Source organism: Hyperolius riggenbachi, chromosome 5 (assembly GCF_040937935.1).
Source record: "Hyperolius riggenbachi isolate aHypRig1 chromosome 5, aHypRig1.pri, whole genome shotgun sequence".
NCBI lineage: Eukaryota > Metazoa > Chordata > Amphibia > Anura > Hyperoliidae > Hyperolius > Hyperolius riggenbachi.
Genome location: NC_090650.1, coordinates 356,695,265 through 357,848,697, shown reverse-complemented (window position 1 = coordinate 357,848,697; position 1,153,433 = coordinate 356,695,265). Strand labels below are relative to the sequence as shown.

The 1,153,433-nt window shown below is 44.3% G+C and overlaps 2 protein-coding genes and 1 long non-coding RNA gene across 5 annotated transcripts; 1 reads left to right on the top strand and 2 right to left on the bottom strand.

Moving 5' to 3' along the window:
- Positions 1 to 322,625: 322,625 nt before the first annotated feature.
- Positions 322,626 to 568,582, bottom strand: C5H8orf34 (chromosome 5 C8orf34 homolog). 3 transcript variants are annotated; one of them, XM_068237474.1, is made up of 14 exons: positions 567,262 to 568,579; positions 504,469 to 504,616; positions 499,003 to 499,134; positions 488,376 to 488,504; positions 479,403 to 479,431; positions 478,062 to 478,234; positions 463,596 to 463,762; positions 436,906 to 437,041; positions 424,908 to 424,990; positions 416,480 to 416,553; positions 371,229 to 371,349; positions 362,513 to 363,009; positions 351,206 to 351,299; positions 322,626 to 322,796 (listed from the first exon to the last, which is right to left on the bottom strand). In XM_068237474.1, the coding sequence occupies exons 1-14, from the start codon at positions 567,328 to 567,330 to the stop codon at positions 322,789 to 322,791; spliced, it is 1,860 nt and encodes a 619-aa protein (XP_068093575.1). In that variant the 5' UTR covers positions 567,331 to 568,579; the 3' UTR covers positions 322,626 to 322,788. The 3 variants fall into 3 exon arrangements, with proteins under 3 accessions (XP_068093575.1, XP_068093574.1, XP_068093572.1); XM_068237473.1 differs by lacking the exon at positions 322,626 to 322,796 and having other exon boundaries at positions 350,906 to 351,299; positions 436,915 to 437,041; positions 567,262 to 568,582; XM_068237471.1 differs by lacking the exon at positions 322,626 to 322,796 and having other exon boundaries at positions 350,906 to 351,299; positions 567,262 to 568,581.
- A 122-nt stretch (positions 568,583 to 568,704) lies between these two features.
- Positions 568,705 to 687,162, top strand: LOC137518967 (uncharacterized). The gene is made up of 3 exons (XR_011020939.1): positions 568,705 to 568,790; positions 659,661 to 659,748; positions 686,947 to 687,162. It is a non-coding gene; the product is annotated as an uncharacterized lncRNA (long non-coding RNA).
- Positions 648,904 to 1,064,140, bottom strand: PREX2 (phosphatidylinositol-3,4,5-trisphosphate dependent Rac exchange factor 2). Its single transcript, XM_068237470.1, has 40 exons — positions 1,063,675 to 1,064,140; positions 986,334 to 986,405; positions 967,633 to 967,755; positions 965,125 to 965,229; positions 960,136 to 960,237; positions 956,428 to 956,589; positions 944,112 to 944,245; positions 927,226 to 927,329; positions 907,166 to 907,315; positions 893,880 to 894,024; positions 891,529 to 891,629; positions 867,498 to 867,601; positions 863,179 to 863,228; positions 854,085 to 854,160; positions 851,112 to 851,184; positions 850,001 to 850,143; positions 849,325 to 849,417; positions 842,873 to 843,021; positions 837,623 to 837,708; positions 835,683 to 835,819; positions 831,685 to 831,805; positions 831,408 to 831,592; positions 823,665 to 823,826; positions 807,077 to 807,299; positions 804,888 to 805,095; positions 795,072 to 795,248; positions 794,152 to 794,246; positions 791,383 to 791,465; positions 787,160 to 787,250; positions 784,506 to 784,634; positions 778,715 to 778,756; positions 775,578 to 775,795; positions 764,263 to 764,365; positions 759,638 to 759,781; positions 756,335 to 756,449; positions 719,290 to 719,356; positions 716,958 to 717,148; positions 677,652 to 677,754; positions 663,446 to 663,513; positions 648,904 to 649,458 (listed from the first exon to the last, which is right to left on the bottom strand). Exons 1-40 carry the CDS (start codon positions 1,063,816 to 1,063,818, stop codon positions 649,413 to 649,415), a joined length of 4,824 nt encoding a protein of 1,607 aa, XP_068093571.1. The 5' UTR covers positions 1,063,819 to 1,064,140; the 3' UTR covers positions 648,904 to 649,412.
- Positions 1,064,141 to 1,153,433: the final 89,293 nt, after the last annotated feature.

Sequence of the window (1,153,433 nt, the reverse complement as noted above, 5' to 3'; positions counted from 1 at the left end):
CAAGGGGCTCTTCTCCACCTCCGATGGGCGGTGGAGGTGGAGGCCGCAATTTCCTGGGGGGGGGGGTTCATGGTGGAATCTGGGAGTCCCCTTTAAAAAGGGGTCCCCCAGATGCCCACCCCCCCTCCCAGGAGAAATGAGTATAGAGGTACTTGTACCCCTTACCCATTTCCTTTAAGAGTTAAAAGTAAATAAACACACAAACACATAGAAAAAGTATTTTAATTGAACAAAAAACATAACCACGAAAAAAGTCCTTTAATATTCTTAATTAACCAATAATACTTACCTGTCCCTTTAAATAAATGATCCCACGCAATATCCTCGGAAATGTTCTATCAGTTACAATGTAACAAAGTTATTACAATGTAACAACTTTGTTACATTGTAACTACGCCGCACCCGACGTCACTCGCCGCTCAGCCGCCGCATACGCGTCCTGCACCGACAGAGCTCTGAGCTATATAGCTCAGAGCTCTCTAAGCATCTTTGTATTTGGGCTCCAAGGAGCCCCATTGGTCCTTAGCAGACCAATGGGGTTCCTTCTGATTTGAAGGAACCCCATTGGTCTGCTAAGGACCAATGGGGCTCCTTGGAGCCCAAATACAAAGATGCTTAGAGAGCTCTGAGCTATATAGCTCAGAGCTCTGTCGGGTGCAGGACGCTAAGTCCCCGCCGGCACCGCTGCCCTCCCCGCCTCTCCCACATGTCACCCACATGTCACCCACATGTGGGTGACATGTGGGTGACAGATGTGGGCGGGTGGACAGCGGGAGCTGCGGAGACTTAGCGTCCTGCACGGACGCGTATGCGGCGGCTGAGCGGCGAGTGGCGTCGGGTGCGGCGGTGTGTTTATTTACTTTTAACTCTTAAAGGAAATGGGTAAGGGGTACAAGTACCTCTATACTCATTTCTAATCGTAATTACGTCATTACGCTCATCTCTATCTGCAGCCCACCAATAATCAGATTCTCTCTGCGTGTTGACACCGATCGTTACAAAACTTATACTAGAATTGTATCTTTTTTCTTTTCTTTTTGCTGGAAAAAAAATGTCTATTGCAACTTCGGCGCTCTCAAAATAACATTCACTTCCAATTTATAAACTGTAAGCCAACAAATTAACTAACTTTACTTTCTATCACTAATCCAAGCCTGAAATAAAAATATTTATTTTGGAAAGCCACAGAAAGTTTATCCTCACCTGGGACAAAGGCCTCTCTGGAGGCTTTTACAACGCAGCAGTAAAATAAAATTGGCTACTTATATTGTATGTGTCAGTCATATCTGGACAGTGCCCTACTTATGAATTTATGGCCATATAACAGCCTTCATTTTCATTTCTTAGCTGCATTAAGCTAAGCCTACAGAAACCCAAAGTCAATCGAAGCTTTTTATTCCAAGGATATATTTTGGAAATGTATCTATAGTAATGACGGAACATGGAACGGGTGCTTGTGCACCTGGACCTCTCTATACTATATGTACTATATATAAAAATTCTTCAAGACTAACTGCTGAAATAAATGTTCTAATTCTAAATTAAATAGAGATGCAGCAATGTTTAAATTTCCCATATTAAAGTTTGCATGCTATGTAGGCTTTTTTCCATAGGCATCCTCTGACCTTGTGGTTTGTCCCTCATGTTAAACGTACAGGACATGGAATCCATGTGGTTAAAATGTTAATTGAAATGACTAAAACACAAGCAAAGTAAGTAAAGAATGAATGCAAAGGCCTTTTACTAAAGGCATTGTGTGTGCGGGACTTGGGAGATAGAACAATCAAACAATGGTTCACTGTCGGGAAAGTTGTATAAGAGCAGTACCATAAAACTACTTGTCACATTACTCACAGTTCAAGTATTAAGTCATAAATACAGTACAGAGATGTTCCACCCAACCGAGTGAATTAGAAACCATAAATTTCAGGAAGCTGAGCATCATGTTAATGTTCTGCAGTTCACCATCATTCAATGAGCGCATTCATTTAAAATCAATAGATAGTGATTCATTTGCATCAGGCTGTATTTTTCTCTACGCATTACCCACTGATATGTTGTTGCCTTTTCAACCTTAAAATTAATTTGAAATGATATAGGAAATTGATTTTTATGTTATATATAGGTTGACACTGCAATCCTCTTACACTCCTGCATGACGACATCACAAAGATGGTGGATGTTAGAGACCTTGCGCTCTTTCACCTCAGTTTGAGGAAGCCCCACAGATGTTCAGTAGGGTTTAGGTCTGGGAGGGGATTATTCATGCTCTGCTTTAGTATGTTACAGTATATATTTGCTCTCATGGTTCCCTTAATGAACTGTAGCTGCCTAGTGCTGGCAGCACTCATGCAGCTCAAAACAATAACACTCCCACCACCATGGTTGACTGTAGGCAAGACACACTTGTCTTTGTACTCCTGAACTAGTTGCTGCCACACCCGCTTGACACGATCTGAACTAAATACATTTTTCTTGGTCTCATCAGACCACAAGTTGTGGTTCCAGTAATACGTGACCTTAGTCTGCTTGTCTTCTGCAGTCTTTCCTTGTGTATCCTTCTTGGATGACAGCCATGCATATCAATTTGATACAGTATGCTGGGTATGGTCTAAGCCTAAGCACTGATTGGCTGACCCCCTACCACATCAACCTCTTTATCAATAGTGCTAGCACTTATAAATCTGTTTGAAAAAGACAACATCTGGATATTATCTTCTTTGGTCAACCATGGGGAGGCCTGTTCTGTGTGGATCCTGTCCTGATAAACCTGTGTAAGATCTTATCCCCCATGCTGCAGCTTAGTTTTAGGGTGTAGGCAATCTTCATTTTTTAAGATCCTCAGAGAGTTGCCATGAAGTGCCCTATTGAATTTCCTGTGACCAGTATAAGAAATTGTGAGGGCGAGAACACCAAATTTAACACACCTGCTCCCTGTTCACACCTGAATTATTGTAACACCAACGAGTAACATGACCCCAGGGAGGGAAAATCTCTAATTGGGAACAGTTTTGATATTCTTTACTTAGGGGTGTACTTGCCTTTGTTGCCAGCGGTTTAGACATTAACCTCCTTGGCGGTTATCCCGAGCTAGGGTCGGGGTGGAAAACCGCAGCTAAGAGCGGTGATCCCGACCTCTGCTCGTGCTCGTGGTAGCCGCCGGAGGCTGAATGCAGAGCAATGCGCGCAGCGAGAGCATTTCTACATACCTCCCAGGGATTCAGACGTCGGCCGGCATTCTTCTTCCTCTCCTTCGGGGCTCTGCTTCCTGCTGGTGAGATCGCCGGCTGTCGTCATGACGACAGCCGGCAATTTCACTTTAGAGTTGCAGCGTCACCCGGAGGATGAGGCTTAACTGCAGCGCTGGAGCCAGGGAGGTGAGTAATTGCTGGGCTGCTGCAGATCTCCCTGACAGCATGATTTTTTTCCAGGTTTTAGGGTCTGAAAGGGTGCAAAAAAATTGCACCGCTTTTAGACCCTAAAATCCGGAAAGAATCAGAATGCCAAGGGGGTTAATGGCTGAGTGTTGAGCTATTTTAATAGGACAGCAAATTTACACCGCTATACAAGCCGTACACTGACCACATAACATTATACCAAAGTGCCATACTTTCAGTGTTGTCCCATAACAGGATATAATAAAATATTTACAAAAATGTGAGAGTTGTGCTCGCTTTTGTGAACTTTGAGTCCGGCAGGAGAAAAGTGTGATATAAATGTTATTTGTCTTGTCTACTTTTTCTGTTGTATTGAGCATAAATGGTAAATTTTAGGCCAGCTTCAGTTGGTACAGTGGTTAGAGTGCTTGCCCACCACACAGTGAGACCCAGGTTCAAATCCCAGCCAATGTGAGTTGGCTTTTATGCTATAAATCCTTAAAGGGAACCTAAACGGAGAAGGATATGGATTTTTCCTTTTAAAATAATACCAGTTGCCTGAATTGCCTGCTGATCCTGTGTCTCTAATACTTTTAGCCACAGCCCCCGAACAAGCATGCAGATCAGGTGCTCTGACTGAAGTCAGACTGGATTAGCTGCATGCTTGTTTCAGGGTGTGATTCAGCCACTATTGCAGTCACAAAGATCAGCTGGACTGCCAGGCAACTGGTATTGTTTACAGGAAACATCCATATCACTCTCAGTTAAGGTTCCCTTTAAAGGAGAACTGTAGTGAAAGGTATATGGAGGCTACCATATTGATTTCCTTTTAAGCAATACCAGTTACCTGGCTATCCTGCAGATCCTCTGCCTCCAATACTTTTAGCCCTAGACCCTGAACAAGCATGCAGCAGATCTTGTGTTTGACATTTTTGTAAGATCTGACAAGATTAGCTGCATGCTTGTTTCTGGTGTGATTCACACTACTGCAGCCAAATAGATCAGCAGGGCTGCCAGGCAACTGGTATAGCTTAAAAGGAAATCAATATGGCAGCCTCCATATACCTCTCACTACAGTTCTCCTTTAAGCAACCTAATGTTTCTATTGCATTGAGCATAAATGGTACATTTTAGGCTAGCTTCACTTACTACTGTAGTGGTACAGTGGTTAGGGTGACTTGCCCACCACACAGTGAGATCTGTGTTCAATTCTTAGCCATGGTATGATGTATACTGGTTTTTAAAATAGTATAATTCCCTGGCAGAAGAGACCCTCCTCCCTCCGGTAGGAGGGAATAGGTAGAAGGGTAGAAGGGAGGAGGGAGGAGACCCACAAGAGGCTAATTAAAATCTCCCTAGCAGAGTGTGTAGCAGCTTTCCCATAACTAATTAGTGTAGGCAGACAACTGAGTCAAATGGTATAAGGACCTAGCTTGGAGGAGGGAGGGCGGGCCTCAAGCAGTGATGTGTATTTCACTCAATCAGGTGTGCCTCCAGGTATTAGAGCTCTTGAAACATGTTTTCTATTATTTTTCCAGCCAGTAGAATTTTTTAAAATTTTCAAAGTTCGCCTCCCCATTGAAGTCTATTGCGGTTCGCGAACTTTTTCGCGAACCGAACCTTTCGCGGAGGTTCGCGAACAGGGTTCGCGAACCGAAAATCGGAGGTTCGCGACATCTCTAGTGTACACCACTTTGTATTGGTTTGTGGCAGTAATGTGACAAAATGTGGAAAACTTCCAGGGGGCCGAATACTTTTGCAAGCCACTGTATAACTGAAGTCATACAAACTTTTGGTGAAGCTAAAATATAAGGAGAATGATAGTAGTAATAATAAAGTGAAATGTGGCCATGTCGCCTGTTTCAAGTTATTATACATCCACATCGTATGGAAGTCAGGAAGCCCACATCATAGTCTGTTTATACTGCATACCTTCAGTGCCAATCCACAAGTCAACTTCATTCCTGTAGCTCACTTCTCCACATATTGAAAAAAATAACCAAGTTTTCATGTTAGCTCCAGGGCTTTCCTCATTCCCTGCATGTGGGAAATTATTCATTGAGTTTATTCTGCCTACAGAATGTCACTTACTTTAATGGATCACCAACTGTGCAACGCCAATCTCTGTGATGTACAGAAACAAATGAAAGTTACATCAATACTAAACACAGGCTAAACTAACCTTATTATAGTTAAATAGATATATTCCATTACCTTGCTTCAGTGATAATTTTTGATGAATCAGCTATTGTCTGAATAAACTACATAGCTAATTTTGTAAGTGAAATTTAGTACTACTACTGCAGGAAACATTTTGTTAAAAAAGAAAAAAAATGTTCATGTTAATGATTTTTTATTTTATTTTATAAACTCTAAAAGAAAGCCATGGATGACATGATAATTAGGGCATATGCAAATAATTGGAATACCTAGTAAATCAGAATTTAGAAACAACCCACCAGTTATGTCATTGGCAGGGCCGGGCTGAGGCAGAGGCGAGAGAGGCTCCAGCCTCAGGGCGCAGTGTAGGAGGGCGCACAACTCACTCAGCTATCATTCCCCAATTGTGTTTGAAGCAGAGAGAAATAATAAAAGGGGATACAATACAGTGACTGCTAGACAGATAACTAGAGATTAAGGTGTTGGAAGCCCTGAGGTGTCTCTCAGTCTTTTAGCAATCAATGTGTGACAGCTGGGGTGGGAGGGATGGAGGGGCGCACTTTGGTGTCTCAGCCTTGGGTGCTGGAGTACCTTGTCCCGGCTCTGGTCATTGGGTTATTCGTTTATGGCACATGCCTCAAGTCATTACCAGGGTAAATATTAAAGAGAATCCAAGGTGGGTTCTTAGAATCCTATTGGCACAGAGAGGCTGGGTCTTCAAAAACATTAACATTATCCTTCTGGGGGCCGCTGAGAGTAAATCCTTGTGGCTGCTTAACTCTGATGTGGTGTACGATTTACGCCACCTGCTTTAACCGCTCCCGCCGCAATTCTGTGCACCTGACAGGGGAGATTAAGCTGTCATATGGCAGCTGACATCTCCCCTCACTGATCAGGAGCCATGGCGATCACATCATCGCCGGCCTATAGCAGTGATCAGTGAAATCAGCGGCAGTCAGAGGGCAAGAAGAGGACTTGGTCTCACCTTCCTAATGTTCCCCCAGCGATCTGCTGACTATACTGGGGACACCTTTGTATACTGGGGACACGATGCCTAGCTATTTATTTACTAGGGATACGGCTGCCTGGCTATCTAAAAGTGCCCCCCCTCCCCCGCACTTTAAAATGCCCTGGTCCTTGAGTGGGGTTACGCAGCCAGTCCCCAGAAGGTTAAAGACTATGACAGCTATTATCATTTAAAAAGGTGCCTGAGGCTTTGTGCCTGCTATTTATAGCTGCAGTTTGCATAGTGGGCGGCCCTGACAACCGGTATGGGCAGATAGGTTTAGACAGGGGAGAGTTTTGTGGTTATGCTTGAAAAAGGGGGGGAGTTATTTAAGGTTATCTCCTTCTTCTTCTTCTTCTTCCCTTACATAACTCAACTGTTGTTCTTCAACAGCTTAGCTAAATTTGTGGCGTAATAGCTAGTGGCGCATGGCAGCAGTGCAAAATTCTGTGGACCCTGGCGGTTGGAAAACAGACAGCAGGATGTTAAATGCAGCAGCAGGAGGAGTAGTGACATGTGGCAGCAGGCAATGTAACAGGCTATGGCACCTAGCGTTGGTACCACGGCTGTAATAATAAACACCAACAGCAGGAGGTTCCAGACAGCAGTCGTAAAGCCCACATTGTGTCCAATACACAACTGGGACAGCACAGTTTTCAACCCAGACACCTCAGAATTTTTTAAAAATGTTTTTGCAAAAAAATATAACTATTGTAGTGGCGTAATAGCTAGTGGCGCATAACTCTGTGGACCCTGGCGGTGGGAACACAGGCAGCAGGAGGTTAAATACAGCAGCAGCAGGAGGAGGAGGAGTGACGTGCGGCAGCAGGCAATGTAACGGGCCATGGCACCTAGCATTGGTACCACAGCTGTAAATAAACACCAACAGCAGAAGGTTCCAGACAGCAGTCGTGAAGCCCACATTGTGTCCAATACACAACTTGGACAGCACAGTTTTCAACCCAGACATCTCAGAAAGATATTTTTTTTTAAACAAAAAATGTAGCTATTGTAGTGGCGTAATAGCTAGTGGCGCATGTCAGCAGCTCATAATTCTGTGGACCCTGGAGGTGGGAACACAGACAGCAGGAGGTTAAATACAGCAGCAGCAGGAGGAGGAGGAGTGACGTGTGGCAGCAGGCAATGTAACGGGCCATGGTCCCTAGCGGTGGTACCACAGCACCTACAGAAAAACTAGGCAGGCACCTCATATCCTCCTCTCGCTGACAACAGATGCCTGGAATGTGCCTTCAATTCAGGCCTGGTTGATCCTCAAAAATGTGAGTCTGTCCACGGACTCTGTGGACAGACGAGTGCGCTTCTCCATGGCCATGCCTCCAGCCGCACTGAAGCACCTCTTGGACGGGGGGGCAAGACAGGGCTTCCAAGGCGTACTGCGCCAGCTCACTCCAGATCTGCAACCACTCGACCCAGTACTCCAAGGGGTCCACAGGCTTCTCGCCAGTGTCAAGCCCACTGAAGGACCTCATGTAGTTGGCCACCATCCGGGTCAGGCGCTGGCTGTGACTTTGAGAGGAGGATGCTGCTGCACACACCTCCTCTCTCGGCTGCTCTACCGTCATGTAGAGTGCCTTAGTCAAGGACAGCAGGTCTCCTGGGCGCCTGATGCTGCTGCTGGCTGCAGGCACCGGCTGCTGTGCTGGCTGAACAGGGAGGTGGAAGGCTGGGGGAAGGCTTCATCCAATTGTTCGCTGCTCAGTGTCTCCAGCAGGCAGGAACTGAGCCACCTTCCCCTTCAGCCATGGGTCCAGGATCATGCTGATGCAGGCGTCCTCCCGAGCACGCATCTGCTTCACCCTGGGGTCTGTGCGCAGGCACCGCAGCAGGAATTCCAGTGAGTTGGCACATCGATGACAAGGCGGTGTCGTGGCAGGCCCTCAAGCTGCTGCATGTTGGCCAGGTTTGCTGTGGCAGCAGCTGAGCAGCGGAAAGTGCGCACAATTTTCCGAGCTGCTTCCAACAGATTGTTCATCCCCTGGTAGGTGCGCAGGAACCTCTGCACCACCAGGTTCAGGACGTGGGCCAAGCAGGGGACGTGAGTCAAGTGTCCCCTGCTGATGGCAGCCAACAGGTTGGCCGCATTGCCGGACACCACCAATCCGACTCTGAGGCCTCTGGGGGTCAGCCACGTCTTCTCCTGCTTCCTCAGGTAGCGGAGCACGTTGGCTGCCGTCAAACTGTTCTTCCCCAGGCTTCTCATCTCCAGCAGCGCTTGGCAATGGTGGGCCTTCACGCTGCTGTTGAGGCAGGGTCGCTTGGCGGCGGGAGGTGCTGCTTCTCCCCTGACCCCGCGTGGTGGCACCACATAGTGGACTACTGGTGGTGCTGCTGATGCGCCTGAGGATGGACCTGCTGCTTCCTCGCTGGTGCATTCCACCAGGCTGACCCAGTGGGCCGTGAAGGACAGGTAGCGGTCTGTCCCAAAACGGCTGCTCCATGAATCCATGGTGACGTGGATCCGCTCACTCACGGCGTGATCGAGCGAGCGGCCCATGTTCGCCATAGCAAAGCGGTGCAGTGCTGGGATCGCCGTGTGGGAGAAGTAGTGGCAGCTTGGGATTTGCCACTCCGGGATCCCGTACTGTAGGAGCGTTCTCATGTCACTCCCCTCCTGCACAAAGGAGTATGGCAGGAGCTGGGAGCACATGGCAAGGGCAAGCAACCTGTTCAGCACCCGGATGCGCCTGTTGGTGGGAGGCAAGAACTTGGTCACACCGGGAAAGGACTCACTGAGCAGGGTTTGGCGGCGTTTGCCTGCACGGGAGGATGAGGAGGCGACCGTGGAGGGAGCAGATGAGGCCACTGAGGATTGGTTGCCGGGGAGGGGGAAGCAGTGAGTTTCTGTGCTCCTGCTGCTGATACTGGATGAGCAGGAGGGTGGGATGCTGCTGCTCCTGCTGCTGAAGTCTGTGCAGTGGCTGTCTGGCTCTGACCACTGCCTGTGCCACTGTCCTTCAGCTTCAGAAACTCACTGTAGTCTTCAAAATGTTTGGTCTCCAAGTGGGTCTGCAGGCACGAGGTACCCATAGCCGGCCTTTGATATGAGCAACCGGAGCGGTCGCTCAGGGCGCCGGCTTCCAAGGGGGTCACCTATAGCTGGCTAACTATACTGAGAGCACCTACACCTGACTTCCTATATTGGGGGCACCTATAGCTGGCTACCTATACTAAGGGAGTGCATCTACTCCTGGCTACCTATACTGAAGGCACCAACACCTAGCTACCTATACTGGAGGCACCTAAGCCTAGCTACCTATGGGGGGAGACCTACAATTGACTTTCTATACTGGGGGAACCTATGCTTGGCTACCTATATTGAGGGAACCTTACACATGAGATCCTATACTGGGGCCACCTATACCTGGCTACCTACCTATACGGAGTCTGATGGCATTTTTTTTTGGGGGGGGCGCTGGGGCCATAACGTGTTGTGCTAATTATCGGTGCTGTGCTATCATTCCAAATCGGGGGGGCTAACTGTCCCACTGATTGTTTTTATTAATATTCCTGAAAGGTTTTAGCCTTCATTTTTTAAGTTTATTCAGGATAATGCACTCTTTCCATCCATTTTGTGGTTATTAATATATTTTTTTTCTATTATACATATGTGATGAGTCACAGAGATCTGAGCAGAGCACGCACGAAGTAGATGAAGGGGGGGGGCACAAAAATCAGATTTCGCTCAGGGCGCTGTGAAACCTAAGGCCGGCCCTGGAGGTACCCAACTTGTTCAGATCGCGACCTCTGCTCAGGCTGGCACCGTAAATGTGGCAAATGGCACGGGTCTTGTCGTCAACGCACACAGTGAAGTACCACCAGACTGGGGATTTCAACTTGCCCTTCGAGCTTGAGGGCTGAGGAGGTTTTTTGCCTTTGGAGGGCTGAGTTTTTTTCCCTTTGCCTGGAGGAGCTTTGGTGCGGGTGGTGGTAGCGGCTGAAGCAGCAGGCTGTGGCTCCTGCCTTCCATGCCCTGTGCTGGCCGCCATGCTGCTGCTGCGCCTCTGTGCCAGAGACGCCTCTTCCTCCGATGACGAGCTGCCTTCAACCAGCTGTGCTGGTGGTGGCACATAGGGACGATCCCCCACCTCATCATCATCATCATCATCCCCAAACATCTCCTCTGAGCCCTCAACCAACTCCTCTGCCCCAACATCCCCTACATCAGTCCCCTCCTCCTCCTCATGAAATTTTGGTTGTTGTGCGCCAACAACAAACTCCTCCACCTCATACTCCTCTTCCTCCTCCTTGCATGCCCCCATCATCTTCTCCTCAAACTGTTCCACAACATCCCTGAAAATGCTTGCGGTCCCTGGGGTGAAGAGCGAGCTCAGTGAGGGCAGGCTGGTCGCTGGGGTCGACGTGACCTCAAGCAGTGGTGGAGGCCTGCTACGGACCGGAGAGCTGGTGGTGGTGGCACTGGTCTCGCTAGTGCTGGAGGTCTGGCTGGAAACGGTGGCTTGCTGCTCCACCATCATTTCCACGACAGCCTGTGCCTGACCCTCCGCAATGGGCCGGGGGAGACGACCCACGGCAAAGATGGGCGCAACATGCTGCTGTTGCGCCTCTGCTCCCTCCTCCACAACTCTGCGGTCAGTGGCTGGCGGCGGACCAGTCACAGACCTGCTGGTGCTGCCAGTGGCTGCAGCAATGGTGCTGCCTCTCCTGGTGGTGCCTCGCCCTCTACCTCTGCCAGTCATTGTGCAATAATATACAAACACAATAAGTAAAACAAAAAATATATATGTAAAGGGCGGGAAAGGATGTAAACTTTAATAAAGAGTCTGGGTTGGGGGTGACAAAAAAAAAGAAAGGTAACAGTACTGTAGTGTACAGTAGTCGATAACTAACTCGTGTGACAGTCAGACAGTGACAAATAAAAGTCTGTCACACACGGATGCAATCAATAGGCTCGGGCAGATGACAGTCACAGATCACAACAGATGCTGGCCTGGCCTAGTGGCCTGTGAAGTAACTATTACACAGTAGTAGTGAAGTCTGCGGCACTAAATAAACTCACAGACTATAGCAGTACAAATTAAGTAAACTAGTACGTAGGTAACAACTAACTGTAACCCCTAGTAGTAGTGTAGAGGTCGATAACTGACTCATGTGACAGACAGTGAGTGACAATAAAAATCTGTCACACGCACGCAATCAATAGGGTCAGACAGATGACAGTCACAGATCACAACAGATGCTGGCCTGGCCTAGTGGCCTGTGAAGTAACTATTACACAGTAGTAGTGAAGCCTGTGGCAGTAAATAAACTCATAGACTATAGCAGTACAAATTAAGTAAACTAGTACGTAAGTAACAACTAACTATAACCCCTAGTAGTAGTGTAGTAGTCGATAACTAACTCGTGTAATAGACAGTGAGTGACAATAAACGTCTGTCACACATACACACATGCATCAATAGGGTCGGGCAGATGACAGTCACAGATCACAACAGATGCTGGCCTGGCCTAGTGGCCACTGGCCTGTGAAGTAACTATTACACAGTAGTGAAGCCTGCGGCACTAAAACTCACAGACCATAGCAGTACAAATTATTTACACTAGTACGTAGGTAACAACTAACTATAATCCCTAGTAGTAGTGTAATAGTCGATAACTAACTCGTGTGACAGCCAGTGACAATAAAAGTCTGTCACACACGGACGCAATCAATAGGGTTGGGCAGATGACAGTCACAGATCACAACAGATGCTGGCCTGGCCTAGTGGCCTGTGAAGTAACTATTACACAGTAGTAGTGATAGTGAAGCCTGCTGCACTAAATAAACTCACAGACTATAGCAGTACAGATTAAGTACACTAGTACGTAGGTAACAACTACTACTAACTATAATCCAGTGGCGGACACAGCTAGCAGTGGGCCCCTGTGGAAAATATAAATTGTGGGCCCCCCAAGCGCGCCGCGGCAAAAAATGGGCGTGGCTATAACCTGCGGTGCATAGCGCCGCGGCAAAAAATGGGCGTGGCAATGACCAGATAAGGGCGGATCTAACTGTAATTTAAAGTGATCCCGGGGTGAGAGTGATATGGAGGCTGCCATATTTATTTCCTTTTAAACAATACTAGTTGCCTGGCGGCCCTGCTGATCTATTTGGCTGCAGTAATAAACTGAATTACACCAGCAAGAAGCATGCAGCTTAATCTTCTCAGTCCTGACAATATTGTCAGAAACCCCTGACCTGCTGCATGCTTGTTCAGGGTCTATGGTTGAAAGAATAAGAGGCAGAGGACCAGAACGGCAACCAGGCAACTGGTATTGCTTAAAAGGAGAGAAATATGGCAGCCTCAATATTATTCTCACCTCAGGTTCCCTTGAAAAGTGCAACGCAAAGACAGTGGGCCCAAGTTTTGGTGACCCTTTCCCCAGAAAATTCACATAATTGTGCAGGTTTTCTCAAGAAAATACACATAATGTGAGCAGATTTGCCCAGAAAATACATGCAATCATGTAGGCAGATATGCCCAGAAAATACATTCAATCATGTCGGCAGATATGCCCAGAAAATACGTGCAATGATGTCGGCAGATATGCCCAGAAAATACGTGCAATGATGTCGGCAGATATGCCCAGAAAATACGTGCAATGAGGTCGGCAGATATGCCCAGAAAATACGTGCAATGAGGTCGGCAGATATGCCCAGAAAATACGTGCAATGATGTCGGCAGATATGCCCAGAAAATACGTGCAATGATGTCGGCAGATATGCCCAGAAAATACGTGCAATCATGTCGACAGATTTGCCCAGAAAACACATGCAATGATGTCGACAGATATGCCCAGAAAATACATTCAATCATGTCGGCAGATTTGCCCAGAAAACACATGCAATCATGTCGGCAGATATGCCCAGAAAATACGTGCAATGATGTCGGCAGATATGCCCAGAAAATACGTGCAATGATGTCGGCAGATATGCCCAGAAAATACGTGCAATCATGTAGGCAGATATGCCCAGAAAATACGTGCAATCATGTCGGCAGATATGCCCAGAAAATACGTGCAATCATGTCGGCAGATTTGCCCAGAAAACACGTGCAATCATGTAGCAAATTTGCCCAGAACATACATGCAATCATGTGGCAGACCTGCCCAGAACATACATGCAATCATGTGGCAGACCTGCCCAGAACATACACGCAATCATGTGGCAGACCTGCCCAGAACATACACCTGCTAAAATAAATAATAAAAAAAAAACATTTACTCACCTGCAGCAGCAGACCTCCTGTCCCAGCCTCCATCCTCCCATGGGTGGTTGGGTGAATAGGTAGCCTGGTGGGTGAGTGGGTAGGTAGCCTGGTGGGTAGGTAGCCTGGTGGGTAGGCAGGTAGCCCTTAGCCGGGTGGGTAGATAGCCTGGTGGGTGGCTGGGTAGCCGGGTGGGTAGCCTGGTGGGTGGCTGGGTAGGTGGGTGGGTAGGTAGCTGGGTGGGTGGGTAGGTAGGTCGCCTGGTGGGTCTTTAGGTAGGTAGCATGGTGGGTGGGTAGGTAGCCGGGTGGGTGTGTAGGTAGCCGGGTGGGTGGTTAGGTAGCCGGGTAGGTAGCCGGGTGGGTGGTTAGGTAGCCGGGTAGGTAGCCGGGTGGGTGGTTGGGTAGCCGGTTGGGTGGGTAGCTGGGTGGGTAGTCGGGTGGGTAGGTAGCTGGGTGGGTGGTTAGGTAGCCGGGTAGGTAGCCGGGTGGGTAGGTAGCCGGCAGGGTGGTTAGGTAGCAGGGTAGGTAGGTAGCCGGGTGGGTGGTTAGGTAGCTGGGTGGGTAGTTAGCCTGGTGGGTGGTTAGGTAGCCGGGTGGGTGGGTGGTTTGGGTAGCCGGGTAGGTAGCCGGGTGGGTGGGTAGCCGGGTGGGTGGTTAGGTAGCCGGGTGGGTAGGTAGCCGGGTGGGTGTGTAGGTATCCGGGTGGGTAGGTAGCCGGGTGGGTGGGTAGGTAGCCGGGTAGGTAGCCGGGTGGGTAGGTAGCCGGGTAGGTAGGTAGCCGGGTAGGTAGCCGGGTGGTTAGGTAGCCGGCAGGGTGGTTAGGTAGCCGGGTAGGTAGCCGGGTGGGTGGTTAGGTAGCCGGGTAGGTAGCCGGGTGGGTAAGGTAGCCGGGTGGGTGGGTAGCTATCCGGGTAAGGGGACCGACTCCTATCCTCCCTCCCTCCCTCACCTCGGGGGCCCCCCTCCCGGTATGCGCGGCGGGAGACTCAGAGCAGAAAATACAGGAAGTCTCCGGGGCTGCAGCAGACGCTAGAGGCAGCTGCCGCTTGGTCTCTGATATGTCTCCAACTCTGTATACTGCTCGCTACTTCCTGGTTTAGTAGCGAGCAGAGATACAGAGTTGAAGACAGGGGAGACCAAGCGGCAGCTGCCTCTAGCGTCTGTTGCAGCCCCGGAGACTTCCTGTATTTTCCGCTCTCCCGCCGCATGAGGGGGGGGGGGGGGGCCCGAGGTGAGGGGGGAGGACAGGAGTCGGGGCCCCCCAGGTTAAAAAAAATAAAAAGTAAAATTAAAAAAAAAAAAACAGCAATACTTAATGGGCCCCTGAAGCAGCGGAACTTCAGGGGCCCTCGTGCGGCGGCACGGCCTGCACGGCCGTATGTCCGCCACTGCTATAATCCCTAGCAGTAGTGTATACAGTAGTCGATAACTAACTCGTGTGACAGACAGTGACAATAAAAGTCTGTCACACACGCACGCAATCAATAGGGTCGGGCAGATGACATTCACAGATCACAACAGATGCTGGCCTGGCCTAGTAGACTGTGAAGTTACTATTACACAGTAGTAGTGATAGTGAAGCCTGCGGCACTAAATAAGCTCACAGACTATAGCAGTACAAATGAAGTACACTAGTACATAGGTAACAACTACTACTAACTATAATCCCTTGCAGTAGTGTATACAGTAGTCGATAACTAACTCGTGTGACAGACAGTGAGTGACAATAAAAGTCTGTCACACACAGATGCAATCAATAGGGTCGGGCAGATGACAGTCACAGATCACAACAGATGCTGGCCTGTAAAGTAACTAACACAGTACTGAAGCTAATAAACTCACAGACTAACAGTACAAATTAAGTAAACTAGTACTAGTACACAACTAACTATAATCCGTAACCTACCTAAGCTAGTAGGCTAAGGCTACCTAGGCTAGCAGGCCCTAGCCTGCACACAGACCTAACACTAGCCTAGCACAGTATACAGTACACTACACTAGCTGACTGAACTATAACAATCAAATCACTAACTAACTATCCTACTAATATAATAAATGGGAAAGTTCGGATGTTTGGATGTTTGGATGTTTGTTACACAATCACGCAAACATGGCTGAACGGATTTAAATGAAATTTGGCACACACATAGTACATTACCGAGAATAAAGGATACTTTTTATTCCCATAACCAAAAAGGGGGTGGAGACAAATACAAATTTCACTTGGAAAATGTAAACTGCAGCCATTCTTACACTGTTAATGGTAGGGTTCTCAAACTTTGCACAGTTGGTCGTTGGGTGACTGGGATTAATATTCAGAAAGGTGGGTGGAGTCTATAAAAGCCAATCAAAATTAACCTATTGATTTTCAAGGGGAATATTTACATTGCTGCCATTCTTGCACTGTTAATGGCACAAGACTCAAACCTGGTACAGTTGATCATTGGGTGACTAGGGTTCAATTTCAGAAAGGGGGTGGAGCCACAAACAGCCAATTAGATTTGTTTCATTTCAATGCAAATTATTGATGCCTAACACCGCAAAGATCACAAACTTGGTAATTGATTAATTGTGTGTTAAGGTTAGAAAAGTAGGCACAGCCAACACCAGCCAAATACATAAGCAGGCCAACGCTGTGTCATAAGTGGGCGGAGACAAATACAAATTTTACTTGGAAAATGTAAACAGCAGCCATTCTTACACTGTTAATGGTAGGGTTCTCAAACTTTGCACAGTTGGTTACTGGGTGACTGGGATTAATATTCAGAAAAGTGGGTGGAGCCTACAAAAGGCAATCAAAAATTACCTATTGATTTTTCAGGGGAATATTTCATTGCTGCCATTCTTGCACTGTTAATGGCACAAGCCTCAAACCTGGTACAGTTGATCATTGCGTGACTGGGGTTTACATTCATAAAACAGGGTGGAGCCACACACAGCCAATATGATTTGTTTCATTTTAATGCAGGTTATTGATGCCAAAGACCACAAAGCTCACAAACTTGGTCATTGAGTAATCGATTAATTTTGTGTTAGGGTTAGGAAAAGTGGGCGCAGCCAACACCTGCAAAATACATAATCAGGCAATGCCAGGTCATCAGTAGGCAGAGACAAATGCAAATTTCACTGAGAAAATGTTAACTGCAGCAATTCTTACACTTTTAATGGTAGGGTTCTCAAACTTTGCACAGTTGGTCGTTGGGTGACTGGGATTAATATTCAGAAAGGTGGGTGAAGTCTATAAAAGCCAATCAAAATTCACCTATTGATTTTCAAGGGGAATATGTAATTGCTACCATTCTAGCACTGTTAATGGCACAAGCCTTAAACCTGGTACAGTTGGTCATTGCGTGACTGGGGTTCAAATTCAGACAAAGGGGTGGAGCCACAAACAGCCAATCAGATTTGTTTAATCTCAATGCAAATTATTGATGCCAAAGACCGCAAAGCTCACAAACTTGGTTATTGAGTAATTGTGTGTTAGGGTTAGAAATAGTAGGTGGAGCCAACACCAGCCAAATACATACCTGAAGAATGTTAGGAAATAAGTGGGTGGAGAAAAATACAAATTTCATTGCGCAAATGTAAACTGCAGCCATTCTTACACTGTTAATGGTAGGGTTCTCAAACGTTGCACAGTTGGTCACTAGGTGACTGGGATTAATATTCAGAAAAGCGGGTGGAGCCTATAAAAGCCACTCAAAATCCACCTATTGATTTTTAAGGAGAATATTTAATTGCTGCCATTCTTGCACTGTTAATCACCTGTATCTGGTACAGTTGGCCATTGGGTGATTGGGGTTCAAATTCAGAAAAGGGGTGGAGCCACATCCAATCAGATTAATTTTATTTTATTGCAAATTATTGATGCCAAAGACCGCAAAGCTCACATACTTGGTAATTAAGTAATTGTGTGTTAGGGTTAGGAAAAGTGGGCAGAGCCAACACTTGCCAAATACATACCCGGGCAACGCCGGGCCACCAGCTAGTAAAACAATATAATCAATGTGTATAGAATGTGTTCAGGAGGTAAAACGCTGGGTTTAACAGTTGAAAAGCACTTGATAAGACAGCACTGGAGATGCTCTCAGTACTGCAGAGTCACAAACAAGGACGGGCTCCCTAAGATGGCCACTGCCTTATATAGAGGAGGGGAGGGCCAGGCTCCCCTCCTCTGATTGGTTGCTAGGGCCTCAGCTGGAGGCCTTCTGATTGGCCTAATTACATCATCCCCTGGATACCGAAGCCGAATTTGTGATCACGCATTAACACCCGTGACTATTCGGGTACATTCGACTTCGAATTCGGGAGCAGTATCACTCTTCGAATTCGAGTTCGGCAATCATGAACATCTACCCGTGATCACGGGTAAATTTGAATTCACAATCTCTGGCGAGCAAACCCTGCTCTTACGTTGCTTATGTTTTCTGTATAGGCAACTCCTATGAAATGCCTTACATTATATTGCTGTTTATAAACTCAAACTATAAAAAGGCAGTTTACATTGAAAATATTAGAAGGCGTAGACGCTGCATAAGGTTTAATATGGGAGTCACTTTCATTTTTCTTAAACTGTATAGCTAAGGATCATTTAAGGGTTATGAGTTTTCTGCAAACTGATGCTGTAAAATTTATGAACAAAAAGACAATTTGAGTTAGGTAATCTTTCTTTATGGCACCTGATGTATACCAGATGCATTCCTTGTCTTACTCAATATTTCATCAAGTTCTGCTTAAATAAAGACTGTTTAATCTCATTTTCTTCTAATAAAGCATATCATCTAGGTTATATGTGCATGCATGTGTGCGCACGCATATCGTAAATATATATATATATATATATATATATATATATATATATATATATATATATAATTTTTTACGCAAACACTAACAAATTGTGTTGTTTCATGTTGTAATCTATTGGAAATATGTCTGAAGTGTGTGGGCAGCAATGGATCCCTCGCTGATCAGGTTCAATCAGAGAGAGGTCTATCTGATGGGCGATCTGGTGGCAGATTGAGAGGTATATGGGCACCTTTAAGGTGGCCATATACTGATCGATATGGCCAACAGATAGATTCCTCACTGATCATTATCTGATAAGAGAGCTATCTATCTGCTTGAATCCCTCCACACACTACACACAGCATGACATTTTTTACAAATCTGAGTGTGCCTGCTGGGTTTCCCAGTCCAACCGAAACACCCCCTGGCCGTGCGGTGTAGTCATAGCTTGACCTCACCTGCTCTCACGGTCTTGGCCTCTTCTCTCCCCTCCAGTTGCTCCTTCCTCTCTCTTCACTCCCAGGTCCCACGGCACTTGTATGACATATGCTGCAGAAGTCAAACAGTAGGGGCAGCATGGCACGTACCTTACATGATCAATAGAGGTGCTCTAGTAGTTGGGATGCCACACAGGTGCCGGAACTCTAAGGTGAAAAGAGGTGAAAAGAGAAAAGAGCAGCTGAAGAAGCAGAAGGGACCGGACCAGCACAGTGGACAGGTCAGAGTAGCTTCATCGCTCATCAAATCGAATGCCGATAGTGATGCACTACTGGCCTGCCACCAATTAACCCTAGGAGGAGGTATCCGCATATATATGCCTCATTTACATTTCTATACAGAGCCCCCAAACTGGGATGTCCATGGTGAGAGCTGGTTCACACTTGGAACACAAAATTATGCAAATTACAAAATTATGCAATTGTGCCACGTTTTGCATTTGTGATTCACATTTATTAGAATGAGAATCAAATTGCAATCACCTCCAAAATGCTGCATGCAGCCCGTTTGCGATTTATGCAAACGCTGCAGTAAGAAAGATCCCATTAGGATACATTGGTAACATTGCTTTGTTGAACGCCGGTCAGTGCCCTGAGTGTAAACCAGCCCCTACACATATGCCCGGCCCCGTCCTCTTGCTAGCACCCACAAGACCATTATTCCCCAGGAGAGGCAGCAGAATGCCAGCAATATTATAAAAGCTATCACTACACCCAGTTGCTTGTATTATATTAAATTATAACAGAACATTTTATCGTGCAGAATGTTCTTTTTAAGTGTATTTCCCTTTAAATTGAAATTGTGATTTTAATATTCCTTGACTTATTAGCAACATGCACTTCTTTTATTTATTTGAATTTGTCATTGTGTTGTTTGGATGGAGTTTCAAAAGTAGCTTAACATAAACCAGAGCCAGCCGTGTTCGATGGGCTACACAGTCCTCGAGTGTTCTCAGCAAAGGGCATATCGAAGGGATGTTAATACACAGAGAGCATAATTACGTGTCAGGCTAAACTGATGCCAGTGGTTCTATGGCTTCATAAGCTCAAGTGGATTAATTAAGTGAGCGGAGTTGAATTGCAAAGACATCGTACACAACTATAAACTCCCCTGCTTAATTAAAGCAAACAGTCGTGTCACTTTTGGGGTTGGAAATTCATTTTAATTTGAATTTGATTCTGAGTTACCTCAGTTGCTCAAAACTGGATTTGTTACTACCCAGATGCCCTCTATTTTTACGACCCGTCCTTCAGCTTCATACTACAACAATACAGAGGAGTTTATTGCGGGAGTGGAGGGGGGGATTCTCTTATTAAAGTGACACAAATTTTTAATGTTTCTTTTGGATAACACTGGGGAAGTGTCAGGGTTTTCAGGCTGGCTTTTTGGAAATATCTCGATTCACTTTCTGTTCTTTGTGGCCCAGTCACCGATGCAGGAAAGGCATACATGAAAAAAAGGTGGTGGGAAATTTGGGCAAAGGAAAACTGCTAGTAGAATATTGTTAAAATTACCAATGCTCTGCTATTGTGATTTGCTAATTCCAAAAGTAAGATATCGGTAAATGTTGCCGATATTTTACTATAGCTCAACCTAACCCTATTCTCACATATAACCCTCCCTCTACCAATGCCTAGTCCTAACCACCCCCCCTCCAATCTCTAACCAATCTCCTACCAATGCCTAAAGACCCAAACCACACACACCCCGCCTAACAACCAACCCTACTGCCAACAAGGCAGATACTAGACTTTTTGCTGCCTGAAGCTAACATTGTGAGGGCACCCCCACAAAGCCATGCTCTCCCCATGCAAGAGCAAAGAGCATGTGCTTTCAGTGTTTGTGTTACAGAGAGGACTAGATCCCATACAGATCCCATACATTGCATTCTGTGCTAGAGAATCCAATAAAGCCTTGTACACACACATGACTAAAGTTGGCTGTGCAGATCTCCTCTGGCCATGTGGGAATCAGCACATTTGTAATGCATCCAGGCTGTGTCTCAGAGACACATTGAATCTGCCACATTGTGTACAGTGTCTCTTTAAGGTTCCTTAAAATCTGCATGACATTTGCAAGTAAGCCATTAACCATCTCTAATGAAGAGCAATGCAACATCTCTTAGATATTCTATCCTTACCAACATGACCAGCATTATGATTTCATTGCTCTTTTCCTGTTGTTTGTCACTTTGCCAGTATTCCATGGTGTAGCAGGTGTACAGAGACACAGGAAACCCTGGGCATAAGTTCTGGCACTTCCGTCTTTCTGTTGGCATAGAATTCTATTACTGCTTACTAATGGATTGGGTGTGTATATATTACTCATCTAGTAGTCAGTTCATTTGCTAACCACTAAAGCCTTTACTTCTATTATTCATGTCCTACTCATGTTTAAACTAAATCCCACCCATTTGCTAAAACAGTGTCTTAGGTTTAAAAAGAAACAACAAAAAGGATAATATTAAAGCAATACTTTATTTCTAAAAAAAAAAGAGACTGATGAAAAATATACTAGCATTAAAGTACATTGACAAATAGCGTTCCTTATCAGAGTTAACTAACAACTTATGCCTGCTAATTGGCAATGACGAGAGCTCCACTCATCCTGCCCTGAGTCCCTGCAGGTCCAATCACTTTAAAGGACATTATCCCTTACTTTGATTGGCCCAATAGGCTGCCTGTCAAGTTTCCTGTCAAGTGACAGGCAGCCTATTGGGCCAATTAAACCTACTTTCCATAGGTTGCTACATAATCAAATACACCTTCCCCCCTCAAAAAACACCTTGCAAAGACTATCCTAAGTTATGGAAGACAATTAAATACTGTTATTATTATTTACCGCATGCTAACCGCACTTTTTCCTACATGTTTTAATGCATGTTTTACTGCATGTTTGGAAATGCAGAAAAGTATTTCAGAATTGTTAAAAAAAAGAGGGAAATAGTACATGAGGTATTTTACCGCACATAACTATCAGAATTGAGGCCAATATGTTTTCCTGTTTCTTCAGGTATTGTGCCTATTGGCTGTCTCCAGCCCAATGAGTAACTTCATGGTGTACATGTAATAAGGGCCCCTACAAAAATGGTAGATATTGATAATGGAAGATATTGCTGTTAGTAGAATATCTGTAAAATGACTGATATTCTACTACTTACAGTAATTCCGATATGTTACTATGACCTAACCTAACCATACTTTCACACAGAACCCATCTCTAGCGATGCCTAACCCTTAACCCTCCCTCTACCAATGCCTAACTCTTAACCCTTCCTATAGCGACCCCCCCATCCCAACCCCCACATCCCAACTCTCACAAGGCCGTGATTAGCAGCATTACAGGGAAATTTGGGCACAAGGCTTTCAGTATATGATTTTTGTATTAAGACTTCGAATTACCATTATATGAATTTCCCTACGATTTTCATATTGAGACTTCCACTATATGATATGCGTATAGAGATAATACTACTGGCCTGATGTGAGTTCAGCCAGGGTAATTTTAAATTGTGTCATTGATTGTCCTGTCTTGTGGTCTCCTCACATCCAGGTTATTAGCTTTGTTGAGTGAGACAACATTTTAGTTTGTTCTCTCAGAAAAACACTCTGTAGACCACAAGGAACATTGTCTGCCTGTAGCTTTACCTCTACTTTGCCTGTCAAAACTCTCACTATACATCCTTGCCCTGATTTCCAAGTTTTGCCAATTAGTTCTTGTTTATTGCTTTTTACATGTAAAATATGGGAATTTCAAATACATTTTGAGATATTTCTTAAATATACTGACCTTTGTGACTCCTGCTCCTGCTTGAACTCAAGTACCTCCCCACTTAATCCACTAAAACATATTCACTTCTTCACCCACTGTGGAGATGTCCAAATCTAATCCTCAAGGTCTGAGGTCCTCACACATTTTTGCCACAGCCCAAATTAATTGATGAGACTGAATCAGGAAAGATGTGGTTTACCAAGTAGAACATATTTCTCAATTTCTCAATCTATCCTAAACACTGGCATGGATATGTCCATCATGGAATGGAGTTGGACATTCCTGAACTACTGCATACCTGTAGTGGTAAGTTACCTGTCGGAATACTGGAGAAAATGCTGCTTAACCAGTTTTATAAATCAGTGCCTTATGGCTGCCCAGGATTACAGGAATGAGGCGACTTCAGAGTTTTCCTCTTTGTTAGAATTTTTCTCCATACTGAACTTTTTTTCTTTTTTGATTTGAAACAGCTGTAATAACTTAAGTTACCGCACCACTGTGGCATACATAACATACATTGGTATTTTATAAATATTGAAGACATTATATTTTATATAAATGACTTTCAGAAAACTAATTTTCAAGGCAGACTTGAAAAAAAAACATGGCTGCATGTCCTTGACAGCCATGACTCCATTTTCCTGTCATACGCCATCAAGCTTAAGACGTGGGTTAAGTGCTTTTGTAATGATGATAATATTTATATTTGCGTTATCCCAGGTCTTGGATCTCACTAAAAACAAGATGAACCTGTCAGAATCCAAAATGCTGTTCTGTATAATCAAATGAGATCAGACAAAAGGGGGAGCAGGGCGCATTAATCAAACAAATTGCCGCGTGAGTAAAGCCACAACAATGCATACATAAAATGCTTTGAAAAAGAAACACACTTCTTTAAACTGAAAGGTAAAAAAAAAAAAGGCTAGATCATAACCAGCCAAGTTTGGAAGCGCATTAGCCATGTGTTTCTCGTTCTGCCTTTGGGAACACTCTGCCAAGAGATCGTCCTTCTTGCCAATCTTTCTTATGCACTTTACAACAAGTAAATATTATTTTACTTTGAACTGTTTCCATATTTGTCACATGCAAAACGTGCCAATTGCCTCTCCGTGACATAAATCAGAACATTTATTTATCTTATGCCTTCAGTGTTTTGTTGGGTTTCCTGTTTTCATCCCGATTTCTTCTTCCTATATGAGCCAATCAGTCAACAAATTACTTTCAGTGACAAAACCGCTTTAATATTATATGACAATTTGTAGACAGTTTTATTTATTAATGTTGTAGCGATTTAAACAGTCGTTTCCATTCAAAAGCCCACATCTGCTCTGCCATTTTTTTCCTGCCAATTTTAGGTTACATGGTCCATTCTGCTGTGTATATATGATACGGTGCAATGCTACAGTGTTTGCTGGGCCAGTCTACCAAAAAACACAGTGTTTCATTATTGAAAGCTGAGCCAGAATGACAAATCCAAAATCAACACTTTCATGTTCTATCATGTTCCCTATATTACATAACATAATAGGCCATTTACGTGGACCATTTTCAAAAGTAATACACGCCAATGAATTTAGCACTGTATGGTGCATTTTGTGACCTTGTCTTATGCATATCTGCTCATTAGACAGATATGACTGGTTAACATGACATTCCAATTTTGCTGTCATAGAGGGACCACCCTTACTGTACTTCACCACTAGGTGTTGCTAATGAATAATGTCCTTATGAAGGACAACTGTCACACAAAACAATATATATTTTGCACTATGCTCCTGGTCAACTATGCTGTTCACCATAGACATAAGGCTCTTGGAAAAATTGTCCAAAAACATGACCTGACATATCATTGCTATGCTGATGACACCCAGCTATATTTAGCATTCAAACTTGTTGTAACAGACCTTGCCCCACAAATAAAATGCATGCTTAGTTGAGTTTCGGGAGTGGATGAATGATAACAGGCTAAAACTGAATACTGACAAAACTGAGGTTCTTGTTATCGGAGGTCAGCCCTCAACAGCTGTTAGGATGTTGATATTCATTTGTCTGCTCCACCTACAGGGAAATAAGAGTACTGCATTCTAAGTACTGCATTCTCTGTGTGTTAATGTTGTGTCTCAATAAAGTTTGTTGTTGTTCTACTGACCATGAGGCTGATCAGACATGGTGTCTGAAGTGGGATTGATTTCTTTAGTAAGTTTGCAATAGTCTTTGTATGCCATAAGGTTGCAGGTGGCCCCACAGTCTAGCTGGCAGAGGGTTTGCTTGCCTGTTTGTCTGCCAATGCTGAGTTCAAATGGTACAAACCACTGTGATACTGCATTCTAGCTGTGTGTTAATGTTGCGTCTCAATACAGTTTGTTGTTGGTCTACTGACCATGAGGCTGATCAGACAACAGCAAAGCAGCTCCAGTCTCAGCAAGCTCCACTAAGGATTGGGAGCACAGACCTGAACAACTTAGATTTTGTGCACAGCCTGAGTTTGCTGATTGATGGGTAATCAAGCTTCAGGAGCCAAATCTCAGCTGTTGTGAAACATTCCTTCTTTCACCTAAGGAACGTTGCAAAAATTAAGCCCTTACACCTCCAGCAGATCTTCCAACCCTAGGTCATGCCTTCATCATATCACGGTTAGACTGCTGCAATGTTCTCCATACAGGCCTCCCAAACAAAGACCTGCACCGCTTGCAATTACTACAGATTTCTGTTGTAAGTCTGTTAACAAGCCAACCTGCCATTGCCACATAACATCAACCCTTCGCCCACTCCACTTGCTAAGGATAAAATGGAGAATTCTGTGTAAGATGGCTTATTGACATTAAAATCCTTGCACAGTATGGGCCTCCGATACCTGAAGGACTTGTAGCAACTGCAACTACATCACACCCCCAACTTCAACTACATCACACCACAATCTTAGATCAAATGGATCTAATAACTTGGTCACCCCCAGATTCTACCCCAAAACCTTTGGAGAAAGAGCCTTCTGTCATGCTGCCCCTAAACTTTGGAACTCCCTGCCACTCTCAATCAGAATATCTTCATCCCTGGGAGCATTTAAGTCTAAACTGAAATCCCACATCTTTAGTCTGGTATTTATGAATACCTGACTATTTCCTCTGTAACACAGTTCAGCCTGCAGCCATGTATTAATCTGAGACATATCTATGCGCTTTGTATCTTATGGGAGAAAAGCACTTTTTTCGTAAATAGACGGTTGCACTAATACATTTCCAGATCCATGTTTTCAGTTGGGATTGTCCCCCTATAGTGGATCTGGTTGTACTTGGTAGATTCATTCTGGTCTGTTATTGCAGTTTTCACATGCTCTGTGAATTAATGAAGACATCTGAAACAATAAATTGGATTTCCATCCCATTACTGATTAAACATATAATTTGCAATGATTAAATACAGTGGTGTGAAAAACTATTTGCCCCCTTCCTGATTTCTTATTCTTTTGCATGTTTGTCACACTTAAATGTTTCTGCTCATCAAAAACCGTTAACTATTAGTCAAAGATAACATAATTGAACACAAAATGCAGTTTTAAATGATGCTTTTTATTATTTAGTGAGAAAAAAAAACTCCAAATCTACATGGCCCTATGTGAAAAAGTGATTGCCCCCCTTGTTAAAAAATAACTTAACTGTGGTTTATCACATCTGAGTTCAATTTCTGTAGTCACCCCCAGGCCTGATTACTGCCACACCTGTTTCAATCAAGAAATAACTTAAATAGGAGCTATCTGACACAGAGAAGTAGACCAAAAGCACCTCAAAAGCTAGACATCATGCCAAGATCCAAAAAAATTCAGGAACAAATGAGAACAAAAGTACTGTAATTGAGATCTATCAGTCTGGTAAAGGTTATAAAGCCATTTCTAAAGCTTTGGGACTCCAGCGAACCACAGTGAGAGCCATTATCCACAAATGGCAAAAACATGGAACAGTGATGAACCTTCCCAGGAGTGGCCGGCCGGCCGGCCGACCAATATTACCCCAAGAGCGCAGAGAAAACTCATCCGGGAGGCCACAAAAGACCCCAGGACAACATCTAAAGAACTTCAGGCCTCACTTGCCTCATTTAAGGTCAGTGTTCACGACTCCACCATAAGAAAGAGACTGGGCAAAAACGGCCTGCATGGCAGATATCCAAGGCGTAAACCACTTTTAAGCAAAAAGAACATTAAGGCTCATCTCAATTTTGCTAAAAAAACATCTCAATGATTGCCAAGACTTTTGGGAAAATACCTTATGGACCGACGAGACATAAGTTGAACTTTTTGGAAGGTGCGTGTCCCGTTACATCTGGCGTAGAAGTAACACAGCATTTCAGCAAAAGAACATCATACCAACAGTAAAATATGGTGGTGGTAGTGTGATGGTCTGGGGTTGTTTTGCTGCTTCAGTACCTGGAAGGCTTGCTGTGATAGAAGGAACCATGAATTCTACTGTCTACCAAAAAATCCTGAAGGAGAATGTCCGGCCATCTGTTCGTCAACTCAAGCTGAAGCGATCTTGGGTGCTGCAGCAGGACAATGACCCAAAACACACCAGCAAATCCACCTCTGAATGGCTGAAGAAAAACAAAATGAAGACTTTGGAGTGGCCTAGTCAAAGTCCTGACCTGAATCCTATTGAGATGTTGTGGCATGACCTTAAAAAGGTGGTTCATGCTAGAAAACCCTCAGATAAAGCTGAATTACAACAATTCTGCAAAGATGAGTGGGCCAAAATTCCTCCAGAGCGCTGTAAAAGACTCCTTGCAAGTTATCGCAAACGCTTGATTGCAGTTATTGCTGCTAAGGGTGGCCCAACCAGTTATTAGGTTCAGGGGGCAATTTTTTTTTCACACAGCTCCATGTAGGTTTTGAGTTTTTTTTCTCACTAAATAATAAAAACCATCATTTAAAACTGCATTTTGTGTTCAATTATGTTATCTTTGACTAATAGTTAACGTTTTTTGATGAGCAGAAACATTTAAGTGTGACAAACATGCAAAAGAATAAGAAATCAGGGAGGGGGCAAATAGTTTTTCACACCACTGTACATACCAGCTGGACCTTGAATATTTGGTGCCAATCCTACTTACTTGAAAGTGGAGGCGGTATTCAGGTGTCTCTTCGGACTATATACTGAATTCATTTTATTTTTTGCAATTTTATTAGTTAATTTTATTAGTTTCTTGAGAGGAGTATTATTTAAAAAAATACAATACGTATTCCCTAAAGAAAGGGATAGGCCCCTAACAGCACTAAAACATAACTTTTATTTGATATGAATAAAAACAATATTATTCACGAGCAACAATATATACTGTATATATATATATATATATATATATATATATATATATATATATATATATATATATATATATATATATATATATATATATATATATATATTATATATATATATACACACACACAGTTGTGTTCAAAATTATTCAACCCCCAATGCTGTAAAGGGTTTTAGGGAATTTAGTGTACATTTGTAATTGTGTTCAAAATGAAATCTTACAAGGACTTTTTAAAGAACCAAATGCAACTAAAATGACATCAATTGTTTTTGTAATACAGTATTAAATGTTTTTGTGTGTAATTTCTTCATTGACACAATTATTCAACCCCTTAAAGTCTACCACTCTTAAGAACAGAGGTTCATTCAAGTGTTTTCGATCAGGTATTGAAAACACCTGTGGATGTTAACGAGCAGCAATAAAGCATAATAAGCACCAATTCGGCAGATTTAAAATTACTGTGATACTCGGCTCCTTCTAGACCAGCGATGGCTAACCTATGGCACGTGTGCCGGAAGTGGCACTCTGAGCCCTCTCTGTGGGCACGCACGCTGCTGCCTGCCACCATTGATATATTAAAGATTTGTTGGTTTTCTTTATCTTCATTATTAAAGAAAATCATTTCCTCTTTTACTTCTCCCCTCTGGAAACCTAAAATATTGTACAGCGCAGAGAGGCAGGCAGCTGAAAGAGGACTATTTCACCTGCCTCCTCACTGCGCATTCATCCCCGCCCCCTACACTCACACTGATGCAGAGGGGACTTGTTTATCTCCCTGCAGGATCTTTATGACGTCCTGGCTCAGGGAAAGGTTGGTCAGAGGAAGAGGACCTGTCTTTTTACTGTGGAGTGAGTGATTCAGTGTTTTATAATGTTCCCTAGCAGTCTGTAGCTAAAAAAAAGTCTGACTGCATGCTTCTCTCTCATTTTATTTTTAACGCTCTCTCCCTTCTTACAATTCTTTTCCTCTCAATACCCTCCTCTCTCTCATTACCCCCACTGTCTCTTACAACCCAGCTCTCTCTCTCTTTGTCTCTCACTCACTCCCCCTCCCCTCTTCCTATGCCTGCCCAGCCACAGCATGTACCTACAGTACCTACCCTCCCTGCCATTTGCATGCCCACCCAGCAGCATGTACCTACCCTCAGTCACTACCCTACCTCCTGCCTGCAGCAGCTACCTATCCTACATATGCCTGCCCAGCCATATCTACCTACCATTACTACAGCCCACCCAGGTGCAGCTACCTAAGTGCAGTCCCTTCCACCCAAATCCTAACTACGTACCTTTCTATACAGCCTGCCCAGCAACAGCTACCTATTCTCCCTACTGTGTTGCTGCTGCAGCTACCTACCTACTGCCCAGCTACAACTACCTTACCTGCTTACACTCCCTCCTGTCCTGCAGCATACACCTAATCCCTCTACCTACCCTCCCTCATTACTTCCACTGTTTTTCCCAAGCCGCAACTACTTAACATCCCCACCTATCCTTCCCCCCAGCTGCAACTACCTTATCTACCTCCCTACGCTCCCTACATCTACCTCCCTACGCTTGCCCACATTGCATTATTTTCTGGTGAAATGTGGCCCACTGCGTTTATTTTCTGGAGAAATGTGGCCCACTGCATTTATTTTCTGGTGAAATTTTTCCCACATTGCATTATTTTCTGGTGAAATGTGGCCCACATTGCGAGATTTTCTGCTGAAATGTTACCAACATTGCGTTATTTTCTGCTGAAATGATGCCCGCATTGCGTTTATTTTCTGGTGGCTGGGGTAACTGTTGCTGCATTTATTATTTAATGGTCATAGTTTGCTATATTTGCTGCTTTGGGGTTACGGCAGGTATACTAATAAATAGCATCACACAGTTTCCGCACACCCATGATGCGAATCCTCGTTTCACCACATCATGGCGGAAACACTGCCTTCTTATGCCTCGCTGTTACATAATTACATTAGCTCCGCCCATACAATGTCATGGCCACACCCATTTTTAGGTGCAGCGCGATCAATGCCAAACTGGCCAAAACACTCAATTTCAGTGGGGGTTGAATAATTTTGAACACAAATGTATATATATATATACACATATATATATATATATATATATTTATATATATATATATATATATATATATATATATATATATTGGTCTAAACAGGTAAAAACATATAGTGTAAAGCAAAGGGGAGGATAGTAGTAAATAGTTCTCGACCGCTGCTCACCAGTATATTAGGGATCCCACTCCCCCCAATACAAATAGTAGTAAAGTTTGTAGTTAAACAGGTAGCACTGGGAATAGTAGGTAATACATTATAAAATGTATTTTTTAAATCTCTTAAAAAGTATATATATGCGCATAAATACAATGATACAAATCAAGATTGTGTCAGCATAAATTTTTATACATACTAATAATCTCATTCTACTCGACAAAATGCATTACTATGAACTATTCATAGTAATGCTGACACAATCTTGATTTTTATCATTGTTTTTATGCGCATATATATACTTTTTAAGAGATTTAATAAAGACATTTTATAATTTATTACCTACTATTCCCAGCGCTATCTGTTTAACTACAAACTAAAAACATATAGTGTGTCCCGAGTATTGGACGCACTAGTGCGTGTTTGTTCACAATAAACTAGGGATGAATTGAGCAATGAGCATGTGGAGTATCTCATTTAACCAGTTAATGACAATCTAACTTATTAAAGAGAATCTGTATTGTTAAAATCGCACAAAAGTAAACATACCAGTGCATTAGGGGACATCTCCTATTACCCTCTGTCACAATTTCGCTGCTCCTCGCCGCATTAAAAGTGGTTAAAAACAGTTTTAAAAAGTTTGTTTATAAACAAACAAAATGGCCACCAAAACAGGAAGTAGGTTGATGTACAGTATGTCCACACATAGAAAATACATCCATACACAAGCAGGCTGTATACACCCTTCCTTTTGAATCTCAAGAGATCATTTGTGTGTTTCTTTCCCCCTGCAGTTCTCATACACTGAAGTTTCAGGCTGCTCATTTTTCTCCTTCAAACAGCTTTGCCCTTGTCTGTAATTCTTCAGTATGTGAAAGCCCAGCCAGCTCAGAGGAGGATTTATCCAGCTTGTAAAAGATAAGAGAGAAGAGAGAAGCTGCTCTAATCTAAATAACACACAGGCAGTGTGCATAGAGGGGCCTGGAAGGGGGAGTTCATAGCAGAACCACAACACTGAAGAACTTGGCAGGCTTCCAGACACAGGCTGACAAGTCTGACAGGGGAAAGATACATTGATTTATTACAGAGACAGTGATAGTAGAAAGTGCTGCAGTAAGCCAGAACACATTAGAATAGCTTTTGGAACTTGTAGGATGATAAAAAACAGGATGCAATTTTTGTTACGGAGTCTCTTTAAACGTCTTGTTTGAGCCTGTTAACGGCAACAGGACGTTTTAAGTCACTCATTCCCCCCTGACGCTCTGCACGTGTGCGCACCGCTCCCACCGCCGTTTACCGCCGAGTCACCATGATCTGGGATTGGGGAAGAGGACTGAGCAGTCCTCTACCCAATCGCAATGCCTGGAATGAATTGACGTGACAGCGATCAGCGGCCACGTCCATTCATAAAAAAGGAAACAGTAAAAGTGTAGTTAAATGAAAAAAAAAAGTGAACACTTCCTATATAACGGGAGAGTATTCACTAGCACCATCTTGTGGCCAAAAAGTAAAATTACACATACATACATACACAATATTAATAAAATTAATAACTTACACTTCCAAAGCGCCCCTCCTCCCACCCCAAATAAATACACTTGTAAAAATAATCAGTTTAAAAAAAATACATAAATAGTTGCCTTAGGGACTCATCTTTTTTAATCTATATTTTATGAGGGAAAATTACTTTTACTTTAGTACATAGGGACTTGTAATTATGGACTGGACAAAAAAAAACAACACAGAAAAATAACACCTATATTTCCAAATAATATATTGTCGCCATGCATTGTGATAGGGACATAATTTAAACAGTTTAATAATCGAGACAACTGGGCAAATAAAATGTGTCGGTTTTATCCACATTTAATTTTAAAACTATAATGACGAAAACTGAGAAATAATGAATTTTTTCCATTATTTCCTTATTTTTCCTGTTAAAACGCATTTAGAATAAAAAAATTCTTAGCAAAATGTACTACCCACAGAAAGCCTAATTGGTGGCAAAAAACGAGGTATAGATCATAAGTAGTAATAAAGTTATTAGCAGGCATGGGCTTAAATTCGGATTTGGGTGATCCGGATAGTTACTATCCGGATTTCACCCAGTAATGCTGGGCGGGCTGGGGGGCTCAATCTTACCTATCTGACGTCTTCTTCGTTCGTCCCTCGGCGCCTCCCACGATGCTTTCCAATCCGCCATCACGTGACTACAAAAACTTCCTCCTTCCGTGTTGAAGGAGGAAGTGTTTATAATCACGTGACGGCGCATTGGAACGCATCGTGGGAGGCGCCGAGGGACGAGCGAAGAAGACGTCAGATAGGCAAGCTTGACCCCCCCACCCAGCCCTCCCAGCATTACTTGGTGAAATCCGGATAGTAACTATCCGGATCACCCGAATCCGAATTTAAGCCCATGCCTAGTTATTAGGGAATTAAAGGGAGGAGCACTGATAGGTGAAAATTGCTCTGGTCTGTTAGGGTAAAAACCCTTGGGGGTGAACTGGTTAATCAGCTTCGGTCTTGGACTGTGTGACCTTTAATTTGGCCCAGCATTGTATGTTATAATTTAATAATGAAGTACTGGTATTGTTATAGAGTCGTAAAATGTTTTGAATCAAACGTTTCTGTACATCTGGGGCATGATTCACAAAGGAAATTACATATTTACACAAAAACAATCTGTAAGCCAATAAAATATGTAAAATCCCACCAGTATTCATTTAATACCGTCAAAAACACATGAGGTAAGACTCTACATTTTTGACTTAATAATAACAAGCATATATACTGTGTATATATTTACAAGTAGATTTCTCTCTCACCAGCTGTGATTACCAGCTAGGTAATAGAGATGTAAGTCTTCTGGTGACGTTCCAGTACTCAGTGTTCCCTGTTGCTCTTCAGTATGTTAATACTTCTTCTCTGTTTGTTTGTCCTCTTCATTTGCAGGTCGCCAGCTCGTCCTGCTGCCTTTTGCTTTGTATATCTGTATTCTCAAACATCAATTATTAGCCAGTGTTGCTTGATTTGAGGGATTGTGGTATTTATCAAATATGTTGTGCTGTGCCAGAAAACTGTTGGCCACATTAAGTTGGTAACTGGAAAAAAAGCAGACTCTCATCGCTTTATACTTTATTAATTGCAACGTAGATGACTCTATTTCGCAAGAACGTGGCAAAGGGGTGATGTAAATATAAATGTTAGAAATGGAAATTTAGAATAGAAAAAGTCATAGTGCACATTAAGGCGAAGCAGCACAGCATACAGTCAATGAAAAGTCATAGAGCACATACGGCGAAGCACAGTAATGCACTGCATACAATGCATTACCATACAGCAACCCATTTTACTGCAACACTACCGCCACACTGTGAACGCGCCAGGAAAAAAAGGAAGGCTGAGGGTGGATGAAAAGGGTGCCGCCATAGGCTCTAATGCAATTATCGTTAATATGGGGGAAAAAAGCAGAAAAAGAGATACATTTCTGCAATAAATATCGTTAACAACATTATACATTAAAGTTTTTGAAGTATGTTATTGTTTTAGAAGCTTGCAATGGTATAGTTTTTATTATATTATTTCATTTGTATGTACAGATTTTACGTTATCAAAGATATTATCTATTCTATGTGTAAAAAGGGTGTTTCTGCAGAGGTAGTGGTTAGTGTTAGGCACCACCTGGGTAGTGGTTAGGGCTAGGCAACACCAGGGTAGTGGTTAGGGTTAGGCACCACCAGGGTAGTGGTTAGGGCTAGGCAACACCAGGGTAGTGGTTAGGGTTAGGCACCACCAGGGTAGTGGTTAGGGCTAAGCACCACCAGGGTAGTGGTTAGGGCTAGGCAACACCAGGGTAGTGGTTAGGGCTAGGCAACACTAAGGTAGTGGTTAGGGTTAGGCACCACTTGGGTGGCGGTTAGTTTTAGGCAACACCATGGGGGTGGTTAGGGTTAGGCTCCACCAGGGGAGTTGTGAGTTTTAGGCACCACCAGGGCAGGGTTCTGTGTGAGAGTAGGGTTGGGTTAAGCTGTATTGTTCAATTATGTAACAATTTTTAACGTTAATATAGTTTCATTATTATTTCACGTCTGTTTTTACAACGGTATTTATCGTTAACCAAGTTTGACAATGATGTTTATCGTTATCAGATTTCGTTATCCATTGGCGCCATTTCGTTATCCAGTGCTTTTTTCACTGCGCCCTCTTTTTTTTTTTGCACACATGAACGCTGCAAAGGTGGTGCCTTGCAGTGTGGTAAGCCACGTTACAAAGAGGCCATTATACCGCACCTCAATGCACCACTGTGAATGGGGCCTAAAGTGATTTACAGCCATCAGCAGTGGTGGCACTGCCCAGGCATTCTGAGGGGTAATATAGGTTTTGGCTTGGCAGGATGGTTTACACTGACAGCACGATGAGTATCAAGTGAGGTGGTGGATGAGGAGCTAGGTTGTCAGTGGCATACAGTAGTCTATGTGAGAAGTTCTAATATAATGAGCTAGAGTGCATTCAAGAGCCAAGATGAAGACAACATTCTAGGAATTGAACAGCCTGATACCAAAGTTCTCGGTCCTCCAGGTAGAAAGTTGGTCACAACGTCAGTGGGCCAGCACTGTAAAAAATCTTCTAACTATGAACACAGGCAAACTTATAGATGGAACATTTCACAACAGGAGAGTGTGTGCATCAAGCACCAAGTGAAACCTGATATATTTGGCTTTGCAAACTTGGCCTAATTGGCTTAACTACTTCAAGACCAATGGGCGTGACCACGGCGGCAGCCCCAGGACCGCCTAACGCCAATTGGCGTCAAGTCCTGGGGCTGCAGTTTCCCAGGGAACGGCTGCGCGCGTGCGCAATCGTTCCCTGCCACTTCACGGAACAGAGTTCCGTGATTAGCCTGCTAGCCGCCGATCGCGGCTAGCAGGCTGTTTGTAAACGAAAGGGGAAAGAAATCCCCTTTGTTTACAGCTGTATAGTGCTGCGGTCCCCGGCAGCGCTGTACGAGATCAGCGATCCCCGGCCTCTGATTGGCCGGGGAGCGCCGTCCTCTCATAGGCTGATGCCTATGAGAGGCGGAACAGGATGGATCACCGTCCTGTTCCAATTCTGATGACAGAGGGGAGGAGGGAAGGGGAGGGAGGGAGATAGAGCCTCATAGAGGCTGGGAAAAAAAATTAAACAAACGGGCGCAGCGATCGGACCCCTCCGGCGGCATGTCCCCTTAGGGACAAAAAAAGGAGGTGAGTCCGATCACTGGGCTCCATAGCTGGGCTGTGCAGGAGGCTGAAAAGCCTGCACAGCCCAGTACTGCAAAAAATGGCCTGGTCTTTAGGAGGGGTTAGCACTGGGGTCGTCAAGTGGTGAAACAAGAGGCATTGCTCATGCAAATTTGCATTTGCTTTTACTTGCCATAATATGCAAGGTTTTTTTCTTGTTTTGCAGGGGCCTTCCCTAAGGAACATGTTGTGACCATCATACACAACTCTGTATAACTAACGTTAATGCTTAAGTTAATGACAATAGGACGTATATATACTGACCTTGTATTTTTGGAGAGTGCACCACCAGTTTGTTACTAAATGAGGCACATGTGGTATCATTTTAATTGTGACGAGTTGTAGAATACATTTTGGTGGGTCTTAAATCTTAAGCGCACGTCACATAAAAAATAGGTAGGGACAAACTCAATCAAACATAAAAAAGTCATTTTCAAAATTATGATCAACCTTGGGAAAATTTTAGCAAAACTACAAGAGACATATGTGGTAACATTTTAACCCTGATAAGTAGTAGAATAGAGTTTAGAAAGTTTTAGGGTTGAGGCCCATGTCCTGTGTATTCTTTTTAGTCACAAACTGAATCGAAGGCAGTTACATTTTTGCATATTCTGTACCAAAATAAAAGACTTTTAAAATGAAAACAAAGTAACAGAATATGAAAGAAGAAACCTACATTATTACCTTAGGAACTTGGCTTTTTAAATATGTATGCCATAAGGGTATATTACTATTATTTTTGCAAATAAGGAATTGGAATCATCAGTAGTGTACAATGTGAAAGCAAAAAACGCAAAACAGAAAACATACACCTTTATTTCCACACACAATATTGTCACCATACATTGTGCTGGGAACATAATTGAAACATTGTTATAACCAGGATAGATAAGCAAATAAAATTTGTGGGTTCAACTTATAGTTAGCACTGTTTATTGTAAAGCTATAATGGATGTAAATAGAGAAATAGTGTGTTTTTTCAATTTTTTCCCTCCTTTTCCCTTTAAAATGCATTGAAAATAAGGTAACTACTAAACAAAATTATCACACACTAAAAGCCTAATTTGTCCTGAAAAAAAAACAATATATAGATTATTTAGGTGTGATTAGTAGCAATAAAGTTATTGGTGAATGAATGGGAGCAGTGCTGATATGTGAAAAATGCCTTGGTCCTGAAATGGTTAATGATATAATTTATCAGCAAATCTGCTTGACAAGGAAAGCCACAGTGTGTGCAATTTGTTAATGATTATCACTATTAATGATTATCACTATTAATGATTATCACTATTCAAAACACATGTAGATGTACTGCTCATTACTACTAAAGAACCACTAAAAAACTAATGCAGTACTCCTAACATTATCTAAACATTAACTTACCTAAACTAACACTAAATCCCCCACCTATGCCTAACAGTATCCTTGAGAGCCACACTGATACCTCTCCTTTTTAGACAATGAAGTAGTCGGCTATATATGGCCAATACCGTTATTCAACTCTAAGTGCACCGTCTAGATCCAGAGTTCAGTTATACCGCAGCTAATCTCTGGCACCGATGTTCATTCCTACCCCACACTCTGGACCAATGTTGCTGGTGAATTTTCTCCAAATACATTTGCACTTGGAAAATGGCATTTTGGATTTCGAGAATTTTTTTGTGAAAATACATTGTATTTTTGCAATATGGCATAAATTAGCGAAAGTGCAAAAATCATTATTTTTACAGTGATAACGCAAAAAATCATGATTTTTTTACCACAAAAACATGAAAAAGTCGTTTATTTTTAAAGCAAAAATTCACAAAATTGTGAAAAATCACAAACTTAATACAAAATGATTTTCAATGGCATTTTTGCTTGAAAGTCAAATTTAACATTTTCGCGAAAATGAATGCGAAAAGAATATCGGCGCTTTCACTCATCACTGCTCTGGTCCTCTGGCAGAATTTGGTTACATTATTGCTGAACTTGCCTAAATTATATACACAATGGCCATCTATGGCAGTGCCCAAATTCGGTATAAGGGCTAGTACCCTTTTTACACTTTCAATGAAGGAGGGTCCTCTCGGGTCCTCTAGTCTAGGAGCCCAAATGTAGTCACAGCCTGTAGATCCCCTATTGCTACATGCTGAGGGTATTACACATAGAGATGGCCCAAACCCCTGATTTTCGGTTCGCGAACCGCGAACGCGAACTTCCGTGAAAGTTTGATTCGTGCGAACTTTCGCAAACCGCAATAGACTTCAATGGGGAGGTGAACTTTGAAAATTAGAAACATTTATGCTGGCCACAAAAGTGATGGAAAAGGTGTTTCAAGGGGTCTAACACCTGGAGGGGGGCATGGCGGAGTGAGATACAAGCCAAAAGTCCCGGGGAAATATCAGGATTGGACGCAAAGCAGCGCTTTAAGGGCAGAAATCACATTGAATGCTAAATTGCAGGCCTAATGTGCTTTCAAACATCTTGCATGTGTATACAGTACATCAATCAGGGAGTGTAATTAGAGTACTGCTTCACACTGACACACCAAACGCACTGTGTAACGCACTGCAAACAGCTGTTTGCGTAGTGACGGCCGTGCTTGACTGGTGCACACCATGGCGAGAGTGCAGGCAGTGGCAGTTTTCAAGCCCATATGGTCGCCGGGCTGTGGTAGCTCAATGATAGTACAACACTGACTGTCCAGCTGATCAAATTTGGTCTGTCCACAATGAAGCAACGACCTTATTATTTTGGGTGTGCCCCCCCCCCCCGAGACACTCATATAGCCGGCGGTCATTGCTTCGTTGTGATACGCAAACCCCTTCACCGTGGCAAGGTAATGATCACGAAGGGGAATTGGCACATTTATATGCCTTTTGTTTTGTTGTTGCAGCTGCAGTGCAGCGAGAAAAATTCGGCAGGCATGTACACGCACCAGAAAAATCAGCATAGCCTTAAAAATTCAGGAATCCACCTGGAGTCCTGGACCCTGTTGGTGGTGGCGGAGAAAGGCAGTCAAGCGGCCTGCGAGCAGAGGTGCTGTGTAGGGACCGACTAAGTCTTGGGGCAGGCAGTCACACGGTGTGCAGGCAGAGATGCTGTGTGTGGGGACGGCCTTAGTCTTTGGGCGGGCAGTAGCCCTCCGGGATCCATGCCTCATTCATTTTGATAAAGGTTAGGTACTGAACACTTTTGTGACTTAGGCGACTTCTCTTCTCAGTGACAATACCTCCAGCTGTGCTGAAGGTCCTTTCTGACAGGACGCTTGAGGCAGGGCAAGACAAAAGTTGGATGGCAAATTGGGACAGCTCTGGCCACAGGTCAAGCCTGCGCATCCAGTAGTCCAAGGGTTCATCGCTGCTCACAGTGTCTACATCCACACTTAAGGCCAGGTAGTCGGCTACCTGCCAGTCCAGGCGTTGGTGGAGGGTGGATCCGGAAGGGCGAAGGCGAGGCGTTGGACTAAAGAATATCCGCATGTCCGACATCATCACTAGATTGCTGGAGCGTCCTGTCCTTGCCTGCGTGGACATGGGAGGAGGATTACTGGCAGTGGTACCTTTATTGTGTTGTGCTGTGACATCACCCTTAAAGAGAATCTGTACTCTAACATTTTTACAGCAAAAAGCATACCATTCTATTCATTATGTTCTCCTGGGCCCCTCTGTGCTGTTTCTGCCACTCTCTGCTGCAAACCTGGCTTGTAATTAACAGTTTTAGGCAGTGTTTACAAACAAACTAACCAGCTTCTGATAGGCTCACATAAGCAGAGTGTGTGAGTCAAACAGAGCCTGCAGGGGGCCTGGAGGGGGTGTGTATAGCTTCTACTAATCACAAGCAGCCCTGCACATTCCACACATTCCAGCTTTAGCCCGACTGTGCCGACAGAAGGAAACAGATTAGATCATATAACAGAGATAACACAGCCACTGTGCAATTAGGAAAAGCTGCAGTAAGCCAGAGCACATTAGAACAGGCAAAGGAACTTATAGGATAGAAGAACTAAGGCTGAAAATTTTGTTACGGAGTCTCTTTAAATGCATTGTAAAGCATAGTTGCCAGCTTGTTCTGCAAGTGCTGCATCCTTTCTGCCTTCAGGTGAGTTGGTAATATCTCCGCCACTTTGTGCCTATACCGAGGGTCTAGTAGCGTGGAAACCCAATACAGCTCATTCCCCTTGAGTTTTTTTTATACAGGGGTCCCTCAACAGGCTGGACAGCATGAAAGACGCCATCTGCACAAAGTTGGATCCAGATGTACTATCCATCTCCTCTTGCTCTTCCTCAGTGACATCAGGTAAGTCCTCTTCCCCCCCCAGCCACGAACAATACCACGGGAACGTTGAGCAGCACAAGCCCCCTGTGACGCCGGCTGCGGTTGTTCTTATGCCGCCGCCTCCTCCTCCTCCTCCAAAGAAACCCCTTCCTCATCATCCGAGTCTAACTCCTCTTTCCCACATGACTCTTCTTCCTCCTCCCCCTCTGTGCTGCCACAGGTGTTGAGGAAACATCTGGTTCTGATGAGAACAACGTTTCCTCCTGTAACTGTTCCTGTTCACACACCTCCACAGCTTGATCCACCACTCTATGCACGGCACGCTCCAGGAAGTAAGCGTACGGGATCAAGTCGCTGATGGTGCCTTCACTGCGACTCACCAGGTTGGTCACCTCCTCAAACAGCTGCATGAGCCTGCATGCATTTTGCATGAGTGTCCAGTTGTTGGGCCAGAACATCTCCATCTCCCCAGAGTGTGTCCTTCTACTGTAATTGTAGAGGTACTGGCTGACAGCTTTCTCCTATTCTAGCAGGCAAGAGAACATAAGGAGGGTCGAATTCCAGTGAGTTGGGCTATCGCAAATGAGGTGTCTCCCCGGCAACTTGTTTCTCCGCTGACTCTCGGCAAAGTGTGCCATGGCCGTGTAAGACCGCCTGAAATGCCCACATAACATCCTGGCCTGCTTCAGGACATCCTCTAAGTCTGGGTACTTTGACACAAATCTTTGAATAACTAGATTCAGCACATGTGCCATGCAGGGTACATGTGTCAGCTTTCCCAAATTCAAAGCGGAAATGAGATTGCTGCCGTTGTCACACACCACGTTGCCGATCTCCAGCTGGTGCGGGGTCAGCCACTGATCCACCTGTTTGTTAAGAGCAGCCAGGAGAGCTGCTCCAGTGTGACTCTCCACTTTGAGGCAAGACATGTCTAATATGGTGTGACACCGTCATACCTGGCATGCAGCATAGGCCCTGGGGAGCTGGGGCTATGTAGCTGGAGAGGAGATGGCAGCACCAGTAGAGTTGAACTGCCACTCAGCCAAGGAGGAGGACAACAGTGAAGAGGATGTAGCAGGAGTAGAGGAGGTGGCAGGAGGCCTGCCTGCAAGCCGTGGAAGTGTCACAAGTTGGTCCGCTGCACAGCCACGTACTCCCTGCTTGCCATCGGTCACCAGGTTGACCCAATGGGCTGTGTAAGTATTGTACCTGCCCTGACCGTGCTTGGCAGACCAGGCATCCGTGATCAGGTGGACCCTTGACCCAACGCTGTGTGCCAGAGATGACACCACTAGCCTCTCAACTTCACAGTACAGTTTGGGTATCGCCTTTTTGGAGAAATAATTGCGGCCTGGTATCTTCCACTGCGGTGTCCCAATGGCCACAAATTTTCGGAAGGTCTCAGAGTCCACCAGCCGGTATGGTAACAGCTGGCAAGCTAACAGTTCCGCCAAGCCAGCTGTCAGACGCCGGGCAAGGGGGTGACTGGCAGACATTGACTTCTTCCGCTCAAAGATTTCCCTTACGGCAGTGGCGTTCCTACCTAAGGGCGCAGGGGGGCGGGGCGCACCGGGTACCAGTCAGCCAGGGGGGTGTCGCCACGACCCCCCTACACCTGACTAAGGAGGGGAAGAGCAGCGCTAGGAGGAGGGGTGACAGCAGGGATAGCGGCGGGGAGGGGGAAATATCCCCCCCTCCCTCACCTGGGTCCCCTCCTTCTGCCTCTCTTCTCCCCCCAAAAATGCGGGCAGCGGGCCGGTGGCAGTGGGCAGCGAGCAGGCGAGCGCGGAGTATACTCACGTTACTTCCGCGTATCAGCCTGGAACGCTGCGTCACCGTCACGTGCCTCTTCTGCGCCTCCTCCCTGCTGTCACCCCTCCTTCTAGCTACACGGGGGGGGGGGGGGGGGGGAACTATACTACCTAAACTGGGGGCCACTATACTAGCTGGCAGCTGGGGGCCACTATACTGGAGGCAGCTAAACGGGGGGGGGGGGGGGGGGGGCACAGGGCACTATACTAGCTACACTGGGGGCATCTATGGGGGCCACTATATTACCTATACTGGGGGGGGGGGGGGGGCACCATACCAGCTACAATGGAGGCGACTATACTATCTAAACTGTGGGCCACTATACTAGCTATACTGGGGCAACTATGGGGGCCACTATACTAGCTATACTGGAGGGCAGCTCTACGGGGGCCACTATACAAACTACACTGGGGGCAGCAACACTACCTACATTGGGGGCAGCAGCTATGCTGCCTATCCTGGGGGCAACTATACTAGCTATATTGGGGCAACTATACTACCTTCACTGGGGGCAACTAGCTACCTATACTGGGGGCAACTGCTAGCTACCTATACTGTGGGCAGTGGCGGCACGGGGGGGGGGGGGGGGTGCTTTGGGTGCTGAAGCACCCCTTTAAATTCTCCAAGCACCCCCCAGCGTGAACTGACTTTCGGCATCTAATAGACGCCGTATCAGTTCACCGCAGCGCCAGAGCAGGGCTATAGTAAAATGTCCGAAGCCCTGCTCTGGAGACTTTGGGAGTTGCTGGCTGCAGAGGATCGTGGGAGCTGCGCACTGGATGGAGGCCGGAACAGGAGCTCTGCTGCAGGTGAGTAAATGTTTTTTTTTTTCTTTTTAATTTATATTAGCAGCCAGGGGTAGCATTTATGTTCTGGCCAGGTCTGCTACACGATTGAAGTGTTTTCTGGACAGGTCTGCCACACGATTGCATGTATTTTCTGGGCAAATCTGCCGACATGATTGAACGTATTCTCTGGGCAAATCTGCCGACATGATTGCATGTATTTTCTGGGCAAATCTGCCGACATGATTGAACGTATTCTCTGGGCAAATCTGCCGACATGATTGAACGTATTCTCTGGGCAAATCTGCCGACATGATTGAACGTATTCTCTGGGCAAATCTGCCGACATGATTGAACGTATTCTCTGGGCAAATCTGCCGACATGATTGAACGTATTCTCTGGGCAAATCTGCCGACATGATTGCATGTATTTTCTGGGCAAATCTGCCGATATGATTGCATGTATTTTCTGGGCAAATCTGCCGGCATGATTGCATGTATTTTCTGGGCAAATCTGCCGACATGATTGAACGTATCCTCTGGGCAAATCTGCAGACATGATTGAACGTATTCTCTGGGCAAATCTGCAGACATGATTGAACGTATTCTCTGGGCAAATCTGCACACATTACGTGTATTTTCACCCGGGTTCACGTCAAATTACAGTTAGCTCCGCCCTCATCCGGTCATGGCCACGCCCATTTTTTTGCCGCGGCGCGCCGCATGTTATAGCGCCACCCATTTTTTGCCCCTTTACCTTTTTTTTTTTGGGGGGGGGGTGTCTTATAATACCCAGCACCGGGTGTCAAATGCCCTAGGTACGCCACTGCCTCACGGACACCTGGCTGCTGCTGTGGGCAGAGGAGCAGGAACCGCTCAAGGTGAGAGGTGAAGTGGAGGAGGGAGGCTGTGATTGTGAAGGTGCAAGGGAGAAAGCAGCTGAAGAAGATGATGCACCTGAAGGAGGAGAAGGAGGGTGGCTTTGCTTTTGTTTGCTGCTTTTCCTCAGGTGCTATTCCCATTGCAGTTTGTGCTTTTTCTGCAGGTGCCTTCATAAGGCAGTTGTCCCTACGTGGGTGTTGGCCTTTCCATGGCTCAATTTTTGGTGGCAGAGAGTACAGATGGCAGTGCTCTGATCTTTGGCATACACACTAATAAATTTCCACACCGCTGAGCCACCCTAGGGTGTGGGCACTATGGTGGCGTCAGCAGCTGACCTTAAAGAGCATGTTGGCTGGCTGTCCATACGTGGCAATACATGGTGCCGGACACTGCCACTAGCTGTTTCTGATGACAAGCTCCCCATGCATCTTTCATGAACTCATCTCCTCCTACTCCTCTCTGACTCCCCCTCTGAGCTGTCCCCCTGGTCATCATGTCTCTTAGGAGCCCACGTGGCATCCGTATCATCATAATCTTCATAATCATCCTCCACAGCTTCGCTTGCCTCAGACACCTCATAACTGCACCAACAGCAGGTACTTCTTCATCATCCTCCTCCTCACACCCTACAGCCATAGTTTTGCCTAACTCAGACCTTTGAGGTGGTGTAACTTGCTTAGCGCCTTCATCTTGCTGTAACAACAATGGCTGTGCATCAGTGATTTCCCCACCAAATAATTCCTGCGAAGTGTCCAATGCAGCGAAAGTGGTGCTAGTAGTAGCGCTGGTGGCTGAGGAAGATGAGGTGTTCTGTGTTAATTAGTCAACCACGTCCTGACAATCTTGGGAGTTGATGGGACGTGCCTTCTTCTGAGCACTGTACTTTGGGCCAGGGCCGCACTAAATCATTTCAGCAAGACCTCGAACAGAACTTTCCCAGGTGGCCTTCCTCTTGGTCTGCCCCTACCTCTGCCTCTACCTGTTTTGTCCATATCAGGGGGGATGAAGTGTAAGGTATGCACTGACTTGACTAATACAATGTGCAGTCACACAGGTGCAGTGAAAGGTATGCAGTGACTGGTATTACGATACAATGGGCAGCTGTCACACAGGTGCAGTTAACAGGTATGCTCGGATTGGTATATTACACAGCGTGTGGTCACACAGGTAGTGTGAACAATTATGCAATGACTGGTATTACAAACGTGCACCTGTCACACACAGACAGGCACAGTGACACTGCGTGCGCTCACATAAGTAGGTGGGTGCACTGAATGAAGTGAACAACAGGTAGGTATATGCAGTGATGGGTATTACAATGTGCACCTGTCACCAGTGGTGCTCAAATACCCCTTTTTAAAATTCGAGTTTGGTCGAATTCGAATAGTAAATTATTCGAGGTCAGTCGAATATTCGAGTCGAATAATTTTTACTATTCGATTCGACCTCGGACTTCGAGCTCACTATTCGAGTCGGTATTCGAGCTCATTATTCGAGCTGACTATTCGAATTGGCCTTAAATAGCTCCCAACACTTGTTTTGAGGGTGAATGATGCAAGAAACATCTTTTTTTCCAAGTAACAACAGCAAGTGATTTTGTGGGGATGTTCCTTTAAAAAAAAAAAGGTGGAAAGAGAAGTTGTGTCCAGAATTTTGTTCAGTACTGTATATACTTCTTCTTCTTCTTCTTTATCTTCTATATCTTCTTCTTCTTCTTCTTCTATATCTTCTTCTATATCTTCTTCTTCTATATCTTCTTCTATATCTTCTTCTTCTTCTTCTATATTGTCTTCTTCTTCTTCTTCTTCTTCATCTTCTTCTTCTTCTTCATCTTCTTCATCTTCTTCATCATCATCTTCTTCATCTTCTTCATCATCATCTTCTTCTTCTTCTTCTTCATCTTCTTCTTCTTCATCTTCTTCATCTTCTTCATCTTCTTCTTCTTCATCTTCTTCTTCTTCATCTTCTTCTTCATCTTCTTCATCTTCTTCTTCTTCATCTTCTTCATCTTCTTCTTCATCTTCTTCATCTTCTTCATCTTCTTCTTCTTCTTCTTCTTCTTCATCTTCTTCTTCTTCTCCTTCTTCTTCTTCTTCTTCTTCATCTTCTTCATCTTCTTCTTCATTTTCTTCTTCTTCATCTTCTTCTTCTTCTCCTTCTTCTTCTTCTTCTTCTTCTTCTTCATCATCTTCTTCTTCTTCATCTTCTTCTTCTTCATCTTCTTCTATATCGTCTTCTTCTTCACTTATTTCTCTTTTCAATTTTTTTTTTTAAAGAAATGCAGCTATTTTTGAGCGTAACAAATAGCTGGTGGCGCACGCATGTTGGAAGCGCCATTGTATGTGCTCCCTGGCAGTGGAAACACACAGACAGCAGGAGGTAAATTCAGCAGCAGGAGGAGGAGGATGAGTGTGTGGCAGCAGGCAGTCAATGAGGCAGGCAGCGTGACATAATAGCCCTGGTACCTAGCGGTGATACCAGGGCTGTAAATAAACACAGCAGGCAAGAGGTCCCAGACAGCGGTCGTGCAGCCCACATCGTGTCCAATACACAACTGGGACAACACAGTTTTCAACCCGGGCACCTCAGAAAAATTAAACCTTTTTTTTTTTTTTTAATGGTTTTTTGGTTTTGTTTGTAAAACCAATTACACAAATATATAGCTATTGTTTGACGTAATAGCTGGTGGCAGAGTGGCAGCAGAATGTAATTCTGTGTACCCTGGCAGTGGGAAACACAGACCGACAGCAGCAGCAGCAGGAGGAATGGAGGAGTAATGTGAGCAGCTATTGTTTGACGTAATAGCTGGTGGCAGTGTGGCAGCAGAAGGTAATTCTGTGTACCCTGGCAGTGGGAAACACAGACAGACAGCAGCAGCAGCAGGAGGAATGGAGGAGTAGTGTGAGTGTGGCAGCAGGCAGGCAGCGTGACATAATAGCCCTGGTACCTAGCGGTGATACCAGGGCTGTAAATAAACACAACAGGAGGTCCCAGACAGCGGTCGTGCAGCCCACATCGTGTCCAATACACAACTGGGACAACACAGTTTTCAACCTGGGCACCTCAGAAAAATTAAACCTTTTTTTTTTTTTTAATGGTTTTTTGGTTTTGTTTGTAAAACCAATTACACAGATATATAGCTATTGTTTGACGTAATAGCTGGTGGCAGAGTGGCAGCAGAATGTAATTCTGTGTACCCTGGCAGTGGGAAACACAGACCGACAGCAGAAGGGCAGTACACAGCAGCCCACTGTAGGTGTAAAATGTGTGGCTGCAGGCGACGTAATAGTCAAACTGAACCAGGCTGGCGTAGTGAGCAGGAGCCAGGAGGTGGTAAAGGGTGGTAAGGCACATTAACGATGGTTCTTAGCCAGTTCATGTCCCCCTCTCGCCGACAACAGGGGCCAGGAACTCGCCTTCCACCCACGCCTGGTTCATCTTGAGAAACGTCAGTCTGTCCACAGACTTGTGAGACAGACGTGAGCGTTTCTCGGTGACCACGCCACCAGCTGCACTGAAGCAGCGCTCGGACAGCACGCTGGAAGGGGGGCAGGACAGCACTTCCAGGGCGTACTGCGCCAGCTCGCTCCAGATCTCCAGGCGCTTGACCCAATACTCCATGGGATCAACAGGGGCATCGCTGTCAAGCCCGCTGTAGGACCCCATGTAGTCAGCCACCATGCGGGTCAGGCGCTGGCTGTGACCGGAGGAGGATGCTGCTGCATGCACCTCCTCTCTAGTCACTGCTGCCGGAGCCTTTACAGTCCTGTAGAGCTCGTGGCTGAGAGACAGCAGGTCTGTGGGGCGCTTGCTGCTGGATGCAGGCACCTGCTGCTGCCTCTGTGCTGGCTGCTGGACAGTGGGGGTGGAAGGCTGGGGGAAGGCTTCCTCCAAGCGCTCAACAAGGGCCTGCTGCAAGCTCCTTATTTGTTGCGCTGGGTCTCCTCCTGCAGGCGGCAGGAACTGGCTCAACTTCCCCTTGAGGCGTGGGTCCAACATCATGCTGATCCAGATGTCCTCCCTCTGCTTCATCTGGATCACCCTGGGGTCCTTGCGCAGGCACGCCAGCATGTGCGCTGCCATTGGGAAGAGGCGGGCCACGTGTGCTGGCACATCGATGGCAGTGCTGTCCTCATCCTCCTCCTCTGCCTCGTCAGCCTCATCCTCTCTCCACCCCCGCACCAACTCAGCTGCACTGTGCTGCTCCCCCTCATCAGCAGCAAGGTCAGGGACCTCCACCAAGTCCTCCTCCTCCTCCCCCTCAGAGGTGGACTGTGCAGCTGCTTGCCGCTCCTGCTGGTCCAAGGCTGCCGCTCCCTGTTCCAGCAAAGCATCGAGGGCCCTGTTCAGCAGACAAACCAGGGGCACCCACTCGCAGACCATAGCATGGTCCCTGCTCACCATGTTAGTGGCCTGCAGAAAGGGAGCCAGCACTAAGCACACCTGCTGCATGTGCCTCCAGTCATCATCGGGGACGATGGACGGGATGTTGCTGGTCTTGTCCCTTCTCTGAGCGGCGGAAACAGTGGCCAGGGCAAAGTACTGGTTGACAGCGTGCTTCTGTTCAACCAGACGCTCCAACATCGCCAGGGTGGAGTTCCAGCGAGTCGGAACGTCAAGGATCAGCCGATGGCGTGGCAGCTCCAGCTCCTTTTGCACGTCTTCCAGGCTCGCACAGGCTGCAGCCGAGCGCCGGAAGTGACGCACAACGTTCCTTGCCGTTTCCAGCAGTTCGCCCATCCCCTGGCAAGGTGCGCAAGAACTTTTGCACCACCAGGTTCAGCACGTGGGCAAGACAGGGGATGTGGGTCAGGTTTCCCCTGTCTATTGCGGCAACCAGATTGGCCCCATTGTCGGCCACCACCTCTCCGACTCTGAGGCCTCTGGGGGTCAGCCAAATCCTCTCCTGCTCCTGGAGTTTGGCCAACACATGGGTTGCCGTCAGCTTGGTCTTCCCAAGGCTGACCAACTGCAGCAGCGCTTGGCAGTGGCGGGCCTTCACGCTGCTGCTGAGGCGGGGGGTTTGGCCAGGTGTGCCGGAGGATGGCAGAGGATCGGAGGAACCTGCTGCAGTTCCCCTGACCCTGCGGGGGGGCACCACCCACTGTGTTGCTGCTGCTGTGCCCGCTGCTGCTCTCCCATCCTCACCCCCTTCCACCAAGCTGACCCAGTGGACAGTGAAAGACAGGTAGCGGCCTGTCCCGAAGCGGCTGCTCCAGGAGTCCATGGTGACGTGGACCCTTTCACCAACCGCGTGCTCCAGCCCTCGCTCCACATTGGCCATCACAAAGCGGTGCAGTGCAGGAATGGCCTTGCGGGCGAAAAAGTGTCTGCTGGGGAGCTGCCAGTCTGGGGCTGCACAAGCAAGCAGCGCACGCATGTTGCTCCCCTCCTGCACGAGCGTGTACGGCAGGAGTTGGGAGCACATGGCCCGTGCCAGCAAGCCGTTCAGCTGCCGCACGCGACGGCTGCTGGGAGGCAGAGCCCTAACCACCCCCTGGAAGGACTCGCTCAAAAGGCTCTGGCGTGGCCTTTTGCTGGCACGGGAATCAGCAGACACAGCAGAGGAGGCCACTGAGGACTGGCTGCCAGAACAGGCCTCAGTGTCGACGGCAGGAGTTGCAGAGGGGGGAGGAGCAGTGCGTTTCCGCACTCCTGCTGGTGCTGCTGGAGGAGCAGGAGGGCGGGTGGCTGCTGTTGCTGCTGCTGCTGAAGGCTGTGCAGTGATGGGTGTGGTGCCACTGCCAGCACCAGATGCCTTCAGCCTCTGGAACTCCTCATGCTGGTGGAAATGTTTCGCAGCAATGTGGTTGATGAGCGAGCTGGTGCTGAACTTTAAGGGGTCTGCACCTCTGCTCAACTTCCGCTGACAGTGGTTGCAAGTGGCGTACTTGCTGTACACTGTGGGCATGGTGAAAAAGCGCCAGATTGGTGACAAAAACAACCCCCTACGGCATGGAACCGCTGCTGCCTGTCTCCCTGTGGTGGTTGGGGGGGGGGCTTGGGTGCGGCTGGTGGTGGTACTGGCAGATGCTGCTGCTGCTGCTGCTGAGCCTGAGACACCAGCAGGCTGTGGGACCTGCCTACTGCTGCCAATGCTTGCAATGATGCGCCTCCTTGCAAGGCCCACAAGCGCATCCTCCTCCTCTTCCTCAGAGCTGCTGATGACGACATCCCCTGGAGGTGGTGGCACCCAGTCTCTGTCTGTCACCGTGTCATCATCATCCTCCCCCTCCTGAAACATGTCCTGCTGGGATGATGACCCCCCAAACTCCTCTCCTGATGCATGGATGGGCTGCTTGACTGTCGCCACAGTCTTGCTGTCCAATCCCTCATCCCCCAAAGTGCCCATCAGCATCTCCTCCTCAAGATCGCCACCAACAGCAGAAAATACCCTGATGGTGCCTGGGGTAAAAAGACTGCTGAGTGACAGGTCGGCGACTGACGGTGAACTGGCCTCCTCCCCAGGCCCTGCTGGGCGGCTGCTGCGAACAGGGGTGGTGGTGGTGGTGGTGAGGGTGGAGGCCTCGGATGCAGAGCTGATGGCGGGCTGCTCATCCTCCGTCATCAGTTGCACCACAGTGTCTGCATCCTTTTCCTCAATGGGACGTTTCCGACCCGGCTGGAGGAAAATCGGAGCAGGTGCTACACGCTGCTGCTGCTGTGTCTCTGCAGCGTGAGTTGCAGATGCTCCTGCTGGGCGGCGCCCAAGGCGTCCACGGCCAGTGGCTATGGGAGGAATGTTAGCCACTGACGCTGCTGCTGCGGAACTGTGCATGGTGGCGCGGCCACGCCCGCGGCTTGCCACAATGCTTCTCCCTCTCCTCCTGATTCCCTTGCTGCCCTTCCCCTTGCCCAAACCGCGCTGGCTGCCACTTCCAGACATCTTCGATGTTTTGGGCGTAAACACAAAAGTTTTTGAAAAGGGCGGGTGAGGTGACTGAGTGAGTGTCCCGACTCCCTAGTACAGTAAGTAAGTAGTAACAGTCAGGAAGTACAACTAGCAGTTACAATAATCACAAGGAAATAGAGTGTGTGTACACTACAGACAGTGAGTGCACGCACGCGCAAACACGCGCAGGAGCTGGCCTATGAACAGAGACTGAGTGAGTGTCCCTAGTACAGTAAGTAAGTAGTAACAGTCAGGAAGTACAACTAGAAGTTACAATAATCAGTAGTAATCACAAGGAAATAGAGTGTGTGTACGCTACAGACAGTGAGTGCACGCACGCGCAAACACGCGCAGGAGCTGGCCTATGAACAGAGACTGAGTGAGTGTCCCTAGTACAGTAAGTAAGTAGTAACAGTCAGGAAGTACAATTAGCAGTTACAATAATCAGTAGTAATCACAAGGAAATAGAGTGTGTGTACACTACAGACAGTGAGTGCACGCACGCGCAAACACGCGCAGGAGCTGGCCTATGAACAGAGAGTGAGTGAGTGTCCCTAGTACAGTAAGTAAGTAGTAACAGTCAGGAAGTACAACTAGAAGTTACAATAATCAGTAGTAATCACAAGGAAATAGAGTGTGTGTACACTACAGACAGTGAGTGCACGCACGCGCAAACACGCGCAGGAGCTGGCCTATGAACAGAGACTGAGTGAGTGTCCCTAGTACAGTAACTAAGTAGTAACAGTCAGGAAGTACAACTAGAAGTTACAATAATCAGTAGTAATCACAAGGAAATAGAGTGTGTGTACACTACAGACAGTGAGTGCACGCACGCGCAAACACGCGCAGGAGCTGGCCTATGAACAGAGACTGAGTGAGTGTCCCTAGTACAGTAAGTAAGTAGTAACAGTCAGGAAGTACAACTAGAAGTTACAATAATCAGTAGTAATCACAAGGAAATAGAGTGTGTGTACACTACAGACAGTGAGTGCACGCACGCGCAAACACGCGCAGGAGCTGGCCTATGAACAGAGAGTGAGTGAGTGTCCCTAGTACAGTAACTAAGTAGTAACAGTCAGGAAGTACAACTAGAAGTTACAATAATCAGTAGTAATCACAAGGAAATAGAGTGTGTGTACACTACAGACAGTGAGTGCACGCACGCGCAAACACGCGCAGGAGCTGGCCTATGAACAGAGACTGAGTGAGTGTCCCTAGTACAGTAAGTAAGTAGTAACAGTCAGGAAGTACAACTAGAAGTTACAATAATCAGTAGTAATCACAAGGAAATAGAGTGTGTGTACACTACAGACAGTGAGTGCACGCACGCGCAAACACGCGCAGGAGCTGGCCTATGAACAGAGACTGAGTGAGTGTCCCTAGTACAGTAAGTAAGTAGTAACAGTCAGGAAGTACAACTAGAAGTTACAATAATCAGTAGTAATCACAAGGAAATAGAGTGTGTGTACACTACAGACAGTGAGTGCACGCACGCGCAAACACGCGCAGGAGCTGGCCTATGAACAGAGAGTGAGTGAGTGTCCCTAGTACAGTAAGTAAGTAGTAACAGTCAGGAAGTACAATTAGCAGTTACAATAATCAGTAGTAATCACAAGGAAATAGAGTGTGTGTACACTACAGACAGTGAGTGCACGCACGCGCAAACACGCGCAGGAGCTGGCCTATGAACAAAGACTGAGTGAGTGTCCCTAGTACAGTAAGTAAGTAGTAACAGTCAGGAAGTACAACTAGAAGTTACAATAATCAGTAGTAATCACAAGGAAATAGAGTGTGTGTACACTACAGACAGTGAGTGCACGCACGCGCAAACACGCGCAGGAGCTGGCCTATGAACAGAGACTGAGTGAGTGTCCCTAGTACAGTAAGTAAGTAGTAACAGTCAGGAAGTACAACTAGAAGTTACAATAATCAGTAGTAATCACAAGGAAATAGAGTGTGTGTACACTACAGACAGTGAGTGCACGCACGCGCAAACACGCGCAGGAGCTGGCCTATGAACAGAGACTGAGTGAGTGTCCCTAGTACAGTAAGTAAGTAGTAACAGTCAGGAAGTACAACTAGAAGTTACAATAATCAGTAGTAATCACAAGGAAATAGAGTGTGTGTACACTACAGACAGTGAGTGCACGCACGCGCAAACACGCGCAGGAGCTGGCCTATGAACAGAGACTGAGTGAGTGTCCCTAGTACAGTAAGTAAGTAGTAACAGTCAGGAAGTACAACTAGAAGTTACAATAATCAGTAGTAATCACAAGGAAATAGAGTGTGTGTACACTACAGACAGTGAGTGCACGCACGCGCAAACACGCGCAGGAGCTGGCCTATGAACAGAGAGTGAGTGAGTGTCCCTAGTACAGTAAGTAAGTAGTAACAGTCAGGAAGTACAACTAGAAGTTACAATAATCAGTAGTAATCACAAGGAAATAGAGTGTGTGTACACTACAGACAGTGAGTGCACGCACGCGCAAACACGTGCAGGAGCTAGCCTATGAACAGTGACTGAGTGAGTGTCCCTACTACAGTAAGTAAGTAGTAACTGTCAGGAAGTAGAATTTACAATAATCAATCAGTAATCAGAAGGAAATAGAGTGTGTGTACAGTACACAGACAGTGAGTGCACACACACACGCAGGAGCTAGTAGCCTATGAACAGTGACAGTCAGTGAGTGTCCTAGTACAGTTACAGTATATAACTATTCAGAAGGAAATAGAGTGTGTGTACAGTACACAGACAGTGAGTGAGTGCACGCACACGCAGGAGCTAGCCTATGAACAGTGACAGTCAGTGAGTGTCCTAGTACAGTTACAGTATATAACTATTCAGAAGGAAATAGAGTGTGTGTACAGTACACAGACAGTGAGTGAGTGCACGCACACGCAGGAGCTAGCCTATGAACAGTGACAGTCAGTGAGTGTCCTAGTACAGTTACAGTATATAACTATTCAGAAGGAAATAGAGTGTGTGTACAGTACACAGACAGTGAGTGAGTGCACGCACACGCAGGAGCTAGTAGCCTATGAACAGTGACAGTCAGTGAGTGTCCTAGTACAGTTACAGTATATAACTATTCAGAAGGAAATAGAGTGTGTGTACAGTACACAGACAGTGAGTGAGTGCACGCACACGCAGGAGCTAGTAGCCTATGAACAGTGACAGTCAGTGAGTGTCCTAGTACAGTTACAGTATATAACTATTCAGAAGGAAATAGAGTGTGTGTACAGTACACAGACAGTGAGTGAGTGCACGCACACGCAGGAGCTAGTAGCCTATGAACAGTGACAGTCAGAGAGTGTCCTAGTACAGTTACAGTATATAACTATTCAGAAGGAAATAGAGTGTGTGTACAGTACACAGACAGTGAGTGAGTGCACGCACACGCAGGAGCTAGTAGCCTATGAACAGTGACAGTCAGTGAGTGTCCTAGTACAGTTACAGTATATAACTATTCAGAAGGAAATAGAGTGTGTGTACACAGACAGTGAGTGCACGCACACGCAGGAGCTAGCCTATGAACAGTGACAGTCAGTGAGTGTCCTAGTACAGTTACAGTATATAACTATTCAGAAGGAAATAGAGTGTGTGTACAGTACACAGACAGTGAGTGCACACACACACGCAGGAGCTAGTAGCCTATGAACAGTGACAGTGAGTGTCCTAGTACAGTTACAGTATATAACTATTCAGAAGGAAATAGAGTGTGTGTACACAGACAGTGAGTGCAAGCACACGCAGGAGCTAGCCTATGAACAGTGACAGTCAGTGAGTGTCCTAGTACAGTTACAGTATATAACTATGCAGAAGGAAATAGAGTGTGTGTACAGTACACAGACAGTGAGTGCACACACACACGCAGGAGCTAGTAGCCTATGAACAGTGACAGTGAGTGTCCTAGTACAGTTACAGTATATAACTATTCAGAAGGAAATAGAGTGTGTGTACAGTACACAGACAGTGAGTGTGCAAGCACACGCAGGAGCTAGCCTATGAACAGTGACAGTCAGTGAGTGTCCTAGTCCAGTTACAGTATATAACTATTCAGAAGGAAATAGAGTGTGTGTACACAGACAGTGAGTGCAAGCACACGCAGGAGCTAGTAGCCTATGAACAGTGACAGTGAGTGTCCTAGTACAGTTACAGTATATAACTATTCAGAAGGAAATAGAGTGTGTGTACACAGACAGTGAGTGCAAGCACACGCAGGAGCTAGCCTATGAACAGTGACAGTCAGTGAGTGTCCTAGTACAGTTACAGTATATAACTATTCAGAAGGAAATAGAGTGTGTGTACACAGACAGTGAGTGCAAGCACACGCAGGAGCTAGTAGCCTATGAACAGTGACAGTGAGTGTCCTAGTACAGTTTGTCATGATCGCTGCTGCAGCAGGTATTGCTGGAAGTAGTAGTGCTGCAGCTCAGGCAGTTCTGATCTCTTTCCATGCAAGCTGCATAGCTTTGTCTGCCTTTCCCTGCTGTCAGCTTGTGACTGATTATCATTCACCTGTGTGGGAATCTGCATGTCTGCTCCCATTGGATGACCTCAGTATAAAGATCTGCTTCCTGCAGGACTCCTCGGGTTTTCATAGCTTCAGTTTAAGCCAGCCTTGCTGTCGCTTCAGCCCCCGATCGTGTTTCTTGTTCTAAAGATACTTTGCTGGTCTTTGCATCATATATTGGTTCATTGCCAATATATATGCATACCAGCACGTTTATTATTTTCCTTGTATTCGTGTTACGTTGATACATCAGTGTCGCTGATGTATACGTACACGAACTGTTTATATCCTGTGTGCAGTTAGTCAGCTTCCAGCACGTTTTGGTAGGTTGCGCGTACCGTGATCACCCGTGCTGAGGTAGTTACCCTGCTCCTGGTTCTGTTTGTGGATTGCGTTCATCTCTGCGAAGAGATAACGAATCCTTCTGAATCCTGTTCTGTTACCGTTTGTGGATTGCGTTCATCTCTGCAAAGAGATAACGAATCCTTCTGAATCCTGTTCTGTTACCATTTGTGGATTGCGTTCATCTCTGCGAAGAGATAGCGAATCCTTCTGAGTCCTGTTCCCTGTATTGCTCCAGTCTAAGTCAGTGTTCCTGCTTATGTCATATATCGGTTCATTGCCAATATATACATATGTTAGTCAGACGTTACAAATAGTTTCATTGATAGCTGTAATTGTAATACGCTAGGAAAACATACTTATTGTATATTTGTCTGTGTTACGTTCATCTATCTTGATCCTGCTATTTCCTGACTATCCTGTCCTGTCTTTGTGAGGCACGCCATCGCTGCAAACGCATTGGCTGCCTCATTCCAGTCTGTCTTGTTGTGGACGCTTGCTGTCACTAAGTAGCGGCTAGCTAGCAAGCGTTCATTCTGTCTACCTGTCCTGATCTCCTCAGTCCTGGTTTAAGCGCTCAGCGCTACTTTGCGCTGAGACGTTATAGCGAAAGTATTGTTTGTGGCTGTCGGATCTGCACCGGCTCTGTGCGCCACAATCTCCTATTGGAGTCAGTCCTCCCCTCCACTATACTAGGGATAGCCTGTTTCCGTGTGCTAGTGTGTGTACCTTCTCCACGTCAGCTCATGCGTTGCATGCTGACTGTGGAGAATACACCACCAAGCCTTACATTATGAAAACCCCATTACCAATCCCCATTGTGGGGAGGATTCCCAGAAAGTATGACACTGTTAATTATGGTTCCTGTTCCTTTAAGAAATTTGAAGAACTTAACTCTGAAACAGAAAATGAGTTTTTCTCTGAATGTGCCAGGTTCCTGGCCAATCCCGATCTCCAATCGACTCCTGTTTCAACCTGGGCACTCCAGCTAGTTTATATTTTGTTTAAAGGGCAATTGTTTCAGTGGGCATTTGATGTTCTCAATCATTCCGATTTGAAAGAGAGACCGCTGGAATTTCTAGCGTTTGTGATCCATAACTGGTTGCGCATAGATCCATTGCCTTTTCCTCTAAATGAACTCCTGGCAGCAGGCCAATCAGCTTCTCCTTCAATTGTTTGCAAAAATGATCAGCAAGCAGAGAGTGTTCCTGATAATTTTCCTGCAGCTTTGAATAAATCATCAAAGGCAGCAGGGTCTAAGGCCAAACGCAAACGTTCTAAGAAACGTGTCCGATCTGCAGAGTCGTTATCCTTAGCGACTGAGACCTATAATGAGATTCTGCCATTAACAGATAATGAAATGCAATTGTCTTTCAGGGGAGTTAAATGGACTTATGAAACTACTAATGAACTTTCCTCCCTGGCTAGGGAAAATAAAGATTTTTGTTTAAAAGAATTATCTGAGTATGATTATGAGGAGATATTACAGAGTATTGAACAAATCAACTTATTTGTGAAGCAAGGGAAGTTTGCATACACTACAGTTCAACACTTGCTACAGGTATTGGAGATTCTTAAGAATAAGGAATCTGCCAATCACCTGCTAATTAACCCTATACATGTGCCTGCCACAATCATATCTGCAAACTGTAATCAGCCTGAATGTTTCGCTGTTAAGTATGCATGGGATCCTCCATTCGAGAGGGGAGAGATGGAAGCCCTGGTCTGTGAATGGAAGAATGATTCAAGTTCATTTTGTCAGTTTTACAGTGCAAAAAGTGAAATGGTATTGAATGCATGCATTAAGTCAGCCTATAACCTAATAGAGACTGGTGTGTGTAGGTATGACTGTGTGGCTCCATTGATTGATGTGTGGGAACTGATTTTGGATGATTTTTATGTGACTCCGAATTCGCAAATGTGGCGTTCTGACCCGCCTGCTTCAGCACCTTTGGCTGATTCAGCAGGTGATTCGGAGTTCTTTTTGTGTGAAATTGAAGTTCCTGCAATTCCACCCTGTACCATGGATAACTCAGTGTTACTTCCCAGTAAAACAGAAGCCACTGATACTTTCTTAACCTTGCCCTGCACAAATTTCTCAGCAGAGAATCCAGAGGTCCTGCTGACTTCCGAGTCCAGTCTAGCCAGTACTCATGAGTCTTTGTTCAGTGAAACAGACACCAGAAAAATCTTGCCTGCCTCTGCAAACACTTCTGCAGAAATTACCTGTGTTAATAAAGTTCAACTCCTGTCTGATCCAGCAGATACCAATAGATGCACTACATCAGTTTCCGAGTCCCAGCAAGCGTGTCTAGAAACCTCAGAACCCCAGCATCTGAATTTTCCAATTTTACAAATGAATGGTGATTCAGATGCGCAAACATTGTGTCTTGATCTTCCTGTTTCTACACCTCGCTCTAGTTTCGTGAATAGCTCAGAGCATCTGCTATGTGAACCTGAAATCGCAGAATTATTATCTTGTTCAGAAGATGTTCCAGTAAATTTGCCCTGTACCATGAATTGTGCAGTAGATCTCTCCTATGAAACTCAGGTCACAGAATCATTATGCTGTTCAGCAGGTGCTTCCATGGTTTTGCCCTGCAATATGGACTGTTCAGTGATCCTGTCCAGTGAAGCTGTGGTTGCAGAGTCTTATGCTTCACCCAGTACTTTGGATACTTCAAACCCTCTAGCAGAGGAGTCTGAGGCACTGCTTACCTCAGTTGGTGTTGCAGTAATATTCACTTGTCTAGCAGCTGTTTTGGAATTACAGTCTGCTCTAATAAAACTTGATGAATTTCTGCCCAGCGAAGCAGAAGCCATTGAAATATTGTCCTCGTCAGCAAGTGTGTTAGATACCTTGCCCTGTACACAGTCTGATTTAACCAATGTTGTTGAGTCCCTCTCCAGTGTTGTAACAGCCGAGGAACTCCAGCCCTATCCTCTGAATGTTTCAAAAGTCTTGCCCTGTAACATGGATAATTCTGATTCTCTGGTCAAAATAATAGAAATCTCAGAATTTCAGTCCGGTCTAATGAGTGTTGCTGAAACCCAGCCCTGTATCCTGAAAGATTCTGGTTCTCTGGCCGCTGTGGCAGAGGTTCCAGAGTCCCCTTCCTGTCCAGGGAATTCCTCAGTTTTGCCTAGTCCAGTGGGGGCTGCTGCAATACTGACTTGTTCTGCAGCGCCTCATGAGCTCCAATCCAGTGTATTAGATGAGTCTCTGTCCAGTCCAGAGGTAGTTGTGGAGTCCCTATCTGGTTCAGTGCATACATCAGAAGATTTGTCCTGTCTTGTTTATGCCCCTGAACCTGATTTGTTAACAACCTTGCTAGAATCAGCGACATCCAAGTCTGTTCCTGCATTCTTTAGTGAGAGTCCAGTGCTTGTGAAGTCTAGTCATGATGAATTTTTGTCCAGTCCTGGTTTCGGTCCTATCTTGGCTGACCCTGAGGTTCACAGTTCCTTGACATGCCCAGAAGTTTCTCTTGTACCAGTGTGCCCAGATGTGCTTTGTGTGCCAGAATGCCCAAGTGTGTCTAAGGTGTTAGCGTACTCAGATGCTTCCTTAGGGGAGACATGTTCTGATGTTGCCAGTCTGCCTGCATGCCCAGAGATGGTTCTGGTCCCTGAAAGCCCTGATCTTGATGTTTGTCCTTGTAACCCTGACTCGGGAATTGCCATAGGTTCCATGGGGATTCTTGATGGTTCTCCATGTGAGCCTAAAGGGCGTTCTGACCTTTTGGGATCTCTTTGGAGCTTTAAAGTGTTCTGGGAGATCTCTGAGGAAGCTTGTCCTGGTACCTTGGACTGGTTCAACAGTGGGTTTTGTGTTGGTAAAGACAGTTCCGGTGGGCATTGCAAAGGCTTTGGCATTTTTGGACGGTCCCTGGAAGGCAGTGGGTATCGCTCAGAGAGCTTCGGGGGGCTTTCTTCTGGAAATCATGGTTCTGATGGGTGTCACACTGAGACTTGTAGTACTGATGGGCATGGTTCTGTAGGTTCTGGTTCTGATGGGTCCAGTCTTGTGATGACTGATTCTGGAATTTGGTCTTGCCGGGCTGTCCCGGTCATCATGAATTATCAGTTAGGTTGTCTCCTTGGGAAGGTCAGTTTTGAGAGGCGTCTGGTATCCGCCTTTAAGGGCGGGGGTACTGTCATGATCGCTGCTGCAGCAGGTATTGCTGGAAGTAGTAGTGCTGCAGCTCAGGCAGTTCTGATCTCTTTCCATGCAAGCTGCATAGCTTTGTTTGCCTTTCCCTGCTGTCAGCTTGTGACTGATTATCATTCACCTGTGTGGGAATCTGCATGTCTGCTCCCATTGGATGACCTCAGTATAAAGATCTGCTTCCTGCAGGACTCCTCGGGTTTTCATAGCTTCAGTTTAAGCCTGCCTTGCTGTCGCTTCAGCCCCCGATCGTGTTTCTTGTTCTAAAGATACTTTGCTGGTCTTTGCATCATATATTGGTTCATTGCCAATATATATGCATACCAGCACGTTTATTATTTTCCTTGTATTCGTGTTACGTTGATACATCAGTGTCGCTGATGTATACGTACACGAACTGTTTATATCCTGTGTGCAGTTAGTCAGCTTCCAGCACGTTTTGGTAGGTTGCGCGTACCGTGATCACCCGTGCTGAGGTAGTTACCCTGCTCCTGGTTCTGTTTGTGGATTGCGTTCATCTCTGCGAAGAGATAACGAATCCTTCTGAATCCTGTTCTGTTACCGTTTGTGGATTGCGTTCATCTCTGCAAAGAGATAACGAATCCTTCTGAATCCTGTTCTGTTACCATTTGTGGATTGCGTTCATCTCTGCGAAGAGATAGCGAATCCTTCTGAGTCCTGTTCCCTGTATTGCTCCAGTCTAAGTCAGTGTTCCTGCTTATGTCATATATCGGTTCATTGCCAATATATACATATGTTAGTCAGACGTTACAAATAGTTTCATTGATAGCTGTAATTGTAATACGCTAGGAAAACATACTTATTGTATATTTGTCTGTGTTACGTTCATCTATCTTGATCCTGCTATTTCCTGACTATCCTGTCCTGTCTTTGTGAGGCACGCCATCGCTGCAAACGCATTGGCTGCCTCATTCCAGTCTGTCTTGTTGTGGACGCTTGCTGTCACTAAGTAGCGGCTAGCTAGCAAGCGTTCATTCTGTCTACCTGTCCTGATCTCCTCAGTCCTGGTTTAAGCGCTCAGCGCTACTTTGCGCTGAGACGTTATAGCGAAAGTATTGTTTGTGGCTGTCGGATCTGCACCGGCTCTGTGCGCCACAATCTCCTATTGGAGTCAGTCCTCCCCTCCACTATACTAGGGATAGCCTGTTTCCGTGTGCTAGTGTGTGTACCTTCTCCACGTCAGCTCATGCGTTGCATGCTGACTGTGGAGAATACACCACCAAGCCTTACATTATGAAAACCCCATTACCAATCCCCATTGTGGGGAGGATTCCCAGAAAGTATGACACTGTTAATTATGGTTCCTGTTCCTTTAAGAAATTTGAAGAACTTAACTCTGAAACAGAAAATGAGTTTTTCTCTGAATGTGCCAGGTTCCTGGCCAATCCCGATCTCCAATCGACTCCTGTTTCAACCTGGGCACTCCAGCTAGTTTATATTTTGTTTAAAGGGCAATTGTTTCAGTGGGCATTTGATGTTCTCAATCATTCCGATTTGAAAGAGAGACCGCTGGAATTTCTAGCGTTTGTGATCCATAACTGGTTGCGCATAGATCCATTGCCTTTTCCTCTAAATGAACTCCTGGCAGCAGGCCAATCAGCTTCTCCTTCAATTGTTTGCAAAAATGATCAGCAAGCAGAGAGTGTTCCTGATAATTTTCCTGCAGCTTTGAATAAATCATCAAAGGCAGCAGGGTCTAAGGCCAAACGCAAACGTTCTAAGAAACGTGTCCGATCTGCAGAGTCGTTATCCTTAGCGACTGAGACCTATAATGAGATTCTGCCATTAACAGATAATGAAATGCAATTGTCTTTCAGGGGAGTTAAATGGACTTATGAAACTACTAATGAACTTTCCTCCCTGGCTAGGGAAAATAAAGATTTTTGTTTAAAAGAATTATCTGAGTATGATTATGAGGAGATATTACAGAGTATTGAACAAATCAACTTATTTGTGAAGCAAGGGAAGTTTGCATACACTACAGTTCAACACTTGCTACAGGTATTGGAGATTCTTAAGAATAAGGAATCTGCCAATCACCTGCTAATTAACCCTATACATGTGCCTGCCACAATCATATCTGCAAACTGTAATCAGCCTGAATGTTTCGCTGTTAAGTATGCATGGGATCCTCCATTCGAGAGGGGAGAGATGGAAGCCCTGGTCTGTGAATGGAAGAATGATTCAAGTTCATTTTGTCAGTTTTACAGTGCAAAAAGTGAAATGGTATTGAATGCATGCATTAAGTCAGCCTATAACCTAATAGAGACTGGTGTGTGTAGGTATGACTGTGTGGCTCCATTGATTGATGTGTGGGAACTGATTTTGGATGATTTTTATGTGACTCCGAATTCGCAAATGTGGCGTTCTGACCAGCCTGCTTCAGCACCTTTGGCTGATTCAGCAGGTGATTCGGAGTTCTTTTTGTGTGAAATTGAAGTTCCTGCAATTCCACCCTGTACCATGGATAACTCAGTGTTACTTCCCAGTAAAACAGAAGCCACTGATACTTTCTTAACCTTGCCCTGCACAAATTTCTCAGCAGAGAATCCAGAGGTCCTGCTGACTTCCGAGTCCAGTCTAGCCAGTACTCATGAGTCTTTGTTCAGTGAAACAGACACCAGAAAAATCTTGCCTGCCTCTGCAAACACTTCTGCAGAAATTACCTGTGTTAATAAAGTTCAACTCCTGTCTGATCCAGCAGATACCAATAGATGCACTACATCAGTTTCCGAGTCCCAGCAAGCGTGTCTAGAAACCTCAGAACCCCAGCATCTGAATTTTCCAATTTTACAAATGAATGGTGATTCAGATGCGCAAACATTGTGTCTTGATCTTCCTGTTTCTACACCTCGCTCTAGTTTCGTGAATAGCTCAGAGCATCTGCTATGTGAACCTGAAATCGCAGAATTATTATCTTGTTCAGAAGATGTTCCAGTAAATTTGCCCTGTACCATGAATTGTGCAGTAGATCTCTCCTATGAAACTCAGGTCACAGAATCATTATGCTGTTCAGCAGGTGCTTCCATGGTTTTGCCCTGCAATATGGACTGTTCAGTGATCCTGTCCAGTGAAGCTGTGGTTGCAGAGTCTTATGCTTCACCCAGTACTTTGGATACTTCAAACCCTCTAGCAGAGGAGTCTGAGGCACTGCTTACCTCAGTTGGTGTTGCAGTAATATTCACTTGTCTAGCAGCTGTTTTGGAATTACAGTCTGCTCTAATAAAACTTGATGAATTTCTGCCCAGCGAAGCAGAAGCCATTGAAATATTGTCCTCGTCAGCAAGTGTGTTAGATACCTTGCCCTGTACACAGTCTGATTTAACCAATGTTGTTGAGTCCCTCTCCAGTGTTGTAACAGCCGAGGAACTCCAGCCCTATCCTCTGAATGTTTCAAAAGTCTTGCCCTGTAACATGGATAATTCTGATTCTCTGGTCAAAATAATAGAAATCTCAGAATTTCAGTCCGGTCTAATGAGTGTTGCTGAAACCCAGCCCTGTATCCTGAAAGATTCTGGTTCTCTGGCCGCTGTGGCAGAGGTTCCAGAGTCCCCTTCCTGTCCAGGGAATTCCTCAGTTTTGCCTAGTCCAGTGGGGGCTGCTGCAATACTGACTTGTTCTGCAGCGCCTCATGAGCTCCAATCCAGTGTATTAGATGAGTCTCTGTCCAGTCCAGAGGTAGTTGTGGAGTCCCTATCTGGTTCAGTGCATACATCAGAAGATTTGTCCTGTCTTGTTTATGCCCCTGAACCTGATTTGTTAACAACCTTGCTAGAATCAGCGACATCCAAGTCTGTTCCTGCATTCTTTAGTGAGAGTCCAGTGCTTGTGAAGTCTAGTCATGATGAATTTTTGTCCAGTCCTGGTTTCGGTCCTATCTTGGCTGACCCTGAGGTTCACAGTTCCTTGACATGCCCAGAAGTTTCTCTTGTACCAGTGTGCCCAGATGTGCTTTGTGTGCCAGAATGCCCAAGTGTGTCTAAGGTGTTAGCGTACTCAGATTAGAGTTGAGCCGAAATTTTTGTAATTTCGCATTACAATAATTACGCATGCGAAATTTGCGATTACGATGCGAAATTACGGTAGCGTAATTGCCATTAAAATCGTAATTGAAAATACCGTAAGCGTAATTTTCAACGCGTAATTTCGCGTTTCGTTCATGCCGTAATTTCGCATTAAACGCTACCGTAATTTCGCTTTAAACCGTAATGCTCCGTATAATATAAAAAAGCCGCCGACTTTAAGGGTTAATAGCAAAGCCCCCTTAAATGCTAAGAGCCTCAAATTTGGAGAATATATTAAGGAGATCAGGAGGAATAAAAGGAAAATTTTTTTTTTCAAAAAGACCTTATAGTTTTTGAGAAAATCGATGTTAAAGTTTCAAAGTAAAAATGTATACATTTAAAAACCCGCCGACTTTAACGGTTAATAGCAAAGCCTGCTTAAAGTTTAGGAACACCAAATTCCTAGGGTATATTAAGGGGATCAGTGGGAATAAGAGGAAAAATTTTTTTTTCAAAAAGACCTTATAGTTTTTGAGAAAATCGATTTTAAAGTTTCAAGGGCAAAAATGTCTTTTAAATGCGGAAAATGTCAGTTTTTTTTGCACAAGTAACAATAGTGTATTATTTTCATAGATTTCCCCAAGTGGGAAGAGTTTTACTTACTTCGTTCTGAGTGTGGGAAATATAAAAAAAAACGACGTGGGGTCCCCCCTCCCAGACCTCTTTAACCCCTTGTCCCCCATGCAGGCTGGGATAGCCAGAATGCGGAGCACCGGCCGCGTGGGGCTCCGCACCCTGACTATACCAGCCCGCATGGTCCATGGATTGGGGGGTCTCGGAAGGGGAGGGGCAGCCAAGCTTTCCCCTCCCCCTCCGAGCCCTTGTCCAATCCAAGGACAAGGGGCTCTTCTCCACCTCCGATGGGCGGTGGAGGTGGAGGCCGCAATTTCCTGGGGGGGGGGTTCATGGTGGAATCTGGGAGTCCCCTTTAAAAAGGGGTCCCCCAGATGCCCACCCCCCCTCCCAGGAGAAATGAGTATAGAGGTACTTGTACCCCTTACCCATTTCCTTTAAGAGTTAAAAGTAAATAAACACACAAACACATAGAAAAAGTATTTTAATTGAACAAAAAACATAACCACGAAAAAAGTCCTTTAATATTCTTAATTAACCAATAATACTTACCTGTCCCTTTAAATAAATGATCCCACGCAATATCCTCGGAAATGTTCTATCAGTTACAATGTAACAAAGTTATTACAATGTAACAACTTTGTTACATTGTAACTACGCCGCACCCGACGTCACTCGCCGCTCAGCCGCCGCATACGCGTCCTGCACCGACAGAGCTCTGAGCTATATAGCTCAGAGCTCTCTAAGCATCTTTGTATTTGGGCTCCAAGGAGCCCCATTGGTCCTTAGCAGACCAATGGGGTTCCTTCTGATTTGAAGGAACCCCATTGGTCTGCTAAGGACCAATGGGGCTCCTTGGAGCCCAAATACAAAGATGCTTAGAGAGCTCTGAGCTTAGCTATATAGCTCAGAGCTCTGTCGGGTGCAGGACGCTAAGTCCCCGCCGGCACCGCTGCCCTCCCCGCCTCTCCCACATGGTACCCACATGTCACCCACATGTGGGTGACATGTGGGTGACAGATGTGGGCGGGTGGACAGCGGGAGCTGCGGGGACTTAGCGTCCTGCACGGACGCGTATGCGGCGGCTGAGCGGCGAGTGGCATCGGGTGCGGCGTAGTTACAATGTAACAAAGTTGTTACATTGTAATAACTTTGTTACATTGTAACTGATAGAACATTTCCGAGGATATTGCGTGGGATCATTTATTTAAAGGGACAGGTAAGTATTATTGGTTAATTAAGAATATTAAAGGACTTTTTTCGTGGTTATGTTTTTTGTTCAATTAAAATACTTTTTCTATGTGTTTGTGTGTTTATTTACTTTTAACTTTTAAAGGAAATGGGTAAGGGGTACAAGTACCTCTATACTCATTTCTCCTGGGAGGGGGGGTGGGCATCTGGGGGACTCCCAGATTCCACCATGAACCCCCCCCCCCCCAGGAAATCGCGGCCTCCACCTCCACCGCCCATCGGAGGTGGAGAAGAGCCCCTTGTCCTTGGATTGGACAAGGGCTCGGAGGGGGAGGGGAAAGCTTGGCTGCCCCTCCCCTTCCGAGACCCCCCAATCCATGGACCATGCGGGCTGGTATAGTCAGGGTGCGGAGCCCCACGCGGCCGGTGCTCCGCATTCTGGCTATCCCAGCCTGCACGGGGGACAAGGGGTTAAAGAGGTCTGGGAGGGGGGACCCCACGTCGTTTTTTTTTATATTTCCCACACTCAGAACGAAGTAAGTAAAACTCTTCCCACTTGGGGGAATCTATGAAAATAATACACTATTGTTACCTGTGCAAAAAAACCTGACATTTTCCGCATTTAAAAGACATTTTTGCCCTTGAAACTTTAAAATCGATTTTCTCAAAAACTATAAGGTCTTTTTGAAAAAAAAATTTTTCCTCTTATTCCCACTGATCCCCTTAATATACCCTAGGAATTTGGTGTTCCTAAACTTTAAGCAGGCTTTGCTATTAACCGTTAAAGTCGGCGGGTTTTTAAATGTATACATTTTTACTTTGAAACTTTAACATCGATTTTCTCAAAAACTATAAGGTCTTTTTGAAAAAATTTGAGGCTCTTAGCATTTAAGGGGGCTTTGCTATTAACCCTTAAAGTCGGCGGCTACCTAACATTGATCCATGCGTCAACTTTTCCGCTTGGGAGCATGGACATACGCATTAATTTCGTAACACCAAATTTAATGCGAAAATTACGCGAAAATTACGGTTACGCGAAAATTTCACGAAATCCTTCTTCATTACGATTATGTACTTACGGCCATAATCGTAATTACACTAATTACGCGAAATTTTGCGAAATCGTAATTACGTCATTACGCTCATCTCTAACTCAGATGCTTCCTTAGGGGAGACATGTTCTGATGTTGCCAGTCTGCCTGCATGCCCAGAGATGGTTCTGGTCCCTGAAAGCCCTGATCTTGATGTTTGTCCTTGTAACCCTGACTCGGGAATTGCCATAGGTTCCATGGGGATTCTTGATGGTTCTCCATGTGAGCCTAAAGGGCGTTCTGACCTTTTGGGATCTCTTTGGAGCTTTAAAATGTTCTGGGAGATCTCTGAGGAAGCTTGTCCTGGTACCTTGGACTGGTTCAACAGTGGGTTTTGTGTTGGTAAAGACAGTTCCGGTGGGCATTGCAAAGGCTTTGGCATTTTTGGACGGTCCCTGGAAGGCAGTGGGTATCGCTCAGAGAGCTTCGGGGGGCTTTCTTCTGGAAATCATGGTTCTGATGGGTGTCACACTGAGACTTGTAGTACTGATGGGCATGGTTCTGTAGGTTCTGGTTCTGATGGGTCCAGTCTTGTGATGACTGATTCTGGAATTTGGTCTTGCCGGGCTGTCCCGGTCATCATGAATTATCAGTTAGGTTGTCTCCTTGGGAAGGTCAGTTTTGAGAGGCGTCTGGTATCCGCCTTTAAGGGCGGGGGTACTGTCATGATCGCTGCTGCAGCAGGTATTGCTGGAAGTAGTAGTGCTGCAGCTCAGGCAGTTCTGATCTCTTTCCATGCAAGCTGCATAGCTTTGTTTGCCTTTCCCTGCTGTCAGCTTGTGACTGATTATCATTCACCTGTGTGGGAATCTGCATGTCTGCTCCCATTGGATGACCTCAGTATAAAGATCTGCTTCCTGCAGGACTCCTCGGGTTTTCATAGCTTCAGTTTAAGCCAGCCTTGCTGTCGCTTCAGCCCCCGATCGTGTTTCTTGTTCTAAAGATACTTTGCTGGTCTTTGCATCATATATTGGTTCATTGCCAATATATATGCATACCAGCACGTTTATTATTTTCCTTGTATTCGTGTTACGTTGATACATCAGTGTCGCTGATGTATACGTACACAAACTGTTTATATCCTGTGTGCAGTTAGTCAGCTTCCAGCACGTTTTGGTAGGTTGCGCGTACCGTGATCACCCGTGCTGAGGTAGTTACCCTGCTCCTGGTTCTGTTTGTGGATTGCGTTCATCTCTGCGAAGAGATAACGAATCCTTCTGAATCCTGTTCTGTTACCGTTTGTGGATTGCGTTCATCTCTGCAAAGAGATAACGAATCCTTCTGAATCCTGTTCTGTTACCATTTGTGGATTGCGTTCATCTCTGCGAAGAGATAGCGAATCCTTCTGAGTCCTGTTCCCTGTATTGCTCCAGTCTAAGTCAGTGTTCCTGCTTATGTCATATATCGGTTCATTGCCAATATATACATATGTTAGTCAGACGTTACAAATAGTTTCATTGATAGCTGTAATTGTAATACGCTAGGAAAACATACTTATTGTATATTTGTCTGTGTTACGTTCATCTATCTTGATCCTGCTATTTCCTGACTATCCTGTCCTGTCTTTGTGAGGCACGCCATCGCTGCAAACGCATTGGCTGCCTCATTCCAGTCTGTCTTGTTGTGGACGCTTGCTGTCACTAAGTAGCGGCTAGCTAGCAAGCGTTCATTCTGTCTACCTGTCCTGATCTCCTCAGTCCTGGTTTAAGCGCTCAGCGCTACTTTGCGCTGAGACGTTATAGCGAAAGTATTGTTTGTGGCTGTCGGATCTGCACCGGCTCTGTGCGCCACAATCTCCTATTGGAGTCAGTCCTCCCCTCCACTATACTAGGGATAGCCTGTTTCCGTGTGCTAGTGTGTGTACCTCCTCCACGTCAGCTCATGCGTTGCATGCTGACTGTGGAGAATACACCACCAAGCCTTACACAGTTACAGTATATAACTACAATACAAAATACAATCACTAAGTAGTAAAGGACAGCAGAAATACTGTCTAATACTATCTAATACTGTCTAATACTGTCTAATACTAATGAGAAATAAACTAACAGAGGACAGGAGGACAGCTGCCCACACAGGCAGGCCCTGAGGCCTAAAGCTGTAAGCTTGCCTGCAGCAGCTGGCCTGTCTCTATGTAACACAAAAGCTACTAACTAAAATACAATGTCTATCTAACTAACAACAATATAGGTGTGTATAGGAGGTGTATGTGAGCAAAAACGCTAGGTAAATGACCACAATAGAGCTCTTGCTAAGCCAAAGCACAAAGGAGCAACTCTCTCTCTATGCAAGTCTCAGGCAAGGACGGAGAAACGGAACATGGCGGCCGCTATTTATAGGGTAGGGGCTGGCCAGGGTCCATCAATCTGGGCTATGACGCTATTCGAGCTCGGTATTCGAGCTCGAATAGCGCCGTTTGCTCGAATAGCTCGAATAGTGAATGGGCTATTCGCGTTTTTTCGAATAGCCCATTCGAATAGCTGCAGCTATTCGGAGCTCGAATACCGAGCTCGAATAGCTGATAAAGAGCTCGAATATTCGAGCTACTCGAATATTCGAGCTCTGCTGAGCACCACTGCCTGTCACACACAGACAGGTACCGGACAGGCACAGTGACACTGCGTGCGCTCACATAAGTAGGTGGGTGCACTGAATGAAGTGAACAACAGGTAGGTATATGCAGTGATGGGTATTACAATGTGCACCTGTCACACACAGACAGTTAACGGACAGGCACAGTGACACTGCGTGCGCTCACGTAGGTAGGTGGGTGCACTGAATGAAGTGAACAACAGGTAGGTATATGCAGTAATGGGTATTACAATGTGCACCTGTCACACACAGACAGGTACCGGACAGGCACAGTGACACTGCGTGCGCTCATGTAGGTAGGTGGGTGCACTGAATGAAGTGAACAACAGGTAGGTATATGCAGTAATGGGTATTACAATGTGCACCTGTCACACACAGACAGGTACCGGACAGGCACAGTGACACTGCGTGCGCTCACGTAGGTAGGTGGGTGCACTGACTGAAGTGAACAACAGGTAGGTATATGCAGTGATGGGTATTACAATGTGCACCTGTCACACACAGACAGGTACCGGACAGGCACAGTGACAGTGCGTGCACTCACGTAGGTAGGTGGGTGCACTGACTGAAGTGAACAACAGGTAGGTATATGCAGTGATGGGTATTACAATGCGCACCTGTCACACACACAGGTAGTCACTGAATGTGCTGGGCCTGGCTGGCAGTGGCACACACAATAGAAATTACCAAGGCTGTCTACGCAACACAACTGTCAGTGGGACACACACACACAAAATAAAAATTGGATCACAAGAACAAGGATTAGCTCTCAAAAGAGCTGTTGAGGGGTGCTTTTTTAGCAATAAGAATCAGCAAGGAGCAAGCTAAGAAGCCTACAAGAGCCTAACTAAGCTTTCCCTATGAGAGTCTGCAGCAGCTTTCCCTTCTCTAATTAATGCAGGCACACAAGTGAGTCCAATGCCTGACGCTGCCTGCCTTTTATAAGGGGGGAGTGGCTCCAGGAGGGAGTGTAGCCTGATTGGCTATAATGTGCCTGCTGACTGTGATGTAGAGGGTCAAAGTTGACCCTAATGATGTAGTATAGGAGGCGAATCGAACCACCATAATGTTCGCATTCGTAGACGAACGCGAACCACCGAAATTCGCCTGGAACCGTTCGCCGGCGAACCGTTCGGGCCATCTCTAATTACACAAAGATAAGGCAGGGCCGGTTCTCTCATGAAGCAAGGTGAAACACTTGCATCAAGTGCAGAGATTACAGGGCCAGCATGTTTGTACCGTGTTTACACTTACAGCATGCAGTCAGAGTAGTAGGAGAAGCAAAAGCAGAGTGAGTGAGGTGAAGAGGTCATCATTGGGGAAAAGCAGCTTGTTGTGCTGTGTGAGGAGTCTGACTGTGGGTGAGGAGCATGGGTTTGGAGAGCAGCAGTGTTTCATTTGACTTGCACAGCAGAAGGTTGTAGGTGCCACTGCTGTCCTGACTTAGGAGGAATGGATGATGGCCGACTGGCTGAGGATGAGCAGTTTGTTTGTCACAGACTCTCAGCCAGACAGCGTGCTATTGTGTTGAGCTGCAGCATGTCATGTTTCAAGTTGTTGCATATGCTCCCTTGCTGACTGAAGCAGAGTAGCACATCCTCAAGTTTGCCTCAGGCAGCAGAAAGTCTAGAACCGGTCCTGAGATAAGGCTTATAACTACTAAATTCTGTGATTTGTGGACAATTTATGATACTTAAACAATATAAATTAGCTGATTTTTTTTTATTCATTTTATTCCTTTTATTCCACAGGGAGCTCCTGTGTTTGCACACCTGGTGGCTGATTATGTGATTAGTCCCATATGTGTAAGCATGGCTTTATGGGCAATAACCTGCTAACATAAAAGGCTCATTTTATTAGTGTGAGTGTGGTGAATTTATAACATCACTGGCACTAAGATGTGAAGTGACCTTTAGTCTGGCCTGGAACGTTTGATAAATCCTAAGAAGATAAATTATTCTTATTGTATATCATATTTTAATTTCAGCACTGTAGCATAAAGAAGAATGACCAGTACAAGCTAAAATCTTGTCGCAATTAATACAATTTCGAGAATGCGTCATTGCATCGGGTACTCTATAGAATAATAAATTGCTCTTTATGCCTATTAAAATGTTTTTGAACTTTGAAAATTATTAACATTACTATTTTCAGGATAGGTTCACAGTGTGACGTGGGGTTGTAAAATTGCAACGCAACATTACAACGCAACAAACAAGTGGTAACACAGATTATTGCTGCATTAATGTTGCATTAAAGAATGCCTGAGGTGAACTTAAAAATCTATTCAAATCTACTCACTTGGGGCTTCATCCAGTCTCAGTCCCTTGCCGCAGTCCCGGGTCCTCTTCGGTGTCCCTGCTGGCCACTCGCAATGATGGTGACCTGCCGGCGGGGTCCACATTACCTTGCTCATACTACACGTGTGAACAACTATTGCGTAGGCGCAGTGCGTGCCAAATGACGCGGGCAGGAGAGCAAGAGCTGACCCCGTAGTTGGGCTGGTCAGCGGGGACACTGAGAAGGACAGGGGCTGCTGCGAGGGACTGAGACAGCTGTGAGGGGCTGGAAGAAGCCCCAGGTGAGTTAAAATAATGATTTTTTAGTTTGCCTCGGAAGTCCTTTAAGTAGGTACAGTAAAGCATACAGTCAATGAAAAATAATCTTTCCTGTACCTGGTAACATGTGCGCTTAGAGGTAACACACTGCAGCAGGGTGTTACCATAACGCTACACATTACAATCAAACTCTAACGTCGTACTGTGAACGTTACATACACTTCTCATTGCAGTGCGGTAAGCTGCGTTATAAAATTACTGTCCGCAATTGAAAAAGTACCAAAAAGTAGGTGAAAAAGTACTGTCAAAATTATTCTGAGTATTTTCTTGCTTGCTGGTGGCTTAACCACTTGAGGACCGCCCCCAGCCGATGGGCGGCGGCAAAGTCCGGGCCCAAACGACCGCAATACGCCCATCGGCGGGGGCGGCTGCGGGAGTGGCTATGCGGCGATCGCGTCATTCGTGACGCGATCAGCCGCCGGGGACTCGCTCCGCCCACCGCTCGTAGTAACCCGCCGGCCGTTCGGAAGCGCCGGCGGGTTACTAGCTCCCGGATCGCCGCTGCACATATATATAATAGGCTTTGTAATGTATACAAAGCCTATTATACTGGCTGCCTCCTGCCCTGGTGGTCCCAGTGTCCGAGGGACCACCAGGGCAGGCTGCAGCCACCCTAGTCTGCACCAAGCACACTGATTTTCCCCCCCCCCGCCCCAGATCGCCCACAGCACCCCTCAGACCCCCCCCTGCCCACCCCCCAGACCACTGTTTGCACCCAGTCACCCCCCTAATCACCCATCAATCACTCCCTGTCACTATCTGTCAACGCTATTTTTTTTTTTATCCCCCCCCCTGCCCACTGCCCCCTCCTGATCACCCCCCCACCCCTCAGATTCTCCCCAGACCCCCCCCCCAGACCCCCCCCCCCCGTGTACTATATGCATCTATCCCCCCTGATCACCTGTCAATCACCTGTCAATCACCCGTCAATCACCCGTCAATCACCCCCTGTCACTGCTACCCATCAATCAGCCCCTAACCTGCCCCTTGCGGGCAATCTGATCACCCCCCCACACCAATAGATCGCCCGCAGATCCGACATCAGATCACCTCCCAAATCCATTGTTTACATCTATTCTCTCCTCTAAACACCCACTAATTACCCATCAATCACCCATCAATCACCCCCTATCACCACCTGTCACTTTTACCTATCAGATCAGACTCTAATCTGCCCCTTGCGGGCACCCAATCACCCGCCTACACGCTCAGATTGCCCTCAGACCCCCCCTTATCAATTCGCCAGTGCAATATTTACATCTGTTATTCCCTGTAATAACCCACTGATCACCTGTCAATCACCTATCAATCACCCCCTGTCACTGCCACCCATCAATCACCCCCTGTCACTGCCACCCATCAATCAGCCCCTAACCTGCCCCTTGCGGGCAATCTGATCACCCACCCACACCAATAGATCGCCCGCAGATCTGATATCAGATCACCTCCCAAGTGCAGTGTATACATCTCTTCTCTCCTCTAAACACCCACTAATTACCCATCAATCACCCCCTATCACCACCTGTCACTGTTACCCATCAGATTAGACCCTAATCTGCCCCTTGCGGGCACCCAATCACCCGCCCACACGCTCAGATTGCCCTCAGACCCCCCCCCTTATCAATTCGCCAGTGCAATATTTACATCTATTATTCCCTGTAATAACCCACTGATCACCTGTCAATCACCTATCAATCGCCCCCTGTCACTGCCACCCATCAATCACCCCCTGTCACTGCCACCCATCAATCAGCCCCTAACCTGCCCCTTGCGGGCAATCTGATCACCCACCCACACCAATAGATCGCCCGCAGATCCGACATCAGATCACCTCCCAAGTGCAGTGTTTACATCTCTTCTCTCCTCTAAACACCCACTAATTACCCATCAATCACCCCCTATCACCACCTGTCACTGTTACCCATCAGATTAGACCCTAATCTGCCCCTTGCGGGCACCCAATCACCCGCCCACATGCTCAGATTGCCCTCAGACCCCCCCTTATCAATTCGCCAGTGCAATATTTACATCTGTTATTCCCTGTAATAACCCACTGATCACCTGTCAATCACCTATCAATTACCCCCTGTCACTGCCACCCATCAATCACCCCCTGTCACTGCCACCCATCAATCAGCCCCTAACCTGCCCCTTGCGGGCAATCTGATCACCCACCCACACCAATAGATCGCCCGCAGATCCGACATCAGATCAACCTCCCAAGTGCAGTGTTTACATCTCTTCTCTCCTCTAAACACCGACAAATTACCCATCAAATACCCCCTATCACCACCTGTCACGGTTACCCATCAGATTAGACCCTAATCTGCCCCTTGCGGGCACCTAATCACCCGCCCACACCTCAGAACGTCCTCAGACCCCAGCCCTGATCACCTCGCTAGTGCATTGCTTGCATCTATTTCCCCCCTCTAATCACACCTTGAGACACCCATCAATCTCCTCCTGTCACCCCCTAGCACACCTACCCATCAGATCAGGCCCTAATTTGCCCTGTGTGGGCTCCTGATCACTCGGCCAAACCCTCAGATCCCCCTCAGACCCCCTTCCGATCACCTCCCCAGTGCATTGATTGCATCTATTTTCCCCTCTAACCGCCCCCTGAGACACCCATCAATCACCTCCTGTCACCCCCCTAGCACTCCTATCCATCAGATCAGGCCCAAAACATCCTGTCATCTAAGAGGCCACCCTGCTTATGACCGGTTCCACAAAATTTGCCCCCTCATAGACCACCTGTCATCAAAATTTGCAGATGCTTATACCCCTGAACAGTCATTTTGAGAAATTTGGTTTCCAGACTACTCACAGTTTTGGGCCCGTAAAATGCCAGGGCAGTATAGGAACCCCACAAGTGACCCCATTTTAGAAATAAGATACCCCAAGGTATTCTGTTAGGTGTATGATGAGTTCATAGAAGATTTTATTTTTTGTCAAAAGTTAGCGGAAATTGGATTTTTATTGTTTTTTTCACAAAGTGTCATTTTTTACTAACTTGTGACAAAAAATAAAATCTTCTATGAACTCACCATACCCCTAACGGAATACCTTGGGGTGTCTTCTTTCTAAAATGGGGTCACTTGTGGGGTTCCTATACTGCCCTGGCATTTTAGGGGCCCTAAACCGTGAGGAGTAGTCTAGAAAACAAATGCCTCAAAATGACCTGTGAATAGGACGTTGGGCCCCTTAGCGCACCTAGGCTGCAAAAAAGTGTCACACATGTGGTATCGCCATACTCAGGAGAAGTAGTATAATGTGTTTTGTGGTGTATTTTTACACATACCCATGCTGGGTGGGAGAAATCTCTCTGTAAATGGACAATTGTGTTTAAAAAAAATCAAAAATGTGTCATTTACAGAGATATTTCTCCCACCCAGCATGGTTATATGTAAAAATACACCACAAAACACATTATACTACTTCTTCTGAGTACGGCGATACCACATGTGTGACACTTTTTTGCAGCCTAACTGTGCTAAGGGGCCCAAAGTCCAATGAGTACCTTTAGGATTTCACAGGTCATTTTGAGACATTTGGGTTCAAGACTACTCCTCACGGTTTAGGGCCCCTAAAATGCCAGGGCAGTATAGGAACCCCACAAGTGACCCCATTTTAGAAAGAAGACACCCAAGGTATTCAGTTAGGTGTATGATGAGTTCATAGAAGATTTTATTTTTTGTCACAAGTTAGCGGAAATTGACATGTATTGTTGTTTTTTTTCACAAAGTGTCATTTTCCGCTAACTTGTGACAAAAAAAAAATCTTCTATGAACTTACCATACTCCTAACAGAATACCTTGGGGTGCCTTCTTTCTAAAATGGGGTCACTTGTGGGGTTCCTATACTGCCCTGGCATTTTAGGGGCCCTAAACCGTGAGCAGTAGTCTAGAATCCAAATGCCTCAAAATGACCTGTGAATAGGACGTTAGGCCCCTTAGCGCACCTAGGTTGCAAAAAAGTGTCACACATGTGGTATCGCCGTACTCAGAAGAAGTAGTATATTGTGTTTTGGGGTGTATTTTTACACATACCCATGCTGGGTGGGAGAAATCTCTCTGTAAATGGACAATTGTGTGTAAAAAAAATCAAACAATTGTCATTTACAGAGATATTTCTCCCACCCAGCATGGGTATGTGTAAAAATACACCCCAAAACACATTATACTACTTCTCCTGAGTACGGCGGTACCACATGTGTGGCACTTTTTTGCACCCTAAGTGCGCTAAGAGGCCCAAAGTCCAATGAGTACCTTTAGGATTTCACAGGTCATTTTGCGACATTTGGTTTCAAGACTACTCCTCACGGTTTAGGGCCCCTAAAATGCCAGGGCAGTATAGGAACCCCACAAATGACCCCATTTTAGAAAGAAGACACCCCAAGGTATTCCGTTAGGAGTATGGTGAGTTCATAGAAGATTTTATTTTTTGTCACAAGTTAGCGGAAAATGACACTTTGTGAAAAAAAACAATTAAAATCAATTTCCGCTAACTTATGACAAAAAAAAAAAATCTTCTATGAACTCACCATCCTCCTAACGGAATACCTTTTAGGGGCCCTAAACCGTGAGGAGTAGTCTTGAAACGAAATTTCTCAAAATGACCTGTGAAATCCTAAAGGTACTCATTGAACTTTGGGCCCCTTAGCGCAGTTAGGGTGCAAAAAAGTGCCACACATGTGGTATCGCCGTACTCAGGAGAAGTAGTATAATGTGTTTTGGGGTGTATTTTTACACATACCCATGCTGAGTGGGAGAAATATCTCTATAAATAGACAATTGTGTGTAAAAAAAATTAAACAATTGTCATTTACGGAGATATTTCTCCCACCCAGCATGGGTATGTGTAAAAATACACCCCAAAACACATTATACTACTTCTCCTGAGTACGGCAATACCACATGTGTGGCACTTTTTTGCAGCCTAACTGCGCTAAGGGGCCAAAAGTCCAATGAGCATCTTTAGGCTTTACAGGGGTGCTTACAATTAGGCACCCCCCAAAATGCCAGGACAGTGAACACACCCCACAAATGACCCCATTTTGGAAAGTAGACACTTCAAGGTATTCAGAGAGGAGCATAGTGAGTCTGTGGCAGATTTCATTTTTTTTTTGTCGCAAGTTAGAAGAAATTGAAACTTTTTTTTTTCTTTTTTTTGTCAGAAAGTGTCATTTTCCGCTAACTTGTGACAAAAAATAAAATCTTCTATGAACTCACCATGCCTCTCACTGAATACTTTGGGATGTCTTCTTTCCAAAATGGGGTCATTTGGGGGGTATTTGTACTATCCTGGAATTTTAGCCCCTCATGAAACCTGACAGGTGCGCAGAAAAGTCAGAGATGCTTGAAAATGGGAAAATTCACTTTTGGCACCATAGTTTGTAAACGCTATAACTTTTACCCAATCTAATAAATATACACTGAATGGTTTTTTTTTTATCAAAGACATGTAGCAGAATAACTTTCGCGCTCAAATGTATAGGAAATTTTACTTTATTTGAAAAATGTCAGCACAGCAAGTTAAAAAAGTCGTTTTTTTGCCAAAATTCATGTCTTTTTTGATGAATATAATAAAAAGTAAAACTCGCAGCAGCAATCAAATAGCAGCAAAAGAAAGCTGTATTAGTGACAAGAAAAGGAGGTAAAATTCCTTTAGGTGGTAGGTTGTATGACCGAGCAATAAATCGTGAAAGCTGCAGTGGTCTAAATGGAGAAAAAGGCTCTGGTCCTTAAGGGGCGAAAAGACTGTGGTCCTCAAGTGGTTAAAGGGCATTTTATTGATAAGGTGTGAAAATAGCACTGAGGAGAAAAGAGAAAAAAATAATTGGATCGGGTCCATTTAGTCTATGGGCATGAGAAAACACTATGGCCTCAATTCACTAAGCAGTTTAGACTAGTCTACAGATGGTTTTCAGTCTACTGATGGTTTGGTGTAATGTTTTAGAGGTGTTTTTAGACTTGGTCGAACATTCAGTAATTACACAATTCACAAAGGCAAACAAGGAGTAACCATGCCCACTTTTTTGACAGAGATTAGACCAGCTGATTTCTGTAGGTAAAGTAATTCTGTGAGGTATTTTAGATGTGAGGATGGAACCTTTTGAGTTAATTATGCAGGAGTTTAATATATATGCAGAGGAGAGCTCATCAAATGAGAAGGATGTCAGTCAAAGCTACTTGTTTGTGAACTGTGTTTGTGAACTGCATCTTTTGATAATTTCCCTTGCTTTACCCACCTAATTACCAAATGGTTTACACCAGGTCTAAAAACAGGTCTAAAACATTTGGTAATAGTGAATTCCCCTTTGATGCTACTGACCAAACCATGGCCATGAGAAACAGATAAGATACTTGTGAAAATATATAGGCATGAAAAAACAGATGCACCAAAGTCAACAGGCATGTAAAAAAAATTCATTTTCAAGACAGATCTAGTTCTTGCTCTTTCAAGGCAGATGGCAGATAAAACAGGTTTAATGCATAGCAGAGGTAGATTAATGTTAAGGTGGCCACTAAAAATATAATTTGCCAAACAATCTTTTACGAACGATTCCTCATGTGAATGATTGGAATTTATCATTTGGGATCACTAATGGACAAAAATCTTCTAACCAATCCGATCACATTGACGTGATCGATCTCATTAATCTGATTGGATTGGTTAGAAGTTTTTTATCCATTAGTGGTCCCAAACAATAATTCCCGATCGTTTATACAAAGAATCGTTCATAAACAATCGTTCGGCAAATTGTATCGTTAGTGGCCACCTTTTGGAGCAAATAGAGGGACAGTTACACTAAGAGGAAGGTTAGGTAAAGCGATAATACAATATCGGTAAAATTACCAATAATGTATTATAATTATCCAGCACTCAATAGTAGTAGAATATCGACAACATTGCACATATTCTAGTAGCCCCTTTACATGGTGCCCAAATTTCCCCGTTGCCCTTTATTAACCTCGGTGGTATGATTCCTTCCTGATTTTTGGGTCTAAAAGTGGTACAATTTTTTCATGTGCTTTTAGACCCTAGAAGCAAAAAAAAAAATCATACCACGAGAGAGCCTGGAGCAGCCCCTGGATTTACTAATCTCCCTGGGATCCATCGCTGCAGTTCTCCCTCCGTCCTCTGGGTGGTGCTATAACTCTATAGTGAGATTGCTGGCTGGCGTCAGGATGACAGTCGATGATCTCACCCGGGGGATGTAGAGCCTCCGTGAACAGGAAGAGGAATGACCGCCAGCATCTGGATCGCCTGAGAGGTGAGTGAAATCGCCCCCTACTCGCAATGCTCTGCATGGACCTCCAGGCGGCTACCATGAGTGTAGCTCGGGGTAACTGCTCTGAGCTGCGGTTTTCCACCCCGAGTCTAACTCGTGGTTACTTCTAAGGAGGTTAATGTATCAGACCTTAATGCGTCATCTGTTTTTCCTGTAAGTCTTACAATTAAATAATGAGAATGTGATTAAACAAATAAGTCAAAAATATGATGCTAGTTCTTTTAGTTATTGAGGAAAACGTTCCAAACTCATAAATTTGTATATAGCTCCGCTGCTGTGCTCCCTTGATGAGCAGTAACAGCTAATACATGTTTTCAGTAACTGTTGATGAGTCACATTCATTGGCTTGCAGGAATTTTGAATTTACAATTTTGGCATCTTATTGATAAGAATACCTGACTCTAACAACCCCATTCAAATGAAGTAATAAAGATAAAAATTCAAATACTTTTTATTGATTTAAATGGACCATTAATTCTAGTTGGTATCCCTGTCATAATTTCACCACAAATGGTGAAACGTGCGTCGTACTAGCAATATGCATTTTGTGTACATAATTCAGGCTGCCCTATCTGCACAAAGTTTGCACAATGTTACTTGTATTTTAGTGCAATTGTTGTAAAAATTATTTTTTATATAATATTTACAAATTATTTTATATTAATAAACATTAGACTGTGCTCCTTAATATACGGTATAAAAAAGTTCTATCTATCTTTTAAATAAATATTATAATCAAACTAGACAAGGAAAATAACAATTATATAGCGCTTTTCTCCTGGTGGACTCAAAGCGCTTGAGCTACAGCTACTACGACGTGCTCAGTAGGCAGTAGCGGTGTTAGGGAGTATTGCCCAAGGTTTACTTACTAAATAGGTACTGGCTTACTGAACAAGAAGAGCCAAGATTCAAACCCAGGTTCCCTGTGCCAGAGGCAGCACCCTTAGCCATTACACTATCCAGCAACTACCCAGACTACAAAGCAAAAGAGCAACACCCAAATAAGCTGCCACATATTGAAAGCCAGAAATATGTTGTGGTACATATTCATGTGATGTGGAACTTTAAAGAGCACCTGAGACAGATGGGAATACAAGTTTTATACATAAATGGGGCTTCTTTAAGCCCACTCCAAGCTTATCACTCCATTGCCGCCCTCCTCCTCTTCCTGGATCTTCTGAAATTGTCCACAGAAAGTCCTCCTCTATGGCGGCTCCCGGACATGTAAGCGCGACGGGAAGTGTGTGTGGCCAGACTGCGCTTGTGCCAACTGGTCCCGACTGGAGTACTTTTTGGATCCAGTTTAAGAAGTTCCAGGAGTCGAAGTAGGGTGGCGAGGGAGTTATTAGCCTGGAGAGGGTTGGAGGAAGCCACAGATATGTATACATTTTCCCTACTCCCCATCTCAGGTACAATTTAAGACCCTAGAGATAAACTGGTTAAGAAAACCCACTTTTTGCGTAAAATGTAGAGAAACCGAGAGCCCAATATAGTGTAGTATGTTAAAACATAAACGAAGTAAGGCAAATCAGTGAGAAGAATATATTCACAAACGTGGGTTACCACACAGGCAACCACTGTATAAGCAGGTGAGGAGATTAGACCTGTCCTCACTCAGGGCTAAGAAGTCGCTCTCTGTAGATGAGAAAAAGGGGTAGATCACCCCTCCATCAGGGGTGGACACGATTTTGCAGTAGGAAAACAGAGGCGCCAGCAGAATAAAAGTGGATAAAAGCTTTAAAATTTGCTTGGAGGAAGTGGTGGACTTACCTCCATAAAGCAGACACGAAAGACTGTCTGAAAAGTAGCAATCACATTTATTAGATAGTACCCCAAAAGTGCAACGCGTTTCGCAGGCCGAGCCCACTTCATCAGGCAATAAACGTGGGGATAAAACAGAATTCCAGCAATAGCAGGTGTAGCTATAGGTGTAGCATGTTATAGTATGTGATGTACATACTACAACATGCACAATGCTACTTGCGTTGACACCAGTAAAACTGCCTGTGCTTGGCAATTTTTCCACAGTTTAGTAAATACAGCCTTAATTTAGCTTCTGTCATTTTTTCCCCCCAAATTTGGATGGATCACACAACTTTAAACAATACTCCATTAAAGAACGTCTAGTTCCTTACCTAGGGCTTGGATATCTTGAGTCACCAATCAAATAATTGACTTCCTGCATCTAAATACGAGTACATTAATTTCTAAGCTTTTCCTAGGTGTTTTAGATTTTCTTGATAGCTGAAAAGTTACCAGGCATGGATTTAAAATGATCTGCTCGGTTCTGGCGATTCTGGCACTTATTATATTTTACATTTCCAGAGCTGCTTCTAACTCTTTCCAAGCATCAGAAGTCCCTTCCAGGTTTTGGAAACCATGCATATGGGAATGTGTAAAATTATATCTTCATATTTCATTTTAAATGATGCCAAAAATTCAAATTACCATTATATTGAAGTGTTGTAAATATTGTTCACAAAAAATCTGCATCAATTTCCATACATGCACAAAATCTAGTATTGTAGTATTCTTGTACTTTTCACATTAAGCAAATTTGTGACATGTTGAAAGGAGATCATGTGATTCATTAATACTTCTTTGGCACCATTAAAGCACTTCCCTATGGAGAGGGTAGACTCTGGATCCAGTTGAGCCTTCCCCATCCTCTCTCAGTACCCTTGTTCCCCTGCTGTCCTCTCGCTGTCCCCCAGTGAAATTGTGCCACCTCTCAGAAGGTTTTGGGATCACTTGTGTCCCCGATTGCTCCCGTAGTTACTCAGTAGTTCTGAGCATGCGCAGTACAGCTCAGAGGACGTCCGATGACGTCAGCGCGCCAGCGTGAAACGCAGATTGGAGCGCAGAAGAAGCCCGACCTGGCAGCCGGCCTGGCCAGGTCGGGTCAGCCACCAGGGACCACCGGGAGCCTGCAGAGCGGCGCCGAGGGCACATCCTGCCTGCCACGGGCTGGAGGAAGCCCCAGGTAAGTGGATTTTGATTTAGATTTTTTTTTTGCCTCACCCTGAACCTTCCCTTTAACCTCCCTGGCGGTACACAGTTTCAACGGCTGCGTCCATGTGAGGGATTTTTTTAATTAAAAGTGTTTTTTATTTGTTAGCTAGCACTAGGCTAGCTAACTATGTGCCCCAAGTCCCCCGACACCTCTCTGACCCCCCCCCCCCCCAATCGCCGCCGGCTATATTTGCCCGTTCGCGATCCCGCGAGAACTGCAGCTTCACCAATCAGCTGCACTTGTCTCTATGGCGATGATCGGACATGACGTCATTGATGTCATGACATTATGCGCATTTCCGATCCTCCCCATAGCGAGGCCGGGTGCTGTTTGGGAGGCTGCGCCATCGCGGGATCCCTCGGGGGTACGTATTACGGCGGTGAGCGGAGGGAACCGGATGGACTTGCTGCACATAGTTAGCTAGCCTAGTGCTAGCTTAACAATAAGCAACAAATTTTATTTTAAAAAATCCTCCCGGGGCGATGTGATCCCCTGCGGCGGCTAGGTCAGGCTTACCGCCAGGGAGGTTAAAAGGGTCCCGAAGGAACATTCGACCAGTTGGTCAGATACATACAATAGGGTTGACAATGCAGGTATGAGGGGACGGAGAAGAGAAATAGAAGGCTCAATAGGATCCAGAGCCTTTCCTCTCCATATGTAGGTACCAGACTTTTTTTGCATTTCTTCAGTTTTACTTTAATAAAAATAAGCACCTTGCCCAATTGTATAAATTTTAGAGTCAATAAAAACATATTTGTAGTAAAGAAATGAAACAGGCTTATATAAATTTTCTATTGCAGCCAGGGGCGTAACTAGACTTAATAGGTCCCCTCTGCAAAAATAATAGCATGGGGCCCCTTGGTCCCCAAACTCCTTGGAATTGGGAGCCGGCGAATGGCAGCAGAGAGTGTTCTGCTGTGAAGCAGCCTCTTGAAGCAGGAAATTATTACACACACACTCCTGCACACGTGAGTGAATGGTGAGGTTTCTTTGCTAATTGGCAGTACTTGCGGTTGGGAAGAGGGAGGTGGAGGAGCCCCCAAAGCCTCTGGGCCCCCCTGCGATGGAAGGGGTCGCGGGGTTATTGCTACGCCTATAATTTCAGCTAACCTGACCAGTTGTGTTAGCCCACCTCTAGCCTCAGATGGACAGAGGAGTTAGTTCAGCAGAAAAGCACAAAGAGGACTGGCCTCCTCTACAAACTCTTCACACAAAATGAAGACTACAAGCAACATGAAGAGAAGCAGTCAAGCAACATGGCAGAAGCCAATACAGTAGATACTGGTGGTATTATAAAATTAATAATCAACATGGAGATTGGAGAAGGACTTCAATCACAAAGAAGGGAGTCAGGCTGCAGTCATAATGGTGAGTCAAGACACATATCCAGGGATGCAGAGTCCTTATAAATTACAGAAGATACCAAATATTGTCATAAACAGTGTTCTTATTGACTTTTGCACAATTTAGGCAAATATGTAAGAGATCTCAGGAGAGCATTGTACACGTTAATTGGGCAGGGCTGCTTATATAAGAACTCTAATTCGGGGGCACCGTAAACCTTTGCTGCTGCTACTGGCCACCCCACTGGGCCAGGGAGGTCTATGGATAGCGGCATGTGCCCACAAGAAGGGTAGAAGCACTGTTACCCCTATTTTTAAAGTATTGCACCCCTATGCCGATGATTATGTCGAGGTGGTAAACAAGGGAACACGGGTACACAAGGTGGTACACAAGGCAACAAGGGTACACAAGGTGGTACACTATGCGCCAAAGTTTGGTAAAGTTGCTGTGAGCAGAGAGCGCAGCCTATGTTACCTAGGTAACGCATGTTACACTACTCCATAAAAAATTCCCTTGTGCACACACAGCAGTTTTACCAATGCTTATACCACCAGCATAACATGCATTGTGCACAAGGCAGCTCATGTGTTGTATGTAATGCATGCTAATTTAATGCGTGTTGCACAAATAGCACAATGCATCTTATACTACTATGCTTTGTTAACATGGCGGGAGTTGTGCCATGTGCACAACGCAGGTTATGATGGAGGCATAAACACAGTGTAAAATCTGCAATTTATATAATTTAAATAACAGAGTTTAGAGAATCACCCTCAATGTTTAAAAGTATGTCGCAATATTGTACTTTCAAGGTAACCCTTGGAGTATCCATCAGGGGCGTAGCTAGAAATCATGAAAAATTTTGATTGCCCCCCCCCCCCCCAAAAATATATATGTTAGGTTCCTTTGGGCACCCTCCAGCACCAGTTTTAGGTAGCCATAGATGTCCCAAAGTATTAGGTAGCACCCCAGTATTAGGTAGCTCCGGATACCTCCCAGTATAGGTAGCCAGGGGTGCTGTCCAGTATGAAGTAGTCCCCTAGTATTGGTAGTACCTGAATAAAGATAGCCCCTTCAAGGTAGGTAGCCATATGAGTTTAGTGAATCACCCACATTGTTTCAAAGTATGTTGCCATATTCAAGGTATGCATTTGAGTATTTGTTACTAGAAAGCAGGGCCGGATTTACCATAAGGCACTGTAGGCACGTGCCTAGAGGCTCCTGGAGATGGAAAGGCGGCTCACTTCCCTCCCCTAGTACCTCCCTCCTGCCTTACCTATGCAGAGTTCCAACCACTAGCTACTTAACACTGAAGGTACCTCTGGCTACCTAATGCTAAGCCTATAACTACCTATGATGGACAAGGGAAGTAAGGGGGAAGTGACAGCTGGGCCAGCCAGTACACTTGTGGTGCAGTTCAGCTGGGGTGTGTAGGTTCATCGAGGGTGAAGTCTAGGTTGCTAGGTCATCTGTGCCTATAGGCTCCAGTGATGTAAATCCAGGCCTGCTAGAAAGTAATTAGTCTCTTTACTGGAATTGATAGACTAAAGAGTTAATATTAAAAATGTACTTACCGCTAATATGAGAGCCTGTGTACATGAGTTGTGGTACAAACACACAGCAAAAGCAATGCGCAAATGCACTTTCATACCACAATGTGACATGCATGGTTGTCGAAATGCAACACAACACAACATATACAAACTAGTACAACAACCTCGTAGTTAAACTATGGCTCAAACTCAGCTGAACTGCTTGTCTCCACAAGTCCTGAAGTCATTATTTAGCACTAATGAATTAGCTTAAAGGGAACCTGAAGTGAGGAAAATTATTTAAAATAAACACATGACGTACCGGTAGCTGCAAATGAATATTACATACTAACCTCACCATCAGTTCCTCTCAGAAGCTCACCATTTTCTTCTTACAGTGATGCCCTTCCAGTTCTGACAATATTTTGTCAGAACTAAAATACACCAGTTGTTGACAGTTTTATATCAGCAGCTGTCAGTTATAACTGAATGTGCAAGGTAATGTCTATGTTTCCCTATAGCTCAAGTGGGTGATATTACAGTTTAACAGTGCTGACCAGGAAGCTGTTATGGGGTAATGGCCATTTTGAAAATGGAGGATGGAGAACTCTATTGATCACAGTGGACAAATGGGATGCAGGAGAGGAGAAAGAGATTGAGTAGTAGACTACACAGGAGGTAAGTGTGACCTGTGTATGGTTGTTTTGACTTTTTTATTTTCAGTTCAGGTTCTCTTTAAACTGGCTGCAGCTAGATAAAACTTATAGACTGTGTCCGTGGATGTAAAAACATTTTTGAGGTCAGTTCATCGTGAATTATTTCTTGCACAACAACCAACTCACTGTGGATTGCCAGGTGAGATACATGATTAATATTTGGTACAGGTTAGTGAGAAGCTTCAGGGGGGCTACATTCACAATCACACATTCATTTTCCTTTAGAACTGGAGACCATCCCAAAGTCTTTTCCAGGGTGCACTGAGCCTAAAGTAATCCTCTAACACTATGCATGTAAGTTATCTGCCAGTTCTTTCCTACAAAAAAAACACAAATACATTGAGATTTCACAGGGAGAAAGCCAAACCTGTTATGATGTTTTGGATTGCACCTAGAATCTAGTGTTCTTTGTAAAACTGCGCTGTTTAGGAGCCAAATTTGACCTTATTTTATGGGGCAGTGAAGGAGACATTGGCCTTGTTAAATATTGCTTCACTTCTATTTCACATAGGATTTCATAAACCACTTAAAAAGGAAATCACATATTTGTAGGTATAATTTGTAGCTATGCAAGTATGTAAAAGGGAGCAGCCATGTTTGTTTATTAGTTCTGCAAGCTCTGCTTTTCATCTCACTTCAAGCCCATCAGATACACTGGCCCTTATTCAATTCACTTCTTCTTCTAAGCTTTCTCCTAGGATATCATTTTCACCTTTCATTTAAGGATACACTGTAAGAAAAAAAAAAAGAGCCCATGGGGGGTACTTACCTCATGAGGGGAAAGCCTCTAGATTCTAATGAGGCTTCCCCTGTCCTCCTCTGTCCCTCCAGTCCAGCGATGTCATCCGCCGAAAATCCGCCGCTGGGCTCCAGGATCATAACAATCCTGAGTGAGCCTTGCATAGGCGCAGTACCGGCTTTCGCTCAGGCACAGGCGGTGTCTGCGCTTTTGCAGTGGAGCGGATCCAATCAGGCTTGGCTAGTTCCGCCTGAGTCAGAACGAAAGTCGCTACTGTACCTTCATGAGGCTCTCACAGGACTGTTTTAATCCTGGAACCCGGCAGGATATTTAGCGGCTGACAACGCTGGAACGAAGGGACGGAGGAGGGGGGGAAGCCTCATTAAGATCCAGAGACTTTGCCCCCCCCCCCCCCCCCGAGGTAAGTATCCCCCAGGGGCCCTTTTTTTCTTTTTTTGTTATACTTGTTTTTATTTTGAAAAATAATGAGTTCTCACAAGTCATATAACAATAATGTCAAGTAGAACAATCAAACTTTTGGTTATAGAAGGAAGACAGGTAGATAAATACCCATAACATACAGTATATGAGGGATAGAGTGTAGTCCAAATCAGAACAGTAACCGGTAGCTTTATTGGGCATCTCCATTTTAGTTTAGAATCGGGGTGAGTCCATTCTTTGTGGGATAGATTCAAATAAGTCTAGGATAGAGAACTGGAGATTTTGGAGGGAGAAATGTCCATATATTTCCAGTGTTGCGTTCTTGGAGTACCTGCTGGGGAAGAGGGAAAGGGGGGGAGCCCCCTGTAGAACAGAAAGGAGAGAGAAGAGAAAGGGATGGTGGGCGTACGCAGGGAAAGAGCAAAGGAATAGTGGGAGAATAGATTAGACAGGAGAATAGAAGGGAATAAAGATATCTCCTAAATAGGAGATTATAGGTGTGGTACCACATCGATACGTCTCTGAACCTTGTTAAATGTTAAAAGGGAAATATGATACTATGACACCAAGGGCCTGGGATGGCATGAGGTTTGGGAAAGGGGTGGTGATGTCAAATATAGGGGGAACAATTGTGTGATGAGGGGTAAGAGGGCATAGAAGAGGTATTATGTGGCCTATTCAGGGGGGGTGATATGTAGGTGAAGCATATGGCCAAGCATCCCATATTTTATGAAAGTTTAGCTCAGTATCTCTAAGGGAAGCTGTAAGTTGTTCCATATTTTTAGTCCAATCTGTTTTATGTATAACCTCTGAGATATCTGGGGGGGATATTTTTTTCCAGTTGGAGGCTATGGCTAGTCTGGCAGCGGTTAGGATGTGGGTGATGAGGCGGTTAGTATATTTATTAGTTTTTTTCAAAGGTCTACCCAAGATCATAAGGAGGGGGTCAAGAGGTACCCTAAGATCTGTTGTTGATTTGATAAGGTCCTGAACTTTGGACCAGAAAGGAACTATTAAGGGACAGGACCAAAAAATGTGGTCTATGGTTCCTTTGTTATTACAGCCTCTCCAGCAGAGGTCTGATGAGCCCGGGTAGATCTTTGCTAGTTTATCAGGTGTAAGATACCAATGAAAAATAATCTTGTATATATTTTCTCGGATTTGGATACATTGTGAAGAGTGCTTGGCATTGTTCCATATTTCCGACCAATCTTCCAATGTGATAGGGGATGGTAGTATGTTTGCCCATTTGTGCATATAGGGGTGATTTGGGATCCGTGTACCGGATCTTGTATGTAGAATGGCATAGATCTGGGATATCAGACCCTTTTGATGTCCAGTTTGGCTACAGATCCTCTCAAATTGAGATTTTGTGTGGCTTGAGTTTTTTAGTAGAGATTGTAGAAAGTGGGAGATTTGATTGAATTGCATAGTCGTTTGGGGCGTAAAGGAAATCTTTTCTTCCAAATGAGATTTATGATGTACTTTCCCTGTGAGGGGATTGAGCCAGTCATTAAGGTTGAAGTATCCCAAACCGTGCCATTTAATCATAAAAGGTCTGGAGAGACCGGGGGGAAAATGGGGATTTCCCAAAATTGGGCAAAGAGGGGAGGGTGATGACCTCAACTTGGCAATATGGACACCGGATCTCCAGATTTGTAGAGTAAATTTGATGGTGGGTAGTAAATTTTGATCATTGATTTTTGGAGAGGGGTGCGTCCATAAGAGTGATGCAAGTGAGATAGGGAGGATGCTAGTCGCCTCTATAAGGCCCCATTTAGTAAATACTTTTAAATTGGACCATTCTGTTAGTTGCCTCAGGTGCGCTGCTTGATAATATAATCGTAGATGGGGGACTCCTAGACCACCCTGGTCCCTAGGCGAAAGAAGGATGGATTGTAGGACTCTCGGGGATCTATGGTTCCAGATAAATTTAGAGAAAGCTGATTGTAGGGCGGACAGTTGTGAGGTGGGTACTAGGACAGGGAGAGTCTCGAATAAATATAGGAGACGGGGGAGAATATTCATCTTAAGGGCATATATGCGACCTAACCAAGAGATCTTATAAGCTGTCCATTTGTGCAAATCTTGTAGTATTTTTTGGATTAGGGAGGGAAAATTAGACGTGTAGAGTGACTTATATGAGAGGGTGAGGTAGATTCCTAGGTACTTTAAAGAGCGGGTTTGCCATCTGTAGGGGAAAAAAGTTTGTAGGGATGCAAGAAGTTGAGGGGGAATTTTAATGGGGAGAGCCTCGGTTTTATCTTGGTTGAGTTTAAATCCTGAAAGAGATTCAAAAATTTTTAGGGTGTCGTGTAAGGCCGGGAGAGTTGTAAGAGGGCTAGAAAGTGTTAGGAGTATGTCATCAGCGAACAGTGAGATCTTGTATTCATGCTTATCAAGAGAGATTCCTTTAATGTTAGTATTTTTTCTAATGGCTGTGGCTAATGGCTCTATGCTTAGGGCAAATAGGAGAGGGGATAGTGGGCAACCCTGTCTAGTACCGTTGTGGATTTGGAATGAGGAAAGAGGGGCAAAGGGGAGTTTTATTGAGGCTGAGGGGAATGAATAAATACATTTTATCATGGAGAGGAAAGGACCTGAAAAACCCTGATGATTCAGGACATGAAATAGAAAAGGCCAATAAAGCCTGTCAAAAGCTTTCTCTGCATCCAAGCTAAGGAGCAGAGAGGGGAGGTTTGATTTGTTCATTATAGATATGAGGTTTATACCTCGACGAGTGTTGTCTCCTGCTTGTCTCCCCATGATAAAACCAACTTGATCGTTATCAATTATTCTAATGAGGATAGGGTTGAGCCGGTTGGCTAGAGTTTTCGTGATTATCTTAAGGTCGGAGTTAAGAAGGGAGATGGGGCGGTAGCTTTGTGGTAGGTGGGGGTCCTTTCCTTCCTTTGCAATGACTGTAAGAAGTGAGGAAAGTATAGAATTAGGGGGTGAGTCCCCATTCATAATTTTATTAGCTAGGGATACAAGGTGTGGGACAAGGATGGAGCTGAAGTTTTTATAGTATGAGTAAGGGAGGCCATCAGGACCTGGGGACTTAGAGGAGGGAAGGGTTTTGAGTACTTCTGTAATCTCATCTATAGTTATAGGAGAGTTGAGAGCAGAGCGTTCCTGGTCTGTGAGTTTCGGGAGGTCAAGTGGAGTTAGGAATGATAGGACTTTTGAGTCATAATCGGGTGAGGAAGAGGGGTCTGGGAGGCTATATAATTGTTCGTAAAAGGATGTAAAGATTTGAGCGATCTTTGAGGGGTCGTGATGCAGGGTGCCTTGGGGGTCTTTTAAAGAATGGACAGATTGGTAGGAGCTCCTAGGGTTTAGTTTGCGGGCTAGGATAGTGTGAGGTTTATTCCCTCTTTTAAAAAATAATTGCCTCGTCCACTTTAAACTTTTTTCTAATTGAGAGGTCTGGAGGGATTTAATATCTAATTTAATTCGTTGAATGTTGGAAAAGTGGGTTTGGGTGGGAGAGCTTTTATAAGTGGAGAAGGCCTTAGTAAGGGAAGAGTTGAGCTGAGTCAGCTTATGAGAAGAGAAACGTTTGCGTTTTGAACTCTCGGCAATGAAGAAACCTCTTATAAAGGCTTTATGGGATTCCCAAAGCAAGCCGAAAGAGGATACTGAGTCCAGATTTGTGGAAAAGAAGTGTTGGAGTTCATCTGCACATTTGGATAGGAATGTTTTGTCTCTAAAAAGCGACTCATTTAGCCTCCAATGTAAGGGCTTGTGAGGTGTAGAAAGCCAGTCTAATTCAATTGTGACAGCGTGGTGATCAGACCAGGCCATTGGTATAATATTAGAGGAGATGAGGATGGGAAGAACTGGGGTATTAGCAAAAAAGTAGTCGATCCTAGAATGTGATGCATGTGGAGGAGAGAAAAAGGTGTACTCTACAATAGTAGGATTAGCTATACGCCATAGATCAAAAAGTTTGTATTTCCTGAGGAGTATTCTAAATTTGCGTGAATTTCTATCATGAGAGGCTTGGGAGGAGGGGGTGGGAGAGACACTTCTGTCTTTTGAAGATGAGAAAGCCAAGTTGAAGTCACCACCCAAGAGAAGGGTGCCCTTTAGTACCTTAAAAAGTTTGACAAAAAATGTTGTGAGGAAAGTGATTTGCTGTGAGTTAGGTACGTATACATTGGCCAATGTGACTGGCTTACCCGCTAGGGACCCAACCAGAATCAGGAAGTGGCCTCGTGGATCGCTTATAGTTTTATCGATCTGGAGCGGAAGGTCTTTCTGGCACAAAATAGCTAGACCAGCACGTTTTTTAGGTCCTGACGCTAAGTGTGCAGTTGGATAATGTTTGTTTGTGAGTCGTATGGAGTCACTAGAGGTTAGGTGGGTCTCCTGCAGGAAAGCCAGGTCTACATTAAGTTTTCTGAGGTCTCGTAGTAAGGATGACCTTTTCTGCGGAATGTTCAGGCCCTTAGTGTTTAGTGTACAGAGATTAATCATTGTCATAGTATAGATGTATGTGTAGATTAGGTCCGAGAGTATTCGATGTGGTCTAGAAGGGAAAGGTAGGAGTACAGGTGAGGAGAGAGTGAGAAACCATAGGGCATAAGTTATATGAGACAGTGGTTGATATACAATTTTAAAAAAACCGCCACTGTAAAATGTGTGGCACAATGTTGAGGCAACTGTAAAAAGTTGCAGAGACAAGAACTGCCAAAAAAGACACAGTCCCAGAAAAATTCTATGGGAGAGTGTGGCAGCTCTCCTGAGGTACATGCGGGTGAGCCAAGAGGGTCGCCCAGATCTCCTCTGCTATATAGCCAAAAACAGTTAAAAGGGTCATATATTAAGCATTGACAGTAACAATAACAATTAGGCACAGACGGTAAATATCATTGAAAAATTAAAATAACAAACTAAAACAGGTAGGGAGGGAAGAAAAGAAAAAAAGGGATAAACATAATGAAGGTGATATCTGCGTCTGGACATGGTGTGTGTCCGGGTCAGGAAAAAGCCATGACAGGATTCTGCTGATCAAGTGGGAAGAGCTTCCATGTCTTCAGAGGTCTCCGGGTAGGTGAGGCTGCGAAGAGAGCCTCTGGGTCTGTCATTCATGTGGCGAATCTTTCTTGGTGGCGATGTCGGTGACAGAGAAAGATCTTGTTGTAAGTTGGGTGGATGAGGAAGGCGGAGGCCTAGTTGTTTAAGGAACATGGGTGCATCGTCCAGGTCTGAGACTGAGAAGCGCGCACCATTTCTGCTGACCATTAAGCGAAAGGGGAATCCCCATTGGTATTGGATCTTAGCATCCCTCAGAAGTTGGGTGATCGGTCTGAAAGCTCTTCTCTTGGTCAGGGTGATAAGGGAGAGGTCATTATATATAGAGAGTTCGTCGCCTTTGAAGGAAATTGTGGATGTATTACGGATGGCTCTTAGGAGTGCTTCCTTAGCTTCGTAATAGTGCATCCTAATTATAACATCTTTAGGGCGCTGTGCTGTGGGTCTCCTCTCACCTAGTGAGCGGTGTGCTCTGTCCATCCTCCACATTTCGTCAGGAAGGTCAGGGACGATTGATTTATATAATTCTAGGAGGTGCAGGGGGAGTTTTTCAGGTGTCACAGACATGGACATACCTTTAATGCGGATATTTTGCCGCCTCTCTCTGTTCTCAAAGTCCTCCTGTGTAGATCTTATTGCTTTGAGGTCAGATTGGATTAAGCGTTGCTCATCTTCTATATCCTGCTGTTTAAGGGACATAGCATCCATTTTCACCTCCAGGGAGGTGGTGCGATCTGCTAGTGTAATTATGTCCCCCTTGAGGTCCTTCACCGCTGCAAGGATTACCTGTTGGAGCGATTCCTGTAGGGCTCTATAATGTCTCTCCAGAGCCATCTCCAGCGTTGCTGAGGTGAGTGGGGTAAGATCTGGAGAGGCAGGGTTTTCCTCAGTTGTTGCAGGGGAGAGGAGGGCTGTGCAGCGGCGGGATCCGGAGCGCGGCCAGCGCCATCTTGGGAAGGCGGAGGGCGGACAAAACGGTCCATGGAGCCGGTTTGCGGGGGGGCTTTAGGATTATTTTTTGCGGCCATCTGTGCCTGTATGTGTCCTGGAGCTGGACCCGAGCTGCCCGCGTTGCTGGAGCGGTGGCTGTGTGCGGCCTGTAGTAGCAGAGGCGTGGGCTGGAGCTCGGAGCCTAAGCGGCCATCTTGAAATCGCCGCGCATGCGCCCTCCAGGGGCCCTTTTTTTCTAAAACTAAGGCAAAAAAGTGAATTGAATAGGGCAGATTAGACAACAGATTTTCTTGTTCCATCTATATAGTCTCTCACAATGTGAAACACGCACAGTGGGATTGATCTGCTAAGTCTCTCCCAAGCTAGTTGAAAAACAAAGTGATCCTGGAAACCTAGAATGGATAAATGAAAGGGTACCTGAAGGGACATGTAACATAAGAGCTGATTCACTAAACCAATAAGCTTGGTGTGTTCAGAACTCAGCTAGTCTGAACGCTGACTTAAAGGACAACTGAAGTGAGAGATATATGGAGGCTGCCATATTGATTTCCTTTTCAGTAATTCCAGTTGCCTGGCAGCTTTGCTCTTTTATTTGGCTGTAGTAGTGTCTGAATCACACCTGAAATAAGCATTCAGCTAATTTTGTCAGATTTGCCAAAAATGTTAGCAACACCTGATCTGTTGCATGATTGTTCAGGGTCTATGGGTAATAGTATTAGACATAGAGGATTAGCAGGACTGTCAGGCAACTAGTATTGCTTAAAAGGAAGTAAATATGACAGCCCCGATATACCTCTCACTTCAGTTGTCAGCCTGCTATTCACCTGCACCCACCTAGTGGTGTCATCTATTATCTCATTCACTGGTGAGGCAATCCAAGGGGTTGTGACCTGATGACTACCAGGCAGCAATGTGGTTAGTTGCCCACTAGGGGTGGTGGCTTGAATCACAGCACATGTGCTTAGCCAGACTCTAAACAGTAGCTAAAACACACTTCAGAATACAGGTAAGATATACAAAAGAAAGTTTAATGTGAAAGCTGAAAACCTTTTAAAATGTCATCATTCACCTTTCACCATTCACAGTAACAACAACCGTCACAGCATCTCAAATCTTTAAGTTCCCCTACAACTCCTGCACAAAGTGCTGCGATCATTTGAACACTTGTTTGCGTCCATCATGTGCCGTCGCGTGTTTCCATGGGTCAGAAGTTGGATTGGAGAACACTCCTCATCGGGCTGCGTTGCTGAGCGTTCCCCAATCCATCTAGTAGTGGTTACAGGGCTTTACACATGTCAAGAACCTGAAGACAATCAGGTCAACGTACACATTCGAGATTGCACTCTCTTGGCATAGATTGCAGAGGAGAGCAGTTCAGTTGAAGCCATCTTTGGTCGAACGGAGAGATTTGCTAATTTTTTCCTTTAAAAATGTTCTTCCTATGAAATGGTTACGATATTAAGATGACATGTCTTGTGTGGGCTGACCCAAAGCTTTGTAAACTCATACAGATGAATGTTTTGTTTTTTTTCAGTGGGATGTGTTTCCATGAGATGGCAACAAGTCAATGGCTTTCCGGGAATAGCATCCCGGTTTCCACTTTTCCGTTATTGTTTTAAATAAAAGCACTTTTGTGTAGAATATTTTATTTCATGGAGCAAACCTTTAAATGTGATTTCTCATGAGAGGTCATGCCTGGGAAATGTCAGCCAATCTTTTTGTTTTATCACATTTCAATAAGGTTTCCAAAGCAAAAAAATGCATAAGACTTGAGTCAAGAAGATGTGCGTGGTGAAACGATAACATCACACAAATACCACGAACAATTGTTTCCGGTAATTATGTGGAAAGTCGGAGTAATTCTGAGCCGCAATTCCAAACGTTTGGTGTATTTAAACAAAGAAATTCTCAGGTTGCTTAATCATTAAATAAAAGTCATTTCCTAAAAGTGTAATTATCCCACTTATTCAAACAAATAGTCCAACAAGAGTCTGCGGAAAAATAAACAAGTCTGTAAATTAAAGCAGAATATTGGATGGCTTTTTTTTCCACTGAAACCTGCTGTGTGTTTTAATATATATAAACTGATGGGAAAAAAAATTAAAGGAACACTTTTCCATTTGAGTATAGTATCAAGTCAATTAAACTTCTGAGATATGAATCTTGTCAATTATAGTGAACCTTGAAGGGAAGGTTCAGGGACAATAAAAAAAAAAAATCCAAATCCACTTACCTGGGGCTTCCTCCAGCCTGTGGCAGGCAGGAGGTGCCCTCGGCACTGCTCCGCAGGCTCCCGGTGGTCTCCGGTGGCCGACCCGACCTGGCCAGGCCGGCGGCCAGGTCGGGCTTCTTCTGCACTCCATTATGCGTGTCACGCCGGCGCGCTGGTGTCATCGTACGTCCTCCGGGCTGTACTGCGCAGGCTCAGTAGTTCTGTGTGACACGCATAATGGAGCGCAGAAGAAGCCCGGCCTGGCCAGGTCGGGTCGGCCACCGGGAGCCTGCGGAGCGGCGCCGAGGGCACCTCCTGCCTGCCACGAGCTGGAGGAAGCTGGAGGTAAGTGGATTTGTATTTTTTTTTTTTATTGTCCCTAAACCTTCCCTTTAAAGAGACACTGAAGCGAAAAAAAAAATATGATCTAATGAATTGGTTGTGTACTATAAATAATTACTAGAAGATTAGCAGCAAAGAAAATATTCTCATACTTTTATTTTCAGGTATATAGTGTTTTTTCTAACATTGCATCATTCTATAATATGTGCAGATTACACAACACTCAGCATTCAAAATGAGTCTTTCAGAGCAGTCTGTGAAGTAATGAACTCTCCTCTGGCAGAGGAAAAGTAAACAGTTCAATTACAGTTGAGATAAGTCAGATAACAGCCCTCTCCACGACTAACTTAGTCGGAGAGCTTAATAGCTTTTTTGCATAGAGATAACAACTGGAGTTTCTCAACTCTTCCTGCACTGGAAACAATTAGACTGATGTATCTGATCTAATGTTTTATTTCTTAGCTGTACTACACATACAAATCATAATATCATAATTTTTTTTCCACTTCAGTGTCTCTTTAAGCAAATAAAAAAACAGTTTAACTTATCTGGGGCTTTTAACAGCACCCTGCAATGCAAAGCACCTTTTTCAGCCCGGTGCCTTGAAGAGCCAATGGCCACTGCACATGGAAGGCCCAGGCCGCGTGCGTCCTCGATCGCGGTTTCGTGGCTGAAGGCATTCTAAACAAAGGAAGAAAAGATCTCACAACGCACCGTTTTTGCCAAAAATCTAAAAATCACAATTTTATTAGTTCTTAATAGTACAAAAAAGACTACACAATACAACACCATGAGGACTACACAACAGGGTAGACAAAACGGTAATAAAAACACCCCATAATAAGGGTAGAGTGGCTGCAGAAAAATATATAATTGTAAATGCACCAGCGTGTTAGCAGCTAGCAGCAGGTATCAGGGTTTATAGATATAAATTAATTTCATACATCATAATTCATAAAGAAGCAGATTAGCATAATAATTTCATTATGGCAATAATCCAGTGCAAATCTTCACTAAAACCAAAATAGATAATTATAAGTACTAACAGTGCAAACAGCAATACAAAAAATCCATATAACAAATCCAAAAGCTTAATGGAAGTGTAGAAATGGCATATACAGCCAAGTCAATGATAATTAGTGCAATAAGTGCAATTCACAAGGTGCAATATATAATATAAGGGAAAAGTCCTATATATCAGAAGTGCTAAAACGATCAGTCCTAAAGTTCAGTGATAGGAAATAACCAGCCTAAGGTAAGGAGTAAACTATGCCAATAGCAACATCTATGTCAATTACCTGTTCTGCCGCTCCACGCCAGTGCCCATAAATCACACTGCAGCCACCCTGAGAATGGAGGTCTGACACATGTGTCGCTGGCAGACCGCCGGCTTCCTCAGGTGGTCTCTGCATGCGCAGTAGAGATTTTCCTGTACTGCACATGCACAGAGCTTTGAAAGAGGGGCGCTCAATCAGGAGGTGCACGGATCGGGATGCACATCCCTTTGAAAGAGGGGCGCTGCGGGTGACAGTAACATCATGACGGAGCGGAGCCCAGGATGGCTGCAGGGGGCTGGTAGGAGCCCCAATTAAATTAAATTATTGTTTTTTTTATTTGCTTTTGGTTTCCTTTAAGTAGCAGAAGGGGTTGTTAATCAGTCTACGCTGCTTTGGAATTAATGAAATTAACAACGGGTGCACTAGAGGGGCAATAATGAAACAAAAACAGGAACGGTTTAAAAGGTGGAGGCCACTGACATTTTCTTTTCTGACTCGTTAGTTTAGCCTTTGGTAGCATGAGGTGATACTTGGACCCTACAGAGCCTGAACAGGTAGTCTATTATCTCCCGGATGGCACATCAAAACATACTATTGCAAGAAGGTTTGCTATGTCTCCCAGCAAAGTCTCATGGAAAGGATTTCAGAAGACAGTTACTCTAGGAGAGCTAGATGGGGTTGTAGGTGGTCCTTAGCCCATCAGCAGGACTGGTATCTGCTCCTTTAGGCATGGAGGAACAGATTGAGCACCGCCAGAGACTTCCATCACATCACTAGGGTGAATGTTTCTAACTAAACAATCAGATATAGACTTCATGAGGGGGGCTTGATGGCCAGACATCCTCTACTGGGACCTTTGCTCACTGCCCAGCACCATGGAGCTTTGTTGCCATTTGCAATAGAAAACCAAAATTGTCAGGTTCACCATTGGCATTCTGAGCTATTTACAGATAAGAGCAGCCTGAGCATCTTTGATAGACATAAAAGGGTCTGGAGAAGCCATGGAGAATATTATGCTATCTTTAACATTCTTCTACATGACTAAATCGCGTACTGAGGGCAGGTTAAGGACTCTGCCTCTGACACAGTAGACCTGGGTTCAAATCTGGGCTCTTCCTGTTCAGTTAGCCAGCCCTTACTCAGTAAGGAGTCCTTGGGCTCCCTAACACTGCTACTGCTTTCTGAGCACCCCCTAGTGGCTGCAGCTCAAGCGCTTTGAGTGAGTCTGCAAGGAAAAAAATGCAATATAAATGTTATTTGTCTTGTTTATTGTTGTGTCAGTGATGGCCTGAAGGGACATATCCATGGAGCGATGCATAGACCTCTACAGGCTACATAATGGGACCTTGACTGCGGTTAGGTATAGGGATAGATTCCTCTGCCCCACTGTCATATCTGATGCTGGTGCAGTGGATCCTGGGTTCCTCTTGGTGCAGCACAATGCTGGGTCTCATGTGGCAAGAGCAAGCAGGCGGTTCTGCTGGAGGAATGGAGGAATTCATATTGCTGACTGACCCCTAAGCTCACCTGACCTACGTTCAGTAGAATATCCCTGAGACATTGCCCCATATGCAATTAAATTTTTCTCCTGAGTTTTCTCCTAGGTGATATTTTCAAACTTGTTAATAAAATGCCTTTTAAGCCACTAGCAAGCAAGAAAATCCTTAAAATAATTTTGATAGTACCTTTTAACCTACTTTTTGGTACTTCTTAACCTCCCTGGCGGTAAGCCCGACCTCAGGTCGGGCTACGCACGCAGGAGGATTTCTCAGGCCCTGCTGGGCCGATTTGCATAATTTGTTTTCTGTACACGCAGCTAGCACTTTGCTAGCTGAGTGTACTTCCCGATCACCGCCGCTCCGCGCCGATTCGCCGCTATCCGCCACGCCGCCCCCCCGCCCCCGACCCCTTGCGCAGCCTGGCCTATCAGCGCCAGGCAGCACTGAGGGGTGGATCGGGACTCCCGATGACGTCGATGACGACCGTCGCCATGGCGACCGGGGAAGCCCAGCAGGAAATCCTGTTCTGAACGGGATTTCCTGCTTCCGCTGATTGCCGGAGGCGATCGGAGAGGTTGGGGGGATGCCGCTGCTCAGCGGCTATCATGTAGCTAGCGCTAGGCTAGCTACATGATTTAAAATAAAAAATAGTGCTGAGCTGCCCCCTGGCGGTTCTAATTGACCGCCAGGGAGGTTAAATTGCAGAGTGCTGGAAAGTTATTTTGAAGAGATGATGAAACATAATCTCTTATGAGATAACTCAGGAGGAGAAGTGAATTGCATATAGGGCATTATTTTTTTTGCCTATCCAATTGCTCCAGGTTGCACCTCAGACTATCCAGGAGTTCTGTGATGCTCTGATCTGGATCTGAGAGGAGATATCTCTGCACACCCTCTATAGTCTCATTAGGAGCATGCCCAAACTTTGACAGATATGTATCGAAGCATATGACAGCCATACAAACTACTGAATACAATTTTGATTTTCTACAAAATGGGCTAGCCTAGCCACATACTGTATATATTTTACTTTTCAGTGTGTCTTTGAATTCAGACTTCTTAAACACATTTAGAATCAGAATCAGAATTCCTTTATTTCGCCAAGCACGGGTGGGCCGTGCCCAGAATTGGATTTGGCACATTGATGGCATAGAAAGAGTCAAAAACAACAGACAGGAGTAGTACAACAGAACATGATTAATACAACAAGACATGAGAATACACATTTGTGGTAGGGTCCAGCAGGGACAGCAGCGTGTGACAGCAGATAACACTGGCATGACCTAACCAAGGCAGATAACAAGCAGCCGCAGCCGAGGTCGGATGTTAGACTACAGACGGCTACAGAGGAGGGGGGGGACAGTAGAACGGGCAGAGTTCAAGAGTCTAATGGCAGTGGGGAAAAAGGTGTTCATGCGCCTACTGGTTTTTGCAGGGATGGACTGGAACCTCTGACCTAGTTTGAGTCGCCTGAAAAAACTGTGACCAGGGTGTGAGTGGTCACCCACAATTTTCATTGCTCTGTTACGCATCCTGGTGTTGTAGATGAGATCTAGAGGGGGAAGAGGTTTCCCGATGATCCTCTCCGCTGAGCTGATGACCCTCTGAAGTTTGTATCTGTCACTGGTGGTGCAGCCAGCAAACCAGACCAGGATGGATGAGCAGAGAACTGACTCTATCGTCGCAGAGTAGAAGGACCTCAGAAGTTCTTGGGCAATACCAAACTTCTTTAGTTGGCGAAGGAAGAAAAGTCTTTGCTGAGCCTTCTTCTGAGTTGCGGTGGTATTAGCCTTCCAGGTCAGGTCATCAGAGATGGTCGTACCCAGAAGGCGGACGCTAGGAACCCTAGCGACTTCGGTACCCTCGATGTACATCGGGGGGGGACGAGATTACTGGCATACTTCCTGAAATCAATGACCATCTCCACAGTTTTGGCTGTGTTGAGAACCAGCCTATTCTCTCTACACCAATTGCAGACTCTGTCGACCTCCTGGCGGTAGGTCTGCTCGTCATTCTCACTAACAAGGCCAACAATTGTGGTATCGTCCGCAAATTTGATCATTTTGACAGAGTCCGCAGTGGATGTGCAGTTATTTGTGTATAGAGGGAACAGGAATGGTGACAAGACGCAGCCCTGAGGGGCTCCAGTGTGTGTCACTCTGGGTCTGGAGAATATGTCGCCCAGCTTCACAACCTGGGACCTGTTCGAGAGAAAGTCTGTGATCCAGAGGCGAAGAGTAGGATGCACTTCCAGCTCCGTGAGATTGTCATGCAGGATACGGGGGCAGATAGTGTTAAAGGCCGAGCTAAAGTCCAGGAGAAGGATTCTAGCATAGGAGTTCGGCCTGTCTAGGTGGTCAGTGATAAATTCCAGGCAGATGTTGATAGCATCGTCCGTGGACCTGTTTGCTCTGTATGCGAACTGGAGAGGGTCCAGTCAGTCTAGAGTAGTGATCTTGAGCAGAGACAGGACCACTTTTTCAAAGGTCTTCATGATCACTGATGTTAGGGCCACGGGCCTAAAGTTGTTTAAGTCTGAAACCCCTTGCTTTTTTGGGACGGGAATGATGGTGGATTCCTTGAAACATGTAGGGACCTTCCCTTCCCCGAGGGACCTGGCATAGATAGAGGTGAGGACGGGGGCCAGCTGCCGTGAGCAGGTCTTCAGACATCCCGGTGACACGCCATCAGGGCCAGATGCTTTCCTGGCATTCAGGGAAGACAGAAGGCGAAGGACGTCGGTCTCGGATACTGTCAGGGAAGGGCATGTGCTCGAGCTAGGTTCAGCGCGCCTACCAGCAGGGGGGGAAGGGGCGGAAGGAGTTGACTGCCCCCCAGGGGTAGCTGGGGCCTCAAACCTGCAGTAAAAATTGCTGAGTTCCTCGACTAGCTCGGAGCAAGGAGTAGCCTGTTGGGGTGGGGGTTTATAGCTAGTGGCAGCCTTCAGGCCCTTCCAGACAGCCCGAGGGTCGTTTGAGCGGAGATTGTTCTGGATCTTTTCAGCATGTGACCGTTTTGCAGCACGTAGTTCCCTGTTGAGGGAGTTCCTTGCCAACCTGAAGTCCTCCAGGGAGCCAGACTTATGAGCGGCTTCCTTGCGCTTCCGCAGTTGACGCAGCTTATTTGAGAACCACGGTTTATCGTTAGGGTAAATCTTGAAGGACCTGGTGGGTACACAGGATTCCTCGCAGAAGCTGATATAGGATGAAACAGCATCAGCCCACACATCTAGGTCGGGTGATTCCAGTGCCTTCTGTAACGATCGGTGAAGCACAGAGAGCATCTGATTACCAGTGATCTGCAGAATCACTGGGAATACAGATGTATACCAGATTATACGTGATCTGCAGTATCACTGATAATCCGATATACTAGCTAACCTCTGTTCACCTGAGTAGAGTGTAGTGTTAGGTGCAACAATAACACTTAGAGGACTAGGCCTCAGTGCAGCAAGGAGTACTGCACAGATTCCTTCCGCAGACCTGAGCTCTCCAAGACGGGAGGAGTCAGACTGACAGTAGGAAGGACAGACTGAAAGTAACCTTCAGGAGGAAGGATCACTAACAGAGCGAGGAACCGCCTCTAACAGTAAGGTCGGTTCTCGAGGTCGGAAAAGCCAGGTCGTACACACACGGACAGATAAAGTACAAGATCAGGAGGCAAAGGCGGAGTCAAAGTACAGGCAGGGTTCAGCAACGGGGTATCAGATATATCGGGGTACAAAATCAGGAGGCAGAAGCAGAGTCAAGGAACGAGCCGGGGTTCGGCAACAGAGTATCAGAAATATCGAGGTACAAGATCAGAGTTCAGGAGGATAGTCAAGGCAGGCAAAAGTCATAACAGATAATCACAATCAAACTAGTACTTTAGCTATCAACAGAATCTAGCTAAGTGTAGGATTACAGCTCCAGCTGGTCCCGGCACACTTGCGGATCTGACTACGGATCTGGGTGCTCCCACATATGTGATCGCACGCCAGACAAAGAGCAAGTGAACAACCAGCAATATATATACTCTAGGACCTTTCCAGGACCTCCCTAATTGCTGGTCCAATGAGAGCAGTGGAATTTGTCAGCTGACCCAGCTGGTCAGCCGACTCCCTTCTAACTGCTATTTAAACTCTGCCTCTGTGCCACACCAGTACTGTCATGCAATGTATCTAGTGCGGGGGCCGCCTCTGATGCGGATTCCGCCGTTACCAATGCGGATTCCGCTGTTACCAATGCGGATTCCGCCGCACTGCCTATGCGGCATGCAGCGTTTTTTCCGCATTGTGACGCCATGCTGGACGCGGAAACAGCCGCCTCACTTCGAGAGACGGCGGCCTTTCCGCGTTTCCTTCCACCTTCCAGTCCGTGCAGTCGAAACACTCCTGGAGTTGGAGCTTGGCTTTATTTGACCACACTTTAGTTTATTAATGCTGTGTTGTAATTTGTGTGTTGCAGCCTTTTGAAATTGTATATTTTAGTATGGAGATAAGGGTTTCCATTGCTTCGTACATGCATTACTTATTTATTTATTTATGAATTGCCCCAAGCGTCACATTTTAGTGGATATTCCAACGCTGATGAAAATGTCTCCTCTGTTTAGATGCATGGAGAAATTAGTCTGCTGATCTTTGGTATTGCTAATGATTAAAGATGGCATTTCTAATAATTCTAGTATGCAAGCAAATGTACCACAAATTGTATGCAGTTTGGAATTGGGCCAATCAAATTATGCAAAAATGTATGGTGATGTCATGAACAGTCCGGCTTTTCTAATGTATCATTAGAAAGCCAGAACCCGAAAGAACACTCCGCCCCTGAGGCAAGAGGCTTTCTCCTGGGTCTTCTTCTGTTTGCCAAGACACTCACTTGTCTATAAATTAGAAAGCTGCCAGAGCTCCTCTATACATTCAGAATTACTTTCTTTGTTTTTGCTCATTATTGCTATTTTAACCATGGCAGATAAAAAGGGTTCAAAAGCTTATAGCGATTAGTGGCTATAAATGGTAAGGCACCCTGTAACGATCGGTGTCAACACACAGAGAGAATCTGATTATTGGTGATCTGCAGTATCACCAACAACACAGATATATACCCGATTATTGATGATCTGCAGAATCACCGATAATACAAGTATAGCTAACCTCTGGACACCTGAAAACGTGTAAGTGTTTGGTGCAACAGTAAAGAGTAGAATCACCTGAGGAGCAGATGACTCTAAGCAAGGAGAGTCAGACTCTACTGCAGTCAAAGGACTCCTAGAGAATGAGTCCCTGACTGGTTTGCAGAGAGGTCCCTCTGAGAGACAGGGGGTCCCTGCAGATTAGACTGAATCACCCAGGAGGCGGGTGACAGCCAGAAGGGTCGGCCAGATCGGGTCGGCAACACACGAGCAGATAAGGTACAGAGACAGAAGGCTGATTCGGTAACCAGGGACAGGCAGGATTGGCAACAGGTAATCAGATATGCGCAGGTACCGAATCAGAAAGCAGAAGGAGAGTCAGGAAAGCAATAGGTCACAACAGATATCAAATAAGGCCTAGTCTTGGGTGTGAGGTCCGTGGTCTCAACACCCAGGAACTAGTCTGAAGTATAACACAATAGTAACACAGTATCCCTAGTCTTGGGTGTGAGGTCCGTGGTCTCAACACCCTGGAACTAGTCTGAAGTATAACACAATAGTAACACAGTTATCTGGCTAAGTATGGATTCCCAGGTCCTCCTGGTTCAACCACACTGAAGATCTGACTATGGTCTGAGTGCTAACACATAAGCATTTGCAATGCCAGACAACCAGCAACTGACAGGCAAGGAGTATTTATAGCAAAGCGCTCCTCAGCGCCGCCCAGTTTCCTTCATCCAATCCCCTGCCACGCTGGGATCAGCTGATCGCTCTGATCAGCTGACCCCTCTCCTATTGGCATAAAGAGCCTGTCTAGCAGCGCTCCATCTGTGTGCACTACTAGGTCCAGACAAACCAGACGCATGCTGCTGCGGAAAAATCGCCGGTCTGAAAACGGAAACAGCCGCTTCACTGTCAGACCGCGCGGCGGTGTCTCCGCAATCCATTACAGTTACCCCCCCCCCCCCCCCGAGGAGTGGACTCCGGACACTTTCCACCAGGCTTCCCAGGATGTAAGTCATGAAACTCCTTTTTTAATTCCTCCGCATGCATGCGACAATCTGGCACCCAAGGTCTCTCCTCTATGATATATCCCTTCCAGTGGACCAGGTATTGCACAGAATTCTGCACCAGATGAGAATCCAGGATCTTTTCAATCTCATACCCTGGTTGGTCATCCACCAACACAGGGGAAAGGGGAGGGGGGAGAGGAATCCACGTGTACTGCTGGTTTTAAAAGAGACACATGGAATGATCTCACACCTCTCATACTGGCTGGGAGATCAATCGCATAAGTGACATTATTGATTTTCTTGGCCACTGGAAAAGGTCCTATAAATCTAGGGCCCAACTTGGGTGACAGTTGCTTCAGGGCCAAATGACGAGTGGACACCCACACCAAATCTCCTGGAGAGAATTTCCACTCTACAGACCGTCTTTTATCTGCCTGTCTTTTCTGGGTTTGAAAAGCTTTCCCTAGGTTCCTCTTAATTATTCCCCAAATCTCCCTCAGGGCCCTTTGCCAATCCTCCAGAGCCGGAGAGGGTGTAGATGCGACCGGCAAGGGAGCAAACTTGGGTGATCTTCCTGAAACCACCTGAAATGGGGAAAACCCAGAAGAGGAGCTTTTTAGGTTGTTGTGCGCAAATTCCACAAACGGCAAAAATTTTACCCAGTCGGATTGCGCATCTGCAACATAACACCTGAGGAACTGTTCCAGGGATTGGTTAACTCTCTCGGTCTGGCCGTTGGTCTGTGGGTGGTAGCCTGATGAAAATGCGAGACCCGATCTGACACTACATTCTCCGGAATGCCATGCAGCCGGAAAATGTGTTGGATGAAGAGATCAGCCAATTCCTGGGCCGAGGGGAGTCCTTTCAGAGGGACAAAATGAGCCATCTTACTGAATCTGTCCACTACCACCCAAATGACCGACTTGCCCTCAGACAAGAGCTTACCCACGAAATCCATGGAGATATGAGTCCATGGTTCACTGGGAACTGGCAAGGACTTTAAAGTGCCCACGGGGGCCTGACGAGAGGGTTTACTCCTTGCACAGACGGCACACTCTCTTACAAACTCCTTACAATCTGTTGCCAAGGTAGGCCACCACCAGGCACATCTAGCCAGTAGATCCTGAGTTCTGGTGACCCCAGGATGACCAGCATTCTTGTGTGAATGAAACAGTTGTAGGAGTTGCAAACGGAAAGGCAGTGGCACAAACATGACCCCATCAGGCTTCCCCTCTGGGACATCTTGTTGGTAAGGACTCAAAGGGACTGTCCAATCCTTCCAGGTCTCAGTGGCTGCCAGAACTACCTTCTGAGGTAGGATGGTCTCAGGGGCTGCAGGCTGCAGGTTCGAAACACCTGGATAAGGCATCGGCCTTGATGTTCTTACTACCAGGAGTATATGTAATTATAAATCTAAATCTTGCAAAGAAGAGGGACCACCGGGCCTGACGAGGGCTAAGTCTCTTAGCACCCTCTATATACTCCAAATTCTTATGATCTGTATAAACTGTGATAGTGTGTTCTGCACCCTCTAGCCAGTGTCGCCATTCCTCAAAAGCTAACTTAATGGCTAAGAGCTCCCGGTTGCCTATGTCGTAGTTTTTCTCTGCGGGTGAAAATCTACGAGAAAAGTAGGCACATGGGTGGAGCTTGCCCTGCAAGCCTGATCTCTGAGACAATACAGCTCCCACCCCCACCTCTGAATCATCAACTTCTACAATGAAGGGAAAGGTGACATCAACATGTCTCAGTATAGGTGTGGAACAGAACAGTTTCTTTAGGGTGGAAAAGGCTGCATGAGCCTCTGCTGCTGACCAGTGATGAGTGTCAGCCCCTTTCTTGGTGAGACTGGTGAGGGGAGAGATGATGGTAGAGTACCCCTTAATGAACCTTCTGTAATAGTTGGCAAACCCCAGAAATCTCTGGAGTGCCTTCAGTCCAACAGGCTGAGGCCACTCCAGGACAGCAGAAACCTTCCCTGGGTCCACTGAGAGGCCAGAGGTGGAGATAATGTACAGGGCCGGTCCTGGACTTTCTGCTGCCTGAGGCAAAGATCGTGAAGGCGCCCCCCCCCCCCTGATCCCCCCCCCCCCCCCCCCCTATATCACTGTCTGTCTCCATCTGCTTGTTCTCCCTCCTGTCTTTCTTAGCGGAATTAAGCCTGTTACACACTTTCAATTACGATTGGCCAATCATTGACCAATTTTACCACCTTCCTTCCTGTAGTATAAGGGATACCTACATAATCTGCTCATAGTGTGCAATATCTGCTGCCCAGCCTCATACTACATGACGCAGGTGGTAAAATTGGTCAGTGATTGGCCAATCATAATTGAACGTGTGTACCAGGCTTTAGCCCTCATCTTAAAAGTGGATGTGTTAGAGGATTTAAATGAATCATGTATAATCCAGGGAGTGGGACCGAGTTGGTTTGCTGAGACAGTGTGTTGGTTGGGTGTGGAGAGGAATCGTGACGATTCCTCTCCACACGGTGCACCTGACCCAACCAACACACTGTCTCAGCAAACCAACTCGGTCCCACTCCACTAGGTAGGCTAGCTAGGTAGGTGCCCCCAATACAAGTTAGATAGGTAGGTGCCCCAGTATAGATTACATAGGTAGCTGCCCTCAGTATAGGTTAGATTGGTAGGTACCTCCAGTGTAGGTTAGATAGGTAGGTGCCCCCCAGTATAGGTTAGATTAGGTAGGTGCCCCCCAGTATAAGTTAGATAGGTAGCTGCCCCCCAGTATAGGTTAAATAGGTAGGTGCCCCCCAGTATAGGTTAGATTAGGTAGGTACCCCCCAGTATAGGTTAGATTAGGTAGGTACCCACCAATATAGGTTAGATAGGTAGCTGCCCCCCGTATAGGTTAGATAGGTAGCTGCTGCCCAGTATAGGTTAGATTAGGTAGGTGCCCCCATTATAGGTTACATAGTTAGCTGCCCCCCAGTATAGGTTAGATAGGTAGTTGCCCCCAGTATAGGTTAGATAAGTAGCTGCCCCCCAGTATAGGTTAGATTAGGTAGGTGCCCCCCAGTATAGATTAGGTAGGTGCCCCCCAGTATAGGTTAGATTAGGTAGGTGTCCCCCAGTATAGGTTAGATTAGGTAGGTGCCCCACATTATAGGTTAGATTAGGTAGGTTCCCCAGTATAGGTTAGATTAGGTAGGTGCCCCCCAGTATAGGTTAGATTAGGTAGGTGCCCCCCAGTATAGGTTAGATTAGGTAGGTACCCCCCAGTATAAGTTAGATAGGTAGCTGCCCCCCAGTATAGGTTAAATAGGTAGGTGCCCCCCAGTATAGGTTAGATTAGGTAGGTACCCCCCAGTAAAGGTTAGATTAGGTAGGTACCCACCAGTATAGGTTAGATAGGTAGCTGCCCCCCGTATAGGTTAGATAGGTAGCTGCTGCCCAGTATAGGTTAGATTAGGTAGGTGCCCCCATTATAGGTTACATAGTTAGCTGCCCCCCAGTATAGGTTAGATAGGTAGTTGCCCCCAGTATAGGTTAGATAAGTAGCTGCCCCCCAGTATAGGTTAGATTAGGTAGGTGCCCCCCAGTATAGATTAGATTAGGTAGGTGCCCCCCAGTATAGGTTAGATTAGGTAGGTGCCCCCCAGTATAGGTTAGATTAGGTAGGTGCCCCACATTATAGGTTAGATTAGGTAGGTTCCCCCAGTATAGGTTAGATTAGGTAGGTGCCCCCCAGTATAGGTTAGATTAGGTAGGTGCCCCCCAGTATAGGTTAGATTAGGTAGGTGCCCCACATTATAGGTTAGATTAGGTAGGTTCCCCCAGTATAGGTTAGATTAGGTAGGTGCCCCCCAGTATAGGTTAGATTAGGTAGGTGCCCCACATTATAGGTTAGATTAGGTAGGTTCCCCCAGTATAGGTTAGATAGGTAGGTGTCCCCCAGTATAGGTTAGATAGGTAGCTGCCCCCTAGTATAGATTAGATAAGTAGCTGCCGCCCAGTATAGGTTAGATAGGTAGCTGCCCCCCAGTATAGATTAGATAAGTAGCTGCCCCCCCTAGTATAGATTAGATAAGTAGCTGCCCCCCTAATGGAGGGGAGAGCCGCGGGGAGGGCAGCCCGACCTCTCTCTCCCTCCCTCTCCCAGGGCTGGTCTCCGTGCTCCCCCCTCCAGACTTGACATAGAGGAATGCGCAGGGGAGCCTGTACTAAACGACTCATCTCCCTGCGTTCCCATCACCGCTCAGTCGCCGCTGGTCCTCTGCTCTCCGCATACGCTGATACACACACTGCTTCCTGTAGCCGGAAGCAGTGTGTGTATTAGCGTATGCGGAGAACAGAAGACCAGCGGCGACGGGAACGCAGGGAGGTGAGTCGTTTAGTACAGGCTCCCCTGCGCATTGCTCTATGTCAAGTCTGGAGGGGGGAGCACGGAGGGCAGCCCTGGGAGAGGGAGGGAGAGAGAGGTCGGGCTGCCCTCCCCGCGGCTGCGGCTCTCCCCTCCATACAGCGCACCCCCTCTAGGGCGGCTGGCCCGGCGGCATCATGGTGGGTGGCACGTGGCAGCGGAACTGATGTGCGGTGCACTGCACAGCCTAGTTGGGGGCGGGTCCCAGGCAGTACACAGTCCGGGCGGCCGGGTCAATGACTCACGGTGTGTGCAGGCACGGAGGCGTCACAGCCAGGACTTCACTGCAGAGTCTGCACTGCAGCCTGCAGGCAAATTGAGGAAGCAGCCAATCAACCAGCACTCGCTCTCCCATACCTCCCAACTTTTTGAGATGAGAAAGAGGGACACTTAAGCCACGCCCCTGCCACACACCCTGATCACACCCTCGTCACACCCCAAGTCACGTATACCATAAAGATTGGTCCTTTCTATCCTGGTTCATATTCCTTCATATTAACATTTTAAAATCAGCAATATATCAATTTAAAGGATGGGAATAAAGTTTAGTCAATTGAACACTTTTTTTTAGTGGAGAAATATATATATTTACATAGAAAGAGTGACAAAGTCCTGAAAGAGGGACAAATGAGGAGGAAAGAGGGAATGAGGGACAGGGCTCCCAAAGAGGGACTGTCCCTCCAAAAGAGGCTGTTGGGAGCTATGTATAAGAGAAAGGAAGATTAGAAAAAGAGCAAAAGAGGGGACAATTATTGCAAACAAGGGGGGGGAGTAAGAGAAGGAAAGAATTAGGACACAGAGCAGAGGAAAGAAGAGAGATTGGTAGAGAAGAAGAGGGGGACAGAGAGTGAGATATCAGTGCAGTTTATCAGGTTTCCTTCTCCCCAAAATTGAGAGGAAAGGGGAGTGAGAGGAGCAATAGAGAAGCAAAGGATAGAGATGGGGAGGAAGGGAAAGATGAAGAGAAAGAGCAATATAGGATAAGGAAACGGGGAGAGAGTGAAGGAAAGTGAAAAGAGTGAAGGAGGAAATAGGACGTTTTTATTGAGACAATAAATCAGGCAGGCTGAGAGTGGGACAAAGCACACAGCTGCCGCTGCAAAGTTATCTTATCTGCAGACAGTATATATTGCATCTGTTTGCTTACTCGTCCCAGCCCGGTCATCTGAAGGGTCATCAGAAGCAAAACCTCCGTGTGAAACCTCCGTTCTGCTTCATCCCCTCCCCAGAGACACTGCTTGATGCACAGGTACTAGTCCAGCAATAAGCCGGGAGAGAACGGCAAGCAGCATTTCCATGTAGAGAGAGGAGTAAGTATTGATGTTCCCGCACTGTGCGAGGGGGCGGAGTGTGAATTGTACACACGCACACACAGTAGGGGGAGGAATGAAGCTCCTGCTTGCCGTAATGGAGCTGCTGGCTCTGTGGTCATTTTTTTTCGCCCCCAACTCTGCCAAGCCACCGGGACAGAAGGGGGGGTTCCCGGGATTGCGGGAGAGCCCCCCCAAATAGGGACAGACCCGCAGAATGCTCCTCTCCAGTCAGACTAGAAGGCGGCAAGGACCAGGCGCAGTCACTTCCTGTTATGCCTGGTGCCGCCCCTCCACTTCCTGCCGCCTGAGGAACCCGCCTCACCCCGCCTCATGGGCGGGCCGGCCCTGATAATGTACCCCAAGAAGGCAACCGAGGTTACTTCGAAGAGGCATTTCTCCAGTTTGGCATAAAGCTGATTCTGTCTTAGCTTTTCTAGCACAAACCTGACATGCCTGCGATGCTCAGTGAGATTGGACGAAAAGATCAGTATATCGTCCAAATAGACCAGGACAAACTTCCCCAACACCTCCCTGAACACCTCGTTAATTAACTCCTGGAAGACGGCCAGAGCATTACATAACCCGAAGGGCATCACCAGGTACTCGTAATGCCCGTCGGGCGTGTTGAAGGCCGTCTTCCATTCGTCACCATCCCTAATACGCACTAGGTTGTATGCACCTCTTAGATCTAGCTTTGAGAAAATCTTGGCATTGGTCACCTGTGTGAACAAATTGTCAATCAAGGGTAAAGGGTAGCGATTTTTCACTGTGATCTTATTTAGGCCTCGATAATCAATGCAAGGACGGAGGCCTCCGTCTTTTTTCTTTACAAAAAAGAATACTGCCCCTGCTGGTGAACGGGAGGGACGGATGAACCCTTTAGCCAAGTTTTCTCTGATGTATACCTGCATAGCTAGTTTCTCAGGCCCAGACAGGTTATAGAGGTGACCCCTGGGTGGCATACAACCAGATCTCAAATCGATGGGACAATCGAAGGAACGGTGGGGGGGGGGGGGGGGGGGGTTATCTGCTGATTTGGGACAGAAAACATCAGCAAATTCTGCGTATTGTCTTGGCACACCTTCAACCTGAACGTTGGTATGACCCAAGGTTACCTTAGCCAAACAATGATGATAACAATGGAACGACCAGCTCGTTAGCTGACCTGAAACCCAGTTTATCTGAGGGGAGTGGAGTTGTAACCAGGGCATGCCAAGAATGATGGTAGAGGTTGCCATACGCAAGACCAGAAATTGCAGATCTTCCCCATGCAGTACCCCAACACTGAATCTCAAATTTGGAGTACGGGACAAGGGATGTCTACTCTGCAGAGGAGAGTCATCTACAGCCGTGACCAGAATCGGCTGATCCAATGGGAGCATGGGAATTCCCAATCTCTTTGCAAACTCGTAATCTATAAAATTAGCCGCTGAACCAGAGTCAATGAAAGCTTCAGTGGTAACAGTCTGACCCTCCCATGTGACAGAACAGGGAAGAAGCAGACGATTGTTATCTAGAGGTAAAGACTGCGCACCTAGGGTATTACCTCTGACTACACCTAGGTGGCAGCGTTTCCTGACTTCCTGGGGCAATTCTGCACTCTATGGCCCTCCTCTGCACAGTATAAACACAGCTGTTCTGTTTTCCTGCGATTCCTCTCTATCCGCGTCAACTTGGACTGACCAATTTGCATTGGTTCTGGCGGAGGCGAGGCGGGTGGAGGAGAAGCATAAGAGACATATCTGACCGAGTTTCTACCACGGGTTTGTTTTTGATACCGCAACCGGCGATCAACCCGTACTGCTAAAGAGATTGCCTCATCAATGGTTTTTGGTTCAGGGTGTCCCAACATCAATTCTGAAACTGCGTCTGACAGCCCTGATAGAAAACAATCTAGCAATGCAAAAGCCCTCCACCTAGCTGACATTGACCACTTTCTTAATTCAGCTGCATAGACTTCTACTGGATCCTTGCCTTGACGCAAGGTCTTTAACTTCCGCTCAGCAGTAGAGGCAATGTCCGGATCATCATAAATTATGGCCATGGACTTAAAAAATTCCTCTACTGATGTTAGCACTTCATTCCCTGTCTGCAGGCTATACGCCCAGGTTTGAGCATCTCCTGAGAGTATGGTGCCTCTGTTCCTGACAAGTTAGGCCTCAGTTCAAAATATGACATTACACGATTCTTAAAATTCTGAAAGTCAGATCTATGACCAGAAAGCCTTTCGGGTACAGACATCCGCAGGTCTGTAACTGGAGAAGATCGCACTGAATTTACAGTCGTCTGAAGGACCTGTAGAGACCCAGATAAAGCAGAGATCTGGGCCTGCTGACCGTCCATCACTCTGATGAGATTTTCCACAGAGGAGGTGAGTGTATCAAGACGACTGTTTAGTGCGTCCATTTTGTTTTTTGGTCTGGCGTTCTGTAACGATCGGTGTCAGCACACAGAGAGAATCTGATTATTGGTGATCTGCAGTATCACCAACAATACAGATATATACCCGATTATTGATGATCTGCAGAATCACCGATAATACAAGTACAGCTAACCTCTGGACACCTGAAAACGTGTAAGTGTTTGGTGCAACAGTAAAGAGTAGAATCACCTGAGGAGCAGATGACTCTAAGCAAGGAGAGTCAGACTCTACTGCAGTCAAAGGACTCCTAGAGAATGAGTCCCTGACTGGTTTGCAGAGAGGTCCCTCTGAGAGACAGGGGGTCCCTGCAGATGGACTGAATCACCCAGGAGGCGGGTGACAGCCAGAAGGGTCGGCCAGATCGGGTCGGCAACACACGAGCAGTTAAGGTACAGAGACAGAAGGCTGATTCGGCAACCAGGGACAGGCAGGATTGGCAACAGGTAATCAGATATGCGCAGGTCCCGAATCAGAAAGCAGAAGGAGAGTCAGGAAAGCAATAGGTCATAACAGATATCAAATAAGGCCTAGTCTTGGGTGTGAGGTCCGTGGTCTCAACACCCTGGAACTAGTCTGAAGTATAACACAATAGTAACACAGTATCCCTAGTCTTGGGTGTGAGGTCCGTGGTCTCGACACCCTGGAACTAGTCTGAAGTATAACACAATAGTAACACAGTATCCCTAGTCTTGGGTGTGAGGTCCGTGGTCTCGACACCCTGGAACTAGTCTGAAGTATAACACAATAGTAACACAGTATCCCTAGTCTTGGGTGTGAGGTCCGTGGTCTCGACACCCTGGAACTAGTCTGAAGTATAACACAATAGTAACATAGTTATCTGGCTAAGTGTGGTCCTCCTGGTTCAACCACACTGAAGATCTGACTATGGTCTGAGTGCTAACACATAAGCATTTGCAACGCCAGACAACCAGCAACTGACAGGCAAGGAGTATTGTGATGAATAGCGGAAAAGCTGCCGCGTGTTCTGGCAGTAAGGCGGCTGTTTCCGCGTCTGATGCGGCGGGTTGTCCGCGTCAGCATGCGGCTAGGTTGTCTGGAACTGATAGTGCACATGGGAAGAATGGTGTGGGGGCCGCCGCATGTACTGACGGTGAGGCGGCGGATTCCGCGTCCAGTGCGGCGGTTACCCCGCAGCAACATGTGTCTGGGTTGTCTGGACCTAGTAGTGCACACAGATGGAGAGCTACGCGTGCGCGCGCTGCAAGACAGGCTCTTTATACCAATAGGAGGAAGACCAGCTGATCAGAGCGGTCAGCTGATTCCAGGCTCACTCAGGGATTGGTTGATGGGAGCTGGGCGGCGCTGGGGTGCGCTTTACTATATATATCTCCTGCTGTTCAGTTGCTGGTTGTCTGGCGTTGCGAATGCTTATGTGTTAGCACTCAGACCTTAGTCAGATCGTTCAGTGTGGTGGAACCAGGAGGACCTGGGAATCCATACTTAGCCAGTTACTGTATCTCATCTGTGCTATTCTCTAGCATAGTTCCAGGGTGTTGAGATCACGGCCCTCACACCCCAGACTAGGAATACTGTATATCATATGTGTTATTCTCTAGCATAGTTCCAGGGTGTTGAGATCACGGCCCTCACACCCCAGACTAGGAATACTGTATATCGACTGTGTTATTCTCTAGCATAGTTCCAGGGTGTTGAGATCACGGCCCTCACACCCCAGACTAGGAATACTGTACATCATCTGTGTTATTCTCTAGCATAGTTCCAGGGTGTTGAGATCATGGCCCTCACACCCCAGTCTAGGAATACTGTATATCATCTGTGTTATTCTCTAGCATAGTTCCAGGGTGTTGAGATCACGGCCCTCACACCTCAGACTAGTACTTGTTCTGATATCTGTTATGACGTATTGCTTTCCTGACCACTCCTTTGATAACTGATTCGGTACCTTGCCATTCTGATTTCCTGTTGCCAAACCCTGATTGTCTTGGATACCGAATCAGCTTACTGTCTTTGTACTTTTTCTGTCTGTGTGTTGCCGACCCGGCCTGCCTGACCTTTCTGGCTGTCACCCACCCCTTGGGTGCTCAGCCTTCCTGCAGGGGCCCTCTGCCTCTCAGAGGGGGCACTGCTGCTAAACCAGTCCAAGACTCCTTTCTCTGGAGTCTTTGTCTGCAGTAGAGTCTGTCTCTACTTATTGGACCACTTGCTACCCCAGTGGTCCAATTTCTACTGTTGCACCAAACACTCACATGCTTCAGGTGTCCAGAGGTTAGCAATATATCTAATTATCGGTGATGCTGCAGATCATCAATAATCGGGTATATATCTGCATTCTTGGTGACACTGCAGATCGCCAATATTCAGATTCTCTCTGTGTGCTGACACCAATCGTTACAGAACGCCAGACCAAACCAATATGGACGCACTTAGCAGTCGTCTTGACACACTCACCACTTCGGTGGAAAACCTCATCAGAGTGATGGACGGTCAGCAGGCCCAGATCTCAGCTATATCTGGGTCGCTACAGGTCCTTCAGACGACTGTAAATACAGTGCGATCCCCTCCAGTTACAGATTTGAGAATGTCTGTACCAGAGAAGTTTTCTGGCCATAGATCTGACTTTCAGAATTTTAAGAATCGTGTGATGTCATATTTCGAACTAAGGCCTAACCTGTCAGGAACAGAGGCACAGAGAATTGTCTTTATTAAAACCTTACTCTCAGGAGACGCTCAAACCTGGCCGTACAATTTAGAGTCAGGGCATGAAGCACTCAGGTCAGTTGAGGAGTTTTTCAAGTCCATGGCCATAATCTATGATGATCCAGACAGTTCCTCTACCGCAGAACGGAAGTTGAAAACCTTGCGCCAAGGCAAGGATCCTGTGGAGGTTATGCAGCAGAGTTCAGAAAGTGGTCGGTATCGGCCAGGTGGGGGGCTTTTGCATTGTTAGATTGTTTCTTATCAGGGTTATCAGACGCAGTCTCTGGGTTAATGTTGGGATATCCTGAACCCAAAACAATTGAGGAAGCAATCTCCCTGGCAGTACGTGTGGATCGTCGATTACGATACCAAAAGCAAACCCGTGGCAAAGATCGGAGTAGATATGTCTCTTATGCCACTTCTACACCCGCCTCACCGCCACCTGAGCCAATGCAAATTGGTCACTCCAAATTAACTCGTTCAGAGAGGAATCGTAGAAAAACTGAGCAGCTTTGTCTATACTGTGCAGAGGAGGGTCATGTAGTACGAGATTGTCCCAAGAAGTGTAGTCAGAGGTAATACCCTAGGCGCGCAGTCTTTACCTCTACATAATGATCGTTTGTTACTCCCTTGTTCGGTCACATGGGAGGGTCAGACTGCTTCTACGGAAGCCTTTATTGATTCTGGTTCAGCAGCTAACTTTATCGACTATGAGTTTGCAAAAAGATTGGGGATACCCATGCTTCCCTTGAATCAACCAATCTTGGTCACTGCGGTAGATGACTCTCCTCTGCAGAGTAAACGCCCCTTGTCCCAGACTCCTAATGTGTATCTCAAGGTGGGGGTGTTACATGGGGAGAGTCTGCAATTTCTGGTCTTGCATATGGCCACCTCTACCGTCATCCTTGGCATGCCCTGGTTACAAATCCACTCACCTCAGATAGACTGGGTTACGGGTCAGCTAACGAGATGGTCGTCCCACTGTGATCATCATTGTTTAGCGAAAGTAACCCTGGATAATACCAACATTCAGGTTGAAGGTGTACCTAGACAATACGTAGAATTTGCTGATGTCTTTTGCCCATAGTCAGCAGACAAACTTCCCCCTCATCGTGCCTTTGATTGTCCTATCGATTTGAGATCTGGTTGTATGCCGCCCAGGGGTCATCTTTATAACCTATCTGGGCCGGAGAAACTAGCTATGCAGGAATACATCAGGGAAAACTTGGCAAAAGGGTTCATCCGTCCCTCTCGGTCACCAGCAGGGGCAGGGGTTTTTTTTGTTAAGAAAAAAGACGGAAGTCTCCGCCACTGTATTGATTACAGAGGACTGAATAAAATCACTGTGAAAAATCGCTACCCTTTACCATTGATTGATGATCTATTCACACAGGTGACCAACGCCAAGATTTTTTCTAAGTTAGATCTCAGGGGTGCATACAATCTGGTCCGCATCAGAGATGGCGACGAATGGAAGACGGCCTTTAACACACCCAATGGGCATTACGAATACCTGGTGATGCCCTTCGGGTTGTGCAATGCACCAGCCGTCTTCCAGGAGTTAATTAATGAGGTGTTCAGGGAAGTGTTGGGGAAGTTTGTTCTGGTTTACTTGGATGATATACTGATCTTCTCGTCCAACCTCTCAGAGCATCGCAAGCATGTCAGATGGGTATTGGAGAGGTTGCGACAGAATCAGCTGTATGCCAAACTTGAGAAATGCCTCTTTGAGGTAGAGTCGGTAGCCTTTTTATGTTACATCATCTCCACTTCTGGTCTTTCAATGGACCCAGGGAAGGTTTCTGCTGTCCTGGACTGGCCTCAGCCCGTGGGGCTGGAGGCACTCCACAGGTTCCTGGGGTTTGCCAATTACTACAGAAGATTTACTAAGGGGTACTCTACCATCATCTCTCCCCTCACCAGTCTCACCAAGAAAGGGGCCGATACTCATCATTGGTCACCTAAGGCTCATACGACCTACTCGACTTTAAAGAGACTCCGTAACAAAAATTGCATCCTGTTTTTTTATCATCCTACAAGTTCCAAAAGCTATTCTACTGTGTTCTGGCTTACTGCAGCACGTTCTACTATCACAGTCTCTGTAACAAATCAATGTATCTTTCCCCTGTCAGACTTGTCGGCCTGTGTCTGGAAGGCTGCCAAGTTCTTCAGTGTTGTGGTTCTGCTATGAACTCCCCCTTCCAGGCCCCTCTATGCACACTGCCTGTGTATTATTTAGATTAGAGCAGCTTCTCTCTTCTCTCTTATCTTTTACAAGCTGGATAAATCGTCCTCTGAGCTGGCTGGGCTTTCACATACTGAAGAATTACAGACAAGGGCAAAGCTGTTTGCAGGAGAAAAAAGAGCAGCCTGAAACTTCAGTGCATGAGAACTGCAGTGGGAAAGAAACACACAAATGATCTCTTGAGATTCAAAAGGAAGGCTGTATACAGCCTGCTTGTGTATGGATGTATTTTCTATGTGTGGACATACTGTACATCAACCTACTTCCTGTTTTGGTGGCCATTTTGTTTGTTTATAAACAAACTTTTTAAAACTGTTTTTAACCACTTTTAATGCGGCGAGGAGCGGCGAAATTGTGACAGAGGGTAATAGGAGATGTCCCCTACCGCACTGGTATGTTTACTTTTGTGCGATTTTAACAATACAGATTCTCTTTAAAGAAGCTGTTCTGTTCTGCCCCAATACTGAGGCATGTTGATGTCGCCTTCCCCTTCATTGTGGAGGTTGATGCCTCAGAAGTGGGGGTAGGAGCAGTATTATCACAGAGATCAGGATTGCAGGGCAAGCTGCATCCCTGCGCTTACTTTTCTCGCAGGTTTTCACCTGCCGAGAAAAATTATGACATCGGCAATCGGGAGCTCCTAGCCATCAAATTAGCTTTTGAGGAATGGCGACACTGGCTGGAGGGTGCAGAACATGTTATCACGGTTTACACAGACCACAAGAATTTGGAGTATATCCAGGGGGCTAAGAGACTTAGCCCTCGCCAGGCCAGATGGTCCCTGTTTTTTGCTAGATTTAGATTTATAATCACGTATACTCCCGGAAGTAAGAATATCAAGGCCGATGCGCTCTCTAGGTGTTTTGAGCCCGAGTCAGTGCAGCCTGCTGCTCCGGAGACTATCCTGCCTCCTAAGGTAGTCCTGGCAGCCACTGAGACTTGGAGAGATTGGTCAGCCACTTTGAGTCCCTATCAACAAGATGTTCCAGAGGGGAAGCCAGAGGGGGTCATGTTTGTGCCACTGCCCTTTCGGTTACAAATTCTGCAGTTTTTTCACTTTCACAAGAATGCCGGTTATCCTGGAGCCACCAGAACTCAGGATCTACTGGCTAGATGTGCCTGGTGGCCTAGTTTAGTGTCTGACTGCAAGGAATTTGTAAGGGAGTGCACGATCTGTGCGAGGAGTAAAACCTCTCATCAGGCCCCCGTGGGCACGTTACAGTCCTTGCCAGTCCCCAATGAACCTTGGACTCATATTTCCATGGATTTTGTGGGTGAACTCCCTCGGTCTGAAGGCAAGTCGGTGATTTGGGTGGTAGTAGATCGTTTCAGTAAGATGGCACACTTTGTCCCTCTGAAAGGACTCCCCTCGGCCCAGGAATTGGCTGATCTCTTCATCCAGCACATCTTCCGGTTGCATGGCATTCCGGAAAATGTAGTGTCAGATCGGTGAGTCCAATTCGTTTCAAAATTTTGGAGGGCCTTTTGCCATCAATTAGACATGGAACTCGCATTTTCATCAGGCTACCACCCTCAGACTAACGGCCAGACCGAGAGAGTTAACCAATCCCTGGAACAGTTTCTCAGGTGCTATGTTGCTGATGTGCAAACTGATTGGGTAAAGTTTTTGCCATTTGCAGAGTTTGCGCACAACAATCTGAAGAGCTCTTCTTCTGGGTATTCCCCTTTTCAAGTGGTGTCAGGTAGATCACCTAAGTTTGCTCCTTTGCCAGTCGCATCAACTCCTTTTCCAGCTCTGGAGGACTGGCAGAAGGCCTTGAAAGAGATTTGAGGAATGGTTAAGAGGAACCTAGGGAAAGCTTTACAAACCCAGAAGAAGCAGGCAGATAAACATCGGTCTGTAGAGTGGAGATTCTCCCCTGGAGATCTGGTGTGGGTGTCCACTCGTCATTTGGCCTTGAAACAATTGTCACCCAAGTTAGGCCCTAAATTTATAGGACCATTTCCAGTGGCCAAGAAGATTAATAATGTCACATATGCTGTCGCTCTCCCAGCCAGCATGAAAGGTGTGAGATCGTTCCATGTGTCCCTGTTGAAACCAGCGGTACAGGTGAACTCCTCTCCCCCCCCCCCCCCCCCCCTGTGTTGGTGGATGACCAACCAGAGTATGAGATTGAAAAGATTCTGGATTCTCGCCTGGTGCAGAATTCTGTGCAGTATCTGGTCCACTGGAAAGGATATGGCATAGAGAAGAGATCCTGGGTGCCAGATTGCCGCATGCATGCGGACGATTTGAAGAAAGAGTTCCATGATTTGCATCCTGGAAAGCCCGGTGGAAAGTGTCCGGAGTCCACTCCTCCTTGGGTGCTGTGAAGAATAGCGGAAAAGCCGCCGCGTGTTCTGGCAGTAAGGCGGCTGTTTCCGCGTCTGATGCGGCGGGTTGTCCACGTCAGCATGCGGCTAGGTTGTCTGGAACTGATAGTGCACATGGGAAGAATGGTGTGGGGGCTTCGGGTTACCCCGAAGCAACATGTGTCTGGGTTGTCTGGACCTAGTAGTGCACACAGATGGAGAGCTACGCGCGCGCGCGGGCGCTGCAAGACAGGCTCTTTATACCAATAGGAGGAAGATCAGCTGATCAGAGCGGTCAGCTGATTCCGGCTCACTCAGGGATTGGTTGATGGGAGCTGGGCGGCGCTGTGGAGCGCTTTACTATATATATCTCCTGCTGTTCAGTTGCTGGTTGTCTGGCGTTGCGAATGCTTATGTGTTAGCACTCAGACCTTAGTCAGATCGTTCAGTGTGGTGGAACCAGGAGGACCTGGGAATCCATACTTAGCCAGTTACTGTATCTCATCTGTGTTATTATCTAGCATAGTTCCAGGGTGTTGAGATCACGGCCCTCACACCCCAGACTAGGAATACTGTATATCATCTGTGTTATTCTCTAGCATAGTTCCAGGGTGTTGAGATCACGGCCCTCACACCCCAGACTAGGAATACTGTATATCGTCTGTGTTATTCTCTAGCATAGTTCCAGGGTGTTGAGATCACGGCCCTCACACCCCAGACTAGGAATACTGTACATCATCTGTGTTATTCTCTAGCATAGTTCCAGGGTGTTGAGATCACGGCCCTCACACCCCAGTCTAGGAATACTGTATATCATCTGTGTTATTCTCTAGCATAGTTCCAGGGTGTTGAGATCACGGCCCTCACACCTCAGACTAGTACTTGTTCTGATATCTGTTATGACGTATTGCTTTCCTGACCACTCCTTTGATAACTGATTCGGTACCTTGCCATTCTGATTTCCTGTTGCCAAACCCTGCTTGTCTTGGATACCGAATCAGCTTACTGTCTTTGTACTTTTTCTGTCTGTGTGTTGCCGACCCGGCCTGCCTGACCTTTCTGGCTGTCACCCACCCCTTGGGTGCTCAGCCTCCCTGCAGGGGCCCTCTGCCTCTCAGAGGGGGCACTGCTGCTAAACCAGTCCAAGACTCCTGTGACGCCGGGCGACGCCCAGTCGTCCGAGGATTCGCGGCCGATTGTCCGATCGCAACCGTGATCGGAAAACTGACATTCTTTATTTTTAAATAGAAGTTTTTCCTTCCTGCCTTCCCCCCCTTTTGCCATGAGGGCTGAATGGGCCTGCGTTAGCATATTGCTAAAGCAACCTGGTTTAGCAAGAAATCCTTTTAAGGCTCCCGGAAAAGCTCTGGTGACACTAATGTGCTAATTGGGCAGAGCTGAAATACCAACAGAGTCTATTCAACAGGGGAAGCTAGCACAGCATGAGGTCTATTGACACCTACATTCCTCCCAGTCTTGACGGCACCGACTAGACTGAGTATGGAATGCATGGTGTTGATAACTTTGTCACATTTTGCAAATACCATCCATGGGAGGAATATGAAAATTACATAATTTTGTTTCCCTAATTCTGTAGAAGATGGTGATACCAGACATAGCCAGGTAACCCGAGCAGGGGCTGAGATATGAATAATGGGGTCCCCGTGCGCCCCAAATATTGCAAGTTTGATGTCCTATGAACGTGTATTTTCAGCCCAATCTGAATATGAAATCGGTTTGCATGTGCGACAAAACCCCGGCGGGGTATGAAATTGGACATATTTTGTGGATGGCTGGAAGTTCCTCCCCTGAGAACTCACTGCCTGACACGCCCCTGGGCTGAGTTTGAGACTCCGCCCAGAAATGTCAGTGCTCAAAACTGATTGCATGAGGACCCCCAGCCAATTCCCCCACTTTCCATCATACCGAGAAGACTGCCACTGCTTGGGGAAATAGCAGTGGCCATCTTGTAGGCGGAGCAACGGCCGTGTGGTTCGGCCATATTGCGAACGGACTGCAACAAAGGAACTTTGTCTTTTCCCGAACGGACTTTCCACAGAATCATAAGTATTCGTTCTTTTTACCCCTTTTTCTTTTATGTACTGTGTTATCACTGTCTCTCATCGTTTAATTGTTCACGATTGTCTGTATATATTAATTATTTATATTGTAACAAATAAAGGCTTCTTAAAAGGTCTTTACCTCTCAGTAAACCTGCTATTCAGTATACACAGACGAGACCTAAACTTCCGAAGGGACGCTACTGTTTTGATAGATAGATAGGAATTGCACAGTTTTAACCGTTTTTTTGTTTCACAGGTCTATAGCCAGTTAGCAGTTGTCTCTGGGCTGATAGAAAACAGAGATGGTGGCAGATCTACCCCTGGGTTGGAGTAAAAGTGTATTTTCGTAACCTCACAGGCTCCCTACTGCGTCGTGACGCTCAAACTCCGCCAATTCTACGCAGATTGCGTCCATAGCTCTCAATCTGTGTGCTAGAATCGGATCGGAAGGTTTTGCGTGTTCACGGCCAGTGGGGCTCCTGTGACAGTGGTCGGCAGCGGTGGGATCTGTGTGTGCTGATAGTATCTCAGGTAGGGCTATCGAATTAGCCCTATCGAGAGACGAACTAATTCGTTGGTAGTGACTGAGTGCAATATATTTTTCATATATACAGAGAGACTGTGTAACCAGTACCCCTCCCCTAAGTTTTCTTTTATTTGGCATGGAAATGTCCGGGAATTACAAGGTCATGGTCCTATCCGACCTGCAGAGTCTGTGCGAGGCGAGAGGCATGGACATCCGCGGCAAGAAACAGCAGGACCTGATAACGGACTTGTACCGATGGGATAGCCAGAATCTGCGGACGCTGGAGGTGTCCACTGTGGAGGACACCGGCTCATCTAACGCAAGTCGAGGGGAACCAGAGACTGAAGATCCTGTGCGTACCGAGGTTGAGCAACCCGCGGGCAATGCGGCAACAGATACGCAGGAGGCTGTCAGTGTGATCCCCGACCCCAGAACCCCTGAAAGTACTCGCCTGGAACCGGCCAGTACTGGACTGTCCAGTTATGTTGATCCAGTAATGCAGCAGGCATTGCAAAAGCTGATGGAAACTGATGTGGACAAGTACCTGCAGTACATGGCGGAGCAAAAGCGAGAGGAACGCCAATCTGCAGAGGCGCGGGAGAGACGACAGCATGAGCTGAACATGGCGAAAGTGCAGCAAGCCAGCCGGAGTTCAACGCCCAGCCTCCCTGCTGAAGGGACTGCCGCTCCAGTAAGTGCAAAATTTAAATTTGCTATTATCGAAAAAGACACTGACATTGACTTGTTTTTGAGGTCTTTTGAAAAGGCCTGCCGTCAGTATCGTCTGTCCCAAGACCAGTGGGCCAGACATCTGACACCCTTGCTGCGCTACAAAGCGCTTGATGCTTTCTCAGAGTTGCCTGTGGAAAAGGACAATGATTATACCGCTATAAAGGAGGCTATAATCACTAAGTACCAGTTGACGCCCGAAGCCTACCGGAAAAGGTTCAGGTCCTGGCAGAAAAAATCTACTGATTCTTATCAAGATGTGGTCAGCAGTCTGCTCACCACACTCCGCCAGTGGACGCTAGGCCTCACTAAAGGGTCTTACGGTGTCCTGGAGGACTTAATCGTCCTGGAGCAGTTTCTGAACATTTGCCCGGCTGACGTACGCCAGTTTGTGCTGGAGCGCCGACCGGCGTCAGCGACGGTCGCTGCAGACCTCGCTGAGACCTTTGCAACGACCAGGGTGCCGGAGACCCGCAGGACTGCCCCATCTAGCTGGAGAGGAGGTCAGTCCCACAATTTTGCAGACTCTCCTACCTCTGTGAGCCGTGCGCCCCAGAGGCCATCCAGCGCAGCTGCTGCGTCCAGGCCTGCAGTAACAGAGGGCATCACCTGTCACTTTTGCCGCAAGCCCGGACACATGAAGTTTAACTGCCCGGAGCGGAGGCAGACAGCGCCAGCTCCTGCACCACCTACACCTCGCCCACGGCAACTGCCGCCAGCCAGCGCACCCCAGCCGGGAGCACCCAACAACGTCATGTTCGCAGGTGGGAGAGGGATCCACTCCGCTACGAGCAACCACCAGCTGGTTACAGTGAACGACCAGCTTGTTACCGGTTTCCGCGACACTGGAGCGGATGTCACCCTGGTGCGTGCGCACCTGGTCCCGACGGAAAATATCCTCCCTGACAAATACCTTACCCTCACTGGAGTGGGGGGCACTCTTTCTCGCATTCCCCAGGCTCGGGTGTCCATCGATTGGGGGGTGGGGGTTCAAGAGAAGGTTGTTGGGGTCCTGGACCAACTGCCGGTCCCAGTTTTGTTGGGGACCGACCTGGGCAAGCTTGTGTCCTATTATGAACCTGCCCCAAGCCCCTCAGACTGCCAGGAGGGAGACGGACTCTCCGCCCACACTAAGGTACTTTGCACCAAGGGGCAAGAACAGGGGGGAGGTGGGTTGAATGTGCCCAGTCCAGGGGTACCGAGTCCAATAGTACCTGTGTCACAGGTACCTGTGTTTGATATACCGATTGTTTGTGATGAAAATGTTGTTGTACCTGTCACTGTAATTCATGCATGCAGCCAGGATGTGAGTAATGCCAGTATGTGCCAGTCTGAAGGTGTACCTGTACTGGCAGTAACACGCAGCCGGTTAGAGCAGGGAGAGGCAGACCCCCTGTTAGACCTGCTGGCTGACGTACGAGATGTGGACGGCGACCTAAACGTCAATCCACAGCTCGCCTCAGCCCAGCAAGAGCAGTTACAGAAGGTGCTGGGCCAGTACCAGCACACCTTCTCCGGTATCCCGGGGCGGACCAGTATGGCGGTGCATGGGGTAGATACAGGTACCCATCCCCCCATCAGGCAGCCCGCTTACCGTGTCTCTCCCGAGGTACAGGCGGACATGCAGAAGGAGGTGGGGGAGATGCTGGAGTTAGGGGTGGTTCAAAAGTCCAGTAGTGCCTGGGCAGCCCCTGTTGTCCTGGTCCCCAAGAAGGACCAGACAACTCGGTTCTGCGTAGACTACAGGAAACTGAACGCCATCACCACTACAGACGCCTACCCCATGCCTCGCATTGATGAGCTGCTAGATACACTGGCATCAGCCAGGTACCTATCAATCATGGATCTGAGCCGGGGGTATTGGCAGATACCACTTGCACCTGACGCGAGGCAAAAGTCGGCCTTCATCACCCCTTTCGGCCTCTTCGAGTTCACGATGATGCCCTTTGGGATGAAGAACGCCCCTGCCACGTTTCAGCGGGCCGTGAACGACCTGCTAGAGGGAATGCAAGGGTTCGCTGTAGCGTATCTGGATGACATTGCGGTGTTCAGCCCCACCTGGGAAGAACACCTCAAACACCTGTCCCAGGTACTAGAGAGGCTGGCCATGGCCAATCTGACGGTTAAACCGAGTAAGTGTCAGATTGGCATGACCGAGGTGCAGTACTTAGGTCGCCGGGTGGGGGGTAACACCCTGAAACCTGACACGGGAAAGGTGGACGCCATCCTGGCATGGCCTCGACCTATCACGAAAAAGCAGGTCCAGGCGTTCCTGGGGACCGCCGGCTACTATAGGAAATTTGTTCCCGCCTATAGTACACTGGCGAAGCCCCTGACCGATACCACTAGCAAGAAGCACCCCAAGGTTGTTAGCTGGACCCCCGCTTGCGAGAATGCCTTCCAGGCCTTGAAGCAGGCCCTCGCAAGCGCCCCTGTGCTTCAGGCCCCAGACTTCAGTCGTCGGTTTGTGGTGCAAACCGATGCCTCTGACTACGGTCTCGGCGCAGTCCTCAGCCAGGTGGATGGAAAGGGGGATGAACACCCTATCCTCTACCTGAGCCGGAAGCTCCTGCCCCGAGAGGTAGCCTACTCCACAACTGAAAAGGAGTGCCTGGCGATCGTGTGGGCCCTACAGAAACTGCAGTCGTATCTGTACGGCCGCTCCTTCACGATCGTCACTGATCACAATCCCCTGAGTTGGCTAAACCGTACTGCTGGAACCAACGGCAAGCTCCTACGGTGGAGCCTGTCATTGCAGCAGTACGACTTTACGATCCAACACAAAGCAGGCAGCCGACACCAAAACGCTGATGGGCTGTCGCGGTGTCAGGGGGAACCCGACCCAACAGCGCCAATAGCTGCTACGGAAGGCGTCCTGTTGACACCTCCCTGAGCAGAGCTCGGGAAGGGGGAGGTGTGACGCCGGGCGACGCCCAGTCGTCCGAGGATTCGCGGCCGATTGTCCGATCGCAACCGTGATCGGAAAACTGACATTCTTTATTTTTAAATAGAAGTTTTTCCTTCCTGCCTTCCCCCCCTTTTGCCATGAGGGCTGAATGGGCCTGCGTTAGCATATTGCTAAAGCAACCTGGTTTAGCAAGAAATCCTTTTAAGGCTCCCGGAAAAGCTCTGGTGACACTAATGTGCTAATTGGGCAGAGCTGAAATACCAACAGAGTCTATTCAACAGGGGAAGCTAGCACAGCATGAGGTCTATTGACACCTACATTCCTCCCAGTCTTGACGGCACCGACTAGACTGAGTATGGAATGCATGGTGTTGATAACTTTGTCACATTTTGCAAATACCATCCATGGGAGGAATATGAAAATTACATAATTTTGTTTCCCTAATTCTGTAGAAGATGGTGATACCAGACATAGCCAGGTAACCCGAGCAGGGGCTGAGATATGAATAATGGGGTCCCCGTGCGCCCCAAATATTGCAAGTTTGATGTCCTATGAACGTGTATTTTCAGCCCAATCTGAATATGAAATCGGTTTGCATGTGCGACAAAACCCCGGCGGGGTATGAAATTGGACATATTTTGTGGATGGCTGGAAGTTCCTCCCCTGAGAACTCACTGCCTGACACGCCCCTGGGCTGAGTTTGAGACTCCGCCCAGAAATGTCAGTGCTCAAAACTGATTGCATGAGGACCCCCAGCCAATTCCCCCACTTTCCATCATACCGAGAAGACTGCCACTGCTTGGGGAAATAGCAGTGGCCATCTTGTAGGCGGAGCAACGGCCGTGTGGTTCGGCCATATTGCGAACGGACTGCAACAAAGGAACTTTGTCTTTTCCCGAACGGACTTTCCACAGAATCATAAGTATTCGTTCTTTTTACCCCTTTTTCTTTTATGTACTGTGTTATCACTGTCTCTCATCGTTTAATTGTTCACGATTGTCTGTATATATTAATTATTTATATTGTAACAAATAAAGGCTTCTTAAAAGGTCTTTACCTCTCAGTAAACCTGCTATTCAGTATACACAGACGAGACCTAAACTTCCGAAGGGACGCTACTGTTTTGATAGATAGATAGGAATTGCACAGTTTTAACCGTTTTTTTGTTTCACAGGTCTATAGCCAGTTAGCAGTTGTCTCTGGGCTGATAGAAAACAGAGATGGTGGCAGATCTACCCCTGGGTTGGAGTAAAAGTGTATTTTCGTAACCTCACAGGCTCCCTACTGCGTCGTGACGCTCAAACTCCGCCAATTCTACGCAGATTGCGTCCATAGCTCTCAATCTGTGTGCTAGAATCGGATCGGAAGGTTTTGCGTGTTCACGGCCAGTGGGGCTCCTGTGACAACTCCTTTCTCTGGAGTCTTTGTCTGCAGTAGAGTCTGTCTCTACTTATTGGACCACTTGCTACCCAAGTGGTCCAATTTCTACTGTTGCACCAAACACTCACACGCTTCAGGTGTCCAGAGGTTAGCAATATATCTGATTATCTGTGATACTGCAGATCATCAATAATCGGGTATATATCTGCATTCTTGGTGATACTGCAGATCGCCAATAATCAGATTTTCTCTGTGTGCTGACACCAATCGTTACAAGTAAATATAGCAAAGCGCTCCTCAGCGCCGCCCAGTTCCCTTCAGCCAATCCCCTGCCACGCTGGGATCAGCTGATCACTCTGATCAGCTGACCCCTCTCCTATTGGCATAAAGAGCCTGTCTAGCAGCGCGCGTGTGCGCGCGTAGCTCTCCATCTGTGTGCACTACTAGGTCCAGACAAACCAGACGCATGCTGCTGCGGAGAAACCGCCGGTCTGAACGCGGAAACAGCCGCCTCACTGTCAGACCGCGCGGCGGTGTCTCCGCAATCCATTACACACCCACTATTTACTGTTTATAGGCACTAACAGCCCCTATTAACAGTTAATAGCTGCTATTTGGATGTTTTTAGATGATATTTACTGCTTGCAGCCATTAATCATGGCTTTTCACACTGCTGCTTATGTCAGCGAAAAAAATATAGGAGGTTAGGGTTAGAACTCAAGGGTGTTTAGTGTTAGAAGTGTGTGTGTGTGTGTGGGGGGGGGGGGGGTGTCCTAGGGGTTAAGGTTAGGCACTGGGGGGGTTAAGGTTAGACACCTCTTGGGGGAAGGGGGGTCTTAGGGTTAGTCATCAGTAGAGAAAGGGCTCTGTTTGAGAGAATAGGCTTAAGTTAGATCATCATACTACAGTCAATAAAGATTATGTTTTACTATCAGAATTAGGTAGTACCGTAGAATATTGGTAATTTTACCGATATTCTACTAGTGGCCATCTCTGGCACCCTTTTTACCAGGCGCCTTTTTTACATGCACATTTTAGCATGCATTTTCTTCACAGGAGGCAAAAAGCATCTCATCCCATGTTAACATGACAATGAAGCGGAAAAAAAAAACTTATGATATAATGAATTGCATGTGCAGTATGGTTAAAGGAGTTGTCAGGGGAAAAATGCTAAAATAAGTGGTATATAAACCGGGGGCTTCCTCCAGCTCCAAGCTCCCAGGACGTCCCTCGGCGCAGCTCTGTCCGCAGCCGTTCGCCGCAGGTCCGTCCCGGTCCCCGGCGATGACGTCAGAGCGACCTCCAGGTCGCTCTGTACTGCGCCTGTGCGAGCGGCGATGTCAATCACCGCCACGTGGGCCGGAGCAGACTGCGCAGGTGCAGTACAACTCCTTTAAAGGGATACTGTAGGGGGGTCAGGGGAAAATGAGTTGAACATACCGGGGGCTTCTAATGGTCCCCCGCAGACATTCTGTGCCCGCGCAGTCGATCACCGAGTCGATCACCGATGCTCCGGCCCCGCCTCCGGTTCACTTCTGGAATTTCAGACTTTAAAGTCTGAAAACCACTGTGCCTGCGTTGCCGTGTCCTCGATCCCACTGATGTCACCAGGAGCGTACTGCGCAGACACAGACCATACTGGGCCTGCGCAATACACTCCTGGTGACATCAGTGGGATCGAGGACACAGCAACGCAGGCGCAGTGGTTTTCAGACTTTAAAGTCTGAAATTCCAGAAGTGAACCGGAGGCGGGGCCGGAGCATCGGTGACTGGCCTCGCGGGCACAGGATGTCTGCGGGGGACCATTAGAAGCCCCGGGTAAGTTCAACTCATTTTCCCCTGACCCCCCTACAGTATCCCTTTAAGGAATAGAACATTAGTAGCAAACAAAAGAGTCTCATATTTTTTTTTCAGTCATATAGCTTTTTTTATAGCATTGCATCATATTGTCATATTTGCAGTTTGCTCTGTTTTATAGTTTAAAATACAGAGTGTGGTTTGCAGAGCTAATGATCCTTTGAACTTCCCTTCAGTAATCACCTTATCTGATGCTGCCTGTCACTTTTTCTTTGATGTATAAGTGCTTCAGAAAACAGCAACGTAGCCAATCCACGTTGGGTTGAATAGCTCTGAGTAGCTTACATAGATAACAACTGAAGTTTCTTAACTCTTCCTGTACTGGAAACAATCTATTATTATTTCGTATTTATATAGCGCCGGCATCTTCCGCAGCGCTGTACAGAGTATATTGTCTTGTCACTAACTGTCCCTCAGAGGGGCTCATGATCTAATCCCTACCATAGTCATATGTCTAGTGTAGTGAATGTATCGTAGTCTAGGGCCAATTTTGGGGGAAGCCAATTAACCTATCTGTATGTTTTTGGGGGTGTGGGAGGAAACCAGAGTACCACACAGACACGGGGAGAACATACAAACTCCTTGCAGATGTTGACCTGGCTGGGATTCGAACCAGGGACCCAGCTCTTGCAAGGCAAGAGCGCTAACCACTACACCACCATGCTGCCCACTATGCCACCGTGCTGCCCTTAGCTATTAATGTTCCATTTCTTAGCTATACTACAGGGGCGTAGCAATAGGAATTGCAGAGGTAGCGACCGCATCGGGGCCCTTGGGCCAGAGGGGCCCCGATGGGCCCTCCCTCAACTGCAGTATTAGCTCTCTATTGGTCATGTGCTCATAATAATCACTTCTATAGATACTTTGAATAGTGGTAATCATTAACAAACTGTTCCCCATCCCCTTCTTGCACCTCTGACACTGTAGTTGCCATTGGCAGGTTTTGGTGCACCGTATCATAATTAATTGTTATGTATAGAGTGCTTGGGGGCCCCATTGTAAAACTTGCATCGGGGCCCACAGCTCCTTAGCTACGCCACTGCTATACTACACATACAATTAATTATCTCATAAGTTGATTTTTACTTCAGACTCTCATTAAATGCTTAGTTTGAAGGATTGAGGGTCTGTCAATATGGGCCTACTATTAGTATTTTATTCCCCTCACACAGATTGCGCAGCTCTGGAAAATCATTTGGAATTTTCCACGCATTAACAGCTCAGTTCACAAAAATAAGTTTTATACAAGGACTTTGCTAAGCTCTCTAATGATCCAAAACTACTGACAAACAGTACGAAATCTGGGATTGGATTCTAAAGGAATACACATTTTTTAATGGTTGCTTTATAAGTGATCCAGTATTCTGAAACGATTGTTTTATTTTTTCGTTTTAAGCCTTCCGTTAGCATAATGAATATGTCGTTTTCAGAGCTTTTAACCTAGTATGCTTTAAAATAGCTGGATGAATGATATTTTATTTTATTCAATATAACACAAGACTGAGTCTTTGAATGCCGGGAGGTACATTAATACAAAGAGTAGAGAAAGTTTGGAGCTTATTAAAGTGTTAGGTCGTGTTCCAGTAAACTTTATAAATCGTCTTCTTTTCCCTACTATCCATGATAAATAGGGCATATTACAGAGTTGTTTCTCTCATGAAGCAAGGTTGAAGCAACATGTTTGTACTGTGAGTTTACACTTACAGCATGCAGTCAGAGTAGACGGAGAAGCGAGAGTGAGTGAGGGGGAGAGGTCATCACTGGGGAAAATTAGCTTGTTGTGCTGTGTGAGGAGTCTGACAGTGAGTGAGGAGGGGGGTTTGGAGAGCAGCAGTGTTTCATTTGACTTGCACAGCAGAAGGTAGGAGGTGGCACTGCTGTCCTGACAGGTGAGGAATGGAGGATGGCCGACTAGCTGAGGCTGAGCAGTTTGTTTGTCATAGACTCTCAGCCAGACAGCGTGTTATTGTGTTGAGCTGAAGCATGTCATGTCTATAGTTGTTGCATGTGCTCTCTTGCTGACTGAAGCAGAGTAGCGCATCCTCACAAATTTGCCTCAGGCAGCAGAAAGTCTAGAACCGGCCCTGAGGGAAGAATTACTACAGTATTAAATAAAAATACCTTATTTGAATTCAAAATTGTGGCTTGTGGTTAACTTTCCAAAAATGAATGACAACTGTTGTTGGGGAGTGTCCTCATTGTAATGGCACACAGGGATACACTGCAGAATACATTCATGTCTTTTCTACAATCTCTCCACTGAATTCTACTCTACATGAGAATTCCCTCTCCCAAATGTAAGTTCTACTTTTTTGTTCAACTGTGTGAGCACAGAAAGGTCCCGTAGAGCCAGCTAAATAAAAAGAACAAGATTTGTACTTATTGCATACACCAAGCATATGTCCAGGTCTTGGACCATTAGGATGTACAATTTTCTAACTCATGAGCCTCAATTCACTAAGCTTTATCAAACACTTTATCAAATGTTTGATAATTTACCTCAGGGGTAAAATCTAATTTTGAATTCACTAAGGTGTTATAGATTTATTGAATGTTTTATTGATAAAACGTTTAATAAATCTATAACACCTTAGTGAATTCAAAATTAGATTTTACCCATGAGGTAAATTTTCAAATGTTTGATAAAGTGTTTGATAAAGCTTAGTGAATTGAGGCCATGGTGTTGCTGGGGATGCTTGATTATGATGGATTCTCCATCTACATATGGGATGACTATAATGACTATAATGTTATCTATTTGTTCCTTGGTCTGGAGTTTTGCTTTGACCTTGCTGTTTTATCAAAAGCCAAATTTGGGTAACCACAGACACGTGAAGTTTCTCTGAGGTGAAATTCATGTTTTGTTCAAAATCACCAACAAAATGAGACAAAAGGGATTTAATATCCAAGTACCAGCAAAAACAGTCCAGCATACTGAGGAATAGAGATGAACTGGAACAGTTTCACAAAATGCAAACTGTCCTAGTAGGTATGGGGGCATGGTTCGTGGCAGAAGGGGCTAACTTTCCTATGCCGCCACCTCTTGCCTTGCTGTCCTGCTGATTATCTGCCTCTAATACCTCATTTCAGGTGCTACTACTGCCAAAAAGATCAATGGGACTCCCGGGCAACCTATACTGTTTGAAAACAAATAAACATGGCGACCTCCATATACCTCTCAGCTCAGGTTCCCTTTAAAATATTTCATACAAGTTGTGCCTTTTGGGCTTGGTTCATGTTTGGATCTGTATGTATAAATGGAATTTTTTTTCATTAAAGGATTATGCAGAATTTACAAAGCTTTGATGTAAACTACTTCTGATGATGCATTTCACAGACAGCAATGCCACAGTTGTATTACCTCTGTCAACCCGAGAGAATTCAGCAAAACCAGCACTAGATACCATTACTGTACATGGTTGATGCAAGATCTTACTGCATATGGTCTGTATGCTAAATTATATACCAATACAAGGATATTATTATGACAACATTTGAAGAAACTCCAGAAAGTTCATATGCAAAAAAGTACAAACATTTTTATTGATCCCATAAGATAAAAACGTGCAACATATTCATACAATAAATGCTTCAGAAAACGTCTTTCATAGCAGAAAATAACATATGTAGAATGATGGTTAACATTGAGGCAACAATGATGACTTGTTTCGGGATAGACCCTTCATCAGGCCTCCACAAATAGTGATACAAATCTGTAGATCAAATGCATAACCACACAAATCATCTGGACAAGCCAGGAAAAGCCACTCGATCCAATATTCAACCAAAGAACCGCATACAGCTGGCCCAGAAGGTATAGTGGTGCTATATTAACCATATTATTGATGGAGATACTATTATGGTAAAGCACAGAACATCTTGCATGTGCTAAGAATGCCATATATCTTGATTAGGAAACGTTGGGCTTTATGCAGTAAACTCCTGTAAAGTTGTTATGTGCAAGAATATACTATTATATATAATAGTATATATAGTATATATACTATATAGTATATATATATAGTATATATAGTTTATATATAGCATATATACTATATAGTATATAGTATAATGCGTTATACTGCGCATTACCATAGCAACGCTCACATTACCACAGTATAGCATGTGGTCACTAATAAGTTAACGGCTGGTGACCCTGTTCTAGTAATGGTAAAATTGGCATCACCCTGGAAAAAAAATGCTATTTTTAATTTAAACCAGAGAAATGTGAAAGGTTGGGAGCAAATGTATTAGATTCACCTGCATAGTCCACATAGTGAAAAACACGTGAAATCGCACATACTGCAAGTCTATGAGTTGCAAAAAAAATCACATAGGTGTGTGATTGCTAATGCAACTTTATGTGCATTTTAAAACTGCACAGCAATTTCCCCGTTCCTGCATGCAATTTGCATACAAAGCAATGGTATGAGAAATCAAAACATATGCGAAATGGTATGTGATGTGCATGACAAAAAAATCTGATTGTATTTCTTCACTTGTTGAATGTAAATATTTTAAAAAATACAAAATTGAAAAAGCACAAATAATGCATGTAAAAAGGAAAAAAATTCAGCTCCCAGCCTAAGGAGATAGATATACTTTCCTCACTCTGTCCTCTCTCCTAAGCTGCTTGAGAAGTAATTCTTTGCTGTGGGAAACAAGAGCGGAGTACTGCATCTGGCATGTGCCCCACATGGGCTCAGCCACTTGCTGACAGAACACTGAAGGATGATTCATATGACCATGACTGCTTTCCAATTCTCAGCAAACCACTCTTTGTATTCTGCACCACATTACTCACAAACATATATTGTTTCATTTTCTAATGGGTTGATTTGCTATGGCCAAGGAATACCAGAATTCATCTCAGAGGTTCTGGACACACTGCATGTACTGAGGTCCATGCATAGGACTGGAACTCACAGTATATGGATATGTATGATGAACAATACTGCATTAAAGAACATGTGACACCCATGCTAACCCGAGAAATAAAAAAACACATATATAAGTAGATAAATGCTAGTTCTACTTACATAATAGATGCATTGCACTGTCCTTGTTATGATTCCTGTAAATTTTTTAAAGGAAAAACAGAGAATCCTATTCTAGACAGTTTCCATCTTGGTTACCTTTGAATGAAGCTAATCCTGACATAATTTCCTCCCTCACTCTTTTTTTCCTCTTGCTAATTGTGTATTTGTTACCTGCCCTCCTCACAGAGTCTTCAGACACTCCCACTGAGGTCTATACTAGGAAGGGTACTGTCTTATGTCATTAGAAGGTGGGGGAAATAAAGGGAAGAGGACATATTATAGATAAAAAGACTCCCCAGCATGCAACTGTTTTGCCAGCCAATGGAAATGGCAATTAAAGGGCCAGTGCTCCTAAGGTATGTGATAACTCCAAACCATAACAGCAGAAAAAGTTTTGCAAGTTTTGAATGCAGGATCAGCATCTTTATCACTCAATACACTCAGACCAGTTGCTGTTGAAATTTGATTTTTATGATAACAACCCCGCTTTAAGTTTACTGTGAAAAGCCTAAGGATAAAAGATGTCTTTCTTTTGGGGGGGGGGGGGGGGGGTAGAGAGTGTAGAGTTAAGCAATTAGCAGCAGACTAGGAAGTCCCACTTGGTGCAGCTAATAGACAATCTGGGTGTCCCATAGGCGCTAACAAAAATATCGACTATTTGGTGCCCAAAGCAGAAATTTGGGTGCACGATAATTATCGTTGTCAAAATAACAACGTTATTGTTTTTGAAATGTTGTTTTGTATTTACAAATTACTCATTTTTGAAAATTATTGTTTTGAAATGTATAGTTTTGAACATTAATAGATTAGGAAAGGAGGTTTTAGGTGTCAGGAAGGGTGGTTTTAGGCAAGCATGAAAAAAGGCGCCAGGAAAAAAGGGCCCGGCTGAATAATGAAATGGCGCCGGTGGATAACGAAATTTTAATAACGATAAACACTGTTGATGAACTTGGTTAACGATAAAAACCATTTTAAAAACAGACAGAAGATAACAAAAAACATATTAACATAAAAAATTGTTACATCATTCAACAATACAGCGTACCCATACCCTACACTTACACAGAACCCTTCCCTGGTGGTGCCTAAAACTAACCACTCCCTGGTGGCGCCTAACCCTAACCACCCCCCAGTGGTGCCTAACCCTAACCACTCCCCTGGAGGTGCCTAATCCTAACCACTCCCCCCGGTGTTGCCTAACCCTAACAGCCCCCCGGGTGTTGCCTAACCCTAACCCCCTACCCCCCGGTGGTGCCTAACCCAAACCACTTCCCCTGGAGAAACACCCTTTCACACATAGAAACAATAATATGTTTGATAACGTAAAATCTGTGCATATAAACAACCTTCTAAAACGATAACATATTTAAAAAACTTTAATGTGCTAATGTTGTTAAGGCACCTTTTTTCCTGCTTTTTTTCACCGTATTGACAATAATTGCATTAGAGTCTCTGGCGGCGCCCTTTTCATCCACTAGCCACCAGCGCCCTTTTTTCCAGCTACCGGTTTTAGGGTGAGGCATCAGGAAGGGGTGTTTTAGGGTTAGGCGTCAGGAAGGGCGGGTTCTGTGTGAGAGTCGAGGTATGGTTAAATTGCCGTAAAATATTGTTAATATATACTGATATTTTATTATAATTTATACTATTTACACTTTAAAAACATAGAATATCGGTAGACAATAACAATAATTTTATTATTGAAAATGGGCGCCTGTTTTTCCTCATGTCCCCTTATCCTACAGTCTATAAAATATCTGTGAATGCCTTGCTGCTAGATATCCTGATGTACAGTCTTTGGACAGGCCAAGTAAAGGGTTCACATATGAACAATTAGTGGCAGTCTTTCATAGTAAGAAGAACCTATCCTTCCAGTTTGTTAATATTGACTTTAGGCTTGTGCTTTTTTAATGCATAGTGTGTGATATTAAATATTTCATGATTTACAGGCACAAATTTTGAGCATTGCCCCTAAACATTTTTTGGATGATATTCATTTAAATCCCCTGACTTGCTGTTTGCAATACTATCTTCCTGTGCTTATAGCACAGGCTGCATGCCAGTTATGACACACACAACAGCAGTCTCTCAGACATCTAAACCCTACCCACCCCAATCCCATCATAACCCACACATGTGCTATTTTTCCACTGTGGACACAGAGTCTACCACCTGAAGGGGTCAGGGGTCCACCACCTGCCTGCCACTAAAAAGATGAAAGACTAAAAGGTGATACATTAATACTAGGCATACAATATAAAAGTAGGAAGATATCTCCTTAACCACTTCGCATCCAGACCTTGTTTTCCCCTAATGGACCAGAGCAGTTTTGACGCTTTAGCGGTGTCCCTTTTTAATCACCAATAAGTTCATCTGTACTCGTGCCACTTAAATGATCTATATATTGTTTTTTTCAAGACAAACTAAGCTTTCATTGGGGGGTATTTGGTCCCAAATAAAATGTTCCTCTCTATGCATTTTAATGGGGAAAAGGGGGGGGGGGAAATAAAAAAATGCATTATTTCTCAATTATGAATAATTTCTGCTTAAAAATAAAAAGTGCGATTGACATAAAACTGTGCCACCAGTTAAAGTCGCCCAGTCTAGATATCCAGATGTGTCCCCAGTATCACCCCACCCCACCCCCCCAGTATAGCCAGATGTGTCCCCAATATCAGCCCCCCAGCATAGCCAGATGTTTCCCCTGTGTTTGCCACCCCCAGAATAGATTGACAGATGCACCCCCAGGAATAGTGCCCCTCTTTATAGCCAGATGTGTCCCAGGGATCAGGATTACCCCATTATAGCTGTACCTGTACCCCCAGGATTAGCGCTGCCCCCCATTATAGCCAAATGTGCCCCCAGTAGTAAGTTATGGCCACCCCAGGTGCGCAGATGTGCCAAATTATTAAAATCTGTTTAACACCCCCCTTGACATATCTCCCCCCCCCCAAGAATCGATAGCCAGATGGCCCCCCTCCCCCCCCCCCCATCAGGCAGCCCCCTCCGTGCAGAAATAGTTAAAAAAATGCACAAGCAAGCAGCCTCACTCACCTTACCTCAGTCCTGCAACTATCCTGAAGCCCGAGCCTCCGATCCCTGCTCTGCAGTCAGCTGCGTAATGCCGGTAACCTGGGTCTTGGTCTTTCCCCTACTCAATCTTTGATTGCAGATAGTACAGAAGGCATTGCTCTCATCTGAGGCAGACACACAAAAAAAACTCCACACCGCTGAGCCTTGGAATGATGGCACTTTGGTGGTGGCTTCAGCAGCTGACCTTGAAGAGCATGTTGGCTGGCTGTCCATAGGTGGCGATACATGCTGCCGGACACTGCCATGAGGTGTTTCTGATGACGAGCTCCCCCTGCTTCTTTCAGCAACTCGTCTACTCCTACTCCTCTCTGACTCCCCCTCTGAACTGTCCACCTGATTATCTTGTCTATTAGGATTCCACGTGGCATTTATGGCAGTATCATCATCATCATCATCATCATCATCATCATCATCATCATAATCATCCTCCAAAGCTTCTCTTGTGTTAGACACCTCCAAAACTGCACGAACAACAGATACTTCATCATCCTCACACCTTAGGTCCATACTGGCAACTAACTCAGACATATGAGGTGGTGGTGTAACATGCTTAGCGCCATCATCTTGTAACAAGAATGGCTGTGAATCAGTTAATTCCCCACCAAATAACTCCTGTGCAGTGTCAAATGGGCCAAATGTGGTGCTAGTAGTAGCAGTGGTGGCTCGGAGGATGATATGTCACGCTTCCGTGTGGAAGCTGAGGAAGATGAGCTGTTCTGTGTTAAATAGTCAAGTACATCCTGGCAATCTTAAGAGTTGATGGCACATGCCTTCTGAACACTGTACTTTGGTCCAGGGGCGCACAAAATCACGCCACCTCGACCTCGAACAGACCTGCCGGGTGGCTCTGCCTGTTGTTTTGTCCATATTGGGGGGTATTAAGTGAAAGGTATGCACTGACTTGACTAATACAATGTGCGGTTACATAGTTGCAGTGAAAATGTGACTGCTGGTACAACAATGTGTGGTTACACAGGTGCAGTGAAAAGGTTGCAGTGACTGCTGGTTCAACAATGTGCGGTTACACAGGTGCAGTGAAAAGGTGACTGCTGGTACAACAATGTGTGGTTACACAGGTGCAGTGAACAGGTTGCAGTGACTGCTGGTAGAACAATGTACATTCACACAGGTGCAGTAAAAGGTATGCAGTGACTGCTGGTATATAATACAATGTGCGATCACAGGTGCAGTTACAGGTATGCATGGACTGGTATTACACAATACAATGTGCTGCTGTCACACACACGGGTGCAGTAAAAGGTATGCAGTGACTGCTGGTATATAATACAATGGGCTTGATTCACAAAGCGGTGCTAACTGTTAGCACGCCTGTGAAAACCCCCTTAGCACGTCTAAACAAGCTTTTCGCGCATAAAACCTTATGCGCGCAAAACCTTATGCGCGTAAAACTTTATGCGCGTACTGCACAGAGCGCAGGGCGCTCCGCGCGAAGTGCCCATTAAAGCCTATGGGACTTAGCGTGCGTAAAACTTTGCGCGCGTAAAACTTTGAGCGCGCAAAGTTAGCGCGCGATCTGATTGAGAAATCCGGTGCTAACCTACTTAGCACCCTGGTTAGCGCGTCTAAAGACTTTAGACGTGCTAAGTAGGTTAGCACCGCTTTGTGAATCAAGCCCAATGTGTGGTCAGTCACAGGTGCAGTTACAGGTATGCACAGACTGGTATTACACAATACACGTATTACACAATACAGTGTGCAGCTGTCACACACACAGGTGCAGTGAAAAGTTATGCAGTGACTGGTATTATATAACACTGCGTGCTGTCACGCAGGTGCAGTGAACATGAACAGGTATGCATGGTCGGACTGGTATTACAAATGTGCAGCTGTCACACGCAGGTGCAGTGAACAGTTATGCAGTGACTGGTATTATATAACACTGCATGCTGTCACGCAGGTGCAGTGAACATGAACAGGTATGCACAGTCGGACTGGTATTGGCACTGAATGTGCTGGGACTTGCACAGTATAGCAATTAGCAAGGGCCAGCTGCGACACACAGGGCTGTATAATGCAGTGTCAGTGGCACACACACAAAAAAAAAAACTTCACAAGAACATTAGCTCTGAAAAGAGCTCTTTTTGTGGTGCTTTTCAACAACAAATATCAGCTAGGAGCAAGCTGCAAGAGCCTAACTAAGCTTTCCCTATCTCTGCAGCAGGTTCCTCTCCCTCCTCTTACTACTGCAGCAACACCGAGTGAAATAATGGCTGACGCAGCTGCCTTATATAATGGGGGGAGTGCTCCAGGAGGGAGTGCAGCCTGATTGGCTGTCATGTGTCTGCTGACTGTGATGTAGAGGGTCAAAGTTTAGCCCAATGATGTAGTGGGGTCAAACTCGCCATAATGTTCGCGTTTCGACACGAACGCAAACCACCGATGTGCGCGCGAATATGTTCGCGGCCGAACCGTTCGGGACAACTCTAGTTACGGCCAGAACCCGAAGTCTGGCCACTTCGGGTTCTGGCCAGGCAAAACAAGAAGTGGCCGCCTCACTGCGACCAATGTGCAAAATGAATTAAGATTTCGGGATTCCTGGCGGCAATAATGTAAGAAATGAAGCTGGCTCCTCGGTTCTGGCTCCTCCCCCTGCCCACCTCCTTCAGCTCTGTCATGCGTGTCCCCCAGAGTCGTTCGTAGCAACGGAATCCTGCTGTTCGTTCCTGCAGAGCAGGTGCTGGCAGAAGCAATGTCTGCAGCATTCCCGCTCTGCTTCCCTGCCGCTACGAATGACTCTGGGGGCCACACGTGTCCCTGGCTGCCAGAGCTGAATAGGCGTGAGGAGCCAGAGCCGAGGAGCCGGCTTCATTTGTCACATTTTTGCCGCCGGGAATCCTGAAATCTTAATTCATTTTGCACATTGGCCGCAGTGAGACGGCCACTCCTATTTTTTCCTGGCTGGCTAAAATTCTCATTTTAGTATAATAAACGATCAGTATAATAAACGATCAAACTGTGTATATATAAGTATATATTTCTTTAGGTGACATCACACATAAGAGACCCTATCAAAATATTTATTTGGCAACTTTATTCAAATTAGGTTATATCAGTCTGACTTTGCAGCATGTTCCTTGCAGGCTGTTCCAAATTACATTTAAATCAGCCTAAGAAACCATAAAACAAAATAGCTGAATATATATGCATCAGTTGTAATGTAAACTCCTTTTTTATTTTAGCACTCTCAGAAGAAAACCTTTCAGCATTCGCCATCGTAAAACGTGCTGCGCCCCAGCCGTAGGAGTCATAATATGTCTGTATTAAATATTAAGATAATTGTAGCTCACAAGTGAGATCTGTGCTGTAATTGTACCAGGCAACCCCGGACTTCGATTGGATTTACAACATGCATCATAAATTTTTTTTAATGTTCCATAAAAAGTTTCGAATATTTGAAATCAAATAGTGAGGCTAGTGACAGGCTTCTGAGTCATACAAAATGGTTCATTGGAACATATTTTAAGTGCCAGGTCTCAGAGGAACAGCATAAATAAATAGTGAACACAGGTCTGGCCAGCCGTTGGTTTGTTACAGCCTTGAACAGTGAGCGTGTTTCAAGTTACATTTTAAGCTGTTATGCTGGAGGTTGTAAAGACTGGATTTCACATTTATGAAAATCATTCTTTGTAAAGGGTGCCTGTGACTGCGCACATTGTAGCAGAACTAGAATTTAGAATATTAATATAATGTTATAGATACATAGTTATCCACTGCAATTTAAAGGAACTTTTTTGTGTATGGATTGTAATGTCGCCAGTGAGCTGGGCGCGGCTCAGCCTGCTGCCACCCAAATTCCTGGCGGCGTTAAATACTATTCCCCCTCCGAGTTTGGAGGGAGATGTAATTCGGGATCTTGCGATCACCGGATCCCCAAATTACCCTTGTGCGGGGGGTGCACTATAGCATTAGTGCTATAGCAGCGCCCAGTTTCGGAGCTGAGCGCCAAAATGACCTGCTTGGACTTTGTTACCTATCAAAATTCAAGTAATTGGACAATGAAAGGGTAATGCTGGAAGTAGGGGCATAATGCCACCCCTCCGGGGCCCCCAGCAAACACTGCAGCACTGCAACACTCCCCTCCCATCGCTCCTCCTCCCTTCCCCTTTGCAAAGTGAGTAAAAATCTTTCCTGCTCCCGCAGAAGGTCTCTTCTTCTCCTCCTGAGGCCTGGCAGTCTTACACTCCTGCTGCTCCTGATGCATGTCAGAGGGGGCAGCATAGAGCAAGTGGATGCTGGGAGGAGAAGGAGACGTGGCAAGAGAAGGTACATTTATTTATACAGCACTCCACTGTGCTACTTTGCTTGTTGGTGGTGAAAGAGAGGAGGATCAGGTCCTCACAGACACCCCCATTCCCCCCAATTGATTGCAGGAGTTATTGCTATGCCCCTGCCTGGAAGCTTCAGCCTCACTACCCTAGAAATAGTGCACAGTGGTGGTGGTGGTTTAGCTACAGGGCGATGGTTCCTAATGCAGATTTTACGCTGTCCCCCCCCCCCCCCTTCCCCCCGTCCTCTCAAGCAGCGTATGCGTAATAATCACATGCTACAGTCCACCAATAATGGCTCTCCATGGACAGTCACTGTGGAAGAGATGTAAGCAGAGGAAAATAAATGGTTTGTTAATGGCTATTATTCAAATCACATATAGAGGTGTTTATTACAGCTACAGGACCAACGAAGAGCTAGTGCAATGTTTGAGTGGGGCCCCACGTTGGCCCTTGAGGTCCAAGGGCCCTGGTGCAGTCACAACCTCTGTATACCCTATTGCTGCCTATTGCTGCCTATTGGGGTAGGCCTTCTTGAGGCCTCTTGCACACTGCAAGCGATTCAGATTCAGATTCCGCTTTTTAATCTGTTTTTACATCCGATTCAGATTCCGATTTGCAGTTTGCTCCCTGCACACTGCAAATCAGAATCTGAATCGGATGTAAAAACAGATTAAAAAGCGGAATCTGAATCTGAATCGCTTGCAGTGTGCAAGAGGCCTGAAGCGGTGAGTTTAAAGGTGCTTGTTTGAGGGTGCTTAAAGAGAACCTGAACTAAAAATAAAAAGTCAGAATAAACATACACAGGTCATACTTACCTCCCATGTAGTCTGCTCATCAATCTCTTTCTCCTCTCCTGCATCCTGTTTGTCCACTGTGCTCAATGGAATTCTCTGTCCTCCATTTTTAAAATGGCCATTACCCCATAACAGCTTCCTTGTCAGCACACTCTTAAACTGTTATATCGTCCACTTGAGCCACAGGGAAACATGGACATTACCTTGCACATTCAGTTGTAACTGACAGCAGCTGATATATAACTGACTGCAACTGGTATATTTCAGTTCTAACATTTGAAATTTTTGGAAGGGATCACTGTAAGATAAAAATGGTGAGCTTCTGAGAGGAACTGATGGTGAGGTAAGTATATAATATTTATTTGCAGCTACATCATGTGTTTATTTTAAATAATTTTACTCAGTTCAGGTTCCCTTTAAGAAAGGGCTAAGCCTAATGGGCATTGGGAGAGAGATCCGCAGAATGGGGGCGGCTTTGGTGAAGTCCTACAATTATGTATGGGATCGCAAGATGCATCGGGTAGTTAGGAGAAGTTCGTTGGAGGAGAGAAGTGGGCGACCAGATGTGTATCTGCTGACCTGGGTTAGGCCTTAACCAATGGCCACCACACAGGCCCATATCTCAAGCAAGGCACTTGAGGGCTTTTGCCACTAGCAGTATTTCAGGGGAGGAAGAGGCCTAGCTGCTATTTTACCTTAAAGTCTGCAGTCGGGTACTGGGCATGAGAGATGTGGCAACTGGGGGGGGGGGGGAGGGGGGTCTGCACAGGCCAATTTCTCCTGCACAGGCGGGGTGCGATGCAGATCAAGCTACACTGCAGTGTACTGTAGGCTGCTTAAGCTCTGCCCCTTAATGTAGTCGTGCAGCCCGAGGCAAAACCCTCTCCCTCCTCCCTTCTCCACACAGAGAGCTGAGGGATATACTGTATGCATTTTTGCGGGGACGCTTACTGCTCCATTCAAATTGCGCCAATACCAAACTGTGCGGCAATATGTCATTATATAGCACTGACGTCCATCTTCTGCAACACTTTACAGACTGTCCTCTGAGGAGCTCACAATCTAATTCTGCCATAGTCATGGTCTAAAGGTGACCACACACCATACAATGTTTTAAATATTTTTTCAATTCAAGAATTGCAATACATTTTTCGACTGATTATAACATTTAAAAAATCTGACCAATGTACCACACACATATGTTCAATTTTTCCTCAATTAAGAAAACAAAATATTGAAAACCGAGTCAAGAAAAACATCAAGTAACTGAAAATCTACCCTACACTATTCAATTTTCATAAAAATTGATTGGAAAAATGCAACACTCCCAATCTTCTTTTATCAAATAAAACTGGGAAATTCAATCAGATTTTTCAAACAAAATGAAAACAAAAAAAAAAGCTTTACATTTTTTCAGAACAACCAATAGTTTTTATTGAATTGACTTAAAATTGGATCATTTGTTTGTATGGTGTGTGGCTACCTTTAGAGTCATCTGACACAGGTTGGGGGCTGTAATGATTTGACTCTGTGACCTGTGTCCACACATGAGCAGCTTGCTAGCAAGTAAGGATGGATTAAAGCATGTCAGCCAACTAGCCAAGTACATCTGTTGGTAACTTTTCTTCCATAATAGCACCATCATTTTGACAATCTGCTCTGCTCAAAAGCCTCTGAGTTCTGTTTGTGATTTTAACATTTGGTTCCTATAATTGCTGAACTATTTAGCCTCAATTTCATCATCTGAGTTAGGCAAAAATGATCTAAAGCTTGCTATAAAAAAATAGATTTTGATCACCCAAATGGGCCCCACCAGCCAGCCATTGGGTCACCTTTGCGCCCCCCCCCCCCCCCCCCCCAAAAAAAAGTTGATGCTAAAGCCACTATCAACCCCATCCCTTGATTGTGTAAAACCTACAGCTTTCTCTCAATATCTTCTCGTTGGGTATTATTGTATCCATTCAGGACTGCTGAAAGCTTGCTTGTAGTCAACTAAAAGGTTGTGCAAAACTATTTTAAACTTACAACATTTCTTGAAATCTTGTCTCAGTATCTCTATGTGACCGACGACAGTTGATTTGCCCATGCGGAAACCCTCGCTTTGCAGTATATTTACAAAATGCCAGTAAAATTTACATGTGCAGGCAACATGGAAAGTTTACTACCATCTATGTAAACTACATAATATGAGTTATGCAAACAGCTTAACTAGCGTTATACAAACATCTTATACAGGGGTTGTATAATGTCTGTTACAGGTTGGCTAATGCTGTCCAATTCAACCAGTAATGCACATTATATAAACAATGGAGACTCAAAAACACAAGTTATGCTAATTGTGTAACGCACATTACGTAGTTTGTGTAAATTACGGTAAACATTATGTATACAAGGTGCATTTGGTAAATATTCCACTTACTTTCTAATCATCTGCTCACTAGACACTTCAAGTATATTATATTATAGACTGAAGAATATTTTAATAACAGTATTCAGTGAAGTTATTAGTCTGTATTAGCAGTTTTATGTATTGGTACTATTATGCCCTTCTTCGATAGCTCTGGTATTTTCTCCACTTTATGTCTTTAATATCAATTCTAATACTTTTTTGAAGAGGTCAGCAGTTACGTATCGCTTCCTGCTGATCTAGAAGTAAGCGCACCACCTTTAACATGGGCAACCAGGGTTCAAATCCTGGCAAGGGCCAGTACCTATTCAGTAAGGTTCAAGGAAAGACTCCCTAGCACTGCAGGGTGGCCTCTTGAGCGAGTCCTCAGTGGCTGCAGCTCTTGAGCGCTTTGAGTGCGACAAGAGAAAAGTGCTATATAAATGTTCAGATTATTATTATCTATAGTACTTTAGTTTCTTTGTTATTTCAGTAATTTCAGCTTCTGTTGGCTCATGAATCTCAGGATCAGAGACATACAGTTCCTTTTCCCTTCACTTGGTATTCTTGGTCTCAACACCCAGAAAGATCTATATGTTTACCTAATAATTATCACCACCATTTTCACTTTCACAATCAGCACCACCTTCACTACACCCACTACCACCACCATCAAAATCATCACCACCATCATCATCATCATCTATACCACAAATACTATGTATCCTTTCAGTCTCACATTGAATTAACATTTTTTCTGTAGGAAAATAAAATTATCCTTAGATTTCTTTGCATCAGTAATGATTAAAGATGGTCATGTTTCATGAAACAGTTGAAACTGGTCAAGGATCCAAACAATGTAGACAAGACAAGACAAATAAAATTTATATCGCGCTTTTCTCCTGGCGGACTCAAAGCGCCAGAGCTGCAGCCACGAGGACGCGCTCTATAGGCAGTAGCAGTGTTAGGCCCGGTTCACATTAGCGGTGGCCGTCCGGAATCGCCGTGCCGGAGCCGGACCGCTTGCAGAACGGACGGAACGGACGCACGGCATAGCAATGGAAGCCTATGCGTCCGTTCACATGCGTCCGTTCACATGCGTCCGTTCTGCCGGACCGGAGCCGGACCGGATCCGGACCGGATCCGGACTCCGGCGTCCGTTCCAACATGCGCTATTTTTTGGTCCGGCTCCTCCGGCAGCCGTATCCGGGGCGGAGCCGGACTGCACCATCCGGCCAATACAAAGCTATGAGAACCGGAGAGCGCACAACACACTGGCTAAAAATCCGGATGTTCTACCCCACTTCCTATGCGTATTGAAGCGGCGATTTTGGATGGGGACACATGGGCAAGCATTTTGGAGTGGAGCAGCAGTGATTTTAAACGTGCTGGAGATGTTGGCAGTATGTCGGAGGTGGAGGTGAGTGCTAAACAGCGGAGGGCCTGATTCCACAGGTCCACCTTCTGCTGACCTCCCAGACCCCAACATTTTTATTCCTTTTCTACTATCTTTTGCCAAACGGATCCGGATCGCATCCTGATGAACACCTGATGCAACCTGACCGGATCCGGATCCGGTCCGGATCCGGTCAGGTCATCCGGTCCGTTTGGCAGAGAACCGCAAGTGTGAACCGGGCCTTAGGGAGACTTGCCTAAGGTCTCCTACTGAATAGGTGCTGGCTTACTGAACAGAGCCGAGATTCGAACCCAGGTCTCCTGTGTCAGAGGCAGAGCCCTTAACCATTACACCATCCAGCCACTATCCACTAATTTGTGGTAGTGGCGTTCGCGCTTTCCCCTGACTACATCTGACTACAGTAGTGCACAATATTAGTACATTAGTAGTCTTATTAAATACCCAGAACAATGAAATTTCATGTTCAAGTTTTTTTTTAAAGAAATCATACTTTTGGATCTGTTATCCTAGGCTAGGATTTGACTCTGTATTGGGTCAACTTGTCAACTGGAGGGCCTCCATAAACAACTTTCAGGGGGACCACTCTTAAAGACCACCTCAATATCATCACCAATACTTTTAGACTGTGGTAGGAAGCTAAAACACCTGGAGAAAACTCATACACAAGACATAGCATAGAAATTCCATCTGTAGACAGATTTCCATATGGGCTTTGAACTCTGGAATCTGTAGCTGCAAACTAAGTGTGCTAACTATACACAAACGGAATGATGATTTTCATACATTTTCCTGCCAGCCAGAGATGTTTTCTCAGCATTTCAAAGACAAGCATTGAACCGTTGTAAGCTACATTTGTTATGCATTTGAAGAATCTGAGTCACAGGCTGTGCTACATCAATTATTTCATTGGACTTGCTGCTGTTTTGCCCTGGAAGAAGTATGGGAACTGTGCCTTGTGAAGGTGCTGACAAACGCTAAACGATGTGCTGCCAAGATGTGGTTTTGTGTTATGTCTCATTCCCGGGTTCCTTACTGGGATATTTGCACTTCCAAAAAGTAGGACCCTAATGCATGATGAAGGGCAGATAATCCGAAACAGCTGCATGCAGGTTAGAATAAATTATCATGTTGAATTAAGGCTACAGATGTTCTACAAACCAGCAGTTTGGATACATGCTTGGCCTACAATAGCAAGAAGCTTTGTTTTGCATGGCTTCACCTACTGTCCAGAACTGATAAACAGGGCCTGATTAATGAGGCATCTCCAGAGATCTATTGAAGTGGATATGCCCAACATCTAAAAGGTAACTTTTATTTGATATATGCATAAAATTGCAAAAAGCATCCTAAGGTGTAAGTGTCCCCTAAGGATCCAGTGCCATTTAGCATGCTCAATGTGCGCCTGCTAGATTGTTGCAGAACCACAATGGACTGTATTTGCAATTTCCCCCCGGCATTACCTATGTGCTCGGTGAACAGTAAATCTCTCAGGGGAGCATGCTAACATATGGCTATTGGTGCTCAGCCATGCCAAACTGGGCATGTAAAATTACAGTTTTAGATACTGGGGATACCCCAATCCACCCCTCCTGCACTCATATATTTCAAATGTGCAGATGGGCAAAGAAGGGGACACTACTAATGATAGCTGTTAAACTAAGGGGTCACGCAACATGTTTCAACCTTGACAAGGCTTTGTCAGGAATAACAAGTGTGCAAAAACGATAGACTGTACACCCACCAATTAAAGAAAATAAAGTACAGCTAAATTCAGCAGCATAATAGCAGAATGTCAGCCCAGGTCACAGAGGCTGGCTCTGACTTTGGCTGACATGCTGCTAGTAAATCCAAGTCCATCTATCTGGAGATCATAAAATCAGGACGTGCACGATCAGAATTATTTCACAAATAATTGTATAATCTTGTAATATCAACGACCCACTCCTCATGGGCAGTACAGTGGCATAGTGGATAGCACTCTTTCTTTGCAGTGCTGGCACCAGAAGGATACTGTCTACATCAATTGTGTCCAAACGTTTTAGGCCAGGGGTCATATCACCATTTTTGAATTGCTAGAGGGCCAAACTAGCAAACTTAAAACACATTTTTGCTGATTACCCTCTAGGTACAGTATGTCTGTTGCATGTTGTCAAATAAAACATATCTACAGGAAATAAACCATCTACCAAGTGCAGTTAGCATGTCCCCTTTAGTATGCAGGCATACAGCTGCTGGCATAGTAGCATCTGTGAATCAGTGGCTGTTACCCCTTCTTTAAAGAAAACCTGAGGTGCCATCCTTAAAGCGGTATCGTCACCATAAAAATCAAATTTCAACAACAACTGGTCTGAGTGTATTAAGTGATAAAGATGCTAATCCTGCATTCAAAACTTTCAAAACGTTTTCTGCTGTTATGATTTGGAGTTGTCACATACTTAAGGAGCTCTGGCCCTTTAGTAGTCGTGCCAAAGAATTGCATGCTGGGGTTTCTTTTTATCTATAATCTATTCCTCCTCTTCCCTTTATTTCCCTGCCAGCTGCTTCTCGTCATTTACTATATAACATTCACTTAAATCAAATTGTGGACAGTATAATACATGTGTTATGCAAGTAGATCAAGTATTTATCTACTTATATATGTGCTTTTTTCCCTGGCATAGTATGGCTGATCCTACTGCTTTAAAATAAAAAAAAAATAAACATACTACCTGCTCCACGCCGCCTCCCAGATCCATCTGCGTTGCACCATGCTGCTCTCTATGTCCCTGCTCATCCTCCGCAGCTGGTGTAGCCTCCATTCACTAGTGCAGGAAATCCAAGATGGCCAAGACATGGAAGCACTGCATGGAAGTCACGTGATGTCGTGATGGCCACGACATGGAAGTCACGGTCTAGATCCCGATTGGGGGATGCCAGCGGAGGCGGGGAGCGAGGCATGGAGGAGGCGGGGGAGCAAGGCATGGAGGAGGTGGGGGAGCGAGGCATGGAAGAGGCGGGGGAGAAGGATGATTGATTTATGGAAGGTAAACAGGAGGCTAGCGACAATCAGATTGTTGCTAGCCTGTCACTAGTTTTGGGGGGAGACAGCAGAGCCCTGGGGTGACTGGCAGCAGCACTAGAAGGACACAGAGGCATGTTATTCAGCAGAGAACATGCCTCTGTGTCCTACATTATCTAAAAAAATCCGCCTCAGGTTCTCTTTAACAATCTCTGCATGTTTGAACTATACGAGGGCAGGAAAGGTAGATTGGGGCATCCCCAGTATCTAAAACGATATTACATGCACAGTCTGGCTACCTAAAGGGGTCCCACTGGCTCCGTAGAGTGTGTGTATGTGGGGGTAGGGGCGGCTCTCTGGCTACCTAACGGGAGTCTTACTGGCTACCAACAGGGGGTCTTTCTGGCTCCCTATAGGGGGGAAAAGGGTTTACCTAAAAGGGGTCTCACTGGCTCCCTATGGGGAGGGGGACACCTCTCTGGCTACCTTAAGGGGGGCAATTGATAGACCCTTGCCCTGGGAGCTTTATAACCTAGAAACTGCCCTGACTATGACTCACATCACAAAGCAATCAATACACCACCACCCACCAATTCATTATTAAAAATGACCTTCAAAATCAAATCCTTCACTATGCTTTTATTCATTTCTTGTTGTGGAACCTACTAGCAATTTCTTCAAATAATGGCTGTCTTGTTATCCATTTTTAGTTATTATTACAAAACACGTTTCAGTGAAAGCACAAAAAAATGTTGCTAATGATTTTTCTTTTGACTATATCATTCATCCATTCTTTTTTTTTTTTTTTTTCTTGTAAGGTTGTAGAAGGAGACGAAGTGTGTCAGCCTGCCAAGAGCTACATTATGTCAGCTGCCATGCTCTATAAACACATTACACACACCTTAAACAAATAATATGTGGTAAGTTAATCATAGGTGCGGGGCTGCACACTTAACGGAAAGTGTCTGTAAAACTGAGTTATAGATTTTTTTAGTCAATCAAAGACACCATAAAATATAACTGTGTAGACCAAAAATCAAAAAGCGAAGCGAGTAAATCAAATATAAATATAATGCTAGCCACTTGTTTTTACAACATTTCAGTGCGCATACTGAGTTAACTGTGGCCGATGCCAAGAAGCCATTTGGAAAGCCATACATTAAACTGTATATTAAGACAGGTGCACCAGCTGACATGACTTATCTCCTTTAATAAGTGATCTATTTGCTTATACAACCGTCAGTTTTCCATAAGAGCTAATTTTACGACCAGTATCATGTTCCAGTTGAACTGAAAAAAAACTGTAGTGTTTTTTATTCTATTCATTTTTTTTCAGATAGACATCTGAAATTAATCATCTACATTAAAATGTACTTCACAGGACTTTAACAAATTTGTTTTAGGGCAGAGACACATTGCAGAGTGCTTTTTGATTCGTTGTCATTTTTAAAAACATGCTCCCATTGACTTACATTAAAATCATGGCAATATTGCCACGATCGCGATTTTTGGGAAAAATCACGCGGAATACGAGTGTATTTTTTTAAAAAAGGATCGAAAAGTGCACTGCAGTGTGTGTCTACCCTTAAAGAGAACCCGAGGTGGGGTTCTGACATTGCAATCCACGTACAAAGGCTGGGTCTGCCTATACAGCCCAGCCTCTGTTGCTATTCCAATCCCCCTTAAGTTCCCCCTGCGCTCTGCAATCCCCCATAAATCACAGCCGTGCTGTGCTAGCTGTGTTTACATCTGTACTGTCACTCTGCGTGCTCCCCCTGCCTCCTGCATAGCTCCGGTCCCGCCCGCGTCCCTTCCCTCCAATCAGCGGGGAGGGAAGGGACGCGGGCGGGGACCAGAGCTCTGCAGGAGGCGGGGGAAGCAGCAGAATGACAGTACAGAGATAAACACAGCCCGCTGCGACACGCTGTGTGTCGACAGTGCGGCTGTGATTTATGGGGGATAGCAGAGCGCAGGGGGGAGGGGGGGCTTAGGGGGGATTGAAATAGCAACAGAAGCTGGGCAGTATAGGCAGACCCAGCCTCTGTATGTGGATAGCATTGTCAGAACCCCACCTCGGGTTCTCTTTAAAAGGAATCTGAAGTGACAATATATGCTATAATGAATTGTATGTGTAGTACAACTAAGTAATAGAATATTAGTAGCACAGATAGTCTCATATTGTTTCCAGTACAGGAAGAGTTAAGAAACTTCAGTTGTTATCTATGCAAAAGAGCTTCTCTTAGATCTACGACCCAACGTGGTTCGGCTAGAGTGCTGTTTTCTGAAGCACTTCTCTCAACCTCTCTCTCACTGTTTCTTGTTTGTTTAAGGTTTTACTGCAGGAAAGTTAAAAGGGCCATTAGCTCTGCTCTGTATCATAGTTTAAAATGCAGGGTTTAGTTTGTAGTTGCTAACTGGAGAACCTGGAGACCCAGCAGGCTGTGCACACAAATTTTCAATAGATATGCTGAAATCTGATTGAAAATGTATGTATAGGATTCAATTAGATAGATCCATCTCTGATCAAATGATTGTCTGAGAGGAAGCTGTCTGTTGGCCACATCGACCAGTGTGTGGCCAGCTTTAGGCAAGTAAGCCACAGTCTCAACTCAGTGGTGTAGCTAAGGAGCTATAGGCCCCAGTGTGAGTTTTACATGGGGCTCCCTCAAGAACTACATACAGAATAATTGATATTGAGCACCAAAAGCTGCCTAGGACAGCCACAGTGTCAGAAACATGTCATTGGGGGAGAAGAACAGTTTGTTAATGAATACCACTATTCAAAGCACATATAGAGGTGATATTACTAACAAAACAAAGGAGGGCTCCTCTGGTCCAGAGGCCCCAGTGTGGTCGCAACCTCTGCACCCCCCTATTACTACACCACTATCTCGACTATAGGGCTGCCTTGTATAAATTTCAAAAGCTGTATAGGACAAGAAAATACTCCTGTCCCATATACTTCATTAAAGCAACAGTTCGATAAGTTGAACAAACAAGTTAAAGAGAAACTTCAGCATAAACAAACATACTGTCATTAAGTTACATTATTATTTTTGTGTTATGTTAATTAAAATAGATAGGTAATATAATCTCTTACCCACCCTGTTTTAAAAGAACAGGAAAATGTTTGTGACTTCATGAGGGCAGCCATCTTTTTGGTTGAAAGGAGGTGACAGGGAGCATGAGACACAGTTCCAACTGTCCTGTGTCCTGATCACCCCTCCCAGCTGCTAGGCAATGAGAACAACAACGACAGAAATCCCATCATGCTTTGCACAGCATCAGGGGAAAAATGCCCAGGCAGTTTTCTTTGATGGGGTGGAGCTTAGCGTCTAAGCAGCTAAAAATTAGGCTTGGGAATGAAAAACAAAGTTCTGATGCTGTGAACCTGTTAAAGAAACACCAAGCCTTTTCAGTGCTGCTGAGTAGATTTTAAGTCTGGAGGTTCACTTTAAGTCAGTGATCTACACATCTGTGCTTACCGTTAATACTTTCTAAGAGTAAGCGCACAGTGGGAGTAAAAGGCTAAGTGGCTTGTTCCTGTTATCTCATTGTTGATTTAATTATCTTAAACAGAAGCTGCCTTTTAATCATTTTGAAACTTAGATGACTTTACTCTGTTCTAACTAACAAGGATTTAGAATTTTTCAAAAGTTTGTGTCCAGAGAAAATATTATTTTCACTTTCGCACCCTACATATGTATGACATATCTGAGGTCAAATCAATAAAACTATCATAGGTGGCGTTGATAAATCACACAGAAAATTCGGGACATGTGTCATTTTCAAACATCCAACATCTGTGGTATTTCTGTAAGGCACCGACGATGACGATGATGCTGTCAGTGTTTTTCAGGCAAGTCTGTAAGAAAAGAACATTTGGGGTTGTCAAACCGAAACGTGCATTAACCTTTTGCAGGCTCCATATGGCAGAGCTGTGGTGCATGGCTAAAATAAGATAACCCATCCATGGAGGCAATGAAAGGAGATTGATGGATTTCAACACAAATAAAGCTTTTGTTCCTAAAAGGTACAGCAAAGGCCGACCTGAAAAGTTTTAGAGATTCACACACAGAGCAGTGTTCAAACATCCGAAAATAAAGCGCTGAGCAACATTTCTCTAAAAATAAGACTCAGGCCTTCAAACCACAAATATATTTTACTTAGAAAACAACATGTTTATGCCTAATTTAGAAAGTCGAACAATCCACTCTAACTGTTCCTGTTTATCTAGTGACAAATAAATGCAACCCAGGAAGGACATTCCTGCCCACTTAGGGATTATCTTGTTAGAGTAAATTAACCTTAAATGACTTTCAGTGGGTGTTAGGTTATTCCCTGAATCATCCACACACTCATCCACTGGTCAGTTATGCCCACCTCAACTGTGTACTGTGTTTCCAAGGACTATGGTAAATATTTGCCACTTGCAGTATTTAGAACTGTGTCTTCTTGCTTTAAATTTATATGCATAGAAACAGATTTCCATTTGTTCAAGTGTCAGTCCATGATAACTGCAGCTGTAAATGAATTTCCACCTCATTGGGTCGTCGTTTCAGCTTCTGGATTCTATGTACAAATAAGTATCATACTGCTGTAATTAAATAGTTATATGAATTGCTATTAATGCATAACGATGCATGATTGTAGAAGTTCAAGGTAATTAAAATGACTGTACAATATTCCCCCCCCCCCACCCCCCCCACACACACACACATATCACTTTTCTTATCATTATTGCTAATTACATCGAGTTATGGGCAAGTTGGTGCTGTCCTGCAAAGGTATGCATCTAGCAATTCTGATTCAATCAACAAAGCGATCAACTTTATTAAGGAATCAACTGCTTTATGGTTGATCAAAAGTCGATCGACTAGTGACCCCACACTACAAACAATATCCTATGTGATTCCCCTTCGCGCATCAATCTGACCGATGTTGTGTCTCCATGCTTTGCATGCAAAAATCGATTCAGAGTCAATTGAATGACATGTGAACGGTAGCCGATTCGTGTGCGATCAACCGATATCTTGCATCCTGCTCGATCAACTAAGCTGGTTGATTCGACATGAAATTGGCCACTTTTCATCGATTGGGATTTCCGCAACACATTCAATTCCCTCTCGATTCTATAAAATTATTGAATCGAATGGTCGACCGTACAGCCAAATTGCTAGATGTACGGCCACCTTAAAAGAATCATGATCACAAAATACACATGGATATAATAATGGTTCCTGTTAAACAGGGTTAAACAGGGTGGCAGATATAGTCGATATCCAATGTATTGTTTATTAAAATGGATGCCAGCCTATGCCGTAAAATATTGTTCATAATACTGATGTTCTACTATTCCTCACTATAACCTCTACTTTTACATCTAGTAAAATAAGCACCAGTAAAAGTGATAACGTATCAGTTAATTTAATGATATTGTACTACTTCATTCATATAGAAAAATATCAGTAATATTTACAGATATTTTACTATGACCTAACCCATGGGCATAGGGCCCGCGGTCGCAGAAGTCGCCGTGGCGACCGTCCTGCCTCCTAAAGAGGCGGGGAGGGGCCCGGGGGCCTGGACCCTCCAGGTGTTGAAATCCCCGCAGTGCAGCGCACTGCGGGGACTGACTCCCGGAGGCAGAGCAGGGCTACGGCAAGATGGCTGCCGAAGCCCTGCACTAGAGACTATTTGTGTCTCCAGTACAGGGCTTTCGGGCGCTATCTTCCCGTAGCCCTGCACTCTGCCTGTCAGCGAGGGAGAAACTGGCTGCTCCGCTGCAGGATCGTCGCTAGAGGAGCTGCACGAGGGAGGCTGGCTGCACTTCGGGGAGCTCACGTCAGAGGCTGGCCAGGTGAGTGAATTTTTTTTTATTTGTACAGGTTTATTTTCTGGTGACTGCCCCCACATAACGATTATTTGCTGGTGACTGCCCCCACATAACGATTATTTTCTGGTGACTGCCCCCACTAACTGCATGCCTTACCACCATCCTAATTCTGTAGTGGTGTCAAGACTTGAATATGTCCAGATTTTAAAGATCGCATTTAGTGCTTTTCTTTCTACTGTACATATTAAAATAATTCTAACAAGAACACTAGAGGTTTATAGGAATGCAGAAGAATTTATTTCTCAGGGACAGGGTCTCTTTGTTTTTCCGAGACAGCGCATCATCTGGTCACAAATCATGCTCAAGCCACAAATTTCAGGCCATGTTCCCTTAGTTTTAGCAAACAGTGACTTCTAAGTATGGTCTAAATAGGCCATTGCGAGAGGAATGCATACAGTGCATTGCTTCATTATATACACACTCCCATTAAAAGCACATTGATCTTTTGTGCTTTGTCCATTAACCTAGAAGTGCATGGGCTGTTAGTGTGAATGCAGGCGTTTCCCAGGCAACTTTCAGAATGTGACCCTTGAATTTGTTCAGTTGAGAGTAAGGCCTAAATTGACAGACAAACACATGAACATTGAATAGATAGAAGTTTCCATTTACACAGGGTCACCCTTAAATGGATACGCAGAAGACATGCACTTATGACCTTTGTTGTTGTTTAATGTTGTTGAATCATATTGGATTTTTGCACTGCATTGTATATACAGTGCCTGCTTGTATTTCTTTGAGGGTGAAGATTGCATTTAATTAATGAATTAATAAACTGCCCTTATGTCCCTACTACAGTCTAAGGCCAATTGATGACAAAGCATTTTAGAGCATCAGAATGTGGTGATATATAGATACAGTTTTTTAATTGGCCCTGAGTGCTAAGAAGCCTTAAATGTCTACCAGAAAAAGTAGCCAGGATTCAGAGCAGAAGCAGAATGAATTTGGACACTAAATGACAGCCCCCGTTATAGCTGGATGGATTGTGTGACAAAAGTATAGACAAGAAGTTCTATATTTTTCCAACTCTAATACTAGCTGTTCTGATGAGTGAGAGAACATAAATAAAGTCCCCATAGTACTAACTGTATACATGAAAAAATAGCACCCGGAAAACGTGGGCACCCAGAAAAGCCGATAGTAGAATTGAAATAGAGCCGATAGAGAGTGCACATGAGGATAGCAAAATATTGGTAAGAATTACCAATATTTAACTAAAGCTAAACATAACCCTTTCCTCACACTGAACACTCCCACTACTGATGCATGAGCTTAACCAACTCCCCATGGCTAACCTTCAGCACCCCCATGACTAACCTTAACGCCCCACCCTCCCCCCACACTAGGGATGGTCGGAAATGCCAATTTCCACGGAAAATCCGCTTTCCGCTTATTGCCGATTACTGCTACCGCTACTGCTTCCGCTTTCCACTACCGATTTCCGCATTCCAAAGCGGATTTTCGTGGAAATTTAGCACCCCCATGACTAACCGTAACACTCCCCCACCGGGGATGGTCGGAAATGCTAATTTCCGCTTTCCGCTATTGCTAATTACGGATTCCGCTACTTCCGCTTTCCACTACTGATTTCCGCATTCCTATGTGGATTTTTGTTGAAATTTCCGCCAACTTTAACATCGATTTTTTTCAAAAAAGCAGCGACCAAACTTACGCCACAAGTGGGCACTCAAATTTCCTGCGTCCTTACTAACTGGCTTGTGTGATAACAAATGTATGCACTAGGGATGAGCTGGCAAAATCTGTACACTCAGATTTTCTGTGAATCTGGCCAATTCATACAGGGTGAAATTTTATGTGAATGTGCTTAGCAGGACATTTTTACATCTTTACCAAAATAGTTTAATCATAATTTACTCTTTTAGCCAGGGGTGTAACTAAAAATTACCTGGCCCCCCTACAAAAAAAATCACCGGGGTCCGCTCAGGGCCGTTTTGGGGAGCAGGAAGGGTCGCAGCATGAGGAGAGAACATGGCCACACATCGGCAGGGAGGGGGGACAGCCCTCTCCCTCACCTCGGGCTCTCCCCTCAGCGCGCTCCCCTCCAATTATCAGTGGCAGCGGGTGGCGGCAGAGAGCCTACATCCACTGCGGTGGTCCGATCTCTAAGTGCCACATGCTACTTCCTGTTTAAACAGTAAGTAGCGTCAGAAACTTAGAGATCGGAACCTCTGGCGCGTGGAACGCATGGCGGTATATGTTCCTGCCACCGCCCACTGCCATTGATAATTGCAGGAGGGGAGCGCGCTGAGGGGAGAGCCCGAGGTGAGGGAGGGGGGGACTGTCCCCCCTCCCCTGTTGATGTGTGGCCATGCTCTCTCCTCATGCTGCGACCCCTCCTGCCCCCCCAAAATGGCCCTCAGCACCCCCCGCGGGTGCAGGGGCTGCAGCCCCTATTGCTATGCCCCTCTTTTTAGCTGTGTACTTTGTACAATGAGTGACCTTCTACCTAATAAATCTCATGTAACTTCAGTAATGAGATTTATTGTGTATGGAGACACCTCTTCACACCTGCATTTATGCACATGGAAACAAACATTGCCATATTCAATTTATTCCAGCCATTATGGTACCTGACGCAAGTGATTTAGCTCATTTTTTGACTCACCTTTTTTCATTTTGGTTAGTGTGAGGATGTGTTGAAACCTCTATCAGATTTTAACTACTGTCTGAGTCCCTATTGGAAAAATCTCTTATTTCTTATCCCAGACACATGATAGGAAGTTTTTCCAAGAACGTGTCTCCATTGGAGATTCATCCTTAGTCCCTGTTCTTAAAGAACTTACGAGGCCAATATGGTAAGAAAAGTTAAATACCTATTCAGTTTTATGATCGTTAGGGGACTCCATTCGCATCCCCCCTTCCATTCCGCCGTGCTTGTAAATCAATTCCCAGACCGGTGGGGGTTCTGACCCGATCCCTCAGGTCATCCTCAGCTGCCCCACTGAAGATGGCCGCCAGGTCCGGCCGCGGCTGCGCAGTTCTCACAGCCGCAAGTGTGGCTGCGCAGCTCTAAGTCCACCTCCAGCTCCGACCTCATCACCGGCTATCTTGCGTACATAAAGCACGCGAGACTGCCGTAATGAGGTCGGAGGTGGACTTAGAGCTGCGCAGCCGCACTTGCGGCTGTGAGAACTGCGCAGCCGCGGCCGGACCTGGCGGCCATCTTCATTGGGGCAGCTGAAGACGACCCGAAGGATCGGGTCGGGACCCCCACGAGTCTGGGAATTGATTTACAAGCACGGCGGAATGGAAGGGGGGATGCGAATGGAGTCCCCTAACGATCATAAAACTGAATAGGTATTTTTAACTTTTTTTACCATATTGGCTTCGTAAGTCCTTTAAGAAGGCCGAAAATAAAATAAATAAAAACTAAATTAAAAAAGACAGGTTCATTATTATTATTGATTTATATAATGCCAGCATCTACCATGGCTCTGTACAACAGCATACAGGGTATAACAATAAAAAACAAACAATACAACAGTTAATACAAGACAATGGTGGATTGCCGCTGATGCAGTGAACAAATCAACTACAGATTTGTACACAGTGGTGGGAGGTATGCACACCCTTTACACAGCATTGTGAGACAAAAGGGGAAGAGAGCCCTGGCCAAAAGGCCTTACAGTCTAAAGGTTTAAGGGATAAGACAGTAGCTAAAGGGAAGCCGTGTATGAGATGGTAGAAATGGTGGTCAGTGGCGGGAAGTGTCCTAGGTAGGAAAGTGTACTTGCCTGAAGAGGTGAGTTTTCAGATTGCACCTAAATAGGGTAAGTGTGAGTGAGTGGCAAATGTGGTGAGGGAGGGAATTCCAGAGGAGGGGAGAGGATCAAGAGAAGTCTTGTTAGAGGGAATGAGAAGAGGTGACCAGAGGAACAAGAGAATATTGTTAGTAGGGTGGAGATTGCATGTAGGATGGTATCTGGAAATACGTTTATTTAGATAAGAAGGAGCAAGGTTGTGGAGAGCTTTGTAGGTGAGAGTAAGGATATTAAATTGTATCCTTTGTGTAACTGGCAGCCAGTGAAGGGACTGACAGAGGGCGTTCAAATTATTCCCCATGCTATCAAACAAAAAAAAAAACATTCTGGTCAGAGTAATACCTGAATATGAAAAACAATTGTAGGAAATGATACAGTTCAAGATTTTAAGAGTTATCTGAGGGGGTGGGATACAAATGTAACTTTTCCAATAAATATCTGAGGTCAGTAAAATATTTTATTAATTTTCTACAGATCATGCACATAGCGCTTTGCGGTTAATTCCTCAGAGACCGTGCAAACTAGAAACAAATGTTTCAATGTTAAGAAATAATCTACATCCTTTCCAATCTTCCCGCCAGTCTTTGCATACCTCAGCATAGCTTGTCTTCAAAGGATCTGCATTTTATTGGGTTATAAAACTCACAGAATTGGATTTCATCAGCATTGGTGACCTCAGCAACTTTTTACATTATACAAAGCTGAAGTTATCTAGTGGTGAAAATCCGGATATGCACACAATACACCTGTAGCAGAGTGAACTGAAACGGCTCCTCCAGCCAAATATGACTCCTCGCTCCAGGCCAGCAATTTATGTTGTTTTAGCCACAGTGACCCCTGGTGGTTCAGGGTCCCGGTGTGAATAAGGTACTATAACTATAATCTACTATTTGGTTATTTTTTTTTTTTCCTATTTTAAGGTAAAACTGTATTTTATGTTTAACCACTTGATGACCCACCCTTTTACCCCCCCCCCACCTTAAGGACCAGCGCTGTTTTTAGTGATCTGTGCTGGGTGGGCTCTGCAGCCCCCAGCACAGATCAGGGTGCAGGCAGAGCGACCAGATCGCCCCCCTTTTCTCCCCCCTATGGGGATGATGTGCAGGGGGGGTCTGATCGCTCCTGCCTGCCTGAGGTTTGTGGGGGGGGGCACCTCAAAGCCCCCCTCCGCAGCGAAATTCCCCCCTCCCTCTCCTACCTGGCCCCCCCGGTGATCCGGGCTGCACAGGACGCTATCCGTCCTGTGCAGCCAGTGACAGGACGTCCCCTGTCACATGGTGGCGATCCCCGGACGCTGATTGATTACAATGTAAACAAAGGAGGCATATGACTCCTACGTTTACATTTAGTCTGCGAGCCGCAATCAGCGGCTCGCAGGCTATTCACGGAGACCCGCTCCGTGATCTGACAGGAAACGGCCGCTTGCGCGAGCGGCCTTTCCTGATTATTAAGGGAGACACCTGGCGACGCAGATCTGCGTCGCTGGTCCTCCAGCTACCACTTTGCCGCCGCATGGTATGAGTGTGCGGTCGGCAAGTGGTTAATAGAGGCAGTTACATTTTTGCTTCGGTAAATTGTGGTATTTCAGTTGCTCAGGTAAATTGCAGCTGTAGGCGCCAGGTTTTTATGTTAGTGTTAGGCCCCCAGGTGGGGTGGGTTAGAGGGAGAATTAGGTTACAGAGGGGAAGGGGGGTAGTAGAATATTAGTATAATTACTGATGTTTTACAATCAGGATCAGATTCGGGTATTGTAGAATACGGGTAAAATGATTAATATTTTACTATCAGCATTCCTTTGTGCCCATTATACCAAGTCCCCCTTTAATATGTAGGTCCTACATAAAGCTTAGAGATCGGCTATAGTGTAACCAACCTCTGGTGCACTACTGCTACCAGCAGACCAACTATAACGCCATCCAAAGCCACCCCCTTCCCCCGGCTGACTATTTATCCCCTCTCTCCACAGGCCTGGCTGATAATATATATATATATACAGCCCACTGATACCCAGAGCTGTGTGCACACTACAGCTGTTGCTACATTCAGTTGCAGGCACAGTAGCACTCCAGTGCATGAGTTTAGATTATATTCTGATAGTACTATTGCATTTTTCTGTGTGTGGCACTCCACAGCCCACTGACACCCAGAGCTGTGTGCACACTACTGCTATTGTTGTTGCTACATTAAGTTGCAGGCACAGAACCACTCCAGTGCATTATTATTTCACTTTATTCTTCTGATAGTACTATTGCATTTCTCTGTGTGACACTCCACAGCCCACTGACACCCAGAGCTGTGCACACTACTGCTATTGTTGCTACATTAAGTTGCACGCATAGTACCACTCCAGTGCATAATTTGTAGGGATGTAATGTAATTTTCCCCTCCAGCATGCCACAGTCCAGGTGTTAGACCCCCTGAAACAACTTTTCCATCACTTTTGTGTGCAGAAGCTTTGTAGGTTTTAAAATTCGCCTGCCCATTGAAGTCTATGGCGATTCACCGGGTTTGCATGTTCGCAAGCATTTGCGGAAGTTCGCGTTCGCTATTTGCGAACGGAAAATTCTATTTTTGCTACATCACTACCAGCAACACTTCCAAGCCTCATATTACTATCTGACTCAGAGCCACTTTCCACAACACAGCATTGATGGGTGATGGCTTACTACTGCAGCACTCTCCTCATGCATGGCTCTTAAAAGGAATAGTACCCCTTACAGAGGAGATAGGCCTTCATTTGTAAGACTTCAGCAGGTCTTCAGTTTGTGGCATATCAGCAGTTCTGTGGGCTTTGGGAATGATGGACAGTTGTGTTAGTAAAGAACCAGCACCACTGTTACATCGTGTATTGGTGTGAGGAAAATGCAGTGGATTAGAACAGAAGATGGAAAGCTGTGACCTGTAGGTCTCTGAGGATAGCAAGCATTCTGGATAGAGGATATTCACATTATCCAGCACAGGCTGCCATGGAATCAGTGGCGGACGTAGGCCGTGGAGCCACACAAGGGCCCCAACCCCTCTGGAGCCCATGCAGCTTCATCACAATAAGGCTCAAATTATCTTCTAGGTTTAAGGATGTGTTGTCAGATTCTGAGCACCTCTAGGGATAGTTATTGACATAATTATGTACCCTGTAAAGTACTGCAGAAAATATAATAATAATATTAATAATATAGAAGGACATTAGAACTTGACTATGACAGGATTAGATAGTGAGCTCCTCTGAGGACAGGCAGTGACATGACTATGTACTCTGTAATGTGCTGCAGAAGATGTCAGTGCTATACAAATAAATAAATAATACAAAGTTTGAGAAAGGCTGGATTAGATTGTGAGCCCCTCTGAGGACTGTCAGTCACATGGCTATGTACTCTGTAAAGTGTTACATAATAACAATATGAGACTATGACAGTGGAGGGCCCACTACTAATAACCTTTCTCTTCTCCGATACAGGGGACTATACTTCAGATAAGGCGTTTTTGTGGCTACAATTGTTATGGGTGTAAAGATCATAATGCTTTATTGGGCCTACGAATGTGAGTGGGTGCCCAGCTTACCCAGTGGATGTTTCTATTTGAAAGGTGATGTTCATACCTGTGGCCGTACCATCTGCCCTCACTTTCACCTGCCCTTCATGCTACTCCCATCAGTTTCCGCCCTTTTAGAAAAGATACGGGATTATTATACAGTATATAATACTCAGGAACCATTGAAGTATTGGCCTCTCAGATTTGTGCTCTTACCCCTATAGGCCCATGCACACTTGCCACATAGGTCACTTGGTGCAATCATTTGAGATCATTTTAGTATGTAGCGGTATCCAGTGACTGAGAAGCTCATTACTGATTGGTTATGCTGGGAAACCACACCTTAATGCAGTTTGTATTTATTATTGCAAACGTAGGCAGCTCACTCCCCCTTGTCCTCCCTCCTATATTCTCCATAGAACAGAACACACCGATTAGCAAAGAGTCAAATAGCTTTCTTGTAATGGTAAAAGCTGTCTCAAACTATCAAGAATGATCAGTTTGAATGACCATTTTTGCAAGTGTGTATGGGCCTCAAAGAGAATCTGTACTGTCCGATTTGTACAATAAAAAACATACCAATCGAGTCACTGTGATCTCCTTGATCCCTCTTTGCCATTTCCGCCGATCCCCGCCGTGATCCTGGCTTTTAATCGCCAGTTTTAGGCAGTGTTTACAAACAAAAAACATGCCCGCTAACCAGGAAGTGATGTTTGTGTATATATATATAGCATGTTACAGTATACTACAAGTTTTTATTACATAGTGAACTCCAGTCAGGGATTCTCAGTTTCTTAGCATGGGAAGCTCCCTTCCCCCTCAGACAAGCTGAAATTGAGAACAGAGAGCTGTCTGTGACTAATAAACAAAGCACACACACAGAGCCTGCAGGGGCGTGGAGGGGGCGTGCATAACTTCTCCCTATCACAGCAGAGGCAGTGCATTCCTCTCTGGGTCGACAAAGCTTGACAAAGAAAAGATGATTAGATATATTACAGAGACAGTGCAACTAGAAAAGGCTGCAGTAAGCCAGACCACATTAGAACAGGTATAGGAACTTATAGGATAGAAGAAATAAGGCTGAAAATGTATTACAGAGTCTCTTTAAACAGAGATGGATTAAGATGTAATGGGGCCCCAGGCAAGGTAGTAGATTTGACACCCCTTTGTGGTCCTTTTGGTAAGCTGAAATTGAGTGATGTCAGCGAAGGTGACAGGTGGGCCTCTTGACACCCACTTGGCCCCAAGCACCTGCCTAGGTTGCTTGGTGGATGATCCAATTTTATGTAATACAGAAATCCCAATTATCTTACTTTAGGTTTTACAGCTAAACCGAGCACAAGGCAAAGCATTTTAGCTTAAAAACATAGACTGCAGCTTCCACTTCCTGCTAGGACAGATGTGCAGTAAGCACTAGCAGGGCACACCTGCACTTACTTTATTATTAGACATTTTAATAAGCTTACACTGTAGCCAGAACATAAACGTTGCTTAATTGCTGCAGTTGGAGACACGTTCCTTACAAGAAAAGGAAGTGAATAGATTCTACACCACTAATTGTTTTAATATTAATGTTTTTATACTTGGTTGCTTGGTTATACGCTCGGAATCTAACACTTAGAATAAGAACATATGTCTAATGGATCATCAGTGTATTTGCATTTCAGGACTTATAAACTCCTTTAATGGGTTACAATTCTCATTTCCACCCGTATTAACTGTGATGCTAGCCTTATGTACAACGAAAAAGAGGAACAACTGGGGACCAGATGAATCCTTTGAGTCCATCTGACAAAGCTCCAGATTGCATCAGACTTGATACTGCTGGATGGGAGAAAACAAAATGCATTAAAGGTCAGCTATGAAAAACATCTCCTTTATTTTCACATCAATGGACCAGTAATTTTAGTGATTGGAATCTGGGCTACAGATTTTTGGCATAGCACTCTATTAGCACATACAGGCCCATATTTCTGTTCTCTTTAAAATAATTTTTCAGTATTTTACAATTGAAGTACCCAAAAGTTGTTGAAACAGTACTTTTAAAATTATTGAGTTGCTTGCTGATGCAGGGGCGTAGCAATAGCCATAGCAGCCATAGCAGCTGCTATGGGGTCCTAGAGCAGAGGGGGCCCAGGTGGTACTTAATGTACCATTTACTTTCTTGTGATCCTCCCTCCTCTGGCTTTGTCTCGGTGCCCATGAACTATGTGCATATTGCCCAATTAACTCATATCCATAGGGTAGGGGCAGGTGGTGGTATTGCTTTAAGAGTGCCTACATCTGAGGGACCTATGAAAGTTTTGCTATGGGGCCCCATGATGATCTCTAGCTACGCCACTGTGCTGATGGTTTAACTACCTAAAGACCGCCCCACGCCAATGGGCGTGGATGCGGCGCAAGCCCCAGGACCGCCTATCGCCAATTGGCATTAGGTCCTGGAGCCGGCTATTAAAGGAGATCGCACGCAAGCTGCGCACGCATCTCCTTCTCAGGGGCGGAGCTCCACCCCGCCTTCAGTCTCCGAGCGGCAATCGCTCGGGAGACTGTTAGACGGCGTAAACACCGTCTATTTACATGTACAGCGCTGCGATCGGCAGCAACGCTGTACTGGGGACAGCCGTGTGACACGGCTGTCCCCTCCATAGGCTGGACAGTAATTGGCTGCTGATCACCCTGATTGGCTGGCGGTGGGAAGAAGGGAGGGAGCAGGGGAAAAGATTTTTTTTTTTTAAAAAAAGCTATTTTTATAAAAAAATAAATAAAAAAAAGGACATAAATATTTATATATAAAAAATAAACAAATGTGGAGCGATCAGACCCCACCAACAGAGAGCTCTGTTGGTGGGGGAAAAAAGGGGGGAGGGTCACTCATGTGCTGTGTTGTGCGGTCCTGCAGCTTGGCCTTAAAGCTGCAGTGGCCAATTAGGGAAAAAACAGGCTGGTCTTTAGGGGGGTTTAACACTGCGGTCCTCAAGTGGTAAAAGTGCATATTATGACTGGCCATATGCCATTCAATTTTTCCTCTGAGGTTTCTCCTAGGAGATATTTTTTTCTTCTTCAATTTTGGATAACTTTTCAGCACCTTGCAATGGAAAAAGTACCAAAAAAGAAGGTGAAAAGGTACTATCAAAATTATCTTGAGTATTTTTTTGCTTGCTGGTGATATAAAAGGCATTTTATTGACAAGTATTAAAATATCACATAGGAGGAATCTGAGGAGAAAAAGTTAATTGCACATGGGCCAAAGTGTGAAAATATCACCTAGGAGAAAACTTGGGAGAAAAGGTGAATTGCATGTGAGCCACAGAGGTTTCACACATCACAAATTTCAAGCCTAACCTAACACTTATAGTGGCCACATACATTACAATTTTTTTTTTCGATTCAACAATTTTGATTTTTTTTTTTTGAGTTTTTTTGCTCGAATGAAAAATTAGACTCTTGCAACCAATGTACCTTGTACCACACAGGTATGTTCAATTTAGGCACATTCAGGACAAAAACAATTGAACAAAATATATAAATTAGATATATACATTTTCATTTATAAATGTGTATGGAGTGCTGCTCTGTGCCATCACTGCTCTGTATAAAGGCAAACAACACAAACAACCTTAGAAAATGTACCTTACATTAACAAATCTGTTCCTCGTTTATTTTAATCCACAACACTACATTTATTACTTTATTACTATTAATGTCCTTTGGACATTAATGTCGCTTTGAGTCCTATGGGAGAAAAGCGCTTTACAAATGTTATTGTATTATTATTATTATTATTATTATTATTTTTATTATTATTGTATATGTATTATTATTGTATAATGTATTTATTTTTTTAACAAATGCATTTTATCGAATGTGTCACTTTGACAAATAAAGTTTAATTTTCTGGAATGTAAACTTAATTTTAGGTCGAAGGACTTCCATACAACCCTCCACACACCATTCTATTACTGACAAAATTGATCTGATTGTTCCAACCTTTCCGATCGATTTTAATTGGAAAAAAAAGGCAATTTTGATCTATTTTATCGATCTAAAAAATATTTTCTCGATTTTTTTTCACACAATTGATCGTTTTAATCAAAATGGGCTACAATCAAACAGAAAAAATGTAACTTGTGTGACCACCATTAGGCAGCTTTCACACTTCTCCCTGCAAGTGTAGACATATGCTGTGCTTCTGCTCCCAGGCAGCGCATTACCAAAGTTCTAGCATCAATTAAGGCATCTTCATTTAAATAAAGTGTGTCATTCTCATACATCAGAATCCAAGCAGTGAAGTGCATTGTAGGCTCATCCGGTTGTTGAAATAGACATGGAGGTGGTTGTAGGGCCAGAAGTGCATCCTTTTAGCCAGATGTTATGTTATGTAATCACCAGTCCCAGGACAAGGTTCCCCAGCAACTGAGGCAGAGATGCCGAAGTGTGCCTCCTCTCTCCTCTTCTCCCAAATTTTGTCTGCCCCTATATCAGTTTCCAGATGTGCTCCTACTATTAGGTACATTCCCCCCATTATAGAAAGCCAGATCTGCCCCAATTAGGTAGGTTCCCTCCCCCCATTATATACTGCCCCATCAGATAGTCCCCCCAATTATAGACTGCCAAATGTGCCCCTATTAGGTAGCCCCCCCATTTTAGACTGCCAGATGTCTCCCATGTTTCTCTCCCATTATAGACTGCAAGATCTGCCCCATTAGGTAGGTCCCCTACCCCCAATTATAGATTGCCAAATGTGCCCATATAAGGTAGGTCCCCCCATTATAGATCGCCAGTTGTGTCCCTTTTAGATAGGTTCCCCCCATTATAGACAGCCAGATGGGCCCCTTATTAGGTAGGTCCCCCCATTTATAGACATGTGCCCCTATTAGGTACCCCCCCCCATTATAGACTGCCAGATGTGTGCCCCTTATTGGGTACCCCCCTCCCCCTGCAAGCAGTACAGACTCCAGATACAGACACAAGACCGCATGGAAATACCTAATCAATGGCCCCACAATGCTGCATGAGTGCAGAGCACCTGTCTTCATCTTTCTTGTTTGGCGTGCACTGACTGCTGTACTACAGGTCTGTCCCGAGCTGATGATGCAGCCGCTCAGAATATGCATACACAGCCGCATCATCAGTTCAAGACAGACCTCTACTGGCAGCGTGTACCACGTGGGGAAGAGACAGGAGCTCTGCTCCATCAGTGCCACCAAGCAGCGCATGACGGTGAATTAGCTGTTTCTACGTGGTCTTGCCCCGTATCTGTATCTACCATTTTTTAGGGAGCGAAGTAGACAGCAAATAATATGGGGCCGTGCAGAGGTTCAGTAGCAATGGCCGACGGGTAAATGTTGCGCCCAGAGACTCATGCCTCCGTCTAAGCCTGCCTGGAACTAAGTTTATTTACAAGTTACAACAGCTCTACATCAAACCCTGCATTGCTTCACACACAGACAGCAGGCACAGGAATAGACAAGTCTAGAACAGCAAAGACAGATCCCATGCAATCATGCAGTATAACAGCAGTATATCACAGTGCCATCTACAGGCCCGAAGTATGAACACCACAAGTAGGTTTTCATGATCCATAAAAATAAATTCAATATAAAGATACATCCTTCCAACATTGGTGTTATACATCACCTGCAACCCAAAACAAATCACAACGCCACCTTATATACATGGGAAGCGACATTACATTAAACAATGCTACTGGGTCATGGGTATGAACAAATGCCCTGAGGCCTTACAAATCAACCAGTCAGCATGTCAAGTAATTATGATGATGACTGTAAATGTGAGTTGCACCAGCTGTCCTGCAGCATGATATGGCTAAGATATACATTATTAAACCAGTTACCACAATATTTTACAATGACAAACACACTTGTTAAAGCAACTGTCCATATGCCTCAACATAGAGTAGCAGTTCATCAAAATGATTCCTAGAGTAACTCCCATACATTGTAAAACAAATACAGTAGTAGGTGGAACACACATGTATCAAAAGGGACTAGCTCATGCGTGGAACCCTTCTAGAATAGGTGGCTTACAGCCTAAGGGAAATGCAAGCAAAGGCACATGCGTGGCCTGCGATTGGCAGCAAAAGAGTTAAACACTCATCTCGCTGGAAGTAGTGATGGGCGAACACCTGGATGTTCGGGTCCGCGAACGTTCGCCGAACATGGCCGCGATGTTCGGGTGTTCGCGCCGAACTCCGAACATAATGGAAGTCAATGGGGACCCGAACTTTCGTGCTTTGTAAAGCTTCCTTACATGCTACATACCCCAAATTTGCAGGGTATGTGCACCTTGGGAGTGGGTACAAGAGGAAAAAAAATATTTGAAAAAGAGCTTATAGTTTTTGAGAAAATTGATTGTAAAGTTTCAAAGGAAAAACTGTCTTTTAAATGCGGAAAATGTCATTTTTCTTTGCACAGGTAACATGCATTTTGCCGCCATGCAGTCATAAATGTAATACAGATGAGAGGCTCCGTAAAAAGGGACCGGCAACGCTAACCCAGCAGCAGCACACGTGATGGAACAGGAGGAGGCGCAGGAGGAGAAGGACACGCTTTGAGACACAACAACCCAGGCCTTGCATGAGGACAAGAAGCGTGCGGATAGCAATGCATTTTGCCGCCATGCAGTCATAAATGTAATACAGATAAGAGGTTCCGTAAAAAGGGACCGGCAACGCTAACCCAGCAGCAGCACACGTGATGGAACAGGAGGAGGCGCAGGAGGAGAAGGCCACGCTTTGAGACACAACAACCCAGGCCTTGCATGAGGACAAGAGGCGTGCGGATAGCAATGCATTTTGCCGCCATGCAGTCATAAATGTAATACAGATGAGAGGTTCCGTAAAAAGGGACCAGCAACGCTAACCCAGCAGCAGCACACGTGATGGAACAGGAGGAGGCGCAGGAGGAGAAGGCCACGCTTTGAGACACAACAACCCAGGCCTTGCATGAGGACAAGAGGCGTGCGGATAGCAATGCATTTTGCCGCCATGCAGTCATAAATGTAATACAGATGAGAGGTTCCGTAAAAAGGGACCGGCAACGCTAACCCAGCAGCAGCACACGTGATGGAACAGGAGGAGGCGCAGGAGGAGAAGGCCACGCTTTGAGACACAACAACCCAGGCCTTGCATGAGGACAAGAGGCGTGCGGATAGCAATGCATTTTGCCGCCATGCAGTCATAAATGTAATACAGATGAGAGGTTCCGTAAAAAGGGACCGGCAACACTAACCCAGCAGCAGCACACGTGATGGAACAGGAGGAGGCGCAGGAGGAGAAGGACACGCTTTGAGACACAACAACCCAGGCCTTGCATGAGGACAAGAGGCGTGTGGATAGCAATGCATTTTGCCGCCATGCAGTCATAAATGTAATACAGATGAGAGGTTCCGTAAAAAGGGACCGGCAACACTAACCCAGCAGCAGTACACGTGATGGAACAGGAGGAGGCGCAGGAGGAGAAGGCCACGCTTTGAGACACAACAACCCAGGCCTTGCATGAGGACAAGAGGCGTGCGGATAGCAATGCATTTTGCCGCCATGCAGTCATAAATGTAATACAGATAAGAGGTTCAATAAACAGGGACCGGAAACGCTAACCCATCACAGATGTTCACTGTTCATGTTACTTGGTTGGGGTCCGGGAGTGTTGCGTAGTCGTTTCCAATCCAGGATTGATTCATTTTAATTTGAGTCAGACGGTCTGCATTTTCTGTGGAGAGGCGGATACGCCGATCTGTGACGATGCCTCCGGCAGCACTGAAACAGCGTTCCGACATAACGCTGGCTGCCGGGCAAGCCAGCACCTCTCTTGCGTACATTGCCAGTTCGTGCCAGGTGTGTAGCTTAGAGACCCAATAGTTGAAGGGTGCAGATAGATTGTTCAACACGGCTACGCCATCTGACATGTAGTCCTTGACCATCTTCTGCAGGCGAGCGGTGTTGTAGGTGGAACTGGGCGTTTGCTGTTCTGTGGGCTGCTGCATGGGTGTCAGAAAATTTTGCCACTCCAAGGACACTGCCGATACCATTCCCTTTTGGGCACTAGCTGCAGCTTGCGTTCTTTGTTCCCCTCCTCGTCCTGTGTTTGCGGAAGTCAGTCTGTCGGCGTGGAACTGGCTAGAGGAGGAGGATGTCAATCTCCTCTCTAATGTCTCCACAAGGGCCTGCTGGTATTCTTCCATTTTGACCTGTCTGACAGTTTCTCCAATGAGTTTGGGAACATTGTCTTTGTTTACCGTGGATCCAGAAGGGTATAAACCCAGTAATCCACGTCGTCCAGAATTCGAACAACGCGCGGGTCGCGTTCGATGCAGTCTAGCATGAATTGAGCCATGTCTGCCACAGTCCTAACAGAATCCTCATCATGTTCTTCTGAGCTTGACGCACCCTCATCATCATCACCAGCATCACGCCGTCGCCCACCTTCTTCCTCGTCTTCTTCTGCTGTCCATTCCCGCTGAATCATGGAAGTCCAACATGCACCGCTCTGTCCCTCGGCAGTGGGGGCGTCCAAGTCCTGCTCCAACTCCAGCTGTTCCTCGTCCTCTTCTTCAGCATAGCTGCCGGGAGGACCAGCGTTTCCTGAGGCAGATTGCCTGATGTTGGTATTATCATCACGCTGATCGTTGTCCTCTTGAGATTCCCCCACTTGCATCCTGACTGCGGCTTCCTTGATCTGCAGCATTGATTTTTTTTCAGCAAACACAGCAGTGGTATCGAAATGCTGACTGAAGAGTTGTCACCGCTCACAAGCAACGTGGATTGCTCAAAATTTTGGAGGACTTGGCAGATCAGATCCACAGAAGCTTGGTAGCTGTCCGGATGCGCCTCGGTACTGCGCCGTCATGTACCGGACCACTGCACTCTTCTGCTCGCAAAAGCGTGCTAGCATGTGCAGCGTCGAATTCCAGCGCGTGGATACGTCACACACCAAGCGATGGTTCGGTAGATTAAACCGCTCCTGCATCTTGGTGAGTCCCTCCGAAGCGGTACTGGACTTTCGGAAATATTTGGCCACTCGTCGCACCTTTAGCAGAAGATCTGCCACGCCTGGGTATGTCCTCAGGAACCGCTGAACAACTAAGTTCATAACGTGTGCCAGGCAAGGGATGTGTCTCAGCTTAGCCAACTTTAAAGCGCGAATGAGATTGCTCCCATTGTCACACACAACCATGCCTGGTTTCAGGTCCAGCGGTGCCAGCCACAAATCGGTCTGTTCCTTGATTCCCTTCCAAATTTCTTCACCTGTGTGCTGCTTATCTCCAAGGCAGATCAGCTTCAGTAAGGCTTGCTGACGCATGGCAACAGCTGTGCTGCACTGCTTCCACGACCCTATTGCTGGGTTACCGATGCCGGATGAGGTACCGCTTTGAGAGGCGTTGGAGGAGAAGGAGTCAGAGTCGAGGTAGGTGCTGCTGTTATCTCTGAGGGACGCCGGTCCAGCAGTTTGCGGCGTGGGCAACACCCGCGCCGTAGCCGGTGAGGAGTCGCTGCCAGGCTCCACAAGGTTCATCCAGTGCGCCGTCAGGGAGATGTATCGACCCTGGCCAAAGGCACTCGTCCAGGTGTCTGTGGTGAGGTGAACCTTGCAGGCAACAGCATTTTTCAAGCTTCTGGTTATTTTGCTAACCACGTGCTCATGTAATGCTGGCACTGCAGACCGCGCAAAATAGTATCGGCTGGGAACCACGTAACGTGGGATGGCCAGCGCCATCATGCGCTTGAAGCTGTTTGTCTCCACCACGCGATATGGCAGCATTTCGGTGGCCACAAACTTGGCTATGCTGGCTGTTAGTGCCACGGCCCGGGGGTCATTTGCTGGCAATTTTCTCTTGCGCTCTAACATCTCCAGGACAGACAACTGAACCGTAGGATCGCACACCGAAGGACAGTTGGTTGTTGTTGTCGTGGTCGTTGAAGATTGGGAAACGTCAAGAGGACTGTTGCGGAAACTGACATCGTCGTCTACTACGGATGTTTGTGTACCACGTAATGGCTGGGCTGCTGCTGAGGAGGGTCTGGTGACAACGGAGGCAGTGTTGCTGGGGGCTGGAAGCGAGCCGTAACCCTGGCCTTGCGTGTTTGACCACAGAGTGCTATGTTTGGCTACCATGTGGCGGCGCATGCTGGTGGTGGAGAGGTTGTTGATATTTTTCCCCCTGCTCAGTCGGGTCCTGCACACCTTGCAAATCACCATGGTAACATCCTCCCTGCAGTCGTCGAAGAAAGCCCATACTTTTGAGCTCCTGCTTTGCTGGCGAGTTTCTTTCGTGCCTCTTTGGTGTCTCACTTCTACGGCTATGCCTGTTGTGTCCGAAATACCCCGCCCCCGCCTACTTTGTGGCACACGGTGAACTCTTGCAGCAGTGGGTTCTGCAGCAGACTCATCTGTACTGCTGCTATCCCGACAGCGAGGTTGTACTCGATAATCCGGGTCTGTGTCCACATCGTCCAAAACCTCCTCTTCCATCTCCTCATCTGTGACTGTGTGTGTGTGCAGTGGACTAGAGCTCCACAGAACACCCTCTGCGCACCTCACTCCCATGTCTTCAAGATGTTCTTGGTGGACCTCCTGCAATTCAAATTCCTGCGCACATTGCTCAGGGATTTGGGTGTCTTCGTCCTCGCCTTGCATTACAGTGCGTGGTGCATTTACCTCGCACAATGGTTGTGAATCCAGGCACAACATTTCTGGCTGTTCCATTGTTTGTGGGGGTAGGAGTGGGAATAGCTCCTCCAAAGAGGCCATTGTGTCCGGAAATAATTGTTCGGACTGGTTATTCGGCCATTGTGTGCATGGTGTAGCTGCTGGTTGCGTCACCGTTGTGCCCACTGGCTCCTTGTAACTGGCAGAGGACCTCGTGCGTGACAACAAGGATGTGCTGGTGCTGCTGCTGCTTAACCCGCTGCTGGACGCTTGAGAGGTCATCCAATTCATTATCCGTTCCTGCTCTTGTGGATCAGTGAGGGTTGTTTGTCTGGCACACATGGGTGGTATTGAGTGGGTTTTCTTAGGTGCTCCACTGCGGCCTCTACGTGAACCGTCAGGGGAAACACCTCTTCCCTTGCCCCTCCCTCTTTCACTGGATTTCTTCATTATGGTTGTACTGATCCCAGCAGTACACGCACACTGACTGGCAGTACAGTGGCAATAGACAATGGTATATAGTATGTTATAAACTGGTGATGGACGGAAGTACTACTGATCCCAGCAGTACAGTGGCAATAGAAGACAATGCTATATACTATGTTATACACTACTGATGGACGGAAGTACTACTGATCCCAGCAGTACAGTGGCAATAGAAGACAATGCTATATACTATGTTATACACTAGTGATGGACGGAAGTACTACTGATCCCAGCAGTACAGTGGCAATAGAAGACAGTGCTATATACTATATTATACACTGGTGATGGACGGAAGTACTACTGATCCCAGCAGTACAAGCTGACTGGCAGTACAGTGGCAATAGAAGGCAATGCTATATACTATGTTATACACTGGTGATGGACGGAAGTACTACTGATCCCAGCAGTACAGTGGCAATAGAAGACAGTGCTATATACTATGTTATACACTGGTGATGGACGGAAGTACTACTGATCCCAGCAGTACAGTGGCAATAGAAGACAGTGCTATATACTATATTATACACTGGTGATGGACGGAAGTACTACTGATCCCAGCAGAACAGTGGCAATAGAAGACAGTGCTATATACTATGTTATATACTGGTGACGTACGGAAGTACTACTGATCCCAGCAGTACACGCTGACCGGCAGTACAGTGGCAATGGAAGACAATGCTATATACTATGCTATAAACTGGTGATGGACGGAAGTACTACTGATCCCAGCAGTACACGCTGACTGGCAGTACAGTGGCAATAGAAGACAATGCTATATACTATGCTATATACTGGTGACGTACGGAAGTACTACTGATCCCAGCAGTACACGCTGACCGGCAGTACAGTGGCAATGGAAGACAATGCTATATACTATGCTATAAACTGGTGATGGACGGAAGTACTACTGATCCCAGCAGTAAACGCACGCTGAGCTGACTGGCACTACAGTGCAGTGGCAAATATGGTATAGGAGGCTGGGGGGCCCTGGCTAGCCTAGCTGGTGAGAGAGAGTCTAACCTGCCTGCCTACCTAAAGCTAAACCCAAACGCAAGTGGCGGAGAAATGACACGGTTCGGGTATTTATTTACCCGAACCACGTGACCCGCTCGGCCAATCACAGCGCGAACCAAACGTTCGGGGAACGTTCGGTCATGCGCTGTCAGGCCGAACATACGTTCGACCGCATGGCCGAACACATGGCCGAACACCACGAGGTGTCCGGCGAAGCACGAGTCGAACTCGAACAGCCCGAAATCCGGGCGAACCCGAACAGTGGCGAACACTGTTCGCCCAACACTAGCTGGAAGCTCCGTCACTAACTCCATGATTTGCCTCCTTAAGCCAGCAGCAGCTTAAGGCGCTCTGCATGCCACACCTGGTGCTCATGTACAGGCCTTGGTGCTCTGCCAGCTTCGAAGCAAAAACTTGATTTTTTTTGCATTTTAATGCATTGCCATTAACTAGCATTAAAGCGGACCTGAACTCAGAACCTCCTCTGTGCTCTAAAACCTAGGTTCTCAAAATGTGGTACGCGTACCCCTGGGGGTACTTGTGATGGTACCAGGGGGTACTCGGGCTTGATACACTTAACCAAGAATAACAAATTTAGAGTTTTAGAAAATTATAAATCTTATTTAAACAACACCAAATTAGTATTTTCGCTAATTAAAAGCAATAGTAAATGCTTGGAAATTATTTAGAACCAATTATCATGCACTACAATTAAATATATATTTGTCAAGCGGTACTTGTGATAATATTTACTATGCTAGGGGGTGCTTGGTGAATACAGTGTTTTAAAAGGGGTACATACCAATAAAATGTTGAGAAACACTGCTCTAAAAGATAGACAACAGCATAATAACCTTCAAACAAAAAACATTTTACAACTGATACAAATCCTAAAATAATCCTGGACTGTTTCTACTTCCTGATTCATGGAAGCAGACATATTGTTAACAGCCTGTGCTTTCAAATGGGCTTATCTGCCATCTCTGCCATAGGCAGTCATGTGACACAGGGGAGGGATCAAATTAAAACTTGTGATTACACACAGCTGAAGGGGACTTAGACAGGCTAAACTCTCTAAATACATACACGGTGCATTTCTCTATGTTTTACTTCTGTCCTGTGCAAGAGTTCAGGTCCACTTTGAAACATGAATCCCTTATGAAAAAAACTGCAGTCTGAATTTAAAATGCTAAAGAATCGCAACACAAATTACATATGAACACACAAAAATTGGGATGCCGTTGAAATACATTAGATGTGCGTCGATCGCAATTTCTAAAAATCTCAAATCATTTGTTGCTTCAAATAAGTATGAGCCCTGCCATAATGTATTCCGTGTCTATTATTTAAAGCCCTAGTTCACAACTTTGTAAAGAAGGGGAGGGGGGTTAGAAGCTCCATCAGGATGCTACGTTTGTGAAGAATTATCAACTGGAAAAGAAGAGTAAATATCATCAATGGCCACAGACAGCAAATATATACTGTATATCTACAGAACCATCCAAATACAGCAAAGTCCACATTATCTGAGACTCAGGCAAGCAGATGTCTCAACTAAGCGGCATGCCAGAGTACCTAGCAGGCTCCCAGCGGCAGGGCGGGACCGAGGCAAAGGCGAGAGAGGCTCCAGCCTCAGGGCGCAGTGTAGGAGGGGGTGCACAACTCACTCAGCTGTCATTCCCCTATCGTGTTTGAAGCAGAGAGAAATAAGAAAAGGGGATACATGGCAGTGGCTGCAAACCAGATAAATAGAGATTAAGGTGTTGAGGGGGGTTGGGGTGCCTCTTAGTCTAATTGCAATCAGCATGTGACAGCTAGGCTGGGGGGGGATGGTGTCTCAGCCTTGGGTGCTGGAGGACCTTGTCCTGGCCCTGCCTAGCAGCTTCCGGCATCTGTGCACGTAAGTTCACGTGTCATATGACCCGATGCGGGTCAGGTGACATGCCGGCTTGCATGCACGGGGAAGCCATAAAGCTGCTGGGAGCCCGCTAGTTGTTGGAGGAAGGCTGCTAGACATCACTGGAGGCTCAGTAATTATTTTGGGGGAAGGTTTGTGCTTTTTGGGCCAGCTGCAAAAGCAACCGGCAAGCACATGTATCCAGCATCAGGTGGTCCCCACTGGTGCCGGATACCGGGGACTCTGCTGTAGTTGTAAGTCTTTGTTGACCGGGGTGAGGCTTCTCCATCTTTGACCTTTGACTCTGATGAACAGGGTGTTGAGCAGGGTGTTTTCCTGGGAATAAACCCAGTGGTCCAGTAATTCTCCCCAATGCAGGTGCATGTATTAATTAAATCATTAAATCACTAATGCTTCCTCATTCTAGTAAAAAATGAAAAACTACTGGAACAAATTTGCCTAAAGTGTCAGCCTTTTCTCAAGACATCAGTACAACTGCAAGTGGCCTAACTAACCAGCCAAACATGACTGTGGCCTTCAGTCCTCAGAGTCCCATCAGTGACCAAGAGTTTGAGGTCATCATCAATCATGAACTGAAATGTGTTTCATGTATATTATGTTTTCAGTCCCCCCAGTGAAGCGCTGTGCATGGATTTCCCTTTGTGCATGGAAGAGCTGGAACATTTGCATTGCACAAGCAGTTTTTTTGGACTGCGTTCGAAGCTCTCTGAACATGAAAAGGATAATTTCATGGGAAGTTGGGCCAAGAAAAGCCAATGCTTTTATATCAGATTTGCGGAAGACTGTTCTGTGTTGTATTATGTTCGTTAAGTAGCCCTGCCCATGCTGCTCCAAGTTAATCACTTTTATTACTTGTGTCATTTATGTAAAATCCAGATAGTGACGTAGCCCAGACTACGCATCCGGCAGAAGCGCTCTTCGCCAGAAACCACAACATTTCTTGTTATTTTTAAACATATTCCACATCTACCCCTTTTCCTTGTATTGCATTATTTTACCGACCACAGGACATCTTTAATTATGGGGAAGGAGGAATTCCAGACATGGTTTTCAGAAATACAAATGAGAAATTAATAAATATGGTAAATCTGGCAAGGCTTGAGTTTACACGTTGTGTGTTTAATAGAACTGACGGAATGTACTGTCCATTGTGGTTTGTTTTCCAGCCGCTTTTCCCACATCACTCTGAGGAAGTTCCGCTTCTGTCTATGTGCAGACTGTGCTACAGCGAAAGAACAAAGAGGACATGTCTCTGTCAGCCAAGATGCTTAATGATTAAGATACATATTTTTGATGTGAAATAATCATTCAGTGAATGAGAACAAGAGGCTGGCATGGCAACTAAAGGGCCTGTTTATAAAACAATCTGTCATTTTACAATACAAAAACAAATTCCCTTCCTATTTATACCACATCACATTTTCTTGTAAGAACAGCCTCTGTAAATCCCCAGCAGTCGCCAATCACAGCCATCACTTTTACAGAGAGGGAAGGATAGTCTCCTACCTTCTCATTGGTCTGCTGGGTCACATGATGTTTCCCATATCATGTGATTGAGTTCCACCAGTTGGCAGACAGCAGTAGGCACAGGAACTTAAAGAGGAACTCCATTGAAAATAATGTAATAAAAAAGTGCTTCATTTTTACTATAATTATGTATAAATGATTTAGTCAGTGTTTGCCCATTGTAAAATCTTTCCTCTCCCTCATTTACATTTTGACATTTATCACATGGTGATTTTTTTACTGCTGGCAGGTGATATAGCTGTTGCTTGCTTTTTTGGCAGTTGGAAACAGCTGTAAACAGCTATTTCCCAAAAATGCAACAAGGTTCACAGACAGGAAACTGCCGAGACCATGGTCCTCACAGTTTCCTGTGGGAGGGGTTTCACCCCAATATCAGTCATACAGAGCCCCCTGATGATCCGTTTGTGAAAAGGAATAGATTTCTCATGTAAAAGGGGGTATCAGCTACTGATTGGGATGAAGTTCAATTCTTGGTCACGGTTTCTCTTTAACTTCACTTTGCAGTGGTGCTCAATCTCACATTAAGGCAATAGTCTTTTTTAAATGGACAAATATCCCCATGTGATGCTCTGCTCTCTGCTGCAGCGTGAAGGCCTCTATCTAAGCTTGTATGTGTATTTCCGGAGAGAAGAAAAGAGAGGCACTGTGCCTGTAAACACACCTTTATTTGGTTCCAATGGACATCACATACAGCAGCAGTACGCAGTGGGGGTTAGGTGAGGCCTGACAGCCGTTTCGCGTACTAACGCGTCATCAGAGGCACTAACCCGTTAATGCCTCTCTGATGACGCGTTAGTACGCGAAACGGCTGTCAGGCCTCACCTAACCCCCACTGCGTACTGCTGCTGTATGTGATGTCCATTGGAACCAAATAAAGGTGTGTTTACAGGCACGGTGCCTCTCTTTTCTTCTCTCCGGAAATATTGCTACTTCATTTGAGCAGCACGTGTCCTCCAGCACCAGCGGTTCCAGCCCACCTGCCGCGTCTAGTGCCAAGCTCTCCGTCTCTGCTTTGATAAGCTTGTATGTGTCTTCACTTTATTGGCAGACTGCTTAGTCTTTATTTCCTAAGTGCCTAAAACAGTATGTCATATACAAAAAACAATTGTTCCATGCAAACTACACCAATTAAATCTTTATGCGAAGGTGTAAAAAAAAAATCAACTGTCAAAGCAATGTGAGCACTGTCTTTTTCTTTTTTTTAACCTACCTTTGATGCAAGGTTTGTGGGAGACTATTAAGCCAGTTGGAAGAAGGTTCAATAGTTTAATTCGACCAAGTATCAAGCTTTTTGGAAGACTAAACAACACACTCAAATTTTGTTACAGCTACAGTTGCTGTTTGCATAGTCTGTCCAGTTTCAGCCATTGAGGCATACAACTCCTTTAGAGATCTCATGGGTGTCTTGGTTGCTTCCTTTACAGGTCTCTTTCCATGGAGGTACTGTAAAGAACCCCTTTCTAAATACATGGCAAAACCTCCATACGCAGATCATGCCCCAATGTCTTTTGTGCAAGCCTAGGGACAAAAAGATCATCTGCCAAGCTTTTATATTACTCCTTCATCTCAACTTTTTTTATGAATGCAAGATTCAGCTCCAGAGGTTTCAACGTTGACAAAAAAAACAGTAAGTCCAGTTACTGTGGTCTGTTGTTTATGAAATTGAAATTAAGCACCTCCTGTTGTTTCCACCTAAATATATCTGAATTTGCTTCTTCCTTACTCAAGATACCGTCAGTTAAGCTGCTTGTTCATATCTTTTTAATATTCCAACTTGATTACTGTGTTCTGTGGTCTGCCTGAAAAACAACTGCACTCTCTCAAAATGCCAGATTTATAAGCGTGGCAATCAGCTCCAATGATCACCACTTTTCAGTTTGCTTACCTTTTTCACAGGACTGCCACAATATATATGTATAAACATATGTGCAGTGAGACCCTCTGAGCTTATCTGCATAAGTTTTGACGCTCCCTCTCCCGTTTCCATGTGTTTTTTTCTGTTCATAAATCTGCTCTTTTCTTACAATATAATCCTGACCCCGGCTGCTCCCAGCCGATCTTTTCCTTTTTTTTGTGTGTTTTTTTTTTCATTTATGGTGGGATGCAGCCATATTCGAAGAAAAGTGCAGATTTATAAATGAAAAATAAAACTGAAAATGGCGGCAAGGATTGTCATATTTCACACTAATAAGGTCAGGGGGGATCACATTGAACATGTACATGTGTTTTCATATTTCTTTGTAGGTTACGGTTGTCCTTTAACCTCTTGAGGACTGCAGGGCTAAACCCCCCTAGTGACCAGGCCATTTTTAGTAAAATTGGGCCGCACAACACAGCACACAAGTTATTCCTTCCGCCCCCCCCCCCCCTTTTCTCCCCACCAACAGAGCTCTCTGTTGGTGGAGTCTGATCGCTCCCGCCATGTTTATTTTTTATTTTTTATAAATATTATTGTTGCAGCTTTTTTTTTTTTAAAAACTGTTCCTTTAAATCCCTTCCCTCCCTCCCCACAGCCAGCCAATTACGGCGATCGGCTGTCATAGGCTTCTGCCTATGACAGACGATCGCTCTCTTGTCCCCCAGGGGGACAGCCGTGTGACACGGCTGTTCCCAGTACAGCGCTGCTGCCGATCGCATCGCTGTACATAGAAATAGACAGCGATCACACCGTCTAACAGTCTCCCGAGCGGCAATAGCCGCTCGGAGACTGAAGGCGGGTCGTAGCTCGGCCCCCAAAGCAGGAGATGCGCGCCCAGCCTGCGCGCGATCTCCTGCAAAACAGAGCCCCAGGACTTTACGCCAATCGGCGTTAGGCGGACCTGGGGCTGCCGCCGCGGCCTTGCCCATCGGCGTGACGCGGTCGGAAAGTGGTTAAGTACTGAAGCTATGACTTTAAATGGTGTGTATATGTAAAATATTTCTAAAAGCAAAACATTCAAAATATGCCAAAGAGACAAAACTATTGTCTGAAATGTTTGGTGAACTCATTAATTTTGTTGTTCCTCTCTTGACACATCCCTCCAAACTTGTCAATCATCTGCTTCATAGCCACAGTCCTTGCAAATGATACATTGTATTACAGTCCATCATGGGAAGTCTGCAGTAGTCAATACAGTCTACCAATACAAATCACACGAAGGCCAGCCAACAGTGTTTGAGTTGCAGAAATTAGGTAGTTGCTCTAGAGTCATCACTTATGCAGCTTGTTCATTTTAAGCTTGCCTCTCACCATGATTGTGCAGTATTTAATGAACCTTTTTCCAGTTTAGTGTGTCGTATAATTTAAATATGCAAATTCAAGATACAATACTCTGAGGCAAGTCAGCTTCTGTAACCTGTTATATCAGTTTTACATTGTAAGCTCGCAAGGGCAGGGCTCTCTCACCCTTTTGTGTCTTGGAATTTGTTATTCATTTTGTAGTTTGCAATCTGTTATACATTTTATTCATCATGCTACATTTGTGACTGTAATTACCAATTCTGTATTTTGTACCAGTGTCCATATTTCATGTATACCATTGTCTGTATTATTATGTACCCCATGAATGTTTTTCTTACTTTGTAAAGCACCACAGAATATGTTGGCGCTTAATAAATCAATAATAATAAAATAAAGATGTTAGAAAAACCTTGGGCAATCATTCGGCATGCATGAAAAAGGGGCGTGAGGAAAAATGAGCACCCAGCTTAGATGCTTTCCTTGCATTGAAAGACATCCATGGCTACAACAATTACTAGGTAATGCCTAATGATGTTGATCCAGGGATTTTATCTGATTGCCATCTGGAGTCGGGAAGGAATATTTCCCTTTTGGGGCTAATTGGACCATGCCTTGTAAGGGTTTTTTCGCCTTCCTCTGGATCAACAGGGATATATGAGGGAGCAGGCTGGTGTTGTACTTTGTACTGGTTGAACTCGATGGACGTATTTTTTCAACCAAAATAACTATGTAACTATGTAACTATGTATGTAGCATTAATTAAATTATCATTATTATCTACCAATAGTCTTAATTTTTAAAGTGTAAACAGTATAAATTATCATAATAAAATATTAGTATATATAAAAAACAATATTTTACTACAACTTAACCTAACACTACTCTCACACAAAACCCTCCCCCGTCCGATGCCTAACCCTAAACCCCCCTCCCTGACACCTAACCATAAACCCCCCTTCCTGATGCATAACCCTAAACCCCCCCTTCTTGACACCTAACCCTAAAACCCCCCTTCCTGACACCTAACCCTAAACCCCCCTTCCTAACACTTAACCCTAACCCCCCCTTCCCAACGCCTAACCCTAAAACCCCCCTTCCTCATGCCTAACCCTAAACCCCCCCTCCCTGACACCTAACCATAAAATCCCTCTCCCTGACACCTAACCCTAAAACCCCTCTTCCTGACACCTAACCCTAAAACCCCTTCCTGACACTTAACCCTAAACCCCCTTCCTGATGCCTAACCCTAAAACCCCCTTTCTGACGCCTAACCCTAACCCCCCTCCCTTCTTGACACCTAACCCTAAAACCCCACTTCCTGACACCTAACCCTAAAACTCCCCTTCCTGACACCTAACCCTAAAACCCCCTTCCTGATGCCTAACACTAAACCCCCCCTTCCTGAAACCTAACCCTAAACCTCCCCTTCCTGACATCTAACCCTATACCCCCCCTTCCTGACACTTAACCCTAAAACCCCCCTTCCTCATGCCTAACCCTAAACCCCCCTTCCTCATGCCTAACCCTAAACCCCCCTTCCTAACACTCAACCATTGGGGGTTTTAACCCCCCTCCCTGGCACCTAACCCTAAACCCCCACTTCCTGATGCCTAACCCTGAAACCCCCTTTCTGATGCCTAACACTAAAACACCCCTTCCTGACGCCTAACCTTAAAACCCCCCTTCCTGACACCTAACCCTAAAACCCTTCTTCCTAACCTTACAATGTTTAAAACTATACATTTCAAAACAATTTTCAAAAAGAAATAATTTGTAAATACAAAACATTAAAAATGTCAAAAACTATAACTTTCTAACTTTCAAAACGATAAAAAAATTTCAAAAACTATAGCATTGTAATTTTAATAATGATAATTATTGTGCATGCAAATTTCTGCTTTGGGCGCCTAACAGACGATATTTGCATTGGCGCCTATGGGAAGCCCAAATCGTCTATTAGCTGCTGGGTGCCCATATTTCCTGCTTCCATCATTCAGAGGTTTCATCTCCTGCAATGAAATTACATGAATTACTAACTCGCACATCCTAACCTCACCAACAGAAGCCAACACTTGAACAGAGCAAGAAAATCTCATGAATCGTATGAACACTATCATTCACTCGAAAACCTGCCATTTATAGTGATCCTTGGGGAGCTTTGTTGTATTAGAACAATCTAGTTAATCCTCTGTGAAATCATTGATCTTATGTCCCGATTGGGACAGAATTTCCATGGTGTGCAGGAAGAACTTAGAAACTCTGCCGTACATCTGCTGCTAACTTTGTCAACTTTCTCACCACCTATTTATTCTGGAGTCAGCTGATGTGCAGATGGTCTGACTTCAAGAAACCGGCAAGCCAGCAGCTGTTAGTGACAGGAAGCAAAGGAAGAGCAGAGTTACTTCACTTATACACACAAGGATCTGTTTGCCAGAATTAAACATGAAATTCAAAGTAAACACATCAGTTTGTGGAGGAAATGTTAGCTACAGTACAATATGTTTAAAGGAAGCCAGACAAAAATGATGTGCATGGCGTGCCATTGCCAGCCTTACAAGATCCCAGTACGCTAAAAGTCACACTGGTCCTCATCTAGTCATCTAGTCACAATTGTTGAATGCAATGAGGTCCAGTTGTACTGGCTGAATATCTTTTCCACAGTGGTGTATGTTGGGGAGTATAACACTTGGATCTGGACCCATGGTACTGCAGCATTGCCACTGCGCATCAACACTGCATGTGTAATAATCACAATACAGACAACTAAAACCAACTTTTTAAGGACATGCACGGTGAGAAAGGTGTAAGGAAAGGGAAATGAATGGTTTGTTAATAATCACCATGATTCAAAGCATGTGCAGGTCTGCAGGATTCATCACCACCACTACAACACCAACAGATGGGGCCGGTGTTTGAATTTGGGTCAACATTAAGTTTGACTCAAATATGGCAGGTCAAACACCATCCCTATAATGCCTAGGGCTCTTCAATCATGGGGGGGGGGGGGGATCTTCTTCTCCATCTTGGTGGACACCATAGCATCAAACCAGTAGCCATAGCCCTTTATAAGCAGAGGACTTGGCTGCCTGCGGCACTTGTGAGTTTAAGTGAAGAATGTAAAAAATCTGCCCAATTAGACATTTTCCCACCCCCATGGCCACGTTACTTGTTAGTGTTACAAGGTCTCAGGTATGAATGTGGAGCAGGTGTGTTCAATTTGGTGTTACTCTCTCATACTGGTCACAGGAAGTTAAATATGGCACCTCATGCCAAATTACTCTCTGAGGGAGAAAAATTGTTGCACTAAATAAAGATGGTATAGGCTATAAGAAGATTGCCAACACCCTGAAACTGAGCTGCAGCATGGTGGCCAGGAGGATCATACAGAAGTTTAACAGGACAGGTTTCACACAGAACAGGCCTTGCCATGGTCAACTAAAGAAGTTGAGAGCATGTGCTTAGCGTCATATCTAGAGGTTCACTTTTTCAAATAGACATGTAACGATTGCGGGAACGATCTCCACGGTCAGCGCACAGCGTGTACGCTGACTCTGAGGAGATCTCCACAAGCGTTCAGACAGAGGAGCCCAGTAATGGAATACACCTGGGGAGGAACTAATCCAGCCAGCAGGTGGAGATGTGGGGCACAGCAAGACTAATCCCCTGAACCATCCACAGATGACAGACAGAAGTTGCACAAAGCGAATGCAGCGATGAGCAATATAATAACAGAACAGGAGCAGGAACTGATCTACCACAGATCAGAAGAATGTCTGTCAAACTGACAGAAGACTTTGAGGAAACAGACATTCATTCACAGAGCATCTACAGATGCCAGACAGAAATTGCTCAATGCGACTGCAGCAATGAGCAATACACAAACAGAACAGAACATAACAATCAGTATACTTTATTAATATGAGAAGTACACGTGTTTGGTGCACAGTAAAGTGGCGAACGCCACCAAGGCGGGAAGCCCCAGTCGGAGGAACCCACTGGTAGCAGAGTGGTCAAACAATCAGGAGTCGGCAACAGACTAGGAGATACAGTACAGAATCGTTAGACAGAAATCAGGGTCAGTAATCAGGCAATTAATCGGCAGCAGATCAGATAGGCACAGTACAGAATCAGGAGGCAGAGAGCGGAGTCAGAGGTACAAGCAAGAAGGTCAACACAGAATATCAATAATAATTACAATAATGAACCTAAGCTATGTGTGAATCCCCGGGGTCCTGCCGGTTCAAACACACCAGAATCTGACACAGAATATCAGTACAATAATGAAAGTTATTATTACAGCTATCAAAGGTATGAGTGCTAACACAAAGTATTCGCATGAACAAAGACCCAGAACTGCAGTCCTATAGACTAGCAATATGTCAGGCGGGGAAGCAGACTCAGGAAGTGACATTTATGGATGAACACACCAATCAGAGACAGACCTGCAAAAGGACAAGGCAGCAATCTGCATTCACTTAACCTGCATTCACTTAACCTGCATCTCATAAGTTCATGCATATCCATGCAAACAGCATAGCACTTGAATTCAGAATAGCAAGCCATACCATAATGCAATGCGAATTGAAATGCAAATGGACAGATCATTCATTGTGAATGCCAGAAAAACTCTGCAAACAGCAGCCAGCGTAGTCTGGCTGCAGTAGTGTCTGAAGACAAAACAGACCCCACAGAGGAGATCTTTACAAGACACATGAGTGCCGGTAGCATTGTTGCAGAAGTTGAAGGGGTGGGAGGTAGGGGAGTCAGCCTGTCAGTGCTTAGATGATATGCTGCACACTGCATCAAATTGGTCTGCAGAAGGAAGCCTCTTCTAAAGATGATGCACAAGAAAGCACACAGTTTGCTGAAGACAAGCAGACTAAGAAAATGTAATGCTCTGCACCACCTTAAAGAGAATCTGTACTCTAATATTCTTACAATAAAAAGCATACCATTCTATTCATTATTTTCTCCTGTGCCCCTCTGTGCTGTTTCTGCCACTCTCTGCTGCAATCCTGGCTTGTAATTAACAGTTTTAGGCAGTGTTTACAAACAAACTAACCAGCTTCTAATAGGCTCAGCTAAGCATAGAGTGTGAGTCATTCAGAGTATGCAGGGGGCCTGCAGAGGGTGTGTATCGCTTCTACCAATCACAAGCAGCCCTGCACATTCCACACAATCAAGCTTTAGCCCGACAAACAGGACAGAGGAAAGATACATTGATTTATTACAGAGAAGGTGCAGTTAGGAAAGACTGCAGTAAGCCAGAGCAGATTAGAACAGGCATAGGAACTTATAGGATAGAAGAACTAAGGCTGAAAAATTTGTTACAGAGTCTCTTTAAGGAAAAGTATCTTAGTTTATTCAATAAAAAACATATAAAATTAAAAAGAACTGAATGGCAAGACAGTCCACTGGTTCAGGCCTGAGCCCATCATCAAGTTGCCCAGTTCTGAAGTGACACACAGACTTAGCCAAATATATACACATTAGTATCCTATCACAATCAATATACTAATTAGAGGACCTGATGGGGAACTGCTGTTTTACATATCAAAACCCTCCTCCAACAGAATGACAGTTTGCTATTGGTTCAAAAACGAGGGACAGGATTAGGCATAAAAAATAAAAGTACTTTATGCTACAACCCATCAGAGATATACTAACCTCCCATCCGGAGTTATAATACTAAGGACATGGACTACTGTACACAAGTCCTGACTCCTGTGCTCTGATGAGGCCAAGATACACTTAATTGATTCAGATGGTGTCAAGCATGTGTGGTGACAACCAGGTGGTGAATATAAAGACAAGTGTGTCTTGCCTACAGTTAGTGTTGGGCGAACAGTGTTCGCCACTGTTCGGGTTCTGCAGAACGTTCGGCTAGCGCTGTGATTGGCCGAACGGGTCACGTGGTTCGGACCTGAACGCGCTCTGATTGGCCGAACGGTCACGTGGTTCGGGTAAATAAATACCCGAACCACGTCATATCTCCGCCATTTGTCTGTGGGTTTAGCTTTGGGTAGGCAGGCAGGGTAGTTCGCTCTCCAGCCACGCTAGCCAGGGTCCCCCCCAGTCATTGTGTGTCGCTGCTGGGAACAGTAGTACACCGCTCGCTCAGCCACACTATATATAGCATTGTTTACTGCCACTGTGTACCTCGCTCAGCCACACTATATATAGCATTGTGTTTACTGCCACTCTGTGTACACGGCTCAGCCAGACTATATAGCATTGTGTGTACTGCCACTGTGTACCTCACTCAGCCACGCTATATATAGCATTGTGTTTACTGCCACTCTGTGTACACGGCTCAGCCAGACTATATAGCATTGTGTGTACTGCCACTCTGTGTACACGGCTCAGCCATGCTATATATAGCATTGTGTTTACTGCCACTCTGTGTACACGGCTCAGCCAGACTATATAGCATTGTGTGTACTGCCACTGTGTACCTCGCTCAGCCACGCTATATATAGCATTGTGTTTACTGCCACTCTGTGTACACCGCTCAGCCAGACTATATAGCATTGTGTGTACTGCCACTGTGTACCTCGCTCAGCCAGACTATATAGCATTGTGTGTACTGCCACTCTGTGTACACGGCTCAGCCAGACTATATAGCATTGTGTGTACTGCCACTGTGTACCTCGCTCAGCCACGCTATATATAGCATTGTGTTTACTGCCACTCTGTGTACACCGCTCAGCCAGACTATATAGCATTGTGTGTACTGCCACTGTGTACCTCGCTCAGCCACGCTATATATAGCATTGTGTTTACTGCCTGCCACTCTGTGTACACCGCTCAGCCAGACTATATAGCATTGTTTACTGCCACTCTGTGTACACGGCTCAGCCAGACTATATAGCATTGTGTGTACTGCCACTGTGTACCTCGCTCAGCCACGCTATATATAGCATTGTGTTTACTGCCACTCTGTGTACACGGCTCAGCCAGACTATATAGCATTGTGTGTACTGCCACTGTGTACCTCGCTCAGCCACGCTATATATAGCATTGTGTTTACTGCCTGCCACTCTGTGTACACCGCTCAGCCAGACTATATAGCATTGTTTACTGCCACTCTGTGTACACGGCTCAGCCAGACTATATAGCATTGTGTGTACTGCCACTGTGTACCTCGCTCAGCCACGCTATATATAGCATTGTGTTTACTGCCACTCTGTGTACACGGCTCAGCCAGACTATATAGCATTGTGTGTACTGCCACTGTGTACCTCGCTCAGCCACGCTATATATAGCATTGTGTTTACTGCCACTCTGTGTACACGGCTCAGCCAGACTATATAGCATTGTGTGTACTGCCACTGTGTACCTCGCTCAGCCACGCTATATATAGCATTGTGTTTACTGCCACTCTGTGTACACCGCTCAGCCAGACTATATAGCATTGTGTGTACTGCCACTGTGTACCTCGCTCAGCCACGCTATATATAGCATTGTGTTTACTGCCTGCCACTCTGTGTACACCGCTCAGCCAGACTATATAGCATTGTTTACTGCCACTCTGTGTACACGGCTCAGCCAGACTATATAGCATTGTGTGTACTGCCACTCTGTGTACACCGCTCAGCCAGACTATATAGCATTGTTTACTGCCACTCTGTATACACCGCTCAGCCAGACTATATAGCATTGTGTGTACACCGCTCAGCCAGACTATATAGCATTGTGTGTACTGCCACTCTGTGTACACCGCTCAGCCAGACTATATAGCATTGTGTGTACTGCCACTCTGTGTACACGGCTCAGCCAGACTATATAGCATTGTGTGTACTGCCACTCTGTGTACACCGCTCAGCCAGACTATATAGCATTGTTTACTGCCACTCTGTGTACACGGCTCAGCCAGACTATATAGCATTGTGTGTACTGCCACTCTGTGTACACCGCTCAGCCAGACTATATAGCATTGTGTGTACTGCCACTCTGTGTCTGCTGGGAACAGTAGTACATCGCTCACCCGCCACTGTATATCATTGTGCTCTGTGTCGCTGATGGCAATAGTGGTACACCGCTCACCCACCACTGTATAGCATTTCTGTACTGCCACTGTACTGCTGCCAGTCAGCGTGTACTTTAAGGATAAGTGAAATGAGGAAGAAATCCGGTGAAAGAGGGAGGGGCAAGGGAAGAGGTGTTTTCCCTGACGGTTCACGTACAGGCCACAGGGGAGCACCCAAGAAAACCTACTCAATACCGCCCATGTTGTCCAGGACAACAACCCTCACAGATCCAAAAGAACAGGACCAGATAATTACTTGGATGACCTCTCAAGCGTCCAGCAGTGGGTTAAGCAGCACCAGCACATCACGCATGAGGTCCGAGTCCTCAGCCAGTTACAAGGAGCCAGTGGGCACAAAGCTGACACAACCGGCAGCGACACCACGCACACAACTGCCAGATAACCAGTCCGATGAATTACCTCAGGACGCAATGGGGTATTCGCAGGAGCTATTCCCAGCCCAACAAACTTCCACCTTTCAAAGGTCAATGGAGGAACAGCCAGAAATGTTGTGCCTGGATTCACAACCATTAACTGTGGGAAATGCACCGCGCACTGAAATGCAAGGCGAGTCCGAGGAGGACTCGGAAACCCAAATCCCAGAGCAAGTTGGGCAGGAGGGGTTGCAATTGCAGGAGGTCGGCCGACAAGATCTGGAAGACGACGTTGGAGTGAGCTGCGCAGAGGTTGTTCTGGGGAGCTCTACTCCACGGCGGCGGCCCCCCACAATGACATATGACGAGTTTCAGGAGATGGAAGAGGAGGGTATGGACAATGTGGACATAGACCCAGATTTTGTTTGTGAACGAGAACATCGCCGTCGTAGCAGCAGCACAGATGAGTCTGTTGAAGAACCCACTGCTGCACGAGTTCGCCTTGTGCCACAAGGTAGGCGGCGCGCAATTTCAGGCACCACAAGCGTGGAAGTTCAAGTGAGAGGCAAAAGAGGAGCAAACAGAAATCGCCAGCGAGGCAGGTGCTCCAAAGTCTGGGCTTTCTTTGAAGACTGCACTGAGGATGTTACCATGGCGATTTGCAAGGTGTGCAAGACCCGCCTGAGCAGGGGGAAAAGTATTAACAACCTCTCCACCACCAGCATGAGCCGCCACATGCTATCCAAACATCCCACTCTGTGGGCAAACGCGGCAGGACAGGGTACCAGCAACACTGCCTCCCTTGGGTTCACCAGACTCACCACCAGACCCGCCTCAGCAGCAGCAGTAGCCCAGCCATTGCGTGGTTCACAACATTCACAAACATCAGACGACGCTGACACTGTCACTTTCCGGAGTAGTGCTCTTGAGGTCTCCCAGTGTTCATCAAACACAACAACCAACAGCCCTTCCGTGTGCAGCGCTACGGTTCAGCTGTCTGTGTCGGAGATGTTTGAGCGCAAGAGGAAATTGCCAGCAAATGACCCCCGGGCCGTGGCAGTAACAGCCAGCATAGCCAAGCTTCTGGCCTGCGAAATGCTGCCATATCGAGTGGTGGAGACAAACAGCTTCAAGGGCATGATGTCAGTGGCCATCCCACGTTACGTGGTTCCCAGCCGCTACCACTTTGCGCGCTCTGCAGTGCCTGAGTTGCATGAGCACGTGGTCAGCAAAATAACCCGAAGCTTGAAGAATGCCGTTGCCTGCAAGGTTCACCTCACCACTGACACCTGGACGAGTGCGTTCGGCCAGGGTCGATACATCTCCCTTACCGCGCACTGGGTGAACCTTGTGGAGCCTGGCAGCGATTCCTCACCTGCTACGGCGCGGGTGTTGCCCACGCCGCAAACAGCTGCACCGCCGTCCCTCCCACTGGATAACAACAGCAGCACCTACCTCTCTGACTCCTTCTCCTCCAACGCATCTCAAAGCTGTACCTCATCCGGAAACGCTAACCCAGCAGCAGTAGGATCGTGGAAGCAGTGCAGCACAGCTGTTGGCATGCGTCAGCAAGCGTTGCTGAAGCTGATCTGCCATGGGGATAAGCAGCACACAGGGGAGGAAATTTGGAGGGGAATAAAGGAACAGACGGATTTGTGGCTGGCACCGCTGGACCTGAAACCGGGCATGGTTGTGTGTGATAATGGGAGTAATCTCATTCGCGCTTTAAGGTTGGCTAAGCTGACACACATCCCTTGCCTGGCGCACGTGATGAACCTAGTAGTTCAGCGGTTCCTGAGGACATACCCAGGCGTGGCCGATCTTCTGTTGAAGGTGCGACGAGTGGCCAAACATTGCAGAAATTTCAGTACTGCTTCGGGGGCACTCGCCAAGATGCAGGAGCGCTTCAATCTCCCCCACCATCGCTTGCTGTGTGATGTCCCTACGCGCTGGAATTCTACGCTGCACATGCTAGCCCGCTTTTGCGAGCAGAAGAGTGCAGTGGTCCAGTACATGACGGCGCAGTACCGAGGCGCATCCGGACAGCTGCCAAGCTTCTGTGGATCCGATTGGGCCAACATGTTGGACCTCTGCCAAGTCCTCCAAAATTTTGAGCAATCCACGTTGCTTGTGAGCAGTGACAACTCTTCAGTCAGCATTACCATACCACTGCTGTGTTTACTGAAGAGGTCAATGTTGAAAATCAAGGAAACAGCTGTCATGATGCAACTGGGGGAATCTGAAGGAGAAAACGATCAGCGTGATGGTACCAACATCAGGCCATCCGCCTCAGGAAACGCTGGCCCCAGCAGCTATGACGAAAAAGAGGAGGAGGAACAGCTGGAGTTGGAGCAGGAATTTCCTGCCACCACTGACGAGGGCCAGAGCTGTGCACGTTGGACTTCCACAATTCAGCGCGAATGGTCAGCAGAAGCAGACCAGGAAGAAGGTGACGACTATGATGCATCACAACAACTATCACAACGCTCACAAGAGGATGATGAGGATTCTGGTAGGACTCTGGCACACATGGCTCAATTCATGCTAGACTGCATTGAACGCGACCCACGCATTGTGCGCATTCTGGACAACACCAATTACTGGGTTTATACCCTTCTGGATCCACGGTACAAACACAATGTTCCAAAACTGCTTGAAGAAAGAGTCAGACAGGTCAAAATGGAAGAATACCAGCAGGCCCTTATGGAGACTTTAGAGAGGAGATTGACATCCTCCCCCTCCTCTAGCCAGTTGTACGCCGACAGACTGACTTCCGCAAACCCAGGACGACCAGGAGGGCAGCAAACAACACAAGCCGCAGCTAGTGCCCAAAAGGGAATGGTATCGGCAGTGTCCTTGGAGTGGGAAAATTTTCTGACACCCATGCAGCAGCAGCCCACAGAACAGCAAGCGTGCAGATCCACCTCCAACACCAATCGCCTGGAGAAGATGGTCAAGGACTACATGTCAGATGGCGTAGCTGTGTCTAACAATCCATCTGCACCCTTTAACTATTGGGTATCGAAGCTAGACACCTGGCACGAACTGGCAATGTACGCAATAGAGGTGCTGGCTTGCCCGGCAGCCAGCGTTATGTCGGAACGCTGTTTCAGTGCTGCCGGAGGCATCGTCACAGATCGGCGTATCCTCCTCTCCACAGAAAATGCAGACCGTCTGACTCAAATTAAAATGAATCAATCCTGGATTGGAAACGGCTACGCAACACTCCAGGACCCCAACCAAGTAACATGACCAATGAACATCTGGGATGGTTTTGCGTTTCCGGTCCCTGTTTATTGAACCTCTCATCTGTATTACACTTATGACTGCATGGCGGCAAAAAGCATTGCTATATCCGAACGCTTTTTGTCCTCATGCAAGGCCTGGGTTGTTGTGTCTCAAAAAGCATGGCCTTCTCCTCCTGCGCCTGCTCCTGTTCCATCACGTGTGCTGCTGCTGCTGGGTTAGCGTTGCCGGTCCCTGTTTATGGAACCTCTCATCTGTATTACACTTATGACTGCATGGCGGCAAAAAGCATTGCTATATCCGCACGCTTTTTGTCCTCATGCAAGGCCTGGGTTGTTGTGTCTCAAAAAGCATGGCCTTCTCCTCCTGCGCCTGCTCCTGTTCCATCACGTGTGCTGCTGCTGCTGGGTTAGCGTTGCCGGTCCCTGTTTATGGAACCTCTCATCTGTATTACACTTATGACTGCATGGCGGCAAAAAGCATTGCTATATCCGCACGCTTCTTGTCCTCATGCAAGGCCTGGGTTGTTGTGTTTTAAAAAGCGTGGCCTTCTCCTCCTGCGCCTCCTCCTGTTCCATCACGTGTGCTGCTGCTGCTACTGGGTTAGCGTTACCGGTCCCTGTTTATGGAACCTCTTCTCTTTATTACATTTATGACTGCATGGCGGTAAAAAGCATGCTATCCGCACGCTTCTTGTCCTCATGCAAGGCCTGGGTTGTTGTGTCTCAAAAAGCGTGGCCTTCTCCTCCTGCGCCTCCTCCTGTTCCATCACATGTGCTGCTGCTGCTGCTGGGTTAGCGTTACCGGTCCCTGTTTATGGAACCTCTTCTCTTTATTACATTTATGACTGCATGGCGGTAAAAAGCATGCTATCCGCACGCTTCTTGTCCTCATGCAAGGCCTGGGTTGTTGTGTCTCAAAAAGCGTGGCCTTCTCCTCCTGCGCCTCCTCCTGTTCCATCACGTGTGCTGCTGCTGCTGCTGGGTTAGCGTTACCAGTCCTTGTTTATGGAACCTCTTCTCTTTATTACATTTATGACTGCATGGCGGTAAAAAGCATGTTACCTGTGCAAAGAAACATGACATTTTCAGCATTTAAAAGACAGTTTTTCCTTTGAAACTTTACAATCAATTTTCTCAAAAAATATAAGCTCTTTTTCAAATATTTTTTTTTCCTCTTGTACCCATTTCCAAGGTGCACATACCATGCAAATTTGGGGTATGTAGCATGTAAGAAAGCTTTACAAAGCACGAAAGTTCGGGTCCCCATTGACTTCCATTATGTTCGGAGTTCGGCGCGAACACCCGAACATCGCAGCGATGTTCGGCGAACGTTCTCGAACCCGAACATCTAGGTGTTCGCCCAACACTACCTACAGTCAAGCATGGTGATGGGAGTGTCATGGTTTGGTGCTGCTTGAGCGCTGCTGGCACTGGGGAGCTACAGTTCATTTAGGGAACGATGAATGCCAACATATACTGTGAGGGGATCAGAGCATGATCCTCTCCCTTCAGAAACTGGACCACAGGGCAGTATGTCAACATGATAACAACCCCAAACACAACTAAAAGATGGCCCCTGCTTTGCTAAAGAATCTGAGGGTAAAGGTGCTGGAGTGGCCAAGCATGTCTCCAGACCTAAACCCAATCGAGCATCTGTGGGGCTTCCTCAAACGGAAGGTGGCAGAGTGAAAGTACCCTATATTCTTTGAGTGGCAGTTTCTTGAGTAACGTAGGGATGCGCATTTCAGGTCCACACGCTGTTCTGAATGTTTTTGAACAGAAAACAAATTTCAAGTACACTGGACCATGACAGGTGGGTTAACTCACCTTTGACGCTGCCTCAGTGTGCTGCCCTCCATGGTGCATTCCAGATCTCAATACTTCCTCCTTCACAGCTGGAAAGAGGAAGTAGCTGAAGAGCTGGAACTCCCCATGGAAGGCAGCACATGGAGGCAGCATGAAGGGTGAGTTAACCCAACTGCCATGGTCCACTATGCTTGAAATCCGTGTGTTTTTCCGAACCACTCATAACAGAGTTTGGATCTCGAATGCTCATCCCTAATGTTCAGACATTACCTAGAAGCGAGGAGCTTAGAAGGAGCTTGCTCTAATATAAAAGGTAATATATATATAAAAAAAAAAGGTGAAGGTGAGCAAATCCAGACTGCAAGATATCAGCAGTGAATAGCCAGCAGGGCAGATATGTCTATATCTCCAGACTAATTTTAGGTTTATCATATTGAGTACCTTAATATTTATTATGTTTTCTTTAATCCACATCTTTTCCATCTTAACATTCTTTTGAGTTATTTTGCCAGCACTAGCATCTAGTTTCACTCTAAAGCTTTCTAGCATCCCTTACAGCCAAGACATACTTTCCCCAAAAAGCTTCAGCAATTAATTCCCTTGTCTTATCTTAGTCCTGAGGGGAAAGCTAAGCTTGACTGACAAGTGGTTGGCATGCAGATACAAACCATGCAAGATTTGAGTAATCTCCTGGGATCATGAGCAGTCAGCCTGAGACAGCATTGGATAATATGCATTTCCCAAAACTATATAATGGGTGACTAAACAAAACATCACATCTGATTTAGAACAATTATAATGATGCAGTTGGTTGTAGGTGGAAAGCATACATGACCTCAGACTTTTAAACTGATATTCTGAATATAAAGAGTGTAGCTTTTGAAAACAAAAGACAAATCCCCTTGTTATACCCATGTGGATCTTGGTTAAAGGACCCTAAATATAAAAAGAAAACCCTGCAAATAATAGAAATTAAAAAAACATGCAAAGAAAAAAGTATAATGACCTACAAATAAAACCACAAACATTGGACTACCAATATACCACTCCCCGCCTGCCAGTGGCGGCTCCAGGAATTTTTTTAGGGGGTGCTATGCAGGTGCTGGACCAATTTCTGGGGAAGCTGACGAGGCAAAAAATGGGTGTGGCTACAACCTAATGGGCATGGTCATGACCGGATGAGGGAGGGGCTAACTGTAATTTAAAGTGAACCCAGGGTGAGAGTGATATGGTGGCTGCCATATTTATTTCCTTTTAAACAATTCTAGTTGCCTGGCAGCCCTGCTGATCTATTTGGCTGTAGTAGTGAACTGAATTACACCAGAAACAAGCATGCAGCTAATCTTGTCAGTTCTGACAATATTGTCAGAAACCCCTGACCTGCTGCATGCTTGTTCAGGGTCTATGGTTGAAAGAATTAGAGGCAGAGGACCAACACGGCAGCCAGGCAGCTGGTATTACTTAAAAGGAGATAAATATGGCAGCCTCATTATTATTCTCACCTCGGGTTCCCTTTAAAAGTGCAACGCAAAGACAGAGGGCCCAAGTTTTGGTGACCCTTTTTCCAGAAAATTTGCATAATTGTGCAGGTTTTCTCAAGAAAATACACGTAATGTGAGCAGATTTTAACAAAAAACATGTTCAATAACCCCAATATGCACAATCGTTAGCAGATATGGCCCCAATATGCACAATCGTTAGCAGATATGGCCCCAATATGCACAATCGTTAGCAGATATGGCCCCAATATGCACAATCGTTAGCAGATATGGCCCCAATATGCACAATTGGTAGCAGATATGGCCCCAATATGCACAATCGTTAGCAGATATGGCCCCAATATGCACAATCGTTAGCAGATATGGCCCCAATATGCACAATTGGTAGCAGATATGGCCCCAATATGCACAATCGGTAGCAGATATGCCCCCAATATGCACAATCGGTAGCAGATATGGCCCCAATATGCACAATCGGTAGCAGATATGGCCCCAATATGCACAATCGGTAGCAGATATGGCCCCAATATGCACAATCGGTAGCAGATATGGCCCCAATATGCACAATCGGTAGCAGATATGACCCCAATATGCACAATCGGTAGCAGATATGATCCCAATATGCACAATCGGTAGCAGATATGACCCCAATATGAACAATCGGTAGCAGATATGACCCCAATATGCACAATCGGTAGCAGAAATGACCCCAATATGCACAATTGGTAGCAGAAATGACCCCAATATGCACAATCCGTAGCAGATATGACCCCAATATGCACAATACGTAGCAGATATGACCCCAATATGCACAATCCGTAGCAGATATGACCCCAATATGCACAATCCGTAGCAGATATGACCCTAATATGCACAATCGGTAGCAGAAATGACCCCAATATGCACAATCCGTAGCAGAAATGACCCCAATATGCACAATCCGTAGCAGATATGACCCCAATATGCACAATCTGTAGCAGATATGACCCCAATATGCACAATCCGTAGCAGATATGACCCCAATATGCACAATCGGTAGCAGAAATGACCCCAATATGCACAATCGGTAGCAGAAATGACCCCAATATGCACAATCCGTAGCAGATATGACCCCAATATGCACAATCCGTAGCAGATATGACCCCAATATGGACAATCCGTAGCAGATATGACCCCAATATGCACAATCCTTCCTCAGCAGTTTTGACCACAATCAGCACCACCTGAAAAAGAAAAGAAAAACCCATTTACTCACCTACAGCCAGAAGACCTCTTTCCCGACCTCCTGTCCCGACCTCCTTGTGGCGCGCAGCGCCCGCGCGCCCACGATCCTCTTCCTTCCCGACGTCACGAGACTTCCTGCCTGCATGCTGAGAGCAGGGCTACGGGAAAATGGCCGCCCGAAGCCATGCACTGCAGACTCGAAGTCTGCAGAACAGGGCTTCGGGCGGCCATCTTACCGTAGCCCTGCCTGCTGCTCCGGGCTGCCGCTGTGTGAACTGACTTGGCGTCTTTTAGACGCCTGAAGTCAGTTCACTCCAGGGGGTGCTTTGGGGGTGCTTGGACAATTCTAGGGGGTGCTCGAACACCCCCAAGCACCCCCCTGGCGCCGCCCCTGCCGCCTGCGTCCCTTCCCTCCAATCAGCTTACGGAGGCGGGGAGGGAAGGGACGCAGGCGGGGAGTGGCAATATAGAGAAGGCGGAAGCGGCGGTGACAGGCAGCACAAAGGTACACAGCCTGCTAGCGACAAGCTGCATGTCGCTAGCACAGTGTTTTTTTTCTGGGGGACAGCAGAGCGCAGGGGGGGCCTGGGGGGGCACAGTACAGGCACAGAGGCTGGTGATGGTATGCAGAACCAGCCTCTGTGTCCTAATAGCATTCTTAAAACCCGCCTCAGGTTCTCTTTAAAGGACACCCAAGGTGACAATAAACTGATGAGAAAAAACATTAGTATCTATCCTCAGTCTCCTAAAAATGACATTTTTAGATATCCCACGGTGTTATTTTATATTTAAATCTAGTTTTTAAGTTTTCACTGTTTCATTGTCTCTGCTCAATGACACCTTCATTGAAGTATGCCAGAGCTCAAATCTTTGAATTATTGACCCTTTTTATCTCTTTCTTGGTCTCAGAAGACAATTACCGACAGGAAAGTGTTTTATGGCTGTAATTACTTATCAGTGAGAGTTATGCTATAGTCCGACCCAGTCCCAACCCGGGCAGAAACTGTCTGTAAGGATACCTCCTGTACCGTATTTTGTCCGTTGTAGTGGAGCTGCAAACGGACAGTTCTGGCGTATCTGCTTGCATTCGGTTGTGCATTTGCAATGGGTCTCATTGTCATTTGCAATCGCTCTGCAGTTCTGGACAGTTCAGGATGCTGTCATAATTCCACCAATTGCTTGTTGCAGCTGAGCGGCGGCCAGATAGCCCTGGATTTCCTGCACGCATGTTGTTACATAATACTGCATGTATTTCTTATGGGAGTCCTTTGCATTCACAGCCAGCTAGCAAATGGTAATCAAGCCAGCTCAGGATTAAGTGATTACCATTTAACTGTGTGGAGATGTGCATACCTGCATCCATTGGCTGATGCCAGCATAAAAGTCTGCCTCCCATTTCATACCCCGCCCGTCATAGTGGTCAGTACGCTGATCTGCTGAGCACCTTGTTACTTTGTATAGTTATGTTATTACAGTTCTATGCAACCTTATTACTTGTGCTTTAGCTAGTTATTGATAAACATATATGCAGACTTGCTAATATATATTTATCCGTTAGTTGAGCCGTTTGTTATTTTTCTTATTATTGTGTATTGCCTAGTTCCACGCTTGATGGACGTTCGCTGCATCCGAGGTGTGTCAGTGAAGTCCATTATCCAGATAGCTTGAATTCTGCCATCACCACGTTGGTGACTGGTAGTATTCCTGCTACTGTAGTTTCTGGGAATGTAACTATAGGCTGCAGTTGCTATTAGTTACGTTCTATCCTGTAGTCTCGCCTGGGTGGATGCTTGCTGGTGACTGTTGTTAGCCTGCTTGCTCTGCTTTTGTGGACGTGACTGTGAGCTGCGGTTGCTACTAGTTATGCTCCAATCTCTAGTCCTGTCTTGTACCTGTCTGAATGCCTGCTATCGCTAAGGCAGCACAGTTCAAACTAAGGCAGCACAACATCGCACTGCGCTGCCATTGTGTTTTATTTGTAGCGATATCGGAAGCCCAAAGCTGCAGTTGCTCTGGGCAGCCTGTGTAACCTCTTCCATTATCCAGCTCTTAGCCTTGTTGCGCTGGGTGGTCAGAAAGTATGACCCCCTCCCCCCCCCCCAGCACAACACTGTCACTTGCATACCTGATGTTTAACTTTTTCAGGCAGAGAAAGAAAAAAAAGGAACACAGCCTAGTTATTTGTGTGCTTGGCACTGTACATACACATATCTATCTCATCATGTCACGTGTCACCTTGATTGTCCTTTAAGAACAGCACACAAAAATCCGCAGTATATTGTGAAAACTTTACAAACCTTTACTAATCAACATTAATTAACCACCAGCGGAAACAATTTCAAAGCAACTATATCAGAAGGACTTACAGTATTTTTCAGACCATAGGATGCACCTGACCATAAGACGCACCTAGGTTTAGGGACCGAAAATCAGGGAAAAAATATTGGTGCATCCATGTTTTAGGTGCGTCTTGTGGAGAGTCTCCCCCAAGCTGTCTCCCCTCCTAAGCTTGCAACCTCTGCTCTGTAACTGCAGTTTAGACAGGTACACCTTTGTTTCTCTCTCCCCAATCACAGTCCCAGCAGCCCCTGCAGAATAAGTGGAGTGCACTCACAGGCGCCAGGTGTCCCTTTACAAAGACAGAGAAATTTTAACCTTTGAACCTGCACTTCCCTTGTGCATTTAATTCTGCAACATGTGCATTAAATTAACTGTGCATTCACTGTACTGGTAATTATGCAAAGAGTGCATTGAATTAACTGTGCATTCAATGCACTGTGTAGATAGAACCAATAGCAGTGCCAGTGATCCCAGCAGTGTGGAAATCAGCAATGGCAGCAGGTCGGCAAACACCAGATACAGGGCTGAGCCAAAAGCTCTTTGATCCAGTGTCAGACTGGGAGCTGGAGAAGTTGAGGAAATCCACTTGCTGGCCAAGCGCAGTAATCAGGTGTTGCTGCTCACAGTGAAGACTTGATGCAGGTTTCTATTGGGAGTGATAACACAGGGTTACTACTGCTTGGCCAGCAGGTGGATTTCCTTAGTTTTTCCACCTACCAGTCCGACACTGCTTTGATCCAACACACTCCCATTGAAAATCGCGATTGCAGCAAATTTTGCTGCGATTTTACACAATTTCAATTCAAGGACTGCCCATAACAGGAGACACCCTCCCTGGGGTTGCCTTGGCACTGGAGAGAAGTGAGAGTGACCAACTGGTAGTCACCAGCAGACAGGCAGGAGGGGACTACTGCCATCATGCACAGAACACCACAGGCAGCAGTAGCAGAGCAGACAGGCAGAGCATCCCTCCTCACCTTCTCTGGAGCTTCTCAGGCTCTGTATATTGCGCCACTTCCATGCTGGTAGAGGGGCCTGTGCATTTCCCAGCCAGCCTGGCAAGGAGCCCCAGGCACAGCTCAGCCATCTGGATGGAGCTGAAGAAAGATTGTCTGTTTTCCCCAGTTTGCAGCCACGGTCCCAGCAGGCGCACACATTGTGGCTGGCGACCTATGCAGGAAAGAACATGGACACAGAACGCAATGGTCACCAGCAGTGGAGGTTAGATTGCTCTGCCTACTTTGCAGGGGCCAAGGTTACAGCAAGTAGCTTGGACAGAGGGAAGAGCGACAGTGTAGGGGGTAAGGGGGTGGTGGACACCTGAGCCGAGCCGAATATGTATTATTCTGTACATAAGACATGCTGCGTTTTCCCCCCCACTTTTGGGCATCTTATGGTCCGAAAAAATATGGTAAATAAGACCTCCCAATACAAGGCAATACATGCACGTAAAGGGCTACTATCATGAAAAATAAATTGAAAACTTTCTTATATATGTAAATACATGCATGTAAGATGTGTAACTGTCCCAGAGTAAAATTTGTTATAAATATTTTTTTTCCTGTGTCGTCACTTACAGTAGGTAGTAAAAATCTGACAGATCTGAAAGGTTTTGGATTAGTCCAAATCCTCATGGGTATTTCCTTAACTGTTTACAAAAGTACTTCTTGGAAACCCAAAGCAGAATTGAAGTTAGTTTATTTAATGCATTACCTGTGAGAGCACAATTAACCTCCCTGGTGGTTCATTTCTTTCTGGATTTATGTGTCTAAAAGTGGTAAATTTTTTTCAAGAATTTTAGGTTTCTAATTCTTAGGTCACTCACCGAACCGTTCGCCGGGCGAATCTCTATGTGGCCTGTACTACTTCTGGGTCGCTATGACCCGGATTAGTACGCCTGCGCTGGCCCTGCGGTGTGCGTCCTAGATCACGCTCCTGTTGCCGGGCACTCTCTGCGCATGAGCGTGACGTCACTCATGACGTCACGCACATGCGCAGAAAGTGCCCGGGAACAGGAGCACGATCTAGGACGCACACTGCCGGGCCAGCGCAGGCGTACTACTCCGAGTCATATCGACCCGGAAGTAGTACAGGCCACATAGAGACAGAGATGTTTGCCGGCGCATGGTTCGGGAACCGTTCACGACATCTCTAGCAGAGAGTAGTCAAAATCCAGGTAGAGGTTGGTGCAGGCGGCAGGCAGAGAGTAGTCAAAATTCAGGCAGAGGTTGGTGCAGGCGGCAGGCAGAGAGTAGTCAAAATCCAGGCAGAGGTTGGTGCAGGCGGCAGGCAGAGAGTAGTTAAAATCCAGGCAAAATCAGTAACAGTAGGGCAGATCAGCAGAAGCACTTAGCTCAGAAGCAGTTGGGAACCAAATGGCTATTTTGTTAACATCCTGTGCTTTTAAATGAACTTATCTGCCATGGCAGTCAGGTGACACGGGGAGAGATCAAATTACTTGTGATTAGAGACAAATGAGGAGGAATTAGACAGGCTAAACTCTCTACATACATACAGGGTGCATTTCTGTATGTTTCCTTCTGTGCTACACAAGAGATCAGATCCAGATGGGGAATTAGACAGGCTACACTCTCTACATACATCCAGGCTGCATTTCTCTATGTTATCCTTCTGTCCTGTGCTAGAGATTGGGTCCAGAGGGGGGGTTAAACTGGCTACACTCTCTCAGTAGGGTACAGTTCTCCGTTTTCTTTCTGCCCTGTATGAGAGATTGGGTCCACTTTAAAATTAAGCACCGCCCCGATGACATCTCGCCGCTCCGCCACCAGGATCCAGGAAGAAGAGAGAAGCTGGGTATCCCAGTGACAAGCAACAGGAGCCTGGAGTCCCGCTGGACAGCGTGGATTGCGCACGGAACCCAGGTATAGCAGCAGCTAATTTAGCAGAGCTCGGGCTTGCCGCTCCTGACATCTGATTCTTAGCCCGAGCTACGCTCGGGATTACCACCAGGAGGGTTAATGACTTACACAAAATCAGTAATGTTTACATGTAAAGATTTATTTTTACTTAAAAAAAAAAAATCAAATGTACTCCTTTGGTCCTGCCCCATTTTGAGTTCTCTGAGGCCATGGAAATGTATTACATTCTGACTTGAGACAGATAAACCAAAAGGAAACTGGTGACTAACCACTGCCACCTTGTGATAAACCAAAGCCACTACGAGAAATATACACTGCTGTTAAGTGTGGGACGGAAATATCAAAATATTTCTATGGATACTAAATTTAGTCCAGTCCTGTGTCCTAACTCTCTCTCTTCCTTATGGCCTCTCTTTATCAAGCCTAAATGTACTAAGTGGTCCATTTCATCTTATAATAACTGTGGCTGGATAGAGTACTGGTTACGGGCTCTAACATAGGAAACCTGGGTTCAAATGTGGTCTCTTCCTGTTCAGTAAGCCAGCACCTATTCAGTAAGGAGACCTGGGGTAAGACTCCCTAACACTACTACTTTCTATAGAGCACGCTCTAGTGGCTTCAATTCTAGCACTTCCACCAGGAGAAAAGCCAGGAGAAAAGCGCAAAATAAATGTTCTGTGTCCTGTCTACTGCTAGGTACACACCATACAAATTTCTGGCAGATTTACCTGCCAGATCAATTATTTCCAATAAGTCTGATCTGAATTTCTAACGAATTTTCGATTTTCCAATCGTTTTTTAAATCATGTTTTTCTATCTTTTTTTGATTGAAAAAACTATTGAAATTCAGATCGGACATGTTGGAAATAATCGATCTGGCAGGTAAATCTGCCAGTAAATTGTATGGTGTGTACCTAGCATAGCACAAATAACTACTGATTCTCAAGCCACTTTCTTAGTTGTAAAATTTGCTCGTAATCTCTTATTTAGAACTTGCATTAACATAGTTATCCCTTCCTGATATACCCAGTTAAATGCACCTCCTACATTTGCTCCCTCCTTACTCGGGATACAGCTAAACTAACACTGCATGCCCTCAATATAACAATTTGCTCACAATAAAAGTTTTGACTACCGCAACACCCTTCTCTGCAGAATACTATTAAGGACATTTTTGTCCACTTCAGTCCATCAGGAATTCTAATGCTTCACTCGTTTACCTGCCCACATACCCCTGAATGTAAACATTATGTTATATTTATATAAATTGTTATGTCAATTAACACAATAGCGGCGAGAGTGAAGTATCGTGGTAGCGATAATTCACAGGAGCAGGACCACCCGCAGTTCATTTTACACCCATTGCTAAGAAAGCAATGCGCATAACTAAGGAAGGCACTCTCCTTACATGGCAGCGAGCGCTGCTATGTAAGGCGTGCAAAGCGCGCACTACAGAACATTAAAGAGAACCCGAGGCGGAATTTTAAATCTTAATAGGACAAAAAGGCATGTAATGTCACGTGCACAATGACATGCCTCTGTGTCCTTCTATCGCCGATGCTAGTGCCCCTCCGATTGGAGGAAGCTAGCAGAGGCAGGGATCGGCGGGGGAGCCTGTAATGGAGGCGGAAATGTGCATTAGCATGATTGACAAGCCTCAGGTAAACAAAGCAGGCTAGTGACAAGCAGAGCGTAGGGGGCACTAGCAGTGGCAATAGATGTACACAGAGGCATGTCATTGTGCACTTGACATGCCTCTGGGCAGGGGCATAACTAGCTTCCACCGGGCCCCCCTGCAGAACTTCTGAGCGGCCCCGCTCAGGGCCATTTTAGGGGGCTGGAGGGGTCGCAGCCTGAGGGGAAAGCTGGCCACACATCGGTGGGGAGGGGCGACGGTCCCCCCTCCCTCACCTTGGGCTCTCCCCTCTGCAATCCCCTCCAGCTTCAATAAGTGTCTCTGAGCAGCGGCGGGCCGCGGCAGATCCACATACATTCCTTGCATTCCAGGGTGGATTCTTCTCTCTCTAGCGTCTCACGCTGCTTCCTGTTTATACATGAAGTAGCATCAGACACTATAGAGAGAAGCATCCAGGCTGGAACGCAAGGAAGGCAAGGAAGGCCAGCTTTCCCCTCATGCTGCAACCCCTCCAGCCCCCTAAAATAGCCCTGAGTGGGCCCCGAGGGGGGGCCCGGGCCCCCCATGGGGACAGGGGCTGCAGTCCCTATTGCTACGCCAGTGCCTCTTGGTCCTATTAAGATTTAAAAATTCTGCCTCGGGTTCTCTTTAAGCTGGTGATCAATCAAGCCCTTTGTTTTTTGGTTGATTTCAACTTGCTTTTAAATTGTTTTTAACTACTTACAACAGTTTATACAACACAACAAAAATAATTCATAAAAATAATAAAAGTATGTATATTTTGTACATGGAGACAATTTTGTTTGTATGTATGAGGTATTGTAACTCAAGTGGTTTGTAAGTAGGGGACTGTCAGTAGAGATGCCCCATTATTATTGATTTTTATGAATTTATGTCTATTACAACCCATGTAGAGCTGATCATGTCCCATCAGATCTTTTCCATATTTTTACAACTTTACCTCAAAAATATATCCATGTATTTCTATCATAGATCTGTTTTGCTTTTTCTCTGGAATTTTCCAGTGGTGCTCACGAATGGGAGATGTCGATATCAGAGATTATCCTTGCAGTACCTATTTCCTTCTATGGGGGCAGACTCCCCTTCCTCTGCTCAGTGTATTTATGGATAAAGTGGAAGGAAGGCATTAGGAAGACCAATACTATGAGATCCTGAATTGTCCACACCCTCCAGCCTGGTTTGCTGAACGTACATATGGGGGCGGGGCTATGCATTCTGATCTTGACTGGTATGAGTACCCTGGGGTAGCTTGATCATAAAAGGAATCCCTTTAAGAAATTCAAGTGTCCAACATATTCACAAAAGGTGGACATTACCCTTTACCAAGTGGATAAACTACAGAATATCCTTTATACATATAGTTGTGCTTTTTACATAACACAGAACAGTAGTGAGCAGCTAATTACTGCTTCTTGTCACACACACACATTAAGAAGCTTCACTATTAAGAACATATTTGTTATTCTTGCTACAAAAGCTGCATTTATTTGCTAAATATGTTACCGTAAGGCCAGTTTTATTTTGAAAAGAAAAGCTATTTTTCGGAGACAAATTTTGCCTTTTTGTCCAGCCTGACAGCCATTCAGATTCCAACAAACAGCTCCCGCACCTTCTAAACTGAGCATTCAGCTCCTATGCCCAACATTTAAACACTTAGCACTTTGCTGGACTCAATAAAATTCCTTTTCATTTCAAGCTGGGTTGCCATGTCTTTTCAAACAGAGACGGAGAAAACGGCCCTCTATGTCAGACAGATTTTAATTTTCCATCCTCATCCATTTGTATAATGCAGACAAAGGCAAACAAACCGCTCCGAAAGCCTAGCAACCCCCCAGTTTAAGCAGTCAATGCATATGATCTGCAGGATGAAGGCCGAGAACTGTTCACACATGAATAAAGAAGATTAAGATTTTCTTTCAAAGACATGAAGCCTTTTTGACAGCCAATGTCAACAGTTCTGTCTGCTTCTCAATGTGAAACAGTCATCTATCACAGGTTCCCACAGGGAGGTCTTGCTTATTAGAATGCTTTACATTACCACAGCTTGTCGCCATTTTATGGTAGAATAAAGGTGCAAACTCTACTTGTAAACCAGGCATAGAGGATAGATTACAAACTAGCCCCCCGAGGACTGCAGCTTTCTAGAAATACTTCCAATGCATAACGTTGTAGTAAACCTGCATTATTCTTAAGAGGCTGTGATTTAGCATTTGCTTCAAGTTTAAAATGTACGTTTATAGCTAAAAGTAAGAAATTCTGTAGCAGTACTGGCAGCACATACACTTCTCAAAAAATAAGACAAAGAAAGGCAGTGTTTACACTGAATTAAAATTCACATGTGAATTGGTGAAAATGCATTTGCCACAGATGCAATATATTTCAATGGCATTTAAGAATACTCTAAGAAAATACTCTAATAATAATTTTGATGGTACTTTTTCACCAACTTTTAGGTACTTTTTCAATTAAAATGCTTATTAAAGTAATTTATAAGAGAATATGAAAATTATCTAATAGGAGATAACTCAGGAGAAAAAGTTAAATGCATATTAGCCATGCTGGTCATATCCTGCATGGAGCGCTATTTTTGCGTTGTATAAATGTGCACAATGCACATCACATTCATGGCATAAATACCAGTAACATTTAACCAGAGTTTTGTGAAACAACACAAAAGTTTGAAATGGTTTAAGATTACATTGTGCGGATTGAAAGATATCTACATGAATACATGAATGTGTTTATGGTCTTCATGAGACTGAAGGTTGAGGTGGTACCGTTTGCCATAGTTGTGCGTGTTTATCTCCAATCATCCAATTCGCCCTACCTCTCAAGCCCGCTGTCTGGATGTCACCCTGCACTCCGCACTCTCCTTCACTCCCCACATCCAAAACCTCACAAAGTCCTGCAACTTCCACCTTCGTATCATCTGTAAGATTCGCCCTTTCCTGACCTTTGCCACCACCAAACTCCTCATCCATGCCCTCATAATTTCCTGCCTTGACAACTGCAATGCCCTTCTGTCTGGTCTCCCTATGACCCAAATAGCCCCACTGCAGTCCATCATGAATGCGGCAGCCGGAATTATCCACTGCTCCCATCGCTCCACCACGGTGGATCTCCTCCTTGAATCCCTCCACTGGCTTCCTATCCAGTCTAGAATCAGATTCAAAACACTGTGTCTGACCCACTAATCTGTCCAAAAAACCTGTCCAACCTACATTTCTGATCTTACTCAGAGGTACACACCTAGCCGCTCACTCCGCTCTTCCAATGAACTTCGCCTGACCTCCCCCCGCATCACCCAATCCCATGCACACCTCCAGGACTTCTCAAGAGCTGCACCAACACTATGGAACTCCCTACCTCCACCCATTAGGGCAGCCCCCTCCTTCAACATCTTCAAGAAGGCCCTCAAAACTCACCTTTTCACTGTGGCCTACTACCCCTCACAAGTGCTCTAAACCCACAGCTGAACTCTGGTCCCCTACCTTTCGTGTCCCTACCTCTCCATCTAGATTGTAAGCCTTTGGGCAGGGTCCTCCTCCTTTTGTGTCCAACCTGATCATGCACCTCCATTACTGTGAACCCATGCTATGCATTTGAGTGAACCTAACTTGCCTAATATCCATGCTCCCATCCAGTGACTGACTAAGCATTATCTTGTACTCATACTGTGCTGCAAGATCTGGTTTTTCTTGTATTCCTGTATTGTCATATTGCTGTATGTTACCCCTAAATATTGTCTGTAACCTAAACTTATGTCAAGAGCTGCGTAATATGTTGGTGCTTTATAAATACAATAAATAAATGCTAGGCAAACAAATTTCACGCATTTCCATCATTCCTGAGGACTGGGGAAGAGTCTGTGTGCATGGATAAGGAACTGGCTAATGGACAGAAAAGAGTTGTGGTCAATGGATCATATTCAAAATGAGTGACTGTTAGCAGTGGGGTCCCACAGGGGTCTGTACTGGGTCCAGTGCTCTTCAATGTATTTATTAATGGCCTAGTAGATGAAGTAGAAAGCAACGTTGCTATTTTTGCAGATGATACAAAATAGTGGAGAATCATCAACTCTCAGTAGGATAGCAACATTTTGGAAAAGGATCTGGATAGGATGGCTATATGGGCACATAAATGGAAGATGAAATTCAATGTTGAAACATGTAAAGTCATGCATTTTAGTTGTACCAATGGTTTAGCGCCATACAAAATAAACTTGATACAGATGGGGACATCAAACTTGGAGAAGTACACATCAACAACAAGTTAAATAATTGTATTCAATGTCAAGCCGCTGCAGCTAAAGCTAATAAAATTGTAGGATGCATTAAAAGGGAAATAAAATTGATTGTCATCTGGAGTCGGGAAGGATTTTTTTTCCCTTTTGGGGCTAATTGGCCCATGCCTTATAAGGGATTTTCATCTTCCTCTGGATCAACAGGGATATGTGATGGAACAGGCTGGTGTTGTACTTTATTTTGTGGTTGAACTCGATGGATGTTTGTCTTTTTCAACCAAAATAACTATGTAATTATTTAATTATAAATAACAACACACAAAAAAAAAAAAATAAACATTCTCTGTCTACCTAGCAATTACTTCCTCTCTGCTCCAAAAGATACATAACAGCATAATAACCTTTAAAGAAAAACATTTGTTGTTACAGTTGTTACAACTCCTGCAATACATCTGCAGAGTGTGTACTTCCTGCTGTCTTGGAAGTAGACATATGTTAACAACTTGTGTTTTCAAAACTTGCTTCTCTGCCATGGCAATCAGCTGACATAGCTGAAGGATGAAATTACAACTTGCATTTAGCCACAGATAAGGGGAAATTAGACAGGCTAAACTGTCTAAATACATGCAGGGTGCATTTCTCTATGTTTTCCTTATGTCCTGTGCAAGAGTTCAGGTCTACTTTAAAGGGAACCTGAACCGAGTATAATTGTTTAAAAAAAAAAAAAGGATGTACCTGTAAATGAATATGACATACTTACCTTGCGTCAGTTCCTCTCAGAAGCTCACCATTTTCTTCTCCCAACGATTCCTTCCAGTTCTGACAAGATTTTTTCAGAACTGTATCCTTCCAGTTCTGACAAGATTTTGTCAGAACTGAAATATAGCAGTTGCTGTCAGTTATATATCAGTTACAACTGAAAGGACAACTGATGAGCAAGGTAATATCCATGCTTCCCTATGGCTCAAGTGGGCGATATTCAGGGATGAGCAGAAACTACGCCAGTGCGAATTTACACATCGTAGTTCGCATCTACGCATCGTAGTTCATAGGCGAAGTTTCAAACCTAGGCTTACGAATTTACGCGTAGCGAAGTACCGCTACGCTTAGCTTACGCCCACTATGCGTAGTTAACATGTGTATTGCGTAGTGAACTACGAATGCGTTACTCGCGTCTAATTTTCCGCATGCGATTGTATGCTTACAAATTTACGCATTGGAAAGGGGAATGTACGCATAGAAGGGTTCCCAGAATATGCATTTATAAAGAAATTAATGCGTACAATTTTCTGCATACGGGCATAAGTATCCGCATACACTACGCTTCACACTACGCGTAATTGCGTATTTTAACGCGTATTCTACGAAATGCATACGAAGCGAATATTTGTTTTTGAAGCCGTAGTTTGGCGAAGCGTAATTGCCTAAAACTACGCGTATTTCCAGCGTAGCGAAGTTGGCTGACTACGACCATCCCTGTTACATTATTATATTACAGTTATATTACAGTTGAACACTGTGCTGACCTGGAAGCTGCTATGGGGTGGTGGCCATTTTTAAAATGGAGGACAGAGAATTCTACTGATCACAGTGGACAAACAGGATGCAGGAGAGAAGAGAGAGATTGATGATTAGACTACATGGGAGGCGAGTATGACGTGTGTGTTTATTTTGACTTTTAATTTTCAGTTCAGGTTTGCTTTAACATCTGAGTGGCTGGATAGTGTACTAGTTAATGTCACTGACTTTTACGTGGAAGACCAGGGTTTGAATCCTGGCTATGGTGAGCACCTATTCAGTAAGGAGTTCAAAGGCAAGACTCCCTAATACTGCAGGGTGGCCTCTTGAGCTAGACCTCAGTGGCTGCAGCTCTTGAGCGCTTTGAGTCCAACATTAGAAAAGCGCTATACAAATGTTCGGATTATTATTAAGATATGTGATGATTCCTATGCACTTATATAGCTTATCCACTAATCTTAAGTCAGGTGACAATGCTGTCTGTTAATTAACTAGGAAGTATTAAATAAAGTTTGCTCAGAGAGCAGACAAAAGAAAACTGAAAAGAGAACAGTGTGTGTTCCTGAGAGAAACCAAAGCATGGTGTCTGTGTGCAGTTTATCCTCCGTCTGAGATCTGCTGTAACTCACAAGGTAAAATTAGAAAGCTGCATCAGGCCGGTTGTCTCATCTCTTAAATCAAAATGGCAACAGTACATCTTGGCGCTCTGGCGAGAAGTTTTCTTTGTACAGTGATAAATAGGCCCCAAACATAGACATCTGGTAAACATAAGTGCTGCTTTTGCTTCCTAGTGGGCAGATAATGGATGTCACCCGGTCCAAAGAAAATATTAAACATCCAGCATAGCCTCTCATGTTTTCTCCATCTTGTTGTTAGTGCAGCAGAGCTCTAGAGATTAATGCATTCAATAGGCCAAATCTTTAACAAGTTATATGCTCCCCTCTTAGATTTAGTAGAAACCAATAATTGCACAGGATTGGGTGGCTGTTAGATCCACTGGCTGTGTGTGACATTAATATTTTGGATATAAAGTAACTGACAGTAGGGGTTCCAAGCTTTTGTAAATGTACAGCTGTAAAGAATGAGAAAATAGAATTCAAATGAAATGCCTGAAAATGTTTATCAAATAAGAGCGTTAATTTACTGAAGCAGCAAAGGAAGATTATTTATCTACAGCGTGATTTTGCATACCTCATATTTAAATTGCCTGTGTTCATACACTCGCCTAAAGGATTATTAGGAACACCTGTTCAATTTCTCATTAATGCAATTATCTAATCAACCAATCACATGGCAGTTGCTTCAATGCCTTTAGGGGTGTGGTCCTGGTCAAGACAATCTCCTGAACTCCAAACTGAATGTCAGAATGGGAAAGAAAGGTGATTTAAGCAATTTTGAGCGTGGCATGGTTGTTGGTGCCAGACAAGCCGGTCTGAGTATTTCACAATCTGCTCAGTTACTGGGATTTTCATGCACAACCATTTCTAGGGTTTACAAAGAATGCTGTGAAAAGGGAAAAACATCCAGTATGAGGCAGTCCTGTGGGCGAAAATGCCTTGTTGATGCTAGAGGTCAGAGGAGAATGGGCCGACTGATTCAAGCTGATAGAAGAGCAACATTGACTGAAATAACCACTCGTTACAACCAAGGAATGCAGCAAAGCATTTGTGAAGCCATAACACGCACAACCTTGAGGCTGATGGGCTACAACAGCAGCAGACCCCACTGGGTATCGCTCATCTCCACTAGAAATAGGAAAACGAGGCTACAATTTGCACAAGCTCACCAAAATTGGACAGTTGAAGACTGGAAAAATGTTGCCTGGTCTGATGAGTCTCGATAGAGTCAGAATTTGGCTTAAGAGAAACATGGATCCATCATGCCTTGTTACCACTGTGCAGGCTGGTGGTGGTGGTGTAATGGTGTGGAGGATGTTTTCTTGGCACACTTTAGGCCCCTTAGTGCCAATTGGGCATTGTTTAAATGCCACAGGCTACCTGAGCATTGTTTCTGACCATGTCCATCCCTGCATGACCACCATGTACCCATCCTCTGATGGCTACTTCCAGCAGGAGAATGCGCCATGTCACAAAGCTCAAATCATTTCAAATTGGTTTCTTGAACATGACAATGAGTTCACTGTACTAAAATGGCCCCCACAGTCACCAAATCTCAACCCAATAGAGCATCTTTGGGATGTGATGGAACGAGAGCTTCGTGCCCTGGATGGATGTGCATCCCATAAATCTCCATCAATTGCAAAAAGCTATCCTATCAATATGGGCCAACATTTCTAAAGAATGCTTTCAGCACCTTGTTGAATCAGTGCCAGAATGAAGGCAGTTCTGAAGGCTAAAGGGGGTCAAATACCGTATTAGTATGGTGTTCCTAATAATCCTTTAGGTGAGTGTATATGAGATCTGTCTGAAATCTTTCTGAAATGTTAATTGCGGCTATAGCGGAGACCAGGGGGCAATTTAAGCACTAGTGGAACCAGATAAATTGATTAATTAAGCAGTTCAACTATTGAGAGAGTGGGTTTTTAGTGACGAAGGTGGCGCAGATATTGGCAGAAATTGCAGCAATTATTTTCAGTTTGGGTTCGGCATTAATAGAGTAAGGCCCCGTTCACACTACACACGTTGCTGTCAGTAAGTGTGCATCAATGCGTGTGGGAGGCAAACACGCAGGACTTCAGAAGTGCATCGACTGCACTGTCTGATGTTTACAATGCATGCGTTCCGTACCAGTGCAGTCCGTGAAAGCATGCTGCATGCATTTTTTGCCCAAACGCATGGCTGTCCCATTCACTACAGTGAAAGGGATCAGCCACGCAACACATGCAAACGCAGATGGCGTGCGTTCGTATGCGTTGCATTACGATCGTATGGCCATCTGCGTTTAGTAATGTGAACGGGGGCCTTGGGGTTCAAGTGAGAAAAAAGTTAGGTTTAGCAATAGTAAAATATTAGTAAAAATGCAACTAAGTCTTCAGCAAAAACTAAACTAATTTAATCAATCCTTTTCAACAGTTAAACAGCGTTTTTTAATTCACCAAGGCACTTCCAGTCCTTTCCAGGTATTAAAGGGACACTTAAGTCAGGAATAAAAAAAAAAATCAGTTTTACTTGCCTGGGGCTTCTATCCCCCCCCCCCCCCCCCCAGCCGTCCCATGCCCTTGCAGTCACTCACAGAGCCTTCGGTCCCCCGCCGCCAGCTAGTTTTGTTTGGGGATCCTCCTTTCAATAGGGATCCTCCTGATCCCCATTGGTCTGTTAACGAACCAATGGGGAGCCTTGAAGCCAAAATTTAAAGATGCTTTTCTCTCAGCTATACTTGGTATAGCTGACAGAACGTCCTATGCGGATGCATTGCCGCCTGCAAATTTGGTGTTGCTAGGATGTAAGGGACCTTTGCTATTAACTGCTAAAGTCGGCGGGAATTGTTTCACCAAGAACTGTAATTTACCGCATTTAAAATGTATACTTTATTCCTTTTAAATTTTAAAATCGATTTTCTCAAAAACTATAAGGTCTTTTTGAAAAAAAAATGTTCCTCTTGTTCCCAATGTTCTCAACATATCTGGCAAATTTGATGTTCCTACCATGTAAGGGGGCTGTGCTATTAACTGCTAAAGTCGGCGGGAGATAATCACAAATTAATTTTTACCGTGAACCCCGCGACCATGATTGCATTCCGAATATTTGTAATCACTGAATTTCCATGGCTGATTTCCGTGATCCCGAATCAATCACGGATTCGGAAGTCGAAAAGTGAAAAAGTGCTTGTGAATCACGGCTATTCCCTGATCACTGCAAATATCTGCCCATCACTGGTGGCCAGCGGCGCGGTGCAGGGGTGTAACAATAGACCCTGCAAGGGATGCAGCCACAGGGAGGCCCGAAAGCAGCAGGGGGCCAGTGGAGGGAGAAGTTTAAACTTTCTGCTTTCTGCACAATTGCTCAAATGACTGCATCTGCTCAGTTACTGATAAGGACTCATACAAAGATCTGTAGGCAGTCTCTATTCAGTGCTCAGCAGTGTCTTGTATACAACGCTGCTCTACCCCTAGCCTTTTTACCCCTCCCCAAATGCTGTGTACTGAAGTGATGCTTAAAGCGGAATTTAACCCAGCATTTCAACTTTGCTCTAAAACATTATTTACAGCATATTATATGCAACCAGCATTTTTTTTTTACTAGACCAGCATTGGAAGGGTTACACACAGAGCTTTAAAGTTCCATGGAGAGAAAAGCTGCAGCAGCCGAAGTTTAGATAGATACATTTAAAGGGATACTGTAGGGGGGTCGGGGGAAAATGAGTTGAAACTACCCGGGGCTTCTAATGGTCCCCCGCAGACATCCTGTGCCCACGCAGCCACTCACTGATGCTCTGGCCCCGGTTCAGGAAGAAATAAAGCATGCCGGACCTGGAGACCAGAGCGGAGACGGAGCAGCGGTGACCGGGGGCAGTCGCGCCTGCGGAGCAGGTAATGTATGCAGCTGGAGCGGCAGCAGCACCGACACCACAACAGATTGTGAACGGTTTCAGGCTGAAATCGGTTCACAATCTGTTTGCAGTAAAGGTAGCCATACGATCCCTCTCTGATCAGATTCGATCAGAGAGGGATCTATCTGTTGGTCGAATCTGATGGCAAATCGACCAGTGTATGGCTACCTTTACTGTTTGAGCAGACCTAATCTATAGTAGATCTGCGATCCATGGAGGTCAGTTAGAATTAGGTCCATGGAGGTCAGTTAGAATGCATCTGAACTGGGTTTCAGTTCTAGCGGAGCAGTCCTAACTGTAATGATATTATCTTCTCTCTCCTAATACGGTAAGTAGATTCATAGCATTTGAGAGTTTCACCAGTGGTGCTTAAATACCCCTTTTTAAAATTCGAGTTTGGTCGAATTCGAATAGTAAATTATTTGAGGTCAGTCGAATATTCGAGTCGAATAATTTTTACTATTCGATTCGACCTCGGACTTCAAACTCACTATTCGAGTCGGTATTCGAGCTCATTATTCGAGCTGACTATTCGAATTGGCCTTAAATAGCTTCCAACACTTGTTTTGAGGGTGAATGATGCAAGAAACATCTTTTTTTCCAAGTAACAACAGCAAGTGATTATGTGGGGATGTTCCTTTAAAAAAAAAAGGTGAAAAGTTGTGTCCAGAATTTTGTTCAGTACTGTATATACTTCTTCTTCTTCTTCTTTATCTTCTATATCTTCTTCTTCTTCTTCTATATCTTCTTCTTCTATATCTTCTTAATAATAATAATAATAATAATAATAATTCTTCTTCTATATCTTCTTCTATATCTTCTTCTTCTTCTTCTTCTATATTGTCTTCTTCTTCTTCTTCTTCTTCATCTTCTTCTTCTTCATCTTCTTCATCTTCTTCATCATCATCTTCTTCTTCTTCTTCTTCTTCTTCTTCTTCTTCATCTTCTTCTTCTTCATCTTCTTCATCTTCTTCATCTTCTTCTTCTTCATCTTCTTCATCTTCTTCTTCATCTTCTTCATCTTCTTCATCTTCTTCTTCTTCTTCTTCTTCATCTTCTTCTTCTTCTCCTTCTTCTTCTTCTTCTTCTTCATCTTCTTCTTCTTCATCTTCTTCTTCTTCTTCTTCATCTTCTTCATCTTCTTCATCTTCTTCTTCTTCATTTTCTTCTTCTTCATCTTCTTCTTCTTCTCCTTCTTCTTCTTCTTCTTCTTCATCTTCTTCTTCTTCATCTTCATCTTCTTCATCTTCTTCATCTTCTTCTATATCGTCTTCTTCTTCACTTATTTCTCTTTTCAATTTTTTTTTTAAAGAAATGCAGCTATTTTTGAGCGTAACAAATAGCTGGTGGCGCACGCATGTTGGAAGCGCCATTGTATGTGCTCCCTGGCAGTGGAAACACACAGACAGCAGGAGGTAAATTCAGCAGCAGGAGGAGGAGGATGAGTGTGTGGCAGCAGGCAGTCAATGAGGCAGGCAGCGTGACATAATAGCCCTGGTACCTAGCGGTGATACCAGGGCTGTAAATAAACACAGCAGGCAGGAGGTCCCAGACAGCGGTCGTGCAGCCCACATCGTGTCCAATACACAACTGGGACAACACAGTTTTCAACCCGGGCACCTCAGAAAAATTAAACCTTTTTTTTTTTTAATGGTTTTTTGGTTTTGTTTGTACAACCAATTACACAGATATATAGCTATTGTTTGACGTAATAGCTGGTGGCAGAGTGGCAGCAGAAGGTAATTCTGTGTACCCTGGCAGTGGGAAACACAGACCGACAGCAGCAGCAGCGGGAGGAATGGAGGAGTAATTATGTGAGCAGCTATTGTTTGACGTAATAGCTGGTGGCAGAGTGGCAGCAGAAGGTAATTCTGTGTACCCTGGCAGTGGGAAACACAGACAGACAGCAGCAGCAGGAGGAATGGAGGAGTAGTGTGAGTGTGGCAGCAGGCAGGCAGCGTGACATAATAGCCCTGGTACCTAGCGGTGATACCAGGGCTGTAAATAAACACAACAGGAGGTCCCAGACAGAGGTCGTGCAGCCCACATCGTGTCCAATACACAACTGGGACAACACAGTTTTCAACCCGGGCACCTCAGAAAAATTAAACCTTTTTTTTTTTAATGGTTTTTTGGTTTTGTTTGTAAAACCAATTACACAGATATATAGCTATTGTTTGACGTAATAGCTGGTGGCAGAGTGGCAGCAGAATGTAATTCTGTGTACCCTGGCAGTGGGAAACACAGACCGACAGCAGCAGCAGCAGGAGGAATGGAGGAGTAATGTGAGCAGCTATTGTTTGACGTAATAGCTGGTGGCAGAGTGGCAGCAGAAGGTAATTCTGTGTACCCTGGCAGTGGGAAACACAGACAGACAGCAGCAGCAGGAGGAATGGAGGAGTAGTGTGAGTGTGGCAGCAGGCAGGCAGCGTGACATAATAGCCCTGGTACCTAGCGGTGATACCAGGGCTGTAAATAAACACAACAGGAGGTCCCAGACAGCGGTCATGCAGCCCACATCGTGTCCAATACACAACTGGGACAACACAGTTTTCAACCCGGGCACCTCAGAAAAATTAAACCTTTTTTTTTTTTTTTTTTTAATGGTTTTTTGGTTTTGTTTGTAAAACCAATTACACAGATATATAGCTATTGTTTGACGTAATAGCTGGTGGCAGAGTGGCAGCAGAATGTAATTCTGTGTACCCTGGCAGTGGGAAACACAGACCGACAGCAGCAGCAGCAGGAGGAATGGAGGAGTAATGTGAGCAGCTATTGTTTGACGTAACAGCTGGTGGCAGTGTGGCAGCAGAAGGTAATTCTGTGTACCCTGGCAGTGGGAAACACAGACAGACAGCAGCAGCAGGAGGAATGGAGGAGTAGTGTGAGTGTGGCAGCAGGCAGGCAGCGTGACATAATAGCCCTGGTACCTAGCGGTGATACCAGGGCTGTAAATAAACACAACAGGAGGTCCCAGACAGCGGTCGTGCAGCCCACATCGTGTCCAATACACAACTGGGACAACACAGTTTTCAACCCGGGCACCTCAGAAAAATTAAACCTTTTTTTTTTTTTAATGGTTTTTTGGTTTTGTTTGTAAAACCAATTACACAGATATATAGCTATTGTTTGACGTAATAGCTGGTGGCAGAGTGGCAGCAGAATGTAATTCTGTGTACCCTGGCAGTGGGAAACACAGACCGACAGCAGCAGCAGCAGGAGGAATGGAGGAGTAATGTGAGCAGCTATTGTTTGACGTAACAGCTGGTGGCAGTGTGGCAGCAGAAGGTAATTCTGTGTACCCTGGCAGTGGGAAACACAGACAGACAGCAGCAGCAGTAGGAATGGAGGAGTAGTGTGAGTGTGGCAGCAGGCAGGCAGCGTGACATAATAGCCCTGGTACCTAGCGGTGATACCAGGGCTGTAAATAAACACAACAGGAGGTCCCAGACAGCGGTCATGCAGCCCACATCGTGTCCAATACACAACTGGGACAACACAGTTTTCAACCCGGGCACCTCAGAAAAATTAAACCTTTTTTTTTTTAATGGTTTTTTGGTTTTGTTTGTAAAACCAATTACACAGATATATAGCTATTGTTTGACGTAATAGCTGGTGGCAGAGTGGCAGCAGAATGTAATTCTGTGTACCCTGGCAGTGGGAAACACAGACCGACAGCAGAAGGGCAGTACACAGCAGCCCACTGTAGGTGTAAAATGTGTGGCTGCAGGCGACGTAATAGTCAAACTGAACCAGGCTGGCTTAGTGAGCAGGAGCCAGGAGGTGGTAAAGGGTGGTAAGGCACATTAACGATGGTTCTTAGCCAGTTCATGTCCCCCTCTCGCCGACAACAGGGGCCAGGAACTCGCCTTCCACCCACGCCTGGTTCATCTTGAGAAACGTCAGTCTGTCCACAGACTTGTGAGACAGACGTGAGCGTTTCTCGGTGACCACGCCACCAGCTGCACTGAAGCAGCGCTCGGACAGCACTCTGGAAGGGGGGCAGGACAGCACTTCCAGGGCGTACTGCGCCAGCTCGCTCCAGATCTCCAGGCGCTTGACCCAATACTCCATGGGATCAACAGGGGCATCGCTGTCAAGCCCGCTGTAGGACCCCATGTAGTCAGCCACCATGCGGGTCAGGCGCTGGCTGTGACCGGAGGAGGATGCTGCTGCATGCACCTCCTCTCTAGTCACTGCTGCTGGAGCCTCTACAGTCCTGTAGAGCTCGTGGCTGAGAGACAGCAGGTCTGTGGGGCGCTTGCTGCTGGATGCAGGCACCTGCTGCTGCCTCTGTGCTGGCTGCTGGACAGTGGGGGTGGAAGGCTGGGGGAAGGCTTCCTCCAAGCGCTCAACAAGGGCCTGCTGCAAGCTCCTTATTTGTTGCGCTGGGTCTCCTCCTGCAGGCGGCAGGAACTGGCTCAACTTCCCCTTGAGGCGTGTGTCCAACATCATGCTGATCCAGATGTCCTCCCTCTGCTTCATCTGGATCACCATGGGGTCCTTGCGCAGGCGCGCCAGCATGTGCGCTGCCATTGGGAAGAGGCGGGCCACGTGTGCTGGCTCATCGATGGCAGTGCTGTCCTCATCCTCCTCCTCTGCCTCGTCAGCCTCATCCTCTCTCCACCCCCGCACCAACTCAGCTGCACTGTGCTGCTCCCCCTCATCAGCAGCAAGGTCAGGGACCTCCACCAAGTCCTCCTCCTCCTCCCCCTCAGAGGTGGACTGTGCAGCTGCTTGCCGCTCCTGCTGGTCCAAGGCTGCCGCTCCCTGTTCCAGCAAAGCATCGAGGGCCCTGTTCAGCAGACAAACCAGGGGCACCCACTCGCAGACCATAGCATGGTCCCTGCTCACCATGTTAGTGGCCTGCAGAAAGGGAGCCAGCACTAAGCACACCTGCTGCATGTGCCTCCAGTCATCATCGGGGATGATGGACGGGATGTTGCTGGTCTTGTCCCTTCTCTGAGCGGCGGAAACAGTGGCCAGGGCAAGGTACTGGTTGACAGCATGCTTCTGTTCAACCAGACGCTCCAACATCGCCAGGGTGGAGTTCCAGCGAGTCGGAACGTCAAGGATCAGCCGATGGCGTGGCAGCTCCAGCTCCTTTTGCACGACTTCCAGGCTCGCACAGGCTGCAGCCGAGCGCCGGAAGTGACGCACAACCTTCCTTGCCGTTTCCAGCAGTTCGCCCATCCCCTGGTAGGTGGGCAAGAACTTTTGCACCACCAGGTTCAGCACGTGGGCAAGACAGGGGATGTGGGTCAGGTTTCCCCTGTCTATTGCGGCAACCAGATTGGCCCCATTGTCGGCCACCACCTCTCCGACTCTGAGGCCTCTGGGGGTCAGCCAAATCCTCTCCTGCTCCTGGAGTTTGGCCAACACATGGGTTGCCATCAGCTTGGTCTTCCCAAGGCTGACCAACTGCAGCAGCGCTTGGCAGTGGCGGGCCTTCACGCTGCTGCTGAGGCGGGGGGTTTGGCCAGGTGTGCCGGAGGATGGCAGAGGATCGGAGGAACCTGCTGCAGTTCCCCCGACCCTGCGGGGTGGCACCACCCACTGTGTTGCTGCTGCTGCTGTGCCCGCTGCTGCTCTCCCATCCTCACCCCCTTCCACCAAGCTGACCCAGTGGACAGTGAAGGACAGGTAGCGGCCTGTCCCGAAGCGGCTGCTCCAGGAGTCCATGGTGACGTGGACCCTTTCACCAACCGCGTGCTCCAGCCCTCGCTCCACATTGGCCATCACAAAGCAGTGCAGTGCAGGAATGGCCTTGCGGGCGAAGAAGTGTCTGCTGGGGAGCTGCCAGTCTGGGGCTGCACAAGCAAGCAGCGCACGCATGTCGCTCCCCTCCTGCACGAGCGTGTACGGCAGGAGTTGGGAGCACATGGCCCGTGCCAGCAAGCCGTTCAGCTGCCGCACGCGACGGCTGCTGGGAGGCAGAGCCCTAACCACCCCCTGGAAGGACTCGCTCAAAAGGCTCTGGCGTCGCTTTTTGCTGGCACGGGAATCAGCGGAGACAGCAGAGGAGGCCACTGAGGACTGGCTGCCAGAACAGGCCTCAGTGTCGGCGGCAGGAGTTGCAGAGGGGGGAGGAGCAGTGCGTTTCCGCACTCCTGCTGGTGCTGCTGGAGGAGCAGGAGGGCGGGTGGCTGCTGTTGCTGCTGCTGCTGAAGGCTGTGCAGTGATGGGTGTGGTGCCACTGCCAGCACCAGATGCCTTCAGCCTCTGGAACTCCTCATGCTGGTGGAAATGTTTCGCAGCAAGGTGGTTGATGAGCGAGCTGGTGCTGAACTTTAAGGGGTCTGCACCTCTGCTCAACTTCCGCTGACAGTGGTTGCAAGTGGCGTACTTGCTGTACACTGTGGGCATGGTGAAAAAGCGCCAGATTGGTGACAAAAACAACCCCCTACGGCATGGAACCGCTGCTGCCTGTCTCCCTGTGGTGGTCGGGGGGGGGGGGGGCTTGGGTGCGGCTGGTGGTGGTACTGGCAGATGCTGCTGCTGCTGCTGCTGAGCATGAGACACCAGCAGGCTGTGGGACCTGCCTACTGCTGCCAATGCTTGCAATGATGCGCCTCCTTGCAAGGCCCACAAGCGCGCGCATCCTCCTCCTCCTCCTCAGAGCTGCTGATGACGACATCCCCTGGAGGTGGTGGCACCCAGTCTCTGTCTGTCACCGTGTCATTATCATCCTCCCCCTCCTGAAACATGTCCTGCTGGAATGATGACCCCCCAAACTCCTCTCCTGATGCATGGATGGGCTGCTTGACTGTCGCCACAGTCTTGCTGTCCAATCCCTCATCCCCCAAAGTGCCCATCAGCATCTCCTCCTCCAAATCGCCAACAACAGCAAACAATTGACTCATCATGCCTGGGGTCAAAAGAGTGCTGAGTGACAGGTCGGCGACTGACGGTGAACTGGCCTCCTCCCCAGGCCCTGCTGGGCGGCTGCTTCGAACAGGGGTGGTGGTGGTGGTGGTGGTGGTGGTGGTGAGGGTGGAGGCCTCGGATGCAGAGCTGATGGCGGGCTGCTCATCCTCCGTCATCAGTTGCACCACAGTGTCTGCATCCTTTTCCTCAATGGGACGTTTCCGACCCGGCTGGAGGAAAATCGGAGCAGGTGCTATACGCTGCTGCTGCTGTGTCTCTGCAGCGTGAGTTGCAGATGCTCCTGCTGGGCGGCGCCCAAGGCGTCCACGGCCAGTGGCTATGGGAGGAATGTTAGCCACTGACGCTGCTGCTGCGGAACTGTGCATGGTGGCGCGGCCGCGCCCGCGGCTTGCCACAATGCTGCTCCCTCTCCTCCTGATTCCCTTGCTGCCCTTCCCCTTGCCCAAACCGCGCTGGCTGCCACTTCCAGACATCTTCGATGTTTTGGGCGTAAACACAAAAGTTTTTGAAAAGGGCTGGTGAAAAGTGGGGTACTTTAATGGAGTGGGTTGGTGGGTGAGGTGACTGAGTGAGTGTCCCGACTCCCTAGTACAGTAAGTAAGTAGTAACCGTCAGGAAGTACAACTAGCAGTTACAATAATCAGTAGTAATCACAAGGAAATAGAGTGTGTGTACACTACAGACAGTGAGTGCACGCACGCGCAAACACGCGCAGGAGCTGGCCTATGAACAGAGAGTGAGTGAGTGTCCCTAGTACAGTAAGTAAGTAGTAACAGTCAGGAAGTACAACTAGCAGTTACAATAATCAGTAGTAATCACAAGGAAATAGAGTGTGTGTACACTACAGACAGTGAGTGCACGCACGCGCAAACACGCGCAGGAGCTGGCCTATGAACAGAGAGTGAGTGAGTGTCCCTAGTACAGTAAGTAAGTAGTAACAGTCAGGAAGTACAACTAGAAGTTACAATAATCAGTAGTAATCACAAGGAAATAGAGTGTGTGTACACTACAGACAGTGAGTGCACGCACGCGCAAACACGCGCAGGAGCTGGCCTATGAACAGAGAGTGAGTGAGTGTCCCTAGTACAGTAAGTAAGTAGTAACAGTCAGGAAGTACAACTAGCAGTTACAATAATCAGTAGTAATCACAAGGAAATAGAGTGTGTGTACACTACAGACAGTGAGTGCACGCACGCGCACACACGTGCAGGAGCTAGCCTATGAACAGTGACTGAGTGAGTGTCCCTACTACAGTAAGTAAGTAGTAACTGTCAGGAAGTACAACTAGAATTTACAATAATCAATCAGTAATCAGAAGGAAATAGAGTGTGTGTACAGTACACAGACAGTGAGTGCACACACACACGCAGGAGCTAGTAGCCTATGAACAGTGACAGTGAGTGTCCTAGTACAGTTACAGTATATAACTGTCTACAATACAAAATACAATCACTAAGTAGTAAAGGACAGCAGAAATACTGTCTAATACTATCTAATACTGTCTAATACTGTCTAATACTAATGAGAAATAAACTAACAGAGGACAGGAGGACAGCTGCCCACACAGGCAGGCCCTGAGGCCTAAAGCTGTAAGCTTGCCTGCAGCAGCTGGCCTGTCTCTATGTAACACAAAAGCTACTAACTAAAATACAATGTCTATCTAACTAACAACAATATAGGTGTGTATAGGAGGTGTATGTGAGCAAAAACGCTAGGTAAATGACCACAATAGAGCTCTTGCTAAGCCAACGCACAAAGGAGCAGATCTCTCTCTGTACAAGTCTCAGGCAAGGACGGAAAAACCTAACATGGCGGCCGCTATTTATAGGGTAGGGGCTGGCCAGGGTCCCCCTCTGTGATTGGCTGCCGTCAGAGGGCCTGGGAGCCCTCTGATTGGCTCTAAGGACATCAATCTGGGCTATGACGGTATTCGAGCTCGGTATTCGAGCTCGAATACCGTCGTTTGCTCGAATAGCTCGAATAGTGAATGGGCTATTTGCGTTTACTCGAATAGCCCATTCGAATAGCTGCAGCTATTCGGAGCTCGAATACCGAGCTCGAATAGCTGAAAAAGAGCTCGAATATTCGAGCTACTCGAATATTCGAGCTCTGCTGAGCACCACTGAGTTTCACCATTTATTTCACCATTCACGAAACTACCTGCAGCACATTGTAAATAGTGTGTATTTGGCACATTAATAAAATCACAAAATATCTGATTTACTGTGCCCCAATTGCTGTTACAACTTGTTAAAGACAATTATATTTCATAATACTGTAGGTTATTTAACGAGGAACTGCAGTAAAAATAACGTAATGCAAAAAAGTGCTTAATTTTTACAATAGTTATTTATAAATGATTTAGTAAATGATTGCCCATTGTAAAATCTTTCCTCTCCCTGATTTACATTCTGACATTTATCACATGGCAACATTTTTACTGCTGGCGGTTGATGTCTGTGGAAAGAGATGATGCATTTTTGCAGATGGAAACAGCTGTTATTTCCCACAATGCAACAAGGCTCCCACAGTGTGATGTCAGAACCTAGGTGCTGACATCACACTGTGGGAGTTGTTTCACCACAATATTAGCCATACAGAGCCCCCGGATAATCTGTTTTAGAAAAGGAAATGATTTCTCTTGGGAAAGAGGTTATCAGCTACTGATTGGGATGAAGTTCAATCCTTGGTTACAGTTTCTCTTTCAATTCTACACTGGGAGCACTGAAAGCTGTATGTATCCCTTTCTCTAACTGGAGTTACACTTTAAAGCAAACCTGAACTGAAAATTAAAGGTCAAAATAAACATACACAGATCGTACTTACCTCCCATGCTCATCAATCTCCTTCTCATCATCCGGTTTGTCCTCTGACTGTGATCAATGGAATTCTCCGTCCTCCATTTTAAAAATAGCGATGACCCTGTAACAGCTTCCATGTCAGCACACTTTTCAACTGTAATATCTCTCACTTGAACCACAGGAAAACATGGATATTACCTTGCACATCAGTTGTCCTTTCAGTTATAACTGACAGCAACTGAGATATATCTGACAACAACTGATATATTTTAGTTCTGCCAAAATATTGTCAGAACTGCAAGGAATCGTTGGAAGCAAATGGTGAACTTCTGAGAAGAACTGCCGACCAGGTAAGTATGTAATATTAATTTGCAGGTACATCATGTTTTTATTTTAACTCGTTGACGACCACTCCACGCCAGTTGGCATGAACGCAACGGCAGCCCCAGGACCACTGAAAACCAATTGGTGTGAAGTCATGCATCAGGGTTTTGCAGGAGATGGTGTGCGCCGATGTGCGCGCATCTCCGCTTGAATGACAGAGCTCCACTCCGTCATCAGTCTCCCATTGGCCATCGGCGCTAGGAGACTGTTAGGTGGTGTAACTACCATCTATTTACATGGTACAGCGCTGCGATCTACGGCGGCAATGTACTGGCAGGCACAAGAGCGATTGGCTGTCATAGGCAGTGATTGGCTGGTGGGGGAGGGAGGGCTTGCTGTAAAATAAAATAAAAAATAGTGAAATTTATTTAAAAAAACAAACAAATACATACATAAATAAACAAACAGGGCAGCAGGGATCAGAGCCCACCAACAGAAAGCTCTGTTGGTGGGCAGAAAATGGGGGGGTGGGGGGGTCACTTGTTTGCTGAGTTGTGTGGCCCTGCAGCGAGGCCTTAAAGCTGCAGAGGCCTACATTGTAAAAAATAGCCTGGTCACTAGGGGGGTGTAAGCCTTCGTTCCTCAAGTGGTTAAATAATTTAACTCAGTTCAGATTTATTTCAAATATGGGTAATGAGTTTTATATGCAGTATGCATGTTCCTCATGTTCAGATTTGTCCATTTATACAGAACATATTTATGATGAATAAGTGAAATGACATAGCCCATTCTAGAAGGTCTGACTGCATTCTCTTATTAGCGGATAATGATGGCGATGGAATAAAACAGAAGGGACCATTACATTAATGATAATCATGGAAAGCAGCTGAATGAGGTATGAAGCGTCTCATGTTCTGGACGCACTCCAAGCATATTACCCTGCAGTAATTTAAAAGCTTTAGTAGAGATGAAATGGTGCGTTGTGTTAACCATTCCATGCAGCAAGGGTTAGTCTACTTCGTCTACAGCTAATACCTTAAATCAGAAAACAATTTTCTTTCATTTTATCAGCTAAGTTAGCGGTCTTCTAAAGCCAGCAATTTGCGTTTGCTTCAAAGTCGCTGCCGAGCTTGAATTCTAATTCAATTATTACAATAATGGTACAGCTTTTCATATATTGGGAAAGACTATAACTCAAGTACTATATCCCAATATGACCTATTACTAAGGTTCTCAGCACAGTTCATCATAATATTTATCAGGTGGCTGTGGCATAGGGCAGCACTGTTTGTTGTTCAAGGTAAATCTAGTCAGCAAAGCTATCAAATTATCCCTTGTATAACAAGTACTCACCACAGTTTGTATCATAATTAGATCACTTTATTTAAACATGAATGTACCCATATCAGGTAGTCCACAACAAAAGCTCCACTATACCTACCTCTCTCTGTTTTGGCCTTGAGAAAGCCTGGTTGGATGGGCAAAACATTTTAGAGAAGGAGGCCCCACCCATATTACAGGGTTACATGGGAAGTATTCACACAATTGAACAGTGCAACATGATTTGAAAGTATTACTGGTTGACACCACTCCAGGATATCCTGAAGTGGTTTGTTGACCTGTACCACGGAATATATTGGTACTTTATAAATCATATCAATAATAACAATTATATACCACTTGGATTGCCAGTCTTATCCATATACCCCCACTGTACATGCAGGTGGACACCTGGTATTACAAGGAATGTGTGTGAATGTGTGTGGATGTGGCGTTTATATGGGACACATGTGAGATAGGTACAATTGTGTTACTGTTTTATATAGAGCAGTGCACTCCATGACAACTTCATACAGCTGTATTTAGAAAGGGTTTGCTGCGGTTTTTAGGGTATAGGACTGTCAGGTCTAGGTGGTGGTTTATTGAAACCCGGTGATCTAGGGAGATGGTTCTGTCTACATATCTCTACACCTCCCAAAAGCATGCTAAGAACATGCTAGAGCAGTAGATGACAGTCAGTTGTGTGGCGTAACCATACAAACATGACTATGGCTTTAGAAAATTGTGTGTGGCTTCATTACAAAGATACAATTTACATATTAGGATGGCTGAAATTTCAAAGATCCTCATGTATAAACTATAAGTTTGAAATGGTGTCTGTATGTTTGTGGAGAGAGAATTTTCAGACTTAACCTAATGCAGCATAAATTGTAAATTAGACCTTTTTTTTTTAGACTAATATTAGCAGGCCACTTTCACGCCTGTGAATGCTGGAGTGTATGTTGCCTTTATTGGGGCTTTCCTCATACATGGTAGATTGCTGCCAAAATAATCCGTGCTTACTGCTTACTAGCTTACATCTGGAGGAGACACCAATTAACTTTCATCGCCATTGCCCAGAAATTAGGTCCAGTAGGATTACCTTTAATCCAAGTCCAGGAATCACAACCTAATTCCGGCTTCACTTCCTAAAGTCTCTAGCCTTGAACGGGCATTCAGCACTTAGATTTCATTGGCTGCATTATTGTTCCGGGACAATGACTTAATCTGGCCATAAAGTCAGGATCAGGATGATCCTCCCAAAGCTTACACTGGAAATACATGTTCCGTTGATGGTATTTCTCACATGTTCCCTTCATGTGAGATAGGTACAATTGTGTTACTGTTTCACAGTGGGATGCGAAAGTTTTGGCAACTTTGTTAATCGTCATGATTTTCCTGTATAAATCTGTTGTCAAAATAAAAAATGCCAGTTAAATGTATCATATAGGAGACACACACAGTGATATTTGAGAAGTGAAACTAAGTTTATTGGATTTACAGAAAGTGCGCAATAATGGTTTAAACAAAATTAGGCAGGTACATAAATTTGGACATAACAAATAAGAAATTAAATCAATATTTAGTAGATCCTCCTTTTGCATAAATTACAGCCTCTTAACGCTTCCTGTAGGTTCCAATGAGAGTCTGGATTCTGGTTGAAGGTATTTTAGACCATTCCTCTTAACAAAACATCTCTAGTTCATTCAGCTATGATGGCTTTTGAGCATGGTCCGCTCTTTTTAACTCACACCACAGATTTTCAATTATATTCAGGTCTGGGGACTGAGATGGCCATTCCAAAATGTTGTACTTGTTCCTCTGCATGAATTCCTTAGTGAATTTTGAGCAGTGTTTAGGGTCGTTGTCTTGTTGAGAGATCCAGCCCCGGCGCAGCTTCAGCTTTGTCAGTGATTCCTGGACATTGGTCTCCAGAATCTACTGATACTGAGTGGAATCCATGCGTCCCTCAACTTTGACAAGATTCCCAGTCCCTGCTAGTGATGGGCCGAACCTCCGATTTTCGGTTCGCAAACCGTGTTTGCGAACTTCCGCGGAAGGTTCGGTTCGCGGAAAAGTTTGCGAACCGCAATAGACTTCAATGGAGAGGCAAACTTTGAAAAATAGAAAAAATTATGCTGGCCCCAAAAGTGATGGAAAAAATGTTTCAAGGGGTCTAACACCTGGAGGGGGGCATGGCGGAGTGGGATACAAGCCAAAAGTCCCGGGGAAAAATCTGGATGTGAAGCAAAACAGCGTTTTAAGGGCAGAAATCACATTGAATGCTAAATTGCAGGCCTAACGTGCTTTAAAACATCTTGCATGTGTATACATCAATCAGGTAGTGTAATTAGAGTACTGCTTCACACTGACGCACCAAACTAACTGTGTAACGCACCGCAAGTTACCAGCTGTTTGTGTAGTGACGGCCATGCTGGACTACTGCGCAACATGGCTAGATTGCTCTTCCTCACTCAGTGATGTCGGGTAATGTGTGACTGCCTTCTCAACTTCCCATGGCATTGTTAAAAAGCTTCATTTTGTTTTTAAATTACATTTTCTACTTGTAGCGGTACTTGTTCAGTACCGCTACAATGAGAATCCTATGGAGGCGGGCAAGTCTGGCATTGTGACCCCGGGTAATGGCCGGGGAATGAAGGATGGAATCTGGTGTAGAGCCTGAGCAACGGCTACCACTACACATCCAAGGAGGGCAGCAGTCAGGCCCGCCCCAAGGTAGTGACCAAAAATAACAATACAGGAGGACTATCGAGGGCTTGCTGTATTTGAAATGAATGTACTTTAAATCCTTTAACGAGAACCAGTTATGGTGGGCAAAGATGACACCACATTCCTTTCACCAGAATCCTATGGAGGCGGGTAAGTCTGACATTGTCACCACGGGTAATGGGCGGGGAATGAAGGTTGGATTCCGGCCCGAAGTGGGAGCCTGCTGAGACCCATGCTGTAGCTGCCCTGACCATGCTTTAAAGACCAGGCATCTGTGATCAGATGGACCCTTGACTCAGCGGAAGACAAACCAAGTCGAAAGCATTTGCCAAGAATGTTTTACGGAGGGCAAGTTTTTTGCCTTTTTTTTCAATTGTTTGAAACTGTAGATGGTTGTATTTTTTAATTGTTTGAAAATGTAGACGGTTGTATTTTTAAATTGTTTGAAAATGTAGATGGTTGTATTTTTAAATTGTTTGAAAATGTAGATGGTTGTATTTTTAAATTGTTTAAAACTGTATCCATTTAAGTGCAAGTTATGCACTGACTGCCAGGAATAATGTGCAGTCACAGATGCAGTGAAAGGTATGCAGTGACTGCAAACAGCCGTTTGTGTAGTGACGGGCGTGCTGGACTGGTGCGCACCATGACGAGAGTGCAGGTGATGGTGGCTTTTCAGCCCATATGGTCGCCCGGCTGATGTAGCTGAATGATCAAATTTGGTCTGACCACAATGAAACAACGACCTTATTATCTTTGGTGTGCCACCCCCACCCGAGACACTCATATAGCCGGCGGTCATTGCTTCATTGTGATACGCAAGCCCCTTCACCGCGGCAAGGTAATGATCACGAAGGGGGATGGGCACATGTACATGCCTTTTGTTTTTTTGTTGCAGCCGCCTGCAGTTCAGCCAGAAAAATTAGGCAGGCATGTGCACGCCCCAGAAAAATTAGTGCAGCGGCCTTAAAAATTCTGGAATCCGCCTAGAGTCCTGGACCCTGGTGGTGGTGGCGGAGAAGGCAGTCAAGCGGCCTGCAGGCAGAGATGCTATGTGTGGGGACTGACTTAGTCTTCGGTCGTGCAATAGCCCTCAGGGATCCATGCCTCATTCATTTTGATAAAGGTCAGGTACTGAACACTGTCATGACTTAGGCGACTTCTCTTCTCAGTGACAATGCCTCCAGCTGCACTGAAGGTCCTTTCTGACAGGACACTTGCGGCAGGGCAAGAAAGAAGTTGTATGGCAAATTGGGACAGCTCTGGCCACAGGTCAAGCATGCGCAACCAGTAGAGCAAGGGTTCATCGTCGCTGCTCGCAGTCGCAGTGTGTACATCCACACTTAAGGCTAGGTAGTCGGCTACCTGCCGGTCCAGGCGTTGGTGGAGGGTGGATCCTGAAGGGCTACTGCGAGGCTTTGGACTAAAGAATGTCCGCATGTCCGACATCACCCCGAGATAGCTGGAGCGTTCTGTCCTTGCCTGCGTGGACTGGTGAGGAGGAGGAGGAATACTGCCAGTGGTACCTTTATTGCGTTGTACTGTCACATCACCCTTAAATGCATTGTAAAGCATCATTGACAGCTTGTTCTGCAAGTGCTGCATCCTTTCCGCCTTGTGTTGAGTTGCTAACAGGTCTGCCACTTTGTGCCTGTACCGACGGTCTAGTAGCATGGCCACCCAGTACAGGTCATTCGCCTTGAGTTTTTTGAGACGGGGGTCCCTCAACAGGCTGGACAACATGAAAGAGGCCATCTGCACAAAGTCGGATCCAGACGTACTCTCCATCTCCTCTTGCTCTTCCACAGTGACGTCACGCAACTCCTCTTCCTCCCCCCAGCCACGAACAATACCACGGGAACGTGGAGCAGCAGAAGCCCCCTGTGACGGCTGCTGCGGTTGTTCTTCTGCCGCTGCGGCTGCCGCCTCTTCCTCCTCCACAGAAACACCTTCCTCATAATCATCCGAGTCTGACTCCTCTCCTTCCCCACATGACTCCTCTTCTTCCTCCTCCTCCCCCCTCTGTGGTGCCGCAGGTGTTGAGGAAACCTGTGGTTCGGCTGAAAATTGGTCTCACGACTCCTCCTGCCGTAGCTGTTCCTGTTCCCGCTCCTCCACAGCTTCATCCACCACTCTACGCACGGCACGCTCCAGGAAGTAAGCGTAGGGGATCAAGTCGCTTATGGTGCCTTCAGCGCGACTCACCAGGTTGGTCACCTCCTCAAACGGCCGCATGGTCCTGCATGCATTTCGCATCAGTGTCCAGCTGTTGGGCCACAACATCCCCATCTTCCCAGATTGTGTCCTTCTACTGTAGTTGTACAGGTACTGGGTGACGGCTTTCTCCTGGTCTAGCAGGCGAGAGAACATGAGCAGGGTGGAATTCCAGCGAGTCGGGCTATCGCATATCAAGCGTCTCACCGGCAAGTTGTTTTTCCGCTGAATGTCCGCAAAGCGTGCCATGGCCGTATAAGACCGCCTGAAATGCCCACACAACTTCCTGGTCTGCTTCAGGACGTCCTCTAAGCCTGGGTACTTTGAGAAAAATCTTTGCACGACCAGATTCAGCACATGTGCCATGCAGGGTACATGTGTCAGCTTTCCCAAATTCAAAGCGGAAAGGAGATTGCTGCCGTTGTCACACACCACGTTACCAATCTCCAGCTGGTGCGGGGTCAGCCATTGCTCCACCTGTTTGTTAAGAGCAGCCAGGAGAGCTGCTCCAGTGTGACTCTCCGCTTTGAGGCAAGACATGTCTAAAATTGCGTGACACCGGCGTACCTGGCATGCCGCGTAGGCTCTGGGGAGATGGGGCTGTGTAGCTGGAGAGGAAGAGGAGATGGCAGCACCACTAGAGTTCAACTGACACTCAGCTGAGGAGGAGGAGGTTGACAGCGAAGAGGATGTAGCTGGAGGAGAAGGAGAGGAGGTGGCAGGAGGCCTGCCTGCAAGCCGTGGAGGTGTGACAAGTCGGTCCGCTGAACAGCCACGTACTCCCTGCTTGCTGCCATCGGTCACCAGGTTGACCCAATGGGCTGTGTACGTAATGTAGCGGCCCTGCCAGTGCTTGGCAGACCAGACATCCGTGGTCAGGTGGACCCTTGACCCAACGCTCTTCGCAATAGATGACACCACTTGCCTCTGAACTGCACGGTACAGTTTGGGTATGGCCTTTCGTGAAAAATAAGTGCGGCCTGGTATCTTCCACTGCGGTGTCCCAATGGCCACAAATTTACGGAAAGCCTCTGACTCCACCATCTTGTATGGTAATAGCTTGCGAGCTAATAGTTCCGCCACACCAGCTGTCAGACGCCGGGCAAGAGGGTGACTGGCCGAAATTGGCTTCTTCCGCTCAAAGACTTCCTTCACGGACACCTGGCTACTGCTGTGGGCAGAGGAGCAGGAACCGCTCAAGGGCAGAGGCGGTGTGAAGGAGGGTGGCTGTGAAGGTTCAAGGGAGAAAGCGGATGAAGACGATGCACCTGAAGGAGGAAGAGGAGAAGGAGGGTGGCTTGTCTTTTGAGGGGTGCTGCTTTTCCTCGGGTGTTCTTCCCATAGCTTTTTGTGCCTTCTCTCCAGGTGCTTTCGTAAGGCACTTGTCCCTACGTGAGAGTTGGCCTTTCCACGGCTAAATTTTTGCTGGCAGAGACAACAGATGGATTTGCTCCGATCTAAGACACACACGTTAAAAAATTTCCAAACCGCTGAGCCCCCCTGGGGTGATGGCGCTACGGTGGCATCAGCAGCTGACGTTGAAGGGCATGTTGGCTGGCTTGCCATAGCTGGCGATACATGGCGCCGGACACTGCCCCCAGCTTTTTCTGAGGACGAGCTCCCTTTGCTTCTATCATGGAGTCGTCTCCTTCTTCTCCTCTCTGGCTCCCCCTCTGAACTGTCCCCCTGGTCATCTCCTCTATTGGGAACATACGTGGCATCCGTATAATCATCATCATAATCCTCCTGCCCAGCTTTGCTTTCCTCAGACAACTCCACAACTGCACCAACTTCAGGTGGGTTATCATGCCCCTCCTCACACATTACGTCCATACTATCGCCAACTAACTCAGACGTATGAGGTGGTGTACCTGCGCCTTCTTCTTGTTGTTGCAGTAGTGGCTGTGAATCAGTGATTTCACCACCACCAAATAACTCCTGCGAAGTGTCAAATGCAGCATGTGTGGTGCTTGTACTAGCGCTGGTAGCACTAGCTGCGGGAGATGAGGTCTTCTGTGTTAAACACTCAAGCACGTCCTCACAATTTTGGGAAGTGATGGCACGTGCCTTCTTCTAAGCACTGTACTTTGGTCCAGGTCCGCACGAAATCAGAGCATCTCCACCTCGCACAGACCTGCCAGTGCCAGGCGGCCTTCCTCTGGGTCTTCCTCTTCCTCTACCTGGTTTGTCCATTTTGTCCATCTCGGGGGGAAGCTAGGTATATGCAGTGAGGTGAGTTCACTCAACAGAAAAGGTAGATATGCAGTGAGGTGAGTTCACTCAACCCAAACGTAGCTATATATGCAGTGAGGTGAGTTCACTCAACCCAAAGGTAGTTATATATGCAGTGAGGTGAGTTCACTGAACACAAAAGGTAGCTATGTGCAGTGAGGTGAGTTCACTCAACCCAAAGGTAGTTATATATGCAGTGAGGTGAGTTCACTCAACCTAAAGGTAGTTATATATGCAGTGAGGTGAGTTCACTCAACCCAAAGGTAGTTATATATGCAGTGAGGTGAGTTCACTGAACACAACAGGTAGTTAGATGCAGTGAGGTGAGTTCACTCAACACAAACGTAGTTGTATGCAGTGAGGTGAGTTCACTCAACAGAAAAGTTAGATATGCAGTGAGGTGAGTTCACTCAACCCAAAGGTAGTTATATATGCAGTGAGGTGAGTTCACTGAACACAACAGGTAGCTATGTGCAGTGAGGTGAGTTCACTCAACCCAAAGGTAGTTATATATGCAGTGAGGTGAGTTCACTCAACCCAAAGGTAGTTATATATGCAGTGAGGTGAGTTCACTGAACACAAAAGGTAGCTATGTGCAGTGAGGTGAGTTCACTCAACCCAAGGGTAGTTATATATGCAGTGAGGTGAGTTCACTGAACACAAAAGGTAGCTATGTGCAGTGAGGTGAGTTCACTCAACCCAAAGGTAGTTATATATGCAGTGAGGTGAGTTCACTCAACCCAGAGGTAGTTATATATGCAATGAGGTGAGTTCACTGAACACAACAGGTAGTTAGATGCAGTCAGCTGAGTTCACTCAACACAAACGTAGTTATATGCAGTGAGGTGAGTTCACTCAACAGAAAAGGTAGATATGCAGTGAGGTGAGTTCACTCAACCCAAAGGTAGTTATATATGCAGTGAGGTGAGCTTACTGAACACAACAGGTAGCTATATATGCAGTGAGGTGAGTTCACTCAACCCAAAGGTAGTTATATATGCAGTGAGGTGAGTTCACTGAACACAAAAGGTAGCTATGTGCATTGAGGTGAGTTCACTCAACCCAAGGGTAGTTATATATGCCGTGAGGTGAGTTCACTGAACACAAAAGGTAGCTATGTGCAGTGAGGTGAGTTCACTCAACCCAAAGGTAGTTATATATGCAGTGAGGTGAGTTCACTGAACACAACAGGTAGTTAGATGCAGTCAGCTGAGTTCACTCAACACAAATGTAGTTATATGCAGTGAGGTGAGTTCACTGAACACAACAGGTATTTATATATGCAGTGAGGTGAGTTCACTCAACCCAAAGGTAGTTATATATGCAGTGAGGTTAGTTCACTGAACACAACAGGTAGCTATGTGCAGTGAGGTGAGTTCACGCAACCCAAAGGTAGTTATATATGCAGTGAGGTGAGTTCACTCAACCCAAAGGTAGTTATATATGCAGTGAGGTGAGTTCACTGAACACAACAGGTAGTTAGATGCAGTCAGCTGAGTTCACTCAACACAAACGTAGTTATATGCAGTGAGGTGAGTTCACTCAACAGAAAAGGTAGATATGCAGTGAGGTGAGTTCACTCAACCCAAAGGTAGATATATATGCAGTGAGGTGAGTTCACTGAACACAACAGGTAGTTAGATGCAGTCAGCTGAGTTCACTCAACACAAACGTAGTTATATGCAGTGAGGTGAGTTCACTCAACAGAAAAGGTAGATATGCAGTGAGGCGAGTTCACTCAACCCAAAGGTAGTTATATATGCAGTGAGGTGAGTTCACTCAACAGAAAAGGTAGATATGCAGTGAGGCGAGTTCAATCAACCCAAAGGTAGTTATATATGCAGTGAGGTGGGTTCACTGAACACAACAGGTAGTTAGATGCAGTCAGCTGAGGTCACTCAACACAAACGTAGTTATATGCAGTTAGGTGAGTTCACTCAACAGAAAAGGTAGATATGCAGTGAGGTGAGTTCACTCAACCCAAAGGTAGTTATATATGCAGTGAGGTGAGTTCACTGAACACAACAGGTAGCTATATATGCAGTGAGGTGAGTTCACTCAACCCAAAGGTAGTTATATATGCAGTAAGGTGAGTTCACTGAACACAAAAGGTAGCTATGTGCAGTGAGGTGAGTTCACTCAACCCAAAGGTAGTTATATATGCAGTGAGGTGAGTTTACTGAACACAAAAGGTAGCTATGTGCAGTGAGGTGAGTTCACTCAACCCAAAGGTAGCTATATATGCAGTGAGGTGAGTTCACTGAACACAACAGGTAGTTAGATGCAGTCAGCTGAGTTCACTCAACACAAATGTAGTTATATGCAGTGAGGTGAGTTCACTCAACAGAAAAGGTAGATATGCAGTGAGGTGAGTTCACTCAACCCAAAGGTAGTTATATATGCAGTGAGGTGAGTTCACTGAACACAACAGGTAGCTATGTGCAGTGAGGGGAGTTCACTCATCCCAAAAGTAGTTATATATGCAGTGAGGTGAGTTCACTGAACACAACAGGTAGCTATGTGCAGTGAGGTGAGTTCACTCAACCCAAAGGTAGGTATATATGCAGTGAGGTAAGTTCACCGAACACAAAAGGTAGCTATGTGCAGTGAGGTGAGTTCACTCAACCCAAAGGTAGTTATATATGCAGTGAGGTGAGTTCACTGAACACAACAGGTAGTTAGATGCAGTCAGCTGAGTTTACTCAACACAAACGTAGTTATATGCAGTGAGGTGAGTTCACTGAACACAACAGGTAGTTAGATGCAGTCAGCTGAGTTCACTCAACACAAATGTAGTTATATGCAGTGAGGTGAGTTCACTCAACAGAAAAGGTAGATATGCAGTGAGGTGAGTTCACTCAACCCAAAGGTAGTTATATATGCAGTGAGGTGAGTTCACTGAACACAACAGGTAGCTATGTGCAGTGAGGTAAGTTCACTCAACCCAAAGGTAGTTATATATGCAGTGAGGTAAGTTCACTGAACACAAAAGGTAGCTATGTGCAGTGAGGTGAGTTCACTCAACCCAAAGGTAGTTATATATGCAGTGAGGTGAGTTCACTCAACCCAGAGGTAGTTATATATGCAGTGAGGTGAGTTCACTGAACACAACAGGTAGTTAGATGCAGTCAGCTGAGTTCACTCAACACAAACGTAGTTATATGCAGTGAGGTGAGTTCACTCAACAGAAAAGGTAGATATGCAGTGAGGTGAGTTCACTCAACCCAAAGGTAGTTATATATGCAGTGAGGTGAGTTCACTGAACACAACAGGTAGCTATATATGCAGTGAGGTGAGTTCACTCAACCCAAAGGTAGTTATATATGCCGTGAGGTGAGTTCACTGAACACAAAAGGTAGCTATGTGCAGTGAGGTGAGTTCACTCAACCCAAAGGTAGTTATATATGCAGTGAGGTGAGTTCACTGAACACAACAGGTAGTTAGATGCAGTCAGCTGAGTTCACTCAACACAAATGTAGTTATATGCAGTGAGGTGAGTTCACTGAACACAACAGGTATTTATATATGCAGTGAGGTGAGTTCACTCAACCCAAAGGTAGTTATATATGCAGTGAGGTGAGTTCACTGAACACAACAGGTAGCTATGTGCAGTGAGGTGAGTTCACGCAACCCAAAGGTAGTTATATATGCAGTGAGGTGAGTTCACTCAACCCAAAGTTAGTTATATATGCAGTGAGGTGAGTTCACTGAACACAACAGGTAGTTAGATGCAGTCAGCTGAGTTCACTCAACACAAACGTAGTTATATGCAGTGAGGTGAGTTCACTCAACAGAAAAGGTAGATATGCAGTGAGGCGAGTTCACTCAACCCAAAGGTAGTTATATATGCAGTGAGGTGAGTTCACTGAACACAACAGGTAGTTAGATGCAGTCAGCTGAGGTCACTCAACACAAACGTAGTTATATGCAGTTAGGTGAGTTCACTCAACAGAAAAGGTAGATATGCAGTGAGGTGAGTTCACTCATCCCAAAAGTAGTTATATATGCAGTGAGGTGAGTTCACTGAACACAACAGGTAGCTATGTGCAGTGAGGTGAGTTCACTCAACCCAAAGGTAGGTATATATGCAGTGAGGTAAGTTCACCGAACACAAAAGGTAGCTATGTGCAGTGAGGTGAGTTCACTCAACCCAAAGGTAGTTATATATGCAGTGAGGTGAGTTCACTGAACACAACAGGTAGTTAGATGCAGTCAGCTGAGTTTACTCAACACAAACGTAGTTATATGCAGTGAGGTGAGTTCACTGAACACAACAGGTAGTTAGATGCAGTCAGCTGAGTTCACTCAACACAAATGTAGTTATATGCAGTGAGGTGAGTTCACTCAACAGAAAAGGTAGATATGCAGTGAGGTGAGTTCACTCAACCCAAAGGTAGTTATATATGCAGTGAGGTGAGTTCACTGAACACAACAGGTAGCTATGTGCAGTGAGGTGAGTTCACTCAACCCAAAGGTAGTTATATATGCAGTGAGGTAAGTTCACTGAACACAAAAGGTAGCTATGTGCAGTGAGGTGAGTTCACTCAACCCAAAGGTAGTTATATATGCAGTGAGGTGAGTTCACTCAACCCAGAGGTAGTTATATATGCAGTGAGGTGAGTTCACTGAACACAACAGGTAGTTAGATGCAGTCAGCTGAGTTCACTCAACACAAACGTAGTTATATGCAGTGAGGTGAGTTCACTCAACAGAAAAGGTAGATATGCAGTGAGGTGAGTTCACTCAACCCAAAGGTAGTTATATATGCAGTGAGGTGAGTTCACTGAACACAACAGGTAGCTATATATGCAGTGAGGTGAGTTCACTCAACCCAAAGGTAGTTATATATGCCGTGAGGTGAGTTCACTGAACACAAAAGGTAGCTATGTGCAGTGAGGTGAGTTCACTCAACCCAAAGGTAGTTATATATGCAGTGAGGTGAGTTCACTGAACACAACAGGTAGTTAGATGCAGTCAGCTGAGTTCACTCAACACAAATGTAGTTATATGCAGTGAGGTGAGTTCACTGAACACAACAGGTATTTATATATGCAGTGAGGTGAGTTCACTCAACCCAAAGGTAGTTATATATGCAGTGAGGTGAGTTCACTGAACACAACAGGTAGCTATGTGCAGTGAGGTGAGTTCACGCAACCCAAAGGTAGTTATATATGCAGTGAGGTGAGTTCACTCAACCCAAAGTTAGTTATATATGCAGTGAGGTGAGTTCACTGAACACAACAGGTAGTTAGATGCAGTCAGCTGAGTTCACTCAACACAAACGTAGTTATATGCAGTGAGGTGAGTTCACTCAACAGAAAAGGTAGATATGCAGTGAGGCGAGTTCACTCAACCCAAAGGTAGTTATATATGCAGTGAGGTGAGTTCACTGAACACAACAGGTAGTTAGATGCAGTCAGCTGAAGTCACTCAACACAAACGTAGTTATATGCAGTTAGGTGAGTTCACTCAACAGAAAAGGTAGATATGCAGTGAGGTGAGTTCACTCAACCCAAAGGTAGTTATATATGCAGTGAGGTGAGTTCACTGAACACAACAGGTAGCTATATATGCAGTGAGGTGAGTTCACTCAACCCAAAGGTAGTTATATATGCAGTGAGGTGAGTTCACTGAACACAAAAGGTAGCTATGTGCAGTGAGGTGAGTTCACTCAACCCAAAGGTAGCTATATATGCAGTGAGGTGAGTTCACTGAACACAACAGGTAGTTAGATGCAGTCAGCTGAGTTCACTCAACACAAACGTAGTTATATGCAGTGAGGTGAGTTCACTCAACAGAAAAGGTAGATATGCAGTGAGGTGAGTTCACTCAACCCAAAGGTAGTTATATATGCAGTGAGGTGAGTTCACTGAACACAACAGGTAGCTATGTGCAGTGAGGGGAGTTCACTCAACCCAAAAGTAGTTATATATGCAGTGAGGTGAGTTCACTGAACACAACAGGTAGCTATGTGCAGTGAGGTGAGTTCACTCAACCCAAAGGTAGTTATATATGCAGTGAGGTAAGTTCACCGAACACAAAAGGTAGCTATGTGCAGTGAGGTGAGTTCACTCAACCCAAAGGTAGTTATATATGCAGTGAGGTGAGTTCACTGAACACAACAGGTAGTTAGATGCAGTCAGCTGAGTTTACTCAACACAAACGTAGTTATATGCAGTGAGGTGAGTTCACTCAACAGAAAAGGTAGATATGCAGTGAGGTGAGTTCACTCAACCCAAAGGTAGTTATATATGCAGTGAGGTGAGTTCACTGAACACAACAGGTAGTTAGATGCAGTCAGCTGAGTTCACTCAACACAAAAGTAGTTATATGCAGTGAGGTGAGTTCACTTAACAGAAAAGGTAGATATGCAGTGAGGTGAGTTCACTCAACTTAAAAGGTAGTTATATGCAGTGACGCAAGTTCACTCAACACAAAAGGTGGTTATGTGCAGCGAGGTGGGTTCACTCAACACAAACGTAGGTGTATGCAGTGATGAGGTGGGTTAACTAAACACAACAGGTACTAGTAGTAGGTAAATGCAGTACTGGGTAGGTAGTACAATGTGCAGCTCCCTGTCACACACACAGGTGTCACTGAATGTGCTGCTGAATGCTGGTGGGCTGCTGGCAGTGGGACACACACATTATGAATTAGCAATGCTGTCTAAGCAACACAAGTGTCTCACACACACAGGTAGTAGTCACTGAATGTGCTGCTGCTGCTGGCAGTGGGACACACAGTATGAATTAGCAATGCTGTCTAAAAAACACAAGTGTCAGTTTCAAACACAGAAAAAAAAATTGATCACACGAGCAGGATGAGCTCTGAAAAGAGCTTTTCTGGAGCGCTATTATAGCAATAAGATTCAGCTAAGCAAGCTAAGAAGGCAAGAGCCTGACTAATCTGTCCCTAGGAGAACAAGTCTGCAGCAGCTGTCCCTATTCTGTATCTAGCAGGCACACGAGTGAGGCTAATGGCCGCCGGAGCCTGCCTTATATAAGGGGGGTGGGGCTCCAGGGCTTAGTATAGCCGGATTGGCTACAATGCGCCTGCTGACTGTGATGCAGAGGGTCAAAGTTGACCCTCATAGAGCATTATGGGGCAAATCGAACTTCCGGGAAAGTTCGCCTTCGCCGGCGAAGGCGAACCACCCGATGTTCGCCTGGAACCGTTCGCCGGCGAACCGTTCGGCCCATCTCTAGTCCCTGCACTGGCCACACAGCCATACAGCATGATGGAACCACCACCATATTTTACTGTAGGTAGCAGGTGTTTTTCTTGGAATTCTGTGTTGTTTTTCCTCTATGCATAAGGCCCTTGTTACAGTATGCCCAAATAACTCAATTTTAGTTTAATCAGTCCACAGCACCTTATTCCAAAATGAAGCTGGCTTGTCCAAATGTGCTTTAGCATACCTCAAGCGACTCTGTTTGTTCTGTGGGCAGAGAAAAGGCTTCCTCTGCATCACTCTCGCATACAAAATCTTCTTGTGTAAAGTGCTCCGAATGGTTGAACGATGCACAGTGACTCCATCTGCAGCCATAATTGCAGTCCTATATTCGCAACCCCCCCCCCCCCCCCCACCCACTCCAACTCCACTCTTGGCCTCTTGGCTCCCCCACATCCTGTCATCCAACCTCCATCCAGTCATCCTCGGGGACTTCAATTTACCCACCCATACACGAAGATAACACCCCTGCCGCCACACAGCTACTCTCCCTCAAGAGTTTCCTCGGCCTCTCTCAACACATGAACTTTTCTATTTATAATATTATTAGGCACCACCAGGGGAGTCTTAGGGTTAGGCACCATCAGGGGAGTCTTAGGGTTAGGCACCACCAGGGGGTCTTGGGGTTAGGCACCACCAGGGGGTGGTTAGGGTTAGGCACCACCAGGGGGGTCTAGGGGTTAGGGATAGGTACAGGGAGGGTTCTGTGTGAGAGTAGGGTTAGGTATAGTTACAGTACAATATACACCACCAGGGGGGTGGTTAGGGTTAGGCACCCCCGGGAGGGTCTAGGGCTTAGGGATAGGTACAGGGAGGGTTCTGTGTGAGAGTAGGGTTAGGTATAGTTTCAGCACAATATATGTAATATATAAAAAATTATTAAATTATGTATATGTACACAAAGGGGGTGGGGGGGCTGGTCTGGGGGTAGGGATAGGGATAGAGAGAGATCTGTGTGAGCATACAGTTAGGTATAATTGCAGTAAAATACTTGTAAAATCTACCATTGTATTAATAAGCTTAATACAAGTGTAAATATCTTTTTTTTTGTTATAGACGCTATTTGACATTTCATTTCCGAATTCGTTTGCTGTTATAGACGGTATTTTGCCATTTAATTTCCGTTATTCAACCTATTTAGCACTACATTTTCGTTTACAAGCTATAAATGAAAAATATTGTTTTACATTACAACTTATAATTTCGGCTATATCCCGCGCCCTTTTTTCCAGGCACCTTTTTTTTAATGCACGCGGCAGAGAGACCTACATAATTTGAGCCCCACCATCCTAGCAGTCCCCCTCTTCCCAATCAAGTGGTAGCACAATATATTCTAATCCTCTCATTAGAGTTGGGCCGAACCTCCGATTTTAGGTTCGCGAACCGGGTTCGCGAACTTTCGCGAAAGGTTCGGTTCGCGTTAAAGTTCGCGAACCGCAATAGACTTCAATGGGGATGCGAACTTTGAAAAAAAAAAATAATTATGCTGGCCACAAAAGTGATGGAAAAGATGTTTCAAGGGGTCTAACACCTGGAGGGGGGGATGGCGGAGTGGGATAGATGCCAAAAGTCCCCGGGAAAAATCTGGATTTGACGCAAAGCAGCGTTTTAAGGGCAGAAATCACATTGAATGTTAAATGACAGGCCTAAAGTGCTTTCAAACATCTTGCATGTGTATACATCAATCAGGTAGTGTAATTAAGGTACTGCTTCACACTGACACACCAAACTCATCGTGTAACGCACCGCAAACAGCTGTTTGTGTAGTGACGGCCGTGCTGGACTGGTGCGCGCACCATGGCGAGAGTGCAGGTTTTGGTGGCTTTACAGCCCATATGGTCACCTGGCTGATGTAGCTGAATGACAGAACAGTGACTGTCCAGCTGATCAAATTTGGTCTGACCACAATGAGGCAACGACCTTATTATTGTGGGTGTGCCCCCCGAGACACTCATCTAGGCGCCGGTCATTGCTCCATTGTGATACGCAAGCCCCTTCACCACGGCAAGGTAATGATCACGAAGGGGAATGGGCGCATGTACACGCCTTTTCTTTTGTTGTTGCAGCTGCCCGCAGTGCAGCCAGAAAAATTAGGCAGTCATGTACACGCACCCGAAAAATTATTACAGCGGCCGCTGCTAGCAGCGGCCTAAAAAATTCAGCAATCCGCCTGGAGTCCCGGACCCTGTTGGTGGTGGCGGAGAAGGTAGTCAAGCGGCCTGCAGGCAGACATGCTGTGTGGAGGGACTGGGAGCGACTTAGTCTTCTTGGGGCAGGCCAGGCAGCCAGTCACACGGCGTGCAGGCAGAGATGCTGTATGTGCGGGGACTGACTTAGTCTTGGGGCGGGCAGCAGCCCTCCGGGATCCATGCCTCATTCATTTTGATAAAGGTGAGGTACTTAACACTTTTGTGACTTAGGCGACTTCTCTTCTCTGTGACAATGCCTCCAGCTGCGCTGAAGGTCCTTTCTGAGAGGACGCTTGCGGCAGGGCAGGAGAGAAGTTGGATGGCAAATTGGGACAGCTCTGGCCACAGGTCAAGCCTGCGCACCCAGTAGTTCAAGGGTTCCTCATCGCTGTTCACAGCAGTGTCTACATCCACACTTAAGGCCAGGTAGTCGGCTACCTGCCGTTCCAGGCGTTGGTGGAGGGTGGATCCGGAAGGGCTATGGCGAGGCGTTGGACTAAAGAACGTCCGCATGTCCGACATCACCATGAGATCGCTGGAGCGTCCTGTCTTTGACTGCGTGGACACGGGAGGAGGATTAGTGGCAGTGGTACCTTGCTGGCGTTGTGCCGTCACATCACCCTTAAAGGCATTGTAAAGCATAGTTGACAGCTGGTTCTGCATGTGCTGCATCCTTTCCACCTTCCGGTGAGTTGGTAACAGGTCCGCCACTTTGTGCCTGTACCGAGGGTCTAGTAGTGTGGCCACCCAGTACAGGTCATTCCCCTTGAGGTTTTTTATACGGGGGTCCCTCAACAGGCAGGACAGCATAAAAGACGACATCTGCACAAAGTCGGATCCAGTACCCTCCATCTCCTCTTGCTCTTCCTCAGTGACGTCAGGTAAGTCAACCTCCTCCCCCCAGCCGCGAACAATACCACGGGAAGGTTGCGCAGCACAAGCCCCCTGCGACGCCTGCTGCGGTTGTTCTCCTGCCGCTGTCCCCTCCTCCTCTTCCTCCTCCTCCCCCAAAGAAACACCTTGCTCATCATCCTCTGAGTCTGACTCATCTTCTGCACATGACCTCTCTTCTTCCTCCTCCTCCCCCCTCTGTGCTGCCGCAGGTGTTGAGGAAACAGCTGGGTCTGATGAAAATTGGTCCCATGCCTGTTCCTGCCGTAACGGTTCCTGGTCACGCTCATTCGCAGCTTCATCCGCCACTCTACGCACAGCACACTCCAAGAAGTACGCGTAGGGAATTAAGTCGCTGATGGTGCCCTCACTGCGGCTCACCAGGTTGGTCACCTCCTCAAACGGCCGCATGAGCCTGCATGCATTTTTCATCATTGTCCAGTTGTCGGGCCAGAACATCCCCATCTTCCCAGACTGTTTCGTTCTACTCCAGTTGTAGAGGTACTGGGTGACGGCTTTCTTCTGTTCTAGCAGGCGGGAGAACATGAGGAGGGTCGAGTTCCAGCGAGTGGGGCTATCGCAAATGAGGCGTCTCACCGGCATGTTGTTTTTACGCTGAATTTCTGCAAATCGTGCCATGGCTGTGTAAGAGCGCCTCAAATGCCCACAGAACTTCCTGGCCTGCTTCAGGACATCCGCTAAGCCAGGGTACTTTGCCACAAATCTTTGAACCACTAGATTCATGACATGTGCCATGCAGGGTATGTGTGTCAGCTTCCCCATATGCAAAGCGGCAAGCAGATTGCTGCCGTTGTCGCACACCACGTTGCCTATCTCCAGGTGGTGCGGGGTCAGCCACTCATCCACCTGTTTCTTAAGAGCAGCCAGGAGAGCTGCTCCAGTGTGACTCTCCGCTTTGAGACAAGCCATGTCTAAGATGGCGTGACACCGTCGTACCTGGCATGCAGCATAGGCCCTGCGGAGCTGGGGCTGTGTAGCTGGAGAGGAGAACTGCCACTCAGCCAAGGAGGAGGAGGAGGACAGCGAAGAGCATGTAGCAGGAGGAGAGGAGGTGGCAGGAGGCCTGCCTGCAAGCCGTGGAGGTGTCACAATTTGGTCCGCCGCTTTCTGCTTGCCATCGTTCACCACCAGGTTCACCCAATGGGCTGTGTAGGTAATGTAGCGGCCCTGCCCGTGCTTGGCAGACCAGGCATCCGTGGTCAGGTGTACCCTTGACCCAACGCTCTTCGCAAGAGATGACACCACTTGCCTCTCAACTTCACGGTGCAGTTGGGGTATGGCCTTTCTCGAAAAATAAGTGCGGCCTGGCATCTTCCACTGCGGTGTTCCGATGGCCACAAATTTACGGAAGGCCTCAGAGTCCACCAGCCGGTATGGTAACAGCTGGCGAGCTAACAGTTCCGCCACGCCAGCTGTCAGACGCCGGGCAAGGGGGTGACTGGCCAAAAGTGGCTTCTTCCGCTCAAACATTTCCTTCACGGACACCTGACTGCTGCTGTGGGCAGAGGAGCAGGAACCGCTCAAGGGCAGAGGCGGAGTGGAGGAGGGTGCCTGTGAAGGTGCAAGGGAGAAAGCGGCATAAGCAGATGATGCACCTGAAGGAGGAAGAGGAGAAGGAGGGTGACTTTTATTTTGTGTGCTGCTGCTGCTGCTTTTGCTCAGGTGGCCATCCCATTGCTGTTTGTGCCTTTTCTCCAGGTGCCTTCGTAAGGCACTTGTCCCTACGTGAGTGTTGGCCTTTCCACGGCTCAATTTTTTTTGGCAGAGCGAACAGATGGCTTTGCTCCGATCTGAGGCACACACATTGAAAAATTTCCACACCGCTGAGCCACCCTGGGATGTGGGCACTATGGGGACCTCAGCAGCTGATGCTGAAGGGCAAGTTGGCTGGCTGTACATAGGTGGCGATTCATGGTGCCGGACTCTGCCACCAGCTGTTTCTGACGAAGAGCTGCCCCAGCTTCTTTCAGCAACTTCTCTCCTCCTACTACTCTCTGACTCCCCCTCTGAACTGTCCCCCTCTTCATCTCCTCTATTGGGAACATACAGAGGATCCCTATCATCGTCATCATCGTAATCATCCTGCCCAGCTTCGCTTGCCTCAGAAAAATCAAAATGTGTAGGTCCTTCATCCTCCTTACACGTTACATCCATAGTGTTGTCGCGTAACGCAGACATATGAGCTGGTGAAAATTCATCTGGCTGTAACAATGGCTGTGCATCAGTGATTTCACCACCACTAAATAATTCTTGCGAAGTGTCAAATGCAGCGGAAGTGGTGCTAGTAGTAGCGCTGGTGGCTGAGCAAGATGAGGTGTTCTGTGTCGCTAAATACTCAACCACGTCCTGACAATTTTGGGAGGTGATGGGACGTGCCTTCTTCCGAGCACTGTACTGTGGGCCAGGTCCACACGAAATTACATTTACACGACCTCGCGCAGACCTGCCGGGTGGCCTTCCTCTGCCTCTGCCACTACCTCTTCCTCTTCCTCTACCTGTTTTGTCCATATCGGGTATGCACGGAGTGGTATATCACACTGCGTGCACTCACGTAGGTAGGTGGGTTCACTTAACTGCACAGGTATGCGCACTGATGCGGTGGGTTCACTGAACAGTACAGGTATACAGTGGCGGGTTCACTGAACACAACAGGTATGCAGTGGCGTGTTCACTAAACAGGTATACAGTGGCGGGTCCACTGAACAGAACAGGTATACAGTGGCGGCCCTGGCGGGTTCACAGAACAGGTATACAGTGGCGGGTCCACTGAACAGAACAGGTATACAGTGGCGGGTTCACAGAACAGGTATGCAGTGGCAGGTTCACTGAACTGAACAGGTATGCAGTGGCGTGTTCACTAAACAGGTATACAGTGGCAGGTCCACTGAACAGAACAGGTATACAGTGGCGGGTCCACTGAACAGAACAGGTATACAGTGGCGGCCCTGGCGGGTTCACAGAACAGGTATACAGTGGCGGGTCCACTGAACAGAACAGGTATACAGTGGCGGGTTCACAGAACAGGTATACAGTGGCGGGTCCACTGAACAGAACAGGTATACAGTGGTGGGTTCACAGAACAGGTATACAGTGGCGGGTCCACTGAACAGAACAGGTATACAGTGGCGGGTTCACAGAACAGGTATACAGTGGCGGGTCCACTGAACAGAACAGGTATACAGTGGCGGGTTCACAGAACAGGTATACAGTGGCGGGTCCACTGAACAGAACAGGTATACAGTGGCGGCCCTGGCGGGTTCACAGAACAGGTATACAGTGGCGGGTCCACTGAACAGAACAGGTATACAGTGGCGGGTTCACAGAACAGGTATACAGTGGCGGGTCCACTGAACAGAACAGGTATACAGTGGCGGGTTCACAGAACAGGTATACAGTGGCGGGTCCACTGAACAGAACAGGTATACAGTGGCGGCCCTGGCGGGTTCACAGAACAGGTATACAGTGGCGGGTCCACTGAACAGAACAGGTATACAGTGGCGGGTTCACAGAACAGGTATACAGTGGCGGGTCCACTGAACAGAACAGGTATACAGTAGCGGGTTCACAGAACAGGTATGCAGTGGCAGGTTCACTGAACTGAACAGGTATGCAGTGGCGTGTTCACTAAACAGGTATACAGTGGCAGGTCCACTGAACAGAACAGGTATACAGTGGCGGGTCCACTGAACAGAACAGGTATACAGTGGCGGCCCTGGCGGGTTCACAGAACAGGTATACAGTGGCGGGTCCACTGAACAGAACAGGTATACAGTGGCGGGTTCACAGAACAGGTATACAGTGGCGGGTCCACTGAACAGAACAGGTATACAGTGGCGGGTTCACAGAACAGGTATACAGTGGCAGGATCACTGAACAGGTATGCAGTGGGCTGAGGGCTCACTGAACAGAACAGGTATGCTGTGGCAGGATCACTGAACAGGTATGCAGTGGCAGGATCACAGTACAGGTATGCAGTGGGCTGAGGGCTCACTGAACAGAACAGGTATGCTGTGGCAGGATCACTGAACAGGTATGCAGTGGCAGGATCACTGAACAGGTATGCAGTGGGCTGAGGGCTCACTGAACAGAACAGGTATGCTGTGGCAGGATCACTGAACAGGTATGCAGTGGCAGGATCACTGAACAGGTATGCAGTGGGCTGAGGGCTCACTGAACAGAACAGGTATGCTGTGGCAGGATCACTGAACAGGTATGCAGTGGCAGGATCACAGTACAGGTATGCAGTGGGCTGAGGGCTCACTGAACAGAACAGGTATGCTGTGGCAGGATCACTGAACAGGTATGCAGTGGCAGGATCACTGAACAGGTATGCAGTGGGCTGAGGGCTCACTGAACAGAACAGGTATGCTGTGGCAGGATCACTGAACAGGTATGCAGTGGCAGGATCACAGTACAGGTATGCAGTGGGCTGAGGGCTCACTGAACAGAACAGGTATGCTGTGGCAGGATCACTGAACAGGTATGCAGTGGCAGGATCACTGAACAGGTATGCAGTGGGCTGAGGGCTCACTGAACAGAACAGGTATGCTGTGGCAGGATCACTGAACAGGTATGCAGTGGCAGGATCACTGAACAGGTATGCAGTGGGCTGAGGGCTCACTGAACAGAACAGGTATGCTGTGGCAGGATCACTGAACAGGTATGCAGTGGCAGGATCACAGTACAGGTATGCAGTGGGCTGAGGGCTCACTGAACAGAACAGGTATGCTGTGGCAGGATCACTGAACAGGTATGCAGTGGCAGGATCACTGAACAGGTATGCAGTGGGCTGAGGGCTCACTGAACAGAACAGGTATGCTGTGGCAGGATCACTGAACAGGTATGCAGTGGCAGGATCACTGAACAGGTATGCAGTGGGCTGAGGGCTCACTGAACAGAACAGGTATGCTGTGGCAGGATCACTGAACAGGTATGCAGTGGCAGGATCACAGTACAGGTATGCAGTGGGCTGAGGGCTCACTGAACAGAACAGGTATGCTGTGGCAGGATCACTGAACAGGTATGCAGTGGCAGGATCACTGAACAGGTATGCAGTGGGCTGAGGGCTCACTGAACAGAACAGGTATGCAGCCAGGAAGAAGTTAAGCCTAACTAATCTTTCCCTATATGAGAGACTGCAGCAGCTCGCCCTACTCTCACTAATGCAGGCACACGAGTGGCCGTAATGGCCGCCGCTGCCTGCCTTATATAAGGGGGGGTGGGGCTCCAGGGGCTAGTGTAGCCTAATTGGCTACACTGGGCCTGCTGACTGTGATGTAGAGGGTCAAAGTTGACCCTCAGGTGCATTATGGGGCGAACCGAACTTCTTCCGCAAAAGGTTCGCGTGCGGTACCCGCACGCGAACCACCTAAGTTCGCGCGAACCACGTTCGCCGGCGAACCGTTCGGCCCAACTCTACCTCTCATCTGCTTTAGAGACGAGGCTGCCCTTACAACCATCCACCCCAACCCTGGCACACCACCTACACACATAACCTCAGAAAAGTAACTTGAGCAGCTGAACAAAAATGGAGGAAATTATGTCTAAATCATGATTTCTTAGAATACAAGGCCAAGCTGCAACTCTTCCACACTGCTCTATCCAAAGCAAAACAAAGTTACATTGCAGCCCTGATCAAAACTCAAGCTTCCAACCCTTGAAGTCTCTACTCAACCTCACTCCTCCCCCTACCAGCTCCTCCCTCTCAGCCAACTACTTAATCACCCACTAAAATTGCAGCAATCCACAATAATTTCTACTTCCTCTATCCCTCCCTTCTCCTCCAAGTCATTCCCTCACCTCTCCACTCAGCATCTCTATTGTCCCACCCTCCCCTCATCTCCTTTTCTCCTGCCACCATTGACGAAGTTAGCCTGTTGCTGACAACTTCCCCTCCCACCTCCTCCCCCCTTGATCCCCATACCCTCCAACACCTTTTGCCCACACTTCCCTGACCTGGCCCTGGTCCTCACCTACTTGTCCAAACAGTACACAGGCACCTCCCCAAAGTCTTCAAACAGGCCACCATACTTCCCCTGCTGAAAAAAACCCTCATCCCTACTCTCCAACTATGGCCCAATCTCCCTCCTTGTCTTTGCCTCTAAACTCTTTGAATGACTGGTCCACCAAGGCATCAGCCAATACCTCAACACCAATTCCCTACTTGACCTCCCACAATCTGGATTCCAACCTGCACACTCAACAGAATCAGCCCTCGCCAAGGTGGTCACCGACCTTACCCTTGCCAGAACCAATGGCAGTTACACCATCCAGCTCTTCCTTGACCTCTCCTTGGCATTTGATAATGTAGACCATCCCCTCTTCCTTCAATGCCTTCATTCCTTGAGCATCCATGCCCTCACTTTGGCTTGGATCTCCTCCTACCTCTCAGTTCGCTCCTTCATGACCTTCCTCAATAGTCCTTCCTCAACCCCCACCCCCCTCTCAGTCAGAGCCTCCAGGGCTGTGTTCTGGATCCCAGTCTGTTCTCAATATGCACCTCCTCCATTGGCAAAGTCATCACCTCCCTGTGCTTTAATTACCGCCTTTATGCTGATGACACTCAGATGTACCTCTATACCCCTTCCTCCACCATGGACAAGATAACCCCCCCCCCCCCAGGCTGTGAAGGTCACAAGGGGTTGGCAACGAAAAGGGTGGGAACATTGGGAGGGCCCCATGAAAGTTTTGCTTGGGGGCCCCACGTTTTAGAGTTACGCCCCTGACTCACACATAAGCAAATCACTTTTTTATGCCACTAAAAGCCATGCACACATTCAGAACCACTGGTATATGGTAAACCTATAACTTATAACAAATGTTATCTTTACTATCTTCCAGCAATGTTGGGGCACTAAAGCAGAAATTAATCAAAAAGTATTGGTCAAGGTAACCAGTGTATGGGACATAATTGTAACGTTTTGCACAAAGGCACCTTGTGACCTGCTTAGGAGCAATCATTTTTATTCATAGCATACCAGGAGTACATTAAATCCCTTAGAAAAATAAAGTAACATAATTACTCTGACTCAAGTTTTATTGATTGATGTGAAGTGAGACATCCATTACCATTATTATACGAACTTTCTCTAACCCAAACAAAATGGTTGATCATAAACTTTGTTTACCCCCCTGGATATATTACCACTATACAAATGGTCTCCACTTGTATTTCACAAAGAGACAAGGCTCCATAAATCAGCAGTTATCAAAATATAGCTACATTTAAACGTCTGAGCCATTGTTTGTTTAATGCCTGTGTTCCATACAACCTATACATCTTTCTGGGGAATATTCATTGAAGCATCCTGATCTGACAACAAATAGGAAAGAGAATCTCACATCAAAGAAAATATGGTAAGGACAAGTAATAATAAATGCATAAAAGTTCTCCTTGCACTTCCGCACAATAGCATTACATAAAAATACCAGGAGGTTACAGAGAAGAGGTGAGTGCAGTGGAAAACCGAAGCAGGTTATTTCAGCTTGCAGCACTAAGCTCTGGGCGCCATCATAGCAGCAATGTACCACGTAGTGGTAATTCGGGACTCTGGCGGCTGCCGGATCCTGAATTACATTGCCCTTCAACTTGTGACAACTCGGAGATGGGATAGTATTTAACGCCGCTTTCGAGTTAAGCAGCAGCAGTAAGAGCCGTCATTTGGCTCTCTGAGCTGGCCGCCTCAATAGGTATTTGTGGAAAACACATCACTCAGAATAAATGTTCACTGAACATCCTGTAAGCCACTCCAATATTTTTAATATTAAATAGAACCAACCCAGGGCCGATTCTAGACGTTTTGCCACCTGAAGCAATCCATTGTGAGGACGCCCCACCTTTGATATGTGATTCAATCCTTTGAGCAAGGTTCGCATCCTGGCTCAAGTCAGTATGTAAAACAGTAAGGAGTCTTTGGACAAGGCTCCTTAATTATCAGTCACCCATGGAGTGAACCCTAAGTGGCGGCAGCCCTGAAGCAATTTTAGTCCACCAGGAGAAAAGCGCAATATAAATGTTCTGTGTCTTGTCTTGTGCTGTCTTGATGCATGAAGCTGCAGTAATACTGCTGTTCGCAGAGAGTGCCTGGCAATATTACCCTTACTACCCCTAGCAAGTTGCTACGGTAATGCTGTTACTCAAGTACCGCAGGTCACACAGAGTAACTCACGGTAACCTGCTGCAGGTAGTAATGGTAATAATGCCATGCGCTGTCTGGGCACAGCAACATTACCGCAGCTTCGTGCACCAACTCCTATGTTAGGTGTCAGTAGTGAGGAGGTCAGTGATAGGTGTAGATAGAGGTAGAGGGGAGGTTACTGTTAGGCAAAAGTAGGAGAGGCTTAGCATGAGGTTAGGTAACAAAGGAGCATAGAAAAATACTGGTACAATTACCGATCTTCTACTATCAGGAATCAGGGATTGCAGTATATTGGTAAAATTGCAAATATTTTATTATCAAAGACATTTCATGTCCATTTTACTAGGTGCACCTAGTAAATATATACCTCCAATAGTCACCAGGACCGGGAGTCCTGCAAGAAGAATACAATGAAGTTGCAGACCTTCTCATCCACCCTCTGGTGTTGACACATGTGTATATAAACTTGTGGTTACCAAACCAGGATCTCTTATCATACTTTTTATTGAGCAGAAGGAATTTGGATAGCCATGCTATTTAATAGCAATCTGCAGTTGAAAATAATGAATATTAACCCCTTATTCAGAGCAAGCTTCGTCTGTTTACTTTCAATGTTTAATAGTTGATGGGATATTAGGGTTTGAAATGTATTTCTAGACAAAAGGTTTTTTTCTATCAAGAGTAAATTCATACAGATAAAACTTTAATCTCTGAAGATGAAACAGACAAGGAACAAAATATCAGTTTTCTTAACTGTCTCCAAAAAAATTCTGTCAAAAATGATTATTGACTTATACAGTATAGTGCCAGCATCTTCTGTGGCACTGTACAAAAAGCATGCCTATTGATAACAGACACAAAATTAAACTGTTAGTTTACATATAATTTAGTGTGGTTAAAATGTTTCTGTGATCATTAATGCATTATGTGTGCATTTTACTCATTTTCTCTTTTAAAAAAAATAGCATACCTCACATTACCTAGGTAATGCACAGGTTGCTAGTGTATCACATGTTACACTAGCAATATGCATTACGCAAGAAGCAGAACTTGCTGCATGTTAGCAAGGTGTGTGTTACCTAGGTAACGCGAGTACCTGGTGTATGTGTATGTGGATAAGTGGCTGGACAGTGTACTGTAGCTGGTTAAGGGCTCTGACACAGGAGACCAAGGTTAGAATCCTGGCTCTTCCAGTTTTGTAAGCCTGCACCTATTCAGTAGGAGCCCTTGGCCAAAAATCCCTAACACTGCTACTGCCTATAGAGCACATCCTAGTGGCTGCAGCTCTGGCCCTTTGAGTCCACCAGGAGAAAAGCGCAATATAAATGTTCTGTGTCTGCATGTACAGGTAAAATTGCTGTGCGCTACTTGTGCAGAACACTTTTACTGAACTTTAGTGAATCAACCTCTTTGGTTGGTAGACTTTGGACCTACAGGCACACCAAGAAGCATTAGCACAAATGAAATGGACAAGGTTTAGGTAAGTCATGAAAAGCAGAGCTAAAATGCCAAATACAAAAATAATTACTTAAAAAGAATCTGTACTCTAAAATTCTTACAATAAAAAGCATACCATTCTCTTCATTATGTTCTTCTGGGCCCCTCTGTGCTGTTTCTGCCACTCCCTGCTGCAATCCTGGCTTGTAATTAACAGTTTTAGGCAGTGTTTACAAACAAAAGACATGGCTTCTATAGGCTGAGAACAGCTTACTGTGTGACTCATGCAGAGCTTGGAGAGGGTGTGTAAAGCTTCTGCCAATGACAAGCAGTGCTGCACTTTCCACACATTCCAGCCTCAGCCCGACAGAGCCGACAGTGGAAAGAAGATAAGATTTATTACAGAGACAGTGCAACTAGAAAATGCTGCAGTAAGTCAGACCACATTAGAACAGGCATAGGAACTTATAGGATAGAAGAAATAAGGCTCAAAATTTTGTTACAGAGTCTCATTAATAACAAGGAAGCTTAAAATACTATAATGAAGGAGTTAAGGTATTTCAGTAGGAAAAAGTAAAGAAAAAAAACGTATTTAAGTAGCAATACGTGCGACCCTGACAGCGAATGAGATGTCTGTATAAAGTTCAACTTGTGTGGGTCCGCTTCACCTTAGAGATGATGGGTTGCCACCTACCTTGTTTAATGTTGAAGCCACTTTTACACGATCGCTTTGATAGCTTTCCAACATGGCTTGTAATAACAAAGCCTCTAGTTTTAAAACAGAACATTACATCCTGATTTTTGGCGCAGTGCTTAAGATTTCCACCGGAGTAGCTCCTTGATGCCTCAGATCAAATGTTTTTTTGACTCACTCACTTTGACAAGTTAATTATTTTGTGACGCTACACATAAATATTCAGCATTTTACAGAAGTCGTGTGAAGGCTCCTGCCCTGACAGAAGTAAGGTATTGCACGGAGATGCAGGACCTCTGGAAAAAATACAGCGTCAGTTCCTGCGTGGGATTACTTTATAAATGTATTAAAAATTAAAATGATGATCGTGATAACACTGAACAATGCTATTTCATTAAGAGAACATTTCTGTTTACCCCAATAACATATTTTTTCTTTAAAGCCATTTTGAACTTGCCATTAAAAATTAGAGGCATTACGGGTGATATTAAGATCCTTGAGCTAAATGTGACACATAAAATGCAATATTTAGAGTATTAATAAAATCCTGTGTGTATTTGCGATGCTGTTTTCTATAGATAGTTCAGCTCTGGCCCACCTTATCTCACCAAGACAATTCCCCAACTGTAAACTCCACTTCTGATTCTTAAAGGGGCACTATGGCGAAACATTGTAAAATGTAAAATATGTGCAAACATATACAAATAAGAAGTATGTTTTTTTCCCAGAGTAAAATGAGCCATAAATTACTTTTCTCCTATGTTGCTGTCACTTACAGTAGGTAGTAGGAAACTGACAGAAGCGACAGGTTTTGGACTAGTTAATCTCTTCATGGGGGATTCTCAGGGATTTATTTATTTTAATAAGCACTTAGTGAATGGCATTTGCTCTATCTAACTGCCAAAAAACTGCGTAGTGAGCAAGGAAGCTGGCCAGCATCATTGTTTAAATCATTTTTAGGGAATATCTTTATAAAGAATAAAAGCCTTGCTGAGACTCCCCTATGAAGAGACGGACTAGTCCAAAACCTGTTGCTTCTGTCAGATTTCTACTGCCTACTGTAAGTGACACTGACAGCAGCATAGGAGAAAAGTAGTTTATGGCTCATTTTTTTCTGGAAAAAAAACGTACTTGTTATTTCTCTATGTTTGCACATATTTTAAATTTTATCACAAATATAGAACAATAAACTTCCGGCACTCTCACCAGGCTTAATCTTCAATGTGCTTTAATGACATTCAACAGATTATACCATCCATTGTCAAAAGTTGCAAAACACATTTCACATACCCGTATGTAGCTTCTACCATGGGCGCACGGAGTCTCAGAAGAAGCTTGTATCAAGCGAAACGGTCATTAGGCGGACCACTGTTCCCACATTGCCCCACGGTAGAAGCTACATACAGGTATGCGAAATGTGTTTGCAACTTTTGACAATGGATGGAAAATCTGGTGAATGTCATTAAAGCACATTGAAGATTAAGCCTGGTGAGAGTGCCGGAAGTTTATTGTTCTATATTTGTGATATTAATGCTTGTTGTTTTCAACTTCCTGAGCACACCAAGGGCCACGTACCCCAGCATCAGTACTCCTGAGGTACCTACCCCAGCTACCCAGGCAAGGCAGTGCCGGTCACTTTTTTCTTTGGAGATTGTAATATTTTAAGTTTTACAATTTTTCGCCATTGTGCCCCTTTAACCCTAAACTACCTGCTTAAAGTAATACCCTAATGGTGTGTACACACTTAAAAGATAAATGAAAGATCACAGACCAATTCTACCCCCTTCCATGTAGTATGAGAACCATACTCTACACAGTCTATTCTATTGAGCTGAACTCCCCATCAGATAAAAATCTTTGCAAGATGCTGCACACAAAGATGCTGTTCATAAGATCAGTATCTGCAAAAGATCTGTTCCTGCAAAAGATCCGTTCCTGCAAAATGCATACATAGTCTATGAGATCTGCCGATGCTCATACACACCTTGTTTAACAGACATTCATCTGCAGATCAGCTCCACCAGGATGGATTTTCAGATCTGCAGATGATTGTCTGATCTGCAGATGAATGTCAGTTAAACATGGTGTGTATGAGGATCTGCAGATCTCATAGACTATGAATGCATTTTGCAGGAACGGATCTTTTGCAGGAACAGATCTTTTGCAGATACTGTTCTTTTGAATGTTTACAGCATCTTTGTGTGCAGCATCTTGCAAAGATTTTTATCTGATGGGGAGTTCAGCTCAATAGAATAGACTGTGTAGGTGTGGCTCTCATAATACATGGAAGGTGGTAAAATTGGTCTAAGATCTTTCATTTATCTTTCAAGTGTGTACACACGTTTACTTATGCCTAACCTTAACCTGTCTACCTAATGTAGTCTCCTTTTTGATTCCTAGACCTAATGTCTAACACAGGGGTGTCAAAATCACATAAAGGGCCAAAATCTGAAACAAAGTCTTAGTTTCAGGCCACATTTTTTATGAAAATTTAACAGGGAAGGGGGATCTTTGGTGGGTACCACAAAAACGTCAGGTGGAATACCTGAATGTGGCCCCTGCATTGGTGTGCTCTTCTGGATGGGAAGGCGGTGTGCTGCCATCTGCAGTAAAAGAAAGGTATGGAGAGCAGCAGACTGTGCTGTATACCAGTGGTGCTCAGCAGAGCTCGAATATTCGAGTAGCTCGAATATTCGAGCTCTTTTTCAGCTATTCGAGCTCGGTATTCGAGCTCCGAATAGCTGCAGCTATTCGAATGGGCTATCCGAGTACACTCGAATAGCCCATTCACTATTCGAGCTATTCGAGCAACCCGGCGCTATTCGAGCTCAGTACCGAGCTCGAATAGCGTCATAGCCCAGATTGATGTCCTTAGAGCCAATCAGAGGGCTCCCAGGCCCTCTGACGGCAGCCAATCACAGAGGGGGACCCTGGCCAGCCCCTACCCTATAAATAGCGGCCGCCATGTTAGGTTTTTCCATGCTTGCCTGAGACTTGTACAGAGAGAGAGTTGCTCCTTTGTGCTTTGGCTTAGCAAGTGCTCTATTGTGGTCATTTACCTAGCGTTTTTGCTCACCTACACCTGCCATATACACCTATATTGTTGTTAGTTAGATAGACATTGTATTTTAGTTAGTAGCTTGTGTGTTACATTAGAGACAGCCAGGCAGCTGCTGCAAGCTTACAGGTCTAGGCCTCAGGGGGGCCTTGCCTCTGTGGGCAGCTGTCCTCTGTTTATTTCTCTCATCTATACCAGTATTTCTGCTGTCCTTTACTAATAGTATTGTAGTTATACTGTACTAGGAGTAGGACACTCACTGACTGTCACTGTTTATAGGCTACTAGCTAGCTCCTGCGTGTGTGCACTCACTCACTGTCTGTGTGTACACACACTCTATTTCCTTCTGATTACTGATAGATTATTGTTAGTTAGTTGTACTTACTTACTACTTACTCTTACTGTACCCGTAGGGACACTCACTGTCACTGTTCATATAGGCTACTAGCTCCTGCGTGTGCGCACTGCACTCACTGTCTGAGTGTACACACACCCACACTCCACTTCCTTCTGATCGCTGATTGATTATCGTAATTAGTTAGTTGTACTTACTGTTACTACTTACTCTTACTGTACTAGGAGTCTAGGACACTCAGTCACTGTCCATAGGCTACTAGCTCCTGCGTGCGTGCACTCACTGTCTGAGTGTACACACACAACACACACTCTATTTCCTTCTGATCGCTGATTGATTATCGTAATTAGTTAGTTCTACTTACTGTTACTACTTACTCTTACTGTACTAGGAGTCTAGGACACTCAGTCACTGTGTTCATAGGCTACTAGCTCCTGCGTGCGTGCACTCACTGTCTGAGTGTACACACACCCACACTCCATTTCCTTCTGATCGCTGATTGATTATTGTAATTAGTTAGTTCTACTTACTGTTACTACTTACTCTTACTGTACTAGGAGTCTAGGACACTCAGTCACTGTGTTCATAGGCTACTAGCTCCTGCGTGCGTGCACTCACTGTCTGAGTGTACACACACCCACACTCCATTTCCTTCTGATCGCTGATTGATTATTGTAATTAGTTAGTTCTACTTACTGTTACTACTTACTCTTACTGTACTAGGAGTCTAGGACACTCAGTCACTGTGTTCATAGGCTACTAGCTCCTGCGTGCGTGCACTCACTGTCTGAGTGTACACACACCCACACTCCACTTCCTTCTGATCGCTGATTGATTATTGTAATTAGTTAGTTCTACTTACTGTTACTACTTACTCTTACTGTACTAGGAGTCTAGGACACTCAGTCACTGTGTTCATAGGCTACTAGCTCCTGCGTGCGTGCACTCACTGTCTGAGTGTACACACACCCACACTCCATTTCCTTCTGATCGCTGATTGATTATCGTAATTAGTTAGTTCTACTTACTGTTACTACTTACTCTTACTGTACTAGGAGTCTAGGACACTCAGTCACTGTGTTCATAGGCTACTAGCTCCTGCGTGCGTGCACTCACTGTCTGAGTGTACACACACCCACACTCCACTTCCTTCTGATCGCTGATTGATTATTGTAATTAGTTAGTTCTACTTACTGTTACTACTTACTCTTACTGTACTAGGAGTCTAGGACACTCAGTCACTGTGTTCATAGGCTACTAGCTCCTGCGTGCGTGCACTCACTGTCTGAGTGTACACACACCCACACTCCACTTCCTTCTGATCGCTGATTGATTATCGTAATTAGTTAGTTCTACTTACTGTTACTACTTACTCTTACTGTACTAGGAGTCTAGGACACTCAGTCACTGTGTTCATAGGCTACTAGCTCCTGCGTGCGTGCACTCACTGTCTGAGTGTACACACACCCACACTCCATTTCCTTCTGATCGCTGATTGATTATTGTAATTAGTTAGTTCTACTTACTGTTACTACTTACTCTTACTGTACTAGGAGTCTAGGACACTCAGTCACTGTGTTCATAGGCTACTAGCTCCTGCGTGCGTGCACTCACTGTCTGAGTGTACACACACCCACACTCCACTTCCTTCTGATCGCTGATTGATTATCGTAATTAGTTAGTTCTACTTACTGTTACTACTTACTCTTACTGTACTAGGAGTCTAGGACACTCAGTCACTGTGTTCATAGGCTACTAGCTCCTGCGTGCGTGCACTCACTGTCTGAGTGTACACACACCCACACTCCATTTCCTTCTGATCGCTGATTGATTATTGTAATTAGTTAGTTCTACTTACTGTTACTACTTACTCTTACTGTACTAGGAGTCTAGGACACTCAGTCACTGTGTTCATAGGCTACTAGCTCCTGCGTGCGTGCACTCACTGTCTGAGTGTACACACACCCACACTCCACTTCCTTCTGATCGCTGATTGATTATCGTAATTAGTTAGTTCTACTTACTGTTACTACTTACTCTTACTGTACTAGGAGTCTAGGACACTCAGTCACTGTGTTCATAGGCTACTAGCTCCTGCGTGCGTGCACTCACTGTCTGAGTGTACACACACCCACACTCCATTTCCTTCTGATCGCTGATTGATTATTGTAATTAGTTAGTTCTACTTACTGTTACTACTTACTCTTACTGTACTAGGAGTCTAGGACACTCAGTCACTGTGTTCATAGGCTACTAGCTCCTGCGTGCGTGCACTCACTGTCTGAGTGTACACACACCCACACTCCACTTCCTTCTGATCGCTGATTGATTATCGTAATTAGTTAGTTCTACTTACTGTTACTACTTACTCTGAGTGTACTAGGAGTCTAGGACACTCAGTCACTGTGTTCATAGGCTACTAGCTCCTGCGTGCGTGCACTCACTGTCTGAGTGTACACACACCCACACTCCATTTCCTTCTGATCGCTGATTGATTATTGTAATTAGTTAGTTCTACTTACTGTTACTACTTACTCTTACTGTACTAGGAGTCTAGGACACTCAGTCACTGTGTTCATAGGCTACTAGCTCCTGCGTGCGTGCACTCACTGTCTGAGTGTACACACACCCACACTCCATTTCCTTCTGATCGCTGATTGATTATCGTAATTAGTTAGTTCTACTTACTGTTACTACTTACTCTTACTGTACTAGGAGTCTAGGACACTCAGTCACTGTGTTCATAGGCTACTAGCTCCTGCGTGCGTGCACTCACTGTCTGAGTGTACACACACCCACACTCCACTTCCTTCTGATCGCTGATTGATTATTGTAATTAGTTAGTTCTACTTACTGTTACTACTTACTCTTACTGTACTAGGAGTCTAGGACACTCAGTCACTGTGTTCATAGGCTACTAGCTCCTGCGTGCGTGCACTCACTGTCTGAGTGTACACACACTAAATTTACTTGTGATTACTACTGATTATTGTAACTGCTAGCTGTACTTCCTGACTGTTACTACTTACTTACTGTACTAGGGGACACTCACTCAGTCACCTCACCAACCAACCCACTCCATTAAAGTACCCCACTTTTCACCCGCCCTTTTAAAAAACTTTTGTCTATACGCCCAAAACATTGAAGATGTCTGGAAGTGGCAGCCAGCGCGGTTTGGGCAAGGGGAAGGGCAGCAAGGGAATCAGGAGGAGAGGGAGCAGCATTGTGGCAAGCCGCGGCCGCGGGCGCGCCACCATGCACAGTTCCGCAGCAGCAGCAGCAGCGTCAGTGGCTAACATTCCTCCCATAGCCACTGGCCGTGGACGCCTTGGGCGCCGCCCAGCAGGAGCATCTGCAACTCACGCTGCAGAGACACAGCAGCAGCGTGTAGCACCTGCTCCCATTTTCCTCCAGCCGGGTCGGAAACGTCCCATTGAGGAAAAGGATGCAGACACTGTGGTGCAACTCATGACGGAGGATGAGCAGCCCGCCATCAGCTCTGCATCCGAGGCCTCCACCCTCACCACCACCACCACCACCACCACCACCCCTGTTCGCAGCAGACGCCCAGCAGGGCCTGGGGAGGAGGCCAGTTCACCATCAGTCGCCGACCTGTCACTCAGCAGTCTTTTTACCCCAGGCACCATCAGGGTATTGTCTGCTGTTGTTGGCGATTTTGAGGAGGAGATGCTGATGGGCACTTTGGGGGAGGAGGGATTGGACAGCAAGACTGTGGCGACAGTCAAGCGTCCCATCCATGCATCAGGAGAGGAGTTTGGGGGGTCATCATCCCAGCAGGACATGTTTCAGGAGGGGCATGATGATGATGACCCGGTGACAGACAGAGACTGGGTGCCACCACCTCCAGGGGATGTCGTCCTCAGCAGCTCTGAGGAGGAGGAGGAGGATGCGCTTGTGGGCCTTGCAAGGAGGCGCATCATTGCAAGCATTGGCAGCGTCCCACAGCCTGCTGGTGTCTCAGGCTCAGCAGCAGCAGCAGCAGCATCAGCCAGTACCACCACCAGCCGCACCCAAGCCCCCCCCCCAACCACCACAGGGAGACAGGCAGCAGCGCTTCCATGCCGTAGGGGGATGTTTCTGTCACCAATCTGGCGCTTTTTCACCATGCCCACTGTGGACAGCAAGTACGCCACTTGCAACCACTGTCAGCGGAAGTTGAGCAGAGGTGCAGACCCCTTAAAGTTCAGCACCAGCTCGCTCATCAACCACCTTGCTGCGAAACATTTCCACCAGCATGAGGAGTTCCAGAGGCTGAAGGAATCTGGTGCTGGCAGTGGCACCACACCCATCACTGCACAGCCTTCAGCAGCAGCAGCAACAGCAGCCACCCGCCCTCCTGCTCCTCCAGCAGCACCAGCAGGAGTGCGGAAACGCACTGCTCCTCCCCCCTCTGCAACTCCTGCCGCCGACACTGAGGCCTGTTCTGGCAGCCAGTCCTCAGTGGCCTCCTCCGCTGTGTCTGCTGATTCCCGTGCCAGCAAAAAGCGACGCCAGAGCCTGTTGAGCGAGTCCTTCCAGGGGGTGGTTAGGGCTCTGCCTCCCAGCAGCCGTCGCGTGCGGCAGCTGAACGGCTTGCTGGCACGGGCCATGTGCTCCCAACTCCTGCCGTACACGCTCGTGCAGGAGGGGAGCGACATTCGTGCGCTGCTTGCTTGCGCAGCCCCAGACTGGCAGCTCCCCAGCAGACACTTTTTCTCCCGCAAGGCCATTCCTGCACTGCACCGCTTTGTGATGGCCAATGTGGAGAGAGGGCTGGAGCACGCGGTTGGTGAAAGGGTCCACGTCACCATGGACTCCTGGAGCAGCCGCTTCGGGACAGGCCGCTACCTGTCCTTCACTGTCCACTGGGTCAGCTTGGTGGAAGGGGGTGAGGATGGGAGAGCAGCAGCGGGCACAGCAGCAGCAGCAACACAGTGGGTGGTGCCACCCCGCAGGGTCAGGGGAACTGCAGCAGGTTCCTCCGATCCTCTGCCATCCTCCGGCACACCTGGCCAAACCCCCCGCCTCAGCAGCAGCGTGAAGGCCCGCCACTGCCAAGCGCTGCTGCACTTGGTCAGCCTTGGGAAGACCAAGCTGACGGCAACCCATGTGTTGGCCAAACTCCAGGAGCAGGAGAGGATTTGGCTGACCCCCAGAGGCCTCAGAGTCGGAGAGGTGGTGGCCGACAATGGGGCCAATCTGGTTGCCGCAATAGACAGGGGAAACCTGACCCACATCCCCTGTCTTGCCCACGTGCTGAACCTGGTGGTGCAGAAGTTCCTGCGCACCTACCAGGGGATGGGCGAACTGCTGGAAACGGCAAGGAATGTTGTGCGTCACTTCCGGCGCTCGGCTGCAGCCTGTGCGAGCCTGGAAGACGTGCAAAAGGAGCTGGATCTGCCACGCCATCGGCTGATCCTTGACGTTCCGACTCGCTGGAACTCCACCCTGGCGATGTTGGAGCGTCTGGTTGAACAGAGGCACGCTGTCAACCAGTACCTTGCCCTGGCCACTGTTTCCGCAGCTCAGAGAAGGGACAAGACCAGCAACATCCCGTCCATCGTCCCCGATGATGACTGGAGGCACATGCAGCAGGTGTGCTTTGTGCTGGCTCCCTTCCTGCAGGCCACAAACATGGTGAGCAGGGACCATGCTATGGTCTGCGAGTGGGTGCCCCTGGTTTCTCTGCTGAACAGGGCCCTCGATGCTTTGCTGGAACAGGGAGCGGCAGCCTTGGACCAGCAGGAGCGGCAACCAGCTGCGCAGTCCACCTCTGAGGGGGAGGAGGAGGAGGACTTGGTGGAGGTCCCTGACCTGGCTGCTGATGAGGGGGATCAGCACAGCGCAGCTGAGTTGGTGCGGGGGTGGAGAGAGGATGAGGCGGCAGAGGAGGAGGATGAGGACAGCACTGACGTCGATGTGCCAGCAGACGTGGCCCGCCTCTTCCCAATGGCAGCGCACATGCTGACGTGCCTGCGCAGGGACCCCAGGGTGATCCAGATGAAGCAGAGGGAGGACATCTGGATCAGCATGATGTTGGACCCACGCCTCAAGGGGAAGTTGAGCCAGTTCCTGCCGCCTGCAGGAGGAGACCCAGCGCAACAAATAAGGAGCTTGCAGCAGGCCCTTGTTGAGCGCTTGGAGGAAGCCTTCCCCCAGCCTTCCACCCCCACTGTCCAGCAGCCAGCACAGAGGCAGCAGCAGGTGCCTGCATCCAGCAGCAGCAAGCGCCCCACAGACCTGCTGTCTCTCAGCCACGAGCTCTACAGGACTGTAGAGGCTCCGGCAGCAGTGACTAGAGAGGAGATGCATGCAGCAGCATCCTCCTCCGGTCACAGCCAGCGCCTGACCCGCATGGTGGCTGACTACATGGGGTCGTACAGCGGGCTTGACAGCGATGCCCCTGTTGATCCCATGGAGTATTGGGTCAAGCGCATGGAGATCTGGAGCGAGCTGGCGCAGTACGCCCTGGAAGTGCTGTCCTGCCCCCCTTCCAGCGTGCTGTCCGAGCGCTGCTTCAGTGCAGCTGGTGGCGTGGTCACCGAGAAACGCTCACGTCTGTCTCACAAGTCTGTGGACAGACTGACGTTTCTCAAGATGAACCAGGCGTGGGTGGAAGGCGAGTTCCTGGCCCCTGTTGTCGGCGAGAGGGGGACATGAACTGGCTGCCGGAACCATCGTTAATGTGCCTTACCACCCTTTACCACCTCCTGGCTCCTGCTCACTAAGCCAGCCTGGTTCACTTTGACTATTACGTCGCCTGCAGCCACACATTTTACACCTACAGTGGGCTGCTGTGTACTGCCCTTCTGCTGTCTGTCTGTGTTTCCCACTGCCAGGGTACACAGAATTACCTTCTTCTGCTGCCACTCTGCCACCAGCTATTACGTCAAACAATAGCTATATTGGTTGTAAAACCAAAAACCAAAAAACCATTAAAAAAAAAAAAAGGTTTAATTTTTCTGAGGTGCCCGGGTTGAAAACTGTGTTGTCCCAGTTGTGTATTGGACACAATGTGGGCTGCACGACCGCTGTCTGGGACCTCCTGTTGTGTTTATTTACAGCCCTGGTATCACCGCTAGGTACCAGGGCTATTATGTCATGCTGCCTACCTGCTGCCACACTCACACTGCTCCTCCATACCTCCTGCTGCTGCTGCTGCTGTCTGTCTGTGTTTCCCACCGCCAGGGTACACAGATTTACCTTCTGCTGCCACTCTGCCACCAGCTATTACGTCAAACAATAGCTATATTGGTTGTAAAACCAAAAACCAAAAAACCATTAAAAAAAAAAAAAAAGGTTTAATTTTTCTGAGGTGCCCGGGTTGAAAACTGTGTTGTCCCAGTTGTGTATTGGACACAATGTGGGCTGCACGACCGCTGTCTGGGACCTCCTGTTGTGTTTATTTACAGCCCTGGTATCACCGCTAGGTACCAGGGCTATTATGTCACGCTGCCTACCTGCTGCCACACTCACACTACTCCTCCATTCCTCCTGCTGCTGCTGCTGTCTGTCTGTGTTTCCCACCGCCAGGGTACACAGATTTACCTTCTGCTGCCACTCTGCCACCAGCTATTATGTCAAACAATAGCTATATATCTGTGTAATTTCTTTTACAAACAAAACCAAAAAACCATTAAAAAAAAAAAAAAAGGTTTAATTTTTCTGAGGTGCCCGGGTTGAAAACTGTGTTGTCCCAGTTGTGTATTGGACACAATGTGGGCTGCACGACCGCTGTCTGGGACCTCCTGTTGTGTTTATTTACGGCCTGGTATCACCGCTAGGTACCAGGGCTATTATGTCACGCTGCCTACCTGCTGCCACACTCACACTACTCCTCCATTCCTCCTGCTGCTGCTGCTGCTGTCTGTCTGTGTTTCCCACCGCCAGGGTACACAGATTTACCTTCTGCTGCCACTCTGCCACCAGCTATTACGTCAAACAATAGCTATATTGGTTGTAAAACCAAAAACCAAAAAACCATAAAAAAAAAAAAAGGTTTAATTTTTCTGAGGTGCCCGGGTTGAAAACTGTGTTGTCCCAGTTGTGTATTGGACACAATGTGGGCTGCACGACCGCTGTCTGGGACCTCCTGTTGTGTTTATTTACAGCCCTGGTATCACCGCTAGGTACCAGGGCTATTATGTCACGCTGCCTACCTGCTGCCACACTCACACTACTCCTCCATTCCTCCTGCTGCTGCTGTCTGTCTGTCTTTCCCACTGCCAGGGTACACAGAATTACCTTCTGCTGCCACACTGCCACCAGCTATTACGTCAAACAATAGCTGCTCACAATACTCCTCCATTCCTCCTGCTGCTGCTGCTGCTGTCTGTCTGTGTTTCCCACCGCCAGGGTACACAGATTTACCTTCTGCTGCCACTCTGCCACCAGCTATTACGTCAAACAATAGCTATATATCTGTGTAATTTCTTTTACAAACAAAACCAAAAAACCATTAAAAAAAAAAAAAGGTTTAATTTTTCTGAGGTGCCCGGGTTGAAAACTGTGTTGTCCCAGTTGTGTATTGGACACAATGTGGGCTGCACGACCGCTGTCTGGGACCTCCTGTTGTGTTTATTTACAGCCCTGGTATCACCGCTAGGTACCAGGGCTATTATGTCACGCTGCCTGCCTCATTGACTGCATGCTGCCACACACTCATCCTCCTCCTCCTGCTGCTGAATTTACCTCCTGCTGTCTGTGTGTTTCCACTGCCAGGGAGCACATACAATGGCGCTTCCAACATGCGTGCGCCACCAGCTATTTGTTGTTACGCTCAAAAATAGCTGCATTTCTTTAAAAAAAAAAAATGAAAAGAGAAATAAGTGAAGAAGAAGACGATATAGAAGAAGATGAAGAAGAAGAAGATGAAGAAGAAGAAGATGAAGAAGAAGAAGATGAAGAAGATGAAGAAGAAGAAGAAGAAGATGAAGAAGATGAAGAAGATGAAGATGAAGAAGATGAAGAAGATGAAGAAGAAGATGAAGAAGATGAAGAAGAAGAAGATGAAGAAGATGAAGATGAAGAAGATGAAGAAGAGGAAGAAGAAGATGAAGAAGATGAAGATGAAGAAGATGAAGAAGAAGAAGATGATGATGAAGAAGAAGAAGAAGAAGAAGAAGATGAAGATGAAGAAGATGAAGATGAAGAAGATGAAGAAGAAGAAGAAGATGAAGAAGATGAAGAAGATGAAGATGAAGAAGATGAAGAAGAAGATGAAGAAGATGAAGAAGATGAAGAAGAAGAAGATGAAGAAGATGAAGATGAAGAAGATGAAGAAGAAGATGAAGAAGATGAAGATGAAGAAGATGAAGAAGAAGATGAAGAAGAAGAAGAAGAAGAAGAAGAAGAAGATATAGAAGAAGATATAGAAGAAGAAGAAGAAGATATAGAAGATAAAGAAGAAGAAGAAGAAGAAGAAGTATATACAGTACTGAACAAAATTCTGGACACAACTTCTCTTTTCACCTTTTTTTTTTTAAAGGAACATCCCCACATAATCACTTGCTGTTGTTACTTGGAAAAAAATATGTTTCTTGCATCATTCACCCTCAAAACAAGTGTTGGGAAGCTATTTAAGGCCAATTCGAATAGTCAGCTCGAATAATGAGCTCGAATACCGACTCGAATAGTGAGCTCGAAGTCCGAGGTCGAATCGAATAGTAAAATTTATTCGACTCGAATATTCGACTGACCTCGAATAATTTACTATTCGAATTCGACCAAACTCGAATTTTAAAAAGGGGTATTTGAGCACCACTACTGTATACTGTTTTCCACAAATAGGTTTATAGCAAACTGGCGATTGGGTGGGGTTGGAGTGAAAAGTGTGGGAGCTCCAAACTGCTAACAGCTGTCTCACTGAAAAAAAATGCTTGCTCACAGGGTTTGGCAGTATGGGCAGGAAAGGGCAAAGACGCCATGCTTTTAAATGCGTACCGCCACTACCGGAGATGAGGAAGGTACATGTATTTAGAGAAATAAGTAAGGATGGGCACTGTCACTTAAATATATTGTCACTCTACCAGACTTTGTTTTTGTCTACCTGCATGATAAAGATACAATGGTACACATGCCCACAAGTCAAAAAATTGCGTGCACTGCACATGCATACATCTGCAGTGGTCTGCTGTCTCCAAGTATGCCACATGGATTCATCTTCTGCTTTTTTTACTACTCACAATACAGATGTGAAGCTCTTAAGGACCACATAAAATGGTGTGGAGGGCCGGATTAAGCCCGTGGGCCTTGTGTTTGACACCTGTGGTCTAATGTAAGAGTAGTTCTCTTTTTGACACCCAACTCTAACCTTCCTGCTAAGGGTTAGTTCACATGGATGCTTTGCAGGCATTAAACAAAGTGTTTTAAAAGCAATGTTTTTAGGGACCGAGCGTCGTCCCATGCTAGTGAGTGGGAGTGTTTAGACGAGCTTTTGCAGGCATTCATGAAATCCTGTCAGTAGATCGTGGTGTCTCGTCTCAAAAGCAACATGCATCTTCTAGAAGTAATTTGCTGCTGCTGGCGTTGAGTTTGAATACCAGCAAAAGCCACTAAAAGCCAACAAAAGCCTGTAAAGTCTTTTGGAGCCTATAAACACCCACACTGCAAAAGCTACCAAACTTGGCATTCTATAAAAAAAATAAGACAGCATTTGATGAGACACTGAGCAGAAGCTCGACAGAAGCCAGTGTGAACCTAAGGTATTCTCCTTCCTCGAGCCGTACACTAATTTAATCCCCTTCCTGACATCTAACCCTGATGGTCTAACCATAAGAATGAAAAATGAACTTCCGCTACTCCATCCCGTAAAACTCTAAGGGTTACCCTTAACATATATTCATCCTACATGCTCCTCTGTGTCTGATGTTCAATATTTTGCCCCACAAGTTTCTAAAGTCCTGGACCAATTTTACCAGTCTATACATTTGTTAAACCTTACTCCTATAACCTGGCCTAACAATTAGGTTATAGAAATAACAGTCAACTGATGTGTCATTAACTTACCAAGTTTAATTTACTATTCTGTTGTCAGAGGTTCTGATTTGCACATTCTCATTTTGAAAATTCAGGGTTATATAGAACTCTATGGTGATCCTGTCTAAATAAAACTACAAGCAGCACACAAGAGTAAATGCAATGGGAACTCATCCATTTCAGAGAGTTCAAAGGAAGATTTTCTTTGATGACTTGGACCCCGAGCTGCATCTTATCCCAGGGCTATGATATGATGCTGGATTATTTTCTGATGTCCCAGCTGACACCTTATGACTGTAATTGAGTTTTGTTTTCTTTCTTTTTTTTATTTTCAGTCTGCTGGCTATTTTTTATAGTAACTTCAGAGTCATTAAAAAAAAACTGTAGCGAGAGAATATGGAGGCCATGGTTATTCCATTTTAGATACTTTTAAATAAAACAACTTACCTGGCTCTTGTGCTTTGCCTTTGTTGCTATGCCAATCACTTACCCAGAACAAATATCCAGATGAGCTCCTCTGACTCATGTCTGACCTCACTGCAGCATTATTTTTCCAGTGTATTACTTTGACACTGATGAAGCAAAAAACTATCATGACAGCTACCCATCTTTTCCCTCCCCTTCAACTAGGATCCTAGTACTTTTTCAACCTCCTACATACCAACAATGGGCAAGCCATTAAACTGGGTAGTCAGGACTGCAAGAAGATATGCTGTAAAGAGATGAGTAGCTGTGTTCCTGGCAGACTATTGCTATTGCAGTGAAGATCTGGCCTTGTCCTACTTACCTACAAAAACTCCATGCTGCGGGAGTAGGACTTATAAGGCCAGTGTTGAACTAGTCAGCACTAACCCAATTAATGTTTTTTTTTAAACAGTAAGGAGTTTTTAGGCAAAGCTCTCTAATGACCCTGGTCACCTGTGGAGCATGTCCTAAGTGTCTGCAGCCCTGAAGCACTTTGAGTCCGCCAGGAGAAAAGCGCAATATAAATATTCTGTCTCTTGTCTCTTTTATTTTAGCGTTTAGATAGGGTTAAAAGTAAGTGTTCAAAAGGTGGGCAAAACAATTTGTTAAAGACCTATATCAGTTTCAGAATGTAATAAAACAACTTTAATTTCTGTTCTTCAGGGATTTTGTTATACAAACAAAATTGGAAAATTAAAAACGTATCCACTATACACACACAACTACCACATGCATCACATAGGAAGCATTCATTTAACAAACAGGAATGCATAGGGTGAGGGATACAAGTATGTATCATTGTCTGATCGATGCCTATTATTTATGAGTTTTTTTTTCCATTTCTGTCAAATCTTTTTAGATTCTGCATTATTATGCCATCCAGGGGCTCATCAGTAGTCACTTAGCACGCCATGCCAGCACACGGTGGAGGAGGTTTTGGCCTACTTTTTGCAGTGACCTTGGAAAAGCCAAAACAAGTTTTGCCAAGTTTTGATAGTCATTAATAGCAGTTTGAAATAATAAAAAGTAAAACAAAATTACAATTTTGTTTTATATAAACCTCATTCACTGCTGTCTATATAACACACAATGGGCTTGATTCACAAAAGGGTGTTAACTAACTTAGCACGCCTAAAAGCCCCTTAACACGTTTAAAGTTCTTTAAGATGTGCAAAGTTTTGTGCGCTAAGTTAGCGCGCGCAAAGTTTAGCGATGCGCGTGAATTGTCGCACCCTGAAATGTCGCACCGGGTGTGCCCGAAACGGCGCACGATGCGACCTTTCTGGCGCACACCCGGTGCAAAGTTTTAGGGGCACCAGGTGCGACATTAAAGTTGCACCCGGTACGATGTTTCACATGCACCACGCAGCACTAAACTTTGCGTGCGATCAATAAAAGGTTTGGGTGTGCTAAGTGCTTAGCACCCTAGTTAGCACGCCCAAAGCTTTTAGGAGTGCTAACTGAGTTAGCACCCTTTTGTGAATTGAGCCCAATGTGCACATAGTGCAACTTATATTGGCCTCAATTCTCAAAGCTTTACTAAATGCAGTAATGCAGAAAAAGGTTTTATAACACCTTCGGTAAAAGGAATTCACTAAGCCTGCTCCTGCACTGAAAAGTAAAATTACTGACCAGTGAGGTAAATTATCGACTTGAGTGGTAAATACCTCAATACATATCAGTAAATGTCAATTCACAAGATTTCAACGTTCAATAAAACCAGTACCGTATATACTCAAGTATAAGCCGACCCCCCAACTTTTCCCTTAAACAGTGGGAAAAATAACTGACCTGAGTATAAGCCGAGGGTAGGAAATGCAGCATCATTACTCCTGCATGTCCTGCAATCATTTAGTCCTCTCATTTTTCTAGTCAGTCTGTTTCTTTACATTGACATGATATCACATAGTGAGGCCCCATGCTTTGATGTCTTCAGGTAAGTTTGCACTAAGAAGTTCAGACAGCATGAGTGCAGCAGATTATTTAGTTTAGCTCACAAGCTCAGTACTCTGTGTGGGCTGTGTGCCGTGCCGCCCCCCTCTGTGACATCATTTTAATTGGCATAATAAGTGTCCTAGGTGCTGCTCTCATCTCACAGCTGCAGCTGCCCGGGCCTTCGTCACCATCTGTACTCAGCATCTCCCGCAGCTCAGTATGTCGGCTGTGGCCATGACCCCCCCATGACAGCATGCTAATTGGCATAAGTGTGATGCTCACACCTAATGGCTTCAGCTGCCTTTGTCATCGCTTGTACTCAGCATCTCCCGCAGCTTCTCTGATCCTGCCCCCCTGTGCAGCTCTCCCCCACTGTCAACTGCTCGGATCTTGTCGAGACACAGCACATCGCCGGGAACTCATCTCTATGATCCCTGCAGTGATGCACATGGGTAGAGGCGCCACTGGATGGCGTCATACCAATGAGACTACAAGTGTTCCTGGCAATGCGTTGTGTCCCGGCAAGACCAGAGCTCCGAACAGCTATCAGCGGAAGAATCGGCAGAAGAGGGGGAGCAGAGAATCCAGGGGGAAGCTGAGTATAGGCAAAGACGAAGGCCCGGACAGCAGCAGCAGCAGCCAGCATGCTCTCTGTCACGGAGGGGGTGGCACAGCACACAGGCGGCACTGACTGAATATCTGCACGCAAGTCCGCATATGGTGAGGGGGTACATAGCCATACCGCTCAGCTCCGCTGTGCTCAGTGGGGAGAGGGGGGTTCGGAAGGGAACTCAGAAGGGCTATCACTTTGATAATGACTTGAGTATAAGCAGAGACCCCCACTTTTGGGCCACTGTGATGGGCCCAAAAACTCGACTTATACTCGAGTATATACGGTATATACAGTGAGTTGCAAAAGTATTCGGCCCCCTTGAAGTTTTCCACATTTTGTCATATTACTGCCACACACATGAATTAATTTTATTGGAATTCCACATGAAAGACCAACACAAAGTGGTGTACATGTGAGAAGTGGAACGAAAATCATACATGATTCCAAACATTTGTTACAAATAAATAACTGCAAAGTGGTGTGTGCATAATTATGCGGCCCCCTTTGATCTGAGTGCAGTCAGTTGCCCTACAGCTGATGAGTGCTAATGACTAAATAGAGTGCACCTGTGTGTAATCTAATGTCAGTACAAATAAAGCTGCTCTGTGAGGGCCTCAGAGGTTGTCTAAGAGAATATTGGGAGCAACAACACAGTGAAGTCCAAAGAACACACAAGACAGGTCAGGGATAAAGTTATTGAGAAATTTAAAGCAGGGTTAGGCTACAAAAATATTTCCAAAGCCTTGAACATCCCACAGAGCACTGTTCAAGCGATCATTCAGAAATGGAAGGAGTATGGCACAACTGTAAACCTACCAAGACAAGGCCATCCACCTAAACTCACAGGCCGAACAAGGAGAGCGCTGATCAGAAATGCAGTCAAGAGGCCCATGGTGGCTCTGGACGAGCTGCAGAGATCTACAGCTCAGGTGGAAGACTCTTTCCATAGGACAACTATTAGTCATGCATTGTACAAAGTTGGCCATTATGGAAGAGTGGCAAGAAGAAAGGCATTGTTAACAAAAAGCATAAGAAGTCCCATTTGCAGTTTGCCACAGGCCATGTGGGGGACACAGCAACCATGTGGAAGAAGGTGCTCTGGTCAGATGAGACTAAAATGGAACTTTTTGGCCAAAATGCAAAACGCTATGTGTGGCGGAAAACTAACACTGCACATCACTCTGAACACACCATCCCCACTGTCAAATATGGTGGTGGCAGCATCATGCTCGGGGGTGCATCTCTTCAGCAGGGACATGGAAGGGACGCACTAGTCCAAAACCTGTTACTTCTGTCAGATTTCTACTACCCACTGTAATACTCTATATGGCAGTATCCAACTAGTCCGTGTCCGGACTCCCTGCATTACAGGCACTGCTATTGACCCGATGAAGCGGTTGTGACCATGAAACGCGTTGTCATCTAGTGCACCATTAAAATTATTCCCTTTTTACTTCTGATTGTCTCTATTTCCTAAAGGGACACCTATAAGGTAGGACAACCTATTTTGAAGTAGTTGGATACTGCCATATAGAGTATTATATTGAACATCCTTTCCCGGGCACCTCCTACCTGTACCCAGCAAGTTTACACCCCTCTTGTCAGTAGGGGAGATTAGGCCGATTTTAGTCGACCGTTAAATCGTTTTTTTGGAGCAGCGACCACCTAGGACCTAAAGGCCGAGTGGGAACGGTACTTCCCCACCTGCGGACACAAGTGGTTGCCTTTACGGCAACCCACGTTTGTGAGTATAATTACTGCTTTAAATAGCTACATCCAGATCCATTAACCATATTGCACCAGATTGGGCTCCCGGATCTCTCTGTGTTTTTTCTCTCTACTATCCTACAGTACCCACTGTAAGTGACAGCAACATAGGAGAAAAGTAAATCACGGCTCATTTTACTCTGGACAAAATGTACTTCTTATTGGTATATGTCTGCACATCATTTAAATTTTTCAATTTTTCGCCGTAGTGCCCCTTTAATGTTCTTTGGATTAGACTGAATGCTCACACAAACATATAGATCATTATTCACTCACTGATATGCTCAGCGTTGTATCAAAGATTCAGGATCTGGATGTTTCCAATCGGTCTGCAATAGAAATCAAATTTGATTGTTGGACATTTTGATAATTTCATCAGATTGTTGATAGCATTGGAGGTAACCCCTGGAAATTACTGAGTAGTTTGTTCAGTAAAGAGTAGTACAACTAAATAAATATGTGTACTTTCTAAAGCTGAACATACCTTGTTAGGTGTGAGAAACTGCTCAGGTATCTTTAGTAGAAATAATCTTGTCAATGAAGGGGCGAGGAAACCACTTCTTCTGCTGAAGCAATTTCCCTCACAGAAAGTCGAGGTAAAGTGTTACCAGGTACTTTCCATTTATTTTATGAAACCACTAGCAATATTTCTGAAACCAGACATCACAGAGTCTATTACACCTCCTACACAAAGTTTATTCAGTATTGGAGTTTAACTTTAAAGGAAAGAAAGGAAAGTATCTGACGTTAAACATGAGCAAGCCTACACAGGACTCCTGCACAGACATCACTGCTGGTGTTTTTCATTATCTGAGCGTGCAGGTTGCAGAAAATGGGAAAGTGGGTGATTACATAAAAAATAAGGTACTTTCCTGCTAATAAGGCTTACAGGACAGAAATCATTTAAGATGAAGAAAGTGGAAGGAGAGAGTATGTGTTGGGAAACATGGAAATACCATTCTAAAATAACGAGTGTGATTTGATAAAGAGGATTGTCACGATTTCACCCGGGTCCGGGGGCAAAGTGGGGGTTTCCATGGGCCAGCACGGATGGGTATGTGGCTCTCCACATGGGTTCGGCATTCCAGTGGGTCTCGCAGGCTCGTGGGGATGGACTTCTGCTAATGTTGCTAGGAGATGGGGAGGTTCAGCATATGTTCTCTGGCGCCCTCTCTAACTAGGAAGTTGTTGACTTATGCAGAGTCAATCACTAGAGACTGGTCTGGTTCCTATTGGCTGGCTGCGGTGGTTGGACTTCCTGACTGGCTGTGGCTGGTATTTAAGTTTGGATGGCGCACTCAGTCATTGCCTGTGATAGCCTTATAGTGTACAATATAAGGAGGTGGATCTGCTGATCCTTTCAAGGATATGCTGTGAAAAGTGATGCTTCATCATAATCTTTCTTTCAAATAACTAGCTGTGAGTTTTAAATCCACCCTTAAGGTGGCCACATACCCTACAATTTTTTAAATATCTTTCCAATTCAAGAATTGCAATACATTTTTCCGACTGATTGTAACATTTAAAAAATCTGACCAATGTACTACACGCATGTGTTCAATTTTTCCCCAATTATGAAAAAAAGATTGAAAACTCAGAGAAAATTGTTTGAGTGTATATATTAATAAATTGGCAATCTACCACACACCATTTTCATAAAAATTGATCAGAAAAATCCACCACTCCCGATCAACTTTTATTGAATAAAAACGGGAAAACGGGAAATCCAATAAAAAAAAAAGCTTTTGATTTTTCAGGAAATCCGATCTGTTTTATTGAATTGCCATAAAATCAGATCATTTTATTGTATTGTGTGTACTGTCCCAGTGGTGTTTAGCCTAGCCTATGATGTCACACAGCCTTTTGCCCCAATGCACTCTAGGAGACCAGGTTGTTTCTGCTTACTTCAGAACACACAACAAAAACATTTTTGCTAGTAGTAAATTTGTTGCCATCTGTGATAAATTCAAGCTTGTAAATCAAGGAGAGGAAAGCTTTTACAACTAAACAATCTATAAATGGCTAAATAATTTATAAATGATTGTAGTAAAATATAATAAGTTTTAATTATCATTTATAGTTACCGTACATTGAATAAAGTTCCTCTTTAACATCTCCTAAAAAATCCTTACACTATGATAGAGGCACAAGATTACGGCCATGGTTGGGTTGGGAGAAGAAGGCACAAGATATAAAATGCAGAAGATGTTTACATGAGCAAGGAAGCCTGGTGTGCAGGCCTTTCCTGCTCCTCTCAAAAAGCCATTAAGATTGAAGAATGTGGCCAGCTGTGAATAGATTGTAAGCTCCTTTGACAGCAGCTCCTAGTTATGAGCTTCTAGTTAGTGATAGGATAGGAGCACTTTTAGCACATATCCTATTTCCCCCCAAATAATATTTTTTGCCCCAAAAGATCTGTTAGCAGGGCTTCTTTTCAGGTGATGTCTAATTTTTCCAAATAAGACAATATAAATTTATTCTTGAAAAAAAAATATTCAAATATAGTCATATCATCAAATTCTGGACATCATCATAACTTTCAAAACCTGAATTCCATCATTAATTTTTCATAATTGTCTCTATTCCTTTTACCATGTACAACAATTTACATTTACAGAGAGTCAGGCACTTGCCCACCCTTACTGCTTTAGGTCTTGCGGGGTATTTTGAGTGTGATTCTTTTGGGGGTGTCTGTAGGGCTGTCTGTCGTGTTGCAATCTATTGCCAATTGATTCTACTTTTTTACATGCATACCATAGTTGCCTGGACATTACTTAAACTGACTTTTTATAACTAGGGCTTATTTTTGGAGCAGAGCTTATATTTAGAGCATCCTCAAAAAATGGTGATACTAGGGCTTATTTTGGGGTAAGATCTTTTTTCAGGGAAATGGTAAGAGTGATAGTAAAGAGAAATAAAGATAGGTAAAGGAAATAATTTAATATTTAGTGAGAATATAGAATACTTTGTTGTTTTTCTATGAACTAATAATATTTACATGTGTTTTAATAAAAATATTGCTTTGAGAAACTGGTTCAATGATCATGAACATGTGGCATACTAAACTGATGACGGTATAGTCTAATTACAGGCTCTGTTGTTTCAAAAAAATATATATAGTTGGAGGGGAGGAGTAATGACATTTAAGCCTGTTTTGTGTTTTTCTTTGGTGCATATAAAAAAGGAAAAATGGCTATGCCAACATATCTATAATTTGGAAGCAAGAACTTGGCAGGGAAAGGGTTGTACAGTAATTCTCAAATTGTGGTCTGTGTGGCACTGCTGGTCACCTACATGGGTCAGATGATCTTTAGCCATGACCATAGACTGTGGCATGCACCTCTAGTCAATGTACGGTATATGTTTTGTTAATGTATTTAAGTGAAAAAATTGTACACAATCATAGAAGATTATATATATATATATATATATATATATATATATATATATATATATATATATATGTATATATATATATATATATATATACTGTATATACTCGCATATAAGCCTGATTTTTCAGTACAAAAAATGTGCTGAAAAGTTACCCCCTCGGCTTATATGCGAGTCAGTGGAGCAGAACAGGTGGTGGAGCAGGTTTTGTTACTGGCAGGTTTTGCTAGTGGCTCCCTGCTATGTCCGTGCCTCCCATCCCCTGCAACATGATGTGCAGAGTGCGCTGCTTAGGACTACCTGTGTTCCCTGGCTTGTGGAGCGGAGCATGCAAGCAACGTGTCAGCAGTGCAATGATCGGGGATTCTTTCAGTGTGGCAATCGCTGTGTATCATATCTATGACGCCATCTAGTGGGGCCTTGAGACACAGCTGTATCGTCCTTGGGGCACATCTGCCTATGGGGAGGGGGGCTAACATGTACTGGGGGCACACCTGGTTACTGAGGAGGGGGCTATACTGGGGAGGGGGCTTATACGTGAGTCAATCACTTTTTCCTGGTTTCTGAGGGAAAAGTGGGTACCACAGCTTATATGCGGGTCGGCTTATATGCGAGTATGTACAGTATATAATTATTATTATTATTGATTTATTATTATTGATTTATAAAGCGCCAACATATTCCGTGGTGCCGTAAAAAGTAAGAAACAAACATGGGGTACATAATAATATAGACAATGGTGTCCACCAATATACAAGATACATAACTAGGGACAAAATACAAAGAATGATTCAAAATACAGAATACAAAATACAGAATTGGTAATGACAGTGATAAAAGTAACAGGATAAATAAAATGTATAATGATTTCCAAAACACAAAAGGGCAGAGAGCCCTGCCCTTGCGAGCTTACAATCTAAAGGGAATGGGGAACAATATATATGTATTGTTATTCAACATTTAGCTGATATTTTATATGTACTGTAAGCTACAAGAAGTTTGGTCCTTTTTAGCATTTTTAACATTGTTTAATTTAGACCACAAACTGTAAGAACAATTGCATCAAAACTCTATTAACCACTTCAGCCTACAGGGTTGAGATTTTTTTTACATCTGAGCAACTTTCACCTCCCATTCATTTGCCAATAACTTTATCACTACTCATCACAAAGAATTGATCTATACCTTGTTTTTTCCACCACCAATTAGGCTTTCTGTGGGTGGTACATTTTGCTAAGAGCCACTTTACTGTAAATGCATTTTAACAGGAAGAATAAGAAAAAAACAGAAAAAAATCATTATTTCTCAGTTTTCAGCCATTATAGTTTTAAAATAATACATGCCTCCATAATTAAAACTCACGTATTGTATTTGTCCATATGTCCCGGGTATTAAACCGTTAAAATTATGTCCCTATCACAATGTATGGCGCCGATATTCAATTTGGAAATAAAGGTGCATTTTTTCAATTTGCGTCCATCACTATTTAGAAGCCCATAATTTAATAAATCATATTGATATACTTCTTTGACATGCATATTTAAAAAGTTCAGACCCTTATGTAACTATTTATGTTTTTTTTGTTTTTTTTTATTATTATTGTAATTTTTTTTTTTATTAAAACTTGTATGTGGGTATTTTTTGGTGTGGGAGGTACACAGGGGATTTTTAATGTTTAAAAATGTATTTTTTTAATACAATGTGTGTTTTTGGTGTAGTTTGCTATTTGGCCACAAGATGGCCACAGTCAAAAAGTCCTGGGAGCGATCGATCTCGCTCCCAGGAAGTAGAAAGAAGAACAGAGCTCAGAAAAGCCGCAGCGTCTGAAGAGACGCTGTCGGCTTTTCTCCGGGGGGGTCCGATCAGTGAAAGGGATTTATAATCCCTTTCATTGATCGATGGGCTAACGGCCAGCAGCGGGGGCGCGCACGGAGGGGCCCGCGGGAGCGCACGACCCGCGGGAGTGCGCGCAGCCTAACTGGATGAAAATTTTCATCCAGTTAGGCTGGAGTGGTTAAAGTAGCCATACATTAGTCTTTTTTTGTTGGATTTAATGATCAAGCAGATAGGCTTGAATGCGCAGTAAATGTACAAATCATGTTTGTCATGTAAATTTGATTGATAAAACACCCTAAAATTGTTCTTTAGTAAGAGCCAAAATGTCAGATTTTTTTTTAGTAGATCGTGATTTGCTTGCGATAGAGTTGGCAAGGTGTATGGTGCAATAAATGTATTCAGTTACTTCTAGTTTAATAAAGTTAGGGTCAATTATAAGGAACCTAAGGTAAGAGACATATGGAGGCTAACAAATGTATTTCCTTTATTTATTTTATTGCACATTGCCTGGCTGTCTTACTGTTCCACTACCTCTAATACTTTTAGCCATAGAACCTGAACAAGCATGCAGAACAGATGTTTCTGACAAAACTCTGACCAGATTATCTGCATGGTTGTTCCAGGTGTGTGATTCTGTCCTGACTAGAAAGATCAGTAGGACTGCCAGGCAACTGGTATTGTTTAAAAGGAAATAAATATGGCAGCCTCCATATGTCTCTGTTCCGTTCAAGGGACATGACTCAAAAGGTTCCTGTTTTGCATAGTCTGATGTCTAATCTAAGGTGGCTTGTATCATTTAAAGTGGCATGAAACTCAGCATTTCCTCTTTGCTCTAAAAGATTACATACAGCATTAAATATACTAACACAAAGAAAAAACAATGATAGCAGAACAGCATTCAAACAGTTAAACACAGCACTTTCTTCTTCAGTGGAAAGCTTCCTGTTGCACCCCATGAGGTAATAACATTATCTTTAGTTGACATTCCTTTCTCAGCTACAGTTAGTATACATTCCTGGCAGTGCTGTAACTGACTGCACACATATTAGAAGCACAGATAGCTGAGAAGTGATCACTGGATACATTATGATATATAACTATAGCAGCTATGCAGTAAAATGCAATGGCAGCTTTTAGAGCAGATAATCTGTACTTTTGGAACTTGTCATTTGTAAATGGACAATAATACTTGTGCATAAAAGCAAATATAACTGTATGTAATAAAAAGTAGGAAAACACATTTTCACTGCATATGTCAGAGTTTAATCCTGCTTTAACTTGAGCTATGCACATTTGATTTGACAGTAGTCTAATCTGAGAAATCGAAAACAATTTGTATGGTATAATTAGTTACAATCGATGACAAAGATAGATTATTGATCTAGGCACCAATCCATAGTTGATTTAGAACATTTTCGGGGTCGAAAAATGTATGGTCAGCTAAAAATTTTGAAAATGAAATCAGATTTTTAAAAAGTACCGGAAGGTGGTAGGAGGCGCCCAAAGGGTTGTGGGGGTGTGTGTATCGGGTGGTAAAGCAAATGGTGAGAGGATCTTACCTTAAAGGACACATCGATTAAAGCATTTTTGTTTAATGTTGTATGCTTTGGCACACATTACCACAAGTACTAGGAGCAGTTTCTTTCCTCACACCGCTGTGCCTCTCTGTTGTAAAATCATCCCGACACATTTTTTTTTCTTGATGTGTTGAGTCTGCAGGACAGACCATGTTCATGCACAGGGGGGTTGTTATCAACTCCTCAGTGTATAGTCTAGTAGCCACCCAGCTGAAAGAATTTTATTCAGGTGGCGATAAGGGGTTAAATTAACAGAAATATGTGTGTTATTGTCTTCACTTATCTCATTGTTCAGAAAGGCATTAGCAGTATATTTTGCTGAAAGGAGCAGCCAGAGCTGTTACAAGCTGCAGCCTCCAGCCAGAAGTGAATCATCACAAGCAGTCAGTCAGGAGTGGTGTGTACATGTCTCCCTGACTGCTAGTAATATTACAGCAATATTCCAGCACATCGAGCTACCTGTTACCTTCTCTGATCAGCTTTCTTCCTCAGCCTCTGTGCATACTGTGAAGAGAACACAGTGAAGTATTTGTGAGCTGTGTCAGGAGTGAAGGATGATTTTAAAGCAGACAGAAAGAAGTGGGATAATAAATACAGTGCCCTTGGCACTAGTGGAAATGTGAGCTCCAATACATACAGTTTAAAAAAAAAAAAAAAAAAAAAAAAAAAAAAAAAACTTTGATAGTTGTCCTTTAAAGAAGCAAATTTCATGGATACAATCTTATAAAAAAAATCCTGAAATTTATTATGCACATAGGACAACACGTTTCACAGCAAAAGCCACTTCAAAAGGTCAAATAAAAGTGCCTTTGGGAGATCCTTAAAGGAATGCTGTAGGGGGGTAGGGGGGAAAAGAGTTGAACTTACCTTGGGCTTCTAATAGTCCCCCCGCAGATGTCCTGTGTCCGCGCGGCCACTCACTGATGTTCCCGGGTCTTGCCGCCAGTTCACTTCTGGAATTTGTGACTTTAACCATTTGAGGACCGCAGTGTTAAACCCCCTAAAGACCAGCCTGTTTTTTCCCTAATTGGCCACTGCAGCTTTAAAGAGGAACTCCAGTGAAAATAATGTAGTAAAAAAAGTGCTTCATTTTTTACCATAATTATGTATAAATGATTTAGTCAGTGTTTGCTCATTGTAAAATCTTTTCTCTCCCCGATTTACATTCTGACATTTATTACATGGTGACATTTTTACTGTGGGCAGGTTATGTAGCTGCTCCTAGCTGTTTTGGCTGTTAGAGACAGCTGTAAGCAGCTATTCCCTGTCTGTGAACATTGTTACATTGTGGCAGTTTGCCCAGAGTACCGCGGTACTCAGAGCTTCTTGTGGGAGGGGTTTCAGCACAAAATCAGTCACACAGCACCCCCTGATGGTCTGTTTGTGAAAATCATTATATTTCTCATGTAAAAGGGGGTATCAGCTACTGATTGGGATAAAGTTCAATTCTAGGTTGGAGTTTCTCTTTAAGGCCAAGCTGCAGGACCGCACAACACAGCACACGAGTGATCCCCCCTTTTCCCCGCACCAACAGAGCTCTCTGTTGGTGGGGTCTGATCGCTCCACATTTGTTTCTTTTTTTTATATAAATATTTATTTCCTTTTTAAAAAAATAAAAATAGCCTTTTTTTAAAATCTTTTCCCCTGCTCCCTCCCTCCCACCGCCAGCCAATCAGGGTGATCAGCTGTCATTGGCTTCAGCCTATGACAGCCGATCACTGTCCAGCCTATGGAGGGGACCGTTGTGTCACACGGCTGTTCCCAGTACAGCGCTGCTGCCGATCACAGTGCTGTACATGTAAATAGACGGCGATTACGCCGTCTAACAGTCTCCCGAGCGGTGATTGCCGCTCGGAGACTGAAGGCAGAGTAGCTCCGCCCCCCGAGGAGATGCGCGCGCAGCCTGTGCGCAATCTCCTTCAATAGCTGGCTCCAGGACCTGACGCCAATTGGCATTAGGCGGTCCTGGGGCTGCCGCCGCATCCACGCCCATTGGCGTGGGGCGGTCTTTAGGTACTTAAAGTCGCAAGCCCACTGCACCTGCGCGGCCATATCGTCGCTCCCGATGACGTCAGCGGGAACGTGCAATATGGTGTGCGCCTGTGCAGTACACTCACAATGACATCAGTGGGAGCAAGGATGTGGCCGCGCAGGCGCAGTGGGTTTGCGACTTTAAAGTCACAAATTCTGGAAGTGAACCGGCGGTGGGGACTGGAGCAGCGTCAAGTGGCTGTGCGGACACAGGACATCTGCAGGGGACCATTAGAAGCCCCAGGTAAGTTCAACTCTTTTTCCCCCTACAGCATTCCTTTAGGCTTCTTGCACACCAAGACGTTGCGTTAGGTGCCACGTTAAGGTCGCATAACGTGCACCTAACACAACGTATGGTGCTGCAAGAGAGGACGGTAGAGTGAGCCACGTTAGGCGGCTCTATCCCTATAAGATCTCCCAGAGTGGCGCTGATTGGCCGGCGGGACCACGTGATGCGGAGCGAGACACTCCGCATCACGTGGTCCCGCCGGCCAATCAGCGCCCGCCAGTGCAGTGAATATTAACCACTTCCCGACCGCCTAACGCACAGCGGCGGCCGGGAAGTGGAGCCCTGAAGGACCAGCTCACCCACAGAGGCGGCGGTCCTTCTAAGGGCATGGGCGGAGCGATCGCGTCATCCGTGATGTTAACCCCGCGATCGCCGCATACAAAGTGTATAATACACTTTGTAATGTTTACAAAGTGTATTATACAGGCTGCCTCCTGCCCTGGTGGTCCCAGTGTCCGAGGGACCACCAGGGCAGGCTGCAGCCACCCTAGTCTGCACCCAAGCACACTGATTTCTCCCCCCCCTGCCCCAGATCGCCCACAGCACCCATCAGACCCCCCCCTGCCCACCCCCCAGACCCCTGTTTGCACCCAATCACCCCCCTAATCACCCATCAATCATTACCTGTCACTATCTGTCAACGCTATTTTTTTTTTATCCCCCCCCCTGCTCCCTGCCCCCTCCTGATCACCCCCCACCCCTCAGATTCTCCCCAGACCCCCCCCCCCCAGACCACCACCCCTGTTTACTGTATGCATCTATCCCCCTGATCACCTGTCAATCACCTGTCAATCACCTGTCAATCACCCGTCAATCACCCGTCAATCACCCCCTGTCACTGCCACCCATCAATCAGCCCCTAACCTGCCCCTTGCGGGCAATCTGATCACCCCCCCACACCAATAGATCGCCCGCAGATCCGACATCAGATCACCTCCCAAATCCATTGTTCACATCTATTCTCTCCTCTAAACACCCACTAATTACCCATCAATCACCCATCAATCACCCCCTATCACCACCTGTCACTTTTACCTATCAGATCAGACCCTAATCTGCCCCTTGCGGGCACCCAATCACCTGCCCACACGCTCAGATTGCCCTCTGACCCCCCCCCCCTTATCAATTCACCAGTGCATTAATTACATCTGTTCTTCCCTGTAATAACCCACTGATCACCTGTCAATCACCTGCCAATCACCTATCACCCATCAATCACCCCCTGTCACCCCCTGTCACTGCCACCCATCAATCAGCCCCTAACCTGCCCCTTGCGGGCAATCTGATCACCCACCCACACCATTAGATCGCCCGCAAACCCGCCGTCAGATTACCTCCCAAATGTATCGTTTACATCTGTTATCTTCTCTAAACACCCACTAATTACCCATCAATCACCCCCTATCACCACCTGTCACTGTTACCTATCAGATCAGACCCTAATCTGCCCCTTGCGGGCACCCAATCACCCGCCCACACGCTCAGATTGCCCTCAGACCCCCCCCCTTATCAATTCGCCAGTGCATTAATTACATCTGTCCTTCCCTGTAATAACCCACTGATCACCTGTCAATCACCTGCCAATCACCTATCACCCATCAATCACCCCCTGTCACTGCCACCCAACAATCAGCCCCTAACCTGCCCCTTGCGGGCAATCTGATCACCCACCCACACCAATAGATTGCCCGCAGATCCGACATCAGATCACCACCCAAGCGCAGCGTTTACATCTATTCTCTCCTCTAAACACCCACTAATTACCCATCAATCACCCATCAATCACTCCCTATCACCACCTGTCACTGTTACCTATCAGATCAGACCCTAATCTGCCCCTTGCGGGCACCCAATCACCCGCCTACACGCTCAGATTGCCCTCAGACCCCCCCTTATCAATTCGCCAGTGCAATATTTACATCTGTCCTTCCCTGTAATAACCCACTGATCACCTGTCAATCACCTGCCAATCACCTATCACCCATCAATCACCCCCTGTCACTGCCACCCAACAATCAGCCCCTTTATTTTTTGTCAAAAGTTAGCGGAAATTAATTTTTATTGGTTTTTTTTCACAAAGTGTCATTTTTCACTAACTTGTGACAAAAAATAAAATCTTCTATGAACTCGCCATACACCTAACGGAATACCTTGGGGTGTCTTCTTTCTAAAATGGGGTCACTTGTGGGGTTCCTATACTGCCCTGGCATTTTAGGGGCCCTAAACCGCGAGGAGTAGTCTAGAAAACAAATGCTTCAAAATGACCTGTGAATAGGACGTTGGGCCCCTTAGCGCACCTAGGCTGCAAAAAAGTGTCACACATGTGGTACCGCCGTACTCAGGAAAAGTAGTATAATGTGTTTTGGGGTGTATTTTTACACATACCCATGCTGGGTGGGAGAAATTTCTATGTAAATGGACAATTGTGTGTAAAAAAATCAAACAATTGTCATTTACAGAGATATTTCTCCCACTTAGCATGGGTATGTGTAAAAATACACCCCAAAACGCATTATACTACTTCTCCTGAGTACGGCGGTACCACATGTGTGGCACTTTTTTACACCCTAAGTACGCTAAGGGGCCCAAAGTCCAATGAGTACCTTTAGGATTTCACAGGTCATTTTGCGACATTTGGTTTCAAGACTACTCCTCACGGTTTAGGGCCCCTAAAATGCCAGGGCAGTATAGGAACCCCACAAATGACCCCATTCTAGAAAGAAGACACCCAAAGGTATTCCGTACGGAGTATGGTGAGTTCATAGAAGATTTTATTTTTTGTCACAAGTTAGCGGAAAATGACACTTTGTGAAAAAAAACTATTAAAATCAATTTCCGCTAACTTGTGACAAAAAAATAAAAACGTCTATGAACTCACCATACTCCTAACGGAATACCTTGGGGTGTCTTCTTTCTAAAATGGGGTCATTAGTGGGGTTCCTATACTGCCCTGGCATGTTAGGGGCCCTAAACCGTGAGGAGTAGTCTTGAAACAAAAATGACCTGTGAAATCCTAAAGGTACTCATTGGACTTTGGGCCCTTTAGCGCAGTTAGGGTGCAAAAAAGTGCCACACATGTGGTATCGCCGTACTCGGGAGAAGTAGTACAATGTGTTTTGGGGTGTATTTTTACACATACCCATGCTGGGTGGGAGAAATACCTCTGTAAATGACAATCTTTTGATTTTTTTACACACAATTGTCCATTTACAGAGGTATTTCTCCCACCCAGCATGGGTATGTGTAAAAATACACTCCAAAACACATTGTACTACTTCTCCCGAGTATGGCGATACCACATGTGTGGCACTTTTTTGCACCCTAACTGCGCTAAAGGGCCCAAAGTCCAATGAGTACCTTTAGGATTTCACAGGTCATTTTGAGAAATTTCGTTTCAAGACTACTCCTCACGGTTTAGGGCCCCTAAAATGCCAGGGCAGTATAGGAACCCCACAAATGACCCCATTTTAGAAAGAAGACACCCCAAGGTATTCCGTTAGGAGTATGGTGAGTTCATAGAAGATTTTATTTTTTGTCAAAAGTTAGCGGAAATTGATTTTAATTGTGTTTTTTCACAAAGTGTCATTTTCCGCTAACTTTTTACAAAAAATAAAATCTTCTATGAACTCACCATACTCCTAACGGAATACCTTGGGGTGTCTTCTTTCTAAAATGGGGTCATTTGTGGGGTTCCTATACTGCCCTGGCATTTTAGGGGCCCTAAACCGTGAGGAGTAGTCTTGAAACGAAATTTCTCAAAATGACCTGTGAAATACTAAAGGTACTCATTGGACTTTGGGCCCTTTAGCGCAGTTAGGGTGCAAAAAAGTGCCACACATGTGGTATCGCCGTACTCAGGAGAAGTAGTATAATGTGTTTTGTGGTGTATTTTTACACATACCCATGCTGAGTGGGAGAAATATCTCTGTAAATGGACAATTGTGTGTAAAAAAATTAACAAATTGTCATTTACAGAGATATTTCTCCCACCCAGCATGGGTATGTGTAAAAATACACCCCAAAACACATTATACTACTTCTCCTGAGTACGGCAATACCACATGTGTGGCACTTTTTTGCAGCCTAACTGCGCTAAGGGGTCCAAAGTCCAATGAGCACCTTTAGGCTTTACAGGGGTGCTTACAATTTAGCACCCCCCAAAATGTCAGGACAGTAAACACACCCCACAAATGACCCCATTTTGGAAAGTAGACCCTTCAAGGTATTCAGAGAGGGGCATGGTGAGTCCGTTGCAGATTTCATTTTTTTTTTGTCGCAAGTTAGAAGAAATGGAAACTTTTTTTTTTTTTTTTTTCTCACAAAGTGTCATTTTCCGCTTACTTGTGACAAAAAATAATATCTTCTATGAACTCACTATGCCTCTCAGTGAATACTTTGGGATGTCTTCTTTCCAAAATGGGGTCATTTGGGGGGTATTTATACTATCCTGGAATTCTAGCCCCTCATGAAACATGACAGGGGGTCAGAAAAGTCAGAGATGCTTGAAAATGGGAAAATTCACTTTTTGCACCATCGTTTGTAAACGCTATAACTTTTACCCAAACCAAATAAATATACACTGAATGGGTTTTTTTTTATCAAAAACATGTTTGTCCACATTTTTCGCGCTGCATGTATACAGAAATTTTACTTTTTTTGAAAAATGTCAGCACAGAAAGTTAAAAAAATCATTTTTTTGCCAAAATTCATGTCTTTTTTGATGAATATAATAAAAAGTAAAAATCGCAGGAGCAATCAAATAGCACCAAAAGAAAGCTTTATTAGTGACAAGAAAAGGAGCCAAAATTCATTTAGGTGGTAGGTTGTATGAGCGAGCAATAAACCGTGAAAGCTGCAGTGGTCTGAATGGAAAAAAAGTGGCCGGTCCTTAAGGGGTAGAAAGCCCTAGGTCCTCAAGTGGTTAAGTAGCCATGTGCGCGGCTACTGTAGCTGGCTCTCCCCGCCTCCTCTCCGCCCCCCACTGAGCATGTGCAAACAGTCTAACGCGGCTATAGCCGCTCTAACGCCGTAGCATGCTGCACTTTCCAGACAACGTGCAGCGTTACATGTAACGCAACGTGGGCTGTGTGAACAGCCCACCTGTGTTACATTGCTGTGCGTTGGGGGAGCGTTACAGGCGCACTAACGTGCGCCTGTAACGTCCCTGTGTGGAAGCAGCCTTAAGGTGCCAGCCCTTAGCACCTGTGTCTTTTTAAAAAGTAGTACAGTCTAGGAAGCTAAACAACAACTGTCCTTGAAGATTTTCATTTGACTCACATGCAGCAAATGCTTTCCTGCACCCAGGCCATAGAATACGATTATACTCCTTTAACCACTTGCCGACCGCACACTCATAACGTGCGTCGGCAAAGTGGCAGCTGCAGGACCAGCGACGCACATCTGCGTCGCCGGCTGCAGCCTAATTAATCAGGAAGCAGCCGCTCGTACGAGCGGCTGCTTCCTGTCAAATCACGGCGGGGGGCTCCGTGATTAGCCTGCGGGCCGCCGATGGCGGCTCGCAGGCTAGATGTAAACACAAGCGGAAATAATCCGCTTTGTTTACATTTGTACGGCGCTGCTGCGCAGCAGCGCCGTAAGGCAGATCGGCGATCCCCGGCCAATCAGCGGCCGGGGATCGCCGCCATGTGACAGGGGACGTCCTGTCACTGGCTGCACAGGACGGATAGCGTCCTGTGCAGCCCAGATCTCCCGGGGAAGCAGGTAGGAGAGGGAGGGGGGAGAATGTCGCCGCGGAGGGGGGCTTTGAGGTGCCCCCCCCCCGCCACCCACAGCAGGCAGGAGAGATCAGACCCCCCCAGCACATCATCCCCATAGGGGGGGAAAAAGGGGGGCAATCTGATCTCCCTGCCTGCACCCTGATCTGTGCTGGGGGCTGCAGAGCCCACCCAGCACAGATCAATCAAACCAGCGCTGGTCCTTAAGGGGGGGTAAAGGGTGGGTCCTCAAGTGGTTAAACCCTCCTCTGGATATTACACATTTCATGATGGGTATGGGAAGCTGCCAGCTCGCACCAACTTTTAAACAGTAAATGAACTAACACCTTGTGAATTAGGGAAAAATACACAATAAATGGAGCTTTCCAAAAGAATTTGCCAAGCTGTTTCCGTGGCTAAGTTAAACGCCCTATATTTCACAGCAAGGGGAGGCATGTGTTCCAAGGAGCGGTAACTAACAGCAGCGCAAGCCAGTAAATCTATGCCAGATATGTAAATTTAGAAAAAAGCCAAAATGGTTTTATGAAATTGCTTCCTCCCTTAAATATGACCTAAAGTATGTCGTTCTGAACTTCCACTAATCCCTAATAAAGTGGCATTACAGGGAAAGTTTATTGTTCAAGTGCCAGATCGCAGGCACAATTAAATCCTATTTCAGAAGTATGCTTTGATTATAATTAATATATCATCACAGGCTGAATGAGAAGTTAAACCACGTAGGCTTAGGCTTACTTTGCTTTATTATACTGTAAAACCAGGCAAGACAGAAAGGAGACCCTTTGTAATACTAGCACAAGTTTATGACATTTAATGTAAGGTGGAGTATTTGGTTACTACATATAATTATTAAAAAGGTGGAATTATAAATGGTAAAGTAGAGGAAAAATGTACTGCCTAAATCAACCAATGACTCTTAGCTCTAAAGAAACTGTATTAGTTTTTGTCTTTAGCACTAAAAACATTTTTTAAATATTTTAGGTTTTTAATTTGGAAATCTATGAAAAAAAAATAGTTTTCCAATGTGTCCAGCAGGTGGTGCACTAAACTAATATCACATTTTTAATTGCAACATTTCATATTTTCCTGATTTAAAAAAAAGTAAATACTTTATTTCAAAAAATGTTTTCAACGTTTAAACGTATCAGCAGCAATCCCAATCAACATATAAGCTATGCTTTGAACCAGTTATGGGTTTTTAGTATTTATTTTATTTTATTACATTGATGACTGTACTACACACTGAAAAATTTGCTGCAACACATATATACCACTTTCATATTTTCTTTTCATGGCCTATGCATTATACAGGTGGAGAGGCATGTCTTCTTTGTCATAAATGTCTTCATGTAGTATTTATTCACACTAAATATATACCTGAATACACTTTGTGTTATCAGCCAAATGTACCTTCAACAGCGCTAACCTGCAGCAAGAGATGCCTCGCTATAAGCAGCACATCACCTGCCCCATCAGAAACCACAATACCCGGATTAAATGTCATACTTCGTATAACACGTACAAGGCTGCTCAATGAGCTGCACTGGGGAACTCTGATCAAAGCCTAATCTACCTGATCCCCACCTAGAGAAGGCATCTTGAGACCACCAAGCCCGTCATCAGGACTGTCAAAAGTTGGACAGATGAGTCAAAGCTGGAGCTTCAGGAATGCTTCGACTGCATGGAATGGCCGGCCCTGGAGGCCCCCTCCCTGGAAGAATAGACTGAGACCATCACCTCCTATATCAACTTCTGCGAGGAGTCATGTATCCCATCCAAGACCTTCAAGGTCTTCCCTAATAAGCCCTGATTCAATAGCAAGATTTCTGTTATAAAAGGGTGCCGGATATAGCTTGAGAAAAGTGATTCTGACTATAAAAGGGTGCCAAATATAGCCGATAAAAAAAAATTCATTTATAAAAGGGCGCCTTTGTAGCCAATGAGTGTCATTCTGTTTACAAAAAGCACCGAATGTAGCAGCTTTCAAAATATAACCCTGACCTCACCATAACCTAATCCCCCTCAATGGTGGTGCCTAACCGTAACCCCCTCCATGGTGGTGCCTAACTGTAACCCTCCCCATGGTGGTGCCTGAGCTTAGCCACATTTCATGTCAAACGTATATACAGCCCCGTTTCTATGGGTGTGCGATAGGTGCAATCGCCCGGGTGCTGGATTGTGCGGCAGTAGGAGGGGCGAAGCAGCGAGGGGAGCGGACATAATAGTTATAACTCACCTTCTTCAGCCGATCCCCTGCAACTTCAATGTCCTTCCTCTCCCGGCGTGTGTCGCATAGTAAAAGCACCCCCTGTGGTGACGTGACTGCATGTCATCACAGGGAGCGCTGTTACTAATGAGACAGATGCCGGGAAAGGAAGGACATTGAAGCTGCGCGGGATCCGCAGCGGAAGGCGAGTTATAACTGCTATGTCCGCACATATCTATCTAACCTATACTGCGGGAACCTCCCTATCTAACCTATACTGCGGGAAACTACCTATCTAACCTATACTGGGGAAACCTACCCATCTAACCTATACTGGGGAAACCTACCTATCTAACCTATACTGCAGGCATCTACCTATCTAACCCATACTGCAGACACATACCTATCTAACCAATACTTGCACTTATCTATATAACCTATACTGCAGGCACATGCCTATCTAACCTATACTGCAGGCACATGCCTATCTAACCTATACTGCAGGTACATACCTATTTAACCTATACTTCAGGCACGTAGATATCTAACTTATACTGCAGGCACATACCTATCTAACCTATACTATGGGAACCTACCTATCTAACCTATACTGCAGGAACCTACCTATCTAATCTATACTGCAGGCATCTACCTATCTAACCCATACTGCAGACACCTACCTATCTAACCCATACTGCAGACACATACCTACGTAACCTATACTGGCACCTACCTATGTAACCTATACTGTAGGCACCTACCTATGTAACCTATACTGCAGGCACCTACCTATCTAACCTATATTGCACTCACCAACCTATCTAACCTATACTGCACTAACCTACCTATCTAACATATACTGCACTAACCTACCTATCTAACCCATACTGGTGGCAACTATACGAGCTACCCTATATTGGAGGCACCTACGTAGCTAACCTATACTGCATCCACCTACCTCTCTAACCTATACTGGGGACACCTACCTATCTAACCTATACTGGTGGCAAATATACAGGCTACCCTATACTAAAGGCACCTACGTAGCTGACCTATTACTGTGGGCACCTATGCCTGGCTCCATGGGGGGCACGATTTTTACATCCTCGTCCTGGGTGAAATTTAGCCTAAAAACTGCCCTGCGTACATATACGTTATTTTGAACTGATATAACCTAATTAAGTGATATAACCAAATGTAGGCATCTGATAATATAACCAGTTTTTAGACGCACTCATTGTAGCATAACCACACACCTTATTTTGAACTGATGGCAGCATTTATTATTGTTGTTTCCGCATTTCAAGTCAAACATACGTTATTCTGAAAATAAAACTGAATTTGTGACCTGCTGATACAACAAATCTTTAGACGTCCTCGTTGCAGCCCTATTTTACATTATTCAGAAAATATAACTGAGAATTTGTGACCTGCCTGATACAACCGATCTTAAGATGTCCTCGTTGTAGCTGCATTTATGCAGCTGTAAAAATTTACGTCATCCTGTTCTACCACTTATAGCCGCAAATTGCGGCAAATTACATTGAAGTCTATGGCAGCGCCTTTTTTACACAGGCAGCTCTGGCGCCCTTTTCAACAGATACCGTGCACACAGACCTAGTTATGTTTGCTGTAATGGCTGGGCTATCTGAATCACAGAACTGTCTGGATAGAATGAAATATCTTTTTGCAGGTAAGGCATATACTGCATTTTTTTCTGTGTATTTAGCTGCCTCATTTCATTTTCACTCTGTACTTTAGAGGCTTCCCTCTGTGCTTCGATGTCCCCTTCTCAAACAAAATCAGAATCAGAATCATTTATTTCGCCAAGTACAACGGGGGCTGTACCCGGAATTATTTTTGGCACATACAGGGTCGGTGATAGTACAGCAAAAATGCAAGCAGTAATGTACATTACATTAGTAGTGAGTACACAGTGCATGGAACATGATACTTAGTTACATAGTTACATAGTGGAAGGTCCCAAGGAGACATCCAGTGCTATGTGAGTGGAGCGCTACCTTCTCTGCAGCGCTCAACAGCTCTGCAGCTATTTGGATGCCCCCTCCCCCCCCCCCCAGAATTTCGAGGAAAAGAAGCGTAGAGAGATATAGAGAATAGAAACTTACAGATGGACCCAGGAGAAGGACTGGAGGGGGTAATCCACTGCCGTATATGGCACTCAAACGCTTCTTCAGCGATACTTGAATCAGATGCCCCCCCATTCCAACCCTGGGGAAGAGAGAAAGATGCAAGAGAAAGGAAGGAAGATAAAGATAAAGTGAGAGAGAAAGTGAGTCCCCTTGTGCAGGGCAGCCATCAGATGGATCAGGCGGGGAAGTGGCTCAGGTCAGATGGATCAGGCATCGAGGTGGCTGGGGTTGATGCGGCCCAGGAGGAGCAGACCACGCGGTAAGCCAGTCAGGGCAGGGAAGCCGGTGAGACTTACCTCACGCAGGTGGCAAACGCCTTTTTGTGTTCATTGTCCCTTGGCGGTGGGGGGGTCTGGAGTCAGCACAGACCGCTGTGGAAACTGTCCCGTCTGAAACAGCAGTGGTGTGAGCTGGATCCCCAGTGATCTTGAGCTGCATGAGTGACCAGGGGCCCTGGGGGTGATGCCAGCCTGAGGTGATTCAGATGGAGGCAGGCTGCGAGGCACACTGGCCACAGCGATCTGAAGGGCCTGGAGGAGAGGAGCTCCAAGTGGGTGGCCGAGCAGGCTGGAGGCCGGTGGTGGAGATCGGAGGTGGCCAGCCGATGGTGAGCCCTCCCCAGCTGCGGCGGCCAGGCTGATGGCAAGCAGGGTGCAACAGGCAGCTAAAGCTCCATCCGGAAGAGCGATGGCATCTCCTCTTCTGTGGCTGCCGTGGGAGTAGAGTGCTGTGGGCGGCGGCATCAGGCCCTCTGTAGTCGCGATGGTGCAGCCCCGTTCCTACAGTGGCTGGAGTGGCAGCGAAGATCGGGCCTCCTCTGTCTGTGACCCACGTGCTCCGCTCTGGCGTCATGGACTCCCAGGCAACAGGGGTGCAGCCTGGTGGGACCACGTAGTAGGGCCGGAGCAACCCAAAGGATGGACCGAGGCGGGTGTCTGATCCGAGGATGGGGCGATGGTGAGGCAGGCCGAACAGGTCCTAAGCAGCGGCAGGACACGGCGCCGCCGGTGCATCTCTTCCGCGCAGCATCGGAGGTTGAGTGGAGGCAGCATGAACAGTGAGCAATGCTCGGCCACATGTGCTCTTCCTGCCCCTCCGGCTGCGATAGTCCCTACCGGGGCCCAAAGCCACTGTCCTCCTCACTCTGCTCGGCACCCTGCGATGCACGCCTGTTCCCCAGATAGATAGGGGAGATCGGGCGAGTGCAGCAAGGGTGGATTAGGGGGAAAAAAATAAAAAAGTCCGGAGCCCTGTGGCCGTGGCGTCCGAGTCCGGCGCCGGCGCAATCAGCGCGGCCCCCCTCCACATTGGAGCCACGCTCCTACACTGTTATGAGCGCGACCAAGCAGTAGCTGCACGAGCACAGGTATGCACTAGCGCACACGCAGGCGTGGCCCTGATGATGGAAGAGGAGGCACGCAGCCCTATTATGATTGGCGACAATGCCTTGATGCCAATATTATGGGGGTGCCACTCAGTGGGGGGGGGGGGAGCATCAGAGCACTAAGGGAAGCCTCAATAGGATCCTGAGGCTTCCCTCTCTTTAGGTAAATATCTAATTTTGTACCCAAGCTTTGGCTCAGGTACACTTTAAAGTATCAATCAATATAATAGGCCTTATAAATCAGGACAGGAAACCACCTGTCTCACCATAAGAACTTCATTCTCCCCCAGGATCATTCAAGGAAGTTTCAACTACTGTAATTGAATGTGGATATAGAGCTGAATCTGTTAAGACTGCACCTGGACAGCTAATGCCTGCCTGCAGATTTGCAGGATGTGAGCAGGCTCACTTTATAGGAGTTTATTAGTTCAGTAAGCTTTCTTTCTATTTTTCAAAGTGCAGAAAAGTAGGATACCATGCTTTGTCCAGGTTCTGGAAGTGCACCTGTTGTCATAAGGTTGTGCACACAGCTGTGTTATTTCCTAAAGCTGTGTTCATTTCTACTTGTGAGACCATTACTGAAGTATCTATTGCCTAATGCCGTACTTCACAGCGTACCTTAAAGGGAACCTGACGTGCGAGAGATATGAAGGCTGACATTGTTATTCAATTTTAAACAATGTACATTGTCTGGCTAGCCTATTGATCATCTCCTTCTAATACTTTTAGCCATAGCCCCTGAACAAGCATGCAGATCAGGTGGTTCTGACAAAAATCTAACAATATTATCTGCATGTGTGTTTCAGGTGAGGGATTCAGACACTACTGATGCCAGAATGATCAGCAGAACAGCCATGCAACTGGTATTGTCTAAAAGGAAATAAATATGGCAGCCTCCATATACCTGTAACTTTAGGTTCCTTTTAAGGCAGAAGGGTAATGCTGTGGGCAGGCAAAAATAGGTAAGTGTGGGTGCAGCATGAAAACTGGATTAATAGCTGATGTAGAGAATGAACATCTTCCCATACTCCTGCAGAGCATGGGGTGGCTTCCAAGGATCCATTGCAACATTAGTTAGATTACAGGGGGATGGGGTAAATGAGGAGTGAAATGGACTATGTGGATCCAGCATGAATACACCTTTGTGCTTACCTTGAGTAGCATTGCCTCAGGTCACGTATATTTTAAGCACTTAACTCAAATTTGAGCTGCGGTAAGTCAATCTGAACATACCAGGGCATTCAGTGTTGTTGCAGTGGGTGCACGCACATACATGCGCTTCCACCGCTCGTTTATGGCTTCATTTACATATCGGCGATTGGTTGAAGGGAAATCTTTGTTCCCCAACTGTAACGTTTGCGGAATCGTCTTCGTGGTCAGCGCACGAGATGCGCACTGACACAGCGAAAACCTTCCACAAGCATATAATTGGGTGAACCCAGGCTAGGTGCAATGCACCAGCAGAGGGCAATTCCCACCGGCAGATGGCGCTGTGGAGTGCAGACGAGTACAATCGCTGCACGGCCACAGATGCCAGATGGGGATTGTACAGATCAAGACAATGCGGGGCTGAACAGCCCATAAAGAGAAAGAGCACAGGGACAGGACAAATGTGTGTTCACCAATCTAGTCGCGACCCTGCGACGGTGAACACACATCAGCAGAAATAAAAGTAGGAACGCGATCGCGAGAAAGGCGATCGCCAGAAGTGACACAAGACAGACTAGAACAGAACACAAGAGGAGCAAAGGCACAGCAAATAATACAATGAGAATGATAAAGAAAATAACAAACGCTAACTAAACGCGAACACCGCACTCATTCGTAACAGTGCACGCGTTTATGCGCGGTCTCCGCGTGTTAAGCACAACAGAGACAAGCACGCCTAACTAACCACCGACAGACAAACACGAAACAAAGAACGTGAACGCTTGCTTAACGGTTACCTCATGGAGCCTACGGCAAGCGCCCGTATCAGACAAGACAGACAAACGAGAAACAAGAACTAGGCAGAAAGGATCCACCGCTCTTTCGCCAGAGCAAGTGTGATCCAAGCAGGAACACAGATCAGAAAGATCCACAGCCGCTAACGCTAGCGGCTAGTGTGATCTAAACTCAGGAACAAGAAAACAGATCAGAAGGATCCACAGCGCTAGCGCTAGAGGCTAGTGCGATCCAGGAAGACAGAACAGAAGGATCCACAGCACTAGTGCAAGGCGAGTGCGATCCAGGCAAGACAGATCAGAAGGGGCTACCAGTAACAACCGCTGTTCTGGTTAGCACCCAGACACACAGAACGATTTCCTGTCGACCACCGCTGGGACAGGACAATTGCAACAGACAAACAAACAGATATGCAATCCTAACTGCACTAGGGAAACTACCTAGTGCAGTCCCATGAATTACTCTAAGCTAACTTTAACAAGAAGTAGCATGGCTGACACTCTAGGAGTGTTTACTACAAACCCTGAAGGAATGACCAGCAAAGGACTCTGGGAAACATAGCTCTTTATACTGCCAGTCATCAAAGGAGGCAGGTAGGGGATTTGCATAACGAATGTATGCAAATTCCTTGGCAGCAGAACAGACCAGAAACTTGCAATGGAAAGACAGGTCTCTCTTCCAGAGACCTGCAGCCCACAGACTAGAGGAATGGTCAAACAGCTGTCTGCCAGTGCAGCCAGCTGAGTGGATCATCACATCAACCCAATCAAAGTGCCTGTGAATGAATTAAAATTCCTCAAATCAATAGGCATGTTCCTTCACAAAAGTAAAAGTAATAAATGTAGCTAAAAAATGAATGAACACCTCCTGGTAACTTCCAGGATAGTGTATAGTGCCATCTAGTGGCCAAAAGGCCAAAAAGTAAAATTAAAGTGAAAATAAAAATCACCTCCCCCAGTTACCTATCATAAATGCATGTAAAAAAAAAAGGGGCAGTTAAAAAAAAAACATAAGTTGTTACCCTAGGGTCTGAGCTTTTTTTTTTAATATGTATGTAATGAGGGTATATTACTGTTATTTTAGCAAACAGGGTCTTGTAATTATTGATGGGGTACATACAACACAAAAACAGAAAAAATACACCTTTATTTACAAATAATATATTGTCGCCATACATTCTACTAGGAACATACCGTATATACTCGCAAGCAAGCCGAATTTTTGACCCCCCAAAAGTGGGCCAAAAGTTGGGGGGTCGGCTTGCTTGCGAGTCATGGGTGGGTAGGTGGGTGGGTAAGTGCTGCCCCTCCCCGCTCCCCCGCGGCCGCCGCTGCTATTACCTTAGGCGGCGCCGCTTCCTCTATCCCCGTCCTCCTCCGGTAACTAATTCACAGCAGCGCACCCCTCGCTGCTGTGATGACGGAGGAAACCATAGAGAGCGGTTCCCATAGTAACTACAGGAAGCCGCTCTCTATGGTTTCCTCGTCATCACAGCAGCGAGGGGCGCGCTGCTGTGAATTAGTTACCGGAGGAGGACGGGGATAGAGGAAGCGGCGCCGCCTAAGGTAATAGCAGCGGCGGCCGCGGGGGAGCGGGGAGGGACAGCACCTACCCACCCACCCACCTACCCACCCATACTGGGGCACTATGCTAGCTATATGGGGCACTATGCTAGCTATATTGGGCACTATACAAGCTATACTGGGGCACTATACTAGCTATAATGGGGCACTATACTAGCTATACTGAGCACTATACTAGCTAAACTGGGGCACTTCACTAGCTATACTGAGCACTATACAAGCTATACTGAGCACTATACTGGCTATAATGGGGCACTATACTAGCTATACTGAGCACTATACTAGCTAAACTGGGGCACTTCACTAGCTATACTGAGCACTATACAAGCTATACTGAGCACTATACTGGCTATACTGAGCACTATACTGGCTATACTGAGCACTATACTGGCTATACTGAGCACTATACTGGCTATACTGGGCACTATACTGGCTATACTGGGCACTATACTGGCTATACTGAGCACTATACTGGCTATACTGAGCACTATACTGGCTATACTGGGCACTATACTGGCTATACTGGGCACTATACTGGCTATACTGAGCACTATACTGGCTATACTGAGCACTATACTGGCTATACTGAGCACTATACTGGCTATACTGAGCACTATACTGGCTATACTGGGCACTATACTGGCTATACTGAGCACTATACTAGCTATACTGAGCACTATACTAGCTAAACTGGGGCACTTCACTAGCTATACTGAGCACTATACTAGCTATACTGGGGCATTTTACTAGCTATACTGAGCACTACCTACCTATACTGGGCACTATACTAGCTATACTGGGACATACTGGGGGGATCACGCGGCCAGCGTTTCCAACCCCCGACTTATATGAGGGTCAATCATTTTTTCCTGTTTTTTGGGGTAAAAGTGGGGGGGTCGGCTTACATGCGGGTCGGCTTGCTTGCGAGTATATACGGTAATTAAAATGTGATAGCTGGGAAAATAAAATGTGTGGGGTTTATCTATAGTAGCATTGCTTATTTTAAAATGATATGGGAAGGAATTAAAATGGTGTATTTTTCCATCCTTTTCCTTGTACCATTTAGGTGTGATAAGCAGTGATAAAATTATTGGCGAATAAATGGAAGGAGTGCTGAAATGTGAAAATTGCTTTTGTAATTAACGTGAAAATAACCCACGGTCTGAAGTGGTTAAACCAAATCTCCTGTTTGCACTGCCCATCTGTGGGAGTTCCTCATGTTCTACTATATGTCCCTACGGTGCCCCTTTAAGCCATTAGCTCTCTGTTATATCATTGCAGCTATCTGACATAGCATGGATATTGGCAGGAATCCCCTGCATTATGTGAGCAATGTCATCACACTGCCAAACATTCCATTTAATCACGGTGTTATTTAAAAGTAATTATACAAGACTGAAAAAAAATCTACTAATCTTATAAAAAGGTACAAGCATTTTCCTACCATGGGTGGCAGATAAGATTAAAATGGTCACATAAACATTTGATCTGATCATTTAAAGAAACAAAGCACAAAAAGAAGCTTACTGTTTCCTTCATGTATGTGTTTTTGCAATTTGAAATAGATGGGCAGTCGACGGGTACAGGAGGTGGAGTGGAACTCTTGTGTAGAGTAACCAATAATCAGTTTTAGCTGTCAAATAAAGCAAACATTTTGCCCTGCCCTGAGAAACGAATCCACTATTGCATCAGTTTTACTTTCACTGGTTGTGATTGCTTCTCACCTATACTTTAGTGATGCATGGAACCTGCACACATCACAAACTATCATTTCAGGCAACAAAAATCTAGCTAGTGTCTAGCGGTGAAATTACAAATCATTGTACCTGTTAAGAAGGTGTTTATGTGGCCCTCTGCTTGTGTACACTTCAGTAATACCATTTGCATACATGTAAAAAAGGCACTTGGAAAAAAGGGTGCAGGGGATCGCCTCTAGTAAAATATCACTAAACTTACCATTATTTTATTGCTATATTTTGATAGTAAAATATCGCTAATATTTATTGATATTTCACTATGGCTAAACCTAAACCTACTCTCACAAAGAACCCTCCCCTGGTGGTGCCTAATCCTAAGACCCCCCCACAGGTGGTGCCTAACTCTAAGACCCCCTCCTAAAGCTAACCCAAACCCCCTCCTTGTTCAGCAAAGCTGCACCGAAATTTACTTTCATAGCCGCATACTGAGGCTATTCTAAAAGCTGCAATTTGTGGCTAAGAAGTTCAAATTTGGCACACTGAGGCATCTGCCATGCACCTAGATTTCCCTATAATACCGCAAAATGCGGCTTTTATTATAGGCACCTATTTTTACCGGAAAGGCTTCTACACCATTTTTTCCTGGCTTGATACCAATTCACCCTTGGATAAAAGTGTCTAGGGTACCATACAGTCACATACAACATGTATAGTGTATGGAGACAGATGTATAGTCTACAGGAAACCTGTCTTGCACAGCATGTTTTTTGTAGACATTCTATCAGATATTCCAAAACATCTTCTGTAGGATCTTGTGATCAGTGATATTACTTGATTGATTACAGATGTAACTCCATATTTTTTCCCCACAAAATTCAACTCCACAATGTAGATGAGATGAGGCCCGGTACCTCTGTATGTATGCACCTTTATTAACATCCAGGCACAAGATACAGAGATTACAGTACAGGTGAAGTTCAGAGAAGCCTGACAGAAGCTGACAGTTTCCTAGGAAAACCCGCTTCGTAAGAGGCTGAAGGGTTATTTAGCCTCTAACAAAGTGGGTTTTGCTGCAAAACAGCTATCAGGCTTTTCTGCACTTTACCCCTGCTATAACCACTGTATCTTATACCTGGCTGTTAATAAAGGCATATGCACAGGTGCAGTGCTTATCTTCTTTACATTGTGCAATTGATGTCCTAATGCACACAAGATCAGCCATTCCTGTTCCATGCAAGCATCTTATGGCAGAGCTTTTTTGCTTTACCCGTAAACAAAATTCAACTACCATGCCTGACACAAGAAGTGTTTGCATCAAACCAGTAGACTCCTGTCCCTTTGGCATATTGTTTAGTTATTAAAAACTGATTCAGTATTCAAATTAAAAAATATTTTGCAACTAGTTTACTATCAGTAAGCACAGAAAAACAGCTTAAATAGTACATACTAGAGGTGGAATGCACATATTCTAAATGAGACTAAAATCACTATATTCATCAGGGCCACATTTAAGGCACACCTAAAGAGCAACTTTAGCGAAAAAGGGCAAAAAATAAATCAATACATTGCAAAGTGAGAAGTTTAAAAAAATAGTAGAGAGATCAAGAAATGATTGATATTTGCCATGTAATTTGTTTATAAGTATTGATCCACAATCAGCCTGCACTTAATCATCTTTACTACTAGCAGACATGAAAAAAACAACCAGACAGCACCAACCGCCATTATCTGTAACCACACCCCCTAACAATGCGATAGGCTAAAAGGTTGTTTTTATATAAATATACATATGCACAGAGGGAGCTATTGGTTGCTTGACAGTTGCAAACAGCTGTTATTTCCCACAATGCAACAAGACTCACAGACCGATAACTGTCAGGACCATGGTCATGACATCACACTATGGGAGGGGTTTCACCACAATATCAGCCATACTGATTATCTATTCAAGAAAAGGTAAAAATAAGCATGGGTAAAGGGGTATCATCTACTGATTGGGGTGATGTTCAATCCTTGGTTACAGTTCAATCATAAATATATACTGTATATATATATATATTTTTTTTCCATAAATTGTGAAACATTCCTTCTTTCACCTAAGGAATATTGCAAGGATTAAACAGCTATACATCCAACATATCTTCCAAACCTAGTTCATGCCTTCATCACATCAAGGCTGGACTACAGCAATATTCTCTATACAGGCCTTCCAAACAAATATCTGCACCACCTGCATTTAGTACAGAATGCCACCGCAAGGCTGTTAACTAGCCAACCCCGCCATTGCCACATAACACCAACCCCTTTGCTCACTCCACTGGCTACCGATAGAATGGAGAATTTTGTTTAATGAGAATCAGTGATGCTCGGATACCCCCCAATCACGGATCCGCATGCGGCCGTGATTATTGGAGCCGCATCCGTATCAACCCGTGATCGTGTCCCGTATTTTTTTCCACAACCGGCTCGACCCGTCTTTACCCGTGTTTAGTATTATAGAAATCCGCAATGTCGTGTCGTGAGCAGTCGTAACCCGTAATGTTTCATGCGTATCGCCATGCCGCCATGCATAGAAATGTACGTGTTGAATAGCTGAGATTGCGCATGCGCAAGCGTATCATTAGGCCATGCGGACATACAAATCCGCATGTATGTACGTGTCGTATTGTTCAATGCGTAACAGTGGGTACCCGTACTCACTGACTGCGCATGCGCATGCGTATCAGTAGGCCATGCGTGCATAAAAATCCGCATGTAGCCTCCCCTCCTGTGATTGGTTGCTCTAGCCTGCGTCAGGGGCCTCTGATTGGCCCAGTGACATGTATTGGGAAAAATCCGTATCACGGCCGCATCAAGGCCGTGATTACGGGTCGTGACCCGTCTTTTTGTACGCATGCCGTGATCCAGATTTGACGCGATGTCGTGATCCATGCGGATCACGGCATCCGGATCATGGCCTTCGTGATGCGGAAAAATTGCCATGAATCACGCGTACCCGTGATTAGAGTTGGGCCGAACCTCCGATTTTAGGTTCGCGAACCTGGTTCGCGAACTTCCGCGGAAGGTTCGGTTCGAGTTAAAGTTCGCGAACCGCAATAGACTTCAATGGGGATGCGAACTTTGAAAAAAAAAAAAAAATATGCTGGCCACAAAAGTGATGGAAAAGATGTTTCAAGGGGTCTAACACCTGGAGGGGGGCATGGCGGAGTGGGATACATGCCAAAAGTCCCGAGGAAAAATCTGGATTTGACGCAAAGCAGCGTTTTAAGGGCAGAAATCACATTGAATGCTAAATGACAGGCCTAAAGTGCTTTCAAACATCTTGCATGTGTATACATCAATCAGGTAGTGTAATTAAGGTACTGCTTCACACTGACACACCAAACTCACCGTGTAACGCACCGCAAACAGCTTGTGTAGTGACGGCCGTGCTGGACTGGTGCGCACCATGGCGAGAGTGCAGGTTTTGGTGGCTTTACAGCCCATATGGTCGCCTGGCTGATGTAGCTGAATGACAGAACAGTGACTGTCCAGCTGATCAAATTTGGTCTGACCACAATGAAGCAATGACCTTATTATCTTTTGTGTGCCCCCCGAGACACTCATCTAGGCGCCGGTCATTGCTTCATTGTGATACGCAAGCCCCTTCACCACGGCAAGGTAATGATCACGAAGGGGAATGGGCGCATGTACATGCCTTTTCTTTTGTTGTTGCAGCTGCCCGCAGTGCAGCCAGAAAAATTAGGCAGTCATGTACACGCACCAGAAAAATTATTACAGCGGCCGCTGCTAGCAGCGGCCTAAAAAATTCAGCAATCCGCCTGGAGTCCCGGACCCTGTTGGTGGTGGCGGAGAAGGTAGTCAAGCGGCCTGCAGGCAGACATGCTGTGTGGAGGGACTGGGAGCGACTTAGTCTTCTTGGGGCAGGCCAGGCAGCCAGTCACACGGCGTGCAGGCAGAGATGCTGTGTGTGCGGGGACTGACTTAGTCTTGGGGCGGGCAGCAGCCCTCCGGGATCCATGCCTCATTCATTTTGATAAAGGTGAGGTACTTAACACTTTTGTGACCTAGGCGACTTCTCTTCTCTGTGACAATGCCTCCAGCTGCGCTGAAGGTCCTTTCTGACAGGACGCTTGCGGCAGGGCAGGAGAGAAGTTGGATGGCAAATTGGGACAGCTCTGGCCACAGGTCAAGCCTGCGCACCCAGTAGTTCAAGGGTTCCTCATCGCTGTTCACAGCAGTGTCTACATCCACACTTAAGGCCAGGTAGTCGGCTACCTGCCGTTCCAGGCGTTGGTGGAGGGTGGATCCGGAAGGGCTACGGCGAGGCGTTGGACTAAAGAACGTCCGCATGTCCGACATCACCATGAGATCGCTGGAGCGTCCTGTCTTTGACTGCGTGGACACGGGAGGAGGATTAGTGGCAGTGGTACCTTGCTGGCGTTGTGCCGTCACATTACCCTTAAAGGCATTGTAAAGCATAGTTGACAGCTGGTTCTGCATGTGCTGCATCCTTTCCACCTTCCGGTGAGTTGGTAACAGGTCCGCCACTTTGTGCCTGTACCGAGGGTCTAGTAGTGTGGCCACCCAGTACAGGTCATTCCCCTTGAGGTTTTTTATACGGGGGTCCCTCAACAGGCAGGACAGCATAAAAGACGACATCTGCACAAAGTCGGATCCAGTACCCTCCATCTCCTCTTGCTCTTCCTCAGTGACGTCAGGTAAGTCAACCTCCTCCCCCCAGCCGCGAACAATACTACGGGAAGGTTGAGCAGCACAAGCCCATTGCGATGCCTGCTGAGGTTGTTCTCCTGCCGCTGTCCCCTCCTCCTCCTCCTCCTCCCCCAAAGAAACACCTTGCTCATCATCCTCTGAGTCTGACTCGTCTTCTGCACACGACTTCTCTTCTTCCTCCTCCTCCTCCCCCCTCTGTGCTGCCGCAGGTGTTGAGGAAACAGCTGGGTCTGATGAAAATTGGTCCCATGCCTGTTCCTGCCGTAACGGTTCCTGGTCACGCTCATTCACAGCTTCATCCGCCACTCTACGCACAGCACGCACCAAGATGTAAGCGTAGGGAATTAAGTCGCTGATGGTGCCCTCACTGCGGCTCACCAGGTTGGTCACCTCCTCAAACGGCCGCATGAGCCTGCATGCATTTTCCATCAGTGTCCAGTTGTCGGGCCAGAACATCCCCATCTTCCCAGACTGTTTCATTCTACTGAAGTTGTAGAGGTAGTGGGTCACGGCTTTCTTCTGTTCTAGCAGGCGGGAGAACATGAGCAGGGTCGAGTTCCAGCGAGTCGGGCTATCGCAAATGAGGCGTCTCACTGGCATGTTGTTTTTGCGCTGAATTTCCGCAAAGCGTGCCATGGCTGTGTAAGACCGCCTCAAATGCCCACAGAACTTCCTGGCCTGCTTCAGGACATTCGCTAAGCCAGGGTACTTTGCCACAAATCTTTGAACCACTAGATTCATGACATGTGCCATGCAGGGTATGTGTGTCAGCTTCCCCATATGCAAAGCGGCAAGCAGATTGCTGCCGTTGTCGCACACCACGTTGCCTATCTCCAGGTGGTGCGGGGTCAGCCACTCATCCACCTGTTTCTTAAGAGCAGCCAGGAGAGCTGCTCCAGTGTGACTCTCCGCTTTGAGACAAGACATGTCTAAGACGGCGTGACACCGTCTTACCTGGCATGCAGCATAGGCCCTGCGGAGCTGGGGCTGTGTAGCTGGAGAGGAGAACTGCCACTCAACCAAGGAGGAGGAGGACAGCGAAGAGCATGTAGCAGGAGGAGAGGAGGTGGCAGGAGGCCTGCCTGCAAGCCGTGGAGGTGTCACAATTTGGTCCGCTGCGCCCTGCTTGCCATCGTTCACCACCAGGTTCACCCAATGGGCTGTGTAGGTAATGTAGCGGCCCTGCCCGTGCTTGGCAGACCAGGCATCCGTGGTCAGGTGTACCCTTGACCCAACGCTCTTCGCAAGAGATGACACCACTTGCCTCTCAACTTCACGGTGCAGTTGGGGTATGGCCTTTCTCGAAAAATAAGTGCGGCCTGGCATCTTCCACTGCGGTGTTCCGATGGCCACAAATTTACGGAAGGCCTCAGAGTCCACCAGCCGGTATGGTAACAGCTGCCGAGCTAACAGTTCCGCCACGCCAGCTGTCAGACGCCGGGCAAGGGGGTGACTGGCCGAAATTGGCTTCTTCCGCTCAAACATTTCCTTCACGGACACCTGACTGCTGCTCTGGGCTGAGGAGCAGGAACCGCTCAAGGGCAGAGGCGGAGTGGAGGAGGGTGCCTGTGAAGGTGGAAGGGAGAAAGCGGCAGAAGCAGATAATGCACCTGATGGAGGAGGAAGAGGAGAAGGAGGGTGGCTTTGCTTTTGTGTGCTGCTGCTGCTTTTGCTCAGGTGGCCATCCCATTGCTGTTTGTGCCTTTTCTCCAGGTGCCTTCGTAAGGCACTTGTCCCTACGTGAGTGTTGGCCTTTCCACGGCTCAATTTTTGTTGGCAGAGCGAACAGATGGCTTTGCTCCGATCTGAGGCACACACATGAAAAAATTTCCACACCACTGAGCCACCCTGGGATGTGGGCACTATGGGGAACTCAGCAGCTGATGCTGAAGGGCAAGTTGGCTGGCTGTACATAGGTGGCGATACATGGTGCCGGACTCTGCCACCAGCTGTTTCTGACGAAGAGCTGCCCCAGCTTCTTTCAGCAACTTCTCTCCTCCTACTACTCTCTGACTCCCCCTCTGAACTGTCCCCCTCTTCATCTCCTCTATTGGGAACATACAGAGGATCCCTATCATCGTCATCATCGTAATCATCCTGCCCAGCTTCGCTTGCCTCAGACAAATCCAAACATGCACCATCAGTAGGTCCTTCATCCTCCTTACACGTTACATCCATAGTGTTGCCGGGTAACTCAAATATATGAGCTGGTGAAAATTCATCTGGCTGTAACAACAATGGCTGTGCATCAGTGATTTCAACACTAAATAATTCTTGCGAAGTGTCAAATGCAGCGGAAGTGGTGCTAGTAGTAGCGCTGGTGGCTGAGCAAGATGAGGTGTTCTGTGTCGCTAAATACTCAACCACGTCCTGACAATCTTGGGAGGTGATGGGACGTGCCTTCTTCCGAGCACTGTACTGTGGGCCAGGTCCACACGAAATTACATTTACACGACCTCGCGCAGACCTGCCGGGTGGCCTTCCTCTGGCTCTGGCAATACCTCTTCCTCTACCTGTTTTGTCCATATCGGGTATGCACGGAGTGGTATATCACACTGCGTGCACTCACGTAGGTAGGTGGGTTCACTTAACTGCACAGGTATGCGCACTGATGCGGTGGGTTCACTAAACAGAACAGGTATACAGTGGCGGGTTCACAGAACAGGTATGCAGTGGCAGGTTCACTGAACACAACAGGTATGCAGTGGCGGGTTCATTGAACAGGTATACAGTGGCGGGTCCACTGAACAGAACAGGTATGCAGTGGCGGGTTCACTGAACAGGTATACAGTGGCGGGTCCACTGAACAGAACAGGTATGCAGTGGCGGGTTCACTAAACAGAACAGGTATACAGTGGCGGGTTCACTAAACAGAACAGGTATACAGTGGCGGGTTCACAGAACAGGTATGCAGTGGCAGGTTCACTGAACACAACAGGTATGCAGTGGCGGGTTCACTGAACAGGTATACAGTGGCGGGTCCACTGAACAGAACAGGTATGCAGTGGCGGGTTCACTGAACAGGTATACAGTTGCGGGTTCACTGAACAGAACAGGTATGCAGTGGCGGGTTCACTGAACAGGTATACAGTGGCGGGTCCACTGAACAGAACAGGTATGCAGTGGCGGGTTCACTAAACAGAACAGGTATACAGTGGCGGGTTCACTAAACAGAGCAGGTATACAGTGGCGGGTTCACAGAACAGGTATGCAGTGGCAGGTTCACTGAACACAACAGGTATGCAGTGGCGGGTTCACTGAACAGGTATACAGTGGCGGGTCCACTGAACAGAACAGGTATGCAGTGGCGGGTTCACTGAACAGGTATACAGTGGCGGGTTCACTAAACAGAACAGGTATACAGTGGCGGGTTCACTAAACAGAACAGGTATGCAGTGGCGGGTTCACAGAACAGGTATGCAGTGGCAGGTTCACTGAACACAACAGGTATGCAGTGGCGGGTTCACTGAACAGGTATACAGTGGCGGGTCCACTGAACAGAACAGGTATGCAGTGGCGGGTTCACTGAACAGGTATACAGTGGCGGGTCCACTGAACAGAACAGGTATGCAGTGGCGGGTTCACTAAACAGAACAGGTATACAGTGGCGGGTTCACTAAACAGAACAGGTATACAGTGGCGGGTTCACAGAACAGGTATGCAGTGGCAGGTTCACTGAACACAACAGGTATGCAGTGGCGGGTTCACTGAACAGGTATACAGTGGCGGGTCCACTGAACAGAACAGGTATGCAGTGGCGGGTTCACTGAACAGGTATACAGTGGCGGGTTCACTAAGCAGAACAGGTATACAGTGGCGGGTTCACTAAACAGAACAGGTATACAGTGGCGGGTTCACAGAACAGGTATGCAGTGGCAGGTTCACTGAACACAACAGGTATGCAGTGGCGGGTTCACTGAACAGGTATACAGTGGCGGGTCCACTGAACAGAACAGGTATGCAGTGGCGGGTTCACTGAACAGGTATACAGTGGCGGGTCCACTGAACAGAACAGGTATGCAGTGGCAGGTTCACTGAACACAACAGGTATGCAGTGGCGGGTTCACTGAACAGGTATACAGTGGCGGGTCCACTGAACAGAACAGGTATGCAGTGGCGGGTTCACTGAACAGGTATGCAGTGGTGGGTTCACAGAACAGGTATGCAGTGGTGGGTTCACAGCACAGGTATGCAGTGGTGGGTTCACAGCACAGGTATGCAGTGGTGGGTTCAATGAACAGGTATACAGTGGCGGGTCCACTGAACAGAACAGGTATGCAGTGGCAGGTTCACAGAACAGGTATGCAGTGGTGGGTTCACAGCACAGGTATGCAGTGGTGGGTTCAATGAACAGGTATACAGTGGCGGGTCCACTGAACAGAACAGGTATGCAGTGGCAGGTTCACTGAACAGGTATGCAGTGGTGGGTTCACAGCACAGGTATGCAGTGGTGGGTTCACTGAACAGGTATGCAGTGGTGGGTTCACAGAACAGGTATGCAGTGGTGGGTTCACAGCACAGGTATGCAGTGGTGGGTTCACAGCACAGGTATGCAGTGGTGGGTTCACAGAACAGGTATGCAGCCAGACAGGAACAAGTTAAGCCTAACTAATCTTTCCCTGAGAGACAGTCTGCAGCAGCTCGCCCTACTCTCACTAACGCAGGCAGCACACGAGTGACCGTAATGGCCGCCGCTGCCTGCCTTATATAAGGGGGGGTGGGGCTCCAGGGGCTAGTGTAGCCTAATTGGCTACACTGGGCCTGCTGACTGTGATGTAGAGGGTCAAAGTTGACCCTCCATGTGCATTATGGGGCGAACCGAACTTCCGCAAAGGTTCGCCTGCGGGACGCGAACGCGAACCACTGAAGTTCGCATGGAACCGTTCGCAGGCGAACCCTTCGGCCCAACTCTACCCGTGATCACGACCATTCGTGAGAGCACCACTGATGAGAATCTGTACTCTAAAATTCGTACAATAAAAAGCATACCATTATATTCATTATGTTCTCCTGGGCCCCTCTGTGCTGTTTCTGCCACTCCCTGCTGCAATCCTGGCTTGTAATTGCCATTTTATGCAGTGTTTACAAACAAAAGACATAGCAAGTGATAGGCTGAGAGTAGCTCAGTGTGTGAGTCATACAGAGTGTGCAGGGGGCCTGGAGAGGGTGTGTATAGCTTCTATCCAATCACAAGCAGCACAGCACATTCCTGCCTGACTGCCTTAGCCCAACAGAGCCAACAGAGGAGAGAAGATTAGATCATATAACAGAGATAATACAGCCACTGTGCAACTAGGAAAGGCTGCAGTTAGACAGAGCACATTAGAACAGGTATAGGAACTTATAGGATAGAAGAAATAAGGCTCAAAATGTTGTTACAGAGTCTCTTTAAGACTGGCTTGTTGACATTCAAATCCTTGCACAATCTGGGCCCTGGATACCTGAAGAACTCGTTGCAACTGCATCACACCTCCCACAATCATAGATCAAAAGGATGTAATACCTTGGTTGCCCCCAGAGTCTAACTCAAAACCTTTGGAGACAGAGCATTCTGTCATGCTGCCCCTACACTTAGGAACTCCCTGCCATACCCAATCAGGACAACTCCATCCATGGAAACATGTATGTCCAAACTGAAAACCCACCTCTTTAGTCACCTTTAACACCTGACTATTCCCTCTGTAACACAGGCCAGCCTGTAACCGTATCTTGATCTGAGACATAACTATGCGCTTTGAGTCCTATGGTAGAAAAGCCCTTTACAAATGTTACTGTATTATTATTGTATTAATTCATAAATTCATTCATAAATATAAGTTTGCATATTCTCCTCATGTGAGTTTCCTCCAGACACACTGGTTGCTTCCCACATCTAAAAACATTCAGATCATTGGTCCTGACCTCATTCTACAATAGGGAGTGAATGAGTATAGCTACAATAGATTTCCATTGTGTGCTCCTCTAATGTACATGACTGTATACTTTGTATATAGGCGTTGGGCGTCATTACAAGATTGTACTGTTAGATACTCCCTTGTGTTATTGCCTGAGGAAGCGGGAAAATACCCATGAAACGCATTGCAGCTTTATTTCCTGGAGTACATCAATAAATGTTATTTCTGAAAACTGACAGTTGCATGTGTGCTTCGGGGAGGTAGGTCCACCACTGCCTCCCTAGCAATTTTAAAGTTTTAGCAATTTTTATCCTGTTGGCGCCTCTGTTCACTATTTGCAATATACTTTGTAAAGTACAGGAACACTTTAATTTGCAATATCTGCGCACCAATCTTCGAAGTTCAGGTTTACAATATTTTCAGAACGTTTTGGATAGACTTGCTCTTCTACAAAGCATTGTAAATGAACCTAAGGGGTTGGCGCGTTACTTTTTCAGAGCAGTGATACAACACATGCACCATTAATTGGACTAGTGACTTCATTCCAAGCTGTAAATCTAAATCTGCGTTCTGCAGCTGTAGAGAGGGAGGTGTGGGAATGAAGAAATGCTTTCTCACTCCCTGGAAACACAGATAGTTATTAACTCAAACAACTGCATGCAGGGCAAGGACGAGGAGGAATCGTTGCTAGATACTTAAAAACTCCACTGTAATGTGTCTTGTATTTGCTTAAGGCTGCAGAACATTCTGACCACAATTAAAACACTTTTACTTGGCAATATGCTGCATTAATAAAGCATGTGAGGATTAACATTAAGACTTGTTGCTGCTGGCTTATGTTTCCAACACCTCCATTCAAATATGGGAAAAAAAGACAAAGTCTATGTTGTACGTTGAAAAGAAAACACGGCCAGACCCCGGTGAGGTTGACCTATGCAGAAATATATGACTGTTTTCTGACGCAAACCCAAGGAAAACTTAAGTCGAGACTTCTCTGTTTAGGGTAGAAAACTGTTTGATCTTTAAATAAACTTGTTACAAATCTCCCGTCATGTTTGTCGAGACTGCAACTTATATTCTGTGCCCATAATAAGAAAATTTGGCTCCTGCCGCTGAGATATATATATATATATATATATATATATATATATATATATATATGTGTGTGTACGTCACAAATGGTAAGGGTTTAAGCATTTTTATTTTAAAAATGTGAATTCTTGATGGAACAATTACTTATTTTCATGGTGACAGGTCTGGTTCCTATGACAATGTAATGTAGATGTGCTTGTATGTGAGGTCTCTAACTCTCATTTGAGTACGGGGAGTTATACTAGCAACGCACACATTTTATATATTCACAATTTGGGTTGCGTAACTAGACCACAATAAGCCCAGCACTGCTTCAAATAATCAATAAATAGAACTGCAGATCTATCAGGCCTGTACCTTACACTCCTAGAGCCGGACATCAAAGACAAACAGGAATGGAGGTCTGGGGCAGGAGACAGACGGAGCTAAAAATCAAAACAAAGGGGAGGAAAAGAGGCTTTGAGTGGTAGGGTGGAAGGGGGACATGGAGCAATACCTCTGGAACTCTCTTCTTGAAAGCTTTCTTCGGGCCCGCCAGGTACAGTCATTTTGCATTTTGACCAGAGAAAGTCCAATAAAGGAAGAATTCTTCATATATTGGCTGCATCAATCAGCTATTTTGCCAGCCAGGTCCTGAATTGACTAACTTCGGGATCTGACTGTAACATACACATTTCCTTGACTACATGAAAACAGAGGACTTTTAGTAGAAGGGGTGCATTGAGATTTTCTTTAAGTGATCGATCAGCTCTTTTTATTTACATAGGACAGTGACAGAGTGATTGACGTGTGAGTGTGTGTGTATGTTATGAGATGTCTATTTAATACTGTGTTGAGTTATCAAGAGCAATAGCTCAAAACAAAGAGCTGTACAGCTCTATACAGCTTGTTATGTTTTGCTTTATACATGTTTTATGGTACATTTACAATGGAGGTATATTTACAATAAAGAAGAGTTTCTTGGAGGCAGTGCTGGGCTTCTTGTGGTACTGAAGTCTCGTTAGTACACTGGTGAAGGCTTCTGCATGCTTCCTTGACCTGGAGTACTGCCCCATTTGATGTGAAAGTTTACGGTAGTTGAGCAACAAGCAGCACATAACCTGCATAAGCACCGGTAAAATTGCTCTGCCCAACATGCTGTTTTGTCAATTAAAGAGAAACTCCGACCAAGAATTGAACTTTATCCCAATCAGTAGCTGATACCCCCTTTTACATGAGTAATCTATTCCTTTTCACACACAGACCATCAGGGGGTGCTGTATGGCTGATATTGTGGTGAAACCCCTCCCACAAAGAAATTCTGAGTACGTGCTCTTAGCAGTTTCCTGTCTGCTAACCCTGTTGCATTGTGGGAAATAGCTGTTTACTGTTTCCAACTGCCAAAACAGCAAGCAGCAGCTACATCACTTGCCAAATGTCACCATGTGATAAATGTCAGAATATAAATCAGGGATTTAAAATATTTTACAATGGGCAAACACTGACTACATCATTTATACATAATTATTGTAAAAATGAAGCACTTTTTTATTACACTATTTTCACTGGAGTTCCTCTTTAACCCCATAGTCTGCAAGAGAATGTAGGAAGGCTGGACTGCATGATTATAGATCCATTTTGAATACTTTCTAGGGAGCTCTTTTGTAAAGAATATATTGTGCTGCCTGCACACAGCAATTTTACCCCTGCTTTGTGAATATATACCAAGGAAAGGTGTTTAGGCAGGCATTTACATTCAGAGGTGAAACTAGCGGTGCAATCCTCTCACCTGACTAGTTATTTCAAATATTTTATTGAGAAAAATAGAATATTTACATTTGTAAAAATTTGTGATCAATGTAACATCTTTAGCAAATTTCTAGACCCTCTTTGCGAATTGGACTACTTGTGCTTTCCCAAGCTCTAGCTATGGACTGTTTTGCTGCAACTAGTATGAACATGGCAAGTTTGTATTGATATCTGGATAAATTAAAAGTCTTCAAGTACTGTAAATGCCCTCCAATTTTTGTGACCAGACATAAGATTATTGCAAAGAAAAAAAAACAGAAATATTTACAATTGTTTTAATGTTGTAGCAGCTTTCAAGCACATTCACTTTATGTTGACATATGAAAATGCATTCATCCTTTAAAAACATGAAGAGCATAACATGCCCAACAATACAAGTTTTCAGAAATGTCTTTGTTCAGTAAATAATTTATTAGAATCTCACCAAAACATTTCTAAATCAAACAATGGTAGAAGTTTTCTGGGGTTTGCAATGTATTGCACATGTCATTTTCTTTTTTTACATTCAGTAATAATGGCCCATACTCACGAGGGACTTTTGTCGCCTCAACACGCGGCGCGCGTGTTGCGGCGACAGGTCGCCCGTGAGTATGGGCCGCGCGCACCCCGAACTGTCGCCCGCAACGGGCGCGCAACCCGAACTGTCGCCCGTCGCTGAAGTCACCAGGCGATTGGCGCGGTCAATCGCCTGGCGACAGTTGCCGCCGCATCTCCGCCGCAACTGTCGCTAGTCCGCGTGAGTATGCGGACTAGCGACAGCAACACCCATGGAATCCCTTCAACATCCGGCCGAGGGAGGAACAGCAGCGACAGCTTCCGCCGCATAGTTGCCAGGTCCCTCCGCCGTGTGTATGCGGAGGGACCTGGCGAGGAGCTGTCGCCGGCCTGTCGCGCACACGCTCACGTGTGCTGGCGACAGGCCACTTTCGTAGCCCGTGAGTATGGGCCATTAGAGTCAATCTGCAATAATTTTTTTTTAAAATCAACATACATATTTAAGGGATTCAGTTTAGGTAGATTGCAAAATCATTTTACATTATTTTAAAGGGAACTCGTGTCGGGAGAGATATGGAGGCTGCCACATTTATTTCCTTGTAAACAATACCAGATGCCTGGCAGTCCTCTTGATCTTCTGCCTTAAGTAGTGTCTGAGTCAAAACCCTGGAACAAGCTAATCCTGAGTCAGCTGAGTCAGAGCACCTAATCTGCATATGCTTGTCAGGGTCTATGGCAAAAAGTATTAGAGACAGAGGATGAGCAGTATAGCCAGGCAACTGGTATTGTATAAAAGGAAATAAATATGGCAGCCTCCATATACCTCTCACCTCGGGTTCCCTTTAGAATGACTGTATAAGGAATGTATTTACAGTGTGAGTTGAGTGAACCAGTTGTGTGTTAGGGCCCTGGCACAACGGAGAGCATTTTGCAGGTCATTTCCGTTTTTTTTAAACAATTCCATTGACTTACATTAAAATCGCAGCAAAATAGACCAATTTTCTTTTAAAAATTGTGATCTGTCAATTTGGATGCAATTCTACCGTGATTTAAAGGAATACTATCGATGTATGCATTTATTTTTAAATGCTGTATGTTGTAGCACACATTAGGACAAGTACTAGGAGCAATTTGATTCCTCACACAGCTGTTCCTCTCAGCTGTAAAATCCTCCGTCAGTTTTGGCGTCAGTGTTGGATACAAAATGTATCTAATACTGAGCTCCCAGAGGGCTAGACCATGTCTCTGCACAGGGGAGTTGCTATCAACTCTTCAGTTTATAGTTTAATTATAACCTTGCTGAAATAATCTTATTGATATGGTGGTAAGGGGTTAAAGATTCTAGCAATGTGTGTTTATTATCTTTGCTTCTCTTGACTGATAAAGATACTAATAATGCTAATTGTAGACAGTGGTCTGCCCCTCTCAGCAGCTTGTAAAGTGGATGCAGCCTGGAGTGAATCACCTCAAGCAGGCAGCCAGTCTGAGTGTAAACACAGACTCCTGGTATAGCTAGTTATATTCCAGCAATATTCCAGCTCATTTAGTTACCTGTTACCACCTCAGATCAGCCTATTTCTCCTCATGTCTGCTGCATGCTGTGAGTGACACAGTGAAATATATTTGTGAGCTGTGTGACAGAGTAACCAAGCAGCTCAGGGTGACCCAAACTACTATGAGCTGTGTGATAAATGAATTTTTAAGCAGGGATAGCGAGAGAGAGACCTGGGTGAATAAATAAAGTGCCCTTAGCACTAGTGGTAATGTGTACACTAATATAGAGTATTAAAAAAAAAAGTCGTTTCAATCGATAGTATTCCTTTAAATGCAAGTAAATGGAAGCATTTTTTAAAAAACGACCCACAAAATGCTCTATGGTGTGTCAGGGCCCTTTATTGTTACAATATATTGTGCGTCATGCAGAGAACATTTCCATATGCAAGTTAAAAATGAAAAGCAGTACGTTGACAAGATTTTGAAATTTTAAGAATATATACAAAAACCTTTTTGTGTTTTGGTCACACGTGTAACATATTTCAATGGCATCTTATTTTCTGCATTTGTAAGCAAAACGTGTTTCGCAATTTTTCTGCAGTTTAAATTTGGGTGGCATCCTGTACGATGTGCAGTTCGCATTTCAAAGTAAATCAATGGAAATACAGAAAAATCACACAAAAAAAATAATTTTGTCCACAAAACAAAATCATGTGCAGGTTTGAAGTTAACTAGATTCATTTTCATGTAAATTTGCTTCAGTGGTATGCATGTAAAATCACAAAACAAAAATTGGCACACAAACATGCAAAAATCAAGGAAATGTGGGTCATTAAAAAATACCCAAAAGATAAATACAAATTTGTGCATGTGTGAAATCACATGCAAAGATCATTAAGACAAGTGTGAAAGGTTCCTAATGCTGGGAATACACGGTTCATTTGTAAGCCATTAAGATGGCTCGATTGATAATTTCTGACCTGTCCGATGTCCCCGCCGGATCGATTCCGCGCTCGGGAACAATGCGTACAGATAAGGGAACAATGCGTACAGATAAGGGAACAATGCGTACAGATAAGTTAACAATGCGGAAAGATAAGGGAGATAGGCGACTGGGACGTGGAATCGAGCGCGAAAATCGATCTGACGTGAAATCGAGCACGAAAACGTACCGTGTAGTCCCAGCATTACACTTCAAATCAGTGTGCTCGTTATTAGGCTCCAAACAATAATGTCTGTACACTCGTCAATCTAATTATTACACATGTAATATCACTGCAAAACATCTGGCATTAAAAGAAGAGAAGGGAGAGCTTTAGGAGGGCAAGGTCTTAAAGTTACATTCTACTCTAGCTAATAATTTATTATAAACATGCATTAGTGCTGCAAAATGTTTTTATTAACCTTTATATTTATACTAGTGACCTTCTGTCACTAATCCGCCATGCACGCGCGCACACACACGACGCCCCTTCAGGCCCCGTCCTTTTCTGGCTCTCGGCAGTGTCTCTGCGTCTTGTCCCTGCACATGCGCAGTGCAAAAAAGCACTGACACAGGGACAGACGCAGAGACACTTGCAGATTATTATATAGGATTTTCAGTCACCTATCAAAGCCAATAGTTATTTTCTAGCCTGGAATTTGTACTCTGTTTCTTACAGCTGCTCCAGGTATTGCCTCTTCCAGCATCGGTAATCAGCTGCACAAAGCAGGAGGTCTTGTTGTTTTCCACACCTCAACTAACATAACGCTAGGATCATGTAGGTGCTGGATGACCATGTACTCAAGATACTCAGTTTGAAATAAAATATGTAATTAATTCCAGTGAAAGTTGAAGGGTAAGGAGGTCTGCCATGTCCCAGTCTCCTTCTGGGAAGTTGATCCCTCTGTAGGAGAAATACGTCACAGGTGACAGAGCAATTATCAGTGCTTCCTTTGAAAGTAGCTGGGAATTTACAGTTAGCTAGCATTGTTTTCTGCTGTGTACTCTGCATTACCCCCCTACACTTTGTTAACACAGAGGGACATATTAACTAATATCTTGATTCCCATGAAGCAGTTTCTTTACCAGTTATCATGGGTGGCACAATTATAAGTTTGAGTACATGGACCTTTGAGTTCAGATTGATGTCCGTACATGAGGCATTGCACTAAAAATGAACTCCAGATCAACATAACTTGATGTGTGTGGGCTAGTGTACCCGGTCCTTTGTCTTCAGTTTGAGTTCAGTTTGAATTCCAGTTTACTCCAGAATCCAATTCACTCATATAACTGGAACCTAAACTAAAATCAAAATGAATTTAAAGGTCCAAATACATTAACCCTGATTATATTCTCACCCCACAAACACTAATCTTGATTATAGTGTCATTCCTAAACTATGTCCACAGAGAGGGAACACAGACATTCTTTCCCTGGATCTCATGGGGAAGGGAGTCATCGCTCAACAGTTATAGTGGGGGACAAAGGCAGGGTTGGAATAGGACTGCAGTTTCATAAGTAGCAATTCACTAAGTTTTCAGCAATCCCACTATTACGGGATATAATCCAGATGAAGGTGGAAATATTTTGCTTGTAAATAAGAATTAAAAAATAAAAATCTAGGCCAGGTTATGTTTTTCACTAAATGCTAGCCTTTAGTAAATCATCCCTAAACTTAGACATTTGCAGCCATATGGCAAATGAAGCTACGACTAAAGCTATCATCCATATTCAATCATTTTTATCTCACACTTTAATAGTGAGCTTCCTTTTTTAGCAATAGTTTAGTAGAAATAAGGTGGAGGCCTCTTTTCCCCTGGCATTCGTCTAAGGACTTTTTTTTTTCACTAGCAACCGCCTAATGCAAACGGAAAAACAAGCAATTGCAATCTTGCATCAATTGCGATTGTGATTATGCACTTATCATTGAAGCACAATTGCACTTAAAATGGTTCCAAGAAGCAATTGTGCTTCTCAAAAAATAGAATCGCGATAATAATTTTTGTGATTCCTATTTTAAAGTAGCCATCTAAGCAGTTTAAAAATCGCTAGCGTTTTGATATTTATATCAAATCATTCTCAGTGGAAAAGAGTCCTAATGCAAACACAAACGCAATCGATTGCAATGTTTAATACATTTTGTATATGCAATTGGGATTATGCATTTTAGTTACATAGTTATTTTGGTTGAAAAAAGACATACGTCCATCGAGTTCAACCAGTATAATTAAAGTTATCTTTTGACATTGAAGTGCAATCACAGGTAAAATCACTCCAAAAAGCGATTGCGCTTTAGAAAGTCAAATAATAGTGGAAAATACTTTTTGCGATTCAAAGTATCAACCATGGCGATTTAAAAATCGCTAGCTTTTTTGCGATTTGAAGTGAATTGCTCTCAGTGGAAAAGGGTCCAAAAATGCGATTTTAAAAATATGAAATTAGTTACTTTTTTTTTAAACTAATTCTCAGATTTGCTTTAGGTCATGCTGCGCCTGCGTTAAAAAAAAATCACAAGGGGCCTGTAAAATCCCGCTGTCTTAAGACTGGAAAGAACAACCCCTTATTTTCAACTATGTTTATTTGCAAAAGTTTAAAACCAATATCACAAACTCAAACCATTCATGCATCAGATCAAAGATGTGATGATTAAGGCATACAACAGTGTACCTTGCTAGAGAAAGTAGCATTTGTTTAAGAGAGGCTCTCATTTTACAGAATCAGAGTCTTCAAAGGCTTCTTTACTGACATGATGCAATAGTTTAATTGCATGTTGAAATTCTTGATGTTAGAAAAATGCTGATGTAGGAAGTTCCCAGCAGACAATATCAAATGCTTCCAGTAGCAGCAAAGGCTATTTCAGCTCTCAAGGCTGTTAGATATAAATACATGTGACTACTGTAACGGGTTTTGACAAAAGCCAAAATTATTCAAACATTTTCACCAAGAGGCAATGGAGAATGCTCTATATTAAAGGACATCTGAGGTGAAAATAAACAGATGATAAAAACAATTGTATCTATCCTCCTCCTCCTAAAAATGACCCTTTTTATATCCCACAGTTTTATTTTATATTTAAATTAAATTAGTTTTTACTTTTTCATTGTCTCTGCTCAATGACTCCTTCATTGAAGTATGCCACAGCCCAAATCTATGCATTGACACTTCTTATCTCTTTCCTGCTTTCAGAAGCCATTTACTGACAGGTAGGTTGTTTTGTGGCTGTTAATACTTATCAGTGAGGGTTATGCTATAGTCTGACCCGGTCCCGACCCAGACATAAACTGTCACTTGTATACCTGATGTTTAACTCTTTCAGGCAGAGAAAGAAAAAAAAGGAACACAGCCTAGTTATTTGTGTGCTTGGCACTCTACATACACTTGTCTATCTCATCATGTCATCTCGGTTGTCCTTTAAAGCAACTTTGGAGAATCTCAGATGGAAAGACTGTTAAATATAATCCGAAATTTAGACAAAATAAGTTAGATTCACTAAGGCCTCTCCAACAGCACCAAAGGTTACAGGGTTTTGGCAAAATGTCATTAAAAATGCTGTAGGAGTCTAGGGTTTGCAACCTTGATCTGTGTCATTCCAGACCATGGCTAGATCTAATAAAAGCTCAGTAAATTGAAGGTTGTTTGTCCAACCCCACAGCAAGAACATTTTAATAAAATTTAAGCCAGTTTTGCCCGGACACTCACAGAATTCCAGGAGCCAGTCCAGAGAGCCCTTTGTAAAAAAGACCATGTCCACAAGTGAACTACTACTATATCAAAAATACTATAAGGCAGCATGTCCAAACAAGAGTGTTTCTCAGTAGGACCTCGGGTTGTGTAGTGTAGTGATGTTATCACACGCTCACAGCTTTATAAAACAACAGGACATATCTGAGATCACAATCCAAGGAATTAACAGCCCTGCAAAAAAGTGCAACTTCCCATCTGATGGAAACACTGCCGATAAAATAGTTCCCATCATATGTTCTGCAGTTGATTATAAAACTGAATGATCCAAATACTGCTGTGAATGACGTGTTTTGCATGTTACTTCACTATTCCATCTTACCATTACATCACACTGTATATCGAATTGTGTATGGTTATTTGCACTGCCCTTTTCCTTTGCTATAATTGTGTAAAGATGTTTGTCTTTGCATATTTTAATTTCGGCTTTATATGTTTATTGGATAAATAAAGCTTTTTTAGAGAGAAAAAAAAAAAGTTGAACGTGTGTACGGAAGGTCTGTCTGAAAGCTGGCACCTGGCATCTTGTGTACTTATTAGTGTTGGTGTTCTAATTCAACTTAATGAATTCAGAACTACCAAACACTACAGCACACTTCGGTAGCATTTCAGTACAGAATGAGTAGGCGGGGTTAGGCAGAGTTCACTACTTCCTCTTCATGGCGCATCTCACATGATTCCGATACTTCTTCCTTTCAAATCCAGAAAGATGAAGCACCAATACTCCCCCGGCTTTGAAAAGAGGAAGTATCAGAGTCATGTAAAACACAAGTAGTCAACTCCGGATCCTGTCCGCTCGTTCGGTACTAAATGGTGCTGATGTGTGCTGCTCAGCAGTATTCAGTGGTTCCAAATCTGTTATGCCCCATCTGAACACCAACATACTTCTCTCCTGGATAAAACAATGCAGCATTTGAAAAGTCATCTCGTGTCTGAACTCATTTTCCAGTCTTAAGCCTGGTGGAGGCCACTGCTCCACACGAGGAAGATCATATCTTTATTGCTTCATGCTGTGAGTTCACCACTTGCTAGATCCCATCCCGTAGCTGATCTTTAACAATGTAGAGTGTAGCATTACAAACCACAGCATGTGGTTATAAAACGACTAAAGTCCTTTTAGCATCAAATTATTTTATTTTGCTTTAAGAAACACCATGGAGAACTGTATTATAAAGTACTGAGTGAAGTAAATCTCAGTTTTATTACAATAAGCATGCCTTTATAAAAAACACTGTCTAGCAGTATCGTATCTACATATCCCTTTGCTAGAACACCAACCCCGTCAATTGCATAAAAACACCTTCTATAAATTGAGCAAACACACCTTCTATAAATTATCTTGTTAAAAAGAACCTAGAACACCTGACATTTTTTAAATTTGATTTATCGTTCCCAAAATTTATACACTGATAATTAGATAAAAAGTATGTACTAAGTAAAGCAGAAGCCATGTATATTTGTCCAAGGGCCGACATTGTGACATTGACATAGTAAAACACACTCAATATATAAAAATTTAAAAAAATCCCTATTTCAGATATATATATATATATATATATATATATATATATATATATATATATAGGCATTTCTGTAAATTGAGTAGGCTTATTAATTGGCAGAAAGGGACTAAAATGGAAAAAAAAATATTATCTAATGACAAATATTTTCTTCTTAGATCATACTGTCTGTGGAATGTTTTGTAATTAACCATATCATGACATATAAACGTGGCAATAAAATCAGTAAGCCTTTCCTTCTATTAAAATAAACACGCCCCATTGATTTTTTAGAGTATATTTGTAAGACATGAAACAAGTTTATAAAGTTGATACTTCTACTATGCGCCACTGCTGGGTCCAGACCTCCGGAAAGTCAAGTGTCTTCTTGGTGGTGCAATACTTACAGTTATTATCCTGTAAGGCAGCACGGTCGCTTAGTGGTTAGCACTCTTTACTTGCAGTGCTGGGTCCCCAGTTCAAAACCCAGCCAGGGCACTATCTGCAAGCAGTTTGCATGTTCTCCTCATGCCTGTATGGGTTTTCGGGCACTCCGATTTCCTCACACATCCCAAAAACATACAAATAAGTGCTTTGGCTTCCCCCTAAAATTGCCCTAGACTATGATACAATGCACTACACAACAAATACATAGACATGTGACTATGGTAGGGCTTAGATTGTTAGCTCCTCTGGGGGACAGTTAGGTGACAAGACAATATACTCTGTACAGCGCTGCGGAGGATATCAGCGCTATATAAATACTTAATAATAATATTAATAATCTTTTAAAATGCCACAAACTATCATGGATGGATCCAAGGTCAGTTTAAAAATAGAAATATTGTTTAATTTTATGCTTTTTATTCTAAGATATTATTTTTAAAATGAAAGAAAAAAATCTGCAAGATAATTTGTATAACATGAACGATTTAAATTGTTTTCCATTTTAATCATAATGTTTAGCTCTTTGGCAATATTCGGCCGTGACATTTACAAACACCCTGTAAAGTATGATTTTAACAGACCTGATGACCGCTTTACAGGTCATACAAACCATGTTTTAAAATTTTTTAAAACCAGACAAGCATCGATGATTAGCAATTTTCAGTACTGCAAAGGCAGCCTATTGATAAATATTTCTAATAATGCAGCTAAGGCAAAGAAATCCATTAACATCATTGCTGTAAACAGCCAAGCATTGCTATTTCATTAATTATTTTATATCGTACAAGACAGTGCAAGCAAAGAACAAGTACAAAGTAGGATGCATAGACCAAGCAGAAAAAGTAAAACTTTGCATGGTGGATTTTTGGAGCAAACCATAAGCCAGTAATCCTAATTTGACCAATTGAAAGACTGATTGGTTTACAAGAGAGATCCTCAAACTTTTTACATACTTTTTTTCTACAGTGAAGATACTCCCAAAATTTAGCTCCAGATTTAACATGATCCATTTATTTATTGAATATTTTAAATAGATGTGTACACCACAATTCTGTAGTAAGAAAGCGCTCATTGACAAGTGCATTAAGGCTTCATTCACATGTACATTTCAGTAGGCATTAAAGGGTAAAGGAAGCGAGTTTACTTTCCAACATAGTACAGTCAATGGCACTGTGCACACAACAATATTGGGCCTTAGTGCACTAAAGGCTTGTACCCACTTCTTCCGACGACCGACAATTTTTTAGTGACGAGCGATCATTTCTGCACTCTCGTGAAGTGGGTATGAGTGCGTGATTAGGGGAACGACGCTTTGTGGTGTGTAACAATAACGACCATCGCGGCGAATTGCATCTTTAAAATCCCAGACGACTCCTGCATGATCGATTGAACTCTAATTCACTGCCGTTGCGCTTTTCCACGGGCAGGAAGTTGGATCGGGGGAACCTCTTTCATCGGGAGGCATTGCCCGATCCATCAGCAGGTGAGTATTCAGCCTAAAGGGACACTATGGCGAAAAATTGTAAAATTTTAAATATCTAAAAACATATACAAATAAAAAGGACATTTTTTTCCCAGAGTAAAATGAGCCATAAATTACTTTTCTCCTATTTTGCTGTCACTTACAGTAGGTAGTAGAAATCTGACAGAAGTGACAGGTTTTGGACTAGTCCATCTCTTCATAGGGGATTCTCAGGGATGTATTTATTATTTATTATTAGTATCCCTTTAAGGAAATACTGCATCTTGCAGTTGAGCATGTTAATGTCTCATACAAAAGTAGAGTAATATATAGCAACCTTCTCTGATTGGTCCAGCTGCCATGGGTTCAGCTGCCATGGGTTCATTGCCCATCTGAGAGCTAAGAAGACTGACATTCTTTGAAAGTGCAGTGAATGTTATTTTGCTTTGCAGAAAGCTTGGAACACAAGTTTGCTTAGACCAATGGTTTTGAAGCACTCCCATGAACATATGCTCATTGCAATAATTTTCTATTCAAACAAGTTTGGTTAACATACACACATTTCCAGTAAGAGTTCATAAAAGTACAATAAGTTGGAATTTTTTTTAGAAAAGTGTTAGAATACTTAATTCAGAGTGATTATAAACACACAAGAAAACAGTAGGCAATTGGCTTATAGCCTCAAAGTCACTGGTTAAGGTGCCGTCTTGAAATTACTTGGTTAATGAAAACTGATCGTATTTAAAGCAGATGAAAATAAATTTATTGTGATGAATACATTGAGTATTTTATTAAACACGTTATAAAAATAATTGTTCTTCCAATTTATTGCACCTCAAGATATTGAAAATTGTATCCAGTGCCTGTATTTAATGTTCATTAATTCGATTCTCATGCGTAGCATCACAAACCTATAAGAGAAAATACAGAATAACATTACAAGATCTGAAATACCAGGAGAATGACTTGCAGTTATTTATGGCTAATTTTGGTGTGCTTTGTGATCAGACAGTCCAGCAAAGATTTTTTTTATTATTGGTTTGATTACCAGAGTGACTGTTATTTCACTATTAAGACCTTGCAGAAGTAAATGACCCTTCCAATGTGTCATTTTAAACTATATCTTAAAGCCCTGATTTGGGTACTTACCTTGGTAGGTCAAAGCCTCTTGTTCCTCTAGAGGCTTCTCCCATCACCCTCCTCCTCGCCACTCCAGGACTGAGCTTGCCAGGCACAGTGCAGGGGCAGACAGGTTGCACCTGCGCACTAGCACAGAGCCAAACGGACTTGGCTTTCTCCGCAGAGCCCAACCGGTTGCGCCCGTGCTATTGCTCAGACACAAGCCATGTGTGCATATAAGATATAAAAAATATTGAAGTTATCGTTTAGCAAAATGGGCACCAGGATATGCCATAAAATATAGGTTATAACACTGATATTCTACAATTCCTCACTGTAATTTTTATTTTTGCCTCTACTGAGCCCTGGTCTAGAACATCATGACAATTAAAAAAAAAAAAAAATGTCAAGTTTCTTGAGCGTAATTTAATAAAGCACAGTTACACATAACACAATAGGACAAGTGCACAGCAACCGCACAAACATCCGCACCTACACATGAAGGCTTTTTTTTTTTCATTTTTTTTAAAGCGAGACTACGTTTCACACACACACAAAAAAAAAAAGATGTTGGCCTCTTGCCTCAATCTCTGCTGAGCCCTGGCCTGTCAACATCATGATGATTTTACATTTCTGTAACGATCGGTGTAACACAGAGAGGGCCTGATTACCGGTGATCTGCAGTATCACCGAGAATGCAGAATATACCCGATTATTGATGATCTGCAGTAACACCGATAATCAGATATATCTACTAACCTCTGGACACCTGAGAGATAAGAGTGTTAGGTGCAACAATAATACTTAGAGTACTGCACCTCAGGAGAAGGTACAGGAGCAGTAAGGAGTACTGCACAGAAGTAAGTTCCTTCCGTTGGCCTAGACTCTCCCGGGGGAGGAGCTAGGCTAAGAGTAGGAAGGACAGAGCGTGAGGGACACCAATGAGGGGGTGTCACTAACAGGTCTGGGAACTGCCTCTAACAGTAAGGCCAGTTCTCGAGGTCGGGCAAGCCAGGTCGTTAACACTAGTGGTGCTCAAATACCCCTTTTTAAAATTCGAGTTTGGTTGAATTCGAATAGTAAATTATTCGAGGTCAGTCGAATATTCGAGTCGAATAATTTTTACTATTCGATTCGACCTCGAACTTCGAGCTGACTATTCGAGTCGGTATTCGAGCTCATTATTCGAGCTGACTATTCGAATTGGCCTTAAATAGCTTCCAACACTTGTTTTGAGGGTGAATGATGCAAGAAACATCTTTTTTTCCAAGTAACAACAGCAAGTGATTATGTGGGGATGTTCCTTTAAAAAAAAAAAGGTGGAAAGAGAAGTTGTGTCCAGAATTTTGTTCAGTACTGTATATACTTCTTCTTCTTCTTCTTCTTCTTTATCTTCTATATCTTCTTCTTCTATTTCTTCTTCTATATCTTCTTCTTCTTCTTCTATATTGTCTTCTTCTTTTTCTTCTTCTTCATCTTCTTCTTCTTCATCTTCTAATCTTCTTCTTCTTCTTCATCTTCTAATCTTCTTCTTCTTCTTCTTCTTCTTCTTCTTCTTCTTCTTCTTCTTCTTCTTCATCTTCTTCATCTTCTTCTTCTTCTTCATCTTCTTCTTCTTCTTCTTTATCTTCTTCTTCTTCATCTTCTTCATCTTCTTCTTCTTCATCTTCTTCATCTTCTTCTTCACCTTCTTCTTCTTCTTCATCTTCTTCTTCTTCTTCTTCATCTTCTTCATCTTCTTCTTCTTCTTCTTCTTCTTCTTCTTCTTCTTCTCCTTCTCCTTCTTTTTCTATATCGTCTTCTTCTTCTTCACTTATTTCTCTTTTCATTTTTTTTTTAAAGAAATGCAGCTATTTTTGAGCGTAACAAATAGCTGGTGGGCGCACGCATGTTGGAAGCGCCATTGTATGTGCTCCCTGGCAGTGGAAACACACAGACAGCAGGAGGTAAATTCAGCAGCAGGAGAAGGAGGATGAGTGTGTGGCAGCAGGCAGTCAATGAGGCAGGCAGCGTGACATAATAGCCCTGGTACCTAGCGGTGATACCAGGGCTGTAAATAAACACAGCAGGCAGGAGGTCCCAGACAGCGGTCGTGCAGCCCACATCGTGTCCAATACACAACTGGGACAACACAGTTTTCAACCCGGGCACCTCAGAAAAATTAAACCTTTTTTTTTTAATGGTTTTTTGGTTTTGGTTTTACAACCAATTACACAGATATAGCTATTTTTTGACGTAATAGCTGGTGGCAGAGTGGCAGCAGAAGGTAATTCTGTGTACCCTGGCAGTGGGAAACACAGACAGACAGCAGCAGCAGGAGGAATGGAGGAGTAATTATGTGAGCAGCTATTGTTTGACGTAATAGCTGGTGGCATAGTGGCAGCAGAAGGTAATTCTGTGTACCCTGGCAGTGGGAAACACAGACAGACAGCAGCAGCAGCAGGAGGAGGAATGTAGGAGGAGCAGTGTGAGTGTGGCAGCAGGTAGGCAGCGTGACATAATAGCCCTGGTACCTAGCGGTGATACCAGGGCTGTAAATAAATACAACAGGAGGTCCCAGACAGCGGTCGTGCAGCCCACATCGTGTCCAATACACAACTGGGACAACACAGTTTTCAACCCGGGCACCTCAGAAAAATTAAACCTTTTTTTTTTTTAATGGTTTTTTGGTTTTGGTTTTACAACCAATTACACAGATATAGCTATTTTTTCACGTAATAGCTGGTGGCAGAGTGGCAGCAGAAGGTAATTCTGTGTACCCTGGCAGTGGGAAACACAGACAGACAGCAGCAGCAGCAGGAGGAATGGAGGAGTAATTATGTGAGCAGCTATTGTTTGACGTAATAGCTGGTGGCATAGTGGCAGCAGAAGGTAATTCTGTGTACCCTGGCAGTGGGAAACACAGACAGACAGCAGCAGCAGCAGGAGGAGGAATGTAGGAGGAGCAGTGTGAGTGTGGCAGCAGGTAGGCAGCGTGACATAATAGCCCTGGTACCTAGCGGTGATACCAGGGCTGTAAATAAATACAACAGGAGGTCCCAGACAGCGGTCGTGCAGCCCACATCGTGTCCAATACACAACTGGGACAACACAGTTTTCAACCCGGGCACCTCAGAAAAATTAAACCTTTTTTTTTTTTAATGGTTTTTTGGTTTTGGTTTTACAACCAATTACACAGATATAGCTATTTTTTGACGTAATAGCTGGTGGCAGAGTGGCAGCAGAAGGTAATTCTGTGTACCCTGGCAGTGGGAAACACAGACAGACAGCAGCAGGAGGAATGGAGGAGTAATTATGTGAGCAGCTATTGTTTGACGTAATAGCTGGTGGCATAGTGGCAGCAGAAGGTAATTCTGTGTACCCTGGCAGTGGGAAACACAGACAGACAGCAGCAGCAGCAGGAGGAGGAATGTAGGAGGAGCAGTGTGAGTGTGGCAGCAGGTAGGCAGCGTGACATAATAGCCCTGGTACCTAGCGGTGATACCAGGGCTGTAAATAAATACAACAGGAGGTCCCAGACAGCGGTCGTGCAGCCCACATCGTGTCCAATACACAACTGGGACAACACAGTTTTCAACCCGGGCACCTCAGAAAAATTAACCACTTCAGGACCACAGTCTTTTCGCCCCTTAAGGACCAGAGCCTTTTTCTCCATTCAGACCACTGCAGCTTTCACGGTTTAATGCTCGGTCATACAACCTACCACCTAAATGAATTTTACCTCCTTTTCTTGTCACTAATACAGCTTTCTTTTGCTGCTATTTGATTGCTGCTGCGAGTTTTACTTTTTATTATATTCATCAAAAAAGACATGAATTTTGGCAAAAAAATGACTTTTTTAACTTGCTGTGCTGACATTTTTCAAATAAAGTAAAATTTCCTATACATTTGAGCGCGAAAGTTATTCTGCTACATGTCTTTGATAAAAAAAAAACCATTCAGTGTATATTTATTGGATTGGGTAAAAGTTATAGCGTTTACAAACTATGGTGCCAAAAGTGAATTTTCCCATTTTCAAGCATCTCTGACTTTTCTGCGCACCTGTCAGGTTTCATGAGGGGCTAAAATTCCAGGATAGTACAAATACCCCCCAAATGACCCCATTTTGGAAAGAAGACATCCCAAAGTATTCAGTGAGAGGCATGGTGAGTTCATAGAAGATTTTATTTTTTGTCACAAGTTAGCGGAAAATGACACTTTCTGACAAAAAAAAGAAAAAAAAAAAGTTTCCATTTCTTCTAACTTGCGACAAAAAAAAATGAAATCTGCCACAGACTCACTATGCTCCTCTCTGAATACCTTGAAGTGTCTACTTTCCAAAATGGGGTCATTTGTGGGGTGTGTTCACTGTCCTGGCATTTTGGGGGGTGCCTAATTGTAAGCACCCCTGTAAAGCCTAAAGATGCTCATTGGACTTTTGGCCCCTTAGCGCAGTTAGGCTGCAAAAAAGTGCCACACATGTGGTATTGCCGTACTCAGGAGAAGTAGTATAATGTGTTTTGGGGTGTATTTTTACACATACCCATGCTGGGTGGGAGAAATATCTCCGTAAATGACAATTGTTTAATTTTTTTTACACACAATTGTCTATTTATAGAGATATTTCTCCCACTCAGCATGGGTATGTGTAAAAATACACCCCAAAACACATTATACTACTTCTCCTGAGTACGGCGATACCACATGTGTGGCACTTTTTTGCACCCTAACTGCGCTAAGGGGCCCAAAGTTCAATGAGTACCTTTAGGATTTCACAGGTCATTTTGAGAAATTTCGTTTCAAGACTACTCCTCACGGTTTAGGGCCCCTAAAATGCCAGGACAGTATAGGAACCCCACAAATTACCCCATTTTAGAAAGAAGACAACCCAAGGTATTCCGTTAGGAGGATGGTGAGTTCATAGAAGACTTTTTTTTTTTGTCACAAGTTAGCGGAAATTGATTTTAATTGTTTTTTTTCACAAAGTGTCATTTTCCGCTAACTTGTGACAAAAAATAAAATCTTCTATGAACTCACCATACTCCTAACGGAATACCTTGGGGTGTCTTCTTTCTAAAATGGGGTCATTTGTGGGGTTCCTATACTGCCCTGGCATTTTAGGGGCCCTAAACCGTGAGGAGTAGTCTAGAAAACAAATGCCTCAAAAGGACCTGTGAATAGGACGTTGGGCCCCTTAGCGCACCTAGGCTGCAAAAAAGTGTCACACATGTGGTATCGCCATACTCAGGAGAAGTAGTATAATGTGTTTTGTGGTGTATTTTTACACATACCCATGCTGGGTGGGAGAAATCTCTCTGTAAATGGACAATTGTGTGTAAAAAAAATCAAAAATGTGTTCAAGTTAGTGAAAAATGACACTTTGTGAAAAAAACAATAAAAATCCAATTTCCGCTAACTTTTGACAAAAAATAAAATCTTCTATGAACTCATCATACACCTAACAGAATACCTTGGGGTGTCTTCTTTCTAAAATGGGGTCACTTGTGGGGTTCCTATACTGCCCTGGCATTTTACGGGCCCAAAACTGTGAGTAGTCTGGAAACCAAATTTCTCAAAATGACTGTTCAGGGGTATAAGCATCTGCAAATTTTGATGACAGGTGGTCTATGAGGGGGCAAATTTTGTGGAACCGGTCATAAGCAGGGTGGCCTCTTAGATGACAGGATGTTTTGGGCCTGATCTGATGGATAGGAGTGCTAGGGGGGTGACAGGAGGTGATTGATGGGTGTCTCAGGGGGGCGGTTAGAGGGGAAAATAGATGCAATCAATGCACTGGGGAGGTGATCGGAAGGGGGTCTGAGGGGGATCTGAGGGTTTGGCCGAGTGATCAGGAGCCCACACAGGGCAAATTAGGGCCTGATCTGATGGGTAGGTGTGCTAGGGGGTGACAGGAGGTGATTGATGGGTGTCTCAAGGTGTGATTAGAGGGGGGAAATAGATGCAAGCAATGCACTAGCGAGGTGATCAGGGCTGGGGTCTGAGGACGTTCTGAGGTGTGGGCGGGTGATTGGGTGCCCGCAAGGGGCAGATTAGGGTCTAATCTGATGGGTAACAGTGACAGGTGGTGATAGGGGGTGATTGATGGGTAATTAGTGGGTGTTTAGAGGAGAGAAGAGATGTATACACTGCACTTGGGAGGTGATCTGATGTCGGATCTGCGGGCGATCTATTGGTGTGGGTGGGTGATCAGATTGCCCGCAAGGGGCAGGTTAGGGGCTGATTGATGGGTGGCAGTGACAGGGGGTGATTGATGGGTGGCAGTGACAGGGGGTGATTGATAGGTGATTGACAGGTGATCAGTGGGTTATTACAGGGAATAACAGATGTAAATATTGCACTGGCGAATTGATAAGGGGGGGTCTGAGGGCAATCTGAGCGTGTGGGCGGGTGATTGGGTGCCCGCAAGGGGTAGATTAGGGTCTAATCTGATGGGTAACAGTGACAGGTGGTGATAGGGGGTGATAGATGGGTGATTGATGGGTAATTAGTGGGTGTTTAGAGGAGAGAATAGATGTAAACAATGGATTTGGGAGGTGATCTGATGTCGGATCTGCGGGCGATCTATTGGTGTGGGGGGGTGATCAGATTGCCCGCAAGGGGCAGGTTAGGGGCTAATTGATGGGTGGCAGTGACAGGGGGTGATTGACGGGTGATTGACGGGTGATTGACGGGTGATTGACAGGTGATTGACAGGTGATCAGGGGGGATAGATGCATATAGTACACGGGGGGGGGGTTCTGGGGGGGGGGTCTGGGGAGAATCTGAGGGGTGGGGGTGATCAGGAGGGGGCAGTGGGCAGGGGGGGGGATAAAAAAAAAATAGCGTTGACAGATAGTGACAGGGAGTGATTGATGGGTGATTAGGAGGGTGACTGGGTGCAAACAGTGGTCTGGGGGGTGGGCAGGGGGGGGTCTGAGGGGTGCTGTGGGCGATCAGGGGGCAGGGGGGGGGAAATCAGTGTGCTTGGGTGCAGACTAGGGTGGCTGCAGCCTGCCCTGGTGGTCCCTCGGACACTGGGACCACCAGGGCAGGAGGCAGCCAGTATAATAGGCTTTGTATACATTACAAAGCCTATTATACATATGTGCAGCGGCGATCCGGGTGCTAGTAACCCGCCGGCGCTTCCGAACGGCCGGCGGGTTACTACGAGCGGTGGGCGGAGCCAGTCCCCGGCGGCTGATCGCGTCACGAATGACGCGATCGCCGCATAGCCACTCCCGCAGCCGCCCCCGCCGATGGGCGTATTGCGGTCGTTTGGGCCCGGACTTTGCCGCCGCCCATCGGCTGGGGGCGGTCCTCAAGTGGTTAAACCTTTTTTTTTTAATGGTTTTTTGGTTTTGGTTTTACAACCAATTACACAGATATAGCTATTTTTTGACGTAATAGCTGGTGGCAGAGTGGCAGCAGAAGGTAATTCTGTGTACCCTGGCAGTGGGAAACACAGACAGACAGCAGCAGCAGGAGGAATGGAGGAGTAATTATGTGAGCAGCTATTGTTTGACGTAATAGCTGGTGGCATAGTGGCAGCAGAAGGTAATTCTGTGTACCCTGGCAGTGGGAAACACAGACAGACAGCAGCAGCAGCAGGAGGAGGAATGTAGGAGGAGCAGTGTGAGTGTGGCAGCAGGTAGGCAGCGTGACATAATAGCCCTGGTACCTAGCGGTGATACCAGGGCTGTAAATAAATACAACAGGAGGTCCCAGACAGCGGTCGTGCAGCCCACATCGCGTCCAATACACAACTGGGACAACACAGTTTTCAACCCGGGCACCTCAGAAAAATTAAACCTTTTTTTTTTTTTATTGTTTTTTTAGTTTTGGTTTTACAACCAATATAGCTATTTTTTGACGTAATAGCTGGTGGCAGAGTGGCAGCAGAAGGTAATTCTGTGTACCCTGGCAGTGGGAAACACAGACAGACAGCAGCAGCAGGAGGAATGGAGGAGTAATTATGTGAGCAGCTATTGTTTGACGTAATAGCTGGTGGCATAGTGGCAGCAGAAGGTAATTCTGTGTACCCTGGCAGTGGGAAACACAGACAGACAGCAGCAGCAGCAGGAGGAGGAATGTAGGAGGAGCAGTGTGAGTGTGGCAGCAGGTAGGCAGCGTGACATAATAGCCCTGGTACCTAGCGGTGATACCAGGGCTGTAAATAAATACAACAGGAGGTCCCAGACAGCGGTCGTGCAGCCCACATCGTGTCCAATACACAACTGGGACAACACAGTTTTCAACCCGGGCACCTCAGAAAAATTAAACCTTTTTTTTTTTTTTTATGGTTTTTTTAGTTTTGGTTTTACAACCAATATAGCTATTGTTTGACGTAATAGCTGGTGGCAGAGTGGCAGCAGAAGGTAATTCTGTGTACCCTGGCAGTGGGAAACACAGACAGACAGCAGAAGGGCAGTACACAGCAGCCCACTGTAGGTGTAAAATGTGTGGCTGCAGGCGACGTAATAGTCAAAGTGAACCAGGCTGGCTTAGTGAGCAGGAGCCAGGAGGTGGTAAAGGGTGGTAAGGCACATTAACGATGGTTCTAAGTTCCGGCAGCCAGTTCATGTCCCCCTCTCGCCGACAACAGGGGCCAGGAACTCGCCTTCCACCCACGCCTGGTTCATCTTGAGAAACGTCAGTCTGTCCACAGACTTGTGAGACAGACGTGAGCGTTTCTCGGTGACCACGCCACCAGCTGCACTGAAGCAGCGCTCGGACAGCACGCTGGAAGGGGGGCAGGACAGCACTTCCAGGGCGTACTGCGCCAGCTCGCTCCAGATCTCCAGGCGCTTGACCCAATACTCCATGGGATCAACAGGGGCATCGCTGTCAAGCCCGCTGTAGGACCCCATGTAGTCAGCCACCATGCGGGTCAGGCGCTGGCTGTGACCGGAGGATGCTGCTGCTGCATGCACCTCCTCTCTAGTCACTGCTGCCGGAGCCTCTACAGTCCTGTAGAGCTCGTGGCTGAGAGACAGCAGGTCTGTGGGGCGCTTGCTGCTGCTGGATGCAGGCACCTGCTGCTGCCTCTGTGCTGGCTGGACAGTGGGGGTGGAAGGCTGGGGGAAGGCTTCCTCCAAGCGCTCAACAAGGGCCTGCTGCAAGCTCCTTATTTGTTGCGCTGGGTCTCCTCCTGCAGGCGGCAGGAACTGGCTCAACTTCCCCTTGAGGCGTGGGTCCAACATCATGCTGATCCAGATGTCCTCCCTCTGCTTCATCTGGATCACCCTGGGGTCCTTGCGCAGGCACGCCAGCATGTGCGCTGCCATTGGGAAGAGGCGGGCCACGTGTGCTGGCACATCGATGGCAGTGCTGTCCTCATCCTCCTCCTCTGCCTCGTCAGCCTCATCCTCTCTCCACCCCCGCACCAACTCAGCTGCACTGTGCTGCTCCCCCTCATCAGCAGCAAGGTCAGGGACCTCCACCAAGTCCTCCTCCTCCTCCCCCTCAGAGGTGGACTGTGCAGCTGCTTGCCGCTCCTGCTGGTCCAAGGCTGCCGCTCCCTGTTCCAGCAAAGCATCGAGGGCCCTGTTCAGCAGACAAACCAGGGGCACCCACTCGCAGACCATAGCATGGTCCCTGCTCACCATGTTAGTGGCCTGCAGAAAGGGAGCCAGCACTAAGCACACCTGCTGCATGTGCCTCCAGTCATCATCGGGGACGATGGACGGGATGTTGCTGGTCTTGTCCCTTCTCTGAGCGGCGGAAACAGTGGCCAGGGCAAGGTACTGGTTGACAGCGTGCTTCTGTTCAACCAGACGCTCCAACATCGCCAGGGTGGAGTTCCAGCGAGTCGGAACGTCAAGGATCAGCCGATGGCGTGGCAGCTCCAGCTCCTTTTGCACGTCTTCCAGGCTCGCACAGGCTGCAGCCGAGCGCCGGAAGTGACGCACAACGTTCCTTGCCGTTTCCAGCAGTTCGCCCATCCCCTGGTAGGTGCGCAAGAACTTCTGCACCACCAGGTTCAGCACGTGGGCAAGACAGGGGATGTGGGTCAGGTTTCCCCTGTCTATTGCGGCAACCAGATTGGCCCCATTGTCGGCCACCACCTCTCCGACTCTGAGGCCTCTGGGGGTCAGCCAAATCCTCTCCTGCTCCTGGAGTTTGGCCAACACATGGGTTGCCGTCAGCTTGGTCTTCCCAAGGCTGACCAAGTGCAGCAGCGCTTGGCAGTGGCGGGCCTTCACGCTGCTGCTGAGGCGGGGGGTTTGGCCAGGTGTGCCGGAGGATGGCAGAGGATCGGAGGAACCTGCTGCAGTTCCCCCGACCCTGCGGGGTGGCACCACCCACTGTGTTGCTGCTGCTGCTGTGCCCGCTGCTGCTCTCCCATCCTCACCCCCTTCCACCAAGCTGACCCAGTGGACAGTGAAGGACAGGTAGCGGCCTGTCCCGAAGCGGCTGCTCCAGGAGTCCATGGTGACGTGGACCCTTTCACCAACCGCGTGCTCCAGCCCTCGCTCCACATTGGCCATCACAAAGCGGTGCAGTGCAGGAATGGCCTTGCGGGCGAAGTAGTGTCTGCTGGGGAGCTGCCAGTCTGGGGCTGCGCAAGCAAGCAGCGCACGCATGTCGCTCCCCTCCTGCACGAGCGTGTACGGCAGGAGTTGGGAGCACATGGCCCGTGCCAGCAAGCCGTTCAGCTGCCGCACGCGACGGCTGCTGGGAGGCAGAGCCCTAACCACCCCCTGGAAGGACTCGCTCAAAAGGCTCTGGCGTCGCTTTTTGCTGGCACGGGAATCAGCAGACACAGCAGAGGAGGCCACTGAGGACTGGCTGCCAGAACAGGCCTCAGTGTCGGTGGCAGGAGTTGCAGAGGGGGGAGGAGCAGTGCGTTTCCGCACTCCTGCTGGTGCTGCTGGAGGAGCAGGAGGGCGGGTGGCTGCTGTTGCTGCTGCTGCTGCTGAAGGCTGTGCAGTGATGGGTGTGGTGCCACTGCCAGCACCAGATTCCTTCAGCCTCTGGAACTCCTCATGCTGGTGGAAATGTTTCGCAGCAAGGTGGTTGATGAGCGAGCTGGTGCTGAACTTTAAGGGGTCTGCACCTCTGCTCAACTTCCGCTGACAGTGGTTGCAAGTGGCGTACTTGCTGTCCACAGTGGGCATGGTGAAAAAGCGCCAGATTGGTGACAAAAACATCCCCCTACGGCATGGAAGCGCTGCTGCCTGTCTCCCTGTGGTGGTTGGGGGGGGGGCTTGGGTGCGGCTGGTGGTGGTACTGGCAGATGCTGCTGCTGCTGCTGCTGAGCCTGAGACACCAGCAGGCTGTGGGACCTGCCTACTGCTGCCAATGCTTGCAATGATGCGCCTCCTTGCAAGGCCCACAAGCGCATCCTCCTCCTCCTCCTCAGAGCTGCTGAGGACGACATCCCCTGGAGGTGGTGGCACCCAGTCTCTGTCTGTCACCGTGTCATCACCATCATCCTCCCCCTCCTGAAACATGTCCTGCTGGGATGATGACCCCCAAACTCCTCTCCTGATGCATGGATAGGCTGCTTGACTGTCGCCACAGTCTTGCTGTCCAATCCCTCATCCCCCAAAGTGCCCATCAGCATCTCCTCCTCAAAATCGCCAACAACAGCAGACAATACCCTGATGGTGCCTGGGGTCAAAAGACTGCTGAGTGACAGGTCGGCGACTGACGGTGAACTGGCCTCCTCCCCAGGCCCTGCTGGGCGGCTTCTGCGAACAGGGGTGGTGGTGGTGAGGGTGGAGGCCTCGGATGCAGAGCTGATGGCGGGCTGCTCATCCTCCGTCATCAGTTGCACCACAGTGTCTGCATCCTTTTCCTCAATGGGACGTTTCCGACCCGGCTGGAGGAAAATCGGAGCAGGTGCTACACGCTGCTGCTGCTGTGTCTCTGCAGCGTGAGTTGCAGATGCTCCTGCTGGGCGGCGCCCAAGGCGTCCACGGCCAGTGGCTATGGGAGGAATGTTAGCCACTGACGCTGCTGCTGCTGCGGAACTGTGCATGGTGGCGCGGCCGCGGCCTGCCACAATGCTGCTCCCTCTCCTCCTGATTCCCTTGCTGCCCTTCCCCTTGCCCAAACCGCGCTGGCTGCCACTTCCAGACATCTTCGATGTTTTGGGCGTATAGACAAAAGTTTTTTAAAAGGGCGGGTGAAAAGTGGGGTACTTTAATGGAGTGGGTTGGTGGGTGAGGTGACTGAGTGAGTGTCCCTAGTACAGTAAGTAAGTAGTAACAGTCAGTAAGTACAACTAACTAATTACAATAATCAATCAGTTATCAGAAGGAAATAGAGAGTGTGTGTAGTGTGTGTACACAGACAGTGAGTGCACACACGCAGGAGCTAGTAGCCTATGAACAGTGACTGAGTGTCCTAGACTCCTAGTACAGTAAGAGTAAGTAGTAACAGTAAGTACAACTAACTAATTACAATAATCAATCAGTTATCAGAAGGAAATAGAGAGTGTGTGTAGTGTGTGTACACAGACAGTGAGTGCACACACGCAGGAGCTAGTAGCCTATGAACAGTGACTGAGTGTCCGAGACTCCTAGTACAGTAAGAGTAAGTAGTAACAGTAAGTACAACTAACTAATTACAATAATCAATCAGTTATCAGAAGGAAATAGAGAGTGTGTGTAGTGTGTGTACACAGACAGTGAGTGCACACACGCAGGAGCTAGTAGCCTATGAACAGTGACTGAGTGTCCTAGACTCCTAGTACAGTAAGAGTAAGTAGTAACAGTAAGTACAACTAACTAATTACAATAATCAATCAGTTATCAGAAGGAAATAGAGAGTGTGTGTAGTGTGTGTACACAGACAGTGAGTGCACACACGCAGGAGCTAGTAGCCTATGAACAGTGACTGAGTGTCCTAGTACAGTTACAGTTTATAACTACAATACTAATACAATAAGTAGTAAAGGACAGCAGAAATACTGGTATAGATGAGAGAAATAAACAGAGGACAGGAGAGAACAGCTGCCCACACAGGCAGGCCCTGAGGCCTAAAGCTGTAAGCTTGCAGCAGCTGTCTCTGTCTAGTATGTAACACAAAAGCTACTAACTAAAATACAATGTCTAACTAACTAACAACAATATAGGTGTGTATAGGAGGTGTATGTGAGCAAAAACGCTAGGTAAATGACCACAATAGAGCTCTTGCTAAGCCAAAGCACAAAGGAGCAACTCTCTCTCTATGCAAGTCTCAGGCAAGCACGGAGAAACCTAACATGGCGGCCGCTATTTATAGGGTAGGGGCTGGCCAGGGTCCCCCTCTGTGATTGGCTGCCGTCAGAGGGCCTGGGAGCCCTCTGATTGGCTCTAAGGACATCAATCTGGGCTATGACGCTATTCGAGCTCGGTACCGAGCTCGAATAGCGCCGTTTTGCTCGAATAGCTCGAATAGTGAATGGGCTATTCGAGTGTACTCGAATAGCCCATTCGAATAGCTACAGCTATTCGGAGCTCGAATACCGAGCTCGAATAGCTGAAAAAGAGCTCGAATATTCGAGCTACTCGAATATTCGAGCTCTGCTGAGCACCACTGGTTAACACACAGACAGATAAGGTACAGATTCAGGAGACAGATTCGTAATCCAATGGACAGGCAGAGTTTGGCAACGAGGTATCAGAAATAGCGAGGTACAGAGTCAGGAGGCAAATACAGAGTACAGGAACGAGCAGAGTTTGGCAACGGGATATCAGAAATAGCAAGGTACAGAATCAGAGTTCAGAGGAGTGGTCAGGCAGGCAAAAGGTCATAACAAATAATACAGATCAATATTCCTAATGCTAAGGTGTGAGGTCCTTGATCGTCAACACCTTTGGAAACTATGCTAAGACACAGATACGAACAAGGTCTGAGTGCTACCACGTTGTGATCGCAACGCCAGACACCAGAGAAATGACCAGCACCCAGTATATATACACATCAGCGCTTCCAGCGCCTCCCCTAAGTGCTGGACCAATGAGAAGTGGTGGAAATGTCAGCTGACCAGCTTGGTCAGCTGACCTTCTTCTGGCTGTCATATAAACTCTGCCTCTCAGCGCGCGCGCGCGTCACTCTGAACCTGTGTGGACTATCAGTCCCAGCCACACCAGCCACACTTTGCAACGTCTCTGCCGGCCTGCACGCGGGGCGGGACGCACCGCCATCTGCACATGCGGTGGCCTCCCTGCGCCCGGTCAGACTGTCAGCAGCAGGCTTATGCGCGCAAACCGGTTTCTCCGCGTTCCGCTATGACAGCCGCGGAAACAGCCGCCTCATCCTGCGTCCATGCGGCGGCTTTTCCGCATTTCTTCACAATTTCTCAGAAAGATGGGAGGGGAGCACTGTACATCAAGAAGGCCTTCTTCTACTATTGATCCTTTAGCGCTCCTCAGGTGGGATAAGCACAGATGAGTGCTAGTATTCGTCTGTTCTCATTACTGGCTACAGACTTATATTCACATTGTTCAATGATTAAAGTCTCAGAGGGCCTAAATGCACTGTGGTCTTATCCAAAACTAGTTAGATATCACAAATGAAAATGTACTATTTATTAGACAGCATTAGGGCCTAGTTGTCATGTCTGGAGATTTCGGTCTTCAAAGTTTAGACTCTGTGGCGCTCTCTTCTGTGCAGAAAGCATTGCCAGAAACTAAATAAAAGCAAAAAAAAGTTTTATTTGTAATATTTTATATCGTTCATTTTTTCCCCTATTTTCTTAATGTTTATTTTGGGTGCAAATCCAATAGATAAATAAAGTAAAGCAGAAAAAAAATAAAGAAAAAAATACTATACATTCTATACAATTCCTTTTAACTCATTATCAGCTTCAATGGAGTTATTTCGTTTGAGACAGTTGCACTGCTTTTGACTTCAGTCAGCAGAATTCGATGTGCTATAAATTCTTGAAATGCTTTGAGCTCTCTCTACTAGCAGAAAATACAGAAACAAAGCAGAAGTCCTCTGTCATTGTCTCACAGTGCCCCCTAGTGACAAGTGGCCATACATACACTTTACAACAATACTATTTAGTAGCAAGCCAATGTAACAAATAAGAAATAATAAAAAAGAAGTGCTAAATGAATTGGCCTGGAGCAATAAATTGGCTGCTAAAGGGTAAATAGTGCGCACCTGGCTGCTCTTTCAACATACTGTATTTGCAGGGGTACAAAGTCAGCATAGAGGTGACATCATGTAACCATTATGCAATTATATTTTATGAATCCCAATAACATAAATCCAGCATTCTGCAGTACACAGGCTGTACAGTATATATTAGTCAAGCTTAGCGGGAAGTATACATTTCAGTCCTATCATTCTCCCTTGATTGCCAATGAAGTCTGTTCAGCTAATATTATTCTGCACTTAAGGCTGAAGATGTAAAAGTTTTAAGCAACCTATTTAAAATGAGTGTGACGTTTTATTGGCTTAGGACTGTGGAATGCTTATACAAGGGTTTTGTGTGAATGGAGTTAAATGTATATGAAGCTATAAATACATCAACTGTTTCTTTTTTCTTCTTCCACAGATACTGCTCTTCAGGTTGCAAGGAATAGGCCGAGTGTCTGGAATAGGATTAACATGTGAAAACATACTTTGTACTTCACACTTTGCTATGAAATCAGAGAATGTTAAGAACAGTAGCTGCAACCACTTCGCTGTGAAAAGTGTGTGGGAAAGAGAGTCCTCCAGGATTCCTGACCACAAATGGAGGGGGAACATTACGTATCTAAAACAAATGACATGTTTACTTAGCAGGTTTTACTTTCCCAGACACCGGTAGTGGGGAGCCAAACACAAGGTCATTCTTCCAATGTAAAAACAGGCTAGAAGATGAACATCTCAATGAGATGAGAAGCCTGCTACGGTGGCGTATGCACGCTTACAGGGGGCCCAGATACGCTATTCCAGGGAGTTCCCCTCAAGCATGATGAGGTTATTGGGACTGAATGCAATGACATCATTCTCTGCAAATAACGGTAAACTGTGTTAGAATGGTAAATGCAGTCCTCTGTCAGTTATCCTATAGTGGTGTCTTTTAAAGCAGCATCCCAAAGGAAAAAATAAAAATGAACTTTGCAGCTAACCCATGTCTGGAAATGACAAGTTATGAGTTAAAGGGGACTTAATGTAAAAGGAATAAGGAGGCTGCCATTTTCATTCCCTTATAAACAATGCCAGTTACCTGGCTGTCATTCTGAGCTTTAGGCTTTAGTTGTTTGAGTCACACACCTGCAATAAGCATGCAGCCAGTGGAGTCAAAGTATCTGATTAGCAAGTTCATTCTGGGCCAGTGAAAAAGTATTAGAGGCAGAACATAAGCAAGAAGTCAGAACAGAACTGGTATTGCTTGTTAGAGAATCAGATGGTGGCGTTCAACCATGCTAACCTAGAAATAAAAAACACATTTATAAGTACGGTAGATAAATACTAGTTCTACTTACATAACATGTATTGCACTGTACACGGTATGATTCCTGTGAATTGCATAAAGGAAAAGCAGAGAATCCTATTCTAGGCAGTTTCCATCTTTGTTACCTTTGACCTCCTGACATTTCCTCCTCACTTTTTTTTTCTTCTCTTGCTAATTGTGTATTCTTACCCACCCTCCTCCCAGAGTCTTCAGACACTCCCACTGAGGTCTATACTAGGAAGTGCACGGTCTTATGTCATTAGAAGGAGGGGAAATTAAAGGTAAGAGGAGGAATATATTATAGATAAAAAGACCCCCAGCATGCAACTGTTTGGCAATGGCAATTAAAGGGCCAGTACTCCTAAGAAGGTATGTGATAACGCTAAACTATAACAGCAGAAAAAGTTTTGACAGTTTTGAATGCAGGCTTAGCATTTTTATCTAGCTACTTTTGAGGGTACTTCTGGCTAGCTAATACTAAGTGACAGCTGGGACAGCCAGCACACTTGTGTTGCAGTTTGGTGGGGGTTTGTGGGTTCATGGAAGGTGAAATCTAAGTTGCCAGAACTTCTGTGCCTATAGGCTCAGGTGAGGTAAATCCAGGCCTGGTCTTGTGTGTGTGTCTATAAAGAATGAGCTGTCACAGAAAATATTGCCATACAAGACATGAGACCAGAGCAGGTCTATTTCCTCCTGGTGTAGGGGAGCTAGAAACTGCTTTGCAGGGGGCAGTGCTTTACTTTTCTCTGATGCAACACATGTAGACAAGACACAAGACTAGACTGTACGTACATGAATTTGTCTTTTTTTCTGTCACCATAATTTTAGGTGTTAGACAGAAGCCTGCTGATTGGCTGCAAAAATAAATATTCTCATCTGTTGCTGAGAATGCCTAGCTGCTGGACTGTTGCGGGGCTCTGATAGCAGTGGGCAAGGTATAGGCTCAGCAAGTAACCACATAAATGGCATTCTCCGAAGTGACAGCTCCTGCAGTGGAGATGTCAAGAAAATCTGTAAAATGTCATCTTACATGTTTGTTTTAGGTTATCCCACAGTTCCTGCAGTCCACTTATTCATTCCCACAAAAGGTGAAGACTTACATCAACATACTGTCTTTGGACTGAAGTCAGCCATTCCAAGAGCTGCAATAACAAAACCTTCCTTTAGTGTGGTTATGCTTAACCGCTGCCTATGTATTTAACCACGATGGCCAATGCTTGCTTGAGCCAATCTGTCTCCTACAGACACATCTGATAATATATCTCCATCTGTGAGGATTACGTTTAGGATTACTTCCTCAGGACTGTTTCATAGACACCTCATTCCAGGAATACAGAGTGTCACAAGTTCTGGCTGACTTAGCAACTGGAACATTCCAGTCCACAACAGGCATAATTATCGCCTCACCTTTCATTGACATCTCCATGATTTCTCCTACTCGCAGCCATATATAACATAGCTATTCAATTAGTCATTCTTCTCTGAAACTCCGTAAGGCCAAAATTGCTTTGCTTTTTTTTTTTTCTTCAGTTTTTTTTTGTTTTGAGCCACAAATGCCCAGCTTTGACAAATTCAGATGTGAACAATTGCATTAGTTTTCACTGATACCAGTCTTATACTGTCTAGCAGCTTAGTTGGTTTTCTCAGTTTATTCTTATTAGAAAGCGCTGGTGATGTTCCTACAATCAGAGCAGAATCATCCACCAGGCATCTAGGCAGGTGCTTGGGGCCTAGTCTGTGTCCAAGGGCCCACCTGCCACCTTATTCGACATCTCTTCACTTCAGCTAAACAAAAGGTTGACACATTTAAAGAGAATATGTACTCTAAAATTCTTACAATAAAAAACATACCATTCTATTCATTATGTTCTCATGTGCCCCTCTGTGCTGTTTCTGCCACTCCCTGCTGCAATCCTGGCTTGTAATTGCCAGTTTTAGGCAGTGTTTACAAACAAAAGACATGGTTGCTAAACAGAGTGTGATAGGCTGAGAGGAGAGCTTGGAGAGGGTGTGTAAAGCTTCTGCCTATCACAAGCAGTGCTGCACATTCTACACATTCCAGCCTGAGCCCGACAGAGCTGACAGAGGAAAGAAGATAAGATTTATTACAGAGACAGTGGAACTAGAAAAGGCTGCAGTATGCCAGACCACATTAGAACAGGCATAGGAACTTATAGGATAGAAGAAATAAGGCTCAACATTTTGTTACAGAGTCTCTTTAAAAAAAATGCGGGGGGGGGGGGGGGAAGCAGGCATGTGTATTAGCAGTTCTCATGCCCACCACTCCACCCCCTCCACTTGGCTGGGTCCGGCAGTAGTGTGCAGGCGCTGTCCTGGCAGCTGAAAGCGCTTTACGTAAGACGTCACAATTGATCAAAGGCGTACGCCACTGGGTCAGCGCCTGTGCACTACTGCTTGACCCAGCTGACACCGAAGAGGTTGAGGGGGCTTTTAGGTGAGAATGGTGAGAATGGTGGGAGCGGTGGGCATGAGGACTGTTTCACATATATGCCAGAACATACTCAAAATAAGTTTGAAGTTCAATTTTAACCTACATTTTAAAACTTTTTAATTGCTATGTGTTGATAAGTTCTTTTGCAGGGGAGATGAAGATTTATTTCCTGGAAAAAAACTCGGGAGAAGAGTTAATTGAATACAGGCTTATGTTTAAAAACCTAGGGTGATTTACAAAAGCTAGTAACACACTGCCATCAGTCGGAAGTCGTATTTCATTAATGTACTTAACCACTTAAGGACCAGGGGATTTCTGTGTGATCTGTGCTGCGTGGGCTCTCCAGCCCGCAGCACAGATCGTGAATGAGGCAGGGTGATCAGACTCCCCCCCCCCCCCCTTTTCCCCACTAGGGGGATATCCTCCTGGGGGGGGTCTGATCGCCGCCGTTCTGTGCGGCCGAGCGGGGGGCGGGGGGAGGTCTACTCAAAGCTCCCCTCCACAGCGATATTCCGCGCTCCCTCCCCTTACCTCCCTCTCCCTCCGTATCTGGGCGGCACAGGACGGCGATCCATCCTGTACCGCCTCCAATAGGCTTTAGCCTATCAGACGGTGGTGATCCCCGGCCAATCAGAGGCCGGGGATCGCCGATCTCCTTTATGGCGCTGCTGTATTGCTGTAAACAGCTGGGATTTCTTCCCTGTGTGTTTACAATTAGCCTGCGAGCCGCGATCGGCGGCTCGCAGACTGTTTTCAGAGACACCCTCCGTGAACTGACATGGAACGGCTGCTCGAATGAGCAGCCGTTTCCATGGAAACACCACTTCGACCTGCCAACGCCTATCGGCGTTAGGCGGTCGTTAAGTGGTTAAGATACATGTTTATGAACATTTGATTGGCTACAATATTTAAGTGCACATGGCTACTAATTGCATTATGCCATTAAAGAGAAGAAGCGATCAATAAACAAAAAAAATCTCTTAATATGCTCATTGGCCCCACCCAGGAGGCCAATCGTTATTGGCAAATCAAAGCTTTTATCGCCTGAACCATTTATGCAGCTGCTATGTTTTTGTCTGATTATGTTACAGTATCTAAAAATTTGCAGCCCGACCATCTGATTTGATAATTTTATCAAATTGGTGCAGCAACAAGCGTGCCCGATGGAGGATTTGATAGATAACGGGCCAAAATTAGTCAAATGCATCAATAAGACATGCCCGACTACAGTGTAAATTCTCACTTGAATTCTCACTTGTCCTGCCGGCAAAACTCCCAGCATCCTCTGCAGTCCTCCGCCACCACCCTGTGGTGCCAGGCACATGTGTGATATCATGCACGGTGCACATGGGGGGTGGTGGCGGATAAGGCAGAGCGTCGTGCCAGTGAGACATGAGAATTCAAACTGCACAGGAGCAGAGAAGGGTGGATTTTATGCGTGTATCAAAAAAGGGTGCCTGGAAAAAAGTGCGCGGGATATAGCCGAAAGTATAAGTTGTAATGTAAAACAATATTTTTTTGTTTATAGCTTACTTCAAGTGTAGTTATGCACCCTGACAATAGAGGATGACGTGCCAGGCTGGAAGGACAACCAATCCCATCAGATACGTAGAGAAGCAGTCGGCACCGTCTTCAGTTGCTCTTATTTATTCAGCTTAGTCATATAAATACACAACATTTCGGAGCGCAGCTCCTTTCTCAAGTGATGACTGTCTGACAACAAACATGGACAAGGATCTCCTTTATATACCCAAGCACATGTCTAAATCACACCCCTAGGCTCCAAAAGGGCCAATCACCGCTCTCCCATAGAGCGGACCTGATGGGGAACACATGTCCAATGGAGTGGACCAATGGAAGGACGCCAACAGCACCATGTGATGCGGAGGGAGGATGCGGAGGAAAAAGCGCATCCCGCGATGCGCCCCTTCTCCGCCCGTCCACGTCACAGGCTCCGCCCCCAGGTACACGGACCTGATGGGGAACAGGACTCCTCAACGTAACCGCCGTCATCAGTCAGCGGGACGCCGCCCAGCTGACACTCCCCGCCGCCAGCCAGCCACTGACTGAAGCCGCCCGCCCTCCCCGACGTCATACCCTCTCCATGGCAACCTGTCAACAGACAGCAGTGTAAACACCGCGCTGTCAAACATCTTACCATGTGTCCGGGCAGACACGGGGCGGCTGCGGATCAGTACAGCCTAGGGAGGCAAGGCGCCTGGCAGCAAACATGTTCACCACCATCGCCCCACATCTGATCGGCCGTTGTGGCCAACACGCGGCAGGAAGGCCAGCTGGACGATGTGGCAAGCCACATAGAGGGGACAGGCGGAGAAGGAACTCCCCACCCTCCAATCAGCCCACATAGCCTTAAAGGAGAAAATAAAGGTAATAAGCACACAAAACGCAAAAAACAAACAACAGGAAGAATGCAATGCAATGATTACAGAAATGGTCTGAGATCAAGCTCCCTATTCATGCCTAGAGGTTCCATACAATCTAATTGTTTAATCCAGTGAGCTTCTCTCAGTAATAATAATAAAGGAGATCCTTGTCCATGTTTGTTGTCAGACAGTCATCACTTGAGAAAGGAGCTGCGCTCCGAAACGTTGTGTATTTATTTGACTAAGCTGAATAAATAAGAGCAACTGAAGACGGTGCCGACTGCTTCTCTACGTATCTGATGGGATTGGTTGTCCTTCCAGCCTGGCACGTCATCCTCTATTGTCAGGGTGCATAACTACACTTGAAGAAGTCTTTACCAATAGTATTGCACCTGACCTTATCTATACCTATTATGGAACCCAATGCTGTGGACGCCATCACGTTCTCATATACACCTGAAGATGCAACAAGGATTGCTACATCGGTGACTAAGGAAACAGCCTTTCTTAATAGGGCCGATGCCAAGTCCATACACCGCCATCTTGAAAGAATTCACAAAACGCGTATTGCATTTGAATTGCATGCTATACCTATCCCTACTCTCACACAGAACCCTCCCTGTACCTATCCCTAACACCTAGACCCCCCCTAGTGGGTGCCTAACCCTAACCACCCCCCTAGTGGTGCCTAACCCTAAGACCCCCCCTGGTGGTGCCTAACCCTAACCACCCCCTGGTGGTGCCTAACCCTAACCACCCCCCTGGTGGTCCCTAACCACCCCCCCTGGTGGTGCCTAACCCTAACCACCCCCCCTGGTGGTGCCTAACCCTAAGACCCCCTGGTGGTGCCTAACCCTAAGACCTCCTGGTGGTGCCTAACCCTAACCACCCCCCTGGTGGTGCCTAACCCTTACCACCCCCCTGGTGGTGCCTAACCCTAAGACCCCCCTGGTGGTGCCTAACCCTAACCACCCCCCTGGTGGTGTATATTGTACTGTAACTACACCTATACCTACTCTCACACAGAACCCTCCCTGTACCTATCCCTAAGCCTTAGACCCCCCTGGTGGTACCTAATCCTAAGACCCAACTGGTGGTGCCTAACCCTAAAACCCCCCAGGAGGTGCCTAACCCTAACCACCCCCCTGGTGGTGCTTAACCCTAAATCTCCCCTGGTGATGCCTAACCTTAACCACCCCCCTGGTGGTGCCTAATCTTAAGACCTCCCTGGTGGTGCCTAACCCTAAATCTCCCCTGGTGGTGCATAACCCTAACCATCCCCCTAGTCGTGCCTAACCCTAACCATCCCCCTGGTCATGCCTAACCCTTACCTTCCCCACTGCACAAACACCCTTACACACATATAAACAATAATATATTTAATCCTTAAAATACTTCACTATAAATAACACGAATAGAATAATTTATATATTTGTAATAGAATAAATAGCGTTAAAATCACGTACACATTAATAATATTATAAATCGAAAAAGGTACATATACTGTATATAATAGAATAGATAGCCTTACAATCACGTACGCATTAAAAATCTTAAAATAACAGTAATATTAAAAGCGATATATTAGAAAACTATAATGAACGCATTAAACTGTAAGTGTAAAAAACAAAGTTAACACCAAAAGCGACGTATTTCCAATACAACAAGATTGAAAACGATATTTAAGCATTATACGTATGAAAACGAATTTTAAATGATAAAATAAGTGTAAACGAAAATTTACTTGTTACAGCCCTGAAAGCAAAATTTAAAAACGGAAAAATAAGTAAACCACAAAGTTAAAACGAACTTGTAAACGATATTTGTAATAAACCTTATTCTGTAAATGAAAACTTTTGTTAACATGATCCCTGCAACCGCTATTTCTCGGGCGCCCTTTTTTCCTGTCGGGCGCCCAATAGCCGATATTTTGCATTGCAGTCTATGGCCTCGATTCATAAAGCATTTCCGCATGCGGAAATGCTGAAAACGGCTCACTTTACCGACCACACAGCAAAATCTGTATTCATAAAGGCTTTTTCCGCATGAAAAGCCGACATTCGCGAGCAGAGTGATAAATCACCGCCTTGCGCGGTGATTATCTTACCAAAAGTAACAAATGTTAATTCATAAAGATTAGAGGTAGCGGTATGCGGACGGGGATTACCGCTACCTCTGATGTGGCGAGAAGCGTGCGGAATCCATTGCAGTGAATGGGACAGACCTCCCAAGCAGCTGCAGCAGAGAACACCGCACGGAGGGACTCGGCCAGCTTCTCCTGTTTCCGCATGCGTAGGACAGCCTAACGCCAGCCTACAGCGGAATATCTCCGCACGCATATCACAACAGGCAACATTTTTATGAATTACCACCCTGAAGGCTGAAATACCGACAGCGGTGTTTCCCCGCTCGAGTTTACCTTACCAACAGCACTTTTATGAATCGAGGCCTATAGCGGCACCCTTTTTGTCCATTAGCTATATGCTCCCTTTTTAACTGGCCCGGGATTTTATATTTTATACTAGGCCTAAAGGTGGCCACACACGATACAATAAAATGATCCGATTTTACGGCAATTTGATAAAAACGATCGGATCTCCTGAAAAAATCGAAAGCTTTTTTACATTCGACTGAAAAATCCGATCGAAATTACCGTTTTTTTTATTTTTATCTATCCGGAATGCCAGATATTTTTCTTCAATTTCTCTAAAGATTGTATGGTGTGTGTTAGATTGTCAATTTATTAATATACACACCCAAGCAATTTTCTCAGAGTTTGCAATCATTTTTATCATAATTGGGGAAAAATTGAACATAGGTGTGTGGTATATTGGTCATATTTTTTGAAATGTTACAATCAGTCAGAAAAATGTATTGCAATTCTTAAATTGAACAGTTATTTAAAAAATTGTATGGTGTGGGTCCACCTTTAGGCCCATTTAAAAATGGGCGCTAGGCTCTGGCCGTGACCCCCGCACTGGCTCTCCTCTCATGGACGTCCACACACCCCGCGCGCATACGCCCACCTGCGCACTGCATCCCTGTTGCCCTAGCAACCACAGGAGTGCACGCAGAGCTGTTAGTGTTGGCTGAACTGTGCCCAGTTGCCCAGATGGTTTTCAGCACGGACACAGGGACATGGGATGCAGAGACCCAGGGATATTATTATATAGGATTTGGGAAGGCCAGGCAGGCAGCAGTGTCGCTAGGCTGATTCTGGATATATTCCATGATGGATGGACGGATGTCTTTTTTCCAACCAACCTAACTATGTAATGATGGAAAAAATTCCCTAAACATTATCATTACTGATGACTAGGTAGTGCACACTAAGCAATTAGCTGGGTAATGTGTTTTTTGCATAATGCACACTGCAATCTTACCGATCTTTACTGTCTCCACTATACAATCCTTGCACAGGTTTGCAGTATGGGAAGATCAAAAATAAAATTAAATTTATCTCTAATGTATATAGTTTAAAAATGGGTAGTCTTTGGGCATGTGGAGTTGCAGAGCCCAGGAACATGGCCTGTAAAATCAAAGGTTAGGGATTAGGAGTTTCCAGAAATCTATGTTAAGCTGAAGCCATTACAGGTGTACTGAAGCAATGCCATGATTAAGAAAAAAACAACAACATTAACATCTGTTTTAACTTATATTTTGATGGCTGCCAAAGTTTTAATTGCTTTTAATTATAAGCTGAGCACACCAGTAACAATATATAAAAACACATACTTTGCAGAAGCAATATAAATAAGCTTACTAAGCATGCACACGCATACATTTAAAAGAGTCATCTGGAAGTTTAATCGATACTTGCCTTAAAAGATTTTATGAAAATGTAATATACTTTGATTAGAAGAAATAAAGCAAAAAAAAGGAGAATTTTTGTTCCCTGACGCACAGCATACCTGACCTGCGTTCTTTGAGCTTCTAGCATTTGCTACATAGAGTCTATGGATTAAGTCTTGGCAGACTCTGATCCTATTATTAATGATATACTTGAACAGAGTGACCAGTGTTCATAATGTCAAAAGCTGCATCTTTTTTTGGAACAATGCACCGGGTATAATGTATGATCCAATTAATATAATAGATCATCCTTTTTCCAGAGCAAAGCACGTCCCGGGGAAGATCATCGTGACTGTCCAAGTCCTGAAACGCATCAACAAGCCAGACATGATACCTACTTTGATAAACTACAACAGATGATGGCGTTTACAGCTTCTAAGGTGAGTCTTGTAAGCTCAGTAGAAGCAATAACATTAGTAAGCCTATTTCAACTCTAAACTTCATGAGAAGGTGACATTTTCTCCAGCTGTGGGATTTATTTGAGTGCTATTACGAAAGCAGCAAAAATTATGAAGCTGGTATTGTTTCCACACTAACATATGATATAATGAGTCAGAAAACAGGTGTTGGGCCAAGTTTATTTTCTTCTGATCTGGAACCCATAAATTCCATACGCTCGGCTTGCAGAATATGGAATCATAATAAAGATTGTTGTACGGTAACTTCGGATACAGGAGTGCACTGTGTCCCAGCTGACCCATTCATCAAGAAAGCCCTGCGAGTAATGCGAAGACCGCATACAAGGTAGATCCAGGACATCTTTGAACTGTTGCTCTGTCCACAATGCACGCATTCTGATTCCAGGTGGTTGCTATTATTGAGTAATTATATCTGATTTGTAGCAATTTGGTGTGTTTACACAGCACCTGCAACATTCTCAAATCATTTTTCCATGTTGCATCTCAGCACAAGAAAGGATCCCTCAGAAACCATTATAACAAAGAGGCTTATTTATAAAAATGAATGCAATTGGAGGTGTTGATCACTGCAAGCAGTAAGAGGCAAAATTTAAAGGGAAAATTTACTCTCCTTAAAAATGTGTTATGAAAATGTATCAGCGCTACACAAACGTTCTTGCAATTCAAGGTTATTGAAAAAATAATCTTTCTGTTTCGATTTACAGTCAGCTATGCATTTCCAAAACTAACTGTAAAGGTGCCCATAACATTTACTGGATTTTTCTATTCGATAGACCATTTGATTCTATAACTCTATTGGACCAAGGGAGAATCGGTTATGTTCCATTCTGCTTGATGGAGGAAAATTGGCAAATATCTGGTCAGATAAACCAATTGACTTGATTGGGCAGGATGGAAAATATTGGTTGATTGTGAAGGAATCGGTTAATGTTCACATGACTCGATTGACAAATTGAATTGATATTTGGTTTCAGATCGTTCAGCTCGATTAGTGAAGGAGGATTGCATAGGATCTTGCTGGCAGTGTTTTTATGCAACTAGTCCACTCTGTTGTTCCCTCAATAAAGTCGAGTGCTTAATTGTTTGATGGAGAATCGAGTAATGTATGGGCACCTTAAAGGGGTTCTTTCGCGAAAAAAGTAGGCAGTTAAAAAATGTGACAGATGACAGGTTTTGGGTCAGTCCATCTTTTTAAGGGGGATTCTCAGGGCTTTCTTTGTTTTCAACAGCATTTCCTGAACAACAGTTGCAAAATCTAACTGACAAAATAGTGTGCAAGTGATTAGGGAGGCCGGCTGGTATCTTGCTATTTTGGCAGTTAAACTGCTGTTCAGGAAATGCTGTTGAAAACAAAGAAAGCCCTGAGAATCCCCCTTAAAAAGATGGACTGGCCCAAAACCTGTCATCTGTCACATTTTTTAACTGCCTACTTTTTTCGCGAAAGAACCCCTTTAAAGTAAAGCTTTACGGAAAAAAGTGCCCCTATGGGGTACTTACCTCGGGAAGGGAAAGCCTCTGGATCCCAATGAGGCTTCCTCGTCCTCTTCTGCCTCGGCATTCCCTGAGCTGGCAGCCCCCAATAACCAGCTGACAAGCTTGTAGGTCGGCATGCATGTGCAGTAGTAACTTCAGTGCACAGCGAAATTTACCAATTCGTGCTCCTGCGCAGGCGCAGTTCAATCTTCCCCTGCGCAGTAGAGCAGACCTGTTTGGGCCCAAAGGGTTGGTAAATATTGTTGCATGTTGATCGGGGGTTGTCAGTGCTGGATCCCCAAGGCTAAAGAGGGCTGGGGAAGCCTCATTACAGTGCAGGAGAAGGAGACATTGAAAAAGGCTTTTATGCATCCCTTTAGCTGTGCAGATCTCTATACTGATATACAGAAGGGAGACCTCTAGTGGCTGCATGCATATCTAAAGGGATACAGGTGGCACTTTATTTTACAAAACAAGGGAACATGCAGTGAGAAGAAACTCACTGGCTTCCTGAAACTCTACAGCTGGTGAGATATACTGAGCAGGACTTAGTGAATTGAAGCAGCATATTCCGTAAATTACCAAGCTTTTATCGAAAAGGAAATCTTAGTGAATTTGAAAAAAAAAAGTGTGAAATACCGAAAGTTGTATTTTACCAACCTCATTTATTCCCCCCCCGAACAGCCCTTAGTGAAATGACCCCATACACTTAATTTCTGTTGAACGAGCCATGTAACTGTAAGAGATGTACGATTTCATTTACTCAACGTAGATTCAGAGAAGTACCCTAGAACCTGGTTTCTTTCCTTACAGTGAATGGAAGGTCTGGATCAGGGGCAGAACTTTGTAGGATGTGGCACCATAACAAAAATCAATACGAGTCCCCATTACTAAAGTGAGAGCCACACCACAATAAGAAACACTACATTACAGAGTATAGAAGTAGAAATGTTTAATTGCAATCAAAAAAGAGTTCCCAAGCTATATACATTCATATTCATTGATATAACAAATGCATTTGCCACCTACATACAACACCATGCAACAAGGCAATACAGAACTCTCCACCCTCTAGTTTGCTGGGCCCTGTAGAAGCTGCATGACTTGCTACGGTTACAGAGGATGTCATTGGCTTGACAGACTTTGTAGATTTTGGGGGAAATTCAGAAAACTGCTAAATGAGAATCTGGGTTCAGTGCTGAGCTGCTCCAATTTCATTAGAATGTAAACCTATGTTTCCCATACTGTGGGAAAGACTTACGCTTTTCCTTTTCTATGTCCACACCTTCACTTTCTGTGTCACTCGGGAGTAGCCAAGGCTGCTGTGACCCCTGTAGCTGTTCATAAGATTCCTCCTAGCATAAAGAAAGAAAACAGTTTTGTATATTACAAATTTATACAAAAGGATCTGTGATGCTTCTATCAAAAATACTAAAAAACAAACAATCCAGTATTTATCTGCCGACAGTAACCTATAGCAAAAGTTCTGTCACTGTCCCCTTTGTTGTTTACCATATAAATGCTGCCACTGGGGAAAATCATCCAAAAACACAGTCTGACATACCACTGCTGTGTGGATGACAACCAGCTTTATATGTCATTCAAACCCGACAGGACAGACCCCATCCCAAAAATAAACACATGCTTAGCTGAGCTTCAGGAGTGGATGATTGAAAACTGTCTTAAACTAAATGCTGGCAAAACTGAGGTACTTGTCATTGGAGGTCAGCACCTAACAGCAATGCAGCTCGAGACACAGTCAACTTCACTGAGGTTAGGGAATTATTTCAGACCATACTAGCTCCAACATTGTGCGCAGCTTGGGTTTACTGATTGATGGGGAATTAAACTTCAGGAATCAAATCTCAGCTGTGGTGAAGCATTCCTTCTTTCACATAAGGAATATTGCAAAAATTAAGCACCTCATTCCCTCAGAGGATCTTCCAACCCTAGTTCACACTTTCATCACATCACGGCTGGACTATTGCAATGCCCTCTATGCAGGCATTAAAAATGAAGACCTACACTACTTGCAGCTAGTACAGCTGCCGCAAGACTGCGTCACACCTTCCACAACCTCAGATCAAAAGAATCCAATAATTTGACCAACTCCAGAGTTCAATTAAAAACCTTTGGAGCCAGAGCTTTCTGTCATGCTGCCCCTACCCTCCTGAATGCCATGCCAAATGTAATCAAGACCGCTCTGACCCTGGACACGTTTAAATCAAAACTGAAAAGTCACCATTTAGGATTACATAACTTTTCCCCCTGTACGCACCACTATGTAATGACCTGAGACAAGCTTATGTGGTTTGGGTCCTACAGGAGAAAAGCACTTTACAAATGTTTCATTGTTGTTTTTGCCGTACTGAATTAACACATTATCAAGCAGAATGGGTTACTGCAAGTTAACCTATGAAGTGACTAGACACTACTCGCTAGGTTCTTGAGAATATGTGCCCAGACTACTAACCACTTACCAAGTGGTTTCTGATTGTGTGGCTGCCTAGTTTCCAAGTTAAAATGGCTGGATAGTGTAATGGTTAAAGGGAACCTAAACTGAGAAGGATATCGATTTTTCCTTTTAAAATAATACCAGTTGCCTGACTCTCCTGCTGATCCTGTGTCTCTAATACTTTTAGTCACAGCCTCTCAACAGGCATGCAGATCAGGTGCTCTGACTGACGTCAGACTGGATTAGGTGCATGCATGTTTCAGGTGTGTGATTCAGCCACTACTGCAGCCACAGAGATCAGCAGGACTGACAAGCAACTGGTATTGTTTAAAAAGAAACATCCATATCCCTCTCAGTTAAGGCTCCCTTTAAGGACTCTGCCTCTGAAACACAGGGCTGGTTTAAGGGGCCCCGGAGCAAGCTTAAGCAGGGAGCTCTCCTACACCCTACCAATAAACATTACCCCACTGCTCTCCGAGGCCCCTGCACAGTATCTGCCTATCACTTACTTGTGATATGCAGCTACTGTGGGACAGGATCTGGCGGCGAAGGGGCCCGTACAGAGGTTGGGGGCTCTGGGGCAATTGCCCCCTTTGCCAACCTGGGTTCAATTCTCGTCTCTTCAGTAATCCCACACCTATTCAGTAAGGAGTTCTTGTGCTAGACTCCCTAGCACTGCTACTGCCTACTGAGCACTCCCTAGTGGTTGCAACTCAAGCACTTTGGAGAACAGCACAATAATCTATAATATAACCTGGGGTGCACCTGCTCAGCTTACAGGGTCAAACTCTTCAAATCCAAACATTGTAAAATAAAAGCACAAACTGGATCCTAAAGCCCAAACCACTCAGTAATAGCGAACAAGATATACAGCAAGACACACATTTTTCCCATACAGGTGTTGATAGAGAAAGAAGTGGAATTCACTGAGACAATATCAAATTTGTGGGGTTAAGGGAACCCAAAACCAGCAGAATGGAGAAAACTCTCAACATTTATCACTTCAATGAGAATAGTTGCCTATGAAGATAAACCAATTCACCAATTTACTTAAAGAGAACCCGAGGTGGGAATTACTAATACTATTGGGGCACAGAGGCTGGTTGCGCACCCTAAGACCAGCCTCTGTTGCCCCATCGTGTGCCTCCATGTCCCCCCTGCTCGCCGCTATAGACCCCGCAGTGCTGGCGACACGCAGCGTGTCGCCAGCACAATGTTTACCTAAGCGCTGTCAGTCAGCGCCGCTCCCCCGCCTCCTCCGCATCGCCGCTACCCGCCCGCGTCACTTCCCTCCTATCAGCGGGAGGGAAGTGACGCGGGCGGGTAGCGGCGATGCGGAGGAGGCGGGGGAGCGGCGCTGACAGACAGCGCTAAGGTAAACATTGTGCTGGCGACACGCTGCGTGTCGCCAGCACTGCGGGGTCTATAGCGGCGAGCAGGGGGGACATGGAGGCACACGATGGGGCAACAGAGGCTGGTCTTAGGGTGCGCAACCAGCCTCTGTGCCCCAATAGAATTAGTAATTCCCACCTCGGGTTCTCTTTAAATGTAGACCATGTAACAGAATGATACAAAAAAAACATAAATGGGCCGATCCAACTCACTCTTTCTTCTAAGTTTTCTCCTAGGTGATATTTTCACATTATAAAAAAAAAGCTTTTTAAAGGGGGACTTCAGCCTAAACAAACATTGTCATTAAATTATGTTAGTTATGTTAATTCAAATAGATAGGTAATATAATCTCTTACCCACCCTGTTTTAAAAGAACAGGCAAATGTTTGTGATTTCTTGGGGCAGCCATCTCTTTCATGGGGCAGCCATCTTTTTGGTTGAAAGGAGGTGACAGGGAGCATGAGACAAAGTTCCAACTGTCCTGTGTCCTGATTACCCCTCCCAGCTGCGCGCGCTAGGCTTCAAATCTCAAATTAAAAATAGAAAACAAGCTTGCGCCAAAAGAACAGAAGGAGAACAACAACATCAGAAATCCCATCATGCTTTGCACAGCATCAGGGGAAAAATGCCCGGGCAGTGTTCTTCTGTGCAGCTAAAATGAGGATTGGGTAAGAAAAACAAAGTTCTGATGCTGTGAAACTGTTAAAGAAACACCAAGCCTTTTCAGTGCTGCTGAGTAGATGTTTGTCTGGAGGTTCACTTTAAGCGACCAGCAGGCGAGAAAATACTAATACTAATAATTTTGACAGTACTTTTTCACTTGCTTTTTGCTACTTTTTCAATTGAAGGGTGCAAAAAGTATATTAAACAGAACATGAAAAATTATCTCTGAGGAGAAAACTTAGGAGAAAAAGTGGATTGAATCAGGCCCATTGACCCTTATCCATTTACTTTTTTCTCTCGAGTTTCCTCCCAGGAGATAATTTTTCACGTTACATAAAAACTAACTTTTCAGCACTTAGCAACTGAAAAAGTAATATAAATAGGTAATAATGTGCACTATGAACCTTATGTGATCTGCTTGTATACCATGATGGATAAAAAGCACCACTACTTACATGTGAGGGCCCTTTTCCACTAGCTGCAATCCGCTTAAAAAAGCAGATCGCAGCTATTTTGACGATTGCAATAGCACCATGATTTACATGTAAATCGTGGTGCTCATTTTCCCCTTGTGGGATTAGTTTTTCCCTGAACTGCAATCACCGGTGTGAACAATACTCAGTGCTCCGTTCCTGACTGCTGCACGGCGCAAATGCAGCGCAATTGCGATTCCCAGTGGAAAAAGGCCAATAATAATCGCAGGGCTGTTACGACTGGAAAAATAAACAAACACAGAACATTTATATCGCGCTTTTCTCCTGGCGGACTCAAAGCGCCAGAGCTGCAGCCACTAGGACGCGCTCTATAGGCAGTAGCAGTGTTAGGGAGTCTTGCCCAAGGTCTCCTACTGAAAAATACAAGCAAACCACTTTTTTGAGCAGCAGTGAAGTGAAAAATCATCCTTTGTGTACATTTTGGACATTTGTAACATGGTCTGAACATGAACTTTTGAACAGCTCTTATGTATGACTGTACAATAGATAGTATTTCATACAAGATCTTAATTTCAAAAAATGTGCCTGGTTAATTTGCATGTGTGTGTTCCACACAATCTTTAATTGGGATCTTGGCAAAGCATTTAAAAAAATAATTGCGTTCATTTTTATCTCATCTGGAAGGTGCGTGGGAGTTGATCCATTGCTTCTACGGCTCCCAGCTAACATGATATTTGCATTTTTATGCAAATAGAATTATCAAAAAATGTACTTTGTCCTTCCTGTGGAAAACTGCAATCAGCTTGTTGGCGTTTGTTGATGGTCATGAAGATTATATGGGCCATACCATTGTGCTGAATAGGGGCTACGGTGAAGACAAAGTATGCAGAACATCCAGAACTGTAGTTACGGTGGTTCAACAACAGGTCACTGGCAAAGAATAAAAAACACAGCAATGTCCTGCTATCCTACCGGCTTCTGAGTCTTGCCAACAGTAAAGATCAATGGAACTGTGCTGATTGCTGATGTGATACATGTGCCTGTCACAGCAGTGTCTTGTTTTCTTTACCGATGAATAAATATTACGGGTAATTGGTGTGTAGAGATAATTTAATTTGTTTGCATTCTGTTTTTACTAGACTGGGAATTTATATTAACAAACGGTTCCAGCTTTCCCTGGTAGGATTTCAAATCACTAAGAATTAGATTTAAAGTGAACCCGAGGTGAAAATAAACTAATGGGATAAACAATTATATTTATCCCCCTACTCCAAAAAAATGACTTTAACCTTTTGGGGACTGATGTAGTTTGAATTTATGTCCAGCAGGTGGTGCTGCCACCCTGACTGGACGTAGATTCAACGTCCACGATAACGAACTGTCCCGGCGCGATCGTGCACATCGGAGAGGGAGGATTAAGCTGTCATATGACAGCTGACATCTCCCCTCATTGATCAGAAGCCATCGCGTCTGGCTTCTGATTACGTGATTACTATGATCGCTGGCAGATCATAGTGACCACTTACAGAGCTGCGGCGGTAGGGGGGAGAAGAAAAGGATTCACTCACCTTCCTGCCCTTCCCCCAACGATCAGCGCTCCCCTCCGCTCTGGCCGGCATCCCCGCTGTACTGTATTGAAGCTAAGTGCCGTGTCCCGGCTTGATAACATCATCAAGCCATGACCCGGAACTTAGCGTCAGTTTGAGCAAGGAAGCCAGCTAGAGCGGAGGTGTCCACAGCTGCTCATCACTGCAGCCTGGGAGGTGAGTAAAGGCTGCTGGCAACAGGGGGGACATCTGGAGGCAGGGTGGACACACAGCCCAGCAAACCCCAGCAGGGATCCGGCTGTCTGACCCCCCCCCCCAAACGCGCCCACTCCCGCATTTTAAATGCCTGGTCCTTAAGGGGGGGGGGGGGGGGGTAGGAAGCCGGTCCCGAAGGGGTTAAGTATCCCAGGTTTTTAATTTATATTTACACATTTAAAAAGCAGGTTGAATGTTTTACTGTCTCTAATCAGTAACAGCCTATTAAGCATCTCAGAATTAGAATACGTTTACAGTATCTCATCATGTCACATATCGCCTCAGGTACACTTTAACCAGTTCCCTACCCTAGGCTTTTCCCCCCTAAAAAAAATATGCTATTTTTTACATTTCATACTCCTCCCATTCATTCCCCAATAACTTCCTCACTACTTATCACACCTCAATGATCTATACCTTGTTTTTTCGCCACCAATTAGGCTTTCTTTGAGTGGTACTATTTGCTATGCTTGCGGATGAAATCTAGATCCTGCTTGTGACTGCGCGGCTCAAACAGGACGTAGATTTCAATCATCACCGCCACACGGTCCCGCCTCTCCAACCATTCTGCCCCTGCCGCAACTCACTCGCACTGCCATCAGTACTGACGGCAGAGCTCCGTGAGCTGGTCAGGAGCCGAGTTCATTGGCTCCTGACCCTGTCATCACTGTGAGCCAATTCCACTGGCTTACATTGATGGACAGGGTCAAGAGCCAATGAAAGCGGCTTCTAACCAGCACACAGAGCTCTGCTGTCATAGGGATGGCAGAGAGAGGGACCTGCGGCAATGGGAGAGTGGCGTGACCAGAGGGAGTGGCGGGTCTTTACAGCGAATCATCAGTAAGCACTGTTTTGCGGTACCAGCAGTCTCTGTTCCTAAGAGGCCAGAGCTTGCTGGTACAGAAGTAGTTATAGTAGGCATGAAATCTTCCCAAATGTAACCATAATTTTGAAAACAACTTTTTTTCAGTTCTATATTTAATCTTACACTAATTTTTTTAGTTGGCAGCAGCCTCAACTTAAAAACCCCTTGAACAGCTATTCTACCACTTGTCACAGTAAAAATGGTACCCTATATGCCTGACTTTATAGTACGCTATGTGCGCATAGTACGCTGTTAAACCACCTCACATCTAGACCTCATTTCCTGCTTATGGACAGAGCAGTTTTGACACCCCCTCCTAAAGGTAGCCAGATGTGCCACCCTACCTCCCTATCCCCCCTCCCCCCAAAGCAGCCAGAAGTGCTTCCAAATCCCCCCCCCCCCCCAAGGGTAGCCAGGTGTAGCTCCCTATCCTCCCCCCCCCCCGGTAGTGAGGTGTGCCTCCCTATTCCCACCCCCCAGGCGTGCCTGCCTCCCTATCCCCCCCCCACGGTAGCAAGGTGTGCCACCCTATCCCCACCCCAAAGGTAGCCAGGTGTGCCTGCCTCCCTATCCCCCCCCCCCCACGGTAGCAAGGTGTGCCTCCCTATCCCCACCCCAAAGGTAGCCAGGTGTGCCTGCCTCCCTACCCCCCCACGGTAGCAAGGTGTGCCTCCCTATCCCCACTCCAAAGGTAGCCAGGTGGGCCTCCCTTTCCCCCCTCCCAAATGTAGCCAGGTGTACCTTCCTATCCCTCCCACACAGGTATCCAGGTGTGCCTCTCTATTCCCCCCAACCCCAAAGGTAGTCAGGTGTGCCTCCTTATCCCCCCCCCACACACAGGTATCCAGGTGGGCCTCCCTATCCCCCCCCCCACACACACACACATACACACAAAAAGGTAGCCAGGTGTTTCATCTGTGCCCCCCATGCAGAGATCAGGCAGCAGGAAAGCATTATTCAATAAGGATCATTTACCTGTCCTCGTTCCAGTGACGATCATGCTCCAATCCATACGCTACCGCTGTCAGCCTCTTTGAGACAAATGGGGTAGGTCGTGGCATGATGACGTCATCAAGCCAGGACGCGATCCGTTAGGCATAGCAAGGCTGACAGCAGTAGTGTACAAAGGGGAGCCAGATCCCCCGCAGGAACGAGGACAGGTGAGAGTCCTTCATTGCCTGCTCTGCTGCCTGATTGCAGCAATTGGGGATGGAAGGGGGTTAACTCTAGGGGATCGCACAGGAAGTGGGGGGGATCAGACTTCCGGTAAGGGGATCAGTGGTTAGTGTAGGTAGTGGGAGGGAGGCTAATGAGCCCAGGCACATGCTTGCATTAATAGCTAGACTTATATTCACATAGTGTAGCTTTTACAGTAGCTCTGCAGCGACTTGAACATGCTGTAGCCGGGAAGTAAAGCGGTTAAAGGGAACCCAGGTCAGATGGATATGGAGGCTGCCATATTAATTTCCTTTTAAACAATACCAGTTTCCTGGCAGCCCTGCTGATCTTGTGTCTCTAATACTTTTAGCCATAGACCCTGAACAAGCATGTAGCAGATCAGGTACTCTGATTCGGCTGACTCAGGTTTTACTGGATTATCCATGCGCTTGTTCCAGGGTTTTGACTCAGACACTAACTATGCCTGAAGATCAACAGGGCTGCCAGGCAACAGGCATTGTTTACAAGGTAGTAAATATGGCAGCCTCCATATCCCTCTAACCTTGGCATCCTTTAAAGGATTTTCCAGAAAAACTAGAAATTTCCTGTTTCTGACTCATAAATGAAGCTGCTAAATGTTACCCAGATAGGATACATAGTTACATATATGTACATATGTGCACTTCTGTGGCTGTCATGCATCCCTGAGGTTAGCAACTGAACAGAATCAATGGCAGCTTCTTAAAGTGTGCCTGAGCCAATCATCACAAAAGGATTTATACTTACCTGAGACTTCCTCCAGCCCCGTGGTCCATTAGCTCCCTTGCAGTCCTCTTAGTCCCCTCTGTTGTATCACTGTAAGCACCGTAAAGTCTATGACTAATGCACATGCAGGGTCCCAGGCTTGCTCAACCCCCAATCGCTCTCCCGTACGTGGAAGCATTCTGCACATGCACAGTTTGCTTGCACTGGCCCTTGGGCTCTTTGAAAGAGGCGTCATTGCTGCAACATGTCGGGCTGCACGGTCGATCTACCCCTGCTCCTGCGGACATTCCTCAGCTTGCCAGTCGCTTCCAGTCCACCACACACACCACAGTGGGGACCAGACAGACACAGAGAGAGCTAATGATTAGCTTCTCAGTGTCCGTTTGGTCAGAGATCTTGTCTGGCTGTCTAGGATTTCCCACCTTGCTGCAGGAGCAGTACTTGCACAGAGCAAGAGTTTCTGTTGCTCATTTTCAACACCCGCACTATTCCATTGATTGGCAGCAAATTTTGACACTCCCATTAAACCAGTTTCTAGTAGAAGAACAATCTTTTAACGGGGCCTGAAGTGTGAGTTATCCTGTTACTCACAGCCATAAGTCACTTATTTGCTTGTTATTTCACTGTAAAAGGTGCAAATGTCTCTGCAGTACAATCACACTATGTAAAGGCTGCCATACACTGGTCGATTGCCACCAGATCGACCGGCAGATAGATCCCTCCGTGATCGAATATGATCAAAGAGGGATCTATTGGCTGCCTACACTGCACACATTTTGAATCGATTTCACTATGAAACCGATTCACAATCTGTGGAGCTGCCGCTGCCCCCCGACAGGAAGTAAGTGAAGCGAGCCGGAGCCCAGCGCGGAGAAGGGACAGCGATGACACGCGCCAGCGGAACAGATAATGTATTACCGCTAGCGTCAGTCGTCGGTCATTCGAACGCTGCTATCGGCGCACTACCGACCCGCCAGCGATCGAGCGAAATCTTCCGCACGGACAGATCGACGGGAACGATCGATTTCGGACGGAAATCGATCGTTCGGTCAGCATTTGCACAACAATTTCACACCAGATTCGATCACAGTGATCGAATCTGCTGTATATCGACGGGAAAATCGTTAAGTGAATGGGCCCCTGTGCTGGCAAATGAGAAAACCTCCAGCCTATAGCTGAGTGTGTCCGAGAACAGCAGTGATGTCTGTGCTGACATCTTGTCCCAGCAGAAGAAAGGGACCTATGTGAAGAGCTCTATTCTGCTTTACTAGTGCATGTAATTTCTTCATTACTACATTTACTGTATCAGCTTTCTGGCACAATGAAGTAATTAAGCTAACATGACACACTCAATGTGGGTTTAAAAGAGTCACTTTAATAGTGATGTAAAGTAAAATGGTCTGTTTTACATATTGTTGCTCTAGTAAAGTCCATGCCCAACTATTTTTAGTGTTTGTTAAAGGGAAATTTCCACTCGCACCATGTTAATTTTAAATAAAACAAAAGTATTCATTAAAGTAGGCTTAAACTCTGTCATCTAAAAATAGAAAAAAGAAACAAAACAAAACAGAGCAGCCTTACTCACGAGGCTATGCCCCCTGTTGGCTTAAAGGACCACTATCATGCAAAATTGTAAATTTACAATACATGCAAACATATACTGTATAAGAAGTACATTACTCCGAGAGTAAAATCAACTATAACTTACTATTCTCTCAAGTTGCTGTCGCTTACAGTAGGCCGTAAAAATCTGTCAAATTGCAAAGGTTTTGGACTAGTCAATCTCATATCATGGGGGATTCTCAGTATTTACATTATTGTTTACAAACTCACTCTATGGAAAGGATCTGTAGAAAGATGCCAGCCTTCCTGCATGTTCACCCATTGTTTTGGCAGTTGGACAGAGCAACTACCGTTCAGTAAGTGCATTTTAAAAGAGCAAAAATAATGAGAATGCCCCATGTGGAGATGGGCTAGTCCGAAGAAAATCTGACAGATCTGACAGGTTTTAAACTATTGTAAGGTACGGTAACGTAGAAAATAAAAGCATAGAAAAAAATACATGCATTTAAAATTTTACACTGTTTCATGATAGGGGTGGGGGTATTGTTTTGAATACATAAAATTACATCTTGTATAATTAAGCTATTAACCACAATAAGGGTATAAGAGGCGCCCTGGTGTAATAAAAGCATCTAAAAACAGTTTAAAAACGGGAAATAAATTTGAGGTGGCTTACCTCAGTGATGAAAAAATCTTTGTATTTTACAAAGGTTTTTATTAGTAGCACAGGCAACGCGTTTCGCGGGTCAGAGCCCGCTTCCTCAGGCCAATAACAGTGCCAAACCAAATGACAGATTCAGCAAAGGGAGCCTCTGCAACCCACCTTTGTGAGTAGTGTCTTACTTTTATTACGTTCAATTGTTTTTGACATACTACACTATTGGGCTCCCACTTTTGTCTCCTGTATCTTTTCACTAGAGGGTGTTTTTGACACCCACATCCCACTACGTAAGCTATTAACCAATTCTCTCATTCCTGGTGCATAATCCTAACACCCTTGTCCCCTCCCCCCATTCCTTCCTCCAACACTTGTACTGTGTAACAGCTGAGTTTCAAAGCCCAAGGTATACACAATAGCCAATAGCACGTGCTTGACTATATAATAGCTGATCTGTAAACTTATATTGTATACCTGGTGTTGCCAAGTCAATATACTGTATAGTCTCTATGGCGGCATCAGAACGATGTGCGCTAACATTGACGGCTTTTCCATTAATTCTGGCTGAAGTTCTATAGCAATAAGCCATCTACCAAAAAAATCACATGGATTTTTGTTGCTATGATGACAACGGAGACTGGTAAACGTCCTTCTCCTTTTTCCTCAATATTCTTAGGCAACATCAGTACCTGATCCAACACTTCAGTAAGCTTACAGCTATTTTTGGATTAAATACAGCATTTTTCCATAATTATAGTTATTATAATAATGTTATGTTTTTGTAAAAAAGGGTAAATACTTAAATGTCCTTACCTCTGCAGTGCTGTTTCGTTGAGAGGCAACTCCTACATTGTCAGCAACAGGGACTCCAGACAATGCACTAGCAGTCCAACCGAGTTGACTTTTAACAGTTACAGATCTACTCCTAGGCACTGAAGTGACTCCATCTTTGTTTCCCTGGTTACTAGGGGTGAGGGGTCGGGACAACATACTGTTTGGTGTTCCAGGTCTTCCCAGTGGCGTCACAGGTGTCTGAAGTTTACTGGACTGGGAATTTGGAGTCTGTGGTCTACTGTTTGATGGATTCGAACCATGTGTTCTAGAGTTAGACTGAGGAGGCGATTTGTTCCCTTGAAGTTGAAGTTGTAAGTTCTTTGTGGTTTGATTTGGCACTTGTGGCTTTGGATTCTGTACATTTGATACGTGATAAGTCCCTTGATGATCACCTCCACTCAAACTAGCTCCAAGCTGGGTAGCAGGACTCTTAGACATGCTTGCTTCGGCCATGAGTGCCAAGTCTTTCTCAATATCTGCAATCCCAAAAGAAATTCATTTACTTTTATAGACGCAGTCAACAATCCTTTAAAAGAAGCTATAAAAAGAATATTATTTTTACTTTTTTTTCATTCTTTCGTGTCACTGCTTAAATGATTGTTTCCCACAGAGCAAGAGCTTTGTAGTGTGTGCCACAAACCTCTAAGGCCTAGTGAAACATGAACATTCTGGTGGTAATGCTCATAAAAAGGTTAATTCACTCAATAACAGCAGTCAATGCCCTAACAGACAGCACATGACAATAAAAACAAAAAATAAAACTGGGATTAAATGTTGAGATCCAAATTGTACACGAGGAACCTAAAAATATACTTCAAACAAGTGAAGCCAAACTTAATGATTACCGGATTAGGAAATTGGAAGGTTACTCGTATCCACAACATATTGTTCTCTGGTGCTCTGTGGTATCTACCACAATTTGTAAATGAGAGGTTTTGGAAATTTCATATAAGATAACGAAATCATTCCACTTTGGGAATGACCTTCAGTCAAAATGAACAAATAACAAAAAAACGTGTAATGCAATTTAATCTTCTGGGCCTGTGTTATGTAACTAAAAAATACATGGATATGTGGTGGTTGTTCAGAATACAATAGCTCAGTAATTAAGGAACAGCGGGTTAACTTTTGCGTCATTGTACATGCTGCCATCTAGATCAATTACTGGCAAGAAGTCTAGGTTTTCGGCTTGGGAGTTCAGATAATTTTAAAGTTTTAGCTTTAGAAGTTCAGATGGTCTGATTCCCATACAACGTGGCAAATCAGAATGCAACCAGATCAATCCCAGCATTCAATGTTTGTGGGGCAACTTTCATGCAGGGGCGTAACTAGAGGGGAGCAGCCCCTGTCATCCCGGGAGGAGAGCAGGGCTGTGGGGGGGCCCCCTTACTAACCTTCCCTTCCTCTGATACAGGAGACTATACTTCACATCAGGTGTTTTTGTGGCTACACTTGTCATGATGGTCACACTTGTTTTATAACCCTTGTGAGATGGACCTCAAGGCCGTGAAGGGCACATAGGGGAGACAATGGAAGGGTTGTAAACATTAGGGCGGCCCCATCAAAGTTTCCCTGGGGGGGGGCATGAATTAGTTACACCACTGCTTTCATGTGTTGCATTAGTGTAGGTAACAACACGCTGTTTATGTGCAGTCAGCAGATGTGTACAGTTCATCTGGTCAAGAAAAAGCTGGGCGCGCCAGCGTGCCCTTTGTTACTTTTAACAAAGCAAGATGAAACACTCTCACCAGATGATGTCAAGAACAGGAACGTCTGCCAGCAGTCTTTCAATGGCTTCACGCTATTCCAGTATATCATCTGAGACTGTGCGGGGGCTACGGGATGGGGGAAAGCTCACCATTTTGTTTGGGGCAGAGCCTTTTGACTACAAAGTCACCGCTCTGTCCCACCCCTCCGCTAACATTCAACAAGTGTGCACAAGTGTGCACAAGCACTTAACGGAGTTTCTAAGATGGCGCTGCGCACAACCTAGTGATGTCACACGCATGCACACTAGATGCTTCCTCCCGGCACATCATTTAGTTGGCCATTATTGCGGCTGGTTGCTATGCGACCATCAGGAAATCAAATAAGATTTCTATTTTCTTATAAAAATGGCCAAAGTGGCCATTTATATAAGAAAATAGCGATAGTAGTCAAAATGCTCTGCTCCAAACAAGATGGTGAGCTTTCTCCCCACCCTGGAGCCCCGCACATGGTCTCGGATGATGTGTTGCACAAAAAAATAGATTTATGCCACAAAAAAATGTCACTTTAAAGCAATCCTGGAATGTTTTTTTTTAAAGCGTACGTGAAGCGAAAATCAACTTGAGATAATTAATTGTATGTGTAATAAAGCTAAAAAATAGAACATTGGTAGCAAAGAAAATAGTCTTGTATTGTTTTCCAGTACAGGAAGAGTTAAATGGTCAGTTATCTATGCAAAGAGCTTCTTGGAGCCATTTGACCCACTGGGTTGAATACAGTCCTCTTTTCTGAAACACTTAAAGGAAACATCCAAGGACATGAAAAGAACAAATTCCACTTACCCGGGGCTTCCTCCAGCCCCTGGCAGCCGTCCTGTGCCCTCGTCGCAGCTCCGGTGCCTCCTGTTGTCCCGCGCTGCAGAAACCGACCTGGCTTTACAAATTTGTTTCTTTGTTTTGCTCTCTGGCTTCCCTGGCAACATAGGTAAACTAAAAGGAAGGTGGTAATTGGGTCCATCTGTGAACAGTAATTTAAAATACTGGTAGCCCACTGGGGCCTATTTGTAAAGAGGGGACATTTATGATCACCAAGTTTATAAAGGGCTAATCTTAATACTTATGGTGGTGATCCATAATTATCATTATCACTGCTAAGGTGAGTACACACGTCCAACTTAACGCCTGAGGTCATTTGGTTTGGTCTTTTGAACAACTTTAAGAGAAAACAACAAGTCATTCAAACTACTGTACACACTGAACAACAAAGCAGCCGATAAGCTAATTTACATGTCGTTTAACCAACTTGCTATTGACGGTTATCGTCTGATCTCCACAGTACACATCAAACAAAAAATGGACTGGATCAAACAAATGTATGTTTGCACATCTATTAGTTGGTCAAACAACTAGAAGTCGTTTGTGCACGATAGTCGTCCCAACTGATGCACAAGTTGGATCAAGCCAACCGCCTCTTATCAGTTGGTCGTTTAGGCTTCCACCTTTCCAACTTATCGTCCGACCAACAAGTTTTAACGAAAGTTGGTTGGAAAAGTTGGACGTGTGTACGAGCTTTTAACTGGCAATTTGAAGCTCCATTTTCTTGAATAAGAACATTTCAAAGGGAAGAAAAACTTTTGTGGAGAAAAGAAAAAAGTAAGCTTCTTCCAAATTAACTGTAAAAATTTTTTACCAAACATCGCTGCAACAATACTGCTTATAACTGTTGTACTAAATTATTGCTTTTATGCATGGATAATTCCCTTAGCTGATGAAAGGAATTGGTAAATAGGAGTGTCTGAAAAAAAATCAAGCCTGTCCTGTAAAACAGACAATCCATAACACATTTTTACAATCACAAAAGCAAGAATGCAAATTACACTGAGCATTGATTTTTAGTAGGAGGGCTTTTCGGTCTCTTAATTCCCTATACTTTCCTAGTGGTTTTGGGTAACCTCGAGCTGCTTGAGTATTCCAAAGTAGGAAAGACAGAATACCCAGTGAGCTCATGGTGACCCAGAACCATTAGGAAAGTGTAAGGGGCTAGAAGAGACCAAAAAGACTACTACTAGACCCCTACTAGAAAGCAATGGTCTGTAAAGTTTGCCTTCTTAAAACAGAAGGCATTTGTGATAATTCAGCTTTAAGTGAGCAATTGTGGTTTCCCATGATGCATCACTCCCAAATATGCAAATCATCTCTTGATGCTCCCGGACCCATTTTCAGCCTGTCTTTATGCTCCTAAACTCAGGTTCAGCCTGTCTTTATGCTTCTGGAGCCAGGTTCAGCCTGGCTTTAGGGACATAAAGAGATGATTTGCATTCTGGAAGTGATGCATCATGGGAAACCACAGTTGCTCATGTAAAGCTGATTTATGGCAAATACCTTCTGTTTTAAGAAGGCAAACTATACCAAGTAGGAAAATTGAACATCCAATAAAATACGTTTCCCATGGTTGCTAGGAATCATAATTAAAATCATTTGATACACCTAAAAAATTTCTACTTTGCTATGGACTGAAAGGAAATGTGATTTTAATAACAAATAAAATAATAGTAAAATGGTTTTTATATGCGATTTCACTTTTTTCATTTAAAAAAATGTGATTCCCTTTAATAACCCGTATTTCATATTTCCAGTTTATAGCAAAAAATACTTTAGTGTAGTAGCAAAAAGTTAATGGTGAGCAGAGTACTAAACTGCAGACATGACTGCAATGATTAAATAGTATATAAACACAGTTAGGTTTCAAAGAGAATATTTTATTACACTCAAGGGTCCATATGAGTCAGGAAGAAATAAGGGTGAGGCTGCTCTCTTAATTCCAAGAGGGACTCATAAACTATTTCACTGATTTCCAGAATGTGTCCAGAGATGATACAAGCAAAGTGTAGCAAAGTTTGACTGTATCGTCCAACAGTATAACTATGGTATATTTCTTTAACCCTTTCCCAAGGCAATAGTACTTCACTTACAAGCAAGTTGTTGTACAGGAAGCTCATTAATCTACACCCTGCGGCCATTTCCTGTCTTCAGCTTCAGCCTGAGTCCCAGAGCAATAGTAAACACAAAAACACAGGTAAACTACCTTCCACCCAAAATAGTTTGGGCCTTTGAGTCTGTTAAGATGCATTTCCAGTGGTCGCCTGCAGGTGGCTGCCTACAGCTCAGCAAATTATCATTATTATTTAGTATTTATGTAGTGCCAACATCTTCAAAAACGCTCTACAGAGTATATAGTTTTTCCACTAACCGTCCCTCACAGGAGGTCACAATCTAATCCCTACCATAGTCATATGTCTATGTACAGTATGTATTGTGTACTGTACGTATTGTAATCTAGGGCCAATTTAGGAGGAAGCCAATTAATTTATCTGTATGTCTTTGGGATATGCAAGGAAACCGGAATGCCCGAAGGAAACCCACACAGACACGGGGAGAACATACACACTCCTTGCAGATAGTGCCCTGGCTGGGATTCAAACCAGGGAACCAGCGTTGCAAGGCAAGGCTATCCACTACGCCATTATGCTGCCCACTTAAGGTAGCCTTGCCTTGGGTCAGGTGTGCTTTAACCTTGTAGTTCTGATTGTACACACCCTAAGGCCTCATTCACATCATCACACGCAGATGACTGTGCGATCGGAATGCAACGCGTACGATCACACGCCATCTGCATTTGCATGCATTGTGTGGCTGATCCCATTCACTGTAGTGAATGGGTCAGCCGCGCACTTTGCCAAAAAATGCATGCAACATGCGTTCGTGCACCGCACTGGTCCGCAATGCGTGCAGTGTGAACATCAGACAGTGCAGTCTATGCATTTCTGCTGTTCGTGCGTGTCTGCCTCCTACACGCATTGCCGAAATACGGACGGTAACGCGTGTAATGTGAACGGGCCTAAGACTAAGTACCTACATGTGAGTACACTTAGCAGGGATTGGGAACCAATCCCTGGGACCAAAGTTCTTGCTTACGCATGGGGGTCTGGGGACACTGTACTCACACTAGAGAAAACTGTGTTGGCACTTTGTGTTGATGAACTTGACTTTCAAAATATAGGTGGAACAGCATCCAACTAAAATTCATATTGATATTCAAAGACTTAAAGTAAACCAGAGATCAAACGGTATAAAGATTCAATACTTACCCGGGGCTTCCTCCAGCCCCATAAGCAAGTGTGAGTCCCACGCCTTCCTCCCGCAGTCTGCCGTTCAGACGCAATCAGCCCCTACTGTGCGTGCACAGAAGACCCAGACTGGACCCGACTGAGCCTGTTACTAGAGTTGAGCTGAAATTTCGCGTTACAATAATTACGCATGCGAAATTTGGTATTACGATGCGAAATTACGGTAGCGTAATTGCCATTAAAATCGTAATTGAAAATACCGTAAGCGTAATTTTCAACGCGTAATTTCGCGTTTCGTACATACCGTAATTTCGCATTAAACCGTAACGCTCCCGTATAAAAAAGCCGCCGACTTTAAGGGTTAATAGCAAAGCCCCCTTAAATGCTAAGAGCCTCAAATTTGGAGCATATATTAAGGAGATCAAAAGGAATAAGAGGAACAATTTTTTTTTCAAAAAGACCTTATAGTTTTTCAGAAAATCGATGTTAAAGTTTCAAAGGAAAAATGTATACATTTAAAAACCCGCCGACTTTAACGGTTAATAGCAAAGCCTGCTTAAAGTTTAGGAACACCAAATTCCCAGGGTATATTAAGGGGATCAGTGGGAATAAGAGGAACATTTTTTTTTCAAAAAGACCTTATAGTTTTTGAGAAAATCGATTTTTAAGTTTTAAGGGGGAAAATGTCTTTTAAATGCGGAAAATGTCAGTTTTTTTTGCACAGGTAACAATAGTTTATTATTTTCATAGATTCCCCCAAGTGGGAAGAGTTTTACTTACTTCGTTCTGAGTGTGGGAAATATAAAAAAAAAAACGACGTGGGGTCCCCCCTCCCAGACCTCTTTAACCCCTTGTCCCCCATGCAGGCTGGGATAGCCAGAATGCGGAGCACCGGCCGCGTGGGGCTCCGCACCCTGACTATACCAGCCCGCATGGTCCATGGATTGGGGGGTCTCGGAAGGGGAGGGGCAGCCAAGCTTTCCCCTCCCCCTCCGAGCCCTTGTCCAATCCAAGGACAAGGGGCTCTTCTCCACCTCCGATGGGCGGTGGAGGTGGAGGCCGCGATTTCCTGGGGGGGGGGGGGTTCATGGTGGCATCTGGGAGTCCCCTTTAAAAAGGGGTCCCCCAGATGCCCACCCCCCCCTCCCAGGAGAAATGAGTATAGAGGTACTTGTACCCCTTACCCATTTCCTTTAAGAGTTAAAAGTAAATAAACACACAAACACATAGAAAAAGTATTTTAATTGAACAAAAAACATAACCACGAAAAAAGTCCTTTAATATTCTTAATTAACCATTGTTAAATTTTTTTTTCCTCTTATTCCTTTTGATCTCCTTAATATATTCTCCAAATTTGAGGCTCTTAGCATTTAAGGGGGCTTTGCTATTAACCCTTAAAGTCGGCGGCTACCTAACATTGATCCATGCGTCAACTTTTCCGCTTGGGAGCATGACCATACGCATTAATTTCGTAATACCCACTGTAATGCGAAAATTACGCGAAAAATTACGCTTACGCAAAATTTCGCGAAATTCTTCTTCATTACGATTATGTACTTACGGCCATAATCGTAATTACACTAATTACGCGAAATTTCGCGAAATCGTAATTAGGTCATTACGCTCATCTCTACCTGTTACCTGGGCTGACTGCCGATGAACAGCAGACCACGGGAGGACGGCGTATGACTCACACATGCTTATGGGGCTGGAGGAAGCCAGAATAGTGTGCAAGTAGGTAGGGGAGTCGTTTGAATCTTCATATAAATTCTTTCCAGGGAATGCTTTTGTAAACAATAAAGGTAATGCTGAGAATCCCCTAATAAAGGCAATACTGAGATGGGACTAGTCCAAATATGTTCCATCACATTTCTTTTAAGTACTGTTAGTGACAGCAACATAAGAGAAAAGTCATTTATAGCTCCTTTACTCTAGAGCAGGGGTAGGGAACCTAGGGCTCGGGAGCCAGATGTGGCTCTTTTGATGGCTACATCTGGCTCACAAACAAATCAGTAGGGGTTGATTCACTAAGCCACACTTCTCAAGCAGTGCAGCTTAGTGTGGCAGCACAAGTGAAATTTTCAAAGTAATGCAAGCTTCTGCTGCAGCACGCACTACTAACTTACTCGCTCTACCCCAAAACGAACAGCTGCTCCAGTTGTCCCACTCTGGACCATGTTAGGTCCAATGACTTTGTAGAACCAGATCCCTGCACTTTGATCCTACAAAGTGAATCAACCCTCAAGTCACCTAGCTAATTGTACAAGCTGTTAGTCGGTATTTCTCCTGTCTGGCTCTCGGGGAAATTGCTGATGTTGCTGAAACCCAAGGGAAACTGAAGACGTGTTTGACACTTCAACTTCCCAGAAGATGAACTGTATACACGTCACCATGGCAACAGGGACGTGAGCCCTACTGTCCCAGTTTGAAATATATTGTATGGCTCTCTCGGAATTACATTTTAAAATATGTGACTTTTATGGCTCTCTTAGACAAAAAGGTTCCTGAACTTGGCTCTAGAAGAAACACTCTTCTTATATGTATGCATTTACATGTACTTTAAATGTTAAAGTTTTTCGTGATAGTGGTCTTTTAATGGAGTAGCGTGTACCATCTACATAGTTAGAAGCCTGAGAAACGTGAAGCGGAATTATAAAAGAACACCTCGCTATCAGCTGAAAGGTTTTAAGATCCTGTTGGCCAAGGCACTGATAGCTTAAATGATGAGTTGGAATGTTACAGCAGGGAATAAAACCTTCTTGATAAAACGCAGATGGCTGTTTTATTTAGCTCATTCCAATCCCCAGACTGGTGAACGTTTCCTTCCACCTAATTCTGTAAAGAGACGTTTTCAGCACATACCAGCTAGATGTTTTTCCATGCTCTGCAGTTCTTTCGCGGTTAAGGCTTCCTTCAAGAGTTTTTGGTTAGGTGAGCCCCCACTTCTGGCAGACAAGACCTCCGAGTCCCAGACTGGTTGACGCTGAAGGAGTTCAAAAAGTGAGAGGATGTACTTTAACAAACAAGTACTAAATGGAAATAGGAAAGCAATAATTATATGTTCCTGGTACACCAGGCTGTCTGGATGCATGTTCCTTCCCATTAATAGTGTTTGGTGTGCTAGTACTTTCAGAAATAGGATGTTATCCTTCTAAAAACATCAGTAATATGGATGTCCAGCCAAACACACTGTCTACTCACACCATGTCAACATTGAAGCACCACTAGCATGGCTGTGTGTAATGAATGATGTCATACTATGTCACCCGGACGCACGGGGCAATGGAAGGGCACATTACCCTTAGGGTAGGTATGGACTCCCTGTGGACAGCTTGAAGCTAACAGTGCTTCCCACATCAAGTGGAATCGGTGTGAAGCCAGAACAAATATGTCTGACCTGTGCTATATCACCATGCCAGAATCCTGTTGCCATAAACATGGCTTTATGACTACAGGTCAGGACAGATGTTAGACAGATGTTGTTTTTTTATATATTATGTATTTCATGAAGGTTGAGTGCTTTTGGTATCCTAGGGGTGGTTGAACACTTTCGTCATATGGTAGAATTGTAAATATGGTGGCTCTCTATCAGAGGATCATGCTCACTACTTGTATACGCACAGGCACATTTCTTTATTGACTTGAGTAAGCGGGCGAGTAGCCGTGAAACATGTTGTATTATCTATTGTGTTGAATACATTTTTTTCTAGTATACTGGTGTCATATCGTCTAGAGAGGTAAGCGATTGCCTCGTTATACCTTTATGGATATATATAGTTTTCCTGATATGAATTAACTATACATACACGGGGTGCCTTCACCAAAATAACCAGTTTAAATATGGTGGCTGACTTTTGAGCCTGCATATACTTAATAACTACTGGTCTTTGTGTTCTTGCTTTTTTAGTCATATCCATAATGCTATCAATTTTTGTCTGTGGGCTCATCAGCCCATACAGACGGAGACCTGAAAAAACGATCATCCACACATCTGAATGTGATTTTCTGAGTCCAGAGGTTTGGTCTTGCAGACTTGTAATAAATACACACACACACTCACCACTAACAGTGCTTATGTTTGGACACGCACATATGGTGTGGGGAAGATGGTTCACACAGTAAAGAAATTCATATTACAGTGAATCATCCTATTTACAGTAATTTACAAGACGCCAGTGTGGATTTGGTCGCTAAGTCACACAACAGAACAAAAAGGTATTTTACTGCACATTTGTTGGGTAAGTCTGGATCAGTGTGGAGGTCCTGCTGTGTTATTATGTTGTTATTTGATGTTTCTTGGATATGTCTGGAGATTTAACATATATGGGTTTTTTTGTGGACACTACATTCTTTATATCAGTGCTTGTAACAATCTGGAACACACTGGCCTCTGAGGAAGCAGCCTCTGCGCTGGGAAACGTGCATCAAGGGAATTCTATATGATCATTATGTTGATATTATTTGCTAACATCGTTTACAAAAAGTATTTAGTGTTTTATGTAATTACATTGACTACCTTTATGCATTTCCTCTGCTCCTGATGATACTTTTGCTCATATAGAAATGTTACTGTATTTATGGGTTTTTTCCGAAAACTGGTAAAAAACAGACCTTATAATTTAGTGAAACCAGAATTCAGAATGTGTTCTTATGGTTCTGGTTGTTTAGTATTGCAAAGAGAATCTCCTAGTCCAGATGCTTCTCCTATATGCTGATTACAAAGGATGTAAGGCTCCTACTAATTGATCTCCATCAGAAATGGATTCACCTGCATCCCACAGGAAGATGCAAAAATTAAGCACCGCCATGGACTGCAATGAACAATTGCGGCTATGGCAAGCCAAGTGTATAATTTGGGTGTCAGAGTTCGGCTATCGACGTGGCACCCAGGTACAGAGCTAGGCATAGCTAAAGTAGTTAGTGGCTGGATAGTGTAAAGCTTAAAGTACCCCTGACCTGGTCAAATATACTTTTAAAATGGTTTTATTGCTAGTGGTGCTGTGACCGATCAACCCAAATTACCAAGCAGAACTTTTACACAGACACTTTCACAGTGGCTCAGCACAATAATGGTATCTATCATCAAATAGCAAATAAGTATACCGTATGTATCAATTTAAAAGAAAAGGTGATCTCCCTGGAGTCAGGAACCCAGGTTTTAACTGGATTTTAAACTTGCTTTAGGTTGGAACAAATGTGTACAGCAAATGTACAACTGAGAACTTGGAATAATGCTAATTAAACCAATCTGGCATATGTTATTTATTAAAGCAAACTTGAAAAAAAAAACAAACTTATGAGATAATGACATATGTGTAGTATTGATAATTAATAGAATATTAGTAGCAACGACAATCTCCTTTTCATTTTCAGCTATATAGTTTTATTTATTTTATTTTTTTATATAACATTGCATTATTCTGTCATATGTGCAGTTTAGAAACTACACTCTGTCTTTGATGACATAAAACAAAGCAGACTTAATGACCCTTTGAACTTTCCTGTAGTAAAATCCTTATCTCAAGCTATCGCTAAATGTTTCTTTGGTGTATAAGTGCTTCAGAAAACTGGACCCAAGTTGGTTAGAAGAGCTCAGAGAAGCTCTCTTGCATAGATAGAAAATCAAGTTTCTTAACTATTCCTGCACTGGAAAAAAGAGAGAGACCATTTTCTTTGCTGCTAATGTTCTACTTCTTAGCTGTATTACAAATACAATTCCTTATCTCAAAGAGTTAAAAAAAACACTTCAATTGTTATCTATGCAAAAGAATTTCTCTGAGCTCTTCGACCCAACTTAGGTCGAATACAGCCTTGTTTTCTGAAGCCTTGTTTTCTGAAGCACTTAAACAGCAGAGAAACAGTGAGAGACAGCTTGTGATAAGGTTTTACTGCGGGGAAGTTCAAAGGGTCATTATTTCTGCTTTGTTTTTTAGCTTAATAGACAGTGGGTGGTTTATAAACTGCAAATATGACAATATTATGCAATGTTACCCAGTATCGTTAAAACCAGAGCATAATACATACATTATATATTAACACAACATACAATAATATGCACCATACATTACATCACAGCATAATTCCCATTCTGTATTACACCTTAGCATAATGTCCACTGCATATAACACCAAAGCATACCACAGCAAAATACCCCCTGTATAGAATTACAGGCAAACTGTTGTTTCTTTGCTATAATGACTTAAAGGGGCACTACAGTGAAAAACTGTAAAATTTAAAATATGTGCAAACACACAAATAAGTACGTTTTTCCAGAGTAAAATGAGCCATAAATTACTTTTCTCCTATGTCGCTGTCACTTACAGTAGGTAGTAGAAATCTGACAGAAGTGACAGGTTTTGGACTAGTCCATCTGTTTATAGGGGATTATCAGGGATTTATTTATTTTCAAAAGCACTTAGTGAATGGCAGTTGCTCTGTCCAACTGCCAAAAAAAACCCCTGTGTAGCAAGCAGGGAGGCTGGCCAGCATCATTGCATAAATCCTTTCTAGGGAATATTTTTATAAAGAATAAAAGCCTTGCTAAGAATCCCCTATGAGGAGATGGACTAGTCCAAAACCTGTCACTTCTGTCAGATTTCTACTGCCTACTGTGACAGCATTATAGGAGAAAAGTAATTTATGGCTCATTTTACTCTGTAAAAAATGTACTTCTTATTTGTATATGTTTGCTCATATTTTAAATTTTACAGTTTTTCGCTGTAGTGCCCCTTTAATAAATTATCTGTACAGACTGCAATACCACAAGGATAATTTTATTTTATATTATATATATAAATATATAATATATATTTATATTATATTGTGTAGCTTAAGATACAATGCAAATAAGTACAATGTTGCTTGATTTAAATCATTCTTTTACAGCATCAAATGGAAAAACCACAGCTTGTGTTTGGCTCTCAGGTTTCCTTTATGCAGACATGTGTTACTCTGCATGTAATTAGAGGATGTAAAGTTTTGCATATGGCTCTGGATAAACAGGCACTGAGACATGCAGGGAACAAAGTTATGACATAATAGATAGTCTGTGCACCTGTCTTCCACCTACATACTGTACTTGCTGGACAGACTGCGGTGTTCACTATTGTCAGAAAATGCTGAGGATTTCAGACTGCTGATGAATGTTATTGGATGCTGTTCTTTCTATACTGCGTATAGGTTTAAAAATAACAGAACACCATCCATCGGAATATGTCAAGTTATTCGTTTAAATGAAACCGGAAGCGAGAGGGATATGGCGGCTTCCATTTTTATTTCCTTTCCAGCAATACCAGTTACCTGGCATCCTGCTGATCCTCTGCCTCTAATACTTTTAGCCATAGACCCTGAACAAGCATGCAGCAGATCAGATGTTTCTGACATTATGGTCCGATCTATCAAGATTAGCTGCATGCTTGTTTCTGGTGTGATTCATACACTACTGCAGCCAAATAGAGTAGCAGGGCTGCCAGCCAACTGGTATTGTTTAAAAGGAAATACATTTGAAAGACTCCATATCCCTCTCACTTCAGGTTCCCTTTAAAAAGGTTGTACAATTGGTGAAAACTCAGTACACAACCAGTAGGTAGGTCTGACAATGTTCGCCATAACAAATAACTGTGCATGTAAATTACAGGTGAGTGGTTTGACCCATTGGCATGCGTCGCAGGCAGCAAAAGCCTGAAAGTATCATGTCTGCCCCCATCTCATTATTAGCTCATACATATGCAAATGTACTTCAATTAAAGGACAACTGTAACCAGAGCGATTTGGAGGCTGCCATATTTGTTTTCTTTTAAGTAATACCAATTGCCTGGCTGTCCCGATGATCCTCTGCCTCTAATACTGTTAGCAATAGACCCTGAACAAGCATTCAGCAGATCAGGTGTTTCTGACATTGTCAGATGTGACAAGATTAGCTGCATGCTTGTTTCTGGAGTTATTCAGACACTACTACAGCCAATAAATAAGCAGGGCTGCCAGGTAACTGGTATTGCTTAAAAGAAAATAAATATGGCAGCCTCCATAGTCCTCTTGCTGCAGTTGTCCTTTAATAGGATTCTTACACAGTTTAATACATGAGTTTCTCAACATTGTATTGGTATGTGCCCCTTTTGAAGGCCTGTGCTTACCAAGTACCCCCAGTATGGTGAAGATTACCTGAATTACCCGTTGATACAGATATATTCAATAGTAGTAAACGGCAATTGTTTTTAAATAAGCGTTTACTATTAGTTTTAATTAACTAGAATACCAATTTGTTGTTAGTATAGAATGTATCATTCTCTAAAACTCTAAATTTGTTATAGCTAAATAAAGTGAACTGAGCACCATTTTTTTAGTGCACAGGGCATCTCAATAGCACATTAAACATGCATGCCAACAATGTGGCTCATTATTAAAGTGTGCCTAAACTCTTGCACAGGGGAGAAGGATAACAGAGAAATGCACCCTGTATGTATTTAGAGAGTTTAGCCTGCGTAATTCCCCCTCATCTGTGTCTAATCAGAAGTTGTAATTTGATCTCTCCCCTGTGCCACCTGATTGCCACGACAGATAAGGCAGATACGCTCGTTTGAAAGCACAGGATGTTAACAATATGTCTGCTTCCATGAAAGCAGGAAGTAGGAAGTAGAAACAGTAGATTTATTGCAGAATTTGTATCAGCTGTAACAACAAAATGTTGTTCTTTAAAGGTTATTATGCTGTTGGGTATCTTTTAGAGTAGAGAGGAAGTTCTGAGTTCAGGTCTGCTTTAAAAAAAGACTTCAATTTTACCTCTTTTTTTCACATGTAAATGTTTGGCAGAGGGTTTTATTAACCTACTCCCCAACCACAGAGATTTCAGGCAGATAGGACTGAAGTAATTATTTTATTGCACACATTAGAACAGAGCAAACAAGCTTTCATTACAGGGGGGGGGGGGAGGGTTAGTTTCGGGATTGCTGAGATAAGACACTTTGCATCTAAGATCTTAGAGAAGCCATAGATGCAATTTATACACCTTCCCCTGGATAAATAATGGGCAGCATGAAGGGGAGGGGGGAACCTGGCCGCTCCTAAAGCTATTAGAAACCAGGACAAACTACAGGGGGGAAAAAAGGATGCTTGGTTCCCTTTAACTATATCAAGGCCCAAGTACCACCTAGACCAATCAGACGTACCTCCTGGCGAAGCAGGTCAGACTGCCTAGTGCCTGAGTTGGGCGGCGCTATAGCTACAATGCTATAGTCCACGGCTCATGCAAGGGTAATTCGGGGGTGCCAGTGATTGCCGGTTCCCGAATACTTTTCCCTCAGAATCGCTACGACTCGGAGGGGGAATAGTATTTAATGCCGCCGTGAATTTCATTAGCAGCAGGGTGAGCCGTCATTATGCTCACCCTGCGCCCAACTCACCAGCGGCGTACTAATACGTTCACCTCACTTAGATGTACCGCATGTTAAGAACCTAGGTCCTTATCAACCACAGTTCTATGAGAAAACATAAACTGGAATACTAACCTGAATGAATGCAGACGTTCCAGTGCACACTGGTTGTCATCTGAAGGGATCAAGAATTGGCTATCTTTACAAAACCAAGTTTAGCGTTCTGCATCATGCAGTTATTATGCATCTAGTTTTGTTAGAGGACCACCACTGCCCATGGACCTGAATGGCCTACCCTTAGGACGTACATAAAACAAATGACCTTGTCTTTTTGCCAATTTGAGCTCTGGGTATTGCCGGTGCCCAATTTAGTCACTGAGCGGCGCTTTACCCGTAATACTCATTACGGCCTATGGTGGCACTCAAATCATCGGCGCAGTGCAGCACCCACCAGAGTCCACTTATTAACTGCTGTATATGCTTCTCCTCTGTGATATGCCAGTAATGCTAACCTTCATATGTGTCTTGAACAGTGGTTATCAGTTTAAAGGCGTTAACCCAAACCAACCCCCCCCCCCCCCCCCCCCCTCTCCACAAACACACACACTGCGGCTGTCCCTGACAGGTTTAGGAGCACTTTATCAATTGTTATGTACAGGGTGCTTAAGGGGGCCCAATATAAAACTTGTGCTGGTGTCCATAGCTCCTTAGCTACCCAACTTTATATGACAGCTTTCAGATGACCCCAGGTGTCATGAGAGGTACAGGTAGTCCCCGACTTACGAACGCCCAACTTACGAACGACCCGCCAATACGAACAGCATGGATTCTGTGTTTCCATGGGAACAAGCCCAAAACTTTTTTTTGCGGACTTGTAGTTTTTGAGAAAATCAATTTGTAAAAAATTCAAAGAAAAAATGGCTTTTAAACTATATAAGCAGTTATAGGGGGCAGAGGTAACACAGATGGGGACATTGGAGGCACAGGGGGGCACAGAAAAGGTACAGAGGACAGAGATTGCACAGTGTTCTGACTTAAGAACATATTCAGGTTAAGAACGATCCTACAGTCCCTATCTCATTTGTTAACCGGGGACTACCTGTACTTGTAGGTTCTGCAGAGAAAGCAGGTAGAGGAGATTCAATGCAAAGTGGAAAAGAGGCACCCAGAGTGTGATAAAACTGCGTTAAAAACACCTAAAAATGAAAAGTATGAGGTGGCTTAACTCAATGAAGACAAATTTGTGTAGCAAACAACAAATTTTAATATGCACTGGCAATGCGTTTCGTGGGTCTATGCCCACTTCCTCAGGCCGAATCAAGTGCCAAAAGCGTGCTGAGCCAAAGTAAAAGGCACCGCTGTATTCAATGGACTTTTAACTCTAAATGTCTCAATCCTGTCTTTTAATAAAATATACCGTATATATTAAATACTTTCTGCTGTATTTTGACATGTCTACTGTAAGTGAATAGCTTCAGATCTATTCCCTGGAACAAAAAAAAAATCTATACATGTGTTTTTAATAGAAACGTCTGAAATCTTGATATTATAACGTGCACCGTCTGAACAGTTTCAAAAGCGATAATAAATTGGTATGTATCTCCTATAATTACAGGAAGTACACATAAAATAAGCGTATTCCACTTGATTAGCATAGGAAATATACAGAACTGTACTTGAACTCTGAAGGCCGGTTTCACGGCGAGGGAATTTAATATTTGGCAAATACGCTTGGACAATCTGTTCAACCAAAAGAGTAAAGACATATGCTGCGATTTGTTACAACATCTCAGATCTTGAGGGCTTTTTTTTCCTCCTTCTCATTCTCTTAGCAAAAGAAACAAAAGATTAGAGAAGTCAGAATCCCCTTTCTGGAAAATGTATCTGCCTCACGTAATTGCTTGGAAAAGAAAGCAGCCTTTCTGCGTCGGTGAATATTACATAAGCAAAGCCGCAGGTTTAGATTCAGCTGTTTGTATTATATAGCTACTTGAGTAAACAAATGGGAAGATTACGGTAAGTTGATATTAAAAAAGATGCATTAACGTCTATATACCACCTTGGTGAAAACAGCAGAACAAATACTGGAATGCAAATAACAAGTTCATGTGAGCGTAAAGTATCCTTGGGTTTACATGTCGGCATGGTGACAAAGCTCAAGAAGACCAAATCAAAAAAGGCTTACACTAGTCTATTATCAGCAGAGGCGGGGCAGACTCACCTGAAAAGTGCTACACAACAGTCTAAAAAAGATCAGATCAGCCCTAAGGGCTGGTTCACACTAAGAGCAATTGCGCTCAGTTTGCCAGCAATCGGCAAAGCACTAAATCCGTGTCACCCTGAGGCTATTCTCACTGCAGCCCTCCGATTTTAACAAAAAACGGAAAAAAACATGCTCCCTGTACCATTCTTAGAGCAATTTTTCTTAAAGTAATGTACAAAAATGCACATTCCTAAATCGCACTAAAAATCGCTTTACAAAATCAAAATCGCTAAGCAATTTTGTTTTGTAGTGTGAGCTAGGCCTAAGCGAGGTCCGTAAATAGTGTGAGCTTTTGGTGTGCAGTACTTTTAAAAAATGTTTTTGAACTAAGGAGGTTATTTTTTTTTTGTCATAGAAGCACCCAGGTTCTCAGTTTACTTCAAAGTGGTGGTGTATTTATGCTTAAAGCAGAATTACAGTATGGAATTACATTGAATAAAAACTTGATTTTCTATTCTTTAGTGCCCATACAGTTATCCTACTTCCTTTTATCCCATAATAATGTCATCTGTGTAAAAATCACAAACCTCCAGCATAGCATGCAGCAAGGCTGGGAGCTGACATTGCAGTGGATGCATTACAACAAAGTCAAATCCAGTAAAAATGGTACTGGACAAGCGCCGCTAAAAATGGCGCCACCATAGGTGGCAATAGTAAAGGCCACGATTAGCAGCTATGAACAGTAATTTTGGCACCTGATCAATGGCAGCAGCAGGGTAGTTTTGGGGTAAAGGATAAATGGGGAAGATAAGGTTAGGCACAGAGCTAGTTAAGTTTAGGCAGGGGGGTGGTTAAGGGTTAGGCCCCGGGAGGAGGGGGATTGGTTAAGGTTAGGCAGGGAAGGGAGTAGTGGTTACTGTTAAGTAGTACCGGGGGGGGGGGGGGCGGTCAGGGTTAGGCATAGGTAGAGAAAGGGTTTTAAGTGAGAGTAGGGTTTGGTTAGGTCATGTTCAATAGCGCAGAAAAGTGGTTAGGTCATAGTAAAATATATTGGTAAAGAGTGCTCGTACCTTCACACCACCATTATGTACATAGAGCCAGCAGACCAGCAGACCAGGACAGTTTGTAGGCTGAATTGCACCCAGGGCGAGGGTGTAAAAATTGCCGCCATCCTCAGCCTTCTGTATTGCCGGTACCAGGGCCCGTAACTTCAGCCAGTCGTGGCCAGTCTGATGCAAGAGAAGTGCGCTCTCTACGGATCTCTCTGGCAGCCGCTCTTACGCAGACTAGCCGCGACTGGCTGAAGTTACGGGACCCGGTACTGGCAATAGAGAAGGCTGAGGACAACGGCGTGGGAGCGATCTGTGTGCATGGGGCTGGAGGAATCCCCAGGTATGTATAAAACATATTTTGTATGGTCTCTGGTACACTTTAGGGCCTATAATATTTTTTAGCTTCCTTTGAGTTGCGGCCATGGTATTTTTACCGCCACCACTTGGTATGCTCCAGTGTGATGATGGCCATAGAATGAAAAAAGGGTGTCGGTTTTACCAATAGATTGAAATGAGCAATCATGTTATTCCAAAACCTCAGAAAAATTCTGAAGCCACGTACCACAGTATTCTCACCCACTCACTTTTCTTTGTGAATTATTCTGTACTCTGTTCTGCTCAGAGAAAAAAAGAAAAAAAAAGAAAAAAGTATATGGCAAGCAAAATGCAGCTGCCAAAACATGCTGTGTAGTTGTGAATTCTGAGCTGCAGCCAGTTAAGACAACACGCAGCTAATAAAACTGCTACGACCCAAACACTTCGCTAGCCTTAAAACACCAGCAGAGACTCCTCAAAATTACGGCCGGGACTTTGAACAACACTGGTGGTGTGGAAAAAAAAAAGAGATTTCTAGAAAAATAATCTACCCAAAACATGCATTACTGTAACTCTTTAATTGGTCCCTACAAGTTAATGAGCCGTTTGCCTATATGTTTCAGAATTACACAACGAAAAAATACATAAAGTCGTAAAAGACTGCCAGCCAATTGTCTGTGAATTTTGCCAATCATAAAAGAGAAAGTTCAGGAATTTACAGTCCTCTTTGATTTCATATGAGCAGAAAGTATTACTACAGCTGGTGCGCAGATGAGACCAGCCTGCTCTTTTCTTTATCCTTTGAAAGCCATTTCAGTATGCTTTGTGCAGCTTCCAAACCACCAATTTGAAGATACAGTAGATGCAGCTCTCCAGACATCCATTACGTGCATTCAGCGGAAAGTTAGTTCTGTTGTTATCCAGATTCCTGCCTTCCATCCTGACTTATTGGCTTCACCAAAAACAATAAAAATGATTTCTACATGTGAAAAATGCTGTAAAAATATTAACGGCTAAGTGGCAGTCGGTTCAACCACTCTACGTGCCCGTATATAAGAGCCCAGTTCAGGCAAATAAAAAGGCATGCCAAACCACATTAAAGGTCAAGTTCATCAGCTGACATATTTTATGTAGAGTATCTCAAGGACCTGGGCTCTAAAATCCTCCAATCAAGAGTTTCTGATTTAGCCTCCCTTATGTGACCATTAAAGACAAGCCAGTCAAGCTAGGATGCCCTGTTGCTGAGTTCTCCCCAATCAAACCTCACAATCACACGAATTTCTCTTTATAAACCAAAAAGGCTGTAATAGAGGTTTACTTAACGGAATGGATAACCACCTATAATGAAGTAACTTTCCCATTACCTCACTGCTCGTAATGCTTATATTATCCTTAATCTCCAAAGTTTTGAAACCTGGATATTCCACATGTGTATAACCTGCAAAAATGTGAAATAAGGCAATTTGCCCAAGTGGCTATTTTGTTTGATTAATAGAAGTTATGTTGAGGAAGCTGCAATATAAGTAAATATTACACAAAGCAGTTGATTCACTCAAGTATCAAGATAAAGTTGCTGTGTGCAGGCAGCGCATGGCAGTTATACCGATACTTGCACCAGATACACGTGTTGTACATGTAGGTAACACGCACTGCTAGCATACCATGCTGCGTTACTGGTGTAACGCACATTGCTAGTGTAATGCACATTACACAAGCAGTGTGGCAAGTGGTATGCTACCATCATGTTACCAAGGGAACACAATTAGCGCAACATGCGTTAGGAGCCTACCGTATCTGTAAAATTGTGTGCAGCATGTACGAGGGGTCAGAGTTTGCTATATTATCTTTAAATGTGCCACATTGACTTCCCATCAGTCACTTAACAGACTATTGGGAATCCTCCTCAGGGGGGCATGCTATACTTTATTATAGTGAATGACAGCAATGGGGGGTGATGTGTGTGGCGTTGTTCAGTGGAGATCTTCAGTAATGGTCCAAAGGTAAATTATTTATTTAACATTAATGGAACATTAAAGGACTGTTTTAGTGGTTGCATTTTTTATTCAACTTAACCCTTTCACTTGGGAAGTGTCTGTATCTGGGGTTCTCCTTGTTACAGGGAACCCACAGATTCCACCATGATCTGCCCTCCCCCCCCCTCCCAGCTACACCAACCTCACTTCTGGCTTACCAGCCTGCATGGGTGACAAGGCACTTAAGAGGCTTGAGAGGTGGGACCCCACATCATTGACGTAGTATGTAGCATGTATGGGGGATTTGTTCTTAACAGAAAAGGTTGGTGCCATTAACTTCAATGCACTTTGTAAACTAATAAAACTAATTTCATGGAACCACCCAAAGTTCAAGGAAATTCTCGCAAGACCGCCAGAGGCATATGCGCTCCTTTCTATCACTCACCAAATATGGGCAAACTCTGTTAGTTTAAAATAAGATGTTATTTAAAGGATGCTGAATTTTTAGATACAAGCGCACTTTTGGTGAGCAACCTTCCTATAGTGGATGTAAATGTAATATGCTGTTCACTTTTTTTTTCTCATCAAGCAGCAAATGGAATAAAGGGATATTATCCGATGTAATCTTCCTTTCTAGGAATTGCTGAAGCCCAGAGCCGGATGGTGTGGGAAAGTCACGGTCACAGTTCCTATAAAGTTTACCTAGCGGTGTGATAACATGATAATTTATGTTTCATTCTCTACATTTCCTCTTTATATCTCAGGCCAGAACAATGAAGTGCGGTAACCGCCGCTCCCCGCTGAGCGAGATCAGCAGAAAATAAACTTGATTTACTTCCAAAAATAAGGTCAGATTTCAGAAGTCATAAAATTGCTACGGTGACATTACGTTCCAGGTCAGCTTGCAAAAATATTGTCCTTATCTAAATACTGCAGTTTCCTTTCGCAGAGGTTTTAATGAACTGTGACCACTGCCAACACTGCTTTATTCAGTGCCACACTTAAATGAGATTGGGCAGAGTTTACACAGGCATTAAGATTCAAATGAACACCTGCTGTTTCAAGTTTCTTTCCATTTCACAAAACAGCATGTTACATCTCCAATGTAAAATCCATCCGATCATATGGGTACATTTACACTGTTCTGGGCTAGCTGATTGACTTGGTTCGGAGCAAGGTGCCAAACCGTAAGGTCAGCCACGTGTCAGTCATCACAATTATTATTTTATGTCCCTAATAACTTTACCACTCAGCTTAAGCTAATGAGCAAAATTTGTACTCCTAAGAAAGCTGCGTAATCAAGAGAGTCGCCTGTTAAATGTAATTTAGGCAACTTGACAGGTGAGACATTTTAGACAGCATAAAATGAAAAAAAAATTGTATCCCAACAACTAATGGATTGCAATAAGTTATTTCAACCTCCTAGACATCCCAGCGATGGAAAGAATGTCCACATAGATGAATAATAAAGTTCACATTAACCACTTGTAGGAAATTATTATGCCGTCAGAGCAAAAACGTAGGCATGGTATGGCCTTAAAGCAGCAGGGACAGCCATACTATCCAAGGAAAAAAACACACATACAAGTAAATTAATACTAGTTCTACTTACATAACATATGTATTGTACTGCCCACGTTTTGAATTCAGTGAATCTTATAAAGTAAATAAAGAGAAAACTGGTTCAGGCATTTTCCATCTTTACTGCCTCTGACCGAAGCAAATCCTGATGTCATTTTCTCTATTACTCTTTTCTTTCTCCTAGAAACTGCACGGTCATATCTAGCTTGCTTTGTAAAGATGTGTATTTCAAGATGCTTCAGCAAAAGGTATGAGGTGTGTTTCCCTTTTCAGCCTCGTGTCACCCTGAACTGCCCTCAGCCAAATCAGTGAGGAGAAGAAATGTAGAAGGGGAGATGACCAGCTTCCTTCTCCTTGGCAATGTGCCAAATAAAGCCAGGCTGACTGAGATAAGATTTATTACAGCAGAAACATTTATGATTATTTTGGAATGCTTGCAATGCAAGGTCAGGTTGTAGACTGCATGATAAACACAGAGCAGTGAATAAATGGAATTTGATTTTATAGTTGCCACTTTAAAGAAACTGACTTTTTAGTGGGTTTCAAAAGGTATAAATTAAAACCTAATTTTAACAATTTTTTTATTTTAGTTCTAGATAGTGTGATTGAATCTAGTGGCCATTTACTGTATAAGAGTATAGACACCTTAAAGTGGGGATGATGACAGTGGGGTTGGTGTGTTCAGAGTGAAGTGCAGTGTTAGTTTTCCGCCACACATAGTGTTTTGCATTTTGGCCAAAAAGTTCCATTTTGGTCTCATCTGACCAGAGCACCTTCTTCCACATGGTTGCTGTGTCCCCCACATGGCTTGTGGCAAACTGCAAACGGGACTTCTTATGCTTTTCTGTTAACAGTGGCTTTTTTCTTGCCACTCAGGGCCGCGCCTGGGCGGGTGCTGCGGGTGCATTGCACCCAGGCGCCTGGCTCTGACAGGCGCCGGCGCCCGGCGGGTCCTGCGGAAGGACGGGCGGGCAGAAGAGGTCCTTCCATCCGATCTCCCCACTCCCCAGCTGCCCAGCAACACACACTGTGCGCCTGACGTCACACGTAGACGTCGGCGCAGCCCAATTAGGAAACAGGCAGCCGGGGGAGGAGCCGATGATGACGCGCAGCCAGCCACACAGCTCAATGTGTGAGACTGCTGCGGCCGCTCGCCCGCCCGCCCGACCCGACCCGTGGACAGAGAGACAGAGAGAGACTCTGTCAGAAGCGCCAGCGCTGCCAGGCCAGCAGACAGCACACAGTGAGTGCCCGCAGCCCGCTCCTCCTATTGCCGCCCGCCCGCCGCCATGGTGGTCACACAGCCAGAGCCCAGAGCAGACGGAGTAGGAGGAGGACAGACAGGCTGACTGAGCCAGGCAGGCCCAGCAGTGTGTGAGTGCCGGCGCCGCCGATATCCTCCTCCACCCAGGCCCAGATTCGAGACTCAGGTGAGTCAGTGAATTGCTGTGCTGCCTGTCATCCTGAACTGAGCCTGCCAATAAGATTGCATTTGTGGTGAAAATCTGCTGCCAATAAAATTGCATTTGTGGGGAAATCGACTTCAGCGAATAAGATTGCATTTGTGTAGAAATCTGCTGCCAAAAAGTTTGCATTTGTGGGGAAATTGACTTCTGCAAATAAGATTGCATTTGTGGGGAAATCTGCTGCCAATTCTCTTTGCATTTGTGGATAAAACTGCTGCCAATAAGATTGCATTTGTGTGGAAATCTGCTGCCAATAAGATTGCATTTGTGGGGAAATCGACTTCTGCTGCCATTAAGATTGCATTTGTGGGGAAATCGACTTCTGCCAATAACATTGCATTTGTGGGGAAATCTGCTGCCATTAAGATTGCATTTGTGGGTAAATCTGCTGCCAATTCTCATTGCATTCAGTGTTCTCCCCAGGGCTAAGTAGGTGGGCGGGCCGCCCGGCTGTTTTGGAACCCCGCCTGGGTGTTATCCAAGGCCCACCCACATTTAATACACATTTCTGCCATGTGCTTGTATGCGCTGCCGTCCGCTCGCTCAGAGCGGGTCCTCTGCATCGCCGTCCCTAGTTCCGGCTGTGCAGCCCAGGGAAGTACTGGAGTGGACCGGAGGATGTGCTCCCTAGCTACGACTGCGCTGCCCGTGCCCACCTGCAAAGTTCATTCACACCTGCAGATCAGCGGCAGCCCGCAGGGATATGAGAGAGGCGAGCGATGTGACGTCACTTCCTATATTTGAACTCTATAGCGCATTACCGCACACCGCGTCTCATATCCCTGCGGGCTGCCGCGGATCTAAAATTCTGACTGAACTCTACAGGCAGGAACGGGCAGCGCAACCGTTGTTTTGAACATGGTAATGTCTGTCTAGTCAGTTTATTTATCTTTACATTGGAAAATGGATTGAGTCATTGCTATGCATGGAAGAGGGGTAGAAATGGGGTATCACATGCATGCGTAAAGAGGTGGAAGGTGTGGGTGTGATTAGGCAGGACATGGGTGTGGTTATGTGGTTGGGCGTGGTTAATTTAACCACTCCCATAGGCGCCAGAGAAAATCTTGCACCCAGGTGCCAGGCACCCCAGGCTCACCCCTGTTGCCACTCTTCCATAAAGGCCAACTTTGTGCAGTACACGACTAATAGTTGTCCTATGGACAGATTCCCCCACCTGAGCTGTAGATCTCTGCAGCTCGTCCGGAGTCACCATGGGCCTCTTGGCTGCATTTCTGATCAGCACTCTCCTTGTTCGGCCTGTGAGTTTAGGTACACGGCCTTGTCTTGGTAGGTTTACAGTTGTGCCATACTACTTCCATTTCTGAATGATCGCTTGAACTGTGCTCCTTGGGATGTTCAAGGCTTTGGAAATCTTTTTGTAGCCTAAGTCTGCTTTAAATTTCTCAATAACTTTATCCCTAACCTGTCTGGTGTGTTCTTTGGACTTCATGGTGTTGTTGCTCCCAATATTCTCTTATGGCCCATACTCACGGGTTACAATTGTCGCCGCAACACGCGGCGCGCGCGTGTTGCGGCGACAGGTCGCCCGTGAGTATGCGGCGTTGCACGGGCACACACCCCGAACTGTCGCTCGTCGCTGATGTCGCCAGGCGATTGAACCGCTCAATCGCCTGGCGACAGTCGCCGTCGCAACTCCGCCGCAACTGTCGCTAGTCCGCATGAGTACGCGGACTAGCGACAGCAACAAGATAGGGATACATTGGGCTTCTGGCGGGGGAGGAGCAACAGCGTCAGCTTCAGCCGCATCAGTTGCCAGATCCCTCCGCCGTGTGTATGCGGAGGGACCTGGCGACGAGCTGTCGCCGGCCTGTCGCGCACACGCTCACGTGTGCTGGCGACAGGTCAAAACAGTTGCCCATGAGTATGGGCCATAAGACAACCTCTGAGGCCGTCACAGAGCAGCTGTATTTGTACTGACATTAGATTACACACAGGTGCACTCTATTTAGTTATTAGCGTTCATCAGGCAATGTCTACTGGCAACTTACTGCACTCAGAACAAAGGGGGCTGAATAATTACGCACACCCCACTTTGCAGTTATTTATTTGTAAAAAATGTTTGGAATCATGTATGATTTTCGTTCCACTTTTCACGTGTACACCACTTTGTATTGGTCTTTCACATGGAATTCCAATAAAATTGATTCATGTTTGTGGCAGTAATGTGACAAAATGTGGAAAACTTCAAGGGGGCCGAATACTTTTGCAAGCCACTGTATATACATATACATATATATATATATATATATATATATATATATATATATATATAATTATATTTTAATTGTATATTATTCTGATTGTTATTCTGTGTATAACCCTCACTCTGATTCTGTCACCTCGTCTGTGCCTCAGCCATCTGATCTAAGTGTGTGACCTCAGCCTGTTTGACGGTTTTGTCTCTGTCTCAGTCTTCTGTACTATAGCCATCTGACCACCTGTGTATGATATCAGCCTGTTATTGACCTAGCCTTGCCTCAGTCCTATTGTACCGCAGTATTTCTGACTACACGTGTATGACTTTAGCTGACGGTCTGACCACGATTTAACTATTCAGTGATTACGTCTAATACCCAGCGTCACACCGAGTTGCTGCTTTAATACAATCTATGCCCTGCCAATCTCTTCAAAGCAGGTAGTTTCTGTGCATACTATAATGCGTGGGTGCGTAAAGGTGGCCACTAACGATCCAAATTCTAACGAAAAATCGTTTGATCGTCCAATAATTCCGATCGGAAGTTAAATTGTTCACTACATCATCAACAAACCAATATTTACTTCCTATCACAACCAACAAGAAAATCTAAATTTTGGTTCAATGAAAATCCAATCGAACGACTGTTTTTATAATCGTCTGTAATTGTTTGTCCCCATCAATGGAAATTATTTATAACCAATCCTATCAGAAAATCAGATTTTTCGCAAGAAATTGGACCGTTAGTGGCCACCTCAAGGCTAGGTTCACAGTGGTCAGTTGTATAACTTGCATGCATTGTAATGACTGTGAACTGTAATGGAGACTGGCCATAGACTTTAATGAAAAGCCTGCATGCAGCAAGTTAAAAAAACGCAATCTGTTACTGTGAACAGCCCCACAGAAATGTATGGGCAGTGAGTTAACATGCAGAATTCTTCTGCAACGCAGCTGACCACTGTGAACAGGGCCTAAGAGTAATTTGGGGTTCCGACAATGAAGAAGGAATATTTAATGCCATCGGGAATTTGAGCAGCAGCAGGGTCGGCTGTCATTCGGCGCACCCTGTGCCCAGCTCATCAGCGGTGTACTAATACGTATGCAATCACTTGGAGTGTTGTGTACTATAGGGCAGGCATGCCCCGCCCCTTGACCCCTGCTGACCTTACACGATGGTCTCTGTATTGATAGTATTGTGGCCAGGGAAGATATGTTTGATACACATTGGATGCAGCAGTTCACGTTTCACGATACAGAAAAATGTGCATATACAAGTGTAAACGTTGCTTAAACCTTATTGGAGACACACTGTTAGGGCTGTGTGACACTGTGGGTTACTTCGCTGCCATTGCGCTAGTGCAGTGTCTACCTATGAGCACGTTTACACTGGAATGAGAATCGCGAATGCAACTGATAGAAAATCCCAGTGACAAAAGATGCTTACGGCTCTTGATGAGTCTGCTGTAATCACTGCAAACAGCAAGTTACAAGTGCAGTGTCTCCCTATTATTATTCAGTATTTATATAGCGCAGACATCTTCCGCAGCACTGTACAGAGTATACGGTATATTGTCTTGTCACCTGACTGTCCCTCAGTGGGGCTCACAATCTAATCCCTTGCATAGTCATATGTCTATGTTTTTACCATGTAGTGTATGTCTAGAGCTAATTTAGGGGGAAGCCATTCAACTTATTGTATGTTTTTGGGATGTGGGAGGAAACTGGATTCCACTATGAAACCCACGCAGATATGGGGAGAACATACAAATTGTAAGTAAGGCTGGGATTCGAACCGGGAACCCAGTGATGCAAGGCGAGTGTGCTATCCACTACGCCACCATGCTGTCTTAATGGGAGCATTCACACTGCAGGGTAGTGTAGCAATCGCAAAAACTCTTCATGTAGCGCTGTGGGAGAGCTCATATTTTTTCTTTTTTAACAAAACAGAAGTCCAGATTACCTAGAAAGCACTTGATTATTTATAATATGGGTTCAGGTACACTTTAATTTCTACACTAGGCAGACCACAAATCCATAATCTAAATCCAGGCTTATACTGTTCTATGAGACATAAAGAATACACATGAGGGATAGGACCTCTGTAATTACTTTTTCTACAATATCCAAGACAGCTAAACAGTAATTTTATTTTCTCACAGCGAGTGTAGTCTTTCTCATCAGCAGAGATGTCACCACATTATTTACAGTAAATAATCATGCAAATAAAACAATAGGTATTCTCCACTATAAGCCAGATATTTCTCTCCGCTCTGCCTGGGAATGAACAGTTCCCCTGACGCTGGCGATCATTAAACAGCAGATCTATGATGAACACCTCAGCGCACACTGCAACAATGGTTTATATTACATTTTATACACACATGATGATAGGCTTCTTTGATAAGTACCACGTTACTTTCCAGAACAGGGAAATTACATCCTTTGCTCTAAATCTTCCAAATCCAAATGTCATCTCAACCTACACGATCCTGTTATTTAGATAAATGAGATACTTTCCTCCTCCTCAGAGCTGAGCCAAAATTTGAGAATAAAAACTGACCAATGCGAGATCATATTTTCAGCCTTCTTTCAAATTGTTCTGAAAGTTCCTAAGCCAGGCAAGCTCCGTTAGGCAAATACTGGGCTATATTTCTCAAGTTTCTGAAAACTTGGGCAACCTTACCTTTTGCTGCAATGTTCTGTGCAAGTGTCTTTATAAATCTGTCCCAGTTCAATTTAAAATTGGCTCATCACTGTGGTTAGCCTTACACAACAATGGCTAGGGGTGTGTGTACTGGTGAGGGTGGTTGTCATGTATTCATTGGCATGCTACCCACTATAAGGGGGAGGGGGCTGGCCAGCACCAACTTGTGCTGCAAAGCAATTGTACTATCCCCTATGCCACCATAGTATCCCCTACGCCACCATACAAACCTTTATGCCATGGTGCAAAGGCCAGATTTGGACAAAATAATGGAAACACCTAACATTTTGGCATCATAATCTTTGAACATGTTATAAGCAATCAAAGCTTGACATATGTTCATTTTTTTTGTTTATTATTTTTATTATTTGATATGTTTAATTAAAATAATTGATTTTACAGATATTTAAACAAAGTTGGTTATAATTTATAAAAATTGCAGATCTCTCAGACTTTCAAAGAGGCCAAATTGTTGGTGCTCGTATGGCAGGCACTACTGTAACAGAAACTGCCCGAATGCTTGGCATTTCAGGAGGTATTGGCCCATATGCAATTCAGTTTTTCTCCTGAGTTTTCTACTTGGTGATATTTTCACACAGTGTCATAAAATGCCTTTTAAACCACCGGCAAGCAAGAAAATACTCAAACTTAATTTGATAGTATTTTTCTACCAACTTTTATTTACTTTTTCAACTGTAAAATGCTTATAAGTTATTTTAAAGAGAATATGAAACTTATCTCTTGAGAGATAACTCAGGAGAAAAGATGAATTGCATATGGGCCATTGTCTCAAAAGTAATGACTGCCTTTGAAAGAGAAGGAAAAACGTCCTCAGCAAAGCACAGTTGTGGCCGAAAGTCGAAGTTGTCTGAGAGAGACCGTTGGACTCTAAATTAAATTGTTAAAAAAGCTCGCAAGACCACGGCTCCTAAAATCACTGCAGAGCTGAATGAACACCTACAGAACCCAGTTTCCACAAAAACTGTTAGTCGGGAGCTGCATAAATCTGGATTCCATGGAAGAACTGCAATTAGAAAACCTCTGCTCTCATAGACAAATGTTTCAAAGCGTTTAGAGTGGTGTAGAAACCACCAGAATTGGTCCCTCGAGCAGTGGAAAAATTAGATTTTCTCTGACAAATCATCGTTTACCTTATTTCCGACCTCCGGCCGAGTGTACGTTTGGAGACAGCCGAAAGAAGCATTTCATCCAGACTGCCTTCTCCCAATCGTAAAGCATGGCGGGGGTTCTGTGATGATCTGGGGTGCTATTTCTTGGAAATCTGCCAAGCCAATGACTACACTTCAAGGAAGAATTAACAGCCGAGACTATTTAGGAATTTTGGGTGACCAAGTTCATTCTAAGGTTTCCGGAGGGGAATGCCATCTTTCAAGATGATAATGCCCCAACCCATATAGCTAGAATTGTTAAAGAATGGCACGAGGAACATTCTAATGAAGTTGAGCATCTCATCTGGCCACCACAATCCCCAGACCTCAACATTATTGAGCATTTATGGTCATTTTTAGAGATTCAAGTAAGAAGTCGATTTCCGCCGTCATCGGCTCTAAAAGAACTGGAGGGTGTTTTAACTGAAGAATGGGCTAAAATTCCTTTGGAAACAATTCACAATTTGTATGAATCAATACCTCGGAGAATTGAGGCTGTAATTGCCGCAAAGGTGGACCTACACCATATTAAAATAAACTTTGTTGATTTTCAAGGTGTTTTCATTATTTTGTCCAACCCCTGTCAGTGCACTGCTTTTGACCTCAGTCAGCAGAACATGTTGTGCTGTAATTTCTTGGAATGCCTTGATCTCTCTCGTCAAGCAGAAAAAATAGAAACTGAAAGCAGAAGTCCTCTCTTATTGCCTCACACTACCCCATAGTGACAAGTGGCCATCAATACACATTACGGCCATAGGCAAACGCAGGGGGGATTACAGCTGCCCAGTATCCCCCCCCCCCCCCTCAGACCAGGGCCGGTGCAGTGTGTGGGGACAGGCACAAGTTGAGACACCAGAATATCTGCAGATATCTGCATCTCACAGCACTGCCCCCTTTCTTTCCCTGCTACAATTGACTTTGGATGGAGCAGCAGCTTGTGTACAGAGCATGGAGCAGCAGTGTGTGTACAGAGCATGGAGCAGCAGCAGCGTGTGAACATAGCATGGAGCAGCAGTGTGTGTACAGAGCATGGAGCAGCTGTGAGGAACTTAACAGTCAGGTATGAGCACAACCCTGTGCCCTGCAGTGTGAATGTTTCACTTTCCCCTTCATTAGCAATGTCAGCTGTCCTCATTACTATCTGTATCCAAACTGCTCCTGATTGATACCATGGTTGAGTGGGAGCAGATCAGACATTTAGGAAATAATTGTCAGTTCCTGTCAGTCGGACGGTAAATTGCATTATGTGTAACCAGCATGAGGTCCTACCATATTATTATACTGTATTGTGCGTGGCTGAGGGGGAGATTGCTGAGGGAGAGCTTCCAGGAATCTCCCCCTTGAAAATCCTGGAGCACTTGCAAGCCTCTAAATAAATTGTTAAACTGTTAAAATCTGGTAAGACCAAACTAAACATTTTTCTGACCAGGTGAAGGTCACTTTAAGCAATTGCAAAGGCTATGTTGTGTTGCCAACGCCTACTTTGATTTTTCAATGACCAGTACCGGTAGGCTTTTAAGTCTCAGTGAATCGTATATAATGAATCCCTCTTCAGATGGACCCCCCCGGAAGAGTACTGATCGGTGATTAGGAACATGTGTTCCCATTCACCAATTACAATGGCAGTAGCGAATGATCATCTGGCCAGTGGCGTAGCAATAAGGGTTGCAGAGGTTGCGACCGCATTGTGGCCCTTGGGCCAGAGGGGCCCTCCCTCAACTACAGTACTAGCGCTCTATTGGTCCTGTGCTTATAATAATCACTTCTATAGATTCTTTGAATAGTAATCATTAACAAACTGTTCCCCATCCCCTTCTTGCACCCCTGACACTGTAGTCGCCATTGGCATGTTTTGGTGCGCCGTATCAATTGTTATGTATAGAGTGCTTTGGGGGCCCCATTGTAAAACTTGCATCGGGGCCCCCAGCTCCTTAGATACGTCACTGCATCTGGCATCAATGAGATGCCGATCGTCATTCACAGTTCTTCACTACTTGCATTACTTCGCTCTTCCTCACAAATGCGTTCCCCACATAGTTGCTTGCCTAACATGTGGAGCACGTGTATGTGAGGAAGAGCGTGGAGACAGAGCCATTGGTGGACACTGACAGGTAAAGTATGCATGCATACTGGGAGGCACGGAAAAGACCCAGGGTGGTGAAGCTGTATCTCTAGGCTAATTCCCACAAGATTTCATGCTGAAATCAATATGGAATCGGTCTGAGCTCAGCTAACAGATCGAAACGTTGAGCAGAGTCGCGTTGTGACGTCAGTGCGAAAGTCTGGTCAGACGCTTTGCTTTAAAGAGTAACTGTTAGCCCCCAAATTGAAATTTAAAACACTATTGCAATGTTTTATTTATTATATAAGTGAGCCAAAAAGCCAATGTACAAGTTAAAAATCAATCTAATTTTGTTACTATCTAACCTTTACCCCCAGCTCCGGACGCAAGCCGCATATCAGATACTGTAGCATGCAGAGCATGCCTATGTCTGGCCGACCCCCCTCTCCCCCCCAGGACCAGGTGCCAATATATTCTCCCCACCGCAGCTGACCGCTCTGACACGGAGAGAGAGCGGCAGCACTTCCAGAGCAGCACCGCAGAGCAGCCGCCGCCGAGTCACATGTGAGAGAATCACATGTGAGAGAGATGCACGGCGCTGGCTGCTCTGCGGTGCTGCTCTGGAAGTGCTGCCGCTCTCTCTCCGTGTCAGAGCGGTCAGCTGCGGTGGGGAGAATATATTGGCACCTGGTCCTGGGGGGGAGAGGGGGGTCGGCCAGACATAGGCATGCTCTGCATGTGTAATGTTTTAGAGGTGTTTTTAGACCTGGTCTAACATTCAGTAATTACACAATTCACAAAGGTAAACAAGGAGTAACCATGCCCACTTTTTCTGACAGAGATTAGGCCAGCTGATTTCAGTAGGTAAAGTAATTCTGTGAAGTATTTTAAATGCGAGGATGGAACCTTTTGAATTAATTTGCAAGAGTTTAATTGTATGCAGAGAAGACCTCATTAAAGGAGAAGGATGTCAGTCATAGCTACTTTTGATCATTTCCCTTGCTTTACCCACCTAATTATACCAAATGGTTTAGACCAGGTCTAAAAACATGTCTAAAACATTCGGTAATAGTGAATTCCCCTTTTAATGCAACTGACCAATCCATCAGTAAACTAAAAACCACCAGTAGACTAGTCTAAACTGCTTAGTGAATTTAGGTCAATGTCTCTATGTTCAACATCAGCCGGCTGCTCACTACTTCCTGGTTCATCTGCACCTCGTGGGCAGAGAGCAGCACGCTGGAGCTGAGCACAGAGGACATTGTGGGCACCTGTGGCAGGTGAGTGAGAGACACGGACCACCCGCTGCGCTGTACTCTGCATTAGGCGACATAGATCTATGAGGAGAGGCAGCAAGCACAGCTTGCCAGCCAGCAAGCCCTGCATGCCAGTCAGCACAGCCATGCCAGCCAGGACAGATATACCAGTTGCAATTTTGACAAACAACAAAAGGTGTATTTCAGCAAGGCTTGGTGTACAGCCTTGCTGAAATCTTGATTCCACCCTCGGTGTCGGTGGAGGGGTGCTACCGTTTCCTATCTACAGAGAGCGACATCTTGAAAAACCTGAGTGGGGTCAGGTTCTAATACTCCCCACATGCACTTGAAGTGGTTGCCTATGGGTAACCCATGTTTGTGAGTATATCTAAATATTTTGCTTTAAACCACAACCAACTTAACAATATTACACCATATTGGGCTCTTGATTTCTCTTTGTTCTTCCAAACAAAAGGTGTATGCGTATATATCGTGAATTGCAACTGAGGCAGGTCAGATACTCATGGATATCAATTTTGGAAGCGGTAAGTGTGATTGCTGCACATAATCGTTTGTTAATCAGATATTTTGTTGTGGAGGAAAACACAAATGTTTATGTAAGGCACAATAGAACCCATATATCACACTGTTACACATAATGACTGGTTTTCAAAATGAAGCCATTTCTCGAGCTACAGTAGAGCTTTGCAAATCCATGATGACGATCAGCCTATGTACTATCAGCTGTAACATGAAATCAAAGCACAAATGGCCTCACAGAACATAATTAGAGTCGATGCGAAATATGCAGAGAACATGTTACTGGAACCTCAGAAGGGCGTGATTAGGAAGAATGTATTCCAGTCTGCTAGATATGCGTATCTCCCAAACGACTAAGAAAAGGAAGGAAACTTGTCAGAACGATGTGCAAACACTGCATGAGGAGGTGTGGCAGGAAGCACTCCTGGTCCCCAAACAAGGGTCCCTGAACTACGCAGAGTCAATCACACAGTTATATACTTCGCATAGAGGACACGTAACTGTCTCTAATGTGGTTAAATTCAAACCTAATAGCCCAAATAGCTGTCCTAAATGTCATAAGGAAGGAAGGATCCTTTTTTATTTGTTGTATTTGTGTCCCAAGAGAAATAGGTTTTGGACGCAGATAGTGACATTTTTATATGATGAAACGGGAGTTCCTGCTAACTTCGACCCTAGATGTGTCAGTTAGGAATATTATGTCTTACTGATACAGAGAAAAATGCTAAACTTTTCAAGTAAGTAAGTTAATAACTGAAAAACAGTTGGCAGACATACAGTACCTTCAACCTGTGACCAAAGGACACAGAGGACAAGTGATGCTCTAGCGCAGTGCTGTCAAACTGGCCCGCCAGGCCACCTGCTGCTGCACGTCTTTTTTTTGGGAGGGGGGGGGGCAGTGGATTAAAAAATCCACTTTGTACATTTTATCCCACTATTGGCACTGCAGTAACCCAGTTTATTTTAGTCGGACCTCCACCAAATGGTCTGATAAACAATTGGCCCACCATGCCCATTAAGTTGGACAGTACTGCTCAAGAAAATTGTAACTGTTCATATAAATAATGTTAACCACTTGACCACTGAGGGTTTTTACCCCTTTAGGACCAGAGGAATTTTCACCCATCAGCGCTCCTCCCATTATTTTGCCAATAACTTAGTCACAACTAATCAATAAACAACTTGATCTATATCTTGTTTTTTTTTGCCACCAATTAGGCTTTCTTTGGGAGGTACATTATGCTAAGAATTTTTTTTATTCTAAACGCATTTTAATTGGAATAATAAGAAAAAATCATTTCTCAGTTTTTGGCCATTATAGTGTTAAAATAAAACATTCTACTGTGGATAAAAGCCACACATTTTATTTGCCCATTTGTCCTGGTTATTGCAACGTTTAAAAAGTTTCCCTAGTACAGTGTATGGCGCCAATATTTTATTTGGAAATAAAGTTTTGGGTCCAGCACTAATTATAAGCCTGCAAATTAAAAATGAACAGTAATATACCCCTCTTGACAAATATTAAAAAGGTTCAGCCCCTCAGGTAACTACTTATGTATTTTTTTAAGTAATTTTTTTCCCCCCATACACACACACACAAAAAAAAGTTTGGGTACTATGGGAGGGTGTGGAAGGGAAATAGTTAATTACAAAAGCCAGTGTTGTGATTTTTATTAAATAAAAGTGGAGTTTGGTGTAATTTACTATTTGGCTACAATTTGGTCATTATTTCCAATTAACGTACGCAAGTACATGAATCGTTGTGCTCAGCGTTGCCCGTGACTCGTGTATAAGTCGAGTCCTATACTTTTATTTAGTAAGTCAAACCTAAATTTCTAGACTTATACTCGAGTATATATGTATATTCGTGGCCTTGGTACTTCAAGTGAAGTTTTACCAGGCCATGAATATACTGCACAAGATGCAGTAAGTAGTTAAAGGACTACTATCCAGAAAAATTATAACATTTAAAATGCATATGTATTAAAAAAAAACACATTTGAACTACAGTAAAATGCATTATGAAATACTTTTTTCTGATGTTGTTGTCATTTACAATAGGTTGTTCAATTCTGACAGATCTGACAGGTTTTGCCCACAAGCAAAAGTAACAAAAAAAGGACAGGGTGGGGTCCCCCCTCCCAAGCCTCTTTAACCCCTTATCACCCATGGAAGCTGGTATAGCCAGAGCTATACCAGCCCACATGGTCCATGCATGGGGGGCCTGGAAGAGAGGGAATGGCAAACCATACCATGGACAAGGGGCTCATCCCCACCTCCAGTGCCCTGAAGGAGGTGGAAGTAACGACCCCCACGCCTGTGGGTGTAGGCCCTGGGGGATGACTTAAGGTGGAATCTGGGGGATACTCTTTAATATTCTTATGAACCATAAATACTTACATTCAATTAATGATCACACACCAATACCCTCTAGACCATACATGTCAAACTCCGGCCCGCGGGCCGAATGTCTGGCCCTCATAGCCATTAAGTTTGGCCCTCAAGGAGTTTCCCCACTTTGCATTATGTCTGGCCAACGTTAGACCCCCAGGGAAGCATATTGGATGTGAAGCCTTAGGACACCACGGAAGCCATATGGGGGAGGTAGGGGAAAGCACCAATTACTAGGGAACTGTATAGGGGAGGGTGGGGGCCACTAGACACCAGGGAACTGTATAGGGGAGGGAGGACCACTAGACACCAGCGAACTGTATAGGAGAGGGAGGAGGACCACTAGATATCAGGGAACTGTATAGAGTTGGAGGGAGGCAATTAGACACCAGGGAACTTTATAAGGTGGCCAGTAGACATTGAGGTTGGCCGGTGACTAAGTCCCACTTTTCAATTTCGGCTCACTTTGTGCTTGAGTTTGCCACCCCTGCTTGCAGAACCATTTGTACATCTCAAAGTGCCATTTATAAATGCAGGAATCTTCCCTGTAAAGGGAGGATTCCTGCAGCCTATTCCCATACACACAAAAAAATCCTGCTAGAAAAGCCTTCATTAAAAGAGAGCCCAAAGTGGGCTCAAAAAAAAGAAAAAAGTAGGCTACCTGATGCGCAGGGCTGAGCAGAGCAGGTAGCCGCAAAAACGCTCACGCACCCCGCCACTCCTGTGGACTGCAATGGCCCGCTTTCACTTACGTAACCCCTGGGTCATAACGCTGCACTGAGAGACTGTGTTGTCTCTCATGCAGGAAGGCGGAGAAGCGGCAGCAGGCACGGCTAGGGGCTCCAGGAATTTTTTTTGCCCCAACGTGGGTAGTATAGCTGTCCCAGCGTGGGTAGTATAGCTGCCCCAGCGTGGGTAGTTCAGCTGCCCCAGTGTGGGTAGTTCAGCTGCCCCAGCGTGGGTAGTATAGCTGCCCCAGCATAGGTAGTATAGCTGCCCCAGCATAGGTAGTATAGCTGCCCCAGCAAAGGTAGTATAGCTGCCCCAGCATAGGTAGTATAGCTGCCCGAGCATAGGTAGTATAGCTTCCCCAGCGTGGGTAGTATAGCTGCCCCAGCGTGGGTAGTTCAGCTGCCCCAGCGTGGGTAGTATAGCTGCCCCAGCATAGGTAGTATAGCTGCCCCAGCATAGGTAGTATAGCTGCCTCAGCATAAGTAGTATAGCTGCCTCAGCATAAGTAGTATAGCTGCCCCAGCATAGGTAGTATAGCTGCCCCAGCATAGGTAGTATAGCTGCCCCAGCATAGGTAGTACAGCTGCCCCAGCGTAGGTAGTACAGCTGTCCCAGTGTAGGTAGTATTCTGCCCAAGCCAACAGGTAGTATGCTGCCCCAACCTGCTCCCCCCTCTGCTCCCACTGCGGCCACTCGTGCATCCTTCTGAGCTTCACCTACCTTCAGAAGGATGTTAGAATTAGCAATGTGCACATGATATGAGGAAAAAAGCAGAACGTTGTCTGATTTAACAAAAAATGGAAACGCGAACAAACTGAAAGAAAAATCCTGTATCAAGAGCAGCCCGTTGACTTTCACCACATGTGCTTTCTGGCACGTTTTACGCTGTACGACAACATACGCACAGTTTCAACAAGTGTGCGCCCTGCCTAAGTGTACTACTTAGTAGCAAGGAAACATCACGAATCTCACTAATATTATAAATGCAAAAGTTTGGGTGTTTGTTACTCAATCACGCAACAATGGCTTAACAGATTTGAATGAAATTTGGCACACACATAGCACATTACCTGGAATAACATATGGGACACTTTTTATCCCCATAACCAAAAAGTGGGCAGAGACAAATACAAATTTCACTAGGAAAATGTTAACTGCAGCCATTCTTACACTGCTTATGGTTGAGTTGTCAAACTTTGCACAGTTGGTCCCTGGGTAACTGGGATTAATAATCAGAAAAGTGGGTGGAGCCTACAAAAGCCAATCATAATTCACCTATTTATCTTCAAGGGGAATATTTAATTAATGGCATTCTTACACTGTTAATAGCACAAGCCTCAAACCTGGTACAGCTGATCATTGGGAGACTGGGGTTTACATTCAGAAAAGGGGGTGGAGCCACAGCAAATCAGATTGTTTCATTTCAATGCAAATTATTGATGCCGAAGACCGCAAAAGCTCACAAACTAGGTCATCGAGTAATTGTGTGTTATGGTGCCCATACACGATACAATAAAACGTTTACTTTTCCCGTTTATTCAACCAAAACGATTGAATCAAATTAAAATTTAAAATAATCTTTTTTTTTCGATGAAGAAAAACTAACGATTGTCCTGTTTATTTCAATGAAAATATGATTGAACATATTGGAAAAATCTTTATATTTGATCTAACGGAATAATTGAACTTAATTTCCTAACCAAAAAAAAATAAAAAAATTTGTGCCATGTATGGTGCCCATTAGGGTTAGAAAAAGTGGACGCCAGCCAAATACATACCCAGGCAACGCCGAGCCATCCGCTAGTAAGAAATAAAATAACATTTTCTAAAAATAAATCGGCTTGGATCACTTGCAAGCCACTGATTAAATTGGCGGTTAAAAGGTAAATATTGCCGTATCTACCTTGCAATATATAAAATGTACAAGATGTGCAAAATAAGTGTACCTATTTTGTAGCCCATGTCTGTCCATGTTAGGTGTACGTATTATATGCTATTTATTGGTACAGCGCCACAGAAAAATTTTGGAGCTTTAGAAAGTGATAATCAAAAATAGCAAATTATCACCTCAAAAAAAAAAAACAAAGCAAAAGATCTGTAAACTATTAGGAACCTATTTGCTACACTGATCTTCCTTACACAGGATTTTTTTTTTAAAGAAACTAGACAGTTATTTATTTTTTTTAATTTTGCTCTAAGCGAAGCTCATAGTCTCAATATTCCCATGCTAGAGTTGTGACACTTAAGTGGGCTCATATGTCACACCTCATACATCTGCATTCCTGAGATTAACATGTCACATTTCATCATGTCAGCTCACTGTGTTATATCTCTACAGCCTGTAAAAGCAACACTGGATGAAATGTCACTCCTTCGTCACATCAAAGTCAGTCTTTAGAGAACAATTCTATATTATACATGGAGACTTTACTGTGATCACCATGCAGCATAAGTAGGGAAGTTCAATATAACATTTATAGGATTAAGCAAAACTTAATATTTTTAAAACATATCCTCTTTCCTTTTTTCTGTTAAAGAGAAAGAACAGGGACATGAAATAAAGTATGATAAACACACTGAATAACTAACTGTACATTTTATAACAGACAGATTCATGCTACAACTGGGAGTTCGGCTTAGTGATTATATGGCGCAGCTATTGGCCTGAGGATGTAGACAGGGACCCACGAAATGCGTTGCAGGCATTAAATAAATGTTGCCTTTAATCCAGTGTCATCTTTTAAAAGTAAGCCACCTCTTCCCTTTATATTTTAGTTGTTTTGAACAAAGTTGTACTCACATGCGCGCCTCTTATCCACTTGTGTTCCTCTACCTCCCATTAGATCAAAAGGATCTAATAACTTGGTCACCCCCAGAGTCCAACTCAAAACCTTTGGAAACAGAGCCCTCTGTCATGCTGCCCCTACACTTTGGAACTCCCTGCCATACCCAATCAGGACAGCCCCATTTAAGTCCAAACTAAAAAGCCACCTGTTTAGTCTGTCATTTATGAACACCTGACTATTTCCTCTGTAACACAGTCCAGCCTGCAACCCTGTATTGATCTGAGACATATCTATCTTTTTTCTATGGGAGAAAAGTTCTTTACAAATATAATTGTATTGTATTATTTGACAGACCTCCACCCCCAGCTGCACATTCTGCATCCGGTAACTTGTGTTTTTCTAGAAAGTGACCACACCAGTAACATCTGGATATACCAAAGTGTAAACGGGTTTATAACATCCACCTGCTTACTCAGTTGGTTGCATCTGTTGCATCCTGATTTTGTGAGCACCATTCCTCCTCTCATATTCCCCTTCCCAAGATGTACAGCACCATTTGGGCTCCGGCTGTCTGTCATTTTTTTGCTTTGTCATCTTACCCTACCCTGGTATAACATTATATCAGGTGATCAGGTGGTGCAGAAACATTCTCAGCTCAACCCCATAACCAAAAACTGAGCATAATTTTGTTGCTGTTAAAAGGTGCTATTTTATATTGTAAAGTACCAGTTTCCAGGATTGGAGCACAATATTTTGACACCTTTTGAGGTCACTGATAAAACAATGTCATTTTCTAGTGTTAATCTCAATGCATGTCATGAGGCTTCTGCAAAAGAAAACTACAAAGGACATTGGATATTGTGAGAGACTGAAGTTGCAAAAAAAGCTCCTGAAATTATTGATCATTTTCATGTCCTGAATTATTTAGATTGTTGAATCTCAGCAAAAACCATTGCTAAGACACTTGGCGTGTTTATAATTCGTGAGCAGTTTGTTATGCAGAACTTGTCAGCCAAGTAGTTGCAGAAGTGTTTAAATGCTGTCAGGAAACAAATATAGGTGGACCGCTACAAAGTTAATTTTGTAAAATTTTAATAGAACTCTGCTGCTCCCTCCAATTTCTTAGTGACCTGTCTGTACAGCACCAAGCATAAACTGTCACCCAAGGAATCGTGTCCCAATCCTTTCCTGGGCTAAAGGGATTTAATGTGTGTACAAAGCTGAAGGGAATTCTCCAACTGAAGGTCCCTAGCATTAGAAAACAGATTAGCAACGCATCACAACTGAATTGTTGCAGAATTACAAGACACATATTCTAGTCCCTTATGAAAGGCCCATTAGCGAATTGATGGAATGGATCTTCTATTTTTACAACACAGTCAGAGGTTTACAAAGTTATAAAAGTCTACCTGGCAAAATGCAACACATAAAACAAAAAAGTGCTCCAAGTATTCCTCCTGAACAATCATGCAATTATATCTACTGATTTTGTTCCCTGAAGAGATCTGAAAACCCCTCCCTGACTGCCTATTTTATAAACACTTAGCCTTTGAGGCCCCATTCACATCTGGGTGTTTTCCGCCCTCAATTAGTGCTTTGCTAGTTGTCGGCGATCAGGAAAGTGCTAATGCACAAGTAATTCTATGGGATTGCTCTCACTGCAGGGTTGTGGCACGTTTGCGATTATCGCCGATCGCAAACGCGCTGCATGCAGCATTTTCCCCGTAATTCTCATTCACTAGAATGAAAATCACAAAACTTAATTCCTGAAAAAAGTAATGGAAAGTCGATTTGAGTTTACAAGGGTGAACAACTTACACAACTGTACACTAGCATGTGTGTGGGACTGTACCTGGTCAAAATCAGATACCAGTTATACCTGCTGTATTGATCATAGGAGTAATGTGTGAATAACTAGTCACACTGATGTTATAAGTACACTTCTCCTGTAAGCATAGGCACTTAAAAACCATAATCTCTCTCCAACCTTTTCTTTTTTCTTTTTTATTAAACCTCTCCACTATGCTGTCTTCACTCACTTGTGGCTCCTGTAGTGTTCATTGAAATTACAGTCCACAGATCATGTCTTGGCAGGAACACAGCACCCAAAACCCGAGGCTGCCTATGAGACATCCTTTAGAGATGTCAGCAACTCTTCATTTTAGAATCTGTATTGCTTCTAACTTGTCCAATAAATTCCCAACGATAGTGTAGTACTTAAAGGAAACCTGAACTGAGAGCTGCCATTTTCAGCCAGTTGCCTGACTTCTGTGCTGATGCTCTGCCTCTATTACTTTAAATCACTGGTCCAGAATGAACAAGCAGGTCAGATGCTTTAAAGGGATACTTAGGTCAAAATAAAAAAATGATTTTTACTCACCTGGGGCATCCCTCAGCCCCCTGAAACTGTATGGTGCCCTCGCAGCCTCGCTCCGATCCTCCTGTCCCCGCCGGCGGCTACTTCCGAGTTCGGCGTACGCTATAGCAGCATAGAGGGTGATATAGCGGCTGGGAACGTGGAGAACCACTCGCGTTCCCAGCCTGTCGGCGGCTGTCGCCGAATCCGGAAGTAGCCGCCGGCGAGGACAGGAGGATCTGAGCGAGGCTGCGAGGGCACCATACAGCTTCAGGGGGCTGAGGGATGCCCCAGGTGAGTAAAAATCATTTTTTTATTTTGACTCAAGTATCCCTTTAACTCTGGTCTGACTCCGCTGGCTGCTGGTTTTTGGACAAATCGATATTTGGACATTCCTGGGGTTTCCTCCAGCCCACAGTAGCCTGTGAGGTCCCCCAGAGCCCTCCAGGCTGCGCTCCCAATACTGCTGGCAGTTCCGTTAATTGGCAACTTCAGGCCGAAGTCGCTGATGCGCGCCCCCCCATCGTATGCTACGTGCCATCACGTTGGCCAGCGTGAGAGTCCGGCACATGTGCAGGTCAGTCTTAGAGAACCGCACATGCGCGGGACTCTCATGCCGGCCAGTGTGATGACGCATGGCATGCAATGCGGGTGCGCACATCTGGGACTTCAGCCTGAAATTGCCAATTAAGGGAGCTGCCAGCGGGACTGGGAGAGGAGCCAGGTGGACACCGGGGGACCTCATGGGCTACGGTGGGTTGGAGGAAGCCCCAGGTAAGTCCAAATATCAATTTTAAAAGGAGCTCAGGGTCACTTTAAGCATGGCTCCCAACTGTCCCTTTTTATGAGGGACCGTCCCCTCTTTGAGGGACAATTTCTTCTGCCCCCTCTTCTTCCTCATTTTTCTCTCTTTCAAAACTGATGTGCAGATCTATGTAAATTTATATATGTTTCTCCTGAAAACATGTTTTAAATTGACTCTAAACTTTATTCCTTTATTCTTTAGAATGATACATTTCTTATTTTTAAATGTTGGGAGGTATGATTTAAGCCAAACTCTCAGCATGACAGCCAGGTACCTAGCATTCTTTATAAGAAAATTAAGTTGGCAGCCTTCATATTCCTCACTTCAGGTTCCCTTTAAAGCACCAGTGTAATGTTTCACATTCTGCTACACAGATACTGACATATACATGACTGACTAGTCATGTAATGGCAGCATTATACAATTCTGACACACTTAATGTCAACAAGGAACCCTAGTGTCGCAAGGCAAGAGTTACACCACCATGCGCCAAAGCTTTCACTTACCGTAGTTATATAATACTTATATAGTCCTAATTGCTTCCCCGTCACTTACAACTGATCTCAGCCAGATTTCCATCTCAGGAGCCTACAGACTCTGATGGCCTAAACGCTGACCTTCACTAAACCTACAAATCCCGATGCAAGTATGGGTTCACCCACTTAACCACACTTAACATTTTGGCCAAGCTACCATGTCTCCCCTCTTCCCCTGCCCGGCATCCCTGTGCTCACCATCCTGGAGCCATACTGACTTCACCACCCATGAACATAGAGTGCTCATCCAGCCCACCCATGGAGCTCTCAATGCTCCTTCTATGGTGGCCAGACTGGCTCCATGAATGTAACATAGAGTGCTGGATAGGCAGGCTGGATGAGATTAACTATCCTGCCCGCCTATGCCACATGCATGGAGTTGGAGTTCAGCTGGTTATAGCTGAGGAAGCATAGAGAGCTGGACGGGTGGGTTAAATAGTCATTCTATGCTCCAGGGACAATTATATCAGTGCAGCTCTAGTATAGAGAGCGTTGGTTTGTGAATCTGTGATAGCAACCTTGTAGCACACTGGTGCCTCTAGGCTCGAGCCTGGTCCAGCTCTGCAAATGGCTACTTGTTATTTCATCTTGCTTGTTTTTGTTTGTTTTTTTACAATAGGTACATTTTATTGAACACAAACAATAAACAACCAACCTGTGCCTATACTAGTCAATCACTCTTCATTAGAAGATGTAAGATGAGGCAAAGCTTCATTTGAATCTTCCCTCCTATACTACATCTTTACATGTTTTTCAGACATCCCCTGTTAATAAATGAAACTTCATATATTGGCATAATGGCATCAACTACTGAGCGGTATACACAAACGGAGGTGGTAAGACCACAAACTGATATCTGAGCAGTGTGTAGTGCGGACTGAGCTGCTCCAGGAAACCTGTGTTTGCAACTGTGTTAGTTGCTGGATAAAACTTGTACCATTTTGATCGGAAGATGGTGTTTTCAGTGCTCACCAATAGACTCAAATGCCTTTTTGGCATCCAGGGACACAAAGACCTGGAGCCGTGTTTGGCATGTCAAAATGAAATATTAGTGAACGAATTTCATCTTCACCTGTTATTTGCAGTAAATGCCATTTTCAATAGATGTTTTTGAGCCAATAGCAAGGGTGCAGAATGAAAAGAAAAATATAATTTCAAATTGTTCACATTCTCTGTAAATTCAGCCTTGAGAAACTGAAACCTCTTTTTTTCTCCATTGCTTTCGCCAGTCTCTGACCACAGAACAGCCATTTCCACCGCCTAGTGTTATCTAGATATTTGGCAAAGGCCCCCAAAACCATGGACTGCACGGATTTGGCTATAAATGCGTTCTCCCAAGTGTTAAACATTAGGCTGAAGGAAATGGATGGATCAAATGTTTTTAGCCATTATTTTTTTTCCAGCAAAATGAAACATGCCAGGTTTGGAAGAGGATATCTTCAACAAATAACCTTATTAAATCATTGTGAATTACTGTCAGGAGAGAACACAAAGCAGACTGAAGCTCCTATAGTAACCTTGGGAGGAAGGAAACCTAAATTATAGAAAACTAAACCAAGGAAGTCACGTAACGTATTCACCAACACTATACAGCCCTACATTTGGTTCCAATTCAACAGGTTCCGATATCAACTAGTAAGAATGCATTTTGCACAGTCCTAATTGACTAATTGAGGAAATACAAAGCAAAGTTCAGCAAAAACATCAAGGCGGTAGATGTTCCACTTGCTTACGCTGGTTCTGGCACAACGTTTAATTGCAGGAGGCACGGCGGAAGGAAAATGACTTGTTGAAGGTCACAGAGTGCCATGAGAAAATCCCCAGAGATCTAATCACCGATTCCTATTTCCACATTAACCTGTTGAAGTGTTCATCCGAGCACTTTGTACCAAGTGGCCATTCTCACAATCAGTGTCTCTCATAGGCAAGAGTGCCTGTCCAGCACAAGACAAAACGCATCTACCCTGAGCAAACGCCAATTAGGCTGTGTCAACCACTAGGTAGGACATCATTACCACATTAGACAAGGTCATTTGCTGTCAAATGGCATATAAGCTCCAATTTCATTTTCAGACATCAAAGGACGTTAAACAATCTTAGACATTTAACACCAATCACTACAAGCATGTAATTGTACGTGTCACTTTTCTATGTTTATCAACCCTGGAATCATTCACATCTGTCACTTCCAGCAGCTGCTTCTCCCAATTTGGCCTGTCTTTTATTTTTAGTCATTGTTTAAATAGTGTTGGCGTATCAAGCAACACTTCGCAGGGAATATTTAGCCGTCGCTTCCTGGCTAACCGGAATCCAAGTATACAGTAAGTAAACAGCCAATTGCAGGTCCCATCCGTTTTGCATTAATTTTGTTTTTAAGGTTCATTGAGCATTTTGATGGTTTCTGTCAATGGAACACATGTTCCTTGTTGTTTTTAAATAGAAGCAAATTAGATTTTAAATTTCTATTACATTTCTGAATGGTTTATAATATGAAAGTAGAACTTGAGTCAAGTAAAGAAAACAGCCAGCATAGACCAAAAAAGTAGTAGTAATTATGTTTAAAACTAACCATACACGGGTTGATAGCAGCTCTGTCCAGTAAATGATTGATTACTCCTTAAGTGGAAATTGTTCAGGGAGCAACAATCAATTTACCACCTTGCACCCCTTGATTGTTCGGATTACAAAAGAATTCATTGATTTGTTGTTCCTGCTAGAATTTTACTATTTGACAGTGTATACAGCCATGGATACTGTGCCACCTCTGCCCGATACAAATGTATCACAGAGGCGCTTGGTGCCATCTTGACCTAATACTGTTAGTAGTGTCACAGTGTTAACAATATTTCAAAAATAAATTATAAACGTCATCCAGAAAGTAAAGATCATTTTCATTTACTCAATTAAGAAAACATTTTATTTATTTTATTTTAAACATAATAGGCCTGATGAACTAAACAGACGGTAATACGCGTACGTTAAAAAGGGGCGCTGGAAAAAAAGGGCGCTGGGTTTTAAACGATAAGCATGGATAACGTTTAAAAATGTATTGTACTGTATTTCGTTTAAAATTAATGTTTTATAAAGTTATAAATCATTAAATAATGTGCATGAAATCGGCAATTGTAAAAACGTTAATCTTCCGTTTAAATAGTGAAACGTATAATAACGTTTAAAAAAAAATTACTAAGTAACCCTCCCTGTACCTACCCCTAACCCCTAGACCCCCCTGTTGGTGCCTAAACCTAAGACCCCCCTGTTGGTGCCTAAACCTAAGACCCACCCTGTTGGTGCCTAAACCTAAGACCCCCCTGTTGGTGCCTAAGTAACCCTCCCTGTACCTACCCCTAACCCCTTGACCCCCCTGTTGGTGCCTAAACCTAAGACCCCCCTGTTGGTGCCTAAACCTAAGACCCCCCTGTTGGTGCCTAAACCTAAGACTCCCCTGTTGGTGCCTAAACCTAAGACCCCCCTGGTGGTGCCTAAACCTAAGACCCCCCCTGTTGGTGCCTAAACCTAAGACCCCCCTGATGGTGCCTAAACCTAAGACCCTCCTTAGTGATCACTGTATTGTGTGTAGAATAATGTTTTAAAAACAGTAAGGGATAAAATATATTACAATTTACGTTACGTACTGATCGCTTTGTTTTGTGAATAATAATGCTTTACGAACACTAAGGGATAACATTTAAAATAATGTTTTATTGAAATAGGAAACGTAAATCATCACAAGCAGTTATAAAACATGAAAAATCTTCGGGCGCCGTTGGAAAACGTTATTATTCTCGGGCGCCCTTTTTTCCTGTTCGGCGCCCAGTAAACGATAATTATTATGGGAGTGAATGGCGGCGCCCGATTTGTCCACTAGCCACCTGCGCCCTTTTTTACTGTTTCCCGGTAATACTGCCATGGGGAGACAGCGCACAGCAATATATACAGTGCACCACGAGTTACACTATTAGTGAGATCTAAAGTATTGGAGTACCATGAGCATTGCTACAGTAACTCCTGCACTCTCCAGTAGCAATTATGGCCAGTATAACACCCCTGCCCTCTCCAGTAGCAAGTATGGTCAGTATAACACCCCTGCCCTCTTCAATAGCAATTATGGCCAGTATAACACCTCTGCCCTCTCCAGTAGCAAGTATGGCCAGTATAACACCCCTACCCTCTCCAGTAGAAAGTATGACCAGTATAACATCCCTGCTCTCTACAGTAGCAAGTATGGCCAGTATAACACCCCTGCCATCTCCGGTAGAAAGTATGGCCAGTATAACATCCCTGCTCTCTACAGTAGCAAGCATGGCCAGTATAACACCCCTGCCCTCTCCAGTAGAAAGTATGGCCAGTATAACATCCCTGCCCTATCCAGTAGCAAGTATGGCCAGTATAACACCCCTGCCCTCTCCAGTACCAAATATGGCCAGTATAACACCCCTGCCCTCTCCAGTAGCAAGTATGGCCAGTATAACACCACTGCCCTCTACAGTAGCAAGTATGGCCAGTATAACATCCCTGCCCTCTACAGTAACAAGTATGGCCAGTATAACACCCCTGCCCTCTCCAGTAGCAAGTATGGCCAGTATACCATCCCTGCCCTCTACAGTAGCAAGTATGGCCAGTATAACACCCCTGCCCCCTCCAGTAGCAAGTATGGCCAGTATAACACCGCTGCCCTCTCCAGTAGCAAGTATGGCCAGTATAACACCCCTGCCCTCTCCAGTAGCAAGTATGGCCAGTATAACATCCCTGCCCTCTACAGTAGCAAGTATAGCCAGTATAACATCCCCTGCCCTCTCCAGTAGCAAGTGTGATCAGTATAACACCCCTGCAATGTACTTTACCTGAGGAAGTGGGCGACAGACCCATGAAATGCGTTGCAGAAGTTATTAGAGTAAGAAATAAATGTTGAATACATTTTAAATATACATTGTTGTGTCATCAATGGGGAGGCAAGTCCACCAGTACCCCCCATTTTAAACTGTTTTTAATATATTTTATACTTTCTGGTGCCTCTGTATACACAAATCAGTTATTTTGGAGGCTCAGAATATGATGTGCTTAAACATCTAAAGCACCGCACTATGCTGAACTTTAAAGAGGAATTTCCAAAATAAAATCTTCATATAAAACATAGGTGTTCATAAGCCTGAAGTACACTTTGAACTTGATTTATTATAGCTGCGAAATGTGGTGGGAAAAATCCAAATCTCAGCAGTTATGAAAAGAAAAAAAAAAAAGGCCTTGAATGGATTCACTAACTGATCGCCCCAGGCGTTGGCTTCACTGAAGCTGTCTTTTAAACCTAGATCTTTGTTATGAGAAAAACATTTTTTTAAAAAAAATAAAACGATTTTGGCTGGTTCCCCTATCCATATACCTATCCCCCCAAAAGGAGATGCATTAAGACTCGCTGGCCAGTAAAGAAAGAGTCACTGAGTGTCTATCACCTACTAAGAAAAATATTTTGCAATTCTTTGGTTTTTTCCCCCCTCTTGTATGACTGTGATAAAGGCCTACCTTTGTGCTTTAAAATAATCATGCTTTAGTCCATTTATTATCCAAGAAAATGCCTTAAAAAAGGTAAACTGAAGTGAAAATAAATGTATGATATAATGATGTATGGGTAGTACAGCTAGGAAATGGAACATTAGTAGCACAGATACCATCTTTCCCTGAAAATAAGACAGTGTCTTATATTAATTTTTGCACCAAAAGATGTGCTAGGGCTTATTTACAGGGGATGTCTTATATTTCTATGAACACACATGTTTCTGTGCTGTGTGTCCTCCTGACCTCTGTGACACATATTTCTCTGCTGGATCCACCTCTTGTGTGCTACTTTTTTCCCCTTTGTACCTTTAGTGTCCCCTCTGTACCTGTGTCCTCCTCTATCCCCTGTCTTCCTGTGTCCCGTGTCTTCTTGCCCACAAGACTATGGGCTCCAGTAATAACACAAGTTTCCATATTTTTCCCCCTTACTGCCGCTAGGGCTTACTTTCAGGGTAGGGCTTATATTTAGAGTATGCTCAAAATTCCTACTAGGGCTTACCTTCAGGGGATGTCTTAATTTCGGGGAAAGAGGTATGAGTCTCATATTTTTTACAGTACACAAAGAGTTAAGAAACTTCAGTTTTTATCTATGCAAAAGAGCTTCTCTGAGCTCTCCGAAACAACTTGTGTCGGCTACAGTGCTATTTTTTGCAGCACTTCTCTTAACCTGTCTCACACGGTCTCTCAAAGGGTTATTCACTCTGCTCTGTTTCATCATTTAAAATACAGTGTGTAATTTGTAAACTGCAAGTATTAAAGCATGATGCAATGTTATATAAACAAAACAACAACAAAAAAGCTTTATAACTGAAAATAAAATATAAGAATATTTTCTTTGCTACTAATGTTCTATTAAGTACCCATACTACACATACAATTCATTATATCATCAGGGTTTTTGCCTATGGCTGTCTCCTGACTTACATCCCCCTGAAAGATAAAGCTCTGCAAGATGCCCATACATTTAACCCTTTCCCTGCCAAGCATGTACCCCTTACATGTTGGCTAGGAAAGGCTTTAATGGCCAATAACGTATGCTGTACGTTATTTGCGGTTTTCTCCCCCTGGAAGCAGTGGGGGGAGGGAGGCCGACATCACTCCTTCCCCCCTCCCTCCATGTGGGCCCCCCTCCTCTGCCTCCCTGTGTGACCTGAGCTGTGGTCAGGTTGTAATTACTCACCCAATCGCTCGCTCCATGCCACATGTCCCCCAACGGCTGCACGTCCTCTCTACTTCCTGTTTCCTGTATGATGCGTCATTACATACGCGTCATACAGGATCGGGAAAGCAGAGAGGTGCCTGCATCCATCGAGGGACACGCAGCATGGAGTGAGCGATCGGGTGAGTAATTACTCACCCGATCGCTCGCTCCATGCCACATGTCCCCCAACGGCTGCACGTCCTCTCTACTTCCTGTTTCCTGTATGATGCATCATTACATATGCGTCATACAGGATCGGGAAAGCAGAGAGGTGCCTGCATCCATCGAGGGACACGCAGCATGGAGTGAGCAATCGGGTGAGTAATTACAACCCGACTGCTGCTCCAGTCATTCAGGTGGGTCACAAGAGGAGGCCCGATGTGGAGGGAGGGAGGATGACGTTGGCCCCCCCCTACCCGTAGTGGCCCCGATCCCTGCTACCTATACTGGCTGCACCTATACCTATTACCTATGCTGGGGCAACTATACTGGCTACCTATAACCCACTACCTATACTGGGGGTACCTATACCTACTACCTATATTGGGGTACCTATACCTGTTACCTATACTGGAGCACCTATTCCTGGCTATCTATACTGGCTGCACCTATACTAGCTGCACCTATATCTGGCTACCTATACTGACGCACCTATTCCAGGCTACCTATTACTGGCTGCCCTTATATCTTGCTACCTGTATTGGTGCACCTATACCAGAACTAGAAAAGTGGGATACCAGTAGATATGTGGTATCTCTGGATTCAGCAGAATCAGGACTTTTACAAAGATTAACATTTTTGTCAGTAAATATAATTAGTCTTTGAAAAAAAAACAAAGCAGACAAATATTTTAGTTTTTTTTAATTTTCAACATATTTCACTCAAAAATGTTTGTTCTATCTCCAGAAAAAGTAAAACATTTTGTTTGAGTGTTCAAGCCCAATTCTTTACGGAAAAAAACAATATATAATATGTCCTATTTCATGTAGGTTTTCTTGTCAAAAATCCTAATTAAACCTAATGAGTGCAAAATGTCTAAAAACATCTAAAAAGTAGATGTTCACGTTTAGGACAAATTGGCTGGCAGTGAAAGGGTTACAGATTTTCTAGACCTATCAATCACAGTGATTGAATCTGCAGGGAATTGATTTCTAAAACTATTTCTTTTCCATCTAATTTGACCTAAAATGGATCCAAAGTATTGATCGGATCAGATTAAAGGAATACTATTGACAGTGTGCAAATAATGTCTAAGTAGCTGTGTAAACATTTTCCTACTTTTCATGTTAAATATCAGAGGCAAAAGCTGTAATTTATTGAGGGTAGGATTTAGCTATATTGGGACAAATTGATTGCAGAAGGGGTGTCTGCTTCAATGCACAGCCAGAGTTGCATATCAGACTACAGAAAGCAAATATCAAACATATCAAACTCTGAAAGCAAAAACACTATGAAAAAGCTGTGACGATTAGTTACATTTCCTCTGCTCTCTTCAGACACTTCAGTCAGAAACACGGGACACAGGATCTGCAGCTGTTGGGAGCTCTCTCTGTCACACACAGAGCTACACATAGAGTTAACTGATCAAGTGTGAGGGGAATTTCCCCTCTCCTCATGGCTCAGTCAGCCGTCAGTTTTGGTGTCAGTAAAGTTTGAATGTATTTTGCTAACAGTAAACAAAGAAGTTGCTACTAAAATGTATACACCAGTACTTGGCAGCACTTCCCAAACAATTCCTGTGTCAATTGAAAAAAATATGTGAATCGATAGTATTCCTTTAAGGTTGATCGGGGCAGGAGCAGCGCTCAGTCCGCATTGCACTGCATTGACACTAAGCAGTTTGATTAATTTAAATATATTTCCTGTTGGAAGCTATTAAAAATCTATGTGTTATGTGTGGTAGGAATCAATTTCTCTCTGAATTAATTCTGATCAGAGAGGAATCAATTGCTTTGCCACATCGCTAACAATATTCAGTATACAACGTAGTTCCCGGTTAACGAATGAGATAATGGACTCAGGTTAAGAACATACCTACAGCCCCTAAGTTTGAACACTGTCGTTTGTCCCCCTGTACCTCCTCTGTTCCCACCTGCGCCCTCAGTTTCCTCCTCTGTGTCACCTCTGCCTTCATTGTCCCCCTCTGTGCCACCTCCGCCTCCCACTGTGTCACCTCTGTCTCCGTTCTCTCAGTGTCTCCATCTGTGCCTACATTGTGTACCTCTGCTTCCACTGTGTCCCTCTGATCTCTGTATCCTTTGTGCCTCCTTCTGTCTCCTTTACCCAGGGCTGGATTACAGGTTTGCTTTAAAATGTGTAAAATGTGTTTAAAGAGCTTGGAACGCTCTATAAAGTATAGTGCCGGAATCAGTTGAAAAGGGCACCTGAGCCATCTGTATTAGGGCGCCTCCATAGACTTCAATGTTATTTTTGCAAATATGGTCTACAAGGTGGTGAAAAGTGTGCTTGAGTTTTTTTTCGGCTTCAAGGTTTTCCATTCGGCTACAAAATGGAGCCCCTTTGTAGCCCATATTTTTCATTTGGCTACAAGGTTTTTGATTCAGCTACAAAAGGGTGCCCCTTTGTAGCCTATAATTTAGATTCGGCTACGAGGTTGTCGGCTACAAGGTTCTTGATTCTGTGCAAAAGGGCGCCCTTTTACAGCCGAGATGTTTGAATCGGGAGTGCAGGGGAGTTGGGATTAGGCATCACAAGCGGAGGGGGGGGGGGGGGGGGGGCTTAGGGTTAGGCACCACTGGGGGGGGGGGGGGTCTTAGGGTAAGGCACCACCAGGGGAGGGTTCTGTGTGAGTCTAGGAAGAAGTTAAGTCATAGCAATCACCAGGGGGGGGGGGGGTCTTAGGGTTAGGCACCACCAGGGGGGTTACGGTTAGGCACCACCAGGGGGTCTTAGGGTTAGGCACCACCAAGGAGTGGTTAGAGTTAGGCACCATCAGGGGAGGTTTCTGTGTGAGGGTAGGGAGAAGTTAGGTCACAGTAATCACTTTTCTCGGCTATATCCAGAGCCCTTTTAGCCCAACAAATTTTGCCTATAACAGCATCCGTTTTATAAACTTAAACTAGCTTTTCGGCTTTAGCGGCTTTGTAGCTGAATTTGGAATATGGGCTACACCAGGCACTCTTTGTAGCCGAATTTGGCATACGTGCTACACCAGGCGCCCTTTGTAGCCGAATTTGGCGTATGGGCTACACTAGGCGCTCTTTGTTGCTGAATTTGGCATACGGGCTACACAAGGCACCCTTTGTAGCCGAATTTGGAATACAGGCTACACTGGGCGCCCTTGGTAGCCGAATTTGACATTTCGCCTACACCAGGCGCCCTTTGTAGCACAATTTGGCATTTGGGCTACACCAGGTTCCCATTTGTAGGTGAATCTGGCTTTTTTCGTCTATATCAGGCGCCCTTTTTTCCCGGCGCCCTTTTCAAAGTACGCAGTGTACCACAGCAAAATGTAATTTTACGGAGTTTAAACAACATTTTCCTTGATTTTTTTTTTACATTGATTTTCTCAAAAACTATAAGGTCTATTTGAACAAAAAAAATTATGACTTATTCCCATTTTTGTCCCGTTTGTAATAGCAGGTCGTTTGTAAGTCAGGGGTAAGTTGGGGACTTCCCTTATTCTTCTCATCAGTCAGAGGTGACCACCATAGCAGATCATCCAATGTTTTGTATCTAGGAGTCTCCCACATAATAAATATAAACCTTACAAAGAGATCTGTAACTACGTAATGCCACGTGTAAATGTTTCATCTGTATCCTAGACATTGTTGGATCATCCCAATACATTATGCAGACTAATGAAGTGAGGAGTAATATCTGACTTACAGGACCCGTCACTTGCGATGCACTTTCAAATTCTTCATCATCTTCCATTAAAGTTTCCGCTCCAGGCAACGTCTCTGTTCCAAGCAGACAACAAATATTCAGGTTCATGTAATTACTTTGGAATAATTAATCTCCTGAAATATGTAAACGTCCGTGTTTCTTGCCAAAACAGAAAAAAAAGAGAAACTGGATTTCGGGGCTGGTTTTGAATTACACAGGTAATATGTTTCTATCTTGTCTGCCACTGAACACACTTTGATGAGTGATGTCTTAATGGACTGGAGCTCTGTACCTTATTCCATCATGATGAATGGTGCCAGGAATTACCACAGGTTAAGCCTAAATGTTGTTGCCATATAATAGATGCCTGTAGGATATTTAAAGGGAGCTGAAGTGCAGATCTCAGTTCAAATGACAATCTGTCATCTGTGTTCTCCCATACTTGCAGTATCTCCATATTTTCCAAGTGACGGACTTAAGTGTTCCATTAACTACAATGTCAATATTCTATTTACTCTACAGGAGTGTTTAGAGTTACTCCACAGGCATGTTTAGATTTGCTTTATCTAGTAATTATTCAAATATTCTGCTTAAGTGAGATTACAAGCATCAATGATGAGCTAGACAATAGGATTATTACGTGGACAATGTGATGTAAGCAGACATCTTGGGCTGTGCAGAAATGTGGCTGCTGTCAGCTCTGTGCTGCTACAATGACCATTTTGGCTCCTTGAGGGGCAAATTCGACCAAGAGACAGATCTCTCTTTGATCAAATCCGATTAGAGAGAGATCTGTCGGCTGCCCATACACCACAGGCCGATTCCCAATCAATTTCAGCATGAAATCTCTTGGGAATCGGCAGAGTCTGCCACCTCTGCTGCTGCCCTTCTAGTGTATGAATGTAGCCCCTGTGTGTGCATTTGTGCATTGCTTGTCCTCTGACACCCACCACACAGTGCCCATCTGTCTTCGGGACTGCCCGCTCTTCCATTAGCTAGCAGGGCGTATCTTACCAAGCAAGGTGTGAGTTGTGATAGAAATGCATGGTATCCTACTTGGGTAAGTAGCACAATGCAATCTGCACACATTTCGCTAGGGTTGCTATAGTAACTATAGCAACCCTAGCGAAATGTGTGCAGATTGCATTAGGTAATCTACTTCCCTGGCATTCACTTACAGCTAGAGGTAGAAATCTACTCACTCAACAGGTCTAGCCGAAAACACTGCTCAATTGACCAATCTCTGACCTCCATGCCACGCAACAGGCAAATGGCAAATTAGGAGATCTATAACTGGCAATGGGGTCACCATGGAACATCTGATGAGCCGTCGTACAGACATCTCATCTCACCACTCATAATGGTGGAAAAGATCATCAGCTGCAGTCTACTTCCCTGGCATTAGTACTGGTAAAATTGCCGTGCGCAGGCAAATTTGCTGAAAGTTAGTTCATCAAGCCCTTTATCTGTTTATGCACAAAGTACAGCTGAGATATTTTAAAGCACAGACACATTAACATTTGGGGGGGGGGAGAGGGGGGCAGGCAGCAGCATGGGCAGCGTCACGAGGCTGGCCGCGACTGGAACAAGTTATAAGCCCGTTACCAGAGCTGCAGGCAGTGGAGGATGGCGGCATGGGAGTGATCTGTGCCAATGGGGCTGGAGGAAGCCCCAGGTATGTATAAAAAGGTAAGTATCTGTGGTTTGCGGTACACTTTAAATGCAAACTCCATGAAGGGTCACTGCACCGGTCATAGATGAGGAACAACTTTTCTAATTAACACCTTTTTAAAAAAAAAATGTCTTGTCTCTAATACGTTCAGCCATAGACCCTGAACAAGCATATACAGATCAGGTGTTTCTGACATTATTGTCAGATCTGACAAGATTATCTGCATGCTCGTTTCTGATGTGAATGAGACACTGCTGCAGCCAAACAGATCAGCAGGGCTGCCAGGCAACTAGTATTGTTTTGAAGTAAATATGGCAGCCTCCATATCCCTCTTGGTACAGTTTTCATTTAAGGATTATTAAAATTTAGATGTCTCTATCTAAGGCAGCAGTGATGGAAATACTAAGAAAGAGATCCGTATAATGAGTGACGAGCGCCTTTCAGAGATTGCTCATTTACAGATAACAATCATGTTGAATCTTGCTCCTTACAGAGCATCCCTGCTACATGTAACCCCATATAACCCCCAATAGTGAATGATGCTTCTCTCCCTAAGGACATATGATATGGACGTTTAGATCACAAGAATGTGCATATCTGTGTACATCATACGCATATAATGCATGGGAAAAATAATGCTGCCAGTGACTGCCCAATCAGTAAATTTACATTGAGATGAAGCAGGCAAGGCAAACAAAAGATCTAAATAAATAGCCTATAAATAATACAAATGATAGTTAGAATGTTATATGAGGTTCTTTGGTGAGCACTAGGTATATTTGTACCTGAGTCTTATAAGCAGAAATGGATACAGGTCTCTTTTCAGAGTTCATTTTGTCAGCTGTGTAAGTTGGTTGGTAGGCAACCAACCAACTTACACAGCTGACAAAATGAACTCTGAAAAGAGACCTTGTTTATAATACCCCTGAACTGAGAGGGATATGGAGGCCTTTTAAACAATGCAGATTACCTGGCTGTCTTGCTGAGCCTTTGTCTTTAAGGGCCCGTTTCCACTATCGCAAATCTGCATGCTTTTTCTGCATGCAGATTCGCATTACCAATACAAGTGGATGGGCCTGTTTCCACTTGTCAGAAATCCTGTGCAATTTTGTGTGCAGGAAAAATTTGCACGCAGAGCCATCAGAATTCGCACACACCTCAAGGCGGTGTGCGATTCGCATACAATGTAGTCAATAGGAAATTCGCATGCGTTTTCGCTATGCGAATTTTACCACAAATGTGCGTAAGTTTTCTCATAAAATCAATGTAAAAGCACACAGGCACTGACATGGTTAAATTTGCACACTTAATAACCTATGCAAAAACGTACGCAAATTCGCAGTAAAATTTGCGTTAAAATTCGCATACACATTCGTTTTTGCGTTTTCCGCAACGAATTCGCACCGCACAAGTGGAAATGGGCTCTAATACCCATACCCATAGACCCTGAACAAGCATGTAGATCAGATGCTCCTGACTGAAGTCTGGCTGGATTAGCCACATACTTGTTTCAGGTGACTAAGTAAGACTCCACTGCAGCCAAAGAGATCAGCAGGACAGCCAGGCAACTGGTATTGTTTAAAAGGTAAGAAATATGGCAACCACCATATCCCTCTCGGTTCAGGTTTCCTTTAAGAATGAAGTAGGGAGTTCAGGTTTCCTTTAAGAATAAGGTAGGAAGTTCAGGTTCCCTTTAAGAATAAGGTAGGAAGGTTGCTCACAGGAGGGGAACATTTTAGGTTTCCTCAGCATACCAAAAACTGGAGTTGCTGATATTTTCTCTACCCTGCAAAACTTCAGCTGTCTTATCCAAGCTCACAACAATTTCAAAGCGTTCAAAGGACAAAAAAAAATAACAGTTCCTTTGGAAAAAAAAGACATTTCTTGTTGTCCGATGCCATAATCCATGTCTAATGTGTTTTTCCAATCACTGCAACTTTCTGATGACCCCGTCATGAGTATCTTTAAATCTCCTGCTAGGGGTCCCCATTGGTTTATTGATCTGGACCCTAAAAGACTCTTCTTGAGGCAATTTTTTATGTTAAACCATGAACTCCCACGTATAAAGTCACTAAAAATATCAGAGAAAAGAACATTGGAACAATAAAATGCTGCAGCTGTCTTCAAATGCGTTGGTGAGCTAAATGTATACTTTTTTTAATTGAATCCTGTTAACACTTTCCAAATCTATCTCGGACTATGTCCGACAGTGACCTTTTCCTCTATGGGATCAATGCCTGACGTAGTGCAACATAGGAAAAAGAAGGCTGTGGCTTGATGGCCCTGTTGCCGGTATGATTTGGCAAAGCGCCGTCCTATACACATCAGTGTCAAACTATATCCACTGGCCACCTTCGCTACTTCCTCCAACTCCGCCACATTTTCATCCATGTTGGGATGCTGATGTTGGATCTGGTCCGGCACAGCTTCCCCCTATGTGGATCAAAGTGACGGTCACTTTAATCCCCTCTATCAACATGCAGCGCCACGTAACGTAATAGCAGCATTACGCTGGCGCTTGTGCAAAGGGCATGGCTACAGCAAGCAAGCTGGCGATGGCCTCGTTCCCCACCACTGATGCTGGTCCCTGCCCCAGGTATCGAGCCTCTGGAGCCATGGTCCCGTTCCTTTTTCCGGATCACCCACGTCCCCCCCCCCCCCCCCCCAGCACCCTTCAAAAAAATTAGGTGCTGGGAAACATGAGTGATTTGGAAAGGGTTAATAGAAATTTGCAAGCATTAGACAATAGCCAGACAATGCTACTGATTGTTGGGACTGAATCAGGCCCCAGGTCTATGAGCTAAAGATATTTCTGATACTATGTTTAGACATTTTGTTCATCATTTGATCCTGTCAAAATGGTCTCAAGTGGGTAAAGACCACCTAATGTGTATGGGTGTGGCAGGCTGTGTGCTGTGATTGAGTGAACAGCAATGGCAGATCATCAGGTGGAAGGTTGGATGGATTCAGTTGAAATCCTAATTAGTAAAGGTGAAGGACAAATACAGAGAGATGGAAGGCGGAGCTGTATCTCAGGAGCTGCTCTTCTGGGTTTGGCTTGAGAAAAGTTAGTTTATTTGCTTGACAATTCCATAAAAATACATAACACATTCCAAATTGATTTCATTTTAGTGCAACAACATTGACTTGTTTTCAGCTTGGATAGAAAAATACATATCAGTACATCCTAATTTTTAAACTTATTGCAGGACATTTATAACTCTGATAAAGGATAAAAACTGGGCAGTGTCTGTAGTTTAGAAACAATGATGAGCTTCAGCTATATTGTTATATATATTAATAGCCTACCATTTGGCATTGCACACAATACACACCTTTCTTATGACATATCAAAATAATGGTAAAAATTGTGATGAATCATAAGGACTAGTTTTGCTTGAAGGATATCGGAGGCGAATTGGATTGTAAGAAAGGGGGGAGCAGTTCTCATGCCCTGCACCTCTGTCCACCTCTGGTCTCACCAAAAAGCCAGCAGAAGCTGCTTCCAGGTCGGCAGCAGTGCACAAGAGCTAGCTCCAGCAGCATGTGTAACTGACCGTGCTCCCGTGACCAGGAACGCTCTGCGCATGCGCACTACGAGGCAACTCTTAGTCAATGACGCACGCTGCCGGGCCTAGTGCTGGTGCACTGCTGCTGATCCGGTTGACCTGGAAGCAGTTTCTGCTGGCTTTTAGGAGAGAACAGAGGGGGACAGAGGTGAACATCCATGTACATGCCTGCCCCTATTCTTAAAATCTTATTTGCCTCGGATATCCTTTAATGTATACATTTAAAATGATTCAGCTCAGTATTAACCTATTGACGGTTATACAAGTCAATACAAAACATGCTGGGAACAGTGTTGACTTGCATACACATTAGTGATGGGCGAACATCCAGATGTTCGGGTTCGGGGTGGTTCGGCCGAACATGCCCCCGATGTTCGGCATGTTCGGGCCGAACCCAACCCGAACATGTCCCTTTGGGGCCCCTATAGGGTCCCAGCATAAAGGGAGAGCATGCCCCGAGCGCGGGGGGGGGGGGGGGGGTCGGAAATGCTAGGCGCTAGTACCATCTGGTACTTCCGCCCTCTCTTGACGCACTTCCTGTTTACATTTGAAGTCGCGTCAAGAGAGCGCAGAAGTACCGCGATGACACGAACGAGGGTACGCGTCATCTACATGATGACACGTACCCTCGTACGCATCATCGCGGTACTTCTGCGCTCTCTTGACGCGACTTCAAATGTAAACAGGAAGTGCGTCAAGAGAGGGCGGAAGTACCAGATGGTACTAGCGCCTAGCATCTCCGCCTGCCCGCTTCCTGCCCTCCTCCTCAGGTACTTTTGGGGGGCTTAAATTTAACGTTATAGGGTACCGGCAAAAGGGAGAGCTTAGCGGGGAGGGGTGGGGGGCATTTCCGACCCCCCCCCCCCCCCGCGCTCGGGGCATGTTCTCCCTTTATGCTGGGACCCTATAGGGGGCTATGTTCGGCCAGACACGGCTGTGTTCGGCCGAACAAAGAAGGCGCGTTCGGGCAGCGTGGCCGAGCACCCTCCCGAACACCATGAGGTGTTCGGGGGGTGCCGAACCGAACCCGAACAGGCCAAAATCCGGGCGAACCCGAACAGTGGCGAACACTGTTCGCCCACCCTTGCCTGACACATTTTGGCAAGTTACAGGAAAAAAAAAAGTTCTGAAAATTATTTGTATGACTTTTTGCACAGAAATCCAGAAATCCTGGGGAAATTGAACGCCAGGGAGGTTAAAGCCTAATGCTGGGTACACACGATGCGTTTTTTCCGTCGATTTTCCATCTGATCGATTTCCGATTCAATTTTCCGATCGATTTCCGATTCGATTCCGTTGTCTTTTCTTATCTGTTTCCATTCACTTCTATGAAAAATCGATCAGAAAAACGATCGAAAATAAGATCGGACATGACGGAAATTATCTATCGAACCATCTATCAAACACAAAATTGTATGGTGTCTACCTAGCATTAGAGAATTCTCCAATTCTACTGCATATGATGGTGAATTTGCATTACTTATAGATACACAAAGTTGTTTGCGTTGCACGTCTGTACTTTAAATTATTGTTATTTTGTTTATTAATATGTTGCAATTACTTGGCTGTCTGGATCCTGCAGACCCTGGTTGCCAGAAGAGCAGGATTTACTTCCCCAGCACAGAGCAGATCTCCTAGCCCCACCCATTTTTATGCACTTTTTCCCTATTGAACTGCATTATATATACTATGTGCAAATGCTCATTTCTATGAACTCAAAAATATACTTCACACAAAGGTATTAAGTTATTTCTTCTGGACAAGGGGATAGACCTTCCTCTGCAGTTGAATACTGGAGAGAATGGCCAAGAAATTGCAGCTTGACTCTACTCCATTTCCTGTTGGTACTGTTATGGGTCACCAACAGACATTCATCTGTCACCCATTCTAGCTATGAGTGGTCAGATCTAGGGCCAGATTCACTAACCAGTGTTAAAGTTGCCATATACAGGGAATGTATGGCAATTTTACCAGGTACTTAGGGTGGGTTGTGCGATCAGTGTGCCCAGTGTTACCATAGCTCACTACACATCACTTCATGATATGAATATGTTGAAAGAGTAATTTGTATAAGACTGAGATTAAAGGGTGTCTGAAGAGAGGTACTATTAACAGATAAATGTGTTTCTCTGCAGTGGACTACAGCCAGCCTGTAGCATAACTCTCACTGATAACTTATAAGAGCTGATAAAACCCATGTAGATAAGAAGCATTTTTAATGACAGGGATAAATGAAAAGTAAATGAGTTCAGTATTGGTCTACAAGGGTGCTGAAAAGCACTGAAAACTATTGCTGTTTACCTGAGACATTTAACACTTCAAAGCACACCTGAAGTGTACTAAAACCTTCAACTTAACATCAAGGTGGGCTAGAGCCCCCTCACTACTCACCATCCTCCAGATACTTGTTGTTTTTGGGGGTACCTCCCATTCCAGGACTTCTTCCCCTCCCACCCACCCATATAGCTTCCATGATGTTGCCAACTAGTAAACAAGCAAGTCTGAAATGGGCATGTGCGAGTTCCGAACCGCACATGCCCAGTAAAATAAAGCACTTGTGCGCTTCCTCTTGCACGCATGAGTACTTCTTTTTACTGGGAATGAGCGGTTCAGAACTTACGCATACCCAGTTCTTCCTGCAGAATATTCAACTGAGGGGCCAGTCAAATATGGAAGAGTTTAGGAGTAGGAGGGACCTTGAAGACAATGGTTAGTTGGAGGGTGATCAGTAACAGGTAATGGGCTTAATTCACTATATATTATTTTGGCTTTCAGGTACTTCACTTTCAGATACAAAACAATGGGATTACACAAAACTCATTTAGGAATAGGACTATAGATACAACTGTTTATCTCATCAGCTTATTTCTACTTAAGGATTGCTTTAAAATTAAAACAAAAAAATGATTAATGTTTTACTTGACATCAAACACAAGGAGCAATCTGACTTGCATGATCTTACCAGCAATAACTATGCAACTATGAGCTTGAAACAGAGTGAATATGACTGAACAGGTTATTGAGGGAAGGCTTTCCTTAATGTAGATGTAATTTCTTTCCTTCAGCTGAATTACTTATACGTGGATGAAGAAGACTTTGGGATTTACATTCCCCCAGACATTGCACAACATAATGTACTGTATTTTTCATTCTATTTTTTAAAAATGTTGAAGCAAATTCTACTCACCCACATTAGCAGCTGCTTTGTCTTGGGAAGAGCATTCTTTGGCTGCTTCCTCTGTTCCCTGAGCCAGACTTTCACCCTGTAACCTAGAACACAAAAAGACAAAGGCTACAGATGCTGAAAATCCATGGATCAATTCAGAGCCCTTGCACTGGCGGAAAATAACTATTTGATAATCATGCCATATATGGAGCCAGTGAACTCCTGGTAGCCTTTAGATGAGAACACTGGTCCATCTACAATGGACTGTAAAATATTTTACTAAAGTATACACAATGTGACATGTGACATGATGAGATAAACATGTGCATGTACAGTGTCAAGCACACAAATAACTAGGCTGTGTTCCTTTTTTTCTCTCTTTGCCTGAAAGAGTTTAACATCAGGGGCCTGATTCCCAAAGTGGTGCTAACCTAGTTAGCACGCCTAAAGACTTTGGGCGTGCTAACTAGGGTGCTAAGTAGTTAGCACGCACCAAGCTAAATCAGTTCTTGCGCTAAATTTCTCGTTCACCCGCTAAGTTTAGCGCTACCCGGTGCGCGTGAAACGTTGCACCGGGTGCGATGAAAGTGGTGCACCCGATGCCCCCAAGACGGCGCATTGGATGCGCCATAAACGTCGCACCCATGCGACGTTTAGGGCGCATCCAATGCGTCGTTTTGGGCGTATCTGGTGCACCGTTGTCGTCGCACCCGGTGCAAATTTTTGCGCGCACGGGGCAGTGCTAAACTTAGCACGCGACAGCGAAACTTTGTGCGCGAGTGCGCAAAGTATGTTTAGGTGTGCTATGGGGCTTTTCACAAGCGTGCTAACAGTTAGCACCGCTTTGTAAATCAAGCCCCAGGTATGCAAGTGACAGTTTCTGTCTAGGTCGGGACTGAGTCGGACTACAGCATTTCCCTCATTGATAAGGTAATATAGTCATAAAACACTTTCCTGGTACAAAATGGCTTCTGAGAGCAGCAAAGAGAGAAAAAGGGTCGATAGTTCATAGATTTTAGCTCTGGCATACTTCAATGTCTGGGTCATTGAGCAGAGACATTAAAACAGTAATAACTTAAAAAGTAGATTTAAAAATAAAACCGTAGGATACCTAAAAAATATATTTTTAAGGGAAAGGGGGATAGACAATTGTTTATGTCATCAGTTTTTTTTCATCTCCCGTTTCCTTTAACCACATCATCTGTAAATGCTACGACAGCAGTCAAAAACAGATCACAGACTGTTCCCTACATGCAGGAAAAAAACCAAAATGTACATATATTTTTTTTTTTTTTCAAATTACTTTATGTATGCAAAAGATCTTTGCTAAATAAACTAGCTTTCTCTTTGGTTTCATCTGTGCAGTAATGTCAACTGATTTCTCCCCCCCCCCCCCCCCCTTCCTAAATGCCCCTACTACTATAGTATGTTCAAAGCGCTTATCAGATTGATAAAAATAAAATAAAGTATAGTGTTTATCAGAGAAAACCAAACCAGTATTATGGGGATCAATAGCAATAAATGGGAACTCTGTAAGTGCAACAATCTGTCTCAAAGAAATGTTCTATTTACAATAGCTTACACTGCAATCCTTCTATTAGATCTTCTGCTATGTGAATTAACTAAATCACAGATGTCTCCTGGTAGAATTGAAAAAACACAATTATAAAAGGCCTCTTCCTGTCCTTTTGTGCATAAAAAATTGGTAAAGAGAAAAACATTTTTTTTTTCTTTTTAGCCTTAGTCATGAACTACTAAAAAATTCCAAAGGTGATGTGTAATTTGGAGGCTGTTCATTTGAACACAGGAAAAAGCCAATTGTGTATTAGTAAAAAGCACTTAATCTTGTTCCGGACACTAATCCTTAGCCCCACCCCTCAACCCACATTAACTTTTTCCTGATATACCCAACTTCATGCTCTACCCTTAAAGTGAAACTAGCAGCATTTTTAGCCCCAGGGCATATCAATAGCACATTAAAAATGCATTCTAACAATGTGTCTCATTACTAAAAAAAATCCATTCTACCTTGTCTTTTACCATTTAAATGTTTGTTAGAGGCCTTTTTTTACCCTACTTCCTCAATCTGTCATCTGCAGAAATTGCAAGCAGATAAGGACTTCTGTATTTAGCCATAACAATGAGCAAACAAAGGCTTTCATCGGTGGAGGGGGGTGGGGTGGGGTGGGGGTAGAGATAGGACACTGTGCTTCAAGCAGTTCAATGAACTCCCACTTAATTACATGCTCACCTTCCCCGGGATAAAAAGGGGTGGTAGGAAAATGGCAGCTTCTACAGCTATTAGAAATCAGAACAAACTGCAAAGAAAAAAAGCTGCTTGGATCCCCTTAATGTAAATCATAACTAACACTAACCTCTTCGCATTATAAACCATTTTCTAATGGCTAACCCTAATCCCACTCCCAACATCAATCCAGTCCTGATGTCCAACCCTAATTACCCTCTTCTTCCTGATGCCTAACCCTACCCTGGCCTCTCAACCCAACAAGTAAATCTAACGGCCCCCTATGCCATTAGTGATAACCTAGTGTAGCCCTACTGTTGATATGTCAGGAATCCCCTGCATTAGAACTACAAAGGACCTCCCAGAAGTCAGCTAAAGTCCTTGGGGGGGGGGCGGGGGGGGGGGGGGGGATGAAGGATCTTTGTCTTGCCAAGCACAGACTGTGCTTTTGTAGTTTTACTTGACCTTGCTTCATCTGGCAGTCACCATTCAGTTGCATGCCTTCTATAATTACCAGGTGAGTAGCAAAAACCAAATCCTAACTGCTGTAGGAAACAATGGGGCATCTCACTAATATTATATATGTGAAAGTTTGGATGTTTGGATGCAGTAGTAAATAGCTTGGCGTTTTTCTCTGTGGAGAGAGAGAAGAGGCGGGGCCAGGCGCCGGAAGTCAGGTGATGCAGGGACTTCGGGATGGCATTGTGGGACAAGGCTTCTCGGGTAAATATAACTTTCTTTAAAGTGCAGGCTGACAGATTTTCTTATTTACTTTGGAGGTCCTCTTTAAGTTTACATGATTTAGTTTAACCACTTCCAGATAGCGGGGATTCAAATCTATGCCCTGTTTGGAGGCTGTTATTCCTGCCAGGGCGTAGATTTCACTCGCCACCTCCGCGCGTTCTCTGCCCGCCGCAGCTAACTTGCCCTGCTGTCGGTATGACAGCAGAGCTCTGTGAGCCTGTCACTTTATCAATGTGAGCAAACCCCATTGGCTTACATTGATCACAAGATCAGGAGCCAATGAAATCGGCTCTTGACAGGCTCACAGAGCTCTGCCGTCATAGGGACGACAGAGCGGGTGGGCTGAGGCAATGGTGTGCGGCGTGTAGTGCGGTAGCGGTGATTCACGTCTGCAATTCGTCAATATGTGTCGGTTTTTGGTGCCAGCGGTCTCTGGTCCTTAAAGTGAACCTCCAGACTAAAAATCGACTCAGCAGCACTGAAAAGGCCTGGTGTTTCTTTAACAGTTTCACAGCATCAGAACTTTGTTTCTCTTATACAAGCCTCATTTTTAGCTGCACAGAAGAAAACTGCACGGGCATTTTTCCCCTAATGCTGTGCAAAGCATGATGGGATTTCTGATGTTGTTGTTCTCGTTCTGCTGTTTTGGTGCAATTTTTTTTTTTTTTTACATTTTGAATTTGACATTTGAAGCCTAGCGCATGCAGCTGGGAGGGGTTATCAGGACAAAGGACAGTTGGAACTGTGTCTTATGCTCCCTGTCACCTCCTTTCAACCAAAAAGAGGGCTGCCCCCATGACAAAGATGGCAGCCCCCATGAATCACAAACATTTGCCTGTTTTTATAAAACATTGTGGGTAAAAAATGATATCACCTATCTATTCTAATTAACATAACTAATGTAACTTAATGACAGTATGTTTGTTTAGGTTGAAGTTCCCCTTTAAGGAACCACAGACCGCCGGTACTGAAGTTGTTAAAGGATTAGCTAACAAATGGGGAGAAACAATTAATGCTATTTACGTCTACACATTAAAACTAAGCCATACTGATTCCACCATCCTATTACCTAACTACATTAATATGTATCTAGCAACCTATTAACCTTGCCATTTATGAGTTGATCAACCATTCCCAAATGTACATGCATAAGCCAATACAAGCTTAAGCTTCCTATAAGAGAGATTATAAATGTTTATCAGAACAGCCGGACAATGTGAATGTATTGCAGATATATTACTGGCAGAGGCTGACAGACACAACTGCTATAAATATAGGGATAAAATAGGGAAAAAAAACAAAAACACCATAATCAGCTTTTCTGGGAAATCATAATCTGTAGATTTTCAGCATAAGCACTAATACTTAAAAAAAAAATTAAATCACTTGAGTTAGGCTGGAACTGACGTCACCGGTAATGGTAAAATGAGTGGTTAAACTTAAAGAGGAACGGCAGTGAAAATAACAAAATGAATACAACTGCTTATTTTTATACAATATTAATTTATAGATTATTTAGTCCGTGTTTGCCCATTGTAAATCTTTCCTCTCTCCGATTTACATTCTGAAATGTATGGTGGAGACATTTTTAGTTCTGCCAGGTGCTCTGCACGAAATGTTCTTTTACTGAGAGTTCTATGCACAGAGGAAGATATTGATTGCTTGGCAGTTGGAAAAAGACGTTATTTTCCAAAATGCAATGAGGTTCACAGACAGCAAACTGTCTGCTGTAGACAGGTGGAGATGTATGACCCCGACTCCACTTGGGTTTCCAGGCAGAGCTGGAGATGATCGCACTCTTGTAACAAAAACACAATCAGATTGACCTCAAAGGGAGTCGGAGCTACCAAGGATCAATGGCCTCAATTCTGGTAGGGTTCTCAAACAAATTACCTCATGTGAGGTAATTTACCATATTTAGCAATTTTGGTAGGTTTTAGTCATGCTTTACCTCATGAGGTAAATTATGAGGTAATCCATGAGGTCATTTGCATTAATTTTACCGAAAATATCCAATCTCATGGAAAGCATGTTAGCACATAATTTACCAATCAGTTTAAGGCCCCGTTCACACTTGCGGTTCAAGTCCGCAAGTGTCCGGGGGTCCGGTGGCCGCAAAGAGACCGTACGGGTCTCTGTGGTGGCCACAAGGCGGCACAAGTTGCGGATCCGGAATGTATCAGTTCCGGCTACAGTAAAGTAGCCGGAACTAGATACATTGCAGTGCCGGAAAGGCACTGCAAGCATGGGGGATACCGGCGTGTAGTCCGGGCCCCCCAAGTGGCATAGGACCGGTGCTGGAAGCATCCGGTCCTATTGCCAGTGTGATGGGAAACATCCGTTTCCCATTGCACAGCATGGCCGCATGCGAAGGGTCAGGATCCGGCCCGGGTCCGCTGCCGCACCAGGATGGACTGAAAAATAGCGCATGTTGGAAAAAAAGCCGGACCGTCCCGGAGCTGCGTTCCCAGATCGGATCCGGACGGCGCACGAGTGTGAATGGATACATTGATTAACAATGTATCCATTCACCATCCGCTGTGTACGGAGCGTTCCGGGTCCGAGGAAGCCGGACCTGGAACGCTAATGTGAACCGGGCCTTAGACCTGTCTGTACCTGGAGGTAAAGTCAATTTGTATGGATTTTGCAGTTTTTAGTGGAGTTCTATTGCTGTTTTAGTGATGTTACTATTCAGGCTGTGTAATAGAAAAAAAATTGTAAAAATAAAACTCCAGATATTTACTGGATTTTGTTTGTATAAGGGATGCCTATAAATACTGTATACTTTATATAGGTTGCTACATAATCAAATACACATTTACCCCTAAAAAAACAAAACAAAAAAACAAAACACATCTTCCAAAGACTATCCTATCTTATGAAAGACAATTAAAGACTACTGTTATTTATTTATTGCATGCTTACTGCTGAAATACAGGGCCGGAGCTACCATAGGAAAAAAAGGGCAATTGTCTCAGGGCCCCAGAGCCTGTAGGGGCCCCCAAGGTGTCCCTCCCCCATCTTAACTGTTGCTCCCCAGGGACTCTGCAGAGTCTGTTAAGTTGGGAGGTGATTGGGGAGGGTCAGCAGCCAGCTCAGGGGCCCAGGAGGGAAATTTGGCTGCAAAAAAGGGCCTCCAATGATGCTTTTTGGTCGGGTGTGTCTGTTGGGGGCCCCCAGGCTAATCTTGGTCTAGGGCCCAATTGTTACTTGAACCAGCCCTGCTGAAATACCTCATGTTTTACCTCACTTTATGCATTTACCTCATGTTTCACCTCATGTTTTACCTCATGTTTGGAAATGGAGAAAAATCTTTCAGACTTACTAAAAAAAAAAAAAAAAAAAAAAAAAGGAAAATACCTCATGAGGTATTTTACCTATAAAAAAAATATTTACCTCACATAGCTCCCAGAATTTAGGCCAATGAGCTATAATACCACTCTGAAAGGAGGGTAAAGAAACAAGGTAGGGGGGAAGAGGCACCCAGATGAGATAAAATACGTTAAAACCAACAAAATAGAAAACAAAAGCGTGAGGTGGCTTACCTCAATAAAGACAAATTCATGTATTATATGCATTTTTATTATGCGCTGGCAACGCGTTTCATTGGTGCGTGCCCTCTTCCTCAGGCCAAATAAAAAGTGCCAAACAGTGCTGTTCCCGCAAGTTAGGCACCTTGCTCAGAGGCTCACGAAACAAATTGCTACAGAACAAACAGACTTTCCTTTTTCACATAACTAGGTTCAACTCTGAGGTAAAACACCTCTGTATTTTTTTGATTTTATTGCTTTTAAAGGTTTTTATTCTACCTTTGTGCCTCTTCCTCCTGTTGTATGGCCTAGACTTATCAGGCAACAAAAGTTTGCAACACTAACCGGAGTAATATCAGCCCAAAGTGAGGGATGATAGCTTAAGATGCATATGTGACTATGCAACATCAGTGAGAAATAGGTTTTGCATAACTGATTACTTGGGCTCTCTCATGATTTTGACCCAGAGGAAAACTTGATGAGGTTAACTGCTTTGGGTATAAATAGCAATACAATTTTATAAATTGTCACATAATAAATATTTAACATTATGGGCATTGTGTCATGCAGCAATGAAGGCATTCTCATAATGTATAGCTCAGCTATTCTCAACCGGGGTTCCGCGTCCAGGGGTTCCGTGTCAATTTGACACTTCCGCGGGACAATATAGTCCCGCTTCTGCATATGTTTGCAGCAGCGGAAGGATTCCTTCATGCTGCTGCGAGTGATGCAGTCGATTGATCTGTAAAACAGCCGCATCACCCGAAGCCAGCTCTTTAGTTCCGGCACGCGCGTGAGTTCAAGAATGATCTCAGCTTCAAGGAGGAGGAAAGGACGTCAGATGGTAAGTATGGGGGGAGGTTTTTCCTGCACTGACACCAATGGATAAAGCAGCACATAAACCGCAAAGCAGCCACAGTAAGGGGACAAAGCAGCACACAAACGGGGGACATGGCAGCAACAAACGGGGGACAATGCAGCCACAGAAACGGGGGACAATGCAGCCACATAAACGGGGGACAAAGCAGCACACAAACGGGGGAAAAAGCAGCCACAGAAAGGGGGGACAAAGCAGCCACTGTAACGGGGGACAAAACAGCACGCAAACGGGGGACAAAGCAGCCACAGCAACGGGGACAAAGCAGCACACAAACGGGGGACAAAGCAGCAACAGAAAGGGAGGGACAAAGCAGCAACAGCAACGGGGGACAAAGCAGCACACAAACAGACAAAGAAGCCACAGAAAGGGGGGACAAAGCAGCACACAAACAGACAAAGAAGCCACAGAAAGGGGGGACAAAGCAGCACACAGACAGGCAAAGCAGTCACAGAAAGGGGGGACAAAGCAGCACACAAACAGACAAAGCAGCCACAGAAAGAGGGGACAAAGCAGCACACAAACAGACAAAGAAGCCACAGAAAGGGGGGACAAAGCAGCACACAAACGGACAAAGCAGCCACAGAAAGGGGGGACAAAGCAGCACACAAACAGACAAAGAAGCCACAGAAAGGGGGCACAAAGCAGCACACAAACAGACAAAGAAGCCATAGAAAGGGGGGACAAAGCAGCACACAAACGGACAAAGCAGCCACAGAAAGGGGGGACAAAGCAGTCCCCCAAACAAGGGAGGCATAGCAGCCAAACAAACTGGGGGGACAAAGTAGCTACACAAATGGGGGCCACACTTGTTAATAAGGGCACATGGGAGCTAACAAGTGGGATAAAGGGGGCCGAGCCTGTTAAGGGAGACATAGCATGCCACACTAATAAAGAGGGCACAGGTGCCATACTATAGAGAGGACATGGGTCCAATTTTAATATAGGGAAGTGTGTGTGTATACAGTGTGTGTGTGTGTGTATACAGTGTGTGTGTGTGTGTGTGTACAGTGTGTGTGTGTGTGTACAGTGTGTGTGTGTATACAGTGTGTGTGTGTGTGTGTGTGTGTGTGTGTGTGTACAGTGTGTGTGTGTGTGTGTGTGTGTGTCTGTGTGTGTCTGTGTGTGTGTGTGTGTGTGTGTGTCTGTGTGTGTCTGTGTGTGTCTGTGTCTGTGTGTGTCTGTGTGTGTGTGTGTGTGTCTGTGTGTGTCTGTGTGTGTGTGTGTGTGTGTGTGTACAGTGTGTGTGTGTGTACAGTGTGTGTGTGTATACAGTGTGTGTGTGTGTGTGTGTGTGTGTGTGTGTGTGTGTGTGTGTGTGTGTGTGTGTGTCTGTGTGTGTGTGTCTGTGTGTGCGTGGGGGGATCCCCGAGATTTGAAAATTTTCCGAAGGGTTCCTCGGGTCAAAAAAGGGTGAGAAAGGCTGGTATAGCTCCTGTCAGATAGGCATTGTACACAGTGTGTGTGTGTGTGTGTGTGTGTGTGTGTGTGTGTGTGTACAGTGTGTGTGTGTGTACAGTGTGTGTGTGTGTGTGTGTGTGTGTACAGTGTGTGTGTGTATACAGTGTGTGTGTGTGTGTGTGTGTGTGTGTGTGTGTGTGTACAGTGTGTGTGTGTATACAGTGTGTGTGTGTGTGTGTGTCTGTGTGTGTCTGTGTGTGTCTGTGTGTGTGTGTGTACAGTGTGTGTGTGTGTACAGTGTGTGTGTGTATACAGTGTGTGTGTGTGTGTGTGTGTGTGTGTGTGTGTGTGTGTGTGTGTGTGTGTGTGTGTGTGTGTGTGTGTGTCTGTGTCTGTGTGCGTGGGGGGATCCCCGAGATTTGAAAATTTTCCGAAGGGTTCCTCGGGTCAAAAAAGGGTGAGAAAGGCTGGTATAGCTCCTGTCAGATAGGCATTGCAACTCATCATGATGAGCGACAACATGATGGATAATTACACAGACTGACTGTCCCAAATGCAGTATGTGTATTACATGCCCAGCCCTAAAAAATATCATGATTAACACTAAGCTAAATGAAATGTAAAATGTTTTAGATAATTGCCAAAGGGGGAAGTATAGTAAGAATGCTGATAAGTCCACTTAGAGGACAAATCAATCAGTGTTTCACATTTTGCATCAACAAGTCGAGTCCCCTAAATGTCATCTCCTTGGAAGACAGAAGACAGAGGATTCATTTGCTGGGTTGTCTTATGTTTAGCTTTGACATACATCACATTGCTTAATTAATTTAAAGAGCAATAACATTTCTGTTACATCTAGTGCATTTCAGGTACTCTACTGAATGTTTATGATATGGTATCAATCATATACATTTAGTTACATTAACAGACCTGAACAAAACAAAACATTCCAACTAATAGTAAGATTGCTTTCCAATCAGCCTTAAAGTGAACCCGAGGTGAGAGTTGTATGGAGGCTGCCATATTAATTTCCTTTTAAATAATACCAGTTCCTTTTAAACAATACCAATTACCAATAATTTTCAACCATTTTTTTTTGCAATCAATTTTCTTTTTGATATAGAATTCAATACAGGTTATTGTATTGAATTCAATAAAAAAAAAAAAAAGTGTTTGCTACGAGATGTTGATGACGCTGTGTGACCCTGGTGTCATCAACGCCGATCGACAGGGGACATGTGATCGCCGAGGGAGAAGCAAAATCCGTCAAGGGACATTGAAGTAGGCACTGGGGAAGCTATCAGAGATACGCAACGAGGGATCAGCACACTAATGGTGAGTATAAGACCCAGATGTATAGCCAGGTATAGTTAGCCAGATGTGCAGCTAGGTATAGTTAGCCAGATGTGCAGCCAGGTATATAGTGAGCCGTGAGCCAGGTGTTTAGCCAGATATATAGTGAGCCAGGTGTTTAACCAGACATATAGTGAGCCAGGTGTTTAGCCAGATTTATAAGTAGCCACATGTCCCCCACCTCCTGATCCTCTCCCCCCTCCCTTCCCGTCTCAGCCCATTGAGTAAATAGATCAACTCCCCCGAGGGCTCTTTCCAACGACCTGCTGCAACAGCACTTCCTGTTTCATCACCAAGTCTCGTTCTCTGTACAGTTACATTACGAGACTTGGTGACGTCACCAAGCCTTGTAATGTAAATGTTCAGAGACCGGGACTTCGGAGAGGGAGGAGGGTGTGCGTCGCAGCAGTCGCTGGAGAGAGCCCTCGGTTAAGTAGATCTATTTACTTAACGGGCTGAGACGTGGGGAGAGAGGATCGGGATGGGGGGAGATCGGGAGGGGGGGGGAGGAGGGGGATAGGCCACCCGCACGCTGAACAGAAGGGGGATCCCCCGCCTGCACAGCCACCGCATACAAGGGGGAACCCCCGCACGCACGCATTCTCTGCCCGCCGATCTGCTGCCCAGGGATTCTCCAGGGTGGCTGCAAGCTGGGGTAGCACAGATCGCTACCAACAGCGTGCTGACAGGCATCCAGCCATCCTAAGGAATCCCACTGATGAGAAAAAAATGCAGCCGGCAGGGCAGAGAAACAGGAAATCTCCCCGTCGGCATGGACGAGCTCAGCTTGTCATTAACATTTTTTGCAAGTTTTTGCTGAACGGGGTGGGTACCTATAAACTTGACCTGAGGAAGTGGGTTTTTATCCCTTAAAACGCATTTTAATCAAAGTAAAAAAAAACATTAACCCATTAAAGGTTTGTGGTTTTTTTTAGCTAAACCCATCTCTTCTCTCCTTTTAGATAGTACTTAAAAGGAACCCAATGAGAGAGACATATGGGGGCTGCAATATGTACAGGAGGTCCCCCACTGACCTTCCGTTCTGGGAGATTGGAAGTTGAATTTGTTTGTAAATGGAGTCCTGTGTTTAAAGAGAAACTCCAACCTAGAATTGAACTTTATCCCAATCAGTAGCTGATACCCCCTTTTACATGAGAAATATAATGATTTTCACAAACAGACCATCAGGGGGCGCTGTGTGACTGATTTTGTGCTGAAACCCCTCCCACAAGAAGCTCTGAGTACCGCGGTACTCTGGGCAAACTGCCACAATGTAACAATGTTCACAGACAGGGAATAGCTGCTTACAGCTGTCTCTAACAGCCAAAACAACTAGGAGCAGCTACATAACCTGCCCACAATAAAAATGTCACCATGTAATAAATGTCAGAATGCAAATCAGGGAGAGGAAAGATTTCACAATGAACAAACACTGACTAAATCATTTATACATAATTATGGTAAAAAATGAAGCACTTTTTTTACTACATTATTTTCACTGGAGTTCCTCTTTAACATTGCTGAAACAATGTGCATGTTACCTAGGCAACGGGAGTTGCATTTATTATGCAACGCATAGTACGTCAGTGTTCTAAATACCAGTAACACTGCTGTGCACTATGTACACATGGTGATTTTACCATCCTTACATGAACATGCCCTACAAACATGCCTAAACCAAATATTAACCAGTGTCAATTACACTGGCACTTTTAAAATTGGAAATAGTTTGTGGAAATTGTAGAGCTTTGGATAACATACTTTGCCATTGCTTTATATAAGCTATTCCAGCACTATAGACAGTACTGTTTCCAGTAACCTACCATAGTGAAAAGACGATCTGCAGGTTACTTTACTATGTATTTTTACCTTGCACACCTTGAGCAGATGTTGAGTGTGACTTTTGCTTGAGGCTCAATGGTGTAATTGCTGCGTCCTTGGCTAAACTTGCTGCCAGATGGCATCACGCTGGTAACACCTTCCATTCGCAGATCATCAAGGTCTTCTAAAATACAAATAGTCAACATTATATTATTATAATGTACTATTAAAGGCATCTTCTTTTAATATTGATGTACTGTATAGTACTGCCAAATTGCATGACCTTTCTGTTCCAACCTTAAAGCAGAACTACTGTCATAATTTCCCCTCTGCATCAATATATTAGCCAATAGCCACACTTCCGTTTTCTAAGAATGAACATGTTTTTAAGCACCTGAATGGGTTAATAGGTTTCCTTTTATTTTCTCCTGGAAGTCTATCAGTCATTGAAGTGTACAATGCTAAGTTGCAGCTCCGAGCTTTCCAAATGCCAAGTGCAAGAGATTAGGTTTGAATTAAAGCAGAAAGCTTATTTGTGCAAGCTACAAAGATAGCAAACTGCACATATGGAAAATAGAAGTGTCCCGCTTACACATTAAACTGGATAATAGATTATTGTGCAAGATGGCAGTGTCCAGTACAAGCTAACTGTGACAAGGGGATAATCGTGATTTTTTTTTTAACATAGATGAGATTACTTTTAGGACAAAGACAGGTAGAGGATAATAATACTATGTAGTGGGTAAGAAGTTGGGAGCACAGAATTTCAATCGTATGTTATGCCAGACGGTAATTTGGTTTCAAAGGAAGATTAAAAAACTCTAATTTCTTCTGCACGTACATTTTTGGAAACTTTGCATTTGTTTGCATTACAATGCATGCGTTTTGCCACAGTAGCTAAGGACTGTCAATGAGAAAATGCAAACAAAGGGCAAAAATATGCTGTACTTAAGTGTGAATGATTCCACTGACTTACATTGGTTTTAAGTACAAATGAGAATTCACATGCAAAAAAAAGCAAGCGATGTGTGAACCCTGCCTCAGTGAAAGGTTAGCATTTTTTTGATTTAAGTTTCTACTTTGGATTCAAGGATAATTCCAGGACATATTATATATACACACAAGTGTCCACCCAATTATATTAGTTATTGCAATGAATATTTAGCTGTAATTCAACTCATCAGTTCCCCTTGTTTCCTTCTAACACCTACACATATTTGAGTCAAGTTGTAGCCTTGAAAACATTTTCAGCGAATAGGTTTTGAAGGCTTAAAACCCAATGACCCTTTACGGAGCCCCCCTTTACACACCAGAACCCAAATGAAGGGCACCAAAACCAAACCAAATACATCCATTCTAGAGTCACAGAACGAAACTTATTATTGCAGAAGACAACCAATTCTACAACTAATCTGTGCATAAGAAAAGGGATTATTTCTCCATTGCCAAAGGATTTCAATTCTGCGCATTCATTTCCCTAAATAACTTTTCAACACCTTAAACTCCTTACTACCTCGCAATTTCTTCTGACAACAATCGTCTTATAATCCAAAGATTCTACAACGTAATTCACCTACAAAACTGACATACAGACACAAGCTTCACTCTGTAATGCTGTCTGCCTGTCACTCGCTCTTAATTCCTCTTCTTGAACAGGTTATTTTCTCCTTCCCTAACTGAACAGCAACCTTTTCACTACTTTCCAGTTCCCATCTGCCTACCTGTGTACTGGACCGCATTCTTTCTAAAATCACTTCCTAACCTTTCTCCTACTGGAAATTTCGCATTCCCCAGTCAAACAGTTATAATACTGACACTCTCTGGACACCACAGCCTTTTCCACAGTCCTGTCTTGGCCCTTTTTTTCATGTACTTCACGGTGGCTTAGTGGTTAGTGCTCTCGCCTTGCAGTGCTGGGTCCCCATTCGAATCCCAGCCAGGTCAACATCTGCAAGGAGTTTGTATGTTCTCCTTGTGTCTGTGTGGGTTTCCTCCGTGCATCCCAGTTTCCTCTCACATCCCAAGAACATACAGATAACTTAATTGGTTTCCCCCTAAAATTGGCCCTAGACTACGATACATGCACTACAGGATACATACATAGACATGAGTTTGGTATTGATTTAATTGTGAGCCCCTCTGAAGGACAATTACTGACAAGACAATGTATTCTGTACAGCACTGCGGAAGATGTCAGCGCTATATAAATACTAAATAATAATAATAATAATGTACTATTTGATTGGCATATCCATTTAGAACTGTTTCACTATATATCTACTAACTCCTTGTTTCATCCCCTTTAGTGCGGGTTCTGCTCTTATCATTCCATTGACCCACCCCTTACCAAAATTACCAGTATTTCTCTGTATTCATCCTCCTCTATATTTCTTTTATTTAAGCATGGCTGATCACTTTGATCTGATTTCCAGACTCCTTAACTTCCAGTGGTGTAGCAGCATGGAATGCAGACGTTGAGATCACACTGGAGCCCCTAGCGCACTAGGGACCCTTCCTTAAACCAAATCTGAAGATAAACTTAGGAGATGAAGAATTCGATGGGTAGTATGGATAATAAATAGAGCATTAGTAGCAAAGAAAAAATATATTGTTTTCCAGTACAGGAAGAATTAAAAAGAAGAGTTTAAAAAAAAAAAAAAACTTTAGTTATCTATGCAAAAAGAGTTTCTCTGAGCTAGTCAACCAACTTGGTCGAACTCAGTCCTGTTTTCTGAAGCGCTTAGACAGCTGGAGATAAGGTTTTACTGCAGGAAAGTTCAAAGGCTCATTAGCCCTGCTCTATTTTACAGCTTAAAGGGACTCAAAGCTGAACAATTAAAAATATTTTATACATACTTGGATTCCTCCAGCCCCATGCATTCTGATGGCTCCCACGCCACCGTCCTCCGCTGCCCGCAGCTTCCAGAACGAGGTCCTGTCACGGACGTCAGGCGCGGCCAGCTACGTAGGAGAAGCGTGCCCTCTACATATCGCTCCATCGGCTACTGGAGTGATACGCAAACAGCGCACTTCTCTTACGTTAGACTGGCTCCGACTGACGTAAGTGACAGGACCCGGTTCCCGAAGCTGCAGGCAGCGGACGACGACGGTGGGGGAGCAATCAGAGTGGATGGGACTGTAGAAAGCCCCATGTATGTATAAAATCTTTTTAATTTTTCAGCTCTGGTATACTTTAAGAGTGTGGGTTCTAACCTGCAATTGAGACAGTTTGATGCAATAGTATAAATAAAGCTATATTACTAAAAATAAAAAAATGTGGGACTTTGTTACTAATGTTCTCTTTATTATCTGTACTACACATACAATGTATTCTCTCAAATGTTTATTTTCACTTCAGATTTGCTTTAACTGCTGTAGTAGCTCCTCCTTAGTAATATGCTGGTAAGTCAACTGTGTTGAGACCACCGATGACCACGTTATAACACACTGCTACTCGCATTCTGTGCACCAGTAGCAAATGCACGAAAACGTGTTTGTGCATGCGTTGTATAGTGTAAATGAGCCCTAAACTGCGATACACCTATCCTCAGTGGTGTAGCTATAAGGGAGCAGTGCTTTTCAGCGCTGCTAGATTTGGCCGCAGCCGGTGCCTCCATAGACTTCAATAATATTATTGAATATTATATATAGGAATCATTCCTATTGAAGCGCTCAGTGAGTAACGTCGGCTCCGTCAGGAGACGGAGCCGAAGTTGCTTAAAAACATAATAATTCGGCCTCCAGCAATCGCTGGAAGCCGAATTATTTCATTCCCCCACTATCCATGTCGGCCTGGAGGGGGAATAGTAATTAAATCGGCCCGGACTTGTGCAGAAGCAGGATCAGCTATATACCGCTGTATCCTGCGCCCAAGTCTACCGGCGCCGATTTCAAATGTACTCAGCTATATAAAGACAGTTGCCCTAGAGCAAGCTGTGCACTGGGAGGCCTTCCCTTTCTTCCCTAGCACTGCATTACAGTATACATAATGGTCACATGATAAAGAGTGCCAAAACCTGATCTATCCTGCAGTTCTGAGACAGGAAAAAGCATTACAAGTAGAATATTATGTTAATGATTACCACTATCCAAAGCACAAACAAGTTATCACTACCACTATATCCACAAAGAAGATCTAATTCAGAGACTGAAGGGGGAGCCTATTTGGACCCTTCGGTCCAAGGCCTAGGTGCAGCCGCACTACATCCCCGATTGCCTATGCTCCCATGACCAGGAACCGAAGGAGACAGAAGAAACTGCAAGGGTGCCAAGAGAGCAACACGAAGTATCTGCACATGCAAGCCTTTGTATATATGCATTGCTCTTCCTGTATAACTTTCAGCCACAGGTTTTCTTTAAGAACTTTGTGGATTGTGGATAATCAAAGATTTCATATAACACAAAACAACACAAAGGTTTCAAACGCTAATGCTTACCGCTGCATAAAGGCAAAGTAAATCAGCTCGGGAAGTCCATACACAAAAGAGAAAGGAACTAATTGAAAGTGCAAACATACGCCCACAAGGAAACCTCTATGGGCTATTGCTACTGGTGCTTTCATTGTCTATCACCGCGAATGAATAAAGACACCTCGTGATTGATTGCTTCATAATTTGACAAAGTTGCAAATGCACAAGTCTCTTACAAAAGCAGCTAAGGTAGCATTCTTTATACCCACTGTAGAAAACGTGAGATCTATAGATGTCGCCAAGTTGAAATGAATGAAAAATTTTGTACCGAGCTGTGGCAATAAAATAAAGTATAACTTCACTTTGAAGATACAAAGAGAAAAGCAAATGTCGGAGCCTCTATTCACATATATAAGCTATCCCTTGGACCAGTGCCCTCTGCTTCTATATATGAATGCCTCACGACCACATCACCTTGGTAACCTATCGCCATGCATCATGAGTGCCCTCTTCTCAACGTGGCTGAACAAGGAATCTTTTGGCAATACCAGTTTCCCATGCTTCTGTATCAATTGAAATGACCTGGCTTTTTGACAGGCCTGTTTAATTATGAATAGGCCTGGGACTTCTCTAAGACCTGATGATCCCATTACTTTCCATTTACACTTAAAAAAAAGGATATAAAAAACATTTTTTCCCTTAATCTTTTCATTACCATTTTTAACCAGTTGGTATATTTCAACAGATTAATTTTAAAAGTGCACTGTGTGAGATGTTTCTGCTCTCTCTGAAGGACCCCCAGGCACCTCTTAAACCCATGATTAGCTCAGAAAGTTGTGTTCCACGTAGAGAGGATGCAAATAACAATCCTGAGACCTTTCTGTACGTAGACAGCCGGAGAAAAGATAATCCTGCTTCGAGACAGAGAGATATGCTAAGGACATGTACAGTTACTATTTGGCTGGCACTTTGGTGTTTCTATGGATTCTGGATTCCAAAACTGACATATTAAGCAATTACCGTAAAAAACAAAAGAAGCTGTAATTTACGGATGACTTTGAAGAAATGCTGACAAAAAATATTGTCCACTTCATGGTTGCAAGACAGAAAAACAAAGACAGATGCGTTACTGAAAGGATATGAATGAGGTTTTCAAAGGGGATTTCCAGGAAAAAGGAGTCCTCTGTCTGATGTGGTCCCCTATGTACAGTAAAAAGTGGGTCTTTGCTATCTTGTATAGCATTTAGTGACAATACAGGACCATCTGTTCCACTCATGAGCATAATCTTTGTTTATCGTAACTTTTGGATTACAAGGGCATCAGCTAGTGACCTAGAATCTCTTTCCTCCAATGTGATACATAAAATTATCATCCTTGAAAAAAATCTGTGAAATTCTTGTTTACCGGAATATAATGGGCACTGGTGCCGTAAAGAAGTGGGAGGGATCTTCTGAATCTGGGCATGGAGGGATCAGTGAAAATGTGCATATTAGGAGGATTGTTTGCTCATCAATTGTAGCAAGTGGCAATATTATGCAGATGATGGGTCATACCACTTTTGTGCAGCAGCATGTAGTCATTAGAAGGTCATCAGCATGGTTGTCATGACAAGAAATGCTTGGAGGCCAAGGAGTTTGTCTCTTGAGAGTAAGACAAGTGTGGTGTAGCCGAGGAAGTCTGGACTGGGTTTAGTGTGGTGGATTCAATGCACAGGAATAGTATTCCTGACATACGTTTGGTATGCATATTTGATCACCTAAACTTAACCCACAACCTTAACCCCCTCTGATGCTTAGCCCTAACCTACCCCACTAACATTAAACCTCTTCCTGATGGCTTATCCAAATCTCTCCAGTGTTAAAACCTTCCAGATGCCCAACTCTGACCTCCCATCCAATGTGAACCCTGTACTGATGCTTAACCTTCTAACCCTAACAACTAAAGCTATCCTCTCTCCAACCTACTACCTACTACTAACCTTTCTAAGCTATCCCTAGTCATAATCAATAACCATGATTGACACTCACCAATCATTGTCTTCCCTCTGCTCCCCAGTACACCAACCATCCAGCGATAAATTATTTGTTTAGTGCGGCAGTTTATCTATTGTATCATGCTCTGCTGTGAGCAACGTAACGGTTTCTGTGTTTGTTGCTAGTTAGTGGCATCGATGTACTAAACTGATGCGGACCCAATCACTCTAAAGGTGGCCACACACCAGACAATTTAGAATTTCTAAGAATAATCAGTTTTTCTGATTGATTGTAACATTTCACAAATCTGACCAGTGCATCTCTCTCTCTCTCTTTTTCTCACACACACACACTCAATTTTTCCCCAACTATGGAAGATAAAAAAATTAAAATGCTGAAAAGAATGACTTGGGTCTATAATTGAAGAAATTGACAATCTGTTCTACACTGTTCAATATACATTAAAAAAAATTAAAACAAAAAAGATAGAGGAAACAACCATGAGCACTATATACAGTAGTGTAGTAGGTTAATGTACCACAATAAAACAATTATGTCGAGTGGAGTAATAATCACAAACCTGAACCCACTCAGGTTGAGAAGTTTCTCTGTGCAGTAAAGAAAGGGGTAACATCCCTCCACTGAGGTTGGACAAACCACAGCAAAAACTGATTTATCAGAGGCCAACAGGAATACATTCAGAACCGTTAAAGAGAGGGACAGTGGTGGACTTGCCACCCGTCTAATGACTCAACAGTCAGTTTCAAATTAGGGACTTTTATTGATCACTTATAAAAATTCCAAAACTGATGTGTTTTGCAGGATGTAACCTGCTTCCTCAGGAGTATTCGCAAATAGATCAGTGAGGGTTTGGCCCCTTTGTAAGCTCATAAAATTTAATCTGAAAAATCCACCACTCCAGATAATCTTAAAAAAAAATAATAATAACAAATAAATTCAGATTTCTTAAACAAAAATGATGGGTTATCAGAATAATTTCAAAGCTTTTTTTTAATCGAATTGCCATCAAATTAGGATCATTTTATCATACTGTGTGTGGCCACCTTTAGCAGAGGTCCTTATTTCTCAAAATGTCTTCAAATGGAAAAAAAAATACATTTTCTATAAGTAAGAAATATGTTCCCTTCACAGGCAAATACAAAAAAAAGTAGCATAAGCCGTAAATGTCGTTATGGACTTATCTTTTCTTTTACATTGTATTTTTGGTTACATATGATCCAATACCATTAACACATATGAGAGACATTCTGTGCAGCAATATCACACACACACACAAACACAAGATTTTCCATATTTGAAAACTTGCCCAGAACTTCTTTTATGAGCTTTCCAGCTGCTGGTGTATCTCATACAAGATTTAAGTGCTAACTTGAGACCTGCAGAAGGCAGGTGTTAAAGCGGACCCAAACCAAACAATTTTTTAATTCAAAATATTTAGTTGCACCACTTTGACATATACAAAGATAAATAAACACTCCTTCAAGCCTATGAGCATTTCAGTGCATGCTTTTCACCCTCCTCTTTTCATAACTAGGGTTATTCAGGTGGCAGCCATTAGCAGTTCCTCCTTTGCCGGACACCTCCTACTCCACCAGTTCACCAGATTCTGTCCCGGCAATATGAAAGAAAGGGAGAGGTTCCTCCAAAAAATGTAAAGTATTTTATATTTGTCATCATGCAGCTGAAAAAAAGCTGCTATTTATTAATATAATTAAGAAAATAGATTTTATTTCTGAAATCTTGTATTATTAATTTGGGTCCACATTAATTGCATAACCCATAAGTGCTCCCGCCACATTACAAATGTTTTTTTTATTTGCATATTAAATGAATTACAAAAAAGGCATATTCATCTGTAGAGATGGTCAACAAGATGCAAAACAAATTATGCAGATTTATACAAAGTTTGTATGCAAATGTATGCAGCTTGAAAATGCACTAATCAATCCTGCATCAACTCAGAGTTATTTGCATCTCACTGACCAACACTAATCTATGGTGGACAGAATGAATGGTCGGCACTGAATATATAGGATACAACTTAATATTTATTCCTGCATATAAAGCATTCCAATGTTTTTTCTTTCTCTTACATCTAAACACAATACTTTGCATTATTCTGAACAAAGACTTTACCACTCATTTGACTCTAACCACGGTATCTTGAACTTTTCAGACAATATCCATCATTTTCTCTTTTCTGCTTATTTCTATCCAACCAATCCTCTGTTCAACTGCTAGATATACGTTTTGGCATCTTCCCTGTATATTTTTGTGTATAGGTTTATTTTTTATAAAATTAACAATTTAATTGTTCCTGTTTTTGCCCTCGTTATCGGGAACAGGAGAAAAGGGCCCGAGCTGAGGATGGATGAAAAGGGCGTTTTTATATAGACTTAAATGCAATTATTGTTAATACGGCAAAAAAAGCAGAAAAAAGGGCGACCGATAAACATCGTTAACAACATTAGAACATTACAGTTTTTGAAGTATGTTATCGTTTTAGAAGCTTGCAACGTTATAGTTTTTGTCATTATTTCGTTTGTATGTTGATTTGACGTTATCAAAGATATTATCGTTTCTATGTGTAAAAGGGTGTTTCTGCAAAGGGAGTGGTTAGGCACCACCAGGGGGAGTGGTTAGGCAACACCCTGTCGGCGGTGAGTTTTAGGCAACACCAGGGGGGTTGGCTAGGGTTAGGCACCACTGGGGGGAAGGGGGATAAGGTTAGGCACCACTGGGGGGGTTAGGGTTAGGTTTATTTGCCACCAGGGGAGTGGTTAGTTTTAGGCACCACCAGGGCAGGGTTCTGTGTGAGAGTATGGTTGGGTTAAGCTGTATTGTTGAATTACGTAACGATTTTTAACGTTAATATCTTTTCGTTATCTCCCATCTGTTTTTAAAACTGTATTTACCGTTAACCAAGTTTGACAATGATATTTATCTCTGGTAAGATATAGTTATCCACCGGCGCCATTTCTTTATGCAGCCGCGCCATTTTTCCTGCCGCCTTTTTTTCCTGCACGCCTTATTACCTGATTATTTCTGATCCATGCTAGAACTCTGTCCTCAGAAGAGGTGCACTACTGCAGTGTTTATCCTTATAAATCAATCAATTTGCTAGTTAGGTTGCAAATAACTGTTTTCTTGGTATAAAGGGAAGGTTCAAGCAAAATAAAAAAAAGGAGTTTCACTTACCTGGGGCTTCTACCAGCCCCATGCAGCCATCCTGTGCCCTCGTAGTCACTCACTGCTGCTCCAGTCCCCCGCTGGCAGCTTGCCGACCTCGGAGGTCGGTGGGCCGCATTGCGTAAATTTTTACGCATTCCCGCTCATGCAGGAACATTAACACATACATTTTTACGCGTCACTGGTTCAATGCGTAAATTGTTACGCATTGAACCAGTAATGTGTAAAAATGTGTGTGTTAATGTTCCTGCACTAGCGGGACTGCATAAAAATGTACGCAATGCGGCCCGCCAACCTCCGAGGTCGGCAAGCTGCCAGCGGGGGACTGGAGCAGCAGTGAGTGACTATGAGGGCACAGGATGGCTGCATGGGGCTGGTAGAAGCCCCAGGTAAGTGAAACTCCTTTTTTTATTTTGCTTGGACCTTCCCTTTAAGAATAGCTAGATCCAAGGTCTTTTCACCTAGCTTTAATCTGGAGAGTGGTGGCAGCAAAATAGCAGATTTCCAGCACAAAATCAATAATTTTTACAGATTGCACATACAACCGTGATTGTATTATGTATGGGCACATCATCCAAACCTAAACATTTACTTTGCTCACAGTGCGTTTGCCTTCAGAAGCCCCTAATGGATGCGGCCCCAATGGCAACTGTGGCATAGTAAGACAGGTTGACAGGTGGCATCACATTGGTACCATTCTATTCTAAACCACTATCCTCTTGCTTTGCAAGTCACTTTCATTCTGCAGTAAATTGATATGCTGCACGCATTCAATGGTGGACAGGCCCATTTGCAGCAAGTGATCCAATACAATTTCACATTTAAATCCAATTAATGGTTTGTGATAGCGTTGGGCTCCCATTCACTGAAGCACAAGACGGGTCGATCAATGACATGCGCTCTGCTTTGTGTTGTATAGATCAGAGGAAAAATAGGAGCAATTCATTGCATCTCTTAATCTATTTGCTGTCTACTCAACCACACACATTAAAATGTGAGAAGGCACCCTGATACTATTGGATTACTTAACCATTCCCATTTCTTCTGCTCTGGTGCAGCCCACACACAGGCTTTCCAAACACAATTCAGGATAAGCTTCAAGCACTGCTGTACTTCCCAGAATCAGCAGATAAATACAACACTCCTTCCGAGAATCAGATGATAAATATCAAAATGGTCATTATTCATAGTGCTATTATGAGAAGGAATATCTCTGAGAACTCTATTTCAGTGCTGAACTTTCTCAGTAATACACTACACTCCTTACTTCTCAACTCAAAATTCATCCATTACAGCAGAAAAGCATTAGTGCCCCCTGGTGGCAAATTTTTTATTTCTCAAAGTGACAATACAGTAAAAGAAGCACAACGGAACCGTTCTAGGTCAAGTCTCACATGAATTTACAGTACATACCATTTCTAGATTATTGTACAGGTCTTCTTTAGTGTATTTAAGATACGCAGTAATATACCATAGTTTCTCTTTTAATAAAATGTTATTTATTATTTTAGGTTATGTGCAGTAGCTGTTGCTACTGTGATAGTGTTATCTGTGCATAGAGTATACTGTTATGATCTGTCATGATCATATTTTGTTATAGGTATCTTTTGTTCTTTTTGTTACTTTAGCTAGGTGACTTGGGGCCACTTTCACTAAACATCTGTGAAGATGCTGTGCACAGGGCGAGCAAGACAATTTCACTGTTACTCACACTAAGTACATTGTGCGCTTTACTGCAACTTACATCACCTAGGTAACGAGCATTAAGCTACCATATTTGCATCTGTTACCTTAGTAACCCTAGCATTAACTAAGTAACGCAGGTTGTGCTAATTGTGCACTACATAGTCGGCATAAATAATTGGTAAAACTGCTGTGAGCTCTATGAACATGGCAACTTTACCAATGTTTAGTGAATATCGCCCCTGGTAGCATTTACAGTATGTTGCTCCTCTCTCTGTTTGGCTGGTTTGCCAATTCAATTTTACCCAGTATTTATTTACTTATAATTAATTATACCAAACTCTCCTGTTGACCTCTTGTTGACTAACCTTAACTTCCCTTCCTTAAAGCGACACTGAAATGAAAAAAAAACCCATGATATAATGTATGTGTAGTACGGATAATTAATAGAACAATAGTAGCAAAGAAAAAAAAAAAAAGAGTCTCATTTTTATTTTCATTTATATACCGGTAGCTTTTTTTTTTTTTAATAATATTTCATCATTCTCTAAGATTTGCAGTTTACATACTACACATATGTATTTTACCTACTTCAGCTGCACGGGCGTGAGTCTCACGCCCGTGGCTGGTGCTGCTGCAGCCGCAGAGTTGCGAGACTCCCGTTTGTGCAGTTTGTGGGGCTGCACGTGTGATCGTGCCAGTGGAAGCCCACAATTGCGATGGACCGGGCGTCAGGGGGTGATGTATGCTAATTGGAAGTAAATAATGTGCGAGGATATCTTGTAGCTGTCATACTCACCGCCATTCTGCTCATCTTCTGGGTTGTAAGGGCGCACACTGGTAACGTTACATGCCTTTGTCTCAGCGTGTCACACCTTATGGCGTCTTTCCACGCAGTCATACGTGTACATTCTTTGCGGCTTTTTGTAATGGTTGTCCACGTGTACGCGGATGTTCGTTCGTGTCTGTGCGGAAGAGTGTTTGTTGGCAGAAGTTTGTGATTGCGCATGCGGAAGTTGCGAAATTGGCGGCAGACACCTTCCAGCCAGTATATAACCCAGTGTCTCCAGATAGCAAGTGCTGCTAGTTCGCTTCAGCTTGGTTAGCCTGTTACCTTGTGTTCTGGCCCACCTGTATCCTGACTGATTCATGTGTTTGACCCCGGCTTGTTATTGGACCTTGCTAATCTGATTGTCTTCTGTGTCTGACCTTGGCTTGTTTCTGGATTACGTTCTGATCTCCGCCTGCCCCGACCTCTGGCTTGTCTCTCCAATTACAACTGAACTCCACCTGCCTCAACCCGTAGCCTGTTCTTCATTACGTCTCCTGTCATATCCTACGGTACTCTGGTTTCCAACTCACTAAACTCTACGTTGCAGTGTTCCCTGTTCTCGAACCCTCTGTTAGGGTGACCTGGGTGTGCAACCTGGTGGGCACTAGGCAGCAAAGTCTAACGACCCTTGTGGGACGCTCTGGTGAAGACCCGTGGTCACTTAGACTCTGCACCCTAGGAATCCCTCATCTCAGTGGGAAGGTCAACAGTACACTAGAAGATTTAACAGTGGCCAAATAATAAAATTACACCTACATACATAAGGGACAAAACATTTCTTAATATAAATGTCAAGAGGGTATAATATTATTAAAGTATGTGCTTGAAATTAGTGATGGATGTAAAACTGAAAAAATACACCTTTATTTCCAAATAAAATATTGTCACCATACATTGTACTAGGGACATAATTTAAAGGATTCAATAACCAGGACAAATGGGCAAATAAAATGTGTGGTTTTTATCCACAGTTTTACGTTTTATTTTAAAACCATACAGGCCGAAAATTGAGAAATAATGATTTTTTTTGTAATTTTTCTCTTATTATTCCAATTAATATGCATTTAGAACAAAATACTTAGTATAATGTACCACCCAAAGAAATTCTAATTGGTGGCAAAAAAAACAAGGTATAGATCATTTTGTTGCAGTAAGTAGTGATAAAGTTATTGGGGAATGAAAGGGAGAAGTGCTGAAATGTGAAAATTCCTCTCCTCCATAAGGTGAAAACAACCCATGGGCTGAAGTGGTTAAATTATAAAACAGAGCAGAGCTAATGACGCTTTGAACTTTCCTGTAGTAAAACCTTAAACAATATAAAAGCAGTGAGAGACAGGTTGAGGTAAGTGCTTCAGAAAACAGCACTGTAGCTGACCAAGCTTGATCGGAGAGCTCAGAGAAGCTCTTTTGCATTGATAACAACAAAAGAGGAGCTGTCAGCCATACTATCTTGGAAAAAAACAACACATATATAAGTAGATAAATACTTGCTCTACTTACATCACATGTATTGCACTGTCCACGTTTTGAGTTTAGTAATTTTTCTATAATAAAAAAGAGAAAATCCTTCTAAGGATTCTCCATCATGAAGCCAATCTTGATGTAATTTCCTCCCTTACTCTCCTCTGCCTGATTGTGTATGCATTGCCTGCCCTCCACCCAGTCTTCAGGCATTCCCACCCAGCTCTGCAATAGAAAGTGCATTGTCTCAGCATGAGAAATATTGGCCAACCAGAGAGGAACAAAGGTGTGGGAAGGGGAAAACGGGGGAACAGGCTTCAGCCAATCAGGCTGCATTAGTTAAGTCTGAGAGGAAAGTAAAGAAGCAAAAAAAGACAAACCAGTATGCCCTGCATCTTCCTTTGTTCAGCAATATACCAAATAAGAGTCAGGTAAACTGTACACTTTTTGCTGAAATGCAAAAAAAAGCTGAGAAATGTTTTTTTTCCACAATAATGCCTCTTGTACATGGTCTTATTAAATATTATTTGGGAGACACCTATGTCATTTCCCATCAAAAATTACTTGCTGGTTGAATTAAAGTTACTTCAAAGGGAACCTTAATTGAGAAGGATATGGAGGTTAACTTTTAAACAATACCAGTTGCCTGGCAGTCATGCTGATCTCTGACTGCAGTAGTGGCTGAGTGACACACATGAAACAAGCATGCATCTAATCCAGTCTGATTTCAGTCAGAGCCCCTGATCTGCATGCTTGTTCAGGGACTGTGACTAAAAGTATTAGAGACACAGGATCAGCAGGATTATTATTACTGTTATCCTTCGCAGTTGAGGTTACCTTTATGTCAAAATTTGCCAGGGGTATGAATAATTATGGGCAGTACTGTATATACTGTACATACACACACAACATTTCGGCCTATCACATGTTTAGTGGTTATGCTTATAGATAAGGGCAGTTTGCTCCTTCAGGTTTTTTTTTTATCCTTGCAAGTGCAAGCAGTAAAGATGCTGACCTGCAAACTGCCAGTGGTTCATAACAGCATGAATGAATTGCACAGCAATTGTCAATCATTTCTTGATGTACCTTCTATTTTTTAACTCGCTTTGCATTGTCCTAATTTACTCCTCCCCCCCCCCCCCCCCCCCCCAACACACACACACAAACACACACACACACACATGCTACCTTTCAGTAAACGTTCTCTTTAAAGGACTACTGTAGGGGGGTAGGGGAAAAAAAAAAAGTTAAACTTACCTGGGGCTTCTAATGGTCCAACCGCAGACGTCCTGAGCCCGCGCAGCCACTCATCAATGCTTCTGTCCCCGCCTTCAGTTCACTTCTGGAATTTTCGACTTCAAAGTCGGAAAACCTGCACCTGGGCAATACGCTCCTGGTGACATCAGTGGGAGCGAGGACACGGCCGCGCAGGAGCAGTGGTTTTCCGACTTTGAAGTCTGAAATTCCAGAAGTGAACCGGAGGCGGAGCCGGAGCATCGGTGAGTGGCTGCGCGGGCACAGGACGTCTGTGGGGGACCATTAGAAGCCCCCGGTAACTTCAACTCTTTTTTTCCCCCTACAGTAGTCCTTTAAGCTATGAAGTTCATTTAGCTGGATACAAGCTTAGCAGAATTCTTCCAAACAATTGAAGTTTTGATGGCACTGCAGGAATCACTGGTCGTCTGTAGGGAGTGTGTCATTGTGTGCGCCATCCTGGCAGTCACACCGGATGACAGTGACATTTATTGCTACCCGCGTGGCCAGAGCCAAGCAATTCCCTGCAGCACAGGCTGCTGCCATCAAAAGAATCGCTGAACACTTACGGGACACTCGCAATAAACATTTTTTCTGTGAAATACAGCACAAATATATGAGCCCTATTAAGCTTCCAACATTAGCAGAATCTGAGCTTTTCAGTTGCGCTCTTTATCACTTACTTTTATAGACTGGCCATCATCCAGCGAGTCAAAGACAACAATACAGATATTTACAGCATACAAAGGAACAGAATTGAGCCTTGTTGTAGCTGAAAATCAATTTCTAGGTAGACGTGACTTCCGATCATTTTTTATTTTACTTCAGTATTTGCTTGTGTTTGTAATGAACTAAAAACTGCTCGGGCATTATGATGTGAGCGTACCATGCCAGAGCCATCGCCTTATTCCCACTTCATTAAAAACTATTGCAGGCACTCAGAGCTGGATTTTTGGTAAGGCCACAGAGGCCCGGGCGGCGGGCGGCTGCATCCCAAGGGGGCACCTGAACATGAAGGCAGGGCTGCTACATATGAAAGAGGAGGCTGAAAATGGGGAGTAACACATGAAAAAGGGAAACTGGTGCCCAAGGGAGCTGTTCAGGAAAGAGAGGGGCTGTTGTACATGGATGAGACACATGTAAGAGGGGGGTTTACATGGAATGGGAGGGGCGCTGCCGCACATGAAAGGGGAGCCCTAACACTTTGCCCAGGGGCACAAAAAGTACAAATCTGGCCTTGCAGGCACTATTAATTCTAGTGATTGAGCAATTAGCAATGGGATCTTTCTATATATCAGCAGCATAAATAGCAGTGACAGTGACACCAGTGGAGGAAGTGAAGGAAGGAGCAACATTTAGTTCTTCCAGCTCTCCCCATTAATAAGCAAAATTAAGCTTATCTAATCTGATAGACCATAGGCAAACGCAGGGGGGGATTACAGCTGCCTAGAATCCCTCCTTAGACCAGGGCCGGTGCAGTGTCTGGGGACAGGCACAAGTTGAGACACCAGAATATCTGCAGACATCCTGCAGCTCACAGCACTGCCCCCTTTCTTTTCCTGCAACAGGTGAATTTGGATGGAGCAGCAGTGTGTGTACAGAGCATAGAACAGCAGCGTGTGTACAGAGCATGGAGCAGCTCTGAGAAACTTAACAGAGTCAGGTATACGCACAGCAATGTGCCCCTGCTGGGTGAAGTCTTCACTTTCCCCTCACATTAGCAATGTCGGCTTATCTGTATCCAAACTGCTCCCGTTGTCGATCGGGAGCAGATTGGACATTTAGGAAATAACTGTCAGATCCTGTCAGTCGGACGGGAAATTGCATTATGTGTACCCAGCATTATGTCCTACCATAATATTATACTGTATAGTGCGTGAGTGAGGGAGACCTTTCAGGAATCCCCCCCTTAAAAATCCTGGGTTTTCCCCTATAGACCCCCTATAGATGTGGCATACATAAGGTGCTACAAGCACCAGTGCAAGTTGTACAGTGCAAGCTGCCTCCTATCTCTCCCCTTAACTCAGTTTGTAGAGCCGTCAGACATAAGCTGGGAGCATAAATGACCAGTCTGTGATGTGTCCACACAGGGGCAGCTTGCTAGCAAAGAAGGACTAAAGCATGCCAGCCAGGTACATCTGTAGTCATCCTTTCTTCCATGATGACACCACCAGTTGGACAATCTGCGCTGCTCAAAAGCTTTTGAGTTCTGTTTGTGATGTTCACAACTGGTTTCTTTTGTTGCTGAACTAATGAGCCTTAATTTTACCACCCAAATTAGGCAAAAAATATCTAAAGTCAGCCATTCCTACACCAACTTTGATCACCTTGATTAAATCCGCTTTTAATGTATTTCTCATACATATCCAATTGACCGGTTTTCAATCGATTTTGTGCTGTTTATCGATCAAAAGTCTGATCCGACATATTGGAAAATATCTGTGAGGGAAACAGGACAGGGGAGGGGGATCGATGGCCCATACCCTCGCCCTGCTTCAAGCAGTACAGAGCTTGCAATTTGATTAAGCTTGATAGATTTCTCCTGAAACCAAAATTGAACGTCCCGTGATCGGCACTATCCAATTGCAATTGTAACCAGTTCAGCCTATCTGGACGAGCATGTTCGTCCAGATAAGCTCTGCTGCTGTGCGGTGCGTGTGCTCCCGCCGCCTGCCGCTAGCCCCCCGATCATTGAATGGAAATATAGTTCCCATTCACCGATCTATGTCCCCCACAAAAAAAACGACGATCTCTCATCAGAGACCGCTATCTTTCTGCCCAAAAAATGTTTCCCCGTCCTCTTTGTAGTTCCTGGATATGAGATCGTTCGCATCCAGGACTTTTTTGACTGTGGCCATCATGCGGCCAAATAGTAAACTACACCCAAATACATTTTTTATTAAACAATGACATTATTTTACATTTAAAATGAGCTGTTTCCCTCCCACACCAAAAATTTCCCAAATACATTTTTTAATATATAAAAAAAAGTATATTATATTATTTTAAATTATAAGCTTGTAAATAGTGATGGACGCAAATTGAAAAAATGCACCTTTATTTCTAAATAAAATATCGGCGCTATAAATTGTGATAGGGACATCATTTAAACGGTGTAATAAGCAGGACAATTAGGCAAATAAAATACATGAGTTTTAATTACGGTAGCGTATATCAATTTCAAACTATAATGGCCAAAAACTGAGAAATAATGAATTTTTTTCATTTCTTTCTTAATCTTCCTGTTAAAATAGATTTCGAAAAAAAATAATTTTTAGCAAAATGTACCACCCAAAGAAAGCCTAATTAGTGGCAGAAAAAACGACATATAGATCAATTCACTGTGATCAGTATTGATAAAGTTATTGGCGAATGAATGGGAGGTGAAGGTTGCTCGGATGCATGAGGTTTTCGACACTGTGGGGCTGAACCGGTTAATGCAATAGCGATCAATCGTCTAGACATATATCGGGCTTTTTTTGTAAGTAGGGATGAGCTCATAGATGAGTAAGCAAAACTGACAAGCTGGGGGCTACCTATACTGGGGAGACACCTTTGGCTATCTATACAGGGGTATTACCTCTGGTGAACTATACTGGGAGAATAACTCTGGGGTAACTGGGAGGACGCCTCTGGCTACCTAAACTAGGAAGGACACCTCTGGATACCTATACTGGAGGAACACCTCTGGCTACTCAATATTGGGGGCACCTCTGGCAACATAATACTGGGGGACCTTAGTATTGGTGGGCACATCTCTCTACCTGGTACATTTGGGGGTAAATCTAGTTACCCAAAAGAAAACCTGAACTGAAAATTAAAAGTCAAAATAAGCATACACAAGTCATACTTACCTTCTGTAATGGAGAGCGGAGATACCGCCGCAACAGTGAGCGGCATGGTGGCTATTTCCGCGTCTCAGCTGGTGGCCTCTGCCGCGCAGTTACATGTTGGGGTTTTGCCTGGCCCTTCATTCGCACATAGACTGAGGGCTACGCGTGCACGCGCCAGGCGACAGGACCTTTATGCGAATAGAAGGGGAGTCAGCTGATCGCCCGGTCAGCTGACTCCAACAGTATTTCTGATTGGCTGAGTGACTGGGGCGGCGCTGTGGAGCGCTCTTACTATATATAGGACCTGCCTGTCAGTTGCTCGGTGTCTGCTGTTGCAAATGCTACGTGTTAGCACTCAGACCTTAGTCAGATCCTAAAGTGTGCTAGAACCGGCAGGAGCTGGGGATCCACACTTAGTCAGACTTGTTGATAGCTTAAAGTACTAATTGCATTGTATTATTTGTATGACCTTCTGCTAGTCCTGATTACTCTTCTGCCTTCTGATTCTGTACTTTTACCTATCTCATTCTGTTGCCGACCTCAGCCTGTCTATCACTCTGATTTAGCCTTCTGTCTCTGTACTGCATCTGACCGTCTGTTGCCGAATCTGCTTGCCTGACTCTTCTGCCCTCACCAGGGGCTTAATTTGAATCCTTGTGCAGATTGTTTGATACTCCTCTCTATATTGCCTGATGAAGCGGGGTTGAACCTGAGAAACGCGTTGCATTTCTTTTTGGAGTTCCTAATAAATGTGTTTGACTGTCTGAATCGCAGTCGTTGTCGTGTCTGCTTGAGGGAGGTAAGACCACCACTTCCTCCTTCAATTTTGCCATTTAAGTTGGTTTTTAAGCTCATTTAATCTAATCTTATACTTTTGGCGCCTCTGTTCATTGTATATGTTACGGCCAGAACCCGAAGTTTGGCCACTTCTAGTTCTGGCCGGCCACTTCGGGTTCTGGCCGGCCAATTTGCGAAGTGGCCGCTGCGCTGCGGCCAATGTTAGAAATGGATTGTTTACTCTGATATTAATGTATCTTCTGGCCGCAGCGCAGCGGCCGAACGTATAACCACTTAGTTAATTTTATTGCAATTAAGCCGGCGGCAATGTAACAATTCAAGCCGCCGGCTTTTTATCTGCCTCTCTCTCTCTCTCCTCTTATGGCCAGCCGGCGGGGGACACGCGAGTCCCCCAGAGTCGTTCGTCGCAGCAGGGGCAGCAGAGCGGGGAGGCTGCAGACATCGCTTCTGCCAGCACCCGCTCTGCAAGAACGGCAGGCTTCCCCTGCCGCGACGAACGACTCCGGGGGGACACTCGTGTCCCCGCCGGCTGCCCATAGGAGAGCGAGAGAGGCGGGGGGGAGAAGGAGAGAGAGGCAGATAAAAAGCCGGCGGCTTGAATTGTTACATTGCCGCCGGCTTAATTGCAATAAAATTAACTAAGTGGTTATACGTTTGGCCGCTGCGCTGCGGCCAGAAGATACATTAATATCAGAGTAAACAATCCATTTCTAACATTGGCCGCAGCGCAGCGGCCACTTCGCAAATTGGCCGGCCAGAACCCGAAGTGGCCGGCCAGAACTAGAAGTGGCCAAACTTCGGGTTCTGGCCGTAACATATACACTACTCTTTAAAACTCTATTTTTTTTAATTTTTTGCATGATAGTGAGTATGTCTGGGAATGAGGATTGGGGGTAAGTGATTCCGCCTAGTTATGTTCCAAGTGGGGGGAAGGGTACTCTGCCTAAATATGTGTGGGGATATTTTTATCTAATACAAAAAGTGGGCATTTAATTTTCTCACCACCAAATGTCCCTGTTTTGCCCCACCGGCTACTTTTTCATACCATCATCTCTCTCTCCTCTTATGGCCAGCCGGCGGGGGACACGCGAGTCCCCCAGAGTCGTTCGTCGCAGCAGGGGCAGCAGAGCGGGGAGGCTGCAGACATCGCTTCTGCCAGCACCCGCTCTGCAAGAACGGCAGGCTTCCCCTGCCGCGACGAACGACTCCGGGGGGACACTCGTGTCCCCGCCGGCTGCCCATAGGAGAGCGAGAGAGGCGGGGGGGAGAAGGAGAGAGAGGCAGATAAAAAGCCGGCGGCTTGAATTGTTACATTGCCGCCGGCTTAATTGCAATAAAATTAACTAAGTGGTTATACGTTTGGCCGCTGCGCTGCGGCCAGAAGATACATTAATATCAGAGTAAACAATCCATTTCTAACATTGGCCGCAGCGCAGCGGCCACTTCGCAAATTGGCCGGCCAGAACCCGAAGTGGCCGGCCAGAACTAGAAGTGGCCAAACTTCGGGTTCTGGCCGTAACATATACACTACTCTTTAAAACTCTATTTTTTTTAATTTTTTGCATGATAGTGAGTATGTCTGGGAATGAGGATTGGGGGTAAGTGATTCCGCCTAGTTATGTTCCAAGTGGGGGGAAGGGTACTCTGCCTAAATATGTGTGGGGATATTTTTATCTAATACAAAAAGTGGGCATTTAATTTTCTCACCACCAAATGTCCCTGTTTTGCCCCACCGGCTACTTTTTCATACCATCATCTCTCTCTCCTCTTATGGCCAGCCGGCGGGGGACACGCGAGTCCCCCAGAGTCGTTCGTCGCAGCAGGGGCAGCAGAGCGGGGAGGCTGCAGACATCGCTTCTGCCAGCACCCGCTCTGCAAGAACGGCAGGCTTCCCCTGCCGCGACGAACGACTCCGGGGGGACACTCGTGTCCCCGCCGGCTGCCCATAGGAGAGCGAGAGAGGCGGGGGGGAGAAGGAGAGAGAGGCAGATAAAAAGCCGGCGGCTTGAATTGTTACATTGCCGCCGGCTTAATTGCAATAAAATTAACTAAGTGGTTATACGTTTGGCCGCTGCGGTGCGGCCAGAAGATACATTAATATCAGAGTAAACAATCCATTTCTAACATTGGCCGCAGCGCAGCGGCCACTTCGCAAATTGGCCGGCCAGAACCCGAAGTGGCCGGCCAGAACTAGAAGTGGCCAAACTTCGGGTTCTGGCCGTAACATATACACTACTCTTTAAAACTCTATTTTTTTTAATTTTTTGCATGATAGTGAGTATGTCTGGGAATGAGGATTGGGGGTAAGTGATTCCGCCTAGTTATGTTCCAAGTGGGGGGAAGGGTACTCTGCCTAAATATGTGTGGGGATATTTTTATCTAATACAAAAAGTGGGCATTTAATTTTCTCACCACCAAATGTCCCTGTTTTGCCCCACCGGCTACTTTTTCATACCATCATCTCTCTCTCCTCTTATGGCCAGCCGGCGGGGGACACGCGAGTCCCCCAGAGTCGTTCGTCGCAGCAGGGGCAGCAGAGCGGGGAGGCTGCAGACATCGCTTCTGCCAGCACCCGCTCTGCAAGAACGGCAGGCTTCCCCTGCCGCGACGAACGACTCCGGGGGGACACTCGTGTCCCCGCCGGCTGCCCATAGGAGAGCGAGAGAGGCGGGGGGGAGAAGGAGAGAGAGGCAGATAAAAAGCCGGCGGCTTGAATTGTTACATTGCCGCCGGCTTAATTGCAATAAAATTAACTAAGTGGTTATACGTTTGGCCGCTGCGCTGCGGCCAGAAGATACATTAATATCAGAGTAAACAATCCATTTCTAACATTGGCCGCAGCGCAGCGGCCACTTCGCAAATTGGCCGGCCAGAACCCGAAGTGGCCGGCCAGAACTAGAAGTGGCCAAACTTCGGGTTCTGGCCGTAACATATACACTACTCTTTAAAACTCTATTTTTTTTAATTTTTTGCATGATAGTGAGTATGTCTGGGAATGAGGATTGGGGGTAAGTGATTCCGCCTAGTTATGTTCCAAGTGGGGGGAAGGGTACTCTGCCTAAATATGTGTGGGGATATTTTTATCTAATACAAAAAGTGGGCATTTAATTTTCTCACCACCAAATGTCCCTGTTTTGCCCCACCGGCTACTTTTTCATACCATTTGTCTAAGAAACATTTCTGGGGAGGACACTGAAACAGGTAATTACTATCAGGATGTAGCAGCATGGCAGAGCACTATTTTAATAACTGTTAAACACTTTCAAGAGTTTCACCTCAAATCGGTAGTAATACTTAAAAAGTTTGCTTAAAAAAAGAAAAAAAACTTAAAATGATCAATAATGTGATATACCATACACCACAAGTGCCCCATTTATCCATTTATTTTGCACCCCTTTTAAAATACAGGCATGTTCACCATAGTTTAAGGGAAATTTGGAAAGTAACAACCATTTCAACTAGTCAACTAAAAGCAAACCTGTGGGGGGAAAAGTAACGTTAGATAAAGGGAAGTCTCTGGATGGTCCAGAAGCTTCTCCAATCCTCACCCATCCCATCGATGCTCGCCGGACCCAGCTTCTTCTTCGTAGCCATCCTCCCATTCCTGTACAAGCTCAGCTGCACTGTGCAGGGGCAAGTATGGCACGCACCTGCGCAGTAGCACAAAGTTGTTTGTGCACAAAATAAAAAGCAGTGCAAAAGGAGCTTCGTGCTATTCTGCAGGCATAGGCCATACTTGTGCCCGTGCAGCGTGGCCATGCGTATACATGGATAGTAGCGCTGCTGCAAGAAGATATTCAACAAGATCTTGATGATTATGTACAGAGGATCTTAGTGCTGGATCCATGCAGTTGAGGGTGACGGTAAAAGCCTCTGGACTATCCAGGCAAAAGCAGGTAGTTTTGGCGCCCGGCACCCCACAGCGGCAATGTGAAACTGCTCAACGCGTGTAGGAGTAATTCGGAACTCCTGCGATCGCCAGACACCAAATTACACCTCGGAGGGGGAATAGTTAACGCCGCCAGGGAGTTTAGTGGCAGCAGAGAAACCGTCATTCGGCTCTCTCGGCACCCAACTCCCCAACGGCACCCAACTCCCCAACTATCCAGAGTCTTTTCTCCACTGAGGTATCTAACATTTTTTTAAAAACACATATCAGAGACCCCTACGGCCATGTGTGTGTGTGGGGGGGGGGGGGGGGAGCCTGTGGGGGGTATACGTATCGGTATGCTGCCATTGAGTTGGGCGCAGGATGAGCCAAATGATGGCTCACCCTGTTGCCACGTTAAACACTATTCCCCCTCTGAGTCGTAGCAACTCAGGAGAAGTAATTTGGGGTCTGACAGTTGCCAGAATCCCCAAATAACCATACGTGCATTACTACTGTAGTGGAGCCCAGGTTTGACGCTCGCACCTGCTCCATGGGGGGCTCGCTCCTCCTCCCTCTCCCCACTCCCGTGCAGAGTAGCACAGCGAAGCACTGTGGCATCCAGCAGCCACTTGCTTTATGCTGCCCCCTCCGGCTCCCGATTAAATAACATGCATTGCGGGCTGGGCAAGCAGAGCAAGACTGCCGAGACGTGGGAGGAGAAGAGGAGACTCACTTGTGGGAGCCAATAAAAGCAGCTGGAGTAAAAAAAAAAAAATCCTCCCTGCTTGCATGCTGTAGGGTCGTCGGTACATTCCTGATTTTCACTGATCACTTGCTGCTGAAAGAGTTGAAATATGTTTGCAGGAAGAGTTTTTTTTTTTTTTTTAACTCCAGGCGCTTTTGTTAGCCCTCACAAGTGAGTAAGCTCCATCGCTAAATACACAAGTGACGAGAGAGTATGTGATTAGTATTCAATCAGAATCAGGATCGTTTATTTCGCCAAGCGTAACAGGGTCGTGACCGGAATTGGGTTTGGCACAATACATAGCTCAAGAGGAAGACATGGAGAGATAATTGTGAACAAGTATGCAAGAGTCATCAAGCAGAGGAATGACAATCAAGTAGAGGAACAAACATGAATTACATTTACATTGTTCATTTCACATAACAGATCATCCTGTATACAGTTCATGTCATGTCCCTTTGGGGTGGGCGGGGCACTGTGCCACTGATGGGAGAATGTGGAGGGAGTTTAAGAGGCTGACAGTATGCACACAACCGAGACAATATACCAGGGAAATATAATTAAAACACAGGGTCACTAATGACCAGCCCTTTGAGTATAAATATAGGAGTATTTAGCTCCACATTATTGGACCTAATGGTCAGTAAAAGAAACACAACTTTAGTCATGCCTAACAGGATTCACAAATTAATGTATAAAACCTCTAGTGTGGAGGTCTTGACTTATCCCCCACAATAAGACATCTAATGTGGTGTAGCTATTCCACATAGAGGTTTAGAACCCTGCTGGTATAGGAGATGGTTGTAGCCACTAGCATTCAGTCAGCTGTCGTGTAGACTGCTAGCAGATGCTGCCTGTAGTCAGTACAGACCATCACCTACATATACATATCAGGAGGACATATAGAGGAGTGATAGTGCTATTTACAAAGTGGTTGTATAATGTTCTTTAACATGTTTCACCCTACGGCTTTTTCAAAAAGTGCTATACATATATACAATGAGTATAGTGCACCCCCCACCAGCAAAATGTCCCCCAGCAAATAGCCCAAGTCAGAGCTGAGCCAGAAACAAACATGTGGCAAATGCAATCAAACTTAAGTCAAACATCTGATCTGCATGCATGTTCAGGGTATATGGCTAAAAAGTATTCGAGGCAGAATATCAGCAGGACTGCCAGGCAACTGGCATTGTTTACACTGAAATAAATATGGCAGCCTCCATATCCTTCCCAGGTCAGTCGTCCTTTAAAGTAAATGGGAACCGCTGTTTAAAAAAAAAGCCAGATACTTACCTAAGGAGAGGGAAGGCTCTGGGTCATAATGAGCCTCCCCTCCCCTCTCCTGGTGCCCTTGGTGCAGTGCTGTCCCCAGGAGCAGTAGTTGATTAATTTGGTCAAATACTGCTCCTTCCGATAGGCGAAGGTGACTTCGGAAAGTCTTCAGGAGCCTGAGTGTTCCTGAAAACGGGCCGCTTCATACTGCGCATCGCGAGCACCCTCTCTCACGTACTCGCTCGTGCACAGTATGGAGCCATCTGTCTTCGGGAGGACTCCCATAAACTTCCACAGTCCCCCATGGCATGGGATTTAAACGGTGGAGCCAGTGGTGCAACAAGGGCACCTGGGAGAGGAGTGAGAAGGCTCATTAGGACCCATAGCCTTCCCTCTCCTTATGCTGGGCATACACGGCTTGTTTTTGAGCCATTTAGATGGCTTGATAGATAATTTCCGACATGTCCGATCTCCCGCCCGATCATTTCGCCGCTTGATTCCCGATAGCAGTGAATGGAAAAGAGCAGCGAAACGATCGAACAGGGGAGTCAAGCCACAAAAACGAGGCGCGTATGCCCAGCATTACGTAAATATCTAGTTTCTTTTTTCTTTTTTTCTTTTTTAAAGAGTCCCATTTATTTTAAGCAGAGCTTGTTTGATTGTTTGAAAATGACAACACTAACACTACAGTAGTTGTATTTCTTAAAACTTTCTCTATATACTCAAATATAAATTTTTTTGACACCAAAATCAAATCTTGGTTTATATTTGGGTCAGTTTTCAGAGGAGCATACAGGCCAAACTGCCATTTATCCTCCCAGCCAGTTCTGCCTCCACTAGTACCCCTTTAAAATCCTGGCTGGTATTTACTCTAGCTCAATAACATGCAATATATATTTTGTCCACTAGAGGGTAGAATAGTCCCATTGTTACAGCTTTTATATCACATTTTGTAGTAATTATTCTATTTACAGTATTTCATGCACACGTCTTGTAATGATATTGTACAGCGCTACAGAAGACGATGGCACTACATAAATTCATAATATTACTACCAATACTAATATCCAAGTGCTCTACCACTGCTTGCTATACTCATCATAACATTAGAAACATTTGAAAAGGATACATTAAAAAGTATGTAAAAAAAACCAAATGGGCCTTATTAGATTCCCTAATCATCAAATAAGCCCAATGTAGTGTGGAAACCTGAAACCAGATTTGTGGCATTAAAATTCAGGTTGTAGCGCGCAGCTGCCAACAACAGGATAAAACAAGCCGAAAAATCAGAGAAGGGATTAGACTACATCCTGTGACCCATCATGGGCTTTAACATGACAATGAATCCTTCCCTTTCTAGGCATCCTATAAATAAATAAGTGACCTTATAAATTACCTAGCAGTTCCATTGCATCATCCTCATTATCAATTTCTTCCTCTGTGACGGACGCTGGGGTGCTGTGCACAGAGTCAAAGGAGTCTTGGGACAACATGGCTGCCAGGAGCTTCTTATGCTGCTGCTGCTGTTGTTTTAGACCCTTCGTTTTTGGTTCCATCTTCAAGCTGTAGAAATAAGACCATTACATTTCACCAATACAATTTTCCAAAGACAGTTAATATTTTTAAACATAAAGGCAAGATGAAGTTACAGTCATTATTCTGTATTTACAGTATATAGCATTGACATATTCTGCAGCGCTGTACAGAATACATAGTCAGGTCACTAACAGCCCATTAGAGGATCACACAGTCTAATCCCTACCATGTTAGGTCTTATGGCCCTATCGTAGCCTAAAATACTAGACTAAACTCAGCAGAGGTTCGGGGCTATCTTGGCCAATAATTTAGCATTTGAGTACAGCTGCCCTGACAAGATCCGACACGCCTGATCCTAAAACGATTTTTAATCTTTAATCACATGCTTATTCCCATAGGATTGTAATTTGCACTCATATGAGCACAGGTACTGGTGTTCGTCTCAGAGATTGTCACAGGCACAAGTTGAAATAGGGCCTTAGTTATGTTTAAGTATCCATTTAGAGGAGTTAGTGTAAGGCCGGGGTGCCCAATAGGTTGCTTGTGATCTACCAGTAGATAGCTACCTATTTGGTACAGCCGCGTCCCATTAAATTTTGCGTCCGGCAGCTGTAGAACACGCCACGTCCCATCAAATTCTGCTGCCGGATGCTGGCCAATCAGAAGGCGGGGAGGAGAGAGGCAGCACAGCTGAAGAGAGGCCCGGGGCGGTTCTGCCATGACGTCTTGGCTGGGGACGGCGCCGGGCACAACACATGCACGCACTCACGCTGCCCGCCGGAGCGCTCCCTCAACCACCGACACGCTTATTTGCCCTGCAGCTAAAAGAGGGGAGACCAAGACTACCTATACTGAAGGCACCTATACCTAGCTACCTATACTGAATGCACCTATACCTAGCTAACTATACTGAAGGCACCTATACTTGGCTACCTATATTGGAGGCACCTATACTTGGATACCTATATTAGAGGCACCTATACTTAGCTACCTATACTGGAGGCACCTATGCCTGGCTACCTATACTAGAGGCACCTGTACCTGGGGGCTGCTCATGAAAACTGGGGGCGTGGGGGGTATTCTGAAACATTTGAAATGTTGGTAGATCTCCTGGACTCTGCAAATTTGAAAGTAGCTCACAAGCCGAAAAACTGTGTGAACCCTTGGTGTAAAGTGATAAGGCATGAGGCAGTTGGCTTTTAATGGATTGGGTTAATAGGTAAACCCCCCAAAAAAGTGGTTTATCAGAGGTAGGGGTTAGGCTTTAGGAAGGATTGTACCTTAGGGTTAGGCATCAGGAAGGTGTCATGTGATGTTTCAGAGTAGTAGAGGGATTCAACATTAGGCGGTTATGGATGGGGACATGGGAGAAGCAGTGTAAAAACTATGAATACAGAATTGCACTGCTGATTTAGCAGAACATTGTGAATACAACTCTTGATAAGTGATTGCTCTTCAAATCCAGCACCCTTGAACCCATCCATGCCCTCCTGCAGGGGGTACTCCTGTCTGACAGTGTAACTATCTGTACAGTTACCCACTTCTAATATTTAGGATATAAATAATCAGGGTTGTGAACATATGGAAGCTGGCACAACCTAGCATATCTGCTGCCCTGCTTTGTATGCTAGATAGGTGCAAATGCAAAGCGGGTTTGAATAGTAAAATACACAGGAGGTCTACAGAGTGCCTTGAAATGTAAACAGAACATTTCCAGAATTTAAACTAACAACGCAATTACAGGCTCTGCGGAAAATCGCCAGCAAACTTACATTTCATTATCTTATCTATTTGTGTTCTCTTTGAATTGCTGTTTCTGCAGAGGTTAAAAATTATATCCCAGGGGCTCGAGGCAATCTTGCTGTCCAAGTGTTTTTAAAGGGGAAAAAAAATCACTTGTGAGCTCAGTTCAGCTATATAAATACAATTTTGGGAAAGAGGCGCCCTGATTAAAAATAGAAAAATTAGGTGGCAAAGTGAGATCTTTTAGTGACAAAGAGTTATTAAAGGGGCACTATGGCAAAAAAAAATTCACATTTAAAATATGTGCATATGTTTTACTCTGGAAAAAACGTACTTCTTATTTGTATATGTTTGCACATATTTTAAATTTTACAATTTTTCGCCATAGTACCCCTTTAAGCACAGGCAACGCTCAGAGGCTTCCTAAGCTGAATCGGCTTTTCTCAGCTGGCACTTGTATTGGCCTGATGAAGCGCGCATAGACCAGTGAAATGCATTGCCTGTGCTTAATAAAAACTGTCACTCAAAAAAAAAGACTAACTCTTCGTCACTCAAAGATCTCATCATCGAGGCAATCTACCTCATTTTTCTATTTTTAATTGTTTTTAATCTAATTTTATTCGAATTAGGGCACCTCTTTTCCAAAATTGAGCTTAAAGTACCCCCCAATACATTGTGTTGGAGGGGCGGAACAGACCACATGTGGTTTCAACCACAGTAGAACTTTGTTTTCTCCATCTGCTTCCTGCGGTCGGTTGCCCCTCTGCAACCTAGCCTTTGTGAGTAGTGCATCATTATCACGTTCCATAACCTAACAATCTGCATCATTGGGCTCCCGTCCCTCTGTTTCCTGTCTCTCTTTCCTTAGGGTGTCAAGACACCCCCACTACTTCACTGCTGTATAAATGGCAAGGATCAGTGACAGTTGTTTCAGCTTTCTTAAGAAACATAATCAGCAAACTCACAGGAAAGTTGAGCGGGTCTCATTCTGCTTAAGGCTCGTATGCGCATTCAACTTAATGCACAACCAACAGCCCAACATGACGAACCGCATGACTTGTTGTTTGCACGACCAGTAGGTACACACAACCAACTAAACAACCAACTCATTTAAATACCATATGCCATGGGACATTGTCGGAGCCAGTGGTGGCAGGGCAGAAGAGGACACAAGGAAGCAAAGAGGGACATAAGGGAATGAGGGAAGAGGAGGCACAAAAGGACATAAGGAGGCATAAAAAGATAGAAAGAGGCACATAAGGTAAAAGGGGAACAGGAGGGTGACTGAGGGGGCACAGGCAGACAGTAGGGGAGACACTGGAGGCACGCAGGGGGGCACAAAGGAGGACATTGGTGGGACGGAGGGGGGCACAGAGGGGGCACAGAGGGACAATGGAGACACAGGGGGGCAGAGGTGGTACACGGGGGGACTGGAGGCATGGGGGAAAGGGGGGGGGGGCATTGTTCCAAGTTACATAGAAAATATAGCGGACCTGAACTCAGGCCTTCCTCCCTGCACTAAAAGAAATGCACAGCATAATAATCTTTAAACAAAAACACTTCTTTGTTACAGCTGATACAAATACTGCAATAAATCTGCAGTTTGTCTACTTCCTGCTTTCATTGAAGCAGACATATAGATAACATCCTGTGTTTACCAATTAACTCTCTCTTTGAGATATCAAATTATAACTTGTGCTTAGTCACGGATGAGGGAGAATTAGGCAAGCTAGACTCTCTAAATACATAAAGGGTGCAGTTCTCTATTATATTACCCAGATCCGCTAATTTCTGTCCTGTTCAAGAGTTCAAGTCCACTTTAACTTAAAAATGAGCCAACAGTTCATATGTCCTTAGCGGAGACAATCTGTATTATTATTCTATTGTTTGCAAATCAACTTTCACCACTAGATGAAGAAAGAAAACGATGTGTGGCATTAATTCCATAAGATAAGCTACAAACTGGCTTGGGCTTCTAAAATACCTTTTAAAAAATCTAGTATTTGTGCAGCATTTGTCATTGTTGGCTAAGATTATATTATGTTTGGCCATTTTACTGCATAAACACTTTAATGAAATACATAATGAAAGCCAGGCACTCAATATTTACCGCCACCCTTCACAGCTCTCCCAATACCAGGCGCTCCTCACTGGGGGATAGTGAACATTGTTTGTTGTGGACTCAAGGCTATGAACACAGTAAACACGGCCGCCTAGACAAATCCCACTTCCTGGGAATTATTTTCAGTGGCTTTACTTTATGAATATTTCATGGATCCAGTAACTTGATGTTGTTTGCCTTTTGCTTAGTCGGGCATCCATTTGTATTAATAGGTTTTTAGAATTTAATTTTCAAGTGTGTCAGCAGGACTTTTCCATTAGAGCCGGATCACAGCTGCTGCATTGTTTCGGCAAACATGGCCGTAGCGTTGCTCAGAAGAAGAAGAAGTTTTCTAATATGCTGCTGAGCGTTCATTCCATCGGATGCAGCCATACAAGTAAAAGAGGCAATGAAGAGCGAATAGCATGCTGCACCAAGGCAAACAGCGTATCTAGAGCGGTGCAGACATGGCTTGTGCCATGGGCACCACAGCACCATGGGCGGTATGCCTGCTTTATATTACCCAGATCCGCCCTGCACCCTGGGCCATTTTAACAATAAGGTACTTGTAGGTTTCTGGCAAAGCCAATGTGTAACATGTAGGTTCTATATACTTTTCATAAATGTTTGCCTTGATTAAGCAACAGTGAACACAAATAAACAAGCTGAAACTAGTGAGTTTGGTTAATTTCATGAATTTTCAGTACTTTTTAGGCTAATTTCATACATAATGCGGTGAGATTGTCCTGTGATGGGGAGCCCACCGCAGGACAATAGCGCCGCACCATTTCCTCTAGCACATTACCCTGCAGTGTACTGCGGCAACAGGGTAATATGCATAGGTCCGCCCCCGAAGAGTGACATGCTCCCTGCTGGACAAGAAGTACGTCACTGATTTTTGGCGCTTGGGCGCCATATCGCAACACTCTAAATAGATTATTGCAGTGCCATAGACTCCAATACAAATGGGTCATGGCAAATGGGCTTTAGGCATAATACGGGGCCGGAGAGGAGAACGGGGGAGCGACAGGCATCAGGCCAGGTAAGAGTATATACCTGCTCCCCCCGTTTCTGTTTCCTTTAAGAAGGTCAAATATTGAAGTTGCCTTATTTTTGATGATAGAAGTTCATATCTCTGGAACATACTTATAACTTGCAATGGCCAAGAATGAGGAGTCCATTAAGTGCAGTACACTGCTCCTAGAAACAGGGGTGTAACTACAGATCATGGGGCCCCCAAGCAAAACTTATGAGTCCTCCAACATTTACAGCGTGCCTATGAATCGGCCTCTGGGAGAGTTGGGCGCGGGCTAACGCTGATAAACGGCTCTCCTCAACGGCTCCTGCAAAGGTCCTGGCGGTGTTAACCTCCTTAGCGATATGCACGACACTGTGTCGGGCATACCGCTCGCTGGCCCCAGGAGTCCCCCATGCTTAATTAATTTGATCTATTGGCTGCAAAACCTTTAGCTAGCACTAGGCTAGCTAGTATATGTGGCCGGCACCCCCCGATCGCCCGCGATCCCCCAATCCAGCCAGTTAATACATTACCCAGGCTGGCTCCAGCAGTCGGCGCAGCCTCCCCGCACAGCTCTGGTCTCTCTATGGGGAGGATCGGGTCTGCGCACGACATCAGCGATGTCATGTGCGATCCTCCCCATAGAGAAGACCTGAGCTGTGCGGGGAGGCTGCGCCGACCTCTGGAGCCAGCCTGGGTAATGTATAAGCGGGGGATCGGGTGTGCCGGACACCTGTATTAGCTATCCTAGTGCTAACTAAAGGTTTTGCAACCAATAGATCAAATGAATTAAGCTGGGGACACAAACTAGCAAAACCTCCTGAGCGGCGTAACGCTCAGGAGGTTAATTACTATTCCCCCTCCAGGCCGCCATGGATAGTGGAGGTAAGATGTAATTTGGTTTCCAGCTATTGCGGGTGGCTGAATTACAGTTTTTTTGTAGTGATTTGTGCTCAGTCTTTTGACGGCGCCCAAATCACTCACTGAGCACCGCTATAGCCATAATTCCTTTCACGGCCTATGGTGGCACCTCCTGCGCTGTTTTCACAGCGATCAACATTTACAACTCTATTTCCCTTCCGTATTGGTGATCCCAACAGCCTGGGGGCCCATCTGCAGGGGTCATACAAGTGTGACTTCAACAGCACCGGATCTTGAGGTGGGAACCCAGTATTGAAGGAAGGCAAGTAGATTGGGGACCACCACAGCCCCAGTCCCCCTGCAGTTGCAAATCCAGCTCCCCCTATAGATATAGCTAGAAAGCATTAGGACACAAAAATGTGCCCACTAAAACAGTCCAAACATCAAAATACCAAAGCTTCATACTGAATTACCATCACATGGTTGTAAGCACTCTACAATGTCAAATAATGAAATACTTTATACTTTATAGAGAATTGATGTGTGCATCAAACCAAGTAGCACCTGACAAATCTGGCTTTGCAAATTTGGCCTAATTGGCTATTCACGAGACATAGATCATGCAAATATGCATTAGCTTTCGCTTGCCAAAGTTTGCAGGGTTAAAACCAATACTGCAAAGTGGTTGCCCTGCGGGAATTAGTTCATGCTACATTAGCACTATTCAGGAGCACCACGAGGAGGATTCCCAATGCCCCCCATACAACCGGGGTGCCGCGGGGCTTTCACTGCCTGGAAACCACAGCGGCATCCCGGAGGGGGAGGCTGGGAGGTGCAGGCGACCCCCCCAAGCGTGGCCAGCGCCAGGAAGAGCCGCCCGCACCTGCCTTTCAAAATTTTAAAACAGGCACTTACCTTAACGTCTATTGCGTTCTGCTACATGAGCACGACTTGGGAGCGAACACATGAGAAAGGAGTGTAGCATGGGCCACTCCAAGCTTTGGAGCTCAGAGCTGGCTTTCACACAACACTCCAAGGGGGGGAAGGCAGGCGCAGACAGCCTGCTCCAGGGCTCTCACCTCCTAGAACAAGCCATCCACCACCCGCCTCCAAAGGGGGATAGAAATGAAACACTAAACTTTATAGAGAATTGATGCGTGCATCAAACCAAGTCACACCTGACAAATCTGGCTTTGCAAATTTGGCCTAATTGGTTGCCCCTGAGAGGCAGATGTGGCGCTCCCGGGCAGTGGTTGCTTTGTGGGGGTGCTTGCGCTGCCCCTCATTTCTTGGGGGCACAAGGAGGCCTACATGCGGCGCCCCTGTTGAGATGCAAGAATTTGCGTGAGCCAACTCCTGCAGGAATGTCAGGAAGGTAGCCTTAGATCCTGCACAATCTGGTAGGCGAGTGCAGCTTGCAATGCTTTGCCATATTAATTAGACGAGAGTCAGTTTAAATTTAAATGAGTCATTAGACTTGAGGCAGCCAGTATATAAGTCAGGTGATACTGGTCAGAAGCACACACCTTTCACTCTCCTTAGATATGCAATGAAATTCGTCATATCTGGCAGGCGGCAATGAAACACTTTACATTATGTGAAATACTTTGCATTAAAATTCATGGTATATTAAAGCGCTCTATGTTCTTACAGCATATCCTAGCAATGGCACTTCACTCATCAATACTGAGATTCACTGTACAGAACATCAGTATATATAACTTCACAAACTGTACATCAAAATTATTTTACTAGATTTAGGGCTTTTTCCATGACTAACTCACCAACTCACTCATGTATTCCAGTTCTGCATTAGAATTCTGCACTGTGGTCCAGTTACTTTCTTTGCAAAGTAGAATTAGGTCACTGGCCAGCCTGAGTCCCCTGTGGAAACACTGTATATATTTGTACTCGCAAGGTTACAGGAACGTAGAAGGACTCTTGCTCTACTAACTCTAAAACATAAGGGGAAGCATGATGGAATAGTCACATAGTGGATAGCACTCTTGCCTTGCAAAGCTGGGGTCTCATGTTACATTCTGGACCAGGAATTTAAATTGCCTGGGTTTCTACTCCCACTCTGGGTTATTCACACATTCAAACAAAAAATAAGCCTTAAACCTTCAATTTCGAATGGGCAATGATTGGCCAATTTGACCACCTCCATGTAGTATGAGGGCCAACAGATTTTTAATACTATGAACAGATTGTGCAGGCAGGGTTGTTTTTAGGCATAGGCAAGATGCCCAGGGTGACAACTGAGGATTGGAACAGGGCACCACAAAGCTATTCTGTGCTTCTTGAAATTCTTATACACAACTGCGAGTTCTATTATAAATGGTGAGTCATTTTAACACATAAGTGACTACACACCTCTCATAACAATTATAGGAAGAATGTGTTAAAAAGGAACTGTAGTCAAGGATTGAACTTCATCCTAATCAATTCAAACAGTTAAACACAGCACTTTGTTTTGCAACAGAAAGCTTTTTCAGCTTAGATTTGCATCCAGAAGAGGAGATAACATTATGTTTTGTTTACATTCCTCAGTTGTTACAATTAGTAAGTAAGTGAACCGAGCACCTTTTTTATCACTTAGGACAGGGTTTCTCAACATGCGGTACGCGTACCCCTGGGGGTACGCCAGACCATTGCAGGGGGTACGCACAGTGGCTTGTTACCCATGCCAAAAAATCTATTTATCTCCTCCTGCTCAGCGCTGCTTTTTACAGCTCTACTCCAGCTCTGTGCAATGTCCAGTGCTATACGTTAGTGATTAGATAACATAAAGTTCAATTAGAGGAGAGAGGAACTATAGCAGCACCCCTACCAGGCAGAATGAGCTTGTCCACCAGTGCCTCCACTTGAGGAATGTGGAGGAGGAGAAGAGAAGAGGAGGGCGATACACATTACCACGTGCTGCAATAACGGAGACAGACAGAGTGACAGAGCAGCGTGAGTTGAAGCTGCTGCTTATTTGTGTGTGTGTGTGTGTGTTCTGCTTGTGTATGCTGTGTATGTGCTGCTTGTGTGTGTGTACTGCTTGTGTGGGCTGACTGTGTGTGTACTGCTTATGTGTGCTGACTGTGTAATGTTTTATGACTGTTTGTATTGCTTGTGTGTGCTGACTGTGTGTGTGTTCTGCTTGCGTGTGCTGTGTGTGTGCTGCTTATGTGTGGTTTGTGTGTGCTGACTGTGTGTGTACTGCTTATGTGTGCTGACTGTGTAATGTTTTATGACTGTATGTATTGATTATGTGTGCTAACTGTGTGTGTGTGTTCTGCTTGTGTGTGCTGTGTGTGTACTGCTTGTGTGTGCTGTGTGTGTGTACTGCTTATGTGTGCTGACTGTGTAATAATTTATGACTGTTTGTATTGTGTGTGTGTGTGTGTGTTCTGCTTGTGTATGCTGACTGTGTGTGTGTGTGTGTGTGTGTGTGTGTGTGTGTGTGTGTGTGTGTGTGTGTGTGTTTTCTGCTTGTGTATGCTGACTGTGTGTGTGTGTGTGTGTGTGTGTGTGTGTGTGTGTGTGTGTGTGTGTGTGTGTGTGTGTGTGTTTTCTGCTTGTGTATGCTGACTGTGTGTGTGTGTGTTCTGCTTGTGTATGCTGACTGTGTGTGCTGTGTGTGTACTGCTTGTGTGTGCTGACTGTGTGTGTACTGCTTATGTGTGCTGACTGTGTAATGTTTGCTGACTGTTTGTACTGCTCTTTTGTGCTGACTCTGTGTGTGTGTGCGCGCTCTGTCTGTGTGTGTACTGCTTGTGTGTGCTGACTTTGTGTGTGCTCACTCTGCCAGTCTCAGCCAGCACCCTTGCCTGTCCCTCACCACCTATCACCCTCTGCCAGCCTCAGCCAACACCCTCACCACCCATCTCCCTCTGCTAGCCTCAGCTAGCATCCTCACCTGTCAGTCACTGCCCACCACACTCTGCCAGCACCCTCACCTGTCCTCTGCCACCTACCCTTCATCCTCTGCCAAACCCAGCCAACACCCTCACCTGCCCCTCACCCTCTGCCAGCATCCTCACCTGTCTCTCCCACCCTTCACCCTCTGGCAGCCTCAGCTAGTCCCCTTACCAGTCCCTCACCACCTATCACCCTCTGCCACCCTCAGACAGCACCCTCACCTGTCCCTCACCACCTATCACCCTCTGCCACCCTCAGACAGCACCCTCACCTGTCTCTCACCTCCCATCACCCTCAGCCAGCACCCTCACCAGGTTCTCCCCACCTAGCACCCTCATCTACCTCTCCACATCCAGCACCCTCAGCCAGCACCCTCATTCTCCCAAGCATGTGCGCTTGCGCACACATTTGCGGGGGGTACATTGCTGAGATGGAGAAGCAATAAGGGGTACTTGGTTTAAAATAGTTGAGAAACACTGACTTAGGACATTTCTATAGCACATGAAAAATGCATGCCGACAATCTGTTTCATTATTAAAATAAACTTTCATTTTACTTTGTATTTTACATTCAAAGTAGTTTTATTAGCCTGTTGTTTCAGCAGGCCTGCCCGACTCTCCCCTTCCACAGAGCTTTCAGGAACTTAATTGTTTTATTGAGCTAATTACCAAGAGGTAAACAATGCCTTTTCATCAACAAAGGGGTGAGTAATTAGGACTGTTTCTTCAAAGACATTGTGTGTGTGTCAATGTGTCAAGATAGCATCTCTGACTTCTGTAAATAAGGAATGTAAGAAGGGGAGGGGGGGAACATGGCAGCTTCTATGCCAGGAGAGATTCCAGTGAAAGAGAATGTGCTCAGTTCCATTTAAACAGCCAGCCACGTGCAGAAGGAACTGCTAGGAGCTGACAAGCGGAGACATATGAGAATTTATCACAAGATGAATTATTAATAAAATGCAATGGCAGCTTTCAGAGCCGATAAACAGTACTTTGGGACCTTGTGATTTGTAAACAGGTAAAATTACTTATGCACAAAAGCAAATATGGTAACTGAATGGGTAATAAAAAGTAGGACAACACATTTTTATTGAAAGTTATGTCCGAATTAAATTCCACTATAAGGTCCCTGTAGGGAAACCGGTGCTAACATAGCGTAAATCTGTCTTAAAAGTACACAAAGAACCACCCTAGTGCTCGCTGTCAATCACCAGTAGCAAACCCAGGTGAAGCTGCACACAAAACACCACACCAGCTGTACAGGGGGGCTCACCGGATAGTTGCCACCTCACACAACAGGTGGATCTAGCACATGAATAAATTACAATACAAAGGACGAAGGACAGATCCGGTAGGTCACATTCCAGTAATCGCCTGGAACCAGAACCGTCAAGTGCTAAAATATTAGACATGGGAACTAGTAAACAGTAAAGAATAAAGGTCCATAAAGGTGAAAAGGACCAGAGAGTAATGAGGGTGCACAGAAAATATACCCAGAATGTAGACAACCCAGTACCAAGCTGTACAAGCCCAAAGGACACACCAGGGTCTACGCCTAGACTGTGGCTTAGCAGGATGGCCATGCAATCAGTAGTGTTTAAAAGAAAATAAATATGTCAGCCTCCGTTTCCTTCTCAGTTCAGATGTACTTTAAAGCATACCAGAGATTTTACACTGGCACTTATTTATACTTACCTAGTCATAGCTGCTTAACGGAGGGGCTGAGGAGGGAGGCAATGGAGGACACCATGCTCATAGGGCCGGAGAAAGCCCCAAGTAAGTATAAATATAGCGCTACTGAGCTATCGAACCATCTCAGGTTCACTTTAAGCTCTGACACCTAAGGATCTGATACAGATTTCAGGAGACTATAGACACAAACGTTCCGGCACCGTAGATTATGGCCTCTGCCAAACCAACAAGTCCGGATTGCCCATTCAGCTCTCACGATTTTCGCTTACTGTGCATGCACAGAATGCTTCCAGTCACGTGGTTAGAAGGCGTGTGGCTGGCCAGCTTTGTGGGGGTCGCCGCTGCTTGCTTGGACTGACGTCGTAGACACAGGATGACCCCAGGGGGCTGCAAGTATCCCCAGGTAAGTTAACTGATTTTTTATTTAGACTTTAAACTTCCTTTAACCGTTTCCGGATCTTTGGTACGTATATATATATATATATATATATATATATATATATATATATATACGTCCCTGTGTTTTTCCCTAGCAGATCAGGGGCATATACATACACACTGTTTACTTACCGCCACCAATCGAGATTACCGCGCTATTTCCGTTTACCATCGATGCATCCCTTCCGTGATTGAGGTATGAGAATCAGCTGTTCTCAACCCAGATCACCGTGCCTGTTATGAATGGGAGCAAGAAGCAGCTCTCATTCATAACCGCAAGGAAACTGTTACACACACTTTAGTTCCTATCTACTGTAAACAGCAGACGGAACTAAGTGTAGTGGCCAAAAAGTAAAATACACCAAAATAAACCATAACACACTTAAACGTTCAAACTTTTATTAAATGCTTATTTTTTTAACCCCTTCCACCCCTACACCATAGTAAAAAAAAATTATAACATTTAAAAGAAAAAACTACATAAATAGTTACCTTAGGGACTTGTTAAATATGTATGTCATGAGAGTATATTACTGTTGCTTTTGTAAATAAAGGCTTGTAATTATTTTTTAGTATTAAAAAAAAAACCAGCTAAACTGAAAAAATACACCTTTATTTCCAAATAAAATATTATCACCATTCATTGTACTAGGGACACAATTTAAACGTTGTAATAATAGGGACAAATGGGCAAATAAAATGTGTCTGTTTTATTTACAATAGCACATTTTATTTTTAAACTACAATTGCTGAAAGCTGAGAAATTATGCATTTTTGCAATTTTTTTCTACTTCTTCCCTGTAAAATGCATGTAAAATAAAATAATTATTAGCAAAAAGTACTGCCCAGAGAAAGCCTAGTTTGTCCAGCAAAAAAAAAAAATTATATAGATTGTTTCCGTGTGATAAGTAGTGATAAAGTTATGCAAAGTGAATGAATGGGAGGAGCGTCATGTGAAAATTGCTCTTCAAAGGGAAAAAACCTGTGGTAGGGTAGTGGTCAAGTTACTAAGGTCAAAGCAGCAAATTTATCACAACCATTGCAAGAAAAATTGGAGTATCATAAATCTAGTGCAAATCAGGAGCATAGGTGGAGCAGCAGCTTAGAGTGACCAATCAGAATCCTTGGTCTGAACACCTGCTCCAAATATTATACCAGTTCTGCTCCAGTTTTCCTTGGACTGGCTATATCGGTTTCCCATTGTGATTATTTGGTTCAGAAATCAGAGTCAAATATGTATGCCCATTATTATTTTTACTGCTGATTTAATGGACACTTTGAAAAGCTCCATCTTTGCCAGTCTTTCTGTATTGCAGTTGACAATTAGAGATGCTGAACACAAGCTCGGGAATGAACAGAACAAAGCAAGTGGAGAAGAGCAATAAAGAGACAGTGCGGAAGGACAGCTAGGATTTTTAAATTCTTCCATAAATTTTACATGAAGCTTTAGTGGTCTGTGAATTAGACTTGTAAATACCACATCCCACTGTGAAAATGAGAGAAGACTCTGTAAAAATACAATTTTTAACAAGCATGAGATATGTCTCCTGCTGTGCACACATTGGTACAGATACGTAGGCAGGGAAACAGTCAGTATGCTGCTGCTAAGGCTCTCTTGAGCAATTCTCAGGGGATGACCCTTAATAAGTCTGCGGATTTGTCTATTTAACTGCTTATTTTCGCTTCTGTGGACCGGTCTCCCTTCTGCACAACTGCAGGATATATCCATTGTGGTGAATCAGGCACATCTCTTTCTCTGGACAGCATCTCGGGGGGGGGGGGGGGGGGGGGGCATGTAACAGGAAGTGTGCAGTGCTATAAGATGTCACGGAGGCAGAGCAGCTAACTGTAGTGTGACCAAAAGTAGGTTCGCGCTCAATAGCGGGCACTGGGGCTGCCCACTATGGGAACTGCGGCTACCAATAATGGGCAGCCATTTTTGTTGCCAGATCGATCGATTTCCGAGCATTTTCGGTCTGGATAAAAAAATCTAGGTCGATCGGCTGCTAACAGCAGATCGATGGCCCATAGAGTTGCATTGGATCGAATGGTGCAGTAATGCATTTCGATCCATTTTCAATAGATTTCATTCTGAAATCTATTGTAAACCTGTTCCTTGTGTGTTGCACACATCAGATAGATTCCTGTCAGATTTAACCTGACAGGCATCTGACAGAAATCTATCTGGCGGTCGAATCTGTGGCCACATTTAGTGTGAAGGGAACATTAGGCATTAGAAAGGGGTTTCATTAAGAAAGGGGACAGATTAAGACTAGACATCAGGAAGGGGTTCAGACTGGGGGAAGGTTAGGAATATTTACCTGCATTACACTGGCAATGCACGCATTACGTGGTGTGTTATCTGCACAACATATGATACATCACTGATGTAAGTACCAGTAAAATTTCTCTGGACTACCTGCACACAGCAGCTTTTACCACAGTTTGCAGAATATGCCCCATTGCTATTTATTGCCAGTATTGTACTGTTACCCACATATTTGAAAAGAGGACACATTTTAAGCACAGGATATCAGGACATATAACATAGTGTATTTTAACACCCACCTTCCAGCAGGACTGCTGCTGCCTTCATCTGACTCCCGCTGCTCATTCTTGTTTCTAGGTACTGGAGGTTGTATCATTTCAGCAGCTAAAGGGTCAATATCATTGTCTTCACGCCCCACCCATTCTCCAATAACACAGGGCCTTAGAAGGGAGGAGTTAAACGCCCTTGTGTCCTGAGGGGGAAAAATAAGTACATGGTATTTATGAAATAAGCTTTGTACTCACAGGTAAAAAAGGAAGAAAAAAATGAATGTGCACTATTAGAGACATAACATGATGCCTCTAACGTTGAGAAGAACCTCATGTGAGCAGACCAGGATCATCCACAAGGCAACCTAGGCAGATGCTTAGGGCCTAGTGGGTGTCAAGGGGCCCGACTGCCAGCTTCTCACACCTCTGTCACCTCAACTTACTAAAAGGACCATTAAGTGCAATCAAAGGTACTGTCTTCTCTGGAGCCTCAGTTCAGTATTAGATTTTTTAGTTCAGTTAAAGGAGAACTGTAGTGAGAGGTATATGGAGGCTGCCATATTTATTTCCTTTTAAGCAATACCAGTTGCCTGGCAGCCCTGCTGATCTATTTGGCTGAAGAAGTGTCTGAATCACACCAGAAACTAGCATGCAGCTAATCTTGCCATATCTGTCAAAATTGTCAGAAACACCTGATCTGCTGCATGCTTGTTCAGGGTCTAGGGCTGAAAGTATTAGAGGCAGAGGATCAGCCAGGTAACTGGTATGGCTTAAATGGAAATAAATATAGCAGCCTCCATACACCTCTCTCTACAGTTCTCCTTTAAGGTGGCCACACATGATACAATAAAACATTAAATGGCCCCACTTTCTTGATTATAACGATCGATTGCATAGAAAAATTGAAGGGTTCATTTTTTTTCGATTGAAAAATATGATGGAATTTTACAGGAGTATTTTTAAAAATATTTTTTCATAAAATTGAATGATTGTACATTTCTTGATCTATCCAAGCATTTTTTTTTTTAATTTTTTTTTTTTATTTTCAATAATTTTTTTCATAATTGGGGAAAAAAATTGAATAAATGTGTGTGATTCATTTGTCAGATTTATTACAAAAAACAAATTAAAAAAAGGACAATCCAGTGGAAAAAGCGATTCTATTTCTCAAATTAAAAAAAATATTTAATACATATGTATGGCCTCCTTAAGACAAAGCAACTTCATTCTGGTATCAGACCATTTCTTCCAGTATTGTCAGATAGCAAGTCTGAGCCTGACCAGAACCCCAACAGAAAACATTGAATGTCCACAGCTGTCTTATAACATGTATGTTATTTACAGAATGTAGGAAAGAATGGTTATTGTTACCTGTTCAAGGTCATCTGTAACCGCAATACCTGCAGCACAAAAGAAACGTTATAAGTTCTAGAAAACAATTCTATAAGACAGAATGCTTTGAATGCTGTGACACACAGTAGTAGTAATACAATAGCATGAACGTGTAAATTTAAAGCAAAACTTCACTTTAAATGAAAATTGCTACAATTGGCTATTTCAGACAGTGGCGTAATTAAGGAGCTATGGGCCCCGGTGCAAGTTTTAAACTGGGCCCTCCAAGCAATCTATACATAACAATTGATACAGCGCACCAAAACCTGCTGGTTAATGATTACTACTATTCAAAGCAGCTATATAAGTGATTATTACCAGCACAGGACCAATAGAGAGCTAACACTGTGATTGAGGGAGGGCCGCTTGGGGCCCCGATGCAATCGCAACCTCTACACCCCCTATTGCTATGCCACTGATTTCAGGGTTCTACAAAACTGTTTTAGTAATTTGGTGTGGTTAAAAGTGAAAGAGAGACTTAACTAAATGTAACGTAATGAATAATATTGCCTAAATGTGAACGCATTCATTTATAAATTACTGTTGTCAGTGTTTGTCCATTGTAAAATCTGCCCTCTCCTTGATTTACAGGCGGCAACATTTTTACTCCTGTAGATAAGGTTAGGCAACAAAATGGGGGGGGGGAGAGGTTGGTAAGGCTGGAGGTTAGGCCCCCAGGGGGGTTAGGCACCACCAGTGGGGACTTAGGGTTAGGCATCCGTAGAGCAGCAGTTAATAAAGTCACAGCCAAAATTAGGCACAATTGTTATTTATCGTAATATTGATAGCCTTTACGCTATTTAGCAGGCGGCTGTGATTAAGTTGTTATTTATTGTATTATTGTTAGCGGGGATTGGGAGGTCTTAAAGTTAGGCACCACCAGGGGGGTCTTAGAGTTAGGCACCACCAAGGTGGACTTACGGTTAAGCACCACCAGGGGGGGTCTTAGGGTTAGGCACCATTAAGGGGGACAGGATTAGTCACCACCTGGGGAGTCTTAGGGTTATGCACCAATGGGGGGGGGGGGGGGTCTTAGGGTAAGGCACCACCAGAGGAGGGTTCTGTGTGAGAGTAGGGAGAGGTTAGGTTAAAGTCAGGTTAAAGACTATCGGTAAATTTAGATATAATGTAATTCCGCAATTAAATTGTTATTTACCGTTTTTGTGGTTATTGTTATTTAACGTTGCACATAAATTGTTATTTACCATTACTGTTATTAACGTTGCGCCTACATTAGCTTGTGACTTTTCTAAATGTATGCATCGGTAGAGGGAGATTCTGTGTGAGAGTAGAGGCAGAATAAGTCACAGTAAAATATCGGTAAAGATTACCGATATATTAAGTAATCCAAAGGATATAAATACAAGTTCCCATGACTTCTATAAAGCCCTCTATTCTGAGTCAGTGGAGAACTCACCTATGGAAAGGGGGATGGACTGGCTTTCTAGGATCTCATTGCCTACATTATCAGGGGAGGATTTGACAGAATTGAATGCAACAATTACGGAGGAGGAGATCAGCGACACCATCAAACAATTAGCGAAAATCTCCAGGGCCTAATGGATTCACTTTAGAATTCTATAAACTGCTTCGCCAAGAAATTGTACCGTATTTAAAGGGTCTATTTGACGAAATACTCAAAGAGGGTAGTTATCCATCTTTAGCGAATATAGCATATATCAAACTTCTATTAAAACCAGGGAAAGACCCCACGCTGCCGGGATCTTACCGTCCAATATCTCTTATCAATCAAGATTTGAAACTTCTGTCTAAAATAATGGCTGATCGACTAGCGGGCTTACTTCCTAAATTAGTCAGTCCTAATCAAGTAGGCTTTGTAAGAAACCATTCAGCGACAGTCAATATTAGAAAACTACTTATAGTACAGGACCACGTTCGGGCCTACCCCAAATCATGTAAAAATCATGCAATACTTCTTTTGGATGCTGAAAAAGCATTTGATAATGTGAAATGGGGTTGGCTCGATATGGTGCTAGACAGAATGGGACTTCAGGGGGCAATGCGGCGCCTGATTTCAGCAATGCATGAAAACCCAGGAACCCGCATTTATACACCTGGATTTCTCTCACAATGTATTCCTTTAGAAAAGGAAACACGCCAAGGTTGCCCGTTGTCTCCACTTCTTTTTAATCTAGCTCTTGAGCCAATGACAAGACTTCTTACTGTGAGAATCTGCTCAGCTGCCTGTGCAGACAGGCAGCTGTTTGACCACTGTTCAGGTCTGCATTCTGCAGGTCTCTTTAAGAGAGACCTTTTGTCAGTTCTGCAGCTTGCTGCTGAGGAATTTGCATACATTCGTTATGCAAATCCCCTACCTGCCTCCTGTGATGACTGGCAGTATAAAGGTTGGGATTACCCACAGTCCTTGGCTGGTCATTCCTTCAAGGATTTTGTCCTATGTAACACTCCCGGAGGAGTGTCAGCCTTACTCTCTATTTGAAGATCAGCTTAGAGTAATTCCTGGAAAACTGCACTAGGCAGGTTTCCTTAGTGCAGTTAGGATTGCTTATCTGTTTGTTTGTTCTGTTGCCATTGTCCTGTCCCAATGGTGGTCGACAGGAAATGGTTCTGATCTCTGTTCTTGGAGTATAGCTGGTGCAGCGGTTGCTACCAGCTATCTCTTCTGATCTGTCTCCTTGGATCGCGCTAGCCACTTTTCGCTAGCGCTGTGGATCCTTCTGTTCTGTCTCCTTGGATCGCGCTAGCCACTTTTTGCTAGCGCTGTGGATCCTTCTGTTCTGTCTCCTTGGATCGCGCTAGCCACTTTTCGCTACCGCTGTGGATCCTTCTGTTCTGTCTACTGGGATCGCGCTAGCCACTTTCCGCTAGTGCTGTGGATCCTTCTGTTCTGCTACTCTGTACCTGGATCGCGCTAGCCACTTTCGCTAGTGCTGTGGATCCTATCTCTCGCTTGTCCCTGTTTTCGTGTATCTGTCTTGTCTGCTACGAACGCTTGCTGGAGGCTCGGTGAGGTAACCGTTAAGCAAGCGCTCGCGTCCTCTGTTTCATGTTTGTCTGTCAATGGTTAGTTAGGCGTGCTTGTCTCTCTGCTTATCACGTGGAGACCGCGCATAACCGCGTGCACTGTTGCGAATGAGTGCGGTGTTCGCGGTTAGCTAGCGTTTGTTATTTTCCGTATCTCCTCATTGTATTATTTGCTGTGCCTTTGCTAACCTCGTATTCTGTTCTGATCTGCCTTGTGTCACGTCTGGCGATCGCACCTCTCGCGATCGCGTTCCTGTTTCATATCTGCTGTTGTGTGTGCACTGTCGCGGGGTGGCGACTAGGTTGGCGCACACACATACAACCTGTCCCTTTGCTCGTCTCATTCGCAATCGCCTCTCTTGCGATTGCGTTCTGCGCTTCGTACAATTCCTGTCTGGCATTTGTGGAGGTACAGAGGATTGGTTCCTCTGCACTCCCCAGCGCCATCTGCCGACAGGAATTTTCCCTCTACGGGTGCGTAGCACCTTTTGCTGGGTGCCTGCAAATATACGCTTGTGGAGGATTTCCGCCGTGTCAGCGCACGCGTTGTGCGCTGATCACGGAGAAAGTTCCACAATCGTTACACTTACCTCTGAAATTAAAGGGATAGATGTACGGGGAACCTTGATATCACAAGCTATGTTCGCTGATGATGTTTTACTGTTTTTGGATGATCCATTGATTCAAATACCGAAAGTACTAAATTTGATCCCCAAAGTAGGTCAATATAGTGGCTTTAAAATAAATGTATCAAAAAGTGAGCGGATGTTCCTCTCCTCTACACCACTAATAATCGCAAGGGACAATGTTCCAGTGAAGATATGCTCTATGGTCACTTACCTGGGTATAAAAATTCATAAAGAGCCTAGCCGTCTTTATGAAATAAATTACCAGCCACTACTGTCGGATATTAAACGACTGCTCCGCAATTGGGAAAATTTACCAATCAATTTGATGGGAAGGGCAGCTCTCATAAAGTCCGTTAGTTTCGGACGATTACTATATCCTCTCCAGATGCTGCCCCTCTTGTTAAAGCATTCGGACATCAAGGATATTGAAAGAGCCTTCTCAAGATTTTTATGGAAACGGGGTAAAGTAAGAATAGCCCTATCTAAGTTGAAACTCCCAAAAGATTGGGGAGGTTTGGCACTACCAGATGTCAGGCAATACAATTTATCTTGTCTCACTCGATATTTTAGGGACTGGATAAATAAGACTAGTTTTTATTCAAATTATACACTTGAATCGACCTTTGCAGAACCCTGGGATTTAGTAGGCCTTCTACATGCCCCTCTTAAGATGTCTCCTCAAAAAATTAAATTAAGTAGAATCATCAGGGACACGGTGATAACCTAGAGGGAGATACGACATCTTTTTTCCTTGTCTTTTCAGGTGTCTAAATATATGCCTTTATGGGGACATCCAGGTTTTAAAGCTAGTATGGCCCATGAGGGTTTTCTAGACCGGCAAATGAAAGGGGTGAAAAGATTGGGTGACCTTGTTAATTTGAGGGAAGGCAAACTGATGTCTTTCTCAGATATTTGCAAGACGTATGATATTCCCAAACGCCACTTTTTGTATTTTGGCCAACTCCAATCATACATAAGGGAAAAAGGTGATAACCTCGTATTAGTCTCTTCTATAAATGAGTTCGACAGATTTTTGACCCCCATGTCCCCAAGGTTTCCTTGTCTTCTATTTGATCAAGTCTTCAGCAAATAAATATCTTGTCTAAAGCTCTAAATAATTTTACTAAATGGGGAAGGGATATACCAGGAGAACAAGTAGAGTCAAAAATTATTGAGGGTTACCGTATATCTTTCAAATTGATTTCAGGTGAATCGTGGAGGGAATCTCAACTTAAATTGCTACATAGGGCAAAATACGCCTTTAACATTAAATACCGTAATCCTCCTCCTCATTATTCACCGGCCTGCCCAAAATGTAAACACCCGCAGGCAGATTTATTCCATTGTATATAGTCCTGTCCCATAATTCTAACATTTTGGAAAAAGGTAGCTAATTACATTGAACAGATATGCAAGTATAAACCAGAGATGGACTCCTTGCTGTGCCTATTTCATTATGTCCTTACAAAATCACCAGCTTCAGACACGAAACAACAGAAAAATAACTCTCCAAGCAAACTAGCACATCTCGTGCTACTGGCAGCTCGTAAAGTCATATTCAATAAATGGATTTATCCCAGTGCTCCTTCAGTGTGGGATGTGAAAGAAGAGTTACTTCATCTCTTTAGACAGGACAAATTGGAGGCCATGATATATAAAGACAAGAAAACCAAAAGCTTTTTCACAACTTGGAAATAGTTTATCCTGATGTCCTTTTCCCAAAAAGAAATAGATGAAGTAATGACTCCCTTCATAGATACTAAATGGTACCTGGTGGAGAAACTATTAGGCGCACTAAGCAAATTGGAAATACGATGCAGTTAATTTTTTCTTAGTTAAGTCTAAAAAAAAACAGAGATGACTAGGGGGAAAGGGGTGGGGGGGGGGGGGAGGACGGTAGGTCTTTTTTATGTAAAGGCTCAGTGGTTTCTTCTGTTCTGAGATGACAAGACACATTAGATAAATGAGAGAGCAATTGGAATCATATGATTGTATGTCTATTTGCATGTGTAATATGACCACTGTACTATATTCTTTTGAAGAAGTTTTTGTACCTATTGTACATGTTGTGGATGAAAATTTGAAAAGCAAATAAAACATTTTTATACAAAAAAAAAAAAAAAAAAAAAAAAAAGATTAATGATATTCCATAATTAAGTAGTAGAATATTGGTAATGTCACAGATATTCTACTTGCGGCTATATCTGGCACCCTTTCTATGGGTGCCTTTTTTTACATGTACGCGGGCGAGGTTACATAATAATATATATATATATATATATATATATATATATATATATATATATATATATATATTTATTTTATTTTATTTTTTTTTCTGATGAGAAAACCAGGATAATTAGCATATATGTGGTTGCCCTGAAGAATCTACTACATTCTACTACATGGCACTGCAGTTTATCTTTAATGTGCAACTAGTTATGAATCTCCAAAACTGAGTGAAGCTAAAATTGCACTTCTTCGCAAGACTGGAACATGTGCCTGCCTAGATTCTTGCTGCAGGAGTAATTCCCTGCTGTTATACAAAAGGATTTTTGAGCTGAGAAGAGTTCAGGTAGTAATGTAACACTGATCATGACCTCTAATTCAACAAGACTGCCTTTAGAATTTGCTCTGCTTCTATCCATTTTATTTCTTGCTTAAATTGTTTTTTAACAATCACTGCAAACATATGAGCACAAAAAAAACCATTGGCAAAGCTTAAGCAAACATAAAAAAACACCAGTTTAACCAGTTGTTCATTACATCCTGAATTCCCTCTTGTGCCCAGCATGCCATCTGAAATTTCATATCAGGGTGAGGGCAAAACTCTACAGGCAACTGAATTGAACAATGGCTTAGACGTTCTTTCTGTACAACACCCATGGAAATGGGTGACATCTCTTGAGCTAGTTGGGAAATTAGCATTTGACAACTGCATGGTAAAAAAAAACACAAAAAAAAACACACTATGTTCCTTTGAAGGTTCTTATTTATACAGGCCATGGTATAACTGCTCTAATATATTAGGTATGGTGCTATAAATTCTAAGAACAGACTTCAGTTTATAAATGGGACCTGCAATAGGCTCTGAAATGGTGAATGGGCTTGCTTTCACCTTCCCTTGGAGCCTTATCATGCGATTACATCAATAGGGAGCTACACCACACTGTGCTCTACCAGCTGTTAGGAATTTGTTTGATAAACAGGAAACAGAAGAGAATCCTCTGTGTGACAGCTGCACTGATTTTAAGCAGAAGAACTGTGCAGCTGTTAGACCGAACTGTTTCTGAAATAAACATATAATATGGCTGCTTACATAAATTAGTATACTGTAACCTGAAGAGGCATTGCGATTATACACAAATTACATTGGGGACAAAGATGGACAGGATAGCTACAAGGGGAATATCTACTAAAGTTAATCTATAACTACCAAATATCACATGCTCAGTTTATAACATGTTCTTGTTTCAGATACCAGTTGTAAATCAGAATGCTTGTGGTGCTGCTAAATGGGAATCCTTTAATAAATTATTGTTAGTGCAAATAACAAAACAAAAGTATTTGTGTCTTCTCCTCTGAGCCTCTACTTTGTCTCAGGGGAGTAGCAAATGGGATGCATAGGTTGCAGCAGCATATGGACCCCTGGACCAGATGCCCACCAGGGGCACTCCTCCGATAGGTGTTTTAGCTCTTCATTGGTAATGGTAAGGATCACCTCTATGGGCATCCATACAAAAGCAACCCCAGGAAATTTGGGCGCAGGGCAAAACGAAAAAAATTAATTCACCCTGCTCCTGCAAAAGTCCAGGCGGCATTAATTACTATTCTCCCTCCAGACCACCTTGGGGAAAGACATAATTCGGTGCCAACTATTGAGCACCTCCTATTGAATCACCATATCGCAATATCAAAGAAATGTAGAGAGGAGAGTCTTAAGATACAATGCAGTAGGTTGAAGGGGAGGAGTCAGGAGGATGCCATTTGTAGCTGAAGCCACTCTGGGAGGCCTCAACTTCATGGATGTTGGAGTCCCATGACTGCAAAGTTAAAGACCCTCAGAAGTGAGTATGAGAGGGTTGAGAAGGTGGGTAGGTTCACAAATAGGTTCCTTGATGGGAAGGGTGAATATAACAAAATCATGGCTTTAAAAGATTAGAAATGGTTTAGAGTAAAAATGATGCAATTAAAAAAAAAGGAAAAAAAAGGGGGGTGTCGGAGTTAGTGAAATGAAACTTCCACTGACTTGGCTGAAGGCAAGTTACACATGTGATACACTATATACAAATATTATGTAATATCTTGGGGCACTTTAAACACTGCATGGATTGTATGCAATTTGTAGCAGACATTTTTGGGAATTGAAAATGACAGCCTATTATCTTGTCATAGTGAGCCTGTGCTGTACAGGATCACATACAGTATATACAGCCAGTATAGAAAAAATAGCTGAATACCTGATTGCAGGGTTGGACTGGGCCACAGTAGTACAGTTTTTTCTCTCGGTGGGCCCCCTCCAGGTCTCTGGTGCCCCCCCCCCCCCCTCCTTGTCTGACAGAGCTCCAGCACAAAAATTCTCTTCTCAGTGCTGTAATCACTCATGCTGAGAGCAGTTGCGTAGCTAAGGAGCTGTGGGCCCCGTTGCAAGTTTTACAATGGGGCCCCCTAAGCACTCTATACATAACAATTGATACAGTGCACCAAAACCTGCCAAGGACAACCACAGTGTCAGAGGTGCAAGAAGAGGATGGGGAACAGTTTGTTAATGATTACCACTATTCAAAGTATTTATAAAAGTGATTATTACCAGCACAGGACCAATAGAGAGCTAATACTGTAGTTGAGGGAGGGCCCCTTTTGCCCAAGGGCCCCGATGCGGTTGCAACCTCTGCGGTCGCAACCTCTGCAAAGTAGGACATTACTTTATATTGAAGGAGGGGACTCTTCGCAAAGTTTTGCTGGGCAGCAGTGCCTCTGAATTACAATGCTGCTAAGATCGTGTACATTTGGCCCTGTCCATAATACATCATGACCACGCCCACCTTCTGGCGCATGGTCACACCCTTTTTTCACCGCAATCATGGGATGTGTGGGCCCCAGGTTCAAATTTCTTTGGTGGGCCCCCAGTGTCCCAGACCGACCCTGCCTGATTGACTATGTTCATACTGAAAATACCAGCGAGCCATAACCAATGTACCTTGTAGTTGAGGGGAAAGTCAACTAAACTTCAACATTGCATGACTGATGAACACCACAATGGTAGCACAGACACAAAATGGACACATTGTAATCATTATATGTTGGCAGTACTTACTACGTGACAGGTTCTCCAAGGCTTTCCCCAGCTTTTTACTTTCTTGAAGTATGTGGTTTAATTCATCGAAATCATGACTGTCTGGTTTTGTCCGCCAGTCCCATTGGGGGTGTTCAATGGATCTGGGCACTGGAAAATAAAATAATTAAAAACAAAAAATCCTCATCAGTCTGCAGTCCATAAAGGAGAATTTCTCTTATACCAAGTTGAAAGCATGTATAAAAACTTTATACGTAGTCAGTAAGGCACGGTTCATATTGCCTTTTTGAGCCAAAAGGATCCGGTAAGCGGATCTGGTCTCCGCTTCACCGGATCCGGATGGCTCTGTGCACACTGCAGAATGGAAGTGGAAACGGATCTGATTAATGATTGATCGGATCAGTTTTCACTCAAATTTCGCCCCAAATACATACCTAATGTTCTGTAGCAGCCGGCAATAGAGGTTTCCTCTTCTTCCGCTGTGACCACACAGCGCGGAAGCCTCTACCACAGGCTGCTACAGAACATTAGGTATGTATTTTACCCTCCCTCATCCACCTGCCCGGCTGCTGCACCCTCCCTCACCCTCCCGTCGCTCAGGTTCGCGTCGGCACATGCCCCCATCCCCAGTGGAACAGTCTGTTTATTCACTAGTGTGAAGAAATGTTTTGTTTTCCATTGCCCCAATGCAAAAGCAATTAGGGCCTGCAGCAAAACATAACCGGAACTCAGTAGTTTCTGCATCAAATCTGAAACACAGGTATCCATCCACTGATCAGGGTGGTGCTTAGTCTCTGATAATGTGTTCAAGAAAAACAGAAGCCCAGCTGACGCTGCCCTGGCAGAGAACTTTCTAGTGGGTGTACAAGACTCTAGGGTGGCGGGAGTGGAGTTTTCTTCATGCTTAGGACTGCCTAAGATGTCAGTCAAAGCAATAAGGCGGAAGTTACAGGGGTGCATCAATAGTTCCCCCGACCTTGCAATCACAGGGAGGGTGAAAGAGGCAGGGGCTAAAGGGGCCAGCTCCTGTTATGAGGCGTAAAGCATTGGAGCTTCATACATTTCCTGCTTCCAGCGGAGTGACAGATTCTCACGCCTCTCTTCACTGAAGCCAATGCCTTGTACAGTCTATCTCCTTACAGCTTCTGATGCATGTCAAAAAGAAGAGATGGTGAGCACCTGTCGCCTGTCCATTGCACTATATCAGGGGGAAGGCGTGAGGAATTGTCTTTGGGAGGGATGAGCACACAAGCTACCGTCGTGTACTGACCTCTTGGGTGAGGCAGGATTTTGCTGAGAGGACCGTCAAGTTCTAGTCGAGTGCTGTAATAACAGCGCAGGAGATATGGGCGCAGATGGCGCCACCATAGACAGTCATAGGAATTACGGCTATAGCGACGCACAGTAAGTGACTTTAGCGCCGTTAGAAGTCGGCGCTGAAGTTACTTTTAAAACACAGCAATAGCTGGAAGCCGAATTACATCATTCCACACCATCCACGCCGACCTGGAGGGGGAATAGTAATTAACGCCGCAGGAGCAGGGTTAGCCATATAGCGGCTACATCCTGCGCCCAAGTCTCCCGGCAGCATAGGTATGCAGTCTAGTTTATTATGTGTAGTGATACTGTATGTGTACTATGGATAATTAATAAAACAATAGTAGCAAAGAAAAGAGTCTCATATTTTTATTTTCAGTAATAGCTTTTTTTTAATAACATTGCATCATTCTGTCATATTTGCAGTTTAGAAACCACACTCTGGTCCATATGTAATTCACTTTTTCTCCTGAGTTTTCTCCTAGGTGATATTTTTATACCTTGTCATGAAATGCTTTTTAAACCTCAAGCAAGCAAGAAAATACTCAAAATAATTTTACTAATACTTTTTCAACAAATTTTGGGTACTTTTTTAATTGTAAAAACCTGAAAAGTTATCTTAAAGAGAAGATGAAAATGATCTCCTAGGAGATAACTCAGAAGAAAAAGTTATTTGCATATGGGCCCCTGTCTTTTAAGCTATAAAACAGCGCAGAAATAATGACCCTTTAAACTTTCCTGCAGTAAAACCTTATCTCAAGCGGTTTCTCACAGTTTCGTTGATGTACAAGTGATTCAGAAAACAGGACTGTATTCCACCAAGTTGGGTCAAACAGCTAAGAGAAGCTCTTTTGCATAGATAACGGACGTTTGTTTTTTTTTAAACTCTTCCTGTACTAGAAACCAATATGAGACTCTTTTCTTTGCTACTAATGTTCTATTTCTTAGCTGTGCTACACATACAATTCACTATCACATTCGTTTGTTTTCACTTCAGGTTTGCTTTAAAGAGAATCTGTACTTTGAAATTCTTGCAAAAAAAAACATACCATTCTCTTCATTATGTTCTCCTGGGCCCCTCTGTGCTGTTTCTGCCACTCCCTGCTGCAATCCTGGCTTGTAATTGCCAGTTTTAGGCAGCGTTTACAAACAAAAGCCATGGCTGCTAACCAGAGTGTGATAGGCTGAGAGGAGAGCTTGGAGAGGGTGTGTAAAGCTTCTGCCTATCACAAAGCAGTGCTGCACATTCCACACATTCCAGCCTTAGCCCGACAGACACGACAGAGGAAAGAAGATAAGATTTATTACAGAGACAGTGCAACTAGAAAAGGCTGCAGTAAGCCAGAGCACATTAGAACAGGTATAGGAACTTATAGGATAGAAGAAATAAGGCTCAACATTTTGTTACAGAGTCTCTTTAAGATTGTTCGGCACAACCCACCCGTTACATATATGAATTATCTATACAACATAGGTAATATTGCATGCTGACCAGATCAAAACATGGTTTCTGGTACTACACCAATTAAATACTCAAAACAGGATTTTTGGAAACCATACATATAGAACATTTATTCAGTGCAGTGGACCTGAACTCTTGCACAGGACAGGTGGAAACCATCTAGAAATGCACCCTGTATTTAGAGAGTTTAGCCTGTCTAATTCCCCTTTATCTGTGACTAAGCATAAATTTGTAATTTAATCCCTCAGCTATAATAGCTGACTGCCATGGCAGAGAGCTAACTGGTAAACACAGGATGAATAGGTCCGTTTCCATGAAAGCAGGAAGTAGATACACTGCAGATTTATTGCAGGATTGGTATCGGCTGTAACAAAGAAATGTTTTTCTTTAAAGGTTAATATGCTGTTCCTTATCTTTTACAGCATAGAGAACGTTCGGAGTTCAGGTCCGCTTTGAGCTCCCCCCATAGCCTTTCCCTACAAACAAGCTTAGGCAACCGTAAGAAGCTTTATGTGGGTGTTGCTCCTGTTACCACAATCAGCTCTCTCTTATAAATATATTAATGATCTCCATCATCAGAAACACGATAATCCTGGTGTAATCCACAGCTAATTTAGTTACTGGAAGCTTGAAGTGTGTGCCAACTGGGAAAACTTCACTAAGTGGTAGGCTGGGATCCAGACAAAGCTCAGTCACTGATTGTAGCGCGGATAATACCAGATGTCTCCTCATTGCAGTGTAATCACCTGTATCTGCTCAGAATGTCAGTGTTATTTCAATAGCCTTCGCATTATCTTTCTTTTTCTTTTTTTTTCCCTTTCCTTTCGCATTATCTTTCTGCAACCGCATTATATAGACACGAGACACAGAACATTTATATTGCGCTTTTCTCCTGACAGGAATCAAAGTGCCAGAGCTGCAGCCACTAGGGCGCACGCTATAGGCAGTAGCAGTGTTAGGAAGTCCTGCCCAAGGACTCCTCACTGAAAAGATGCTGGCTTACTGAACAGGAAGAGCCAGGATTTTAACCTAGGTTTCCTGTGTCAGAGGCCGAGCCCTTAACCAGTACACTTTAACCTCCCTGGCAGTAGCCCCCCGAGCTACACTCGGACTGGCCGCCGGGAGCTCAATGGAGGGCAGTGGCGCACCGCGGGCATTTTTAACTCACCTCCCGGGGATCCAGACACAGGCAGCCATTCTTCTTCCTCCCCACGGAGGCTCTGAATTACTCTGGTGAGATCGCCGTCAGTGATCTCACTACAGAGTTACAGCACCACTCGGAGAACGGAGGGAAAATTGCAGCGCTGGTTTCCAGGGAGGTGAGTAAGTGGCGGGGCTACTGCAGGCTTTCTGGCGGCATGTTTTTTCCTGGTTTTAGGGTGTGAAATGTTTCCGAAAAGACCCTAAAATCTGGAAATAATCATACCGCCAGGTAGGTTAAATAAAATTTGAGAGCAAGCTGGAATTATTAAACGCCCAGAGAGGCTGAAGTCGACTTACATGAAGGCATATGGCACATGCCTGGAAAGAAGATACATTGCTTACATGCATTTCCCAAGCACTTACATGTTCTGTCAGATAACCTCTGATCATTATTTATTTTTTTACCATATGCTCAGTTTGTGTTGGCCATATTTGTGACAGATATATATATATATGAGGTGTGGCGCATTTTAACTAGCAAACCCAATTCTGTACAGAATCCCCCCCTCAGTTGGTGTAAGCAACCCTTGATAAACTCCCCCCTCCCTGCATGGCTGCTTAAAGAGGAACTCCAGTGAAAATAATGTAATAAAAAAAGTGCTTTATTTTTACAGTAAGGGCCTGTTCAGACTATATGCGTATGAAGAATGCGTTTAAAATCAAAGAAACGCAAGTTGAAAAACGCATGCGTTTTTCTTGCGTTCTAATGCGTATTCTATTGCGTTTTGCACACACACGTGACCCAGGGGAAAAAAAATAATTATGGGAACCGCAGAGGAAAACGGACGCTAAAAACGCAATAGTACACGTTTTTGATACGCGTCCATAGACTTTCATTGCGTCCGTTTCTATGCGTCACGCACAGAAACGGACGCACAGAACTGCGTGCAGCAATGCGGATGAGAAACGTATGCGTCTCATACGCATACATGTGAACTAGCCCATTCAAAAGCATTAGGAGCCGTTTCTATGCGTTTTTGGTACCAGTACGCGTTCCATGAAAACGGCTAGGAACGCATATAGTCTGAACAGGCCCTTATTATGTATAAATGATTTAGTCAGTATTTGCCCATTGTAAAATCTTTCCTCTCCCTGATTTACATTCTGACATTACATGGTGACATTTTTACTATTGGCAGGTGATGTTAGCTGCTGCATGCTTTTTTGGCAGTATTTCCCACAATGCAACAAGGTTCACAGTCAGAAAGCTTCCAGGAGTACCACAGTCCTCAGAGCTTCTTGTGGGAGGGGTTTCCCCACAATATCAGTCATACAGCACCCCCTGATGGTCTGTTTGTGAAAAGGAAAAGATTTCTCATGTAAAAGGGGGTATCAGCTACTGTTTGGGATAAAGTTCAATTCTTAGTCGGAGTTTCTCTTTAAGTGTGTGTGACGGTGGGTGGCGTCACTGTGCAGCTTTTAGTGTGAATGGTTGTATGGCTGTTGTGGTCGGAGCAGCCTTTAAAGTGGATGCTTGAATGCTGTGGGTGAGTGAAGGGTTTAGTGTGAGCAGGGGGCAGTGCAGCCTTTAGTGTTGACGGCAGTGAAGATTTAGTGTGGGCGGGGTGTGTGTTAGGTGGGCGGCAGCTTACTCTGGATTTGGGGAGTGTGGTATGCACGCCATGGTATGGACTCAGTTAATGAGCGCACACAGCTGTGTCACTTATATGCGCACGCAGAAGCTGTGGCACGTTGTGCATATTACAACTGCCTTTTAGAAATATAGATAGCAGATGTCATTCTACCATATGTAATTCTTGATCAGTTAAAGCATCATCCTTCATGTAAGGAAGCTGTGAATGCTGAATTCCGTTTTCGGGTGACAAGCATGGTACAACAATAGCGCATGGCACATCACACAGGGGATTTTTCTTCACACGCTGTCATAAGGAGTAACTGCAGCATCTGAAACTGACAGTTTCCTTTATGGCTTTGTCACACTCAGAATTATATCCAGAGTCAAAAGACAGAGCGATCTCTCATCACAGAGGAGATTAGAAGTGTCACTTTGCAGAGCGTCTCTATTCCACACTCTGGAAGAAAATAACACGCACCTGTCATGATAGATCATAAAATAATAAGAGAGAAGGACATGAGAGGAACAATCCCTAGCGATGATAGTGGAGGACCAGAAATCAGGACAATATAAGACAATGATAGTAAGGATGAATTAACATTATTATTGTATTTATAAAGCGCCAATGTATTATGCAGCGCTGCACAAAAAACAAGATCGTGCAAATGGGTAACAGTAGTTCGAGGTCTTTGGTAAAAATGGATAGAGTCTGATCAAACTGGAAACAATAGTGGGGAGAGCCCTGCCAGAAGCTTACAATCTGAAGGGTGAGGGTAGAGACACAATAGGTGCCCAGCAGAACATATTATTGTACTGATATGGAAGGGGGGGCAGGGAGCATGAAAAGTTGAGTCTGAAGGAATTAAAGGTGGGGGCGAGTATGATGGCTGGTGGGAAAGAGTTCCAGAGAGTGGGGGCAGCCTTAGTGAGGTCCTGAAATCACGCAAGAGTAAGAAGTGCGGAGTGCGAACAGGCGCAGGATGATGGAATATTGGAGGGAGCAGGCCGGAATGTGCCTGTGGACAATATAAGAGATGTAGATCGGGCAGGTCCTGTGCACTGCTTTGTCGGACAAGCACAGAAATTTGAAGTTGATCCTGAAGCGGATGGGGAGCCAGTGGAGGGCTTTACAAAGGGGAGGCGCTGTGATTGGAGGAGTTGATCAGTCTGGCTGCTGCATTCATTACTGACTTGAAGGAGGGCAATACGGTTTGGGGGAAGCCATAGCACGAGCGCGTCCTCCACCCCACGTGGATTCTCAAGGCTGGCGTTCCATAGCAGCTCGCAGTGACCGGTCCTGCCATATGCCAAGTATCCTGCTATCTTTGCAGTGAATGGAGCAACATCTATTCGGGACTGTACACAGGATTGGTGAGATCACCCCAGCTGCAGTCCATTCCATTACTGTATGGGAACTTCGTTATAATCCAGGCATCATCTGGCCAGCTGCTATTGCTATTATGCCCCATGAGAGTGTTTGTAGGTGGCCACACGTGTGTGAGTAAGAGTTGTTGCCGGCTTAGCTTATACCATGCTGCGCAGCAGGTTAGTCTAGCTTGCCTTTGCACTCGGTCTTTTGGCTCTGCAGTGTGTTTTTACTTCATGGCAGGAATTTTTGCATGCGACTACCATTCATGTGTTTGTCTTTTGATATTTCATATTTATAATAAACTTACTTACCAGTTTTGAGTACAGAACCTTGTTTACCTTATTATTTTTTACTCATGGTTTGGGGGAAGGCCTGATAAAAGAGAATTGCAATAGTCAAGGTGGGAGATGACAAGGATATGGATGAGGAGTTTGGTGGTATCAGGGGACAAGTAGGAGTGGATCCTGGAGTAGAGTTGGGCCGAACCTCCGATTTTAGGTTCGCGAACCCTGTTCGCGAACTTTCGCAAAAGGTTTGGTTCACGAAAAAGTTCGCGAACCGCAATAGACTTCAATGGGGAGGCGAACTTTCAAAGTTTTAAAACATTCTATCAGCTGGAAAAATGATAGAAAACATGTTTCAAAAGCTCTAATACCTGGAGCAACACCTAATTGAGTGAAATACACATCACTGCTGGAGGACCCACCCTCCCTCCTCCAAGCAAGGTCCTTTATACCATTTGCCTACCTACACTAATTAGTTATGGGACAGCTGCTACACACTCTGCTAGGGAGATTTTCTCCTCCCTTCTACCTATTCCCTCCTCCCTCCTACCGGAGGGAGGAGGGTCTCTTCTGCCAGGGAATTATACTATTTTAAAAACCAGTATACATCATACCATAGCTGGGAATACATACATGAGTATACATCATAATATAGCTGGGGATACATACATGAGTATACATCATACCATAGCTGGGAATCGAACCCAGATCTCACTGTGTGGTGGGCACGTCACCCTAAGCACTGTACCACTACAGAAGTAAGTGAAGCTTGCCTAAAATTTAACATTTATGCTCAATGCAATACAACCATTAGGTTGCTTAAATGAGAACTGTAGTGAGAGGTATATGGAGGCTGCCATATTGATTTCCTTTTAAGCTATACCAGTTGCCTGGCAGCCCTGCTGATCTATTTGGCTGCAGTAGTGTGAATCACACCAGAAACAAGCATGCAGCTAATCTTGTCAGATCTTACAAAAATGTCAAACACCAGATCATACCATAGCTGGGAATCGAACCCAGATCTCACTGTGTGGTGGGCATGTCACCCTAAGCACTGTACCACTACAGAAGTAAGTGAAGCTTGCCTAAAATTTAACATTTATGCTCCATGCAATAGAACCATTAGGTTGCTTAAAGGAGAACTGTAGTGAAAGGTATATGGAGGCTACCATATTGATTTCCTTTTAACCACTTGAGGACCCACCCTTTACCCCCCCTTAAGGACCAGCGCTGTCTTAGCTGATCTGTGCTGGGTGGGCTCTGCAGCCCCCAGCACAGATCAGCGTGCAGGCAGAGCGACCAGATCGCCCCCCTTTTTTCCCCACTAGGGGGATGATGTGCTGGGGGGGTCTGATTGCTCCTGCCTGCCGGGTGTTGCGGGGGGGGGCACCTCAAAGCCCCCCTCCGCGGCGAAATCCTCCCCCTTCCTCTCCTACCTGGCCCCCCCTGGAGATCCGGGCTGCACAGGACGCTATCCGTCCTGTGCAGCCAGTGACAGGCTGTCTCCTGTCACATGGCGGCGATCCCCGGCCGCTGATTGGCCGGGGATCACCGATCTGCCTTACGGCGCTGCTGCGCAGCAGCGCCGTACAATGTAAACAAAGCGGATTATTTCCGCTTGTGTTTACATTTAGCCTGCGAGCCGCCATCGGCAGCCCGCAGGCTATTCACGGAGCCCCCCGCCGTGAATTGACAGGAAGCAGCCGCTCGCACGAGCGGCTGCTTCCTGATTAATCAGCCTGCAGCTGGCGACGCAATACTGCGTCGCTGGTCCTGCAGCTGCCACTTTGCCGACGCACGGTATAAGCGTGCGGTCGGCAAGTGGTTAAGCAATACCAGTTACCTGGCTATCCTGCAGATCCTCTGCCTCCAATACTTTTAGCCCTAGACCCTGAACAAGCATGCAGCAGATCTGGTGTTTGACATTTTTGTAAGATCTGACAAGATTAGCTGCATGCTTGTTTCTGGTGTGATTCACACTACAGTGGCTGGATAGTGTACTGGTTAAGGGCTCTGCCTTTGACATGGGAGACCAGGGTTTGAATCCTGGCTAGGTCAAGTACCTATTCAGTAAGGAGATCAAGGCAAGACTCCCTAACACTGCAGGGTGGCCTCTTGAGCTCGCCCCTGTGGCTGCAGCTCTTGAGCGCTTTGAGTCTGACAGGAGAAAAGCGCTATACAAATGTTTGGATTATTATTACTGCAGCCAAAGTTTCCTTAAAAGGAAATCAATATGGCAGCCTCCATATACCTCTCACTACAGTTCTCCTTTAAGCAACCTAATGGTTCTATTGCGTTGAGCATAAATGTTAAATTTTAGGCAAGCTTCACTTACTTCTGTAGTGGTACAGTGCTTAGGGTGACGTGCCCACCACACAGTGAGATCTGGGTTCGATTCCCAGCTATGGTATGATCTGGTGTTTGACATTTTTGTAAGATCTGACAAGATTAGCTGCATGCTTGTTTCTGGTGTGATTCACACTACTGCAGCCAAATAGATCAGCAGGGCTGCCAGGCAACTGGTATAGCTTAAAAGGAAATCAATATGGCAGCCTCCATATACCTCTCACTACAGTTCTCCTTTAAGCAACCTAATGGTTCTATTGCGTTGAGCATAAATGTTAAATTTTAGGCAAGCTTCACTTACTTCTGTAGTGGTACAGTGCTACGGCTATGGTATGATGTATACTGGTTTTTAAAATAGTATAATTCCCTGGCAGAAGAGACCCTCCTCCCTCCGGTAGGAGGGAATAGGTAGAAGGGTAGAAGGGAGGAGGGAGAAGGGAGGAGGGAGGAGGGAGGAGGGAGGCCAATTAAAATCTCCCTAGCAGAGTGTGTAGCAGCTGTCCCATAACTAATTAGTGTAGGCAGACAACTGAGTCAAATGGTATAAAAGGACCTAGCTTGGAGGGAGGGTGGGTGGGGTCTTAAGCAGTGTGTTTCACAATAACATGTCTGCTGACAGTAAAATGGAGGCGAAAATTTTTGCTTAATACAGCTTTATGGGGCGAATCGAACTTCCGCAAAAGTTCGCCTGATGCAGGCGAACGCGAACCCCCAAAGTTCGCCTGGAACCGTTCGCCGGCGAACCGTTCGGCCCAACTCTATCCTGGAGATGTTGCAGAGATGGAAGTGTAATACTTCTGAACACTTATATTGTAAAGAAATCCTCCAGACACCAATCACGTTCTTCTGAGAACCAGAGACAAGAATTTAAGCCAAGTTCCAGAACAACTCACATTCTTCACACTTCTCCAGCTTGGGAGATTCTCAGTAAAGCAGGTCAAATATATTAAAAACACAGCTAAGTATGATGACTTGTTTACCAACTTTATTCACATAACGTTTTATGATTTCACTTATTTTAGTGGAGGTAGAACTCATCTATAAAAAAAGGAATGATAGCTTCCCTCATTCCACTGTTGTATTATACTTACATGATTTCGATTCTGGGGACGGTGGTGAAATATTACAGACAGCAAGGTCACTTTTTGATTTCTTCGGCTTCTTTGCATTCACTTGCCAGGGTTTATCGTAGCACCTAAAATCTCTCCTGGTTCCTTTGTTCTCTGTGGAAGGTAGAACAGATTAAGTTTTTAAAACAATGCATAATATTTCATACAGTATAAAGCTCATCTTAGCCAACATCCATCTCTCTAGTAAACAAGGATAAAATATGGCTGTAAGATGGCTGATAGACTAACCGAACCTTCAGACAATCTCAACAGAAGTCTAGGAAATGACTCTTTAGCTTGAAGCCTGGTACACACATCCATCCTTCCTTTGAACATAAACTGGCTACATACACAGCTAATACACGATACACAAAGGGCCCAATCCAATTCACTTTTTCTCGTTAGTTTCTCCTAGGAGTTCATTTTTCATATTCTGCTTAGAATACCTTTTCAGCACTCTGCAACTGAAAGTCCAAAAAGGAATTAAAAAAAAAATTGTCAAAAAAAGTATTTTCTTGCTTTCTGGCAAGCCATTTTATGGATGAGAAATAAAAATGTCATATTTGTTTGGAGTTTATTTTGCAAACTCACAAGTTGATGCACAGTTTTTAGACTAACAAGCTTCATATAATATCTACCAATGTAGGGTTATTTCTAGAAAGTGGTAGCATCTTGAGTCGATCATTCTTCTCCAGTATTCCTGATTTTCTCAATCTATCTTTAGCAGCTCACTACTACAGTATCTTCTGAAGAACTTTAATGCAGTAAAAGCTCCATTCATTAGACGGAACCTGTACTGTTTACCTATACTCTGAAAATCCCTGATGCCCTGATAGCCGCAAGCATTAAACTGTAATTGAATTGCAATGAGAGGAGAGGTGTAGTGGAGGACTCCTTATGCAATCATTTCCAGCAATGCCTAATCACCCAGCAATCAAAGGCCTATATTTGCATTAAACATGCGTAAAAATGGTCCATTTATGAATTCACATTTCTTGTAAACATCATTTTCTCATGTAATGAAATTCAGTTAGCGTAATTACTTAATCCAAACTATTCAGCTGGCTGTGTAAGCATATTTAGTTTATTGAATTTTTCACAATTCAATTTGCATACTGAATGTCAAAAATGCAGCATGAAGAGGCGCAAATGTACCATGACCATGTACACTGCTCAGTCACAACATTAAAGCAGAGCTACAGTTACATCTTCCCCTCAGCTCCAAAGACATTAGCCACACATTACAAGTTCTAAGAACACATTCTTGTTGTGCCTGAAAGGGGTAATACTTTCAGTTTCAGCTGCACATGGTAGCCTCATCAGTCACTGAACTGCTGAACCGCAGTACTGAGTTCTCCAGGCTGTCCATTGTTCTATCTATAAGTGCAGAAGTTAAGACTTGAAAGGGCTGTTTCCTGCACAGCACATAGATTTTAACTGCATTTAACATTATTATGCAAGATGGTTGCTTCCACACATAGCTGAATGTAAACAGGGGGAATGGTTACTTTCACACAGATGACATTACTTTGGGCCAAAGGCAGATAGGAGAAATGTATAGTCAATACGAGGTTGGGAATATTGTGTAGGTCCCTCTTGTGCCGATAAAACCCATCAAGGCATAGACCCTACAAGACCTCTGAATATGTTTGGTGGCATGTGGCACCAATATATAAGCAGAAGATGCTTTAAACTGTTTGTTGTGAAGTGAGGCCTCCATGAATCCGACATGGTTTTCAGCTCATCTTGCAGATGCTAGTTTGGATTGAACATAGTGACATTTACACCTGGTACACACTTTCAATTATGATTGGCCAATCACTGACCAATTTTACCACCTCTATGTAGTATAAGGGTCAACAGATATGGAATACTATGAGCAGATTGTGTAGGTAAATCCTCATACTACATGGAGGTGGTAACTGGTCAGTGATTGACCAATCATGCAATCATAATTGAAAAGGTGTACCAGGATTTAGAGGCCACAGCCTACTTAACAGAACAACTAATGAGATACTAAGACACACTATAACCAGCACTGAGCTGATTGGACACACCTAGAGAGAGCTCTTGGCATTTGGGGCAGACAACTGGGGCATTGAAAAGCTGGTAAGTACTTTTGGGGATACTGAGAAGCTGAGACTTACTAAAGAGGGGCACTAGAAAGCTGTACTTCAGGGGGCCGTGCACATGGCATGTATGACCACACCCACTTATGGACAGCGCAGAATACAGATAGCCAATAATATTCTATCATCCTGTATGAGTACCGTTAATAATAATACAAACATTTTTATAGCGCTTTTCTCCTGTCGGATTTAAAGTGCTCAAGAGCTGCAGCCACTGGGACGCGCTCAAGAGGCTACCCTGCAGTGTTAGGGAGTCTTGCCTTGAACTCCTTAATGAATCGGTACTGACCCTAGCTAGGATTCGAACTCTGGTCTCCCATGTCAAAGGCAGAGCCCTAAACCAGTACGTTAAGCTGAATACCCACTACAAAGACTGCAGCAGATGGTTCGGAGGATATGTACCGACGGAAGATGCAACAAACAATCGTTTCCTGATCCATCTCCTTCAATCGTGCACCATGGGAACAAATGACAGGAGTGAACACAATGTTGAACAATCACAGCAGTTAGCGTGGGGGTCAATGGAGACCGGAACGTTAGTCTACGATTGGATCCATCATAACGGTCGCTCAAACAAAATGATTATCACGTGTGACCGGCCATCATTGAACATTGTTTAATGAACATTCATTAAAAGATTCTCCGCCATATCACACAAATAGTCACTTGTCATTAAAGATTCGACACAAAACATCAGGTGGGTATGAGCTGCACAAAATGCAAACTTGTCTCTCTTTTTGCACACTAATCAAGCGATTACAGCAGGCAGTGCTGCACCAATTGTGCATTTTCTGTTAGAAACCACCTACCAGATAAAAGCAAGATAAGCAATACAAAATTATTTAACCTAAAACCTTGCATCCTATAGAGCTAAACAGAAAGTCATTTCTCCTGTCATTATATAAGGCTCATTGTAAAATTGCAAATGCGGAGGGAGAGCATGCTCTTAGGGAACTGCTGGTACGCTCCCCCTTATCTGGTTGGGTCTGTAACACTGTGATTCCAATGATCACCAGCAGGAATCTGTCTATGGCCGGCATTGCACATGCATTATGCATAACTGGGTCCTGGCTGAAGGTAATGCTGATCTAGTCATTATCAGCATGCTTTTGACATTTTACCTGCAACCCTCATTCACACCACCCTACCCTGCATCCTTTCCAACTACTGTGTTTCTCCGAATTTAAGACCTCCCCGAAAATAAGACCTACCATATATTTCGAGTATGCTCGAAATATATGCCCTCCCCCTAATATAAGACCTAGTGGCAGACCTGCTCGCCTACCTCGCTCACCCGCCCGCTCCCTTTAACTCCCCTGATCTTGCTCCTGGCCCCCTCCTACAGTGAAAACAGCTATGGTAATGTATCCAGTAACAGCGCCGCCCAATACAGGAAGTGATCTGTTTACTTCCTGTCAACGCTGTTACTGGATACATTACTGTAGCTTTAACTGCAAGTCACCACTAATCTGTGGTGTGAATTATCCCAGACATAATCAGCTGGGGGTTCTGGACATTAAGGAGGGGGCCAGGAGCAAGAGCAGGGGAGGTAAAGGGGAACAAGCAGGCGGAATTTATCTATTGTATACACTAGTGGATCTGGCTACCACCATAGACTATAAGACCTCCCCGAAAATAAGACCTAGCACAACTTTTGAAAGACAAATTAACAATAATAATAATTAAAAGTAAGACAGTGTCTTATTTTCGGGGTAACACGGTATATCCCTATCTTGTCTCATTCTACAACATCTATCACCTTATTTGGTATTATTATTATCCTTTATTTAGAAACTGCCAGTAAATTATACAGTACCATACAAAACTAGGACGTGCAAATGACAAACAGACAAAACAAAAATAAACCATAACACAGAATGAAGAGAGAACTCTGCCCTGTTGAGCTTACAGTCTACATCCTAGTACACATGCTAGAATCAGTGATATCTAACCTTGGCACTCCAGCTGTGGTGGAACTACAAGTCCCATGAGGCATTGCAATACTCTGACAGCTCTAAGCATAACTCGGGAAGGCAGAGGCATGATGGAATTTGTAGTTTTGTCACAGCTGGAGTGCCAAGGTTAGCCATCACTGTGCTAGATGGTTCTCGACTATGGCCCAAAGGAGAGTGGTCCACTCTCCTTTGGGTTGTCCTGCCATTGTGCGGCATTTACTCATGGTTATGTGTGGTGTTTTCTGGTGTCATTGTTGCGCAGATAGTGTTACATCATCTTTAGCTGTCTTTAAGCAGTGCAGATGTTTATCACTGTTTGTTAAGGCCTGAAGAAGGGTCTACCCTGAAACAAGTAGACGTTGTTGTCTTTTAACAAACTACTGATTATATTGCTGTATTTCTGCACATTTTGGGATTTCGTTTTGATGGATGAAACCATTTAAAGAATTGTGATTTTTTTTTCCTACATTTTTGCTATATTAACCACTAAAGTACGGGCTTAAACCCCCCAAGTGACCAGGCCATTTTTTACAAAATTAGGCCACTGCAGCTTTAAGGGCTCACTGCAGGGCTGTACAACTCAGCACACAAGTGAACTCCCCCCCCCCCCCCCCCCCGCCAGCCAATCCCAGTGATCGACTCTCATATACATCAACCTATGAGAACTGATCTCATGGAGGAGCGCTCTCTGTGCCTCTCCAGGGGACACCCAGTATATCGCTGCCATAGATCACAGCGCTCCATAGCAACAAAGCGTGTTGCTAGCCTAAAGGCAAGTGACACATCTTCACAGTATTGGGCCTTTAACCATCCCCCAAAAGATGAATGCCCAGTCTGGTGCTGGAGCATGTGTACACACCATAAGGCCTTGCCCTGCATTATGATTTGTATCTCTACCAGCACACAGGTTTGATTTAAAAGGAACCCGAGGAAAGAGACATATGGAGGCTCCCATATGCATTTCCTTTTAAACAATATCAGTTGCCTTGCAGTCTTGGTGATCATTTAGGCATCACTAGTGTCTGAATCACACACCTGAAACAAGCATGTAGCTAATCTTGTCAGATTATTGTCATTGAGACATCTGACCTGCATGCTTGTTTAGGGTCTATGGCTAAAAGCATGAGAGGCAGAGGATCAGCAGGACAGCCAGGCAATGTGCATTGTTTAAAAGGAAATAAATGTACCACTCCGCATGTTTCTCACCTTCAGTTCCCTTTAATGGCAATCTTTATTTGTGACACTCAACGCCAATATTAGGAAAAATATTATTGTTGGTTGCTTACACAATGTATTTATATTCTATTTCAATAGGATTATTTTGTTATGAACTAGAATCACTCAAACCACATGAATCTGCTTACCCGGCGAATCGCTTTCTGCCCACAGAGCTGCTGATCCAGAAAACGTTCTTGGAAGCGGACCAACATTTCCCAATTTTGATTGAAGATGATTAATTAAGAACGGAATTGGCTGGTCTGGAGTCTCTGTGATTAGTTTGGTCATTAACTCCTAGGAAAAGAAACACAGAAAGAATTAGGCTAGAAATGGATATACAGTACGTAATGAATGCACATAAAGAAATAAGAAAACATCAGGGAAGGGCCATCACAGGTCAAAGGCATGCAGCATTCATCCTCTAAAACGACCTACTTCTCTCAAATGTTCAGGTTATTCCAATAAAATGCAAGTAAAAAAAAAAACAACATCAACAGCCCTACTGCACACAAATCACTGAACAATGGCTGCTCTATCTCACATTTAAAGTGACTATAGTCATAAGTCTATGTATGTATTGTGTAGTGCATGTATCATAGTCTAGGGCAAATTTTAGGGGAAGCCAATTAACTTATCTGTACGTTTTTGGGATGTGGGAGGAAACACGAGTGCCCGGGGGAAACCCATGCAGACATGGGGACAACATACAAACTCCTTGCAGATGTTGACCTGGCTGGGAATCGAACCGGGGACCCAGTGCTGCAAGGCGAGAGCGCCAACCACTATGCCACAGTGCTGCCCAAATGCCCCTTTGGCTCAAATAAAGTGATAATAGAGAATGGAGTCACCAGGAAACTTCGTGCCTACCCAGTAGATGTAGTACTGATAATATATTTTGTGCAAATTGGCTCATATTCAAAATTGTATGCACTAAAGTGGACACATTTCGTGCAGAATGTTTCCCATGTGCAATATTGTTGCTGACTAATGAAATAGAACGCATAGGTATTATAATGTCACCAGTGAGCTGGGGCAGAGTGAGCCGAATGATGGCTCGCCCTGCTGCCGCTCACATTCCTGGCAGCGTTAAAGAGACAATGAAGCAAAAAAAAAATGATATAATGATTTGGTTGTGTAGTTCGGATAATTACTAGAACATTAGTAGCAAAGAAAATATTCTTATATTTCTATTTTCAGTTATATAGTGTTTTTTATAACATTGCATCATTCTCTAGTATTTGCAGTTTACACACTACTCCGCATTCTAAATGATTTTACAGAGCAGGCCAGTGAACTTTTGAACTGTCAGAGAAAAGAAAACACAGTGACTGACAGTTGAGATAATAAGCTTCAGAAGACAGAGCTCTCTGCAACTTTGAAAGTTGTGGAGCTTAGTGGCTCTTTTGCATAGATAACAACTGGAGTTTCTTAACTCTTCCTGTACAGGAATCAATATTAGACTCATGTCTCTGCTCCTAATGTTTTACTTTTAAGCTGTACTACATATACAAATCATTATATTGTACGTTTATTTTCACTTCAGATTCCCTTTAAATACTAGTCCCCATCTGAGTTGCTATGAGAAGTAATTTGGGATCCAGTCCGGCTGGAACCCCGAATTACCCTTGTGCGGGGTACAAACTATAGTATTCGCATTATATTAAGATGCAATTGAGCCCCAGGCAAGGTGGTAGATTTGAGGCCCCCTTGTGGTCTTTTTACTAGGCTGAAGTGGAGAGAGAGGTCAGAGAAGATGGCTGGTCGGCCCCTTGACACCCACTAGGCCCCAGGCACCTGCCTAGGTTGCCTGGTGGATGATCCTGTTCTGATTATTATTATAGCGGTGCCCAGCTCAGGCGCCGAAACATCCTGCTTCAGTTAAACATTTAAATAAGATAACCATGCATGAAAACACTATATGCTCCTAATGTACAAACCTCAAGCTGGGAAATTCCACTGAAGCTACTACAATATTTCCTTACTCCATTTAGAAAGAATTATTGTGATTTATTACTTCATAAAGATTAACCATAATTCTAAACACAGCTGACCTCCAGCTTTGCTGACAGCAATTGCAGGGTTTCCCAATACAATCTGACCAGCAGACTTTCTATAAACAGGTCAATCAGTTCTATGCGTGGTAAGAATGATGCACGTAGCACACAACGGTCTCAGTTTCCATGGAGTTCAACTTGGATTTATTGTTTAAATTATGCAAAAATGTGAATTACATACTAGGTTCCAAAAGGCAAAGATTGCATAATTTAAAAACTGCGTATTGGTAAGGAGGGACTGCCTCTCGTGGGCCATGGAGGAGGCTTCAATTACCAAGATCACTCTGCAACATGGCAGCTGCGGGCTCAGGACATAAATGTAGCAATCAGCTTGTTAGGGAGATTTGACCATTTATTGGTATTACATTTTTTTTTATCACCAACAGGCAGTCTGTTGCTGTGATCTGTTACTGTGAGAGTGTTAAAACATACTGTTGCAGCCAGGGCCGGATTTTCTATAAGGCACTGTAGGCTCATGCCTACAGGCGCCTAATAATAAAAGGCGGCTTACTCCCATCCCTGAGTGCTTCCCTCCCCCCTTCCCTATGCAGAGTCCTGAGCAGAGCGTAAATGAGAGATTAGACACCTGGCTCTCTGCATTGCACTGACAAGATCTCCCTTCAGCTGGCAGCATCTCTAGATATCTAATACTTGGGGCACCTCTAGCTTCTTAATATTGGGGGTACTTCAGGCAACCTTATACTAAGGGGCACCTGTGGCTACCTATGATGGGTAAGGAAATTAGGGGAGAGGAAACAGATGGGCCAGCCAGCATACTTGTAGTGCAGTTCAGCAGGGGTTTGTGGGTTCATGGAGGGCGAAGTCAAGGGTGCCAGAACAACTGTGCCTATAGGCTCTGGTGATGTAAATCTGTGCCTGATTTCAGCATAGAGATGGTGGGTGCTAGGTGGGACATGGCTCTCTAGCAACCACCATCTCTATGCTACAATAATATATTTTAAACACTCTGAGGCTCCATTCACAGTGGGATGTTGTAGAGCTGCGTTAAAGAGACACTGAAGCAAAATAAAAAATAATGATATAATGAATTGGTTGTATAGTACGGATAATTACTAGAACATTAGTAGCAAAGAAAATATTCTCATATTTTTAAATTCAGTTATTTAGTGCATTTTATAACATTGCACCAATTTCTAATATTTGCAAATTACACACTACTCAGTATTCTAAATGATTTTACAGAGCAGGCCAGTGAATTATTGAACTGTCCTCTGCAGAGAAAAAGAAAATACAACGACTGACAGTTGAGATAACAAGCTTCAGAAGACAGAGCTCTCTGCGACTTTGAAAGTCGTGGAGCTCATTGGCACTTTTGCATAGAAAACAACTGGAGTTTCTTAACTCTTCCTGTACTGGAAACAATATTAGATTTAGGTCTCTGCTTCTAATGTTTTATTTCTTATACTATACATACAAATCATTATATCATAATTTTTTTTCAGCTTCAGTGTCTCTTTAATCTTATAAAGCACTTTACCGCACTGCAATGCTAATCCTATGCGTCATTCACAGTGCGACTTTAGTGTCGCATTGTAACGTGTAGCGTTATGGTAACGCACAGGTTACCAGGATCAGGAAAGCAGACTTTTCATTGCCTGTATGCTTTACTGTACCTACTGTATGTGATGGTACCGCAGAGTTATTGTGCGTTACCACTTTTTTTTGCGTTGTAATGCTCGTTGTGAATTTAACATCGCAGTACAACGCAACGTCCCACTGTGCATAATCCCTCACACTAATGGAAAAGTAACAATAAATGGTGAAACCTCTGCCAGACTCTTTGCTCTTTTTCTGATAATTTGAGAACTGATAATGTGAGAACTCCCCATATCCTATAGGTGGTCATACACCATAACAACTGCTTTTTAACTCTTAAATTCTATCAGTTTTCTTGATTGATTGCATTGTTTAATGAAACCAAACCAATCCCCTATACAAAAAATTTCTTTAAAAAAAAAAATCAATTAGAATTTTGTACCATGGCCAGTCGTTAATTTTATTTCAACTAAAAAAAAATGTTTTTTGAGTTACAATAACTACAAATCAAACCTACAGGTGGTGTAACAAAAACATATGAAACACTAGGTATTTCATATAGTCTAAATAATAACAAAATAATAACAAAATAACCTTTCTTAGATGTGTGGTACAGCCAAAAAACACCATACATGCTCTTCACATACAGTAAAATTGCCTTGCGCAAGCAGCACACAGCAATTTTACCTGTGTTTACACCACTCACATACCAAAACATAATATACAACATGTGTCAACACGTTATGCATATAGTACAACACAAGTTATAACATTAACCCTTTCCAGTTGAATTTAGCAATTGCCCAGGTCCCCCAAACTTAATTTTTCCTGCTTTGCCTTAAAAGAGACTTCGTAACAAAAATTGCACCCTGTTTTTTATCATCCTACAAGTTACAAAAGCTATTCTAATGTGTTCTGGCTTACTGCAGCACTTTGTACTATCACAGTCTCTGTAATAAATCAACTTATCTCTCTCTTGTCAGACTTGTCAGGCCTGTGTCTGGAAGGCTGCCAAGTTCTTCAGTGTTGTGGTTCTGCTATGAACTCCCCCTTCCAGGCCCCTCTATGCACACTGCCTGCGTGTTATTTAGATTAGAGCAGCTTCTCTCTTCTCTCTTATCTTTTACAAGCTGGATAAATCGTCCTCTGAGCTGGCTGGGCTTTCACATAGTGAGGAATTACAGACAAGGGCAAAGCTGTTTGCAGGAAGAAAAGAGCAGCCTGAAACTTCAGTGCATGAGAGATGCAGGGGGAAAGAAACACACAAATGATCTCTTGAGATTCAAAAGGAAGGCTGTATACAGCCTGCTTGTGTATGGATGTATTTTATATGAAAACGTCACCTCCTATATTAGCTTCTGCGAGGAGGTGTGCATCCCCAAGAAGACCTTTAAGGTCTACCCTAACAATAAGCCCTGGTTCAACGGCAAGCTACGCCGGCTCCGCAAAATCAAGGAAGCAGCACACAAGTCCGGCACCCCTGAGGAATACAAGGCAGCCAGGCACACCCTTAAACGAGAGATCAGCGCCGCTAAGAGTGTCTACTCCAACAAGCTGGGCCTCAGCCTCAGGTCCAACAATCCTCGGGAGGTCTGGAAGGGCCTCAGAGCAGCCACGAACCTTAAACAACCACCTCAACATGCGCCCCCAAGCCTCGAACTGGCCGAAAAACTCAACGAGTTCTACTGCAGGTTCGAGCACCTACCCAATCACCCGCAGGGCAAGGTAGTCACCCCTAGTGCTCCTCCCGCAGCCGCCCCTCCAAGAATGGTCCATGGTCTAGCAGAGCCGGTGGCAATCCAGGAGGCTGATGTACTAAGGCACCTCCAAAAGCTGAACCCCAGGAAGGCTTCTGGCCCAGACGGTGTGTCCTCCTCCTGTTTGAGAACCTGCGCCAGCCAGCTTGCCCCTGTCCTCACCCACATATTCCAGAAATCACTGACGGAGGGAATAGTTCCCACCTGCCTCAAAAAGTCTATCATCATACCAGTCCCCAAAAAAACGGGCATCACGGACCTCAACAACTATAGACCTGTTGCCCTAACTTCAACCGTCATGAAGATCTTTGAAAAACTGGTCCTCGCACATCTGAAAGGGGCCACTGACGCTCTCCTGGACCCACTTCAATTCGCATATAGAGCCCACAGATCCATAGAGGATGCCATAAACATTAGCCTGGCCTTCATCCTGGAACATCTAGACAGGCCTGACACCTACGCCAGAATCCTCTTCCTGGACTTCAGCTCCGCCTTTAATACCATTCGCCCTAACATCCTGTACGACAACCTAGTGCAACTTGGCGTCGATCACACTCTCTGCGGGTGGATCAAGGATTTCCTCACCAACAGGAAGCAACTAGTAAGACTCGGCGACTGCTCCTCCCAGGTGAGAACCACCAATACTGGTGCTCCCCAAGGGTGTGTACTGTCTCCGATCCTGTTCTCCCTGTATACAAACTGTTGTGTCTCAACCGCAGACTGCGTCAAGGTTGTTAAATTTGCGGATGACACCACTATCCTCGGCCTGATCAGTGGAGGGGACGAACGCTCCTACCATAGCGAGATTGAGCGGATTGGCAACTGGTGTAGGAGCAACAAGCTTGTCCTAAACGCTGCAAAGACTGTTGAGTTAACTGTGGACTTCAGGAAGTGCCCTCCCCCTCTCAACCCAGTCATCATTGAAGGCACTGAAGTTGCCAGAGTATCTAGCGTTCGGTTCTTGGGCTCAACTATAACCGATGATTTGAGATGGGGAGAAAACATCACTAAATGCCAAAAAAAAGCCCAGCAAAGGATGTTCTTCCTGAGACAACTGAAGAAGTTCGGTATGTCCCAGGAGCTGATGACAAGTTTCTACACGGCCACCATCGAGTCTATCCTTTGCTCCTCAATCATCGTATGGTATGCAGGTGCCACCGCTAGCGACAAGTATAAACTACAAAGAGTGATCAAGGCTGCAGAAAGAATCATCGGGACTTCCCTGCCATCACTGGACCTACTTCATGCCTCCAGGTTAAGCAGCAGGGCAAACAGGATTGCACAAGACCCCCGCCATCCCGGCTGTCGCTTTTTCAACCACATGCGCACAGGCCGCCGCTACAGAACTATTCCAACTAAAACTTCCAGGCACAGGAACTCCTTTTTCCCCCAAGCTGTGCTCGCCCTGAACTAGCGCCTCCACACTCAGCACGCCCTCCGGGCAGGGCCTCACGGACACCGCGCTCTACAGCTTAATGCTATATAGACCCCTGTACTATGCCCTATACTGTGCACGTGTGCTTCTATATTGTCTGTGTTTTTTGTATTTCTGCACTATGACTGTTTTTTGTATTTCTGCACTATGACCGTTTCCCTCGCTTTATGTTTTCTTTTGCTATGTCCAATGCCAATGTGAACCAAAAATAATTCTGAGTGCGGCATCCGTCACACTTAGCTAAATAAATCTGATTCTGATTCTGATTTTCTATGTGTGGACATACTGTACATCAACCTACTTCCTGTTTTGGTGGCCATTTTGTTTGTTTATAAACAAACTTTTTAAAACTGTTTTTAACCACTTTTAATGCGGCGGGGAGCGGCGAAATTGTGACAGAGGGTAATAGGAGATGTCCCCTAACGCACTGGTATGTTTACTTTTGTGTGATTTTAACAATACAGATTCTCTTTAAGGAATTGCTGTATGCTGAAGAGGAAAAACCAGGGGGGTCTCCTACTCCCCGCCCTAGAGCAAGGATGTGAGCACTAACAGTGAGTCGGTCAGCACCAGCTCGTGCACTGTAGCTCCGCCCTCATTGCACATGCACCAACGTAATTAAGTGCTGATCCACATGGGGCGGCACCAGGGCGGACTAAATCTGGCAATGGTACTTAGTGACAAGCCTAAATGCTCCCATATAATATCTATATTACGTGGCACAGAGGTGGAGAATGGGGCCAGCGGACTTTGTCAGACACTTTGATCTAAGGCGGCTAAGGTTCTTATGGATTTTATCCAGGAAAAGCACCCCTAGCAACGGCCATATTTTCCTTTGTCAGACTATGTATGGCATTGAATTAGAAAAGAGGCGGCACACTGCTGGCTGCAAAAAGATTCATGTATTTTGAAACAGAAGCACTACATGTTGCGGACTCAAGTCCTTCATCAGGTATATGTTATATACCTGTTGTAGGACCTGTGATTCCGTAACATGCAGTGCTTCTGTTGAATGCAAGCAACTTTTTGCAGCCAGTAGCGTGCTGTCTCTTTTTTATTTTGGCTGGTTCTAGGACCATTTTGAGCAATCCGGTCGAGCCTTGGCACAGGCAGATTACCAGGTTTCATATACCTGAACAGCTGTTTCTGTGGTACCATACACGTGATTGTGTATGACTTTAAACCTACTGGAAAAGGCTAGACACAGTCCGACATGGGATTGGAAAGGGTTAATGCGTGCACTATCTACATGTGAGTAGCACTATGGGCACAGCGCGTGTTGCGCTGGTGACATAAACACTGGTGAAATAGCCATGTGTGGTCTGTGTACACCATATTCACCACGTTTAGTGAATCAACCCCATAGTATGGAATTTAGTCATATGAAAAGACAAAACTATGAAAGTTAATCTCATAAATGATAAATGCAATGTTTAATACTCAGCAAAGACATTTATTCCAAGTCCATGATGAAAATTGTTATATTTAAGTATTCCCTAAAATGATTTAAAATTCCCACAAAATATACGAATAACTATGAAAAACCCCAAGCTGCAGCTCTCTGCTGTCATTCTAGCACTCTGCATAGCAACGTGCCAATAATAGGCTGTGTAATGTGAGGACTCCGTACAGAATACACGTACAATACACCGATTTGCATTCACATTCAATTAATCATGAGCACTGAGCCATAATAAGGGGTTTTCTCTAGAGAACACCGTATTCCAGAATGCTGCGCTGCAGCACTGAATGTGTAACCACAATTGAGAGGTCATTGGAAGAAAGGTAATTGTATTTTCGTGTTTGTGATCTGAGTAAAGCTTGACAGAGCATATTATACACAAGATGATGAGGGCTGGTGTTGATTTTGCATTAAAATTTTTGTCTCAGGAGGAAATTAACTCATCAGGCTGCAATAATATTGTCCTGTATCTTACAGAACACAGTCATCATGAGAGAATAATGGAAGCAGTCTTTGGTGACCTTCTAAAAAGCATATTTTTTCCTATAGCACTGACTATAATTTTCCAAATTTCTAAGATGAAAGTAACATATAGATCAGGAGTTCTCCTCTCCGCCACTGATCTGCATACTTGGTCCTGGTATGGGACTCAGGTATTGTTATAGGCAGATTTTAGAGGTAGGCCAGCAGTGGCAAGAGAGTGACCCCGAACTCTTGCAGAAGGCAGAAGGAAAACAGAGAAATGCACTCTGTATGTATTTAGAGAGTTTAGCCTGTCTAAGAGCCCTTTTCCACTAGCCGCGATCCACTTAAAGAGACACTGAAGCGAAAAAAATACATGATATAATGAATTGGTTGTGTACTATGAATAATTACTAGAAGATTAGCAGCAAAGAAAATATTCTCATATTTTTATTTTCAGGTATATAGTGTTTTTTCTAACATTGCATCATTCTCTAATATGTGCAGATTACACAACACTCAGCATTCAAAATGATTCTTTCAGAGCAGTCTGTGAACTAATGAACTCTCCTCTGCCAGAGAAAAAGAAAACAGTTGAGATAATAAAAGTCAGAAGACAGCCCTCTCCATGACTTAATGGCTTTTTTGCATAGAGATAACAACTGGCGTTTCTTAACTCTTCCTGTACTGGAAACAATTAGACTTTTGTCTCTGATCCTAATGTTTTAGCTGTACTACACATACAAATCATAATATCATAACTTTTTTTTTCACTTCAGTGTCTCTTTAAGAAAGTGGATTGCCAGCGTTTTACCGATCATTAGTGCACCATGATGCACATGTAAATTGTGATTCCCTTTTCCATTAACACGTTTAGATTTTCCGCAAAACACAATAGTCGGGCTCCACGATAATTGGTGTGATTGCGTTTCACTCATGACGGCTCATGTCGCAATCGCAGCAAGTGGAAAAAGAAGCTTTTGCAAGCGCAAATGCAATTGCGCTTGCAAGTGGAAAGGGGCCCTAATTCCGCATTATCTGTGACTAATCACAACTGTAATTTGATATCTCAGCTGTGTGAGCTGGCTGCCAGGTATAGCAGTTAATTTGTAAACACAGGATGTTAACCCTTTGTCTGCTTCCATGTCACGCCTCCCTATGAATGAGGTTCCCTGATCCATCCACCTGCACCTGGGAACACGCAACGGCACACGACGGGCGCAAATGAGGAATCAAACTATCCCAGTACTTTACGCGGGAGTTGTCAGGGATTTTAAATATCCGATCCGCTGTAGTGGTCGTTGTCGCTGCACGGTGCAAACCGTCATTCACCTAATTGCGCACCTGTACCCACCACACGACATCATGGAAATGATCGCTTGTTGCTAAAAAAATAAATTACCGGCCATCAGAATAATTGCACTAAGAATCGCGCGGTGGGTGCGAGCCTTTAGAAACCAGAGGAGCCAGAACTCATAACTACCGTGCATGTATTAGTATTTTTATATTGTTTTCTCAATGGGTATTATTTTTATTACTCCTACTATCATATTCACAAAATGCAGTGTCTCTTGTTTCAGAAAATTCCACATAAATCCACATTTCCTCTTCTGTTCTTTATTTCCATACTGGCGGCAAATGTTTTACTTCTCCTCCAGAAGTCAGTGTATTCAGCCAGAGAGTTATGAAATAATGCAAAGGTTTGAAGGTTACAGAAGTACATTTCTCCACATAAACCATGTGAGAAAAATATTGCAGCAGCGCACACCGTGTTTACAATGATTTGTGGCCGGGTCCTGCTGCTGTATGAGGTGTCTCAATAACATTTTGCTCTTCCCACAGTTTACTCAAGAGAGTTGTAAATCCCTTATTAAAGCTGACACAAACACATAGCATCTTGCAGCATTCAAATGCCCAAGTGGAGCACTGAAGCCCAGATGAGATGAGGATAGATTACATATACTGTACACTCAAACCTATCTGGAATAGATACCTTACTTTTGCATTTCACACATCGTCCTCCAGTGGCAGACGGTTCACGTAGTTTCCGGCGCTGGCTGACGGAAGGTCGGAATCGATGTGCCGACGGGTGTATCGTTTACTATCATTGCACAGTGTTTCATTCATTTGAGTTCCAGCTTGTTTCTTTTGTTAAAAATGGCGGTTCCCAGAAGCTGCGTGCGACATCTGATAATGATGGCGTTTTGAGCGATCAGGGGTGCGCAAACGCGGCACACAAAGGGTTGATTCACTAAAGTGTGATAACTGCTATCACAGCAGTTATTGTCCACTATTCCTCAGATGTGTGAGGCAGAATTCCCTTCGGGCTCACATACACCAGCCCAGCCACACAGCCGGTATACAGCCTCAGTGTGCAAACTGTAATGAAACAATTAAATCAAAGCAGAGAGTGGAGCAGATCCTTTGTCCCATTCCTACGTGTTTCTTAAAGCAGCGGTGTGATTAGTTCTGCTTCCATTTTCCCATAATTCAATCTAGCACCTCTAATATTCTGTGAATTAGTACTTAGAGCAGCTGGGGAAGAGAACCTGCCAGACAAAGCTTTTCACAAGTCTCCACTTCCATGAAGACAGTGACCTGCTCACTTCTGCTTCTCTGAATTGATCAGAATCATTAGGCTGATTAGTGCTGGGGAGAGCGGAGCATCGCCGTCAGCAGCGGTTCTGAATACAAAGGCCTACGCCTCATTTATCTCTAAACCTCAGGTCAAATAATGTACAAAGATGTTCATGGTACAATATATTGCAATCTGATTTCAGTTTGTGTCTTAGTAGCAAACACATTAGGGGATAGGAGAAGGGTAATGGAGGTAAAACCGGTGGTTATTCAGGCTTACAAGATTAGATTAGGATAATGGAATGATAGAAATACAAACTGATATATAATGACAGAAATCCATGCAGGAAATGCACATATAGCTAGCGTACAGTACGTTATGCTAATGCACGCTGCTAGTGTGTGTAATCAGAGGCGGCCTTAGAGTACCCGGGGCCTGGGGCGAGTGTTATATGTGGGGCCTAGAGCCATAAGTGTAGGCCATATACCGTACCACCACACTCACAGGCTTGTCTACCTCTAATGTAGTATGCCTTATTATTGTTTAAAAAATTGTTAAAGGCCACTAAGCCAACCAATATAGGAACAATTACAATACATAATGTAATTAAACAGCTAATGGTACTACCATTCGCCGTTTGATTACATTATGTATTGTAATCCTTATTATTAGTTTAGTGGCCTTTAACCAACTGATGGGTTCTAGGCAGGCTGGGGATGAGTGCTAGGCATAATGGGAAGTCCAAAGTTTATATTTCTATCCAGACACACTCCCAGCCAGCCTAGTACCCATCCCCCAGCTCCCCAGCCAGCCTAGTACCCATCCCCAGCTCCCCAGCCAGCCTAGCACCCATCCCCCAGCTCCCCAGCCAGCCTAGTACCCATCCCCAGCTCCCCAGCCAGCCTAGCACCCATCCCCAGCCAGCCTAGCACCCATCCCAAACTCCTCAACCAGCCTTGTACCCATTCCCAGCTCCTCAGCAAGCTCAGAACCCATTCCTTGCTCCCCAACCAGCCTATCACAACTCCCCAGCTCTCCAAGGCAGCCTAGCACCCATCTCCAGCTCCTCAGCCAGCCTAGCACCTATTCCCCATCTCCCCAGCCAGCCTACCACCCATCCCCAGCCAGCCTAGCACTCATCCTCAGCTCATCAACCAGTCTAGTACCCATTCCCAGCTCCCCAGCCAGCCTAGCACCCATCCCCAGATCTCCAGCCAGCCTAGCACCCATCCCCAACCAGCCTAACACTGATCCCCAGCTCCTCAGTCAACCTAGTACCCATCTCCAGCTCCCCAGCCAGCAGAATATCCATCCCCAGCTCTTCAGCCAGCTTAGAACCTATTCCTTGCTCCCCAGCCAGCCTAGCACCAATCTCCAGCTCTCCAAGGCATCCTAGCACCCATCTTCAGCTCCCCAGCCAGCCTAGATCCCATCAACAGTTCCCCATTCAGCCTAACACCCATTCTTAGCCAGACTGGGTATACACCCCAAGTTCCCCAGTTAGCCTTTACCTATCCCTAGCTCCCAATCAAACCTAGCACCAATCCCCAGCCAGTCTGGAGGCTCCAGCCTGAGCCCCCTCTGGCTCCAGTCCATGCTCGACTGACCTAAATGCTCCTGGGCAGGGATGAGCAGAAACTACGCCAGTGCGAATTTACGCATCGTAGTTCGCATCTACGCATCGTAGTTCATAGGCGAAGTTTCAAAACTACGCTTCCGAATTTACGCGTAGCGAAGTACCGCTACGCGTAGCTTACGCCCACTATGCGTAGTTAACATGTGTATTGCGTAGTGAACTACGAATGCGATATTCGTGGCTAATTTTCCGCATGCGATTGTATGCATACAAATTTACGCATTGGAAAGGGGAATGTACGCATAGAAGGGTTCCCAATAAATGCATTTATAAAGAAATTAATGCGTACAATTTTTTGCATACGGGCATAAGTATCCGCATACACTACGCTTTACACTACGCGTAATTGCGTATTTTAACGCGTATTCTATTTGTTTTCGGAGCCGTAGTTTGGCGAAGCGTAATTGCGTAAAACTACGCGTATTTCCAGCGTAGCGAAGTTGGCTGACTACGACCATCCCTGCTCCTGGGCCCCTTAGGCTGAGGCTCTCTTGCACGTTACCTTAATCAGCGCTGCGTAATATGTTGGCGCTTTATAAATACAATAAATAAATAAATAAATCTGACATTTGGCAAGCTTCACGTCAGTGCAGAAATTCATTAGAAAAAATGCAAACGGCATAGCACAGTAAAGTATGCTAAAGACAAAAACCTAAGCAATAAAAGGGAGGTTGGTGCAAAATATAAGTTGCGTAAAGCAAAATAGGAAGATCCGTGTAATTGTTAATGACACACTGCTCAAAACACAAACAGCTAGACTTCTGTAGACCTTTCCCTCACCACCACCAAAATGAGCAAGGCATGGCGGGCATGACTGCGGGGGGCCTCCTTCAGGTGGGGGGCCTGGGGCGATCGCCCTGCTTGCCCCCCCCCCCCCCCCAAAGGCCGCCTCTGTGTGTAACATAAGTAGCATAACATGCGATGAAATGACAGTCACTGCACTGTAAGCCATCCTGTACATGTGCAGTGTATTCTCAATTACAGTTCACCTTAAATTCTTTAAATTGTAGGCCACCCTATACACCCCACATTTTGAGGTTATGGAGCCCCCGCCCCCACAGAGCTGCCTCTCTGCAAATTTACAGCTGTGCATGCGCATGATGGCAAGCAGCACAGTGATGTAGTGGAGCAGGAGAGAAAAATTTGATTTGATGCGCATTAGTAAGCGTGCTGATGGAACAGCAAAACATTACCGGCAGCAAATCCTAGCATTGCTCCAGAATGCTAGCAACGTGGGTATTACCTAGATAATGCTATTTACACAATGCACATGACTACCTGGCATAAGCATCTGACCTGGCTACTGTTACTATCTGGCATAGGTGTAAGTCTGACATCTTTCTCACAGTAGCGTTTGATGTACGGGATATGTGTCGGTCAGGGCCGGGTCGAGGCAGAGGCTGGAGAGGCTCCAGCCTCAGGGCGCAGTGTAGGAGGGGGCGCACAAATCACTCAGCTATCATTCCCAATTGTGTTTGAACCAGAAAGAAATAAGAAAAGGGGATACATGACAGTGACTGCAAGCCAGATAACTAGAGATTAAGGTGTTGGGGAGGTTGGGGGCCCTGGGGCACCTCTTAGTCTAACAGCAATCAGTGTGTGATGGCTGGGGCGGGAGGGATGGAGGGGCGCACTTTGGTGTCTCAGCCTTGGGTGCTGACGGACCTTGTCCCGGTTCTGGTGTCGGTGGTCGATGCAGTTTTATTCAGTTTAGCCCGAACACTGCATTCCTCGATCTAACTAAACACTTCTTGATTTTTATGTTCGCTCAACCTTCACATACAATCCTCAGATCAATTAAGGATGAATCAAATACACTTCCCGCCGTTCAAGCAATAAAAAGTAACCAATATCGGGCAGAAAATCTACATTTTAGTAGGCTGCATAGGAATTGGCTGTCATTTCAGCTGTTTTAAAATGACTGTAAATTGATTTAGGCTCCATTCACACTGGCGCGTTGCGTTACTCAGTATTACACCAATGAAAGTCTATGAGGCGTTTTATACCTGCTGCAGAGCGGTGAGATCTGCCGGAAGTGCCCGATTTGATGCGAAAGCAACAGTGCGTTGTCTGGCAATATGGGCGGCGACTTGCAGCGACCGGAAGTCATGTAACTCTATGGTGCCGCAGCTTTTTAAAAAATTTCGGCATTCATGTAGCAGTGTGCATGTGCGAAAACGTATTTTTTCAATACAGTTCTGCGCAATTCTAATTTCGGCCACAGGAAGTGACCACTAGAGAACCTCACTTCCTGCTTGGCTTGCAGCCAGAAGAGAGATTACCACGCATTGCTGCGGTAACCCTCAAAGGCTATTTTTAGCGTTGCAGTGTGATAATCGCAGCGCAGCTATAACGCCGGTTAGTAGTCTGAAACCGACCTTACCGTTCCTGACCGATTTAACATCAATCTTTTTGCAACTTTGCATAATTGAAGCACATATTTGATATTCAACAACATGAATGTAACCTACTAAATATCTCTAGCGGTGTGTGGGGCTTTAACAAATAAAAAAGATCATCTAGCATAGGGAGGCTCCCTATGCTAGATCTTTTTTATTTGGCACTTTTACTGGCCTGATGAAGCGGGCTGAGACCCGCAAAACGCGTTGCCTGTGCTAATAAAAATCCTTTGAATTAATTACAGAGATTTCGTCATTGAGGTAAGCTACCTCATATTACTTTTCGATTTTAAACTGATTTTAGATGCTTTTATTACATTAGGGCGCCTCTTTCCTTCATTATACCAATGAAGAGGAAGTTATAAAATGAAAAAAGTTTCATAGTGCCAAAGCCATAGACTACATATCAGCAATGATGACAGCCTAATTACTAACAGCATGGAGGTAAATGTCCGTAATTGCTGGAGGCCATTCATTCTCCACACACCATTACTCATCACAAGGCTTATCCTAGAGAAACACCGCCTAGTTTATTAGAAATGTGCTTCTGGAGGTGTATGGAATAGGAAAAAAGAGAGTCCGTTACCATACTAAGGCCTCGAGTCACCAAACTGCGGTGTGACTGCCCTGCGCAGGGAGCGCACACCAGTTATACAGATACTAACGCTGGGGGAACACTGGCTGTTTAACCTGGTAGCAGGTTACCCCAGTAACATGTGTGGCGCTTATAGATTAACGGGCGGGCTTCCCCGATTTTTGGGGTCTTTTTTGTTGTAATTTTTGTGCACTTTTTTTAATCAAAAATGTGGTTTTGCTATTTTATCCTCGATTACCAATGAAAGCGATTTACAGGAAATGTATCTAATTGATTTCAAAAACACGCTTTTTTGGGGGGGGGGGGGGAACAATTGCACAAAAGAAAATGCAGAACCGCCACACAAATTTAAAATGAAGAAAAAATAGCACACAAATGCATAAAAATGGCTGATCTCCTTGGCTGCAGTAGTGACAGAACCACACCAGAAACAAGCATGCAGCTAATCTTGCCAGATCTGACAATAATGTCAGAAACATCTCATCTGCTGCATGCTTGTTCAGGGTCTATGGCAGAAGGTATTAGAGGCAGAGGATCAGCAGAATAGCCAGGCAACTAGTAGCGCTTATAAAGAAAATAAATATGGCAGCCACCATAGCCCTCCTGCTACAGTTGTCCTTTAAAATGTAAAAGCTTCTATCTCTGTATACTAAAAGGAGGACTTCCATCCAGGACCTCAACAGCAATTTGGCTTGTGCGTATCTTCATTTTTTTTCAAAATTCTAATAAGGTTGGAAGTTTTTAAGCTCTTTTTCCCATTTCTATTTCTTTCTGAAGTCCTTCCGGAGCGGTCCTGCCGGACAATCTTTATTTTCAACACTACTTCAAAACTAATGTTCAGTTTATACTTTTAGAATTGTTGTCATATCGTATGTACTGTATTTTTATATTTTCAATTTCAACAAATATTATTCAGAAAAAAAGAATGTAAAAGCTTCCCTATTTCCCTAATTCTATGTGGTCATAGTAAAAACACTAAAAGTGAAGTTCTATTTTTAAAAGTGTCACGCTGGAAGAAAAATCAATTCAGATTTGTTATAGCTCATTAGTCTATATGTTATATTAGAAATTTAAGAAATCCTGATTATTACAGCCTGATTTTTACAGCCACCACTGTCAGCTTACTGCAGATTTTCTGGCCAAGGCCAAAACGCAAATAGGCAGTCATCAGTTTTACTGTTCCCAAAAGATGACCTCAGACGCTTTCTGTACTAAATTATATAACAGCCCTAATGGCAACTGCAAAGTTGCCAGTTAATTGCTGAGTACTGACAATCTGGAGCTAACTCTAGATTACAAAACTAATGTCACCTACTGCTAAACAAGTTTAAAGTAGTGCTCTCTCTCTCTCTATGTGTATTTGTGTGGTGTGTAGATGTGTTGTGTGTGTGTGTTTGTGTGTGTGTGATTCAGAGACATCAACGGGACAGCCAGGCAACTGATATTGCTTAGAAGGAAATAAATGTATGCCTGCATATCCCTCTCACTTCAGGTTCCCTTTCAAGGATGCAATAACAACAACAACTACAACAAACAGCATTTGTAAAGCGCGTTTCTCCCTTAGGACCCAAAGTGCATAAGCATGGCTCAGACCAGTAATTGGTTGATTGCAAAATTTTGGTACAGAGGAAGAATTCTACAAGTTTGCAAATGCCAGGCTAAACAGGTGGCTTTTCAGTCTGGATTTGAATAGCTTCAGGGATGGGGCTGTCTTTACTTGGTGTGGTTGGGAATTTCAAAGGGTAGGGGCAGGGCTGGTTTGTTGGGCATGACCATGACATGGGCGGAGCTAATTAATGTAACAGGGCTAACTACTGAACTGAGTAACTCTGAGGCAGTGGGCAACAGTTAGCAAAATGCCAATTGCTGCATCAATAACACAAAAGTAGCAAATACAGCCACTATGACCATCAAATAATAAATGTAGCACCCGTTACATCCAACATTTGAAGTGCAACCACCATTACCTCCGACACTTGAAATGCAACCACCATTACCTCCGACACTTGAAGTGCAACCACCGCTACCTCCAAACACATGAAATGCAACAACCGTTACCTCCGACACATGAAATGCAGCAAACTAAAAAGGCGATAAACACTACTTCCCAAACAAATGTAGTAAACGTTACCTCCCACACATGAAATGCAGCAAACATGAAATGCGTCAAACTGTACCTCTGACACGTGAAATACACATACATTACCTCACATATCTTAAACACAGCAAATGTGACCTCAGACATAAATGCATTGCATTTTCCCCCCCACTGGGTGCTGATGGGGTGGATTGGAACTACTGAGTGGGATGAGAGGGCGTCACTGGGTGCTTTTGGGAGGGTGACACTGGGTGGGAAGGGTAACACTGGGTGGGTGAGGAGGATGACACTGGGTGTGGGGTGACACTGAGTAGGGAGGAGGGTGACACTGGGTGGGGAAGAGGGTGACACTGAGTAGGCCAGATCATCCTGATGTAAAAGCGGGACATTACACGAGACGATAGCCAGCCTGGGATTAGCATGTGGCAAATAACTGTCCTGCAACCGTGACTTCCTGATCTAAAAGTGGGACGTTGCCCAGGACAATAGCCAACCTGGGACAGGGGACCCCGAATCCGGGATGTGTCCCGGCAAAAGTGGGACATCTGGTCACTTTATTATTTGGGATGCCTGCATAGAGGGCATTGCAGCAGTCCAGCCGTGATGTGATGAAGGCGTGAACTAGAGTTGGAACATCCTCTGGGGGACTGAAATGTTTAATTTTTGAAATGTTCCTCAGATGGACGTAGGAAGTAGGAATCATGCCGAGCTTTGCTTTCTGCTTACAAAACTTACCAGTCATTCCAAGATTCGATATGTAAAACAGAAAAAAGCACAAACAACCGGGAGCCCCCAATAGTGTATTATTGATGATATTGAAGTATAAATGTGATAGCAAATAGAGATATACTCACAAACATGGGTTGCCAAGTGTCAGGCAACCACTCTTAGCGCATATGGGGAAAATAAGCCTGCAGTGGATACAGATGCGCCAGCAGAATAAAAAACATGAAACAAACATGTTTTATTTGGAGTACAAATTAAATTTTGTCTTTACTAATCACATTGGTTGTGTTTGACCTTCTGGGGAGGTAAGTCCACCCTTGCCCCCCTGATTTTATTGTTTTTAAATTGTTTCATGTGTTTTATTCTGCTGGGCCGGCACCTCTGTATCCATTGCACAGTCATTCCAAGAGGTGTAACTGTTAAAGAATGAACTTGCAAAGCCTGATCACCATTGCTTGCCTGCCAACTTCATAGCTCAATCCCTTTCCTGTAGACTTTCACCCCATTCTCCCTTATGTGTTCCTGGCCCACTCCCGCTACCCCTTTGATTGCCTTAGAAGTTTATTTAGCAGAGCACTCCTCCCCATGTGCTCTTCTCTGCCCCTATATGAACTCAGTGACTTGCCCGCTACACTTATCTCTACATTGTTACATCACTACTTTGTGTACCATTGTTGAACATTATAATGTCCATGTGTAACATTGTTCAATGTAGTAATGTCTCCCCATCTATTGTAGAGCGTTATGAAATATGTTAGAGCTTTATTAATAAAACTTGAATAACAATAATAAAGGCCTGTGGGCTCACAGTGATGTTCCAAACCCCCTTTATTCAAACAGAGAACAAGATTTGTAGATTAACATAAGACCACATGCTGTAAGTGATTCTCAATGGCGGAGTGCTCGGATTTTACCTCAGCTACACGCCATCAATGGATAGCATAGCAACCCCGTGAAATAAGGCAGATCTAAAACCTGTCTGAACACATCTTTCCAAACGTTTATCAAGTATGAACAGAATGGAAAAGTCAAATTACCAGAGCTCTTTACAGGTAAGTTTAGACACAGCTAATTAAAGCTTCCTTGTAATTGGACTTCTGATAAACGGCCTGTGACTAAGTTCCACATTGTATGAAATGCATGGATGGTCACGGGAGGAGTCCAAAATGCAATCTATTTAATGAACTGCATCTCAAAGCAAATGAGTATCAATTTCTGTGTGCTTATAATATAAAAAAAAATGTAATCCAATAAAAGATACCTAAATGTAAAAACTCAATGTGGTTGGACGAGATTTGGAGCCCATATGTAACGATTGAGGAATTCTCTCCGTGATCAGCGCACAAGACGTGCGCTGACACTGCGGAAATCCTCCACAAGCGTATAATTTGAGGGAACCCAGCACAAGGTGCAACGCACCTGTAGAGGGAAATTCCTGTCGGCAGATGGAGCTGTGGAGTGCAGAGGAACCGATCCTCTGCCCTACCACAGACGCCAGACAGGAATTCTACGAAGGGAAGAAGCGCAATCGCAAGAGAAGCGATTGAGAATGAGCACAGAGACAGATTGTATGTGTGTGCACCAAACTAGTCGCCAACCCGCGACGGTGCACACACAACAGCAGATATGAAGTAGGAACGCAATCGCGAGAGAGGCGATTGCCAGAGGTGACACAAGGCTACAGCAAGGCAGAGCACGAGAGTAGCAAAGGCACAGCAAATCATACAATGAGAAGATAAGGAAAATAACAAACGCTAACTATACGCGAACACCGCACTCATTCGCAACAGTGCACGCGTTTATGCGCGGTCTCCGTGTGATAAGCACAACAGAGACAAGCACGCCTAACTAACCACCGACAGACAAACATGAAACCGAGGACACGAGCGCTTGCTTAACGGTTACCTCACCGAGCCTCCAGCAAGCGGATCCACAGCACTAGCACAAGGCGAGCGCGATCCAAGCAAGACAGAATAGATGAGATAGCTGGTAACAACCGCTGCTTCAGCTATACTCCAAGAAGAAAAATCAGAACGACTTCCTGTCGGCCACCGCTGGGACAGGACAATCGCAACAGACAAACAAAACCGATATGCAATCCTAACTGCACTAGGGAACCTAGTGCAGTTAGTACAAGCCTACAAAGGATGTGGCTAGGCAATCTGCATGACAAACGTATGCAAATTCCTCAGCAGCAAGCTGCAAAAACTGACAAAAGGTCTCTCTTCCAGAGACCTGCAGAATGCAGACCTGAACAGTGGTCGAAAGGCTGCCTGCCTGCGCAGGCAGCCGAGCGGATCCTCACACCATACAATAAATATTGGGAACAGAAGTAGAAAAAAAATATTTTTTTCAAAGTGAACCTGTTGGACGGTGAAGAAAAGTTACAGCTTTGCAAAACTAAGTGACACAAAAGAGAACTATTTCATTTTAAATCCATGCAAGCCACTGCTGAATGGTAGTCAGAGCTGCCTCCATCTATAGTTCAATGGAGACCTGACTCAAAGCGAGAAAGCTTAATCCCTTTAAAAAAGGTTTCTTGTCTGGATGAAACTAAAGTGATGTCACTTCAATCAATGTCCATGACCATTAATGCCCATGGCCTTAACTCATCACAGACACGGTTTGCTCTATGGAATGAATTTTCCTGCAAACAGGTTGAAGTACTATTTGTACAAGAACAACACTTTACAGAAAGAAAATGCCTTATTTTGAAAAACAAAAATTTCCCAACAATCTTACATAACTTCACAAAAAAAAGAGAAAGTTGGTATTTATTGCCTTTGATTCCAAGCTGACTGTCTCTATAGAAAAAGAAGCACAAGACTCACAAGGCAGATGCATTATTGTGCACCATCAAAAACACCACTCTTACCCAAGTGAACTCATATGCCCTGTCAACTAACATATTTATATTCTCTAATCAAGAAAGTCCTTTCCATGGCCAAAGGTGACCTCATAATAGGAGAGGACTTTAAAGCATGTATTTTTTCACAATTAGGTCTCTCGAACCCTTAGTCCCCGTTCACATCATACGCGCTGCCGCGCGCATTTAAGCAGCGCACATGTGCAACACGTATGAACGGAGGTAAGTCCACCACTACTTCCCTCTTTTTAAACTGTTTTTAATATATTTTATTCTGTCTTGGTGCCTCTATTTCGAGGATGGAGAGGATACTCTATGGTGTGCCCACAAAGCATGCATGAGGGGAATTTTTATACAGTTGGGAGCCACCAAAAAAGTGAAACCAGCTTGTACAGAATCCCTTCTTAAGGGGCCCATACACCTAACGATTTTCCCGCCGATATACAGCCATTTCGATCACAGTGATCGAAACGGCTGTGAAATCGCAGCGCACACCGCTGACAGAACGATGGATTTCCGTCCGAAATCCATCGTTCCCGTCGATCCATCCGTGCGGAAGATTTTTTCCGAGCGCCGGCGGGTCGATAACAGCGTTCGAATGCCCGTCGACCGACGCAATACAGCGGGTATACATTACCTGTTCCGCCGGCGCGAGTCCCGCTGTCACCGCTGCTCCGTCTCCGCGCTGGTCTGGTCTTCGGCATGCTTCACTTCTTCCTGCCCGGCAGGAAGTTTAAACAGTAGAGCGCCCTCTACTGTTTAAACTTCCTGCCGGGCAGGAAGAAGTGAAGCATTCCGGAGACCAGACCAGCGCGGAGACGGAGCAGTGGTGACAGCGGGACTCGCGCCTGTGGAACAGGTAATGTATGGGGGGCGGGGAGCGGCGGCAGCACCACCACCACAGATTGTGAACGGTTTCAGGCTGAAATCGGTTCACAATCTGTTTACAGTAAAGGTGGCCATACGATCCCTCTCTGATCAGATTCGATCAGAGAGGGATCTATCTGTTGGTCGAATCTGATGGCAAATCGACCAGTGTATGGCCACCCTTAAAGTGGCTATACACTGGTCGATTTGCCATCAGATTCGACCAACAGATAGATCCCTCTCTGATACTCTGATCGAATCTGACCAGAGAGGGATCGTATGGCCACCTTTACTGCAAACAGATTGTGAATCGATTTCAGCCTGAAACCGATCACAATCTGTGGAGCTGCCGCTGCTGGACCCGTCGGGTGGGGAGTACGAAGCTTAACAGATTCTTATGATCATCTACTACAAAAATACCTTTACTGATCCATCACTCAACTAAACAAGAAGTTTTGAATCCGGAAACTAAAACAACATTTGATAAAATCCTAAAGACATTGCTAACGCCTTTAGCAACTTCTATAGCGAGCTCTACGAGTTAAACAACAATGCTCATACCACTAAAGAGTCCATCAACTCTATTCCGAACTCTATTAACCTTCCCAAGATAAAGGAGGATCAACTAGCAGCTTGAAATGCCCTGTCGAGTCAAAAGAGATCTTTCATATTATGTCTTTATGAAATAAACAAGTCTCCCGATTTATGTGGATCCACGAACAACTATTAAAATGTTTGTACGACATTTTTTAGCCTCTTAAATGAGTATAGTTTTTAACTCTTATCAACAAAATAAACACTTTACCCCATAGAGACATGTGAGGGACATATTAGGGAAAATCTCCAAGGCGTCTTTCTATAGAGTAAATGAGCATAAATCCCAATTACTACTACCTGTTCTTATCGGAACAGCCTAAACAAGAAATTTCCTCTAAATTCCCAACTCAACCACCCTCTATCTAGGTATACAGGTTCCTAATTCTACAAATGATTTATATAAATGTAATTAGGCCTCATTAATAAACACAATTAAAAGTGACCTAGACACTTTAAAGGAGTACTGTAGGGGGGTAGGGGAAAAAAAAAGGAGTTGAACTTACCTGGGGCTTCTAATGGTCCCCCGCAGACGTCCTGTGTCCGCGCAGCCAGTCACCGATGCTCCGGTCTCCGCCTCCGAGTCACTTCTGGAATTTCCGACTTTAAAGTCAGAAAACCACTGCACCGTGTCCTCGCTCCCGCTGATGTCACCGGGAGTGTATTGGCCCAGTACGGTCTGCGCTTGTGCATTACTCTCCTGGTGATGTCAGCAGGTGCGAGGACACTGCCGTGCAGGCGCAGTGGTTTTCCGACTAAAGTTGCAGATTCTGGAACTGAACAAGCGGTGGGGACCGGAGCATCAGTGAGTGGCTGCGTGGGCACAGGACGTCTGTGGGGCACCGTTAGAAGCCCCAGGTCAGTTCAACTCTTTTTTTCCCCCCTAACCCCCTACAGTAGTCCTTTAAGCAAAACTGAATTTTCCATATTGGGCAAAATCGCAGCCTACAAAAGGTCTGCCCTGCCCCAGATATCTGTTTAAGATCATACTTATCCCTCTCCCTAAACAGTTCTTCCTTGATATGAAAAAAAAAATCACTTTAAAATACCTATGAAGGGAGAAAAGTCATAGGATTGCATATGAAGTATTAGCCACTCCAACAAAAGAGGAGGGTTTAGGACATCCTTCACTAGAAAATATTATCTGACCTGTATTTTAGATAATTCAAAACGCTGGTGCCCCCCCCCCCCCCCCCCTACATAGTAAACACTGGTTAATGATAGAAGAAGACATGCTTGTCTCCTAAAGAACTACTGATTACCCCAATATTTAACCTTCACGGACAAGTACATTTTGGGTGGGAGACTTTTCTTAAGTGCCTATTAGTCTGCAACTATTACTGTGGTTAAGCTCAGGTCATATCTGCTTTCACAGTCCTCGACAGGGGTGGTGGATCACCCTAAGGGACCTGCTCCCACACCACACACCCTGAATAGGTGCATCCTGCAGGATCATTGATATTTGGAGGTTTAAGGCACTTGAAGGGGTGATCTGGTTTTGATTATCGACTATGAGAAGCCAAATAAGGAACAAGCCGTGAAAGCACAGCCAAAAGAACAGCTGCATAGGTAAACAAGTGCACCGGTACCTAAATGAATGTCATCAAGATCGAATATTTCCACCATCTTCATCCCAACATCTTCATATTAGTAGAAAGCATAAGAGTGGTCAACCAGGACTTTAAGGGATAATGTACTGGGATGTTATGAAGGATCAAACCCCAAAGCTACTAAAACAATTAAAGGAAATTAAAAAGTGTATACTGTATGTCACGTAGGTGTGTATAACAATCAGAACTTTATTATAATTTCCATAACTTTTTTTTTCTCCTCCTTCCCTGCTGTCCCTCTTTCCTTTTCCATCAGATACTTTCCTTCTTCCTTTACCTTGTTTTTGCTCCCCATCTGCCTCAACCTTGGTTTAAATTAGGATTATGATTTTTTTTGTATGGGTGTTGTCCAAATAACCTTCTGAGCCATTTAAACAGTCTTGATTCACGAGTTCCTATTTAACTGTCTATAATATGCAGTTCTTATTCTTGTGTAATGGTTTATTGTATCACCTTGTAACGGGGGCCTGCTTCTGTTTTGTGAAGTGACCTAAGAATAAGGAGACAAATCTGCTACATTGCCTAGATTTGTGATATTGTGATAGGTAATTTTTGTAGAACAGGATTAAAATTGTAATTGTAATACATTTATTTTCATTCTGAGTAGCCAAATTGTGTTTTACACTTGTCTACACAATTTTTGATTTTGTTATGGAAATTGTAAAAAGGCTGTGATTTTTTTTTTCTACAATACATTTTCTTTACAAATACAATAATTGACCTTCCATTGTATACTAGTATTACCCTCCACCCCCCCCCCCCTTTCCTCAAATGCCCCATTGGACCACATTTTGATTTTTCACTACAGAGTGAATTTCATAGTCATTTAATCTTCATATTAGTCCTCTCAATACGAGAGGCAGAGGTAATTGTAACCATCACTTGCAAAGTCTTATCAGCAGGAGAACATCAGTCACTACTTATTCACATATATGCAACAATGAGCCTTTGAATAGACAGTCTTCAGCCATCATTTATCATTCATGTTTGGCCTTGGCACTCACCCAGCAATCAAGAGTGCAGTGCAGTTGCAGGAGTGAAACACAATTTTGAACACTGCAATTCAACTGATTGCAGGCTGTGCATGTTTAGAAAAAACTTCACAGCCTCTTAAATGCCTCATGATTTTTTTTAACACATTGGCTATCATTCATAAAAGTATGTTCGGTACAAAAAATATGGGCGAGGGTCTTACCCATACCTCTTAACACACAAGATGTATCTTCCTTACAATCTGATATACTGAGATTCATATGGAACGGTAAAAGAGCCAGAATTGCTAAGAAAGTGCTCTGGATTCATAAACTGCAAGGAGGGTTGTCTGTTCCCAACATAACTAAATATTACAGAGCATCGCAGTTGGCGCTTTTGCCCTTCATATATGCGAAGGACCATTCTCCTGCATGGGTAGAGCTAGAAAATGATATACTGCAGCCCATGACCTGGAAAGGTTTACTATGGTCAACAAAATGGAAGCTGGCTCCCCTTAAAGAACTAGCTCCTACGGTTTTTCATACACTAAGTATCTGGAGAGGGATGAGGATGAGATACAACCTACAATCCCCCATTCCCCCATTATCAGACCTCTTCGGAAATCCTGATTTCCAGGCAGGATTGAATCATAAAGCCTTTAAAGCATGGAAGGAGGCAAACAATCTCTCTCTACGCGATATTACAAGTGAAAACAAAATTCCAACACTACAACAATTAAAAAAATATCTCCCCTACAGCCCAGAACGAAAATTTCCGCACATTTCAAATTTATTACTTCGGCTCATCCTTCTCCACACATAAAAAACCAATCACAAACACGTGGTTTGAGCAAATATGCTCTAATGACCCTACTAGAAAAGGGGTTCTTTCGCAACTATATTCAATTTTTAATCAGCCCTCTATTTCCTTTCGACACAAATATCAGAAAGACTGGGAAACAGACTTGGGCGAGACACTAGATGACGAAACTTGGTCCGAATGTATGGAAACTCTCTCCAAAGGAAGCATATACAGCTCAGGTCTTGAAACGTCAATAAAATTACTGCACAGAATTTATATGACTCCACAAAAAATCCACAACTTTGACAAAAGCAAACCCGATACCTGCTACCGAGGGTGCTCGGACAAAGGTACAATATATCACATCTTCTGGTCTTGTCCCAGGTCTGTCAAAATCTGGTCTAGAATACACTCTTATTCGGAACGATCTGGTCATACCGATAGAAAAAGACCCTAAAATATTCCTACTAGGTTACAAACCACTAGAAATCAAATATGCTTCTCATAAGCTAATACAATTTATAGCACTTGCAGTTAAACTGCATATAGCCCACCTATGGCTACAACCAAATCTTAGGTACCGACAAGTTCTGGACAGAATAAATTATATAATGCAATGCGAACAACTAAACGCAAGAATAGCGGATGGCCTGGATCACTTCGAGAGAGTATGGCAGCCATGGTTAGAGTCATCCTGTTCCAAAGGGACAGCTCAATTACTACGTCATTGTTAGAGACAACATTAATGTTACAGACTGAGGAATAAATAAAGAGAGATGTCTCAAATATCAGCTAAAACAGTCATTATAAATGCAAGTCCTGGATCTTGATCCTCCAGTACAACGTTCCGACGACCTGACGGAAGTTGTCCCTGTGCCACTCTGGAGTCCCCCTCTTTGTCATCAGAGGGACTCCCGTAGATATAGTTCTATGTTCTTTCAACATAAGCTTATGCGACACTATCCCTTGGGTAGTGTACTCTAGGGATGGTCACATAGCTTCACATTCTATAGGTTTAATGTTTAACTTCTGTTGATTTACCAGTTAAAGCTACCAGCACGGCAAACTCCATGCAGTTATGTGACATACATTGTTCAATGTAAAACAGTACTTATGTTATTTCAATGACACTGTTTATACTTTTTATACTATGAAAATGCATTGTATCACTTTGTACAAGCTTATTTCAATAAAAGTCTTTGAAATAAAAAAAAATCTGGGCGAGAAAATACTGCATTTTATATTTTAGACTTCTGTGTGCTAATTCATAAACGTATTCATAGCACCTAGAAACGCAGTATTTTACCGAACTAAAGTGTCGGTAATGAGAAGAGTAGCTGGCTGAGTTGATACATTAATGAGTAGCTGGCTGAGTTGATACATTTTCTCCTGCAGAGATAGCATTACAATAAAAGAGGCATCCCCTACTACCCTTTATATGTGCATGTATTGTTAAACTGCTTCTGATAGCCCTGACTCTGCTCTGAATCTGTCTATTAGTCTTTCTAAACAAGCTATTTAATTGCCACAGCTTAGAAGAACTTCAAGATACTTTACACATGGCAGGCTTTCTGATGTGAAAGAACATCTGAAACAAGTACCCAAGAGGTTAAAAACACAGCCTGGGGTAATTAGGGAAGCCTTGTTTGTTCCCATCGCTCTGCTGCTGGCTTCTACACAGTCCCTCTTATCTTACATTTATCCACTTATCGCACTGTTATCACCTCTTCACAGCAGGCGGTATTCTCTTTGTCATTACCGCCTGCTCTAATCTTTTATGAATTGACATTTACTGACATGTGCTGGAGGAGTTCACTGCAGAAGTCAGTAATTTACCTCACTTCACAGGAATTTCAGCTTTTCCTGCGGTAACAGCTTTCATGAATTGCCACTTTCCTAAGTGCTCAGTAAAGCCAGCTATTTTCAGCATTGCCGCATGCGGTAATACTTTATGAAGCGAGGCCTTTGTAAAATGAAATGGGAATTCGGCTTCTTTTTCACTGCAAATCGCAATTTGTAATTATGATTTTCACTGGATGCTAGCAACACAAGAAGAAAAACGCAGAAAAAAGGCTGCATGCAACTGTTCTCCTACAATAATCCACTGGGTTTCTTGGTGGCACCTGTGGAATACCGCCCAATTTAATGAAAAATGTCCAAACAGAGCAAATATCTTCAAGTTTCTGAAGGTAACTATTCTATTCATCTAACTTATAGGTCTAGCCAGAAGGCAGCCATGGAAATTATACATAGGTTGGCTGATTCAGCCGTCGTCTGCTACAAAAAAAAATATTTTTATCAGACCAAAGCATCTTTCTTAGCTAAAAACTCTTTCCACCAAGAATGTGTTGGATATTTTCGAGTGAGGTGTGCGGGACATATACAGTGCATGTATTGGCAAGTGTTGCATGACCTCAGAAAAGCGATTTACACCAGACATCCCAAGAATATTGCTGCATTGAAACAGTTCTGTAAAGTGGAATGGTCAAGAACTACTCCTGGCCGTTGTGCACATCTGATCTAAAACTACAGAAAATGTTTGGTTGAAGTTATTGCTGCCAAAGGAGGTTCAACCAGTTATTAAATTCAAGGGTTCAGATACTTTTTCCACCTGCACTGTGAATGTTTACATGGTGTGTTCACTAAAAACATGGAAACATTTTATTATTTGTGTGGTATTAGTTTAAGCAGACTGTGATTGTCTATTGTTGTGACTAAGATGAAGATTAGATCACATTTTATGACCAATTTGTGCAGAAATCCATATAATTCCAAAAGGTTCACATACTTTCTCTCGGACAGGCAACACATGGGAGGAGGAGGCACAGCAACAATGATAAAGCCTCTGGGAAAATGGTCAAGCTGCTTGGACTCTCTTATAACTAGTGTTGGTGTTCGTATTTGGGACTACGTGGTTTGAAATTCGAAAGGATGCATTCAGCACCATTTCAGCACTGGACAGCAGGATGTTACGCAGTTCATCTAGCTCTGATACTTCCTGATTCCAAGGTGGAAGGAGGAAGTATCCGAGCTAAATGGAACGCACCCAGTCCTGCTGACCGGTGCTGAATGCAGCTGTTTGGGTTCTCAACCATGTGAGCCAAAACTCAAAAACCAACACTAATTATAACAAGCAGGCAGCGCTGAAAGTAAGAAAGGCTCCAGGTCCACTTTAAAATAAATTAAGAGTTCCAGCCTGAAATGGCAGCAATGAGGATTGCAAAGTACAAAGTGGGCTAATGAGCATGTGGTGGCTGAAGCTCCTTATGTGCTGACTGTGCTGTGCTGAACACCTCCAGAAATATTGCGGTGTAAGGCAAAATTTTATTGACCTTCAACATTACAAAGACTTTTTTTTTTACTAACTTAAAACTGACAAAGAATAATCTCTGCTTGATTATTAAAAAAAAAAAAAAAAAGTTAGCTAGTCATCATCCCTTCCGCTGTTTTCCCCAAAGTAAAAAATTGAAATTCATATTACATGAAGCATGAAAAAGCACTTCAGAACAATGAAATATTGATGTTTCCGGTAGGGCAGCGTTCTCCCATTCCTGAAGATTGATATGCCAGGTTATGCAGAGCATGTCCAAACTGCCTAACTTAAGATTAATTATAGGCTTTTATTAATTAAAAGCACTTCACTTAAATTAAAAACCTTCACGTTTGAAAAATAGGCTTTGAGATGAAATATTGGTGAGGTTATAACAAACTATATCTAAAATACAATTTAAAAAACACAAAGGATATGTGCTCCTATTCCTTAGATAGGTTTTGATGCGCTGAATGCGTGCATGTTTGTGCTATGCACGTTACAGGGCCAGAGTTAGGACACCTACGACACTGAGCTACCTCTATGCGCTGTATGTGACTATGCAAGAGACTTTATTCTTGTAACTAAGATCCCAGCTTTTAACTTAGCTGTAGGGAAAGCATTGATTGCTGCATGATTTTTGTAGGTGGATTCGCATGAGGATTTGCATGAGTGTGCGGAAGTTCATTTTGATATATCTAAAATACACCCCTTATGGCTACATGCATCTACTGGGTATAAAAGTGCACACACAGGCACAACGACTATCGCCCGTAGCGATGGGGACTTGAATATTATGGAGACGGTTCCAGGAATGAGCGTTGCGCAGACATGTCACTTAGCTACAGCCACATCACGTGTACTGTTCTAATGAGTGGGGAGGAAGGATGATAGTGCAGCCCACGATAAGCAACTTCCAGGAGGTGGGTAAGAAGGGGCACAATGTGCTTGTTAGTTGCTATTGTTCCAAGATACGGCATATCAGATCTTTACACAATATAGAGGGGCAATTATACACATGCTGGATTCTCACCATCTCTTTCACACGTCCTTTTGATGGTTGTGTTAGCTTGGTTCCTGTAGTGGGCTGAGCAAGGGTACACACATCCAATTTTAATTGGCTAATCACTGCCCTCCTTGACCACCTCCATGTGGTATGAGAGCTTACCTACACAATCTGTTCATAATAAATAAAATCTGTTGACCCGCAATACTACATGGCATTGGTAAAATTGGCCAATCAAAACTGGATGTGTACTAGGCTTCAGTGTGGACGGTGGTGCAAATCACATTAGACAATCTAAATTACAGTATATTAGAGATTCTCTGCTGAGGTTGTTCGTTTTCACTATCGATTACATTAGCTGCTGTGTAAAAAGTGTGTGTTTTTCTGCATACAATCACGCAGGAAGAAAATGTGCACAGAAAAACTGAAAGACAAATGTGACCTCCAAGAAAAAAAAAAAGTTCAGCTCTACAGTGGCAAGAAAAAGTATGTGAACCCTTTGGACTCATTGATTTCTGCACAAATTGGTCATAAAATGTGATCTGATCTTCATCTAAGTCAAAATAATAGACAATCACAGTCTGCTTAAAGAGAACCCGAGGCGGCATACTGAAATCCTAATAGGACCCAAAGGCATGTCATGTGCACAATGACATGCCTCTGGATCCTATTAGGATTTCAGTATGCCGCCTCGGGTTCTCTTTAAACTAATACAAATACTTAAATGTTACACAAATAATTAAATGTTTCCATGTTTTTATTGAACACATCATGTAAACATTCACAGTGCAGGTGGAAACAGTATGTGAACCCTTGAACTTAATAACTGGTTGAACCTCCTTTGGCAGCAATAAGACGGGAGCAGCGCGCTGCCGCTGAGACAGCTCCCCAGGGAGCATGTCAGAGTTAAGAGGGGAAATCGGGAGACAGCAACTGGCTTGATGTAGTTGTGACTATATAAGCTGTAAGCTTGCATTCGCTCAGTTGGCTGTGTGGCGTGAACAAGGACATTGGTGGTCCAAAACAGTGGACCGTAGCCACTATACAGCTTTTTATGTACATTTGTAAGAAGATCCAATAAAGTAAACTTTTGTAAAAAAGCTGTGCCGGATCGTCTTGGAGGACCTGTCTACAATGAGAAGATAGACAGTAAAGCTGGCCATACACTGGCCCGATTTGCCGCCGTTCGACAGCAGATTCGATCACTGGGATCGAATCTGCTGCCAATCGTTCGCGCTAAACGCACCCGACGATCCGATTTCCTCCCGTAATCGGATCGGTCCGTCGATCGCGCCGTGTGGGAAATTACAGTCGATCGCCCGCGGGTAGGTAGCGCGTCGCTAGCGGCGGCCGATCCGATACAGGTATACATTACCTGATGCTGGCTCCCAGGCATCTTCTCCGCGCTGTACCGCTCTGTTCCTGCTCCACCCCAGCGTACATTAACTTCCTGTGTCACTCCAGTGACCAGGAAGTTCAAATAGAGGGCGCTCTATTTGATCTTCCTGGTCACGGAGTGGCACAGTGTACGCTGGGATGCGGTGCGGGATGCTGGGATGCGGTGCAGCGCGGAGAAGAGGACCCGGAGCCAGCTTCAGGTAATGTATACGGGGGGGACAGGCGGCAGGAGCAGCTCAACAGATTGTGATCGGTTTCAGGCTGAAATCGATTCACAATCTGTTTGCAGTAAAGGCAGCCATACGATCCGTCTCTGATCAGATTCGATCAGATAGGGATCTGTCAGTTGGTCGATCTAATGGCAAATCGACCAGTGTATGGCTACCTTAACAATCACATCTTGACAAGGTAGACTGAGGTCAGTGACAATCTACCAAGGTAAAAAAAAAATGGGTGGATATACATGGCTTATAATGTAATCTTGTTAAAGGATACCGAAGTGACAAGTGACATGATGAGATAGACATGGGTATGTACAGTGTCTAGCACACAAATAAGTATGCGGTGTTCCTTTTTTTCTTTCTCTGCCTGAAAGAGTTAAATATCAGGTATGTAAGTGGCTGACTCAGTCCTGACTCAGACAGGAAGTGACTACAGTGTGACCATCACTGATAAGAAATTCCAACTATAAAAGAGAAATTCCCCTTTTTATCTCTTTCTTGCTCTCAGGAGACATTTTCTGCTACGGAAGTGTTTTTTAGTTGGAATTTCTTAGTTATTAGTGTGCTAGGCACTGTACATACATGTGTCTATCTCATCATGTCACATGTCACCTCGGGTATCCTTTAACAAGATTTTTTACCCACCACTTGACAGATAAACAAAATCCTGGCACTTGCTTCCCCTAATTGCGCTACACTGGAATGTACAGTGCCAATTGAAATATTCTTGTCGCTTAGCATATCCAGACAAAGCAATGAGAGGTATGCAGCTTATTAGCCAACATAGGTCAAACATTCATAATTACAATGGCAAGTCTCCTGTTGCAAGATATTTGTTTAGAGACTCTCAGAACATAACCCAATTCAGTTTCACTGTGGTTATACAAATATCCCCCCCCCCCCCCCCCCCCACAAAAAAAAGAAGGTTACAAGGTTACCAATTAGAAGACACACTCATCCATGAAGGACTTAAAGCAAACCTGATGTGGAAAATAAACTGACAAAAACAATTCTATCTATAGTTTGGGGCAATATAGACTAATAAGGTATATGACAAACGTTATTTAATGGAAGCCACATTTTTAAGTGATCAACAGATCCAAAGAGCAGGTGTAAGCAGAACTGAGAGTGCAATAAGCTGACCTCCTGAAATTTCCAATACGGAAGCCTGAAAAGTCAAAGGAGGATGGGGGCAGGGACGAATGAGAATATGCACATTAGTGATTCTCATGTACAGATCATTGCTACAATTAATTTATTGATTAAGTTTATCAGCACGTTTTCAATGGAGATTATAAACTTTACCATCATATGCTTAGTGTGTGAGTGTGTGTGTGTGTGTGTGTGTGTGTGACTCAGACACTACCGCAGCCAAATAGATCATCAGGGCTGACAGGCAGCTAGTATTGTTTAAAAGGAAATAAATATGGCAGCCTCCATATACCCCTCACTTCAGTTGTCCTTCAAAAGACCACTGAATTAACAGGTTTTTTTTATTTGAGGTAGGAATAGTTTAGGAAGTGCTCCTAAGTACTGCTGCATACATTTCAATGATTACCTCTTTGTTTACTGTTATCAAATTCCTTTAACATCTCACCGATGACCAAGCTGAGCAGGGTGACGGGCCAGTAACTCATGAGAGGAGGGGGGAATCCCTGTCCTTACATCTGTTAACCCTGTGTGGGAGAAAGCTCTCACTAGCTTAACTGCAGCTGCTTGTGTCTCTCTGAATGAGCTGTCTGTACAGAGAGCAGAGGAGAAATGTATCTTGTTTGCAATAGTGTGTGAAACCTGACAGCCAAGGCATTTCATATTACTCTGTAGTTTCACATGCAAAGAAAAGCACTGGCTGTGTAAAATTGAAGCACAGACAGCACCCCTTCACCAATGAATTCTTCCAATTCAGCTACAACCTATATACAACGAATTACAGCTTTTGCCTCTGATATTTAAAGGACACCCGAGGCAAAAATAAACTAATGAAATAAACTATTGTATCTATCTCCCTTCTCCTAAAAATGACTTTTTAAGATACCGTATATACTCGTGTATAAGCTGAGATTTTGGTACCAAAAAAGTGGTCCCAATGTGGGGGTCTCTGCTTATACACGCGTCAATACGTTGTACTGCCCCTCCAGCATATGAAGAGAACCTGTGCCCGCTTCCCCCGAGTGGCCGCTCCTCCGTTTGCAGCTTTCTGTTACTCTCCCCCAGCCAGACCAGAGCGGCATGCAAGTGTCAGCTGTGACCCCCCCTCCTGGGCATACGAGTGTGCGCTGCAGTATTTCCCCCGGCAGACTGGAGCGACATGCCGGTGTCAGATATGTCCCTTCTTCTCCCCGGTATATGCAGAGTGTGCGCAGCGGAGCTTTCACTTACCGCTCCATACCACCGGGACTCTGCGTTAGCTTGCCTGTTGCATCTCTTTCCTATGACGCCCTTCACTAGCGCATGTGATGAGAAGCGTTACTAGAGGGCGTCATAGGAAAGAGATGCAACAGGCAAACGAACGCGGAGTCCCGGTGGTATGGAGCGGTAAGTGAAAGCTCCGCTGCGCACACTCTGCATATACCGGGGAGAAGAAGGGACATATCTGACACCGGCATGTCGCTCCAGTCTGCCGGGGAAAATACTGCAGTGCACACTCGTATGCCCAGGAGGGGGGTCACAGCTGACACCTGCATGCCGCTCTGGTCTGGCTGGGGGAGAGTAACGGAATTCCAGCTGCAAAAAGAGGAGCATCCACTCAGAGGAAGCGGGCATAGGTTCTCGTCATATGCCTGGGGGTAGTACAAGCTGTCACTTGCATGACGCTCTGGTCTGGTTGAAGGGGAGGGGGGCTGGTTAGCGTTAGCTTAGATAAGAGCAGCTATGTACCACTATGCACACTATGCATATGCACTCTGTGGGGCTCTTCCCCTGCCGCCTTCCAGGCTTACATTTCACTGCTACCAGCTCTGCTGCTCTACTAAATAATATGTTCACTATGATATTGTGATTACATTACTCTGTGGCAGGCTCCTGCTATCTGTGTGTGTAACTAACTGCAGGGTTCTGTTTAGAAAAGCATGCGAGTTGCCACATAGTGTAGCATTATGTAGACACAGACCACACATGCTGCAAACCTTCATCAATCACATCACGTCTCAGCTGTATTGTACCAAAGTACACGGCGGGAGTAGGGAGAAAGGTAAAATCTGTAGCTTTCTTTCTGTTCAGGTATGCCCAGTCCTATGTGCCTGGTGATTAATAATCAATGATTAGGACTAATGGTGTTCCCTTCTGCATCAGAAGTATGGGTAAAATGAGTAGAAACAGACAGATAAGGGTCACCAATTACAACTTTCAGCCAACCAAGCAACCCCCCAGCTACCTTTTTCCTACCCCCGGCTTATACTCTGGTCAATCATTTTTTCCTGCTTTATTAGGAAGAAGTTGGGGGTCGGCTTATCTACGGGTCGGCTTATACACGCGTATATACGGTATTCCAAAGTTTTATTTTATGTTTAAATCTACTTTTTAAGTTTTAACTGTTTTATTGTTTTTGCTCAATGACACATTCATTGAAGTATGCCAGAGCTAATATCTATGAACTATTGACCCTTTTTATCCCTTTCCTGCTCTCAGAAGCCATTTTCTGCTAGGAAAGTGTTTTATAGTTGGAATTTCTTATCGGTGAGGGTCCCACTGTAGTCACTTCCTGTCTGAGTCAGGACTGAGTCAGCCACTTACATACCTGATATTTAACTCTTTCAGGCAGAGATAGAAAAAAAGGAACACAGCATAGTTATTTGTGTGCTTGGCACTGTACATACCCATGTCTATCTCATCATGTCATCTCTGGTATCCTTTAACATGAAAAGTAGGAAAATGTTTACACAGCTACTTAGACATTATTTGTACATTGTCAATTTTGTTTTAGAACAATTGGCTTGATAGTGTTCGTTTAAAGAGAATCTGTATTCACAAAATGAAGTATAAACAAACATCCCTGCCTGTTTGGGGTCATCTCCTAGCCCCCTCTGTAATATTTTTGCTGCTCTCCGCTGCAATAAAGAGGGTAAAAAAACTGTTTTATAAACTGTTTTGTAAACAGAAAAGATGGCCACCAAAACAGGAAGTACATCAGCAGAGCAGTGAACTCTGTTAATACACAGTGAGTACACAGAGAATTCAGTGAGTTACACATTGAATTCAGTCTCCAGAGGTTATGTGCAAGTTTTGAAAGAGGTCTGTGTCAATGAAGCATGACAAGCTGTGTTAGAGCCTGGAGTCGTATTAGCCTGCCAGGCAGCTTCCTCCTCAGCCAGCTATTCTTTGTTCAGTTTATCAGTTTGTATTTATCAACCTCACAGATAGTAGAAAAGCTGACAGTGAGAGCAAGGGACATTGTCTGTGAAGAATAATCATCACAGGAGCACTGGAGGGGCTTGGAAGGAGTTAACTTGTTCACATTACTGAAGAGTTGGCAGCCTTCCAGACACAGCCGACAAATCCGACAGGGGAAAGATAAGTTGATTTATTACAGAGATGGTGTAAGTAGAAAGTGCTGCAGTAAGCCAGAGCACAATGGAACAGCCTTAGGAACTTGTAGGATAGGAGAAATACTGCTGAAATTTTTGTTACGGAGTCTCTATAAGTAAGCAAAATGTCAGCCAAAGCATGCTATTCTACTATATTCTATTTCTGCCCCTCATTTCCACAACACTAGCATCTAATAGTAATATATCTCTGCTTGTTGACAGAATTAAAAGTATACATGTCAGATGACCTCGTTCCTATTTTTATCCTTAATGCAATGCGAAAGCTCAATATTCTGTAGAAACTGTGAATAAATATCAGTGGAGGATCAAGCACTACGGCTGATTACAAATCTGGGTTCACTTGAGGTACTGCGTTGCTTTTGTTACACCATATGTGTTACAGAAGGAGAAGTGTGAGGTATCAAACTACCATCAGTCTGAGGCAGCGCATGCTATGGATCGATGACATGTTGATAATGGCCATGCAAGCTGTCATTTTCCGAGACTTCCTGTTTAAAGTTTAAACACCGGCAAAGGTAAATTCCCAAAGTAATTATGTTGATTAGTGAAAGCTACAGATATCACCTTCGGGAACTGTCCTTTTCAAATTCAAAAAACTCATTGTGTTGCTGGCTTTGCTTGCAGTAGTGCACCTGTCCATACAAATGTCAGATCCAGTGTCTGGGTAGGTTCTTGTTGGCAGGTTGTGATCTTAAGCCCCGTACACACGGAGGCACTTCTGTCACCAACTGGGGATCGGTACACAATCCCTTGGGAAACCGTGCTTTGCTGACACTGTCCAGATGTGTCACCAGCTTCCAGGCTAGCAACGCATCTGTTGCTTTGCAGGGTAAAGGGGTTCGGGCAGTGCGGGGATCGATCAGATGTAGAGATTGCTAAAGGTGTGCTGACCCCATACACACGGATTAACGCTAGATTGTCGTCTGAGGAAGTCTTTATGAGCCGGCACACCTAAATTCAATCCAGCATGTGTATGTAGTTTTATAGTTGCTCACCACCTACTTCCTGTAAACTAGACATCCTTCCTGTAAGCTAGACTTCCTGTAAACTAGACTAACAATTTTCATAAGGTAGGGTTGCCAAGAAGCTTCGTCTAATAGGTGTTGATCTTCCTACTATTGTAACGTGATCACACCTGCTTATGACACCTGACACCAGCATATGCGCAGGAGAACTTATCCATGGGTTTATATGGTAAATATTAGTACACAAACATTCTAATAGGGAACACTGAAGTACTATAATAGGGACATATTAATAAAACTACGATAAAAGTTTACCGGTACCCCTTCATCAGTCCCTTGCCAAACTCCCAGTCCACCTGGGTGCTCAACTATGCGGCCCGATAATTTACCCAGTCGGAGGGAAATGCGTGGCTTGGCTGAACACACCCTATCGCACGCCCATTTTTGGGAGCGTTCTGCACCTGCATGAACGCTTCCGGCAACTAGAGTGTGCGCAGCTGGACCAGACAGGATGAATAACCGGGCGGCCTAGCGGAGGATCCAGGCAGCCTGGGAGGACAGCGAGGGCTTGATGAGCCTGTAGGGGGCTGGAGAAAACCCCAGGTATGTATCATTTTTATTGATCTCAGGTACACATTAACATCATTCACGTAGTGTGTTGCTCAAGTAGCACAACTCATGTTATTTAAGTAATGCTCTTACCTAGGTAACTCAAGTTGTGCTACTTGCAGAAGGTCCATGACGTAAATACCGGTAAAATTGCTGTGCACTCATTTTAACACCCCCCCATAGATACATCTGTATGCAGAACTGTATTAATAAAATACTTTCAATGCCAAGCTGCAAATTGCTCTTGCTTTAAGCCAGTCAGCAAATTATTTCTCAAATCCTTTTGCATGGAGCATGGAACAGAACTCCCGTAAGGTGACAAGACTGCTTTGCCTGACTGCGCTAGCCATTGTTCAATAACCCCAGGCCTCAAATCACTTTTTGAAAGCAGTAGTTTAATTGCTTATACAAACATTTTGGCAGCGGAGAAGTTTAAAGAAATAAAATGAATGTGACATGTAACGTTGCAGTTACCTCTACTGACTTTTTTAAGTGGAAGCGATTTTATGTTCGTATTAGGAAATGGCTCACTGGAAGTAAGAATATTACCCTGAGAGAGAATGGACCAGTTTAAAGCCCAGATAGAGGAGGAAAAATGATTTCAAACTTTGAATAGTGTGGAGAAATAGCAGAACGCTTGGATTTGTATTGCTGTAAGAGGTCTGAATCTGTCCCATCATTTCATGGTAAAGCAAGTGAAGTATAGTCAGTGTAGTCATGGAGCAGATATGCTGACATCAAACCAACAGACGTGGACTCCGTTAATACCTTCAATGATTAATTGTACTGTACATGTTTTATTGCAACACCCGAAGAGACTTAAAGTGAACCTCCAGACGAAAAATCGACTCAGCAGCACTGAAAAGGCCTGGTGTTTCTTAAACAGTTTCACAGCATCAGAACTTTGTTTCTCTTATAAAAGCCTCATTTTTAGCTGCACAGAAGAAAACTTCTGTTTTTTTTGAGATTTGAAGCCTAGCGCATGCAGCTGGGAGGGTTTATCAGGACACAGGACAGTTGGAACTGTGTCTCATGCTCCCTGTCACCTCCTTTCAACCAAAAAGATGGCTGCCACCATGACAAAGATGGCAGCCCCCATGAATCACAAACATTTGCCTGTTCTTTTAAAACAGGGTGGGTAAAAATTATATTACCTATCTATTCTAATTAACATAACTAATGTAACTTATAGGGATACTGTAGGGGGGTCGGGGGAAAATGAGTTGAAGTTACCCAGGGCTTCTAATGGTCCCCCGCAGACATCCTGTGCCCGCGCAGCCACTCACCGATGCTCTGGCCCCGCCTCCAGTTCACTTCTGGAATTTCTGACTTTAAAGTCAGAAAACCACTGCGCCTGCATTGCCGTGTCCTCACTCCCGCTGATGTCACCAGGAGTGTATTGCACAAGTCCAGTATGGTCTTTGGTCTGCGCAGTACGCTCCTGGTGACATCAGCGGGAGCGAGGACACGGCAACGCAGGCGCAGTGGTTTTCTGACTTTAACCACTTGCCAACCGCACACTCATAACGTGCGTCGGCAAAGTGGCAGCTGCAGGACCAGCGACGCAGTACTGCGTCGCCAGCTGCAGGCTGATTAATCAGGAAGCAGCCGCTCGCGTGAGCAGCTGCTTCCTGTCAATTCACGGCGGGGGGCTCCGTGAATAGCCTGCGGGCCGCCGATGGCGGCTCGCAGGCTAAATGTAAACACAAGCGGAAATAATCCGCTTTGTTTACATTGTACGGCGCTGCTGCGCAGCAGCGCCGTAAGGCAGATCGGCGATCCCCGGCCAATCAGCGGCCGGGGATCGCCGCCATGTGACAGGGGACGTCCTGTCACTGGCTGCACAGGACGGATAGCGTCCTGTGCAGCCCCGATCACCGGGGGGTGGAGAGGTAGGAGAGGGAGGGGGGAATTTCGCCGTGGAAGGGGGGCTTTGAGGTGCCCCCCCCGCCAGCCACATGCAGGCAGGAGAGATCGGACCCCCCCAGCACATCATCCCCCTAGTGGGGAAAAAAGGGGGGCAATCCGATCTCTCTGCCTGCTACCTGATCTGTGCTGGGGGCTGCGGAGCCCACCCACTAAACACAGCGCTGGTCCTTAAGGGGGGGTAAAGGGTGGGTCCTCAAGTGGTTAAAGTCAGAAATTCCAGAAGTGAACTGGAGGCAGGGCCGGAGCATTGGTGTGTGGCTGCGCGGGCACAGGATGTCTGCAGGGGACCATTAGAAGCCCCAGGTAACTTCAACTCATTTTCCACCGACCCCCCTACAGTATCCCTTTAATGACAGTATGTTTGTTTAGGCTGAAGTTCCCCTTTAACGTTTTGAATAGCTTGCAATAACCGAATAAAAGTTTGCAATAATCTATGTTACAGTTAGTCATTAAAGGGAACCTAAAGGGAGAGGGATATAGATGCTGCCATATTTATTACCTTTTAAACAATGCATATTACCTGGCTGTCCTGCTAATCCTCTGCCTTTAATACTTTTAGTCATAGACCCTGAACAAGCATGCAGATAAGATGTTTTTTACTGACTGAAATCTGAGTGGATTGGCTGTATGCTTATTTCAGGTGTGTGATCTCCACCCCCCCCCCCCCCCCCCCCAAAAAAAACCCCGAGAATCCCTAAGTAGGAGATGGACAGCATGGTGGCGTAGCGGTTAGCGCTCTCGCCTTGCAGCGCTGAGTCCCCGGTTTGAATCCCAGCCAGGTCAACATCTTCAAGGAGTTCGTATGTTCTCCCCGTGTCTGTGTGGGTTTCCTCTCACATCCCAAGAACATACAGATGAGTTAAATGGCTCCCCCCTAAAATTGACCCTAGACTACAATACATGCACTACATGATACATACGACTCTGGTAGGGATTAGATTGTGAGCTCCTTTGAGGGACAGTTAGTGACTAGACTATATACTATGTACAGCGCTGTGGAAGATGTCGGCGCTATATAAATACTAAATAATAAGAACCTGTTGATTCTGATTTTTACTTCTTACGGTTTTTTCGCTGGAGTGGTCTATTACATGACATGTTCTGTCTTTTATACTGGAAGTACTTGTTAGACCATAGAGTATGACTATGGGAGGGATAAGATTGTGAGCTCCCATCAATGACAGTTAGTGACATTATATAGACTCAGTAAAATGCTGATTTCAGGGCTATATAAATACACCAGATTAATAACTAGAATGTGTAGCACTTGAATATACACTAAAGCAGACTTGTAGGCAGCATGTAATAACTGAAGACAGGATGTGCAGTACAGTACATGCTGCAGGTTATGTTTTTTGCATGAGGTAAATCAATGCATTCTTATGTAAGTCAGGTATATGAGGAAACTATTCCACCTTCTATCATAAATGAGAGAAGTGAGAGGCTAGCCTCTTGCCTAGCAGGATGCTTTTGCTGTCTCAGGCATATACGAGGCTCTTATGCATTAAATGAGCAAAGCCATAGAATAGGCTGACAGTTTCCAAACACATTATTTCTAGAGTCAGCAGTTGCAAAGTGAAATACAAAGGGCTTGCTTCACAAAAGACTGCTATGCTGAATGTGATTCCCACTGGTATGTATAACTCAGCACCGCACGCCGCTTCACACTCCACTTTCACAAAATAATTTAGGCAGGAAAAATAATTGGATCCAACACTGAGCAATAATTATAGGCACTTATTCCACACATGCAGTTTCCACTTCCTTAAACTGTTAGGATGCAAATAGGTTAAATTGTTTTAAAGGTCTTATTAGACTTCAGTTTTGTTTTGTTTTATGGAAATGCAATTACTGTATATTTTGGCGTATAAGACTGCTTTTTAACCCTTGAAAATCATCTGAAAAGTCAGGGGTTGTCTTACACGCCAGGTGTCATTGATGCCGGGTGATACGCCCTATCCTGTTACCGCCTCTCAGATCTTGCTGCTGAGGACTGTAGTGAAGCGGCGCCGTTACACGTGTGAGATCTGAGAGGCAGACGGGTCTGTGCGCTGTGACATAGAGGAGACCAGATTTTTTTTTACCAAAGAGTCTCTGGTCCTTAAGGGGCCCGAGACTTCTGGTACAGAAGAGGTTAAACATGGATTAAAGGAATAAAAGTTGTCACCCTTACACCACCTGGGCGGTGGACATAGCTGGACCGGGACAACAAGGCGTGTACAACAAAAATGGGGTGGGAGCAAGGTGGGTACCGGGGATGAACAGAGCTGCTTCTCTGCAGTGCCGCCTTTGTCACTATCATAAAAAAGTAGCCTGCAGAAGGGTCAATAATACAAATATACTGAATTATTACTCCAGGTCCATTTTTAAAACTTTGGTTCAGCTTCAGATTTATAAATACTAGTCTTAATTTCTTGGAAGCACAAAAAAAGGAATAAAATTGTATTTTGTATTGTATTTTAATGTAGATAATGTTCTCTTGTTAAAGGGGAACTTCAGCCTAAACAAACAGTCATTAAGTTACATTAGTTATGTTAATTTAAATAGATAGGTAATATAACCTCTTACCCACCCTGTTTTAAAAGAACAGGCAAATGTTTGTGATTTCATGAGGGCAGCCATCTTTCTAATGGGGGCAGCCATCTTTTTGGTTGAAAGGAGGTGACAGGGAGCATGAGACACCGTTCCAACTGTCCTGTGTCCTGATCACCCCTCCCAGCTGCGCGCACTAGGCTTCAAATCTCAAATTCAAAATTTAAAAAAAAATTGCACCAAAACAGCAGAATAAGAACATCAGAAATCCCATCATGCTTTGCACAGCATCAGGGGAAAATGCCTGGGCAGTTTTCATCTGTGCAGCTAAAAATGAGGCTTGGGTAAGAAAAACAATGTTCTGATGCTGTGAAACCGTTAAAGAAACACCAAGCCTTTTCAGTGCTGCTGAGTAGATTTTTAGTCTGGAGGTTCACTTTAACCCCATTGTGTGAATGGAGCTTTAGTGCCTCGGGCAAATGTCAGATATTACTCAAATAGCAACTGTGAAAGAAAAATCATTCCTAAAAGTGGTAAAAAGCAGGTTTGTGGCCTCATAATAAAAAAGACTCTGCACTACTTATTAAACAAATAACCGAAATGAAAATAAACAGATGAGATTAACATGTGTATGTGCAGTGCCAAACATTCAAATTACTAGGTTGTGCTCCTTCCTGCTTTCTCTGCCCGAAAGAGTTAAAAAACAAATATGCAAGTGGCAGTTTCTCTCCAGCATAACCCTAATCAATAAGGAATTACAGCCATAAAACCTTAACTGCAAAAAACTGCAAACTCTATCTGCAAAGAATAACTTCTGGGAGCAGCGGGGAGATAAAGGGTCAATAGTTCATAGCTTGTAGCTCTGGCATACTTCAAAGACTATTGCATTGAGCGAGACAGTAAAACATTGAAAAACTTAAAAAGTAGATTTAAAGTAGACCTGAACTCTTGCACAGGACAGAAGGAAAAAACAGAGAAATGCACCCTGTATGTATTTAGCCTGCTTAGAGAGTTTAGCCTGTTTAATTCCCCCTCATTTGCGTCTAATCACAAGTTGTAATTTGAGCTCTCCCCTGTGTCACATGACTGCCATGGCAGAGAGGGCAGATACGCTCATTTGAAAGCACAGGCTGTTAAATATATGTCTGCCTTCATGAATCAGGAAGTAGAAACAGTGCAGATTTATTTTAGGATTTGTATCAACTGTAACAAAAATGTTTTTCTTTAAAGGTTATTATGCTGTTGTCTATCTTTTAGAGCAGCGAAGACATTCTGAGTTCAAGTCCGCTTTAAACATAAAATAAAACTGTGGAATGTCTTTTTTTGGACTATATATACAATTTTTTATCTCAGCAGTTTGTATTCACCTCAGTATACTGTATATTTAATGTACCGAGTGTGCAACACAGTAGAGACGGGATCAGAGGACAGTTTAGTTCAGGCCTGCTTGAAAGTACTCATCATTAAACACTCTCTTTACATTTGCTTAGTGTTCAAAATTCTGTACCCAAATTACCACGCTGGAAGTATTGGCGGTGAGAACTAATGTACCGAAGTTGTAACATATTTGAGGCTCAAAGCAACCATCCCTTATTTATGATGGCCTCAGGACTGAAAGCAAGATGATTGGATTTCTGGCCAGCACTTTATGGTCTTGCTGCTTTCAAGCTCATTGACCGCAATACCAACTCATTGCGCTCTTCAGTCTATAAAACAAATGGTGCCTCAATAATAACTTTGTGCCAGAGTAATTTACTAATTCTGTAGTAAAAAGAGTGACTTCAAATTGTTTTCACTTTGACCAACCACAGTTGAGATTGTAAAAAAAATAAAAATTCTACCGTTTCGCTTTATGTTATAGGAAAGGTCCTGTTAAGATGCAAACGTCCAATTGCAGGTTATGCTTCCCACTACAGGAGAATCCATGAGCCTAAATGAGGAGGCGGGGCTTGTAGATCACAGGATGTAGGTGGTTAGTAGTTGTAGGACCTCTAAGTAGTTGTAGTTAGAGTCTGCAAACAGGAACTAGTCAAGCTGTACAGGACTGAAGCCTGTATGGATAGGTGCACAGGTGCATGCCACAACAGCTACACAGGGCAGCCCCCCCGATGGCTGCCCTGTGTGCTGGCAAAGGGTTTGGAGAAAAGCAAGACTAATTATGTAGATTAATAACATCATAAGACTTCATGAGACCAGACTATGACCAGTGCACTTACAGAGACCAACTTTCTGCACTTCCTGAGACCAGACTGCGACCCCTGCACTTCCTAAGATCAGACTGCGACCCCTGCACTTCCTGAGACCAGACTGCGACCCCTGCACTTCCTGAGACCAGATTGCGACGCCCCTGCACTTCCTGAGACCAGACTGCGACCCCCTGCACTTCCTGAGACCAGACTCAAAACCTTGCACTTCCTGAGACCAGACTCCAAACCTTGCACTTCCTGAGACCAGACTCCAAACCTTGCACTACCTGAGACCAGACTCCGACCCCTGCACTTGCTGAGATCAGACTCCAACCCTTGCACTTCCTGAGACCAGACCCTGAACCCTGCACTTCCTGAGACCAGAATCCAACCCTTGCACTTCCTGAGACTAGACTCCAACCCCTGCACTTCCTGAGACCAGACTCCATCCCCTGCACTTCCTGAGACCAGACCCTGACCCTTGCACTTCCTAAAACTAGACTCCAACCCCTGCACTTCCTGAGACCTGACTCCAACCCCTGTACTTCCTGAGACCAGACTCCAACCCCTGCACTTCCTGAGATCAGACTCCAACCCCTGCACTTCCTGAGACCAGACTCCAACCCCTGCACTTCCTGAGACCAGACCCTGAACTCAGCACTTCCTGAGACCAGACCCTGAACTCAGCACTTCCTGAGACCAGACCCTGAACTCTGCACTTCCTGAGACCAGACCCTGAACTCTGCACTTCCTGAGACCAGACTACGACCCCTGCACTTCTTGAGATCAACTTTCTGCACTTGCTGAGACCAGACTCTGAACCCTGCAATCCATTATACACACAGCTGCAAGGCTAATTCACTCTTCTTCAGCTGCCCCACTTCACAGGTTGCTTCACTGTCTCCCTGTCCTCCTCAGAATCAAATGTAAACTGCTCTGCCTGGCATACAAATCCATCCACCATTCCTCCCCTTTTGTACATCTCTGACCTCATCCAGAGATGCTCTCCAACCTGTTCCATCCACCCTTCGGCATCACTTGCTCACTCACAAGGCTTCAGGACTTCTCCATATCTATTTCCTTTTAAACAATGCACATTGCCTGGCTGCCCTACCAATGCTCTGTCTCTAATTCTTTTAGCCATATACCTTGAACAAGCCTGACAAAAATCTGACAATATTAGTTGCATGCTTGTTTCAGGTGTGTGATTCAGACACTACTGATGCAGGACTGGCTGGCAACTGGTATTGTTTAAAATAAAACAGATATGGCAATAGATAACAACACATTAAATTCGCAAGATACATTTCCTCAAAAATGACTTTTTTTTTCATTTTTGAGGAAATGTATCTTGCGAATTTGATGTGTTGTTATCTATTGTCCTTATTTGTAGAGTTGGGTATCACGGCCTGATGAAGGGCACATACAAATCCATATAAAAACATGTGTCGTTGCCTTGAAATTAAATACCCGTAAAGCTACAACCGCTTACTGAGCCAAACCAAATTATGTTCTTGTGTTTCTGAAGATCTACCATTTGAAATTGAAGAACCGTGTTTTTATACTTTTCTACATGGGTCAATAAAGTCTTTTCATAAAGTTTTTTTTGTATTTTTGAGATTGCATTAGCTTCAATAGTCCTTTTCTAAAGTAATAAATAAGTCTTGGTGGGCAAGGTGGATTGCCCCAAAAGAGGACTGTGTTTTGATCCTTCACGGTATAAAGGATTACACCCAAAGATATTCTCTATAAATAAAATACAAAACTTCAGAGTAATCAGAAAATTGGATCGGAATGCTCGAATCAAATCAAAATTGAAAAAAAAAAATTGTATGGTGTGCGGCCACCTTAAGGCTTGGTTGCAGTGCGCACACAGTTTTCCCTCATTTTATCTGTGTTTATTCAATGAATGTAATGTGCGTTGCACACATAGAGCAACTCGCATTAGGTACACAATGCATGCATTGAGTAATGTTCATCACAGTAGCAAACTGATTGGGGAATATAGCCCTGTAAATGTAGCGAAGGTTGAACAGAGCCATTACACAATGTATACAGATTACGCAAGATGTTTTTATCTCCCTATTGAATCAATGTTCAAAAAACTGCAAGGTAATAATATACAAGTCTAAGCTCTCTCCCAGATCAGGAGACTCGTGTAAGATTAGGCACATTAGTGGGTGTGGCTAATATTCAAAAACTACACATTAATAATCATTTACAGCAACCAACTTTTCCAATATCATCAATTTGTGATCCATTTCCGATTGCAAAATGCTAGTTAATATCACACTAGTAGTGGAAAGCACACAGTAATATTTCCATAAGTACAATTTTACTAGCTTCAGATTATGATACCTAAAAGCTACATAGGAACCATTTACAGTGAATTAACCCATATATCCTTGAATGTGAGTCAACCTCGTATATAAGCCGATGGCAAAATTGGACCCTCTTAAAGCGGAATATAACCCTGCATTTCAACTTTGCTCTAAAACATTATTTACAGTATATTATATGCAACCAGCATTTTTTTTTTTACTAGACCAGCATTGGAAGGGTTACACAGGGCTTTAAAGTTCCTGGAGATTTCTGCAGACGCATCCGAAGCTGACATAGATACATTTTGTTTACATAAATGTATCTAAGTGTTGAATGTGACTCACTCTCTCTGACTGAGAAGGAGCTGGAGGACAGCCAAAGAGTGTGTAACATTTCTCAATAGATACATTTAACTAAATAGAATGTAACAATCTGAACTTCTGCATATCTCTCCACGGAACTTTAAACCTCTGTGTTTAACCCTTCCAATGCTGGTCTAGTAAAAAAAAACCACTGGTTGCATATAATATGCTGTAAATAATGTTTTAGAGCAAAGTTGAAATGCAGGGTTATATTCCGCTTTAAGCAGGATTTTTTTACTGACTCAAGTATAAGTCTACCCAGCAAAGTTAATGACTGCACTTGGGGACCAGGAGGGGTTAATGACTGCACAGCACAAAGTATTGCAGCCATTAACCCCTCCTGGCCATTAAGTGCAGCCAATAAGTCCTCCAAGTCCCCAAGTGCAGTAATTATCCACTCCCCTTCCTTAGTGAACACTGTAGTTCAGTATCTTTCTCTCTGCCCTTGTTATTTTGTTATGGCCAGGGCTTTCATACTAGTGCTTTATTGGCATTTTCTTTCTCAATAATGCGTTACTTACCATGGGATAATTTAGTGCAAAGGGAAATGTCACTAACAGCACCCACATTACTCAGTGTTGCAAGAATTTAGGTCCAACTCGTGTACAAATCTACCCCTATACTTTTATTTTGTGAGTCAAACCTAATTTCTAGACTTATAATCGAGTATATACAGTACATTGAGACAAATGTATGAATGTCTACATAGTTATTTTAAGTTTTACAGTTTCTCTCCATAGTATGTCTTCAAAGAACTATTAGTATTGGCTGGTACCAGCTATAGTGATAAAAATGTTCCTGAGTTTTTAAAACCATGATGTCCAGAATGTCTCTTTGCAATTGCTATATTTTATTAAACAGAAAAAAAGATAAAATAGATGGATGAAGGGTTAGCGGGGAAAAACTAAAAATAAAGCCATCTGATGCACACAGTGCAGCGTCTGCTACTTTTCCAGACTTGGCATGCGAACGTGATTATATTTTCAAGTTAGCCTGTGTGAGCAGAATTTGACATTTCTACATGCAAGAGGAAAGCTTTAATTAACAGCCGATGCCAAGTGGAGTAACAAAACGCAGGTATGTAAGCTAGATGCCGGTCCACAAGGGGAACCGATATTGAATATACCTCTCAGAGCAGCAGTGTAATTATGTGCAAGCACATGGGAACAGAAAGAGCAAATTTCAGCACGCGCCTTCCTATGAACTATGCTATGCTCATCATTTATTAATGGAATCCCAGGCATTGCTTCAGTGCAGAACCTCTAATCAAATGCTAATTACGTGACATTGCTTTTTACCTTTCCCTGCTTTGCATAAAGTTGTACGTCAATCACTTTTTGTCTTGCCTGCAGATATTTTATTATCATTGAACAATAACCACTGCTAATCTCTTATAAGTGGGGAGGAATTTCTGATAAGCTAACAGATCTACGCACCACAACAATTCGTGTATACCGATACAGGCTCATCACATTTCTAGAACCCTGATTGGCTCACTATAGGTTGCCTGGTGATTTATCAAAACCCCAACCCCGCAGGAGCCATGAGCATCCATTCCTTGCACCAATGACGGCTACAGAACCTGAAACAACTGTATCCAAGTTAGTACTACATGGCGCTGTATGTTTACTGTAGCAATAGTTTAGGGCAGGGGTGTCAAACTCCAATACAAAGTGGGCTGGAATTGTACATGGGGACCTAGTCGTGCGCCAACCTCAATGTCTACTGGCCACCGTCATCCCTTATAAAGTTCCCAGGTGTCTAATGGCCCCACTCCAACCCCTATACAGCTCCCTGGTGTCTAGTGGTCCTCCCTCATTCATACAGTTCCTTTGTGTCTAGAGGCCCCAACCATCCCCTATACAGTTGCCTGGTGTCTAAAGGCCCCCTACCCTTCCCTATACAGTTCCTTAGTGTTTAGTGCTTTTCCCCTACTTCTCTATATGGCTTCACTGATGTTCTAGGGCGTCACCTCCAATATAGCTTCTCTGGTGGTCTAGAGTGAGCCAAACATAATGCAGAGTTGGGAAACCACTTAAGGGCCAAATTTAATGGTTCTGAGGGCCAGATTTGGCCCACGGGCTTGATTTTGACATGTACGGTTTAGGGGGTTCAGTTTTGCCATAGAAATGTAAAGTAATAACTTAACAGGCTCCACTCCACTTTTAGCTAAAAGGCTCTCTCAAGCCTCTGATTGCTGTTACCTGAAGAAGTGGCTGCATGCCACAAAATGTGTTGTAAATAAACTGTTCAGAAGAGAAAGGTGAAAAAGTATGCCTTTACTTGCCTGGGGCTTCTTCAAGCCCCATGTAGTCTTGAAGGTCCCTTGCTGCCCTCCCGATCTCCTCCATTGATCCGCTTTCAACCTTGTTAAAGTCCGTGTTTCGGCTGGGTCATGTACTACTGAGCATGCGCTGACCCAGTGTCATACCTCCTCAAATGCGCTCTAATGCCCGGCAGCTTTCTGCTCATGTGCAGTTACAAGTCTTGGTGAACTCCGCAAGCACAGAATGCTCCTGGCCCCAGAAGCACATTTAAGGAGATGCACCACTGAGTCAGCGCGTGCACAGTAGTGCGTGACCCAGCAGACACGCTGACTTTACCGAGGCTGATGGCAGATCAACAAAGGATACCAGAGGGTAGCGAGGGACCTTCAAGACTACAGGGGGGGGGGGGGGGGGCTAGAAGAAACCGAAGGTAAGTAAAAGCACACCTTTTCACCCCCCCCAAATCTCGTGTTCTGCTCTATATCTGGTTGCTATGAATTACAGCGCATCACTATACCAAGTTTTTAGTTGAATCCATTATTTTAAATTAATTAAAAAACTGCAAGACCGTACAAATAAATGCTGGTACCTTCTAGATGATAGAAATATTTAATTACTCCTGTAACATATTTGTTAAAACATTGACTTTACATTTGTCAAGCTGTCAATCTATAACATGCAATACAATGGAAGTAAAAATTGTTTTTAGAAATTAATTCATTCAATCATACCGACATTCATGCCAAACTCCCTTTCATCAGGAGTTTAACAACATGAACATGCTAGCTATAATTTCCCTTCGCTCTTTGGATGTGGATGCAAATGATCCCCTGAGGACTTCAGTGTGATACTAAGCACAGTTCTAAGACTCATACTTCACAGCAAGCGGGAAACACAATTCCTGGATGCTGCAAGCTAACAGCAGGTCTACAAATGGCACTGCCAGATCCAGCAACATAGCATACTGCATCCATGTTTGGAGTTCAAGAAGTCCTATCAAGAGATCATTGTCTTGCGTAAACACTAGAAGAAATTTCCACTCAGTTCTCGATTCGCCGATAGGGGGTGAAGAGTCACAAGATGGTGTTCCGCATTATGCTCCATATGTTCAATGTCTGCATAATGGATAGATGGAGAGTTACTCAGGTGTTGTCTCCCGAAATTGCATCTCCAGTCTGGTGGCCTTTAGTCAGGTCAAGAAAATTCAAATATTTCAGTAATTCAACTTAAAAGGTGAAACTAATATATATAAAATAGGAACCCTTTGTAGACGTTTTGGATTAATTAGCTGATTAGAGTCGGACACTGAGCCTAGAATATTGAACATTTTCACAATATTCTAATGGTCTGAGATTAAATTTTTTCTAAGCTGTTAGCCATAATCATCAAAATTATAACAAATAAAGGCTTGAAATATCTCGTTTTGCATGTAACGAGTCTGTTTCATATATTAGTTTCCCCTTTTAAGTTGAATTACTGAAATAAATGGACTTTTACGCGATATTCTATTTTCTTTTTGAACTTATATGTTTGCAAAGCAGACTTTGAAAAGCAGCCTGTTTTAATTATGGTCAACCAAGAGGAAGTGGAATTCAACAAAAAGGGTGTAATATGTTATCAGAAAGGCACAGGAGGGAAGATAGTCTGTCTTTAATGAACAACTGTAATTACACAAAATGCCTATTTTTCCCAGAACAGAGATGAATTTGGCAGAGGTCACATACTCGCATATTTGGCAGTGGGAAACCATACTGGTAAACCATTAACCATGCAGCCTTAAATCACAGAAATGGGACAGAAGACTTTTATTGTGACCAGTTCCAGACACTTTTGTGACATCTACATCACATAGACACTAAGATGAAAAATAGGTACCGTATATACACTCGCATATAAGCCGAATTTTTGAGCACAGAAAATGTGCTCAAAAGTCCCCCTCCTCTGCGTATATGCGAGTCATAAACTTGCAAGTGTGCAGACTCCCCTTCTGCAGGGACCCGAGTGCAGCGTGCAGCCAACAGAGGGGAGTAAATGTCAGCCTGAGGATGCGATGAGCGCCCGGGATGAGTGGGTGGAGTGGTATGTCAGCCATTGCAGCCCGTGGAACAGATGAGTGGGTGGAATTGGACAGTGGGTGGGCTTTACAGGCACAAGTGGAGTCGGCAGCATGTGCAGCGCTGCCTACTTTTGCAGCGATATGCGGGCGGCATGAGCGGACACAGAGCGGGCAGGCACACCGGGACCCACATCGATGCTTCAGCGCTGATTGGAGGCAGAATAGGCGGATTTTCAGCGCTGAGCAGAGACACGTGGTGCGCGGCTCTGCGGCCCGGAGTGCAGCGTGTGACGTGAGAATCAGCGGACACAGAGCGGGCAGGCTTCGCAGGCACACACTGAGACCCACAGCGATGCTTCAGCGCTGATTGGAGGCAGATGAGACACGTGGTGCGCAGCTCTGCGGCCCGGAGTGCAGCATGTGTGACATGAGGCAGCGAGGCAAAAGAGGGCTCATGGACTACCAACTGCACTGCAAATACCAGCGGTAAACAGAAAAAAATGCTGGACGAGGGAGATAATTGGGCTTATGGCAGGCAGAGGTTGTTAGGCAGAGTAAATCCTCAGTACAATCCTGAAGTCACTGTATGCATTACTTGTACATGTGCTTACTGTAATATTAACAGTGAGCACATGTACAAGTCCTGCATGCAGCCGACTTCCAGATTGTACTGGTGATTTACTGTATTTACAATAAGCTCTGCCTGCCATCAGCCCAGTATCATCCACTGCCCTATTGTATAGTACAGTAAGATTGTTAATATTGAGTAGAGTTGTACGGTAACCACTAGCCATGCAATTCACATGGTGATCATTTGTTTCAGATCATTTGTATGATCGTACAGAAATGAGCGTTCAGGACCACCAGTGGACGAAAACATTCTAACCAATCTATGGTAATCAGATTGATGGTATCGATCCCGTCAACCTGATTGGATTGGTTAGGATATTTTCATCCATTAGTGTCCACGAACGATTCTTTCTGATTGATCATACAAATGATCAAAAATTGTATCATTAATGGCCATCTGTAGTGCCTGCTATCAGCCCAGTGTTGTGACACAATAAGAACTAACAAAAGATGTACATTTGTCCCACAAAAAATGTACAGGAAATGGTTTATTCAGTAGGCATCATTAAAGGCAACCTAAAGTGACAAGTATACGGACGCTGCCATATGTACTTCCTTTTAAACAATACCAGTTGCCTGGCAGCCCTGCTGATCTATTTGTCTGCAGCAGTGTTTCAATCACACCAAAAACAAGCATGCAGATAATCTTGTCAGATCTGACAATAATGTCAGAGACAACCAATCTGCCGCATGCTTGTTCAGGATCTATGGCTAAAAGTATTAGAGGCAGAAGATAAGTGGGGTTGCCAGGCAGCTAGTATTGTTTAAAGGATACCCGAACTGACATGTGACATGATGAGATAGACATGTGTATGTACAGTGCCTAGCACACAAATAACTATGCTGTGTTCCTTTTTTTCTTTCTCTGCCTGAAAGAGTTAAATATCAGGTATGTAAGTGGCTGACTCAGTCCTGACTCAGACAGGAAGTGACTACAGTGTGACCCTCACTGATAAGAAATTACAACTATAAAACACTTTCCTAGCAGAAAATGGCTTCTAAGAGCAAGAAAGAGATAAAAAGGGGAATTTCTTATCGGTGAGGGTCACACTGTAGTCACTGCCTGTCTGAGTCAGGACTGAGTCAGCCACTTACATACCTGATATTTAACTCTTTCAGGCAGAGAAAGAAAAAAAGGAACACAGCATAGTTATTTGTGTGCTAGGCACTGTACATACCCATGTCTATCTCATCATGCCACATGTCAGTTCGGGTATCTTTTAAAAAGAAAATAAATATGGCAGCCTCCATATCCTTCTAGCTTAATTTGTCCTTTAATAAGAATGCCTTGACCCATCATTGACAGGTTTTGGACTAGGCCATTGCTTTAAGGGGGCCTATCACGATTTCCTTTCTTTTCAACAGCACTTACTGGGCAGCAGTTGCTTAATCCAACTTCTAAAATAGCGTGCATGTGATGAGGCAGGCCGGCCAGCATGTTTGCATAAATCTGTGCCGAGGAATGTTTTTAAAATAATAAATGTGCATCATTAGTGAAGCGGTTTTCCCCCTGCAAGCGTTTAAACAAAAACACTCCAGAACCGCTCTGGTGTGCACCAGCCCATAAAGTGTGTACTGAGCTTTAGTGTCCAAATCCACTTTCATTTTATTTGCATTTGAATAGCTTTCTTTTAAATCAATGAATGGTGTTTGAATAGCATTTGGTCCCAGCCTCCCATTTCAAAATAATAAGGGAGAAAATATGAACCTAAGTAAACTCAATAGGCTGCAGTTGGAAAAATTAGTCTCAAATGCTAATCAAAAGGAATTAAACTGCAAGTTATACTGCTTCTAAAGGATTGTATTCAACTCTGAAATCTGCATTCAAAATCCATATAAAGAACATAAAGATCAACTGCAAAAAAAAAACATTTGTGTACACAAATCCTACATCTTGTCAACAAAAGTATTCTTCATGTATAACTAGGGACATGTTGCCCATTAACTCTTGCTTTGTTTTTGGGCATGCTGCCAATGGTCCCTATTAGATATTCAAGTGACAGATACATTCTGATGATATACTGTACTTAGAGTACGACTGAGGTAAGCCCCAGCCAAAATACTAGGGATTTCATTCATAATCAAATGAATTCAAGGCTTGGTAATTATCCTTCCAAAGCCAAGTCAAGAAAGAGAGCAGATCGAAGTGCCCTTCTGAAAGCATCAGTTAATGAAGAACACAGTATAAATAGACTCGGCATGACTAACCAATGCACTGGACAGGGAAAAATAATATGTGTACCATACTAATTAGTCAATCTGTTCTCTGATACAGAACAGGAGGAATTACTGCACGCTTATTTCAGTCAACTCCAGTAGCCTTTATAGATCCAATAAAATAGGCACGCTATTTCACTTTTCTTTTGATACACAAGTATCAGCTAAAAGTGGACCTTTTATACAACACCAAAGAAATCAACTGAAGTTGAGATAATGAAATGTGCATATAGTTACAATTACATTCTGTATAACCTAAATGTCTGCTATAGCATTCCTCCTCAATGCCTGAAGAAATACGTTAACGCATTTCCTAGTATACAGATCAGGTATACAGAACAAGCTTGCACTAAAAGGAAACATTCGAGCTGGGGGAAAAAAAAAAAAGCAGATCTACTTACCTGGGTCTTCCTCCTTCCTCAGGGGGCTCAAAATCAATCATGTAAGGGGTTAAAATCTAATGCTGGATACACACGGTGTGTTCCCGCACTCGATTTCCCACTCGATTCTCGTCGATTCGTTTATTTCCAACATGTCTGATTTTCATTTCGAAGGATCGTTAGGTCGATTCACATGTAAAGTATGCCAAATCGACCTAACGATCCATCGAAATGAAAATCGGACATGTTGGAAATAAACGAATCGACAGGAATCGAGAAGGAAATCGAGTGCGGGAACGCACCGTGTGTATCCAGCATAAAGGGCCAATTTTTTTATCAGGATTTAACAGTCTCAAACTAAGTGACCGTGGGGGGCCTGCTCCTCCCCTTTTTGCAGAGTAGCTCAGTAGAGCAGTTTAATATTTGCTTTGGGTCTCTTCTGATAGCCACACACTATGCTGCATACCTCTGGCTCCTGAGGTATGTCATGTGACCGAGAGGAGGAGGTATGGTAGCACAGAGAATGTGACTTCCAGGAAGAACAGAAGAGACACAATGGATTGCTGGAGCAGGTAAATCTTGCCCTGCTCTGCTGCGCTACTCTGCTATGTGGGAAGATGGTGTTGGGGGGGGGGGGAGATGTTGGAGGGGGGGGGAAGCTGTGTGTGTACTAGTTAAAAATGTACCTAAAATATAAATGACAGTTTGCTTTAACCTAACAAGTTGCCAAGATCTATTAAATCACATTGTCGCCCCAGGCGTCCTATTCCACATATGGTCTTGAAATCCCCGTCCCCGTCTGAAATTGGGCCCGACATTTTTTTTTCCTTTCCCGGCCATGGGTGCCAAGGATGCTGGGGATTGATGTCATGACTCCACCCCCATGTCCTGCTCCCAGCCAACTCCCACTGTGAAAAGAGATGTAATTTGATCGAGGCAGGCAGAGGGCAGGGGAGGGCACCAGGCTGGAGGGAAGTACTTGCAAGGCATCAGCATGAGGAGAAAGATTGGAGGTGCTGCTACAGATATAAATGTGAGTCTGCTCTATACATTACAATGTAACAGATAGGCAGTGTGTGCCAGGGGTGGAGTCCAGGATTTATTTGAAAGCAACTCTTGGTTGCTATTTTTTCAGCTTCTTCAGGGCCCGGACTATGGAATAGGAGGGAATGAACTGAGATGGCCTTTTCATTCCACCCAGGTACGCACCTGGCTTTTGTTAAGACAGGAAAGTGTAATACCAAATTGAATTGGTGTTTGCAGCAGGTGAGCTGCAAGATGCTGTGATATCCTAAAGGCTGTGGATTCTTGGCCAAAATTGAGCTCTGGAAACAAGTCGCAGGCCTACCTCAATGTCTAGTGGCTACTTCTCTAAATTTCCATGGTGTCCAATAACCCCCTCCATCCTCTATACAGTTCCCTGATGTTTAGTGGTTTTCCCTCATCTATACAATTCCCTGATGTTCAGTGGCCCCTGCCTTCCCCTATACAGTTCTCTAGTGTCTAATGGCCCCCTTCCCTCACCTATGCAGTTCCCTGGTATCTAGTGCTTTCCCCCTCCCCATATGGCGTGTCTGGTGATCAGGGCTTACCCTCCAATATAGCTTTTGTGGTAGTCTAGAGTGGGCCAAACATAATGCAAAGTGGGGAAACCACCTGAAGGCCGAATGTGATGGCTCTGGGCATGGAGTTTGACATGTACCTGTATGGTCTAGGCCAGTGATGGCTAACCTTGGCACTCCAGCTGTGGCAAAACTACAAATCCCATCATGCCTCTGCCTTCCCGAGTTATGCTTAGAGCTGTCAGAGTATTGCAATGCCTCATGGGACTTGTAGTTCCACCACAGCTGGAGTGCCAAGGTTAGCCATCACTGGTCTAGGCCCATGGATTCTGAGAGATCTAAGAACTTTGATTTATCTCAAAAGCTGAAGTAAGCCATTTCCTTTGTTCACCTTTTTGTTTGCTGAAAAGAAGCTGTCACAGATAAACAAACCTTCTTCATATAGACTGTGTCCTGCTAACTGATATTCCACCTCAATATCACACTGTATATTATGTGCCATTTATACAAAATGACATCTCTCTGGCATGACAGTAAATCTTTACATTTTCTACATTTGACAAATCGGTGAAACTAGCTGTACGCTATTCTGTGTACACATTCCGATCACCCGACCATTTCCTCCTCTTACCTTGGTTATGCATGTCACACAGGGTGAAAATGCAATGTCCCTCCAACAACATATAAGAATCTTCCATCCCAAGACCTGACCAGATCTGATATAGTGCCATTATTTCATTTATTTAAAGGGGTTCTCCGCTGCCAGGTATAGGACAGTATTGCGTTCCATGTCGTCAAGGTAGCCTGAAGTGAGAGGGATATGGAGGCTGACATACTTGTTTAATTGTAAACAATACCAGTTGCCTGGCTGTCCTGCTGATCCTCTACCTCTAATACTTTTAGCCATAGACTCCAAACAAACATGCAGGTCGGATCTTTCTGACAAAAATCTGACTGGATTGTTTCGGGTGGGATTCAGACACTTCTGATGCCAGAATGGTCAGTAGGACTGTCTGGCAACTGGTATTGTTTAAAGAGAACCCGAGGTGGGTTTTACGAATGCTATTTGGACACAGAGGCTGGTTCTGCATACAATGACCAGCCTCTGTTACTATACTGTGCCCCCCCCCAGACCCCCCCTGTGCTGTCCCCCAGAAAAAAAACGCTGTGCTAGCGTGTCGCTAGCAGGCTGTTTATATTCAGGCTGTCATTTACCTCATTGGTAAAGGCGTCCCTTCCCTCCAATCAGCTTACAGAGGCGGGGAGGGAAGGGATGAAGGCGGGGAGCGACTCCCTGTCAGCGAAAACGAAACTAGGCGGCGGGGGACCGGAGAAGCCCCAGGAAAGTAAAACTGATTTTTTATTCCTGGGTTGTGTGTCCCTTTAAGTGTTTTCATTACATCCTAAAATGTTGGTGCTCTGCTATATGTTTCCTCTCTAATGCTGAATGACACCATTTGCATTTTTTCCTTTGTTAAAGGAAACCAGTAGTGAAAAAAAGTGCCTCTAGGGGGTACTTCCCTCAGGAGGGGGAAGCCTCTGGATCCTAAAGAGCCTTCCACTGTTCTCAGCAGCCCCCCGCTCCAGCCGTGGGACCCCTGAAAGTCTGCATGTTGACAGATGCCGGCGTCTTGCACATGCGCATTAGCTCTGTACCGCTCAGCTCTCTGATGGTGGTACTGCACATGTGCACTAGCTCTGTACCGCTCAGCTCTCTGATGGTGGTACTGCACATGTGCACTAGCTCTGTACCGCTCAGCTCTCTGATGGTGGTACTGCACATGTGCACTAGCTCTGTACCGCTCAGCTCTCTGATGGTGGTACTGCACATGTGCACAGAGGCCGCGCTTCAGGAAGCCCAGCAGGGCAATGGGTCTGCAGAGGACAAGGAGGGGATCCTTTAGGACCCAGAGGCTTCCCCATCCCGAGGCAAGTATTCCCTTTTTTGTTTTTATCATCAAAGGTTTAGTGAAGACTTGCACTGCTAGGCACACCACTGCCTCCTAGTACAGATTTTACATTATTCTCACCCAACACGATTATCAGAGATCATTTCCCACAACAATCAACGAGCACTGTATAGAGATAGTGCCGCCCTCCCAGCCAGGCATCAGGTTCTGTTCTATGGATTAGGGAGGGGTAAGGATGAGCGAGCAGCACTCCACTACTTAAAAAAAAAAAAAAACAGACATCAGAATTGCTGAAAAGGAGGGCTGGACACCCTCTAGCTCAGGCTTTCTCACACAGACACGGGGAGAACATACAAACTCCTTGCAGATGTTGACCTGGCTGGGACCTAGAGCTGTAAGGCGAGAGCACTAACCACTGCACCACCGTGCTGCCCAAGTAGTATACTATATCAGGATTAGTTGTCAAACATTGTATATTTATACAGGCGTATGGTCGGGACCTGAGGATTGAGTTTACTACTAGCAGAAGTTTACTATAACGAGCTTCCACTGTAGTACATAGGTAAACAGGAGCGATTGCCTAGGGCTCTGAGGTTCTAGGTGAGTTTCAAGTCTGAGATTGTGGAGGTCACAACAACTTTATGGCCATTACAACTATGGAAATGTACAGTCCAACATTCATTTTTGCCCAGGGCCCCATTTTACCTAAAACCATCCTTGATAACACAGTATCCAGCACAGAACAATTGCTATTTACACTGGCTAGGCACACACACCAAACAATGTAAGCTTGAACTGAGAAGAAACTGATATGTCCCTTATCAAAAATCAATCAAGCAATATTGATTAGCTTACCACTGGGCAGAAATAAGTTTAAAAAGTTATCAGAGCACGTTCGAAAATTTGGGCCCTAAGTGAAGACACTAGTAAAAAAATCAAAATATCAGCAGTATTGTCAATATTCTACTATTGGGCGCTTGATGATGCCGATACCAGCATATCAGTCATAATAACGATATTCTATTACTATACCTGACCTAATTTTCACAGTAGCCACAGGGCCGGATCTAGATTGTTTGCTGCCTGAGGCAAACTTGTGAGGATGCCCAGCTCCCCCTCCCCCCGCGCGTGCGTGCGCACACACACACACCCGCACACACACAATTTGGAATGATCGCACAGCACCCAACAATTTACTCTGCTTCATTTAATGTTCTCACATGACATGCTGCAGCTCACCACAATCACACAGGCTGGCTGAGAGTCTGTGACAAGCAAACTGCACACAACAGCACACTGGCTGGCTGTAAGTCTGTGACAAACTGCTCGCCCTCAGCCTCTCCATTCCTCCTCAGTCAGGACAGCAGTGTCACCTCCTCCCTTCTGCTGTGCAAGTCAAATGAAACACTGCAGCTCTCCTGCCTCCCCCCTCACTCACTGTCAGACTCCTCACACAGCACAACAAGCTGCTTTTCCCCCAATTATGACCTCTTCACTTCTCTCACTCGCTCTCCTCTTACTTCTCCTACTCTGGCTGCATGCTGTTAGTGTAAACACAGTACAAACATGCTACCCCTGTACATACATTGTATTTATTCACTACTGGGTGAAATAGTTCACTTCCTGACTAACGTCAGGAAGTGAAAAAATGAATCGCTCTGCAAAAACGCTTAGAAAAGCGCAAAGTGCAGGGAAAAGCGGAGGAAAAAAAACTCTTAATAAATCGCTCAGTGCTTGTGATAGCGCTGCCAATTTATGATGTGAACACAGCCCTTACTGATCTCCCACTCCCACTGAATGCATGAAAGGAAGAATAGTCTTTCCCAATCACTGTTTGATTGGCTATGTGGTCTTAATCAATTAAAAAGGTTCTCACAAGATTTTCGTCTGGTCTGTATTGATTTTATTGAACTGACTGTCTAGTAAAACACTGCATAGTCAGCGTATGTTGTTTTTTGGGGCAGAAGGATATACTTGCATAAAAGGAATACACTGTAATTCATTTCAGACAAGGGAAGCAGTTGCAAGCCTACAACCAGTGTGCGTGCTGCAAGCCTCTTCCACACTCGGCCGCTAGGGGCGCTGCTGGTGCCGCACAAGCCGTAGTACACCTGGGCGATGCTTCCTTCGCTATGGCAACAAACAGGACGCTTTGGAGTCAGCATTTTCCTGCACACAATGCATTCTACATGACATAAAACCGAAATCCCTTCCCTCCCAGCGAGCAGCTGCATGCAGGCAAACCAGGCTGCCTCACCGGCTGTCTCCTTTCCCACTCCAGCCTGCTGTACTCCAACCAGCCCTGATCATACATATTATACAAGGCAAAAAGCTATTGCCAGAAGGAGAGGCTGCTCAGCTTCACAGATCCACACCTGCTAAATACAGATCCCACGCCACACACCCGCTGCATCCAAATCCCCCACCCCACTCACACTTGCTACATGCAGACCCTCTCACCACACACACACACACACACACCTACACACCTGTTACATACAGATACCCCTCACATCTGCTACATACAGATCATACACACACACACACACATCCCCCTACACCTGCTACATACAGACCCCCCCCCCCCCCCAAGCACACACACACACACACACAAGCCTGCTACATGCAGACCCCGCCCCCCCTTGCTACATACAGATCCCCCCTTACACCTGCTACATACAGACTCCCCAATATCTGCTACATACAGACTCCTTAATATCTGCTACATACAGATCTCCACCTTTACATGACCTGCTACATACAGATCCCCCCATGCCTGCTACATACAGACCCCCCACCTGCTACATACAGATCCCTCCATATCTACTACATACAGATCCCCCACTCACACCTGCTACATACAGATCCCCCCACCTGCTACATATAGATCACATACACACACATATCCCCTATACCTGCTACATACAGAACCCCACCTGCTACATATAGATCACACACACACACACATCCCCTATACCTGCTACATACAGAACCCCACCTGCAACATATAGATCACACACACACATTCCCTATACCTGCTACATACAGAACCCCACCTGCTACATATAGATCACACACACATCCCCTATACCTGCTACATACAGAACCCTACCTGCTACATATAGATCACACACACACATTCCCTATACCTGCTACATACAGAACCCCACCTGCTACATATAGATCACACACACACATTCCCTATACCTGCTACATACAGATCCCCACCTGCTACATATAGATCACACACATTCCCTATACCTGCTACATACAGAACCCCACCTGCTACATATAGATCCCCACCTGCTACATATAGATCACACACACATTCCCTATACCTCCTACATACAGATCCCCACCTGCTACATATAGATCACACACACATCCCCTATACCTGCTACATACAGAACCCTACCTGCTACATATAGATCACACACACACATTCCCTATACCTGCTACATACAGAACCCCACCTGCTACATATAGATCACACACATTCCCTATACCTGCTACATACAGAACCCCACCTGCTACATATAGATCACACACATTCCCTATACCTGCTACATACAGAACCCCACCTGCTACATATAGATCCCCACCTGCTACATATAGATCACACACACATTCCCTATACCTCCTACATACAGATCCCCACCTGCTACATATAGATCACACACATTCCCTATAGCTGCTACATACAGATCCCCACCTGCTACATATAGATCACACACACACACATTCCCTATACCTGCTACATACAGATCCCCGCCTGCTACATATAGATCCCCACCTGCTAGATACAGATCCCCGCACACCTGCTACATACACTGCCATTGCTGTAACCGGCTGAAGGAGAGAGACCCCTGGGGAGCAGACTGATGACAGCCCCTGCTAGTGCATACTGTAGTGTAGATCTCCATCCAGCAGCACAGGGGTCTCTGAGGGTCCCAGCTTTGCAGACCAGCATGTGGCATCTGCCATAGTGATCAGTGCAGATCTCCCCATCCCATTAACCCTCCGCACACCGGAGATCAGCTGATCACATCGCACCGCAGTCTCACCTCGAACAAGGGGCCGATCCTGTTGGTCTCCAGGTAGACCTGGATCCGGTTCTGTTGTCGCGACGCCATGCGGAGAAGCCGTGTGGCACGCTGTCCCCCTGGAGGGGTGCCGGGCTGTCACCTCCTCTCTGCGGGCTGGGAAGTTGTGGGATGTGAGCGGCGTGGAGACGGGAGGGCAGCGCTGGTCCCATCAATCACAGGGCAGCAGAAGTAGCGCTGCTGACATTCCTTTGTGAAAGAAGAGTTGTAATGAGGATCCGGGGACAGGGAAAGTGCACGATGCCAGCCCTCCCCTCCTCTCCTTCTAGGTGCTGCTTGGTTACAGGAACAACAGCTCCAGCCCCCTCCCTCCCTCATTCCTTGCCTGCCTCTCACAAGCAGAGCCCAGGCAGCGATCACACAGGACAACCTCATCCAGCATCAGCAGCAGAGCTTCTGGGCTCAGCCACACTGATTACCATACCTTCACTGTGTGCCTGATCACCCTCTCTGCCCATTCCTGATCACTGCCTGATCACTCTCTCTGCCCATTCCTGATCACTGCCTGATCACCCTCTCTGCCCATTCCTGATCACTGCCCATTCCTGATCACTGCCTGATCACCCTCTCTGCCCATTCCTGATCACTGACCATTCCTGATCACTGCCTGATCACCCTCTCTGCCCATTCCTGATCACTGCCTGATCACCCTCTCTGCCCATTCCTGATCACTGCCCATTCCTGATCACTGCCTGATCACCCTCTCTGCCCATTCCTGACCACTGCCTGATCACCCTATCTGCCCATTCCTGATCACTGCCCATTCCTGATCACTGCCTGATCACCCTCTCTGCCCATTCCTGATCACTGCCCATTCCTGATCACTGCCTGATCACCCTCTCTGCCCATTCCTGACCACTACCTGATCACCCTATCTGCCCATTCCTGATCACTGCTCATTCCTGATCACTGCCCATTCCTGATCACTACCTAATCACCCTCTCTGTCCATTCCTGATCACTGCCTGCAGGGCCGGCGCTACAATTAAGGCAGGGAAGGCAGCTGCCCCAGGGCCCCGGCCGCCTGGGTGGCCCTGTGCCCCCACTGGCAGCAAACATAAAAAAAATCTGCGCAGCCTGGGACACTGTGCTGTGCATGCATGCCTGCTGCCTGTGTCCTGGGCTGCTGACTCCTGGGTGTGTGGGTGCCGGCCGTGTGCGGTGCGGAGACCGCAAGTTATAAAATTTGAGTCAGAGCTGGGGAGCGGGGACGGGGAGGAAGGAAGAGATACATATCGCTACAGCCGGTTCCAGCGTCGGGTCTCCATGGATACCACCCGGCATCCTGAGCCGTCCTCTCTTCATCCACTCAGCGCTGCCGGCTCCACCTCCTGGATGCACATCACGCAGGCATGGACGTCAGTGCGTGGACGTGCATGCCTGCGAGGAAAGAGGAGAGGACGTCGTCACGTGACGTCATCATCGTCATCACTGGCGGGATCAGCGTGCGGTAAGCCTGTCCGGAGCCTGACTGACTCGTATATCTTAATGGTAAGTCAGTCAGGCAATCCAACGCAATATTTATGTATGTTATAACATGCGGATGTGCGCAGGGGGGGGGGGGAGAGATTTTAGCCGTGGGGGCCTTTGGTGGCGATGGGGGTTTAGTTGGTTGTGGGATCCCGCTGTCTGGGCCTTCCACTGAATTATTTTTTTTAATTAGTATGTGTAAGGGGGGGACTCGGGGAGGGAGGGGGATTCCCATTTGCCACCCAGCTTCATCAATGTGGTGGGGGAGATCCTGATGCCTGGCCTGCCACTAAATTCTTTTTTTTTTAATTTGTATGTGTAAGGGGGGGGGGGGGGAGGGGGACTCAGGGAGGGAGGATTCCCATTTGCCACCCAGCTTCAATTAATGTAGGGGGAGGGGGGAGGGATCCTGCTGCCTGGCCTGCCACTAAATTCTTTTTTTTAAAGGGATACTTAAGTCTGCAAAAAAAAAAAAAAAAACGAGGTTAACTCACCTGGGGCTTTTATAAGGCCCCAGCAGCTGAAGGGTGCCCTCGCTGTCACTCCCGGTCCCCCCGTTGTCCCGTGGCGGCCACTTCCGGTCATCTAGGGAGCCCCCTATTATTTTTCTGCCCCAGGGCCCCATTTCACCTAGAACCGGCCCTGACTGCCTGATCACCCTCTCTGCCCATTTCTGATCACTTCCTGATCACCCTCTCTGCCCATTGCATTTATGTTGCTGGAATGCAAAGCATAGTTGATAATCATAAACACAACATTTACTCAGCCTGCCAACAAACAGGGTGATTTACTCAATTTGGCCATACACAGGGTGATCTACTTAATCTGGCCGTACACAGGGTGATATACTCAATCCGGTGATACACAGGTTGATTTACTCAATTGGGCGTTACACAGGTTGCTTGACTCAATCTGGCCATACACAGGTTGCTTGACTCAATCTGGCCATACACAGGATGATATACTCAATCTGGCCATACACAGGATGATATACTCAATCTGGCCATACACAGGATGATAAACTTAATCTGGCCATACACAGGGAGATATACTCAATCTGGCCATAAACAGGTGATATACTCAATCTGGCCATACACAGGATGATATACTCAATCTGGCCATACACAGGATGATATACTCAATCTGGCCATACACAGAATGATATACTCAATCTGGCCATACACAGGATGATATACTCAATCTGGCCATACACAGGATGATATACTCAATCTGGCCATACACAGGGTGATATACTCAATCTGGCCATACACAGGATGATATACTCAATCTGGCCATACACAGGATGATATACTCAATCTGGCCATACACAGGATGATATACTCAATCTGGCCATACACAGGATGATATACTCAATCTGGCCATACACAGGGTGATATACTCAATCTGGCCATACACAGGATGATATACTCAATCTGGCCATACACAGGATGATATACTCATTCTGGCCATACACAAATTGATTTTTTTTTTCAGTTCGGCAGAGCAATCCATTCAGTTGATTCAACCCAAGATCAAAATGTCATTTCTAAAGTGCAAGGACCAGATTTGATCAAATGTGCAATCAAAAAGGCCTTCAACCATTTGGGTTGGAACATTTCCCTTGACCATCTGATTAGATATTGGGCTTTGCAGACCTTTTGTTTAGTCAAAGTTTACAGCGTGCATACAGTTATCTTCACTGTATGTTTACATCTGTTTGACTGATCCTCACTTCAGAATTGGCTGGACAGCCATTGCTCTGTGTTTGATACTTTGATACATTGTTTGTTGTTCAGTGGTTAATATTGTTATCAAATAAATCATTTGAACTTAGATACATTTCACTATGGCTAGTAAGACCTAGATCACCCTCCCAGATATTTCATAGTCAGTAAACATGAATAGAGGACTATACCACTACTTACATGATTATCATATCTGATGCAGCCATTCCAGGGAATTTCCCTCCATGGATCCATTCACAAAAACTTTGCAGTTGCCAGGAGAGTTGGTGTTCCAGGGCTGGGAAACTGTCATCACTACTGAGCATACAGTTACCCCTCCCACCTACTCTCCTTACTGCTTACAGATTAACTCTTTGTAACCAGCACTGCACTGCAGCTACAGCAAATTTTGATTATGAGACTCTCCTATGGAAGCAGTGCTAGAGACAAACAGTTAGGGCCATCTACACTTATTCAGTTGCTATGCGTTAGTGTGCGTTAGTATGCGTTAGTGCGCGTTGGTATGCGTTTTTTCCATAGCAGCGCATTGGGAAGAAGATTTCAGTTAAAACGCGTATAGTGTAACTTAGCCTTATTAGGCCCCGTTTGCGGAAGTGACACGGGTGGCGGCGGAAGTGATGCGATGCGGCTAGGTAGCCGCATTCGCATCACTTTAGTAGTGGAAACCGGCCCTTAATCTCTTACAAACAGAGGGAGGGAGTCGGTTGGTGTGTGGTAACAGTTAAAAACTAGCTTTAGCTTTCTTTCCAGTAAAATTACAGTGTTGTCTCAAATGCAAATAGGAATCCAGTAAGGTATTTTTAGTATATTGCAGAAAGGTGGCAGGTTTCCAGGCATGGAGGTGGCAGCCCTATCAGGACACTCACAGACAATGAGTTTTTAAAGGATCACTACAGGTAAGTAAAGTAAGCAGTTAATCTGACAAAACTGACAGGTTTTGGACTAGTCCATCTCCTCGTGGGGGATTCTCAGGGTTTTCTTTGTTTTTAAAAGCATTTCCTGAACGGCAGTTGCTAAGTCTAAGGCTCCCTGCACACTGCATGCGATTCTGATTTTTAATCGTTTTTTTACATGCGATTCCGGTTCCGATTTTTAATTGTTACTGCATGCTGCGTTTTTTCTGCGGTTTTCTGTTGATAGCATTCAGGGAAAATGAGAATTGCAAATCAGAATCAATATCTGAATCACAAATCGGATTTGCAGGGTGCCAGGTGGCCACTAATGATACAATTTTCAGAACAATCGATTATGAACAAGTCTTCGTATGAATGATCGTAAATGATTGTTTGGGATCACTAATGGATAAAAATCTCCTAACCAATACGATCAAATTAATGAAATTGATCCGAATTTCGGTTCGATCCCACCAATCTGAATCGGATTGGTTAGGAGATTTTTGCCCATTAGTGGTCCCAAATGATCATTTACGATTGTTCATATGAAGAATCGTTCGTAATCAGTCATTCAGCAAATTGTATCATTAGTGGCCACCTTAACTGCCAAAACAGTATAATACCAGCCAGCCTCCCTACTCACTTGCTCTCTATTTTGGCAGTTAGACTTAGCAAATGCCACTCAGGAAATGCTTTTGAAAACAAAGAAAACCCTGAGAATCCTCTATGAGGAGGTGGACTAGTCCAAAACCTGTCGGTTCTGTCAGATTTTAACTGCTTACTTATTTCACTGAAGTTGTCCTTTAAAGGGAATGTCCAGGCATCTGAAAAAAATGACATTTACTTAAAGAGACACTGAAGCGAACTATTTTTGCCTATTTTACCTTATGATTCGCTTCAGTGCTCTTATCACAAGTAATCCGCCGTGTCCCCGCCACTAAACGAGGGCTGCAGAGCCCCCAAATCCCCAGGGGGCAATCCGGCAGGTATTTCCTGGAAGGGGCAGAGCTTTCAGCTTCAGCTTTGCCCCTCCTGACATCAATCGCGGCGCATTGCCGCCTCTCCCCGCCCCGCTCACTCTTCCTTCACAGAGAAGGGCGGGGAGAGGTGGCGATCCGTGCGGCGATTGACGTCAGGAGGGGCAGAGCTACAGCTGGAAGCTCTTTTTATTTGTACAGGTTTATTTTCTGGTGAAAGCCCCCACATTGCGTTCATTTTCTGGTGACTGCTCCCCACATTGCGTTCATTTTCTGGTGAATGCCCCCACATTGCTTTTTATTTTCTGGTGAATGCCCCCACATTGCTTTTTATTTTCTGGTGAAAGCTCCCACATTGCGTTTATTTTCTGGTGAAAGCTCCCACATTGCGTTTATTTTCTGGTGAATGCTCCCACATTGCGTTTATTTTCTGGTGAATGCTCCCACATTGCGTTCATTTTCTGGTGACTGCTCCCCACATTGCATTTATTTTCTGGTGAAAGCCCCCACATTGCGTTTATTTTCTGGTGAAAGCCCCCACATTGCGTTTATTTTCTGGTGAATGCCCCCCCATTGCGTTTATCTTCTGGTGAATGCTGCGCACATAACGATTATTTTCTGGTGACTGCTCCCCACATTGCAATTATTTTCTGGTAAATGCTCCCACATTGCGATTATTTTCTGGTAAATGCTCCCACATAACAATTGTTTTCTGGTGAATGCTACGCACATAACAATTATTTTCTGGTGAATGCTGCGCACATAACGATTATTTTCTGGTGAATGCTGCGCACATAACGATTTTCTGGTGAATGCTGCGCACATAACAATTATTATCTGGTGAATGCTGCGCACATAACTATTATTTTCCTTCAGACTGGCATCTTGCTACTAATTGCCCTATTTCCTCTGGGTGCTGCGTATGTTTGCAAATTGAACGTGGCACCCATGCTGCTGGAAAGCTGAATTGATATAGCCATGCCATGCACAGCTATAGGGATTTGGATATGTGTGTGCTTCGGGTGTTGCGGGGGGTGGGGGGGCTGTTGTTGCCGGGAGGGGGGGGGCCCAAATCCAGATTCCACATCGGGGCCCGGAGGTTTCTAGCTACGCCACTGCTCTCAGCGCAGCAAAATCCACAACCAAGTTGGTCGTGGATATTTGCAGAGGGGTTTGGGGGCTCTGCAGCCCTCGTTTAGCGGCGGGGACTCGGCGGATTACTTGTTATGAGAGCACTGAAGCAAATCATAAGGTAAAATTGGCAAAAAATAGTTCGCTTCAGTGTCTCTTTACCCAAGGGCGGCTTCCTCCAGCCCCTTGCAGCCGGCAGGTCCGTCGCAATAGCTCCGCTCCCAGCTGCCGGCCAGTGCAGAGGCCGACCTCTACTGTGCATGCGCTAGCACCGCTGTCAATCACTCGCACATGTCACATAGTGCCCCTTTAATTACTTTAGGACTGTGCTAATTGAAATTTACACCCTGTTTTGATGCCTACCTGGCTGCCAGGGCGTAGTTTTTAATACACTGACGCTGCACGTTCTCGCCGCTTTCGTTATTCCGCCATTTCTTGTACCAGCGGTCTCTGGTCCTTAAAGAGGAACTCCAGCCTAAACAAACAAACTGTCATTAAATTACATTAGTTATGTTAATTAAAATAGATAGGTAATATAATCTCTTACCCACGCTGTTTTAAAAGAACAGGCAAATGTTTGATTTCATGATGGCAGCCATCTTTTTGGTTGAAAGGAGGTGACAGGGAGCATGAGACACAGTTCCAACTGTCCTGTGTCCTGAGCACCTCTCCCAGTTGCTAGCCAACGTGAATAACAACATAGGAAATCCCATCATGCTCTGCACAACATTTTTCTTTGATAGGTGGAGCTTAGCTAAAAATGCAGCTAAAATGATGCTTTGGTAAGAAAAACAAAGTTCTGATGCTGTGAAACTGTTAAAGAAACACCAAGCCTTTTCAGTTCTGCTGAGTTGATTTTTAGTCCGGAGGTTCACTTTAAGGGGGCAGAGACCGCTGGTACTTAAGTGGTTAACCATAACCTCAATCCTACGTAAAGTGTAACCAGGCATGGGCAAACTTGGCCCTCCAGCTGTTCAGGAACTACAAGTCCCATAATGCATTAGCCTTTATGAGTCAAGACTGTGGCTGTAAGACTCCTGCAATGCATTGTGGAACTTGTAGTTCCTTAACAGCTGGAGGGCCAAGTTTGCCCATGCCTGGTGTAACCCTAACTTCCTCTCTCCGCAGTGATTGTGCTACCGAGCGTCATAGCGCAACTGAGCCGTTGCCTTTATAATAGTGTATCCAGTGTTTTCAAATTGGCCAGTTTAGATCAATATGCTTTAGCCCAGTGTGTTATGATAACGCAATGCTGCATGCATTTTTGTGTATGTTGTGGACCCAGTACATAGAAAAGTGGATAGAAATGTACAGAAACTGATGAACAACTGAATCAGTTAAAACACATCAGTTGCCTGTGTAACCTAGCCTAACCACTTTCTGCCTGATGCTTAAAGGACTTACGAGGCCAAATATCGAAATTTTGGTCATTACCTGTTTCATATTAGAATCCATAGATGATTTCCTCCGCTCCCTCTGTCCCATTCCGCCTGTAATGTATTTATTACATGTCCCCCAGGCTGCGACCCGACCCCACAGCACAGATCGTCTCGTATACCACAATCAAGATGGCCGCCGCCAAGATCCGCGCCTGCGCAGTACGCATGGCGGAGAGTGCGGCTGCGCAGCTCTCTGCCCTCGCCCAGCTGCGTACTCGATGTCAGCGTCCTCCTAGCGTGGCAGCGGGCGCGCTCACATCGAGTACACTGACATCGAGTACGCGGCTGGGCGAGGGCGGAGAGCTGCGCAGCCGCACTCTCAGCCATGCGTACTGCGCAGGCGCGGATCTTGGCGGCGGCCATCTTGATTGTGGCATACGAGATGACCCGTGCTGTGGGGTCGGGTCGCAGCCTGGGGGACATGTAATAAATACATTTGAGGCGGAATGGGATGGGACAGAGGGAGCGGAGGAAATCATCTATGGATTCTAATATGAAACAGGTAATGACCAAAATTTCGATATTTGGCCTTGTAAGTCCTTTAAAGAGAACCTGTACTGAGTAAAAATATTTAAAATAAACACATGAGGTAACTTCAAATGAACATTACATAGTTACCTTGCCATCAGTTCCTCTCAGAAGCTCACCATTTTCTTCTGACGTTAATCCCTTCCAGTTCTGACAATATTTTGTCAGATCTGAAATATATCAGTTGCTGTCAGTAAAATATCAGTTGCTGTCAGTTATAGCTGAGAGGACAACTGATGTGCCATGTAATCTCGATGTTTCCCTATGGCTCAAGTGGGCGATGTTACAGTTTAACAGTGTGCTGACCAGAAAGCTGTTATGGGTAATGGCCATTTTCAAAATGGAGGACGGAAAATTCCCTTGATCACAGTGAACAAACAGGACGCGGGAGAGGAGAAAGACACTAGAGTAGACTACATGGAAGGTAAGTATGACTTGTGTATGCTTATTTTGACTTTTAATTTTCAGTTAAGGTTTTCTTTAAAGAAAACCTGAACTGAAAATTAAAAGTCAAAATAAACATACACACGTCATACTTACTTCCCATGTAGTCTGCTCATCAATCTCTTTCTCCTCTGCCACCTCGTTTCTCCACTGTGAGCGATGGAATTCTCTGTCCTGCAGTAACTATCTTACCTTCCCGTGGGGGGTCCCGCGGCATCTCCTTCGCCGTTCGTACGCATGATGGAGCTTCTGTGCTGGTGTCTTCTCCTGGCGTCCTTGGCTCCCCTGCGGCGGTGGTCCGATCTGCGCGCGTGCGCAGTCCCTCTGAACGGACGCACGTGGTGCAGCGCGATCCTTATAAGCTAAGGAGGCGTGTCTGAAAGGATGTCAGCTGACAGGTGGTCAGCTGACACCTTTAGACAGGAGAAGCTGGCTGTTTTTAGGGGCGGGGCTTAGGCTTGTCCCTCCAGTACTTTAGGCCGGCTCTCTCACTTGCTCCTCGGCCTTGATACTAATCAGTTCACTGGTTCTTGGCCCTTAGCTAGTGAGAATCTCGAGAGCTACATTTCATATATTGCGTATGAGCACGATATGTATGTACTCTAGTCAGTCAGTGTTATATATTGTAGTATTGTAATTGTAATATTGTATGCTATATTGTGTACCGACCTTTGCCTGCCTCTTGACTACGAATCTGCCTAGCCCCTCTGTACTACTGCCATCTGATTTCTTTGTACGACTCGGCCTGCCCCTGACTTTGCTCCTGTTTGATCCTTCCAATACGACTGACATCTGATTTATGTGTATGACTCTGCCTGATTTCTGACTACGATTTTGCCTAGCCCTTCTGTACTGTAGCCTTCTGCTCATGTTATGACCTCGGCCTGTCTCTGACTACGCTATTTCTCACTAGTACTCTGAATTGCACTTGTTAGGCTAGCCCTATTCACGTATCAGCGTGATACCTGCATTTTAAAAATGGCCATTACCTTATAACAGCTCCCAGATCAGCATACTGTTTAACTGTAATATCACCCAGTTGAGCGATATGGAAATATGGACATTACCTTGCACATCAGTTGTCCTTTCCGTTATAACTGACACCAATTGATATGTTTCAGTTCTGACAAAATCTTGTAAGAACTGGAAGGAATCGTTGTTAGAAGATAATGGTGAGCTTCTGAGAGGAACTGACTGTGAGGTAAGTATGTAATATTCATTTGGAGGTACATCATGTGTTTATTTTTAATTGTACGCATTTCAGGTTTGCTTTAACCATAACCATGGCTCTTCCTGTATGCTTCCAGGTCACCTGAAGTGAGGGGATATGGAGGCTGCCATTTTATTTCCTTTTAAACAATGCAAATTGCCTGGCTGTCCTGCTAATCCTCTGTCTCTAATCATTTTAACGATAGACCCTGAGCAAGCATGCAGATCAGATGTTTGACTGGATTCTCCACATGCTGGTTTCAGGTGTGTTATTCGGCCACTACTGATGCAAGTAACATCAGCAGGCCTGCCAGGTAACTGGTATTGTTTCAAAGGAAATAAAAATTACAGTCTCCATATCCCTCTTACTTCAGATTCCCTTTAATGTTGACCTCCAACATTTAAATGATGGCCAACCTTATTATTCCCAATCCAGCATTAGCACTGTTCCTCTAACCCCAGCCTATAACCTTAGCCTAAGTTTAACCCTCCTGGCGGTTTGTCAAAATCCGCCAGGGGGCAGCAAATACGTTTTTAAAATTTATTTTTTTTTTTTTTTCATGTAGCGAGACGAGGTCTCGCTACATGATAGCCGCTGCTCAGCGGCATCCCCCCAGCCCCTCCGATCGCCACCGGCGATCGGAGATCAAGAGATCCCGTTCAAAGAACAGGATCTCCTGGAGGGCTTCCCCCGTTGCCATGGCGACGGGGCGGGATGACGTCACTGACGTCATGACGTCAAAGGGGACTCCGATCCACCCCACAGCGCTGCCTGGCACTGATTGGCCAGGCAGCGCACGGGGTCGGGGGGGGCGGCTGCGGCGACGCGTATAGCGGCGGATCGGCGGGTAGCGGCGGCGATCAGGCACTGCACGCAGCTAGCAAAGTGCTAGCTGCGTGCAGCAAAAAAAAAAAAAAATTATGCAAATCGGCCCAGCGGGGCCTGAGCGGTGCCTCCCGACGGCATAGCCTGTGCTCAGCACGGGCTTACCGCCAGGGAGGTTAATCTTCTCCTAAATGACAGAGACCCTCATACTATGCCCTCTTATGCTGATTTACCTTCCTCTTGACATTTTTAATGCTTACCTATTAGGATTGGATATCTGTTCCCCCAGTTATTCTATAGGGGTGGACCTCCAGTTTGGCCTAATGGATTTGCATCCAATCTCTAATTTTGGGATCATTCAGATGTTCAGGAAAGAGCCCCCTCTGAGCCTATTCATTCTGCAGGAATGGGGGCAGGACTGCCTAGAATGCAGCATCTTGTAAGGAGAACAGAGGCGTTTATCGTGACCTTAAGAATGCACTGTGTGTACTCCCGTTCGTTATTGCCTGAAGAAGCGGGAATATACCCGTGAAATGCGTTGCACTGTATGTTGGAGTATATAAATAAATTTGTTTGTCCTAAAACCGACAGTATCATGTCTGCTTCGGGGAGAGTACCACCGCCTCCCGAGGAATTTTAAAGTTTTTAGATATATTTTATTCTGTTGGCGCCTCTGTTCTCCTTACAATATCAGCATCCACCCCTGATGGAGGGGTTGAATTCCCTTTCTTCTCCTAATCTACAGAGAGCGACATTTTAATCCTGAGTGAGGATAGGCCTAATCTCCTCACTTACCTACACAGTGGTTACCTAATTGGTAACCCTGACTTGTGAGTATATCTATCATATACTTTTCCATTTACCCATCACCCAACTTACTACACTATATTGGGCTCTCTGTGTCCCTTCTTTTTCTTTAGAATGCAGCATCATTACTTATTTTACAAAGGGTGGAGCTCCACTTGGCAATGTAAAACACAAACTCAACATACCTGCATTTTTCATGTGCATTCCCCATATTATTGTTGATATGATTGCAAAGTCTCATTTAGTGATGCTGAACAGGACAGAAGTGCAACTATACCAAACTATATAGCAATTGCGTTCTACAAGAAGCATCACACTAAAAACAGAGCCCTAAAGCAAACCTGAACTGAAAATGAAAAGTCAAAATAAACATACACGTCATACTTACCTCCCCTGTAGTCTATACATCAATATCTTTCTGCTCCTACGTCCTCTTTGTCCACTGTGATCAATGGAATTCTAGGTCCTCCATTTTTATAATGGCCATTACCCCATAATAGCTTCCTGGTCAGCACACTGTTAGACTGTAATATCGCCTACTTGAGCCCTAGGGAAACATGGACATTACCTAGCACATCAGTTGTCCTTTCAGTTATAACTGACAGCAACTGATACATTTCATTTCTGACAAAATCTTGTCAGAACTGGAAGAAATTGTTGTAAGAAGAAAATGGTGAGCTTCTGAGAGGCACTGATGGCGAGGTAAGTGTGTAATATTTATTTGCAGGAACATCATGGGCTTGATTCACAAAAGCTTTGCATGTGCAAACTAGGGTGCTAAGTAGTCTGCACGTGCTAACTAGGGTGCTAAGTAGTCTGCACGTGCTAACTAGGGTGCTAAGTAGTCTGCACGTGCTAATTAGGGGGCTAAGTAGTTTGCACGTGCTAACTAGGGGGCTAAGTAGTTTGCACGTGCTAACTAGGGGGCTAAGTAGTTTGCACGTGCTAACTAGGGGGCTAAGTAGTTTGCACGTGCTAACTAGGGGGCTAAGTAGATTGCACGTGCTAACTAGGGGGCTAAGTAGTTTGCACGTGCTAACTAGGGGGCTAAGTAGTTTGCACGTGCTAACTAGGGTGCTAAGTAGTTTGCACGTGCTAACTAGGGTGCTAAGTAGTTTGCACGTGCTAACTAGGGTGCTAAGTAGTTTGCACGTGCTAACTAGGGTGCTAAGTAGTTTGCACGTGCTAACTAGGGTGCTAAGTAGTTTGCACGTGCTAACTAGGGTGCTAACTAGGGTGCTAAGTAGTTTGCACGTGCTAACTTGGGTGCTAAGTAGTTTACACGTGCTAACTAGGGTGCTAAGTAGTTTGCACGTGCTAACTAGGGTGCTAATTAGTCTGCACGTTCAAACTAGGGTGCTAAGTAGTTTGCACGTGCTAACTAGGGTGCTAAGTAGTTTGCACGTGCTAACTAGGGGGCTAAGTAGTTTGCACGTGCTAACTAGGGGGCTAAGTAGTTTGCACGTGCTAACTAGGGTGCTAAGTAGTTTGCACGTGCTAACTAGGGTGCTAAGTAGTTTGCACGTGCTAACTAGGGTGCTAAGTAGTTTGCACGTGCAAGCTACTTAGCACCCTAGTTAGCGCGTGCAAAGCTTGTTAGCACGTGCACAGTGGCTTTTCACTGGCGTGCTAACACTTTGCACACTTTAGTGAATCAAGCCCCATGTGTTTATTTTAAAGAATTTTACTCGGTTCAGTTTCACTTTAAGATTTACATTATTATAAAAAAACAAATGTAATCATTAAAACTTGATGCTACTGAAATCAGATCAAAGTGAGTCTGGTGGAAACAAGCCCTGAGGGCAGCCCACCACAGGTTCCTTAAGCTGAGTTACCTTTGTGTTGACATTCTGCTGCTGTGCTACAAGGACTCCTCTGATTTTGTTTGGAGTACACAGGTCTGGAATTATGCATTACATCATTAAAAAGAAATAGTGCTCTGGATGAAAAGAGGGAAGTGTGACCTTCAAGTGATTTGCCCACATCCTTACCTTAGTGAGATAGAAAATAATGCTCCATATGCATATATATTGTTTCTTTTTGTTCAGAGAGAAAACATATGGGCATAGTTAAATGTGTACATTTTCTCCATGCATTTGCATTTATACATATGGAATCATGTTTCACAAGCCATAGCTCTACTAGCAAACAAGCTCTACTGTGGCTATAAAATAAGAAAAGATACCGTTATGAAAACAAAGAAAAAATGCCTTTTGGCATTGAAAACAAGCAGACCTCTTAAAGTGAGAATACACTGGTATATTGGTTATGTGTGCTTACCCTATACTGGCTGTCTGTACACATGCACCAACAGCCCTCTGGCTAGCTATTGGTTATGGTTATCTGTGCTTCCCCTATACTGGCATTCTGTACACATGCACCAACAGCCCTCTGGCTAGCTATTGGTTATGGTTATATGTGCTTCCCCTATACTGGCATTCTGTACACATGCACCAGCAGTCCTCTGGCTCGCTATTGGTTATATGTGCTTCCCCTATACTGGCTGTCTGTACACATACACCAGCAATTCTCTGGCTTGCTATTGGTTGTATATGCTTTCCCTATACAGGCTGTCTGTACGGCTGTCTGTACACATGCACTAGCAGTACTCTGGCTAGCTATTGGTTGTATATGCTTCCCCTACAGGCTGTCTGTACGGCTGTCTGTACACATGCACTAGCAGTACTCTGGATAGCTATTGGTTGTATATGCTTCCCATATACAGTGATGTGAAAAACTATTTGCCCCTTTCTGAGTTCTTATTCTTTTGCATGTTTGTCACACTTAAATGTTTCTGCTCATCAAAAACCGTTAACTATTAGTCAAAGATAACATAATTGAACACAAAATGCAGTTTTAAATGATGGTTTTTATTATTTAGTGAGAAAAAAAAACTCAAAACCTACATGGCCCTGTGTGAAAAAGAAATTGCCCCCTGAACCTAATAACTGGTTGGGCCACCCTTAGCTGCAATAACTGCAATCAAGCGTTTGCGATAACTTGCAACGAGTCTTTTACAGCACTCTGGAGGAATTTTGGCCCACTCATCTTTGCAGAATTGTTGTAATTCAGCTTTATTTGAGGGTTTTCTAGCATGAACTGACTTTTTAAGGTCATGCCACAACATCTCAATAGGATTCAGGTCAGGACTTTGACTAGGCCACTCCAAAGTCTTCATTTTGTTTTTCTTCAGCCATTCAGAGGTGGATTTGCTGGTGTGTTTTGGGTCATTGTCCTGCTGCAGCACCCAAGATCGCTTCAGCTTGAGTTGACGAACAGATGGCCGGACATTCTCCTTCAGGATTTTTTGGTAGACAGTAGAATTCATGGTTCCATCTATCACAGCAAGCCTTCCAGGTCCTGAAGCAGCAAAACAACCCCAGACCATCACACTAACACCACCATATTTTACTGTTGGTATGATGTTCTTTTGCTGAAATGCTGTGTTACTTCTACGCCAGATGTAACGGGACACGCACCTTCCAAAAAGTTCAACTTTTGTCTTGTGGTCCACAAGGTATTTTCCCAAAAGTCTTGGCAATCATTGAGATGTTTTTTAGCAAAATTGAGACGAGCCTTAATGTTCTTTTTGCTTAAAAGTGGTTTGCGCCTTGGATATCTGCCATGCAGGCCGTTTTTGCCCAGTCTCTTTCTTATGGTGGAGTCGTGAACACTGACCTTAATTGAGGCAAGTGAGGCCTGCAGTTCTGTAGATGTTGTCCTGGGGTCATTTGTGGCCTCTCAGATGAGTTTTCTCTGCGCTCTTGGGGTAATTTTGGTCGGCCGGCCACTCCTGGGAAGGTTCATCACTGTTCCATGTTTTTGTCATTTGTGGATAATGGCTCTTACTGTGGTTCGCTGGAGTCCCAAAGCTTTAGAAATGGCTTTATAACCTTTACCAGACTGATAGATCTCAATTACTTTTGTTCTCATTTGTTCCTGAATTTCTTTGGATCTTGGCGCAATGTCTAGCTTTTGAGGTGCTTTTGGTCTACTTCTCTGTGTCAGATAGCTCCTATTTAAGTGATTTTTTGATTGAAACAGGTGTGGCAGTAATCAGGCCTGAGGGTGACTACAGAAATTGAACTCAGGTGTGATAAACCACAGTTAAGTTATTTTTTAACAAGGGGAGCAATCACTTTTTCACACAGGGCCATGTAGGTTTGGAGTTTTTTTTCTCACTAAATAATAAAAACCATAATTTAAAACTGCATTTTGTGTTCAATTTTGTTATCTTTGACTAATAGTTAACGTTTTTTGATGAGCAGAAACATTTAAGTGTGACAAACATGCAATAGAATAAGAAATCAGGAAGGGGCAAATAGTTTTTCACATCACTGTATCTGTACACATGCACCAGCAGTCCTCTGGTTAGCTATAGGTTATATGTGCTTCCCCTATATTAACTGTCTGTACACATGCACCAGCAGTCCTCTGGCTAGCTATTGGTTGTATATGCTCCCCTATACCGGCTGTCTGTACACATGCACCAGCAGTGCTCTGGCTAGCTATTGGTTGTATGTACTCCCCCTATACTGGCCGTCTGTACACATGCACCAGCAGTCCTCTGGCTAGCTATTAGTTGTATATGCTTCCCCTATACCGGCTGTCTGTACACATGCACCAGCAGTCCTCTGGCTAGCTATTAGTTGTATATGCTCCCCCTATACCGGCTGTCTGTAGACATGCACGAGCAGTCCTCTGGCTAGCTATTGGTTGTATATGCTCCCCCTATACCGGCTCTCTGTACACATGCACCAGCAGTCCTCTGGCTAGCTATTAGTTATACCGTATGTGCTTCCCCTATATTGGCTGTCTGTACACTTGCACCAGCAGTCCTTTGGCTAGCTATTGGTTGTATATGTTCCCCCTATACCGGCTGTCTGTAGAAGTCCTCTGGCTAGGTATTGGTTGTATGTACTGCCCTATACCAGCTGTCTGTACAGATGCACCAACAGTCCTCTGGCTGCTTACATCTGATATGACATTTCTGCATGCTTCTTCCTCTTCCCTCTATAGCTCCCCCCACTCGCAGTAAAGTGCAAGACATGCACACAGATCATTCCTGGTTGTCGGTGCAGGTGACCTCTGGTGCTGGCAGCTTTCCCGTCTGTGATCCACAAAGTAAGATGCTGCTATTGTAGTTCCCGTTACATTCTGGAGTGAGACACTTCTTGCTCATCCTCTCCCCTACCCTCTCCATAGCCTAGAATGGGCTGTTTAAAGAAGAGGCCAGCAGCTTTCCTATACACTACTCACAACTGTCTCCTGTAATAAAAATATTCTTTCACATTACATTTTCCTCAAATATCGGAATCAACTTTATTCGCCTAATGCGACTGCTACCCAACGAAGCAGCTGGACATGGAAAAGGGGCTGCAGGATATGGAAGAGGAGGCTGCAAATAGAATAGGGAGGAAGAAAATGGAGAGCAAGACATGGAAGACGGGAGCTTTTCATGAAAGCGGACTCTTGCACATGGATGTTGCACATGTAAGAGGGGGCTGCACATGGAGCAGGGCTGGCACATGGTTCTGCAGAACTAGAGGCATAGATTCTCCTGCCCCTCCCCCCAATTGTGCACTCCCCAGTGTAGGTAGCAATTTTAAGTATATTTCTCCAGTATAGGTAGGCAGGTATGCCCCCAGTATTAGGTAGCCCTCATCCCCCCCAGTATAGGTAGGCAGGTGTACCCCCAGTATTAGGTAGCCCTCATCCCCCCCAGTATAGGTAGGCAGGTGTACCCCCAGTATTAGGTAGCCCTCAGCCCCCCCAGTATAGGTAGGCAGGTGTACCCCCAGTATTAGGTAGCCCTCATCCCCCCCAGTATAGGTAGGCAGGTGTACCCCCAGTATTAGGTAGCCCTCATCCCCCCAGTATTAGGTAGCCTTTATCCCCCCCGGTATAGGTAGGCAGGTGTGCCCCCAGTATTAGGTAGCCCTCATCCCCCCCAGTATAGGTAGGCAGGTGTGCCCCCAGTATTAGGTAGCCCTCGTCCCCCCCAGTATAGGTAGGCAGGTGTGCCCCCAGTATTAGGTAGCCCTCATCCCCTTGGTATAGGTAGGCAGGTGTGCCCCCAGTATTAGGTAGCCCTCATCCCACCCAGTATATGTAGGCAGGTGTGCCCCCAGTATTAGGTAGCCCTCATCCCACCCAGTATATGTAGGCAGGTGTGCCCCAGTATTAAGTAGCCCTCACCCCCCCCCCCCCCAGTATAGGTAGGCAGGTGTGTCCCCAGTATTAGGTAGCCCTCATCCCCCCAGTATAGGTAGGCAGGTGTGCCCCCAGTATTAGGTAGCCCTCATCCCCCCAGTATAGGTAGGCAGGTGTACCCCCAGTATTAGGTAGCCCTGAGCCCCCCCAGTATAGGTAGGCAGGTGTACCCCCAGTATTAGGTAGCCCTCATCCCCCCCCCAGTATAGGTAGGCAGGTGTGCCCCAGTATTAAGTAGCCCTCATCCCACCCAGTATATGTAGGCAGGTGTGCCCCCAGTATTAGGTAGCCCTCACCACCCCCCACCCCTCCCCCAGTATAGGTAGGCAGGTGTGTCCCCAGTATTAGGTAGCCCTCATCCCCCCCAGTATAGGTAGGCAGGTGTGCCCCGAGTATTATGTAGCCCTCATCCCCCCCAGTATAGGTAGGCAGGTGTGCCCCCAGTATTAGGTACCGCAGCATCTCCTCTCAATGGCTACAATTCACAAAGCATTACCACATGCGGTAATGCAGAAAACAGTTGATTTTAGCGAACATTTAGTGAAATGTCAATTGACTAAGGCTGTTACCGCATGACAATTTGAAATTTCCGACAAGTGAGGTAAATTACCGACTTGTGTGTGTGTTAAATACATCAACACATCAGTAAATGTCAATTCATAAAGATAAGAACATGCAGTAAAGCCAAAAGAGATGTTGGGTATTTATCTCCTGCTGTGATATGTCGTAAACTAGCAAATAGCATGCGATAGCATTGGCGGACAGCAGAGAGCAGAAAACAGAGAGCCAATAGGACGAGCCTCCCCCTCCTTCTTCTCACCCTATTTGATCCGATGCACTTGTGGATGGGACTTCAGAACAACCAAGCAGGAGAAGGAGACATTCAAAGAGGCTTTCCTGCATTACTTCAGACTTGCAGATCCATATAGGGATACACAGAAGAGTGACCTCTAGTGGCATGTAAGCACATCTAAAGCGATGCATTAAGCCTTTTCTGTGTCTTAGGACACAGGAATGTCTGCACAGCTTGTTGCAGAGACTTTAGCTGACTTCGGCATACCGAACAGGCCTTGGTGAATTAAAGAAACAGTAAATTACCGATTTCTACCGCAGCTGTAAAAATCCCCGTGAATTTGGAAAAAAAAAGTCTAAAATACCTAATGCTGCATTTTACCAACCTATTTTTTTTATCGAACAGCTCCTGGTGAATTGAAGCCAATGACTCCCTCCAGCGGCGTGACATAATGAGAGATGCCGCTGGGGGAGTCATAGAGAGGAAACGCTGAAACAAGGCTGAAGAGAGATCCTGGCACTGAGAGGGGAGTAGCTGCTGCTGCTGCTGCACGCACCTCTTGCCAGGCCCGGATTTACCTCACAGGAGCCTATAGGGACAGGTGTCCTGGCACCTTAGACTTAGCCCTCCTACAAACCCCCATCAAACCGCTTTGCAAGTGTGCTGGCTGGCCCCACTGTCATTTCTCCCTTAGTTCCCTTGCCTGCCATAGGTAGCTACAGGTGCCCCTTAGTACTCGGTAGCAAGAGCTATCCTCAGTATTAAGTAGTGCCCCCTACTGAAGGGAGATGTGGTCAGTGGAATGCCGAGACCTGGGTGAGTGACCTCTCATTTACACTCTGCTCAGGACTCTGCATAAAGAAGGAGAGCAGGAGGCACTTGGGAAGGGTAGTGATCCGCCTTTCCATCATCAGGCGCCTGTAGGCATGTGCCTACACTGCCTTATGTTAAATCCAGCCCTGCCTCTTGCGACTGCTTTGCCATGGTTTCTGCCTTAGTACGACCCTAAAGGGGACGGAAGTAATATAACTCAAACCTTGATTGCTTTATAAATATGATTCTCAGTTTAGCAGAACTCTTGTAAGTTCCTAAGAAGAGATGATTAGAGCAGCCCAGACTCTCACCAGTGCAGCAGCAGCAGTTTCTGTAAAGAAATGTTACTGGTAATATCAGCACAAACACATTGTTAACTCTACAATGACATTTAAATGTCAAACGTTTTTTCCCTTTAATATCAACTGGCTGCTTAAAATTGATTTTCACCTGGAAAATGAAACACAACACATCCATTTATACGCTTGTTACCCTTCAGTAATTTATGCTGCCGAAATTATCACAGAAACAGACAAGCGTTTGAAAAGCCCATAACATTCTACACAAAATAAGGGCCTTTAATGCAGCTTTCAGCGGTCCTTAAATAATTAAAGGTCAGATACATAAGGGAGCAATTTATCAACGTCCTTTGCTGTAAATACGCATTATAGCAATGACATATCGTTTTAATGGGTTCTTATTATAGCTTTTGACTGTGAAAGTGTTGTTCCCTATTCTGACTCCTCCCTTTATTACAAACTTCCTTGGCATGAAATAATTGTATCCAACAAAGTTGTTGTGGCCCACCAGAGAGTACACCAGTGATCTGTTAGGTAACAGTAGCATACCTAGCGAGTTTGACACCCGGTGCTGATTATTTAGACAACCCCACCCCCAAAACAGACATTTTTTTTGATGGGAGGGTTGACGGGTTGGGGCACTGAGCGTATCGCTGAAAAGTTTGGGGGATTTTGGGGAAAAAGGAGTCATCAGGATGTGGATGGAGCTAACCGTTATGATACGATGTACTCTATACAGTGCTGCAGAAGATGTCAGTACTATATAAATACACAATAATAATATGGTAGGACATTAGGCTATGACTATGATAGGATTAGATTATGAGCTCCTCTGAGGACACAGAGTAGGAGACACCGAGAGCCAAAGATAGTGTAGTATGTACTGGTATGTGCATATGACAAGTGCATATCCATTTATACTCACAAACATGGGTTACCGTCCAGGTAACCACTATATCAGAATCAGAATTTTATTTTCCGCCAAGCACGACTGGGTCGTGCCTGGTATTGGGCTTGGCACAAGCAGGGCTTAGATACAGGAAAGGACACACACCAGAGATAGCAAGGTAGCATACATCAAAACAAAATACAATACAATACAGTAATTACATAACAGAAACATTTTTCATAGAAAAAATGGAGTTCTGCAGTGCAGGCATGCTTAGAAAGACTATTCTAGCTAGTAGAGCTACTAGAGCAGGAGAGGAGATTAGACCTGTCCCCACTCAGGATTAAGAAGTTGCTCTCTGTAGATAGGAAATAAGGGGCAACACCCCTTCACCAAGGGTGGACTCAGGAACTGTATAAGCAGACAGAGGCGCCTAAAGGATAAAATATTCTAAAACGTTTAAAATGAGAGGAGGCAGAGGTGGACTTACCTCCTCCAAGCAGACACACACGAGTGTTGTGTATATTCAGAACAACAAAAATGTATTTATATACCCCAGAAAGTGCAAGTGCAACGCATTTTGCGGGCATCTCCTGCTTCATCAGGCAATAAAAACGGAGCATAAAACTCAAATAGATCTGGTGTAAAACTCAGCGCCTCTGTGCTGCACAGAGGCACTGAGCTTTGCACCAGATCTATTTGAGTTTTTTTTGAGCTTTAAAAGGTATGGGAGTAACTTATGTGAAGCTGAATACATGGAAATAACTTCATCTATTCAGGGGGAGCAGAGGAGGACAGAGGGAGACAGAGGAGGAGACATGGGGACAGAGGAGGACATATGGGGTACATAGGAGGACATATAGAGGACACAGGATGAGGTCACATGAGGTACAAGGGGGCACAATAATTGGGGGAGAACATGTACAAGGCTCTCCTGGACCATGGACACACTAGGTTTAGTATACCTTTCCCTCTGCTCACACTCCTCTCTCCTCTTTATCTATCCCTCTTCTCACTGCTCCCCTCTCTTGCTTCTGTCTCCTTTCCTCTCTTATTTCCACCTTCTTTTTCTATGAACGCCTCTGCTCTCTCTCCCTCGCTCCTCCACTGCTTCCTTTGCTCTCTCCCCTCCACTATACTCCCTGCTCTCCCCATCTCCCCTCTCACTGCTCCCCCCCCCCCCCCTTCCCTTTCACTTCTACCCCTCCTCCCTCTTCAACTTACCTTTCCTCTCTTTTTTATCCCTCTTTTCTCACTCCTCTCTGCTACTTTTCCTTTTTTATCTTTTTATTATTAACCAGGATTGCATAAAGCCCCAGTTACGGGTTACATTACAACGCACTTTCTAATTAAGAGGAAAACATCAATCTAGAAGTAACAGTCAGTTCCCGCAGGATGCTAACACACTCTGAGGAATGCACAATGCACGGCTTAATATGTTTTTATTAACTTAAAAATGGAGCGTGGAGAGATATTGAATTTCCGTACAGTATTTAGGTTAATCTGACACAAGCCAATTCATTTATTATTGTTGCCAGTCGTGATTCTGCCGTGTTTAAGAATATATAAATGTATATCCTTTGGAGGGAACTCAGATGTTCTTTTAGACACAATGGGAGAAACTGATTGGATCTATTAGTGTTTTGTGAATCGGTAGTTTTGGTGCCTGGCCCAGATTGCCAAGAATAAAATGGGCTTTAAAGATAACGACCCCCAATGGTTCTGAGTGGTATAAGAGTAGCAGAGGAAGGAGTGACAATATGGCTCACCTCTTGGACGTTGTTGCATAGAGACAGCATGCAACGTGCTACTTTCTGTCTTAGATTACCCAACTGAATAGCTGGAGAGAACTTACAAAACCGCTGGGCGGAATTTGCCTTTAAGCTTCTTAATAATATTTTTTGGAAAAGGTCCCCCATATCAAAGCAAATGTCTTTCATGTTTTATTTTTAACATATCTCTCCTACAGAATGCCTCTGATGTTGCCGCTCGTAGCTATTTATTATTCAAAATAAGAGAAAAATGGCAAGCTTCTTACACCAAACCGTGCCGGGTTATTTAAAGCGGACCTGAACTCAGAACTTCCTCTCTGCTCTAAAAGATAAGCAACAGCATAATAACTTTTTTTTTACATTTATTTGTTACAGCTGATACAAATCCTGCAATTAATCTGCAGTTTGTCTATTTTCTGCTTTCATGGAAGCAGACATATTGTTAACATCCTAAGTTTACAAATTAGCCTTTCTGCCATGGCAGTCAGCTGAAACAGCTGAGGTATCAAATTACATCTTGAGATTAGACTCAGATGAGGGTGAATTAGACAGGCTAAACTCCCTAAATTCATACAGGGCGCATTTCTCTTTGTTTTCCCTCTGTTTGGGTACACTTTAAGTTTGGGTACACTTTAAGGTCTGGTGGGCAGGGCTGCTTAGCCATTTAAAGCCAGAATCAAATGTGTAATGGTACCCCAGCAGTATCATGGCACAAACCAGTGGTGTAGCAATAGGGGATGTAGGATACAAGGAAGATGAAATCCGCACACCCGCAGATAAAGTCCAAGGGTTTTTATTGATTCAATTCCAACTCACAAGACAGTAAAATGGCTGACATGTTTCGGATCTTATCCTTACTCATAGCCTAAACACACTGACATCTTGGTGGATCATATATACTACCAGACCCGCCCGTAAAGGGCGTACACTCGTGACATCATTAAAGATCAACCTGGATCTGGATTTAAAGGTGCAGGAACCAAGTCCGCACAAACATATACATGTCCACCATCACAGTACTTCTATACATAATTTAGTAAGAAATACAGTAGCTAAAATACAAGAGTACAAAATACAAAAAAGTACAAAAATACAAACTTACAAAAGTGTTCAAAGTAGCTGCATTAAAACGATATCAATATATAAAATTAATATCCCACCTGGCATTTAGACCTTTCGGTTCCCTAGTTCCCATCTGTAAAATCCAGAAAGCCTCTCTAAGTCGTAATTTTTTATATACATCCCCTCGTCTAATGGGAACAGTAATCTTTTCAATTCCTTGAAAGGTGAAGCCCCTCATAATACCACCATGCTTCTCTCTAAAATGTCTCGCCACATTAGACATTATCTGTCTTCCAAGAGGCCCCATTAAAGTGCTCAGAAATTCTCTGTCGTAAGCAACGTGTGGTGCAGCCCACATATTGTAGGCTGCAAATTGTACATGTGACCACATAGATAACAGATTTTGTGTTGCAATTAATAAATTGTCGTAAAGAAAACGTTTTCTGGTTGGCAATGGAAGAGACATTACGCGAAGAATGGTAATATTTACAATAATTGCAGGAAGAAAAACCACACCTGTAGGACCCCACAGTGGATAACCATGTGGGGCGCACAGGTGCAGAGGAGGACTGGAACAGACTGGGCGAAAGGATGGATGCCAGGGATGGAGCCTTTCTATACGCAAATCTACAACCCGGCTCAAGTACCTGCTGTAACTTATCATCCGCATATAAAACAGGAATATATCTCTTAATGACCCCTATAACCTTATTGTATTGTTGACTATAAGTAGTTATGAAATTCAAAGTGCCAACATTGGGATCTTGTGTGTGCGTAGTGTCGGGAATATCATTTAGGAGATTGTCTCTATCCCTAGAGGCAGCAATTCTCTGAGCCCTGTCCAAATCAGAGTCAGAGTAACCTCTGGATCTGAAACGAGATTTCAGGGTCGAGAATTCCTGCCGTGTGAACTCGTCCGTGGAACAATTCCTTCTGGCTCTAATAAATTCGCCTACTGGGACACCCCTAAGAGTATGTCTTGGGTGGCAGCTACTAGCCTGCAGTAAAGAGTTCCCAGCACAAAGCTTTCTATAGGTCCTGGTTTCTATCCTTCCAAGCTCACCGGATCCAAAAAGGGTAATGTCTAAAAAGTCTATTTGTGTATCACTGGATGTACATGTAAAAGACAAATTGAAATTGTTTGAATTCAGGTATACCAAAAATTGCTGCAAGGTTTAATCCGTCCCCTTCCAAATCAACAAAAGGTCGTCGATGAAACGGCCATACCAAACAATAGAGTCCAAAAAAGGGTTCAACTCCCCAAAAATGCGGAGCTCCTCCCACCACCCCATATAGAGGTTCGCGAGAGAGGGCGAAAATTTCGCCCCCATAGAAGCTCCGCACTTTTGGAGATAGAACCCACCATCAAAAGAAAAATAATTATGTGAGAGAAGAAATTCTGTCACTACCAAAATGTATGCCTGCAGTGAGGTCGAAAATGAACTGTATCTAGAAAGGTGAAACTCCAAGGCCACACCCGCCAGATCATGGGGAATAGAAGAGTATAAGGCTCTTACATCCAGAGTCACCCACTTGTATTGTGTTCTCCATTGTACGTCATCAAGACTGGCCAGGACATGTTTGGTGTCTTTAATGAGGCCAGGTAATCTCAAAACCAGGGGCTGTAAATGGGAGTCAAGCCATTCCCCCAACCTCTCCCCAAGGGACCTATAGAAAGCCTTGTGCTGGGAACTCTTTACTGCAGGCTAGTAGCTGCCACCCAAGACATACTCTTAGGGGTGTCCCAGTAGGCGAATTTATTAGAGCCAGAAGGAATTGTTCCACGGACGAGTTCACACGGCAGGAATTCTCGACCCTGAAATCTCGTTTCAGATCCAGAGGTTACTCTGACTCTGATTTGGACAGGGCTCAGAGAATTGCTGCCTCTAGGGATAGAGACAATCTCCTAAATGATATTCCCGACACTACGCACACACAAGATCCCAATGTTGGCACTTTGAATTTCATAACTACTTATAGTCAACAATACAATAAGGTTATAGGGGTCATTAAGAGATATATTCCTGTTTTATATGCGGATGATAAGTTACAGCAGGTACTTGAGCCGGGTTGTAGATTTGCTGCACCACACGTTGCTTACGACAGAGAATTTCTGAGCACTTTAATGGGGCCTCTTGGAAGACAGATAATATCAGCAATGTGGCGAGACATTTTAGAGAGAAGCATGGTGGTATTATGAGGGGCTTCACCTTTCAAGGAATTGAAAAGATTACTGTTCCCATTAGACGAGGGGATGTATATAAAAAATTACGACTTAGAGAGGCTTTCTGGATTTTACAGATGGGAACTAGGGAACCGAAAGGTCTAAATGCCAGGTGGGATATTAATTTTATATATTGATATCGTTTTAATGCAGCTACTTTGAACACTTTTGTAAGTTTGTATTTTTGTACTTTTTTGTATTTTGTACTCTTGTATTTTAGCTACTGTATTTCTTACTAAATTATGTATAGAAGTACTGTGATGGTGGACATGTATATGTTTGTGCGGACTTGGTTCCTGCACCTTTAAATCCAGATCCAGGTTGATCTTTAATGATGTCACGAGTGTACGCCCTTTACGGGCGGGTCTGGTAGTATATATGATCCACCAAGATGTCAGTGTGTTTAGGCTATGAGTAAGGATAAGATCCGAAACATGTCAGCCATTTTACTGTCTTGTGAGTTGGAATTGAATCAATAAAAACCCTTGGACTTTATCTGCGGGTGTGCGGATTTCATCTTCCTTGTATCCTGGTTTGCCGTTTGGTTTCCAGCACCCTGCATATGGTAATAGAGGTAGAGCGGTCTTTTCTACTACAATAGGGGATGCAGAGGTGGCGACTGCACCGTGTCCCCTGGACCTAAGGGGCCCATGAGGTCTTCTTCCAGTCGCTGCATTACCTCCTTATTGGTGCTGTAGTTGTAATAATCATCATCTCTATATGTGCTTTGAATCCCCTTTCCTCTACAAACACCTCTCACCAAGCAGTGGTCTGTAATATGTGGTTGTTATACATACAGTGCTGAAAAAGGGGGCCCAGTGTAAAATGTGTACTGGGATCACTCTGTACCGGAATCCACACCTTGGAAATCAAACATAGAAGTGGAATATACTGTACATGTATGTATGTACATACCTCCCAACATTTTGAGATGAGATAGAGGGACACTTAAGCCACACCCCTAGTCATGCATACCATAAGATTTCCTAAGAAAAATATGTTGTTTTATAATTCAAAACACACTGGTCCTTTCTATCCTGGTTCGTTTTCCTTCATATTAACATTTTAAAATTTGTAATATATCAATTTAAAGGATGAGAATAAAGTTTAGAGTCAAACACATTTTTTAGTAGATAAATATATATATTTACATAGAAAGAGGGACAAAGTCCTGAAAGAGGGACAAATGAGGAGGAAAGAGGGACAGAGGGACAGGGCTCCCAAAGAGGGACATTTGGGAGCTATGTATGTATGTGTATACACACACATATATACAGTGGTGTGAAAAAGTATTTGCCCCCTTCCTGATTTCTTATTCTTTTGCATGTTTGTCACACTTAAATGTTTCTGCTCATCAAAAACCGTTAACTATTAGTCAAAGATAACATAATTGAACACAAAATGCAGTTTTAAATGATGGTTTTTATTATTTGGTGAGAAAAAAAACCTCCAAATCTACATGGCCCTGTGTGAAAAAGTGATTGCCCCCCCTTGTTAAAAAAATAACTTAACTGTGGTTTATCACAACTGAGTTCAATTTCTGTAGTCACTCCCACGCCTGATTACTGCCACACCTGTTTCAATCAAGAAATCACTTAAATAGGAGCTATCTGACACAGAGAAGTAGACCAAAAGCACCTCAAAAGCTAGACATCATGCCAAGATCCAAAGAAATTCAGGAACAAATGAGAACAAAGTACTGTAAATTGAGATATATCAGTCTGGTAAAAGTTATAAAGCCATTTCTAAAGCTTTGGGACTCCAGCGAACCACAGTGAGAGCCATTATCCACAAATGGCAAAAACATGGAACAGTGATGAACCTCCCCAGGAGTGGCTGGCCGACCAAAATTACCCCAAGAGCGCAGAGAAAACTCATCCGAGAGGCCACAAAAGACCCCAGGACAACATCTAAAGAGCTGCAGGCCTCACTTGCCTCAATTAAGTTCATTGTTCACGACTCCACCATAAGAAAGAGACTGGGCAAAAACAGCCTGCATGGCAGATATCCAAGGCGCAAACCACTTTTAAGCAAAAAGAACATTAAGGCTCGTCTCAATTTTGCTAAAAAAACATCTCAATGATTGCCAAGACTTTTGGGAAAATACCTTGTGGACCGACGAGACAAAAGTTGAACTTTTTGGAAGGTACGTGTCCCGTTACATCTGGCGTAGAAGTAACACAGCATTTCAGCAAAAGAACATCATACCAACAGTAAAATATGGTGGTGGTAGTGTGATGGTCTGGGGTTGTTTTGCTGCTTCAAGACCTGGAAGGCTTGCTGTGATAGATGGAACCATGAATTCTACTGTCTACCCAAAAATCCTGAAGGAGAATGTCCGGCCATCTGTTCGTCAACTCAAGTTGAAGCGATCTTGGGTGCTGCAGCAGGACAATGACCCAAAACACACCAGCAAATCCACCTCTGAATGGCTGAAGAAAAACAAAATGAAGACTTTGGAGTGGCCTAGTCAAAGTCCTGACCTGAATCCTATTGAGATGTTGTGGCATGACCTTAAAAAGGCGGTTCATGCTAGAAAACCCTCAAATAAAGCTGAATTACAACAATTCTGCAAAGATGAGTGGGCCAAAATTCCTCCAGAGCGCTGTAAAAGACTTGTTGCAAGTTATCGCAAACGCTTGATTGCAGTTATTGCTGCTAAGGGTGGCCCAACCAGTTATTAGGTTCAGGGGGCAATTTCTTTTTCACACAGGGCCATGTAGGTTTTGAATTATTTTTCTCACTAAATAATAAAAATCATCATTTAAAACTGCATTTTGTGTTCAATTATGTTATCTTTGACTAATAGTTAACGGTTTTTGATGAGCAGAAACATTTAAGTGTGACACACATGCAAAAGAATAAGAAATCAGGAAGGGGGCAAATAGTTTTTCACATGTATGTATGTATGTATGTATGTATGTAATGTATGTAATGTATATATATATATATATATATATATATATATATATATATATATACATATATATATATATATACATATACACACACGCACACACGCACACACATATATATACATATACATACATATATACTGTACACACACACTCACACACTAAGGCCCCGTTTATACTTAAAGGGGCACTTTAAAGAAAATTGTTTTTCTGGTATAACCCTCTTAGCATGTACCTACATTTGGAGCATCAAAAACCAAAATTGGCCTTAGGGGTTCATTCACAACACATACATCACTTTATCAAGAATTATCTAGTATTACTTCTCACAGTGAATCTCTCCTTACTTCTCCTGATTCACGTAGCTTTGGTAAATTTGGCATGCGCAAGTACCACACAGCTATCTTACTGGTACTCAGGGCTGCCATCAGAAATTTTTGGGCCCCTCACACCATCAGGCCTGGGCCCCCCCCCCCCTCCCTGGGCCCACCCACTGGTTGCGTTGCCCACCCACTAGCCACCCCACCCCTGTGTCTGTGCGCAAAGTGCGCTGCGACAGAAAATGTGCATGGCTCCACCACTGAAGAAAGCATCATGCACAGTGTGATGTGGCAAAAAGTGGGCGTGACCATGGCATGTTATGGGTGGAGCCAAATACTAGCAAAATACAGGTAGTCCTCGGTTAACAAATAAGATAGGGACTTGTAGGTCCGTTCTTATCCTTTATACATTCTCTTTTGTCCCCTCTTTTCTTCCTGTGCCTCTTTTGTCCCGATCTGTCTCACCTCAGTTTGTGCCTCTTTTTTGTGTCCCTCTGTGGGACCTCATGTTCCCATCTCATTGCTTTTCTCCCCATGCCTCTTATGTCCACCTCTGTTCCCCCTGGGCCTCTTTTATCCCCATGTTACCTCTTGTCCCCTTCTGTCTCAGCTCGTGCCCCGGTATAGGTAGCCTGGTATTGTTGACCCCGGTATAGGTAGCCAGGTATAGGTGGTGCCCCAGTATAGGTAGCCAGGTACAGGTGGTTCCCTCAGTATAGGTAGCCAGGTATTGGTGGTGCCCCAGTATAGGTAGCCAGGTACAGGTGGTTCCCTCAGTATAGGTAGCCAGGTATTGGTGGTGCCCCAGTATAGGTAGCATGTAGCCAGATATAGATGGTGCCCCAGTAAAGAAAGTCCACTGTAGCGGGCTCACTCATCTGCTCCCCACGTACAAGCACTGATGTCACTCTTCTCTCAGTGCTGGAACGCGGTGTGCTGGTGAGAGAGCCGCAGGCCCACAGCCAGCACATGTGGCCCTTCCAGTGCTTTGGGGGGCCCAGGGCCCCCAGAAGCCCTGGGCCCCTCACTGCAGTGTCAGTTGTCCCCCCCTGATGGCTGCCCTGCTGGTACTGACACCAGCAGAGTACTGCACATTACTCAGTTAGCATGACTCTGCTGTCCTTGTCTGTCTGAGCTCATGACTTAACTCATGATTTAACTTTTCCAGCAGGACTGCACAGCCATTTCTGTCCAGAAGGACCTAGTCAGTCCTTATCCTGTTTGCTGCAGTTCTGACTTTTGAACTCTGCTGATCCTGTATCCATAATGGCCCTGGCTGTCAGCCCTGTACTTTGAGACGTGTGGGTTTACCCTGCCTACTTCCCTCTTCCAAAGTACAGTAGGTCCTCTACCCAGTGCATCCTCACAAATTTACCTCAGGCAGCAATAAGTCTAGGACCGGCCCTGGATAGACAAAGTGAGACCTCTCTATACATCTACCAGTTGGAGCTTTTACCCAGATATTAGCACATGCATTCCTCAATCAGTGCCTGTTTAACCCCTTCAGCCTACAGTGTTGTTTCACCTTATGCATCCGAGCAACTTTCACCTCCCATTCATTCGCCAATAACTTTATAATTACTTATCACAATGAATTGATCTATATCTTGTTTTTTCCGCCACTAATTAGACTTTCTTTGGGTGGTACATTTTGCTAAGAATTATTTTTTTCTAAATCCATTTTAACAGGAAGATTAAGAAAGAAATGGAAAAAATTCATTATTTCTCAGATTTTGGCAATTATAGTTTGAAATTAATACATGCCACCGCAATTAAAACTCATGTATTGTATGTGCCCATTTGTCCCGGTTATTACACCATTTAAATGATGTCCCTATCACAAATTATGGCCCCGATATTTTATTTAGAAATAAAGGTGCATTTTTTCAATTTGCATCCATCAGTATTTACAAGCTTATAATTTGAAAAAAATATAATAATATACTCTCTTGACATGCATATTTAAAAAGTTCAGACCCTTAGGTAACTATTTATGTTGTTGTTTTTTTTTTATTGTAATTTTTTTTTTTTATAAAAAAATGTATTTGGATAATTTTTGGTGTGGGAGGTAAACAGCTAATTTTAAATGTAATATAATGTAATTATTTAATAAATAAAAAATGTATGTGGGTGCACTTTACCATTTGGCCACAAGATGGCCACAGTCAAAAAGTCCTGGAAGCAAACGATCTTGCTTCCAGGAACTAGAAAGAGGACGGGAAACGTTTTTTTTTTGCAGAAAGAAAGCCTCTGATAAGAGGCCGTCGCTTGTTCTGCAGGGGACTTAGTTGGATGAATGGGAAGTATATTCCCATTAATTGATCGTGGGCTAACGGCAGGTGGCGGGAGCGCACGCTATCGCGCTCCTTAAGCAGCAGGAGCTGCACAGTCTATCTGGACGGCTATATCCCTCCAGATAGACTTAAGTGGTTAAAGAGGAACCGTAACCAAGGATTGAACTTCATCCCAAACAGTAGCTGATACCCCCTTTTCCCATGAGAAACTTTTTCCCGAATCGATCATCAGGGGGGTCTGTATGGCTCATATTGTGGTGAAACCAATCCCACAATATGATGTCAGGACCTGCATATGTATATATTTGAAAAAAATAATATTTTAGCCTATCAAATTGACAGGGGGTGTGTTTATAGGTAATGGCATGTCTGTTTTTTTTTTCATGTCTGCCAATAGTAAAGCTGATTACGTGCAGGCTGATTGTGATCAAACAATATGAACACATTTACATGGTGAATATCAATCATTTCTTGATCTCTTATATTTTTTTACTTCTCTCTTTGCAATGTATTGATTTACCGACCCCTATTCTTTTATTTAGTGAGTCAGACCTAAATTTCTAGACCTTTTCGCTATAGTTCCTCTTCTAGTATAGTATAAAGACATATAATATTATGTTCTACTCAACAGTGAGTAAAGGTGATTTTAGAAACTGTACAATACATGGTGCATTTTTACAACCAGTAAAGAACTTAGATTTTCTGTTCTGCCAATGAATAAGGAAAAAGTTGCACAAAAGCAGCACAATAGGATGGCAAGTTGCAAATAGCAATTTTCCTTTTTATTTCCATAAGCAAAATATCTGTGCCTGCAGTTCCTCTCAGTGGGATTCCTTCGGAATCTGGGCCAGTCTGTGCGGTCTGCGGGAGCCCTGGCAGTATTTCACTGGCTTCTCTTTTTTTATTTTCTTTACAACTCTCTCATCTTCTGACAATTTACTGAACAAACCTGTGTCTGCTTAACAGTACATGAAACTATCCATAAACCGAGCTGTTGTTGCGAGAATACGGCTGGCTGTCTTTCAAGCAATAAAGTGTAGAGAAACCGAGAGCCCAATATAGTGTAGTATGTTAAGCATAAATGAAGTAAAGGTTATCGTGAGAAAATTATACTCACAAACATGGGTTACCACACAGGCAACCACTGTATAGGCAGGTGAGGAGATTAGACCTGTCCTCACTCAGGGATAAGAAGTCGCTCTCTGTAGATGCGAAAGGGGGTAGATTACCCCTCCACCAGGGGTGGACACGGTATAGCAGTAGGAGAACAGAGGCGCCAGCAGGATAAAAGTGGATAAAAACTTTAAAATTTGCTGGGAGAAAGCGGTGGATTTACCTCCATAAAGCAGACACGAAAGACTGTCTGAATAGTAGTCACATTTATTAATTAGTACCCCAAAACAGTGCAACGCGTTTCGCAGGCCCCGCCCGCTTCATCAGGCAATAAACATGGGGACAAGACAGAATTTCAGCAATAGCAGTTGTGGCGCCTCTGTTCTCCTACTGCTGTCTTTCAAGCAAATTTGATCAAATATTTTTTTCATTAGATACTTAGTTTTATTATACATAGTGACCAAATGTTCTGCTATGGTGATATGTCTGTCAACAACATTTTTGCCAAATAGATTGCTGCCACTATCCTATTCCTTGTAAAACAGAAGTTTCTCTTTCAGCCCCTTACACACTCCTAGGAGTTCTAGTTCACCATAAGCTTGCTGGGCAATCTGTGACTACCCATGTAGTGTCGGAATATCTTCTGCGCTATTACATCTCAGCATTGTATTAAGTCTTACCTGTGTGCAAGCCAATTCTACCTGCTGTATTGCTGTGTAATTTTCCTTCATACCAAGTCACTGGTCACAAGAAGCAGGTAATTTGGCTGCCAGAGGTACAGCGGCAATTTATTGAGATAAGGGTGGCGTTCAAAGCACCGCAACACTTCCAGCATTTGATATTTGTAGCCGCAGTTTAGTTAGGGTTAGGTATCACTTGGGTGAATCAGTTAGGGGTAGGCAAAGGTTGAGAGATCACTTAAGGTTAGGCATAGGTTAAAGGGGGTCTCTTAAAGTGGGCCCAAATTAAAAATACAAGATTTCAGAAATAAAATCTATTTTCTAAATTATAATAATAAATAACAGCCTTTTTTCAGCTGCATGATGACACATATCAAATATTTTACATTTATTGTAGGAACCCCTCCCTTCCTTTCATATTGGCGGGACAGAATCCGGCAGACTGGTGGAGTAGATGGTGTCCGGCAAAGGAGGAATTGCTAATGGCTGCCACCTGTATAACCCTAGTTATGGAAAGAGAAGGGTGAAAAGCATGCACTGAAATACTCATAGGCTTAAAGGAGTGTTTATTTATATTTGTATGTGTCAGAATGGTGCAACTAAATATTTTGAATTAAAAAAAATGTTTGGTTTGGGTCCACTTTAAGGTCCTTGATAGGTTGGAAGGTCATTTAGGGTTAGGCATAGGTTGGGGAGGTCGTTAGAGTAAAGGTGCCCATTAACGGTACAATTTTTCACTAAATGCGATCTTTCAATGCAATTCGAACAATCGTAACTAATAGGAAGGCAATTATTGATTGTTCACATTTACTGAAGGATTCTTTCTTCAAATTCGATCATAACATCCAACTTTTGGATCAATTTTAACCTATTTAGCAATCGACCAAAAAATCGTTCCTTATTGATAGCCTTCATAAATGGCGAATTTTCTATACAATTCGATCGTAAAAATAGCATTTAAGACAGCATTTGATGAAATAATTGTACTGATAGTGGGCACCTTTAGGCATCAGTTGGATCATTGTTAGACCTTAGTTGGGAGCGGGTCGGTTAGGGTTAGGCATAGGTTGGGGAGGTCGTTAGAGTAAGACTTCAGTTGGGTCAGTGTTAGGCATCAGTGGGTGGAGTCTTTTAGAGTTAGTTATCAATATAGGTAGGGTTCAAGTGAGAATAGGGTCAGGTTCGGCAATAGTAAAATAATAATAAAATTACTGATATTTTACTATTGTAATGACATAGTAGAATATTGGCAATTTTACCGATATTCTACAAGCAGCTATTTCCAGCACACAAAGCTCAGTGAGATCTGCGCTTGGAACAGCACTTGCACAGTAGGTCTGACTCCAGTTCCAGTCGCAGATCTTACAGACCTGGCAGAGGCAAAGCAAAGGGGACCCAGAGAATGCAGAAGGACCTAGTTGTCAGACTATGGGGAGCTGGAAAAAGCCCCAGGTAAGTAAAAATCCCCAGTTTATATCCAGTTCAGGTGTGCTTTAACTGGTAAATCTGGGGGATGTGCTTAGTGTAAAGTATTTAGAATGATTTATAAAATTACTACGCCTAAGGCCCGTTTAAAAATGGGCACTAGGCTCTGGCCGTGACCCCCACACTGACTGGCCTCTAAAAAGCAGTGCGCGTCGTCCACCTCCTCCTTCCTCCCAGCCACTGGCGTAACAATAGGGCCTGCAAGAATTATGTTGTAATGTGTGCAGCGTTCCAACTACGTGGAATCGGCTGGGGTTATGAGCTCACTGTCCCCTTTCCCAATGCTTCATGCAATATACAAATTACAATATCATATACAGTTATGCAACTCGTCTTGGATTATGTACAGTCCAATAGTTCCCCCTGTCTGCACAATCCACTCTAGAGTCCAGCAAGAATATTGACCACACTGAATTCCAGGCTTTCAGATATCAAACAGTTCCACAATTAGTAGTTATACTCTCACCGGTGTCCAGTGGCTGATAGCACAAATATCAGCAATTGCACTTATTACAATCCAGGCATCAGCTCTCCTCCCCGGCTTCACTCTATATTGAACTCAAGCAGACAAGAAAAAGCACATAGTGTAATCCAGTTTAGGCAATGCTATCGAGTGACACCCTCCACCAGTGAGCACCTCTGTGTCAACACACTGTGTCCGTGTGTACACCACAACCTGAGCACATCTAAACGCTCACCAGATTCAATGGCTGACTGTTTCCAGACCAGCAAATGCACTTGGGTGTCATTCAGATATTGCCATACGGACTTCCGCTTTTCACCAAAGTTTTTTTCTTCCTTAAAAACTCAGAACAAATGCCTCCATAGCATAATTCCGATTTTATATTTGATATGCGCATGATCTTTTATACACATGTGAGTGCAACTTTTACTATTTTATATCTCTTAATAAAACGGAATTATGCTATGGAGGCATTTGTTCTGAGTTTTTAAGGAAGAAAAAAACTTTGGTGAAAAGCGGAAGTCCGTATGGCAATATCTGAATGACACCCAAGTGCATTTGCTGGTCTGGAAACAGTCAGCCATTGAATCTGGTGAGCGTTTAGATGTGCTCAGGTTGTGGTGTACACATGGACACAGTGTGTTGACACAGAGGTGCTCACTGGTGGAGGGTGTCACTCGATAGCATTGCCTAAACTGGATTACACTATGTGCTTTTTCTTGTCTGCTTGAGTTCAATATAGAGTGAAGCCGGGGAGGAGAGCTGATGCCTGGATTGTAATAAGTGCAATTGCTGATATTTGTGCTATCAGCCACTGGACACCGGTGAGAGTATAACTACTAATTGTGGAACTGTTTGATATCTGAAAGCCTGGATGTAACGATTGTGGAACTTTCCCCGTGATCAGCGCACAACGCGTGCGCTGACACGGCGGAAATCCTCCACAAGCGTATAATTTGCAGGAACCCAGCAAAAGGTGCTACGCACCCGTAGAGGGAAAATTCCTGTCGGCAGATGGCGCTGGGGAGTGCAGAGGAACCAATCCTCTGTACCTCCACAGATGTCAGACAGGAATTGTACGAAGCGCAAAACGCAATCGCAAGAGAGGCGATTGCGAATGAGAACGAGCAAAGGGACAGGTTGTATGTGTGTGCGCCAATCTAGTCGCCACCCCGCGACCGCGCACACACAACAGCAGGTACGAAACAGGAACGCGATCGCGGGAGGTGCGATCGCCAGACGGGACACAAGGCAGAACAGAGCAGAATACGAGGTTAGCAAAGGCACAGCAAATAATACAATGAGGAGATACGGAAAATAATAAACGCTAGCTAACCGCGAACACCGCACTCATTCGCAACAGTGCACGAGGTTATGCGCGGTCTCCACGTGATAAGCACAACAGAGACAAGCACGCCTAACTAACCAAAAACAGACAAACATGAAACAGAGGACGCGACGCTTGCTTAACGGTTACCTCACCGAGCCTTCTGCAAGCGGTCGCAACAGACAAGACAGACACAAGAAAAACAGGAACTAGGCAGAAAGGATCCACCGCTATTCCGCCAGACCAAGTGTGATCCAAGCAGGAACACAGATCAGAAAGACCCACAGCCGCTAACGCTAGCAGCTAGTGCGATCTAAACAAGACAGATCAGATGAGGTAGCTGGTAGCAACCGCTGCTCCAGCTTACACTCCAGAAACAAGATCGGAAGGATCCACAGCCGCTACCGCTAGAGGCCAGTGCGATCCAAACAAGACAGAACGATTCGCTATCAACCGCCGCTGGTGACAGCGCAATCGCGACAGACAAGACAGAACAGAAGGATCCCCGGCGCTAGCAAAAAGTAGCTAGCGCGATCCCAGGAGACAGAACAGAAGGATCCCCGGCGCTAGCAAAAAGTAGCTAGCGCGATCCCAGGAGACAGAACAGAAGAGATAGCTGGTAGCAACCGCTGCACCAGCTATACTCCAAGAACAGAGATCAGAACCATTTCCTGTCAACCACCATAGGGACAGGACAATGGCAAGCAGGCAAAACAAGACAGAACAGGCAATACAGATAATACAACCTGACTGGGCTAGAAGGGGAGCCTAAAGCAACCCCCAGGAATTAACTATACTAGATAGCAATGGCTGACACTCCAGCAGTGTCCATCAGGAACAGACCATGGAAGGGAAATGACCAGCGAAGCCTTCTGGGAAAGACATAGTACTTATAGTACACGCCTCCAATGAATGTGGCCAAGCAATTTGCATGACAACGTATGCAAATTCCTCTGCAAGCACAAGCTGCAAAACTGACAGAAGGTCTTCTTTCCAGAGTCCTGCAGCATGCAGACCTGAATAATGATCAAAAGGCTGCCTGCCTGCGCAGGCAGCTGAGCGGATCGTTACACTGGAATTCAGTGTGGTCAATATTCTTGCTGGACTCTAGAGTGGATTGTGCAGACAGGGGGAACTATTGGACTGTACATAATCCAAGACGAGTTGCATAACTGTATATGATATTGTAATTTGTATATTGCATGAAGCATTGGGAAAGGGGACAGTGAGCTCATAACCCCAGCCGATTCCACGTAGTTGGAGCGCTGCACACATTACAACATAATTCTTTCAGGGAGGTGATACCCCCAGCGTGTGCTGCGATCAACTGCGGTGGTTTTCAGCCTAAGTTCATATTTCACTTTTAGCTCTGGTCACTTTCTTTGAGGAGCGCCCATACCACTTAAAAGAAATAGGGCCTGCAGCCCCTGCTCCCCCTGGGGCTCGCTCGGGGCCATTTTGTGGGGGCTGGAGGGGTGGCAGCATGAGGGGAAAGCCTTGGCCACAGTCGGCGGGGAGAGGGGAAGTCCCCCCCTCCTCTCCCTCACCTCGGGGCTCTCCCCTCTGCGCTCCCCTGCAGCTTAAGTTACAGTGCGGGCAGCGGCGGCAGATACATACCTTCCGTGCGTTCCACCGCATACTCCTCGCTCTAGCGTCTAACGTCACTTCTTGAAGTGACTTGTAAAGTACTAATAGACAGCACTCCTCTCAGATCTCTGTTGATGTGCCCAGGTCACGGAAGCAGGCAGCACTCCTGGCTCCAATTGAATTCCAAGACGTAAGGACCAGCACCATCAATTTATAAATGCTCTTTTATTCTGTAGTAAGACACATTGACAAGAAAAAGCGACGTTTCGGAGGGGACCCCCTCCTTTCTCAAGCCAGCATCAGTGTCTGATAATACAATCACAACATAGCCTTTATATATTAAACATACCATGGAATCTATCCAATCACATTTAAACAGCGCCTATGGCGACCAATCCCCTTTGCACTGTTCAGGCGGACCTGATAGGGGACTATATTGCTAATATTTAAATGTGCGCTTTGTTCAGCAAGCTAGCAGTGCGCAGGAGCAAAGGGAGGCGGCCGCGTCCGCGTGCGCATCCATCCGCGGCGCTGACCAATCAGCCACGAGGAGCTGTTGCCGTCATCATGGTCACGCCCCCAACTGGTGGCGGACTTGATGGAAAACCTCGCTGGCTTGAGAGCGCGGCGAACCGTCGCGCCCTCTGGTCCTGACGTCACTAGGACACGAAGGCGAAATGTAAACAAACCGCCCACGTGTCCCTGGTGGAGCGCTTACAGCCGCCAGCCGTCCCCTTCACCTGCGCAATACAAAGACAGATATCTCCAAACATTATAAGACCTGTAAAAAGACATCAATTATTAGTCAGAGAAATAGAAATCCATACAGTTATAAATCACATCGGGGAATATAGGGGAATATTTAATACCGTATATACTCGCATATAAGCCGACCCGCATATAAGCCGACCCCCCAACTTTTCCCTGAAAAAACAGGGAAAAATGATTGACCCCCATATAAGCCGGGGGTAGGAAATGCTGGATTGGTGCAGCCCCCCAGTGTGTCCCAGTATAGCTAGTATAGTGCCCAGTATAGGTAGGTAGTGCCCAGTATTGCCAGTATAGTGCCCAGTATAGCGCCCAGTATGGGTAGGTAGTGCCTCAGTTTAGCTAGTATAGTGCCCAGTTTAGCTAGTATAGTGCCCCAGTATGGCTAGTAAAGTGCCCAGTTTAGTTAGTATAGTGCCAAGTTTAGCCAGTATAGTGCCCAGTTTAGCTAGTATAGTGCCCAGTTTAGCCAGTATAGTGCCCAGTTTAGCCAGTATAGTGCCCAGTTTAGCCAGTATAGTGCCCAGTTTAGCCAGTATAGTGCCCAGTTTAGCTAGTATAGTGCCCCAGTATGGCTAGTATAGTGCCCAGTTTAGCTAGTATAGTGCCCAGTTTAGCTAGTATAGTGCCCAGTTTAGCTAGTATAGTGCCCAGTTTAGCCAGTATAGTGCCCAGTTTAGCCAGTATAGTGCCCAGTTTAGCTAGTATAGTGCCCCAGTTTGGCTAGTATAGTGCCCAGTTTAGCCAGTATAGTGCCCAGTTTAGCCAGTATAGTGCCCAGTTTGGCTAGTAAAGTGCCCAGTTTAGCTAGTATAGTGCCCCAGTATGGCTAGTAAAGTGCCCAGTTTAGCTAGTATAGTGCCCAGTTTAGCCAGTATAGTGCCCAGTTTAGCCAGTATAGTGCCCAGTTTAGCTAGTGGTTGGTGGGTGGGTGGTCGGTCCGCTCCGCTCCCCGCTCCCCCCGCGGCCGCCGCTGCTAATACCTGTTTAGGCAGCGGCCGCTTCCTAATCCGCGTTCCTCTTCTTAAATTTCTTCTCAGCGTATCACAGCAGCGCGCCCGGCGCTGCTGCTGTGACGATGTAGAGTGCAGGAAAGAGCGCGGCTCCCTATAGCGGCGATCTGTATCGCCGTTACCAAGGGAACCGCTCTTTCCTGCCCCCTGCATCGTCACAGCAGCAGCGCCGGGCGCGCTGCTGTGATACGCTGAGAAGAAACTTAAGAAGAGGAACGCGGATTAGGAAGCGGCCGCTGCCTAAACAGGTATTAGCAGCGGCGGCCGCGGGGGGAGCGGGGAGCGGAGCGGACCGACCACCCACCCACCAACCAACCACTAGACCACCAGGTAAGACTCGCATACAAGCCGACCCCCCAACTTTTGACCCCCATTTTGGGGGTCAAAAATTCGGCTTGTATGCGAGTATATACGGTAGTTCAATTTTTACTTAAATAAGAGGTTGCATATCGTACTCCCTGTTCATGCCCCTTGGTTCTAAAGTATCCAATCTCCTTATCCATATTGCCTCCCTGTATAGTAACTTCTTCAATCTATTTCCACCCCTTCTAGGCATAGATACTTGTTCCAATATCTGAAATTTCAACTGACTAACTGAATGGCCAGCAGATAAAAAATGTGAAGAAACTGATAATTCATTATTTTTGTTCCTAATAGTGCTTTTATGTGATGCTAATCTAGCCTTCATGGGTTGTGTTGTCTGTCCGATATACAGAAGTCCACATGGACATTTTAGGGCATAAACTACATAACGAGAATTACAGTCAAAATGGCCATGGATTTTAAATGATGTGCCTAGTTGAAGATGTCTCACCACCGAGCCTCTAATGATGCTATGGCAATTAGCACAGTTCATACAGGGATAGGTCCCATAGGGACGGTTGGAAACAGGATTGCAGGGTTGTGATGGACCCAAGTCTGCTCTAACCAACTTGTCTTTCAGTGTAGGGGCTCTTTTGTATGACATTAAAGGGGGAGTCTGGAATTCCACCACATTGGGTAGACCATTCTTTAAAATATTCCAGTTTCGTCGTATCACATCTGCTATCCTATTGTTATGTATGTTGTATTGGGAAACAAAAGGAATCCTCTTGTTGTGACCCCTCCTCCGATTTGTATTATCTGGCTTAGCTGCCTCAAGCCTAAGTCTCGCTCTACCCAATAGGTGTTGGGGGTACTGTCTATGTTTAAACTTATGTTCCATCTCATCCAGTCGTTGTTTTTTCAAAACTGGATCATCCACTATCCGATTAATACAGGCAAATTGGCTATTGGGGATGGATGTAACAGTGGATGGAGGATGAAAGCTATCATAACTCAATGTTGAGTTGACATCCGTGGGTTTAACGTATAAGTCTGTGCTCAACCCCCCATTGGACATTCTAACAACCGTGTCTAAGAAGCTCACCTCATCCCTGTCAAAATGGAAAGTCAGCTTAATAACTGAACATTTGGAATGCATTTGATCTATAAATTCCATGAGGCTCGAATGTGGCCCCGCCCACACGCAAAAAACATCATCGATATATCTATACCAACAATGGGCAAATGCGGTAAATAGTACATTAGTGTAAACAAATGATTCCTCATATAAATTCATGAAGATGTTTGCGTAGGACGGGGCCACATTCAAGCCCATCGCCGTACCCCAGACCTGTAAGTAATATTCATCCTCGACCAAAAAATAGTTACACGTCAAAACCAGCCTAAGTAAACCACAAAGAAATCTAATCTGATTTTTATCATAATCCGAGGCACAATTAAGTATATGTTCGACAGCCTCCACACCCCCATCATGTGGGATGGAGGTGTAGAGGCTCTCCACATCAAGGGTCACCAACAATGCCCCCTCTGGTATAGGGGAAAGCTTATTAATTGCATCTAAAAACATTGACGTATCCCTGAGATAGGATTTGCCTGCTACCACAAATGGTCTTAACATGATGTCCAAGTATTTGGCTAAAGGGGAAAAAATAGAGTCAATGCCCGCCACTATGGGGCGCCCTGGTGGGCGTTGTTTGTCCTTATGTATCTTTAGACATATATAAAAAACTGGAATTATTGGATCTTTCTGTATCAAATACTCAAAAAGTTTATCATCGATAATATTATTGTGACGGGCTTGTTGTAACAACTCCAATATTTTCTTTTGAAAATTCGATGTTGGATTCTGAGGCAGTTTCTGATATGTTGAAGTGTCTGATAACAGACGATTCATCTCCTTCTTGTAGTACAGGGTATCCATGATCACCACCGCTCCCCCTTTATCTGCCTGTTTAATAGTAATAGATCTATTATTCATTAATTCTCTAATTGCACTACGTTCTTCTGCTGTGAGATTATGTTGAATCCGAAATTCTCCATATGGATGTGATCTAGATACTATGGAATCCACTTGATCTTTAACTGTCGACACAAAGTTCTCAATTATCGGACATGTGGGAGGAGAGAAATTGCTCTTAGATCTTAAGGTAGTGTCACTCAGGGATAGACAATTATCATCAATAGGTCTCGGAGGAAACCAACATTCTCGTGGTATACTGAAGTAATACTTAAGCCTGATAGTTCGAAAAAATCTATAGAGGTCAATATCCAGGTCGACTGGCTGTGGCCAATGGGTAGGTGCAAAAGAAAGTCCCTTCTCCAACAACAACTGTTGGGCAGTAAACAAAGACATTGAGGAGATGTTAACAACAATAGACTTGTTCAGGGCCGGATTTACAGCTCAGGAGCCTATAGGCACATAAGCTCTGGCGCCCTAAACTCCGCCCCTTAACACACCACACCCCCTAATGTCACGCCCCTTTTTCTTATTTAATAAAGCCACACAATGTAATGTAGACATCCAGATAGGTATGCGGGAGAGTACAGCAGGTAGGTATAGAGAGCACAGAGAGGAATCAGTGGGGGAAGTAGGTGGGAGAATACAGTAGAGGTAGGTATAGATAGCACAGAGAGTAGACATTGGGGGTAGGTAGGTGGGAGAGCACAGAAAGGAGTCAGTGGGGGTAGGTAGGTATAGAGAGCACAGAGAGTAGACAGTGGGGGTAGGTAGGTGGGAGAGCACAGAGATTAGGCAGTGGGGGTAGGTAGGTGGGAGAGCACAGAGACGAGTCAGTGGGGGTAGGTAGGTGGGAGAGTACAGCAGGCCAGGTATGTATAGAGAGCACAGAGATAAGTCTGTGGGGGTAGGTAAGTGAGAGAGTACAGTAGTTAGGTATAGAGAGCACAGAGAGTAGACAGTGGGGGTAGGTAGGTAGGTGGGAGAGCACAGAGAGGAGTCAGTGGGGGTAGGTAGGTATAGAGAGCACAGAGAGTAGACAGTGGGGGTAGGTAGGTGGGAGAGCACAGAGATTAGGCAGTGGGGGTAGGTAGGTGGGAGAGCACAGAGAGGAGTCAGTGGGGGTAGGTAGGTGGGAGTGTACAGCAGGCCAGGTAGGTATAGAGAGCACAGAGATGAGTCTGTGGGGGTAGGTAAGTGAGAGAGTACAGTAGTTAGGTATAGAGAGCACAGAGAGTAGACGGTGGGAGAGCACAGAGACGAGTCAGTGGGGGTAGGTAGGTGGGAGAATACATAGAGGAGTCAGTGGGGGTCGGTAGGTGGGAGAGTACAGCAGGCAAGGTAGGTAAAGAGAGCAACATGCCGAGAGCAGTAGGTGGAAGGGTTAAAGTGGACTCGAACACAGAACTTCCGCTCTGCTCTAAAAGATACACAACAGCATAATAACATTTAAAGATTCATTACAGCTGATACAAATCCTGCAATAAATTTGCATTGTGTGTGCTTCCTTCTTTCATGGAAGCAGACATAGGTTTAACATCCCGTGCTTTCAAATGAGCTTAAAGGAGTCATCAATCAGATAATGCTACCCCCAGTACTGCTTACCCAAGGCTTTCTCCAGCCCCTGGCATCCGCTATGTCCCTTGCCGCAGCTCCGCTCTTCACCGCTGGCTCGCGGTCCCTGACGGTGCCTTGGTAGCGTCCTCTACTGTGCCACTGTCAATCACCTCCACATAGTCCGGAGTGTACTGCGCAGGCGCAAAACTACTGAGCCTGCGCAGTACACCCCAGGCCACGTGGAGGTGATTGACAGCGGCGTTCACACAGGTGCAGTAGAGGACTACCCGGAGGTCTGGGACTGGGGTCCAGTGGCGGAAAGTGGAGCTGCGGCAAGGGACATAGTGGCTACAGGGGCTGGAGGAAGCCCCGGGTAAGTAGTACTGGGGGTAGCATTATCTGATTAATGACTCCTTTAACTACATTGGCAATCAGGTGACGCATGGGGGAATTGTGATTAGACACATATTAGCAGGAATTAGACAGGCTGAACTCTCTACTACATACAGTGCACATCTTCATGTTTACCTTCTGTCCTGTGCACGAGTTCAGGCAGGCAGCTCTCCTAGGAGACGGAGGGGGCGGAGCCACAGAAACTTCAAGTCCCTCCTTACCCAATTATGCCGCGCGGCTCAGGACAGCGGCTGAGGGTAACTTGAGGGCAGAAGAAGGACTGAGGAGACCGAATGGGATCCGGAGGAGCGGCGTCCGCCCAAGTGTCGGCGATAACAGGGAGGATGCATTGCTCAAAGATCCTCCATGTGTTCCAGGCAGCTAACATCACTCCTGAGCAGCGCCCCCTGTGTCCTTTCCATGGTTACACGCAACGTGACATGGAGAGGACGCAGGGGGCGCTGCTGAGGAGTGACATCAGCGCTGGGTCTGGAACGCACGAAGAAGCATCATTTTACATGCGCCGCTCACCGAACGATGGAGCCGCTGCCTGCTGCCACATTGCAGGGAGGGAAGAAGGGAGGAAGAGAAACAGGCAGTTTGGGTGGACACTGATCCGCCCGCCCCTCACAAACGGCTCCGCCCCTAGGCACGTGCCTACAGTGCCTAATGGTAAATCCGGCCCAGGACTTGTTTATCTCACATTGGTCTTGGCAGGTCTGACTTGTTTGGACTTTTGTCTCAAGCGATCTTTTATGTTTCCTCCCGCCCCTGCGCTTTCTTCTGCGCTTGACGGGTGTTCCGAAGATGATTGGGAGGTTGGAGGCACATCTGTTGAGTCCCCCCGTTCTCCACGTTCATATGGCTTTGGACGGGTCTCTCGCCGTTTTCTAGACTGAGGTTTTTGCCAACTATAGACATATCCAGTTTGATAATCAGACGCATCTCTCTGAAATTTCTCTTTTGATGATCTCAATACTTTTCCTATGGTTCTCAATCATAGTTTTCAATTCCACAACAAATCTTGCATAGTCATCAGGACTGGAGTTATTGAGTAGTCTCAGTTTTAGATCATCGATCTGGGTTCCAATTTTAGGGAGTTCCAACATTATCCGATCGATTGTAAGCAACATGGCGTCAAAAGACGCTTTGTTCCATATCATAGTCCATGTGTGGCAAAAATCATTATCCGTTGGGAACATGAGGGGGCTCACATTAGATCTGATACCTCTGGGAATTCTACCCACTCTCCGGTATTCGTCCAGGGTGGTGGCATGTAATTCCAAAGAAACCTTTAATTTAGACAGTCTCTTCAGTTGTTTCTTAATAGCCTTGTCATCCGCAGTGTTAAGAAATGCCACCTCTGTTGTAACTTGTGACATAATTCTGTCTGTATCCTCTGATGTAAAAGAGAAAACGAGCTTGCTGTGATCCGCTGTCTCCATGGTATTACAGGGTGCAAATCTTGTGCTGCAACAACTTGTAAAGTACTGATAGACAGCACTCCTCTCAGATCTCTATTGATGTGCCCAGGTCACGGAAGCAGGCAGCACTAGTGGCTCCAATTGAATTCCAAGATGTAAGGACCAGCACCATCAATTTATAAATGCTCTTTTATTCTGTAGTAAGACACATTGACAAGAAAAAGCGACGTTTCGGAGGGGACCCCCTCCTTTCTCAAGCCAGCGTCAGTGTCTGATAATACAATCACAACATAGCCTTTATATATTAAACATACCATGGAATCTATCCAATCACATTTAAACAGCGCCTATGGCGACCAATCCCCTTTGCACTGTTCAGGCGGACCTGATGGGGGACTATATTGCTAATATTTAAATGTGCGCTTTGCTCAGCAAGCTAGCAGTGCGCAGGAGCAAAGGGAGGCGGCCGCGTCCGCGTGCGCATCCATCCGCGGCGCCGACCAATCAGCCACGAGGAGCTGTTGCCGTCATCATGGTCACGCCCCCAACTGGTGGCGGACTTGATGGAAAACCTCGCTGGCTTGAGAGCGCGGCGAACCGTCGCGCCCTCTGGTCCTGACGTCACTAGGACACGAAGGCGAAATGTAAACAAACCGCCCACGTGTCCCTGGTGGAGTGCTTACAGCCGCCAGCCGTCCCCTTCACCTGCGCAATACAAAGACAGATATCTCCAAACATTATAAGACCTGTAAAAAGACATCAATTATTAGTCAGAAAAATAGAAATACATACAGTTATAAATCACATCGGGGAATTTAGGGGAATATTTAATAGTTCAATTTTTACTTAAATAAGAGGTTGCATATCGTACTCCCTGTTCATGCCCCTTGGTTCTAAAGTATCCAATCTCCTTATCCATATTGCCTCCCTGTATAGTAACTTCTTCAATCTATTTCCACCCCTTCTAGGCATAGATACTTGTTCCAATATCTGAAATTTCAACTGACTAACTGAATGGCCAGCAGATAAAAAATGTGAAGAAACTGATAATTCATTATTTTTGTTCCTAATAGTGCTTTTATGTGATGCTAATCTAGCCTTCATGGGTTGTGTTGTCTGTCCGATATACAGAAGTCCACATGGACATTTTAGGGCATAAACTACATAACGAGAATTACAGTCAAAATGGCCATGGATTTTAAATGATGTGCCTAGGTGAGGATTGCAGGGTTGTGATGGACCCAAGTCTGCTCTAACCAACTTGTCTTTCAGTGTAGGTGCTCTAAATTAAAGGTTTCTTTGGAATTACATGCCAACACCCTGGCCGAATACCGGAGAGTGGGTAGAATTCCCAGAGGTATCAGATCTAATGTGAGCCCCCTCATGTTCCCAACGGATAATGATTTTTGTCACACATGGACTATGATATGGAACAAAGCGTCTTTTGACGCCATGTTGGTTACAATCGATCGGATTATGTTGGAACTCCCTAAAATTGGAACCCAGATCGATGATCTAAAACTGACTCAACAGATGTGCCTCCAACCTCCCAATCATCTTCGGAACACCCGTCAAGCGCAGAAGAAAGCGCAGGGGCGGGAGGAAACATAAAAGATCGCTTGAGACAAAAGTCCAAACAAGTCAGACCTGCCAAGACCAATGCGAGATAAACAAGTCTATTGTTGTTAACATCTCCTCAATGTCTTTGTCCACTGCCCAACAGTTGTTGTTGGAGAAGGGACTTTCTTTTGCACCTACCCATTGGCCACAGCCAGTCGACTTGGATATTGACCTCTATAGATTTTTTCGAACTATCAGGCTTAAGTATTACTTCAGTATACCACGAGAATGTTGGTTTCCTCCGAGACCTATTGATGATAATTGTCTATCCCTGAGTGACACTACCTTAAGATCTAAGAGCAATTTCTCTCCTCCCACATGTCAGATAATTGAGAACTTTGTGTCGACAGTTAAAGATCAAGTGGATTCCATAGTATCTAGATCACATCCATATGGAGAATTTCGGATTCGACATAATCTCACAGCAGAAGAACGTAGTGCAATTGGAGAATTAATGAATAATAGATCTATTACTATTAAACAGATAAAGGGGGAGCGGTGGTGATCATGGATACCCTGTACTACAAGAAGGAGATGAATCGTCTGTTATCAGACACTTCAACATATCAGAAACTGCCTCAGAATCCAACATCGAATTTTCAAAAGAAAATATTGGAGTTGTTACAACAAGCCCGTCACAATAATATTATCGATGATAAACTTTTTGAGTATTTGATACAGAAAGATCCAATAATTCCAGTTTTTTATATATGTCCAAAGATACATAAGGACAAACAACGCCCACCAGGGCGCCCCATAGTGGCGGGCATTGACTCTATTTTTTCCCCTTTAGCCAAATACTTGGACATCATGTTAAGACCATTTGTGGTAGCAGGCAAATCCTATCTCAGGGATACGTCAATGTTTTTAGATGCAATTAATAAGCTTTCCCCTATACCAGAGGGAGCATTGTTGGTGACCCTTGATGTGGAGAGCCTCTACACCTCCATCCCACATGATGGGGGTGTGGAGTAGTGTTGGGCGAACACCTAGATGTTCGGGTTCGAGAACGTTCGCCGAACATCGCCGCGATGTTCGGGTGTTCGCGCCGAACTCCGAACATAATGGAAGTCAATGGGAACCCGAACTTTCGTGCTTTGTAAAGCTTCCTTACATGCTACATACCCCAAATTAGCAGGGTATGTGCACCTTGGGAGTGGGTACAAGAGGGAAAAAAATATTTGAAAAAGAGCTTATAGTTTTTGAGAAAATTGATTGTAAAGTTTCAAAGGAAAAACTGTCTTTTAAATGCGGAAAATGTCATGTTTCTTTGCACAGGTAACATGCTTTTTACCGCCATGCAGTCATAAATGTAATAAAGAGAAGAGGTTCCATAAACAGGGACCGGTAACGCTAACCCAGCAGCAGCAGCAGCAGCACACGTGATGGAACAGGAGGAGGCGCAGGAGGAGAAGGCCACGCTTTTTGAGACACAACAACCCAGGCCTTGCATGAGGACAAGAAGCGTGCGGATAGCATGCTTTTTACCGCCATGCAGTCATAAATGTAATAAAGAGAAGAGGTTCCATAAACAGGGACCGGTAACGCTAACCCAGCAGCAGCAGCAGCAGCAGCACACGTGATGGAACAGGAGGAGGCGCAGGAGGAGAAGGCCACGCTTTGAGACACAACAACCCAGGCCTTGCATGAGGACAAGAAGCGTGCGGATAGCATGCTTTGTACCGCCATGCAGTCATAAATGTAATAAAGAGAAGAGGTTCCATAAACAGGGACCGGTAACGCTAACCCAGCAGCAGCAGCAGCACACGTGATGGAACAGGAGGAGGCGCAGGAGGAGAAGGCCACGCTTTGAGACACAACAACCCAGGCCTTGCATGAGGACAAGAAGCGTGCGGATAGCATGCTTTTTACCGCCATGCAGTCATAAATGTAATAAAGAGAAGAGGTTCCATAAACAGGGACCGGTAACGCTAACCCAGCAGCAGCAGCAGCAGCACACGTGATGGAACAGGAGGAGGAGCAGGAGGAGAAGGCCACGCTTTTTGAGACACAACAACCCAGGCCTTGCATGAGGACAAGAAGCGTGCGGATAGCATGCTTTGTACCGCCATGCAGTCATAAATGTAATACAGATAGAGGTTCAATAAACAGGGACCGGTAACGCTAACCCAGCAGCAGCAGCACACGTGATGGAACAGGAGGAGGCGCAGGAGGAGAAGGCCACGCTTTGAGACACAACAACCCAGGCCTTGCATGAGGACAAAAAGCGTGCGGATATAGCAATGCTTTTTGCCGCCATGCAGTCATAAGTGTAATACAGATGAGAGGTTCCATAAACAGGGACCGGCAACGCTAACCCAGCAGCAGCAGCAGCACACGTGATGGAACAGGAGCAGGCGCAGGAGGAGAAGGCCATGCTTTTTGAGACACAACAACCCAGGCCTTGCATGAGGACAAAAAGCGTGCGGATATAGCAGCAATGCTTTTTGCCGCCATGCAGTCATAAATGTAATACAGATGAGAGGTTCAATAAACAGGGACCGGAAACGCTAAACCATCCCAGATGTTCATTGGTCATGTTACTTGGTTGGGGTCCTGGAGTGTTGCGTAGTCGTTTCCAATCCAGGATTGATTCATTTTAATTCGAGTCAGACGGTCTGCATTTTCTGTGGAGAGGCGGATACGCCGATCTGTGACGATGCCTCCGGCAGCACTGAAAATGCATTCCGACATAACGCTGGCTGCCGGGCAAGCCAGCACCTCTATTGCGTACATTGCCAGTTTGTGCCAGGTGTCTAGCTTCGATACCCAATAGTTGAAGGGTGCAGATGGATTGTTAGACACAGCTACGCCATCTGACATGTAGTCCTTGACCATCTTCTTCAGGCGATCGGTGTTGGAGGTGGATCTGCACGCTTGCTGTTCTGTGGGCTGCTGCTGCATGGGTGTCAGAAAATTTTCCCACTCCAAGGACACTGCCGATACCATTCCCTTTTGGGCACTAGCTGCGGCTTGTGTTGTTTGCTGCCCTCCTGGTCGTCCTGGGTTTGCGGAAGTCAGTCTGTCGGCGTACAACTGGCTAGAGGAGGGGGAGGATGTCAATCTCCTCTCTAAAGTCTCCACAAGGGCCTGCTGGTATTCTTCCATTTTGACCTGTCTGACTCTTTCTTCAAGCAGTTTTGGAACATTGTGTTTGTACCGTGGATCCAGAAAGGTATAAACCCAGTAATTGGTGTTGTCCAGAATGCGCACAATGCGTGGGTCGCGTTCAATGCAGTCTAGCATGAATTGAGCCATGTGTGCCAGAGTCCTACCAGAATCCTCATCATCCTCTTGTGAGCGTTGTGATAGTTGTTGTGATGCATCATAGTCGTCACCTTCTTCCTGGTCTGCTTCTGCTGACCATTCGCGCTGAATTGTGGAAGTCCAACGTGCACCGCTCTGGCCCTCGTCAGTGGTGGCAGGAAATTCCTGCTCCAACTCCAGCTGTTCCTCCTCCTCTTCTTCGTCATAGCTGCTGGGGCCAGCGTTTCCTGAGGCGGATGGCCTGATGTTGGTACCATCACGCTGATCGTTTTCTCCTTCAGATTCCCCCAGTTGCATCATGACAGCTGTTTCCTTGATTTTCAACATTGACCTCTTCAGTAAACACAGCAGTGGTATGGTAATGCTGACTGAAGAGTTGTCACTGCTCACAAGCAACGTGGATTGCTCAAAATTTTGGAGGACTTGGCAGAGGTCCAACATGTTGGCCCAATCGGATCCACAGAAGCTTGGCAGCTGGCCGGATGCGCCTCGGTACTGCGCCGTCATGTACTGGACCACTGCACTCTTCTGCTCGCAAAAGCGGGCTAGCATGTGCAGCGTAGAATTCCAGCGCGTAGGGACATCACACAGCAAGCGATGGTGGGGGAGATTGAAGCGCTCCTGCATCTTGGCGAGTGCCCCCGAAGCAGTACTGGAATTTCTGCAATGTTTGGCCACTCGTCGCACCTTCAACAGAAGATCGGCCACGCCTGGGTATGTCCTCAGGAACCGCTGAACTACTAGGTTCATCATGTGCGCCAGGCAAGGGATGTGTGTCAGCTTAGCCAACCTTAAAGCGCGAATGAGATTACTCCCATTATCACACACAACCATGCCCGGTTTCAGGTCCAGCGGTGCCAGCCACAAATCCGTCTGTTCCTTTATTCCCCTCCAAATTTCCTCCCCTGTGTGCTGCTTATCCCCAAGGCAGATCAGCTTCAGCAACGCTTGCTGACGCATGCCAACAGCTGTGCTGCACTGCTTCCACGATCCTACTGCTGCTGGGTTAGCGTTTCCGGGTGAGGTACAGCTTTGAGATGCGTTGGAGGAGAAGGAGTCAGAGAGGTAGGTGCTGCTGTTGTTATCCAGTGGGAGGGACGGCGGTGCAGCTGTTTGCGGCGTGGGCAACACCCGCGCCGTAGCAGGTGAGGAATCGCTGCCAGGCTCCACAAGGTTCACCCAGTGCGCGGTAAGGGAGATGTATCGACCCTGGCCGAACGCACTCGTCCAGGTGTCAGTGGTGAGGTGAACCTTGCAGGCAACGGCATTCTTCAAGCTTCGGGTTATTTTGCTGACCACGTGCTCATGCAACTCAGGCACTGCAGAGCGCGCAAAGTGGTAGCGGCTGGGAACCACGTAACGTGGGATGGCCACTGACATCATGCCCTTGAAGCTGTTTGTCTCCACCACTCGATATGGCAGCATTTCGCAGGCCAGAAGCTTGGCTATGCTGGCTGTTACTGCCACGGCCCGGGGGTCATTTGCTGGCAATTTCCTCTTGCGCTCAAACATCTCCGAGACAAACAACTGAACCGTAGGGCTGCACACTGAAGGGCTGTTGGTTGTTGTGTTTGATGAAGACTGGGAAACCTCAAGAGCACTACTCCGGAAAGTGACAGTGTCAGCGTCGTCTGATGTTTGTGAATGTTGTGAACCACGCAATGGCTGGGCTACTGCTGCTGCTGAGGCGGGTCTGGTGGTGAGTCTGGTGAACCCAAGGGAGGCAGTGTTGCTGGTACCCTGTCCTGTCGAGTTTGCCCACAGAGTGGGATGTTTGGATAGCATGTGGCGGCTCATGCTGGTGGTGGAGAGGTTGTTAATACTTTTCCCCCTGCTCAGGCGGGTCTTGCACACCTTGCAAATCAACATGGTAACATCCTCAGTGCAGTCTTCAAAGAAAGCCCAGACTTTGGAGCACCTGCCTTGCTGGCGATTTCTGTTTGCGCCTCTTTTGCCTCTCACTTGAACTTCCACGCTTGTGGTGCCTGAAATTGCGTGCCGCCTACCTTGTGGCACAAGGCGAACTCGTGCAGCAGTGGGTTCTTCAACAGACTCATCTGTGCTGCTGCTACGACGGCGATGTTCTCGTTCACAAACAAAATCTGGGTCTATGTCCACATTGTCCATACCCTCCTCTTCCATCTCCTCAAACTCGTCATATGTCATTGTGGGGGGCCGCCGCCGTGGAGTAGAGCTCCCCAGAACAACCTCTGCGCAGCTCACTCCAACGTCGTCTTCCAGAGCTTCTCGGCCGACCTCCTGCAATTGCAACCCCTCCTGCCCAACTTGCTCTGGGATTTGGGTTTCAAAGTCCTCGGACTCGCCTTGTTGTATTTCAGTGCCCGGTGCATTTCCCACAGTTAATGGTTGTGAATCCGGGCACAACATTTCTGGCTGTTCCTCCATTGACCTTTCAAAGGTGGAAGTTTGTTGGCCTGGGAATAGCTCCTGCGAATACCCCATTGTGTCCTGAGGTAATTCATCGGACTGGTTATCTGGCAGTTGTGTGCGTGGTGTCGCTGCCGGTTGTGTCAGCTTTGTGCCCACTGGCTCCTTGTAACTGGCTGAGGACTCGGACCTCGTGCGTGATGTGCTGGTGCTGCTTAACCCACTGCTGGACGCTTGAGAGGTCATCCAAGTAATTATCTGGTCCTGTTCTTTTGGATCTGTGAGGGTTGTTGTCCTGGACAACATGGGCGGTATTGAGTGGGTTTTCTTGGGTGCTCCCCTGTGGCCTGTACGTGAACCGTCAGGGGAAACACCTCTTCCCTTGCCCCTCCCTCTTTCACCGGATTTCTTCCTCATTTCACTTATCCTTAAAGTACACGCTGACTGGCAGCAGTACAGTGGCAGTACAGAAATGCTATACAGTGGTGGGTGAGCGGTGTACCACTATTGCCAGCAGCGACACAGAGCACAATGCTATACAGTGGTGGGTGAGCGGTGTACTACTGTTCCCAGCAGACACAGAGTGGCAGTAAACACAATGCTATGTAGTGTGGCTGAGCCGTGTACACACAGTGGCAGTAAACAATGCTATATAGTCTGGCTGAGCCGTGTACACAGAGTGGCAGTACACACAATGCTATATAGTCTGGCTGAGCGGTGTACACAGAGTGGCAGTACACACAATGCTATATAGTCTGGCTGAGCGGTGTACACAGAGTGGCAGTACACACAATGCTATATAGTCTGGCTGAGCGGTGTACACAGAGTGGCAGTACACACAATGCTATATAGTCTGGCTGAGCGGTGTACACAGAGTGGCAGTACACACAATGCTATATAGTCTGGCTGAGCGGTGTACACACAGTGGCAGTACACACAATGCTATATAGTCTGGCTGAGCGGTGTACACAGAGTGGCAGTAAACAATGCTATATAGTCTGGCTGAGCGGTGTACACAGAGTGGCAGTACACACAATGCTATATAGTCTGGCTGAGCCGTGTACACACAGTGGCAGTAAACAATGCTTTGTGAGATGTGGAATTTGTTTGAACTGCAGAAGAACCAGTAATCCAGGTAGGATAGTGGAGATTGAGGCAACGAATATGGAGAAATATAAGATCAGAGACTTTATCACTTGTACCACAGCTGGGGTGATCTATTGCGTCCAGTGTCCCTGCCACAAGAGGTATATTGGGAGAACCAAGAGATCACTTCAAAGACGGGTAGGGGAACACTTTAATAATATTGAAAAGAAGAACGATGGGCACCCGCTATCCAAACATTATAAGGAGCAGCATAATGGGAGTTTAAGGGGAACTATATTTTTTGGGGTAGAAGTTGTGGAACCTGATCAGAGAGGGGGCAATTATATTCATAAAATGTCCAGGAACGAATCCAAGTGGATTTTTCAATTAGACACCTTGATCCCAAAGGGATTAAATAGTGAAATAGAGCTTTTCGCATTCTTTTGAGAATGTACCAGTGAGTATATGGTAATGCTGCTCTGTGCAGAAAATGGGGGATTATTTGTAATTTGGACCAAGAACTGTTGGTATTTGATATGGGGGAGGTGCTAATCGATTGTGTATGCACTTGAATTGTGTGTAAGAGGATGTGTGGTGTATTTTAATTCAGGCACAGGATGCTAATGCAATATTATTAATGAATTTTATATTATAAGATACTCTGAAAATGTTTGGGGACTCCGTGTGTGCCTTACGTTTCTCAAACAAACGAAATTGACAAGTATGAACTTTGCCCTTAGTGACATATAGAAGGGCGGACCTATACAGGGTATATATATGAATGAAGATGGTGGATGGCTCCATTAACTGAAAAAAACCCTCCTGAGGAAGGCCACCGTGTTAGTGGCTGAAACGCGTAGAGGTGGAGAGCTACTGTTGCTGTTTGTGGGCAACACAATCTACTGTTGATTTTTTGTGGGCACTAGGTCTGAACTAGGCTGGCAGCTTGCGCGCAGCTGCCGCCTGTGTGCTAAAGTTCAATGACCTGGAGGTGACGTCACCGCTTGTAAGCAAAGCCCAGTGAAGTCTAATCTGGCGGAAGTACTGAGAGCAGCCCGCTGTATCTATTGGCGGAAGTGACGTGCTCTGTATGAACCTGCTGATGCGAGGTTGATGCGAGGCAGGACGCCGGAATTTGGAGCTGCCGCCACCGCTATCATACTGTATGAGGAAAACGGAGAAGGATCACCCAAACTTCTGACCTGTGAGGACATACATGGGGGAACACGTGAGTTTTACACAGTCCGCTCCGGCATAAGCATTTGAGTACAAGCATGTATTAACTTTGTGACAAGGAACCGCTTGTGCATCATTGCTTGCATACTGGATCACATATTGCTGGTACAACTAGCCGGATGAAAATTTGTTCCTGACAAGGAAATTTGTATTAGCGCTGTTAGAAAGGTCAAAAGGACATATATGTTTTTATAGAGAGATAAATATTCATTTTCTCCCTTTTTGGAATCCTGTGTTGCCTGATACAATTTTTATATTTTTTATATTTTTGCTTTTTCTTTTTATTATTTTTAAAGAAGGGCCCTTCTAAGAGTATGAGGTGTGTAAGAATGTCTGGTTTATAAGGTGCTGCTGTTGAAGATTCGAGCTTTGTATGGTGTGTTTTTAGACCATTATCAATAAATGTTTTTGGGGATTTCCTAGCGCGTGTTATTTGTATTTAACTTGTGTTTAATGCTATATATAGCGTGGCTGAGCGAGGTACACAGTGGCAGTACACACAATGCTATATAGTGTGGCTGAGCGAGCGGTGTACTACTGTTCCCAGCAGCGACACACAATGACTGGGGGGACCCTGGCTAGCGTGGCTGGAGCGCGAACTACCCTGCCTGCCTACCCAAAGCTAAACCCACAGACAAATGGCGGAGATATGACGTGGTTCGGGTATTTATTTACCCGAACCACGTGACCGTTCAGCCAATCAGAGCGCGTTCGGGCCGAACCACGTGACCCGTTCGGCCAATCAGAGCGCGTTCGGGGTCCGAACCACGTGACCCGTTCGGCCAATCACAGCGCTAGCCGAACGTTCGGGGAACGTTCGGCCATGCGCTCTTAGTTCGGCCATGTGGCCGAACGGTTTGGCCGAGCACCATCAGGTGTTCGGCCGAACTCGAACATCACCCGAACAGGGTGATGTTCTGCAGAACCCGAACAGTGGCGAACACTGTTCGCCCAACACTAGTGTGGAGGCTGTCGAACATATACTTAATTGTGCCTCGGATTATGATAAAAATCAGATTAGATTTCTTTGTGGATTACTTAGGCTGGTTTTGACGTGTAACTATTTTTTGGTCGAGGATGAATATTACTTACAGGTCAGGGGTACGGCGATGGGCTCGAATGTGGCCCCGTCCTACGCAAACATCTTCATGAATTTATATGAGGAATCATTTGTTTACACTAATGTACTATTTACCACATTTGCCCGTTGTTGGTATAGATATATCGATGATGTTTTTTGCGTGTGGGCGGGGCCACATTCGAGCCTCATGGAATTTATAGATCAAATGCATTCCAAATGTTCAGTTATTAAGCTGACTGTCCATTTTGACAGGGATGAGGTGAGCTTCTTAGACACGGTTGTTAGAATGTCCAAGCACAGACATTATACGTTAAACCCACGGATGTCAACTCAACATTGAGTTATGATAGCTTTCATCCTCCATCCACTGTTACATCCATCCCCAATAGCCAATTTGCCCGTATTAATCGGATAGTGGATGATCCAGTTCTGAAAAAACAACGACTGGATGAGATGGAACATAAGTTTAAACATAGACAGTACCCCCAACACCTATTGGGTAGAGCGAGACTTAGGCTTGAGGCAGCTAAGCCAGATAATACAAATCGGAGGAGGGGTCACAAGAAGAGGATTCCTTTTGTTTCCCAATACAACATACATAGCAATAGGATAGCAGATGTGATACGACGAAACTGGAATATTTTAAAGAATGGTCTACCCAATGTGGTGGAATTCCAGACTCCCCCTTTAATGTCATACAAAAGAGCCCCTACACTGAAAGACAAGTTGGTTAGAGTAGACTTGGGTCCATCACAACCCTGCAATCCTGTTTCCAACCGTCCCTATGGGACCTATCCCTGTATGAACTGTGCTAATTGCCATAGCATCATTAGAGGCTCGGTGGTGAGACATCCTCACCTAGGCACATCATTTAAAATCCATGGCCATTTTGACTGTAATTCTCGTTATGTAGTTTATGCCCTAAAATGTCCATGTGGACTTCTGTATATCGGACAGACAACACAACCCATGAAGGCTAGATTAGCATCACATAAAAGCACTATTAGGAACAAAAATAATGAATTATCAGTTTCTTCACATTTTTTATCTGCTGGTCATTCAGTTAGTCAGTTGAAATTTCAGATATTTGAACAAGTATCTATGCCTAGAAGGGGTGGAAATAGATTGAAGAAGTTACTATACAGGGAGGCAATATGGATAAGGAGATTGGATACTTTAGAACCAAGGGGCATGAACAGGGAGTACGATATGCAACCACTTATTTAAGTAAAAATTGAACTATTAAATATTCCCCTATATTCCCCGATGTGATTTATAACTGTATGTATTTCTATTTTTCTGACTAATAATTGATGTCTTTTTACAGGTCTTATAATGTTTGGAGATATCTGTCTTTGTATTGCGCAGGTGAAGGGGACGGCTGGCGGCTGTAAGCGCTCCACCAGGGACACGTGGGCGGTTTGTTTACATTTCGCCTTCGTGTCCTAGTGACGTCAGGACCAGAGGGCGCGGCGATTCGCCGCGCTCTCAAGCCAGCGAGGTTTTCCATCAAGTCCGCCACCAGTTGGGGGCGTGACCATGATGACGGCAACAGCTCCTCGTGGCTGATTGGTCGGCGCCCCCATCAGGTCCGCCTGAACAGTGCAAAGGGGATTGGTCGCCATAGGCGCTGTTTAAATGTGATTGGATAGATTCCATGGTATGTTTAATATATAAAGGCTATATTGTGATTGTATTATCAGACACTGACGCTGGCTTGAGAAAGGAGGGGGTCCCCTCCGAAACGTCGCTTTTTCTTGTCAATGTGTCTTACTACAGAATAAAAGAGCATTTATAAATTGATGGTGCTGGTCCTTACGTCTTGGACTTCTTGAAGTGACGTCAGATGCTAGAGCGAGGAGTATGCGGTGGAATGCACGGAAGGTATGTATCTGCCCGCCGCCCACATTGTAACTTAAGCTGGAGGGGAGCGCAGAGGGGAGAGCCCTGAGGTGAGGGAGAGGGGGGGAACTTCCACTTTCCCCGCCGACTGTGGCCAAGGCTTTCCCCTCATGCTGCCACCCCTCCAGCCCCCACAAAACGGCCCAGAGCGGGCACCAGGAGGGGGGGGGGCCCGCACTGAAATTCTGCAGGGGGGCCCGGTGGGGCCTAGTTACGCCCCTGCTCCCAGCTCTGCACTGTGCGTCCCTGTTTCCCTAGCAACCAAAGGGACAGCGCAGAGCGATTCGGCTGAACTGCACGCACATGCGCAGTTCAGTTTTCACATAGACACTGGGACAAATGAGATGACGCAGGGACACTTGAAAATTATATAGGATAATTCTTCCAAAAGAGTATTTTATACTCCTTATTTATTTTTCCTTTCCTTTCCGTTTTATTATTATTATTATTATTTATTTATTTTTGTTACTCAGAATTGTACTTGTAATAGAAGATGCAACAGTGTAAAACAGCAAGGTGAACCTGACATGGACACATCTAATAGAATTTTGTCCAGAGTTCTTAAGAACGATTTGAACAAAGCTGTGTTTAATCACTACTACCTCAGACTGAACAGCACTACACTTGCAGCCAAGCACGTTAGCAAGCATCAAGCAATCACACACAAAGATATCTGCAACATATTACATCTAAACTACCAATTGTATCTCCTATAAATAGCCACTTAGCAACCAGCATAATAACTGTAACGATTGCGGAATCGTTTTCATGGTCAGCGCACAAGTTGCGCACTGACACAACGAAAACACCCCACAAGCGTTTAATTAAGGGAACCCAGGCTAGGTGCAATGCACCAGCAGAGGGCAATTCCCACCGCAGATGGCGCTGTGGAGTGCAGACGAGCACAATCGCTGCACGGCCACAGATGCCAGATGGGGATTGTACAGATCTAAGACACGCAGGGCTGAACAGCCCTAAAAGAGAAAGAGCACAGATATAGGATGAATGTGTATCCACCAATCTAGTCGCGACCCAGCGACGGTGAACATACATCAGCAGAAACCAAAGCAAGAACGCAATCTCAGAGAATGGCGATTGCCAAGAGACACCAGACAGAAAAAGGACAGGGCACGAGAGGAGCAAAGGCACAGCAAACAACAATGAGAAAACAACAATAATACCAAACGCTAACTAAATGCGAACACCGCACTCAATCGCAACAGCGAACGCGTTTTTCTGCGCGGTCTCCGCACGTTAAGCGCAACAGAGACAAGCACGCCTAACCAACCACCGACAGACAAACATGAAACAAAGAACGCGAGCGCTTGCTTAACGGTTACCTCACCGAGCCTACAGCAAGGGTTCGTATCAGACAAGACAGACAAACGGAAAACAGGAATAAGCTAGGAAGGATCCACAGCCGCTACCGCTAGGGGCTAGTGCGATCCAAGCAAGACAGGCAGATGAGATAGCTGGTAGCAACCGCTGCTCCAGCTATACCCCAGGAAAACAGAACAGAAGGATCCACAGCACTAGCGCAAGGCTAGTGCGATCCAGGCAAGACAAAACAGAAGGATCCACAGCACTACCGCTAGAGGCTAGTGCGATCCAGGAAAACAGAACAGAAGGATCCACAGTGCTAGCACAAGACTAGTGCGATCCAGGAAAACACAACAGAAGGATCCACAGCACTAGCGCAAGGCTAGTGCGATCCAAGCAAGTCAGATCAGAAGTGGCTACCGGTAGCAACCGCTGCCCCTGTTAGCATCCAGACAAACAGAACGATTTCCTGTCGACCACCGCTGGGACAGGACAATCGCCACAGACAGACAAAACAAATATGCAATCTAACTGCACTAGGGAAGCTGCCTAGTGCAGTCCCAGGAATTACTCTAAGATAACTTTAACAAGAAATAGCATGGCTGACACTCTAGGAGTGTTTCAACAAACCCAGAAGGAATGACCAGCAAAGGATTGTGGGTGATCCCAACCTTTATACTGCCAGCAGCTAGATGATTTGCATAACCAATGTATGCAAATCTCTCAGCAGCAGAGCAGGTCTGGAACTTGCAAGACAGAGCCAGGTGTCTTATCCAGAGACCTGCATCCCTCAGACACAAGGAATGGTCAAACAGCTGTCTGCCTGTGCAGCCAGCTGAGCGGATCCTTACAATAACATTTGGAATGCAGGGTCTCCAGATCAAATTGTAAAAAATACAGGCAACAGAATATGGGGAATCTAATGTTAAAACAGCAAAAGGGACTGCTGCTTTATAGCATAATACGTGTAAAGATGGGCTTTAACGATACAACATTTTGGACCACTAGTCTAGAGCCAATTTAGGGGGAAGCCAATTAACTCATCTGTATGTTTATTTTTTAACAAAACATAGCTTTTTTGATTAATAAAAAAAGCTACAAATAACAGCAGCAATCAAATACCTCCAAAAGAAAGCTCTATTTGTGAAAAGAAAATGAGGTAAAATTAATTTAGGTGCTAAGTTGTATGACCGAGTAGTGGTGCTCAAATACCCCTTTTTAAAATTCGAGTTTGGTCGAATTCGAATAGTAAATTATTCGAGGTCAGTCGAATATTCGAGTCGAATAATTTTTACTATTCGATTCGACCTCGGACTTCGAGCTCACTATTCGAGTCGGTATTCGAGCTCACTATTCGAGCTGACTATTCGAATTGGCCTTAAATAGCTTCCAACACTTGTTTTGAGGGTGAATGATGCAAGAAACATCTTTTTTTCCAAGTAACAACAGCAAGTGATTATGTGGGGATGTTCCTTTAAAAAAAAATGTGGAAAGAGAAGTTGTGTCCTTAATTTTGTTCAGTAGTGTTACTGTATATACTTGTTCTTCTTCTTCTTTATCTTTCTTCTTCTTCTTCTAGATCTTCTTCTTCTATATCTTCTTCTTCTTCTTCTATATTGTCTTCTTCTTCTTCTTCTTCTTCTTCTTCATCATCTTCTTCTTCTTCTTCTTCATCATCTTCTTCTTCTTCTTCATCATCATCTTCTTCTTCATCTTCTTCTTCTTCTTCATCTTCTTCTTCTTCTTCATCTTCATCTTCTTCATCTTCTTCTTCTTCATCTTCTTCTTCTTCTTCATCTTCTTCTTCTTTTTCTTCTTCATCTTCTTCTTCTTCTTCTTCATCTTCTTCTTCTTCTTCTTCTTCTTCATCTTCTTCATCATCTTCTTCATCTTCTTCTTCTTCTTCTTCATCTTCTTCTTCTTCATCTTCTTCTTCTTCATCTTCTTCATCTTCTTCTTCTTTTTCATCTTCTTCTTCATCATCTTCTTCATCTTCTTCTTCATCTTCTTCTTCATCTTCATCTTCTCCTTCTCCTTCTTTTTCAATATCGTCTTCTTCTTCTTCACGTATTTCTCTTTTCAATTTTTTTTTTAAAGAAATGCAGCTATTTTTGAGCGTAACAAATAGCTGGTGGGCGCACGCATGTTGGAAGCGCCATTGTATGTGCTCCCTGGCAGTGGAAACACAAAGACAGCAGGAGGTAAATTCAGCAGCAGGAGGAGGAGGATGAGTGTGTGGCAGCAGGCAGTCAATGAGGCAGGCAGCTCGCCGTGACATAATAGCCCTGGTACCAGGGCTGTAAATAAACACAACAGGAGGTCCCAGACAGCGGCCGTGCAGCCCACATTGTGTCCAATACACAACTGGGACAACACAGTTTTCAACCCGGGCACCTCGGAAAAATTAAACCTTTTTTTTTTTTTTAATGGTTTGTTTGGTTTTGGTTTTGCAACCAATATAGCTATTGTTTGACGTAATAGCTGGTGGCAGAGTGGCAGCAGAAGGTAATTCTGTGTACCCTGGCAGTGGGAAACACAGACAGACAGCAACAGCAGCAGGAGGAATGGAGGAGTAATGTGAGCAGCTATTGTTTGACGTAATAGCTGGTGGCAGAGTGGCAGCAGAAGGTAAATCATCTGTGTAGTGTACCCTGGCAGTGGGAAACACAGACAGACAGCAGCAGCAGCAGCAGGAGGAGGTATGGAGGAGTAGTGTGAGTGTGGCAGCAGGTAGGCAGCGTGACATAATAGCCCTGGTACCTAGCGGTGATACCAGGGCTGTAAATAAACACAACAGGAGGTCCCAGACAGCGGTCGTGCAGCCCACATTGTGTCCAATACACAACTGGGACAACACAGTTTTCAACCCGGGCACCTCAGAAAAATTAAACCTTTTTTTTTTTTATGGTTTTTTGGTTTTTGGTTTTACAACCAATATAGCTATTGTTTGACGTAATAGCTGGTGGCAGAGTGGCAGCAGAAGAAGGTAATTCTGTGTACCCTGGCAGTGGGAAACACAGACAGACAGCAGCAGCAGGAGGAGGAATGGAGGAGTAGGCGAGCAGCTATTGTTTGACGTAATAGCTGGTGGCAGAGTGGCAGCAGAAGGTAAATCATCTGTGTACCCTGGCAGTGGGAAACACAGACAGCAGCAGCAGCAGCAGCAGGAGGAGGTATGGAGGAGTAGTGTGAGTGTGGCAGCAGGTAGGCAGCGTGACATAATAGCCCTGGTACCTAGCGGTGATACCAGGGCTGTAAATAAACACAACAGGAGGTCCCAGACAGCGGTCGTGCAGCCCACATTGTGTCCAATACACAACTGGGACAACACAGTTTTCAACCCGGGCACCTCAGAAAAATTAAACCTTTTTTTTTTTTATGGTTTTTTGGTTTTTGGTTTTACAACCAATATAGCTATTGTTTGACGTAATAGCTGGTGGCAGAGTGGCAGCAGAAGAAGGTAATTCTGTGTACCCTGGCAGTGGGAAACACAGACAGACAGCAGCAGCAGGAGGAGGAATGGAGGAGTAGGCGAGCAGCTATTGTTTGACGTAATAGCTGGTGGCAGAGTGGCAGCAGAAGGTAAATCATCTGTGTACCCTGGCAGTGGGAAACACAGACAGACAGCAGCAGCAGCAGCAGGAGGAGGTATGGAGGAGTAGTGTGAGTGTGGCAGCAGGTAGGCAGCGTGACATAATAGCCCTGGTACCTAGCGGTGATACCAGGGCTGTAAATAAACACAACAGGAGGTCCCAGACAGCGGTCGTGCAGCCCACATTGTGTCCAATACACAACTGGGACAACACAGTTTTCAACCCGGGCACCTCAGAAAAATTAAACCTTTTTTTTTTTTATGGTTTTTTGGTTTTTGGTTTTACAACCAATATAGCTATTGTTTGACGTAATAGCTGGTGGCAGAGTGGCAGCAGAAGAAGGTAATTCTGTGTACCCTGGCAGTGGGAAACACAGACAGACAGCAGCAGCAGGAGGAGGAATGGAGGAGTAGGCGAGCAGCTATTGTTTGACGTAATAGCTGGTGGCAGAGTGGCAGCAGAAGGTAAATCATCTGTGTACCCTGGCAGTGGGAAACACAGACAGACAGCAGCAGCAGCAGCAGGAGTAGGTATGGAGGAGCAGTGTGAGTGTGGCAGCAGGTAGGCAGCGTGACATAATAGCCCTGGTACCTAGCGGTGATACCAGGGCTGTAAATAAACACAACAGGAGGTCCCAGACAGCGGTCGTGCAGCCCACATTGTGTCCAATACACAACTGGGACAACACAGTTTTCAACCCGGGCACCTCAGAAAAATTAAACCTTTTTTTTTTTTTTATGGTTTTTTGGTTTTTGGTTTTACAACCAATATAGCTATTGTTTGACGTAATAGCTGGTGGCAGAGTGGCAGCAGAAGAAGGTAATTCTGTGTACCCTGGCAGTGGGAAACACAGACAGACAGCAGAAGGGCAGTACACAGCAGCCCACTGTAGGTGTAAAATGTGTGGCTGCAGGCGACGTAATAGTCAAAGTGAACCAGGCTGGCTTAGTGAGCAGGAGCCAGGAGGTGGTAAAGGGTGGTAAGGCACATTAACGATGGTTCCGGCAGCCAGTTCATGTCCCCCTCTCGCCGACAACAGGGGCCAGGAACTCGCCTTCCACCCACGCCTGGTTCATCTTGAGAAACGTCAGTCTGTCCACAGACTTGTGAGACAGACGTGAGCGTTTCTCGGTGACCACGCCACCAGCTGCACTGAAGCAGCGCTCGGACAGCACGCTGGAAGGGGGGCAGGACAGCACTTCCAGGGCGTACTGCGCCAGCTCGCTCCAGATCTCCATGCGCTTGACCCAATACTCCATGGGATCAACAGGGGCATCGCTGTCAAGCCCGCTGTACGACCCCATGTAGTCAGCCACCATGCGGGTCAGGCGCTGGCTGTGACCGGAGGAGGATGCTGCTGCATGCATCTCCTCTCTAGTCACTGCTGCCGGAGCCTCTACAGTCCTGTAGAGCTCGTGGCTGAGAGACAGCAGGTCTGTGGGGCGCTTGCTGCTGCTGGATGCAGGCACCTGCTGCTGCCTCTGTGCTGGCTGCTGGACAGTGGGGGTGGAAGGCTGGGGGAAGGCTTCCTCCAAGCGCTCAACAAGGGCCTGCTGCAAGCTCCTTATTTGTTGCGCTGGGTCTCCTCCTGCAGGCGGCAGGAACTGGCTCAACTTCCCCTTGAGGCGTGGGTCCAACATCATGCTGATCCAGATGTCCTCCCTCTGCTTCATCTGGATCACCCTGGGGTCCCTGCGCAGGCACGTCAGCATGTGCGCTGCCATTGGGAAGAGGCGGGCCACGTCTGCTGGCACATCGACGTCAGTGCTGTCCTCATCCTCCTCCTCTGCCGCCTCATCCTCTCTCCACCCCCGCACCAACTCAGCTGCGCTGTGCTGATCCCCCTCATCAGCAGCCAGGTCAGGGACCTCCACCAAGTCCTCCTCCTCCTCCCCCTCAGAGGTGGACTGCGCAGCTGGTTGCCGCTCCTGCTGGTCCAAGGCTGCCGCTCCCTGTTCCAGCAAAGCATCGAGGGCCCTGTTCAGCAGAGAAACCAGGGGCACCCACTCGCAGACCATAGCATGGTCCCTGCTCACCATGTTTGTGGCCTGCAGGAAGGGAGCCAGCACAAAGTACACCTGCTGCATGTGCCTCCAGTCATCATCGGGGACGATGGACGGGATGTTGCTGGTCTTGTCCCTTCTCTGAGCTGCGGAAACAGTGGCCAGGGCAAGGTACTGGTTGACAGCGTGCCTCTGTTCAACCAGACGCTCCAACATCGCCAGGGTGGAGTTCCAGCGAGTCGGAACGTCAAGGATCAGCCGATGGCGTGGCAGATCCAGCTCCTTTTGCACGTCTTCCAGGCTCGCACAGGCTGCAGCCGAGCGCCGGAAGTGACGCACAACGTTCCTTGCCGTTTCCAGCAGTTCGCCCATCCCCTGGTAGGTGCGCAGGAACTTCTGCACCACCAGGTTCAGCACGTGGGCAAGACAGGGGATGTGGGTCAGGTTTCCCCTGTCTATTGCGGCAACCAGATTGGCCCCATTGTCGGCCACCACCTCTCCGACTCTGAGGCCTCTGGGGGTCAGCCAAATCCTCTCCTGCTCCTGGAGTTTGGCCAACACATGGGTTGCCGTCAGCTTGGTCTTCCCAAGGCTGACCAAGTGCAGCAGCGCTTGGCAGTGGCGGGCCTTCACGCTGCTGCTGAGGCGGGGGGTTTGGCCAGGTGTGCCGGAGGATGGCAGAGGATCGGAGGAACCTGCTGCAGTTCCCCTGACCCTGCGGGGTGGCACCACCCACTGTGTTGCTGCTGCTGCTGTGCCCGCTGCTGCTCTCCCATCCTCACCCCCTTCCACCAAGCTGACCCAGTGGACAGTGAAGGACAGGTAGCGGCCTGTCCCGAAGCGGCTGCTCCAGGAGTCCATGGTGACGTGGACCCTTTCACCAACCGCGTGCTCCAGCCCTCTCTCCACATTGGCCATCACAAAGCGGTGCAGTGCAGGAATGGCCTTGCGGGAGAAAAAGTGTCTGCTGGGGAGCTGCCAGTCTGGGGCTGCGCAAGCAAGCAGCGCACGAATGTCGCTCCCCTCCTGCACGAGCGTGTACGGCAGGAGTTGGGAGCACATGGCCCGTGCCAGCAAGCCGTTCAGCTGCCGCACGCGACGGCTGCTGGGAGGCAGAGCCCTAACCACCCCCTGGAAGGACTCGCTCAAAAGGCTCTGGCGTCGCTTTTTGCTGGCACGGGAATCAGCAGACACAGCGGAGGAGGCCACTGAGGACTGGCTGCCAGAACAGGCCTCAGTGTCGGTGGCAGGAGTTGCAGAGGGGGGAGGAGCAGTGCGTTTCCGCACTCCTGCTGGTGCTGCTGGAGGAGCAGGAGGGCGGGTGGCTGCTGTTGCTGCTGCTGCTGCTGCTGCTGAAGGCTGTGCAGTGATGGGTGTGGTGCCACTGCCAGCACCAGATTCCTTCAGCCTCTGGAACTCCTCATGCTGGTGGAAATGTTTCGCAGCAAGGTGGTTGATGAGCGAGCTGGTGCTGAACTTTAAGGGGTCTGCACCTCTGCTCAACTTCCGCTGACAGTGGTTGCAAGTGGCGTACTTGCTGTCCACAGTGGGCATGGTGAAAAAGCGCCAGATTGGTGGCAGAAACATCCCCCTACGGCATGGAAGCGCTGCTGCCTGTCTCCCTGTGGTGGTTGGGGGGGGGGGTGCTTGGGTGCGGCTGGTGGTGGTACTGGCTGATGCTGCTGCTGCTGCTGCTGAGCCTGAGACACCAGCAGGCTGTGGGACGCTGCCAATGCTTGCAATGATGCGCCTCCTTGCAAGGCCCACAAGCGCATCCTCCTCCTCCTCCTCAGAGCTGCTGAGGACGACATCCCCTGGAGGTGGTGGCACCCAGTCTCTGTCTGTCACCGGGTCATCATCATCATGCCCCTCCTGAAACATGTCCTGCTGGGATGATGACCCCCCAAACTCCTCTCCTGATGCATGGATGGGACGCTTGACTGTCGCCACAGTCTTGCTGTCCAATCCCTCCTCCCCCAAAGTGCCCATCAGCATCTCCTCCTCAAAATCGCCAACAACAGCAGACAATACCCTGATGGTGCCTGGGGTAAAAAGACTGCTGAGTGACAGGTCGGCGACTGATGGTGAACTGGCCTCCTCCCCAGGCCCTGCTGGGCGGCTGCTGCGAACAGGGGTGGTGGTGGTGGTGGTGGTGGTGGTGAGGGTGGAGGCCTCGGATGCAGAGCTGATGGCGGACTGCTCATCCTCCGTCATGAGTTGCACCACAGTGTCTGCATCCTTTTCCTCAATGGGACGTTTCCGACCCGGCTGGAGGAAAATGGGAGCAGGTGCTACACGCTGCTGCTGCTGTGTCTCTGCAGCGTGAGTTGCAGATGCTCCTGCTGGGCGGCGCCCAAGGCGTCCACGGCCAGTGGCTATGGGAGGAATGTTAGCCACTGACGCTGCTGCTGCTGCTGCGGAACTGTGCATGGTGGCGCGCCCGCGGCCGCGGCTTGCCACAATGCTGCTCCCTCTCCTCCTGATTCCCTTGCTGCCCTTCCCCTTGCCCAAACCGCGCTGGCTGCCACTTCCAGACATCTTCAATGTTTTGGGCGTATAGACAAAAGTTTTTTAAAAGGGCGGGTGAAAAGTGGAGTACTATAATGGAGTGGGTTGGTTGGTGAGGTGACTGAGTGAGTGTCCCCTAGTACAGTAAGTAAGTAGTAACAGTCAGGAAGTACAACTAGCAGTTACAATAATCAGTAGTAATCACAAGTAAATTTAGTGTGTGTACACTCAGACAGTGAGTGCACGCACGCAGGAGCTAGTAGCCTATGAACACAGTGACTGAGTGTCCTAGACTCCTAGTACAGTAAGAGTAAGTAGTAACAGTAAGTAGAACTAACTAATTACAATAATCAATCAGCGATCAGAAGGAAATGGAGTGTGGGTGTGTGTACACTCAGACAGTGAGTGCACGCACGCAGGAGCTAGTAGCCTATGAACACAGTGACTGAGTGTCCTAGACTCCTAGTACAGTAAGAGTAAGTAGTAACAGTAAGTAGAACTAACTAATTACAATAATCAATCAGCGATCAGAAGGAAATGGAGTGTGGGTGTGTGTACACTCAGACAGTGAGTGCACGCACGCAGGAGCTAGTAGCCTATGAACACAGTGACTGAGTGTCCTAGACTCCTAGTACAGTAAGAGTAAGTAGTAACAGTAAGTAGAACTAACTAATTACAATAATCAATCAGCGATCAGAAGGAAATGGAGTGTGGGTGTGTGTACACTCAGACAGTGAGTGCACGCACGCAGGAGCTAGTAGCCTATGAACACAGTGACTGAGTGTCCTAGACTCCTAGTACAGTAAGAGTAAGTAGTAACAGTAAGTACAACTAACTAATTACGATAATCAATCAGCGATCAGAAGGAAATAGAGTGTGTGTTGTGTGTGTACACTCAGACAGTGAGTGCACGCACGCAGGAGCTAGTAGCCTATGAACAGTGACTGAGTGTCCTAGACTCCTAGTACAGCAAGAGTAAGTAGTAACAGTAAGTAGAACTAACTAATTACAATAATCAATCAGCGATCAGAAGGAAATGGAGTGTGGGTGTGTGTACACTCAGACAGTGAGTGCACGCACGCAGGAGCTAGTAGCCTATGAACACAGTGACTGAGTGTCCTAGACTCCTAGTACAGTAAGAGTAAGTAGTAACAGTAAGTAGAACTAACTAATTACAATAATCAATCAGCGATCAGAAGGAAATGGAGTGTGGGTGTGTGTACACTCAGACAGTGAGTGCACGCACGCAGGAGCTAGTAGCCTATGAACACAGTGACTGAGTGTCCTAGACTCCTAGTACAGTAAGAGTAAGTAGTAACAGTAAGTAGAACTAACTAATTACAATAATCAATCAGCGATCAGAAGGAAATGGAGTGTGGGTGTGTGTACACTCAGACAGTGAGTGCACGCACGCAGGAGCTAGTAGCCTATGAACACAGTGACTGAGTGTCCTAGACTCCTAGTACAGTAAGAGTAAGTAGTAACAGTAAGTAGAACTAACTAATTACAATAATCAATCAGCGATCAGAAGGAAATGGAGTGTGGGTGTGTGTACACTCAGACAGTGAGTGCACGCACGCAGGAGCTAGTAGCCTATGAACACAGTGACTGAGTGTCCTAGACTCCTAGTACAGTAAGAGTAAGTAGTAACAGTAAGTAGAACTAACTAATTACAATAATCAATCAGCGATCAGAAGGAAATAGAGTGTGGGTGGTGTGTGTACACTCAGACAGTGAGTGCACGCACGCAGGAGCTAGTAGCCTATGGACAGTGACTGAGTGTCCTAGACTCCTAGTACAGTAAGAGTAAGTAGTAACAGTAAGTACAACTAACTAATTACGATAATCAATCAGCGATCAGAAGGAAATAGAGTGTGTGTTGTGTGTGTACACTCAGACAGTGAGTGCACGCACGCAGGAGCTAGTAGCCTATGAACAGTGACTGAGTGTCCTAGACTCCTAGTACAGCAAGAGTAATTAGTAACAGTAAGTAGAACTAACTAATTACAATAATCAATCAGCGATCAGAAGGAAATAGAGTGTGTGTTGTGTGTGTACACTCAGACAGTGAGTGCACGCACGCAGGAGCTAGTAGCCTATGAACACAGTGACTGAGTGTCCTAGACTCCTAGTACAGTAAGAGTAAGTAGTAACAGTAAGTAAGTAGAACTAACTAATTACGATAATCAATCAGCGATCAGAAGGAAATAGAGTGTGTGTTGTGTGTGTACACTCAGACAGTGAGTGCACGCACGCAGGAGCTAGTAGCCTATGGACAGTGACTGAGTGTCCTAGACTCCTAGTACAGTAAGAGTAAGTAGTAACAGTAAGTACAACTAACTAATTACGATAATCAATCAGCGATCAGAAGGAAATAGAGTGTGTGTTGTGTGTGTACACTCAGACAGTGAGTGCAGTGCGCACACGCAGGAGCTAGTAGCCTATATGAACAGTGACAGTGAGTGTCCCTACGGGTACAGTAAGAGTAAGTAGTAAGTAAGTACAACTAACTAATAATAATCTATCAGTAATCAGAAGGAAATAGAGTGTGTGTACACACAGACAGTGAGTGAGTGCACACACGCAGGAGCTAGCTAGTAGCCTATAAACAGTGACAGTCAGTGAGTGTCCTACTCCTAGTACAGTATAACTACAATACTATTAGTAAAGGACAGCAGAAATACTGGTATAGATGAGAGAAATAAACAGAGGACAGCTGCCCACAGAGGCAAGGCCCCCCTGAGGCCTAAACCTGTAAGCTTGCAGCAGCTGCCTGTCTCTAATGTAACACACAAGCTACTAACTAAAATACAATGTCTATCTAACTAACAACAATATAGGTGTATATGGCAGGTGTAGGTGAGCAAAAACGCTAGGTAAATGACCACAATAGAGCACTTGCTAAGCCAAAGCACAAAGGAGCAACTCTCTCTCTGTACAAGTCTCAGGCAAGCATGGAAAAACCTAACATGGCGGCCGCTATTTATAGGGTAGGGGCTGGCCAGGGTCCCCCTCTGTGATTGGCTGCCGTCAGAGGGCCTGGGAGCCCTCTGATTGGCTCTAAGGACATCAATCTGGGCTATGACGCTATTCGAGCTCGGTACCGAGCTCGAATAGCGCCGGGTTGCTCGAATAGCTCGAATAGTGAATGGGCTATTCGAGTGTACTCGGATAGCCCATTCGAATAGCTCCAGCTATTCGGAGCTCGAATACCGAGCTCGAATAGCTGAAAAAGAGCTCGAATATTCGAGCTACTCGAATATTTGAGCTCTGCTGAGCACCACTGTGACCGAGCAATAAACTGTTAAAGTTATGAAGTGCCGAATTGTAAAAAATGGCCCGGTCACTAGGGCACTAGGGAGGTATAAACACATTATGTATCTGACATATCTGCAAATTAATATTACATACTTACCTCTCAGTCAGTTCCTCTCAGAAGCTCACCATTTTCTTCTTACCATTCCTTCCAGTTCCAAGATTTTGTCAGAACTGAAAATATATCAGTTGCTGTCAGTTATATATCAGTTGCTAAACAGACAACTGATGAGCAAGGTAATGTCCATGTTTCCCTATGGCTCTAGTGAGCATTATTGCAGTTTAACAATGTGCTGACCAGGAAGCTGTTATGGAGTAATGGCCATTTTCAAAATAGAGGACGGAGAATTCCATTAATCACAGTGGGCAAACAGGATGCAGGAGAGCAGAAATAGATTGATGAGTAGACTACACAGGAGGGATACATATAAAATCGGCACCAGGAGACTTGGGCGCAGGATACAGCCTGTATATGGCTTATCCTGCTGCACAAGTTCCCGGCTTAGCTAATTACTATACCCCCTCCAGGCCGCCATGGATGGTGGGGAATGAAATAATTCAGCTTCCAGCAATAATTGTGTTTTAAAAGTAGCCTATGGTGGCGGCGGCTGCGCCTAAATCTACCTGCGCTGTAATTAAAGTGCTCGACACAGGAGGTAAGTATGATTTGTGTATGTTTATTTTTACTTTAAATGTTCAGTTCAGGTTTGCTTTAAATACAGAATCCTAAAGAAAGCATGTGCTAAGGATGCTACTAAACTGGCCACCTCCGAGAAATCAATAAAATGACACTTATAAAATTTACAGTGATTTCAAGGTCTGATCAATATCCTGTGCTGTTTAATGAAACCGACAGGCAATCCATGATGCTAAACTTTAATTAGAGCTTACCTAGTATTATAATTCAGTGTCATTTGGGAAAGTCCACCACAAATCAGCACATTCCTTTATCTCGTGTATTGACAATGCCGGCAGATCGAGGGTCCTTAATAACCATGCATCATTAAACTTATATCGTTTTATTTGATGTTAAGCTGTGAAATACAGATGTTTGGCTTCAGGATTCAGATCACAAATGTAATGATCGGGTTGATTGTCTGCTCTGCCATACTGGCAATAAATGGAAAACAGGGATTCATTTATTTTTTTAGCAAATTATACTTAAAGTCATTTGCTCAGAGAACAGCCAAAATGGGGCCAACAGACATGATGATTTGGTTAATTAATGGTAAAATGGTAAACCAGCCCTACAATTCTTCTTTCGGTTGACATCAAACACACAGCAATGATGTAGCTAGACAGTCATGAACTCCCAAGTGCCACTTTTACTGCCTGCTTTCCACCCCCTTTGGATTGGTGTTTGAATTTGGGTTGCTGTTAACTTTGACCCAAAAATGGCTGTTAGTTCGAGCCTTGATGACCTGACAAATGGTGGTATTCAAAAATGTGCCTTTTGGCGCCATCTCTTTAACGTCCAGAAGCCCACACATGCTTCCCCATAATGTTTCGGCCCTTCCAATTACATGGGGATCCTTTCTTTTATGTTGTTGGTGGCAGGCAGCTGATTGGCTTTGCTTTTTGATAGAGGACACTTTGGTCTATTTGAACCCTTTATACTTACCAGGTGGTTCTAGGTCACCATGAGCTATCTGGGTTTTCCTTATTATCAGAAAACAGAGTCTCATATTTTTATGTTCAGCTTAAGAGCTGCATTTTAAAGACTTCTAAACAGCAGCCATGATAGTCTGATATAAAATCTGCTTCATTCAGCTGCAAAAGAAACAGAAGTAATGACCCTTTGCACTTTTCAGCACTGAAATGTTATCAGTAGGGTTTAATGACACAGTCAAAATTGTTTTGGCTTTTAGTTACTTTTCAGGACAGTAAGCTGTATAGATGTTTATCTCCTCAGGGGCCATATTCACAAAATGTTTCCAAACTTTTGTGAATATTCCCGCATTTAACTTCAGGTACACTTAAAGGACATATGAGGTGAAAATAAACTGATGAGATAAGCAATTGTATCTATCCTCCTTCCCTTAAAGGGAAGGTTCAGGGAGGGTGGGTGAAAAATCAAAATCAATTTCCACTTACCTGGGGCTTCCTCCAGCCCGTGGCAGGCAGGAGGTGCCCTCGCCGCCGCTCCGCAGGCTCCCGGTGGTCTCCGGTGGCGCGCCCGACCTGGCCAGGCCGGCTGCCAGGTCGGGCTCTTCTGCGCTCCAGGGCCCGGAACTTCTGCGTCCCACGCCGGCGCGCTGACGTCATCGGACGTCCTCCGGGCTCTACTGCGCAGGCGAGGGCACCTCCTGCCTGCCACGGGCTGGAGGAAGCCCCAGGTAAGTGGAAATTGATTTTGATTTTTCACCCACCCTCCCTGAACCTTCCCTTTAAAAATCACCTTTTTTAGATATCCCGCAGTTTTATTTTATTTTTAAACCTAGTTTTTACTGTTTCATTGTCTCTGCTCAATGACACCTTCATTTAAGTATCCCAGAGCTCAAATCTATGAATTATTGACCCTTTTTATCTCTTTTCTGCTCGCAAAAGCCATTTACTGACAGATAAGTGTTTTATGGCTGTAATTACTTATCAGTGAGGGTTATGCTATAGTCTGACCCAGTCCTACCCGGTCCCGACCCAGATAGAAGCTGTCACTTGCATACCTGATGTTTAACTCTTTCAGGCAGAGAAAGACAAAAAAGGAACACAGCCTAGTTATTAGAGTGCCAGGCCCTCTACATACACTTGTCTATCTCATCATAGCAAGTGGGTGAATTCCGCTACACCTCAGGCACCAAGATAGTGCTGGAACCAGGCGACTTGACCCAAATGTACAGCAAAAACGGAGGAAGTTCCGCACAAAATCTTGTGTTCAATCGAGTCCCAATTTTATTGATACAGGTAAAAAGCCATACAGTCATGGAGCTGACATGTTTCGGACTCACAGGTCCTTAATCATAGCACAAGTTCATGTTAAAAAGACACAGTGAATATAAAGTCTAAAACCCACCCCCAACACAGGTGAATCCAATCACACTCTCTTCCTGGTTCACACTCAAGAGTGGCGGAGGTGTGGCTAAAATATAAGGAAGGAATCAATAACATTCCCCTTAATTAAAACCAAATTAACACATATGAAAAGGGTACAAGCAACACTTGATACAGCAATAACAAAAATTAGTTAATTAATCAGAAAGACACCGGTCGATCAAAACCTGAAAAAACTAAACTCTCATCATGTCACGTGTCACCTCGGTTGTCCTGTAAAGTGGACCTGAACTCTTGCACAAAACAAAGGAAAATACAGAGAAATGCACCCTGTATGTATTTAGAGAGTTTACCCTAATTCCCCCTCATCTGTGACTAATCACAAGTTGTATTTTGATCTTTCAGCTGTGTCAACTGACTGCCACAGGAGATAAGCTAATTTATTTCTTGGCTAAAATACCAGAAGCCAAAGAAGCTGTATTTGAAAGTCTAGTTACATCCAGACAGTTTTTTTGTTTTAACAAAACATTTTATTTCAAAATATACACACGGTACAGAAATGTATCAGAGAGACTCTGCTGGAAACAGAAAAAAGGATGTTAACGCTAAAATAATTTTTTGACACCTCTAAAATTACTTTAAAAGAAGTGTGACTTTGGCTGCCGTGCGTGCATACATAAGTGGTTTATAAAAAAAAATATGCATTGGATGTGTTGGGCTGTAAAAACAATCCCTAAATATTCATAGAATTTTTTTCACGTAGTTTCTTCTTTTTTTATAGTTTTTTTATAATGCCCATCTAGCCTGCACATTATTTTAGAAACATAAATCCATCTCACACTGTGCGAATGTGCTTTGTAGCTGAAATTTAATGCACACCAGGTTTCAAAAACACATAAATAGATATTAATCTTTCATTTCCCTCTGTTCTCCTTTTTCTGACTGAGTATGACTGAAATATTTTATTATTGCAGTGTGAAAAATACAGACTGTTAATTTCTTCTACAGCAAAAACACACATATGTTGTCCCTGACTCTCTATTGGAAACAATTTGATCTTAAATTAATGTAATAGGTTGTAATTGTGTATCCTGTAAGACTATTAGCTCGATTTTTATAAGAAATATATGTATGTATACTGTATATGAGGCACAACAAAAACAACTACACCCATGTGTACTAAGAGAGTTAAGAGTATCTAAACTTATGTGGAGGAACAAAATCATTCTAGGGCAACTATATATATTGCAAAGATTTTAGTAAACATCACTGCAACAAACTTACCTCAAAGTAGGAAGAAGAACGAAAGAGGCATACATGTAAAAACGGCGCCAGGAAATTTGGGTGGCGGGTGAAATAAAAGAAACGGCTCACCCTGCTTCTGCAAGAATTATTATTCCCCCCTCCAGGCCGTCATGGACTTAGGGGAAAGATGTAATTCAGCCGCCAGCTATTGCTGGCAGCTGAATTACGCTGTTTTTAAAATAATTTGACCACCGTCTTTTGATGGCACCCAAATTACTGTATGTAGATTCCAGATGAAGCAGGCAAACCATCAAAGTCTGGGTGCTTGGTGAGGTGACTATGGCAAAGTCACGTCCAATAACAATCATAAACACAGTTCGCCACCACACCAGTATATAATTTCAAATACTCAGCACTTTTATTGTGCCATTATTCCACAAGTAGTTCCGACAATTGTTTTGGGGCCCTCCCAGGGCCCCTCTTTCTCAAGGCATGCGGTATAATGCAAACAGTTCAATAACACACATTGGCCTCAATTCTGGTAGGGTTATCAAACAAATTACCTCATGTGAGGTAATTTACCTCATGAGGTAATGACCTTTAGCAATTCTGGTAGGTTTTAGTCATGTTTTACCTCATGAGGTAAATTACAAGGTAATTCATGAGGTAATTTACTGAAAATAGCTACTCTCATGGAAATTAAGGAGCATGTTAGCACATAATTTACCGATCATTTTAAGACCTGCCTTTGCCTGGAAGTAAAGTCAATTTGTATGCATTTTGCAGTTTTAGTGGAGTTCCTATTGCTGTTTCAGTGTCGTTCCTATTCAAGCTGTGTAATAGAAAAGAATTGTAGAAATAAAACTCCAAATATTTAATGGATTTTTTTTATAAGGGATGCCTATAAATATACTTTTCATAGGTTGCTACATAATCAAATACACCTTCCTCCCCCCAAAAAAAAACATCTTCCAAAGACTATTCTAACTTATGGAAGGCAATTAAAGTCTACTATTATTTATTTACTGCATGCTTACCACTGAAATACCTCATGTTTTACCTCACAATAAATGGCCTCTATTCTGGTATGGTTATCAAACAAATTACCTCATGTGAGGTAATTTACCTCATGAGGTAATGACATTTAGCAATTTTGGTAGATTTTAGTCATGTTTTACCTAATGAGATACATTATGAGGTAATGCATGAGGTAATTTGCATTAATTTTACCGAAAATAGCTATTCTCATGGAAATTAGGGGGCATGTTAGGACATAATGTACCGATCAGTTTAAGACCTGCCTGTACCTGGAGGTAAAGTCAATTTGCATGCATTTTGCAGTTTTTATTGGAGTTCCTATTGCTGTTTTAGTGTCGTTCCTATTCAGGCTGTGTAATAGAAAAGAATAGTAGAAATAAAACTCCAAATATTTACTGGATATTTTTTTTATAAAGTATGCCTATACCTTTCATAGGTTGCTACATAATCAAATACACCTTCCCCCCTTAAAATAAAAACATCTTCCAAAGACTATCATAACTTATTGAAGACAATTGAAGACTACTATCATTTATTTACTGCATGCTTACCGCTGAAATACCTCATGTTTTACCTCACTTTATGCATTTACCTCATGTTTTACCTCATGTTCGGAAATGGAGAAAAATCTTTCAGAATTGCTTAAAAAAAGAGGAAAATACCTCATGAGGTATTTTACCTACAAAAAATATTTACCTCAAGCAGCTACCAGAATTGAGGCCATTATATATAACAAAAGCAAATCCTATATGGGATTCACTAAGACAAATAGAATGCCTTATCCGAGTTAACACGCCTTATCAGAGATAACATGCCTTATCAGCGTTAACACGCCTTATCAGAGATAACATGCTTTATCTGCGTTAACACGACTTATCAGAGTTAACACGCCTTATCAGAGTAGCATAGCAAGCGTTACGAACCCGCAGAGACTCAGGGCAGGACGAGTGGAGCTCTCGTCATTGCCAATTATCAGGCAAAAGTTCATAGCGCTCGCTATGCTACTCTGATAAGGCATGTTAACTTTGATAAAGCGTGTTATCTCTGATAAGGCGTGTTAACTGGGTTAAGGCGTGTTATCTCTGATAAGGCATGTTAACTCGGATAAGGCATGCTATTTGTCTTAGTGTGTAATTGAACTGTTTCCATTATACTGCATGCCTTGGGAAAGAGGGGCCCTGTGAGGCCCCCGAAACAATTGTCGGAACTACTTGTGGAATAATGGCACACTAAAAGTGTGGAGTATTTGAAATCATATACTGGTGTGCTGGCGAACTGTGTTTATGCAGATTACTATATGAGTGCCACTATACCACATTACGGCCCATGGCGCCGCATGGGACGCCCACATTTTCCTGCGCTGTTTTGCAGAGTTTCGACAATAGAGGCCAGACTACGTTTACCAGTATTACAGTAGAAACCATGGTGAATATACAGTATAGTGACAAAAGGAGGTATCAGAGTCCGTGACAAGGGTGGAGCATTGAAATGGTTTGCAAATGTCATTTAGCTGCACAGTTCACTGCGTACTTCATCCATATTCCATTCCGTGCACAAGAGATGGGCGGGAGCTTGTGTTAGTCACTATGCTGGTATAGCCTGTTACACTTAGGCCTCATTCACATTGCGTTCTGCTCGCGTTATCGTTAGAGTTGGGCTTTTTTTTTACGCAATTTATTTTTTGATTCCTGGCGCTTCGGTGGGCATTTCGTTTTTGTGCAAAGCGCTTCTCTAAGCGCTTTTCCCGAGCGTTTTTATTTTCACTCCCTGACGTCAGGAAGTGAACTCTTTGACCCGGAAAAGAATAAATATACTGTACTTATTCTTAAAAACGCAAATTCAATCCTTACACATAGTGATTTTGTGAGCGTTTTGCATTTTTCTTAACCTTCCATTAAGGCAAAATCGTCTCAAAAATGGTACACGCAACGCTTTTCTGAGCGGAGCGGAAACGAACCGCTCAGATGTGAACTCTCTCATAGAGAACCATTGCACAAGCGCTTTCAGGCAGCGCTTAAAAAAAAATCACAAAGTGCCTCTAGTGTGAAAGAGCCCTTAGTGTTAGAAGGAAGGAACAGGAAGCCAGCCAGGGTAGGGGTCTTGTATATGTATGTGGGGGAGGCAAGAGTACACTCTTATTATAATCATTTTTAGAATGAACAATTAATGCACATTAATGTGCCTTTAAATTATCATTGCAGATTTCTGAAAAATGTAAAGAGGGTCTCCATTCGCTTTTATTTCCGAATACGTTGGCCCTCAATAAAAAGTATTAATAATATTAATAATTTCAGGTAGATTGGGGAAAGGTTATAAACACTCATATAATATAATTCAAGGCAAATCTATCCAGCAGGGAGACTGTTAAAACAATTTTGTTCAGTTCCGTAGAAAAGGGTTAAACATATTGGGACGTTCTGATGTTTCTGTCCCAATTAAAAGGGTTCCCTCACCTCCTGCCCAGTAATCATTGTCATCTTCACTGCTATGGGGGACAAAAGCAAAAATAAAAAAAATTAATAAGAAAAAAAAAACAACAGAAATGAAATATGAATAAAGCCAAAAACAGAATAATGACCAAACAAAGCGAAACACAAAACTAGCAGAACAGATGCACTACCAAGATATCAGAATTGACTATACTATATTATTAATGAACTTATTCTCAACCTATTATTACAGTAGAATCTCGTTATGGTAATCTCTGATATAGTAAACCTCTGGATATAGTAAACTCAGTCCCCAGGTCCCAGCAAATGCGTCTGTATAAATATACAATGTATAACCAATTCTGATATAGTAAACTTCTGGCATAGTAACCTACTTTTCCTGGTCCCTTGGAGTTTACTATAAAGGGCAAAACGGAGAGGTTAAGCTCCAACACTTAAAGTGACACTTAAGCCTAAAAAAAAAAATGAGTTTTACTCACCTGGGGCTTCCCTCAGCCCCCTGCAGCTGATTGGTGCCCACGTAGAGTCGCTCCGATCCTCCTGTCCCCGCCGGCGGCTACTTCCCGGTTTCGCCGTCAGCCGCCGACAGGCTGGGAGCGCGAGTGATTCTTTGCGTTCCCAGCCACAATTATCGCCCCCTATGCTGCTATTGCGGCAAGGAAGGCCGCAATAGCAGCATACGGGGACATATTGTGGCTGGGAATGCGAAGAATCACTCGCGTTCCCAGCCTGACGGCCAGTGACAGCGAAACTGGAAGTAGCCGCCGGCGGGGACAGGAGGAATCGGAGCGACTCTACGTGGGCACCGATCAGCTGCAGCCCAGGTAAGTAAAACTCATTTCTTTTTTTAGGCTTAAGTGTCACTTTAAGGATCACTAAGGCAGGGGGCTGGACAGGCCTGTATTAGAATCTTGACCGTAAGGATGCTAATCCTTTAGGAAGGCGTGCTCAAGCCGTAAGCAAACGTGTACATTTCAAGGAGAGGAGAGAACAAGGCTGGCACTGCGATTCAGGAGTTAATTGGCATATAAAAAAATGGAGCACTTACAGTCAGCACTTTTCAGGCACTAAAATCCAAATAATAACCAGGGAATAATGTAAATAATTTACAATTATACTGTATATGAAATATAGTGTGTTCAATGTAAATATTCTTAGATTAATAATATAGTACAGTAGAATCCCTTTATAGTAAATTTCAAGGAGAGGACAAGGCTGGCACTGCGATTTGGGAGTTTATTGGCATATAAAAAAATGGAGCACTTACAGTCAGCGAGTTTAGGCGATGCAAATAGCGGCTAAGTGGGTGCCAGGTCTAGGTACCTCTGCAGATGACTGTTTTGCGCCGTTGGCGCTTGTTCACTGCGGGATGAAGAATTGTTCATCTCGCAGTGAACAAGCGCCAGTGGCGCGAAACGGTCTTCTGCAGAGCTACCTAGATCTGGCACCCACTTAGTCACCATTTGCATCGCCTGAACTCGCTGACTGTAAGTGCTCCATTTTTTTATATGCCAATAAACTCCCAAATCGCAGTGCCAGCCTTGTCCTCTCCTTGAAATTTACTATAAAGGGATTCTACTGTACTATATTATTAATCTAAGAATATTTACATTGAACACACTATATTTCATATACAGTATAATTGTAAATTATTTACATTATTCCCTGGTTATTATTGGATTTTAGTGCCTGAAAAGTGGTGCAATTTTTGAACACGCTTTTAGACCCTAAAAATCATACCGCTAGATAGATCTGCGGCAGCCGTGCACACTACACACCTCCCATGGAACCAGTTCAGCGTTACCAGAGGCGGATCTAAGCTTTTGGTGGCCCCAAGCAGTCCATAACTTGAGGCCCCCATCCATAAAACAAGCGGCACACCCCACGTGGAGACAGGTATAGGTGCCTCCAGTATAGGTAGCCCGTATAGTTGCCCCCAGTATAGGCTAGATAGGTAGGTGCCCCAGTATAGGTTAGATAGTTAGGTGCCCGCAGTATAGGTTAGATAGGTAGGTGCCCGCAGTATAGGCTAGATAAGTAAGTGCCCACAGTATAGTTAGATAGGTAGATGCCCCAATATATGTTAGATAGGTAGGTGCACACAGTATAGGTTAGATAGGTAGGTACCCCTCAGTATAGGTTAGATAGGTAGATGCCCCCAGTATAGATTAGGTAGGTAGGTGCACGCAGTATAGGTTAGATAGGTAGATGCCCCCAGTATAGATTAGATAGGTAGGTACCCCTCAGTATAGGTTAGATAGGTAGGTGCACACAGTATAGGTTTGATAAGTAGGTGCCCCTCAGTATAGGTTAGATAGGTAGATGCCCCCAGTATAGATTAGGTAGGTAGGTGCACGCAGTATAGGTTAGATAGGTAGATGCCCCCAGTATAGATTAGGTAGGTAGGTGCACGCAGTATAGGCTAGATAAGTAAGTGCCCACAGTATAGTTAGATAGGTAGATGCCCCAATATATGTTAGATAGGTAGGTGCACACAGTATAGGTTAGATAGGTAGGTACCCCTCAGGATAGGTTAGATAGGTAAATGCCCCCAGTATAGATTAGGTAGGTAGGTGCACGCAGTATAGGTTAGATAGGTAGATGCCCCCAGTATAGATTAGATAGGTAGGTACCCCTCAGTATAGGTTAGATAGGTAGGTGCACACAGTATAGGTTAGATAAGTAGGTGCCCCTCAGTATAGGTTAGATAGGTAGATGCCCCCAGTATAGATTAGGTAGGTAGGTGCATGCAGTATAGGTTAGATAGGTTGATGCCCCCAGTATAGATTAGGTAGGTAGGTGCACGCAGTATAGGTTAGATAGGTAGATGCCCCCAGTATAGATTAGATAGGTAGGTATCCCTCAGTATAGGTTAGGTAGATGCCCCCAGTATAGGTTAGATAGGTAGGTGTCTTAAGCATAGGGCGCGGTATAGTGAAGTTTCAACTCACCTTGCTTCCTCGATCCTGAACACAGCCTCTATCTTCTTCTTGTCTCGGCGTGCGGCGTCTGTCGCATCGGTAAGAGCTCCTTCTGTGATGACATGCGGTTACGTCATCACAGGGGGCGCTGTTACCATAGCGACAGACGCCGTGCGCCGGGACAGGATGAAGATAGAAGCTGTGTGCAGGATCGAGGCAGGTGAGTTGAAACTTTGCTCTGCCTGCTCCCCCCGTCCCCCACCGCTGTGCCCATCCTCCTGCCGCTCTGCCGCCAGCAGCAGAGCAAGGCCCCCCTTCGTGTGAGGGCGTGGCTCGTCTGTATAGTGGCGGCGCCCCTGGCCCAGGTTACCTCTGTGAGCTGCGGATTTCCAGCCCGAGCCTGACTTGGGATTACCGCTAAGGAGGTCAAAAGGTTTATTACTTTCCTATGTATTTCCATCCCCTGTAGTAAATACTTGACCAGTTACAAAGGTTTTTAATGTTTTATTTATAAACAGATTCTGAACTAAAATCTCTACACAATGCTATAGGTAAGCTTGTTATACAGAATAAAAACATATAAAACAAGGACAGAATAAAGACATATATAAAACAAGTTGTTGTTTATTGATAAGAAAGTAGATACAAATCTTTCTGGTGTGAAATATAATCTGGTTTTACTGGCATCATTAAAAAAAAGACTGACAAAATGAATTAGAAAAATAAAATAGGTCTTGTTGTTTAACTGAAGCTAGATATTAGTCCTCAAGCCCAGACTTTTCCATTGTTCATTGTCCTCGCTGAAAACGTTACACCACTTAAGTGCTTCATCCAATGGGATTCCAGTGTACAGTCTATGCTTAGTCCTTGGAGGATGTGGTGCATGTGTCTTGTCCACATGATTAATGCAGCATCTTTGTCTAGTGACTTAGTATCTATATTTACAAGAGCAGTCATGACATAAGTTGTGATTTTAATGGCCAGTAAAGTATGGGCATTCATGGTTCGTCATCGGCAGGTGGTGGTTGGCACAATTTGTATAACCTAAAGAAAGAAAGAAATAATTCAGATTTCTGTTGGTGAGTAACATTAAAATTGCCTACAATTCACTCTAGATATTATGGATCTTAAAGGGAACCTGAGACGAAAGAAGTCTCAGATTCCATACTTACCAGGGGGTTCCTTAACCTCTTTGGGGCCAAGGACGTTAGAGTTACGTCCTCTGTGTGGCGGTCTGAGGCTGATGGGCATGGGCGTCCGCAGAAAATTTTCCAGGGGGGGGGGGGGGGGCAAAAAGGGGGGGGGGGTGTTGTGTGGCGCGCCTAGTGCGCCAAAAAATGGGGCTACGTCATAAGCGCCACGCCGAAAAATGGGTGTGGTCATGAACCAGAATGTGGGTGTGGTCGTGGGTGGAGACAAGTTTACATGAACTAAGCAATGGTGGGACATTAGATTAGGACAGTGGTGGCGAACCTTTTGGAGGTCGAGTGTCCAAACTGCAAAGTCACTTTACTATTACAAAGTGCCAACAGCAATTTAAAATAAATACAACCGTTGTAACTCATACATGAACATTATGGAAAATCCAAGTTGAAAATAAACTGTGAAGATAAACAATTTCATCCATCCTACTCCTGAAAAATGTATTCATTTTTTTTAGAACCTCCCAGTTTCATTTTCTGTTTTAAAAAGCGGAAAAAGTAGGTTTAATGCTATTGTCTCGTATGATGATGATTCAGCTTTTTCCATAGTCTCGCAGTTAGCAATCATGTGACCCCCAACAAGACAAATTCACCAATCATGAGCCCCCCCCCCCCCCCATCAAGACAAATTCAGCAATCATGAGGCCCCCAACATGACCAACTCAGCAATCATGAGGCCCCCAACAAGACAAATTCAGCAATCATGAGGCCCTCAACAAGACATATTCAGCAATCATGAGGCCTCCAACAAGACACATTCAGCAATCTTGAGGCCCCCAACAAATCATGAGGCCCCCAACAAGACAAAGTCAGTAACCATGAGGCCCCCAACAAGACAAATTCAGCAGTCATGAGGCACATAAATAGACAGCATTTCACATAAATAGGCAGAATGCCCCCTTAATATGGTAGACACCTTTCACCTGGCAGCAGTTCCCCAAAATACCCTCAATCTGACAGCAGTGGTTCCCCAAAAATAGGTAGCCCCAGGTCTATAGGTGTCCCCAGAATAGGGGGCCAGCAGTATAGATGTCCCCAGAACTGGTAGCCAGGGGTAGAGATGTCCACAGAACAGGTAGCCAGGGGTATATGTGCCCAGTATATGTAGGCAGGGGTATATGTGCCCAGTATATGTAGCCAGAGGTATATGTGCCCAGTATATGTAGGCAGGTGTATATGTGCCCAGTATATGTAGGCAGGGGTATATTTGCCCAGTATATGTAGTCAGGGGTATATGTGCCCAGTATTTGTAGTCAGGGGTATATGTGCCCAGTATATGTAGTCAGGGGTATATGTGCCCAGTATATGTAGTCAGAGGTATATGTCACCAGTATATGTAGCCAGGGGTATATGTCCCCAGTATATGTAGCCAGAGGTATAGATGACCCCAGTATATGTAGTCAGGGGTATATGTGCCCAGTATATGTAGCCAGGGGTATATGTGCCCAGTATATGTAGTCAAGGGTATATGTAGTCAAGGGTATATGTGCACAGTATATGTAGCCAGAGGTATATGTGCCCAGTATATGTAGGCAGGGGTATATGTGCCCAGTATATGTAGTCAGGGGGATATGTGCCCAGTATATGTAGGCAGGTGTATATGTCCCAGTATATGTAGGCAGGTGTATATGTCCCAGTATATGTAGGCAGGTGTATATGTCTCAGTATATGTAGGCAGGTGTATATGTCCCAGTATATATAGCCAGGGGTATATGTCCCAGTATATGTAGGCAGGTGTATATGTCCCAGTATATATAGCCAGGGGTATATGTCCCCAGTATATGTAGCCAGGGGGTATATGTCCCCAGTATATGTAGCAAGGGGGTATTTGTCCCCAGTATATATAGCCAGGGGTATATGTCCTAGTATATGTAGCCAGGGGTATATGTCCCAGTATATGTAGCCAGGGGTATATGTCCCAGTATATGTAGGCAGGTGTATATGTCCCAGTATATGTAGGCAGGTGTATATGTCCCAGTATATGTAGGCAGGTGTATATGTCCCAGTATATGTAGGCAGGTGTATATGTCCCCAGTATACGTAGGCAGGTGTATATGTCCCAGTATATATAGCCAGGGGTATATGTGCCCTGTATATGTAGCCAGGGGTATATGTGCCCAGTACATGTAGGCAGGGGTATATGTGCCCAGTATATGTAGCCAGGGGTATATGTGCCCAGTATATGTAGCCAGGGGTATATGTGCCCAGTATATGTAGGCAGGGGTATATGTCCCCAGAATAAGTAGCCAGGTGTGCCCCAGCAGGAGGGGAGCAGCGCAGAGAAGAGAGAGAGCTATGTGCGGACAGCGGGGAAGGGCGGACGTCTCCCCCCCCCCCCTTCCCTCACCTCTAACGTCCTTGAAGTCCCCCCCCATTCCTGACGTGATCGCACGCACCCAGTGGGGGAGAATCAGCTGTCATATGTCAGCTGACATCTCCCCTCACTGATCAGGAGCCAGGATTGGCTCCTGATCATGTGATCACTACAATTGCTGGCCAATCGTAGTAATCACTGAAGCGCAACGGCGGCGGCTGAAGAGGAGGAATAGGATCCATGTCGGGGAGAGAGGAGGCAGGGAGAGCTGCTCATCGCAGGACACAGGGAGGTGAGTAATGGCCGCTGCCTGCACTGGGGACACCTATCTATACCGGGGACCCCCATGCCTAGCTATCTATACTGGGGATACCACTGCCTGGCTATCTAAACTGGGGTCACCTAAACCAGGCAAACTGCTCTGGTCCCCAAGGGGGGGGTTAAGTGGGCAGTCCCCAAGTGGTTGAGCCCCCTTGAGGCCTCTCAGTCCCTCACTGTCTAATCGGGTGGCTCCTGGCCCGGTAGCCTTGCCGAGTCGTGCTTCATCACGTATGTGCGGCCCGGCCATGTGCGCAATGCTACTAGTTGTGTAAGCTCCTCTAAAATGAGCGCAGACTGTTTGCACATGCGCATTTTGTTTAACGGATGTACTCCACAGTGTCAGCTAAAACTCCACTGGGTATTTCTGATAAGAAAGACGTCAGAGCACTACGCCAATAACTCTTTCAATGATTTAAAGTTAACAACTTTCAAAATGTTTAAGGAGAGAAAATAAAGACTGCTGTAGATTGGGTCTGCCCCTTCTTGTCTTTCTAATGGTGCCCATACATGGTACAATTTTTTCTTTTTTTTTCGATTAGATAATTTCGTTCGATTATTCTGTTAAGCTCGAATATAAAGATTTTTCTAATATGTCCGATCAAATTGTTATTGAAAAAAATAGGATAATCGTTCCTTTTTCTTGATCGGAAAAAAAAGATTCTTTTAAATTTGATCGTTTTGGTTGAATAAATGGGAAAATCAAACATTTTTATTGTACCGTGTATGAGGAACACAAGCTGCTCCTATTAGCCAACTGTCACCATCTCTAATCATGAGATATTCATGACAGGATTAGTGGACATGGGCCTAGCAGCAGTTGGACAACGGGTGGAGCTCAATAAGGGAGGAAGGGGCAGGTGCTATTTTCACCTCAGGCCTGTGTCTCACGTCATAAACAAGTTCAGTTTAACTTCTATAAACAGTACCCTTTATAAAAGTCAAGGTTATTATGTACACAACACAAAGCAGTTCCCTCAGCTAAAATGTTATTTGAGAATATGTTATTATGTTATTACTCATTTTGATTTTGACTTTTTCTATGTCATTTTTCTATGTCATTTGCTAATGTTGTTATCACTAGCAAAACTCAATAAAAATTATCATTCAAAAAACAAAACAAAAAAACCCCCAAACTTCTATAAACAGTTTATTTAGTTGAATCGAGCGTGTAGAATTTCAACAAGCTCTGGTCCTACATGTAGGCAATAGTTTGAAAACAAAGGCCCATATGCAATTCACTTACTTTTTCTCCTGCATTATCTCCTAGGAGAAAACGTTTATATTTTCTTTAAAATAACTTTTAAGCATTTTACAATTGAAAAAGTAGCTAAAAGTTAGTGAAAAAAATACTATCAAAATTATTTTGAGTATTTTCTTGCTTGCTGGTGGTTTAAAGTGCATTTTATGACAAGGTTTGAAAATGTCAAATAGAAGAAAAAGTTGCATATGGCCCAAAATATCTTGTTTTACAACCATGGCCCATATGCAATCAACTATTTCTCCTGAGTTTTCTCCTAGGAGATAATTTTCCAACTTATCTTTTAAATAAGTTTTCAGCACCTTGCAACTGAAAAAGTACTAAAAAAAAGTAGGTCAAAAAGTACTGTTAAAATTATTTTGAATATTTTCTTGCTTACTGGTGGTTTAAAAAGCATTTTATTTACAAGATGTAAAAATATAACGTAGGAGAAACCTCAGGAGAAAAAGTGAATTGCATATGGGCCCATGGCCCACATGGTCGCATTAACCACTTCAGGACTCAGCCTTTACCCCCCTCTTAAGGACCAGCGCTGATTTCTAAGATCTGTGCTGGGTGGGCTCTACAGCCCCCAGCACAGATCAAATAACAGGCAGAGCGACCAGATCACCCCCCCCCCCCTTTTTTTTCCCACTAGGGGGATGATGTGCTGGGGGGGTCTGATCGCTCCAGCCTGCGTGTGGCTGGCAGGGGGGGCACCTCAAAGCCCCCTTCACCGCAGGATTCCCCCTCTCCCTCTTCTCCCTCCCCGCCCCAGAGATCGGAGGCTGCACAGGAACGGATCTGTCCTGTGCAGCCTCTAACAGGCTCCTGCCTGTCATGTGACAGCGATCCCCGGCTGCTGATTGGCCGGGGATCACTGATCTAGTACAACGCTGCTACTGTTAGCAGCGTTGTAAAAATGTAAACAAAGCGGATTATTTCCGCTTGTGTTTACATTTAGCCTGCGAGCCACGATCGGCGGCCCTGCAGGCTATTCACGGAGCCCCCCGCCGTGAATTGACAGGAAGCAGCCGCTCGCGCGAGCGGCTGTTTCCTGATTAATTAGCCTGCAGCCGGCGATGCAGATCTGCGTCGCTGGTCCTGCAGCTACCACTTTGCCGACGCGTGTTATGAGTGCGTGGTCGGCAAGTGGTTAAAGTACATTTTACTTTTAAGAGGCCCAGTAGTGGTGATTGAACTTGAGGAAATTCTTGGGCTGGCAAATGCTTCTCAGTTTTCATTTAGCCTAAGTTTAACTACAAGTGTATTGTTTTTCAGTATATATTAGCCATATTAATCGTGTTACAATCCTTACTGCTTTGTTAACTGAGCCAAGGCTGCAGCTTAATGATAATTCAAATGAGCTAGTTCAGTGATGCAGTGCACAGAACAAACATAATATGCAAAATGCAGGAACTCATAGCAGATCAGTGAAGAATGAGCTGCGTTTGGATGCCACGGGTTACTGCATTTTAAATCTGCTTTTTGCCTTATGTAATAATCCTAATAGATGAAAATTTTACATTGCCATTTTTCTTGTAATTTTAAAGTGTATCGAAAATCTCATTTCAAAAGCAAAGCACTAGGACAGCGCCGACTCATTCAGAGCTGCCCAACTGTGCTTGCCCTGCCCAGCTATTTGTTTCTGTAGGGAGTGATTATTATTATTTTATTATTATTTAGTATTTATATAGTGCCAACTTCTTCCGCAGCGATGTGCGCTATTATCGTCACTAACTGTCTCTCAGAGGGGCTCACAATCTAATCCCTACCATAGTCATATGCAGGCCCAGATTTACCTCAAAGGAGCCAATAGGCATAGATGTCCTGGCACCCTAGACTTCGCCTTCCATGAACCAACAACCCCCCCCCCCCCCATGAAACTGCACCGCAAGTGTGGTGGCTGACCCAGCTGTCACTTCTCCCTTACTTCTCTTGCCCATCATAGGTAGCTACAGGTTCCCCTTAGTATTACGTAGCCAGAAGTGCTCTCTATATTAAAGAGAACCCGAGGTGGGGATCTTAAAATAAAATCTATACACAGTGGCTGGGTCTGGCTATAGTGCCCAGCCTCTGTTGCTAGTTGAATCCCTCCTAAGTCCCCCCTGCTCTCCGCTCTATCCCATAAATTACAGCCACACTGTCGGGGAATGTTTGCCTCCCTAATGTCACTCGCGCCGCTCCCCCTGCCTCCTGCAGAACGCCGGTCCCCGCCCGCGTCCCTTCCCTCCAATCAGCGGCGAGGAAAGGGACGTGGGCGGGGACCGGCGCTCTGCAGGAGGCAGGAGAGCAGCATGAGTGACACTAGGGAGGTAAATACAGCCCGCTGTGACACGCTGCATATCGACAGCGCGGCTATAATTTATGGGGGAGAGCGGAGCGCAGGGGGGATTAGGGGGGATTCAACTAGCAACAGAGGCTGGGCACTATAGCCAGACCCAGCCTCTGTGTATAGATTTTATTCTAAGATCCCAACCTCGGGTTCTCTTTAAGTAGCTAGAGGTGCCCCCAAGTATTAGGTAGCTAGAGGTGCCCCTAACTGAAGGGAGATCTGGTCAGTGGAACGCCGAGGGCTGGGTGAGTAACCTCTCATTTACACACTCACCAGGAGTCTGCATCGGGAAGGAGGGAGGGTGGTGCTCAGGGAGGGGAGTGAGCCGCCTTTCCATCATCAGGCGCCTGTAGGCACGTGCCTACAGTGCCTTGTGGTAAATCCGCCCCTGGTCATATGTCTATGTATGGATCAGGTAATGTATTTATCACAGTCTCAGGCCAATTTAGAGAGAAGCCATTTAACTTATCTGTATGTCTTTGGGATGTGGGAGGAAACCGGAGTGCCCGGAGAAAACCCACACAGGCGCTGGGAGAACATACAAATTCCCTGCAGATAGTGCCCTGCCTGGGATTTAAACCGGGAACCCAGTGCTGCAAGGCAAGAGTGCTAACCACTACGCCTTATGAAACTCCATTGCAATAGTGCCTGTCAGTTGGGTATCCAGAACCATTACACCGATTGCATTTCTCTTGCCATTTCCTGCAATCCTGGATCCAGTACACCATCATCAGGTGGTTTTCACATGCCAATGCACTGAGCACATCACTAATTGTTCTTCACAAATCCTCACAATCCACACCTAAGGACAACTTCTGGGAAGAAGTCAACCTACCAATATGTTTTGGAGATTTAGAGTAAACAAATATGCCGACATCCAACCAACAGACGTTGATCCAGGCAATCCCTTTAATGACCAATAACTGCACATAGTTTATTGCAAGCTTTCAAAACTTTAAGTTGCTTCTTCAGGCATGATACAGAACCGGATCAAAATCTATGCAGTTTGCTAGTTAGATGTTGGCGAATCTGCTCCATGACCTGACCATATGTCTCTTGCTTCACCATGGAGTAAACACAATTACCCAGAGCATTGTGAATGATATTCTGTCAGGAGGTCATCACAAAGACACATTGTGAAGGGAGTGTGGATCAATTTCAGGGAGCTAGAAGGATTCCAACTTCAGTAAAGTGAAATACCCCAATCTGCCCGGCGGATCGCTCAGAAACAGCCTTATCAGTCCACTGACAGACTGTACACACGCTGTACTGTCTGCTGAAAACCCGCCCAGCGGGAGGTGACAACGGACCCGTCATTGCCTTTCATCAGACATGTGTACGAGCCTTTAGGGTGACAATGTTAAGATATAGATAGAATCTACAACAAACTTCAGAGGTGTGAAGCAGGTATGATTAAGAATATCTGTTTCAATCCGTAAAACTGGAAAATTGTTCAAAGTAGGTACTGTAAAGCCATGTACACATGTAAGAGGAATGTCACTTGGCAGGGATTGGGACTGTACAGAGGTGTCGCTAGCCAACAGGCTAGTGACCATTTTTTGTTATTCAGGTGGAGTAGGAGGGAGGGAGGAGAGCTGATGGAGCTATGCACAAGGTACATTACGCAGCAGGCAAGGTGAGTTGGCAGGACAATACTTTCAGCCAGGGCTCGGCAGAGTCGATCCACCAGGCGACTGCTGGCCATGGTGTGTGGGAGTGTGGGGGGGGGGGGGAGGGGGCATTTGGGGCTGCTGCACACAGGCTACAGTCTCAGCAGGGGTGGGGTCGTTATCGATAGCCTCGGCCGAGTTTCATCTAGCATGCATGCAGGGCCACAATGGGACTTTGGCACTTTACATACAATTGAATTAAGGCAACGAGACAGTGCTGTTTTTAGTAGGCAGTTGCCTAAGACACAACCTGCTGGGAGGGGCATTAAAGGACCAAGCACACTTTTCTTTATGGAATTATTATGCAAAGCTGCTGGTCACATTATGGAATTTAAGAAATAGAGCCGCGGTGTACCAAAAATAGTTCACCTCATATCCTATAACACTTTGCCCGGTCAGTAAATTGGTAATGCCTAAACCAGCACCCATGATTTGCAATTAAGTGGTAGGTTTTATTAATGTACTATTTAAACTCAAATGTATTTTGTATCATCTTAATAACTCTGACTGAATTCCTAGGACAATATTTAGCATAGTAGAAGTCACGCTTTGGCAATGTGCAAATACCTGAAAATATACAGTATGACTGGAGCAGGAAATCAACTGGCACTCCTGGGAACAATCTATCAGACTTGTGTGTCTATAATAATTCAGCATTCAGCACCCCTTTTATTGAATGCTGACTGGGAGAACAATCATTATGATCAAGCTTGGCAGAGGATCTCCTCTGTTGCAAAAGGCCTAACATTTCCTTGAATGATTTGCCTCAAAACCCACCTCTTTATGATGACCTACCCACCTCCTACCACACAGTAACTCTCTAAGGAATATTTAACAGCCCCACCTAGTGTTTCCACCCCTCCCTTTAGATTGTAAGCCTCTGGCAGGGTCCTCCATTCCCTAGTGTAATCTACAGGATCATGTGCTCCTGTCCTATGACAGCCTGTACTTGTATTACTGGGACTATCTAACCAGCCCATATTGCATGATCATGTATTTTGTACAATTTGCATGTATAACTTTGTTCTATGTGTATAACCCTATGTATGTCATCCTTGTATCATTGTATATATTGTCCAGCGCTGCGTAATATGTTGGCGCTTTATAAATACAATAAATAATAATAATAATAATACTACATGTAAGAAAGAAGCCTGGCAAAAAGGGCGCCGGAGATTGCCGATAGCAGAATGTCAGTAAAATTACCGATATTCCACTACTTCATTCCGATAGTAACATATCAGTAATCTTTACCAATATTACTATAACCTAACCCTACTTTCACACAGAACCCTTTCTCTACCGCCACCACCACCTGGTGGTGCCTAACCTAAACCCTTCCTTGGTACCTAACCTTAAACCCCCCCAGTGGTGCATAACCTTAACACTCTCTCTGGTGCCTAACCTTAACCCCTAAGGACCCCCCCCCCCCACACACACACTCTTAACATTAGAGATCCCCACCTCTTAACCCTAGCCCCTAATATTTTTGCCAGCCCCCTGCAGCCATCCTGTGTCCTCGCAGTCACTCACAGCTTCTCTGGTCCCCCGCCGCCGGCTAGTTTTGTTTTTGCCGACTCGGCGGACTGCCATGCGTACCTTTGCATGCATTCCCGCTGGTGCATGAAGCTATCGCGGACATTAACGCATACATTTTGCAACGCGTACATTTTTATGCGTAAAAATGTATGTGTCAATGTCTGCGATAGCTTCCTGCACCAGCGGGAATGCATGCAAAGGTACGTGTGGCGGCCTGTCGACTCCGAGTGGGCAAGAAAAGAAACTAGCTGACGGTGGGGGAGTTTTGAGTGACTGCGAGGGCACAGGATGGCTGCAGGGGGCTGGTAGATACCCCAGGTAAGTGGACCAAGTGGCTATAAAAGGTAAATAGTGTCTATAAGCGGCTAATGGTGATAAAATTAAGGTTTATAGCCCCTAATCGGGCCTTTTTACCTTCCAATGATTTCACTTGCTGTCTGGTGTTGCGCCTTAAGGACGCACAAAATGTAGTTTCGTCAAGGGTATGAATTTTGTTTGCTTTTGGCAGAACGCTATTAGCTGGTGTTCATTTCCATGATCTACAGCTTTAGATACATGGTACTTTATGACTGTTTTACTGGAAAGTGGCTTCAATCTACAGCTATGTGTGCTTTCTCTATTTCCTTAGCACCGTTTATCATCTGTCTGCCCCTCTGCTGCTGCGGCGGTTATCTGCTGCTGGAATGAATCAGCCTGTTCTCAGGGTACCTGTATAGGTAGGTGGTGAGACATAAAATAGAATCATCATAAGAGTGTCTGGCTGAACGCATGAAGGTGAAACATGAGTGCTGAGAATTCTCTGCTGATATTTCAGGAAGACAATTTTATTACAAGAATCATTTCTAACCCTCTGATAAATATTGCTTCCTCTGCCTCTACTCTAATGATGGACTGTGCTATGAAGATTTCTGTCATTCTGCTGGCACAATAATACGATTCTAGAGTTCAGCACTTCTAATACACAAGCCTGCATTGGGCAGTGGTATAGCTTGCGCTTCACCAAAACTTTTTACGACTTTATGGTGTATTTCCCCCTGAGCTTATTATTACATGCCATGCCTTCATGTTTCACCTGCCATGGTGCAATTACCTATATTGGTTGGAAACCCTCGTGTATAACTAATCCTAAAATATAGTATACGCTGAAATGCCCTCTGTAATAGGCAATGCATTTGCAGGATTCCAAAAAGTTTCAATCACGGGGAGCTTCTTCCAGTGCCTAGAGGTCTATCAGGTCCCATGCCGAAGTTCCGCTCTGCTACTGGCCGCTGCTGTCCCCTCCGTAATGATAGCAACCCGCAGCCGGGTTGTGGACTTCTGTGCATGCGCGTCGCGGACCACTTATGATCTCATTCCCATGACTAGGAGTGTTCTGCACTTGCGCAGTTCACAGGGATTTGAACTGTGCAAGCACAGAGTGCTCCCAGACATGAGAGGCGTGTCCGCACATGCATAGAAGTGTAGAGAACAGTTCCAATGGGTGGGTGAAACTGTGGTTTGCTGTATTTGACCTAAGATAATTGTCCATCCCCCGTTGCGCGCGAAACGTTGCATCGTGGTGTGACCAAAACGGCGCACCCGATGCACCTATAAGGTCGCATTGGGTGCGACCTTAATGTCGCATAGTGAATCAGGCCCTTAGGGTTAACATCCTGTGTTTACAAATTAGCTGCTCTGCTGAGACAGCCGAGAGATCAAATTACACATGCAATCACAGATGAGGGGGAATTAGACAGGCTAAACTCTCTAAATACATACAGAGTGCACTTCTCTATGTTTTCCTTCTGTCCTGTGCAAGATTTCAGGTCCACTTTAAAGGGTTACTAAGTCCTGATAAGAACAAAATGTGACCATCAACCAATGTGTAGCATAGCAGAGTGCTTATTTTCTCTGATTTCGATTTTCAGCAAAGGCATTGGCCTCCATCCAGAAGCAATCTCACAGCAGCTCAGGAAAAAGATAAATGAGCCGACTTTCCTGGATATCACTATCGAATCAGGCAAGTTGTGTCACCGCAGTACAGAGGAGCGAGAGTTGGCCTAATGTACCCTCAGAAAACAAGTAGCATTTTTACAATGCAACATTTTTACAATGCTGGATTGCATAGAGTTGCATTGTAAAAATGCTACTTGTTTTCTGAGGGTACATTAGGCCAACTCTCGCTCCTGCGGTGACACAACTTGCTGGATTACATTTACTGAACTGGCTGAAATACATCTTCAGATCTCCTGAACAATGATTAAGTAAGCAGGGACTTGTTTTAGGCACCATGATGAATCTCTCCAATAAAAGCTGGTAAAAGTTCTATATTGTCACACACTACTAATGACTGGACTTGTGACTTTTCCGATTTACTGTAGTGCCAAACAATAAAAAATACTGCGGGCGTTTTAATGTCTTTTCTAGAGTTGCAATGGCTCTCCCTGTAATATTTCACTGATAGATGGTGTTGGGTAGCGAGTGTCTACCCGTGAGGAGATTATCTGAGCCTGTGAAGCTGGGAAAGTGGAGGTGATGGAGGGGAAGCCGGGCAGAACAAGACACAAGTCTCCAGGCAAAGCTTTAATAATGAGAGTAATAGTGCAGTCAAGACATCAGGCTTTTTGTTGGTCAAACTTTCCCTTCATTACAGTCAGGCCCCGCTGAGTCCTCCTGCTGCTTTATTGCTTTGTTGGTTTACTATTTTTGTAAATAATTGTACAAATTGCTGTAAGGCTGCTCTATTTCTCTCCAGTTCGCTGTAATAAACAGGCGAGCTGTATCACAAATCTTCATGTCTGATCTGAAGGAGTTATATCATACAACAAGGGATTTCGTACTATAATTTGAATCATTATTATTTAGTATTTAAATAGTGCCAACATATTCCGTATCGCTGTACAGAGTATATTGTCTAGTCACTTAAAAAGGAACTCCAGTGAAAAAAAAATTATAAAAAAAGTGCTTAATTTTTACAATAATTATGTATAAATGATTTAGTCAGTGTTTGCTCATTATAAAATCTTTCCTCTCCCTGATTTACATTCAGACATTTATCACACGGCAGCATTTTTACTGCTGGCAGGTGATGTCACTGGAAGGAGTTGCTGCTTGCTTTTTTTGGCAGTTGGAAACAGCTGTTATTTCCCACAATGCAACAAGGCTCCCACAGTGTCATGTCAGGACTTCAGAGCTGTGAGGCGCTGACATCACACTGTGGGAGGGGTTTCACCACAATATCAGCCATACAGAGCCCCCTGATGATCTGTTTGAGAAAAGGAATAGATTTCTCATGGGAAAGGGGGTATCAGCTACTGATTGGGATGAAGTTCAATTCTTGGTTACGGTTTCTCTTTAACTGTCTCTCAGGGAGGCTCACAATCTAATCCCTACCATAGTCATATGTCTATGCATATATCATAAGCTAAAACAAATTAAGGGGGAAGCCAATGAACTTATCTGTATATTTTTGGGATGTGGGAGGAAACTGGAGTGCCCGGAGAACATAGAAACTCCTTGCAGATGGAATTCAAACCGGGAATCCAGTGCTGCAAGACGAGAGTACTAAGCACTACGTAACAGTGCTATTTTCTGTTGGCAGCATTACATAAGGTGATATCTCTGTGTAGAGAAGTTTCAAATAAAGTGAACTTGCGCTGTATTAGACTAAATTAATAATCATGTTTATAATATGACCCAGCCTAACAAGGCCTGCAAACAAAAATAATTTGCTTGTGATTGGGGCAGCCATACTGGTCTTGTGTCTGGTGCTTTGGAAAGATTCTTCCATCTTATAATATAACCCATGCATGTGCCTATGATCCCTGACTCTGCATAATTGATATTATATAGAGGTCCTCTGCAGAAGCGACTGTAGTCGGGAAACGCGTGAGGGTGGGGAGTGGCGGACGGGCACACAGATCTTGACTGCACGGCTTTCAGGTATATATACATGCATGCTATTTATTGCACAGTATGTACATAAGCTGCACCCTCTACTGATTTATACCAGAGGTTTTGGATAGCATACATTGGCATCTTATTGTGCCTGGTCAGATTCAAACTGTGTGTATATGTTATTGTCAGCTGTGATGATTAAGGGACCAAGTTATTAATATATTGTATGTTCCCTGCCATCACCCGTGTGTTTTTAATGTTTTAATTGCTTTGATGGACTACGTTTCCTCAATAAGCTATTGAACCCTTTATGATGAGGCGATTTTGGTCATTTTTGAACCTTAACATGGAAGCTGTTTTCTTGATGTTTGATTATAGAGGGTTAAAGGAGACTGAAAACCCCTCATATGTCAGTAGAAATACTCTTAAAAACACCAGCTGCACTTATTTTTTATCTAAAGATTATAAACTGAAGACTTCACATAGGCCAACATCCACATACGGAGATTTAATATTTTTCTTATGTTTGCATCATACCTTGGAGCAGATGCTGGAGTTCTGTCTCTCACCCCAAGGTTCTTGGCTGTGTTCTGCACTCTTGCTCCCTGAAAACAAATTATACACAAGTTATATTCTATATAAATGTACATTATCAGTACCAGTTATCACAAGGTACCAAAGGGACAGATTTCTGACTTGTCCTCTGGGAATGGAAAGTGGGAAGGGATAAGTCAGCAGTTCTGGGTCTGATCTGTGACTCCCACTACCCAATCTATGGTCACCACAGTGGGCTTCCTTCCTACTGCAGTTCTGCATGCAGCCTCTTCCCGGTCTTACATCCCTTTCCTCTTCTGGAAGTGTCTCCTGTGATCCTGTCCCAGGCTGCTCCCTTCTCCACATCTTGGACTGTCAGCTTCCAGGGATTCTCGGAATTGCCAAGATATAAATACTACAGAATTCCACCATTTACATTGACTCAATACTGCCGACCTAGCCACCAAAGTTGCTAGGTATGTCAAAGACTAGTGGGAACAAGTAAAAATAAATTCAAAAAAGACCTTTAAAACCGATTTTAAATAACTCCATCTGCATTTTGTTGTGGATCAATTCAATGTATTCAAAGTTCTCATACTAATTTTATACATTTAAATTGGTATGAAACTCAGCATTTCTCCTTTGCTGTAAAAGATTATTTACAGCATAAAATCTACTACCACAAAACAATTGTAACAGAACAGCATTCAAACAGTTAAACACAACACTTTGTTCTTCAGTGGGAAGCTCCTAGCTTCAGCGGGCAGCTACTGGCAGCATCCGATGATAACATTATCTTTTGTTTACATTCCGGTAGTTTGGGAACTTGTAGTTTGTAAACAGACAATATTACTTGTGCACAAAAGCAAATATGGCAACTGTTTGGGTATTGGGTAATAAAAAGTAGGAAAACACATTTTTATCTAATGTAATGTCAGAGTTTTATCCCACTTTAGGAAAATGGACAGCATGCCCCCCCCCCCCCCCCCCCCCCCACACACACACACACACACTTTATTTGTGATTATGTTTTATTTTAAATTAACACGCTGTGGAAATGCCACCAGAAACACTTTAAAGAGACTCCGTAACAAAAATTGCATCCGGTTTTCTTCCATCCTACGAGTTCCAAAAGCTATTCTAATGTGCTCTGGCTTACTGCAGCACTTTCTACTATCACCATCTCTGTAATAAATCAACTTATCTCTCTCCTATCAGACTTGTCGGCCTGTGTCTGGAAGACTGCCAAGTTCTTCAGTGTTGTGGTTCTGTGATGCATCTCCCCCCTCCAGGCCCCTCTCTGCACACTGCCTGTGTGTTATTTAGATTAGTACAGCTTCTCTCTGCTCTATTATCTTTTACAAGCTGGATACATCCTCCTCTGAGCTGGCTGGGCTTTCACATACTAAATGTGTATAGTACCTCAGCGCAAAAAGGGGTGTGGAACTTGCCCCGGGCTATGCAAGCCCACTCGAGATATAAGCAGATGACAGTACAGTACCTTAATAGAGGTTACATCTAGCTGCCCAAATACTTGCTGTAATCCCAATCTCTGTATTTCAAGTAATCCCGATATCACAGCGGCGGGGGATAAGAGCTAAATCGCTCTACCACTTCCTGTTTCCAGTCCGTCAAGCCCTACTGCCAGTAGGGTGCGTGCTGCACTGCAATGTAGTTCCGTGCGCCAATAAAATCGCACCGGACAGCCTAAAAAAGAGATAGGCAACATATAGTGCAGAGAGTAGCAAAATGAGTGGCCACCGCTTAGGAATCACTTACTAGAAGCAGAGCTTGTTTATTGCACGTAATAAAACACGTAGACTCCTCTACCTTTGAGAGGAGTCTACGTGTTTTATTACGTGCAATAAACAAGCTCTGCTTCTAGTAAGTGATTCCTAAGCGGTGGCCACTCATTTTGCTACTCTCTGCACTATATGTTGCCTATCTCTTTTTTAGGCTGTCCGGTGCGATTTTATTGGCGCACGGAACTACATTGCAGTGCAGCACGCACCCTACTGGCAGTAGGGCTTGACGGACTGGAAACAGGAAGTGGTAGAGCGAGTTAGCTCTTATCCCCCGCCGCTGTGATATCGGGATTACTTGAAATACAGAGATCGGGATTACAGCAAGTATTTGGGCAGCTAGATGTAACCTCTATTAAGGTACTGTACTGTCATCTGCTTATATCTCGAGTGGGCTTGCATAGCCCGGGGCAAGTTCCACACCCCTTTTTGCGCTGAGGTACTATACACATTTTCTCCTTTATCATTGGGTCTGAGCCGACCCCACCTCTAGCAGCAACACATTCATCCACACAAGCGCAAACTTTTTCCTTTTCTTTCACATACTAAAGGTGGCCACTAATGGTCCAATTTTTAGCGAAAAATCGTTCGAGCCATCAGAAATTCTGATCGGATTGGTTGTAAATAATCTCAGTTAATGGGCACAATCGATAACGAACGATTATAAAAAAAATCGTCCGATTGAATTTTCGTCGAACCAAAATTTGGATTTTCTTGTTGGTCGTGATAGATAGGAAGCAATAATTGGTTAGTTGATGGTGTAGTGAACGATTTTTCGTCCGATCAGAATTTCTGATCGCTCGAACGATTTTTCACTAGAAATTGGACCGTTAGTGGCCACCTTAAGGAATTACATACAGGCAGAGCTGTCTGCACTCTGCAGGAAGAAACAGCCTGACACTTCAGTGCATGAGAGATGCAGGGGGAAAGAAACACACAAATGATCTCTTGAGATACAAAAGGAAGGGTGTATACAGCCTGCTTGTGTATGGATGTATTTTCTATGTGTGGACATACTGTACATCAACCTACTTCCTGTTTTGGTGGCCATTTTGTTTGTTTATAAACAAACTTTTTAAAACTGTTTTTAACCACTTTTAATGCGGCGGGGAGCAGCGAAATTGTGACAGAGGGTAATAGGAGATGTCCCCTAACGCACTGGTATGTTTACTTTTGTGCGATTTTAACAATACAGATTCTCTTTAAGGTCCCCTCCGGTGTAAAGCTGACTTTAAATTACCCAAAAAAAATGCACATAAGTATTGGTAAAGGAGTGAAAAGATACATTGAAGGCAAGATGATAACTATAAGTATATAATTATTTTTTTCGTATAATGGCTAGAATCACATTAATGTATCACTTCAGCATGGCCTTTGTGCATTTACTTTCCGTGGTTATCATTAGTGACAAAAACGTTAATGCTCGTGATAATAATGCTTTGTTACAAACTGCTATCAGCCTTAATGAAATTTAAATGACAATTATTCAAGCCTTAATGACTTCATTTGCATGTAATTTAAAGTAATGGCTCCCTCTAAAGCATGTCAACATTTTATTATTTACATTTTATCTTATACTATACACAATGTGAAGGTTAAGGTAAAAAGTTAAAACATGAAGCAGATTCCTCAGGCGTGTATTCGTTATTTTAAATGTCTCAAATTTGTTTATAAAATCTTGCAGATGCCCATTTGGTCATGACATAATTAACCTCCCTGGCGGTAAGCCCGAGCTGAGCTCGGGCTATGCCGCCGGGAGGCACCGGTCAGGCCCCGCTGGGCCGATTTGCATAATTTTTTTTTTGTTACACGCAGCTATAACCTCCGATCGTCGCCGCTACCCGCCGATCCGCCGCTATACCCGTCGCCGCAGACGCCCCCCCCCCCCCCCGACCCGTGCGCTGCCTGGCCAATCAGGGCCAGGCAGCACTGTGGGGTGGATCGGATTCCCCTTTCACGTCACGACGTCGATGACTCCGTTCGCCGGCGGCGATCTCCGTTCGCCGGCGGCGATCGGAGGGGCTGGGGGGATGCCGCTCAGCAGCGGCTATCATGTCTCGCTACATGAAAAAAAAAAAACAGACATTAAAAAAAAGGTATTTGCTGCCCCCTGGCGGATTTTAACAAACCGCCAGGGAGGTTAAAGTACACCTGAGAGGGATAAGGAGGCTGACATATTTATTGCCTTTTAAACAATGCAGTTGCCTGGCTGTCGAGTTGATCCTCCTCTAATGCTGGGAATACACGGGTCGATCCGGGGGCCAACGGATCAACCCCAGCTGGGTCCCCGCCGCGTCCCCGCACGTGCGCGTGGATTGATTACCGCTCGTCCCCGCCGGCGCTCCTTATCAGACGCTCGATTTCCTGCCACTGTCCACCGGTGGGGATCGAGCGGGCGGCGGTCGAGCGGCATGATCGGGCCAGCTGAATATTATCAGCTGGCCGGAACAGCTGCTCGATACACGGTACAGAAACATACCGTGTATCCCCAGCATAATACCTTTAATCATAGACCCTGAACAAACATGCAGATCAGGTGTTTCTTATTGAAGTCTGACTGGATTAGCTCTATTATTGTTTCAGGTGTGGACTGAGACACTATTGACCCCAGGCAACTGGTATTGTTTAAAAGGAAATAAATATGGCAGCCTCCATTTGCTTTTCACTTCAGGTGTCCTTTAAAGCGGTATTGTCACCATAAAAATCAAATTTTAACAGCAACTGGTCTGAGTGTATTAAGTGATAAAGATGCTAATCATGCATTCAAAACTTGCAAAACTTGTTCTGCTGTTATGGTTTGGAGTTATCACATACTTTAGGAGCACTGGTCCTAGTGCCAAACAGTGCCAAACAGTTGAATGCTGGGAGTTCTTTTTAACTATAATATATTCCTCCTCTTCCATTTATTTCCCTGCCTAGCTGATCACTTGTGTTTACAAGCAAGGCTGAGGTGACTCAGTGATTAGATGTGTAAATAAAAAAAAAAGACTCTGGGAGGAGGGCAGCTAATGAATACACAATGAGCAATAGAAAGGAGGGGGGAAAACAAGAGTCAGGGAGGATAGGATGTCAGCATTAGCTTGGCAAGATGGCCACTGCCTAGAATAGGATTTTCTGATTTTCCTTTGTAAAATTCACAGGAATCATTACGTGGATAACACAATACATTTGTTATGCAAGTAGAAGTAATATTTATCTACTTATAAATGTGTTTTTTTTATTTCTAGGTTAGCATGGGTGTCGCTTGTTCTTTAAAGAGGATCTAAACTCAGAAAATTATCTGTGCACAGCAAAACCTTTAGGGAAAAATATTACAGTTTACAAAAATCTCAAAAATCTTAAAGAAAGTGTTAACTTGATTAACATTGCAGGGAGCACAGGAAGGGTTACGCCTCAGTCTTTTCCTGTACAGGCTTTTAGTGCACTCTAATGTTGTTAAACAAAACACGCACAGCTCAGTGCAGTAGATTTCTACAGCATTTTTTGTGGAATGAAAACTTTTCATTGTGTGCTATGCAAGAGGTCCGCTTTAAATAACAGGATGAGTTTTCCTTTTGTTACCAAATCTAGGAGTTAAAAGAAGTCAAAAGGAGCAGCCAGTCACACCCGCGGCCACCAAATAAAGATAATAAGAAGGTGGAGCATAGGAAAATAAAGAAGATTTACTAAGGGTATTCACACCCTCCAGCAACCAGTGTCCCAGCAGGTATTTGAAATAGTGCCATAAGTCTAGCAAGTTTACAGACTCTTGGGCCTACACTCAGGCCCGCCATCAGGGGGGTACAACTGTGACTTCCGTCACGGGCCCGGGCCGGGCCCAGGGCCCGCAGCTTCGGGCCCCCCCCCCAGGCATTAACCTGCTGTCTCTTCCGGCCCCCCCTCCCCAGCGGCCGCCGCTGTTAATACCTTAGCAGCGGCCGCTCTCCCCTCTCCGGCGTGTGTACTTATTATTCCAGCAGCATCTCCCGGCTGCTGTGAAGCATGGCTCGGTTCCCATAGTAACGGCGATACACATCGCCATTACAGGAAGCCGCTGCCCTACTTCCTGCCGCATCATCACACACAGCAGCCGGGAGATGCTGCTGCAAATTACAGGCGCCGGAGAGGGGAGAGCGGCCGCTGTTAAGGTAACAACAGCGGCGGGGACGAGCGGGGGGCACCACCTACCCATACTGGGGAACTATACTGGCTATACTGGGGCACTATACTAGCTATACTGGGGTGCTATACTGGGGCACTGTACTGGCTATACTGGGGCACTGTCCTGGCTGTACTGGGGCACTATACTAGCTATACTGGGGCACAATAGTGGGGGCAACTATACTAGCTATACTGGGGCACTATACTGACTATACTGGGGCACTATACTAGCTATACTGGGGCACTATACTAACTATACTGGGGCACTATACTGGCTATACTGGGGCACTATACTGGCTATACTGGGGCACAATACTGGGGGCAACTATACTAGCTATACTGGGGCACTATACTGGCTATACTGGGGCACTATACTGGCTATACTGGGGCACTATACTAGCTATACTGGGGCACTATACTAGCTATACTGGGGCAGTATACTAGCTATACTGGGGCACTATACTAACTATACTGGGGCACTATACTGGGGCTCTATACTGGCTATACTGGGGCTATACTGGGGCACTATACTTGCTATACTGGGGCACTATACTGGGGCGCTATATTGGGGCACTATACTGGCTATACTGGGGCACTATAGTGGGGCACTATACTGGCTATACTGGGGCACTATACTAGCTATACTGGGCACTGGGCACTATACTAGCTATACTGGGCACTATACTAGCTATACTGGGACACTATACTGGCTATACTAGGGCACTATACTGGGGCACTATATTGGGGCACTATATTGGCTATACTGGGGCACTGTACTGGCTATACTGGGGCACTGTACTGGCTATACTGGGGCACTGTACTGGCTATACTGGGGCACTATACTGGGGCACTGTACTGGCTATACTGGGGCACTATACTAGCTATACTGGGGCACTATACTAGCTATACTGGGGCACTATACTAGCTATACTGGGCACTATACTAGCTATACTGGGCACTATACTAGCTATACTGGGACACTATACTGGCTATACTGGGGCACTATACTGGGGCACTATACTGGCTATACTGGGGCACTGTACTGGCTATACTGGGGCACTGTACTGGCTATACTGGGGCACTATACTGGCTATACTGGGGCACTGTACTGGCTATACTGGGGCACTGTACTGGCTACACTGGGGCACTATACTGGGGCACTGTACTGGCTATACTGGGGCACTATACTGGCTATACTGGGGCACTGTACTGGGCGTGCACAGCAGTCTGTAGGGGGGCCCAGGCTTGATGTTGTGTGAGGGGCCCCAAAATTTCTGATGGCGGCCCTGCCTACACTACATTGAGGAGTTGATTTAACATCAAAGTTTTGTTCAAAAAAGAAAAATCCTGAGTGCAGCTTTTATTTAAAAAAAGAGAGAGTTTATGAACTGATCTCTAGCCATTGCTATGGGATTTTATGCCTCAGTGATCACCGGAAGATACAAACCACACAGTACCTAGATCATAGTGTAGATGTTATTTATCCAAGGCAGATAAAACAACAGCTAAAATGTTTTGGACTTCAATACATCCTTAATCATAGCTGACATATACTAAAACATGACACCTTTATATTTCCCCGGATACCTATACAAACACAGCGATAACAAATATACACTAATAAAGGAATGGAGTGGCATCACTGGGAAAATACACAGTGGCAAATAGCACTAGAAACTGCTTTTGAAGCAAGGATTTTGTCAGAAAAATGTAAATAAAATATTAACAAAAACAAGACATATTCACCTAAGGAGAGGGAAGACTCTGGGTCCTATAGAGCCTTCCCGCTCCTCTCCTGGTCCCCTCGTTCCAGCATCGTCACCCCTATTAGCACTGCTCTGTGCCACCACGGGAGGCTTTGGAAGTCTTCAGGACGGCTCTGTACTGCACCTGCATGAGTGCACTCCCTCGCGCACTGGCACACGTGCAGTATGAAGTAGCCTGTCTTCTGGAGCACTTAGGCACCCGTCTTCCTGAAGACGTCCAAAGCCTTCCGTGACTGAATATTTGAATAGCGGTAACTGCGCTGGAACGAGCTAACCAGGAGAGGAGTGGGAGGAAGGCCCTATTCCAGGCATGGGCAAACTCGGCCCTCCAGCTGTTACGGAACTACAAGTCCCACAATGCATTTGCCTTTATGTGTCATGACTGTGGCTGTCAGACTCCTGCAATGCATTGTGGGACTTGTAGTTCCTTAACAGCTGGAGGGCCAAGTTTGCCCATGCCTGCCCTATTCCCTCTCCATAGGTATCTGTTCTTTCATTTAAATTTAGTTTCAGGTTTGCATTATGTCAGTGTCCCAGAATAAGCATGCAGATGAGATGGTTTTACTCTGGTCTGATTCCACTGGCTGCATGTTTTGTTGCAGGGCGTGACTCAAACAACAAAAGCCAAAAACACACATGACAGCCAGGTAACTGGCATTAATTATAAGGGAATGAATATGGCAGCCTCTGTATTGGTACACATACTACATTCTTGACTGAGAGGGCTGCAAACGGCCACCTCAATTTCTATGTAACCTTTGTAGGACACTTTGTTACCATGGCAAGGAGCATAAATAATGAGGTGAGCAGATGAAAACAAACATGAAGCAAGAAACTGGAGCACCAATCAGAGCTCAGATTCCCTTCTCCGAGTGAAGTTAAAAAAGGGATCTGCCCCAGATTTCATAACTTAGATCCAGTGTACCAGTAAACCAGCATGTTTATTTATGTTAGGATGTAAAACGTACATCAATCCATAATAACTGAGATCTCACCTCTTGGGGTCAGATCAATATGGTAGCTCAAAGCTTAGATGAGGAGAAAATAGACTGGTGAAATAAGCAATTGTATATATCCTCCTAATCCTCTTAGTCCTAAAATGAAAAGTTTTATTTCATTTTTTACAAACTTAAAAAGTATTTTCCATGTTTTGTTGTCTCAGCTCAATGACACAGTCTTTCCATGTCCCAGAACTAAAATATATAAACTATTGGCAATTTTTATCTATCACCTGCACTCAGAAGCTGTTCTCTGCCAGGAAAGAGTTTTATAGCTGTAATTCCTTATCAGTGACTAGGTCCTGACTGGAGAGAAACTGTCATTTACATACCTAAATATTTAACTGTTCCAGGCAGAAAAAGAAAAAAGGGAAAACCGTCTAGTTATTTGTATGTTTGGCACTGTAAATATACGTACATGTCTATCTCATCATGTTACCTCAAATATACTTTAAGCTCTCTTAAGAAAATACAGCATGGCCTGGGAGACTGGAATCAACCCGGGTACATTTTATCAAATAAAGTAAAGTCTAGTCTTGCTTACTTTGCTGGGATGGGAAGAGGAAAATTGTGTCTCTACTGTGCAAGTGCCGGCTGTGTGAGGGCGGCATCTGGTCTCAGAGCCACGGTTGTTGACTGCAGCTGAGAATGCTTTGGCCTTTACCTAAACTTGCCACCTCTGTAAATATTTAAAGCGGATATCCAGCCTAAATTTAAAATCTATCAGCCTTACTGTAAAAGAAAGCTATAGTTACCTGCACTGCCTTCTTCCTCAAAGCCGTCCCAAAGACCCCGAATCACCCCACTTCTAGTGCGCGTCCCCGCCTCCCCTCACTACCCAGAGAAAAAGCCAAGATTTGGGGTCTTTGGGACGGCTTTGAGAGACAAGGCAGCGCAGGTAACTATAACTTTCTTTTACAGGAAGCCTGCTAGATTTTAAATTGAGGACGGAGATCTGCATTAATACATATAATTATGTGTAATATTTCATATTATCCTATATAAACAAAAACAATTTATAAAAAAGTATAATAAGGCCTGGTTCACACTATATGTCCTTTCGCACGCATTTTGGCAGCGCGTTTGGTGTACAATCAGCAAGAACATCAGAAGTGCATAGACAGCACTTCTGAAGTTCAGACTATGCACACTGCACAGCGGTGTGATGCGATATCACACTGCTGCACGCATTTCCGTCAAAGCACATCGCTGATCCCATTCACTGTAATGAATGGGATCAGCAACGCACGGCAATGCACGCGTTCCGAACACACACCCATCTGCGTTGCCTAATGTGAACGAAGCCTAAACCTATTTCTTTGTACTGAATGTAATAAATGTAATACCAATATGATACAGATTACCCATAATTATATGTTTTTTTTACGGCGTTCCTTTCTGTTATGAAGCTGTCAGCTTGTTGCCCTTAGCTCTGCCTGTGATTTAAAAAAAATGTGTTGTTTATTATGCCAAAAAAATGTTATTTTAAGTTTAACCTTTAAATCTTACATACTGGAACACAAACTAATATAAAATCAAGTTAAATGCTTTCTGAAAATACTAAAGCTGTGCCGCTTTTCAAAAAACAGATTTACTCAAGTGCGCCACGAACAAAGCCAAGCTTATCGATTAAATCATCAGCGCTAACAGACATTGCCAAAAATTGCATTAGTGGCATATCCATTACAATAAGTGCTGATGTCAACAGGAAGTCCTTTCCAAAGATTCTGAACCGGTTTTCCACTATAAATCACTAAAATGTCCAATTAAATTACCATGCAGAGAGAAGACTCCACCACTGGAATTGTACTTGGGGATACAGTTAATTGGATGATAAACGATTATTTAAAATGTTGAAAATCAATCTTCTTCCACTGATCTGAAGTGGCCAATGAACTGTACAATGTAACCAAATGTATTTCTGACAGATTCCTAGGCTCCTATATGTACATATTATATTCGCTGTGGTAAGGCAATCCATATAAAATGTACTGTGAAACCGTTATTTTGGGTCAACATGTTATATAGCTGCTTGACTGTGCCGCAAGATTCTATTACTGCCAGCCTTAAACTATTCCTCAATGAGGCATGAATGAAAAGGTGCAGATTCGGAAAATATTGTATCTCTTAAGTTCCGGGAGGAGGGGGGGGGGGTATTGGTTTGTCCCCATAGCTTTATTGGAGACCTCAGGTCTTCCTTACTGGTGGCAGCTAGAAAGAGGACAGCACACTGAGCAGTACATCAGGACAGGCAGCAGATACAAATACTCAGTAATCAGGTGGGAGGTTTGTACAAACACACACAGTAATCAGGCTAAAGATGAGGACAGACAAACATAGTAATGAGGCTGAGGATCTGGATGGACAGTCATAGTCAGTAGTCAGAATGACGGTCACAACAGGCAGTAGACAGGCGTAGTCTGAGCATTTGTCAGGACAGGCAGCAGACAGGCAAGTAAACAAAGCGTAGGTCAAGCCAGGCAGCAGACAGGCAGTATCAGGAATCAGAGTGAAGGTCAGGACAGCAGCAGACAGGCATCATCAGTAAACAGAGTGTAAGTTAAGAAAGACAGCAGACATGCATAGTCAGTAATCAGAATGAAGGTCAGAACAGGCAGCAGACAGGCATCGTCAGTAAACAGAGCCTAGGTCAGGGCAGGCAGCCAACAGTGCTAGTCAGTAATCAGAGTGAAGGTCAGGACAGGCACAGTCAGTAATCAGAGTGTAGGTTGGGACAGGCACCCAACAGTGTGAGTCAGTAATCAGAGTGAAGAGCAGGACAGGCAGCAGACAGGCACAGTCAGTATTCAGAGTGTAGGTCGGGACAGACAGCCAACAGTGCTAGTCAGTAAACAGAGTGAAGGTCAGGACAGGCAGCAGACAGATTACCTTTCATGCAAAGGGGCAGGGCTACGCACCAGAAGGTGGTGCACATGGACACGGTGAGACCCAGCAGGTAGATAAAACTTTATTTAAAACATAATCGTGACATTGACAATCTGGTTTTGCAATGATGCCAGCACAATTGCTCCAAAACTGCTGCAGTTGAATATTGAAAGGTTCATCTGTTCCCAAAACTTCCCAGTGAATCAACAGAAAATAAAATGTGTCTCCTCAACACCATGTGTACATCAGACGCAGTGGTCAGAAGTGAGATAAACAGATGTGGCTATTTTAGAGACTCGTTCTTGTCTAATCCTATATTTTATGTAGAACCTCCCATTAATTTAAAAATTTTTTGCTTCAGATTAGTTGGAAAAGGACATTTATAAAATCTCCAGAAAAACAAATTAGGTCAGGATAAATATTCTCAAGATGTTTACCCAAATATAAAGTAGGCCAGGAGGGGCTGTCTGCCACAAAGCCATAGTTAGAACACATGGGATAAGGGATTTGCTGAAATGGTAACTGGGGGGCAGCACAAGCCATCTATGTGAGAGTATCCATCAGCTGACCAGGTTGGTGAAGGCTGATTGGCACACTGCCATGGGTAAGCTCAACATCCAAATGCGCCAGGGGGTTACAGACATGTGTCAGAATGAATGTGCAGTGCCAGTGAACCGTGTTGCAAATGGAGCTCCGGCGCAGATGGCTGGTGAAAACATCTACTGTATGCGCACAAGGATTCATCACAAATAAATGTCTGCAGTTTTCACACCAGGCTTTCACCTACTGGCAGAGAGTTGCCTTCCCAAGTAAGTCACATTCTGAAATCAATTTCATGATCTCTTTACTCCCTAGAGCATAACCTAATTGAGTATGTTTGGGACCGCCTAGATCAATGAATAACCTAGATCAATGAATCCACCACTACTCATCTGCCAGCAACTGTCAGACCAACTGCAGTCCTAAAGTCTACAGATACCTCTTGCAACCATCCAGCATCTTATTGAGTCACTCCTTGGTATCTGTCATTTGTGTTGCCAGAGACGGTTATTCTGGACATTAGCCAGGAAGGCTGAGCCGGTAGGCAGGTGGCTCTGCCATCTAACCAATACCAGTCCTAATGGGTCTTAAAGGAAACCAAGACAATAGAGCAGCTGGAGAGGACGGCGATGGAGTCATGCATTTCATGGGGCTCCAGTTAAGTATAAATAAATACATTAACAACATCTCATGTACACTACAGCAGAAGGTGGTGAATTCACCTCCTGTCAGTTTCACATGTCCACTGGTCGGGCAATTACTAGCGCTCAGTACAAGGCGACCCCCCCTATGTAGTTGCATCTGAGTATGGCGGTTGACATGCGCAGATGTGACATGAGCCTTTTTTTTGCTGCCAGGTAACTTCGCTGCATTACGTGTTAAGGAATGCTGACATTCAGCTGCATGTAGCTGCAGCTGAATGGCGTTTGAGGCCGGCAGCCATGTGGCTGAATTGCTTAAAAAACAAGCAGTTCAGTCCTCCGTGAAAAGAGGCCTAACCCTTGGGGGTACTGTGCCCTTTGTACAGGATGTGAGAAAAAAGCAGAATCCTAAAACGTGTCAAAAAATGTATTGTACATGGAGAAAGTTTTCAAACAGTGGCATCACTACCAATAACGCAGAAAATTTAATCAGGTGGCAAATGCTGTATAATCAGTGGTGTATCTATAGAGGTGCAGGCACCATGGGCCTGCCTGCACCTCTCTTCTCCCTCTATGATTCAGCGTCCATCCCCCCGACCACAACATACTTGCAACGCATACCTCAGATCAGCGCCCCCTCGTCCTCTTCTCCCTCCGTGTTGCACAGCGCCCATCTCCCCAACATACCAGTACTCGCAGCAGCAGATACAGCAGCGACCAGAGGGCAGAAGCACTGCAAGCACAGTTATCAAAGGATTTGAAATGCAGGATGTGACATCATCAGTCACTTCCTGCATTCGAAATGTGCACTGTGATCACTGTTCTGGCAGCGCTTCTGCCCTCTGGTCACCGCTGTATCTGTCCTTGCGAGTATGTTGGGGAGGCAGGCACTGTGCAACACAGAGGGATAAGAGGAGGAGGGGGGAATGAAGGATGGAAGCCGCTGTCAATCATATCCACGTGATCTGTTGTGTACTGCCCAGGCGCAGAACTACTGCGCATGGGCAGTACACTCCAGACCACATGGACGTGATTGAAAGCGGCTCTTGCGCAGGCGCAGAAGATTCCAACCTGGCGAGGTTGTCAACGGAGGGGATTCCAGACCACTGGCTGGAAGCGGAGTAGCGGCTAGGGGCAGATCAGCTGCTAACGGCTAGAGGAAGCACTAGGTAGGTAGATGTAATTTTTTTATGCAGCTCGGAAAATTCCTTTAAGGGCTAAAAATCGTGGAACACGAACAAGTTAATGATTAAAACATACTTTTTCATTTAAGTTTCATTTGGAATCGAATCAGGCTTTCAAGAAGCATACAATGCAGTCACGATGATAATAACTAGGAGTGGGTCAGCTGGCTGATATTAAAAATAAATCTTTTCCTTTATGACAGAGAAGTAATCAGCAAATGGTAGCTACCGGTCAAGGACTAGCTTACAAACCTGCTTCCTCATGACATCTGTAGCTTGCATGATGTAGCGAGGAGGCAATCCATGGCTTCGGGCGAGAATAAGAGCCTGTTCAAGAGTGACGCTCAAAGTGCATCTGCGGGAAATACCAATAGAAGTGCATTATCAATAGAGCCACAAAGACCTGCATCCATGTTTACAGTTATGGCATCAGAAATATGCTTATCATCCGCAACACAGGTAAAGCAGACACTTATGATTCGCAGTCTGGCCGTATTAAGTCAAGGATTCTGTAATATGTCAAACACAGAGCGGTCAAGGATAAAGCTGAACTAAAGGCATACAATAATATTTATATAAAATAAGAAATAAACTATAATATATTTATGTAACACATTTCCTTGTCTTTCTACCATAAATGGCTCTCACGCCACTTTCTAGTTGTACCTTAGCAGTATTTTTATTATTATTAGTAGTAGTATTGTAGTAGTAGAAGTAAAATTGACATGCTAACATTCAAATCTATACAGGCCATAGGCGTGGATACATGAAGGATTTGTTGCAACTGCGTCACCCCTCCCACAACATCAGGTCAAAAGGATCCAATAACCTGACCACCTCCAGAGTCCAACTAAAAACCTTTGGAGCCAGAGCTTTCTGTCATGCTGCCTCTACCCTATGGTATGCATTGCCAAACTTAATCAAGACAGCTCCAACCCTGGACATAACCACATAACGACCAGCTAACACCGATAGGCGGCGGCTGGTCGTTTGTGGGTTTCCATGGATACGGCCGCTCGAGCCATTCCATGTCAGTTCACGGAGGGTGTCTCCGTGAACAGCCTGCCAGCCTCCGATCGCAGCTCGCAGGCTAATTGTAAACATGCGGGGAAGAAATCCCCGGTGTTTACATCAATACGGCACTGCTGCGCAGCAGCGCCGTAAAGGAGATCAGCGATCCCCGGCCTCTGATTGGCCGGGGATCGCCGGTATCTGATAGGCTAAAGCCTATCAGAGGCGGCGCAGGACGAATCACCGTCCTGTGCTGCCCACAGCAAGGAGGGGAGGGAGGGAAGGGGACAGAGAGCAGAATAGCACTGCGGAGGGGGGCTTTGGGGAGCCCCCCCGCAAAACCCAAACAGCTGGCGGCGATCAGACCCCCCCAGCAGGACATCCCCCTAGTGGGGAAAAAAGGGGGGAAGTCTGTTCGCCCTGGCTGAAACACGATCTGTGCTGTGGGCTGCAGAGCCCACACAGCACAGATAAGGGGAAAATCCCCTGGTCCTTAAGTGGTTAAATGAAGTTACCTGTTTAGTCTGGCATTTATGATCACATAACATTTCCCCCTGTACACATCGCTATGTACTGATCTGAGACAAGCTTATGTGCTCAGGGAGAAATGCACATTACAAATGTTTTGTTGTTGCTGCTGTTATAGTTCTAGATGTAATAATACCGTCTTTTTATATGCACAAAACATAGACATACAGGAGCAATTACCATCAGTTCAATTGCTTTAATTCTATTTATGTATATGCTACTGAGAAATAACAGACCACTCTATAAAGAACAGTCGTGTCCCACCGTATGTACTAAATGTCCGTAGATTTGATGTGCGCAGGAAGCGTACGGTTATATTACCAGTACTAAAGCTGGGGGTAGCAGTGAGCTTTATGCAGTTAGCACTACTTGCAGTTACTGGGGTACCCTATTAATGCAAGTTGCGCTAATTACATAAAGCCCACTACTACTTTTAGTGCATCAGGGCCAAAAGTCTTTTTGTCACAGAAGAGTGTGGGTTTGGATTATGGGAGGAAAGCAAATATACAGGGCAGGCCCGGATTTACATCACAGGAGCCTATAGGCACAGATGTCCTGGCACCCTAGACTGCTCCCTCCATGAACCTGCAAACCCCCGCCGAACCGCACTGCAAGTGTTTTGGCTGGTCCAGCTGTCACTCCTCCCTTATATACCTTGTCTGGCATAGGTAGCTACAGGTGCCCCTTAGCATTAGGTAACCAGAGCTATCCTCAGTATTAAGTAGCTAGAGGTGCCCCCAGGTGAAGGTAGATCTCATCAGTGGGATGCTTAGAGTCGGGTTTAGTAACCTCTCATTTACACTCACCTCGGGACTCTGCACGGGAAGAAGAGGAGGAGGCACTCAGGGAGGGGAGTGAGCTGCCTTTACATCATCAGGCGCCTGTAGGCACGTGCCTACAGTGCCTTATGGTAAATCCGGCCCTGATACAGGGCAGATTTACAAGTTATTAATGGCAGGCTAGGTTGCAATGGGCCTGTTGCATGAAAGGCCAGGAAATCTGCCAGTACTTATGCCAGGAGTTACCTTACACTATTAGCGACACAAGTGTTAGCGAGGTAACGTGCCCGGTGCTAATAGTATAATGCGTGCTGCTCCCCTGGTCTTAGTAGCTGTAAAACTGCCCCGCCTTATCTGTGAACAGCAAAGTTACAGGTCTTTCGTGCATCAGACCAAATCTCCCTCAATTAGGAAATACACCAATCATGGTTAAAGAGTAAAAAAAGTGAAGGACTTTTTCTTGATTTGTGGTGATTCCAAATGTGATTCTTAGCCATTGCTACCAAACCTTGGTACTTTCCAGGCAATGGTTGCAGTGATTACTAGTAAATAGCTGACAATGCTGCCCAATAAACATACGTTTTGGCAGGGAAAATGTTTATTTAACATCCCGGCAACTGCAGATAAATATTTTTTTCGTTTTTAAATGTCAGCGTGGGCCAGAGGACCGACAGATGCAGAGGCAGGGTGGCGTTCTGCAACCAAGAAAGAACCAACACAGACCTGATACAGAGAAAGAAAGGCACAAAGAAGAAAAAACATGGATACTGAGGCTGGATTTTAGGGAATGTAAAACCTTCTCTCTTTTGTTTTCTGAAAAAGTTTCTCCTCTGAAGTATGCTCCAATGAACCTGATGCTGGATAGTGTACTGGTTAAGGGCTCTGCCTCTGACACAGGAGACCTTCACTCTTTCTTTTCAGTAAGCCAACACCTATTCAGCAAGGAGTCTAAATCTGCTACTACCTACCAGGGGCATTGCTAGCCCCAAAGATCAGTGGCACGTGCCCCGGATCTATTCTAGGGTGCCCCGCATGTCCCGCAGGCAGCAGTACTCACCTCCAGCCGCTTGGCCTCCAGATTCTGCAAACATCTTCTCCCCCTAGTGTCTGAGAATGAGTCCTATGCTAGAGCTCCTTGCATCTGATTCTCCGATAATAGGGGGAGAATCGCTTGCTACAGAGGATGTCTCCAAACTTGGACCAGGTGGTAGAGATGAGTAGTTCCTCCTGCTGTGCTATTTTTCTGGGGGGGGGGGGAGGAACAGTGAGGAAACACACAATGCATGCTCCCTATAGAGGCTCCAGGCACCTCAGCTTCCAGCATGTCACCACAACACCCAGCATGCCCCATAGAGGTACCACAGCACCCAGCATGTCCCATATGTTTAAGTGACACAGCTTATTTATGTTATATGCTGCATTTCATTTTTTTCTGGGCAGGCCTACTTAGACCGCTGTTAAGTTTATGTACATTTGGCCCCACCCACGACCACACCCACATTCTGGTGCATGGCCACACCCACTTCTCATCTGGAGTGCCCAAAAGTGCCCCGGATCTCTTGGGATCCTAGTTACGCCCCTGCTGCCTACTGAGTGTGCTCTGGCGGCTGCCTTGCAAGCATCAGAAGAAAACATTGTAATTATTATCCACTAATATACAGTAAAATTTGCAGCTAGCACGTGGCAATTTTACTGGTATTTATGCACATAACATAGCACGCGTTGCGCACATAGCGCAGCTCCTGTTGCCACATTGCTTCTATAGTGTGTGTTACACTATTTGCATAATGCGCATTATAATAGTAATGTGTGAGGTGTGTTTATAACGCAACAAGAAATGGCTCAGTGGGCGGCATTTGACCCCCAGGCCGAACTTTCAATATGCCTGACTTATATACCAAATGCAGATCCTCCATGGAGATGCCTTTGTCACTCAGGCCCAGTGTGTCACTTTTTGGATTGGAACCCAAAACTCAGCGTTGTGGGACAAGAGCACTAGCACAAAAATAAGCTTTTCTTTTTGACATGCAATACTGCTGTCAGCTGTTTTAAATGGCATCGTTTATGCTGTCTAACAAATAAAATGAGACATGGAGGGAATCAAATATTTTCCTCGTATATAGAGTATTGCTTTTAGGCTTCATAAACTGATCCTTTAAATTAGCAACAAATGTTGCCTGCATCTGTTAATTTTATGTTATGTTTCTGTATAGCTCTTAGCTGTGGCTCAGATGAAAATCATAAAACCGGTATCATAACTTCTACCTGTAAATCATAAAAAAAAAAAAAACAGCTGCATAGCAATCAAAATAGTATCATCATCTCGATGCGTAAATTCAAAAAGGGGAAATAATCAAAGCACACTTGTGTTCGGTTATTCATACTGTTCTCGATGAGACCTTCTCGCAAAGTGTTATATGAATTTTCTGCAGTCCCAATGACTTTCATTAAAACACAAACCACACACAAAAAAAGCCGTTATCTGTATTTTAAAGGACCACTATAGTGAAACATTGTAACATTTAAAGTACGTGTGAACACATACAAATAAGAGGTAATGTTTCTTTCAGTGTAAAATGAGCTATAGATTACCCGTATATCCTCGAGTATAAGCCGAGTTTTTGAGGCCAAAAAAGTGGCCCAAAAGTGGGGGTCTCGGCTTATACTCGAGTGCCCACCTCCCCGAGTGCACCTTCCTTCCGCAGAGTGTAAAAAAAAAAAAGCTGAGCAGCGCTAATGGTTGATTAACTTCCCCCTCCCGCTCGCCGCAATGTATACAGTAACCCGCGTGTCCTCCTCCCCGCTATGTGTAAAGTGCTGTAATCCATGTGACAGTCTCTCCCCGGCAGACTGGAGTGTGTTGCCAACCTTGGAATTGTCCTCCGTGTCCCCCGAGTGTCACCATATGCAGTGCAGCTTTGAGTAACTCACAGTGATCCGCGCTGTGTTCGGATGCCTCTTCCTGCCTGTCGTAAACTCGTTGCTATGACTCAATCACGTGCACCACGTGCGGCGTCATAGCAACGAGCCTGCGACAGGCAGGAAGAGGCATCCGAACACAGCGCGGATCACTGTGAGTTACTCAAAGCTGCGCTGCATATGGTGACACTCGGGGGACACGGAGGACAATTCCAAGGTTGGCAACACACTCCAGTCTGCCGGGGAGAGACTGTCACATGGATTACAGCACTTTACACATAGCGGGGAGGAGGACACCCGGGTTACTGTATACATTGCGGCGAGCGGGAGGGGGAAGTTAATCAACCATTAGCGCTGCTCAGCTTTTTTTTTTTTACACTCTGCGGAAGGAAGGTGCACTCGGGGAGGTGGGCACTCAAGTTACACATAGCGGGGGAGAGGGGCATGTGGGTTACTGTACACATTGCGGCAAACGGGAAGGGGGCACAGATTACAGTACACATAGCCACGAGCAGGAGGGGAGGGGGGAGTTATGTGATCATTAGTGCTGCTCAGCTTTTTTTCTCTTTTTTTTACACATTGCGGTGGGGGAGTGCAGGGGGGCACGCTGCCATTAGTGATAGCTTTTAACGCAGAACTCAGTACTTTCTCTCTGCTCTATAAGATACGCACCTTAAGTATCTAGGATAGTAAAGAAAAACAATTCTTTGTTACAGCTGATACAAAATCCTGCAATACATCTGCAGTGCGTCTACTTCCTGCTTTCATGGAAGCAGACATATTAACATCCTGTGCTTTCAAATGAGCTTATTTACCTTGACAGGTGACACAGGAGAGTTCAAATTACAATTTGTGATTAGACAGATGAGGAGGAGGAATTATTTTTATTATTAATGCTGCTGCATTTCCTACCCTCGGCCTATACTCGGATCAATCATTTTTTCCAGGATTTTTTGGTAAAAGTTGGGGGGTCGGCCTATACTCGAGTCGGCTTATACTCGAGTATATACGGTACTTTTCTCCTATGTTGCTGTCACTGAGGCCTCGTTCACATTGGGTTTTGATCGCGTTAGCACTGGACGTTTTTTGAAGAGATCTTTTTTTCCCTCCCGGCGATTTCTGCTCGTTGGACGTTTTTGGTAAGCGTTTTTGTAGGTGTTTTTACAGAGCGATTCCATTTTTTCACTCCCTGACGTCAGTCAGAAAGTGAACTCTTTGATCCGGAAAAGAATAAATACACTGTGCTTGATTCACAAAAGAGTGCTAACTGTTAGCATGGCCATTTTCGTGCGAATTTTCGCATTGCACGCAATTGCGAATTTTCGTGCAAAACGCTAAAGTTTTCACGAGCAAACGCGAATTTTCACACAAAAACGATATCGATTTCGCGTTTGCACACGAAAACATTAGCGTTTCACGCGAAAATTCGCGATCGCGCGCAATGCGAAAATTCACGCGAAAACGGCCGTGCTAACAGTTAGCACTCTTTTGTGAATCAAGCCCAATGTATTTATTCTTAAAAACGCGAATGCAATCAGTGCACAAAGCGATTTTGTGAGCGTTTTTTCCTATACCTTCCATTGTAGCAAAATCACCCCAAAAATGGTCTATGCAGCGCTTCTCTGAGTGGAAATCAGACGAATGGCCCTAATCTGAACAAGCGCATAGGATAGCATTGTGTAAGCGCTTTCAGGGCGATTTTGAAAAATCGCCGGAGCTGAAAAAATATCCAAAAACGTCGCCAGTGTGAACAAGCCCTAACAGTAGTTAGTAGAAATCGGACAGAACTGAAAGGTTTTTGACTAGTCCATCTCTTCATGGGGGATTCTCAGTATTTAATTTATTCTTTACAAAAGCACACCCTAGGAAGGACCTATACAAAGATGCAGTCCGCCCTCCCAACCTGTTTGCACACTATTCTGGCAGTTGGACTAAGCAACTGCCGTTCACGAAGTGCTTTTGAAAATAAAGAAAGTCATGAGCTTCCCCATAAGAAAATGGGCCAGGCCAAAACCTGTCAGCTCTGGCAGATTTCTACTACCTACTGTAAGTGACAGCAACCTAGGAGAAAAGTAATTTATAGCACATTTTACTCTGGAAGAAACAAACTTTTTATTTAAGTATTTTCATGTTTTTTAACCACTTGAGGACTGCGGTGTTAACCCCCCTAGTGACCAGGCCATTTTTACTTAATTGGGCCACTGCAGCTTTAAGGCAAAGCTGCAGGCCCGTACAACTCAGCTTACAAGTGATTCCCCCCGCCGTCTAATAGTCTAATAGTCTAATAGTCTCTCGAGCGGCGAACGCCGCACGGCGACTGAAGGCGGGGCGGAGCTCCGCTCCCCGAGCAGGAGATGCGCGCGATCTCCTGCTAGCCCCATAAAAGACAGTTCACGCCAATGGGCGTGGAGTGGTCCTGGGGCTGCCGCACTGCTCACGCCAATCGGCAAGTATTAAAGAGACTCTGTAATAACAAAAAGATCCCCTGGGGGGTACTCACCTCGGGTGAGGGAAGCCTCAGGATCCTAATGAGGCTTCCCACGCCGTCCTCTGTCCCACGGAGGTCTCGCTGCAGCCCTCCGAACAGCCGGCGACTGTGCCGACTGTTCAATTCAATATTTACCTTTGCAGGCTCCAGCGGGGGCGCTGTGGCTGCTTCGGCTGCGAAGTAGACGGAAATACCCGATCTCAGTCGGGTCCGCTCTACTGCGCAGGCGCCGGAGACTTGCGCCTGCGCAGTAGAGCGGACCCGACGGCGATCGGGTATTTCCGCCTACTTCGGAGAGAAAGCAGCCAGAGCGCCTGCGCAGGAGCCTGCAAAGGTAAATATTACGTCACCGCTGTACGGAGGGCTACAGCGAGACCCCCGAGGGACGCAGGACGGCGTGGGAAGCCTCATTAGGATCCTGAGGCTTCCCCCACCCGAGGTGAGTACCCCCCAGGGGCCGTTTTTTCGTTACAGTTCCTCTTTAAAGAGACTCTGTAACAAAATTTTCAGCCTTATTTCTTCTATCCTATAAGTTCCTATATCTGTTCTAATGTGGTCTGGATTACTGCAGCCTATTCTAGTTGCTCTGTTTCTGCAATATATAATCTTCTTTTCTTTGTCAAGCTTTGTCAACCCAGGGAGGAATGGGCTGCCTCTGCTGTGATAGGGACAAGTTATGCACGCCCCCTGCAGGCTCTGTGTGTGATTTGTTTATTCCTCACAGACAGTTTGTGATGCTGATGGAGGGAGCTGTTGCCTGTCACATGCAGAGAAACTGTGACTAATCCCAGACTGGAATGCAGATAATTCACTATGTAATAAAAACTTGTAGTATACTGTAACATGAAATATATATACCGTGTGTATATATATATATATATATATATATATATATATATATATATACACATACACACATATTAGTGTATATGTGGGTATATATATGTATATATATCACTTCCTGGTTAGCGGCCATGTTTTTTGTTTGCTAACACTACCTAAAACTGGCGATTAAAAGCCAGGATCGCGGCGGGGTGCGGCGGAAACAGCAAAGAGGGGTCCAGGAGATCATAGTTACTCGATTGGTATGTTTTATTGTACAAATCAGACAATACAGATTCTTTAAATTTTAAAATGTTTCATGATAGTGGTCCTTTAAGTGCAGAAACCAGAAATACAATGCTAGGAGATAGCCAATGGGATGCAAATAATTGTGTGTTGATGTGGGGCTATTCAAATTTTGTATGCAAATGTATGCTGCTTGAAAGTGGACCAATCAAATTATATCTTCTACCATAAGATTAACAAACATCAAATCCGCGATAAAAGTGTTTTCACATTTTTGCAAATCGCACAAAAATGTTAATAAATGTGAACCCTGCCTAAGATAATGATTGCGTTTCATTTTCCAAGGCACTTAACTGAATGCATTAGAGTCAAAGTAGGAAGGGACACCTCAGAATATTCAAATATTCGTGTCACAACCCGCCATTCATCTCCAGATCTTTATTACCGAGGTTAAAGTGAGATCAGTGACTTTCCGTTTTATTGCCAGCGTGACAGAGTAACAAATCAATAGCGCATAAACCTCCAATGCTGCGAGTGACCAGGATGAGTTACTGAACTATTAACATCATGAATATTATCTTATACAGACTCATAAGGGTATTATTTACACCTTGTTCTCTATGTATACCGTTTGCTTGCCTGGGGCATCAGCAGGTACATGCCCCCATCTCCTGACGGTTGCCTCAGATCCATGATGGCTAATTAGATATCAGTGATTCAGTGGCTTTATTTTACAACTTTGCACATGTTTCAGCAATAGGCGGAGCCTAGCGGAGCCAGGAGCGTCTGACGTCACAAGGAGCAGGCAACTACATCGCCGGGATTACTGAACATAGGCAGAGACGCGGATACGCCACAGCGGGGACGGGACGCCGAATCCGCGGAGAGGGCAATACCGCTGGGCCAGAGAGCTTGACACGCTTGTCATTCAACAGAACTGCGTGAGTGCGCATTGAGCGCAGGCTATTGATGGTTTTAAAAGGTTTTATGCTATGTTCTGTTTTATATATATTTTTATGAGGATTGGATTAAAATCGAGTGAAGTTGAAAATCAAATCGACAAGTGGCTGGTTCATAATATAAACCTTGTTGGCATTTAAGCAGCATATATCTGGTGAGCATATACCCTATAGGGGAGGTGTGGATAATCTACACACTTGGAGTGGAGCACGGGTGAACGCACGTGTTAGCACGGGGAATATATATGGTGATATGAATATACGACAGTAATGCACTATGTCCAGATTTTGATTTTGCAGGCAAACAGGAGATAGAAGAGGAGCGCTGTCATACAAAACAATTAAGGTATTTTAACAGAATGGTATTGACACCAGACCTTCCAGTTCTGACAAGATTTTGACAGAACTGAAATATATCAGTTGCTGTCAGTTATATATCAGTTGCCGTCAGTTATAGCTGAAAGGACAACTGATGTGCAATGTAATGTCCATGTTTTCCTATGGCTCAAGTGGGCGATATTACAGTTTAACAGTGTGCTGAACCAGGAGCTGTTACAGGGTCATTGCTATTTTTAAAATGGATGATGGAGAAATGTCATCGATCAAGAGGTTGAGGAGTACACGGGAGGTAAGTATGACGTATGTATGTTTATTTTGACTTTTCATTTTAGGTTGGCTTTAAGATTTTTTAACTGTCAAACGAGGAACCTTCAGGTTTGCTGACAATTTTACATTCATTTTATATTTGCGGAAACAGCAGTGACAATTTGCTGCCCCCTCCACTCTATAGCATTATTTGGAGTATGTAGGACCAGTGATTATTTTGCTGTGCGCTCTTCTCACATCTGTTTATGCTCCTGGCCTCATACTTGATTGCTCCGTGTTTAGTAAGTCAAGGCTCATTTCTATGTCTTCTCTTAACGCATTTCTGAATTATGTATTGCCAGTTCCACCTGTGCTATTCATAGAAATCACGCCAGGAGGCATGCCCATGGCCATGAACTGCTGTGATTAAACCACAGTCTTTTATTTGCAGAAGATTACCAGATTATGTGAACATATCAGCATGTAATAAAAATGATTACAAAGTTTATAGTACAAGCACTGAGGTGTCGCCGCTGTAATGTTAATATGATCCTTCTGGATTAGTTCATTTTGGTATTTCTCATAAAACACTGGTGCCGTTAGCTTCAGCTCAACGGCCCTGATTCTCTCAAGCATCACTTCTGACATCCCCAAATACATTGCTGTAAATTAACTAAACAGTGTTAAAATGCCCATGCGCAAGCAGTGCGCAGCAATGTTACTCATGTTTTTATAAGTAGCGTAGCTTGCGTTGTACCCATCACAACTCGTACTATGCACACAATACTTGCATCGCATACATAAAGCAGGTTACGCTATCTGCACAATGCATGCGGTGGCTGGATGGTGTAATGGTTAAGGGCTCTGCCTCTGACACAGGAGACCAGGGTTCGAATCTCGGCTCTGCCTGTTCAGTAAGCCAGCAGCTATTCAGTAGGGGACCTTAGGCAACTCTCCCTAACACTGCTACTGCCTATAGAGCGCGTCCTAGTGGCTGCAGCTCTGGCGCTTTGAGTCTGCCAGGAGAAAAGCGTGATATAAATATTATTTGTCTTGTCTTGTCATGCTATACCACTTGCATATGCACCAGTAAAATTGCTGTGCCCTACCTGCGTACAGCAATTTCTCAGCGGTTTAGTGAATAGAAGCCAATGGCCATAGATGCTTAGAGATGCCTTAGTAAATCAGGAAATTGTAAACCAGACCCTATAACAGTATAAAATGTACATAAACAAATACACACAGGCTACTGTATGCAGGTGTCATTAGAAAAAAACAGCCTTAGCACTTCGATCAGAAGACCTTGTCAAGGTAAAACTTTCAAGTTCTGCCTCACAAGAGAACTGTAATCTGTAACATGCAGGCTATGCATGCGGTGGAGTCTGGGAACATATGCACATGCTTGGATATATGACTTGATTGAAGATGAAAATTTAAGCCCCAAGAGAGTCACAAAAGTAAGCAGTTAATCTACCTCTGTGGATCACAACAGTGTTTATTTTGTGGATAACTGGGTTAATCATAGCTTGGGATCTTAGCAGCTCTGGGTTTCAAATAGCTTAAAGGGCTGCATCCCTCCCCCCCTCCAGGTCCCTTTTCACTGCCATTATTCAGGGTTGGTGTGAGGTTCATCAAGCGTGTTTTTTTTTTACCTTAGCTTGTGGGCAATTAAGTCTTATTAGAAGAGTCATATTTGTCTTCCATTTTCTGTTGCTTGTGACTGGCTTTGGCCAAAGTAGAAGAATACTTCCTGTAATTAACGCTTAAATGTAAAAAGATGAGGTAAAATAAAAGTTTTGTTTATAATCAGCCACAATTTTAGCATGCATTTTTAATTTGCTATTGAGCTGCCCTGCGAGTCAAAAATGATGCTCGGTTCCCTTCAACATCAATAGTTCTAAACAATAGAGTGTATACACAGACTCATCTAATGCCTGGTATACACAATGCAATTCTCCTATCAGATTGTCAGGAAATTTCCTGTCTTTACATAATTTCCAACATGTTCGATCTGCTTCCGAACGATTTTGAGATCAGAACTGCACAAAATCGATCAAAAGCAGATTGGACATGTTGGAATTTATTGATCAACTGGAAATTTCATCATGTGTGGCAGACAGTTTAAGGGCTGTAATGAATTGCTGACAGGCAAGAGGTTCACTGGAGCTGCTATGTCAACTATATAGTAGTTGATCCCTGGCAGATGGGTGTTAATTCTAGTGGGAAGGTTAGAATTAGTGTTGAGTTGGAGGGTGCGTGATAGCATTGTATTCACCTTTCACAGTTTTTAACAAACATTGAAAATAAAACTTGCTTTCTAACAATTATACTCAATTTACAGACATATAGTGAAATGGTTAAATCTGTTATTGTTGGAATATTGTAAATATTGCAGAAATTGTAGATTGTTATCTTCTTCATTAGTTGCTAATAAATGTGAGCAAAAGGGGATTCAGGTCCAGATTTCACAAGTCGCTCCCAGAATGTCTGCCCTGTAGTGACGATACTGAGTCAAGCACTGTGGACAGCGCAGGAGAAATACACTGACACACAGTGCTGAGGAAATGTTTACTGTATATTTGGATAGTGTGGAGGGGGAAAAACTTTTCAGTTTTGTTTTATTGCTATCTGCGTCTTCACCAGAACAATTTTCCTAATGTCCTGTTGTTAGGCTCTGTTCCCACTTGAGCCAAGAAGGGAAATTTTTTTGTCCGTTCTCCGCTCGAACAGTGAACGGCTCCTATTTCAGTAGCGTTCACATTTGTCACGCTGTAAGGGATTCATTGCAGTATGCAGAGCGCTCTTCTGTTTAGTCCGCAATAATCCCAGGAAGGTGTAAGGCATCTGCCCCGGACTGCAGGTCGGCAGACCATCAGCTCCCGCTGGCGGCACATGGTCTGGCACAAGTGGGAGCACAGCCTTAGTGGAACCTGGTGTATCTCTTTAGATTGGTGTATCTCTTTAAATTGTAGAGTAAATACGTTTTTATTGCAGTCTCTAAAGGTAGCCATACACTGGTCGATTTGCCATCAGATTCGACCAACAGATAGATCCCTCTCTGATCGAATCTGATCAGAGAGGGATCGTTTGGCTACCTTTACTGCAAACAGATTGTGAACCGATTTCAGCCTGAAACCGTTCACAATCTGTTGTGGTGGTGGTGGTGCTGCTGCCGCCGCTCCCCCCGCCCGCATGCCCGCATACATTACCTGCTCCGCCGGCACGACTGCCCCCGGTCACCGCTGCTCCGTCTCCGCTCTGGTCTCCAGGTCCGGCATACTTTACTTCTTCCTGCCCGGCAGGAAGTTTAAACAGTAGAGCGCCCTCTACTGTTTAAACTTCCTGCTGGGCAGGAGGAACTGAAGCATGCCGGAGACCAGCGCGGAGACGGAGCAGTGGTGACCGGGGGCAGTCGTGCCGGCGGAGCAGGTAATGTATGCGGGCTCTATTGCGTCGGTCGTCGGGCACTCGAACACCGCTAGCGACGCGCTCCCTACCGGCGGGCGATCGGCGGTAATTTTCCGCACGGAGCGATCGACGGGATCGGACGAAATGGATCGAAATTCGGCGTGTAGCGCGAACGATTGGCAGCAGATTCGATCCCAGTGATCGAATCTGCTGTCGAAACGGCGGCAAATCGGGCTAGTGTATGGCCAATTCTATGCCTTGAACACCAGGGTTCCTATTACAGCAAATCTGAAGTGAAAACAAACTGATAAAATAACAATTGTATCAACACAAACACACAAGTGGCGTACTTGGCTTCCTGTAAAGAATACAAATATTATGCAAGTGGAATCACAGCCTGAAAAGTAGAGTTGCATGCAAGACGTTTTCAAATAAAGTCCCCATTTCCGAGGACCTCTGTGGTCCCTCCACCTTCGTTCAAAAGCAATAACACCAAGGATAACAGCATAAAGTTGGTAAACCCCAAATGGATGTGCACCACCAAAACACCCCACCAGAGGCGTCACTAGTGTTGGTGTCACCCGGTGCGGAAACTCATTGTGTCACCCCCTCTTACTCCATGAACTTCCAACCTCACTATGCAGTAACATTGCTTGTTATAGGGGGGGTTAAAATGATCACCATGTGGTCCTGGTGGCCTCTGAACTCTGTTATCAGCTCAACAAGGAGCAGCCAGAAGGGAGAAGAGCGGGAGGGAGAAGTACAGCAGGCACTAGCCTGGTCTATATTTACATAGCTTACTCCACTCTCCCTTAGCCTGGAGCTTGCTGTCACCCCCCTCTGCTAGTGACACCTGGTGCGGTCCGCACCCCCCTAGTGACGCTACTGCACCCCACCACAGGGGAATAATAAGAGCACATGGACCCAGAGATGGATTAAGATGGGCCCTAAGCAAGGTAGTAGATTTGGGGCCCCCTTGTGGTCTTTTTGGTAAGCTGAAGTGGAGAGAGGACAGAGAAGGTGGTAGGCCCCTTGACACCTGCCTAGGTTGCCTGGTGGATGATTCTGCTCTGCTTGGACCCAACAGTTAGAGAAGGTCATGGATCTCTTCTGGGACAGTTGTTATAGCTCAACTACTACCCGCATGATCCAGCACCTTAATATCTTGGTCACACTTAACCCCTTTATCTTATCTTTTGTGACTCTTTCAACTGGCAGAGTTCCGGTAGATTGGAGTACAGCCCACGTTTTCCCATTATTTACGAAGGGCAAAAAATCAGATCCGGGAAATTATAGACCTGTAAGCTTAACGTCAGTTGTATGCAAACTATTTGAGGGGGTACTAAGAGATACTATACGTGACTTCATAGTAGAAAATAATCTTATTTCTCAGCATCAGCATGGGTTTACTAAAGACAGGTCCTGTTTGACTAACATGCTCAGCTTTTATGAGGTAGTGAACGCTAATATGGATATTGGGAATGCTGTAGATGTGATATACTTCGAATTTGCAAAGACCTTTGACACTGTTCCACACAAAAGTCTGGTGCAAAAGTTGAGGATGCAAGGACTGGGGAAGAGTCTGTGTGCATGGATAGGAAACTGGCTAAAGGACAGAAAACAAAGAGTTGTGGTCAATGGATTTTATTCAAAATGGATGACTGTTAGCCGTGGGGTCCCACAGTGGTCAGTACTGGGCCCAGTACTCTTCAATTAATTTATCAATGATCTAGTAGATGCAGTAGAAAGCAATGTTGCCATTTTTGGAGATGATACAAAATTGTGCAGAATCATTAACTCACAGGAAGATAGTGACATATTGCAACAGGATGGCTATATGGGCACATAAATGGAAGATGAAATTCAATGTTGAAAAATGTAAAGTCATGCATTTTGGTCATACCAATGGTCTAGCACCATACAAAATAAACAGGATATAGATGGGGATATTAAACTTGGAGAAGGACTTACCGACAACAAGTTAAATAATCGTATTCAATGCCAAGCTGCTGCAGCTAAAGCTAATACAATTTTGGGATGCATTAAAGGGAAATAAACACTCGAGATGATAGCATAATATTGCCCGTTTAACTCTCTAGTAAGGCCACATCTGGAATATGGAATTCAGTTCTGGGCACCACATTACCAGAAAGATACTGCATATATTACTGTTTTAGAGAAGGTGCAGAGACAAGCAACAAAATTGATACGAGGGATGAAAGGTCTCACTTACCAAGAAAGGTTAGATAAACTGGGTTTATTTAGTCTGGAGAAAAGACGCCTGAGGGGATCTAATTAATATGTATAAATACATCAGAGGACAATATACTGTAAAAGCTTGGCGGATGAGCTTTTTGTCCTTACGCTTTCACAAAGGACATGATCAGCGCATGTAGAAAAAAACATTTTAGACATTTACTTAGGAAAGGGTTCTTTACAGTAAGAGTGATTAAGATGTGGGATGCATTACCATGGGAAGTAGTTCTGGCAAATTCTATATCGGCATTTAAAGGGGCTTAGATGCTTTTCCTGGCGTTGAAAGTCATCCATGGCTATAATTACTAGGTAATGCCCAGTGGTGTTGATCCAGGGATTTTATCTGATTGCTATCTGGAGTCGGGAAGGAATTTTTTCCCTTTTGGGGCTAATTGGACCATGCCTTGTAAGGGTTTTTTGCCTTCCTCTAGATCAGGCATGGGCAAACTTGGCCCTCCAGCTGTTAAGGAACTACAAGTCCCACAATGCATTTGCCTTTATGAGGAATGACTGTGGCTGTCAGACTCCTGCAATGCATTGTGGGACTTGTAGTTCCTTAACAGCTGGAGTGCCGAGTTTGCCCATGCCTGCTCTAGATCAACAGGGATATGTGAGGGAGCAGGCTGGTGTTGTACTTTGTTCTCTGGTTGAATTTGATGGACGTATGTCTTTTTTTAACCCAAATAACTATGTAACTATGTTACACTTGCACTTTGGCTTCTTCACTTGAACCAATCACCTTATATAAATATGGACCGCTGCATAGTGTAAAATTCTTAACAAAATTGACAACAACATGATTGCACACTCACATGTATCCAGAAGGTATAAGCGCACAGTTTTTGCAATGGGCTCTCCCCGTATGTTGGCCAGCAAACAGGGCAGTTCACCACCAACAAAAACTCTGCCACCACTCTGGGCTAGATGCTATGAGAGACACGTCCTCCTACTTCCAATTTCCATGTATGACTCCACCTAACACATTTTGTTGCTGTAACAGCTCACCGAATTTTTAATCAAAAGTTTTGTCAGTGTCCTGCACTCAGATGTGTTTTTCTCAGTCACACAGTTTTATAACCCTAATTAGTTGTAGTTACGGAGCTACATCATAGCCCGAATGAAATCTGATTTTTGCATGTTACACACTTCAAGGAAGTCTTAAGCAGGGGATCAGTTATAGTTCGGGCACCCTATGCATGATAATTTTATTAATTATCAGGTAATTTAGGCGCCGGAGTTGGGATATAGTATAGCAAAACTAGCTACAACAATTAGCAGCGGTAGCCTCGCGAGTTAAAGGGCAACTGAAGTGAGAGGGATATTCAGGCTGCCATATTGATTTCCTTTTTAATGTGGCAGCCTCCATATTCTCCTCATTACAGTTGTCCTTTAACGGTGTTGATTTTCTTCAAAGTTCGGCTACTGTCCAGGATAGTGGCAGTAGATAGTGGCGATAGCTGGGGAAGTAGGTAAGTGTTAGGCAAAGTAGTGGAAGAGTAATGTGAGAATTGGGTTAAGGAAAGCGACAGTAGTACTATGGACAACAGGTGATAATAGAATATCGGTAAAATGCCCAAATTAACATGCACTAATTTTAAAAGTACGCTTAAAGTGTACCCGAGGTTGCACAGGGGAAGCACTTGCTCCATGGGATGCCTCTGTATCCTCTCCGTCCCGCACTGTTACCCCCAGAAAACGCTGACAAGCAGCTTGTCGGCATTTGACTGGGGAAGGGGCATCACTGAAGCGCTCCAGCAAAGCACTTACTATGGGCATTTCTACAGCCCCTTCCCTAGCTCTGATTGGGCAGCTCTGCCTCTCCCCCGCCTCCCTGCTCTAAGTGAAAACATTTTGACCCCAGGGGTCACTGAAGCTGCAGGATATCTGGCCACAGGAGTGGTGCAAAGCGACCGTAATTGAGGCTACCTGATCTGGCTAGCCCCCTGGATCAGGAAGTAGGTTTTATTTTTATTAAAAAATTCAGGCTCGGACTCATTTTAAGCAGTTTTCTAACCTTGATTTCCAATTCACAACTTACTGTATATGGAAAGTTTGCGCTGTGGTTCATAGAAGTCTATCATTTTATTGAGTAGCAGTTTTAAGCTGCAAATTATCTTTGTTTTTCTTTCCTTGTATTTGGCTATGTCAATTAACTTTATTGTTTAAATTTTTGCATTCAATAAAATCTTAATGAAACTGAAAACCCTCTGTAAAAAAAACCGCAATTTTTCCATGAAAAGATGACTCGGATATGTTCTATGACGTTCAATACAGCTTGAAAATTATTGATGCGGCTCACAAACTGACTGTCGCTGGAGATATCCATATATCGAATGATTTTTCTTATTGAATCATTTCCTTAAAGCAGATTGGATTCCCAATTATGATTCTCTGTGCTTCAGTCCGCCAAGCAATTTAAGTAAGTGAGGCTGTATTTAAAATGATCTATTGCCCCGATACTGTAGCAGCTTTTTGATGTACAATAGGAATGCGCAAAAGCAATAAACACTTCTCTTACTGTGACGACACTATATTATTTCAAAACAGACTTAAACTTGTGCTGCAGCCTGAAGATTAATGAGAGGTTTCTCACTAGTCTGCAGCTGTGGCATTATGATGAAGATGCAATAAATATGAATAAATATGAAAACAATGCACCGCCGTCGGAATATGCTGTTCACAGCTATGAGATGTGAGGATGAGGATGCAGATATCAGAGGATTGCACCACAGGACAGAAGCAGAAGTATGACTATAAATCATGCCCACCCCCTCCCAAAAGTGATGGGGCTCCCCAATGCGCACACACCCTTCACCCTCCCCTGTGGGAAGCACAGGTGATCTATCTGACAGTGGGCGGTGGGACTCTGTGCTGCACTGGGCGGTTGATGCGCGTCTTCCCCCTCCGCTTCCCTGAACGCCGGATTGCTGCGGCGGGGAGTGGGTGTGGTTGGAGGATGGTGGGTGTCATCGCCAAAGGTTGGTGGGCGTGGCTTGGCTGTTCCACCTCTCGGCTGTGTGATTGGTCTGACTGGCCCATTTAGTGTTTCCCTGATGACAGAGCGGTGAGCCACGCCCCCTGAGGAAATGAGCAGGAAGCTCGTGAAACATGTCGGGGCTCTAGCTGGCGTTACCGCGTGTTGCCCAACTCTCCTACTGCCCTCACTACTTGGCCTCTCTCCATGCGCAATTGGCTCAGATGATCCTGGGGGACTAGACACGGTATGACTGCCTCATTGTCTGGAGACACCTTGGAGCCTGGAGATCAACATAGCACACAGCAATCATCATTGGGGAGTCACTGTCAAGGTATTCGTTGCTGAGAGACTGCTGTTTTGTTGACTGAAGGCATGTATGCCTGTACATAGTGTACTCAGCCAACACATATTTGCACACTGACAGTGCGATGCTTATGCCACTTGCCACTTATTGACTGCTTGCTGTGCTTTCATTACTTGGAGGAGACTCATGTGCCAAATGTGCTGTATACAACCAAGCTGAAGCTCATATTGCCACTGCTGTGATTAATGCTGCTCTGATACTAGCCTGTGACGACTTTCTTGCCTCCTCTTTGCTGTTTTTGCTATCTCTGCTTGCCATGCATCTGCTAGTTGGAGTTGGACTGCCAATATCCAGGAATCATTAGAGAAGTGGAGAAATATTAATTTAACAATATCTGAACAGTGCGATCCGATGCGTTCTATGATCTGCATCCAATCATCTGTCAGCATATATATGTGGAGGAACTCCCATTGAATCAATATCTTTACCAACGTATGATTCATTTTGAAGGTGCACCTCAGTTCATGTGATCAAAGGGCCTTGCTGCATGGTATGTGTGGTTGGATAAATGGAGGGAGCTCCCAACTAGTAGTTATAGGGTAGGTAGGGATTGAGGTTTGGGAAATTTTAAATATATTTTTATGTTTTGATACTAATAAAGTTTATACAATTTTTGGAAAAAAAACATATATATTTGCTGTATGTGTATTTCTTGGTATGTATCATCCACCCTGTGGTTCCTTCCTATAAAGTTTTTGACCTATCTGACAGGGGCCATATAACAAGTGAGGCTACCATGACATCTGCCAATATCTGCCAATTTTGGTTAGCAACACCATGGAATGACTGTTTTCATTTAAAAACAAGGTAAGCAAGCTGAAACAATGTTTGTTACTTTTCCCTGAAAGGTTTACAACTGAAGCGAAATAAGCTTTTCTCAACAAGAGTGAGGATCTGTTTAAAGTGCCAGGCTAGTTCTAATACTTCCCTGTAGGAAGATAAGCAAATACTTACCTCCTCAGGTAGTCTCTTCCCCTGGTTCCTAGTCTTATGCCTTGCTTTCCAGCTGTTCTCTCTCTCTGCACTGTAATGGTGTACTCCATTCATGGCTATTCACCTTCCCTCTCCATGTTGTTGGTGCTATGGGAAGGGTGAGTGTATGACAGACCAGTCAATTAATGCTACCCCACTTACCTTCCCTGTAGTGCTGAATACTGCTGATTACTGGTAATAGGCAGGACGTTGTGATCACTGTGTGGGATGCAACAGGAGACTGTCACGACATCAGGAGAAGAATGAGGAAGGGCCAGAGTACAGCGGAAGCCTTCCAGGTGAGGTGAGTGGAAGCTTTCCAGGCAGGGGGGGTGATAATATCCCCTGTGACCCCTGCTGTAATGCGGGGGAGGGTGGTGGGCTAGAAGGGCCTAGTCTAGGGTGAAAAGCAGTGGCAGCAGAGGTTCCTTGTGCGCACTCCCGAACACTCCTACTCTCCATGGCCCTCTTCTAGATTTTGCAGAGCAGCTGCAGCGGAGCTTCATATTTTACCTCATTCCAGCGGACGGAGACATAGGAACCTTGTTTTTGGAGCCACAAGGTGATTGGCTGCATGAAATGGCTACAAAGAGGAGTGAGGAGGGCTGAGCTGTGGCTGCACAGAAGAAAATTGGTTGGGGGAGGATGGGGCAGGAAAAGAAGCAGAGGAGCTTGGGAGAATGCACAAGGCACCATTTTCTTTGTACTAGCCTACACAGAGTGTGAGGTTGGGCTGTGTGTGTGTGTGGGGGAGGGGGGGGGGCATTAGTCACACCCCTGCTTCCAGGAGAGGTGAGTCCTTTCTCCTTGCAGGTGAATTTTACTACAGCAAAGTCCCATTATCCGGAACTCAGGCGTGTGGAAGTCTCAACTAAACAGCATACCTGAGGGGGATAATGGAGGCAGAACTTTGGCAGTTTGCAGGGCAGAAATAACGTATTGATCCTCCAAGCGTCATCTTCTACAAATCCTGCAGCTCCCAGTGGTTTTCGGGAGTCCATGCACAGCTCATGGCGTGTCACCTGACCCGATGTGACGGGAACCGTACACAGAGGACGCTGGAAAGCCGATGGGAGCTACGGGGTGCTTAGAAGACAATGCCCGGAGGATCGGTAAGCTGATTCTACTGTGCTGTGGGGAGGTTAGAGGTTAGTGCTATTTTCGGCTAGTTGCTCAAGCAACCGGCAAGCACATGTTTCCGGCATCAGTTAATCCCCGCCTGTGTACCAGGGCCTGGGTTCTCGGTATATAAAATCCCAATCAAAGAGAAACCGTGACCAAGGATTGAACTTCATCCCAATAAGTAGCTGATCCCCCCCTTTCCCATGAGATGGCTAATATTGTGGTGAAACCCCTCCCACAGTGTGATATCAGGACCATGGTTCAGCCATCACACTGTGGGAGCCTTGTTGCATTGTGGGAAATAACAGCTGTTTCCAACTGCCAAAAAAGCAAGCAGCAGTTACTTCCACTGACATCACCTGCCAACAGTAAAGATGTTGCCATGTGGTAAATGTCAGAATGTAAATCAGGGAGAGGAAAGATTTTACAATGGGCAAACACTGACTAAATCATTAATACATAATTGTAAAAATTAAGCACTTTTGTTCATTACATTATTTTCACTGGAGTGCCTCTTTAAATCTGTCTTTTTTTTTCGTATTTATATTCATGCACCGCGCTATTAGGTACCTGCAAAGAACTACCTATAAAAACTCCATCCATTATTGTTGCTGCAAAAATCCAAGCTGAGCCTGAGGTTTACAAAGAACATTTTCATGCAGCAAAACATATGATTAAACTTAAAGAAAATGGTAGAGTGTGGCTAATTTGTCATGAATGTAGAAGACTACTCATTTCTGTCAACACTCTAAAAGGTTTCAGCTCATAGATCAGCTGATACATGTACAGGGGTCAATGACAGCCTGCAAATAAACCTGCCTTTTACTCTGACATTTCCTATGATAGTGTCATTATAAGGCCTATCATTACTATTACCAAGAGGTCTCTCTGTAAGTAGCACAGCTCCTACTTTATCCCATGCAGTGTTATTGTGCTGAAAATGACTGTAACAAATCCTTTTTACAATACTATAAGGGAGACAGCTGACAGCCTCCATCACTGCAGATCCGAACCAGTACAACACATTCAGAGGAACTGTAGTGAAAATAATACAGGATCTTCTCAAAAAAATAGCATATTGTGATAAAGTTCATTATTTTCTGTAATGTACTGATAAACATTAGACTTTCATATATTTTAGATTCATTACACACAACTGAAGTAGTTCAAAGCCTTTTATTGTTTTAATATTGATGATTTTGGCATACAGCTCATGAAAACCCAACATTCCTATCTCAAAAAATTAGCATATCACGAAAAGGTTCTCTAAACGAGCTATTAACCTAATCATCTGAATCAACTAATTGATACAGCACTCTGGGAACAGCCTATTCGTTCAGAAATTTCTTTCTGTGTCTTACCCTCTTGCTTGAGGGTGTCAATGATGGCCTTCTGGACAGCAGTCAGGTCGGCAGTCTTACCCATGATTGCGGTTTTGAGTAATGAACCAGGCTGGGAGTTTTTAAAAGCCTCAGGAATCTTTTGCAGGTGTTTAGAGTTAATTCGTTGATTCAGATGATTAGGTTAATAGCTCGTTTAGATAACCTTTTCGTGATATGCTTATTTTTTGAGATAGGAATTTTGGGTTTTCATGTGCTATATGCCAAAATCATCTTTATTAAAACAATAAAAGGCTTGAACTACTTCAGTTGTGTGTAATGAATCTAAAATATATGAAAGTCTAAAGTTTATCAGTACATTACAGAAAATGATGAACTTTATCACAATATGCTAATTTTTTTAGAAGATCCTGTATAATGAATAAAATTGCATATTTTTTACAATATTTTTTTACAATAGTTATTTGTAGATTATATTTAGTCAGTGTTTGCCCATTGTAAAATCTTTCCTCTTCCTGAATAATATTCTGAAATTTATCACTGGTGGTTGCCGGTACATCTATAGTTCTGCCAGGTGATCTGTACGGGATGTTCGTTTAATGATAGTTAATTACACAAAGGATATTGCTTGCTTGGCAGTTGAAAAAAGTTGTTTTTTCCCACAATGCAATGAGGTTCACAGACAGCAAACTGTCAGGACCATGGTCATGACATCACACTGTGGGAGGGATTTCACAATAATATCAGCCATACAGACAGTGGCATAGCAAGACGGGGTGCGGAGTTTGCGACCACACCGGGGCCCTTGGGCCAGAGGGGCCCCGAAAGACCCTCCCTCAATGGCAGTATTAGCTCTTTATTGGTCCTGTGCTGGTAATCCTAATTTATATAGATGTTTTGAATAGTAGTAATCAATAATAAACTGTACTTTAATCAGTGGTAATTAATAATAAACTGTTCCCCATCCCCTTCTTGCACCTCTGACACTGGTTGTCCTTGGCAGGTTTTGTTATGTATAGAGTGCTTCGGAAGGCCCAATGTAAAACTTGCACTGGGGCCCAGAGCTCCTTAGCTACACCACTGCATACAGACCCCCGATAAGCTATGCGATAAAATGTAAAAATGTATCATGGGAAAGGGGGTATCAGCTACCGACTGATATGAAGTTCAATGCTGGGATAAAGTTCCTTAAGAGCCTGGACCTTTGTACAGACAATACTGATGCAATGGGATGGGTTGCATTTTATCATAAAACCAGCTTTCCATGAATACCTACGGATCTCTGGAATTACTGAATAGATTTAAATTGAAGATGTGAAGCAAGTCTGGTACCAGTAAAAAAACAAACATTTTTATACTATTCTCTAATGCAGCTCAGAATAGACAGGAACGCATTAACATCATTCGATTTCCTCTGACCCAAGACTGGAGATTGGTGAAGCTTTTGCCTTCTATGCCAAATTGTGCTTGACGGGAAATGCTCAAAGAAAAATCATGGACTTTTTTGATAAGTTAATCATTGATAAATGTACGCAGCTCTCTGCTGGTCAGCAGCTGGCATAGAAGGTGCATTTTAGCCTATCTCTACCGAGTAGCAACCGATGGCTTCAACTGTCTAGTAAAGGACTAGATCTTTTTATAAAGAATTGGATGTGGGTGAATAAAAAAATTAAATGGCATTTTTGTTATCCATCTGAACTCCTCTCTTCTCTAAAAGATATGCAACAGCATAATAACCTTTAAACTAAAAACATGCATTTGTTACAGCTGATAGAAATCCTAAAATACATTTGCACAGTTTCTACTTCCTGATTCATGGAAGCAGACATATTGTTTACAGCCTGTGCTTTCAAATGAGCTTATCTGCCATAGACAGTCATGTGACACAGGGGAGTGATCAAATTACATCTTGTGATTAGACACAAATGACTGTGAATTAAACAGGCTAAACTCTCTAAATACATACAGGGTGCATTTCTCTACGTTTTTCTTCTGTCTTGCGCAAGAGTTCAGGTCCACTTTAACACTGCACTTATAACTGGGGAATTCAGCGCTTATACTGCCCTACCATAATCTGCATACAACACAAATAGCTCCATTCACTTGAGTATCAGCTGTAATAGATAAGTCACACTAGAAAAAAAAGTATAGAGCCCTTATTTTTTAAAGTGGCAGTCTGTGACAAGCTGATGAATAAACACCAAGTGTTTGGGGGGATGTGGGAGAAAACCAGAATCCCCAGGGGAAACCCCTACACACATGGAGAGAACATACACAGTATAAACTCCACACAGTATCAAAGCAGCAGTATGAACCTGGGACTCCAATGCTACAAGGGATGAGTGCAGACCACTGTGCCACCGTGCTGCCCTCTGATCTCCACAGGCCTGCATGCCAGCCTCAGCAGAAATGCATGTACTGTCCTAGAAACCCAGCACCACTGCACTTCTAATACCGATCAATGCGCTGCATCCTAAGCGATCTGTTTGAGTTCCTTTCCATGTTAAAAATGAAAAAACAGACAACCTTCAGCTTTTTTCTGCATATGGCATACGTTTGCAAATGAAAAGTCACAAATGAAAAAAAATATTGCCTGCAGAATACACAAATGAGAACTCAATGCAGAGCATGGGCAGAACAAATAAGCACCTGCGATATCGCAGGAATAAGTGTGCGTCCTGCCTCCGGTGACAATAATTACAATGCTTTAGAAAGACTCCTGCGGCGGACTCAATAACAATGCAAATGCCCCCTAAAGAGTAATGTATCTTACATCTCATTGCAGCTTCATTTGCTTAATGAGGAACTTTATCGAAAAATGGGGAGGGGGGGGGGGGGGGGGGGATAAATCAATGCATTTCAAAGTGATAAGTTAAATAATGGAAGAGAGGTCAAGAAATTATTTATATTCGGCATGTAAAAATTGTCCATTTATTTATTTATTGCATTTATAAAGCGCCAACACATTATGTGGCGCTGGACATTAGTTAACGTTATAGACAATATTTATGGGTGACATCAGGGCCGGTTCGCCCATGAGGCGAGTGAGGCGGGTTCCTCAGTCGGCAAAGAGCGGGGGGGCAGCACCTGCCTGGCCGTGGGTGTGGGGGGCCGCTGAGCTGCAGGGGGTAGCGTGCAGGAAGGGGGTATTGAGCACAGCGGCGGGGAGGGGGGGGGGGGTCGGACCCTCCCTCCCTTACCTGGGTCCCCCTAACTGCAGCAGCAAGCGTATTAATAGGAGGCAGCAGGTGGGAATGACTCACCTCTTCCACATTCCAGCGTGTGTTACACTCTCGTCACTTCTTGCAATGCCGCCCCATGTATTGTAAGTGGATGGCATTGCAGGAAGTGACGAGAGTGGAACGGATGCTGGAACGCAGAAGAGGTGAGTCATTCCCGCCCACTGCCTCCTATTAATACACTCGCTGCTGCAGTTAAAAGCTAGAGGGGGAGCACAGATCGGGGGACCTAGGTGAGGAAGGGGGGGTCCGAACCCCTCCCTGCCGCTGTGCCCAACACCCCTTCCTTGTGGCTACCCCCTCCAGCTCGGCGGCGCCCCACACCAATGGCTTATTGGGGGTGGCTGTTTATTCTAACAAGTTTGCCTCAGGCAGCAAAAAGTCTAGAACCGGCCCTGGGTGACATACAGCAATAAGACAATACAGGAATACAAGAAAAACCAGATCACGCAGCACAATATGAGCATAAGGTAATGCTTAGTCAGTCACTGGGTGGGAACATGGAGATTATGCAAGTCGAGTTCACTCACATCCGGATGGGTGTACGGTAATGGAGGTGCGTGATCAGGTAGGACACACAAGAAGGAGGACCCTGCCGAAGGCTTACAATCTAGAGGGAGAAGTAGGGACACAAAAGGTAGAGGGCCCGAATTCAGCTGCGGGTTTAGTGCACCAGTGAGGGGTGGTAGGCCAGAGTGAAAAGGGGAGGTTTAAAGGCCTTCTTGAAGATGTTGAAGGAGGGGGCTACCCTAATGGGAGAGGTAGGGAGTTCCATAGTGTTGGATCAGCTCTTGAGAAGTCCTGGAGGCGTGCATGGGACTGGGTGATGTGGGGGGCGGTCATGCCAAGTTCATTGGAGGAGCAGAGTGAGTGGCTACGTGTGTACCTCTGAGTAAGATCGGAAATGTATGTTGGACAGGTTTTGTGGACAGATTTGTAGTTCAGATACAGTATCTTGAATCTGATTCTGGACTGGACTGTTGTTTGATCCACAATGAGCCTGCATGTCATCATCTTTACTACCGGTAGACATGAAGAAAAAAAAGACAGCACCAACTTCCCTTATTTATAACCACACCCCCTAACATTTGCGATTGGCTAAGAGGTTTTTTAGTTTATAGCTATGCATATGCACAGAGGGAGATACTGGTTGCTTGGCAGTTGGAAATAGCTATTATTTCCCACAATGCATCAAGGTTCACAGGCAGGAAAATGTCAGGACATAGTGGGAGGGGCTTCACCACAATATTAGCCATACAAACCCCTTTGATGATCTTATGCAGGAGAACAGAGGCGCCAAAAGGATAAAAGGAAGCTAAATGAGCTTAAAAAACAAATTCTTGGTAAATAGAGGAGGTAGTGGTGGACTTACCTCCTCCAAGTAGACACACAACGACTGTAGTAAAGACAGTCAATATATTTTATTTATGAACTCCAAATATGCAACGCGTTTCGCAGGTTTGATCCTGCTTCATCAGGCAATAACAACAGAGCAATAGCATATGTGCTCAGTAGAAGAGCCAGGCACCTCTGTTAGGTCAGACCTGCGAAACGCGTTGCATATTTGGAGTTCATAAATAAAATATATTGACTGTCTTTACTACAGTCGTTGTGTGTCTACTTGGAGGAGGTAAGTCCACCATTACCTCCACTATTTACCAAGAATTTGGTTTTTAAGCTCATTTAGCTTCCTTTTATCCTTTTGGCGCCTCTGTTCTCCTGCATAATATTGAGTCCACCCTGTGTGGAGGGTTGAACCCCCTTTTTCTCATCTACAGAGAGCGACTTCTTATTCCTAAGTGGGGTCAGGAAAATCTCCCCACCTGCCTTTACAGTGGTTGCCTAATGGTAACCCTGGTTTGTGCGTATTAATATTTACTCTATCTAGTAACCATTTACCAGTACATATTACACTATTGGGGCTCTTGGTGTTCCTTGTTTTTATCCCTCTGATGATCTATTTGAGAAAAAGTAAAGATGTCTTAAGGGAAAGGGTATCAGCTACTGATTGGGATAAAATGTAATCCTTTGTCACAGTTCCTCTTTAATAACATACAACAGATATGTGAGCCCCTCTGAGAGAGGGAGAAGGTCTTTATAAAGCAATGTGGTGCATAATTAAACAATAAACATAATAAAGCTGTGATTTTGGCACTTTTGTAACAACATAGCAAATCCCGGCCCTCTCCTTTATGAAGTTGATCAGCCAGGCTGGGTACTTCTAGGAAGATAGAATGAAATATATAATGATATGCCATAAGCAAGCAGCCGTAATACCTCTGATGCCAAATCAGCAGAAATGTGCAGAATGGAAACCTTCTACTCAAAGCAATTTCCATCCATCCACAATACATATTCAATTCAATTCCAATGGAATCCTCAGGCTCCCTAACTAATCACACGTGTCAATAAAAAGTTGTAGCAATAAGTGCAAAGCACGGCGCAGCCACTTGCTGAAATACAAGCAGCTCTCAAGAGTAATGAAGCCAAGACCACAAATGTGTCCGCCGCTCCTCCCAGCCCCCAAGCAATCTACAGAAAGCGGCTGCTGGAATCCTAGATCATCCAGAACTGCTGGCCTTGCTCTTTGCCAGGCATAATCAATTTAGCATAAGAATCATACAAGAATAACACAAGGACTGAAGCAACAATAACACACCGGACCTCTGAACAAAATGGAACGAGCGGCTCATCCTTGGCCCACAGTGTTCTCTGTATGCCATTATTTCTGCAAATAAATGGATTGTATTCTGTAGGTTTTTTTTTCCTTTAGCCTGTATTGACGCAAAATTAATTATTTTATCCTGTCATATGTCCTCATTTTTTGGTCATGGAATGGTACATAGACTGTCCTATGCTAGTGACGGTAAAGGCAGGATTAGAGAAATGGTTTCTTAGTTCTGTGTAGTGGTAGAGCTTGTTACTTTATTGGATAAATTGGTGCCAATTTAATGATTTTTAAAGTGAACTTAAAGTCCATTTAAGAAAAAAAAAAAACTCGTGCATGCACATTGCAGAGCCACCCGTCTTCAGAAGCACTCGGTCTCTTGAAGACTTCCAAAGCCTCCCGCAGCCAGAGATTTATACAGCGCACACAGCACTGGAACGAGGGGTCCATGAGAGGAACAGGAAGGCTCTTTTTTATTTTAAATAGGCTTCAGTGGCGCCCTCTGACCAGTCATTTCCTGCAATCTTAAAATATTAAAGTGTACCCGAGAAGAACCTCTGGTTAAAACAATACATACTTACTTAAGAAGAGGGAAGTCTCTGGATCCTATAGATGCTTCCCATGCTGTCCTCTGGTCCTTAATTGCCAAACTTGGGTTCCCGAAGAATTTCAACAATGGCTTGTTGGTAAGAAGATCGTGGGAAGTGCTCCTCTTCAAGCAAAAGCGTGGCAGTACTGTGCCTGCATGAGTACAGCCAAGTACAGCCGCCATTGCCTGGAGTGCCATTGGTCCTGGGAGGAACCATGCCCCTGATTAAGCCCTGTCTCTGAACTAAGCCCCACCGCTGAATCAAGCCATGCCTCATGAACGAAGCCATGCCCTCATGGGTGTTTGTGCCTCCTTCTGCTCCCGTATGTACCGCCTTCTGTCTCTTGCCTCTTTCAGTCCCTCATGCCACTTCTGCCCACCTGCGTGTCTCTCTGTCCCCCTGTGCCTCCTTCTGCCCCCCTTTGTGCCTCCTTCTGTTTCCTTATGCATCCTTATGTCCCCCATGTCTCTTTACGTCCCTTTGTGCAACCTCTGCCCCCCATGCATCCCTCTGGCCCCCCTTGAGCCTCCTTCTGTCCCTTTTTTGCCTTCCTCTTTCCCCTTATACCAGTATCTGTCCCCGTTCTGCACCCTCCCCCAACCCAGTGTGCAAAGGCAGAGTACAGCGCAGCAGAACCTGTGCTCTCATCTTCTTGCTGGAGTCCAGTGCCGTGCCTGTACGACCATCCTGTCTGTCTCCTGCTCCCTCTTGTGCTAACACCTCAATCTCCTCACTGCAGATCATGATCGCGCTGCGATTTGCAGCAGTCCAAAAAGGCAATTTCCTGTGCGTTGTGATCAGACTTTGTGCAATTCGATCCCGCTATTTTTTTCTTTTTTCGGAGGGGGGGAGAGGGGGGATGAGTAGAGGCAGGGATTTAAGCCGCATCAGGAAATCGCTGGAAAATTGCACTTGGTAGGTTGCTCCCACTGACTATACCTAAATGCATTGCACTAGAGGAAAAGCGCCAGGACCGTTTCTTGGGCAGTGCGGGCAGGGCGATCGCCCTGGGCGTGGGCTGGGATGTACAAGAAGGGGGGCGCAGACAGGAGGACATAACTGCTAGGGAGCTGGTTAAAAGCGGTGCAGCCAAATGGAAGATGAAAAAATATTACCAGCACGATCACCTTTCTTGACTCCTCCTGGGCTGCCTGCGTCAGACGTCAAGTCATCATCACGTAACCACCTCGTAATTACAACTGATGTCCTGTAGCGGTACTGCAGGCTGTCAGTGCGCGGCACCCATGGAGGAGTCGGCTTGCTGGGGCTCTCTTCACCTGTGTGTTTTCCTGGTCCCTGCTTCCTCCTGGATGAGCGGCTGGTCACTAGTAAGGAGGCAGATCTAATTGGAACCTGTGACTGTGTGACTGTCCCTAAAGAGTAAGGATTCGCAAGTCCACGGGGTGGGGGGGCAATTCTTACACCCTTGCCCAGGGTGCAATTTAGCCTAGAAACTGCCCTGAAAAGCGGTTATGTGATTCTAAGTTAATATAAAAATGCATGCGATTAAAAAATTGCAACGCGTTCTCAAAAAACAAAATCGAAACACTGCCAGTGGAAAAGGGCTCTAAGCGAATATAAACATCATTCCTATATGTCCCTGAAGAGCCATAAATCCAGATCTACTCTTTTATAGAAAACCTTATTACATTTAAAAGCTATAACATACAGGTTGCGAACATCTGTTTCATGTTATTTAGAACTTCATCAGTGCAAGGTATGCTGGGTACGTAGAAATGTTGCTGAATGCGTAATAACTGTATAGGTGCCAGATTACAGTGTGTGAAGCACAGCATACTCAGTCCTTTCTATCTGGGCAGGTGCTCGTTGCTAAGTGCTGAGTGATCATTCTATGCCCAGTGGGCTTCTCTACACACTGACGTCTTCAAAGTTTTCATGAAACCCATAGGCTATCATTCATGAACAGGCTGTCGGTAAGGGGAACCCGTGCGGGAGAATACCGCCGTCGGTAGTTTATCCTTCTGGGTGGTCATTCATAAACTTTGTGCCTGGGGCGGTAGCAGTGCGGAGGTTTTCTGGAGAATGGTGTCGGCAGGCGGGCGGTAGGCATGCGGAAACAGAAAAGCTGGCCGAGTCCCTCCATGCAGTGCTCTCTCTGCTGATGTGTGGGAGGTCCGTCCCATTCACTTACAAGGACTCCGCAAGCTTCCCGCTACAGCCAGAGGATCGGTAATCCTCTTCCGCATACCGCTATGCGGAAATGTTTATGAATGAGCATTTTGCTACTTTTTCTGGATACCTGCGTATCCACACTGCACAAGGCGGTACATTGTCACTCTGCACGGGAATGTCAGCTCCGCATACGGAAAGAGGCTTTATGAATACACAACTTGCTCGGTGGTCGGTAAAGTCAGCGGTATTACGCATTTCCGCATGCGGGAATGCTTTATGAATGATAGCCATAATGTCTCCACAGAAGTGAAAAGTCATGTACACCACGAGAAATTGAGATTTAAAAAAAAATATCAAAGATCTAATGATATCTTTAAAGAGGCACTGTAGTGATGTATAGCAGAATGCAGTGAATTATTCATGTTACCAACTATTACAGTAATTTTCCTTGTTTTAGCATCAGAAACTCTTCCCATTTCTACAGTATATATTGTTGTATGTTGAATGTATCCCTGCCCTGGATGATTAGTGATTAATGATTAGTGATTGATGATTAGGCTTGGCTGATTATGTGGAATTCTCCCTCCTAGAGCATTCTGGGAGAACAGTTATATTTTATACTGGCTTTAGAACTCTCAGTAAACAAACATTCCGTTGAGATCACCTGCTAGGACGAAAGATGTTGCCAACTTTACAATGGGCAAACACTGACTAAATCATTTATAAATAAATCCAGTAAAAAAAAAAATAGCAATTTAATTATGTTATTTTCACTACAGTTCCTCTTTAATATCTACTGTCACAAAGTGACACAAGTTGCCCCTAATTAAAGGGATGGTCAATGAGATTCAAATAAGTCCAAGTTGTTGCTGTAATATGGACATTTTGTATGCTAATTTCTACAGCTTGAATATGGATTAATCAAATTTACACAAGTTAGAACTCAATAGGTCAGTTTTCAATCTGCATACATAATTTGCCCTAGCTTGCCTCAATTCAGAATTATTTGCATCTCATTAACCATCCCTGGTAATTAGTAATGGTATAAGCAAGTAAAAAAAAAAAAAAACAATAGAAAGACACAAAAAAATAAAGGACAATTAAACACAAATTTTGGTACTTTACACTTGCAAAGTGCTGAAAAGTTATTTTAAAGAGAACCCGAGCTGAAGGGTTCAAAATAATCATCCCTCAGGCCTTGTTCACATTGCGTTCGGCTCGCGTGTCCGTCAGCGTTGGGCTGTTTTTTAAATTTGATTTGATTTTCCGATTCCCGTCGCTTGGGTGCGCGATTCGTTTTTGTGCTTAGCGGTTTTCTAAGCGTATTTTCAGAGCGGTTTTGTAATTCACTCCCTGACGCGAAGTCAGGAAGTGAACTCTTTAACTCGGAAAATAATAAATACAATGTATTTATTCTTAAAAATGCGAACGCAATCGCTACACAAAGCGATTTTGTGAGCGTTTTGCGTTTCTCCTATACTTTCAATGGTCCACGCACCGCTTTACTGAACGGACAGCTGATATGTACCTTCTCATAGACCTCTATTGCACAAGCATTTCGTGGGCGATTGTAAAAATCGCCCGCGTGTAAAAACCCCCGAAAACGCCTGCATAGTGAACAAGCCCTCAGAGAAGGAAGCCTCAGGATCCTTTTATGGCTTCCCTCGGTGGTTCACAGTGCCCCTGATGCTGAGCGCAGCCCCCTCCTCGTCCTGGCCGTGCAGCTCCTCTACCACAAACATGGCCGCGCATTGTAAGATCGAGCCCGCCTGCGCATGCACAGTAGTACCGAGCCGTGCTACTGCGCATGCGCACTCGATCTTACAATGCGCAGTCATGAATCCGGAAGAGGAGCCGTGCAGCCTTGATAGGATTAGCGACAATGCTAGGAGAAAACATAGGAGAAAAAGTGAATTGGGTAAAGGCCTATGACCCATATACAATTCACTTTTCTTCTAGGACAGTGTTTCTCAAACCTGTCCTTGTGACTCCCCAATGCTGCATGTTTTGCAGACAACCTCCCCTGTGCACAGGTGGGGTAATTAGTGACTCAGCTAGGTGGATTCCATGTAGCTGAGATACTAATTACCCCACCTGTGAAGAGGTGAGGTTTCCTGCAAAACATGCACCGTTGGGGAGTCACGAGGACAGGTTTGAGAAACGCTGTGCTAGGAGATACATTTTCTTCTTCTCTTTAAAATAACTTTTCAGCACTTTGAAGATGAAAAAGTACCAAAAAGTTGGTGAAAAAAAACTAGCAAAATTATTTTGAGTATTTTTTTTCTTGCTGTTGGGTTAAAAGGGATTTTACTGACAAGTTGCCTATGAGTTTATTCATCATCTTTACAACAGTAACCAACCTCTTACTGAAAAATACATGCAGGACAAGAAGTTCCACATAAAAAACCTGCAGAATGAGAAGTTATTTTCTTCCAGTTCATTTTTTGAAAATGTATGAAAAATGGATGTCCTCTGTCACCCATCACAACCAATCAGCTTCCTTCTTTCCTATTGTGAGCAGGACAACGGTGGAAGGAATGTGACTGCTTGTTATGGACACTTCCGACAGTATTTACACACGGTTTTCATTTGTATAAAATGGTGAAAGCTGCATTCCTTGATTAGTCTTCTCAGAAGGTGACAAATCATAAACCAGAAGACGACTGCTAATGCGACAAGAGATTGCGATCACTTATCTTCATTTACCGAGCAATTAGCCCTCATCGCAGTAATTATTGCATCCATAATTACAACCTATTTTTTTAAATCATATTTTACTTTAGTCATAAAGAGGCAATTAATTTCTTCCGTATTGCCTCTGAGAAATATTCAAATTCTTTCGGCACCGAATATCAAATAATTGAAGTTAATAACTATTGTGTTTTTCAGGGAAAAAGACTTTTCACTGTCATGTTTCTGTCCTGAAAATAAATGAATGATTTATAAGCAAAACCCTCTCCCTGCAATACAGAACATCTGGTGTATGTATAAAGGCTAATTTATAAACACTGTTACAAAGTTACAGCACGTTAGGCCCTAGCAGCCAATCCATTCCCATAAATCAGATTTAAAGAGATTTAACCTCCCTGGCGGTTTATTTATTTTGCCAGGGAGGCTGCAACGTGGTTTTTTTTTAATAAAAAAAAAAATATTTCATGCAGCCAACTGAAAGTTGGCTGCATGAAAGCCCACTAGAGGGCGCTCCTGTTGCGTTCTTTCGATCGCCTCCGGCAATCGAAAGTAACAAGATAGGCCGCAATGAGCGGCCTATCTTGTTTCGCTTTTGTCGTCGCCATGGCGACGAGCGGAGTGACGTCATGGACGTCAGTCGACGTCCTGACGTCAGAGCCGCCCGATCCAGCCTCTAGCGCCGGCCGGAACTGTTTGTTCCGGCTGCGCTGGGCTCGGGCGGCTGGGGGGACCCTCTTTCGCCGCTGCACGCGGCGGATCGCCGCGGAGCGGCGGCGATCGGGCAGCACACGCGGCTGGCAAAGTGCCAGCTGCGTGTGCTGCTTTTTTCAGATTTGAAATCGGCCCAGCAGGGCCTGAGCGGCGACCTCCGGCGGCATACCCCGAGCTCAGCTCGGGATTACCGCCAAGGAGGTTAAAGTGAGGTGAAAATAGCTGATGAGATGAACAATTGTATTTATCCTCCTACTCCTAAAATGACGCCCTTTTTTAGATATCCTATGATTTTATTTTATATATAAACATTTACAAAGTAGAGTGAATGTTTTGTTGTCTCTGCTCAGTGGCAGCCTAGTAAGTGTCCCTAAGGGCCCTTTTCCATTGTTGAAGTGATGCGACAGCAGCTACCTAGCCACATCGCATCACTTCCGCTCTCATCAGCGTCACTTCCTCATCTCCCGATGCGTAAGTGCATGGAGGAGACAGGACGTGGATGCGGGTGGATGCGGCTGTGTGGGAATCTGCAGCATGCTGAAGATTCTCTGATCGCTCCTCATAACCAGCATGCACTGGAAATTGTTCCATTGGCATGCATTGTTTTCAGTTCATCCGCAGTGCAATGTGGCTATGTTTTAATTCGTCCGCATTGCACCGCGTGTAGTGGAAACGAGCCCTAAATGAAACTACATGAACTACTGACCTTTTACTATCTCCCTCTGCTCTTAGTTGTATTCTGCCAGGAAAACTTTTATGGCTGTAATTTCCTTGTAAGTGATGTTTACTATATTCCCTACAAGGTACCAACAAGGCAGTAGCTGTCACTTGCATACCCCAAAATTAACTCTTTCAGGCAGCAAAATAAAACAAGTAAAACAGCCTGGTTATTAATATAGTAGGCACTGTATATACACATGTATATCTCATGTCACATGTTGCCTCGGGTACACACATATTTCACTATTGTTTTTTTCCACTTTAATAGAATATTGGTAAATTTACAGATATTCTACTATCGGCTTTTCTGGGCGCCAAAATTTCTAGCCGCACTTTTCTGATATACACATATAAACTTCCCTCAGCTGTTCCCGTACACCCTGTGGGAGTGTCCACTAAAAAAAACAAACAATAATCACGCCCCTTGTACACAACCTAATGTCACTTACACTCCTCCCTCACTCCTCATCCCTCCGTCAAACACAGTGTGCTGCTACCCTTTATAGCTTACGCTGTCCCTCCCTGTTGATCTAGTGCGCCCCTCCTCTCGCCATTACTCTGTGGTGGTCTAGTAGTGATCCAATGTTGTCTGCCGCCCCCATTGCTGTCCCTCCCTGGTGATCTAGTGCCCCCCTCCTCTCGCCATTATTCTGTGGTGGTCTAGTGGTGATCTAATGTTGTCCGCCCCCCACTGCTGTCACTCCCTGGTGCATACAACTTACATTATTTATATATTGCAAATATACATCTCGTAATGAAGTGCCCTCACTCTTAGTGTTAAATTAACATACAATCAGTGTAGACAAGCAAAACCTTACATTTGCATACAAATTGCAATATTCATAAATTTTCATAAAACTTGCAATATTCATAGTTGCACATATAAATCTAATAATAAAGTGCTCACATTCTTAGTGTTCAATTGGCCATATGATCTGATATGTGTAACTAACACTCTCATTACCCACATATATTCACATTAAGGCGTTGTGGTGACATGCATGTGCCCAACGGGGACCAATTTGCTTGTATACATATTTGTATGCAGGTGTACATATGATGACGGGCTTGCCCAAAATATTATAACAACAATTACAATAACATTTCTATAGTGCTTTTCTTCCATAGGACTCAAAGCGTTTAGGCTCTCTTAGATTCAGCAGTTGGTAGTAGGAAGAAGTATTCACACAACAAAAATTATATTTCTGCAAATGCCAAACTGAACAGGTGGGTTTTCAGTCTGGATTTAAACACGTCCAGAGATGGCGCTATCCTGATCTGCTGAGGTAATTGCATAATTGTAAATGCATAATGTAGGAGCAGCATGACAGAAGTCTCTGGGACCAAAAGATTTCAGGTGGACTCTTTGTATGACTAGATTATAAGAACCTGTGAATCTGAGATTGCAGGGATTGCTACGCAGCTGTACCATTTTTTTTCATGTATCCAGGGCCTAGATTATGAAGTGATTTAGATGACAGTAGGCCGATCTTGAATAGGACCCTCCATTCTATAGGTAGCTAGTGAAGGGAGTGCAGGACTGGCGTTATGTGGCAGTGACGGGGTTGGTTGGTTAGCAGTCTGGCAGCAGTATTCTGTATCAGCTGTAGGCAGTACAAGTCCTTTTTTGGAAGGCCGATGTAGAGAGCATTACATTAGTCCAGTCGGGATGTAATGAAGGCATGAACTAAGGTTGGCAGATCTTCTGGGGGAGATGAGGTGCGTGATTTGTGGGATGTTCTTCAGGTGAAAATAGGCATTAGTAAAACCTACGCAATCCACACAAGTCAGGTAGTACGCTACACATGGGTTTCTGTTTGCAGGATTATTATGATTCTGTGGAAGGTTTGCTGCAGTTATCTGAGGGTAAAGCTAGTGGCAAGCAAACTATCAACAGCAATCCACAGTCCACACATTATTAAGCCTGATAGGAAGAAAACAAGGACACTTCCAGCTTCAATCCTGCTTAAAAAGACGATTTTTAAAATTTGTACGGCATCAACAGTCTTAATGACTGTATTTCTCCTTCAATCTAATGAGCAGTGAAAGTGGGCAAGGTTGGCTTTTGTGTGCCTACCGTAGGTTTACTGTTTTGGTGCTGGGCACAGTGCCAGGCGCAGGAGAAGACGGCGTACTTGTAGACACAGATCCATGAAGACATGAATATTAAATACCATGGCACGCCATCAATAGCACCTTAACAATGCAAGCTCGCTCAATGTATTATTTCAAGTACGAACATGCTAATGATCAAATAAATGCAAATGAATAATAATAGCAGCAAGAAAGCAAAGGTCGGAATGCTGCAGCTCTTAATTACAGTGCGTTTAGTCAGAGTACGGTTATAACGTGCTAATATGTGTAAAAGCATTTTATCACATGAATTCCTTGTTGCTAAGCCTAAATATGGCTATTTTGTTCTCCAAAATTAACTGTCAAGACTCCTTCTTTATCATTGTTTTCATAAAGAAGAACATTGGCTCGGACCTGCACACAGCACCACCTACCTCATGTCAAGGAAAAGGACCTTAGTGACTTTGTGATAAGGAAGTATGTAAGAGTTGGAACTTAACATGGAGGGCAGTGCACAGAGGTGGTGACAAGTGTGGGGTAACACCTCTTGCCACTGTGCATAGGTACCAAGACTCAAGTTCTGATCCAGTGGTTTAATAATAGCCTTTGCAACCCCCACAGGGGGCCTGGGGCTATAGGGGCCCACTCCTTCCCCCATCCCCCTTTTGTATGCTCCTCCTCCCTACACCTCTAGTGCAGAGTAGCACCAGGAGCGCTGTTATATTTACATAGTTCATGCTATCTCTGGTCTCCTCATCTTGTGCTCTATGCTGGCATCCTCCAGCTGACATCCTCAGGCTCCTGATCCTCCAGCTGCCTGATGCGGGAGCTGCAGGATGTCAACATAAAGCGCAAAGCTCCAGGCAAGAAGAGGAGACCCGAGATAGCATGGTCACAGTAAATATAACAGCACTCCGTCACTCCCTGTGCCACTCTGCATGGGCGCAGGAATCATCTGGATATCACTATGGAAGGGGTTGTGTGCAGGGAGCCCCTCAATAATCTTTATAGGGGGCCCAAGGCACTGATGTTATGTCCCTGTTCTGATTGGAAGAGTTCGGAGTTCTAAACAGTGTTGCTGTCACAAATCCTTAGCAATTTGCTTTTCTGAATCTTACACGATTCTGCACCATTGGGCTCCTTTTGTCTTTTAGATGAACCTGGGGTTGTTACAATCACAGGAACCATCGACATAAGCTATCTTATTACAAAATGATTTTCAATGGCATTTTTGCGCAAAAGGTGAACTTAAAGTGGACCCAAATTAAAATTACAAGATTTCAGAAATAAAATCTTTTTTCTAAATTATAATAATAAATAGCAGCCTTTTTCAGCTGCATGATGACAAATATAACATATTTTACATTTATTGGAGGAACCCCTCCCTTCTTTTCATATTGCCAGGACAGAATCCGGCAGACTGGTGGAGTAGGTGGTGTCCGGCAATGTTGGAATTGCTAATGGCTGCCACATGTATAACCCTAGTTATGAAAAGAGAAGGGTGAAAAGCATTCACTGAAATGCACATAGGCTTGAAGGAGTGTTTATTTATCTTTGTATGTGTCAGAGTGGTGCAACAAAATATTTTGAATTAAAAAAATGTTTGGTTTGGGTCCCCTTTAACATTATTTTCGAGAAAATGATTGCAAAAGGAACATCGGAATTTTCACTCATCACTGGTGAGTATTCCAAACACATCAACACTATAAGCTGCGTCCGGAAGAGGTTAGACTTTACAAACAGTGCATTGTAGTCTTGATTTGAGGTCTGGCCTACAGCCTCAGCCCTACATACCTATGCATAGTCACAGAGCTAATTACACTGCAGATGACATTCAGAGGTACTCTAGTTCAGCATTAAACATCTTCTATAGTTATACAGCAAACAATTACATTGTATTTTTTGGCTGCATTGCTTAAACAATGTACAAGTAAGGAGCCAGAAGTAACGTTCCTACCTGTGCACACCACTGTTGCACATGATGATGTGACACGCTCCAAGGCGACTGCAAAGTTCTGAAGATACAGACAGCAGCCCAACCCCTGAGGCGCCGCAAGCTGTGTAGGCACAGGCCGCAGTACGTTTGGAGTGAATAAATGAATCGACCAGACGGTACAGTTCATCCAACGCATTCAAAGGCCTCATCAGCTGCAGAGAGGAATGAAAGGAAATGAAAAATAATCTCATCTCACATAAAAGCACTTCTGAGCTAGATTCCCTGAAATAAAATAAATGAATGCGCACAAGAAGAACTAAACTCAACAGAATGCAAATATGATAATAAACGCTTTCTTGCACATATTTATGCATTACATTTTCAGACAATTTCTCTGTCATGCTTTAATTCTCAGAGGTGGGGACTAAGAAGTATACGAGAGCGAACTCATCATGACAGAAAACATGAACAAAATGCATAAACTGCCAAACACAGACACCCTGTGGTGCTGGCAAGCATCTGTGATAACATCCAGATTCATTTCAGCGCACCTGGGCAGCCCCAGCCAATGGACAGCAACATTTGCCATTTTAAAGAGAATCTGTACTCTAAAATTCTTACAATAAAAAGCATTCCATTCTATTCATTATGTTCTCCTGGGCCCCTCTGTGCTGTTTCTGCTACTCCTTGCTGCAAACCTGGCTTGTAATTGCCACTTTTAGGCAGTGTTTACAAACAAAAGACATGGCTGCTAACCTGCTTGTGATAGGCAGAAAGGAGCTCAGTCTGTGACTCACACAGAGCCTGCAGGGGGCGTGGAAAGGGTGTGTATAGCTTCTATCCTATCACAGCAGAGCAGCACATTCCTGCCTGAGTGCCTGAGCCCGACAAAGCCGTCAGAGGAAAGAAGATTAGATTATATAACAGAGATAATACAGCCACTGTGCAACTAGGAAAGGCTGCAGTAAGACAGACCACATAAGAACAGGTATAGAAACTTATAGGATAGAAGAAATAAGGCTGAAAATTTTGTTACAGAGTCTCTTTAAAGAGGAACTCCAGTGAAAATAATGTAATAAAAATGTGCTTAATTTTTTACAATAATTATGTTTAAATGATTTAGTCAGTGTTTGCTCATTGTAAAATCTTTCCTCTCCCTGATTTACATTTTGACATTTATCACATGGTGACATTTTTACTGCTGGCAGGTGATGTCACTGGGAGGAGATGCTGCTTGCTTTTTTGGCAGTTGTAAACAGCTGTTATTTCCCACAATGCAACAAGGCTACCACAGTGTGATAAAAACAGGGAACACCAAGAGCCCCAATAGTGTAATACGTACTGGATAAGGTGGCAATAAATTCGTATTGCTAGATACTCACAAGTCAAGGTGACCAGCAGGTAACCACTGTTACCTCCACCAAGGGTGGACTCAAAATTGTATATAAGGAACAGAGGCGCCAAAAGTATAAAATTAGATGAAATGAGCTTAAAAACCAACTTAATTGGCAAAAATGAAGGAAGAAGTGGTGGTCTTACCTCCCTCAAGCAGACACGACAACGACTGCGATTCAGACAGTCAAACACATTTATTAGAAACTCCCAAAAAATTGCAACGTGTTTCGCAGGCTCAATCCCGCATCATCAGGCAATACAGGGAGGAGTATCAAGCGATCTGCACAAGGATTCAAGTTAAGCGCCTCTGTGTAATGTCAGTACTTCAGTGCTGTGAGGTGCTGACATCACACTGTGGGAGGGGTTTCACCACAAAATCAGCCATACAGAGCCCACTGAATATCCGTTTGAGAAAAGGAATAGATTTCTCATGGGAAAGGGGGTATCAGCTACCGATTGGGATGAAGTTCAATTCTTGGTTACGGTTTCTCTTTAAGATGTTTTCAGAATGTGACTTTTGTTTTTGATACTTTCAGTGACACAGTTTTTTGTCTGACTGTTAAAGGGAAGAAGGGGGAGACGGTTTCATGGAACTCCTCTGGTTTCAGTGAACCTGAGGTGAGAGTGATATGGAGGCTGCTATATGTATTTCCTTTTAAACAATACCAGTTGCCTGGCAGTCCTGCTGATCTATTTGGCTGCAGTAGTGTCTGAATAACACCAGAAACAAGCATGCAGCTAATCTTGTCAGATCTGACAATAATGTCAGAAACATTTGATCTGCTGCATGCTTGTTCAGGGTCTATGGCTGAAAGTACCAAAGGCAGAGGATCAGCAAGGCTGCCAGGGGTTTGGTATTGCTTAAAAGGAAATAAATATGACAGCCTCCATATCCCTTTCATCTTGGTTCACTTTAATTATTAATGTCATACTGATTCTCTCTTTAATGGCACTTTACCTTGTCAATGTAGGCAGCCTTAGATGTGGTATTTGGAGGCAAATTTGTCTTATCCAGGTAGAAAGCCCTAGAAAGAAAAACATACAGCACAAGCTTAATGTTGTAAGAAAGCACATCAAAATCAAACATTTGAAAATGTTCTGCACATCATCTAAATATGTACAGTCATATCTAATGTAATATATAAATGAGAGATGCATCTTTATTCTAATGTAAAAAGCTTACAAATGTAACAATTCTTTATTGAATACATCATGTCTGCTGCATATGTAAAGACTATACACAATACTTGCACACTGCCTCCAACTTCAGAATTTCCAAACGACAATGCCATCACCATCGCCAACACACCACGACATGACCGACCCCACAACAAACCCTTTACACGCCTTGTATCTTCTGTGCACCAACAAGCTGAGCGACCAACTCATTTACATACTGCAGGAGCAAGCGGCACAACAGAGTGCATAACATGGCCGTATTCAAAACAAGTACATCATTCAAATGGGGTTGTACACACATGGCCATCTGCATGATATCAGCCCAACAGTCATGAGGGTTGATCCGCCAGATAGATGGGGCAAACCGCCTGTTATCAGTCGCTTGTGTAGTCATTTGCCACATGTACACGTGCCTGATTGTCGTCCAACAGACCAAATTCAGATGACAATCGGGCTGTTTGGGTGAGCGTGTGTACGGGCCTTTAGATGTTCCGAATGACATGCAAGCAATAAGCGGCAGTAAGGCACCTTTTACAAATAACAGAATTCAGAAGGGATTTATATTTTTGTGAATTTGCGTTTGCCGCACATCTAAATCAAGTCAACGGCATTGCATTTGACTTGCGTTGTGCACATTTTTGAATGCAAATTTTCTGAAAAAGCGCACAGGATTTTCACAAGCATACTAGCAATACACGTGTAGATAACATACTGTAGGTGGCACTATTTGTACAAAGCGCACTACATGTGCTTCCTGCGCACTGCAATTTTATCACTGCTCGGTGAAGACACCCTGTGATGAGATAAACATGTGTATGTATAGTCCCAATCCTACTAGAATCCTATAACTAGGCTGTGTCTCTTTACTTCTTTTATGCCAGTTTATCTGCAGTCAGACTGCAACTGGACGGCATGCAACTCTCACAGAGTACCAATTAGAGGTCATAAAACCTGTGAGTACAGGGAGCAGATATAAGATATGAATACACCTCACAAAACTGTCTCCATTCACCTTTTACCTTCATTTTTTAACTTTTACAATCAAAATACAATTATGGCATTTCCTCAAAATAAGTCTGGGATTCCAGGAATGCTCTATTTAGTATTAAGACTATAGCTACAATTGTTTATTCATTTTGTGTTTTTTTATTTTAAGGTTTGCCTTAAAGAGACACTGAAGCGAAAAAAAAAATATGATATAATGAATTGGTTGTGTACTAGGAATAATTACTAGAAGATTAGCAGCAAAGAAAATATTCTCATACTTTTATTTTCAGGTATATAGTGTTTTTTCTAACATTGCATCATTCTATAATATGTGCAGATTACACAACACTCAACATTCAAAATGAGTCTTTCAGAGTAGAGTTGGGCCGAACGGTTCGCCTGCGAACGGTTCCATGCGAACTTCCATGGTTCGTGTTCGCGTCCCGCAGGCGAACCTTTGCGGAAGTTCGGTTCGCCCCATTATGCACATGGAGGGTCAACTTTGTGAACCCACCACTGCATACCTGTTGTGTTCAGTGAACCCGCCACTGCATACCTGTTCTGTTCAGTGGACCCGCCACTGTATACCTGTTTAGTGACCCCGCCACTGCATACCTGTTGTGTTCAGTGAACCTGCCACTGCATACCTGTTCTGTGAACCCGCCACTGTATACCTGTTCTGTTCAGTGAACCCGCCACTGCATACCTGTTCTGTTCAGTGGACCCGCCACTGTATACCTGTTCTGTTCAGTGAACCCGCCACTGCATACCTGTTCTGTTCAGTGAACCCGCCACTGTATACCTGTTCAGTGAACCCGCCACTGCATACCTGTTGTGTTCAGTGAACCCGCCACTGCATACCTGTTCTGTTCAGTGGACCCGCCACTGTATACCTGTTTAGTGACCCCGCCACTGCATACCTGTTGTGTTCAGTGAACCTGCCACTGCATACCTGTTCTGTGAACCCGCCACTGTATACCTGTACTGTTCAGTGAACCCGCCACTGCATACCTGTTCTGTTCAGTGGACCCGCCACTGTATACCTGTTCTGTTCAGTGAACCCGCCACTGCATACCTGTTGTGTTCAGTGAACCCGCCACTGCATACCTGTTCTGTTCAGTGGACCCGCCACTGTATACCTGTTCTGTTCAGTGAACCCGCCACTGCATACCTGTTCTCTTCAGTGGACCCGCCACTGTATACCTGTTCAGTGAACCCGCCACTGCATACCTGTTGTGTTCAGTGAACCTGCCACTGCATACCTGTTCTGTGAACCCGCCACTGTATACCTGTACTGTTCAGTGAACCCGCCACTGCATACCTGTTCTGTTCAGTGGACCCGCCACTGTATACCTGTTCTGTTCAGTGAACCCGCCACTGCATACCTGTTGTGTTCAGTGAACCCGCCACTGCATACCTGTTCTGTTCAGTGGACCCGCCACTGTATACCTGTTCTGTTCAGTGAACCCGCCACTGCATACCTGTTCTGTTCAGTGGACCCGCCACTGTATACCTGTTCAGTGAACCCGCCACTGCATACCTGTTGTGTTCAGTGAACCTGCCACTGCATACCTGTTCTGTGAACCCGCCACTGTATACCTGTACTGTTTAGTGAACCCGCCACTGCATACCTGTTGTGTTCAGTGAACCCGCCACTGCATACCTGTTCTGTTCAGTGGACCCGCCACTGTATACCTGTTTAGTGACCCCGCCACTGCATACCTGTTGTGTTCAGTGAACCTGCCACTGCATACCTGTTCTGTGAACCCGCCACTGTATACCTGTACTGTTCAGTGAACCCGCCACTGCATACCTGTTCTGTTCAGTGGACCCGCCACTGTATACCTGTTCTGTTCAGTGAACCCGCCACTGCATACCTGTTGTGTTCAGTGAACCCGCCACTGCATACCTGTTCTGTTCAGTGGACCCGCCACTGTATACCTGTTCTGTTCAGTGAACCCGCCACTGCATACCTGTTCTCTTCAGTGGACCCGCCACTGTATACCTGTTCAGTGAACCCGCCACTGCATACCTGTTGTGTTCAGTGAACCCGCCACTGCATACCTGTTCTGTTCAGTGAACCCGCCACTGCATACCTGTTCTGTTCAGTGGACCCGCCACTGTATACCTGTTCAGTGAACCCGCCACTGCATACCTGTTGTGTTCAGTGAACCTGCCACTGCATACCTGTTCTGTGAACCCGCCACTGTATACCTGTACTGTTTAGTGAACCCGCCACTGCATACCTGTTGTGTTCAGTGAACCCGCCACTGCATACCTGTTCTGTTCAGTGGACCCGCCACTGTATACCTGTTTAGTGACCCCGCCACTGCATACCTGTTGTGTTCAGTGAACCTGCCACTGCATACCTGTTCTGTGAACCCGCCACTGTATACCTGTACTGTTCAGTGAACCCGCCACTGCATACCTGTTCTGTTCAGTGGACCCGCCACTGTATACCTGTTCTGTTCAGTGAACCCGCCACTGCATACCTGTTGTGTTCAGTGAACCCGCCACTGCATACCTGTTCTGTTCAGTGGACCCGCCACTGTATACCTGTTCTGTTCAGTGAACCCGCCACTGCATACCTGTTCTCTTCAGTGGACCCGCCACTGTATACCTGTTCAGTGAACCCGCCACTGCATACCTGTTGTGTTCAGTGAACCTGCCACTGCATACCTGTTCTGTGAACCCGCCACTGTATACCTGTACTGTTCAGTGAACCCGCCACTGCATACCTGTTCTGTTCAGTGGACCCGCCACTGTATACCTGTTCTGTTCAGTGAACCCGCCACTGCATACCTGTTGTGTTCAGTGAACCCGCCACTGCATACCTGTTGTGTTCAGTGGACCCGCCACTGTATACCTGTTCTGTTCAGTGAACCCGCCACTGCATACCTGTTCTGTTCAGTGGACCCGCCACTGTATACCTGTTCAGTGAACCCGCCACTGCATACCTGTTGTGTTCAGTGAACCTGCCACTGCATACCTGTTCTGTGAACCCGCCACTGTATACCTGTACTGTTCAGTGAACCCGCCACTGCATACCTGTTCTGTTCAGTGGACCCGCCACTGTATACCTGTTCTGTTCAGTGAACCCGCCACTGCATACCTGTTGTGTTCAGTGAACCCGCCACTGCATACCTGTTGTGTTCAGTGAACCTGCCACTGCATACCTGTTCTGTGAACCCCGCCACTGTATACCTGTACTGTTCAGTGAACCCGCCACTGCATACCTGTTCTGTTCAGTGGACCCGCCACTGTATACCTGTTCTGTTCAGTGAACCCGCCACTGCATACCTGTTGTGTTCAGTGAACCCGCCACTGCATACCTGTTGTGTTCAGTGAACCCGCCACTGTATCCCTGTACTGTTCAGTGAACCCGCCACTGCATACCTGTTCTGTTCAGTGAACCTGCCACTGCATACCTGTTCTGTGAACCCGCCACTGTATACCTGTTCTGTTCAGTGAACCCACCGCATCAGTGCGCATACCTGTGCAGTTAAGTGAACCCACCTACCTACGTGAGTGCACGCAGTGTGATATACCACTCCGTGCATACCCGATATGGACAAAACAGGTAGAGGAAGAGGTAGTGCCAGAGCCAGAGGAAGGCCACCCGGCAGGTCTGCGCGAGGTCGTGTAAATGTAATTTCGTGTGGACCTGGCCCACAGTACAGTGCTCGGAAGAAGGCACGTCCCATCACGTCCCAAGATTGTCAGGACGTGGTTGAGTATTTAGCGACACAGAACACCTCATCTTGCTCAGCCACCAGCGCTACTACTAGCACCACTTCCGCTGCATTTGACACTTTGCAAGAATTATTTAGTGGTGAAATCACTGATGCACAGCCATTGTTGTTACAGCCAGATGAATTTTCACCAGCTCATATGTCTGCGTTATGCGGCAACACTATGGATGTAACGTGTAAGGAGGATGAAGGACCTACTGATGGTGCATGTTTGGATTTTTCTGAGTCAAGCGAATCTGGGCAGGATGATTACGATGATGACGATGATAGGGATCCTCTGTATGTTCCCAATAGAGGAGATGAAGAGGGGGACAGTTCAGAGGGGGAGTCAGAGAGTAGTAGGAGGAGAGAAGTTGCTGAAAGAAGCTGGGGCAGCTCTTCGTCAGAAACAGCTGGTGGCAGAGTCCGGCACCATGTATCGCCACCTATGTACAGCCAGCCAACTTGCCCTTCAGCATCAGCTGCTGAGGTCCCCATAGTGCCCACATCCCAGGGTGGCTCAGCGGTGTGGAAATTTTTTAATGTGTGTGCCTCAGATCGGAGCAAAGCCATCTGTTCGCTCTGCCAACAAAAATTGAGCCGTGGAAAGGCCAACACTCACGTAGGGACAAGTGCCTTACGAAGGCACCTGGAGAAAAGGCACAAACAGCAATGGGATGGCCACCTGAGCAAAAGCAGCAGCAGCACACAAAAGCAAAGCCACCCTCCTTCTCCTCTTCCTCCTCCATCAGGTGCATTATCTGCTTCTGCCGCTTTCTCCCTTCCACCTTCACAGGCACCCTCCTCCACTCCGCCTCTGCCCTTGAGCGGTTCCTGCTCCTCTGCCCACAGCAGCAGTCAGGTGTCCGTGAAGGAAATGTTTGAGCGGAAGAAGCCAATTTCGGCCAGTCACCCCCTTGCCCGGCGTCTGACAGCTGGCGTGGCGGAACTGTTAGCTCGCCAGCTGTTACCATACCGGCTGGTGGACTCTGAGGCCTTCCGTAAATTTGTGGCCATCGGAACACCGCAGTGGAAGATGCCAGGCCGCACTTATTTTTCGAGAAAGGCCATACCCCAACTGCACCGTGAAGTTGAGAGGCAAGTGGTGTCATCTCTTGCGAAGAGCGTTGGGTCAAGGGTACACCTGACCACGGATGCCTGGTCTGCCAAGCACGGGCAGGGCCGCTACATTACGTACACAGCCCATTGGGTGAACCTGGTGGTGAACGATGGCAAGCAGGGCGCAGCGGACCAAATTGTGACACCTCCACGGCTTGCAGGCAGGCCTCCTGCCACCTCCTCTCCTCTTGCTACATGCTCTTCGCTGTCCTCCTCCTCCTTGGCTGAGTGGCAGTTCTCCTCTCCAGCTACACAGCCCCAGCTCCGCAGGGCCTATGCTGCATGCCAGGTAAGACGGTGTCACGCCATCTTAGACATGTCTTGTCTCAAAGCGGAGAGTCACACTGGAGCAGCTCTCCTGGCTGCTCTTAAGAAACAGGTGGATGAGTGGCTGACCCCGCACCACCTGGAGATAGGCAACGTGGTGTGCGACAACGGCAGCAATCTGCTTGCCGCTTTGCATATGGGGAAGCTGACACACATACCCTGCATGGCACATGTCATGAATCTAGTGGTTCAAAGATTTGTGGCAAAGTACCCTGGCTTAGCGAATGTCCTGAAGCAGGCCAGGAAGTTCTGTGGGCATTTGAGGCGGTCTTACACAGCCATGGCACGCTTTGCGGAAATTCAGCGCAAAAACAACATGCCGGTGAGACGCCTCATTTGCGATAGCCCGACTCGCTGGAACTCGACCCTGCTCATGTTCTCCCGCCTGCTAGAACAGAAGAAAGCCGTGACCCACTACCTCTACAACTACAGTAGAATGAAACAGTCTGGGAAGATGGGGATGTTCTGGCCCGACAACTGGACACTGATGAAAAATGCATGCAGGCTCATGCGGCCGTTTGAGGAGGTGACCAACCTGGTGAGCCGCAGTGAGGGCACCATCAGCGACTTAATTCCCTACGCTTACTTCTTGGAGCGTGCTGTGCGTAGAGTGGCGGATGAAGCTGTGAATGAGCGTGACCAGGAACCGTTACGGCAGGAACAGGCATGGGACCAATTTTCATCAGACCCAGCTGTTTCCTCAACACCTGCGGCAGCACAGAGGGGGGAGGAGGAGGAAGAAGAGAAGTCGTGTGCAGAAGACGAGTCAGACTCAGAGGATGATGAGCAAGGTGTTTCTTTGGGGGAGGAGGAGGAGGAGGAGGAGGAGGGGACAGCGGCAGGAGAACAACCGCAGCAGGCGTCGCAGGGGGCTTGTGCTGCTCAACCTTCCCGTGGTATTGTTCGCGGCTGGGGGGAGGAGGTTGACTTACCTGACGTCACTGAGGAAGAGCAAGAGGAGATGGAGGAGGGTACTGGATCCGACTTTGTGCAGATGTCGTCTTTTATGCTGTCCTGCCTGTTGAGGGACCCCCGTATAAAAAACCTCAAGGGGAATGAGCTGTACTGGGTGGCCACACTACTAGACCCTCGGTACAGGCACAAAGTGGCGGACCTGTTACCAACTCACCGGAAGGCGGAAAGGATGCAGCACATGCAGAACCAGCTGTCAACTATGCTTTACAATGCCTTTAAGGGTGATGTGACAGCACAACGCCAGCAAGGTACCACTGCCACTAATCCTCCTCCCGTGACCACGCAATCAAAGACAGGACGCTCCAGCGATCTCATGGTGATGTCGGACATGCGGACGTTCTTTAGTCCAACGCCTCGCCGTAGCCCTTCCGGATCCACCCTCCGCCAACGCCTGGAACGGCAGGTAGCCGACTACCTGGCCTTAAGTGTGGATGTAGACACTGCTGTGAACAGCGATGAGGAACCCTTGAACTACTGGGTGCGCAGGCTTGACCTGTGGCCAGAGCTGTCCCAATTTGCCATCCAACTTATCTCCTGCCCTGCCGCAAGCGTCCTGTCAGAAAGGACCTTCAGCGCAGCTGGAGGCATTGTCACAGAGAAGAGAAGTCGCCTAAGTCACAAAAGTGTTAAGTACCTCACCTTTATCAAAATGAATGAGGCATGGATCCCGGAGGGCTGCTGCCCGCCCCAAGACTAAGTCAGTCCCCGCACACACAGCATCTCTGCCTGCACGCCGTGTGACTGGCTGCCTGGGCTGCCCCAAGAAGACTAAGTCGCTCCCAGTCCCTCCACACAGCATGTCTGCCTGCAGGCCGCTTGACTACCTTCTCCGCCACCACCAACAGGGTCCGGGACTCCAGGCGGATTGCTGAATTGCAGCGGCCGCTGTAATAATTTTTCTGGTGCCTGTACATGACTGCCTAATTTTTCTGGCTGCACTGCGGGCAGCTGCAACAACAAAAGAAAAGGCATGTACATGCGCCCATTCCCCTTCGTGATCATTACCTTGCCGTGGTGAAGGGGCTTGCGTATCACAATGAAGCAATGACCGGCGCCTAGATGAGTGTCTCGGGGGGCACACAAAAGATAATAAGGTCGTTGCTTCATTGTGGTCAGACCAAATTTGATCAGCTGGACAGTCACTGTTCCGTCATTCAGCTACATCAGCCAGGCGACCATATGGGCTGTAAAGCCACCAAAACCTGCACTCTCGCCATGGTGCGCACCAGTCCAGCACGGCCGTCACTACACAAACAGCTGTTTGCGGTGCGTTACACGGTGAGTTTGGTGTGTCAGTGTGAAGCAGTACCTTAATTACACTACCTGATTGATGTATACACATGCAAGATGTTTTAAAGCACTTTAGGCCTGTCATTTAGCATTCAATGTGATTTCTGCCCTTAAAACGCTGCTTTGCGTCAAATCCAGATTTTTCCCGGGGACTTTTGGCGTGTATCTCACTCCGCCATGCCCCCCTCCAGGTGTTAGACCCCTTGAAACATCTTTTCCATCACTTTTGTGGCCAGCATAATTGTTTTTTTTTTTCAAAGTTCGCATCCCCATTGAAGTCTATTGCGGTTCGCGAACTTTAACGCGAAACGAACCTTCCGCGGAAGTTCGCGAACCCGGTTCGCGAACCTAAAATCGGAGGTTCGGCCCAACTCTATTTCAGAGCAGTCTGTGAAGTAATGACCTCTCCTCTAGCAGAGGAAAAGTAAATAGTCCAGGAACAGTTGAGATAATAAAAGTCAGATAACAGCCCTCTCCACGACTAACTTAGTCGGAGAGCTTAATGGCTTGTTTGCATAGAGATAACAACTGGAGTTTCTCAACTCTTCCTGTACTGGAAACAATTACACTGATGTATCTGATCTTAATGTTTTATTTCTTAGCTGTGCTACACATACAAATCATAATATCATAATTTTTTTTTCGCTTCAGTGTCTCTTTAAAAGAATTATTTCTGCCCAACTGATGCTTGAGTTTGAAAATGCAGACCAGCCTGTGCAGTCCTCGCAACATACAGGTTATACAGCAAAGAATCATGTTTTTGGAGACAGTGTTGCTGCTTAAATTGACTGCAATTGATCATGCTGAAATCTCAGACCACAGTTACATTTAGTAGATTTTCTGATTTATCAAATAGAAAAAATCTTGGATAGAATGAGGAGTTCACACAGTGAATTGACTCGTTCTCTGGAGGTTGTACTTTAACATAAGTTGCCAGAAAGCAGCACTATAGGGAAGTGATAAAAACAGGGAACACCAAGAGCCCCAATAGTGTAATTCGTACTGGACAAGGTGGCAATAAGTTTGTATTGCTAGATACTCACAAGTCAGGGTCACCAGCAGGCAACCACTGTAAAGGCAGGTGGGGAGATTGTCCTGACCCCACTCAGGATTAAGAAGTCGCTCTCTGTAGACAGGAAGAAAGGGTAGCAACCCTCCACCAAGGATGGACTCAAAATTGTATACAATGAACAGAGGCGCCAAAAGTATAAGATTAGATTAAATGATCTTAAAAAACAACTTAAATGGCAAAATTGAAGGAGGAAGTGGTGGTCTTACCTCCCTCAAGCAGAGACGACAACGACTGCGATTCAGACAGTCAAACACATTTATTAGGAACTCCAAAAAGAAATGCAACGCGTTTCGCAGGTTCAACCCCGCTTCATCAGGCAATATAGGGAGGAGTATCAAACAATCTGCACAGAGGCGCTTAACTTGAATCCTTGTGCAGATTGTTTGATACTCCTCCCTATATTGCCTGATGAAGCGGGGTTGAACCTGCGAAACGCATTGCATTTCTTTTTGGAGTTCCTAATAAATGTGTTTGACTGTCTGAATCGCAGTCGTTGTCGTGTCTGCTTGAGGGAGGTAAGACCACCACTTCCTCCTTCAATTTTGCCATTTAAGTTGGTTTTTAAGCTCATTTAATCTAATCTTATACTTTTGGCGCCTCTGTTCCTTGTATACTATAGGGAAGTGATAGAACAAACAGCTTCTGCAAAGGAAAGGCTCTTTTTCCATCTTTTCCTGCCAGCTACAAATCCCTCTTCTGTCATCCACATCCTACAAAGAGGACCGCGGAGCAGCATGCTCTGAAGCACAGTCGATGGAGCATTATATACCGCCACAACAGGGTGCTAACGGATGATGGAAATGTTTTTAGCTTAGAGAACACCCTGGCAGGCAGCTATATAACTGTACATAGAATATACAGAATAGAACTACAAAATGTCAGCAAGGTACTAAATACAACCTTACTGCACAATAACAAATAAAGGCTTAGCCAAGAGTTACTGAGAGTCCTATAGCATGATGGTTGCAGGAGTTTGTAACATATACCATCTTGATTCTTCAAGGTCCTTTCAGTCCGTAACATAGGGTATCATTGAGTGTCAGTACAACAACTTACTCAGAAGTCCGTGGATCCTATGCTTCTCATTGATGTCATACGCGACCTATGGGATGCGTCCCACCACTCACTACCGCATGTCCTCGAAGTGCGGTAGTGAGTGGTGTAACGCATCCTATAGGTCACGTATGACATCAATGAGACGCATAGGATCCACGGACTTCTGGGTAAGTTAACCCCATCCCGCGGTCACACATGGAGTAATTAATCTTCATTAGAATTCCAAATTCATTGATATCCCAATTCTTATATAACGGACATAAACACAGAATAGCATACCACAAACAGTACTTAAAAAACAAGGTGGCTGTGGGCTCCCTTGTTTGGAGTCTTACTACTAGACTACTATTTTGGACTTATCCAAAGCGTGGTGGTCACCAAACCCACACAAAATTTGGTCCACCTTGGAAGAAGATCTACTGCAATTCCCCAAGTCAATACTGAGATTCAAATTCCAATACAGGTTATAAACCGTACAATCAACTCCATTAACATCAACCCACTGGTGGAAAAGGGTATAATATACTTCGGTGATCTTTTCTCTGACTCCAGTCTTAAATCCTTTGAGGAAATACAATCCCTATTTAACGTACCCCCTTCAACTCATCACACATATTTACAAATTCGACACCTCATTAAGTCACACCAAATAATATTTCCACAAATGTCCAGATCTCTACATAACTCTATATAAACACCTTTACCATTAAAAAAAGGTATATCAGTCTGGTGCAACGAATTGATGCAACAACAGGGAAATAGCCTAAACAAATATGCAGATTTATGGTCAACTCGCCTCCAACAAAATATTTCCATAAATTATATCAAAAATATAACTAACACCATTACAAAACAGTCTAGTTGTCAATAACACTGGGAAGCCTTCCAAAGCATTTTCATGGATTGGTATTTAACACCAGTCAAATTAGCAAAATTCTCCAAAAGTAACTCACCCTTATGCTGGAGATGTACTGAATACAAAGGATCACTAATACACATTTTATGGGCGTGCCCTTCCCTTTACCAATTTTGGTCATTTGTTCAGCTCATGATAAACAAGGACAACCCTAAACTGTTAATATTAACCCCACACCTAGCAGGATTACACCCTGGCATTACAGAAATATACAACCCAGTCTTCGGCCCCAAATCTCTCAGATACTATGTGCTGCTAGGCAACTAATACTATCCTATTGGGGCTCACCGGAAATCCCTTCCACATCTGAACTGTTCTATACTGTTAATTACAATATGCAGTTTGAAACAAGGATAAAAAATAAAATCAGGTTCCGAAGCAATAATAACTAAAAAGAAAAACAAAAAAAACCAAATAACCACAACTCAACAATAACATACTAGCAAGGGGAATCTTAGCCCTACTTCTACCTTCAATGGTCATCCTCAAAGCTTGAGTTGATGTCTGAGACCTTTAAAACCAAACCGTTAATGAAACACTAGGATATACATAATCAGAACTAAGATGCATACTTCTGTTCTTAAGATGTTATTGACAAAATGTTTTGTTGTTATCTGTTGTTTGTTAGCAAGTATTTAGTTACTCTTGATTTGAGTGCTCATAATTCCATCAAAATATCTTGTGCTACAAGTATACCACTAGCAGTCGAGATTAGACACATTTCTAACTGACTCATTATTATCTCCTATAAGCGCCAAAAATCAACAAAATTCCCCTACAAGATAAACACTCTCTTAATTTGCAACTCTTCCTCAAATTAAGTCACGTGCAATATCCCACTCTGGGGATAGAGCACACAGTATGAGTTGAATAGATTTCAATTAATATTCCCTACAGGTAGTTGGCTTTGCCCCTAGAGGATACCTTTATTTTCAATCAATTCTAATTTATTTGCTTGTATCTAGTCCTATTCTCTATCTAAAGGAAGATTCATAGCTAATATTATAAAGTATATGTGGTACCCAGTGGTATGGGGAAACAGTAATAAGAACAATTTCATATGGCCTCACAACTCAAATATGTTACTTCATGTGTCCATTGTTAATGTATTTTGCACAAGCTTTTATACTGTTTTGTAAACTCACTAAGTTTAAATAACTTAAGGCGTCTTTCACAGTGCGACGTTAAAGTCGCACGTTAGAAAATTTTATAACGCAGACTAACGCACAGCAATACAAAGTCTGTGCGACATTCACAGTGTACACATTGCGTTGTGTGTAACGTGTAGCAATATTTAGAAAGTGCTGCATGCTGTGCGTTTAGCAATACATTTGCTGCGTTGTGTGTGAGACACATAACGCAGTGCAAAATGACATCCAATTTCTTAACCTACATGCGCTGCGTTAGGGGCACGTTGTGAGACTTTAACGTTGCATCAAACGCAACGTCCCACTGTGAAAGAGGCCTTAAAGGTTTCTTTCGCGAATGAGGAAAGAAATAAAAAGTGGTTTATGCATAAACTATTAAACATCCTTCTAAAATAGTGTAAAAAGTTTTTTTTAAAAATGAATGGTTTCATCAATACAACATATAATGTAAACAGTGACGGATGATGGACTGGGATGCTAATCCATTTGTTAGGGGTGGGGTTTTTTTACTTTCATTTCATAACCATAACTCCTGCCTACCTAGTTTTCAGTGGTATAATCCACTTCTGGCAGGAATCGGCGTTATAGCTGTAACAGCTGAGTTCCGCCCAGACGATCTGTGCAGAGAGTCGTTTGTGCAAAGAGTCATAAGCTGCTGGGAGAATCAGCCAGAATCAGTCCCATCTACACCATATGATTCTTTGTTAGATTCGATTCAATTTAATTCAATACATTGATTAGTTTTGATTCAATCTGATATGTCTGATTCATGATTCGATTCAATTTGAATCGAATTGAATCATGAATCAGAACCCCTATATATCAAAAACAAAAACAAAAAAAAAGCAACAGTTACAGCTCAAAAATGAATTCAAGTAGTTCCCTACTCAGAAGCCCATCCCTGTGTACAGCCCCAGCTGACAGACCTCTGCCAGATGGTGGAAAATCAATTCACTTATCTGCATGTTTTTGGGAGGGACCTGGATTGCATGGAGGCAACACAAGCAACCCTGGGCAAGGCTAAAGTGCTATCCAATGCAGTTCGCATATATAAATTGCATATGCCTTTTGCATGCTTTTTTTAGGATTAGAAGACGCTAGGCAGAATCGCATCGAGTTTTCCACTATGTGCTATGGAAAACGTATATGCGATTCTGCCTAGTGTGTTCCTACCCTGAATGCGTTTTGTGCAAATCACTAGGAAGTCAACAGGAAATGGAAATACATCATCAAACTTGTGTTTAAAAAAAAAAAGCCTCCAAAACGCATCAAAAACACAATAAAATGCAATACTTCTGCGTCACCAATAACTTTGTGTGTTTTAGATGCGTTTTGGAAAAATATGCAACAAAACATGTATTTGAAAAAACGCACATTGCAGAATGAAAACAGATGCGTTTTTTATGCGGTCCATTGACTTGCATTAGTTGCGTTAACGCTAGCGTTTTCCATAACCTTAGTGTTTCTGCCTAGTGTGTTCCCAACCTGTGTGACCCACCAGCTCAGAGAAATATAAAATGATTGATTAAAAGCTGTTCAATGATCTTGATAAAATGTGCCTATGGTTTATTTGGGCTCATTTTATCAAGATCATGGTACAGATCATTGAACAGGATCAGTATATCAAGCAGTAAACCATTTGACTGGACTAGAGCATGAATACTGGGTGTAAGGGCTGATTCACATCTAGAGGCGTTTTTAGCCTTTTTTCAAGCACAGGCGATTCTTAAAATCGCCCACAATGAATCTCTATGAGAAGGTTCATATCACCACGGTTCATGCGCTGTGCGTGCAGTAAAGCGGTGCCTGGACCATTTTTGGGCATTTTGCTACAATGGAAGGTATAGGAAAACCGCAGACGCTCACAAAATCGCTTTGTGCAGCGATTGCGTTCGTGTTTCTAAGAATAAATACATTATATTTATTATTTTCCGGGTCAAAGAGTTCACTTCCTGACTTGCGTCAGGGAGTGAATAAAAAAACGCTTGGGAAAAGCCCCTTAGAAAAGTGCATTTTACAAAAACGCAATGCCCACCCAAGTGCCGGGAATAAAAAAAAAAATTGTTTCAAAAGAAGCCCAATGCGAATACTAACGCGAGCGAAACGCAATGTGAACGAGGCCTAAGGGTCCTTCTCCACTTGCTACGATCCACTGCAAAAGGCAGAATGCTTGCGGTTTGCCGATCGCAACAGCACCACAATTAACATGTAAAGCATTGTGATGTTTTTCCATTAAGCAGAATACTAAGTAGAAAGAATACTAAGCAGAAAGAGAGCAAACTTTCTGCCAGACTCTGTTGGGGAATATGAAAAATTGCATTAATTTACCTTTAGGGACTGTGAATTCTGTACTCTAAATGCAGCCTTGACTTCCCAAGTATATAACTTTCCTTAGTGGCGGCTCTACACTGGCGCACTGACCACCAACCCCCCCCCCTGTGAATCACTGTGCCCCTCTGAGTTTGATCTATGGGGACATATCTGCATTTCATTTGTAGGGGACGTGTGTTATGTGCATTTGATCTGTGGGGGACATGTCTGCATTTGATCTGTAGGGGACGTGTTATGTGCATTTGATCTGTGGGGGACATATCTGCATTTGACCTGTAGGGGACGTGTTATGTGCATTTGATCTGTGGGGGACATATCTGCATTTGACCTGTAGGGGACGTGTTATGTGCATTTGATCTGTGGGGGACATATCTGCATTTGATCTGTAGGGGACGTGTTCTGTGCATTTAATCTATGGGGGACATATCTGCAATTGAACTGTGGGGGATGTGTTATGTGCATTTAATCAATATGGGGACATATCTGGATTTGATCTGTAAGGGACGTGTTATATACATTTAATCTATGGGGGACATATCTGCATTTGATCTGTGGGGGACATATCTGCATTTGACCTGTAGGGGACGTGTTATGTGCATTTGATCTGTGGGGGACATATCTGCATTTGACCTGTAGGGGACGTGTTATGTGCATTTGATCTGTGGGGGACATATCTGCATTTGACCTGTAGGGGACGTGTTATGTGCATTTGATCTGTGGGGGACATATCTGCATTTGACCTGTAGGGGACGTGTTATGTGCATTTGATCTGTGGGGGACATATCTGCATTTGGTCTGTAGGGGACGTGTTATGTGCATTTGATCTGTGGGGGACATATCTGCATTTGATCTGTAGGGGACGTGTTATGTGCATTTGATCTGTGGGGGACATATCTGCATTTGATCTGTAGGGGACGTGTTATGTGCATTTGATCTGTGGGGGACATATCTGCATTTGATCTGTAGGGGACGTGTTATGTGCATTTGATCTGTGGAGGACATATCTGCATTTGATCTGTAGGGGACGTGTTATGTGCATTTAATCTATGGAGGACATATCTACATTTGATCTGGGGGGGACGCGTTATGTGCATTTGATTTATAGGGGACATATCTACATTTGATCTGTGGGGGACGTGATGGGGGCGTCTCTAGCCAATTTGTCACTCCAGGCGAGAAATCCTGTTGCGCCCCCCCCTCCCCCCGTGATTGCCCCCAGTCCCATACCCCCCACCCCTCGTGGTGAGCACCACCCCCAAGACCCCCGAAAATCATAATGCAGCAGCGTTTCACCCAAAAATACACTTATTGCGGCATGGGTTCACCAGAAAGTAGTTGTAATGCAGCAGAGCGTTTCACCATAAAATATACTTATTGCGGCATGCACTCACACACACCACACACACACACGCACACAGTACACACACACTATACACGCACACACACACCGCACACAACATACACACTATACACAGTACACACACACACACTTTAGACACGCACATTACACACACTATACACACTATACACACACACTACACTATACACACACAGAGCACTATACACAGCACACAGTAGACATACACTATACACACACACACACAATGCTGCTACCAGGGGAGGACTGGGACCTTCTGGCCTGGGGGGAAACACAGACTAGACGCCCGTTATCATGGCAGCCTCAGCCCAAATTATGTCACACACTCACCAGATGTCGTATATGCCAGTAATCACGTGGAGCGCCAATGCGGAAAATACAGCAAGGACACTCTGTGAACAGTGTGACAGGAAAAGTACAAGCATCAGGGGGGCACAATACAATTTGAGGGACAACGGCCGGGGTTTCCGTCTTGTCTATAATTCGTAGTTATCGCACTCCATGATTATCGCACCTGACAACCACATTGGCCCAAGATTTCCCAACATCTCAGATTGATACATTCAACCAATTTCCACCCAAATTTTTTCTCCGATTTGCTAATATCAAAACGGTTGGTCAATCGGCTGTCATGTCAACAGAAGTATGGCCACTGTAATTCCCTCAAGGCCAATCCCCCCACATACACCTACCTATGTCCTCCCCTTCACCACCATCTCTACTAATCAGTTTTTTCTACTGATCCCTTATGCAGAGAAATAATGAGGAGAGAAAAGCTGAAAGAGAGGGAAGAAGATATTTGCCTCACCAGGATTGCTCTTTTATTTAGCTTTCCTGTATGACAAGAAGACACAGCCAGCCAGCACTAGGGAAAGAGGGAAACAAAGGTGAATGAAGGAGGCTGGTGCACACCAAGAGTGCTTCAGAGCGCTTTTCAAATTTACAGCGATTTGAAAAGCGCTGGGCTAATGTTACCCATAGGGCCCAACCGTCCCGTTTTCGTCGGGACTGTCACGATTTTGGGGGGCTCTCCCGCTATCACGTTATGAGCCCCCCAAGTCCTGGGCAGCAGTGGGCAGTGAGGGTGGAAAAAAAATGATCGAGGCGCCAGCCGCGCGGAAGTGGGATGCGGGACACGTGCATCCCATTACTACCTCCCTCCCTCGCTCCCTTGGAATCTGCCCCCCCCCCCCCCCCCTGTGTCTCCCCCCTGTTTGCAGAGTGCGCAGCTAAGCGGAGCGGGCTGTCAGCTTACCGGTATCCATGGACGCATACCGATGTCCGGCTTCAATCTGCTTCCTGTGACGTCACAGGGGGGGGGGGGGGGGGGGGGTTGCGGGGGGTGTTGGTTAGGGGTGTGGCCTAAGTGTCCCGATTTTTAGATTTAAAATGTTGGATGTTACCCTATGGGGGTGTTCCCGCAGCAGTGTTGTGATTTTTTTAAATCGCAAACATGCTGCAGGTAGCATTTATTGGAGCGATTCTTTCAAAAATCGCTTCACAAAGTCGCATAAGCGAATTGCTAGCGATTGCTATTGCGATTTTGTCGTGCACTAGCCCAGAGATAGGAGGAGTGGAGTGAGACTGAGAATAGCCTAAGATGGAGCAGAGAGCTTATCTGTATTGCAGTCCCACATTACACAGAGACTAGTTGCTGGTAATAGGACTGCTGTCCCTGCCAGTCTCCCACACAAGTCAGCAAGCAGCCCTCCTGGAGTCTAGGGACTGTTAAAACTTTTCAACCTGTTTAACACCTTATCTGCACATGCAGTCATTTTAACAATGGGGAGAGACCAGACAGATTTTTTCCCATGGACCCTCCTCTGCATCATGCTGTGTATATTTACCAGCTTGCCTGCCCTCTAATTGCACTTTTATCAGCTAGCCTAGTGTTTTAGATTGCCTTACAACAACAAACCTGAATACAGCAGACACAGGACCAACCCTAAATCACTGAATGAAAGGCGGCCTGGGGGGCAGTCAATGCCTGGCTGCTACACAGTCTCTACATCCAAGCAGTTACCAGTAGCAGAGAGAGAGGGACTGAATGTAATCTCAGGAAGGAGCTGATGCTGTACTCGGATCCCTGACTAGGATGAGTGCCTTCTCTCACTGACTCATTCATTGCTGTGGTTCTTTGAATCATTGAGCTGAAGGAAATGAATGAATCAGTCAGTGAATCAGTTATGAGTGGAGTCAGGCACTACTGCTGCTGCTGCTGCTGCTGTGTAACCTGATACCTGAGTGCTCTGAGAGGCATTTCTTCTCTCACTACTCAGTGCAGAAGCGCCCTTCCCTCCTCCTGTCGCTCTAGGCAAGAATTTATAGCTGCCTAATGGCTCAGACGCCTCTGGGGACGTGTTATGTGCATTTGATTTGTAGGGGACATGATACCTGACATTGTTATTTGTGTTATTATATACCTGAACATGTTCTGAAGTGGCCATGCTATCTGCTGATTTTATTTTAAAGAACGGTAGCAGCATGAATCATATGGCACACGCTTTATATCAAAAGGGATGCGTTATATTTGGTAATACAGTATACAATAAACATAATTGCCCCATTTCAAACCTTTTTTTAACAAATTGCATTAAATGTGCACTTAAACCGGGGGAGAGGGGGGGGGGGGGGGGGGGTAGGGGGCGCCACAAGCTTTCCGCCTGGAGTGACAAAATGGCTAGAAGCGCCCCTGGAGCACACAATACTTTCTCCATGGTGTAGCTCTAGTCTGTATACGGCAATATAAAGGACATTAGAGCGCTCCATAGTTTATTACCAAATGAAAGTATATTTACTGCTAAAAGAGATCTTCTTACAAGAATCAAAACACAATAACGCTTATCTGTATTAAGAAGCTGGAGCCTCTCTCTTCGTCAGATCTGACAAAGGCGAGTAAACGCTGAAAAGCGTAATGACGCTGGAGGCATGTAGGAGCTAGGCCCCGCCCCCCCTTGCTGGACGAGAGTCCAGGACACCCGCGCTGCTGGCCACAGCACTTAGCGGTTTTGTGCACAAGAGAGAGGGGATCTAGATAAGTGCCATTGTGTTGATTCTTGTAAGTAAATCTCTTTCAGCAATAAGTAAACTTTTGATTGGTGATACACCATGAAGTGCTCTAATTTCCTTTAGAGAGTTTCTTTCCTTCCTGCCTCTTCCCCCTCCCCTTGCTTGTGGAGTTGTGGGACACAAGCTGAGGGCTGGAATCAACTATTCTTCCATAATAGCGCCATCATTTGGACGAATCTGCTCTCCTCAAAAAGTCTCTGAGTTCTGTTTGTAATGTTTACATTTGGTTACTATGCTGAACTAGTTAGCCTTAATTTTATCAGCTTGCCAAACAAACATCGATTTTGATCATCCAAATGGACCCCACCAGCCAGCCATCATGCTTCCTTTGTGCCCCCCCCCCCCCCCCCCCCAAAAAACCCAACAAAATATATATATATTGAAGCAGGAGCCACCACTGCTTTTCCTCCCTGAGTAGTTAGCTGCTGCCTGTGCTTTATATTCACTAAAAACAAAGTAGGCAAAGTGTAGAGTTTAACTGAAGGAACTGCATGTGTCTCAACAATGGTCGAGTTTCACCATAAATCTTCATTCTAATTGTAGATGGCCTTGAGTCAGATTTAGGCTATGTGTATTAGAATTTTTACAGTCATTTGCTTTTACAAAGATTTTAAAGGAAAAAAACCTATCCCTGTTATCTCGCATAAACATAACTTCTTCCGCACATCACAGTGCTGGCTGCAATTCCTGTGCATGACCTCTAAAGGAGACCCTTGCCTGTGAATTATACTTCCTTCCTGTGTACTCAAGTCATTAAATTATGATGTTCCTCTGCCTCGTTTATTTTCCCTCTAAACTAAAAATAAGAGCACAGATCTAACACATGTAGACCTCACTGAAGTACGACGCATGGATTAAAAAGATAAATGATCGACAACTGATCGTCCTCCTCATCCAACACCACTGCCAAACCGAAACATCTCCCTCGTGTTTCAGAGTCCAGGATCTCTCTTGTATTACAGTGTGCTGAGGACATAAGCCTCAGGGCTCGTTTCCACTGTTGCAGTGCGGAATCGCCTGGATTCCACCGCGGACGAAATCGCACGCGGATGCGTTTCCGCATACTGGTTTCCCTGCGATTTCGCATGCGATTTCGCATGGCTAAGAAGCAGGCGAATTTAACCATGTCACTGCCTGTGCAAATTTTCATGACCTTACATGCGGAATCGCACGCGAAATCGCAGGGAAAACCGCATGACAAAGCCGCATGCAATTTCCCTATTAAAAGCATTGCGAGCGATTCGCCCGCATTCCAGCCGCACGCGAAATCTGACGGCTCTGCCGTGCAGATTTCCCCCGCACACCAAAATGCACCCGCACGACGCACAAGTGGAAACAATCCCATCCACTTGTATTGCCTATGCGAATCCGCATGCGGTGCCCGCATGCAGATTCGCTATAGTGGAAACGAGCCCTCAGACTTCTAGGGAGACACTGAGTGGAACTGTAACTATAATATTATTACAAAAATGCTTAGGATGTCTCTCCAGTTTCCTTAAAAGACAGCCGAAGTAAAAGGGATATGGAGGCTGCCATATTTATTTCCTTTTGGACAATACCAGTTGCCCGGCATCCTGCTGATGTTTCATGCATCAGTAGTGTCTGAATCACACACCTGAAACAAGCATGTGGCAAATCCAGTCAGACTTCAGTCAGAAACACCTGATCTGCTGCGTGCTTTTTCAGGGTGTATGGCTAAAAGTATTGGAGGCAGAGGATCAGCAGGGCAGCCAGGCAACTGGTATTGTTTAGGCCGGTTTTACACATGAAACGCGTGTATGCGGTGCCATGCCCCACCCTTGCCACATAGCACCGCAACGCACAAAATGACTAACATATGACACTGCGGCAGAGTGTGCGGATAGGGTCATTTGCATAGCACCCCCCACCGCAGGCCCCCACCCCCCTACCGCACTCTATGCTCGACAGTAAAGGCCCAATTTCCTAGCATACTTATCCCATACTTGCATTCCAGTTGCATTACCCTGCGGTAACACAGTGGTGTAATTGTAGTTACACCAGTCAGAAACATCTGATCTCCATGCTTGTTCAGTGCCTATGAATAAAAGTATTAGGGGCAGGAAGTACGTCACTGGGATTCCCAGAGTTTTCTGTTTTTCCGTCGTTCCACGTATGTGCACTGCACTGCCGTCACCGACATTTTTAAAAAGTATGTGTCACCCATTGACTTACATTACTTCCGCCGCCACTGCGTCACTGTAGAAGTCGGCCGATAAAGCGATGTTGACTTTGCAGTGCATTGCCGGCGGATCAGCTACGTCCAGTGCAATGTGACGCGGTAAGTATGCTAGGTTTCATTGCCTTGCCTTGCCGTTGCATTACCCTGCGGTAAAACAGTGACGTAATTGTAGTTACGCCAGTCAGAAACATCTGTTCTCCATGCTTGTTCAGATCTATGAATAAAAGTATTAGAGGCAGAGGATCAGCAGGACAGCCAGGCAATGTGCATTGTTTAAAAGGAAATAAATATGGCAGCTTCTATATCCCTTTCACTTCAGGTGTGCTTTATAATATTGAAACTGAGGACTCCCTCAAGCAAGTATAGCAAGATATGGGGGACTTGTAGGGGACATCTTTCTGTAATGGGGAGGCTGGATGGGCCCAGACATGGGTGGTAAGTGAAGTATTTGTCTAGGTGCGTCATGTGAGGTGGACAGCTATGACACACACAGCACAATATATGGCAGTGCAGTGTGACTTGCGAGGTGACTGCCTCCAGGGACATGAATAAATCTCCCCCTCAGCGCAGAGCCTCATATCCACCTCGCACCAATTATTTGATTCAAGAGAAACCACGGACAACACACACAGTGCTAGAGCACTTCCTTTTATTGCAAAGCCTCACGCTGCTCCTTAATCAAATTTTGTATGAAATACCTAATGGAAACGCTGGCTGCCCGCCAATATTGACCGGCTATTCAGGTAAATAGGAACAAAGTCTTTGTGGAGCTCTGAAGAGTAAAACAATGCATTGGATTAACAGCTGGAAACTGATCCAATTATCAATTTGGCTGCAAAATTCATTATTTTTCTTTGGTGGATTTATTTAATCACACGACCATAAAATTAAAATATTGAGCTTTACTTAAAGAGAATCTGTATTGTTAAAATCACACAAAAGTAAACATACCAGTGCGTTAGGGGACATCTCCTATTACCCTCTGTCACAATTTTGCCGCTCCCCGCCGCATTAAAAGTGGTTAAAAACAGTTTTAAAAAGTTTGTTTATAAACAAACAAAATGGCCACCAAAACAGGAAGTAGCTTAATGTACAGTATGTTCACACATAGAAAATACATCCATACACAAGCAGGCTGTATACAGCCTTCCTTTTGAATCTCAAGAGATCATTTGTGTGTTTCTTTCCCCCTGCATCTCTCATGCACTGAAGTTTCAGGCTGCTCTTTTCTTCCTGCAAACAGCTTTGCCCTTGTCTGTAATTCCTCACTATGTGAAAGCCCAGCCAGCTCAGAGGACGATTTATCCAGCTTGTAAAAGATAAGAGAGAAGAGAGAAGCTGCTCTAATCTAAATAACACACAGGCAGTGTGCATAGAGGGGCCTGGAAGGGGGAGTTCATAGCAGAACCACAACACTGAAGAACTTGGCAGCCTTCCAGACACAGGCTGACAAGTCTGACAAGAGAGAGATAAGTTGATTTATTACAGAGACTGTGATAGTACAAAGTGCTGCAGTAAGCCAGAACACATTAGAATAGCTTTTGGAACTTGTAGGATGATAAAAAACAGGATGCAATTTTTGTTACGGAGTCTCTTTAAAGAGAAACTCCAACCAAGAATTAAACTTTATCCCAATCAGTAGCTGATACCCCCTTTTACATGAGAAATCTATTGCTTTTTACAAACAGACCATCAGGGGGCGCTGTATGACTGATATTGTAATGAAACCCCTCCCACAAAGAAATTCTGAGGACCGAGGTACTGTTGGCAATTTCCTGTCTGTGAACCTTGTTACATTGTGGGAAATAGCTGTTTACAGCTGTCTCCAACTGCCAAAACAGCTAGCAGCAGCTACATAACCTGCCCACAGTAAAAATGTCACCATGTAATAAATGACATAATGTAAATCGGGGAGAGGAAAGATTTTACAATGAGCAAACACTGACTAAATCATTTATACATAATTATTGTAAAAATGAAGCACTTTTTGTATTACATTATTTGCACTGGAGTTCCTCTTTAAAGAAAAATGACGTGTTTCTGGGCAGTGGGTACAGCAAAGAGAGCAGCACTATCATAGCTCCCAACTGTCCCTCTTTCGGAGGGACAGTCCCTCATTGGGAAGCCTGTCCCTATGTCCCTCTTTCCTCCTCATTTGTCCCTCTTTCTATGTAAATATATGTATTTATCTACCAAAAAATGTGTTTGATTGACTTTAAACTTTATTCCTATCCTTTAAATTGATATATTACTCATTTTAAAATGTTAATATGAAGGAAAATGGACAAGGATAGAAAAGACCAGTGTGGTTTGAATTATAAAACAACATATTTTTCTTAAGAAATCTTTATGGTATGCGTGACTAGGGGTGTGAGGGGGCGTGATCAGAGGTGTGGCAGGGCGTGGCTTAAGTGTCCCGCTTTCTCATCTCAAAAAGTTGGGAGGTATGGCACTATGCAGAAAGGCAATGTGAGCTTAGTGACAAACTCATAGTGTTAAGAGGGATATAGAAGCTGCCATATTTATTTCCTTTTAATGCGATTTGAGTCCTATGGGAGAAAAGCGCTTTACAAATGTTATTGTATTGTATTGTATTTTAAGCAATAGCCCTGCTGATCCTGTGCCTCTAATACTTTAGCCATAGACCCTGAACAAGCATGCAGCACATCAGGTGTTTCTGACATTATTGTCAGATCTGATGAGATTAGCTGCATGCTTGTTTTTGGTGTGATTCAGACACTACTATAGCCAAATAGATCAACAGGACACCAGGCAACTAGTACTGTTCATCTACTTGCTGACCGTCGCATCGTATATTTACGCCCCCGTGGACAATGCTGCATGACCGGGGTGTAAATATACGTACCCGCTTTGTTTACTGCGCTGTTGCCAATCGCCGCATTGCATAGCTGCCGATCCGCCTCCATCTTGGCGTCCAGTGATCAGGGAATGAGAACAGCTTGTTCTCAGCTCCCAGTGCCTGTAATGAATGAAAAGCAGTGCCAGCAAGATGTAAACAGTACTTACCTGTGCTCTCTTATGAGCACACAGAAGTTCAGTGTAGTGCCATCTTGTGACCAAAAAGTAAGATGCACCCTAATTCTTCCTAACATACAGAAATACATTTACATACCATAAATACATTTTCATAAAATTTTAACCCCTTACACCTTTACCCTATAGTTACCAAAATAAAACATTTGTAAAAAAAATTAAAATAAAAAAAAATGACACCATTTAAAAAAAAACATAAATAGTTACCCTATGGACTTTTTAATTTGTATGTCATAAAGGTATATGACTGTTAATTTTGCAAATAAAGGCTCGTAAAATGAATTAAAAAAAAATAATACACCTTCAATACCAGATATATATCATTTCAATGTGATAAGTGACGATAAAGTTACTGGTGAATGAATGGGAGGAGCATGATGTGAAAATCGCTTTAAGGGGAAAAAAACCTGTGGTCGACAAGTGGTTAAAAGGAAATAATCATAATATCATAATAATAATAATAATCATGATAAAAGGAATAATAATAATATGTCAGCCTCCGTATCACTCTCAACCTGGGTTCACTTTAAGTTGAAATGGAAAGACGATGTTTATAAAACGTTACGCAGTTGATTTAATAAGGTTGTAGGAACAGTGGAGAACATTTGGGATTCAGCAAACCTGCAGTGATTTTTCACTAGGGGTTGATTCCCTGAAACCTGGTAAAATTGTTAGTATAATCGATTGCATTATAGAAGCAACATATGGATTTTTATACATAACGCGATTTACGTTATTAAGCAGTTGGATAGCATATTGGTTAAGGGTGGCTTTAACCAGGGTTCAAATCCTGGCTTAAGCCAGCATGTAAAACAGTAGCTCTTAGGGCTAAGCTTCCTAATGGTGTACAGGATCTTCTCAAAAAATTAGCATACTGTGATAAAGTTCATTATTTTCTGTAATGTACTGATAAACATTAGACTTTCATATATTTTAGATTCAAATACACACAACTGAAGTAGTTCAAGCCTTTTATTGTTTTTCTTATTGATGATTTTGGCATACAGCTCATGAAATTTCCTATCTCAAAAAATTAGCATATTTCATCCGACCAATAAAAGAAAAGTGTTTTTAAAACAAAAAAAGTCAACTTTCAAATAATTATGTTCAGTTATGCACTCAATACTTGATCGGGAATCCTTTTGCAGAAATGACTGCTTCAATGCGGCGTGGCATGGAGGCAATCAGCCTGTGGCACTGCTCAGGGGTTATGGAGGCCCAGGATGCTTCGATAGCGGCCTTAAGCTCATCCAGAGTGTTGGGTCTTGTGTCTCTCAACTTTCTCTTCACAATATCCCACAGATTCTCTATGGGGTTCAGGTCAGGAGAGTTGGCAGGCCAATTGAGCACAGTAAACCATTTACCAGTGGTTTTGGCACTGTGAGCAGGTGCCAGGTCGTGCTGAAAAATGAAATCTTCATCTCCATAAAGCTTTTCAGCAGATGGAAGCATGAACCCACTTTTGAACCAGAAACAGCGGCAGAAGCGCCTGAGCTGGGCTACAGAGAAGCAGCACTGGACTGTTGCTCAGTGGTCCAAAGTACTTTTTTCGGATGAAAGCAACTTTTACATGTCATTCTGAAAACAAGGTGCCAGAGTCTGGAGGAAGACTGGGCAGAGGGAAATGCCAAAATGCCTGAAGTCCAGTGTCAAGTACCCACAGTCAGTGATGGTCTGGGGTGCCATGTCAGCTGCTGGTGTTGGTCCACTGTGTTTTATCAAGGGCAGGGTCAATGCAGCTAGCTATCAGGAGATTTTGGAGAACTTCATGCTTCCATCTGCTGAAAAGCTTTATGGAGATGAAGATTTCATTTTTCAGCACGACCTGGCACCTGCTCACAGTGCCAAAACCACTGGTAAATGGTTTACTGACCATGGTATTATTGTGCTCAATTGGCCTGCCAACTCTCCTGACCTGAACCCCATAGAGAATCTGTGGGATATTGTGAAGAGAAAGTTGAGAGACGCAAGACCCCACACTCTGGATGAGCTTAAGGCCGCTATCGAAGCATCCTGTGCCTCCATAACACCTGAGCAGTGCCACAGGCTGATTGCCTCCATGCCACGCCGCATTGAAGCAGTCATTTCTGCAAAAGGATTCCCGACCAAGTATTGAGTGCATAACTGAACATAATTATTTGAAGGTTGACTTTTTTGTTTTAAAAACACTTTTCTTTTATTGGTCGGATGAAATATGCTAATTTTTTGAGATAGGAAATTTGGGTTTTCATGAGCTGTATGCCAAAATCATCAATAAGAAAAACAATAAAAGGCTTGAACTACTTCAGTTGTGTGTAATGAATCTAAAATATATAAAAGTCTAATGTTTATCAGTACATTACAGAAAATAATGAACTTTATCACAATATGCTAATTTTTTGAGAAGATCCTGTACATGTGCAGATGTAAAATGGGAGCTGTAGATAGCTGCTCCGGGTAGTAGAATACTTAGATACTTAGATTACCGATATTCTACTAGCTACTTCCAATATTTTACTATGACTCTACCATAACACTAGCCCTTCCTCTTGACGTCTAACACTAACTGATCCCCCTGGCGCTGTCTAACTCTAAAACCCATCTGGTGGTGTCTAACACGTGTGGCCAGCATTAGCTTGTCCTGCATGCGGTCAGCATTAGTACGTCCTGCATGTGGCCAGTATTAGCTTGTCCTGCATGTGGCCAGCATTAGTACGTCCTGCATGTGGCCAGCATTAGCTTGTCCTGCATGCGGTCAGCATTAGTATGTCCTGCATGTGGCCAGTATTAGCTTGTCCTGCATGTGGCCAGTATTAGCTTGTCCTGCATGTGGCCAGCATTAGTACGTCCTGCATGTGGCCAGCATTAGTACGCCCTGCATGTGGCCAGTAATAGTACGTCCTGCATGTGGCCAGCATTAGCTTGTCCTGCTAGTACGTCCTGCATGTGGCCAGTATTATCTTGTCCTGCATGTGGCCAGCATTAGTACGTCCTGCATGTGGCCAGCATTAGTACGTCCTGCATGTGGCCAGTATTAGCTTGTCCTGCATGTGGCCAGCATTAGCTTGTCCTGCATGCGGCCAGTATTAGCTTGTCCTACATGTGGCCAGCATTAGCTTGTCCTGCATGCAGCCAGCATTAGCTTGTCCTGCATGCGGCCAGCATTAGCTTGTCCTGCGTGTAGCCAGCATTAGCATGTCCTGCATGTGGCCAGCATTAGCTTGTCCTGCATGTGGCCAGCAATAGTACGTCCTGCATGTGGCCAGCATTAGCTTGTCCTGCATGTGGCCAGCATTAGTTTGTCCTGCATGTGGCCAGCATTAGCTTGTCCTGCATGCGGCCAGCATTAGCTTGTCCTGCATGTAGCCAGCATTAGCTTGTCCTGCATGCGGCCAGCATTAGCTTGTCCTGCGTGTAGCCAGCATTAGCATGTCCTGCATGTGGCCAGCATTAGCTTGTCCTGCATGTGACCAGCAATAGTACGTCCTGCATGCGGCCAGTATTAGCTTGTCCTGCATGTGGCCAGCATTAGCTTGTCCTACATGCGGCCAGCATTAGCTTGTCCTGCATGCGGCCAGCATTAGCTTGTCCTGCATGCGGCCAGCATTAGCTTGTCCTGCATGCGGCCAGCATTAGCTTGTCCTGCGTGTAGCCAGCATTAGCTTGTCCTGCATGTGGCCAGCATTAGCTTGTCTTGCATGCGGCCAGCATTAGCTTGTCTTGCATGCGGCCAGCATTAGCTTGTCCTGCGTGTAGCCAGCATTAGCTTGTCCTGCATGTGGCCAGCATTAGCTTGTCCTGCATGCGGCCAGCATTAGCTTGTCCTGCGTGTAGCCAGCATTAGCTTGTCCTGCATGGTTGCCCTTAACCTGTCCCTGCATGTCGCGCTGCAGATGGAGGAGATTTATGTGACAGACACAAGACACTGTAACCTTTTCTGCAGAATAAATACATAAATATTTCCATCTATTTACTGTGTGTGCTGCCATTTTATCAAGACAAAATGTCTGCATGAACAATATCATTTCATTTGAAGTGCATTAAATGGATTACTTTGAAGACTTTTATGATAATCCATTGCAATGTTTTCCTCCGTTCGGCCTTTCATTTAAACTATCATTCTTATTGTTCTTTACCAGCATGGTGGATGTTCATTTGTCTCAAGACCGTTTAGCTAATCAAAAGAGCAATATCCTTGACATGCATTTAAAGGATCTCATGGGGGCTATTTGAAAGGAAAGGAAGCAGGCATCACTTTCAGTAGATCCTCCTCTGCAGGAGGATAGCTTTCCACTCCGAGGCTTTGATTTCCTTAGCTTAGCTAATGAGATGCTTGTAACAGAAGGGCTGAAGCTGCGTCTAATGTTGATTATACTCCTGTGTGCAATGATTATTCTAGGCATTCTAAGTCAGCTGTATCTATAGGAAGGTTTGGCCCTTAGCTGCTTGTCATTGTCCCTTCTAAAGATGAAAATCTAAGACTCAACTAGCTTCTTTTCGCTCTGTGGCAATAGTCCAAATTCATTAAAGCAGGATTGTCAGCCATAATATTATATTCCATTTACCCATTGCTCTGTGTTGTAAAGAAGATTTTGGTGTTCTCATCCAAAGTATCCGCCCCACTACCTACGACCTGGATCCTGACCCAACTGGCCCCTTAATGTAGTGCCCAGAGCTGATTAGACCAGCACTACACAAAATAACTCTGTGCTCCTTGCAAAGTGGCCTGTACCCAGAAGAACTAAAGAAAGCAATCATAAAACTCCTCTTCGAAGAAACTATCACTGGATCCGGATTCTGTAACCAACTACAGACCTGTGGTGAACTTTCCATTTCTATCAAAAGTGAATGAGAAAGCAGTCACCAACTAGCTAGAACAATACAGTCCTGGAAGCTCAAGCTGCTAATATTAATAAGCCGTCCACACCCATATCCACTCAAGGTGCACAAGTCCACAGAAGGAAAAGAAATGATTGGGTCTCAACCTGGATAGCTGCAATCGTAACAATTTAATTAAACCATAGTGACATGAAAATACACAACATTTTGGCCGATGGGCCTTTCTCAAGAAAGGCCCATCGGTCGAAACATTGTGTATTTTCATGTCACTATGGTTTAATTAAATTGCTACGATTGCAGCTATCCAGGTTGAGACCCAATAATTTATTTTCCTTCTGTGGACTTGAACACCTTGAGTGGATCAACCTTGAGTGGTTGCACCTTGAGTGGATCAAGTGGGTCTCAACCTGGAAGGCCCATCGGCCTAAATGTTGTGTATTTTCATGTCACTATGGTTTAATTAAATTGCTACGATTGCAGCTATCCAGATTGAGACCCAGTCATTTCTTTTCTTTCTGCCAAGCAACTAGAAGCTAGGCTTACAGATAACAACATATTTAATATCTTTCAGTCAAGATTCAGGAAAAGGCACAGCACTGAAATGTCACTACTAGTCCAAATAATGAATGATCTACTTACAGCAAGAGACAAGGGTGAGTGCTCAATTCTGATTCTACTTGACTTGTCTGCAGCTTTTAATACCGCGGATCATGAAATATTAATTCAGCGATTAAAGAATTACTGCGGCCTAACAGGTGCAGTTCTCAGCTGGTTTCAGTCCTTCCTATCTGGCAGGACACAGCAAGTGTGTCTGGGCACCGACTACTCTAACCCAGTGCCACTTGCCTATGGAGTCCCACAGGGTCCCGATACTCTTTGCAGTTTACATGCTCCCAGTGGGCAAAATACTCCAGACCTATGGCCTAGGATACCATTGTTATGCAGACAACACACAACTGTATCTGTCCTTCAAGCCTGGCACTCAAGACCCATCAGTATCCATCAATGCGTGTCTAGAGAAATTACAAAATTACACCATCTGGTTGAGGCTGAACTCAAAACAGAGGTGTTGGTGGTAAACGGTCCGCACATGATGGATAAAGTACTTACACTACATAATATAGACATATGGCAATGGTAGGGATTAGATTGTGAGCTCCTTTGAGGGACAGTTAGTGACAAGACAATATATATATATATATTGTACAGCGCTGCGTAATATGTCGGCGCTCTATAAATACTAAATAATAATAATAATAAAGTCCCAAACTCTACCCACTTCAAACTAGCAATTGGGGGAGATGCTGTGCAGTATAGAGAAACCTGGAGATGATCCTGGATGGAAAGCTAACACTCAGACAGCAGGTATCAGCTGTCGTCAAGTCCTCATCCTTCTATCTGAGAAGTATAGCAAGAATTAAACTCCTTATCCCAGCTGAAGACCTACCTACTCTAGTTCATGCATTTACATCCTCCCCCCTGGACTACTGCAATGCCCTGTTCGTCGGATCCCCAGATAAGGTTCTGCACCCCCTACAACTAGTATAGAATGCAGCAGCCAGACTCCTAGCCAATGCCCTCCGCAGCTCACACATCACCCCAGTACTGCAAACTCTTCACTGGTTGCCAGTAAAATGGAGAATCCATTTTAAGATCTGCCTGCTGACATTCAAGGCTCTACACCACATGGGACCCAAATACATAGCAGATCTATTGGAACTTTATGCCCCTCCATGCACCCTCCGCTCTGCCAACAAGATGAAGCTGGTTATTCCCAGGATACACTTAACATTTGGTGCTCGGGCCTTTTCCTATGCAGCCCCTACCCTATGGAACTCACTTCCACTATCAGTGTGAGAGGCTCCTTCTCTGGACAGCTTTAACTAAAGGCTAAAAACCCACCTCTTCTCCCAAGCCTTTGAGACTGCATAACACAAGGTCACAGCGCTTTGAGTCCCCAGGGAAAAAAGCGCTATCAAAATATTATCATTATGTAGTCTACATCCTGACTCTGCATTGCAAGAATTCCAATATAATCATACATGTGTCTGCTGTAACAAACCTTATCTCCTCACTGATTGGCTGAGGGCAGTTCAGTGTGACACCAGGCTGAGAAGGGAAATACACCTCTCTCCACTGCAGAAGCTGCTAAAATATGATCTATGCCAGCCATTCTCAACCGGGGTTCCGCGGAACCCTGGGGTTCCGCGAGAACCCTCCAGGGGTTCCGTGTCAATTTGACACTTCCGCGGGACATTATAGTCCCGCTTCTCCATAGGTTTGCAGCAGCAGAGCAGAAGGTTTTCTTCATGCTGCTGCGAGTGATGCGGCGGATGGATCTATAAAGCAGCCGCATCACCCGAAGCCAGCTCTATAGTTCCGGCGGGAGTTGTAACAGGATCCCAGCTTTAAGGAAGGAGGAAAGGACTTCAGATGGTAAGTATGGGTTTTTTTTTCCCTGCACTCCCTGACACCAATGACAGCAGCCAGAGAAAGGGGGCAGAAAGCAGCACACAAGCGAGCAAAGCAGCCACAAAAACGGGGGACAAAGCAGCCACAGAGAGGGGGGGAAAGTAGCACACAAAAACGGGCAAAGCAGCCATAGAAAGGGGAGACAGCAGCGAACAAACGCATAAAGCAGTCACATAAAGGGGGGGACAGCAGCACACAAACAGACAAAGCAGCCACAGAAACGGGGGACAAAGCAGCCACAGAAAGGGGGGACCGCAGCACACATACAAACAAAGCAGCCACAGAAAGGGGGGACAGCAGCACACAAACAGACAAAGCAGCCACAGAAAGGGGGGACAAAGCAGCCACAGAGAGGGGAGACAAAGCAGCCACAGAAAGGGGGGACAAAGCAGCACACAAACAGACAAAGCAGCCACAGAGAGGGGGGACAAAGCAGCCACAGAAACGGGGGACAAAGCAGCCACAGAAAGGGGGGACAAAGCATCCACAGAAACGGGGGGCAAAGCAGCCAGAGAAATGGGGCAGAAAGCAGCACACAAACGGGCAAAGTAGCCATAGAAAGGGGAGACAGCAGCGAACAAACGCATAAAGCAGCCACAGAAAGGGGGGACCGCAGCACACATACAAACAAAGCAGCCACAGAAAGGGGGGACAAAGCAGCCACAGAAAAGTGGGACAAAGCAGCCACAGAAAGGGGGGACAGCAGCACACAAACAGACAAAGCAGCCACAGAAAGGGGGGACAAAGCAGCCACAGAGAGGGGGGACAAAGCAGCCACAGAAAGGGGGGACAAAGCAGCACACAAACAGACAAAGCAGCCACAGAGAGGGGGGACAAAGCAGCCACAGAAAGGGGGGACAAAGCAGCCACAGAAAAGTGGGACATAGCAGCCAAACAAACTGGGGGTACATAGCAGCCACACTTGTTAATAAGGCCACATAGGAGCCATAATTTCTAACAAGTGGGACAAAAGGGGCCATACCTGTTAAAGGGGACATAGCGGGAAACGCTAAATAAAGAGGGCACAGGTGCCATACTATAGAGGGGAAATGGGTTAAATTTTAATATAGGGTAAATTTTATATATATATATATATATATATATATATATATATATATATATATATATATATATATATATGCGCGCGCGTCAGGGGTTCCCCGAGATTTGAAAATTTTCCGAAGGGTTCCTCGGGTCAAAAAAGGTTGAGAAAGGCTGATCTATGCTGTGCTCACGTGTTTACAAAGCTAGATATGACAGTGCACTTTCTTGTACAGAGCTCAGTGGAGAGGAGGGCTGGCAATGCATTTCAGGCAGGAGAAAAAAATAGAGAAAGGGAGGAAATGACTACAGGATTGGCTTCAGTCAGAGGCAGTAAAGATGTCTGGAAAACTTTTCTCATTATTTACTATATAAAATTCATTGAAATCAAAACGTGGACAGTACAATATATATGTTATGTAAACAGAACAAGTATTTACAAATGTACATAATCGACTGCTAAAACATGATAAAGGAAGGTATAAATACAGAAAGCAGGTATCTTTGTCACAGGAATCCTGTGGACTGGTCTTTTTAGTGCTGGGACCACTTAATGAAATGGGGCTACCATCAGCACCATGGTGAAATGCACCTAGAAGATCAAAGCAGAACCATACAGAACCACCAGTGACTTTGGCCTTTTTGTTGCAGAGCTTTTCCCCTTAACTGAATTTTCCTGTGTATTGCATTATTTGAGCAACATGGGTTACACATTGGGCGTAAGCATTGGCAAAATTGTCTTGCACTACAGGGGAAAAGCAATTTTACTGAACTTAAGTGAATCAACACCTATATTCTACTGAACACATAAATATTACACTATGCTTTTATAAGAGCTATTACAAGCAAACAGTCCCATTTTCACATATCTGAAAAGTTAGGTAGTGTTTCCACTGATGGTGGTTTGAGCATAATTGAAGTTACAGTTTATGGTCCAGGTAAAACAGAGGAAGAGTAGTGATGGGGAGGCAGGTTATCTCTGAGATCCTTTTTTTTTGTAACGTTTTTTTCATTTAACGCTACTAAATACACAGCCCAGCGTGGCTCACAACTCATTATTCTGACAGAAAGTCAATTGGGTCATAGTGACGATGTACACACCTTGTCCCACAAAATCTCAATTAGAATTCAGAAGACATCTGATCAAGTGTCAAGTCAAACTGATCAAATCTGGTGGTGAAAAATTGACCCTTGGATGGCCACCTTAAACCATTACATGAAAATCAGGACCAAGCCCAGTTTTGGCAAACAAAAACTTTGCATGATCAGTTGAACTGGATTATTCCAATATGGTTGCTGAAGAAAATCACTTCTCTGTGTTCTGTATTTATTTAGCCAGATCAAAGTATCTAATTAGTTGTTATCAGCAGCTGTGAATAGACTGCAGGAGAGCTGTGCCGAGGCAACTCTCCCCATACAGTAAACCACAGATGCTGAACTCTATATCTATGTCAGTGAAAAATGAAGAAATGTGTTCCACTGGATGAACCACACCTTTCTTGATTGAGTCCCATCAATGCATTTGAACTATGCCAAAAGTGTGTGAGGGCCTCAGCCCGTGAGGGCCTCAGCCCTTGAGGGCTGGTGTGCGACATCCCTTCAGTAAACACTGTGGCTTAACCCTTTCAGTGCTCCCTACAAAAGTAGAACCATGTTAAAACGTCAATTTTTTTTAGGGTGTCCATAAATTGTAATGACCATTTTTTTCCATAAAGGTTATCATGCTGTGGCTAATCTGTTAAAGCAGAGAGAAAGTCCTAAGTTTAGTTCCAGTTTTTGCCTCATAATGCATCACTTGGGATACTGAGTAAATATATATTACATTCTCTGACATCCATGAAAAATAAGTGCACATACAAAATAGTGGGTTTATAGCTCAACTATATTTTATTCATATAGTTCAACTTACAGATAGTGATTAGACTGTTTGAGGCTTCATCAGTGCAAAGTATACATTGATACTGATCAATGGCTGAACAAGTGTTACAAAGTACCCAGCTATATTATAAAGAACCACTAGGATTTTTGTAGAGGGCCTAAAGGAACACAGAAGCCCACCTACTGAATATAAATTTGTGTGGAGGCGCCCAGAGTTACAAGGCATTTAGTATTGACCTAAGGAAGCAGGCTAGTACCAGTGAAATGCGTTGCCTATCTGTTACATAGTTACTGTAATGATCAGTGAAGTATCTGATGATCAGTACTAGCTCAATCAACACAATAGTCAGTATTTTATTCAAAGTGTGATCACACGTGATTGGGTGCACAGTAATATTCAGGAACACAGGAAAGTGATAGCCCTTAGAGTCAGGGGACTATCACTAATAAGAGAGTGGTCATACAGGCAATGTCGGTAACAGATCGGTCGGCAGAGGTACAGAATCGTAAGACAAAATCAGAGAGAGTATTAAGGCAGAAGTCGGCAACAGATCAGATTGGCAGAGGTACAGAATCGTGAGGCAGAGAGTAGTCAAAGGTACAAGCAGAAGATCAAACACAGCAATAATCAATAACAGTAATAATATTTTTCCTAAGCTAGTGTGAATCCCCGGGGTCTTGCCGGATCAAACACACACGGATCTGACTAAGGTCTGAGAGCTTTCACTGCGAAGTTTCAGCAACAACAGACAACGAGCCACTGACATTCTCAAGCTTAAATACAGACAGGCAATTCCAAACCACCCACCCAGAGCAGCCTGGCCAATCAGCAGCGAGACCCAGCAGCCTGCTGTCAGCTGACCAGCAGATCAGCTGATCTGTCTCCTAAGCTCTAAATGTCCTGCCGCTCCGTGCGCGAGCGTGCCGACCTGAGCTGATACGCCCTTGAGAGACCTGTCCTGCCGGAGGCTGCGTGTGATGACTGAAAGGACGCGGCAACCGCCGCGGTGACGTCAGATGAGAAAGCGGCGGCCGCACTGCTTTCCGCCACTGAGGTAATGCTGCTATACCTGACAGTTACATAGTTATTTTGGTTGAAAAAAAGACATACGTCCATCGAGTTCAACCAGAGAACAAAGTACAACACCAGCCTGCTCCCTGAAATATCTGTGTTTTGCATAAAACATTTTTACAGTTGAACTGGTGTCCTATCTTCTGGAGAGGTAAGAGAATACCTCTCTTTTTTATAATTTTTATGCCAATAGAAAACTATCATTTAATACTCTGGGCATCTCCATCCCCACAAATTTCCAATCAGACCTCCTTTGATCATAATAGTTTTACCAAAAACTATATTTAGGAGAGTGACTATCCAGCATGCGGCAGGACCTGGAAAGCCGAGTGGGGATGGTTTATTCCCTGCAAGCCTATAAGGTGGTTGCAGAGATCTGCAACTGTTCCTTATGAGTATAAAGTTATATACTTGCAATTACTCCTAAACTAACGGTTCTGCACCATTGGGCTCCTGGCCTCTCCCTGCTTACCACCTCGGTGTTCCAGAAGTGCGAGCCTACTACGTGACACACCGAAACCTTTCTACACCTACTGAAAAAGCTCTCTCAATAGCCGGACCACTACAAAACTCCTAATGGTTCCGGTTCTCCATAATGTAACTGGGTATTGTGTCAGCAGCCCATTCCTCCCTGTCATAAGTATGACAAAGGGCGGTTTTCATATGCAGCGTGTTAAGTGTGATCAAGCAGTCTTGTGCTGTAACATCTCTATTGTATTTCAGTGCACAGGGAGCCAGCTCACTCATGCCTAGAGACTAAATTACATTCTAACCTCCTATTTACCAGTGAGCAATGCTGAAACATTGTTTTCTCCATTATCAGCTCTGGGAAACAGAAGTACAAGGCGTCTGGATGAGGGAAGATGAGTGGAAGTAATTGAAGAACATACCTTAGCTTCTGATTGTACTGTTTAACTTTCTCAAGTGAGGCAGCATTAATTTGAGCTTGAAATTCCTCTATAGAAACGTTATCCTTGTAATAATAGCCGTCCATGCTCTCCAAGGCTGAAATAGGAAGAGATATTACTTTCATTTTTTCTGCCTTTGTAGATTGAAGCTCTCTAAAGCTCCACGCTGTCCTGATTTTATCGTCTCAGTGTGATATCACTAGCTATAGGTGAGCAGCCATGAAATGCAGGAACCATTAGGCGGGAGTATCAGTAACAGCACAGAAATAAGATTACATGCAGGACAGATCGTTAGGGTCACAGGCAATTTACATTTCACAGTACACTAACAGAAGACACAATAATGAGTAAGCAGCACTGATCTGTAGATTCAGACGATTCATTCTGACTGATAAATAGGCTTTTATCACGTGGCTTTATATGTCAATAGCCGAAGCCTGAATTACGCAGTCAGATAAATACTTATATTCGGTTGGGGAATTCATCTGAGAATAGGTGGAAGAATAGCTAGATCAGGGTGAGCCATCTTTCAGCTTCACCCTGCACCCACATTTTCTATCTTAATGGTGGCTAATAACGTTACAATCCCGCGGCAGTTCGATCATTTCTGATCACCACAGTAATCGACTAGTCATGCTCATTAACAGCTAAAGTCCTGCTAACCAATTAGATCAGATTAACCACTTCAGTACCAGCTGTATCTGGTCCCAAAAGGGGAAAGCTAGAGACTGCTGGTACAAAAAACAGTCCTTACCGACGCCACGTCGCACTGACTTGCCGTTACCAATGAGACTGGCTCACAGTGATCACGGGGTCAGGAGCCAATGAAATCATCTCCTGACCACCTCAAGGAGCTCTGCTGTCATACCGACAGCAGGGTGAGTGGGCTGCAGTGGAAGGACAGCGGCACAATCATCGGTAGTGGTGGGAGCATGCCACAGGCCAATTGAAATCTACGCCCTGCAGGGATAACAGGTCCCATACAAGGGGTAGATTTCAATTAGTGTGGTCTGGAAGCTGTTAATAGAATCCATCTACTTTGGATCCATCCCATCGATCTGAGTGGCTAGCAGGTTTTCCACCAATAATGGTCATGACTGGTAGTTTCCAATCAATTACCGTAGTGACTGGAAATGACTGGATTTTATTGATGGCCACCTTTATATGTATGGTGATTTCAGAGCTACAGGCTTTTCAGAATAGCACCAAAGGAACAGTAATAACAGACTTGGATTGCCATCTGGGAAATCAAACATTTTCCAAAGAAGTTGTACTGCAGCTGGTAGTGGCATGATTGAATAGACCTTACTGCTTCAATTGGCTTCCTAAATACTGGTCATATGGCACCATATTCATAAAAGATTAGTAAAGTTGCTGTGCACAGGGAGGGCACATCAGTTTTACCATTGATTATGCTGACCATGTAGCAACATTGTTGAAGTAATGCCCTCAACGCACATAGCATAAAACTACTACACTACTGCACAACTACGCTCTCATTACCTGGGTAACGCAGGTTGCGCTAACTGCATAGTGTGTGCTACCTTGTCAGTGTAAGTAGCTGTAAAACTAGAATGCACTTCTTGAGCATGGCAACTTTATTGAACTTTCAGGAATATGGCCCATGGACACTGGTGGCTGATGTCCTTCATAAATGGCCTGATTTACTAATGTTCACCAACCTGCAGATCACATGAGAAGAGAAGTGTCCCTGCAAACCTAGCATGAATTTAAAGGGAATCTGGAGTGAAAATAAAATTATGATATAATGATTTGTATGTGTAGTACAGTTAAGAAATAGAACATTAGTAGCATCGATATGAGTCTCTTTTTTTCCAGTACAGGGAGAGTTAAGAAACTTCACTAGTTATCTATGCAAAAGAGTTCACTTAGTTCTCCGACTAATTTAGTTAAAGAGCAATGCTATTTTCTGAAGCACTTATCTCAACCTGTCTCTCACTGTTTCTTTAAAGGGACCCTGAGCAGTAAAAAAAAATGAAACTGGTACTTACCGGCGTGATGACATGGAGCGTCCCCATTCAGGAAGAACCGGCTGACCTTCAGCCCAAAAGTTGCCGGTAACGGAGCCGCCAGGCGGACCGGGAGAGGAGCCAGGAGGATGCCGGGGGATACGGTGGGCTGGAGAAAGCCCCAGGTAAGTACCAGTTTCATTTTTTTAACTGCTCAAGGTCCCTTTAACTTTTTTTCTGCCAGAAAGTTCAAAGCTCTGCTCAGAGGCCCATATGCAATTCCCTTTTTCACCTACGTTTTCTCCTAGAAGATAATTTTTCATCTTCTGTTTAAAATAATTTTTCAGCACTCTACATTTGAAAAAATACCAAAAGTAGGTTTGTTTACTGTCAACAGTATTCTAAGTATTTTTGTGTTTGCTGGGGGTTTAAAATGCACTTAATGACAAAGTGTGTAAATATCACCTAGGAGAAGACTCAGGAGAAAAAGTTAATTGCATATGGACCAGAGAGTGCTTACTAAACTGCAAATATTAGAGATTGATGCAATGTTATAGAAAAACAGCTATATAACTGAAAATAAAAATATGATACTCTTTTCTTTGCTACTAATGTTCTATCAATTATCCATACTACACATACAATTCATTATATCATAGGGTTTTTTTCACTTCAGTGTCACTTTAACTAAAATCTATTAGACAAGAAGAAGGTGGAGGCACTAATAACATAGAGTACATTAAAGTTAGGTAGGCTGGCAGGGGAGAAGGCGTGGTTAGGAACAGGGCAAGAAATGAGGTCAGGTGATGTTATGGTAAGGCCAAGTTCAGGCTGTATTTGGAAAAGCCAGAGTGGACATAAACTAAATATTGGGTGCCCAAAAAGACTGAATGTTTAGTTTATTGGACTCAAATATAAACATATGCCAGTGTATGACCTCTAAATGGGCCTGAAAAAAATAGAAGTGTAACCTACAAAGAGTAGCAACAAGCTAAACTATAAACAACATAAAGATAAACAACCGTCTGCCGATAGGTTACAAAAGGAGCTCAACATTGTAGCTTTCAAAGCCAATAGCTGGGACACATCTCATTAGGAAGACGTGTGCTGCATGTAAGTCAGATTCTATTATATGTCTGGACCAAAACACTTCATCAAAACTAATGGGATTAAAATCTCAAATTTGAAAAATGAAATTTGTTAATTCAGGGTTCCAAGGATATCGAAGGTCTCGGAAAACGACGACAATCCAATTTTCAGATGAAACGCTCCTAATTTTTCTTTTGTTAAAAAAAAAACAGTAGAAAGGAGTCACCTTGAGAAAACAGAACAGGGTGAATTTTAAATCCTCCTCCATTCTTCAGCCTCTGTGGAAGGTGTTCGAAGTGATAGCCGTCTATGTAGAAGTAAATCCTCAGCGCTTGGCGACTTCCTTCTGCCTGATAGGTTATGGGCACGTCTGAGGAGGAAGAGGGAGAGCCGGGTTACTCTCACATACTATTAACTTAATTATCGCCTTCTCATCTTAATGTATTGAATAAAAGAACCATAAATGCTAATGGATGGATGAAATTGACTGTCCTTTACAATCCACTGGCAGCGTTAGATTTTCTTAATGTCCCAAAGTCCCCTGGAAGGCCTGGGCTATTTGTATGAATAATGCTGGAGCCTGCACAGGAGCCAACCTAATTACCTGATGTATGTAAAAGCTGATTATGTAAGACAGTGTTCAGGTTGGACAGTGTTATCAGTTTATATGGATCAGGGAGTTCCTATTACAATCTATTATACATTTACATAGCGTTGACATTTTTTAAAACTTCGTACAAGGTACATTGAATATTTCATGTCATTAGCTGTCCCTCAAAGCTCGTAGTCTTTTTTCCCTTAACATAGTCCTAGTCTAATATCCCTATTATGGTCTACAGCAGGGGTAGGGAACCTATGGCTTGGGAGCCAGATGTGGCTCTTTTGATGAATGCATCTGGCTCACATACAAATCAATAGAGGTTGATTCACTAAGCTACACTGCTCAAGCAGTGCAGCTTAGTGTGGCAGCGCAAATAAAACTTTTAAAGTAGGCACGCTACTGCTGTAGCATGCACTACTAACTTACTCGCGCTACCACAAAAGACAGCTGCTCCAATTGTCCCACCCTGGATCCTGTCAGGTCCAGTGACTTTGTAGGACGAGATCCCGGCACTTTGATTGGCCCAATAGGCTGCTTGTCACTTGACAGGCAGCCTATTTGGCCAACGTGCAGGGATCTCGTCCTACAAAGTGAATCAAACCCAAGTCAGCTAGCTAATTGTACAAGCTGTTAGTCGGCTCTCAGGGAAATTGCTGATTTTGCTAAAACCCAAGAGAAGCTGAAGATGTGTCTGGCACTTCTGCTGCCCAGCGAATCAACTGTATGCATATCACCATGGGAACAGGGACATGAGCCCTCTGCTGCACATGTGCACTGTCCCAGTTTCAAACATATTGTATGGCTCTCACAGAATTACATTTTAAAAAATGTGGTATTTATGGCTCTCTCAGCCAAAAAAGGTCTACAGATTGCCCAGCAAGCTCATGGTGAACCAGAACTCCTAGGAGTGTGTAAGGGGCTGAAAGAGACCAAAAAGCCTCCTTACTAAGATGCTATGCAAATAGAAGTTTGCCTTCTTAAAACAGAAGGTATTTGTGATTATTCAGGTTAGAGTGTGTTTTGAGGTGTTCCACAATGCATCACTGCTGAATCTGAATATTCAAATCATCTCTTTGTTGTCCCTGATAGCTAAACAGACCTCCAGAACTGCTGTAATGCAATGCCAGCTTGTTAATTGAACAGAGTCATAGTAATCCAACATGCAAACATCATTACCCGGCAAAAAGAAATGACAAGTCGTTTAAATGATGTTCTCACAAGTGACATAGGGTATATTCACAAAAATTTTTAGGTGCGCAAACAGCTATTTACGTAATATGTTGGCGCTTTATAAATACAATAAATAATAATAATCTACACACAATGCATGGGTTGATTGTTTAACGCATGTTTACTATTTGCTAAATTTCTGCGCACGTAAATGCTAACATTCTTTTGTGAATATATTCCATTGTCCAGAAGAGAATGCCCTCTGAGGGTGAGGAGGAGGCTTCAAATATTCTACTTACAGATATACAACGATGAAAGCGCTGTAAGTTGTATGGCTGTAGTGAAATAATCAGCAACAGCCTTAAAGGAATCATCAGGTAATTTATGCTACCCCCAGATCTACCTACCTGGGGCTTCCTTAAGCCCCTTGCAGCTGACATGTCCCACGCAGCAGCTCCATTCCCAGCTGTCAGCTGCAAGGGGCTGGAGGAAGCCCCGGGTAAGTAGATCTATTGCCTGACGCTGCCTTTAAGCTTTGCCTTTCTTTTTATTTTTTGTTTGTTTGGGTTTTTTTTTTTTTTAAATTTAAGATAGGTAACAAGGGCCCTGATTTACTATATTACAGTGCAATTGGTGTGCGCAGCCAATTCACAATATGTACACAACAGACCTGTTGCTAGTACAACAGATGTTAAGTTAACAGGGAAATGTGTGTTATATGAATAACAGCTAGGTTCCTGAAGCTTAACTTGAATAAAACTGAGCTCCTCATTTTCTCGCCCTGTACTGCACCACCCCTCCCGGATATTCACGTCACGATCAACTGCACTACCATCTTGCCCTACCTCACAGGCCCGCTGCCTGGACATTACCCTAGTCTCTGCTCTCTCCTTCAGCCCCCACATCCAAAATGTTACCAGAGTCTGCAGTTTTCACATTTGCAACATCTGCATTCTGACCCTACCAAACTTCAGAAGCTACCAAGCTTCTCATCCATGCCCTCATCATCTCCCCCGCCTTGACTACTGCAATGCCCTACAGGCCGGCCTCCCCTTGAAATGCATTGCACCCCTTCAATCAGTCATGAATGCAGCAGCCAGACTCATTCTTCTCACTATTCTGCTTTCACTTCTCCCCCTCTGTGAAGCCCTACACTAGCTTTCTATCCACTTCAGGCTCAGTTTAAAGATTCGGTGCCTGGCCTACAAATCTGTGCATAAGACCTGCTTAACTTATGTCTCTGAGCTTGTCCACAGATATACATATACCTGGCCGCTCCTCCACTCCATTTCTCACTCACATGCACACCTACAGGACTTCTCAAGAGCCACCCCACCCTATGGACATCCCTCCTACCATCCCTCAGATTTGCCCCTTCCTTCAACACCTTCAAGTAATCATCAAAACACATTTCTTTAAAATGGCCTACCCCCCATCTACCACACTTTAACTCTCTCAGCTGAGCACCTTTCCACAGCCCTATCTTATGTGCCCCTTCCCCATCCTTTAGATTGTAAGCCTTTGGCAGGGTCTCCCCTGTCTCCTTAGTGTGTCCGTCTTGATTTTGAAACTCCATCTATGACACCCTTGCCATGGACTAACTCGGACTTGAATTGCCGGATCTCTGATAAATCACATGATCACGCATCTTATACCATGTTTGCATGGATAACCTGTGCTATGTTGTATAACTGTGTGCTTCCTCTCTGTCTGTCACCTCTTGTTTACATGGTGTGTATCCTTATTTATTGTCCAGCGTTGCGTAATATGCTGGCACTTTATAAATACAATAAATAATAACGATAACACACGCATTGTGCACATATATTGCAAGATGATCTACAGTATGTGCACAATGCAGGTTACATTGTTTATGTAAACACCTGTAAAATTATTCACACCCTGAGCCCACTAGCACCAGTAGGTTCATAAAATCAATCTTCTTTATTAAATATCATTTAAAATATTCATGTGTACAAAGGCACTAAGTGGTTGATTCATGAAATGCCATTAAAGCTGTGCACTACAATTTTACTGGTGTTTATATAGGCAATGTAACTTGCAATTACACCGTGCAATTAATCTAATGTAAACAGTGTGCACATTGCTTGTATAACACACATTCCGCTGTTTCCTTCACTCATTGCTGTCGATAAGGGTGATCAAACCAGAGTATTTCTTTGTAGGATTCAGTTTGACTGTATGCAGAGAGAGAGAGAGTGTTCCTCACTTAAAGAGGAACTCCAGTGAAAATAATGTAATAAAAAAAGTGCTTCATTTTTACAATAATTATGTATACATGATTTAGTCAGTGTTTGCTCATTGTAAAATCTTTCCTCTCCCAGATTCACATTCTGACATGTTTTACATGGTGACATTGTTACTGTGGGCAGATTATGTAGCTGGTCTGGCTTTAACAGACAGCTGTAAGCAGCTATTTCCTGTCTGAACATTGTTACATTGTGGCAGTTTGCCCAGAGTACCGTACGGTACCAGAGCCTCTTGTGGGAGGGGTTTCAGCACAAAATCAGTCATACAGCGCCCCCTGATGGTCTGTTTGTGAAAATCATTATTTTTCTCATGTAAAAGTGGGTATCAGCTACTGATTGGGATAAAGTTCAATTCTTGGTCGGAGTTTCTCTTTAAGAGCTTTTCAAATGTGCTTGATTATGTGAACCAACTGTGCAATGACAACTAGCAGAACTGCCGTGAGCTGGGGAGACTTGTGATTTTAACACAGATGACATTACTCTGGACGGAAATCAAACAGGATAACTGTACAGGCAATACAGAGAAGAGAAATATGGTTTTATTGAATGTTATGCCAGACTGTCATTTCTGCTTTAAATGTCTGTTGACAGGTAAAACATGTACATCTGATGTACGTTAGGTATGCATTTAGATATCTGCCTGGATGTGGAATATTCAGAACTCAGAAACACAAATGAGTTTGTAAGACAGGGTGGTGCATAAACCATGGCCAGGATGGAATATGAGAACCATTCAGTAGCTAGAGTAACAAATGTGAGAGGTTCACTCTAATCCCCTACTGAAGACAGACGTCTGCTGTAAATACTTACTTGGCACCTGTGGCCCTTGTTCAGCTTGTCTGAAGTAAAACATGACCTTTTCCAGATCTAACAAGGCAACAAGTGAGTCTTCCAGCATGGCTTGTTCATCTGTCTGTAGGAGATATCACGCCAGCAAATCAGGATTAAACAAGAACACACAAAGCAGTCACATCACAGCAGTGTAACTGCTTATAAAGAATTAATACCATATCAAGCAGGACTTCAATGAGCATAATATAAGGCACTGTCTGTATGTAGCGAAGATAAGAGGAATCATTTCACATTATCGCTCCTTTCATGGTCAGTACAAAGCGCTGGAGGAGGATAATGAAATGCATGATAAATGCTCCCATTAGGACACAATTGGTGCATGTGCTTATCAAGAGCTGCAGTGATTCACGCCACTATCAATCCCTCTGTCCGCCAGGCAACGGTGGTAAAACAAGCACAATGCCAGCATAACACAAGCCAGGCACTTCCAAAGCCGCTCGTTTAATGAAAATACAAAGACAAATTTACACTGCTTGATAAACTAATAATTATGGGCATTAAAGGAGCATCTGTTGAAAACAACAACAAAAACTGCAATCAACATGAGTGCGTCTCATCTCAGCTGATAGAACTTACAGCCTGATTGATGCTAAATTTGCAGTGACTGTTTCCCCAGGAGGTGATATTGTTATACAGTGGGTTTAGCCTAAGGGCTGGGACCCTCTAGGCGCGTTTTGGCAGTGCTTGCCGTTCACCAGCGATCGGCAAAGTGCTTTGCCAGTGGATTCTGATGGCGGTGGTCCCTCAAGCAGCCTTGTGATGGCCGAGTTACTGCAAAATGCTGCTTGCAGCAGTTTGGTAGTGATCCTGGATCGAATGCAGCAATGGCTATCGTAGCCTAATTGCAATCACTCCGGAAAATCAAAGCACTTCTGCGATTACGCAAATCGGTGGTAACTTTTCTCTTCTACGTAATTATTCTGCCTCTGCTATTTGTGACCGTATTTTGTACTGCAGGTGGCCCCTCTGCCCTATATTTATCGGATGCTGCGGGCATCCTAATTTCCCATTACCATTGATATTTGAATGGCCCCCTATGGCGGTGCCCAAAAACAAGCAGGTGTTTTTTTTTTTTTGCCGGAAGTGACCGTGGGGTGGGGGGGGGGGGGGCATATTGGGCTGAGGGCAGTTATGGTTAGCAGTAGGGTGTGGGTGTGTTAAAGGACATCCGAGGTGAAAATAAGCTGATGAGAAAAACAATTATATCTATCCTCCTCCTTCATAAAATGACTTTTTTTTTAGATATCACACAGTTTTATTTTATATTTAAATCTAGTTTTTATAGGTTTTACTGTTTCATTGTCGCTGCTCAATAACACCTTCACTGAAGTATGCTAGATGTCAAATCTATGAATTATTGACCCTTTTTATCTCTTTCCTGCTCCAGGATGCCATGACAGGAAAGTGTTTTATGGCTGTGATTACTTATCAGTGAGAGTTATGCTATAGTCTTACCCAGTCCAACCCGGACAGAAACTGTCACTTGCATACCTGATGTTTAACTCTTTCAGGCAGAGAAAGAAAAAAAGGATCACAGCCTAGTTCTTTTTTGTGCTAGGCACTGTACATACACCTGTCTATCTCATCATGTCACATGTCACCTCGGTTGTCCTTTAACAATAGGCATGCAGGAGGGGGTGTTAAGGTTAGCCATGGGGGGTTGGTTAAGGTTAGGCATCAGTAGTGGGATGGTTCAGTGAGAGACCAGGATTGGGTTTAGCTGTAGTGAAATATCTGTATTTATTACCTATATTTTACTATTGCTTTTTACACTGTAATAGTAGAATATCTGTAAACTTACCGATATTCTACTATCAGCTTTTCTGGGCGCCCACATTTCCATGGCGCCCTTTTTTGATGTACACCTGCTGACCTGGATTATAGAGTCCAGAAAACCCAAACTACTGTATGTACTTACACTTAGTGCCACCGCTCCCTTTGGCCACGAGGTGGGGCTGTCAAGTGGAAAGAAGACAGCCTGTATATTTGTTTCAATGTAGAGCAGCGTTTCTCAAACCTGTCCTCGTGACTCCCCAATGGTGCATGTTTTGCAGGCAACCTCACCTATGCACAGGTCGGGTAATTAGTGTCTCAGCTACATGAAATCCACCTTGCTGAGACACTAATGCGCATAGGTGAGGTTGCCTGCAAAACATGCACCGTTGGGGAGTCACAAGGACAGGTTTGAAAAACACTGATGTAGAGGTTGTCTACTTTCCAGTGAAATGTACTGTATACCCAGTGGCCATGGTGGAGCAGTAACATGGAATGTACACAAAGGAAGACCTGGCTTTTTACATCATTTGCCTGGTGCTTGCAGGTGAGACATGAAGGAGCAGGCACTAGGGTGGAGGGGAGGGGGTAGGGCAGATGAGAGTTGTATTTCAGATAAATGCACTTTATAAGTGCAGTTATTCTTTAAAGAGGAACTGTCGCAAAAATCTTAAAATTTTAAACATATACAAATAAGAAGTACATTTTTACCAGAGTAAAATGAGCCATAAATTACTTTTCTCCTATGTTGCTGTCACTCACAGCAGGTAGAAGAAATCTGACATTATCGACAGGTTTTGGGCTATTCCATCTCTTCATAAGGAATTCTCAGCATGGCTTTTATTCTTTATAAAGACATTCCCTGAAAAAGATGTATACAAAGATGCTGGCCAGCTTCCCTGCTCACTGCACACTATTTTGGCAGTTGGACGGAGCAACTGCCATTCACTAAGTGCTTTTAAAAATAAAGAAAACCCTGAGAACCCCCCTATGAGAAGATGAGCTAGTCCAAAATCTGTCTGTAATAACATATTTCTACTTCTTATTGTAAGTGACAGGAACATAGGAGAAAAGTAATTTATGGCTCATTTTACTCTGGGAGAATGTACTTCCTATTTGTATGTGTAAATTTTAAGATTTTTGTGACAGTTCCTCTTTAAGGTCCCAGATGACAAACTGGATCACATAACACAGGACAACAACTCTCTGATCCCACAACAATGGCACACAGGCCTGCATGAGGGTACACAACTAAAAATAAAGATTGCCACACCCAATAAAGTCTGTACAAGGCAGGGCCGGTTCAAGTAACAATTGGGCCCTAGAGCAAAATTAGCCTGGGGGCCCCCCAACAGACACCCCCTGACCAAAAAGTGTCATTAGAGGCCCTTTGTTGCAGCCAAATTTCCCTCCTGGGCCCCTGAGCTGGCTGTTGACCCTCCCCCAATCACCTCCCAACTTAACTGTGCTCCCTAGGACCTCTGCAGTGTCTATGTCAGTGTAGGGTCTCACCTGCCTGCCAGCACAGATGACACGCTACTCTGCCAAAGGCTCTGCAGAGTCCCTGGGGAGCAACAGTTAAGATGGGGGAGGGAAACCTTGGGGGCCCCTACAGGCTCTGGGGCCCTGGGGCAATTGCCCGTTTTTTCCTATGTAGCTCCGGCCCTGGTACAAGGAACTTAACAAGAAGTAAATTGTGTAATGAACTGAAATACAAGTGTGTGTACAACTGAGTAGCAGATAAATAAACCAGGTAATAGAGGCTAAAAATAGCATGGAGAGGTGAAGCACAGCAGTTACTAATGAGAGGTGAAGACTTCAATGAATAATGTATGTCTTCCTAGAAAAGCATTGCATTTCACGCAAACACCGGGAAACTTTAGTATTGCCTGACAACAGGAATCAACAAGCGAGTGGCGTGATACAGAGGACAGCGTACTGCGTAAATCCTAGAAGGAAGCAAGTGTGCCGAGCAGAATAACACTAACTGCATACAGAGCATGCCTCCAGTGTGTTCCATGGGCTGGGCTAGTATCATTTCATACATTCAATAAATTCTCAACAACCTCAACAAACTGCATTTGTAAAGTGCGTTTCTCCTGTAGGACTCAAATCGCACAAGCATGGCTTAGACCACTAATTGGTTGATTGGTAAATTGTGGTACAGAGGAAGAATTCTATAAGTCCGCAAATGCCAGGCTAAACAGGCGGCTTTTCAGTCTGGATTTCAATAATTCCAGGGATGGGGTTGTCTTAAATGGGCGTGGTAGGGAATCCCAAAAGGTAGGGGCAGCATGACAGAAAGCTCTGGCTGCAAAGGTTTTGAGGTGCACTCTGGGAGAGACCAAGTTTATGGATCCTGCTGATCTCAGGTTGTGAGAGGTGTGGTACAGTTTCAGCAAGTCCTTCATGTATCCAGGTAATTAATTTTACAGGTAGTTGGAGCAGTGAGCGAAGAATTGTTGTAATGTGACAGTGGCGAGACCATAGGATGCATCCACATTACCCAACAAAATAGATGTACAGTAGAGAGTTGTGTAAACTAGTGGTAGAAACAGAGTTAAAGCTGAAGTGAGTGGGATATGGAGTTTACAGTAGTAGGCTGAGATGGAGACAAGGATTGCATTTCCAGTAGTGCACTGAGGTGGAGACTAAGCTTGCATTTCCAATAGTGGCTGAGGTGGAGACTGAACTTACATTTCCAGTAGTGGCGGGCTGAGGTGGAGCGTAGGGTTGCAATTCCAGTAGTGCACTGAGGTGGAGACTGAGCTTGCATTTCCAGTAGTGCACTGAGGTGGAGACTGAGCTTGCATTTCCAATAGTGGGCTGAGGTGGAGACTAAGCTTACATTTCCAGTAGTGGGCTGAGGTGGAGACTAAGCTTGCAATTCCAGTAGTGCACTGAGGTGGAGACTAGGCTTGCAATTCCAGTAGTGCACTGAGGTGGAGACTAAGCTTGCAATTCCAGTAGTGCACTGAGGTGGAGACTAAGCTTGCATTTCCAGTACTGAGCTGAGATGGAATGTGGGCTTCCATTTCCAGTACTGAGCTGAGATGAAATGTGGGCTTCCATTTCCAGTAGTGCTCTGAGGTGGAGACCGGGGCTTCCATTTCCAGCAGGGCACTGAGGTACAGTGTGGGCTTCCATTCCCAGCAGTGGCACAACATACTGAGCTTGGAACAATAGTGCACTGATATATATTAAACACTAAATTATACAGCGCTCCGATGAATATATATATATATGTCACAGCCAATATGGCTTTAAGGATGTTTTCAATACAATCAATATGATCAAATGAATCCACAGTGTGTGTACTTATAAGGTAGCAGTTTCAACAATCTCATATTATTGCACCCTTATTTATAGTCCCAATACACAGCTTTACAGGCGCGCTTCTGGGAAAACGGGTTGAGTTAGTCCTCTGTTAAAAATACTGTCTCTGTTCCAGATCAGCGCTTCACCATAAGCAAGTGTAGATTATGCAACAATCACCGCCACCAGGAACACCCTAAGGATCCTCACTCACCAAATAGGGTGGGCCAGTAGTTACAGTGGCCTTATCACGCCTCTGGGGTACTTTCCAGGCTCCCCACACCTTGTGGCAAACGGGTACTATTCAGATATCAACTCTTGTCTCTTCTTGAATGTATACCTCAATGCAAACAAATGCTATCATTGCGCAGGCATCTCATAAAATCAAAAAGGTTTATTAAAAGGTTCCACACACATGATACAGATGGGTGGTAAGCCTGTAAAGTTTAGTAACGGGCTCCACCCCGTGCGGCCTCCCGGGCTGGCCGCCGTTGATGTTATTCAGGGTTCGCTCGCTCCACCACGCCACCGCGTCCCACCACGCCGTCTATGTTATTTCCGCATGTGGCTCCCCCCTATCGATTTCGTCAAGAAATGACTCATTCAGGGGATCCCCTGAATGAGTCATTTCTTGACAAAATCGATAGGGAGGAGCCACATGCGGAAATAACATAGACGGCGTGGTGGGACGCGGTGGCGTGGTGGAGCGAGCAAACCCTGAATAACATCAACGTCGGCCAGCCCGGGAGGCCGCACGGGGTGGAGCCCGTTACTAAACTCCACAGGCTTACCACCCATCTGTATCATGTGAGTGGAACCTTTTAATAAACCTTTTTGATTTTATGAGATGCCTGCGCAATGATAGCATTTGTTTGCATTGAGGTATACATTCAAGAAGAGACAAGAGTTGATATCTGAATAGTACCCGTTTGCCACAAGGTGTGGGGAGCCTGGAAAGTACCCCAGAGGCGTGATAAGGCCACTGTAACTACTGGCCCACCCTATTTGGTGAGTGAGGATCCTTAGGGTGTTCCTGGTGGCGGTGATTGTTGCATAATCTACACTTGCTTATGGTGAAGCGCTGATCTGGAACAGAGACAGTGTACTGATATAGCTATCAGTGCACTATCGTTCAATAATTCAATAATACTTTAAGTTCAATTTCTCAAAACCCACACAAGTCACAGCTCTCCTGCACTGTGTGCCATTACAGTGATATTGGAAACCATCAGCGAGGAGTGAAGGGGGCATTCCTTGGGATGGGCTAGGGGGGATGGGCCACTTCCTCCCTGCCCATGATCGTAATTCTGCTCAGTTGGAGATTAGGTCTAGCAGTGCGGAGGCCACAGCAGGAGAGTGCAGATGGTGCTGTGATAAGTCGGGATTCAAAGTATGTTAAAATATTCAGTTCAGCACAGGGCCGGTTCTCTCATGAAGCAAGGTGAAAGATTTGCATCAGGCGCAGAGATTACAGGGACAGTATGTTTGTACTGTGTAAACACACTTATAGCATGCAGTCAGAGTAGGAGAAGTGAGGTGAAAAAGTCCTCATTGGGAAAAAGCAGCTTGTTGTGCTGCGTGAGGAGTCTGACAGTGAGTGAGGAGGGGGGAGGCAGGAGAGTAGCAGTGTTTCATTTGACTTGCACACCAAAAGGGAGGTGGCGGCACTGCTGTCCTGATTGAGAAGGAATGGAGGGACTGAGGGTAAGCAGTTTGTCACAGACTCACAGCCAGCCAGTGTGCTATTATGTTAAGCTGAAGCATGCCATATAAGAACATTAAATTAAGCAGATTAAATTGTCGGGTGCTGTGCGATCATTCCAAATTGAGGAAGGGGGGAGGGGGATTGAATCCTCACAAGGTTTCCTCAGTCAGCAAAAAGTCTAGAACCGGCCCTGGTTCAGCGGTACTTTAAAGTAAAATAAAAAGTTTTCCTTTACAGTAATGGGATAATTTATTATATCAGTAACAGTTTGGTGAACAGGAGGTAATTCCAGTCTAATAATTTACATAGCATGATTAGCAATGTTCCCAAGAAGATTAAAGAGGCTCATTTTAACCTTTAGTAGAAAGAAAAAAGTAACATTTCAGATTTCTTGAGGAGAGTCACAATGCTGCTATGGGCAGTGTCGGACTGGGAGGTGGGAAAGCTGAGGAAATCCACCTGCTGGCCAAGCAGCAGAAACCCTGTGTGGGGGCCTGTTTCCACTTGTGCCGTGTGCGAATGTGAGAGGCGCGGCGGCACTTCCTGGTCTGCAGGTATGCAGACAAATCCCAGCCTCCCGCACCGAAACGGATAGAAATGTTGGACGAATCGCCAGCGCAAGCGATTCGGCTGGCAGTGCCGTTGTATCCTATGGCAGAGTTTCCCCGACCAATTTGCCTGCGGGGAAACTCTGCGGATTCGGCGCAGAAACCGCGCCAGTGATAACAGGCCCTTATTGCTCTCAACAGGAACCTGTAGCAAGCCTTCACTGTGAGCAGCAAAACTTGATTACTGCTGCTTGGCCAGCAAGTGGGTTTCCTCAGCTATTCCACTTCCCAGTCCGACACTGGCTATGGGCTGGCTTATTGTAATAGCAGATGCAGCTTAGTGACTAGCCAGAATACAGGCCCCCCCCCCCCCCCCCCCCCCACTGTGGCTCACAAAAGCCAATAAGAATCCTCTTGTGCCTGCTGGCCTGGTAGGCTGTGAACTCTGCTATCTGTGGGTTGCTGCACTTTGCCCACTGTCACTGCTATTTGCACAAGTTGACTCATTTCTCATAATATGTAGAGCAGGAGAAGAGACAAGACAAATGATATTAATAAAGGCCTGAACAGATACACTAGCAGCATTAATTTTACTCCCACAAGCTCTTAATAAAGCAATCAGCCCGAACTAGCCTGCTACATGCGCCATGATGATGTTTGCTTAATGATGATGATACACAAAACTTATGTCATCAATTATCTCTCCTTATCGGCCCTAACTCATGATTTATATATCTCATTATGGCCCTGATTCAGTAAATAGCGGTAGAATTGCCATGCGGAAACATTGCACAGCAATTTTACCAGAATATACTGTAGACAAGTACTGTAGTGTGTTTTGCGCACATAGTACAACTCACATTATATAGGTGATGCGCATGTTGCTAGCACAACGTGTGTTGTGCTACATATTATCTCATGATTTACCGCCTCTTATCTGTCTAATGTCACAATTTATATCCAGGGCCATATTAGGCCAAGGCCAACTAGGCCATGGCCTAGGGCACTAAAGGAGCCAGGGCACTAAAGCAGCAGGCTAAACTGGTGCAGCATTTGCAAGCATGCAAATGCTACAATGCAGGGAGATCAGACGAGCACCTGACCATGGGACTCTGCTGCTAGCCACCTGTGCAGCAGCCACCTTGCTCTCTGTGCACATTTGCATTGTGGCGGGCGGCTATGGACTTGGGCAGCTTTGGAGATGGAAAGGAACAGGAAGCTTCTGCACTGGAAACAAGTGGAGAAATGAGTGACACTGATGGCTGCTGCGGTTTGAAGGCAAACTGGCTACCTATACTGAAAGGGGGGGTGGGAAAAGGAGGGATTAAGGGAGTCATCTGGCTACCTATACTGGAGGGAAAGGGGGAGGGGTCATCTGGCTACCTATACTGGACCGAAGCGGGGAGGGGTTATCTTGCTACCTATACTAAAGGGGGGTGTCTGGTGACTGTGGCCTTGGGCGGTAAAAAGTACAAATCCGGCCCCGTTTATATCTCTACTTGGCCTTGATACAATAAATATCAGATAAATTACTGTGTGCAGAAAGTGCACATCATTTTTACTGTTATTTCCGCAAGCAACACAACTTGCATCCCGCACATGCGCAACATTGGCTGTGTGGGTAGCGTGTGCAGTGCTAGTACAACTTGCATTACATTAGTTGTATAAATACCAATAATATTGTAGTGCATTGTCAGCGCACAGTAGTTTTACCAGTATTTAGTGAATCAATTTATTTTATCTCATGATTTATTTATTTCCTTATCAGAGTCACTAGCTGTGCTGTACTGTAGATGCTCTGACCCAGTTATTTAGCTAGCACTTGTTATTGAAGCTGCTAATTTTAGTGAATATATAGACAATACTAGTCAGAGTAGAAGTTTGCACTTCTACTCTGACTAGTAGATTCATCATTCCAGTTCATGGCTAAAACAATAATAATCAGCAAATCAGAAAAATATCTCTGGGCTTAACGCACTACACTTCAGTAAGGGCCCATACTCACTGGTAGACGGATTGAGGAATAGTCAATGGGGCGACACGACGGCACATGACGGGTGGGAGAAAGAGTTCAAATGATAGCGGCACTTTCCATGAGAGTAGCCAGGGATCTTAACCACGACACCTCCCTTGGCATGAATATCTAAGTTCCTGCTTTACTATGCAGGGACGTAGATACTCCTCCCATGCTGCCGTGCACTCCCGCTCACGCCCGCACTCGTTACCGCCACCGATCGGTAGAGGGGGGATGAGTGCATTCCCATTCATGAATACAAGTCCCCATGTGAATGAGCAGCAGCAAACAATGAGATGCTGTGTCATTCACAAAACCCAAAACTTACACATCCACATATTGCTTTCTGTTTAGCGTACTAATAGTACACAGCAGAAAGGAATGCACGAGGACATCTTGTGGCCATTAATAAAATTACACCTACATACATTAATAAAAAGTCATACATTTACATTTAAAATTAACTATTTCCCTCCCACACTCTCCCATAGTACCCTGTTGTTTTTTTAATAAATAAAAAACAAAACAACCTTAGGGACTGAACTGTCTGAATGTATGTCAAGAGGGTATATTACTGTTGTTTTTTTTAATTATGTGCTTGTTAATAGTGATGGACGCAAAATTGAAAAAAATGCACCTTTATTTCCAAATAAAATATTGGCGCCATACATTGCACTAGGGAAATATTTTAAACGTTGCACTATCCGGGCCAATGGGGAAAATAAAAGGTGTGGGTTTTAATTATAGTAGCATGTATTATTTTAAAACTATAATGGATGAAAACTGAGAAATAATTATTTTTTCCAGTTTTTTCTTATTATTACCATTAAAATGCAGTTAGAATAAAATAATTCTTAGCAAAAAGTACCATCCAAAGAAAGCCTAATTCGTGGCAAACAACCCCCCAAGATATAGATTAATTTAAAGTAGTAATAAAGTCATAGGCGAATGAATGGAAGTAGCGCTATTGCTCTGGTGTTAAAGGGGAAAAACCCTTGGAGGTGAAGTGGTTAAAGATCCGATCCGCCGTGACAGTGGTAACCGCTGTGTATTGTAAAATGTTGTTCGCTTAATCACGCACAGGTACCTATGCCACGAAATCGCACAAAAAAATAACCCTTAGCACTGCCATTTTGTGTTCATTTATAAAGTGGACTTGAACTTTTGCACGGGACAGAAGGAAAGCATAGAGAAATGCCCCCTCATCTGTGACTAGCAATGCTCATGTTACCTAGGTAATGCAGGTTGCGCTAGTTGGGCAACGCGCGCTATGTAGTCAGCATAAGTAACAGCAGAATTGCCGTGCACTCCAGGAACGAATCAACGTTACCGATATTTTGTGAATATGACCTATTTTAACAAAAGTGGATGTACACTTTAAAGAGGAACTCCAGTGAAAATAATGTAGTAAAAAAAGTGCTTCATTTTTACAATAATTATGTATACATGATTTAGTCAGTGTTTGCTCATTGTAAAATCTTTCCTCTCCCAGATTCACATTCTGACATTTATTACATGGTGACATTGTTACTGTGGGCAGGTTATTTAGCTGTTTCTAGCTGCTCTGTCTGTTACAGACAGCTAATAACAGCTATTTCCTGTCTCTGAACATTGTTACATTGTGGCAGTTTGCCAGCAGTACCGCGGTATTCAGAGCCTCTTGTGGGAGGGGTTTCAGCACAAAATCAGTGACACAGCGCCCCCTGATGGTCTGTTTGTGAAAATCATTGTCTTTCTCATGTAAAATGGGGTATCAGCTACTGATTGGGAAAAAGTTCAATTCTTGGTTGGAGTTTCTCTTTAACCTTCACATTGGTGTCCAGGTACATTATTTCCAAGCAACCTCCTATAATTACATATCTTTCTTTTAATAGATACATTACTGGTTCTTAACCGGTAATTCCTGTATAAATCTTACTAGGTTTGGAGAGAGAAGGGATTGGAAGTGAAAGAGGATGCCGGCGTTAGCAATTTGCTCCAGCCACCTCCTGCTGGTCTCTTGTGTCTCTACTTCATACTCCCTGTTGCTGTCATACGTCTGATTTAGTGCAGCCAGTAACTGTTCAGAGAAGGCACAGACAGCGGCTATCAAGCTCTGGCAGAAGACCATATCTCTTCTCAGTTGTATTTCACTATCTGTAGAAACAAACAAGTAATGAATACATCAACAAACAAGGAGGAAAAAAATAGATTTAATGAAAATTTAATTTTAGCTTGACTGCCTTCTCCTCCACCACCAACAGGGTCCAGGACTCCAGGTGGATTCCTGAATTTTTAAGGTCGCTGCTAGCAGCGGCCACTATAATAATTTTTCTTGTACGTGTACATGCCTGTCTAATTTTTCTGGCTGCACTGTGGCTGCAACAACAAAACAAAAGGCATGTACATGTGCCAATTCCCCTTTGTGATCGTTACCTTGCCACGGTGAAGGGGCTTGCGTATCACAATGAAGCAATGACCTATATGAGTGTGTTGGGGGCACACCTAAGGTAATAAGGTCATTGCTTCATTGTGGACAGACTAAATTCGATCAGCTGGACACTCAGGCCCATATGCAATTACATGTTTCACCCGAGTTATCTCCTAGGAGATAATTTTCATCTTCTCTTTTAACTAATTTTTCTGCATTTTACAACAGAAAAGGTATCCAAAAGTTGGTGAAAAGGTACTATCAAATTCATTTTGAGTGTTTTCTTTTTTGCTGGTGGCTTAAAAGGCATTTTATGACAAGTTATGAAAATATCACCTAGGAGAAAACTCAGGTGAAAAATGTACGGTAATTGCATATGGGCCTAAGTCACTGTTGTTCTGTCATTGAGCTAACTCAGCCTGACCATATGGGCTGGAAAGCCGCCATCACATGCACTCTCGCCAACGTGCGCACCAGCACGGCCATCTGTTTGTGGTGCGTTACACAGTGAGTTTGGTCTGTCAATGTGAAGCAGTACACTAATTACACTCCCTGATTGATGTATGCACACGCAAGATGTTTTCAAGCACTTTAGGCCTCCAATTTAGCAATGCAATGTGATTTCTGCCCTTTAGGGATTATAGCCCTGCTGTGCGTCAAATCCAGATTTTTCCCGGGGACTTTTGTGTGTATCCCACTCCGCCATGCCCCCCTCCAGGTGTTAGACCCCTTGAAACATCTTTTCCATCAGTTTTGTGGCCAGATTTAGTGTTTGTAGTTTTGAAAGTTCACCTGCCCATTGAAGTCTATTTTGGTTCGCGAACAAAAAAAACGCGGGTTCGCAACAACACTATGTGGGACATGTCAGCTGCAAGGGGCTTTAGGAAGCCCCGGGTAAGTAAATATTATTTTTTCAGATGCCTGGATATTCCCGTTAATCTAAGGTGTTCGGGTGGAGAACTAACCCATGTGGTAAAGGGGTGTTTGCAATAAACTGCAGTAAGCAGAATTACATGTGTAAAGTCTTACCTACAAGTCCCAGTCAGTATGAGGCCTAGCAAGATGGACCTTTTTAGTACAAAAACTTAGAGCAGCCCCCATTTAGTAAGTATGAATCAGTTGCTACTGACATCCCCCATATCTTCATCATAGAAAATGGAAAATAGTCACTGAAACAATTAAAATAACTATAACAGTATAACCAAAGAGGCGGTAAGAAGTGCCCAGATATGATAAAACTTTGTTAAAAACAATAAAATAGAAAGGGTGAGGTGGTTTACCTCAATAAAGACAAATTAATGTATAAGATTAATTTTAATAAATGCACCAGCAACGCATTTCGTGGGTACGTGCCCACTTCCTCAGGACAAATAAAAGTGCCAAAGGGTGTTGGTAGCCACAAAAAAAAAGTGCCAGTGCATTTATTAAAATTAATTTAACCCTTTCAATTTTATTGTTTTAATGAAGTTAAAGTTACCCTCCGTGTATAGAGGTATTACCCTTTAGATCTGTGGTGGCTTAGGCCAAGCCCAGAACAATTGGGTTAGTTTTTGTTCCAAGAGTGTAACTGTTTCCAGCATGCCTGGAGCCCCGAGTGGAGTCGGGTTCATACATCTCCACCTGCCTATAGCGGTGGGTTGCTCTTCTGCAACCCACCTTTGTGAGTATAACTTACTTATCACTTTACTTAAAGAAAACCTGTAACAGAAAAAAAAGTGCCCCTGGGGAGTACTTACCTCGGGAGGGGGAAGCCTCTGGATCCTATTGAGGCTTCCCTCGTCCTCCTTCATCCCATAGTGGTCTCTCTGGGGTCCTCCGAATAGCGCCCATTTAAATATTTACCTTCCTGGCTCCAGGTCAGTAGCGGCTCTCGATCAGGTGAAAATAGCCAATGCCAGTCGGGTCTGCTCTACTGCCTGCGCAGTAGAGCGGAACCGATTGGGATTGGCTATTTCCGCCTTAGCCCATTGGGGAGCCACTACTGCGCCTGCGCTGGAGCCAGGGAAGGTAAATATTGCAGGCGCTACTACACCTGCACCACAGCTTAACAAATCGTCGGTTGTGGCTTCCGAGAGGCCCAACGAGACCACCGTGAGACGGAGGAGGACGGGGGAAGCCTCGATAGGATCCAGAGGCTTCCCTCTCCCGAGGAATTACCCCCCGGGGCACTTTTTCTAGTGACAGATTCTCTTTCACCTACCATTAGCTGTGGCATACTGCACCAACTAGGCTCCCATTTTCTCTGTGCTTTTTCCTTTGTAGGGTGCTTTAATCACCCCAAACATAACATTATAACAAAGCCCAGTCTACTATAGTGAAGGTCACAATATGTCCTCTAACTGTCTTAAGATAAAAGACTACCAGAATTAACAGCCAAATACGGCCTATGAAATCCTGTGTAATTATCATAAAATATATAGGCCTTATATAAAGAAAAAAAAGATAACATGATAAACATTCACATAACACTAGGAAACAATAACATTCCAATAACATTCCACTGTGACTGAGCTAAAGGGCCTATGGGTAGAAATACACATACATAAATAAATACACATACCATACATGTGTTTATGAGTTATTTTACCCGACTAAGCATTTCCAGCCTGAAACGCATCACAGCCATGAGAAGACAATATAATTACCTGTATATTCCAGTAAAGCCAAAAGAATCCGGGTTTCAACCTCTAAAAAAAAGAAGGAAACCAGAATTATATATAGCCGTATAACCATACAGAAGGAACATAATACAAACTTACTATAGGCAATGGCATAGAACATGGCATTCTGTACTCATGCATTACTTTACATAGGTAGGTCACATATATTGTAATAAAAGTAGTCCAGCAAGAGTGATTTGCTAGTTTACACAAATATTAAATCACTAGATTTACATAAGTAACCGCGCTGCCTAATTTACATGCTGATATGCCTACTACTGGCTCTTCATCTCTAGTTAAATGTTAGCATTTAGAGATGATGGTCATGTCTAGGAGAATGTGGAGTAGCATGTGATCAGTTAGGTCAGGTGGTGATAGATATGTGAAGGTGCCCATAAATCAGACGATTTATGGGCAGATCGACCATGAGAAAAATCTCTCTCTGATCCATACATGTCAAACTCCGGCCCGTGGCCAAATCTGGCCCTTGAAGACATCAGATTTGGCATTCAGGTGGTTTTGCATTATGTTTGGCCCATGTAGGACCACCAGAGAAACTATATTGGAGGCTAAGCCCTAGTTCACCAGGGAAGCCATATGGGGAGGGGGTGGGGACAGTATTAGACACCAAGGAACTGTATGGGGAGGGAGGGGGCCTATTAGACACCAGGGAACTGTATAAGGGAGTGAGGTGGCCACTAGATATAGAGGTTGGCCCGCAACTTGGTCCCAGAGCTCAATTTCGGCCCACTGTGTATTTGAGTTTGACACCCCTGCTCTGATCGAATCTGAGAGAGATCTATTGCCTGCTCATACACTGCATGACGGTTCTCGATTGATTTCAACATGAAATCTCTTGGGAATCGGCCATATGACATTGCATCCACCGCCTTGTCGACCCTGGTGCTGTCCCCCTTAATGTAAAATGTTCCCCATGCAGTATACTTTACTTGTCGGAGTCTGCTGCTGGCTCTGTACTCCATCCCCCATCTGCATACACGCGCACCACGTTGTTGCCGGCGTAACATGGGTGCCTGTGTGACATCACACACACGCACCCATGTATACACCGGCAACCACGTGGGGAGCGTATGGACAGAAAACAGAGTACAGAGCCAGCAGCAGACACTGACAGGTAAAGTATACTGCACGGGGCACCACAGGGCACATTGTTCACTAGGGGGGACAGCACCAGCAGTTTCCTCTCAATTGTCGCTCACTCCGATATCACACGCCGTTACGGCCGCGCACCCGAGTGAGCATGTCGGCCCTACATCTTGCAACATGTCCAATCGATACATGCGACCAGTTTCTGTATGAAATTGGTAACATAGTTGATCGGGCATGCTCTTGATGCCACCGATTTTGTTCTGATCCGATTATAATAATCGAATTAGATGGTTGATCGGCCACCAAGTCGCCTGATGTATGGCAACCTTAAGGGCTGGTTCAGACGGACGCTTGCGGAGCGTTTACCGCAAGCGTTCGGAACATCGCGGTAAACGCTCCCATTCAAGTGAATGGGAGCGTTTACACCGAGCTTTTGCGCGCGTTTGCACGATCGAGGCGTTCGGGTCCCGATTTTCGCGAGCGTTCGAGCTGCACCTGGAAGCGACATGTAGCTTCCAGGGGGCGGCCAACCGCGACGGCTCCCTAGGGGAACAAAAAACGCGACGGCATCGGAACGCGACGCGAAGGCTACTGAAAGCCTGACTGCGCAGCCGCCACAACGCCTCCAAACGCGACGCCACGCAGACGTCCATCTGAACCAGCCCTAAGTCTCTGATTTGCTAGTCCTGATCATTTGCTAAAGCAGGATGTGATCACAGCAAACCAGAGCTTTGCAAATCTATCAGATGATCAAACACAGTACATGCTTCTCCATGAGTTCTGCTAGACATGGCCATCACTATTAGTATTCATTTAAAGGAAGCCTAGAGTTAAGCCTCATCAACACGGTACAATTTTCCATCAGATAGACGGATCTATTAGATAGATCTAATAAGAAATTGTATCATGTGTAGACGTCCAAATTATTTCAGATCAATTGTGCAATAGATTTTGCTTTGATGAGTACCCAAAATTCTATTGCAAAATCTAACGCAATCCGATTGGACAGGTTGGAAATTATCTAATAGATCTGTCTAATAGATCCGATCTGACAGAAAATTGTACAGTGTAGATAAAGAAATACTAAGCTTCAATGCTGATCTTGTAGCACTGGCATTTTCTGAGTAATTGGCTTGGAACTTGCATGAAGCCACTGAGGGACAGGCCCCTAGCTGGGAGGAGCTTTTCAGGAAATGCTGTTGAAAACAAAGAAAACCCTGAGAATCTCCCATGAAGAGATAGACTGGCCCAAAACCGGTCGTTTCTGTCAGATTTTAACTGCCTACTTTTTTCGCGATAGTGGTCCTTTAAAGAGAACCTGAACTGAAAATAAAAAGTCAAAATAACCATACACAGGTCATACTTACCTCTTGTGTAGCCTACTGCTTAATCTCTTACTCCTCTTCTGCATCCCATTTGTCCACTGTGATCAATGGAATTCTCTGTCTTCCATTTTAAAAATGGCCATTACCCCATAACAGCTTCCTGGTCAGCACACTGTTAAACTGTAATATCGCCCACTTGAGCCATAGGGAAACATGGACATTACCTTGCACATTCAGTTGTAACTGACAGCTGCTGATATATAACTGACAGCAACTGGTATATTTCAGTTCTGACAAAATATTGTCAGAACTGGAAGGGATCACTGTAAGAAAAAAATAATGAGCTTCTGAGAGAAACTGACGGCAAGGTTAGTATGTAATAATCATTTGCAGCTACGTCATGTGTTTAATTTAAATAATTTTAATCGTTTCAGGTTCCCTTTAAAGTGAAACTAGCTTTCAATAGATTTCATGGTGAAATCTTTTGAAAATCTGTGTGCAGTGTATGGCGGTCATGCAATCCCTATCTTATCATATCAGCAAGGGATTGGGTGGCAATCTATGCGTGGATGGCCTCTTTAACAAAAGATCTTTCATTATATGGACTAAAAGATCTGCATGTATACTTTTTTCTATATAGCATTTTGTACTGTAGAAAATAACATTGTTCTATATCCTCCTTGCTGAAAAGACAAGGCTGATTATTTCTCCAACTCTTTGGTCTTTCTATATGGAGCACAGCACTGCTGATAGAAATCTTCAGAAAGTCTTGCTACATTTCTGGCAGCTGCTTCCCGCCGGTTTCATTCTCCATTCCGTGTGCCAGGATCAGAGACGTCTTTCACACACAAGCCTAATCAAAAGAAACTTTCTGATGGTTTAGGGCATCTCTCTCATATTGAAGATCTTCAGCTGTGGGAAATAAGTCTTGCGGAGCTAAATTAGACTGCTGAAAGCAGATAACCATGGCTTTAATCTCATCTGGATTTCAGGAAAATAAACATACCTATAAATCTTCTCCAGACGCCCTCCACCACCATCAAAACACATTAGAGTAAGTGCTGACACTGCAACCTTCATGGAAATACGCCGCATGTGAATATGTTCCGCTCGGCACAATGAAATATTGTTTTCAGATATGGCAAATACAGCACAGAAGAAATGGCACTTATACTGTCTATACATGGCATATATCAAGTCTAGCTTACACAGCATACTGTGCAGAGGTGTAGCTAAAAAAACATGGAGGCCACCTAAAAAACTTTGATGTTCCCATCCCTGCAGTACAGAGTACCCCTTCTCCCCTACCTCCATTGTGACCTCCGGGTTTAAATAATACCCGTTACAAGTTTGGCCAATATTCCCACCCTCCCGTAAACAAATCTCCCCCTCAACACCAATATCAAATGTAGCCACCTGCCTTCTGCAGTCATCCACTGACACACAGCACTGTACAGTTCCTGATGTTTTTGCACCTAAGAAGCTGTAAGAATTGTACAGTGGCCTGGTCAATGGGCAGTTACAGATAACATGTAAAACACAAACAAAACAAAAAAAGAAACAGGCGCGAGAAATCATAAATATGAAAAAGCTAAAAAAGAAAAAAGTGGTGCCGGAGATTGCAAGGATAAGTATGAAAGCACCCAAAAATCATTTTAAATGGAGGTTGGGGGCAGAATAATGATTTTGCTATGGGACACCATCATACTTAGTTGTGCCACCTGCTGGGGAAGCCAAGTTCTACTTGCTTCTTTCATGGATAACCATAAAAAGAGGAAGTTACTAGGGTTCCAAGTTCAGCCTAAAGTGAGGGATTTCTTTAACCCTCCTGGCGGTTTGCAAAAAAATCGCCAGGGGGCAGCAAATCTTTTTTTTTAAATTTTTTTTTTTTTTTTTCATGTAGCGAGACAAAGTCTCGCTACATGATAGCCGCTGCTCAGCGGCATCCCCCCAGCCCCTCCGATCGCCGCCGGCGATCGGAGATCCGGAGATCCCGTTCAAAGAACGGGATCTCCCGGAGGGCTTCCCCAGTCGCCATGGCGACGGGGCGGGATGACGTCACCGACGTCATCGACGTCGTGACGTCAAAGGGGATTCCGATCCACCCCATAGAGCTGCCTGGCACTGATTGGCCAGGCAGCGCACGGGGTCTGGGGGGGGGGGGCGGCTGCGGCGCGACGGATAGCGGCGGATAGCGGCGGCGATCGGGCACTGCACGCAGCTAGCAAAGTGCTAGCTGCGTGCAGCAAAAAAAAAATTATGCAAATCGGCCCAGCGGGGCCTGAGCGGTGCCTTCCGGCGGCTTACCCCGAGCTCAGCTCGGGCTTACCGCCAGGAAGGTTAAAGGACCACTATCGCGAAAAATCGTAAAATTTAAAATACATGTAAACATATTCAAATAAGAAGTCCATTTCTTACAGAGTAAAATGAGCCATAAATTACGTTCCTCTTATGTTGCTGTCACTTACAGTAGGTAGTAGAAATCTGACATTACCGACAGGTTTTGTAGTAGCCTATCTTCTTATGGGGGGTACTCAGGGTTTTCTTTATTTTTAAAAGCACTTAGCAAATGGCAGTTGCTCCATCCAACTGCCAAAAAAGTGTGCTGTGAGCAGGGAGGATGGCCAGCATCATTGTATAAATCCTTTTCAGGAAGTGTCTTTATAAAAAATAAAGGCCATGCTGAGAATCCCCCATGAAGGTGGACTAGCCCTGTCGCTTCTGTCAGATTTTTACTACCTGCTGTAAATGACAGCAACATAGGAGAAAGTAATTTATGGCTCATTTTACTCTGGAAAAAATGTACTTCTTATCTGTATATGTGTACATGTATTTTACATTTTACATTATTTTGCAATGGTGGTTATTTAAAGAATGTAATTTTTATTTTTTAAAGCAGAAGTTACCATATCTATTGATATTCTGGAGTGATGCATCATGGGTAGCCACAGTTGCTCACGTAAAGCTGAATTATCCCAAATACCTTCTGTTTTAGAAGGCAAAATTACATTTACCTTTGATTTTAGAGTGTTTTTTTGGTCTCTTTTAGCCTTTTATCCCTCCAGGTGGTTCTGGGTCACCATGATCTATCTGTGGTATTCATTCTTAAAGAATGGATCTTATCTGTGTCAGAAGCAACGCAAAGACCTTTGAGTCAGCTGACCATTGCAAAACGAACCAGCAGATTGTGCTATTGCACACAGAATTCCTGCGGGAAGCAGACTAAAAGCTCAATGCTGATATAAAACATACTTTTTCGTAAAGGAACATCTTTACAGTCTCCCATGTTGAGGTTTATTTTTACTGATAAACATGCAAGTTTCTTGACACGCATAACTTACCTTCTACAAACTTCTTCATGTTCTGCGCGAGAACTCGGGCGCTGCTTGGCAGATTCCAGGGGTCCTGCTTAATATGAAGTCGTAACCGCTTCGGACAGCTTAATTTAGGCTCCATTTCCTGTTGGAATTCTATAGAGAACATAAAACAGAAAGAGTGACAGTTGGAAAACTCACATCTGGATATAAGAAGTTTTACTGTGCTAAGATTATTCATCATTGTCACTCCGTAACGCAGACAAATGAAGAAATAGCTGCTTTTTGTGAAGTTTATATACATTTTCTATCAGCTGCAATATAAGTAACAGCTGCTGATATTAAACAAGCAGGAAGAAAATGGAAAAAACTGAGGGGGCGTCTTGAGAACGTGAAACCAGGATCTCTACAAGCTTGTTTGACGTTAGCCTCTGGCTCCGGTGTGAAGCAGTGAGGTGAGAAGAATAGAGGGTGATTATAGAGGGTGACATGGCTCACTTCCTTTTAATAAATACTTCTTCCTAGTTGTTTTTATCCTCTGCTTTAAATACCTTCTCTGCAATTTAACCAGTACTAGTATGCAGATCATGACTTTATTTTTTCTTCAATTGTGCTTCAAATTTTTGTGCAAATATAGATCCCCTCTAAGGCGATTAGATCCCCTCTATGTGCCGCATTTGGTTCCCAGGCCGGACTTTGGACATGCCTGGACTAAAAGAAGATGTGTGTGGCGTAAAATCTTTTTCTTGTGATACCATGGGGCCATGTCTGATGTTTTAATACTAAAGATCAGCATTGGCGCTACAACAAAGAATTATCTCAACAACAACAAACATTTTTAGGGCTTTATCATATCATGTCTGCTTCTGAAACTGACACAGTTTATCAGTAAGGAATCACATCTTAACGATGACACATTGGCTATCATTCATAAAAGTGTTGTCGGTAACCAAAATCCGTGCGGGGAAACACCGCTGTCGGTATTTCAACCTTCTGGGTGGTCATTCATAGAAAAGTTGCCTGTTGTGATATGAGTGCGGAGATATCCCGCTGTAAGCTGTCGGTAGGCATGCGGAAACAGGAGAAGCTGGCCGAGTCCCTCCATGCGGTGTTCTCTCTGCTGCTGCTTGGGAGGTCTTTCCCATTCACTTACATGTACTCCGCATGCCTATCGTAGCGGTAATCCCCGTCCGCATACCGCCTGCGTTAGTTTTTATGAATTGACATTTTGTTACATTTCCGCATAGAATCACCGCCGAATGCGGTGATTTATCGCTCTGCTCGGAAAAGTCAGCTTCGCATGCGGAAACAGCCTATATGAATAAACATTTTGCTCAGTGCTCGGTAAAGTTGGCTGTCTTTAGCATTTCCGTATGCGGGAACGCTTTATGAATGATAGCCATTATGTTGAGTTAATGTGTGCAGCCATCCATGCTAGCAGTAGCTGAAGAAGCCAATGATTAGGTAAAGGCACTTTTACCTAATGCAGCTATGAACTGTAGTACAGTGCAGATACGGTTCTTCCCGGCCAAGTGATAAAAATGTCAAGTTTTATTTGGGCTTTATTTACTGATTCAGTCAGCGATCTCAGATTTGGGAAGAGCTGTTTACAGTGGCATTCTACTTCTATCCAAGTGTTCTTAAAAAAAAAAGTGCAAGAAAATGAAATTTTAATCAATAATGCAATACTCTGGATTTTTGCTTCTACTAAATCATACAATGTAATGTTCTGCTTCTTTTGAGTTCAGGGCCGGTTCTAGACCTTTTGCTGCCTGAGGCAAACTTGTGAGGATGTTGCCCCAGTATAAGTAGCTAGTATAGTTGCCCTCAGTATACTGTAGCTTAGCCAGGTAGGTGGCCAGCCTGCTCCCTCCTCTATCTTTGGCCACCACTAGATTACCTCATGTAAACAAGCAGTGGCCGCCTCCTGCAGCAGGGCAGGCTCACCGGGTCCCCCTCGTTTCGCCTGCCTGCTTGAAGACCACAGATCTGCGTGATCCGCAGAGCCGCTACAGGAGGAAAGGAGAGCAGTTCCCATAGCCCGTATTCCAGAAGTAATTACTTTACGCTATGGTATATACTATATATGGTATATACAGTATATATGGTATATATGCTATATACGCTATGGTAGCTGCTGTCCTCTCTTCACAGCACGTGGATCTGTGGTCTTCAAGCAAGCAGGCGAACCAAGGGGGACCCGGCGAGCCTGCCCTGCTGCAGGAGGCGGCCACCGCTTATTTAAACAAGGTAATCTAGCGGTGGCCAGGGAGGGAGGGGGTGAGCGACCACGGAGGGAGCGGGGTGGTCAGCCCAGGAGGGAGCAGGGTGGTCAGCCTAGGAGGGAGGGGGGTGGTCGGGATGCCACCTGAAACGTGTCGCCGCCCAAGAAAGCGGCGTCACCTGCAGTCATGTAGAAATGAGTAAGCAGCAGCCCATCTGCAGTACTGTGTTTACATTTGTTATTAGAAAGCAGCCATTCATAACAAGATTAGGTTCCAATTGATTTGGTCATGTGACTAAATATTATATGACTGGAAAAATGTATTTAAAGGGGCTATTTAATTGTGATACGCTGAGAGACAGTGGTGACACAGTGAGGGACACAACCGATACAGAGCAGCTTCAATTTATGGAAAAATTAATAAATATGTAGATAAGCTGTATGTAACTGGCAATACCTTGCAGACCTCGTCCTGGTGTGAAATATTTTGTTTGTTCAAATGCCCTCGCAACTGCCGGTCCCCTGAGAAGGTTTGTAATGGACTCCACCTGTTATGATGCAAAGCAATGTGAAATCTTCATCATGACAAAGGACAAACGCATTTACTGCTTCATCTGAAAAAAATAAATTATGAGACAAGGATAACAGGTCTCCCTTGTGTGACACTGGCATGTGTACAGCATTGTGTACAAAATGCGCAAAACCCCCAAGAGGCTCCCAATGCTCAGCAATATGAACTATGTAAAGGTTAGTGTGCATGACTGATGCGTGTGGATGGGCACTAACGCTAACACTAAGCTAACACACTATCCTTCACTCCTGACCTTTGACTACCAACCTATACCTAATAGTAGCCTTCACCCCTAACCTATGGGTAACAGTCTGCAACACTCCTAACATAATCCTGAAGTTGGCCACTAACCATATAATCTTGGCTATATAAGGGAGGGGAACACCGAGAGCCCGATATGGTGCAGTATGTTTTGAAAATTTGAATTGTAGTAGTATAATAGATTTTATACTCACAAACGTAGGTTGCCTTCCAGGCAACCACTTTATATGCAGGTGGGGAGATTAGACCTGTCCCCACTCAGGGTTAAAAAGTCGCTCTCTGTAGTAAGGAAAGAAAGGGGCCAAACCCCTCCACCAAGGGTGGACAGTTTCGTATAGACGGAACAGAGGCGCCAAAAAGTGTAAAATAAGATAAAAACGTTTAAAAATCGGGGGGGTGATGGGTGGATCCACCTCTCCCGCAGGTAAACAAGCGGAGATGTTGATTTTTCAACACATAAAAAGTTTATTCATACACTCCAAACAATAATGCAACGCGTTTCGCGGGTTCAAACCCACTTCATCAGGCTATGAGTGCGGAGTATAACACTTGTGTACAGGGTCTGTCAGCTTATAGTTTGAACCCGCGAAACGCGTTGCATTATTGTTTGGAGTGTATGAATAAACTTTTTATGTGTTGAAAAATCAACATCTCCGCTTGTTTACCTGCGGGAGAGGTGGATCCACCCATCACCCCCCCGATTTTTAAACGTTTTTATCTTATTTTACACTTTTTGGCGCCTCTGTTCCGTCTATATAATCTTGGCTGTACAGTCAGGGGCGTTGCTAGGATCCTAAGAGATTCGGGGCACTTCAGATGAGAAATGGGAGTGACCATGCACCAGAATGTGGGTGTTGTCATGGGTGAGGCCAAATTGACATGAATTTACAGCGGTCTAAGTAGGCCTGGGGCTACCTATTTTTGGGGAACCACTGCTGTCAGATTGAGTGTATTTTGGGGAACTGCTGCCAGGTGAGAGGTGTCTACCATGTTAAGGGGGCATTCTGCCTATTTATGTGAAATGCTGTCTATTTATGTGCCTCATGACTGCTGAATTTGTCTTGTTGGGGGCCTCATGATTGCTGAATTTGTCTTGTTGGGGGGGCCTCATGATTGCTGAATTTGTCTTGTTGGCGGTCACATGATTGCTAACTGCGAGACTATGGAAAAAGCTGAATCATCATCATATGAGACAATAGCATTAAACCTACTTTTTCAGCTTTTTAAAACAGAAAATGAAACTGGGAGGTTCTAAAAAAAATGAATACATTTTTCAGGAGTCGGATGGATGAAATTGTTTATCTTCATAGTTTATTTTCAACTTGGATTTTCCATAATGTTCATGTATGAGTTAAAACGTTTGTATTTAGTTTAAATTGCTGTTGGCACTTTGTGATAGTAAAGTGACTTTGCAGTTTGGGCACTCGACCTCCAAAAGGTTCGCCACCACTGTCCTAATCTAATGTCCCACCTTTGCTAACTTCATGTAAACTTGTCTCCACCCACGACCACACCCACATTCTGGTTCATGACCACACCCATTTTTCTGCGTGCGCCGCCCCGCTTATACCCATGTACCATCGCCAGCATTATCCTACTCCTCTCTGTGCCCAACACTAACCTTCCTCCCTTACCTTTACCCAACACTAACCTCCTCCCTAACCTTTACCCAACACTAACCTTCCTCCCTAACCTTTTACCCAACACTAAACTCTTCCCTAACTGTTACCCAACACTAACCTCCGCCCTAAACTTTGCCAAACACTAACCTTCCTCCCTAACCTTCACCCAACACTAACCTCCTCCCTAACCTTTACCCAACGCTAACCTCCTCCCTAACCTCTACCCAACACTAACCTTCCTCCCTAACCTTTGCCCAACACTAACCTTCCTCCCTAACCTTTACCCAACACTAACCTCCTCCCTAACCTTTACTCAACACAAATCTTCCTCCCTAACCTTTACCCAACACTAATCTCCTCCCTAACCTCTACCCAACACTAACCTCCTCCCTAACCTTTACCCAACACTAACCTCTACCCTTACCTTTGCCAAACACTAACCTCCTCCGTAACCTTTACCCAACATTAACCTTCCTCCCTAACCTTTACCCAACACTAACCTTCCTCCCTAACCTTTACCCAACACTAACCTCCTCCCTAACCTCTACCCAACACTAACCTCTTCCCTTACCTTTGCCAAACACTAACCTCCTCCCTAACCTTTACCCAACATTAACCTTCCTCGCTAACCTTTACCCAACACTAACATTCCTCCCTAACCTTTACCCAACACTAACCTCCTCCCTAACCTTTACCCATCACTAACCTCTACCCAACACTAACCTCTTCCCTCCTCCCTAACCTTTACCCAACATTAACCTTCCTCCCTAACCTTTACCCAACACTAACCTTCCTCCCTAACCTTTACCCAACCAACACTAACCTCCTCCCTAACCTCTACCCAACACTAACCTCTTCCCTAACCTTTGCCCAACACTAACCTTCCTCCCTAACCTTTACCCAACACTAACCTTCCTCCCTAACCTTTACCCAATACTAACCTCCTCCCTAACCTATACCCAACACTAACCTTCCTCCCTAACCTTTACCCATCACTAACCTCCTCCCTAAACTTTACCCAACATTAACCTCCTCCCTAACCTCTACCCAACACTAACCTTCCTCCTTTACCCAACACTAACCTTCCTCCCTAACCTTTACCCAACACTAACCTCCTTCCTAACCTTTGCCAAATACTAGGCTTTGTCCATCATTAACCAAAGGGATAATAAGGTATATTTATCAATTTTACTGATAATATATGTTATACGGTAATTATACTACACATTACACAAATTATGAAATGAAGGTTGCGCAATTTGCGTAACTCGTAATGTATACACAACACGTTACACAAGCAACACTTGTGTTGTGTGTATAATCAGGAATATGTAAACTTAATTACATAATTAGTGTAATGCCCAGTAAATTATAACATAGTGTAATGAATATACCCCAATATTTCTGTCTCGCAGCACCATACTTTGAATATGGTCCTTATGTACACTGCGTTGGTAATGTCTGAGCACAGTGAGTAAAAACATAAAAGAGAATGTTCTTGTTTATTTGTTTTCCACTGTGTTCAGAAATGCCCTGCTATACCATTACTATGGTGTTTAATAGCATTTAATGAACCGTAAAAGCACCTGTCAGGAGCAAGAGCTGAAGGGGGACTGCTAGTCAAGCAGCCATGTACATTTACTATTACACATTTATAGGTAAGGATTTGTTAGACTGAGCCCAGCTGAGAAAAAATATTAGTTCAGCCTTTTATTTTGAATGTGCAGTGCTGGACAGGAAGGTGGAAAAGCTAAAGAAATCCATCTGCTGGCCAAGCATCAAAAACACTGTGTTATCACTCCCAATAGAAACCTGTAGCAAATCTTCACTGTGAGCAGCCACACATAATTACTGCTGCTTGGCAAATTGGGCGGTCGGATGGAAAATCCCAATCAATTGGTGGTAGTGGAGGTGGGTGTAGCAATAGATTGATGGGCAATAGCGTGGTGGTGGTGAAGGGGCGGGGGGGGGGGGGGGGGCGGTCGGGAGCAGCAATAGATTGATGGCCCATAGCGTTGCACTACATCAAGTAATGCAACGCTGCAGTTCGATAGATGTTAAATACATTTCAAGCTGTGTGTGTGGAGGGAATCGATCCTTCTCTGAACAGATTCCGATCAGAGCGGGATCTAGCTTCAGGCCATGTTGGTTGGGCATCTGCCTGTGTATGGCCACCTTTACTGAAATTGATTTACAAATGTGTCTGTTTGATTGTTAATCACTCACCTGACTGAAGAGGTGCTCCAAGCAGCTGTGTAATTTGTCCTGCTTCTCATGGGAGATCCTCACACTTAATGGCAGCTCATCCCCTGGGAAATACATAATATTGTACATATTCAGCTATTGCTCTTCAAATGCTGTTACACACACACACACACACACACACACACACACGCACGCACGCACGCACGCACGCACGCACGCACACACACGTACGCACATGTACACACACACACACTTCCAGGCTTAAATCTTAAAGAGAAACCGTGACCAAGAATTGAACTTCATCCCAATCAGTAGCTGATACCCCCTTTCCTATGAGAAATATTTTCTTTTTCCCAAACAGATCACCAGGGGGCTCTGTATGGCTGATATTGTGGTGAAACCCCTCCCCACAGTGTGATGTTAGGACCATGTCTGTGAACCTCATTGCAGTGTAGGAAATAACAGCTCTTTACAGCTGGGTCCAACTGCCAAAAAAGCAAGCAGCATCTCCTTCCACTGACATCACCTGCCAGCAGTAAAAATGTCACCATGTGGTAAATGTCAGAATGTGAATCTGGGAGAGGAAAGATTTTACAATGGGCAAACACTGACTAAATCATTTATACATAATTATTGTAAAAATTAAGCACTTTTATTTATTACATTATTTTCACTGGAGTTCCTCTTTAAGCCTGGTACACACATCCATTTTGATTGGTGAATTTAAACACTTCCATGTAGTAAGAGAGCTTATTGTTATTCTCATTATTTACTATTTATATAGCGCCAACATCTTATGCAGTGCTGTACAGAGTATATATTGTCTTGTCACTTAACTGTCCCTCAGAGGGGCTCACAATCTAATCCCTACCTTAGTCTTATGTCTATATAGTGTAGTGTACTGTATGTATCATAGTCTAGGGCCAATTTAGGGGGAAGCCAATTAACCTATCTGTATGATTTTGGGATAAGGGAGGAAACCAGCATGCACAGAGGAAACCCAACGCAGACACGGGGAAAACATTCAAACTCCTTGCAGATGTTGACCTGGCTGGGATTAAAAACCGGAAACCCAGCGTTGTAAGGCGAGAGGGCTAACCACTACGCCACCGTGCTTACCTACACAATCTGTTGGCCCTCATACTACATGGAGGTGGTAAAATTGGCCAGGAATCGGCAAATTAAAATTGGATGAATGTACCAAGCTTAAGCCAGGGCACTGTCGGCATATTGCAACAAGTGTCTGGTTTCAGAAAACAATATACAAGATAGCAAAAAAAAAAATCAAATAATGAAGAGCATAAAAATGAATAAAAAGCATTTATTGAGTATTAACATGTACTGCTAATAAATGCGTTTGTGTCAAGCAGTCCTTCAAATACCAGATGGTACTTGGCAAACACCGGCTTCCATAAGGAAGTGCATATTGTGAGAATGTCGAGACACACATGTTGAGTGCTGAGGGTATCAGAATTTACAAACCGCACACATACACACATGCACGCACACACAACAACGTGCACACGCACACACACACAAGCATGCACGCACACACAACAACGTACACACGCATGCACGCACACACAACGTACACACGCACACACACACACGCACAACAATGTACACACACACATACACGCATGCACGCACACACAACAACGTGCACACGCACACACACACAAGCATGCACGCACACACAACAACGTACTCACGCATGCACGCACACACAACGTACACACGCACACACACGCACAACAATGTACACACACACATACACGCATGCACGCACAACAACATATATACACACACACGCATGCATGTACAACAACGTATACACACACACGCGCTCATACACACACACACATACACAGACACACAACAACACACAACAACGTACACACACACACACATGCACAACAACATATACAGTATACACACACACGCATGCATGTACAACAACGAATACACACACACACGCTCATACACACACACACACACCACAACAACATACACACACACACACACATACTCGCATGCATGTACAACAACATATATACACACACATGCATGTACAATAACGTATACACACACACACACGCTCATACATGCACACACAACAACATACACACACACACACACAAACAAACTCATAACAATGTATACACACACACACAAACACGCACGCACGGACAACAATGTACACACACACACACACGCGTGCTAAAAAAACACCTGAACTAAGAGAAATATGGTGGCTGCCAAATGTATTTCCTTTTAAACAATTGCCACTAATTGCCTTCAATGCGATTGCTCCAGAATTGCGGCAAATATGTGGCTGGCAGCGTTGATCGTGACGCTGCTGTGGAATCACTCCCACAGGGTTCTACTGTGGCAAAACCTTCCCGATCTTCGGGGTGACTTTTTCTTTTACTGCAACGCTATTCTGTTGTGCACATTGCGCAATTAGAGTAACCCACATTATCTGGTTAACGGTTACCTTGCTAGGCTATCATGCCCTAAGCAAATAGCATATCACAAGTTACTCAGGTAATGCTGGTTGCACTCATTGCGCAATTCTTGCTTCATCGTTGGCGCAACTACTGATAAAATTGCCAGTCTTATTGATATTTAGTGGATTTAGCCCAGTGTGTTTTCTCATAAAAAGTATTGGCCCTTAGTCAATCAGCAACTGGAGGCAAAAAAAATCTCACCCATATTCTGTTAAAATAGTGTTCCTGTGAAAATATCTTGTACAATAGGAAATAAAACAATGACAACAAATACACTTACCAGAGTCCATGTCGTCGCTGTGCAGGTATGAGCTACACTGGCTGCTGCACGCACTGGTAAAGGAGGCCACTGAGTTTCTGTTGCTGTTGCAGTCACTGTTGATACAAAAGGCATTAAGCTATAGGCACCTATCAGATGTCAATAGCTAGCAATATCAAGTTACAGATCAACACTATATATATATATATATATATATATATATATATATATATATATATAAAGAATATAAAGGGAAGTAACACCAAATCTATCTTTCCTAAGCTGCAGGCAGATATAGGAGGCACCCAAATGATCATCAATAGTACAATGGTTATATGCATATAAGCTGAGTGTCAGCCCACCTTAAAGAAGACTAATTAGGCGTATATAAGAAACACTAATTTTATTTCAGCACAATGGACAACGCGTTTCACGGCTCAATGCCGCTTCATCAGGTCAATAATATGCCCAAGTAACGCTATGTGAAGCCTGGGGCTGACACCCACCATATATGCATATAGCCATTGTACTATTGATGATCATTTGGGATCCTCCTACATCTGCCCGCTGTTATCTATCACCACAAGATATGGGGTTCAAGTTTATGATTTCATCATAAATCCCTTTTGGAGCTGCGACCGGTGAACCCACAAAAGACAGAGTGGGGACAGTACTTCTCCACATGTGCCGACGGTGGTTGCTAGCCTAGCAACCCAGACTTGTGAGTACCTTATCTTTCTTAAGAATTTTCCCGACCATCTGACGTTCTACACCAGATCGGGCTCCGTGTCCCTTTCTTTTTTCTTCTCTTGTGTGTTCTAATTATTCCTAAGCTTTTATTACCAACCAAAAATAGCAGAAACCTTGAGGTAGCCAAAATGCCAACTTATAAATAGTGTGCTAAAAATATTCTTGTTTGTATGACAGAAGGGGTAGATCACCTGTAAGAATCTCTGTTGCTGATGGTATCATGGCCTGAGTCCTCCTGCTCATCCCCTGCGACATTGAAGCAGACCCTCTTCCCATTCTTCTCTCCCCTCTCGTTGTCACTGTCCACCGCTATTAACGTCTCCGTCTTGCGGTCACATTTAGGAGAACATGTTATTGACGACAACAATCTATAAAGAAAACACGTATATGTGATTGATGTTCAAAGTACACTTTAACAAGAAAATACTTACTCTACAAGGATTAATGCTTACAATTGCCTTTCTAGCAGAAGAATTGCATGGTAGAAAAGAGATGATTGGGTGATCTGTGGGTGGATGAACAGTGGGAGTGGCGTAACACTATAGGGGCATGGGCCGTGTGAAGGTGTGAGTCAACATCATAAGCAATCTGCCAACTCTACAGCTTTGAAATTAGTATTAAATGGTATTGCAAATATGAAACTGAGCAACATGTTCAGTACAGATGTCTCTGTGTGTTAGTTTTTGATATAAATAAAGTTGGTTTTAGGTGTAAATATTAACACTTGTATAGCACTTTTCGTTTATGGGTCACTGCTCCTTTGCAGCTCAGACAGGGCGTGGTTTTAGTCCATAAGTGACCAGGAAGTGGAGATGGTCTAACTTGCTAGAGGCATGGACCATGGGGAAGGTGTGACTGACATCATAAGCAGTTATCCTCCAAGTGTACAGTGTCGAAAGAGGTTTAATATATAATATATAGGATAAATGAATGAATTATATGATAAATACACCCCTTAGGTTAACATTTGAATCTAATTTATCGTCTTGCTTAAGAGAGGAACAATTTGGTTCTATCAAACAGATACCAGCTGTCACTTGGGTTAATAATAATAATAATAAGAAGAAGAAGAGTCTGTTTGCAATCTACAGATGTTCAGACACTTATGAAATATGCCAATTTTTCACAATAAAATGATTAAAAGCAAATGAAACCAGAACAAAATGTGCCTCGGCTGTAATGTGCACAGTATGGCTGATCAGGCTGATTCCTGACTGTGGTGGCAAAGACTTCATTAGAGGACCTGTGACAGATCACCCTCCGAGATACTCCCAGCTGGACCCTCAAGAGAGTAAGCCATCCTAGATCCCTGATTGGCTCCCCAGTGTTTTAGTCAGCATATGCTGATATTCTGGTCTTGTCTGAAATCCCTTGTCACAGTGCTGAGAACAAATTCTGTCAACTATAATTGTGTAAAGTGTCAGCGCTGAATATGTTTCTACACATCCTGCTGACAAGTTCTCAGGCATGATACAGAATCCTCAATATTACCAACCTGGCTTGTAGGGGAAAACTGATAATAACCCCCTATAGAATCCCCACATGCTTAGATTAAGCTGCCTTTGTGTTTGCCAGTCCTCCAAGCTGCGAACAATATGAGCTAAATAAACACTTCACACCCTGCCTGCTATAACCTCTATTTTCCTGTTTTCTCCATGCAGATCCTTTAACTAGATCCTTTGGGGGTTTTCATTTCCTTAACACAATTTGCTCCAAGGTAATTGCCAGATGGAGAGAACTGATGATGAATCAAAGGTCGGACGCAGTCAGTATGTACACAGTGAGTGAACATGTGTGCAGTTATAGGCAATCTATACAGCGTTCTTATTGAGTTATTACTGTAGAGGTTAAATGGCTTTTTCTGTCACTCTCTCATTATTACTTGCTGAACTATTGTTTCATGTGGGCATCTCATATATTATTTTTATTGTTATTCTTACCACACCTTAGAATGTCACAGTAAAAACATGTTACACATTGGCTTGTATATAAGCACAAATCTGTACATAAAGGACCTTTGTCACAAAAATCTTCAAATTTAAAATACATGCAAACGTATACAAATAAGAAGTATGTTTCTTCCAGAGTAAAATGAGTCCTAAATTACTTTTCTACTATGTTGCTGTCACTTACGGTAAGTGGTAGAAATCTGACAGAACCAACAGGTTTTGGACTAGCCCATCTCCTCACGAGGGGTTCTCTGGGTTTTCTTTATTTTCAAAAGCACTTAGTGAATGGCGGTTGCTCAGTCCAATTGCCAAAAAAGAGTACAGTGAGCAGGGAAGCTGGCCAGCATCTTTGTATAAATCTTTTTCAGGGAGTGTCTTTATAAAGAATAAAGGCCATGCTGAGAATCTCTTATGGAGAGATGGATTAGCCCAAAACCTGCCGATAATGTCAGATTTCTACTACTTACTGTAAGTGACAGCAACATAGGAGAAAAGTAATTTATGGCTCATTTTACTCTGGAAGAAACATAACTCTTGGTGTTAACATATATTTTACATTTTAAGATTTTCGCAACAGTGGTCCTTTAAATCTCCAGATCAATAAGTTTTAGTTTTTACAAGATATAAAAGAAACTTCTTGCACAAACAGAGTGCCATGCACTGCTTGCTCCCACCCATAATAGGCTAGGGACCCCAAAGCAGGATCATCCACCAGGCAACCTTTGCTTACTACCATACCAATACCATTTGTATGCTTACCGTATATACTCGCATATAAGCCGATCCCCATAAAAGGCTGACCCTCCAACTTTTACCTTAAAAAACTGGAAAAAAATACTGACTTGCATACAAGCTGGGCTAATGATACAATACACTGGACGATTATTAATTTTTGATCATTTGTATAATCGACCGGAAAGGATCGTTAGGAAACACTAATGGACAAAAATATCTTAACCAATCCAATCAGGTTAACGGGGTCGATACCATCAATCTAATTACTATAGATTGGTTAGGATGTTTACGTCCACTGGTGGTCTTGAACGCTCGTTTCTGTACGATCCTACAAATGATCTGAAACAAATGATCACTATGTGAATTGCAAAGCTAGTAGCTACTTTACAACTCTACTCAATATTAACAATCTTACTGTACAATTGTAACATCCGCAGTAATGGCGGCTGCGGACACGCAGAGTGTTTCCGCAGCGGCCTTGCCTTCCTGCCCAGGGACTTCGCCCGTGCCTCTGGCGTCTAGTACGCCGAGGACGGGTCTGTCGTTTGCACATAGAGTTGCCGTATCGCGCGGGCGCGCGCGGAGACTGGACCTTTATACAGGATGGAGGCGCGTCAGCTGACCAGCCGGTCGGCTGACGTCAGAGGAGACTCACGGCACTCCGGATTGGCTGATTATTGTGGGCGTGGTGGTGGGGTCTCCTCTGCTTCATAAGCCTTCTCTGTTCACTCGCAACTTGTCTGCTGTTGTGAATATTTATGTGCTAGCGCTCAGACCTTAGATAGTATCCGGTGTGCTTTGATCTGGGAGGAAACCAGGGATTTCACACAAGACTAGGATTATTGTATACTGCTATTTGATATTCTGTGTATGACTCTTGCTACCCTCTTGCTTATCGTTCCTGTACATCTGCCCATCTGACTCAGTTATTGATCCTGCCTGATATCTTACTATTCTCTTGCTTGTCGATTCTGTACTGTGCCTGCTCACTCGTTACTGATCAAAGCCTGTCTGACCTCTCTACTCACCAGTGAGCCCTTGTCACTGGTGAGGTGCTCTACTAATAGTACCCACCAGCTCCTCTGGTGAGGTGAAGCCAAACTATCAGTTATTGTGTCCTGATAGTACCCACCAGCTCCTCTGGTGAGGTTAAGCCAAACTATCAGTTACTGTGTTCTAATAGTACCCACCAGCTCCTCTGGTGAGGTTAAGCCAAACTATCAGTTACTGTGTTCTAATAGTACCCACCAGCTCCTCTGGTGAGATTAAGCCAAACTATCACTTACTGTGTTCTATAGTATCCACCAGCTCCTCTGGTGAGGTTAAGCTATCTAATCAGTTACGGTGTTTTATAGTACCCACCAGCTCCTTTGGTGAGGTCTAGTTAAACTATTCTGTTACTGTTGCACCAAGCACTACATACCTCTTTGGTTGCTAGCTATACTTGTATTATTGGTGATACTGCAGATCACCACATCATCAGTTATAACGTCTGCATTATTGGTGATTCTGCAGATCAGACATCTGTTTTGCTACACCAATCGTTACAACAATACAATAGGGCAGTGGATTATACTGGGCTGATGGCAGGCAGAGCTTATTGTAAATACAGTAAATCACCAGTACAATTTGGAAGTCGGCTGTATGCAGGACTTGTACATGTGCTCACTGTTAATATTACAGTAAGCACATGTACAAGTCCTGCATACAGTGACTTCAAGATTGTACTGAGGATTTATTCTGTCTAACAAGCTCTGCCTGCCATCAGCCCAGTAATCTCCCTGGGTCAGCACTTTATTCTTTTTACCGCTGGTATTTTCAGTGCAGTTGTAGTCCAGGAGCCCTCTTTAGCCTCGCTGCCTCTCAGTGTCTCAAGACACCACTAGAGGGATGAGACAAAGAGCTGACGTCACTCACATCACACACGCTGCGCTCCGGGCCACAGAGCTGCACACCACATGTCTCTGTTCCTCTGCTCAGTGCTGAAAATCCGCCCGTTCTTCCTCCACTCAGCACTGAAGCATTGCTGTGGGTCCCGGAGTGCCTGCAAAGCCTGCCCGCTCTGTGTCCACTCATTCCGCCTGCTTATCGCAGCCATAGTAGGCAGCGCTGCACGTGCCGCCGACTCCAATTGTACCTGCAAAGCCCGCCCACTGTCTTATTCTGGCCGCTCAACTGTTCCAAAGGCTGCAATGGCTGACATACCGGTACACTCCACCGCCTGCTCTATCTCATCCCGGCCGCCCATCGCATCCTCAGGCTGACATTTACTTCCCTCTGTTGGCTGCACGCTGCACTCGGGTCCCTGCAGAAGGTGAGTCTGCACACTTGCAAGTTTATGACTCGCATATAAGCTGAGGGGGGGAACGACAACTTTTGAGCACCTGTTTTGTGCTCAAAAATTGGGCTAATATGCGAGTATATACGGTATATTGTTCCATCAACGGCCCTGTATGTGCCAAAAACAATTCCGGGTACAACCCCACAACGCCCTTTGTGCCTGGCAAAGAAATCTAATTCTGATTCTGGTCAGGGACAACATTAGGAAAATAAATTTTCAGCTAACAAGTGGAATCGACCTTTGTGGAATGAAATCTGTGAACAGGGAACAGTACATAAAAGATAAGAGGGAAGTGTAGAACATTCATTAGCTGGAGGTACAGAAAGAAAGTGCAATGTGTTCTTGCGGCGTTTCCTCCTGATCTTATCTTCACATATAAATATATAAATCAAGGCTTGACAAAGAGATCATCAGGGCCTCCTGCAGACATGCCAACAAGACAAGCATCACAGACCTATCAAACAGTGCGTATCGTCCGTGAGTAAGGCTTCACTAATGACAAATGTCAACCCTAAATGATCAAAACCTGCTTTATCTGTTAATATAGCACTGGGATGTTGTGTATTGCTTAAAAGGGACATCTACCACAAAAAAATGTAAATTTTAAAATACATATAATACATATAATGTACATTTCTTCAAGAGTAAAACGCACTATAAATTACTTATTTTCCCGTGTCACTGTCACTTACAGTAGGTAGTCTGATACATTTTTAAGGTTTTGGACTAGTCCATCTCATAATGGGGGATTCTGAGTCCTTTCTTTATTTACTAAATCACTTACTAAACTGCAATTGCTAGATGTGCAAATAAGAACTTAACCACTTCACCTCCAAGAGTTTTTCCTCTTAAAAAAACCAGAGCAATTTTCACCTGTCAGCGCTCCTTACATTCATTTGCCTAAAACTTTATTACTACTTATCACAACTAAACCATCTATATCTTGTTTTTTCCACCAATTAGGCTTTCTTTGGGGGTACTTTTTTTGCTAAGAATTATTTTATTCTAAATATGTTTTAACAGGAAAAATAAGAGCAAAATGAAAAAAAATCATCACTTCTCAGTTTTCAGCCATTATAGTCTTAAAATAATAAATGTTACTGTAATTAAAACCCACACATTTTATTTGCCCATTTGTCCTGGTTATTGCAACATTTAAAAATTTTGCGTCCATCACTAATTTCCAGCCTTTAATTTATAACGTAACAGTAATATACCCTCTTGACATATATATATATATATATAAAAAAAATAAAACCCTAAGGTAACTTTTTTTATTGTATGTGTATATATATATATATATATATATATATATATATATATATATATATATATATATATATATATATATATTTTATATTTATATTTTATATATGTATATATATATATTTTATATATATATTTTAATTTAAAATGTAAAAAAAAAGTCTGTTAGTAAATAAAATAAAAGGTTTTAGATGTTGTTTTACTATTTGGCCACAAGATACCCTCGAGCATAACTTCCCTTTGCGTAGTATTATTACACAATCAGGAAGTTATGTGCGGATGTGTAAGTATCGGCTTTTGTGAATGACGAAGCCATCTCACGGATAGCAGGAAGTCCTTCTGTGAACTGTGTTCCCATTCATTAATCTCTCGGCTAATGATCGGCGGTAGTAATAAAGCGCGAGGGGGGGTGGCGAGGGGGGGTGGCAGGGGGAAGTGCGGGGGGCAAGCGGGAGAGCTCAGTGAGGAAGAACGTAGCAGCTACGTCCCTACAAAGAGATATGGGATTTTGCAGAGAGGTAGTTACTTGTCCAGGGGGAGGGGAAGTGGTTACAGCATCAAAAGGTTAAAAAAGTAAATACCTAAGAAGAAGAAAGCCTCTGAAACCTCCAAAGGCTTCCCACACAGTCCTCTGGTCCCATGCCTCTCGCTGAGACCCTCCTTAACATCAGGGCCAAGCTCTTCTTCTGGTACGAGTCTGAAGAGGAGCACGGTTCTGATGTGATTACCAACTGCACTCGGCGACGGGGGACTGGAGGACGGTGTGAGAAGCCTCTCTGAGATCCAGAGGCTTCCCTCTTCTTAGGTAAGTATTTACTTTTTCAACTTTCCTAAACTTTAAAACGATTATTTTGTCAAGGACACCTGTGAAAAAAAAATCAGGTACTTATCTTGGGAAGGGAAAGACTCTGGATCCTAATGAGGCTTCCCCTGTCCTCCTCTGCAGCCTCAATCCAGTGCTGGCTCCTCCACAGAAAAGGCCACCATAATATTTATACCTGCCTGCCTTTGCAGACGCAGTATTATTGTCCTGCTCGCGCTGCGGCGGAATTAGCCGAGCCCGAACGTGTCCACTCTATTGCGCAGGCGCAGATGGCTTGCGCCTGTGTGGTAGAGCCGAACCAAATGGGCACGGCTATTTCCATCAGAGCCCGAGTAGAAACTGATACGGCGTCTGTGTGAGGAGATGGATCCCTTCTGGTGAGGAGGACAGGGGAAGCCTTTTAGGATCCAGAAACTTCACCCTCCCAAAAGGTACCCCTAGGCGCACTTTTTCCTTTCAGGTGCACTTTAAAAAAAAAAAAAAAACTCTATGAATTATAAACATTGTTCTTACTGAATGCCCAATCCAATGCAGCTCAATGGATTTCTTCTTGAAATCACATGCACACAACGTGAGTAAACTGATTAGACATTCAATGTTTGCTGTCGCCTAAGACAGCAATCACTAACTCTGATTTGTTATTATGAATTCTTGACCCTATTTTCCTGGCAAGTAACCTTGGGTGATTTGCAATTCTATAATACATAAAACATGTTTTCATAAATTACATCTCTGTACATCTACGGAAAACAATCTACTGCCAGCAAATCACCCAGGAATAAGTAAAAGAACAGATCACATAAAAAGAAGCAAACATTGTTGGAATCGACATAGCCTCAGCTCAGCGGCAAGGTAGCATAATTAAATATTTTATATGTCAATTATTTTCACTTGAGAAGTCAGGTTGTTAGGAAAGATAAACATTTATCAGACATCTGAACAGAATCCGCTCTACAGAGGTAAAACAACAAAGCAAGCCAACATAAAACAACAGGCAGCTTACCGGGTATATATGCAAAAACGGCACAGGGAAATCTGGGAACAGGGTGCAGCCGTAAAATGGTTCACCCTGCTCCTGCTATTCCTGGCGCCGTTAATTACTATTCCCCCTCCGGGCCACCATTTGTAAAGTAATTTGGGTACCATCTTTTGACAGCACCCAAATTACTGTCTGAGTTCCGCTTTAGCCATAATTCACATTACGGCCTATGGCCACACATGGTGTGCCCAAATTTCCCTGTGCCGTTTTGCGCAGTTTCAGCTTGCTGACCCGTGTTAAAGAGAACCTGAGGCGGATCCTTGGAGGGCAGATAGGGCACAGAGGCATGTTTTCTGCCTCATGACATTCCTCTGTTTCTCTCCACCGGCCTGCATGCTGCTTGTTAGAGCAGCTCTTCTTCCAGCGTCGTGACCCCAGGGGTCAAAAAAACGAAACTGGATGATTGCAGGCCACAAGAGCAGCGGGGATTGAGGCTACCTGATCTGCCCAGACCCCCGGATCAGGTAGCATTGTTTATTTTAATTGAGATCCCCACCTTGGGTTTGCTTTAAGCTAGTTGTCATTCATCCACTCCTGAATCCTGAAGCTCAGCTAATGTTTGTTTTTGGAATGGGGTCTGTCACGTCAGCAAAGTGGTAGTATGTCAAACTGTGTTTTTGGATGATTTTTTGGAAGTGGTAGCATGTATATGGAGAACAACAAAATGGATAGTCTCTAGCTATGGGACAAGCCATATTTTAGTGGTATAGGGTTAGACTGGAAAGCTACCCTTTGTGTTCTGCCAGCCAAGAAGAGGACTATACTATCATGCTACAATACTCTTGCAACATGTTAAGAAAAATGTCATGATCAACTGCATCAAAAGAAGCTGAGAGATCAAGCAGTATCAGGATGGAAGACTTGCCTCTGTCTCTGACCATGACAGATCATTTCAGATCTGGACAAGGGCTTTTTCTCAGCTATGATGCGTCATGAAGCCAGATTGTAGAAGGTCAAAATGTTGTTCCTCGAGAACCTGTCTTTGAGATGGAGTTATGTTCAATAACTTTTCCAATAAAGGGGAAGTTGGAGCCAAGTCTGTAGCTGCTTAAAATATCCAGATCTAAGCTTGGTTTCTGAGGCCTGTTGAGTGCTTCTTTCAGACAAGTCCCTGCTCGCAAGGAACAGTTTACTATTTTGTGAAATACTGGCCTAAACAGATCAGGGCATTTTAACATGAACTGTGTTAGTCCGGGGTCCAGGTTGCCGGTAGTTTGGCAAAGGTTTAGAAGGATATTTAAGTTATCTTCTACGGTAAGTACCTTGAAGTCAAGTGTTAGGATATTGCAATGAACGCATCAAAGCCACACAGAATATGCTTTGAACGTACCATTGTGCAGCAGGCATAGTGTGGTCTAAGCCATATACAGTACTGTGGCAAGGCAAACCTACCATTGTGCATCAAGCATAGTGTGGTCTACGCTAAGCCATATCCTGTGGCAAAGCATTTTTTTGTATGCTTGTAAGACACATGTACCCGTTTGTTCTGTGTCTGTTTCTGTTCATTGCATTTCTTCGGATGTGCAATCCCAACAAATGTGATTTTTTTAACATCATTCAACAAATGAAAGGTAAACATCCCATAGTGCATTTCTATAGCGCTATAAAGTATCCCCATAGTACAGACACTGTACTGCTCCGGCAGGGTCCGTTACAAAGGGAACCCAGCCTAATTCTTTGTACAGACTGTTCACTTTAATTCACGCATTTTCGGAACAGCACAAGAGTAAAAGCAAATTCTTATGATGTTATATAGCTAGCATTATAATAAGAAATTTTATATGTACACTTGTTTAAAGTTCTTAGATTCTTAGAGACGCTATGTAATACTAACAAGAGATGATAAATACTTACTCGTCAATTTGAGACACGCACGTTTCCACTTCAGCCAGTGCAGACTGGAGCTTACATAACAACTTATGGTGTATGTCCTGCGTTTCTAAATCTTCATCTCTGAGCAAATACCGCAAGCCGTGACCGTCACGCTGACCAAGTGAATGCCCTGATGGGGCGGCCATGGTGGTTATAGTGTGCTGTATATATACCATAGGATTGAGTTTACCTAGACAACATAAATGGACAAAAACAATATACAGTATATCATTCTACAACCATCAAAATTTGGGCATTTTTAATTCTAAGGAATCAGTTGATATATTTAGATCTACACTCCCAGATGTACTTTAAAGGGGCACTATGGCAAAAAGTATGCTTCCATTATCCCCACCATCAGTTATTTACTATGGACAGAATACATTTCTCCATAGAGCTTGTGTTAAAAAAATAGCTCCAAACACCAATTCTTTTCTTCTACACAGCTGTTCTGCATCATTAAATCAGCTGTTCCTGATTCTGATGCGACGGACTAGCTGCTCCCTGTACTCTGCTAGCAGCCTTCCGTCTCACTCTACCACAGCTGATTTATAACACAGCTCACACATTATAGAGCCGTGTTGTTGCTTCTCACATGCAGCTATAATGTAACTAGTTAAGTAAGTAACTAACTAATTAGCAGTCTGTTTATTTAGTTACTTTATAGCTATATGTGAGAAGCAACAACACTTCTGGAGTGTGTGAGCTGTATTATAAATCATCTGAGGTAGAGTGAGACAAGAAGGCTGCTAGCAGTTAGAGACTAGGGAACAGCTAGCCAGTCGCAACAGTGTCAGGAACAGCTGATTTAATTACACAGATCAGTTGTGCACAAAATAATTGGTGTTAGTAGCTATTTTTTAACACAAACTCTATGGAGACATGAATGCTGTCCATATTAAATAACTGATGGTGGAGATAATGGAACAGCATAATTTCCACCATAATGCCCCTTTAAAGATGACTGTTTTAGAAAGAGACACATTTTAAGCTCAGTTAAGTATTTGTATTGTGCAGCAGGTTTAAAGAGACTCTGAAGTCTCGTAAAAATCAGGTTTTTATTTAAAAAATGTGTTTAACATTATTGCCCTACCTAAACCGCCGCATCCCCGCTGCTGTAATCTAACTGAATCCCCCCTAACTCCCCGGGGGGTAATCCGGGCAGCGCTTCCGTGAGAGGCAGAGCTATGAGCCGCAGCTCTGCCTCTCAGCGCGTCTATCAGCCCGGATCGCCGCCTCTCCCCGCCCCTTCCCACCCCTCTCCGTCTTCCTTCACTGAGTGGGGCGTGGGAGAGGCGGGGATACGCAGCTGATAGACGCGTAAGGAGGCAGAGCTGCGGCTGAAAGCTCTGCCTCCAACAGCAGCAAAATCCACGACCAAGAAAGTAGTGGATTTTGCGGGGGAGAGGGAGAGGGGAGTTAGGGGGCATTTAGTTGGATTTCAGTGGCGGGGATGCGGTGGTTTAGGTAGGGCTATGATGATAAACACATTCTTTAAATAAAAACATGATTTTTATGAGACATCAGTGTCTCTTTAAGTATTTGGGGTCAGCCTATCAAACAATGAGCAAGTTAAGAAATAACATGGAGTGGCTATTAAGGGGCCTATTTAAAATTTCACAATTTTTACAGCAAATCTGCACTTCCATTCTATGTATAAAGCTGCATAGGGGTACACCATCATCACTGAGCTAAGGTTTAACATTCATAAGCCATGGTTATAAACTAAGAGTGAGATTATCAGTCTCTATCCGCTCAAAAGTTACATCATCTGGCTACAAAATGATAACATAAAAAGTTACATTTACTCAGATAAAAAAAAAAATAGTTAAAAAATAAAATAATGCAAAAACAATCTATATATCCCTTTCAAATTCTGATTTCACTTATGTTTTTCTCCTACTTGTTTCAATTTAGAAAATGACAGAAGAGAGACAAGGGGGCATAGACGGTAAAATTACTGTGCACACACACAGCACCTGACAAGTTCACCAGCCAGTACTTCTGACCCTGACATAGCGTGTTTTGTGGCACAACTAGGTAATGCGCATTACTAGCAAAGAAAGTGCTACCTAGGTAACATGAGTCGTGTTACTTTAGAAACATGCGCTACATTAGTGTTGTAAATACAGGTGTAAAACACAGTGCAAAAAAAATAGGTATTGAATTACCATGCTCCATGTTTTTATTTTCTTTGTCCTGGGATGTCTGTCTCCTGTTGTCTAGTTGGACTCCGAATGCGCTTCCAAGCGATGTTAGTGTTTTGGGATAAGACACCTCCATGATGTTGAAATGGCAGTTTGTTGGACAGAAATCGCTGCTGTGGAGAGGAGAGATCTTTGACTTTGCTTGCTTGAATGTCGGCCAGGCTCTGTTTTTCAAAACTCTAGAAAACTGAATGACAAAAACACGCACATTCATTTTTCATACAGATATGTGAAAACAAATGTACATCAGTTCTTAAATAAATGAATATCTTAACTACATGTTTTCATGATGTTATAAACAGTAAGCTAGATTTACAGAACTGGCTGTTCTCCGCTGGCTGTGATATCCGGCGTTTTGCAAATTGTTTGCTATCCTATGATTGCTAATTTTTGTCAGAGTAAGCTTAGTCACATAGACAATTTTTATTTTACAGATCGAAAAAAAAATAATCTATGAGATCAAACAGTTATGTATGATTGTGCATGAGCTTTGCGTAATTCTTGGCTCTCACATGGACGTTAAACAGACACTTTCTGTAAACAAAACAAATGCAATATCACAAAAATGTATCACAGAAATTCATTGCACTCAATATGCAATATTGCCAGATGCAATAAACTGCGTAGTTTTCATTCGAAGGGCACGCATGGCCACATTACTGTTATTGCCACCGGTCAAGCACAGCCTGTTAACCCATCAATGTCATGGTTGTTACTGTGGTAACGTGAATTGCTATGGTAACATGCAGTATAACCTAAATTACCATAGCAGTGCGCATGTTACCGCGGTAACACCCGTGGTGCTAACGGGTTAAAAGGCGGTGCTCCACTGGTGGTTATAAAGGTAGAATTGCTGTGCGATCTCTGTACATAGCAACTTTACAAAATGTATTGCATCTGGCCCAATATTTATTCCTATAAGCGGTCTTAAATGTGGCAGTCATGCGATCAAGCAAAATCAATCAATGAATTGTGCTACTGCAGTTCCCCAGAGTAGCAGCTCTCATTATAGCATAACATTTATTACACTATTATAGACAAAACAATCAATTTTAGGAGATTTTAACTGCACAATTAAGCAAGTAAATATTACTCATGTAGCCCAGGGGTGTAACTATTATTTTTATAAAATAAGTGTTTACAGATCAGTAAACGTTAAACTTGTTTTATATATTGAGGTTTTTAGACCAGCTAGATCTGCTTCCATATTTTTTCCCTTGTTAGATTGTGCATTACAATCAAACATTGCAAATAAGATAAAATGTCTGCCATCTTGTGTTTGCACAGCCTATTGTGATTGATTGATTTTATTGGTTAACCTCCCTGGCGTCTCGCTACATGATAGCCGCTGCTCAGCGGCATCCCCCCAGCCCCAAAGAACGGGATCTCCTGGAGGGCTTTCCCCGTCGCCATGGCGACGGGGCGGGATGACATCACCGACGTCATCGACGTCAAAGGGGATTCCGATCCACCCCACAGCGCTGCCTGGCACTGATTGGCCAGGCAGTGCACGGGGTCTGGGGGGGGGGGGCGGCTGCGGCGACGCGGATAGCGGCGGATCGGCGGCGATCGGGCACTGCACGCAGCTAGCAAAGTGCTAGCTGCATGCAGCAAAAAAAAAAGTCATGCAAATCGGCCCAGCGGGGCCTGAGCGGTGCCTTCCGGCGGCATAGCCCGAGCTCAGCTCGGGCTTACCGCCAGGAAGGTTAATATCTGTAGTCAACTTTGCTCTGAAGTGTATAGTCAGCTTATACCGAGAAGTACCTTGTGGTTATTAATATTTGTGGTTATTGTTTGATTCGTATTAGTTGATCTGTGATCATTTTGACATTTTTAATATATTTAATAAATTAATTATTTTAAAAGTTAAGAGTTGCCCTGACTTTTCACTCTTTGTACCAGTAGCTTGAGAAACTCGCTATAAGAACTTAATGTTGGGCGTTTTAATATAACAAGACTCCTCCCATTATTTTTTTTGTAGGAGGCCTTAGTTTTAGATCAGTGTGGACAAGTGAGGACTGCAGAAGAGGCACAGTGCCCATGAATGAATTCAAATGTGCAGCCAATATTACTGGGGGGCCATGTGGCATGTGGTGTCCTAATAAGGATTTCTGGAAGGACCCCATGATTAGTAGTTACACAGTTAATAGTAAATAAGATGCAACGTTAATGAATATACTTGCAGCTATCTTTCCCAAAGAAGAAGTCAAAGAAGAAAATGAAAACACACTTATCTGTAAATAGATACTTTGAAATAATGGGCATTTTTTTAAAGAAATGTGCACAACTTTATTAATAATGGTAGAAAGAGAAATGGCACATATTAGCCCATAACAATTACTTTGCAGCTATCCAGAGTACTCAGCCTTATAAACTGTGTTTGATGTTTCTGGTTACTACCAATGAAAGAATATAAGTGCTCTTAGAGCCACATTACTGCAGGAACCTCTTAGCATTCATTAGTGAGTTAAGTAACTTATAGCTGTAAACATCCAGATGTATTGTTATGCTTTGCTGCACTTTAGCTGCATTTGTATAATTAATGATTAGAGATCGTGTTTATTTATTAAAATGGTGTTAAATGTCATCTTTTAAAAGGAGTTTATATTTGCCATAACCATAATATTCCAGTAGATATAATTGTGCTATGGTTATGCAAATATCTACCATTCTTCTTGTCGACCATTTGAAAGATTCATTTCATGTGACCTCAAACACTGAAAGCCTCTTATTATCAATAAATTGATTTTTTTCCAACATGTCTGATCTGAATTTTCCTATCGATTTCCATAGAAGTGAACGGAAATCTTTCGGAAAAACAATCGGAAAATCTGTCAAAATTCAGATCGGACATGTGGCAAAAAATTGATCTGGCAAGTAAATCTGACAGAAAATTGTATCGTGTGTACCTAGCACTACAGTAGGCAGTAAAAATCTGACAGATTTTGGACCAGCCCATTTTATCATGTGGGATTTTTAGTATTTCCTTCATTCTTTTCAAAAGCACTCCCTGGAAAGGACATTTACAATGGTGTTGGAAGCCTAGTCTACTACTTAGGTTAATTGGTCCAAGCCTTGTAGGATTTTTTTTTGCCTTCCCCTGAATCTTTTGGGATATGTGAAGGTGCAGGAGGGGAAGGTTGAAGCAGGTCATTTCAGCGCGTGCTCTTCCCCGTGCTGCGCCTGACCTGGGCGCTGCTATAGTCAGTGTACCTAATGCTTACTTACTTATTTATTTTATTTTCTCTGGTTGGACTTGATGGACCAATGCCTTTTTTCAACCAAACTACCGTATATATTCAAATACAAGTTGACCTTGTATATACAATAAGTCGACTCCAATATTCAACACTCTTCAGATGGAATTTTTTATTGACTCAAGTATAAGTCTGCCCAGCAAGCGCAGGAGCTCAGGAGGGGTTAATGACTGCACTGCAGCCATACAGTATTGCAACTATTAACCCCTCCTGTGCCTTAAGTGCAGTCCATAACTCGTCCAGGCCCCCAAGTGCTGCAATTATTCACTCCCCTTCCTGAAGCCCAGTATTCCCCCCTGCCCCTTTCCTTGTTTACTTTTGTGGCCAGGATTTTCAGGTCTGTGTTTTCTTGGCATTTCCTTTCCTCAAAGTGTCACTTACAACTGGATAAATTGCTGCAAATGGGAATGCCACTATGAGATACACAAGTGACATGAATGTCGTATGTATGTATGTTTAGTGTTCACTCTCATATGTCTTTGCTTCTGGTTACTGGAGTTCAGTACCTGGGTATTATCTGAGTTCAATTCCAGATGTCCTGGATGCTATTTGGGTTCAGTGAAGAATGTTGATGCATTCCTGAATCCTGCTACAGCCAGTTTGAGTGGGTACTCATGGGATAATGGTGCATGAGATAAGCATGCGTACTAAGTAAGCCATTGTTTTCCCATTCAGTGAGCACGAGTTGTCCACATTCGGCTGTGTTGTATTGCGCAAAAAGCCGATATCATAGATTTGTACTGTGATCATGCGCCTACGACAGTGACCATTTATGTGCTTGCATTTGTTGTGGTTTAGAGAGTATAATTGGGTTGGAAAAAACAATTATGGACAAGATGGATTGTGTCGCCAGGTGTTTTCCCCTACGGAGGATTGACGGAGTCCCCGCTTCCTTGGGTAAAATTGCTACAACACTTGGTAAAGAAATGTTGATGCATGCTTACTAATATTAACTAACCCTTAAACTATGATTCTGCAAGCCTAGATAATTATTATAATAGGATTGTAGCTCAATAAATTATTATTATTATTGAATCTTTTCTCATGTTTTGCTGCAATTAATTTTACCCACTACGGTGGTGAGCGAAGTTAGAGGTTTAAAACCCTTCCCATGAGACAAAACACACTATTAGTACACACATTACTCAGTGTGCTCAGTGTTGCCCATAACTCGTGTACAAGAAGACCCCAATACTTTTATGAATTGAATCAGACCTAAATTTCTAGACTTATATTCGAGTATATGCAGTGAGGAAGGAAGGTAGAAGACCGCTCACCCCAGGAAGAGCAGTGCCAGACCAGGATGGCTAGTCCTAGGATATGCTTGAAAACGAAAGAAGGTCCGCACGATGCTCCTAAAATCCTATGTCTTTATTCATGGACGTATCCAAAAGGTCAACACATATCACCAGCTGACATGTTTCGGACCTACTGGTCCTTATTCATAGCTAGAGTGCAAATAGCACAAGAACCTCCTATATACCCTCCTTTGGTGGAGTGGGTGGTTCCCAAGACCATGTCCAGGAAAACACCTCTAGCCCCACACATAGGAAGGGATATGTACAATGTAAAATGCAACACCTAGAAAAACCAAACAGGCATTGCTAATTAATCCATAACTAAATGTAGGTTCGAAACAGGAAGCCTACAGGCATAACGTACAAAAATCCCAATCAAATCTAACAGCAATAGATAGATGTGAGAAAATGATGTAATAAAAGGATTATAAAAATATGTAGAAAATGTGAATTGTACAATTAAAACCAACTAGGAGCAGCATATATAGAGGAGCTGAGCACTAAGTTAGAAGTGCCAGGTCCCAGCGGGAGTTCAGACCTTTTGGGAGTCTTGTACCCATTCTAAAAATCCACAATGCCTCCCGGCTCTTGAGCCGTTTAGTTGTATCTCCCCCTCTCTGTGCAGGCAAAACCCTCTCCAGGCCGTGGAAGGAAAAAGAGGACATGTCACCTTGATGGACTTGGCGAAAGTGTTTCGCCACGTTGGAGACGTTGGTGCTAAGCCAGGCCGGACCACAGTAATGTTCCCCTATTCTAGCGCGTAACGGTCTTGTGGTGCATCCCACATACTGTAGGGCACTGGCCCCACAAGTAATGAGATACACCACATTCGACGTCCCGCAATTAATAAATTGCCTAATGGGGAAACTGCGTCCGTTCGCGGTCGACGTGGCAACCCGGGTTCGGGTATGGACCTTACAGTAGTGACATGTTCTCACTCCACATCTGTATGAGCCCAACAAATTTAACCAGGTAGAAGACCTGGTTCGGGACTCGTACAGACTAGGAGATAGTGATTGTGCCAAAGTGGGAGCACGCCTACTTGCAAAGCGTACCCCCTGTTGCAAGACACAGCGTAAATCCTCATCACCCTCCAAAACTGGGAGATACTTTTTAAGGATAGACACAATCTTATAAAATTCCTCACTATAAGTTGTTACAAAGGTGGGTTTACAAACCCCAACATTTGCATCCAGATCTCCTGTATTTTTGAGCAAAAGATCTCTGCTTTTGGAGTTGGCCCTGACCAGCGCTCTATTGATCATCCAATCAGGGTACCCTCTCTCCTTCAATCTGGCCCCTACCGTTTTGAACTCCTCCCCAAGCCAAGACCCCCTCGAGCAATTACGGCGGGCCCTGGTGAATTCCCCCACCGGGACCCCCCGTATGGTGTGTTTCGGGTGACAGCTAGTAGCACGGAGGGTGGTATTCCCGCTACACGGCTTTCTGTAGGTCCTAGAATGTATCTTCCCCTCATCAGACTCTCCCACCATAGTTACATCTAGATAATCTATAGAACCCACCCCCCAATTGGAGGTAAACTGTAAATTTAGGGTATTGGTGTTCAATTCCCTCATAAATAGCCAACCTATACATGGGTTGGTGGGAGGAGTGCCACATCTTTGGGGGTGGGAGCCGCCGTCTGGGGGATGTTGCGTGGTACGGGAGGTACATTGACGACCTTCTTCTGGTGTGGAGGGGCAACCCAGAGGACATCCCCCTATTTATGAGGGAATTGAACACCAATACCCTAAATTTACAGTTTACCTCCAATTGGGGGGTGGGTTCTATAGATTATCTAGATGTAACTCTGGTGGGAGATTCTGATGAGGGGAAGATACATTCTAGGACCTACAGAAAGCCGTGTAGCGGGAATACCACCCTCCGGGCTACTAGCTGTCACCCGAAACACACCATACGGGGGGTCCCGGTGGGGGAATTCACCAGGGCCCGCCGTAATTGCTCGAGGGGGTCTTGGCTTGGGGAGGAGTTCAAAACGGTAGGGGCCAGATTGAAGGAGAGAGGGTACCCTGATTGGATGATCAATAGAGTGCAGGTCAGGGCCAACTCCAAAAGCAGAGATCTTTTGCTAAAAAATACAGGAGATCTGGATGCAAATGTTGGGGTTTGTAAACCCACCTTTGCAACAACTTATAGTGAGGAATTTGATAAGATTGTGTCTATCCTTAAAAAGTATCTCCCAGTTTTGGAGGGTGATGAGGATTTACGCTGTGTCTTGCAACAGGGGGTACGCTTTGCAAGTAGGCGTGCTCCCACTTTGGCACAATCACCATCTCCTAGTCTGTACGAGTCCCGAACCAGGTCTTCTACCTGGTTGAATTTGTCACTACTATAAGGTCCATACCCGAACCCGGGTTGCCACGTCGACTGCGAACGGACGCAGTTTCCCCATTAGGCAATTTATTAATTGCGGGACGTCGAATGTGGTGTATCTCATTACTTGTGGGGCCTGTGCCCTACAGTATGTGGGATGCACCACAAGACCGTTACGCGCTAAAAATAGGGGAACATTACTGTGGTCCGGCCTGGCTTAGCACCAACGTCTCCAACGTTGCGAAACACTTTCGCCAAGTCCATCAAGGTGACATGTCCTCTTTTTCCTTCCACGGTCTGGAGAGGGTTTTGCCTGCACAGAGAGGGGGAGATACAACTAAACGGCTCAAGAGCCGGGAGGCATTGTGGATTTTTAGAATGGGTACAAGACTCCCAAAAGGTCTGAACTCCCGCTGGGACCTGGCACTTCAAACTTAGTGCTCAGCTCCTCTATATATGCTGCTCCTAGTTGGTTTTAATTGTACAATTCACATTTTCTACATATTTTTATAATCCTTTTATTACATCATTTTCTCAACATCTATCTATTGCTGTTAGCTTTGATTGGGATTTTTGTACGTTATGCCTGTAGGCCTCCTGTTTCAATCCTACATTTAGTTATGGACTAATTAGCAATGCCTGTTTGGTTTTTCTAGGTGTTGCATTTTACATTGTACATATCCCTTCCTGTGTGTGGGGCTAGAGGTGTTTTCCTGGACATGGTCTTGGGAACCACCCACTCCACCAAAGGAGGGTATATAGGAGGTTCTTGTGCTATTTGCACTCTAGCTATGAATAAGGACCAGTAGGTCCGAAACATGTCAGCTGGTGATATGTGTTGACCTTTTGGATACGTCCATGAATAAAGACATAGGATTTTAGGAGCATCGTGCGGACCTTCTTTCGTTTTCGAGTATATGCAGTACTGTATGCATTTTCACAATAGTGGTCTTTTAAATATCACTAGTTTCAAAGGCTTTTGTACAATGCTGTATATCAAAACTAACACGATTTTGTTAGTTTTTCAAGCATCTTCTTTAGGCCTCTTTCACACTTTTCACTGTTGCAGAACAATCGCACCACAACAGAATGTTTCAAGTGTGAATGGGCCCTTAAAGTGCCTGGACTCAGAAACTGGTATACAGGCTTCTGACCTCCACATGCACAGCAAGGTCAGAGTTTCCAGACAGAAGATTTTATAGAGCAGAGAGTGTAAGCTTTTGATGAAAATCATCATTACACTCTGCTCTGCTGTACAAATATGCAACAGATGGTCAGAGATTTGCCTTAAGGTACTTCACAACCTGGCAAAATACATCAGTCTCTGAAATGACAAACAATGTAGTGACAAGGTGTTCCTTCTCCGCATTTGGTGGCTGTTTCACAAATACACAGCAATCTTGGGGGACAGGTTGTTTTTTGTTTTTTTTTGTATAATGTAAATGCCATCCACATTTGAAAGGCAGAATAATCGTTTTTTCCCCCAAGGTTTGCATTAATACATTTGGTGCTGAAGATTGTTGAAATACCCTGTGGTCTCCACATATAGGCTAGCTTTGGGCATTAAAGCGGACCTGAACTCAGAACTTAATCTCTGCTCTAAAAGATAAGCAACAGCATAATATCCTTTAAAGAAAAACATTTCCTTGTTACAGCATATAGAACTCCTACTGAGATTCACAGTGTGGTTACTCCCTGGTATCCTAGGAGCACAGAAAGGGTTTTTAACCTCTTGTGTTTACACTTTAGCTCAGAATTTGGCAAAGTCGGCAGACAGCTGACAGCTCAAATTACACTAGCTATCACTTGCTTAGAAGGGAGAATTAAGCAGGCTGTTCTCTATAAACACACACAGGGTAGACACAGGGTGGATATTTCTGTGTACTTCTTGCCGCTTTAAAGGGATCCAAGCAGCTTTTTTTTGAAGTTTTACCCTCTTTCTAATAGCTGTAGTAGCTGTCATCCATCCCCTCTTTCCCTCTGCCCTTATTTACCGAGAGGAAGGTGTGAAGGCAATTAAGTGTGTCTTCTCTAAACTGTTTGAAGCACAGTGTATTATCTTACTCCCCCAATGAAAGCTTTTGTTTGCTCATTGCTACTACTAATTACGGCAGTCCTTATCTGCCTGCTCTTTCTGGGGACGGCAGACCGTGGAAGCAGTGCAATAAAAGCCTCTAACAACCATTTAAATGTAAAAAAGAGGTAGAATTGATTTTTGTTTTAGAAATGAGCAACACTGTTAGCATGCATTTTGTAATGTACTATTGAGAATGCCCTGGGGGCTAAAAATGCTGCTCGGTTCACTTTAAGCACAAAACCTGCAATGTCTTCCTAAAACGAGCTTGTTATTCAAATCTCCCACAAGCCACACTCTAAAGACCACATTCCGCAATGTAATTTAATCAGGTCAGATTGGAGAACACTGGGGTTTTCATTCATGACGAAGCAAAAACATCTGGGACTTTTCAACAGATACCAAACGGAAGAGCATGATGTACGGATAAAATGTACCGCAAATGCACTATTTTTAGCACTTTACTTTCTCACACAAAATGTTAAAACATTCTATGCAAGTTTAGTTACTATGGTTACAAACTACCTCTTAGCAGAGAGGACATATGTTCACAGTTTCTGCAAACCACTCCATAATACACAGGTTACTAGGAAAGCTGGGTCAGGAGGGCATGGAAGGGATTGGTCCTTTTGGTTTTCTGCACTTTGGACATCGTCACTGCAATCTGCAGTTTAGTGATTCAAATTTAAACTATTTAAAGAGAAACTCCGACCAAGAATTGAACTTTATCCCAATCAGTAGCTGATACCCACTTTTACATGAGAAAAATAATGATTTTCACAAACAGACCATCAGGGGGCGCTGTATGACTGATTTTGTGCTGAAACCCCTCCCACAAGAGGCTCTGGTACCTTACGGTACTCCTGGCAAACTGCCACAATGTAACAATGTTCAGACAGGAAATAGCTGCTTACAGCTGTCTGTTAAAGCCAGACCAGCTAGCAACAGCTCCTTAATCTGCCCACAGTAACAATGTCACCATGTAATACATGTCAGAATGTGAATCTGGGAGAGGAAAGATTTTACAATGAGCAAACACTGACTAAATCATGTATACATAATTATTGTAAAAATGAAGCACTTTTTTAATTACATTATTTTCACTGGAGTTCCTCTTTAAAGTGTACCAGAGCTGTCAAATCATGAAGATTTGATACTAAAAGTATTAGAGACACAGGATACGGCTTCCTCCAGCAGCATAAGCTCGTCTGAGTCCCTCGCCGTCCTCCCACGGTCTGCCGTTCAGCCGCGATCAGCCCCAGCGCAATCGCGATCAGTGAGGGACTCAGACAAGCTTATGCTGCTGGAGGAAGCCCCAGGTGATCTTCATTATTTCAAATCTTCATCCTTTAAAATGGAAGTAAACTTTCCAAATAAAAATACATCCCCATCACATTACTTTTTCATTAAATTAATCAGTAAAATAATAGACATTTTCAAATTAACCCTTTAAACACCGAAAAATGTCTGCACAATAAGGCCTGGGACCCATTGAAAGGAGTGACTGCACTTGCACTTTCTGTAGCGCTTTTTTACTGCATTTTCTGGTGGTTTAAAAGCACTTGTTATTGTAACTGACAGTGCTTTGCACAGCGATCGCAATTAGCATTTCTTTTTCATTTTAGATGCTAAAAACGCTGCAAAATCTGCTTTATACAGAGATTGCAAAGCAATGTTGCGGCAATCCTATACTTTGTATTGGAGCACAAACAGTCTAAAAATGCTGCATGGCCTGCGATTGCAATTTGGGGTAATCGCAATCGCTCCTGTGGGTTCACTTTCAGCCACTTTCATTAGCCTAATGCTTTTTGGAATTACCAAAGTTCCCCATCAATTCCAAAATGGGCAGAAGGCACACCTGTGGGTCCCAGCTCTAATACAGAGAAATAACAATGCTGTGAATGCACTGATTATCAGACAATGATCTTGGCAAAATACTTTGGTGTGATTTATCTTAGTCACACATTTCTGCACTATTTTATAAACAGGGAGATACTATTTTAAGAAAATGGAAGTAACACTTATTTTTCATGTCCTAATCCTTTCTGCCAATAACTTCTTGCTGCACCCCCTCCTTTTGTGTCACCAACCCCTCCGTCTAGATTGTAAGCCTTTGGCAGGGCCCTCTCCCCTTGTGTATCATACTTGACTGTGTGCACTTTACCCAGAATTTGGAACTTGTTACCACTACCACTCCAGTTTATGATCTGGCATTGTACTACTGTCTGCATTGTGTTGTGTATCTTTTTGCTATTACCTGTATTGTTGTATCTATTGTCTATTACCTGTATTGTTCTGTCACCCCTGTTATCATTGTCTATAACCTTAATTATTGTACAGCGCTACGTAATATGTTGGCGCTATATAAATCTAATAAATAATAATAATAATAATGTCATTGTACATATAAGTTTCAGTGTGTAAGGGTTAATAAAAATATATTAAACCTTTGTTTAATCCATTTAGCATTTTTGGGTAATAAGAGGAGATCTGTTTGTTAGTTGTGTAAAAAAAATACATTTTGCTCACAAACATTGCAGCAGAAATATACCATGTAGGACTCCTTAAAGCAGGTGTCCCCAAACGTTTTGAGTCGAGGGCCGGGTCAACATACTTCAGACTGTTGGGGGGCCGGAGCATACATAAAATGATGTAGAAGTCTTTGCGGTCCAGACAGTGAAGCAGTCCAATTGGACAACAGTGTCATCTGATGTGGAATTTCATTGGAAACCAGCGAATTACTGCTTTCTGGCTTCATTCTATATGTGGACCACCAATATTTAAAGATGTAGCTGACTGCATCTATAATACATTTTGTGTGTCGGGGGCTGGTAAAAAAGCCTTTGGGGGCCACATTCGGCCCATGGGCCTTAGTTTGAGGACCACTGCCTTAAAGGATACCCAAGGTGACATGTGACATGCTGAGATAGACATGGGTATGTACCGTGCCTAGCACACAAATAACTTTGCTGTCTTCCTTTTTTCTTTCTCTGCCTGAAAGAGTTAAATATCAGGTATGTAAGTGGCTGATTAAGTCCTAACCCTCACTGATAAAAAATTCCAACTATAAAACACTTTCCTAGCAGAAAATGGCTTCTGAGAGCAGGAAAGAGATAAAAAGGGTCAATAGTTCATAGCTTTTAGCTCTGGCATACTTCAATGAAAGTGTCATTGGGTAAAAACAATAAAACAGTTAAAACTTAATAAGTAGATTTAAACATACCGTAAAATAAAACTGTGGAATATGTAAAAAAAAAAAACATTTGTAGGAGAAGGAAGCTAGATACAATAGTTTATTTCATTTGTTTATTTTTGCTTCGGGTGTCCTTTAAGGTGGCCACAAACAATACAAAAAAATGATCCAATTTTATAGCGATTTGGTAAAAAGAATTGGTTATACAGAAAAATGTAAAGCATTTTTCATTCATTTGAGAAATTTCCCATTGTTATTCAAAAAAAAGATCGGAAGTGTTGGATTTTCCTGATCAATTTACTGATGTATCAAAATTGAATGGTGTAGGGTAGATTGACAATTACTTGATGTACAGACGAAAGCATTTTTTTTTTCAGATTGGGGGAAAAATTGAACATAGGTGTGTGGTACATTGGTCAGATTTTTGACATGTTACAATCAGCCAGAAAAATGTATTGTAATTCTTGAATTTAATCTAAAACGTGTATGGGGTGGCCACCTTTAGCATCCAATGGGCCCTTATATTAAACTAAATGAAAGAGCAACCAATGGAGACAAGAGCTACATTTCTAATTTTTAGACCTTCTCAGTTGCCTTACGCTTGCAGTGTTCTGCATGGTCTGGACTGGTGTTCCTTGATCCAGTCCTCAGAGACTGCCAATCTTTCTGCGTCTCAAGGCGCTGATAACACTGATAACATCTAAACTATAATCGGGTGCTTTGGGGTAAGGGAAATCATTGTGTACTTCTCACTAAAGAAGAGCCCATACGATGAAACACAGCTGTGAAATTAGAGATGAAACATTTCATGTGTTCATTGATCAAAAGGATCAGTTTGGCCAAAACACGGACTCTCAGATGTTCTAACGAATCTTGATCGGCTTTCATATTTTTAATTACAGAAAAATCAATGTATTTTTGATGTGGATATAAGAGGCAATGTGCCTGCATAAAAATAAGTGTTCAACTAATTATTCCACTCCTCATTAGTGATGTCGCGAGTATCAAATTTTCCGCAAACGTTTGCGAACAGGCAAACCGCCATCGATTTCAATGGCCATGCAAATTCTAAAGCCTATAGGGGCTCTTTCTGGCCACAAAATGTATGAAAAAGTTGTTTAAAGTGGCCTAACACCAGGACAATGGCTTACCGGAGGGGGATCCATGGCAAAAGTTACATGAAAAAGTATGTCGTTTATGCAGAGTTGTGTATTAATCTATAAAGGGCAGAAATCACAGCACATTCCTAAATTCATGGAATAAAGTTCTTTAAAACGTCCGGTGTGTGTACACATTGAACAGGTAGTGTAAGGGATAGGCCTGGTTCACACTGAGATGAAACGCCACACTTACCACACCAAACAACTGCGAAGATGGGGGGCCCTGACAGTGAGGCTTTATAAAGGCCAGAAATGAATAATATAGATGATGGTACAGCAGAGGAGTGCTGCTTATGGTCCAAATGAGTGGCACTTCACTTCATTTAGCTGACAGCTGACAGATAATTTTCTGCTGTATGCTAGAATCAACACAGAATATAGGGGGGCCCTGACAGTGCCAGTAGTGCTGTGTACACCTGTCTCCTCTCCTACAACAGGTGAAGTGCACTGGAGGACAGTGGACACGCAGCGCAGCAATATAAAAAGCAAGAAAAACAATTAACTAGCCCTTATTAAGGCTATTGGGTGATCAGGACGCTGTAGTAGCAGCAAGAAACTGCACTGAACACAGAACCCAGGCCTAACTAACGCTATCCCTGCAGCACAGCTCTCTCCCTAAACCGCTTCACACAGCACACAGGCAAACTGTAAAATGGCTGCCGTGCTGGCGTTTTTATGGGAGGGTGGTCCAGGAGGGAGGGATCATTAATTGGTTGTTATGTGTCTGCTTACTCTAGGGTTAGGTGTCAAATTTTGGCTCCATGATGATGTATGGGGGCAGGTCGAACATGCCATGTGTTCCCCTGCCGACGCAAACACGCATTATTCGCCAGGAACTGTCCACCGGCAAACAGTTCCAGCCATCTCTACTACTCAACAAGCCATTTCATGTTTTGGGGTTTTTTTTGCTTTGAATGAGACAACTAGCAGTGGATGGTATGGGCTCACCGTGGGTTTGGAATATGAGGCCCCCAGTCTTCCCTAGATCATCCTGCATGGGGTAAAGGGTGTTACTCCTGATGGCCACTAGTGTCTTTGCAGCGTACATGAATTAAATGAGGGGAAAGCACTCCAGCCATTTGGGGAAGGCAGGGGATGCTGGTACTGTTGACCAAGGGCATGGCTAAAGTAAAAAAGCACAGCCACTGAGACCAGGTACTGCAAGAACTGTGGAACCACTGGCTGGCAAGAATTAACTTAAACATGAGCCTAGTGTCCTTGACTAATATACAGTACTGTCCTAGTGCAAAAGGTTAGGCAGGATTTTATGTCCACATAATTACATATTTCAGTATTTCAGGGTAGGTTTTGAGGGCAACCACAAAGACAAGCTATAAATAATGCTTCCAGATTAATCTTACAACATCAGCGGTTATCTGTGGTTAGTTGTGCTCTTTGGCTAAATTAACCACAGAGATCTGAAGATCCACAAACATTGTGGCCCTGATGTCCTGTGCCTGCCGTATGCTGTGTCAACTGCATGAAAAGTCACTATATAAGTATGAGGAGAAACCATGAAAGCGCTTCACGAATTGTGATTGTTGATCATCACTGTGCTTGCAGAAATAGTTTTTTAAATAAAATAAATAATACTAATATTAGCGCAACCTCAAGTAAGAAATACTAGAAATACTGTATATGACTATTATGCTTTTTGTTTTTTATTACAGATAAAAAAAGTGTGGGTTTCCTCCAGGAACTCCAGTTTCCTCCCAAAACCCCGAAAACATACAGATAAGTTAATTGGCTTCCCCTCTAAATTGGCCCTAGACTATGATACATACACGGAACAATATATTCATAGAGATATGACTATGGTTGGGACTAGATTGTGAGCCCCTTTGATGGACAGTTAAGTGACAAGACAAGAAGATGTCGGCGCTATACAAATACTAAATAATAATAGTGTGCTCAAATAAATCCCTCCCTTTCCACTCAAGAATCCTTTAACAACAATAACAGTTATTTGAGCACCACCAACATTATTTGTGTAATGGATGGATGAGGCGGGTAGTGTGTGTGCCAGGAAGGCAAGTGGAGGGGGGGAGGCATCATGTGGCAAACACTGCCCCTAGATTTTGCCGCCAGCATCATGTGATTCAGGTTACTTTATGGTAGGTCCGCCCCTGACTGTATGCCTCACTGTGCGGGCACTCAGCATCATCAATTCCTCATAGTGTGTAAGGATCCTCAGTGTTGTGAACTGCAGTACTCTATTTCATGATAAAGGAAGGGACGGAACTCTATAGGCCCCTTTTACACTTAATCAGTTGCTCTCATTTATAACTGAAAGAAAACTGATTTTCAAAGTAATGCCCATGTTTTCCTATGGCACAGTTCACACTGAAAGAGAAACTCCGACCAAGAATTATAAATATCCCAATCAGTAGCTGATACCCCCTTTTACATGAGAAATCTATTCCTTTTCACAAACAGACCATCAGGGGGCACTGTATTGCTGATATTGTGGTGAAACCCCTCCCACAAAGAAATTCTGAGTAGTACTCTTGGCAGTTTCCTGTCTGTGAACCCTGTTGCATTGTGGGAAATAGCTGTTTACAGTTGTTTCCAACTGCCAAAACAGCAAGCAGCAGCTACATCACTTGCCAGCAGTAAAAATGTCACCAGGTGATAAATGTCAGAATATAAATCAGGGATTTAAAATATTTTACAATGGGAAAACACTGACTAAATCATTTATACATAATTATAGTAAAAATGAAGCACTTTTTTATTACATTATTTTCACTGGAGTTCCTCTTTAACGCATTTTAATTGAAATCTTCTTCCCAATGCACTGCTATGGAAAAAACGCGTACCAACGCACACTAATGCGTACTAAGCCATACTAAATGATTACGTGTAAATGGTGATCATGTGTCACTTTTGATTCCTGTTTCAGTCTACACAGGAGGCAGAGGTGACATATAATCACATAATCATATCAAAGACATGCAAATTCGATCAAAAGCTGAAAACATTCATGTCTTTCCTAATTTCCATGATAACTGGGCATCTCTAATAATATGTTCTGGTGCTAAATAAAGCACTGTGTGATTCTTGCAGTACCTTGTCCCAGTGGCTGTGCTTTTGCATTAGTTATGTCCTGAGTCTCCAGTACCACCATCCCCTGCCTTCCACAATGGATGGAGTGCCTTCCATTAATTTCATTCCTGTAAGCTGTATTTTTTACAACACCGTACATACTTGTGTTAAAGTAAATAGAAAAACTATACCTTTCTGTAGCTGGTGATTCTCCTGTAGATATGCTCAATTTTCTCGCGACAGATAATTGCAAATTTATTCTGAAGTTCAGCAGGAATGACTTCTTGTAAGGAATGCAAACTGCTGCAGTTCTGTACAAACAGTTCATCACTTTTAGCAAGAGCGTCTAACACCTGTTTGAGACAGCAAAAAGAAAAAAACAATTGCCGTAATGAGTCCTGAGAAAAAATGAAGTAAATCCCACAGTTTGCAAAACAGTATTCTCTAGGTCAGTTAGATACACTGAATACGTTTTATAGAACTTACAGGCAGATCCTTGTCTAAAGCACCATACAAGTTTAGTATGGAACGTCAGTTAATGGGAATATTATAAATATATTGCCATACTGAACATTCTGGAGTAACAATAGCCTCACTATGATGTTTATAAGTGTTTGATATAGTTTTCTTCCTATGGCTTCTTTATGTAACAGTGTAGTTGCAGTGTGCAGGTAGTGCACGGCAATTTTGCCAATACTTCCACCAGGTACATCACATGCCTTGCTCAAACAAAACAACCTGGGTAACATGAGCCACACAAGTAGCAGGACACATGGTATGCTGAACCAATCGTTACATGTCTTGTCAGTTAAAGGGGCATTACGGCAAATACATTTAAAATTTGAAAACCATATGTACACATACATACACTTGTTTCAGTGTAAATGCACTATATTTTTTTACTTCTTGTGTAGCCATCTCTTACAATAGGTATTGTAATCTGAAAGCTCTGAATCTGAAGCCATTCATGGAGTGCTTTTGAAATAAAAGAAATCTTAAGAATCCTCCTTTGAGGAGATGGGCTATTTCAAAATTTGTCAGTAAGAGGTTCAGAACTGGTGGATCATAATGCCTGCTGTAAGTGACAGCTAATTAGAAAATAAAAAAATTATATTTAATTTACTCTGGGAAGAATAGATATCTTATGGAGGTGTAAATATTGATTTAAAATTTTACAGTTTTTTGCCATAGTGCCCCTTTAAATAGGACTGTGCCCACAGATGAAAATTCAGTCGGCTTGAAGGTCACATAGATGTGTCCAGAAACTCTCACTGAAGTGGTGTACAAATTGTCATCACTTTCTGCCTTGATATGGGAGGGGTTTGCTGGCCTGAGAAACTCCCAAAGTTTGATATTGAAGTAAAGCACTTCACCCACAGTAGTACAAGCTGGTTTCCTCTCCTCTCTTCGCAGGTGGGAGGGTCAATCAGGTGTGACCATGTGATTCCATGCGTGCGCCGCATCCCTGCTGAGTTCCGTAAACAGCCTGCCAGCCGTGATCAGAGCTGGCAACCTGTTAGGTAAAGAAACCATGTTTTTTTTTTTTTTTTCATTTGTACAGCGCTGCAATCTAGCGCAGCGCTGTACTGGGGACAGCCCTGCCACTTGGCTGTCCCCTGGAGTGACTAACAACGCGATCCCCCTCATAGGCTGATGCAGGTGCAGTAATATTCTGGAGAGAGTGCACTGCGCATGCTCAGACTATCCGCAACTGGCCGAAGTTACGGGACCCGGTACCGGAGAAGAAGGAGGTCGGCGGCGTGGGAGCAATCCGTGTGCATGGAGCTGGAGGAAGCCCCAGGTATGTATAAATCTTTTAAGTTAGATCGTCTCTGGCTTCCTTTAAGCATGTATAGTAAGCTGGATAGTTGCAGGCAACAAGGGTTACACAGAGGGATTTACGTTTAAAAGGTTGAGTTCACAAGGTAATACTCATAATTTACACAAATATACATATTTCGTTGAGATTTTTCCTTAATCAATGTTGGGTTTACTTTGGCTTTAAATACACTATAACAACAATTCAGGCAGTAGGCTGCACTCCAGTTCGGATCCAGTTATCAATTTTGGTTTGCCACATGTCCATTTCTGACAAGTACGCATTCCTACAGTGCTGCCCATAATTATTCTTACCTCTGGCAAATTTTGACTTAAAGTTACTTTTATTCAACCAGCAAGTAATTTTTTGCAGGGAAATTGCATAGGGGTCTCACAAAAAATAAGACGATGTACAAGAGGCATTATTATAGGGAAAAAAAACGTTTCTCAGCTTCTTTTTTTACATTTGAGCAAAAAGTGGCCAGTCCAAAATTATTCATACCCTTCACAAACTGGCACAGTCTGTGGGAAAATCCAAAGTTGTTGGAGCATCTAAAGCATCCTAATTACCCTGATTAATTGGGAACAGGTGAACAACTCAACAGGTGAAAAACAGCAGCTCTCTGCAGTTGGTTTGTGGACAGTCATAGCTAAGACAAAGGAGCTCAGTGAGCACCTGCGGCTGCGCATTGTGGCTGCTCACAAGTTAGGAAAGGACTACAAGGCCATTTCTCAATGTTTTCAGTTCCGGTGACTACAGTGCAAAGTATTATTAAAAAATACAAGATGTTCCGCACTGTGAAACATCTCAGAGGACATGGTCAAAAGCCAAAAGTGACACCTGTGCTGACCAGGAGTATTGTAAGAGAGATGAAAAAGAATTAAAGGATCACCACCAAGGCCATCCTAATGAATCTGGGCTCTGCTGGTAGCAATGTCTCAAGGGAGACAATCCAACGGACAGTGTACACTGCTGGGTTCCACGGATGCAGACCAAGGAGGATGCCACTTTTCCAGATAAGGCACACAAAAGCTTGCTTGGCCTTTGCAAATGCTCATCTGGACAAATAAGAAGACTTATGGTCTTCTGTGTTATGGTCAGATGAAACACAAATTGAATTGTTTGGTCGCAATGATGTTTCCTTCATTTAGCGTAAAAAAGGAGAAGCCTTCAACCCAAAGAACACCATCCCCACTGTCAAACATTGCGGTGGGAACCTAATGCTTTGGGGATGTTTTTCAGCCAATGGACCAGGGAACCTAATCACAGTAAACGGCACCATGAAAAAAGAGCAATACATGAGGATTCTCAACAACAACACCAGGCAGTCTGCAGAGGAACTTGGCCTTGGGAACCAGTGGACATTTCAGCATGACAATGACCCAAAACACACAGCAAGTGGTGAAGAAATGGTTAGCAGACAACAACATTAACGTTTTGGAGTCCTGACTTGAATCCAATTGAGAATCTGTGGAGGGAGCTAAAAATCAGGGTGATATCAAGAAGACCCTCCAACCTGAAAGATCTGGAGCTCATTGCTAAAGATAAATGGACAAAAATACCCATGGAGACATGCAAAAAGCTGGTCTGGAATTATAGGAAGCGTTTGCTGTAATAGCCAACAAAGGCTTTTCTATTGATTATCGAGAAGGGTATGAATCATTTTGGACTGGACTCTTTTTGCTCAAATGTAAATAAAAGCTGAGAAATGTTTTTTTTCCACAATGATGCCTCATCTTATCCTTTGGGAGACACCTATGTCATTTCCTGTCAAAAAATTACTTGCTGGTTTGAATAAAAGTAACTTTAAGTAAAAATTTGCCAGGGGTAAGAATTATTATGGGCAGCACAGTAGGTCAAGTAGTTTGTTATAGTTAGAATACCAGGAAAGCCATTTCAAGATCAACCACATTATTCCTTTGTTAGAAAAACACTTTTTAACTACAAGAATCTATTTCCTAATAAGGTTGCTGATCTTCAGCAAAACTCTGTGAATGGAAATGTGAATTTCCAGTAAATGTTTCCCATCTCACAGACTGTAGCTATCCTGGGGAGTTGGTTTAAAGGGACTTCCCATCTGTAATTAAAACTTGCAGATTCTGCTCTTTCCAAGTAGAGAATAGCAGACAGCTCCCATTTTACTTTCAGTATACTACACCCACTAAGGGAGATAAACCTCATCTTAATGTGTAGAGAGCCCCCCTTCCCCCCGGTAGGTAATTCTGCTGAGCTAATATTAGTTTTAGGCTCCTTTATCCATTAAATGTGTTGTAGCTGAGAATGGTGGTTTGCTGGCTTAAAATTATGTAATCGGTCAGGTGATCAGTTTTCTATGCTTTTCTATCTAAGTCCCTAGCTATTAATATTTTTACTTAAATAGGTTTAAAACTCTGACAAAATATTAAACAAAAATGTGTTTTCCTACTTTTTATAACCTATACAATTATCATATTTGCTTTTGTGCACAAGTATTATAATTCATTTATAAATTATAACTTCCCAAAGTTCAGTTTATTTACTTTGAAAGCTGCTGGTGCATTTTATTCATAACTGTTGTAATTCTGTTTTAAATGCAGCCATCAGTGATTTCTGACCTGTGTTTCAGTTCAGGACTCATTAGCATAAGTTTCTGCACTGCCAGAGAATGTTTACTTAATTGTATCAAGTAAATAATGTATACAGAAGATAAGCTAATCACCAGTTCGGATGCAGCAGCCCCTGCAGGAGAAAAAGTCAGTCCTGTGATGTAACCCTTTAAATGCTGTTTTACTAAAAAACAACATTGTGTTAGTATATTATATGCTGTAAATAATCCTTTAGAGCAAAGAAGAAATACTGGGTTATATTCCACTTATAATATAATATTTTTTTTACTAAATTCAGTCTCCTACTTAATCAGTAGTCATTGGTTTAATCAGGGCATTCTCTTGGTCTATTGTTTGTGATCATATATTTCATTGTTGTGGTTGAATGGTTAAAGTGACACTGATCATGTAGTGTGTGGCTTTCCCGAGGTCAGAACTAGAAAAGTTGAAGTCATATAGACACAAGATTCTTGCTCAGTTGTGAGATCATGTAACAATCGTGTAATGTCTATACAGAGTCTATTGCTTCCCCTCCACCAGGCTCTGGAGGAAAGCTTATTCAAATGTTAAGTCTCTAGTTTGTGACATATTGCCATTTATTCACTAAATGACTGTCGGATGCCGCTGAGTGCATGGCAATTTCACCAAAGTTTAGTGAATCAACCGCGATGGGCCTCTTAAGGTTCCCGTGAGAGGACTGCGATGTGTAACAGCTGATAAACAGTTCCCATAGAAATGGACTGCTGTATAACAGATTCAGTATAGAGACGTGTTTAGGTTTTTCTTTGCTAATGGCTTTCTTAGGCTTTGAACATGAGAAATTGCACATTTCTCTTAAAGAATACCTGAAGTGACATGTGACATGATAAACATAGGTACATATAATCGAAACAACTCAAGAGAAATTGGGGTGCACCATGCTTCGGCATAGGCTGCAATGTGAATTACGGTTGTAGCGGCGCTCAGACAATAATTTGGGTGCCATCAAAACAATGCCTAAATTACTATAAAAACAGCGTAATTTGGCCGCCAGCAATAGCTGGCAGCCAAATTACGTCTTACCACCTGAGTCCATGGCGGCCTGGAGGGGGAATAGTAATTAAAGTGAACCTCCACTTTGTTTTTTTAACCCAAGCCTCATATTAACCACTTGAGGACTGCAGTGTTAAACCCCCCTAGTGACCAGGCCATTTTCACTTAATTGGGCCACTGCAGCTTTAAGGCCAAGCTGCAGGGCCGCGTAACACAGCACACAAGTGACACCCCCCCCCCCCCCCACCCCTTTCCCCCCCCACCATCAGAGCTCTCTGTTGATGGGGTCTGATCGCTCCCCCTATGTTTTTTATTTTTTTTATGTAAATATCTTTATTATTATTTTGAAATAAAAAAACATATTTCTTTAAATGTTTTCCCTCCCTTTGTCCCCCAGTCAGCCAATCACTGCGATTGGCTGTGATAGGCTTCAGCCTATCACCGCTGATCGCTTCTGTGTCACCCAGGGGGACAGCCGTGTCACACGGCTGTCCCCAGTACAGCGCTGCTGCTTATCGCAGCGCTGTACTACCCTATTAGACAGTGGTTTCGCTGGCTCAGTCTCCCGAGCTGTGATCACTCGGAGACTGAAGGCGGGGCGGAGCTCCGCCCCCAAGCAGGAGATGCAGCCCCATAGACGCCCGTTCATGCCAATTGCCGTGGAGCGGTCCTGGGGCTGCCGCACTGCTCACGCCAATTGGCGTGGAGCATTCGGCAAGTAGTTAAGCTGCACAGAAGCTAAGCTCCGCCCCATCAAACAAATATGCCAGGCATTTTTCCCCTGATGCTGTGCTAAGCATGATGGGGTTTCTGACGTTGTCGTTCTCGTTGCCTAGTGCGTGCAGCTGGGATGGGTTATCAGGACACAGGACAGTTGGAACTGTGCCTCATGCTCCCTGTCACCTCCTTTCAACCAAAAAGATGGCTGCCCCCTTGAAATCACAAATATTTTCCTGTTCTTTTAAAGAACAAGTGACACCCATGCTAACCTAGAAATAAAAAAAACACATATATAAGTAGATAAATACTACTTCTACTTACATAACAGATGTATTTTGCAATCCACATAAGGATTCCTGTGAATTTTATAAAGGAAAAGCAGAAAATCCTATTCTAGGCAGTGGCCATCTTGCCAAGCTAATGCTGACATCATATCCTCTCTGACTCTTGTTTTCCCCCCTACCTTCTCTTGCTCAGTGTGTATTCATTAGCTGCCCTCCTCCCAGAGTCTTCAGACACACCAACTGAGGTGTATACTAACAACTGCACCGTCTTTTTTTTAATTTACACATCCAATCACTGAGTCACCTCAGCCTTGCTTGTAAACACAAGTAATCAGAGGGTGTTTCTAATAAGGAGCTAGGTAGGGAAATAAATGGAAGAGGAGGAATATATTATAGATAAAAAGAACTCCCAGCATTCAACTCTTTGGCACTGTTTGGCACTAGGGCCAGTGCTCCTAAAGTATGTGATAACTACAAACCATAACAGCAGAAAAAGTTTTGCAAGTTTTGAATGCAGGATTATCATCTTTATCACTTAATACACTCAGACCAGTTGCTGTTGAAATTTGATTTTTATGGTGACAATACCACTTTAAAACAGGGTGGGTAAGAGATTATATTACCTATCTGTTTTATTTAACATAACTAATGTAACAGTGATCCACAGATAGGGTCGACGCCTCCACAAAAAAAGCTCTTTTACGTATAAAACATACCTTTTTATTTAATCTTAATCTTCATGTTAAAAAAAAAAAGGTTTCATAAAAAAAGGGTGTCAAGCAGCGTAGGGCTGCTACCAGCGACAGCCCGCTGTTTCAGACCTCCTGGTCTTTCCTCAGGCTGGACAACCCCACATGGGACAGTTAGTCTTGGGCACTCCACTTCCATCCTTTGCATGGGTGCTGATCACACAAGATGTTGCATAACTATTATAACTTAATGACATTATGTTTGTTTAGGCTGAAGTTCCTCTTTAACGCCTCCAGGACTTTTGCTGGAGCAAGGTGGGCCATTTTGCCCTGTGCCCAAATCTCCCCACGCGTTTTGCATGTATGCACATCTAATACTAGCCCTAGTAAACATTTTATGAAGTCCCTTTCTGTTTTCCAGTATGGCAAGAGTTAAAAAACTTGAGTTATCAATTCAAACATGCTTGTTGACAGCTTGTTGAATTCAGTTTGGTTTCCTAAAAAGTAAATGGAGGTCAAAACAACTGAGAAATGGGAGATATGGCTTCTAATGAGGATTCAGTGCAGGAAAGTTCAAATGGTCCCTACTTCTCTTTCAGCAAAACAAGGCAGAGCAGATTTTAAACAGCTCCTGTGACAGTTTGGTGCAATTTAAAAATTAAGCCGTTAAACTGAAAATAAAAATATGAGACTCTTTTTCAGGTTACTAGTGCTCTATTTACCACCCGTACTATAGAATTAATTATCTCATAAGTTTATTTTCACTTCAGGTTCACTTTCAGAATGAAACTTTAGCATGCCTTACCTTAGCACTAAGGCTGAAGAAGCCCTTTGGTTCCACCATCTTCTCCACCACATGACACTTGATTCCTGCTGTGCTGTCATACTCATAGATCACCCCATATTCTAGGTGCACATTATCTACTGCCAGGCTGACGTGGTCCTTCTTCCCATCAATGATGGCCATGGTGCTGAACTTGTCAATAACCTCTTCAGTGCAGAACACACAAGAAAGAATATGAGACTGAGTGAAATGAAATCTGTGATCATTAATAAAGCCAGGACAATGAATGTTTTTTTACCTTCTACTTTGAAATCAAACCCATCGCCATCATTCTCTCCCAATGGCCGAGGATGAGAAGGTTTTATGATATCTTCTTTGGCGCTCTCAATGCTGTCATATATCCACTGAATGGAGTCTTGCTATTAATGGGAACATGGAGAAAGCATGGTGATATATGTACTTCTGTCCTGGATAATATATCCTGTTGTATATTTACTAGTCTCACTGAAATGTTTACTTGTCCGAAGTGGTCTTTTGCTGTATGCAGTATAATTTATAGTAGACATGTGGCCTTAGTACAGTTTGTAATGGGTGAAATCAATGTATTTGGCTTTGGCCTATGACTCCAACACTAGCACTCAGTAGCTGCAGAATGGATGAGTGATTCCAGCAGATAGCCTGAGGACATATGTGTGTTAGAATAACCCTCAATCAGTTCTGGCATAGATTGCCCTGTCCAGAGAAAAACATGCCTTCCTTAGACCTAATACATTCTGCAACATATACATTATATGAAACCTGCCATTCTATATTCCCCTATGGCTGGAAAAACAAGATTGCATGTGTGACGCTGGCTGCATATTTCAGGCTAATTCCCTCAGCTCTTAAAGGGAACCTGTTCAAAGAGGAATATGGAGCCTGCCATCCAGAAATGGATTAAAATGACATGGGGCTCTAGGCAAGATAGCAGTTTTTGGCCACCGCTGAAGATCACCTGGCTTTTTTAGTAAGATTTGGTGGGGGCTAGCATCCACCAGGCCCCTAGACTCTCTCCAGGCCCTAGGCAACTGCCTAGGTTTGCCTTGTTGTGAATGATCTGGCTCTGCTGCCATCTTCATTCCCTTATAAACAATGCCAGTTGCCTGGCTGTCATGAGGAGCTTTAGGCTTTAGTTACTTTTGAGTCACACTCCTGCAACAAGCATGCAGCCAGTGAGGTTAGACCAGAGTCAAAGCATCTAATCTGCATGTCCATTCTGGGCCAGTGACTTAGGGGTTGATTCACTAAAATGTGCTAAAATTTCTGTGCGCAGTCAGCATGTGGCAATTCTAGCAGTATTTACAGTACAGTAGTAGTACAGTACAGTACAGCGTATTGCTGCGGAAACACACATAATGTAGAATTACACACGCATTACTCAGGTACATCGGGTTGCGGTAATTGTGCAATGCGTGCTTCTCTATATATGTACTGGTAAGATAGCCAAGTGCTGTCTCCACACAGCAACTTTTACTGAATCTACCCCTTAAAGGGAACCAGAAATGAACATTTCACACAAAATAAACATATCAGTTGATAGCTTAAATGCTCTACCTGATAATTTTGCCGCTCTGGTGTGCCTTTTTGAGTTTTTTATCCATTAATGCTCCAGGAAAAATCAAATATGGCCGCCGGCTCATACCCATTCTTCTTCCTGGTTATGAACTGTTCTGGATGTGTTGTCTAGGCTCTATGAGACTATAGACAAGCAGGGCTGCTGCAGCCTTTCATCTATCTGTGTGCTTTCATTATTCTGGTATGCTGTGCAGCTGCCTGTAGGAAATGTCTCTCATATAAATGAAACTGCATAGATAATAATGACTGCACAGTCAGTGCACACAGATCACACAGCCACACTTGTCTGTTTCAGAGCTTCTTTCTCGGCAGGAGCAGCTCCTCCCAGTCATCAGAGCTCTGAGTATGCAAAGCAGGAAAGCTGAGCCAGGAGAGGGGCGGGCTTGGGCTTGAAAAGACTCCACAGGAGACTGATAATGATTCCAGGTCAAACATAGACTGAATGCTCAGTCAGGGATTCTTATCAGAGCTGATAACAGGCAGATTTAGCAGAAAAGACTGAAACTAAAAGCAGGGTACGTGTTTACTGTCATGTTCCCACTGATAAATGTAATAAAATACATGAGGGTGGTTCGTCTCTGGTTCTCTTTAAAATGTAACTGTCAGACATAAAATCAAAAATCAATTCTTTATTTTTATCTGGTAAATAAGTAATAGGGATGCTAACCAGGCAATCCAAAAGTTAAAATCACTATTAATTTTCTTGTTGATAAATGATCATTCCCCAGTTTACCTGACTGTTATTTGGTACACACAAAATTTGGTACACAAAAATTAAGTTGCAGGGCATGCTGGGTTGTCCTTTTTTGCTTCTCTACTTTCCTTCAGACTTAGCTAATGCATCCTGATTGGCTGAAGCCTATTTTCCTCCTGTTTTCCCCTCCCACACCTCAGTTCCTCTCTAACTGGCCAATATTTCCCATGCTGAGCCAATGCACTTTCTATAGTGAAGGGAGGGCAAATCAGGCAGAAGAAACTAAGGGAGGAAATGACACCAGGAATGGCTTCAAAATAGTCACAGTTAAAATGGGAAATGTTAAGAAGGATTCTCTCTTTTTTTTACTGTAGAAAAATCACTAAAATCAAACCGTGGACAATGCAATACATATGTTATGTAAGTAGAGCAAGTATTTATCTACTTATATATGTGTTTTTTTCTGAGATAGTATGGCTGACAGCTCCTCTTTAAAGCACTAGAGGCAGAGCATAAGCACAGAAGTTAGGCATTGTTTATGCTTACATGTATAGAGTAGTATATTGGTTCAATTTTTTTTTTCAAAAATTTCTTAATAAAAAAAAATATATATCTCATACGTGGCCAACTTTAGGCAATGATTTTCATTCTGATGTTTCTAAAGTGTAAATAGCTGAGCCCAATCGTGTCTGCTCTACTGTGATCCGATCAGGCTCAGCTATTTCCACCGGAACCCAAGCGGAAAGCCGCTAGTGCACATGGGTGTAGGTTGAAAAGTACCAACAAGGCAACTCCTCTGGTGAGGCAGATGGGGGAAGCCTCTTTAGGATCCAGAGGTTTCCCCCTCCAGAGGTAAGTACCCCCAGGGGCACTATTTTTAACTATAAATGGTCTTGAAGGATGCATGAAGCTACTTTTACTCTACTTTATAGTAGAGCTCTATAGTAGAAATAGAGCAATGAAAATTGTGGGCGATCCCTCTCACTCTGGCCACAGTTTTTTCACTCGACTCAAACTGGGCCAGAGGTTCCGGGCTATCCCTGCTAAGACTACTAGGCGTATAAACACTTTTTTCCCCATGGCCGTTAGAGTCTTGAACTCAGCCCATTCCACTGACCGCCCCTGCAGCCATCTACCGGACTAAGATCTGACTTCGGCTGCGGCCGCTCTGTTTACTGCCTTGCCTAGGTCGTACTAGAATTATCTTCTGCTACACGCTGCTGTCCCTGCTAGACCCGCGACTGACCGACCGCAAATGTTGTATTACTCCTGTTTCTGTTGTATTGCTCTTGTTCTGCTGTACTTTTCTTGTTATGTTGTATTATTCTTGTCTGTTTGTATAACTCTTTCTTTGCCAATCAACGTGCTGTTGTATTATTCTTGTCTGTTTGTATAACTCTTTCTTTGCCAATCAACATGCCAAACCTAATTCCGGGCACGGTACAACCGTGCTTGGCGAAATAAACGAATTCTGATTCTGATTCTTTATCCAGTAATGAACCTGTGCTACATTAAATTAAGTTTGTCTTCATTTGTTTTAATTACTGTATTTTAGCATTAATACAGAGTTTATGCTAAGTATCAGTGTGAGGTATAGTACATGTGGCTAGACCAGGCATGGGCAAACTCGGCCCTCCAGCTGTTACGGAACTACAAGTCCCACAATGCATTTGCCTTTATGAGTCATGACTGTGGCTGTCAGACTCCTGCAATGCATTGTCGGACTTGTAGTTCCTTAACAGCTGGAGGGCCAAGTTTGCCCATGCTTGGGCTAGATCTATTTTAAACAGCAAAAAGAAACTGCACTCATTTGGCATGAACCAATCCCCGTCAGCGCTGGATAATGGTCTTTTATTGTACTACTATCACCAGAGTATCTATATTTCATACACAAGTGTAAATTGTGTAAAAATAAAGTTTACTTTATGCAGGAATAATATTGAAACGCTGCCATGAAGCACAGAATGTCACAATAAAGACATGTTTACCTGCATTGGTCTGCGGTACTTCCTGCAGGCAGTCACATGAGCTATGACACTAGCATGGCTTTCCTTACTGACATTAATCCCGTTCACTTTGATGATACACTGTCCTGGGTGAAGACCAGCAACTGCCGCCACTGTCCCTGTGGGTGAAAATAGGAGAAATTGCCAGTCTCAATTGAAATGAAAATCCAGCGAGTGAATTACAATCCGGCTGCTGATGAAGTTGAATATCTGAGTTTTAAGATGAAAAAAAGCAATTTGAGGAGATGACACACTGCCGAGATATATCAATGTAAGCGCTTCACAAAAGTCTTCTAAACCAGTGTACTGTGGCTAAGGTCGTAGTGCTGCAATGGCCGCTTTACAAGTCTGATGACACAGAGTAATTGGATTATTTAACCAAAACTCAACAAAGCAATCTTCATTTAGAAGAGTTTGCTGTGCTCTAGAAGTTCTGCCATTTATCACCTGTGCTTTAGTAAGAAGCATTAGCTCTGAAATTGTCCGTGCTGTAGACTCTGGCCATGGGGTTTTTCTACATTAGTAATACAATCTACAGCTTCAGGGTCCTTCCACACTTGGCCGGTGTGTTGTGTAGCGGCACAGAAAATCAGTGCATAGAATCAAACATTCAATGATAGTCCTATGGGGCTACCACACTGATCGCGATTCTGCATGGCAGGTTCCATCGAGATAACGCAAGCCATACTCTTGCGCTAGGCCCCTTTCACACTGGGACATTTTCACTGTGGTGCGTTACCCTTTTTTACCGCAAAGCGACGCTCAGACAATGAAAGTCTATGTATGAAAGTCACACTGGATGAGATGCGCCGGAAGTGGCTAGAGCATATGTGCGTTGTCGGGCAACACACACGGCAACATGCGGCGGACCGAAAGTTATGAAAGTCTATGACGACGCAGGTTTTTTAAAACCATTTTTGCTTTTGTCTTGCGGCACACATGCGTGGAAACGTATTTAGTTAATACACTTCCACATATTTATTTCGGCCACAGGAAGTGAGCGCTAGAGAGCCTCACTTCCTGTTTGCCTTTTAGCCAGAAAGGGAATTACGGCGTATTAACACAGAAATCCCCAGAGGCTATTTTGAGTGTTGCAGTGCGATGCTATCATCCGATCGTGGGGGAGTGTATGCGTACTCATACTGCAGACGTCATACTGGAGATGCCCATTGATCCAGGTAGGACTCTGCATTTGTTAATACCATATTTCTGGAGCATGGGTGTTAGAGTTATAACCGCGAAACGATCGCCAAGCATGTCCCACTTAGCACCAACCACCTACACGCCGCAGGGTATGTTTGAATCCTGTACTTTGTCAAAACGTTTGTGTCACGCCCTGTATGGCTTTCAGCACGGCTACAAGCTTGAATACAGCATGCCAATAAATGAATAAACTGTGCCATAATACTTTCCTTTGCATCTTATTTGAACTTATACTCTTTATTTGTTCATGACATTATAAGGCGTTACCTTGTATATTCTGAGACCCCTTTGCTCGCTGAACCCCAAGGTACTGACGGCAGTACTCTTTCTACTAATCTGGAAAAGCAATACTCGTAGAGCTTTGATTGCTACTTGTAACATGGAACATCTCTTACTGTCATTGTTAGGATGTGTACACACATTCAATTTTGATTGCCCATGAAAGTGGTAAAATTGGCCAGTCAAAATGTAATGTTTGTATTCACCAAGAATGTGTTCCTTGTAAATACATGTGTTTTATAACCTATGTTTTGCCAAGTTCAAGACTGAGAAGTCCTGTTACTGTGCTGCTTTTAGAGTATCAAGGATCTGCAACACTGCTATTGTGCAGCACTCTGCCTTACTCTTCATTAAATGTAATACCCTTTGGCATGATTTAATCTGCATTTACTGTATGTTGGAGGGAAGGACTGACCAGTGCTATTAAAAATGAAGTGTACCTCTACCCACAGCGTGTACAACAGATGGACCAAATCCTCTAATCTGGAAGCCAAGTCCCTCTGGAGAATCTGGTATTTTTATTGTCCTGTTAAAAAAGAAACACATGAAGACAAGTTATTTATTTTCACATACAGTAAATTAGGGTTTCTTATAATTTGTACTTGTTTTATGCGGAAAACAATAACAGTTGTTAGACGTGTAGATACATGGGGTTTTATCACATTAACAGTTTTATTTGTTCAAGACAGTATTCAACAGGCAGCAGTGCATTCATTCTGGTTGAACTGTTCGCAGAAATATAATTTTGCTGTGTTTACACTTCATCCTACTACCAATTACTGAATCTGAGAAAGCTTAAGCACTTTAAGTCCTGTAGGAGAAAAGCGCTATAGAAATGTTATTGTTGTTGTTAAATGATTGATATTCGTCATGCAATTTGTTCATATTGTTTTATCCACAATGAGCCTGCCCATCATCATCTTTACTACTGGCAGACATGAAAAAAACTAAACTACCAACTGCCATTATCTATAACCACACTCCCTAACATTGCGATAGGCTTACAGGGTTTTTGTTTATGAATATACATATGCACAGAGGGGGATAGTGGTTGCTTGGCAGTTGGAAACAGCTGTTATTTCCCACTATGCAATAAGGTTCACAGACAGGAAACTGTCAAGACCTAGGTCCTGACATCACACTGTGGGAGGTGTTTCAAAACAATATCAGCCATACCAACCCCCCTGATGATCTATTTGAGAAAAGGTAAGCATTTATTATGGGAAAGGGGGTATCAGCTACTGATTGAGATGAAGTTTAATCCTTGGTTACAGTTCCTCTTTAACAATATCAGTTAGTCCCACCTGAAGATGCTACAACTACTCATACTAGAAATGACTGGTTTGAGCAATTATTAATCGCTTCCTGCACATGGCAATTTCACAATATTTTTGTGAATATGTCCTCATGCCACATGTCACTTCAGGTACCCTTTAAGTAGAAGTTTGTATTCAGAAAATGTGCAAACCCATTAAGTTTCCAGACCTTCTCTCGGCAACAAAACATATATTTAGCTTTGTCTGCAGAGACTGACTTCATCTACGTGGTCCTCTATTATGAGGTACAGCAAATACTGTATATTTGTGTTGGATTTAATCCCCTCACACTGGCTTTTATAGGAGTTATGAAGCTCAATAAAAATGTCCCACCTCATTTCCAGAAAGAGAAGCAGCACTTCAAAGTTCCTTTGCCTAACATTTACGTTTTTGGATTAAAGTCTTGAGAACTTCTCCAGAGGAAATGACTTTACAGGTGGAAATAGAATTAAACAAAGCTACTGCAGAAACAATTAGCTATGGGAGCCAGAGACACTGGCCAATGGAAAAAACAAACCTGTACCAGGAACTGCAGGATATAAAGGAACGCCATGGGCTTGGATGGAAAATAAAATGTAATCAAGCCAAGGTCCGAAAGGAAGGCACTTGACTGGGGAGCAAAGGTTTTTCCACCTTTCAGGGTCTTGGTATGTTAATCCGCTATTCCCATCTTGTTAAGTGAGGTATAATTTATTTCCATCTATTTTTACACAATGCGAGGAAGGACAGCATGGCATTATTTAAAGGGGAAACTACACTCATCTGTTTGTGAAGAATTAGAAGTGGCAGGGTATATGTGATTTACTAATACGGTAGAATCTTTTCACAGTAAACCTTAAGGGACCTGGCCTAGCAGTTTACTATATGATAAGTTTACTATATCAGAATTGGTCATACATTATGCATGATGGGTACAGATGCATGGTTGGGACCTGGGGACTGAGTTTACTATAAACAGAGGTTTACTGCAGTAGAGTCTTAGTTATCTGGCACCGACAGGGATTGGATGATGCCGGATAAGTGTGCTTTCTGGTTGCTTGAGATTCAATGTTAAAAATGGGCCTAGATAAAACAGTACTCTGCCCTACTCTATATACATATCATGAACTCTGTATTACATTTTAAAATACAGTCATTGAGGGCTGTTCACACTGCAGGCGTTTTCAGGGATTTTTTCACATGCGGGCGATTTTAAAAATCGCCCACCAAACGCTTGTGCAATGAATGTCTATGAGAAGGTTGATATTAGTGCGGGTCCTGCGCTGTTCGTTCACTAAAGAGGTGCATGGACCATTTTTGAGGCGCCTCAATGGACAGTATAGGAGAAACTCAAAACACTCACAAAATCGCTTTGTGTAGCAATTGCGTTTGCGTTTTTAGTAATAAATACATTGTATTTATTCTTTTCAGGGTCAAAGAGTTCACGTCCTGAATTGCGTCAGGGAGTGAATTACAAAATCGCTCGGAAAAAAACGCTTAGAAAACCGCTAAGCACAAAAACGAATCGCCCACCCAAGCGATAGGAATCGGAAGAAACAGACGCCTCAAAAACAGCCCAACGTGGACGGACACACGAGCTGAACGCAATTTGAACAAGGCCTAAAGTATATTAACCTTAGGACAGCTGTTGAACCCAGTCTCTAAGCACAGCAGAGCCCACAAACAGCCTATGATGTTGGCCTTCACCACTGTGAGTACTGGCGGTGATTTATGCTGGTTGCTTGAGACTGCTGGTTAGTTGAGTTCTATATAACTGGGACTCTATTGTATAATGAGATTCTACTGTATAAACGATACTGCTATCGTTCTGCTTGACTATTGGAAAAATACAGAGGGCTGGAATTCTTGATGCAAGACTTGAAATGGAAATACAGACAAAGTAATGTGAGGGTAAATGGATAAACCACCATGACTACCCCACCTGTCACTAGTGTAGCCAGAACAACACCTGCTCTAAAGGAGTGGTTCTAAAAGGAAGATAAGAATTTGGAAGTCCCCCACAGTGCCACACCCCCTGTGCCTGTAGGGACTTCTGCCCCCTATAGCTACACCATTATTACTGATGACATATGACAGAGATCAAAGGACCCTTTTACACTTGATGCGGTCTGTCGCATTGCCCAAAAATGCTGTCACAGAAGCAGTGATAGCCCTGATGGGGCTATCCCATTACACACAATGGTGCGCAATGCGGCAGGTCCTGTCGTAACGGCACAAAGGTAACTGTGCATCATGTTCTGTGAACCAGGAACTGAGGCATACTTTCAGTGGAAAGCATGCCTCACAGTATGGCCCCACCACAAGTGTAAAAGGGGCCTTAGTCCTCTAGTCCACCCAAAAATAATGAGTTCTCTATTTACTGGAGTCCCACCTTACATGTCACTCAGCAACATACTGTAAATATATTTTTCCCTTTCACAGCCAACAGACATTTTACCAAGATAGGCTTTCCCATAATTGACTGTACATTTTCTATGACATTCTTATTTAATTTCAATGCAATCTGAAAAAAAGAACACATTTTGGTGTGAACACTTGGATTTTTGTTTGCATTATGAAAACAAGCATTGAATTCACACACCGCTACCCTTTATATACTGATTATATAGCTGTATTATTTCCCAGAATTGGATTTCCCGCTGCCAAACACAAGTCCCTGAAGCTTGGACAAGCAGCATCCAATTATGCTTCACTGTGGGGAGCAGCAGCTGACCTTCCTTTTACCAGCCTCGCTGCTGCTGAGACTAAAATCCAAATAAAATAATTAAGCATATTCTACACTAGAACACGGCTCCCGTGCCAGCAGCCTCTTCCCTAAACCTCTGCATTAAACTCGCCTGTTTTAAGCAATTACCCAATGTCAGTAAATTGCCTGCCTGCCACTTGATCTCTTTAGCAGATGAACATTGGTGAAAACATTGGTCTGTGCAGTTTTCAAATAATGGTAAAAACAAGTTCTGCAGTAACTTTAGTCAGGAAAGCTGCGACTATTACTCTGATGCTCACTGTGACTGCTTCAGGTTCCTTTTACACTGATGCACTTCGCATATAATTGCTGCATATCTTTGCGGAAGCAATTATAGCCCTATGGGGCTATCACAGTGCTTGTGGTGTGATGCGATGATAGTTTCCATCAGGGCAACGCAAGAGATACTCTTGCAATGCATACATGAAATAAAGGCGCCTGGAAAAAAGGGCACACGGGAATACCGCTAGTAAAATATCGCTAACGTTAGCAATATTCTACTACTGCATTTTTATATAAAAAAATCAGTAATATTTACCAATATTTTACTATGGCTAAACCTAAGCCCACTCTCCCTGGTGGTGCCTAACCCTAAGACCGCCCTGGTGGTGCTCAACCCTTATACTCCCGCTGGTGATGCCTAAACCTATGAATCCCGCAGGTGTTGCTTACCCTAAGGACCTCCCACCCATTGGTGCCTACACCTAGCCCCCTCCCCCCCATGGCGCTTAACTCTAAATCCCCCTCCTAAAGCTACCCCTCCCCTTCAACAAAACCGTGATATGCGGCTATGAAGGTACATTTGGGCACCCGGAGGCACAATTTAATTATCTGAAAGGCTGTCCGCAAATATTTCAATATTTCCCCTTCTTGACGCTAATCGGGTGCCTCCAGGCCTCTAAGTTTACCTTCATAGCAGCCGTGATTTGTGGCAAAGAAGGTAAAATTTGGCACCCTGAGGTGTCCACTAGCGGCCGCTACCATACGCCCAAATTTCCTCTGTATGCCACTAAATGCAGCTTTATTATAGGTGCCGGCGACCAGCGAGAACGCTAATTCTGTAGTTGAGGGAGGGCATCTCCTATTGCTATGCCACTGCCTAGGGCCCATCTGTCATCATGCTTCATTGATAAAGGGGCAATTGGAATCCCTGCATCTTTGGAAATCTGTTAATGACTCACCGTACCTTACTGGTACTTACTGAAGTAAGGTGCGCGTACATTACAAGTAGTGCAACCTGCGTTATGTACACAAAACATGCATGCATCGCACCACTTGGTTGACGTGTGTTATACTGGTCACATGCATGTTGTGTGCACAATGGGGGGTTGCCCTGTTTGTGCAACACTTGCTATCTTGCTTGCATAAGTACCGATACTCGTGTTATACACACACACACACACACAACACGTGAGTTACGCAAAATGTGCATTATACAAGCAACACACATGATGGGTGCCATTGATTACATTGCGTGCGTAATGCCTGTTCAAGTTTGTGTGCACTATTTGCGCACGTACATTTGTATGTTGTTTAGTGAATATAGCCCTATAATACAGCCTTCTAAACAAAATCTCAGGTGCATTTAGAGCGTGTCTTAATATAGAAAGGCCAGGAGGGCGACTTACTCTCTAGGTTTCGTGCTCATGAGAATCCTCAGAGGTTTTCTGCTGTTCAAGCAAGTCCTCAGAAAACAATCCACTTCATGGAACGGCCTCAGGAAAACAAGGTCACCGTTCACCGCAAAGATCTTTTTTCCGATTGTCATTCCCGACAACTGGTAGCAAAAGAGACAGATAGAGTTCCTTTACTGGAGCCATTCTTTCCACAGTAAGAGAAGCCTTTATGTGTTACAAAAACAATACAGCTGCGGATTCCTTGCTGCATTAAGCAGGATAATTACTGCTATAGCCCAAGATTTTTCTCTTACCGAGTGGAGCAATAAATTGTAGCTCATCAGCTGGGTGGGATTATTTTTAATTGGAAAATATACAGTGATTGCAAGAAACACTTATAATTTTTAATTTATATGTTTAAAAGATGCACATGATTCATAGAAGGGGGCCCTGCTGTATAGATAGGGCCGGTTTAAGCAATACGGGAAGCCCGAGGCAAAATTAATCTGGGGCCCCCTAACCTCCTAGGCACAGCCAGCCCCCCAAACCAGCTCCTGCCTCCCATACCGGTTGCCTCCCCCGACTGCTCCACAAGGCCCCTGAACAATGTGTGGCTGCATTGTAATACCTCACCTGTCCCAGCGTGCTGCTCTGTCCATACTCGATGTCCCCCGCCCGCTGTCTGCCTCTTCTCCATGATGTAGCACAGGTAATTTACGCATAACCTGGGCTGCTCCATCCATGCTCTGTCTTCAGCCCTGCTGCCTGCCTCTTCTCCATGCAGCCCATGTTATGCGTAAATTTCCTGTGCTGGGTCATGGAGAAGAGGCAGGCAGCGGGGATGAAGACAGAGCATGGACGGAGCAGCTCCTGTTATGCATAATTTACCTGTCATGGAGAAGAGGCAGGCAGCGGGGATGAAGACAGAGCACGGACAGAGTATCACGCCGGGAAAGGCGAATTATTACAATGCAGCCACACATTATGCAGGACTATGGAGTAGTCAAAAGGAGACCACCTGTGAGGTACAGCAACGCAGGGGGCGCAGCATTGGTTGGGAGCCCAAGGGCAATTGCCCTTTTTGACTTAATGGCAGCGCCGGCCCCGTGTATAGATACCGGTAGTTTCTGTTTATTGAATGAAATGGGAGACATAAGGCCTATAATAACACAATAGCAATACTACACTGGGGTCATACAGGAATGATTTTGACTCACCTGAACTGTGTTGTGTGGCTGTTGCTGTTTGGAGCATCCAGGGTGTCACATGGAATTCTGAGGATGTTGATGCCCCATTACCATTTATGTACAGCCTGACAAAGCATTTTGCACAACTACATATTCGCTAACAGCTGCTTATAAAGCATCAACTTGAACCATTTTCGGTATCCAATTGTTTAATGGTGATGCCTCTGTTGTCACTGATGAGTTTTGACCTAACTAGAGTAGTTACCGGTGTTCACAAGGTTGCCGGCCAATCACTGCTTCTCGCCTTCTGCACCCCTTCCTTGCAAAGGGTAAAACCAGATACCCAGTACAGATGCCATGAAATGGGTAAACAATCCTCAATATCCATCCTTTACTAATGCTGGCTTAAGCATTATAGCCACGTACAAGATCTGTCGCCCGAAAGGAAGGTGTACAGACATGTTCCTAGCCTCTAGACTAGCGGTACATTCTCTTGCTATGCAGAGGTGGGGCGATGGAGCGATGCATGAAGAGTGTCACAGAAGAGGTGGGGTGAGTGGAGATGGCAATCCTTCAAGGCTGGCCGCCTTGGCCACAAACCTCTAGCGTGTGTACAAGGCACAGTAATTTCTTAGAACTATGCATGAAGATAGCTATAGTAGACCTAAGACCAGTATGGGATCCAACAATATGGGAAGAAGGTGCTCTGCAAACTGCAACCATGGTTGTGGGCATGGAATGGCATTCACTATTCCTTGAATAAAGCAGCACCAAATTAAAAACCACTTTCAATCACAACAACAATGGTATGATACAGAGCTGGAAGTCAGCCAAAGCCCAGTGCCTGTCTGTTCAAGAGGATGGTTCAGTGGCCAACACAGAGATGTCCTGCTGGGCAGGGGATTGTCAGGGGGCAGGACTTATAATTCAGTTTCATGCTTAGGTAGGTAGGTGTGTGTGTGTGTGTGTGTGTGTGTGTGTGCGTGCGTGTGTGTGTGTGCGTGCGTGCGTGTCTGTAGAGTACCCAGATAGCTGGGATGCGGTGCGGGATGCTGGGATGCGGTGCAGCGCGGAGAAGAGGACCCGGAGCTAGCTTCAGGTAATATATACGGGGGGGAGGGGGGGGAGACAGGCGGCAGGAGCAGCTCAACAGATTGTGATCGGTTTCAGGCTGAAATCGATTCACACACTGTTTGCAGTAAAGGCAGCCATTTGATCCCTCTCTGATCAGATTCGATCAGATAGGGATCTGTCAGTTGGTCGATCTAATGGCAAATCGACCAGTGTATGGCTACCTTTACAGTTCTCTTCTAATCTATAAAGAAGTGTACTCTTCATTAACTACAATTTTATTTTTCAGAAAACTCCATAGAACCGCATATCGTTCTTTTGCGTCATGGATTTATGGCTATCTTGGGAAAGGGAGGAGGCGACCAATCCCATCTTGCACCGTAAAAAGTGTGCGAAACACTTTTCCAGACCCTCCGGGAATTTACAAGGGGTTTTATTATGGCAACGATTTTGATGCGGCTGAAATGCTTGATTACTAATTGTTTTAAATATTTACTTCCTAATAAAAAGTCAAGCTTTATTTGTATTATCATTTTTAAATACTGTTGGTTTTCCAATACGTGAAGTAGAATGCACCGACTCAGACGCCTAATGAATTTAAACTGTAATTAAAATAGAAAATATGATAAAATGTTCTATTTCTCAGATAATAGTCATCATAAATGATATATACAGCAATAGCTGTGTATAGCCCACAAAAATGAAATAAACCAATCAAAAAATAGTTACTTGTCCTGCTTCAATAAAGCAGTCCCCATATTTTTAAAGTAAGATAAACCTATCTGATTGTGACTGTATATATCTGATGTGTACACCGGATTCTTTTATCTATGTTACGGCCAGAACCCGAAGTCTGGCCACTTCAAGTTCTGGCCGGTCACAATGCGAAGTGGCTGCCTGATGCGGCCAATGTACAAAATGCTGCACAATTTCGGACTTTGGCTGGCCAGAACGCGTTCTGACTACATGTGGCTGGCCAAGGCCCGAAGCTCACCTATTTAGTGCTGTGCCGCTGTCCCCTGCTCTGCGTTCTGTTCCACTGTCCCCGCGCCATGTCCTGCTGGCCCCTGTTCTCCGTTCTTCCCTAGCTGTGAGGACCCGGGGCTGCCTATATGCTACCGGCTGCAGCTGATTTCACCGCTGGCGGACAGGAGGACCATGGCGAGGACAGAAGTGACAGGTGGTTAGACAGGAGGAGGAGACGAGGACGCACACAGGCAGGGAATCCCCGACGTGGCAGCGGTTCGTATCGGCGGGCGTTCAGAATTCGGGGATTCCCTGCCTTTGCAGTATAAGACGCAGGGACTTTTTCTCCCCATTTTTGTTGTAGAAAAGTGCGTCTTATAGACGGAAAATACAGTCCTCCCTTCCCAATGCCTCTCAGGTTGTCCCCTTGCCTTCCCTCCCAGCTGCTCCCCTGTCTCATCCACCCCTCGCCTCTTTTGCTCCTGCCACCATTAATGAAGTCAGCCTGCTGCTAGTGGCTTCCCCCCCCCCCCACACACATCCTCTCCCTGTGATCCGGTACCCGCGAATACTCTTTGTCCCCACTTCCCTGACCTGGCCCCAGTCCTCACCTCCTTGTTAAATCTCTCCCTTTCCACAGGCATCTTCCCCAAAGCATTCAAACAGGCCACTGTACTTCCCCTGCTGAAAAAACCCTCACTCGACCCATCCCTACCCTCAAACTACCGCCCAATCTCCCTCCTTCCCTATGCTTCTAAACTCCTCTAAAGCCTAGTCCACCAGCGCATTACCCAATACATCAACACCAATACCCTCCTTGACCCCCTACAGTCTGGATTCCGACCTGCACACTCAACTGAAACAGCCCTCGCCAAGGTGGTCAACGACCTTACCCTTGCCAGGGCCAAAGGCAGTTATTCCATCCTGCTCCTCCTTGACCTCTCTGCAGCATTTGACACTGTTGACCACTCCCTCCTCCTCCAATCACTACAGTCCATGGGCATCCATGGTCTTGCCTTGGCCTGGATCTCCTCCTACCTATCCAATCGCTCCTTCACCATTTCCTTCAATGGCTCCTCCTCTACCCCTGCCCCCCTCTCAGTTGGGGTCCCCCAGGGCTCTGTTCTAGGCCCCCTTCTTTTCTCCATATACACTTCCTCAATTGGCAAGCTTATCTCCTCCCTGGGCTTCAACTACCACCTTTATGCAGATGACACTCAGATTTACCTCCATACCCCCGATCTCTCATCCACCACCATAAACAAGGTCTCCTCGTGTCTCTCAGCAATTTCCTCCTGGATGTCAGCTAGGTTCCTAAAGCTTAACCTAGACAAAACTGAGCTCCTGATCTTTCCACCCCATGCTGCTGCACCCATCCCAGATTTCCACCTCACAATCGACAACACAACTATTCTCCCTACCTCCCAGGCCCGCTGTCTGGGTGTCACCTTGGACTCTGACCTCTCCTTCATCCCACACATCCAAAACATCACCAGAGCCTGCAATTTCCACCTCCGTAATATCTCCAAGATCTGCCCCTTCTTAACCCCGGACACGACCAAACTGCTCATCCATGCCCTCATCTCCTGCCTTGATTACTGTAACGCCCTCCTTTCTGGCCTCCCCCTGAAACGCACTGCCCCCCTTCAATCAGTGATAAACACGGCTGCAAGACTCATCCATTCTTCGCACCGCTCTGCATCCACATCTCCCCTTTGTGAATCCCTGCACTGGCTCCCTATCCGTTTCAGGATAAGTTTCAAGATTCTATGCCTGGCGTATAAATCTGTGCACAAAACCTGCCCTACCTACATCTCGGAGCTTGTTCACAAGTATACACCAGGTCGCCCCCTCCGTTCCTCCAACGACCTTCGCCTCACCACCCCACGCATTTCACACTCCCATGCCCGCCTGCAGGATTTCTCAAGAGCTGCCCCCACCCTCTGGAATGCCCTTCCACCACCCATCAGACTTGCTCCCTCTTTCAACACATTCAAGCAAGCCCTCAAAACCAACCTCTTTATGATGGCCTACCCACCTCCTACCACACAGTAACTCTCTAGGGAATATTTAACAGCCCCACCTAGTGTTTCCACCCCTCCCTTTAGATTGTAAGCCTCTGGCAGGGTTCTCCACTCCCTAGTGTAATCTACAGGATCATGTGCTCCTGTCCTATGACAGCCTGTACTTGTATTACTGGGCCTACCTAACCAGCCCATATTGCATGATCATGTATTTTGTACAATTTGTATGTATAACTTTGTTCTATGTGCATAACCCTATGTATGTTATCCTTGTATCATTGTATATATTTATTGTCCAGCGCTGCGTAATATGTTGGCGCTTTATAAATACAATAAATAATAATAATAATAATAGCTTATGGTGACCCCAGAACCACTAGGAGAGTATAAGGGGTTAAAAGGGACCGACATACCTACAATACTACAATACTAAATGTAATAGGAGATATTGGCAGCGCTTCCAAACAAAGGCTGCACCCGCACATATTATTTATACTGAAGCTAACGTCCTCCTTTGCTGTACCTGTTTTGAATGCAAGTTGTGTATTTTAGTCCACATTGTGGAGCTCTGCACATCTATTGCAGGTAGTCAATTTTGGTGCAGCCTCTGTTGGAAAGCACTGCTAATGTCTCCTGCTGTACAAAACTCATGTAAGTATACCTATAGCTAGCTGCATCCATGTGCTTCAATTTGCATTTAAATTATAGATTAGGACTAGAACATGATTTGCATCTGATTTGCATTCAAGGCACGTATTTAGCCCCTGTGGGGCTCTGCATGCCTCTGTTGGTCTACAAATTAGTTGCAGCCTATGACCGTTTTCATTTGTTTGATGCCAATACTAAATATCATTTTGCCTTCTTAAAACAGTGGGTCTTTGTGTGTCTGTGTTAGAAGATTTAATTTGGAGTTCATATTCAGTTACATAATAAACAAATTAGAAGGGGATATAATACAAGACCTGGATGGTGCTTCAGATACTGTTTACATCCCAGACAATTTTGCCCTGCTGCTTTCCTTCATGGGAAATCCCCCTGACCCCTCTGCAAAGGTTTACAAATTATATAGACAGAGGAGTGCCGAGTTAAAAAAAAATCTATGAATTGTAAAACGTAAAACGGAATACTAAAAGTAGCATTTAAAATTCACTGAACAAAGACAGCAATGGCATATTACTGAGTACAGAACTAAATATAACTTGCAGCACAGCGTTACCTCAGCGTTAGAGCCTCGCTCTATGTGTTTCACTATAGGCACTTTATTCTTATCTTCCAGACCAAAACCATAGCTGCCTTCATTAGGTTTAATCTACAAAACAAGATATATCACAGCTTTAACTTTGAAAAGCATTACATCATTATAGTAACTCTCACTGATAACTAATTAGAGGTCACAAAACTCCTGTATGTCTGAGAAAAATACATATGAGTGCAGGGAACACACAATTTCAAAACTTCAAGATGCTTCTGTATTGAAGTTCAATCACAAACAAAAAAAACCTACCCTCATGCACCTGAGACAGCCAAACTTTAAATGCAGATTTTAACTTTTAGCTACAAAATAAGACTACAGTATAGGATTCTAGGACAGTTTTATTTAGGAGTCGGACTATACAATTGTTTATCTCTTTCAGCTTATTTTCACATCAGGTTTTCTTTGAAAGGCACAGTAGCTACTAGTAAATCCATTTCACCACAGTGGACTGTTGCCAGGATCGCTTTATGCTGTCTGACTCAGTATATGAGAATAGCAGTGTAACCACTCTCTGCATTCTCTTAAAATGTATCAATTAGGTCAAGTAACACAATCGATACGAGTCCAGCGTACCTCTCTGCTAAGTCAGTAGTGGTCCACCATTAAACGTGTCCAAAGTACAGAAGCAAGTACGTACCATGATTGATTTAGCAATAACGTTTTCAACAATCTTGAGATCATGTTTCATCAGTCTGTGCTTCATATTAGACCCTTCCATTTCCTCATCAGAGAAGAATCGAAACAACAGAGGCTCATCCTTGAACTCACTCTTCTCCAGCACTGAACAATAAAGGACAGGGGGATACAAAGTGAACATAACAAAGTCTGCTTTATCCTTCATATAACAAAGCTGTAAATGCAAGTTTAAATAGACCTCGTCTCCAGGCACAGATCATCTGAACATATCATCTAAAAGGCTTGGCAATCACATGTCACCTTATTGTGTGAAATGAGGACTTTATAATGGTTTTAAATTCTCCTCACACAACCAGAAACAAAGTAATTAATGGTCTGAATTTCAGTTTCTGTATGTGGGGCTGCTGCTCAGATTACATCATCATACTGTTCAGACAGCAAAGAGGAAGTTGCAGTCCAAATCTTTCTGATAAGATTTTTTTTACAATATTCATTACTTAGTCAGTGGTTGCCCACAGTAAAATCTCTCCTCACAGCTGGCGATATATTTACTAGTGTCAAAGTGCATTACTATGGTATGTTTGTGTTCTGAAGTGAGCAGAAACAACACCTGGTCTATCAGAGTACTCTAGGACAGAAATATGCATAACTAAATAGACTAGGCTAAGCATCAGTGCAAGGGTGAGGTTACATAACAATATACAGCAAGATCTACCTTTAGGAAGGGTTTCTGATGCTGAAACCAGAATAATTAAGGTAAATGTGGGTACTGTACATTGCTTTACTCCACTTGTCAATGTGTATGGTATATTGCAATGCTTCACTTGTCCATATGTACTGTGAGTTGCTATACTCCACTAGTCAGTACATATGGTGCATTGCTATAACTCACCTTTTTGTCAGTACATATGGTATATTGCTATACCTCAATGTCAATATGTACTGTGCATTGCTATACCCCACTTGCCTGTACGTATGGTACAGTGCATTGCTATGCCTCACTTATTTGGAAGTACGGCAGACATCAATGACATTGTGCTTTCTGATGGCACTGCTGCTGTGAATACTGGGCTGCACAATCAAGATACAAGTGAATGAAACCATTGTCATACCATGGTGCATGAATCCATTGACACACAATGCCACGCCGAGAGTGATGGCTTCATCTCGTGTACGGCAATCTCCCTGCAAATAGTGCAATCCAATAAAAAAAAAAATAGTTACTATATTTATTTCATTTACAAGAATGTCAAAAAATTTAAAACATTAAAGGGAACCTGAAGTGAGGAAAATTATTGAAAATAAACACATGACGTAGCTGCAAATGAATACTACATACTAACCTCACCATCAACTCCTCTCAGAAGCTCCCCATTTTCTTCTTACAGTGATCCCTTCCAGTTCTGACAATATTTTGTCAGCACTGAAATATACCAGTTGCCGTCAGTTATTTATCAGCAGCTGTCAGTTACAACTGAATGTGCAAGGTAATGTTTCCCTATGGTGATATTACAGTTTAACAGTGTGCTGATGTCGCACTTTGCCAATTTTGGCTTGACCTCTAAAGTACATAAAAAATCAAGAGTGACACCATTAGAAATCACTCTTCACTGGATCAGAGTTGATAAATTTCACATACTCTGTACCCAGAGATTTGCTACAAATTGTTAGTGCACACAGTCGCTATGTACTGGCTTAATGTCCCTATTCGATCGCTGGGCGGTAGTGTACTCCATATAAGTGAATCGCATGCAGGGGTCTTTGCTGATCCCCCCCACACACACACAATGTATTTCGAGTGGGGTGTAGCTATCCTGCACGTATCGAGTTAGTCACAATTGGGGTACATTGTATACACACAACCAGCAGTCAAAATTGTACAAGAGACGCACTGTTTCCTTGCTGGGAGGCTGGAAAACCGTTATGTTTAATAGATCAGCCCACCATGCTATAACAATAAGGAAATCATCTAACGGTTTTCCAGCCTCCCAGCAAGGAAACAGTGCGTCTCTTGTACAATTTTGACTGCTGGTTGTGTGTATACAATGTACCCCAATTGTGACTAACTCGATACGTGCAGGATAGCTACACCCCACTCGAAATACATTGTGTGTGTGTGGGGGGGATCAGCAAAGACCCCTGCATGCGATTCACTTATATGGAGTACACTACCGCCCAGCGATCGAATAGGGACATTAAGCCAGTACATAGCGACTGTGTGCACTAACAATTTGTAGCAAATCTCTGGGTACAGAGTATGTGAAATTTATCAACTCTGATCCAGTGAAGAGTGATTTCTAATGGTGTCACTCTTGATTTTTTATGTACTTTAGAGGTCAAGCCAAAATTGGCAAAGTGCGACATTTATTTTTACCTGTACTTCTTTCGGTAGTGAGTTTTAACAGTGTGCTGACCAGGAAGCTGTTATGGGGTAATGGCCATTTTTAAAATGGAGGAAGGAGAATTCCATTGATCACAGTGGACAAATGGGACGCAGGAGAGGAGAAAGAGATTGAGGAGTAGACTACACAGGAGGTAAGTATGACCTGTGTATGCTTATTTTGATTTTTTATTTTCAGTTCAGATTCTCTTTAACATTTAATACAAAATATTAATGCAGCAAGGCACCATGATAGTTGAATAATACAACTGTGATGTATATATTGGTTAACTTTCATTAAAATGGTAATAAAGTGATTTAACGAACAACTGAAATTTTTTAGCCCAGCCCTTCAATATATTGTTTACACAAGTGACCATAAACTGATCAGATAAATGGTCAATATCTAATTGATAATAAACCTAATTTCAGTTATCCTGCCTCTGTGACTACTGAACACAACAGTAAGCCTTATGATGTCAAATACAAACTGAATCCAGCATTCACCATCCTATATTTTTGGAAAACCTTTTTATAACAGGAGATACATTTTTTGGCACAAAATCAGTTACACAGTGAAAAAGTGTGTTTTCAGTTTTATTACACTTTAATCAAAAGATGTGTATTTTTGTGAAACGTGAAATATGCAGCAGGATGTGGACCTCTTTCAGTCTCTTTTAGGGCTCGTTTCCACTATCGCGAATCTGCATGCGTCCAACGCATGCAGATTCGCACATGGTATGCAAGTGGGTGGGCCTGTTTCCACTGTAGCGTTGGTGATGTGCGTTTTTTTCAGCGGTAAAAAAACGCACAAAAGAGCCAACGATTTCGCCTGCGTCGGGAATCCGTGCGAATCGCCGCTAATGTATTTAATAGTAAAAACGCATGCGGTTTTTACATGCGTTTTTACCCGCGATTTCGCGTGCGATTTCGCACCTTTTCCAATTTTATTTTGCCCTGGCAGTGTCATGGTTAATTTCGCATGGCACCCTGCCATGCGAAATCGCACGCGAAATCGCGGGTAAAAACGCATGTGGAAACGCATCCGCATGCGTTTTTACAAGCGTCGGAATGCGGCCGAAATCGCGTCGCAACAGTGGAAACAAGCCCTTAGATGTAATACTGCCTGAAGGTTTCCATGAATAGTGCTGCTTAAATAACTGACACCTCTTTTTACTTGAAAATGACCCATCAGATTCCTAATATAAACAATGGTGCTGATGTGGCTGCAGGCTTTTTTTTTTTTACCAAACAGTGCAAGGCTCTGGCCACATCCTGATAGATCCATTGCACTACTATACAATCAAGATTTGTCTACATCCTCAATGGCCAATCAGATGCTTTGCTTACTCATGACTGGCCACTGCAGCTTTGGTGGTGTTGCTGTGTTTATTTTGTGCACAGTGGCCCGGTTAACATAGGCAATCGTTTATCAATTAGAGGTCTTCTAGGTCAATTTTGTGATGTAACAAAACCTATTAATAGCTTTTTTTTTGTTTGCTTTTTGAAGCTGCTGTCAGCTGATTCTAAAGTGATCCAAACCCAGAATTTGGCACAGAATGAGCTAATATCCTGATCCATCAAGATTAGGGCTGTTCATGGGATGCTAAGGGACTTCAATTTCACCCAATGCAAAAGCACACACATTTACACATTCATGATGGTAAAGCAAAAACAAGTAAATTCAGCTATAAATATGCCTTACCTGAGCAATAAGCCAGTCTATGAGCTTGTTTGCCATAACTACTGACTTGTACGTTCTGAGATGGTAGTCTTTATCTCTGCAAGGCAAGACAACAGTAATCTAGTTAAAGAGGGCCTGAACTCTTGCACAGGACACAAGGAAAAAAGAGAGAAATGCACCCTGTGTGTTTTTGGAGAGAAGAGCATGTCTAATTCCCCCTCATGTTTAAGTAATCACAAGTGTAATTTGATCTCTCCGCTGTGTCCGCACAGAAATTCTGCAGTCCTCGGCAGACAAAGCGAATATGTAAACACAGGATGTTAACCCTTTGTCTGCTTCCATGAAAGCAGGAAGTAGGCACACTGCAGATTGATTGCAGGAGTTCTGTAAGCTGTAACAAAGAAATGTTTTTTCTTTAAAGGTTATTATGCTGTTGCTTATTTTTTAGAACAGAGGGAAAGTTGGGCGTTTAAGTTCACTTTAAAGAGAAACTCTGACCAAGAATTGAAATTTATCCCAATCAGTAGCTGATACCCCCTTTTACATGAGAAATCTATTCCTTTTCCCAAACAGACCATCAGGGACGCGCTGTATGGCTGATATTGTGGTGAAACCCCTCCCACAAGAAACTCTGAGGACCGTGGTACTCCTGGCAGTTTCCTGTCTGTGAACCTTGTTGCATTGTGGGAAATAGCCGTTTACAGCGGTTACCAACTGCCAAAAAAGCATGCAGCAGCTACATCACCTGCCAACAGTAAAAATTTCACCATGTAATACATGTCAGAATGTAAATCAGGGATTTAAAAGAATTTACAATGGGCAAACACTGAGTAAATCATTTATACATAATTATTGTAAAAATGAAGCACTTTTTTATTACATTATTTTCACTGGAGTTCCTCTTTAAGCCACAGAAAGCAAGAAATTAAGTGACTTCACCCAGTTCATTTCAGGCACAGGGGCATTTCCCTACTTTCCTGGAGGTTTTGAGGAAAATATAAAAACCCAAATAAAAGAAACTTTATGAACTATATGCCATAGCAACCAAATACAAATAACCCTCCTGTGGAAACTGCCTCAGAGCCTGCCGCATCCCAGAACTGCTGTCTAGCATGAAAAGGCACAATTAACTAGGTAAAAGCTCAGCACTTCCTTAACTAATTCTGGAGCCTGGAATTGCTAATCTTCGCTAGCTCTATAATAGCAGCTAATGTGTTTCTCAGAGAAACGCTGGGTCACACTTTGCTGAAACATTACTTTGCATTTACAAGCGCAATAGCTGGAGTCACTGCTTTGACTTGACATAATGTCTGGCATGGGGAACATTGCAGTAAGCTAAACAGAAGAGTCCCGTATTGCTTACTGGCTTTTCTGTGAAACACAACAGACAGCTTATTCTCTCTCTCTCAGCAGAAGCATGAGGCATTTATCCCGCTCAGAATAGCACATTCTGTTTCTCTCTCACATCCTCACACATTCCTGGCACATCTTCTGGTTCATCCGAGTTATGTAACCTCACAGGCTCTCTCTCAAGGCTATTCCACAGGCACTCCGGCCATTCTGCCTTAAGACAAACATTTTAATACAGTCCATCTTCTCTGCATGTTGTGCTCCCGCTGTATAGTTATTTAGTAACAACTTTTATGTGTAAAGCCACAAAAATATATTAGAGATTGTTTGAGGTGCAGACCAGATCTGACCTAATGCTGGCAATATATATGTACAGGTTTTAACCACTTCACATCCAGACCTAGTTTTCCCCTTATGGGCTAGACCAATTTTGACGTTTTAGCTATGTCCCTATTTAATCAGCAATAACTTTATTCCTACTTATGACACCTAAATGAAATATATATATATATTGTTTTCATCAAGACAAACTAGACTTTAATTGTATGGCATTTTTTCCTAGGACAGTTTTGTTTTGTATTCATTTTATTGGGAAAAAGAGGAAAAAAAATAGAAAAACTATTTCTCAGTTTTACCAATTCCAGTTTAAAAATTAAAAGTGCTACTGTAAATAGAAAAACACAAATTTTGTTTGGCTAGTTCTACTGTTTATCACAAAACTTAGTTTATGTTCCTGTCACAATTTACAGTGAGGACATTTGATTCTGAAATAATGCTACAGTGTGTATTTTTCACTATGAACTGAGAAAATAAAAGTATTTTTAATGGTAAAAATAAATCTTATTGGCTCAGGGAACATATATTCCCTTTCACCAATTAGTGCAGCAGCAGATAGTGCCGGAGGTGTGCACAGGAGCAATGCCCAACTGTGCATAGCTGTGCTTCAGCTACAAGACGTATATCTACATCCTTGTGGTTTTGATGAAGTCACTGAGGATGTAAATCTACTGTAGCTGAGGCTAAGTGGTTAATGCAGTTGACTTACGAGTTCACCCATAAACAGGGTAGGTTTTAGGCACAGACAAACCAGGGAGGTGCCTGGCATGACACATCCAGGAGGGGGCACCACAGAGCTGTTCTTAGCACACTGTTCTTGATGCAATCCTTATACACAGCTACTAGTAAAGAAGTGTATGAATGGTAATTCCAAAACATAAATTGGCACTGATTGTTAACATAACAATTGTATGGCAGGTGCTATTGATGTGCTCAAACCATTTATATCCCGTTTTTCTTCTGGCCGACTCAAAGCATCAGAGCTGCAGCCACTAAAGCAAGCTCAGTAGGCAGCAGCAGAGTTAGGGAGTCTTGCCCAATGTCTCCTTACTGAACAGAAAGAACCGAAACTATAAAGACCCAGGTAGTACATAAACAGTATAATGCCTTTATAAAGTGGCTCCATACCTCTCATACAATTATAGTCATGGTTTGTATGTGGGCTCCATAGTTTGGGTTGGTGAGATGTATCTAGCCTAGTAATAATTCATGAATCCTTTGTAGACTATATTGAGCAATTTAATTTCTGTATATAATTTATCAAATTGTTAATGGTACCAGCAAAACGAATCGGTTTTGACTGGGAAGTAAAGGCCATTTTATGACCAGAAACAAACCTGCCCATAAATCATAATAATAAAATGAATAATAATAATAATAATAATAATGTGTTACATCAGTGCATCCGTTCTGTGCAGCTTGCTTTCCCTCTTTATTGATAAGGCAATGAACTGACAACACATACTGTAAAACCAGCACTTTATAGTGAGTCAGCTGTAGCAGTCAGCAAGGCATGCTGTATTGTGTGATCTTCTATGCAATAAAGCATCGTTGGTTTGTGAAGTCCTGAGTCAGAGCCTTTCTATACTGCTGCCGGATCTGATGCCAATCCCTCACAATATACGTCTGATGACAATCCCTCACAATATACACTTGTATTGCTGTTGTCTGCACAGAAAGCAACATAAGTAGTAATAGAAGTTACACAAACTATGCACCCTCGCCACTACCTGCCACTAGCCATCCACTGCTATCTGCTATTAGCTGTCATCCACCCCTACCTGCCACTAGCCATCACCTGCAACTACCTGCACTAGCCATCCACTGCTACCTGCCCCTAGCCATCATCCACCACTACCTGCCACTAGCCATCACCTGCCACTACCTGCGCTAGCCATCCACTGCTACCTGCCCCTAGCCATCATCCACCACTACCTGCCACTAGCCATCACCTGCCACTACCTGCACTAGCCATCCACTGCTACCTGCCCCTAGCCATCATCCACCGCTACCTGCCACTAGCCATCACCTGCCACTACCTGCACTAGCCATCCACTGCTACCTGCCCCTAGCCATCATCCACCGCTACCTGCCACTAGCCATCACCTGCCACTACCTGCACTAGCCATCCACTGCTACCTGCCCCTAGCCATCATCCACCACTACCTGCCACTAGCCATCACCTGCCACTACCTGCACTAGCCATCCACTGCTACCTGCCCCTAGCCATCATCCACCGCTACCTGCCACTAGCCATCACCTGCCACTACCTGCACTAGCCATCCATTGCTACCTGCCCCTAGCCATCATCCACCGCTACCTGCCACTAGCCATCACCTGCCACTACCTGCACTAGCCATCATCCACTGCTACCTGCCCCTAGCCATCATCCACCGCTACCTGCCACTAGCCATCACCTGCCACTACCTGCACTAGCCATCCACTGCTACCTGCCCCTAGCCATCATCCACCGCTACCTGCCACTAGCCATCACCTGCTACTTCCCATTAGCAATCACCCACTGCTATTTGCTATTGGCTGTCATCCACCCCTACCTGCACTAGCTGTTAGCTGTCATCCACCCCTACCTGCACTAGCTGTTAGCTGTCATCCACCCCTACCTGCACTAGTCATCCTCTGCTATCTGCTATTAGCTGTCATCCACGGCTACCTGCCACTAGCCATCACCTGCCACTACCTACCACTAGCCATCACCTGCCACTACCTACCACTAGCCATCATCCACCGCTACCTGCCACTAGCCATCACCTGCCACTACCTACCACTAGCCATCATCCACCGCTACCTGCCACTTGCCATCATCCACCGCTACCTGCCACTAGCCATCATCCACTGCTACATGCCACTAACCATCACCTGCTACTACCTGCCACTAGCTGACACCTGCTACTTGTCACTGGTTATCCTCCACTGCTACCTGCCACAAGCCATCATCTTCTACATGTCTTTAAACGATCACTACCTGTCACTACCTGTCATTATCGGTCACTCACCACTAACCAACCACCAGCTGTCATCTGCTACTTGCCACTAGCCATCACCACCTGTCAATAAATCAGAGGCGTAGCAATAGCCATAGCAGCCATAACAACTGCTATGGGGCCCTGAAGAGGAGGGGGCCCAGGTGGTAATTGATGTGTTCACTTTGTTCCTCCACCATCTGACTTTGTCTCAGTGCCCATGGACTATACACAGTGTATATTGGATGGAAATGGAAATTGCCCAGTCAACTCATATCCATAGAGTAGGGGCAGATGGCATTGCTCAAGAGTGCCTAGATCTGATGGCCCCATAAACATTTTGCTATGAGGCCCCGTAGTCTATAGCTACACCACTGCACTAAATCGCCTACTTGTCAGTAGCCATCACTCTTCACTACTTGTCACTATCTGTTGTCTGCTTCCTGTCACTCTCCATTGCCCGCTGTCTGTCAATGTTCTTTGCCCGCTACCTGTTACTATTATCTGCCTGATACCTGGCACTACCTATTGCTCTCTATCTGGCCAGTAAACAAGCAAAAGCAAACTGAGCTTCTGACTTGGCTGAAATAAAATGACCACTCAGTAAGGGAATTGTGGTGAGGTTTGTGCAGACAGTATAATGTTCCCACAGACAAGCTTTTGCCTGGAACAATGCTGATGAATTATAAAGCTCATCAGCAAAGAAAACCCACTTGCTGCATTATCAGGGCCAGTGTTTAATACATGATATCTGAACACCTATTCAGAAATCCCGAGGCCTTCCTGACAGACAGATTATGAAGATTATTAGCAAAGAAGCAACCTGATTAAAAGTAAAGTTGTCCCCTGTGAGGTAATATCACTGTGCTGAACAGCCTGAGGCATTGCAGAAAGGCTTAGTTCACACATAAATCTGTACATTTTCGGTCCAGCCCAGTCCTGTCCTGTCAGTTTTGCATTCGTTTTCTATCAGTTTTACCTGCCTGGACCAGAAATGTACACATTTTATGTGAAAACACACCCATAGAAACACCTACAAAACTGACTGGAGGACTGGACTGGACCAGAAATGTACAGATTAATGAAGTGAACACATCCATAGAAAAACATACAAAACTGATACCAACTGTTGAAAACTGACAGGACAGGACTGGACACCTTTTTATGTGTGAAACAAGCCTGAAGCTGCTTTTCACTGTAAATTGGCGGCAGCTTTGCGGCGACCCCGCCGCACTGGCAAAAACAGGCCTTCAGGGAATACCGCGTTACTACGCAGTATTCTCTTTCAGGCATTCGGCCAAATAGGAAGTGACACATGCTTGTAGTCACTTCCTGCGTGTCACTTCCTGTTTTTGGAACACAGAAGTGGGCAGAAGTGTATTGTTAAATATAAGCTTCCGCACCACCAACTTTTTTGAAAACAATGCGTTGCCAAAGACTTACATGACTTCCAAATCAACGCAGATACGCGCTGTAACGTAGTTTTGGAAGAGCGTCAGATTGAGGACTTCGGTTGCACTGCACCATGGTGCAGGTAATGTGACTTTCCCTATAGACTTCAATTGCCCTGCGGTAGCAGGGGAATTAAAGTCTATTGACCACCACAGTGTGAAAAGGCCCTAAGGGAAACCGCTCCGCATCGGTACGCAAGGAAAACTGCAGGAGTAGTTTCCATTGACGCAAATTATGGATAGCATGCTGCAGTTTTCCGCAGCCCGCATCCGGGGCCCATAGCCGCCGGTGGGAAGCCGCATGACACCGCATCTGGTTGTACGGAAGACAACCGGAAGTATTTGCGAAGGGAAACGGGCCCTAAGTGTTCTGGAGCGGATAACTTGCAAGCGGAGAATAGCTTTGCCTCCATTTATGACAAAGGCCTGGTTCACACATAAATCTGCACATTTTTAGTCCAGTACTGTTCTGTCAGTTTTGCATCAGTTTTACCTGACTGGACTAGAAATGTACACTTTTTATGGGTAAACAACATACCCATACAAGACTAATACAACACTGACGGGACTGCCCTGGACATGCACTCCTTTTATGTGTGAACACAGCCTTAAAGCGGAACCGAAGACTGTTATTTTTTAATGTAGAGCTAATGGAGGTATGTGCCTTTAAGTCTTACATACCTCTTGGCTGAGCAGTTTCGTTAATGCAGCTTCTCCTGGTCCCGATTTCTCCCGTTTAATCCCCTCGACTTACAAGTCGATAAGAAGCCGACAGGAAACGCCTGTGCTCTTCTGTCTATCTGACCTCTCTCTATTGCGTCTGCCTCTCGTTCTCCGCCCTTTCTTCGCCCCTCCGCATTCCCTCCTGCTCCTGTATGCCGCTCATCGTGAATGCGGCTTTTGTTGACTAGAGCAAGCCTGGAGTCGGCTCACTGAATGTGGAGCGAGCCTGGACACACCAGCAGGAGCCGGCTCACTGAATGTGGAGCGAGCCTGGACACACCAGCAGGAGCCGGCTCACTGAATGTGGAATGAGCCTGGACACACCAGCAGGAGCCAGCTCACTGAATGTGGAGCGAGCCTGGACACACCAGCAGGAGCCGGCTCACTGAATGTGGAGGCAGGGACGGATCTAGGGGGGGGCAGGCGGGTATCTTGCCCCAGGCGCAGTTTATTGAATTCTTAAAAAGGCGGAAAAATTTGGATTGGGAATGGCAGTTTAGGCGCCAAAACCTGATCTTTAGGCGCCAAAACCTGACCTTTAGGTGCCAAAACTGGATGGGGAATGGAAGTTTAGGCGCCAAAACCTGACTTTTACGCGCCAAAACTGGATAGGGAATGGCAGTTTAGGCACCGAAACCTGACCTTGCCCCAGGCGCAACTTGGTCTAGATCCGTTCCTGTGTGGAGCGAGCCTGGACACACCAGCAGGAGCCGGCTCACTGAATGTGGAGCGAGCCTGGACACACCAGCAGGAGCTGGCTCACTGAATGTGGAGCGAGTCTGGACACACCAGCAGGAGCCGGCTCACTGAATGTGGAGCGAGCCTAGACACACCAGCAGGAGCCGGCTCACTGAATGTGGAGCGAGCCTGGACACACGAGCAGGAGCCGGCTCACTGAATGTGGAGCGAGCCTGGACACACCAGCAGGAGCCGGCTCACTGAATGTGGAACGAGCCTGGACACACCAGAAGGAGCCGGCTCACTGAATGTGGACGCACTGGAGCTGACAGCTTGAGCCTGGACGCGTGCAGGGGGAGACTTCTTGGCAGCCAATGTGTGTATATATATATATGTATATGTGGGTGTTTACTGTTGTGGTTTTTTTTTTTATTTATTAAATATTTCAACTTGCCCACTCCAGCGGTTCTTGAGCCGACACCGCACACGGGCAGGCATAAAGTTCTGAGTCTTCTCGTGCAAGGATGCAGACCAAAGTGTGCGAGTGCTGGATAGAGAAGCAATGCTCCAGTAGTAATGCAGGGTGGCGGCCATCTTAATAGGGGGCAGAAGCAAGATACCTGTGAAAATACCGCTGATCCCAGCGGCGGGGAGCGGCAAAACTAATATGAGGTGGGTCAGGCAGAAAAGACGATGCTGGCAATATGTTTCTTATTCTGTTTGTATACTATATTTCAGTTCCGCTTTAAGCCAAGGTCACACTTAGCATATTTGCATGAGTTTTCCCCATAGAACATATTGGAAAACTCATATGATTCTGCTAAGTGTGACCCTGACCTAAGGCTTTGGTTCATGTTGTTGCCTTTGTCAACCAGTTATATGCACTTTTTTACGTGATTAAAGTTTTTGTATACAATATTCTGCACTTTTTTGAAAATTAAAAAGAAAAAGTATTTTTGCAAATGTTTGGTTTCCTGTGTCTTCAGTATGTCCCTGATTATTATCTAGATCTTGTTGTGGTGTCTGTGGTGCACCTACAGGGATTTATTTTGTTTTTTGGCTTCTCCCAAATACATTAACTACTAAGGCTTTGGTTCACACATAAATAGGTGTCCAGTCCTATTCTGTCAGATTTTGACAGTTGGCATCAGTTTTGCATGTGTTTCTATGGCTGTGTTCACACCTAAGGCCAGGGTCACACTCAGCAGAATCACTTGCGTTTTCCACTCTGTACTATGGGAAAAACTCATGCGATTATGCTAAGTGTGACCTTGGCCTAAATCTGCACATTTCCGGTCCTGTCAGTTTTGTATATGTTTCTATGGCTGTACTCACACATAAAAGATGTACATTTTCGGTTCAGTCCTGCCAGTTTTGTTTGTGTTTGTAAAATAATCACAATGTAAATATATGTTGTCTTGCAACTACCACCAGAATGACAGATGCACCCCACCCGCGAGGAAACAATATATTGTAAAAGTCATGGTTAGAGAAGACTCTTGTAAAGGGATTTTATCAATGAACACCTAAGAAGAAGACGTAACACAGAGGGAACAAGCTCAGCAGCATATAGCAAAGCAGTCCTTTCATACATACCTAATTACTGGAGTGAACAGGCTATGGAGGCGACAGTACAGTCTTACACCCTGGAAGAGATACATAAAAAATACAATTAAAAAGCACAATTGGTAGTGACACAGAGATAAAGAGGACCTGTGACAGAAGAAAATGCCCATGGCTCCATTCTCACCCCTTTTTTCAAAATTCTATTTGCTTGCTCATCATCCTGATCCTGCAGTTTCATTCAAGGCTAATACAGATTAAACAATCTTTCTCATATTGTAAAAAATTATTTTGTTTGTATACTGTATTAAGAGGAACCAGAAAATCCTCTATTTTTGTTATCTGTCAATAATAAAAAATAGTTTCTATTTTTAAAGTGGTGTGAAAATAAAAAATACATTTTTACTCTAACACATTAAACACACAAAAAAATTTACAGAAAACATGAGAAGACTGATATTATGTTACTGGAAGGCATGTTTTGAACTTCACTAATTGTTAACATTGCCAGTTTACAGGACATATGATCAGTTTCTCTTGTAATTAAGTACTGTAATTGTTAAGCAAAGTAGATAAAGTTCTCGGCTTCCCCCCTAGATACAGAAGAAGATTTTCTGCATCGTTTCAGCTTAGTATAGCTCAACAGATTAGAGGTGCCTACACTCTATCCCCTATGCTATCAAAGCATTTTGTATTGACCTGAGGAAGCGGGCCATGACCTATGCAACGCGTTGTCAGATTGCTTTTTGATTAAAAACTTTTTTCCAGTTGAACTGGTGTCTATATCGTTTGGAGAGGTAAGGGATTACCTCTATTTTTTATTATTTTTTTATTTTTATGTATATTTTAAAACACTAAATAGAACACACATTGGGCACCTCCATCGTTACTAAACCCAGTATCTCTCCCAGTAGCCCAGTAGCTTTCTCCATGCCCTTTCCTTGTTAATTGTCATGCCCAGGACTTTCAGACCTATGTTTTCATGGCATTTCTTTTGTCAAGAAAGCGTCACTTACCACTCGATACCCATATTCCTTTTTTTTTTTTTTTAATTTCCCTCCCTCCCTGCAGAGTTGCGAGTGGCGATAAGAGTGGGTTCACACTCACCTAATAAATAAGGAACACAGAGAGCCCAATATAGTGTAGTATGTATTAGAAACCGTGGATAAATATAAGTGTGAGATGAATATACTCACAAACATGGGTTCCTCTTAGGCAACCACTGTAGATGCAGGTGAGGAGATTAGACCTGTCCTCACTCAGGATTAAGATGTAGATCAGAAAAGTATGGGTAGGTCACCCCTCCACCAGGGGTGGACACAGTATTATTGTAAGAGAACAGAGGCGCCAGCAGGATAAAAGGTAATAAAAGTTTTAAAATTTGCTGGGAGGAAGTGGTGGACTTACCTCCGGAAAGCAAACTCAAAATACTGTCTGAATTAAACAAATAAATATATTATTGGTACCCCAAAAGATGCAACGCGTTTCGCAGGCACAGCCCGCTTCATCAGGCGGCAATAAGATAGGGGACAAACAGTAGCTCGTCAGTAGCATGAATAGCGCCTCTGTGGAACACGTTGCATCTTTTGGGGTACCAATAATACATTTATTTGTTTAATTCAGACAGTATTTTGAGCCTGCTTTCCAGAGGTAAGTCCACCACTTCCACCAAGCAAATTTTAAAACTTTTATTACCTTTTATCGTGCTGGCACCTCTGTTCTCTTACGATTACACTCACCTAATGGCTGCTTCCAGTGACGGGTCTCCATGGCGGAAGGGAGTCACACGACACTGCCATCAGGATGTACCAGTATATTGCACACTGGCATATCCTGACAGCGTGTCACGTGATGTCCTGTTGCCATGGAGAACTGACACTGGAAGCGGCCATTAGGTGAGTGTAGACCCACACTTATCGTCACTCTGCAGGGAGGTAGAGTAATCCGGCCACCCACCGGCTAGCTGGATCAAGAGGCTGTAGTTTTCCCATCGCTGCTGTAGACTATAGATAAGATTTTCATGCCACTTTAACATAGTCTGAGTTAAAGGGTACCTGAATTGACATATGACATGTGGGTTGATTCACTACATAATTGATGGTCAAATTCTAGTGCGAAAACACAGCACAACAGTTTTACCAGTGTTTATGCAAATATAGTGCAACTTGCATCATATATTAAATTCAATTTAGTGAGTCAACCCCATGGTGGAATATGTTTATGTACAGTCTAGCCTGAAATTTGATTTACTGTACATCTAATGTACATTAATGGTGTCTCAGTTTTATGCCTTTCTTTGTGATTTGCTTTTTTTAATTCTTTTGCAGTTTAAATTCAGATGGCAGATCTCCTTTTTTCATGTGCGATTCATGTTTTAATGCAAGTAAATGACAACATAGAAAAATCACAGAAAACCACCTCTTCCACCTAAAATATTGCGCAGTTTTGAAGATAATTAGATACACTTTCATTTAAATTAGGTTTATGGGTATTCATGGAAAAGCTGTAAAATGAAAATTTGCGTATAAACATATACTAAAATTGCAAAAATTCACACATAGAAAACGCTCCTCCCCCTAAAAAAAATCATACAAATTGCAAATATGTGCATGCAGAAAATCACATGCAGAAATCGCTATGACAGCTGGGAATGGCCACCTTAGTTCACACTTTTAAAAGCAAAACTAGCAATGTACATTACGCAATTAGCATAATGTGTATGTATATGTGTATGTGTAATATGCTAGCAACGCATGCATTAATTAACTAGGTGACGCTAGTTGCGCTATTTTACCAATGCGTTACTACCTCGGGTAAGTATCGTTAAAATTGCTGCCTGCGCTCAACCAAAAATTTAATTTTTATATTATCTTGGTTTTTTTTTACTTACATAAGTCTCTTGGCTAACACTGTGTGAAAACACTGTCCTTGGCTGTTGCCATCTTATAAAAGAAATGTTTTATTTATTGTTGTCTCTGTCTATTTTAGCAAGATTTATCCAATTTCCTGTCCGGACAAAATATTAGGGGAATTCTTCCAGATATATTGTCACAGCAAACAGTCCTAAGAGGTTTTTTTAGCCTTTTACAAACAAGCCAAAGCTAAAAATAAGAGTTTATGTGGAATTAAAGAGCAATCTAATTGATAAATATTTCAGCTAAGTTAAGGTGCCCAGATCGACCGAGAGACAGATCTCTCTCTGGTCAAATCTAATTCGGGAGAGATCTGTTGGCTGCCCATATACCACAGGCCGATTCCCAATCAATTTAAGCATGACATTTCTAGGGAATGGGCCTTGTGACGCCACCACGCCGCCCCTGCGCTGTACTTCTTAATGTAAAATGTTACCTTCCTCCCGGTGTCCCTGGTGCAGTACATTTTACACCATGTGCTTGCCGGCATATACGCGGGCGCTTGTGTGATGTCATACACGTCCCCACATTACACCCACAACCACGTGGGGCGCATGTATCAAGATGGAGCCAGCGGCAGACACGGACAGGTAAAGTATACTGCACCAGGCACCCGGGAGTAACATTTTACACTAGGGGGGCAGCGGCAGGAGTTGCATCACATTCATCGCTCGTCCCGATATCGTTCGCTGTTACCGCCATGGAGGGATCGTGAAAATCGGCCCTACATCTTGCAGCATGTCTGACCAATACATGCAACCAATTTCGGCCAAAAATTGGTTGCATCATTGATTGTCAGGGGCGTAGCAATAGGGGTTGCAGAGGTAGCGGCCGCATCGGGGCCCGTGGGCCAGAGGGGCCCCATGGGACCCTTCCTAAACCAAAATATAAGCAGTTTATTGGTCCTATGCCTGTAATAATCACTTCTATAGATGCTTTGAATGGTAGTAATCATTAGCACACTGTTCCCCAAACCTTTCTTGCACCTCTAATACTGTAGATGACCTTGGCAGGTTTTGTTGCGCCGTATCAAGAGCTACGTATAGAGTGCTGGGGGGGGCAATGTAAATTCACACCAGGGCCCCGGGCTCCATAGCTACGCCACTGTTGATCGTGCTTGCTCTTGCCGCTACGGATTTTTATCCAATTAGATAATAATTATCAAATCAAATGGTCGATCAGCCACATCGCCTGATGTATAGCCACCTTTACTGCTGTCAGAAGTAAAACACTCAGAGTTGTAAATAAAATGGCAAGTAAAATCAATATTTGATAAGGAGACAACTGCTTTCTTGTCTAATGATGTCTTGATGAAGACATTAATCTTTCAGCGAGGATGTCTCATTCAAGACTTGCCTGTGAGGAGCCGAGCCTGGGAGAAAAAGCAATAATCAGGCATCTATGAACTGTGAAGTTTGAATTTTATTTTCTGATAATTACCTTTGATATGAGTTCTTGCATTTCGTTTCTTGGATAGTAGGTGCCATCATCACAGCGAAACCTATACAGCACCTGTTCATATTTAAATTGGTGCTTATCTGTAACTAAATGAAAAATAAGTAGCATAAGCACAAGTAAGTTTGAAATCAATCCTCATTCTAAAGTTTACTTTTTTATGTATAAAACATACAATGAGCGAACTGATATGCTATATAAGAAGAAAAAAACATACACATTTATGTTATGTAGCATACAGCAGTGCTAGATGAGTGTGCATTCTATTCAACCAAATAAAGCAGGACTTTCACAGTGCTCCCAAATGTAACCGCAAATCATTTTATTTTGGCCAAATACGTTTGCACTGAGAAGGAATTTGATTTGGCAGTTGCTTTAAGTGTACCCGAGGTGAAAATAAACCGATGAGATAAACAATTATATGAATCCTCCTACTCCTAAAAATGATTTTTTTTTATATCTCATGGTTTTATTTTCTATTTAAACATTTACAAAGTAGGTTGAATGTTTTACTGTCTCTAATCAGTGGCAGCCTATTAAAGAGAATCTGTACTCTAAAATTCTTACAATAAAAAACATACCAGGCTTGTAATTGCCAGTTGTTTACAAACAAAAGACATGGCTGCTAACCAGAGTGTGATAGGCTGAGAGCTCAGTCTGTGACTCACACAGAGCCTGGAGGGGGCGTGGAGAGGGTGTGTATAGCTTCTATCCTAACACAAGCAGACCAGCACATTCCTGCCTGAGTGTCTGAGCCCGACAAAGCCGTCAGAGGAAAGAAGATTAGATTATATAACAGAGATAATACAGCCACTGTGCAACTAGGAAAGGCTGCAGTAATCCAGACCACATTAGAACAGGTGTAGGAACTTATAGGATAGAAGAAATAAGGCTGAAAATTTTGTTACAGAGTCTCTTTAAGTGTTCCAGAATTAGAAAAAGGTCCATAGTTCTTGTATTTTATCTCTCCCTGCCCTCAGAAGTTGTATTCTGCCAGGAAAACTTGTTTTTTTGCTGTACTTTGCTTATCAGTGATGTTTACAATATTCCTGACAAGACAGAAGGGGCCTGTGATGATTTGCTCAGCTGCCTGTGCAGGCAGGCAGCTTTTTGACCATTGGTTAGGTTTGCATGCTGCAGGACTCTGGAAAGAAGAGCTTCTGTCAGTTTTGCAGCCTGTGCTTGCTGAGGAATTTGCATACGTTGTCATGCAAATTGCCTGGCCACATTCATTGGAGGCGTGTGCTATAAGTACTATGTGTGTCCCACAATGCTTTGCTGGCCATAAGGAGTCTTCCTGTGAAACACTCTGGAGAGTGTCAGCCATGCTCTTTGTTTGAAGATCAGCTTAGAGTAATTCCTGGAAAACTGCACTAGGCAGGTTTCTTTAGTGCAGTTAGGATTGCTTATCTGTTTGTTTGTTCTGTTGCCATTGTCCTGTCCCAACGGTGGTCGACAGGAAATGGTTCTGATCTCTGTTCTTGGAGTATAGCTGGTGCAGCGGTTGCTACCAGCTATCTCTTCTGTTCTGTCTCATTGGATCGCGCTAGCCACTTTTCGCTAGCGCTGTGGATCCTTCTGTTCTGTCTCATTGGATCGCGCTAGCCACTTTTCGCTAGCTCTGTGGATCCTTCTGTTCTATCTGTCTGAATCGCACTTGCCCTAGCGTTAGTGGCAGTGGATTCCTCTGGTCTGGATCTTGGACCTAACCTCGGCTGCGGTCGCTGCTGGTTACTCCTTCTGTTTGTCGTGTGCTTGGATCACACTGCTCTGACAGCAAGAGCAGTGGATCTTTCTGATACCTGGTTCGCACTGGCTCTGACGGTAAGAGCAGTGGTTCCTGTTTGATCGATTCTCGTTGTCTGTTTGCGTGCGCTTGCTGGTGCCTGCGGTAAGGCAACCGTGTAGCAAACGCGTTTGTGTGGTGTCTGTCTTGTGTCGGTTAGTTAGGAGTGCTTGTCTCTATTGTGCTTATCACGTGGAGACCGCGCATAACCGCGTGCACTGTTGCGAATGAGTGCGGTGTTCGCGGTTAGCTAGCGTTTGTTGTTTTCCGTATCTCCTCATTGTATGATTTGCTGTGCCTTTGCTACTCTCGTGCTCCGCCTTGCTGTAGCCTTGTGTCACGTCTGGCGATCGCACCTCTCGCGATCGCGTTCCTGCTTCATATCTGCTGTGGTGTGTGCACCGTCGCGGGTTGGCGACTAGTTTGATGCACACACACACAATCTGTCTCTGTGCTCACTATCAATCGCTTCTCTTGCGATTGCGTTTCTTCCCTTCGTGCAATTCCTGTCTGGCGTGTGTAGTAGGGCAGAGGAGTTGTTCCTCTGCACTCCACAGCTCCACCTGCCGACAGGAATTTCCCTCTGCAGGTGCATTGCACCTACTGCTGGGTTCCTGCAAATTACACGCTTGTGGAGGATTTCCACGGTGTCAGCACACGGCTGGTGCGCTGACCACGGAGACGATTCCACAATCGTTACAGGGCCATATGCAATTCACTTTTTCACCTGAGTTTTCTCCTAGGAGATAATTTTTCATCTTCGATTTAAAAATTTCCCAGCACTTTTCCACTAAACAAGTACCAAAAAGTAGATGAAAAGTACTCTCAACATTATTTTGAGTATTTTCTTGCTTTCTGGTGGCTTAAAAGGCATTTTATTGAGAAAATTTAAAAATGCCACCTAGGAGAAAAGTCAGGAGAAAAAGTTAATTGCATATGGGCCAAGCTGTCACTTCCATGATTAGAAATTAACTCTTTCAGGCAGCAAATTAAAACAAGTAAAGCATCCCGGTTATTAATATGTTTTGTACTGTACATACACATGTTTATCTCATCATGTCACATATCACCCCAGGTACACTTTAAAGGAAGACTTAAGTCAGGAATAAAAAATCAGTTTTACTTGCCTGGGGCTTCTACCAGCCCACTGCAGCTGTCCCGTGCCCTTGCAGTCACTCACGGAGCCTCCGGTCCCCCGTCGCCAGCTAGTTTTCTTTTCGCTGACAGGCCCTGACAGGGAGTCGGCGGGCTTTCTGAGCCTGAGCAGGCCTGGCCACGCATATCCTTCTTCATGTTCCTGTACTCAATAGCGTCCTGCACAGGCGCAGGACACTATTGCGGATGGGAACGCAAAGAAAAATACACATGGCCAGGCTTGTCAGCGAAAACTAAACTAGCTGGCGGCGGGGGACCGGAGGCTCCGTGATGGACACATAATATGATTCAAGGACCTATCGTATAGTCAGTTTATAGTATAGTCAGTTACAGATCAAGCATAGAATCTGTAGAAATGGTTTTGCTGATCTGTGCTGCGGGGGCTCTTCAGCCTGCAGCACAGATCAGATAGCAGCCAGGGCGATCAGTCTTCCCCCCTTTTTTCCCCACTAGGGGGATGTCCTGCTCGGGGGGTCTGATCGCCGCCGGCTGTTTGCGCTTGCGGGGGGGGGGCGCTCTTCAAAGCCCCCCTCCGCAGCGCTTTCTGGCCTCCTTCCCCTTCCCTCCCTCTCCCTCCCCCTGTGAGCGGCGCAGGATGGAAATCCATCCTGCGCCGCCTCAGATAGGCTTCAGCCTATCAGATGCTGGCGATCCCCGGCCAATCAGAGGCCGGGGATCGCCGATCTCATCTACGGCGCTGCTGCGCAGAAGCGCCGTATGTATGTAAACAGCGGGGAAGATCTTCCCCGCGTGTTTACATTTACCCTGCGAGCCGCGATCGGAGGCTCGCAGGGTGTTCACGGAGACACCCTCCGTGAACTGACATGGAACGGCCGCTCATACGAGCCGCCGTTTCCATGGAAACCACTTCAGGATTCAGGGGCGTACTTATGCGTTCGTAGAATCCTGAAGTGGTTAAAATAATTGAAAGACGAGTGAAACATTCATTTTCCATTTCCCAGTTTCAATTCTGTGCAATATTGTTTTCAAGTCCTATCAGTTTCAAAATTAGTGTGATTCTGCATTTAGTAGGGCTACCACCTGAGGGAAGAAGCTCCTCCTCTGCCTGGAAGTTTTTATTACAACTGATCGGTATCTCACCCTCACACAGTTGGAAGATGGAGTGGGCAGGGTGGGAGGGGTCAGAGGCAATCTTGGTCACTCTCTTTCTGCACCTGCTCATGTAAAGTAACTGCAAGGAAGGTAAACTGCAGCCAATTATTCTGCTGATCAGATGACGCACTGCAGTTTCGCCTCCTCCTGTCCGGAGCATGAGCAGAACCAAACAGTTATTAATGATGTGAAAGTGGATTCAATGGGCCAAACTTTTTCAGCTGCCATATGTGGTACACGCAATGAACACCTGTCATTCAGTATCTGAACTGCATAATAGAAGTACCGGTATTTGCAATCAAAAGATGAAAATTAACTTACTACTTACTGCACTCCAGGGTTTCTGGCAGGAACACTTTCACTCGTAACAATGGCAGAAACAGAGGAACAGAAATGTCCAATGTCAAAATGACAGCTGGCCCAAAGGGTCTACCTAACATTCTGCTTTTTACTTATGCAGAACAGCAACAGCACAAGACCAGTTATAAGTATCTGTATTTAAAATGTAATTAAACCTTCCACATCAATTTGCTCTCCAGGCAGTCGTTCCTCTGTTTGATCAGACTGTAAAAATGATAAAAATCTGTAACTAGAAGTGAAGTGCACTGTACACTCACATGGAATGCTAGAGGCAGTACACGTGCTAAATAAATGTCCATTGGAAGTTGATCTACAGCAGGGGGGGCCGGATTTACAAGTCAGGACATTGTAGGCACAGAGGCTCTGGCGCCATAAACTCCGCCCCTCAACACAGACTTCATACCCAATTCCATCCATTTTTTTTCTTTTATCGCAGAAAACATATAACATATAAGCAGCCTCTTATATGAAAATACATTTAAATAACTTTGAAATTGTGTGCAAGTTATTTTTTATGCGAGATATCTGCATTTCCATTGACTTTCACTGAATCACGAATTGCGTATCTCATACAAAAAACCGTGAACGCAAATTTACATGGTTGGTTGAAAAACGACATTCGTCAATCAAGTCCAACCAGAAAAAAAAAAAAAAATAAAAAAAAAAAAACACCGTCCTGAACCTGCACATATCTCAGTTGATCCATGGGGAAGGCAAAAAACCTTACAAGGCCTGGGCCAATAAGGGAAAAATTCCTTCCCATCTCCAGATGGCATTCAGATAAATCCCTGGATCAATTCTTCTGAGAATTACCTAATAATTATAGCCGTGCATAGGAATGCAAAAAAGAATGCAATGATACTGAAATACATTTCATGTTCGCAAATCGCAAATCACGTGTTAACCTTGCCTAAATCATACCTCTGCCTCCATGCCTAACGCTGTGCACAGTGCACAGAACAAGGATTTGCCTGAGGCCATTTTTTATTTTCGCCCTGTCTCTGTCCCTTTTAGTTCTGCAAATCCATTAGTAATCTAAGCAACCTAAGCTTTCGTACACGTTGCAAAGTCCAAAAAAAATCTTTCACAAATGAAACGCTCATAAGTAAGAGCTTTTGTGCAAGAGAACTGTGCTTGTGCATCACCTCCGAAGCATTGATAAATGTCCCGCTCAGTGCATTAAGAGTGGCAGAGATGACACTAAGAAATACTCTGACATCTAGCAGAGTTATTCCCTTCAGCTGTGCAGAGTAAGGCCTCGATTCATAAAAGTGAGTGCGGTAGTTCAGAGAAGGGTGGGAATATATATATATATATATATATATATATATATATATATATATATATATAACATTCCATAACATTAAAGAAAACCTGAACTGAAAATTAAAAGTCAAAATAAGCATACACAAGTCATACTTACCTACATGTAGTCTACTCCTCAGTGTCTTTCTCCTCTCCCGCGTCCTGTTCGTTCACTGTGATCAAGGGAATTTTCCATCCTCCATTTTGAAAATGGCCATTACCCATAACACCTTTCTGGTCGGCACACAGTTAAACTGTAACATCGCCCACTTGAGCCATAGGGAAACATGGGCATTACCTGGTACATCAGTTGTCCTATCAGCTATAACTGACAGCAACTGATATTTTACTGACAGCAACTGATATATTTCAGATCTGACAAAATGTTGTCAGAACTGGAAGGGATTAACGTCAGAAGAAAATGGCGAGCTTCTGAGAGGAACTGAAGGCAAGGTAACTATGTAATGTTCATTTGAAGTTACCTCATGTGTTTATTTTAAATATTTGTACTCAGTACAGGTTCTCTTTAAGTTGAAAGGGCTCCATTTGTCACCTAAAATGCTACTGTGTAGAGCAAACTCGCCAGGTCTTTGTTGGCGATAACAACATGTTATTTATCGCTTCCTTACTCCCCCTTTTTTTCTTCATGAATACACTTCATTCAGTTTACTGACACAAACAACGTTTTCATTACTGCACTATTACCGCACTATTACCGCACTATTACCGCACTATTACCGCACTATCACCGCACTATCACCGCACTATTACCGCTCTATTACCGCACTATTACCGCACTATTACCGCTCTATTACCGCACTATTACCGCACTATTACCGCACTATCACCGCACTATCACCGCACTATTACCGCACTATTACCGCACTATCACCGCACTATCACCGCACTATTACCGCACTATTACCGCTCTATTACCGCACTATTACCGCACTATCACCGCACTATCACCGCACTATCACCGCACTATTACCGCACTATTACCGCACTATTACCGCACTATTACCGCTCTATTACCGCACTATTACCGCACTATTACCGCTCTATTACCGCACTATTACCGCACTATTACCGCACTATTACCGCACTATTACCGCACTATTACCGCACTATTACAGCACTATTACCGCACTATTACCGCACTATTACCGCACTATTACCGCATGCGGTAAAACGTGTAAAACATGCGTTACATTTTATGAGTCCACTATCAACAACATACCATGCAGTAATTTACCGCTTGGGCAATAACACATGCGGTAATGCTTTATGAATCGAGGCCTAAGTGTGCTACCATCCAGCAGCAAGGTCTTAAGCAGGGGTGTAACTAGAAATCACTGGGCCCCCCTGCGAAACTTTGGATTCCCCCCTCCCCTGCTTTCTGCACAGGTAAACTGAGAACAAATGTTATTCAGTTGGCTAATGCACATTTGAATGTGTTTTTTTCCATGCATATGTTACAGCCGGAACCCGAAGTTTGGCCACTTCGCGTTGTGGCTGGCCACTTCGGGTTCTGGCAGGTCAATGTGTGAAATGGCCGCGGCGCTGCGGCCAATGTCCGAAATGAGCCGAATCCTGGTCGCTCCGATCATTTTCCACGGCGCTGGCTCTGCCCCCCGCCTCCCTGCTATCGGTTTTCAGTCAGCCGGAGACACACGAGTCCCCCCCTCCCCCGAGTCGTTCGTGGCTGCAGGAAAGCAGAGTGGGGAGCGCTGCAGAAATTGCTTCTGTCAGCACCCACTCTGCATGGATTAACGAATTCCTGCTTTCCTGCCTCTGCCTTCCTGCAGCCACGTACGACTCTGGGGGGGCGCATGTGTCCCCCGGCTGTCAGAAGCCGATAGCAGGGAGGCAGGGGGCGGAGCCAGCACCGAGGAAAATGATCAGAGCAACCAGGATGCGGCTCATTTCGGACATTGGCCGCAGCGCCGCGGCCACTTCGCACATTGACCGGCCAGAACCCGAAGTGGCCAGCCACAATGCGGAGTGGCCAAACTTTGGGTTCTGGCCGTAACACATATAAAAACTGACAGCAGTGAAGCACTGCACGCATTTTCTCTATCAATTGCATTAGCTTCTGTGATAAAACATGCATGTTTTCACACAAAAGGCACACATGGCATGCAGAAAATGCATAAAGAATACTGACAAACAAGTGTGCTCCCAGCCACAGCTTATTACACTCACTCTGTCCATCTCTGATGGAGCAGAACTGGCTCTGCAAACTTCTCCAGCATCACTACAGTACTGAACACTTGGGGAGGGGGAGGAGAGGTTGGGGCCTGGGCGCTGTATAAAAGAGCCTGCTGCACAATGAATAGGGACTGTCTACAAATCTTTGTCCACAAAACATTGTATGATTCCTTATCAGTGGCTGAGCATATGCAGTCATTAGAACAATTGTGCAGAGAGCAGAAAGTTTTTCTTTCCTTAGTTGTCAGTCTCTCAGTATAGGGAAAAGAAACTTCTCCCCCACTCCCCCCCCCCCTCCCCCATGGGGCCCCCTGCGGCTTCTGGGCCCCTCTGTGGCTGCATCCCTTGCAGGGTCTATTGTTACCCTCCTGGTCTTCAGCATTCAGACCAGTAACTTCACCCAGAGCCGGGCTGCTACAATCAAAAATACTATGCATTGCTCCAAGGGAATCCAACACAATATCACCATTGTATCACACTACCAAAAATCCCCAGAAGCAGATGGTTTGTTTAGACTTTTTTTATGAATTCTATTTTCAGAACATGACAGCTGCAGACACTTGTTAATAAAATGAGTCTGTTTTGCCTACGCATTGCCTCTTGTGGAGTTACTGCTACTTTATGGGCTTTAGTTAATCACTCTGTTCAGGAATTCTGTGGCAATGAATCTATAAAACAATTACACATCAGCATTTACAGACTGACAGCCTGTGATGGATCATGACTGACAATGCAGATTTTTGGAGTACTTTCTTTATCAGATGAAAAGAAGTAACTTTTTTTTATTCCTGACTTTGTTGTAGAAACTGCAGTGGAAGCAGAAGGCTGTTGCGGGTCCAGGGTGGTTCTCTTCCTGTGATGTAATCTATTGAGCCTCATAACAACATTCTGACTTGGAGACACCGTAGCAATGAAACCTTCTACCCCATAGACAGGGATGGACAAGGCACCATACACTCACATGTAAAAACAAAACAGAGGACACCATGAGCCCAATAGTGCAATATTGTCTGGTAAGCTCAATATATAATGTAAAGTCAAAGGTTCTTATACTCACAAAGGTGGGTTACCATCAGGTAACCACTTGACAGGCAGGTGGGGAGTATTAGTACCTGACCCCACTCAGGTATAAAAGTCGCTCTCTGTAGATAGGAAAATGGGGAAAGAACCACTCCACCAGGGGTGGACTTAATCGTGCTGTAATATGTACGAACAGAGGCGCCAAGCAGAGTAAAACAATGTTCTAAAAATGATAAAAAGAGGGAAGTCGAGGTGGACTTACCTCCCTCTGGTAGTGGATATATACTCAAATGCAGAGTAAAAAATATACAATTTATTCACAGCTCCATAAAATCGCAACGCGTTTCGCGGTCAACAATCCCGCTTCATCAGGCAGTACAGGAGCATATAAAACTGGTTCAGGTCCATAAAGCGTGTGAGCGCCTCTGTGGAGGCTTTATGGACCTGAACCAGTTTTATATGCTCCTGTACTGCCTGATGAAGCGGGATTGTTGACCGCGAAACGCGTTGCGATTTTATGGAGTTGTGAATAAATTGTATATTTTTTACTCTGCATTTGAGTATATGTCCACTACCCGAGGGAGGTAAGTCCACCTCGACTTCCCTCTTTTTATAATTTTTAGAACATTGTTTTACTCTGCTTGGCGCCTCTGTTCGTACATATTACATACACTCACATGTAACGTACAGTACATAAAGAACGTGGAGATGAAGAAATAAAGGGTAGTGGAAACATGAGCCTCACTGTAGCCGCTATGAATGCCTTGGTCATTGCTTTCCGTGTTTCCCCAAAAATAAGACAGTGTCTTACATTATTTTTTCTCCAAAAGATGTGCTGGGGCTTATTTTTAGGGGATGGCTTATAGTTCTATCAGAAACTGTCTCTTAGCAGAACATTTCCTGTTCCTTTGTACTGTGCTGAATGTCTTCCTCCCTTCCCCACTATGCCGCCTCTTCCTCTGCTGGATCCAAAGGTATGCTATTGTACTGATCAGGCACCTGTCCTGTCATCCCTGCATACGGCTGATAACCTTGCTTGCTGTGTGCTGGGATGACAGGACTGGTTTCCGATTGGCACTGCGCCACTGTGTCCCTGCTTGCTGGCTGCCTCTTCCTCCACTTAAACTTTTGCTAGGGCTTATTTTCGGGGTAGGACTTATTTTCAGGGAAAGAGGATATTTTCCTGCTCTTTTTCACATAGAATGAACTTAATTTGCTCAACTAGTGGGTAAGGCAGCAGGGAAGTGAGAAATAAAACTCAAAGCTAATCTGAAGCCCCCCTATGTAAAAGGAAGGCTCTGGATCCTATAGAGCCTTTCTGGTACTCTCTCTTCGAATCCCAGCCAGGGCACCATCTGCAAGGAGTTTGTATGTTCTCCCCGTGTCTGTGTGGGTTTCCTCCGGGTACTCAGGTTTCCTCCCACATCCCAAAAACATACAGATAAGTTAATTGGCTCACCCCTAAATTGGCCCTAGACTACAGTACTTACACTACAGAATATAGACATATGATAATACTAGGGATTAGATTGTGAGCTCCTTTGAGGGACAGTTAGTGACAAGACAATATACATACTGCACAGCGCTGCTTAAGATGTCGGCGCTATATGAATACTAAATAACAATAATAACGCCCTCGGTGCACCGCAGAAGTCCATTCTATGCAAATATTGTCTTGGCCATTTTCCATGTGGAGTCCAGAAAAGTCGTGCAAGACAGAACTTTGCATTCCGCCACCACTACAAAGACAACACATGTTGAAAATTGACATGTCTGAACCCCGCTGATGGGGGATAGCTGAATACTAAGGAGGGGGTGGCCAATAGATGTTTCTGTAGCATTCTATAGTGACACCTCTGCCCACCTAAGTCGACTCTCCAACTCTTGCTGATGCATGCAACTCCATCCTCCCTACACTCACATAGGTGAGTTAACCTCCCTGGCGGTATGATTCCTTCTGATTTTAGGGTCTAAAAACGGTACAATTTTTCGTGTGCTTTTAGACCCTAAAGGCATGAAAAAAAAACATACCACGAGAGAGCTGCCCCTGCACTTACACACCTCCCTGGGCTCCAGTGCTGCAGTTTTCCCTCCGTCCTCCGGGTGGTGCTGTAACCCTATAGTGACATTGCCGGCTGTTGTCAATCTGTATATATATCGGTGCATGGGCAGCGGACAGAGCTCTCTCTAATCAGATTAGATCAGAGAGAGATGTGTCTCTTGGTGGAATCTGCCCATCATCTCTAGATGTATGGCTACCTTAAAGGGGAACTGAAGTAAGATGTATACGGAGGCTGCCATATTTATTTCCTTTTAATCAATACCAGTTGCCTGGCAGCCCTGCTGGTCTATTTCTCTGCAGTAGTATCTGAATAACACCAGAAACAAGCATGCAGCTAGTCTTGAATTTTAGCATTCAGTATGGAGGCAGTGTTGGTGGGTTTTCTGGATGTGAGAGGTCCAGAGCCTGGGTGTGAGAGGTCCAGGCCCACCTGCACTCCCCTCCAGGTATCACGTGTTGGCCTTGGGGCCCCGGCCAGTGTGAGGGGTCCGGAGCCCCTGGCCATCGTGTGAACCAATCGTGTGTTTTTAAACGTTTTTTTTCAGCTCTAGGACATGGCGGACAGGTGAGCGGTTAGGGAGGGACCCCTGTGGGAGGGATGCCTGCACGGGGCGGTCCTGCTAGCGACGCAATCTTGCGATGGCGTCCAACTGAAGCCTCCCACCTGAATGCTAATGGCTGCTAGATGTGGTATGGCAGGTAAAGGGTGTATGACAGTGCATCCTGATTGGCTGACGAGCACCTGCTGACCAATTTCAAATGTAGCTGGATGCATGTACTGCTGTGTTCTATTGCTTGTGTGTGTTGAATTTAGCATTCAGTATGGAGGCAGTGTTGGTGGGTTTTCTGGATGTGAGAGGTCCAGAGCCTGGGTGTGAGAGGTCCAGGCCCACCTGCACTCCCCTCCAGGTATCACGTGTTGGCCTTGGGGCCCCGGCCAGTGTGAGGGGTCCGGGGCCCCTGGCCATCGTGTGAACCAATCGTGTGTTTTTAAACGTTTTTTTTTTCAACACTAGGACATGGCGGACAGGTGAGCGGTTAGGGAGGGACCCCTGTGGGAGGGATGCCTGCACGGGGCGGTCCTGCTAGCGACGCAATCTTGCGATGGCGTCCAACTGAAGCCTCCCACCTGAATGCTAATGGCTGCTAGATGTCGTATGGCAGGTAAAGGGTGTATGGCCTAGTGCACACCAGAGCGGTTTGGCTGCGTTTTGCGATCCGCTTGCGGGTGCGGATCCGCTTGGGTAATGTATTTCAATGGGCTGGTGCACACCAGAGCGGGAGGCGTTTTGCAGAAACGCATACTCCCGGGCTGCTGCAGATTTTGGATTGCGGAGGCGTTTCTGCCTCAATGTTAAGTATAGGAAAACCGCAAACCGCTCTGAAAAACATCACTTCAGAGCGGTTTGCCAGGCGTTTTTTGTTACAGTAGCTGTTCAGTAACAGCTTTACTGTAACAATACATGAAATCTACTACACCAAAACCGCTACACAAAACCGCAAAACGCTAGCTGAAACGCTGCAGAAAAATAAGAAAAAGCGTTTCAAAATCTGCTAGCATTTTGCGGATCTGCTAGCGGTTTTTGGTGTGCACTAGGCCTATGACAGTGCATCCTGATTGGCTGACGAGCACCTGCTGACCAATTTCAAATGTAGCTGGATGCATGTACTGCTGTGTTCTATTGCTTGTGTGTGTTGAATTTAGCATTCAGTATGGAGGCAGTGTTGGTGGGTTTTCTGGATGTGAGAGGTCCAGAGCCTGGGTGTGAGAGGTCCAGGCCCACCTGCACTCCCCTCCAGGTATCACGTGTTGGCCATGGGGCCCCGGCCAGTATGAGGGGTCCGGGGCCCCTGGCCAACGTGTGAACCAATCGTGTGTTTTTAAACGTTTTTTTTTCAGCTCTAGGACATGGCGGACAGGTGAGCGGTTAGGGAGGGACCCCTGTGGGAGGGATGCCTGCACGGGGCGGTCCTGCTAGCGATGCAATCTTGCGATGGCGTCCAACTGAAGCCTCCCACCTGAATGCTAATGGCTGCTAGATGTGGTATGGCAGGTAAAGGGTGTATGACAGTGCATCCTGATTGGCTGACGAGCACCTGCTGACCAATTTCAAATGCAGCTGGATGCATGTACTGCTGTGTTCTATTGCTTGTGTGTGTTGAATTTAGCATTCAGTATGGAGGCAGTGTTGGTGGGTTTTCTGGATGTGAGAGGTCCAGAGCCTGGGTGTGAGAGGTCCAGGCCCACCTGCACTCCCCTCCAGGTATCACGTGTTGGCCTTGGGGCCCCGGCCAGTGTGAGGGGTCCGGGGCCCCTGGCCATCGTGTGAACCAATCGTGTGTTTTTATGCAGCTAGTCTTGTCAGAACTGACTTTAAAGTCTGAAACACCTGATCTGCTGCATGTTTGTTCAGGGGCTATGGCTAATAGTATTAGAGGCAGAGGATCAGCAGGGCTGCCAGGCAACTGGTATTGATTAAAAGGAAATAAACATGGCAGCCTCCATATACCTCTCTCCTCAGTTCCCCTTTAAGTATTGAGTCTGATTTCCATTTTCCAACCTGTTACAGATACGCAGCAGATGGAATCTGTGGACTTGCTATAATAAGCAACACAGACACATCTGTTCTGGCTTTTATACAGGAGTTCTCACTACTCATATTTCACTAAAGAAAACACAAAGGGTTAAGAATACATTAATAATAGCTTAATTTTTCTTTTGTCATATGCGGCTGTTCAGTGACATTCTAGGATGAAGAACTGTGGCAGGAAACAACAACAGCATTAATTACAATTTGTGCGACGAAACAAAAGTGCTATTAGCTCCACTTCAGTAGAGAGCATCCAGCGAGAGACACAAGCAATTACATTAGAAGATAGCTGTGTACAATGTTCATTAAAACATCACTTAGCCAAGAGAAAGCTGCACCAAACAAATGAATACATTACACTGCAGCGTATTTACATGTTTATTGCTTTTATATATTAGAGCATAAATTTGCTATACGCACAAACAGAGATGCATAGCAAAATGTAACATGGCATTAATCTCAAAACTGAGATGCTTTAGGAATAGGCAAGAATTATAGATGTGTAGTAAAGAAGGATAAAGGTCTTGATATCCGGCAAAACGGGATATAAAGTATGAGGGCTCATTCACTTCTAGTGCGTTTTCAGCCTTTTTTGAAGCACAGGAGATTTTCAAAATCGCCCACAAAACGCTTGTGCAATGAATTTCTATGAGAAGGTTCATATCAGCACGTGTCATCTGCTTTGCACTCCGCAAAGCGGTGCCCATACCATTTTTGTGGTGATTTTGGTCTAATGGAAGGTATAGGAAGAACGCTAAACGCTCACAAAATTGCTTTGTGTGGAGATTGTGTTCGCGATTTTAAGAATAAATACATTGTATTTATTCTTTTCCGGGTCAAAGAGTTCACTTCCTGACTTGCATCAGGGAGTGAATTAAAAAAATCGCTCTGCAAAAGCGCTTTAGAAAAGCAGTTAAAAAAAAAAAAGCAGCGCGCAGGCGCTTAAAAATTGCAAACAAAATCGCAAAACGATTAAGTTTCAATTTTAAATGTGAACAGAGCCTGTAGAACTGTAGGTAAAAACTACAATGTAAACAATGAATCTACAGTGGTGTGAAAAACTATTTGCCCCCTTCCTGATTTCTTATTCTTTTGCATGTTTGTCACACTTATATGTTTCTGCTCATCAAAAACCGTTAACTATTAGTCAAAGATAACATAATTGAACACAAAATGCAGTTTTAAATGATGGTTTTTATTATTTAGTGAGAAAAAACCTCCAAATCTACATGGCCCTGTGTGAAAAAGTGATTGCCCCCCTTGTTTAAAAATAACTTAACTGTGGTTTATCACACCTGAGTTCAATTTCTGTAGTCACCCCCAGGCCTGATTACTGCCACACCTGTTTCAATCAAGAAATCACTTAAATGGGAGCTATCTGACACAGAGAAGTAGACCAAAAGCACCTCAAAAGCTAGACATCATGCCAAGATCCAAAGAAATTCAGGAACAAATGAGAACAAAAGTACTGTAATTGAGATCTATCAGTCTGGTAAAGGTTATAAAGCCATTTCTAAAGCTTTGGGACTCCAGCGAACCACAGTGAGAGCCATTATCCACAAATGGCAAAAACATGGAACAGTGATGAACCTTCCCAGGAGTGGCCGGCCGACCAAAATTACCCCAAGAGTGCAGAGAAAACTCATCCGAGAGGCCACAAAAGACCCCAGGACAACATCTAAAGAACTGCAGGCCTCACTTGCCTCAATTAAGGTCAGTGTTCTCGACTCCACCATAAGAAAGAGACTGGGCAAAAACGGTCTGCATGGCAGATATCCAAGGCGCAAACCACTTTTAAGCAAAAAGAACAAAGGCTCGTCTCAATTTTGCTAAAAAACATTTCAATGATTGCCAAGACTTTTGGGAAAATACCTTGTGGACCGACGAGACAAAAGTTGAACTTTTTGGAAGGTGCCTGTCCCGTTACATCTGGCATAAAAGTAACACAGCATTTCAGCAAAAGAACATCATACCAACAGTAAAATATGGTGGTGGTAGTGTGATGGTCTGGGGTTGTTTTGCTGCTTCAGGACCTGGAAAGCTTTCTGTGATAGATGGAACCATGAATTCTACTGTCTACCAAAAAATCCTGAAGGAGAATGTCCGGCCATCTGTTTGTCAACTCAAGCTGAAGCGATCTTGGGTGCTGCAGCAGGACAATGACCCAAAACACACCAGCAAATCCACCTCTGAATGGCTGAAGAAAAACAAAATGAAGACTTTGAAGTGGCCTAGTCAAAGTCCTGACCTGAATCCTATTGAGATGTTGTGGCATGCTAGAAAACCCTCAAATAAAGCTGAATTACAACAATTCTGCAAAGATAAGTGGGCCAAAAGTCCTCCAGAGCGCTGTAAAAGACTCGTTGCAAGTTATCGCAAACGCTTGATTGCAGTTATTGCTGCTAAGGGTGGCCCAACCAGTTATTAGGTTCAGGGGGCAATTTCTTTTTCACACAGGGCCATGTAGGTTTTGAGTTTTTTTTCTCACTAAATAATAAAAACCATCATTTAAAACTGCATTTTGTGTTCAATTATGTTATCTTTGACTAATAGTTAACGGTTTTTGATGAGCAGAAACATTTAAGTGTGACAAACATGCAAAAGAATAAGAACTCAGAAAGGGGCAAATAGTTTTTCACACCACTGTAGATGGGCCCTATATTCTGTTTTTGCTATTTATGCTGGCCATACACTGTACAATTTTTAATAGATCACATAAAACGATCAATATCTTCCTAATGCTGACTGTGTACCACTTTGTACCAATATTCCTCGTAGACATAGATTCAAGCACTTTATAATTACTTTACATGATTTTTCCAGTATGTGTACGATTCAATCAAAACACATACTGGATAAACCTTCTCCAAGACAATCCTGTTGGGCCATCTTGGCCTAGAATCTAGCATGTGTACACAAGGGAGGACTGGCCAAAGAAGCAGGAAGGCATTTTCCCTCTGGACCAGAAATTGGGCAACTGATGTTTATACAAATTGATAATCCCTTATAGAAAGTATGCTCAGTACACCTGATTTCATAAATACGGTGATCTGAATGACCAACGCTTTTCTGTTTTTATCTGCAAACACCTCCTTTATAAATAAGGCTCTTTGGTGATGCACTCAGAGAAAGGTTTCTCCCAACAGCTTTAGTGTTCAAGCATAAAGTTCTTAGGAATTATAGTAGGTCAGTTTTCAGGTACCCAATATATCAAACAACATGATCCGGAAGGATGGCAGAATGTAAGGATGTGTTAAACATTTACACCAGACACAAGTGCACCTTCTTCCACCAAGCTGTCTTACTGAACTCAAGCCATTGCCCCTGCAGAATTCCCTTTTCTTGCATTGCTGTCTATGTTATGTTTGTAATCTTTTTCTGTACTTCTGATTATGTCTAAATGACTGTTAACTGTACTACAGTATTCCATGTCGTGTGTACCACTGATCCTTCTGGGTGTGACATCCGCCGCACTTGGCGAATAAAGCTAATTCTGATTTGATCACTGGAGTTAAAGAGACACTGAAGCGAAAAAAAAATATGATATAATGAATTGGTTGTGTACTATGAATAATTACTAGAAGATTAGCAGCAAAGAAAATATTCTCATATTTTTATTATCAGGTATATAGTGTTTTTTCTAACATTGCATCACTCTCTAATATGTGCAGATTACACAACACTCAGAATTCAAAATGATTCTTTCAGAGCAGTCTGTGAACTAATGACCTCTCCTCTGGCAGAGAAAAAGAAAACAGTTGAGATAATAAAAGTCAGATAACAGCCCTCTCCATGACTTTGAAAGTCATAGAGCTTAATGGCTTTTTGCATAGAGATAACAACTGGAGTTTCTTAACTCTTCCTGTACTGGGAACAATTAGACTGATGTATCTGATCTTAATGTTTTATTTCTTAGCTGTACTACACATACAAATCATAATATCATCATTTTTTTTTCGCTTCAGTGTCTCTTTAAAGCTGATCCCTGGACAGAGACCCTCCAAATAAAAAAACACAGTCTAAAAACGTTTTTAATACCAAAATAAAGGTCATGTGACCTGTACCAGTTTTGTAGAAATGACTGAACTTTTTCAGGGAGGTGACTTTTTCTGCCCATCGTTGGGCCGTGCAATGTCAGTCCACATACAGTACGTGGACATTCTTGGGCATGTCTTAAAAGGTGTAAATGAATGTCTTAATTTAAAGGATAGCAGACAAACGGGACCAAAAAAAAACCAAATTATATGTCCAAATAATAACAATTTTTCATGCACAGTGCCAACATGAATAGATAATTAGAAATTGAAGAAGAGAATTGGCTCTTGGGTGCACGAAAAATGACAATTGCTTTATTGAAAACACACAAACATGATAGATAATCAATTCATTAAATAACACTAGAAAAGCTAAAAATTACTTAAAAGATCAAAAAATACTCCATCTGGGTGAGCTATGTAATAATGGGGCTGCAGTCCCCATGTACACAATACTTCCACTCCAAAAAGTGTAATATCATGCAATATCAAATGTATGCCTCCAATCAAATGATAATCCATTAGGCTACTGGTGATGCCACGTTCATCTGCTGGTTACTTATAGACGCAATAAAACCTTGAGAAACATGTTTACATCAAGTCACTTCTGGGGAAAAGGGGGAACCCATAAGCATTGTACAGTAACAGGAACTTACAGCTATGGTGGCTGTGTCTATTGCCGTTATCTTAGGGTTGGTAAGTCTGTAATGCTACCCAATGGTAGGATGTGGACACTCCAACATTTAGTGAATTGTAACACCATGGGTATCATTTCTTTGCTTTATTGCAAATGTGGATGTTTCTATATTGGGAAGACATCACGTGCCTTTAAGGAAAGAATTAAGGACCATGTGGGGGACATTGCATGCTGCAATTTTAAATGCTCCATTGCAAGTCATGTGCACCTTGAACATAGGGGGGATGTGAGCTTTGTCAAATGTATTGGTTTGGATAGGGTTCATCAACATACCAGAGGGGGCGACCTAGATAGATTGTTGTTACAACTGGAATCCTGTTGGATCTTTAATCTAAGGGCAACTGAAAATAAAGGGCTAAATAATAGTATCAACTATCGGGTTTTTCTTTCTAAGTGATTGATTATTACGCTGCTTGGCTGGTGTGCCCCTTTCCTCTCCCTTCTCCCTTTCCCCTATTTCCCTATCCTCTCTTCCTCCCCCCTTTATCCCCTCCCCGTCCCCCCTCTCCCCTCCTTTTACTCCATGCCCCCCCCCCCCCTTCCTTTTCCCCCTCTCCTTCCTGTTGCATCTACTCATCCTCCCTGTGGCTCTTTATAGACCATGTTTTGACAACTGGGCATATGTGTGCTTGTTTACCCAGTGTGTTATGTCATTTAGGGCTGTATGTGCACCTCAGTGGTCACATTGATGTGTATTTGTACTTATATGTATTTTTTGGATTCAGCATTGGATATTCATGCTGGCGAATGCTGCTGGTAAACTTGCTGACAGGGTTGCGCTTTTTATAGGCGCTATGCCACTATGAAATTCCTTATGTTTGTGCCTTTATATTTTTTTTATTAATTTTTAGATTTTTTTTGATTAATTAATTCATTTTTGTTTACCAATTTGTTGCAAGTCCAGCATATGTATTTGTTGTGGGTCTCCGCCCTTTCCCCCCTGTTCTCTCTCCGCCCCCGTCACCCTATTGGGTGCTGGGTCACCTGTGGCATCTTGAGGGGCGCAGTCCGCGCTTCTGGGTTTGCCTGTATGAAGTGCATTTGCGCTCCAGTGAGTCACCGCTCACACGCCTGCCTCTTGCTTTGGGCCGGTGTGTTTGATGACACGGACGGAGCAAGACTGTGGATGGGCGGATAACTTCTGAGCATAAAGACGCGACTGGCATCTGATGCTCGATTCACATGCTGTCTAGCCTTTGAAAAGGCTGCGAGAAGAGGCGAAACATGTCAGGTGATACTGACAGCTACTCTACTCCTCTGGGCTGTTCCTTGGAGGAAGTCTTTTGATTCATCCACTCCATGCAGTCATTCAGCATCCGTGATCAGTGGGACTGGTAACTATATGCTATGTGCATTACGCTTCTGCTGGCTATCATCACTGCTTAAACCTGCATGCATCCATCAAGCTCACATTAACATCACCTGTGCCATCCCTGTGATTGAAGAATATTCCTGTGCTTCACCATTGCAGTATTCAACTTGCAAGCTTTGCTGCCTGACCATATGCGTTCAGAGACTTTGTTCAGTTGCATGCATATCCACTTAAGACTGTACCATCTCTTTGAGGAATCCCTCTGTCATATGCTCAAGTGTTTTCATCGCCCTGCGATTTGGGGGGGGGGGGGGGGGCAAACAGGATATTAAGGAATTTGGTGAACTTGTGACTTCATTTGGATGGATTTCTACTCATACTAGGATGTTGCATGGCTAATATAGCAGTCTTAGTTGATGAACGTTGTACCATTAGTGCTTCAATGCAATTGCACGGACATTAGAACAGTTACAGCAGATGAACTTAGCATCACCAGTGGCCTAATGGATTATCATTTGATTGGATGCATATATTTAATATTGCATGATATTACACGTTTTGGAGAGAAAGTATTGTGTACATGGGGACTGCAGGCCATTATCACATTTGTAGCTCACCCAGATGGAGTATTTTTTTGATCTTTTAAGTAATTTTTAGCTTTTCTAGTGTTATTTAATGAATTGATTTTCTATCATGTTTGTGTATTTTCAATAAAGCAATTGTCATTTTTCATGCACCCAAGAGCCAATTCTCTTCTTCAATCTCTAATTATGTCTTAAAAGGCGAGGACACCTCATATTCAGCACACTTCAGAAAATAATTATGTAAATACACTCAGAGGAGATCTCCGGAAGAGCTAAGAGGACTTTTCACTGACCTGCTCTATTAAGAGACTATGCATACAACATTCACTGTCAGACAGCAAAGCAGATGACATTTCTGCACCACTGTGAAAGCAATCATTACACAGTGACTACAGGATCTTCTGAAAACCAATTCAGGGCCTTAACATAATATGTTTTTCTCTGTATTTCTATCAGCAATTCAGCTTTAAAATAAGCAGAAAGCTAGGCATAAACCTTAAATAGTGGTGAAATATGCCAATAGGATTCAACCACCAAAATGTATTATACTTTTAAATACATGTGCATAGATATGGATCCGTATATCAGCTAATACATTCCTAGTGCTAACCTTATTTCATCCCTATCTCTATGGAACCATGCCGATCATTCATAAATGTCCAATGCAGCTGATGAATGTCTCAGCCTTATCTCTGGGGAACAATGGACATCGGCCATAAAAGCTTAACAATGATGACCGAGAGAACCTGTGAGGACAATCACTCATAGGTATCTGTTATAAAAGCAATCCACCATGCATACTGTACACTGGTATCCTTCACTCCATCTTATCTCCAGACTGCCATAAACATAAAGAGGACCTGTTTCTCTGCTGCAGACCGCTAAACAATCCCAGCCCAATAACACATATAAACACGTTTCTGCTGCAGTCCCCTAAACAATTCCAGCCCAATCACACATGTAAACAGGAAAATAAGCATAGAAGAACGCAGATCTGCTGATGTTGATTGATGACACAGAGATACGCTCATGCCACACATTAATAGCTATGGAAAACTAACTTAAAGCAGATCCAAGATGAAAAACTAACTATAACAAGTAACTTGTCTATATATCTTATCTAACGTTTAGATAGTTTACACAGCAAATCTAGCTGCAAACAGCTTCAACAGTTTAAGATGATTTATTCCTGTGATACAATAAGAGCGGCCATGTTCTGTTTGTTATCATTACACAGGTAATCTGCAACTGCATCTCCACCCCTTAGCCTGTGAAAAATGCACTCCCTCTCCCCTCTGCTTCTGAAATCTCTTGCTAGAAACCTCCTCCTTCTCCTGCCCAGACTGAGCTCCCATAAGCCCTTGGTCTGAAGGCCTTGGCGTTTTGGAGAAGCTGTGGGCGAGGCTTGTTTAGGTTTATAAGGAATTAGAGTATTAAAACAAAAACAAAAAAAAAGTATTTGGCTTGAGGAATGCCCTATAACCTATATGTAAGGAAGACAATTATGCAATGTATAAAAACATTGACACTTTAAAATGCACTTTTCAAGTGAAAAAGCAACTCTAAAGCAAGCCAAACACACTCAACCTTTAGATTCGATTTTTAGATCAAATCAAGGGTGAATTGAATACACTTTTGGATGTTTGATTAAAGAAAACTGATCTACGGTATATCAGTCTGAAAATTACAATTCTGTTGATCAAGCAGGATGGAAAATGTAAGTCCATTGCACGAGAAGTGGCTTTCACTTTGGCCGATTTCATTGATTTTAAGTCAATATACAGTTACTGACCATGCGCTATGACATCGATTTCACATCAATTTCTTTGCAACTTTGAGAGATTGAAACACATATTCAGTCACAAATGTGGCTGAAACCTACCAGATAACCAGTGTGTGGTGCTTTGATCAATTTCATCCCAAATGACACAATATTTTTTGATTGAAAAAAAAAAATCATTCCATTAATTGATCAGAACTATGACTATATGGCTACCCTAAAGCTATGTATACTATTTACATGTTTCAGGAGACATTTTAGGAACAACATTGCTTGACTATTGGCCGAGCAATCAATAAGTGTACACAGACATAAAGCATGCAGGGAAGCTGTGCATAAGGGGAACTTTTAAGGCTCGTACACATGCTTGACTAAAGACGACTGAGGAGTCCGTTAACGTTAATCAAGCCCGACCCCCAACCCGCGAGCGACCAAAAGGATGGTCAACTTCTTTGAAGACACCGCTCCCCAACCTGCTGTGTGACACCATGCACGCGCCACTCCGTCATCCCTCCGCCTCCCGATCCCCGACAGGGGACACAAGCCAAAGATGTGTAGGCATCTTTAGTATCTTTATCAGTTGCTTGGTCTATGACAAAGGAATTGTAAATCATCAGGACAGCTGGGCAATTTGCACAGTTTAAAACAACATATATGGCAGTCTCCATATCCCTCTCATCTCAGGTTCCCTTTTATTACGACAACACTTCTTTCAAACACTTTGATTTAATAGAATGAACTTTCTCCCTTTCAGGAAGTGACTGCCGTCATGACTGAGCAGGAGGTGTATTGGAATTCTGTGCAGTATATTTCACAGCCGCAGTACCCAACATAGGTTTGCATCAAGCTCTGCATCTGTGGGAGTTGTAATTGTACGTCTTACCTTATACAGATTTTGTTATGAGGGTCTAATGATTTGTAGGTAATCAACTGCTCGGTCATGCAGAGTCCTACAGTATATCCAGCACGGGCCTGTACCGTAGACTGAGATATAAATCGAAAAACAGAATCTCTACCACCACATCAGACAGATTCGAATCGCAAGGTCTAACAGCACTCAGAACAATTAAAAAACTGGTTCTCTCAATGCTGGTCTCCCTTACTTCTTAGGATAGGTTTCCACTGCTGCGAATTCGGGTTGATTCCCCACCCATAAATTCGGATGGGATTTGGCAACCTATTGAAGTCAATAGGAAGCATCCGAATTCGTGGGCGGGGAAAAATCTGACGACCTGCAGCATATTTTTGCGTCACCCATCTGAATCCCATAGCGGTGCGTAGCGCGTCTTGAGGGATTCGGCTGCGAGACGGTGGACATCTGTGCCGGGATCGCGTCTTGCAAGACGCATGCCGAGCACAGTGGAAATGTAGCCTTATGGTTATAACACTCTGATCTCATTGGCTCCAATGATCAATGATTCAGGATGGTGCCATATATTTTAAAATAAAATAGAAAGCTCCTCTATGTGTACCTTTAAAACACATTTACTGGCACTTTCATAGATAATCTGAAATCCAAACTAGCAGCTGGCGCCGTCCACCACCATACTTCCGCCACGCCCAACCGGTTTCACTTTTTTAAAGCTTCCTCAGGTAGCCCAGTTCTGGTGTGGTGGAGATTCTGCACTGAATTTTTGTTGATATACATTTGAATTGGAGTACCCACTGAGAGACTGAACTTTGTCTGCAATTTATATATCATCCCAATAGTGAACTTTTAGCGTGGATTCTTGTATTTATAGTTTTTTAGTAGACTGAGATACTTCCAGTTCTCACTTCCTCTACTAAGGTAAAATCTGACTACTGCTATCTGCGCTAGCATATGGAAGAGGAAAAACATGAAAGCAATTGGAAAGCGTAAAGCAAGCATCTCTTATCAAACCTACGGTATGCCGACATCTGATCATTGAAAGGTGATCATCGTGATTGATTTTAGCACTCATTACCTCAGTGGCTGACCACAATACTTATAGGAAGGAAGTTCTGACATAAGAATGAATAGTCACCATGATGAATGATTCCATTCTCCAGTAAGGCTTGGCCAAGATTCACGCCTTCTTCTGGCTTTTGAATTTCTCCAATTTCAAGTAACCAGTCCACAAACTCGCTGAAAAGAAAGAGAAGTGAAACATTTACAACAATTAACAAACTATTTTTATTTCATTAAGCTACTGCTTCGTAGAGGCTGGCCAAAGTCACAGGTTCTCAGCATGTGGCTTATCAGGCAGACATTAACGTTAAAGTGGATCTGAGATAAACTTTTATTCATTGCATAATTGTGTCCCTTACATCCGAACTCAGTGGCGCAAACGCCCTGTCCAGAACGGTCCATGTCGGGTCCAGCCTGAGGGTAGCGGACCGTGACCTGTCCAGGTGAACCGAGCCTCAGGCTCCAATGGGTTTTCCTGCCGTACCGGCAGCTCGAGATCCGCCAGCCAGGCAGCCGAACCCAAGCGCCGATGGGCTGTCCCGAAGTCAGGGGGAACTCGACCCAACAGTGCCAATGGCTGCTACGGAAGGCGTCCTGGTGACACCTCCCTGAGCAGAGCTCAGGAAGAGGGAGGTGTGACGCCAGGCGACGCCCAGTCGTCCAAAACGCACAAAAATCGCAGATCCAGCAGTCGTTTCTGATCACCTCAATCGATCGCACATCTATTGCAGGGCTCAGAATGACAAACTTTGGTTTTAAGGTAGACAGTTCTGGGAAAGGAAGTTAATTGCGGTTAACACCTAGCTGTAACAAGCTGGTTCCCCGGCCCCCTGGAGAGCTAATGGCCCCTCTCAGAGGATATGCCAGCTGTTTCAGCTCTGATAAGGAGGCCTAGATTCAGCCAGGCAGGCTACGAATCCCCGGAAGGTCTTGACACCTTGCTCCCTGGGAAGGATCAAAGGGAGCCAGTTGCCAGCACACACCCTGAATGACCTGAGGCTCATAGCATAATCCATAACTTCCCAGATCTGTCATATTTCTGGGGTTCCTGAGATGGCAGCTTCGCCAGACGTGGGGAAAGTGTAGCATGAGTCCCAGTGCTGGTTCTGTGAAATTCCCAGAACTCTGTCCCCTAAACTCTCATAGCAATATGGGTTTGAAGAGACGGGGGGTAAATTCTCATGATAGACCTGTCATATTTCATGTCCTAGGATTCGTACAATCATGCTGAGTGTGAATATGCGGTATAGGTTTTAACTGTCCCCACGTACACCCCAAGACTGGCCGAACTAGAATTCTGCCAGTCTGAGGGTCTGTAAGGATGGGACAGCCCCTGCTCCATCCTCCTGAGGCTGGACTTGTGCCTGTCATAGCCACTCCCCGCAGCGAGGGGTGATAAAACTAGTGACAGGCTGAAACGCAAGTGTCCTCCACCTTGAAACTCCATCTTGATCACATCTGTGCCAGCTTGAGGATATGCTGGCATCCACCTGGTCTGAACTCTGAACTTTGAACTGAAACAAAAGGACTTTAGCAAGGACTTTATGATTCTTCCCACAAAAGGACATCTTTCCATGAAACTAAGTATTTTTTCTCCCTTTCTTTTATTTTTCATACTGGCTATTAATGTTTCAATAATTGTTGATTTTAATAATTGTCTGTATATATTAATTATTTATATTGCCCGTGAATAAAGACTTTATCAAAGTCATTCACTGTTCCGCTACCCTGCTTCTCAGCCGCACAAACTGAACCAGACTTCTGAAGAGACGCTACTGTTGTTACTAGCCAGACAGAATAGAGTGTGTTTAACCGTTTTTATTTGCAGGACCAGTCAGTCAGTCGGGTCCACTGGCCCATACCAGTGGTGGTGGCAGATACCCTGAGATAGTGTGTAAGTTGTAATTACCGTGCCTCACAGGCTCCCTTCTGGTCGGGCTGCTGTCCAAATTTCCGTTGGTTTCTGCACAAAGATCACGCCCGCAGCTTGCATGGTCTGTGTGCTGAAACCGATTGGAAGGCAATTTGCGGTCTGACCACTAGGGCTCTTGTGACAGGGCCTGCTTCACAAAGCTTTTCTGTTAAATTATCTTACCTTATTTTTTTAACTCACAATTTATCTCTCCTTAAATGACAACTCATGATTTACCTCTTCTTATCTAACTTAACTCATGGTTTAGCACTCCTTATTTGGAATAACTCATGGTTTAGCTCTCCTTATCTATTTATTTCATGAATTATCTCTCCTTATTTGTTTATCTCATCCATTAGCACTCCTTATAAAAACAAACAAATAAGTAACCTTTGTGAATCAACCCCAAAGTGTTCCATATGTACTACAATAAACAGGATATTATGACAACCTTTTTTTGCAACACATTTCACAAGTTTGTATATTTGTAATGTAATAAGACACATCCATTGTACCTTCCAATGAAACATTTTGGGAATGTGGTCAGCTTCTTCTTTCGGTCTTTGATTAGGTTGCCATGTTTGCACATCATTTTATAAAGTCTCTCTCCCTGTTCCGCTATCATCATCCAAGTGTCCTGCTCCATCCCCAGGGTCAAACCTGCAGAGCCAACATAGAATTCAGTATGCAGTATTGAAAGCCAGGTATACATTTCCTTCATATACAGATACAAATCTCATCCCCCATACTGATATTTGCAGTACTGATGTTGGATTATTTCAGATCTATCTTTCCTTGCCTATGGGGCTGGATCACACTGGCTTCTGCAGGTGTCCGTCCTCATCATATAAACACCGGGAAAGAATGCACCCAACATCCAGATAAATGGCAGTGTTCATCTCAATGTAATTACCGTTGATTGCACAGACGTCACAGTCGATCAAAGTTCCTGAGATGCTGCGCGTAGCATTCAGCAGCAGTTGTTTGAAAAACCGAATGGGAGCCGGTGCCAAATGCTTTTTGGTTCGCCACCTACAAGAGCCTGTGTGGAAGATGGACAACAGAGCAGCTTCCGGCAGGCAGGTGAGAACAATATGCTCGGAGGTCAGTATAGTGACACTAGAGATCCAGCATGCCAGATCTCCGGGAGGGGGCTTCAGTACACATGCTTATTAAATCATCCATCATGTGTACTTAGTTTAAAGCAGTAGGATTAGCCATACTATGCCAGGGAAAGAAAAAACACATATATAAGTAGATAAATACTTGATCTACTTACATAACACATGTATTGTACTGTCCACGTTTTGATTTCAGTGAATGTTATATAGTAAATGAAGAGATTTCTGTTCATGGTGCGAACCATGTCTTTTGCCCACAGTTTAGGCTAAATCTGCCCTTTATTTTTTTTTATTTTCCTCCAATCGCTGAGTCACCTCAGCCTTGCTTGTAAACACAAGTGAGCAGGGGATTGTGTTTCAAATAGTCAGCTAGGCAGGGAAATAAATGGAAGAGGAGGAATATATTATAGATAAAAAGAACCCCCAGCATGCAACTGTTTGGCACTGACTACTAAAGGGCCAGTGCTCATTAAGTATGTGATAACTCCAAACCATAACAGCATAAACAGTTTTGAAAGTTTTGAGTGCAGGATTAACATCTTTACCACTTAATACACTCAGACCAGTTGCTGTTGAAATTTGATTTTTATGGTGACAATCCCGCTTTAAAGAGGAACTTTACTAAATATAACTTCATGAGTAAAATTGCTTATTTTTTCACAATATTAATTTATAAATGATTTAGGTCAGTCTTTGCCATTGTAAAATGTATGACTGCAGAATATTTGTTTGTTGTGTGTGCCAAAGTGATCAGAAACAACACCTGGACCCATATGCAATTCATTTATGCATATGCAATTTCAAAATTTTCATCTCTTTAAAATAACTTTTCAGCATTTTTCAATTGAAATAGTACCCAAAAGCTTGCAAAAAAAGTCATATCAAAGTTATTTTGAGAATTTTCTTGCTTGCTGGTTGTTTAAAAGGCATTTTATAACGAGGCATGAAAATATCACCTAGGAGAAAACTGAGGAGAAAAAGTGAATTGCATCTGGGCTCTGGCTGGTCTCCCAGAGTGCACTGGGAAGAGAAGGCTTCGTGACATCATAGCCTTGGCTAAGCATCACTGGGAGGGTGTGGTTACATACCAATATACAGCAACAGAAAGATATAGGAATAGTTTCTGATACTGGAATCTAAATAATTAATGTAAAATTGTTTATCCTGAATAATTTAGTACATTCTATTATATGTCGTTGGGTGCCTTTATAAGCATTGCACCGGAGGTAAAACTACATCCTATTCAAGGTGGCATTAATAGAATAAAGTTGTATTTAACCTTATCTGTAGCTCTATTAGTACTGTATTTGGCAGAATAAAAGCAGTGTGTATAGTCCACAGGTCTGTGTCCAGTTCTGTGTGGAATTCTACAGACTATCACCTCCATTGTTCTGTGGCTGAGTTGCTATGCACACTGTTTAGTAATCACTGCACACATGATCAAGGTTTAAGAATGCAGATTGTACTAGGTAGAATGGACTTGCATTGCCCAAAATATATTCAATCTGAGGAGATTGTTTACAGCTGCGGTGCTATTTACAAATGGCTTTTTTAGCAGTGAGTCATTGTGTATCCTGTGCGGAATGAGGCACGTTCTTAAAAACAGCACTTAAATAAAGATTACAGGAACACAGCAGAGTCACACCAAATAAGGCTCAAATGGCTACAGAAGATCAGCCAATTTGGCCCTGAAGCCTCTCCTGGAACTACATGTTATATTGGACTTGCACTAGCAGTAAGCATTTTTGCTTAAACAAGTAAAACTTAAAGGTAACCTTAAGTCTCCCCAAAAAAATGACTTTTACTCACCTGGGGCTTCCCTCAGCCCCCTGCAGCCGATCGGTGCCCTCGCCGTGTCTCGGAGATCCTCCCGTCCTCGCCGTCGACCACTTCCGGTTTCGCCGTCAGGACCCGACAGGCATGGGAACGCGAGTGATTCTTCGCGTTCCCAGCCACAATATCGCCCCCTATGCTGCTATTGCACTTGCGTTCCCATGCTTGTCGGGTCCTGACGGCGAAACCGGAAGTGGTCGACAGGCGAGGACGGGAGGATCTCCGAGACACGGCGAGGGCACCGATCGGCTGCAGGGGGCTGAGGGAAGCCCCAGGTGAGTAAAAGTCATTTTTTTGGGGAGACTTAAGGTTACCTCTAAAGAGTAACTGTTAGGCATTAAATACAAAATGAATTTTCTAGTGCAGGCTGTTACATTAGTCAAGAGGATGCTAACCAGGCAAATCCAAACTTTAAAATCAATCTTACTGTGCTCCTTCTCTCCCCATGCCCCCAGGCTCTAAGATGGTACGCAGACTAACACAGATGCAAAAGAGAAGTGACATGCTATGCTGTATCAGCCTGATTGGCTGAAGCCTCTGTCACTCACCTCTCTGCGCTGTGATTGGCCGCCTGCTCTCCTCTTCACTCTCTATGTTTCAGCCGCGTTAGTGCGCAGGGAGGGGGGCCAGAGGCTGTCTCCTGTCACTGTCCTCGGCCCCCCTCCTCCAGAGGCATGTGGTCTCCCTCTCTGCTGCATCTGCCGCCCGCCACCTGCAGAATTCTCCCTCTTCCCCGTGCTCAATATTGGGGAAGGATAAAGGAGCTGCACACAGACTCCCTGAATAATGGTTGCAGGCGCTGCAGTTCCCTTCTATACTCTCTGCACTGCCTCCGGTGGTAGTGCAGAGAACAGATGGGAACGCCAGCACTTGGATACATTATTAGGTGAGTCTGTGCCTGCTGCCTTTATCCTCCCCGCTGTGCTCTGAATCAGTGCGGGGAGGAGGGGGATGCGGAGGGGGGATTCTTTAACCTGGAGGGCACAAGATGACCCCTGCCAGGAAAATAATATAAACTGAAAATTAAAAGAAACCAAAACATGGACAGTGCATTACATCTGATATGTAAGTAGAGCAAGCATCTATCTACTTACATATGTATTTTTTTTTTTGGGGGGGGGGGGGGGCATATGATGGCTAACAGTTGTTCTTTAAAGAGACTCCGTAACAAAAATTACAATGTTTTTTCTACCAACCTACAAGTTCCTAAACCTGTTCTAATGTGCTCTGGCTTACTGCAGCACTTTCTACTATCACTGTCTCTGTAATAAATCAATGTATCTTTCCCCTGTCAGACTTGTCACCCTGTGTCTGGAAGGCTGCCAACTCTTCCGTGCTGGTCTGTTTATGCACACCACTTTCCAGGCCACTCTATGCACACCCCAGTGTGTGTGTTATTTACATAAGCCAGCAGCCGTCTCTGCTATCTTATCAGTGATCGAAGAGAGCTGGATAAAAATCCTCCTCTGTTAGGCTGTGAAAGGAGCTGGGCTGACACATACAGAGGGATTACAGACAGGAAGAAAGGATCAGCCTCACAGCCTGTCACTGGTATTCAGTGCATGAGAGCTGCAGGGGACAGAAGGTAAACACACAAGTGATCTCTTGAGATACAAAAGGAAGGGTGTATACAGCCTGCTTGTGTATGGATGTATTTTCTATGTGTGGACATGCTGTACGTCAACCTACTTCCTGTTTTGGTGGCCATTTTGTGTGTTTATAAACAAACTTTTTAAAACTGTTTTTGACTACTTTTAATGCGGCGGGGAGCGGCGAAATTGTGACAGAGGGTAATAGGAGATGTCCCCTAACGCACTGGTATGTTTACTTTTGTGCGATTTTAACAATACAGATTCTCTTTAAGCATTTTATGAAAATGATTGATAAATGACAAAAATCTAGATCTAAAACAAGAAGACTACAGAGGCGCCAAAGTATATACAATAATTAAAACAATTTAAAAGTTAGTTATTAGGTAGCTGTCTGGCAAATATATACTGTACAGTATATACAGGTAAAACAGGTGAAATATTGGAATATTGCGCAAAAGTCCATTTATTTCAGTAATTCAACTTACAACATGAAACTAAGATATAAAATAGGAACCCTTTACAGGTGTTTTGGATTAATTAGCTGATTGGAGTCTGACACTTTGAGCTTATAATATGGAACATTTTCACAATATTCTAATGGTCTGAGATTTTGATTTTGGGGATCTCCCCATCTGTAAGCCCTAAACATCAACATGATAACGAATAAAGGCTTGAAATATCTCGCTTTGCATGCAATGAGTCTATTTCATATATTATGTACAAAAGGGGGAGATGGCAGTGCTTTCAAATGCAGGCAGCACCCGAAATGACCAGCTGCATAGATGTGCAGAGCCCAAAACACGGGCACATTACACAACTTGCATTTAAAACAGATACAGCAAATAGAGGACGTTAGCTTCCTAAAACAGTTTGCGCGCAGATTGTTCAGTACTAGACTCTTCCACCATGTTGAGGTGTCCAGGAGGAAGAGACTTAACCACTAACAATTAAAACATAGGGACAGCAAGCCATAAATGGTCTATGAATTTTTTAATAGTAGTTTCACCTTTTAAGTTGAAATACTGAGATAAATGGACTCTTGCACGATATTCTAATTTTTAGAGCTTTACCTGTATATAAACACACACACACACGCGCACACACACACACACACACACACACACACACACACACACACACACACACGCGCACACGCACACGCACACGCACACACACACACACACACACACACACACACACACACACACACACACACACATTGTATACCTGTTAGGTGAGTTTATTAAAGGATACCTTAGCCCTTTTCAAAATTCAAAAACGTGTAGTAGCCATGTGTAGGAGGCTCTCCTCATGACCACCACTACCCCTGTCCTCCTCTGTTTCACTCCATTATGGTCTAATGTCCCCCCAAAGCTACTTACGGGTCTTGAAATTAAGAATCAAAGAACTATTGCATATTTGTGTGACTAACATTTGTGTTTCAAAGTTTTTATTGAAAACTGTAAAATTTTTAAACATGAACATTGGATAACAAGAGGGAAGGAAAAATAAGACCAACAGAGCTCATTTAGCACAAAACATAATACACTGGGTGACCATCAATAGTAAAGCAATTAGATAACCTTAATAAAACAGTGGGTGTACTAATGGTAAAAAAGCTGGGCAAGCAAGTGTACCTCAGAGGAGTATTCCAGCTATCTGGGGTATGCTGTGGTAAGGGGTGGGTGCAGGAACCGACCTGGAGGGGAAAAAAGGGGAGAGGGGGAAGGCCGGTATAAAGGGAAGCCGAGGAGGTTAGCTCAAAGCAGCGAGCAAGAATCCCTGCTATTCAAGACGTGGGGAGGGCCAGGGGTAGGGATATGGCAGAAGAGAAGAGAAAATAGGAAAGAAAGGTAGAAAAAGTGGGGAAAAAGAAAAAGGTGGAAAAGGAGAAGAAAAAGGGCCCCATCTCACAACCTAGTTATTAGTGTGTCCTCCATGTTTGGATGCTCGAGCTGGATCCAAGGTTCCCATATTTTCTCGAAGGATTTGTGAGTATCCCAGAGTATACTCGTGAGTTTTTCATTGACCATGTAGAAGTTCATTCTAGCCTTGACTTCCTCAAAATTGACAGAAGATTTCTTCCAACTGTTTGCTATAGTCATTGTGGCCTCTGAAAAAACTAAGGAGGCTAGCTTGTTTTGTTTGGTGGTTAATAATTCTATTTTTGCATGCAGTAGGGCGTGCCAAGGGTTTTTGGGAATTGTCTTGTGAAATAGGGCGGACAACAACTTAAAGACACGGCTCCAAAATCTGATAAGGCGAGGGCAGGACCACCAAGTATGTAACATGTCCCCTGTAACTCTGCATCCCCGAAAGCAAAAGGGATTGGCTGAGGGGAAGACCTTAGCTATTCTAGCTGGGACCAGGTACCACCTGGTCAGGATTTTATATGCCGATTCTATTGTGTGTAGTTTGTTGGAGCATTTAGATATTCTCCCCCAGATGTCCGGCCAGTCCTCTCTGTCCTTGGTTTCTGCTAGGTCGGATTCCCATCTTGACACGTATACGTGCTGGATAGGGTTTTGGGGGCGAGTTAGGAAGGCATAGATAGAGGAAATTAGGCCTCGAGAGTTAAGGCGACGGAGGCAGATGTTCTCATAGGGGGTAAGATTTAGTGGGAGGTCTCTGTCTTTAATGAGTGTGGTGATCCAGTGTCGTAATTGAAGGTAACGGAAAAATTCCGTTGTGGGAATTTGGTGTTTTTCCTGAAGTTTGGACCACGAACAGACGCCTCTAGGGGTGAGAAGATGGTCCACGTGGGTTAGGCCGTGTTCCGACCACCAGGAAAAAGACGTGGGGCAGTCTAGGCCAGGGCGGAAAAGGGGGTTTCCCGTGAGAGGTGATAGTGGTAGATGGGGGGATTGCAGGTTGGACGAGTACCGTCCAGAGTCCCAGACTTGGAGACTATGTTTTAGAGGGGGGCTCATGGTAGGGGTTCTTAACTTGGAGGGGAGCCACAGTAGGGTACTAGGAAGGAGAGGTGCGCAATCAGGGATTTCCAGGAACACCCACAAAGGGGTGTCCTGGAGCTGAAAGAGCCGAGTAAGTTGGCCGCTTTATAATAGGAGCTTATGTGGGGAACGCTTAGGCTGCCATCCAGTTTATGGGCAAACATGGTAAATTTACGTACTCGGGGGCCTTTACGGCCCCAGATGAAGGTCATAATTCTATTCGGAATATACGTGTGTGACTAACATTTGTGAGGTAAAGAGAACCAGAGACGAAGCACCCTCATGTATTTTACCATATACTGTATAGCAATGTAAACATGATAGTAAACACCTACTCTGTTCTTTGTTTCGTTTTTCTCTGTTAAGTCTGCCTGTTATCAGCTCTGATAAGAATCCCTGACTGAGCATTCAGTCTAGCTTTGCCCTGCCCCCTCCTGGCTCTGCATTCCTGCTATGTATCCTCATAGCAAGAAAGCAGAGCCACAAGGGGGCAGACTTGACCTTGAAAATACATCACAGAAGACTGGCTCAGCTATAAAAGCGTTTTTAATTATTTCATATCCATTGGTGCTTCTATTTTATTCTTGCTTTTATTTTTGATCAACACTTGATGGAGGTCTGTGTCCCCAGCCCATCCCACAGACAGCAACTGTATTAACTAATTTGGGGTTATATTTGTATTATCCGTCTGCACATCAATTGGTCACCTATTGCAATGACCACTTTAGTGCGTATTCTTCTATATATTACTACTCACACGGCCCATTCACATTTTCTCCTGAGTTTTCTCTCAGGTAATATTTTCATACCTGGTCATAAAATGTATTTTAAAGAGAATCTGTACTCTAATATTCTTACAATAAAAAGCATACCATTTTATTCCTTATGTTCTCCTGGGCCCCTCTGTGCTGTTTCTGCCACTTCCTGCTGCAATCCTGGCTTGCAATTAACAGTTTTAGTCAGGGTTTACAAACAAAAGACTGGCTTCTAACCAGAGTATCATAGGCTGAGAACTAGCTTACTGTGTGACTCATGCAGAGCTTGGAGGGGGTGTGTAAAGCTTCTGCCAATGACAAGCAGTGCTGCACATTCCACACATTCCAGCCTGAGGCCGACAGACACGACCGAGGAAAGGAGATAAGATGTATTACAGAGACAGTGCAACTAGAAAAGGCTGCAGTAAGACAGAGCACATTAGAACAGGTATAGCAACTTATAGAATAGAAGAAATAAGGCTCAACATTTTGTTACTGAGTCTCTTTAAACCCCTAGCAAGAAAATACTCCAAAAAAATTTGATAGTACTTTTTCCACTAATTTTTGGGTACTTTTTCAATTGCAGAGTACTGAAAAGTTATGAAAATGATATCTTAGGAGGACAAGTTAATTGCATATGGCCCATGGATTCTAAAAAGATACTATGCTATATCAGACTTATTTTTACAACTTACCGTATATACTCGCAAGCAAGCCGAATTTTTGACCCCCCAAAAGTGGGTCAAAAGTTGGGGGGTCGGCTTGCTTGCGAGTCATATCCCCCGGCCACCGCCGCTGCTGCTATTACCTTACCGGCGGCTTCCAATATTCCCCTCTCCATTTCCGTGCAGGGAATGTAAATAGTTCACAGCAGCTCGCCCTACGGCGGAAGCTGTGTGATGACGGAGGAAGCGTAGAGAGAGCGGTTCCCATAGTAACGGCGATACATATCGCCGCTACAGGAAGCGGCTCTCTACGCTTCCTCCGTCATCACACAGCTGCCGCCGTGGGGCGAGCTGCTGTGAATTATTTACATTCCCTGCACGGAAACGGAGAGGGGAATATTAGAGGCCGCCGGTAAGGTAATAGCAGCAGCGGCGGCGGCCGGTGGGGGGGGGGGGGGGGGGGTGAACTACCTACCTACCTACACTGAGCACTATACTTGGCACTATCTACCTATACTGGGGCACTATACTAGCTATACTGGGGCACTATGCTAGCTATACTGGGCACTATACTAGCTATACTGGGGCACTATACTAGCTATACTGGACACTTTACTAGCTATACTGGACACTTTACTAGCTATACTGGGCACAATACTAGCTATACTGAGCACTATACTAGCTATACTGAGCACTATACTAGCTATACTGAGCACTATACTGGCTATACTGGGCACTATACTAGCTATACTGAGCACTATATTAGCTATACTGAGCACTATACTAGCTATACTGAGCACTATACTGGCTATACTGAGCACTATACTAGCTATACTGAGCACTATACTAGCTATACTGGGCACTATACTAGCTATCCTGGGCACTATACTAGCTATACTGAGCACTATACTAGCTATACTGAGCACTATACTGGCTATACTGGGCACTATACTAGCTATCCTGGGCACTATACTAGCTATCCTGGGCACTGTACTAGCTATACTGAGCACTATACTGGCTAAACTGGGCACTATACTAGCTATACTGAGCACGATACTAGCTATACTGGGGCATTTACTAGCTATACTGGGGCATTCTACTAGCTATACTGGGCACTTTACTAGCTATACTGAGCACTACCTACCTATACTGGGCACTATACTAGCTATACTAAGCACTATACTAGCTGTACTGGGCACTATACTAGCTATACTGGGGCACTACCTTCCCATACTGGGCACTATACTAGCTGTACTGGGCACTATACTAGCTATACTGAGGCACTACCTTCCCATACTGGGCACTATACTAGCTATACTGGGACACACTGGGGGGATCACGCGGCCAGCATTTCCTACCCCCGGCTTATATGAGGGTCAATCATTGTTCCCTGGTTTTTCGGGAAAAAGTTGGGGGGTCGGCTTATATGCGGGTCGGCTTGCTTGCGAGTATATACGGTATCACTAAATTAAAATTATTTTTACACCCTAATTAACTCTTTAGAATTATTTTTACACATTATCACTAAAATGCCTTTTAAGCTACCAGTAAGCAAGAAAATACTCAGAATCATTTTGACAGTACTTTTCAACTATTTTTGGTACATAACGTGAGGGTGATGGCAGGTGCCAATCAGAGTATCACACATAGTCCAACACTATGATCTTTTCAGGATGGCTATGTGCCAGATTTTATTCACCAATAGTGCCACTCAGTGGCAGCAAGTTTTATTGCATCAAATTATATCCCTCAAAGGAGACAGGCAGGAAGAAACGCAGGAGCAGAATGAGTTAACTGGCTTCCCCCTTAAATTGGCCGTAAACTACAATGGACACATGACTATGCTAAGGATTAGATTGTGAGCCCCTCTATAGCTAAGTACCCACCGGCAGATCACTGCAAGATAGATCGGGGATCTCCGCTGATGAACCATCGTTCCCCGATCCATCTGGCCAAATCTGCAAGAGTTGGTTGCAGTGTCAAAAATGAATGATCATAAAAATGATCATTTACATGATCGCAGCAAAACCAGCGAAAGTCAATAAGGATCAGGCTTAATTGGACATGGCGGTCGTTCAAAAATGAACAATCACTGTGGGTGGTGTGCGTTGTGAAACGTCACTTAACAAATTTTCGCAATATCGTAAAGAAAATCGCAAAATCGTTTGGATAAATTGCTTAGTGGGTATGAGCCTTAAGGGACAGTTAGTGACAAGACTATACCTTCAGCAGTGGCTGGATAGTGTAATGGTTAAGGGCTCTGCCTCTGACACAGGAGACCTGGGTTTGAATCTCAGCTCTGCCAGTTCAGTAAGCCTGCACCTATTCAGTAGGAGACCTTGGGCAAGTCTCCCTAACACTGCTACTGCCTATAGAGCACGCCCTAGTGGCTGCTGCTCTGGCGCTTTGAGTCCGCCAGGAGAAAAGCACGATATATATGTTCTGTGTTTGTTTGTTTAGTAAAGAGCTGCAGAAGAGGTCAGTGCTAAATAAATACTAAATAATAGTAAAAACAGGCGAGCAAGTAACATATTCAACAGGGGGTCTGCTGTGGCACCTTCCTCTCAGTCAGGATCCCTTTAATTTAGTGTTTCGGTAGTGATTCTGGGAAACATCTTCTTAATACTGCTGCTGCCATTCAGCTGAGAGGTTTGTTGCCAGAAAACATCCTCTGGGACTAAATCACAGAGTCCCATATTTATAGGCTATTGAACCCAACATAGAAAGACTTTCCGGCAAATGTGTTTTATACTGATATCAAGTGCTGACAGTAATATACCGTATAAAAGACAAGCAAATAGCACCACGTTCAGCTGCCTCATTTCATAGTAATTTGCTGATTTATACAGTATTTATCTTGCACTGACTAGAGCTATATTTTGAATGGTATAGTTAGAAAAAGAATTGTAATTCATTAAGATTTTTTTTTACCAGTTTAGAATAAGTATTGACACACTGCTCTAGACAGCTGACAGCTTAAACAGGTTTAGATTCAGGCATAACTCTGTGTGCTGTAATGTGGAATAAATATAACCATGTCAGACATGAGCAATAGGAATTGAATATAAGATGAAAAATATGCAGCGACTCAAATTTCATCTCATGATGCAAGATGTTGGGCGTATGTTGGGCGTATGTGCTTGATCAGGTGTGCGGTGGTAACAGCGTGTGATATACAAATGACCAACACGACAAAACCCCTGACGCTGTCCCCCTAGTGTAAAATGTCCAGTATGCATGAGTTTTGCTCCGTATCAGTGGATGGCAGGATTAACTTCTTGCCGACTGCATCACGCCGACGGGCGTGGACGCGGCAGCAGCCCCAGGACCGCCTAATGCGTAAGGTCCTTGGGGTGTGGTTTGCGGGCAATCGCGTGTGCCGATGCGTGCCCAAACCCACTCTGATGGCAGAGCTCTGCTCCGCCTTCAGTCTCCCAGCGGCTATCACCGTGGGGAGACTGTTAGACGGCGAAAGCTGTCTTTTATTGCTGTACATCGCTGCGATGTAAGGCAGCGCTGTACTGGGGACAGCCATGTGACACGGCTGTCCCCTCTGTTGTGCAGAAAGTGATCATGCTGATTGGCTGGTCGGGCATGTGTAAAAAAAATGTATTTAAAAAATATTGTAATAAATATTTATAACAAATAAGTAAACATCTGGGGGGGCGATCAGACCCCACCAACAGAAAGCTCTGTTGGTGGGGAGAAAAGGGGGGGATCACTTGTGTGCTGAGTTGGACGGCCCTGCAGCGAGGCCTTAAAACTGCAGTGGCCAATTTAGTGAGAAATGGCCTGGTCTTTAGAGGGGTTTAACATTGCAGTCCTCAAGTGGTTAATATGACTCTAAGGCAGTGTTCCCCAAACCTGTCCTCAAGGCACACCAACAGCACATGTTTTCTGGAAATCCACAGAGATAGTTAATCAGCTCTGCTGAGACTCTAATCACATCACCTGCGAATGTTTGTGGTTGTCTGCAAAACATACTGTTGGTGGGCCTTGAGGACAGGGTTGGGGAACTGTGCTCTAAGTCTAAGGGATAGGACTTGGGCCAGCCTTACAGAGAAGTATTGGTGCTGGTCCAAGCCTTATAAAATAATGATATCATGCAAAACTTTATTAATAATATACAATTCATCATTTAAATGGCTCACAAAACTAGCAGGCTAAAATCATCTTTAAAGGGAACACGAGGTGAATATAAACTGTTTGAGATAAACAATTGTATCTATCCTCTTTCTCTTAAAAACTACTTTTTTATGTATCCTGCAGTTCTAATTTTAATTTGGTAATGTTTTATTGTCTCTGCTCAATGACACATTCGTTGAAGAATGCCAGAAATAAAACCTATGAACTATTGAGCCTTTTTATCTCTTTCCTGCTCTCGGAAGCTATTTTCAGCCATTAAAGTGTTTTATGGCTGTAATTCCTTATTAATGAGGATTATCCTATAGTCCGACTGCCCCACCCAGACTGAAACTGTCACTTGCATACCTAAATGATAACTCTTTCAAGCAGAGAAGGAAAAAAGGAACACAGCCTAGTTATTTGTGTGCTTGGCAGTGTACATACACATGTCTATCTCATCATGTCACGTGTCATCTTGTGTATCCTTTAAAAACTCACAGAGATTAGCCACATCTTTGGTGGTCAAATACTTAATGATACACTTGGTTCACAAATTAATTTCTCAGGGAGGTAAAAAGAATCCTCCTATGAGGGAGCTGATCCAGATCAACTATGCTATGAATGACACATACAATACATTATTTTCCCCCCAAAAAAACAAAAAGCTAAGTGTGACCAGAGAATAAGTAATAAAGGGCCATTTAACTTCAGTAAAGGTGACCTACTTCTGCATACCCACAGCCTTATTGTACTCACTCTTTCTCCTCTCTCGCTCTTTCAAAATGGCTTCCAGCCACTCTTGCTTCTCCTCGGCTGTCTTTGCCATGCAAACAAACCACTTGTTCTTGGCCGTGTTGTGTATTTTCCAGCCATTGACGACAGGATTACCACTGCTGTGAAAGTCAGCTGCAAGAGAAAGGAATTGTGTCAATGAAAAACACAAACTACTAAAAATATAGAAGACAGTTTCAACCTGGATCAAATGTGAAACCTGTGAGGAGAGAGTATAAATTATATACACGTTCTCTAGAAATCCATCAGACGACAAGGCCCTCACAGACAGAATCCAGTCCAGGGACCTCTAGTAGCTGGAGGAGGTGAGTCTATGGGCTTGATTCACAAAGCGGTGATAACTCAGTTATCACGCCTAAAAGACTTTAGGCGTGATAAGCCGTGCAAAGCTGAGTTATCACCGATTTGTGCTGCTCTTCGCGCGAAGCTCCCGTGCGCAAAGTTTTGCGCGCGCGCAAAGTCCCATAGGGCTCAATGGACGCTGCGCGCGAAGCACGGTACACTGCGCGCGCAGCGCGGTGCGCTACGCGCGCAAAACTTTGCGCGCGAGAGATCGCGCGAGTTTCTTCTTATCACGCCTAAACTGAGTTTAGGCGTGATAAAGGGCTTTTCACAGGCGTGCAAACACTTTGCACCGCTTTGTGAATCAGGCCCTTTGTGTGCATTTCTGCATATGGGGAGGGGGGGGGGGGGGCAGGAGGGGTACTTCCAAACAAAATACTATGAGGGAACAACTAAACCACCACCAGGGATTACCATAGAGGGACCACTAAATCACCACCAGGTAGTAATGTGGTGAGATTAGAGGACCACTAGACTACCACCATGGGAATACTGTGGGGGATGGATGCACCACTAGATACTGCGGATAGATGGGGGAACACTAGACTACCAGGGAACGCTATATGGGGATGGGGGGGGGGGGGCTAGTGCTGCTTGACCACCAGAGAATATTGTTGGGGGATGGTGGGACCATTGAATATCAGAGAACATTGCTGGGGGATGATAGAACCACTAGATTATCAGAGACAACTGTGTAGGGATGAGGGGGTCACTAGATCACCATGGAATACTGGGGGGGGGGGGGGGGGTCCATGGACCACTAGACCACAAGCTGTGTGTTGCCACTTGCCATTAACATGCATTAAGCTGCATGTTTTGTTCTGTTTTGCCATGTGCGACACCTAATCTGGTATATAGGGGAAGGGGACCCAGTTGGTTTGCCCTGCTTGGGGCCCGTCAATTTCTGTTGGTAGTCCTGGATCACTTTGGGCTAATAAAAGTGATCACAGTTTGCAATTGTTTTGTTATTAAAGGCTGTGTGGTCCCGAGGAGGTTATAGACAACAGGAGCTGCATTCTACCCGTTTATCATTTTTTACCAGAGCAATGAGTGTGAATAATGTACAGTTTGAAAGTCCATTCAGACTTATTTCATGATGGATGCTGTTTTAATAGCAAAAAAAAAGTGCTTTTATCAAGTCAGATACCACTTTCATTTTGTCGTGGTTGTACGTACCAGGCCATAGTCCCTAAATAGCAATAAAATTGCTATGAGAAGCCAGTGCAGAGCAATTCTATTGCTATTTAAGCTATCTACATAGTGTGTATTACCCAATTAGCGCAATAAGCGTTACCTAGGTAGCGCACGTGTTGCTGGGGTAACGCCCATTGTGTTCCTTGCATAGCCAGCGTAAGCAGCCATTAAATTTACATGCACTGCCTGAGCATGGCAATTTTAACATTACTTAATAAATATGGCCTACTATGTTTTGGTTTTTGGTTTATATTACAAAAATGGCATTTATGTGTGCATGCAGGATAGTCTTGATTAAACTGCACTGTCTGTGGCCTGTTAGCCCAACTGAAAGTATCCTTCCCTCTTGTTTCTGTTTTCATTTGGCTTATAGTGTGAATAAAATAATTTCAATAAAGAACATTGAATCTCAGAAGCGTACTATGTGCAAAACGGAAACAGTGTTCAAAGGTTAATTGCAAGCATTGACAGAACACTTGTATCTTTATTTAACAAACGCTTTAGCAACAACAAATGAGAGAACTACACTCCAAAATAATTCCTACTATTCCGAAACTGCAGAAATAATATACACTAAATAATCACCGCAATTTCCTTTTACAAGAATGAAAATAACTGCCTATTTCATAAGGTTAAAAATAGGATAATGCATCATAGTCCATAAAAAGAACCTTAAAAGGTAATTACAAATAACAAACACCAATTAATTGCACTCTATAGAGACATTAACCCTTTAGCAGCCAATTTATTTAGAGGCTTGAAAGTGCGCCAGGCCAATTTAATTTAGCACATTTTTTTTTATTTATTCTTTGTTAGATTCCATAGCCTTTAATTATTACTGTTGTGGTGTGTATTTATGTATTTATGGCCACTTGTCACTAGGGGGCAGTGTGGGACAATAACAGAGGACTTCTGCTTTCAGTTTCTATGTTTTCTGCTTGGCGAGAGAGATCAAAGCAAACCAAGAATTTACAGCATAGCAATTTCTGCCAGCTGAAGACAAAATCAGTGCATTATCTTAAAGTGAGATGACTTGTTTGTGGCAAGAGGGACCCAGGAGATCACAGTGACTCGATTGGTATGTTTTTTATTGTACAAATCAGACAGTACAGATCCCCTTTAAGCTCTCAAAGAGCAAAAATATAACATAATTAAAGTAAGAAAAGTAATATTGAAATTTAGTTAATCATGAACAACTTACTTTGAGTTATTATTTTGCTTGCAAATGTGCTGAAAGGTTATTTTTAATAATTAGGTGAAAAATAAGTAATTTATGAGAAGTTTTGTGAATTGAATGTAGGAAAATTCTTATGTTTATTACTGAAAATAATATCAATAAGTATTGTTCATTAGTTTAGTTGTTTCGCCGTTTCTTATTATTTCTGCCGTTGCTGTTCTTGTTATGCAAACCACATCCTGACATCATCTGGCTCCTTTAATTCCATGTACAATCTTGACATAACAAGATCCCACACACTTCTGGACAGATGGTTTCTGCTTTCTCAAGAGAGTCTGTCACCTTGGTGGGCAGCCTGGGGGAAATGATCCTGGAATGTGTGTCTGTCACTGTTGTGTCATATGTCTGCCCGTCTGTGTCTGCAAATGTCCATCACTTTATGTTCATCAGCGTCTGTGAGTCTGTGCCCAACAATGTCTGCATGAACAGTAAACTTAGCAAACAGGAGCTCACCCCCTGACCAAACACTTAGCATTTCAATAAACAACAAACATGCAGGACAGATATATATATATACATATATATATATATATATATATATATATATAGTGTATATTATAAAAATTATTTTTGAATAATCATGTTAATTAATTCTTAAAATAACAACTGAAATAATCAAGTCAATTCAAATAACAAAAGCGACTTGTGTAATTATTATTATTTACTATGTAGTATTTACTATGTACTATGTATATAGCGCTGACATCTTCCGCAGCGCTGTACAGAGTATACTGTCTTGTCACTTAACTGTCCCTCAGAGGGGCTCACAATCTAATTCCTACCACAGTCATATGTCTATGTATGTAGCGTGTAATGTATGTATCATAATCTAGAGACAATTTAGTGGGAAGTTAATTAAGTTATCTGTATGTTTTTGGGATGTGGGAGGAAATTGGAGTGCCCAGAGAAAACCCACACAGATACAGGATTAAATACTCAAAAAATGACTACTTGTTCAACACACCTTAATCTAGCAGACAGTTTCAGATAAGATAAATGCCACTATAATATATGAAAATAGGAATGCTACCTTGGCAAACAATATCGGTATTGTGAAATTATATGGATACAATCTTCATTGGACACTGACTGTATTTCTTGCACCATTTGTTATACTATAGTACATATCTAGTACTTTATTAGTAACTCTTGAATTTGACAGCTGGGAATTGTGACAAATGTGTTTTTATACTTAATTATAAAGCTTTTTACAAGTGTTATTGTTTACAAGCCACAGAATACATTGACTACCACACTTGATCCACAGTAAATACAGTATATGGCAGTTAACAATGTCTATAAAAGCAAACACATTCATAGTATATGGTAGATTATGTACACTTCATTTTTGGGCTATGGGTACTGGCATATTATTACTGACTGTCTTCATCATTATTATTATCATTTTTATTGCTATTATTACTGTGAAAAATGCAATGCGGAGGGTGTATAGATGGCAAAGAGCAGAGATATTCAGATGCTGAGATGGAGTGAATATCAATGAGAATGATCTGGCGCTGAAGAGGGAGAAAGCCCACTGTGGAAATGATTGCCTAATTAAAATGGTTCATGGTAAGAGCCTGAGAACAGGGACAGCGTTCATTTTAGTTAGCAGACATCCTAATTAGCTAATAGGCCAGTCTTCTGAGAGGAATTGCTAAGATCAGAAAAAAGCCCACAATCATTCACAGCCTATTCAGCATTTCACTGGACTCTCCAAGTCTGAACAAGAAGGAGCAGAACATAAAATTAATATAGGAGGCCAATTTCTAGCCAATTTACTACATTAGCTTTATGGCAATTATTTATTTCTAAAATACCAATTTCTGTGACAGAATCTCAGTATTATAGACTTTGTACGGAAAAACACATGGAAGCCTTAAAGGGAAGCTGTACTTAAATACATACTTCACAAAATGTATCTGAATCCTGAATTAATAATGACCACAGTATGTTTACACTATTTTTTCTTTTTTTGGCAGACTAATTCTGTTGCCTTTTTTTTTTTTTTTTGCCTTCGCAAGCGCTAAGAAATTCGTCAAGTACAACAATCTTTCCTTTACATTTTGGGCAATAGCTAAAGGACGTAGGAGGACTAACTTGAGAGGGTAATTAAGGCTGCCGTAGTGTTTTCCTTTTAAACAATCCACATTGCCTGGCTGTCCTTCTGGTCCTCTGCCTCTATTACTTTTAGCTATTGACCCTGTACAAGCATGCAGATCAGATGTTTGACTGAAGTTTGACTAGATTTGCTGCATGCTTGTCCTCAGGTGTCTGATTCGGGCACTACTAATTCATGCAAGATTCACCATGTTTTCCCCCCTAAAGGCATGCAGTGTGGTCTGCTGTAGCCTGGGACGCTGGTGCAGGTCGTGGGGAGTTTGGGACCTGGAGTATTTTCCACCTTGCCGCTGCCTGGGTTTGTTGTCTGTGCAGGTACAGGCCAAGTGGAGTCCACCGCTGCTACCCAGGAGGTCTGGGCTTCACTAAGGTTGGAAGACACCACGCTGATCGGGAAACTTTTGGCCTCGCTGGATGCAGGCTCCATCCATCCATCGGCTGCTGCTGCTCCACTGCAGCAGAGACACTTGACTCAGCCCCTCCATGATACCAGCCACTAAACTGGAAGTAAGGGCCATCGCAGCAGAGACACTTTTGACTCTCCATGATGCCAGTATCTAATCCGGAAGTAAGTGCTGCCACGTTCAGATGCTTCTGTGACAGCCATATTATCTTGACCAGGCTTGCTGAATGCTGCCCGGGAGTCTGGGCCCTCCACAGAAACGAACACTACTGCACCTTTTGAACTGGAACACCTTGTCCAGCACTACCAGATGTCAGCAATCTGTCTCCTTAAGGATTACAGATGATTGCCAAGTGCGACTGGTGGCACCGTAGTATGGCAGCCTTGGCTGTTGGCTTTCGGACATTATCTTCCCCACCCTTACAGAACCTGTATGAGCCAAAACCAATTTTGGGTACAATCTCCCGTTTGTACTTGGCGAAATAAATGATTCTGATTCTGATGATCAGCAGGATGCCAGGCAACCGGTATTGCTTAAAAGGAAATAAATACGGTAGCCTCCATATCCCTCTCACCTCAGCTGTCCTTTAAGCAAGAACGTGTGTACAGACATGCCCGCTGAAATTTGCAATCTGCATGTAGCTTTACTTTTGATTGCATATTTTGCATCAGGGACATAACACCCTTTACCGCTTCCCCCAGTTAAAACTATGCTTCATCCAAAAATAAATCTGAGGCCCTACTTACCTTACAAACAGCTGTATAAGATGTTACAGAAAGTATATGTATATCCTCGAATATAATTCGCCTCATGTATAAGTCGACCTTCAAGAATAAGTCTATCCAGCAAAGTCAATGGCTGCACTTGGGGACCAGAAGGGGTTAATGTCTGCACTGCATAAATTATTGCAACCATTACCTTTACTGTGCAGCCAATAACGCCTTCAGGTCCCAAAGTGTAGCAGTTAACCACTCCCTCTCCTTAGTAAGCACTGCAGCCCAGTATCTTTCCTCCTGCACTTTGCCTGCTAATTGTTGGAGCAAGGACTATTACACCTGTGTTTTCTTTAAGTATTACTTACCACTTGGGGTAGATGGGAATGTCACTAACATTACACATATTATTCATTGAGCTCAGATTGGCAATGGGTGCCGCTAAAACCTTTTCATATCAAAGGTAAGCAATACAAAGTAGTGCTTTTTCAAGCAAAAGGTGGCAGTGGGAGGGGAGTTATAAAGCATAATAAAACTTTTTTGGATATTTTGGATATATTTGGATATGTTCTAGTTATTGGGATTACCTATAGCCTCATTACCTCTCCAATTTTTAAATATATGAGTTATAAAGCATGCTGGCTGCTGGGGTTCACGCTGCAAAGGTTGAGAGATAGGTGCGCCCCCCCATCCCTTGACTATGGGCCAGAAATTTAGGCCCAACTCGTCTACATGTCGAACCCCATAATTTTATTTAGTGAGTCAGACTTAAATGTCTAGACTTATAGTCGAGTATATACGGTATATGTCCAGTCTCCCACACCAACTACTTGTTTCTGATCAGTTTAAGAGTTTCAGAAAGCAGATACCTGTTCTGACCATTGAGGAGAGTTTAGAACTAATGTAAACAGGAAGTGGCTGTATCTTTTGACCAGGTACACATTTCTGTAGAGGTCATTCAGGAATACTAATCTGAACATCTGTGTATTCACCTTGTTTTAAAGAAAGTTATACAGTTGCATCCTACTTTCTAAGTTGTCAGCCACTAATATATTGCTGATTTTTTTTGTCAACAGAGAACTTTGTTGAAAAAATAAACAAAAAGAATACATGATTCCAACAATTCACAAATATATCGTTTTATTTAAATAGAATAAACCTAATACAGTTAATTTAAGAGTATACTAAGTGAACCAATTACATTTATCATAACAAATAGGACCTTGCTCCACGTCAAAGAAGGAGAAGAGATCAATTTACTAGTGAAAAAGATCAATAGTTTTGCAGAGACAAAGAAGTAGGACACCTACATATAGCAACCTGATTGTGGCCTTCATGATTTCTGAATTGCTTTCACTTCATTCATCTGTTTAGTTTTGGAAGATCCCTAGGCCAGGATCCTCAGGCGTTATGAGATAATTCTGGACGCTCTCTGTGGCCATGAATTAGTTTTTACTAAGGTAAGGATGATTTTACTATCCTATTTCTCATCCAATGGCATAAGGGGGGTGGGATTAAAAGTTATCTGATAGCTTGAGGATGGGTATCTTAATGCAGGTAAAATTTCCATGTGCAGACAATGCACGTACATTTTCCAGTATATATACCAATAAGCTTAGCTCAGCTCACTTCATGCACAAATCCTGCACGTTGCTCATATAATGCATGTTACACCATTTTTGTAACGCACGTTATGCTAGTAATGCATGGGGTACGCTATCTAACTTGCATAAATACCAGTAAAAATGCCATATGTTGTCTGCTCCTGGAACTTTTTCTGGATTTTAATGTATCAACTCCTTTGTCCCCTATAACACCAAGAATGAACATTTAGGGTTCATTGTAATGAGTTACCCCATTATGTCATCTAGGAAATAAACTATTTGTTTCCATTATATGAGCATAATGGGACAATCCCAAATCATTTGTTTAAAAAAAAAAAAAAAAAGAGGGCTCCAAGCTGAAGCATCTTGGACAAGAAAGGCTATAGTTACCTAAAAATGTAATGAATGATGTAATGAGGCATCTAGACGCCATGTATGCTCAGTGTAGGATGTCGATCTGTGTCAACCTTTCCCTCTCGTATACGGAGAGACTAGTGAGTACTGTAGGGGCCTCCTCCCTGTTCTATTCATCCCGGAAGGGGATGTCAAGGAACTACTTGAGGTGCATCTTTTCCCAACTGTGGGATACTATCATTGCATATCAGCTACTGATAACGCCCTTATTTAAGCCACATTGAGAAGATTGGTCCCTGCAGAGTTTATAATTTGTGTGCTGAGAAGGGGGCTGGGAATCCCAACACTACTACCCAAAATTTGGTGCACCAGGGAGTCGACCAGCTTATCCCCTCATCCACCACAGGGTAACTTCAACAGAAAGAAAAGATGCTGGGTCTCTACCTGGATTTAGGGCCTGTTGGCCTGTTTATTGCAACTGTCACCGTGCACGAATAACGTTTCGACCGCAATGGTCTTTCTCAAGTGCTTACAGAACAGAAGTGCAAAAGCCTATTTAAAGGACATACAAATTACATAAAACACACCCAAAAATGGGCGGGCACATAACTTAAAGAGACAGGACAATAAATGCAAAAACTGAATAGATCATAGGAAACATCTCAAGCTATATGCTTCGTTCATACCACTAGGGGTCAAAGTTCCTAAGTCACTAATCCATCTGATTTGTGTGATCATAACTTCAAAGTGTGACCATGTACATTAATAGTCACCTAATTATGGGTGCAGAAGAGGCCTGAGCATGCTTTTCATTAATAGTACAAGGTGAACAGAGGCACCAAAAGATTAAAAATAGATAAAACTTTTAAAACATGGAGAGGCAGTGGTGGACTCCTCCAAGTAGACACAAAAACGTATTAACATTTAAAACATAGAAAATGTATTGATACACTCCAAGGTTCTTTACAACGCGTTTCGCAGGCATCAGGCAATGGGGTAGGAGAATATGGCAAATGCAGGTTTCAGTCTGGGCCAAGCGCCTCTGTACTGGCGCTTGGCCCAGTACGGGGACCTGCATTTGCAATATACTCCTACCCCATTGCCTGATGAAGCAGGGTCATACCAGCGAAACGCGTTACAAAGAACCTCGGAGTGTATCAATACATTTTCTATGTTTTAAATGTTAATATGTTTTGTGTCTACTTGGAGGAGGTAAGTCCACCACTGTCTCCCCATGTTTTAAAAGTTTTATCTTTTTTTAATGATTTGGCGCCTCTGTTCACCTTGTACTATATGAGTCCACCCCTGGTGGAGGGGTGTTACTCCTTTCCTCTGATCTACGGAGAGAGACTTCTTAACCCTAAGTGGGAACAGACTTAATCTCCCCACCTGCATCTACAGTGGTTGCCTGAGTGGTAACCCTGGCTTGTGAGTATAAATATACTTACTCTATCATCAATACATCTGTACCAGTACATACTACACTATATCGGGCTCTTGGTGTCATTCTGTATTTGTCATTGCATGCTTTTCATTAAAGACAACCTGTCAGAGAAAAATTGCCCCTATAGGGTACTTACCATATTTTTCGGACCATAAGACGCAATTTTCTCCCCTAAAAGTGGAGGGGAAAAGTCTGTACGTCTTATGGTCCGAATGTCAGAATTTTGTGTGTGAATTTTGTGAGAAGCTCTCACCAGCTGGCGCGCTCCACTCCTCCTCTTGCTCCAGGCAGCACTCGGGCTCCTCGATGTTGTCCCCTCTGCCTCCAGCCAGTTGTCCAAGTCTGCGGTGTTGTGTCCCCTCCTGCTTCCTGGCTGCGTTCCGAGTATGCGGTGTTGTGTCCCCTCCTGCTTCCTGGCTGCATTCCGTGTCCGCAGTGTTGTGTCCTTTCCCGCTTCCTGGCTGCGTTCCGAGTCCGCGGTGTTGTGTCCCCTCCTGCTTCCTGGCTGTGTTCCAAGTCCGCGGGTGTTGTGTCCCCTCCTGCTTCCTGGCTGCATTCCGAAACCACCGTGTTGTGTCCTTTCCCGCTTCCTGGCTGCGTTCCGAGTCCGCGGTGTTGTGTCCTTTCCCGCTTCCTGGCTGCGTTCCGAGTCCGCGGTGTTGTGTCCCCTCCTGCTTCCTGGCTGTGTTCCAAGTCCGCGGGTGTTGTGTCCCCTCCTGCTTCCTGGCTGCGTTCTGAGTCCACAGTTTCTTCCTGCTTCCGCCAACACTAGTGGCCTCGCTGTTCCTGCTTTTGGCCGGGCTGTCTTACCAATACTGTGTGGATGGCGTAAGTGAGTGTCTGCGCTGGTTGGCATGGTGGAAGCCGGGCGTGTCAGCAGCAAAGGTGCTGGCTGAAGAGTGCGGGCAGAGGGAGTGCGAGCCTGCACCGCGTGATGTGCTGGAAGTCGGGGATGTCAGGGGTCAAGGTGTTGGCAGAAGAATGCAGGAAGATGCAGTGTGTGTCTGCACTGCATTGCCTAGTGGAAACCAGAGGTGTTAGCGTCAGAGGTGCTGCCTGAAGTGAGCGGGCAGAGGGAGTGCATGTCTGCACCACAGGACATGTTTGAAGCCGGGGTGTCAGCGGCGAAGTGCTGTTTAAGGAGAGCAGGTGGAGAGAGGACAAGCTTGAGTTCCAGCTTCAGGGCAGAGAAGCTCAACCATACAGAGGTGAGGCGGCTGCTGCTGTCATTCTTCTAGTTTTTAATTGTTGCAGCACACCTGTCGCATTTGTCACTGCACAGCGGTCATCTAGTGATGGCAGGGTTTGGTGTGTGTGTCTGTTTCTTAGTGTGCCCAGGAGGTGCATTGTGCCCCTTGAAGGGCCCTTCTAAGGTGACACCGTGCCCAGGAAGGGCCCCTTAGGTGACACTGTGCCCAGGAAGGGCTCCTAAGGTGACACTGGGCCCAGGAAGGGCCACCCAGGTGACACTGTGCCCAGTAAGGGTCCCTCAGGTGACAGTGTGTCCAGCAATGACCCCTCAGGTGACACTGGGATCAGGACTGCAGTTGTCTCATGGGTTAGTGTAGCTAGCGGTGGCAGGGTACTTGAGGAGCAGCATTGATTAGTATAACTAGAGGGAATTAGTGTAACTGGTGGTGGCAGGGGGGTTACTTTAGCTGGAGAAGAAGCAGGGGTTGTATACTGCGCTTAGGAGATGTATACAGTTTGAGGGGAGAAGCTTGAAAAGATGCCTCTGCACTATGGACACTCGAGGTCTAGAATATTTTTTTCCCTGGTTTTTGCCCTCTAAACATAGGTGCGTCTTATGGTCAGGAACGTCTTATGGTCCGAAAAATAGGGTACCTCAGGAGTGGGAAGCCTCTGGATCCTAATGAGGCTTCCCACAACCCCCTCTGTCCTCCCACGCTGGAACCGAGCGACAGAGGAGGATGGGGGAAGTCTCATTAGGACCCAGAGGCTTCCTCCTCTCCTCTTTCTCTTTAAGCACTAAATTAATCACCAAAGTGACAGGAAGTTCTAAGCACTAAAAAAGACATGAAGAGAGTATTGGCAGATATGACATTTAACGCTATGCAAGCAAAGAAGAGGCTGAAGCAGTGCCCTAAGACCCTCGTGGAGCAAGAGTCTGGCCATAATTGTGACTGCTTTGACCTTTGTACCTACATCACTCAGCAGGATGAGAAGTCTGTGGAATAAAGTCTGACATATATTACAGATAAAGAATGACAGAAAAACTAACTTGGGGCCCTTGGGACCTGGCCACCTACAAGCCTGCAGACAGTTGTGATTCCTGTTTGTACACCATGACTACTTGTTGCGTGTTACCAGGCAACATATGACAAGAGCCCAGAAACATGCTATGACTTATTGGGTCATGTTTCATTATCTTATATGTAAAGAAAAATTAGTTGGAATTATACGAGGTGAAATGATTTGTCTCTTTAATCTCCTCTGTGTACGTTCGGACAAGTTAGAATGTATGCAAGCATTGTGTACAAGGCTGGGAAATGTCAGCTTCCCCTAGAATGTCTTATTGAGTCCATCAGGAAGCGGATGACTAAATATTCCCTCTCCACACTGCTTGCCTGTTCCCAGGCAGATGTATGTTTGTATGTTTCCAGGGAGAAAAAACGCACAGTTGTCCCCTATTGTGCAACCACATTCCAGACCTGAGAGGCACAATGTCTACCGTCCCAGCCACTATCACTCTTCACAGAGTGACATCAAGCATTAAAATGCTGCGTGTCCACCAGGCCTATTGAAGAAATCCACCGGGTCGCGGTGAGGAGAGACTTAACAAGTGAAAAAGCCCTTCAATATCATTACTGACATTTGGAAGCTGCCATATTTAAACAAACCTAGTTGTCTGGCAGTCCTGATGATATTTCTAGCATCAGTAGTGTGTTAATCAAACTAAGTACCCACCAACAGATCACAGCCAGAGATCGGGGATCTCCGCCAATGAACCATTGTTCCCCAATCCATCTGGCATAATCTGCAAGCATTGTTTGGGGCGTCGGAAATGAACGATCATGGCAAAACCTGTGAAAGTCAATTTAATCGGACATGGCTGTGGTTCAAAAATGAACGATCACCATGGGTGGCATTCATCATGAAACATCATTTAACAAACTGTCGTTAAATGATATTTCATGATATCACAAAAAAAAAAAAGTTTGTTGCACAAAATCATTCGGAAAAATTGCTTAGTGGGTATGGGTTTTTACACACCTGCAACATGCATGCAGCTAGTTGTGTCAGATTTTTATCAGAAACTGATTTTCATTAGAAATCTGATCTGCATGTTTGTTCAGGGTCCATGACTAAAATTATTAGTGGCCATGGATCAGCAGGACAGCCAGGCAATGTGCATAGTTTAAAAGGAAATAAATGCGTCAGCCTTCACGTGTCTTTCACTTCAGATTCCCTTTAAAGAGACTCTAAAGCAAGATTAAAATCGCTTTTCACCTTATATTCAACATGGGCATGTTTGCCCCTGCTAAAACGCAGCTATCCCGCAGCAGAAAGAGGGGTCTTTGCTCTTTACCCCCCAACCCCCCCCATGCAAAATCCACTACTTTCTTGGTCGTGGATTTTGCTGCTCATGGAAGCAGAGCTATGAGCCGCAGCTCTGCCTCCATGCGCGTCTATCAGCCGGCGGATCTCCGCCTCTCCCCGCCCCTCTCAATAAAGGAAGACTGAGAGGGGCGGGGAGAGGCGGCGATCAGCGCTGATAGACGCGCTGAGAGGCAGAGCTACAGCCATTAGCTCTGCCTCAACAGGAAGCGCTCCCCGGGCACCACAGAGGGGATTTGGGGGGTAAAGATGTTCTCTAAACTTATTAAAGGAGACCCCCAATTGCAGCGGCGGATGTTCTGCGGTGGATGTGCGCATGTGTGGGAAGCGAGGCCGTGGTGCTGATGGACAGCAGGACAGGGTAAACCTCGCTCCCCATCGCCCGGTAATAGGGAGCATCGCTCAGGCTTTCACCTGAGTAATGCTCCCTAACGATCGGCCATCGCACGAGGATTACCGGCAAATCCCATTGCCAGTTTCACTCGTGCGATGGCCGATCGTTAGGGAGCATTACTCAGGCAAGTCGCATCTGCAAGCTACTTATCACCTTGAATAGCATCAGGCCCAGAGTCTCTTTAAAGCCCACAAACAAGCACAAATGTTCTCTAAGCTCTGAGTAGGTAATCATCTGCAGATCTTGTTGCTGTCTGCATAGAAGCTCCCTCTCCCTACATAGAAGCAGTGGGGGGGGGGGGGGGGTGCATTAAAATAGGGTAATATGTAAAAGTGGCCATATGTTATTCAACCAAAATGTTAAATTTAAAAAAAAATTACAATAAAGACAATAGATTGTAATGAAAAAACATTTTTTTTGTTTTTCATTAAAGAGAACCCGAGGTGGGTTTGCAGAATGTTATCTGCATACAGAGGCTGGGTCTGCCTATACAGCCCAGCCTCTGTTGCAATCCCAAACCCCCCTAAGGTCCCCCTGCACTCTGCAATCCCTCATAAATCACAGCCACGCTGCTGACACACAGCTTGTCAGAGCTGGCTGTGTTTATCTCTATAGTGTCAGTCTGCTGCTCTCCCCGCCTCCTGCAAAACTCCGGTCCCCGCCTGCGTCCCTTCCCTCCCCGCTGATTGGAGGGAAGGGACGGGGGCAGGGACCGGAGCTATGCAGGAGGTGGGGGAGCAGCCGCCACTGACACTACAGATGTAAACACAGCCTCACAGCACGGCTGTGATTTATGAGGGATTGCAGAGTGCAGGAGGACCTTAGGGGGGTTTGGGATAGCAACAGAGGCTGGGCTGTATAGGCAATCCAGCCTCTGTATGCAGATAACATTCTTTAAACACACCTCGGGTTCTCTTTAAGAGTAATCGATTGATTTCTTGAAATTTTCAACAATCATGGTGGAAAATTCAAATAGATGTTTTTATTTTATTTTTAGAAACAACTGTGTATGGTGGATTTGTTTCATTCTTTTCAATCGATCAAGAAAATGTGTTAGATTTAAAAGCTCTAAAAAATAAATAAAGAAAAAAAAAAGGAAAAAATTGTATGGCGTACCTCCCCCTTAATGGGTTATTGTGGCAAGCTGCTAAATGATCAATTCCAGGTAGATGTTGCTTGTTCACCAGATCTACATATTATACATCCAGCTGTAGGCATACATGTAATCTCAGCTGGGTAATTCGGGTGCCAGAACCCAGAAGCCAAAGTGTCTCTGGATTTTTAGAGTCCTGTAAGTCTCTTAACTCTTCTCCAACCCAAATACCCCTAACCCCCCCTCCTTTCCCTGTGTGTAACCATAACTTTCCTCTTTGCACTGTTAAAGTCCCTCTCATGCTACCCCCTTCCAACAGTCCTAAACTTAAAGCTGTAGTTATGTATTTGGGAGTTATGTAGTTATGTATTTGGGAGAACACAAAAGTAGAAGAAATCCCTGTAGGTGCAACACAAGTACCGCAGCAAGGACTAGTAAATAATCAGGGATATACTGAAAACACAGGAAACCAAAAATTTGCAAAAATACTTTTTCTTTTTAATTTTCCAAAAAGTGCAGAAATTTGTATACAAAAGCTTTAATCACGTAGTAAAGTGCATATAATTGGTTGACAAAGGCAACAACATCGATTTGTTTCGGGTCGATGACCCTTCTTCAGGCCTTTATACATACAGTGAGCATCTGCACTATTGAATTACACAGTAGAGTCTCATCTGACAAATATAAAGCCAGGGTAGACCACCACAAGAAGTTTCAAGCAAAGAGCCGCATGGGAGCAGGACATCCAAACTGGGTGACCACCAATTATATGCACTTTACTACATGATAAAAGCTTTTGTATACGAATTTCTGCACTTTTTGGAACATTAAAAAGAAAAAGTATTTTTGCAAATTTTTGGTTTCCTGTGTTTTCAGTATATCCCTGATTATTTACTAAACTTAAAGCTGTGCTTAACCTAAACCTTTTCTCTGCCTAATGCCTAATTCAAACCATGAGACCTATCTACTGTCTAGCACTGACCTCTACCCTAACAGCAACCCCTAACACTATCCCTAACCTACTTCCCCGTCTATCCTTAACCCTATTCCTTCAACCCTAACGTATAAGCCTAATACAACTTTAACTCACACTTACCGTGACCCCACAATGTTCACATGGAACCTTCCCCCTGAAGCCTAGCCTTCCCCGATCTTCCTAACCTCCTAAATTTACCTACTGCCATCAGAACTGTCAAAATACCAGACAGCTGACACCAAAACATCAAGGTGCACAATTTATTGTCAGTCCGAATACCTCACTTTCCTGCTGGGACAGTGACTCCAAAAGCTTTACCAATCACAGCAGACAGAAAGTAGCGTTATGTAAAAGGAAGTTAAAAATGAATGATCTATATTCTCACCATCAGTTCTACTGAGATCAGCACAAGAGGCAGGTGCATAAAAGAAGCCAGCAATGGAACACTTGTCTTTAGGTTTCCTTTAAAGTGGGATAAAACTGACAATAAAAATGTGTTTTCCTACTTTTAAATTACCCATGCAGTTACCATATTTGCTTTTCTGCACAAGAAATATTGTCTGTTTACAAATTACAAATTCCCAAAGTAAAGTTTATCTGCTCTGAAAGCTGCTATTGCATTTTATTGCGTAGCTGTTGTATTTATATATTAAAATCTATCTAGTGATCACTTTCCAGCTTTTTCTGCTGCTCAGCTCATTACAGCTCAGTTTCGGCAGTTTGCTATTGTTTATTAAATATATCTTATAAAGGAATGTAAACAAAAGATAATGTTCACAGCTCTTTGGATGCGGCCAGAAGCTTTCCACTGAAGCAAGGAGCTTCCCCCTGAAGAACAAAGTGCTGTGTTTAAATGTTTGAATGCTGTTCTGCTACAATTTTTTTTTCTGGTAGTAGATTTTACGCCATATATATTTTTTTAGAACAAGAGGAAATGCTGAGTTTCATACCGCTTTAAAGGACCTTACGAGCCCAGACATAAAAAAAAGATCAGTACCTGTACATGTTTTTGTACCATAGAGGACGTCATCAGCGCCCTCCCTTACATTCCGCCACCTGCAATTAGTTTTATCTGCCCCCCCCCCCGGGTCCCGACCCCACTAAAGATGTCCGCTGAGCTGAGCCGCGGCTGCGTAGTATGCATACACGCGAGTGCGCCTGCGCAGCTCTCAGCCCTCCTCCAGCCACGTCCTTGTTCCCTGCGTCCTCTTGTGCCACCGTAGAGACGCGGCTGGAGGAGGGTTTAGAGCTGTGCAGGCGCACTCGCATGTATGCGTACTGCGCAGCCGCGGCTCAGCTCAGCAGCCATCTTTAGTGGGGAAAGTAACACGACCCGTGCGGTGGGGTCGGGACCCGCCGGGGGGCCAGATAAAACTAATTGCAGGCGGCGAAATGTAAGGGAGGGCGCCGATGACGTCCTCTATTGTACAAAAACATGTACAGGTACTGATCTTTTTTTTTATGTCTGGGCTCGTAAGTCCTTTAAGCAAAACAGTATGGCAGAAGATTAGTTAGATTAGTATAATCTTAATTGTGCGCAATGAATCTCTTTAAATGTTACTTTATGAATGCCGTTGTGTTCTTTGTTTCATAGTTCAGTTCCACATTAACTGCAGAGTGAAATATTGATAGAAAACATCAATAATGACTGCATAGTAAATGGATTGGTTTAGCCTATGAAATATGAAATGTTAATGTATTGCAGTAGCACATTGTTCACTAGGCTACTGATAATTATGCATGAAATAAGTATTATTAGCTTGCATAATCTGGCCTTGTACTCATTTTATAACAAGTAATTGAATTATGGTGATGGTCACAGAGACTGGATTAGACAGATTGACATGCAGTCAGGAGTCAGGGGCATTTGTTCCTGCCCAATCATACACAACTGCCATATTGTTCTTTATAGCCAGTAATAGAATCTATTTTCTCATTTAAAAGCATCAATAAGTAATTTGTATTGCGGGTGCCTCTTTCCAACGCAATAAAAAAAGTTAATAAAGTGACAATGAAGTCATATGTCCACTCACAAACAGATAATTACCCCTCATAGGTCTCGAACACAACTCTGCAGTAGCGATAATGCTTTTACTCTATGTAAGTTCTCCTCAAGGAGGATTCGTGAAGAAGCATGTGATCAGTCTGACCTGCTGACTGATTTATAGTCTGTGATTGGCTGGTCTCATATCTGCTTACTGCAGAGCATAAAACAGGAACCACAGGTGAGAAACCACTACATGATCATGAACAGCCGTTCACAAAATTTAAATCATCTTATCAATTCAGGGGAGTCATTAGATCAGGCGACTAATGTTGAAGCTAACCATACGCTATGTACTTACAAATGTTGTTTCCGATTGATATTAGGTTTGATATTATGATTGATATAACCAAAGATTATTTATAACCACCTAAAGATCAACATTGCATATCATGTTTTGGCCAATTTACCCCTTAATATCGATCATAATTGTTTAAATGCTCTTTAATTCCTGATCAATTGGATTTTTTTCTCATCAAATGTTCAATTGGGCAACATGTTTAAAGTGTGCAGCTACCTTAAAGTGGACCTCCAAAATAAAAATCTATTCAGCAGCACTGAAAAGGCTTGGTGTTTCTTTAACAGTTTCACAGCATCAGAACTTTGTTTTTCTTACCCAAGCTTCATTTTTAGCTGCACAGAAGCTAAGCTCCGCCCCATCAAAGAAAACTGCCCGGGCATTTTTCCCCTGATGCTGTGCAAAGCATGATGGGATTTCTGATGTTCTCATTCTGCTGTTTCGGCACAAAATTTGTTTTTTTTTTATTTTGAATTTTGCGATGTGAAGCCTAGCGCGCGCAGCTGGGAGGGGTTATCAGGACACAGGACAGTTGGAACTGTGTCTCATGCTCCCTGTCACCTCCTTTCAATCAAATAGATGGCTGCCATCATGAAATCACAAACATTTGCCTGTTCTTTTAAAACAGGGTGGGTAAGAGATGATATTACCTATCTATTTTAATTACATAACTAATGCAACTTAATGACAGTATGTTTGTTTAAGCTGAAGTTCCTCTTTAAGTTACCTGATAAAATCACACACAGGGTTATATATTTATGAATCCATGGTAATGGCAGAAGATACATGGCAATTTTATATTTATTTACAGAAGGAACCTAGCATGCTTTGCGCACCTAGCACATTATGTTCAAAAAGTGTGTGTTGCTAGTATAACACGCATTATGCCAGTTGCATAGATTAGCGAATTTAACCCCTGGTTTGATTCATTGCTCAATGTACTCTGTTAAGAACTGTAAAAAATATCAGCAATCTATTAATATTTAATAATAAAGTGTATTTATGCATTCTCCTTGCGGAGGTAAGGTAATCGTCATATGCACCTTTTTTCGTGCCATACGCCATACCTAAAAACATTTAAAAAAAATGAACTATTTCTTATCTGCAGTGCTATCATTTGCAACCTCTTCCTTTTTTAGGTGGCTCATCTATCGCTGGACGACGAGCCCCAAGGGGTCTCAACGTGTCCTGGTTTTACACCAGGTCTCCTTACTCTCATAATGTATGACATACCCCAGATAGCTGGGCATCGCCCTCTGAGGTACACATTATATTATCTCAAGCATTTCTTGTTCTTTTGGTTTACATTGTGTTATTATTTGCCATGACATTATGTCACCATGTTCTGCCTATTGCAGTTTTATGCGATGTACCATTGTCTCTCTTTCCCTTTGTTAAAAAATTTCAATAAAAACTTTGAAACATAAAAAAATGAACTATTTAAAGGGGCAGTATGGCGAAAAATTGTAAAATTTAAAATATGTGCAAACATATACAAATAAGAAGTATGTTTTTTCCAGAGTAAAATGAGCCATACATTACTTTCCTCCTATGTTGCTGTCATTACAGTAAGTAGTAGAAATCTTACAGAACCGACAGGTTTCGGACTAGCCCATCTCCTCATGGGAGATTCTCAGGGTTTTGTTTATTTTCAAAAGCACTTTGCTCTGTTCAACTGCCAAAAAACTGTGCAGCGAGCAGGGAACCTGGTCAGCATGTTTGTTTAAATCCTTTTTAGGGAATATCTTTATAAAGAATAAAAGCCTTGCTGAGAATCCCCCATGAAGAGATGGACTAGTCCAAAACCTGTTGGTTCTGTCAGATTTCTACTACCTACTGTAATGACAGCAACATAGGAGAAAAGTAATTCATGGCTTATTTTACTCTGGTAAAAACGTACTTCTCATTTGTATATGTTTGAACATATTTTACATTTTACAATTTTTTGCTATAGTTCCCCTTTAAGAAAAAATATTAATTTCTCTACAGGTTGATCTTTGCCTTCACTGGTTTTGTCCTAGGTGTAAGAGTCATACTTGTTTGGCTTGTACAGTATATTTGATTTAAATGGTAGATCTATGTTAATTGTGCTGAAATGCTGGACTATTAGTATCAGAGCTGCTCTGAAGGATGACATGGCATGTGTTACCTGTATCCACTTGCCAGCAGGCTCAGTAGGAAGCTCACAAATGACCATCGGTTAGTGCGGATTATTTTGTATACACACCTGTTCCATCATCAACGTTCTCAACCTCCATCACTTCTGTGTTTATCCGCCCTCGGAAGAGGTAGCGGTGCCCATCTGTGGCTGCTTTGCTATTCTTCAGTCGCCTTCAAACAGAATAAAACCGTGATAATTATTACAGCGGAGAAATCTGCACGTATCCTCATTTAATGCACCTTATGTTAATCATCCTATTTAAATGCAAGACTCTGCTCGTAGGCCAGGGGACCACTTGTAAGTTTTTTGTGAACAAACTAAAAAATCTCTTAACCTAAGACGGCAAAAAGAAAAAAAACAGTGTCATCTGGCATCATTCATATTTTAAGCAGTTGATTAAATTTGTATATTACAAAAAAAACCTGCCCAAGACTGAGTATTCAGAGATCATAAAACTGGCCAGTGCCCAATGGGCAAACCACATTTTTTCCCCGAAGTCTGAATTAAATATTCCAGCAGAGCAATATGGGAAATCTAAAAATGAACAGATCAAGTGCACAAAAGCCATTTAAAGCAGACCTGAACTCAGAACATCCTCTCTGCTCTAAAAGATACAAAATAGCATAATAACCTTTAAACAAGAAACATTTCTTTGTTACACCTGATAAAAATCCTAAAATAAATCTACACTGTTTCTACTTCCTGATTCATGGAAACAGACATATTGTTAACCTCCTGTGCTTTCAAATGGCCTTGTCTGCCATCTCTGCCATAGGCAGTCATGTGACACAGGGGAGGAATCAGATTACAACGTGCAATTAGACACAAATGAGGGGGAATTACACAGGCTAAACTCTCTAAATACATACAGGGTGCATTTCTCTATGTATTTCTTCAGTCCTGTGCAAGAGTTCAGGTCCACTTTAAAAGCAATAAGTTTCATTATTGCAGCTTTTGACCAGTAGCCAAAATTGTAATTTTGCTTATTCCAGCGGATCACTTCATAGCTTTACCAAAGCAGATTGCAGTTCTGAGTAAATATGTCCCTCTGTCTTGCAGTGAAAAAAAAAGTATTTCCATATATCTACTTTCTGAGTCTTTACCATTGGCTTAGGACCCATACCCACTACACAATTTCTATGAGTTTATGATCAATTGTTTCTGCGATCTTGAGACGTGGTTACAGGTGCACGATTACGCAATTGACGTTTGGCAACCCGCGGCGATAACTACTATCATAGTAGATCAGATGTGTGAGATCCCCAACAACTCCTCACAAAGTACTATTTGCCCAAAGTACCGTTCGCACCCATCGCGTGTACCCGCTGACAGGAAGCTGGATCGGGGAACACTCATCATCGGGGACATCGCTGGGATCCAACTTCCTGCGTCGTCAGATTCAGAGAAAAGAGTAGATGCTACTGACCTTCACTTATGAAACTGTAGATTTAAGCAGGAACTCCAGTGAAAATAATGTAATAAAAAAAGTGCTTCATTTTTACAATAATGATGTATAAATGATTTAGTCAGTGTTTCCCCATTGTAAAATCTTTCCTCTCCCTGATTTACATTCTGACATTTATTATATGATGACATTTTTACTGTTGGCAGGCAATGTCAGTGGAAGGAGATGCTGCTTGCTTTTTTTTGGCAGTTGGAAACAGCAGTAAACAGCTGTTATTTCCCACAATGCAACAAGGCTCCCACAGTCCTGACATCACACTGTGGGAGTTTTCACCACAATATCAGCCATACAGAGCCCCCTGGTGATCTGTTTGAGAAAAGGAAAAGATTTCTCATGGGAAAGGGGGTATCAGCTACTGATTGGGATGAAGTTCAATTCTTGGTTACGGTTTCATTGTATGATACAAGCATTACTGGATATCAGCATACTTTGTATTATTCAGATATACTTATATAACCGCATTGCAAAATGTTCCTATTGCAAAGATATGTATTGTTAAATATTGTTACCCAGTTTTGTTTGTTCAGACCCACTAACAGAAGGAAAACTGCTATGCAATTAAATCTGATTAACGGAATACGTTTTTCGCTAGTGGGCCCGTCTCCAATCGATATTACGATGGAATAGGATGATCAATTGCCCAGAGAATTGTATTGTTAATGGCATCCCTTAGGCTAATGCAGCTTCTCTCACACACCGCTCCTACCCATGCCCACATACCATACACAAACACACATGCACATAGTATAGCTATTTTAATCCGTCCGCCGCATTCTCCGTCTGCATTGGGCCTTTTTAGAGGCTTTTTTTCCCCTCTTCCAGCGCTCGGGTGGTTGATGCGGTTTTGTTAAAAGCGCTTTTGTAAGCGCTTTTCCCGAGCGTTTTTTTAATTCACTCCCTGATGCAAGTCAGGAAGTGAATTTTTTGACCCAGAAAATAATAAATACAATGTATTTATTCTTAAAAACGCGAACGCAATCACTGCTCTCTCATAGAGAATCATTGCACAAGCGCTTTCAGGGCGATTTTGAAAATCGCCAGCGGTTAAAAAAAAATCACAAAACGCCTCCAGTGTGAGCGAGCCCTAAAGGAGTGATTGTCAGCTGAAGTAGCCATTACTCTGATGACTTTTATCTAATGTGTGTGTACATACCTTTAGAATGGCTTTTCATGATAAATGTTCAATTGAAAAACATTGCCAGATAAAAGATTGTCAGATTCAATCTTTTAAAATTGAATGTGAAGTCTAATCTGTTAAAGAGGGAGAATATGCCAAATATTTGTGGGCGTATTCCTACTTTTACGGCAAGGGGTTGATTCATGTACCTCCGGTAAAAAACTATGTGCAGGTAGCGTGCAGGATTTTACTGGTACTTATGCATGTTACGTTGTGTAAATATTCAAGCCAAAATTGTGAGCACAAGTTCATTATTACTGTACTTCACTTCATTTTTCATTATTTGAAGCTATAAGTGGGCAGTATTAAAGCGGTATCGTCACCATAAAAATCAACTTTCAACAGCAACTGGTCTGAGTGTATTAAGTGATAAAGATGCTAATCCTGCATTCAAAACTTTCAAAACTTTTTCTGCTCTTATGGTTTGGAGTTATCACATACTTAAGGAGCACTGGCCCTTTAGTAGTCCGTGCCAAAGAATTGCATGCTGGGGGTTCTTTTTATCTATGATGTATTCCTCCTCTTTCCTTGATTTCCCTGCCAGCTGCTTATCTGAAACCTAATCCCCTACTCACATGTGTTTCCAAGCACGGCTGAGGCGACTCAGCGATTGGAGGAGACATGAAAAAAAGTAAAGGGCAGAAATGACATCACGGGTTAGCCTTAACTGTGGGCAAAAGACATGGCCCCCACCAGGAACAGAATTCTCATCATTTACTATATAACATTCACTGAAATCAAAACGTGGACAGTATAATACATGTGTTATGTAAGTCGATCAATTATTTATCTACTTATATATGTGTTTTTTTCCCTGGCATAGTATGGCTGATCCTACTGCTTTAAAATAAAATCCCTTTAAAGAGAATGTGGCATGAAAATAAACTGATATAATGATTTGTATGTGGGGGACAGCGTCAGGGGCTTCGTCCCACTCGACGTTCGTCGGAAAATTGCACGCCGCTACCGCCGCACACCCAATCGAGCAACATCTTGTAGCATGCGCGATCGAGAATGCGACCAATTTTCGTCCCGAAATTGGTCGCATTGTCGGTCGGGCATGCACTTGGTGCCACTGATTTTCATCCAATTCCGTTATAATAATGGAATTGGATGGTCAATCGGCTGCCAAGTCGCCTGATGTGTGGCCACCGTTAAGAAACGTCAGTTGTTATCTATGCAAAAGAGCTTCTGTGAGCTCTGCAACTTTATAAAGACAGCACTGTCTTTTGAAGCACTTATCTCAACTGTCTCATTGTTTCTTCTTTGTTTATAGTTTTTCTGCAGAAAAAAAGTTCAAAGGGTTAGCAGCCTGCTCTGTGAAATCATTCAAAATGCTGAGTATATTGTGGAAACTGCAATGATTAGAGGATCATGCAATGTTATTAAAAAAAAAAGCTGTATACCTGAAAATAAAAATATGACACTATTTTCTTTGCTACTAATGTTCTATTAATTATCAGTACTACACAACCAATTCATTATATCATGAGTTTTTTTCACTTCAGTGTCACTTTAACTATGAGCATACAGGTAATTGGACACAATAAACAATTGCCCTAAAATTCATATGAATTATTGATCCTTTACTTAGCTACACAAAGACATAAGATGATCGTTGTCACATTGCGCAACAATCGTATGTCTGTGAGCCTCAGTTGGCTTCAGGGACCAACCATGCAGGGGACATTAGTCTGCCAAGGTACATTTTATCCAGATGTCTATTACTGTACAGTTCCAGATTATTTTTTACCCTCTCCTAAGCCAACTTTCGTGTGGCTCCTCTGACGTGTGCAGCAGCCCCTTCCCATACCACGTTCCACGCCTTCATCTCTTTAATGTACAACTCCCTCAGACAGCACCCCCCCCCCCCCCCCCTCCTTCATTGACATGTAGCCACACCTTTTCCATATCTGGCCACCCCTTCGGTAGCTGCTGCCCAAGACTCCTATGTGGCCTTTACAGAAATCCAACTCTGCTACTATATGCTCCACAGCAGGACAATCCTGACCAGAGATGAATGTTCATAAACATAACGTTTATCCCAGCAGCCACTTCTCACGTTACATGTCTGACTGCAGCTAAATGTCTATTCCAGCCCGACTATGTAAAGGTAATGAACCCTCAGATCTCAGCAGATCTCATTGTGTATGAGCAGCATGTGACCTCTTCTTGTTTCATTTGTGTAAACTCTTCATGACCTACCGAGGAGTTCAGCCTCCAGTCCCACTCTTTATTCATCATGATTAGCACCACACTGATTTAGCACATGCGAGCCACCTCAGTTCAGATGTGTAAAAACATTACCGCAATACATTATTCATCTCAAACTACTACTAGACTATGAATAGGCTGTTGCTAATTAGATTATGGCAGCAGACACTCTCGCATGTATCGGGGACACTACTGCAAGGTTTATTTTAGATCTATCGCTCCTATATTCATCCATCCAATTCTTTGATGTCACAAGAAGGAGGATGTATGAATATTTATAGCATGAACTGCTATTTCTCTGTTTTCTATTTCCCACTCAGTCTTGAGTTTTGCCCTCTGAAGCTACAGACACACATCAGATGCTTATCAGCCAATTTAATAATTTACAGCTTGACTGGGAAATTATCAGATGTCTGTACAGTACGGGCCTCCCTGATGTCCTAGACCACCTAACTGTACTGGATTTTTTTGGAAAATCAGTAGTCTTTCACCCACACAGGAGAAGGTCCAGGAGGCCTCCTTACTATCCTTTACTGCTCAGAAGGAATGATCATGGCCAAGCCACAGGCAATGTTCACAGCTAGACTGTGGGGCCGCAGACATCAGATCACATGACAAAGATTTCAGTGTCTTGCAATGTCAGCTGATTAGCTGCTTAAAGGAAACACATATTTAGTTGACTTTTAAAGAGACTCTAACAAAATTTTAATCCTTATTTCTTCTATCCTATAAGTTCCTATACCTGTTCTAATGTGCTCTGTCTAACTGCAGCCTTTCCTACTTGCACAGTGGCTGTATTATCTCTGTTATATGATCTAATCTTCTCTCCTCTGTCGGGTCTGTAGGGCTGAGGCAGTCAGGTTGGAATGTGCTAATCTGCTTGTGATTGGATAGAAGCTATACACACCCTCTCCAGGCCCCCTGCACACTCTGTATGACTCACACACTGAGCTCCTCTTAGCCTATCACTTGCTATCCTCTCAGCCTATCACTTGCTATGTCTTTTGCTTGTAAACACTGCATAAAAATGGCAATTACAAGCCAGGATTGCAGCAGGGAGTGGCAGAAACAGCACAGAGGGGCCCAGGAGAACGTAATGAATAGAATGGTATGCTTTTTATTGTAAGAATTTTAGAGTACAGATTCTCTTTAAGCCATATAGGTTCAAAGTATACTGAATTTAAAAAATATAACATGGGAAAAAAACTATATAAATGACACACCTGAATTTTAATGTCATCAGAATCCCCAGTTTCTGTTTTTTTAAAGAGATTTTTTTATTTAATTTTTGTGAATGCTCAACATGAGCAACATGTAAAAAAACAAACAACAACAAAAAAAAAAGAAGAAGAAGCTGCAATTTTCCTCACTTCCTTTGCAGAAAGGAAGTGAAATACATCTCTCTGACAAACACCAGTAACCACTTATGGGATATGAAGAAGCCCGGGTGGTTGCGGGAAAAGGCTAAAAGGGGAATTCTGGTGACATAGGCCCATATGCAATTCACTTTTTCTCCTGAGTTTTTTCCTTGGTGATACTTTTATACCTTATCAATAAAATGCCCTTTAAGCCACCATCAAACAAGAAAATACTTGACAATACCTTTTCACCTACTTTTGAAGTTTATTTAATTGCAAAGTACTGAAAAGTTATTTTAAACAGAAGATGGAAAACTATCTCCTAGAACAAAACTTTGCAGAAAAAGTGAATTGCATATTGGCCATATACTTTAGTAGAAACGTAACCATTCTGGACACTTACTTTGTAAAAGGAGACAAGACACAGAACATTTATATTGTGCTTTTCTCCTGGTGGACACAAAGTGCCTGAGCTGCAGCCGTTAGTGCATGCTCAGTAGGCAGTTGCAGGGTTAGGGAGTCTTGCCCAAGGTCACCTTACTGGATAGGCACTGCATTACTGAACAGGAAGAGCCAAGATTTGAACCCAGGTCTCCTGCATCAAAGGGAGAGCCCTTAACCAGTACACTATCCAACTACTACACAGAGCCCTCTAGATACCTGGCCAGGATCATCTATAAAATTGCATCCCTTTTTTGCCATGTTCGTGAACATAAACTTTGCTGTCCTTTTATTTCCCTGCTGTGTCCCTCATTAGCACTACAATGGTGGAAATAAACAGTATTATAATGGGCCATGGCAACAGTGAGTACAAAAATGGGGGCACTAAAATGTGGGAACTATAAGGGAGGTACAATAAGAAATGCAGAAGGATTGAGGGCTGTTGAAAGGGAACCCGAGGTGAGAGGGATATGGAGGCTGGCATTTCCTTTTAAATAATGCACATTGCCTGGCTGTCCTGCTGATCCTCTGCCTCTAATACTTTTAGCCATAGCCACCAAACAAGCATGCAAATCAGACGTCTATGACAAATCTGACGAGATTAGCTGCTGGCTTGTTTCAGGTGTGTGATTTAAAGCGCATACACACGCCGTACTTTTGCAAACGACGGGTCCGTCAGACCCTCCTGCTGGGCGGACGTTCTGCCTACAGTTGCACTTGAGTACAAACTGTCGGCAGACTGATAAGACTGTTTTTGATTGATCCACAGAAGCATAGGGAGTAGGGACATGAAAGACATAGAAAGAGTGTTTTTATGCAAATCATAGATCATTTTGCAAATCAAAGATCATTTTGCAAATCAAAGATCATTTTGCAAATCAAAGATCATTTTGCAAATTAAAGAAACTGAACATATAGGGTGTTCTGGGTAACTATAATATAACATAGGGCCAATAACAGTAGTCACCATCCCTCAGTGGTATTCAAATCTAAAGTACTTACCACAGTCTTGGGCCTATTTCATGGAAGAAATCTAACTGACCTCTACATATTTTTTAAATACTCAAATGTAGAAGGAAACTGGATCACCCAGAAGATACCCATACATACATTGGACCATAGTCAGTAAAGTTGCTGTGCGGAGGGCGCACACAGCAATTGTATCCACAGACTACATAGCCTAGGAAAAACCACCTTCGCTACTTGTGCACTACAAAATCTGCAGAGTTAATGGAAAAATTGCCATGTGCTCCCTGCATATGCCAACTTTACTGGAGTTTACCGAATATGGCCCCTTATTTGATGCCTTCTAGAAAGAAGGTGAATGAAGGTGGGAAGGGTAATATCACACTTTATTTTGAGCAAATTTCTACTTTCCACAATAAGGTGAAAAAAGATAAGAAGTAATATCTCATGAGCTATGTTCTGTGCACCATGGGCACTATCTCATTTTCACCTTATAATACAGTATATTTTCAGCACACAGTACTAACACTAAGATGCAGATAGTAATACCAAAGTTATACTGAGTGTGTTTTTGGTTGCTATGGAAAACTATTTTATATGTACAAAAAACAAAAAGGAGTGATCATTTAGGAAAATAATGTAGTGCACAGTTGAAAAAAGCAACCATAAGTACTGGGTAAAGAACATCTGAACAAATGAATTTAAATTAATTCTTAATGTATTTCTAGTATACACTTTAAAGAGAATCTGTACTCTAAAATTCTTACAACAAAGAGCATACCATTCTATTCATTATGTTCTCCTGGGCCCCTCTGTGCTGTTTCTGCCACTCTCTGCTGCAAACCTGGCTTGTAATTGCCAGTTTTAGGCAGTGTTTACAAACAAACTAACCAGCTTGTGATAGGCTCACATAAGCAGAGTGTGTGAGTCATACAGAGCCTGCAGGGGGCCTGGAGAGGGTGTGTATAGCTTCTATCCAATCAAAAGCAGCCCTGCACATTCCAGTCTGACTGCCTCAGCCCGACAGAGCCAACAGAGGAGAGAAGATTAGATCATATAACAGAGATAATACAGTCACTGTGCAAGTAGGAAAGGCTGCAGTAAGCCAGACCACATTAGAACAGGCATAGGAACTTATAGGATAGAAGAAATAAGGATAGAAGAAATAAGGATGAAAATTTTGTTACAGAGTCTCTTTAAAGAGGAAAAGGAGAAAAACATTAAATGACTACATTGGAAGATGAGAAGTTAAAAAATAGAAAAGAGATCAAGAAATGATTATTTGCCAAGTAATCTGTTCATGCTGTTTGATCCACAATGAGCCTGTAAGTCATCATCTTCACTACTGGCAGACAGCATCACTGCCATAATCTATTACCACACCCACTAACATTGCGATAGGCTAAAAGATTGTTTTTTTTATAGCTATACATATGCACAGAGGGAGATACTGGTTGCTTAGCAGTTGGAAACATTTGTTATCACCCACAATGGAACAAGGTTCACAAACAGGAAACTGTCAGGACCTGAGTAGGTCCTGACATCACACTGTAGGAGGGGTTTCATCACAATATCAGCAATACAGACCCCCTTGATGATCTATTCGAGAAAAGATTTCTCATGGAAAAGCGGGTATCAGCTAAAGATTGGCATGACGTTCAATACTTGGTTACAGTTCATCTGTAAAGGATACCCAAAGTGACATGTGAAATGATGAGATAGACATGTGTATGTACAGTGCCTAGCACACAAATAACTATGCTGTGTTCCTTTTTTTCTTTCTCTGGTTGAAAGAGTTAAATATCAGGTATGTAAGTGGCTGACTCAGTCCTGACTCATACAGGAAGTGACTACAGTGTGACCTTCCCTGATAAGAAATTCCAACTATAAAACACTTTCCTAGCAGAAAATGGCTTCTGAGGGCAAGAACAAGGTAAAAAGGGGAAATTCTTATCAGTGAGGGTCACACTGTAGTCACTTCCTGTCTGAGTCAGGACTGAGTCAGCCACTTACATACCTGGTATTTAACTCTTTCAGGCAGAGAAAGAAAACAAGGAACACAACATAGTTACTGTATTTGTGTGCTAGCTAGGCACTGTACATACACATGTCTATCTCATCATGTCACATGTCACTTCGGGTATCCTTTAATCATTTGTTACCCAAAATGATCAATTAAAATTGCTCCGGGTTGCAGTTTTGGAATCATTAGCCTACAAACATTTTGTTTTGTTACCAGCTATCAGTGTGTTCTGTTCTATGTATGGGGGAGGGACAAGGACAAGAGGGAGTGACCTGCTGAAGCCTGAAGCAGGTCTTAGCAGTAGTGGCATGATTTCCTAACGAGCTGTTGGTGGAAGATTGGGCTCACCTGTACAGACTTGGGAAAAGTTGCCCCTGATCCTGAATTATCATTTTGGGAATCTAAACTGCAAGTATCTATGGATCTTTTGAAATTCGGGGCATGGTGCTTGAATGGGGCAAGCTGAAATCGATTATCATTACATTATTTTATAATGATTACTAAGTGTCCCATTGATTGCTTGGTGGACTGAGAAAACAACTTTCAGCAAGTTTCTGCCTAAACTCATGCAGCCACCCCCTTCCCAGCATCATAACAGAGAACAAGTCCAATCTAGTAACATGCATAACAAATGCAAACCGTGACCCATAGTGCTTACAGATCACACAATGTAGCAACTTCTTAGTGCAGACTGTATATATATAGCCAGAAAGGGGGCTTCATGTTTGACATTGTTTGAACACTGCTGTCAGCAAGTTCTCTGGCTATCAATAAACCCTGTTTCCCCAAGGAAACACAGGAATGTAGGAGATTATTTATCTAAAGAGCCATAGCCAGCTAAATGCACAAATGCAAACAATTTACATAACTTTAAGAGACTTCCTCAAGCCTGACTCTGCTTGCAGAACGCTATATTTGGAACTGTAACATCTGACAAACAACCAACAAAAAGCGTACAGTCTGAACGAGACTGTCTTTCTAAATACGGAAAAATAAAGACTAATATGTGAGGAGGCCACAACAGCCAAGACCTCAAACTGACCAAGCAAGTGTGTCAATGCGGTCTACGCACAGGGAAGTCTTTGGAGAAATGCTATATTTTCCACCACATTTAGATTTTTTTTTTAATTTTGAGGACTACAAATTCTGACAGAGAAATAATCACGGCTATTACTGGGGAGTCCATTCATGTGGTGAAATGCAGGGCTGTGGAGTCGGAGTCGAGGAGTCAGAGTCGGAGCAATTTTGGGTACTTGGAGTCAGAGGTTTTAAAAAACTGAGGAGTCAGCTTTTGAACCAAATCCATAGCCTTTGTAAAAATTCGAGTCGAGGAGTCGGAGCAATTTTGGGTACCGGGAATCGAAGTCAGAGTCGGTGGTTTCATAAACTGAGGAGTCGGAGTCGGATGATTTTGTACTGACTTCACAGCCCCGGTGAAATGGAAGCATTAAAGCAAACTTGAATGGGACTTTCCCTGACTTGATTCATGTTCTATTCATGGACTATTGTAGCATACTACTTTGTGGACTACCAACTAACAGATTGGCACTATTCCAATCTGTACTGAACTCGCCTGCTTGTCTCATTCATCTTTCTCCCTGCTCTTCCTCTGCTGCTCCTCTCTGTCAAGCTCTTTATTGGCTACCAATTAACCAGAGGATCCAGTTCTTAACTTACAAAGCTCGCCACAATCTCTCTCCCCGTACATCTCCGTGTTAGTTTACAGATACCAACCCAATCGCAATCTCAGATCTGCACATGACCTTTTTTCCTCCTCTAGAATCACCTCTTCGTATTCACTTATACAAGATTTCACATGTGCTTAACCCCTCCTCTGGAATCCTTTTCCACAACACATCCATCACTCTCCAACCTCTGATATCTTTGAACGTGCCCTCAAAACTCACTTTTTCTGTCCAACATATGCTCTACTTTAGGCCAGTTCTCCTTTATATATCTGGCCAATTTGTACTCCTACTAGATAACCTAAAACACACTGCCTCTAGGTATAAATATAGTATACTACCCCACCTCTTGTTCCACACTTATACCTTTAGGTTGTAAGCTCTAAAGGGCAGGGCCCTCTCACCGTTTTGTGTCTTGGAATTTGTTACAGTTTTATTCATAATTAGTTTTGGCACTGTAATTACCAATTCTGTATTTTGTACCAACTCTGTATTACGTATATTGGTGTATACCGTTGTCTCTATTATTTTGTTCCCCATGTTTGTTTCTTACTTTGTACAGCGCCACAGAATGTGTTTGGGCTTTATAAATCGATTAATAATAATAACAATGTTCCACATACCTGAATAACATTGTGTTACTAATGCACATTGCTGTCTTGTCTTGCTGGTAAGAGCTGAACAATGTGCTGTCTCCTTTTTGTGGGAGCTGCCAGGTCCATCTCTGAGCCGGGATACTATCTACAGTATGTGGAGTCTGTTTGTTCCTATAATGTTTGTGTGGCTGGGCAGTGGGCACTCCACTTAAAATACATAAACTTACAATGGGGGTCCCAAATTACAGAGTATCCCACAACAAAGAAGCGCTTTATGTAAAAGCCAAATCGAGGGACAGTGTTAGGCCAAAGTAAAGATGGTACTGTCTGACTTCTACCCTGCCAGTTTAGCACACACCGTTTTAACAGTTCAACAAAAAGCACTATTTTTACTTTAACCTTTTCCCTCCGTTGGGCTTTTACATTAAGCACTTTTTTATTGTGGGGTACCCTGTAATTTGGGACCCCGATGTAAGTTTATTTATCTGATTCAACCTTATTTTTACTTGGCTTGTGGAGCCAATAAACATACTACACTTGGTCTTGTGTCCAACCAGTTAACCTATAACTAATCTGCTGATGTCTCGATGTGGAGAGCTTCCCGCACCTGATGACTGCGGCTACCCTAGCCTGCGGAGACATTCGAATAGGGGACCCTTATGTTTAACTTGGACCACTAGGATCTATCCATGCATATTATGTGTACATACAACCTTATAATCTAGGTTATCAGGGGCTGGTAAGCCTATTTGATTTCCCTTGCTGACACTGTATTTTTTGCCTACACAAGACATTTAATTGGAATGCCTTCAAGTGAACTGCGCTGAAACTATATTGGCTATATATATAACTGTTTACACGTTTCGTCAATTCAGACGGAATTGTCCCATTTTAGACTCCCACTTCCCATTAAGTTTAACTACAAGCAATATTATAGCAGTGATGAGATAGGATTAGGGGATGGTATTTACAGGGCACTTATTTTGGGTGGAAGTACAGATTAGTTACATTTAAATAACTCTTCACTCTTTACTGGTTTCACCTATCTGTGGTGTTATACTACTTATTGTGCTAAATCAGGGCTGGCACTTGACTCATACACACTTATTATGTAAAGTAGTACAGACAACAGGCATATTGTGTAAAGTGCAGGTGTTTCAATGAGTCACACCATTCCTATGAGTTTGCTCATACCCTGTGCACAATCTCTTGCATTGCCTGTTTTTAAAACCTTAAAGTCTTTCTAGTATAAATATCCTTTAAAGGAAATGTTTCGTCATTTTGTTGCTTAGTAATTTCATTATCCTTACCAATCCTAAGGCAGGGAGTATGATTTGTGATTTTTGTAAGCACAAAAAAATAAATCAGATCTGCCATCTGAATTTGAAACGCAGAAAAATTGCAACCATAAATTTGCATATGAACGCAACACAATATGTGTGCCATATGTGCGTTCATATGCAAATTTATGGTTGCAATTTTTCTGCGTTTCAAAATTCAGATGGCAGATCTGATTTATTTTTTTGTGCAATGTGCGATTCATGTTTCAATGCAACTCAATGGGAGCACATAAATTTGTGTTTAGCATAAAAATCTGCATTTTGAAGTTAACGAGATGGATTTAAATGTAAACATGCTTCATTAGTATTCACAGATTAATCACAATTCAACATTTTGCACACAATTGCCTATGACAATCAAAAAAACAAGCATGAATGTTCGTACACTCCAAAATTTTGCAAATGCAAAATTGTTCATGCAGAAAATAACATACCGTATATACTCGCATATAAGCCGACCCGCATATAAGCCGACCCCCCACTTTTGCTTAACAAACCAGTAAAAAATGATTGACCCCCATATAAGCCGGGGGTAGGAAATGCTGGCCACCTTATTCCCCTAGTGTGTCCCAGTATCGCTAGTATAGTGCCCAGTATAGCTAGTATAGTGCCCAGTACAGCTAGTATAGTGCCCAGTACAGCTAGTATAGTGCCCAGTATAGCTAGTATAGTGCCTCAGTATAGCTAGTATAGTGTCCATTATAGCTAGTATAGTGCCCAGTGTAGCTAGTATAGTGCCCATTATAGCTAGTATAGTGCCCATTATAGCTAGTATAGTGCCCAGTGCAGCTAGTATAGTGCCCAGTGTAGCTAGTATAGTGCCCATTATAGCTAGTATAGTGCCCATTATAGCTAGTATAGTGCCCAGTGCAGCTAGTATAGTGCCCCAGTATAGCTAGTATAGTGCCCATTATAGCTAGTATAGTGCCCAGTGTAGCTAGTATAGTGCCCATTATAGCTAGTATAGTGCCCCAATATAGCTAGTATAGTGCCCCATTATAGCTAGTATAGTGCCCATTATAGCTAGTATAGTGCCCAGTGCAGCTAGTATAGTGCCCCAGTATAGCTAGTATAGTGCCCATTATAGCTAGTATAGTGCCCAGTGTAGCTAGTATAGTGCCCATTATAGCTAGTATAGTGCCCCAATATAGCTAGTATAGTGCCCCATTATAGCTAGTATAGTGCCCATTATAGCTAGTATAGTGCCCCAATATAGCTAGTATAGTGCCCTATTATAGCTAGTATAGTGCCCATTATAGCTAGTATAGTGCCCCAATATAGCTAGTATAGTGCCCCATTATAGCTAGTATAGTGCCCATTATAGCTAGTATAGTGCCCCAATATAGCTAGTATAGTGCCCCATTATAGCTAGTATAGTGCCCATTATAGCTAGTATAGTGCCCCAATATAGCTAGTATAGTGCCCCATTATAGCTAGTATAGTGCCCATTATAGCTAGTATAGTGCCCCAATATAGCTAGTATAATGCCCCACTATCGCTAGTATAGTGCCCCAGTATCGCTAGGTAGTGCCCCAGTGCCCACCCCCGCCTCCCCTCTCCCCCGCGACCGCCGCCGCTGCTTTTACCTTAGCAGGCGCCGCTTCTTCTATTCCCCTCCTCTCTGGCTCCGTAGGACAGCAGCACTCTTCACGGTGGCTGCTGTGATCAGACAGGAAGCAGCGAAGAGCGCGGCTTCCTGTAGCGGCGGTTGCTATGGGAACCGCTCTCTCTCTCTACTGCAGCCGCCGTGAAGAGCGCTGCAGTGATTTACGGAGCCGGACAGGAGGGGAATAGAAAAAGCGGCGCCGGGCAGGTAATTGCAGTGGTAGCGGCGGCCGCGGGGGGCGGGCGGGGTGACAGTGTGGGGGGCTCGGACCACCATCACCAGCACCAGACTCGCATACAAGCCGACCCCCCAACTTTTGACCCCCTTTTTGGGGGTCAAAAATTCGGCTTGTATGCGAGTATATACGGTACTTAAAATGCCAGGACACGTGTGAACACTCCCTCGAAGCAGTGAGGAAGCAGCAAAGGAAACGCATCTTAAAGCAGATCCGAGAGGAAAAACTAACTATAACAAGTAACTTGTCTATATATCTTATTTAAAGTTTAGATAGTTTACACAGCAAATATAGCTGCAAACAGCTTTAATAGAAAATGATTATTTCTTCCTGTGATACAATGACAGCAGCCATGTTGTTTGTAAACATTACACAGAGGCAGGCTTATCTGTATCTTGATCACTAAGCCTGTGAAAAAAAACCTAATCCCCCCTCCTCCCTCTGCCTTTGAAATCAATGGCTAGTAACACCTCCTCCTCCTCCTGCCCAGACTGAGCTCCCATGAGCCCTTGCTACTGCCAAGGCTTTCTGAAAACCTGTGGGCATGGTTTATTTAGTTTATTGGGAATTAGAGTATTAAAACAAAAACAAAAAAGTATTTGGCTTGAGGAATGCCCTATCAACAATAGGAAAGGAACACAATTATGCAATGAGTAAAAGTTCACCTCGGATCCACTTTAAGATGCCTATTAATGGTCACATTTTTCATCAGATGTGATCTTTTGACGCAATGATGCAAATCCCTGATCAAGGGATTTTATCTGATTCCCATCTGGAGTCGGGATGGATTTTTTTTCTTTTTGGGTCTAATTGGACCGTGCCTTGCAAGGGTTTTTCGCCTTCCTCTGGATCAACAGGGATATGTGAGAGAGCAGGCTGATTTTGTACTTTGTTTTCTGGTCGAACTTGATGGACATATGTCTTTTTTTAACCCAAATAAGTATGTAACTATGTTTATTATCAAAAGTAATCAGGACCTAATTATTGACCGTTCCCATAAAAAGGGGATTAGGGCATTTTCTTTACTCCAATTTGATCATAAAATCCAACATTTGGGTCAATTGCATTTTCAGTTCCAATCGACCGTAGAATCATTTCACATCCATTTTCGCCACACACTGCGCAGCTTTCTGTACAATGCTATCATTGTGTCGAACGATCGCACCTAATCAAAAAATTGTACAGTTAATGGGCACTTTTAGATAATTTTGCATCTAGGATTACCGAATGCTGCTTTCTGAGAGACCATGCCCCCTGCTGGACGCAGGTGGTATATGCGAGACATTCACATTTCATATTACATTTTATTAACTTACAGTTGTTGTTTTTTAATTAACAATTTAAAAATTCAACGAAATACACTATATTCCCTTTTCAATGCAAAAGCTTCACTATTATGCAAAATGTACAGCTTCACTGTTAGACATAATTTACATTTTTCACCATATAGAAACAGTTACAATTAAAAGCATGAACAAGACAGAAAAAAATAACACAAACTAAAGGTGCCCATTAACGGTACAATTTTTACTTCAGATTCAATCTTTCAATGCGACTTTTAAAATCGAATTGTATAGAAAACTGTGGCATTTATGGCAAAAAAATCGATGTGATACGATTCTTTGGTCAATCGCAAAAGGAAAAATTATCGATCCAAAAGTCGGATTTTATGATCAACAATTGATAATTGCCTTTCGATTAGTTACGATTGTTCAAACCACGTTAAAAGATTGCATCTGATGAAAAACAGAACCGTTAATTGGGCACCTTAAAGTTTATTTTGATGAGACGTCTAAATTGAAGTTAGTTACAGTTCATATCAGAAAATTATTTTTTGAGCCCTTACCGGTGTTTTCTTTTGCAGTACACCAGAAGGTTATCAAACAGGAAGAAGATCCGCTCCTGGATATTCCCAGATGAAATCTTTAAAAGGACGCCGTGCATTAACATTTCAGTGCAAGTGTCTGTTATGCTGGAGCCCTAACAAAGTAAACAAAATTAAGCTACACCAAATATGTAAATGACTTTGTTCCAGATAAACAGAACAGCATAGTTATGAATCATTAATAAAAAGGAAGAATTAAAAAGTAAAAAAATAAGACAAGAAAAATAGATGCTGTTTTCAGTTCTTTCTTATCACCCTGTAGGCACAAAAGAGTTCACTATGGCTGATTTGAATAATAATAGTAACAGAAGATAACAGTATTATAATGGCAAAAAAAGATAATACAGCATAACAAAACACTATAGAAATAGGTCCACATCTTGGATTATTTCAGAAAGAAAGCACATTTTGTTTTTGAATAGAAATAATGTGATTAATTACATCATTGTGTGGAATTGTGTTTAATAAAAAAAGTTATCTACATATGAGATTTTTTTTTAAAAAGTATTAAAGAGGAGCTGTTAGGTATAAGGTCTCAGAGAAAATAAACACATATATCAGTAGCTAAAGATTGGCTGTACTTACATTACATATGCATTTCACTGTCCACGTTTGGATTTCACAGAATTTTTATATAGTATATGCAGTATATGCAGAGATTGATGCTCCTGACAGCTCATGGCAGGTTCCATGATTGTCTGTCTTGTCTGAAGCCAAATGTGTCGTCATGTCCTGCCTGCTTCCTGATCACAGAAAAGCTTGTACTGAATAACACAGTTTGCAGTGAATATTAATTAGCCATGTGGCTAGGAACAATAGCGGACTCCTGCAGTGTACTCTGCCCGGAGATTTAGCTGGACTGATTACAAGCTGCTGAGGGCCCCAGAATGCTTTGCAGTATGGTATGCGGCTTGCTGATAAGCACACATCAAAGGTAAGAGAGATTTTTATCTTCAGTAATGCCTTTTTGGCTTCCTTCTAAACTGTTTAACACAGGAGAATAGAGGTTTAAATTAGCTTCTGCAGCCTGACAGTTACTCTTTAAGAAAATAAAATAAATACTCTTGGAATAAAAGTGAAGTATGGAATTATAATCTTATACTTGTAAATATTACTTCACCTCCTGGGCGGTATGCAAGAAAAATAAGCTAAAAGCGGTATGCCCGACACAGTGTTGGGCATGCCGCTCAGGAAGTTTTCTAGAGCACTCTGTGCTCCCACAATAGGTTAGCTAGCTAGAAGTGACCCAGTATAAGTTAGTTAACTATAGGAGGCCCAGGACCTCACCAATCCCCCTACCAGAGTGATTCCCCAAGCCTCTGCATCTCTCTCCACATCTATTTATCCATCTCTCCCACCCTTCTTCTCCCTCTGCAGTGATAGTGGGTGGCCGACACTGTTACTCACCGTGCCTCTCTCCAGCGCCATCGATCAACCGCTCTAGTCTTCTCTGTCCACAGTACCAAGACACATTGCGTCCCAGTACTGTGGATAGAGAAGACCAGAGTAGGTGATCAATGGCGCGGGCAAGAGGCACGGTGAGTAACAGCGCTGGCTACCTGCTATCACAGAGGGAGAGGAAGGGAGGGAGGGAGGGATGGATGCGGGGGGGGGGGGGGGGAGAGAGAGATAGGGGGGTTGGGAAGATCAGCCACCCACTATCACTGCTGAAGGAGAGGGAGGGAGGGGTGGATGGATGCGGGGAGAGAGATGGGGGATCGGCCACCTGCTATCGCTGCAGAGGAAGAGTAAGGGGCACTCGCTATCACTGCAGAAGGAGAGGAAGGGAGGCGGAGAGAGACCAGGAGATTGGTGGGCCTCTTATAGCTAGCTAACCTATACTGGGGCACTTATAGCTAGCTAACTATACAGGGGCACTTGAAGCTTGCTAACTATACTGGGGCACTTGAAGCTTGCTAACTATACTGGGGCACTTGTAGCTAGCTAAAAATACTAGGGCACCTAAAGCTGGCTAACGATACTGGGAAATCTATAGCTGAATTACCTGTACCTGGGCTACCTATATTGGGGCACCTATACTTGGCTACCTATACTGAGGGCACTTAAACTCACCATTGGTGTGCTGATCCCTCATCGTGTTGCTGTAGTGATAACCAACTATTAGCTATTTATTGATTTTGACTTGAAAACTGTCCATAATCAGGCGAGGAAAGATTTTACATTGTGCAAACACCGACTAAATAATTTACAAACTAATATTGTAAAAAAAAAATAAAAAAAATTGTATTCATTACTTATTTTCACTAAAGTTCCTCTTTAAGTAGAATGTATTTGATAACTAAGGTGCCTTCAAGCTATAAGTGGTGGATAGTTAAAAACATAAAGGAGTAGATGACCAAAATAGGACATAAAAAGCAGTAGATCATGTCTAATGTACAATTGAATTGTTTTACAGGAAAACTTTAGGTATAAAAACTGTTTAATGGATGGAGCTGAGTTGATTGTAATCACCTCCATTCCAATGAGGGCATCCTGCCAATTCTGAGCTGAATACTTTAGGGAAGTGGTGCTGAAAATCTATTGCCCATGGACACTATTGAACTCTGTCAAAGATGCGTGAAACCACCTTCATCCATTTCTTACTGTGAAAAATAGTAACCTACTATCGTGCAATTATACATAACCAATACTATATTGTATTTTATTTAGTTTTTATTAATATTTTTTAAATTTTCATACTCAGAAGTGTATATTTTTGTCAGCAGTATGTGTTATTTTATCTCTAATTAAAAATAAAGTAAAATAGGAGACTCTATTTAAGTAGTTAAAGCCAACCTGAAGCAAAAATAAATTGTATGTGTAGTACAGCTAAAAAAAAAGAACATTAGTAGCAAAGAAAAGAGTCTCTTATTGTTTTCCTGTACCGGAAGAGTTGAAAAACTTCAGTTGTTATCTATACAAAAGAGCTTCTCTGAGCAACTCGACCCACTGGGTCAAATACAGTCCTGTTTTTTGAAGCACTTAAACAGCAAAGAAACAGTGAGAGACAGCCTGAAATAAGGTTTTTACTGCAGTAAAGTTCAAAGGGTCATGATTTCTTCTTTGTTTATAGCTTGAAAGACAGAGTGTGGTTTCTAAACTGCAAATATGAACTACTTGCTACGAATGATTTACCGGTATTCATTATCCGTAGTACACATACATTTCATTATATTATATTGTTTTCACTTGAGATTTGCTTTAAATCTCTTGATTTCTCTTGATTAAGAGAAAAAACTGAATTGTAAAGCGCATAACTACGGCCTTGTACACACACTGGATCGTTCTTGGCTGAGGAAACGAGAGATTCAGACTGTATCATCTCGCTGAGTGTTGGCTTACCCTGTTGTTCTCCTACTCACCTTTGTGTGCCACACCTACGTAGCTACAGCAGGCTTCTCAAGAGATTTAAGGTTCATACACACGGTCAATGTGTGCTGCCCTTAATGATCGTTGCCTGAACTTTAAAGTAACACTAATGCACAAGTGCTGTGTAAATACGGTTCTCAGCTATAGCTATAGTGTGCAGAGTTCAATGGAAAAAGGAGGAAGGATGATTGGGTGGAGCATGAGCAAGTGGCTTCTTGCTACCACTACATGTGGGGGTAATCAAACTGTACTGCAATATTTTCACATGGCTGAATAAGACAGACGAAAAGGAATTCAGGGTAAGAATAAGTATATGTGCTCGTATTAAATACTTTTGTCTCAGGATATATAAGTGGATTCATAGGCATGGATTCCCTGCAGGGTTAATCTTGGATAGAAGGAAGAATAGCTGGGGGTAAATGTAGCAAGAAGGCCCCTTCAGGAATTATGTGTAACCATTAAAATAAACCAGTGGTGAAAAATAGATGGGAAATTGGGTGCTGCTCAGGACAGGGAACAAGCCAATGAGATAGTAGGAAAACACACTCTAGCAGCTCCTCAGCACACAGCTGAAAAGGTGTACTGGAACAGCAAAAGAGGTGGAGCACTCCGTAGAATGGTAACTTTTAATCAAATAAAAATGATGCAAAACAAATGCACTGACTAGAATGAAGATAAAAACAGGCCTAAAATAAGCAGGTCTCCCGACGAAGGAGCGGGTATGCTGAAACGCGTTGTGACGTAGCAGGCACATGACAGTTCCACAGATTGCACCTAAGACCCCAATGGCTGTTGGCCACTGCAGTCTTCAGGTTGCTCCCCCGCTGGATGACTTCTCTAGGGCTTAATACCAATTTAATGCCTGTTTTTATCTTCTTTAAAGTAAGTGCATTTGTTTTGTGCAATTTTATTTGAATACAAGTTATCACACTATGCAACGCTTCTCCTCTTTTGCTTTTACATTAAAGGATGATTAAAAAACATGTTGTGCAGGTGGGAGGGTGTCATAGTTCACTTACAACTCCCTCTGTTTTAAGCTGCGTGGCTCCGTTCCCCCATTTCAACCCCCCTTTGTGACTCCAGACCAGAGCGTCCAGTATGCAAATACTGCACCGCGCATGCGCAGTGTTTCCTCTCTTATGCCCTGTGAATGCGCTCCTCCGTTTTCCCAGCTGCAGAGGGCTATGGAGTGCACACGCCAGGGTGCCTGCAGGACGGGAGTGAGCGGATGCGACTAGGAAAGACGGAGGAGCGCAATCACAGGAGAGAGGAAAAGAAATACTGGATATGCACGGTGCAGTGTTTCCATACTGGACACTCTGGTCGGGAGCCGCAACAGGGGGGTTGAAACGAGGGAACAGAGCCATGCAGCTTGAAACAGAGGGAGCAGTAAGTGAACTAAGACACTCTCCCACCTGCACAACATGTTTTTTAATAATAGAACTTCGGGCTCTGGTATCCTTTAAAATAAACCGATGAATTGTAGTTATGAGAAAGAAATTCTCCATTTCGCATTTCTACACTGAACCAGGAAGGGAAAGAAATGTAGAACTGGAAAGTCAACTGCTACATTTCAAGTCAACTGCTAGATTTCTTTCTCTTGTGTGAATGCAGATTTGCATGTTATGTGACTTTTTGGAGCAACACTATATATATTTCTAATAAAAGTGACTGCATTTTTTTTAATCTTTGCACATTAGATAAATTGTAAAGAGACAAAGCGAATATTTATCAGTTAACTGAAGGCAAAGCTAACAGTTTACCCGTGCCCATATGGAACAAATGGAACAGCATATCTGTCTTCCTCCCCAATTCTATCATTACACAAGAGATCAGCTCCTGTGAGCTCTGGCCTATTCTCTTACAATATTGGACCCTTCTAGAGTCTTATATTAGCAAGCAGTAAGTGAACCTACATATTCAAATCCAAACAGCATGCAAATAAAAGTTACAGGGGATCCCTGATAGGGAAAATATTGTATAATATTATTTAAAGGGTAAATTAACTGATATGAGTTAATTATGTGTATTTATTACAGTGCCATGCCTGCAAAGGAGTAGGCTGTTCCTTTTTCATTTTCGGGATTTAAAGGTTAAGAATTCAGGTATGCAAAGCACAGCTTCTCTCTAGTGAGACTCTAGCATAACTCTCATTACAAGTTGCAAGCCATAAAGCTCTTGCCTGGCAGACAACAACTTTTGAGTGCATGGAATAAATAAAAAAGGTCAATAGTTCATAAGGTTCTTTCATAATTCTCACATCGTGTTATTCATCCTGAAAAATAGGTCATTGCACTTTACTAGTGCGATGTGATGCATACAGTGAAGCATACATAAAAGTATGCTTCACTGTAATTATATTTGCGTATGTCGTCCAGTAAATGAACAATGTGATGCGCGTCATTCAGACAAAATCTGGTACACCATGCCACTAACCCATAGATGTGAATGTACCAATGCAATATCATTGCATCACATTGTGATACGATCATTTTGTGCATTACCCACACCACAACAGATGTAATGTGAAAGGATCCAAAAAGTCATTCACTTGAGACAATAAAAACATTAAACCTACCTTTTTAGTTTTTAAATACAAAATCAAACTGTAAGACTCTAACATAAAACGCCTATTTAGGAGGAGGAGGATAAATATAATTGTTCATCTCATCAGTTTATCTTCAGTTCAGAAGCTTATGTCGATGATTCCTGTGACTGTAACAACCTCAGACAAAAGGAGCCCAATGGTGCAGAATCGTGTAAGATCCAGAAAAGCAAATTGCTCAGGATGTATGTACTCACAAGGGTGGGTTGCAAATCCTTGCAACCACCGTCAGAGCAGGAGGCAAATTAACCGTCTCCGCTCAGTTGTCCAGCTTTGTAACAGGAACTGGGTGGTCGCACTTCGAAAGTTCTTTAGGACAACTGAAAAACTATCACTTCTAAAAGTGGTATGACAAGACACTTAAAGGGACCCTGAGCTCTAAAAATAAACGAAATTGGTACTTACCTGGGGCTTTCTCCAGCCCACCGTAGGTCGGGAGGTCCCCCGGCGTCATCCTGGCTCTTCTCCCGGTCCCTCCACCGCATACCGCACCGGTGACACCCGGGCTGGGTGTCAGGCTCCCACTTCTTTAACGGAGTCGCTCTTCCTCATCATGCCGGCCGCTGCGCGTCATCACGGCGGCTGGCGTGACAGTACTGCACATGCGCGATTAAACCGCACATACGCAGTACTGTCACCCCGGTCATCGTGATGACGCGCAGCGGCCGGTGTGATGACGAAGAGCATATTGCTTATTTTTTACAATAATCATTTATAGATTATTTAGTCAGTGTTTGCCCATTGTAATATCTTGTAAACTTTTTCCTTTCTCTGATTTACATTCTGAAATGCATCACTGCTGGTGACATCTTTAGTCCTGTCAGGTGAACTGTACGGAATGTTTGTTACTGAGAGTTCTCTGTACAGAGGGATTTATTGCTTGCTTGGCAGTTGGAAAAAGCCTTTATTTCCACTGTCCAGATGCGATTGAATTGCATTGCGCTGCATCTAGCCGCAGGTGACTACCAGTTCTTTCGGGAAGTCCGGGTGCGGCTGTCTCTTTCTGGTAAGGGGAATAGGATGTGTGTTGTGGATATCTGCAGCATGCCATCCATAATTTCCCCAGGTCGTATCGCAAATGAAAATTTGCATTCAGTGGAAACTACTCCATTGACATGCATTGGCTTCAGGTTTGATGTGATGTGATGCAAATTCGCGGCTAGTGGAAACGGGCCCTTAAAGTTCCTCTTTAAAGAGAAGAAAGAAACAAGAAGTAAAAGAAGAAGTGAAAGATAAAACATTTTTTACCAAGGTAAAGTTTTTTGTTTAACCTCCCTGGCAGTCTATTAGAAACCGCCAGGGGGCAGCGCATCACTATTTTTTAAATGTTTTTCTTTTAAATCATGTAGCGAGCCTAGGGCTCGCTGCATGATAGGCGCTGTACAGCGGCATCCCCCCGCCTGCTTCGATCGCCTCCGGCGATCACGGGATTTCCTGAAGGGCTTCCCCCGTCGACATGGCGACGGGGCGGGACAACGTCACCGACGTCATGGACGTCGTGACGTCATAGGGAGTCCCGATCCACCCCTCAGCGTTGCCTGGCACTGATTGGCCAGGCAGCGCACGGGGTCGGGGGGGGGGGGGAGGGGGGTTGCGGCACGGCGCGGCAAAGTGTGGTGATCGAGCGCGGAGTGCTAGCTGCGTGTTGCAAAAAAAAAAATTATACAAATCGGCCCAGCAGGGCCTGAGAAATCCTCCTGCGCGGCAGAGCCCGTGCTCAGCACGGGCTTACCGCCAGGGAGGTTAAATGATCAAAAATGATCCTCTATACCTGGAGTGCCCAATAGTTGATCGTGATCTACCGGTAGATCGTGACTGCCTATTTGATAGATTGTGGCAATATGGCCGCTGGCTAATCGGAAGGCGGGGAGGAGAAAGGCAAAGTGGTTAAAGAAAGAGAAGCCAGGCGCGGTTCTGCTATGACGTGACATCATGGCTGGGGGCGGCGCCGGGCACAACCCATACACGCACGCACTAACTCACACTGCCCACCGGAGTGCTCCCTCAGCCGCCGACATGCTTCTCTGCCCTGCAGCTGAAAGAGGGGACACCAGGATGAGCCCCAGACACTACCGCTGGAGGGAGGTAAGTGATTATATTAACCCGGCACCTGGGCACCTCTCCCTAGCTACCTATACCGGAGGCACCTATACCCAGCTACCTATACTGAAGGCACCTATACCCAGCGAAGGCGCCTATAGCTACCTATACCAAAGGCACCTATGCCTAGCTTCCTTTACTGAAGGCACCTATACCTAGCGAAGGCACCTATAGCTACCTATACCGAAGGCACCTATACCCAGCTACCTATACTGAAGGCACCTATACCTAGCGAAGGCACCTATAGCTACCTATACCAAAGGCACCTATCCCTAGCTACCTATACTGAAGGCACCTATACCTAGCGAAGGCACCTATAGCTACCTATACTGAAGGGACCTATACCTAGTGAAGGCACCTATACCTAGCTACTTATACTAAAGGCACCTATACCTAGCTACCTATAGTGAAGGCACCTATACCTAGCAAAGGCACCTATACCTAGCTACCTATACTGAAGGCAGCTATACCTAGCCACCTATACTGAAGGCCCCTACAACTAGCTCCCTATACTGAAGTCACCTATACCTAGCTACCTATACTGAAGGCCCCTATACCTAGCTACCTATACTGACGGCACCTATACCTAGCAAAGGCACCTATACCTAGCTACCTATATTGGAGGCACCTATACTTGGCTACCTATACTGGAGGCTCATATGCCTGGCTACCTATACAGGGGGCACCTATACTTAGCTACCTATACTGGGGGCACCTATGCCTGGCTAACTATACTGGAGGCGCCTGTACCTGGGGACTGTTCATGACAACGGGGGGGGGGGGGGGGGGGCAAGGGGCACATTCTGCAACATTTGAAATGTTGGTAGATCTCCTGACTCTGCAAATTTTAAAGCAGCTCGCAAACAGAAAAAGAGTGGGCAGCCCTGTTCTATACCTATTTACCTAACAGGACATCTGGGGGTTCCCTTCTTGCAAGCTATTTATCACCTAGAATAGGATATGGCCCTTATATATATTTTTTTAAATACCAGATCCTGATGAGTTCTACTAAAAGAGGGAACTGGAATTACACAATTTTATCTAGCTACACAGCTTTATTCCTGACAGCCCATTGGATGAACGAACAATAACATCAGGAAACAGATCATGGGAGATCTCTACCACTAGAGAGCCAGCCAGCAAGAGAAGCTATATATCACTGCAGATGGCTACTGATGCCAGGATGTCCATTATAATAACAACCTCAGCAGATTGTGTGCAATGGGATTTTAAGCCCTGCTTTGATCTTTACTGATTCTAAAAATAACTTATTTTTTTTCCTTATTCCTTGCAAAGCCAAGTCGCTGTGTTAAATGTTTCCTTCTGGTAAGAAATCACTTTGTTTCTACATGCTTGCTTCTGAGGCTCGGCCAAATACCAGATGTTTATTCCATGGATCCGAACCGGCTAGCAGTGCCGAGTGTTCAGTGGTTACCTCGTCTGTGATAATGATGATGATGATGATTATTTACTATTTATATAGCGCCGACATCTTACGCAGCGCTGTACAGAGAATATAGTCTTGTCACTAACTATCCCTCAGAGGAGCTCACAATCTAATCCCTACCATAGTCGTATGTATTGTGTAGTGTATTTATTGTAGTCTAGGGCCAATTTAGGGGGAAGCCAATTAACTTATCTGTATGTTTTTGGGCTGTGGGAGGAAACTGGAGTTCCCGGAAGAAACCCACGCAGACATGGGGGGGGGGGGAACATACAAACTCCTTGCAGATGTTGACCTGGCTGGGATTCGAACCATGGACCCAGCACTGCAAGGCGAGAGCGCTAACCACTACGCCACCGTGCTTTTTCAGGTCTCTGTTCTTGTATGATATAAATACATGTCAGCACTTGCTGGTAAGACACAGCTCCAGATGCATACATTTCTGTAAAAACTATCTTTTTGTCTCGTGCTAGCTATGCACTTTCTCGTGTACAGCTACATACACTGGGCAGCATGGTGGAATAGGGGTTAGCATCCTCGCCTTGCAGCGATGGGTCCCCGATTCAAATCCCAACCAGGGAACTATATGTTCTTCCTGGGTTTGTGTGGGTTTCCTCCAGGCACTCCAGTTTCTTCCCACATTCAAAAAACATACAGATAAGTTAACTGGCTTCCCCCTAGATTGGTCCTAGACAACGAGACATGCACTACACAATACATAACATAGACATATGATAGTGGGGATTAGATTGTGAGCCCCTCTGAGTGACAGTTAAGTGACAAGGCAATATACTCTGTACAGCGCTGTGGAAGATGTTGACGCTATATAAATACTAAATGACAATAATAATCTCAACAATTTCATACATTTAGCTGGTGCTGTGTTTAAATAACACCTATTGTCAGTGGGGAAATCATTAAATGGCACATATTTTTTTTATATATATCATGAATTGGAAAATGGATCACAAATATATTTAAGGGCATAATACGTGTCTGAAGCATTTTGAGTGTGGGACTTTCTTCCAACAACCAGTTTTTAAAGTTTCTTGTTGCTAGGCAGAACATGTAAATGAGACACTGACTGGTTGCCAGGAGAGAAATATAAAGCATTCTAGCATCATTCTCTTCAAATAATACTCCCCTCATAAAAAAAAGGAGAAGACAACTGAGATGAATGAAATCTTGCAGGAGTCGGCCTAGTGACACAGCCTAGTTGCATCACCGCCCCTGGAGCTATCCTCCCTCCACAGCGTTTGGGGGGGTGTCGCATTTTACACTACACAAGGTAGACAGTTCTGGGGTTACGTCCGGTATGCTGCTGGTCCGAATATTGCACGTGGTTACCGCTGCGCACCCAATCACGCATGTTGGCCAAACAACTTGCAGCTTGTCCGATTGATGTATGTGACTAATTTCGGCACCGATTTTCATCCGATTTAATCATAATAATCAAATCTGATGGTCGATCGGCCGCTGATGTATGATCACTTTAAGCTGTACAATTCAGATCAAAGCTTCTGAACATGACAGCGGAAATATTTTTTACCAAAAGACAAATGCAGTGAAGTGTAGTGATGTTTCCTCTGGGGTTGATTTACTAAAGCTAAGAACAATGAATGACTAAAGGGATCCAGGAAACCTAGACAGGATTTTTTTTATAATTTTTTAGTTTGGGCAAAGCTCCCTAATTATCCTGGTTGCCTAAGTGGCTGCAGCTCTAAAAGCACTTTGAGTCCACCAGGAGAAAAGCTCAATATAAATGTTATGTATGTGTCTTGTAAATTAGCAAAGGTTTGCAGCCCACGCTAGGGTCATACCAAAACATAGCAAAGCTTTCTGCAAGCTTAGTAGAGTCTGTGCATTAGAGAAGTATGCACCCACAGCATAAGCATCTTTTTCATAAATCCAGTTCTGTTGTTCTGAATCATATTTTTTCCAGCATTGTCCCACCTTAGTTAAAGTGGACCCAAATTAAAAATACAAGATTTCAGAAATAAAATCTATTTTCTAATTTATAATAATAATCAGCAGCCTTTTTTCAGCTGCATGATGACAAATATAAAATATTTTTCATTTATTGGAGGAACCCTTGCCTTCCTTTCATATTGCCGAGACAGAATCCGGCAGACTGGTGGAGTAGGTGGTGTCCGGCAAAGGAGGAATTGCTAATGGCTGCCACCTGTATAACCCTAGTTATGAAAAGAGAAGGGTGTAAAGCATGCACTGAAATGCTCATATGCTTGAAGGAGTGTTTATTGAACTTTGTGTCAGAGTGGTGCAGCTAAATATTTTCAATTAAAATTTAGTTTGGGTCCGATTTAACCAACCCCACTGCCTCTACTTCCAAAATCCAGTCAGATGCACAGAAATGTTATATAGTTGTGTTTGCACTATTTTAGATATGGCTGCATGTCTCAAGTGACTATGTTGAAACTCCACAGGCCCTTCATGCCCAGCTCTATATATACAACACCCTCATTTGTTATTCCACATAGAAAAGAGTTTATAGGGATATCCAACTCCAGTCCTTAAGGGCCGAGGTCCCTCATGCATTTTTGGCACAGCTCAAATGAATAGATGGGACTGTATCAGTAAAGGTGAGGCTCATCACGTAGACCACATTTCTCCATCTCACTGTCCATTCTAATCTTTGGCATGGATATGGACTCTGAGGACTGGAGTTGGACATTCTTGGGCCACCTTAGGAACACAAGACTAGGATAAAACTAATAACTTGAAGTCTGTTTGACTCTCACCTCCCAACCCTCGATATGACTCTGCCATTCCTCCAATACTTCTAGTTTCTCCATCTGTCTCTTGGCCTCATTGATGTTGATGCACACAGCCTTCATAGCTTGCAGGGCCTCCACTACAGCGGTATGGTCACTGTGTCTCTTTGGAGTCCTCTTCAGCAACTCCTGTGCACACAAAAGGCAGAACATAAATTATTATTGTCATGACACATTTATAAAGTGCTGTAACAGTGCTTTGCACAGAACATTAAACTGTTCATATTACTATCCGTGATGTTAAGAGGTTACATAGTGTATGGCCCCACCATGTGATAGGGACACTTTGGATTCTGGGGACTTATTTTGGGGCACAAACCAGGGCCAGGCCGAGGCATAGGCTGGAGAGGCTCCAGCCTCAGGGCGCAGTGTAGGAGGGGGCGCACAATTCAATCAGCTGTCATTCCTAATTGTGTATGAAGCAGAAAGAAATAAGAAAAGGGGATACATAGCAGTGACTGCAAGCCAGATAACTAGATATTAAGGTGTTGGGGAGGTTGTGGGCCCTGTGGCCCTCTTAGTCTAATAGCAATCCGTGTGTGACAGCTGGGGTGGGAGGGATGTGGGTGCGCACTTTGGTGTCTCAGCCTTGGGTGCTGGAGGACCTTGTCCCTGCTCTGGCACAAACCCATAGTAGGTTATACTAGTATGTTTTGGTTTACAAAGTATTAAGTCAGGCCAAATTATTAATTTATTCTACCGAAATGCTTCTGGAAAATAATTAATCAGTTTGGATGGGTGATTGGTTAAAAATCATTGATTGGCTGGTCTTGATAATATGATGATTCATATCACAGTCTCACATCTGCTTCTTATTTTAGCTCATAGAAACAGTACAGTAGTAAAGGCATGATCACACAAACTATCAACTAGAGGCCTACAAACCAAAACTTATCACATGCTTCTCCACATATACTCCTTGACAAAAATATTGCACACCTCCCAAAATATCTCAAAGAAATAATTAGCAAAATGTTGTTTTATAATTCAAACAACTTTTCTATCATCATTAATTGTTCTTTATATTAATATTTAAAAATAATAAATGCCAGTTTAAAGGATATAAATAACATTTAGAGCCAATTAAAAAATTTTTTTTTTAGTAGCAATAATAAATAAAGTCCAGTGATTGAATCTCCAGACATGTACTTGCTACACAACTCGTCCTGTGGAAATCGGTGAAAGTTCCCTCAGTTAAAATGTGGCTGCAGAGAGTGAACAAGATCAAGGATCTTGAGGAGCTTGTTCTGGTTGCCCAGGATATCATTGACAGGCTGTCCAAAACTTGGGCCTGCAGGTATGAGTTTCAGAGCTCCCAGTAATACAGTGATTTAATGACCTAACATGTGAGGATCAGGGGTGTCCACTGCTGAGAACTGAGTTCTAATATGTCACATACCTGGGAGGGCAATATAACATCTTTAGCTAATGTTGCCGCTTCAGTACAAGGGTTGATGGACAGTTGATAGCCGATATATGCCTAACTAATAGGGATCTTTCTATCTGCCTTTTTTCCCTTTTTTTCTTTTTCCTATTTTTGTGGGGTTGTTTTCTATGCCTGTGGGCCCAAGATAACTTCACTAATGATAGGAGTAGGGCCTTAGGGTTCTAATGTACCAAAGTTCTTAATTTGCTAATAAGACATCTGTTTACGTTATTTTGATGCTTTCTTTTTAATTGTTGTTGGATTTACCTGCCAGAAAAGTAAAGTAATACTGCTCTTTGGCTGTGGCCAATTTGATGGAAATGCTTTTACTTACATGTTGGCTGAGCATATTTTTTTACACTTTAATAAAAATTATATTGAAACAGAAATAATTAATGTACCGGTATATTATTACCTAGACCTATACATCAGTTCTGAAAATGGACATATAAAGAAGAAAAGGGGACAAAAGATTTTGGTTCCCAAATGAAGTGTGCCTCTAAAAAATGGAAAGTTGGGAGCTATGGGGTTGATTTATTGCCTTGTTTTTACCAGGCAGCCATTGCGGCAAATGGTACTGCATTGCTCCACGATTTTTTCGGATGCAGTTGGAATCCAAGTCATTTCTAATGAATGGAGTCGCACTGAGAATGCCCAAAAATGCATGCAACCATAAATTGCTATTCCACAGTGAATCCCAATACATAGAAGGGGACATTAGATGGTGCAGTCTATGCACTTCTGATATCCCTGCAAATTTCAGCTGAAATCACGCAAATAGATACGAGGCCTCAAAGCCAGTAAATTTGCCACAAGTTAACTGGTACTTATGCCATTGGAGTAGCACGTGTTACACAATTAGCACGCTTAATAGTACTTGGGTAACACATACATGTTACGGAAATGTCGTAGGTACCGGTAATCTTGACGTGCACAGGGCCGGTTCAAGTAAAAATTAAGCCCTAGGGCAAAATTAGCCTGGGGGCCCCCCAACAGACACCCACTGACCAAAAAGCGTCATTAGAGGCCTTTGTTGCAGCCAAACTTCCCTCCTGGGCCCCTGAGCTGACCCTCCCCCAATCACCTCTCAACTTAACAGACTCTGCAGAGTCCCTGGGAAGCAACAGTTAAGATGGGGAGGGACAACTTGGGGGCCCCTACAGGCTCTGGGGCCCTGGGGCAATTGCCCATTTTTTCCTATGGTAGCTCCGGCCCTGGACGTGCACTGACTGCACTCAGCAAATTTACTGGCTTTTAGTGAATCAACCTCTTTAATATCTGTACAATAAATAGATTGTTTCTAGAGGCAAATGCCAGTTACATGACCAATGCTGGGTATTGGGAGCAAGTGGGGAATTCAACCCAACAGGAACACAAACTACAAACTACAAAACTATAAATGTCTGATTATTACATGACTAAATAATAAATGAGTGGAAGCCTCATGAACCGTGGGCAATAAGCACAGAGGCCGATTTACTAAGACCCATGCCAAACAAAAATTCCAATAAAGGTGGTCACTAACAATACGATTTGCTGAACAATTGTTTATGAATGATTACAAGTTTGAACGATTGAAAATGAACGTTTGGGATCACTAACGTCACTAATCTCCTAGCCAATCCAATCAGACTGATGGGTTCGATCTGAAAATCAGTTCGATTTCATTAATCTGATCAAGTTGGATAGAATATTTTCATCTGTTAGTATCCCCAAACAATCAATTGTGATCTTTCACAACAATCAACGATCGTTCGCCAAATTGTATCATTAGTGGCCACCTTTCAGCTATATAAGCCATTGCCCAGTTCAGCCAATCAGATTTCATAAGTTATAACATTTAAACTAACTGGTTGCAAAGGGCAATACTTCCACCTCGGTTTCATTTGCGTCTGTCTATGTATTGGCTCAACACTATCTAACCCTCTCTCACTTTTTTAAACCTTATGGGAAAAAACAACAACTTTGAGTTCAGGGCCCCTTTAAAGGCCAGCCTAAAGATATGAATAACGTCTGCTTGCAGCACACAAAGAGCCGGAATGTAAGGTGTGCTTAATATTGATGAGCCTGCCCCACTATAATCACTGCTAGATGTCGCCCTTTCGGTGCCAAGTTTGCTCTGCATAATAACGAGCCTATTAAAGGGCGAGCAAGGGAAAGGAGGCCGATTGTATGAAAGAGATTGAAATCAACTGAGTAGCATGCTTCACCGTTCTAATAACATCCCTTAGCAACCAGGGCATACTTACTCTCAATAGAAGTGGGTACTTGCATATTCTCTGTATTGGAGCCACTAGATAGCCTTCCAGGGGGACATCTGTGTTCTTCCTTCCTCCAAGTAGCATGCAGTTCTGAAAGCACAAACAGACCCAGTTTTCAGGCAGATCCTGGCCGTGTCATTCACTTTTTCCATGCGTTTATATTAACACGTGGGCGTCCGCAGGAGAGTTTTGTGTTTATGCCGTATGCAGTTATGCTGGTCAGACAGCAACAATGTACTAACAAACAGTATTTATTCTCTCCAAAGCACTAAAGTCAATAAAGGAATAATCCATATGCTACCCGCACTTCCTTGTTTGGCATAATTACAGCAATTTTCCTAAACCGCTACCTCACGAAAATAATCATTTATTATGTAAGCTGTAATCAACGTGTAAATAATACCAGATAAGTATAGCACAAACCTGCAACTATGAGCAGCAGTAAAATGAGTCGTTATTTAGATGAATAATAACTAAGCAATAGCTTTATTGGTGGTCTCTATTGGCAGCGTTGTCAGGTTCCAAAACCTAATATAACATATTCACAAAGGATGACAAGTGCCTCTTATCTAAGGAATTAGGTTGATGATAATAATAATCATAATAATACCTGTCTCTTACCTAAGCAGTATACATCTATTTCTCAAAGTCATTCACCTATCCTAAATCAAGGGAGACAATTTTGCTAATGTGAAAATCCGCTCTGTTTAGAAATTGCTACTAAATTACATTGGTGACCCACAAGTTTAAAGTGGGATAAAACTCGGACATAACATTCAATAAAAATGTGTTTCCTACTTTTTATTATCCATACAGTTATCATATTTGCTTTTGTAGACAAGTAATATTGTCTGTTTACAAATTCCTAGTACTGTTTATCTGCTCTGAAAGCTGCCATTACATTGTATAGCTGCTGTATTTATGTATTAAAATCTACCCAGTGATCACTTCTCAGCTCTTTCTGCTTCTCAGCTCAGTACAGCTCAGTTTCGGCAGTTTAGTAATGTTTACTAAATGTATCTGACAAAGGAATGTAAACAAAGCATGATGTTTTCGCCTTGTTGGATGTGGCCAGAAGCTTTCCGCTGAAGCAAAGAGTTTCCACTGAAGAACAATGTTCTGTTTTTAACTGAATGATGTTCTGCTACAAAAAAAAATATTTGTGGTAGTAGATTTTATTCTGTAAAAAATATTTTAGAACATGTTTAGTTTCATACCTTTATAATGATTTTCAAACTCTTTCTGGGTCAATGGCTAAAAGGCTAATTTAACACATGGGCCCATAAACAACACATTTTTTCACCTGAGTTATATCCTAGGAGATAATTTTCTTCTTCTCTTTAACCTCTTATGGACCACAGGCTGGACATATTGTTACTTTTTATCTTCATTAGTGACAGCGAGGAGCGCCGCCCTTTTTGTCATATAGAGGAGGCGAACAAAGCCTGGTTCATACTTACACGTTTATTATATGCTGGTGATAGTAACTGCTGTGAGCGCCATCCTCTTCTGCTTATCTTTTTCTTCAATTATATAGAGGAGGAGAATCGGCTTGGTTCACACCTGGTTCACCTTACACATTTTTTTACTGATGATAGTAACTGCTGCGAGCGCCATCCTCTTTTGCTTTTTTTTTAAATAACTTTTAATTAGATAGTGATAAAAGTCCAGTATAATAAACCGTTAAAAAAGTCCTTATGTCACAATATGACATTTAGATGAGGCCTAACGCACATTTCTTGGCTTTGAACAAGTCGCCTAGTCAGAAGTTTATATGGTGGTTAAAAACATATTTTATATAGTGTTACATACAGCATGACATAGGGGGTGGACCTATTTTTTTGGCGGGGGCTGAATTGATTGTCCTCTAGTAATATAAAATATACCTTAATTACCGATATTGCCCGACTCACGAGCGACCCATTGATACAAACAGCCTGAAAATATGAAATTTTGGATCAACAGGGATATGTGAGGGAGCAGGCTGGAGTTGTACTTTGTTCTCTAGTTGAACTCGATGGACGTATGTCTTTTTTCAACCAAAATAACTATGTAACTATGATTCTGTAGGAATAATTTAAAAACATTCCTTTCAGGAACATTTATTTGAAAAAAACGAAAGAAAAAAATGGTACAGGGGGCAGAGATAGCAGTGTTGTGACTTAAAGGGAACTTTAACTGCCCTAAAAAAAAAGTTTCACTTACCTGGGGCTTCCCCAAGCCCCCTGCAGCCGCCCTGTGCCCTTGCCAGTCCTCAACTATCCTTCGGTGACCCGCCGCAGGTTAGTTTTGTTTTCGGGTGATTAAGAGTTGGGCCATAGCTGCATGCGTCCATGTTCGCTTTCCCATCATCAATCGTGTACTATGCAGGTGCAGTACAATGTTTCTCTTACTGCGCCTGCGCAGAACTCGCTTGACGACAGGAAAGCGTACAAGGAGATGCGTGGACAGGGGCCGAATCTCTGTCAGACGAAAATGAAACTAACCTGTGGTGGGGCACTGGAGGATAGTTGAGGACCAGTAAGGGCACAGGAAGGCTGCAGGGGGCTTGGGGAAGCCCCAGGTAAGTGAAACTTTTTCTTTTTGGACAGTTAAGGTTCCCTTTAAGAACAGATTCAGGATAGATTAATGGTTAAGGACCCCGCCTCTGACACAGGAGACCTGAGTGGGTTTAAATCTGCACTCTTCCTGTTCAATAGACCAGAACCTATTCAGCAAGGAGTCCTTGGGCAAGACTCCCTAACACCGCTACTGAGCGCGCCCCTGGTGGCTGCAGAAAGTTTGCTGTATAAGTAAAGCTGGTATTTCATAAAATGTGAAATCTGATTGAATGCCACAGGTTGCATTACCTTAATCATTATTTAAATTGCCTGGCTACATAATCCCACATATAGAGGCGGTGCCCTACTTACAAACAGGTTCCGTTCCGGGAGATTGTTTGAGAGCTGCATTTGTTTGTATGTTGAGTGTTGTATTAAACACGCCGAAACGTGGATAAATGATTTACAGCTGGTTCGAGCTACAATGGGGCCCCGGGGCAAAAGTAACTTGAAGGGCACCCCTAACAATGGCCCGACCCCCCTTTCCCCCTCAGCCTCCGAGTCAACTCCCAGGACCCATTACACCGGTCTCCAAGCCACCCCAAATCATTGGGTGTCCATCATACAGTATGTCCCCAACACCATTGTTGGGGACCCCATTATTCCCCTCCTCCTTTACCTTAAATAAATCAAGAGTGTACACACATTGGGGTCTTACCTAATCCGGGCAGGATACAGGAGGCAGTGTCCAGACTACACTCCAGACTTCTCCCCACTACACCTCTCTTCCTCATTCCCTGCAGGCATTTATAGAGTAAATATAGTTGGAGGGGAGAGGACACACACCTTGGGGGCCCCTACAAGCTCTGGGGCCCTGGGGCAATTGCCTCCTTTGCCTCTATGGAAGCGCCGGCCCTGAGAAGGAGTAAAATCTAAGTAAACACTATCCCTATAATGAATGGAAAAAGTACAGTCTAAAAACTTTATCTGCTTTTATAAGGATAAAATCTTCAATCGCAGAGCAGTCTGTGGATTAAATATTTCAAAACCCACCTTCTCTGCTACCTGTGATAATAAATAGTCACTGAAAAAAGAAGCATTCTGGGGATGTCTAGATAAGGGATCCTTTTCTTTCCCTTGACGCTTTTCCCTTTGTCAGCCCCCTTCCCTGTGTGATAGGGCTCTCATACATTATCCTGGCATTATACCTGGCCTTTGAGTAAATGTGTATGGGACATTCTCTTTCAGAGCTATATAAAGCATGGGAAGGAAATGTCACTGCTGAGGATATCTGGTACGAAAGAAACTTTCAGTTATTCCGCTCTGTAAAAAAATGAATTGAGAAATTTCTCCTGCCAAGAAGTAAACACGAGATAGCAATAATTCCAATCTGTGTTACTAAAACTACACATTAGGAACATAAAACAGTATGCGGTACAGCTGGGGAAGGACGTTGAAGTTTAAATGAATTCTTTTTCTGGATAACCCACATCCCCAGAAACTAATTTTACAGGGTGTTGGGGGAGGAAGGGGGTGATCCTGAAAAAAGAACGGTGGTCCCGGACTGGAGGCTCTCTTACTGGCATCAGTGGCGGGGAGGGGGGGGGGGCGGTACTGGCATAAGTGTGTGTGTGGGGGGGGGGGGGGGGCAGCCCCCTTGCATGAGTGCCAGAGTAGTATAGTTATTACGTGGTGGAGGGGATCAAAGTGTTTGCTCCACATAGGGGGACATTGTGCCGGACCCGATCCAGCCGTAGTGCCCCCAAAATGGATGAAAAAGCAGCAAAATGGTGTTGGAGATGGCGGGCGCACCAGAGGTGGACAAAGTCAGTGGTGATGTCCGACACTCTGATCTGTACAGAGTGGCGCTTTACCAGATCTAACCAGCCACAGCGCCATCTAGTGGCAGCCACGTTATCCTATGTCAGACTGTATCTGACATTGGACCTATAGAGGAAAAGGCCAATGTGGGACATAGTCCGACATAGGATTGTAAAGAGATAAATGAATAAATGAATTTTTTTAAAGGTACAAATTATACTTTGTTAATAAAGTGTGGGCAAGGGCATAGCTGCACATCATGCATCCCCTAGCAAAGCGTTATAGCCCCCCGTCACACCCCTTCCCTTGCCTTCCCATGGTGACGCTCATATCCTGGGGACCTATCTTGCAAGGGTAATACAACAAGAGTGGCCATTATGATCTTTCCATCCATAACAAGTGCAGCCACAACAACACCTGATCCGGATGATGGAGTCCTGCATGTGAAGGAGGGGAGATTAGTAGTTTCCCCTAAAGTCACAGGGACTGCTTCGCTATAGTTATGCCTCTAAACATGAGTGTATTTGCTGAACAGCAAAAATGTAATAAATGTAATAATCCAGGTAAAGAACATGCATTATTCACTGAAAAGCGTTTAGCTGTAATGATTACTTACCAGTAGAAACGTTCTCACTGTTCTGACCTTGTTCAGCTCTAGCAGAAGTTTCTGTGCTTTTTCGTGATTGCTGCAATATTCATCATAAATGGCAAATCGCTCCTTCTGTAATTGGAACAACATAATTCATTTAGCGGAGAGCGTTCGCAGTCTCTGTATTCCACGTCACAAGAGACATTTGTATTTAATATCAAAGTGTTTCAGAGCACCGCGATCATAAATGTCACCGCATCACCTTTAATAGAATAATTGGTATAAACAGCGGATGTTCTCGCCACCATACTGAACATTGAACAAGCATAGAGCGGTAACATTTTCTGTACCGTAATTGATAATAACAGATAACGGGATAGGTTAATAACCACTGAGATTTTTACTTTTTAATAGCGAGCAGAGAACCAATCAGTGTGTTGTTATATAGCCATAAGCATGAGGCCAGTTGCAGACTGAGGATTGGTGGTAGCGGTGCGGTCCGGAGAAAAGCAGTGCGCACTGACAAAAACAGCCTTCAGGGATTACGCTGTAATCCCCACCTAGAAAACGGCATGCTCACTTCGGCCTTGTTCGCATTACAAATCCCTAGCGCAATCGCTGATCGATTTGTTGAGCGATTTTAAAAGCGCTTTTCCCTGCGCTTTGCCCTTACATGAGTCAGGAAGTGAACTCTTGTACCCGGAAATGAATAAACACAAGGGGCTTGATTCACAAAGCGGTGCTAACTGTTAGCACGCCTGTGAAAACCCCCTTAGCACATCTAAACGAGCTTTTCGCGTGCAAAACATTTACGCGCACAAAACTTTATGCGCGTAAAACTTTACGCGCGCACTGCACAGAGCGCAGGGCACTCCGCGCGAAGTGGCCATTAAAGCCTATGGGAATTAGAGCGCGCATAGGACTTTGCGCGCGCAAAACTTTGCGTGCGGTACTTAGCGCGCGATCTGATTGAGAAAAACGGTGCTAACCTACTTAGCACCCTGGTTAGCACGCCTAAAGACTTTAGACGTCCTAAGTAGGTTAGCACCGCATAGTGAATCAAGCCCAATGTATTTATTCATTAAAGTGCTCGGGAAATCGCAATTCAAATCACTTTTTCAAGCACATTGCGATTCTCTATACTTTCTATTGAACACAAACACTCAAAAAATGGTACAGGTAATGCGTTTGTGATTCAATAGAAAGTGGAGCGCTCATATATGAAGACTCCCATAGGAAATCATTGCACAAGTGCATTTAGAGCGATTTACAAAATCGCCAGCGCTTAAAAAAAACTGAAAACGCTCATAGTGTAAACAAGCCCTTCCTGTGGCCGAAGTGATGACGTATGTGAAAGCTTATTGCTAAAATATGTGTGACGCGCAGAACTTGCGGCACGGGCATTTTTTTTAAAACACACGTCCCCATAGACTTCCATGACTTCCAGTCTGCCACACGTCACCGCAAAACTGCATGGTAATGTAGGTTAATCCTCATGAGACCGGCGAAAGCATCACTTCCGTCGCATCGTACCGCGTCAGTATGAAAGCCCAGTGTTCTCCCCAGAGTTTTTTTCCAGCCGGGTGGCATGAAATAGTAGCCGGGTGGCATGAAAAAGTAGCCGGGTGGGGCGAGTTGAAAATGCAGGGCAACTGTGCTTACAGCATAGGAGGAGGTGAGAAGGTGAGCCGATGACAGCCGGGTGGTCACCAAATCTAGCCGGGTGGAGCACCCGGCTAAAAGAGCCTGGGGAGAACACTGAAAGCCCCATAGACTTTCATTGCCCTGCAATGCATGCTTATAGCATACTTTCATGCTACAATAGCATGCTTTTTGCATCTTCCTCACCTTGTTGTGATCACCAAATAGATTTAATTAAAGGGACCCTGTAGTAGATCCAAATATATTCAATCACAGCATGATCAGATCTGCATCTTTGCTAACTCCCTTCTCATCCCATCCTTCTGATAAGTCATACTGTCTACATTTCTCTGAGAACAGACAGCATGACTCATCAGAAGGAAGGGAGGGTGAAGAAGGAATGGACGGTCAATGAGATCTAAATAAGGCCTCTTGCACACTGCAAATCTGATTTCTGATTCCAATGTTTGTTTCCGATTTTCCCTGGAGTCTATCAACACAAAAAGAAAAACACAAAAAAAAAACTGCAGCATGCAATACCGATTAAAAATCGCAATCGAAATTGCATGTAGTGTGCAAGAGGCCTAATTCTGAGTTGATCTGGGATGCAAATTTTGTATGCATATTTTGCACCTATATTTTGAGTTCTATGCTGTGATTGCATCATGTTTGGATATTTATCAATGGCACTGTTGGCCGTTTTAAATTTATACCTCTTGTTCAACATGATGTGGACTTTTTATGAAAAATTAAAAAAATATGGTATAACATGTATATAATATGGTTATACAGTATACAATAATTATCAATACATTTTCTACTTCCTGTGTAGCACTAGCAGCCATTCCAAATCTCGGATAACAAACTGGGAGAAAAACACAAACTGCAACTTACAAATTTCAGAAAACAGATGGCCACGTCTTGGTGTGCATTGGGTTCTGGGTACAGGGATCCTTCAATCACGTACAGGAAGTCTCTGTGTAGAGCAAGGATCTCCTCAACATTGGAAAATAACGTCTGTAGAAGGCAATATAAAATGTTACTTGCGTAGATCAATACAATTTTGTTTCAGTTAGAACTATGTTTTATCATTTAAGGACAAGGTGATAAACCATGGCCTATGTGGCTACCATTCTTGCCTCGTGTACAGCTTCCATTTGGTTAAGCATGAATGCCATTATTATTTTTAGGCAAAAAAGCATCTTTTTAATCAGAACTCACATCAAATGAAACATTAAAAAGGTATTGTATACAAGATAGAAAATTGACAGGCCTCGCTAAATGCTGAATTTCCTGTATTCCGGTCGGGAAAGCTGAGTATGTGGCTGAAATAAAGCATATTATTATCGAGTTAGGATGGGCTCTCTTAGTTCGGGTTCTCTTACTGCACCTGGGGAGATTTTATGGATTCAGTGAACTAAAAATCTCTTTTAAGAAGCATTGTCACATTTTTGTTTTTACAATACGCACCATATATCACCTCCTTTGAGTTTTTTTTTGTACTGCATTCCTTTCTTACTTCTTTTGCCCTTAATACTTGCATTTTTCTGCCTCTGTTTATTATTTTAGTCATGCCATCTATCGGCAAGCAATGAACAAGAGGCATTTGTATGTACCGGTTGCAACCTAGCTTTTCACCAGAGCACCCTACAATCGATGATGGGGTCATGCATTTACCGGGCGATGCGCACGATTACAGATGCAATGAAGCATACTACTATGTACTGTATGCTTCACTCTATGCATTGCATCGAGCTAGTAACATTGTTGAGTTGCGGTCCTGGTTTTAAGGCTATCTAACTCATTGTGAATAGCGGGGAAGTACCCTAGCAAAGGACTTCCCAACCTAATCCTCAAGTATCACCAACAGTACATGTATGGTTGGAAAATCTTCAGAGGTAGTTAATCAGCTCTGCTTACGTCACCTGTGAATGTTTGTGGTTTCCTGCAAAACAAGCACTGTTGGGGGTACTTGCAGACAGGGTGCGAAGCCTCACCCTAGAACTTGTGAAAATATTAGAGTGTGTTAATGCTGAATACACTCAGGCCGGTTTCAGACTGAGGATTGGCTACAGCGGTGCCGCACTGCACTGCCAAAAAAACGTCTTTGGGAATTACTACGTTAGTACGCGGTAATCGCCGTCTAGCAGCTGGGCAAGCAGAAAGTGCCACTCACTTCCTGTGGCCGAAGCAATCACGTGTGCGGAAGCATATTGCTGAAATACGCTTGTGGCAGGCATTTTAAAATATACGCTCCACCATAGACTTACATGACTTCCCCTCTGCTACAGGTCGACGCAGAACCACACAGGAACGTAGGTTTTTACTTGCCTCGGGGATGCGCCGAAAACGCCACTTCCATTGTGTCGCATCGAGATGGTAAGAAAGTCTCCATAGACTTTCATTGCCCTGCCACCCCGGTGCTGTAGAAATACCACACCACATCTTCCCTGTGTGGAAGGGCCCTAAGGCATTCACTGCCACTGCCACAGCTTGTTCTGAACACTTTCTGTCATACAGACCTTCAGAGATAACCACTATGATCTTCCCAGACAGCTTTGTCTGTGCTCCACCCCTTTCTAGTCTGAGCAGTATGATGAGGAGGAGCATAGCAACAGCAACCTCAACCTCAGAGTATGTTGGTATGCCCTATAGCTGAAGAGCTTCAGGTTTAACACCCATGTTTTCAACATTTTTGAAGCAGTATTAGGTACAAAAGTCATGTTTGACACTTGAAAGGCAGCATTTGGCACTTTGATTGGCAAGCTATTAAGATAGTATAGAGCTGTGTTGGAAGCTGAGCTTTACACTCTCATTCGGATTTCTGTGGAGGGAATTACATCTGCACAGCCTGTGACTACATCAGGTTTATTACATAGGAATTTATTATTCGTCTATAATCCTGGAATCCAACCTTAAAGTGTCCTAAGTGTTTCCACTGCTACTCCTCTTCCCCTGAACAGAATGTAGTATGTCTGAGGAAAAAGCACATCCTAAATGTCTTTATGTATCCACATCCCTCTTTATAAGCATCTGTCTGGGAGAGTGTGTAAATGAAATCACAGGAGATGAGGACAAATAAAAACGACAACACGGTTTATGCCTAGAGAGTGATTCTGGGGTTGATTCAGTAACATATGGAAAATCTGCTGTGTGCAGACAGCGTACAGCATTTTTACTGATACTTATGCTACTACGGTAGCATGTGTTGTGCAACTTGAATAACACTTGGTATGTGGGTAAAGCTCAAGTTGCTATGGTAATGCACATTAGGGTACCAATGTACCGTGGGTTGCGCTACTCGTGCAATGAGCTACTGTAGTGGTGTTGGTACTAGTGAAATTGCAGTGCACTGTCTGGGCATTGTAGTTTTACCATAGGTTGGTGAATAGACCCCTCTGTGGTTTGTTCCACTTAAAAAGCATTCATACAGGAAACAGGTTTAACCACTTAAGTACCAGCGGTCTCTGCCGCCTTAAAGAGACTCCGTAACAAAAATTGCATCCTGTTTTTTATCATCCTACAAGTTCCAAACGCTATTCTAATGTGTTCTGGCTTACTGCAGCACTTTGTACTATCACCGTCTCTGTAATAAATCAACTTATCTCTCTCTTGTCAGACTTGTCAGGCCTGTGTCTGGAAGGCTGCCAAGTTCTTCAGTGTTGTGGTTCTGCTATGAACTCCCCCTTCCAGGCCCCTCTATGCACACTGCCTGTGTGTTATTTAGATTAGAGCAGCTTCTCTCTTCTCTTTTACAAGCTGGATAAATCGTCCTCTGAGCTGGCTGGGCTTTCACATAGTGAGGAATTACAGACAAGGGCAAAGCTGTTTGCAGGAAGAAAAGAGCAGCCTGAAACTTCAGTGCATGAGAGATGCAGGGGGAAAGAAACACACAAATGATCTCTTGAGATTCAAAAGGTAGGCTGTATACAGCCTGCTTGGGTATGGATGTATTTTCTATGTGTGAACATACTGTACATCAACCTACTTCCTGTTTTGGTGGCCATTTTGTTTGTTTATAAACAAACTTTTTAAAACTGTTCTTAACCACTTTTAATGCGGCGGGGAGCGGCGAAATTGTGACAGAGGGTAATAGGAGATGTCCCCTAACACACTGGTATGCTTACTTTTGTGTGATTTTAACAATACAGATTCTCTTTAAGGCCTGGGCCACCCACTCTGCCGTCTCTATGATGGCAGAGTTCCTGTGAGTCGGTCAGGAGCCACTTTCATTGGCTCCTGACCCTGTCTTTCAATGTAAGTTAATGGGAGTTGCTTACATTGAAAGACAGGGCCAGGAGCCAATGAAATCAGCTCCTGACTCGCTCACAAGGCTCTGTCGTCATAGAGACAGGCAGAGCAAGTGAGCTGCGGCGAGGGATGTCGGAATTCAGCGGCGAGATCAGCGGGAGCGACGGAAACGGCGGATGCGCGCAGCGGCGGCTGATTGAAATCTACGCCCTGCCAACCAGGTAACCACCAAAACAGGGTGTAGATTTCATTCAGCTTGGTCCTTAAAGAGTGAAAATAATGTAATAAAAAAAGTGCTTCATTTTTACAATAATTATGTATAAATGATTTAGTCAATGTTTTGACCATTGTAAAATATTTTAAATCCCTGATTTATATTCTGACATTTATCACGTGGTGACATTTTTACTGCTGGCAAGTGATGTAGCTGCTGCTTGCTGTTTTGGCATTTGGAAACAGCTGTAAAGAGCTATTTCCCACAATGCAACAGGGTTCACAGACAGGAAACTGCCAAGAGTACGTACTCAGAATTTCTTTGTGGGAGGGGTTTCACCAAAATATCAGCCATACAGCGCCCCCTGATGGTCTGTTTGTGAAAAGGAATAGATTTCTCATGTAAAAGGGGGTATCAGCTACTGATTGGGATAAAGTTCAAGTCTTGGTCGGAGTTTCTCTTTAAGTAGTTAAGACTCATAATGATGCTAGACTGTTCATAGTGGAGACAGCCTGGGGGGCCATCCCGAGGTCTGTTAGGTTGCTTAATGATCTACCATGCCAGATCTTTAAGTGGCTGTTTAAAGTGCACTCAAGGCGACATGTAACATGATAAGACAGACAAGTGTATGTTGAGGGCAAAACATATTAATAACCAGGCTGTTTTTTGCTTGTTTTATTTTACTGCCTGAAAGAGTTAATTTTCAGGCATGGAAGTGACAGCTTCTGTCTTGTCAGTACCTTGTCAGGAATATAGTAAATATCACTGATAAGCAAATCACAGCCATAAACATTTTCCTGGCAGAATCCAACTGAGTGCAGAGGGACATAGAAAAAGGCCACTAGTTCATATATTTCACTTAGGGGCACTTAATAGGCTGTCACTGAGCGGAGACAACAAAACACAAAACATTCATATAAACTAAAACCATGCGATTTCTAAAAAAAAGTCATTTTTAGGAGGAGGAGGATAAATACAACTGTTTATCTCATCAGCTGTTTTTAATTATCTTACCCCGGAGTCCACGGCGGCCTAGAGGGGGAATAGTAATTAACGCTGCCAGGACTTTTGCAGGAGCAGGTTGAGACATTTTGGTCTTTACCCTGCGCTCAAATTCAATTACATGTACACCCGAAGGGACAGGAATGATGGAAAATACCCTTATTGGGGTCACAGGCAGTGGTAATAAAGAGTATCAAATTCCAATCCGTCTTTAAAAAAATGTAAAATAAAAGAAGTTTTTGTGAAAAGTGGCTTTTACACTCTTCTGCACATCTAAGAGCCTGAGCACGCCCTTCCGAGATGGTCAATGAGATGGAAATAATTTCGAGTTGATGCACATTTTTATGCAAATTTATGCATCTTGAACATAAACCAATCAAATTTTACTTCCGCAGGATTTGATTGGTTCATTTCCAAGCTGCATAAATTTGCATAAAACGTTTTTCATATATTTGCATCAACTCAAAACTATTTGCATCTCTTTGACCATCACTAGTCTCTATGAGGCCTCTTGCACACTGCAAGCAATTCAGATTCAGATTCCGCTTTTTAATCTGTTTTTACTTCCAATTCAGATTCAGATTTGCAGTTTGCTCCTTGCACACTGCAAATCTGAATCTGAATCGGAGGTAAAAACTGATTAAAAAGCGGAATCTGAATCAGAATCGCGTGCAGTGTGCAAGAAGCCTCACTTATATCAACATAATATATTCTACCCTATTGATTGTATATATTTGGTATATTAGAAAAATCATCTTCCATAGTCTTCTGTCCAAATCATAGTCAGAAATGTTTTTCAGCATTGAGAAGGAATCGTTTTTCACTTTATATGCAGTGCTGAGCTGTGTGCCAGCGTCACATAATGCATTGTGCAAACATTCTTCAGCTTAGCTCAAGTCCCCGAGCATTCATCTTTTTATCTGATTGCGATGCAGTTTCTCCATTGCTGGGTCTCCGCTACAGACACGTATTACATTTTCCTGCTCTGATCAATGCTCCGCAGAGAGAAATGCGCACACAGAGGTGATTTCTCAAACGCATCCCCATACAAAGAATGTAAATGCAGGAAAGAGAAAGCTGCGCCCTGTGTGTCCACTGCTAACGGGAAATTCATTCAACAGGCCACAATGGATTTAAAATTATATTTTCAAGGCATGAGAAAAAAGAATCAACTATCCGTTAGAAACCCAATACAAATCAGCCTTGATGGAAGATGAATAGAGCAGAATGTCCCGCGTTCCTTGAGACGAGGTGCAGAAAAAAATGTCTGGTTTCACTTATGAGGACATCATAGCTGGCAGCTTACCCTGATTTTTAAAGGACCACTATCCCTAAAAAAGGTGAAATTTAAAATATGAGAAAGCACATAAATAAAAAGTACATTTCAACCCAGAGTAAAATGTGCCATAAATTATTTTTCTCTTATGTTGCTGTCACTTACAGTGGATAGTAAAAATCTGACAGAACTGACAGGTTTTTGGCTAGTCCAGCTCCTCATGGGGGATGTTCAGGGTTTTCTTTATTTTTCAAAAGCAGTTTTGTATAGATCCTTTCCAGGGAGTGCTTTTGTAAAGAATAAATGAAATACAGAGAATCCCCGATGAAGAGGCGAACTAGTCAAAAACCTGTCAGTTCTGTCAGATTTCTACTAACTACTGTAAGGGACAGCAACATATAGAAAAGTAATGTATAGCTCATGTTACTCTGGAAGAACCATACTTCTTATTTGTATGTGTTAACATGTATTTTACATTTTACAATTTTTTCGTGATCGTGATCCTTTAAAAAACATTCCAAAAACATTCCCATCGTTTTAAAAATGTGTCCCTGAAAAACTGCAAACGTATCTCCAGTCACAGAAATGGGACAGTGCAGTCTACAGTGCACATTATACACTGCCCCCTTCCCCAGCACAATACAGTATCTCACAAAAGTCAGTACACCTCTCACACTTTTGTAAATAATTATATCTTTTCATGGGGCTGAAGATATGACACTTTCATCCAATGTAAAGTAGTCAGTGTACAGCTTGCATAACACTGTAAATTTGTTGTCTCATCAAAATAACTCAAGACAGCCACAGATATCTAAGCCACTGGCAACAAAAACAAGAGTCAGCACACCTCTAAGTGAAGCAAGTCCAAAGTATCAATGCTCTGTGTATCATCCGTTATTTTACAGCACTGCCTTCATTGATATTTCCCATCAAACATGGGCGAGACCTTTTCACCTTCTAAGACATACATGTCAAACTCCAGCCCACAGGCCAAATTTTGCCCTCAAAGCCCTAAAGTTTGGCCCTCAAGTGGTTTACACACTTTACATTATGTTTGGCCCACTCTAGACAATCAGGGAAGCTTATTGGAGGTGAAGCCTTAGGACACCAGGAAGCCAAATGGGGTGGTAGGGGGAAAGCCTTAACACTAGGGAACTGTATGGGGAGGGAGGACCACTAGACACCAGAGAACTTTATAAGGGAGGAAGGTGGCCAGTAGACATTGAGGTTGGCCTGCGACTAGGTTCCAGTGTACAATCTTGGCTCACTTTGTATTTGAGTTTGACACCCCTGTACTAACACCAGTTGAAAACTCTCTATTGCCGATGTGCCACCAACTTCTTTTAGCCTCTGGGATCCTCCTTTATTAAAAAGATCCCTAATGTATGTCTTGTAAATAGGTAAAGGGAGCCACTTTAGACTCCCTACCTATTTAGAGTAAAAAAAAAAGTTACTCTCACCCTATTGCTGGACACCCCTGGACCCATCGCTCCTCAGTACCGCAGCCCCTCTCTTCTGCTGAGTATACTCAGAACCATAACTACCACTCGCCCCCCTGCCGCTGGCCATCAGGAGCATAGGTTGCTTCTTGCAGTCTTTCTGACTCTATAATATCAAGAAACCCTGGCAAATAGATATGGCCCGAACTGTTCGCCGGCGAACAGGAACCGGCGAACTTCCAGCATTCGCGATCACGGAGAACCGCAAACTTTTCCGGAAGTTCGATTCTTCCCCATAATGCATCATTAGGGTCAACTTTGACCCTCTACATCACAGTCAGCAGGCACATTGTAGCCAATCAGGCTACACTCCCTCCTGGAGCCCCACCCCCCCTCATAAAAGGCAGGCAGCGTCAGGCATTGGACTCACTTGTGTGCCTGCAGTAATTAGAGAAGGGAGAGCTGCTGCTGCTGCTCCTGCAGAGAGAGCTATAGGGATAGCTTAGTTAGGCTCTTGTAGGCTTGTTAGCTTGCTCCTTGCTGATTCTTATTGCTAAAAAAAGCACCCCTCAACAGCTCTTTTGAGAGCTAATACCCATCACTGCATATAACTACCTGTTGTTCACAGTGCACTTTTGAGTGGCCAGGAGCTTTGTGGCTACAGCAGTGGGCGACGTATGACAACGATGGCACAGGAAGGATCTCTTGGGTTGGAGTGAGGCAGCTATGCTATGGTGCTGAAGGACAGCTCCACGGCACAAACCCTCACTTCTTATCAATCAGCAGGTAGAAGCAACTCTTAGAAAAATAATACTGGTCCATTTATTTGTTTATTTTCTGTCTCCCCTCATTGTTTATGTAATTAGGAGGGACTGTAACCAAGTATTGAACTTTATCCCAATCAGTAGCTGATCCCCCTTTCCCTTGAGAAATCTTTGCCTTTTCTCAAACAGATCATCAGGGGGGTCTGTATGACTGATATTGTGGTGAAACCCCTCTCATAGTGTGATGTCATGACCATGGTTCTGACAGTTTTCTGTCTGTGAACCTTGTTGCACTGTGGGAAATAACAGCTTTTTCCAACTGTCAAGCAACCAGAAGCTTCCTCTGGGCGGGCCAGTGCACACCAAAAACTTCTAGCAGATCCGCAAAACTCTAGAGGTTTTTGAAGCAGATTTTCAGAGCGATTCTAGGCATGTTTAGAGAGGTTTTCTAACCATGCCTAGCATTTTTGAAGCGTTTTTGTGTAGCAGATTTCCTAAATTGTTACAGTTAAACTGTTACTGAACAGCTTCTGTAACAAAAACGCCTGGAAAACCTCTCTGATCTAGCGTTTTTCTAAGCGGCTTGAGCTTTTCCCATACTTTACATTGAGGCAGAAACGCCTCAGAAATCTAAAAAATGCTGCAGCCCCCGAGTTTGCGTTTGTGGAAAAAACGAGCCGCTCTGGTGTGCACTAGCCCATTGAAATACATTACCCAAGCAGTTTTCAAACAGCTAGCGTTTTTAAAAACAACCTTTTAGCCCAGGGGTTCTCAAACTGGGTGCCGCAGCACCCTGGTGCGCCTCGGGCACCTTTCAGGGATGCCTTGGCATGCATACCCATCCATTATGCAATACCATCAGGTAATGCAACCGCACACTGATATACAATGTGGCTGCATTACCTGCTAGTTAACCTTTAGTCCCCGCAACCATGGTTGAAGTTGAACATAGAGGAATCGCGGTGCCTAATAAGCATCACTAGTTACTTGGAGTGAGTCGCTGCCTGCTAAGGGATATAAAAGCATTTCTGTAGTTGTTTTTGCCGTGGGGTGCCTTGAAAAAATTTCAAAGCCATCAAGGGTGCCCTCACCCAAAAAAGTTTGGTATCCACTGTTTTAGCCTATTGCATTTTGGAAGGGGGGGGGTTATAGATAATGACAGTTGGAGCTGTCTGTTTATTGTTTTTTTCAGGTCTGCCAGTAGTAAAGATGAGTGTGTGCAGGCTCGTTGTGGATCGAACAACATGAACAATTTACATGTCAAATATCAATCATTTCTTGATCTCTCTATTTTATAACTTCTCACTTTGCAATGTATCAATGAACACTTTATATGTACTATGCACTGTACAGCACCATAGAAGATATTGATGCGCTCCTCCCCTTTGCTTCTAAACTGCTGGAACGTCACATCCATTCAGAATTGTCTGCCTTTCTCTCTACCAACTCCTTACTTGACCCCTTTCAATCTGGATTCCGCACACACCATTCCACTGAAACTGCCCTCACGAAAGTTGCTAATGACCTACTGGTAGCTAAATCCAAAGGCCAGTTCTCCATTCTAATACTCCTTGACCTTTCCTCTGCCTTTGACACGGTTGATCATGCTCTGCTTTTGCAGACACTGTCATCTTTAGGAATCAAGGGACAAGCACATTCCTGGATCTCCTCTTATCTCTCTGGACGCTCTTACACTGTCTCCTTCTCTAACACCAAGTCCTCTCCACACCCACTGTCTGTTGGTGTACCTCAAGGCTCTGTTCTTGGGCCACTTCTTTTCTCAATCTACACCCGTGGCCTGGGACAACTAATTAACTCTTTTGGCTTCCAGTATCACCTCTATGCGGATGACACCCAAATCTATCTCTCAGCTCCTGACCTGTCCTCACTACTATCCAGAGTCCCCGACTGTCTACGTGCCGTTTCTGCATTCATGTCCTCCCGCTTCCTCAAACTCAACATGACTAAAACGGAAATTGTGATTTTTCCACCATTGCTATCTACACCCCCACCAATTGCAACCATAACGGTAGACAACACCCCAATAACCTCAACCACTAAGGCCCGCTGCTTGGGGGTTATACTTGACTCAGAGCTCTCCTTTAAACCTCACATTGCCTCATTAACCACCACCTGCTATTTCCAGCTCAAAAATATATTCCGTATCCGTCCCTTCCTCACACAAGAGGCCACCAAAATGCTTGTTCATGCCTTAATCGTCTCCCGCCTAGACTACTGCAACACCCTGCTCTGTGGCCTACCAAAAAACAGGCTAGCTCCTCTCCAATCCCTTCTAAATGCAGCGGCCTGCCTCATTCACCTTTCCACACGCTCTTCTGATGCAGCCCCACTGTGCCATTCTCTCCACTGGTTACCCATTACCCAGAGGATCCAGTTCAAACTCCTGACTCTAACATACAAAGCCCTCCACGAGTTGTCTCCTCCATACATCTCCTCACTAATCTCAAGATATTGTCCCTCCCGCAACCTTCGCTCCTCCCAAGAAATTCTCCTGGCCTCTAAGCTGATCACCTCCTCTCATGCTCGCATCCAGGACTTTACACGAGCATCAGCCCTTATCTGGAACTCTCTTCCACAGCCTGTACGTCATGCTCAAAACCTGGACATCTTCAAACGCACTCTTAAAACACACCTTTTCAGACAAGCTTATAACATTCTATAGCCCTTTATTTACTTATTTGTCACAATGTAATCAGAGGCAAAGAATCACTGCCTCATCCATCCTCCACCCCCTTACCTAGTGTGTCCCCCACTACCCATTAGATTGTAAGCTCGCAAGGGCAGCGTCATCCTCCTAATGTTTACTGTTTTTGTAACAATATTTGTGCTGCTTGGAACTTTGCTGTATATTTGTTAGTTGTATCTATGTTCCCCTTGTCGTCTTATTGTGCTTTGTAAAGCGCTGCGGAATATGTTGGCGCTATATAAATAAAAAATAATAAAAATAATAATAATAATGCTAAACAAATCAATAATAATAATAGTCCCACTAAAAAACTGAATAGTAAAATGTCAGCTGATTGGCCAGCCCACCTGGCTGCACAAGTAGGCCAAGGATCACCTTTGTGCTGAGTGACTCAGTAATAAATGGTTTTGTGCTTTGAAAATTGAAAATTTTGGAGGCTGTCAGCTTAGAAATACTTAATTGACAAGATCACATATGGGTTAATGAACAAAGGTGCAGAATGGCTGCCCAAGAAAAATCATTGCAATGAATGAATAATCAATTTTAATTAATGCAAATGCAATTAATAAATGGGAACACTGAACGGAATGATTCTGCTCATTTGCATCTATTTAGAACATTTGCTCCATTGACTAATAACACAGTGCAGCCAGCAATCTATTGTAGCGGAGTTTTTAGTGATTCAGAGGCAGCGTTTATGGCTTTCTACCTTGGCTCTGCCGTGACATCTGTTCATGCTTATGTTAATAAATGCTAATATTTCAAGAAAGCCTTTTAATGACCATCTTCATCTGCTGTTAACATACTCAAAATGTAAGCCTTATCTAAATTGCTGTGACAGCATTAATTTTCAAGCTTGATGGTAAAACCAATGCCTTAAAGGACCACTCCAGCGGACAAAGTAAGCAGTTAAAATCTGAACCGACAGGTTTTGGACTCATAGGGGATTCTCAGGGCTCGTTCACATAATTTAGCAGAGATGGCCGATGGGCGATCGGAACGCAACGCAGCAGTGGCGACAGCGCATCACACTGCTGCACAGCGCATGTGTTGGGAACAGTAGAAGGGCAGTCTATGCCCTTCTACCGTTCTTGCATGTTGCATAGTATATGTGCTGCCGAACGAGGCCTCAGGGCTTTCTTTGTTGTCAAAAAATAGTGTGCAAGTTAGTAGGGAGGTTGGCTGGTATCTTACTATTTTGGCAGAATTGAAAACAATGAAAACCCAGAGAATACCCCATGAGGAGATGGACTAGTCCAAAACTTGTCAGTTCTGTCAGATTTTAACTGTTTACTTTTTTTTGCTGGAGTGGTGGCATATCAGAGAGCGCATGATAGTGCACCCTTTTAATTTACTAATTAAAAGCCAGTAAGGCCTTGTTCACATTGAGTTCTGATCGCGTTAGCGTTCGCATTGGGCGTTTTTTGACGCAATTTTTTTTTGATTCCCGATGCTTGGGTGGGTGTTGAGTTTTTGTGAAAAGCGCTTTTCTAAGTGCTTTTCCAGAGCGTTTTTTAATTCACTCCCTGATGCAAGTCAGAAAGTGAACTCTTTGACCCAAAAAAGAATAAATACATGTATTTATTCTTAAAAACGCGAATGCAATTGCTGCACAAAGCGATTTCCTTATACCTTCCATTGAGGCAAAATCCCCTCAAAAATGGTACAGGCAACGCTTTTCTGAGCGGATTGGAAATGAACCGCTCAGATGTGAACTCTCTCTTAGAGAATCATTGCACAAGCGCTTTCAGGGTGATTTTGAAAAATCGCCAGCGCTTAAAAAAATCACAAAGTGCCTCTAGTATAAACGATCCCTAAAGGCTAGTTTTTTTGTCACTTCAGATTTACTTGAAAGTACTCTATAGCGTTTCATTTTTTATTTAACTTATGTTAAGTATTAAAAATACTTTTCATAGAAACATATTTGAATTGTTACAAATAAATGGTGAATTAATCTGAGGCATTCTACCTGATGGTCTGTCATACAAGTGTTTTAAAGGGGGCCATATCTTGATTTTCCTGCTCAATTGACAATCCAATTTGGTCATTTTATTGGACTGAGGGAGAATTATGTTCCATTTTGCTGGATCATATAAAAGGTGGAAAACCGCTTCACCCCTCTCCGTCTGAGGACAGTGTTCTACCGGGTCAGCAACACTCATACATCAACGACAGAAACAAGGAAGGTCCCGTCCACAATTGTCCGTAAGACTTCTTTATTAAAGGACGTATCCAAAGATAAAACTCCATATACATCTACACAGCTAATATCAACAACCATTTTGCTTGACCGATGGAAATTGGCCAATATCTGATTGAACTGACCAATTTACTTTAACGGGCAGAATTAAAAATATTGGTCGATTGTGAAGGAATCAGCTCCTGTTCACATGATTTTGATCGACACAGAATTGATATTTGCATTCCTAGCATCAAGCCACTGCAGTGTGTGGACCACTACAGTAGTTGACCGACTTTCGATCAACCATAATGTTGTTGATCGCCCAATTAAGTCGACAACTCTGTGAAAAATTGAGGATTGTATGGGCATCTTAATCCTTTAACATTACAAAAGCCACATCTGATGATTCCTGACTAGTGACCTGCCTCCTAATATGCCCAGGAGGCAGCAAAATGGGATCACCCAATCACAGTTTCTAGCATCTGACCCAGTAATCTAGCAGTTGTACTAATTGTTCTATGATTTGCTAGCCCCACTTCCCCCCCCAAGGGAAGGTAATTACTGTGTATTTTTAGGAGAGCCCTTTAGTCATTACTTCTTGTGACTGACAATTCAGCTTTGCTCACTATGGATATAGGCTAGAGAAATGCACATAAGTCGGCACTGCTGACAATTCGTGTTTTAATCTTCACAAGTGGCATACATTGTAAGGTTCATAGATAGAACAAAGGTTGAACATACCATATTGCTGGAGGCTGTGAGCTGGTGGTGGGTGCAGGGCACAGAGTAGCCTTACGGCCGTTTCGCGCTGGCAATGCGCTTCTACGGAGGCTGTGTAGAAGCGCATCCGTAGAAGCGGCCTCCGTAGAAGCGCATTGCCAGCGCGAAACAGCCGTAAGGCTACTCTGTGCCCTGCACCCACCACCAGCTCACAGCCTCCAGCAATATGGTATGTTCAACCTTTGTTCTATCTATGAACCTTACAATGGCCCTGATTCACAAAGCGGTGATAACTCAGTTATCACGCCTAAAAGACTTTAGGCGTGATAAGCCGTGCAAAGCTGAGTTATCACCGATTTGTGCTGCTCTTCGCGCGAAGCTCCCGCGCGCAAAGTTTTGCGCGCGTAGCGCACCACGCCGCGCGCGCAAAGTCCTATAGGGCTCAATGGACGCTGCGCGCGAAGCACGGTACACTGCGCGCGCAGCGCGGTGCGCTACGCGCGCAAAACTTTGCGCGCGGGAGATCGCGCGAGTTTCTTCTTATCACGCCTTAACTGAGTTTAGGCGTGATAAAGGGCTTTTCACAGGCGTGCAAACACTTTGCACCGCTTTGTGAATCAAGCCCAATGTATGCCACTTGTGAAGAATAAAACACGAATTGTCAGCAGTGCCGACTTATGTGCATTTCTCTAGCCATTCTCCATTGATCCTATATACAAGCCAGAGCACGCTGCCTATGTGGAAAAGAGGCTGTAGCTTCTGCCAAGATCCCTCTCCTACGCTTAGTGTACTGTAGTGCCGACCTCTTCCTGCTCCCCTCCCCTCCTCATCACTATGGATATACATTTATTGCACAACATAAAAGCAAGATAGCTTTCTAGATACTAAACTTTCCATGCAAACTAATATTAGAAGCAGTTTATTGCAGTAGTGTCATATGATAGATCTTATGTAGAACAGTGTGTTCAGAGTCTATATACTGTGCTGCCATAAAAGAGATATTCATTTTTATAACCTTGTTTGTGTGATGATATTGTTGTACTATAAGGTTGGAAAACAAGCCCTCCTTTTCTTTCCTATGAGATAATTTCACTATTTGTGAAAGTGCCATTTGTTCATCATTGACGTAGATAGTGTGCACATATTTCCCTGCATTTTTGTCACGTACCCTGTGGATCACACACCAGTGGACCTCTCTCCATCTATGCAGTGTTCCATAAAAAACATTGTGCTAATAATGTGGACTGTTTCAAGCCCGGATTTACATCACAGGAGCTTATAGGCACAGATGTCCTGGCACCCTAAACTCTGCCCTTCATGAGCCTACAAACCCCCACCAAACTGCACTCCCAGTGTGCTGGCAGGCACAGCGATCACTTCTCCCCAACCTCCTTTGCCTGTCATGGGTAGTTAAAGGTGCCCTTTAGTATTAGTGTAACGATCGGTGAAGCACAGAGAGGATCTGATTACCAGCGATCTGCAGAATCACTGGGAATACAGATGTATACCAGATTATACGTGATCTGCAGTATCACTGATAATCCGATATACTAGCTAACCTCGGTTCACCTGAGTAGAGTGTAGTGTTAGGTGTAACAGTAACACTTAGAGGACTAGGCCTCAGTGCAGCAAGGAGTACTGCACAGATTCCTTCCGCAGACCTGAGCTCTCCAAGACGGGAGGAGTCAGACTGACAGTAGGAAGGACAGACTGGAAGTAACCTTCAGGAGGAAGGATTACTAACAGAGTGAGGAACCGCCTCTAACAGTAAGGTCGGTTCTCGAGGTCGGATAAGCCAGGTCGTACACACACGGACAGATAAAGTACAAGATCAGGAGGCAAAGGCGGAGTCAAAGTACAGGAAGGGTTCAGCAACAGGGTATCAGATATAGCGGGGTACAAAATCAGGAGGCAGAAGCAGAGTCAAGGAACGAGCCGGGGTTCGGCAACAGAGTATCAGAAATATCGAGGTACAAGATCAGAGTTCAGAAGGGTAATCAAGGCAGGCAAAAGTCATAACAGATAATCACAATCAAACTAGTACTTTAGCTATCAACAGAATCTAGCTAAGTGTAGGATTACAGCTCCAGCTGGTCCCGGCACACTTGCGGATCTGACTATGGATCTGGGTGCTCCCACATATGTGATCGCACGCCAGACAAAGAGCAAGTGAACAACCAGCAATATATATACTCTAGGACCTTTCCAGGACCTCCCTAATTGCTGGTCCAATGAGAGCAGTGGAATTTGTCAGCTGACCCAGCTGGTCAGCCGAGTCCCTTCTAACTGCTATTTAAACTCTGCCTCTGTGCTCGCGCGCGTGTAAGTCTGAATCTTGGTGGACTATCAGTCCCAGCCACACCAGTACTGTCATGCAATGTATCTAGTGCGGGGGCCACCTCTGATGCGGATTCCGCCGTTACCAATGCGGATTTCGCCGCACTGCCTATGCGGCATGCAGCGTTTTTTCCGCGCTGTGACGCCATGCTGGACGCGGAAACAGCCGCCTCACTTCGAGAGACGGCGGCCTTTCCGCGTTTCCTTACAATTAGGCAGCCAGAAGTACCCTCAATGTTAAGTAGCTAGAGGTGCCCCAAGTATTAGGTAGCTAGAGGAACCTCAGTATTAATTTTCTAGCGGTGCCCCTAACTGAAGAGAACACTTGTCAGTGAAATGCTGAGAGCTGGGAGGGTAACCTCTAATTTTTGCTCAGGACTCTGCATAGGGAAAGAAGGAGGGAGGCACTTGTGGAGCAGAGTGAGCCTCCTTTCTATCATCAAGCGTCTGTAGGGACGTGCCTACAGTGCCTAATGGTAAATCCAGCCCTGGACAGTTTATTGTATTATAAAACATGGTTTGCATTTGTAATAAATTGAGATTGTGGTTTACATGTATCCTACAAGTGGTTAAACAAATACTATAATTCAACATCCTTGCAATACCCCAGCTCCCGCTGTCTTACATGCCTTTGTACTTCCCCAAAAATTTAAAAACAATGGATTTGGAGCAAAACTTTCTGATCATGTTTTTAGTTGAGTAGACCCGAAAGACATCCACTGATCTTGAGTGGAGAAGAAGATTTACAGTAGATTTGATCAAAATGAATAAAACTAGCAAAGCTACTGTTGCACAGTTTTTCCTATTCCACCGAGGCTTTCTCAAAACAGATGGGGTCTCTCTCAAGCCTCGGTGGGCAGAGCGAAACACGTCAGCGGGTGGGGCTGGCAGCTGAGTGAGTGAGTGCTCATGTGACCTGGGACGCTGGGAGCCAGCACATTGCACACAGCCCAGCTCTGATGGACCAAGGTGGTCGGTGGGATAGCACAGATGAGACGGCTGGCCGGCCCAACACCTGGCTCCCTCAGCGATATGAGAGTTGTTGTAATGTAATGTTGTAATGCATGCAGCCACAAACAAGCAGTCATTTCCTTGGAGAAAGGTGAGGTGTTGCCACACACACACACTAGGGAATGCTGACGTAAGCTGCATAGCGCAGACACCATAGACTTGAGCCAGCTACGGCTCCTAACAAGAGGATCCAATAGGCATAACCCTTCAGGCGATCAGTGGTTTATTTGTGAGGAGCGCTCACTCAATCAGCATTTTTAACTGTGTTGTTTTAAATGTTGTGGCTGTGCACAAAATTTACCCTAAGTGTTTCTTTGGTGCAATAAATATTTTTCATATTACCATAAAAAGTCCTAAAAGAGTTTGCTGCCTTTAAAGCAATTTGTTCCAGATTTCTCAAGGGCTTTTAAACTTTTTCTTCTGGCAGTTCTGAGGATGTAGAATTTGTAATATTGGTTGGACATGATGGACATATGTCTTTTGTTAACAAAACTAATAATGTGATCTCTAAGAAAAAAAATAGGTAAAAGAAATTCATGGTCTTGTTGGAGTGAGCTGACTCTACAGTGAACCTAAAGCCGGGGAAAAAAATGAGATTAACTCACCTGGGGCTTCCCTCAGCCCCCTGCAGCCGATCAGTGCCCTCGCAGCCCCGCTCTGATGCTCCAGGACCCACCGGCGAGCACTTCCGGTTTGGCCGTCACCAGGAGGCCGCAATAGCAGCATAGGGGGCGATATACAGGCTGGGAACGCGAACAATCACTCGCGTTCCCATGCCTGTCGGCCGGTGACGGCTTAACCGGAAGTGCTCGCCGGCGGGTCCTGGAGCGTCAGAGCGGGGCTGCGAGGGCACCGATCGGCTGCAGGGGGCTGAGGGAAGCCCCAGGTGAGTTAATCTCATTTTTTTCCCCCGGCTTTAGGTCCACTTTAAGTATGTACAGTTGTGGTGGGTACTGAGAAACAGGAAGTGATGTCAATGCTTCACCATATACTCTGAAGTTCAGCCCTGTGTAAGTGAATTAATAAGAAAACACAATGTTCCATTTCAACTTTGAAACCCAACTTCGGAATATTTGAAGAAATGCATAACTTACTGTAGGCCTCAAGTTAAAATAAAGCTGAGGTGAAAATAAACTGCTGAGATAAACAATTGTATTTTTCCCACTACTTTTAAAAATTACTTTTAGATATCCCATGGTTTTATTTTATATTTAAACATGTACAAAGTAGATTGAATGATTTGTTGTCTCTGCTTAGAGGCAGCCTATTTAGTGTCACTAAATAAAAATACATGAACCGTTGACCTTTTCCCATCTACCTCTGTTCTCAGAAGTTGTATTCTGCCAGGAAAACTTTTATGGCTGTAATTTACTTAACAATGATGTTTACTATATTCCCAACAAGGTACCGACAAGACAGAAGCTGTCACTTCCATGCCTAGAAATTAACTCTTTCAGGCAGCAAAATAAAATATGTAAAACAGCCTGGTTATTAATATGTTTTTCACTGTTCATACTCATGTTTATCATGTCACATGTCTCCTCGGGTACACTTTAAACTGAGGGCTTCAGACTAACAAACCATGACAGAGACTCCTTTTGTGTGTTTTCCAAACAATGTTATTGTAGAAGACAAAACAGCTGCACATACTAAAGAAAAAAGCAATGAAGGCATCATGATTTCCAAACTAACCTTTACAGTTTCCTCCGTGACATTTTTATCAGCTTTGGAAGCTGCGTATTGCATCATTCGGTGAAGAAATGCCTAAGAAGAAAAGCAGAGAAATGTAAGGATGTGTTATTGAAAGATTATTAAAGAGGATAAGAAATACATCAAACTGATGCAGCACTCTTTCTCTTGGTCTAAAGGCAGAGAAAATACTGGATATGTCAGTTATGTCTGAGCTGCTTGCTCAATTAAAGCAAGCCCATAGATTACAACATATTTGAGAGCTATTCCTTGCATGCACCGATACACATGACATAACAGACCCCCGATGTAGCTGGTTTCATAAGGATCAGGCAAATATCTCATGTCTGTGGATCCTTGGTGGGTTCCACTAATATTAGACCTTTGACTCCCAAGAAACAGTTCTTCTGGATAATCTTAGTTGTGTTCTGCAGCCTACATTGGTCCAAGGAAACAGCTATAAAACAATTTGGATTTATATTTGTACAATTGCTATTATTTCTCTCACCAATACCACTAGCATTCTAATCAAGCTGTTATTAGTGCAACTTTGCTGAGCCAGGATTATGTTAATACCGGTAACAGTATACCTCTCATTTCCGAACATGTGAATTGTCCAGTTGCCATGTGTGTAACTTTGACAAGTGTCATTGACAGTGCCTTACTTTAATTGTCAATTGCTGTATATGGTATCCCTTCCTGAAAAAAAATATTTAGTCTTTGAACGCCGTTTTCACTTGCTTGTATGAAAAAGCTTTTGGCTGCAGTTAACACTGTACACTCCTGAAGTGAGATAAACTGGCTTCCCACTGCCCATTCCCACTAGGGCAATTAGCGGGTGATTCCCGCTAATCAACGAAGCGCTAGCGCAATCATAATTATATGGCCGTGATCTCACTGCCACTACTGCCACCGATCACGGGCGTTTCACGATTAACAGCAATTGCAAAACGTGTTGCCTGCAGCATTCTCACAATTCTCACGATGTGCTCAACTCTCACAACGTTACTAAGGCAACATTGGTCACACTAATTGTGCACTAATTGTGCAACATGATCTAGCTTGTCAGTGTAAGTAACAATAAAACTGTCTTTCAATCACAACAAACTTTACTGAACTTTACTGTGAATATGGCCCAGTGTACAATATGGTTCAGAGGAAGATGGCAGCACTATATAAATGAGTAGTAATAATAATATGAAGCAAAATTTACGGTATATGTTGATTATTTTATTTAAAAAAAAAACATGTTGACATGGTCTTAATAAAGATGTATATTTTCCTTGAAAATAGCCTTTATAAGCTGTTACGTTAGTGAATAACTAATTATGAATGTGAACTTCAGATCTTAATGGCTAAAAAAAAGCAGCTTTTTAATTAAGATTATTTTTTTGTCCTTCCACATTATTTGGAGTGGCCTCTTGAGAGTTCTTTCTATCTCCAGACCAAAGTAGATTTTTTTGCTTTATGCTTTGAACTGCCCTTATTTTAAACTGGATAATAGAAACTGAACATGTAATGATAGTTACATAATCAAGCAGTAAATTCAATGAAAGCCATGACAAAACAATTTTATAAGTTATTCTTATGTACTCCATTAGGACAGTACTGTTTCCCAACTAGCAGAAGTATTTACACAATTATTCAACCTCTCTATCTCCTTGGGTGTACCGTAGTCCCCTCATGTCTGAAATCCACAACCATTGTGCCAGTTCAAAAAATCCTAGGATAATCCTAGGATAACCTTCTTAATCACTATCGACAGGTTGCTCTCACCCCTGTCATCGTCAAGTGCTTTTAATGATTGGTAGCCACACACATCAAAGACTCCATCCCAGGAAATCAAGATTAACACCAGTTTGCCTACTGAACAAATAGATGGACTGAGGACGCTATCTGTGTAGCTCTCCATACTGCCCTCTCACACCTAGAAAAACCCAACACCTATGTCAGGCTGCTCTTCGTTGACTGCAGTTTGGCATTTAACATCGTCGTACTTAGCCAGCTGACCAACAAACTCTATGTACTAGGTCTTGCTCATTCCATATGTAACTGGTTAATGGACTGTCTTACAAATTGCCCTCAAGCTGTCAGGTTAGGAACAAAACCCATCCTCCACCCTTACCCTGAGCACTGGCGTGCCACAGGGCAGTGTATTAAGCCCTCTCCTCTATGCAGTTGTCACCCATGACTGCCAACCTATCCATATAACTCAAACATAATTGATAAATTTGCAGATGATACAACTGTCATTGGGTTTATATCAGACAACGAGGACGATGCACACAGGGAAGACATTTGGAACCTGACTGCATGGTGTCACACCATGCAGTCAGGTTCCTAATGTCTTCCCTGTGTGTTAACAACCTGTCATTAAACACAATATAAGACCAAAGAAGTTATTCTTGTCTTTAGGACGACCAAAAAGACCAATCATACCGATACTGATTAATGCAAAAGCTGTGTAGAGAGTTTCCAGCCTTACATTTTTGGGAGTCACCATCTGGCAATGTATGGGCAGATTTGAACAAGAGACAGATCTCTCTCTGATAAAATCTGATCAGAGATCATTGTCTGCCTTACTCCAACCACTATACTATATTTATTAGAGATCTCACCTCAGGGTGTTTATATGATTATCTTGTGAAGAGGAGTGATCCTGAGGTCCTTCACCAATCTTGACCTGTTCTGGAATACCTACTCAGGTGGACTGATACTGCTATCAGCAAGTATTGTTATTCAAATCAGCAAGAAGATTGCCACATAATACACCCCTTCAGGACTGTGACTAAATACACACATCCTTCCTTCATGTCCCTTAAAAGCCAGACTGAGAGCAGAGACACACTGCAGAGCACATTCCGGTCCACTTTCATTTTTAAAAACACACTCCCACTGACTTGCATTAAAATCACAGTAAAATCACACCAAAATTGCTACTATTTTTAAAAATTGCAATCGCCATGATTTCAATGCAATCCAATGGGAGCAGGTTTTCAAAAATTAAAAACGATCGAAAAGTGCTCTGCAGTGTGTCTCTGCCCTAACATGAATACGGTACTCAATAGGTGTACAATTCTATGTGTATGCCTGGCATTTTACAGAGACAAAGCAATGAATTACATATTTACTCAAAGATGTAATTATGGGAATATTTTCTTCCCCCTGTGAATATGAATATGTTACGATTTGAGAAGGCAACATTTTACATAGCATAGCATTTTCGGTACGGGTCTTTTTGGTTCATTTTGCCCCATTACAACACCTCTGCCTTCCAAGTCCTACCACAGAGCCATATCAATTCATACCTTGTGCTAATGAAGGCTGAAAAACATCTGAAACAGCTGTCTGCAAGTTCAAATACATGACTCTTTAAAGTTAATAAGCTACGTTAATAATCTACAGGCGTGCTATAAACCAGTGGTTTTTGGATGTAACGTTTGCACATAAAGGAATTATTTATACATTCATTCACAGTCCAGAAGAGATGCATTATGGGTATAACCTCTTGGTCATGTGATGCTAAGTACCTCCTTCTGTTTTAGGAAGGTAAGACTGTACTTGTCATAGTTTGCTCAATGCTATGGCTTTTTTGGTTTGTCAACAACAATTCGCATTGGGGCATATTCACTAAACAGCAGTAAGATTGCAGTGTGCAGGTACTGCACTGCAATTGTACAGGTACTTATGCAAGCTACATAGCATGTGATATACTAGCAATGTGCTCATTACGTAAGTTGCATTACTTGTGCAACACTTGCTACATAACTTGCATGAGTACTGGTAAAACTGCCATGCGCTGTAACCTTTGAAGGTTACTGACAGAGATAGGAGACCAGGGTGGCAGGTTATTTCCCCATTCTAATTTAGAACAATGGACAAGTTATATCTACTTTAGGGCTAACCCCCCCCCCCCCCATTTATATTTTATGGTTTTTCTGAAATATGTACTTAGGCAAGTAGGAAGGTGGCTGAGATGCCAATACTTTCGTACCGGGTTCATAAACCTTCCTTGCCATAGTATGTACTGTACAACAAGTACTGAAGGAACATCACATGAAACTATCCATTCAAAGTACAGTTTATCCCTGTGACAGGAATGATTTATAAAATAATCACCTCATAGCTCTGTAACTCTATTAAGCCCTGCCTGTGGCCTCCCAAATTCGAATGGCAACAGAATTCCACAGTAACTGGCAGTATCATATATTTTACACTGGGGAGGCATTACCTCCCGTATGAGCTTATATATCCAAACCACATTGTGTTTGTACTGCTTAGAGCTACGTGAAATCAAGATGGATATTAAATAATAACTGTGGGAAGTCCACTGGGCTGAGTTCACACATAAAGAAACAGAGAAGCATTAACTTTCCAGGGATGCCGATATAGGATTCAGTACATAGATTTCATTTACAAAGATTTCCTGTTACCTCTATAAATAAAGTAGTCTGTTATAGGAGGAGATACATCATTTAAAAGTGGAACTGTTATTACACATTCATATTGTGCACTTAACACAGCAAATTATCATATCCCAAGCTTTTCCTCAGCTAAGCTCAGAAACTCCTCCCAACCATAGTCAGAAGTGAGGTACATACGCTTAACAAATGTTCCCCACAGGGATTGGTACCTGATCCCTAGGTCAACAGTTCTAGACACCATGTGCTAAATAGAGGAGTCACAAGGCTTGTTCTGTTATGGCCTGTACTCACTGGTAGATAAATTGGGGAACACTCAGCGTCGTGATACGAGTGAGCGTTCCCTAATCCATCTTCCTACCCATGGGAGCAAGCAACGGCACATGACAGGCACGAACGAGAGGTCAAACGATTGTGTCACTTTTCACTGGAGTTGTCAGGGATCTTAAAGTTCTGATCCACTGTGATGGTCGTAATTGCTGTGCGTCACAAAACCTCACCCGCTTCATTGCGCACACGCGCCCATGTCCTGAAATTGAGGAAACAATCACTCGTTGTGTGAAAAATCGCATGAAAATTGCTTCAAATATCACAACATGGGTATGTAGCTTTAGTGAGGGTGGGGTAAGGAGAGTTGTCACTGCTCTAACTTCAGGTCATGCTGAGCATTATGGGACAGAAGTATGCCTCACCAATAGCATGCCGCGATGGTGCCAACTACCATCTCTTGATTCTAGGTAGGGATGGCACTGATTGGCCCCCCTCAGCTGAAAACCCTCTATCATCTGTAGAAGGCATTAGTCTACTGCCCCATCATAGTCTAAGTCTATGTGTTGGGTTAATTTAATTTACGTACCAGTTTATTTTTGGTATGTTGGAGGAAATCAGAGTGCCCAAAGGAAACCAAAGCAAGCATGGGGAGAACATGCAAACTCCAAGCAAAAAAAAAGTCTTGACAAAGATTTAATCCTGGGACTCCAGAACTGTATGGAGAGAGTGCTAGCCAGTACAGGTCTTCAAGTTGCCGCACTAATTCACCACGGCTACATTTCACATGCATTGGTGACGCATATGTCAGTGTGGAGGCAGCCATGTTTGTTGACTGCATAAGACGAGCAGCTTTATAGTTCAACTTCTTATCTCACTGCTCTTATAAAGCCACCCATATAAGTTATGCCCAGGTAAATATAATCAACTTTTTCTGAAGTATGTTCAGCCTGGTTGTCCGGGGGACAAGAAATTATGGACAACAATACATTTTTGTGGATTGTTTCTCTTAAGTTTGGTAGCACTGCATCTTTATTGATACTTACACCAGTAATGAATGTTGCTCAAATAGTGCAATTCAAATTACCTAGGTAATGCATGCATTGCTAGCATACCTGCGTGTCACACTACTGTAATGCACATTGCTAGTGTAATGCAGGGCATGCTAGCAACACATGTATTTGCTAGGTAACGTGAGTTGCTCTACTTGCGCTACTTGTGTTGCTAACCTGGAATAAGTATTGATGAAATTGCCGTGTGCTACCAGCAGCACCAACTTTACTGAACATAACTGAATTATCCCCCCTAGAGTAATGTCTCTAGTGCCACTGTCTCTCCACTTGACAAAAAAGGATCTTAAACAGGAACTTTAACCAAGGATTGAACTTCACCCTAATCAGTAGCTGAATCCCCTTTTCCCATGAGAAATATTTACCTTTTCTTAAATAGATCATCAGGGGGGTCTGAATGGCTGATATTGTGGTGAAACCCCTCCCACGATGTGATGTCAGGACCTAGGTCCTCACAGTCTCCTGTCTGTGAACCTTGTTTCATTGTGGGAAATAACAGCTGTTTCCAACTGCCAAACAACCAGTATCTCCCTCTGTTCATATATAAATATATATATATATATATATATATATATATATATATATATATATATAAATATATCTATAAAAAGCAACCCTTTAGCTAATCACAATGTTAATAATAAATAATGACAGTCGGTGCTGTTTAGTTTTTTTTTTCTTGTCTGCCAGTAGCCAGTAGATCAGCAGGGCTGCCAGGCAACTGGTATTGTATAAAGGACAACGATCGTGAAAAAAGTAGGCAGTTACAATCTGACAGAACCGACAGGTTTTGGGCCACTCCGTCTCCTCATAGGCGATTCTCAGGGTTTTCGTTGTTTTCAACAGCATTTTCTGAACAGCAGTTTAACTGCCAAAATAGCAAGATACCTCCCTAATCACTTGCACACTATTTTGTCAGTTAGACTTTGCAACTGCTGTTCAGGAAATACTTTTGAAAACAAAGAAAATCCCGAGAATCCCCTATTAAGAGATGGACTGGCCCAAAACCTGTCAGTTCTGTCAGTTTTTAACTGCTTGCCTTTTTCACGATCGTGGTCCTTTAAAAGGAAATAAATACTGTATGTCAGCCTCCATATTCTTCTCACTTCAGCTGCCCTTTAATGTGCTTTTTAAAACTTAGTTTTATGAAGTTATTCTACTGATTAGATGCAAACGATGCACAAAATCAATCATTTTAAACCACAAATATCTTTCTCAAGAGGGTGGACATAAGATGATAATTCTGTCTGCAGATTGCTAGCCACTAGCCAGTAGGTCTTCCAGCCTGTCTGCCATTGAGCAGATGTGGCCGCTACCATTGTAAACTACTGATTGCTGAAACAATGCCCGGTGGCCTCTTCCTGCGAGGTAATACAATTAGAATCAGTCTGCAAAAAAAAAAAAAAATACCCTCTATTGCGGCTGAATACTTTTCTGTGAGAAAGCGCGGAGGAGCCGCCGCCATGAGCCAGCGGCGGGCGGCTCCTTCCGCACTCAGCAATTACTCGCACGGAGAGGCAGCCGCCTCCTCGCATCATGAGGCGGCTGCCTCCGTGCATCAGCCTGCAGAACGCGGCGAAACCGCCGCGTTGGATGCGGCGGGTAGCCGGCAGGTCCCCGCTGCGGAGACACCGCAGAGCGGGGCTGCCGTGGCTGGGACGCGTAGTTCCCCAGGGTTCAGAGTGACGCGCGCGCGCGCACTCAGACAGGACTTAGTACACTCAAGAGGGAGTCAGCTGACCAGGCAGGTCAGCTGACTCTAGCTCCACTCCCCATTGGTCCAGCAATCAGGGAGGTGCTGGGGGACACCTTTTAGTATATATACTGCTGGCTGTTCATTCATTCCTCGTCTGGCGTTGCGTTCACATACGTGGGAGCACCCAGATCCGTTAGTCAGATCCGTTAGTGTGCCGGGACCAGCTGGAGCTGTAATCCTACACTAAGCTAGATTCTGTTGATAGCTTAAAGTACTAGTTTGATTGTGATTATCTGTTATGACCTTTACCTGCCTCGACTATCCTCCTGAACTCTGACCTTGTACCTCGATATATCTGACACTCCGTTGCTGAACCCTGCCTGTACTTTGACTCCGCCTCTGCCTCTTGATTTTGTACCCCGATATTTCTGATACCTGTTGCCGAACCCTGCCTGTACCTAGACTCCGCCTCTGCCTACTAAATCTGTCCGTGTGTTTACGACCTGGCTGGTCCGACCTCGAGAACCGACCTCACGATTGGAGGCGGTTCCTCATCCTGTTAGTGACACTTGCGCCTGAGTGTCACTTTCGGACTTTCCTTCCCACTGTCAGTCTGACTCCTCCCGTCTTGGAGAGCTCAGACCTGTGGAAGGAATCTGTGCAGTTCTCCTTGCTGCATTGAGGCTTGTCCTCTATATTACTGTTGCACCAATCACGACACTCTACTCAGGTGACCAGAGGTTAGTTAGTATATTGGATTATCGGTGATACTGCAGATCACATATAATCTGGTATACGTCTGTATTTCCCGTGATACTGCAGATCACCGGTAATCAGACCTCTCTGTGCTTCACCGAGCGTTACATTTTCCCTCTATCTTTGGCTCCCCAGGACTGGGGGCGCCTGTACAACATCAAACTGCCTCCCATAACGATAACAAATATCATTGCAGATGACAGGAATGTAACTTCATACAATGATCAATGCCATTACCCACAAATCCACACTGCGGTATGTACAGACAGCTGATCATCATTGCCCAGTGTGATAATGTATGTTCAGATTGGGAAATCATTGTATTTCTGTACAGATTCCCTGAGGTCTGTATAAACAGTTAATAAATGTCTATAAACACTGGTACAAAGAGTCTCGTGTTTCTAACTTAAAGAGGAACTTTAGCAAAAAGGGAGGAAATAAATCAATACATTGCAAAGTGGGAAGTAACAGAATAGAAGAGGTCAAGAAATTATTGATATTCGCCATGTAGTTTGAGCCACAATCAGCATGCAGGTCAACATCTTTACTACTGGCAGACATGAAAAAAAAACTAGACAGCACCAACTATTTTTAACCACACAAACTAACAATGCGATAGGCTTAAAGGTTGTTTTTTTATTGATCTACGTACTGTAGATGTGCACTGAGCGAGATACTGGTTGCTTGGCAATTGGAAACAGCTGTTATTTCCCATAACGTAACAAAGTTCTGTAAGGATCCCTCCTGTGGCGTGTTCTGTCCATTGCGGTGGAGCCGCAAACGGACAGTTCTGGCTTGTCAGCCTGCATTCGGTTGTGCATTCACAATGAGTCGCATTGTAATTTGCAATCGCTCTGCAGTTCTGGGCAGCTCAGGATGCTGTCATCATTCCACCAATGGCTTACTACAGCTGAGCTGCAGCCAGATAGCCCTGGATTTCCTGCATGCATGTTGTTGCATAGTACTGCATGCATTTGTTATGATAGTCTTTCAGCTAGCAAATGGTAATCAAGCCAGCTCAGGATTGAATGATTTCCATTCAGCTGTGTGGAGATTTGCTAACTTGCATCCATTGGCTGATGCCAGCATAAAAGTCTGCCTCCCCTTTTAGATCTCGCCCATCATAGCGTTCAGCTCTCTGAGTTGTCGTTGGGTCTATGCTGTGAAAGTTGTTATTGTAAAAATGTATAATGCCTTGCTCTGTATTGTCATGTCTGCTGGATGTTTGCTGACCTGCGGGGGCTCAGTGAAATCCTTCTGATCCTGATAGTTAGATTCTTCCAGCATCACGTTGGTGGCTGGTAGTATTCCTTCTAGCCTTGTTCTTGAGGACGTATTATAGCAGCGGTTGCCATTAGTTCGCTCCTACCTGTTGGTCTTGTCTATCTCAGTGTGAATGTCGCCGTCACTGTAACAGCAACTAGATTGGCTGAGCATTCCGTTTGTGTGTCTGTTGTCTGTCTTGTTAATCACCATTACTTGTGCTTAGCTAGTTCTTGATAAATATATAGGCAGACTTGCTAATATATATTTATCCATTAGTTGAGTCGTTTGTTATTGTCTTTATTTGAGTTACGTTGATTTCTCAGTTACTGTGTTAGCTAGTCAGTTTAGCACGTTTCGGTAGGTTGCGCTTATCGTGACGCTAGCATAGTTGTGCTGCTATTAGTTACGTTCTTTTCTGTGCACATTTCAGTAGGTTGCGCTTATTGTGACCATCCGTGCTTAGCTAGCATAGTTGTGTTGCTATTAGTTACGTTCTTCCTGTGCATGTTTCGGTAGGTTGCGCTTATTGTGACCACCCACGCTTAGCTAGCATAGTTGTGTTGCTATTAGTTACGTTCTTTCCTGTAGTCTTGCCTGTGTGGATGCTTGCTGGTGACTTTCATTAGCCTGCTTGCTCTGCGGACGTGACTGTGAGCTGCGGTTCCTACTAGTTACGCTCCAATTTATAGTCCTGTCTTGTATCTGTCTGAATGCTTGCTATAGCTAAGGCAGCACAGTGCATCGCACTGCACTGCCATTGCGTCTTATTTGTACTGATATCGGAAGCCCAGAGCTGCAGTAGTTCTGGGCAGCCTGTGTAGCCTCTTCCATTATCCAGCTCTTAGCCTTGTTGTGCTGGGTGGTCAGAAAGTATGACCCCCCCAGCATTACAGGTTCACAGACAGGAAACTGTGGGAGTAGTTTCACCACAATATCAGCCATACAGACCCCCCTGATGATCTATTCGAGAAAAGGTAAATATTTCTTGTGGGGAAAGGGGGTATCAGCTACTGATTGGGATGAGGTTCAATCTTTGGTTACAGTTCCTCTTTAAATGCAGTGAAGGAATAAGCCTGCCATCCCATAACCAACTTTGTATTCACAAATCTCTACAGATGAAAAAAAAGTCTTGGCTATAAACGAGTAAAATACCAGGTGTTGTAATTGGAAACAATCAATGGTTCTGATCTCTTTTTGATGACAATGACGCAAGTTAGTCTACAGCCTCTGAACGTCAGATGTGACTTCTTCATTCCCAGGTACTGACAAACAGCTGAGGACCAGAATGACAATAATCAGCTTGGCAGAACACGGCCACGGCAAGATGATTTGGACGGCATTAATGACAATTGCTTACTAGACGTTCTAGGAAATGATATCTCGACAGGTTGCATTAGACTTGCTATATTATTTCTTTCATTTCGTATTTTTGCTCATGAAAGGTTTAACAAAACATCCAATCAACAATAGCATACATGTAAAATACAGAAGCCAGAGGTGCCTGGCTCTTCTACTGACCACATATGCTATTGCTCCGTTGTTATTGCCTGATGAAGCGGGATCAAACCTGCGAAACGCGTTGCATATTTGGAGCTTATAAATAAAATATATTGACTGTCTTTACTACAGTCGTTGTGTGTCTACTTGGAGGAGGTAAGTCCACCACTACCTCCTCTATTTACCAAGAATTTGGTTTTTAAGCTCATTTAGCTTCCTTTTATCATTTTGGCGCCTCTGTTCTCCTGCATAATGTAAAATACAGTGTACGTTACAGAGCCAAAAATCTGCCAATAGTACAAAAGTTGACTTGTAGCAAGTAAGAACATGGCAGAGCAATAGTCAAAATCCCGTATTACGAGTGATCAATAAAAAAAAGAGGAAAAAGTAAAAGGAACACAACTAAAAACTCAAATTCAAACTGTAAACAAAGAACTATCAATCCAATGCAATTTTCGTGCCAGGACTAGCGAGCGTCTGCGCCCAGCCAACCCAGTGTATATGGTATTTTTCTAATGAATCGTTAGACTTGCTATATATTTTTATCATTATATTTCTTACCATAGAACCTCTTTCTCTTTTTATTGTAAAAACAGTACAGTAATAAACATTACCACAGGACACTGTATGCATGCAATTAGTAAAGACGATATATAAGTATGAACCAATACTGGATTTAGTTAAGAGGTGCTTTTCTATTGTGCCTCATCCATGGCAAGAAATGGAAGAGAAATGCTTTGGAGCGGCGCTGGTTTAAATGATCCCAACTGTGTCATTTTTCTTGTCCTGCACTTGACTCACCTCAGCTGTTTTGGACAATATGTCACTGTTCACACACAGCAATCTATTTTTCCCAAAGTACCAGCCTCTAAAGTAATGCTTCATTTTCTCTCACAGACAGTTTTACAGACTACCTGGTTAAGTGATGCCGAACCAGAATCGCTAGGATTTTGTAAGGGAATGAAAGGAGCCCAAAAGCCCCTGTACTGTAGAAAAAAAAAAGGTACCAGTAAGTTAAATATAAAATTCTTAACATAAAAGGTCTTTGCAATAATTTGTCTTTATGGGAGCAAGAAGGAATTCCCACAATGCATTACTTCTGCTCAGTGAGTGAATATGCAAATCATCTACTTAAAACCAACAGTACAGTAAAACCAAGCACACATCCAAAACTGCTGGGTTACAGTGTGCCAATATCCTATTCATTTTACAGAACCATACTAATGCAATTTGCAGACAGCTGTTTCAGGCTTAAATTGGTCATCATCAGTGCAAGGCATGAATTGATATAATCTTGACACCATAATCCTGTGAATCCACACCCTTTCCTGGAAAGCCTTAACTTAGTGGACCTCAACTGTATATTTCAAAGTGAATAGAGTCAGGCAAACTTATCATGATTGGTCCGTCTTTTTTTTCTCAATGCTGCAATGGCTGATTTCTGTACTAAGCAACGGGGAAGCATCATGACAGCTCTGATTAGCCTCACTGTGGTTGGCACTGCACTACTTCTATCTTTACCTCTCCTCTCTATGGCAGGCTGGCTTGGTGGCACATGTTGAGGCAGAGTATCTAATTCAGACCATACTATGTCATACTATGAGGCCCCTCCCACCCACAAATTACACAATTTCTTAGCATGTGTGGCTACTGTGGAAAAAGTGTATGGACTGTGGCTGCTGTGGAGAAAGTTCATGGACTGTTGCTACTGTAATGGCCCATACTCACGGGCAGCAAAAGTGGCCTGTCGCCAGCACACGTGAGCGTGTGGGCGACAGGCCGGCGACAGCTCCTCGCCAGGTCCCTCTGCGTACACACGCGGAAGAGGGACCAGCGGCGCGACGGAAGCTGTCGCCGACGTTCCTCCTCCCCCCGCCGGAAGATCTGCGTACCTCAATGGAGGTTGCTGTCGCTAGTCCGCGTACTCACGCGGACTAGCGACAGCTGCGGCGGAGTTGCGGCAGCGACTGTCGCCAGGCGATTAAACATTTCAATCGCCTGGCGACATCAGCGACGGGCGACAGTTCGGGGTGCGCGCCGGTTTCGGGCGACAGTTCGGGGTGCGCGCGGCCCATACTCACGGGCGACCTGTCGCCGCAACACGCGCGACCTGCGTGTTGCGGCGACAATTGTCCCTCGTGAGTATGGGCCATAAGGAAAGTGCATGAACTGTGGCTATTGTGGAGAAACTGCATGAGCTGTGGCTGCTGTGGGGAAAGTGCATGGACTGTGGCTACTGTGGGAAAAGTGCATGGCTGGTGGCTACTGTGGAAAAAGTGTATAGACTGTGGCTGTTGTGGAGAAAGTTCATGGACTGTTGCTACTGTAAAGAAAGTGCATGAACTGTGGCTACTGTGGAGAAACTGCATGAGCTGTGGCTGCTGTGGGGAAAGTGCATGGACTGTGGCTACTGTGGGAAAAGTGCATGGCTGGTGGCTACTGTGGAAAAAGTGTATGCACTGTGGCTGCTGTGGAGAAAGTTCATGGACTGTTGCTACTGTAAAGAAAGTGCATGAACTGTGGCTACTGTGGAAAAACTGCATGAGCTGTGGCTGCTGTGGGGAAAGTGCATGGACTGTGGCTACTGTGGGAAAAGTGCATGGCTGGTGGCTACTGTGGAAAAAGTGTATGGACTGTGGCTGCTGTGGAGAAAGTTCATGGACTGTTGTTACTGTAAAGAAAGTGCATGAACTGTGGCTACTGTGGAGAAACTGCATGAGCTGTGGCTGCTGTGGGGAAAGTGCATGGACTGTGGCTACTGTGGGAAAAGTGCATGGCTGGTGGCTACTGTGGAGAAAGTGCATGGACTGTGGCTACTGTGGGAAAAGTGCATGGACTGTGGCTACTGTGGGGAAAGTGCATGGAATATGGCTACTGTTGAGAAAGTGCATGGACTGTGGCTACTGTTGAGAAAGTGCATGGACTGTGGCTACTGTTGAGGAATTGCATGGACTGTGGCTACTGTGGAGAAATAGAATGGACAGTGGCTACTGTGGAGAAATAGCATGGACAGTGGCTACTGTGGGGAAAGTGCATGGTCTGTGGGTGCTGTGGAGAAAGTGCATGGGCTGTGGGTGCTGTGGAGAAAGTACATGGACTGTGGCTACTGTGGAGAAATTGCATGGACTGTGGCTACTGTGGAGAAATTGCATGGACTGTGGCTACTGTGGATAAATTGCATGGACTGTGGCTACTGTGGGGAAATAGCATGGACAGTGGCTACTGTGGGGAAAGTGCATGGACTGTGGGTGCTGTGGAGAAAGTGCATGGACTGTGGCTACTGTGGAGAAATAGCATGGACTGTGGCTACTGTGGAGAAATAGCATGGACAGTGGCTACTGTGGGGAAAGTGCATGGACTGTGGGTTCTGTGGAGAAAGTGCATGATTTGTGGCTACTGTGGAGAAATTGTATGGACTGTGGCTACTGTGGAGAAATTGCATGGACTGTGGCTACTGTGGGAAAAGTGCATGGCTGGTGGCTACTGTGGAAAAAGTGTATGGACTGTGGCTGCTGTGCAGAAAGTTCATGGACTGTTGTTACTGTAAAGAAAGTGCATGAACTGTGGCTACTGTGGAGAAACTGCATGAGCTGTGGCTGCTGTGGGGAAAGTGCATGGACTGTGGCTACTGTGGGAAAAGTGCATGGCTGGTGGCTACTGTGGAGAAAGTGCATGGACTGTGGCTACTGTGGGAAAAGTGCATGGACTGTGGCTACTGTGGGTAAAATGCATGGAATATGGCTACTGTTGAGAAAGTGCATGGACTGTGGGTGCTGTGGAGAAAGTGCATGGACTGTGGCTACTGTGGAGAAATAGCATGGACTGTGGCTACTGTGGAGAAATAGCATGGACAGTGGCTACTGTGGGGAAAGTGCATGGACTGTGGGTTCTGTGGAGAAAGTGCATGGACTGTGGCTACTGTGGAGAAATTGCATGGACTGTGGCTACTGTGGAGAAATTGCATGGACTGTGGCTACTGTGGAGAAATTGCATGGACTGTGGCTACTGTGGAGAAATAGCATGGACTGTGGCTACTGTTGAGAAATAGCATGGACTGTGGCTACTGTGGAGAAATAGCATGGACAGTGGCTACTGTGGAGAAACGGCATGAGCTGTGGCTGCTGTGGGGAAAGTGCATGGACTGTGGCTACTGTGGGAAAAGTGCATGGCTGGTGGCTACTGTGGAGAAAGTGCATGGACTGTGGCTACTGTGGGAAAAGTGCATGGACTGTGGCTACTGTGGGGAAAGTGCATGGAATATGGCTACTGTTGAGAAAGTGCATGGACTGTGGCTACTGTTGAGAAAGTGCATGGACTGTGGCTACTGTTGAGAAATTGCATGGACTGTGGCTACTGTGGAGAAATAGAATGGACAGTGGCTACCGTGGAGAAATAGCATGGACAGTGGCTACTGTGGGGAAAGTGCATGGTCTGTGGGTGCTGTGGAGAAAGTGCATGGATTGTGGGTGCTGTGGAGAAAGTGCATGGACTGTGGCTACTGTGGAGAAATTGCATGGACTGTGGCTACTGTGGAGAAATTGCATGGACTGTGGCTACTGTGGATAAATTGCATGGACTGTGGCTACTGTGGAGAAATAGCATGGACTGTGGCTACTGTGGAGAAATAGCATGGACTGTGGCTACTGTGGAGCAATAGCATGGACAGTGGCTACTGTGGAGAAACTGCATGAACTGTGGCTGCTGTGGGGAAAGTGCATGGGCTGTGGCTACTGTGGGAAAAGTGCATGGCTGGTGGCTACTGTGGAGAAAGTGCATGGACTGTGGCTACTGTGGGAAAAGTGCATGGACTGTGGCTACTGTGGGGAAAGTGCATGGAATATGGCTACTGTTGAGAAAGTGCATGGACTGTGGCTACTGTTGAGAAAGTGCATGGACTGTGGCTACTGTTGAGAAATTGCATGGACTGTGGAGAAATAGAATGGACAGTGGCTACCGTGGAGAAATAGCATGGACAGTGGCTACTGTGGGGAAAGAGCATGGTCTGTGGGTGCTGTGGAGAAAGTGCATGGATTGTGGGTGCTGTGGAGAAAGTGCATGGACTGTGGCTACTGTGGAGAAATTGCATGGACTGTGGCTACTGTGGAGAAATTGCATGGACTGTGGCTACTGTGGATAAATTGCATGGACTGTGGCTACTGTGGAGAAATAGCATGGACAGTGGCTACTGTGGGGAAAGTGCATGGACTGTGGGTGCTGTGGAGAAAGTGCATGGACTGTGGGTGCTGTGGAGAAAGTGCATGGACTGTGGGTGCTGTGGAGAAAGTGCATGGACTGTGGCTACTGTGGAGAAATAGCATGGACTGTGGCTACTGTGGAGAAATAGCATGGACAGTGGCTACTGTGGGGAAAGTGCATGGACTGTGGGTTCTGTGGAGAAAGTGCATGGACTGTGGCTACTGTGGAGAAAAAGCATGGACTGTGGCTACTGTTGAGAAATAGCATGGACTGTGGCTACTGTGGAGAAATAGCATGGACAGTGGCTACTGTGGGGAAAGTGCATGGACTGTGGGTGCTGTGGAGAAAGTGCATGGACTGTGGGTACTGTGGAGAAAGTGCATGGAGTGTGGCTACTGTGGAAAAAATACATGAATTGTGGCTACTATGGGGAAAGTGTATGAACTGTGGCTGCTGTGGAGAAAGTGCATGGACTGTGGCTACTGTGGAGAAAATACATGAATTGTGGCTACTGTGGGGAAAGTGTATGAACTGTGGCTGCTGTGGGGAAAGTGCATGGACTGTGGGTTCTGTGGAGAAAGTGCATGGACTGTGGCTACTGTGGAGAAATTGCATGGACTGTGGCTACTGTGGAGAAATTGCATGGACTGTGGCTACTGTGGAGAAATAGCATGGACTGTGGCTACTGTTGAGAAATAGCATGGACTGTGGCTACTGTGGAGCAATAGCATGGACAGTGGCTACTGTGGAGAAACTGCATGAGCTGTGGCTGCTGTGGGGAAAGTGCATGGACTGTGGCTACTGTGGGAAAAGTGCATGGCTGGTGGCTACTGTGGAGAAAGTGCATGGACTGTGGCTACTGTGGGAAAAGTGCATGGACTGTGGCTACTGTGGGGAAAGTGCATGGAATATGGCTACTGTTGAGAAAGTGCATGGACTGTGGCTACTGTTGAGAAAGTGCATGGACTGTGGCTACTGTTGAGAAATTGCAGGGACTGTGGAGAAATAGAATGGACAGTGGCTACCGTGGAGAAATAGCATGGACAGTGGCTACTGTGGGGAAAGAGCATGGTCTGTGGGTGCTGTGGAGAAAGTGCATGGATTGTGGGTGCTGTGGAGAAAGTGCATGGACTGTGGCTACTGTGGAGAAATTGCATGGACTGTGGCTACTGTGGAGAAATTGCATGGACTGTGGCTACTGTGGATAAATTGCATGGACTGTGGCTACTGTGGAGAAAGTGCATGGACTGTGGCTACTGTGGAGAAATAGCATGGACTGTGGCTACTGTGGAGAAATAGCATGGAGTGTGGCTACTGTGGAGAAATAGCATGGACAGTGGCTACTGTGGGGAAAGTGCATGGACTGTGGGTGCTGTGGAGAAAGTGCATGGAGTGTGGCTACTGTGGAGAAAATACATGAATTGTGGCTACTATGGGGAAAGTGTATGAACTGTGGCTGCTGTGGAGAAAGTGCATGGACTGTGGCTACTGTGGAGAAAATACATGAATTGTGGCTACTGTGGGGAAAGTGTATGAACTGTGGCTGCTGTGGAGAAAGTACATGGACTGTGGCTACTGTGGAGAAAGTGCATGGACTGTGGCTACTGTGGTAAAGTGCATGGCCTGTGGACCATCCAGAGGCTTCACATTACTGAGGTAAGTACTGTGTTCTTTTCAGGTATCCAGGTAGAAGAACCTTTCTTGCCTATGTGAGGCTGCTTGTGCTTCGTACTCTGTATGCATCAATCCCGCCACATAACAATCCAGTAAGTGCGTGCAGCCAGCAAGAGTCACTGCTCAGTCAGCTCATCAAACCACACCAAATATATAGAAGATATGGAAAAAGATGGTACTGTGCCAGATATTTTTCTGTATCGATGGGTCACAAATATAACTTTAAAGGAATGTTTTTTTTCACTGGTAGCATAAGGACATAAGGGATTATAAGGATAACAATATTTCAATACACACCACTGACAGTAATGTCAGAATCAGAATCATTTATTCGGCAAGTATCTGAATGGGCATACCCAGAATTGTTTGTGGTTCACATGGCGATGGCAGTAGTGCATGAGACAGACATAGAAACATGGGAAAATACATTGATACAGACATGAGCTAAAAAACACAACTCTAAAACACGAGCAACTCTAAGGGCTGGTGCACACCAGAGCGGTTCATGAGCGTTTTTAAAAACGCTAGCTGTTTGAAAACTGCTTGGGTAATGTATTTGCATGGGCTGGTGCACACCAGAGCTGTTCGTTTCTTCCACAAACGCAAACTTGGGGGCTGCAGCATTTTTTAGATTTCTGAGGCGTTTTTGCCTCAATGTTAAAGTATATGAAAGTGAAAAACCGCTCTGAAAAACGCTAGATTAGAGCGGTTTTCCAGGCGTTTTTGTTACAGAAGCTGTTCAGTAACAGCTTTACTGTAACTATATACGAAATCTGCTACACAAAAACGCTCCAAAAATGCTAGGCATGTTTAGAAAATCTCTCTAAACATGCCAAAAATCACTCTGAAAATCTGCTTCAAAAACCTCTAGCGTTTTGTGGATCTGCTAGATGTTTTTGGTGTGCACTGGCCCTAAAACAGCTATCCTGTGTGGCTGGGACTGCACAGGGTTGCTTGGAGTTCAGAGTTGGCGATATGCTGTTCAAATGCGGGGATGGGCATTTACTGTCTGTGAAATTAATTGTGGATTAAATTGTGCTGACCAAATGGGTGAGAGCACAGCAAGAGGGGGGCCTGGTGGAGGGAGGGGTTGGAGTTCACCATGAAAACTGCTTTGGGGAAGAAGGTGTTCCTGTGCCTGGTATTTCTGGATGGGATGGTTCAGTAGCGGCAGCCCGACGTGAGGAACTCAAAGAAGCGACTGCCTGGGTGAGAGAGGTCACCCGAAATCCTGGTGGCCCTCTTCTTCATTCTGGCAGCGTGGAGGTGGTCAAGAGGCAAACCAATGATCTTTTTCGCAGCAGTAATTACTTCTATGGTAGCGGTGTAAAAGCTGGAGTGCATCTCCCATGCGATTCCGATTTTTTTTCAGTTGGCGCAAGAAGAATAACCTCTGCTGTGCCTTCTTTTGAATTTTGGTTGCGTTCTGCCCCATCATAGTTTGTTAGTTAAGGTTGTGCCGAGGAACTGAACGCTTGGGAACTTGGAGACTTCAAATCTCCCCAATGAGTACTGGGTGGAAGGTGGAGGGGTGTTTCCTGCAGAAGTGTATTAGAGGGTGCCTAAAGTGCAGGGGTGTAACAATAAGGCAGGTAACCTCCTGCACAATTGTCATGGGGCACCGCAGGAATCCAAACCCCTCCCCACCCATTACCCCACTTCCCACAGCGCACCGCTGCTTCCAGCACTGCGGTTCTCCTCCATGCATCACAGCTGCACACTATCACACTATCCATTCCCCACCTCCTGATCATGTGAATCTGGTCATGTGATTGGAAACCAGCGAATGGCAGCAGAGAATGTGATGCATGGAGGAGACATGCTGAAGCAGGTCAATATTACACTGCTCCCTATGCTATTCTGCATGTGGCTGGGAATGGGAGGAGGAGGGGCCCCCAAAGTTTTTTCCAGAGTTTGCAGGGGCTATTGTTACAGCCGCGCTAAAGTGACATGTGAAATAAAATAAAGGTGTATGTAAAGTCCCAATCTTACTAAGAACTAGGCTGTGTTCCTTTTTCATTTTTCTCACTTTAATGGTGCCCATACACAGTACAATTTTAATAGGTTTTTTTTTTGATCAGAGAAATTAGATTGTTTATTCCATTTGTTTGAAAAGTTTTTACAATTCTTTCCGAGGTGCCATACACCAACGTTCCATTTTTTCAAAAATCTGAGAAAAACTATCAAATATATGAAAAAGTTGGTTTACCTAACGGTATTTTCATATACAACCTATCATACACTATACAATTTCCCAAACAATCACCCAGTTTTTTTCAACATTTACGATGAGATTTTTATCGAAAAAACAGAATAACCGTTAGTTCTTTCTCGATCGAAACAAAAGAGATTCTATTATATTTTCACTCTATTTGATCATTTTGGTTGAATACAGTGGCGTAGCAATAGGGGGTGCAGAGGTTGTGAACGCATCGGGGCCCTTGGGCGGGAGGGGCCCTCCCTCAAGCACAATATTAGCTTTCTTTTGGTCCTGTGCTGGTAATAATCACTTCTATAGATGCTTTAAATAGTAGTAATCACTAACAAACTGTTTCCCATCCCCTACTTGCACCTTTGACACTGTGGTTGTCTTTGGTAGGTTTTGGTGCGCCATATCAATTGTTTTATATATATATATATATATATATATATATATATATATATATATATATATATATATATACTGTATATAGTGCTTGGGGGGCCCCATGTAAAATTTTCACCGGGGCCCAAAGCTCCTTAGGTACGTCACTGATTGAATAATTGGAAAAATCTAACTTTTTCATTGTACTGTGTATGGGCACCATTAGGGTTAATGATCCAGGGCCCTAAATGACAGTTTCTTAGCAAACCGTAACATAAACCTCACTAATAACTAATTATGGTTGTAGACATCTTTATGAATATGAAAAGTATATCTGAGTTTGAACAGTAAAAAAAACCAAAAAAACTACCTTCACATACCAGAGTCACTAAAAGTTTAAAACTACATTTTAACTTTTAAAGGGGCACTACAGCGAAAAACTGTAAAATGTAAAATATGTGCAAACATACACAAATAAGGAGTACATTTTTTCCAGAGTAAAATAAGCCATAAATTACTTTTCTCCTATGTTGCTGTCACTTACAGTAGGTAGTAGAAATCTGACAGAAGTGACAGGTTTTGGACTAGTCCATCTCTTTATAGGGGATTCTCAGGGATATGTTTATTTTCAAAAGCACTTAGTGAATGGCAGTTGCTCTGTCCAACTGCCAAAAAAACTGTGTAAGGAGTAGGGAAGCCGGCCAGCATCATTGTTTAAATCCTTTTTAGGGAATATCTTTATAAAGAATAAAAGCCCTGCTGAGAATCCCCTATGAAGAGGTGGACTAGTCCAAAACCTGCCACTTCTGTCAGATTTCTACTACCTACTGTAAGTGACAGCAATATAGGAGAAAAGTAATTTATGGCTCATTTTACTCTGGAAAAAAATGTACTTCTTATTTGTATATGTTTGCACATATTTTAAATTTTAGAGTTTTTCGCTGTAGTGCCCCTTTAATTACAAAATAAGACTAGGAGATTCTAGGAACTTCTCATTTAAGATTGTAACTATAGATGCAATTGTTTATCTCATCGGTTTATTTTCACTTTATATAGACTGTCCAAAATTGATCAGAAGTTAATTGATCGGGTAAGTTAGAGGATTCAATCAAAGCGATTCCTAAAAAGATTTGACCCGTGTATAGCACTATAAATTAATTCTAAAATAACCGTTCAAATTCTGCCAGCCAGGAGCATTGTTCAATTACCTTTTCTTCTGAGTTTTCTCCCAGGAGATACATTTAATCTCATCTGCAAAATAAGTTTATAGCATCTGGCAAAAAGTAAAGAGGCAACAGCAAACTTATTCTGAGTATTATCTTCCTTGTCGGAGGCTTAAAATATGTTTAATTGATAGGGTGTCAAAACATCTCCTATGAGAAATCTCAGGAGAGAAAGTCAATTGATTAGGGGATGTGATATCCAATGTACATTATATTACCAAGCATTTGGACAATGCTTCTAATTAACAAGTGGCTGGATAGTGTTCTGGTTAAGTGCAGACGCCCTAACACTGCTACTGCCTACTGAGTGTGCCGTAGCGGCTCTCAAGGGCTTTTATCCCGACAGGAGAAATGGGGTTTATGAAGATCCTTTCCCACTTGGGTTGGTTTTTTATGGCGTTATGGTAAGTGCCCAAAGATCTAAACATGATTTTGTGTGACTTTATGGAGGAACGCATATCCCTAGGCACTCTAATGGAATTACATTCAAAAACAGAAAAAACAGCGCCAGCAATAAAGTTAGTATAGCAGCTGAAGTGAAAACTCATCCAAAGTCCCAAACAATATATTATTCAAAACAATCAGCGCTAGATGATTCATCCACAGATGGTAAAGCAATAAACACCTTGTGTCCATAAACTTCAGTGGTCAATCACCCAGTATCAAGAAAAAAAAAGGCTTACCAGCCCATAATAGCCCGCACTGCAAGGCTATGACTTGCTCTATGCTGAATCCTCAGAATCTCCAACTGTACCCTCTGATATTCATCCAGGTCTCCATACGATATGGTGGATGTCCTTCAGAATCATTCAAGCTGACAGAGGTCACAGCTTGAGCTGCGGTGAGGGACATAGCAGCTGCAATGGGAAATAGGGAGCACTATAGAAAATAGGGAACCCCGGAAATAATCTGCACTCTGCAATAAACCCATTGGGACTGAGGAATTACTGCTGTCCATCTCCCTGGAGAATTCACACACTAGACACCCCCTTAGATGGATCCCTTTTTGAGCTTCCCTCACTATTTTTTTGAATGTGTGTTTGTGTCCTGGTTCTCATCTAAAGCTTAATTTTGGTTCCTAACAAAATCTCTGTGAATCTGTCATGGGTTACAGGGGACCTCTGTCCGTGCTGAACACGACTCACGTCAGTTGTGACAGGTGTGATCGACTGATTCGATCGATTTTAGTTGAAAATCAATCTAGCGATCGGTAGGGCCAGCAGGTTAAAGGAATCATCAGGCTATTTAAGCTAGGCAAGATCTACTTACCTGGGGCTTCCTCCAGCCCCTTGCAGCCGATATGTTCCTCACTGCAGCTCCGCTCCAAGCCGCTGGCCCGGGGTCTACTGCACCTGCGCGAGCTATGCTGTCAATCGCTCACATGTGGGCTGGAGTCTATGCAGGCGCAGAACTACTGCGCCTACGGGGCTGAGCTGCGGTGAGGGACATAGCAACTGCAAGGGGCTGGAGGAGGCACCGGGTAAGTAGATCTTGCCTAGCTTAAATAGCCTGATGATTCTTTTAAGGCATCAATTTTTAGCAGATTAGAGCAGAGAAACCGAATCTGCTGGGAATTAATGGGAACAATTCATAAAGCCACCTTTGGATGGGATGAAGGAAATTTAGTAAGGATTGAGGAAATCACAAATTTTCCACGAAGGGACAAACATGTATTGGCCACTTTTGTATTCTGGCCCTTTTAAAGAGGAATTGTAACCAAGGATTGAACGTCAACCCAATCAGTAGCTGATAACCCTTTTCCCATGAGAAATCTTTACCTTTTCTCAAATAGATCATCAGGGACATCTGTATGGCTAATACTGTGGTGAAACCCCTCCCACAGTGTGATGTCAGGACCTTGATCCTAACATCACACTATGGGAGCCTTGTTGCATTGTGGGAAATAGCAACTGTTTCCAACTGCCAAGCAACCAGTATCTCCCTCTGTGCATATGTATATTTATATGTCTGGGTTTTTTCATGTCTGCCAGTAGTAAAGATGATGATGTGTAGGCTAATTGTGAATCAAACAACATGAACAAATCACATGGCTAATATCAATAATTTCTTGATCTCTCTTCTATTTTTTAGCTTCTCACTTTGCAATGTATTGATATATTTTTTTCCCCCCTTTTCACTAAAGTTCCTCGTTAAAGAGAACCTGAACTGAAAATTAAAAGTTAAAATAAGCATACACAGGTCATACTTACCTCCTGTGTAGTCTACTCCTCAATCTCTTTCTCCTCTCCTGCAACCCATTTGTCCACTGTGATCAATGGAATTCTCCGGCCTCCATTTTAAAAATGGCCATTACCCTATAACAGCTTCTTGGCCAGCAAACTTGAGCCATAGTTTCCCTTACCTTGCGCATTTAGTTGTAACTGACAGCTGCTGATATATAACGGACAGCAACTGGAATATTTCAGTTCTGACAAAATATTGTCAGAACTGGAAGGGATCACTGTAAGAAGAAAATAGTGAGCTTCTGAGAGGATCTGATGGTGAGATAAGTATGTACTATTCATTTGCAGCTACATCATGTGTTTATTTTCAATTATTTTACTCAGTACAGGTTCCCTTTAAGCACCTTTCTACCAATTTAGACAAGGTAAAAACACTGTATTTGAAATGTTATAATTGAGAAGAGAAGGGAAACAGTTGGATTTTTTACAGATAGTGAAAAAAATAAGCATTCCTGAGCTATAAATATATTGGTAAATATTATGTGTAAATGAGTGAGTGCATGTTAGATGGTGAAAATCAAATTGATAACAAGAACCAATAATGTGTAAAGTAATAAATGATTATGTTCCCACAATATTACCAATCAATACATTTTAATTTGCAGATCAATCTGTTTAATCACTTAATGCTAATTGGTTTATGAGAAATCAGATCATTACTTGGACCTCTCAGCTGTTCACAAACAAGTCTGTAACCCCCACAGTCTAATTTCACTACAACCTACAATTTCCTTTGCAGGGAACATATCCAAATAGATTTCCTTACCAAACACATAACAATAAATACAATACACTAAAGCAGTCAAGCCAGGTACTTCTTCCCTAGACAAGCTGATTCTAGGTTATTTATGATTTAAGGGTACCTGACTGTAAGAAGTAGCTACACTCTCATTATCTCGTCATTTGCGATACAATACGGCCAAATTAAGCCTGTATTATGTTGTCAAGAACAATAACACTAGACGTTAAGTACAGGCAGTGTAATACATTGCAGCAGAAACCTCTGTTACAGTGTGGGTGGGAGTTTAATACAAGACATCAGACACATGACAATATAATTTCTATCATACCGCTTTTTCAATCCAGAGACTGCAGCTATTTTTTTTACTCTGAAAACAATATGTTTAGGGTCCCATTGTACCTTTGCACTGTGAAACCACCCTTTGGATGGATGCCTCTGCGTTTATCTCATAAATCAAACTCATATATAAAGTGGGCCGAAATTGAACACTGAGACCAAGTCGTGGGCCAACCTCAATTTCCAGTGTCCACCTCCCTTCCCTTTACAGTTCCCTGATGTCTAATACCTCCTCCCTTCCCTACTGTCTATTGCCCCCCTACCACCCCTAAACAGTTTCATTGTGTTCACCCTACACAGTTCACTGGTGTCTTATGATTTTCCCCCTTTCTCCCTCATATGGCTTTCTTGGTGATGTAGGCTTTACCTCCAATGTAGCTTCCCTGGGCCAAAAACAATGAAAAGTGGGGAAACAACTTAAGGGGCTTTCCCTCTTCTTAGCTAAGTATATGTTTTTAGACGCAAGGTTCACTTCGGGTACACTATAAATACTAACACATGTTATGCATGTTCTTGCCATGCACTGATGAGAACCAACAGTTTAGAAAAGGCTGTCTGCATGTTGAGTTCATGTGACTCTGTAAATTTAATAAGCTATAGGCTTTCTATTAGGTATGATCAATGAGATGCAAATATTTCCAAGTTGATGCAAATATTTATGCAAATATATGCAGCTTGAAAATGGACCAATCAATTTAAACCTGGGTTGGACTTGACTGGTCCATTTTCAAGCTGCATATATTTGTATAAATTTGCATCAACTCGGAAATATCTGCATATAATTGATCATCCCTACTTGCTATACACAAGCGGTTCTGGATGTAAACCTGGCTTCGCATTTGCATATTCAGTAGTGATGCATTGTGGGAAAGTCGCTCACTTAAAGTGGATCCGAGATAAACTTTTACTCATTGCATAGTTGTGTTCCTTTCATATAGTTTATAAGGCATTCCTCAGGCCAAATACTTTTTTTTTGTTTTAATACTCCAATTCCCTATAAACAAGCCTCGCCCACAGCTTCTCCAGTGCTTCGGCACACTGAGAGCCATGTAGCAAGGGCTTATGGGAGCTCAGTCTGGGCAGGAGGAGGAGGTGTTACAAGCCAGAGATTTCAGAGGCAGAGGGTAGGAGGGAGGAGGAGAGGGGAGTGGAGTATTCACAGGCTGAGAGGTGGAGATGCAGAGCAGCTTGCCTGTGTAATGTGACAAGCAGAACATGGCTGCTGTCATTGTATCACAAGAAGAAATAATCATATACTGCTGAAGCTGTTTGCAGCTAGATTTGCTGTGCAAACTATCTAAACTTTAGATAAGATATATAGACAAGTTACTTGTTATAGTTAGTTTTTCATCTCGGATCCGCTTTAAAGCTGAATTATCACAAATACCTCCTGTTTTAAGAAGGCAAATTACACCACTGAGCGTTGCTTTTTAGTAGGAGGGCTTTTCGGTCTCTTTTAGTCCCCTATACTTTCCTAGTGGTTTTGGGTCACCCTGAGCTGCTTGGGAATTCTAAGAAGTGCCCATTGACTCTATGGAGGTTACATTTCATTTATGCAGCATTTTAGTTTATGGACCAGTAGATGTTACTTATGCTGAGGGCAAGCTTAAATTTCCTAGGCTATTTTTCTAAGGGCTGGTTCAGACGGACGTTTGGAGGCGTCGCGTTCGTTGGCGTTGCGTTCGTGATGCGTTCAGGCTTTCAGCAGCGTTCGCATTGCGTTCGGATGCGGTCGCGTTTTTTCTTCCCCTAGGGGGACATTACCCGTCACGGTTAACCGCCCCTGGAAGCTACATGTAGCTTCCAGGGGCTCCTTGAACGCCAGTGAAAATCGGGACCCGAACGCCGCGTTCGTGCAAACGCGCGTAAAAGCTTGGTACAAACGCTCCCATTCACTTGAATGGGAGCGTTTATTGCCAAGCCCCGAACGCTGGCAGTAAACGCTCTGCAAACGTCCGTCTGAACCAGCCCTAATACATAACGCAATCACGACCTCACCGTGTTAAAAAAGATAAGTTCTAAGGATTACAAGTTTTGATTTTTTTTCCTTTAACGCCTAGGATATGACCTTTTAATGAGGACCCTCTAGGAGATAAGGAGATGGATCCTGCAGAAAAAGGTTTATGGCCCAGAAGCCCTTTGTTCACATGCAGGTTAATAGTTAGCAAGCTGTTGTAGTCATTACAGCCTGCCTGCAGCTAGTTAAAACAGATTGAACTACGGTGTAAATGGTTCTCTTGCTTAGAAATCAGATTATTCGTTTTCCAGATAGCAGGGCTACATTATGAGCCAAGCTGTTAATTGTAAATTAAACTAAATAGCCCCTATAACTTGTCACTGATGTCCTGTGGACATGAAGATGTGTGAAGATTCTAGCAAAGGGACAACAATAGGAAACACAGCATATTGTTAACACCAATAAAGAACTGGCGGAAAGCACACCTGTCACGTACAGGCAATAGAACATTAGAGGAATGCACAGACGGATGCAGTGCACTTTCCAACCATACACTTTCAGCTGATAACTTTTTTTAGGTAATTATATGAAACTGCAGTTCTATTGGCAGAAGTTTCAAACTACTAATGGCAAAGGCGACACACACACTTTACATTTTCCTCAGGGAAAATGATTGTTCCTGATCACTTCGCTGGAAATTTAAAGAAAACCTGAAATGAAAAAAAAAGATACTTTCCTCAGTAGTGGGAAGCCTGTGGATAGTCCAGAGGTTTTCCCCACCCTCCCTCGAGTCCACCGACCCAGTGCTCTAAGAACATTAGACAAGAGCGTGTTGACTATGCTCTCATGGCTGCGCTCCCTGGAAGCAGGAAATTTGGGCATCTGCTATTAGTGGAAGTAGCGTCATTGAGGCAAAATTTGGGCACCCAAATTATCGCTCAATGCCGCAATTTCAATGGGCACCTATGGAAACACGTGAAAAAATTACATTTTTGGTTTACTTTTGCAGTGGGTGGCAACTGGCGGCGCGAAGGTTAAGGCTAGGCATGCGAGGGGGAAGTTAGGGTTAGGCGTCAGGTAGGGTGACAGTGCGGGGTGGGGGGTGAAGGGGGGTAGGGTGGTAGTTAGACATCTAGAACAAAATTACACAATTTAAAAGTAACACAATATAATTACTTTAAATATATTTATTTTCCTATTCCTCCATATCCAGCCCAGCATGGGAAATTATGGACAAAGAGGCATTTGTAAATTTATGTCAGTTGTTTACTATTTTCTGCTCATAAAAGTGTCTGAGAGGAGATAAAAGTCTTCCATATGGCACAGCGATTGTGTTCTGTGGAAGGAAATATGAAATATGTGTTCCGTTCAATCCATCTCACAATATTGTATTCCTTGGAGAAACGTCTCTGGAAAGTTGTAGCAAGAACTGTGAATTAAGTGTTGCAGGGAAAAAATGCTTGTCTAATTATATCGCTTCAGGCACAGATTTTATATACATTTCATTAAACTTTAGTTTAATTTAACTATTACTTTTAGATTTAGAAGTGTTCTTTGCAAACTGAAAAACGAAAAATACTTCCTTTACCAATTTACATATCTTTATTGTATCTTAAAGAGGAACTCCTGAGAACATTTTACTGTTGGCAGGTCATCTAGCTGCTGCATTGTTTTTGGCAGTTGGAAACAGCTGGAAACAGCTATTTCCCACAATGCAGCAAGGTTCACAGATAGGAAACTGCCAGGAGTACTTACTTTTCTTGTGGGAGGGGTTTCTTGTGGGAGGGGGTTTCACCACAATATCAGTCATACAGTGCCCCCTGATGCTCCGTTTGTGAAAAGTAATAGATTTCTCATGTAAAAGGGGGTATCAGCTACTGATTGGGATAAAGTTAAATTCTTGGTCGGAGTTTCTCTTTAAGCGACCATTCCAACTCTACCAAAATATGGGGTTGATTCACATACAAGTGGTAACATAACAGAACGCAGGCAGCACACAGTAATTTTACTGGTACCTATGGAAGTTATGTTAGCAATCAGCGCAATCTGCGTTTCTAGTCTATCGCACATTACACAAGTAGTATTAGGCGTGGTACCCTAGCAACGCACATTACCTAGATAGCGGGGGTTACGATAATTGCACAATGCACACTACGTAACTGCCATAAGTACCGGTAAAATTGCTGTGCGCTGCTTTAACATGGCAATTTTACCGCTGGTATGTGAATTTACACCCGTAAATGTAAACACCCTGTTCTCAGTATGGGCTGGTTTACACCAGAGGTAGAAAAAACACATACCGTACATGTTAAATGATCAGATATTCTGCGCTTCTCTTTCAGATGCTATGTGTTTTTGTGTGCTTTTGTGATAATGTTGCGTGTGTCTTGTGAAAATGTTTTCCGTTAAAATGCATATGTGTAAACTGTTAGAATTTAAGTATGATATGCTTGAATTTGTAGGCCTCAGTTACTTTAACTGAGTTTAGTTAAAGAGAGTCTGAAGCGAGAATAGATCTCGCTTCAGACCTCATAGCTAGCAGGGGCATGCGTGCCCCTGCTAAAACGCCGCTATAGCGCGGCTTAACGGGGGTCCCTGTCCCCCCAAACCCCCTCCGTGCAGCGGGGGAGCGCTTCCTGGTTGGGGCAGGGCTAACCGCCGCAGCCCTGCCCCATGCGCGTCTGTCAGACGCGTATCTCCGCCTCTCCCCCGCCCCTCTCAGTCTTCCTTCACTGAGAGGGGCGGGGGAGAGGCGGCGATGCGCGTCTGATAGACGCGCTGTGAGGCAGGGCTGCAGCCGTTAGCCCTGCCTCTAGGAGGAGACAGCCAGCGACCAGATTTCCGACCAAGGTTTGCGGGGGGTGGGTTGGGGGTGAAGGGACCCCCGTTAAGCCGCGGGATAGCGGCGTTTTAGCAGGGGCACACGTGCCCCTGCTATATATAAGACCTGAAGCGAGATTTAGTCTCGCTTCAGTGTCTCTTTAAAAGACTTGATTTGCAGAGAGTCTCCCTTTAAAGTGAACCAGAGACAAAGCAACCTCATGTATTTTACCACATATATCAGAGGGGACATTAGAGAAAACACTTACCCTGCTCTCTGTTTCATTTATAACTGTTCAGCTTGCTTCTTATCAGGCTTGATAAAATCCCCAACTGAGCAGTCAGTCTGGCTTTGCTCAGGAATTTTTATAGCTGAGTCTGTGTTCTCTGGTGTCTTTTCAAGCCCAAGCCTGCCCTCTTGTGGCTCAGCTCAGGAATCATTATAGCTGAGTCATTATAGCAAAGCCAGACTGAATGCTCAGTCGGGGATTTTATCAGGGCTGATTAGAAGCAAGCTGAACAGTTAAAAATGAAACAGAGAGCAGGGTAGGTGTTTTCTCTAATGTTCCCACTGATATATATGGTAAAATACATGAGGGTGCTTCGTCTCTGGTTCACTTTAAAGGATTTCTAGAAGCACTGTAGAACCTTGTGCTTCTGACTACACAAGGCCAGAGGGCTTATCTAGCCACGATGTGTCAGACATCGAGGCAGCCTTTGCTGTAAACATCGAGTGTTTTCATATTTCCTAAAGGTAAACAATAGTCAGGGAACATTTTACCTAATTTCTGGGTACAAGGAGAGGAAATGCCATATTTGGCTTGTCCCATCGGAGCAGACGCAGATAGAGTCATCCATCACATGCTATTATCAGCCAATTGCATGCGATGGGGACTAGATCATCCTTGCTGGATGATGTCACATTTCACTCTTAAGAGGTTAGTATAAGAATAGCTAACATGGGCTCCCGAGGGCACTTCTCTCTACTTCTGCTGACTACCTTCTTGTAACTTCCCGTAACTGTATGCTGTATATATGCCTAAGTGCAACTAGCATAGATGTAACAAAAGACAACGCCTGGTCTCTCATCATTAGAGATAGACCAAATCTGCATGGAACGCATAAGATTCTACAGACCGTTTGCTTTGCCGAGGGAGGCAACATGTAACGAAGATATAAGATTGCTGATGAACACATTTGTATATTTGTTTTACAAATAAACTCTTGAACCTTTGACAACATCTAAGAAGTTCTATCTCCTATGCTGTTTGCTGTGATGAGTGTCAAGTTATCACACTTGTGATATGGTGCCGAACAAGGTGTAGTGTTGTTACCAATAGCAACCAACAAATATTTATTACATAAACTGATCCACAGGGAAACATGGAATTGTTCTTAAAGGGGCACTATGGCAAAATAATTTAAAATGTGCAAACATATACAAATAAGAAGTACATTTTTTCCAGAGTAAAATGAGCCATAAATTACCACTTACAGTAGGTAGTAGAAATCTGATAAAAGTGAAAGGTTTTGGACTAGTCCATCTCTTCATGGGGGATTCTCAGGGATTTATATATTTTCAAAAGCACTTTTTGTGCAGTTGCTCTGTCCAACTGCCAAAAAACTGTGTAGCGAGCAGGGAAGCTGGCCAGCATCATTGTTTAAATCATTTTTAGGGAATAACTTTATCCTTTATAAGAAAACGCTACCTTTCCCTGCGTCATCCTCCTGTCCCTGTGTCCTGTGTGTTTTGGCTACTGCGCATGTGTTGCCATTGGGACAGGAGAAGGATGGGGCCAGGGGGGGCGGGTGGACGGGTGCTTGAGATAGACCTAGAGCCCATTTTTAAACGGGCTTAGGTCTGCTAGTAAAGAATAAAAGCCTTGCTGAGAATCCCCTATGAAGAGATGGACTAGTCCAACACCTGTCGCTTCTGTCAGATTTCTACTACCTACTGTAAGTGACAGCAACATAGGAGAAAAGTAATTTATGGCTCATTTTACTCTGGAAAAATGTATTTCTTATCTGTCTATGTTTGCACATATATAAAATTTTTCGCCAGTGCCCCTTTAGCCTGCACTATGCATCAGTTGTTCATTGCGTTAAAGCTCACTGCAACTGATTCATTGTAAACCAGCCTTAAAGGGAAGCTTAAAGTAAACCTACACTGAAGAAAAAAAAAAGAATTCAACTTACCCAGGGCTTCTACCAGTCTCCTGCAGGCGCCCTGTCACGGCTCTGGTCTGTGCACCTTCTGATCATGCTCAGAACATGTGTAGTACAAAAAATTTCTACTGTGCATGTGCAGAATGCTCCCGGCAACAGGAGCATGATCGAGGATGCGCGTGGCTACGGCCGCGCATGCACGTCGACTCGCCAGTCGGACGGCCAGAAGAGGGCTGCTGCGGGGGACTGGAAAGACACTTAATGACAGCATGGGCACAGGGTGGCTGCAGGGGGCTAGTAGAAGTGAAGGGGGAGTAAAGGGGCAGCCTAGGTAGTAGCGGGAAAAGGCAGTGCAATGTGGTGTGTATCTTTCTGCACCATAGTCAGTGTGAACAAGTCCAGAAAGCATGGGTAAACACTAGCATTTTATCAGCTATTACAGTGTGAGTGTGTCCATAGCCACATGGACACCCAGGAAGGTGAGTGATTGCTTTGTCAGCCAATAACAATCCGCACTGATGACTGCTAGCCTATAGGGGAAAGCAGTCGCTAGAGGGCAGGAGTCGCTTTAGACTGTCTGTGAGGGGGGGTAGGGAGTGAGTGAGAGAGTGAGTGAGGAGTGAGTGAGTGAGGAGTGAGTGAGGAGGGAGTGAGGAGTGAGTGAGTGAGGAGCGAGTGAGGAGCGAGTGAGGAGTGAGTGAGGGAGTGAGTGAGGAGTGAGTGAGGGAGTGAGGGAGTGAGTGAGGAGTGAGTGAGGGAGTGAGGAGTGAGTGAGGAGTGAGTGAGTGAGAAGTGAGTGTGGAGTGAGTGAGGAGGGAGTGAGGAGTGAGTGCGTGAGTGAGGAGCGAGTGAGGAGCGAGTGAGGAGTGAGTGAGGAGTGAGTGAGTGAGGAGTGAGTGAGGAGTGAGTGAGGAGTGAGTGAGTGAGGAGTGAGTGAGTGCGTGAGCAGGTAGCTGGGGTTTGCCGAGTAGTACATGAGAGCAACAGTAGTACAGCAACAGAAATTTTCCTTTTTTATTTTGCAAAAACTGCAACACTTTTTACAAAATATTGTTCAGCATCATGAATTTGAAATACTGTTTTATGAAAGGCATACAGAACTGTGCCCGTAATAGGGCTTTAAATGTATGCATGAACCCCAGTCAGTTATCACATTCCTCAGCTGTTGCTTTCTGATGTGACCCGACCCTTACAGACCACATTCACTTGTCCTAAGTGTGACAGGGTTGGATTTATACTGGGTCAGCTTTCTGTGGCTTCCCTCCCTCCCCTGTGCACATGACCCCAGTAATTTGTAACAGCTCACCTCTTCCATCAGCAGCCTGTTTCATATGACCACCCATGTACAACATACCCACAAATATATAATAGCATCATGTGTAGAAGGAGCCCTCATTCCATGTGCAGCATTCACTACCATCCAAGAGCAGCCCCTCTCTCATGTGCAGTTACACCACACAGACAGACACACACAGACAGACACACACACACACAGACAGACACACACACACACAGACAGACACACACACACACAGACAGACACACACACACACAGACACACACACACACACACACACACACACACGCGCGTAACTGAGGCGCTTCGGGCCCCAGTGCAAGATTTACATAGAGCCCCAAGCTCTTTATTAATATGAAGGCCCAAAACCTAACAAGGATGGTTTCAGTGTCATAGATGTGTATTTAGAGCAAGGAAACATTTGGTTAAGGATTGCCACTTTTTAAAGCATAAACAGAAGTGATCATTACCAGCTTAGCACCAATGACAAGCTAATAAGATGGACGAAGGAGGGTCCCTAATGGGTCCCTCAGGTCCAGGGGTCCTGGTGCGGTCGCAACCTCTGCATTCCCTATTGCTACGCCACTGGATACCCACACACACACACCCTCCCACCCTATGGGAATTCTCTCTCTTGGCTATGACCTGTGTGGCCTTTTCAGACATCCAACTCTGATGTGTTAAGGTGGCTCTAACGGTCCAATTTCTAGCGAAAAATTGTTCGAGCGATCAGAAATTCTGATCGGATTGGTTGTAAATAATCTCAGTTGATGGGCACAATCGATTAAGAACGATTATAAAAACAGTCGTCCGATTGGATTTTCATCAAACCAAAATTTGGATTTTCTTGTTGGTTGTGCTACATAGGAAGCAAAGATTGGTTCGTTGATCAGAATCAGAATCAGAATTCGTTTATTTCGCCAAGCACGATTGCACCGTGCTCGGAATTAGTTTTGGCACGTTGATTGGCAAGAAAGAGTTGTACAAACAGGCAGGAATAAAAACAACATAACAAGAGTGCAGCAGTACAATACAACAGATACAGGAGTAATATAACATTTGCAGTAGGTCAGTTGCGGGTCTAGCAGGGACAACAGCGTGTAGCAGAAGATAATTCTAGTACAACCTAGGCAGGGCAGTAAACAGAGCGGCCGCAGCCGAAGTCAGGTATTAGTCCGGTAGATGGCTATAGGGGCGGTCAGCGGAATGGGTAGAGTTCAAGACTCTGACGGCCGTGGGGAAAAAAAGTGTTCATACGCCTAGTAGTCTTAGCGGGGATGGACCGAAACCTCCGGCCCAGTTTGAGTCGAGTGAAAAAACTGTGGCCAGGGTGAGAGGGGTCGCCCACAATTTTCCTTGCTCTATTCCGCAGTCTAGTATTATAGATGAGATCTAGAGGGGGAAGAGGTTTCCCAATAATCCTTTCCGCTGAGCTGATGACCCTCTGGAGTTTGTATCTGTCGCTGGCGGTGCAGCTAGCGAACCAGACCAGGATGGATGAGCAGAGGACTGACTCGATCGTAGCAGAGTAGAAGGACCTCAGAAGATCATGGGCCATGCCAAACTTCTTAAGTTGGCGAAGAAAGAAGAGTCTTTGCTGTGCCTTCTTCTGAGTCGCAGTAGTGTTTGCCCTCCAGGTCAGGTCAGCAGAGATGGTTGTACCCAGGAGGCGGACGTTGGAAACCCTAGCGACCTCGATGCCCTCGATATATATCGGAGGGGGGTTGCTGACATTCTTCCTGAAATCAATGACCATCTCCACGGTTTTGGCTGTGTTAAGAACTAGCCTATTCTCCCTACACCAATTGCAGATTCTGTCTGCCTCCTTGCGGTAAGCCTGCTCGTCGTTCTCACTAATAAGACCAATGATTGTGGTATCGTCCGCAAATTTGATGATTTTGACAGAGTCAGCTGTGGATGTGCAGTTATTCGTGTATAGAGAGAACAGAAATGGTGACAAGACGCAGCCCTGAGGGGCTCCAATGTTGGTCACTCTGGGTCTGGAGGATATGTTGCCCAGCTTAACCACCTGGGACCTGTTCGAGAGAAAGTCTGTGATCCAGAGACGGAGGGTTGGATGGACTTTGAGCTCCGTGAGATTGTCGTGCAGAATACGGGGGCAGATGGTATTAAAAGCCGAGCTGAAGTCCAGCAGAAGAACTCTAGCATATGAGTTTGACCTGTCGAGGTGGTTAGTGATAAACTCCAGGCAGATGTTGATAGCGTCGTCAGTGGACCTGTTTGCTCTGTACGCGAACTGGAGAGGGTCCAGTCGGTCCAGAGTAACGTTCTTGAGCAGCAACAGTACCGCTCTTTCAAAGGTCTTCATGACCACCAATGTTAGGGCAACGGGCCTGAAGTTGTTTAGGTCAGAAACCCCTTGCTTTTTCGGGATGGGGATGATGATGGATTCCTTGAAGCAAGTACGGACTTTCCCTTCGGTGAGGGACCTGGCGAAGATAGGGGTCAGGACGGGGGCCAGCTGACGTGCGCAGGACTTCAGACATGCAGGTGACACGCAATCAGGGCCAGATGCTTTCCTGGCATTCAAGGAAGACAAGAGGTGCAGAACAACGTCCTCAGATACTGTCAAGGGGGGGCATATGCTCGAGCTAGGTTCAATGCTCTTATAGGCAGAGAGGGGGGGGAGTAAGGAGTAGACGGCCCCCCAGAGGTGCCCGGAACCTCAAACCTGCAATAAAAGTTACTGAGTTCCTCAGCTAGCTCGGAGCAAGGGGTAGCCTGTTGGGGAACAGGCTTGTAGCTGGTGGCAGCCCTCAGGCCCTTCCAGACAGCCCGAGGGTCGTTTGAGCGGAGATTATTCTGAATTCTTTCAGCATATGACCGTTTAGCGGCACGGAGTTCCCTGTTGAGGGAGTTCCTTGCCTTTCTGTAGTCCTCCAGGGAGCCAGACCTGTGAGCTGCTTCCTTGCGACTCCGCAGTTGGCGCAACTTGTTTGAGAACCACAGTTTGTCGTTGGGGTAAATCTTGAAGGACTTGGTGCGTACACAAGATTCCTCACAGAAGCTGATATAGGATGAGACAGTGTCAGCCCACTCATCTAAGTCGGGTGATTCTAGCGCCTTCCAGTCCGTACAGTCAAAACACGCCTGGAGTTGGAGTTTGGCTTCATTTAACCACACTTTGGTGGACCTCAGGACCGGTTTCGCTGACTCAAGGCGCCGTCTATAGGTAGGAACCAGATGGATGAGGCAGTGGTCAGAGGAACCGAGAGCTGCCCACGAGGCAGCCTTGTAAGCGTCCTTTAGAGCTGTATAGCAGTGGTCTAGAGTACTGGGGTTCCTGGTGGGGCAGTCCACGTGCTGGAGGTAGCGTGGGAGCTCATGCCGGAGGTTGGCTTTGTTGAAGTCACCCATAATGATAAACAGAGAGTCTGGAAGGGATGTCTCCCACTGTGTGATGGCGTCACTGAGGTCACGCTGAGCAATTTTAACATCGGCGTCAGGCGGAATATACACGCCCCCGAGGACGTAGGAGGTGAACTCTCTGGGCGAGTATGAAGGCCTGCAATTAATGAGTAGTAGTTCGAGGTTGGGGGTGCACTTTTTAGCTAGAAGTGACGTGTTTGGGCTCCATGCGGAGCTGACATAGAAACAGATGCCCCCACCCTTCTTTTTCCCTGAGAGGGTGGGATCGCGGTCCGCACGTATAATGCTGAAGCCCGGGAGGAGGAGGGCATTGTCTGGAATGTCCTCCTGCAGCCACGTTTCCGTGAAGCAGATGACTGGGGTATTATTGCCGAGCTCCCTCTTGTTGCTAAGAAGGCGAAGTTCGTCCAACTCGTTAGGGAGGGAGCGGACATTTGCCAGGAGGGCTGAGGGAATGGCTGAGCGCAGGCCCCTTTTCCTCAACCTCACAAGAGCTCCCGCGCGGCAACCCCTGCGCCACTGACCTGAACGGACTGGTGGGTCAGAGCTGGTGAGATTTTGGATGTGACTCCAGACAGAGCTGTGGAGGTGACCACCATCAGGGATGGAGGAGCTGCAGGATTCCCAGAGGGTGAGTTGCAGCCTGGTGTAGGTAGTGCAGGGCATGTGGTGTGGTGAAGGGGGGGAGTGGGCAGCCATTTCGATGTGAGTATGCAGTATGGCATCGGTGAGGGCACCAGCAGACAGAGAGGGCAGCAGGCAGGCAGCTATCCCGGTGCTCACAGAGGCACAGTGACAGAGAGAGCAGCAGGCAGGCAGGGTAGCAGAGAGAGCAGCAGGCGGGCAATGGTCACCCTACATACAGCTAATAGAAGAGTAGCAGCAGAGTACCTTAGCGGTCCTGGAGACACGTGACGACCAGATGGGGGCCCATTTGCCCAAGAGCTCAGCCAGGTGATGGCAGACCGGCAGCATTGAGATCCTGGGGGAAAGGGCAGCAGGTAGCACATCAGCAAGGCAAGAAGGGTGTAGTATCCACGTGGTGCAGGAGTAGACTGGGTGCAGCCCTAGGCCGCATCAGGCCTGGGTCCCCGTGTATGGTGGGGGTTGGAGGGTCCCTGAGTTCTCAGATGTGGCTGGCAGGCACTGGGTACCACTCTTAGGACCAGGGTGCAGCTGGAGGGTGGCAGGTGGGACCCTAGGTGCAGCTGGCAGACAGCGGGCGACCTTCTGGCATGTGATGATAGAGCCAGCTGGAGCAAGCAGGAGGCATCGGTGATGGTGTAGTGAACGATTTCACTTCTGATAAGAAGTATCTGAGTGCTCAAACGCTAGAAATTGGACCGTTAGTGGCCACCTTTAGATTCCCACAGATTCTACAAATATGCATTAAGAAGAAGGACACAGACACAGTTTACAAAGTATTCAGGTTTTCTAGCATGAAATACTAACAATAGCTGTTTACTTGAAAGCACCCTGTATAGCAGCTCTACAGCAATGAAGTAAACTGAGACAGGACTATCTGGTTAAACTGGGTTGGAGTGCTAATAGTCTGTGCAAGCCCTCATTTACTTCCTTATTTTTTGGCTTTCCTAATGACACTTTAAACTCTCTATAACTGTGCACGAACTTTTGATAACTTATCAAACCCCCCGTGAGGTTCCTTATTTGTCTGGGCTCTGGGGGGTGCAGTAGGCATTAACTTAGCTATGGACGGCTGTAGCCCCATCTATAAGAACTCTTTCACACCAGAGCCCTTTTTCTGCGTTTCAACGCGTTAGCCAAGGTAAAATGAAAGTCCATAGACTTTCATTTTAACTTTCACACCCGACGCTGCGTTGCGGTACGATGCACCCGGGAGCTTTTTATCGTCGGGAACCGGCGTTTACCTGTCGGGCGAATTTATAGCTACTGCTGCTGATTGCGTCGCACCGCAGCATCCCGACGACACGCCGCAGGCTATTCAGCGCGTGCAGGAAACGGCTCCTGCATGCGTTGGTAGATGTGAAAGAGGCCTAAGGAGGCCTCCATGTTCAATCTCCTATGCTGCAGATTCAGAACCACAGATTCTTGCAGTAATTTCCTATGTCCCTGGCTGCCGCAATGCAAGCCAATGGCGTGGAATGCATAAAGGGAGATGTAGTTCCTTTTAACATCATTACATCTAGCCAGAAGATGTAACTACATCTCCCAGCATGCATTGTGACTGCCAGGCACACAGGGAGTCATCATGGGAATTTAAACCTGCTGCACAGGATACAGAAAATGGAGGTTTCCATATAGATGAGGGGGGCTACGTAGTAAATGCCTGCTGCACCCCCCAAAACCCATAACTAATGAACTTCCATTAGGGGGAGGTTTGTTTCCAACATTTTCTGAACTTAAGGCGCTCAATACGCTTTAAACGCTTTGATTGTCCTGGTTGTGAAGTCTAGGCAGCACTGAGTTAGCTTACTACTCAATAGTCAATGCCCAGCCAAGACACTATTTACATGGAATTTCGCATGGTTCTCCACATTCACATTCTAGTTGCCTCCCACATACAAAAAATATACCAGTAGTAGATTCAATGGCTTTTCCTCAAAACTGGCTCTTTTTTATTAGATGATGACAATCAGTGTTGCTTGCAAATTTTCGCCAAAGTCATTTTTGTATCGAAAATGCTATTTCTATTTCAAGAATATCTTCGCAGAAATAATTTATATTTCCGCAATACTGTATTGTCAAAGGAAACAAAATTTTGTTCCCAAAGCGAAAATTTGCAAAAAATGCCAAAAAAATCACTCCTTTTAATGTGAAAATTTGCCTCTCACTTCAGGTTTCATTTCCTTAATGGCTGCTTTCAAAAAACAAGCACCTACTGATTCAACGGAGTCCCCACTTCTGTCTATACTTCCAGTAAGTAAAACGTAAGCACCTTTTCACCAATGCAAAAACCCGAGCATGGTAATTTGGGGAGGGTGGAGACCGCAAACAAAGAAGGTCTCCAACACCCTCTATAAAGTTACATAAACATCTACAACTTTCTCAAAACCTTACATTTCCCCCCAAATGTGGGCACACCATTTTAAAAGACATTTACCAGCAAAATAAATGAAGCTATCATCTACTTTCAACATTGTAGAAAATCATTCTTCAAAGGTTTTTTTTATCTCCTAGAACACAAGTTCCCTATTCTGATGATCTTTCGCTGAGGAAACACAGCATTAAAGTATACCTGAGATGATAAAAATAAAAAATATATACATACCTAGGGCTTCCTCCAGCCCCCTTAAAGGACATCTGAGGTGAAAATAAACTGATGGAAAAAAAAATTGTATCTATCCTCCATCTCCTAAAAATGACTTTTTTTAGATATCCCACAGTTTTATTTTACACTAGCTGGTCACCCGGCGTTGCCCGGGTATGTAATTGGCTTTGGCTAGTGTTAGCTCTGTCCACTTTTTCTAATCCTAACACACAATTACTCAATGATGACCTAGTTTGTGAGCTTTGCGGTCTTTGGCATCAATAATTGGCTGTGGCTCCACTCCTTTGAAAATCAATAGGTGAATTTTGATTAGCTTTTGTAGGCTCCACCTACTTTTCTGAATATTAATACCAGTCACCCACTGTGCAAAGTTTAAGAACCCTGCCATTGACAGACAGTGTAAGAATGGCTGCAGTTTACATTCTGGCAGTTAAATTTGTATTTTTCTCCACCCACTGATGCCCTGATGTTTCTCGGGTATGTATTGGGCTGCTGTTGGATGTGGCCACTTTTTCTAACTCTAACACACAATTGTCAATAGTCAATGACCAAGTTTGTGATATTTGTGGTCTTTGGCATGAATAATTTTCATTGAAATGAAACACATCTGATTCGCTGTTTGTGGCCCCACCCCTTTTCTAAATATTTAACCCCAGTCACCCAATGATCAACTGTACCAGGTTTGAGGCTTGTGCCATTAAAGAGAATCTGTATTGTTAAAATCACACAAAAGTAAACATACCAGTGCGTTAGGGGACATCTCCTATTACCCTCTGTCACAATTTCGCAGCTCCCCGCCGCATTAAAAGTGGTTAAAAACAGTTTTAAAAAGTCTGTTTATAAACAAACAAAATGGCCACCAAAACAGGAAGTAGGTTGATGTACAGTATGTCCACACATAGAAAATACATCCATACACAAGCAGGCTGTATACACCCTTCCTTTTGAATCTCAAGAGATCATTTGTGTGTTTCTTTCCCCCTGCATCTCTCATGCACTGAAGTTTCAGGCTGCTCTTTTCTTCCTGCAAACAGCTTTGCCCTTGTCTATAATTCCTCACTATGTGAAAGCCCAGCCAGCTCAGAGGAGGATTTATCCAGCTTGTAAAAGATAAGAGAGAAGAGAGAAGCTTTTCTAATCTAAATAGACACAGGCAGTGTGCAGAGAGGGGCCTGGAGGGGGGAGATGCATCACAGAACCACAACACTGAAGAACTTGGCAGCCTTCCAGACACAGGCTGACAAGTCTGACAAGAGAGAGATAAGCTGATTTATTACAGAGACTGTGATAGTACAAAGTGCTGCAGTAAGCCAGAACACATTAGAATAGCTTTTGGAACTTGTAGGATGATAAAAAACAGGATGCAATTTTTGTTACGGAGTCTCTTTAACAGTGCAAAAATGGCAGCAATTAAATATTTGCCTTGAAAATCAATAGGTGAATTGTGATTGGTTTTTGTAGGCTCCACCCACTTTTCTGAATATTAATCCCAGTCACCCAGTGACCAACTGTGCGAAGTTTTAGAACCCTACAATTAATAGTGTAAGTATGGCTGCAGTTTACATTTTCCCAGTGAAATTTGTGTTTGTCTCCGCCCACTGAAGACTCGGCATTGCCCAGGTATGTATTTGGCTGGTGCTGGCTCCGCCCACTTTTTCGAACCCTAACACAAAATTACTTAATGACCAAGTTTGTGAGCTTTGTGGTCTTTGGCATCAATAATTTGCATTGAAATAAAATAAATCTGATTGGTTGTGGCTCCACCCCTTTTCTGAATTTGAACCCCAATCACCCAATGGCCAACTGTACCAGGTACAGGTGATTAACAGTGCAAGAGGCTTGTGCCATTAACAGTGCAAGAATGGCATCAATTAAATATTCCCCTTAAAGATTAATAGGTGGATTTTGATTGGCTTTTGTAGGCTCCACCCACTTTTCTGAATATTAATCTCAGTCACCCAGTGACCAACTGTGCAAAGTTTGAGAACCCTACCATTAATAGTGTAAGAATTGCTGCAGTTTAAATTTTCTCAGTGAAATTTGTATTTGTCTCCACCTACTGATGACCCAGCATTGCCCGATTATGTATTTGGCTGGTGTTGGCTGCGCCCACTTTTCCTAAACCTAACACACAATTACTCAATTACTCAATGACCAAGTTTGTGAGCTTTGCGGTCTTTGGCATCAATAACCTGCATTAAAATGAAACAAATCAGATTGGCTGTTTGGGGCTCCACCCCCTTATATAAATTTAAACCCCAATCACGCAATGAGCAACTGTACCAGGTTTGAGGCTTGTGCCATTAACAGTGCAAGAATGGCAGCAACGAAATATTCCCCTGAAAAATCAATAGGTAATTTTTGATTGTTTTTTGTAGGCTCCACCCACTTTTCTGAATATTAACCCCAGTCACCTAGTAACCAACTGTGCACAGTTTGAGAACCCTACCATTAACAGTGTAAGAATGGTTGCTGTTTACATTTTCCCAGTAAAATTTGTATTTGTCTCCGCCCACTTATGACCCTGCGTTGCCCACTTATGTATTTGGCTGGTGTTGGCTGTGCCCACTTTCCTAACCCTAACACACAATTAATCAATTACTCAATTACCAAGTTTGTGAGCTTTGCGGTGTTTGGCAACAACAATTTGCATTGGAATGAAACAAATCTGATTGGCTATTTGTGGCTCCACCTCCTTTCTGAAATTGAACCCCATTCAACCAATGATCAACTATACCAGGTTTGAGGCTTGTGCCATTAACAGTGCAAGAATGGCAGATATGTAAATATTCCCCTTGAAAATCATTAGGTGAATTGTGATTGGCTTTTATAGGCTCCAACCACTTTTCTGAATAATAACCCTAGTCACCCAATGACCAACTGTGCAAAGTTTGAGAACCTTACCATTAACAGTGTAAGAAAAACAAAAGTTTGCTTTCTTAAAACAGAAAGAATTTGCAATAATTCAGGTTGGAGTGAGCTTGAAATGTCTCCCTGTGCATCACTGCTGAAAATATGCAAATTAATCATTGTTACCCTTAGAAGCTAAACACACCTCCTGAACCGCTGGAATGCAATGATGTGTCAGCTTGCTAAATTGTACAGAGCCATAATAATCCAACATGCATACAGACTGTTTTGGATTGTTTGATCCTTATCAGTGCATGGCATAGATGAATTTGGCTCTATGCAGTAGGGCTTGTAACACCGAGAGGTACAGACTACTCAGCAAGGTCATGGTGACCCAGAACTCATTGGAGTGTGTAAGGGACTACAATGGTCCTAAAAGCCCCCTTACTAAGATGTTAAGAAAAAACAAACGTTTGCTTTCTTAAAACAGAAAGAATTTGCGATAATTCAGGTTGGAGTGAGCTTGAGATGTCTCCCAGTGCATCACTGCTCAATATATGCAAATTAACCATTCTACCCTTAGAAGCTAAACACACCTCCAGTGTAACAGTGTAAGAATGTCTGCAGTTTACATTTTCCAGTGAAATTTGTATTTGTCTCTTTTTGGTTATGGGAATAAAAAGTATCCTATACTTTATTCCAGGTAATGTACTATGTGTGTGCCAAATTTCATTCAAATCCGTTCAGCCGTTTTTGCGTGATCGAGTAACAAACATCCAAACATCCAAACATCCAAATATCCAAACATCCAAACATCCGAACTTTCCCATTTATTATATTAGTAGGATTAAAATCTAGTTTTTACTATTTCATTGTTTCTGCTCAATGACAGATTCATTGAAATATGAGAGAGCTAAAATCTATGAACTATTGAACATTTTTATCTCTTTTCTGCTCTCAGAAGCAATTTACTGACAGAAAAGTGTTTTATGACTCTAATTACTTATCAGCGAGGGTTATGTTATAGTCTGACCTAGACAGAAACTGTCACTTGCATACCTGATGTTTAACTCTTTCAGGCAGGGAACGAAAAAAAGAAACACAGTCCAGTTATTTGTGTGCTTGGCACTGTGCATATGCATGTCTATCTCATTATGTCACCTCGGTTGTCCTTTAAAGAGGAGCTGTTAGGTATAAGGTCTCAGAGAAAATAAACACATATATCAGTAGCTAAATATTGGCTGTACTTACATTACATATGCATTTCACTGTCCACGTTTGTACTTCACAGAATTTGTATATAGTATATGCAGAGATTGATGCTCCTGACAGCTCATGGCAGCTTCCATGTTTGTCTGTCTCCAGTGAAGCCAAATGTGTCGTCATGTCCTCCCTGCTTCCTGATCACAGAAAAGCTCGTACTGAATAACACTAGTGTGCAGTGAATATTAATTAGCCATGTGGCTAGGAACAATAGCGGACTCCTGCAGTGTACTCTGCCCGGAGATTTATCAGTGCTGTGCGCTGGACTGAGTTACAAGCTGCTGAAACTTGATCCTGTAACTTCTCATTAGCAGCCGAGGGGAGGGCCCCAGAATGCTTTGCAGTATGGTATGCGGCTCTCGGCTTCTTAAGAGCTTGGGTCTAACAGCTTTGCTGATAAGCACACATCAAATGTAAGAGAGATTTTTAACTACAGTATTGCCTTTTTGGCTTCCTTCTAAACTGTTTAACACAGGAGAATAGAGGTTTAAATTAGCTTCTGCAGCCTGACAGTTACTCTTTAAAGCTAATTGGCCCCTCATCATCCTACTCTGCTGCCTCGCTCTTCTGCTAGGCGGCCCGGTAATTCTGCAAGTCAGGGCCAGTTGGCGCAGGAGCAGTCTGACCACATGCGGAGCGCACTCCAGCGACGGGAGCCCTACAATGCCCCGATTTGCAGAGTTAATGGGGCATTAAGCAGAAGATCCAGGCGGGGGAGGAGGACGGCGAGGGACCGATTAGCCTGAAGGGGGCTGGAGGAAGCCCCAGGTATGTATAATTTGTTTTATTTTTATCATTTCAGGTTAACTTTAAGACGGTTTTATTTAAAATAAAAATTTATTAAAAATTTCACAGCAGCACATGATTATTTTTACATTATCCTCATGCATGTATTATAACCTGTATTGTAACCTGACGCATAATTGGTTCTGACTGAGATTTTATATAAAAAGTGTTAAATGGCTGCTTTCTCAGAGAACTATAGCCACTAGTGGAAGTAGGGTTTTAAAATGACGGAGGCATCAATGACAGACGATTCCTATGAAGGCCACAATATCCTTTTGTGCTTCTCCCAGTAGGCTGTCAGGTCTTCATTATTTATTACAACACAAAAAACTCCAACAGAAAATGTGATTTTTCTCCTGGATGTGGGCATCTGAAACAAGAGAGCTGAAAAGCAAATCTGAGCAGAGCTCTGTCAGGATTGGGCATATCTGATTATCTTATTTCTACAAAGAGATCACGCTAACTGGCATGTGAAGTCTGGGATTAAAATAATACGTGGACAACATTTAAAACATGTGAAGATAAGAGAAAATGACACACCAGTTCATGAATAATAATCAGGATTCCAAAAGTGGCAATAAACTAATGCATACTGTAATTCTATTTCTCCTGAAAAACAGTCCTGGGTTAAAATGGATCTGAACTCTTGCACAGGACAGAAGGAAAACCGAGAGAAATGCACCCTGTGTGTATTTAGAGAGTTTAGCCAGTCTAATTCACCCTCTCCTGTGACTAATCACAAGGTGTAGTTTGATCTCTCAGTTGTGACAGCTAGCTGCCTTGGCAGAGCAGCTAATTTGCAAACACAGGATGTTAACCCTATGTCTGTTTCCATGAAAGAAGGAAGCAGACACACCGCAAATTCATTGCAAGATTTTTATCAGCTGTAAAACAAGTTCCCCTACTTAAAACAGAAGGTATTTGCGATTATTCAGATTATTCAGCAAGCTCATGGCGAACCAGAACTCACTAGAGTGTGTAAGGAGATACAACGACCCAAAAGCCCTCTTACTAAAAATCATTTACTCCCAAAGGCTTCTTACTCTTGCTATGCAAAACAAATGTCAGCTGTAACAAAGAAATGTTTTTCTTTAAAGGTTATTATGCTGCTGCTTATCTTTTAGAGCAGAGAGGACATCCTGTGTTCAGGTCCACTTTAAAGCTGGGTCTACACGGAGCAATGTGTCTTATCAATCGAGCCGCTGATGCGGCTCGATTGATAAGATCTGACAGGTCCGATCTCGCCGCGCCCGATTCCCTGCTCGTTCCCCACGAGCGGACAATGGCAGGAAATCGAGCGGAAGATAAGCGGCGCCGGCGGGGACGAGGGGGGATCGAATCCGACGCACGGGCGGGGAGGAACGCGGCGGGCATGCACGGGGATGCGGCAGAGTCGATCCAGCAGCTAATCGAGCCGCTGGATCGCTCGTATAGATTAGGCTTACAGACATACTCCAGGAGTAACTGACCGGGTTACCGTTACCTCAGCCACCATCAACAGGGGATGCGGTCCAGTAGACCTGTACAACCTCTCATTCTGATTGTACATATATGACCCAACATAGGCACAATCTTTATACCAGCCAGCTGAGATTCAGTTAAACAAAAACATAACCTTTTTCTGGTGAAACATTGCAGCATTACGATTATTTTCTGGTGAAACGCTGCCCCCATTATGATTATTTTCTGGTGAAACACTGCAGCATTGCGATTATTTTCTGGTGAAACATTGCCACATTATGAGTATTTTCTGGTAAAACATTACCACATTACGATTATTATCTGGTGAAACATTGCCGCATTCCGATTATTTTCTGGTGAAACACTGCCGCATTACAATTATTTTCTGGTGAAACATTGCCACATCATAATTATTTTCTTGTGAAACATTGCCACATTATGATTATTTTCTGGTGAAACATTGCGGCATTACGATTATTTTCTGGTGAAACACTGCCGTATTACGATTATTTTCTGGCAAAAATTGTTACATTATGATTATTTTCTGGTGAAACATTGCCGCATTACAATTATTTTCTGGTGAAACATTGCTGCATTATGATTATTTTATGGTGAAACATTGCCGTATTATGATTATTTTCTTATGAAACATTGCCGCATTAAGATAATTTTCTGGTGAAACATTGCTGCATTACGATTATTTCTGGTGAGACATTGCTGCATTACGATTATTTTCTGGTGAAACATTGCTGCATTATGATTATTTATGGTGAAACATTGCCGTATTATGATTATTTTCTTATGAAACATTGCCGCGTTAAGATAATTTTCTGGTGAAACATTGCTGCATTACGATTATTTCTGGTGAGACATTGCTGCATTACGATTATTTTCTGGTGAAACATTGCTGCATTATGATTATTTATGGTGAGACATTGCCGCTTTAAGATTATTTTCTGGTGAAACACTGCCGCATTATGATTATTTTCTGGTAAAACATTGCCGCATTATGATTATTTTCTTGTGAAACATTGCTGCATTACAATTATTTACTGGTGAAACATTGCTGCATTATGATTATTTTCTGGTGAAAAATTGCTGCATTATGATTATTTTCTGGTGAAACATTGCTGCATTATGATTATTTTCTGGTGAAACATTGCTGCATTACAATTATTTTCTTGTGAAACATTGCCGCATTATGATTATTTTCTGGTGAAACATTGCCGCTTTACAATTATTTTCTGGTGAAACAATGCTGCATTACTATTATTTTCAGGTGAAACATTGCCGCATTACGATTATTTTCTGGTGAAAAATTGCTGCATTACGATTATTTTCTGGTAAAACATTCAGGGCTGTGGAGCCAGAGTTGGAGTCGGAGTCAGAGCAATTTTGGGTACCTGAGGTTGGAGTTGGAGGTTTCACAAACTAGGGAGTTAAAGTCGGATGATTTTTGTACCCACTCCACAGCCCACTCCACAGCCCTGTAAACATTGCGGCATTATGATTATTTTCTGGAGAAACATTGCCCTATTACGATTATTTTCTAGTGAAACATTGCCACATTACGATTATTTTCTGGTGAAATGCTGCCCACATTAATAATAATATTGAAAGCCATTCAGTTACAAATTGAATTGTACAGTAATGATATGTTATCTAGACTTGTGTACAAAAGTGTGGTAAATCACTTTAAAAGTGGACCTGAACTCTTGCACTGGACAGAACGAAAACATAGAGAAATGCACCCTGTATGTACTTAGAGAGTTTAACCTATCTAATCCCCTCTCATCTGTGACTAATACTCACCGCTGTAATTTTATCTCTTCAGCTGTGTCAGCTCAGAAATCTCCTTTGCCATGGAAGAGCTGCTAATCTGTAAATAGAGGATATTAACCCTGTGTCTGCTTCCATGAAAGCAGGAACACTGCAGATTTGTTGCAGGAGTTGTATCAGACATGACAAAGAAATGTCTTCCTATGAAGGTTATTATGCTGTTGCGTATGGTTTGAAACAGAGAGAAAGTTCTGAGTTCAGGTCTTCTTTAACTAGAAGATGGATGTGCCAGTGATTCTCTATGGAAATGTAGGCATGCCAGTGAGTAGAGAAATGAAGACAGTCCTGAGTTCTCACTTACAGCACTTCTGTCTAATGTAAACTGACCGGAGCCCCTTCTAACATCTAGCAGTGTATAGTAATTGTGTTCGCACTTCCTCTTGACTCCTCCTGACGTCCACTGGCCTCTTCACATAGGAAAGGAAGAGGAAATCAGACAGCCTTATCATTAATTACAGCTAACCAAAGCCCTTCCCTTCTATTCACAGGGACTTTTTTTTTAAAGGTGCAATTAGTCCACCACTCCTATTCATATAACTTAATGCGCACAGCGACACACATAATTCGGTTATTTAGGCTGAACTGGGAGTGCTGGTGGAGGCAGAGACACCGAGTCATTAGAACACATCCTATTTTGCTCTGAGTGTCACCACCCTGTCTGTCATATTATGGAAGCCTCCTTGGCTGACTACCACAGACATTGAATGAAGTAATAAAGGTCATAGGAGGATCTATAAAGTGAATTAGACTTGAAAGTTTTCCTGCAATTTTTATGATTTGAAAGTGTTCTACATTTAAAGGACAACTGACCTGAGAGGAATATGGCTGCCATATTAATTTCCTTTTCAATAAAGCCAATTGCCTGGCATCCTCCTGACCTTTCATGCATAAATATTGTCTGAATCACACACCTGAAACAAGCATGCAGCAAATGCAATCAAGCTTAATGAGGAACTGTAACCAAGAATTCATTCCAATCAGTAGCTGATACCCCCTTCCCATGAGAAATCTTTAACTTTTCTCAAATAGAACATTGGAGGGTCTGTACGGCTGATTTTGTGGAAACCACTCCCACAGTGTGATGTCATGACCAAGGTCCTGAAAGTTTCCTGTCTGTGAACTTTGTTGCATTGTGGGAAATAACAGCTGTTTCCAACGAGTACGTATGAAATCGCCGCTGGGAGAATTGAGTGCAGGATGCAGCCGATATATGGCTTACACTGCTCCTGCACAAGTCCCTGTGGGGTTAATTACTAACCCCCCTCCAGGTTGACGTGGATTGTGGGGAATTATGTAATTCAGCTTCCCGCTATTGCTGGCGGCAGAATTACAGTGTTTTTAAATAAAGCAACTTCAACTCCGTCTTCTGACAGCGCCAAAGTTACTAACTGTGCGTCGCTATAGCCGTAATTCCTATTACGGTGTATGGTGGTGCTGGCTGCACCCAAATCTCCTGCGCTTGATTCAACGTGTTCGGTTTCCATCTGCCAAGCAACTAGTATCTCCCTCTGTGCATATGTATATCTATAAGAAAACAACCTTTTAGCCTTTTGCAATGATAGTGGGTATGGTTATAAGTAATGGCAGTTGGTGCTGTCTATTTTTTTACTTGTGTGCCAGTAGTAAAGATGATTATGTGTAGGCTGATTGCGGATCAAACAATATGAGCAAATTACATGGCGAATATCAATAATTTCCTGATCTCTATTCTATTTTTTAACTTCTCACTTTGCAATGTATTTTTCCCCTTTTTGTTAAAGACAAACATCTGATCTGCTGATTTGCCTGCTTGTACATTGTCTATGGGTAAGAGTGAGTATTAGAGGTATGGGATCATTTGACAAATTTGACAATCTATCCTGCCTAAACAATTCAAAAAATAATTCCTGATCAACTTATATCAATAAAAACAGGACATTTGTTCAGATTTTTTTAATCAAATTGCCACAAAAATGTAATATTTTTATTGTATTGTGTATGTCCACCTTTAAAGAGAACCCGAGGTGTGTTTAAAGAATGTTATCTGCATACAGAGGCTGGATCTGCCTATACAGCCCAGCCTCTGTTGCTATCCCAAACCCCACTAAGGTCCCCCTGCACTCTGCAATCCCTCATAAATGACAGCCATGCTGTGAGGCTGTGTTTACATCTGTAGTGTCAGTCTCAGCTGCTCCCCCGCCTCCTGCATAGCTCCGGTCCCTGCCCCCATCCCTTCCCTCCAATCAGCAGGGAGGAGGCGGGGAGAGCAGCAGACTGACACTATAGAGATAAACACAGCCAGCTCTGACAAGCTGTTTGTCAGCAGCGTGGCAGTGATTTATGAGGGATTGCAGAGTGCAGGGGGATCTTAGGGGGGTTTGGGATAGCAACAGAGGCTGGGCTGTATAGGCAGATCCAGCCTCTGTATGCAGATAATATTCTTCAAACCCACCTCGGGTTCTCTTTAAAGGATACCTTAGCCCTTAATGAATTCTGTAATTGACGCCATTTGTGTGTGTGGTGGGAGGTGCGCATAGGCTTACCGCATCTCCTGCAGCTCGGCAGGTAACTCGGTCACCAGGTGCCCAAGCGGATATAGTGCGCATGCCTGTATGCTTCACTGTATCTACTGTATGCTACATTAACATTAGTGTGTGGCGACTTTTTTGTTGCGTTGTCATTTTGCGTTGCAACGTTAACGATGCATCACAACACAACGTCCCACTGTAAACCTAGCCTAAATGTTTCTACACTATTGTTCTGGTTGGATTGTTTGTGTCTTTGTATACATCTTTTAAGTTGAGAACTGCTTTATGATAGGTGGTTTAAAGAGGAACTTTAGCGAAAAGGGGGAAAAAAATGAATACATTGCAAAGTGAGAAGTTAAAAAATAGAAAAAAGATCAAGAAATTATTGATATTCACCATTCGCCATGCATTTCCCACATTGCACGAGGTTCACAGACAGGAAACTGTCAGGACCTAGGTCCTGACATCAAACTGTGGGAGTGGTTTCACCACAATATCAGCCATACCATACAGACCGCTCTGATGATTTATTTGAGAAAAGGTAAAGATTTATCATGGGAAAGGGGGCTCTCAGCTACTGATTGGGATGAAGTTCAATCCTTGTTCCAGTTCCTTGTTAAGGCAGCTTGTTCTTCTGGGAGGAAGGAACAGAGCAGTTGGATATCATTATTCAGGATGGGAGTGCTGCGGACTGATACACTGCGTATGAGCATCTGCCTCACTTCATTTAAGTATCTTTATTACAAATAAAACTACATTTGCAGAGTTTTTTATTTTCCTTGGCAGACTCTCTGTCCAGGAAAACCACTGTATCCAGGGTCAACTATAAAGCAGTCAGTCTTCAGAGGCGCTCCCATGTGCTTTCCAGATGCCATATATAATAATGAATGGAGCATAACATAATCTTTACATAAAGCATGGCCTAGCAGAGGATCAGAGGATCAGCAGCCTACACGTCACACTGCAGACTCCTCATCAAAGAGCTCATCAGATTCCAGGGTGGTGGAACTACAGCTAATGTGTTCAAGGTATTACCGCTACATATTTTGCAAAGCACTTCATACTGTCACCGTGATCACATATGACCTGGTAATTATTAGCATTCACCTTTTAATGCCATAACAAATAACCTGAACCATCTCGAGGATAACCTCTGGCGCTTTGAAGCTCAGATATCCACGCTACTTTTCATGCTGTGTTATCAGGGTATTGAATGTCACTGTCTCAGTTCTGGTTACGTTTAAACTGATCTTACGGGCGGCCCTGACAGGGATGTAGATCCATATTAAGCTGACAATAGATTTAAAAAATCTTAAGGAATAAAATTAATGGTGGCCACACATTTACTTAGCAAAAAATAAAACTGACATTAGTAAAAACCTAGGGGCTTGATTCACTAAGACAAATAGCATGCCTTATCAGAGTTAACACACCTTATCAGAGTCAACACGCCTTATCAGAATTAACATGCCTTATCAGAGTCAACACACCTTATCAGACTAACATAGCGAGCGCTACAGACGTATGCCTGCTAATTGGCAATGACGAAAGCTCCAATCATCCTGCCCTGAGCCCCTGCGGGTCCAATCACTTTAAAGGACATTATCCCCACACTTTGATCGGCCCAATAGGCTGCCTGTCACTTTGAATACAGGAAGTGAGCTGGAGTTAGTGGCTAGGGTTAGGACCCTATTGTAGAAGAGTTGGTGTTGGGGGTAGGGTAGACTAGATACGAAACTTGACAGGCAGCCTATTGGGCCAATCAAATTGCGGGGATAATGTCCTTTAAAGTGATTGGACCCTCAGGGGCTCAGGGCAGGACGAGTGGAGCTTTCGTCATTGCCAATTAGCAGACATACATTCGTAGTGCTCACTATGCTACTCTGATAAGGTGTGTTACATCTGATGTGTGTTGACTCTGATAGGATGTGTTAACTCTGATAAAGCATGCTATTTGTTTTAGTGAGTTAAGCCCTGTGTCATTTGGTGTACTGTAGTCACTTAAAGTGTACCTGAGATGGGGTTTGAAAGGAAAAATATACATAATTGGGGCCCCCTCTGGCCTTATCACTCCCTCGTCCTCCTCAGTCGCCGACTGGTTCGTCCGCAACTGGCCCCAGTAAGTCAACCAGTCGTGGGCCAGTTGGCGCAGGTGCAGTCTGGCTGCACACCTCCCTTGTCACGCTCCCATTGCTGGGAGCATTCTGTGCATATTTACATCTCAGGGTAGATTCACATTGGATGCTTACCCACTGCTTCCCGGCAATCGCGGTCAGGTTCGCGATCACGATTCGGCAGCAAAATCGTGTAATTTCAGCACGATTTGCGCTTGTGATTCCCGTCAATAAACGTGATTCGCCTCAAAGACACTGCATGCAGCGCATTTGCAATTGATCGGAATCGCAAATGCTGCAGTGTGAATGTATACATAGGGATATATTAGTAGCAGCGCTTTGCTGATCGCCAACGATCAGCAAAGCGATAAAAAAGCGACAAGACATTGCAAGCCACAGGACAAATTATCAGATTGACTTAATTAAGTAATTACCAAGCAAATAAAGGACAGTAAGTTATCCATGATAAAACTCTAGCTGTAAAGCTTTAAACACAGTGAGAAAAAAAAATGAAAAATAAAACACTGTAAGATTAGTCTGATGTCATTTGAAGGCATATCTCACCCTTCCCTGTTGCTGTTGATGCTAAAGCCTGGTACAAACTTTCAATTATGATTGGTCAACTGCTGACCAAATTTACCACCTCTATTTATGAGGGTCAACAGATCTTAAATACTATGGCCAGATTCTATAGGTAAACCATCATACTCCATAGAGGTGGTAAAATTGGTCAGTGATTGGCCAATCATGATTGAAAATGTGTACCAGGCTTAACACACAAAAGTCAATTTCAGCATTTTCTTACCAAAGGTATTTTCCCACCCACTTGCTGTATTTCTTGTGATGTCACTGCAGAACTGTCTGCCCTTAAAGAGGAACTCCAGTGAAAATAGTGTAATAAAAAAAAAGTGCTTCATTTTTACAATAATTATGTATAAATGATTTAGTCAGTGTTTGCTCATTGTAAAATCTTTCCTCTCCCCGATTTACATTCTGACATTTATTACATGGTGACATTTTTACTGTGGGCAGGTTATGTAGCTGCTGCTTGCTGTTTTGGCCATTGGAGACAGCTGTAAACAGCTATTTCCTGTCTGTGAACCTTGTTACATTGTGGCAAACTGTCAAAAGTACGCAGTCCTAAGAGATTCTTGTGGGAGGGGTTTCACCACAATATCAGTCATACAGTGCCCCCTGATGGTCTGTTTGTGAAAAGCAATAGATTTCTCATGTAAAAGGGAGTATCAGCTACTGAAAAGAGAACTGCGATCGGCAAAGAGGGCCTACGCTGAGAAATTGGGGCTCTGCCTCCAGTCCACCAACACACGGGAAGTATGGAAGGGCCTGAGAGCAGCCACGAACTTCAAACCAGCATCCCAAACGGCGACCCCGAGCCCTCGACTGGCGAAGGAGCTAAACGAGTTCTACTGCAGGTTCGAGCAACATCCCAACCAGCCCGTGGGCAAATCCGCATCGACCTCCGGTGAACCCGGCGCCCTGGCTCCTAGCGCTGTTATGGAATCAGATGTACTCCGGCATCTCCGGAAGCTGAACCCCAGGAAATCTTCCGGCCCGGACGGAGTGTCGTCTGTCTGCCTGCGAACCTGTGCCGATCAGCTAGCCCCTGTGCTCACCTCCTTATTTAAGCAGTCATTATCTGATGGTACAGTCCCCTCCTGCTTCAAGGGGTCTATAATTGTACCAGTCCCTAAAAAAACAGGCAGTACTGAGCATAATAACTTCCGCCCAGTGGCCCTAACCTCTAACATCATGAAGCTCCTTGAGCGGTTGGTCCTTGCCCACCTAAAGAGGTCCACGGACACCCTTTTAGACCCGCACCAATTTGCATATAGGGCAAACAGATCCGTGGAGGATGCCATCAATGTCAGCGTGGCACATATCACTGAGCACTTAGACAGCCCGGCCTCCTATGCCAGGATCCTGTTCCTAGACTTTAGCTCAGTGTTCAACACGATCTGCCCTGACATCCTGATCACCAACCTGACACAGCTCGGAGTTGATCCCACTCTCCGAGCGTGGATCAAGGACTTCCTAACTAACAGAACGCAACAGGTGAAGCTCGGCAAATACTACTCCAGCGTTCGAACCACCAACACCGGGGCTCCACAAGGCTGCGTTTTGTCACCTCTACTATTCTCCCTTTATACCAACAATTGCATCTCATCCGCTGACTCCGTGAAGGTCATCAAATTTGCAGACGACACCACTATTATTGGCCTAATTGGAAGCAACGGGGAGCACGAATACCGGAGCGAGGTCGAGAGAATATGCAACTGGTGCAGGGTGAACAATCTAGTTCTCAACACAGCAAAGACTGTTGAACTAGTTGTAGACTTCAGGAGGAACCCTCCCCCCTCCCACCTGTCCTCATTGGAGGAACAGAAGTCTCTACGGTGTCATCGGTTCGGTTCCTCGGCACGACTCTCACCAATAACCTGAAATGGGGGCAAAACACCACAAAAATTCAAAAGAAATCCCAGCAGAGGTTGTTCTTCCTGCGCCAACTAAAGAGATTTGGCATGCCACGGGAGCTGCTGGCCAGCTTCTATACTGCCACCATAGAATCCATCCTCTGCTCCTCAGTCATTGTTTGGTACGTGGGCGCTACGGCCAGTGATAAGCATAAACTGCAGAGGGTCATAGCTGATGCAGAGAGAATCATCAGGTCTCCTCTTCCACCTCTTGACCTCCTCCACTCCGCTAGGTTGAGGAAGAGGGCCACCATGATCTCCCATGACCCCTCTCACCCTGGCAGTCACTACTTCAAGCTCCTCCCATTGGGCCGTCGCTACAGGACTATACCAGCCAAAACCACCAGGCGGAAGAACACCTTCTTCCCCCAAGCCGTTCGGTCACTGAACTCTGACCTTCCCCGGTCCGGCCTGCATTTCTAATTGCCAGGTCGGTCAGCTGGTCCCCGGTTTCTTATCCGGAAATTGGGGCCTTTACTAGCATTTACCGGCATCACTATCTGTCTATCTGACTACTGTATTTCAAATTGCATGTGTTTGTGTGTCTCTACTCTGTCTATGCCATGTGTACCACAAATAATTCCGATTATAGCTCTTGCTGTACTTGGCGAAATAAAACTGATTCTGATTCTGATTGGGATAAAGTTAAATTCTTGGGTGGAGTTTCTCTTTAAGGCACAGGATAAATTCATCCCTTTCATTGGTGAAGGATAAAAGTTGGCACTGGAGAAGGGCTGAGCCAGGGAAAAGAAGGTATTCTCCCCACTGATCACTCTGTCTCCTTACTAACTGGCCATGACCACCTGTCATTCGAACACAGTGAATCCAGCACAGGAGAGTTGGGCGCACAGGGAGTAACTTCGGAGCCGTCAGAAGACGAAGCTGAAGTTTCTTTTAAAACACAATAATTCGGCTTAAAGCAATTACTGGAAGCCAAATTATTTAATTCCCCACCATCCATGGCGGCCTGGAGGGGGAATAGTATTTAACATGGCCGGGAACTTGTGCAGCAGCAGGGTCAGCCATATACCGGCTGTATCCTGTGCCCAAGTCTCCTGCTCCAATACCTCTCATACGCCCTGTCATTCAGTGGTTGAGTAAAGCCACAGTAAACCCAAGGCATAAGGATGGGGAGGACAGTGGCGAATTCCCTTCAGCATTGTCAAGCTCGGGCCTCACTATGCAGAATATCAGTGACAGCCAGATAATTATACCATGACTGTCACTTTAAGTTTCAGTGGAGCATGGATGACATGAATGAAGACGCGGGGGCAGAAATATGGCAGAATAGGAGGTGAGAAAGTGTGATAAATGGGCTGCAGGAGTGTATGGGAAATGGAAGGGTGGTATGTTTAGCAAGGTTGTCTGCGGGGGGTGGTATGGGAAATTGGTGTGACTGCAGGGGCCAGTAAGTATGTTAGAATTCGGTGGGCCAAAAGTTAAACAGCTCCGAAGGGTGAATACAGAAAGTGAGCTGGAGTTAGTGGCTAGGGTTAGGACCCTATTGTAGAAGAGTTGGTGTTGGGGGTAGGGTAGACTAGATTTAAAAATTAGGGTTATGAAATTAGGGTTCGCCATCAAGAAGTATTGTATGTTGAGGGTGAAAGGTTAGGGTTAGGCATAAAAAAACTGTTTATATTTGGGGGGAATGTTAGGGTTAGATTTAAGGAAAGGATCATGATGGGGTGAGGGTGACAGCAGGGAGTGATGCTGGGTACACACTATGAGATTTTCTGCCCGATTTACTGTCAGATCGATTATTTCCAACATGTTCTATCTGCTTTCCGATCGATTTCCGAGCATTTTCCGATCGATTTCCTATTAAAGCAAACAAAAATCGTTCGGAAAATGCTCGGAAATCTATCGGAAAGCAAATCGGGCATGTTGGAAATAATCGATCTGACAGTAAATCGGCTAGAAAATCTCATAGTGTGTACCCAGCATGATGGAAAGAGGAAGATGAGGTGGGGTAGGGAACCAGGCTGCAAACATAAACTATTAGATTTTTTTGAACAGGTCCAGGTAAATAATCGATATCCCAAATTTTGCCACTTAATATTGGTCTACAGTACAAATCTAAACACGTAATCAATACAATCAGTGCTTATGTGTATTCTCACAGAGTACCTGTCATAACAATAACAATTCTACAAACTCAAAAACAGTCTGTCAGACTCACAAAGATAAAAGTACTAGCAGATAAAAGATCCAATCTTAATCCTCAGCCAGGTGGCAGCATTGGCCTGATGAAGGGGGCATCCCTCGAAACCCATTGTGACCCCCTTTGACCTCCCCCATGGTATGGCGGGTGGCGTGTTAGCCTGGAGACGGTTTTTCCACCCAGAGGTGCGCCACGGTGCGCGTTCCCGGTGACTCGGCTCCACTAACCGCTTGGCTCCACCTCACACAGGGTAGGATTTACGTGTATGTGTTGTGATTATAATAAACAAATGGATTACTCCACCATGGTGGCCCATTATTTGTCTTTCTTGTATTTCAAGTGCAAATCTGTTTGGATATTGGCTGGTTGTTATCTTTGTACCCCTCAATATGGTAGAAAGATATGTTGTTGTGGTTTGCCTGCCTCTCTTGCTCACAAAGTGTTGTTCTCTACCGAGTGTGTACATTGAAATCCAAGCTCAGAGCGTTAAATATGCTTCTCTCAGACAAGGAATAAGAGGATCTTAGCAGGTATTTTTCACTATTCATGAAAAAGCTGGAGGTCTTTCAATAACAGCACTTCATTAATGAAAAGCCTGTTACAACGCTACAATGCTTATTTAAAGCAGGAACCTGGCGTTCTGGGAAAGTGTTGATATGCTGTGAACACATTTGAAGTCAATGAATAGCTTATTCAAACGTCTAAAAATACGGGGAATTTATCGTGACACTTGATGCCCAGAAAAGGGTACAATTCCTGGGGCAACAAGCCATAATCTGTAGCTGTTCTTGTGTATCAGGGAAATACAGCTATTCAAGCAAAACTCGTGATCGAGTGCCCCATAGGTTTCCCTGCATGAAACTGGCTCCACTCTCCCCAGATTCGAGACTAATTCCAAGCACATCTTCAGGCCTCTGTATAGAGCCGTAATACACAGAGAAAACGTTCCCCCAGCCAGACAAAGGTGCCAGGTCACCGGGTCAGAGAAAACTTGCATGGAAGGGGTACATCATCTGACAAAGAACAACAAGAAGCACATTCTAGCTCTCAAAAAGGGCAGACATAAATGATGGCGGGACATTTCTATAACATCCATGGCAGGACATGAAGAAGCGTCTTTTCAAACAAATTTAGGAGCCCCTCAATAAAGTGTTAGTCAACTAACTAAAATGGGACACAGCAGCCTTCAATGTGGTTAAATTGAAATCCAAATGCCTAATATGACATCTGTAACTGGTTTCAGTAAATACTGCAACGTCTGTGCAAAAACAGCTGTACGCCCATACATTAAATAATAGTGTCTTTTAATTTGGGCGCCTGCTGTTGCCAATAGCTTGAGGCCGGTTTTACATCTATTTTTTGTCTTGCATATGACCCTGTGGCAGAGTGTGCCGACAAGGTCATATGCATATCACCGCCCCCCGCTCAGTGACATACGCCTTGCTGGGCAGGAAGTTCGTCACTGGGATTCCCGTCGGTCCATGCATGTCCACCGCCACACACAGTGCTCCGTCATTTATACTATGCACGTCACCCATAGACCATTACCCCAAGCAACATGCATTAAGTGAGGTGCTTGCAGTAACGCACTGTTACCTTTCTGTTGGCTCGGCGTACCGCAATGGACCGGAGAATGTGTGAAAGTCTCCATAGACTTTCATCAATTTTGCAGCCCCTTCTGTGACCTATAGCCAGGGCCGGCACTTCCACAGGGGCAAACTGGGTAATTTCCCCAGGGACCCCTAAATTTACCTTCAACTTTATCTTTGTACCCGAGGCCCCTGAAAAGTTTCAACAGCATTCCAAATCATCTGTCCCAGCTGCCGCTCTCCTCCCATTTTCATCCTCGGATGGGCCCCTGCTCTCAATGGTCCAGCACGTTATTAAATAATCACATGTGTCAGGTCATGGGGGAGAGGCAGCCCTGCAAGGATGAAGACAGAAGTGCATGGACTAATAGAGGAGTGCACCCACTGGGACAGGTGAATTGCAATTACCAAAGCCACTGCAGGGGCCCCAGGGCCAAAAATAAAGTTGCAGGGAGATCTGGAAGGGCATCACAGGACCCCTGGGGTAGGTACATTTGCAAAGGGAACCCTAAAGCCACTTATGGGAGGTGTCAAGGAGTCCCAGGTTACTTTTGCCCATTGCCCATTCTGACTAGAAATGGCCCTGCCTATACTTCACACTAACCCCTCCCCCCTACATTTCCCCCTACGTGAAATCAAAAATTGACATCCACTAATAGAGAGAGGTGAAGAAAGCAAGTAGCGTGTGAAAAGAAGACGATATTCTATCGGTAAGGAAGGACACGGTGTGGCAAAGGTATACTAACTGGATGGAGACTGTAAACTAGTGCGCTACACCCCGAAAAATCCTGACACGTATCGTGGATGTCACTTTTCGATTTCACTCTTTCCCTCACTGGGGCAGCTTTTCTATTCGCACTGTGCTCAGTGTGATACGTTCCCTCCTATATCCTTGACCTAATGCTGGAGTAGAGGCCCAGGTGGAGGAAATACCTTCACAGGCATTCTAACTTAAAGTGTACCTGAAGGGAAAAAAATCTGGGTACTTACCTAAGCAGACAAGCCCTTGATTGAGCATGGCTGCACCATGCTCCTACGCAGGCACAAGCCATCATGCACAGTGCGGCTGTGCTCATTTACATACAGGAGCGGAGCCACAAGCTTCGCAGGGTTCCAGCACTGGAACGTCAAGGTGGGGGGAGACAAGATATGTATGTGACTTTTTCTTTTTGTAATTTCACAGGTTTGCTTTAAATGTGTTGCTTTTATAACTCATTATCTACAGTGCTATAGGTATTTGAATTTGATAGCACTTCCTGCAGTTCAATTCCAATCTTGGTATGCCACCCAACATAGGAAATGCCTAAAATTGCTCTAAAACTGTAACTTCTTGCTTGGCCATAGGTTGCTTATAAATTGTTGAAGCCAAACTGGAGGCCGAAAGGTGAGTATTTGTAGTGTAACCGATTGTGGTTAGGCTTAGATCAGTCGGTTAGTGTAAGGGGATAGGATAAGGCCAGGATAGTTGTACTTTGTGACGCCGGGCGACGCCCAGTCGGCCAAAACGCGATTGCGGTCGCTTTGCGACACAAATCGTTAAACCAAGATCTGATGTGTAGTATCCCCCTGCCTAGGAACAGCTGGGGGATCTGTCTTAGCTGAAGTGACAGCCTGGGGGGAAGGTGTTAATTAGCTTGGACATATTCCCTGTGGAAGGCACAATTCCCCTTTTGGTTCTGGGAACCAGGTGACACTTAGCTGATCTCATGGAGATGGTAATTAACCAAAGGATGCCTAGGGGCAGCCAGGCAGGCTACGAATCCACGGGAGGTCTTGACACTCTGCTCTCTGCTAAAGATCAAAGGAAAGTCAGCTGTTAGCAGCTAGAACCTCCTGAATAAACCTGAGTCTCATCATGGCATAATCCATAACTTCCCAGATCTGTAATATTTCTGGGGTTCCTGAGATGGCAGCTTCACCAAACGTGGGGGAAGTGTAGCATAAGCCCCGGTGCTGGTTCTGAGGAAGTTTCAGAACCTTCGGAGGTAAGGACTGCCAGCTAGGCAGTTTCAAAGTGCCCTGATGATACCACAGGGGTCCCACCCCTCATGTCTGGTATCAGGGCGCTGGGTAAATCGAGACAGACCTGAAAATGTTAATAAATCTGCCCTGACCTGTACGGTTCTGTGAGATAGAGCCCATATATGGGTAGATATGATTTCTAGCCCCAGGATAAGGGGAGGGCTCATCTCATCTTCTAAGGGGGTGTATGGCTCCCCGCCCTCACTCCCTCCTACTGAAGCAGGGGCATAAGAATGGCTGAGGACCCAAACTCAGTGTCCTCCACACTGAACCATCTTGCACTCATCAGATGCCAGCTTGAGGATATGCTGGCATCCACCTGGTCTGAACTCTGAACTCAAATTGAAACCCAGAACTCTGTTTTCCCACAAAAAGGACATCTTTCCAGGAACTAAGTATTTTTCTCCCTTCTTTTATTTTTTATACTGGCTATTACTGTCTTCATAATTGTGATTTTAATAATTGTCTGTATATATTAATTATTTATATTGCGTGAATAAACGACTTTCTCCAAGTCATTCACTGTCCGCTACCCTGCTTATCAGCACACACACAGAACTGATCCCGGGTCTCTGAAGATACGCTACTGTTTGTTTGTTGTTGGCTAGACAGAATATCGTGTGTTTAACCGTTTTATTCGCAGGATTAGTCAGTCAGTTAGTGGGCTCCACGGTCCCATGATAACCGCGGTGGTGGCAGTTTACTCTGAACCAGTGGGTGAAGTTGTAATCACCCGTGTCTCACAGGCTCCCTTCTGAGTTGTCTGCGGCCAATTCTTAACGGTTCCTGCGCATTGACTGCGACCAGAGTTCGCACGATCTGTGCGCTGGCACCGTTTAGAAGGCTAAGTGCGGTCAGCCACTAGGGCTCCTGTGACATACTTGTTGGTCTTAGAAAGCTACAGACACACTGGCAAAGAATAGGTGGCCTAGGTAACTGGGGGCGGCACTTACTGTGAGATCCTTCCACCCATCTTCATTACTTCTGTTGTAATATACCCTCCAGGAATTCTGTGCTCTGAGTCAGACCTAGCCCACATTCAGTGTCAGCCTCCTCCCCAACCTGATGGACATCCTGCCCACTTTCCCATCACTGCCTGTAAAATTGTGTGATGAGGGAAGGTAGGTAAAATTTAAAGTGTAACTGAGCCGAAGCTTGGGTACACAAAATCAGATACTTACCTAAATAAAAGAAAGCCTCAGGATCCTATTGAGGTTTCCCTCTCTCTTCTAATCTCCCCATTGCTGAGCACGGCCCCCCAGAAGATTAGCGACAATGCATTATCGCTAATCAGATCAGGGCCACGCAGCTCCTCTTCCTTATTCATGGCCATGCAAATAGCCGACTGAGCCCGCGCATGAGCCGGAGTTGCGGGCTCCATGCTACTGCGCATGAGCAGTCGGGCTCACGCGGCTACAGCACCCAAATGAATAAGAAAGTGGAGCTGCGGGCCCCAATGTGGAGGAGAGGCTGTTCTCGGCAACAGGGGGCTGCCGACAAGGGAGGGAAGCCTCAATAGGAGAAGCTTCGGCTCAGGTTCATTTCAAGTAACTTAGGAGGAGTGATCAGCTCCTTTAATGCTACCAGGTGGCCAAATAGGATAATGGTTAGTGGAGAGGATATCATCACCATAGTAATGAGGATGGAGGAAGGGACAGAGTACCGATCTCCTACCTTTCTCCTTTTCAGGGGCTACCTGTACACTACCACTTTTGTGGTCACTATTTAGTCCCTTTAAGGATAGGTATCAGAAAGGGCTTTACATCAATAGGGGGAGGATACGGTTAGACATCAGAAAGCGATCAATGTTAGATTAGGTTAGAGTATAGGAAGATGTTAAAGAGGAACTACAGTGAAAAAATGTAATGAAAAAAAGTGCTTACTGTATATACTCGAGTATAAGTCTAGAAATTTAGGTCTAACTCTCTTCATAAAAGTATAGGGGTTAACTTATACACGGCACCTGTGCTCAATACTACCACACCAAAGAAAAAAGTAATGCCTCCAAAAATTGCCAACTGCACAGAGGCGTATCTAGAGGGATGCAGGCATGGCTTGTGCCATAGGCGCCACAGCATCATGGGCGCCATGCCTGTCCCCATGCCTCCCCATCATTCAGACCTCAGATCATTTATCTGGGGAACATGGCTACTTAATTAATGTGTGTAAGGTGCACTTGGCATAGTGTAAGAGAATAGGGCAGAGAGGGAATAAGAAGAGAGTTCACAGGCAACCATAACACATGTACACAAGAAAGGATGCTGTTATTAGAGGGGAAGAGGGCTCTGATTTGGGGAGGGGGCGCAATTTCAGTGTTTGCCATAGGCACTATATTACCCAGATACGCCCCTGCAACTGCATCACCTTATCACCCAGAGAAATCTGTGAAAATCTGAAAGGTAACTGCTTTTGACTGCTAATTAATCCTAAGAGATAATCTGCCTCCGCTGACTCAAATCAGGCCTAAACTGCTTTCAGTTTTACTGGCATTTCTTTCTTATAGAGCCACTGAAGATGGGCATTCTCACTTTCTAATTTCTGCAGTGTTTTTGCATCTGGTGTTATGAGTTCTACATACACTGGTCAGACCCATTCCTACAGCAGTGGGCACTGCGCTTGCATACAGATGAATCAGCAAACAAAGGTTAAATTCTCTCACATTTTCAAATACTCTGTGGTGCTAAAAGGAGCAGAGTAGTTATTTCTGAACTACACAAGCATTTCCTAAAAATATGCCAGTTGGTGGTCTATTACATTTCCCTTAATTGTTTATACAGGTGAATTAGATGCCCAGGGACATCCTACTGGTAGTAAACTGCATAACCAGAGAGAATGTACTAATTAGAGGCAGATACATTGTATCACAGTGCAAGTTTATAAAAGGCAGCAACCTAACCAGGAAGTTAGCCACAGGGGATGGGCCTCCTGAGTGTTCTACAAGGGGGGCTGGGATGTGTAATTGTGTGTTCAATGGAAAAATAAGAGCCAGAAGCAAGTAAAAAAAACACAGAGGAAACAGGCAAATGCAAGGATCTCTGACTCCGAATCCACATTTCTTCCAATTCTGTCTTCCACTGCCTAATTGTTATGTCAGTATGCATTTCCCCGTCTTCATTCTTCAAGAACTATTTTTTAAATTATAAAGGTAAAAACAAAATTGTAAGATAGATGCCTGTTTTGTTTATTTTTAGCCATATTTTCCTCAGGAAAAGTTAATACGATATATTATATACTTAAAGAGAATCTGTATTGTTAAAATCGCACAAAAGTAAACATACCAGTGCGTTAGGGGACATCTCCTATTACCCTCTGACACAATTTCGCAGCTCCTCGCCGCATTAAAAGTGGTTAAAAACAGTTTTAAAAAGTTTGTTTATAAACAAACAAAATGGCCACCAAAACAGAAAGTAGGTTGATGTACAGTATGTCCACACATAGAAAATACATCTATACACAAGCAGGCTGTATACAGCCTTCCTTTTGAATCTCAAGAGATCATTTGTGTGTTTCTTTCCCCCTGTTCTCATGCACTGAAGTTTCAGGCTGCTCGTTTCTTCCTGCAAACAGCTTTGCCCTTGTCTGTAATTCTTCAGTATGTGAAAGCCCAGCCAGCTCAGAGGACGATTTATCCAGCTTGTAAAAGATAAGAGAGAAGAGAGAAGCTGCTCTAATCCTAAATAACACACAGGCAGTGTGCAGAGAGGGGCCAGGAAGGTGGAGTTCATAGAAGAACCACAACACTGAAGAACTTGGCAGCCTTCCAGACACAGGCCGACAAGTCTGACAGGGGAAAGATACATTGATTTATTACAGAGACAGTGATAGTATAAAGTGCTGCAGTAAGCCAGAACACATTAGAATAGCTTTTTGAACTTGTAGGATGATAGAAAACAGGATGCAATTTTTGTTACGGAGTCTCTTTAAGCTAATGACCTATTGGCATATATCCCAAGCATCTGCGAGCTATTACAGACCAACGGGGACCTTTACACTTAATTAGTCTATATCTGTTACTCCTATCGGGTGGAAACATTCTTTTTGACAATCAATATTCCATTGTTATTGACTAGGCTCAAACATGGAACTGTGATGACAGGAGATGAGGTACTTGTGGCCACCACATATGTACTGTACATTATGGCCACCACATATGTTCTGTACATTATGGCCACCACATATGTACTGTACATTGTGGCCACCACATACTGTATGTACTGTACATTGTGGCCACCACATATGTACTGTACATTATGGCCACCACATATGTACTGTACATTATGGCCACCACATATGTACTGTACATTGTGGCCACCACATACTGTATGTACTGTACATTATGGCCACCACATAGGTACTTTACATTGTGGCCACCACATACTGTATGTACTGTACATTATGGCCACCACATATGTACTGTACATTATGGCCACCACATATGTACTGTACATTATGGCCACCACATATGTACTGGACATTATGGCCACCACATATGTACTGTACATTATGGCCACCACATATGTACTGTACATTATGGCCACCACATATGTACTGCACATTATGGCCACCACATATGTACTGCACATTATGGCCACAACATATGTACTGTACATTATGGCCACCACATATGTACTGTACATTATGGCCACCACATATGTACTGTACATTATGGCCATCACATATGTACTGTACATTATGGCCACCACATATGTACTGTACATTATGGCCACCACATATGTACTGTACATTATGGCCACCACATATGTACTGTACATTTTGGCCACCACATATGTACTGTACATTCTCACTTCTGACAGTATCTGTACAATAGTGTATGGCCATATATGAAATTGGCATTACAAGCAGTAACGCCGTTGGTGTGTGGCCAAGAGACGCACAGCTGTGTGGATCCCTCATAAGAACGTATAATAGAGGCCTTGTTCTACGGTACCATTTGATGTACATAGAGTAGAAGGAATTGCAAACTTGAAAATTATAAAAATAATCTATATGAGATTCGGGGTTATGGCCCAGTTCAAGCATCCCAATAAAGTTTTTGGCAGGATGGTGGCAGCACTCTTGTCTTTCAGTGCCAGAGATCCAGATTCAAACTCCAGGCATGAAACTATCTGCAAGTGAGGTTGTATGTTTCCCTCTTGTTTGCATGGGCTTCCTCCAGGCACTCCACTTTCCTCCCTTATCCCAAGAACATGCTGGCAGAGTAAGTGGACTGGCCTCCCCATATGGAGCTTGGACTATGGTAAGAACATTAGATTGTGAAACCTCTGATGCTGGTTATACACGGTGCGTTTTGTACCGTGTATCGAGCCGCACGATAGATTGCGGCACGTCCCCGCTCGTCCCAGCGCACGGCCGGATCGATTCCCGCTCGTACCCGCGTGTCGGCTTCTTATCTTCCGCTCATTTCTTCTATTGTCCTGCCCGCCGGCATCGAGCGCGGAATCGATCCGGCAGGGTATCGGACACGTCGGAAATTATCAATCGAGCCATCAGCGGCTCGATTGATAAAAAAAAAAACGCACCGTGTATGCCCAGCATGAGAAACAGATTGTGACTCGAACTGCTTAAAACGTACCTGTAACCTTTTTTATTTCTTTCAAAGTTACAGTAGATACTAACTTCAGTAACGCTGGGCATACAAGGTGAGTTTTATGCGCTGGATCGAGCCGCTGGCTCGATCCCAGCGCATTCCCGCTCGTCCCTGCCGGCACCTGGATCGATTCCCGCTCGTCCCCACAGGCGCTCCTTATCTTCCGCTCGTTTTCTGCCCAATGTCCGCCCATGGGTATCGAGCGGGGAATCGAGCGCCTCGCTAATCGGACCTGTCGGTAATTATCAATCGAGCCATCAGCGGCTCGACTGATAAGGAGAATCACACCGTGTATGCCCAGCATTAGATAGTCAAGAGGCTTCCCCGGTCTCTGTACACCCCTCCTGTGCTGTGCTGGGATCCACTGAACTGTACTATAAAGTCAAAGATTGCTTGCAACCACGCACCCTTCTGTGTACGAGTGTGGCGGCACTGCGCAGGCACAGAGTACAGTCCATACCTGCGCAGTACAGCCGCTCCGTGCTACTGCACAGACGTGAACCCACTGGTACCTGCAAAGAGCTGTCACGCTCGTACACAGAGGGGACAATTTACCAAGAATAGGTCACATGTTATCACTTTGGCTGTTTGCTCTGTGTGTGCGAGCGTGCGTGCGTGCGTATATAAAAATATCTTCTTAGTTTTGTATAGTATGAAAAGCTTACAGAACTTCCTGGGGTTTTTCTACAGTCCATGTCCAAAATGGGGAGTTTCTTTCCCCTGCCTTCCAGTTCCAGACATTACTATGGACATTTGCAACTTTAAAGGGGCACTATTTAAAATTAAAATATGTGCAAACATAGACAAATAAGAAGTACATTTTTTCCAGAGTAAAATGAGCCATAAATTACTTTTTTCCTATGTTGCTGCCACTTACAGTAGGCAGTAGAAATCTGACAGAAGCGACACGTTTTGGACTAGTCCATCTCTTCATAGGGGATTCTCAGCAATGCTTTTATTCATTATAAAGATATTCCCTAAAAAGGATTTAAACAATGATGCTGGACAGCTTCCCTGCTCGCTACACAGTTTTTTGGCAGTTGGACGGAGCAACTGCCATTCACTAAGTGCTTTTGAAAATAAATCAATTTCTATTACCTACTGTAAGTGACAGCAACATAGTAGAAAAGTAAATTATGGCTCATTTTACTCTGGAAAAACATTACTTCTTATTTGTTTATGTTTGCACATATCTTAAATTTTACAATTTTTCGCCATAGTGCCCCTTTAATGTAAGCTCAGTGGTCCTAGGGAGAGGAAATGGAAACCAAAAACAGCAATTAAAATAAGCAAAAAGAAAAAAAACTTTACAGAAGTGCTAACTCCACCTTATGCTAATAAAAAAATATATATATTGATTGCTCTTGCTGTCTTTGTTGGAGAGATTTACCTACTCCACTTCGGAACAGGAAGTGAGAGATATTCTCAGAGACAGGGACTCAGACAGCAACGAAAACCTCTAAGTGCCTTTCCATGTTAATCAAAACTAAGATATGGATATAGTGAGCTGGACTTAAGGTTTAAAATCAGGATTTGACAATGTTATCCCAAAATGTATTCATCTGGGCCTCCCCAATTAAAGTCAGGGTCAAGAAGTCTTCTGAAAGTGAAAATCTGGAAATGAAAAGGTTAAAGGTTAATCTAATAGAAAGTCTGATCTGAAGGCTTTGCTTTCCTGGCTATCATTTCCAGATTTCAGTCATGGAGCAGTGGGGGCAGGACCAGCCCCTGAGATGAGAGTTCAGATGCAGCGCGCATAGCAGGCTGGGAGCTCTCACAAATAGGAAACAGGGCTTCCGTGGGTGCCATGCCTTCTTTGTGTGTAATACCACATCACATGTTTACCACATATACACAAAACATGCATTTATTATACCCAACATTATGCTGTTCTGCTATCGTCAAACCTATGCTGTACAACAACTTCAAAGCTAGAGGGGCTGTGTCATACCAGCATCTGGAAATAGATTATGTAAGAAACAGCATACTCCTCACATATTACACACTAGACACACCACTGAATGGCCTGCAACTGAACAACACAAATCATTGTAAAATGGAAAAGATAGTGACTAAAGTGGTATAATAAATAGACTATCTACTTGAATTAGGTCCTTTGGGCAAAAAATGTGGTTATGCACACATGGGCATATGGCCTTCCTGCTAATCTACAAGCTGTCAGAGGTATAGATACCCCAAAGACATCTCTTCAAGATGAGCACAGCTTCATTTGTTTGTGAATACTAAGTCTACACTATGCTTGTGTATTGACTGGCATTGGTTAGAGGAGAAAGTGCAAATTAGGAAATCCTATTGTCATGAATGGGCACAAGGCTAGGTCCCTACTTGAGCCGGACCTCGAACAGTTAAGGTAGCCATACATCTAGCGATATATGGGCAGATTCGACCAAGAGACAAATCCCTCTCTTATTGAATCTGATGAGAGATCTGTCAGCTGTCCATACACCACAGGCCGATTCCCGATCAATATCATGCTGAAATCGATCCGGAATCGGCCCTCGCCACTGTGCCCCACTGATGTCAGTGTCCCCGGTGCCAGTGTATATGTATACATTACCTCTCCGTGGCCTCCGCTTGTCCCCTGCAGGCTTCCGGCATTCCTTTTCCGCATACACGCGCACCCCACGTGGTCTCCTAGTAAGGGCCTGCGTTTGTGACATCATACGCACGTCCTTACCAGGAAACTACGTGGGGCGTGAGTGTATGCGGAAGAGGATAATGCGCCCGGAGCAGCGGGGAACAAGCGGAGGCCGCGGAGAGGTAATGTATACATTTACACAGGCACGGGGGACACCGCTGCATTGCGGCTGATGGTTTCGTCGATCGTCGGGAAACCGGCCACCATTCCCACCACGACTAACCAATTTCGGCCCGACATCTTGCAGCATGCGCTATCGACAATGCGACCCTGAAATTGGTCGCTTTGTCGGTCTGGCATGCGCTTGGTGGCACCGATTTTCATCCAATTCGATTATAATCATCGAATTGGATGGTCAATCAGCCACCAAGTCGTCTGACGCATGGCCACCTTAGGTGTAGTGTCCGCTTCGATGGCTGTAGTCCAGTTGGATCTTGGGGCAGATGCATTTCAACCATAGGCTACTGTATATAAGAATACATTTGCTCTCCTGGAAAAATCGCCCACAGCACAAAAGTGCAGTCTGCTTCCCACAACAGATGCAAAGGACCCATTGCAGACTAACAAGTGTGAGCAGATACTATTTATAAAATAGGATCCATTCACTGTCAGTTTTCTGATGCATTAAATCGGACAAAAAAAACTTCCTCTCTGCTCTAAAAGATACGTAACAGCATAATAACCTATAAAGAAAAACATTTCTTTGTTACAGCTGATACAAATCCTGCAATAAATCTGCAGTCTGTCTACTTCCTGCTTTCATGCAAGCAGACATATTAACATCCTGTGTTTACAAATTAGCAGCTCTGCTGTGGCAGGAGATTCCTGATTTGACACAGCTGAGAGATCAAATTACGGTGGTGATTAGTCACAGATGAGGGGGAATTAGACAGGCTAAACCCTCTAAATACAGTACATACAGGGTGCATGTCTCTCTGTTTTCTTTCTGTCCTGTGCAAGATTTCAGGTCCACTTTAATGAAATGTTATCCGGTACTCAACTAATCAGCAGTCTCAACCAACCAGCACAAATTGCCAGAGGTACTGAGGTTTCTGGAAGATAAGCAAAGCAGCCGTTGATTGTAAATAACTTAGGAGAAAGTATATTCTAACTCAGCAGTTATTTTGGTCTTTTACATCACAAGAGTGTAAAAAATTGAATAAATCTGATATTTTAAAAAAATTAAAAAAAAAGATCTAATGCCTAGTACACACCACACAATTTTCTGTTAGATTTTTCTGTTAGATTTTGTTAGATTTTCTGGTGCATTGTCTTCTGGTTATCTCCTGCTGAGTAGAACAATGCCTGATTGCTAGGCAGATAGACGGTTAGATAGATAATTTCCAACATGTTGTTGTGTCCAATTTAGGAGCCAATAAGCTATTTTTAGGAGCCAGTTCTATTCACACCTAATGCTGGGGATACACGGTAAGATAGTTGAGCCGCTGGCTCAATCCCGGCGCATCCCTGCTCGTCCCCGCCGGCGCCTGGATCGATCCCCGCTTGTCCGCCCGCGGGGATCGAGCGAGGAGTTGATCCGGCGGGTCATCGGACCTGTCGGAAATTATCAATCGAGCCATCAGCGGCTCGATTGATAAGAAAGTATCTTACCATGTATCCCCAGCATCATGCCTAGTACACACCATACAATTTTCTGTTCGATTTTCTGTAAAATTAGATTATTTTCTATAAAGTACTGGTAGAGACTGGTCATTATCTCTGGTGATCTCATGCTGAGTAGAACAATGCCTAATTGCTAGGTAGATAGATGGTTGCATAGATAATTTCCAACATGTTGGAAATTATCTATCTGGCAGGTAAATCTAATGCTGGGCATACACGAAGCATTTGCTCCTTATTAATCGAGCCGCTGATGGCTCAAATGATAATATCCGACAGGTCCGATGACCCGCCGGATAAATTCCCCGCCCGATACCCGCGGGCGGACAATAGCGGGGAATCGAGCGGAAGATACGGAGCGCCCGCGGAGACGAGCAGGGACGAGCGGTGAAGCGCCGGTATCGAGCCAGTGGCTCGATCCTGCGCATAATCTTATCCGTGTATGCCCAGCATTACAGAAAATTGTATGGTGTGTACCAGGCATAACAGAGAAAAACAAAACAAGTAAAGTTCTCTTCATAGATCCAGATATGATCTTTGGCCAAGAATCAAGCAATATTATTTGGTTATGATGATAACTTGTTCTATACATTTTGTTAAGTTATTGTAGGCTGAAGGTCCAATTAAAGCTATTCTCTGTCTGCACAAAAAATAGCACTATATCTCTTTTCTGTCTGCACAGCCATCTCACTAATATTATAAATGTGAAAGTTTGGATGTTTGTTACTCAATCATGCAACAATGGCTGATGTGAATGAAATTTGGCACACACATAGCACATTACCTGGAATAACATATAGGATACTTTTTATCCCCATAACCAAAAAGTGGGCAGAGACAAATACACATTTCACTGGAAAAATGTAAACTGCAACCATTCTTACACTGTTAATGGCAGGGTTCTCAAACTTTGCACAGTTGGTCACTGGGTGACTGGGATTCATATTCAGAAAAGGGGGTGGAGCCACAGCCAATCAGATTGTTTCATTTCAATGCAAGTTATTGATGCCAAAGACCGCAAAGCTCATAAACTAGGTCATTGAGTAATTGTGTTTTAGGGTAGGAAAAAGTGGGTAGAGCCAAAACCAGCCAAATACATACCCGGGCAATGCCGGGCCATCAACTAGCATAATATTAAACCCCTTTCCTGCCTGCACAACACCAAACACTTGCATTTCTGCTCACAGAAACGGCAGCATTTTCTTCACTATAGTTAGGGCCGGGTGGCCCATGACGCTGAGTGAGGCAGGTTCTTCAGTCTTCCAATGTGCAGATCAGCCTGTCACAGCAGCGCGACTCGGCTGCTGTGCAAGGAAATAGAATAGCAGTTCCCGTGCTAATGCAATATACAGGAAGTACTTACTTCCTGGAGGGAGGGGGAAGCGGGTAGGCACTGGGGACAACTATGTAGCTACCTATACTGGGGGGGGGGGGGGGGGGGCGCATCATCAAAAGTTTGCCTCAGTTGCAAAAAGTCTAGAACCAGCCCTGACTATAGTCATGCTAAAACCAAAGAGCTCTTGATATACTGTATGAAAATCATATATTCTTTTGTCTAACATCAATTTCTGCCTTTGCTTTTTTTGAAAAGCCATTGTCAGAGCACTGCACGGTTAGCTTCATTTTTGAGGCTGGTTTTACACCGAAATTAGGCTTCATATGGCACTGCGCCATGGTTTTGCAACAGGATCAAATGCATAGGCCCGCCCCCCGGCTATTGACACACTCCCAGCTGGGCAGGAAGTACGTCAGCGGGATTCCCGTTGGTCCGAGCACGCTTGCCGCGTGGCACTGTGCTCCCATTGTGCACATTGCCTGATTGTAAGCATTTTGGCAGGGCCCTCTCCCCTTGTGTATCATACTTGACTGTGTGCACTTTACCCAGGATTTGGAACTTGTTACCACTACCACTCCAGTTTATGATCTGGCATTGTACTACTGTCTGCATTGTGTTGTGTATCTTTTTGCTATTACCTGTATTGTTGTATCTATTGTCTATTACCTGTATTGTTCTGTCACCCCTGTTATCATTGTCTGTAACCTTATTTATTGTACAGAGCTGCGTAATATGTTGGCGCTATATAAATCTAATAAATAATAATAATAATCAGCCATTGACTTGCATTACTGCATAATCCGTGTGGTAGGCAAGGCCTGTTAGAAAAAGAGAACGTTAAAACTAATGCCTGGTGCACACCATGCAATTTCCCATCAGATAAGCCAGTCGAACTGATTATTTCCACCAGGTCCAATCTGATTTTCCGATTGTTTTTCTGATTGATTTTCTGATTACTTCTATACAAAATCGATCAGAAAAAATGATCAAAAAAAATGATCGGACCTGTAGGAAATAATCAATTTGACCCATCTATCTGATGTGAAATTGCATGGTGTGTACCAGGTATAATACAAGTACACAAAAAGTAAGATACGATAAAGTGCACAGTTTTCTTTGTTGCCCTTTTGAAATCAGAAGATTGGCACTGGAGATAATCTCTACCTTCATCACATAGAGCCTCTGTGCTGGGATGTACAGACTGTATGAATGTAAATCTCCTTAATAGACCCTGTGAGACAAGTGAGTGGTAGGAGCCTGTGCCCAGGCATGCATGTACCACAGTGATCACACTGTCTCTTTATGCTCCTCAGTACAATTGGGCACTGTGTGCTTGTCATCCACAGGAACATGGCATCCTATTCTCGCCGACCAGAAGACAATCACATTTATAAGAAAAAGAAAAAGCTTCAGGCAGAGCAAAGACTTATATTCACTTTCCTCATCCGCCTCTTTTATCCATCAGTCAGAGATGGATATTTAGCTGTGTGTGTAGTGGATTATGTAACCAGCCAAACACTGCTGGGGACTGGACTGTGGCGCTACTCCACAATGCTGTATGCTCTGATCTGTCCCATCACAAAGAGCTGTAGCTATTAACATAAAGGCACAGCAACCAACCTTATATATCAGCTGCCATCATAGACATAACATGGAACTTGGATAATCATTCATGGGGCAATCATTACATAAACATGCAGTATTGTTTCAGCTAAGCATGCACATCAGAACAATAGAGATTATCCTGAGAAAACTGGTCATCGAGAGGCTACCTGATATGGACTTGTATTATCATGGCTATGCAATCAGTTCCTAACCTTCTAATGCTGGGCATACACGGCTTGACGCAGGCTTATCAATCGAGCCGGTGATGGCTTGATTGATAATATCTGACGTTGTCCGATGACAGCAGGCGGACAATAGCGGCGAATCGAGAGGAAGATAAGAAGCGCCGGCGGAGACGAGCGGGAATTAATCCGGGCGCACGCGCGGACGAGCGGGGACATGGTGGGAGTCGATCCGGCGGCTAATTGCCCGCCAGATCGACCCGTGTATGCCCAGCATCATGTCCACTGGCTTGGTCAACAAACTTGTAGCCATACACAGCTCAGCTTCAATTTAACAGCCTGATGCAATTCCTGGGCAGAGACTGACTCATATGAGGCTAGTTCAGAGAGTCAACAAGAGCCTTCAACATAACAGGTCCTGTATTGATAACAAATGCTGTGAAGCTAACCCAGAGGCGGATCATCCACAAGCAGGGCTGTGGAGTTGGAGTCGAGGAAATTTTGGGTACCTGGAGTCAGAGTCTGAGGTTTTATAAACTGAGGAATCGGAGTCGGGTGATTTTTTTACCAAATCCACAGCCCTGTCCACAAGGCAAACCTAGACAGTTGCCTAGGGCTTGGAGAGAGTCTAGGGACCTGGTGGATTCTAGCCCTCACCAAATCTTACTAAAAAAAGCTAGAAGATAATTATCAGCAAACTGCTATCTTGCCTTGGGCTCAATTTCATCTTAATCCTTAAAGAGAACCCGAGGTGGGATTTAATTATGTTACTGGGGCACAGAGGCTGGTTGTGCACACTAAGACCAGCCTCGGTTGCCCCATGGTGTGCCTCCAGGACCCCCCTGCGCGCCGCTATAGCCCCCGCAGTGCTGGCGTCACGCAGCGTGTCGCCAGCACAATGTTTACCTATGCGCTGTCAGTCAGCGCCGCTCCCCCGCCTCCTCCGCATTGGCGCTACCCGCCCGCGTCACTTCCCTCCTATCAGCGGGAGGGAAGGGACACGGGCGGGTAGCGCTGATGCTGAGGAGGCGGGGGAGCGGCGCTGACAGACAGCGCATAGGTAAACATTATGCTGGCGACACGCTGCGTGTCGCCAGCACTGCGGGGGCTATAGCGGCGCGCAGGGGGGTCCTGGAGGCACACCATGGGGCAACGGAGGCTGGTCTTAGTGTGCACAACCAGCCTCTGTGCCCCAGTAACATAATTAAATCCCACCTCGGGTTCTCTTTAAAGGGTACCAGAGATGGTACACTAGCAGTAATGTTTACTTACCCGGGGCTTCCTCCAGCAACATAAGCACTGTGGCTTCAGCTTGCCATCCTCTTCAGCCCCTCCATTCGGGTGCTACGACTTTTGGCAATCCGGCCAGTCGCCACCAGTCGAGGGCTTCTGCGCATGTGCAGCTCGGCCACGCTCTCGAGCCCTGGAGTGTTCTGCACCTGCGCAGTACTGCTGTGCAGGCGCAAAACGCTCCAGGAGACGGAAGCGCAAAGAGGGGCCAAGCAGCACATGAGCAGAAGGGTGTGACTGCCTGGATTACTAGGAGTCATAGCGGCTTAAGGGATGGGGTCAATGAGGACGGAAAAGGAGGCCACGGTTCTTATGGGGCTGGAGGAAACCTCAGGTAAGTATAAATTAGCGCTAGTGAACTATCTCAGGTTCACTTAAAGCGGATCCGAGATGAAAAACTAACTATAACAAGGTAACTTGTCTATATATCTTATCTAAAGTTTAGATAGTTTACACAGCATATCTAGCTGCAAACAGCTTCAAAAGTTTATGATTATTTATTCATGTGATACAATGAGGGCGGCCATGTTCTGTTTGTCACATTGTCACAGGCTGTGGGCTGGAGATGCTATCAGCTTGCCTGTGTGTACATTCAGTCCCCTCTCCTTCTCTCTCCTCCCCTCTGCCTCTGAAATAAATGGCTAGTAACCTCCTCCTTCCCAGACTGAGCTCCCATTATTCCTTGCTACATTGCCAAGGCACAAAAGGAACTGTGGGCGAGGCTTCTTTAGTTTATAGGGAATTAGAGTATTAAAACAAAACAAAAAAGGTATTTGGCTTGAGGAATGCCCTATAAACTATATGAAAGGAACACATTTATGCAATGAGTAAAAGTTTATCTCGGATCCACTTTAAGGCCCGTACCACTACATAATTTTTCCAATGACCAACTACTTTTTTGAGCGATAGTTTCCGCAATCTCGCAACGTGGGTACAGGCGCACGATTATACCAACAATGTTTGGCAACGCACAGCGATAACAACTCTCACTGCAGATTGGATCTGTAAGATCCCTGACGACTCCGCGCAAAGTACTGCGATCACTTGACTTCCCGTTCACCCCTGTCATGTGTACCCTCCCACAGGAAGATAGATCAGGGAGCGCTCATCCTCAAGGGACTTGATCCATCTTCCTGCATCATGAGTATTTAGCTTTATAGCCTCATGCACTTTAATGACTCTACAATTTGTGAATGGATGTTGTTAAGTTTCAGTTATGAATTATTTTTCTCTGTGCATTCCAAGCAAAGACACTCAGCTTACCGCCAAAACTGATCTCCGATTGAATGAAGGACTTGATGACATTGGAAGGCATGAGGATATTAAATGAAATCTACATCTACAGAATGATTTTAAAAAGCGCTCTATTAGTGTTTCGTTTTTTCCATTAAACAAATAGTTTTGCTTCTGTGTGTTTCCATGGGTGTGATTTTTCCTCACATCCTGGCAGAGGTCACTGTTGTATGTGTGATAGTTCACTGGCAGAGGACATGAGGTAAACCTCTCCAACAGGGACACAGACGGCAGTAAGAAAGATAATTCAGTGGCTACAGGCAGGATTCCAAATTCTGTCAAGTTTTTTTATTTTCTGGCCCACTAATGCACAGGACAGGGTACCTCTGCAAGAGAAAATGAGGGAAATACTCCCTAACAGAGAGAAAGACAGCAGTAAAACCCCAGCAGGGGGTTAAAGTCACAATTGTGTTCCAAAAAGAAGTGCTCTGCCCAGAGTTTGGGTTTCAATACAAATCTAGTCAACAACTCCCTCAAGGTTATGTAATGCAACAACCAGGCTTCAGCAATAAACCATGGCAACCAATCAGCTATCAGCTCTCCTTGGTGTTGATCTCAGCTCAGGAAAGTCACATTTTTAATACACGTTATGGATGCAAGTACTATGAAAATAAGACATAATAGTATATATAAGCAGCCTTTTTGTAAACATCTTATAAACACCCATGCAAGCTGTTAGAGGTCATTTTCCCAGTCCATTTCAGAGTGCCACCTTTTGTGTTGTTGTCTTTGCTGCTTTGCACTAATCCTGTTACTTTGGCTGGATGAGCAGGGATAGAAGCATCCCCATCCCCCCACATCAAACACACAACTCACCGAGACAAGGAACTCCAAGGTCCCCACATAGTCCCTCTCAGTCTTCAGCAGCTCGCTGAGAACACAGACCCTGAGCCGGAGCTGCCTCTCCATGTCCTTGCCACTCTCCATCCTCCCATCACTTCTATGATGTTCCTCGCTCATCTCTGTATTCCAGGAGGCGCTGCGGAGGAGCCACAGATCACTGCGAGACCAACAGCAAAAAAGTTTCCAAACTCCAAGTCCCTGAAACTTTCTAATGCAGTTTCTTCTTCTTTAGAGGCATCGCTGTAGCATCCATCCAGTCTGCGCTAGAGTTTCCCACTCAATCACAACACAAGAGAAAAAAACACAAGTCCCAACCTAAATAAGACAAACTCTACAGCTATATGTGTAAGAAAAGTTTCTGCAGATCTCCAGCCAGAGGTTCTGCAGCAGAGCAAGGAGAATGTAGACATTAATCAAAAGATTGTATCCATGTGACTACGACCCCTTCATCCTGGAAGCAGCCTCACTCCCCATCACCCACCCCCAACAGAGAAGTCCCCTCCTTCATCCTCCAATGAATGGCAGGAAAGAGAGCAGAAGCCTTGGGAAGTGGATCGTGCCAACAATGCCCGCTGTACACAATCCCAGCGCAGGAGAACACGGGACGGGAATGTCAAAAGGATGTCAGCAGCCCAAGTCTGAAGGATCAACAGTGGTTCAAGTGTGGGGCAGAGTCACAGGGCTTCTTCCTATGCACAGGCTGGGGGGAAGACAGATTACAGCAGACTTGTGCATGGGAGCCTGAAGTTTACTTTATAATTTACACCCCCCTCCTCCCAATTAATCAGTGCGCTGGGCGCCCCTGCAAATGTCATTAAACACAACACAGGAAAGAAAAAGCCATTTGCAGCCTTCTCGCCAGTGCAATATATGATGGGCTATGTAAAATGTTAGCAGATGTGTGCACAGTCAGCAGGATGAGGCTGCTGAGGGCAACTACCACCAAGTTTACTTGGGTTTTCTTCTCTAAAGTTTCAGCAACAGTGTGGTGAGGAGAAGGTTGGAGACCTGCAGTGTCAGAAAGTTATCCAAATACTTGTGCGACCACTTAAAGCATCCTATTTACAGGACCCGAGTCCCCTGGGATCAGCGGGTTTATGTGCTTAGCTGAATCTACATGGCAGTGGTGGGAATAAAAATGATGATGCGCAAGTTGGCTGATCAGGTTAAGAAAGCAAAAGATGAAAGATGCTGTCATGATCATCTTTTATTTGTAAAACATACTACATTAAGCGTAAAATAAGGAAAAGTAATAAAATATTTAAGACATTTATGAAGGGGAATACGAGGAACAGTGGGGAACAGAGCAGGATCAACCACCAGGCAACCTAGGCAGGTGCTTGGGGCCTAATGGGTAACAAGGGGCCCACCAGCCACCTTCTCTGACCTTCTCGAATTCATCTTACCAAAAAGACCACAAGGGGGCCCCAAATCTACTACCTTGCCTAGGGCCCCATTGCATCTTAATCCATCTCTGGTGGGAAATATTAGGGATACAAAGGAGATGGGATGTGCAGACTCAATTCAACTGCCCAGAAGCTCTACCACAATAAGCTTAAAGGAGATGTCCGAAATGCAAAGAAAAAAAAAATGACATCTACTTACCCGGGGCTTCCTTCAGCCCCTAGCAGCTCACCTGGCCCTGGCTGCTTCTCCGGGGTCCTGGGATCCCCTCCGTTCATGTCCACGTGGTCTGGAGTGTACGACACAGGCGCAGTAGTGCAGGAGATCCCGACCTGGCGAGGTCGTCATAACGGAGGGGTTACCGGGAAACATTGGCGAGGGCCAATTTTTTTTATTTTTGCAGCTCAGACATTTCCTTTAAAGCAAATCAGATCTGTCGAAAAACAAAGAATCAATACTAACCCGGGGCTTCCTCCAGCCTCATAAACACGTGATTCCCTCACCATCCTGCCACGATCTGCCATTCAGCCGCAATCAGCCCCGGTAACTAGCTCAGTCCCATCAGTCATGGTCTTCTGCACATGCGCAGAGGTCCCACGCATGCGCAGAAAACCACTACTGAAGTGACTGAGCCAGTTCCTGGGGCTGATCGTGGCTGAACGGCAGATGGCGAGGGACTCACAAGTGTTTATGGGGCTGGAGGAAGCCCCGGGTAAGTATTGATTCTTTGTTTTTTGACAGCTCTTGTACACTTTAAAGAGAACCCAAGTAGAAGCTCAGGTTTCCCGAAAAATACATACTTGCCTCCTTAGGATCCAGAAGGGTAGCTTCTGGATCCTAAGGAGGCATCCCTTGCTGTCCTCTGGTCCCCCATTGCTGCTTGCGGACCCTCCCGCTGTTCTTCTGGCATGAGCACTGGCATACTGCTGCTGCATGACTATGGCCACACTTGCACAGTAGTATGGAGCCACCATGCACAAGCGCCTCCAACTTACTGTGAAGGCTCAGACATGCTTATACATGTGCAGTGCTGCTGCGCTCATGCTTGAAGAGGACCCTGGCCCGATTATATTACTGACAAGCCCTTGTTGGTAATCTTTGGAGGGTTCACGAGCGGCAACGAGGGACCGGAGGACGCCATGGGAAGCCTCAGTAGGATCCAGAGGCTACCTTCTCCTTAGGCAAGGTATGTGATTTTGTATCCAAGCTTCAGGTTAGGTTCTCTTGAAGCCACGCTAGATGCCCCTCTAGATGGTTCTCGGCCAAGGCAGCCAGTCTGGGCCACATCCGCCGAGGATCTGGCATGTGTACAACTGTCTTGGACACCACGAGATGTGTCAGCTCAGCTGAGGGCTTTGTTCTCATACTCACCTCACCCACTCTGTTGTGGGCCATACCACAGGCCCCCCTCCTCCCTGCATAGCAACATAATGCATTACTAGCCTACTGGCTACTGACGCTTCTGTACAGCCTCAGTCCTGAACTGTCACCCGAGGGATTGAGTTCAAATCCCTGCCGGGTGACAGTCTTTGTTTGTGTGTACAAGGCTTTAGGGTGAATTGTTTGTGCTGTCTACCTCCCTTTTCTATATACAGCTGCCCTGTCTTTTTGCAGCAGCCCACATTCCATATTTGTGAAGCTCTCTCTTCCATGTGTGACAGCTCTTGTGCAGCAACCTTTATTTCCTTAACAGCAGCCCCTCTCCAGGCATGGACTGGGCTGCTGGGGAGATGGGAGAATCCCTGGTAGGACCTTTTGTATTTACAAAATTGGGGGGCTGAGCAGGAGGGGGTAGCAGTGCAAGAAGGGGGAGCTTGTGGGGACACAGCGGCGGACAGGGGGGCACAACTTCCCCTCTCCATCATCTGGGGCCCCTCTTCCATGTTCCCCCTATATAATTTAGCACTGCAACAGCGGGTGAGTGGGCGGAGCTGAAGCTGGCTACCTATATACGGGGCACCTATGCCTGGCTAACTATACTGGGAGCACCTACAGCTGGATACCTATTATGGTGGCACGTATAGCTGGCTACCTATACTGGGGGCACCTATGCCTGGCTACCTATACAGTAAATAAACCCCCCTGTTATATTCCATCTGTCCCCACACACATTCACAGTAGAAAGCAGTACACTTTCCACCTTGAAATCTTGTTGTGCATAAAGAATGGCTGGCAGGGGCCGTGGCAGGAGAGGGGAGTGCCATCTCCACTGCCTCCTCTGGTCCCCCATTGCTGCTTGCGGACCCTCCAGCTGTTCTGGCATGAGCGCGGGCATACTGCTGCTGCATGAGTATGGCCACACTTGCACAGTAGTATGGAGCCACCATGCACAAGCGCCTCCAACTTACTGTGAAGGCTCAGACATGCTTATACATGTGCAGTGCTGCTGCGCTCATGCTTGAAGAGGAACCTGGCCCGATTATATTACTGACAAGCCCTTGTTGGTAATCTTTGGAGGGTTCACGAGCGGCAACGAGGGCCCGGAGGACGCCATGGGAAGCCTCAGTAGGATCCAGAGGCTACCTTCTCCTTAGGCAAGGTATGTGATTTTGTATCCAAGCTTCGGCTCAGGTTCTCTTGAAGCCATGCTAGATGCCCCTCTAGATGGTTCTCGGCCAAGGCAGCCAGTCTGGGCCACATCCGCCGAGGATCTGGCATGTGTACAACTGTCTTGGACACCACGAGATGTGTCAGCTCAGCTGAGGGCATTGTTCTCATACTCACCTCACCCACTCTGTTGTGGGCCATACCACAGGCCCTCCTCCTCCCTGCATAGCAACATAATGCACTACTAGCCTACTGGCTAGTGACGCTTCTGTACAGCCTCAGTCCTGAACTGTCACCCGAGGGATTGAGTCCAAATCCCTGCCGGGTGACAGTCTTTGTTTGTGTGTACAAGGCTTTAGGGTAAATTGTTTGTACTGTCTACCTCCCTTTTCTATATACAGCTGCCCTGTCTTTTTGCAGCAGCCCACATTCCATATTTGTGAAGCTCTCTGTTCCATGTGTGACAGCTCTTGTGTGGCAACCTTTATTTCCTTAACAGCAGCCCCTCTCCAGGCATGGACTGGGCTGCTGGGGAGATGGGAGAATCCCTGATAGGCCCTCTTGTATTTACAAAATTGGGGCGAGCAGGAGGGGGTAGCAATGCAAGAAGGGAGAGCTTGTGGGGACACAGCGGCGGACAGGGGGGCCCAACTTCCCTTCTCCATCATCTGGGGCCCCTCTTCCGTGTTCCCCCCTATAGAATTTAGCACTGCAACAGCGGGTGAGTGGGCGGAGCTGAAGCTGGCTACCTATATACGGGGCACCTATGCCTGGCTAACTATACTGGGAGCACCTACAGCTGGATACCTATTATGGGGGCACCTATAGCTGGCTACCTATACTGGGGGCACCTATGCCTGGCTACCTATGCAATAAATAAAGCCCCCTGTTATATTCCATCTGTCCCCACACGCATTCACAGTAGAAAGCAGTACACTTTCCACCTTGAAATCTTGTTGTGCATAAAGAATGGCTGGCAGTGGCCTTGGCAGGAGAGGGGAGTGCCATCTCCACTGCCTCCTCTGGTCCCACATTGCTGCTTGCGGACCCTCCAGCTGTTCTGGCATGAGTGCGGGCATACTGCTGCTGCATGAGTATGGCCACACCTGCGTAGTAGTATGGAGCCACCATGCACAAGCGCCCCCGAACTTACTGTGCAGGCTCAGACATGCTTACACATGCGCAGTGCTGCTGCGGTGATGCTTGAAGAGGAATCTGGCCCAATTAGATTACTAAAAAAGCCCTTGTTGGTAATCTTTGGAGGGGTCACGAGCGGCAACGGGGGACCGGAGAACGCCATGGGAAGCCTCAGTAGGATCCAGAGGCTACCTTCTCCTTAGGCAAGGTATGTGATTTTGTATCCAAGCTTCGGCTCAGGTTCTCTTGAAGCCATGCTAGATGCCCCTCTAGATGGTTCTCTGCCAAGGCAGCCAGTCTGGGCCACATCCGCCGAGGATCTGGCATGTGTACAACTGTCTTGGACACCACGAGATGTGTCAGCTCAGCTGAGGGCATTGTTCTCATACTCACCTCACCCACTCTGTTGTGGCCCATACCACAGGCCCTACTCCTCCCTGCATAGCAACATAATGCATTACTAGCCTACTGGCTACTGACGCTTCTGTACAGCCTCAGTCCTGAACTGTCACTTGAGGGATTGAGTCCCAATCCCTGCCGGGTGACAGTCTTTGTTTGTGTGTACAAGGCTTTAGGGTGAACTGTTTGTGCTGTCTACCTCCCTTTTCTATATACAGCTGCCCTGTCTTTTTGCAGCAGCCCACATTCCATATTTGTGAAGCTCTCTCTTCCATGTGTGACAGCTCTTGTGCGGCAACCTTTATTTCCTTAACAGCAGCCCCTCTCCAGGCATGGACTTGGCCGCTGGGGAGATGGGAGAATCCCCCTGGTAGGCCCTCTTGTATTTACAAAATTGGGGGGGCGAGCAGGAGGGGGTAGCAATGCAAGAAGGGGGAGCTTGTGGGGACACAGCGGCAGACAGGGGGGCCTAACTTCCCCTCTCCATCATCTGGGGCCCCTCTTCCTTGTTCCCCCTATAGAATTTAGCACTGCAACAGCGGGTGAGTGGGCGGAGCTGAACCTAAAGCTGGCTACCTATATAGGGGGCACCTATGCCTGGCTAACTATACTGGGAGCACCTACAGCTGGATACCTATTATGGGGGCACCTATAGCTGGCTACCTATACGGCAGGCACCTATGCCTGGCTACCTATACAATAAATAAAGCCCCCTGTTATATTCCATCTGTCCCCACACACATTCACAGTAAAAAGCAGTACACTTTCCACCTTGAAATCTTGTTGTGCATAAAGAATGGCTGGCAGGGGCCGTGGCAGGAGAGGGGAGTGCCATCTCCACTGGCTCGTCTGGGACTGGTCCACCGCCAGGGAGAGGGCGCTCAGCTGTAGGGGATGCAGCAGAGAGGCGTCCATTAGCAGCACGGCTGATGCCGGTGGCACCCATTTTCAGCACCTTGGGTCGCCGTGTGGCCAGTCAGGAGAGTCAGGTAGAGGTAGTGGTGAAGATGATGACGGAGGAGCAGCAGCCCATTACTTGTTCCCAGACCTCCCCTGCGACCAGCACTCCCAGAAGCAGCAGTAGCAGCAGCCAACAACCCCCCCCCCCCCCCCCCGCTTGCTGTGACATCCACCGCAACAGCAAGTGGTTAGCCCTCCCTGGACAAAAGCGTTCTGCCTCTCAGTCCGGCGTCTGGGAGCGTCTTGATGGCTGCCGTTGAGGAGATCATGGGGCCTGATGTGGAGGAAGTTGGGCTCGGGCCAGCACAAGCAGATTTTGAGGATGAGGAGGGGGGGTCTGTGTCAGGATATTGTGGCGGAAGAGATGGTGGGGGAGGTCAGGCTAAGAAGAAAATATGTTTTGTTACAAAGAGGATGATGATTATTAGGACCATACTTATGTGCCTGAGGTCCCGGAAGGCAGCTCGGAGGAGGATGAGGCACAGGAGCCTAGGAAATTGTATCACCACATGTCAGGCAGGGGCAGGTCGAGCAGTGGGCGTGGAAGACAGGCCACTGGTTCAGCCGGCACTGCCATCAGCAACAGCACCACCACCATGCAACCCCCAACCACTGGAAGAGCCGCCGCACCCTCTGCACACCGTAGGGGGTTGTTTATGTGCCTAATATGGAATTACTTCCGTGTGTCCACCCTGGATGAAAGCTATGCAGTGTGTAACTCCTGCCAAAAAACCTTGAGCCGTGGACGCAACGCGTCCAAGATGGGTACCTCATCCCTCCAGACCCACCTGAAGAGCTATCACCAGAAGGATTTTGGAGAGTTTAAGAGGCTGAAAAACCAGGATGGGGGTGGTCAGAGCAGGCATTCAGGAGCAGCATCATCCCTCCCTCATGGTCGTCAAGCCGCGTCAGCACGCAAACGCACTTCTCCCTCCAGTGCGCCCTCAGCAGCTCATGCCACAGACATTGAGGCTGTTGAGGCCAGCCAGTCCTCATTGGCCTCCTCTGCTCCCTCCAGTGCTCCCTCCTCAGCTTCCCATGCAGGACATCGGCAGACCCTGCTGAGCGACAGCTTTCCGGGTGTGACCAAGGCACTGCCTCCCAGCCACAGGCGCATCGGGAAGATGAACGGTTTGCTGGCCCGGGCCATGTGTTCCCAGCTCCTTCCATACTCCCTGGTGCAGGAGGGGAGTGATATGCTGCTGCACTGATCGCTTAGTCCTCCTCCTGCTTCTTCTCATGTTTCCCTACTAAAGTCTGTGTTCCCACCGCCAGGGTCCACGGATGCTGATGAGTTTTTTGGGCAGCATTATCATGCTGTGGTACCGTCAGTGATGTGCCATACTCTTCTGTGCTGCCGCACTGACCGCTTAGTCCTCCTCCAGCTTCCATTGATGTTGCAATTCACTACTAAAGTCTGTGTTCCCACCGCCAGGGTCCAAGGACAACTCTGCTGCCATGTCATTGCTGTCGCTGCAAAAAAAATAAATTCTGGGTGGTTTTGTGGTGTCGTCCACTTATCCATCTCCAATGGTACCACCGCCAGGTGCCATATGAACTCATCACCTGCCTGCATGGTTGTAGTTTGCAAGGGACTCTGTGATTGCTTAAAGGGACTCCGAGGAGTGCCCGAATTTAAAAGAATACACTTACCTGGGGCTTCTTCCAGCTCAGCGCAGGCGGCGAGGTCCCACGGCGTCCTTCTGGCTCCTCTCCTTCAGCCTCCGCCGGCCCCCCATTACCGGCGTCTCCCGGGCCTGGTGTCGGCCGGCTCTTCCTGGTTAATGACACAATGCGTCATCACGCAGGCCGCTTCACATCATCACACCAGCCAGCGTGACAGGTCTGCACATGCGCGGATTTTCCACGCATGCGCAGACCTGTGACACCTGCCGCCGTGATGAAGCGAAGCGGCCAGCGTGATGATGCATTGCGCCATTAACCAGGAAGAGCCGGCCGACACCAGGCCCGGGAGACGCCGGTAACGGGGGGCCGCCTACGGTGAGCTGGAAGAAGCCCCAGGTAAGTGTATTCTTTTAAATGCGGGCACTCCTCGGAGTCCCTTTAAAGTGTATTTCCCTGTTTCAAACCAATTACTACCAATTAATAGCCGCATATACATTGTTAATTTAACTTTAACATAGATTTTCTCAAAAACTAAAAGCTCTTTTTGAATTTTTTTTTAAGTTGTAGTCACTGATCACCTTTATAATCCATGCAATTTTGGGGATTGTAGCATGCTTTGCTATTTACGTTAAAGTCAAGATTTTAGAGGCAATCACGGCAGAAATCCGACTCAAATCCGGAACCCCTCATCAAATCTGGCCACGCTCACGGCATAGCCGGATTTGGATTCCCCCGTGGCCGGATTTGTTTGAATCCGTGATTGGGGTGCATCCGAGCAACACTAGTCATAGTCTAATGTCTTAGCAAATTATTATGTATTTATATAACACTGACATCGGCGCAAAATTTCTAGTACATGCGTATGTGAACTCAAAATAGGGTGGAAAAACAGGCTGAAAATTTCCTGGTGGCCCCTTAGGGCTCGATTCACAAAGCGGTGCTAACCCAGTTAGAGACTTTAGGCATGATAACCATTGCACCACGCTGGTGAAAAGCCAGTTTAGGCGTGATAAGTTTAGGGGCTTGATTCACAAAGCGGTGATAACTCAGTTATCATGCCTAAAAGACTTTAGGCATGATAACCTTTGCACCACACTGGTGAAAAGCCAGTTTAGGCATGATAAGTTTAGGTGTGATAAGTTTAGGTGTGATAAGTTTAGGCATGCTAAGTTTAGATAAGTGTAGATAGCGTGCAAAGTCCCGCACGCAAAGCAGCGCCATTAAACTCTATGCGAAGTGCACCAGACTTTGCTAGCGCAAAACTTTTGATCAGCTGTGCACTGCGGTGCTAACGCAGTTGGTGCTTAAAGAGACACTGAAGCGAAAAAAAATATATGATATAATGAATTGGTTGTGTACTATGAATAATTACTAGAAGATTAGCAGCAAAGAAAATATTCTCATATTTTTATTTTCAGGTATATAGTGTTTTTTCTAACATTGCATCATTCTATAATATGTACAGATTACACAACACTAAGCATTCAAAATGAGTCTTTCAGAGCAGTCTGTGAAGTAATGAACTCTCCTCTAGCAAAGGAAAAGTAAACAGTTCAATTACAGTTGAGATAATAAAAGTCAGATAACAGCCCTCTCCCCCACTAAGTTAGTCGGAGAGCTTAAAGAGACACTGAAGCGAAAAAAAAATGATGATATTATGATTTGTATGTGTAGTACAGCTAAGAAAAAAAACATTAAGATCAGATACATCAGTGTAATTGTTTCCAATACAGGAAGAGTTGAGAAACTCCAGTTGTTATCTCTATGCAAAAAAGCTATTAAGCTCTCCGACCAACTTGGTCGTGGAGAGGGCTGTTATCTGACTTTTATTATCTCAACTGTAATTATACTGTTTACTTTTCCTGTGCTAGAGGAGATATCATTACTTCACAGACTGCTCTGAAAGACTCATTTTGAATGCAGAATGTTGTGTAATCTGCCATATTATAGAGTGATGCAATGTTAGAAAAAACACTATATACCTGAAAATAAAAATATGAGAATATTTTCTTTGCTGCTAAACTTCTAGTAATTATTTATAGTACACAACCAATTCATTATATCATATATTTTTTTTCGCTTCAGTGTCTCTTTAATAGCTTTTTTGCATAGAGATAACAACTGGAGTTTCTCAAGTCTTCCTGTACTGGAAACAATTAGACCGATGTATCTGATCTTAATGTTTTATTTCTTAGCTGTACTACACATACAAATCATAATATCATAATTTTTTTTTCGCTTCAGTGTCTCTTTAAACTTATCATGCCTAAACTTATCACACCTAAACATATCATGCCTAAACTTATCACACCTAAACTTATCACACCTAAACTTATCATGCCTAAACTTATCACACCTAAACTTATCATGCCTAAACTTATCACACCTAAACTTATCACACCTAAACTTATCATGCCTAAACTGAGTTTAGGCATGATAAAGGGCTTTTCACCAGCGTGCTAACTGTTAGCACCGCTTTGTGAATCAGGCCCTTAGTGTCCCAGTCCGACCCTGCCCCTCTCTACCCTCTGCTCCACTCTTGGGCAGCTGTCAGACCTTGGGCTTAATTCACTAACCAGTGCTAACTCAGTTAGCTCGTGTTAAGGCTTTGCACGTGCAAACTAGGGTGCTAGTTTGCACGGGCAAAGCTGTTGCTGTTCACGTGCTCTTTTAGCGCGCCTACAGTGTTATGCGGTGCGCACGTACAGCATTACGCGCTACGCTCCGTTCGCATGATAAGCCGCGACTTCACGTACTAAGTCTGCTTATCACGCTACTTAGCACGCGAAGCAGCTGATTTTGCATGCGAAATACTGCGTGCAAATCCTTACACACTCTTACGCACATATTAGCACGTGAAGAGCCAGTTTGCACGTGCTAAGCGGCTTTTCACTGGTGTGCTAATACTTAGCACGCTTTTGTGAATCAAGCCCCTTATCTGTTTTCCTCCTGATTACAGCTCCAGGTGAAGGTGATGGCAATATATACATCAATAATAATAATCTTTAAGGTTTAGTTCACATTATAAATCGCAAGTGCAATCACAAGTGCTGAGCACTTTTGTAAGCGCTTTTGTTTTGCGATTTGAGCTTTTTTGTTTTTAGACAATCAGGAAGTGAACTCTTTGACCTGGAACTAAATACCTTTAATGTAATTTATAATGAAAGACGCTCACAAAATCACTTTTCCAATTGCTTTTCTTAGGGATCCGATCCACCGTAACGGTTGTTATTGAGCTAAGCGATGGTCGTGTGACTGTACCCACGTTGCAATATCGCGACCGCTCGGATCGTCGGTTGTCGGGAAAATCATCAGGAAAATCGGGACATGGGTACATAGCTTTACAGCATTTGTAACCACCAAACAGGTATGCATGCACTTCTCATTACCTGCCAGTTACTGATCATACTAAACTTTATCAGTGACTTCTGCATTGTCTTTTCCCATGACCTTTCCATGCAGATCATGCCCTGCAAAGAGGGTTGGAGTTTGCCTGATGTCAGACAGTGAAGGGTTTTTGTGTTCTTGTGGTTGCTGTAAATGGCTCCATCCTTTCAAGCCAGGTCATATGGCTCCCTTTGAAGATTTCTTGCAGGATAAACAAAAAAACAGATGCCACAGAGCAGGCCAATTCCTCTATTCTGGGCAGGTTCACTACTCAGTGTACAAATGGAAACTCAGTTAGTTTATCTGTTTTCAAAGTTTGTTGCATACATTAGGCAGCATAAGCATTTTTCTGCTAATTCCTAAGCTCCCTGGTGTCATTAGATGGCAGTTAGACATGCAGACAAGAATAAACAGATCTTTCTGGCCATTTGCCTGGATTTTCGGGGACATAAACAAATTATTTACAAAGTCCTCACTGACCTGCACTGATACATTATTGGAGAAACTCAAATTTTCAACACACTCCAATCTTCCCAGTGTTTATGCCACCAGCGAAATATGCCTTGTGCACATAGCGCAAGTCACATTACGTTTAGTACGCGTTCATTCCTACTATAATGATCCTTGCCTTTTATAGAAATAACATGTGCATTGTATACTTATTTCTCTTACTTATTTATTTAAGTATGTATATAGAGCCAACATATTACGCAGCACTGTGTCTATGTATGTATCGTGCATTGCATGGATAATAGCCTAGGGCCAATTTAGATGAAAGCCAATGAACTTATCTGTTTTCGGGTGTGGGAGGAAATCGTAGTGCCTAGAGGAAACCCATGCAGACACAGGGAGAACATACAAATTCCTTGACCTGGCTGGGATTCAAACTGGAGACTGCCCAACCATGAGAATGCCCAACCATGCTGCCCAACATGAGTTGACATGAGTTGCATTATGTGCACAAGGCACGTAATGTTGCTGCCATAAAATCTATGCACATCAATTATACTAACATAGTCAATCGATCCCTTATTACTCTCGTGAAGGTAAAAATTTATAAATACCTATTGTCCCATAATTGGGTTGAAAAAAGATGTTGATTCATTGAGTTCAACCAGAAAATACAGTACAACACAAGCCAAGCAGAAAATACAGTACAACGCTAGCCAAGCAGAAAATACAGTACAACGCTAGCCAACCAGAAAATACAGTACAACACTAGCCAAGCAAAAAATACGGTACAACACTAGCTAACCAGAAAATACAGCACAACACTAGCCAAGCAAAAAATACGGTACAACACTAGCTAACCAGAAAATACAGTACAACACAAGCCAACCAGAAAATACGGTACAACACTAGCCAACCAGAAAATACAGCACAACACTAGCCAACCAGAAAATACGGTACAACGCTAGCCAAGCAAAAAATACGGTACAACACTAGCTAACCAGAAAATACAGTACAACACAAGACAACCAGAAAATCCGTTCCATTCTAGCCAACCAGAAAATACAGCACAACACTAGCCAACCAGAAAATACGGTACAACGCTAGCCAACCAGAAAATACAGTACAACACTAGCCAAGCAAAAAATACGGTACAACACTAGCTAACCAGAAAATACGGTACAACACTAGCCAAGCAAAAAATACGGTACAACACTAGCTAATAAGAAAATACAGTACAACACAAGCCAACCAGAAAATACGGTACAACACTAGCCAACCAGAAAATACAGCACAACACTAGCCAACCAGAAAATACGGTACAATGCTAGCCAAGCAAAAAATACGGTACAACACTAGCTAACCAGAAAATACAGTACAGCACAAGCCAACCAGAAAATACGGTACAACACTAGCCAACCAGAAAATACAGCACAACACTAGCCAACCAGAAAATACGGTACAACGCTAGCTAACCAGAAAATATGGTACAACACTAGCCAAGCAAAAAATACGGTACAACACTAGCCAACCAGAAAATACAGTATAATACTAGCCAAGCAAAAAATTCGGTACAACACTAGCTAACCAGAAAATACGGTACAACACTAGCCAAGCAAAAAATAAGGTACAACACTAGCCAAGCAGAAAATACGGTACAACACTAGCCAATTAGAAAATACAGTATAACACTAGCCAAGCAAAAAATACGGTACAACACTAGCTAACCAGAAAATACGGTACAACACTAGCCAAGCAAAAAATAAGGTACAACACTAGCCAAGCAGAAAATACGGTACAACACTAGCCAACCAGAAAATACAGCACAACACTAGCCAACCAGAAAATACAGCACAACACTAGCCAACCAGAAAATACAGCACAACACTAGCCAACCAGAAAATACAGCACAACACTAGCCAACCAGTAAATACAGTACAACACTAGCCAAGCAAAAAATACGGTACAACACTAGCTAACCAGAAAATACGGTACAACACTAGCCAAGCAAAAAATAAGGTACAACACTAGCCAAGCAGAAAATACGGTACAACACTAGCCAACCAGAAAATACAGCACAACACTAGCCAACCAGAAAATACAGCACAACACTAGCCAACCAGAAAATACAGCACAACACTAGCCAACCAGAAAATACAGCACAACACTAGCCAACCAGTAAATACAGTACAACACTAGCCAACCAGAAAATACAGCACAACACTAGCCAAGCAAAAAATACGATACAACACTAGCCAACCAGAAAATATGGTACAACACTAGCCAACCAGAAAATACAGTACAACACTAGGCAACCAGAAAATACAGTACAACACTAGGCAACCAGAAAATACAGCACAACACTAGTCAACCAGAAAATACAGCACAACACTAGCCAACCAGAAAATACAGTACAACACTAGGCAACCAGAAAATACAGCACAACACTAGTCAACCAGAAAATACAGTACAACAATAGGCAACCAGAAAATACAGCACAACACTAGTCAACCAGAAAATACAGTACAACGCTAGCCAACCAGAAAATACAGTATAACACTAGCCAACCAGAAAATACAGTATAACACTAGCCAAGCAAAAAATACAGTACAACACTCAGGCTGACCCCCATGATTACTGTGAGCCAATGACAGTAATCACAGCGCACAATAGCAGCTGCTGTCTTCTCCAGCATCCCGCAGTCAGCCTGTAATGTATCATGGTTTCTGCACATATGTGGGGGCGTGCGAGCAACGTCCGTAATCACACTCACGTCACCGGGAGTGTTGTGCGCATGCAGACTGACTGCGGGGCGCTGGAGAAGACCGCAGATGCTGCAAGGGACACAAACACTTCAAGAAGCTGGAAGAAGCCTCATTTAAGTAAAAAAGCATACAATTTGTTCACCTCAGAAGTCCGTTAGGCTGCTTTCACAGTTTTTTACAGGCGCACGTTAGAGCAGCCTGTAACGCAGCCCAACTCACAGCAATGAAAAATCAATGGGCTGTTCACAGTGCCCTCGTTGCGTTGGAGTATAACGTTGCACGTTCAATGAAGGTGCAGTGTGCTGTGTGTTATACTCGTATGTGGCTGCGTTCGGATGTTTGCACATGCTCAATACTGGTTTGTTTTTTTTATTTACCGCATGCGCTGTTTTCGTTCGATAGTATGCGTCACAAAGTACGCATCATGGACGCGTCAAGAGACGCATAACGCGGCTCTATATAACGTCCAACTTCAATACTAACATGCGTTGGTTAGGGGCACATTATGCGACCTTAACGTCGCATGAAACGCAACGTCTTAGTGTAAAAGAGCCCTTAAGGTGTTATAACCATTTGGTCCCGAAAGGGTTAAAAAATGTAAAAGCAATGCCCGTACATTAAAACAGGTAAAACAGTGTATAAACATAGTATCAGTCTTTCCCTGTGGGCATGTAAATGGATACAGGGAGACCTCTATGAATGTGCCCTGCTCCTGCATCTCGTGTTTTGTTTATCTCCTGATGTCCCACCCCGGCAATACGTCGGTACCAATGGGCTGAGTAGTAGGATGGGGTGGCTCCTTTGCCTGTCTATTTTACCGAATGGCTAATTATTAGTTATCTACAGCTTCAGGCTGAAGGGAAAATACTGAACATCCCACTTATTTTGCCACATGATCTAATATTTGTGAATTGATGTTTATTAAGATATTTACTGCACAAGTCGGTAATTTACATTACAAGTCATTAATTTTACTTTTTCACGCCCTAACAGTCTTAGTGAATTGACATTACACAAGATGATTGGTAAAATCAGCTGCTTTCTGCTTTACCAAATGCAGTAATGCTTTGTGAATTGAGCCCTATATATACACAAATAGGCTTGCTAAATGTAAAATTATACCAAACTGTAAGTATTAAACATACAAAAAGGGTAAAACATCATATCACCAAACCACCTCTGAATGGGTACCTACAGAGATGTGCTCAAACACCCATGCCCAGCTCCCCCCCCCCCCCGCCCTCCGCCCCCCGAGACAAAAAAAAAAACATCTTCTTAGGAAAAACTACATCCGAAAGACTAGCTCGGTGTTTCTCAAACCTGTCTTGTGACTCCCCAACGGTGCATGTTTTGCAGGCAGCCTCACCTATGCACTGGTGGGGTAATTAGTGACACAGCTAGGTGGCTTCCATGTGGCTGAGACACTAATTGTCCTACCTGTGCATAGTTCAGGTTGCCTAGAAAACATACACTATTGGGGAGTCACGAGGACAGGTTTGAGAAACACTGAACTAGCTGCATAAGTGTGTAGGCAACGTGCACACCTTACATTTAAAGCAGATGCAACAAAGTACCATTATTGGTGGATGTTAGTTTCCAAAATAGTTTGCATGCAAATTACTAAGTACTTGACCCTCCCACCAAAGTGCTGCCTTTCTCTGCTGTGTAACAAAATATCAGTAAGTATTGACCTTTTTTTTTATAAAGCATCAATATGGTACATTCTGCAGTACAAAGCATGCAGGGCATAGGTTACAAACAAAGGAACCACAATTAAGAAAACAGGACATAGGTGGGGAAGAGATTTGACCTGCATTGCCAGATGGGTGGTATAGACAGTGTGATTGGTGAGATGGTGTCCTTTAGCCCAGTTTCACAACTGTTTTTTATTTTGGCATATGTTCCCGGATTCTAACTTTGTAGAACATTTTAAGTCACAGTTATTTCTTCTTTTAGAAGATGCTTCTGGCATTTGTAGGCAATTAACAGTGCAGAATAAGCTGTACAAAAAAATCCCGTACACCACAGCACAGTGCTGCAACTTTTCAGCCTGAGATAGTGACCGACTATGTTCTGTTAACAAGTGTCTATGAAGGTTTTCAATGATCCAGATCATTGTACAGGTGGCCCCTACTTACACACAGGTTTCTTTCCAGGAGTTTATTTGTAAGTTAAATTTGTTTGTAAGTTGAGTCATATGTTATACACAGGGAAACGTGGATAAACAATTTACTTTCCGACAACTTTGCATTTGAACATATAGTATAAACTATGTTTTTGGGTTATATTGAATGTACTTTTAGAGTGTTTTAGGCCCCTTTTACACTTGCATTGCAAATGTGCATTGCGGTACCCTGTTTTACCGCAGGGTACCACAACAACAATGCAAGTCAATGGGGCATAGCAAACTTACCGCGTCGAGTTGCGCTGGAAGTTTCCGAATTGCTGCGAAGCTGCCGCAGCGTAATTCAGCAGCGCCGCAGCGTCATTCAAATCAATGGGCAATGCAGGAATTTCATCTACAGGAGCAACGACCAATGGGAATCTTAGGGAATCCCAGTGACTTACTTTCTGCGGGGCAGGGAGTAAGTCACTAAGCGGGGCGCTATACATATGGCCCGGTCTGCGACTCTATACATATGACCCTGTCGGCAGCGCTACACATATGACCCTGTCTGCCGCAGGATCATATGTTTGTCATTTTTGCGTTCCAGTGGGATGCAGCAGGAACATCGCATCCCCACCGCAAGGCACACAAATAAGTGTAAAAACGGCCTTAAACTACTTATAACAGTTTATGCAATACTGTAACATTTAACAATAACAATATGTAATAAAATGCAGTATTGTATATTTTTTGTTTGTGTCTCTGAAACATTGTAACTTGAGTTGTTCGGAAGTAGGGGACTGTCTGCCAAAGACAAAATAAGGTAGCAACACAGAGCTATTTTTTTTAATTCTAATGAGTGTAGGAGACATTTATAGGTGGAGATACAGTAATCATCTGAACGTAACAAGCATTTGACCATCTCCTTTACTCAATTGAACTGAAGCAATCACTGTGTTAAGGTGCGCACACATGTACAATTAGGGCATGTTCACAATATGAGCGTTTGTGGATTTTTTTAAGTGCTGGCAATTTTAGAAAGCGCTTGTGCAATGATTTCCTATGAGAGTGTTCACATATCAGCATTTCGATTGCTTTGCGATTTCAAAAGTGCTGGCTGTACCATTTTCTGAACGCTTTGGCTCAATGAAAGGTATAGGAAAATCGCAAAACGCTTGCAAAAGCGCTTTGTGTAACGATTTCCTGAGCGCTTTTAAAAATAAATACATTGTATTTATTATTTTCCAGGTCAAAGAGTTCACTTACTGACTTCAGTCAAGAAGTGAAAATCTCAATCCCTCATCAAAATTGCTTAGAAAAGTGCTTACAAAAGCGCTTGTCTGAGCTCAAAACGCAGGGAAAAGCAATTTGAAAAAGTTAAATAAATCGCTCAGCGCTTGCGATATCGCTGGTGATGTATAATGTGAAAAAGGCCTAACTGTCCCAAACGGAGATTGGGATTTGATCCCTTGGGCAACTGAGGGTAAAACTGATGTGTTGCTAGTCTACACGCTAGGAAAGTGTTCTGTTGGTATGGAGGGTAGGAGGGACGATGACACAGCACATATTAGCTTGGTTTCAAGCAGGAGGGTGGTAAAAATGAGATCAGTGTGCTCAACTAAGTTGAACCAGTACTTCAAATCTATTAGCAATACATCGGTGCGCTATACACACCAGATTCCTGGCAGAGGAAGTCTTGACCAGCCATCTTGGCCAAGAACCCTCTAGCATGTGTAAGAGGCTTAAAAGTGTCTTAACATCCTCAAAAGACAAAAACAGGTGTTTAGTAGAAGCTACCTTATTTTGTCTTTGGACAGAGGCTGCTTTTGGGGGGGAAGGGGGCAAGTGTGGCGATCGCCCCAGGCCCCACACCTGAAGGGGGCCCCATGGTCATGCCCACTTTGAGAGCCCCATTCTTCCTAATCGGGTCACGCTCAGGCCCCGACCCGCTGGCACTTGCGCCCTTACCGTGGGCGAGCAAACTACAGCCAACCCAGCGATAACCACTGTGGGTCTGTGAATATCAACCTCTCATAGGACTTAAGAGCATCATAGTTTGGAATTTGGTAAACAGGTAAAGACTCTACAATACCACTACAGTGCCTGGATATATGTGCTTTTTCTTGTTACTGACCCCTGTGGCTAGGGTTTTAATCCAGTGCACTCCCTCCTTCCCCTGTCTGTGTTTTTTGTCAGCATGCACACAGCTTATGCTCGTGTGTGTGCATGGTGCGCGTGTATACATTACGTTAGCTCCCTTGTGCGATTGGTAAGATGCACTATCTGTCCCAGGAGACGACGTCAGGATGTGTGCTCCTAATCCCTAGATAGGTTTGATGCAATGAATGTTTGCATGTTTGCACTATGCATGTTACAGGGCCAGAGTTAGGACACCTATGTTTACCTGGGTACTTCTGCGCAGTGTAGGTGACTAAGCATGAGAATGCATTCTTTTGTGAACTAAGACCCCGGCTTTTAACTTAGCTGTAGGGATAACAGTTGTGCCTGGATGAGTGAATCTGTGAATGCATTTGTTTGAACATTTGCATGCGAGTGTGCGAAGGGTTAATTGTTTTTTGTAAAAAAAAAAAAAAAAGGAGAATCTTTTTTTTTTTAAGATTGGACTGTTGATATTCAAATCACTATACAATGTGGGCCTTGGATACATGAAGGATTTGTTGAAACGGTATCAAACCCCCCACAACCTCAGATCAGCCAGATCTAAAACTTGGTAACTCCCAGAGTTTACCTCAAAATATTTGGAGTCAGAGCCTTCTGTCATGCTGACCCTACCCTTTGGAACTCTCAACCACACTCAGTAAAGACAGTCCCATCCCTGGAAGTATTCAAATCCAGACTAAAGGGCCACCTGTTTAGCCTGGTATTTACTAGTCTGAGATATGCTTATGTGCTTTGAGTCCTATGAGATAAAAGCGCTTTACAAATATTGTTATTTGTCTATGTTCTGTTGTTCAATGGAAGGGCTTTCACTTGTAGATGCCTTCTTCAATTAATAGGTGCCTCTCATCTGTCCTATGCACTGTACAAGTGTCTAACCCTTATAAAAAAGTCAATACTGTGAAATGTGGGCGCCCGATAACTAGCAAGCACCAGGGCAATGCACCATGCAATAAAATACAGCTAATAGCGGGCGAGATTACTTGCTGTTGGGGGTGTCACAGCTACTAGTTTCTAGTCACATGGTGCTAGCCTGCTGTTGTGGCATATTTAATAAATCATGACGGAATTGCATAAACATTTAACAATATCCTTTTTTTTTTACTGATATACAATACTAAACTGTGAAGATGTGCTCATATTTACAGTTTTCATTGACTCTGGTTCAATTGAATGTAGTGCTGCTGATAATATCCAGATCTATCAGATGGTCTGTCTCCTCCTGACCTCACAGAACCTAACTAACTGGATAGGACTGAGCTGATCGTCTTTCTCCATCCATTACTTAACCTCTTCCCAACCGCATAATGGCGACAGGCGTGGGGAAGGTGGCAGCCCCAGGACCCCCTGATCCCGAAAGGTGTCAAGTCCTGGGGCGAGGTTTTACAGGGGATCACGAATGTCGATGCGCGCGCATCCCCGCTTGAGTGACGGAGCTCAGCTTCGTCATCAGTCTACCAGCGGCGATCGCCGCTAGCAGACCGTCTATTTACATTATACAGCGCTGCGATCTACTGCAGCGCTGTACTGGGGAGGCTGGAGAGGCTCCAATCGTGATCCCCTTCCATATGCTGATGCCTATGAGAGAGGATCGCTGTGATTGGCTGGCGAGGGGGAGGGAGGGTGGGGAGAAAAATAAATAAATAAAAAATAATAATTAAAAAAAAACAAAAAAAAACAGAGCCCACAAACAGAGCGGGGGGGGGGGGGGGGGGGGGGATTTACTTGTGTGCTAAGTTGTATGTCTCTGCAGCGTTCTAATAAAGCTGCAGAGCACTTAATTGTAAAAAATTGCTTTGTCACTAGGGATGTGTAAGCCTTTGGTCCTGAACTGGTTAATTTGTGTTTAGTACCATAATTCTAGCTACTTAACAGGTCCACTGTTGGGGAGGTGCTCTTGAATCAGACTTCTTAATTTGCCACATCCGGCACATCTTCTGTCCTGTCACTTTCCATCTGTGCATCATCTCCAACATCTTTATAGTGTCTGCCTCTGCTAACACAAGAGACACGGAAAGTCGGGCTTCATGTCTTCGTTATCTCTCGCCCAGATTGCTCAGCTTTATCTTCATACACATGTTAGATGGTCCTCACCTGAGGCAGGTGGCTGCTTCTGCTGAGAATCTAGTCTGTGTATGGCGGCCCTGATGCATTGCCAAGAGTTCTGAACTGCTGGATTGCCTCACCTGAGCACAGGGCAAGGTCATTGTTCTTCTCTTTAACCCTACCCCATTGTTGTGCACCAATTGCACCCCCAATTGCAACAGAATGTTTAGCTATCATGAAGGCTAGCACGGCATCTGTACAGAAATCCGAACTGTTGCATGAGGGTTTCAGTCATGATGCCTGCAGGCAAAAGTACTCCTGTGTGTGTCTACACCCCTGGGTCTTCCCCCTAACTAGACTCTTAAAGGATATCCAAGATTAGATGTACTTACCTAGGCCTTCTTCCAGCCCCTAGCAGTCTATCAGGTTCCTCGCTGTAGTTCTGCTGTCCCCAATGAAAAATTCCCAACCACAACTATGGTCGCAGGCTACTGTGCATGCACGGGTGTGTTTGTGCGCCTCTCTTGATCGCTCTTTATCCTGCTACCACGATCAAGTCTTTTGATCGTGTTCCTGTAAACTGCGCAGAACACTTCCAACCACAGGAAAATACATGAAAATACATCTTTTTCTGTAGAGTGGGGAACAGTTAGAACTCCATCAACTTTATACTGCTGTACTGCATATACTGTACCTGGAAATACAGGAGTTCATGCTAAATTTTTTGATGTATACGGAGGTCCCAAGGACAGGAAGTGAGGGAAAGTCTGGGAAAAAGGGCAAAAATGCAATAAACTGCAAAAGAGCTTGTAACCCTTTTCCATAACCAAAACTAACATTTATTTCGATTGCTTGGTGGAAGTCTGAATATCTATAAATGGGACAAGTAATACTTATCTGGAAGAGTCCTGCAGGATTAATTGAAGGGGCGAAGTGACCAGGGATCATAAAGAGAATGAAGATCGGGTGTCAGTGAAGAGCATTGAATCCTGTTGAGCTACAGACTGGAGTGATCTGCAGGGTCAAGAGGTGGCTCAGTTGGTGGGGTGGTAGCAGTAGGGCTCCTGTGGAATAAGACATACCAAGAGGATCAGGCTCCATCTTCTGTTTCATAGAAAGTCTTCTCAATCACAAACAAAGGTATTTTTTAAAATAACTGTTTTCTCTCTTGCTGTGAAGTCACTTTCTGAAATAATTTGCACAAGGCCTTTGGTCATAGCCAATGCAGCATGTTGCTTGGGGGAATATTCAAGAAACAATGTTAAAATTGGTGTGCACGTGTAAGACATTTCAACTTTAATGTTACATATGCCAGTTACGCAAATGCTACAACAATGCATGCTACTCTAGCAGCACATACATTACCTAGGCAACGCGGGTTGCACTGTTTGCGCGACGTGCACTACGCAATTGGCATAAGTAATGTTACATTTCTCATACTGCATGTGGCAATTTTACCTTTGCTTTGTAAATATTCCCCTTAATCACTAGCTGAGCAGCAAAAGTGTGCATTGTATTGTAACCTGAAAAAAAAAACATGGATTCTGATTTACTAAGGCAGCTATCAAGTTTCTGAATGTCAACAATTGGGAGGGTGACTGAGAAACATATGGAGGAGAAGTGACCTGTGTATTGTCCTAAGGACACCAAAACCAGTTAACTAGCCTCAGAGTGGTGAGATCTGCCATATTGTTTGTGTCCTCTAAAGTACCCCCTGACAGAAGAAGTAATACGCTCAGAAGTACACATACCCCAAGATGAGAATCACTTACCTAAGGGTAGATAGTCAAGAATTATGAACAGCAAGGAGCAAAGGCAATGTAACCTGTGAAATGTTAGGCATCTAAACTCATCATGTGTAACAACACTGCATGAGGGGATGGGGGGGGAGCTGTGCTTCTGAGGGTGCAGGGAGCTGGTCATAGTGGGGTACTGTATAGCAATCTTTGTTATGGAGAACATGGCTTTATTATTGGTGAACATGGCCTTACGTATGGGATTGGCCGTAGTTGTTACCACTTTTTACTGTTTTATTATACTGTGGTATCAATTTCATGTCTGTCTATATCCTTGCATAAACTTTAGATTGTAAGCCTTTGGTAGGGCCACCCCTCCCTTAAGGCTCATACACACGGGGCACCGTTGCTGCTGTTGCTAGCACACAGGAGACGTGTGCGCAACAGCTCGGCGACAGCTCCGCCTTAACGACAGCTGTCTACACGTCTCTGCCCAACAGGCAGAGACGCAGCGGAAGCTGTCGCTGAAGGTTCAGCCCCCCTGCCGGAAGCTCCATTCACAGTGTGTGGGTAGCTGTCGCTAGTCCGCATACACACGCAGTACGCATGGTGGACTAGCGACAGTTGCAGAGACAGAAGTTGCCGGCGATTGAACTTTTCAATCGCACGGCAACTGCTGTCTCCGGTGACAGTTCGGGGTGCGTGCCTCATACACACAGGGCAACTGTCGCTCAGACATGCACGTGCCACGTGTTTGTGGCGACAGTTGTGCCCCGTGTGTATGATCCATTAGTGTGTCCTTCTTAATTTTGCTACCCCAGCAATGACACCCTTCTCATGGATTAACTCGGACTTGATTGCTGGGTCTCTGTAAAACGCACTTTATACCCTGATTGCATAAATTTGTGCTATGTTGTAATACCGTTTGCTTGCTACCGCTCTGTCTGTCACCCCTTCTTACAATGTATGTATCCCTATTTATTGTCCAGCGCTGCGTAATATGTTGGCGCTTTATAAATACAATAAATAATAATGATAAACTGTTCTATCACCACTATAGATCTAAAGCTTGGATCAATCAGTAAATAAGATCTTTTCCCCAGGGATGCACTGTGGAATGCTGGTATGTCTCCGTTCATGTCAAGGATTTGGCTTTGTTGCCTTCTTGAGAAGTGGCTTGGAGACTGCTACCGATATTTGTCTTTTAAGGTCACTATAAGTTATCCTCCTTTTGCTAGTAATTTTGCTATTTGGAGTATCTCCTTCTTTATTTTCTTTTTTTTTCTTCTCTATTTATGATGATGTTGTTGTTCTCTCTGCTTTATGTATTGATCTCCAGACAGTGGTCACTTTTTTGGTCTGCCTGATTAGGGTTTGGATACAACTTTTCCAAATTCTGGAGAGATTGCTAGTGGTCTGGGCACTTAGAATTTGTCAAGGAATGCCCCACTTTGCTTATAGTAACTGTTTGCCTATTTACATCTGCACTTAGTTCTGCTGCACAGTTCTCATAGTCACCACTAGGCTGATCTACAGAGAACAGTGCATACAATAAGCAATTCAGTAATGATTGTAGCTGATCACTTGGAAATTCCTCAGCTTGAAACCCTTCCTGCTGGATAGTGGGGGTTATGTAACTCTGACATTGAAGACCCTTGGAAATGAGTATTGGGGGAATTGATAGGTGGGGGGGGGGGGGGGGGGGGCAGGATTAGGTTAGTTACGACCAGGGCTGTGGAGTTGAAGTCGGGTAGTCAGAGTTGGGGCAATTTTTGGGTACCTGGAGTCGGAGTCGGGAGAAAATGCACAGACTCCGACTCCTAATTAAATCATTTATATATACAGTGATAGCTGTGCTTAGTCCACAAAAATGAAATAAACCAATCAAAAAATAGTTACTTGGGCTGCTTCAATAAAACAGTCTCCGTATTTTTAAAGTCAGACATACATATCTGATTGTGACTGTACAGTATATATGATGTGTACACAGGAATCTTTTGTATATACTAAATAACATCTAAATAACATCTATGCTGTAAGAATAAAGCCTGATGTGTAGCTGTATCACTAATAGAGATGGTCAATGAGATGAAAATAATTCTGTGTTGATGCTGGTTTATGCAAATGTATGCACTCCCTTTGCTCATGAAATCAAATAATTTTGATATGTTGTTAAAATTTGGTTTTGGGACTACGAATTAGAGATGGGCCGAACGGTTTGCTGGCGAACGGTTCCAGGCGAACTTTGGTGGTTCGCGTTCGCCTGCTCCAGGCGAACTTTTGCGGAATTTCGATTCGCCCCATAATGCACTATGAGGGTCAACTTTGACCCTCTGCATCAAACTCAGCAGGCACATTGTAGCCATTCAGGCTACACTAAGCCCTGGAGCCCCACACCCCCTTATATAAGGCAGGCTCGCTGGCCATTACACTCACTCGTGTGCCTGCTGCAAATAGACAGACTAGGGAGAGCTGCTGCAGATTTTTTCTCCTAGGGAAAGATTAGTTAGGCTCTTGGCTTGCTCCTGGCTGATTGTTATTGCTAAAATAGCACCCCTCAACAGCTCTTTTGAGAGCTAATGTTTTCCAGATGTGTTTTTTTTGTGTGTGTGTGTTGCTCACTGACACTGACATAATACAGCCCTATCTGTTGCAGCTGGACCTTGGTAATTGTTATTACTGTGCCAGCCAGGCCCTGCCTAACTATCTATACTGGGACACCTACCTATGCCTACCTAACTACTGGGGCACCTACTTACCTATACGGGGACACCTACCTACCTACCTATACTAGGGGACCTACTTATGCCTACCTACCTATACTGGGACTCCTACCTATGCCTACCTACCTATACTGGGTCTCCTACCTATGCCTAGCTAACTACTGGGACACCTACCTATGCCTACCTACCTATACTGGGACTCCTACCTATGCCTACCTACCTATACTGGGTCTCCTACCTATGCCTAGCTAACTACTGGGACACCTACCTATGCCTACCTACCTATACTGGGTCTCCTACCTATGCCTAGCTAACTACTGGGACACCTACCTATGCCTACCTACCTATACTGGGTCTCCTACCTATGCCTACCCACCTATACTGGGACTCCTACCTATGCCTAGCTAACTACTGAGGCACCTACCTATGCCTACCTACCTATACTGGGTCTCCTACCTATGCCTAGCTAACTACTGGGACACCTACCTATGCCTACCTACCTACACTGGGACTCCTACCTATGCCTACCTACCTATACTGGGTCTCCTACCTATGCCTAGATAACTACTGGGACACCTACCTATGCCTACCTACTATACTGGGTCTCTTACCCATGCCTACCTACCTATACTGGGACTCCTACCTATGCCTAGCTAACTACTGGGACTCCTACCTATGCCTACCTACCTATACTGGGTCTCCTACCTATGCCTAGCTAACTACTGGGACACCTACCTATGCTCTACCCACCTATACTGGGTCTCCTACCTATGCCTAGCTAACTACTGGGACACCTACCTATGCCTACCTACCTATACTGGGACTCCTACCTATGCCTACCTACCTATACTGGGTCTCCTATCTATGCCTAGCTAACTACTGGGGCACCTACTTACCTATACGGGGACACCTACCTACCTACCTATACTAGGGGACCTACTTATGCCTACCTACCTATACTGGGACTCCTACCTATGCCTACCTACCTATACTGGGTCTCCTACCTATGCCAAGCTAACTACTGGGACACCTACCTATGCCTACCTACCTATACTGGGTCTCCTACCTATGCCTAGCTAACTACTGGGACACCTACCTATGCCTACCTACCTATACTGGGACTCCTACCTATGCCTACCTACCTATACTGGGTCTCCTACCTATGCCTAGCTAACTACTGGGACACCTACCTATGCCTACCTACCTATAATGGGTCTCCTACCTATGCCTACCTACCTATACTGGGACTCCTACCTATGCCTAGCTAACTACTGGGACTTCTAACTATGCCTACCTACCTATACTGGGTCTCCTACCTATGCCTAGCTAACTACTGGGACACCTACCTATGCCTACCTACCTACACTGGGACTCCTACCTATGCCTACCTACCTATACTGGGTCTCCTCCCTATGCCTAGCTAACTACTGGGACACCTACCTATGCCTACCTACCTACACTGGGTCTCCTACCTATGCCTACCTACCTATACTGGGACTCCTACCTATGCCTAGCTAACTACTGGGACTCCTACCTATGCCTACCTACCTATACTGGGTCCCCTACCTATGCCTAGCTAACTACTGGAACACCTACCTATGCCTACCTACTTATACTGGGTCTCCTACCTATGCCTACCTACCTATACTGGGACTCCTACCTATGCCTAGCTAACTACTGGGACACCTACCTATGCCTACGTACCTATACTGGGTCTCCTACCTATGCCTAGCTAACTACTGAGGCACCTACCTATGCCTACCTACCTATACTGGGTCTCCTACCTATGCCTACCTACCTATACTGGGTCTCCTACCTATGCCTACCTACCTATACTGGGTCTCCTTCCTATGCCTACCTACCTATACTGGGTCTCCTACCTATGCCTACCTACCTATACTGGGTCTCCTACCTATGCCTACCTACCTATACTGGGACTCCTACCTATGCCTACCTACCTATACTGGGTCTCCTACCTATGCCTAGCTAACTACTGGGACTCCTACCTATGCCTACCTACCTATACTGGGTCTCCTACCTATGCCTAGCTAACTACTAGGACACCTACCTATGCCTACCTACCTATACTGGGTCTCCTACCTATGCCTACCTACCTATACTGGGACTCCTACCTATGCCTAGCTAACTACTGGGACTCCTACCTATGCCTACCTACCTATACTGGGTCTCCTACCTATGCCTAGCTAACTACTGGGACACCTACCTATGGCTACCTACCTATACTGGGTCTCCCACCTATGCCTACCTACCTATACTGGGTCTTCTACCTATGCCTAGCTAACTACTGAGGCACATACCTATGCCTACCTACCTATACTGGGACTCCTACCTATGCCTAGCTAACTACTGGGATACCTACCTATGCCTACCTACCTATACTGAGTCTCCTACCTATGCCTAGCTAACTACTGAGGCACTTACCTATGCCTACCTACCTATACTGGGACTCATACCTATGCCTACCTACCTATACTGGGACTCCTACCTATGCCTACCTACATACAAGAAGATAATAAGGTCGTTGCTTCATTGTGGTCAGACCAAATTTAATCAACTGGACAGTCACTGTTGTTCTATCATTGAGCTACCACAGCCTGGCGACCATATGGCCTTGAAAACCGCCACGGTCTACACTCGCCACGGTGCGCACCAGTCCAGCACGGCCGTCACTACGCAAACAGCTGTTTGCGGTGCGTTACACAGTGAGTTTAGTGTGTCAGTGTGAAACAGAACTCTAATTACACTCCCTGATTGATGTATACACATGCAAGATGTTTTAAAGCAGTTTAGGCCTGAAATTTAGCATTCAATGGGATTTCTGCCCTTTCAAACGCTGCTTTGCGTCACATCTTGATTTTTCTTTGGGCATGTATCCCACTCCGCCATGCCCCCCTCCAGGTGTTAGACCCCTTGAAACATCTTTTCCATCACTTTTGTGGCCAGCATAATTTTTTCAATTTTGTTCGCCTCCCCATTGAAGTCTATTGCGGTTCGCAAACTTTTCCGCGAACCTAACCTTCCGCGAAGGTTCGCGAACCTAAAATCGGAGGTTCGGCCCATCTCTACTACGAATTAAAGGGTACCCAAGACGGATGAAAAGAAAGGTTTTATACATACCTGGGGCTTCTTCCAGCCCCCTTCAGGCTAATCCAGTCGCTGTCCTCCTCCGCCACCTGGATCTTCTGCTATGAGTCCCGGTAATTAAGCCAGTCAGCGCAGTCTGGCAGCATGCCGCTCCCAGAACCAGGAACATTCTGCAGCTGGCAATAGTGCTGCGCAGGTGTAGTACGCTCCCGGTGGTGGAGTGTGTGCATGCACACTACGCCCAACTGGCTCAAGTACCTGAACCCATAGCAGAAGACCAGGTGGCGGAGGAGGACAGCGAGGGACTGATTAGCCTGAAGGGGGCTGGAGGAGGCCCCATGTATGTCTAAAACTTTATTTTCATCTGTCTCAGGTTTACTTTGTTACACGGTAGTACTATACTATATATATGCACTCCCCACAGAGCTGCAGGGAATCCACTGAGAACATTGAACACATAGGTGTTGTCAGGGCCGGCCTTAGGTTTCACAGTGCCCTGAGCGTAACCAGATTTTGGTTCCCCCCATTCATCCTCTTCGCATGCACATATACGCAGATCTCTCCCTTTTAATGTATATAGGCAGATCTCCCCTCCCTTTAGTGTACATAGGAAGATTCCCCCCTCCCCTTTAGTATATACAACATCCCCCTTTTAGTGTATATAGCTAGGCAAATAAATAGTGTATAGTGTACAAGCAGATCCCACTTTAGCATATATAGGCACCCCCCACTTCCCCAACCAGAAGGCAGTTGGGGAATTTTACTTTTCTGCTTGTAGCCAGGAGTCAGGAGTGACAAGCAGGTCTCTCTCTGATTAGTGTGCAGCACAAACATCGCCTGTGAGCGAGGGGCGGCGCTACTGGCACACATGACTCACACAGACTCAGCAAGAGGATGTGGCAGGTTCCTGGAGTCTTTACCCCATCACCGCCAGCGGTACCAGGGGGCGGAGCTACCACTCGCAGCAGCCAGCAGGTAGAAATGAGGCCAGGGCCAGTTAAATGCACATCACGTGCGCCCCCCTGGAAGCCGCTCCGGTCGCTCAGGTCAAAGGCCGGCCATGGGTGTTGTCTATCACTCATAAACCTGGTTCAGATTGTGCATGAAGAATGTGTAATAGAGGAAGAATCTCCTTATTCCCCTGCAGAGTACCTGCACATCACTCTTACATGTACCCACAGTTACATTGCCTAGGGCCTGATCCATGTTCTTCATTCCTGTCTGTACCTTCTACAAGTACTCTTACCAAGGGCTAGTTTTAGTCTATGACTAAAAGTATTAGAGGCAAAAGATCAGCCGGCTAGCCAGGTAACTGGTATTGTTCAAAAGGGAATAAATATTGCAGCCTCCATATCCCTTTCACTTCAGTTGTATTTTAAAAATCCTAAGCGTTGGCAGTTAAGAGATGCATTTCATGTTACCTACTTTCAATCAACAAAATTATAATATGCAAATTAGAGGAGTCAGAGTCGAGGGATCGGAGTCGGTGGAATCCTAAACTGAGGAGTCGGAGTCGGTGGATTTTTATACCGCCTCCACAGCCCTGGTTATGACGGTTAAGGGTTTATTTAAAAAGTTATTCCTGGAGTCTGGCTTTAAAGAGGAACTGTAACCAAAGATTGGACTTCATCCCAATCAGTAGCTGATACCCTTTTTCCCATGAAGATCTTTACCTTTGCTTGAATAGATCATCAGGGGGTCAGTATAGCTGATATTGTGGTGAAACCCCTTCCACAGTGTGATGTCAGCACCTAGGTCCTGACATCACTCTGTGGAGCCTTGTTGCAGGGGCGCCGCGAGGCATAAAGCGAACCAAGCGGTCGCTTGGGGCCTCAAGATCTTAGGGGCCTCGGCGGCTCCGTGACGTCGGCGTGACGTCACTTTTTCCCCGCAGCCCCGCGGGGCTGGCACTGGCAGAGCAGAGCAGGGCTACGGGAAGATGGCCGCCGCCAAAGCCCTGCTCTGGAGACTATGTCTCCAGTACAGGGCTTCGGGTGGCCATCTTCCCGTAGCCCTGCATGAATCAGCGCGGGAGATTGGAGGAGGGAGGGAGCTCCGTGGGAACTGCGCGCCTGAGGAGCCGGCCGGGAGAGGAGACGGGGACTCGGGGAGAGAAGACTTCTGCCAGTGCCAGCCTGCCAGGTGAGTAAATTCTTTTCTTTTTGCAGCCCTAAATTGCGATTGATTTCTGCTGAACTGTGCGATAATTGCATTTGATATCTGCTGAAAATGTGGCCCTAATTGCGATTGATTTCTGCTGAACTGTGCCCTAATTGCGTTTGATATCTGCTGAAAATGTGGCCCTAATTGCGATTGATTTCTGCTGAACTGTGCCCTAATTGCGTTTGATATCTGCTGAAAATGTGGCCCTAATTGCGATTGATTTCTGCTGAACTGTGCCCTAATTGCGTTTGATATCTGCTGAAAATGTGGCCCTAATTGCGATTGATTTCTGCTGAACTGTGCCCTAATTGCGTTTGATATCTGCTGAAAATGTGGCCCTAATTGCGATTGATTTCTGCTGAACTGTGCCCTAATTGCGTTTGATATCTGCTGAAAATGTGGCCCTAATTGCGATTGATTTCTGCTGAACTGTGCCCTAATTGCGTTTGATATCTGCTGAAAATGTGGCCCTAATTGCGATTGATTTCTGCTGAACTGTGCCCTAATTGCGTTTGATATCTGCTGAAAATGTGGCCCTAATTGCGATTGATTTCTGCTGAAAATGTGGCCCTAATTGCGTTTGATTTCTGCTGAAATGTGGCCCAAATTGCGTTTTTATTTTCTGGTGTCTGGGGTAACTGTTGCTGCATTTATTATTTAATGGTCATAGTTGGCTATATTTGCTGTGCTATGGTTAAGCTTCGCCCATACAATGTCAGGGCCACGCCCATCTTTCGGCGCGCTACGCGCGCCTCAATCACCCCCACATCCATTTTTTCCCCGCAAACAGCCCCGCCCCAATCCGCCCTCCTGCTCCACCCACATGGCATGGCCACGCCCACTTATACGGGATAACCACGCCCATTTTTCGCGGATGGGCCCATTTTTCGCCGGATGGGGCCTCTTGCTACAGTCCGCTTGGGGCCACAAAAACCTTAGCTGCACCCCTGCCTTGTTGCATTGTGGGAAATAATGTATTTTTCCAAATACCTAGCAACCAGTATTTCCCTCTGTCTATATTTATATATATGATTAACAATAGAGGACTGTGTCCAGCACATCCAGCATACAGAAACATTCTTCACTGGCTGTAATCCTGTTCCTGTGATAGAAATGTGCTCAGAATGATAGAAAGCAGAAATATAGCATCAAATAGTGTGTAAATAACTCATCAGCTGTTCCTGTAGCTCTCTGCCTCACACAGTCTAAAGTAAACATAGTTTAGAGCCAGGAAGAGCTCATTCTGAATGGGGGGGGGGGGGGGTTTGTAAGAGTGCAAGTACAGGAATAAAGTACAGGTCCCTCTCATTAGAGCCTTTCTCTGTTGCTGAAAAATCTCTCAGCTGTTCCCATATGATCTGGGAAAAAGCATTGTGTGTGGGCAGTGCAGAAACAAACAGTAACTCATTCCTCTGTGAATAGTGACAGAGAAGTGGAACCTATCTACATGGTACACTTCTGGCTCGACTTTGTAACAAAAAGCTGATACACAATGCATTCCTTTCACACAGGCTGTGATCAGAGGCTTCTGAAAAGCTTTCTATAGTTACTGGCTATAAGCTCTAAAGGTATGTGTAGTTTACAAAATTACAGTTTTTTTGATAGTTCCTCATTAAGGGTGGATCGCTAGCCTATGGTAAAAATTTTGAACAATGTACATTATGTTTTTTGCATAAATGCTAGTAAAATTGCTGTGTGCTGTCTGTACAAGGCACTTTTACCAGGGTTTAGGGAATCAACCTCATTGTTCTGTGTTATCATTTGATATGATAGCCAAAATAAGTTAAAATAAACATACTAGTCTGAATGGATTGGAATTTCTGCTTTTTGATTCGTTATGTTCGTATGAACTCGTCAAGGTACTGTATATGTATATACTATATCTATCTATCTATCTATCTATCTATCTATCTATCTATCTATCTATCTATCTATATATATATATATATATATTATATATATATAATATATTTTTATTTTTTTTTAAACAATCAGTCTTTTTTTAGATGAAGATTTAAAAATAATAGTTTGGTAATCAAAGTGCGCAAATGTTTCCTATTTCATATGAAGTGAGATATCTGTATTGTAAACCTTTTTAAATTGCAATCAGTCAAGTAAGATGGAGGTGTTAAAAGCCGGCTTTGTGGGTGGGGCTACTGTTGCTGCTTTCTTGTTTGCATCATCCTGCTGTTCAGATAGTGAGGTTACAGACTGAAGTCTCTAAGAACATGTCCATCTACAGTAAACAGGAGTCTGCCTTCAGGAAATGGCCTGTGGGGAGCTCTTGTATGAATTGATTTATTTTACAATAGCAAATAAGAAGGGGGCAGAGACAGAACATCCACAAGGCAACTAAGGCAGGTGCCTAGGGCCCAGTAGGTGTCCAGGGGCCTCGCTGCCATCTTTTCTGATCCCCATTCCTTATTGTGCCTTACCAAAAAAAAAAACAGGTGGCCAGCAGGGAGAGACAACTATGCTATGTTGCCTAGGGTCCCATTTTATGTTAATCCTTCTCTGGGTGGGGGCGTATGCACTTATAAAACTAGTTCTACGCATGTGTGCCTTCATAAGTCTAAAACAATCTTTGTGTATGGCTGCGGATTTTGGAGTAATAAATATGCCTATTACAGAAACACCATTGTTTTCCCACGGAGATATTTGCATCTGAAATGGAGAAAAACGGCAATAAAGCACTTCTTATATTGAGAACGCAGGAGGTCCTGAGCTGCTTGCTAAGCATCTCGGCAGAAGAAACTGCAAAGCTGGGCTAACACTATCGCTATAGATCTCTGACACTGCTAGCACAGAATGAGCTGGAGGAATGCCATACCCAGACACGTACTTAGGGATAAGAATATCTCTGTGGAATTCAGAAATTCCTGATTTTTGTTTACAACTCCAAATAAAATGTGTTTTCCACTTTTCCATTCATACAACACGGACAGCTCATTACTTCTTTTTGTAATTATCGTTCCCATAAGTCGTGCCAAGCTGTTTTGTTTTTTAGCAGATGTTTGATATTCCACCCAAATTTTGCTGTGTAATCGTCAGAACACAACATGCACTGTTATTATGCTCTATTCTATTACTTTATTGCTAAAAACTGTAGAAAAAGCTAACAGTAAAACAACGGTTTGAAAAAAACCAATGGAGTTGTAATAATTTTTAAAGCAAATCTGAAGGGAAAAGAACATATGATGTAATGATTTGTATGTGTAGTACGGATAATAAATAGAACATTAGTAGCAAAGAAAAGAGTCACATTTTTTTATATAACACTAAATCATTAAGTTACAGTTGCAGTTTTAAAAGCACACTCTGCTTTTTAAACAATAAAATAAAGCAGAAATAATTACCATTTGCACTTTCCTGCAGTAAAACCTTATATCAATCTGTCTTTCACTGTTTCTTTGCGGTTTAAGTGCATCAGAAAACAGGACTGTATTCAACCCAAAGGGTCGAAGAGCTCAGAGAAGCTCTTTTTACATAGGTAACAAATGAAGTTTTTTAACTCTTCCTGTACTGAAAAACAATGAGAGACTTTTCTTTGCTACTAATGTTCTATTTCTTAGCTGTATTACACATACAGTTCATTACATCATAAGTTTATTTTCACTTTAACTTTGCTTTAATATACACAATGGACCACATTGACATTGCATTTGCATGCATGCGTTTATTGATATTTAAAATTGTGTCTGTCATCTTTTCTGTAGAGGGAATGCTGAAAAACCAAAGGGTATCACATTTGTACTTGTTTAAATACTTTTTTATGCATTTGATGCATTTCTATTTGCTATAATAGAAACGAAGAATGCATCAAATGCAGCATGCAAAGAAACACGTTACATAAGTGGGAACAGAATAATTAGCACCTATAGGAAACCGCATGCCCCTGTGAAACGCCAAATGCATACATTTTACATTTAACTGAATAAAAATGCGTATAGTAAGAACAATTCCTAACAAGAAAGCTAGTGGTATAGGGCACATTTGCACTGTACGCCTTTTTATGCAGTTTTGGAAAGGTGTGTAATTTGTGCTTTGCAAGCATATACAGTATATGGTTTCCCGTGGAAGCTCATTATAGTGTCCCCACTTATGCATTACGTTTTTTTTTTTCAAAAAGCAAACGCACTGCACGCTGCACTTTTATCCATTATGCATTTTTTTTATTTAAGTCAATGAAAGCATATTAAAAAAAATGCCATAAAATGTGCATAAATGCAATTCCCATGCGTTTCTTTCAGCATTCACACAACAGTATACAAATGCATTTTAAAATAAGCTTAAACATGAATAAAAGTGAGCCAATGTGATCCACATTACATATAAAAACATGCAAACACATATGGATTTTTAAACCGCAAACGCAATTGGTAGTGGGAACGGGACTATCACGCTGATACGTGATGAGGTAACGTACAAGTGTATACACAAACAGTAGTACATAAAGCGTAGTCAGGATCAGGCCGTAGTCGTACACAAAGTCAGAGGTATCGAGGTACAGAGTAGCAAGGCAATATCGTAGTCAATAAACAGGCAGGGTCATACACATAAGTCAGATGTCAGTTGTATTGTAAGGATCAGGCAATAACGAAGTCAGGGACAGGCCGAGTCGAACACGTGTATCAGATGGCAGTGGTACAGAAGGACAAGACAAGAGCGAGGTCAAGAGGCAGGCAAGAGGTCGGTACACAGATAAATATACAATAAGATGTTACTTCAAAATATTACGATAATATATAATATATTTACAAAAAGCAAGACTGACTAACTAGAGTACATATATATCGTGCATCTACACAATATATTAATGTAGCTCTCGAAACTCACCAACTAGGCCAAGAACCAGCGAACTGATTAGTATCAAGACCAACGAGCAAGTGAATACTCTGGCCTTAAATACCCAGGAGGCAGAGCACAAGCCCAGCCCCGGAAATGACAGCACCTCCTGCAAAAAGGTGTCAGCTGATGACATCACTGCTGACACCGCATCAGACACGCCTCCTCAGCCTATATAGACAGCTCTGAGCTGCGTGCGTCTTGCCAGAACCAACACACCGACCCACATCTATAGGGGAGCCAGGGATGCCATCATTCTGATTCACGTCTACAGGGAAGTCAGGGATGCCTTTGATCAAAGAGGAAGCTTCCTCCAGCTGCTCCAATCAGAGCAGCTTGCAGAGACCACACCAGGTAAGTTTGTTACAGGGACATACCTGCATGTGATAGGGGCCTACAGCAAAATCGTTTTAAAGCCCCTGAATTTCTAATCTCTATTCTAGACCATTCCTCCTGTAAAACCAGTTCAATTCTAAAACAGTAACTGGCAACTAATGAAAATGTCAGATTATATGCTCGCCTTAAAGAGATCTCGAGCCAAAGGTTATTTTCAGAAACACATACTTACCTAGGAGAGGATCCTCCAGGGTCTTTCCACACTGTTTTCTGGTCCTCTACCGCTGCCCGAGATCTTCCAGCTGATCGAGGCCAGCCTCCTCTTCTGCCAGGATCACGGGCAGGCTTGACTTACTGCACAGGCATGGCCGTACTCGCGTAGGCGGTAATTTTTGGAGGGTCCGCGAGCGGCAATGGGGAGGGGAGGGAGGATGGCGTGAGGACCCTCTATAGAATTCAGAGGCTACCCTCTCCCTAGGTAAGTATGTGATTTTGTACCCTTGCTTTGGCTCAGGTACACTTAAAGAGGAGAGTTTTTAGGTTGTATTTGGAAATTTCAAGATGAAATTAGTTCTGAATTGATTGCTAAAAGTTCTAGAAAAGAGGAGATACTCATAGAAATTTCTTTGTGAGAGTTAAAAGTGATTTAAGGTGCCCATAGACCATACAATTTGGTCTTTTTTTCTTTAGATCATTAGTTTCAAATCCTTTATTGGAATTTGCAAGAATAATCTTACAGGCAAAAAGAAAGCCCTAGAAAAGGGTAATTGTAACGAATGGTGTCAGCACGCAGAGAGAATCTGATTATTGGTGATCTGCAGTATCACCAAGAATGCAGATATATACCTGATTATTGATGATCTGCAGAATCACCGATAATACAGATATATCGCTAACCTCTGGACACCTAAGGTATGTGAGTGTTTGGTGTAGCAGTAATACTTTGAGACATGCACCTGCTGAGCAGGTGATCAGAAGCAGCCTGGAATACTGCTTTTGGAGAACAAAGGAACCTTCCAGCAGCCTGGGACTCCCCAAGGGGTGGAGTCAGGCTGAAGATGGGAAGGACCAGAGAGTGAGTGACACCTGAAGGTAGATGTCACTATCAGGTCTGGAGACTAACACAAAATGATAATACAGTTCCCTAGTCTTGGGTGCGAGGTCCGTGGTCTCAGCACCCTGGAACTAGTCTGGAGTATAACACAAATGATAACACAGTTCCCTAGTCTTGGGTGCGAGGTCCGTGGTCTCAGCACCCTGGAACTAGTCTGGAGTATAACACAAATGATAGCACAGTTCCCTAGTCTTGGGTGCGAGGTCTGTGGTCTCAGCACCCTGGAACTAGTCTGGAGTATAACACAAATGATAACACAGTTCCCTAGTCTTGGGTGCGAGGTCCGTGGTCTCAGCACCCTGGAACTAGTCTGGAGTATAACACAAATGATAACACAGTTCCCTAGTCTTGGGTGCGAGGTCCGTGGTCTCAGCACCCTGGAACTAGTCTGGAGTATAATACAATGATAATCAAAAGTAATCTGGCTCAGTGTGAATTCCCAGGTCCTCCTGGTTCAAACACACTGTAGGATCTGACTATGGTCTGAATGCTTCCACGTAAGTGTTTGCAATGGCAGACAACCAGCAACTGGCAAGCAAGCTGTATATATAGTTGCTGGACTCTGCCGCCCCGCCCGAGCCACTCAGCCAATCAGGAGTCCAGCAGGAATCAGCTGATCGTCCTGATCAGCTGACCCATCTCCTGCTGGTATAAAGGTCCTGACTTCTGGCTCACGCGCGTAGTTCTCCATCCAGGTGCACTAACAGACTCAGCCACACCAGACACACGCTGCCGCGTGCAAACCGCCGAGCTGGACGCAGAACCAGCCGCCTTACTGTTGCTGCATGCGGCGGCTTTTCCACGTTCTGCGCTGCTACCAGACACACGCTTCCGCGTGCAAACCGCCGCACTGGACGCGGAGCCAGCCGCCTTGCTATCAGTACACACTGCGGCTTTTCCGCGTTTCCTCACGGTAATGTAATATAACAGCTTACATGTAAAAATGAACAAAAATAAACAGCAATGTATAACATTTTCTATAGATCCTTTTTTTTCAGTTTCCTGGATTGATTTGCTTGAAAAAAACAATCCAATCCACCATACTACCATACCATAATATCCGTTTTTATTTTCTTAAAATTGATCATAATTTTCCACCAGGAGAGATCAAAAGATTGAAAACTTTGAAAACTCATCCGAGAGGCCACAAAAGACCCCAGGACAACATCTAAAGAACTGCAGGCCTCACTTGCCTCAATTAAGGTCAGTGTTCACGACTCCACCATAAGAAAGAGACTGGGCAAAAACCACCTGCATGGCAGATATCCAAGGCGCAAACCACTTTTAAGCAAAAAGAACATTAAGGCTCGTCTCAATTTTGCTAAAAAAACATCTCAATGATTGCCAAGACTATTGGGAAAATACCTTATGGACCGACGAGACAAAAGTTGAACTTTTTGGAAGGTGCATGTCCTGTTACATCTGGCGTAGAAGTAACACAGCATTTCAGCAAAAGAACATCATACCAACAGTAAAATATGGTGGTGGTGGTGTGATGGTCTGGGGTGGTTTTGCTGCTTCAGGACCTGGAAGGCTTGCTGTGATAGATGGAACCATGAATTCTACTGTCTACCAAAAAATCCTGAAGGAGAATGTCCGGCCATCTGTTTGTCAACTCAAGCTGAAGCGATCTTGGGTGCTGAAGCAGGACAATGACCCAAAACACACCAGCAAATCCACCTCTGAATGGCTGAAGAAAAACAAAATGAAGACTTTGGAGTGGCCTAGTCAAAGTCCTGACCTGAATAATATTGAGATGTTGTGGCATGACCTTAAAAAGGCGGTTCATGCTAGAAAATCTTCAAATAAAGCTGAATTACAACAATTCTGCAAAGACGAGTGGGCCAAAATTCCTCCAGAGCGCTGTAAAAGACTCGTTGCAAGTTATCGCAAACGCTTGATTGCAGTTATTGCTGCTAAGGGTGGCTCAACCAGTTATTAGGTTCAGGGGTCAATTTCTTTTTCACACAGCTCCATGTAGGTTTTGAGTTTTTTTTCTTACTAAATAATAAAAACCATCATTTAAAACTGCATTTTGTGTTCAATTATGTTATCTTTGACTAATAGTTAACGGTTTTTGATGAGCAGAAACATTTAAGTGTGACAAACATGCAAAAGAATAAGAAATCAGGAAGGGGGCAAATAGTTTTTCACACCACTGTATTGCCTTTAAAGCATTGGGGAAGGGGAGGTTGTTAAATAATTAATTTATACATAAACATAAGAGGTATACATTTCCAGTAACAATATTACATGTTAGCCTAAGGTAAATTTAATAAGACATGCTTGATGAACCCGTTCTACTCCATCCAACAGAGAGAACCTCATTTCGGTTAAGCTGTTTTTAATTATTTTAGTCTATAAATATACATATCTGATAATCAGGAAGTTATACCTAAAATGTTTTTTTTCTGTAATATTAATGATTCTCAAATGATTTTCTGTAATGCTACAAAAGGGAGCAGAATCTATTTGAGAATCCCCTAAAAGTGCAGTATAAAATGTACATTTTTTTGTGGTCAGTTGAATTTGCTGTAATGGTTATTATTATAATTATGTCTGTCAGTTATAATAAACTTCAGCAGATGTCTTCCACCAGCCCAGCTTAGTGATCCGAATACTCTTTCCGTATTGTATGTAGAGATCCAGTCTTGGGTTACAGAGTTTTAATTAGCAATTTCTTTAGGTATATTGTTGAACTGATTCATTGCATTTGTATATTAAATTAGGGGCCTCTGTGAAGGACAAGTTATACAGCATGTTTGGCTGGAGATTTCCAAAGCAAAACAGCCTCAAATAATTATTCCGTTGACAGAATTTACCACAGTGCTTGAGAAATCATTACAAATAAATTAGCAGGGACATCTGTATGGTTCCCACAGTGTGATGTCAGTGCCATGGCCCTGACAGTTTCTTTTATGTGAACCTCTAGCCCAGGGGTAGGGAACCTTGGTTCTCCAGCTGTTAAGGAACTGCAAGTCCCACAATGCATTGCAGGAGTCTGACAGCCACAATCATGATTAATAAAGGCAAATGCATGCTGGGATTTGTAGTTGTATCACAGCTGGAGAGCCAAGGTTCCCTACCGCTGCTCTAGCCTATCACATCATTAGTGGGTTTGTTTATAGATAATGGCATTTAGTGCTGTCCAGATTTTTCTTGTCTGCCTGCAGTAAAGATGACCTGCAGGCTGAAACAAAATGAATGAATTACACAGCATGTATCAATCATTTCTTGATCTCTCTTCTATCTTTTGACTTCTCACTTTGCAATGTATTGAGTTACGTATTGATAAGTTACTTTAGTTTGGGTATGGATGTGTACAGAAAGGGTCACTCAAAGTTTAATAATTTAAATAATTTGTGTTTGCTCAAGACCTACGGTAAGAACCATTGCCTGTCTGTGCCACATGTATATGCGCTTAATTGTATGTAGTGCTGCCTATCCGAACGGACGCCACCAAATGAATTTATGACCATACGCTGAATTCTACCGGGAAGTGTACTGTGTGTTACTAGTACTCATATCTTTCCCAGTTGGTACACAAACCTCAGAATCAGGCTGAGTGATCCACAAAGATGGCTTAAGAGCTAATGTGGCCCCAGGCAAGGTAGTAGATTTGAGGCCCCCTTGTTGTCCTTTTGATAAGCTGATGTGGAAAGAGGTCAGAGAAGGTGGTGGATGGGCCCCTTGACACCAACAAGGCCCCAGTTACCTGCCTAGGTTGCCTGGTGGATGATCCTGCTCTGTTGGTCCATTACTATTACCATCACCATGCCATTCTGACATATTACTTTTTTAGACTGCAAGCCAGGCTTTCTGTACCTGGCACCCTCTCCCCATTCATCCGCTCTGCTAAGTGCCAGTTCAATGAACTTTGATCACATGTACAATTGATACAGTGACTTTTTGAGCACACCCACAAAGTATCACAAACAGTGCTGTAAAGAATACAAAACAGACAAAAGTGGGGCCCATAGATGCAAAAGTAGTTTACATAGCACAAAACAGAACATTTAACAATACAAGTACAAAATACATACAAAGTTCATGTGTGGTTTACAAACATCCAGTAATATCAGCACATGTTTGATAGATTACGGTAAGTCCTCAGAAATAAGAAAAGGACAACTAAGATCTGAGAGGACAACCATGCCCATGCCAGCTTACAGTGGGAATGGATTCTCACAGTTTCTCAGCATGGGCAGCTCCCTCCCCCCTCAGACAAGCTGAAATTGAGAGCAGAGACCTGTCTGTGAAAGATAAACAAAGCAGACACACAGAACATGCAGGGGGTGTGGAGGGGGCTTGCATAACTTCTCCCTATCACAGCAGAGGCAGCACATTCCTGGCGCACCCCAGGGCTGTGTACTTTCCCCACAGCTCTACTCACTTTACACCAATGACTGCATCTCCACAGATTCATCTGTTAAGGTTCTGAAGTTTGCAGATGACACAACAGTAGTTGGTCTCATACAAAACGGGGACGAGTCTGCATACAGGCATGTAGTGGGACAGCTTTTCTCCTGGTGCAGCAGCAACAACTTGGAACTAAATGCTCTCAAAACCATGGAGATGATAATAGACTTTAGGAGATCCCCCCCCCCCCCCCCCCCAGCACCTCCCCTTAATCATAAATGGATCCACAATTACCCAGGTAGAGTCATTCAAGTTTCTTGGGTCCACAATCTCAAACAACCTAAAATGGGATAACAATACGGCCACTATCGTCATGAAAGCGCAACAGAGGATTTACCATCTACGGCAGCTGAGAAAGTTTGGCCTACCTAAAAATCTAATGGTGCAGTTCTACACTGCAATCATCGAATCCACCATAACATCATCTATCACTGTATGGTTCGGCTCCTGCTCAGCATTAGAAAAGGGGAGGCTGCAGCGCATCATCAGAAAAGCGGAAAGGATAATTGGCTGCAGCTTACCTTCCCTGCACGATCTTTACGCTAGCAGGTGCAGAAAGAGAGCAACCAAAATTGCCTCTGACCCCTCTCACCCAGCTCACTCCATCTTCCAGCGCATGCCTTCAGGAGTAAGATTCCGGTCAATCGCAACTAAAACCTCTAGACACAGGAACAGCTTTTTTTCCTCAGGCGGTAGCCATACTTAATGCTGAACCACGCTAGAGCTGCTAGGACTTGAAAGTAATCAGCACAGAACTGAAAATGAACAATTCTCACCTTGCTTACTTCCACTATACCCACATACTTGACTTGCAATATACAGGATCTTCTCAAAAAATTAGCATACTGTGATAAAGTTCATTATTTTCTGTAATGTGCTGATAAACATTAGACTTTCATACATTTTAGATTCAAATACACACAACTGAAGTAGTTAAAGCCTTTTATTGTTTTAATATTGATGATTTTGGCATACAGCTCATGAAAACCCAAAATTCCTATCTCAAAAAATTAGCATATTTCATCCGACCGATAAAAGAAAAGTGTTTTTAAAACAAAAAAAGTCAACCTTCAAATAATTATGTTCAGTTATGCACTCAGTACTTGGTCGGGAATCCTTTTGCAGAAATGACTGCTTCAATGCGGCGTGGCATGGAGGCAATCAGCCTGTGGCACTGCTCAGGTGTTATGGAGGCCCAGGATGCTTCGATAGCGGCCTTAAGCTCATCCAGAGTGTTGGGTCTTGCGTCTCTCAACTTTCTCTTCACAATATCCCACAGATTCTCCATGGGGATCAAGTCAGGAGAGTTGGCAGGCCAATAGAGCACAGTAATACCATGGTCAGTAAACCGTTTACCAGTGGTTTTGGCACTGTGAGCAGGTGCCAGGTCGTGCTGAAAAATGAAATCTTCATCTCCATAAAGCTTTTCAGCAGATGGAAGCATGAAGTGCTCTAAAATCTCCTGATAGCTAGCTGCATTGACCCTGCCCTTGATAAAACACAGTGGACCAACACCAGCAGCTGACATGGCACCCCAGACCATCACTGATTGTGGGTACTTGACACTGGACTTCAGGCATTTTGTCATTTCCCTCTCCCCAGTCTTCCTCCAGACTCTGACACCTTGATTTCCGAATGACATGTAAAAGTTGCTTTCATCCGAAAAAAGTACTTTGGACCACTGAGCAACAGTCCAGTGCTGCTTCTCTGTAGCCCAGGTCAGGCGCTTCTGCCGCTTTTTCTGGTTCAAAAATGGGTTCATGCTTCCATCTGCTGAAAAGCTTTATGGAGATGAAGATTTCATTTTTCAGCACGACCTGGCACCTGCTCACAGTGCCAAAACCACTGGTAAATGGTTTATTGACCATGGTATTACTGTGCTCAATTGGCCTGCCAACTCTCCTAACCTGAACCCCATAGAGAATCTGTGGGATATTGTGAAGAGAAAGTTGAGAGACGCAAGACCCAACACTCTGGATGAGCTTAAGGCCGCTATCGAAGCATCCTGGGCCTCCATAACACCTGAGCAGTGCCACAGGCTGATTGCCACCATGCTACGCCGCATTGAAGCAGTCATTTCTGCAAAAGGATTCCCGACCAAGTACTGAGTGCATAATTGAACATAATTATTTGAAGGTTGACTTTTTTTTGTTTTAAAAACACTTTTCTTTTATTGGTCGGATGAAATATGCTAATTTTTTGAGATAGGAATTTGGGGTTTTCATGAGCTGTATGCCAAAATCATCAATATTAAAACAATTAAAGGCTTGAACTATGTGAGAATCTGCTCAGCTGCCTGTGCAGACAGGCAGCGTTTTGATCACTGTTCACGTCTGCATTCTGCGGGTCTCTTTAAGAGAGACATTTTGTCAGTTCTGCAGCTTGCTCCTGAGGAATTTGCATACATTCGTTATGCAAATCCCCTACCTGCCTCCTGTGATGACTGGCAATATAAAGGTTGGGATTACCCATAGTCCTTTGCTGGTCATTCCTTCAGGGTTTGTAGTTTACACTCCTTGTGAGTGTCAGCCATGCTACTTCTCGTTGAAGATTAGTTTAGAGTAATTCGTGGGACTGCGCTAGGCAGATTCCCTAGTTTAGTTAGGATTGTATTATTTGTATTGCCTGTTCTGTCTGTCTGTGGGGTGCTAACCAGAGCAGCGCTTGCTACTGGTAGGCCCTTCTGTTCTGTCTCCTGGGATCGCGCTAGCCACTTTTCGCTAGCGCTGTGGATCCTTCTGTTCTGTCTCCTGGGATCGCAATAGCCACTTTTCGCTAGCGCTGTGGATCCTTCTGTTCTGTCTCCTGGGATCGCGCTAGCCACTTTTCGCTAGCGCTGTGGATCCTTCTGTTCTGTCTCCTGGGATCGCGCTAGCCACTTTTCGCTAGCGCTGTGGATCCTTCTGTTCTGTCTCCTGGGATCGCGCTAGCCACTTTTCGCTAGCGCTGTGGATCCTTCTGTTCTGTCTCCTGGGATCGCGCTAGCCACTTTTCGCTAGCGCTGTGGATCCTTCTGTTCTGCTACTCTGTCTTCCTGTATCGCACTAACCGCTAGCGGTAGCGGCTGTGGATCTTTCTGATCTGTGTTTCTGCTTGGATCACACTTGCTCTGACGGAAGAGCGGTGGATCCTTTCTGCCCAGTTCCTGTTTCACGTGTGTCTGTCTTGTCTGTTTCGAACGCTTGCTGTAGGCTCGGTGAGGTAACCGTTAAGCAAGCGCTCGCGTTCTCTGTTTCGTGTTTGTCTGTCTTTGGTTAGTTAGGCGTGCTTGTCTCTGTTGTGCGTAACATGCGGAGACCGCGCACGAACGCGTGCACTGTTGCGAATGAGTGCGGTGTTCGCGTTCAGCTAGCTTTGTTATTTTCTTTATCTTTCTCATTGTATGATTTTCTGTGCCTTTGCTACCCTCGTGCTCCGCCTTGCTGTAGCCTTGTGTCACGCTTGGCGATCGCACCTCTCGCGATCGCGTTCCTGCTTCGTATCTGCTGTGGTGTGTGCACAGTCGCGGGTTGGCGACTAGTTTTATGCAGGTCTGACTGTGTATCTTTATACATGTGATGGGACAATAAAATTGTGGTGATTGCTCCGACAAGTCTGTGTGCGGACTCCTCCATGATGATAGTTTTATGCACACACACACAATCTGTCTCTGTGCTCACTCTCAATCGCTTCTCTTGCGATTACAGTTATTCCCTTCGTACAATTCCTGTCTGGCGTGTGTGGTAGAGCAGAGGAGCTGTTCCTCTGCACTCCACAGCTCCACCTGCCGTCAGGAATTTCCCTCTGCAGGTGCATTGCACCTACTGCTGGGTTCCTGCAAATTTATACGCTTGTGGAGGAAATCCGCTGTGTCAGCGCCCGTCTGGTGCGCTGACCACGGAGACGATTCCACAATCGTTACAGAATGACCAGCCCAACCAAAATTCCCAGGGCAGAGGGAACCTTTGATTTGCTTCAGATATCATTACCTGAGACAAAAGCGTATGTGGATCCTATTATAGGTAGGATCGCACACTATATTAAGGCAGTTAAAAAATCTGTTCTCGTTCCTGATCCCCACCCATATGGAGATTATCTAGACACCGGGTTGTTTGAACCACCATTCGCCTCATGGGAAATCAGGGCCTTGGTGGAAGAATTTGATTTTGATTGGAAAACTTTTTGCGATTTTTATATTGCAAAAAGCGCGGATGTCCTGAACGATTGTCTTGACTCTATGTACCTTTTGATTGACTCTGATGAATGTGATGAGTGTGTTGTGGATCTGGTGATGTTTGTATGGCAGACGATTTTGGATGAATTACACACACACCAATCAATTGATCCCAATAAAGAGGTAAAAGTTTCCCGTTCTGTTTCTGTTCCAGTTCCGTCTGTAGACTGTGCGCACTATGATTGTTCATCCTTTGTTAAATGTGCATGGGAACCCCCGTTTGAGAAATGGGAGATCGAGCTCCTGGTCTATGAATTAGAATGTGATTGGAGATCGTTTGGCAATCATTACCTTTCTAAAAATGAAGCAGTTTTGTATGCGTGCATTGAGTCTGCGTGCACATTAATCAAGACTGGTGAATGTATCTCTGACTTTGTGACTCCGCTGTTTGACGTGTGGAGAATGATTTTGGATGAACTACATGCGCTTCAATCTGCTAATTCTTGTAAAAACACATTGTCAGCGGACGATTGTTCCAATCCTCTGGATTTAAAGAAAGTGAGTTTTGAATGCATTCCCTTTCCCAATGCAACTGAGTGTTTGAAGTCTGAGTGCAAGTCGTTCAGAGCAGTTGCTTGTGTGGAAGTTGAACCAGTGCGGTCTGATGTCGCCACCGCACGTATGGCTGCAAAAGGTCTGTGTGGTCCTGTGTCTAAGGAAGACAGATTTTTTCCCTCAGGTTCTCTAAGATCGTCCATTTATGAACCTACTATGGGGAAAATTCCTAAGTTATGCAACTTTACGAAAATTATTGATGTGTCTAATAAAGTTTCTCCTGTTGTTGTCGCCACTTCTTTTGCAAATGAATCTATGTCTTATTCTGTTCACACCTGTGAAGACCTGTTGCCTAATGACAGTTGCTCCAGTGTTTCTGTCCTAGATGCCTTGCAGTCTGCTACGCAGATCGCAGAGGTTTGCGCTATGGAAGCATCAGTTTCGCAACCTAAAGCGATCTTGGATCCGCAAATTTTGCGTTCTGTCTCCTCGGATTCAACATCGTTAGCCGAGTCTAAGAGTGAGACAGCACTTTGGTTTTACGAATCTGACTCTGAAGCATTTTTGCTGGGTCCAGTGAAGGTTTGATAAAAAGAACTAAACCGAGTGAAGTACAGGTAAATACAATACACAAACTAGTGTCCAATCGGACTAGACCTTCAATGTACTAAAGAAGTGACCAAAGTCCGGTCACTCTCAAACACCTATCGTTATTACACGACTATAGGTGGATGAGTCGTATTCAACAATAGTAGGTACTCTTGACAGATGAGAGGTCAGATAGTAGTATACTGGGTATGGTCAGTAGTAGGACCCCATACTCCAAAATCTGCCACTCAACAATCAATGTACTAGTGTGTGCCGTCTTAGGGAGGTCTTTGCTGATCCCCCCTGCTACCTAATTCACACTGGCAAATGTGTGAAGTTCGGTGCAGAGTGTAGCTATTCCCTTTCAGGTACACCACACACTAAGATCTGGGTTGGCAAGGTGCATACAGATAAAGTATCATATTGTATTACAGGGAACCACAGTGACATTTAGTGGTCCCTAGCTGTATAGCCTACACAGTAGTAATGATGCCAACACCCTTCACAGAAGGTAATACAATGCTGGGGGAAAAAAGACAAGGAGTGCTAAGTATGTACAGTGATCGTGCAGTTCAACTAGTGCTAGTTTCACTCCATAAAACGAAGCTTCGTCAGGAAAAAGTGCACATGAAATATGAAAAATATATTTCATGTGCACTTTTTCCTGACGAAGCTCCGTTTTATGGAGTGAAACTAGCACTAGTTGAACTGCACGATCACTGTACATACTTAGCACTCCTTGTCTTTTTTCCCCCAGCATTGTATTACCTTCTGTGAAGGGTGTTGGCATCATTACTACTGTGTAGGCTATACAGCTAGGGACCACTAAATGTCACTGTGGTTCCCTGTAATACAATATGATACTTTATCTGTATGCACCTTGCCAACCCAGATCTTAGTGTGTGGTGTACCTGAAAGGGAATAGCTACACTCTGCACCGAACTTCACACATTTGCCAGTGTGAATTAGGTAGCAGGGGGGATCAGCAAAGACCTCCCTAAGACGGCACACACTAGTACATTGATTGTTGAGTGGCAGATTTTGGAGTATGGGGTCCTACTACTGACCATACCCAGTATACTACTATCTGACCTCTCATCTGTCAAGAGTACCTACTATTGTTGAATACGACTCATCCACCTATAGTCGTGTAATAACGATAGGTGTTTGAGAGTGACCGGACTTTGGTCACTTCTTTAGTACATTGAAGGTCTAGTCCGATTGGACACTAGTTTGTGTCCAGAGAAGGTTTCTCTGAGCCTGCCCTGTACCATGAATAACAATATGATGTTCAATCACACTGACATTTGGGAACCCCTTTCTTGCTTTGAAGAAAGTTCTGACTCTCCACCCTGTACTCTGGATGAGTCAATATTGCCTTGTACAATATCTCCTGCCCTGCCCCTAGAGGCTCGTCTAGGTATTGCTGCTATTTTTACCTGTCTTTCTGCAGTTTTGGAGTTGCAAGCTAGTTTGACTGCTACGCAGAATTCTGGGTGCAGCGAGATTAAAGTTAGGGAGTCAGTGTGTGGCCCAGTGAATATTCCTGTATGTTCCACTCATGATGATGAAATTCAATCTCAGTTTATGGTGGAACCTTCCTTGGGACATCTGCCCTTTCCACAAGATAAAGTTCCAGTTTTGCCCTGTAACATGGATAGTTCAGAATCCTTCCTAGAAAACTTGAAAAATGATGTTCCTGAGGTTTTGTTCGATGTTCTGGAGGTCTCTGAGTTCCTCCCAAAGGGTGCAGAACTTGTAGGAGATGTCTCCTGCCCCCCAAGTCCTTCTGAGGTGTTACCCTCTTCCGTAGGCATTGTTGCCTTGCTGGCTACCTTTTCAGCTCTGATGGAGCTTCACTCATATGTAGTCAATGATGATATTATTGTCACAGAAATTTCTGAATTTGTATCTGAGTCTTCTTTTGAAAGTCTAGTGCCTGTGACCTCCACTTGTGATGATTCTCTGCCCGGTACTGGTTTTGGTCTTGTCGTGCCGGACTCTGAGGTTGGCAGTTCCCCAACATGTCCTGAGGTTTCTCCTGTGCTGGTGTACCCCAGTGTGCTCTGTGACCCAGAAAGCCCAAGTGTGCCTTGGTTACCAGCGTACTCAGATGCTTCCTCGGTGGAGACATGCTCTTATATGGCCTGCCTGCTTGCATGCCCAGAAGTGGTCCCTGAAAGTCTTGATCTTGGTGGGTGTCCTCGTAATTCTGAACTCGGAATTGTCATTGGTTCCATGGGGGTTCTTGGTAATTCTCCATGTGAGCCTGGTGATTGTTCTGCCCTCTTGGGATCTCTGTGGAGCTTCAAAAGGTTCTGGGAGATTCCGGGAGAAATTTTGCTTGGTACCCTGGATAAGATCAACGGTGGCTTTTGTGTTGTAAGGGACACTTCGAACAGGTATTGTGGCAGGTTTGGTATTTTCGGACGCTCCTTGGAAGGTGGTGGGTATTGTCTGGAGGGTGTCGATGGCTTCTTCTCTGGCGTTCACAGTCCTGATGGGTGTTATACCGAGACTGGTAGTACTGATGGGCATGTTTCGGTGGCTTCTGTTTCCGATGAGGTCGGTTTCGGGTGGACTGACTCTGGAATTGGACCTTGTCGGGCTACCCCGACCTTCATGAGTCTTCTGTTAGAGTGGTTTGGAGATATCAGTTTTGAGGGTCGTCTGGAATCCGACCCTAGAAGGGGGGGTACTGTGAGAATCTGCTCAGCTGCCTGTGCAGACAGGCAGCGTTTTGATCACTGTTCACGTCTGCATTCTGCGGGTCTCTTTAAGAGAGACATTTTGTCAGTTCTGCAGCTTGCTCCTGAGGAATTTGCATACATTCGTTATGCAAATCCCCTACCTGCCTCCTGTGATGACTGGCAATATAAAGGTTGGGATTACCCATAGTCCTTTGCTGGTCATTCCTTCAGGGTTTGTAGTTTACACTCCTTGTGAGTGTCAGCCATGCTACTTCTCGTTGAAGATTAGTTTAGAGTAATTCGTGGGACTGCGCTAGGCAGATTCCCTAGTTTAGTTAGGATTGTATTATTTGTATTGCCTGTTCTGTCTGTCTGTGGGGTGCTAACCAGAGCAGCGGTTGCTACTGGTAGGCCCTTCTGTTCTGTCTCCTGGGATCGCGCTAGCCACTTTTCGCTAGCGCTGTGGATCCTTCTGTTCTGTCTCCTGGGATCGCGCTAGCCACTTTTCGCTAGCGCTGTGGATCCTTCTGTTCTGTCTCCTGGGATCGCGCTAGCCACTTTTCGCTAGCGCTGTGGATCCTTCTGTTCTGTCTCCTGGGATCGCGCTAGCCACTTTTCGCTAGCGCTGTGGATCCTTCTGTTCTGTCTCCTGGGATCGCGCTAGCCACTTTTCGCTAGCGCTGTGGATCCTTCTGTTCTGTCTCCTGGGATCGCGCTAGCCACTTTTCGCTAGCGCTGTGGATCCTTCTGTTCTGCTACTCTGTCTTCCTGTATCGCACTAACCGCTAGCGGTAGCGGCTGTGGATCTTTCTGATCTGTGTTTCTGCTTGGATCACACTTGCTCTGACGGAAGAGCGGTGGATCCTTTCTGCCCAGTTCCTGTTTAACGTGTGTCTGTCTTGTCTGATTCGAACGCTTGCTGTAGGCTCGGTGAGGTAACTGTTAAGCAAGCGCTCGCGTTCTCTGTTTCGTGTTTGTCTGTCTTTGGTTAGTTAGGCGTGCTTGTCTCTGTTGTGCGTAACACGCGGAGACCGCGCACGAACGCGTGCACTGTTGCGAATGAGTGCGGTGTTCGCGTTCAGCTAGCTTTGTTATTTTCTTTATCTTTCTCATTGTATGATTTTCTGTGCCTTTGCTACCCTCGTGCTCCGCCTTGCTGTAGCCTTGTGTCACGCTTGGCGATCGCACCTCTCGCGATCACGTTCCTGCTTCGTATCTGCTGTGGTGTGTGCACAGTCGCGGGTTGGCGACTAGTTTTATGCACACACACACAATCTGTCTCTGTGCTCACTCTCAATCGCTTCTCTTGCGATTACAGTTATTCCCTTCGTACAATTCCTGTCTGGCGTGTGTGGTAGAGCAGAGGAGCTGTTCCTCTGCACTCCACAGCTCCACCTGCCGTCAGGAATTTCCCTCTGCAGGTGCATTGCACCTACTGCTGGGTTCCTGCAAATTTATACGCTTGTGGAGGAAATCCGCTGTGTCAGCGCCCGTCTAGTGCGCTGACCACGGAGACGATTCCACAATCGTTACAAACTACTTCAGTTGTGTGTATTTGAATCTAAAATATATGAAAGTCTAAGGCTTATCAGTACATTACAGAAAATAATGAACTTTATCACAGTATGCTAATTTTTTGAGAAGATCCTGTACATACTGTCTGTCCTTGTATTGTTTTTGTTTGTGTTTGCGTTTGTTAAGCAACTGCCAAGACAAATTCCTTGTAAGTGCAAACTTACTTGGCAAAACTAATTGATTCTGATTCTGATTCCTCTCTGGGTCGACAAAGCTTGACAAAGAAAAGAAGATTAGATATATTACAGAGACAGTGCAACTAGAAAAGGCTGCAGTAATCCAGACCACATTAGAACAGGTGTAGGAACTTATAGAATAGAAGAAATAAGGCTGAAAATGTTGTTGCAGAGTCTATTTAATTAACCCTGAGCTACACTCGGGATTACCACCACCAGGGATGCTTAGGGACCCCAAAAATCTATAAATCAAAGGATTTATGCGTGCCTTATGTTGATCTCTAAACCACATAAAATGCCACTCCCACTCCTGTAAACATTTTTATCCTTTTTTTTACAGTCAATCATTCACCAATTCCAAAGATGCCATGAAAACATTTTTCCTGCAGCAGGGAGAGCCAGAACCTGTATAGCCATTGGCCAGTCCTCCATGCTCTGGGTGCATGCAGAAGTGCATTGTGTGCTGCAAAGTATGCATTGCCATCACATTGTATTTTCACCACATCGGGGCAGCCACAGAAGCACTTGCATATAGCATTCATTGTAATCAGCCTAAGCATTTCCTTGACTCCTCTATTTTTTTCCAGAGCTCTTATTTTACTGCTGTCTTCTTGATGGAGTAGTTGCTGTTTGTTTTTTATTCTCATCATTGACAGTACTCATGCCACTGTTTATTGACATTTTAATGCATTATTCTGAATCGTGGTTATTTCCTATGCATAATAACGAGATTGTTCTAAAAAAAAAAGCATACAGCAAAAATAGATTTAAAAAATGAATTCATACAGAAGTATCTGCAAGGACAAAGCAAGTGCATTGCCCAGTAAAATAAGAGGAGGTCATTGTCCCTTCCACTTTCCTTAAGTGAATTGAGCTCTGCATAGCGAACATTGGTTAAATTATTTTCTAAGCAGTCGGGACAAACATCCACAAAAAACATTACACCCGTGTCAGGCCACAATAATTATTATAATAGACAACTTATATCCGGAACACATTAGTATTAAAAACTTGGAAATCCTGCTGTAAATCTTTCAGACGCAGAAATAATAATGGGTCATATTTCACTAAGTTTGCTAAGGTAGCCAAGGAGTGCATGGCAATTTTACTGTTACACTGACATGTTAGCACACAGTGTGCTATTAGTGTGACAGGATAGGCAGGCAATTGGTATTGCCTATAAAGAAATAAAATATGGCAGCCTCCATATCCCTCTTGCTTCAGTTGTCCTTTAAGCGTATGCTGTACACACATTAGAACGATTGCCAGGCGAAACGGTCATTATCGACTGTTTCAGACAACTTTTATCTAATGTATGTAGGTACCTTAAAGGACACCCAAGGTGAAAATAAACTGATGAAATAAACAATTGTATCTATCTTCCTTCTCCAAAAAACGACTTTTTAAGATATTCCACAGTTTTATTTTATATTTGAATCTACTTTTTAAGTACAGTTACAGTTTTATTGTTTTTGCTCAATGACACATTCATTGAAGTATGCCAAAGCTAAAATCTATGAACAATTGACCCTTTTTTATCTCTTTCCTGCTCTCAGAAGCCATTTTCTGCTAGGAAAGTGTTTTATAGTTGTGATTTCTCATCAGTGAGGATCACACTGTAGTCTGGTCCAGTCCTGACTCAGACAGGAACTGCCATTTACATACGTGATGTTTAACTCTTTCAGGCAGAGAAAGAAAAAAAAGGAACACAGCATAGTTATTTGTGTGCTAGGCACTGTACATACACATGTCTATCTCATCATGTCACATGTCACCTCGGGTATCCTTTAAGACTATACTTCTGCTTTAAGTTGACATTGGATTTAAAGGAAAATACTTATTGTGTTAGAAAATATGCATATATACATTTCAAGGATTAATGTCAAACATTTTCACACCTTCTTATATTTGTTTTTATATTCATATAACATGTAGCCATTCCTTCTTGTCCAGGTATGTACAAGGGTAAATTCTGTGCCACTAACCACTCATGCAGAAAGATGGCATTCCCTGGGCGTGGCTGCAAAGCAATGAGATGTGAGCACACTGTCCGTTTTGGAAATTTATATCTGGCTGCAAGTTAAAATGGAAATAAAAATGAATTTGCTTTATTACAACAGTCAAGAAAGATCATGACAAATGATAAATGAAAAACATCCATTGTCAAACATTACAAACATGAGGCTGAATGGAGGTGCCAATCATGATTATTTGAGAAGAAGAAGACTGGAGAAAAATATATGACTTTTCTTGGCTACTTCCTGTAAAACTCAAATTTCTTTTACAGTCTTTTTGGGAAGAGCTTGATAATTGCGTGTCAAAAAAAATAAGATAACATATACAAGAGCCTTGGCTCAACCCAATCGAAGCCAGTGCATAAGCATAGTATCTCTAATAAAACAAAGATTGATGTTTCTGCATACTAGAGCCAGCACCAGGTCTATCCCCATTTTGAGGTCCCTACACTAATGGCTAATGTTAACATTTCCTGTGCAAACAATGTGTTATATGTGAATCCACAATGGCACATATAACTGGATGGATAAGGAACTTGAGTGAGAACTTGTCTGAAGACCATTCATGTGGTGCAGCTGAAGGAGGAGGGAGGGGCGACAACACAACCATGAGAATCGCACTGTGTTACCGCATGCACCACATGTTGGTTGTTACCATGTTTTTTCTTTTTTACTTTCACTGGTGTATGATGTTTGTGTTTGATGCATTAGCATACGCCCATGTTTTCTTCTTCTCTTGTTATGTGATTGACCTGAAATAATGTACAGGCTTATGTTTGGGCCTTGCTGTATATCTAGAATTTTAATTCCTTATAAAATGTGGCTCTTGTACTCCCAGAGGTGTAGTCACTCTTTAAAGGCAACCTAACCTGAGAAGGATATGGACTTTTCCTTATAAACTACCACTTTGGCTGCCACTACTGCAGCCAAATAGATCAGCAGGACTGACAAGTAACTGGTATTGTTTAAAAGGAAACATCCATATCACTCTCAGTTAAGTTCCCTTTAACCACTTCACCACTGAGGGGTTTTACCCCTTGAGCACCAGAGCAATTTTCACCTTTCAGCGCTCCTTCCATTCATTCGTCTATAACTTTATCATTACTTATCACAATTAAATGAACTATATCTTGTTTTTTCCGCCACCAATTAGGCTTTCTTTAGGTGGGACATTATGGCAAAAATAATTTTGTTCTAAATATGTTTTAATGGGAAAAAAGGAAAAATGTGGGAAAAAAATTCTTATTTTTCAGTTTTCGGCCATTATAGTTTTTAAATAATGCATGCTACTGTAATTAAAACCCATGAAATGTATTTGCCCATTTGTCCCGGTTATAAAACCGTTTAAATTATGTCCCTATCACAATGTTTGGCGCCAATATTTTATTTGGAAATAAAGGTGCATTTTTTTTCAGTTTTGCGTCCATCCCTAATTACAAGCCCATAGTTTATAAAGTAACAGTGTTGTTACTTTATAAACTATAAAAAAAATGGCGAGTGTGGGAGGTAATGAGTTAATTTTTTGTGTATAAGTAATAAATTTGTATGTGAAAAATGCTTTAGGGTGTAGTCTTACTATTTGGCCACAAGATGGCAACAGTAACTTTTTGTTTAATGCGACCTCCAAGCGTCCTTTCGGACGCTTGGAGGAAGTACTAGGAGGCTGAGAACGGGTTTTTTTTTCACAATGATCGCGCTGCTTAGCGGAGAAGCAGCGGATCATTGCGGGGCTTAGATCAACGAACGGGAATGGATTTTCCCGTTCATTGATCTCCGGGCGAGCGGCGGGAGGCGTGTTTACCCACTGGAGTGCGCGCTAGAGCGAGCGGGAGCGCGGGCAGCGGCGGGAGCGCGGAAAGTACGGGTTTCTCCGTCCCTGGGGGTTAAAGGATGGAAAAAGGGATGGAGAAATTCGTACGGGCGGGGGTAAAGTGGTTAAAGGACCACTATCACAAAAAATTGCACATACACGTGTACACATTTTATAACAAGTACATGTCACCCAGATTAAAATGCAATATAAATTACTCTTCTTATCCTGTGTTGTTCTTGCTTACAGTAAGTAGGGAATACAATTCTGGACTAGCCCATCTCCTCATGGGGGATTCTCAGTATTTACTGTACTTAATTCTTTACAAAAGTACCCCCTGTAAAGGATCTAAACAAAGATGACAGCCTTTTTACTTTTACTCATATGTACACTATTTTGGCACTTGGACTGAGCCAAGTGACATTTAGTAAGTGCTTTTGAAAATAAAGAAGAACCTAATAATCTCCAATACAGAGATGGACTAGTCCAAAACCTATCAGATCTGTCAGATTTTTTGCAACCTAGTGTAAGCAACAGCAACACAGGAAAAAAGTAATTTATAGTGCTACTTACTGTGAAACAAATACACTTCTATTTTACATTTGTCAGTGCACAGCAATTTCACTGGGGTTTTCATCACAAGGCAAATCCCAATCTGATTGCCAGCAATCTCTCCTGACAGGTCATTAGTCCTCTGACTTTGCCTTCTCATTGGAAGACAGCAGTGATCAGCTTTGACCTTGAAGGCAGTGGTGTACATTCATAAGTTGCTGACATTGTTTTGTTTTGTTTGTAACTTTGAGTTTGGTCCCAACCCCTCTGTTTCCCTGTCATCTACAAAATCATGTAACATGATTGATGGCTTCTTTGAGAAACAGGGAAGCTCTATTTGAACTCATTTCACCTTTACCTGGCTCTCCAGTCACTAATAGTCACATGCAGTTTTGAGTGAAGGTAACCCCTGATGTGATTTTTTTTAATGAAATGCTCCGTTTCAATGGAGTACTTATGATAAAACACAACAAAGTTAAGCTGACTATACACCAGATTGTTGCCCAATGGAGTAAAATGATAGACTCCTCTCTGAACTATTTTCAATAGATTCCACCAGGAAATCTACCGTATTTAAAATCATTCCAACTGCAATCCTTTTTCCCTCCAATTGACATAGATCTTTTGTCCTGTCCGATCGATAGTTCTAATTGATTTTTTTTTTAAATCGGCCAAAAGGAAATTGGAGAAATTGATTCCCTGCATATCGATCAAATCGGCAGGGAATCGAATGGGAAAATCAATAAGTCTTTATTATTATTTATATAGCACCAACATCTTCCGCAGCACTGTACAGAGTACATTGTGTTGTTATTAACTGTCCCTCAGAGGAGCTCACAGTCTAATCCCTACCATAGTCATATATCATATACCAATTTTAGGGTGAAGCCAATTAACTTATCTGTACATTTTTGGGGTGTGGGAATAAACCAGAGTGCCTCGAGGAAACCCACGCAGACACGGGGAGAACTTGCAAGCTCCAGGCAGATAGTGTCCTGGGATCCAAACCAGGGACCCAGCATTGCAAGGCAAGGACGCTAACCACTACGCCACCGTGCTGCCTAATAAGTGTATGGGCGCCTTTAGATTAAGTGTAGTCTGAACTCCGGGAAATGGTTGGATCTTTGCCAGAAGCTGCTGCTACTACTGTGCAGACACAGTTAATCCCATTTATCTTACAGGCCTGTTGTTTTCCCTGTCTCACTAGAATCAGTGTAAAAATGTCTGCATGAAGCCTTGATTTTTTTATATGAATGTGGGGCCGCCTCTGTCCCCCCTGTGACAGTAACAATGTGTAGGGTTAGCAGAGACGGGCATAAGGAAGACACTGAATACAAATGTGGAACTTGGTCCTGAGTATGAGATATCGAGCGTGTTTCACTACAGTCAGAATTCTTCAGTCATTCATCTACTTCCTGAGCACAAACACATGCAGGCATTGCTCGATAGCAGCTTTTAATCCCCAGTCTACCCAGCTGAATGCTTTCAGTCTTAAAGCGAACCTGTACTGAGTAAAATTATTTAAAATAAACACATGAGGTAACTTCAAATGAACATTACATAGTTACCTTGCCATCAGTTCCTCTCAGAAGCTCACCATTTTCTTCTGACAATGATCCTTTCCAGTTCTGACAACATTTTGTCAGAACTGAAATATATCAGTTGCTGTCGGTTATATATCAGTTGCTTTCAGTTACAGATTCCCTATGGCTCAAGTGGGCGATATTACAGTTTAACTGTGTGCTGACCAGGAAGCTGTTATGGGGTAATGGCCATTTTCAAAATGGAGGACGGAGAATTCCATTGATCACAGTGGACATACAGGACACAGGAGAGGAGAAAGAGATTGAGGAGTAGACTACACAGCAGGTAAGTATGACTTGTGTATGGTTATTTTGATTTTTAATTTTCAGTACAGGTTTTCTTTAAAGAGGAACTGTACTGAAAATACCGTAATGAATGAAATTGCTTATTTTTTATATTACTTAATGAATGATTTAGTCAATGTTTGCACATTGTAAAATCTTTCCTCACTCTAATTTACATTCTAAAATTTCTCACAAATCTTTCATTTTGTCAGGTGCATCGCTGCATAATGTTTGTTTATTCTGTGTTCCAAAGCCAGTAGAAATAAAATAATACCTAGTCTCCCAAAATACTCTGGCAGGAGAATTTTGCATAGCTTAACAGCCTAGGCTGTGACATCACTGCAGGGCTACATATCAATACAAAGCAACACTGTATAGAGATATAATGAGTGTTTCTGATGCTGAAACCAGGAAAATTAACGTAAAATTGGGTATCCTAAATAATTAACTACATTCTACTAAATGTTACTACAGTTCCTCTTTAAAGGATAACTCCATGCAAAGCGAAAGTAAAGAGGGAGTCATCTGTCCACAAGAGGCTCATCCTCACTGAAGCGGTGGATTATAGCCGGACATATAATTTGAATCAGTGAATGCACCATGCTTCTAAGACCCCATGGATCTCTGATAGCTTTCTATTGGCATATACAGACTCAGGTTTCACCAGAGAGATAGTTACTTTGAAATAAGTTGCCACTATCAATAATACAATTATAATCTAGTAATGGCTTGGCTCCAGGGCCCGATTTACCATAAGGCACTGTAGGCACGTGCCTACAGGCGCTTGATGATGGAAAGGCTCACTCTCCTCCCCTAGTGCCTCCCTCCCTCCTTCCCTATGCAGAGTCCCAAGCAGAGCGTAAATGAAAGGTTACTCCCCCTGCTCTTAGGATTCTACTGACGATATCTCCCTTCAGTCGGGGGCACATCTACCGTAGCTATTTAACCACTTCCCGACCGCCGCATGTACAAATGACGGCCGGGAAGTGGATCCCGCAAGGACCGCCGCATGTACAATTGGCGGCGGTCCTTGTACGGGCATGGGCGGTCCTTGTACGGGCATGACGCGATCCTCCGCCGGGGACTGGCTCCGCCCCCCTCGCGCTGTAACCCGCCGGCTGTTCGGAAGCGCCGGCGGGTTACTAGCACCCGGATCGCCGCATACAAAGTGTATAATACACTTTGTAATGTATAAAAAGTGTATTATACACGCTGCCTTCTGCCCTGGTGGTCCCAGTGTCCGAGGGACCACCAGGGCAGGCTGCAGCCACCCTAGTCTGCACCAGGGGAGGACTGGCCCAGGGGGACGGGGGGCAATTGCCCCCCGGGCCGCCCGAATCTTAAGTAATTAGGGCCAGCTGCTGCTATACGCAGCGGCCGCAGACATACCACAGGTGACAGGTTCGCAGTGGGGATCGCAACCTCGCGTGATATTTCCCGGCAAGTTGAAGTATCCAATCAGAGAAGGGGCTGAGGCGGCCGGCCGTGGTGTGCCCTTGTGCGTGGCTGCGCCTGCGGTGGATGTGAGCGGCACAAGGACACAAATAGCTTAGGTCCTCTCCAGCCCGGTGGGTTGACCCTGCTTGACTCCGCCCCCCGCCTGGAGCCATTGCCGCCCGCAACGTGCTGCTGTGCCTGCGCTGTCATCAGAGTGAGCTGTCTCACTCTTCAGCTTTCTGTGCTGGGGGGGCTGGGGGCCTGGAGCTGTGGCTGGCTGGATTGGCTGGAGGAGTCGGACACAGTCCTCCCCTGTGCTGCTGTGCCTGAGGTGTCGTCGGAGTGAGCTGTCTCACTCTTCAGCTTTCTGTGCTGGGGGGCTGGGGGCCCGGAGCTGCGGCTACGAGTGGCTGGCTGGCTGTCCTGGCTGGAGGAGTCGGACACTCTGGGGGCTGGGAGGCGGAGATGCCACCTATAGCTGCTTGCTGCTGTGGAGGAGGAGGAGGTGTAGGACTGAGGAGACAGGTGGATAGAGGAGCTCGGGTCCAGGTCGCCAGAGGAGAAGGTGGATTTTTATAAATTTTGTTTCTGTACTTCTTCTCCCTTCTTGTCACTGAGTTACTCACACTTTGCTGCCTGCCTGCTACTGCTGTCAAATTCAATTCTCTGCCCAGGCCAGTGCCCTCTGAGTTTATTTTTTGTGTGATAATCATCCCCATTCTGACCCTGGCCTGAGGGGGAACGTTTTTTCTTCTTGTGGTGTGATTGGCGGCAGGGGAGGGGGGAGGCAGGCAGTTAGGCACTGTCAAACAGGTAGTTGGAGGGGGGGGTATGTGTCAGACAAGTAGTTTGTATGGTGGGTGGGCAGGAGTGGGGTTAGGCATCACCAGGTAGGTAGGTTTGTGTGTGTGTGTGGGGGGGAGGGGGGGTTGTTTAAAGGAGTTATCAGGCATTTTTAATGAAATAAGTGCTACTTACCCGGGGCTTCCTCCAGCCCCACACTCCCAGCATGTCCCTCGCCACAGCTCTGCAGTCAGCCATTCGCTGCCGTTGCCTCCCAGTCCCCGGCGATGGCACCAGTCCGACCTGGATGTCGGCCTGTACTGCGCCTGTGCGAGCAGCACTGTCAATCACCGCCACGTGGACCGGAGTGTACTGCGCAGGCGCAGTAGTTCTGCGTCTGCACAGTACGCTCTGGTCCATATGGCGGTGATTGACAGCGCCGCTCGCACAGGCGCAGTCGGCCTGACGTCATCGCCGGGGGCTGGGAGGCAGCGGCAGCAAACAGCTAAATGCAGAGCTGCGGCGAGGGACATGCTGGGAGCTTGGGGCTGGACGAGCCCTGGGTAAGTAGCACTTATTTTCATTAAAAAAAAAAAAGCCTGATAACTCCTTTAAGGTTAGGCATCAGACACAGACAGGTAGATTGTGCGGAGAAATGGGGTTAGGATCAGGTACATAGTGTGTGTGTGTGTGTGTGTGTGTGTGTGTGTGTGTGTGTGTGTGTGTGTGTGTGTGTGTGTGTGTGTGTGTGTGTGTGTGTGTGTGTGTGTGTGTGTGTGTGTGTGTGTGTGTGTGTGTGTGTGTGTGGCTGGGGCTGTTAGTCATCACAATTTGCAGATTTGCACACAAGAAAGATAGGGCTTTGGGCTGGGGATGCCGTGAAACGGGCCTCTAGTTTGTGTTGTCCCCCCAGGCCAAAAGGTCCCAGTCCTCCCCTGGTCTGCACCCAAGCACACTGATTCCCCCCCCCCCCCCCCCCCCCCACTTTTTTGCAGCCTAACTGCGCTAAGGGGCCCAAAGTTTAATGGCAACCTTTAGGCTTTACAGGGGTGCTTACAATTAGGCACCCCCAAAATGCAAGGACAGTAAACACACCCCACAAATTACCCCATTTTGGAAAGTAGACACTTCAAGGTATTCAGAGAGGAGCATAGTGAGTCCGTGGCAGATTTCATTTTTTTTTGTCGCAAGTTAGCAGAAATGGAAACTTTTTTTTTCTTTTTTGTCACCAAGTGTCATTTTCCGCTAACTTGTGACAAAAAATAAAATCTTCTATGAACTCACCATGCCTCTCAGTGAATACTTTGGGATGTCTTCTTTCCAAAATGGGGTCATTTGGGGGGTATTTATACTATCCTGGAATTCTAGCCCCTCATGAAACATGACAGGTGGTCAGAAAAGGCAGAGATGCTTAAAAATGGGAAAATTCACTTTTTGCACCATAGTTTGTAAACGCTATAACTTTTACCCAAACCAATCAATATAGGCTGAATGGGTTTTTTTTATTAAAAACATGTTTGTCCACATTTTTCGTGCTGCATGTATACAGAAATTTTACTTTATTTGAAAAATGTCAGCACAGAAAGTTAAAAAAATCATTTTTTTGACAAAATTCATGTCTTTTTTGATGAATATAATAAAAAGTAAACATCGCAGCAGCAATCAAATAGCACCAAAAGAAAGCTTTATTAGTGACAAGAAAAGGAGGTAAAAATCATTTAGGTGGTAGGTTGTATGAGCGAGCAATAAACCATGAAAGCTGCAGTGGTCTGAATGGAAAAAAAGGGTCTGGTCCTTAAAGTGGACCCAAATTAAAAATAGAAGATTTCAGAAATAAAATCTATTTTCTAAATTATAATAATAAATAGCAGCCTTTTTTCAGCTGCATGATGACAAATATAAAATATTTTACATTTATTGGAGGAACCCCTCCCTTCCTTTCAAATTGCCGGGATTTTTCCGGCAAACTGGTGGAGTAGATGGTGTCTGGCAATGGAGGAATTGCTAATGGCTGCCCCCAGTATAACCCTAGCTATGAAAAGAGAAGGGTGAAAAGCATGCACTGAAATGCTCATAGGCTTGAAGGAGTGTTTATTTATCTTTGTATGTGTCAGAGTGCTGCAACTAAATATTTTTAATTAAAAAAATGTTTGGTTTGGGTCCGCTTTAAGTAAAGCCCACGGTCCTCAAGTGGTTAATACTGAGGTTGCTCTATCTACCTAATACTTGGGGGCACCTCTAGCTACTTAATATTGAAGATACTTGTGTGGCTACCTAATACTAATGGTACCCATACACGGTACAATAACAACGTTCAATTTTTTTCAGTTTATTCGACTTAAATGATCAAATCGAAAATAATTTTTTTTTTTTATTAAGAAAAATGAATGATTATCCTGTTTTTTCAATAAAAAGCCAATTGGACATGCTGGAAGAATGTTTATATTTGATCAAATGGACAAATCAGACAAAATGATCTAATAAATAAAAAATGAAAAAATTGTATCATGTATGGGCACCTTAAGGGGCACCTGTAGCTACCTATGACTAGAGATGTTGCGAACGGTTCCTGAACCGTTTGCTGGCGAACATCTCAAAATCTGTGGGCCTTCTACTACTTCCGGTTTATAACAGTCATACAGTATATACCGTATTGAATAGATTAACGTTAGGTGCAGATTAGTGTTAGGTGTAGGCAGGGAGGTAAGTGTTAGATATAGATGGGTGAGGATAGTGCTAGGTGTAGATAGGGCAAAACAGGTAATGCGGGCGCCGGCGGCTGCCTGGTAAGATGGGCACCGCATAGACCACAATGCTAATTGTGTCTATAGTGGCAGTCCCTAAGTAATTTGGGCACCTGCATAAATAGCAGTATAGGCAATGCAGATATCGGCAGAGGAACTGTTTAGCGGCAACTGTGGCACTGATATTGACAGATATTGCAGGTGGGGGATCAGTTATGATTAGGCATTGATAGAGGTTAATTGGTAATATATGTGTCCAAATGTCCTTGTGGCTTTATTATATATGTGCGCACTACTGTGCTTCTGCACAGGGGCGCAACTACCAGGGGAGTAGCCCTGCAGGGGGTCCAGGAGCTGTAAGGGGCCCCAAATCCTAATTCACTCCTTCTGATATAGGGATCCATCCTTCAGATCAGATCAATTATTGTGGCTACACTTGTTATGGGTATGTGGCCACATCTTCCAAGTGGCCACACTTGTTTTGTGACCCTTGTAAGATGGGCCCCCCAGGCTCTGAAGGTAACAAGGGTAGGCAAGGGAAAGGGCTTGAATGCTGGGGGGGGGGAGGCAGGGGGGACATCAAAGTTTTGCAGGGGGCCCCCATGATTTGTAGTTATGCCCCTGGATCAGAGAAGTTGTTAAGAGAGACCAATCAGAATCTGGTATCTGGGAATCAGCTCTACTTCTCCACCTGTTTTGCTGTAATTTTCTTTGCACTGATTTTGTTTACTCTGAGGGCTGGTGCACACCGAGTGGGTTTTGTTGCGTTTTTAGGCCTGGCAAACAAACCGCTCTGAAGTGCCGTTTTTCAGAGCGGTTTGCGGTTTTCCTATACTTAACATTGAGGCAGAAACGCCTCCGCAATCCAAAATCTGCAGCAGCCCGGGAGTATGCGTTTCTGCAAAACGCCTCCCGCTCTGGTGTGCACCAGCCCATTGAAAAACATTACCCAAGCGGATCCGCACCCGCAAGCGGATCGCAAACCGCAGCCGAAACGCTCTGGTGTGCACTAGGCCTTACTGTGGATACGCTAGGGTAATGTATTTCAATGGGGTGGTTCACACCAGAGCGGGAGGCTTTTTGCTGAAACGCATACTCCCGGGCTGAGGCATTTTTTGGATTTTGGAGGCGTTTCCGCCTCCAATGTAAAGTATAGGAAAAACGCAAACCGCTCTGAAAAACGGCAGTTCAGAGCGGTTTTGCAGGCATTTTTGTTACAGAAGCTGTTCAGTAACAGCTTTACTGTAACAATATATGAAATCTACTACACAAAAACGCTATCCAAAAATGCAAAACGCTAGCTGAAACGCTTCATAAAAATAAGAAAAAGCGTTTCAAAAACCACTAGCGTTTTGCGGATCTGCTAGCGGTTTTTGGTGTGCACCGGGCCTTACAGAGCACTGTGAATGTTATATTGTGAGCTTCCTTACAGTAAGGGCCCTTTTACACTTAATTCGTTGGTATGCGCTAGTACGCGTTTTTTCCACAGCAGTGCATTGTAAAAAAGCTTTCAGTTAAAATTCGTATAATGGGAACTGTGCCATAGGGAAACATGGGCATTACTTTGAAAATCAGTTTTCTTTCAGTTATAACTGAGAGCAACTGATTAAGTGTAAAAGAGGCCTAAGGACCCGTTTCCACTTTTTAGTGATGCGAATGCGGCTACCTAGCCGCATCGCATCACTTCCGCCGCCGGCCGCATCACTTCCACATCTCCCGATGCGGAAGTGTATTCAGGAGATAGGCTGCGGGCGGATGCGGTCGTGCGAGAATCTGCAGCATGCTGCAGAATCTCGGATCGCTCCCCACCGCTCCGCACAACATGCACGCAGTGGAAACTCTTCCATTGCCGTGCATGTGTTTCAGCATACACGCGGTGCGATGCGGCTATGTAGCCGCATCGCACAGCTCCTACTGGAAACGGGCCCTTACAGATCCATCAGTGTCATAAGTGTGCTGCTGCTCTCACAGTTAATTAGCTTGAACCAACTTGCCTGTATCTGTTCACAGGGTCGGTTCTAGACTTTTTGCTGCCTGAGGCAAACTTGTGTGGACCCCCCGCCTAAATTGGATTGATCGCACAGCACCCGACAATTTGCAACGCACGTTGTAGCTGCAGTGAGCCCCCCAAAAAACACCCTCAGTGTAGGTAGGCAGCCAGGTATAGGTGCCCCCAGTATTGGTAGCTAGGTACAGTTGCCCTTAGTATAGGTTAACCAGGTACAGTCGCCCCCAGTATTGATTGGCCAGGCACTCTCTTCAGTTCCTGTTTCTGCTTGGTGCTGCCCCCAGACTTCTGCTGCCTGAGGAAGTCACCTCACTTGGCATCATGGGCAGACCAGGGCTGTCTGTTCAAGTGCAGTAATGACAAATCAGGTAGGTTGCTGGCTGTGCAGTCTGACTGGACAGTACAGATCCATCTCAATCTACAGGACTGTCTGGACAGAGCTACAAATCCTTCGGCAGGAAAGTCATTCCATAGCCACCTTTTTAACATTGCTTATTTGCCTGTACTATGTGTAAGGGCACACTAGTGTTTAGTAGGCACAAACCAGCTCTGATACTAGCCTGTATTTTGCTTACTAAGTACATTTTAGTAGTACTTCTGTAGTAAGCATATTTGAGGACTGTGTTCTTTTTTCACTACTTGATCATCGACTTTATAAATAAATAGAACATATATCTTTGTTTCAGCGATTGTGCAAACCCATAGCACCTGAAATAACAATGAGAGCAGTCACATTCAGTCAGCAGTTTCTGAGGTGGTATTTGTGGTGATGCAGGTGTGCTCAGGACACTGTGCAAACATGAGGCTGTAATCCTTTTGATAGCGGTGTGCAATATTTTATCAGTGTCAGATGAGGTAAAACTTCTATCCTATCACAGTCCTACTGTATGACTTCTTCCCTTCTAGAAACCTTGCCATTGTGCACTCTTTGTAAAGCTATAATAGTGACAAGTATAATAGTGACATAGTGACACGTGCCAAGTGACACGTGACACATGCCAAGTGCCGAGTGACAGTCAAACAGCAGAGGAGAAGACACTAGTGTGCACACACTAACTGTCACACTGCCACTGCTCACAGCACAGCAGTTCTGTAGAAAGCTAACACCGTAGTACTACTACTCTAACAACTACTAGCACACTGACTGCAGTACAACAGTACTAACTACACAATAACACAGTAATCCTATCCCCTAATCCCTAACCTAACCTATACCTAAGGCTAATAGCTGGCCAGCAGGCAGCAGCTGGCCTGGTCTGTGCACAGCACACACAGAGACTCATAGCAGCTGCATGCAGCACACACTCTGATTGTCACACAAATGACATCAAGCTAATTAATGATTTAACAATAGTGTAGTGATAGTAGTGAAGGGGTTAATCACTGAACAGCTTTAGGTTTATAACTGTGTACAACCCTTGGTAGGCCACCAGCACTGGAGCATATCTCTCAGTGGGCATTCAGCAAGCTAAGACGATATGTCTCATCATGGCAGCCCTCCTTATTATACAGGGGGGCTGGCCTGTGTACCTTTCTGTGATTGGGTGCCAGGGTTTAGGCTGGGAGCCCTCTGATTGGCTCAAAGAGGTCAGGTGGGGCTGGCCAGGGTTCCCCTCTGTGATTGGTTGCTAGGGCTTCTGCTGGGAGCCCTCTGATTGGCTCCAGTACGTCATCTCCTTAGTTACAGTATTTCGGATGCGGATATCCGCAATATCTGCGGATATCCGGGTTATGCGGCCAAATATCCGCAGATAGCTAGCAGGATTTTTTAAAAAATCCAGAATCCAAATCAGATAGCGTAAAAAAGTTCAGATATCCGGGAATCCTGATGAGCAGCCCTAATCAGCAGTGGCGATCTCCCCCTCCTTTTCTTCAATTGCACCAAAGTGTTACTTGCACATGAGAATAGAAGTGAGTAACGGGGCGGGACGAAATTTATAGGGAGGAGTTACAGGTGGCATATCAACACTGCAACGTGGAAGTGAGGGAAGCCAGGCAGGACACCCAGGACAGCACCAGTCAGTCTGGGAGACCAAGCGGGGGAGAGACCATGGGCCAAACTCTATGACACTGCATATATTCTGCACTCCCATTCCTGAGATCCACCATTTTTATTTAAAGTGTTTTATTTTTGTAGCATTCAAAAATAAAACATTGCTAAAAATAGTTAGTGCACCAAGTATTTAAGTAAACCCCTTTTTTTCTGAAATAGGTCCTTATTTGTCTCCCAATTTTTATTTTATTTTACCTGGTCTGTGTGCCTGTGCTGAACTGTGCAGTGCCAACAGGATTGTGGGAAGTCTATTTTTTAGCTACAGTAAAAAGCTTATCTCGAAATGCAAATAAGAGAAACTTCCCATTTCAGATAAGATAAGGACACAATGATCAAAAGGTAATTGAATCCCCCCTCCCTTTGAAGAGTTTACACAGTGACATAAGCCTGCTATCTAGGTGATGTTTGCTGTGGCAGGGACAGTAAGTTGTAAGATAAGATTGTAAAATAAGAAGTAAATTAAAACTGGGTTGAACAAGAAAAGAGAAGGGAGGAAGTGATGTCACTTTTGGCATCACAGAGAAACAGTAAAGATGGAAACAAGCAGAAATACTATTTTTTTTTCATTTCACTTATCATATTACATAAATCTGATAGTGAACACTATAAACAACAGGATAGGAAAGCTTAATAAATCATTTCTTACTGAAGGATTTTTTTTTCAGTTAATATGGGTTTTCATCCTACTTTAAGTGCAATTTTTTGGGGAGTGAAATCAATGAAAGCAGCATTGATCTTACCGGCCTTGTTATTTCCTATTTTGACTTCGGTTGTACAATATGGTCACTAAAGGTCATGGTGTTTAATATGCCTTTTTATGGCACTAATACAATGTGCAGGCACACAGGTGCAGTGAAAGGTAGCAGTGACTGGTATTACAATACAATATGCAGCTGTAACACAGGTGCAGTTAACAGGTATGCACGGACTGGTATACTAAACAGCGTGCGGTCACACAGGTGCAGTGAACAGGTAGCAGTGACTGGTATTACAATACAAAGTGCAGCTGTCACACAGGTGCAGTTAACAGGTATGCACGGACTGGTATACTAAACAGCGTGCGGTCACACAGGTGCAGTGAACAGGTAGCAGTGACTGGTATTACAATACAATGTGCAGCTGTCACACAGGTGCAGTTAACAGGTATGCACGGAATGGTATACTAAACAGCGTGCGGTCACACAGGTGCAGTGAACAGGTAGCAGTGACTGGTATTACAATACAATGTGCATCTGTCACACAGGTGCAGTTAACAGGTATGCACGGACTGGTATACTAAACAGCATGCGGTCACACAGGTGCAGTGAACTAGTAGCAGTGACTGGTATTACAATACAATGTGCAGCTGTCACACAGGTGCAGTTAACAGGTATGCACGGACTGGTATACTAAACAGCGTGCAGTCACACAGGTGCAGTGAACAGGTAGCAGTGACTGGTATTACAATACAATGTGCAGCTGTCACACAGGTGCAGTTAACAGGTATGCACGGACTGGTATACTAAACAGCATGCGGTCACACAGGTGCAGTGAAAAAGTATGCAGGGATTGGTATTACAAATGTGCAGCTGTCACACACAGGTACCGTGAACAGGTGCAATGACTGGTGGTATATTACACTGCTTGCACTCACGTAGGTAGGTAGGTGCACTGAACAGTGAACAGGTGCAGTGATTGGAATTACAAATGTGCACCTGTCACACACAGGTACCGTGAACAGTTGCAATGACTGGTGGTATATTACACTGCTTGCGCTCACGTAGGTATGTAGGTAGGTGCACTGAATAGTGAACAGGTACAGTGATTGGAATTACAAATGTGCACCTGTCACACACAGGTACCCTGAACAGGTGCAATGACTGGTGGTATATTACACTGCTTGCACTTGTGTAGGTAGGTAGGTAGGTGCACTGAACAGTGAACAGGTGCAGTGATTGGGATTACAAATGTGCAGCTGCCTGTCACACACACACAGGTACCCTGAACAGGTGCAATGACTGGTGTAATTAACAATGCATGCGCTCACCTAGGTATAGGTAAGTACCCTGAACAGGTGCAATGACTGGTGGTATTAACAATGCGTGCGCTTACGCTCGTGTAGGTAGGTAGGTGCACTGAACAGTGAACAGGTGCAGTGATTGGGATTACAAATACGCAGCTGCCTGTCACACACACATGTAGTCACTGAATGCGCTGGGCCTGGCAGTGGCACAGTATGAATTGCCAAGGCTGTCTATGCAACACAAGTGTCTATGGGACACACACACAAGAAAAAAAAAAAAGATCACAAGAACAAGATTAGCTCTCAAAAGAGCTGTTGAGGGGTGTTTTTTTTAACAATACGAATCAGCAAGGAGCAAGCTAACAAGCCTACAAGAGCCTAACTAAGCTTTCCCAATAGCTCTCTCTGCAGCAGCAGCTCACCCTTCTCTAATTACTGCAGGCACACGAGTGAGTCCAATGCCTGACACTGCCTGCCTTTTTTAATTTTTTTAAGGGGGGGGGGGGGGGCTCCAGGAGGGAGTGTAGCCTGATTGGCTACAATGTGCCTGCTGACTGTGATGTAGACTTGTAGAGGGTCAAAGTTGACCCTAATGATGCACTATGGGGGCGAATAGAACTTCAGGAAAAGTTTGCGGTTCTCCGCAATCGCGAACCCCGGAAGTTCGCCGGTTCCCGTTCGCCGGGGAACCGTTCGGGCCATCTCTACCAAGGATGAGACACCAAAGTGCGCCCCCCCATCCCTCGACCCCAGCCGTCACACACTGATTGCTATTAGACTAAGAGGCACCCCAGGGCCCCCAACACCTTAACCTCTAGTTATCTGGCTTGCAGTCACTGCCATGTATCCCTTTTTCTTATTTCTCTCTGCTTCAAACACAATAGGGGAATGATAACTGAGTGAGTTGTGTGCCCCCTCCTACACTGCGCCCTGAGGCTGGAGCCTCTCTCGCCTCTGCCTCGGCCCGGCCCTGGATCCGGTTATTGCCGGACACAAAATTACTTCTTCCTTCGAGTTGCTTCGACTCGGAGGGGTAATAGTAATTAATGCCGCCTGGTATTTCACTGGCAACAGGGTGAGCCGTCATTCGGCTCACCTTGCACCAAAGTTACCGGGCGGCAAAGTGCCATGTACACTGCCCATGGTCCCTACAGCAGTTTTTAGGGCTTCTATGGATGTACACACCTCTTTGTAATCAAGCTTTCTACAATCATTTTTTCCAATATATTATATAAATGAACATGTTGTCTACAATCAGGTCATTTTCAGATGCAATGCATTCAAGTTTTATATCTAGTACCTTCTTGCAATCTTACCTTAAGTAGGAATATTTAAAACCACTACTAGCTATAGATTTAGGTCATCTGCTAATGGTTTTAAGTTAATGGAATGTATTTATCACATTAATAATAATTTTGTATTAATTGAAAGAGACACATTACCTTGTGCAGTTTATCCTAATGCACACGGCTGCGCCATGAAATGGCTGTAATATAATAAACTCCATTCATCCGAGTACTTAAGTAAAGGGTTGATTTACAGCAATACATTTAGACACATTCAATAACACTCTCGGCTAATCTAATAAATGATAAGCAGTGAGGTCATCTGTTGTTCTCATTTGCAGCCTATGCTCTATGCTGAATATTAATATATGATAGTTTATGGCTATATAGTTCTGAATCTAGAGAGTGACTGCAGTTTCATGCCTAATTTGGAAGGTATCTGAAAGTTTTAGCCACTTCACTAATGAGAGGTTTTACCCCTTCCAGCCAGAGCAATTTTCACCTTTCAACGCTCCTTCCATTCATTTGCCTATAACTTCATTACTACTTATCACAACAAAACGATCTATATCTTGTTTTTTTCGCCACCAATCAAGCTTTCTTTGTGTGGTACATTTTGCTAAGAATTATTTTATTCTAAATGCATTTTAATGAGAAAAATAAGAAAAAAAATTCATTACGTCTCAGTTTCTGGCCATTATAGTTTTAAAATAATACATGCTATTGTAATTAAAACCCACACATTTTATTTGCTCACTTGTCCCGGTTATTAAAACGTACAATTTATGGCACCACTATTTTACTTGGAAATAAAGGTGCATTGTCTCAATTTTGCGTCCATCACTAATTACAAGCCCATGATTTAATAAATGACATTAATATACTGTTTTGACATACATATTAAAAAAAGTTCAGTCCCTAAGGTAACTATTTATGTATTTTTTTTTTATTTGTCATTTTATGTTATATGCATATAAATAAAAACTATGGGAGAGGGTGGGAGGTAAGGGGTTAATTTTAAATGTATATGGAACTTTTTATTAAAATAAATTAATGTAGGTGTAATTTTACTCTTTGGCCACAAGATGTCCTTGTGCATTATTTCCTATTAACGTACTATAAGTACGCTAACAGGAAGTAATGCATGGACGTGTTACTGCAGAAGTTACAAATGATCGCGGCATCTCATTGACGCCGGCGATCATTGACACAGGGAATTAGAACTGCGTTCCTATTCATTCATCTCCCCTCTAATGGGCAGGGACGAGTACCCTCATGGGTGCATGTGCAGAAGCAAGTGTCGGCCATCCGCTACAATAGATGAGTATCTACGTCCCTGTGCAGGAACTGAAGTCCTGCGGGACGTAGCTATACCGTCTCCAACCACTTAAAGAGAACCCGAGGTGGGTTTGAAGAATATTATCTGCATACAGAGGCTGGATCTGCCTATACAGCCCAGCCTCTGTTGCTATCCCAAACCCCCCTAAGGTCCCCCTGCACTCTGCAATCCCTCATAAATCATAGCCACTGCTGCTGACAAACAGCTTGTCAGAGCTGGCTGTGTTTATCTCTATAGTGTCAGTCTGCTGCTCTCCCCGCCTCCTGCAGAACTCCTGTCCCCGCCTGCATCCCTTCCCTCCCTGCTGATTGGAGGGAAGGGATGGGGGCAGGGACCGGAGCTATGCAGGAGGCGGGGGAGCAGCTGAGACTGACACTACAGATGTAAACACAGCCTCACAGCATGGCTGTGATTTATGAGGGATTGCAGAGTGCAGGGGGACCTTAGTGGGGTTTGGGATAGCAACAGAGGCTGGGCTGTATAGGCAGATCCAGCCTCTGTATGCAGATAACATTCTTTAAACACACCTCGGGTTCTCTTTAAGTGGTTAAAGTGGACCTGAACTCAGAACTTCCACTCTGCTCTAAAAACAATAAGCAACAGCATACTAACCTTTGAAGAAAAACAATTATTTGTTACAGTTTATGCAAACCCTGCTAAATCCGCAGTGTGTCTTCCTGTTTTCATGAAAGCAGACATATTGCGAGCTTACAATCTAAAGGAATAAGGGGAACAAGGGGTGGGGTAGTATACAATAATCATACCTAGAGGCAGTGTGTTTTAGGTTATCTAGTAGGAGTACAACTGAACTTAGCTAGAGGTCAAAGGGGAATTGCCCTATGTTAGAGCCTACGCTTGACAGAAAAAAGTGAGTTTTGAGGGCACTTTTAAAGATATTAAAGTTGGAGAATCATAGATGTGTTGTGACAGAGGATTCCGGAGGAGGGGTGAGGCATGTGCAAAATCTTGTACATGTGAATGCAGTGAGGTGATTCTAGAGGAGGATAATAGAAAGTCATGTGCAGATCTGAGATTGGGTTGGTATCTGGAAACTAGTGAGGAGATGTACAAAGGAGAGACATTGTGTACAGCTGTATAAAGACTACATCCATTTGCGTAGGGCCTACTCATTTATTTTTGCACAGGGGCCCGTTGTTGGCTTTGTCCGCCACAGGGTGTGATCAAACCTTGCTGAACACGCTGATCTGTATGGAATTATTACTCATTTACAAGTAAGTTGAAAAAAAGGTTACGGTCTGTTGTACAACAGTTAGTCAACCAAGTAATGTGTTAATACCTACCTTTATTGTCAGCCGTTGATTAACAGAATGAAACTTCCCTCATCAACATGACAATTAAGTGGCAGCTGGTACTGATGTGCTAATTAGAGTCCTTTCATTGATATTTTTATATCAATGATGTATGATTTTTGAAAAGCTGTCAAATGTGTACATGTAATAAAGGTGCCAGATATTGCTGCTAGTAGAATATCTGTAAAATAACCTATATTCTACTACTTAATTGCGATAGTAAAATAACAGTAATGTTTACTGATATTTTACTATGACCTAACCTAACCCTACTCTCCCACAGAATCCTCCCTCTACCTATGCCAAACCCTTAGGGCCCTTTTACACTTAATCAGTTGCTCTCAGTTATAACTGAAAGAAAAATGATTTTCAAAATAATGCCCATGTTTTCCTATGGCCTCTTTTACACTTAAAGGGGCACTACAGCGAAAAACTGTAAAATTTAAAATATGTGCAAACATATACAAATAAGAAGTACATTTTTTCCAGAGTAAAATGAGCCATAAATTACTTTTCTCCTATGTTGCTGTCACTTACAGTAGGTAGTAGAAATCTGACAGAAGTGACAGGATTTGGACTAGTCCATCTCTCCATAGGGGATTCTCAGCAAGGCTTTTATTCTTTATAAATATATTCCTGAAAAAGGATTTAAACAATGATGCTGGCCAGCTTCCCTTCTCCCTACACAGTTTTTTGGCAGTTGGACAGAGCAATTGCCATTCGCTAAGTGCTTTTGAAAATAAATATATCCCTGAGAATCCCCTATAAAGAGTTGGACTAATCCAAAACCTGTCACTTCTGTCAGATTTCTACTACCTACTGTGACAGCAACATAGGAGAAAAGTAATTGATGGCTCATTTTACTCTAGGAAAAAAATGTACTTATTTGTACATGTTTGCACATATTTTAAATTTTACAGTTTTTCGCTGTAGTGCCCCTTTAATGCATTTTAACTGAAATCTTCTTCCAATGTTCTGCTATGGAAAAAACGCATACCAACGCACACTAACGCATACTAACTGATTAAGTGTAAACAGGGCCTTAAAGGGGTTCTTTCGCGAAAAAAGTAGGCAGTTAAAAAATATGACAGATGACAAGTTTTGGGCCAGTCCATCTTTTTAAGGGGGATTTTCAGGGCTTTCTTTGTTTTCAACAGCATTTCCTGAACAGCAGTTTAACTGCCAAAATAGCAAGATACCAGCCGGCCTCCCTAATCACTTGCACACTATTATGTCAGTTAGATTTTGCAACTGTTGTTCAGGAAATGCTGTTAAAAACAAAGAAAGCCCCGAGAATCCCCCTTAAAAAGATGGACTGGCCCAAAACCTGTCATCTGTCACATTTTTTAACTGCCTACTTTTTTCACGAAAGAACCCCTTTAACCACTTCACCATTGAGGGGTTTTACCCCCTGAGCACCAGAGCAATTTTCACCTTTCAGCGCTCCTTCCATTCATTCGTCTATAACTTTATCATTACTTATCGCAATTAAATGAACTATATCTTGTTTTTTCCGCCACCTATTAGGCTTTCTTTAGGTGGGACATTATGCCAAGAATTATTTTTTTCTAAATGTGTTTTAATGGGAAAATAGGAAAAATGTGGGGAAAAAAATAATTATTTTTCAGTTTTCGGCCATTATAGTTTTTAAATAATGCATGCTACTGTAATTAAAACCCATGAAATTTATTTGCCCTTTTGTCCCGGTTATAAAACCATTTAAATGATGTCTCTATCACAATGTTTGGCGCCAATATTTTATTTGGAAATAAAGGTGCATTTTTTTCAGTTTTGCGTCCATCCCTAATTACAAGCCCATAGTTTATAAAGTAACAGTGTTATACCCTCTTGACATAAATATTTAAAAAGTTCAGTCCCTAAGGTAACTATTTATGTATTTTTTTTAATTGTACATTTTTGAATTTTTTTTTAATTACAAAAAAAAAAAAATGGGGAGTGTGGGAGGTAATGAGTTAATTTTTTGTGTAAAAGTCATTTATTTGTATGTGAAAAATGTGTAGGGTGTAGTTTACTATTTGGCCACAAGATGGCCACAGTAACTTTTTGTTTTAATGCGACCTCCAAGCCTCCTTCCGGAAGCTTGGAGGAAGTATAAGGAGGCTGGACACGTGAGTTTTTCTTCACAATGATCGCACTGCCCATTGGAGAGCAGCAGATCATTGCGGGGCTTAGATCAACGAACGGGAATGGATTTTCCCGTTCATTGATCTCCGGGCGAGCGGACGGCGGCGTGTTTACTAGCGGCGGGCGGCGTGTTTACGAGCGGGAGCGCGGACAGCGTCGGGAACGCGGAAAGTACGGATTTCTCCGTCCCTGGGGGTTAAAGGATGGAAAAAGGGACGGAGAAATCTGTACGGGCGGGGGTAAAGTGGTTAAAGAGGAACTCCAGTGAACATTTTACTGTTGGCAGGTGATGTAGCTGCTGCATGGTTTTGGGCAGTTGGAAACAGCTGTAACAGCTATTTTCCACAGGCAACAAGATTCACAGACAGGAAACTGCCAAAAAAAGTACGTACTTTTCTTGTGGGAGGGGTTTCTTGTGGGAGGGGTTTCACCACAATATCAGTCATACAGCGCCCCCTGATGGTCTGTTTGCGAAAAGGAATATATTTCTCATGTAAAAGGGGGTATCAGCTACTGATTGGGATAAAGTTCAATTTTTGGTCGGAGTTTCTCTTTAATCCCCCCTCTGCCAATGCCTAACCCTTAACCCTTCCTTTTCCATTACCTAACCCTTAACCTCCTGGTGGTGCCTAACCCTCCCCCCTCCCAGTGGTACCTAACCCTTAACCCCCCTACATCGCAAAGCCACAATTAGCAGCAAAAGGCAGAAATGTGGGTACCTGGCGGCTCACGATAAAACAAAGCATTTAGCAAAGGAGAACGGAAAGATGTTCTAAAAGCATGCACTCTGCACAGAAAATACACCAGGTGCTTGTGAATAATAATTCAAAATATGCGGATAAACTTCTCTGTCTGTGTCTCTTAGCTTTCTCACAAGTAATTTAGTATGTTGTGATGCGCATTTGGTTGAGATTTTAGTTTCTTATGGAAATGTTGATGTTACGTTTCAAATTTATTAACCAGTTCCGGATCCTTGGTACATTCATATACACCCTTGAAGACTTCATTTCGGGATCAGGGGCGTGTATATATATTCACTTCCATGTTTTTGTGCAGGCCAATGCCCCAGTTGCCACCCCACTGAGTGCTGAATGGTGAATGGGAACATGTGTTCCAAAAGCCGAACAAAGTGCCTGTGAATAAATCATCGTTGGTTTCAGCGAGAAGCCAGTGATCATTCAAAAAATGAAAGTAAACACAAACACACCCACTTCCTGTGTACCAGTATAAGTACACAGGACAACGTGTGGGGACATCTAGTGAACAAATTAAAATTAAAAATACAATAAATTACATTAACAAAATAAATATAGTTATTAATCCCTTCTACTCCTCCCCCCTCCCCCATAGTTACCAAAATAAAACACTTGTTTAAAAAAAGTGACAGCCTTAAAAAAAAAATACATAGTTAACTTAGGAACTCAGCTTTTTTTTAATATGTATGTCATAAGGGTTTACTACTATTATTTTTGCAAACAAGGGCTTGTAATTATTAATACAGTACAAAGAAACACACAACAGAAAGAATACACCTATATTTCCAAACTATAATGGCTGAAAACTGAGAAATAATAACTTATTTCATTTTTTTTCTTACTCCCTTTAAAATGAATAAGAAAATAAAATAATTCTTAACAAAAAGTCCCACCCAAAGAAAGCCTAGTTTGTCCCACTAAAAGCAATATATAGATCATTTAGGTGTGATAAGTAGCGATAAAGTTATTGGCAATTGAATAGGAGGAGTGTAAAATGTGAAAATTGCTCTGCTTTTTAAGAAGGATTAACCTATGCTAGGGAAGCAGTGGAAAGGGCATACAGTACAGTGTGGTTTGTTTGACTTAGTAATATTGTTTACATTCTTGTTCTGTGCATAAAGTCTAGCAATTGTTTCTTAGTGTCCGCATAACTAATCCATGGAGGTTATGAGCTTCATAAGCTTTGATTCACTAAACTACAGTAAAATTATGAAAACAATTAATTTTATTTAGGAGTCACAAAGGCAAAATAACTGAAACTGGTTTTATTTACAGAATTCATCAATTCTCTACATAAGCAGCAGCAATTTCACTCCATGTGTATAGCCAGGGCATAACAGGAGCCAACAATACACAGCAGTACAGATCATCTTACAAGAAATGCAAGCAGCACAGTAACATCATCTTCAGGCCAGACAAATGAACACCACCTAATGTGCTTGTTGAGAACATGAAGGTTGCGCTACAGATACTGGCGTAAACTGGTAAAATTGCTGTGTGCTTGCTGTGCATACCAATTTTTTTGTAGTTTGGTAGTGAATCCGGGCCATAGGAGTCAATGCACAAAAGAGCAGAAGACAGCTGGTGGGGGACCTGATGTTGGTCCTTGGGGTGAGGGGAGACCTGGAGATACAGAGGAAGACCTAACAGCTTTGGCGAAGACCTGATGATGCCCCTGCTTTCCGGAGACAGACCTGGTTTAGAATCCTTTCCTCTGCCCCCCTCCCCTTTAAACCTAGGTGTGTCCCATAGCTAGGAGCGTCTTACAGAGCAAAGAATATAATATTTGTACTTGTATTGTTGGATGTCCTGATTCTACAGAATTGTACACTTCTCTATGCTCTGAACTATTTGTTTTGTACTATGTATCCCTTTAAGATTTGCTCAGCAGACTTGAGATTTCAGGTGTCTCTGTGGAATGCAGCTTCTCAAGTGTTGCCAATCTATTCATGTCTGTCATTATAACAGTGATATCCATTTGCCACGGCAATACCGCTCTTAAGAGGCTTATCCTCTAGCGAACTCCCAACTCTGGTTTTCAAGATTATATTGACTCTCTATAACAGTGTCCCCATATACTCCGGATACAGACTCCATGTGAAGCTGGCTTTGTATTTCATGCACCCTTGAATAAACACGGTACAATACCCTACTGCTACTTGAATAAATAGAAATTCTTGTTTAATACTGACCTCTAGTGGTGTTTTTTTTTCTTTTGGTGGTTACTGTATTTATTTATTTATTGTATTTATAAAGCGCCAACATACTGTATTATGCAGTGCTGATATTGCAGATATGTCAGTTTTATCAATATGTGATATGCAGTCAAGGCCAGGAGGACTGCACTTAAAACATTAGCTCATTAAAGCTTACACAAGGTAATTTTGACCGATATGAAGGGCCGATGAGGCATGTTCACCAAATAGCAGTAAAACTTCTGCAGGCTGGCAGCACATGTAATTTTTACTGTCATTGACTCCAGTACCAAAGTGTGTGATGCGCAATTAGTGCAATCAACTTTATTATTATTTAGTATTTATATAGTGCTGACGTTATCTGCAGTGTTGTACAGAGTATATTGTCACTTAACTATACCTCAGAGGGGCTCACAATCTAATCCCTACCATAGTCATATGTCTATGTATGTATTGTGCAGTGTATGTATCATTAACTATGTAACGCATGTCTCAATACTTGTAACCAACATTAGATAGGTAATGCATTTCTCAATACTTGCAATCAATATTAGCTAGATAACGCATGCCTCAATACTTGTGATCAACATTAGCTAGGCAACGCATGTTACGATAGTGAGAGTTACCTATGTAATGGAAGTTGCACTAATTGGTAGGGATAGAACTCCGATTTCTGAGTTTCCGATCAGAAATCGGTATGCAAAATACTAGACTAGTACTAGACCAATACTATATTAAACTTGTACTAGACTGCCAGGGCATACTGTAAGTGGGAGAGGAGACCTCTAAACTACAGGGCACACTGTAAGTGGGAGGGGGCTCTAGACTATAGGGGATACTGTAAATAAGAGGGGGACCACTAGATCATCAGGGAAAGATATACGGGTATGGGAGGACCATTAGACCACCAGAGATACAGACTGTGAGTGAAAAGGGGATGATGACCACTAGACCACTGGGAAAGCTACATGGGGATGTTGCACCACTAGACCACCAGCAAGGAACATTACATGGGGATTTGTACAATTAGATCACCAGGGAACGCTACATGGGGATTTGGACAATTAGACCACCAGGGAACACTACATGGGGTTTTGGACAATTAGATCACCAGGGAACGCTATATGGGGATTTGATATTCTGAGTCAATTAAGGTACCTTTATTATTTTTTAGCGGATTGGAATGGTGACATGTGTTGTGTGAGAGGGAAGCACTGGATATGGGAATTGGCCATGATTATATGGTGGGGGTAAAAGGCACCTAGGGAGGGAGGCCCATGAATTGTTTGGAATGGGACCCCAAGGTTTGGTAATGACAGCTGTCCTACTGGATGTTTGTCAATAATGTGGTGTTTGGCCGTACTGACCTGTTTTATAGACAGCTTCCATCCATCTTACAGCGTGATTTTAATTAGTGAAGGCAGTTTGATAAATACCAGTGTTAGGCTAGGTCCACACTAGGCACGGTTGCAGGATGGACACTGCAGTCCGGGATCAGGGGAAGTACCACCAGACTGCAAACTGATCCGTTTTCATAAAAAGTGCATCAGTTTTGCATCAGTTTCCGTTCAGTTTTTTACCCCAAAATACGGACAGAAAACGTCTCTGTCATTAGGAAGGTAGTGGGAGGATTTTTTGGGCCAATAATAAAGTTCAGGCTATCCGTTTTTTCATCAGTTTTTGGTGCTATTTTGCCTGTGGAGATGGAGTTGCGTTTTCTCATTGCTTTTCACTACCCCTGTGTGTATCAGGGTCCTGATCCGTTACGTGAAAATGCAGCAGATCCGGACCTTCCATCCAGGTTTTGAGAACGGGTCCCTGCAAACGCAGACGGATCAGTTTTTTTCTTGGGTGAGGACGGCTGCTATTTTTAACATTAGTATCCAGGACTCCGTTTTTCATCAGGGCTGAAAAACGCAGCCACGGATATGTTTCCGGACCTAGTGTGGAGTAGCCCTAAGACTAAGTATTAATACTGGAGAATATTATCGACCGTACTTCTTTCACTGATGCCTGTGAGGAGTGGATGAACGGGGACTTATAAACACCAAGGAGCAGCAGACCAAAACACACCCAATTCCGTTTGCTAAACTGACAAAAGTCGAAGTTCATCCTAGAAGAAAATAGCCTTTTCATTTGCTTAAAATTTGTTTAAAAATGTGTTTTGAGATGTGTGCAAAGAATCTTATTTTAAAAATATAGGTTAACAATATAGAGCAGGGGTAGGGAACCTATGGCTCGGGAGCCAGATATGGCTCTTTTGATGGCTACATCTGGCCCACAGTTAGGGGTTGATTCACTAAGCTACACTGCTCAAGCAGCGCAGCTTAGTGTGGCAGCACAAATAAAATTTTCAAAATAGGCACGCGATTGCTGAAGCATGCACTACTAACTTACTTGCGCTCCCACCAAAACGAACAGCTGCTGCAATAGTACAGTCTGAACCGTCAGGTCCAGTGACTTTGTAGGACAAGATCCCAGCACTTTGATTAGCTCAATAGGCTGCCTGTCACTTGACAGGCAGCCTATTGGGCCAAAGTGCAGGGATCTCATCCTACAAAGTGAATCAACCCCCAAGTCAGCTAGCTAGTTGTACAAGCTGTTAGTCTGTATTTCTCCTGTCTATCTCTTGAGGAAATTGCTGATGTTGCTGAAACCCAAGAGAACCTAAAGACGTGTCTGACACTTCCGATGACTGGAGGATCAACTGTATACACATAACCATGGCAACAGGGACGTAAGCCACTTGCTGCGCATGTACACTGTGCCAGTTTGAAACATATTGTATGGCTCTCGCAGAATTACAAGTAAATATATGTGGCGTTTATGGCTCTCTCAGCCAATAAGGTTCATGACCCCTGATATAGAGCAATGGGCTCTGCAACACATGGCATCGTCCAAAAATGATCCATAGTAATTTTTTAATGCTGAATAATTAGGTGTCTCTCATTTTGGGGATGATTCACAAAACTTCAGAAAAATTGCCATGCGCAGGTACTTATGCAAATTGTGCAGCATGCGTTGTGCATTTAGCATGCTACTAAAATAACTCAAATTACCCCAAATTACCCAGGAAGCTAATGCATGGTACTACACTAATGCACTAGCACTGCTAATGCACTAGCAACGCAAGCGTAAGCTGGGTAATGCGAGTTGTGCTAGTTGCGCAATGCAAGTTACATCGGTTGCATGAATACTGGTAAAATTGTCATGTGCTGCCTGGGCATGGCACTTTTACTGGAGTTTTGTGAAGCATCCCCTTTTTCCTGGAAGCCATATAAAATGACCGCCTCACAGAAACCCACAGTTTATAACTAATTCGAGCAAGGACTATTAATGGTACAGTATCATATTCTCCTGTTCATCACAAATTACCAAACACATTGTTCTGACTACCAGACTACCTGGACCCTAGCCCACCACAGTTCATGTTGAAATGCCCTGATCTGTTCAGATATGTGGAGTTAAACTTCAGGAATCAAATTTCAGCTGTTGTGAAACATTCCTTCTTTCACCTAAGGAATATTGCAAAAATTAAACACCTCATTCCTTCAGAGGACCTTCCAACCCTAGTTCACGTCTTCATCACATCACGACTGGACTATTGCAATGCCCTCTATGCAGGCCCTCCAAAAAGACCTGCACCGCCTGCAGCTGGTACAGAATGCTGCCGCAAGACCCTTAACATGCCAACCCCGTCATTTTCACATAACACCAATCCATTGCTCACTACGCTGGCTACCAATAAAATGGAGAATCCTTTTTGAAATTGGCATGCTAACAATCAAATCCCTACACGATATAGGCCCTGGATACCTAAAGGATTTGTTGCAACTGCGTCACATCACTGACAATCTCAGACAAAATGATCCAATCATTTGACCACCCCCAGAGCCCAATTAAAAACCTTTGGAGGCAGAGCTTTTTGTCATGCTGCCCCTACCCTTTGGAATGCCTTGCCAAACTAAATCAAGACAGCTCCAACCCTGGACACGTTAAATCAAAACTGAAAAGCCTCCTGTTTAGTCTGGCATGCATGATCACATTATTATTATTTGTTGGATCTATATAGTGATAACATATTGCGTAGCGATGTACAATACATTAGTTTACGGACAATGATAACGGGGTGACCGAAAACACAATACAGGTAATAAGCAATAAGGTACACAACACAATACATAACTTTTTCCTATGTACACATCGCTATGTACTGATCCAAGACAAGATTATGCGCGTTGGGTCCTATGGGAGAAATGTGCTTTACAAATGTTTCATTGTTGTTGTTATGCATATTATGTTGTCACAAAAGAAGTATGAGAATACCTACTTCCATGGATAAGTTCATTTTGGTGGCCACCATTTAAAAAAAAAATCCATTTAAAAAAAAAAATCTTAGTTAATGCCTTTAAATAGGCTTGATTTATACTGCCAGCCACTGAATATATGTACTGTATTTTTTGGACCATAAGACTCACTTTTTCTCCCCCAAAAGTGAGGAAAAAAAGTCACTGCGGGTTATAACGTGCCTATGTTGCAAAAGTTATCAAGCGCTCCACACCAATACAACTAGCTGCCAGAGGTAAATTCCAATCCACAGTGGAACCGTAAGAAAATGTAAATCTGTGTTCCTCAGCGCTGAGACATCACCCTCTACTGTTGTTATAGCCTGTAGTCACCCAGTGCTTGTTAGATACACAGTGTCCACCACCAAGGGACGAACAGCTTGTTGTTCGTCCCTTGGTGGTGGACACTGTGTATCTAACAAGCACTGGGTGACTACAGGCTATAACAACAGAAGAGGGTGATATCTCAGCGCTGAGGAATACAGATTTACAGGTTATAACGTGCCTGCCAATACGAACCTCCAACCCGCCGCAATGTCGGGGATGCCTTGTACTGTACCTATGCAGAAGAGGACACAGGGGGACAAATGGAGGACACATGGGGACATAAAGGGGCATAGAGGAGGGCACAAGGGGGACACAAAGGGGCATAGAGGAGGACACCACGAGGATGGAGGCAGACAGATGGGGACACAGGAGAACACAAGGGGGACAAAGGAGGACACAGGGAGACATAAGATGTACAAAGGGGAATGAGGTACAAAAGGGGTATAATACACAAGATGCCTCTTAACCATGGATGCACCAGGTTTAGTATGTATTTTCTCCCCTGGTTTTTGTCCTCTAAACCTAGGTGTGTCTTATGGTCAGGAGCGTTTTATAGTCGGAAAAATACAGTACAATTTTTTTTCTTCATTTTTTTTCCATTTATGTATTTGCAAAAAAAATGTCCTTATTTTTTTTTATTTTCCGATAGATACTAGTCACTGAAATGCATTCATCTATAAACGGTATTATTATTATTATTGTAATTCCCCATATCTAAACAGCCTAGGCTAAGCATCACTAGGAGGGTGGGGTTACAATACCCATATACAGCAATATGTAGATATAGGAAGTGTTTCTGATGTTAAAAACAGGAATATTACGGTACTGTAAAAGTTGGTATCCTGAAAAATGTACTGCATACTACTCCAGCGCCTCTTTAAAGTGAACCAGAGACAAAGCACCCTTGTGTATTTTATAATATATATATCAGTGGGAACATTACAGAAAACACCTACCATGCTTTCTGCTTCATCCTTCACTGCTCAGCCTGCTTGTTAGCAGCCCTGATAAAATCCCAGACTGAGCATTCAGTCTGGCATTGCTCGGGAATCATTTTAGCTGAGTCTGTCTTCTCTGATGTCTTTTCAAGCCCAAGCCTGCCCCCTTCTGGTCCTGCTTTCCAGTTCTGTATATTTGCAGCATCACAGAGATTTGTGATGAGATGGGAGGAGCTGCCAATGTAAGGGTATATTGAAAAACATTTTTTTTATCTATATTTGTTAGTCATAAGAGGTTTTTAGAAATGCTGATTTCATTTTGCACACAGCCCACTAAATAATATGCTTTTCTGATGAACTGTGTTTTGCATGGAGTTTTAGTAAAAAAACACAAAAAAAGTCACACCAGAGTGGCGAAAATACCAAGTATCTATATATATAATAGAGTAAGTGCCTCAACCTTCAAGCAAGAAGAAGAAGTAGCACCCTGCCCCCAGGGCCGGTCCAAGCAAGAAGAAGGGGCTGGTCCACGCAAGAAGAAGAAGTAGTGCCCTGCCCCCAGGGGCGGTCCTAGACTTGCCGCTGAGCTGGAGGGGTAGTGGGCAGGAAGGGGGTATTGGGCACAGCGGTGGGGTCCCCCATCTGCGCTCCCCCTCTAGCTTAAGTTCAGCAGCAGCAGCCGCTATTAGTAAGAGGCAGGGGGCTGGGATGACTCACCTCTTCTGCGTTCCAGCATGCGTTCCACTGTCGTCACTTCCTGCAGTGCTGTCCACTTACAAGTGAACGGCATTGCAGGAAGTGACGACAGTGGAACGCATGCTGGAACGCGGAAGAGGTGAGTCATCCCCGTCCGCTGCCTCTTACTAATAGCGGCGGCTGCTGCTCAGCTTAAGCTGAAGGGGGAGCGCACACCAGGGAGCGCACACCAGGTGAGGGGGGGGGGGTGTCCTGCTGAGCTTAAGCTGCAGGGGGAGCGCACATAAGGGACCCAGGTGAGGGAGGGGGGGGGGTTCTGCTGAGCTTAAGCTGGAGGGGGAGCGCACATGGGGGACCCAGGTGAGGGAGGGGGGGGCCGACACCCCTCCCCCCCACTGTGCCCAATACCCCCTTCCTGCCCGCTACCCCCTTATGCGGCGTATGCTATGCCGCGGGTTGGCTAGTAGCATTTATTTTGTAAAATCTATTGGGGGATATGTTTATTCCGTGCCAAAGCATTCATCTCTGGTTTCCTTTAAGATTGCAGTTTTCAGCTTTTGTGACTGTTGGATTTGGCTGTGAGCATAAAAGATTGGAACTAGAAGCCTTATTCAAGCAGCAAAATATCAGACATTAGCAAAGGTTCTTGTCTCCTAAGTTCACTGACTGTTCTAACCCCAGCAATTGGAGTAGGGTGATTTTACTCTTTCCTCAGCAGGAATCTAAAGTCAGGGAAAATAAACAGTTATAATGATCAACAAGAAGATTGCATTCTGCTGAATCCTATCTGTACTTTTAGACTAGACTTGATGTTATCAATAAATTTGTTGTTTTATTTCCGTGAAAAAAAAAATGGAAGCACAGTAATGGCAGCATTATAAAGAAACCAATCACACAGATTTCTGAGGGCTGTTACAATCAAATGAGAGCCAGCCCAAGGTACATAAGCAAGTCAATTTTAGCAAATTCTTAATTTAATGTACAGTATCTTGCAAGGTACATTTCAAAATAATGTAGATGCTGAAGCCGCCACTGGGTGGCGCTAAATGCACAAAGTTTGTCAGGTATTGCGCTGCCCTACAGCAGTCTGTTAATGTGAAACAGTACATAAATTGTCCTCCATTTAAAACGTGCTTCTTGTTAGCAAGCTATTTTCTAGAGTAGATTACCTCCAGTGCTGTACACAAATACCCAGACGATTTGTATAATTATACATGAATGTGAGTTATGGAAAAGTGAAAGCTTTGTCTTGTCTACAACTTGTGTTTTATATTTTCAGACTAACTTTTTTCATTAATTTTTTTAGAAGCAAGAAGTTTTGAATCAGGATGATACCATTTATTGGCTAACCTAGAAGAAAAGCAGTAAGCTTTCGGCAATGAAGCCTTCGGCAGACTGATTCCTGATTATTTTTTCAGGCTGAGTTCACATCTGACGGCATGAAATTCTGCGTTTTATGTCATGTTTTATGTTAATGTTGTGTGCTTTTCTTTAGAGTTGTTCACTTGTTTTTGGTGTGTTTGGGATGCGTTTTTCATGCATTTTGCGTGCGTTTTAATGCATTTGCGGTTTGCATATACAAAACCCATGTGCGTTTTGTATATGTTTTCCATGTGTTTTTATATTTCCATTAATGAAATCATTTGGAAGACAACAGGAAGCGAAAATACAGCAAAAAGATTTGCATATAAAAATGATTTTTTTTCACAACGGGGACAAAGTGAATGTACGTGAATGTATGGATATGTGGTTGGATGGTGATCGATTGAAAAGACAACAAGTATAGCGATGGGTCTGGATTAGCTGGACCTAATACATAGCTTAATCTTCCTTGGAAAAAATGTGATTCTGGACCGGACTAGAGTGAAAGATAAGTATGGGTGGATAGATAAAGAAGATGTTTTGTGTATGGATCCCAGGTTGGGTAGAGATAGTGAGATATTATCTCAAATTTTATAGAGAGGGTGTGTTCTGGGGGGTGTGAGGTTGGGGGCAGGGAGAGGGAGGGGAGGCGATTGGGCTCCGCTCTCTTTTCCCCTCCCCCCCCCTCCGCTCCCCTGGTTTTGTTTTGTCTTTTTCTCCCAATGTACTCCGTCGATTCCCTTTTTTGTATGTTTTTGTTTTGTTTTGCTTTCTTTTTGTTTGGTTTATTTCCTAGTGGGAAGTTTAGTAATAATAATTTTCATTTAACAACATACACGTACGTATAAGAGAACAACTAAAATTCACTTTTTTTTTTTCAAACCATGATGACCACACAATTTAACTCAGGAGTGCAGCAAGGGAGAGGTACTGCTGCTACGCCACTTGTTGAATACTCACTAATCTGGGATTGTGTGTAGTGTTGACCGAACAGTGCTTGGGACTGGTCGTTATTCCCTAAACATTCGCCTGTTCGGGTCGAGCACAGCCGAGCACCGCATGGTGCTCGGCCGCGCTGTTCGGTTTCCTCCCCTCGCTTATTGGCGCCTTGCAGGCAAACTTACTTGCGCTCCCCCCAAAATGCTCCAATTGTCCCACTCTGGACCCTGGCAGGTCCAGTGACTTTGTAGGACGAGATCCCCGCACTTTGATTGGCCCAATACGCTGCCTGTCACTTGAGGCAGCCTATTGGGCCAAAGTGCAGGGATTTTGTCCTACAAAGTGAATCAACCCCCAAGTCAGCTAGCTAATTGTACAAGCTGTTAGTCGGTATTTCTCCTGTCTGGCTCTCAGTGAAATCACTGATGTTGCTGAAACCCAAGAGAAGCTGAAGATGTGTCTGACACTTCCGATGCCCGGTGGATCAACTGTATACACATGACCATGGCAACAGGGACAGCCCTCTGCTGCGCATGCGCACTGTCCCAGTTTGAATCATATGGCTCTCACAGAATTACATTTTAAAATATGTGGCGTTTATGGCTCTCTCAGCCAAAAAGGTTCCTGATCCCTGGCCCAGGGGGTAACTGATCGTCCCATATGCAAAGCATTAAAAGTTTTGAGATGAAAACATTTTAATCATGTTTAAAAATCTGCATAAATATTCAATGTTTATTAAAACATAAAAGAATGATTGGAGGGCATTTATACACAAATGGGGTTCTAAAGATAAAGGGGAACTTCAAATGGTATCACCTACCGTAGGGAGTACTTGGCTAACGTTGCTATTATTAATAAAGGGGTAAATGCTTGAATAATGGTGAGAGAGAGATTCTGGTTCTAAATAATAACTAAGCTGCACACAATAAATAGATGGAAAGAATTTTTGGGGAGATTTTACTGCTGCTGGAAAACATTCTAAGAAGTATAAAAGTGCTGAAGAGAATCTTATGCATTGAGACAACTATCTGCATCAGAGCAGCTGCTGGAAATATGAGGCAGATTTACTGCATTTGTTCTCAGTGCCAGATACAATGAAGCCACAGCTCAGGGAGTAATGTTCCAGTTACACTGCAGGGATCGCAGAAGAAAGGATAATTTGTGACCAACTGTAAACACAGAACTCCTCAGAGTATTCAGTAGTACTGCTTACGTCACATCAGGTAGTAAATTACACCTTATTGATTGTAATATTTACCTTATTTAATTGGAAACATATAAAATATTTTAAATAAATCTTTTATTATTTGTAGCTCCAGTTACCAGTTTGACTGGCAAGTATTGTAAAAGCATCTTACCTTACTAAGAAAAGATCTCAGGCTGGTTACAAGAGTCAAGATCCTGAGTTTGTGTTTATTAAAGTGTAATTCAACTTTTGTTAGTCAAAAACCTAAATAAATAAAACATTTTTCAGGTAGGTTTTACACCTGGCCGGTGCGCCTGCAGTGTGATTCCCAGCCCCCGTCAGATCGTACCGCAACGCACAAAATGCCAACCATATGACCCTGCAGCAGAATGTGCCAACAGGGTCATATGCATAGCAGCAGTCCAAGCCCCTCCGCACGCCGCTCGAGGCCCCCCTTGCCAGTGACGTACTCCGAGCTGGACAGGAAGTACATCACTGGGATTCCCAGGTTTCCCCGCCATATTCCGTATGTGTGCCGCACCACCACCAAGTTGTATAGGATTGACAGGATCAGTGAGTATATTTGGACATTAGTACTGAAATTCTTTTAGGCTGTGCACACCCTGCAAAAATCAAAGGCAGTCAGTCTGCTAAAATATCACTGTATTGAGATGTTTATTTAGGTTGCTAAAAATACAGCAGAAGGTTCATATTGTGCACATGTCTACATAATTGCACATTACTACTGTTATCATAAAGTTATTTCTTCTTTTTGATACAAAAAAAGGTTACTATTGTGTACATTTGCACCTAAATGTGCTTTACTGCTTTTATTGTAAAGGTTAATATTCTGCACATTTCTTCATAATTGAGCGTTAATACTGTGTTACCATAAAAGTTGACATTGCACACATTTGCACTTAATGGTGCATTAATACTGTTATCATAAAGGTTGATATTGTACACATTTCTACATAGTTGTGTTTTAGTCTTATAGTATGTCTAAGCTTCACGAACGTGTAATTGTTTGGCAAAAAGTTCCCTAGGTGGAATGTTTAGAACTATATAAGGCCTCTTTTCCATGAGCAGTTGATAGGCAGTGAAATGCCTCTCAAACTCTCACAACTGCTTGCTGCTGCCTGGTAACTGCTTGCTGAGCACACAGTTCAACTGTCCATGGAAAAGAGGCCTCAAACAAAAGATAGGCTGGTGAGATCCCACATATTGGCTATCATTCATAAAGGAGCTGTCGGTAAGGGGAATCAATGCGGGAAAACACTGCTGCCGGTATTTTAGACTTCTGGGTGGGCATTCATAAAAATGTATCCATGTGCGGTAGCAGTGCGGAGATTCCCTGAACTAGGCTGGCGGTAGGCAGGCGGTAGGTTTGCGGAGACACGGAAGCTGCCGAGTTGATACATTTCTCCGTGTTCCGCTCTGCTGCAGCTGCCTGGGAGGTCTGTGTGTCTCCATTCACTTACATTGGTATCGCCACATCAGAGGGAGCGGTACTTCCCGACCTCACACCGCTTGCGGTGATCTTTATGAATTAACATTTTGCTACATTAGTTCAGATAATCACCGCACAAGGCGGTGATTTATCACTCTGCTCGGTAGTGTCATTTTTTCATGCGGAAAGAGCCTTTATGAATGCTGACTTTGCCGAGTGTTCGGTAAAGTCAGCTGTTTTAAGCATTTCCGCATGCGGAAATGCTTTATGAATGATAGCCATTGTGGGCTTTATACAACAAAAAGGGCAAGCTTAAAGAGACTCCGTAACAAAAATTGCATCCTGTTTTTTATCATCCTACAAGTTCCAAAAGCTATTCTAATGTGTTCTGGCTTACTGCAGCACTTTCTACTATCACAGTCTCTGTAATAAATCAATGTATCTTTCCCCTGTCAGACTTGTCAGCCTGTGTCTGGAAGGCTGCCAAGTTCTTCTGTGTTGTGGTTCTGCTATGAACTCCCCCTTCCAGGCCCCTCTATGCACACTGCCTGTGTATTATTTAGATTAGGGCAGCTTCTCTCTTCTCTCTTATCTTTTACAAGCTGGATAAATCGTCCTCTGAGCTGGCTGAGCTTTCACATACTGAGGAATTACAGACAAGGGCAAAGCTGTTTGCAGGAAGAAACGAGCAGCCTGAAACTTCAGTGCATAAGAACTGCAGGGGGAAAGAAACACACAAATGACCTCTTGAGATTCAAAATACAGCCTGCTTGTGTATGGATGTATTTTCTATGTGTGGACATACTGTACATCAACCTACTTCCTGTTTTGGTGGCCATTTTGTTTGTTTATAAACAAACTTTTTAAAACTGTTTTTAACCACTTTTAATGCGGCGAGGAGCGGCGAAATTGTGACAGAGGGTAATAGGAGATGTCCCCTAACGCACTGGTATGTTTACTTTTGTGCGATTTTAACAATACAGATTCTCTTTAAAGGGCCAC

What these genes read in the sequence shown, in the direction of transcription:
- C5H8orf34 (XM_068237471.1), bottom strand. Translation starts at nt 567,330, where the DNA reads ATGGCGTCGCGACAACAGAACCGGATCCAGGTCTACCTGGAGACCAAC. An exon ending in GGATCGGCCCCTTGTTCGAG is followed by an intron (nt 504,617 to 567,261) that starts GTGAGACTGCGG and finishes TTCTTTTCCTAG; the next exon opens with GAGTTAATGACCAAACTAAT. An exon ending in ATCTGCTCAAGGTGTGCAAG is followed by an intron (nt 424,991 to 436,905) that starts GTAAAAATACAT and finishes TTTGTGTTCTAG; the next exon opens with GTTACAGGGTGAAAGTCTGG.
- PREX2 (XM_068237470.1), bottom strand. Translation starts at nt 1,063,818, where the DNA reads ATGAGCGAGGAACATCATAGAAGTGATGGGAGGATGGAGAGTGGCAAG. An exon ending in AGAGCGAGAGAGGAGAAAGA is followed by an intron (nt 894,025 to 907,165) that starts GTGAGTACAATA and finishes TTGGCTCTGCAG; the next exon opens with GTTTGACCCTGGGGATGGAG. An exon ending in ACTCCAGCATCTGCTCCAAG is followed by an intron (nt 649,459 to 663,445) that starts GTATGATGCAAA and finishes TTCTTTCTTTAG; the next exon opens with GTTATACAAATTGTGCCAAC.